We start from the raw sequence: 1,153,433 nt of genomic DNA, 5'->3' as shown, positions 1-1,153,433 counted from the left end.
CCCTCCTGAATTTTTAATGTTTCAAGTTCTAGTTTTCTAACTTGCCCATTATCTACTCCTTGTCAATCTTTTTGATTTTCAAAGTATGCCAGAACATTTTTTGGTCAGAACTTTCTTTAGAGCTGTTAAAAAATAAAGTCATAGATTTTATACCAATTTTATTTATATCTACATACAGCTACATAGAAAAATACTGTAAGACATTACTCATGGGTCTCATTGGGTTCTGGCATTAAGGGAAGCTTTTTTTGTTGTTTTGTGATTTTTCTATTTATAATACTAGTTTTGGATAAAATAAAAATGTGTGGTGTTGGTTTTCTAAGTGGACCTAGACAATAGTTCTCAGTCCTAAGCAATTCCATTTGAACATAATCCACTTATTTTAAAACAAAACAAAGTCAATTAGAAAAAAGTTATCTGGCAAAAGAAATATTATATTTTATTGGAAAATTCCCCAGTTCCAGAATGCTTTGCTGCTCAAGGGTTAGTATATGAGATCTACAACTTGCCTTTATGTGATCCTTAAGGGTCTTATCCTTGGATTGATTCATAATTGAGACCAAGTTAAATTTTCTGGAAAAAAGAATTCCACAGCTCAGCAGGCTAGCTGCCTTCAGACTGGCTACATTAACTCTGCCTATCCCCAATCTAGCCAGAGAATCAATAAAAGCTGGTGGAATAAGACAGGTCATAAATTTGATTTCTATATCCCAAATCACTTCCGTTCTGGGCTGACCTCATATTGGCAGTCTGGTTTGATTACAAGGTCATTTTCCCATAGGCTGTTGAGCAGTTTGAAAGGTACAACGTGTTGGTTCAAATCTGATCCTTGGGGAGTATTTACTCCTTTTACAAGCAGCTCCTCTATCTGACATAATTCAATCCAATGGTCAGTTGTCCCCCAGGGAACCTGATGTGCTAAACCTCGGGGTAGTCCCAGCTGGGTCTCTAGGTGCCCTGCAAAAGGCTACCCTGAGCTCTGCTCAGCCAGGCCAGAGTTGCTCAGGCCCTGCTCCCCCTCCCCCCAGTTTCAGCAATCAACAAGGACTTCTTTGTGTTCCAAAATGTTCTCTTATTTATGATAGCTCTAGTGGAGGGTCAGGGGGGCCAGACTCAACTTAAAGATTTGAATGAAAAGTTTCTTCTTGGCCCCAGAAGAGTCATTTTCATAATAATAACATTCTTGCCTTTACTCAGAACTTTGAAACTGACTACTTTAAAAGCAACAGATTTCATTGATTTTAATTTCAGAACTGAAAAAGACCAGGCACACTAGTGATTTTATCTAGCAAGTGAAGAAATTGAGGCCCTCAAGAAAACCAAGTGGACTGGTCTCATGTTATATGAGTCAGTCTTATTGGAGCTGGGATAAAAACCCGATTTCCAATCCAATGCTCTTTCCACTGCCTCATTCTGCCCTTCTAATCCTCTAATCAGTGCTGGCTAAGGGACTATTTTATAGGTAAAATCATTATTAATAATGATCACTACCATTTATAGAGACATTTATAGGTGGCTGGTGCTGTGTGTCAATCTTGAAAACAGCCCAGTGAGATATGTCTTCTTATCCCATTTTATAGTTGAGAGAATTGAGTCCCAGAGAGGCTAAGTAACTTACCCAGCCTTTTAAATGACAGTGAGTAAAAGTCAGGACTAAGATATAAATCTGGTCCTTTCTGACCTCAGAATCCAAGCTGTGAACTATTTAGCACTATGGCTGGATTTCTCAGAATCTTCTTTTCTTACCAAAAGATTTAAAACTATCTTTTAAAGGCTCTTGGCCTTGAAGGCTTAAATTATCCCACCCAATGTATCAGCATCATTCTCAGGCCCTAGGGTCTCATCCTAATGCTCTGTCCCTTCCCTGCCCACAAGTCAGAATATAATTCTTTTAAAATAGGCTCCTTTTGTTGGAAGATAACTAACCTCTCTTCAGTCTGTCGTACACTGCTAAAGTCTGTTCTTTGGGGGATGGGCTAGTAACAAAACCACATCAGAATCCCCTCAAAGATTTCAAGCACCCTCGAGTGGTAGTTACTAAAGACAAATTTTAAAAAGCCAGGGATGGCTGAGCAGAGGCTTCTTGCTTGGGAAAGACAAGAGTGTGGGGCCCATCTGGGCCGCCCACCGGATCCAGGCAGGCATAGCACGTCATAAATAACCTCTTACTCAAGCCTCCCTGCCAGGTCAAAATGGGTTTTGAAGGTATTTGGTTTGTTTTTAAAGAGAGTGTGAGCTAAAGGCTGTCATTTAAAACTGCCCTGATCTCACATCCCAAGAACAGGTGGGCCCAGATTGAAAACAAAATAAATGAAAGTCTGAATTTACCAAAGCAAACATTATGGACTGATTATTTTGCTTGCGAACAGTATTACCCCTGGGACTATTGAAAGCGGAGATCCCCCTGACTGCAATTAAAATGGAAATATCTCTATTCAAATTTGGTTAACACTCCTGACCTTTCAGGAAAATGTGCATTTTGTTAGGCAAAGGATCCCTTGTGCGTAAGAACAAATTAAAGGTTTAATCCTTTCTTAGAAATAGTAAAGAAAGTCTGCAAAGCTTTATTTCCTCTTCCTTTCTGAATGTTAATGGTATTATAGAAGTCCCATTATGGAAGCATTTTTGTTTTTAAATATTACCTGACACTCTTTCCTAAAACATACTTATTAAAGCCCAAGATGAGCAAGAGGTAACAAGTCTTTTTGAGATCACATTTTATCTGCTGCTTGAAAAGTCCTTTATCAGTAGGTGGCACTCTAAGAATGAGATTACTATATTATGGGGCCAATGAAGTCAGTCTAGAAAGCAAAATGTCACCCTTTCTGGGGCATCTTTCTGAAGAAAACAGTTTTGTCCTACCCTCTGAGAGAGCCCCTCTTCCTGAGCTGTCCATCTTTGCATCTGCTGTTTGCATAAAAGGATGCCCACACTATACCCGTCTTAGCATTGCAGAGTATGAAGGCTAGAAAGGACCTCTTATGTAATGGCTTAGCTTGAAGCTTTTTTGGTCCTGGGATAACAGGATCTGTAAAACTTGGAGGAAACTTAGAAATCTTCAACTCTCATTTTTTTGACAAGGAAGTTGAGACCTGATATGAAAGACTGATCACCCAGCTAGTTCTTGCTCATGTGCCCAGTCATTCCAGTCGTGTCCAACTCTTTGAGATCCCATGAACTATAGCCCGCCAGGTTACTCTGTCCATGGGATTCTCCAGGCAATAATACTGGAGTGGGTTGCCATTTCCTTCTCCAGGGGATCTTCCCGACCCAGGGATCAAACCTGCATCTTTTACATCTCCTGTATTGGCAGGCAGGTTCTTTATCACTAGAGCCACTTGGGAAGCCCCTGAGGTCATCTAGCTAGTTCTTAGCTGAGCCAGGACAAAAGCCCTAATGGGCTGGCTCTGTGTCCAGTGATTTTGGCTTATTGGTGAACCTTGTGGGGGCATGGTGGAGGATGAAGAGATACCAGCCTCTATGCTTTACTTCCATGACGGCCACTCTGTGTGTGTGTGCGTGCACTTGTGCGTGCTCAGTCCCTCAGTCATGCCCAACTCTTTCCGACCCTACGGACTGTAGCCCACTAGTAGTCCGTGGGATTCTCCAGGCAAGAATACTGGAGCCAGTTGCCGTGCCCTCCTCCGGGGGATCTTCCCGACCCAGGGATCGAACCTGCATCTCCTGCATCGAAGGTGAATTCTTTACTGCTGAGCCAGCAGAGGAGCCCCAGCCGCTCTACCAGGACTCATTACAAATGTCAGGTACTGAGTCTTTCTCTCCAAGCCAAATTTCTCAGATATCATATTTCTGCCAACCAAATCAGCATTTCCCCCATCACCCATATTTGAAACTCTAGGGTCCCTGTTGGCTAGTCCCTGGATTCAATGTGTGCTTGGAGATGTTCTGGGCTCCAGCATATAGATGTGAACAAAGCAGACAAAATCTCTACCCTCAGCAAGGAAACAGAAAATAAAGAGAATAGATTAGTCAGTTATATATAGCATGTTAGTAATGAATGGTAAAGACTGGGGGAAAAAGCAGAAAAAAGGAATATAAAGTTTTAGGGAGGGAATGGAAATTGGGTCAGGGGAAGCTTCACTGAGAAAATCACTTCTGAGCTAAGACTGAAGGAAGAGATGGAGCTAGTTGTAAAGCTAGGGAGAAGAAAAGTATTTTAGGGAAGGGGAATAGCAGGTACGAAGGCTCTGAGTCAGGAGCAGCCTTGGAATTTTTAGAAGCAGTAAGGAAACCAATAGAGTATTTATAAATTCTTACCAAGTATAGATTTTTTTCTTTATCAAGGTAACCCATCCCCTCCCTGTTGTCATCTCTTTAGCCTAGATTCCTGAACCTGGATTCTTACAATTCTTATCTAGTTGGTCTCTTCACCCTGAGTCTTTCCTAGGACGCAAGATCTGTAACTCAATGTAATGTGGCATCCTGGGCCTCCTTGGGTCTGATCGTGTATTTACCACTTCCATCTGATGACTGAGTGCTGCTGTGAACACTTGACTTTATGGCTCCTTGGGTCAGATTACACCGAGTTCATGATGGACAGTTTGGGTCACTGGCAACTTGGAGAACCACCGTTAAGCTGCTCAGTCTCCCCTAGGCCCAATAGTAGGCAAAGAGCTGTTTTTCACAAGGAGAGAAGCTATCCACTGATGATTGCAGAGCTTTACTTCAAAATCCTAAGTCTGTGCTGTGATTCATCTACAGGGGCTGCCAAAGGCTCCAAAAAGCGTTCCTGTTTGCCTCTGACGCTCCATGCACCATCGGATCTGCTGGATCCTCTAAACCAAGTGGCAGAGTCTTCTCTACAAGACCGTCTCTTGTTCTGTGCTCCACTCAAAACTGGCACCTTTTGCTCCACAGTGCCTTACTAAGGCATTTCTTTCCTCTTAAATTATTTTTCCTTCCTTCTCTATTTTTCCATATTAGCTTTAGAGGCTTAAGAGAAGTTAAGTTGAAATAAATAAATAATGAGTTTTGCAGAAGGAACTTGGAACTGGTTCATTCAACTCCAAAGTCTATATACTTAACCTCTATACTGTATGCAAGTTTGTAAACTGCTACTCCCCCATTTAATATACATCGAGCATTTTCCTTATAATATTATGTTTCTCATAAAACATATGTTTCTTATAACATAAAAACTCCTCATAAACATAATTTCTGTGACTATTTAACAGTCAGTTGTATGACCTTTTGACTATTGACAGCGGCACATTGTCAACATCTTTTTGCATGTATTCTTCTCTGGCTTTCCAATTGTTTACCTAGCATATTCTTGGAATGAAATTGCTAGGTTAAAGGTATGAACATTTCTTAAGCTCTTCATACTTAATGTCAGATTTCTTTCCACAGGGTTCTCAAATTCTTTTGTTTTGGGCACCTGTTGCCATAGAGATTATATGATCTGTAAGGTCAGCCATCATTTCTAAATCCCCAGGACTTTTGCAACACAGGGCATAGTTCTGCATGCATATTAGGAATGTGATAAATAGTTGACTTGATTGGAATGGTTGGAATTGAGTAACTTGGGTGCTTTATCTTTGTTTTTAATATTCATTCATTTATGTTTGTCTGCATCGGGTTTTAGTTGTGGCTTGTTGCGGTACGCAGGCTTAGTTACCCCACCATATGTGGGATCTTATTTCCCTGACCAGGGTTTGAACCCAGTCCCCTGTATTGGAAGGCAGATTCTTAACCACCGGACCACTAGGGAAGTCCCTGGGTGCATTGTCTTGTGTGGAGGAATCGAGATCCAGGTGGATACTGTCTGGATAAGAAGTCGAACTGTTCAGTTCAACTAGCTTATCGAGGGGAAAAGTGGACATAAAAACAAATAGGTGTCAAAATGAAAAGACAGTCTGCTGAATGGAAGAAAATATTTGCAAATGATAGGACTGATAAGGGCTTAATATCCAACATATATAAACAGCTCATAACATGAAAAAAACAAACAACCTAATTAGAAAGTGTGCAGAAGACCTGAATAGACATTTTTCCAAAGAGGACATGCAGATGGCCAACAAGCACATGAAAAGATTCCCAACATCGCTAACCATCAGGGAAATGTAAATCACAACCAGAATGAAATTTCACCACACACTGTCAGAATGGCTACTATTAAAAAGAACACAAATAACAAATGTTGGCGAGGACGTGGAGAAAAGGGAACTCTTCTACCCCGTTGGTGGGAGTGTAAACTGGTACGGCCACTCTGGCAAACAGTATAAAGTGTTCTCAAAAAATTAGTTTCTCAAAGAACCGCCATATGAAATAGCAATTCTACTCCTGGATATATATCCCCCCCAAAACCCCAAACACTATTTCAAAAAGTTGCATGCTCCCCAATGTTTATAGCAGCATCATTTACAATTGTCAACAAATGGAAACAACCTAAGTATTCAACAACTGAATGGATAAAGAAGATGTACACACACACACACACACACACACACACACGCACACACACAATGGAATACTACTCAGCCATAAAAAGAACGAAAATTTTGACATTAGCAACAATATAGATGGACTTGCAGGGTGTTATGCTAAGTGAAATGTCAGACAAAGAAAGTCAAATACTGTATGATATCACTTAATGTGGAATCTAAAAAAAATACATCAACTAGTGAATATAAGAAAAAAAAAAAAACAGATTCACAAACATAGAGAACAAAGTAGGGTTACCAGTGCAGAGATGGGAGAAGAGGGGATAATATAGGGGTAGAGAACTAAAAGGTACAAACTATTGTGTATAAAATAAGCTGCAAAGATATACTATATAATACAGGCAATGTAGCCAATATTTTATGATAACTATATATAACCTTTAAAAATTGTGAATCACTATACTGTACACTTGTAACATATAATACTATTCATCAAATATACTTCAATAAAAGTTATAAAAACAAAACAGGTATGTATCAAATATTAACAACAGACTTCCCTGGTGGCTCAGTGGCAAAGAATCTGCCTGCCAATGTAGGGGACAGGGGTTAAATCCCTGGTCTGGGAAGATTTCACATCTTGGAAGATCCACATGTCATGGAGCAACTAAGCCTGTGTTCCAACAACAAGCGCAATAAGAAGCCCACACACCACATCTAGAGAGTATCCCCTACTCTGAAACTAGAGAAAAGCCCATGCAACAATGAAGACCCAGCACAGCCAAAAACAATAAATAAAAATTTTAAAAAACATATATTAAGAGCCACAGCAGACACTGTTGGTTGCCTATAATCCAGTACCCAGTCTCCCTTCATGATATCCTTAACTCATCTACAATCTCATTCTCCACTACTTTCCAGCCAGGTATGGCCACAGGACACAGCTCTGTCCAGTACGATGGGAGCAAATTCTGCTGGGCAGGACTCTCAGAGAAGCTTTTGTGCTCTAGATTTTAAAAGGGTCAGATTTAGCTGGTATGCCATTTTCATTTAAAAAAAATTTTAATTTGGAGTATAATTGCTTTATGATATTGTGTGGGTATCTGTTAAAGGATAATGTCAATCAGTTATAATTATATATATATATTTATTTATTTATTTTTATTTATTTATATATATATATATATATATATATTCCCTCCTTTTTGAACCTCTGTTCCCCCTCCGATCTCACTTCTCTAGATCATCATAGAGTGCCAGGCTGCGCTCCCTGTGTTATATAGCAGCTTCCCACTAGTTATTTTACACATGATAGTGTATATATATCAATGCTACCTTCTCAGTTCCTTCCACTGTCTCCTTCTCCTGCTGTGTTCACAAATCTGTTCTCTACCTCTGTCTCCGTTTTTTTCCCCCTAAAAACAGGATCATCAGTACTTTTAAACATTTTTTTTCTGGATTCCACATATAAGTGTTAATATACAATTTTTTTTTTTTTACTTACTTCACTCTGTATAACAGGCTTTAGGTTCATTCACCTCACTAAAACTGACTCAAATTCACTCTTTTTTATGGCTGAGTAATATTTCATTGCATATATATACCACATCTTCTCTATCCATTCATCTGTCATTCTTTCCCCTTCTTCCTATCCAGAATACTGTATGCCTGAGGATGCAGCAGCCTTCTTGAGATCATGAGAGGCCAGAGCATAAGGACAAACTCCAATGTGAGTATTAACAACTGTAATAACATATACACATTGCCTATTTCACTATTTCAGCAGTTTGCACATAATAAACTATTAATCCTTTCAATAGGCCTAGGAGGTAAAGGCTATTATTCGATAGACAATTTTTTAAAGGCAAGTTTTAGGTTCACAGCAAAATCGAGGGGGGAGGTGCAAAGACTACCCCATGTATCCTCCTCACACAGCCTCCCCCATTATCAACATTACCCACCAGAGTGGTCCATTTGTTACAATTGATGAACCTACCTTGATTCATCATAATCACCCCCAAATTGATAGTTTACATTAAGGTTCACTCTTGTATGTTCTATGAGTTTGACATATGTGTAGTGAAACGTATCCAATATTATAATATCATGCATAGTAATTTCACTGCCCTAAATGCCTCTGTGCTCTGCCTAGTCATCCCTTTCCTTAGCCCCTGCAACCACTGCCTCCATAGTTTTGCATTTTCCAGAATGTCTTATGGAACCATACAGTATATAGCCTCTCAGATTGGCTTCTTCCATTTAGTGAGGCACATTCAAGATTCCTCCATGTGTTTCCATGGTTTGACAGTTCATTTCTTTTTTAAAAAAATTATTTATTTTTTGATTGATGTTTGATTGATAATTGCTTTACAGAATTTCGTTGTTTTCTGTCAAACATCAACATGACCCAGCCACAGGTGTGCATATGTCCCCTGATAACTCATTTCTTTTGCACTGAAAAATATTCCAGTATCTGTATATACCACAATTTATTCATCCATTCACCTATGGAAAGATATCTTGGTTGCTTCCAAGTTTTGACAATTATGAATAAAGCTGCCACAAACATCTGTGTGTAGGTTTTTGTGTGGATGTAAGCCTTCAGTTCCTTTGGGTATATACCAAGGAGCTTGATTATTGGATCGTATGGTAAGAGTATGTTTACTTTGATTAAAAAAATTGCCAAGACGTCTTCCCAAGTGTCTTTACTATTCTTGTTTAAAGTTTCCACATCTTCGCCAGTATTTGGTGCATCAGTGTTCCGGATTTTGGCCATTCTAAAAGGTGTGTAGTGGTATCTTATGGTTCTAGTTTGCATTTTCCTCACAAGCCATGATGTAAAGCAACTTTTAATGTGCTTATGCTTATTTGCAATCTGTATATCTTTTTTAGTGAGCTGTCAAGATCTTTGTCCTGTTTTATAATTGTTTGTGTTCTTTGTACATATATTTTGGATAATGGTTCTTTATCAGATGTGTCTATTGCAAATATCTTCTCCCAGTCTATGCCTTGTTTTCTCATTTCCTTGACATTGTTTTTTGCAGAGTTCAAGTTTTTAATTTTAATGATGTCCAGCTTATCAGTTATTTCTTCCATGGATTGTGTCTTTCATATTGTATCTAAAAAAGCATCATCATATCCAAGGTCATTTAGTTTTTCTCCTATGTTATTTTGTAGGAATTTTATAGTTTTGCATCTTATACTTATGTCTGTACTCCATTCAGTTAATTTTTGTGAAAGTATAAAGTATATATCTAATTCACTTTTTCACATGTGGATGTCCAGTTATTCCAGAACCATTTGTTGAAAAGACTCCTTTTGCTGCATTACATTGCTTTTGCTTTATTTATGTGTGTGGGGGGGTGCTATTGTTTTCATCACTGCTTTACAGACAAGAAAACTGAAAAACTAGAAGGAGGTTAAGTAACTTTGTCAAAGTCTATGGACAATAAGTAGCAGAACCAAGATTTAATAATGAGTTAACAAGTATCCTTGGCGGCTCAGTGGTAAAGAATCTGTCTGCCAATGCAGAAGACGTGGGTTCAATCCCTGGTCTGGAAAGATCCCCTGGAGAAGGAAAGGGCAATCTGATCCAATATTCTTGCCTAGGAAATGCCATGGACAGAGGAGCCTGGCAGGCTACAGTCACAAAGAGTTGGACACAACTTAGAGACTGAAGAACAACCACCACCACAATAGGTAACAGTCTGATGCCAACAGTCCTAGATTTAACCACTGTCACACTCCTTGTCTAGAAAACAGACCCGGTTTGGATCCTGGGGTCTTGCTTGAGCAGTTGCACCTTTGGACAGCCTATGTTTATATTTCTATGTGCAAAAAGGATATTTCTATCTACCTGTATTTCTTATAGTGTGTGAAAAATAAACCTCTAATTGTTTAATCCACTATTACTTAGAGTTTCTGCTATATGTAGTAGAATACAGTCCTGACATGCAAGCCATCAGAAGCTAATGCCCCAAATCACGTCTATATGTCTTGGTAGTACATCACTCCCCCCACCCTGCCTCCTTTAGAGTATTCTCTCAATGAAGACAGGGACCACAGCAATCTGGTGTATTTTTGTGCTTTTCTACAGTGCCTGTTGCATATTAGATGCTTATTATATATGTTTGAATAATTGAATAAATCAACAAATGGTTGAAAGCTAAAACTTCAATAAATTGATCTCCTGTTCATGCTTTACTTAACATCACACTGATTTTTAAACATTTTATTTATTTATTCATTTTTATTTTTTGGCTGTGCTGGGTCTTCATTGGTGTACGGGATCTTCTCTAGCTATGGCCAGCAGGGGCTGCTCTTCATGATGGTGCATAGGATTTTTCATTGCAGTGGCTCCTCTTGCTTCAGAGCAGGGGCTCTAGGGTATGTGGGTGTAGTTGGGGTGCGTGGGGTCAGTAGTTGTGGTTCCCAGGCTCTAGAGTACAGGCTCAATAGTTGTGGTGCATGAGCTTAGTTGCTCTGCAGCATGTGGGATCTTCCCAGATCAGGGATTGAACCCATGTCTCCTGCACTGGCAGGCGGATTCATTACTGCTGAGCCACCAGGAAAGCCCCCAGCATCACACTAATTTGCATTCTCTGTGTATTGGCTGGCTAGCCAAGAGAGAGGATGGTAGTTCTGTACCTCATGGGTACAGTCTAAACTGGCATTTTAAAAATGTACTATGAATAAATCATCAAGTCCATGAACTATTGAGAACTAAGTATATTTTTTGGCTTTTGTTTCCCTTGCAGTTTTTCTGTCCCCTTTCAGCTTCCTCTTTAGCCATTGGTTTCTGACTTATTTTTAATTCCAGGCTGCTTCTAACATCCATTTATCCTTTTGATTTGTGTATCTCATATATGCTCTTAATTTCTTCCTCGTCTCTCATTATTTCCCTGGACATGCTGCTTGGTTCCTCTCCACCTCTGATAGAGTGATTTCTCCAAGGCATAGAGAATTGTTTGCTACCCTATAATGTACCCTGCTTGTGCCATCCTCACCACTTGTTTCAATTTCCTGGTGTGATTTATCCTGCAATCAGACCATTGCCCAAAATTGGCTTTGCAGAAAGACTTTAATACATTTGTCATACCCCTTCGGGGATCACTCCCGATTATCATCCAGGGACACTCAAGTCTCCATTTTGCTGATTTTTCACTTGAGCCAGATCAGCCACATGAGCCATTTTGTTTAGCACCAAATTATGCTATTAATTCTCAGAGTAACGTGCAATATGTGGAAGGAGTCGAGTGCCTCTGTTGGCAAGAAGGGAATTCTGCTTCTCTCTGGTAACACAGCTCATTTTTTCTCCCTGTGATGCAGCGGAGGGAGCACTGGGAGAGCAGGTGAGCTGGAGCAGAGGCTCGTCATGTCATGGATATGATGGTCCTGAGCCATTGATCCTCTTGGGGCCTCACTTTTCCTCCCTACTCTCTAAGATATCATGCAGCCCTGCAACCTATGATTTTATAAATAAGAAATGGCAAAATAACTTGAAAAAAAATTCATATTACCAAGACAATCTGCAATAAATGTTAGGAAAAAAGCTCAGACTTCCTCTATAGCATTTGTTATAAAATTAATCATATTCAATCTCATAGGTGGAGTTCAGAAAAATAGACTGTAAGAGTCAAGTGACAGGTTATGTCAGAATTCAGGACTCAAGGTTAGATTCATGACAGGAATGGAGAACAAAGGAATCAAGTACAACCAGTGACTTGGGTGAGGCCCAGGGGAAACAGCTTCTAAAAGGTGAACTGTGCCTGCTGTCTTTTCTAGTCCTGCTGCTTGGGCACTCTTATTTCCGGACCCCTACACTCTGCTCTCCTGCCTTTCCTGTTAATAAGTATACAGTTCATATGTGCTGCTATTGTTACATTTGTTATATAAAAATGTATTTTGATCATTTTTGTGGGAAATTTATAAAATAAGAAAGTATGTATTTCTTCCTTGTTCCTGATGATCATAGTCAAGTGTGTTGGGCCTTTGTGCATTGTAGAATCTAATCGGTAGCTACAGTTGATGTGGTCCCCAGTCAACAGGTGAATGAGCTCCTGACATTCCCCAGACATTCAAGGTTCCTTCTAGGCAGTGATGACAATGGGAGGAGCAGGTGGAAGATTTAAAATATACAACCTCAAGATTTATTACCTACGTGGACTCCATATGAATTGGTAGGAAAAAAATGAATATATCATTCAGAACCCAGAAGCTCTAAAATGTATTGGCTCAATTTAAGCCATTTTTACACTTGCTTCTTGGAAGAAAAGCTATGACAAACATAAAGAGTGTATTCAAAAGCAGAGATATCACTTTGCCAACAAAGGCCTGTATAATCAAACCTATGATTTTTTCAGTAGTCATGTACGGATGTGATAGTTGGACCATAAAGAAGGCTGAGGGTCGAAGAATTGAGGCTTTCAAACTGTGGTGTTGGAGAAGACTCTTAAGAGTCCCTTGGACAGCGAGGAAGTCAAACCAGTCAATTCTAAAGGAAATCAGTCCTGAATATTCATTGGAAGGACTGATGCTAAAGCTGAAGCTCCAATACTTTGGCCACCTGATGCAAAGAACTAACTCATTGGAAAAGACTGTGATGCTGGGAAAGATTGAAAACAGCATAAGGGAACAGTAGAGGATGAGATGGTTGGATGGCATCACCAAGTCAATGAACATAAGTTTGAACAAACTCTGGGAGTTGGTGATGGACAGGGACGCCTGGCATGCTGCAGTCCATGGGGCTGCAAAGAGTCAGACACATTGGAGCGACTGAACAACTTATGTGTTCCCTCTCCTTCACAAACCTCTCCTAGATCCCTTCTCTGATGTTGTCCCAAGGTGGTGCCAGTTAGACCGTGATTTTTTTACTTCGCTTGCATGGAGTTGCCTCATATGAAGTCCCTTAGTTGTAGTGAGGCTGTTGTGATGGCTAATTTTATGTCTCAAAAATATTACTATGTTTTAAAATGTGCCCAGATTTTGGTCAAACATTATTCTGGATGTTTCTGTGAAGGTGCTTTTTTGGATACTAACATTTAAATTGGTGAACTTTGACTAAAGCAGACTACCTTCCACAATGCGGGTGGACTTCATTCAATCAAGTGAAGGCCTGTCTAGAACCCTTTGCCCCCCTGCCCCCACAAAGAGAAATTCCTGCCAGCATGAAACTCTTCTGTGAGTCTCCAGTCTCCAATCATGAGAACCAATTCCTTAACATCAGTTTCTTTATACATACACACAACCTGTTAGTTCTGTTTCTCTGCAGAACACTAACTAGTACAGATTTCCATGGCTAGTCATGTACATAGAAAGCTCCTAGGAAGAGAGAAACAAAAACCTCCTGTCCTTGAAGTGCAGGTGCAGATAATGGAAGATTACCCTCATGCAAAATTTCAAGTCTTGGAACCAGAACCTTCAGCTTAGATGACCCAACTGGCTGAGAAGCACTGTTGCTGCCTTATATGGTAATATTAGTTGTTTCTAGCCACTGCCTTGGGGTGTAGAATGCATTGAGTCTGTGATTCTATGCTCCTCTGACCTGGCAGAGACTCACTCAGCATGGGCTAAGTTTAGGTGCAGCTCTTTGAGATAATATGCCAGCAAATTTGGAAAACTCAGCAGTGGCCACAGGACTGGAAAAGATCAGCTTTCATTCCAATCCCAAAGAAAGGCAATGCCAAAGAATGCTCAAACTACCACACAGTTGCACTCATCTCACACATTAGCAAAGTAATGATCAAAATTCTCCAAGCCAGGCTTCAACAGTATGTGAACAGTATGTGAACTGTGAACTTTCATGTTCTAGTTGGATTTAGAAAAGGCAGAGGAACCAGAGATCAAATTGCCAACATCCGTTGGATCATCCAAAAAGCAAGAGAGTCAAGAAAATATCTAGTTCTGCTTTATTGACTATGCCAAAGCCTTTGACTGTGTGGATCACAACAAACTGTGGAAAATTCTTCAAGAGATGGGAATCCCAGACTACCTGACCTGCCTCCTGAGAAATCTGTATGCAGGTCAGGAAACAACAGTTAGAGCCGGACATGGAACAACAGACTGGTTCCAAATCAGGAAAGGAGTATGTCAAGGCTGTATATTGTCACCTTGATTATTTAACTTATATGCAGAGTACATCATGAGAAATGCTGGGCTGGATAAAGCACAAGCTGGAATCAAGATTGCTGCGAGAAATATAAATAACCTCAGATATGCAGATGACACCAACCTCATGGCAGAAAGTGAAGAGGAACTAAAGAGCCTCTTGATGAAAGTGGAAGAGGAGAGTGAAAAAGTTGGCTTAAAGCTCAACATTCAGAAAACTAAGATCATGGCATCTGGTCCCATCACTTCATGGCAAATAGATGGGGAAACAGTGGCTGACTTTATTTTTTGGGGCTCCAAAATCACTGCAGATGGTGACTGTGGCCATGAAATTAAAAGATGCCTGGACCTTGGAAGGGAAGCTATGACCAACCTAGACAGCAGATTAAAAAGCAGAGACATTGCTTTGCCAACAAAGGTCTGTCTAGTCAAAGCTATGGTTTTCCCAGTAGTCATGTATGAATGTGAGAGTTGGATTATAAAGAAAGCTGAGTGCCGAAGAATTGTTGCTTTTGAACTGGGGTGTTGGAGAAGATTCTTGAGAGTCCCTTGGACAGCAAGGAGATCCAACCAGTCCATCCTAAAGGAAATCAGTCCTGAATATTCATTGGAAGGAGTGATGCTGAAGCTGAAACTCCAATACTTTGGCCACCTGATGTGAAGAATGGACTCATTTGAAAAGAGCCTAATGCTGGGAAAGATTGAAGGCAGAAGGAGAAGGGGATGACAGAGGATGAGATGGTTGGATGGCGTCACCAACTCAATGGACATGAGTCTGAGTAGGCTCCAGGAGTTGGTGATGGACAGGGAGGCCTGGTGTGCTGCAGTCCATGGGGTTGCAAAGAGTCGGACATGACTGAGCGACTGAGCTGAACTGGACTGAACTTTGAGATAAGAGAGAATGGGGACCAAGTTTACAATCTCACATCCTTGTCCTATTTATGCTCTTTGTGATACTTCAGGAGTAATCCTAAGGAGAAGGAATTTTGAACTGAGTCTCAGGTGTCATTCTTTCCTAGTCTAGTGCCCATGCTCGGTTGCTTCAGTCGTGTCTGACTCTTTGTGATCCTATGGACTGCAGCCGACCCGTTCCTCTGTCCATGGGATTCTCCAGGCAAAATTACTGGAGTGGGTTGCCATGCCCTCCTGCAAGGATCTTCCCTACCTGGGGATTGAACTCATGTCTGCCTGCATCTTCTTCATTGCAGGTGAGTTCTTTATCTACTGTGTCACCTGGAAGCCCTTCCTAGTCTAGAACTCAGACCAAATAGTATGGTCCAAGCACATGCAGTAATGCCAAGTCCTATAACTGTCCATCTCACAGGGACCTACTGCTCCTTTTGGTCAAATTTCAGGTCCTCTTGGCTACCTTACCTTCTTGTTCAAAAGGATGCAAAAATTTTGTAGTTTCCAGGTTCCACCTCCTTACCTCACCTGTTTTTTTTCTACCAGGTCTTTGCATTTTGTACCCATTGCCTTAAATTCAGAGTCCACATCTACACTTTATTCTTGAGTCCTTTCTCTTCTCTAATACGATTTTCTTCCTCTGATGTGTGCTGCTTATTTAACAGAAGATCCCCTGGAGGAGGGCATGGGAACCCACTCCGGCATTCTTGCCTGGAGAATTCCATGGACAGAGGATCCTTGTGGGCCTAGGGCATAGGCACAGTCCGTAGGGTTGCAAAGAGTCAGACATGAACTGAGGCAATTTAACACACATGCACATAAAGAAAAACAGAAAAATCACCTGTTATCTACTACCCAGTGCCTATTAATATACAGTCTTGGACAATAAGGTGAATGGTAGTGTCCATTTACTGGAAGAGCAAATTTCAGATATGGATTTCAGGGTTTAGGAGAAATGAAGAATCCAGTTTTAGACAAGTTTGAGATACCTATTAGATATCCAAGTACAGAAATAGAGTAAGCGTTTTACTATAGGAATCTGGAGTTCAGGGGAGAAACCCAAGTTGGAGTTAGAACTTGGAAGTTATCAGCACATAGGTAAAAGTAAAGCAATGGGCAGAAGAGGTCATTAAGGGATTATAAAGGGAAAAGAGAAGAGATTTGAGGACTAAGTTCTGGGCTCTACAGTGTCTTGAAGTGGGGAGAAGGGGAAAGAACCAGTAAAAATGACTGAGAAAGAGTGAACAGGGAAGTGGGAGAATAAGAGTGTCAAATTTTAGAAACAGATGGAGGAAGAATTCCAAGATGTAAGCCATTGATCTGTCAAATGCTGCTGATAAGCTCTAGAAAATGAGGACTGAGAATTGGCCAATGGAACTGGCAACATGATCATTAGTGACTCTGAGAACAGTGTTGGTGGAGCAAAGCCTGATTAGAGGGAGATTCAGGAAAGGATGGTAGTAGAGACCAGTACAGTGAGTTTACATAAATCTTCCTAGGAGTTTTGCAAAAAAAGAAAAGATATGGGTTGTGGGATGGTGGATGACTTGGTGAATCCAGGGAGGATATGTTTTTAAATGGAAGATATTACATATGTTTGAATGCTGATGGTATGGTCATAATACTGTATTTCATTTATCTGATGTACCATAGTTTACTTGGTACATTTACTTGAGGATGAGATGATTGGATGACATCACCGACTCAATGGACATGAGTTTGAGCAAGCTCCGGGAGTTGGTGATGGACAGGGAAGCCTGGTGTGCTGCAGTCCATGGGGTCAGAAAGAGTCAGACATGACTGAGCGACTAAACTGAACTGATAGTCTACTGAACCAATCCTGTATTAGAACACATTTTATGTCTCCAAGTTTTGCTATTAATAATGCTGCACTAAACATTTGCAATATTTCAAATGCAAGTGAGACACAACTTGAAAAATTACTGGTCATCCCTGGATCAATAAATGATGACTGATCAAAGAGGTGGTGTAGCCAGAAATTTGGCCTCTGTACTCGTGTACCAAGGGCTTCCCTGGTGACTCGGTGGTAGAGAATCTGCCTGCAACGCATGAGACACAGGAGATGTGAGTTTGATCCCTGGGTCAGGAAGATCCCCTGGAGTAGGAAATGGCAACCTGCTCCACTAATCTTGCCGAGAAAATCCCATGGACAGAGGGATTTGTGAGCCAGGGTCACAGAGAGGTGGCCATGACTGAGCGGCTACACATACATCAGCACAAACCACTGTACCAAATTAAATCTTGGAGACAGGGTTTTGGCCAAAGTAGAAAAAAATAGTTTTTAATTGCTTTGCCAGGCAAAGGAAACCATAGAGGGCAAATGCCCTCAAAACTATGTGTCCCGACCCGAAGGGGATGGTGAGGAGGTTTATAGTAAAATGGTTCAAAGAGGAGGGCATGATCAGCTCACAGGCATTCTTTTGACTGGGTGGTGAGGCAACTGGGAGTCAGCACCATCAGCCTTTTGGTTCCAGCTGGTCTGGGGTCTACTGGTGCTTATGGGCGGCACACCATTAATTCTTCCCACCTGGTAGGGGTTTCAGTATCTGCAAAACAGCTCAAAGATACTGTTATGTATATCCCTGAGGGGGAACCATTAAGGCAGGACTCTTCCCCAAGGCAGTACTACTGTTTCTTGATTGCTTCTCCTTTGTCTCCACATCCCTTCCCTTCCCAGATTAGCTGTTGTTTGAGTCTACCCTGTGGAATTTAGGTAAAGTTAGGATGCTGAAAGAAGCCCGTTTCCCTGCAAACAAGAATGGGGGGGGGGGGGGGGCGGGGGCACAGAAAGTCTTTTGTGCCCAGGAGCCCCACAGGGTCCTGCTGGGTTTCAGTAAGAATGCTCACTGACCCCATTTATGTCAGATGCCCTGTCCCACTTCCTCCAGTCAGTAGGGGGCTGAGACGAGTGATAAAATGGCATTTCTGCAGTAGTAGTGGCCACCCCAGCCCCAACCCTCCTTCCTTTCCGCGAGGAGTACCCACCCCCGACCCCCAGCCCACCAGGCCAGTCGGGGCTCGGCTCCTGGAGTGCTAGCTCCTGGGCCAGCTCCTCGGTCAAGAGTTGCTCATGGGCTGAGGCCACAGCACCCGCTGCTTCACTGATCCTGGTTAATGCGCATATCAACTGCCTCTGCGTAGCCACTGTGATCTCCGACACCTGAATGCCTCGCTTCAGCAAGGCCTGGAAGATGACGTTACTGGAGCGGCTAGGAGTGGCCAGGTACTTCTTCATTCCCGTAGCTTCTTGGCATCACATCTTTCTGCTGGCTGGGGGGCGGGTGGTGGGGGTGGGGGGCTGGGGCAGCGGCAGGAGGCAGGCACGCATTATAGCAGCCCCGCTCAGCCATTGGTTGACGCCACAGTGGGCCCCTCCCCCAAGCAAGCGACCGTTAGTGAGCAACTGTCCACCAGAGACCGTTAGCGGAACCACCCAACCATTGGTCAGTGCCGCAGTGGTCTCCGCCCCCTCCCCCTCCTATATAAAAGGAGCCTGCAGTTGGCTTGAAAGGAGATGGTTTTTGGAGGGGTTGCTGTGCCATCATATCCGTCTGCTAGCTTTTCAATTAAAATCGTTATTCCTTGTTCCAACAGTTCGTGTCCCCCGATTCACTGGCCTGTGGCGCAGTGAGCAGGATAAGTTTGGGCTCTGTAATATTTCCACCACAGGAGAAGGGGAATTTCCACAAAGGTGAGTGTGTGGTAGTTGCTCTGCAGTTTTCCAAAAACAGTGTTTATTACAGCATCCTTGAAAGCCATTGTTTGCAGTTCCAATTCTTAAGGTAAATTCCAGAAAGAAATTAATGGGTCCAAGAATATAAACTTTTTAAAGGCTATTGGCAAGCCCTTTTCCAATCTTCCTGCCCTCCTGCTGAAGCGGAGTGAAATAAAGTGAAAGTTGCTCGGTCCTGTCCGACTCATTGTGACCCCATGGACTTATACAGTCCATAGAATTCTCCAGGCCAGGATACTGGAGTCGGTAGCCTTTTCTTTCTCCAGGAGATCTTCTCAACCCAGGGATTGAACCCAGGTCTCCCGCATTGCAGGTGGATTCTTTACCAACTAAGCCACAAGGGAAGTCCAAGAATACTGGAGTGGGTAGCTTATCCCTTCTCCAGTGGATCTTCCCAACCCAGGAATCAAACCAGGGTCTCCTGCATTGCAGGCAGATTCTTCATCAGTTGAGTTCTCAGGGAAGCGTGTTAGACAATCATTCCATTTCCCATCTCAGCAGTGACTACTGTAAAACAAACAAACAAACAAAAAAACACAAAAAAAACTCAAGTATTTGAAAAGTGGAAAGTGGTTTCTTGTTGCCTCGATTTTACTAAGATTCACTTATCAACAAACTTGAATCCAACTGAAAATTTGCTTTAACCAGCACGAGCTCTAAGAGTCCACTCACGGGGCTGTTGAACATGGTGGAACTGAAGGATGCCTCCGTGGTTCTGCAGCTCTTTCCTTGCTGGGCGGCACTGCTGCCGGATGCTTCTAAACACAGCTCCAGAGACCTGTCTCCTTTTACAGACCTCAAGCTTGAGTTGCTTGAGAGCACAGGCAGGGCAACTCTATCCATCCCCCTTAGGGTCCCAGCAAAGAGAAAAGACCAAGCAGATGCCTGGGGAGCCCACCTCAGTGCACCAGAAAGTAAATTTCAGCTTTGGCTTGGGATTTCTTTTGTGTCCTCTGTTCACCTCAGTGACTTTTCCTGTCAGCTGAAAGGATGCACTGGAGGCTACGGAAAGCAGCAGCCGACAGTGGCTACACTGCAGGTCATCCCACCTCAGCCCCTTCTCCTTCCAAGGTGCTTGTTTGGATGTTAGTATGATCCATGAGGCATATTTCCATTCCAGGCACCTCTAGCCCCAGCAGCCCCTGATTCCCTAATACACGAGCATTGTTCCCAGACTATTCACTGCAGTGAGTGAATTCCTTAGGGTGAAAAATGGACCTTTATTCCAAACAGGAGAGAGGAGGAAGGGGAATAGTTTCATATTTAAAAGTTCCTCTTTAAGTCTGTGACCTATAAGACAAGTATTCTTGCCTGGCTGGTTGGCTACAGTCCATGGGATTGCAAGAGTTGGACATGACTTACTGACTAAACCACCACCACTATAGGACATTTACAAACTCAGAATTATACAAAATTCCATCCTTCATCTCATGACTAAACTGCCAGAACTTGGATCCCGTGCTTTACCATCAGAGTGTATTTTGATTCCTTTATTGTATTTGGGTAAGTCTCATGACCTCTTGGGCTTCCCTGATAGCTGAGTTGGTAAAGAATCTGCCTGCAATACAGGAGACAATACAGTTCGATTTCTGGGTCAGGAAGATCTGCTGGAGAAGGGATAGTCTACCCACTCCGTATTCTTGGGCTTCCCTTGAGGCTCTGCTGGTAAAGAATCCACTTGCCATGTGGCAGACCTGGATTTGATCCCTGGGTTGGGAAAATCCCTGGAGAAGGGAAAGGCTACCCACTCCAGTATTCTGGCCTGGGGAATTCTGAGAGAATTACTCCAGAATACTGGAGAATTCCATAGACTAGTCCAAGGGGTCACAAAGAATCTGACATGGCTGAGTGACTTTCGCTTTCACTTTCTTTTCACGACCTCTGCTTCCAAATGTATAAAATAAGAATAATGGGTATCATTTTCCTGGCTGTTATGAATACCTCTATGAGTGGATTTATATAGTGTTTGCTTCTAATGGTGAATAGAGCTTTGGATAACTAAGGTGCACTGTATGCTGTCATTTATTTTCTGGCTTTTTAGTCAATTACAAATTCAGGGGCCTTGAAAAAGTTTAGAAAAAATAAACTCCCTCAATATTTATTAGTTCTGAGGTGAGACAAATTTGGGTTCAAATCCCAGCTCTCTCACTTTCTAACTACGTGTACATGCTAAATCCCTTTAGTCATGTCTGATTCTTTGTGACCCTGTGAACCATGTCAGGCTCCTCTGTCCATGGGATTCTCCAGGCAAGAATACTGGAGTGGGTTACCATTCCCTTCTCCTGACCCAGGGATCGAACCAGAGTCTCTCGCATCTCCTGCATTGGCAGGTGGGTTCTTTATCACTAGTGCCACCTGGGAAGCCCCTTCTAACTACATAGATCATGGGCAAATCTCCTAACCTCTCTTGGCCTCAGTTTCCTCATCTACAAAGTGGAGATACTGGTTGTGTTTACCTCATGAGGTTGTTGAAAGTTAATACATGTATTGGGTTGGCCAGAAAGATTTGTTCGGGTTTTTTCATTACAAGCAAAAACTTTGTTCGCTCATATGGAAAAACCTGAGTGGACCTTTTGGCCAACCTATTGAAATGTTTGGCACATGAAAAGTGCTTGATATTGGTTGGCTATTATTATTATTTTAAAAGTTATTGCTAGTTAGAGCTGAGGCTCTGGCATGAGATAGACCTTGGTTCAAATGTCAGGTCTCTTGTTTGTTTAATGTCTGTGTACCTCATTGTTCTCATCTGTAAAATGAGATGATAACAATACCACCTAACCTCACAGAGATGTTGTAAGGAATAAATGAAATAATGTAAGTAAAGCTCATGGTACAGACTGTGTGCTCTGTAAACAGTGATTTTACTACTGCTCCTTCACCTGGGTCCACCCTAAGGCAAGCTTATGAAGCTTGGGAAATACATCATCTGGGCCTAGTACCAACCCATCTGCTTCTGCCATGATCTCCTCTCCCTTTGAATATTCCCTCTTCATCAGGTGTTCATCTATATATTCTTCCCTCAGCCCCAGTCAAAACCCAGGACAAGTTTAGAGAATAAATTTTAGTCCTTGAGACATCTATCTCAAGGGTGTTTGCAACTTAAGCCCTATTTTGAGTGATAAAACAAGGCTATGGCCACTCCCAGGTAATTTTAACCATCAGTAACCAGCTGCTTCTTCTCAAGCAACTGGCTTTTTCAGGACTCTTAATATAGCAGTACTTTGGTGGCAGGTCTCAGAGAAGGCCAGACCTGAACAAAATAGGAATTCAAAGTTAGGGATACTATAAGATGATGCATCAGTTAGGAATTGTGTTCAGTTGCTAATACAAGAAGCCTGTAGGCAAAAATTTTAGAGAAGAGATGGGAGTCTTTACTTGTGGTCCAGTGGCTAAGACTCCCTACTCCCAATGCTGGGGGCCCAGGTTTGATTCCTGATCAGGGAACTAGATCCCACATGCCACAACTAAAGATTCTGCATGCTGCAACTAAAAAGATCCTGTATGCAACAACTAAAGATCCCACATGCTTCAACTAAGATTGAAGATCTCACAGCCAAAATAAATATTTTTTAAAAAAGAGAGAAGAGATGGTATCTCTGTGACAGCATTAGGGACCTGAGCATTAGGAACAGCATTACTTTCTGCTGTTCCATCCTCATCTGCTTCTTCTATCTTCAAAGGGCTCTGTGGGCCCAATGTTGCTACTGGAGGTCCAACCATCACATCTTCTCTCCATAAAAGAAGAGAAAGAGCAAGGGTCAAAAGAGAGGACTTATCTTGCTAGTTCAGTTCAGTTCCTCAGTCATGTCCAACTCTTTGCAACCTCATGGACTGTAGCATGCCAGGCTTCCCTGTCTATCACCAACTCCTGGAGCCTACTCAAACTCATGTCCATCCAGTTGGTGATGCCATCCAACCATCTCATCATTTGTTGTCCCCTTCTCCTCTTGCCTTCAATATTTCCCAGCATCAGGGTGTTTTCCAGTGAGTCTGTTCTTCACATCAGGTGGCCAAAGTATTGGAGTTTCAGCTTCAGCATCAGTCCTTCCAATGAATATTCTGGGCTGATTTCCTTTAGGATGGACTGGTTGGATCTCCTTGCAGTCCAAGGGACTCTCAAGAGTCTTCTCTAAACCACAGTTCAAAAGCATCAATTCTTCATTCTCAGCTTTCTGTATAGTCCAACTCTCACATTCATACATGACTACTGGGAAAACCATAGCTTTGACTAGATGGACCTTTGTTGGCAAAGTAATGTCTCTGCTTTTTAACATGCTATCTAGATTGGTCATAGCTTTTCTTCCAAGGAGCAAGCATCTTTTAATTTCATGGCTGCAGTCACCATCTGCAGTGATTTTGGAGCCCCCAAAAATAAAGTCTCTCACTGTTTCCTCATCTATTTCCCATGAAGTGATGGGACCAGATGCCATGATCTTAGTTTTCTGAATGTTGAGCTTTAAGCCAACTTTTTCACTCGCCTCTTTCACTTTCATCAAGAGGCTCTTTGGTTCTTCTTTGCTTTCTGCCATACGGTTGGTGTCATCTGCATATCTGAGGTTATTGATTATTCTCCCAGCAGTCTTGATTCCAGCTTGTGCTTCTTCCAGCCCAGTGTTTCTCATGATGTACTCTGCATATAAGTTAAATAAGCAGGGTGACAATATACAGCCTTGACATACTCCTTTCCTGATTTGGAACCAGTCTGTTGTTCCATGTCCAGCTCTAACTGTTGCTTCCTGACCTGCATACAGATTTCTCAGGAGGCAGGTCAGGTAGTCTGGGATTCCCATCTCTTGAAGAATTTTCCACAGTTTGTTGTGATCCACACAGTCAAAGGCTTTGGCATAGTCAATAAAGCAAAAGTAGATGTTTTTCTAGAACTCTTGCTTTTTCGATGATCCAACAGATGTTGGCAATTTGATCTCTGGTTCCTCTGCCTTTTCGAAATCCAGCTTGAACATCTGGAAGTTCATGGTTCATGTACTGTTGGAGCCTGGCTTGGAGAATTTTGAGCATTATTTGCTAGTGTGTGAGGTGAGTGCAGTTGTGTGATAGTTTGAGCATTCTTTGACATAGCCTTTCTTTGGGATTGGAATGAAAGCTGAACTTTTCCAGTCCTGTGGCCACTGCTGAGTTTTCCAGATTTGCTGGCTTATTGAGTACAGCAGTTTGACAGCATCATCTTTTGAAATAGTTCAACTGGAATTCCATCACCTCTACTAGCTTTGTTTGTGGTGATGCTTCCTAAGGCCCACTTGACTTCACGTTCTAGGATGTCTGGCTCTAGGTGAGGGATCACATCATTGTGGTTATCTGGGTCATGTAGATCTTTTTCATATTATTCTTCTTGCTAAGTTGTCTTCTTTAAGCAGCTCTCCTGAAAGCTCCACCCAAAGATTTATACTTATATATCCCTAGCTGCAAGGGAGGCTAGGAGAGGGAGACTTTTGGCTGAACATATTGGAGCTCTGAATAAAGTCACAATTCTCTTACTGATGAAGAAGATGATAAAGAATGATGGGTAGATGACTGCTGTCTCTAACACAGATAAAACCAGCTTCCCTCTGTATTTTGTTTTGTTTTTTTAGGGCTGAGTGGGTAGGCCTGCAAACGTACTTGGTAAAGTGAGATCATTACCAAAAATAAGTGGCTTATTCTTAGCTATGCCTTTTCTACTTCCTTCTTGGTAGTTTCATTGCAATTTGGTTTTTAAACCTGCAGTTGCTCCTTTTAAGATCTTTGATCTTCCCAATGTCTAGATTTAAAGGATCCACTTCAATACATATATTTCTTGAATTCCTATATCTTGATACCAGTGAACACCCTTTGGTCTTAAAACCATTGACTCCCTCCTGCTTCTAGCCTTCAACACTTTCTTCATTGTCTCCCCAACCCCCAGTTCCTATCCCAAACCTCTCTTGTCTTCTTTCTCCAACAAGCTTCCTAAGGAATGTTCAGTAATTCCAAAGACTATATGCTAACGCTACCAAATCTGTACTTCCAGCTCAAACTTCTCTCTTGAGATCCAGAATTATGTATTCAAAAGCTAATTGGGCATCTCCACCTGAAAGACTCAGAGATCACTCCAACTTAATTTCAAAACTGACATCATCATCTTCTTCTCCTCAAATCTATTCCTCCATCTTTTTCTGTTGAGGGCACCCTTCCCACTCCAGGTACTCAACTGGAAACATGGATATCATTCCTTTCCTTGTCCTCCCTCCCCACAAGCAATCTTAAAATCCCACTGTGCTAATTTCCTTTATATCTCTGGAATCTGCCCCCTCCTGTCTTCCACATCATTCCTTCTGCTCTGGTTTGCATGGGCTCTGGTTGGCGTGGTCTTTCTCAATGCCTTTTTTAGGGCAGAAGTGGGCAGTGCTTTGTGCTCCCAGCTTTCATGATCTCTGTTCCCCAGCAAGGAATTGGAACCTGGCTTCCAGCAGTGTAAGCACGGAGTCCTAGCCACTGGACTAGGGAATTCTCTTTCTTAATGCCTTTTGTAGTAGCTCCCTTATTGCCTTCTTTTCTTCATCTCAGATGCCTTCTCCCCACTACTGAGTTTGCTTTTAAAATGCAAATATGATTTTATTGTTTCCCTGATTAAAGATGTTCTTTGGCTTCTGATTAGGCAAAAATGAAATTTAAAACTGAAACAGAACACACAGGAATCTTCACGTTATGATCTCTTTTGTTTGTCTTGCCTCATCTCCTAACATTTTCTCCTGAGTATTCTACCACCCAGACTTTACCTGAAGTCCTACATTTATCAAATGGTTTAATTCATTCATTCATTGAACAAATGTTTATTGACCTCTTACTGTTCTGGGCATTTGGGATATAGCAGTGAACAAAACAAAATCCTTGCCTTTATGATGCTTCCATTTCTGGTGGGTGATAACAGTGGTGGTGAAAGGCCATAGACAAATCAGTAATATGTCAGGTGATGATAAGTGGCATAAAAAAAATAAAGAGACTCAGAGTGTTGGAGGGAGTTGCTACTTTAGATAAGGTGGTCATGGAAGACCTCTTTAATGAGGTGACTTTCAAACAGGGACCTGATATATGAGAGGGGGAGCCATGGGGATATGTGGGGAAAGGCAGATGTCAGGGAGGTTGCAGTGAATGGAAGGCTTTGGGACAGGAGGGTGTTTGGTAAGAGCATCAAGGAGCTCTGTATGGCAGGAGAAGAGCGAGCAAGGGAATAGTGGCTGAAGATGAGGCCTGAGAAGTAGAAGGGAAACAAGTCATATAGGGTCTTAAGAAGCCATAGGAAGGACTTGGATTGGTCTCAGTAAGATGGGAAGTCATTGGGGATATTTGAAACAAAGAGGGACAAGATATGACAATGTTTTGACATGATCTGTCCAATACTGTGTGTGGTATCCACACTGTAGTGGGCAAGTATAGAAGCAAAGATTGCAGATGAAGGATCATGTAAGTATTCCAGGCAACAGATATCTGGACAGCAGGGTTGCAATGGAGATGGTGAGATGTGGTCAGATTCTGGACATAATCTGAAGGTAAAGCTAACAGGATTTGTTGAGGAACGGGTTTACAGGAGAGGAAGGGAGGCATGACTGTAAATTTGTGGCTTCTCAGCCAAATGGAATAATGCAGCACCTCTAAAACCATAATTATGAAGACTGGAAAAATGAACAGGTAATTATGATAAAATGTTAAGTGAAAAAAGTAGAATTCAAAACAGTATGTTTTTTGATGATTTCAAGTTTGTACATTGCCAACAAATGATAATATGCCAAAATAACAATTATATGATAAATATGTTTTAAAAATTTATCATCCTTAAATCCAAGGATAACACTGGCAAAAGGTTAGCATGGCCTTTTCAGGATTTGGCCATCATGTAGCTTCACAAATTAGCTCTTTTGATCTTACTGCATGAGAAATAGAATCATAGAATTTAGACTTGACAGGACTTTGAAGATCACCTAGTACAACCCTCTTCTCTTACAGAGCTAAAGCCCCTGAATGTTAAAGGAGTTCCATAAGGTCACACTGCTAATTATGAGTAGAACCCAATCTAAAGCACAGCCTACTAATTCCTCACTCACTGGTGCATGTAAATTCTTGCACCCGATTTTATTTTCTGCTTTTAAAATAATCTTGGAACTATGTTTCTTATAGTTTACTCAAACCTTGTCTCTTGGTGATTTATTTAAAATCACTATACTCACATAGACTTGTTTGCATGCATAGTATACCTTATTTTCAAAGTCGGAAAGATGTGAAATGTCTTTTCCTTTGCAAAACCTTGCACAACATATGAATCCTAATATTAGACCTTCAAATGTGGAAACTTGGTAAATCCCAAATGTGCATAACAAATGCTTACTCCACATTTTTCAGGGTCTCTGATTTATTCAGCAGTGCAAGTTATTAATAACTCTGTAGTGTTGGGTGAGAGAGAGTTACCTGTCATAATAAATTTGAGTCTGGAAGTAAGTCAAGTCGAAAACTGGGAAAACCCCACAAACCCCACAAAGATCTTCAATTTATTAGATTTCCATCAATGTCACATTCCTGTTACTAAGGTTTTTGGGTGAATACTACAGAGGAATTGGAAAGAAACCCCCCAGTAATAGGATTGATTACATATCTTTTAGAGGAATTCAGATTCTGAGAGAGATAGAAGGATGATTCTTGAAAAGAATGCAGAACCAAGTACTCATATTACTGGATTTATAATATTGAGGTAGTACTGGGGTAGAAAGAGCTTTGGGTGGAAACTCAGAATACCTAAGACCCAATATCCGTTCTATCTCTAGGATGAACTAGTTTACTCATTCAACCTTGAATGTCCAGTGCTGTCATTCAGCCTACAAATAGTTATCAAGCTTCTACTATGTCACAGAGAGCAGCAGACACTGTGAGTGGCCAACTTAATATTCATCTCCCCTTCTTACTTTCTCACAGGTCCCTGAGTTTTTGAGGGGAGGTAATGTGCTCTGTTAAAAAAAACTCTCATTCTTAACCTCCTTGGCAAGCTAAGGGTGATCATGTGACACAGTTTGGGACAATGAAATAGAAGCAGTTGATGGCTGGAGATTTACATGGAGGTCCAAGATTCCTGAGATGCAGAGAAGAATTCGTTCCTTTCTCCAAGGAGTTCAGAATCTTGTTCTGTCTGTTACTAAGTTCTGTGGCAGAGGAAGGATACCCTGCTCAGCTTGTGAGGGAGAAGAGAACACTGAGAGAACTTATTGGAGGAGGTGATACTTAAACTGGGCCCTGAAATATCTCTGGGCTTCTCTTTCCTCATTTATAAAACAAGAGAAATGAACTAGATCCACTATTTATGTCTTGAGTTTAAAAAGAACACTGTGATTAAGAAAAATCCTACTTATAAATACAGAGGAAATTGAAAACTACAAAAAACTATATTCTATTGGGAACAATGGACAGGGCATTGGGGATTATATATATGCTTTTCTTTCGGAGGGGATTGCACGTGAGAAATTAAAAAACTTCAATGTGAAACTTCAGCCCAGGGCAAAGAGTGAGCTTTATTGTTAACCACGGCCCCAAGATGTACAGAAATTATTTCTATTAATTTGTTTTGGATTCATTTTTTAAAATCATTCTTCCTTGGGCCAAACTCAAATTGCAAAAACTCCAGTGAAAAGAACTGTTTTCCTGTTAATAGAGGTGAGAGAGAGTGGAAGGAAGTGAACCTGACCACCTGAGAGAAAGGGAGGGGGGAATTAACTCCATAGCACCATGACTGGAGAGAAGGAACTTAAAAAGGCAAATGCAACTTGACTCCTTGTTACTGGAGAGGAGAACTAATTTTGTCTAAAGCTTTGTTGTGAACAAAATGTTTCTACATCCCTTATCTTGTTTGATCTTCATAACAACTGGACAGAGAGGCATTATTAATATCCTTGTTTGACAGGGAAGAAAGCTGATGGGATCTGCCCAAGGTCAGGCAGCAGAAGTAAGTGGTAGAACTTGTACTCCAACCACTATATCTTCTATATGATTCCAGAACTCCAGAAAAAAAGAAATATTTTGGATGTTTTCTAACAGAAAAAAAATATAATCAAATATTTCCTATAAAGATAGTCAAACAGGAAAATCTTGGTGAGACAGCAAGTAGACAGTTTTCTACTCCAGTCTTTTTTTCTAGTTATTATAATTTGAAGCCAAGCTTGGGGAATTTGACAGTGGGATTACAGGAGGGTCACTACAGAGTAAAATGCCTTACTTTAGTCAGGACAGGCCAACTGCTATAATGAAGAATCAATCACTCTTACCAAAATAAAAGTTTACTTGTCACTTTCAAACTGTGGCTATCCCTGGTCACATGGCAGAATGTTTTTTAGGTAAGTAGTGGCTTAGATATTTGGGTCTCTCCTGTGTGACATCTCAGTTTTTGCATCTGATCTCCACTGTCACTGTGAGCATGAGGTCACACTGCATACTAACAGTCTTGGCTCTGCAGACACACATCACCTCTCATTTCACTGGCCAGAACTAGTCACCTGACACCCATCTAGAAGAACATGAGTCTGGGTGATGTAGTTCCTGGCTGGGTGGCTGCTTCCCAGTACCAAGGCTACATAATGGAGGGGAAACATGATGTTCGGTGTTAGCTGTCTCAGCTGTAGGCTGCGTAGTAATCAGGCATGTGGTTCTTCTCAGCGTGCTAAAACCTAGAGAGGCCTAGAAACATTGTTGCCTTGCTGCAATCTAGAAAGAAGGCATTTTGTACCAGAAATATTTGCGAATTGGAGGCGTGTGGCACCATCTGCATTGGCTCAGATAAAATGGCTAAGTGAAGCAAAAGTAGCTAGAGCCGGAGAAATGCTGAGAAGAGTCTGTGCTTTACAGATGCGCTGGTGGTTATTATTTGGTATTCACTTCATATGGTTGTTTTAGGAGCACAGTGTCATTGAGGCAGCATGCCAGCTGTCTTCTGGGGAAACAGTGCATTCCCTAGTTTCATGCTCACCCTTTTCGGCTTTGCCCTCTGCCCTCTACCCTAGGAACTTCCCTGAATGTTATACATTAAAAGCATCCATTGACCTCTGGATTCTAGATGGATTTGGCCAAGGGGACTCCTTACAAGAGACTGGAGGGAAGGGCAGGGACTTAGGCAGCCCCACCCCAACCCCATTCCTGCAAAGTCCCTCTCTTGGAGGTTACGGCTCTGTCTCAAGATCTCTTGGTCTATACAGTTCTCTTTTCTTCCAGATTCTGGCAGTCTCTCCTCATGTCCCTTCAATCCTAGGGGTAGTAACAACCCCTTTGTTGCTGGCCTAGGATTTCTGCACTGTCTTTGTTGTCTGCCTGCATCCTAATCACATTTTCATTCCTAGTTCCTTTGAAAACATATAATTCTAATTTTATTTTACCATTTGTTATTTCTTTTTTCCTATCTGTTAACATTGTGGTTCCATCCCTGAGCAGAAGGCCTATTCTCTGTATAAACTACAAGAATCCTTTTTCATTGTTCTTAGCATTTTTAAATAAGCCTTTGAGATTCAAGGCTTTAGCTTCCCAGATATAGCTCTTACTGGGCTTTGCTAAGTCTTTGTACATTCAGTTTGATTCTGTGTCCCTCATCTCTCTTCTTGCACATGCCCTTTGAAAATCTGAGCTCATCAGCACACTCTCCACCCGGTCACATGTCCCTCATCATTGCTCTCTGAATCTTCTAAAAGAAGAAATTGCTAACAAGGCAAGTGGAACATTCATCAAGTATTTTCCTTTTTGCAGAATGAAAGTTCCATCAGATATCAAAAAAGCTGAATTAGGACAAACCCAGTACAGGAGGTAAAAACTTGTTTTGAAATGTACTGTTACCAGAGAAATCCAGATATACTGGATACCAGAATTCAGCTGTTTTTTGTTCAATTCTTTTTCTTCCTGATTATTTTAGAAGTCTGCATTTGATTTGATTTTTCTGTTTTACCTGTTTCTATCCCAGTTCCGAGCTGAGTCATCTCCCTCTCCCCATTCTCTCAAATCTCCAAGGAAGATTTTGTTCGATTTCCAGTTCCTGCTCCTAGCCTACACTTCTTTGATCCTGCCTAACTGAGAAGCATCTTCTTCTAGCCTTGACTGTACTGAACCCACTCTTCCTTTTAATTTGCCTCTTCTTTTTATTTTCCTGAGTGCCAGTGTAGAATAATGGTAAACAAAAGGATTTTTCAGTCAGATAGATCTAAGCCTGAGTCCTGGTTCTGTTGCTTTCCAAGTGACCTTGGGGAAGTTACTTAACGCAATTCTCACTTTCCTCATTTATAAAACAGACAATTAAGACTCCTAGTTTAGAGAACTGTTATGAGGATTGAATGAGGAAATGAATATACAATATGTGGCACTTGGTGATCACTCAATAAACCTTGGTCCTTTTTTTTTTTTTTTTTAATAATCTTCTGTACGTCACTCAGAGAAGGATTGTGTATTTGATCTGTTGTTCAGAGTAGGACCTGAAGTCTTTATATCCTTTCCAGAAGACCCCAGAAGTGTCCTTGTTCATTCATTGCCCACTGATGCTCTTCAGTTACTTCTGGTTATTGTTCTGAATAGAGAATAGTCACTTAAAATATCTTCTACAGAGTCAGATCCAACCAATATTCAATGGAGAACTTTACAAATATCAGATATTTTGCTCATAGATTTTCTATCAAAAAGGTTAATGCCACTACAGAGTCAGACACAAGCAGTGAGTAGCTTTGTTTTGTGAAGAACTGTAGATAATCATCAGCTCTTTTATTTTTTATTCTAGTCTGACACTCAAAATAGTCTAATCTTCTGACCCATAGATGATCTTTTCTAGTAAGATGGCAGTTTAAAAAAATCAACTACAGACACATAAAATTTAGATGGGAAGGGATCATTTTGAAGTTACTTGTTTTTAGAACTCTTTTACTTATCAAAAGACAGAAATTACTTTGAATGGATATAATTTCAAAAGGCTTCTTTATGGTCATTTGTTTCTTGATCAAGCTGTACATTTGTTCAGGTTCTATTTACCCTCTAATGCCATTCCTGCAAACTTGTGCCAGCTCTTTTCTCTCCTCCATAGGGACCTGGCCCAATTTTCTGTTTCTATGGGCATTCCAATTTGCATTTCAGTGCTTTATGCTATCCTTGTCACCTGGTTGATATATCTAAGTTTAACCACCTACAATTGTTTCTTCGTATTTTTAAACTTTTCCTATCCTTTTGTATATTCCAGGACAGTTGCTTCCCCACTCCCCTCCCCCTTCTGGAATGCTGTTTAATATTCTGACAATTTTGGACCTGCAAAGACCTCTAAAAGTTATCTACTTTGTTATTTAGGAATGTTCTTGGCTGCAAGTAACAGGTTATGCAAATAAACTGGTTCAAACCATAGGGGTGCACATTTTCCAAGTAACACTTGAAAGGCACTTCCAAGACTGTAAATAGATTATCCCAGAGTGTTTCAAAGGCTCAAAAATGTCATTGAGGACCCTGTTCCTTCAGTCTTTCTGTGCTATATCTTTGGTGTGCATGCATTGTCTCCTTTCAAAGAACCCAGAAAACTGCAGCAGCTCTAAGTTACACAATCTCACATCTCAGCATTTCAAGAATAAATGCAGGGGGCCAAAAAGTCCTTCTCAGGCAGCTTTCTCTTTTATCTGGGAGGATTTCTCCTGAAAGCCTCCAGAAGTTTCCCCTTCATTCCATTGGCCATAACCTGATCACAGCCTTACCTTTAGATCAATTAGTGGCCATCTCTGGCTTAGATCAATCATTATCCCCTGAGGATGGGCACACTGTCACCAACAAACAATTTGTGTTCTGTTATCCAAGAAAGAGGTGAAAGGACTGCTGGAAATAGGCATATATTTCTCCCACTACCATTTATAGATGAAGAATCTGAGGTTCATTGAGTTGAAGGACTTTGTTAACAACCACATAGCTAGAAAATGTCAAAGCCAAGACCAAATCCTTGGTTTTATGTTCTAAAATGAATTTCTCCATCGTATGCTCTTAAAAGTAACCTCTTAATCATAAAAGTTCTGGGGAAGAAATGAAAAAGTCAGGGAGAAGCCAGGTCAAAGTGAATTTCTGTTTGTATTCAAAGTCTAATAGGGTGATGAGTTTGTCATCCAAATGTGTGAGGTTATTTCATTCATTCACTCAATAAATATTTATTGCCCTCCTATAGTGTGTTAGGAATTGTGTTAAGTGCTGGGGATACAATTCATTTCATTCCTTTTCATAATTACCTCCTCAAATATTAAGTGAAAATCTATGGGAAAATCGTAGAAATCATTATATTTGGGTACAGAGATGATCTATACATTTCTCAAGTCTATATTTCTTTTCCTAGTCACATAGGAAGACTACATTTCCCAGCCTCCTTTGCAATTACATTGAACCATATGACTGGCATGTGGCCAATGGGATGTGAGAAGAAGGTATATCCTTTTCCAGATCTGGCTGTAAAATCCATTATACTCTTGACAGAGGTCTCAAGGTTAAAACAAGACCATCTCCGCTAATCATTTTGCCAGTTGTTTGGATTGTCAATAAGATCAATACCTCAACCTTTCCCCCCTTTAGCTTTATATGGTTTAGAAAACTGATAGCTTTGGGAGCAGTCTTTTTTTTTTTTTAGGCACTCATTGCTTCATTTAATTTTGTGTGTGTGTGTGTGTTCTGTTTTTTTTGTTTGTTTTTTCCATTTATTTTTATTAGTTGGAGGCTAATTACTTTACAATATTGTAGTGGTTTTTGCCATGCACTGACATGAATCAGCCATGGATTTAAATGTGTTCCCCATCCCGATCCCCCCTCCCGCCTCCCTCTCCATCCCATCCCTCTAGGTCTTCCCAGTGCACCAGCCCTGAGCACTTGTCTCATGCATCCAACCTAGGCTGGTGATCTGTTTCACCCTTGATAGTATACTTGTTTCAATGCTATTCTTTCAGAATATCCCACCCTCACCTTCTCCCACAGAGTCCAAAAGTCTGTTCTGTACATCTGTGTCTCTTTTTCTGTTTTGCATATAGGGTTATCGTTACCATCTTTTTAAATTCCATATATATGCATTAGTATACTGTATTGGTCTTTATCTTTCTGGCTTACTTCACTCTGTATAATGGTCTCCAGTTTCATCCATCTCATTAGAACTGATTCAAATGAATTCTTTTTAATGGCTGAGTAATATTCCATGGTGTATATGTACCACAGCTTCTTTATCCATTCGTCTGCTGATGGGCAAGTAGGTTGCTTCCATGTCCTGGCTATTATAAACAGTGCTGCAATGAACATTGGGGTGCATGTGTCTCTTTCAGATCTGGTTTTCTCAGTGTGTATGCCCAGGAGTGGGATTGCTGGGTCATATGGTAGTACTATTTCCAGTTTTTTAAGGAATCTCCACACTGTTCTCCATAGTGGCTGTACTAGTTTGCATTCCCACCAACAGTGTAAGAGGGTTCCTTTTCACCACACCCTCTCCAGCATTTATTGCTTGTAGACTTTTGGATAGCAGCCATCCTGACTGGCGTGTAATGGTACCTCATTGAGGTTTTGATTTGCATTTCTCTGATAATGAGTGATGTTGAGCATCTTTTCATGTGTTTGTTAGCCATCTGTATGTCTTCCTTGGAGAAATGTCTGTTTAGATCTCTGGCCCATTTTTTGATTGGGTCCTTTATTTTTCTGGAATTGAGCTGTAGGAGTTGCTTGTATATTTTTGAGATTAATCCTTTGTCTGTTTCTTCATTTGCTATTATTTTCTCCCATTCTGAAGGCTGTCTTTTCACCTTGCTTATAGTTTCCTTTGTTGTGCAAAAGCTTTTAAGTTTAATTCGGTCCCATTTGTTTATTTTTGCTTTTATTTCCAATATTCTGGGAGGTGGGTCATAGAGGATCTTGCTGTGATTTATGTCGGAGAGTGTTTTGCCTATGTTCTCCTCTAGGAGTTTTATAGTTTCTGGTCTTACATTTAGATCTTTAATCCATTTTGAGTTTATTTTTGTGTATGGTGTTAGAAAGTGTTCTAGTTTCATTCTTTTACAAGTGGTTGACCAGTTTTCCCAGCACCACTTGTTAGAGGTTGTCTTTTTTCCATTGTATATTCTTGCCTCCTTTGTCGAAGATGAGGTGTCCATAGGTCCGTGGATTTATCTCTGGGCTTTCTATTTTGTTCCATTGATCTATATTTCTGTCTTTGTGCCAGTACCATACTGTCTTGATGACCGTGGCTTTGTAGTAGATGGGAGCAGTCTTGAACTCTCATAGCTTTTTAATTTTTCTCATGAATTCCTTTTAACTAATAGCTTCATCTTGTTTTGCTTCAGCTTCTTTAAGATGAGGAAAGGTTTTCCTTTTTAAAATCTGAAACAGAACTCAACTTCAGAGAGTTCAGAGAGGAAGGTCTAGAAGTAATGATCTTTTTCGTGGAGGTTGAAGCCAGTTGGAGGTATGGGGTTGAGGCTCATATTAGGGCTTAGGCTTTAGTTATTGCTCAAACTTCTTTGGCCTTGAGATTACATATTTTCAAGCATCCATCCTGTTTCTCTCTCCTGTCACCAGCAACCCAATGGGGAAAGGAAAAAAAGCAATGATAAGTAACAAGGTAAATCTAAGCCCTTTAAAGGTCTTTAAAATGGCAATAGAAAACCCAAGTTCATTGGGATGTCAGAAAGATTAATGAGATAAAAGATAAAATAGTCTCAAAGTAGGGCCTAGCATATAATAAGAGCTTAAAAATGATATTACTTAAATTATTATGTTGTTGAGAGATACCAGAGCACAGAGGTTAAAAGTCTGGTGTGCCTGTATTCCAATCCCTGGTCAGCCACTTACTTTTCATGTCACTGTGTATTGCATATTGGTCCAATCTCACATTGCATGTTGTCCCTATCTGCAAAGTGATACTTAGGACATTTTCTGTTTCACAAAGTTGTTGTGAGGATTGAGTTAAGCACCCCCAAAATATTAGCTATTAGTGTAGGAGTTTTAAGTTCTGTTGGCCTAATTCTCTCTCTTTCCCAAATGAAACAGCATGCCACCAAATAGCCATCATGAGTTGATATAAATCATGTGATATCAGCCCTTTCGAGTTCTCCATGTTAGGAAATGAGAAAATCTTTGTTATGGTTTTCTACCTGCAGCTTATTCTTGCTCTGTCTTATAACTCTTTGTTAAGTGCTTGGTATTAACAATAGGTTCATAATCAATTCTATGTTATAATTATTTGCTTACCCTTCTGGATTATATATACATAATTTTTTCATATGAAACATTTGGTTTTGTGACTATTTCACATGTTCTAGTATCAAAAAGTGTTAAATCATTTCTAAAATCCATCTAATACTTATGTGAATAAAAACAATATTCTCACAAAAGTTGAGGAAAATAGAAATTGTTATCCTTTGAAAACTTAGTGTACCATGAAATGCTTTGAATTTTTACTTCTCTTTAACTGAAGCTTTAACTTCTGAATCAGTGATTCAGTGTAAGCTATTGGCTACATATAAAACTCTCATAAGTAAGCACTGGAGATTGAATAACAGTCTTAATCAAGATGTCGTTAAAACACATGGGAACCTTGAAAAGGTAACCAATGATTACCAGTGACCTATGTAGTATAGGAAAAGGTTATCCAACTTCTAAGCCATTTATAGCTGATTTGAACAAAAAAGAAGATAAAGTAGCTTCTGAATCTTTTGAATAGACAATAGAATCAATTCCAAAATCTCTGTAATTTGTTCTAATAATATACACAGTATCACACGTTCAAGCTAGCCTGCTGTATGTTTCATTAAAGGCAATCTATTTGTGGAGATTAAAACCAGGGACAGAGAAATGCAATAGACTGACTCTCACTCTACTTCCTCAGTTTAATAGGAACAAAGTTCAAAGAACATAAGAACAATAAAATCAGTGCAGGAACCCACAGAAGCCAACTATTCAGGCTGCTCTTATCTACCTAACTCAGGAGGATGGGAGACCAGAACTGGTTGTTACAACACAGTGACTTATGTGACCTTGGAAAATTATATAGGGTTGTGGCTTTAACATAAAACTAGATCTGGCTTTGAGTCCTGGCTCCATTCTTTACTGATAGTGTGGCTTTAGGCTCACTGCTTCATCTTCATAGTGTCATATTTTCCTCATCTGTAACATGGGGATAGCACGAGAAGTATGAGAATTATAAAGCACCTTGCAATGGATCTGTAAAGTAGTAAGTGCAAAATAAATGTGTCTGTTGTCATCATTATGCTTAATTTTTAAGTTACTTTGGCTCTCTGGGGTTCAGTTTGCCTCATATATTAAAAGAAATATGACTACTCTTATCTGAGAGTACCAGGATGCATTAGATGACCTCCCAAGGTCATGTCCTGTGATTCTTGGATGTATATATATTCACCTACTTGTCTTGAAAATAGTATAGGATTAAGGCTGATTTCATAATGAATCAGGAAATACACAAAACCAGCCCCATGATGGAGTCATCTTGACATTTCTCTTTTCCTTACACCTCATATTCAATGCATTATTCATTAAACAAATACATAACAAATATATATTGAGTGCCAATTGTATGGCAGGCACTATTTTAGGAACTGGGGATAAAGTGATGAAAAGTCAGAACAAAAACTCAAAGCTCTTGCCTGTTTGGAGGTCATTTCCTGTCACCAGAGATGGATAATAAATGAACAAATAAATGAATAACATGGCATCAGATCCTGCAGACTGTATCTTCAAAATATATCTCAAATCTGACTGTGCTTACTGCGTTTCCTGATACCACTGTACAAACCACCATCATTTCTGGCCTTGGTTACTGAACCAGCCCCCTAACTGTCTGCCCTGTGTCCATTCCTGGTTCCCCAATGTCTATTCTCCACTCAACAATATGTCTGGATATCACATCATATCACTTCCTTCCTGAAAATCTGCAAATGGCTTCCTATCACACTTAAAACAAAAGCCCAACTCTTTTTACATATGATAACCATTGGCAATCTCTTCAGTGTCTTCTGACCGTGCATCCACTTATGTCTACTCTAACCACACTGCTCTTGTTTGAACCTGCCAAGCCTTTCTACTTCCTACCTGCTTTGCTGGGCTTCACTTTCTGTATCTTTCTTCTTGACCTCATTTAGGTCTCAGCTCTTCAGAGAGGTTTTCCAACTAGTCTTTTGAAAAAAAGCTCACCACTCCATCTCTCTTTAGCACCCTTATCCTGTTTTATTTCTCTGCATAGCACTTATAATCCCATGGCATTCTATACTCATTGATTTGCTTGTTGATTGCTATCTCCCTGCAGTGGAGTATATGCTCCAAGAATGTCAGGGCTTTTACTCACCATTGAGCCTGCAGCCTCTAGCACTATGCCTGGTTCTGTGAGCCACACACATGGTGAAGTGCACAGCTTCTGAAACTGGATTGCTGACGGGTTTGAAGCTCAGTTCCTCTCAGCTGTGAAATCTTAGGCAAGTCTCTTACCTTCTCATCTGCATAGTGGGGATAATAATAGGCATGTAGGTATGAAGTTGTTATTATGAGGATTGAATTGGTTAACATTTGTAAAGTGCTTTGGACAGTGCTTAGTGCATAATGGGTCTATGCCAATATTTGCTAAACTAAAAAAAAAAAAAAATCTGTGAGATGAATGTGAGGAGGCCTAGCTGTACAAAAACATCTTACATAGCCAGCCTCAGTATCTTGAATGCTACCATTATTGATGAATTAGTTTGTTTTACTGCTTAATAAGTGCTCAGTATATCCTGCCTTTTATTGACTAAGCTTCCCCCAGGAATATGTCTTATTTCTGTAGCTGGATTGTCAACTGCTAGAGGACAGGGACTTAATTATTATGCTTTTAAGCTTTCACTCTCCTTCTAGCCTCTCCCCTCACTCTCCCACTCATGCCCCTGTCCTCATCCCCTGGGTTCACACACACGGCACCTCTTCTTAAGAAATATGCCTAAAAATGTAGCATCTTACAGTCTGTCAAGTTCTGAAGCCCTAATCTGATTTATGAATCCCTCCTCACCTCCACCCAAGTGGCTGTCTGCTTTTATGCTTCCAGTTGCCAGGAACTCACTAATTTTTATTTTTTTAACCAATGTTTTATTTTACAGTTGTACAATCTACCGAGCACTTAGGATATGCCGAATACTGCGATGTGTGTTGGGTATGCATTATCTTCTCTAATCCTGACAACTCCCGGGTATAAATATGGACATTATCTCATTTGCAATTGAATCACAGGAACTCAGAAATGGAGTTGGGTAGTGAACCCAAGCTTTCTGTCAGTCTGACTGTTGTATATTACTATATTGCCTCTAGAAAGATCCTCCTTAATAGGATTCCTTTGGTACTGGAAAGCTTTTTAAAGTTTCCTTTTAATCTTCCCTATCTATGTGAGAGTATTTGTTCTGATATGTCTGTTCATCCCATTGCTATGAGCCTTTAAAGGATAGAGTCTCATTTAGTTTTGCATCTTTATCATCTAGCAGAACCAGGCAGGTAACAAGCATTCAGTAAATGTCCACTGAACTGACCTCTGTTAAAATGTGAACAAAACCGGGAGGGGCTTGCTAGGCGCAGTGCAGCCTCAGCTCTTCCTCTCCCTCCCCTTTCTCTCAGTCAGCCTCCCCCATGCCTCGTCAATGCCACACTGTTCAAAAGTTTTCCAGGATGTGGATTTTTAAAACTGAAGATTATAAATAATAGTTGCAGAAGCAGATTCTCTTTGTCTCTGCTCTAGTCTATGAAAGAGGTTCAGAATAGAGGTGGGTGGGTGGCCAGACCTGGAGCAGCACTGATTTATAAGTTAAGTGAACTGGAAACTAGGTACATACAGTGTAGACACACAGACACACATGTATCCTTTTTATATACAAGAGAGAAACAAAGTGAAAGATTTTTCACTTTTCTCCTATTTTAACCACAGAATGTTGTTTTAGTTTGCTGGAGTGAGTGATTAGCTACTCTGCAGAAAATTACTATTTTGGTTTTTGCTAAAGGGTGGTTTGTTCTACAGTAGAGAAGTAGGAAAAGACTAAGTTACCAATAGGACTATTTTTGCCATTGAGCAGAGCACCAGGGTGTGGAAGCAAGAGTGCTGGCCTGGGGGTCAGGTGTCCTACATGTACACTCTTCTTTGCCCTGGACAAATTACTGTGTCAGGGGCAAATCCCCTTTCCGTGTTTCAGTCTGACCTGGGATTATTGCTCATCTATAAAGGAAATGTTTGGCAACCCGCTCCAGTATTCTTGCCTGGAGAATCCCATGGACGGAGGAGCCTGGTGGGCTATTATTAGTCCATGGGGTCGCAAAGAGTCAGACATGACTGAGTGACTTCACTTTCACTTTCATAAAGGAAACGTTAGAGAAGTAACCCTTATCTCCCAACCTCCACTCTATAATCTGACCTATGGTAGCTCTTGGGAACCAGATGGAGCTAAGACAGCGTGGCTGCTTCATGCTGGAGATTCAGCCTTGGAGAGTCCTGTGTGCTCCTCTGTGAACCCACTAATAATTGTGCCCACTTTCTAATGATGCTGTGAGCATCACTAAGGGATGCGTGAAAACACTTGTTTCGGTGTTTGACACACGATGTGTGTCCTTGACAAGCATTAAGTATAAGAATAGTAGCAATGACATGAATTATTAAAAGAACAAAGTATCAAAAATTATCAAAATAACAATGATTATCAAAAGAGCAATAATGATCAAAACTATGTGGTAGAAAATAGATGGGAGGTACAAAGCAGAAGATATAGTCCCTGACCTTGAAGAGATAAGAGGTAGAACATGTGAAGACAATAGAAGCCAATGTGAATTGAGCATGAGGACGGGATAGAGAAAGGTGAGATCATGATATAGACGTGGTGAGAGCCCCTCAGACTGACTCAGTCCATAGCTGCTTCCCAGAGGTGGCAGGAGAGGAGCTGATAAAATCAGTATCTGGGTGCCAGGAAGGAGGATGGTGAGATTTCCAGGAGAGGATGTAATGGGCTGTCTGAGGTCAGGACACAAATGCTTTGCCAGACCAGAGGCTTTTTAATAAAATATAAGTAGGTCAAAGGCCTCTCTGGTTTCTTTCCCAGGGAATACAAATCAACAGTCATTGTTTCCTTTCTATACAAAATTTTAAATCTGAAATTTACTTCAGTGAAAGGCTGGCTTTGCGTCTGGGGTTGCATCAGTGTGGCTTGAACAATGACATGTCTGCCTCCTCCCGGGCCATGTGTGTAACTTATGGACACGGCCTGGACTGGCTGTAGGCAGCGGACAACGAATGTGCTTGTCAGAGCCAACGCCAGCTGGCCAGTGCCTCCAGGTACACAGAGAATTTGGCTGAAGGGTGCTGGAAGGTGAGTCCTTCTTTCTGTGTCGCCTTTATAGGTTTGCACTGTTATCAGTGGTTTGGATCCCCTGTCGTGGCCACCCGTGAGGCAACATGTCCAGAATTATTCAGTTGAAGAGGCCATGAGTTTGTGTGTTGAGCCTCATAGTTGGATGAAATTCTGGATAGTTTAAATTACTAAACACACACATGACTAACTTAGTCTCTGCCCACTCCCAGGGACTCTCCCCATGGTCTAAAGGTCAGTCGTTGAGCAGGCCCATCCCCTTGAGAGCAGAGACTGCCCAGGAACCCGGCCAGGTGACAAGCAAGCATGGTGTTTGTGCATACCAGGCCTGGAGGCTTCAGTGTCTCGGGTCACATTACAATTGAAAGGGTCATGTTACAGCTGAAGAATTTAGAAAACAAAGGACTTATACAGAGACATATACCTATACAGAGACATCTACAGAGAGAAACAGAGACAGAGAGAGAGATAGTTTCCAAGGACAATTCTGAATTGTGATCCCTGCATCCTTCAGCCAGATTAAGAATATAAAAAAGGGTCAGAGTGTGGGAGAGATTTGTTGAGAAGGTTCTTTGGGGAGGAAGTGTGCAAGTGTTCTCTATCTCCCCAGGAGGAGAAGAGAGTTCAACCTTCTTCACCCCGAATCTAGTGCAGTCACGGCCACAGTCAATTTTACAGCATTTTCATCACCCCAGTAGAAACCCCGCACTCATTGGCAGTCATTTCCCATTTCCCTCCAAGCACCTGAACCCTAGGCAACTAGGGTCGAAGGCAACTACTAATTATCTGTTTCCACAGATTTGCTTATTCTGGGAATTTCATATAAATGGAATCATGTTACATGGTATTTTGTGACTGACTTCTTTCACATAGCATAATGGTTTCAAGGTTCATCCATGATGTATCAAATCAATACTTCATTCTTTTTTATTGCTGAATAATATTCCAGTATATGAATGTACCACATTTTCTTTAACCATTTATCAGTTGATGGACATTTGAGTAGTTTCCAAATTTTGGCTGTTATGACTATGACTGCTATGAACATTGGTGTACAAATTTGTGTTTGGCCATATGTTTTCATTTCTCTTGGGTGTATATACCTAGGCATGAAATTGTTGGGTCGTATGATAACTCTATGTTTTAACCTTTTGAGGAACTACCAGACAGGAGATAAATATAAAGTTGTGTTTTGATTATGTCACAAGTTGTGCTTGTTCAACATACTGACTACAGATGAGTTCATCCCCCACCACAACTCAGTTACCCTCTGTGGTCAGGACAAGATCTCTAAGTGAGAGACAGACAGAGAAAAAGGGAGAAATAGAGACATATACAGAGAGAGACAGAGACAGAGGGAAAAGGCAAACAGGAAGTTAAAGACAAGGCATAGAGGCACCAGATGAGACCTTAGGAGTGATCAGACCCGGAAAAGAAGTGGTTTGGATCTAGAGGTCTGTGAAGCAATTAGCTAGCCGTGTTTATTTGAAATTTAACCTAACACCAATGCCTCTGTGCCTTCTGCTACAGTTCCAGTGTGCCAGGTACTAGCTTCAGGTGAAGCTATGATTATGCACATATTGTTTTACTTAATCATCACAAATATGTGTAGAGGATAACATTGTTCCATTTTACAAATGAGAAAACTCAGGCTCAGGTGCATAACTTGGTCAGAATCATACAACTGTTAAGTCACAATCTAATATTTATTTTTATTTATTTATTTGGCTGCCCTGGGTCTTAGTTGCAGCATGTGGGGTCTTTACTGCAGCATATGAACTCTTAGTTTTGGCTGTGGAATCTAGTTCCTTCACCAGGGATCAAACCTGGGCCCTCTGCATTGGGAGCATGGAGTTTTAGCCACTGGACCACCAAAGAAATCCCTATAAGTAGCAATCTGAGATGAGAACCTGTCTGCCTGCCCCTTAGGCCAACGTTCTTAACCACTACATGCCTCTCATCCTGGACATCTGGGCTTACCCTGCCAGCTCCTGAATGACTAGTCCTGTGTGCTTCCAAAAACCCTTCTAAGTTGTGAGGTACACTGGTAAAAAGGCCCTCAAAAAGGGGGCAGGGGCAAAATATGTAGTATGTGCCAATTTCCATAGTGTAAGTATTTTCACCACAGCAGGTTTCAGGCTATCATCACTTTACAAACTAGCTTACAAAATTCCTGAGTATTTAACAATTAGCTTTCATGAACCAGTATGAGCAACTTAGAGCACATCCCTGCTTCTGTGCCTTTGAGTTGTATGGACCTTTGCTCTTAGTCTTTTGAAGACTAAGCCAAAGTTCTCAACTGGGAACCAAAGTTCCCAGATGACATGCATCTCTGAGTTTTCTGGTTAACTGAAGGATTTAACCTGTAATGCTAACTCAGAAACCATTTTGGGGGCAAGACATGCCTGTAAAACCTGGTGTTTCATGACTCATAGAAATAGAAACATATTCATATTAAAGAAATGTACTAAATTTGTATGCATTTTCCTCTTTTACCTCTAAGTAATAGTTAACATACTTTTAGGCCTGTTCCAGAAATGTGAGTTATAAGCCAGTGACCATATGATAGAAGCTAAAATTGAGGGAAGCCAGACTTTCTTCACATCACATGGTACTTCTCAAACTCGGGTCTGTGTGTTCTACCAGAACTAAAAAAAATATAGTACATATTTTCTTAAAAAAACTTTTTCAGTTACATAGATAAAGGTAAACATTCTCTTTGTGTATGATTCACTGCCATTTAGCAAAAAGGCTTTAGTTTTTTATGGGAATAAATTCTTTGATGGGGGGATGGGAGTGACTTTTTTCCCTTACATAAATGGGTGTGTACACCTTTAGACTCTGATAATCTTTTTTTTAAATTATCCTTCCATATTGTTCCCAGATTTTTTTATTTTTACAGACTCTTTTCAGCTTTGTTCAGTTTCTTTTGTTTTTGCACAGACAGGCAACTGGTGACAAACCTCAACTGTGTCATGCGACAGATCAGTGAGAGCAGGATAAAGTGGCAATCTATAATCTTACGACCAATTTCATGCGGTTCCCCAGAGCAAGAGCTGCAGGAATGGTATTTCCTAACTGCTAATGACCAGCTTCATTATCACACAGCCCTGAACTAACATTTTTGCCTTTGGCTTATAATGGGAGTCATTAGATTCTAGAAAATTCCCTGTTTGTCCCATCTCTAAATTTGATTTCCTGAGAATCAGAGAGAAAAGTCATTCTGAGCTTTGTGTATGACAAGTGAACGTGTGGGTGAAACAAGAACCTGCATCACCTTGGTGCTGCTGGACCTTGTCCCCTGATCCTGTTGAAAGGAGCCAAGCTCCAGGTGGAACTGCAGCTCGGGCTTGCTGATATAGCACGAGTGGAGTTTTCCGTAGGAAATTAACTAAATAACACTCACATTCTTTTCCTTCTCTCCTTTCCACTCTTCACTTCCCTCTTTGATGAAACAGCTTAAGCCCAGCACTTAAACTCTCTCGCAGGGGTGAAGTGTTTGACAATTTCAATGTCTTGTGACACTCCGGCCAAAAAGAACTCTTCTTCACTTGCTTATTCCAAAAAGTGCTTTTGATCAAAGCTATTGTATTTCACTGAAGACGCAACTTTCTGAAAACAAGATGTCCTAAAATGATAGTTCAAAGATGCCTTCCTTTAAAAAATGGCTAAAGTGGCACTTTAAAAAGAACCCAATCACATAAGTGGATCTGGTCCTGTATGCAACAAAATAATTGTGGCACAGTCAAATAGTAGGTTGCTAATGCCGTAGACATTAGCAAATCATCCAATGAATCAAAATGAGGGTGAAATCTTCCCCAAGTAGTCATTCTTTTATTTAATGTGTGTGCTCCTTCTTCATAATGAAACCAGTAATGGAAGGTTTCAGGAAATGTTCAGTAGTAATTTAATAAAAATATTGATAGAGTCCCTTGTAGATACAAAGCAGTTCCTATCCACTTTAGAGACACAATTCAGCATGGTTGTGACCTACGAAATACAAAACTCTATGATACGTGATATGAGGTATAAATAGTTGGTCCCTATATAGACTAGAGTAGAAGAGAACTAATCAGAAAACAGATAATTACCCATGTAGTGTATATTCCCCGAGCTCCTCTGATGGGTCAGGCACTTTGCTACAATGATTGAGATAGTGGTGAGCCAAGGAGTACTGGTACCTACCTCCCTGAAGGGAAAATGTAAGTGTCAAAATTCTGTCCTTTCTTCAACAACTATTTATGAGTATGAACTATATGTCAACTGCCCTTTTTGGAGCTGTTGATGTAGCCATGAGCTAAAAAACCTCTCTATTCTCAGAGATTATGTTCTATTGTGGAGGTAGAAAAACAAACACACGTACAGTTTCAGATAGAAGTAAGTACTATGAAGAATATAGAAAGGGGAAACTTCCCTGGTGGTCTAGTGGCTAAAATTCCATGCTTCCAATGCAGGGGGCCTGGATTTGATCCCTGGCTGGAGAACAAGATCACATATGCTGCAACTAAGACCCAGTGCAGCAAAATAAATAAATATTTTTTAAAAAGAATATAGAAAGGGGTCAGTGGATTAAAAATGACAGAAGGTACTACATTAGATAGGGTAGTTGGGGAAGTCCTCTCGGGGAAGACCTTTGAGCAGGGACATGGTAGAAGAGAGGAGCCCTTGCAGATCTCTTAGGGGGAATCCCATATGTAAAGATGCTGAGGTGAGAAGGAACTTGGTTGTGTTTGTGGAAGAGCAAAGAGGCCAGTGTGGCTGGAGGAGGTCAAATTGTGGAGAGGGAATCTGGAGAGGAAGCTGAGGTCAGATTATGTAAGGCCTTGGTAAGGACTTTAGATGTTGTTCTGAGGGTGATGGGAAGCCAATAGAGAATCTTGAGAAGGGGCATGATCTTACTTGACTTTTTTAAAATAAATTTTTATTGGAGTATAATTGTTTTACAATATTGTATTAGTTTCTCGCTATATAGCAAAGTGCACTGTCATGTATGTATGTACATCTCCTCTTTTTAAGATTTCCTCCCCATTTAGGTCACCACAGAGCACTGAGTAGAATTTCCTGTGTTCTCATTTAGTTATCTGTTTTGTACATAGAAGTATGTATATTTCAGTCCCAGTCTCCTGATTCATCCTGCCCCAGTTCTACTTGATTATTAATTTTGAGTCATTCTGGCTATCATGTGGGGGGAATAGATGGTTTGTGGGGGCCTGCAAGGGTAGAAAGCAAAAGGAAGCTAACTCTCCCTTGAGTAAGAGGCAATTCCTCTCACCTAACTGCCTTAGATCTGAGACATCAGCTTTTCCTGCCATAGGACTTGAACTGAAACATTGGCCCTTCCTGGGTCTCAAGCCTACTGGCCTTTGGACTAAAACAATGCCATTTCCTGGGTTTCCAGCTTGCTGACCCATCCTGTAGATCTTGGGACTTGTCAGCCATCATCATCGCATGAGTTTTTTTGTTCTACTTAAGAACAACTGATCAAATTAGGCCCATCCACATTAGGGAGGATCATCTGCTTTAATCAGTCTACCCATTAAAATCTTAAACTCACCCTACAATACCCCTACAGAAATATCCAGAGAAATGTTTGACCAAATATCTCAAACCCTGTAGCCTGGTCAGGTTGACATATAAAGTTAACTGTGACACTCCTGTTGGGGTACCCCTGCCTCTTTTTCAGCCCCATCTCTCAGTCACTCTTCTATACCCTTTACACCCCAGTTGAACAAGACCCCAACTGCTTTCTAATCATGCCCAGCATTTCCAACTACCCTATAGAGGGGTCCCTTCCCTTATCTCTGCTTGTTCAACTCCTACCCACTCACTGAGGCATATGCCACCTCCTCCAAGCAGTGGGTCCTGCTCTCCTTATGGTGCTGTGTCTCACTCTTCTCTTGTCCCTTCTTTGTTTATGTCTCTCTTTGGCATTTAATGTACTTCCCTCATATAGCCATAATTTACATGTTTATAATTGACATGAGATGCTTAGCAAGAACTATCCAGGGAGTCACCTAGGAAACATGGAAAGATGGATTCCCTTGTGAAGTTCTTTACAGGAGTGAGTCATTTTGGTAAATGGTTTGCTATCTCTGGCTTCCTCCTCTGGAAAGTGAGGATATGGATACTACCTACCTCAAAAGATTGTTGTGAAGACTAAATGAGATGATGCATTGCAAACACCTAACATAGGATGTCCTGAATATTCATTGGATGGACTGATGCTGAAGCTGAAACTCCAATACTTGGGCTACCTGATGCAAAGAATGGACTCATTGGAGAAGACCCTGATGCTGGAAAAGTTGAAGGCAGGAGGAGAAGGGGACAGCAGAGGATGAGATGGTTGAATGGCATCACCGACTCGATGGACACAAGTTTGAGTAAGCTCTGGGAGTTGGTGATGGACAGGAAAGCCTGGCATGCTGCAGTCCATGTAGCCACAGAGTCGGACATGACTGAGCAACTGAACTGAACTGAACATAGGATGTGATGAAGAGTAAACCCTGTGTAAAGAGGAGTTATCTCTGAGGAGAACCTACTTCAGAGAAGTAGACACATGGCTCCCACAAGTCCTGAGGGGAGCTTCCCACAGGAAGGTGGAACAGATGGGGAGCAGATAGACTATAAAGCTCTTAAATTTAGAAGCTCTTAGTTCAAGTAAGGGCTTCCCGCATTCTGCCTGAATCTGCCTGCAATACAGGAGACCCAGGTTCAACCCCTGGGTTGGGAAGGTTCCCAGGAGAAGGGAATGGCAACCCACTCCAGTCCATGTGAACAGTGAAGACTAATGAGCTTCCCTGGACCCCAGTTCTAAAAGGGAGAGAACCAGAGTCACCCAGCTTAGGCCATTTGTCCACCTCTTATACCTGTTATGACTGGATGGCAAGATTGCTGTCCCATATCACCACCAGGTCCTGTTCCTGTGGATCATTAGGGGCAAGTCTCAGAGACATGAGCACCTGGGTTGAGTGTACTGTGGTTAACATAGCATAACACCCTTCACACTCTCTGGAAATCTTTTGCTATACTCTTTTGGCTCTTCTATTAAGCCATAAGCCCCCGGGGGCACATCCCTACAGCTCCCATGCCAAGCATACTGCCTGACACATTGTGGGCTCCCAACAAAGACTCCTTGAGTGAAGAAGCATTTACTCATTTGCTTCCATATATAAATGATCATGGAAGCCCCGTGTTTACAAACCTCTCAAAACACTGTCAGACAGAACCAGTAAGTAAAAAACAATGACAACAACAGTGAAGGTCTTGAGCCATATCCTTTGAAATGAGAGAAAAACAAACCTGAAAAGTACTTGCCTAGAAGTTACTGAGAGTGGGAAAATTTTCCTTCTAAGGCAATCACTGCCAGTCATGGACAGGGCAACTATTACATGTGAAAATACTGGTGTCAAACCTCCTTATGGAAGATTATTTAAAACTTTACTTGGCATTTCTTCCATATTCTAAAACCAGAATTTCTTTACATAATAAAAAAAAAAGACCACAGATACTGCAGCTTCAGAGACAGACTCTGTGTTCGGGTCATCCACCAACAATCCTCTCAGCTTAGGCTTCACTATCTAAAACCTGCTTATGCAAAAGTCCCCTATGATGAGGTCAGAGTGATCATGTACTATGCTGTGCTTAGTTGCTCAGTCATGTCCCACCCTTTGCATCCACATGGACTATATAGCCCATCCGGCCCCTCTGTCCAAGGGGATTCTCCAGGAAAGAATACTAGAGTGGGTTGCCATGCCCTCCTCCAGGGAATCTTCCCAACCCAGGGATCAAACCCAGGTCTCCCGCACTGCAGACAGATTCTTTACAGTCTGAGCCACCAGGGAAGCTCCAGAGTGATCATATGCATTAAAAAATGAAGTGTTAAATCACTGCTATGAGCTGAATTGTGTTCCCCCGATTCATATGTTGAAGCCCTAACCCTCAGTGCCTCAGAATGTGACTGTCTTTGAAGCTAGAACCCTTAAAGAGAGTGATTAAGTTAAAATCATTAGGATGAGCCTTAATCCCATCTGGCTAGTGTCCTTATAAGAAGAGGCGTTTAGACATATGGAGACATAAAGGATGACCATTTGTGGTCACAGGGAGAAAGTGGTCATTGCAAGCCAAGGAGAGGGACCTCAGAAGACACCAAACCTGTCAGCGCCTTGACCTTGGACCTCCAGTCTCCAGAACTCTGAGAAAATACAATTCTGTCCTTTAAGCCAGCCAGTTCTGTGGTGTTTTGTCATGGCAGCCCTAGTAAGCTAATACGATCACTTTCTCTAATGGCTCCTCATCCTTTTAAGAATAAGGACTTTTTATTTTATTATTTGCTTATTAAATAAATTTACTTCACTGATCCAGCAAAGGAAAAGCACAGAACATTTAACTCCATAACTAGTTTATAAGACATGCACAGAAAAACAACCTTAAAAAACAAGGATGAGGGCCCATCTTAATCCAGAATGATCTCATCTTGTTGACAGCTACAAAGACCCTATGTGCAAATAAGGCCCTACTCACAGGTACTGGGGGTGAAGATTCAAATATATTTTTCTGGGAAGGGGGGAGATGCAATTCTACCCTCTGCAAATGTCTAAGCTTGAAGGGAGTTGAAGAGTAATTGCAAGAAGTATGAAGAATCTTCTGGAATGTGGTTGATATTCTTGATCCAGGGACTGGTTATACTGTAGTTTTGGTTTATGAAAACTCATCCAGCTATTCCCTTATGATATGTGCACATTTCTCTATGGATGTTATGCATCAATAAAATAATTTTTTAGAGTCACTTTTGTTTAGAATTTGCAGTTGTTTATTCTTTTGATTTATGTTTCTCTAAAATATCAGAGAAAAGCAAATCTATCAGTGTCTTGAAATAAAGCAAAAGAAGACTCTAATTGGATATATCACTGTGGGCTTTGATTTCTCCTCTGTATCTCTGATCAAGAAACTCTATAATGAGTAAAAGCCACAATGTATTCAGTATTTTAAAATTGATGTTTTTATCTTCACAACAGCACCTATATACACTTGAAAAATATTTGTACATAAATGTCTCCGGTATTATATATCTGTTTGCAGATTATGCCTGCCTGCCATATGGCTTCACAGGCATTTAGTACTAGTTCTGTGGTCACCCTGTAGTCACAAACTGTGGATCACTTGTCTATAGCCCCTCAGGGGAAAATGTACAGTGGTGAAGAGCATGGAATTTGGAGTCGAATCGTCTTGGTTAGAATCCCAGATTGTCATTGTTTTGGTGTATGCAATTGTTGTGTGTTTCATTTTTCCCACCTGTAAGATGGAGTGATAATAATAGTATCTAACTCATAGGATTCTTACATTAAGATGAGTTTATACATTTTAATACACATTAATTGGGCCAGATTATATATAAGCATTAGCTATTATTATTATTATTATTACTGGGGGCTTCCCAGGTGGCTTAGTGGGTAAAGAACCTGCCTGCAATGCAGGTGATGCAGGAGTCACGGGTTCAATCCCTGGGTCGGGAAGATCCCCTAGAGGAAGGCATGGCAACCCACTCCATTATTTTTGCTTGGAGAATCCTGTGGACAGAGGAGCCCGGCGGTTTACAGTCCATAGCGTCGCAAAAAGTCAGACACAACCAAAATGACTGAGCACACATGCACAGCTATTATTATTATTATCAAGGTTTGCAAGCTACAGTGAGAGTCCAAGGCTGTTAACTGCCCTGCTCCTGACTGGAGTAGGTATAAGGGGTACAGATTACTTTGGAGGAGTCTTACCTTTTTTGGCTGTTGTGAATAACGCTGCTATGAACTTAAATGTACAAATATCTGTTTCTGTCCCTGTTTTCAATTATTTTGTTTTTATACCCAGAAGTGGAATTGTGAACTCAATGATAATTCTATGTTTAACTTTTTGATGATTTGTTTGGATTTGATTATTATTGATTTTTTGAGCTGTCACACTATTTTCTACAGTATTTGTATCATTGTATATTCCTACCAGCAATGCACAAGTGTTCTAATAGCTCCACATCCTCACCAACACTCCTCATTTTCTGTTTTGTTTTACATGTGTGGTGTGGTTGTTTGTGTGTTTATGTGTCTGTGTTTGTAAACAGCTGTAATAGTTAGTTTTATGTGTGAACTTACTGCACCAAGGGATTGTTTAGGCAATAATACTGGAGTGGGTTGCCATTTCCTCCTCCAGGGGATCTTCCTGACCCAGGGATCAAACTTGCATCTCTTAGGTCTCCTTCATTGACAGGTAGGTTCTTTACCACTAGGGCCACCTGGGAAGTCCCATACAGTGTCCACATATTTGTTCAAATATTATTCTGGGTGTTTCTGTGGGGATTTTTTTGGATGAGGCTAACATTTACGTTGGTGGACTTTGAATAAAGCAGATTTCTCTGCATAATGGGACAGGGCCTCATCTAGTCAGTTGAAGGCTGGCTTAGAACAGAAAGAGCTACAAGTGGGAATTCTCCAGCAGTCGGTTTTTTGGACTAGAACTGGAATACTGGCTCTTTCTGGTCCTCCAGCCTGACAGGCTTTGAACTGGAAGGGCGGCATCAGCTCTACTGGTGTTCCAGCCTGTTGTCCCACCCTAAAGATTTTGGGCTTGTCAGCCTTTATAATCACATGAGTCAGTTCCCAAACTTATATATATGTTTGGGAACTTATATGTGTATGTTTGGGCTTCCCTGATGGCTCAGAAGATAAAGAATCTGCCTGCTGTGTGGGAGACCTGGGTTCGATCCCTGGGTTGGGAAGATCCCCTGGAGAAGGAAACGGCAACCCACTCCAGTATTCTTGCCTGGAGAATCCCATGGACCAAGGAGCCTGGTAGGTTATGGTCCATGGGGTCACAAAGAGTCAGACATGACTAAGTGACTAACACACTTTCATATATATGTGTGTGTGTGTGTGTGTGTGTGTGTGTGTGTATGTATGTATACATGTGTGTGTGTATATATATAAAATATTGTATTGGTTCTATATTATAAAAATTGTATTGGTTCTATTTCTTTGGAGAACCCTGACTTATACAATGGCCCTCCTAATGGGCATGAAAGTCTCATTAGGATTCAAATATGTGTTCTAAATACATGGTATATACACACTGTATAGAAAACCTTTATTGTGACTTATCATGAGCCAGGTACAGCCCTAGGCACTTCACATGTCTTAATTCATGTGATATACACAACACCTCTGAAGCAAGCATCAGTATGACTTCTAATCTGTAGATGAGAAGGAAAGCACATAAAGGTTGAATAACGTGGGCTAAGGTCACACAGCTGTTATGTGGTGATTTGAAATCAGCAGTCTGGTTCCAGAATTCTTGCTTTTGCTGAATGATGCTCAGGCACCTTCAGTACTAGTAGCTGCACTTAATTCTAACCATCTTGGTTATTTCTTATGCCCTGGATCTCCCTTCACATGACCTGCCTTCTTCCCAAAAGTCCTTCTCTACTTCAGTTCCCACAAATCAATCAAGACCGGGTACTACCATATTCCCGGCTGTGGCATATGGTGTCAAGGGGAAGAACAGTGGTTTCTGGTCCCAACAAAACCCTGAAAATATGCCCTTGGGGAAAAAAAATTAGGAACTGCTAAATCCTCTACACTGGAAGCAGAAAAGTTAAAGTATTTAAAAATGAAAATTATTCCCATAGTGTATTTCAGCCAACTAATTAACGTGTACTCATGTATTAATTATACTTCAATACTATCCTTGCCCTGCTTAGTGGGGCTGGCCTTTTTCTGGGGTTAAGTGAGGATAAGCTTTTTGAGGTAGCACTGAATTCCATTTCAAGAAAATCCTCACAAGTCTGGTTAGGCGAAGATTCCCATCCAAAAGAATTGCCTAGCCAAGCAATTAAGTCACTTTCAGAAGTTACCAACTTCCAGCTGACCTTTGTGGAAGCCGGAGCTGCAGTTATAACTCATAGGGTTTTTTTTTTTAAGATCAAACTCCCCCTCCAGGAAAATATGTATCCAGTGCTTGAAACTTGGAAAGAGTACTAAGCCAGATCCCTCCCTTTAGAATAGCTGCAAACATTTTCACATTCAGTTGACCTTACTGTGTCCCATCTTTTAAAACCAAAGCCTGAATAATTTCATCAGAGCTGTTTGCTTTGACCTTGATGGGATTCTCAGGATAACTATTTCCTGCAATGTATCTTGGGAATGGGACTCTCCCAGACTGCAAAGTTTTTAGTTCAGTGCAGTTCAGTCACTCAGTCGTGTCTGAATCTTTGCGACCCCATGAATCCCAGCACGCCAGGCCTCCCTGTCCATCACCAACTCCCGGAGTTTACTCAAACTCATGCCCATCGAGTCGGTGATGCCATCCAACCATCTCATCTTCTGTCGTCCCCTTCTCCTCCTGCCTGCAACCCCTCCCAGCATCAGGGTCTGTTCCAGTGAGTCAACTCTTTGCATGAGGTGGCCAAAGTATTGGAGTTTCAGCTTCAGCATCAGTCCGTCCAATGAACACCCAGGACTGATCTCCTTAGGATGGACTGGTTGGATCTCCTTGCAGTCCAAGGGACTCTCAGGAGTCTTCTCCAACAGCACAGTTCAAAGGCATCAATTCTTCGGTGCTCAGCTTTCTTCACAGTCCAACTCTCACATCCATACATGACCACTGGAAAAACCATAGCCTTGACCAGATGGACCTTTGTTGGCAAAGTAATGTCTCTGCTTTTTAATTTGCTATCTAGGTTGGTCATAACTTTCCTTCCAAGGAGTAAGCGTCTTTTAATTTCATGGCTGCAGTTACCATCCGCAGTGATTTTGGAGCCCAAAAAAATAAAGTCTGACACTGTTTCCACTGTTTCCCCATCTATTTCCCATGAGGTGATGGGACCAGATGCCATGATCTTAGTTTTTTGAATGTTAAGCTTTAAGCCGACTTTTTCACTCTCCTCTTTCACTTTCATCAAGAGGCTTTTCAGTTCCTCTTCGCTCTCTGCCATAAGGGTGGTGTCATCTGCATATCTGAGGTTATTGACATTTCTCCCTGCAATCTTGATTCCAGCTTGTGCTTCTTCCAGCCCAGCATTTCTCATGATGTACTCTGCATACAAGTTAAAGAAGCAGGGTGACAAATTCCCTGGTGGCTCAGAGGTTAAAGCATCTGCCTGCAATGCGGGAGACCTGGGTTTGATCCCTAGGTCGGGAAGATCCCCTGAAGAAGGAAATGGCAATCCACTCCGGCGTTCTTGCCGGGAGAATCCCATAGACAGAGGAGCCTGGTGGGCTACAGTCCATGGGGTCGCAAAGAGTTGGGCAAAGCTTTAGCTACTGCTAGAAAGAGGCATAGCAGGGCATGTCACACCTCGAATGGTATCAGAGAATTTTAAATCAGAGAGGATCTCCAAGACCACCAAATCATACTCTTTAACTTCACAGATGAGGAGATGGAAGCCACCAGGGTTGGGGGAAGACATTGAAGTGTTTTAAACAGGGTGGAACAATAGGGCTCTTATATTGAATTCACTTATTAAATCTATGGGTGAGACAAAGCAAAGAGCTCGGTTACCACTATAGGCTCGAACAGACCAGCATGATAAAACTCAATAAGCAGTAATAATAAAGCACTGGTTCCAGATGCAGAACCAGCAAGGCTCTTTAATAACTTGAGGATATGGGACAGACAGGGTTTGGTGGACTGCAATCTCTGTATGAGTCTGCAGAGACAGTGGTCAGCCAGATGTTTAAAAACCTAACTAAATTCTAATAATAGCACAAATCATGTTGTGTTAGTGTGTAGATATATTCTATAAGGACACATAAAATTCATGGTAGTCATCTTTGGCAGTAGAACTAGGAGGACTAGCTATGACCAACCTAGACAGCATATTAAAAAGCAGAGACATCACTTTGCTGAAAAAGCTCTGTATAGTAAAAATGATAGCTTTTCCAGTAGTCATGTACGGTTATGAGAGTTGGACCATAAAGAAGGCTGAGCGCCAGAGAATTGATGCTTTTGAATTGTGGTGCTGAAGAAGACTCTTGAGAGTCCCTTGGATTGCAAGGAGATCAAAACTAGTCAATCCTAAAGGAAATCAACCCTGAATATTCGTTGGAAAGACTGATGCCGAAGCTGAAGCTCCAATGCTTTCACCACCTGATGCAGAGAGTCAACTCATTGGAAAAGACCTTGATGCTGGGAAAGATTAAAGACAAAAGGAGAAGAGGGTGGCAGAGGATGAGATGGTTAGATAGTATCACTGGCTCAATGGGTGTGAATCTGAGCCAACTCTGAGGAGGGACAGAGGAGCATGGCGTGCTGCAGCCCATGGGATCTCAAAGAGTCGAACATGACTTAGGGACTGAACAACAACAATAACAACAACTAGGAGAAAGAGAAGGTTGTACATTTTACTTTAGACTTACTGTATTACTTACAGATTTTATGATGAACGTTTTCTTGATCTTGCAGTAAACAAATCTTAGAAACTTAAAATAATGGTGATTAACAAAACTTGAAACTGAAGGAGAGTGTCCAGATGGACAGGAAAGTGCTAAATAGAGTGTATGAAATGTACACCATACAGCCTTGGCCATCAAGGGACATCAAGTTTAAGTATTATATTCAGGAGGAGTGAGATCACAGTGGTGGTGAGGGCTGTGAATAAGATCACAGAGAAGACTGTTGCGCAAATCTAGCTAACTTCAAATTTTTGAAAACTCAGCATGGAGGAGAGCATGGCAACCCACTCTAGTATTCTTGCCTGGAAAATCCCCACAGACAGAGGAGCCTGGTGGGCTATATAGTCCATGGGGTCGCAAAGAGTCGGACACGACTGAGTGACTAAGCACACAGCACAGTATGTAAAACAGAGACTTACTGTCTATCTCATTCTGAAGGGCTAGTACACAGAAATTCATTTGCTCTTTCATTGATGAAATATGTATCTTCCTTAAAAAAGCTTTTGAGAACGTATGTCCCTAGCAAAGAATTAGACTCCTTTAAGAAGAATGAACTGCCTTTTCTGAAATATATTCAAGGAATGGTTGATCAATTCAACCATGAGAGGTGGACACCTGCATTTTTAAGAAGGATGGACTAGAAAACGTCTAATGAATCTTGTCACTTTATGCTTATACCATTTTCCTGCTCAAAAGTACTGTATAAAGGCTCTACAACAATCTCTAGAAAGGTCAGATTACTCCCTGTGGTGTTCAAGGCCCTTCAGAACGTTGCTTTGTTCACCTTTTCCAATTTATCTTCTGCTGTCCCCATTAGGCACCCACTGCCCAGTCTCATTGGTCCATTTCTCAGATACCTTCTTGACTCCTTGTTTTTTCTTTCTTGCCCTGTCCTTTTCTAGAATGCCCTTTTGGCTTTTCTTGTTCTGCTAAGTGCTAGCCATGTGAAGTTGGTGAAATGCAATGCAATTTTCAATTTGAATCATCAAATACTACCTTACTTCAAGGCTTTCCCTCTTTCCTAGGTATTACTTTTCAAAGCTGACAGTTGCTGGTAGGAATTCACAGTCAAACCAATAATTTATAGCTAGGGTCTACTTGGTTGATCAGTGCCCACATGATATTAGAGGTCAAAAATGAAACACCACCCTCCTGTCACTATAATATATCTAATACTCAAATATATATTTCAATGGTTGTGGCATTTATATTCCAAAAGGAATATGCTTTTATATTTGCATATTTTAGTGTTACAGTTTTTGCCTTAAATTCAGCAACAAATCGACTTGACCCATTTGTATTAAGCCCTTTACATGAGCTTTTGTGGCTTGCGCTTACTCAAATCCAAATTAAGATCTAAATCTGAAGAAAGAAAGTAACCTTTTTAAAGAATCAAACTCCATGAGGAGAGAAAGTAGGCCAAACACCTACTGGACAAACTGTTAGAAGGATCCATCATCTCTTTTAACTTTTGTTACTTGTTACTGGCACTAAAATAAATCCATTTATGCCAACACCTATTATTTCCCCACTTTCGAAAAAGGTCAGCATTCAAACAATACAGAAGATTCTGGATATGACCACATAATGTCTCTTCTCATGGGAAGTTTAAGTTCTGGTTCTGCATATTTCTGGCTGTGTGACTTTTGCCATACCTCAGCCCTTTAGAAGGCTGAAAATGTAGTGATCATTGTTTTAGTCACTAAGTTGTGTCTGACTCTTCATGACCCCATGCACTGTAGCCCATCAGGCTCCTCTGTCCATGGGATTTCCCAGTCAAGAACACTGGAGTGAGTTGCCATTTCCTTTTCTAGATCTTCCAACCCAGGCATTGAACCCACATCTGCTGCATTGGCAGACAAATTCTTTACCACTGAGCCACCAGGAAAGCCCCAAAGAAAATGTATATATATGCAAATGTGTGAAAGTGTTAATTGCTCACTCATGTCCAACTCTTTGCGACCCCATGTAGCCCTCAGCCCACCAGGCTCCTCAGTCAATGGAATTCTCCATGCAAGAACACTGGAGTGGACAGTCATTCCCTTCGCCAAGGGATTGTCATGACCTAGAGATCAAACCTGGGTCTCCTGCATTGCAGGAAGATTCTTTACCATCTGAGCTACCAGGGAAACATATACATAAAAATATAAATATAAATAAGTATACTATATATTTTATATACTAGTAATTAGTATATACTTATGCTATATACTATATGTATATACATGATACATAAATATATACTAATTACTATTATATATAATATATATACACTAGTATATTGGGTTATAGTCATTCTAATAGATGCATAGTGGTATCCCACTATAGTTTTTTTTAACAATCTTATATCTTGTATTTATGGCCTAACATCTTAAGAAATATTTTTTGGTAATTTAAAAAATTAACATATAGTTGATGTACAAGATTATACAAGTTACAGATTTACAATACAATGAGTCACAATTTTTAAAGGTTATACTACGTTTATAGGTTTCCCTGGTAGCTCAGTAGTGAAAAACCTGCTTGCCAATGCAGGGGACATGGGTTCGATCCTTGGGTCAGAAAGATCCCTTAAAGAAGGAAATGGCAACCCACTCTAGTATTCTTGTCTGGGAAATCCCGTGGACAGAGGAGCCTGGCAGGCTACAGTCCATGGGGTTATGAAAGAGTTGGACACAACTTAATGACTAAACAACAACATACATTTATAGTTATTAGTAAATATTGGCTATATTCCCTGTATTGTGTAATATATCCCTGTAGCTTATTTATATGTAATAATTTTTAACTCTTACCTCCCTTACTCCTATATTGCCCAGCAAAGTGATTCAGTTACATGAATATAGGCATTCTTTTATGTTTAACTTCTTGCTTTCCACAACATTTGCACTATTTTACATCCTCACCAGCAATGTATGTGCGCTCCAAATTTCCACATCCTCACCAAACATTGATACTTTCTTTTCTTTTTTAATTATAACCATCCTAATGGATGCAAAGTAGTATCTCTTTGTGGTTTTGATTTGTATTTCCCTAATGAGATCATATTTTGTAACTCTATATTTTTAGTTGTTTTCTTTAAGAATTATGTATCTTAACTTATATTTTACTTGAGGTTATTCCTGACTTAATTTGACTAAAATCTAGCAAATTTGCTTCAATATATTCCTCCCTCTCTTGTGCTATTAATTTCATATACATTACACCTATATATATTAAAAACCAGGTAATACAGTGTTCTAATTACTGCTTTACACAGTTTGTATCTTGTAAAGACACTAAGAGAAGAGACAAAATTTGTTTATACAGTTTTTCATATTTACCATTTGTCTCTTTCTGTCCATTCAAATTATCATCTGGTGTCACTTTCTGTCAGCCTGATGGACTTCCTTTAGTATTTAGTTTAAGGCGAGTCTCCTAGCAACACACTCCTTCAGATTGTTTATTTGATAATATCACTACTTTGTCTTCATTTTTGAAGGATGTATTTTTGGGATATAGTATCCTCTTTTGACAGTTTATGTCTTCAGCACTTTGTGTTATTCCACTGCCAATTGCCCTCTGTTGTTTCTGATGAGAAATCAGCCATTAATCGTGCGGCTGTTTTTCTGTAGGTACTATCATTTTCCTCTTGCTGCTTTTAAGATTTTAACTTTGTTTTCGGCATTCAGTAGTTTTACTCAGGGGTTTTACAGATTCTTGGATCTACAGATTAATGCACATAGACTCTGAATTAGCCAAAGATATGTGGAGAACTTATCAGGCACTTCCCTTTTAAACCTCTGGGTCGTCCCCCATTCTGCCACTCACCCCAACCAGCAGTGCACCTTCAAACTATCGTAACTGTGGGCTTTCTGTTTGTTTCCTACACGTTTGTTGCTTTTACTGACAATGTGCTGGGCACGTTGTCTTCCTCCACTCCACATCAAGCCTCCTCCAGCCACAAAGCTACTGATATTTACAGACTACCCTGCCCTATAGCACTGCTGTGACATACCTGGAGGGAGGAGAGAAGCAGTTCCAGGCAAGAATGCCACAGACTCCCCTGTCTTACCCAGAGTTCACTGATTTTTCATGAAGTGCACCAGTTTTTCTGTTTTCTATTTGCCTTTAGTCAATTTCCAGAGCTCTGAGATGATCATTTTTGAAAAATTTTGTCCAGGTTTATTGTTTTATTTTGGGGGGTGGGGGTGGGGCGGAGAGTAAGATTTTACCTATCTCTTTTCTATCCTAGTCAGAAGTTCTGCCTACACAAGCATTTTTTAATACTTTTGACACCAAGCGATAAATTGCTCTCCAGAAAAAATTATACAGATTTCTGTTTCTATCAATAGTATGAGAGTGTCAACTTCCCATAATTTTCCAGGATTGGATAATAGCTTTAAATAATTCTATCATAATTTATAGGTGAAATCTTACCATACTACAATTTTAAATTTCTCTAATTTCTATTACTTCAAGGATCTTACTCAAGAATAGGATGAGATGATATTTTATGTGTTAAAATCCTTCAGATGGAAAAGTTTTCTATAGAAATGTAAACCACATATTATTATCTTGCAATACTTAAAGTCTGACCACAAACCAAACTGTTCTCACAAATCCAAGATGCTTAGGATAAACCCAGAAAGATCCCTGCTATATATATGGAGAACTCAGGGCTTAATGCATGAATCATACTTGTCCTTGGGGAACATTAGTGATGATGTTCCAGAAAACCAAGGCTAAGAATAATTTTGTAGTAAATGCAGGAACTGCATGATTTGGCAGGAAATTGGGGGAGGGAGTACAAACCACAATTCCACCTGACACCTTGGTGCTTGGAGACCAGCTCTGATATGGATTTAACATCTAAGAGTGTCAAGACAACAGTTCTATGACAGTGTCTTATGACTTTCCAGGAATGATGTATGAAATACTGAAGTTCATTCACCATTTCCTCTAAAGGGAAGAGGGAATGAGAATGAAAATCCTTGGAAAGTTCATAAAATGCAGGAGATGAGGGCATGGGCTTCTTTTTCTTTTTATAATATATATTCAACAGGGCTTCCCTGGCGGCTTCAGTTGGTAAAGAATCCACCTGCAATGTGGGAGACCTGAGTTTGATCCCTGAGTTGGGAAGATCTCCTGGAGAAGGGAGGCTATCCACTCCAGTATTTTGGTCCAGTGAATATATTTACTGGGGCTTCCTAGATGGTGTTAGTGGTAAAAAATCCACCTGCCAATGCAGGAGATGCGAGAGATGTGGCTTTGATCTCTGGATCAGAGAGGATCATCTGGAGGAGGAAATGGCAACCCACTCCAGTATTCTTGCCTGGGAAATGCCATGGACAGAGGAGCCTGGTGGGCTACAATCTATGGAGTCGCAGAGTCAGACACGACTGAGCACAAGCACAGCTAACACAACATATATTCATTGTGGAAAACATAGGAAATTCAGATACACAAAAGAACACATCTACTCACAGTCTCATCACCTAACAATAAGTTACAAGTTTTTATATATCCTTCTCAGTTTTATATATGGAAAAGGGAAATAGATGCAGAGATATTTCATAACCCATGTGAATTTTTAAAAACTCTGCACTTCTTTTTAGCTCTTCAGTTTGGAGAGGAGGCTGCTAAGGAGAAGTCAGAGCAGTGGAACCTAAGCAAAGACACAGAATCAATTTTTAAAGGTTTTGTGGTAAGAAGCTGATGAAGAATCTATGTACACTTAGATAATGAGACATTCCATACCTGGAAAGACAATGTCAATGCCTGTTGTATCAGGTGAGAAGTGTGCAATAAAGAAATATGAGAGTGAATAATACTTCTCAAAACACCTGTGATGATGGATCAGTTTTAAATTTCCAATACATCCTAGACTAACGCTTTCATGAAGTTTAAAAAAAATATGCCTTGAGATGTCATAAATTGCTATAAATTACTCTAAATTTCTGAATTTATTGCATAATGATAATAAACAGTTGGAAGGCTAGCACAGGTCTGTGGATCCCACTTTGGGTAGGACTATTGTAAGTACTTGTCTTTTTATACTGACAACTTAGATGTCAACAAGGGTAAAGGCAATGTGCTAGTAAATGTTTAACTGGTTCTCTGGGGCTGGGAAAAGACCTGATTTTAGCGTTTGAAAATATCCATGGTGGGGGGAAAAAAAAAAGAAAATATTCATGGTGTACATACTCTCACCGTGACATATTTCAAGTTACTAAGATGAAATTGATGAATGCAGAGTAGAGAGAGATGAGTACAAGTTATAATCTATACAGCATGCAACTCATCTTTTTTTCATGTAGACAAAAGTCAGTATACATTTCCACTGATTTCAAGGTCAGAGTTTTATACAAAAATTCTGATAAAAGCATGTCTTAAAATTTTTATATAAACAGATCATTAACTGTAATGTATAATCATGAAAGCATTTAGAGCACCTCAGTTTAAAATCAGTCTAATAGCAGGCAGTATATAGTGAAAGAAAATTTACATCTTTAATAATTATAACTTTCCATTAAATTTCTAAAAAAGATTATTTGTGTTTTCAAAATTCAAAGTATGTTTTTATTATGTGTTCTCTGAGTATATATAATATTTAGAAAATCTGCATATTGTATTATCACATATTTAAAGTGACTAATTCAGTGGTTTTTAGTATCAGTCAGTTGTGTCCGGCTCTTTGCAACCTCATGGACTGTAGCACGCCAGGCTTCCCTGTCCATCACCAACTCCCAGAGCCTACTCAAAGTCATGTCTATCAAGTCGGTGATGCCATCCAACTGTCTCATCCTCTGTTGTCCCCTTCTCCTCCTGCCTTCAATATTTCCCATCATCAGAGTCTTTTCAAATGAGTCCATTCTCCGAATCAGGTGGCCAAAGTATTGGAGTTTCAGCTTCAGCATCAGTCCTTCCAATGAATATTCAGGACTGATTTCCTTTACGATTGACTAGTTGGATCTCCTTGCAGTCCAAGGGACTCTCAAGAGCCTTCTCCAACACGACAGTTCAAAAGCATCAATTATTCAGTGCTCAGCTTTCTTTATAGTCCAACTCTCACATCCATACGTGACTACTGGAAAAACTATAGCTTTGACTAGACAGACCTTTGTTGGCAAAGTAATGTCTCTGCTTTTTAATATGCTGTCTAGGTTGGTCATAGTTTATAAAATAGTTTTTAGTATACTCACAAAGTGGTACAATCATCCACAATTTTATATTTTTATCACCTCCAAGAGAAGCTCTGCAGCCATTTAGCAGTCACTCCTGATTTTCCCCAACACCCTAGATCCCTGCGTTTACCCTCAAACCCTAGGCAACCAATATCTACTCTCTGTCTCTATGTATTTGCCTATTCTGGCCATTTCATAGAAATGGAATCATGCATTATGTTGTCTTTTGTGATTGACTTTTGTCACTTAGTTTCAACATTTTGAGATTCATTCATGTTGTAGTATGTTTCAGTACTTCATTCCCTTTTATTGTAGAATAATATTCCATTGTATGAACACAATTTATCTGGGTTCTTTTCACTATTGCGAGTAATGCTTCTGTGAACATTTGTGTACAAGTTTGTTGTTGTCTGTGGACACAAGTTTTTGTTTCTCTTGGATACATTTAGGAGTGGAACTGCTGGGTTATGTGATGGTGGTCGTGGTTTAGGCATTAAGTCGCACCCCCATGGACTGTAGCTAGTCAGGCTCCTCTGCCCATGGGATTCTCCAGGCAAGAATACTGGAGTGGGTTGCCATTTCCTTCTCTAAGGGGCTATATAATATTTTATACTTAATATTGAGAAGAACTACTAGAGTGTTTTTCAGAGCAGCTGTACCACTTTATAATTCCTCAGTAATATATGAAGGTTTGGGTTCCCATTTCTCCTTACCAACACTTATCTCTCTTTTTTTATTATAACTTTTCTGCGCTTAGTTGCACAGTTGTGTCTGACTCTTTGCGACCCCATGGACTGCAGCCCGCCAGGCTCCTCTGTCCATGGGGATTCTCCAGGCAAGATTACTGGAGTGGGTTGCCATGCCCTCCTCCAGGTAATCTTACCAAACCAGGTATCGAACCCAAGTCTCCTGCATTGCAGGTGGATTCTTTACCAGGGACCCCTTAGCCTTTCTGGTGGATGTGAAATCAATGTAGTTTTAATTTTCATTTGTTTGATGGTTAAATTAATGCTGTTGAGTATCTTGTCGTGTGCTTACTGGCCATTTGTGTATCTTTCGAGAAATATCTGTTCAGATCTTTTGTTTATTTTTAAATGAGTTATTAATATTTTTATTATTAAATTGTAAAGTTCTTTATATATTCTAGATATAAATCCCTTATCAGATACATTGTCTGCAAATGTTTTCTCCCATTCTGTGGGCTGTCTTATCACTTTTCTTGATGAACAACTCATTTTTTATTGACAAAACAGAACTAGTTAAGTCTTGAGTGTTGAAAGAATCACAATATAGATGGTTTGTGAATATTTAGAAAGTACTAAAGAGATCCCTTGGAAACAATATGGGTTTGCTGAGAACAATTACATTTTTCTCTTATACCCTTACCTTGCTTCTGTTGCCTTTTCTCTTGTTAAAAATATTAACTCCTCTTGCTATGAATATTGGGCTTTCCAGGTGGCTCAGTGGTAAAGAATTAACCTGCCAATGCAGGAGATGCAAGAGACATGGGTTCAATCCCTGGGTCAGGAAGATCCCCTGGAGGAGGAAATAGCAATACACTTCAGTATTCTTGACTGGAAAATTCCATGGACAGAGGAGCCTGGTGGGCTGCAGTCCATGGGGTTACAAATACATGACTGAGTAGCTGAGCGCACATAGACACTATGAATATTAGTATTACTTCCTCAAAGGAAGCAGATAGCAACTCTTTAAAATTCACTATATTTTAATAGTAAAGATGGTGGAATGGAAAGTGCTGAAGTTTTAATTACTGAAAAATCAAATTCAGGTAGTTGAACTGACCAGTTGTTGAGATGTTGAAAAGAAAATATGAATTATAATCTAGGATTTCCAAGATTCTCTTCTAAGATTCCCTTTGCTCATTTATCATCCATCCATCCTTTCTTTGTTTCAAGAAAAATGTTAAGAATCTTGCAGGAATTCACAAAATACCACCAGAGAACACAAATTAGAAGAAGTGAGAAATATAAACAAAATATGCCAGGTTAGAGATATTAAATGAAACCAGGAATTGGGCAAATAGAAAGAGGCCTGTCTTACCAGCCTTTATGTTTTTAGATGTAAACCCACACATCTGGCTTCCAGTTTTCCAACAGTCAAGTCCAAGAGGGAGACTTGATCAGCTACACAATTTACAGCCCATTAGGTACAATTCTTTTTGATTCTAGGACCAGAAAAAAATGTCTCCTGATCCCAGCCCCACAAAAGTCACTCCTTTATATGATGGTATTTCCTTTTCTAGTTCCCCTTTGGGCTTTTAATCACTTTACTAACTGCCTTCTCTCTCACATTGGGCAGCACTTGGGAATGCTGACAGCTCTGGAACTGAGAGCTATTGCCCCACAAATGAAAATAATAAAAACGTCTTTCCTCCTAAGAACCCCAACACTCTAGTTCTCCTTGAACTGGCTCTTCTAGTGACGCCTTTTGAGTGATAATCACAACTACCGTTTATTAAGCACCAGGCACTTCATTGTTTTGACCTCTAATCTTTACAATAATCCCAAACAAGATAGCATCTCCCTATTTTATAGATGGGGAAACAGATTCAGGGGAAATGATCTGTTCAAGGTCACACAGCTGGTAAGCAACAACCAGGGTTCAGATCCAGGACTGTCAGGCTCCATAGGCTGTCTTCTTTCAATACAATCCCACAGTTGTTTCTTTTTCCCTGATGATCAGTCAGTTCAGTCGCTCAGTCGTGTCCAACTCCTTGCAACCCCATGGACTGCACCATGCCAGGTTTCTGTCCATCACCAACTCTCAGAGCTTGCTCAAACTCATGGCCATCAAGTCAGTGATGCCATCCAACCATCTCATCCTCTGTCATCCTCTTCTCTTCCCAGCATCAGGGTCTTTTCCAGTTAGTCAGTTCTTTGCATCAGGTGGCCAAAGTATTGGAGCTTCAGCTTCAGCATCAGTCCTTCCAATGAATATTCAAGACTGATTTCCTTTAGGATTGACTGGTTGGATCTTCTTACAGTCCAAGGGACTCTCAAGAAGCTTTTGCACAACAAAGGAAACTAAAAGCAAGGTGAAAAGACTGCCCTCAGATTGGGAGAAAATAATAGCAAACGAAGCAACAGACAAAGGATTAATCTCAAAAATATGCAAGCAACTCCTGCAGCTCAATTCCAGAAAAATAAATGACCCAATCACAAAATGGGCCAGAGATCTAAACAGACATTTCTCCAAAGAAGACGTACACATGGCTAACAAACACACGAAAAGATGCTCAACATCACTCATTATCAAAGAAATGCAAATCAAAACCACAATGTGGTACCATTACACGCCAGTCAGGATGGCTGCTATCCAAAAGTCTACAAGCAATAAATGCTGGAGAGGGTGTGGAGAAAAGAGAACCCTCTTACACTGTTGGTGGGAATGCAAACTAGTACAGCCTCTATGGAGAACAGTGTGGAAATTCCTTAAAAAACTGGAATTAGAACTGCCATATGACCCAGCAATCCCACTTCTGGGCATACACACTGAGGAAACCAGATCTGAAAGAGACACGTGCACCCCAATGTTCATCGCAGCACTGTTTATAATAGCCAGGACATAGAAGCAACCTAGATGCCCATCAGCAGATGAATGGATAAGGAAGCTGTGGTACATATACACCATGGAATATTACTCAGCCATTAAAAAGAATTCATTTGAATCAGTTCTAATCAGATGGATGAAACTGGAGCCCATTATACAGAGTGAAGTAAGCCAGAAAGATAAAGACCAATACAGTATACTAATGCATATATATGGAATTTAGAAAGATGGTAATGATAACCCTATATGCAAAACAGAAAAAGAGACACAGATGTACAGAACAGACTTTTGGACTCTGTGGGAGAAGGCGAGGGTGGGATGTTTCGAGAGAACAGCATCGAAACATGTATATTATCTAGGGTGAAACAGATCACCAGCCCAGGCTGGATGCATGAGACAAGTGCTTGGGCCTGGTGCACTGGGAAGACCCAGAGGAATCGGGTGGAGAGGGAGGTGGCAGGGGGGATCGGGATGGGGAATACATGTAATTCCATGGCTGATTCATGTCAATGTATGACAAAAACCACTACAATATTGTAATTAGCCTCCAACTAATAAAAATAAATGAAGAAGAAAAAAAAAGAGTCTTCTCCAACACCACAGTTCAAAAGCATCAATTCTTCAGCACTCAGCTTTCTTTATGGGCCAACTCTCATGTCTATACATGACTACTGGAAAGCTATCATCCCCTGGTAGTTATTTCCAAACTTCTTTACCTAAAGAACTTCATGTTGGTTAGGCTAAAGTTAATCTGCTGTAACAGAGAGACCAGAAGTGCAGCTTCTTAAACAGGTTAGGAGCATTCTTTTTGTCCCTTATGTAAAAGTGTAGCCTTGAGTGGTCCAGGCTAGCACGAAGGCTCTGGCACTCATCACATGGCTTCCTAGGGGGCTCCACTCACCACCATTTATCAACTGGTGGGAAATGGGAGAAAAAGTCAATCAAGAACATGCAAATCTGAGGAAAGGTTGTAGAAACTGCACACAACACTACTGCTCATATACCACTATGCTGAATGGACCATTGTAGCCCAATCGTCAAGGTCTACAAGACTGAGAAATTTGGGTTCTAGCTGGATGGTCAAATGCTCAGATAAAATTTAACATGTCTGTTTGTGTCAGAGTAAGTTTCTCTAACCTAAAAAAGGTGGGGGGGAGGGAGAAAACAGGCTCTGGGGAATGGCTACAGGCTTCATCATAGTCCCCCTAGGCACAGTTTTCATCTTTCTGATTCTGAGTTCTCCTATGAATCAGCATCCATGCACCAGTGACCAGATGACCTTTTTGCTATTTGCTTTGTATCTGGCTGAGAAATAGATGTTGTGCCTTGTTTTTGCAAGTTTTCTTCCTTTTTATTTCTTCTCTCTGCCCCTAAAGCAAAGCCATTGTTACATAGGAATTTTGAGCCAGAAGGATTTTCTGATTTCACAGATGGAGAAATTGGGATTCAAAGTGAGTGACTTGTCTGGGGTTGAACAAATAGTAGCAGAGGGGACTTGAACCTGGGCATTTTGGTTCCTGCCCCCCATCAGGTAGATACAAGTCCTTCTCCACCTAAGCCCCTTCCTTTTCCATTTTGTTTGTTTGTTTGATTGTTTGTTTTGGTGGAGTACAATGGCAAGAAAGTTAACAACACATATGGACAGCTCTGAAGTTTTGTTTAGAAAATCCTTAAAGGTGAGACTAATCAGAACACAGACAAATCCTTCGACCTAGATAAAGTACAGTCATGCTCATTTGAAAGCTGGTAGAAGCACTCCAAACTAACTCCTAGTTATTTCCAAGCTTCTTCCAAACCCTCCTGACACACCTGAAGATTTCCTTCTGAACCAGCTTGTAGTTATGTCTCCATATATTGACCTGTAAATGCTTTCTCAAAGCATCAGCAATTTCTGATCCTGTTAGCACCATGAGGATCCAAAATAACATTGCTCTTTCTCCTTTTATTTCTACTTTTCTCAGTTCAAATTCAATGCAGCTTGAAGGGCTGGAGGAATTCCATGGGCTCTCGGGCTTAAATGAATTAGCCCCTCAACAATATTGCAACTAGATGGGCAGTCATCAGCAGGGCTGCTCAGCCTGTGTGTCTCTTGTCTTTTTTTTGGCCGCCCCCTGTGGCTTGTAGTATTTTAGTTCCCCGATCAGGTATTGAATCCAGGCCCTTAGCAGTGAGAGTGCTGAGTCTTAACCACTGGCCTGCCAAGGAATTCCCAGTCTGGTGTTTCAAAGGCTGGCTTTTCTTCACCAAGGAGGAGAGAGAAAGAACAGAGGGAGGGGTGCAGAGTGTGGTGGACACTCCATCTAGAGGTGTGTATGTGAGAGCATGTGCGATATGTGTGTGTGTGTGTGTGAGGATGTGGGTGTGACGGTGTGACTTGGGTCTGTATATTGTGTGGAGAGGAAAAAGAGAAGAGGAAAAGAAAGAGGAAGCATTTTAGAGCTTGCGTCAGCACAGTAAGCTTAAGGGGAGCACAAGAAGAGGGGAGTGAAAGTGAGACAGAGGGCAGGTTAGAACATATGTGAGGGGGAGGGGAATAAAACACAGGTTGGGGGAACTCTTGCTAGGAAGAGGACCAATTTAAGAGCAAATACTGCTTTAAGAGATTGGCTGGCTGGCTGGCTGTGTATCAGTCAGTCACTGGCAGTCTTGCACAGTCTGTAGGAATTTTAGATGTTTGGAGATCATGGTCCCACCCACAAGGAACTTACAAGGAGATGGGGAGCTTCAGGAGAAAGCCCCAGGAGCCCCAATACAAAGAGTGAGAACCAGTTAGAGCTTTGGGGCAAAAATTGTTATGTTAGTTTGTTGCTGGGTGGGTGTGGGGATTGGAAAGAGACAAAGACTCTAGTCCAGCACTGAGTTCAGCAAGAGGGAATTGTTAAATAAATTATAATTGTGTGCCATATAATGTACCACCAGGAATAATGATGTAGATGTATATTAACTGCCATAGTGAGAGATCTACAATTTATTATGAAGTAGAAAAAAAGCCAGCAGGTTGTGAAACAGTACATATGGCATGATGCAATGTTATTTCAAAAAATTATACATTTAGATATATGGAAAAAATCTGGAAGAATATACATAGAACTGTTGACAGTGGTGATTTTTGGATGAAGGGGTCTTGATTTCCTTATTTATTTTCTTTCAGGAAGCATGTATTTCTTTTACAATCAGGAAAATAGGAAAGAGAGAATGTACACAAGAGAGAGAATGAGAGGCTGAGGATAGGATAAGAGCAAGTGGACATTTATCAGTTCTGTGTTGGAGGGAGTAAAAGGCTCTGCTTGGAAGCCCAGAACCAACCAATCAATTACCACCCATGGCTGATCAGTGACAAGCCAGTGCTGACACCATGTGCCTCCCATCTCCCACCCCACTCCTTTATTCCTACCCTCCCTGGTCTCCTGTTTCCCCCTTCCACGTCAGCTGCCTGACACTGACTACCAGACCATGACTAGCTCTGTGTAGCTGATCCCTGGAAAGGTGTCTCCCAACCCTGTGCTGAGTTAGATCCAGCTGGAACATGCACTTGACCCAGGGAAGAGGAGGGCAAGGAAGGAGCAGTGGGGTTCCCTTTAGGTTTTCCCTTTCCCTTTCCGTAGGAAGCAAAGCTGAGTCAGACCTGGGAAACAAGAACATACGTTCTCCTGCTCAGATGGACTCGGAAGATGACTTTGTCCTGTGTGACACCTAGACTGGAAGTTCCTATGCAGGAAAAGGAAGAGGCACATTCTTGGCAGCTGACTAATTAATTCTTTTAAAGTTTGGGTCTGAGGTTGGCTCACTCTGTGGAGGCCTCTACCAGTGGGGCAAGGGATAGCTCAAAAAACAGCACCCTGAGTGGCTGGCGTAAAGGGAGATGGTGATAAATACCCTTTGGGGCTAGCTGATCTCAGACGGTGGGCTTAATTTGGATTGTTCTTGGTCAAGTTTGTCTTGTTCAAGCCCATCACCGGACTTGCTTCTCCATACGAGTGAGTTTTTTATTTTTAACTATGCATATCAAATAAAAATGGCCCCTACTTAAAACACAGTTGCTAACAGCTGCTTCTGCTCACAAACAATGATATAATTTCCCTCTGGGGGGGTGGCTTTTTGGTTAGCAAAATTCAATTTAATTAGGAGCTCAAGCAAGCACCTCTCCCTATGCCGTCCCCTGGTCCACCAGGGATGGTTGAGAAAGTGACAAGAAAGCAGAGAGAGCTAAACTCTCTATTAGGAAATGAATAGGAACTTTGGGGCATGGAGAAGGGAGAGCTTAAAAGTGAAATTGTGGGACTTCCCTGGTGGTATCGTGGATGAGAATCCACCTGCCAATGCAGGGACACAGATTTAATCCCTGGTCTGGGAAGATTCCACATGCCTTGGAGCAACTAAGCCCATGGGCCGCAACTACTGAGCCCATGTGCAGCAACTACTGTAGCCTGCGCACCCTAGAACCTGTGCTCTGAAGCAAGAGAAGCCGCCACAAAGAGAAGCCCATGCGTCGCAACCAAGAGTAGCCCCCACTCAGTGCAACTAGAGAAAGCCTGAGTGCAGCGTGAAGACAAGGTGCAGCCAAAAATAAATGAACCTTTAAAAGTGTGAAATGGTGGCGGGCGGCAGCCATGGAAAAACATGCCTAGAAAGGCCCCAGTGTCTAAGGTGGCTTAAGAACAACTAACACAAAGTGTTTTTCACATTCAGTGTTTTTTTTTAAAGTCAGTTCTGAGACCCTGGAGGCCCCTCAGTCACCCCATTATAGAGAACATTGTTCAAGTGACAGAGTGAAGCACCAGTGGTTTAGAGATTGGGCTCTGGGACGGGCTGCCCAGTTTGAGATCCAGCCATGCCACATGGGGGCTCTGTAACTTTGAGTAAGATCAGCGACTTCTCAAAGCCTCAGTTCTTTCACCTGGAAACTGAAAGTAATGGTATTTGTGGGGATTAAATGAGATCAGCTTTATAAAGCACTTGGTACAGCGCTTGCTCATAGTAAACACTGTAAGTGTCAGCAATAGTGGTGGAGGTGATGATGATGATGATGATGGAGAAGACAATGATAACATGGTAGCTGCAGCTGCATTAGATAGTCTTTCATCTGCCAGTATTAAATATCACCTAAAGAAATCATAGACCTAGCTGAACACTGGACTTTAGATGAATTAGTGCAGTGGTTCTTCAAGTGTGGTCTCTGGACCAGCAGCCTCAGCATCTTCTGGGAACTTGTTAGAAATGCTGGTTCTAGGCCCTCCTCAGATCTACTGAAATAGAAATTCTGGGTATGGGTCCTGCAATCGGTATTCTAACAAGACTTCCAGATGATTCTGATGCACACTTTAACATTGAGAACTACTGGCATCGTGAACACTGCCTTAGTGACTTAAAGGAGCCACATGGCTGGTGGGTTAATTTTTTTCACCCTTGTTCAAACATGACTACTTTACAATCATCATAATTTCACTGAACGTGATTATAAATAAGTATATGGTGGAGTCAAAATTTATCCAGGTGTGAAAACTAGTACTTCAGTTTTTAAAACTGATCTCATCTTGCTCTAGGGTTCCCATTCTTCCAGGCAAAGTGTTTTTCAGTTTAGATCCCTGATTTGCATCATCAATTCAAAGTTTAAACTCCTCTTCGGCTTGTGTTTCCTTCACCCCTCATCCCCTTTCTCAGACGGCATCTGGGTGCAGGAGGGAGCTGAGGCAGTCTTACAGCAGCGGGGAGAAGTCTGCGCAGCCTGGGCGCCTTCCCACCGTGGGCCTTGCTCACCCCTCTGGGCTCACAGGTGTGACTTTGCTCCGAGGCTCTGGGCTCTGGCTGTTCCCACCTGGTCTTTAGGTGCTTCAGGCTGGCACCTGCTGCTGGAAGCTGTGATCTCTGTCACAGCTTCCCCCACTACAGCCTTCTCATCCTAATCCTGCCACCTAGATCTCCTTGGATCCTAACAACCTGGACGGCAGACAAGAGCCCAGAGTGCTTCAAGCCAGGGAGGAGGCAAGGGGAGAATGCAGTTAAGTAAGAAAGGACAAAACATCAATGTATTCCATAACTATTCACCCTCCCTCCCTCCCTCCTCTCCTCTTTCTTTCCTTCTTTCTTTTTTAAAAAAAATTAATGTATAAGTATATGTTCATTGAAGTATATTTGATTTACAATGTTGGGTTAGTTTCAGGTCTACAGCAAAGCGATCCAGCTTTATAAATATATATGTGTATATTTGTATATGTATATGTATGTATATACATATATATAAAGCAAATTCCTTTCTTTAATGAAAAGCCAGAAGGGAAGACATCTGTCTTGGAAATTGAGATTCAATAAAAGCAGGTAATACTCAGGGAGGCCCTGGTTGATAAAACTGCTCAAATATTCGATTCAAGAGTCTTCCCAAGAACTCAAGGTCTAGGTTATATGACAAGACACATCAGAAATTAACTTTCCTTTTTACTTTAGATAGAACAAAAATTAAAGCCCTGGTAAATTTGGGTTTAATATAAAATCAGACCTTTTCTAATCATTGTAGGACAGTCATCTCTTTCTCTTCACTGCCTTCTAGAATATATACTATATTAAAATTTTAAATTTTTTCATTTATTTAGCACTTCTAATAAGCAGTGAAGACTTATTACTTAATATTTCATTTTTCTTAAGTCTTGCTTCTGTTCTACATAAGTTGTAAGCCATCCAAGGATAATGATTTTAATAATGATAGCTGATAGTCATTTGAGATGGTACTGTGTATCACATTTGTTAGGCAGGTGGATTAGGTTATTCTGTAACAACAAATGACCTCACATTCTCAGTGGCTTAACACAACTAAGGTTTTCTTCTTGCTCACTGTACATGTCCACTGGGGCCATCAGGCAGCCTCTGCTCTCTGTAGACTCTCTGGATCCAGGTTGACAAAAGGACCTGTGCTCCCACAGTCTCCCCAGGAGAGCAAAGGGGATGTGGAAGATTGTACAACAACTCTTAAAACTTCTGCCCAGAAGTGACATATCGGTTCTGCTCACATTTCATTGGCCAAAGTAGTCATACCGTCACACAGAACTTCATATTGGGAAGGTACAATCTTATTGTGTGCCTGGAAGGTGGAGAGATAAAAATATTGGGAGAGTTCAGCTCAGTTCAATCACTCAGTTGTGTCCGACTCTTTGCGACCCCATGGACTGCAGTATGCCAGGCTTCCCTGTCCATAACCAACTCCCAGAGCTTACTCAAACTCATGTCCACAGAGTCGGTGATGCCAGCCAACCATCTCACCACTAAGGATTATTGGTCTTCCCTGGTGACTCAGATGGTAAAGAATATGACTGCAATGTGGAAGACCTAGGTTCAATCCCTGGGTCAGGAAGATCCCCTGGAGAAGGGAATGGCTACCCATTCCAGTATTCTTGCCTGGAGAATTTCATGGACAGAGGAACCTGGCGGGCTACAGTCTGTGAGGTCACAAACAAATCAGACACAACCAAGAGACTAACACTTTCACTTCACTTTTCGCTTGCACTGAGAGTTATACCAGGCATTGTGTTAAATTCTTGACTCATGTTTCCATCTTTGCAACTCCACAATGAAAGACCTGTATTAGCCCCCCATTTTTATAGGATGAGGAACCAACTCCTCATGACTTGTAAATGGTAGAACAAGATTCAAGATTAAATTCATTAGATTCCAGTATTTGTGCTTTTAACCAAGAGGCTATTCTGCTTCTTCGAGAATAGTGAGTTAACTTTTATTGAACTCAGAGATTATCATGGCACAAAGTCAAAGTATTTTCTATGCTTTATCTCATTTTATCAGACTTCACCACTTCACCACTCAGACTTCACTACTTTGTGAAATAGATTCAGTTATTAGTTGATGCCAAGGAAAACCAAAGCTTAGGTTGCAAAGAGTCGGACATGACTGAGCGACAGAACTGACTGACTAAAATTAATTCCACAACTTAAGTCATAATTACAGAACTCATTACTGACCTAAAGCAAAATCAAAAGGCTAATTAAGATTCTATGAGGAGGAGCCAAGATGGCGGAGGAGTAGGACGGGGAGACCACTTTCTCTCCTACAAATTCATCAAAAGAATAACTGAATGCAGAGCAAACTTCACAAAACAACTTCTGATCGCTAGCTGAGGTCATCAGGCGCCCAGAAAAGCAGACCATTGTCTTCGAGAGGAGGTAGGACAAAATATAAAAGATTAAAAGTGAGACAAAAGAGCTAAGGACGGAGACCCGTCCCGGGAAGGGAGTCTTAGGCAGCCTTGCTTGGGCTAGGGTCCGGGCCTGAGTGCCCTGAGGACAATCGGAGGGAGCTTCTGTGAGGTGCCAACTTGAACTGTGGGAGACCAAAAGAGAGAGAGAAAATTAACCGGCGGGAACACACTGCCGGCCGTTCGCAGAACAAAGGGACGGAGAAAGTCCCGAGAAGAGCTCGCAGGCTGCGGACCGGCCCAGCCCCGCCGGAGGCAGGAGGCAGGGGGGAGGGGAAGGTCGCGGCGAGACACAGGGCGCAGGCACCCGACCGGCGCGGGCGGGGACTGGGGCTGGGGACGCAGAGGGCGGAAGGCGCGCGCACCCCACTGGCGCCAGCGGAAACTGAGACTGGGTCCGTGGAAGGGAGTGAGTGCGCCACACCTGGGGATAGTGCGCCCATCAAGCCCCTCGCTGCCTGGACCGCTCTGACGGGGAAGGCACAGAGAGCAGGCGCAGCTTCTCCTTCCGCGCTTTTGTGTAACACCCGAGGGCTGGAACCTAGCGCAGCGCGGGGCGCGCTCCATATAGAACAGCCGGGAGCCTGAGCAGCGCAGACGGAGAAAGCAGCGTCAGCCCCTCCCGGCAGCGCCAGCCCGCCCCCGCAGGGCCAGCCCCTCCCCGCAGCGTCAGCCCCGCCCCGCAGCGCCAGCCCCTCCCCGCAGCGTCAGCCCCTCCCAGCAGCGCAACGGAACTAGCTACCTGAATAAGAGTCCACCTCCGCCCGCCTGTGTCAGGGAGGAAATGAGGCTCTGAAGAGACCGGCAAACAGAAGCCAAATAAACAAAGGGAACCGCTTCAGAAGGGACTGGTGCAACAGATTAAAATCCCTGTAGAAAACACCGACTTCACCGGAAGGGCCCTGTAGATATCGAGAAGTGTAAGCTGGAACGAGGAGCTATCTGAAACTGAGCCGAACCCACACTGACCGCAACAGCTCCAGAGAAACTCCTAGATATATTTTTACTTTTTTTTTTTCTAAGTAAGGAAAAAAAAAAATTTTTTTTTCTTTTTATATTTTTTCTTTTTTATTTTTTCTCTTTTATTTTCCTTTAAAATTCCCTATTACTCCCCCATTACTCCTTAACTTTCGTTTTCATAGATTTTTACGATTTTTTTAATTAGGGGAAAAAAAAATTTTTTTTCTCTTTTTTTTTTTGTTTTTTTTTTCTTTTTCTTTTTTTTTCTTTTTTTTCCTTTCCGTTTTCTCTTTTATTTTCTATTTTTCTTTTTCTCTTATTTCTTTTAAAGTCCTCTAGTACTCCTCTACTACTCTTCATTTTCATTTTCACTACACTATAACCTTACAAAAAAAAAAAAAAAAGAGAAGCCCTATCTTTAAACCGAAGATTATTCTCTCCCAATCTTGACTCTCTGTTTTCTACCTCAGAACACCTCTATTTCCTCCTTTCCCCTTCTCTTCCCAATCCAATTCTGTGAATCCTTGTAGGTGTCTGAGATACGGAGAACACTCTGGGAACAGACAGCTGCCTAGATCTGTCTCTCTCCTCTTGAGTCCCCCTTTTTCTCCTCCTGCTCATCTCTATCTCCCTCCTCCCTTTTCTCCTGTTCATGTAACTCTGTGAACCTCTCTGGGTGTCCCTAACGGGGGAGAATCTTTTCGCCATTAACCTAGAAGTTTTATTATCAGTGCTGTATAGTTGGAGAAGTCCTGAGACTACAGGAAGAATAAAACTGAAATCCAGAGGCAGGAAACTTAAGCCCAAAACCTGAGAACACCAGAAAACTCCTGACTACATGGAACTTTAAGTAATAAGTGACCGTCCAAAAGCCTCCATACCTACACTGAAACCAACCACCACCCAAGAGCCAATAAGTTTTAGAGCAAGACATACCACGCAAATTCTCCAGCAACACAGGAACATAGCCCCGAATGTCAACATACAGGCTGCCCAAGGTCACACCTAACACATAGACCCATCTCAAAACTCATTACTGGGCACTCCATTGCTCTCCAAAAAGAAGAAATCAAGTTCCACGCACCAGTACACTGACGCAAGCTTCCCTAACCGGGAAACCTTGACAAGCCAATCGTCTAACCCCACCCACTGGGTAAATCCTCCACAATAAAAAGGAACCACAGACCTCCAGAATACAGAAAGTCCACTCCAGACACAGCAATCTAAACAAGATGAAAAGGCAAAGAAATACCCAACAGGTAAAGGAACATGAAAAATGCCCACCAAGTCAAACAAAAGAGGAGGAGATAGGGAATCTACCTGAAAAAGAATTTAGAATAATGATAATAAAAATGATCCAAAATCTTGAAAACAAAATGGAGTTACAGATAAATAGCCTGGAGACAAAGATTGAAAAGATACAAGAATTGTTTAATAAAGACCTAGAAGAAATAAAAAAGAGTCAATTAAAAATGAACAATGCAATGAATGAGATCAAAAACACTTTGGAGGGAACCAAGAGTAGAATAAAGGAGGCAGAAGGTAGGATAAGTGAGGTAGAAGATAAAATGGTGGAAATAAATGAAGCAGAGAGGAAAAAAGAAAAAAGGATCAAAAGAAATGAGGACAACCTCAGGGACCTCTGGGACAATGTGAAACGCCCCAACATTCGAATCATAGGAGTTCCAGAAGAAGAAGACAAAAAGAAAGGCCATGAGAAAATACTCGAGGAGATAATAGCTGAAAACTTCCCTAAAATGGGGAAGGAAATAGCCACTCAAGTCCAAGAAACCCAGAGAGTCCCAAACAGGATAAACCCAAGGCGAAACACCCCAAGACACATATTAATCAAACTAACAAAGATCAAACACAAAGAACAAATATTAAAAGCAGCAAGGGAAAAACAACAAATAACACACAAAGGGATTCCCATAAGGATAACAGCTGACCTATCAATAGAAACCCTCCAGGCCAGAAGGGAATGGCAGGACGTCCTGAAAGTAATGAAAGAGAATAACCTACAACCTAGATTACTGTATCCAGCAAGGATCTCATTCAGATATGAAGGAGAACTCAAAAGCTTTACAGATAAGCAAAAGCTGAGAGAATTCAGCACCACCAAACCAGCTCTTCAACAAATGCTAAAGGATCTTCTCTAGACAGGAAATGCAGAAAGGTTGTATAAACGTGAACCCAAAACAACAAAGTAAATGGCAACGGGACCACACCTATCAATAATTACCTTAAATGTAAATGGGTTGAATGCCCCAACCAAAAGACAAAGATTGGCTGAATGGATACAAAAACAAGACCCCCATATATGCTGTCTACAAGAGACCCACCTCAAAACAAGAGACACATACAGACTAAAAGTGAAGGGCTGGAAAAAAATATTTCATGCAAATGGAGATCAAAAGAAAGCAGGAGTCGCAATACTCATATCAGATAAAATAGACTTTCAAATAAAAGCTGTGAAAAGAGACAAAGAAGGACACTACATAATGATCAAAGGATCAATCCAAGAAGAAGATATAACAATTATAAATATATATGCACCCAACATAGGAGCACCGCAATATGTACGGCAAACACTAACGAGTATGAAAGAGGAAATTAATAGTAACACAATAATAGTGGGAGACTTTAATACCCCACTCACAACTATGGATAGATCAACTAAACAGAAAATTAACAAGGAAACACAAACTTTAAATGACACAATGGACCAGCTAGACCTAATTGATATCTATAGGACATTTCACCCCAAAACAATCAACTTCACCTTTTTCTCAAGTGCACACGGAACCTTCTCCAGAATAGATCACATCCTGGGCCATAAATCTAGTCTTGGAAAATTCAAAAAAATTGAAATCATTCCAGTCATCTTTTCTGACCACAGTGCAGTAAGATTAGATCTCAATTACAGGAAAAAAATTGTTAAAAATTCAAACACCTGGAGGCTAAATAACACGCTTCTGAATAACCAACAAATCATAGAAGAAATCAAAAAAGAAATCAAAATATGTATAGAAATGAATGAAAATGAAAACACAACAACCCAAAACCTATGGGACACTGTAAAAGCAGTGCTAAGGGGAAGGTTCATAGCATTACAGGCTTACATCAAGAAACAAGAAAAAAGCCAAATAAATAACCTAACTCTACACCTAAAGCAATTAGAGAAGGAAGAAATGAAGAACCCCAGGGTTAGCAGAAGGAAAGAAATCTTAAAAATTAAGGCAGAAATAAATGCAATAGAAACTAAAGAGACCATAGCAAAAATCAAAGCTAAAAGCTGGTTTTTTGAAAAAATAAACAAAATTGACAAACCATTAGCAAGACTCGTTAAGAAACAAAGAGAGAAGAACCAAATTAACAAAATTAGAAATGAAAATGGAGAGATCACAACAGACAACACTGAAATACAAAGGATCATAAGAGACTACTACCAGCAGCTCTATGCCAATAAAATGGACAACTTGGATGAAATGGACAAATTCTTAGAAAAGTATAACTTTCCAAAACTGAACCAGGAAGAAATAGAAGATCTTAACAGACCCATCACAGGCAAGGAAATCGAAACTGTAATCAAAAATCTACCAGCAAACAAAAGCCCAGGACCAGATGGCTTCGCAGCTGAATTCTACCAAAAATTTAGAGAAGAGCTAACACCTACCTTACTCAAACTCTTCCAGAAAATTGCAGAAGAAGGTAAACTTCCAAACTCATTCTATGAGGCCACCATCACCCTAATTCCAAAACCTGACAAAGATGCCACAAAAAAAGAAAACTACAGGCCAATATCATTGATGAACATAGATGCAAAAATCCTTAACAAAATTCTAGCAAACAGAATCCAACAACATATTAAAAAAATCATACACCACGACCAAGTGGGCTTTATCCCAGGAATGCAAGGATTCTTCAATATCCGCAAATCAATCAATGTAATACACCACATTAACAAATTGAAAGATAAAAACCATATGATTATCTCAATAGATGCAGAGAAAGCCTTTGACAAAATTCAACACTCATTTATGATTAAAACTCTCCAAAAAGCAGGAATAGAAGGAACATACCTCAACATAATAAAAGCTATATATGACAAACCCACAGCAAGCATCACCCTCAATGGTGAAAAATTGAAAGCATTTCCCCTGAAATCAGGAACAAGACAAGGGTGCCCACTCTCACCACTACTGTTCAACATAGTGTTGGAAGTTTTGGCCACAGCAATCAGAGCAGAAAAAGAAGTAAAAGGAATCCAAATAGGAAAAGAAGAAGTAAAACTCTCACTGTTTGCAGATGACATGATCCTCTACATAGAAAACCCTAAAGACTCTACCAGAAAATTACTAGAACTAATCAATGAATATAGTAAAGTTGCAGGATATAAAATTAACACACAGAAATCCCTTGCATTCCTATATACTAACAATGAAAAAACAGAGAAATTAAGGAAACAATACCATTCACCATTGCAACAAAAAGAATAAAATACTTAGGAGTATATCTACCTAAAGAAACAAAAGACCTATACATAGAAAACTATAAAACACTGATGAAAGAAATCAAAGAGGACACAAACAGATGGAGAAACATACCATGTTCATGGATTGGAAGAATCAATATTGTGAAAATGGCTATTCTACCCAAAGCAATCTATAGATTCAATGCAATCCCTATCAAGCTACCAACGGTATTTTTCACAGAACTAGACCAAAGAATTTCACAATTTGTATGGAAATACAAAAAACCTCGAATAGCCAAAGTAATCTTGAGAAAGAAGAATGGAACTGGAGGAATCAACCTGCCTGACTTCAGACTCTACTACAAAGCCACAGTCATCAAGACAGTGTGGTACTGGCACAAAGACAGAAATATAGACCAATGGAACAGAATAGAAAGCCCAGAGATAAATCCACGAACCTATGGACACCTTATCTTTGACAAAGGAGGCAAGGATATACAATGGAAAAAAGACAACCTCTTTAACAAGTGGTGCTGGGAAAACTGGTCAACCACTTGCAAAAGAATGAAACTAGAACACTTTCTAACACCATACACAAAAACAAACTCAAAATGGATTAAAGATCTAAATGTAAGACCAGAAACTATAAAACTCCTAGAGGAGAACATAGGCAAAACACTCTCCGACATAAATCACAGCAAGATCCTCTATGACCCACCTCCCAGAATATTGGAAATAAAAGCAAAAATAAACAAATGGGATCTAATGAAACTTAAAAGCTTTTGCACTACAAAAGAAACTATAAGTAAGGTGAAAAGACAGCTGTCAGATTGGGAGAAAATAATAGCAAATGAAGAAACAGACAAAGGATTAATCTCAAAAATATACAAGCAACTCCTGCAGCTCAATTCCAGAAAAATAAATGACCCAATCAAAAAATGGGCCAGAGAACTAAACAGACATTTCTCCAAAGAAGACATACAGATGGCTAACAAACACATGAAAAGGTGCTCAACATCACTCATTATTAGAGAAATGCAAATCAAAACCACAATGAGGTACCATTACACACCAGTCAGGATGGCTGCTATCCAAAAGTCTACAAGCAATAAATGCTGGAGAGGGTGTGGAGAAAAGGGAACCCTCTTACACTGTTGGTGGGAATGCAAACTAGTACAGCCACTATGGAGAACAGTGTGGAAATTCCTTAAAAAACTGGAAATAGAACTGCCATATGACCCAGCAATCCCACTTCTGGGCATACACACTGAGGAAACCAGATCTGAAAGAGACACGTGCACCCCAATGTTCATTGCAGCACTGTTTATAATAGCCAGGACATGGAAGCAACCTAGATGCCCATCAGCAGATGAATGGATAAGGAAGCTGTGGTACATATACACCATAGAATATTACTCAGCCGTCAAAAAGAATTCATTTGAACCAGTCCTAATGAGATGGATGAAACTGGAGCCCCTTATACAGAGTGAAGTAAGCCAGAAAGATAAAGAACATTACAGCATACTAACACATATATATGGAATTTAGAAAGATGGTAACGATAACCCTATATGCAAAACAGAAAAAGAGACACAGAAATACAGAACAGACTTTTGAACTCTGTGGGAGAAGGTGAGGGTGGGATGTTTCAAAAGAACAGCATGTATACTATCTATGGTGAAACAGATCACCAGCCCAGGTGGGATGCATGAGACAAGTGCTCTGGCCTGGTACACTGGGAAGACCCAGAGGAATCGGGTGGAGAGGGAGATGGGCGGGGGGATCGGGATGGGGAATAAGTGTAAATCTATGGCTGATTCATATCAATGTATGACAAAACCCACTGAAATGTTGTGAAGTAATTAGCCTCCAACTAATAAAAAAATTAAAAAAAAAAAAGATTCTATGAGTGTAGACAATGGGTCCCTTTCTCTATCTCACATGAAGGCAGCTAGATTCTGATGCTCTGAACACAGAAAGGGCAGGTCCATTGTACACAGCTGCGCAGGCTGAGCAGTGCATGATGAGGATGCTGTTCACGTAGCCTGTGATGTATTAACACCTGCTGTGAGGAGGGGAGTCTCAGATGTGGCCAGACCTGACTTGTGACCCAGTCACAGGTTTATACCTCTCTAGCTAGTATGACTTGGGCAGACTTAACTTTTCTAAACTTCCAAAATGTCATGATTTTGTGAGGTGCATTAAATGAAGATTTTACTGATTATCACATTTATTGAATACTTTATAGTCCCAAGTCCTATTCCAGTACTTTAAGTCATGTATCAATAAATTTCAAAATAACTCTATGAATTAGGTACTATCTCCTCTTCACAGATGAGGAAACAGGCACAGAGAGGTTAAATGATTTGTGCAAAGCCATCCAGCTACTCCATTGTAGAAAGAGGAATCAAATGCAGGCGGTTGACTCCCTAGATCAATTCTAGATAGCCTTTATATGCTCTCAACTCTTTGGGTACCTATACCCAAAGGTAGCAAGTATAAAACTTGGCATCTAGAATGAACTAGTCCAATTGACTTGGGCTTGCCAGACTGTAATCAGTGGTAGGCTCAGCTCTAGATAAGTTACTTTAAAAGAGGCCTAGACTGAAGCAACCTGTAATTTATTATTTATTTTATTTTATTTTCGTCCTTCGAGTCATTCTTTATTTGGTACTCCATCTTCTCAATTCAATTCAGATTTTTTCTCTAGGACTTTTTTTTTTAACTTTTAATGTTATATTGGAGTATAACTGATTAACAGTGTTGTCATAGTTTCAGGTGGATAGTAAAGGGACTCAGCCATACACATACATGTATCCATTCTTCCCCAAACTCCCCTCCCATCCAGGCTGCCACGTAACATTGAGCAGATTCCTTGTGCTGGACAATAGCTCCTTGTTGCCACCTGTAATTTAAATCAGCCCTGTGGTAGGTGGCGCTAGTGGTAAAGAACCTGCTTGCCAATGCAGGAGATATAAGAGATGCAGGTTCAGTCCCTGGGTTGAGAAGATCCCCTGGAGAAGGGCATGGCAACACACTCCAGTATTCTTACCTGAAGAAACCCATGGACAGAAGATCCTGGCGGGCTACAGTCCGTAGGGTCGCTAAGGGTTGGACATGACTGCAGTGACTTAGCACACGCATATCCACAGATCATGGCGTGGGAGGGGGCAGATCCTGTTGAAATGCAGGCTTTGATTCAGTAGATCTGGGGTGAGTCTGAGATTTTGAACATGAATAGTATGAAAAGGCAAAAAGGACACTGAAAGATGAATTCGCGAGGTTGGTAGGTGCCAAATATGTTAGTGGAGATCAGTGGAGAAATAACTCCAGAAAGAATGAAGGGATGGAGCCAAAGCAACAACAAGACCACATTGTGGATGTGACTGGTGATTGAAGCAAGGTCCGATGCTGTAAAGAGCAATATTGCATAGGAATCTGGAATGTTAGGTCCATGAATCAAGGCAAATCGGAAGTGGTCAAACAGGAGATGGCAAGAGTGAACATTGACATTCTAGGAATCAGTGAACTAAGATGGACTGGAATGGGTGAATTTAACTCAGATGACCATTATATCTACTACTGTGGGCAAGAATCCCTTAGAAGAAATGGAGTAGCCATCATAGTCAATAAAAGAGTCTGAAATGCAGTACTTGGATGCAATCTCAAAAACGACAGAATGATCTCTGTTCATTTCCAAGGCAAACCATTCAATATCACAGTAATCCAAGTCTATGCCCCAACCAATAATCCTGAAAAACCTGAAGTTGAACTGTTCTATGAAGACCTACAAGACCTTCTAGAACTAACACCCAAAAAAGATGTCCTTTCATTATAGGGGACTGGAATGCAAAAGTAGGAAGTCAAGAAGTACCTGGAGTAACAGGCAAATTTGGCCTTGGCGTACAGAATGAAGCAGGGCAAAGGCTAATAGAGTATTAGCCAAGAGAATGCACTGGTCATAGCAAACACCCTCTTCCAACAACACAAGAGAAGACTCTACACATGGACATCACCAGATAGTCAATACAACATCAGATTGATTATATTCTTTGCAGTCAAAGATGGAGAAGCTGTATACAGTCAGCAGAAACAGGAGCTGACTGTGGCTCAGATCATGAACTCCTTATTGCCAAATTCAAACTTAAATTGAAGAAAGTAGGGAAAACCACTAGACCATTCAGGTATGACCTAAATCAAATCCCTTATGATTATACAGTGGAAGTGAGAAATGGATTCAAGGGATTAGATCTGATAGAGTGCCTGAAGAACTATAGATGGAGGTTTGTGACATTGTACATGAGGTAGGGATCAAGACCATCCCCAAGAAAAAGAAATGCAAAAAGGCAAAATAGTTGTCTGAGGAGACCTTACAAATAGCTGTGAAAAGAAGAGAAGTGGAAGGCAAAGGAGAAAAGGAAAGATATACCCATTTAAATGCAGAGTTCCAAAGAATAGCAAGGAGAGATAAGAAAGCCTTCTTCAGAGATCAATGCAAAGAAATAGAGGAAAACAATAGAATCAGAAAGACTAGAGATCTCTTCGACAGAATTAGAGATACCAAGGGAACTTTTCATACAAAGATGGGTACAATAAAGAGCAGAAATGGTATGGACCTAACAGAAAAAGAAGATATTAAGATGACGTGACAATACACAGAAGAACTATACAAAAAAAGATCTTCATGACCCAGATAATCATGATGGTGTGATCACTCACCTAGAGCCAGACATCCTGGAATGCGAAGTCAAGTGGGCCTTAGGAAGCATCACCACAAACAAAGCTAGTGGAGGTGATGGAATTCCAGTTGAGCCATTTCAAATCCCAAAAGATGATGCTGTGAAAGTGCTGCACTCAATATGCCAGCAAATTTGGAAAACTCAGCAGTGGCCACAGGACTGGAAAAGGTTAGTTTTCATTCCAGTCCCAAAGAAAGGCAATGCCAAAGAATGCTCAAACTACCACACAGTTGCACTCATCTCACACGCTAACAAAGTAACACTCAAAATTCTCCAAGCCAGGCTTCAACAGTATGTGAACTGTGAACTTCCAGGTGTTCAAGTTGGATTTAGAAAAGGCAGAGGAACCAGAGATCATTGCCAGCATCTGTTGGATCATTGAAAAAGCAAGAGAGTTCCAGACAAGCATCTACTTCTGCTTTATTGACTACGCCAAAGCCTTTGACTGTGTGGATCACAACAAACTGTAGAAAATTCTTAAAGAGATGGGAATACCAGACCACCTGACCTGCCTCCTAAGAAATCTGTATGCAGGTCAAAAAGCAACAGTTAGAACTGGACATGGAACAACAGACTGGTTCCAAATAGGGAAAGGAGTACGTCAAGGCTGTATATTTTCACCCTGCTTATTTAACTTGTATGCAGAGTATATCATGAGAAACACCGGGCTGGATGAAGCACAAGCTGGAAGAAATATCAACAAGATATTGAAATCTTGTTGAAGATATTGAAACAAGAAATATCAGCAAGCAAGTAATATTGCTGGGAGAAATGTCAACAACCTCAGATATGCAGTTGACACCACCCTACGGTAGAAAGTGAAGAAGAACTAAAGAGCCTCTATGTTGAAAGTGGAAGAGGAAAGTGAAAAGTTGGCTTAAAACCCAACATTCAGAAAACAAAGATCATGGCATCTGGTCCTATCACTTCATGGCAATAGATGGGGAAAGTGAGAGACTTTATTTAGGGGGGCTCCAAAATCACTGCAGATGGTGACTGCAGCCATGAAATTAAAAGACGCTCCTTGGAAGAAAAGCTCTGACCAACTTAGACAGCATATTAAAAAACAGAGACATTACTTTGCCAACAAAGGTCTGTCTAGTCAAATTTATGGTTTTTCCAGTAGTCATGTATAGATGTGAGAGTTGGACTGTAAAGAAAGCTGAGCACTGAAGAATTGACGCTTTTGAACTGTGGTGGTGAAGAAGACTCTTGAGAGTCCCTTGGACTGCAAGGAAATCCAACCAGTCCATCCTAAAGGAAATCAGTCCTGAATATTCATCGGAAGGACTGATGCTGAAGCTGAAACTCCAACACTTTGGCCACCTGACTCAATACCTAGTCCACTTTCAAACGGACTCATTGGAAAAGACCCTGATTGATGCTGGGAAGGATTGAAGGCGGGAGAAGAAGGGGATGACAGAGGATGAGATGGTTGGATGGCATCACTGACTCGATGGACATGAGTTTGAGTAGGCTCCAGGAGTTGGTGATGGACAGGGAAGCCTGGCATGGTGCAGTCCATTGGCATGGTGCAGTCCATGGGGTAGCAAAGAGTCAGACACAACTGAGCGACTGAACTGAACTGAACTGACTGAGATTGTCAATGAGAGGTCCTGGACCTTGCCCTTGAGCTTCAGCCTTCTGTATCCAACTGCCAGCAGGACCAGCCCCCTGGGTATCCCTCAGGCAACTCATAATCAATGTGTCCATTTATGATCACAAACTTTCCCCTGATTTTCCACCTCAGTCACTCGCATCAGGAACTTGAACCATCCTGGACCACACTCAATCACCCCAACATTCCATCAGCCCTCAAGACCTGCCCATTTTACCTTTTGTTTCTTCTTTTTTAATTTTTAAAATTGAGATATAATTGACATTTATTAGTTTTAGGTGTATATCATAAGGAGTTGATATATGTAGACATTGCAAAATGATTACCACAAGTTTAGTTAACATTACTACGTATAGTTACGATTTTTTTTTCATGATGAGAACTTTTCAGATTTACTCTCTTAGCAACTTTTAAATGTCAAGTATCATTAACTACAGTCACCATGCTATACATGATATCATATCCCTAGGACTTACTTGCCTTAAAATTGGAAGTTTGTATATTTTGACCCCCTTTAGCCGTCTTTGCTCACCCGCATCCCTGCTTCTGGCAACAGCCAATCTGTTCTCTGTATCTATAAATTAGGATTTAAAAAGTTGTTTATATATGTGATATCCTACAATGTTTGCCTTTCTGTCTGACTTAGTGCAGTGCCCTCAAGGTCCATCCTACCTTCTTTCTCTTTAAAATGCATCCTCCCTTGCCTGCAATGCAGGAGACCCAGATTCAATTCCTGGGTCAGGAAGATATCCTGGAGATGGAAATGGCAACCCACTTCAGTATTTTTGCCTGGAGAATTCCATGTACAGAGGAACCTGGTGGACTACAGTCCATGGGGCTGCAAAGAGTTGGACACGACTGAGTGACTAACACACACACACAGTTTCTTTGCTTCTACCTACTGTGTTACTTGAGTCTCAGCATTTCTTACCTGAACTACTATTAAAACTTCCACGCTGACCTCCAATGTGATTGCAACTCCTTTCTTCACACTTTGTTTGCCAGGATGATCTTTCTTAGGTCCACACCTCATTATAGATCTTCTTGGTTCAATACTCACCTACAGCCCCTCATTGTCCTCAGGATAAAACCCCAGCTCCTTAGAATGGCAAGACTCTTCTCAGCTTGGACTCTGTGCATGCTTCCACCCTCATTTCCTTCTATGCCCTGCCTTTTACACTCACTTCAGGTAATATCCAGTGCTTGGTGTTGTCCTCAGGCCTCAGCCGGGCTAGTCCCACCCCTTGGAAAGATCTTCATCTGTCAAGCTTACAAATCCAACTTTCCTATAGCTATTTCTCCCTTAGAAAGTGGCTGATTCATATCAATGTATGACAAAACCCACTGAAATGTTGTGAAGTAATTAGCCTCCAACTAATAAAAAAAATTTAAAAAAGAAAGAAAGAAAGAAAGAAAGTCCTTCCTGCCTATTTTCTGGGATCCCAAGTATATTCAGTTTAATATTTAGCATAACATTTATTCTTTATTATTATTGGTTTTTAATTTTCAAAATAAAAATCCTAAACTTTTTTAACAGGGTCTTTAATATATTAGGTGATAATATATTAAAATGATCTGGGAATGTGTCTCTCTCTTTCTAGGGAGTACATAAGCCAGCCATGTTTTACTCATAGGGTATCCCCACCATCCTACATGAATATTTGTTGATGTAAAGTTGCTTGTGTGAAGGAAACTTGGAATCATCTCAGACTCTCCTCTTACTCTCATGTTTGTGTGCGTGCTCCGTCACTTCAATTGTGTCCAACTCTTTGGACCCTATGGACTAGAGCCCCCCGGGCTCCTCTACCTAAGGGATTCTTCAGGCAAGAATACTGGAGTGGTTTTCCATTTCCTCCTCCAGGGGATCTTCCCAAACCAGCAATCGAGCTCACATCTCCTGCACTGCGGGTGGATTCTTTACCACTGAGCCACCAGGGCATTCCCAGCTCCCACATGCCTCAACTAAGGAACTTGCATGCCGCAACAAAGATCCCATGTGCCATAACTAAGACCCGATGCAGCTAAAGAAATGAATGAGTAAATAAACATTTTAAAGAGTGAATAAATAAAATACATCTGGAGTCCAACCACTTATAGCCCATTTGCTGCCTGGACAATTAGAGCAACCTCCCCACTGGTCTCCCCTCCTCCCTCTTCTTCACCCTTCTGTCCTCACACAGCAGCTGGGGTGATGCTTTGAAAACATCAGTCAGCGCCTGTCAGTCCTCTGCTCAAAAATCCCTGGCAGTTTCCCATGACTCTTAGCTGGACTCTGAAGTCCTCAGCACGGCCCTCAAGGTCTCCTTGCTCTGCCCTTGTGCTCTCCCCTGCCCTCTCTCCCCTGCCTTTCTCTCTGGAATTCACCATTGGCCAGTCACCCTGGCCTTCCTGCTGTCAGTCAGATAAGCTGAGCAGGCTTCTGCCTCACAACTTGCCCTTGATCCTGCTCCATCAGGAATGTTCTTCCCTCGGATATTCATGAGGCTCCCTCTCTCCCTTCTGTCAGGCCTCCAGGGTCACCTCCCCAGGGTGGCCTGCCCTGACCACCTTCTTAAAAATTGTACCCTCCTCACTCTCAATCCCCTTACCTTGCCTTACTTTCTTCATAGTTCTTAGTACTGTTTTTACTTTTTTTCATATAAACTGTGTTTCTCTCCCACTAGAATCTAAGCTCCTTGGAAATGAGACTTTATCTCTCTTGTTCTCTGTTGTATCCCAGGACTTAGAACACTGCATGGCGCATGGTAGGCCTTCAACAAAGACTTCATGAATATTGATTTCTTGAACAGTATCAGTGAGTAGAAGCTCTGGGGAGAACTCTTCAGTTCATTAGAAGGGAAGATTTTGTGTCATCTGAGATTGAAGATGGAAAGCAGCGGCTCTGGATGGGTTAAGTTCCCTGTCATGGAGACCTTTCATTCACAGAAAAGCTGGGCAGCAACCGTCTCATGGGCATGCAAACAGGAGATTTAGAGCAGTTGGGAGGCTGGACTGGATGAGAAGGTCTCTAGTACCCCTCGGGGCTTCGTGTAGCAGCAAATGATCCTCAGGAAAGCCTAATGGGCACCCTTGAATGTGACTAAGGGAGCTTGGGTGCCAAAAAGTCACAGTTAAATCCTTTTCAACATACAATCTAGTTCTTCAGTTTTTCAAGGAAATATATGATCACTTGATAAGTTCAGAAGGAAGGGGAAGGAAGAAAACATAGACTTAACTCCACTGGAGATGATCATTGTTAATACTTTGGGGTATCTTGTTTATTTAAATATATTTTTTTGCTATTACTTTTACATAGTTACACATTTTGTATACTTACATAGTAATCTATTGCTGCATAAGAAATCACACCAAAACTCAGTGGCCTAAAACGGCAGTAATAATTTATTATCTGTCGGTCAGGAATTCAGGAGCACCTCCGCTGGGACTTCTGGCTGGGGTCATGCATGTGGTTGCAGTTGAGCTGGGGCTGGGGTAAGACTCCTCTTGGTGGCTTCTGTATTCTTGAGTCTGGTGCCTAGACTTGAAGACTCAAGTACCTGAGATTCCTCAGGCATTTTTCATCTCTCTTTGTGGTCTGGCCACACAGTCTTTCCAACATGGGCTTCAGGGACAAGGTGGACATCTCAATGGCAGCTCAGATTCCCAAAGCTATTTGTCTCAAGAGAGAGAACTAGACAGGATTCCTTAATGGGTTAGCTTTGGAAGGCAATAGCAGCATTTCTGTCACTTTTACTGGTAGAGGCAGTTACAAAACTCCACCAAGGGAGGAAGGTTAATGTCAAATTGTGAGAAAAATAACAATCTATCCATCCATCTATCTGTCTATCCATCCATTCTCTCTCTTCTCCTCTCTCCTTCCCCAGCTTTGGAAAATACAATGACTATAAGTTGTAATTATAAAATATTTCCTATATTTAACAAATTTATAACATAAGCTTTCCCTCAAACTATAGACCTTTTCAAACACTTTAACTGCCAATAATATTTACTGTAATTAATTTTACCCGGTTTTGGACCTATATTTGGTTTCTAGGTATTGTTTCATTACTATAAATAATCATGGGGCTTCCCTGGTGGCTCAGATGGTAAAGAATCCACCGGCAATGTGGGATACTGGGGTTTGATCCCTGGATTGGGAAGATCCCCTGGAGGGAGGCATGGCAATCCACTCCAGAATTCTTGCCTGGAAAATCCCCATGGACAGAGGAGCCTGGCAAGCTACAGTCCATGGGGTCACAAAGAGTCGGACATGAGTGAGCAACTAAGCACATAAAAATAATCATGTAATGAACTTATTTGTTAATTATAAAGCTTTTCCTTCTTTATTTCAACAACTGGGGATATAGAACTGTTCTATAAAATTACTGATTTAAAGAATATGAATATTAAGAATACATTTCCCTCTTCTAAGTAGGATAGAAAAGATAAAAATGTTTATTTTAATATTCTAACCACATGCTTCCAAATTGCTTTCCAAAGGTGTTTTATTGGGTTGGCTAAAACATCCGTTCAGCTTTTCCAAATGAACTTTTTGGCCACCTGGTGTATGGATGCATGCTAAGTCATTTCATTCATGTCTGACTCTTTGAGACACTATGGGCTGTAGACTGCCAGGATCCTCTGTCCATGGGATTCTTCAGGCAAGAATAATAGAGTGGGTTGCCAGGCTCTCCTCCAGGGAATCTTCCTGACCCAGGGATTGAAGCTGAGTCTCTTATGTCTCCTGAATTGACAGGTGGGTTCTTTATCACTAGAGACACCAACCCAATACCTACCAGTTTATATTCCTGCTACAATACATGCAAATGTTTCACCTAACCTTAGAAATTACTACTAAAATAAGATTGTTGCTAATTCAATAGGCCAAAAAGTATCTTTCTTTACATTTGTTGAATTACTTGTAAGAGTGAGCATGTTCGCTCTGATAGCCTACAACACTCAAACATTCTCTTTTTTAAAAACCTTTTATAACTGCAAATGTAAAGCATTCAGAAAAGTAGAGAGAATATTGTAGTAAACCTCAATGTACCCATCATCCAACTTTAAGACATACAACCCATGGATGGATGAATTTCATCTATTACCTGCTTCCTCTCCCTCCCACATTAAATTATTTTTAAGGAAATCCCAGACAGCATATCATTTTCCTTGTAAATATTTCAGAATGTATCTCTAAAAGATAAACATTTTTACAAAATGTCACCATAAAACCATTATGACACCTAAAATCTTATTTATTGTTAAGTATCGAAGTATTTCTTAATATTAAACTACCCAGTCAGTGTTCAAGTTTCCCTTCTTATCTCATAATGCTTTTTTAGAGCAGAATTTCCTTGATGTATATCTTAAACCTCTTTTAAATTTATAGATTTCTCCCCTCTTTTTTTTAGTTTTTGCATTTTTTTTTTTAAAAGAAAACAGTTCACTTACCCTATGGAACTTCCCATATCCTGAATTTTACTAATTGCATCCCTCTACTGTTCAACATGTTCCTCTGTCCCATGTATTTTCTGTGAATTAGTAGTTAGATGGAGGGGGTTTGTCTGATTCAGGTTTGAATTTTGGCAGACAGTAACTTACAGATGACATTGCACACTTTTATTAGGAGCCATGATGTCTAGCTCTGTCTTCTTGTGATGGCAGCTACTGTTGATGACCATTGCCTGGAACCACTGCTTCCTAAAGGGCTTTGCAAAATAGTTATTTAATTTATTTTCATCCCTTCTTGATTTATCAGGGCTTCCCTGGTAGCTCAGATGGTAAAGAATTGGCCTACAATGCAGGAAGACACAGGTTCAATCCCTGGATTGGGAAGTCCCCTGGAGAAGGAATGGCTACCCACTCTAGTATTCTTATCTGGAGAATTCCATGTACAGAGGAGCCTGGCAGGCTGCAGTCCATGAGGTCACAAAGAGTCAGACATGACTGGGTGACTAACACATTTTGATTTATTAGATGGAATATATTCATAAGGAGAAACTTTTCCTCAACTGTTTGAGGAAAAGGTATGTAGGAAAGGCAGGATAAATGTTTGATTCTTTCCCTTTACTTAGCAAATTTCAAAGTGATAAGTTGATGTATTAATTTACTAGGGCCACCACAACAACTGCCACAGACTGGGTGACTTAAAAAACAGAAGTTAATTTTCTCACAGTTCTGGAGACTGGAAGTCTGAGATCAAGGTGTTATCAGGGTTGGTTTCTTCTGAGCCTCTCTCCTTGGTTGTAGGTGGCTGTCTTCTTGCCGCTTCTTCACATGGTCATCCCTCTGTGTGTGTCTATGTCCCAGTCTCCTCTTCTTATAAGGACACAAGTCATGTTGGATTAGGATCCACCCCAAAGACCTTGCTTTACCTTAGTCACCTCCTTAAATGCCCTGTCTCCAAATACAGTCATATTCTGAGATCCTGGGTGTTAAGATTTCAACTGATGGGACACAGTTCAGCCCATAACAGTTGATTCCCTACTATTCTCTAAAGGTGATCAATGAGAGTCACCCCCGCCCCACCTAGTATCATTATGAACTCATGGATGTAAGCATACTTGACATATTTTAATTGATTGTAGTTATTCTAATTGCTGCTGAAATTGTCCCTCCTTGACTAGTGGGAGACTCTTAAAGTTGACTCCTGAGTCCTTTAGACATAGCACAGTTGTCTTTGATAGATTTCTTGTTTTCTGACACAACAAAATATTCCAGGCTCATCTATATATTTCTTGCCTTAGACAGAGATTCAGTCTTTTCTACAAGCAGCTGTGTTCCTTATTTCATGGATCAGGGCCCACACTGTAGGTATGAGGGATGCTCAGTACTACTGGATTGGTTATGAAATGTTTATATTTGTAAAAGTAAAATGCCAAAATATTGATGGAAGGTGTTGAGATTACACAGCAACCACAAAACTCAAACTCCTAGAGAGGTGGGATACACTCCTTTACTCACAACAGATCTGCTTCACTCATTCACCTTTCATTGCTTCCTGTGTCCTTTAGCTTAACAATGAGTGATCCCTAAGGCAGGGCACCTGCAGTGTGTTGGGGACACAAAGATGAGTAAGGCATGGTTCCTCCTCGCAATTTATTTTCAATCTAATAGATGTGCCCACACGCCATTATTCTCTTTGGGTTGCTTCAGTAATATTCAATTACTTCAATAATAGGTCTAACATTGATCGGGCACTTCAAACGCTGGTTCTGTGAGTTGCTAACAGGTTTAAATGAATTAATCCATAAAAAGCACTCAGTCCAGCGCTTGGCTTATGGTAAGAGCTCAATAATGTCAGCCATTGCCAGTTAATTGCCTGTTTGCACTCAGATTCCTCCCTGCCCTTCTTTTGCTCTGCTCTGTATTTCAGGGTACGACATTTTCTCAGCTCTTTGACCTTTATCTCCTAGTGGGATTCAGTCATGAAAGGCCTTAGTAGAAAACTGGAAGATAGGATTTGAGGAGAGGCCAGAGTATTTCTCCTCCTCTTTGCATGTGGTGGTATTTCCTCCATGGTTCCAGCCCAGATCCTGCTGTGGTTTCAGTCCCTGCAGGACAGCCTCCTACTGTCCCTTTGGCCCTAACTGTGACCCACTATTTCTAACCTCTGAGTTGCTTTATGTGCATCTATTTCGTGTCTGAGCTCTGTTGTCTCCTGAATCATTTAATTTCCTGTATTAAATTCCTGCTGATTGAAAGACCTAGAGTGATTCGTGTTTCCTGAAAGAGTTAACTGCTAATGTTAATATTAGTAACACACTTAGCTGTATAATCACTCTATCAGGTGAATACTATATTATGCTCATCATACAGGTGAGGAAACTGAGGCAGAGGGAGGTTAAGTCACTTGTCCCCAGCCACGTACTTAGTAAGTGATGGAGCCGGTATTATGAACCCAGAAGTATGTCTTCAGTCTCATTCTTGATGTGCACAATTAGGTAAGACAGCAACCTCCTCACTCACTGTGCTTTAAGAACCCCCTTCTCATGCTTTCTAGCCTGTCCCTAAGCTGAGGAGGCGTGCCTCTTGATATCATGGGGTTATTTCTCTTCAGGGAGTCTTTCTAGGCCATTTTCTCATGAAGCCCTTCTTCCTGAGAACTCATGAATGAATAAAATGTTGTGGTTCTTTCCTGCATCGTTCTATTTTAGTGATTTATTGATAATTTAGAAGACTTTGCTGTCTAATGTAAGGCATGTAATGGACGACTGAGTAAACACAGGGTTTGTGGTCATGTCTATAAAACGGAGTATCAGCCCTCAGGAGGCCTGTGACTCCACATGTAATTGTTTCCCCCATGGCACCTAGAATCAAACGGCAATATCTGTTTCTAAAAAGCCATCCTTAGTAGTCCCAGGAATGCCCCTGTTACACAAAAGACACCCAAAATTTAGAACAGCTGTCTTTGAGTGGGATGAAAAGTGAGAGAAAGCTTTACAAAGTGGAAAATTACTATTGTTCCCTAGAGCCCAGTATGAGAAATGGAACATCAGATTAATCTCACAGATGAAATAAAAAGTATTAAAAATCCCTATCATCCCAGAAAGGTATTAAACATGGACACTGATGAAAGATTACTTTGTATCAGAGAACTCGGGCTTTTTCCCTACAACTGATATCATTGTTATTACTGAGAAGGTATTTTACCAGTTTAATCATGAATGGACTGTCAGATTTTGTCAATTAGGTGGGGACTAAATTTGGAGAGAACTGATCACTTGGGGCTTCACGAGAGTCTATGTCACCTTGGTGAGTCTGGTTGAGCCGCTTATGTAACAGGGTTGCTGTATTTGTGAATTCCACCTTCCTAGGCTCCAGCCACGAAAATCATTTCTCTTCACTGATTTGAAGATTGGTTACATCCTCCCCAGTCTGGTGTTTTTACTGTAAACAATACTGGAATGAGAGTCTTTAATGAGGACTTTTGAAATGGGATCCAGTTTCAGCGGGATGCTAGAGAGGGTCAGGAGAAAGACATGCCATCCCCTTCATCACACACCCCTGCTCCCTGCCCCAGGAAACTAGTGAGTCCTTTCTTTATGGTCTTTTCCTGTTTCTCAAAGCATCCTCTGTTCCCAATGACACCAAAGCTCAAGGCCACACCTAAGTAGTAAATTTAGAGAAACCATTCTGCAGCTTTAATTCCTTAGCTTTTTTTTTTTTTTTTTGTTCCTGACCATTATTCATGATTGCAAGACACTGTAGTCAATTAATTTTCACTTAATCCAGAAGAGCTCACCTGATAAGTCTGTTGGAGCCTTTTCTATGGTAATTTCAAAGGTCCAAAGTCAGTTGAATCACAAGATGAGTCTCATTAAATCCCGAACTCACTAAATGAGAATCATGGGGACAGGCATGGTGTACCAGCCTCTGCTTGAAGGAGGCATTTGAGGCTGGCTCATGGCGCTGATGACCTTTCAGAGTCTCTGCCGTCATCAGTAATGCAAAGAGCAGCCCTCATAGCTTAGAGCAGGCCGGAACACATCACTCCTAAGGACCAGGTACATCCCTACTGCTGTTCCAGAGAATAAATATGGAGAAGAGGGTGGCCAGCATGCATCCAGAGAGCAGGCTGCAGCCAGCACCTTGGCTAAGGGCCTGGGCTGACCCTGACAATAGCTAATTAGTGAGGAACATAAAGAAGATATCAGCCTATTTGCACATGTCATCATATCAGTTTTTAGCATGAGGCAGAGAGCTTTCCCAGTTTATAACCATCCAACTCAGAAGAGTAGAGTCTCCAGGCACTACTTCTTCCAGTCCCATCATACCCATGAACAGTTCTTGAGGCCATTGTGGGGTGGGGATAAAATTTTGCTGTAATAGTCAGTGATTGCTAATAACTGTAAGTCTCCTCCTTTCAAAAGGCTGATTCAGAATGAACTAGAATCTTCTAGTCCCAGACCCAAACACTCAGGATATGGGTTGTGATTGGCTCAACATGAGTCACATATCATAGTTGGTCCAATCAACTTTGGGTAGGGTAGCAGAGGGCCTCATAAAACTCACACGGCTACCTGGGCCCACCCCTGTAGGTGAGGGGCAAAATAGGATCCTTGTGAACTTAGCAGAATGTGCAACATGTATGCAAGATATCTTGCAAAGAAAGAATGGGTAACGATTTTTGTTCTTCTGAAAATAGAATGCCACTGCTCTAACACTACCCTCATTCTTTATTAAATAAATTCTGCACTTTCTGATTTAATTGTACTTTCAGAATTCAGAGCATATACTGTTAAATGGACACAGTGCTAAGGACTCCAGGTCCTAGTTTTTGAATTTTGCAACATGTTTGCACATTCCTCTAGGCTCAATCTTAGCTAGGTCCACCCACATGTTAGCCACCTTAGATGAATTTGCCAACTATCATGCTTAGGTGCCAACATGTGCTGGACATTTTCAATCTCTCATCCTTTGTCATTGCTGTTTTCTCAGCCTGGAATAGTCTTAAATAATCCAGCTATTGAAATCCTATTCATTATCCCTCAAGGCACAATTCAAATGCCAATTTCTCTCTGAAGTCTCCCTTCATCCTCCTAAGCTTAAACTTGCCAGATTTAGCAAATAAAAATATAGGATACCAGTTAAACTTGTTAAAAATATTTCTCAAGTATTTCATAGAACATACATACACTAAAATTTTATTTGCTGTTTATCTGAAAATAAAATTGAACTGGGTATTTTTTATTTTTATCTGGTAACTCTGCTTCAGTTGGATTTAGGTACAATCTCTTCTCACTTCCAGTATTTAACCTACACTCTTTTTTCATATTTTTTTTATTCTGTTGTGGTTTAATTGGTTGTTCCTGTTTTCTTCTTTCTCACTAAATTATAAGATACTTGAAGGCAATATTCTTACTTGTTTCTAAAGACTTTTTTAAAAGAGAAGTTTTAGGTTTACAATAAAATCAAGTGGAAGGTAGAGAGATTTCCCATATAACTCCCTCCCCAACCCTATGCATAGCTTCCCCAATGTCAACATCACTCATCAGATTGGTGTATATATATATATATATATATATATATACACACACAAATATATATATATATATATATTTTTTTTTTTTTTTAAACAAAAGATGAACCTACATTGACACATCATAACACCCAAAGCCTACAGTTTACCTTAGGGTTTACTAGTGATGTTGTATACTCTATGACCTTGGACAAATGTATCATAATTATCTATCATCATAAAATCCTAGAGTATTTTTTACTTGCCCTAGAAATCCTCTGTTCTCTGCCTACTTCTCACGATCCTCCCAGAAGCACTCATCTTTTTTATCATTTCCACAGTTTTACCTTTTCTGGAATGGCATATAGTTGGAATCATACCATATATAGCCTTCTCCAGTTGGCTTTTGCTTAGTTAATATGCATTTAAATATCCTCCATATGTTTTTGTGGCTGGATAGCTCATTTGTTTTTAGTAGTGAAAAACATTCCATTGTTTGGATATACCACAGTTTATTTATCTGTTCACCTACTGAAGGACATTTTGGTTGCTCCCACGTTTTAGCCAAAACTTAGGCACAGAGCCACATCTTGCAGCAAGGGAAGCTGGTGGATGTAGTCTTTAGGTGGATGTCCACATGCCCAGCAAAAAGTTCAAGGGTTCTTTCCTGGACGGGAGAGATGGGGAATGGGTTTTGGGTACATCCAACAGTCTCTGTGATAATCATCAGAATTAAGGAGGCAGAGGAGATGTTAGTGTATAAGAATATGAATGCAGAGAACTGGAGAGACAGAGGGGTGAGAACATAGAGAAAGTAAGGGAAGTCACAGGTGAATGGCTAGATCAAAGGCTGTGCTGGATTTTCACATCTTCCTGAGCTCTATTGTGAAGGTGGGTGTAGTGGACATTTGGCCACCAATATCTTAAACAGCCTTCCAATGCTTGAGACATTCTCTATTTAATGAATCAACTTCCCCATCTCCATCTTCGGTAGAAGCCAGAAACTTGTTTTTGCAGCCTCCTTGATAGCCAAGATACAGTCCATGGGATGCGCCTGCTCTAAATAGTAAATCGGAAACTAGTGAAGCAGAAAAGCAGTTTCTGGTAGAATCCATCCTGTTGAGGATTCTGGTAAATGCCTCCATTTACAAGAGGCTGTAGGGACGGAGGTTCCAGGAGAGCATCTAGTACCCACTGCTGGTGGTATAAACTGAAGGGGCTGTGCCTATGGGTGGCACAGTGGGAGTATGGTAGATGAGAAAATTGTCTCTATTCTTCATTCCCTCTCTATAATAGAATCCATGCCTTTGGACATGTGCTTTGCAGTGCCTCCCATGAGTGTAGACAAAGTCTACATTCCAGACCCATTCACCTTGAGCTTGGCTATATGACTATTTTGAGCCATGGAAACTGGATGGAAGGGACGATGTCTTAATTCTTAGCCTGAGAGTTTTAGAAGCATAGTGAGTTTCCACTAAGCCACTGGAGTTTTCACCCTCACTGTGAAGAAATCATGCTTCATGTAGCCATTGTCCCTTCAGCCTGGATCCTAGAATGAAGATACTTAAAATAGACCTGATCTTGACCTAAAATCTGGGCCCAAACCCCAATTCAGCTCATCTGAACCCAGCCAAGATGAGCCAAACCACAACTGACCCAGGAAGATAAAATAAAACGCATGTTGTTGCAATTGGAGATTAATTTGCTATGTGGCATTATCATAGAAGAAACCTGACTAATACAAAGCTCTTACTGCAGTGCTTCCAAAGTTTGATTTGAACAGGGCTGGTATTCAGCGACTGTGTTCCAGAACAGCTGTAGAGGTTATTTACCATGCTCTGCTATTCTGATTAGTTGGAGTCTATGTCTAACTGTTCTCATATATTTGACAGTCATCCCTAGGTTTGTTTGTCCCAGCTATGTGGCTACTAAGCTTGGTTCTTTAGACTTTCTGGAGATTCTATGATGTAGCTAATGTCCTTGAATAAATTAATTTATCCATATAATGAAAGGAGTAAGTATGCATTGATTTGCAACTTAAAACCTTGACTAAAAGAGACAAGAGTGTCAAAGTCAAGGCCATTGATGGAGGTCTCTCACCTCCCTCGGTGACCACAGTACATTTTCAAATTTGCTTCATGAAAGGGTTTCAGCACTTTCTATCTTTGGATTTTGGGTAAAAATGTCAACAACCTAAGAACTCCTGATTTTGCAAACTTGGCACCAGTACTTAAGACTCTTCTCATTGGTGCCCCTGGGGCAGATTTCTTTTTCAGTCCGGTGGAAAGAAGACTTGGCCCTGACCCAAGAGACCAAGGCTCCCGTCTCAGCTGTGCCAGCAGTCTGTGTGACCTTGAGAAAGTGACTTTGCTTTTTTGGGTCTTAGTTTTACTGGATGCAGAATCCCAAGACAGTTAACATCTGCTTTCCTTTTTATGATGGTGGCCCGGGAATAAAGAAGTGATGGGAATGTGTTATGGAAAGTCACAGGATCTAAATATATATACAGTGTATGGCATGCACTTCTGTTTAACATGATAGTCTGACACTAACTATGCACGAATGTATATGTAAGCATACTTAAATAACAGTCTGGAAGGAGACATGCACGTATACTAGTTCTGGTTTCCTCAGGATGCCGAGATTATGGGTGATTTAAATATTCCATTTTAAATGCTTCTGAATTTTCCACATTTTCTATAATGAGCATTTATTACTTTTGTAATGAGGAGATTGTTTTTTAAAAGGAAAGGAAGGCACTCCCAATCTCCCAGTTCCTCCCGCCTCCCCTCCTTTCCCCCTCGGTATCCATACATTTGCTCTCTGCATCTGTGTGTCTGTTTCTGTATGGCTGATTCATTTTTCTGTACAGTAGAATCTAACCCAACTTTGTAAAGCAACTATACTCCAATAAAAATTAATTTTGAAAAAGAAAAGGATGGCACTAATATACTATATTAACGTAGAGCATTTATTATAATTTCTCTTGAAAGCACTTTGACTCAGAGCAGGACCTTTGTTCAAGTAAAAGTAAACACAAGGAAAGGCAGGGGAAATGGAAAGAGAGAACAAGGAATGGTAGCAGGGAGGGGCCCCCGTTACAGTCAGGCCCCTTTGCAGGAAGGGAGATGAGGAGAGGGAATAAGAATACCCCTTGTAAACCCAGGGACCACTCCCCCACCCCCCACCCCCGCCCCATAATATGGCACTTTGAGTCATGGAATCATTCATCAACAAAGCCATGACCGTTCATCAGTCAAGCCATGACCATCAAATGCACAGGAAGTCGAGTAGAAACCTGACCGCCGAGCATTAAGCTATAGGTGACTGTTATCCCTGTCTCTGAGCACAGGGCGATAAAGGATCAGGTTACACACATCCTCAGGAAATCCCCAGGAAGTAATCTGGGCACGTGACCCTGGTGAAGAGGGGCCAAAAACTTTCTCTGGGTCCCGGGTTTTTTGAGATGCCTGAAGCAACCATCTCCAAAAACGTTTCCTGTTGTAAATGTAATGGAGAGGAGGGGAACTGAAGCTACAGGCTGAGAGTGGGCAGAGGCTGCAGAGTTCAGTTGCCACCATATCCTAACTTTTTCTTCACAACTTTGGCCCTACCAAAACAATGAGAGAGGAAAATCGGTTATGATTGCATTGCTTCTAAAGCCTAAAGACAGCACTCTCCTCCCTTCCCTCAATGCGTTCTTCCTGAAAAGTGGCCAGATTCATTCACAAATGGAGCACATCATATGTTCCAGGCACAGGGCAAGGCTAGGGGTGCAAGGCATGTGCCAAGATTACAGTCTGGTGAGGGAGATAAACAGACATGCAGGTTTCAGTACCGACTGGTGGGTTCACCACGAAAGACAGTTAATAATAATAATTGCTGGGACTTCCCTGGTGGTCCTGTGGTTAAGAATCTACCTGCCAGTGCAGAGGACACAGGTTTGATCCTTGGTCCTGGAAGATTCCACATGCCGCAGGGCAACTATGTTCATGCCCCACAACTACTGAGCCTGTGCTTAGAGCCTGTGAGCCACAACTACTGAAGCCCATGCACCCTAGAGCTGGTGCTCTGCAACAAGAGAAGACACCGCAATGAGAAAGTCCACACACGGTAAGCAAGAGGAGCTCCAGCCCGCTACAACCAGAGAAAGCCTCAGTGCAGCAACCAAGATTCAGCACAGCCCAAAAAGTAAAGCCAAAAAGCAATAATTATAATAAGGATAATTGCTAATATTTATTGAGGGCTCAGTATACACAAGTTATGTGCTAGACACTTTACATGGTTTATCTCATTTAAGCTTCACATCAATACATGAAGTAGGTGTTATCATCAACCCCATTTACCAGAGGGGAAAACCACAGCTTAGGGCATTTAAGTAACTGGCTGAGGTCACAGAGTTTTCTAGCAGAGGAGCAAATCTCTGAATTTAATTTGCCTAACTCCAAATCCACTTGCTTAATCCCTCTGCTCTACAGCACAGAGAGGAAAGACAGAGGAAGAACAGTCTAATCAGCATGGGGAGGCTCAGAGAAAGCTTCATGGAAGGGGTGACTCTTGAATTGGGTCTTAAAAGAGGAGCAGGAGTTTGTTTGAGGACAAGGAGGCAAGAAGGACATGCCAGGCGGCGGGGGCGGCGGCGGGGGAGGGCAGAATATTGAGGCAAGGGGTAGAGAAGCAACTTGGCTTCTTCTGAAAATACCAAATATTCTGGTGCAACTGGAAGGTAGGGGGCCAGCGAAGGTAGGCTGTGAAGGATGAGGAGCCTGTTGAGGCCCTTGGCTCAGCTGCTCCCTGTAGCTGGTGGCTTCTCTGTGGAATCTTTACCAACACGTGGTGCCGCCAGCAAGCAGGGTGTGAGCCAGCAGTGGCCTCAAAGGGCCTGGGACTCCCAGCCCAGCAGAGCTCCTTCCCAAGGAGCTGAGTTGGGTATTTTCCGAGATGTTCCCTGGTGGACCTGAAGGCAGCCTGACTGCATGCCAGATACAGCAGTGGTGTTGGAATGTGACAGGCAGAGTTTTGGCAAGGAGAGATGGGACAAGTCTTTCACCTGGCTGCAGGCTTTGCCTACAGAATGGTAGACCTGAAGCCCAGCTCCTCCGCTTACCTACTCAGTGACCCTGAGCAAGTCACTTACCAGCTCTGCCCCTCCTGTGGGCATCATCACACTGATTTCTTAGGCTATTTGTGAAGATTAAATGAAGCGATTCACATCAAGTAATTTGCATGATGCCTTGTACAAATTAAACACTCAGTTTATCGTGGTCTTTTTGTAAGCAGTCATGGTTACTCATTCAACACTCACTCAGCAGAGATTTTTGAGTGTTTTTTCAGGCCTTGAACAAGGAACACAAAGTCCTTGTCTTCCTGGAGCTTATGTTCTAGGAAGGGAGTCAGACAATAAGCAATTAATACATATAAAAATTTCAGATACTGATGAGTGCTATGCAGATAGTAAAAGGGTGAAGAGTGAAATGTGTATATGTGTACGTGTGTGTGTACATGTGAGCTTTAGATAAGATAATTGGCTACAGTTTCCTTGAGGAGGTGACATTTGAGCAAAGTCCTGAATCAGAGAAGTTTTTCTCATAAAAATGTAGAGTAAAAATGATTTCAGTGGAGAACACAGCAAATGTAAAGGCCCAGCGGCAGGAAAGAACTTGACATATTCAAGGAATTATAAGAAAGTCAATGGCCTGGAAGGGAGAAGAGTCATAGAAGATGAAGGGGTAATAGTAATAATAACAATAACAACAACAATAATAATTTGTATGAAATATTTGCTTAGGGTTAGATGATTCACACTCATTTTCACAACTGCTCTATGAAAAAGGGACTATTAGAGCTCCCATTTTTAAACTGGGAAATTAAGGCTCAACAAAGCAAAGAAACTTGCCCAAGATCACACAGCCCTCATAGGACTAGAGAGGATTTGTAGTCTCATTTGTTGGGATTTGAGCCCAACAGATGACTCCAGAATCTATTCACTGCCTGATTCCACCTCCACGGGAAGGCCTCCACTGTGTACCCAGCTCTGTGTGTGGCAGATGGGTGTGCAAGCGTGTGTGTGCCTGTGACTGCATGCATGCCTACATGTGGGGTTAGAGGAGGACAACGCAAATTATAGATATGTCTGAGCTCTGAGTTGTGGAGGCAAAAATAACACACAAGCACGTGTTATTTCTTTAAGACAAAGTACTGTTAAGTGACAAATTGCCCCAAGCACCTTAGGAACTCTCTAGGGAAGGGGGAATGGATAAAGGGAGCAGAGGGAAGCAGTACAGTTTAGTGGTAAAAAAAAACAACTCCAGACTTGATGCCCAGGGCTCAAGTCTCACCTGCTCCACCTGTCAACTTACCTCTCTGTGCCAGTTTCCTCCTCTATAAATTGGGGATAATAACAATATCTATCTCATAGAATTGTTGTATTAAATGAATTAATCTCTATAAAGTACTTAAAATAGTGTCAAGCAGAGAGTGTTTGCCATTATTAAGTTTTGTGGTTTTCTTGCTATTTGGGTCTAGATTTTTTATTTTTATTGACTTCACCAGTAAAACATACATTTTCATTAATAACCTCTTTATAATTTATTAATTTATTTCCACTACCTCCCAGTTCAGCAATTTCAATACAGATGATCTATCTCCCCCTCCCACCACCTGACACCTTGGTGTTTCAGTCATTTGAACTTCTTTCCTCCAATGATCTTCTCCTCCACCCTCTCTCAGTCACTCTCTCTCGTAGCCACATCCTATAGCTCCACTCCACCTTTCATCCTGATTTCTGTGTCTCCTCTCTAACGGCTATGGTCTTTCTCTAAAGTTCCCCAACTCCAGCAATCTTTTGTCCCCACTGGGGCCTCCAGTTTATTGACCTACCATGTCACTATCCATGGTCAATCGTTGTAGTATTATATATTATAGTATGTCGTGTTGTGTGTGCGTGCGTGTGTGCTGCATGCACAGTCATGTCCCCCTCTTTGTGACCCTGCGGACTGTAAACCGCCAGGCTCCTCTGTCCATGGGATTTCCCAGGCAAGAATATTGGAGTGGGTTGCCATTTCCTCCTCCAGGGGATCTTCCCTACCCAGGGATAGAACCACATCTCCTAAAAGTCTCGTGCATTGCAGGTGGATTCTTTACTGCTGAGACACTGGGGAATCTCCAGATATCATGTATTTTGTACATACCTTATGTATAGTATATACACATACCTATGCTATTATATATACTACAACTATACTATGTGTACTAAAATATATACAATATAGTATATATATATATATATATATATATCCCTTGCCCCCGTTAGCTTAGTCATCCTTTCTTGGCAGAAGGAAACCCCAGTTAAATCCAGCACCACTGACTCTGTGTCCAAACCCATGCAGCTAAACGTGGATGGAGAAAAATACACAGACTTATTGCTGGTTTCACTTTAAATTCATGACCACAAACTTCACATGATATTTCTCTAGTGAATTCACTCTCTCACCATGTAGACGAAGTTTGGCTTCTGTTTAAAGTCAGTGCTTCCTCCTGTACACAAGATCTCATCCCCCTACCAAAGGGCATCACTTGAGCAGTTCTCTCCTCTCTCTCCCGGACTTTTCCCTCTACAAGATCATTTACAACAGCACACAATCTATTTTCTTTCTTTCATCTTAAGAAACCTTTATCTAGCTCCACTCCATTAGATCTCTGTTGCTGCTTAACAAATGACACCTCAAACGTAGCAGCTTAAGACAACAAACACTTATTATCTCAAAGTTCTTTTGGGCTGGGAATCCAAGCATGGCTTAGTTGGATGTCTCTGGCTCAAGGTCTCCTTCAAGGCTGAAATCAAGATGTCCTTGGGGGCTGTAGTCATTTCAAGGCTCAAGGGGGGAATGACCCCCTTCCAAGCTCACACACTTGGCTGTTGGCAGGCCTCGGGTACTTCCTGACTCTTGGCTGGACACATTAGTTCCTTATCACGTGGGCCTCTCCATATGGGCAGCTCACAGCATGGCAGTTTGCTTCCCTCAGAGTCCGCAGACCCAGAGACAAGCCTTTTATAACCTAACATTGGAAGTAACTTCCTATGACTTCATCCTCATTCTATTTGTTAGAAGGGAGTCAATAAGTCAGCCTGGAGGAAATAGTGCCCTGGGAATGTAAAACGATGCAGTCATTTTGGAAAACAGAATGGTAGTTCCTCAAAAAATGAAAAATAAAATTACCTTATGATCCAGTAATTTTATTTCTGGGTATGTACATGAAAGAATTGAAAGTAGGGACTCAAACACATGTTTATACACTCATGTTCAAAGAGCATTGTTCACAATAGCCAAAAGGGGGAACAACCCAAATATCCATTAACAAGTGAATGGGTGAACAAAATGTGGTATACACATGCAACAGAACATTATTCAGCTCTAAAAAGAATGAAATTCTGAGGTATGTTAGAACATGGATAAACCTTCAAGACATCATGCCAAGTAAAATAAGCCAGTCACAGAGGACAAATACTGTATGAATCTGTTTACATAAGGTATCAGGAATGGTCAAATTTATAGGGCCAGAAAGAAAATAGAGCAGTGACTACCAGGGGCTGGAGCAGAGGCGGGGAATGGGGAGCTGGTGTTTAGTGGGTGCAGTTTCAGTTTGGGATGACGAGAAAGTTCTGGAGATGGATGGTGCTGCTAGTTGCATGGCAATATGAATACACCTAAGGCCACTCAACAGTACACTTAGAAGTGGTTAAAATGGTGAATTTTAAAAGTGTATTTTACCACATTTTTTTAAACTGGTAGGCAAAAAAGGCCTACCTGCCCACACTCAAGAGAGGAAATGAATATGTGAACACTAGATCATGAACACCAGAAAACAGAAGCAGATGGACAGAATATCTGTATTATTCACATTTCATGGGAAATCTATTAGGCAAAAGGTGCTCCTTTAGGTAGGGCATTAATACAGGCATAAGGCATAAAACTGGCCTCTTCTGGCCACAGTTTTGTGAGGTGGGGTTGTGGGAACCCAAAATCAATTATGAGGATCGCTTATATTGATCATACTCCATAGAATTTACCAAGGGCTCTCGAGTATGGTGGATGTTCTTAGTTCTAGATCAATGGGCTTTTAAGTGACAGTGGATGGGTTTTGGGTGGGTAAATCTGTGACTTTCCTGACCTGTATGCACAATGTAGGTGCCCTTGTATGAGGAGCAATAAAGCATCATCATTAAACTACTGAATTTGAGTCAGATGACCTGGGTTCACATTCTGGTCTTGCTGCTTACTGTGTGGCTTGAACAAGTTATTTAACCTCTCTGAGTTAGTAACAAATCACAGTTTGCTAAGATGATTAAATAAATGAAGCTTCTATAACATGGCTAGAACATAGTGAGTGTTTAACAAATGTTAGCTATTATTTCCACACATGCTAATATTTCTGGGAAGAGAGTATACAGATTTCAGAAATTCTGGAGGGATCCATGACTTCCAAAAACCTAAGAATCTTGGAAATGCAAGAACTATTCTCATCAGAAACCCATGAGGTAATGTACAGTCCCCACCCTGCTTCTCCACATTGAAAGAACTTGTCCGTGTGCTGTCTGTTCAATTACTATTGCTACTTTGTTGTTGTTGTTGTTGGGTCACTAAGTCATGTCTGCCTCTTTGTGACCCCAAGGACTATAGCCCGCAAGGCTCCTCTGTCTACGGAATTCTCCAGGCAAGAATACTGGAGTGGGTTGCCATTTCCTTCTCCAGGGGATGTTCCTGACCCAGGGATCAAACCACATCTCCTGCTTCTCCTGCACTAGCAGGCAGCTTCTTTAGTACTGAGCCACCAGAGAAGCCCACTATATACCTACTATCTTATCCCAGTCACTCACCATCTCACTCTTGGTCAGTTTCAACAGCCATTTCCCCCAGTCCCTCACTCCTACCATCTCTACATCCCTTTGTCTCCCATTGTTTCCTTTTTCAGTCATCTAGAATTGTTAACTTGTCTATTGGTTGGTTTTTTTAAATCTTTCAAGTTCTAGCCAATCTCTCCCCTACTGAAAATTCTTCAGTGACTCATGACAACTTTTAGAATAAAGTCCCAACTCCTTTGCATGACATAGTCGTGACCCAGCCTCACCCACCTCTCCTGGCTGATGGGGGACCCTCCCAGCTTCCTACACTTTGCCAGAGCCATCCTAGCCCGACTCCTCTCCATCCTTCATGCCTTTGCAGATACTCTTCTCTATCTAGAATGCCCTTGTCTCTCTAGCAGCAGGGCTCAAGGTCAAAGCATTACTTATATCATCTGCTAGTCAGACTTTTGTGCTTTCTCTATACTCCTGGTGAATTTTAGAACAACTTTTCTATTGTTCTTTCTTTTTTTCTTTTTTTGGTTTCTCAATAATACTGTGAGCTCCTTAATGACAAGGATAGTTGCATATTTCAGCCTCAGTGCCAAGCTCAGTCTATAGAACTTAGTATATGCTCAATAAAGATATGTTAAATAAGAGAATGTAAATAAATGAAAGAATGAATAAAGTTTAATAACTTTCCCAGGTTCATATGTTAGTAAGTGGAATGGTTGAATCTAGAATTCAGTAAATTCAGACTCTTTTTGATAATAGGGGACAACAAAACCTCAAGTCAGCATAGCTCAGTTGCAAAGAACAACAGGCCCTATACTTGAAGTCCAAGGGGTGGGTTTCAGTCCAGGTATAGCTGGGCCCCAGGGGTCCAAAGACAGCATTTCTGTCCACCCCTCGGCTCTGTTTCAGCTCTTCAGTTTTCCCTGGGCTCTGTTCATTACAGATGGCCTCTTTCAGGAGCAGGATTAGTTCATCCTTAGAGCACCATGATTCTAGAAAAAATAAAACAAAACAAATCCCTCTCCTTACCATCACAGATTGAATTTCAGATTTTCCTCAGTTTACAGTGGGGTTACATCCTGATAAACCCATCATAAAAACTGCATGTGGAAAACATCGGTAGTTGAAAATATACTTAATACACCTCACCTACTGAATCATCACTCAGCCTAGACCATCTTACACATGCTCAAAACACTTATACTGGCCTACAATTGGGCATAATCATCTAACACAAAGCCTATTTTATAATCAAGTGTCGAATATCTTATGTAATTTATTGAATACTGTACTGAAAGTGAAAACCAGAATGGTTGTCTGTGTGCAGGATGGTTATAAGTGTATCTGGTTGTTTACCCTCATGGTCACGTGCTGGCTGGGAGCTGCAGCTCAATGCCAGTGCCCAGCATCACCGGAGAGTATTGGACTACGTATCACTAGCCTAGGAAAAGATCAAATCCAAAATGTGAAGTATGGTTTCTACTGAGTGTGTATCACTTTAGCACCATTATAACGTTGAAAAATTATTAAGTCCAATCACCATAAGTTGGGAATTGTCTGTAATTGGAGGGGCTCTACTTGGGTCTGTGTCCCCCCCACCCCCATCTCATGACACGAATCATTGTCAGGAGAAGATGGGGTGTCATGATTGGATAAGCCTGAATCACAAGTCCTCCCGTGGGGCCTCTGTTTGATGGGGTGCTCTGTGTAGATGGTATGAGTGGTTACCTAGGGGCAATCCTGAGCCTCATCCTGATCCCTGCTGTCCATGACCATCTCATTCCCTGCCAGTGGCCCCTCACCTTGTGGGATATCCTTTTTCTTGGCTCTGTTGGACAGCCCACATCTCCTCTTCCTTCCTCTAACCTCTGCTGTCTGACAGGGAGCCCTGGGTATCTCTGATTCCCTCTTTGCCACTCAGATGGCTGCAGGAAACTGGGCTGGGGTGGAGGATGCCCCATTTTTATCACGTGCTCACTATCCATGGCCCCCTCTCTGAGCCATCACAGGCAACTCCAGAAAGCCTCTTGCCTTCAAAAATGTCCAGGCAAGACACTCTTGGGTACATGCCAGCCCCCCATACAGAGCTGCCACTAAATACACACTCTACCTAATGCAGATTGTAAAAGGGCACCCCATCTGAGTGGAGAAGTTTACCAAAAAGTTTCCCTTTTCCATTGCTCCTCAGCCCCTATTCATTCCTTCAGTTAGGTGACATAACGCAGGGCAAATATGCACAATCCTATACGTGACCCTCCCAAATTCTAGGGGACACACACCAGGTCCTCAGAAGAATCCCCTTACCTTGATGGCAGCCCAGGGGTTACCTACTAACTGCAGTTCCTCAAGTATCCAGAGAGGGAGCCAGTCTCCACTTCTCACACGCACCTCCTGCTCAGTGATTTTCTTGGCACTTCACTTTCCCTCAATTTGCTAGCGCAGTGGTTCTTATAGTGTGGTCTGTGGACCCCTGGGGGTCTTCAAGAAATTTTCAAGGCATCTACAAGGTCAAAATTGTTTTAATAATAAAATATTATCGCCTTTTCACTCTGTTGATATTTGCATTTGTTGGTACAAAAATAATTGGTATGTAGAACTGCTGGTCCTTGAGCTCAAAGTAGGGCAGTGGCACCTGAATGTTCTAGTTGGTGCTGGATTCACTAGGCACTCAGCAGTAGAAAAAATTCCAGTGTCACTTAAGAATGTCTTGATGAAGCAGTAAAAATGATTACATTTCACCTCAGCCCTTGAGTATATGTCTTTATAATAATATTCTGTGTGGGAGAATGGGAAGTACATGAAAAGCATTTCAGCTACATGCTGAAGTATTATGGTTGTCTTAAGAAATAAACACTTGCAGCTGAGTTGTGGACTGAACTAGCCTCTTCATTCATGGAACACCAGTTTTTACTTGAAAGAAAGACTGATGTATAAATTATTGCTATCCTGACTTGGGTAGCTGGAGGCTATTTTCCTGAAAAGGAAACTGACCTTGTCAGTTCCAGAAAAAAAATAGTTGACAGTATTTGTCACCAGTGATGAAAGTTGAGTTTTCAAGCAGTAATTGGAATTTTCCAAAACTTGTACCTGAAACCATTAACTTGATAGCTTCCTGGACTTAGATTTTTCTGATGTCACTGTGGGTAAAGATAATTAATGTGATTTCTGACTAGTAAATATCATGTTCTTATTTGAGAGATCTACATAACTCAGTGAACTAAAATTTTCAAATGACCAATCAGTGAATGATGTTACAAAAATTGGTAAAAGATCCATTCCTAGTAGAAGATAGACCAATGGATTAAAACAATTTTTAATTGAGATATAATGACATGTAATATTATATTAGTTTCAGATGTACAACAAAACGATTTGATATATGTACTTATTGCAAAAGTGTCATTATAATATGTCTAGTTAACATCCATCACCACATGTAGTTTCAAAATTCTTTTGAATTTTGAAGGTTACTCTTAACAAATATATATTTGCTAAATGATTACCACAATGTTTAGCTAACATCCAGACCACACATGGTTGCAATTTTTTTCTTGTGATCAGAACTTTTAAGATCTATTCTCTTAGCAACTTTCAAATATTCAGTGTTTGCTAACTATAGTCACCATGCTGTACATTTACATCCCTAGGGCTTGTCTTAAAACTGGGAATGTATATCTTTTGACCAAATTTATCCATTTCACTCACTGGGCTTTAATATAACAAAGTACAAACAAAGATTGAAATGGTTTCAGATTCCACTTAAGAAATTATACTTGTTGAGTTTTGGTGTAATAGCAAAGCAGAATATCCACAGTTATACAAAATGAAATATTACTCTTTTCCAATTGCATATTTTCTTCATATTTTTCAATCAAAGAAACATAGTACAACAGATTGAATGGAAAACAATTATTTTTTAATAAAATGTTATTGATGTTAACAGGTAATAGGTGTATTATTTTTTAAATGAGTTGTAAGTATATAATTAAAAATTTTCTAGTTTTAACTTCTAATTCTCTGAGTATTCATAGATAGAACTCACATAAATAAAAGCTCCTTAGGGTCATCAATAATTTTTAAGAGTGTAAAGGAGTCTTGAATCTAAAAAATTTGATAAGTGCTATGTTAGGAAATGAGGAAGCATCCCTCCTACCCACTATAGAAGAAAAACTCTCTGACCTCAAATGCAGTAGGACCCACTAGGCCTGTGACTAAATACCCAGACCTCCACAACTCCTCTCATCCTGATATAGAACATGTCCTTCTGCTGCTCTTCTGAAGTCCTGGGTGGATAACTGGCACAGTTATTTATGGCTCTATTAGAAGGCTAGTTGCATGGAATCTCTGTTCAGTCTTAGTTATCAATTCCAGGAACTAAGATACTTTCCCCTTAATATCTTATTAAATAAGCTTTTTAAAGGGATATCGTGAGTACAAATTTTCCATTTTATTTATTTTTACTTTTTATTTTATTTTTAAATTGAAGTATATACAGTTCAGTTCAGCCGCTCAGTCATGTCTGACTCTTTGTGACCACATGAACCGCAGCATGCCAGGCCTCCCTGTCCATCACCAACTCCTGGAGTCCACCCAAACCCATGTCCATTGAGTCGGTGATACCATCCAACCATCTCATCCTCTGTCATCCCCTTCTCCTCCCGCCTTCAATCTTTCCCAGCATCAGGGTCTTTTCCAGTGAGTCAGCTCTTCGCATCAGGTGGTCAAAGTATTGGAGTTTCAGCTTCAACATCAGTCCTTGTGGTAAATCAACTTGTTAATTCCAGGTACAGAGCAAAGTGATTGAGTTATACATACATTTTTTTTTCAGATTCTTTTCTCTTATAGGTTATTACTTGAGTATAGTTTCTTGTGCTATACAGTAGGTCTTTGTTGGTTACCTATTTAAAAAAATAGTAGTGTCTATATGTTAATCCCAAAATAATCTTTAATAACTGGACAGTATTTATTTTTCTTTCTCTAAGGGATAACAGTTATTCTACTGTAGTGTAGGTTCACTCTCATTGAAAAATATCCATTACCATTTGGTATGACAATGAAGAGAAATCAGAAGATAGGGTAGTGTTTTGAAAAGAACATTGGCTTTAATTTAGCATCCTATCTTCACCATTTACAGAGAAACTGTCTCAAAGTACTCAATCTTTCTAACTTTATCTTCTTATCTGTAAACTAGTATAAAAATACCTAACTTTCAGGTTGCTTAGAGATAATGCATACAGATCATCTGGAAAAGGAAACGGCAGTCCACTCAAGTATTCTTCCCTGGGAAATCCCACGGACAGAGGAGCCTGGTGGACTACAGCTCATGGGGTTGAAAAAGTTGGACACAACTTAGTGACTAAACCATCACCACCACCATATAAGATCATTGGACACATAATAGCCTATCAAATGAACTATCATCATCATTATCCTGGTACATGAGTTGGGAAAGAGTTTCTGTTGGAATTCTCTGAGACAAGTGCCATAAATCCTTTTTGATGCCCTTGCTAAGTTCTTGGTTACTTTCTGATCAGAAACTCAAGAGTTTATCTCTGAATACTGGGGAACAGCAGATTGACTGGATAAGATGAATATAGCCACCTTCATCCACATTCTGTCTTGACAAACAGGAATTGTTTCACCTTAACTGAAGGGTTATTCTCCCCAGGAGGCTTCTTACCTCCAATGTCCCTCAAAGCAAACACCGTTCTCTGGGCTTCTCCCAAATTCTAGGCTTCAGTGCAGGCTGTGCTTAGTCATTCAGTCGTGTCCAACTCTTGGCAACCCCCATGGACTGTACCCTCTAGGCTCTTCTGTTGTCCGTGGGGATTCTCCAGGCAAGAATACTGGAGTGGGTTGCCATGCCCTCCTCCAGGGAATCTTCCCAACCCAGGGATGAAACCCAGGTCTCCCGCAGTGTGAGCAGATTCTTTACCATCTGAGCCACTAGGGAAGCCCCTCAGTGCAGGCTAGAATGAGCCAAAAAACAACCAATGAGTATCACTTTTGGCTGATAGTGGAAAAAATAAACAGCTGGGTGAATTTTTATGGGGTAAGATTAGCTAAATAATGAGTTATGTGATGCTGCAGAGAATCTTCCCTTGAGTACTTCTTTGTTTTCTTAGATAAGGACTCCAGGTGGGGATTTTTATGGAATGATGTGTGAAAATGGTATGCTTCCTCATGCTGGTAAAATGGAAGCCCTGGGTCTCTTTCAGATCCGAGAGAGGCAGATTAATGAGTTGGGGGGATGTGACTGCTGCCTCCCAGCAGCTGGCTCAATTACCTCTCCTGCTCACGCTGTGCTCTGAGCCTTGGAACACAAGTCTGATGGAGTTCTGACCTTGCTGGAGTACTTGTTCCCTCACTGAGGCTGCCTACTTTTAGCTTGAACATGTCCTTTACTTCTCATTAGACAGGTTTGGTGGAAACATGGGTGTGAGGGAATTATCCAGGGAGTTTTGTTTTAAAAAATAAGGAGGATGTTAATAAATGAGATGCTCTAGGAAGAAAAATTATATCTATTTGGGAAAAGGATCTTAGTACATTTCATTCTTATGAAGCTTTTTTGAGGGAGAAGTGACTTGTCCAAAGAGCTTGGTCAGTGATTATCTGTTTGCAAGTGACAGAAATCCACTCAGATTAACTCAAGTAAAACATGGCTTTAATGTAAGGTGTTAGGTACACCTCATGGATTCCAATTCCAGAAACAACTGAGAATTAAGAATTTTATAGTCCTATGGCTAAGTGTAAGTTTCTAAGTCAAGTTGCCTGACTTCAAATTCTAGATCTACTACTTACCTTGTATGGTTTTGGACAAACTATTTATCTTTCTATGCATCAGTTCTTTTCTCTGTAAAGTGAGGGAAAATAATTTAATAAATAAGAATTATATTTTAGAATTGGATGAGGTTAAAATGAGTAGATACCCATGAAGTGCATGGAACAGTGCCAGGCATGTACTAAGCCCTTAATAAGTGTTAGCTATGGAGGATTTCCATAATAGCTATCTTGTTTCAGACCAACTCTCCCACCAAAGACAGACAAGCTGGATGAAAATTTCAAAAGTCATTCCAAAGATATTGGAAAACTACTAAAGCAAGTCTTTTAAGAGACTAAGATCTCAGAAAAAAGGGAAACAAAGAACAATGAGCCCGACTTTCTGGGCTGCTTTTCCTGCAGGGCATTTGCTAGTTGACAAGCATTACCTAAGATACTGAGAACTGCAGAGAAAACCTGACAAGTGAAAAGCTGAGGGTCACTACCGGCAGTTTTAGCGGGGTAGAAGAGACAAAAACGGAATTTAGGGCCTACCAAAGGAAAGGCAACCTCATGTTTATCCTGTTCTTTCTAATTAGAACTCCCAAGGGTTGTAACCCAGAAATATGGATGAACTATAAATGCATCAACCTTCATAAAGACTGAAGCCTGGTTCTGAATCTGTTCACTCACTGATTTAATTAAGGTGGGCCAATCTTGCCAGAAGCAAAAATAATCCTCTCTGGAGGAAGATAACACCGTCCAGAACCTGGTATATCATGTCTTATAGCCAATCCAAAATCACCAGACTCACCTGGAAGCAAGAAAAAATGTCCAAAAACCATTAGAAAAGAAACTCAGACAACATCAAGAGACTAACAGGAAATAAAAATGTTGGCGTTAGTATAGGCACTAAAACAGCTGTCCTTAATACATTCAAGAAATTAGATGACGGAGAATTCCCTAGTAGTTACTGGGACTCCACACTTTCCAGAAGAGAGAAAAAAAAAAAATGGAAAAAGGAACATAAAATAGGTGAGACAGTGAAAACAACCTAATAGTCAGATTTAAAAATTTACCCAAGTGTGTGGCTGCTCCCATGAAATACAGAAAGACGTAGTATTCTGATTAAAAGCCAAAGGTTGAAAAACTAAAATGGAAAAATAAAGCCACATTCCTCTTACAACATATACTTTAAATACTAATATGCAGAGGGGAAAGGTGGACAGTAGTAAGGTGGGAAAAAGGTATAGCATGCAGTGCCCACCAAAAGAGACCTGACATAGTTATACTAACAGCAGACTAAGTAGACTTTAAAGCAAGAAGAATTACTAGTGATGAGAAATACTTCAAGATGGTGAAAGAGACCATCCACAGAAAAATAAATATTCTGTTTCTATGAACCTATTAACAATACCTCAAAAATTTGGAAGCAGTAATGACATAACTAAAAAGAGAAATAGACAGGGACTTCCCTGGAGGTCCAGTGGTGAAGACTTTGCCTTCCAATGCAGGTAGTGCGGGTTCAATCCATGGTCAAAGAACTAGGATCCCACATGCATTGAAGCTAAAAAAACCCCAAAGCATAAGATAGAAACAATATTCTAACAAATTCAATAAAGCCATTTAAAATGGTCTACATCCAAAAAAAATCTTAAAAAAAAAAAAAGAGAAATAGATATCTATAAGCATACTTGGAGATTTTAGCATTCATTTCTCAGTAACTGACAGAATAAACAGACCAAAGGTTGACATGATTATAAAACTTGGTTTAGTTGAAACACCTAGAACTCTACATCCAAAAACTGTAGAATAGTTTCTCTCCAAGTTCACATGGACATTTACCAAAATTGGCCAGATGCTGAGCCTTAAAGCAAATCTCAACAAGTTTTAAAGGATTGAAATTAAAAAAAAAAAAACAACAACTCTCTAGCCATAACAGAATTAAGCTCAAAATAAATAAAAATGGGCAACCAGAATATCTCTAATTATTTGGAAATTATGCAACATACTTCTAAACTATCCATGAATCAAAGATAAAAATCAGACTGGAAACCAGAAAATATTTAGAACTAGATGGTTATGAAAATATGGCACATCAAAACTTGTGGGCAACAGCTGAAGAATTGCTTAAAAGGAGATATATAGCATTAAATGCATATATTGGAAAAGAAGAAAGGCTGAAATTCAATTATATAAGAATCCATTTTGAGAAGTTTATAAATATTCAGCGATATACCCCTAGAAAGTAGAAGCAAAGAAATAATAAATATAAGAGCAACAGTTAATAAAACAAAAAATTAAAAAAAGGAAGTCAAGAAAACCAAAAGTTCTTTGAGAAGACTCATGAAATCAATAAATCATTGGAGAAAGAAGAAAAAAGAAAAAGAAGAAAGAAGGTAGAGATTTCAGGGGGAAAAAAGGAGATATTACTACAGATTCTATGGATATTAAAAATAGTCTAAACAACTCAAGACTATTTGAAAACTTGGAGTTTTAAAGGAAATGAATAAATCCATAGGAAAACAAAACTTAAAATTGGCATGTGAGGAAATGAAAGATATGAACAGTATTAAATCTATAAATGAAATATAATGAATAATTTCTAATTTTCCCACACTTTAGCCTTCAGGCCCAGACAGTTCAATGTTGAGAGAGGTGGAAGAAATTTTCACATATTGAGGTATAGAGAAGTCATTCTGGCTTATACCTGACTTGGCTTGAACTTTATACAGTCTTATGGCCTGTCAAACATGCAATGTACATGTATAGTGCATGTACATCTACTTTAACTGTTAAAGAAAAGAATGCATTTAAAAATCAAAATGGAGTAACTATGGTTCCGGCATTCAAAATGGAGCCAGGTGGCCATTGCAGCTATGGTTTCAGACACATTCCTGAATCTCTGAGAACTTGAATTTGCTGAATTGTTTCAAACTCAAGGACACAACCAGCTGTTTTCTAAACAATATCTACTAGTAGTTGCCAACTGCACCTTTATGGACTTAAGGCGTCTCCCCTTGTAATCAGGCAACTGTTTAGGAGTCCAATCAATCCCAGCTTAACAACCACCCTTGCTTCTTGCCAGTTCCAATCCTAATCTCTGACAAACAAGTTAGGTGATTTTGAGGTTTTTTCCTATATAAGCCTCCCTCATTTGTAGTCTGGCATAGCACAATTCAAGTGTTTCTTCAATCTGTATCTCCAAGACACTAGTCCTCAGTCTAACTTGAATAAAACTCTCTTCTTGTTTTTATTATAGATTGTTGACTATTTATATCAACAGGAGAATAGACAAAGCAAGAACTCCTCTCAGCTTCTTTGTTACAAAGAAAGAAAAATCACCAATGAATTTATCTCATAATTATAGATCTAAGAACTCCTAAGCTAAATATTAGCAAATCAAATTCAGCAACATATTAAAAGGATAATATTTAATGCATTACAACTAAGTTAGATTTACTTCAGGAATGCATGGTAGATTTAACAGTAGAAGTGATCAATGTAATTCATTATACTTGCAGAATAAAAGGGAAAAATCATGAACATGAAATAGTTACAGAGGAAATTTGCTAAAACATCCAGGAGCACATCAAGGGTTTGCAAGGCTTGATGCTGATACAATTTCTAATATTAATAAAAATGATACAAAATTATCAGCAAAATATAAAATGCATGGAAGTGAAGTTTTATATAGTATGTGAAAGAAATCCCAATAAGTTACAAATAGTAAAAAGCTGACAAATATCATAAGCATTATAGAGCCTAGAAAAAATTTTTAAATTATTTTAATTGTCTGACATAACCCTATAACATTTTCCTTTACACTTTTTGGCTGAATAAATCTTTGGTCACTCCTTTTTATGATGATTATTTTTGCAATACTTTCTACAGAGAAAATAAAAAGATAATTGGGTCTTTTTTCTAGCATGATGTTTTTTAAAATTTTTATTACTTATTTGGAAAAATATATTTTATCTTAAAAACTTGTTCTTGGTACATTCAATGACATAAAGCAAGATCCTTTATGACCCACCTCCTAGAATAATGGAAATAAAACCAAAGCAAACAAGTGGGCCCTGATTAAACTTAAAAGCTTAGGAAACTATAAATAATGTGAAAAGACAACCCTCAGAATGGGAGAAAACAATAGGAAATGAAACAACTGACAAAGGATTAATTTCCAAAATATATAAGCTGCTCACACAACTCAATACCAGAAAAACAAACAACCCAATCAAAAAGTGGGAAAAAGACCTAAACAGACATTTCTCCAAAGAAGACATACAAATGGCTAACAAACACATGAAATGAAGCTCAGCATTGCTCTTTATTAGAGAAATGCAAATCAAAACCACAATGAGATATCACCTCACACCAGTCAGAATGGCCATCATCAAAAAGTCTACAAAATGCTGCAGAGGGTGTGAAGAAAAGGGAATGCTCTTGCACTGTTGGTGGGAATGTAAACTGATATAGCCACTATGGAAGACGGTATGGAGATTCCTTAAAAAACTAGGAATAAAACCACCATATGACCCAGCAATCCCACTCCTAGGCATATACCCTGAGGGAACCAAAATTGAAAAAGACACATGTATCCCATTGTTCACTGCAGCACTATTTACAATAGCCAGAACATGGAAGCAACCTAGATGTCCATTGGCAAATGAATGGATAAAGAAGTTGTAGTATATATACACAGTGGAATATTACTCAGCCATAAAAGGGAATGCCTTTGAGTCAGTTCCAAGGTGGGTGAACCTAGAACCTATTATACAGAGTGAAGTAAGACAGAAAGAGAAAGATAAATATTGTATTCTAATGCATATACACGGAATCTAGAAAAATGGTACTCAAGAATTTATTTACAGGGCAGCAATAGAGAAACAGACATGGAGAATAAACTTATGGACATGGGGAGAGGGGAGGAGAGGGTGAGACGTATGGAAAGAGTAACATGGAAACTTACATTACCTTGTGTAAAATAGATGGCCAAGGGGAATTTGCTGTTTGGCTCAGGAAACTCAAACAGGGGCTCTGTGTCAACCTGGAGGCGTGGGATGGGGAGGGGGATGGGAGCGGGGTTCAGGAAGGAGGGGATATATGTGTCCCTATGGCTGATTCATGTTGAGGTTTGATAGAAAACAACAAAATTCTGTAAAGTAATTATCCTTCAATTAAAAAATCAATAAATTAAAAAATGTTACAGAAAAAAAAAACTTGTTCTTGGTAATGAAATATAAATATTAAGGGTTGTTGTCAATTTGGGGGAAATCCATCAAATTTTTTTCATATAAAATTTCTAACATTTCAGGGCATATGAATTTTTCTTCTGTAGTGGCTTTTCTTAAGAACTTTTTGAACTGATAACATTCATTAATCAATAGGCATATTCTCAGAAGTCATTTCTACATTAGGACAGCAGCAATGACTCCACTATTTACAGATATGACTGAAAACCACATAAATATATCCCACAAACTAAGTATATTCCAGACTGAATTTCTACCTTTCCTACATTCCCCACAAATGATCACAGCCACTTCAATACTACCTGACATAAAACAAAGTATAATGAGATCAAGCTGAAGTGGAAAAACACAGTGATCTAAACTGATCATAGTGTGTATATCTTTTTCACATTTAATACAATACATCTTCATGTAAACACTTTGCTAGGGCCTTTCTCAGAGCCCTAAAGAAAGTCCTTGGAAGTAAGCCATCTTGAAGCTGAAGCCTCATTAGTTCCCATAAATCTGCCTGTGTATACCTATTCATGTTAAAAACCCACAGCAAACCAGGGATAGAAGATGTATCAGACAACTATCGCTAGCTAATGAACAACCATAAAATAGTAGTGATGTAAAACAATAAGCACTTATTTCTTGCACATTTATCTAACGGTTGACTGGGGCAGCTATGATTCAGCTTAAGAGTCCAAGGATTGGCTGAGGTGTCTCTGCTCCTTTCCTCATATTCTATGGCTCAGGCTCCCCAGAGTATATTCCTGTGGCAGTTAAAGAGTACAGGAGTACTATATCCCATTTGTCAAGGCATCTCATGTGATCAACGTCAAATTCAAAGGGGAGAAATGCATTTTGACTGCTTTGAAGCAACAGAATTCTCAATTCCCTCCAAGTTCAGAACTCTCAGTAACAGTCCAGGAAGAGGCAGTCCCCAGTCCCCACCTCCTAACCTGCTCTGCCTCTCATCCCATCTCTGACTCTCTGCAAAGCGGCTTGTACATTCCTGTGGATGTGCCAGCCGCCCAGGCATGCTCCTTCCACACTCCCAGCAAACTAGCTGCCCCATGGCTAGCCCTCAGGTTCAGGGACACATAAGCCAGCAGTGTGGCCCAGTTTTAGGAAGACAGATCTAGAGAAGAAGTCTGTAAGGTCTTGGGGTCAGACTCCAGAACACTGTGGCAGAGGATACAGTCACAGGTACAAAGGGCATGGTGTAGGAGGGTGACATGCAGCTTTGGAGTGGATGTATATCCTTAGCCTCATAGGCTCTCTCTGTGTGCAGGCACGTGGGCAGAGAAAGGTCAGAGCAGGACCCTCCAATGTGTGGGCCAAGGATAGAGTCTCTTGCCCAGTTGTAAAGGAAATGTGCACTTTCTTATAAAAACCAACTATGCCTTTTTAACCATTAAAGAAACAGAGGTTTCCCTGGTGGTCCAGTGGTTAAGAATCCAGCTTGCAATGCAAGGAACACCAGTTTGATCCTTGGTCCAGGAAGATCCCACATGCTGCAGAACACCTAAGCCCACACTCCACAATACTGCCCATGAGCCAAGAGCCCGGGAGCTGCAGCTACTGAAGCCTGTGCACCTGGACCCTGTGCTCTGCAGTGGGAGAAGCCATGGCAATGAGAAGCCCACACATCCCCACGAAGAGTAGCCCCCGCTCTCTGCAACTAGAAGGAGCCCGTGTACAGCAAGAAAGATCCACCAGAGCCAAAAGGTTAAACGAACAAACAAATAAATCTTTTTAAAAAAAGAAGAAGAAGAAAAGAAATAAACCTTCCTCTCACCACCGCCCTGGAGGTCCAGGAGGGAAGGGATATATGTATATATACAGCTGATTCACTTTATTGTACAGTAGAAACTAACAGCATTGTAAAGCAATCATACTCCCATTAAAAAAGAGAGAGACAGACAGACAGACATACACACACATAGAGAGAGAGAGAGAGGGAGAGAGGCAGAAAAAGATTTTTAAGTAGAATGGGGCATTCCACTCAATGAGCATATGTCCTGATACAAATCTCCCTTCAGAATATAAATGCCATGAATGTGGGGACTTGTTTTGTTTTGCTCACTACTATATACACCCAGAGCCTGTGCCTAGGAAGACTCAATAAATATTTGACCAAAATATGGATCTGCATTTCCCTCCATTGTTATCAGATGCTGCGTGCCTATTCTAGTGTGAGCATCTTGCTGATGGTAGTGTTTAAAGATGTATCACAAGTATTTTGAACAACAGTGAAAAGGGGGTAAAGTATACTGGCCCCAGATTGAAGAGTTCGGGATTATGGACCAGAAAGCTGGAAAGGGCCTTACTGGTCTGTTAGATCAGCATCTCGGGGAGTCCAAGCACCCCAGAAGCAAATATGTGAGTGTGTTCGAATGTTTGTTTTCCTGGGGAAATGTCAAGAGCTTTCATGATAATTTCTAAAGTGTCCATGACTCCCAAAATGTCAAAGCAGAACTGTCAGTGAAAACTCTTGTTTTGCAGATGGTAGGTGTGTAGTGCAGGAAAGTGAAGAAATTCAAGATCACTCAGAGCTCTACCTAAATCTACTGACTCCTGAAGTTTCTTTTTACTGCCTCTTAGCAGAACTCATGTCCTCAGGTGGAAAGGGGTAGGAGGAATTATTAAGCCCTGCTTTGCAAAGGTTTTCGAGTTTAGCCACACATTAGAACCATAGTGATTTCAGGTGCAGAAGCTGATTCTAACCTGCAGCCAGGGTTGAGAGTCACCGGGTTAAGATATTTCATTAAAAAGTGTGTTGTGGGGATGGTGTGGTGGGATTTTAGTGCCAAACCCTGCTCTTTGAATGTCCCACTCCCAGAATTTTGACTATGAGAACCTAGAGTCCAGATAACAAGGAAAAAGACCTGAACGAGAACTAAAGTTCCATTCTATTAATCGATGAGGAGGTATCCCATTACTCCACCATCACTCAGGTAACTTAGTGCTTCTCTGGTAAACAGAGCCCGACAGCTGGACTTCAGCTGGGAAACCCAAGTAGGGCTTCCAATTTCTTTGCCCTAAAAAAGACAATATAGCCTACAGACCATACCCCACCCAGATGACCTATGTGAGTGCGTAAAGAGGCGGGCACAGAGAAGAGAGGGGGTCCTTGCAGGGCAGGGCTGCCTGGTCTTCATCATACAGAGGGCTGCATATTCTCTTACTTTACCAACTGCACAAAGAGAAGTGAAATAAAAAGAGAGTTGACCAAGTTACCTCCCAGACCCTCTGTTGGTGTTAGGGGAAGTCCAGAAAAGTCTTGACCCTCTCCAGGAAGGACAAAGTGGTCTTACCATGGCAACCTCACTCACTAATAAAATGTGGCTGAGTCAATATCTTAGGTGCTCCAAATTAGCAATTACTTTCCCATTAGGTGGGGGATGGGGAAAGATGGGAATTGGAAAAGAGAGTGACTTCACAGGGGAAAGAGAAGAACATTTCACCTCAACAGCAAAGACTGATGAGAGTTAATGTCAGGGTTTACTGGGCTGTGGAAGAAAGTGCTGTTGACTTGTGTGGACGGAAAGTGAAAGGCCAAGGGCAGCTTTATGGAGGAGGTGCCTCTTTAGCCAAAATCTGAAGGAAGAATGCAAATTTTCCAGATGGACAGGCAGAGGGAAATGAATTTTCACAGAAATCATGGCATAGAGGGTGAATAATATGGTATTTGAGAGGACTGTAAGAGTTGAGTCTGACTAGAATGTAAATTGCATGAAGAAGGTATATTTGTAATGGTTTATTAAAATACAAAAATTAGGGATGGCACCACTCAACAAATATTGCTTAGGATGAATGAGTTACTTAGCTGACTCCCAAATTAAAGAAATTCTTATAATCTTGGTTTGGAAAATTTCCACCTATTTTGACCAGCTTCTTTTTTTTTTTTCTTCATTAGACTCTGGATAATTCTCCAAGGACAAGACTGCTTTGAATTTGTTCAATCAGAGATACAAATAACAATGCCTGACTTTTCATCAGTTCTGAGTTAGTGAATTTTAAATACACTTTCTAAGACCAGACTTCCACAGGAGAATCTCAGAATTACTGAAAGCTATTGAATTGGCCCATGTATAAATAAAGCATAACCCTCAGAGTGGAGATGTCTTGTGCAGGTTAAAGAGAAAATGTTCTTGTAGTCAGCTGTTGATTCCAACACTGACAATGTCTCCTATGTGTGGCAGGGGGGGAGGGGGTGGTGTGCTGAAGTCTGGAGCTGGACAAGCCTGGGTTTGAATCTGAGTCAACCACTTACTAGCTAAGAGCTTCAGCAGATCATGTTGCCCCTCTAAGCCTTGGTATCCACATTAATACTGAGAAAGAATACGTATCCCATTGAATTGTAAGGATTAACCTAGAAAAATGTTTGTGAGCAGACCATCCTGACCAAGGCTCTTTTTACTGCAAGGAACAGGAAACCACTTAAACTATTAATAGTTCAACTGAAATCAAGGAACAGGAAATAAAATATTTCTCAGGGAGGAACCAAGAACTGGATCGCTGGAATCCAGGTACACGCTCCATCTCCCAGAAATCACAGACTTTGTCTTCTGGGGTCTCCAAATGTTCTTCACACATTCTCCCCTTTGCTCTCCGCACACTGGTGTCCTCAGCTTTCCTCAGTTTCATTCCACTTCTTACTACTTCCTCCTTCACTAGATCTTTCTACACCCTAGGCTTTCTAGAGAAAGTCCTGTTCAGTTTTCTGGTGCCCAGTGCTGTATTTCTGGGAGCAGAACTAGATTGATGGAGTTTAGGTCCGATGATCTGTAACCAGGACATGAGATTGTCGCTCAGATACAAACATGGCCCTCGCTAGCCCACTCCTTCAGCTCTGTATGGGGATGATTCCTAGAGAGAAGACCTGCAGGAGTGCAGACACTAAAACATTTCAGCTGCAAGCATCTCACACAACAGATGTGAGCCTCCATCTCTTTCCCCTCTCCTCACTCTAGCACAGCAGGTTTCCATAATAAGCCCCAGACAAATTCATGATTCACTTTAGGTTTTCACTTCTGCTTGGACTATACCTCTTACTAAGGATATCCTACCCCATCCATCCATCCCTCCCCCCCATTAACCCATCCCTCCCTCCTTCCATCTCTCCCTCCTTCCCTCCCTCCCTCCCTCCATCTCTATCTTCCTTTTACCTTCTATGTCCTGCATGAAATCTCTGATATCTTCAGCCCCTCTTGTTCTTCCTTATTTCTGACAGTTCCTTATAGTTTAGAGCATACAATTTAGCACAAAATTGTACAATGGCTTGAATTTATGTCTCAGTTACTCTCAGGAAAAGGAAGTGATTTGTCCAAGCTCATGCGTGTATTCAGTGGCAGAACTGGGGCCGGACTCCCCATCTCCTTTTACTCACTCCTACAATTTTCCCTTGCCCTCCACTGTCACCACATCTTGCCTATGGCCATAAGTATTCTCATCCTCCCCACCAAACCATGCAGCACCTGGCACCACGAGAGAGGTGAGCATCAGACTCACTCGCTCTTTACAGTATTTATTGCCTTACCTGCCGTGATCTGTTCCTTATACCGTATTCCTTTTGGCCTCCTCTCCCTCCGGTTTGCTTTCCCTCTACTCTCTTTGTCATTTTTTTGCCTTGCTTTGCCCTGTGGACTACATGGGACTAAATGCTTTGTCCTGTCTCCTTGGCTATAACTTTGCTTCTGCTCCTAACCTCTGGCTGGTATAAATACCCTTCCCATCTCAGCCTGGCCTCAGGAATGGGTGTTGCCCACTACTGGTTAATTTGTGCATTGATTTAATACAAATGTACTGTGCTTGTCCTCTGTGAAAGGTTCTGAATTCTGAGGGATTCAGAGATGAAGAACTCTTAGTCCTCACCTCAGTAAGCTCTCAATCTGGTGATGAGAGGTAGATATTTTTAAACAATGTGGCATGCATCTTCCTTTCAGAGACTTATTCATACGGGAGCCCAAAACAGAGCCTGGAGTGGTGGAAGGGTGACAGTCAGGGAACACTTCCTGGATGAGGTGTCCCTGAAATGAGGCATTAAGGAGAGATAATTGGATAAGTGTTAGGAGATCAAGCAGTAGTATGGGGGAGAGTGGATATACAGGCAGAAGAAATAATATAAGCAAAGACATAAAAGTATGAAATAGCAAGAACCATGAACGAAATTATAAACACCCTGATATCCTTGAAGGATAAACCAAGAGCAATGGGCAGTGTAAGATGAAGCTGATGAGGTGGGTAACCAAATTGGAGGGCCTGTCTGCAAGTAAAGATAATTCTACTGTTGGGATTTAGGGCACTCATAAATGACACCTCTGTTCCCTGCCCAGGTTCCTAATTAATTGAGAAAAACCCTAAGGAGTCATCCTGATGGAGCTTAAAATGTCAGTTTTATTGCTGATAAAACAATAAGTATGGCTTAGATCTGACCAAATTGCTTGCTACCACTTCCCAGTACTGAGCTTAATTCCCCAAGCACAGACCTCTCCTGCAGGGACAGATCTGCTTAGAGCTGATGAGCATACGGCCCATAGAGAAAGAGAGAGATGAAACTGAGCATGCTTACCTCCTTGTCTTAAATGCACCAATCCAGTAAGGCACACCTCCTCTGGGGGAAGAGAAAAGATGTGTTACTCTAATGGTGGTCCCTCCATTTGGAAACATGAAGTAAAGGGAAAGGAGGTTCCCACTTAACATGTATCCACCATTTACTGAGCACCTACTATGTGCTGCCATGCAAAATGCCCTGGTTCCACAAACTGGAACTGGACAGAATCAGAATTAGGTTGGGAAGATTCTCTAACAGAGTGGGCAAAAGGACATGGAAACCTCCACCCTAGGATGTCAGGATTGAAAGAAACTTGAAAACTTATTGAATTCCTGGTTCTCCATCAATGCTTAAAAATATCTATACCATCTTATCCATGCAAAATGGCCGTTCAACCTCTACCTGAATGTCATTGACAGGAAACTCCCTATCTCCCACTGCACAGACACAGCAGAGAAAATGGCTGCTGTTAGCTTAGATGGGGGAGGGCTCCCGAGAAGATGATGGCTAGAATCTTTGTTTTTAGTTTCCATTTGGCTGAAATTTTCTCAGTTTTATGTTACTATGGGGAAAAGAGAACACCGCTTTATATTTTCCATTTTTGCTTTTGTGTACTTTGGACAGGTTAGAACTGTACATGGAACGACAGCCTGGTTCCAAATCGGGAAAGGAGTATGTCAAGGCTGTATATTGTCACCCTGCTTATTTACCTTATATGCAGAGTACATCATGTGAAATGTCGGGCTGGAGGAAGCACAAGCTGGAATCAAGATTGCTGGGAGAAATATCAATAACTTCAGATATGCAGATGACACCACCCTTATGGCAGAAAGTGAAGATGAACTAAAGAGCCTCTTGATGAAAGTGAAAGAAGAGAATGCAAAAGTTGGCTTAAAACTCAACGTTCAGAAAACTAAGATCATGGCATCTGGTCCCTTCATGGCAAATAGATGGAGAAACAGTGGAAACGGTGAGAGACTTTGTTTTGGGGAGCTCCAAAATCACTGCAGATGGTGACTGCAGGAATGAAATTAAAAGATGCTTGCTCCTTGGAAGAAAAGCTATGACAAACCCTAGACAGCATATTAAAAAGCAGAGACATTACTTTGCCAACAAATGTCTGTCTTGTCAAAGCTATTGTTTTTCCAGTAGTCACGTACGGATGTGAGAGTTGGACCATAAAGAAAGCTGAGTGCTGAAGAATTGATGCTTTTGAACTGTGGTGCTGAGGAAGAATCTTGAGAATCCCTCGGACTGCAAGGAGATCCAACCAGTCCATCCTAAAGGAAATCAGTCCTGAATATTCATTGGAAGGACTGATGCTGAAGCTGAAACTCCAAAACTTTGGCCACCTGATGCAAATAACTGACTCATTTGAAAAGACCCTGATGCTGGGAAAGCTCGAAGGTGGAGGAGAAGGGGACGACAGAGGATAAGATGGTTGGGTGGCATCACCGATGCAATGGACATGAGTTTGAGTAAACTCCAGGAGCTGGTGATGGACAGGGAAGCCAGGTGTGCTGCAGTCATGGGGTCGCAAATAGTCGGACATGACCGAGCGACTGAACTGAATTGAATGAATATCTAGTTCTTACCATTTTTTTTCCTTCTAGGACATTCAGACATCAATTTGGGACGTTGGAGGAAAAGGCAACACCCTTGCAAACCTCCCAACACTGGGTTTATGTGGATCCACAGCAGTCCATTCCATCAACAACAACAAACTAGCTCTCACTTTGGTCTTAGTCGCAGAGCCTGAAGCATTGTGAGCTGGTTCTGGCATCCTCCTCTCCTCCAGCAAAACAAATTGGTCTTTCAACATTGATCAGATGCTGAGGAATACATCACGGGAGTCCATCTTCTGAGTCTAGCCCTGCCTGTCCAGATATAACTCCATGGAGATTCACATGGAGACTGGACTAGAGATGGATGGCACAGGCCTCTGTGCTTGGACAGTGCTGCAGCCAGAGTTCTATGACCCTGCATTAGAGACCTTCCTCAAAGGAGGGACTGCAGCGCATTAACCCGTATCCTCTGGGCACAGTCATTTAGCCAGTTATGCATCCAGCCAGTCCGACTACCATCCACACTATACATCTCTATCTAACATCTAATACTCCAGGACAAAGCAAGAGATGCTGACAAACCTGTCTTAACTGCTTAACCACAACTACAGGAGACTTGGAACCAAACAATCCAGGTTAGGATTCTAATACCAATACTTACCTTCTGTTGTGTTTCATGCAAATAACTTAATGTCTTTCAGTCTCAGACACCTTATCTGTAGACTGAATATTTCCTACTTCCTAGGATTATCATGAGCATTAAATGGAGTAGTGTACCTAACTCATGGGGTTAGCAGAGCAGAATGGTTACACTTGATGTTGGCTTCAGACTCATACTGCCTAGGTTCACAATCCAGTTTGCTGCTGACTTAATTCTGAGGAATGGAAGTGATGGTGCACTCTTTAATAAATGTATTTTTTTTTATGTTAGTATTAAGCAAAATCCTCCAAGGAGCAGGGCCCAGCGCGGAGGTCCCACCAGTCTAGGTCTATTGGAAGCACTGGAATCGGGAGTGAAGGGTGATGTACAAAGGGATATAGCAATCTTTTCTTTTGTTTTATCTTGGTGAGACAGCTCTGGTATGATAATGTCTAGTACAGTGCTTGTCTGATGGTAGGTGTTCAATAATAATGATAACAGAAATGATAATAGCCAATGTTTCTTGAGTGCATACCAAGAGCCTGACATTGTTCTAAGTTCTTCATATAAGATTATATCATTTAACCCTTGCAACAGCCTTATAAGATAGAGAATATTAATTGCCTAATTAGATGTTAAAACACAGAAAGGCTTTAATTTGCTCAGAGTCATAGAGCCAGTAACTAGAAAAGCTGGGAAACAAACCTAGACAGCTCCACATAGAGCCATACTCTTCCTATACTCTTCTGCCCCAGTCATTTTTGTATTGTCATTGGATTACTGAGCAAGGAGAGACCTGGGATGGGGTCACTGATTCTGAGGGTGGGAGACAGGGTGATGCCAGGCTGTATGGGTCCTTTCCAAATTGACAAGTGAAGAAAAGGAGTTCTTTGATGTTCCTGTAACTTTTCCTATAGACTCAATTTTCCTGTGGACTCAATTTTCCTATAGACTCAGTTTTCCTGTAGATTCAATGCAGGTTGCCACAGGAGGAGAGATGGGAGTACAGAAGAGAATTCTACTTGAGTGGTACAGACAGTTTTTTACTGGAGCCACCATCTCCCTTGCTGGACATGTCCAATCAACTTCACTTCTGCATTGTTTCCCAGGGCCTTTTCCTCTTTGGTCTCCAGCCACTGCCACAGGTCAGGCTTTTACAATTTTTCACTTGGACTTTTGCTTTCATCTTAAATGTGATCCTCACTTCCTGTCTCTGAATCTTCTAATCCATCGTTGGCTCAGCTACATATAAAACCCCTAATGTCTCCTCACTGCCTACAAAACAAGGTCAAATTCCTGGCATGAAATTCAAGCTCCCTTAAAGATCTCCCCTAGCCCGTCATATTTACTATTTCAGATTCCTCCTTAGACACTGCTCACATCACCCTTTTTTTTTTTTTTCCACATCACCCTTGTAACCTAAAACTCAACCACAGCAACTTACTCTCTGCACCTCTAATACACCACACTTCCAGGGTCTGCATAAGTCCCTGCTTCTTCTTTGCATGCCCTTTATCTCCCTTCTCTGCCTAGTAAAGTCCTGTAGTAGCAGAGATGATTAGCTGGTTAACAGAAATGACACCATCCTTCCATTTTGGAGAGTTGTGCATGGAGGTGGGACCACGCAACTAGCACCAGTGGTATGTGAGCAGAAATACGTGGCACTTCAGGCTGATGTGGTCTCTTTGGGTTCACAATCCTTTGCACACTTTCTCTTCACTGGATTCAGAGTATTTGGAAAGGACTCTGGGACCTCAGGGGACAGTGGGGCCTCCAGATGGAACAGCCTGAATCCTTTGAGTCACCAGGTGATGGAGAAGTACCCGGGAGTGCCTCCTGACCAGTTATGTCTGCACCCACTTTTGTGTAAGTGTAGAAGAAATTTTTATTGTGCTAATCCCCTGAGATTTGGGGATTTACTTGTTACCACAGCACAGCACAACCTACCCTGACTTACTTCCTTTTTGAGGCCCAGGCCAAAGGTCACTTCCTCTCTGAAGCTTACCCTGACTTACCTGTGCAGGTAGGGTTAGCGACCACTCCCTGGACCATGCTCCTATTGTTCTATGGACCTACAGCTAATACCCCATTCACCAGATTTACATTGCAACAATTTGTTTTTGTCTATCTTCTTCCTTAACCTGAGAACTCCTTCCGTGCAGATATCATCTCTTAGTATTTCTGTAATCTCACATTGCTTAGTACAATATCTGGCAACTTGTTGACTGGGTAAATGAATGAATAGCTAATTTATTAACTAATTAATTAACATTTGTCTATAACTAAGAGTTTGATAGGAAATATCAATGAGGTCCTTTGGGGTTCAGGTAAACCTAGTTACCTAATGGAAGTTAGAGTATAGTAAACCCTGTGAGTTTCCTGTCTAATATTCATTCTCTGTCTTCCTTACTAAAGAATCCTCATTTTCTTCGGGGTAGCAACACACCCAGATAAACACAATTCCTAGATTTCCTGCAGCTGTATTTGGACATAGAATGTATAAACTTCTATTGGGAAAGTTTTTATATTTCTGATACAGATAACCACTTCTTCCTGCTTTCCTCTGCTTCTCCCTGGATGGAATGTAGAAGTGATGCCTAGAGATAAAGCAGCCATCTTGTGTCCATGAGAATAAAAGCTAATCATCCATGGATAGCAGAGCAGACAGGAAGATTCAGGATCACTGATGGCATTGTAGGGTCTCCACACAGCCAGAATCAGCTTCTTACAACATTCAATTGTGCAAGAAAAATAAACCTCGTGTGCTTAAGTTACCACAACTTGGAGTTTCTGTTGCTTAAGCAACAGATGTAAACCAATTGATATTAAAAGGAGAGTTTTGAAACACGGTAACCCTATCCTCTACTTGGCCAAATTTAAATGTATGACAACCCTTCAAAATAATGGATTGTGAATTAGATCTAAACTTTTTGATTCTCTAAGGGAATCTGATAAATCTAAGTAAGGATAGATTGAGTCCTTAGATAACTAGGTAACCTGAAAAATCTTATGTTCCTGTGGTGTACAATATAAACATTTAGAACTGTCATTTTGTAAGCACCTAGACTGTATTAGGCTAAATGGTAAACATGTTACAATAGGTTAAGTTGTACAACCTGATAATGTAGAGATATTTTAAACTTCTGTTTGAAGACGTGAGGAAATTAGAGCTCAGCAAGGTTACTTATCCAATGCCACAAAGAGGTGAAGTCTGGATTTGAACCCACAGTTTTGACTCCTAAACTAAAACCTTAATCATTATTATACTTGCTTGGACTAGTAGGCACTTGATAGATATTCACTTAATGATTGTATGAAAAAATGAATACAACTATTCCTTTCTGTTCTAATATCTGATATTGCTGTAGATATGGGAGTCAAAGCTTAATAAATCTGTGTTGGCCAAGAATATTTCCCTGCAAGTAACAGAAACTCAATTTAAATGAGTTTAAGAGAAAATTTTAAAAACATGGGGTAGAGGAGGGATATGTAAATTTTTTTGGCCTTGAATAGTTAAGAAGATGGATGGACTGGTGTCCATGTTATTTGCCCCCAAGGGTCTCAAATGCTACTATGTCTCTTTGTTTCTTGTTCTGCTTTCTCTCCTGTGGGCTCTGTTCTCCCCTGGTAGGGCAGCAGGTCACCAGCAGCTCCAGGTTCTATGACCAGAATAAATGAAGCTGAATGGGGATTTGTTCAGCTGAGGTCACATGCTCATCATTGAACCAATCACTGTGACCAAAAGAAACTGACCTTGTTATTGGTCCATCTTGTGTGACCATAGCAACCCCAGAGGCCAGAGTATGGAACATGACTAGTATCCTCCATCAAGAGGTGGTCCCTTAAAAGACGGGAGGACCATTTATCCATTGAAAGAGGGGAGCTGGGGAGACCTCCAAATACTCGTTAGAGGCCAACTACAGAACCCAGTCTCCAGTGTCTAAGTGTTTCTCCTCTCAGGCATCCCTTCCAGTTCTGAGAGCTCCTTGCTGTCACAGAGGTAATGGTTCAGAAAACAAAAAGGCATTGGGAGGCTAGTTCTTTGTAGGAGGAGAAGTTGACATAATGAATACTAATAGAGACTCAGAGAATATGTGTTGGAGCCTGATTCAAGGATCTAAAGCTGGGTGGAGAATTCTGAAGGAAGGCAATAGCTGACTCAGCCTTGACCAAAAAAACACAAGTAAAATGCCAGAAAGGGAGACAATGAGCCTGTTTAGTAAGAAGGTGGGAAGACCTGGCAGATATGAGTTTGGTTTTATTCACAGAACTTATCAAGTTCCAGTAAATAATCAACTTGAGAGCAGGTTAAAAGGGCAGTGAGGGTGGCCTCTGGATTTGTATCTGTTCAGGTTTTCAAGGTATGCAGTTCTTTTCTTTGACTGCCTTCACCTCTGTCCAAATAAAAACGAAAGTCCACTTCCAATTCCCTTTTGTGGTGAAAGTACAATTCCTTTCTCTATCCTTTGCTTTTCCTTCATAGTGCTCAGACCAGCTAGGATGCGGTATCAGGATATTCTTAGAACAGTTAGGTTGCAGTGAACAGGACACCGGGCTAAGAGTGACTTAAATAATAGCAGTGTGTGAGTCTCAGGAAATACGAGGTTTCCAAGCTGTGTTGGTGCAGTGGCTCAACTGTGTGGTCAAATGAGGGAGGGGTGCCTAGTGCCCCTTCCTGAAGTTTCCTTCCCTGCAAACGACACTCAATCACTGTACGTTCTGTTCTCTTTCTTCCCTTTTACCTTCTCTGTCCTTAGTGGGGGGGAGTGGCGAAAATCAAGCTCCCCTTGGTCTCTGCTGCTCTGGGTGTGATCTCTAACTAGTGCTAAGTCTGCCCAACTTGGGGAGTTAGGCCCAGTGGTTCTTCCATGGAGTTACATCGACATACTTAGCGTTTATCAGCAACCGAGGAAATATTGTTCTCCTTCATCTCTGCCTCCGTTATCCAATTTCTCAATTGGTTCAGAGCTCAGAGTGGGAAAAAGGGAGTTATTCATCAGGCTGCTTTAGACTCCGACAGATGCCATCAAGAGCCCAGGTGTGTTCACTCTGCCTACTCTGCTATCATCAGCCTATCAACAGTGTGTCCCCTCAGTGACACAACACGGCTGCCACAGCGGCAAACATCACATCACATGACTGCATCCCAAGCAGGAAGGATGGGGAAAGGGGCAAAAGGGATGTTCCCTTGAGAATATTTCCTAGATGCCCCCAGGTGACTGTCACTTACAGTCTGTTCACCAGAACTGGGTCACATGTCCACTCCAGACCAGTGACTGGCAGAGAGAAATGGAAGCATCATGACAGTTTAGTCCAATTCAACTAAGTTATGTTGAGTCACTCAGAACTGGGCATACAGCCTCCCAAACAAAGCAGGCTTCTGTTAGCAAAAGACAGAAGAACAGCTCAATAGGCAGCTACCAGTGTTTGTTGCGTTACTGTTCACAATCTGTGGCTGAGTATTTATTGGTATGGTGATTCATTAATGATCTGACTATTCTTTCTAGCTTAAGTCCCAGGAGGCAGGATGGGTGGCTGTGTTGTTAGTGCTGTGGCCTCAAACCTGCTGTAGAACATTCCTCAAAGTTGGGGCTCAATAAATATTCATGGGAACATGTGAATAATTACATGCCCAGAATTGCTGGGCACTGTAGTGAATACCAAGAGAAATGTCAGACGCATTCCTTGTTTTTAAAGACTTTATGGTACGGATGAGGCAAGATTAACATTTAAATTCTTTTCTAGCTACTTGAGTCAAGTTGTCTCCCTCCCTTCTTCCAAATAATGTTTATCAGGTGTCTACTAGATGCAGACACAATGACAAGTGCTGGGGATGCAAGCAAGACCTGAACCCTGGTGATGGTAAAGGGTTAGTGAGGGAGATGAATGTGCAAGTCACCACGATAGTAGGATGGCTTGGGGAGCCCCAGAGGAGAAGTTCTGTGTTTCTTCTTTGCCCGCCAATCCACAGGACCCAGCCCAGGGGCCTGGTACCTCATAAACACTCAAATAATAGTGGTTATTTGATTGTTGCAGGAGGGAAAACACACACACATAGACACACACACACACACACACACACAAACTTATCAAACATTTAGGGCAGGCCTTGTTGATCCATTTTGCAGACCAGGAAACTGACACTCAGAGACACTAAATGACCTTCCACAAACAACAGTGGACAGACCAGGAGGACGCCCTGGCTGTGCTGATGGCTTGCTCCTTGTTTCTGCTCCTCCTCCCTGCCTTCCCAGTGAGGTGACCACCTGACATCAGATTCTTAGTCTTGGGAATTGTTCTGTGTCTGGTGTCCTCATTTGACCTATGAACATCTAGATCCATCTTCTCACATGAGGTGCGAAAACCAACCTTCATTTCCCTCCTGTCGCTCAGCTAGCAGCCCAGCACAAGTGGATGCAAGCAGCCAGTGCTGGGAGACCAAGGTCTACGCATGTATGATTTATTTTTCTCCTTTTCCTGTAACGACGGTATGTCTTTTGTATTTAGCACTAATTATAATTAGTCACTTCCTAGAAAGTGTGCAAACATCACAGCACAGCTGGGAGCCTGCATAATTTAGCCATGATTGCTCATTTAACTTCACAGTCTAGGATTGTGTGGGCTTTACAAAAGATACCTCCAGCCCTGGAAGGTGGGAAGGAAAGGGCTTTATTTTTTTATTGGCATCTTTCTCTTAGTGCTCTGCACAGGCCTTTGTATGGATTTATAAGATTTCATGTGAAAATGCTTACAATCAAAATATTTAAATACTATTACATTAATCTTTCAAAGAGCCTTAATTTGCCAATTCCCAGCTACAATTTTCATATTTTAATAGGTATGAATAACTGTTCTCTAACTCAGATGTACAGAAAATAGCATTTTCTTTATCTCCTTTAAATCACCTTAATTATGACACTAGACCCTTATTCCCCTGGATGTGGAAATTTTAATTTCAGACCTTACAGGAATGCCTTCATGTTTCTAGGAGTTAATAGAACCTGGGAGGCAGAAGTGGTCATGCGTCCTTACTGTCCAAGCTCAGGGGGAACACTTGATGTCCAGAAGTCCCTGCTTCTGGGTCAGTCATAGGGTTTGGGGCTCTTTTCTGAGGGGCCCATGGTCTCTCTACCTCAGGCACACCAAACAACCAGCCTCCCTGAAGCTCTTCCATCTTCTAAACTAGGCCACAGAGCCGTGTGTGGAACTCTGTGCATGAAGAATTCACATCAGTGCCCCCTTCCCTGGCTGGGCAGGTCAGTCTCTCTCCAGAGTCTTTCTGCCCTCCCTTCTCTTTAGGGGAGACTGGCATTTTCTCTTCAAATGGCTGAGGCTTCAACAAAAGATCGGAGAAGCTCTCAGCTCCAGATTGCTTCAGCTCTTCTACCCGGCAAGCAGGCATACAAGTCCACCTGGCTCCCTGCTGTGACTGCAGGGAGGTAAAGATTTAGGAAGAACAAACACAACTTAATCTCTTAATATATTAGCCTGCCACATTAGGTAATCCTTACCAACCAGTGGGGTTTTTTTCAACCTAGAGAGATTAATTTACAAAGAATACCCTATACATTTATTCAAGCAGTATTTAGTTAGCATCTCATGTGCAGGGCAGCGTGCTGTCTGCCGCAGGCACGGCCTTGTACTGTACTGCATGACTGCTCCCAACTCTTTACCTACCCCTGTACCTGTGCCCTGTTCTCTGCAACTTTGCAGAGAGGCAGAGTATATCTTCTCACGTTATTGAGGTCATGCTTGGCCACATGGCTCACTTTAGCCCACGGGGCATGGAGAGAAGTGACCGTGTGCCAGTCAGTTCCAAGACTAGGCATTAAGCCACTTGGTTTGCATTCACTACCTCTTGTGCTTCGATTGTTGCCATGAGAAAAACACGCCAGTGGTTCTAAAGAATAAGAAGTACTGTTAGCTTGGCGTTAAGTTTAGTAGAGGCCAGCCTAGACGTATCAAACCCCAGATATATCAACCTGTGGATATATGTGTGAGAATAAATAACTGTTGTAAGTTATGAGTCAGGGCACTGTTTATGATGCAGCATTGGCTGACTGATACAAGTGGGGACATGACACCGCAACCGAGCAGCAACAACAACCCGGGGATGAAAAAGACATGATCTCTGCCTTTATGGAGCTTACAGTCTAGAGGGAGAGGCAGACGTTAAACCAATCATTACAACAGCAGTTTAAAAATTATAAGTGTGATGAATGTCATGAAGGAAGTACACTAGAATACATAGTGCTGGAAGAGTATGTGACAGGGACACTTAGCCAAGTATTTTTCCCCCCCTAGGGGTAAATATAGTTCTGGAAAGAGCAACACTAAGGTTTCCTATCTGTAGCTAAGTAATCATATTCTCAAATTCCTTCAGATAGTTAACACTGTTGCATTTGTATGAACCCTGATAGCTCAGTTGATAAAGAATCCACCTGCAATGCAGGAGACCCTGATTCAATCCCTGGGTCGGGCAGATCCCCTGGAGAATGGAAAGGCTACCCACTCCAGTATTCTGGCCTGGAGAATTCCATGGACTACAGCCCATGGGGTTGCAAAGAGTTGGACACGACTGAGTGGCTTTCACTTTCACTTTGCAAGCTGCCTTAACCCTAAGAAATTGAACAACCAAAATACACAAATAGACACTGCTGATGCACACACGTCTATGGCAGAGCTCTGGAGCTTTCAGGTAATATGGTATTTATGTGTCCCCTAGCTACAGGGGGTAGGGGAAGCAATATGCAAGTTCAGCAATCATATGTAGTGGCCCAGCATCAGTCTTAGAATGTCCCGGGTAAACCTCAGCAGATGGGTGAGCTGCACCTCACTTGTATCCTGCATCTTTTCTTTCCTCTTTCTAACCTAGGAGAAAGCAGTATGCGTGTCTAAAGGTTTAAGAGTTGAGAGCCTCTTTAGGCAAAATTCCATGGGGATATGCCAACAAAATATTCACTAGATGCAGGTGGTATTATGCAAGTTGGTATATCAAATTCATTAATGCCTGCAATACAAGATGAAATAGTAGATGCCAAAAAGTCAACTAGGGCAGTGGAGAAAAGCAGATGTCAGTGTCAGACCAGCCTAAGTTGGAGGCCCATGAAGATCACTTAGTGATCTTAGAAAAGTGACGACCCTCATTTTTCCTCCCTCTGGAAATAGGAATGACCACTATGGCAGAGGCTGCTAGAATTTACCAATATCTGCTTCTGCTCCTTCCTGAGCATACAACCTGGCTGCACTTGAAGTTAGATCTGGCCACATGATTGCATTCTAGTCCTTAGAATAGAGACGTGGAGATGATGTGAGCCCTTCCAGGACTGGTTGATAAAACTATCCCATGTGCAATCCCCATTCTCCTTCCCCATCTTCCAACTGAATAGAGAGAATCCTGATACTCAAAGGAGGGTCCAGCCCCAAGGTGGAAGGATCCTGGGTCCCCAGATGACTGCATAGAGCAGAGCTCCCACTCTTAACCTGAATCACATAACCCTTTTCAGGTGAGCAAGACATAAACTTTCATCATGTTCAACCACTGGAATTTTAGGGGTTGTCTTGTTATAGCCATTAACTTCTCCTGGTTAATCCAATCATCTACTTTACAGGATTGCTGTGAGAAAGTTTGTGAAATGCCTAGCTTAGGTATTCAACACATAATTAAGTCCTGTAAGAATGGTGCCAAGATCTGGGGCTTTGGGAAAGCATGGTGATTTCCTGTGTGGCCCTCAATTCCTTGAATGTGAGCTCTGCCAAGCTACTGAGATTATAAAAGTTTTAGAAGCGAGGAGACCTGGCCTTGGACTTTTCTGTTCCTGCCCAGAAGCCAGCAGAGTGGTAGCTCAGTACAGGAGACAGAGGAAATGAGAACAACCTCAGAAATAGATGTCGTCAGAAAAAAAGTACTGCCATTGTTTCCAGAATACAACAAGCAGAGGGTTCCCATTCCCAGAAAGCTCTTCTTGGTTTTCCCTAATGATGATTGATGTCAAAAATGGGGAGCCTAGACATGCCTAAGCCACAAAGTGCCTTCTGAATCAACCCTGGAGCCAGCCTCAATTGTGTTGTAGGATGCTCTAATTCTCAGAGAGCCTGCCATCTTTGACTGACTCTAAGTCTGGGATTTGTAAGTTCATTAACTAGCATTTTTCCACTTAAACAGAATACAGTGTTCTCCATCCCCACGCTTACAAAGTTGGCAGTCCAACTTTTAAAAATTGACTAGTTGCCAACTCTTAAAAACTGGGTGATGTCACATAAATATTTATGTTTCTAGTGTCTCTCTAGTAATCAAATGAGCTGGTAATGCTGGATCCACGTTTCAAGCTGGCAACAGTTGGCTGCTACTAAATAGAAGCTACTCCCGTTCAACGTGGCAGACACCACAGCACTGGCAGCATACTTGCTGAGCTGTGTGTAGTCTCAGCGTGTCTGACTCTGTGGCCCCACGGACTGTAGCCCACCAGGCTCCTCTGTCCGTGGAATTCTCCAGGCAAGAATGCTAGCATGGTTTGCCATGCCCTCCTCCAGGGGATCGTCCCACCCTGGGATCAAACCCAGGTCTCCTGCATTGCAGGTGGATTCTTTACTGTCTGAGCCACCAGGAATGCCCAAGAATACTGGAGTAGGTAGCCTATCCCATCTCCAGGGGATTTTCCAGACCCAGGAAATGAACCAGAGTCTCTTGCTTTGAAGTCGGATTTTTTACCAGCTGAGCTACCAGGGAAGCCCACAAAACATAGCCAGTGTACTTACCCAACCTTATTTTACCTTTGTACTGCTTGCCTGGCCTTGACAGTTTCCTGAGTTTGCAACCCCTAGGTTAATTTTTATGATAAACGTGACTTAGTATATGGTGTAATTGTTGGTGATTATGACTTCTGGCTATCATCTTTGTGCCAATAGTGTTTTTAATATTTAATAGTGTTTTATTTGTTCAAGAAATACTAATCAGACAGTTGTTATGTGCAATGCACTGTGCTGACTACTGCGGTAATACAAAGATGCATTGTGTTCTCAAGAAGTCCTAGTCCAATATGGGAGATATAATATGAACAAAAACTACACTAAAAGCTACAAAAGTATCCATTTCTAGGGAAAGGAAAGATTGCTTTCCCCTGAGAAGATAAAATAAGGCTTCATGGAGAAGGAAGTATGCTGGGCTATGAAGATCTGATATGATTTCACTGTGTAGACATTGCAGGGATGGGCTGCTAGGAAGGGGGAACTGCACAAAGGCTCAGAGGTGTTCATGTACTTGGTATGCATAAGGAATGAAGAATGATTAAGTTTGATAGGAACAGAGGACTCATGAATGAATATGCTGGGAAATAAACTGGAAAGCTGGAGGAGACCAAAGCATGAAGGTCTTTGAGATAATCTAGAGAGTTTAAACTATTTCTGTGACACTGGGGAGCCACTGAGAGATTTTCTGCAGGAGAAAGCCAGGCTCAGAACTGTGATTCAGAGAGGAGTCTGGAAATGATATGAAATGTAGATTAGTAGACAGATCAAGAGATTACTGCAACTTTCTTTTTTTAAAAGTATCAAAATCAAGGTCATAGACATCAAAACAACAAGACAATGGAAGAGAGAGTTAATAAAGATGTAGTCTCTGGGTTTTTATAAACAGTTGGTTGTTGGGGTCCAAGAAATGACTAGCATTGAATGGTTCTGAGAGGTGGAGGCAAATGTGGAGAGTTAGGGAGAAGTGGGAAATGTGGGCAACTCTCTGAAGGAGTATGGCAGGAAAGGAAGGCAGGTGAGCACGGTCCGGTAGAGAGATGGGTTTGAACGAGGGGCTTGAGCACATTTGGATGCAGGGAGAGGCAGGGCTTCAGGACACAAAAGGAAGGATTCAATGAGGCAGGGCCTTTGAAGAAGCAGAAGTGGGATCAGAGAGGAGGAGGAGGAACTACCCTCAACAGCTGCCTGACTGGTGAGAGTGACCCTCACCCAAATCAACCACTGTTGGCCTCAGAACCATGTCTAACAGGCAGGATGCTTTGATCGTTTACATCTACTGTGTGGAGCGCCTCCTTGTGCTGTGTGGATGATGCCAGCCTGGGAGGCCACATCTGGGCCTCTGATAACATTATCCTAACAGTTTCTTAGCTTCTGGCTCTCCTTTTCAATCCATCACCTGAAAAGTGGTTTCCAACCAAAGCATGTTATGCCCCATGGAACATGTTATGTTCTTCTGTTCTTCCCTAAAACAGATGCAACTGACTAACCAGAGCAGACCATCCACACAAGGCTCCATTAAAGTTCTTGTATCTCTTCCCCAGGCCATGCTTTCCAAGCACCTTCTTCCTTTTTCACTTTCATGAATACGTTGGTGATTACAACTAAAAGTTGGAGAGAGAGTATTTAACATCTACAAAGTGTTTTCTCATTTGATTCTTGTAACAACCTATGGGGTGGGTATAATCATTAAATCCATCCTGCAAATAAGGAAACCGAGCCTCAGAGAAGTTAAATATCTTGTGCATTCATTCAGTTCAGTTCAGTTCTGTCACTCAGTTGTGTCTGACTAATTGCGACCTCATGGACTGCAGCACGCCAGGCCTCCCTATCCATCACCAACTCCTGGAGTTTACTCAAACTCATGCCTATTGATTCAGCGATGCCATCCAGCCATCTCATCCTCTGTCGTCCCCTTCTCCTCCTGCCCTCAATCCCTCCCAGCATCAGGGTCTTTTCAAATGAGTCCATTCTTCACATCAGGTGGCCAAAGTATTGGACTTTCAACTTCAGCATCAGTCCTTCCAATGAATATTCAGGACTGATTTCCTTTAGAATGGACTGGTTGGATCTCCTTGCAGTCCAAGGGACTCTCAAGAGTCTTCCCCAGCACCACAGTTTGAAAGCATCAATTATTCGGTGCTCAGTTTTCTTTATAGTCCAAATCTCACATCCATACATGACTACTGGAAAAACCATAGCCTTGACTAGATGGGCCTTTTTTTGGCAAAGTAGTGTCTCTGCTTTTTAATATGCTGTCTAGGTTGGTCATAACTTTTCTTCCAATGAGTAAGCATCTTTTAATTTCATGGCTGCAGTCACCATCTGCAGCAATTTTGGAGCCCCCAAAAAATAAAGTCCGCCACTGTTTCCACTGTTTCTCCATCTATTTGCCATGAAGTGATGGGACTGTATGCCATGATCTTAGGTTTCTGAATGTTGAGTTTTAAGCAAACTTTTTTACTCTCCTCTTTTACTTTCATCAAGAGGCTCTTTAGTTCTTCACTTTCTGCCATAAGGGTGGTGTCATCTGCATATCTGAAGTTATTGATATTTCTCCCGGCAATCTTGATTCCAGCTTGTGCTTCTTCCAGCCCAGTGTTTCTCATGATGTACTATGCATATAAGTTAAATAAGCAGGGTGACAATATACAGCCTTGATGTACTCCTTTTCCTGTTTTGAACCAGTCTGTTGTTTCGTGTCCAGTTCTAACTGTTGCTTCCTGACCTGCATGCAGGTTTCTCAGGAGGAGGGTCAGGTGGTTTGGTATTCCCATCTCTTTCAGAATTTTCCACAGTTTATTGTGATCCACACAGTCAAAGGCTTTGGCATAGTCAATAAAGCAGAAATAGATGTTTTTCTGGAACTCTCTTGCTTTTTCAATGATCCAACGGATGTTGGCAATTTGATCTCTGGTTCCTCTGCTTTTTCTAAAACCAGCTTGAACATCTGGAAGTTCACGGTTCACGTATTGCTGAAGCCTGTCTTGGAGAATTTTAAGCATTACTTTACTAGCATGTGAGATGAGTGCAATTGTGTGGTAATTTGAGCATTCTTTGGGATTGCCTTTCTTTGGGATTGGAATGAAAGCTGACCTTTTCCAGTCCTGTGGCCACTGCTGAGTTTTCCAAATGGCCTGGCATATTGAGTGCAGCACTTTCACAGCATCATCTTTTAGGATTCGAAATGGCTCAACTGGAATTCCATCCCCTCCACTAGCTTTGTTCGTAGTGATGCTTTCTAAGGCCCACTTGACTTCACATTCCAGGATGTCTGTCTCTAGGTGAGTGATCACACCATCATGATGATCTCTGTCATGAAGACCTTTTTCATATAGTTCTTCTGTGTATTCTTGCCACCTCTATTTAATATATTCTGCTTCTGTTAGGTCCCTACCATTTCTGTCCTTTATTGTGCCCATCTTTGCATGAAATGGTCCCTTGGTATCTCTAATTTTCTTGAAGAGATCTCTAGTCTTTCCTGTTCTCTTGTTTTACTCTATTTCTTTGCACTAATCACTGAGTAAGGCTTCTCTACGCTTCACTGGCCCAACTGTGTGGCGATACCCCACATCCAAGGTCAGAGAAACCCTAGTAAGATGGTAGGCGCTGGAGTGGCTTTGAGGAAATACCCCATGTCCAAGGGCAAAGGAGAAGCCCCAGCAAGATGGTAGGAGGGGTGAGTTCGTGTTTAGAATCAAACCGAATTCGCTTTTAGAATCAAATCAGTGCAATCATTGACAGGTAATAAATAGCAGAGCTGCAATATGAATCCAGGATACAAGGACTCCAGAGTTCATGTTGTAAAGAGTAAACCATCCAGACACTCCATCTGAACTATTGATTTCGAGGTTTCAGAAGTTGAGATTTACGCAATTTGAGTTTGAGGTATATGTCAGTTATCTATTACCACTGTAATGCTATGTAATATACAGCCACAAAACCTCAATGAAATTTGACAGTAAACACTTATTAGCTCAACATCTGCACAGTCAAACTGTTCTGGGCTGGGCTTATCTTGGCTGGGCTCACTCATGTGTCTATCATCAGTTGTGTTTTGCTTGGTCATCCCTCTTTCTGGTACGAGAATTGGCTGGCTGTTTAGCTGGTCTAGGATGGCCTTGAATGAGATTCCTGGATTCCAAGTCTGGTCCGTGTCTTTCTCCTTCCAGCTAGACCAGATATGTTTAATGGTGATAGCTGAGGAAGGAGAAACATGCAAGTGCTTTTTCAAGTCTCTGCTTGCATCACATTTGATAACAGTCCTTTCAAAATAAGTCATGTGTCCAGTCCAGATTCTAGGTGAATCTTTACCAAAATGAAGTGAAGGTCACATGATAAAGTGTATGGATATAGAGAGGGGTGAAGAATTAGGGATATTAATGCAATCAGCCTACCATGAGATGAATGTTCAAACTGAGACTTTTACATTTGTCTAGATTTACTGTGCCATCAAAATACAGCTAGAAAGCAATGCATTTCAAGTTCGGTGGCTTCTCATGGCACTCAGAAAAAGCAGCTCCTTCCAGTGACTACAAAGCACTCCATTAGCTGACTGACAACGTTTCCAAACAGCTCCGACCACCTTCTCCATCTCTCTCTATGCTCCAAATGCAAGGACCACTTAGTCCTTCCAACAGGCCCCACTTCCCTGTCTCAGGGCTCAGCCCACGCTGTTCCCTTAACCTTCCCCACCACCATTCCTCACTCCTTATCTGGCTGCTTCCTCATCATTCTTTAAGACTAGGCTTAAATATCACCTCCTCAAAACCAGAAGTGAAAGAGTCACGTGTACCCCAATGTTCATTGCAGCACTGTTTATAATAGCCAGGACATGGAAGCAACCTAGATGTCCATCAGCAGACGAATGGATAAGAAAGCTGTGGTACATATACACAATGGAATATTACTCAGCCATTAAAAAGAATTCATTTGAATCCGTTCTAATGAGGTGGATGAAACTGGAGCCTATTATACAGAGTGAAGTAAGCCAGAAAGAAAACACCAATACAGTATACTAATGCATATATATGGAATTTTGAAAGATGGTAACGATAACCCTGTATGCGAGACAGCAAGAGAGATACAGATGTATTGAACAGTGTTTTGGACTTTGTGGGAGAGGGCAAGGGTGGGATGATATGGGAGAATGACATTGAAACATGTAAGTTATTATATGTGAAACGAATCACCAGTCCAGGTTCGATGCATGATACAGGATGCTCAGGGCTGGTGCACTGGAATGACCCAGAGGGATGGGATGGGGAGGGAGGTGGGAGGGGGCTTCAGGATGGGGAACACATGTACACCCATGGCGGATTCAAGTCAAAGTATGGCAAAACCAATACAATGTTGTAAAGTAAAATAAATAAATTAATTAATTTTAAAAAAATCACCTCTTCAGAGGGGCCGCCCTGCACCTCCTGATTCAGTTTTAGTCCCTATCTCAGCTTCCTCTTTGAACTCCAACTTAACCCTCATCACCCTTTGCAGCAATACTTTTTTATCTGTATGCCCATCTTTTTGTCTGTCTTCCCCACTGGAGTGTAAGGTCTAGGAGAACAGGAACCAGATCTATCATGATCACCACTGTATCCTTGTGCCCAGCACAGCTCTTGACATGTAGCAGACACTCATTACACATTGGAATGAATGAATGAGTGGGTGAAGATGTTGAAAAGAATATTTTCTTGCTGATAAACTCCTGAAAATAGAGACCAAGCTCTCTGGACTTGGAATTCAAGGTCCTGCATCCTCAGAGACACCCCCATGACCTTAGAATTTCTAGATGCTTGGCTTATCATAGACAGCAACTTTACAGAATGTCCTTCCTCTTGTGTGGTAAGAGGTAGGTGGCAGGGACTGAGCAGGACCAGGGGAGCCATGAGTAGGAGGGAGAGCCACAGAGTCTGTGATGGAGGAGGGGTCAGTGCCACAGAGCACTAGAGATGGATTTAGAGAACAGGGACTCTAGCCCTGCTCGGCCATCGTCCTGCCATGTATCCTTGGGCAGGTCCTTTGGACGCATGTGCTTCAGTTTCCCCATCTGTGAAAGGGGAATAAGAATCTCCTGCTTGCAGGATAGACTTGAGGGTGAAATGCACATGGCATAGGCACCTCTCTCCAAGGATCAAGTTCAGGGCCAGTTCAGTAAGGATCAGGTCTCCACTATTTCTTTTTTGCCAAAAAAAGTTTTCAAGTGTTTCTCTCCCTTCTTACACCTTCTCTGGAGCCCTCATCACTCTGGACCTAGGGGCACATGGACAAACATTTTCGTGTTAGATCAGGGAGCTGTACCTGCTGCAGACAGTTGAAATCATTTCTGAGCAAGTGTAGGATGTTACTCAGCATCGTCCCTAAGCCCGTGGACAGACACAGGAAATGGTGTGAACATTGGCAGATACTGGCAAACGCGCCTTCAAAGGTGCCTGGCTGGTCCTTCCTTGTTCAACAACCAGGTTTGAGGAAGAGAATTAAATGTATTGAGCCCCTACCAAGGATGCAACCCTCTGTTACACATGTTCACACATACTTCCTAGAACAAGTCTCACAATAATCATATTAGTATCATCCCCATTTTACAGATCAAGAAACTGAGGCTCAGGGACATTAGGTATCTTTAGTCACTGCCCAACTTTTATAAAAATGACCAGCTGAAAATGCATTAAGCGTCGTAAGAGATGAAGGAGGGGCTTCTTCCTAGTTTCAAAAACAGTGGAATTTCTAGTCATGCATCATCTTTGATGACATGACTCCCATACTTTGTACATGTTCTTTCATCTTGTCCTTTTCCTTCACCACTGGATGTGATTGGCCAGTTTATATTAGTATCAAGAGGTGGCTGAGAATCCACTGATTTGGCTGCCCTGTGTTCTTCCTCTTGGTTCTTAATATTGTGTTACATTTCTGAGAGCTACATTTCTGAGTACTAATATCAACATTATCAATTTTCTATTTTCCAGGCATTTTTGTAGAACAAAGAAGGCAAAATGAAATAAAATAGCTAACATTCACTAAGCGCCTTACTATTTTGTGTACTACCCATAAAAATGGTGTAGTGCATTCACAGTCATGAATGCTGCATGATCAAGTGTTTTCCTGAAAAGAGAGAAATTCTGCTTTGATTAGGCATGGCTGAGAACCCAGTCCTCCACTTAGAAATTGACATGTCTGATGCCTAAAGGAATTTTCCACTGACAAGGTAATGCCTTCCTGCATTTCAAGCCTGGTTTTTCCCCACCACCCACTCGCTTCCAGCGCCAGGTGCTACAGGACACTTTCTTGGCACTGTGTCATCTTTAGCCCTACACCTTCAGGTTACGATGATGGATGAGCGCCACAGTGGGTCATAGGAGTGCTCCGGAAGCCGTTCCCACACTAGGCAGCAGGCAGTAGCCAACCATACACATATATGACTGTGAACTGCAAAATCATCCCCCTAGAACCAAACTAAAGGGTTCCTCCTAGGCCAGAACCCCAAAATGCCCGTGACCATTTCAAGGCCTCCTGTGTGAGGAGATATGATATGATATGATATGATATGATATGATATGATATGATAAGATATGATATGATATGATATGATATGATATGATATGATATGATATGATAAGAGGGAGAGTGTTTGTGCTCAAGTGCTCCGACGTGTCTAACTCTTGGTGACCCCATGGGCTGTAGCCCACCAGGCTTCTCTGTTCATGGGGTTCTCCAGGCAAGAACACTGGAGTGTTCTCCCTCCAGGAGGGGGGAGAGGAAGTATTATTAAAATATCTATCTTATGAAAATCAAATATATCTATACCTATACCTGTATATGCTTACTATGCAATCACACTGCTAGGGCCCCACCTAGGGCCTTAGAAGAAGCCTGCCTGAGTGCCCCAATGCTGCTGAAGCTTCAATAACTTCACAGTAATCCTCCGACACTGTCACAACTGAACTCTGCATGTCACCAGGAATGGGCATGGTTGTAGTGGGTGGTGGAAGCCACCGGCGAGCTAATAGGAGACACAAGTGAATGATTATGTAGTACAGAGGTCAGTAGACTAGATGGCCCACAAACCAGGTCAGACCTACTGCCTGTTTTTGCAAATAAAGTTTTATTGGAATACAGCCACATTAATTGTTGTGGCAGGCTGTGTGCTGCAGTGGTAGACTGGAGTTGTTACAACAGATACTTGTCCACCAAACTGAAAGTATTTACCACCTGACCTTTGATATAAACAGTTTAGGAAAAATTGAGAAGCTCTTGAAGAAGAAGAAGACAAGGCAAGAAAAAGCTAGCGCTAGATTCAAACTGTTGATATTTGATTCTGGCCCCATCATTTCATAACTATGTGACTTTGGGCAAGTTATTCAATTTTTATGAACCTCAATTTCCTAATCTGTAAAAAAGGATAATAATTCTATCACAAATTTTCTATGAGGAGTAGGTGAAACCTTGTGTATAAAGAGCTGGCATAGTGCCTGATGTAAAGCTGAAGTTCAGTGTATTATTAGCGGACAGTCACCAAGATACCTGTATTTATTGTCAGCCCAGGTAGAGGATTTTGTGTGTGCCATTAAGGCCTGTGGTTCAATGCCAGTGCTTTTTCCCTGACAAGGTTCTCATTGCTGCTTCCATAGTGATACAGTAGGGACAGCCTGAAGCAATTTTGTGATTTAAGTACCATCCTGTTGTCTCTCCACCAACTCACTGCTCCATGTCACAACCAAAGTCTAGATCGTTTTCCCAGAGGCAAGTAAATTCTCCAACTCAATCATTCATTCACCTCGTGTTAGAAGAATGTCTGGCTGTCCAAGGAAGCATCTACTGTAAAGACTCAATTGCCCTGCTCTGCAGTTGCCACCTTGCCTCTCCTTAATCTTCTTATCCCAGATAGATCTTTATCTAATGCATAAAAGAGAATGGGGTTGACAGATGAAACCTTTTCAGAAATATGTCTGTATCATTTAAAACACTTTGGGCTGCAAAGTAAAGAAAGCCCAACTAAATGTGGCTTAAGGAATAAGGACATTTATTAGTTTGTTAGCTCTCAAAACCCTAAATCCAGAGATAGGTAGTTTCAGAGTTGGGAACTCAAGTAGCTTAGAAACAACAACAATGGTGTGTTCCCTCCTTTATGTTCATTCTCTTGAGTTGGCCCCCTCTGTGGTCCCAGAATGGCTGCCCCAGCTCCAGCCGTCACATGTTGATGGCAACATCAAGAGCAGAGGCAGATTTCCATAAGCTAATGAAACTTAAGCTTCAGGGTGCCTCACTTTCAAAGACCGCTTCAAGGCTTAGAAATGTACTCAAACGGCCATATACTTTTGTGAAATTTTCAGAAATAAGTATATGTATTCTTTTACAAAAAGACGCTGCTTCAAATTAGGTAAGCTTTATGCCCTATAAAATCTAGACCCATCCCTGGTCCTAAGGCAGGAAAAAAAAAATCATCCCACCTGGGTTTCTTTTCTAAGAACAAACACAAGCTTCCTGGAAGCTCTCCCACCAACTTTCCTTTGCATTACATTGACCAAAATTGTATCACAAGCCCACTCTTTCATTGTGTTGGTCCAGGTTCTCCGAGAAGCAGATGCTGAGATAGGATTAAACATGCTAGAAATTTTTAGGGGAAATGTCTGTGAGAAAAAATGGGAAGGCAGCCGATAAGACTAAGGGAAGCTTCAGATAGTGATGCAGGTCTGGCCCAGAGAGAAGAGCAGAGGGAAGCAGGAAGGGAAAGGTGAAAGCACTTCACCCCACAGTGCAGCCCCAGGAAAGCTCAGCAAAGCCTTTGGGGAGCACTCAGGGTGGAGTGACCTGCTGAAGAGTCCTGGGTCTCCCAGAAACAAGCCTGTTTTAGAATCCCTGCCACATACTGTCATCGGCTGGGAGCAGCCCACGGGAATCACGACTGACCAAACCAGTGACGGCTGTGTGAGCACTGGACTGATGTCCAGTTACACTTCCTGCACTAGAGGGTCTAAGAGGTACACTCTCATGGCCACCGCCTTCACCAAGGAGAACAAGAACCCACAGCTGGCATAGACCAATAAAGAGCCATCCCCGGGGCAGGGAAGGGCCTGGTCTGCACAGGGACTTGGCCATTCAGAGCAGGGAGAGCAAGGGCGAGGGTTCCTCTAAGTGGGAGAAAGGGCGGAGTGGTGATGAGGAGGCAACCAGAGTGTTCACCCATAGAGACCAGACTTGTTGCCAAGGGGGAGAGGGGATGGGAGAGGGATGGACTAGGGGATTGGGGTTGGTAGATCCAAACTATTACATTCAGGACAGATAAACAACAGGGTCCTGCTGCATAGCACAGGGAACTATATCCAGTCTCCTGGGGTAAACCATAATGGAAAAGAAGGTTTAAAACAGAATGTGTGTGTGTGTGTGTGTGTGTGTGTGTGTGTGTGTGTGTGTGTGTGTGTGTGTATATAACTGAATCACTGTGCTGTACAGCAGAAATTAACACAAATATGTAAATCAAATATACTTCAATTAAAAAAAAAATAAAAGAGTGTCTGCCAATATCCACCCCTCAACAAACCTCCGGTCCCCTTAGATGGTCATTGAGCATGTTCCTCTCAGCCAGAGCCAATCAGATATGACTGCCCTTTATCAGGGGACTTTCCTGACCTCAGGGCCAGCTTATCATGTGCAGCAGAAGGGAGGGAAATAGCTTTCCATGTTAGCTATCCAAATCTCAATATCTGTGATGAACTCCTTCTATTGTGAAGTCAACAAAAAGCCTTGGTGCTGGGTCTTCTGCAAATCGCCTGAGTTTGCAGCCGGACTGTGCTGCTTTTGTTTTTGATTTTGTAGGGACTGTGAGCCTTGATGTCCTGTGTCTATTTTAATTTGGTTCCTTGTGTGTTGCCTATTTAAAATCTCCCCCACTGTTTCAATTAGATAAAGACTTCCTGTTCTGCTTGGCAAGTCAGGGCTCAAAGCACTTGGATTTCTCCCCTTTGTGGGGGAGGTGAGTATCATTAATTAGGCATGAGGTAGGGTGGGTTGAATAAATCATTTGAGTTACGTTGTCATACTCTTGATGATGATTTGGAAACCAAGGAAATATTTTATGTGGTTATTGCAGTTGTCGGCTAACTGGCCTGCTGGGTTTCATTCTTACCTCTACTCTCTAACTTCTATACTCTACTCAACACCCAGAAAGCGATCCTGGTAAGACGCAATTCAGATCATGTCACTCCTGTGCCCAAATCTTTCCAGTCACTAACCAATTACTTCCAGTAAAAGCCAAAGTCCTTATACTGATCTACACGATCCTGCCTTAGATCTGCAAACTCTGGCCCTCCAGCCAAATCCAGCTGCCTGCTTTTGTTTTAGAAATTAAGTTTGGAATCACAGCCACACCTATTTGTTTACATAGTGTCTCAGAGGCTGCTTGTAGAGTTGAGCTGTCGCAGCCAAGAACACGCGTCTACAACGGCTAAAATCAAGGACTCTACTGGAAAGGCTTGGCAACCCCTGCCCTATATGACTGCCTTACCTGTACTCTCCAGTCAGCTCAAAGACCCATGACCTCGCACCCTCCTTCACTTTCTTCATCCATGCACTTGGCTGTTTATTCCTGTCACTCAGGACACACCCTTCCACCTCAGCTGTGAAAGTCTGGTCCTTCTGCGGGGATAGTCTTCCCCTCAGTATCCTCATGACTTGCTCCCTAACTGCCAACAGGTCTTGATTCGATATGTCTTCTCACCAGAGACTTTGCTGGTCACCCCGTTTAAATTGTAACCTTCCCTCCCTTGAAGCCTCTATCCTTCCACGGTTTACTTTTCTCCTCAGAACTGTGCACTAACATAAAACATAGTTCACTGCTTGTCTTGTTTATACCCTTAACCCTAAAAATAAGCTCCTTAAAGATAAGTATTTTTGTCTTTTTTGCTCTGCCCTACCCCCAGGGCTTAGAATAGTGCCTAACACATAGTAGGTGCTTATTAAATATATGTCATAAATATACCATCAAAGACTCATCATTCTGCTGCCTCACAGAAGACCCAAGCAACAGTGGCTTATTCAGGTCATAGGGTCATCTCGCAATGCCACCAGGGTATTTGGCTCCTCTAGCTCCCCTCCCACCATCTTTGGTGGGTGACTTCCTTTTCCCCATGGTGTCCTCTTGAACACAGGTTGTTCACTCCACTCTGGCCTCCCCTTCACGTTTCCAAGCTGGTTAAAGTAGGAGATGACTGGGAGGAGGAGGCGACACCTATGTCAGGGAAGAAATCTCTCCCAGAAATGCCTAGCATACTTCTGCTGACGTCTCTTAGGCCAGAGCCTCATGGCCACTCTATGTTGTGGGAGAAGTTAGGAAATGTATCTTACAGCAGGATATGTGAATATCCTGAAGACCATATGGAAGTTTTAAGAGTATTAGAAAGGAGAAATAGGTATCGGAGAAGTAACTTACAGCATCTGCCTCATCTGCCTTTTGCTTTTTATTTTTTAAGCTGGTAGAAGTATTAGAGGGTGGGACTCCGGAGGATTTCCAGAACTTTGGAAAGTACAAAGGGCGAAATTGCTGATATTTGTAAGTGTTCAGCCCAAACGTTCCCTGTACTGAAGTCTCCTAGCTTGCTGAAAGTCCCTTGTCATCCCACTTCACGTAAGGTTTATCTTATGCTCACTATATTGCTCCTGTCCTCAGCAATATGTGTTGCACATGGTAGGTGCTCAGGAACTAACAAAAGAATTAACAAATGAACTGAAATAAATTCTGAGGTGTGTTTACACACATAGGTACACATACATGGGTGTCTAAATGCCTATATTCTATTTATTGCATGCTTCCTATATACTGTCATATATATTCAATTCTGCCAGCAATTCTGGGAAACCAAGAGTGGCATCTCCATTTTGTAATGAAGACCGTAGAAGTCTCTGTTTCAGACTCAGGAGCTGAAGAATTGGTGCTATGGAACTGTGGTGCTGCAGAAAACCCTTGAGAGTTCCTTGGACAGCAAGAGGATTAAACCAGTCAATCCTAAAGGAAGTCAGTTCTGAATATTTATTGGAAGGACTGATGCTGAAACTGAAACTCCAATATTTTGGCACCTGACATGAAGAATGAACTCATTTGAAAAGACCCTGATGCTGGGAAAGATTGAAATCAAAAGGAGAAGAGGGCAGAAGAAGGTGAGATAGTTAGATGCATCATCGACTCATTGGACATGAATGTGAGCAAACTTGGGGAGATAGCGAAGGACAGAAAAGCCTGGCCTGTTGCAGCAAAGAGTCAGACACAACTTAGCAACTGAACAACAAGAACAAGCCAAAAGGTACCTGCAGTGCAGCACACAGATAGTAAGTGGTAGAGGTAAGACTCAAACCCTACTCACTGATTGTAAAGCTTAGGTTCCTGTGATCACATTCATTCAGTGAATCATTCAACAGATAAATACTCACTGCTTCCTGTGCACCATGTATGGTTGTAATAATATTTCCTGCATCAAGAAAATATTACTCTAATTGAAAGATGAATTTTGCCAAGTAAAGCATAGTATAAAGAGATTAAAATACACACATCCTCTCTTCATCTGTGTGTTTCTTCTGAACATTTCTAGGTAAAGTACCCACCCATTTAACTTCAGGTTCACATGGCTTATTTCATATTTCTTAACTAGTTTCCTTTAGTTCTCAACTTGTTGCATATTATTTGTTTAATGAGATTGTAGATTACTTGAGATAAAGAAAGTGAAGTCCCTCAGTCGTGTCCAACTCTTTGCGACCCCATGGACTATAGCCCACCAGGCTTCTCCATCCATGGAATTTTCCAGGGAAGAATATTGTAGTGGGGTTGCCATGTCCTTCTCCAGGGGATCTTCCCGACTCAGGGATCAAACCCGGGTCTCCCACCATTGCAGGCAGACACTTTACCATCTGAGCCACCAGGGAAACCGTATTTGAGATAAGGTGTGTCTTATTCATTATTGAGTTCCAATCTTAAGCTTGCTTGGAGTTAGTAGTGATGGGCACTCTGGGTTTAATAGATTCCTATTGGATAAAACAGAATTTACTAGGCAGGGTTTGGGGCTGCAAGCAATGGAAAACTGCCCTGAGTGATTTATGCAGGAAAGGGATTTATTAGAAGGATATAACTTACAGAACCAGCTTCATAATAAAGACAGGAAGGAAGTGAGGTTAGGTAGAAAAGATACAACCAAAATCATGGCTGATTAAACTACCATCACTGGCAGCACCACTGCTAGACACTCAATCTACCCCTGCTGGACCCTGAACGCTGACATTTGCTGCTAGGACTACTATATCAGTGAGATTATGCTACAGAAATAAATTGCCCGAACTTCTCAGTGGCTTAGGTGACAGTGGTTCATTTTTCACTCCCATTATATGTCTACAATAGTGGGCCCAAGCCTGTAGAGGCCTCATGCTTCCATGATCCCAGAATCTGGAAAAGGGAAAGGCTAGCCAATCTAATAGCTCTTACAGCTTCTTTTTTTTAATGTAATATAGACTACTTTCTCTCACGTCTAACTGACCAAAGCCTAATCTTTTACAAGATGGGAAAGTGCAATTCTACTAAGCACCAAGAATGAGAATGTTTATATTTGTGATCAGCTTTGATGACTTTGCCAGTTCCAGTACAAGTTTTTCCATGAATGCTTGCCCACTAGTTCTACATTTGATGTGACTCATTTAAAATTCAAAATCCTGAGGGTAACATCCCACACTGGCCAAGGGTAGTTCATGTTTAGTGCTCCATTAAGAAGGTGCATGAGGGAGGACACAGGATAGTCAATCCTAACCCATCTCTGTCTGTTGGAATCTGTATTGCTGATCAACAAAGTCTGCTTCTTCTAGGATGATACATTCTCAAAGAATGCTTCAGATTTAGCTAAATTCAGAGCTCTTCAAGGAGGCAATATTGACAGTCAAAACACACACACACACACACATATATATATTTAAAGAATAATCTTATGCCTTAGGACCAAGCGCTCAATTAGTTTTGCATGTTTCCTGAAGTGTTCTCTTAAGTTAAAAACTATTACTTGAAAAAAGGTTAGGAGGTCGAGTAAGTATGGAAAACGCTGTCTTCTTTCAGTCATTCTTTGTGGTAGGCAGCCTCTAAGCTGGTCAATGACCACATCTCCCAACAGTCACACCCTTGTGTAAGCCTCTCCCCTTGGGTGTAGGTAGGATTTATGTACTCACATCTAACAAACAGAAGTGATGGATGAAGTGATGGATGTTAACTCTGATGTTAGGTTATAAAAAGACTGTGGCTTCCATCCTGGTATCTTCCCTTGATCTTTCGCTCAGAGAAAAGCCAGCTGTCATGTTGTGAGCAAAGAACTGAAGCCTCCAGTCAGTAGCCAGTGAGGACCTGCAGGCTTCCAACAGCTATAACTAATCTTGAAATTGGGTCCTCCCCAAACGAGACTTGAGGCGACTGCAGCCCACTCAACGCCTTGATCGCAGCCTGGAAGACCCTGAGCTGAGACCCATTTAAACTGTGCCTGGGTTCCTGACCCACAACTGTGAGATGATAACTCTTGTTTTAAACCACTAAATTTGGGGGGGGGGGGTAATTCTTTATCAGCAGCAGATCAAGAGTTCAATAAATATCTTACAGCAGTATGTGACACTCTTGGGACACATAAATGGGCACAACAGACCTGACTTCTGCCCTTATGGAGTTTAAATTAATTTAGATATGTTTCTATGCTGAGGAAATAGATAGAGCCTTTCATATGCAAATGTGCACCAGCAATCTCTAAGAGGTAGAGTATGGGTCTCTAACTTTTAAACTCTTTTTTTTTTTGCTCTGCATTTCATAGAGCTAATGTTTTGTGGAACACACATTAGAAAATTCTCTTAGTAGCTAAATGAATAAATGAATTAAAGTTGTAATTTTAAAGGCTTAAGCTCCCCTGCAAAATTTTTGGAGTATGCCACCCTTTGTTCATTATAGACTTAATAGCTATTCTTTTCCTGGACCCCATGTGCACTTTCACTAATTTACTTAGCAAACATTGACTGATTATCCACTGGGTTGTAAGGCACGGCAAGCAGCAAATTGTTACTCGGGCAATGGGGCTGCTATATTTCTCCTGAAGTGTATTTGGAAATTCACTAATTGTTTCATTTTGTGAGTAATGGTTTCAGCCACAATATTTGGACAAAGAGCAAAGGCGAGAAAGAATGGGATTGGCTAATGTTAAAATCAAAGCTTTGCTGAAAACCGTAATGCGTATTGAAGCAAAGCATTGTCCTCAAGAGGAGAGGAGACATAATCGGTATTGAAACAGTGCCTGAAACACTTCATCGGACTGTATTTAAAATGTTTAAAGGACTCGTGGAACAAATAAAGCCCTGAAAAGGTCTTTCAAATTGAAATGAATTCTTGGCATGCTACCCCTGGACTACCACCTCTCTGCACACAATAGCCTGCCTCAGAAAAGCCTGTGGAAGCAGGACTTCTGTCTTAATTGCCTAACGTGTCAAGTGTTTCATATTTTAGGTGAAACGCAGGACGGGCGGTGGGGGGGGGGGGGGGAGGAAGGTACCTCATTTATGAAACATTGAAATGGCAATCCCATTTTGTCTTTGGTGCATTGCTCCTTGGGATTGCATGAGACATTTCCAGATTTAATGAAGTAGGAGATGTCCAGGGACCAACCTCTCAGCAAACCAAGTCCCATTTCTATCCCTGGAAGGCATTTGGGGTATGGTTTATAAATAAGGTGGTGCCAGTGTTGGCAAAGACATGGAGAAATGGGATGGATTGAAGATGTCAGATTAAAATGTGAAGGTATAAGATAGGATAATACTTATCCTCTTGAGAGGACAGCAGAGTTACCAATATGAAAAGAATTGACAGTCTTAACTATGAGAAAATTAAAACCTTATGCTAAAGTAATAAATAAATAACTACAAAGGGGCAAAAGAGCAAGCCATGGAAAATTACCTGCAGTGTATATGACAGAGAAAGATTTAGTATTTTTACTCTATAAGTAGTTCCTAAAAGTCATTAGGAAAAAGACAAACATCTTAGGATGCCCCATTCCCCCCTCCAAAAAAAGGAAATGACATGAACAGGGAATTCTTGTGAGCAAAAGTATAAAAGAAAAATAAGTGAAAAAAAGTCAATTTCTAGGGTGATCAAGGAAATGTTAGACTCTATATTGAAAGGTAATAGCATAAAGTCAATAATGGCACAGTCTCTGGATTCAGGCTGGCTGGGTTGCTGCCTCATTTTTCTCATCTATAAAATGAAGGTAAAAGGGTTATTGTAAGTGGGAAGCAAGTGCATATCATACAGTTAGAATAGTGCCTAGCACATCAGGAGTGGTACATAAATGCTAGTTGCTATTACTTCTCTTATTAAATTGATAAATGTAAAAGTGATAATAACCAGTGGTATCAAAGGAGTGGAGACAGGCACTCTTGTACACTGCTAGGGGGTATAAATTTGGCACAGTCTTCTTAGAGGACAATTTAGTCTCATGCGTTAAGAAATTAGAATGCTACATGCCTTGGGCCAAAGTCCATGGTAGGAATTTTCCCCAAGGAAATAAGAAGTCAAGACTTTTTTTCAGAGCTCTGTATAATTGTGCAATACTGAAAAGAACCTAAACGTCCAACAATACATTCATTGAACACGTTATTGGACATCCATTTAGTAGAATTCTATGTAGTCATCGAATGACATAAAGAACCACTAAAAGGGCATTTGGGAACAATTGAAATATGACTTAGATAATGTTATTGTGTCAGTGCTATTTCTTGAGTGTGATAAAGTTCCTACAGTGCTTTGTAGGAAAATGTAGAATACATGCCAAAGTGAACTGATGTTTACAGCTTACTTTCAAATGGTTCCAGAAAAAAGAATATAACACCACACACACACACACACACACACACACATACATACACACACACACATACACACACATACACACACACACACACATCATATATATTTATAAATATCTCACAGAGAGAGAAAGCAATGGTGAATCTGGGTGAAGTGTAGATAGAATGGCTATTTTTATCTGTTAACCTTTGTGTCTGTATGAAATTTTTCAAAATGAAAAGCTGGAAAAATGTAAGAAAATATTTAAGGACAGGAAAATGATATATTTTAAGGAAAAAAGTAGTTTACAAATCAGTATATACAATATGATCTCAATTTTTTTTGTTAAAAGATTAGGATTAGTTGGTATTTCTGAGTTTGGGTAAACTCCAGGAGTTGGTGATGGACAGGGAGGCCTGGCGTGCTGCGGTTCATGGGGTCACAGAGTCAGACGTGACTGAGCGACTGAACTGAACTGACTGACTGGAGCCTCCTCCCATGTCAGACTGTGGTAAGTGTGCATTGCCTCATGTAGCTAAAACCCTATGAGATTCTGAGGGCTTATGATTTTGCTTACACAAAAAAATAATAGAAATTCAGAGATGGAAAAGAGCTTCCAATGTGGCTTAATGGGTAAAGAATCTTCCTGTAAAGCAGGAGACTCCGGTTCCACCCCTGAGTCAGGAAGATCCCCCGGAGGAGGGAATGGCCACCCACTCCAATATCCTTGCCTATAGAATGCAATGGACAGAGGGGCCTGGCAGGCTATAGTCCATAGGGTCACAAAGAGTCGGACATGACTCAAGCCACTGAGCGCGCGCGCGCACACACACACACACACACACACACACACACACACACACACACACACACACACACGTGAAAAACTTACTAAAAGCCAGCCACTTATACTCAAACATGGGTCTTTATGACCTCAAGTCCACACTTCTTTTTTACTGAATGAAAGATTCTTTAAATTCTTTAGTGCTTTACCATTTTCAAAAGATCCATGCACATGATTTCATATAACCCCATAACAACCCTTTTATTTTTCCTACCCCTATCTTGGCCCCCGTTCCCTCTGCCCATTGGTAATTGCTACCTTGTTCTCTATATCTGTGAGGCTACTTCTTTTTTGTTTTATTCACTACTTTTTAGATCCCACATACCCTGCAGCACATGGCTTTGTCTAGCTTATTTCACTCAAGTCTACACTCTCAACTACTGTTGCAGAGAGAAAAGAGCAAGAGGCTGCTATTGCTGCTGACAGTGATGCTGAGATTAGCTAATAATTATTGACAAGGGCTGTAATGGAGTTACATAGTCAATGCTTTAAAGAAGCAAAAGCAAAAAAGAGGCTTGTTTTATAGGGCAGGAAGGTAGGAAGAAGGTAGTTGTTCTTACCTAAGGTGGTACCACATGAGATGGGCTTTGAAGGATCCATAGGAGTACAACAGAGGCTGGCGGAGCATTCACTACAGAGGGAACAGCATGAGTAAAGACAGTGTATTTAAGAAATGATAATTCGTTTTCAGAGAGTGGGGGGGAGGTAATCAAGGAAGACGGCAGCTAATAAGACTGGACAGAGAACAGCACTCCTTCTTTCTGATGCTGATGGGAGCTGCTTCTGAAAAATGACCCAGGCAACAGAGTTTTCTTCATGAGAAAATGAGACTGTCACTGGGCAGACCAAGTGAGGGACTTCTGGGAACAGTTTCAATAGGAGGTGATGAACAACTTTACCAGAGTAAGAATAGTGGGAAGGAAGAAGGGACAGAATCAAAGCTTCCTCCTCTGAAAGTCTGCAGTATTACTTAGGGACATGCCATAATAAATATGGGCTTCCCTGGTGGCTCAGAGGTTAAAGCGTCTGCCTGCAATGTGGGAGACCTGGGTTTGATCCCTGGGTCGGGAAGATCTCCTGGAGAAGGAACTGGCAACCCACTCCAGTATTCTTGCCTGGAGAATCTCATGGACGGAGAAGCCTGGTGGGCTACAGTCCACGGGGTTCAAAGAGTCAGACACGACTGAACGACTTCACTTTCACTTTATAATAAATACATGTCTTGAAATATCACCTTATCTTCCTGAGCTGGTCCTTGGCTTGTTTGTGCTTATACCCATCTATTTTGTATCACAAGAACTACCTTCCCCAAATTCCCTTTCCTTCCAACTTCTCGATGGGGTTTGGCCAGTGGGAGGCACTGGCAGAAGATAGAAGCAGGAGGAGGGGCAAGTCCAGGGTTTTTCTGCCCTTCTCTGTCTGCTACAGACTGTGTTCCTGGCAGCAGCTGTGTCCCATTCATGAGCCCAGATCCTGCTGGGCTGCCCCTCCCAACATGGAGCTACCTCTCCTGCTCGGCCTCCACTGTGGCTCTAGATCTTGCCACATGGCTTGGCTTCAGGGCTCTGATATCATCATCATCTCTCTGTCCCTCCATCCTGGACATAGCACAGGCTTCTTGCTGATGCTACTTCCTCCCTTGTCTCCTTGCTGTTCCATTCAGCGCCTTAGCTCTTCCATTCCCTCTGGAACTTGCATTAGATTCCTTCGGATTGAAACCCCTACAGTATTTTTGTTTCCTGGCTAAACTCCCCACTTAGAGCAGAATTTCCTAATGGACAGGCACTATATCTCTCCATTTTTAGAATTCCACAAGGACGAAGATAGAATTACTCAAGAAATACTTGATTGATTCTGAGTCTTGGATCCCACTAGTAATCCTCATTGGCTCCCTGATGTGGAATCTGAAAAGAGAAGACACAGAAGAAAGGGGAATGAATTTTAATTCCTTCTTCCACATGCTTAGCTTGAATTATAGTGTAATTTCCACCTATTCATTCATTCAATCGACAAGCATCTATTGAGTGCCTAGCAAGTGCTGGGGATATAGCAGTGATCCTTTCCTTGGGGAGTTTACATTTTAGAGAGGACTTCAACGATGCTGGAAAAGACCCTGATGCTGTGAAAGATTGAGGGCAGGAAGAGAATGGGGTGATAGAGGGTGAGATGGCTGGATGGCATTACCAGCTCAATAGTCATGAGTTTGAGCAAACTCCAGGAGATGGTGAAGGACAGGGGAGCACCTGGCATGCTGTAGTCCATGGGGTTGTAAGTTCAGTTCAGTTCATTTCACTCGCTCAGTCATGTCTGACTCTTTGCGACCCTATGAACCGCAGCACACCAGGCCTCCCTGTCCGTCACCAACTCCCGGAGTCCACCCAAACCCATGTCCATTGAGTCTGTGATGCCATCCAACCATCTCATCTTCTGTTGTCCCCTTCTCCTCCTGCCCTCAATCTTTCCCAGCATCAGGGTCTTTTCAAATGAGTCAGCTCTTCGCATCAGGTGGCCGAAGTATTGGAGTTTCAGCCTCAGCATCAGTCCTTCCAATGAATATTCAGGACTGATTTCCTTAAGGATGGACTGATTGGATCTCCTTGCAGTCCAAGGGACTCTCAAGAGTCTTCTCCAACACCACAGTTCAAAAGCATCAATTCTTCAGCACTCAGCTTTCTTTGTGGTCCAACTCTCACATCCACACATGACCACTGGAAAAACCATAGCCTTGACTAGACGGACCTTTGTTGACAAAGTAATGTCCCTGCTTTTCAATATGCTGTCTAGGTTGGTCATAACTTTCCTTCCAAGCAGTAAGTGTCTTTTAACTTCATGGCTTGCAGTCACCATCTGCAGTGATTTTGGAGCCCAGAAAAATAAAGTCAGCCACTATTTCCACTGTTTCCCCATCTATTTGCCATGAATTGATGGGACCGGATGCCATGATCTTAGTTTTCTGAATGTTGAGCTTTAAGCCAACTTTTTCACTCTCCTCTTTCACTTTCATCAAGAGGCTCTTTAGTTCTTCTTCACTTTCTGCCATAAGGGTGGTGTCATCTGCATATCTGAGGTTATTGATATTTTTCCTGGCAATCTTGATTCCAGCTTGTGCTTCCTCCAGCCCAGCATTTCTCATGATGTACTCTGCATACAAGTTAAATAAGCAGGGTGACAATATACAGCCTTGACATACTCCTTTTCCTATTTGGAACCAGTCTGTTGTTCCATGTCCTATTCTAACTGTTGCTTCCTGACCTGCGTACAGGTTTCTCAAGAGGCAGGTCAGGTGGTCTGGTATTCCCATCTCTTACAAATCGCTGTGAAAAGAAGGGAAGTGAAAAGCAAAGGAGAAAAGAAAAGATATACCCATCTTATGCAGAGTTCCAAAGAATAGCAAGGAGAGATAAGAAAGCCTTCCTCAGCGATCAGTGCAAAGAAATAAAGGAAAACAATAGATCAGGAAAGACTAGAGACCTCTTCAATAAAATTAGAGATACCAAGGGAATATTTCATGCAAAGATGGGCTCAATAAAGGACAGAAATGGTATGGACCTAACAGAAGCAGAAGATATTAAGAAGAGGTGGCAAGAATACACAGAAGAACTGTACAAAAAAGATCTTCATGACCCAGATAATCACAATGGTGTGATCACTCACCTAGAGCCAGACATCCTGGAATGTGAAGTCAAGTGGGCCTTAGAAAGCATCACTATGAACAAAGCTAGTGGAGGTGATGGAATTACTGTTGATCTATTTCAAATCCTGAAAGATGATGCTGTGAAAGTGCTGCAATCAATACGCCAGCAAATTTGGAAAACTCAGCAGTGGCCACAGGACTGGAAAAGGTCAGTTTTCATTCCAATCCCAAAGGAAGGCAATCCCAGAGAATGCTCAAACTACTGCACAATTGCACTCATCTCACACGCTAGTAAAGTAATGCTCAAAATTCTCCAAGCCAGTCTTCAGCAATATGTGAACCGTGAACTTCCAGATGTTCAAGCTGGTTTTAGAAAAGGCAGAGGAACCAGAGATCAAATTGTCAACATCTGATGGATCATTGAAAAAGCAAGAGAGTTCCAGAAAAACATCTATTTCTGCTTTATTGACTATGCCAAAGCCTTTGACTGTGTGGATCACAATAAACTACGGGGTTGCAAAGAGTTGGACAAGACTTAAGAACTGAACAACAGCAATTAATGCACCAACAAGCCACTGAGAAGAAGGGGCTGGCTCTTTTTTTTCACTTCATTTTTTCCACAGAGTCACTGCCTGGTGCTACCCTATCAGATAATCTGGTGAGGAGATGGATACTTGCAGGTGGAAAATAACAATAATGGTAGTATCATTTGAGGGGCAGATTCTGTGCTAAGACACCTATGCAACCAATCTAACAAGCATTTCTTGGGTACATTGTGTTCTAGGTGGTAAGGTTTACAAAGTCAGCAAGACAAATAGGTCCACACACCCTTGGATCATATCGTCTAGTTGGGATGAAAGACATTAAGCTCATTAAAATTAGGGTACACGCTCTGACAGAGAAGTATATGTGGTATGAGAGCTGATAATAGGGGAACTTGACCTAGCCTAGGGGTACTGGTGGTCCCCTGAGTCTTCCCCAAGGAAGTCAAGTTTTGGCTAAGCCTTGAGAGTCCAGGGGGTTGGGTGGTAGAAAGTGTTCTGGAGAAGTTTTCATCTGTCATCTCATTTAACCCTCACATCAGAGGGTCAAGAAACTTGAGCAACTGTTTTCTGTTCTTACCACTCTCTCAGTGCTTGTCATCGACATCCTCAGATTTTAACTGACCAGACTGCTTGCAAATAATGAACTTGGAAAGAACAGCTCCTCCAGAGTCTATCAATTAAATAAACTGTCCTCCTATGGAATAATACTCCTAGTGGAGCAGAAGCTACATTCGTGGTAGCCATTATGATTGTTCACAAATATTCCAGTTCCCTGTCTGGGTACATGTGAGATTATGCTTTGAAGTTCTTTTAAGTTAGATACAGTTGTATGAATGGCATTAGCCAGTAATATGAGTGTATAACTTCCAGGAGAAAACTTTAAAAGTCAGAGTGTTGTTCTTATGTTCTCACTCCTTTTCCTGCCTCATAAATTTTGGAAGCATGTGCAGTGATGGTGCTTTCAGGAACCTGGGCCCCTAAGTGAACACTATAAGCAGTGTAGTTAACCCATCAACCCACGTTGCACATTGGACCTAAGCAAGGAGGAAAGCTTTGCTGTTTTAGGCTGTTGAAATTTGGGAATTGTTTGTTATTGAAGCATTGTCTAGCATAACCTGACTGATACAGGATTGTTTGTGTATTTTCTTTTCCTCTTCTCAGTGATGAGTGACTCTAAACCAGATAAGCCAGATAAGCCAAGCACATCACATACCTAAAAATTTGACATAAGCATTATTTCCCAGTTTTGCAGGTGGAAGTCAAGAACAATCACAGATAGGGCTGCAACTGGGCTGTGTTCACAGGACAGACTAACTCTAATATGCAAACTTTCCCCCACTCACCCTACAATGGCACCTGTCCCCTAAGGAAGAACAGAGAGAGGTTTATGGAGCTGGGAAAAGGGAAGACCTTTGGCTTGGGAATGCCATTTATAGCTCTTTATAAAATCTCTGGGCTCTGATGGGGATAGGACAAGTTGTTTCTGAATGATTGTGGCTCTTCTTTCCTTCTCATAGTTAATCTTGTAGGTCTACTAATTGTTTTATTTCAGGGAGACAAGGCATATTGGCCAACCATAGTCTTAAACTGTTTCAGAATTAAGTCCAAACTCCTCAAAAGGCTTTCTGGGCCTTTATGTTGGTGGGTGCCTCCCTCCTCCACCTCATCTTACAAACTCCTTCCTCTACTTCTCAGCTCAGCAGCGATGACTTTCTGCCAGTTCCTCCAAACAACTCAGTCCTCTTTTGACCCCAGGCCCTTGTATGTGCTGTTTCTGCTTTGGGGGGATATTTTCCCTACTTGGTAAGTTCCTACTCATCCTCAAAATCTGACCATCCAAGTCTCTTCTTCCAGAAAGCCTTCTCTGACCACCCACATTGGGTTAGGGTCCCCTTCCTCCAGTCTCCCCTGGCACACACAGTCCTGTGGTACTGATTCAGAAAGTGGGCTTTGGGGTTGAAATGTCTGGGTTAAAATTCTATGTCCACATTTTACAGCCCTTCAACTTTGGGTAAATTGCTCAGCTTCTTTGCACCTCAGTTTTCTCACCAATAAAGCTGGGATGCTGTTGGGGCAGGTACATGTAAAATGCTTAGAACAGTTGTCTGGCACAAAGTACATTCTCAGTAAGTGTTAGGGTTTGTAATGATTATCATATTAGTGTACAATTCAGACAACCACAGGTGGAATCTTGAGATCAGTGAACCCCAGATATTGTATATCAATTGAATATGAATAATGTTTATCCACATGCATGCATCTCTACCCATTTGTCAAAGGCTGCATGAACCTAAGACATGAAGAATCACTGCTTTGAGGGCCATGATTGCACTGGGATCTGCTCTCAGAGCTGCCTCATATTAGCAGGTGCATCTACACCTCTTGCTGAAAAGTTACTTCCTTAAAGTTCTTTGCATTGTGTGACCTATTCCCACTTGACAAATGAGCAAGCCATTATGTTGACTGTGATTCTTTCTTTCAGGAGAAAGTTCAGAAGAAGTAGGCATATATGTCCCTTTCTGATATGAAGCTTCCCTTGTGGCTCAGCTGCAAGGAATCCACCTGCAATGCGTGAGACCTGGGTTCAATCCCTAGGTTGAGAAGATCCTCTGGAGAAGGGAAAGGCTACCCAGTCCAGTATTCTGGCCTGGAGAATTCCATGGACTTTATAGTCCATGGGGTCACAGAGAGTCAGACACAACTGAGTGACTTTCACTTCACACTGATGTGGAGCAGATCGAAATTGGGGTGGACTCATCAATAGTCTTCTACCTAATGATAGAGTCTTCCACTCACAAAGACACACAGCAAAGGGATCATTGCTGAGCTTTATACACATTGACTATGTACCCAGGAAATAGCTGTTTGCCAGGGGCTCACTCAGGAATAGTGCAGTGAAACATACACAATCTGTTAATTCATGTGTGTAATTCTTGAACTTTCCCTATCTGGAGACTCACTGCATTTGCAGCTCTTATTAATGTCTCTGTTTCAACTAGAAGCTCAACAAGGGCAGTACCCAGATGGAAAGCTGAGTCCCTATTGCCCCCAGTGATGAGCACTGTGCCTGACCCATAACAGAAGTAACCAACACTAGTTGAACATTGACAGTGCGGGCCAGACAGTATTCTAATGACCTCATTTAGTCCTCTCAGTCAACCTATCGAGGTATTGTTAGTATCCCCAATTAAAGACAAAGAACAGAGGCCTGGTGAGGCACAGAGAGGCTAAGGAACTTGTTCAAGGTTACATGGGTAGAAAGCAATGAAGCCAGGCTTCCATAACAAGTGGCCTTGTTTGTTCCTACCCAGTAGATGCATAGAAAGCATGTGATAAAGCCCTCAACACATGTGACCCCAGCTGAACGAGGCTGGTTCACATTATGGTTGTTGGGTTGGTTGCTATGCTTGCTGCTTGGTTTTCAGAACGCTGAAGAATGAAAGATTATATTAATACTTTGATTGATGGGTAGGCTTCAGAGTAATGGGCAGAAAATTATTTAATTTTCTTTGGAAAATAGCTTTCTGGCTTTGGTAAAATGATACCTGTTTATTGTAAAAACTTCAGAAGTAAAAACAGAAACTTTTGTAAAAATCAGAAAACAAAAGAAGGAAACATCAGGAATGGAACTAGAATCAATAAAACTCCTTTAAAAAAATCTTAATAAATCCAATAAACTAGTTATAGCTATTATTTCCATCCTTTCAGGCAAGTTTACATATTTATATATATATTTAGCTCTATATAAAGCATTTTACATAAATGGGATCATATTAAATATCCAATTCTAAAACCTATTTTCAAAAATTTCTTCACTCCCCAATATGCTGTGGAAATAAAGATCACCATTATTCTTTGAGACTTCTAAATATTTCTTTATATGAATTAATATAATTATTTCATCAGGCCCTATTGGAAGACATTTAGGTTGTTTCCCAAAGTCCTGTGTTAAAACAGCATTACAAAGAACATCCTGTATATTTTTGAAAAATTCACAAGGATCACCTTAGATAATATCAGAAGATATGATTTCTGAGAAACCACAGGGAGTACACACTGGAATTTTGATACACATTGACAGACTGCCCTCCCAAAATATTGCCCCAATTTAGGTCCCATCACGACACACATTCATCACGACTAACTTTATAAATCTTTGCTAATCTGATAGGCAAAATAACCCCAGTAATTTAATTTCTGTTTTTTTAAAAGATATTTATTTATTTGGCTGTGCTGGGCGGGTCTTAGTTGCAGCATGTGGAATCTTTTTTAGTTGCAGCATGTCAATCCTTAAGAGCGGCATGAGGAATCTAGTTCCCTGAACCAGGGAATCAGCATGCACCCCCTATATTGGGAGCATGGAATCTTAGCCACTGAACCACCAGGGAAGTCCCTAAAAAATCTTTAATGTATATTTATTGTTGATCTGCATTTCTCCAAGAATAACATAGATATCAATAACATTTCTAGCTTTGAAGAAAAGTCATTTATGTACAAAGAGGTTCATCCCTACATTACTTATCCCAGTTAGAAAACAGAAAAACAACCAAATGGGGAATCAACCCACCAGTTAAGGTATAAACATATGTTGGAATATTTTGTAGTCACACAAAAAAGAATATTTTGGATGAATATTTACTAGCATGGGGAAATTATTATAACATCAAGCTGGTGGAAGTTTCTTAAGGAAAAATCAAAATACAAAATTACTTACAGAACAATTCCAACTCTCTCAAAATATATCTGTTTAAAGCAAAAGATGAGGAAAACATAGAAAGATTTGAAGGAAACACAAGTCATTAGTGTTGATTTCTGTGAGATGGAATTTGGGAAGATTTGAATTTTCTTTAGACTTTTTTTGCAGATGCTGAATTTTCTGATAGCATGGGACAAACACTGAACATTTGGTTGCTGTGTTTATTTTCCTCAGTGCTTGGGGTGGTACGCCCTCAGTACTTAACATTATCATTAATGATCTATTCCAGTAAACTAAATAGACATATGCTTTGGTTTATCCATCATAACAAGGGACATGCTCATTAGTACTGAACCATGTTGGGGGCAAGATCCCAGCTTTCAAGGAGTGTGTCTTCTGGACTGTGAGAGGAGGAATATGCGTATCTACAGTGTAACAGGCAGCAGTAGGTTCACTAAGATATGGCTAAGCCTCCTAGACAAGGTGACATTTCAGCCCAGCCTTGAAGCAGCATTTGGATTTTATATGTAACATTTGTCATTTTTTTTTACTCTATAAGCAATGTGTTTATTGCAGAAAAGTAGGGAAATGAAGACGATAATAACATTGTACATAGGGTAATTATCACATGTGGAACACTGTGCTAAATCCTGTGTATGGAGGAATCTCATTTAAGCCCCAGTAGCCCCAAAAGATGGGTGTGATTATCTGTGCATTCCAAGGCAAGGAAAGACAGAATAAAATAAATTGATAAGTGGATTCAGGGTACCCGATTGGAAAACTGACACAGGCATTAATGAAACCCAAGTTGACCTGGTGCCATAGGAAAAAAATAAATAAATGTGAAGCCTATTGTTTCCATCTCTTTTCTTCCCTGTGCATGAGCTCTTCTTGGGTTTTTACTGCCTACATTCTGAGTGGTCATCACTCAAGCAGTATCTGCATATAGGTGGAAACTAAAGGCATACAAGTGGATGAGATCACCAGGGAAACATGCAGAGGAGAAGAGAAAGGGCTCTGAAAACCAGTCCCAAACAACAGAGATGGAGGCATCTTCCTAAGTCAGGGCTGGGTAGACAGGAGGCAGCGTCAGGAAAAACTTCGCTGTGGTAGTACTCTTGGAGCTGAATCTTAGAGGATGAGGCTTGCCAGATTCAGAAGAGGAAGACAAGTGTCCTTGAGCAGAGTGAGCAAAGGAAAGAACCTCTGCAAAGACGTATCAGATGCAAGGGACAGCATGTTAACTTGGAAAATCAGCAAGTGATTTCAGTGTGGTTAGAATAAAGGTATGTGTGTATGTGTGTGTGTGTCTTTGTGTCTGTATGTTCATGTTTGTGCAGATATCTGTGTGGGTGCGTGAGTGCATCATGTGTCTATGTGACTGAACACGTTTTCAGGAGGCTAGGGTGATGACAGAGAGCCTAGAGGACAAAGTAGTGTTCAGACCATTGAAGACTGTGTGTCCTTGTATTCAATGGTATGTGAAAAAATACATATAGAGAAACTTTTATTATGAGGAACTGGTTCATGTAATTGTGCAGAATGAGAAGTCTCATGATCTGACTTTTGCAAGCTTGGAGGCCCAGGAAAGCTGCTGGTATAATTCAGTCCAAGTCCAAAGACCTGAGAACCAGGGGAGCAGGTGATATAAATCCCAGCCTAAGGGCTAGAGGAGATGAGATGTCCCAGCTCAGTGAGGTGGAGTTTGGGGAGTAATGAATTCTTCCTTTCTCTACCTTTTATTTTATTCAGTCCCTTTGCAGACTCAAATGCTCAGCCACAATGGTTGAAGGACAGGGAAGCCTAGCATGCTGCAGTCCATGGGATCGCAGAGAGTTGGACACGACTGAGTGACTGAACAACCACCACCCCTGTGGGGAGAGCAGTTTACTGAGTCCATCAATTCAAATGCTGATCCCACCTGGAAACATTCTCGAAGAAATACCCAGAACAATGTTTAATCTGAGCACCTGTGGCTCACTCAAGCCAACAGATAAAATTAATTATCACAATCTCTTTTAAAAGGTTTGGAATATTATGGAAATAGTCTGGAAACAGAGTGAGATACCTGAAGGCCAGCTAACCCATATAAACTTTATTTATCTGCAAGGCAAATGAGAGCCTTTGAATTTACTACAAGACAGGAATGATAAGATGAGAACTGGGATTTTGGAAGATTCTTGGACTTGATGGTTTGGTGAAGAAGAGGCAGAAGAGAAGGAGACCAGGTGGTAGAATATTGTAATAGTCAACAGAAAGAGGTGATGGGCATAGACGTTAGGATGGTAGCTACAGGGTAATGGTCATTTATTAGGGTGAAGGGTCATTTATTAGGGTGAAGGGATGAGTAATGGTGGATTTGGGCTGACAGAGATGAGAGACATCAGACAATCGACTGGGTTATCTGGGAAAATCCATAATTGAACCAGCAGTTCAAAAGCATGTCCTTCCTTCACCAATGTAAAACAAATATTTACTGATTGCCTCCTCTGTGTCAAGCCTGTGCATGGGGAATCTGTAGCTCAATGTGGAATCTTAACCAGTAACCAGACTGCAGCAACCTAGTGTTACAAGGGCCCAGGAATCAACAGCCTCAGAAGTGGCGGAGGTGGTTGAAACACCCAAGACAGTATTGAGTATTAAAAAGACACTAGGCCCCAAATGGAGTCCCAGATGGCACTAGTGGTTAAAAAAACAAAACAAAAACCCTGCCTTCCAATGCATGTAGACAGACACAGGTTCAATCCCTGGGTTGGGAAGATCCCCTGGAGGAGGGCATGGCAACCCACTCCAGTATTCTTGCCTAGAGTATCCCATGAACAGAGGGCCTGGTGGGCTACTGTTCATAGGGTGGCAAAGAGTCAGACACAACTGAAGCGACTTAGCACATGCTAAGTTCCACCTGGCTCTTCCAGAAATGGAATCTTAAACTAGTCAATCAGGAATCACTTGAGCAGCAGTAGTTAGGTAATCTGCCTTCTAGACCCCCTGCCATCCCCGAGAGGAAAACAACCTAGCAATAACCAACCTTCTTTTTTGCCTGGTGTAACTTCCTTGTTCCCGCTCCATTCTGTCTATGTAAGTCTTTCATTTCATACAGCTCCTCCAAGCTCCTTTCCATCTGCTACATGCGATTTGCCAGATTTGCAAATGGTTCAATAAAGCCAATAAGAGCTTTAAAATTTACTTAGTTGAATTTTGTTTTGTAACATGAAGGATCTGGGCTACCTTCCCTAGAAGGGCATTTTTAAGCTAGAAACTCAGAGGAAGCCAGAGCAGGAGAGTCCCCTACCCCCTGGCAGAGACAGTGGGACTGGTGATCCCCAGGTTAATAAGATTTGGTTTCTGCCATGGTGGATGGGGACAATTAACAGGACAATGCTATTGGACATAAATGCAGTTAAGACATGCATATAGATCATTCTTTAGTCAAAAAAGAAAAACTCTTGAGCCGTCTGGAACTATACCAACCAGAATGTCAAAGTGAGATTTCCCAGGTGGCTCAGTGGTATAGAATTTGCCTGCCAAGCAGGAGATGCAGGTTCTATCCTTGGGTTAGGAAGATCCTCTGGAGAAGGGAATGGCAACCCACTCCAGTATTCTTGCCTGGAAAATCCGGTGAACAAAGGAGCCTGGCGGGCTACAGTTCATGGGGTCGCAGAGAGTCCGACAGGGCTTAGCAACTAAACCACAGCAAGACTTCCCTCCAGTCCACCCCCAGGCACTTGAAGGATGGACTCAGGGTCCTCCTGGCTACTAAAGGAATGTAGTTCACGAGCCCTGGTGGCTGTTCGCTAATGTCCAGAGACAGCCTTCCAGCCTTGTCCATTCCTTATCCCTCTGCTTGTCTGGTTTCTCATCTCCACTCTGGCAAACTGGGTCTGAAAGAGGGCAGCATTAATTGTTTTGGGGACCCGAAGGTGGGGGAGGCAGGAAAGGAAGAAAAAACGTACTTTGTGTACTAGAGAAAGAAAAAGGAAAGTGAAATCCGAAACTCAAGGGCAGAAAGCGACCCCAAGCAGACACGTTGTGAACCGCTGGGGGGAGCACAACTCGGTGGGTGGGTGGGTCACCTGTCCAACTTACACTTCTCCAGGTCTGGTATCAAAGCCGAAGCCTGAAGGGTAGGGACAGCAGGGATAATCATCCTGCTTTTCTAATAATCATCCACGTTTCTAAGCTCCCACTGCCCCCCCGCCCCAACACACAACCACCCCCAGTTCTCAGGCCCCAGCTCCCCACTTCCTGCAGCCTCGGTCCCAGGCCGGGGGCGTGTTTGAGGGGCGGGGCTACGTGGAGCTGAGGAATATATATTTATTTATTTAAAGATAATTAGCATCCTCCAATCCCATTGGCTCTCCGCCGGCCCTGCTTTACATATGCCCGCCCCGCTGGCTGCCCAGGGCTTGCGGGGTTCGGCAGGGTTTGCAGCCGCCGCGGTCGCTGCTGCTCTTCATTGCCGGGCGGGCGAACACCGAGTGAACCCCGGCCCGGGAGCCGGGAACTGGGGAGCCGAGAGCCAAGAACTAGCTGCCGGCGGAGCTGCTGCCGCGGCGGCATCTGAATAAATTTCCGTCCTACGAACACCGAGGCCGGCGTTCAGCGGCTTCTGCGCCCAGCCCGGCCCAGTAGGGAGCGGATCAGACACTTTTATTTTATTTTGGAAGAAAGGGGCGAGTCCGGCGTGAGCTTCTCCCCCGGCCTGACTCGCTCCTTAGCGCGCCCCAGATCCGGCCTGGGCTCTGGAAGATGACTCCCTGGTGTGCCCTGTGGATTCCAGCGGCGACGGCTCGGGGAGGCATCCGAAAGTAGTCACACTTGGTAGCAGCGGCTGGTGGAAAAGTGAGCCGAAGCGGCGCCGACTCGGCTCTTCCCGCGCCCCGGCGCCCGCTGCTCCTCGCTGCTCCTTCCCCTCGGCTCCCCGGCGGCATGAAGTGGCGCAGCGATGGCCAGAAGAGGTAAGAAGCCGGTGGTGCGGACGCTCGAGGATCTAACGCTGGACTCGGGTTATGGTGGCGCGGCGGACTCAGTCCGCTCCTCCAACTTGTCCCTGTGCTGTTCCGACTCGCACCCGGCGTCCCCGTATGGCGGGAGCTGCTGGCCGCCTCTAACTGACTCCATGCACAGCCGGCACAACAGCTTTGACACTGTCAACACTGCCCTGGTGGAAGACTCCGAGGGGCTGGACTGTGCCGGCCAGCACTGCTCGCGGCTGCTGCCGGACCTCGACGAGGTCCCCTGGACCCTCCAGGAGCTGGAGGCGTTGCTCCTCCGCTCACGGGATCCCCGGGCAGGCCCGGTGGCCCCCGGCGGCCTGCCTAAAGACGCACTGGCCAAGCTGTCGACGCTGGTGAGCCGGGCGCTGGTACGCATCGCCAAGGAGGCACAGCGCCTGAGCCTGCGCTTCGCTAAGTGCACCAAGTATGAGATCCAGAGCGCCATGGAGATCGTGCTGTCCTGGGGCCTGGCGGCGCACTGCACGGCGGCCGCGCTGGCCGCGCTGTCCCTCTATAACATGAGCAGTGCCGGTGGCGACCGCCTGGGCCGCGGCAAATCGGCGCGCTGCGGCCTCACCTTCTCTGTGGGCCGCGTGTACCGCTGGATGGTGGACAGCCGCGTGGCGCTGCGCATCCACGAGCACGCAGCCATCTACCTGACGGCCTGCATGGAGAGCCTATTCCGGGACATCTACGCGCGGGTCGTGGCCTCCGGGCTGCCCAGGAGCTGCAGCGGCCCGGGCCCGGGCTCCAGCTCCGGCCCAGGCCAAGGCTCGGGCCCCGGAGCAGCCCCCGCAGCGGATAAGGAGCGGGAGGTCCCGGGAGGGGGAGCGGCGAGCGGCGGCGCCTGCAGCGCAGCCAGCAGCGCCAGCGGGGGCAGCAGCTGTTGCGCCCCGCCGACCGTCGCTGCTGCCGCCGCCGCCGCCGCCGCCGCAGCCCCACCGGCAGCCGCCTCCAACCACCACCACCACCACCACCACGCCCTCCACGAGGCGCCCAAGTTCACCGTGGAGACGCTGGAGTACACGGTCAACAACGATTCCGAGATCTGGGGGCTGCTGCAGCCCTACCAGCACCTCATCTGCGGGAAGAACGCCAGCGGTAAGTGGCCGCGCGGGTGCCGCCCCCTCCTATCCAATGCGGCCAACTCTCCTCGTAAGTTGGCCCTTCGGTCCCCTCCCGCGTCCTTTCGGCCGCCCGCTGCTATCTTAAACCTCTGAGGGGACAGCCGATCTGAAGACGGCCAGAAGCCCCACCTAGTGCCTCCTGCTTTCGGGATGCGCTGCGCGTACTTTGCGCGGCTGGTAGGGTCCCAAGCTAGAGAGCTTGCGGTTCCGCCCGCAATCCCCGGCGGAGCCGCGGCTGCCTCCTGCAGGCTGTAAGAACACAGCGCCACTTTGGGGGGCGATCATTTGCGCCTGGTATGTATCTCTGCCAGAGCCCTGTGGGATTTTTGGTTTTTGTTTTTGACCTTAAAGATGACAAATACCCGGGCGAAGGAGTTTGGCTCCCTGGAACTCGGGAGGAGACGCTTTCCTCCTTCCACCGCCCATTTCGCTTGCTTCCCGGCGCCCTCGGGACGCCGTCGGTGAGCTGGTGAAGGAGAGGCCCCGTGGCCGTAAAGGCAGACTGAGAGCTCTCTCGGCCTAGTTGGGGAAAGGTGTACGTGGTGAGAGGATGGAACGGGCAATTTTTCTGGGGCAGTTTTTGAGGCCAGAGCTCACAGCTGGTGGGCGCTGCGCAATGGACAACCCCCCTGATGGATACCTCCCAGCTCTTGCCGCCGTTGGCTGTCTGGGAGCTGCGGCTGTCACCACTTGGCTTAAGGGATCCCGTCAGGATGGGAGTGGGGCGGAGTTCCAGGGAGACTGCCAGTTTAAGAGGTGGTTTCCAGCAGGTTCTGTCATTCCTTTCCGCACCCCCTATTTTGAAGGCCGGAGCTGGGTGGGTTTGAACCTGCAGTTCTGGTGGCGGAGGGGGTGGGGCCGGGGCGTTTGTTTTCGAGAGCTCGAGCTGGCGGTCCTGCCTGTCTGCGAAAGCCGGAGCTAGACACTTCAAAGCCTCAATTTTCCACAGGAAATGGTAGAAGTGTAACTGGAGACTCCAAAAGCGAAATAAAACTTTGTTACATATTCGGCGGTTTGGCTGGAGGCTGCGTGGTTGGAGCTGAAATGCAGTCTTTCTGGGCAGATTTCATTCATGTTGCTGCCTGTCAGTTTCCCCCGGGCCGAAGCAGAGATGCAGCGGGCGCGGCCCGGCCTCTGGGGGTGCCAAGTGTGTGCATGGGAGTGTGTGCGTATTTGTGAGTCTGTGTGCGCGCGTCCGCGCGTGTTTCTGTGGGTGTGCGCAGAAGCAAGCAGCTCCAGCAGAAGCCCTTTGGAAAGAGAACCTCCAGTTGTCAGTCTCCTCACCTGGCTTTGGTCATCGTTGGGGGAGGGGAAGGAAGAGGCAAAAAGTGTGTGTGTGTGCGCGGGAGCGTGGGTGGTGGGGTCAGGTTGGCAACTCGCCGATGCTCATAAAGACTCCTCCCACATCTTCGCCAAAGCCCTTGCCCCTCTGCTGCCTGTCGGAGAGCGAAACCTCTAAAGGGAGGATACCTGTAAAGCTTCCCATGCAGGGCCACCCCTACCTGTGAAATCCTGATGAGATGGAAACACCTGGGAGAAGGCATTGGTCTTTGTGTGCGTTTCTTCTGGAGGAGAATAAGGATTCACCTGTAAAACCCAGGAGCTTTGGACTGGATAATTTCTGTTTGAAACCCTGCCCCCACAAAAAGTACAGAGAGACTTAATTTTCTTCCCGCCCGCGTGAGCCCACCGCCCCTGTTCTTACCTCCCCGCCCCCCAACCCTTACCTGCCGTTCAGACTGGAATCTCCTCCCACTCCTGTGTCCTTTGGGAAGAAAAGGATTACCCTTTGGACTCCAGTGTGGCTTTCCTGGTGGTTCAGATGTAAAGAATCTGCCTGCAGCGCAGGAGACCCGGGTTGGATCCCTGGGTGGGAAAGATCCCCTGGAGAAGGGAATGGATACCCATTCCAATATTCTTGCCTGGAGAATTCCATGGACAGAGGAGCCTGCCGGGCTTCAGTGGACTGCAGTCCATGGGATCACAAAGAGTGGGACAGGACTGAGCCATTGCACTTTCACTTCACTTGGGAATCTGGGTGTCCTGCTTCACCTCTGAGTTGGCCATTCTCTTGAAGTTGTGACTGTGGGTCATAACTGACTTTGCTTCTCTGGGCCTCAGTCTCCTCTTCTATATAATGAAGGCCTCAGTCTATAATACACTCCCAGGTCCTCTTGTAGCTCTGTCTGTCTGTGTTAGTAGCCTCTATATTTTTTCAAGTTGGTTTTACTTTTATGATCTTTAGCATCTTTTAAAGACAGTTTTTGTGTTTATCCTTTTTGGAGTAAGTATAATTTGAGGAAGGAGGAGACCACAGAGCTGGTTTGGGGCAGGGTGAGTGTGTGGTGGTTGGGGTTTGCTCTCATTGCAGCATTTCCACACCACAGAGCTTAACTCGTAGGTCTCAGGGCCCCTTCCACCATCTTGTCGTATGAGACATACTGTAATTTCATTGTGATCTCTTCACCTCTTTTCCTTGGGCTTGTTAAAAATGGAAGGAAGCAGTAAGAAATGAGCAATTAATTTTTTAGGTATCTGAAACATACATTAAACATCAAATCTATTTCTTCAACTATTTTGCATAACATTCTTTCTGATCTGCAAGTCTTATTAAGGAGCCCATGCCTTACATAATCTTTCTCCCCCTTTAACTCAGTAGTGTCACTTATTCATTCCTGAAATCATTTGTTCATCAATATTATTGAACAGTTACTAAATCTAGGCATTGAGCAAGTAGCAGTACAAGCTAATAACAGTTAACATGCATTCAATACCACTCTGTATATTGACCCATTTAACCCTCAACATTCACTTGGAAAGGTACTGCTATTATCCCCATTATACAGAGGAGGAAATTGAGGCACAGGAAACATAAATGTCTTGCTCTTTAGTGACAGATGAGTTCCCTGCCTTCAGGCTATCCTTGCTGCCCTTAATTAACTACACAGTTGAACTGAGGCCCTTCTTAACCTGACAATCTTTCTATCCTAATTTATATACCGTTTGTTCCTATCAAACTGTACAGGACAGAACTGGATTTAAGCTCCCGGTACACAGCTTCTTAGATGCCTGTTGAGTTGAGCAAGCTGTTGTATAATATTGTACAGTGATATCCAGAAACTAATTGTGGAATTCTGAATTCCTTGAATCATCTTTTCAAGTCTTTCTACCTTGGTTGCCCCTTCTTACTGCCATCTCTGTACCTGTCCCCCTTTCTAATTTTCTGCACCTGTGACCCAAAGAATCAGGAAATGGATCACATGGGACTTGACTCAGAAAATAAAAGATAATTGGTTCTCAGTGAGGGCTTGCTGGCTTTGAAGAACCACATGCGTGGGCTTAGGGTGTGAACTCTGTGGTGGACTGTTTTACTTTTTAAAGCTGGTTTTATTCTTTCATTGACTCTCAGCTGTTTAGAGTATCTGGGGTAACAAATAAGACAACTCAGTGAGGGTTACATTTCAGTAGGGGGTTTAAAATTTGGCTTGATTGATTTTGCTAAAGCTCAATAAAGAGCAGGCAGAAGTTCTTCACCACACCATTATCTGTGCAGTCATTTACCTTAAACCAGAGCTGGCCAGTTCCCACTCATCCCCGAAGACTTGGTTCAAAAACTCTTTCAGGAATCTCTGTGAGGCCTTCCTTGATGCAACCCTTTTTTCCTCCCCAAACCTAGGCCTTCCACAGCCCTTTCCCCATCCAGTGGGAATCTTGACCCTGACTTTGCTCTAAGTGATTCCCTGTCGCACTGTGGCACTAACAGTTGAGACTGTATCTTTATCCTCTTTGTGTCTTTCTCCACATCACTCAGCACAGCACCTAACCCTCAGTAAATCCTGGGTACTATTTGTTGAATGATTATAATGAGCCCATTACATCTTTGAGATATAAAATTTACCCATCAGCTTCTGTAAAAGCCTGTGAAATCAGGTATCCTGGATTTGAATTTCAGGGCTTACACTTTTCTAGCTGTGTGTTCTTATGTATTATACGTAATCACTCTGAGCCCCAGTTTCCTCAGCTGCAAAGTAGAGGTGATAATTATGAGGATTAAATGAAATTATTTATATAAATATTACAATCTGGTGCGTGACATATTTTAGTGGCCAAAATGGTGATGGTAGTCATATAATTCAGGCATAATGATATCTGTTATCTTTGTCTTATCCATTTGTTCAATGTGGATGGAACCAACAGGGTGCAGAATTTTAACCGAATCTTCCTTCCTGATATTCAAAGCATCAAATAAGTCAGTGCGCCCACCTCAGAGATTAACCTCATGCACATAGCCTCATTGCGAAGGTCACAAATAGATTGCTTGATCAAAGGAAAGTAGCTCATTTTATTGACTGTATTTCCTTAAAAAAAAAAAAAAAAAAAGGCATCATTAGAGAAGGGCACCAAGGAGCTTTCTGGGTGATAGAAATGTCCTTCTGTTGATAGGGGTGTGGGTTCAGAGGTATGTGCCTTTGTCAAAATGCATTGCATTGTAAACTTAAGATATGTGTGTTTCACTGTATTGCAAATTACACTTCAGTAAAAAAGAAGACATAAAAAGAGCCACAGGCATCCTTGGATGGAATTTTGCTTTAAATGCAGAAAGAATTTGAAGAGAAGATTGCAAGAGGCAGTGTGGTGTGATGAAAGGGAGAGGGGCTTTACACTTAGAAAGATCTAACCTCAGATTTCAGCTCTGCCACTCTTTAGCAGGTGACTTAATTTTGCTGAATTTGTTTTTCTCATCTGCAGAGTGAGGATTACAAAACCAAAAAAGACATAAAAAAGGAAGAAAACCCACACCTATCACATAAGGGTGATTAAAAAAATTAGATCAGATGTGTGAAAGCAACTGCCACATTGTAGGCACTCGATAATAGTGGCTTCCTTAAAAAACAGATTATTCAGACTGGAGATAATAATAATAAGGGGATTTTGAATGGTCTCATTCACTTCTGGGATCCCCAATCACTTCATAAACATTAATTAACATGAGCCCTCACCTCACCACCCCTGGTTTGGTGGGTAAGTTGGTGTTCAGGTCTTTTGCTTTTCTGTTGCTCCGTAGATTGAATGCTTACTCAGCTGTTTTCCTGGCTCACCCATCATCCCCCAAATCCACCCCCCCCCACCCATCTTCCCTCAGATCCCCCGAGCTGGTTGAGTTATTCCATAGTTCAGGGTTGCTGTGCTGGACAAAACCATAAGAGAAGAAACCCAGCTTTTTGCGAAGAACCGCAAAAGCCGTTTCAGCAGCCAGCCATGTCAGTGTCTATGCTCACAGAGCACGTTTTTAATTAACTAACTCAGTGTAAATTAAAACTTGAAATTTGGGTCAGTGGAGGGTTACTTGGTTTTCTATTCAGATTTACCAGTTCAGTGCTGGGGTATTTCTAAGTAGAGTGTTTCCTGAAACACACCATAAAAATAACAACAAAATAAAACAATGGGGAGCCAACCTGGAGATCTGGGTTAAGGGGTGGGGTGGCTAATGGCCTTTGAACAGAAGAAAGGCCCCTAATTCTGGATCTGTTGTTATTTCTGACCTTGAGCCAGACACCAAACTTACCTATAAAATGGATCTATCTTTTACTGAGAAGTAAATATAAAACAGTAATTGACTTGGGAGTCAGACACACCCATAAGTTTCCCTATTTGTAAAATGGGTTTTGTAATAGTAACAGCTACACTTGTGCAGTGCTTATTACATGCCAAGCACTGTTCGAAGAGTGCTATATATTATAATTGTTATAGTTACATTAGCTATTGTAAAAGACAACCTCCAAATCTTAGGAGCTTAACACAATAGAAGGTCATTTCTTTCTTTTCTAAAAAAAAATTATTTATTTTAATTGAAGGCTAATTGCTTTATAATATTGTAGTGGTTTTTGCCATACATTGACATGAATCAGCCATGGGTGTACATGTGTTCCCCATCCTGAACCCCCTCTCCCCATCCCATCCCTCTGGGTCTTCCCAGTGCACCAGCCCTGAGCACCGTCTCATGCATACAACCTGGACTGGCGATCTGTTTCACATATGATAATATACATGTTTCAATGCTATTCTCTCAGATCATTCCACCCTCGCCTTCTCCCACAGAGTCCAAAAGACTGTTCTATACATCTGTGTCTCTTTTTCTGTCTTGCATACAGGGTTATCGTTACCATCTTTCTAAATTCCATATATATGCATTAGTATACTGTATTGGTGTTTTTCTTTCTGACTTACTTCATTCTGTATAATAGGCTCCAGTTTCATCCACCTCATTAGAACTGATTCAAATGTATTCTTTTTAATGACTGACTAGTCATTTCTTACTCACTGAAGACTGGTTGGGAGAGGAGTGTGGTGGGAGTGAACTGGAGTGTCATTTGAATACCAAGACTGATGGAGAGAGTGCTTTCTTTATGTTCAACCTGTGGCCTTTAGGGCCTTCCTTGGACATTTATCCAGCCCGTAGGTAGAGGAAGGAGAGTGTGAGGCATCTTAAGAATGGTGTTATGGGCTAAGCTGAAAGGAGCCTTCGTCATCATGTTTGTATATCACTGGCCAGGTATGTCATGGGCCCTCTGGCCACCAAATATCTCCGTGTTTCCTTCTTCTCAGACACAAAACATGGTTCCCTTCCTCTAAGGGAGGATCCTCATGTTCTATCCTGTCACTACTTTCAACTTGAAGTTCTGGATCTTTGGGTGAATTCCTGTCCTATCCATGGGGTTGAATGTGGCTCCTCATGGTTCAGGGACGCAGGATCCAAAAGAAACTCATTATCTTCCCCTCTGTGCCTGTATGCCATGTCGGAGGATAACCCATTAGGAAAAGGCCGTGGTGGGAGATACACGGAAGTCACTGGCCCCTAATAGTTATTAAATCTGCCCAGCAGACCATGGGTGAGGCTTCCTTGCTTAAGCCCCACTTCTGCTCTCGGGGAGCAGTTTCCCGGTTCATTGTTCTTCACACTTGTGGCTCTGCCCTGTAGGAGGATTACCTGTCCTGATGCTTCTTGGCCACCCTTCAAGTGGGTCTTGGGGAATATGACCTCTTTGAGGCTCTAAATCTAGTAATCTAGTTTTTGCCTTGAACTTTAAGGGGCCCAAGGATTGTTTTGGGCTTCTCATGTGGCTTTAGTGGTAAAGAACCCCTCTGGCGATGCAGGAGACATAAGAGATGCAAATTTGATCTCTGGGTCGGGAAGATCCCCTGGAGGAGGGCATGGCCCGCTCCAGTATTCTTGCCTGGAGAATCCCATGGGCAGAGGGGCCTGGTGGGCTACATAGAGTCCATGGGATTGCAAAGAGTCAGACATGACTGAAGCAACTCTGCATGCACGCAAGGATTGTTCTAATGCTTCAACAGTAAAAGATTTTTAAAATCCAGGCTTGTAGATTTTGCCAGTGCAATTCCCTCAACAGCTCAGTAGGATTTTCATCTATGACATTGAGCTTACCAGCGGCCAGTTATTTCCTAGACCTAATTCTCAAGCCTGGATTACTTCTTCCTTCACCTCAAACCTCTATTTCTCTCTCAACTTAATGAGGCCATCAGGCTTAGGTGGGAACCTTATGCATTCTATCTGACATTTATTTCACTAGGTTCAGCTCAGTTCAGTCGCTCAGTCATGTCAGACTTTTTGTGACCCCATGGACTGCACCATGCCAGGCCTCCCAGTCCATCACCAACTACCAAAGTTTGCTCAAACTCACATCGAGTCGGTGATGCCATCCAACCTTCTCATCTTCTGTTGTCCCCTCCTCCTCCCTCCTCCCTCCTCCCTCCTCCCAGAGGGTCTTTTCAAATGAGTCTGTTCTTCACATCAGGTGGCCAAAGTATTGGAGTTTCAGCCTCAGCATCAGTCCTCCCAATGAATATTCAGGACTGATTTCCTTTAGGATTAACTGGTTGGATCGCCTTGTTGTCCAAGGGACTCTCAAGAGTCTTCTCCAACACCACAGTTCAAAAGCATCAATTCTTCAGCACTCAGCTTTCTTTACAGTCCAACTCTCACATCCATTCATGACTACTGGACAAACCATAGCTTTGACTAGATGGACCTTTGTTGGCAAAGTAGTGTCTCTGCTTTTTAATATGGTGTCTAGGTTGGTCATAACTTTCCTTCCAAGGAGCAAGAGTCTTTTAACTTCATGGCTGCAGTCACCATCTGCAGTGATTTTGGAGCCCCCCAAAATAAAATCTGCCACTGTTTCCACTGTTTCTCCATCTATTTGCCATGAAGTGATGGGACCAGATGCCATGATCTTAGTTTTCTGAATGTTGAGCTTTAAACCAACTTTTTCACTCCTCTTTCACTTTCATCAAGAGGCTCTTTAGTTCTTCACTTTCTGCCATAAGGGTGGTGTCATCTGCATATCTGAGGTATTGATATTTCTCCCGGCAATCTTGATTCCAGCTTGTGCTTCCTCCAGCCCAGCATTTCTCATGATGTACTCTGCATGTAAGTTAAATAAGCATGGTGACAATATACAGTCTTGACGTACTCCTTTCCCGCTTTGGAACCAGTCTATTGTTCCATGTACAGTTCTAACTGATGCTTCACTTAGACGTCTGCTCAATCTTTGTTCTTATTGTTCAGTATCTAGGAACAGCTGTCTTCTGCATGTCTCCACTACTCCTCCCCAATTTTATGTGCAAACTGACTAGTTCATGCCTGAGATCCTCTCTTCCCCTAATATCTTACTAAACTTAGCCCAGAACAAGCAGCAAACCCTCTTACCATTATTTTTCAATCTTTTTTCCCTAGAGCTTACAGGCTTGGTAGGCATAAGTTCTGCCTTCTAAATTATCATAGTGACAATTTGACTAAACATTTCACTGCTGCAAAACATGAGGCTCCAGTTTTCCAGCCTTGAACGTCTTAACCTACCATCTGACTTCTAAGCCAATGCCACATATATAAGTACCCTACTTCCAGTGTCAATTTCAGTTTCTTTACTAGTTAGGGTAATGCAAGCTGTCACAACAGTTAAATTCTAACATTTCAGCGACTGAACACAGTCAAAGTTGTTTTCTCATTCATGTTGAGTCCAGTTGAAGCTAGTGAAAGGAGATGCTCTGTTTCATGGAATCTGATAGAGGGTCTGCCATCTAGAATATGTGACTCTCAGGAACTTCCTTGATTGGGGGCAACAGTGAGGATGATGGGGAGATTTTTATAGGATAGTCTTGAGTGTGGGTATATTAATTCCTTCCACATTCCAAATATCAGAGTTTAGTCATATGGCCTCAACTAGATATCAGGGACTGGAAATTATGGTTTCCAGCAGGGCAGCCACTCCTAGCCACAATTCTACACTGTTAAAGGAGCATTAATTTTGGGTAGGGCACTAAACATCTCTGCCATCATGTATTAACTGTTTTAATCCTAGCCACAACTTTATGAAATATGTGCTATTATTATTATCCCCACTTTACAGATTAGGAAGTTGAGGAACAGGAAGCTTAAAGAATTTACCTAAGCTGACACAACTAGTAAGCGTTTGTGTCAGATTTGAGTGTGGGCAGTATGGCTCTGGACTGCCTTATGGAATGTTTATGATGATCAAAGTAATATTAAGATAATAATGTGATGAGTGCAAAGTGTGTTTCCCAGTGTTTCATCCATGGTACATATTTAACAACTGTTATTCTTTATCGAGTATTCTTGTTACCGACGTCATGTTCTGGAAGCAGGATGCTATGTGGATGCACAGTGAATTGGTATGAAGCTCTCAGGCGCAGGTACCATATGAACCCCAAAGAGTGGGCGCTCCAGGAAAATGGTACTATGCACCTGTCTTCTCCACTCCGCCACCCGCTTCCTTTCATCCCGGGGGGAACTAACAGCTGCTGAGCTGAGTACTGTGCGAGGCCTTTCACACACATTAGCTCATTTCATCTCCACACTGTTCTTGTGAAGTGGGTGTTTTAATCCCCAGTTTACACACATTAGCCTTTCACACACATTAGCTCATTTCATCTCCACACTGTTCTTGTGAAGTGGGTGTTTCTTATCCCCATTTTATTGGGGAGGAAACTGAGGCTCAGATGGGTTCAATGACTGGTCTGAGATGCCATTGCTACTGAGGGGTAAAGTTAGAATTTGGGCTTCAGAGCCTGTTCCCTGAGCAGCTGAGGCCCAGTGGTGAAGTCCGGTTCAAAGGAGCCTCTGAGAGGATCCCTGAGCAGGATTCCAGTGCAGCTGGAGGGGTGTGTGTGGAGTGGAGGTGGGGCTTGCCCTGGTGGTCATGGTTGATGATCGTCCTCTCTGTAATATGTGGTCACAGGTCTTTTTTTAGCCCCCACTGTTTTCCTTTTCCATGGCTGCCCTGTGAGTCACTGATCATGACGATGCTATGCAGCCTCCTCAGCTGAGGCCCTGGAGCAGCGGGTGGCTTTGTGGCCTCCAGGGGACAGCCGTGTCCATACCCTGTCTAGCTGGGTAGGCTCAGAACTAGAAGGAGCTCGGGTCTGCTTATTAGAACTGAGTGCAGAAACCGGAAACTTGGTGGGAAATCTGTCCTCCCTGAGAATCACAGGCTGGGTTTTCCCAGACTCTGGAATTAGGTGGACCCACTCTCTACTTCTGCCTGCAATGCGGAAGACCCAGGTTCAGTCCCAGGGTCGGCAAGACCCCTGGAGAAGGGAATGGCTACTCACTCCAGTATTCTTGCATAGAGAATTCCATGGACAGAGAAGCTTGGTGGGCTATAGTACATGCGGTTGCAAGGAGTCGGACACGACTGAGTGACTAACATACATGCACACACACACTCTCTTTACTACCTGTAAGCCAGGTAACTGTGGCAAGCCAGTGAATCTTTCTAAGCCTCAGTTTCCTCATCTGTTAAATGAGGATAATGGCAGCACTCCCCCCGTAGGGTCATTGGGAGGATGAGTTAACTTATATAAAATCCTCAGAATAATATTGAACACACCATAACTGAATACATCAGTTGTCTGTTAGCAATTATGATGATGATGATGAAGTGCTTAAGAAGTGCCAGCCTCCTTGCCTGAAGATCTGTTCCCGGTACCCTGCTTCTTCTGTTGAGTGAAAGGTTTTAAATAATTTTCCAGTAAGCAGACTTACATGATTAGACACCTTACTAGCTGTGTGATATTGGGCAAGTTACCTAACCCCTCTGCAACTCAATCTTCCTTTTGTTAAATGAGAAAAACAATAAAACCTAATTCTTAGGGCTTTTAGGGGGTGACTGGCATATAGAAATTGCTTCATAGATGTCAGCATTGTTGGATTTTATTGTGTTCATTAAAATTTTTTTCTACAGGCACTGTGTTAGACCATGTTAAGCAGCGTGGTCTCTGTCCTCACGGAGACTGCAGGACTTAGTTTTGTCATCAAAGAATCCTTTTCCTTCCTCTAGTGTGAGCTCAGTCGTGTCTGACTCTTTGTGACCGCATGGACTGTAGCCTGCTAGGCACCTTTATCCATGAAATTTTCCAGGGAAGAATCCTGGAGTGGATTGCCATTTCCTTCTCCAGGGGATCTTCCCGACCAGAGATTGAACCTGCATCTCCTGTGTTTCCTGCATTGGCATGCGGGTTCTTTAACCGCTGAGCCACCAGTGAAGCCCCAAAGCAATCATTCAGATGTAAATTTACAACTGTGTCAGTGAGTACAAAGGAGAAATACTGGGGACTGTAAGAGTCTTTACGGAGACTCTAGATGTAGTCAGGAGTGAGGAAGTGAGGCCTGAGTGAGGCTGAAGCATGGCATAGTTGGTTGAAAAAGTAGCAGAGTACTCCATGTATGCAAACAGTATGCAGAGTGCCTGTGGCAGAGGGAGGATGGTGAGAGGAGAGCAGCCAGCGTGCCTGGAATGGGAGAGGCAAGTGAGAGGGGCTGGATGGAGGTTGGAGTAAGCGTCTTCCAGAATAAGGGCTCTGTCTCTCTCCAAGGACACTGGAGAGCCTTTAGAAGCTTGTAAGGAGGTAGAGAGGGTTTCCCAGGTGGCTCAGACGGTAAAGAATCCACCTGCAATGTAGGAGATCTGGGTTCAATCCCTGGGTCCGGAAGATCCCCTGGAGATGGGAATGGCTATCCACTCCAGTATTATTGCCTGGAAAATTCCATGGACAGAGGAGCCTGGCGGGCTACAGTCACAAAGATTCAGACACAACTGAGTGGCTAACACTTTGACTCTTCAAGGAGGGAGACACCTGTGATCAGATTTGTGCTTTAAAAAGCAGCTTGGAGAGCAGACAGGAAGGGAAGGGTGAACATAGTAATGCCAGTGAGGTATTGTTATCACCTCCATCTTACATAGGGAGAATCTGAAGCTACCAAGCACTCAGTAACTTTCTCAGAGTTGCTAAGACAAGAAATGACAGAGCAGGGATTTGAACTTGAGCCTGAGGGACTTCACATTGCACCCGCCTCCTACCCATGCCATGCTTCATGCCAAGGGAGCTTCTGGTTCACCTCTCACATTTTACAGGTGGGAATACGAGGCCCAGAGTAAGACACTGATACTGCCTTCCCCATGGTCACAAGGTTCTGTGACAGAGCTGGACCGGTAACCCAGCTTTCTGGATTCTTAGCTCATCTCTCCTCCACTGTGATGCATTGTCTCCTCCAAACCAGATCACCTCTGGGAGGCAGAGTGGGGTGAGAGGCTGCCTTGTCAACAGACAGCAGTTTTGGAGATTAATTTACAGCCTGGGTGTAACACTGTGGGTTTTACTCTATGTGCATCTCACAGCAGAAGGTACGCTAGTCTAGAAGCTTGCAGAGGTCTCGATTAGCTTGTGGCTGAGCCAAGGGAAGCAATGACTGTGCAGTTCAGGTATGCAGAAGGCAAGATCAAGCGAGTGGTTCCCCAGTGCATGAACGTCTGAGAGCAAATCAGAGAGGCAGCTCTACAGGGTAAGGAGAACCTGAAGGAGGCTGAGGTTGCTTGGGTTCAGTGGGGGGTTGGGCTAATGTGTATCATTGTTTCTTCCTAATCCAGCTCACAATGCCAGCCATGGGGTCAGGATGCATGTGAGAAGCAGGCACACACAGATCACCTCCACTCTCTCCCTGAATACCTCTAAAGTGTCAAATACTGGGGAGCATACATGAATACATGGTTTTTCCCTCCCTTAGGCCCTTCAGCCTTTTCTTGGCTAACTTTGAGGATCAGGGCCTGGGTTCACGCTTGTGAACAAAACTTCACATGCTCTCATGCAGCTTGAAGGCCTGAGGCAAGTTTAGTTTATTCACAAAAAATCACCCAGAAGTAAAACTGCACCCATGGCAGGAACTATTGGATTGGCCAAAAAATTCATTTGGGTTTTGCCATCTCAGCTTAATAAAAGCCCAAACAAACTTTTTGGCCAATGGAATACTTAAGAGAGGTTCACGTGACCCAAGGACAAAGCCTCCTCAGATCTGAGATGAGTCCAGCTGCCTCTCTCTTATGCTTCCAGGAGTATTTGTGGCCAGCACAGGGACACCAGACATTTGGAGCCTGGTGTGGGGCTGGGGTTAAGATGTGAAATTCTCTTCCGGTGCTGGAGTTTGCCTTCAGGGAGGGTGGGGGTGAAGAGTCTGCATCCCCTCCCCATGTTGGCATCTCAGAATTCTGTATCTTGTTCCTCTGTCTTTCGAAGCCTTCTCACCAACCCCTGCCACCCTGGTCTCTCCATCCAGCAGCTGCCATTTGGGGGCCAGTTGATGAGTCTGTCGTTGCTTCACATTCAGATCACTGGGGCAGGCTGGTGCAGGTGAGGGGGGAAAGGCTCAGTTCCAGGGGCCAGTGTGAGGCCCCCCACCTCTCTCTGTGTCCTGACCTCCTCCACACCCTCCCCACTTGCTTCCACTCCTGTTGCTGATTTGGTTGCTGCCCCAAGTTTGCCTGCCTCCCAGCATGGACTGTGGATTAAGGAACAGACCACGAGCAAGCTGGTGATCTCACGGCCTCTGATGGCTGTATCATGTGGAACGGCTGGGGGCTGCGGGGAGCCTGGGGCGGGAGAGAGTGGGGTGCAGGAGGGGAGATGAGCCTTCCAGTGAGTGGGAAGACCTGGGTTCAGGCCTCGCAGGGTATGCCCATGCTGTGTGACCTTGGACAGTCTGTGACTCCTCTGAGCCTCAGTTTCCTTGTGTAGGAACAGGAAATCATGATGCTATCAGGTTCTGGTATTCATAGAAGGTTGCAAGTGTCACAAGAGGCAACACTTTGGAAACCCATTACCAGCAGTAAGTAATGGTAAAAGTGAACATTGATTGTTTACCCCAGTATTAGAGCTGTTCAGAGAAGCAGAACCAGAAGAATATATACATATGTATGGGCTTCCCAGGAGGTGCAGTGGGAAAGACTCCACCTGCTAATGCAGGAGACGTAAGGCCATAAGGTGAGGGTATGATCCCTGGGTAGGGAAGACCCCCTGGAGTAGGAAATTGCAACCCACTCCAATATCCTTGACTGGAAAATTACATGGACAGGGGAGCCTGGCGGGCTACAGTCCATGGGGTCACACAGAGTTGGAGACGAATGGGCACACGCAGGCACACACACACACATGCACACACACATATATGAGGAGATTTGTTACAGGATTTGGCTTACATGGTTATGGAAGCCAAGAAATGCTACGGTTTACCATGTGTGAGCAGGAGAACCAGGAAACCAGGGGGCCACTCGTGTAAGTACTAGAATCCAAAGACCTGAGAACCAGGATTTGCTGCCCCGAGCTTCCCAGTAGTCTGTGGAAAAAAAGGAGTCGTCATGAGCAGATATACAATTCGGAGCACGATGGATGGGGCAGAAATAAACCAGCTGCTGTAGCTGTTCCTGTGGCTCGGGCCGGAAAGAAATTTCTCAGCAGGAGAGCAGAAGCGGTTTTTAAGTGGCACATAGTGACCTCGCATTTCAGCCCCTGGTTGCTAAGAAAGGACTGGGAGGGCCTTTTCTTGATTTGCAGGGTTTCTCTCCCCTCCCTGCTGTCTGCACCGCCTCTCTCATCCCTTACAGAATGTCCAGGTGTGATGATACACGTAGCACAGAAGGTTGGGAGTGGCAAGTGTATCAGTGTCCCTCCTGTATTCGAGAGGAGGGACCTGGGGTTAGAAGCTGGCCTTGGAAGCTGATGTCTATATCAGATGGTCCCTAGAAATCAGATATGAGTTCATTTGAGGGAAAGTGTACAAAATACTCCTCTGGGGGAAAAAATAATCACGAAACCTGTAAACGTGATCCCCAGCATGGTGGGGTATAAGTCTGGGGAGACAGGAGAGAGCTGGGTGGGGCCTGGGCCTTGGAGGGACTGTTGCCAGTGTGGTTAAATCAGAGGCACCTGAGGGTTTACGGACAGAAGAGAGTATGAGGTCCACTGCGAAACAAGCTGTGTGATCTCAGGCAAATTATTTAACCTCTCTGAACTTGTTTCCTTATCTGAAAAAAATAAACAGCAGAGTTTTGAGGCTCAGAAGAATCATCAGATGTGAAAGTGATCTATAAGCTTCCAAGTAATCATTTGTTTTTCATTCATTCAACAAATGTTTATTGAGAGCCTATTATGGAGGAGGCATGGTTCTGGGCACTTAACATACATCAGTGTTCAAACAGACAAAAATTCTTGCCTTCATAGAATTTGCATTCTAGTGGAAGGAGACCCTAAACAATAAACATAAGGAGACCCTAAAGAATAAACATAATAAACATAAGACCCTAAACAATAAACATACTTCTAACGTAAACATGTTAGAAGTTGATACCTGCTATGGAAAAAATAAATCAGAGCAGGGGGCATCTGGAGGGCTGGGGATGGTGAGTCATAGTTATAAATAGCATGGTCAGGGTTGTCTCACTGACCATGTGCTGTTGGTGCAGAGAAAGGTGAAGGAGGTGAGGAGAGTGTTCCAGGCAGTGGGGACAGCCAGTGCAAAGGCCCTGAGGCAGGAATAGCAAAGAAGCCATTGTGGAGGGAAGTGAGCAAGCCAGGGGTAAGACAGAGAAGCAGAGAGTCCTGAGGGGCCAGGCTAAGAAGGCCCTTATGGGCTACTGTAGACTTTGGCTTTTGTTTTTAGTGAACTGGAAAGTTTTTGGTGAACTGGAAAGTTCACTGTAGGATTCTGAGTCAGGATTTGAAGATCTGACTGAAGATTTAAGAAGAATCTTTTTGAAGTTGGTTGTTGGTTGAAAATGGATGCTGGAGGAGCATGAGGGAAGGCAGGGGGACTAGTGTGCAGAGACCCTTACAGTAATGCAGGCAGGTGATGGTGGCCTGGGCCAGGGTGGTAGCAGTGGAGGTGCTTGGATATGGGCCATAATGGAAAGGAGGAGTCAGCAAGATGTCATGGCCGCATTGGGTGTGGGGTGTGAGAGGACAAAAGAACAACAAGGGTGCCTCCAGGAGAGTGTGGAGAAAAGAGAACCTTCCTACACCGTTGGTGGGAATGTAAATTGGTGCAGCCACTGTGCAAAACAGTGTGGAAGTTCCTTTAAAAACAGAGTATGATCCTGCAATCCCAGCCCTGGGTATATATTCAGAAGAGATGAAAACTCAAATTCAAAAAGATATAATCACCCCAATGTTCAGACTGGCAGTATTTATAGTAGCCAAGACATGGAAGTATCCCTAGTCTCCATCAACAGATAATGGATAAAGATGTGATGCACATATACAGTGGAATGTTGCTGATTCAAAAGAATGAAATAATGCCATTTTCAGCAACATGGATGGACCTAGAGATTATCATACTAAGTGAAGTAAGTCAAATAGAGAAAGACAAGTATCATATGACATCACTTATGTGTGAAATCTAAAAAACAGTACAAATGAACTACTTATTTACAAACATAAACAGAGTTACAGCCGTAGAAAACAAAGGATGTGGGGGTGGGGTGGATAAATTGGGGGAAAAAAGGGTGCCTCCAGGGTTTAGTCTGAATAACGGGAAGGATGGAGTTGCCATACACTAGGAGTGTAGGGTATAGTTCGGGCGAGGCAGAAAAGGAAAGACGACCTCAACAGAAGTAGGTTACCTTTATTAAGGCAAGGAGGGGCGACAGTCGGCCTAATGACCAGGCTGAGCGCCGAGAGGGATCAGGGAGGCTTCATACTTATAGGGAGGTTTGTGGAAGCGATAAGGGAAACGTTAATCAGGCGGGATATTTTGAGTATTCTTTTGTTGAGATGACATTTGTAGTTGGGCAAGGGGTGATAAGTCTTCTGGGCAGGTGTAGGGGGTGCAAAGTTTCCGGACAGGGGGCGATAAGTCTTCTGGGCAGGTATAGGGGGTGTAAGGTTTCTGGACAGGGGTTGATAAGTCCCAGATAGATGCAACCAGCCTGGAGCATCAGGGTGAAACTAAAGTTCTGTTTTGTTTTCTCCGAAGTTAGATGATTCAGCAAGGGGCCTTTGAGACTGTTGTTCTCTTTTCGAGGCCCAAAAGACTCCTTCATTGAGGGGAAGATTTAGAAAGAGCAGGTTTGAGACAGTGGAAAGATCAGGAGTCCAGATGGGGCTCTGCTAAGTTTGAGATGCCTTTCAGACATCCAGGTGGAGACATCAGGTGTTAGTTGGACAGTCATGGCTGGTGTTCAGGAGAGAGGAAAGTTTGGAGATACAAACTTGGGAGTTGGGAGCATGTGAGTGGTTTTCAAAGCCATGAGACAGGACCAGGTCACCTAAGGAGTGAGTGTAGAAGAGACCAGTGCACCAAGGACTGAGCCTTTCCTTGGTCTGAGCAGAAGAGGAAGGCCAGCAGAGGAGATGGAGAGGGGCAGCCAGTAAGGAGAGCTAGAAATATGCTGAAAGTCCACAGAAGGAAATATCTAGGAGGAGAACGTGATCAGCTGTGTCACGTGACATGAGAGGTCGTTCCCACCATCGTATCCTGGGCTGGGGGTGGGGGGGAGGTATTTCTGCCTGGTACCCCCAGGCACTGCTTCTGGCCCAGTGAACAAGCAGCATCAATGTGCTTAATGGGAACCACACTAACCATAGTGAACCAGAAAGATGTTTGGGATGTTTTCTCAAGAGGATGAAGGCAAAATGGCCCCAGTGTGTCATCTATAAACAGAGGTTGTGTGTGCCTGTGTGTGCGTGCATCCTCAGTCGTGTCCAACTCTTTGTGATCCCCTAGACTGTAGCACACCAGGCTCCTCTGTCCATGGAATTTTCCAGACAAAAATACTGAAGCAGGTTGCCATTTCCTACTCCAGAGGGTCTTCCTCACCCAGGGATCCAACCTGAGGGAATTAGGCCAAATCAGTGACTTTAGTCTGGGTTCTCATGAATCTTGACCTTTTTTTTTTTTTTTTACGTCTTAAGAGTTCTATAGAGGCCTTATTGACCCTGTAGGGGTCACGTGGGGAAGCTTCCCATCCCCCGCCCCTCCACTTCCTCAGAGTTGCTACCCATTCATCTGTTTTTACATTGGACTTTAGCATAAAATGCATTTGAAAAAGGGAGTCTGTTGCTAGAGCAAGTTTGAAAAGCACTGGCCTGAAGGATTAGCAAATCCCTCCTGCTCTGACATCCCAGGAAGCTCAAGCTACCCAGGAGGCAGGGGTCACACCTTGTCTTTGACTTTGGGCGTGGAGACTTGTCGGGAGAGTGAGTCCTGCTGAAGCTCGGGGAAGCACTGAGCCAGGTGCAATGGGGAGCAGGGAGAAAGCTAAGCTCTGTGCTTGGAGCCCTGGAGAGCTCCAGGACCCGAGAGAGGTGGGAGAGAGAGAAGGGGGACGAGGGGAACAAATGCTGCAAGGAAGCACGGCTGGGAGAATGCAGGGTCCAACAGCAGATACTTCAGGGTTAGACGCGACTTTCTGTATCCTCCTCGTTTGCAGTTCTGCTCGCTGCCTGATGCAAAGCTCTTTTTTTGTCCCTCCTTCACTGGCGCATCCTCACCTCCCAGATGGCATTTCTGATACAAGGGAGCAGAGGTAGAACTCTGCTATCAAAGCTGCCTCTGAACCTAAAATAACCCTGTCCAGCCAGACACTTGCCAGCATTCCAGGCCAAAGTGCTGGCTTTCATTTGTCGAAGTCGGCACATTCACCCGTGGTCTTCAAAGGTCTGAGGTTCAAACTGGCTTGCCTCTGTATTAAAGAAATATGCATTTTTCCCCGCTAAGGAGTTTTGTGGCTAAACCAATTTTACATGAACAAAAAGAATCAGTCCTGACTTCCTAAATCCCAATGTAGAAGACAGTGACTTTGGGATATTGTGACTCAGGAGTTGTTAAGTTATTTACTCACCCAAAATCTAATCTGGTTGATGCTGTGGAGGGCAGTCAACATGGCATGGGCTTCCCGAGCGGTTCAGTGGCAAAGAATCTGCCTGCCAATGCAGGAGACGCCAGAGACGTGGTTTCGATACCTAGGTCAGGAAGATCCCCTTGGAGTAGGAAATGGAAACCCACTCCAGTATTCTTGCCTGGGAAATTCCATGGACAGAGGAGCCTGGTAGTCTACAGTCCATGGGGTCGCAAAGAGCTGGACACGACTGAGCGACTGAACTGAACTGAATCAATATTTGTGGTCTGTGAAATGAACCACAAATCCATGGAACTGCACTAACAGTCAAGCCAGGAGCCTGGCGCTAACCATTGGCTAACTGGCTGGGCGTCTTCCTCTGTTTCTGAATTCTCTGCTCGGAGAATCTCTCCTTTTCAAAGCTTGCTTCTCTTTGAAGAACGGAAACAGAATGATTGTTCATTATTCCTTTATACCCGATGTCTTCCTGTGAGGTGGCACCTTGCTCTAATTCAGAGTTGAAAGCCGTGTCTGCAGAGACTCTTGGATCTTTGAGCTGGAAGGAGCCTGCCCAGCTCTCCTGGGGCAGCTCAGCCTGGGGATCAGGCGGGTGTTGCAAACCAGACACCTGAGAACCAGGGGGGTGAATAGATGTGTGTGGGCCACAGAGCCGCCGGCAGACGAGCAAGCTTAGCGGGTGAGACAAGGTCCTGAGCTTTAGAGGTAGAAAGTTCTGACTTCACGCAGTGGCAGGGGGTTGCCTCAGCTCCCTGAACCGCCCAGATTGGTGTCTCTCCATGATGCTATGCTGCCCTGGGAAAAAGAAGAAACTTGGCTTTGTTTTCTTTCCTTAGCTGTGACTAGCCCCTGGGTCCCCTTTATGGAGGTGCTCAGGTGCCAGGATCTGTGCAGAGCAATTTCCTGGTATTCTCTTATTAATCCCTCCAGCCCCACTGACGAGGTCGGTGTTGTTAGTTCCACTGTCAAGCCAGGGATGCCGACTCAGAAAAGCTCGGGGACTCGCTCCAGGCCACGCAGGGTGGGTGCAGGAGATGGCATTCCCACGTGGTGCATTATCCACAGGCTTGCCCCTTAACCGAGTTGGCTGCCTATAACAAGGAGGCCATGTGACCCACTGAAAATTCCTTAAATATTCTGATGACACTGAGACAGTGTCTAGACGGTGTCTGGTTAATTCTGAGGGTCAGAGATGTGGGGGAATTGGCCATTAGGTGAACAATCGATTGCTTTAATCAGATGGGCAATGTGACGTTGTAAAGATGTTGCAACCTTTGTCTAATGTTCTCCCTTATGACTTGTTTTTTGTGGGTTTTTTTTTGTGGGGGATCTCTCTCCTTTTTCCCTTTAGTCTTTCTTTGGGGAAATAATTCAGTATCTACTAGGTGTCAGGCTCTGCTGTAAGAGGAAAAGCACATACCACTGCCAATATCTGGTCCAGTTTTGTGATTAGAAAGCGGAGCGTGACACTTATCGATTCAAATACTTGCTCTGAGCACATTTCACCTGATGTTCCTATTGAGTGACCAAGGCCTGCCTCTTCTTCCCCTTTCCCAAGGGAACAAACTCACCTGAGTGGAACTGAAGAGGGCTCCCATGGAGCAATAGGAAGGAATGTTTTACTCTTTCTCAGGCTGCCCTGGCTGTACTTTTGAATCCTCCAGTGCCTTGTTAGTATCCCAGTTCTTTAGGCTTGCACAGTTTGCAAAGCCCCTTCAACTATTTTTGTTAATATTTGTGACAGCCCTGTGTAGTAGGGTGGGTAGGTGTTCATACCCTACTGTTGTATATGGGGCAGCTGAGGATGGGAGAAGTGAAGGATCTTGTCCAAGGTCACCAAGTAAGTGGCAGCGTTGAGCATCTGACTCCTAGTGCAGAAGTGTTTCTGTGCTTCCCAGTACCACTCCATGAGCATTCTTGGTGCTCATATATTTTGAGCACTTGGATTGAATATCCCACAGGAGTATGTGAAAAGTATACAGGGGCCCCATCTGAAGACTCATCTGGATGTAGAAGTTACCCCAGTCTTTGAATCCCCCAACCATTGGATGTATGGAATTTTTTTGTCCCCCCACTGCATCCTCTCACAACTCAGTGGAACCTTGAGTCCAACCCTGGTCCCCACCTTTCCATTCACAGCTGTAGGAGGGAACCCCAGACCATTTTGACTTGGACTTAAGATGCTGCTACTTGAAGGTCGGGAAGTCCATGGATCATCCACTCAGAAAGAAGAGAAGGGGCCGTGGGAGGAGGTGACGTGTGGATCATCAGAGCTTCCGTGGGCTCTGCAGACAGACCCTTCACCAGCTTCCCTCTGGCCCCAGAGGAAGAAGCTTCCATCATGGGCTACTTGAGCCTCCCCCATAGTGGGTCTTTCTAGAGGAAGCTGTGGCTCAGCCTCAGTTCACTCTTTCTGAAGGAAAACACAAGCATAGAAGCTCACAATCCCAGAGTGCCTCAGCTTAGGTGTAAAATCCATTCTGTCACCACAACAAAGGGGCTGCCCAGTATTGCACTGGGTACCTGAAAAAATGGGCGTGACCACTGGGAGACGTGAGTCCAGCCAGGTCTTCGGTTTGCCAAAAGCTTTCCATTGCAAGGACTGCCACAGCCAGAAATCCTTATATATTCCATTCACAGTGTCTCTGTTATGAATCTTAATCACTCATCATGTTTGCCTTAGAGTAAAATGAGTTTTCTATAAAAAGAGTAGTAGGAGTTTATTGATTGTACATCATATATCAAGGAAAGCTTCTGTTTGTTTGTGTTTGGATGAAGCAAGGGAAAGTATCAATAGTTGTTACTACAACAGAGACCAGGGAAATAGGCAGCCACTCTGTGTGTGTGTGTGTGTGTGTGTGCACGCGCATACACGCACACGGGTATGTGCATGCATGAGTGCCTACATCAGCTCAGCAGAATTGTCAGAAATCAAATTTCTGCTGTAACTTCTGAGTTTTAATAGCTAAAATTTTTTAGTGTCATGTGAGTAGTTTTAACGTCTTCCAAAATTGTATAGCCAGCCACCCTATCTATGGAGGGACCATCCCATATCATACCCAAACATACTCCATTAAATTTGTGTTATGGTTGGAAAAAAATTGTATAGCCAGCCACCCTATCTATGGAAGGACCATCCCATGTCATACCCAAACATACTCCATTAAATTTGTGTTATGGTTGGAAAAAAATTGTACTGGTTTTGCTTTGGGAATTATTCTGCTGTGTGTGTATCTCACCTGTTTTATGGTGGGCTTGATTTCTCTATTACTATCACGTGTCCTCAGGAATTCTTACACAAGGAGAAAAGTCTAAGCGGCCTCCCTATCCCCACCCCCAACTATAATGAAACTGCTATGAAAACTGAAGCCAACAGTTCATGATGTTGACTTCATGGTATGGATTTTATTATGGTTTTGCAGACTTCTTTTCATGTTTTATAGCCGATAATTTTAACTTATAAGGCTTCAGATATTTTTGAGGAGTCCTAGAACTGAGTTGCCTTGTGGAAAAAAGGCCTGTGTGGTGACATCAAGAAACTGAGTTGAGACTGGCCTCAGAAGGGTCATTCTGAGAGTTTCACTGCTCAACTGAGTCATTTCACACATACTCAACACACGCACACTCACACACACACACTTTTTATAGTTGTTGAAATCACTGGACTCTCATGCAAAAGCAACAGTGAGCCCTCTCCTGCATCTCCAGCTCGCACTGGATGGTGCTGTGTGATGTCTGCAAATCTGGACAGGAAGTCTGGTTCTACAGACCTTTGGGCTCAGAGATGCGGAATGAAACCACAATGTGGTACCTGTGATGTGATTCCTGTTTATACACGTCAGTAGTCCCTTTCCTACAACTACATGGAGCATTGATGCCATCCTCAGGGGTTGATTGAGGCCAACCCTCTCATTTTAGAGAGAAGAAAAGAAATGAGAACGAAGCAGGAATAAAAGAAAAAAAAATCACTCCTGGGAGATTCATCAGAGACTTCCCGGGATGGAGAATCTTTCTATCTCAGTTACTTGACCATCTGTGTGTTCCCAAATGTGTTTTCAAAGACTTGCCACATGGGCTTAAAAGATCAGGAGTTTCATGAAGAGAAGCAGAAAGGCAGTGCTGGGTGCCTGTTCTTGGCCAGGCCGGGTGCTGGAGACCCAAGGATGGCTGTGATGCAGTGGGTGCCTTTGATGAGTTTGAGCCATTACTCGAACATAGGATGCAGGCTGGAGACAGCAGCATGAGGAAAGCTGGGGCACAGACTCCAAGCCCTGCCACAGGTAGTTGGGAACTCTTAGCAGGGGAGCCAACGATGCCCTGTCACCACAGGCCCAAGCTCAGTGGCCTGCAATAACTGGGTGTGGTCCAGGCTTGAGTAACTATGACTCTGCTGCTGTCGTACTGAAAACCACCTCCATCCTCTTTCAGTCATAGCTCTATTCAGTAGATGCTAATGGAGCACCCACCTTGTGGTGGGTTTTGTACCAGGATCTGGGGATCCTGGTGCAGTGCAGTGAATGGGAACAGCATCGCCCTAATCTTGTGAGGCTGTCCAGAAGATATAAACATTCACTGAGTCATTATAAAATCGATGACGGTGGCCAAAACGGGAGTGCAGAGTTTGGTGGGCTTCAGCAGACGAGGAAGGGTGTTGGATTGTCGGTGGTCTCAGATGTGGTAGGGACCCTTTGATCTGGAATACATCCTTTCTGGAAACCTCAATATGTGAGGCATGAAAAAGCAGAGTTGTTTTGGTCCCATCCACATCCCCTTTATGTACAGTGGTCCCTACTGCTGTACAGAACCCAGTCTGAAAACTGGTAGGTGATATGGTCCCTGAGGAGCCTTCCAGAAGCCCTTGCTATTCTAAAATTCTATGACTTCTCACTGACAGGTGAGGTCCCTTCAGGACTTGTGTCTGGAATCCTGAACTGTCAGTTGGGTAGGGACTAGCATCTTTCTTTCTGTATGGATACAGACTCACAGTCTTTATTTTTCTTTGGGGGGCTGGAGGAGCTTGAATGTTGAGGCTTCCATCTGAGGAGCCTGCCTGCAGAGGAGAAGAAGAGGGATGATGTGGAGTCAGTTTCCCCTGTCTCTCTGGCTGTCCAGAGTGACTCTCAGCTGGAGGGACCATAGTGGTGGTGCTGTTGCTCCTGCCCTCCCATCTGCCACGCTAGCCAGAGTGTGAACCCCATCCTCATCAGAATGTCCCAGGAACCCACACCACAGTCAGCCTCCTTCCTGGAGCCTCACCTTAGCCGTGTTCTCCACCTCCTCCTCATCTCAGTCTATTCCTCCTGACATCTCAGATCAGAGTCGCTCTGATAGTATTATTTCCCCTCTTGGCTGCACGGTCAAGTCCAAACTCCTTATCCTTGCCCCCTACACCTGCCTTAGTGGAACCTCTGTACCCTTCCAGGCTACCCTCACCCTCCCCCTGAACACTTTCATTCCTTATTCTAAGCTTCTTCACAGGATATTTATCTACCCAGAATGGCTCCTATCTGCCCCTGCTTTCAGCTGCACTGCCCCAAGCCAAGCCCTACATCCATCCTGGAGTTTTCCCTTTCTTTGAAATCCTGCAGCATTTGCTTACTGTCTGAAACACTTTGGCTGTGGATTGTGTAAGTCCTTATGTTGCTGGAAATCTTTTGTTGTGACTGTGACCTGCCTCTCCCATTAGACCACATGCTCTTTGAGGGCAGAGTCTGGGTCTTCCAGGTCTTTTGTCTCTTTTTTTTTTGTCCTCAGTGAAGCCATTCCTTGATTAGCTCCTCCTGAGTTGGAGCACAAACCAATGTATTCAATTAGAGCATTCTGATTGCTAAAGGTGACCAGAGGTGAAGGTGCCATCTTTGATCAATAAGAATACTTGATTTTAATTGGCCCATCTGATGTCAGATTGTATTTGACCACTAGTATCATAGATCAAGGGCTTCCCAGGTGTTGCTAGTGGTAAAGAACCTGCCTGCCAATGCAGGAGTCGTAAGAAATGTGGGTTCAATCCTTGGGTCAGGAAGATCCCCTGGAGGAGGGCATGGCATCCCACTCCAGTATTCTTGCCTGGAGAATCCCATGGACAGAGGAACCTGGCAGGTTATGGTCCATAGGGTCACACAGAGTCAGACACAACTGAAGTCACTTAGCGTGCATGCACACATCATAGATCAAACCAACAGTGACTTAAACATGACAGGGAGTTGGTTTTCCATCTTATAACAGTTCAAGGCAGGTAGGCTGTCCAAGGTCGGGAAAGTGGTTCTATACCTCTTTTTGCTCTGCCATCCTTAGCATATGGTTTGCATTCTAAAGATACCCTAAGATGGCTGCTCCATCTCCAGTCGTCACTTCTACATCTTAAGCAGGGTGAAGAATGATGGAAGAATAAGGGGAGGGTGTCTGCCAGTGGAATCAGCCTTTCTATAATATTAAGGAGCTTCACTGATACTTCACCCAATAATCCTGTTTTTATCTCTTTAACCAACAATTAACCCCTCAGTCACCATTTTTCCAAGGGAGGCTAAGAAATTCAGTTATTTAGCTGGACATATTTTTCTCACCACTACTACCCAATCAGAGTTCTTTTAGTAAGGAAGAGGGCAGGAAGGGATATTGATTGGGTTGGCAGCCAGCTGTTGTAGCTGGTTAATAACACTCTTGTGTTTCAGGCTGAGTGCGTTAGTCACTCACTTGTGTTTGACTCTTTGCGATCCCATGAACTGTAGCTCTCCATGACTCCTCTGTGCATGGAATTCTCCAGACAAGAATACTGGAATGGGCAGCCATTCCCTTCTCCAGGGGGATCTACCCAACCCAGGGATCGAACCCAGGTCTCCTGCATTGTAGGCAGATTCTTTACCATCTGAGCCACCAGGGAAGCTGAGTAGGTGCTTGTCAAAGAAAGCCATGGATTTTTCCAGTCTGTACATTGCAATTTTCTGCCAGTGAATCCAAGGACTTTAAAGTTAGGTTTCTCCAAAACCTCATCCTCAGATGAGTGTTTCTTGAATGATTCACCTTGAGCCCCCAAAGTCATTGAACAGTATGTTGGCCACATAAAGAGTGATGGCTGACATCCTTGTCATGGTCAGCTCAGCCTTTAGCACTGAGGAATGGTGCTGGTGTTCCGGATCACTTTAAAGATCTGCTAAAGCCAGGCCACACCCTCTGCATTAAATTCGTTGTCTCTAGTATTTGATGATGAGCATAATCTTGATTCCACATGACTTTCAGCTTCAACACAGATTTAGTTTATTATTTATGTAGGTTTTTGTTTAACTACCTGAGTAATAAGAGTAATAAATTTTGATTTTTTGAAATGATCAATTTGCTTTTAAAATCACTCCGGTGGGTAAAGGGACACTAAAAGAAATTAGCTTTGGACCAGAAAGCACTCCACTACATGATTTTATGGTTGGACCTTGTTTACTTCCAAAGGAATATAGAGATCTTCCAGCATGGTCATTCATCCCAGCTCACTGTATATACTTTCTACTGGATACCACCCCAGTTTTTACCATTGCTTATGATGTTCTCTGCCTAGAAGGAGAGTTCCTTTTTACCCACCTTTGTTTGTAGGGCATTTATTGTTTAGAAATGAGAGTAGAGTGTCTTGTTTGTGGATTACCATGGATTGTCTCAAGGTTGAAAAGATGGGCAAAATCAAGTGTGATGGAGGCAAGAGATCCTTTATAAACAAGCAAATACTTCGATGGGCCTGAAAAACCTATCTCTGAGGCCACTTGTGAGAGAAGTAGATGCTTCATTTCCTGGTTTTAGCATTTTATAGGATTTGTCCAGCAAAGAAAATTGGAGGGAGATTTGGTCTTGTCCTTGTCTTTGGATTCTTCCCAATGCAAGTGATGAAACATCCAACCCAAACATTCGTAAAAGGGAGATATTGTTCTTGTAAATGAGAGGTCCAGGGACAGGGCTGCTGGATCACTCTGTCGTGTCCTTGTGCCTGAGCTGGCCTTGGTACCTTTCCGCTGCAGCTTTATCTTCAGTTCATCTTCTCATGTGCTAGCCAGATGCCTGCCACTACCCTAGACTGGACTTCCTCGTGGTGTATCAGGAGGAGAGGATGACCATCCCCTTCCCAACATCTCTGTAAACATCTGGTGCTCACTGGTTCTGACCAAGTGTTGGTTGGGCCCATGCCCAACCCAGTCAGTGTGGTACAGGAGTTACCCATGCTGGAATGAAATTTCCTGTAAAAGGAGAGTGGCCCAAGAGAGCTGGAGACCGCACAGTTCCAACATCCAGGAGTTCCAGAAGATGGAATTGGGGTCTGGAATGGCAAAGAGAGGAAGCTTTGTGGAGCCCCTGAGCCTTTAGCAAGAAAGTTGATCTTTCAGGATATCCCGTGCTCTGTTCTCACCAGCATGTTCATTCACTCACTCATTCATTCAATTGTTTGATAATTCATTCCCCACCTACCCCACACAAATCTACTGAACCCCTGCTCAAGCCAGACCCTGGGCTAGGCTCTGGGATGTGAAGATGAAACATTCATTTCCTGACTCTGAAAACTCACAGCCAAGCAAAGGAGACAGACAGGACGCCTAGGCAAGCATGAGAGACTTGAATGTGGGAGGTTGGTAGGGGTGGGGGGAGAAAGGAAGTTCTATATTAGACCAATCAGGCTTGAGGATGGACGCAAAAGGGCAGAGGTGTGTTCCCGCCCCAGATTTGAATCGACTTTGGGCAGGTGTTGGGGGTGGGTCTTGAAGGGATGGGGCAAAGCACAGCTGGAACTAAGACGGAACAGTGGGGAGAAGAAAATGATGGGTGAGCTAGAGAGGCTGCCTGTAAGTGGGGAGAAGGTCCCCCACACCTGTGTCTTTCATTGACTATTTACTACCTTCTAAGAGCTTCACAAGGCATTACCTCACTCAGGCTTCACAGTAATCCCCTGAGGCATGAGCGGTCCTTGGCTCCTGTGGACCCAGTGAGGCCACGTGACTTGTCTGAGGTCCCATTGTTTCTAAGTAGCAGAATTGGGACTCGTATCCAGGGCTGCTGCAATGGAGTTTCTACCTGCTCCCTCCAAAGCCTTGCCCACAGAAGGGTCTGGTTGAAAAAGACTGGGGCTCCTGAGCAGGTTTTTGGCCAGGCCCTGGCATAGGTGGCCCTGAGATCCCTTTTGGTGCTGAGTTTATGATTTGGGGGAAGATGCAAGTTCTCGAGGCTTCCCTCGTGGCTCAGATGGTCTGGATATGGTTGGGGCTGAACTGAGAGGACTTGAGAGGCATCCTGGTCCAGAGCATGGGCTTTGTGATGGTCCAGTGAAGGCATCCTAGAGCCAGATCTCTCAGCTACAGGAGATATCCATGATAGGAAGCCCTAAATTTTAGCTGGTAAAAAGGAAATGCAGTTTTCCTGGAGGCAGAGAGCCTGGCTTGCCAGACTCTGTCTCTGAATGTCCAGGAGTAAACAGCCGAGGCCATAACACCACATGGGCTTCCCTGGTGCCTCAGCAGTAAAGAGTCCACCTGCAGTGCAGGAGCCGCAGGAGATGTGGGTTCGATCCCTGGGTTGGGAAGATCCCCTGGAGGAGGGCGTGGCAAGCCACTCCAGTATTCTTGCCTGGAGAATCCCCAAGGACAGAGGAGCCTGGCAGACTACAGTCCACAGAGTCACAAAGAATCGGATATTACTAAAGGGACTTAGCACCCATGGCACCACATCTCCATTCTGGTTCTGCAGAGAATAAAGACATTTGTCAGGGTTTCCTAGCACCAGACATAGAAATAGGGTATTTTTATGCGATGTTTTTATAGTAACTGTCATAACCAGCAATATTCCTAAAACTTACTAGGGGTAATCATGGTTTTATTTCATTCCTATAAAAGTCCTTTGTTTAGAGCAGCGAATAATATCCTGTAAATCTCCATGTAAACTCTACTCATTCATTTTTTGCATGGACCAGGTCGTAGCTTCAGCTGATCACTGAGGACAGTTTGGCTTTATTTATTGAAGTAGTCCTCCTAACCTGGGGAAGATTTAATTCAGTCTGAGCCAGTTCGATTTAGGCAAATTTTATTGAGCTGACTACAAGCCTCACATTGTTCTCGGCTAGGAGATGTAATGTTACATGTGGTAGAATTTCTACCTTCAAGGATGTTTCAATTAACTGTTGCAGCATAATAAACCACTGCAGAATTTATGACTTAAAGCACCTATTTTATTTTGCTCTCAACTTTATGTGTCAGGGAGCTCTCTAGGGCTCAGCTGGGCAGTTCATCTCTGTTGCACATCTCTGGGGTGGGTGGGGTTGGAGGACCCATGCCCAAGATGGTTTCCTTACTCACATATTTGGTGCCTCTGCTTACCCATCTCTCTTTTCATAGCATCCCATCTTCCAGGGCCCCTCCATGTGACTTGGAGGTCTTAGGGTCATTGCCCTTCTTCTATGATGCTTGGCTTCCAAGAGGAGGAAAGTGGAAGCTTCCAGATCAATTCATGGCTGTGCCCAGAAGCGGCACAGCAGCACTTTGACATTGGCTGAAGCGGTCTCGAAGCACAAGCAGGACTCACTTTCAAAGGAGCAGGAAGAGCCCGCCTCTTGATGGGGGAGTTACGGGTAAGGTCCCACTGCAGAAGAGCATGTGCGATGGGAGAGACTGTCCCAGCCGTCTTTGGTCAAGTGCGGTCTGCCACAAAGGACAACTGGATGTGCCATTTAGTGGATATAATGTAGGTTAATAACCACTGCAAGGAGCACCAGCAAGTTGAAAGAGGAGCCCAGAGATAGAGTAGCAGGGTCTTTAAATGGGCTGGGGGTAGCGAGAGGGTCTGTGAAGTCTTCCAGAAGAAAGAGGCAACTGAATCGGATTTTGAAAGATGACTTGGATTGTGTATTTCAGCGGAAGGGAATAGCCTGTGTGAAGGTATGGTGGTGGGGTCCTCATGAAGAGTCTACCTGGAATCTCCCCCCAACACTTCATTACTTGTACTTAATTTAATGTTTTGTGTGTGTGTGTGTGTGTATAGATATGGCTATATATAAATATGTGTGTATATTTACATATGTGTATATATGTATACATATCCATGTGTGTATGTGTATATATGTATGTTATATATATATATATTTTTAAACCAAGACTCTATTCAGTCTTTCCCTCAGCAAACATATCCTGAGCACCTGATGTATGTCAAACAGTGTTCTAGGTGCTGTTCTAGAATGGTGGTGAGGAAAACAGAGGTAGTGGACAAGAGGCTGTTCTTGGAGCTTGTGTTTTATGCTGGAGACCATCAGGCAGCAAACGGACACCTTAACATGTGATGTGATTCCGGGTAGTGCTGAGCGGTTAAGGTAGAGACCTTACCTGTTTGAAATAGCACAGCTGGAAAGCCCCTCGGGAGGTGACACTTAAGCAGATGTGGGGTGATCTTGGGCAGAGAGAACAGCAGGGCCTGTGTGACCTCTGGCGTTCTGAGGTCACAGGCTGGAGCCAGGGCGATACCCCATCCAGGGTGCTGGATCCGAGCCTGAGGGGGGCAGCTGCAGGTGGAGGATGGTCAGCTTCCAGGGCGATGACTGCCCAGGGTGGTGAGCAGCCTGTTCTGTCCAGACATCTCCCCCTCTCCCCATCCCCGCCCCCCACTGTTCTGGCACCAGGAGATTTGTTTTCACTTAGGGAAAACCTGGCCTCATCACCCACTGCATCGGTGTTGTTCTCAGGAAGTTGGCCCTTTCCCAAGAGGAGGAAAGTGGGGCAGGATCCTCGCAGTGAGCAATCTCACTAATGAGGAAATGTGCCTGGGATTCCAGAGACGCAGTGATGACTCAGAGGTAGGCGCATAACAGGTTCCCTGGCTACTCATCTTCTGCAGGTGTGCATTCATTCATTCATTTTTTCATTCATTCATTCCCCAAACGTGTCCTGAGCACATAGATGGAAAGGTAGAGGTTCAAATTCAGCTCTCCCACCTGTGAGCCATGTAATCTCAGCCTCTCTAAGCCATTGTTCCTTTAACTATAAAATGGGTATAATACCTGTTTTTCAGAGTTGTGAGGATTAGATGAGATGAAACTCTGGAGATTAGATTGCCAGATTTGACAAATAGAAAGGATGGGATGCCAATGAAATTTGAATGTCAGATAAAGAAGAGGTTTTTTTTTGTATAAGTTATGTCCCGAATGTTGCATGCTTATCTGACATTTAGTTTTAACTGTGTATCCAGTATTTTAACCAGCTAGGCTATCTGGGAATAAAGATGAGGGGGAAAAATGCCTGACTTTGAGGAGCACGTGATAGTGGTCGGACAGGCATGAAGAATGTAATTGCCATTCTCTTGGTGATGTAAGTCAGGTCAGAGGGATAGAGTGCTGTGGAAACAGACGTCACCCTACAGGCTCTTAAGAAATCCACACTCACTCCTGCTTGTTGAGCATCCCCAGTACTGTGGGATTGATGCCATGAGATCAGAGAATGAACACAGTAAGTGAAACAGACGGTTGAAGTTTGCGTTTCTATTGAGCAATCAGGAAGATGACCTCTGTTTTCTTCCCTCTCAAAGCAAAGGCTGGTCTCTGTTGATCAGGAAACAGAAAATCCATTACTTATTTATTCTATAGGCTATTTAAAAATAAAATGAAATTAATTCAGGGGAAAAAATTGTTCCCTGACTATATGATATGTGCATCTCTCAGATAAAATGCTAATAATTCATTATTCTGCTTCCCTGGAGATCTAGAGGTAAATTTGCCATACGCCACCAGGGATGTAGTAAGAGACACACAATGGGAGTCTTCAGCTCCAAACTACAGTCTACCCAAAGCCTCTCTTTGGGTGAAGCTGCAAGCATCAAAATACTGGGAGGAGAGTCTGGGAATATTTTGTAGAAGGTGATATCTGCCAGACGCATTCTTGTCTTCCCTAGATGTACGGCCCAGTATGAAGCATGGTCTGATCAGCATTACTGAAGGCTCCCTCTTCTCTCCTAGATATGGTAGGGGATGTTAGATTGAGGGGTTTTTTTTTTTGGAAAACCCTGGGGGCCTCAATGCTCTCTTGGAGTCCCATTAGCTGCTTTCAGCCAGTTCTAGAAACCCAATCCCCTTTGAGGGTTGTTTTCCACTGCACCGTGGTGAAGGCTGTGTGTGTACTCATTCGTGTCCGACTCTTTATGGCCTCATGGACTGTAGCCTTCCAGGCTCCTCTGTCCATGGAATTTTCCAGGCAAGAATACTTGAACAGGTTGCGATTTCCTACTCCAGGGGATCTTCCTGACCCAGGGATCGAACCTGCGTCTCTTGAGTCTCCTGAATTGGCAGGTGGGCTCTTCACTACTAGCACCACCTGGGAAGCCCAGTGAAGGTTGGGAGGGAGTCATAGATAGGATCTGTGCTCATGGGATTGATGGGCAAAACAGGGTTGGGGTGGAGTCCAGTGTGTATAAAAAGCACGATTCAATTCCAGGATTCACAGGTAATTTTAACTGACTAGTACGTGCCCAGCATTGTGCTCGGTGCTTGTCATACAACATTTCATTGATCCCACCCATACCTCACGCAGTAGGTGCCTGAATTCCATTTTACAGATTGGAGACCCATTGTTCGAATTAGCTGCCCAAGGAAACACAGCTAATAAGTAGCCCTGGGCTCTAATTATGGCCTTGTGCTTAACCATTGTGTTCGACTGCGTTTTGCATCAGATTTTCTCTATAGGAGCGTCCCACGTGTTTAGGCACTTCTGCTCTCTCCATCTGCTATGGTGGGTGGAGGATTGGCCGGGCTTCTAATACCCTCTTCCAATGGACCACACGTGCGTGACCTGAGGAAAGCTGTGGGACCTTCCTGAGGCCTCAGCTTCCTTCTCCATAAAGTGATGGGTCAGGCTGAGTTCGTAGGCATCTTCTCAAAGATGCCTGATCCAAAACCCTGTGTGTCCTACCAATGACGAGCCATTTTGTTTCATTCACTTACCTCATCATTAGCTGATTAATTCATTTATTCAATAAATATCTCCCTTGTGCCAAGTACGTGCCCCAGATACAATGGCGAATTGATGAATAAGCAGCTGGTCCCTGCCCTTGCAGAGGGAAGGTTCTGGGAAGAGACAGCGGAGTAAACAGACGATCATGGCACGGGGTGAAAAGAGCTGTAGGAGGGAGGTACCGGGCAGCCTGGGGTCACCCGTCTAGCCTCTGGTGCAGGGAGGGACATCTAAGGTAAGGGCTGAGGGATGTGCAGGAGTTGGCCGGGCTTGGAGGGAACAGTTTGTCCAAAGTGGGGGCACATGCAGAATTCTTGGGGCCTTGAGAACTGTCTGTGCTGACTGTCTGGATGGAGGATGGAGTACAGACCGGAGCAGAAGAACTTGCAGAAATAGGGGTCACATTGTTAACTCAGTAGTAAAGAACCCGCCTGCCAATGCAGGAGACATGGGTTTGACCCCTGGGTTAAGAAGATCCCCTGCAGAAGGAAATGGCTACCCGTTCCGGTATTCTTGCCTGGCAGAGGAACCTGGTGGGTTACCATCCACAGAGTCACAGAAGAGTCAGACAGCAACAACACGCTGTGCGGGACCTCAGGGCCTCCTCAGAGGAGCTTGGTGTTTGTTCTCAGAGAAACAGGCAGTCGCTGAAGGTCAGAGCGGGCCTGGGCGGTTCCCCAGGTTGCGTCCTGCACAAGGGTGCCAGCTGAGGGGAGCCCCTCCGCTTCCCAGGCCGTGGGCCCCAGTGCAGGGCCAGTTTGTCTCGTTCTAAAATAATCACGGAGCTTTAAGGGCCGGTGCTTTCCTCGATATCAGGAGAATGATGTGATCAGATTTGTGTTTTTGAGCCTTTTCTCTGGTTGTAGGATTTGCTGGATGAAGGATCAGGAGGAAAGTGAAGAATGGGGTGGGGGAGAGGTTGGCATGAAAGAGAGAGTGGCAGCCTGGGGAGGCAGTTTGAATGGAGACCAGTGAACGGATATGAGTTTCAGAAGTCGTGGCCTGTACAAACCAGCTGGTTCTCATTGCTTCCTATGACTTAATCAGCTGAAGACTTTCTTTCCGGGACAGAAATACTAAATCATGGAGGAACACAGCCTACGGGATTAGCGTTTTGCCCCCAGGCTCCCGAGAGAGCCAGAGTTCAGGGTGGCGCCCTGCTCTCCAGCTCACGCTCAGATGTTTGATCCCGCTGGAGGAGGCCCATCAGATGGTGACTGTGTGGTCTAGTGGACAGGCTCAAGTCCGAGCGCCAAGAGACCCGGGCATGGAGTTCCTTGTAGGCTGCTCTTCTCCATTTCCCGGTGGCATTCTCCTGCCTCTTTTTCTCTGCCCCCTGATCATACCCAAACATTTGTAGACTGCCTGCTAAGTGCCTGGCTCTGTGCCGAGCGCAGTGAGGGATAAAGAGCCCAGAGGCACCACCTTGGCCCTCAAGGAACTCACCAGTGGGGCAGTCATGAGTGGACAGTCCCCCATCAAAGACTTCTGAAAGGTGCTCAAGGAATGTTCCAGATTATCAGAGTGCAGGGAGACAGAGTACTGTGGGTATTGGCATGGGATCCGGAGTCAGAACTGAAATCAACATCTGGCTTTCTAAAACACTTTCTAGTTGTGACCCTAGGCCCATCACATAGCCTCTCAGAGCCTCAGTTTGCCCATCTATAAAATGGGTATAGTAATACCAGAATGGTTTAAGGATTAAATAGTTCAAGGCATATAAAGTGTTTAGCAGAGTGCCTACTAGATTAAAATTTTTAATAATTTAAACCATTTTTACTATTATTAGGGCAGACATCTTTTTTTGAATCTTTGGTGTACAGTTCTGAGTTTTGACAGAACGAGTTTTGAGTTGTAACCAGTACCACAAACAAGATACACACTATTCTACTACCTACCCCCAAATTCCCTGGTCTTATTCCTCTGTAGTAAACCCTCCCCATACTCTTTTTTTCTTTGTGATAATTTATTATCTCTTAGTTTTTGCAAAAGTTTTCTTAAGATGTAATTCACACACTGTACAATTCACCTATTTAAAGTGTACAGGCTTTTAGTACCTTCACAGAGTTCTACAACCATCACCACAATTTTAGGAAACTTTCATCACCCCCAAAAGAAACTCTGAACCCTTTAGGGGTCACAGTCCATTCCTGTTAACTATCCCTTCTTCCCCTGCCCCAGCCCCTGAAAATCACTAATCTACTTTCTATGGATTTGCCTATTCTGGATACTTCATATAAGTGGAATTATACACTATCTGGTCTTTCATGACTGGCCTCTTTCACTGAGCAGAATATTTTCGAGGTTCATCCATGTTGTAGCATGTGTCAGTATTTCATTCCTTTTTAATGCAGAATGATACTCCATTTTATATGGATATACTGTGTTTTGTTTATCCATGTTTCAGTTGGTGGACATTTGGGTTGTTTCTGCTTTTTGGCTATCATAAATAATGCTGCTGTGAACATTGGTGTACAGTTTTTATGTGGATATATGTTTTCCCATGGAATTGCTGGGTCATAGGGTAAGTGTGTGTAATGTTTTAGAGGAGCTGCCAGACTGTTTTCCATAGTAGCTGCACCATTTTGCTATCACACCAGCAGTGTATGAGAGCTCCAGTCTCTCCACATCCCTGCCAATACTTATGATTATCTATATTTTTGATTCCAGCCATCCCAGTGGGAATGAAGTGGTGTCTCAGTGTACAGTCTCCTATACGTACCCTTCACTCCTGGCAACCACTGATTCACTCTCTGGCCCTCTCCCTCTGCCTTTGCCGGAAGGTGATAGCCGTAGTCATCATACATGGTGTAGCCTCTGACTCTCTCCTTCCCTCCAGCATAAGGCACTGGAATCCACCGTGTGGTTGCGCTCCTTTTCATGGCTGAGTTTCATTGCCTCCCTCGGATGGATGCGCCCAGGGAGCCCATGCTTGTCTGTACAGTAAAGTGGACATGTTGCCCAGGGAAGCAAATACTAAGCTTTATCCCTTGTCAGGACTTTTTATAGTTTTGGAGGCCTTTTCTGAGCCTCCCTGGGCTGCCAGTGTTGCAGGACACCCAGCCTGTTCCTCTTTTAGGTTCGTCTGAGCTGTAGAGCTGAGTCCTGTGAGCGGCAGCGCCTAGGAACCCAGCCGGCATTAGGATTTCTGTGTTGCCGCTCTGACATACCATTTGTGGAGAGAGGGCTGAAGCCCAGTGAGACAGATGGGGCCTGGGACCACTGGGGCAGCTGCTGCCAGGAAGCCTGCACCTCTGCTGCCTGGCTATCACCCTTCTCATCAGGGAGTCCCAGAAGCTCCTGGAGCTCATTCAGTTCAGTTCAGTTCAGTTGCTCAGTCGTGTCTGACTCTTTGCTACCCCATGGACTGCAGCATGCCAGGCTTCCCTGTCCATCACTAACTCCCAGAGCTTACTCAAACTCATGTCCATCAGGTCGGTGATGACATCCAACCATCTCATCCTCTGTCGTCCCCTTCTCCTCCTGCCTTCAATCTTTCTCAGCATCAGGGTCTTTTCCAATGAGTTGGTTCTTCGTGTCAGGTGGCCAAAGTATTGGAGTTTCAGCTTCAGCATCAGTCCTTCCAATGAATATTCAGGACTGATCTCCTTTAGGATGGACTGGTTGGATCTTCTTGCAGTCCAAGGGACCCTCGAGAGTCTTCTCTAACACCACAGTTCAAAAGCATCAATTCTTCTGCGCTCAGCTTTCTTTATAGTCCAACTCTCAAATCCATACATGACTACTGGAAAAACCATACCTTTGAGTAGACGGACCTTTGTTGGTAAAGTAATGGCTGTGCTTTTTAAGATGCTATCTTGGGCTCATAAATAAAGCCATTTCTCATTCCCGTATCTGCTTTCATGGCTGGCTAGAAACTTTGAGCATTTGCCACCTCACCACCCCTCTCCACCCTACCCCAAGTATAGCAGTTTTCCAACTCTCTATTATATGTGCACAGAGAATAGGATGTAATAATAATAAACTAATAATGAATTTGTACCTACCAGGTTTATTATGTACAGCAGAATCCACAAGGTAGACATAATCACTTTATGGAGGAAGAAATCAAGATCCCAGACGGGTAAACAACTCATTCAAATTTACCCTGCTTGGGATTTGCAGCAGGCTTGGTATTTGAACCTGGCATCTGTACTTTCATTCACTTCCAGTGGGTCTCAGACCTCCGCGATCTGCACACCACCTTCGTGAGGCCTTTCTGCCACCTGAACTTTAGTTGTTTAACTTTTTTAATTATCATCAACTTCACAAGAACAGTCTTTGTTCATCAAAAACAAGTCCAGAGCACAAATGCGCGTGACACAGAGGGTTTGATGTGCTAGTTGTAATTTTTGACTATATATGAAAATAAACACATAACTCAAATATGTTCATCTATATGTCACTTAAAACCAGCTCAGTATGTGGACCACGCTTTGGGGAAGGAAACGCATGATGCGCAGTGATTTGCCTGCTGGTCTCTTTTCCCCCTTGATGGGGAGTGATAGGTAGGCTGTGCCTGTGGTTTATTCATCTCAGCATCTTCAGCATCCAGCACCTTAATGGACCCACTATAGGCACTTGTTATGTGATTAATGGATAAATGACAGAATGAATGGAGTGAGAAAGGGGAAGAGTGAGTGGTGTTTCCCCTTTCTTAATGAGAAGACTAGAAGGAAACCTCTGGCCATTGATGAGATGGGGAGGCCGACAGGGAGCTGGGGCCTTAGCACCAGGGGGACAAGAGTGCTTAGAAGGTGTGATGGCTGTGGTCAGCATGGAGATGTTGAGAGGCTCACTTTCTCCCTGTGAAGTCCTTCTAGCCCTCGAAAGCTTTTGGTTTGTGGGACTGTAGACACTGTCATCTTTCTCTAGTTTATCCAGCCTCTTTGATTCCTGGATGTGGAAGGATCAGCCCATCTCTGGTGGTTTCTCTTGCCAAAAGAGTTCACACCCTGTGACCCAGTGGCCACTTTGATTTCTTCTCACGCCTCTTCAAATGGTCCAACAGCGTACCAGGCAGATTGTGCACTGTCTCCTCTAGCAGAAAATGCAGCAGTAACAAGCCTGGGAGCTGTCGAGACCACAGTCCTAATCAGTAGCTGGATGAGTCAGAAGATCTGTCAGTGAACTTAACAGCCAACATTTATTGAGGACCTACTATGTGCCAAATACTGGGCTCAGGGCCCCTGAATTCTCTTCTACTTTAGAATCAGACCATCTAGGCATAAACATTAAAGCCAGAACTTGATTTCTGAGTTTAAAAGGAAAAAACTCATCTCAACAATTATTTATTGTAGACCAACTCTATGGGGGGTTTCCCAAGTGGTGCTAGTGGTTAAGAACCCACCTGCAATGTAGGGGGCATAAGAGATGTGGGTTCGATCCCTGGGTTAGGAAGATCCCTTGGAGAAGGAAATGGCAATACACTCCGGTATTCTTGCCTGGGAAGTCCTATGGACAGAGGAGCCTGGTGGGTTGCAGTCCCTGGGTTCGCAAAGAGTCAGACACGACTGAACACGCAGTGTATAACTGTATGGGGACAGAGGGGAGGCTGAACTCCGCCTTGAGAAAACAAAGCTTCCTGCCCTCAAGAAGCTCAGCGGACCCTGAGGAATCTTGTGGAATTACAGCTTGGGAAGTTGCATGTGTGTGGCACAGGGTCTTGGAATGTCACCATACTTGTACCCTTAGACCACCAGAATATTATGAGCACATTGGACAGGCATATGTCACTCATGAATTCAGCCGACATCTATGGGGCGTCTTGGGCAAGGGTGGCAAGTGTATGGCTCACGTGTGCTCCCATCCTCATCCCCTGCCCCATGGTAGGGGCTCTGGAGATGGCCTCCTTCAGCATCCTTCAGTGCCCTAGGCATTCAGCGCGGATATTTGAAGTGAAACCCACAGCCCTTTCTCTGTTACTTGAAGGGCAGGGGTGCTAAAATGTTGTTTATTTCGTGAGACATTGATGCTTAGAGTGCTGCAGGCTACGACATGTGCTGTGTGTTGTCCAACTCCTGAGGCACCTTTCACTTAGGTTACCATGTGTTCAGTGGCCTCTGGTCCACCCTGTGGGGCCCTGAAGGGATTGGAGATGGTAACTGATGTTTCTGGGCTTTAAAAGCACTTACTCTGCAAAATAAAGTTGGCACCCACGTTGTTGACCTGAAACTATTCCAAGAATATCACTTACTTGTCAAATTCCTTTCTTCCTTCTTTGCATCCTTTCCCTCTCCTTCCTTCTCTCCCTTCTCTCCTTCCTGTCCCTCACTCCCTTTACCTTTCTCTCTTTGCCTTCCACAAATACTAGATAATCTACAATATACCAGCATATTCTGGGATTTAGCAGTAAACAGAACAGACAAACCCCTTTGCCTTCATGGAGCCCACAGTCTGGTGGGAAAGACAGAAATTAAAAAAAAATCAGTGGAAGGCATTTTAATTTTAAAAAATAAAATATTTAAACCAAAAATAAATTAATGATATAAAAGATATAGTATATTATGTGGGGATAAGTGCTACAAAGAAAAAGTAGGGAATGGGGATGGGAGATAGTGATTTTAGATAGGGGGCAGGGGAAAGCATCACTGAGACAGTGACATTTTAGTATAGACCTTCAAAGAGGTGAGGGCATGATCTCTACAGATAACTGTGTGTATGCATGCTGTCACTTCAGTTGTGTCCAACTCTTTGCAACGCCATGGACTGTAGCCCACCAGACTCCTCTGTCCATGGGATTCTCCAGGCAAGAATACTGGAGTGGGTTGCCATGCTCTTCTCCAGGGGATCTTCCCGGGGATCGAACCTGCATCTCCTACGTCTCCTGCCTTGGCAAGTGGGTTCTTTACCACTCTCGCCACCTGGGAAACCCTACAGTTAAATAACTGAGGAAGGGCCTTCTGGGCAGCGGGCCACATGCAAAGGCCCAGAGATATACATGTGCCCAAAATGTTTGAAGAAGAGTGAGGGAGCTGGCTAGAGTGGGTTGAATAAGGGGAAAGTGTAGGAGATGGCTTCAGGCAGGTAATAAGGGATGAGGGCCGGACCTTACAAGAGTTTGAGAATTCTATCCAAAATAAGTGGGCTTCCCTGATGGCTCAGATGGTCAAGAATCTGCCTGCAATGCGGGAGACCCAGGTTCAATCTCTGGGTTGGGATCCAAAATGATGATTCTTGAAGTGTAGTCTCTGAACCACCCCAGATCCACTGAATTGGAAACTCTGGGAGTAGGGTCCACAATATTTGTTTAAACAAACCTTCCAGAGGGATTATGATGCCATTAAAATGTGAGAGCCACTGATAGCAAACACCTAGGCCACTCCTAACCATTTCTGCAGGGTCTGCTACTCCCTCTGGTGTGTGATATAAAACAGAGGGGTGATCATCATTGACCTGACCTCCTCACCCTAAGAAGTGCCCTCATCTCAGTGTCTGGACATTGACATTCAGACTAGTTAAAAAGTTAGATGCTGCGCCCATGCTCAAACTGATGTCAGCTGACTTTGAGGGACAGAAGATAGGAAGCAGAGATGAGTGGGCCAGTGTCTCAGGGCTGGGGTCATTGACTGTCAGTGTGGAGAGACCTGGAGGGCATCGATCTTGTCCCCAAATTGATCAGAAAAGACTGAAGCCTAGAGGGGGGAAAGAGCTGCTCATTGGATACACATGAGGTTCCTGTGGGTCCTCTGGACTTGAAGTCACCTTCTCTGTTTCACATTGTTCTTGTAGGCTTTGTGCACAAAGACTGTAGGCTTGGTGGCACCCAGACAGCATTGCTGCTGGATGGATGTAGGAGATGTCAGCCGTGTGTGTAGGTGTGGGAGGCATTAGTGGTGTGGTAGGTGTGGGGGATGTCGGCCATGTGTGTAGATATAGGAGGCATTAGTGGTGTGGGCTTCCCTGGTGGTTCAGAGGTTAAAGTGTCTGCCTGCAATGCAGGAGGACCTGGGTTCGATCCCTGAGTCAGGAAGATCCCCTGGAGGAGGAAATGGCAACCCACTCCAGTATTCTTTTTTTTTTTTTTTTTTACAATGTGGAATATCTTTTATTCTTTAATAAACACAGAGTAAAATTTAAAGTTACCTATGAACCCACTACCAAGAGAAAATTACTGTTAGGATTTTTTTTTTTTTTAATTTTTTTATTAGTTGGAGGCTAATTACTTCACAACATTTCAGTGGGTTTTGTCATACATTGATATGAATCAGCCATAGATTTACACTTATTCCCCATCCCGATCCCCCCTCCCATCTCCCTCCACTCCAGTATTCTTGCCTGGAGAATCCCATGGATGGAGGAGCCTGGTGGGCTACAGTCCACGGGGTTGCAAAGAGTCAGACACGACTGAGCGATTTCACTTTCACTTTCATTTTAGTAGTGTAGGTAGGTGTGGGGGATGTCGGTCCTGTGTGTAGATGTAGGAGGCATTAGTGGTATAGATAGGTGTGGGGGATGTCGGCCGTGTGTAGGTGTGGGAGGCGTTAGTGGTGTAGTAGGTGTGGGGGATGTCCGCCATGCGTAGATGTAGGAGGCATTAGGGTGTAGTAGGTGTGGGGGATGTCAGCTATGTGTAGGCCTGGGAGGCATTAGTGGTGTAGTAGGTGTGGGGGATGCACGTGCTGCAGGATCAGAAAAAAGTGGAGGATGATGAGGAGAAGAAACTCCCTATCAGGTACTCTGAGGGACCGGGCGGGGTCTGGACCATTTGAGGAGTGGCAGGAGCTTTCTGTGTCTCTATCTGAGCCAGCAGGCTAAGCATGAGGACCTGACTCAAGGCCTTGAATGCTGTACTAAGTGGCTGGGACTTAAACCTTTGGCAGTGAAGGCCCCAAAGTCCCAGGTGCCTATTTCCTGATAGCTGTTTCCAGACTTTTCTAAACTCTTTGCTTGGGTCACCATCTGCCCTCCCTGGCCAGTACTGACTGTTCCACAGGGTTCCTACAGAACCCTGCCCTGGCTTTTATCAGAAGAGAGTCAGAGCAACCAGACCTCAACTGATAAGTCTGGGAAGACCCTGAAGGGTCTGAACACAGTCCCATTTACCCAGTGGCTCTGTTTCCAAAGGTTGGGGGCAGGACCATCTGAGGCTGAGAAGTACAGGTTGAGCGTTCTGCAGGAGTTCTCTCCGTCAGCCACTGCACACTTGGCTTTTGAAAAATGAAAAATATTCAATACCTCCTTTTCTTATTTTGCAGGAAATTCATGTACATTAGGGAAAAATGGAACATTTCCATAAGCAATAAAAAAAATTTAGATGACCCTCCATTTCACCCTCTAGAGATAGTGTTAACAGCTTATAATCCTATCCAAATGTTTTTCCGCATTTCATGTTTTCCTTACAAGATAGAATCATCTTGTAGATATTGTTCTGTATTGGCTTTGTTCACTTAGATTATGAATATCTTTACATGTCGTTACACACTCTTGGCAGCATCTCTTTAAACGGTTGTATGACGTGCTATCTTACAGTGAGTTCCCTAATATTGGACGTTTAGGTTGTTTACCATTTTTTGATTTTATAATCAGCTCTGTTGTGAATTGCCCTGTAATGTCACATGTGATTGATTATATCCTAAGGTTAAATTCCTAGGAACCGGCCAACTCACAAAAGGCTTTGAATGCCCACCAGAAATATCACAGTGACCATCACTGAGGTTAGAGGTAATACAATAAACAGTGCCTCTTTCTCTATACCAGTTCTGATATAGCTGAGGTAGACATAGAAGATAGGAAGATGGAGATGAAAATACTGCTTTTATTACTAATAATGACTAGTTAGGAGAACATGGCTTAGATATGCATCTACAATTGGCTTCTTAATACTGGACCCTGCCACTAACCAGGGGTAAGCACCTACTCTTGGACTGTGCTGGAAAATTGCATACCTCACCACTCACTTCCAGAGAGAAGGTGGGAAAAGGGGCTGGGCTATGCCTGCCCAGCTCCTCCTCCCCAATTCACTAACCAAATGAGTTGTTCCACCTCCCCAGAGAGGAGTAAGTAAGAGTGTGAAGAAAAGCCTGGAGTGTTACACGAATGCATGTCTCTCCACAAGGCAGGTAAACAGCAAGGGAGGGCAATAAGCTTTCTCTAGTGATAATTATGAAAATGATAGCTAATTTGTATTGAGTACTGTGCTGGGCTTTGTGCATGCAACTTCTTTCATCCTTTGCACAATGAAAAAGACATTCTGTCTGTGTCTGCCTTGCAAATGAGGAAACAATTTAGAGAATTAAGTAGTACGGCCCCAATCTCCTAGATGGTATGCAGAAGAACTGGGATTCGAACCCAGCAGCCTGACTCCAGAGACCATTAGGAATCTGCTTCCCACTGTCAGCATCATCTGACTTTTGAAAGGCTGACAACCCCTAAGCTTAGAGGAAGAGTCAGCTAAGAGCCATACCTGCCAGCTTGTGAGTGTCCCCAGGTTGAGATGGCATGCCCCTCACTGGCAGACCTTCTGACCAACCCTGTTCCCATGAGATTCATTAATTGCTTTTGAGAGAACCACTTGACCAAGTGTCCTGAATTACTACGAGCAGTGATTATGCCAGACCACACAGGATAGAGAGGACCTTGACAAGTGTCCTTACTTCACAGAGGACCCAGACACCCTCAAGTTCACAGCATGACGTTTCTGATGATTCCATTTCATCTCAAGGATTTCAGCCACTCATTAAGAATTTGCTTGGATTTAGGGAGAAAATAGTGAATCTGTTAAATATTTTGTTTCAATTAGAAAAGAAACATGTAATTGGGAGGATGGGGTGAGAACACTAATTATACTTTTAATTGTGTCTCTTGCCCTTTAGGGTAAACTCTAAGGAAGTGGGTAAAGAAAGAGACACTGAGTTTTTCTTTAAGAGGTTTTCTGCTGTTCCAGGCAATTTCCCAAAGAACAGTCACCTCTGTTGTAACCCATTTTCAGTTTTAATTGCTTTATAAGTAGAAGCTAGACTTTTTTTCCCTTCTTTTTTAAAGCAAGCAATTTTGGTGTTCCTTTAATTATATGTTCTTATAATTCTTTTATTCTTTAAACATTGGCTAAGATTTGCCAAGAAACTTATAGACCTTGATATTTATGCATTAGTATCTGACTGGTAAAAACGTTAGTGAGGAAATGAAGGGTACTGATTAAAAACATAGATTCTGGAGTTTCTATTCCCGAGGTTCACAGTTGCTCTATCTTTTACTAGCTGTGTAATCTTTGGCAAGTTGCCTAACTTCTCTGTGCTTTCGTTTCTTGTCTATAAAATGGGCTTAACGGCAGCACCCCCATCCTAGTTGTTACAAGGATTCAAGATAGTCAAGACAGGCTACGTTACACTGCAGTAACAAATCCCAAATCTCAGAAGTTTGGTGCAACCAAGGTTTATTTCTCACTCATGCAAAGTCCTCCAAAGATCTGCATGATTCCCAGTGCAGTTGCCCACCATGTGTTGGCTCAACATATTCCAGGCGTTTTACAGTCCCTTCATACCAACGTGCTTCCATGCTTGCTACAGCAGAGAAGATGGATGCCGGGGAATTACATACTGGCTCCCAAAGGCTTCGACAGGCAGTGACACAAATCACTTCTGCTTGTGTTTTGTTGGGGAAAGCAAATTGCATGGGGATGCATAAATTCAAGGTGGCAGAAAAGACCCAGAAGCAGAGGGAACCCGGGGACATGGGTGAGCGTGTCCACCACCATGTACACACTGCTTGTTAAAAATAAGCGTGAAGTAAAAGTCAGCTCTCACTGCTGATCGTTAGCTCTTCCAAAATACAATTTTAATTTTTATTAAGGCTATTTTTACTTTCTTTTTAGACTTGGTCTAAAGAATAGCTTCCACATACCCAAAGAGGCCCAAATAGATGCCCCTGGGAGGTGGCGAGTGTAGCTCCTGTCACAAAGGTTGCTTTAGCGCCCTGTCATTTATTAGGTAGCACATATTTGAAAGGTAGCAGCAGTTGTGTTTGAGAACACGGGCTTAGAGTCAGGTGGGCTTGCGTTTCAATCTCGGAATTAACACCTACTGAATGTGTTCTTAATGAGGTGATTTAACCTTTCCTGGACTCAGTGACTTCATGGTTATCACGGGATCATCTTTCTAATTTTGTTATTCATTTTTCATTATGTCCTTTTTAATATCCCTCTTTTATTTTTCATTATTTTATCTTCTTTGGCAAAATTGCCTTACAGCCAATTAGTTATTTAGTGAAAATGGTGGCCAAAATTGTTGGCAGCAAGATGTTTACAGCAAAGAAACTTACAGAGATAATACGGGACACAGGTGAACAATTTTCTGAACCCTCAGCTTGCTCATCTGCAAAGTGGGAATAATAATACTAACATTTTAGAGCTTTTTATCTTTTTATTTGATTGGAGTATAATTACTTTACAATGTTGTGTTAGTCTCTGCTGTAGAATGAAGTGAATCATCTGTGTGTGTACATGTATCCCTCCCTCTTGAGCATTCCTTCACCCCCTACCCCTTGTATCCCATGCCCTCACGCCCGTGTCCCACCTCTCTGTGTCCTCACAGCGCGCTGAGCTGAGCTCCCTGCCTTTATAGCAGGCTCCCACTAGCTGGCTATTTCACACATGGCAGTGTATATATGGCAGTCCCAGTGTCCAGTTCCTCCCAACCTCTCCTCCCCCGACCCCGTGTCCACATGTCTGTTCTCTGTATCTGTATCTCTGTTTCTGCCCTGAAAATAGGTTCATCTGTACCATTTTTCTAGATTCCACAAAGAGGTATAGATGGACCTAGAATCTGTCATATAGAGTGAAATAGGTCAAAAAGAAAAGAAAAGCAAATACCATATATTAACTCATATATGTGGAATCTAGAGCTTTGTAGGTCACATGCATGGATACTTACTATACAGAGTAAACACCAAAAACAATTTTTCCCTTTTGTCTCCACCTGCTTCATAATTATGTCAGACTGTGATCCTGATCTGGCTGTAGGGTAGCCATTTGGGACATCTTCAACTCTTCCCTGCCTCCCAAGGTTGTTGCCGGGTAAATGAGCTGATATAAACATTTACCAATGTGGGTGCATAGCAGCTGCTCAGTAAATGTTGGTTTCCATCACCCTCCACCATCCCACCATGTTCTCTTACTACAGTGCTCTTCCCACGATGGGATAGAATTGCAGACATTGGGCAGAGAGATGATTCACGACCTTGGGTGGGTCCAGCTTGGCACTGAATACATCTCAGCAGACAACTGCCCATTCCACCTGCTGCAGTGAACTGACCCACCACAACGTAAAAGGTTAGACTTCACTCACAAATGGGGAACATTCATGGAATTCGACAGCTTCTGAAGCAACCACTTCACACTTGTTGTTCAGTCGATCAGCCATGTCTGACTCTTTGCGACCCCATGGACTGCAACATGCCAGGCTTGCCTGTCCATCACCAACTCCTGCAGTTTGCTCGAGAATCGGTGATGCCATCCAACCCCCTCATCCTCTGTAATCCCCTTTTCCTCCTGCCTTCAATTTTTCCCAGCATCAAGGTCTTTTCCAATGAGTCAGATCTTTGCATCAGGTGGCCAAAATATTGGAGTTTCAGCTTCAGCATCAGTCCTTCCAGTGAATATTCAGGGTTGATTTCTGTTAGGATTGACTGGTTTGATCTCGTTGCAGTCCAAGGGACTCTCAAGAGTTCTCCTCCAACACCACAGTTCAAAGGCATCAATTGTTTGGCACTCAGCCTTCTTTATGGTCCAACTCTCACATCCATACATAACTACTGGAAAGACCATATCTTTGACTATATGGGCCTTTGTCGGCAAAGTAACGTGTCTGTTTTTTAATATGCTATCTAAGTTTGTCATAGCTTTTCTTCCAAGGAGCAAGCATCCTCTAATTTCATGGCTGCAGTCACCATTCACAGTGATTTTGGAGCCCAAAAAAATAAAGTCTGTCACCATTTCCATTGTTTCCCCATCTATTTGTCATGAAGTGATGGGACCAAATGCCATGATCTTTGTGTTTTGAATGTTGAGTTTTAAGTCAGCTTTTTCACTCTCCTCTTTCACCTTCATCAAGAAGGCTCTTTAGTTCTTCTTTGCTTTCTGTCGTAAAGGTGGTGTCATCTGCAGGTCTGAGGTTATTGATATTTCTCCTGGCAATCTTGATTCCAGCTTGTGCTTCATCCCGCCTGGCATTTTGCATGATGTATTTTGCATATAAGTTAAATAAGCAGGGTGACAATAAGCAGGGAGCCTTGGGGTACTCCATTCCCAATTTTGAACCACTTCATTGTTCCATGTATGATTCTAACTGTTGCTTCTTGACCTGCATACAGGTTTCGCAGGAGACAGGTAAGGTGGCCTGGTATTCCCATCTCTTTAAGAATTTTCCACAGTTTGTTGTGATCCACACAGTCAAAGGCTTTGAAGTGAAGAAGTGAAGTCACTCAGTCATGTCTGACTCTTTGCAACCCCATGGACTGTAGCCTACCAGGATCCTCCATCCATGGGGTTTTCCAGGCAAGAATACTAGAGTGGGTTGCCATTTCCTTCTCCAGAAGATCTTCCCGACCCAGGGATTGAACCCAGGTCTCCCGCAGTGTAGGCAGATGCTTTACTGTCTGAGCCACCAGGGAAGTCAATGAAGCAGAAGTAGATGTTTTTCTGGAATTCTCTTGCTTTCCCTATGATCCCGCTGATGTTGGCAATTGGATCTGTGGTTTCTCTGCCTTTTCTAAATCTAGCTTATACTCTGGAAGATTGACCTCACACTAAGATTGAGCAATAGTTGGCTCAGGTGCCTGTGGGTACCCATGGGAGCGGATGAAGCCAGAGTGAGAGTAAGGCATCAGGAGGACACGTCACACATTCCTGATGAGATTGCAGCCACCAGCACCTTTCCGCACTTCGTCTTCTGGAAGGCTTCTGAGAATGTGCTGCTTCTTCTCTGAAGCCCTTTCTTCCCCTTCCTTGCCGTGTGTCCTACTTGAACACATGATCAGTATCCATCAGTGAGCCTTCCAAAGGGGAACTAGCTCCCATTCATCTTGGCACCCCAGACACTAGCACACAGTAGGCGGTTAACAGATGATTATTGAATGAATAATTGCAGGAGGAAATCAGAGACCTTGAAAACACCTATTTTCCAGGGAAAACATGTTACATAAGCTCTTTGAATATAATGAGTCTCCTGGGAAGAGAAGAGTATTTTCCTTCTCGTCTCATGTCTTTTTTTTTTTTTTTTTTTTAAGAAAACTAAAAAACGATAAACCTTACCACCAGGAAACTCTGCAGGGTGCCATTTGAGGCTGTGGAAAAGGTTCAGTGATTGATTAGTCATGCCTGCTGGGGAGAGGGCAGAGAAGAGAGCAGCACTTACGTCTGACAACTGCCATCTCTCTTAAACCTCTAACTAGCGACCACATTAGTGAAAATGCAGCTTATTCGGTGAAGTATGGCCTTTTCTTCAATCTTTAATATAGATATTTAGTAAATATGTTTTACTGTTAAAATGAAAATGGGGTGGAAAATAGACTTCATCTTATCCATATTGACTAGATATTTGTACATTATTAACAGAAAAGATCCTTTTAGTGAATGAGAAGGAATGTAACTTCTGTATCTGAATGACTGGTTATTCTTTCTGATCCAATGATAGTCCCAAAGACAGAGAGGAGAGACTTTCCTTGTATATCAGGGTCCACGTCTAGGGGTGATGGGTCAGTATCCTGGGTTATCCTTGGCCTTAAAATCAGAACATCTATGTTTTTCTCACAACTTTTTTTAAACCTATTTTTTTATTGAAGGACAATTGCTTTACAGAATTTGTTGTTTTCTGTCAATCAGCATGAATCAGCCACAGGTGTGCATATATCCCCTCCCTTTTGACCCTCCTTCCCATCTCTCTCCCCATCCCACCCTCTAGGTTGATACAGAGCCCCTGTTTGAGTTTCCTGAGCCACACAGCAAATTCCTATGGGCTATCTGTTTTACATATGGTAATGTAAGTTTCCATGGTACTCTTTCCATACCTCTCACCCTCTTCTCCCCTCTCGCCTTGTCTATAAGTCTATTCTTTATGTCTGTTTCTCCATTGCTGCCCTGTAAATAAACTCTTCAGAACCATTTGTCTAGATTCTGTATATGTGTGTTAGAATATGGTATTTATCTTTCTCTTTCTGACTCACTTCACTCTGTATAATAGGTTCTAGGTTCATCCACCTCATCAGAACTGACTCAAATGTGTTCCTTTTTATGAAGTGAAATGAAGTGAAAGTCGCTCAGTCATATCTGACTCTTTGCAACCCCATGGACTATACAGTCCCTGGAATTCTCCAGGCCAGAACACTGGAGTGAGTAGCCTTTCCCTTCTCCAGGGGATCTTCCTAAACCCAGGGATTGAACCCAGGTCTCCCACATTGCAGGTGGATTCTTTACCAACTGAGCTATGAGGGAAGCCCATGCCTTTTTATTGCTGAGTAATATCCCATTGTGTATATGTACCACAACTTCTTTATCCATTCATCTGTTGATGGCATCTAGGTTGCTTCCATGTTCTAGCTATTATAAATAGTGCTGCAATGAACAATGGGATACATGTGTCTTTTTCAACCCTGGTTTCCTCAGGGTTTATGCCTAGGAGTGGGATTGCTAGGTCATATGGTGGTTTTATCCCTAGTTTTTTAAGGAATCTCCATACTGTCTTCCATAGTGGCTGTATTAATTCTCACCAACAGTGCCAGAGTATTCTCTTTTCTCCACACCCTCTCCAGCATTTATTGTTTGTAGACTTTTTGATGATGGCCATTCTGACCGGTGTGAGATGATATCTTATTGTAGTTTTAATTTGCATTTCTCTAAAAATGGGCAATGTTGAGCAGCTTTTCATGTGTTTGTTAGCCATCTGTCTGTCTTCTTTGGAGAAATGTCTGTTTAGGTCTTTTCCCCACTTTTTGATTGGGTTGTTTGTTTTCCTGGTATTGAGTTGTATGAGCTGCTTGTATATTTTGGAAATTAATCCTTTGTCAGTTGTTTCATTTGCTATTATTTTCTCCCATTCCAAGGGTTGTCTTTTCACCTTGCTTATAGTCTCCTTTGCTTTGCAAAAGCTTTTAAGTTTAATCAGGTCCCACTTGTTTACTTTTGTTTTTATTTCCATTACTTTAGGAGATGGGTCATAGAGGATCTTGCTTTGATTTATGTCATTGAGTAGTCTGCCTATGTTTTCCCTCTAAGAGTTTTATATTTTCTGGTCTTACATTTAGGTCTTTAATCCATTTTGAGTTTATCTTTGTATATGGTGTTAGGAAGTGTTCTAATTTCATTCTTTTACATGTAGATGTCAAGTTTTCTCAGCACCATTTATTGAAGAGACTGTCTTTGCCCCATTGTATATTGTTGCCTCCTTTGTCAAAAATAAGGTACCCATAGGTGCATGGGTTTATTTCTGGGCTTTATATCTTGTTCCATTGGTCTGTATTTCTGTTTTTGTGCCAGTACCATACTGTCTTGATGACTGTAGCTTTGTGGTATAATCTGAAGCCAGGAGGGTTGACCCTCCAGCTCCATTCTTCTTTCTCAAGACTGCTTTGGCTATTCAGGGTCTTTTGTGTTTCCGTATGAATTGTGAATTTTTTTCTTCTAGTTCTGTGAAAAAATGCCATCAGTTATTTGATAGGGATCACATTGAATCTGTAGATTGTGTTTGGTAGTATAGTCATTTTCACAATATTGATTCTTCCTACCCAGGAACACGGAATATCTCTCCATCTGTCAAAAATATGTCATCTTTGATTTCTTTCATTAGTGTCTTATAATTTTCTGTGTACAGTTCTTTCATCTCCTTAGGTAAGTTTATACCTAGATATTTAATTCTTTTTGTGGCAATGGTGAATGAGATTGATTTCTTAATTTCTCTTTCTGATTTTTCATTGTTAGTATATAGAAATGCGAGTGATTTCTGTGTATTGATTTTGTATCCTGCAACTTTGCTAAATTCACTGATTAGCTCTAGTAATTTTCTGATACTATCTTTAGGGTTTTCTATGTACAGTATCATGTCATCTGCAAACAGTGAGGACTTTACTTCTTCTTTTCCAATCTGGATTCCTTTTATTTCTTTTTATTCTCTGATTGCTGTAGCTAGGACTTCCAGAACCATGTTGAATAATAGTGGCAAAAGTGGACACCCTTGTCTTGTTCCTGATCTTAGGTGGAATGCTTTCAGTTTCTCACCATTGAGAATAATGTTTGCTGTAGGCGTATCATATATGGCCTTTACTATGTTGAGGTAGGTTTCCTCTATGCCCATTTATTGAAGAGTTTTAATCATAAATGGGTACTTAATTTTGTCAAAGGCTTTTTCTGTATCTATTATCATATTGTTTTTATCTTTCAGTTTGTTAATATGGTGTATCACATTGATTTATTTGCATATATTGAAGAATCCTTGCATTCCTGGAATAAACCCAACTTGATCATGGTGTATGAGCTTTTTGATGTGTTGTTGAATTCTGTTTGCTAAAATTTTGTTGAGGATTTTTGCATCTATGCCTATCACTGATATTGGCCTGTAGTTTTCTTTTTTTGTGTTGTCTTTGTCTGGTTTTGGTATTAGGGTGATGGTGGCCTCATAGTATGAGTTTGAAAATGTTCCTTCCTCTGCAATTTTTTGAAAGAGTTTCAGAAGGATAGGCATTAGTTCTTCTCTAAATACTTGATAGAATTCTCCTGTCAAGCCATCTCTTTGCGCGCACACACACACACACACTTCTCTCTTGCCAAACCATTTAAAAGTAAGGTTCAGGTATCATGACACTTCATCCCTCATCTTTACCCCAAATGCTTCAGCCACCATTCCTAATGACATGGACATTCTCCTACATAATTATAAGACCATTACTGCAATCAAAATCTGTAACATTAATACAATAATATTATCACACCTCAGAATATTAATATAAATTCAGTAATATCATCTGCTAGTCAATCCTTATTTAATTTTCCTGAAATGGCCCAAGAGTGGCTTTGATAGCTTTTAACAGACCTGCAACCAAAGCATTACCTCTGATTGCTAAATCTCTTTAGCCCCTTTTAAATATAGAACAGCTCCCCCACCTTTTTGTGTTTTCATGGTAATGTTTTTGAAGAAAAACAGGCCACGTGTCTTGCAGATGTCCCCACATTCTGGATTTGTCTGATGGTTTCCTCCTGGTTATAATAAAATGAAACATTTGGCAGGAATGCCCACAGGTATGATTTTGTATTTGTTACAGTGTTCTCCCTTTTGGAGCACGTAACATCAGGCTGTCCCACAGCTGGAGACACGAAGTTTGATTTCTTGGTTAAAGGAAGTGACAGCAAGAGCTCACCATTGTGAAGACACAGATTTCCTTTTTAACTGTTAATCTGTGAGTGATATTTTGACAGCACATGAATATCCTATTCTCCAACAGTCTTCCTCTCAAAAGTCTTAGCCTCTGTTGATGATCCTCACCTGAGTCACTTATTACACTAAAGATTGCAAAATGGTGATTTTTCTAGTTCTGTTGTTCCTTCCACAATGATTAGCTTGCATTCCAGAAAACTGTGGGTTGATTGCTTATCCTCTTTGAGCTTTATCCTACTTATCTATATGAAGAGCATAATAAAAGAGTATTGATATAAAGGTTAATCTTGACAGTGAATACAAAAGAACCTCGTATCACATGTTTGACAGTTGAGAGGAATTAGTATTATTTACATTCTAGGAGTCGGAAGTGGGGTGCCTCAAATAAAATGAGTGAATTTAAGTTAGTGGTTTCTAAAAGAAAATTAATAAGAAGCATATAAACAGTTCAGTTCAATTCAGCAAATATTTATAAGCTTCTGCTGTGTGCCAGAACAGTGCTCAGCATGGAGATAAATACCTCAATGCTCTAGATCCCTCGGGGGAAGAAGATGTGTAAAATAAAGATCATTGGAAGAAAAATTAATTTGTTAATTAGTTAATTAAGTCATTCATTCATTACTTTATTCATTCAATAGACATTTAAGGAGGTGCTGGGGATTTGTTGTTTCTCATTTGCTAAGTCATGTCTGATTCTTTGTGACCCCATGAACTGCAGCATGCCAGACTTCCCTGTCCTTCACTATCTGCCAGAGTTTGCTCAAACTTGTGTCCATTGAGTCAGTGATGCCATCCAACTATCTCATCCTCTGTCACCCGCATCTCCTGCTGCCCTCAATCTTTCCCAAAATCAGGGTCTTTTCCAATGAGTCCACTCTTTGCAGCAGGTGGTCAAAGTATTGGAGCGTCAACTTCAGCATCAGTCTTTTTTTTTTTTTCTTTTTTTTTTTTTTATTATTATTATTTCTTTTTCCAGTGGGTTTTGTCATACATTGATATGAATCAGCCATGGATTTACATGTATTCCCAATCCCGATCCCCCCTCCCACCTCCCTCTCCACCCGATTCCTCTGGGTCTTCCCAGTGCACCAGGCCCAAGCACTTGTCTCATGCATCCCACCTGGGCTGGTGATCTGTTTCACCATAGATAGTATACATGCTGTTCTTTTGAAATATCCCACCCTCACATTCTCCCACAAAGTTCAAAAGTCTGTTCTGTATTTCTGTGTCTCTTTTTCTGTTTTGCATATAGGGTTATAGTTATCACCTTTCTAAATTCCATATATATGTGTTAGTATGCTGTAATGTTCTTTATCTTTCTGGCTTACTTCACTCTGTATAATGGGCTCCAGCTTCATCCATCTCATTAGGACTGGTTCAAATGAATTCTTTTTAATGGCTGAGTAATATTCCATGGTGTATATGTACCACAGCTTCCTTATCCATTCATCTGCTGATGGGCATCTAGGTTGCTTCCATGTCCTGGCTATTATAAACAGCAGCATCAGTCTTTCCAGCGAATATTCAGGGTTGATTATTCAGGGTTCAATATTCAAGGTTGATCCTTTAGGATGGACTGGCTTAATCTCCTTGCAGTCCAAGGAACTCTCAAGAGACTTGTCCAGCACCACAATTTGAAAGCATTGCATCTTCAGCACTCAGCCTTCTTTATGGTCCAACTCTCACATCCATACATGACTACTGGAAAAACCATAGCTTTGACTATACAAGCCTTTGTAGGCAAAGTGATGTCTCTGCTTTTTAATATGCTGCCTAAGTTTGGCGTAGCTTTTCTTCCAAGAAACAAGTGTCTTTTAATCCCTGGTCCCTGCCCCCAGAGAGCCAACAGTCTGGTAGAGACTCACAATTTCTCCTTGGGGCACCCCCTGAATTCAAATTCAGGTCTGCCTGACTCCAGGTCCAACCCCTTTATGGAACCCCAAGGAAAGGAACAATGGCAGGGACCTTCTCTGGCGAACTGTTTGGGCTGAGCTGTGTTTGTTGCATAGTCATTGGTCTAATGTGTCTATGTAATGGATTTCCAGGCCAGCCCACTCCTGAGCCGCACGTCCTCCTGAAACGCCGCAGATTCAGGCTAAAAGCCTTGCATCATCTCCTGCAGGTGCAGGCCTGATCATGCCTTGCTGGCTCGCCCACTGGCTGGCCATTTGTTCTCAGCTGAGATTCTCTCAGGAGCTGGGATCACTCCCCACATGGAGGGATGCAGCCCATCAATGCCATCGGTTGGTGCTATTCGGGTCTTGCCTCTCCAGTCAGCTTGTTTGCTGCTCTGCTTCCTCATGGGGGCCCTTCTTCTTAGATCATAGCAAAGTGCAGTGTGGGCAGTAGCTGCTGTGGCTGTCATCTTTCTACTAAGGAAGTATGCTGACCCTAGAGGTTGCGAAGTGAACATCATTCTGGGCCAATTAAAACTTGGTGGGGAAAGGGAAACTCTGTGCTTACAAGTCTGGTTGGTGTGAAGTCTGATTGGCATAAAATGCACTCTGAAATCAACTAAGGAAAGTTATTTCAACCTCTTTCCCTCGCCTTTTCTTTTTGGGTCTCAGATATAATGAAGAGTTGAGTAATTCATACTCATAATTATGTTTATGGAAGTTTCATCATGAGCAATGCCAGGTTTTTCTCTCATCTTCTTAATTTTTTTCTCATCATCTGTGATCTCCACTCTCTTGTCAGTACCCTTGTAAGGTGTCTATTACATGCCCTGGAGCAGGCATATGTTTGTAAAAAATACAGTGTTGCTTTGAGTGTGTATGTGTATTAATGATTTATAGGAAAGATATTGTGCCAATGAGCTTCCTCTGTTCTTACCATTTTCACCCTTGTTCTCACTGTGGTTTTAAAATCTATCCATGTGGTTGGCTGTACATCTAGTTTATTGCTTCTAACATCTGCATAGTTCTATCAATTAGGGTAAGCTAAGTTATGGTACAGTAACAACACCAGATTCTTAATGACTTGAAATTATAAAGGTTTACTGCTTGGCCGTACTACCGGTCCATCAGGTCAGTGGAAACTTTGCTTCACTTCTCACTCAGGTCATAGGCTGATGGAGCCTCCACCATTCACCATGGCAGGGAGAGGAGAAAGTGGCAAATCATACGCTGTCTTATAAAGGCTCTTATAAAGGCCCAAAAGGAGGCAGAGTGCATACTAATCCACAGGTGGCCAAAACAAGTCACATAGCTATTCCCAGTTTCATAAGGGATAGAAAATGTAATCTTTCCATGAATTTTAGAAGAAGGAAAGCTGGAAATAATTGTGAAATGTCTTAAAACTACCACATAGTAGGTGCCCACCATTTTTGCATTTATCCATTCTTGAGCCATAGTCAACTAGTTGCTTCCGATTCCCCATCACCATGAGCAGTGCAGTCACAAATATCCTTTGCTTGTCCCGTTATAGACCTGTGCAGGTGTCTCTCTGAGCTCTATACCCCAGTATGTTTGTTGGGTCATAGGGTTTACAGGCACTTGGTTTCAATAATCACTACCAGATGAGTCTCTAGAATGGCCACACCAATCTAGACTCCCATTAGTGGTGTGTGGGTTCTCACTCACCCATATCCTCTCCAACACTCAATATTAAGCATTCTAATTTTGACAATTCATTGGGTATAATGAGGAATTTCTTCATTTCTTTCATTACCAATGACTTTGGGAATTTTCTATATATCTGCTGAGCATGCTAGCATTCTAGTTTCCACTTTTTTGAACTGCCTATTCATATTCACAGACCATTTTTTCTGTTATTTCCTATTGATTTATTGGTGTTCCTAGGGTGGGCTAAATATTAATCCTTCATTGTGCTTAGAAGTTGCACAATCTATATCTTTTTCCACTATGCCACTTCTCTGTTAACTTTGTCCATAGTGCCTTTTGTTGAATGGAAGCCTTTTATTTTTATTTAATCAAGTACTTTTTTTAATGTATTGTGTTTTGGGGAACTTATTTAAGAGATTCTTCCATACCCTGAGTTCATGAAGATAATCTCTCCCACTTTCTTCTGCTAGCTTATAGATTTCTTTTTCCACTTTTATGTTTTTTAATTCATTTGGAGTCTACCTTTATATATGTGAAGTATGGGAGGGATCCAAATTCATTTAGTGAGCCAGTTTTCTCAGCATTATTAGAGTCAGTCCTTTCTCCATTGATATAAGAGGCAGACTTTATCATAAATCAGGTTCTTGTATGCATAGGTTTCTTTCTGAGCTTTTTCTTCTCTTCTGAGTTCTCTGAACCTTACCATTCGAAAACTAAAGCAGAATGAGGTTTTTGTTTTGCACAATTGGTATGTTGCATTCTGAGCAAGTGAGCCTTGACAGTTTCCTGTAATGCTGAGAAGTGGTGAGGCATAATGAAATGAACGGTGTTCTGAGGTCAGAAGAAGCTGTGCTCAGCCCCGGCTCCACCACTTCCCAGTCACGTGGACTTGAGCAACTTCCTCAACCCCTCTGAGCCTCTGTTTCTTCACCTGTGAAACAGATGATAATATGCACCTCCTAGGATTGTTGTAAGAGTTAAATACTACAATATATGGAAATGCATAATCCTCAATGAATGTTATTTCCCCTCAGATGATCAGCAGTGGACAATGACTTTGAAATATTTTTTAAAAAACTGAAGTGTAATTGATTTACAGTGTTGTGTTAGTTCCAAATGTACAGCAAAATGATTCAGTTGGATATGTATATATGCATGTATACATATATATATTCTTTTTCAGATTCTTTTCTATTATAGGTTATTATAAGATATTGAATATAGTTCCTTATGCTATACAGTAGATTCTTGTTGTTTATTTTATATATAGTAGTGTGTATCTGTAAATCCCAATCTGCCCCTCATTATTCCCCTTGGTAACCATAAGTTTGTTTTCTATGTCTGTGAGCTTATTTCTGTTTATAAATAAGTTCATCTATATCATTTTTTTTTTAAGATTCCACATATAAGTGATCTCATAAGATATTCGTCTTTGATTTACTTCACTTAGTATGGTCATCTCTAGGTCCATCCATGTTGTTGCAAATGGCATTCTTTCATTCTATTGCATATATTTACCATGTATTCTTCATCCATTCATCTCAGACAATGCCTTTCAGGGTGCTCTGAGCCATTTCCCCAGGCCTCATCAAAGTGTGGGTTTAAGTGAGGGAACATGTTCCCCCAACCCCCTAAATGTCATTGTTTCTTGCCCCCACTCCTCCACAGCTTCCACTCAATTATTTCCGGTGTTCCCGTGGTGTCCCACATGGGCTCGTGAAAGCTTCCACTGGCCTTCTCACCAGCACATTTGTGATCACCACCAAAGTCCCCATGGTGCACATGCTCTGTCCAGCCCCTCAAGGCTCTGAGACAAGGGCCTGGCATGTGGCAGATGCTTAGCGGGGTATGCTGAAGGAGCCATCTGAATGCTCATCTTGCCCGACCATTTCTGCACGTGGGCTTCTGGAACATGTAGTATTTCCGCTTGGCTCCCCTTCCCCTCTCAGCCCTTTTTCCAGAATGAAAATAAAAACAGAAACAAAATAAAGCAAGGTCTTTGGGCTGCAGGTTTGAAGGCTTCACAACTGGGCTCTGGGCTGTTCAGCCTCTGTCTCTGAAAACAGTTTAGTTTAAAGGTGGCATAAAGCTGGCTATGTGAAGGCACTTTTTTAGGTTGCCTTTCATAAAAGGACTTAAAAAAATTTTTTTTGTGACTTAAGCTTTTGATCTCTTGGTTGCAGCTCTGTTCTGTCCCCTTCTTTCCTGAGCCTTGGAGGGCTGTCCCTCTAAGTGGGAGGACACACTGGCCAGCAAGGTTGACCACCTCCTCCCAACACAGCAGCCCGCCGGGGGTGAAGGGCGCATCTCTCAGGGATTCCCCTCCCCTCCCTCCTCCCCCCTCCCTTCCCATTGTTTGTGTATTGAACTACTGCCGGCACAGCAGAGCCAGAACACTCTCCCCACGTGCCTTCCCTTTGTGACACTGATGAAGCAATTCCATCTCTCTCTGGATCCTGAGACCTGTGCACTGCCTTTACCTCAATCCCAGGCTGACTAGCAAGTGGGAAGATCATTCTGGAGCTTTGTTATGTCAGAGCTAAACTAAGTCCCATCTATAGGCTGCTTCCGCCAGGCAGAGTTCTTCAACAGCTTGAACAACAGAAATCCCAAAGAAAGGAGACTTGGGAAGTTGGCCCCCACACTGTCGCTGCACAAGCTTGCAAAGGTCCGGGCAGTCACAGGATATCTTGTCCTGTCTGTCCATGGCCTGGCAAGGAAGGATTTGACTGGCAAATCCAGTTCCCAGAAGAAATTTCAATGCTGTCCTGCCAGACTCCTCAAGTCCACCTCCTGTGGAGCTCTGGGGAGAGGAAGTGGGGGTGGGCTGGGGAGGGGCCTGCAGTCCAGAGCTTACCTCCTGATTTTAATCAGTTTTTAAAAAAATTTTTTAATTGAAGTATAGATTTTTGTTTGTTTGTTTATTTGTTTGTTTGTTGGCTGCACCACGCAGCATGAGGGATCTTAGGTCCCCAGTTCAGTTCACTTCAGTCGCTCAGTCTTGTCCGCCTCTTTGTGACCCCATGGACCGCAGCACTCCAGGCCTCCCTGTCCATCACCAACTCCCGGAGTTTACTCAAACTCATGTCCATTGAGTCGGTGATGCCATCCAACCATCTCATCCTCTGTCGTCTCCTTCTCCTCCCGCCCTCAATCTTTCCCATCATCAGGGTCTTTTCAGATGAGTCAGCTCTTCGCATCAGGTGGCCAGAGTATTGGAGTTTCAGCTTCAACATCAGTCCTTCCAATGAACACCCAGGATTGATTTCCTTTAGGATGGACTGGTTGGATCTCCTTGCAATCCAAGGGACTTAGGTCCCCAACCAGGGCTCAAACCTGCACCTCTTGCAGTAGAAGCACAAATCTTAACCACTAGACTGCCGGGAAAGTCCCTTGTGCCCTGGTTTTAAATGGTAAACCTTGGCTGAGTCTTGCTTGTAATTAACCATTTAAAAGCAGAGAATTCCTTACTCTTTCTCTTATTTCTTAAATACTCCTAGAGTTGAAGAGGTCAATAAACATACACTCGATGTTATGAAATTGAGTTTCTTGCTGCTCCTCCATTTCCACTTCAATAGTGTTGCATATTCATTATATTTCTGTGTTAATCTTTAAAAAGGAAGGACATAATTCACTCTTAAAGCTACATTTCTACTTATTTGGTCTCCACTTGAGCAAAAATACTAGGAATGTCAGCCACCTGTCTTCCCTGTTGGTGGCAGACCCAGATAATTGATCACAGGGTTTTTTCTCAGAGGTCACATAGGGTGTCAGAATCCTTAACATCATTCTAGGCACCACTTTGGACCTTATATTATTAATTATATATACATTTTAACTTTTCTACCCCTCCCCTATGTAAGTGGCTGGAGAGAAGAATCTGTGCTTGATTCATTCTTGCATCACCCCAGTTCTGCCCTACGGTTATCTCCAGTAACTGTGTGTTGGATCCATGAGTGGATACCTCTTCTCATTTGGACTAAGAGACCAGTGTAGAAATTCTGTTCACAACCAGCTCTAGGACTCGTGATTCCCTCCTCAGTAATACTTATCGTTATATTCTCTCTCCTGAAATGAATGAAAGCCAACTAACAATTTCAAAATGAAAGATGAAAGCACATTTAAACCCATTTCCTGCCCCAAACCAGAACAAAGTAGGGACAATGTGTCTTATGCAAATTTTATAATACAGGAAACTGCCTGCCCTGAGCCAAAATATAAGTCAGCTTGGCGTCTTCCTCCGTTTGGTTCCATCAAGTGTGTGGCACTGAGAGGTTAGGTACACGGGCATGACCTGTGTCCTCAACGAGCGCACCGCTCCTGGGGGCCAGAAGGTGTCCACAACTAACTACACTGTCCCGGTCACTTTCTGACCCCATCTCCACCACAGGCTCCCAACTCACTGCAATCCAGCTGCATGGACCTCCTCCTTCACCCGAGGAGGCCTGTGTGCCCTGCCCCGGGGCTTTGGTCCATCACATCCAGCAGCTACCGGTTCCCCTCTCACTTCCTTCTGGTCTCTGCTCAGTGTCCTCTTCTGTCCCCTTCTGACTCCATCACTCTTCCTTCTTGTTCTACTGTATTTTTCTCCTCAGCAGACCCCTCCATGTTAACTTGTTTTTTGTCCATTTTCTGTCTATTCTTTTGGATGTACGCTCCAGGAACACTGGTCTGTTTGGTGCCCTCCTGGATCCCCAGAGCCTAGAGCAGGCTTTCTCAGCCTCAGCACTGTTGACAGTTTGGACAAGTAATCCCCCTTGGTGGGGCACTGCCTGTGCTTTGTGAGATTCAAGCAGCATCCCTGGCCTCTGCCTGCTAGATGCTGGCATCACTGCCCATTTCCAAGTTGTGACAATTAAGAATGTGTTCAGGTGTTGCTGATTGTTTCCCGGGGGAGAGGCAAAATCACCTCTGGTTGAGAAACACTGGCCTAGAAACATTTAGTGCTTAGCAGACACAACTGTGGGCTTCCCAGGGGGGCACTCATGGTAAAGAACCTGCCTGCCAATGTAGCAGACATAAGAGACCCAGGTTTGATCCCTGGTTTGGGAAGATCCCCTGGAGAAGGAGATGGTAACCCACTCCAGTATTCTTGCCTAGAGAATCCCATGGACAGAGGAGCCTGGAGGGCTATAGTCTATCGGTCGCACAGAACTGGACATGACTGAAGCGACTTAGCACACATGCACTCAGACACAATTCTGTGTCCAGAGAATGAATTAACTCAACATTTATTCCCACTCCTACCATATGCCAGGCACTGTGTAAGCTCACTCCCATTTACCATTGCATCTGTGTACAGGTAGAGCAATTCCCACTTTGTAGGGTGATGGTAAGATTTAGGAATGATATCCATAAAGCGTGGGAAGTAGTTCTGGACACTTACTAGTGGGAGATTGATAAATGGCAATTATGATGTTATGCAGAGGCCTTGATCTGACCCCTTTTTGCCCTTTCAAGCTTTATCACTCCATAGCCCCATCTCTGTTCTCCTTATCCCCATAACACTCCATATCCCCATCTCTTTTTCTGTACAGAAAAAGAATTGAAATTGAGACAGCTGGAGGAATTGGCCCAAGGTCACACAGCTAGGAAGTGATGGAGCTGGACTTGGATTCCAGGTGCCTGGGCTGTCCGCCCTTGAGAGAGGGATGATCTTGTAACTCAGTATCCTTCACAGCCTCCAGCCCAGCGCCTTATTCATGCTCAGTAAATATTTGTGGAAGAATTGAGCGCACAATTCAGCAAATAAAAGTCAGACAGGATAAATGCTGGAGCAGAGCTCATGAGGGGAGCTCAGGATGTGCGGGAGGGAGACATTTGTCCTGGCAGAGGGACTTTTGGTGGAATTATTAGTGAGTGTCCCGGGCAGCAGCCCAGCCTCAGGCCTCCGTATGTCTCCACGGCAGGTAGGTAGGTGTCCGGCTCCTGCACCACCTGCCACAGGTGTCCATGGGAGCAGGCGGGGAGGGCCTGCTGGCAGCTCTGCCTCTGCTTCAGCGGAGCGATTCTTTCCTCTCCTCGCTCTTCTCCTTTCCCACGTGGGAGGCTTTGAGGCCCGCTTGGTGCTTCGCCTGTTCTACTTCCTGTCTCGGACAGCCCCTGCCTGACTCCCCGACACACAAGCCCCAGCTTCAGAACTGCCCTACATGCCTAACCTACATTTCTTCCCCCTGCTGCTTGCACCTGTCAGGCCCCTCCTGGCGCTATGAGTGATTTCTGCCCTGCCCTACAGTGGGGGGTAGATTCCGAGGCCTCACTCAGGTCCTCTCCCCACTCCTTTCCCTCCAGGGCTGGGACCCTCCCCACACTGAGCCCAAGATCGGGCTTTCAAATCTTTGCACATTGGTGGGCCAGGTGGGGAGAAGCAGGTGGGGCTGGGGGGACTTTCCTCATGCCCACCTTCCTCCTGTCTGTATCTAAATGGGCTGCGTTCCTGGTGTTGGACATCGTAGCTCCTCCTATGATGCCGGGATGGGGATTCTTGACTGCCCAGCTTGCAAGTGATGTTTAATGTGCAGAACATGGTCCTCAGGAGCGTGTTTGCTTTCTGGACCCTGGCAGAGGAAGATGGGCTCAAGCTAGAGGCATCTTGGCTTGTGGTCCTGAATCTTCTCGTGCTTTTTCTGCAGGCACCATGCAGAGTCCCTCTGTGATTAATGATCTGATTTACACACTGGTGTCCATGCTAATCTGAGAGCTGGGCTGTTTTCTCTCTTGGGTCCTGGGCTAGACTCAAGGATGGAGGAAGTAGGTGGCTCCAGGGAAAGGTTAAGTCTTTCTGGCCTCCTCCAGTGTTTGGAACAGAGAGAGTCTGGTCAGAGGACATAGAGAAACCATTGAATTGGCACCTCAGCTGCTGCGACTGAGGAACCTCTCTGAAATGTTTCTTTTTACAACCCGCGTTAGTGCCAGGGATTGCCTTAGAACAGAACAGCAGCAGCAGAAACCAAAGCCTGTTTGCTCCTCGGCATGGGCTGGTGGAGCACTTCCAGAGAGAACAGAAAGTCCTGGTCCCCGTTCTGTCTCTCACTGACTGTGGACCCTCAGCAGGTCTTCTGACGTCTCTAGGCTCAGATTCCTCATCCACGATGTGGCGATGTTCCTCCTTGGTTTCCAGAAGGCAAGGAGCTGGGCCAGATACTCTCAGGAGACTCCTTACCACTCTGGGATCTTGGATCCTCTCCCTTCTTCCTCTGCTGACATAGACCCAGCTGGGAAGTTTTTGCTTATGGACATCTCCTCTTATGTGTCGGATGTCTCCTCTTGTGTGTTAGAATCTCACGAACCTCAGGAGAGCAGCGTTCCTCTCCTGCTCAAAAACTTGCCAAGGCCTTCCTTCCCATCACCCTTGGAGGAGAATCCAGAGTTCTCACCTGACCTGAGGCTCTATATGGTCCAGCCTGGCTGCCTCTTCAGCCCCAGGGCCTTTCTGCTTGTACATGGTTTTCTAATCTCAGGGCCCTTTTTGCCATTCTCCGAATATGACAGGCAGCTCCCAACCACCAGGATGGTGTCCCCCAGGCACCCGGTGCTCCTTCCTTACTTCCATCTGGAGTTTGCTTATTGTTTCCAGAGATGCTTCCTTGGGCATTCATTCTGTCCAAACAAACCCCCCGCCGCTTCCTCCACCACCCCAACCCTGCCAGTCCCCTCTGTCCTCTTGCTGGGCCTGTATGTTCCTTCTTAGAGCCAAGAACACATTGGTTCTCTTGTTCCACTCAAATCCACGAGGGCCAGGCTTTCTCCATGGATCACCACAGTCCTTCTGGGACCTGGGATTATTCCCTGTATATATTTGTAGGCCCTAAATACATTTCTGATGGATTTACATGTGTGCTGCAGACTCTGGGGGGCTAAGAATGAGAAAATATGACTGCTATGGCCAGGAGTAAGCAGTGTATGCCTCTATGGTGGGTTTGTGATAATGACCAGAACTGCCTCATATGGAGTGATTCCTGTGTCAAGGCATGTGTATTATCTTATCCAGCCCTTCAGTAGCTGACTGTGGAGATGCTGTTAGTGGCCCCAGTTTACAGGTGAAGGGCGTAGAGGTAGAAGGGACAGGTCCTTCATTGCAGCCCAGGCCTGTCTGACTCCAGAATCCAACATCTCAACCACTGCCCTGTTCTTCTGCTTTTCAATGGGAAAAAAAGTCAGTGGCTGTCACCAGAGCTCCCTGACACAAAGGTGTGCCCCTGAGTACCCTTTCAGGACTGAAGGCCACTCCTCACTGCTTGAAGCATTGCTGGTACAGCCCTGGGCTTGCAGCTCTCTTTGGAAATTGCCTCTGTTCAAAGAGCATCTGGGCCTGTATGCTATCGCTTATATGTGGAATCTAAAAAATACAGCAAACTAGTGAATAAAATTTTATAAAAGCAGACCCATAGATATAGAGAACAAGCTAGTGGTTACTAGTGGAGAGAGGGAAGCGGGGAGGGGAAATTCAGGGGTTGGAAGAAAAAGGGTTATTATGGGAATATATGAAATCATGTGTGTGAAACTTTTGAATAATGTGAAGCACTGAAGAATTTAAAGAATCTTTCATTCAACTGAAAAAGAAAAAAGAGTATCTGGGCTGAAGTCATATCCCTCTGTAGACAGCCCTCTCTCAGTGACTGTGAGCCTGCTTCTTTTTTGTTTTAGATTGGGGGTATAAAAGCTGGGCCCCCACTCAGAAGCTCAGGACAGCTCTGAAGGTCACCCCAGCTTCTGAGCACCTAGTGGGCTGGGCTGAGGCCTCTGCTGAGACTGCATTACAGCCCGCCTTCTCCTTCTGCCCAGTGTTGCCTCTCACCTTCCCTCACACAGGAGCCAAGCCCTGGAGCACTCCCTTGTCTCTGTGTATAAGTCCTGTAGGTAAACCTCCACCTGCTCTTCAGCTTCTCTGGGAACCCAGCTTGCTGCCTGGATCCCCTCTACATCCCCTTGGAGAGGTGTCTTGGGTCTTGGAGGGCCAGCTTGTGCTACGTGAAGGCTTGGGACTATTCATTGGTGGTGAAGACCAGCGGGAGGGGACGGTTGAGTGTGAGGCTCAGCATGCTTTCTCCCTGTGGTTCTGAGTTGTGATGGCCCACTGATGAGATGAACAACTTTTTGCTGAGCTGCTGTGAGCCCATGCTGTGATCTTCTTAGGAAATGCCTGGTGAGAACTGGAAATAAGAGAGGCAGAAATGAGATTGTTCTTTTCAAATTTCACACACAGCCCGAATAGGAAAGGGAAAGACCTGGTTTGGGGTGGGCGGTGGGATGTGGCCAGGTGTAATATATAACTCACCTTCTGGTTGTTGGAGCTTACATCTGGTTGCTTCAATTACAGCCCTGTCCCAGACTCCTTTTAATACTCTTCTAGTTTCCAGCAGGACTATGACATACAACAGATGCTCAAAAAGTGAAGGAAGAAGATCAATGAATCAGCAGCGAGGGAAGTAATGAGAGATCAAGCCAAGGGAGAAAGTAGGAAACATAATCTCATCATTATCTTCGGGAGACCCGCCGCTTGGATATTCCTCAAACCTCAGTGGAGTGCACACTCTGCAAAGCCGATGTCAGGGCTAGAAATATCAGATGATTCAGCCACAGTCCCTGCCCAGAGAATGCTGTGACTCAGCCTTGGACATGTCCCTTGATGACGGTCTTTGCCTTGGCTGTATTCAGATATAGTCTCTTAACCTCATGTCACTTAAAGCTTGGGGGTGATATGATTGCTCCCTCCTTACATCTTACCTACCCAAGCTTTTTCCTCCCCTTATTTTTCACATCAGTTATATGACTGGACCATTACCACCAACACTGTTACTTGTTGAGCACTTCCCATGTGCCAACCACTGTGCTTAAAGCAATTTACATACACTATTCAATCCTTATAAGAATTCTGTAATGTAGGTACCATTATTATCCCCGTTTTATATTAATGGATGAGAGCCCGAAGCTCTGGGAGGTCCAGGGTCTCAGAGCAAGTCAGTGCAGCCCATTCTCTTGGTGAGTCTTCATCCCTTGAACCTCCTGGTTCCAGCTCCACACTGGCCTATCTTCTCTGTTTTTCCTTTCTCATCCGTGTCCTGACTCATCATGTCCAAATCTACAACTGTGCTGACACCTTTTGCTTTGGGGAATGAGAGTGGGTCTTCTGTCACTTGTGCAAATGTCCCCGGACAGGGCTTTGGCTGCACGTCCCGCCCTGTGGACGGTCATCAGGGTCCCCCAGGAGGCTGTATCACAGGAGTCGCTGGATGCTGCCTCCTCCTGATATGAGAGCTGCCCCCGCTCTTACACTGTACACTAGCAGAGGTGCAGGAAATAATAACTCAGTTTCTGCTCCCAGTGACAGGCAGGTGGTCAAGCATCAGAGCCATCAGAACTGATGTTCCAGGTTGACCACTTACTTGCTGGGTGACCTTGGGCAAGTTACTGAACTTCTCTGTGCCTCTGTTTCCCCTTCCCCTTCTAAACAATGGGGATTGCAACAGTGACCTCCCCAGAGGTTGTTGGAAAGAGTAGCTGAGACTTTGCATTTAAAGCACTGGTTGCCGCAGCTGCTGTGAGGTAAGGCTCTGTGAGCGGTTGTTTTTAGCACTATTCTCAGTATCAGCAGACAAGCCGTAAAACTGAATCCCCCTCTTTCACCTCCCTCCATCCCTTCCTCCATGTTAGTCACCTACTCCTACCCGCAAAGCCTTGTGCTAGGGAGTGGGAAACAGATGACAAAGACTGACCCAGCCTTGAGGTTACAGAAACTTCCAGAAGAGTGAGTATTTATGGGTCAGGCTGTTGGGTAGCCTTGGCCTTGGGTCTCGCCTTGAATCTTGCCTCCACTCCTCTCTGCGTAACTCTGGGGCAAGTTGATTTCTCGGAGCCCCAGATTCCTGAACCTAACAAAGGACTTTACTCACACCTACGCTAACCCCTCACAGGGCTGTCTGGCCACCGTCCAGAGAGCCCGCGAGTCTCTACCATCTCCATACTCTGCAACAACAGAAGTCCCAGGCCCGTGGCATCCCTGGCTTTGACAATGCTGAGAACCACCCGTGACACTTAAAGGACTTGCCTTTAACCCCGGCAGGCGTGCAGAACCACAGAATGGGTTCTCAGCGCTGGCAAATGTGTTCTGAGCACCAGTAAATGGACCCAGGATTTATGAATGGGTGTCTCTGGCCTGCTGTGTTGCGTTTTATCACCAGAGATTATAGAAGATTGGGAGCTCTTATTTCAGCAGATGCTTTATGGCTTTCATTACTCTCTTGAATCTCTGCATAATTTGCTAGGGTTAGAGATGGAGTGCCTTTGTTTCTTTGTTTGCATTTTTTTCCTTTCTGTGTGAACCAGTAAAAATCAATAAAAGGCCAGCAAATGAAAGCCCTGCCCGCACCAGAGCTTGCTGTGTGTTGCCGCAGGACCAAGTGGGCTTTCTTCCAGGTTGGGGGACAGTGGTTGGTTCAGGCTGAGGAAACCTGAGCCTGGGTCTCTGGGCCAGTGTAGACTCACCAAGGCCCTTGGGGATTGAGACCACACCCTGTGTTTATAGACGGAGAAATTGAGACCAAGAATTAGGACGTGACTGTCTGAAGCTGACTTATCTGGTATCTAGTGAACCACATCCCCTGAGTCACCTGACATTATTTTGGGGTGTCTACTACATGTAATTTGCCAGGATCAGGGAGTGGCCTTGCTTCTCTGCGTTTTTCCTTTTTAACACTAAGCCAAGCTGCCATTCTGGCATGGGGGTCTTTAAGTCAGGGTACACGCACAAACATGCAGGATGCGGCAGCAAGAGGCAAGAGGAACGTTCCAGAACGTCTCTTCCTAAGTCATTTTTTTACTCATCTTTAAGGTATTTCTATATTTTATGTCTATTTTATAATGAACTATGTGATAGAGTAGTGCAGCAGTGATTAGGGGAGCCTATAATTAGATATATGTTCATATACTGGGGAGGTACCCTCAAGAATTATAGGGTATATGATCAAAACAATTTGGAGACCATTGGTTTAGTGAATGCAAGGCCATTCCTGAGCCCTCTAATATAACCCTACCCTGTTACTCTCTTTCCCCCTCCTCTGTTTTTGCCTGCATCATTTTCCCTGACTTTATATTTTTGTTTCTTTCTTGTGTATCCCCTTCACTGGGATGTTAGGTCTGCATGGTTGGAGATTGTGGTTTGCGCAGGGCTGTCTCCCTAGCACCTGCAAGGCTGGGCATGCAGTAAATATCTGCTAAGACAAATGAATGAGTGGGGAGCCACTGCAGATGGGTGAACACATGTGTGCACCAGGGTGGACTACACACAGGGTTTGGGGAAGTACAGGGTCCTGGGAGGACGCTGAGGGGGCACCTGACCCAAGCCTTCAGGGAAGCTTGCTGAGCTGAAACCCTGAACTGGAGCCTTCAGGGTAAGAAAGGAGTTAGTCAAGAAAGATGAGAATGCCAGGTGGGGAACAGCAAAAGTAAATGGTGGAGACAACAAAGGGCAGGGTCTTCCAGAAATTTCCACGGGACTAGAACTTAGTGTGTGCCTCAGGGAATGGCCAGAATGAGGCTGGAAAGGAGATCAGATCTGATCTCACTGTGTCAGGGAGTTGAGGCTGTAGCCTGAGGGCAAGCCAGAGCTACTGGACCTCCGTGTGGTGTGGAGCCAAGACTGGGCAGCCAGACTGCCTAGATTCTCATCCTGGCTGTCATTTAGGCAAAATAGTTAACCCCTTCTGCCTCTGTTAGCTCATCTGTAAAATGGGGATGATAATTAGGGCCAGCTGCAGCAGGGTGATGTGAGGATTAAATGAGCTAATTCATGTTAATCACAGAACTCATTCCTGGCATGGAATAACTGCTCTGCAAGTCTTACTTTTTATAATGCATTTAACAAATATTAACTGCATAGCCTACTGTTCTCCAGGCTGGGGTTACATTGTGACCAAACCACACTGGCATGGAGTTTGCATTCTAATTAGGAGAGAAAAACAATACATGAATAAATAAATTAACAAGAACAAATCAATCAGTGATAAGACTAAGGGGACAGTTAGAGCAGGGATATACGGAGGTGCCCAGGGCTCCCTTCAGTTGGGTGTCCAGGAAGGGCCTCCCTGAGGAGGTGACTTATCTGCAGTGAGATTGGCTGTGTGCGAGGGCCCGGGAGAATCAGAATGTCTGGGATGAAGTGGTGAAGAAGGAGGCCAGGGCCTGGTCTGTGAAGGTAAAGCGTTCTGGTGGAAAGGCACTGGGCGGCTTAGGAGGTGATGGGATATAGCTCCTCTCACATGGCTCAGTGGTAAAGAATCACCTGCCAACACGGGAGACGCAGATGCAATCCCTGGGGCAGAAAGATCCCCTGGAGAAGGAAAAAGCAACCCACTCCAGTATTCTTGCCTGGGAAATCCCGTGGACAGAGGAGCCTGGTGGGCTACAGTCCATGGGGTTGCAAAAGAGTCAGACACAACTGAACGACTAACCAACAATAACAACAAAAGATCCTCTGGCTGGTGCCTGAACTCATTGCAGAGGGAAAAGCAAACGTGAAATGGAGAAAAAAAATGTGTTCATCTATGTCCTTTTTTTAAATTGATTTTTATTGGAGACAGAGGATGAGATGGTTGGATGGCATCACCGACTTGATGGACATGAGTTTGAGCAAGCTCCGTGATTTGGTGATGGACAGGGAAGCCTGTCATGTTGCAGTCCATGGGGTCACAATTACTTGGACACGACTGAGCAACTGAACTGATAGTTGCTTTACACTGTTGTATTAGTTTCTACCGCACAGAAAAATGAATCAGCCTACATAAACACATCGTGTGTGCACATTAAGTCGCTTCGGTTGTATCTGACTCTTTGTCATCCCATGGACTGTAGCCCACCAGGCTACTCTGTCCAGGAGATTATCCAGGCAAGGATACTGGAGTGGGTTGCCATGTCCTCCTCCAGGGAATCTTCCCAACCCAGGGATCGAACCCATGTCTCATATCTCCTGTGTTGGCAGGCGGGCTCTTTACCCCTAGCGCCACCTGCGAAGCCCACATAAACGTATATGCCCTCCCTTTTGGACTTCTGTCTCCTTCAGGTCACCTCAGGGCAGGAAGTAGAGTGTGTCCCTCTTCTGATGACATTTTGCCCCTCACTCGAGTGACTACCGGTGCCAGGGTGTTGTCCCCCTCCCCACCTGTCATGCACTGACGCACGTCAGGCAAAGGTCCCAGTGACAGCAATAGCTTACTTAGTGGCTCTTGGTTTGGGGACAAGTTTGGCCAGCAAGTAAATGCCACATTTGAGGCTCAGATCCACTTCTGAAGCCAGGTCTGTAGGTCTTCCCCTCTCCTGCATGTATAGCTGGCCTGAGACCGTCACCTTCTCTGGGGTGTCTTCTATCCACAGCTCTGATTTGCATTTGTCCCTGATGCCATGTTGCCTCCTGGGTTTTGGAGGCCACTGGCTGTAGGAAGTGAGTGAGCAGGCCCCCCGGGTCAGGCCACCTGGGGCGGAACACTGCTTTCACTCCTGCTGACTGGGTGACCTTGGCAAATGCCTTAACCTCTCTGCATCCTAGTCGGCTCTGTAAAATGAGGACAACAAAAAAAAAAAAAAAAAAAAATGAGGACAACAGTGGTAACCACCTCACAGAGTTATAAGTGAGTTAAAATTCATAAAGAACTTGAAATAGGGCCCAGCCCAGAATAAGCAGTTGGTAAGTATTTACTATTACTATCAGCATTATTTTCCTGCCTATTCAAGGGGAGAAGTGCCTGATCTCTGCCTACCTTTCAGAGATGGCTGTAGAATTAATGAGATAATGATTGTCGACTGTTTGGAGCCTTATAGAACAAAGACGCTGCATAAATACACAGGATTATTATTGTCATCTTTATGCTTTGCAGGCGGGCCGATTGTGTGGTTTGGTTGATTTATGGAAATGGCATGTCCCTAGTTGATCTGAATTAGTGATAAGCAAATTTCAGACAGTTTGGATAATAGTATCTTCCATCTGCTCTGGGTCTTTCATTCTGAAAGCTTCTGGAAGGCTGATAAGGAGGAACAGCAAGAGAACACCCTTGCCAGCCTGACTAGCATCCAGGCATCACTCCCAGCATCCAGACATCACTTCCAGCATCCAGGCATGCATGCATCCATTTACCATTGGCCCTATGTTTAGTATCAGGCTAAACACAGAGCTGGCTGTGCTGGTCCCACCGGGCCGCTGACCTCACACCTGCAGTCCTTCCAGCAGAGAGGAGACAGGTGTCCACTTTGAATAATCACATCAACCATGCTGCTGTTCAGTCCCTTAGTCCTGTCCGACTCCTTGTGACCCCACAGACTGTAGCCCACCAGGCTCCTCTGTCCATGGGATTTCCCAGGCAAGAATAAGAGTGGGTTGCCATTTCCTTCTCCAAAATTGGCCATAGCTGAGAGCTATTGTGTCTGGGGCACTTGCAGAATAATGGGCACTATTCTGAAGATTTCCTATGTATTGATGTGTGTGATCTTCAGTGTCTCATGGCAGGGAATTCTGTTTTATAAAGGAGAAAACAGAAAAGACTTGCTTAGGTTCATGTAGCGAGAAAATGTGAAGCTGAGTTTCGAACTCAGGCAGCCTGAGCTCAGAGGCAACTACGTCCTTAGCTAGCTTGGGAGCATTTCTGCCCAGAAACAAAAAGCCCCCAAGTCTCACTGACTGGGAGTCAGTGGCACTGACCCCAAATTGAGGTCCTGATTGGGTTTCCTTGGTTTCCAGAGTGCATCTTGGGAGGTGTCTTAGGTTGGTTTTCCTGGAGGAGATTCAGATTCACCCGCAGGAGGATGGGTGGAGAGTGCTCCTGTGATCAACACAGGGGAACGGAAATGGACACATGGGGAGGTTGAACTGTAACAGAGGTCTCTGCTAGTGCCCCGGGGAGCTCTCTGAAGCTGGAATGTCCCCGGAATGTCCCTTCAGAGCTGCCTCCAGTTTGGGGAAGGGGGCCAAGCCATTGTACCTCCACTTGTATCTATCATTAGACACAGCTGTCCTAAGAAGCGACATGACCTTGGGCGAGGTCCTTCTTTATGCTCAGCAGTTCCTAGACCTAAGATGCGACATGACCTTGGGCGAGGTCCTTCTTTATGCTCAGCAGTCCCTAGAAAGAATTTCAGCAGATGGGGGCAGAGTGCCTTGAACTTGAAAAGGGTGTGTTGGGAGGAAGCCCTGCAGACTCCATGTACTACATGAGGTGTTACTGACTCTGACCAATTTTGTATCTTTTATTCACTCTGGAGTCACTGTGGAGTCACTCTGGAATCAGGGGTCATAACCAGAAACCAAGAGAGTAGCTTGGACTTTGTGTGTTTCTCAGCCCTGTGTTGCATCACCACGCCATGCTGCTTCTCCTGGGTCACATCCCTTCTCACCTCCGCCGCTCCCCAACAGCATCCTCGGGCTGGGCTCAGAGCTTCTCCCTGGACTGGATGTAGGCTGCTCACTCCCTGGGCAATGGGAACTAGCCCAGCCTTTCAGGAGGGTGATGAGAGTTAGTGGGGTAAAGTATCAAGTTTCCAACCCAATTTCTGGCAAGTGGACAAACTCCACATGAGTTGTCTTCCTTCCTTGAAAGCAACCTTCTTGCCTTCCATCCTTCCTTCCCTTCTGTCTCCCTCCCTCTCTTCCTCTTCCTTCTTTCCTTCCTTTCTTTCTTACTTTGCTTTCCTTCTTTCTTTCTTCTTTCCTTCCTCTCTCTCCATCCCTTTCTTTCCTTCCTTTCTTTCTTTAAGTTTTCCTTCTTTCTTCCTTCCTTCTTCTCCCTCTCTCTATCGCTTTCTTTCCTATCCTTTTTTCTTCTTTCTTTCTTCTTTTCTCTCTCTCTCTCTCCCCCTCCCTCCAGTTCTCTTCCTTCCTTCCTTTCTGCCTACTGTTCACTCATCCCACAGCTCTTTAGGGCATTCTTTAGAGTGCTAGGTTCTGGGATATAGTGGTGAGAAGGCAGGCAAGATGGGCTGTCTTCTTGGCATTCACCTTCTCCTGGAAAAACGGACAACAGACAAGTTAACACATGGGATAATTTCCAGCAGTGATAGTGCTGTGATGAAAATAAAGCAAGATGTTGGGATAGTGACTGGAGGGCCTCTCAGTGACAGATACAAGTTGGTGGCTTGCACATCTCTGCATTCCCTTCTGCCTACTGCAGTCTTCCCATACACGACAAATATTAGTCATTTGAGTGTAACTGAATGCCAGGTTGGCTTAACTGTCAATGTCAAGGTTGAGAAGCCTGTATGTCCTTCCTGCCAGCTAGGGTGGGGTTCCATGTAACTGCTCTGGGGGAGGGTGTGATGCCTGCTGACTCCGCTGTCCTCTGTCTGGCAGGGCTGAGATGTTCCTCGGAAAACCTCCCACCTTGATCCTTGCCTGTGTACCCCGGAAGTTCTGACCCTGGGGATCAGAGCAGCTCCGCCATGATGACAGTTCGTGGGGCTGCACACAACCTCCCGACTCCCCACACCCTCCTCCAAGCCCAGAAACAAGTTGGGCAGTCTTGTGAGAATGGGCGTTCTCTGCCATTTCCTGCTTCTGGCTGATCTGGAACGGGAATGCCTTGTGAGAACAGTCCTGCCCCCACCTTCCTGCCATCCCCACCAGCACAACCAGCCCAGCCTGAGCCAGGACCATGGAAGGCCCCAGGAAAGGCAATCTGGGGGCTCTGAAGATCCATGGAGTTTCACAAAACCAGGTTTTGAGTCAGAAGTCTGAGTTCTGATCCTGATTCTGCTGTGTAGTTCTTTGGGTTTTAATCCCTCATCTGTGAAATGGGGATAAGGTGAATAGAGCCTTGCCTGCCTTTCAAGGTTATTCTCTTCTGCCTCAGGACCTTTGCACAGGCTCATCCCTCTGCTAGAATGCTCTTCCTCATCTCTTTCCCTTTTATCTAGTGAAGCCCATTCCTCCTTCTGGTCTCAGTCAATCATCACACCTGCCTAACCAGGTCAGCTCCCCACTATCCCTCTCATGGGCCTGCACAGAGCTGCCTTCCTTCCCTCGGCCAGTGTTGTCAGCTGGCATTTGTTTGTAGGATTCTTGGGCCAGTGACATCTTTATTGATCCCAGTGAAGGCAGGCACCTTGCTGTCTTATCTGTGGCTATACCTTCAGCATATAGCAGAATGCTTGGCATACAGTAGATGGTAGATGCCCAATAAATGTCTGTGGCTGAGCACCTGTTCTGATGAGATTATGTAGGTGACAACTTTGTCAGTGAAAAACACTAAGCAAAAGGGAAATGTGTTATTATCAACAGGATTGTAACATCGACCTGGGAGAAGCATCTCAGTATCTTCAGGAATTCAGATAATTCTTCTAGAACCTCAGAGATCACTTGTCCCAGTCAGTCCTGTGTCAGCCTGTGCCCAGTGAGCTGACAATACTGATGCCTCACTCCTTGGCCTTTGTTGCAGACCAGGCGAGGGGAGGAGTTCCCGGGGTCCTGGCAGGTCGGCTTGCTCAGCCGCGCCCTGCTCCATCCTTTGACTGCAGCTGCCACACACAGCTTTCTAACTGTGCCATGTCACAGTGATATCCTCGGTGTGTCACAGCGGCCTGGCCCTCCCAGGGTGGGGAGAAGTAGAAGGAAACGGAAAGTGTGTGTGTGTGTGTGTACGCACGCATGTGGGTGCATGTGTGTGTATGACGTGAATAAGACAGGCAGCTGCATTCCAAACCCACATTAAACCTCACATCCTTGCAAGATTGCTCCTGCAGACAGGGCTCTCCCACCCCTCTGACATCAGGCAGTCTCTGTCCCTAAGTCTGTGAGTGTCCGTGAATACCATGTGTCGGGTGCCTGAGTGGGTGCAGAGGACCCTGAGGACAGAACAGGCAGGATCCCTGCCAACTTGCAGGGGGCTGTTTAGTGCGAAGCTTCCCTAGTGGCTCAGACAGTAAAGGATCTGCCTGCAATGTGGGAGACCCAGGTTCGGTTCCTGAGTTGGGAAGATCCCCTGGAGAAGGGAATGGCTATCCACTCCAGTATTCTTGCCTGGAGAATCCCATGGACAGAGGAGCCTGGTGGACTACAATCCAGGGGTCACAAAGAGCTGGACGTGACTAAGCTACTAACACTTTCACTTGCATTCAGTGGGAACACAGATGTTAAACAAATCACCAGATGTGATGGTGATTCAGTATCCATTGTTCCAGGTGCTGTAAAGAAAGACGACAGGGTAGGTGCCTTGTTTTTGAGTCCATCCATTCTTTTGTTCAACAGTACCTTGGAGCACCCATTAGGTGCCAATGGGAGCTGGATGTGCCCATCTCTGGCCTGTGTGGGTGTCTTTGCAGCAGCCATTGAGAAAGCTGGTGATTGACATGTAGGTGACTCAGAAAATACTTCCTTGAGGGGCCCTGGGGGCGATTGGGGAACCATGGGAGTTCCTGCTCTGCAAAATGCAGTCATCGCTCTTTGTCTTAAAAATAAATCTTTTATGGGTTTCTAATGAGGTCACAGGAAGAGTGTGCTTTCTAGTAGGAAGGGTGAGCAGGGCAGGGAAGGAGATCTCTGAGTCTCATTTCACATCTCAGGCAGAGGCGCACTGGGGATCAGACAGGCCAGGAAGGTGGAAATCCTGAAGCATCCAGAGCCTGCCCTTAACTTTTGTGCTACATAGCAATGGGAGCAGGAGACAAAGAGCTCCGAGTGATAACTCAGACCCTGGACTCTAGCATGTACAGTTGCTTCCCCAGTGATGTCGACTGTGGCCAGGCATGGTGTGATGCCTCCATGATGGTGATGTCACTTAATTTTTTTTTAATATTTATTTTTATTTATTTTTGGGTTTGCCAGGTCTTAGGTGTGGCACTGGGGATCTTTAGTTTGGGTAGGCATTCGCAGCATGTGGGATCTAGTTCCCTGACCAGGGATGGAACCCAGGCCCCCTGCATTGGGAGCATGGAGTCTTACCAGTGGACCCGCAGGGAAGTCCCTATGTCATTTAATCCTTTCCACACTCCACCCCGCTTTACAGAATCACATGTCATGTGTCTGGATCATAGTAGGTACTCAGTAAATGCAGAGGCATGAATGATAAAATGAAGGCAAAGAGAGGGTGAATTCACTTCCTCAAGGTTGCACCCCTAACAAGGTTCAGATTCCCACCCAGGACCACCTGACTTCAAAGCAGGGCTCATAACCGTTGGTCCATCGCTGCCTTCTACAAGGAACTTCCACACTGTTGCTTCTTGAAGCCCCACAAATAACCGTCCCCCCCCAAACTAGGATTTTTCCAGGCAGTTTGTATACATCATCTTACATAATTCTTCCAGTAGTTGTTGGACAGAGCCCACACTGGTTCATTTTTTTCAGAGCAGAACGCTGAAGCTTAGAGAGGGGTAATCCACTTACCCGAGTCACAGAGTAAGAGGTGATAGAGTTCCAGAGTCAAACTAAGTTTTAAAGACACTTCATGAGGGCAGTGTGCCTCCTGTTAATCTGGTTCTTCCTCCTTGACTAAAATTTCTGTCCATCCTGACCTTATCCAGCCAGCTCATGGTGGGTACAGCCTCCTGGCAGTAAGACTTGAGGTTCAAATGAGGACATGAATACATATGTGCTTTTGTTAGCGCTTAGATGCTGTTCAAATGCTAGCTGGTTTTTACAGCCCAACTCTTGGGAAATGGGCTTTCGAACCAAATGATGGGATCCCAGCTGTTCATAGATCCCAGCTCTGTTACCAGCAGTCTAACTTAACCTCTCTGTATCTAAGTTTCTTCCTCTCCAAGATGATACTTTCCTCGTGGGTTTGTTGTGCTGTTTGAAGTAAGTTAATGCACAGAATGCATTTAGAACAATGCCCAATACAGAGTACTCTCAGTACGTGGTGGCTCTTGTCATCTTCTCCATCACAATGATCATCAAGAACATGATCATTCCTTACAACAGAGGCAGGCCGGGGCGTCCCTTGGGGTAGCATGAAGGCCCCCAGCAGAGTCCGTATGCCCTGCAGTCAGCTTTGGAGGCTGTTCTATGCAAAGGGCTGGGGGCTTTTACCAGGGCTCTTGTCTTACCCTTATGTTTTACTCTCCTCCAGCCTGTCTGTGCGGCTCTGAGCTCTGCACACTTGGCCCAGCCCAGTCTCTGTCCCAGGTCTTTGCCTTTGCAGCCCGCCCCCATCAGCAGGTGGCATCTGGAAGTGCTCCTCTTGTCCTCATCTGTTGGGTGAATTCCAAACACCCACCTGCATCTGCATTGAGCTTTAGTCCCTGCCCCACTGGTTTACCTGTTTCGTATCCTGAGGCTTCCGGGTGTGGCCTTTAGGTCACCTGCTAATGCTGTCCATATGTGTGCATGCTAGTTCGCTTCAGTCATGTCTGACTTTGTGTGACCCCGTGGACTGTAGCCTGTCAGACTCCTCTGTCTGTTGGATTCTCAAGGCAAGAATACTGGAGTGGGTTGCCATTTCCTTCTCCAGGGGATCTTCCCAACCCAGGGATTGAACCCGGGTCTTTTGCATTGCAGGCAGATTCTTTACCATCTGAGTCACTCAGTTCAGTGCAATAGCTCAGTTCATGTCCGGCTCTTTGTGACCCCATGGACTGCAGCACTCCAGGTTTCCCTGTCCATCACCAACTGGTCTAGGTTATTTGCTTGTGGCCTTAACACCCACCCCCTCCCATACACACACCCCGCTGGGCATTCACCTGTGCTGTTTGTAACCCTAGCCAGTAGCTCCAAACTAGTTTCATTAAGCATGTTTATTGAACACCTACACTGTATGCTGTTAACCACCAACTGTCTGAGCCAACTGTCCAAGTCCAAATGTTCAAGCATTTCCCCAGTTGCAGGCACAACCCCCACTCAGGTAGGTGCTGCCACTCACCCATCAGAGGATCTTCTGTGTATGTTCACGGCCTCCCAAATCGGCCAGACTCCCAGGTTCTGCGGGAGAGCCGCCCACCCGCAGCAGGGCCTGCCCTGGTCACCCCCCTCACTCCAGGCCTGTCCGTTCCCAGGTGTCTTCCCTCTTGTACCCATTGTCCTTTCGGTTTCCTTTTTTTTTTTTTCCCAGAAGGGAGCTGAGGCACAGAGAGCGGAAGTCATTCACAAGAGGCAGCATGGAAATTATGTGTGGGGCAGAGGGATGGTGACCAGAGAAGCTCAGAGCACAGGCTGTTGTGCACCAGGAGGCTGGACTGGGAGGAATGCTGGGGCCAGGACCTGGGTGCTATCCTGCAGTGGACAGGGAGCCATGAACATGCAGAGGTGGCTCCAGCAGCATCTCTTCCTGCCTAAACCTGGGAGGTCCTGGGCCAGGCGTGCCTGGCCTTTGCATTTCAGATCCTTTACAACCCAACTCAGCCTCCTTCTTCTTCTCCTCATTGTCCTCTGCATGTTTATAATACTTTCCCCAGAGGGCAGTTGTTTTGTTTTAATAAGTTGTTGCATAAGAAGAATTTAGAAACAAGGCCTACAGCTCGTGTGCTCTGCCATACCTTCTCCCCGGCCACTGCTTCTCCTGTAACATGGATGCCCTGAACTTTGCCCACTCATAGAGCCCAGTTCAAAATCTGATAGCCTTGTGAGCTTGGGCAAATTATTGTATCTTCCCAAACTGCAGTTTTCTCATCTCTACAGTGGGTGTACTTTTAAGACTGTTGTGAGGACTAAATGAAGTGATGCATTAAAAAGGTCCAATCAGCCAGCACCCCAGACTGTGGCCGGCACTCTGCTGAGCTCTGCATTTATAGCAAAACACCAGGTCCCAAGCTCTGCCCTCTGGGGAGGTGGACCTGAAATAAATAGTGACGTGGATAATTTTTTTCACTCGATGAATTTTAATTTTACTTGCTTTGAGATTAATGTTCTTTTCAATAATTGAAAATGGAGAGTGTATAAAAACCACCCAGTAGAATTAATAATAGTTAATAATGTCTCATATTAGCATGATTTTCTCATATATATAAGGAGGAACACGTTTTAGTAAGAGTGGAAATCCCTCATGTTAGCCACACCCCCAGTCTTTCCCCCTTCCCTAGAGACAACTATGATCTTGAATTCGGGGCACGTCTTCCAGTCTGTCTTCATATTTTGCTGTTTCTCAATCTGCTCATAAATCATGGATGGTCTTTTTGTATTACATTACAAACATAACATCAACTGTGGGTGATATTCTGCAGTTCAGTGTTTTCACCCAGTATTGTTCTTTAGACACATTCATGTTAAAACATTGAGTCTGCACATTCATTTGATTGCTACATGCTATTCTGTCAGTTGCTCACCTTTGCTCTCTCCAGGGCTGCTGTCATCAGGCTGGGTGCCGCTCTTCTGGCTCCCATGGGAGGGATTCCTAGAGGTAGAATTGCTGACTCATAGGGTGTGCGCGTTTGCAGCTTAGCTGGCTAGTGCCAACTTGCTTTCCACAGTGTTTGTACTGATTTACCGTAGCAACATATAAGAGTTCCTGTTTCTCCACATTCTCACCAGTGCTTGGTATTATTAGACTTTTTAATTTGTGCCGATCTGATAGGATGTGGAATGGCATCTCCTCCTTGTCTTCATCTGTGTATCTCTGATCACTAGCGAGTCTAGCTTTCTGATTGGACATGATTCTAAGCTTTCTGAACTTTCGGGTATTCAGTGGAATAAAAAGTGAAAATGTTAGTTGCTCAGTCATGTCCAACTCTTTGCTACCCCATGGACTATAGCTCACCAGGTTCCTCTGTCCATGGAATTCTCCAGGCAAGAATACTGCAGTGGGTTGCCATTTCCTCTTCCACAGGATCTTCCCGACTCAGGAGTCAAACCTGGGTCTCCTGCCTTGCAGGTGGTTTCTTTACCAACTGAGCCACCAGGAAAGCCCATTCGATGGAATACCTGTTCATTTTCTTCTTCTTCTTTTTTTTTTTTCCTGTTCATTTTCTTTACCCACTTTTTTTCTGTGGGAGTTCTTGATTCATCTTGGGTACTGATTCTTTATCTGTTGTGTATATTGCAAATGCCTTTTCTCAATGTGTTGCTTATCATTGAGCCTTATTCAGTAGACTTTTTCTCATGCAGAAGATTTTAGATTGTTATGATCAGATTGATCAGTCTTTTAGGATTACAGCTTTCTTGTCTTGATTAAGATTGTAAAGTTACTCTCCTAAGTTTCCTTCTCATAATTTTGAAGTTTGTTGTTTTAGTTTCATGTATGGGTGGTTAATCCATTGGGAACTTATATTTGTATGTAGTGTGAGGTAGGGATCTAATTCAATTTTCTCCTTCTAAGGAAAGCCATTTGTCCCAACACTGGTCTGCACCACCATTGTTCTATGCTGAATTAATGTGTTTATGTGGTATTTTTCTAGGCTCACTATTTTGTCCCCTCTATCTGGATGTAAAGTATTCCTTAATCCTGATTGTGGCAAATGCCATCAGAGTAAGGCTCAGGATGCTGTGAGAACATACAGAAGGGGACTGGCAGGCCCTTCATTCCTTTGCTCTGTTCTTTTACTTTCTTAGCTTTTGTAAGAGTGATGGACCTTTCATTGCACAGCCTAGCCATCTTATGTAAAATTGTCCGTCCTAGCACTGGGATGGGGCTGGGGTGGGCACCAGCTTGGCGAACAAAGCCTGACCCATTGAGCAGCGCCAGATGCCACTCCACCCTGGGTGGCCATGTGCAGGCGAGGCCCACGTTTGTTTGCAGAAGCCCGGTGTTTATGCACGCCTGTCCTCACCGCTATAGAGTCATTTTTCAGTGCAATTTAACCATGGCCACGGGCCTGTCCCCACGGAGATTAGATAGTACCAATGAATGACTGCACAAGTTGGCTCCCAGAAAAGAAATTTAAAGTCTGTGAGCTTGTTGGCAGGACAAGTGGGGAACTTCCAACTGAGAAAGGAGGCAAATTCCCAGGATGGGTTCTCCCATCTGTTCCCAGGAGCGGAGCCCATCAATTGAGAAGCAAGCATGCTGGCTGCCTTGGCCACTTGGAGGCTGCATTTCATGTGCCACGTCCCTGCTGCAGCGTTGGCCTGGGCCCCGGGGCATTCAGAAATGTCTCTTCATTTCCCACTTCTGGTTCTTGCATCCAGAGTGCTGCATCAGCAAATGGTTCTCATGCAGCTCAATCTCACTTTACAGTCCTGTGTATGCAACTTAGGGGACTGCTACACTGGGGCCGAGGGAAACGGAGCTGTGGGGGAAGGGGGTTGTTTAAATTTTACACAGAGGGTCTAACTCACAAAGCACAGGATTTACTTTGCAGGGCGTTCCAGGAAGCTCTGCACAATTCACGGGGTGCATTCTGGCTTCTCTGTACCTTCTGAGAATCAGTACAATCAGTAAAACATTGTGTCTGGACTCTGGAGAGCAGACCAGGGTTGAGTTCTGTGTTATCCTAAACAAGCTACAGTGAAGTCCCATCTTGCGTGGAGTGGGAGCAGGGGACTAAGTCTAACATCAGGGCATTAAGTGAGTCTATGCCATGCTGGAAAAAAATCCCTCACATTGTCTATAAAGTGTGACCTATAGACATCCATTCCCAAAACAGGTCTACCGCAGCTAGTTTTTCCTCTACCACTGGAGCGGATCACCACTTCTTCGGTGGAGCCCCAGCTGAAGTAGGTGGCTAGTGAGTTTAGGGGATGCGTTTAAAAGCCAGTTATCTTTAAACAGAAGCATAGTTGGCTGGGGAGGAGGAATGCAAAGGGGCCCACCAAACATCTTCTCTAAGAGTGACTCCTTTTGACAATATTTATGTAACATAGCAGCATGATGGTTGTTAAGACCATGAAGAAAGGAGCAGTGTGGAAACAAGACCCCACGATGCCTCCCAGCAAGGGCACAGCTCTCCATTCCCCAACATGTTCCCTCTACTGTTAGAACTTGGCTTTACCTCTGTTTTTGGACCCTGGGCTGACACTCAGGGCCAAGAGGGGAGCCCATTCAGGAGGCTGGGAGCCCTGGAGGAAGCAGGAGACTCAAGACCTCCACCTCCCTGGGAAACACGGGACATGAGCTCATCAACTGGATGACTGGGTGGAATCATCTGCCCCCAAAATGATAATAAAATCGTACCATGGCGTTCATGCTACATGTCCAGCACTGTTTTAAATGCATCTCTGTATTACTTTACTTGATATTATGTATGTAATAAACATTGCAGTGTGCTCCATGATAAGATCACCTGAGGTGTTCCTTCACCAGACAGGTTGCCAGGCCTCTCTGCTGGGATATCTGATTGGGAAGACCTGGGTCAGGGCCCAGGAATCTGTGTTTTTAACAAGTACTCCAGGTAATGCTTGAATGCAGCCTGGTTTCAGAAGTGCAGACTTATTCCTCTCTGTCCTTTGTTTGCTGTGCTGGCACTGTGAAGTTTGTGTCAGTTTCCATGCATATGGCCATTCCCCTGAACTGAGCCTCTCCCTCTCTTTTTTAAAAATATTTATCTATTATTTATTTTATTTGGTTATACTGAGTCTTAGTTGCAGCACACAAGATATAATTCCCCAACCAGGGATCGAACCCAGGCCCCCTGCCCTGGGAGCATGGATTCTTAGCCACTGGCCCACCAGGGAAGACCCTGAACTGAGCCTTCCTGAACCAAGAGTTTCCTCTTCTGTGAAAAAGGAATGGTAATAGGATCTACTGCCCAGAGCATGTGAGAATTCAGGGAGATGAAGCATTCAAAGCATGAGGTCTGGTACTTGGTTAAGTGACAGACACTACAATTGTTACTGCTATTGTATAGAGACACCGGAGCCCAAAGAGAGACTCACACCCCTGCATCAGTGCTGCCGAACAGAGTGGTCTTTGCCCAGTTTACTGCCGGGATATACCCAAGCTAAGCTCTTTTCACTGGTTCTCACATGTAGATTTGGCGCCTGGAGGGAAATGGATTGGCAGAGAATTGATTACTTCCTGACTTCCTCAGCAGTCCTGCTTCAAAAGGCCCCAGTCAAAATCAAAATGCATTAACTGTGTTTGTCAAGGAGCCCGCAGCCATCTGGGAAGGCCCATGCCCTGCCTCCTGCCTGCCTGTGCCAGGCCGCCGACCATGCGCATTCACATGCAGGACCACGCAGCTCCAGCACTTTTCTTGTGGCTGCATCCCGGCTCCCATGGAAACCTGGGGTTTGGTTCTGAGCCTGGAGACAAATGAGGTGGCTGTCTGTACCATGTTCCCAAATGGGTTCTCTTTCATGTCCAATATTTTCCCTGCCTATTGTAGAGGCTCAGCCTCAGAAAGCAAAAGCACAAAAAGGCCAAACGGAGAAATGGACCAACGGAAAGGGAGCCAAGGGGAGGTGATTACATAAGCCAGCAGCCAGGCTGTCTGCAAGCTGTATGACTTATTTAGCTGTCTGTCTTTGCGGGATGTCAGACTCCATCCTTTCCAGCTGGCTCTCTGCTTCGGTGATTACATTAACACTCAGTAATTATAGGAAATAGACACCTCTTCAGTCACCAGCATTCCCAAGTGGCGGGATGGGGGAGATTGAATACCAGGGACAGCCGACCGCTGCTCTGTACTCTGGTCCCCTATCCTTGGGTAGGGGACAGTCTCCACCGTCTGTGGCAGAATGACACAGAAATAAGGGCAGAGTAGCAGATTTTCCCCAAAAAACTTCAAAGTATGTACAGTTTAAGGCTGATGCTTGATCTTGAAATGATGTCACAATGTCCTTTAAGAAATCCAAAATGACGGTAGTGATAATTAACGCTTGCCTCTGTTATTTTGATAGGACACAAAGTTGGTCCACTCGGAGAGAAATTCTAGATCTATGAAATCCTTAATTCTGAGACTCACTGCTTTATATATAAAGGAATAGCATAGAAAACAAGGCAAAATAATAAAGTAGAAAAGCAACCTCTCTCTCTTTTTTAAGTGCATAGTATTTTTAGCCTTGATCTCTGCGTTTTACACAATAGATAACAATTGTGTAGGGACTAATTCCTAGTTGGCTCCTCCTGTCTTGTATCTAGCAGCCCCCAACCCTGTTTTTCCCCACACTAGAGCTTGAAAATAGAATTTTTACCTAATGACATCCTTGCACTTCTGCTAACACCTAAATTCCTCTTCTTCCTGGGTTTGTGCCTCTGTGTCTGGCCTAGAGGATTGGAAATCCATGGGGCCAGGGTAGTCCAGGATAGTAACTATAGTTCCTGGGTTTGTCTGCTTCCCAAACTGTGCTGTTGGGGGCGGGGGAGGGGTGGTCCCCAGCCACGGCAGGCCTTAGGCACAATCCTACCTCCATCTTCTCCCCGCTTTGCTGTGTGTTGCCCGGAGGGCTCCTGCAAGGCCTTGGGTCCAAGTCATGCATCTATCTGTTTGTGTGGATGCCCTTTAACATGGCACCTGTGATGCCCTAGGCGTGGTCTGTAGATCACATATGTAAGTGAATCCTCCTGACGGCTTGTGAGATGGGTCTCCAGTTTGACAGATGAGCACACTGAAGCCTCATGAAGGCAGAGAGATTTGCAAATCACCCATAGACCATTAGCGACAGATCTACACTTGCTCAGTCTAAATATGCCTGTGTCTCATGTGACACAGGCCAGAAATGAAGCAGGTGGGCTCCCTCAACCTCCAGAATGCATAAGAAAGCTTGGGGCATGGGGGAACCCAGCTCCCTACCAACTCTATCTGCCCAGGCTGTGCCTTTACCTCTCCAATGAGCGTTGGTTTTTCTCATCTCTCAGGTGGGTCTACGAATGCTTAATAATACCTCCTAGGATTGTAGGGAAGATAAAGATCCTGTCTGCAAAATGTAGACACTTAGTAAATGTTTTTCTCTTTATTCTTGATTAAATCCCCCTCAATACAGCATAAAAAAAGCAGACAGCTCTCTGAAGGCAAGGCTGGACTGGGTGGTCAAGAAGTCCTTTGTGATCACAGATTTCCAAAAGTCTGAGGCAGTGCCAGGAACACACCTGTCCAAAAGCTGCTAATTTTTTCATATATGGAACTCTGAGGATCCCAGTGAGAGGACCTCCTTTCCCGGCCTCCTCCCCAAATCAGAAGTGCACAGATAGAGACCTACTAAAATGCATGGAAGTCTTTGGGGTTTATGGAGAAATCAAAGTCAATGGCAGCCAGATTTTATTCTAATGATCCATGTCCCCTCTGTTGGAAAGAACTTGTTTCCACAGCAAAATCTATGCTCTCTTGAGCAGAGCAAGAGGGGCCAATGAAACTGCAGTTTGGGAAATTGACTCCATAAAGACGTGATCTCTACTCAAGATAGGCAGAGTGGTGTCTGTGTCGTCTCTCCATTGCCTCTCTTGAGCGCTCACTGCCTCCTGTCTCTTTAAAATGTGTCATGGAGACAGATCTGCTCAAGATTGCCTTTGAAAACAGCTACAGCATCTCATGTAGCACCCCAAAAGACGGAGTATTTTGTGAACTACTTGCTGGATTTGGCTCTCCCGGGATGTCCTCTGGCTTCTAGGAATAATGCATACCTGGTTTTCCTCCCGGCTTGGGGAGCACTGATTAATGGTACTGTGATGCTCTTTGGGGGCAGGTGCTTTTTCACTGCCATGGCTGGCCCTGATGAATGGCACAGCCTCTTCTCTGGCTGGGGCGGCTTCGATCGGAGCTCCCTCTCCCTACTCCAAGCGTTATTCATCACAGTAGCTACTATGCCCCAAATGCAGCCTGTGTTGGAGGCACTGTTTAAGTGTCTTTGCTCCTGTAAACTTCATAATCACCCATAGGGAAAGCACTTATTGTTGTCCATTTTGTAGATGAGGATAGTAAGGTCTGGTGAGGTTCACGGCCTCGCCCAGGTCTTGTGTCAGTACAATGTGGCAGATCCAGGATACAAGCTCAGGTTGGTACAAGCCCACAGCCCTGATATTTTCTGCAACACTCTGCTTTGGTGAGCAGAAACTGGGAGTGATATAGACAAAGTGCTGGTTCAATTTGGCAGCCTTAGGAGGCACCGCTGTCTGGGCCATGGCATAGAACTGGCGAGGTTGTGCACTGCACAACCACAGAGGGTGTATTAACCACAGTGTTATTTTTTTGTGAATGGCACCCTCTAGAATTGTGCAGTGTGCAAGATGCACAACCAAAATGGCAGCCCTGGAATTCTGTTTTCAGCTGTTTGCTCATGGCAGGGCTCAGGAAAATGTGCACAATCCCATCAGCTCTAGGTTGGACAGCTGGTGCTCTGTTTCCACTTGGGTGACCTAGACAAAGTTCTTTAATCCTTTTGTTCCTCAGTTTTCTCATCTATAAAATGGGAATGAGTTTTTGTTGTTCAGCCACTCAGTTGTGTCTGACTCTTTGCGATCCCATGGACTGTAGCACGCCAGGCTTTCCTGTCCTTCACCATCTCCTGGAGCTTGCTCAAACTCATGGCCATTGAGTCAGTGATGTCCCTGTCACTGTCGTCCCCTTCCAACCATCTCATCCTCTGTCGTCCCCTTCTTCTCCTGCCTTCAGTCTTTCCCAGCATCAGGATCTTTTCCAGTGAGTCAGCTCTTTGCATCAGGTGGCCAAAATATTGGAGCTTCAACTTCAGCATCAGTCCTTCCGATGAATGTTCAGCATTGATTTTCTTCAGAATTGACTGGTTTGATCTCCTTGCAGTGCAAGGGACTCTCAAGAGCCTTTTCCAACTCCACAGTTCAGAAGCATCAATCCTTTGGCCCTCAGCTTTCTTTATGGTCCAACTCGCACATCCATACATGACTACTGGAAAAATCATAGCTTTGACTGTACGGACCTTTGTAGGCAAAATGATGTCTCTGCTTTTTTATATGCTGTCTAGGTTTGTTATAGCTTTTCTTCCAAGGAGAACCCCATGAACAGTATGAAAAGAGAATGAGAGCACTGTCTTTCTCCAAAGGTTGGTGTGAGGATTGCATGAGTTAATCCATGTACAGTGTTTGGGACAATCCTGGTCCATGCTAAATGCCCCATGAACATTGGCTGCTCCTGTTTACTGTTTTTAAAAAAAATATGCATTATATCTTAATATATTATATATATGCATATATATTTTGACTGTGCCAGGTCTTAGTTACAGCACTTGGGATCTTCAGTCTTCATTGAAGCATGCAAGATTTTTAATTGCAGCATGTGAGATCCAGTTTTCTGACCAGGGATTGAACCTGGGCTCCAGAGCACAGAGTCCTAGCCACTGGACCATCAGGGAAGTGCCTGCTGTTTTTATAATCTGCACAACTTCACTTCCCATCACCCCTTTCTCTACCCACCTTCCAGCACAAATGAATTTCTCCATACTTTCCTACCTCGGTGCCTCCTACCTCATTATCTGCCTTATGTAGAATGCCATCCCTCATTCTTACTGCGTCCAAATTCTACCGTCAAGGTTTAGCTAGGATGCAGCCTCTTCTGTGAAGGCTTCCCTGATCTCCTCTCCCTTCATCTAATCTTTCTTATCACACAGCTTGCGTGTCTCTGACAGCGCTGACATCACAGCTATGGCCCTGTGTGAGGTGTCTCCCCCACTAGGCTTTGAGCTGGTTGAGGAGATGACCAGTTGATCTGGCCATACATCTTAGTGGCCCCGCAGTGCTTTGTCCAGGGCTTGACATGTAGTGGATCTTTAATAAATGATCTGCAGTTTTAGTTGAATGAATAGATTAATATCCCCCTAATGGCAAGCTACTGGAGAAGGGCATGACAACCCACTCCAGTATTTTTGCCTGGAGACTCCCACGGACAGAGGAGCCAGGTGGACTACAGTCCATAGGGTTGCAAAAAATTGGACACAACTGAAGTGACTGAGCATGCATGCACAGCGCACGCTCACAACCATATATCTTTTCCTATTTGTATTAAAATGTAAAGAAGAAAGCTCAGCTTTGTTTATAGTCCAGCTCTCACATCCGTACGTGACTACTGGAAAAACCACAGCTTTGACTAGATGGACCTTTGTCAGCAAAGTAATGTCTCTGCTTTTTAACATGCTGTCTAGTTTGGTTATAGCTTTTCTTCCAAGGAGCAAGCGTCTTTTTATTTCATGGCTACAGTCACCATCTGCAGTGATTTTGGAGTCCTCCAAAATTAACTCTCTCAGTTTCCATTGTTTCCCCATCTGTTTGCCATGAAGTGATGGGACCAGATGCGAAGATCTTAGTTTTTTGAATGTTGAGTTTTAAGCCAATTTTTTCACTCTCCTTGCTCAGTCGTGTCCAACTCTTTGCAACCCCCTTGGAATTCTCTAGGCCAGAATACTGGAGAGGGGAGCTTTTCCCTTCTCCAGGGGATCTTCCCAACTCAGGGATCGAACTCCCATCTCCTGCATTGCAGACAGATTCTTTACCAGCTGAGCCACAAGAGAAGTCCAAAATATAAGCAGTTGTCATTTATATGACCTCATCTTATTTCTCTTTTTGAATTTCTTTTTAATTTTTTAAGTGTAAAATTAAGTTGTTTTTATAGAGTCACAAAGTTGAGCAGCACTCACTGTCTCATTCTAGACCAGTTCATAACCTCAGGAAGAAATCCCATTCTCATTAGCAGTCCATCTTCACCTCCCCCCACCCTCCAGCCTCTGGCAACTGCTCATCCACTTCTGTCTCTATGGGTTTCCTTTACTGGACTTTTCATATGAGTGGACTCACACAATATGCTGCCTCTTGTGTTTGATTTTTGTCCCTTGGCACTGTTCAAAGTTAATACGTGGATGCATGAGGTTGCAGCATGCGTGAGAACTTCATTCCTTCTTATGGTCAGACAATATCCCCTTGGATAGATAGGCTACATTTTGGTTATTCTTTCCTTATTTGATGGACATTTGGGTTGTTTCCACTTTTTGGCAATTGTGAATAACACCACTATGAATATTTACATGCAAATTTCTATGTGCCTTTTTCTGTTTGTCATATCGCGCCAACATCTCTACATGTTCAGGAGAAAAATTTGAAAGGGGTTGTTGCAGAGATTGGTGAGAAGGAGGAAGTTTTGACTGAGATGGCCTCCCAAGTGCCAGGTTCTGTTCTGGGTGCTAGTTATCAGCTATCAGCTCTCTCCTTTCATCTTCACAAAGCTCAGTGAGGATCTCAGAGAGGCTGAGTGCCATGCTTAGGGACGTGTCATGGGTAGGATTCAAACCCACACTTCTGTGACTTTGAAGTTATGTCCATGCCGCTGCCTGGCCATGGCTGCCTCTTTGAAATGAGTGAATCCACCTAATGAAAGATTCCCCTCTCCTCTTTCCAGAGAATTCATGCCTTTCCAGTCTTCCCCAGGCAATCTCAGATGGGATGCTCTTTCCCTGTTTGTCCTGGGCCACCCCAGCCAGCATCCTGGGCCTCTCAGGCTTGGGCCACCTAAAGCCCAACATTCAGGCTGCAGATGCTTCTGCGAGGCTGCTTTCTGCCAGCTTTCTAATGATTGACGTAGGGTGAAAGAAACCCAGTGTCTGTCCCAGCCAGGAGTGCCAGCTATGACCCAGCAAGCGATGAAGATGCACAGCTCTGCCCTCAGGAGCGCTGGGGAGGGAGGGCACCCGCCGTGTGCAGCAGGCACCGTGAGGACAAGTTTATACGGCTTTCACCTTCTGAAGACCAGCACGGCTGCAGAGCCTTCTGCTGGGTGTGGAGCACTGATGGTGGTTATTCTCTGTCTTGGCAAGTGGTTTCATTAATTGAGTGTCTGAAAGGGGCTCCCTTTTCTCTTCTGTTTAAAGCAGGAGATACTGGGGGCCAGAGGCTGAGGGTTGGTCGCGTAGTGCAGTAAGGGCCGTCAGGATCCAGAGGAGGGCAAGGTGGGGTCTTGAAAAGTGGACAACTGCCTACATCAGGGATGTCAGAGGCCTGTGTGAAAAGACACAGACACACTGAGGCCAAATCTTCCACCGGTGGAGGGAGGACAGCAGGCCCTTTCTAGAATACCTGTGATTCCTCTAGACCCAGTGCTAAGCTTCTTGGCCCAGGAAAAGCTTAGGATCACTGCTTCCAAAGGATCCACTCGAGGCTGTAAAGGGAAGGAGATCTGTTCCCCAGAGGGTGGGTAGACAGGCCCACAGGTTTGTGTGAGAAAGAGAGAGAGACAGAGAGCAACAGAGCCAGACAGACCCTAAAGCATTTAATGAATGCACACGGGCTCTAGAGAGGGCTCAGACTGCAGCTCAGAAGCCATCATAATGGCTGACGTTGGTTGGATACCCACTGCGTAACATGTCTTAGGAATGACACCACCTCATTTATTTCCTACAAACAACCCTGTGTGGTGTTTACATTCATTTTATTTTACAGCTAAGAAAAATGAGCCCCTGGGAACAGATCCTCTAAGGCAGCAGAAGCAATGGTGCTGTGATCCCAACCCAGGCTGTGGGGTGCCCGACCCCAGCGCCTTAGCTATTACCCGCTCCAGTCCCCCACCCACCCTGGCCATGCCCAATGCTTCACAAGCCTGCTCTTGGCCCAGCTGACTAGAAGTCGCCTGGGTCTGGTCCTAGTTTGTTACTAATTTGCTGTGTGACCTTGGGCTAGTCACTTCTCCTCTCTGAGTCTTAGTTTTCTCATCTGTAAAGTGAGGGGTTGGCCTGGAGCAATGGTTTTCAAAGTGGGTTCCCCAACCTTCAGGGATCTTATGGGGACTCAGAGGCTGCTGACACCAGAGTAGTGGCCTTGCTATTTGTTTTATCAGATATTTGAGGGAGACTTTGATTAAAGGTTGCCAGTAGTTATAAATAAACGAATAAGCAAACATTTAAAAACCTCCCAACTAGATACGAAGGAATTTGACTACCTAAGATTCAGAAAAGCAGTTCTAAACTCCCCACCAGCAAGCCCCAGGGGAGATTGGACCTGTCTGCTGGGCTGCCCCATTCAGAGGGGCTACATTGGGATAGGGGTGGGGCATCCCCAAGGAGGCCGGCAATGAATGGGACAGATCTTAGGGTGACCACAAGGAAGTGGAGTCACCTGAGTGGCCACAGTGGACCAGGACAGTGTTTCCCAAGTTCCAGTTCTTTGAACACTAAACTGTGACTTTTGCTGCATCTATGAAAAAGAGGTTGTATAGCCTGATGGTTAGGAAACAGGCTCCCTGGGTCATCTACTCACTCTCTGGTGCCTTGGGCGTGGTACTTAATCTCTCTGAGTCTCAGGTTCCTTCTCTGTACAATGGGAATGACAGTAGGACCTGTCAGTAGTGTTGTCGTGATTTATACCTGCAGACCATTTGGCACAGTACCCAGCCCACTGTAAGCGCTGATTCTTACTGAAGCAGGGTGACCTGGCTCTTTACTTCAGTCTCTACAGCTATTAAATGGAAGTAATGATGCAAGCAAACTATCAGATCATTGTCAGGATCAAATAGTAAGTCATCGTTAAATGGCTGAAATGGTCATTATTTTTATTGTATTTTTTTGAATCTATGCACATCTCCTTTGTTTAGCTTCATCTTTTCTTTTTCTTTCTTTTTTTAAAAAGATTTTTGCTTGCATGTGGACCATTTTTCTAAAAGTCTTTATTGAATTTGTTACAGTATTGCTTTAGTTTTTATGTTTTGGTTTTTTTGGTCCCCAGGCCTGTGGGTCTTAGCTCCCCAACCAGGGACTGAACCTACACCCCATGCACTGGAAGGTGACATCTTAACCAGTGGTCTATCAGGAAAATCCCTGCTTCATCATTTCTTGAAGGCAGCCACCTTCTGAGCAGTGGGGACAGGAGAGTGGTCAGTGCTGGGATGGGTGCCCAGGGTTGTCCTGCCAGGCAAAACAGCAGACACGGAGATCCAGGAGTCTGGGCTGGAGCCACAGCGGTTGTCTGACCCGCCAGCTCATGCTGGGCAGGGAGGCCAGTCCCTGGGGGGCTGTGCTGTAAATAGACACAGGCCTGCCATGGACGCTGGCCCAGGAAGTTCTCCCTGCCTGGAGTTGGTGGAGCCCATCATCCACAGGTCCGTGAAAGGGGATTGAGCTGGGCCATTAGAGACCCAGTGCCAGCCCCTGCCCTGCTCCTGACCAGCGCCCTGACTAGGGCAGGATGCTCCCACTCTTAGTCCTCAGCTTCTCCGGTGGTAAGTGAGGGCGTGGTCCAGATGACCCGGGAAACTCTCTTCTTTCCCCGCTCTGGTTTGTTTGAGGGGCAGCACAGGGTCGTGGTGAAGTGGAGTAGAGTCACACATACTCCTGGGTTGCAATTCTGGTTTTGCCACTTAGTTGGAGGACAAGTTACTTTGCCTCTCTGGGTATCAGTCTCCTCACCTGTAAAATGAGCTAGCAGTTGCGGTCGTGACAGTACCCGTCCCAGGGATTGTTGTGAGGATTAAGTGCTCATACACACAGGGTACCTAGAATAATGCCTGGCACCAACAGCACTACACCATTGGAGCTAGCTACCCTCAGGCTGCTCCTTAAAGATGCCCTGGTTTTTACCACTTGAAGAGTTAGTCCCACCATCCCAGGTCTCAGAGTCTAATTGCCATTAAGCCCAGACTTAAATCATGCCCAGGTGGTCTCATGCAACCACCGTCCCTATTCACCAAGCACTCACTCGTTCAGGGCTGCTTAGTGATCAGGTGTAGCAGGCCTTAGTGGGGTGTGGCAGACCCTGTTCTAGGCCCTGAGGATGTGTGTGTGACCAATACAGGCAGAAACCCTTGTGCTTATGGAACTTCCAGTCTCATGAGGGATAACAGACCCCAGAAAGTAAGTGAGTAAAATATAAGCAGAAATCTCCAAGTATTGCTTTGGGAAAACTGTAGGTGACTTTCTGATTTCCACCATCCCCGTTCCCAATTGAGACTCACTGCTCTATCAATAGAAGGCCCTACTGTATTCCTCTGGGAATTCTGAGCCACCCTCCTCCAAACTATGCCCTCCCTCTATTATTCCCCCTGAGCATGGGCTCTGGAGTTGGATGGACCTGGACTTTGAGTCCTAGTTCTGCCCCTCCCTGGCTGCATGACCATGGGCAAGTCACCTGACCTTTTCATTCCTGTTTCCTCATCTTTAAAACAACATTGCTCATATTCTAGGACTGTCTGGAGGGTTCAAGGAGTTAATACACATAAAACATTTAGAACATCTCTTGCCCCGTATGACCTTGGGCAAGTTACTCTTTGAACCTCAGTTTCATCTGTAAAATGGATGTAAAATAGCTCCCTGATCACAGTGGAGGGCTTCGGTGTGATCGTGTACATAGGACACTTGGCTTAGCACGGAGCGGTAGCTTTCCTCCTCTCCTGTATTGATTCATTATCACTGCATAACCAATCACTCTGAAACTGGGCAGCTTATAACAACTATTTATAATTACTTCCCTGTCTGTGGGTGAGATAAGGCAGCTGAAATATTCTAGGCTAGACTGGGTTGCTGTGCTTTGAGGCATAGATCTAGCGGGACATGTCTTCTCCTGAAGTTTAGGCTCAGGTCTGTTCCATGTGTGGTCGGTCTATCTTGGGGCTGGTCTCAGAGAATAGGAGCTACCCATGGAATACATTTGCTTTTCACTGCGATGCAGAGAAGCCAGAGGGCAAACATGCAAGGCCTCTGAAGGCTCGGGCTGGGGCAATACTGTCCCTCCCACATCATTCTGTAGGTAAAAGCAACCACATGGTCAAACCCAATGTCAAGAGTTAGAGAAATAGATTCCCATCCTTTGGTGAAAGGAACTGCAGTCACATGGCAAGGATATGAGATATCCTTTCCAGGTGGCGCTAGTGGTAAAGAACCCGCTTGCCAATGCAGGAGACCAAGAGATGCGGGGTCCATCCCTGGTCAGGAAGATCCCTGGAGAAGGGCATGGCAACCCACTCCAGTATTCTTGCCTGGAGAAATAGACTCCATCCTTTAGTGGAAAGAACTGCAGTCACATGGCAAGCAGCGGGTGTGAGCAGCGGCAGGAGTGAAGGATCTCAGGACATTAATGGACACTGCTGTGCCTCCCAAGAACCCACAGGAGAGGACCAGTGTAAGAACTGCCAGTCAGAGTCAGTGATCGGAGGCGTCCTTTATATTTTCAGTTCTACATGGGGACACTAGCCCTGAAACACTCACTGGATCATTGCTACAGAAGGTTGCTCCCATCTTATACCCAGATTGCCTGGGATTATAGCCTGGGATTTTTCTTCCCAGGAATGTTGTGCCAGAGGTGGAGGAGGGTGCAGAAGGCTGGACTGCAAAGCCCTGGAATGCCTCTCTCCTGACCCCCTTCTCCATCAAACCTGTCTTTAACATGAAATAAATAAAACCATCAACTGGAAAAATGAGGGGCCAGCAGACCAAATATGATAAACTGTCTCTTGCTGTGTATTGTACTCTCCACAATAAAACCCCAAGCGGATGCTAAAAATGTATGCAGCTTTGTGAGGAGACAGGCGTGCTCTGTGTGGCCGAGATTTTCTGAGAAAGGTAATTTAACTGCAATGTGCACAAAGGAGAGAAATGCAAAGAGTGGTAATTTGGAAATTGTACAGCAGGTGCTTTTGAAAAATTGATATTGTTGGTTATTTTTCTTTTATTAAAAACCCAGAGTCCTGCGGTCTGCTGTCCCACCCTTATCTAGCTCATTGGAGGCACGTGTTGACATTTCTAATTTGCACATTTAAAGATTGTCGGGAAATGGTTTAAACATGCAGCGGAGTTGGGGCACTCTGTTAGGAGAGCACCTCTAGGAAGATGGATGGAGGTGCTGGGCTGGATTTAGGGGACTTGGGAATAGCTAACACTTACTGAGCACTTAGTGTCAGACATTGCTCTAGTGCTCTACTCTTTGTATTATATTTTATTTTAGATTTAACCTGATTTCCATTTTGCAGATGAGGCTAATGGAAGGCTAAATAGCTTCCCCAAGGTCTCACAGTTCCTAAGCGGCAGGGCCAGCCGCATTGAAACCAGTCAATCCAGTCCTTTTCCTGCCTTAGTGCTAGTTTTTGCCTCTGTGTAGACATCAGTACCTACCTAGTGGGTAGATTAATTGCGTTGAATGCCATATATGTAAGGCACCTCCTACGTGTCTTGTTGTTTAGTTGCTAAGTCATGTCTGACTCTTGCAACCCTAGTATGTGCCCATGCTATGCCAAGTCACTTCAGTTGTATCCAGCTCTTTGTGACCCCATGGACTGTAGCCCGCCAGGCTTCTGTGCCCATGGGACTCTCCAGGCAAGAATACTGGAGTGGGTTGCCATGCCCTTCTCCAGGGGATCTTCCTGACCCAGGGATTGAACCCATGTCCCTTATGTCTCCTGCATTGGCAGGCAGGTTCTTTACCACTGCCGCCACATGGGAAGCCCTGGGAAGCAAGTGCCTGGCTGTTCTTAAATATCGCCCGAGTGGCTGTGGAATATTCACTCGGTGGGCACACCTTAGCATCCCCTTCTTTCACTTTCCCTCAGAGCCTGCAGAAGGCAAGCTCTGAGTCTCGGTGAGTCTTGTTACCCCTCTGGTCCTCAGTTTTCCCATCCGCAGGCAGATGGTCAGCTGCCAGGCCACCACCTTCGGTACCGTGGTCCTTCAGCTCCAGGCTGCTGACAGCTTTATGCCCTTGGCTTCCCTTCACCTAGGCCCTTGGCCCTGCAGGGATGACCAGGTGCCCTGTGGGGTGCATTTTAACTGTGCTGACGAGTGGATGCCGTAGTTTATGACGCGAGCTCCATCCAGCCCTGTTCAACTGGTGATTCTGGCAGCCGAGAATGAGAGTCCTAGTGTGGCCTGAAGCCCTGGGAGCCACAGAGCAGTGACTCGCTTGGTGTTGGGCGCGTCTGCTCCTGAGTCAAGGATGCCAGCGCCCCAGCAAACCCTGAGTCGTCGGGAGAGACAGCAGCTTCAGTGTTGTTTGGGAATTGTGGGCCTTATGAAAGCTATCAGCTGTGTTTAGAGGGCAACCTTCTATTCCTCTACTTCATTGCCATCATCACCAGCAGACATTTATTAAGCTCTTAATGTTTGCCAGGCTCCCTGCTAATAACACTGTGTATATAACCCCTCCTTATTCTATGGCAACAGCCCATGTGGTGTGCATAATACACTTGTCTCCACTTTGTAGATGTGGAAGCTGAGGTTTGGCAAGTTCAAGTTACCTGCTCCAGGTAACTCGTGATTACACGCAGCTCATGGTCAGAACCTGGTTCACATGCCTGAGCCCACACACTTCCTGTTGGATATTATTCATCCAAGCAGGACACATCAGTCTTCCAAGGTTGTAAGAGACAGTAAAGGCAGGCTGCTTCTGCTTGGTGAGTGGTGCCTTCATGAAAATGCATTAGCAGAGGAACTCGGAAATGTAGGAGGTCTGCACAGGGCCTCAGAGATCCTTTTGTTATTTTGCAAATGAAAAAACCGGGGCCTTAGTTGATGAAGGACTCTAAGGTGATACATAGATAATGAAGACACACCCTTCCCTGACTGTACGGTCAAACTTGCAGCCTGGTCCCCCGCTCAGTTAGGGTGCTCTTGCGAGGGCAGCAGCATGGGGTCGAGGTGGAAGGAAAGTCAGAAGCCCCCATTTTAGAGAAGCTCTGAATTGAGGGGCTTCACCTTCACTTGGTGGCCTCCATCTTCCACCCTCCCCTTCTGGTGCCTGAATTACCTAGATGGATGGCCCTCAAACTCACGAAATCATTAGACACACGTAGGCCCCAGGGCAACTAAGCCCATGCACCACAACTAGAGAGAAGGAATTGAACGTGGGTCTCCTGCTTTGGAAGGTGGATTCTTAACCACTGCACCACCAGGGAAATCACCTTGGTGATTCTAACATACAGTCAAACTTGGAAACTGCTGCCTTAGTCCAGCTTTCCCCCAAATGTTTCCCCAAAATGAGTTTCCATAGAACACCAGCTCAGTTCCATGGGGAGATGAATAGGTATATATAAAACAAACAAACACTTCCAAGCAAGTAAGTCTGGAAACGGTTGAGTTAGAAGAGTTATTCCCAACTGTGGCTGCACATTGGAACCACCCGGAAAACCTCTGACATCCGCTTCTGTTCAGGCTGAACCCTTGAGTCCCTCTTTAGAGGCAGGACTCAGGCATGAGGATTTTATAAGGTTCCCTAGCCACTAGGTTAGACAAAGTTAAGTGGAGGTTTTTTTAACTGCAGAACTTCTCAGGGCCTTTAATACCCAATGTGCATTGTGGATCTCTAAAAAGAGAAATAAACGGATGATTTTCTGATCTGGTGATCAGGAACGTAATAGAGAAAAAAAAAGGCATGACTGGGAAAAGAAGGACCAATTTCGGTATGGAGAGAGTTTGTGTTGATAAGAGGAGGTGATGGTAGGTCATGTGAAACTTTAGAGGTCAATGGAATTTTTAAGCTCAAATGAGCGTGAATGTTTTTTGTTAGACTGTTTTTGTGTAATGGGCATAATTTGGTAATTGGTAATAGTTCTAATACCTGTTAGGCTATCCAGATAGCTTTTCTGTCAGCAATAAGTCTAGTGTTACCTGGGGGCCCCAAACATACTGGGTTGGTCATATGGACCAGCAAATTTGCTCCATTCTATAAGGAGTGATGCTTTTAAAATATCCACCAGCTGCTCTCATTCTCCTTTAAAACTCTTGAAAGGCTCACCATCCCACTCTCTTTTATAGAACCCTCCATTAGTGATGTCTGAAACTGTTTTTACATATGCCCACCCAAAAAATTTGAGCATATACCTTCATTATATACCTGTTCTTTAGAAATTAAATACATGTGCTGCTGATACATAGTGAAACTCATTGAGTTTAATTTCCTTCTTAGAATTTTAGACTCACAAATCAATGTAGTTAGATGTTCTCATTTTTCCCTGCACCTTGGTTATCAGAGCATACACCCCAGTATGAAGCCCCCATGTAATTTGGTCCCTTCCTTTTTTCACCATCATCTTTAACCCTCTTACTCTTGCCCACTGTACCCCAAGCACACAGCTTCTATCTGAATTTCCAAGCGTGACACAGCCTTCAGGCCTCTGCACTGGCTATTTCCCTTTCTTGGAATTCTTACATCCTTGCTTTTTGTGTAACTGCCTGCTTCTTGTCCCTTGGATCTTATTTTCAATGTCACCTCCTCCTAGAAGCCCTTCATAGCCATCTAAAGCTGCAATCCAGCCACTCTCCCTGCCCCTGCCCGTTTTAATTCTCAGAGTAACGCTTATAACCATCTGGTAGTTTTCTCATGTTTGTTTCTGACCTGCCTCCTTCAGCAGAGAGGAGCTGGCCGCGGGGTGAGAGCTCAGTAACTGCTGAGTAAACACACAACTGAGACTCAGAGGTCGGAGCACTGGTCTAGGCTCTGCCATCAGTAAGTGGTGGAATTAGGGTTTGAACTCCAGCCTGTGTGACCTCAAGTCCAAGGTTCTTTGCATCTTGCCAAGCGGTCTCTTGTCCTTCAGAGGCTGGCTGAGAAATATCTGAGCCCAGATTCTGACAGTGTGAGTCTGATATCTGTTATGATGTCAGATGACTGTGGAATGTGAGAGAGACAGAGGGAAAAAAAAGAATGATTGGCATGTTACGCTCTGTTTCACAGCCAGCCAGTAATGGGAGTTTGGAAAAAATTCCAGAGTCTGAAAGAATTCAGGCAGGCTCAGCTGCAAATCGGAAAAGACTGTGGTCAGAAACAGTAGGTAAATGCAGCTTGAAGAAATGTCTGGCCTGTGTGTCCTGTGAAGCCCAGAATGCGAGTAGGGGTGCCGGGGTCCATGTGTTTGATGCGGTGAGAAGAAAGTCCCTCCATCTTCCCTTCTGTTTCTTGTGCAGCTTTGTGGTTTTGTTTTGGCCACACGGCATATGGAATTTTAATTCCCCAACCAGGGATCAAGTTCACACACCTTTCAATGGAGGCATGGATTCTTAACCATTGGACTTTCAGGGAAGTCCCTCTTGTGCAGTTTTGAACCATGATGCCAAGATCTGAGCCCTCAAGATGTCATTCCTTCCTTTTCTGGAACACCTGAAGCTTGAGAACATGTACCAGCTTCTGGAAATCCAATTGACTGGCCCTTTCTGTAACCCGGAGCCTCCCCATCCATCCCTTAGGCCTGAAGAAGGAGACAGTAAAAAAGAGGATGAGCTCCTGATGCCCGTAACCTTTGGAAGAATGAATGGTTCCTTGTGATGGGAAACCTGTCAATTCTCTGCATGGCCTCTTTCTCTCCTTCCAGGGGTGACCTGGTCACATTTGAGCTGAAAAGCCATTTATTGCCTGGCTCAGGCCAGTGTTCATCTTCTTTCTCTCCGTGGTGTCTTCATGCAAAGCCTGCTACTCTCTTCTTTCCTAATGATAAATGAACAGGCATCATTAAGAGTGTCAAATGTGATATCTGAAAGCAAGGAAATGATGCAATTGTATTTTTGATGGTTTTTTTGGCCTGAGTCTCCCTTCTCTCCATCCTGTCATGGAAATAATATTGGTCTTCTGCTGTAACGAGTTTTCCTTATTCCTTCCTTCCTTTCTTCCTTCATTCAAGCATGGATCCATTTATTCATAGTAAAGAGCACAGTAATTGAGGTTGAACAGGCCCACCCCTTCCACCCACTAGTTTTGTGATCTGCATAAGTATCCAAGGGCTGCTGTGACCATTTACCCCAATCTTGGTGCCTTAAAACAATAGAGATATATTCTCCCAGTTCTGGAGTCTAGACACTCAAGATTAAGGTGTTGTTGCAGGGCTGAACTCCCCCTGAAGGCTCTAGAGGAGAATCCTTCCTTGCCTCCTCCAGCTTCACGCAACTCCAAGTGTTCTTGGCTTGTAGCCGCATCTCTGCAGTCTCTTCCTCTTCTTATCTTCTGTCTATTAAAAGGATACTTGTCATTGCATTTTGCACCTCCCGGAAAGTCTAGGGGCTTCCCAAGCGGCCCTGGTGGTAAAGAACCTGCCTGCCAATGCAGAAGACATGAGACCCAGGTCCAATCCCTGGGTCAGGAAGATCCCCTGGAGGAGGGCACGGCAACCCACTCCAGTATTCTTGCCTGGAGAATCTCATGGACAGAGGAGCCTGGTGGGCTACAGTCCATGGGGTCACAAAGAGTCAGGCATGACTGAAGCAATTTAGCATGCATGCAGAAAGTCCAGGATCTCATCTCAGAGATCTCATCTCAAGATCCTTACCTTCATTACCTCTGCAATGACTCTTTTTCCAAAAAAGATCACATTCGTAGGTCCCACCATTCACTCCACATACAACCTTAGGCAGCTTATCCGACCTTCCTGAGCCTCAGTAACTATAGCTGTGAAATGGAGGTGCCCTTGCTGTATGCCTAGTAGTGATAAGCTATGGAAAGCTTTTTCAGTGCCCATGCATAGCTCATACTCCATTGATGGCAATTGCTCTTACTTATGGAGTGTCCGCTGTGTGCTGGGCTCACAGTGTCCCCTGACACCCTTTCTGGTACAACCCAAAAAACCTGTGTATAATTTCTGTGTGCATTCAAGGCCTTCCCAGCTATGTGGGTGCCCAGGAATTTTGCAAAACCCAGTTTTCCTATATGTGTGTGGAACGACCCAGCTGTAAGGGACAGTTCAAGTCCTCAACTTATCCTAGGAGACCTTCCGGAGGATTGCCAGGACAGAGAAAACCAGCGCCTGACTTTTAGAAGTTGTTCCAGCCCTGCATCCTGTCCCCCCACCCCTCCCACTCCCTATCCCCCAGGGACTTTTCTGTGTTTGGCGTTGGTAAGGACATTTGTCATCCATCACATGGTGGGCATGGCACAGATGACAGGACTGGGAACACTCCAAGAACAGGAGGGGCATGTTATCTCCTACAAACTGGACAGAGAAGAAGGAGAGTTAGCCGGAAGGAGAGCTGGCAGGAGTGTTCATCTCGGCTCGGCAATTTCCTTGTACGACATTGGGCAAGATTCTGAACTTCTAAAGCCCAGATACTCAGCTAGAGTTCAGTGGGGCTGATTTAGAGTGGTAGTTCTCCTGCTTTGCAAAACAAAAACATAAAGCTGCTTTAAAAGCTTTTCAGGGTGCCAATTTGTGTCACCAGATGTCACTCAAGGCTCCCAGTCCTACCACCTGTGAGAGTCCATTGCCTTCCCGGTGATTTTTTTTTTTTTCAAGTGTCCACACTGGCTTCCTTATTTGCAAGTACCTCCCTTGGTATCAGAATCCAGAACTCACCCCTCTTCCTCTCTCACAAGCACTCCCCTCACTCCAATTTCTATGGACTTTATTGAATGTCTAAGAGGGCCCTGAGGAGGAGTCACTTCCCAACCCGAGCTAGACTGGCACCCTGCAAATGCCTCACCCTTACCTTTTCCTCTCTCTGCTTTCTGTCTCAGTGCCCTCCCGTCACCCCCGTCTCAACACCCCCTCACCATCTCCACTCCCCATACCTGCTACCATTCCACTGCTAGGGGAACTACCACACTCCTTCTGTGGTCCCCCGCAGGGCAACTCCACCCATGCACTATCCCCACTAGCAGGCCCAGAGCAGTCGTGATTAATCTACCACAGAACTTCTTCCCACAGAGGCTGAACGTGAACACAGCCCTCCACGGGGTCCTGGAGCTGGCCCTTCAGATAAAACCTCTCTGCCCTCCCATTCATGACTGGGAGGATGGGAACTGGCGTGGGGACACACTGCAGGACTGCAAGTTGGCCTCCAGAGCATGCCAGGAAGATTTCTCCTTGTTATGGGCCATGATCCCCAAGTTATGGATCTTGGGGTTCCTTGTGCTTTACCTCTTCTCTCCTCATTTTTTCCTTCACACCCTTTTCACTACTCCTATTAGAGTTATCTTTCCCGAGTACTGACCTGATCAGCTCACTTCCCCCCCTATCAGGCTTAAACATCTCCTGGCATTCCCTAGTGCCCACAGAGATTTTCCCAAGTTGCAGACACGGCATCAAAGGTCCAGAATCCCTGGCTTCAAATACTTTTCAGTGTCACCTCCAGCCAATCTCTGCATATGCCCTAAGGCCAAGACCCCTCTTGGTTTTGTTTTTTCTTTTTTTAAATATCTATTTATTTATCTATGGCTGCATTGAGTCTCAGTTGTGGCATACAGACTCCACACATACAGCCTCAGTTGTGGCTTCATGGCGGCATGCAGGACGTTTTGTTGTGGCACACAGACTTCTCTCCAGCTGTGGCTCGTAGGCTCAGCGGTTGTGGTACTCAGGCTTAGTTGCCCTGGGGCATGTGGGACCTTAATTCCCAACCAGGGATCGGACCCGTGTCCCCTGCATTGGAAGGTGGATTGTTAACCACTGGACCACCAGGGAAGTCCCCGCCTCCTCTTGGTTTTCCAAACCCAACTGTGCCTTTTAGCTCTCTGTGCCTCTGTATGTGCTGTTCCTTTTGCCTGGGAATGCCCTTCCCCACTGCACTAGTTTCCTATTGCTTCTATAACATATCGCCATGAACTCAGAGGCTTAACATAACACACTTTATGTATTATCTTACAGTTCTGGGGCTCAGACATCCCATATGGATCTTACTGGGCTAACATAAAGGCACCATCAAGGCTGTGCGCCTTTTGGAGACTCTTGGGGACACTCTGTCTTTTGCCTTTTCCAGGTTTATGAGGCTCCTGCACTCCTTGGCTGATGGTCCCTTCCTCCATCTTCAAAGCCAGCAAGGGCCCATCTAGTCTTTCTCACGTGACATCTCTGTAACCTCTGCTTCTATCATCGTGTCTCTTTCTCTGACTCTGACTCTTCCGCCTTCCTCTTATGGATTGCATTGAATTTGCTCAGAGGATGATCCATACCTCAAGATCCTTAATTTAATCACATCTGCAAAGTCCCTTTTGCCCTATAAGGGAACACAGTCCCAAGTTTCAGAACTTAGGGCATGGGCATCCTTGGGGGGGCATTACTATACTACCCCATGCACCTATTCTGTCTGTTGAATTAGCCCTTCAGGGGCATTTCAGATGTTCCCTCCTGACTATACCATCTCCTGTTTCCTCGACAGAATTACTCTTCATCTTTTTTTCAATCCGTGGCATTTGGGTATCATTCTGTTAGAGGACATACTTGCCTTCTATTATGGTTCTTTGTGTATGGTCTTGCTCTCTTGGCAGAATGTGAGCCTATTGAAGGCAGAACTCTCAGACCATCATCTTGGGGCAGAAGCAACAGCGTGAGCAAAGACAAGATGCAGCATCGGGAGCTAAGCGAGTCCAGCTGAGTGGTATTAATAGCGTGCCGCGCTTGAGGAGGGAAGAGGGAGGTGAGGGTCGGGGAGTCACAGAAGCCTTTGTCAGCCAAGTCAAGTTGGCTGTAGGGTACCAGTGAAGGGTTTTCAGCAGGGGATGTTGAGGCCAGATTTGTGTCAGCAATGATGGTCCTGCACCATTTTCCCCACACGGAGATGAATTCCCAGATCGGGGCCCTCATGACTTCACTGCTCTCTCTGATACTAATTTTTTCTGCTAATCCAGTTTTGGGTTTTCAGTGATGTCCTTCTTGATTTTTCTAGTTGACCGCATGACCCCCCCAAGCCTTCCACATCCTTGATGTCCCTGACCTGTCCCTAGGTTTCCCTAGGGCGGGGAAGGGCGGGGCAGGCAGTGCAGGGTGATGGAGAGAAAACGCTGACCTTTGTTCTCAGCTAGAATCACAGCCCCATCCCTGTCTCTGCTGTGGGACTCAGGCAAATCCCTCTCCTCTCTCCTTCAGAAGCTGCTTCATCCTCAGAGATGAAAAGAATAGCCTGGGGATTGACAGGAAGTAAATAGAGGTCATCCCCTGGCATCCTCTTCTCTTCTATCGCCTCCTTTCCCTTCCTGCCCCCAAATGTAGGTATTCTCCAAGAGAGCTGCCTGAATCAATACTGTTCAAATTACATAAGCCTTGCTTCCCAATTGTGTTTGTCTCCTCTGCCAACTTTTTAAGCTATTATCAAAGAGGAGTGAGGTCTCAGAGCCCCTTTCCTGGGAGAAGGCCACTGAAGGGTTATTGCCTGAAGTTCACTCTGAGATTTTTTTTTTTCATGTGCATCTCTTAATATGCTGAGTATATGGAGGAGAATGTTGCCTCCGAGAGAAGGTGCAAGAATAGGCAAGAAGCACAGTCCTACTGAGAGGCTTTTTAATTAGCCTCATCCACAGATCGATTTTCCTTTCCTGTTTAAACTTAACATCTCTGTAGTTTTAGAGAAATTTGCCAATTTCTCTAAATTGCATGCGGTAAAAGAAAAAGGAGAGATTTGTCCCCAAGTGAGGGAAGGGATTTCCCTTAAACACCTGAAGCCCAAGAACTCCTCTACTGGGACCTTCCATGGCAGAGGGGGTTGGTTGGCAAGTACCCACCAGATAATATATCGGCACCTGAAGCCAGTAATCCCTCTGTGCTTCTTTAATAAAGAGAAAGAGAATCTGCTTAGACTTTCTCAGAATTTAAGGCAAAGAGAAAAAGCCTGCAAAGCTCTACTGCTAAGAGAAAATGTAAAAAGTGCTGAAATGACTTAGAGAAATGGGAACCTAGGCCTAGCAGGCCTAGCACTGAAGTCATCTGAAAGACCATCTCAGCCCCCTCGTAACAGCGGTTTCTTCCACGGAACAATATATGTAAAAGTAAAAATTGAGCTGCTCCATCCAAGCAGGGAAGCGGCCCGAGAGTGCCCCCCACCCTCCTCAGGCTAAAAGTGAACTACACCTTGAAAACCGTAGATCTCATCTGATCTCTTCCGTCACATACGGAAAATTGATGGACCAGAGAGGCTGTTAATCGCCCAAGGTTATTCAGCACACGTTCAGCACTTACTCAGGCTCCTGACAAAGATTTATTCAGTGCTTGCAATGTGCCAGGCGTTGTTTTGGGCCCCAGGCTACAGCGGTGCATTAGCATAGACCAAGTCCCTGCCCAAATGGTACCTCCATTCCAATGGAGAACACAAGCAGTATACAAATGGAAAAACATGACATTGGGTAGTAGAAAGTGCTACAGAATATGGTAAGGCAAGGGGATAAGAGTACGCAGGGCTTATTGGTTTCAATAAAATTGACAATTACTCACCATAAGTCATCTGTGCATCACTCTGTCCAAGGAAATGAAATATATCGATTGGTGCCCTGTGTCATGTTCTCAACCTAGAATCAGGGGTGGTGGCAGAGAGACTACTTCCCCTTCCCCCCCAGAAAATAATTGTGCATCACTGGAAGAAGGAAAAATGGATGCCGTGTAGGCAAAAATAACCGATTTACACTACCCAGGCTTCATAAGATTTTTTTTTTTAAATAAATGAGAATTCTGCCCTCTCGTTTTTCTTGTGTCACACAATATGCTTTCCTGGAGACACACAAAAAGGAATTGTAGCCATGAGAACTACAGCATGCTGGATGCCAGTTTCCAAAGAGCTTCCCCATACCTGACCCAGCTGCAGAGCAGGATAGCTCCATGCCAAGAAGAGGAGCTTGAGCCTGAAAAGCTGACAGTCACATGTTCTCTAGCCACCTGATGAGCCCAGTGAGAGCAGAAAGGAGCCCAGTATTTTGTGCATTTAGAAAGGATAGAGCCCTGTATTGTGTAGGCAGAGTGGAGAATCGTAATAGCAATGAGGTGGGATGTGATGGGGGGGTGGGGCAGGAGAGGAGCTGACTCAGCGGTGGGGACCGTGGCACAGAGGTCCGGATTTTGTAGCCCGTGATGCCTAATGACTCCTGGACCTCAGGGTTTCTGTTTCTTTTTTTCTTTTTTAAAGATGGCTGAGTAACTTTGAATTATTCAAATGCAAGTTCAGTGACAACCAGATACAGTTCCAAGCCTGGCCCTTGGTGGCCTGGGCTGTTTGGCCTTGAGAATACAGCCTGGGCTCATTTAAAGAAACATTCCAAGAAGATGCTGTTCTTGCTTCATTAAAATAATGGTTCCTCCATTACCTTTCTTGCTTTGAATGATACCTGATCACATTCCCCCAGCTGTCTTCTTTGGATAGTTTTGTTCTTGCCTAGGTTTTGTTTGCCTCTAGGGCTGCTTTATTCGTATCAGTTAAGAAGCTCCCCGAAGCCCCAGATTTGCCCGTGAAATTGTTAACTTGCATCTTCCTCCCCACCATGGCATCGTAAGCTGAGCCACGTGACAGGGGGAGGGAACAGCTAATACCGTTACTTTGAGAGGCCAGAGTGGGCACTTAAATGTTGTAAAAAAAAAAAAACAAAACAAAAACACACGGTTCTGCCTCTCAGCCTGGGGGCGTCTCCCTGGTTACCTTATCTGAGGCTGCTTTGTCTTCACGACACTGGGGTCTAATTCAGATTCAGCAGTATCTCCATTGCATCCTTGGGAATTTTAAGTGTTTACTGGGAAAGCGTTGTCTTTCTCCTTGTCTTTCCCTTTTCCAGTCCCTACCCACTGCACTTGATGAACATCAAGTAGTATCAAGATGGCAGAATTGCTGCTCTGTGGTGTGGTCGGGCCTATATTCCATCTCCCATGGATGTGCTGACTGGATTTAGGGCTTGGGGAAAGGAGCAGGGGCTGTAGGAAAAGGATTAAAAGGTAGCTGGGCTTAATGGAAAGTTCAGAGGTTTTGAAAAGAATGTAAAAGTGAAAGCGTTTTTCACTCAGTTGTGTCCAACTCTGTGACCACATGGACTGTAGCCCGCCAGGCTCTTCTGTCCATGGGATTCTCAGAGGTTTCATGATCAGCCAAATAGGGGTTCACACCCCACCTCTGCTATGTTAAAAAAAAAAAAGCCAAACCCCACTTATTAGGTCTGTGACTTTGGGTATGTGGCTTAATCTCTCTGAGTCTCCTTTTTCCCATCTATAGAATGGGAATCATGTCCATTCTGAAACGCAGACTTCAATAAGGAATCGATAGAGTGAGAGATTCATGAACCTTTCTCTTCAGCCTTCCTCCTCTACTGACTCAGACCTAGGTACCACCAATTGCTGCTAGAAGGGTCCACCTGGATGACCCACAGAGCCCTGAAACCCAACTCACTCACAGCAGATTGCCTCAGCTCCTCTCATTTACACCCTCAGGATGTCTCCTCCTAGAACTCATCTGAGACTCCTGCATCCCACATCCAAGGTGCGTGGGCCAGGTCTGCTAGGTTTAACACACCTGCAACTGGTCCCTCCTTTGTGCTCCCACAGCTCCTGCCTTCGCCCTGGCCCCATCACCTCTTGGGAGCCACCCAACTGGCCTATCCGCCTCTGTGGTCCATGCTGCAGCCGAGACTTCTTTTCTGAAATGCAAGCCTGGTCATGTCACAGCCTGGTTTGCCTTCCAAGGCCCGCATTGCCCCAGCAGAGAGCTCCTTAGCCTGCTAAGCCCTGCATACCTTCTAAAATGTTGTTTCATGCCTCTGTGATTTTGTGGATATCCCCTCCCCCACCGCGAATGCTGTTCCCCCTTGGTCTCCCTGACGTGCTCACAGCTACTCATCTTTCAAGATCAGCTCAAGAATCAGAATCACCTCCTCTATTGTTCAGCCACGAAAAGGAGTAAGGTATTGATACATTTTACAACATGGAAAAACCTTGAAAACATTATGCTGTGTTGGAAAAAGCCAGACACAAAAGGTCACCGATTGTTTAATTCCATTTACATAAACCAGAAAAGGTTATAAAAAAAAAAAAACACGTAGAGACAGAAAGCAGATGGGTGGCTGCCCAGGCTGGGGATGGGGATGAGGGGAATGGGATCTCCTTAATGGGTATAGGGTTTCCTTTGGGGGTGATGGAGATGTTTGAGAGCCTCATAAAGGTTGTGGTTGCACAATATTATGAATGTTACTAAATGCCATTGAATCATTCACTTTAAAGTGGTTCATCTTATGTTGTGTGCATTTCATCTCAATTAAACAAAAAGAATCTTCTATAAAAACTCTCTGAATCACCCAGGTGGAATAGACCCCTCTTTCCAGGCTGGCTCCTCTGACCACCATATGCTGTCTATTAGATTTTTATCAGACCGCCTTCCCCCAGGACTTTGCTGCACTCATTTGTTTCCATGTTTGTGCCCCAGCGGCCTGTGAGCATCTTGAGGGCATCTGTCCAGCTCCATCCACTCTGCATCCTCTGCTCTAGCATGGGGCCAGACCCCAGGTGATGCTCCCATGTTGACCTTCCCACCCACTTTGTCTTCCTAGAAGGTTGTAACCTTTTGAGTCCTCCTGTTCTGGCGAGAGGAGGCCCCCTTTGCCCTCTTGAGTCAGACCATTCATCACAGCCTTAAGAGATGTCCAGAATACAACCTTCTGAGGATCTCCTGCACGGAGAAGGCATTTGCATCTCCCACACTGTCTTCCTGGCCCCCTCCCACCCATCCTCTGGGAGGGGGATTCACGGAGCCCTGGCCTAGTTGCATAAATGCTGGCATCTCTGTTTTGCCTCCTCTCCTGGGTGTTTCCTTTTTATTTACTATTCTCTCCAATTGTGTGCCATCAGCACTTCACAGCAGAGCTCCCTCCTTCTTTCTGGAGCAGTTTAAACTGATTAGGACAGAACTAGGGCCAAGTAGTGGCCTGCTGGCCCCATTGTGTCTGGACAGGCTGAGGTAGATGGACGGGGACAGGCAAATGGGAGGGGAGACTCCGCGCCTGCAGTGGTGGCTGTGAGCCTGCTGTGACTCACTGCACATCCCTCCGGGCCGCCCTCCCCACCCCTGATGGGACCCAGTCTGCAAATCTATGTGTGGACTGATTCCAGCTAGAGGCCTGGCATGGGCTGCTGGCCTGCTGTGCAGGGTCAGCTCCAGAGCTTGGATCCAAGGGTGCTGCTGGCCTCTCTTCCTGCTCTCCCAGCCCAGATCCTCTCCGTCTCCTTCCCTGGTCACCCGGGAACCATCCAGAGGCATTCCTGCAGTCTCCCACTAGGGTATCTTGCATAACTTGACTAGATTGTTTTTCCAAATTAGCTCCCTGGCATGCGGTGACCTTGCTGAGGGTCAGGGCAAAGAGAGGCAGCCTTTATGGAAAGGGAGGGTCAGCACTGCCTTGACCCAAGGGAGCAAGAGGGCTGGAACTTGAGTGTCTCCCCCTGACAGACCTCAATCTTCTCTGCATCCCCTTCACCAGTTTCTGCTCATTCACCCAAACCAAAAACCTGGGCCTGACTTTGCCTCCACCATCCCTCTCCTCTCCCACTTCTGCCAAGCCCTGGCGGTCCTGTCCTCATTTCTCTCCAATCACCCACTCTCCCTGTGTCTGCTGTGGTTTTACCGTCTTCTTAGGTCACCATCTTCTGAGATCTGGCTGTGGCCCCCTTAATCTCTCACTCTCTTCTCATTTCATCTATTTCCCCCACTGCCCCCAGAGCCTTTGTATCAATTTTTTGTTGCTGTTGTAACCAATTACCACAAACTTTATGGCTTGAAAAAAGTTAACTAATTAATTAATTTGGGTGTACTGGGTCTTTGTTGCTGCCTGTGGATGGGGGCTCCTCTCTAGTTGCACAGGCTTCTCATTGCAGTAGTTCTCTTATTGTGGCACACAGGCTTAGTTGCCCTGCAGCATGTGGAATCTTCCAGAACAGAGATTGAACCTGTGTCCCCTGCATCAGCAGGCGGATTCTTAATCACTGGACCACCAGGGAAGCCCAACTTTGTGGCTTAAAGCAGCACAGACGTATTCTCTTATAGTTATGAGATCAGCAGTCCAAAACAGGTCTCTGGGCCCAAAGTCAAGGTGTCGGCAGCACTGGTTCCTCCTGGAGATTCTTCAGGGGGGACTGTCCTCTGCCTCTTCCAGTTTCTAGAGGCCGTTGACGTTCCTTGGCTTACAGCTACATCACTCCATCCTCTGCTTCCATCATTGCATGGCCTCTCCTCTGACCCTCCTGTATCCCTCTCATAAGAACCCTGGTGATTACATTAGGTCCACCTAGAAAACCCAGGACAATCTTCCCCATTTCAAGATTCTGAATTTAATCATATCTGTGAAGTCCCTTTTACCACGTAAGGTGTTAGTTGCTCAGTAGTGTCCTGCTCTTTGCAACCCCATGGATTGTAGCCCAGCTCCTCTGTCCACGGGATTTTCCAGGCAGGAATACTGGAGTGGATAGCCATTCCCCTCTCCAGGGTATCTTCCCAATACAGGGATTGAACCCAGGTCTCCTGCATTGCAGGCAGATTCTTTACCATTTTATTGACAGGTTCCAGTGACTAAGATGTGGGTGTCCTTTGAGACAGGGGATGGAAGGTGAACAATGATTCAGCCCACCACAGCCATCTTCCTAAAATACTCACCATTCTCTTCTTAGAAATCTGCGGTGGCTCTCTGTTGCTTACAGATCAAAGGCTCGTTCTGACAGCTGGAGGGATGGAGTCTTCACTGTGTGCCTGTTGTGTCTCCAGCACATTAGCTTCTTCTCACAAGAGTCAGAATCCTCCAGAACAAACTTAAGCCCCTTGCCCTCCTCGTCACCACCTCATTTTTTGATATGTCCCAGGTCCAGCCAGACTAAACCACTTGCCCCCTCCTCCGTACCACGGAGACTTCTCTTAGTCTGCTGGGCCGGTGCCTCTATGTTAAGTGACTTTCCCACTCTTCTCCGCCTTTCAAAACCTACCTCCTTCCTCTAACTCCTTCCCCTAACTCTCGTGGTGTGTCTGGCAGAGCAGTCAGTAGGTACTCACTAGGTGCTTTGTGAATGGGTGGATGAAGGCGAGAAGAAATGAACAAAATGTATAAATGGAGTAAGGAAGACCATTATAACTGGCTAAGCCCCAAAATGACTTGCAGATTTCAGCATAATTGACATTCAGGGACCGCGTTGGCCAACACACTTCCCCGCCTTAACAGGTTCTGTCAATGCCCCGCCTGTGTCCTCAGCCCCATCCTGAATACTGCGTGTCTGCACTGTGTATCCTCTGGCCTCTGGGGCATGTTCAACCCAGCAGGAAATATGGGGAGTTAATGCCCAGGAGTGACCCTTCATCAGTGAAGGATGGGAATTAGTGGACACCCCCTGCAGCGTCCTCACCCCCCCCCCTCCTTGGTGGGACAATTCTGGGTGCATTCACAGCATCTCAGAGGGTCCTCAGCAAGGCTGAGCCCCAGTTCCCTATGAGAGAACTGTTCTCCCTAATGAGAGAGTGTAAACCTCTCATTAAAGCAACCTTGGGTTTTCTTCCCTGCTCCCAGAATCACCCCCATTCACCTCCCAGAATCACCTCCCAAATCAAACAAAGCCTTGTCTCAGGGTCTGCTTTGGGGGGAGCTCCAGGTGAAAATACCATACTGTGAGGAGGCAGCATCAGGTTAAAATAATAAAGCCTAACGTTAGGTGCCAGGCTCTGTGATAAGCCACCAGCAATCATACCTTTGACCCTCACAGCAACCCTGCAAGGTGGACACTTGTCAGCCCTCTTTCTTCCTCTTTAAATTCTTATTGGAGTGTAGTTCATTTACACGGCTGTGTTCGTTTCTTCTGTACAGTAAAGTGAATCGGTTATACATATATCCACTCTTTTTTACATTCTTTTCCCACATAGGTCATTACAGAGTATTGAGCAGAGTTCCTTGTGCTATGTGGTCCTTATTAGTAGTCCTCTTTTATAGATGAGAAAATGGAGGCTGAGAGAGGTGATTAGACTTGTTCAAAGTCACGTAGCTGGCATGTTGCTTCACCTAACCTCCAGTCTCAGCATCCAGAGCAGGGAGGTCCCGAGAAAGGGGGTGGGGTGAGGAGGAAACCATCCTTCAAGGAGGACTTGTTGCCAGGGGGAAGGGGTGATGGGGTTGTTCTTCTGGCTTTAAAGTGCAGAAAGTGCTGGTCTTCTTTTAGCTTCAGTGGGCAGGTGTCCACTCCTTCAGTCTCTACTCTGCGTCTGAGTTGAGTCAGCCTTACCGAGCCTGGGTGGTGTCTGTCCAAGGGGATGGGACCAGCTGACTCCTGACTGCGCCTCTCCCAAGGCCTACACTCTCCTCCCCTCCTTTCAGATTTGGGTGCCCAGGTCAGCAGGCCTCTGGGTCTCTTCCTTCCTCTGTGTTTGAGATAAGACCCTCTACTGCTGTCTGCCTGGACAACAGGTCAACCACACTTCTTAGCCCACTCAGCCCTTTAAAGGTTTGCATTCTCTTGTCTGGTCTGCCCTCCTTACTAGGAGGCTGGGAAGTGAAGTATGCAGTGAATCACAGCTGTCTCATCCTCTCACCTGGGCCAAACGGTTCCCAACCCTGCAGGCTGGGCTCTAGGAAGTTCTGGTGTTTGTCCTCACCTGCCAGGTTCAAATTGCAAGGTCAGCTCAGTGGGAACTGCTGATTTCTTAGAACTCCATGAGCTTCCACTTGGTGAATGGCGGTTTATGAGAGATTTGGTCATTGGGTTAGGTTTTCTTCAGGGCTCAGCACACGAGACAGTCTGTTTTATGATTGTGTATATCTGTTTTTTCTTCACAGATATATGGGGTCTGAGTCAGCCACATTGCAGAAAAGGCTATTGGCTTGTCACTGACCATGGGTATGGGCCGCCATGTCTTTGGGTTCCCACTGTGTGTGTGACCTTCTGAAATAGAGCATGGAAGACAGTGCTTGTTTCTTAAATAGCACGTTTTGTTTTCTAATTACTTACTAACAAACACAAAGAAAGGGTAAACAAAACCAAGATAATCAGTTTTCACATTTGCCTGGGAGTCTTTCTAATCTGTTTTCTATTTTATAGCTGTAATTTACAGAATCAGATTATCCAAAGTATACTGTTTATATTATGCCTTTTTCATTTAGTGATGTAACATGACCTCTTTCTCGCAATAAGTATTGCTCTCCTAAAATATAATTTTAAAGTACTGTTTTATATTCCATTTATCTCCTGGGGAAACCATAATTTATTTATCCAGTCCCTTCTTGTTGGACATTTGGGGTGTTCCTGCTTTTGTGCTTTTATAAATAGTATAAATGTTGAACATCTTTGAACATAAATTCACCCATGCATCTCAGATTTTTTTTCCTGAAGAAAAATGTCTACTTTAAAAGGTAGAAAAAAGACTTTTGCTTTTTTTTTTTTTTTAAGACTTTTGCTTTTGATTATTGGTTTAATATTATACTTGAAAATTTTACAAATTTATACTCTAATATTCAGTGTTTAAGTACGCACTTCCCCATACTTTTGACTTTCTATATCATCAGTCACCACACTTGCATGTAGTCATGACTTGTGCCCTACTTTTTAATATTTGTCTTTCTTCCATCTGTCCTTCTGTCCATCCTTTCCTCAACTGTAGCTAGTAGGCTACAATATCTAAAATAAAAAGCTACACTGAAATGTCGCTTATTCTTGTTTCTGAATTTAGCGGGAATCTCTAGAGTCTTATGGTGAGGTATGATATTATTACAGAGACATTTCCCATAACAGTAAAAGAATGTCCTATGCTCTTAGTTTGTCAAATCTTAAAGCAGATAATGAAATATCTTTTATGGGTGGCTCAGAGTAAAGAATCTACCTGCAATGCAGTAGACCTGGGTTCAATCCCTGGGTCAGGAAGATCCGCTGGAGAAGGGAATGGCTACCCACTCCAGTATTCTTGCCTGGAGAATTCCATGGACAGAGAAGCCTAGTGGGCTACTGTCCAAGGGGCCGCAAAGAGTCGGACATGACTGAGTGACTAACACTTCATCATCACAAAGAAAATCGATTGTGTGTCTCTTTGAATCAATTGGTGTGACTGAGCAACATTATCTCCCTAACATTAAACTACATGTTATTACTGGGATAAGCTCTTCTTAGTCAAGACATATTATTATGATCTTTAGAACATACCACTGCTTAGATGGTTTTTAAGGTGATCTTCAGTTAACTTTATAAAATAGATGAAAAAGCTTCCTGGCTGTCCATTCTTATAAACACCAGAAGCATGTGAACATATGAGTGCTTGTGCTCCTCCCAGTAAATGAATCCGGGTCTACTTGACCTGGATGAGTGACAGGCAAAGCCTGGAAGACCCCGGGAGTATGGGGAAGGCGGGTGCTGTGCTTCTGTGCAGAAAAAAAAAAAAAATGACTCATTTGATTCAATTTCTGCTCCTGTTCCTGGCTGACCATTGGGTGCCAGTGCACAAAGGATTGCATAAACGTTCATTCCATCCCATAAGCAGGCCTGGCTTGGTCACCTCTGCACCCCTGGGAGTTGTGGCACATAGTAGGTGCTTTTAAAAAGTCAACACAAAGAACTGTAAATGACCTTTTTCTGAGCACCAAGTAGCTAAGTCAGGTCCCTGTGTCCAGATACATCCAAGTTGGATCGCCTCCCTCCAACTCGATTCTCCCTCCCTTATGTAGCCAAAGGTGGTCCCAAGGATGGAAAGCCCTAGAAGACAAAGTCATTCTGAGGCTGAAGGGAGCTGATGGGTTTTGAGAGAGAAGGAAGAGCCATTTTTGTTTGTAAGAGAACGGTAAAGGGTGTGAAGAAAGTGGGTTATGAGCTGATTTTGTGTAGAAGACCCTCTGATGCATTTTAACCTCGTTGTTGTGTCCCGTCACTCAGTCGTGTCCAACTCTTTGCAACCCTGTGGGCTGCAGCATGCCAGTCTTCCCTGTCCTTCACCATCTCCCAGAGTTTGCTCAAACTCATGTCCACTGATGCCATTGGTGATGCCATCCAATCATCTCACACTCTGTCGCCCCCTTCTCTTGCCCTCAATCTTTCCCAGCATCAGGGTCTTTTCCAATGAGTTGACTCTCTGCATCAGGTGGCCTCTTGGAGACACATAAAACTATTGAGTCCTCAGGGGGGCAGGCTCCCAAATGCCTTTCCTTACCCTGAGAAGTTCCCAGCAGTCCTTGAGTCTTCACTGAGTATGTTTAATGCTGGTTCCCTATGTGTTGAAAGCGGCAGATATGGACCCTGTTCTCCATTGGCAAATATTACGGTAGCCCCAGTGCACAGCTTCGTGGCTGAGACAGGGGAGGTGTCCAGTGAGAGATGTTGGATGGATGATGGATGAGTGGATGGATCAGAGTTTACTCTGATCCAGTCACTGGGCCGTTAACACTAGTGCCCAAAAAGAACAAAGGGAGCACGTTTCTCCAAGTGTGTCCTGGAAGGGGCGGAGGGCTCCTCCTGCTTCAGAATACCTTGGGAAAGTTGCTAAAATGCAGATTCCTGGGTTCCATCAGGATGCTCTGTATCAGAATCTCTACAGAGGGCCCCAGGATTATGCATTTGTAATAAGCTCGCCTTGAGAGGTTTTGACACACCCTTCAGTTTGTCTCCCATGCACCAGGTGATCTTCCTTAATGACACTATGTTGTGAAAAGCTTCCTGTTCACAGCCCACTCATTAACAATCACACCTCTTTGCCTGCCTCTTTTTCACAGTGGAGCGTGGTTAACACATTCAAGACAAGATGAGCAATGGAGGTTTGTCAGAGGTGGCTCTAATGAATTTATCCAAATCATGAAGATGAGTTATAATTAGAATCTGTAATTACCCATCAGCTGCTGGGGAAATAGTAGAGCGTGTCAGGGGCCACCCAGGAAGGCTTTTCAGGGCTCAATGGACAAGATGATGTGGGGGGGAGTTAGAGCTGGAGTCGGGGGAGCCACCTCCATGGAAGGGAGGTCTGATCTACTCAAGTGCCTCCTGTGTGTACTCTGGCTGTGTGATGGCTGTTCTCTCCTCTGAATGCTCATAGCAGCCTTACATAGGATAGGTTTCTAATCTAACCTTGTCTTAGGTTGAGTTTCCTCCAGAAGCAAATCCTAAGCGAGGATTTGAGTGCTGGAAAATTATATGGGAGATGAAAGTAGAAGAGTGGAGACTGAGTCAAGGATGGGAAGACCACCACCAAAGGGTGTGTTAGCAAGCCAGCTACCATGGTGGGTGCCTGGGGCTTATTCTCACCAGGGAGACTGGCAGTTGGTCAGAACATATATAGAACATATCTCAGAATTCTCCTTGCTGTGGGGCAAGACTGCTGGGGTATTTATACACCAGCTTCTGTCAGGCTCAGTTGCTACATCCAAGTAATTAAGGCAGACCCAGGAGACAGACGCTAACTCTAATTCAATGTCCAAGAACCAGATGAGTGTTAGGAAAGAAAGGCTGATGGGAATATGGAGGAGAAAAGAATTCATTGTGCTCAGGACAGGCAGCCTAGGAAGTAGCAACTGGGCTCTGGAATGTGACCAGCGCTACCCCTACATGACCATCATGTGCCCCGTGGACATTTTGGCATGCTCCTAATTTTGGAGCTCTTTATACTTGGCTGAAGTTTCTTCTTTGACACTGTGAACTTCAACAGCATTACAGAAACACAGACCACAAACCATGCTTTGTTGTTTAGTTAATAAGTCACATCTGACTCTTTGCAAAAATACTGGAGTGGGTTGCCATTTCTTCTCCAGGGGAACTTCCCGACCCAGGGATCGAACTCGTGTGTCCTGCATGGCAGGCAGATTCTTTACCACCGAGCCAGCTGGGAAGCCCAGAGCAATGCTTGCTGAATATTAATTAAACATTAAGTGCCTCTGAATTCTCTTCACGTGTTGTTGCTTCACGCACACGTGTTTCTCTGGGAGTTTAATCCATGCACACTGGCCATTCCTCCTGTGCTTACACACGACATTGTGGGCACAGGTTCCCAGGCCCTGACTGTAACCTACATTCTCTGAGAGAAGCCGCTGCATCTTCGCAGGGTGAGGGAAGTAATACACATGAGAACCATTTGTCATAGCACCTTTCTTTCAGTCCCCATCACTCTCTGTGGCTTTATGCTTTTTATTTCTTTGATGTACTTAATACATTTTTAAATAATCTTCTTTGTTCATTCATTGACTCATTTGTCATTTGGCTCTTCTGCTCTGGCTGGAATAAAAAGTCTGCAAGCACTTTGGCATCCATCTCCTGCCTGACACAGGGTCTGATGCACAGTAGGTCCTCAATAGATATTTGCTGACTGAGTGAACAAATACAAATATGAGGGTCATTATTGTTTCCTTCGTGCTAATACAGTTTGCTTCCCCAGGGTCCTACATGGAAGCCTTTGGGATGTTTCCAGTTTCCCTTTGTTTCAGGTGGCGCCCTCTGTGCAGGATACTTTGCTCTTCCTTTAATGTTTCCCCAGGACGTAATTCCTGAAGTGGAACTGTGGGGCCTGGAGGGCATAGCCCTGTGCTGGCCAATGGAGCTCTCTGCACCGACGGAAATGTTCTACAGTTGTGCTGCCAGTGCGACTGCCTTTTGCCATATGTGGCTATTAAGTACTTAAAGTGTGGCTATTGTGACTGAGAAACTGAATTTTTAACTTTTTAAAATTTTAATTCATTTAACTCAAACTAGCCCATGTAGCTAGTGGGTACCACACTGGACACTGCAAGTACAGTCTGTGTTTAACTCCTTCTGCATTTCCAGAGCATCCTTCTCAAAAATGCAGCCAGCCCCCTGTGCACCTGCATCCCTCCCCCTGCCCACCTGGAGAGTTGGTGGTTCTTCCCAAGCCAAGGGGGAAGGCATGGCCACCGGAGCAGTGCACTGGCTCATCTCTTCATTCAGAAGACATCTACTGAATGCTCTCCAAGGTGCCATGTATGGTGCTGGGAGACGAGAATTCAGAACTGACACCCATCCCCTCCCTCAAGCAGCTTATCCATGAGTCACCACCTTCCCTTTAGGAAATAGGTGACAGACACAAGAGAGGCTTAGTCAAGACTGATGGGAGTACTGAGGAGGGAGGGACGAACTGGGCTTGGGGATCTGAGTGTGGCCCACAGTTAGCTCTGGGACTGTGTTTTCTACCCCATAAATTGGGTCACATGGTCTAAACAAGGATCAGGGGGCCACTTCTGGGTAAGGCAGGCAGTCTTGAGTGTGGTGGCCACAGTGGAGCTTAGGAGCCTTGGGAGGGTGTGAAGGCTTTTGCATAGCAACACAGTCAAGTCTATGACTGACTCAGAACATCTGGGAGGCTCATCCTGCCTGCCACACTCTTCCAGGTGCAGTGGGCAGTCCAGGCCTAAAGGAATTTGGGCAGAAAATCCAGATGTTGAGCTCTGTGTGTGTGTGTATTTTCCCAGCATGCAGTAGGAAGCCTACCTGCTCTGCCTATTGAGTGCCCAGCTGTGCCCCAGGCACGCTGAGTGCTTTATAAGTCTCTGCAGGATGATTTCTAGAACACGTGAGTGAACAAATGATGAGCTCCGTGACCCCGCACAGCTCTGGGCCTGCAGGGAGATCTGCGTTGTTTGGTACTTTCTGGGTCCTGGTCCTATCTGACAATCTGTGGACACATTCCCACTTCCCATGTGACTGTTTACTTATACAGAATTTGTATATGACTTCATGGGTAGAAAGCCCTAGTGAGCTCCTAGAGGTCCGCGGGTCCTTCTTGGAGAAGCGTGGGCTTTAAGTGATGCTCAGCTCCTTTGGGTGGGCTTCCCTGATGGCTCAGGCAGTAAAGAACCCCCCTGCCAAAGCAGGAGACACAAGAAACACAGGTTTGATCTGTGGGCCGGGAAGATCCCCTGGAGAAAGGAATGGCTACCCACTCCAGAATTCTTGCCTGGGAAAGCCCGTGGACAGAGCAGCCTGGTGGGCTACACTCCATGGGTTTGCAAACAGACGGACACAACTGAGTGACTAAACACACACACACACACACACACACACACACACACACACACACACACACACACACACACACACACACACACACACACACACACACACACACACACACACACACACACACACACACGAGCTCCTTTGGGTTACATCATCTGATTGTGTGTATTAGTTTCCGGTAGCTGCTGTAACACCTTATTCCCACCTGGGTGGCTTAAAACAGTGGAAGTATGTTCTTTCCCATTTCTGGAGGCCAGAAGTTCAAAATCAAGGTGTCAGCCAGGCAGCACTCATTTGGGGCTCCAGGGGAGAACCCTCAGTTCTTTGCCTCTTCCTGCTTCTGGTGGCTGTTGGCATTCTGTCTCTTACGGCTGCATGGCTCCGCTTTCTGCCTCCCAGCTCAGTCACATTACCTCCTCCCCCCTTTGTCTGTCTTCAGCCTCCCTCTGCTTCTCTCTTATCAGGGTGCTTGTCATTGGATTTAGGGCCTGCCTGGATAATCCAAGAGGATTCCTCATCTCAAGATCCTTAACTTAATTACATCTGCAAAGAACCTTTTCCCAAAGAAGGTCACATTCACAGGTTCTGGGAATCAGGATGTGGATGTATGTTTGGAAGGTGGGGGGCTGTTAAACCTGTTATAGGGAGTATGGGGGTTTGTTTGCCTTTTCTTACTGTTGTCTGAGTGCTACTTCGAAACGGCCTTGACCTTGATTGGAGGTGTTTTAGTTAGAACCACAGGAACTGGTTTGCATTTTTCCTGTTTCCTCTGGCCCCAGGGAGTCTCGACTGAGTCCCTAATAGGGAGGCCATTCAGGGGTGACACAGAGACCCCACGCTGGGCCAGGCTCAGCTCTAATGTGGTACAGCCAGGCCCAAGGCAGTGGGTCGCTCTTGTATCCCTGATTCTGCTCTGGGTTACAGTTTCTGTAAACCCTCTGTGTGATGTTATTTTTTGGAAACATGAAGGGAGATTGAGCGGGGGGGCTCGCATAGGACCCCCTTTTCACACATTGGCAAGCATGGATGGGACTGTCTGCAGGCCATTCTCTTGAGGATGGGGAGTCATTGAGTCTTGTTTTTTTAGGCCACAGGAACAAGATTGCCTTTTTTAAATTGTGTTATATCAACTCTGGGGAACCTTGTGATGGATTCCTTTAGGTGGGGGTGTGGTATTGAACTCCAGTGGAGCTGTGTGAATGAATGAATTCTCAGATGAAGCCTGCCCTTTTCCAACTTCTCTGCTCTGTCAAAAACTTGAGTGCTACAGCTTTGAGAGATGTTAGAATATTCTTTACATGCTCAAAGCTTTGTCCTGAGGAAATGCAAATATCTGTGCTTTCTGGAAAAACATCTTCTAGCAGATAAAAGGCATCAGCCCTCTGAGAACTTCTCCCTCTCGGTCTCTCTCTCTCTCTTTTCGGTCTCTCTTTTTTAACCAGTAAACTGCTGTGATTGCCCCACTCATCCAGTGAGTTCTTAGACACATTCCATTTAGTAACCCCAAGTTCTCATCAAAGATGGGACAAAATGACACCTTAGCTTCAGATACTTTGTAGTGATTATCTCGATGGAAAAATAAATTCCATCCTCAGAAGGCCACAGCTGCTTGCCCCTCAGAAAGCAGTTGCTCCAGGAAAAATAACTTAGAATGCCAAACCATGGCTCCACCCTTCAAAAAAGTCTTCTTTAATATCTGTTTAGCTGAAGAATGCACCCTTGCTTGTGCCAATATTAGGCAATTAGCAAATGGGAATGTGTTTTGCAAACACAAGGCATCCTTCATTTTATTTTATTCTTTTGGTTATTAACAGCTGTGGAAGTGTAGCTAATATTTGTCCCTTGAAGAACAAACAGCTTGTTTGTGGCTTGAACATAAAGACTGTCACCCACACGTGAAGTGCTAATAATTGCAAGTCTTTAATGGTGCTGTAATTTGCAGATAACAGCTCTTCAAATGTCTGTGTTTTTTCTTCTTCCAGGATTTAACCTTAGCCAGACATGCCTGGCTTAATAATAAGGTTGACTCTCTCGTTCTGACAAGAGCCAGGTCTGAACTTTGGCTCAAAAAATGTTCGAATGAGGCATGAGGCATTCAGATCAATTAGCCTCTCACTTCTCACCCTAGGCCTCTTACTCCTGGGGAGACATCTGCAGGTCGGAAGTCACACCTCCACCCGTCTGTCTGCTTGCTGGCTGGGATGTCCAGGCCACACCTCCTCTGGTGAGCCCTTATGGCTGCCTGGGAGCCCATCTGCAGGGTGGAGCTCCAGTGCACCTTGGGTACCACACAGGCAGGGCTGAGACCACCCAACGGCCCCGCCTGTCCTCCTCCACTGCCTCCTCCCTGGCCCCCCCGTTTCCCCTGGACCAGCACAGAGGCCTCCTCCCTGCCTCCCCTCCCACTCTGACCCCTGCCTTTCTTGCACACACAGCAACCAGGGTGGGCTTTTCAAAACATCATCCTACTGGCATTATTCCCATTGCTCCGCCTGTCCGTCACTTCCTGTTGTGCCTGAAATAAAATCTAAATGCCTTCACGTGACTTATTTGATGGCCTGATATTCATCTGGTGTCCGTTGGTTGATACAGGCTCTTAGAAGTCTTGTCTGGCTTATTGCCTAGGGACCCCTTCCTCCTCCCACAGCTTCACATAATCCATCAGTGAAAGGTTAACATCTGGCACCTTTGGGCCCTCCAGGCTGGGCTTCAGCAGTGTGGTCAGCATCCCTTCCGATACTATGGATGTTGCTAAATATTCCACCATCATGCAGCTAGTAAGATTCTACATCTGATCTCAGCTTCCCGTCCCCGGGTTTACACCTTTGCCTTCTTCATCTGGCCACACTGACCCCTTTCAGCTCCCTGAACGCCCTAAGCTCATGCCTGCTTTCCAGAGCATTTGCCAGCTCTGTGCCCTCTGCCTAGAATGCTCTCATCTTCAAGCCCTTTTTATCCTTCCAGCCTCCATTGGGCTGTTGCTTCTTCAGAGAGGTCTTCCTCTACCCTGCATCCTCCTCAGGGTCCCTCCCTCATGCTCTGCCTCTGTGCTGCCTTTATTTCATTCGTAGAAGTCAGCCCAGCCTTGATTATCTGGTTTACTCACATGTTGTTATAAACTCTTCCCTGTGAGAATATATGTTCCACCCGGACTAGAACCTTGTCTGTGATGATCACTTTTGAGCTCCCTAGTGACCTAACACCATGCCAGGAACTTACAGGTCAGAGGAAGAGTCTCTTAAATAGAAGAAGGAAGACATGGAAAGGAAGGTGCAGGAGAAGACAGTGGGAGTGAGTGGAGAGGGTGAGGCCCCCCAGATGGGGAGGCAGGAAGACGACAGCTGCACAGAGGGAATGCTTGCACCATGCTGGACCCTGGGCTGAGGGCATGATGACCACACCCTTAAACTCTCACCATGACCTTGTGTGTGTGCTTAGTCACTCAGTCGTGTCCGACTCTTTGTGACCCCATGGACTATTGCCCGCCAGGCTCCTCTGGCCATGGGGATTCTCCAGGCAAGAATACTGAAGTAGGTTGCTATGCCCTCCTCCAGGAGATCTTCCCAACCCAGGGATTGAACCCAGGTCTCCCACATTGCAGGCGGATTCTTTACAGTCTGAGTCACCAGGTAAGCCCAAAAATACTGGAGTAGGTCAGTTCAGTTGCTCAGTCATGTCCAACTCTTTGCAACCCCATGGACTGCAGCACATGAGGCTTCCCTGTCTATCACCAACTCCCAGAGCTTACACAAACTCATGTCTGTCTAGTCGGTGATGCCATCGAACCATCTCATCCTCTGTCATCCCCTTCTCCTCCTGCCTTCAATCTTTACCAGCATCAGGGTCTTTTAAAATGAGTCAGTTCCTCGATTAAGGTGGCCAGAGTATTGAAGTTTCAGCTTCAGCATCAGTCCTTCCAATGAATATTCAGGACTGATTTCTTTTAGGATGGACTGGTTGGATATCCTTGTTGTCCAAGGGACTCTCAACAGTCTTCTCCAACATCACAGTTCAAAAGCATCAATTCTTTGGTGCTCAGCTTTCTTTATGGTCCAACTCTCACATCCATATATGACTCCTGGAAAAACCATAGCTTTGACTAGACAGACCTTTGTTGGCAAAGTAATGTCTCTGCTTTTTAATATGCTGTCTAGGTTGGTCATAGCTTTTCTTCCAAGGAGCAAGTGTCTTTTAATTCATGGCTGCAATCACCATCTGCAGTAATTTTGGAGCCCAGAAAAATAAAGTCTCTCACTGTTTCCATTGTTTCCCCACCTATTTGCCATGAAGTGATGGAACTGGGTGCCATGATATTAGTTTTCTGAATGTTGAGCTTTAAGCCAACTTTTTCACTCTCCTCTTTCACTTTCATCAAGAAGCTCTTTAGTTCTTCTTCACTTTCTGTCATAAGGGTGGTGTCATCTGCATATCTGAAGTTATTGATATTTCTCCTGGCAATCTTGATTCCAGCTTATGCTTCATCCAGCCCAGTGTTTCTCATGATGTACTCTGCATATAAGTTAAATAAGCAGGGTGACAATATACAGCCTTGACATACTCCTTTTCCTATTTGTAACCAGTCTGTTGTTCCATGTCCAGTTCTAACTGTTGCTTCTTGACCTGCATACAGATTTCTCAGGAAGCAGGTCAGGTGGTCCGGTATTCCCATCTCTTTCAGAAGTTTCCACAGTTTATTGTGATCCACACAGTCAAAGGCTTTGGCATAGTCAATAAAGCAGAACTAGATATTTTCTTGACTCTCTTGCTTTTTGGATGATCCAACGGATGTTGGCAATTTGATCTCTGGTTCCTCTGCCTTTTCTAAATCCAGCTTGAACATCTGGAAGTTCATGGTTCACATACTGTTGAAGCCTGACTTGGAGAATTTTGAGCATTACTTTACTAGTGTGTGAGATGAGTGCAATTGTGCAGTAGTTTGAGCATTCTTTGGCATTGCCTTTCTCTGCGATTGTAATGAAAACTGACCTTTTCCAGCCCTGTGGCCACTGCTGAGTTTTCCAAATTTGCTGGCATATTGAATGCAGCACTTTCACAGCATCATCTTTTAGGATTTGAAATAGCTCAACTGGAATTCCTCACCTCTGCTAGCTTTGTTCATAATGGTGCTTCCTAAGGCCCACTTGACTTCACATTCCAAGATGTCTGGCTCTAGGTGAGTGATCACACCACCGTGGTTATTTGGGTCGTGAAAATCTTTTTTGTATAGTTCTTCTGTGTATTGTTGCCACCTCTTTTTAACATCTTCTGCTTCTGTTAGGTCCATACCATTTCTGTCCTTTATTGTGCCCAACTTTACATGAAATATTCCCTTGGTATCTCTAATTTTCTTGAAGAGATCTCTAGTCTTCCCCATTCTGTTGTTTTCCTCTATTTCTTTGCATTGATCACTGAGGAAGTCTATCTTATCTCTCCTTGCTAGTCTTTGGAACTCTGCGTTCAAATGGGTATATCTTTCCTTTTCTCCTTTGCCTTTAGCTTCTCTTCTTTTCTCAGTTATTTGTAAGGCCTCCTCAGACAATCATTTTGCCTTTTTGCATTTCTTTTTCTTGGAGATGGTCTTGATCACTGCCTCCTGTACAATGTAACGAACCGCTGTCCATAGTTCTTTAGGCACTCTGTTTATCAGATCTAAACCCTTGAATCTATTTGTCACTTCCACTGTATAATCGTAAAGGATTTGATTTAGGTCATACCTGAATGATCTAGTGATTTTCCTTACTTTCTTCAATTTAAGTCTGAATTTGGCAATAAGGAGCTCATGATCTTAGCCACAGTGAGCTCCCAGTCTCGTTTTTGCTGACTGTATAGAACTTCTTCATCTTTGGCTGCAAAGAATATAATCAATCTGATATCAGTATTGACCATCTGGTGATGTCCATGTGTAGAGTCTTCTCTTGTGTTGTTGAAAGAGGCTGTTTGCTACGACCAGTGCGTTCTCTTGGCAAAATTCTGTTAGCCTTTGACCTGCTTCATTTTGTACTCCAAGGCCAAATTTGCCTGTTACTCAGGTGTCTCTTGACTTCCTACTTTTGCATTCCAGTCCCCTATAATGAAAAGGACATCTTTTTTGGGTGTTCGTTCTAGAAGGTCTTGTAGGTCTTCATAGAACCATTCAACTTCAGTTTCTTCAGCATTACTGGTCAGGGTATAAACTTGGATTACTGTGATATTGAATGGTTTGCCTTGGAAACGAACAGAAATCATACTGTCATTTTTAAGACTGCATCCAAGTACTGCATTTTGGACTCTTTTGTTGACTATGATGGCTACTCCATTTCTTCTAAGGGATTCTTGTCCACAGTAGTAGATATAATGGTCATCTGAGTTAAATTCACCCATTCCAGTCCATTTTAGTTCACTGATTCCTAAAATGTCAATGTTCACTCTTGCCATCTCCTGTTTGACCACTTCCAATTTGCCTTGATTCATGGACCTAACATTCCAGGTTCCTATGCAATATTGCTCTTTACAGCATTGGACTTTACCTCCATCACCAGTCACATCCACAACTGGGGGTTGTTTTTGGTTTTGCTCTGTCTCTTCATTCTTTCTGGAGTTATTTCTCCACTGATCTCCAGTAGCATATTGGGCACCTACCGACCTGGGGAGTTCATCTTTCAGTATCCTATCTTTTTGCCTGTTCATACTGTTCATGGGGTTCTCAAGGCAAGAATACTGAAGTGGTTTGCCATTCCCTTCTCCAGTGGACCACGTTTTGTCAGAACTCTCCACCATGACCCGTCCATCTTTGGGTGGCCCTACACAGCATGGCTCATAGTTTCATTGAGTTATACAAGGCTGTGGCCCATGTGATCAGATTGGTTAGTTTTCTGTGATTGTGGTTTTCAGTCTGCCTGCCCTCTGATGGAGAAGGACAAGAAGCTTATGGAAGCTTCCTGATGGGAGAGACTGACTGAAGGGGGAACTGGGTCTTGTTCTGATGGGTGAGGCCATGCTCAGTGAATCTTTAATCCGCTTTTCTGTTGATGGGTGGGGCTGTGTTCCCTCCCTGTTATTTACCTGGGGCCAAACTATGGTGGAGGTAATGAAGATAATGGCGACCTCCTTCAAAAGGCCCCATGCACACACTGCTACACTCAGTGCCCCCAATCCTGCAGCAAGCCACCGCTGACCCACACCTCTGCCAGAGGACACTCACAGGCAAGTCTGGGTCACTCTCTTGTGGGGTCACTGCTCCTTTCTCCTGGGTCCTGGTGCACACAAGGTTTTGTTTGTGCCCTCCAAGAGTCTGTTTTCCCAGTCCTGTGTAAGATCTGAAGGCTCTATGGTGGGGTTAATGGCAACCTCCTCCAAGAGGGCTTATGCCATACCTACGTCTGCTGCAACCAGAGCCCCTGCCCTTGCAGCAGGCCATTGCTGACCTGTACCTCCACAGGAGACACTCAAACACAGTTCTGGCTCAGTCTCTGTGGGGTCTCTGGGTGCACGCAAGGTTTGTTTGAGCCCCCTGAGCGTCTCTGGTTGGTATGGGGTTTGATTCTAAATGTGACTCCACCCCTCCTACCATCTTGCTGGGGCTTCTCCTTTGCCCTTCGACATGGGGTATCTTTTTTGGTGGGACCTAACGTTCTCCTGTCGATGATTGTTCAGCAGCGAGTTGTAATTTTGGAGTTCTCACAGGAGAAGATGAGTACATGTCCTTCCACTCTGCCGTCTTGAATGCAGTGGGTAGTCTGTCCCTTTTCCAGGGGAATTTCCTTACCCAGGAATTGAACCAGGGTCTCCTGCATTGCAGGTGGATTCTTTACCAGCTGAGCGACTTGGGAACCCCACCATGACCTTAGCAAGTTTTTACTACTTCTCCTATATTGTGAATGAGGAGAATGAGGCTCCAAATTGAAAGTGGTAGAATCCACTTACAATGCAGTAGACCCTGGTCCAATTCCTGGGTTGGGAAGATCCACTAGAGAAGGGATGAAAGGTTCTTGCTGAATCATGCAAAGACGCCAGGGTTCTTGGCCTCCGGAGGAGAAGAATTCAATCCGGGGCCAGAGACGAGGCTGGATCATTCAGAGCTTTTGTGTAATAAAGTTTTATTAAAGTATAAAGGAGATAGAGAAAGCTTCTGACATAGACATCAGAAGGGAGTAGAAAGAGTACCCTCTTGCTAGTCTTAGCACTGGAATTATATACTCTCAAATTAGTTATTACAGTGAATCAAAAGAATGTCTGGAGGTTGTAAAGACCTCACCAGACCTACTCCCATAATTTACAATTTGACATAACAGAATTAGCCAGAAGGTTTTTTTTTTTTTTTTAAAGACTGTCCTCAAGCAGGATCCATTATTGTTATATAATCCTTAGGCATGTAGAGGGAAAAAAAAGTTTGTCCTTTCTTCCTCCTTGAGAATTCCAGACCCCTCTCTCCATGGGGACCCCTAGACTTCTTTTCAACCTGACTAGGAATTAACTCTCTCAGGGATAGGCTACCTACTCCAGTATTCTTGGGCTTGCCTGGTGGCTCAGCTGGTAAAGAATCTGACTGCAGTGTGGGAGACCTGGATTTGATCCCTGGGTTGGGAAGATCCCCTGGAGAAGGGAAAGACTACCCACTCCAGTATTTTGGCCTGGAGAATTCCATGGATCGTATAGTCCATGGGGTCACGAAGAGTCGGACACAGCTGATCAACTCACTCACTTGCCCACATCCACAGCTAGGCAGTGCAGAAGATAGAGTTCAGTCCCAAGCTGGCCTGCCTGCTGCTTGCGCCCTTGGCTGGATGCTGGAGGGAGAGACAAGGCCAGCCTCAACCATGGTGGGTCAGTGGTTCTCAAACTGGTAAGATTCTTAAGTGCTTAAGAATCACCTGTAGTGTTTACTTAAAATGGAGAATTCCGATTTCATGCCAGAAATTTGCTTTAGTAGGCCTCGGATGGGGGCCCTAGAACCATCTTTTTAGTATCCTTTGTACAGGCTTTTTTTTTTTCTTCTTGCTCTTGAGGATGACCAGTCATCTTCCTACCTTTGCATTTCCGAGATCCAGTATAGGGTACAGAGCTGGTGTTCAGTAAGCATTATCTCAACAAATAGATGAATGAATGAATGAGTGAATGTTTTCATTTTGGATCCTTTTTTTCCTGCAAGTAAGACAAATTTTGAGAATAATTCAGGTCGTATTGGAATTTAATAGGGTGTTAACTCTAATCACTTTCCTCCTCTCTGGACTGTAACCTAATTGTGTTTGAAAAGTAGAGAAAACTGTAGATTTCATTTCCTTCTTTGCCCATTGGACCAAACATTTTTGTTGTTGTTGCTATTGAATTGTGTCATGCTAATAGTGAAGGATTGATTTTGATGGCTTATTTGACATTATTTATTTGGCCAAATATCCTAACATCTGCTAGCTTTTCTTCTCAAGGCTCCAAAATTTTAGGAAATGGAGTAACAGATAAATAGTTCCCACTTTTTTCCTTCCTTTCTTTTCCTCCCAGCCAGTCATGGTTCCAGGATAGGTGATAAGGGACTCGTGAAACGCTTAAAGCATGTAAACCCTGGGAGACAACCATGCTTCCTGGGGGCCCAGGAGGACTCTTAGGTAAAGAGCGTGGAGGAAGGGTGGAGTCACTGGGCCTGCTCACCATCCTGGATCTTCTCTCCTTGACTTGGTGTACATAATCCCCAGGGGGCCACATTGTTATTAAAAGTCTGCAAGGATGGGGGTGCATTTGATCAGGAGGAGTCGGAGAAAATGAAATGGCATGGCTTGTCTTCTTAGGTTTCTCAAAAGCAAAGGAGACACTTGGGAGGACCAAGCAGCAGGCAGGGTGGAGGGACTGGGATGCCCCACACTGCCCATCAGGGAAGTCACGTACCAGAGGGGTCAGCTCAGGAAGGGTGTGGCCAGGAGGACCAGCTCTCATTCATTCATTCATTCATTCCACAATTGTTTATTCCACTCCACTATGTTATGTTCATTGCTGTAGCCTCAGCGCCTAGAAAAGAATGCAGCCATGAACATAACAAAGTCCCTGCCCTCTTGGAGTTTATATTCTAGTCAAGGAGAAAGAATATATAAAAGTGCATTTTTAAAAAATTAAGTGAATAAATAAATTGCAGACTCTATTGGATGGTGATGAGTTCTATGTAGAAAAAGCAAGAAGTGGGGAAGCAGAGAGTTTCTGGGGCAGAGCAAGTAGACATTTTACTAGGGCAATCCAAAAAAGTTCTCCTTGAGAAGGTGTTATTTGAGCAAAGACCTTGTAGGAGATTAGGTTCCTGGGAAGCCAACTCTGAGACTCGTAGAGAATGATCACAAATTTAGTGATTTTTAAATAACATAAATACATTATTTTACAGTTCTGGACATCAGAAGTTCTAAATTCAAGGTATCAGTAGAGCTGTGTGACTTCTAGATGCCTTAGGGAGAATCTACTTCCTTTTCCAGTTTCTAGAAACCACCTGCATTCCTTGGCTTATGGCCTCTTCCTTCATCTTTAAGAGCAGTAGCATAGCATTTTCAAATCTCTCTCTCTGACTTCTGCTTCTGTCACTCCATCTCCTTCTCTGTCTCTGACTCTCCTGCCTCCCTCTTATAAGGAATCTGTAGTCACATTGGACCCACCCAGAGAATCCAGGATAATCTCCCCTTCTCAAGGTCCTTCCTGTAATCACATCTACAAAGTCCCTTTTGCCACATAGGGGAACATATTCACAGGTTCTGGCCCCATCTCCAGGGGTGATAATTCTGCCTACCACAGATGGAAGAGCACTTCAGGCAGGAGAAACTGCTTAAACAAAAACATAATAAACATAGTGCCATGTGTGAATGCACAGGAAGAAAAATTAGAGTTTTTGGTTCTGGGTTCTAACATAGGAGGGACTAGGGGTTAGTCTGAGTAGAATGGGAGGCCAGGGGATGTGTTCTGAAGCTCCCGTATTGTGTGATGAGCACACCGTCTTTACTTAAATGATGTGTTTGTTTGTGGTGGCTTGTGGAGGGAGGCGTGGTTTAGAGACTGGGAAAGGCCTAACACCATGCTGACTGGGAGAGGCAACGAGTACCCCTATGGTCGGTTTTATAAATTATAGAGTCTATAAATCCACAGTGTGCTACAGCATGGACACTGTAAATGAGACATCCCAGAATCCAGGGTCACTTCCTCCTCCGTCCCCCACCATCTGGGTGGGGAGGTGAACCCCAGGTGACCACAAGAAGGGCCGAGCAGCTCCTGGGTCCCTTCTCAGGTCGGCAGAGGTATGGCTCGGGCTCCTGCTGCCTCTGTGTCTGTCCCGAGTGACCACCAATGCCGACAAAGTTCCTAACCCCAGAGAAAAGAATTGCCTCTGTCACATGGAGTGTCCAGTAGACATGGGATCATAGGAAGAGGCTGGCTCCAAATTCTGAAGATGTATGCAGATCTCAGCTGTCTTGCTGGCAGACGATGCAGACCTAGGCTTTACTTAACCTCTCAGAGTCTCAATTTCCTCATCTGGAAAGTATGGATAATAACTTCTACTCCACGGGGCTGTTGAGAAGATTTGATGACATCATGCTTGGAAAGTGCCTTCCAAATAAAGAGCTTTATAATTTTTTAAGTGTTGAGTTTTGGGAAGCAGATTCTAGCTTGGAAGGTGGTCATCCTCTTAGGATTCCATAGCCCCTCTCAGTTAACCAGAAAACACTGTTTTCCAGAGCAGACTGTTGCAGAACATTATGGGGGAACAGAATGTATGGTCCCAGGCATCTGTGCCCTGGCTAAGAAGAGGAGGTGGAGGCCCTTAAGGCTGACTTTTTCTCCCTCTCTCTGCGCCCTGCCTGACTCTTCATGCTGGTGGTTACCTGAGAATCCAGGTCCCCCACACCTGCACCCCAAGTTGGTGGCTGGAGGGGGGTGGTCAGTGTAGCAAGACAGTGAAATGTACTCTCTCCTGCACACGGGAATGCTTCCAACAGCTTGGCCATATTTGAAATTCAAATAGCTGCAGCACTTCCTGCACTGTATTAACTTCCATGATTACTAGGGAGAAAGGCTCCTGACAGAACTCACAGGTCGACCACGTAACGGTTTTGTCTATGGAGCCCATCCTGGGTCTGCTGAGAGTGGGGGAGGGACTCAGGGGCGCCAGGCACAGCCTCTCCGTTGAGGCCTCCTGCAAACTAAAAGCACAATTTTGCACTTGCTTGTTCAAGCCCAGGGAGAACTTGAGTCTCAACCTCTGACCCACAGCCAGGTTGGCCAGGGCAGGTCCCAGGGGCCCCGTGCTCAGCACAGGTTCAGGGTATTGTCCCCGCCTCCCAAATATATACCAAGGAATTGATGTGCCAAGCATGGGCTAAGTGCTTCTCCATAACTATCTCCAGTGCACTTCAGAGCAACCCTGTGAAAGCAGGTTCTATAATTCCCATTTTAGAGGCTCAAAGAATAAGGCCCAGATGGAAATGGAATCAGACTGACCTGAGTTAGAAATCCATCTCCCAAACCAGATCCCATCTCTCAAGATAAGCGTGTAACTTGCACCATATACTGACCCTCTCAGTTTTGCTTTATTCACCTGCAAAAATGGGGATCGTTTACTGACTTGAGGGGCTTCTGTGAGAAATAAATGAATGAACATGTGTAAATTACAGGTAGGAACTCCATGAGCAGCAGCTATGCAATGGATTTGCCTGAGTCTGGTGGTTCTGTGGGGCCTTTGTCTTTGGCCTGGGTTCGATCCCTGGGTTGGGAAGATCCCCTGGAGAAGGAAAAGTCTACGTACTCCAATATTCTCACCTGGAGAATTCCATAGACTGCATAGTCCATGGGGTGGCAAAGAGTCAGACCTGACTGAGGGAATTTCACTTTCACTTTTCCATGCTCTGCTCCAAGGGGGCACCATTCAGAATCTGCACTCCAACACCCACTCCTATCTCTGTAAAAAGGCTCCCAGAAAGGGAGTTTCCAAAGAAATTAGAAGAGACCGGAGCAAAATAATTTAAACTTAAAGTGAAACTCCAAACTGAGCCCAAAGCAAGGCCTTCTTAGCATACTCCATCAGCTACATCTGAGCGGAGCACTAGGGCTGGGGCAGAGCCTACAGTTTGCTTGCTGTGGGGCCTTAGGATCTCATAGGGTAGTAGTGCAGTGGGATTCTTGAATGAATAAATAAGTGAACTCAAGCAGTGTCTGGAGAAGCGTGAAGCAGCCCAATACTGAGAAGTAAGAGGCATGGAGGAGGCGGCTTTGGCCAGGGGACCCTGGGCCAACCTTGTGTTGCCACCTGCCAGTTGTGCGACCTCAGGTGATGCAGTCCTGTGTCTGGGCCCTTAGGTTTCCTGCTTGTAAAATCGTAGGTGGGGGCAGTCTAGACTCCAGCACTTTGGCACCCAGTGTCTGGGTCCAGGAGGCCCCGACAGCACCATAGGGAGAACCTCTGCAGTGGGATTTCTCTGCATCCTGTAATGGGTCTGTTTCCAGAGCACAGACAGGCCACATCACTCTGATGAGGCAGACTCTTTTTCGTATACTTTTTATTTTGTTTTGGGGTAGGGGTATAGATGATTAAATCTTCCTTGGTGGCTCAGACAGTAAAGAATCTGCCTGTGATGTAGGAGACCCGAGTTCGATCCCTGGGTCAGGAAGATCCCCTGGAGAAGAGAATGGCTACCCACTCCAGTATTCTTGCCTGGAGAGTCCCATGGACAGAGGAACCTTGTGGGCTACAGCCCATGGGGTTGCAGAGAGTCAGAAACACTGATGAGCGGCTAACACTACACCCAATTAACAATGTTGTGATGGTTTCAGGTGAACAAAGAAAGGACTCATCCATACATATGAAAAGGAAGGAAGTGAAGTCACTCAGTCGTGTCTGATTCTTTGTGACCCCATGGACTGTAGCCTACCAGGCTCCTCCATCCATGGAATTTTCTAGGCATGAGTACTGGAGTGGGTTGCCATTTCCTTCTCCAGAGGATCTTCCCGACCCAGTGAACGAACCCAGATCTCCTGCATTGCAGGCAGATGCTTTAGTATCTGAGCTATCAGGGAAGCCATGTATCAGGGAAGCCCCTCCCATCCAGGCTGCCACATAACATTGAGCAGAGTTCCCTATGCTATATAGGAGGTCCTTGTTGGTTATTCATTTTAAATAGAGCAGTGTGTACGTGTCCACCCCAAGCTCCCTAACTGTTCCCTCCCCTCATCCTTCCCCCTGGCAACCATAAGTTCGTTCTCTAAGGCTGTTTCTGTTTTATAAGTTCATTTGTATCATTTCTTTTTAGATTCCACATATGATATTTGTCCTTCTCTGTCTAACTTATTTCACTCAGTATGACAATCTCTAGGTTCATTCATGTTCTGCAAATGGCATTATTTCATTCTTTTTAATGGCTGAGTAATATTCCATCATTTATATGTACCACATTCATTTCTCTGTTAATGGACATTTGGGTTGCTTGATGAAGCAGAACTCTTAAATCTAAACTGCCTACATCAGCGTTTTATCTCCAGAGGGCATGTGAGACCATTAGCATAAATGGACATCCCAAAACATAGACATGTAAGGCTGCAGAGAACTTTTCCCCTCCTTATTTCACTGCCATTTCATTTTCTTCCCAGCCCACAAGGTGCCAAGCTTCTGGAGGAAGGAGCCCTACCTTCCACTCTTTTGGGATCCCTCCAAGCAGGGCACTGTGTTGACCATGGGGCGTGATAACATCCACAGTCCTGTAGAGTCTGTGTATCTACGCCACATCACCTCATTTGTCAGGCCTCTGCTTTTGCATCTGAAAATAAGGGTAGTAAGACCTCTTCATTTCTAAAGGGAAGATGTGAGGGTTCACGGAATTGATGAGTTTAGCCCAGTGCCTGGTGTGCAGTAAGCGCTCAATAAATGTCAGTGCTCTGCTTCCCTTACTAGTAGATCTTCGCTGTACAAATGATTAATGTGTGCTTGCTAGAACTCTTAGTCCTGAGCTGTCCATGGGGACAGGGAGGAAACGATTTGAGTGATTGGGGCTGGCTCACTTGTCTCTGGTCTATATTATGCTTACTGAGTCTCTTTCTCTCTCTCTCCCTGCCTTGCCTTCCCTCCTTCCCCCACTCTTTCTTTCTTTCCATTTTCTTCTCTCCCCATAATAGAGTGGAAGAAAAATCTAATTCCCACTCTGGATTAAGAAATGTTTTTTTTAATGGAGTATTTTTTAAATGTGGAATTTTTTCATGGTGTTTCAGGTCAAGGAACTTAACGTTGGAAATGGTGCCCTTTTTCAGAGCAGATGGACCCCTATAGGAGCTCCTGAGATGTTATGCAACAGCACATTTGGCTTTGACAGGTTTGAAAGGAGTGACATTAAAGAGAGAAAAATATGGCACTATAGAGGATGGGTTTTCTTCCTCTTGCTCACAACATAACTTGAGATGAGATTGGTGTGCTCTGATAGCTCTTTTTGCTCTCTTCCTTGCAGTGTGCAAGGTGGAAACCTCCTTTCTTTTTTAGCTGGGTGCTGAGACTCTGAAGGTGAACTTGTTTAGAGCATGCTGAAGGCAGGGTTGTCTGTGACTCTTGCCACCTTCTGTGGTCCTGAACACTCCTAAGGGTTGTATGAAATGGATACATGTGCTCCCTGGAGCTTATAAATAACTGTCTTCACATGACCCTTCTAATTCATCCTCCACACACCCGCCACAACACACTATTAAACACAGAACATGTCTTGCTTTAAATTCTCTGTAGGTTTCCCACTGCTCTCAGAGTCCGGGCCCCTTGGGATGGGACCCCTGCCTGCTTCCCCAGCCCCCTCCCTGCCTCCCCGACCCCCTCCCTGCCTCCCCGGCCCCCTCCCTCCCTGCCTCCCCGACCCCCTCCCTGCCTCCCCGGCCCCCTCCCTCCCTGCCTCCCCGACCCCCTCCCTGCCTCCCCGGCCCCCTCCCTCCCTGCCTCCCCGACCCCCTCCCTGCCTCCCCAGCCCCCTCCCTCACTGCTTTCCCTCTACCCACCCAGGGCTGCTTCCAAACAGTCGGACACATGTGCTTCTTCCTGCATCTCTGCTTTTCCACCTATTCATTCATTCATTTAACAAACAAGTAGTGAGCACAAGCTATGTGCCAGGCACTGTATTTGCTTCCAAGGTTGAGAATGACACAGACAGGTCAAAAGGTCTCTGCCTTCATAGAGCCTGCAGTCCCAGGGGTAGACTGTGGAAGGGAGATTCTTAAAAATTTAGAAAGGTGCATCAGTCAAGTAATCACCAATTGTAATGAGTGATGGATTAAAAAAGATAAGATGTGATATGGGATACTGGGGCTGGGCTGAAACGCATTTATACATGGTGGTCAGGAAAGGCTGTTACGTTTCTGTTCAGAAAGTACTGCCACATATGGAGCAGCAAGGGGAATGTGATCTAGGTCTAGGGAACAGCATGTGCAAAGACCCATAGATGGGAATGAGTTTGCTGTACTCAGAGACCTAAAAGCAGAGCAAGTTGTCTGGATAGTTGTGAGCAAGAGGAGTTGGAAAACCAGATCCTGGGGCTTGAAGGTAAGGTTATGAGCTGAGCTTTCCTGCTGGGAGCAGGAGTAAGTGATTAGAGGGCTTTAAACAAAGGAGCAATGTCTTATTTATATTTTAATTCCTGCTAAAAGAGAATTAAAAGACGCTTGCTCCTTGGAAGAAAAGTTATGATCAACCTAGACAGCATATTAAAAAGCAGAGACATTACTTTGCCAACAAAGTGCGTCTAGTCAAAGCTATGGTTTTTCCAGTGGTCATGTGTGGATGTGAGAGTTGGACCATAAAGAAAGCTGAGCACCGAAGAATTGATGCTTTTGAACTGTGGTGTTGGAGAAGACTATTGAGAGTTCCTTGGACTGCAAGGAGATCCAACCAGTCCATCCTAAAGGAAATCAGTCCTGAATATTCATTGGAAGGACTGATGCTGAGGCTGAAACTCCAATACTCCGGCCACCTGATGTGAAGAATTGACTCCTTGGAAAAGATGGTGATGATGGGAAAGATTGAAAACGGGAGGAGAAGGGGACAACAGAGGATGAAATGGTTGGATGGCATCACCAAGTCAATGGATGTGAGTTTGAGTAAGCTCTGGGAGCTGGTGATGACAGGGAAGCCTGGCGTGCTGCAGTCCATGGGGTATCAAAGAGTCGAACATGACTGAGCAACTGAACTGAACTGAAGAGAGAATGAATGGGTTGGGGCAGGAGTAGAAGTGGTAACCCCCACACGGGAGGATGTGGCCTGGAGGAGGGGTACCAGTAGAAATAAAGAGAAATGGAGATGGAAGCTAAATTTGGAGGGTAAAACAGATAGGACTTTGCAACTGTTCTGAACATAGTAGGAGAGGGTGGAATCCAGGTGACACTTTGGTTTCTAATTGGAGGGACTGGGAACATGGTGGAACTACTTACTGAGTGGGAGAGGTTCAGGGCAAGAAGAAGGGAATAGGTTTGAGGGAAATTAAGTGTGCACCTGGAGTGTGCAAACTTCTTGTAACACAAACTCCTTTGCGTTATTCACTGTACATACCCCAGCTCTTAGCCCGTGTCCAGGATACAACATGTGTGCTCACTCAGTCGTGTCCACTCTATGTGACCCATGGACTGTAGCCCTTCAGGTACCTCTGTCTAGGGATTTCCCAGGCAAGGATACTGGAATGGGTTGCCATTCTCTCCTCCAAGGGATCTTCCCAACTGAGGGATTGAACGCATGTCTCTTGCTTCTCCTGCACTGGCAGGTAGATTCTTTACCACTAGTTCCACCTGAGAAGTCCAGCTCTTAGCCCTATGCCCAGTGCTCCTAAATGCTTGTTGAATGAATGCATACGCAAGTCTACCTAACTAGTGGGACTACAGCTTTGGTCCTTGCAGCTATAGATCTGCCCAGGGATACCCAGAGAGGCCACACTTGAATAGGCCCAACGAGGACAGGCTACAAGGCTCCGAGGGCCTACTGCCATGTGAGAATGTAGGCCCCTTGTCCAAAATTAAGAAATTCAATCTAGTGACGGGATAGCATTAAACCAAGCCCGAGGTGCTGTGCATAGGTCACACGCCTATGGAGCTGACCTTGCTCCTAAGTAGCCAGCCAAATTCTTGAGCACAAACCTGGGTTCATCCAGGGATTTTGAGATAAAGCCTGATGCAGAACTTTCCTAGAGGCAGCAGCAGGAGCCCAGATGTTCAAGGAGTCCAGTGGGGACAGACTGTGTGCAGCCTACAAATCCTGGGGGGCAGTTTAGGCGTGAGTGTCTCCTTGAAGACGTGTCCTCCTGCCGCGTGGGGCAGCCCTGGTGCAGCCGGCGGTAGCCACGTTGGAGGTGGGAAGGCAGAGCCTCGTGAGGGTGTGGCTGGTGTCTTTCCTGGGGCAGGTGGAGGAGTTGGCTCCTGCTCTCTGAACTCCAGGCCCCAGAGGCATGAAGACCCCAGAGCCCCCATGCTGGGTGGGGAGGGGAAATAGTTTCACTTTTTTCCTTTACTCTCTCTTTTTCCTGTAATATTTGTATCTTTTCAGTCAGGTTGCTTTGAATTATAATTATTTGTTGTTATAAATAGTAATAACAAATTATCAATAGTAATACGAAAAGTAATAACAAATGGCTGCTAGTTGCTATTATAAATAGTAATAACAAATGGCTTGGTATGTGTCACCTTATCTGCAGATCATGCAGCTAGTAAGGGACCAAAAAATAAAAAATAAAAAAAAATAGTGGGGAATCTAAACCCCTGTCTCTCTGTTTCCAAAGCTGAGGCACGATTCTACATTGCTGGGAGATGATCCATGTCACCTCTTAACTCTGTGATTTTAGGCAAGTCTCCTCATTTCTGAAAACTCTTACCACCTAAGTTGTTGAGATGATTACCTGACTCCATCTAAAGTGCTGAGCTCTCATGTTGACTCAGAGAAGGTTACTTGGTATTTGTTTTTCCTCCCTATTGCTTCACTGTTGAGGGATGGGATGCTCAGATTCCCTGCTGATTGAAGGATGGCCTTAGGTGGGAGAGAGATGCTTTTATGTCTCCGTGCCTTCTTTCATGCTGGTCTTCCTGCCTGGAATGACCCTTCTCCTTCTTGAGAGGGATCCTTTAAGAGCCAGTTGTGATGGGATTCTTTTTATTTGGTGTTGTTTCCCCAACTAGACAGCAAACCGCTGAAGGTGTGAGCAACATCTCATTCACCACCGTTTCCTCTTCCAGTCCTGTGGCCATTGCTGAGTTTTCCAAATTTGCTGGCATATTGAGAGCAGCACTTTAAGAGTTCTCTGTACTCCATACTGTACCCGTTAGATTCTGCTGCATAACAAATCACCCCCATACTCTAAATGACTTAAACAATAAGCATCTCTTAATGCTCACACGTCTAGAAAGAGAGCAGGACCGTTCTTCTGGTCTCATGCATCCTCAGAGTCAGCTATCATTTGGTGCATCAGCTCTGCTTTCTGGGCTGGGCTGTCTCACAGGTTTGGGAGTTGGCTGGCTGCAGGCAGGTCTAGGATGGCCTCAGATGGCACATCTGATGGCCCAGAGTCGCATCTGGGCCCTCCTTACAGACACTCCTGCAGTAGGCTAGCCTAGGTTCAGTCACGTGGCTATACTGGGGCTCCAGGAGAGGGAGTGGAATTGAACAGGATTTCTTTAGATCTAGGCTCAGAATTGGGACACTGTCACATCTACTGTATTCTATGATGACATCACAAGGTCCAGCTCAGAATCAGTAGGGAAGGGTACTCCCAGAGAGTATAGATCAGAAATGTGAAAAATTAGAGATACAATGCACAATAAATATTTATTGAGTAAACAGATATGCACATCCTTATGGGGACCATTGTAAGCCTTTTCCATTGTTAAAAGCTGAATGTTTGTGTCCCCCGTAAAATTTATGTGGTAAAGCCTAAACTCACAATGTGATGATGATGTTTGGAAGTGGGAGGTGCTTGGGTCATGGGGATGGAGCCCTTGTGAATGGGATTAGAAAGTCTTCCCTGGTGGTTCAGATGGTAATGAATGCAGGAGACCTAGGTTTAAACCCTGGGTGGGGAAGGTTCCCTGGAGAAGGGAATGACTACCCACTCTAGTATTCTTGCCTGGAGAATTCCATGGACAGAGGAGCCTGGCCAGCTGCAGTCCATGGGGTCGCAAAGAGTCAGACGTGACTAACACTTTCACTTTTCAGAAGAGACCCAGGAAAGCTCCCCTGCACCTTCTGCCATGTGAGGTTATGGCAGAAAGATGGCCATTCATGAACCAGGAAGCCAGTCCCTGCCAGACACTGAATCTGCCAGTACCTCGAGCTAACAGCCTCCAGAATTGTGAGATTTAATTTTCTGTTTATATGCCACCTAGTCTATGGTATTTTGTCTTAGCACTCCAAATGGATTAAGACATCCATATCAACACATCTGATCCTGACAACAACACCCTGAAGTAGTTATTAAGTTGTATCCCCTTTAGAGATGAAGAACAGAAACAGAGAGGTTGTGTAAGTGGCCCAATATCACACAGCCAGGAGGTGCTAGAACCTGGATTTGAACGTGGACAGTCATTTGGCTGCAGAGACCATGTAAGTGGCCAGAAAGGTAGTCTTATCACCTCTCTCTCTCCATAATCCTGGAAAGACCTTAATATTGTTCACAATCCCTTCTATTAGCCTGGAATAGCTGTTTGACAAGTTTGTTGTTGATGGCTATGGTTGCTTTTAATCTGAGGGTGTGGGACTTTGAGATATGGCACTCAAGGCTCATCTAAATACAAACTGCTTCAAAAGCTGTCCCAAATTTTACTGCCTGGCAGCAGAGCCGGCTTGCCGAAAGGTAGACTCCGAAGTTTTATTAACTGTCACCATGGCAATTTCAAAGACATTGGTTATGCCGAAAGATTTCCTGACACTTCTTATTCATAATGGCACTGGCAGGCCCCAGGCAGGCTGATCTATGGCTTTTAATCAACTAATGGATGGGGTCTCCAGGTACAGATTCCCAGCGTTCAATCTTGTTAGAGCAGAAAGAATTCTGCGACCGCAGAGCCGTCCCAGCTCCCAACCAATAACCAGAGTCCTTTGGGGCAGGTGGTGGTAACATGGCCCTCTTCAACCCAATGAAAAGCAGCAGTGTCACCCGAAACCCTGGAAACATGGCCTCAGATGCCTGTTGTGTGCCACGCCCCACACCCTGTCCCTCCTTCTGTCCCTCCTGCTTGGCCCAGGGGACCGAGAGAACCAGTGGCTCAAGTGTTCACCCCTGTGAGAGGCAGTCAGGATGTGACAGTTACAGTGAAGTCTTTGGCAACAGAAAGCAATGATGTTGGGTTCCTGCTATGTCCATTAGTGGCTATGTGACCTTGGGCAGCTTGCTTGACCTTGCCAAGCTTCAGTTTTTTCCTCTGTAAAATGAGACTAAAAGTGCTGTGAAGGGGACTTCCCTGGTGGTTCAGTGGCTAAGACTCTCTGCTTCCAATGCAGGGGGCCCGGGTTCAAACCCTGGTCAGGGAACAAGATCCCATGTGCTGTAACTAAGTCTCTGTAACTAAGACCTCATGCAGTCAAATAAATAAATAAATATATATTAAAAAAAAAAAAAAAAGTGCTGTGAAGATTGAAATGGGTGATATATTTAACTTTGCAAAGGTTGGGTGTAAGAACTTGATGATCTTTCTCTGCTGCAGTCTTCATTTTCTTCCACCTCCTCAGAGACGGAGGCCGTCTGCTACTCCCAGGCTGGAGGAGAAGGGAAGTAATAGGTACCGGGTCCCTGCTGTATGCCAGGCACTATTTCATGCAGGCTCTTTTATTTCACTGTCACAATTCCCTGTGGGATAAAGGGATTTTATTGTGATTTGACAGGTAAAGAGAATGGGGTCAGAGAAATTAACTGACTTGTCAGGTCATTGAGCAAGCAGGAGCAGAGCCTGCTCTGAAGCCCAGTTCGTGCTGAGACCAAGGTCCACACCCTTTGGGCAGTTGGCACTAGGACTCAACCCAGATCGGCAACCTCACTGATACTTGTTTAATGAGACAGGGCAGAATCTGGTGGGATGGGCCTCCTCCTGAAAGTCTCCAAAGATAGAAACTCAGCATGGTCAGGCTGATGGAGACCACCAAGGACCCAAGAGTGTCCTAGCTCAAAGCGGGCTCTACTTCCTCACATGGTCAAGGGACTTCTTCCAGAGACACGCAGCCAGCTGGGGGCAGGGCCAGGACTTAAACCCAGATGTCTCAGGGACTTCTGTGGCCAGAAGGGCCCGTTAGGGTGAGGGCGAGCTGACAGACAGCTCACTCCATCTGGACACACCCTCCCCAGCTCCTCTCACCACAGACTTATCAGCTGCCTTGCACGAATGAGGCCGCAGAACAGGGAACCGTCCTGTGTCAGGAGCTTGGGGATGAGGCCCTTCTCTTTGTTCCTCTGCCGCCTTCTTCATGCCCACTCTGCACCAGGCCCTGGGATAGATGCTGGCAGCTTGGTGGATGCCTTGAAGTGCTGAGTGCACTGAGGATGCGGTCAGTCTCTGCTCTCTCATCCTCTCCTGCAGAACTTTGCAGTGTTCCGCCCCAAACGATAAGAAAAATCCAGTAGTAATAAAAACAGCTGACGCATATATGTGGGGAGTAGCGCTGCCCCAGGTACCTTAGATTAATCTCATTGATTCTTCTCATAACCCTGTGATAACAGTGCTACTATCCACTTTTTACAGATAGGGAAACTGAGGCCCAGAGAAAGTAAGTGATTTGCCCAAGCTCCCATGCCAGGCCGTGAGGAGTTAGATTTGGTTCTATAGAATCTGAAGCCAGAACCCCACATTGCTGTACTGAATCCTGTTGTAAATATTTTCACCCCTGTATTGATTTATTTAACAAATGTTAACTGAGTGCCAGGTAATATGACAGACACTAGAGATTCAGCAGTGAATAAAATGGACAGAAATCCCTGCTCTCATGGACCTGACAATCTGGAGGGATAGACTATAAACAAAATTTAAAACTAAGATACATAAGATGTTAGAGAAAAATACAAGAAGGGAGCTAGGGACTGCTCAGGTGCAATTTGTAGAAGGCTGATCAGAGGTGGCCCCCATGATGAGGTGATTTTGAGCAGAGCCTTGAAGCAGGTGAAGAAGTACCCATATACCTGTCTAGGGGAAGAATATTCCAGGCAGGGGGAGCAGCACGTGCAGCCGCCATGAGGCAGGTGGGGGCAGAGAGGCCAGTTATCATGCTCTAGGTTATTAGGCATTCCTTAAACCACGGGGTAGTGCCTGCTCTTTCTTCAGAGGGAAACCCAGGCTTGCGGGCTGACGTTCATGGCCCTCTGTGGTCCCACCTGTGTGATGCGGTGTTGAAGGAACGAAGCTGACCCACCAGAGCACCCCCTGCAACCTGGCTAGGTGAGCACAGTGCCCCTACCCCCAGGCACACACCAGCCCCTGACTGTCCTCTCTTCGGAGATTAAAGCTGCACTGGTGGGGGGCAGGGCATAAAAAGGAATTAGCATTGTGAAACTGCAGCAGGATTGGAGGAGAGCTAGTCTGAGGGATGGATGGGAAAGGGGACCCAGCAACATATGGCTTCTCTTGAGTTTTTAGTGGAAGATGAGCTGGCTCCCTCTAGCCTGCCAGAGCCCCACTGCTGTGTCTGGAAAGTGGCAGTTTCTCCCCAGACCCTCAACAGGTTTCCAAGTCAACTGTTTTCTGATACGAACTCACCAGCCCTGTTCTTTCCTTGGTAAGAAAATGAGGAGAGAGAAAGAGCTTTGGACTGGGGAGAGAAGGCCTGGGTTCTAGGCTCAGCTCTTCACCTCGCAGGTTTGTGACCTCAGGCAAGTGACCTAACTTCTCTGAGTTGTTTCTTCATTGGCCAATGAGGAAGTCCACAGTCCTTCCATGGTCATTATGAGGTTATACTGACATACTGATGGGGGAAAAGAGTTTGAAAACTCCATGGGCTCCCTCAGAGGGGCCACAGCATTGCTTCTATTGCTCACTTGGCATCCCTTTGCCATCTTACTTTAGGGCTATGCAAGGCACTCGGAGAGAGGGTCCTAGTGTGGGCAAGGTACTAAACAGTTTGTTTAAACTCTTGCTCCCTCTCCTGGGTTGAGTAATATTCCTAAAAATTCATGTCTGCCTGGAGCCTCAGAAAGTGAAAGTGTTAGTTGCTCAGTCATGTCTGACTCCTTTTGACCCCATGGACCCCCTGCCAGGCTCCTCTGTCCATGGAATTCTCCAAGCAAGAATACTGGAGTGGGTTGCCATTCCCTCCTCCAGGGGATCTTCCTGACCCAGGGATCATACCCAGGTTTCCTGCATTGCAGGCAGATTCTTTACCATCTGAGCCGCCAGGGAACCTCAGAATGTGACCTTATTTGGAAACAGGATCATTACAGATGTTACGAGTTAAGATGAGGCCATACTGGACTAGGATGGGCTTTAATCTGATATGACTGGTGTCCTGATAAGGAGAATAGGCACACAGAGGACAGACACAGATGGCAGAAGGCCACGTGAAGGCAGAGGCAAAGATGGGAAGGATGCAGTTCTCAGCAGAGGGAGGAGTGCCAGGGCTGCTGGGACCCCCAGAAGCTGGGAGGGGGTCTGGGCAGATTATCCTTCCCAGTCTCAGGAAGGAGCCAACCCTGTTGCCACCTTGATCTCAGACTTCTGGCCTCCAGACCAGGAGGAAAGAGATTTCTGTTATTTAAGCCTCCCAGTTGGTGGCAATTTGTGAAGACAGTCCTGGGAAACAGATAGGCCAGCTCTCCTTGGTTTTCAGATCCTTGATTCTACGGCTTCTGAATGATCACCTTCCTACTTGGGTCTTCTCTGGCAGATCTGCACAGGAAAAGAAAGACATTTTGTGGGTGGGGACACGGGGGAGGAAAAGAGCATGGATTAGCCTAGAGTAAGAAACCTGAACATCAGAGGTTCACAGCAAAGCTTCCAGAGAAAGAAAATAAACCAGGCCTGGAGCCGGGAACCTAGAGTGCGGAGCTCCAGGCATGATCAAGTGTTCCCCCTGGCGATATTCCAAAGTCAGCTAGACTTAAAGTGTGCTAATGAATAAATAAGGAGAGCCAACCCGAGCCAAGGTTTCTCTGGAGAGTTCCATTGATTTTGCATCGCAGGTGGGGACAGAGAAGAGCGTGTCCTGGGAGAAGACTGTGGGGAAAAAAGTCTGAGTCCTTCCTGGTTGATTGTTTCTCTTTGGGGCTCCTGGGGATTTCCTGAGATTGAAATCAGCCTCAGTTTAGAACTCCCTTTAGTAGAGGACAGAGCAGGGCTTAAAAGCCCTGGGGATCTTTTTTGCCCTGACGTTTTATTTGCAGAAAATTTATTATTAAAAAAGGTCTTATTTTCATTGATGCCTTTAAAAAGAGGTGAGATTTTAATATTCGTCTAATATTCAATGAGTAAAATTATCTTGAGTGCATCTTTCAGCCCTCCTGTGATCTCTCTTGTGTCTGGAACAGGTTTTTGTTTTTTTTTCTTGAGAGTTGAGAAATCCTCTAAGCAAATGTTTGGGGAAAAGTCAAAGCTTTCCTGGGAATCAATGGGTGGGACTTGAAAGTCAGTCAACAAGTAGATTTGTGGACCCTTCTGAGGGCCTGGCACTCTGCTGGAACTTCATGGCAAGATAGAATTATGAGAATGGTGATAATGCTGGTGATGAGGTTGATGATGTGATAGTGATAATGGTGATAAGGGTGACGGGCATGATAATGATGGTGGTGATAACAGTGATGGTAACCATGGTGATTGGGGTGATGGGGATGGGATGGTGATGATTATGGTGTTAGTGATGCTCAAGATCATGGTCATGATGATAATGGTGATCATCACCTCTAATGACTGGCCATGGCCTGGCCACCTGCTAAGCACTTTTCACACATGAGCTCATTTCATCATTACAAGGTGATCTGGTTATCTGGGGAGGAGCACCCCAGGTAGAGGGAACCACAGATGCTGAAATCCTGGGGTCTGGGTGGTCTTATTTATTTGAGAAACAGCATGTCTAGAGCAGTGATTCTCAACTCACGTCCTTTTTACCTGCTCAAGAGATGTTTGACAATGTCTGGAAACATTTTTCGATGACACAACTTGTGGGGCAGGTATTGGCGATACTTCTGGTGTCTAGACACCAAGGATGCTATTAAACTTCCTACAGTGCACAGGCCAGCCCCACCCCGCTCCATCAAGCAATCAGCCACTGTCCCTGCCTCTCTTGGTGCACCCTGAGAGGACTCAGGAGGGATGTTTATGTCTTTCGTGCTCTTGTATGAAACAAATCTTCTCTGCATTTCTGCCCCTCAGGGCTGTTTATCATTCATTCATTCACTCATTCATTTCACAATCACTTACTGAAACTACTACATGTCTCCAGTATTTGCTAGAGACGGAGGATACTGAGCTGAACAAAGCAAATCAGTGTGGGGAAGATAGACAAGTAAACAACTATAATAAGCTGAACCATATTTATAATTTTAGCTTCTGCCTTTAGCATCCTCTGGGCAGATGCTGCTTGCTTTGAGGAAAAGCCTTGATGAGAGGCTTGTGATAGAAGTTGGAACTTAAGGCCCAGGGGATGGGGTGGGAGGGAATTAGGAGGGCCCAGCAAAGAAAAAGCTGGTCAGTTTCCTCTCTAAGGAGGAAACAGGAGTTGGACCTGCCCCTAAGAGGGTGCAGCAGAGGCAAGAAGAGAGCAGAGTAAAGGAGGAGGGGAGTAGGAGGCAAGGGCTGGTGAGATGAGGAGGCTTGAGACATGGAGAGCTGGGGGTGGGGTGGAGGGCCAGGAAACTTTGGGGGCATTTAAGAAGAGGACCCCACATTCAGTTGGGTTGTGAATGACCCCTTTTCTCCAACAGTTCACTTCAGTCACTCAGTCGTGTCCAGCTCTTTGCAACCCTATAGACTGTAGCACACCAGGCTTCCCTGTCCATCACCAACTCCCAGAGCTTACTCAAACTCATGTCCATCGGGTCAGTGATGCCATCCAACCATCTTATCTTCTGTCATCCCCTTCTCCTCCTGCCTTCAATCTTTCCCAGCATCAGGGTCTTTTCCAAGGAGTCAGTTCTTCGCATCAGGTGGCCAAAGTATTGGAGTTTCAGCTTAAGCATCAGTCTTTCCAATGGACATTCAGGACTGATTTCCTTTAGGAAGGACTGGTTGGATCTCCTTGCAGTCCAAGGGACTCTCAAGAGTCTTCTCCAACACCACAGTTCAGAAGTATCAATTCTTCAGTGCTCAGCTTTCTTTATAGTCCAGCTCTCACATCTATACATGACTATACCCCAACACAAATGTCCAGCAAAGACTTCTCACACATGCTTTGTGGAGTGGATTCAGGTGGGCATCACCGAAGGGTCTGGTTATTCTGTGAATGAGACTTAGTGGGAGAGGAGCTGGAGACTGCAGTGACCACACATAAGACCCACTCCTGGGAATCTTTGGACAACTTGAGGAAGTGTCTTTTGACTTCTGAGGGATGTGGAATTGGACCTTGGTTCCTGGCTAGTCCAGATTCCAAAGAGCAGATGGGGTCCCCTGGGATCTGGTTAATGCTCAGCAGAAAGTGCTCCTGGTGAGTTAACAGGGAACCATTAAGCCTCTGGGCAGGGCCAAGAAGGACACAGCAGTTCATTCTGGGCCAAGTGGGATCTGCATGTGTCTCACTGAGGAAGGGACAATTGAGTGGGTTTTGAAGGATGAATAAGAGTTGGCCAAACAGTGAGAACTCTTGATGAAAGTGAAAAGAGAGTGAAAAAGCTGGCTTAAAACTCAACATTCAGAAAACTAAGATCATGGCATCCAGTCCCATCACTTCATGGCAAATAGATGGGGAAACAATGGAAACAGTGAGAGACTTTATTTTGGGGGGCTCCGAAATCACTGCAGATGGTAGCTGCAGCCATGAGATTAAAAGATGGTTGCTGTATGGAAGAAAAGCTGTGACCAACCTAGATAGCATATAAAAAGCAGAGACATTACTTTGCCAACAAAGGTCCATATAGTCAAAGCTATGGTTTCTTCCAGTGGTCATGTGTGGATGTGAGAGTTGGACTGTGAAGAAAGTTGAGCACCGAAGAATTGATGCTTCTGAACTGTGGTGTTGGGGAAGACTCTTGAGAGTTCCTTGGACTGCAAGGAGATCCAACCAGTCCTTCCTAAAGGAAATCAGTCCTGAATATTCATTGGAAGGACTGATGCTGAAGTTGAAACTCCAATACTTTGGCCACCTGATGTGAAGAATTGACTCCTTGGAAAAGACCCTGATGCTGGGAAAGATTGAAGGCAGGAGGAGAAGGAGATGACAGAGGATGAGATGGTTGGATGGCATCACCGACTCGATGGACATGAGTTTGAGGAAGCTCTAGGAGTTGGTGACGGACAGGGAAGCCTGACATGCTGCAGTTCATGGTGTCTCAAAGAGTCAGACAAGACTGAGTGACTGAACTGAACTGAATTAAAACAGTGAGAGGAGCTTGGGGCATTCAAGGCAGTAGGAAGAATCCGCAAAAGCTAAAAGGAGTGAAAGATACTGGTGTGTTCCGAATCCTGTGTGACTTGCTCCTCAGGGGGGAATGGAAGCTGTTGGTCTGGGGAGGTATTGTGGGAGCGGGACCTGCAGGCCTTTGCATCCGTGAAGATGACTCTTTTGCGGTGCTCACATATATACACGGGAGGCTGTGCGGTGTGCAGGGCTGAGATCCTGGTTCTGGAGTCGGCTTGCCTGGGTGTGAAGCTTGCCTCTGCACTCATCAGCTTCTCTCCTCACGTTTCATCCTGCTCTGCAAACCGGGCTTCATACTCCATTATCTGTAATTGAAAAAGCCCCAGAGCTCTGGAAACCAGAGGATTTTTTTTTTTTCATGAACTTGGCACAAATTCATCTGGCAGCTGAACCTGGCCCAGCGGGCGGGAGTCTGTCTGCAGTCTTCTTATTCCAAGTGGGGACAGTCCTAGGAGTGTCTGCAGGAGCACTAAGGCGATGGATCCTTTGAGTGCTAGTAATCTATCCGCAGTATCATCTTTCTAAAATTTAAAAAATTCGTAATTCTCAAACACCTCAGGGTCCCAGGACTGTGGGAAATGGATTGTGTATCTGTAGCATCTATCCCATGGGATTGCCAAGGGGGATAAAAATCAGTTTATTCAAGTGGAGCACTGAGAACAGTGCCGGACAGCATGTGGGTGACACTGGACGGGAGCTCCCCATGTCATGGGTGGGATGAACTATCAAACTCTGACGTCCCCCTGTCTGCAGAGTTGGGGTGCAGCGGACAGCCAGGTGGGGAAGGGAGCCAACTGCGCCGACGTCTGGCCTGAGCTCCTCGGGGGCCACGTGAAAGCAGGCCTTTGTGCGGTGCTGTTTTGGAGACCAGCAGGCATGCCCACTCTGGCCAGTGCTCCCAGTGGGCGTCCTGTGGCCGCAGCAAGCTCGGCCTGGCCTGGCATGTGGCAGACAGCCTGCGAGCTCCTGGCAGCCCCAGGCTGTCTTGTCATCCTCTTGTCCTCAGCACCAGCTGGGACATTCGATAATTGTTCACTGAATTGAATCCATCTATTGACTCTAGAAGCAGCTAAGTTGAGTCTTGCTTGGGATGCTACGTTATTCTCCAGCCCAAGAGATACGCGCGCGCGCGCACACACACACACACACACACGTCAAGACCCAACACACACACACACACACACACACACACACGTCAAGACCCAACCTATATTTTGACCCACTCAGGGCTCCAGAGAAACCAGTTTCTTGAAGCGACGCTCTTTTTCCTCCTACTTTTCTTTATCGGAGACTTTGGAGAAAGGACCAGGAGAACACGCTTTGTTTTACATCAAAGGTCATTCCCTGCTTTGGTTTATGATTTCTGGAGCCGCCTTGCTGCCTGCTGCCCACCAGTACAAAGAGCAGAGGCATGGCTGGCTGCAGCAGCAGCTCCAGGTGTGGTCACCAACCTTCCCTCCAGATGGGATCCGCCCGACCAGGCCGAAAGTGCCCGCCCTCACCACTTGCCAAAGCACAAGGAGGCACTGCAGAGACCCTTAACCCCCTTGTCTTTGCCTTGACTTGAGAGATTCTTGGGCTCTGCTAAAACCTGTCCAGGCTTTTTACAGCCGGGACATGCCAAATCTCTCCTCTGCCCCTGCATTTTTACATAGGAGCCCTTCCCACAGGAGCTGAGGTCAGCTGAATTGAAAACAAAACCGTGCCCCTCAGAAAGGCTGAGCATCACAGAATTAACGGTGTATTAATCAAGCGAAAAAGGGGGAAATCTGAAGAGCAAGTGCTCCCTGGCAGCAGTGAAGGTGGAGCTGGAGCCAGCCAGCGTGGGCTGTTTATTTCTCACTTCTGTGGTCCTGGCAGGGGAAAGGCACTCCCAACCCGATTCGCTGAGAGAAAGGGAAGCTGGCCAGACAGTGACCTCGTGAGTGGTTCGAGTTTAAGCGGCCTCAGGCTTCTGGCAGGCCCCTGCCCAGGGCCGTAGGAATTACAGACAGCCAGGAAAGCTAATGTGAGCAATGTACTGTGAGGGCTTGTAGGGTGGGGCAGGGGTCCTTGAAGGGTGACCTTGAAAATAAACAGCGCTTCTTCAAAGACACACTGTGGATGGGGCCGGGTGGGAAGGGATGATGTATACAGATGAGCTATTCTGGGTGGTTTGTGAGCTGAGCGATCCTTCGTACCCAATGAAGGGAAGGACTTGGTTGTTTCCTAATATATGATGAGTATTTGTTGAGTACCTACTATGTACTAGGCATTCTTTTAGGTGGGTAGAGAGATGAACAAAGGTCCCTGCTTTCTGGGGCTTACATTTTGGTGGGAGGAAGATAAGTAACTAAGTAAATCCGTAAACACTATGTGGGCTGTCGAAAAAAGGTAGAACAGGATGGGGGGTCGGAGGAGGGGTGGGTGTTCTTCCTGTTTCTGTCCTCTCTGACATTTAGCATTAATTATTGCATCAAACGGGGCTTCCGAAGTGGTTCAGTGGTAAAGAATCTGCCTGCAGTGCAGAAGCTGCAGAAGATGCAAGTTCAGTCTCTGAGTGGAGAAGAGCCCCTGGAGGAGGGCATGGCAACCCACTCCAGTATTCTGGCCTGGAGAATCCCATGGACAGAGGAGCCTGGCAGGCTATGGTACATTGGATCTCAAAGAGTCGGACACAAATGAAGGGACTTAGCACGCACGCACACATTGCATCAGAGTTTTCAAGGAGTCTTGAAATTATGATATGTAACATCTAACTCTCGCAGTCACTCTGTGATCTGAGTGGTGGCATTCTATGTCACCTTCGGGACCTTGGCCCCGAGGACGGCCCCACACCCCCCACCGTCACCCACTGAACAGCAGGTGTGAGAAGCCCGGTCACAGGAACCGGTGTGGACACGGACCTTTGTAGACCTGGATGCGTCCAATTTATCACTCAGAGCTGAGCCGGCAGCCATCTGTGGGGTCACCCCTGGGCCTCATCACTTAGCGTGTCTGCTAATTAAAGGCGAGATTAACCAACCCTGGTCTTGTGGCACCTCTCTGAGTGCCTGGCTCTGACTGGCTGGGCCCCAGCTGGGAGGGGCCTCTTGTGCTACTTGGGATGGTGGCCAGAGAGGAGGAAACCCACCCAGAATGGAGACTCGGGGGAGAAAGCACCAAGCCATCTGGAAAGCTGAGTCTAGTCTGATGCCTCACTGGCCACCTGGGTGAAATGAGATCTTGGTCTAAACCGGGAGTGACAGGGGTGGGAGGCTGGCATGTGGGCATCTTATTCCCATTCGGATCTCCAGCACCTTAGAACAGTTGTTGGGAATTGTTGCTGTCAGAGAGAACAGATGTGAAGTACCGAATGTGCCAGCCATCGAGGAGGCGTTTAATAAATAATTAGTCATTGAATGGCTTGATGTGTGGATGGAGGGGCTATAAGTACACAACCGTTCTCTGTAAGTGTTTTCAGCGTAAATTATAACAGCAAACTATTACATGGTGCTTTCAATCAAGTCTTAATCTAAGCATTTATTTATTTGTTTACTTTCCTACATACTTATTTTCCCACTCTGAGTATTCTCATGAGAACTCTGTGGAAGAAGATATTATTACCCCATTTTATAGATGAGGAAACTAAAGCACAGAGAGAAGTTCAGTAACCATCGTAATATACAACTAAGTATTAGAGATAAGAGACAGATCACAAGATTTGGACATCTATAAGTATTCTCTGAGTGAATTTAATCTTCTTCTAGAATCTGCTCTTCATTTACCTGGAATCTTAGGGTTGGTAATAGAAATAGAGGCTCTCAATGCAATTTAAAGGGAGAAGGGGAAAAGAAAAAAGAATCGAGGAGAGGAAGTAGTTGTATTTTTATTTTCAAATGTGCCTGGGAGATATTGAGCCCTTTCTGTGTGCTGAGTTCTATACCAAGCCCTTGAGTTGGTTCATCTTATTTAATCCTTAGAGCAGCAGTACTTTGCGTTGGTGTGAGTTTTGTCCCCAGTGTGTGGCGTAGCTTTTACAAATAGGATGCATGGCAGATGGCCCTGGAGACCCTGGAAAGGAGATGCAGCAGCAGCTCCTCCTTCTTCAATCTAGCAGGTCAGGCTATAAGACGGACCACTGGGGCTCCCTGGGCTCATCCATCCTGACACCACAGTGGGTGAGTTCTCTGTGCCTCAGTATCTTCACCTCTTAAATGGAACCAAGAATGCCTCTCTCTCAAAGATGTGAGGTTCAATGACGCAGTAGCACTAACTCCCCCTAGTACCTTGAGTTGTCAAGAGTTGGTTCCTTTGCCTTAGAGCTTTCTGTCCAATTGCAACATTGACCCCAGCCATTGAGCTCCTGGACTTTTCCTCTTGGACCTGATAATCACCCTGTCCCCGTGCAATAGACATAGCAGACAGAATCTCCCCACTTTTCAGAGGCAGAAACTGAGACTCAGGGGGTGACTGGAACCCAAGGCTCCTCAATAGCTCTTGAACCAGGACTTCCCTTGTGGTCCTGCTCCCAATTCAGGGGACCTGGGTTTGATCCCTGGTCAGGGAACTAGATCCCACATGCCACAACTGAGAGTCTGAAAGCCACAACTAAAGATCTCACATGCAGCACCTAAGAACCAGTGCAGCCGAATAAATAAATAAATATTAAAGAAATACATCTCTTGAACCTAAAGACAGAATAGCTGGCCATTACCAGGTGGCACTAGTGGTAAAGAACCTGCCTGCCAGTGCAGGAGACCAGGCTGCAGGTTCGATCCCTGGGTCTGGAAGATCCCCCGGAGGAGGGCATGACAACCCACTCCAGTATTCTTGCCTAGAGAGTCCCATGGATAGAAGAGCCTGGCGGGCTACAGTCCTTGGGGTCACAAAAGAGTCAGACACAACTGAGCATGCATGCACAAGGAGGGATATTGGCACCAGAGAGAAAACGCCAAGGGGCCTTTGAACATATCTCATGTGACCAAGCCCCGGACACAGCCTCTCCATCCATCTCTATTATTTCATGGACACATCAAGGCAGTTACAATGATGAAGGGCTCTGAGTGGCTATGGACAGGTAAACTGTGGATATAGACAGGTGAACCTTAAAGGCCTCTTCAGTCTAGAAGGATAAAGGCCAAAAGGGGCAATGATGGAAGCCTATTCAAGGTGGAAGAAAAAGCATGGATGGAGCATACAGGATAGTAGTAAATCAATGGCTAGCCAGCTTTAAGGAGATTGTAAAACACGCAGACTCTGGAGCCAGACTCTTTCAGTTTGAAACCCCACCCTGCCATTTCCTAGCTGTGTGACCTCAGGCAGTGTAGTCAGCCTTCTGTTCTTCAGTTTATGAGTGTAAAATGGGCTGGTAGATAAAGCCTGCCTGGAAAGGGCTTAGAACAGTGCCTGGCACAGCACAGTAAAGATTGTATGTGCCTGGGCTGTTACTGCTACTGCCCCTCGTGGGAACATCAGCAGTTCAGCACAAGTATATCTGATCCTGTACTTAGAACTGGGCCCTTATGGTGCAAAGATGGATGAACTTTGGAGGAACTCATAGGCTGGTGGGACAAGACATAATGACAAAATCAAGCATCGAGAATCCCATAAGGATTAGCAGACTTCAGAGACGGTCTCTGGGAGTGTTAGAGAAAGTCGGAGGTCTCTGTGGTGTGACCGTGGCCTTTTGACCTCTCTTAGCACCATCAGCGGAGACAGTCCCCTCTGGACCACAGAGGTCTCCCATCCCAATGCCTCTGTCCTATAGATGAAGGATGACACTCAGGAAATGGGAGACCCAGGGACCAAGGTGAGGCCCCAGCAAGCTGGTAACCAAGGAGGGACAGAGAAATGTCACATGGAACTTTTTTGGACCCTTTGTACCTTTTTTTTCATTCATGAATATCTCCAGGGTGAGATTTTTTTCACTTGAAGTGTAATAGACATTCAGAAAATACACACATCAAAAGGGTCCAGCTCAGTGAATTTTCCCCACCTGAGCAGACCTGTGTGACTGCTGACTCCTCCAGCATAGGTTAGTCTCACGGCTCTGTGAGCATCCCGTAAATGGAATCACACAGTATGTACTCTTTTGTGTCTAGCTTCTTTTGTTCAATATTATGTTCATTTGATTCACCCATGTCATTAGGTGTAGCTGTATTTGATTGCATGGGATGAAGAAACCACACTCTGATTTATCCATTCTACTGTTGTGGACATAAGGTGGTTTCAGATTGGGGCTCCCATGGATAATGCTTCTGTGAACATTCTAAAATGTGTTTCTCGAGGCGGTTTGCCTGTGTCCTGCTGGGTCTACTTCTGGGAGTGGGATGGCTGATTCCTCTGTACTTGACCTCCAGCATAGGGCTCGAAAGGAGCCCGTCAGCCTACATTTATTGGACACAGATTCTAAGCTAAACCCTGTGCAGGCTCCCAGCCATCCATCCACCACAGCTGAAAGTTACCTTCCCTAATGAGGGTGTGACCCTGAGTCAAACCCTGGAATGGAGCAGCATAAAAGATTTATAACAAGCTATCGACACATTTAAGGGAGCACTGCTCCAAACAGCAGACCCCTTACAAATGATTAAAAGCCATGGGAAACAGGTATGGTTGACCAAAAGCATCAGAGCCTGTTTTCTGAATCGACTCAGCCTTGGAGCAAACAGGCTGGAACCTCAGACCTATAGCTGGACCAGTGAGGCTGAGAAGGGGTAATGGTCAGCCACACAGCAGGGGTGGGGCATTCAAGAGAAATTCAGAAAGATTAAAGGTTAGGATGCCCTTGGCCCTGGAGGGACGGGTAAGGAGGAGATGGCCAAACATACAATGAATTAGAGGCTAACACGATGAACCTCCACTTTTTACCACCATTTACCAACCTTCCACTCAGTGCATGGCTCCCAGTCTCCCAGGGCAGCAGAAGTCTCCCCTCCCCCAAATTGAGGTTAAAACAGACATCTGGTCCACCACCTCCCACTGAATCATATTCTCCCAGGCTGGGGCCAGAGGGGCAATATTTTTGTACAAGTCCCAGTAGTGATTCTGATAATAGATCTGAAAGCTACAGTTTTAAGGGACCAGTCTCTTTGGCCCACACTGGGCCCCATCGCAAAGGAACTCAGCTTTCCCGACTCACAATTCACAGCTTCAGCTCACTTCCTGACTTGCTCAGCTGCCCCCAACTACAAGTTTACCCTTTGCTCTCAGGATGACTTTTTACCATGCACCCTATCTGACTGGAGCTTTAGCTCAACTTGGCAGTGTAAGTCCATCCCAGATTAGCTTCTTGAGGCTGCTTTTCTCCCCTACACTTGTGACAAAAGTTTATTTTTGTTTTATTGTTGAGTAGTATCTCATAGTCTGATTATACCACAATTTTTTATTGAGGTATAGTTGATGTATAATATTATATGTTTCAGGTGTACAACACAGTGAGCCACAATTTTTAAAGGTTAGATTCCATTTACAGTTATAAAATATTGGCTATAGTCGCTGTGCTGTGCAATATATCTTTGCAACTTATTTATTTTATCCATAGCAGTTTGTACCTCTTAACCTCCTACTCCTATCTTGCCCCTCCCCCTTCCCACTCCCCACTAGTAAGTACTAGTTTGTTCTCTGTATCTATGAGTCTGTTTCTTTTTTGTTATATTCACTGGTTTGTTGTATTTTTTAGATTCTACATATAAGTGATGTCAAATGGTATTTGTCCTTCTCTATATGACTTATTTCACTTAGCATAAAGTAAAACAAGTCCATCCATCTTGTTGCAAACAGCAAGAGGTCATTCTTTTTTATGACTGAATAGTATTCCACAGTTTCTTTAACTTTTCATTTGTTGATGGACACAGCTCCCTTCCATATCTTGACAGTTGTAAATAACCCTACTATGAAGATTGGGATGCAGGTATGCTTTCAAATTAGTGTTTTGGGGGTTTTTTTGGATGAACACTCGGGGGTGGAATTTGTAGCTGTTATGATAGTTCTATTTTTAGTGTTTTGAGTAACCTAGTATTGTTTTGTGTAGTGGCTGCGCTTTTAAGTAACAACACCCCTTCCTGTTGACCTCTCTCTGGTACCTTTCAAAGGGCAGTATCTTCCTGGGTGCAAGGTCAGCAGTCATTCTCCACATATGGTGGGGTTCTGAATGGACGTCTGACTTGATCTTGATCTTCTTCAGCCTCAGTTTCATCATCTGTAGAGAAATAAGACCTAGATCAGCAAGTTATCATGATTTCCGATAGGTATAGTTGCTGAGCATGGTTTATACAACCAGTTAGGTCCTCAGAGCAGCCAGGAGAAGATAGAACACGAGAGTGATTTCCTGTCTCACCAGCCTCCTGCCTGGTAGCCCCGTGTTGAGTCTCGTCCCTCTAGTCCTTCTCCACACAGCTCCTGGCGGGACCCGAGTAGAACCCAGTTCTGACCTGGACTCTTCCTGCATGGCAGCCCCTCAGGAGCAAGGGAGCTAAGGAGAATCCTACAGTCTCCGTGCCAGACCCTGTGGTGGAAAGACTTTCACGTGGATTATTGCATTTCCTCTTCACAGCAAACCTCTCCAGACAGTATAATTGTTCTCTCCATTGTTAAAAACAAGGAAGCAGAGGGACAAAGAGGTCAGCAATAAACATAGGTCTTGCACCCAAGGCTCCTGACATGGAAGCCCACGTTCTCTCCTATGTGCCAGTTGGCTCTCTGGCCTTTCTGGGTGATCCAGTCACTGCGGGTGAGGTTGACAGCAGAACATGCCACCTCAGCTCAAGGTTGTCAAATACCTCAGGATAGGACCGCCTGGCCTGGCCAGAGAACATCTTACAGCCCTAGTCTCTGGAGTCCACCGTGTTGCCGTCTGAGATAGCATTTCTAGGAGACTCAGGATTAGAGTGATAGCTGGCATTTCTATAGGACAGGGCAAGATGAGAGCATTCCCCCAGCAGCTGCAGGCCTGATTTGCCTATTTTGCAGAGTCAAACCACCACTTCCTCCAGTAGGCTAGAGAGAGAGAGATTAGCAAAGGAGGGGCCCAGGCCAGGTAGAGGTAGGGCAGAGGGGGCTGGCTGGCCAGGCCCAACAGAAGGTGTTCAGAACTGACTCGGGCTGCTGGGCCCACTGCTTGCCCACCCCTGGTGAGGCTTCTGGGACACAGTGAGATGTCAAATGGAAGCAGGGAGCTTCCCAGCTTGGTATCCATCACCCCCACATCCTCCTAAATTGTGAGCTGAGATTTCACTTTCCTGAAGAATCATGGAACCTAAAGTTCTGGCAAGAGCCAAAGGTGAGAACCTTGGAAATCATCTAATCATTGAATCCCTCATTTTAACCTCTGGGTGTCGGGGGCCCTGGATTCAGTCCCAGTTCCTGCTTTGCTTGGAGGTGAGACCTGGACATGTCAGACAGTCTCCTAGGGTCTCAGTTTTGCCATCTGCACCTGGGCTTCCTGGGCTTCCCTTGTGGCTCAGCTGGTAAAGAATCCGCCTGCAATGTGGGAGACCTGGGTTCGATCCCTGGGTTGGGAAGATCTCCCAACCCAGGAGAAGGGAAAGGCCAGTATTCTGGCATGGAGAATTCCATGGACTAGATAGTCCATGGGGTTGCAAAGAGTGGGACATGACTGAGCAACTTTCACTTCACTAAATGGAGATGGTAATAGTTCCCAGCTTGTAAGGTACTTGTGGATAAAAATTAAATAAGATAAGAGCTGAAAAGAATTTCCCACCATGCCTGACTCACAGTTACTGCTCAGAAACGATAGTTCTAGTTCTGTGTTGCTATGGAAACAGCAGCATTTATTCATTCACTCACTCATTCACTCCCTCGTTCTGCAGATGTTTATTAGTCACAAGTTGCATGTCAGGTGTACCCTGTAATCCCAGTACTATCACCAGACCCAAGAGACACCTGACCTGCCTTGGGTGGGGGAGGCACGATAGAAGTATCAGAACAGGCTTCCTGGAGAAGATGAGGCTTAAGCTACCTCCTAGAGTCTCCGTAGAAATTAGTGAAATATAGAGAGCCAGGATTGTAGGCAGGTGTCTGTCCCCCTACCCCCAGCTGGATGGTGAGTTGCTTGAAGGCAAGAGAATGTACAGGGTTGAGGTATGCATGCTTGGATCTACTTGCTAACTCACTTATTTGTGCATGCACACACACACATATCTGTACTCCTTGTTCATTTCATGTCTGTGTGCTTGTACATAATAGGATGTTTACGTACGTAGTAGGTGCTCAAGAAATATTTGTTGCATTGACTGGAGAAAAGCAATTTGGGGACTTCCCTGGAGGTCTAGTAGCTAAGACTCTGTGCTCCCAAGTCAGCCTGCCCTTATCCTTGGTCAGGGAACTAGATCCCACATGCTGCAACCAAGACCCGGCCCAGCCAAACAAGTAAATATATGTTATTAAAAAGGTACTTTGTTTTCCAGTTGGGGATCCAAGTTTTGGAAGAAATCTACAACAGCAGTGTCCACAGGACTGCTGGTGCTCAGGGCTGGTAATGCAGGGGCATTTAAATAAAACTGTGTCTGGGCCTTTGTGCTTAAAAAAAAAAAAGCGAGGCACTGGTGCTCAGGCCTTGAAAGATCGCAAAAAGCCACTTGTGTCTCTGCCTCTGAAGTACGGTCAAGGGGCCTGTGGCCTCTCCCCTGCTGTTGCCTCTGTCACATGTCCATGAGGACCAGAAGGCCAACTCCCTCTTAGTGCTTGTTAGTGGGAAAATGGTGATAAAAGCTTTTTTTTCCTTGGGCTGGGACGGTCGTGTGGGTTAGCAGACACACCGACACTAAAAATTGCTCCTGCCAAATGCATCAGTTGAGATGGGAATATATACCTATCAGTACTGACAGGCCTTTGGAAAGAAGATACTAGAATATGCTCTGCATTTTAGTGTGAATTCTAGAGGTTAGAGTTAAGGTAGGCCTGTAATTTTTCAAAATTTCAAACTCAAAACTATTATTTTTTTTCTACTTTATTCTATTTTATTTCATTCCACTTCATCCACCAGCATGTTCCAAAAAGAGCTAAAATTTGCTTTCATGGTTATATAATGTATGGCAAGATAAAGTAAATGTGAACTTAATGACAGAGATAAAAGGAAAACAAGAGTAAAGACACAAAAAAAGGAACCAGGTGTGAGATGAATTTTAAAATGAACATTCTACCACTCTCTATATATGTTCGTTCTGTGGAGCTCTAAATAGGACTCTGAGCTTCCAGGAAGGCATTGTGAAAAGGGAAACCCAGTCAGTTCCACGGTCCCAGTGATTGTCATAGGAACCGGCTGATAGGGACAAGCAAAGCTCTGGCTGATACATGGACCTGAGGGGATTTCCTCTTAGCCCTTTGTGGAAAAGAGCCAGTGTGATGAAGAACAGCCCTCTAGAAAAATCCTTACAGAGAGCCTAATGTTGCATTAAGTAACTCTGTCTACTGTGGTAATGCTCAGCCTTGACCTTCCTCAAAGCACCATTCAGAGGGCCACGTTGTGATTCAGATGCCCAATTCTGCTGCTCCTGCTAAATGACTCGGGCTGGTTTAGCACAGGAATCCTTGTTGAAACTATTGGTGTTTGAAAGTGAAAGTCGCTCAGTCGTGTCCAACTCTTTGCCACCCCATGGACTGTATAGTCCATGGAATTCTCCAGGCCAGAGTACTGGAGTGGGTAGTCTTTCCCTTCTCCAGGGGATCTTCAACCCAGGAATCAAACTGGGATCTCCTGCATTGCAGGCAGATTCTTTACCAGCTGAGCCATAAGCGCTGCCCAAGAATACTGGAGTGGGTAGACTATCCCTTCTCCAGCAGATCTTCCTGACCCAGGAATTGAACCAGGGTCTCCTGCATTGCAGGCAGAATCTCTACCAACTGAGCTATGAGTTTAGTTATATGTTATACATTTTTTTAAGAAGACATGGAGATCCAACCAGTCCATTCTAAAGGAGATCAGTCCTGAGTGTTCATTGGAAAGACTGACGTTGAAGCTGAAACTCCAATACTTTGGCCACCTGATGTGAAGAACTGACTCTTTGGAAAAGACCCTGATGCTGGGAAAGATTGAAGGCAGGAGGAGAAAGAGATGACAGAGGATGAGATGGTTGGATGGCATCACTGACTCAATGGACATGAGTTTGGGTAAACTCCGGGAGTTGGTGATGGACAGGGAGGCCTGGCGTACTGCAGTCCATGGGGTCGCAAAGAGTCGGACACGACTGAGCGACTGAACTGACCTGATCTTATTTGAATTTCAAAAGTTGTGACTTCTGGATGGAAAGGAGTTAAAAAGGGATGTAAGGCTGGGAGCCCATCGAACCAGTCCACATGGTAAGGCCCATGGAGGTCAGGACCACGTGGGTCTAGTGTATTGCTGGGCCTCCCATGCCTGGTCTGACATGTGGCACTTTGTCGGTGCTCATAGTAGGTGTTTGTTGAATGAATAGATGGGGACATGACTTGAATAAGCAACTGAGTGACTGTTTAAAGAGAAGAGTTAATTAATCTAGTCACATTAAGACAGTCAGAGTGGACAACTAGTGAAACTTTTTTCTCTTCCATCATTTGAAGAGTCTGAAAAAAGGAACAATGACTTCAATATAGGAAGGATTATATCTCCGACAATAACCTAGTCTCACCCTTTCCCCCATTTTTATGTATTAAATAACTATTTGAAGTGGGCTCAAATCCCCTCTTATCTCACCTCTTAATGAAAGGACCCTAGTTGCATCATTATCTAGAATCCAAGAGTAGTTTCCTGTCTTAACTGCCTAGATTCCCACCATCTCAGCCTCTGACCCTTCAGAACAGCCTTGAGCTCAGCCAGCTTCTAGGTTTCCTGTCTTAACTGCCTAGATTCCCACCATCTCAGCCTCTGACCCTTCAGAACAGCCTTGAGCTCAGCCAGCTTCTAGGTTTCCTGTCTTAACTGCCTAGATTCCCACCATCTCAGCCTCTGACCCTTCAGAACAGCCTTGAGCTCAGCCAGCTTCTAGGTTTCCTGTCTTAACTGCCTGGATTCCCACTGTCTCAGCCTCTGACCCCTCAGAACAGCCTTGAGCTCAGCCAGCTTCTGGGTTTGCTCTCAGACACACTGAACCAGGAGCAACCTTTGAACTGCCTGGTCCTTCAGAATTTTGAAACTAATAAGAGAAATGGGATTTGTTTGAGAGTCTCCCCAGAATGTCTACTAAGTCTACTCCCCACCCGCCTTCTCCCTCCTTCCTACAAAGTATTTAAAATGCTGTGAGAAGCAGCAGGTTTTGAAAGTTGTGCACACATTTACTCAGCTCGGGGAATGATGGACACATCTGGGCCTCAGATGTTCTCCAGCCCTGCAGAGTGGTAGCTAGTCACAGGTGGTTATGCACTGAGCTCAGACTAAACAGCAGCTAGCTCTGCATAAAGGCGCCTTTCAGATTCCTGGGTGGCCTTTGGCCACTGTCTTCTCCAGATCTAGGAGAAGAACTTCCCAAAGTCTCTGTCCCAAGAGACATCACAAATGCACCCTGTTCGGATGTAGTCTGCTCGGACAGTCATGTGACCTGGTTTTGACTCCCAGCTCAGCTGTGTGATCTCGAGCGAGTTATTTGCCCTCTGTGTTTTCAATGTTCACGTCTCTTAAACAGAGCTCTCAGTCTCTACCTTATAGGGCTGACAATGCCTGGCCCATACTCAGCACAAAGTAGGTGTTATTATTTCCAATTTCCTCCTTCTCTGGGGGCCACTGAGGAATTAAAACTTGGTCCTGTCCTTTAATTGGTAGTTATCACTTTAGTCCTATAGAATGGTCTTTTTTCCTAATCTCTCCCCAGGGCATGATAATGATAGCTCTGATAGTACTGAAATTTATGAGCGCTTTCTCTGTGCCAGGAACTGTGATATAAGCATTTTGTATATACTTACTTGACATATATATCCTATCTGAGATCCGGTACTTTGGCTCCGTGCCTGACAGAGTTTAATGCACACAATAATTCTCTGAAGTAGTCACTGTTATTAGCTCCATTTTTTGGCTAAGTAAAAGAAGGCTGATTGAGGAAGTAAGTGGTATCCAGGACTTGATCCAAGAGAGTCAACCCCAGATCCTATCTTCTCCACTACTTCACAAAGGGAAGTCCGTAGGTAAGAAGCACTGGTGTGGTATGCAGACAGAACAAGTGATGCCAAGTGCTATAGGAACCTGGGGGTAGGAATAAGCTACCTACAGAGGAGCTGGCCTCAAAAGGATAGACAGAGAAAACACCAGGTGAGGAAGCATCATGAGCAAAGGTATAAGGGTAAAACCCCAGAAAATGTTGAAGCAGCAATAGCCAGCTCTAACTGGAGTTTAGGCGAGTGGAAAGCAAACACGGACCCGATTGTGGAGGGCTTGGGTGACAAGATTGGATGTTAGCCTCTAGGAAGTAGGGAGCCATGGAGCACTCTTGAGCAGAGGAGGACATCCCCACAGCTGTGCTCCAGGAAGATGAACTGTCAGAGGAATGTCAGGTAGAATAAAAGGTGGGGAGAATGGACACTGGGAGGTTCCTGGACATGATGATGTCTGTTATTTCCTTGCAATTTGAAAGCAAAGATGCATTCCCAATTTTCTAGAGCTGAGGTCAGAGCCCAAACTCCAGTCAGGCCTTCTGACTGTAATTTCTGGGTTTATTGCTCCTCAGGCTACGTCATGGCTGAACCTGTTAGAAGGTTTTAAAAGGTCAGTTCAGTTCAGTTCAGTCACTCAGTCATGTCTGACTCTTTGTGACCCCATGGACTGCAGCACGCCAGGCTTCCCTGTCCATCACCGGTTCCTAGAGCTTACTCATGTCCATCGAGTCAGTGATGCCATCCAACATGGCTCTTGGAATAAGGGGTCTGAAGGCTACCTGACACTGTAGGAAGAATGATTGTGTGGGTGTGTATGTGTGTCTTTCCTAGGAATGTGCACACAGTTGTCGCTTGACTCAGGAAATGGTCCCCTGCATCAGCTTCTTAGGGGAATTCACAGCCACAAAAACAGTAATGAACCGCTGAGATTCATCAGGGGTCACACTCGAAGGTGAAGCCCAGGATTCTGTAGGATCAATTCCTAGAGTCTAAAAGCAAGGATAAATGGAAAAGAGGTGATAGATAAGTAGATAGGCAGAGAGGTTTTGGAGGAAGGACAGTTAGAGGTGAAATGAGCACTCTGGGCCTAGGAACCGAGAGTTGTCCTCTGGCCCATCAACATTCTGTAGAGCAGTGATTCTCTACTGGGGTGATGTTTGATTTCCAAGGCAACATCTGAAGACACATCAGGCTGTCGCAAGTAAGGGAGATTGTGCTATCACTGTGTCACTGTTAGAGACCTGAGAGGATGCCGATCATCCTAAAAATGCACAGAGCAGCCCCCACAACAAAGAATTTTTCAACCCATGTCAGTAGCGCTGAGGATGAGAAACCCTACTTTAGAGAAAAAAAGAAGTCTTGCCTTATAAGTATGCATAGAGGCTCAGCAGGACCACTGGGTTCGTGTCTTCCACTGTAAGCTTCCAGGAGAGGCTGAGGACTGACCGACCTCCTGTGGAGTGACTTACATCAGATGCAGATACTTGGTCGGCTTTGTAATATCCATTAACCCTCCTTAAAAGGGGGCTGTGTAGGACCCAGGCCTGACTCAGGAGGCCCTGACCAGTGCCCGCTTGGCCTGGTTCCCTCTGGACACTAGGGTGCACCTCCCCCTCATTATTGGTAATTCAGGACTTGTTCCCTCACAACCCCGCCTACCCAGTATTGAGAGAGGAAGGGGCTGAATCTCTGGCAAGTGAGCTGATTTGCACTAGCCTGTGACTATGCAGCCACACAGACTCCTTTGTCAAGAGGAAGCCTGCTCAGATTGGATTGATTCAAGCATCTTCGTCCAGTAACCTAAGCATCCAGGGTTCCAGCTGCAGCCACAGCTGGATGCAGGAACCCCGACCATGTCACTGGGTCCCGCCTCGGGCCACTTCTTCAGTCCTCAGCTCTGCTCTCTCCTGGCCATTCTGAGTCTTGTTCTCCTGTGAGGTAAGAGAGTCGCTGGGTTTCCAGGCTATCTGTTCACAGCCTCCAGTGAGGAGTAAGTAAAGTGGCTCTCTCTCAACAGCCCCTGCATGCACCGTTTGGCTCTGAATGAGGAGATATATCCATCCCTGATCCAGGTCTTGTAGCTGGAGGGGAAGGGTGTTCTGAATGACCAGTCAGAGCAGACAGGAGGAGCCACAGTGCCTGCTCAGGGACTGGAGGTGGGGTGGCGGAGTACTCCAGAGGAAGTTTGGGGGTGCTGCTACCAAAGCAAGGAGAATGGGCACTCGTGAACGAAATGACACATGGTCATCAAACCCAGCTAGTCAAGCAGACACTCAGCCCAGGTGTCCTGTTATCGGCATGATCTTTCATCTCTGCCATGGCCTCCTAAGGCAGGCAGAGCGGTTGCCTCCCAAGGTCCCACTCATGGTGCTGAGGCTTGGCCCCAGGGAGTGGGGGTGCAGGAGGATGGGGGAGAGGGTGGGCCAGGGTGAGGGCTCAGCCTAGTGGAGTCCAAGATTGGACCCTGCTCTCTTCAAGGCTCGGACTTGTGCTAAGGGGATAGGGACCAATGACTGTGATGAGGCAATGACTCAGAAAGAAAGAGGACAAGAGGGGCCTGGGTCCAGCACTTAGGAAGTGACTTCACAGTCATTGACTGCCTTCATTCCAGTAAATAGGACTTGCAGGCCTACTGTCTGCCACCTTATCTTCCCCTCCAGGCCGAGGGTCTGTTGTAGGAGATCTCCTCCTCTTCCTGGCCCCGCCAGAGCTCACTTTGATGCTGACTTTAATCCCCTTTCATGTGTCAGGCATGTCGGAGAGGATGGCTCCCACCTGTGGTTTCCCTGCTCTTCCTGGGACCTGTGGGTGGTCAGACCCTCTGGCATTACAGGCACTCCCCACCCATTCCCGGGCACCCTGCCAGGTGCCAGGCTCCCAGCCTCCATCCTGCAGCCTCCTCCCCTTCCTCAGCAGCCTCTGGCAGTTGCCTGACCGGCATCAGCTAGAAGCAGGATGAACTTGGTTGCTCTGATTCCGAAATGCCTGCCTGAAGCTCTTTCCTGATATAGAGGAGGTGGCATTGGTGAGACAGTCCAGGTTGTTTGCTTATAATCCAGTACAAACCAGGCATATCAAGGGTGCCTCTGCCTCTTAAATAAACAACTCTAAGTCCTTTCGTGGGTGTCCACTGAGTCTTTACTCTGTGCCATACGTTATTTTAGGATCTGGGGATGGTGACGGAAACACAAGGTAGCCCTCCATGCCTTTGCAGAGCTGCCGGTGAACATATAAGTTGTCAGGTGGACAGTATGTCAGATTGAAAGGCTCAGTGGCGAAAAATAGAGTGGGCTGAGGGTGGAAGATAGAAGCTGCAACTTCAGACAGGGAGTTCCCGAGCCTCTGAGAAGGTGACATTTGCACACACACCTGATGGAGGGGAGGGAGAGAGCCCTGGGGTGTCTGGGGAGAGGCTGTGATGAGTCCACGTCACAGGGCGAGGGCCGGGCAGGAAAGTGGCAGCTGAGCCCCAGAGGTGAATGGACCCCATTCCCAAAGGGATTATAAGAATTCAGCCTTTCCCCCAGGGAGATGGCAGCCACTGAAGGATTTTGAGTGGAGGAGGGACCTGGTCTGACTTTTTCTGTCCAAATCACTCTGGCTGCTGTTTCGAGACAGGGAAACCACTCCCTGATGTCAGGCAATAACCCCTCAGAGACGAGATGGCGGGACTGGGGGTAGCAGTAGGGATATTGAGAAGAAGCAGTTGGATTCTGAGCTTATTCTGAAGGAGGTCACAGGATTTGCTAAGGGACTCAACGTGGCGTGTAAGAGAATGAAGGAGTCAAGGCTGACTCCCAAGCTTTTGTCCTGAGCATCAAAGGATGGAGTGGTTGTTTCCTGAGATGGGGAAGATGCTGGAGGAGCAGGCTGGGGGATAAGCAATGATCAATGGTCAGTGTGGGATGTATTATGTGTGAGATGCTCTTTGACATCGTGGGAAGATGTCCAGTAGGCATCCGCTAAGATGGAGAAGGCTGCTGGAGTCATGCTCTGGTGTTTACAAAAAGACCTTCACACATGTTCTTTCTTTTAATGTGGATAAGAGTTATGGACTGGTAGATCAGATTATATCCATTTTGGAGATGAATAAAGTGAGGATTGTAGGGGCAAATAACTAATCAGAGGTCACAGAATGCCTATGTGGCAAAATAGGTCAGACTCCTCTGATTTCAAATCCATTTCCTCTTTCCTCTCTGTCATACTGATTTCCAAGATATTTTTAAAATTAATTTATTTATTATACTTTACAATATTGTAGTGATTTTGCCATACATTGACTTGAATCCTCCATGGGTGTACATGTGTTCCCCATCCTGAACCCCCCTCCCACCTCCCTCCCCATCCCATCCCTCTGGGTTATCCCAGTGCACCAGCCCCGAGCACCCTGTCTCATGCATCCAACCTGGACTGGCGATTCGTTTCACATATAATAATTTACATGTTTCAATGCCATTCTCCCATATCATCCCACCCTCGCCCTCTCCCACAGAGTCCAAAAGACTGTTCAATACATCTGTGTCTCTTTTACTGTCTCGCATACAGAGTTATCATTACCATCTTTCTAAATTCCATATATATGCGTTAGTATACTGTATTGGTGTTTTTCTTTCTGGATTATTTCGCTCTGCATAATAGGCTCCAGTTTCATCCACCTCATTAGAACTGATTCAAATGTATTCTTCTTAATGGCTGATTAATATTCCATTGTGTATATGTACCACAGCTTGCTTATCCATTCATCTGCTGATGGACACCTAGGTTGCTTCCATGTCCTGGCTATTATAAACAGTGCTGCGACGAACACTGGGGTACACGTGTCTCTTTCAATTCTAGTTTCCTCAGTGTGTATGCCCAGCAGGGGGATTGCTGGGTCATATGGCAAGATATTTTAAAAATTGATGGGGAAAGACTGCCCTGGAGTCCAGTGGTTACGACTTCACCTTCCAATCAGGGGGCGTGGGTTCAATCCCTGGTTGGGGAGCTAAGTTATCACATGCCCGGGGAGCCAAAAAACAAAAACATAAGACAGAAGCAATATTGTAACAAATTCAATAAAGACCTTTTAAAAATGGCCCACATTAAAAAAAAAAATCTTTAAAAATATAACCAGTGGGGACAAGTATAACCAGTGAATATTGTCATCTCAGGCTGAGAACAGAAACCCAGCTGCACCTCAAGACCGCAGCCCTCCCCTGCTCCCGCCCTGTCCAGGGCTGTCTGGGTTGTGGGTAACAAGGGCACAGGTACCATGCCCGAGATGAAAGTAATGGGATGTCTGGTTCACGTGAATGCTCTTCCATTAACGCCTCTTCCTTCTGGCTCCCTGCCACTTGCTTCTTGACAAGAAAGCTCTTCTGGGGACCCTGAGTTTGTCTGTCTTGTGTTTCTGTATCTGTTTTTGTACACTAGAGGCTGGAACAGTGAAAATAGCAGAATGCTTAAACTTGAGAAATGAATAACCCAACCTTGCAAATAAATCAGCTAGTCTACCACCTCAAGAGGGATTACACCTGTTGGGCAAGAAATGAGATCATTGTTTTCTTGTCCTTCTTCCTTTTTTTCAATACTCTCTTGATGTACAACATCACTTCCTCTGGAAAGCAATGTTTCCAAGGCTGGAACATGAAAGAAAATATATTGTCTCTATGGTTAATCTGAAGAAATGACTTTATGAATCTATTTTATTCTGTTAAATATTTCTCTGAAGCTTGCTGAGGTGGCAGGGGTTTTTCTGATTCCACGTTCCTAATAACAGAATACTTGAGCAGTGCAGGGAAGATACCCAAGGCTGGGGCATGAAAATAACTGGTTGGAAGGTGTATACCTAGAGCATAAAAATAACTGAGGCTCTTGGATTTTCAGTAGTGTGTTTGACATTGTTACTTGGTGTCCATTACCTCATTAAATTCTCATAACAACTCATTTTACAGGTAAGAAACTGAGCTTTATAGGGGAGCCCTGGGTTACTGACCTAGTACATGGCAGGGCTAGAATTTGAATCTGATGCCAAAGCCTTTGATTTTTCTATGGTACAACACATTTGTAAATCCCATCCGGGCTCCCTGGATGTCATTTGAAAATTCTACCCAGTGTGGGTCAGGGGTCACAGTGAGTGGCCCTGACGTAGGCAGACATGTACATTAAGCCCCGAGCCCACCCTTCCCATGAAGCACCCCTCCTCGAGGGGTCATGTATTGAGGACTTCTGGAAGAAGTGCTGTCATGCCATCCAAAGCTACCATTTTGAAACTCCTTGGTTGCCAGAAATGATGTCAGGAGAGAAAGACATTGGGATGTATTCCCTGGCGTGGCCCGGGATGCAGCCCTTTCTCTCTCAAACATACACACACAGCACGGGGATGTTTATCTGAGCATGAATTTCCCCTCTAGTTGGTTTTAAGAATTTTAAAACAAATGTTTACAACTCAGTTGTGGGAAAGAGCCATGCCCGAGGATCAGTTCTGCAAAAAACACCATTAATCTCAATGGGCCTGGCCGGGTCTAGTTTTGCCATAAATCTGGGTTTGTGTCCCCTTAGCCCTCTAATTCAGGGATTGGCAAACTATGCCTAAGGGCCTATTTTTGTAAACCAAATTTTATTGGATCACAGCCACTCTTATTCAACAGCAGGATTGAGTAGTTACCACAGAGATTATATGACCCATAAAGCTGAAAACATTTACTGTCTGGCCTTTTATAGGAAAAATTGGATAACCTGTGCTCCAACACACACACACGCACACACACACACACGAATTTTATCTAGCAAACTCCTATGTATCCTGCAAGGTCCAACTTAGGTATATCCTCTACTGAGAACTTCTATAGCCAGCCTAGCCCAAAACTAAGCTAACCACATCCTCCTCAGGCTCCCAAAGGACTTTGAATAAGCAAATAATCACTGATGTTCATAGAACATCACGTGCCAGCCACTGTTCTGAGCATGTCACATGGACTGTCTTAACTTTCACAGCAACTCTAAGTAGTAGGTACTTTTTAAAAAGATGTATTTTTTTATTTTTGGCTGCTCTGGTCTTCGTTGCTGTGCACAGATTTTCTCTAGTTGCAGCGAGCAGGGGCTACCATCTAGTTGCAGTGTATGGGCTTCTCTTCTGGCCGAGCACAGGCTCAGTAGTTGTGGCACACAGGCTTAGTTGCTCTGTGGCATGTGGACTCTTCCCAGACCAGGGACTGAACCTGTGTCCTCCTGCATTGGCAGGTGGATTCTTAACCACTGGACCACCAGGGAAGACCAGTTCAGTTCAGTTCAGTCACTCAGTCGTATCCGACTCTTCGAAGCCCCGTGGACTGCAGCACACCAGACCCCACTGTCCATCACCAACTCCCGGAGTTTACTCGAACTCATGTCCATTGAGTCAGTGATGCCATCCGACCATCTCATCCTCTGTCATCCCCTTCTCCTGCCGCCTTCAATCTTTCCCAGCATCAGGATCTTTTCCAGTGAGTCAGTTCTTCACATCGGGTGGCCAAAGTATTGGAGCTTACTTAAGGAGTATGTCAGCATAAATTCTTCCGGCACCAGCAAATATTTCAGCAAAAATTAAAACAACAACAACAAAAAATTACCCCCTTTCATTCCAGTGAAGTTGATCTTTGAGGAAACCTGTTGATTGACAAAGACCCAAGCTACATTTTTGCAGTCACAAAACCACAGTCATTGCTAGAAGGACCCTCAGGGAGCACTTGGTTTATTAGAGGGAAAGGATAGGTTTAAAAAACAAACCAACAGTATTTGACTACCATCAATTGAGTATTTAGTTGAGCAATGAGCAAAGAGTGACACAGATAAAAAGGTGGTGGGCATCCAGGGAGGGGGAGCCTGCCCTTGGGTTGGCTGGGTCGGGGCAGAAATACCTCTGGAGGAGAGAGATTAAAGCCAGGCTCCCAGGGATGTGGAGGACCAGAGTCCCTGGACTGCCTTGTCCAGGGTGCCCCTCAGAGAGGCAGAGAAAGGATGCACACTTGGCTTTTCCCAGCTCCAAAGCTGGACGACTTCCCACCCTCACCCCAGCATGCTCATAACATCAGGGGCACTTTGGTGTCCTGAGCCCCAGGCCCTCAGACTGCCCCTGCCTCCCCTCTCCTCGCTTCATCCTCCCTCCATTGCAGGTACTCCTCCCACCCCACACCCCTGGGACTCCCCCAGACCTCCCAGAAGAGGCCAACCAACCACACTCAACACAACCAAAGAAAGCCGTGTCACTGTTCAAGCCAGCACACGCAGGGATCGCCGCGGGGAAGAGCCTGTGCTGACTTCTCTGCTTACTTATTAGCTTTCTGCCCTTGGGCAGCCACTTGCCTTCCCAGAGGTAACCCGATGGGCAGCTGCCATGCAGGAACAGAGGGCAGGGAAGGAGCTTTGTGCTAATGAGTGCCACCTGGCCTGTATTTAGACGGCATTGTTTTCCCAGGGCTGCTGTGAGGATCAGAATGACATTAGACAAACAAGAGGCACAGTAGCGCCTGGGGCTGGAGAGGTGAGCTAAGCTTCCCCAGGGCCAAGCCGCAGAGAAAAGAAATCTCTTCCGTAAGAGAAAATATAAGGGAAACGCCAAGTCCAGCCCAGAGGAGTCACCTGGGGACTGAGGTGGTTCGTGGGGCCTCCCAACTCAGGGTCCCTGCAGGGAGGGGTGGGCAGGAAAGATGGAGAATGGCAGCAGGAGCCACCACGCAGAAGACACCCTGGGTGTGGGGCAGGGAGGTCCTCTCTGGGGCAGGACGCCCCGATGGGAAAGTCTGGCTGGAACATGAAGGCGGCCCTCTGATGGGACTTGCCGGCAGCAGTAAGCAGAGCCTGCCTCCATCAGCAAAGCACCCTCAGAGTGCTAGAACCGTCTCTCAGCCTCTGAAGCCAGCTCCCCTTTCATGGGGAAGCCAAAGGGTCTGGCTTTTTTTTTTTTTTTTTGAGAATCTATCCTGTGCTTGGCGTCCTCCCCTATGTGTTATGGTTTGAATTGTGTCCTCACAAAAGTCTCATCCCCCAGCACTTGAGCATGTGACTTTTTCTGGAAATAAGTTCATTGCAGATGTGGGTAGTTAAGATGAGGTCATGCTGGAGTAGGATGGACCCTTAATCCAATATGACTGATGGCCTTATTAAAAAAAGGGAAACGTAGACAGAGACACAGATGCACAAAGAGAGAACAGGACGTGAAGGTGAAAGCCCAGGTGAGGGTGATGCTTCTTCACGTCCAGGAATGCCAGTGAAGCCCCAGGGTGGAGGGGAGAGGCATGGAACCGATTCTCTGTCAAAGCCCTTAGAAGAGACCGGTCCTACCAACACTTTGATCTCAGATGCCCAGCCTCTAGAACTGTGACATAATGAATGCCTTTGTTTAAGCCACTGAGTTTGTGGTATTTTGTTATGACAGCCCTAGCAAACCAGAACTGTGTGTTACCTTCTTAAACCTCACAACAAGCCTGCAAAGGGAGATATTATTATCCACACTTTATGAACATAAGAACAGAGGATCAGGGGGTCAAGTCACTTGTCCAAAGCCACAGAGCAAGTAAGAAAGAGGACAGGTATGAGCCTAGCTCTGTTTAGCTCCAAGCACGCAGACTGGTAGACACACTTGAACTCTGAATCCTGGGTCTTGGTTGGAAGCAAAGGATATCTGAGGAGCACTGCGAGATCCCAGGGGGTCACTCGGCAGCATGGGATTCCTGGCCCACAGAATGAGTCCCACCAAGACCTCCACCCTCCCACAATAAGCGGGCTGGGAAAGAAACGTCAGTTCAAGCCTAGAGGGTGTGGAACTGAGTCACTGGTGAGGAGTCTGGGGCAGTCAGGGGTGAGGAGCTGACGAAAAGCTGACAGAGCCCTCAGCCAGCTGTCTGAAGGCCAGGAGCTTCCCTGGCCAAGGCCAGGTATGGTCAGGAAGCCGAATGGCCCCAGCTATGAGACTCAGCTTCACTGGAGTCAGGACCCAAGAGGTCATCGAGGTATCCTAGGCATATCTGCATTTTGCGCTCTTCAATGCTCTTCTGCAAGCCTTCAAAGCCTGGGTCTCTCCCTGATGCTCCAGAACAAGTTACTCCCCAAAGGCCTCCCTCATCCCCCTGCCACCTCCCTCAGGCTGGAGCAACCAGCCCCAGGCAGCGCCTCCCTTCCCTGCTGAGGGCCTGGCTCTGCAGTGGCCCTCCTTTCCTGTATCCTGCAGTTAGGAGAGCTCAGCCTCTCCCTCAGAAGGGCCCCAGAATCATTCTTAATCAAGGCACAGAAAGATGGCATCGCAGTCTCCCTAGAGCCTGCAAAATAGGCCTTTCAAGCTTCATCTCCTGGCAGGGGACCATGGGGACCACAGGGGAGCTGTCACTAACAAAGTCAGAGAGATGCAGAGATAGGGTGCAGGCTGACGGTCACTTCTCAGGACCCAGGGGAAGGCACGGGGCAGCCGGGACCCCCAGCTGCCTGAGGGTCCCCTTCCAGGGCTGTTTGTGGGTGAGGCTGCCTCTACCTTCAGTCGTCCTTGGAACCCCACCCCCTCTCCTTGGTGACTAGGAAGGGGGAGTAGAAGGGGGTGTGGCATATTTTGCAGGCAGCAGAGCCAAACTGCACTTGGGGTGATTACATTTCACCTTCTCTGCTGCCTCCTGCGGGACCACTTGGCGGGCATCCAGCCTAGGCATGGGGTGGGGCAGAGCCAGGCCCACTCGCACGGGCTCAGCCACTCTGTGGTGCAAATGGTCCTCTGTCCACGTGCACTGCAGGTAGACCAGACCTGAGGCAGGTGGCAGAGGGGCTCAGAGTCACAGCCCAACCCGCATGCCCTGGGGGAGATGGCCAGGCGAGGCACCCCCAGGGGATGGGGGCCTGCAGAGGGGGCTCCTGGCTGCCCCTGTGTACTGATCCTAGGCCCTGGCCTGTGTATGGCTGGAGCGGGGCACAGCCATCCGGGATGCCATCTCTGACTGGGGCCAGAGGGGCATCAGAGTTCGGGACTGGCTGCCCCCCTCAAGTACCACCTCCAAGGCTCAGCCAGCATCCCACAATCCCCTCCAAGGGGTTCCCCTCCCCGAGTGTTGCCTGAACTTTAGGGAGGGCCTTCCTGTCCTCAGCTGGGACTGCCAAAGGTACCAGTGCCCCTTTAAGTATCAGTTCCGATGTCCATTTCCCATGGGGTCAGCCAGGCAGGGCAGCTCCTCACTGTGCCTTATGCAGTCTTTAACAAGCATCCGGGTCCTGGGTCTCTGGGTTCCAATTGCAGCTTTGCCCAGGTCAGATAACTCTATCCTGCCTCTGGTTTGTCATCTGTAAATGGGGATGATAATGGTCACTGCCGCATATGGTTACTGTGAGGATTAAGTATGATAAGACCCAAAAGGATTTAGAATGGCACATACTAAGTACTAAACACAAGTAACTATAAGCAGCTTCCCTGGTAGCTCAGTGGTGAGGAATCCACCTGATAATGCAGGAGACACGTGTTGGATCCCTGGTCCGGAAAGATCCCACCTGCCTCAGACCAACTAAGCCCACGTACCACAACTACTAAGTCTGTGTTCTAGAGCCCAATAGTCACAGCTACGGAAGCCTGTGCACCCTAGAGCCCATGCTCCACAACAAAAGAAGCCACCGCAATGGAAGCCCACGCGCCGCAACTAGAGAGCAGCCCCCGCTCACTGCAACTAGAGGAAAGTCCAGAGCAGCAACGATTACCCAGCTCAGCCAAAAAAGCACGGAACTGTGAGAAAGATGATGGTGATGGTGCTCTGAGTGTTCACACAATGCTGCTGTTACTCCTACTCCTATGATCACTGCTGTGACTGGTAACATCGGTATTACTACTACAACTGCCTTTTTAGCTGGTAATAATGCTACTACCCCCAGGGAAAACACCGCCCTCTATAACAGTTATGGGTTTATAAGGCTTTGGAATCTGTAAAATGTGAATTTTCTGGTCAAGGGTTTTCATCCTGTAGTTCTGCCTCCTGCCACCTCCTTGCCCCTCGGCTCTGCCTGCTGCCCCGCCGTTCCCCAGGAGTCCCCTCTCTCCCCTGCTTTCCCCTCCAGCTAGATCAGCTCCTCCTTCTTTTTTTTTTTTATTAACTTCCTCTCTTTTTAAAATTTAAAATTCCTAAAGACTCAGCTCAGATGTCATCTGTTTGTTGAAGTCTTCCTCGGCTGGAGAGAGAGAGAGATAAAGATGCAAAATAGGAGATCAGGTGTGGGGGTTTTATTGGCCGGAATGGCAGCGGCAAAGATTCCCAATTAGATGCTGAGAACTGGTCTAGGAGAGAAGCCAAATTGGGAACCTGAAGCATCCAAACCTGCCTTCAAGTGGCTTAGAGGAATTCTGCTGAGCACCTTGTAATTCCAAGAAACACAGTTGCTGCGCTGCGTGCCAGGTACTGTTCAGGTATGGGTGCTCACAGAACAACCCTGTGAGGTAAATGCTCTTCTGATCACTCCCCCTTTACAAATGAAGAAACCGAGGCACAGAGCGGTTCATCCATTTGGCTAGCGAGTTCGTGGGAAACAGAGCTGAGTCTACACCCGGGCTGCCTGACTCTGGAGCCCATGTGTCTTTTCCTATCACAATTGTGCTTTCTATTTCCCCTCCCCCATCTTCCCTTTGTTCAGTTCCGTCACTCCCTACCCCTTGGCTGTGAGCTTAGGGTAGAAGGGACCAAGTCATTCTCTATTCATTAATTCAGCAAATATTTCATATGCGCCACCTGAAGATACAAAACGTGTGAGCATATTTGAGAAGTACTTAGAACAGCGCCTGGTTCAGCAGCAGCAGCAGCATCACCATCACTCTCGGCATCACCATCTTTACCATCATCATCTTTTTCATCATCTATACCCCCTGCACAAAACCTGGCACTAAGAAGATTTTCAGCGAATATTTTATTGAAAGCTGGATGGCGAGGCATTTCTCACAATCACTTACGTTCCCAGAAAGGGACAGCTTTTCAGTGTCAGGAAAACTGATGCTCTTATTCGGAGTCCCCAGAGGAGCCATTTGCCGCCCATCTCCCTTTCTTGAGGTGGTGGATGCATCCTTCCTTCTCCTGGAAGTGGCTCAGTCCCACATCATCTCTCTGATTCCAGTGGGCAGAAGTGATTCCTCCTTCTCACACCAGAACAGAGCCAGGCCCCGCTCTGTGAGCCCCTTTCCCTTCCCTCTGCATTAGGAGGACCTTGAATCATAAGCACATCCCCAGTGCAGAAGACAGTCTCCAAACAGAAACTGAAAAATGAAAGGAAGGTGGGGGGCATGGGGCCGGAAACACCAGCCCTCAAGGTCACTTCTTCAGCGGTCTCCAAGGAATGAACACCAAGAGCATTTCTGAAAATAAAATGTCAGAGACAATGATCTAAAAGTAGAGAGAGAAGTGTCCGGAAGAACTGAGGAAAAAAGTTATGAAAAATGGCATTCTTTGGTATCTCTATTTCTGCATTAACCACTGGAATTTACCCGGAGGAGAAAAAGGCAAAGGCTGAGAAGGTGTACAGACTGAGAATAGATAGTACTGAGTTTTAAAGTGAAATTAGATGTCTGGACTTCTAGAAAGACAGGTGATGTTCATTTCAGAATGGATCCATCAGGTCCCCAGCACCCTGAGGACTTCTGTAACTCCTGATAGGAAGCATAGATCTCCTATGTCTGCTGTAACAAATTGCCACAGACTGGGTGGCCTGAAATAACATAAATGTATTCTCTTACAGTTTTGGAGGTCAGAGTCCAAAATGAGTTTCCCTGAGCCAAAACTAAGATGTCAGCAGTACTATGTTCCCTTCCGGAGGCTCTAGGGGGAAACCCCTTTTGTTGCCTTTTCCAGCTTCTAGGGCTGCCCACACTCCTCAGCTCATGGTCGCTTTCCTTCTCTAGCCAGTCCAGTCTTTCTCCCGCTGAATCACTCTGACATGGGCTCTTATGCTTCTCTCTTCCCTATTTGAAGGACCCTTGTGATTACACTGGGCCCACCCAGATAATCCAAGACAGTCTCCTAATCTTAAAATCACCTGATTAGCAACCTTAATTCTTTCTGCCACCTTAATTCCTTCCACCCTTGCCAGGTAACTTATTCACAGGTTCAAGGGTTTAGAAAGTGCACATCTTTGGGGACCAGGATGTGGCCTACCTCATGGTATTACAGATATAGGGTTATATGATGATTCTTTCAAAATTGGTAATTCATTTGGACTATTACTCAATCATAAAAAAAGGATGAAATAATGCCATTTGCAGCAATATGGGTGGACCTGGAGAATACTATGCTAAGTGAAGTAAATCAGACAGAGAAAGACAGCTATCATATGATATCAGTTATATGTGGAATCTAAAAAATGATACAAATGAACTTACTTATGAAATAACAAATAGATTTACAGACATAGAAGCAAATATATGATTACCAAAGAGGAACAGGGGAAGGGATAAATTGGAAGTTTAGGATTAACAGATATACACTACCATATATAAAACAGATAAATAACAAGGAACTATTGTATAACACAGGGAAACAGGGAACTATATTCAATATCTCATAATAACCTATAATAGAAAAGAATCTGAGAAAGAATATATATGTGTGTGTGTGTGTGTGTGTGTGTACATAATTGAATCACTTTGTTCTGTACCTGAATTAACACAACATTGTAAATCAGCTATACTGCAATTTAAAATTTTTTAATTGATAATTTATTTCTGGAACTGAAGTTGTTTTTCATGATTCAGAAATTGGAATAAACCAAGTTAATGTGACCTCAGGAGAGTTACTTAACCTCTCTGGTTAAACCTTTGTTTTCTCATCTCTGAAGAGTTGAGCAGTAAACTCTCCTAATGAGCAACTATGGCTTCACTTTCTCATGCCCAGGGCCCGGCACATAGTAGGCACTCAGAAAACATGTGTGCTGACTCGGGGCACTGGATTTAGTGGTGTCAAAGGCTTCACCACTTTAGAATGGTTTCATGACTCATGGTTCTAAGTAATAAAACAAAACACAAGTTTTCAAAATGGATATTCACATCTGTCAAGAGAACTCCTCCCGAGCATTTGTATCATTTTTCTCTATGACACATATCCTTGTACGAGAATGCACTCAATTACACACACACACATGCACGCACACAATAAATGGAAGGATGGACAACTGAATGTGTGTATGTACATGCATGTATATATACACACACGAGGGGGAGAGAGAGAGAGTGTGTGTGTGTGTGTGTGTGTGCGTGCACACCTCAGTCTTGTCACCTGTAAACTGTAACATAATAATACCAACTGTGGAGAACTGCTGTAAGGATTACAATAGTTAATACACGCAAAGCACTTAGAATAGTGGCTGGCTCATAGCAGGTGCCATATAGAATCTGAACTATTGTTTCTCATCAGCATCAGGAGTCTCTTGCCACAGCCCTGAAAGGATGTGGAAGTTCCATACGTCAGCCTGCTGTGGAAAGAGGAGGGGTCCCAGCCCCTCAAGGAGACCTGGGGCAGCTGCGAAGGAAGTGGCATTTACCTTGTGCCCTTCTTGAAGAAAGGGGGACTCGCTCCCTGTGAAAGCCGAGCGAGGGGCGTTCTGGGTGGGAGGAGCTGTGGAGTCAGAGGTGCGGGGGTGCGGGGGGCGGCGTCATTTCAGGGAGAGTGAGTCCCTCTGTCACTTGGGGAGTGGTATGAAATTTGATTGGACAGCTAGCTTAGGTAAAGATCGCAAAAGTGAAGAAGTTCCCATCTTATTCTCTAGGCAATGGGAGCCTCTGAAGGTTGCTGGAGTGGAGAAGGGTAGCTATGGGCTTAGGACTGCTCTAGGCAGTACAAAACATTTAAAATCACCAACTGAGCAGACAGTTCTAATAGACATGGTGAATATAGTGGAGGTGGGGGTGGGGAGGGAAGAAAATGTCCCAAAAGTCTTCTTATAGGGAGGGAGCCATACGTTTTTTTAAAGTTGAGAAACATTGAGTTGTATCTGGGCTACATCATATATTAATATTTCTTGATGGAACTCCCAGAACAGGTGCTAGGAGGAAGAGTCTCCCCAGAAGCACCCTTAACCAGATGCATAGCTGGATAGGGCCCTTTTTCGCCAGCAAGGACTGTGAGCTTTCTTCCCCAGGGGCCCATGGCCGTGTCGAAAGTGCAGTACCTTTTAACAGCAACAACAAATGAGAATTTAGAGTCCTCTTGAGGTTGATTTTACTCTGTAATCAGCTGCTGAGTTTCTGGCCTAATGGGATTCTAATGTTTTTAAAAGCCAATTTAGTAATCTTTGTATTTTCAATGGATTGTGAAAGCCCTATTAGTTATTTATATCACTGTACACATGCGTGGCTGCAAATGGCAGATTTATGCTTTTATGTGCCATTAACATCTACACTATGTTAACAGCACCATTTAGCCAGCTCTCCAAATGTTGGCCTAATCTCTTCCGTGCCTGTACACACACACACACACACACACACACACACCTCTGTCATTCTGTGTGGTCAGCCATAGGGTATTTCAACTTATTAAATATCCTAGTGAATAGTTCCTCACTATATCATATCAAATAAGTGATAAGTCTGTAGTCACCAGGCTATTTAATTAAAGATAATCAGTCTTTGAAGAGTTAGAATACAATTAAATATACTTAACACTAAAGCTCGGTTGAACATGATTTAATCTTTCTTGGGTGATTCAGGATCTCACAGGCCTTGGAGGCCTTTGTTATGAATATAAATGATCTTCATGCTCTTACTCTGCAGAAGTTCCACTGGAAAGAGATTTCCAGTTGGAATTCTGCCAAATGCACAGACTTCTACTATAGAAGGTACCCTCGCAATTACCTGGAAATGGTTCCTAGACATCCTGGGGAAGACAAACCTGTGAATATTTGTCCTTGGCATAAAAATGTTCTGACAGCTGCTGTGAAATCCGTTTTCCAGCCCCTGTTCTTTCTCTAATAGGGAGAAATTCTCAGTGGGGTGCTAATGTATCATTAACACCTTTCTTTAAAACATACTGATCTTTCTTTTCCATCAAGAGCTCTACCCAGGCCTCATTCATTAATTCAACTTGTGTTTTTTAAGGAAATCTCAGTGAGAAAGAGTAGAACAGAAGAGTTGCTAACAGAGAAAGGCACAGCTAAATTTGTTTCAGGGCACATGCTGTATATTCAAAATAAATCCAGGAGGTCTCTTAAATGGATATATACTGCCTTATCATTCCTGCTGTCTATCAGTTCCTTTCTTCTTTTTCTAACGTGATCACCTGCACTAACTAAACCATATTCAGGTACTTAATGATTCAGAATTTAAATTAATCTGGGAATGAAGCAGCTTGAAATAACTTCAACATACCTTGTAATAAGAAAAGGCAAAAACTGATAGGACTGAAAGGAGAAATAGATAAATCCACTTTGATTGTTGGAGACTAACATTCCTCTATCAAATATGACAGATCCAACAGGTAGAAAATGAGTAAGGACAGAGTTGAACTCAGCACCTTCAATCAATTGGACATAATGGACATCTATAGACTACTTCATTCAACGTCAAAAGCATCCTTCTCAAGCTCACATGGAACATTCACCAAGATAGACCACATTCTGAGGCATGAAACACACCTTAACAACTTCAAAAGAATAGAAATTTTACAATGTCTGTTCTCAGACCTCAACAGGATTAAACTAGATGTTAATAAGAGAAAGATAGCTGGAAAATTCCAAACACTTGGAGGTTAAGCAACACACTTCTGAATATCACTTGGGCCAAAGGAAAAAAATCTCAAGAGAAGTACCTGACTCTTTGCCACCTCATGGACTACAACCGACCAGGCTCCTCTGCCCATGGAACTTTCCAGGCAAGAGCACTAGAGTGGGTTGCCATTTCCTCCTCCAGGGGATCTTCCTGACCCAGGGATCGAACCCAAGTCTTCCACTCTGCAGGTGGATGGGGGCTCTTTACCACTGAGCCACCAGGGAAGCCCAAAGTGGTTATAGAGAACTGGTAAAATTTCTTCCTTAAATGTTGGGTAGAATTCACTACCTGGGCCTGATGCTTTCTGTTTTTAAAGGTTATCAGTTGTTGATTCAATTTCTTTAATAGATATAGGCCTATTCAGATTGTCTATTGCTTTTTTTTGGCTGTGCTGCATGGCTTGTGGGATCTTAGTTCCCCGACCAGAGATTGAACCAGAGCCCTTGGCAGTGAGAAAATGTTAACTACTAGACCACCAGCGAATTCCCCAGATTGTTGATTTCTTCTTGTTGTGAGTCTTGGGAGATTAAGTCTCTCAAGGAATTGGTACATTTCACCTAAGTTATCAAATTCATGAGCACCAAGTTTTTCACAGTATTTCTTTATATTTTTTTTTAATGTCCATGGGATTTATAGTGATGTTTCCTTCTTCATTTCAGTCATTTCTCTTTTTGTTCTTAGTTAGCCTGGCTAGTGGCTCATCAATTTTATCGATCTTTTCAAAGAACCAGCTTTGGTTTGAGTCAGGTACGACTGAGCGACTGACCACAACAAAACAACCCCTTTCAGAAAACGAAAGCAAAAGGAATCCTTCCTAACTCATTCTGTGCATTCGATGAGCCTAGCATTACTCTAAATACCAAAACCAGACAACAATACTACAGGAAAACTACAGATGCATATCTCTTGTGAACATAGATGCAACAATCTTGAACAAAATATTTGCACATCAGATCCAATAATGTATAAAAAGAGCATATGACAGCCCCTTCAGCACATCAGTTTTCTTGCCTCTGTGCTTCGGCTTTTGCTGCTCCCTGTGTTTTGCCCTTTCCTACACCTTTCTCTTCCCCACAGCCCATGCCATTCACCTAGGAAACCTCACTGCATCTTTTGGTACTGTCCTAGTGATCCTAGGACAATTCATCTGTGAATCCTTTCCTGTCAACGCCACTCAGGTAGAATATCCCATTGCTACTTGTGCCATTAGTGGAGCATGTACGAGCTTCTCTTACAGCCCCTGCACATAAGTACACTCATAAGTGTGTGTACTTATCCCACTAGATTATGAATTTCTTAAGGAGAGGATCTGTGTATTTTTATTTTGTCTCTTATTGGAGTATAATTGCTCTACAATGTTGTGTTAACTCCTGCTGTACAGTGATGTGAATCAGCTATATGTGTACATACATCCCCTCTCTCTTGTACTTGCCTCCTGCCCACCCCCATCCCACCCATCTAGGTCTTCACAGAGCATTGAGCAGAGCTCTCTGTGTTATATAGCAGATTCCCACTAGTTGTTACATATTTTATGCACAGTAAAATTCCAACCTCTCAGTTTACCCTAGCCTCCCCTTCCCCACGCTGTGTCCACATGTCCGTCTCTACGTCTGTGTCTCTGTTCCTGCCCTGCAGATAGGTTCATCTGTACCGTGTTTCTAGATTCCACATATATGCTTTAATATACGACATTTGTTTTTCTCTTTCCGACTTATTTCACTTTGTATGACAAACCCTAGGTCCATCCACATTTCTGCAGATGACTCAGTTTCATTCCTTTTAATGGCTGAGTTATATTCCAATATATATATGCACCACATCTTTTTTATCCATTCATCTGTTTTTGGTTATTGAGGTTGTTTCTATGACTATTGTAAATACTGCTACAATGAACACTGATGTACATGTGTCCTTTTGAATTATGGTTTTCAATGGCTTAGTGGGTAAAGAATCTGCCTGCAACACAGGAGACAATGGAGATGTGAGTTTGAGCCCTGGGTCGGGAAGATCCTCTGGAGGAGGAAATGGCAACCCACTCCAGTATTCATGCCTGGAAAATCCCATGGAGAGAGGAACCTTGTGGGCTACAGTCCATGAGGTTGCAAAGAGTGGGACACGACTGAGCGACTAACACTTTCAGGGTGTATGTCCAGTAGTGGGATTGCTGGGTCATATGGTAGTTCTACAGATATCTTCATGTTTTAAGGCCGGCATGCTTATTCTCCCTGGGCACTTCAGCTGCCAAGGACCAGCATGTTATTGAACTCATTTCTGAAAATTCTCCATCTTTGTGTTTTCTACCTCTTATTTCTTCTGATGGTTTAGCTTCAGACTTCCTAAGAGCTTTTCCCATTGACTATAATTCATGATGGGAGAATAATGAACTGTGGTCTGGATGTATCCTAACTGGAATATGGCATGCCTCTCACAGATGTATGTGCTCACCAAGCCAGCCCTGAATTTGTTTCCCACTGCCAAATTTCTTAAAAAGGAGTTTCCAAGCCGATTGTGCAAGCATTTTTAAAAATCTGATAACTTCCTACCTTATTTCTTAATAAATTAAACAGTAGAAGAAAGCCCTCTAGCAGCGTGTTATTGAATTCCTAAATCTTTCCCTTCAAAGAACTTCACTTGGATTATTAACAAACATTTATCGACCCCCTTCTCTGTGACAGGTTGTCCATGTAGATTATCCCATTACGGCCTCCCAAGCACACTAGGAGGTAGATGGCATCAAACAAGTTTCAGAGGGAGAAGCAGAGGCTCAGAGGAGCCCAGTCGCAAGCCCCAGGCCTCACAGCTGGGAGATGGTGAGGCAGGAATCTGAACCCAGCCAGGTCTGTCCAGGGCCAGTTTGAGGGCTGGAGTGCTGCACCCCAGCTGCTTTCTTCCCGTTTCTTAAAGCTGGGACTGGTGCCAGGGCCCTCCACTTTAAATTCTGGGGACAACCTAGCAGAAAACGAGGCTTAGCTTGGCAGGCAGGACACAGGACAGTCTGTCTCCTTCTCATAGCCAGAGACAGACAAGGCAGAACCCAAACCTGGGCCCAGGATGGGTTGTGGAGCCCCCTTGTCTCCCATCACCATCATCACATCAAGGGGAGAATGAATGAGTGCTGACGGTTGTCTTATTTGGTTTTCTCTTGGTGGGTAAATAGCATCCTGATCCATTGATAGAATGGAGACACAGAGAAGAGCTGAGTGGAGGGAAAGGATGGCAGGGTGTTGTATTTGCCAAGGAACCATCCTATAGGAAGGTAGGCATTCAGGGAGGCAGAACTGCCCGCATCACCCCCAGCAGAGACAGAATGCCAGATGTGGTTGGTTCAGGGGCCCACCCAGAGGAGTGGTTCTCATATTTTCTATCCTAAATGACCTAACCAAAAAGTTGTCTGTCTCCAGTCACACAGGATTGTGGAAGGATGATCTGCAAGACTATTTGAATCCAGACATTAGATAAACAAGGCAGCACATTGTGGAAGAGGCCATCCAGTAGACACTTGCTATCGGTTGGAGGCCTTAAATATTTCTTTTCTTTAATCAACACAATAAACTGATGATGTGGATAGTTTAAGCCCTCTTTGCAGACACGGAAGCCGACTGAAAGTCTGGGAAACGCTTCGTCTAGGTTGCCCAGTGGACCGGGGCAGGACGGAAGCCTGTCTCTGGCCTCTGGCCTCCCCTGGTTAGTCAGTCCCAGGTTGGTTATGGCTGGAAACGTGGACATTCAAAGGCACTGGTGCATCATCTTTTAGTACTTGCCAATCCCTTTGAAAATGTGAATGGATTTCTCCTTAGACAAATGTATAACCTACCCCACCGTGATAGATTTCAGTAAGACGGTGACACCTTCAGCATAGTAGACGCTCCCTAATGGTCACCTGCTCTCCAAGGTGACCATATTCCTTTAGGTCCAAAGTCATGTTTGAACCTTAGGTCTCCCCTGTTTTGAAACTTGGGTCAGTCACCACGCTGTGGCTGTCCTTGGCTCCAACAACAGAAATTAATGAGTACTCCAAAACACTCAAGCCTGTATCTGACACTAAAATATGCAGCTGGGACCTTCTTAATGACCTAGTTGATTTTTATACACAAAAAAATGACTCTAGTTTATGTGTGTACCCCATATAGAGTCATCAAAACAAAAGAAAAAAAAAAAGGAAAACCCTGGTATATAATCTTTGCATAATAGATCAATTATAGATTTCTCAAATCCTAGTACTCTAGCTTTCAAAGCTTCTTTGAATAATTATATTTTCACATTTAAATTTCATAACCCTCTAAAAGAAGGATGAATAATTCTGAGGGAAATTATTTATTCTCACGATGAAGCATAAAGCAGTTCAAAGCTGCGTTTATACACTTTGACCGATTTTCATCTCAATTAACATATGTCAGGCATGTACTATTGCTCAGCATGTGCAAAGTAGTTTAGTACACACAGTCTCATTTCATCCACCACCCTCAGCAGTGCCATGAGGGAGGTGAGGCTATTCTTATCACTCCCATTTCACAGAAGAGGAAACTGAGGTCCAGAGAGGTTCTCTGGCCTGCCCAAGGTTAAACATGGCTAGGAAGTGGTAGAGCCAAGACTGGTGCTCTGGGTTCCAGATTCCAAGTCTGGAGTCACATTTGAGGCACATTTGCTTGTGCCTCAACCCATGTGTGAAGCAATGTTTCAGATGCCAGCCTGGGATAAGAACTTGCTGTGTATAATGCAGTTACCAAGAAAGCAAACCTGTGAGTACATGTCAGGGCCTTTTGTATTGTTCACTAGAGAACGTCATCCTCCCTGACAGTTCCGGCTCACTCCCCGGTCCACTTTACTGTGAAGCCCCCTGACTGCTACCCCCTCCCCCAGCAGAGGGCCTCATCCCCTGAACCTTGGGTCACTTGTCCCCCTGGATCGTGGTCACCTGCTATCATTTGCCATGTGCACTTTTAAGAGTGGTAAATCTCTGAATTAGAGTCAGGAACTTCAGAGGCATCAGAGGAAGGGTTGGCCCAGCATTCATTGCCATGGCAACGGCTACTTGACTTGACCTCTGACCAAATGTCTGGGCAGGTGAGCAAAGAGGAGGAAGCAAGGATGACTCAGGGCGTCCCTGCCTGGGGTGATCGGGGGATGACTCAGGTATTAAGGGAAAAGGACAGGCAGGAGGCTGGCCTGACATGATGAGCATTTCTGTGAAGAAATTTCGCCTTTCCTGAAAAGCTGAGGGTCCGTGAAGTGCGGGGATCACCTCTCAGCCTTCTCTACAGCCAATGTGGAGCCCAGCCCAGTGCCAAGTAGTATCCAGTAAATCATCAATCTGTATTGTCCAGTTAATGCCAAGGTGTGAACCAGCCTGGCTCACAGAGTTTTTCAAACTGCCAGTCATGACCCACTAGTGGGCCATGAAATCACTTTTGGTGCCACACTCAGCATTTTTTATTGGTAAGATAGAAACGAAGTGAAGAGGGAAAAAATGGAGCATGCCTCGTACATAGTAAGGATCAATATTATTTTCCATGACTTTGTTTCATGGAAAACATGAAAAGCGTGTGTAGTAGTGGTGGTGGTGGTGGTGTAGTCGCTGAGTTGTATCTGACCCTTTTGTGACCCCGTGGACTGTAGCCCACCAAGCGCCTCTGTTCATGGGATTTTCAAGCAAGAATACTGGAGTGGGTTGCCATTTCCTTCTCCAGGGGGGTCTTCCTGACCCAGGGATTGAACCCACATCTCCTGCTTGGCAGGCAGATTCTTTACCATGGAGCTACCTGTGAAGGCTGTGTGTACTGGGTTGTGATGTAAAGTATATTCTTATTGAGTCCAGGGTTTTTGAAAAACAATAGTTAGAAAACAATCTCAGAAATTCATTTGACCAGTTTCCTGATTATATGAACATTAAACGCTAATGGTCATTTGCACTGTTTATCCATTTATTTATTACTCAAAAAAATCTGTTCTGGTTGCCTTCTCCACTGTGTCAGCCTATTAGGTATGAAGGTAAAATATTCAAGACCAGTGACTAGGGCAGTGTGGCTGGAGCCACTGATTATGCAGCAGGGGGCAGGAGAGGTGTGTCTTCAAAGGAGGAGCCTTTGTCTGCTGGGCTTCTGTGGTTCAAACAGGGCGAGCAGTGGACTTGAATTTTGACCTTTGCCTTCTGTCTGTCCCCTCGCCCTGACAGTTGGCTTAAATAATTCAGCACCTGTGTGCTGATACTGCTTCACTGGACTCCAGCTGTTTTGTCATTGGCAGTCTTGTTTCGCCAGTGAGTTTATTCTTGAATACATCTTCGGCTTCTTTTGCATCTCCAAAATGCCTAGCAGATTTAGGACTACTGTAGGTACTCAGTAAATGCTTCCTACTTATTGACAACTGCTTTTGTTCAGGTCCCTGCTAATCTTCTCATCTTCTCCTACCGTAGAGCATGTATTGCATGGCTTTGTGGTTACGTGTGTACTAGTCCATCTCCTTCACTTAGACTGTGAGCCCATTGAGAACGGGAGTAGGTGTATCCTGTCCATCAGCATATCCTCAGTCCCTAAGGCAGCACAGCACATGCCTGCCTCACTCATTGTCTCCTCCGTGATTGACGTACAGTAGGTGTATCTGCTAGTCATCCCCATAATAATACTGAGTAACGAACAACCCTGGGTATCTCAATGGCATATTAAATTAACACTTGCTTTTGTGGGGCAGCTCCAAGCTACAGATTGTACTGGATCGGCTCTATGGGTCTCTCACCTTCCTTACACCAGCAGGCTAAGCAGGGTGTGTTTTTCTCATGACAGTGCAAAAATGCAAAAGAGCAAGTTCAACTGCACAGGTGCTTTTCCGACGTTTGGTTCCATCATATCTCTTAACATACCTTTAGCCAAAGTTCGTGAAACCCAAAGTCAAGGAGCGAGAGAGCACACTCTGCCTATGGAGGTTGTGGCGATGACAGGAACAGTGACTAGTTCTGAACAGTCAATCGAAGTGAGTTCTCAGGTTCTCACTAAATGTTCATGGAGTGGAAAGGACGGGATGAAAATAATTGGATTCCAGGGATCTCCCAGGGGTATTCACCATACAAGTTACAAAAGCCCATGGGGGCTTTTTAGCTCCTGAAATACAGCTCTATGGAGAAAGTCAGAGCTTTGTCTGACAGATAACAGCCCAACCACCCAGAGTGGAATTTGCTGGGGAAGTAAAGCAAGCCGTCAGAGGACTGCCAGGAGAGATGTCCTGCAGGGCGCTTGGGGTGGCAGCTGCCTCAGGAAGGCTGGTGGGACCATGACCACTGAGTTCTCAAGAGGTGTCTCTGCGCAGGTGGGGTCCCTGTCAGCTCTGAGGAAATGATTTTCTTCTGTGTCCTTTGGGCATGTGCGCATACAGATGAATGTTTGTTAATCAGCAGGAGACCTTTGGAAAGACCTAGACATCATTTCCTAGAGGATGCAGAGCCTTGGTTCCCATATTTCCTTTGCGGTACCAACTCTGGTGTGGTTTGAGGCTGTGTGTGGGGTTTGAGGGGTTTTGCACCCCTCCTTTGGGTAGCAGAAAAATAACAATCTGTTTTCCTTTCACCCTCTGTTCCCACCACCTGCAGGAGTGCTCTGCCTGCCAGACAGCCTGAACCTTCACCGGGACCCGCAGCGGACCAGCAAGCCGGGAGAGCTGCCCATGTTTAGCCAGTCCGAGCTGAGGACCATCGAGCAATCCTTGCTGGCCACCCGCGTCGGCAGCATCGCAGAACTGAGTAAGTGGATGCTGGTTCCCTCCCTACTCTGTGCCCAAGGGGCTGACTGTGCTCAGGGCAGTGCTCTGTAACCAATCCGGTGACTCCTTTTATTAAGCACCTGCTGTGTACACAGATCAGTGTTGATGGCCGTGGTGAAGGCAAGTGCTCTGGAGTCAGGTAGACTGGTAAAGACTGCTTCTGATGGAGGTCAGCCTCCCACCCTTTTCTAAGCCTCCATTTCCTTTTCTATAAAACAGAGAATATGGTAATACTTCACTTAGAATGTAGTTGCGGTGACTCAGCAAGCTGACACCCACCTGGGAGGTCTCTGCAGTCCCTGGCACACGGTAAATGCTGTAAAGACTGTTGATTTCCACAACGGGACCACGTCTGTTCAGAATCCTCCACTGGCTCCCCATCTGATCCACAGGAAAAGCCAAAATCCTCAAAATTGCATCCAGGCTCCCCACCTGCATCCCTCAGACATCTTCCTCCACTTCCTCCCCAGGCCTGCTGAACTCAGTCACACTGGTGACTGTTGTTCCTTGAACGTAGCAGACATACGTCAGGGCCTTTGCACACACTGTTCCCTCTGCCTAAACCACTCTCATCCTCCAGATAGCCACATGGCTTATTTCCTCATTACCTTCAAGTCTCACCCAGATGTTACCCCTTAATGAAGTTTTCCCTGGCCACTCTATTTAAAATTATAACACCCTGAGAACCCTGATCCCTCTTCACTGCTCTACCTTTCTCCCCAGCTATTACCCTATGACATGCGCAGTATTTCTTTTTGTTTTTCAGTAACAAGTCCACTGAGATATAATTCCTATCCTGTTCACCTACTTAAAAGTGCATCATCATTCAATGGCTTTTAGTGTGTTCCAAGTTATGCAACCATAACCGCAATCAATTTTAGGACATTTTCATCACCCCAACAAGAAACCTGAGAGCCATTAGCAGTCATTCCCCTCCCTCCTTCCCCCAGACACCCTCAATAGTTGACTCATTAATTTTTTTAATTGTCTGTTTCCTGCTGTTAGAATATTTTCTCACAGAGAGAAGAGGTATTTATTTTGTTCACTGTTGTAACCTCAACACCACGAATACTGCTTGGCTCATAGTCAGTCCTTGGGAAATATGAAAACAGGGAGAGACAGACAGAGAGAGACAGGAAGAGGGAGAGAGAAGGGGCAGAAAGGTGGAGAGAAGAAGGCTGGGGTGTCCCAAGTTTAAGTAATGATTGCTATGCTTCTACACCCTCTAATTCAGGTCTGGGCTGAGTCTGGCCAACCAGAGAAATATAAAACTGTATTTGCTTATGATCCAATTGATCGTCAAATGACACAGTCGTGCGTTAGCTCCAGATGGAACTAGAGTAATGATCATAGAAACGCTAGAGTATGTTAAAGTATGAGGTAGTGTGAAATTCTAGAAAATTCTGAATGATAAAAGACTTCAGGACTCATAAAGCAACTTGTGCCTCTTCCCAAGAATTCCCTGTATACCCAGGACAGTCATCCTACCTTGAGTATATGGCTCGCACCTGTGCAAAGGGAAGCAGTCGCTGATTCGAGCTGAAGGGGCTCCTTATGGTCACTAGAGCTACTTTCTTGGCACCTGAATTTGGAAATGGTGCTTCCATTCCCATCAAACCCCCAAAGTCGTGAGATGCCTCTGATTACAGAGTCTTCCAGCCACTGGTCAGTTATATGATTGTTCTTAAACTTAAGGATTCTGTGGACCCTGCCTTAGAACAGTACTTTTAAATGCATGAAATAAAGTGTACCAGTTTATAAAGGAAGCTAACCATATTAAAAGACAGTTACCAATATATTTTAGCTAAACTGTGATATAGTCATCATATGTTTTTTATTAGAACATTATAAAACAAGATCTAGCAGCCACTCTGATGACCTATTATTTTGAGGTGGTAATGTGTGTGAATGATATTTTGAGATATCTGCAACAGTTGGAACGGGATAAGGAAAGGTCTACATTTTAACAGCCCCCCAGAGATTCAGATGTAGCTGGTCCAAGCAGATCCCCTGGGGAAACATCTCAAAGAAGAAATGCCATGTTGTTTGGGACTCCACCAATTTCCAGGACATGCCCATGACCTTGGAAAGGCCGATTCTGGCTACAGGGTTGGATCATGTCTACACGGGTGCCACCTGGGAGGAGGCCCCCACATGTTCTCCTCTGGGGCCTCAAAGGTTTGTCCTGAAGTATTTTAAGGGCCCCTCCTAGCACCTGGGCTGGAGCTCTGCTCAATTCCAGTGCTTCTCTTGAAGGAAAGGATTTGCTAAACAAATCTGCACTTCACCTAAGCAGGCAGTCCACAGGAGCAGCTCGTCACGTAAATTGTTTTTAAGAACAATGTGCTCTGTAAATTAAATGCTGTCGTTGCCGCTGAATATTGACTTTCGCATATGAATTGTTGGCACACAAATAGGTGCTGCTAATTATGAATAGGTTCCCTCCGTTCATTAAGTCAGCCCCATTGAATGTGTGTGCAGAAGCATGTTGATAAGCCATGTCGGCGACGGAAAGTAATAAAATTGCCTTCTTTTCTGATCTGACTGTAATTTAGACTGACTTGCTCTATGGTCTGAATCAATACAGCCTTGCCCTGTCTGTGTACATAGAGAGCTGTTCTTCATATTCAAAGGTTACTCTGCCCATACGGATTCCAGAAACCACTGTTGTTCCAGCAATGGCGGGATGGAGAGAGTTTGTTCCCAGCTGTCCCTGCTCTTCTTGAATCGGGCTGCTCGGGGTTGAGGGCAGAGCCCCTGACTATTGCCTTCTTAATAGCCAACAATAATAGATGTTGACCTAGGGATCTATGAAAAATCTACATGGGCTACTTCCAATGTAACCATTATTATCCACATAGATGTGGGAATGAAGGTAAGAAGGGGATAAATAACTTGTCTAAGATTAGCCACACCTGTGAGTTGTTGACTTGAAATTGAATCCAGTTCTCCAGGCAGAGCTTTCATCACTAGACATGACTCCCTGTCTCTGGGGGAAGCCTGGGCATTCCTAGGTGATATGGGTGAACTGTATCTGCCTCTATTATATCAGAACGTTAGTCAGACCTTTGTTCTTCCAGGTCTGAGGATCTAGTTTGCTCTGTACCAGGTATTATGAGTGCTGTCCTGAAAACTAAATTGGAGATGTGAAAATTCACAAAGGTTACCAAGTATTTCACCAGCAGGTAGATGACGGTAGACCCACCCCAACTTCCCCACCCCTCTCACCCTGCCCTTGCCTGCTGAGACTTCTCCCTGTATACGCCCTGCTTCTATCCTCAGGGCATGATATTAAAACCCCAAACTGCCTTCTTCAGTGGCAATGTATAGTGGTGATGTTATGGCTTGGGGCAAAAATACATCCACTATTTCCAGACCACCTACTGTGTGCCAACTGCTTTAAGCACATGAAAGGTATTATTATTCTCATTTTATAGATAAGAAAACTAAGACTTGGAAGGATAAATGTTTTGCCAAAAGCCACACAGCTCATAAGTGGCAGAGTCCCATTTCAAATCATCTTTTCTTTTTCTGCTTTATATGCTGGGTCCAGTTGAGTTCTGCATTCTAAGCACCTGACATATTGCCCTTAGCTTGGGAAATATCTGTTGAATGTCCAATGAATACACGAATGACCCACAGTGCACTAGTCTATGAAACAAAAGCTGAAGAAAATGCTACAGGGGAGGGGAACTCAATGAAATTCTTGTCAAATATTTTGTGTTCTATTGAATTGAATTTTGAACTCAGAGAGCTGGAACTGGAATCTCTGTATGTCAAATTATTTGAAAGTGAAAATGAAAGTAGCTCAGTCTTTGCGACCCCATGAACTGTAGTCCTTGGAATTCTCCAGGCCAGAACATTGGAGTGGGTAGCCTTTCCCTTCTCCAGGGGATCTTCCCAACCCAGGGATCGAACCCAGGTCTCCCACATTGCAGGCAGATTCTTTACCAGCTGAACTGAGCCACTCACATTATTTGAGTGAGAAGCTCAATCAGGAGATCACAAAGGTCCCCAAACTGACACAGGCTGGTGATTCTTAACCATGAGCCCTAGGAAATTAGCAAGACAGTACTTAGAGTCCAGTGGGCAGACCAGGCCTCCTTACCTGAACTGGATCAGTCCATCCCATCTCCAGGGAAAGCAGAGGCCCTGGCTGTGCTCATTTTTGAATTAACTTGACTCTACGTTTGGTCCCATCCATCCCATATTTGTGTCCTCCAAGACCTTGTTGCAGCTCTTCTGCCCAATGTTCCTTGCCTTGCCCCCAAGCTCCCAATTAACCTGCATTGGACAGCTATTAAGTAGAGTAATTGCTTTCTGTTCTTTAAAGGGGAAAAAAATGAGGGCTTCATTGAAAAATGCCTCTTTCTGTTTTCTTTTTACACTAAACTGTGAACTTGCTGTTCCCACTCAATGTGTTCCTTGAAACAGGACCATTAATTTACAACTGTGCATAAAAAGGGTTTCTGGGTTGTCTCTCCTCAGGGGGGAAAAAAAAGCCCTCATTGCTTGGACAAGGGGGCTCTCAAATGTAAATGGGGAAATGGGGTCTCTTCATAAGGCCCTGCTGCCTCTGGCCACTAGAATGCACCTGTGACCCTTTTCTATGGTAAAGTGTCACTGGCCTTAACCTTTCTGTGCCTCAATTTCCTCATCTATAAAATAGGGAATGAGTTGGCTTTGTTCAGTCGCTCAGTCATGTCCGACTCTGTAACCCCATGGACTGCAGCATGCAGGGCTTCCCAGTCCATCACCAACTCCCAGAACTTGCTCAAACTCATGCCCATCGAGTTGGTGGTGCCCAATCATCTCACCCTCTGTTGTCCCTTTCTCCTCCTGCCTTCAATCCTTCCAGCATCAGGGTCTTTTCCAATGAGTCAGTTCTTCGCATCAGGTGGCCAAAGTATTGGAATTTCAGCTTCGGCATCAGTCCTTCCAATGAATATCCAGGACTGATTTCCTTTAGGATTGACTAGTTTGATCTCCTTGCAGTCCAAGGGACTCTGAAGAGTCTTCTCCAACACCACAGTTCAAAACCATCAATTCTTCAGAAGCAAGGAATAAGCATCTTTTAATTTCATGACTGCAATCACCATTTGCAGTGATTTTGGAGCCCAAGAAAATTTTGGAGGCAAGTTAAACCACGGTTTATGATGCTGGAGAGTGCCTTGATTTCCTCATCTGTGCTGTGTGACCTAGGTCAAGTAACTTGATCACTCTGATCCCCAGTTTTACCATCTCTGAAAAGAGAGTGATGATACCTCCTAGCCCAGGGTTGTGGGAGGTTCTGAAAACATATCATAGAAAGTGGTAGCTGACTGTGGATGAACAGCAGGGAAGGAATTGAAGGTGCTGTCACAGTGCAGGTTTAGGCGAAAGGAACCCATGTTGGAATATGCAGTCCTTTGTCTCGGGGTGATCACAGTGGCCTGCAGGAAGACAGCTTAGAGGGAACTGCACTGATAACCTGAGTCTAGAAGGCAGAGCTGTTTCCCAAAGGGTAGCAAGGGAGATCGCAGGTAGTACAGAGAACACTTTCTATTTTTAATTGCCATGAATTTTTTATGGGTACTAGAAAAATATTGCTTTTCCTTTTATGACACTGATATAAACTTTCCTTTTTCAATGAATATATTGTGTGAAAGAAGGAGCCAATTTAAAGAAAAATGTTAAGTAAATAAATTTGACCTGCAGCACACAGATATGTGAGAATTCATGATGCTGATTCTCAAATGACTGACATTTGGGAAACCTGATTATAAGCGGATTCTCAAGTAGGTTCCTAGAACCAAACTCTAGCCACCCAAACTCAGTGTAGCTAGTGACAAGAGGGTTTGTTGCTTTGGGTTCATGAATGAAGCTGACGGGGAAGCAGCAGATAGCATATACATAGAGTGGGATTTGAAGTGGAGCTAGTGATTGTAGAATCCCCATGCCAATTTCATCTCCCATGACCAACCCTCATCAGAGACATCCTTTAGGCCTGTGATCCAGAGACTGGGCTGATGACAATGATGGCTGATGGTGATGTAGATAGTTATGATGATGAAGATGATAATGGTGGTCATGATGATGGAAAAAATGGTGCTAATGATGAAGATGACGACGGTGGTGACAATACAAAGTAAAAGATATATGCTGAATCCTTATTGTACATTTAGAACGTGCCCAACCCTATTTCAAGTGCTTTAAGTGATTTATATGATCGCCTCATTAGGTGCTGTTATTATCTCCATTTTCCAAATGAAGAAACCAATGCTGGGTACTCTCTACATGTTATCAGTTTAATCCACACAACAAGTTCACAAAGGACATAATTATCCCCAAATACAGAGACGTTAACTCACCCAAGATCATGCAGCTGGTCAGTGGCAGGTTGGAGACTCAGACTCAGAGTCTGACTCCAGAAAGCTTGTCCCTAACCACCAAACACACTGCTCCTCCAGGAACAGGGCAATGATTGAGTCATGTGTCTGCCCATTAAGCTCAATAGGGGAAGCAGATGAATGGGCATTTAAAGCATGTCTGAATTAAACACATAACATGTTAGACTTTATCATCAGACGTTGTAGGTACACAGAGTAAAGGGCAATTGATTCTGACTGGGGGCATCCTGGAGGGCTCCCTGGAAGAAGTGGCATTTGATCACAGCCTTGAAAGTCTTCAGTAGTTGAGAAGATGAAGGGGAGGTTCCTGTAAGGTGAGAAAACAGCAAGAGAAAAGGCAGGGAGCCTGGAAGTGCAAGGCAAACTGAATGATGCTCTGAGGACACAGTTAGTCCTTCCCAGGGTCTTCCCCAAGCCTTCCCAGGGTCTTGGGGACCTGGAGGGGTGACGTGTGACCCCAAAACATGGATCCTCTTGTCATCTCCACCCGATTTTGATATTTCTTATTTTGAGCTTTTTTATGAGCACTTTCAAGAAAGACAAAGGGAAAGATGAATGTACCCCAGACTGGCCCTAAATAGGAGGTACTAGAAAGTAAACACCACCTCGCTAAGCTTATTATTCTGATAACACCAAGAAGCACATTCCAAAATTCAAAATTCAGAAATAACAGAAAAGTTGGAAGGGAATACCCACAATCCCTCTAGGCAGAGAAATCCTTGGTCAACGTTTTGCTTTTTTCCCCCTGTTATTTACTCAGTGCATATTTTTAATAACATAATCCTGATCACTCTGTATGCAATTTTGAATTTCACCTTTTTTCCACTTACCATTTTAACACAAAGATATTTTTTTCATTTATTGCAGCTCTCTGTAAACATTTTTAGTAACTGCGTAAGTTTTATCACATACCAGAGTTTACTTAACCATGCTCTGATTTTCAAACATTTGTTTCTTTGTCAAATTTTGGACTCTGTAAATAAGGTTTTGGATAAAAATCCTTGTGCATGAAGATTTTGCTGCATTTTGGATTCCAACCTTGGGACAGAGTCCCAGAAATGGAATTACTGAATCAAAGGAAAGGAGCATTTGTTAACACCTTGGCTACACAATGCCAAATTGCCCCATCATGAACTTGAAGCTGGCCCAGGCTGCAGTGTTCTGTCTCTGTAAAAAGGACTTAGGTCAGTGTAGGGTGACAAGCACAGACATTAGAGTCAGACAGACCCAGGTTTAGAATCTTGTCTCTGCCTTGTGACCTTGAGCCTTGGTTTCCTTATCTGTTAAAACAGGATTTCTTAACCTGGGCATTATTGACTCTTGGGCAAAATTCTTTCTTATGGGGACTGATTTGAACATTGTAGGATGTTTAGCAACATCGCTAGCCTCTACCAACTAGGTACAGTAATAGTCCCCGGGATGTGACACAAGAAATGTCTCCCGATATTGCCAAATGTCCCCTGGGAGGCAAAATCACCCTGCTTGCGGAGCACTGCAGTAAAGCTAAAATAATGTAGTTCAGTTCAGTTGCTCAGTCGTGTCTGACTCTTTGCAACCCCATGGACTGCAGCACGCCAGGCCTCCCTGTCCATCACCAATTCCCAGAGTTTACTCAAACTCATGTCCATTGAGTCGGTGATGCCATCCAACCATCTCATCCTATATCATCTCCTTCTCATCCCGCCTTCAATCTTTCCCAGCATCAGGGTCTTTTCAAATGAGTCCATTCTTCGCATCAGGTGGCCAAAATATTGGAGTTTCAGCTTCAATATCAGTCCTTCCAGTGAATATTCGCCGATTTCCTTTAGGATGGACTGATTGGATCTCCTTGTTGTCCAAGGGACTCTCAAGAGTCTTCTCCAACACCACAATTCAAAAGCATCAATTCTTCAGCACTCAGCTTTCTTTATAGTCCAACTCTCACATCCATACATGACTACTGGAAAAACCATAGCTTTGACTAGGTGGACCTTTGTTGGCAAAGTAATGCCTCTGGCTTTTTAATATGTTGTCTATATTGGCCATAGCTTTTCTTCCAAGGAGCAAGCGTCTTTTAATTTCATGCCTGCAGTCACCATCTGCAGTGATTTTGGAGCCCCCCAAAATTAAGTCTGTCACTGTTTCCACTGTTTCCCCATCTATTTGCCATGAAGTGATGGGACCAGATGCCATGATCTTAGTTTTCTGAATGTTGAGTTTTAAGCCAACTTTTTCACTCTCCTCTTTCACTTTTATCAAGAAGCTCTTTAGTTCTTCTTCACTTTCTGCTATAAGGGTGGTGTCATCTGCATATCTGAGGTTATTTATATTTCTCCCAGCAATCTTGATTCTAGCTTGTGCTTCCTCCAGTCCAACATTTCTCATGATGTACTCTGAATATAAGTTAAATAAGCAGGGTGACAATATACAGCCTTGACATACTCCTTTCCCTGTTTGGAACCAGTCTGTTGTTCCATGTCCAGTTCTAACTATTGCTTCTTGACCTGCATACAGATTTCTCAGGAGGCAGGTCAGGTGGTCTGGTATTCCCATCTCTTGAAGAATTTTCCACAGTTTGTTGTGATCCACACAGTCAAAGGCTTTGGCATAGTCAATAAAACAGAAGTAGATGTTTTTCTTGAACACTGTTGCTTTTTTGATGATCCAACAGATGTTGGCAATTTGATCTCTGGTTCCTCTGCCTTTTCTAAATCCAGCTTAAACATCTGGAAGTTCACGGTTCACGTACTGTTGAAGCCTGGCTTGGAGAATTTTGAGCATTACTTTGCTAGTGTGTGAGATGAATGCAATTGTGCAGTAGTTTGAGCATTCTTTGGCATTGCCTTTCTTTGGGATTGGAATGAAAGCTGACCTTTTCCAGTCCTGTGGCCACTGCTGAGTTTTCCAAATTTGCTGGCATATTGAGTGCAGCACTTTCACAGCATCATCTTTTAGGATTTGAAATAGCTCAACTGGAATTCCATCACCTCCGCTAGCTTTGTTCTTAGTGATGCTTCCTAAGGCCCGCTTGACTTTACATTCCAGGATGTCTGGCTCTAGGTGAGTGATGACACCCAAATAACCATGGTTATTTGGGTCGTGAAAATCTTTTTTGTATAGTTCTTCTGTGTATTCTTGCCACCTCTTCTTAATATCTTCTGCTTCTGTTAGGTCCATACCATTTCTGTCCTTTATTGAGCCCATCTTTGCATGAAATGTTCCCTTGGTATCTCTAATTTTCTTGAAGAGATCTCTAGTCTTTCCCATTCTGTTGTTTTCCTCTATTTCTTTGCATTGATCACTGAGGAAGGCTTTCTTATTTCTCCTGGCTATTCTTTGGAACTCTGCATTCAAATGAGAATATCTTTCCTTTTCTCCTTTGCTTTTCACTTCTCTTCGTTTCACAGCTATTTGTAAGGCCTCCTCAGACAACCATTTTACCTTTTTGCATTTCTTTTTCTTGGGGATGGTCTTGATCACTGCCTTCTGTACAGTGTCACCAATCTCCGTCCACAGTTCTTCAGGCACTCTGTCTATCAGATCTATTCCCTTAAATCTGTTTGTCACTTCCATTGTATAATTGTAAGGGATTTGATTTAGCTCATACCTGAATGGTCTAGTACCCTATAGAACCTTGTGAGTACTAGAGACAATGCATGTGAGGTGCTTTTTCACAGTGCCTGGCAGAGAGTAGATGCTCAATGAACAACAACTGGGCTGTTGTTCACATAGAGTCATGGGACTCCACATTTTCCATTTACAGGTCCCCTTAAGATCTTCCCCGCCCACCTACCCCTAAAAGTGAATTTCCTTCTCTGATTCTTTTTTTAGTTTCTTGCATATATTCTCCTGCTGTGGGAAATGGAGAGAAGGAGGGTCAGACTCTAGGTTAAGGCTTAGCAGACGGCAGAGAAGAGTAGGGAAGTTTAACCCCTCACTACTGTCTGTTTAACCCCTGCATTACTGTCCAGATATTAAGCTTAGTGGATTGTACTCTGGTTAGGTCGTCTTGATGACACCTGAGGACTTTGGCAACATGGAAGTGTTCTTTGCTTTGACAATCAGAGTAAATAGTGACCACTTGGACTTTTGTCTCAAGAAGGACTTTAAAGCTGCATCTCCACTCAGTGGATAAGAGTTCTGTGATTGATTAAGCATGTCTGTCATGGACATGGAAGAGAAAGGGGAGTATTTGCCGTTTTCACCCTCAGCTGAGACCTTATCGCCATAGTCCGGCTCCCACAAAGGGGATGAAAAGTCCTCTTATCAATCTTCTTTTGAGGAAGTAGCCCCTCCCTCAGACAAGAAACGGGAACCTAGAAGGCAGGCCTTGGGCCTTTAGAGAAGAAACTCCTGCCTTTCACTGAGCCTCACTTCCCTAAGTTTGGATTTTAGGTACAAGTGTCTTGTGAAAAGGTACAGCTGGATGGCAGAGAACTGATGGGCTCTGCAGGCCTGGTTTCAGCTGGGTAATGAGGGGTGGGGAATGGGGGAGACAGTCCGTGACCCCCACAAGGAGCTAGGCTGGAGAGGGAGGGTTAAATTCTAGGAGTTAATGTTTCAGTCATGAGTCTGAAGACAGAAAGCCTTCTTATCCAAGGGCCTCTGTCTTGTCTCCTCTATTTTTTCCCTTCAACTGATTGGATGAGGCCCACCCACATTCTGGAGGGTAATCTGCTTTACTCATAATATACTGATATAAATATTAATTGCATGTAAAAAAATAGCTTCACAAATAAGTCAGAAAGAGAAAAACAAATGTAGTTATATTAATGCATATATATGGACTCTAGAAAAAGGATATTAATGAACCTATTTGCAGGGGAGAAATGGAGATGCACATGTAGAGAATGGACTTGTAGGCACAGTTTGGGAAGGAGAGAGTGGGATGAATGGAGAAAGTAGCATCAACATTCATACACTATCAAGTGAAGATGAATAGCTGGTGAGAATTTGCTATGTAGCCCAAGAGAGACCAGTCTGGCTCTCTATGATGACCTGGAGGGACAGGATGCAGGGAGAGGAGGGAGGGCTGGGAGGGAAGGAATATATGTATAATTACAGCTGGTTTGCATTGCCGTATGGCAGAAACCAACACAACATCTAAAAATTTTTTAACATATATTTAAATAAGTTTAAAAAACTAAAAAAAAAAAAAAAAATAGCATCACAGCAACATTTAGACTAGTGTTTGACCAGATAGCTGGGCACCATAGCCTAGCCCAGCTGACACACAAAATCCACCATCACAAATGTCTTCAAGGAACATCTCCCCAAGTGTGCAACACCTCCCACTGTGGAAGAGATGATTTCTAGAGGGACAGGGGCAGTGTCTTAGATAACACTGGTCATGGGAGTGACGTTTTTCAATTCTATTTTCATTCTAATTGCTTTCAGAGGAAAGGCTCCACTTGATATGAGCCCCTAACAACTCTCTCACTTGCTCTTTGTAACAAAAGAAAGTAGGACCAGAATTCAGGTATAAATTAATTACACTCTTTTTATTGAATTAACTTTCACAATGACCTGGGGGATTGTGACCCCCAGGGATACTGATTTCCCATTTATGGCAGTGACATAATGTTTCTTTTTCAGATATATGTATTCAAAAAACAAAACGAGTCCATCAAAGATTAAGTAAATAATGATACAGGTGGCGCTTGGATACAACTACATTCCTGAAGGTTGCTTACAAGCAACCCACGTTTGAGAAACACAATCTTAGTCAAGCAAAGTCAGAACTTCAGGCCCAGCCAGTCTCCCATAAGAAGATATTCTCTCCACAGCCAACCTGGGAGCATGCAGGTTTGGTTGACGAAGGAGAAAGCTAGTTTTCTTCTAAGAAAGCATGAGAAAGGCCAGAGTGTTCTCAGAGTTTGCCAGTGCTGAGAAAAGTAAAACGTGCCCCTCAAGGAACATGGTTAAGTGCATAGATTCTGGAGCCAGAGTGCTGGGGTTCAAATCCTCCTTCTGCTGTTCATAGCTCTGCCCTGCGGAGAAGTTATTTCACCTCTTTGGGCCTCTGTGTCCTCATCTGTAAAATGGGTTTATAAAGGTGCCTACTTTATAGGGCGTTATGAGAACTCAATGAACTAAAGTGCTCTAACTGTGCTGTCACATAATAGGTGTCATTTCGGACTGAGTTGCTATCATTGGGAATGACGGACAAAGAGAATACTGTATCACAGCGTCCTGAGTGACAAAGGAAGTAGAGTGTGGCATCTGACACAGGGGAGTGGGGGAAATTCCCAAACGGTGTCCTGGAATATAATATATAAGCTGACACCTGGATGATCAGCAGGAGTTAGCCTGGAAAAGAGGAGAGAGAGAATGTTCTAGATAGAGGGAATAACAGTTTATGCCCAGGCTCAGAGCAAAGAAACAGTATAGTCCATTCTGGTGCTTGCAAGAGAGGCAGTACTGGTTACGGCAGAGGATGTGACAGAGGGTGTGTCCCAGATGCAGAAGGCTGGAAGTAGACACGTACAAAGGGCTTTCTGTGCCTTGTTAGAAATTGTGGGTTCCAGAGGGCAGGACTGGGGTTATCGTAGCAGCCCACCATGCTTGAAGCAGCACCCCAAACCTGATAAGCCATTGACAGGTGTGTGGTGAATGAACAAACACTTCCCACGCTGCCTGATGAGACCACTTCCATTGAATGAGGGAATCTCGAGATGAGCATCTCTGCATCTCTTCTCTGTGAGTCTTGGCTGCCTGAAGGATCTGAAATCTTACTTCTGTCCACAGGTGACCTGGTGTCCCGAGCAATGCATCACCTGCAGCCCCTCAATGCCAAGCACCATGGCAATGGCACCCCCCTGCACCACAAGCAGGGGGCGCTCTACTGGGAGCCCGAGGCCCTGTATACCCTTTGCTATTTCATGCACTGCCCGCAGATGGAATGGGAAAATCCCAACGTGGAGCCCTCCAAAGTCAACCTCCAGGTGGAAAGGTAAGACATGTGTTGGCTTTGGATGGCCAGACAGAGAAGCTCCCTTCGGGCCGACACCACTTTGTGGTGGGTGGGTATTGCCTCTGAGGAGGTGCAAGGGTGGGGCTGTGGGTGCAAGGGGCCAGAGCTGCCCAGTTTCCAGAAACTCACTGGAGGTTGGATCTTGTGCCCTGAGGAGTATCTGAGACCTAGGTGCGTGCTAAGTCGCTTCAGTCGTGTCTAACTCCTTGCGACCCCATGGACTGTAGCCCACCAGGCTGCTCTGTCCATGGGGATTCTCCAGGCAAAAATACTAGAGTGGATTGCCATGCCCTCCTCCAGGGGATCTTCCTGACCCAGGGATTGAACCAACATCTCTTATGTCTCCTGCAATGTTAGGCGGGTTCTTTACCACTAGCGCCACCTGGGAAGCCCTGAGACCTGAGTGGGATCTTTGAAATGGGTTTGCATAGGGCTGGTCCAATTGGGGATAAAAGTGGCCTGGGTCAGAAGAGTGGGTCTTCAAATTCCGGAGAGATAAGGATTTCTGCAGGGCCAGGGGGCTTCCTTGTGAAGGCAGCTTTGGGGGATGCCAGCCCTATGGGTGGGAGATGTCTGTCTTCATTTCATCCTGGCTGTCCTGGGGACTTGAGAGGGAGACTGTAACACCTGCTCAGCCAGGAGTGGGCTTCTCGGGTGCGGAGGAGGCAGTATAGCAAGTCCCATGAGGCAGAATCCTCCTGGCAGAGAAGGAGGGGAGGGCTTCCTGGAAGAGGAAGCTCCCTCTGATCCAGCTTCTGCTGCTCCTCAGCACCATCCGTCCACTCCCCTGTGCCTCAACCTCCCCGTCCATAAACCAGCAGCAACACCAAGTGGTTTCCAGGTTCCCTTCTGCCTGGAAAACCCCAGGATTTTCTGAGGATGGTTTCACCCTGTCAGAGGCAAGGCATCCAAAATGCCATCAGTCCAGAAGGCTGCCTGGACGCATCCCCTCTTCCCACGCGGACAGGTCCAAAAAGCTCATCTCCCCTACGCGTGGGTGCTCAGTCGCTTCTTTCATGTCTGACTCTTTGCGACGCCATGGACTGTGGCCCACCAGGCTCCTCTGTCCATGGGATTCTTCAGGCAAGAATACTAAAGAGAGTTGCCCTCCTCCAATGATCTTCCCAACCAGGGGATGTCTGCGTCTCCTGCATTGTAGGCGGATTCTTTACCCACTGGGCCACCCAGGAAGCCCCGCATCTCCCCCAGCATCTCACAAATCAGGCCCATCCTCCAATGTACACAGGCTTCTTCACTGTAACCACTACAGTAGTGACCCTGTTTATTGAGTGGTTAAAAGAGCTGGCTCTGTGATCCAGACTTGTAGGTTCGAATCCAGGCTCTTCCAATTAAAAGCCAGAGTATCTTGGAAAAGTACCTTTAACCTCCCTGTGCCTCAGTTTCTTCATCTATACCATCTATAAAATAAGAATAAATCCTTCATAGGGCTATTTGAAGACTGAATGCATTGAACAGTGCCCAGCATGTAGTAAATGCTTCATAAACATTCCCTTTTATAAATGTTGGAGATCTTACCACACATAGCTGAACAGCTCCCAGTTTGGGCTCAATGCACTTTTTCTCTGTTAAATGATTCCAAGTGGTTTGAAATGTTCATTGGATGCTCTGATTCTGCCAGAATGGATTGGATTTAATTGGGCTCCTAAACCAAGTCACTTGGCTTTCAGTTAAAGAAGAGGAGAGAGCATGGGTGAGACAGAAATTGCCTCTTTTTTTTTTTTTTTTTTTAAGAATCCCAAGTTAAAAAAAAAAAAAGAATCCCAAGTTAGCATCAATATTTCAAGCCAGTCTGGAATTAACTTAATCAGGGGATTAGCCACGTCTGCCAGTATCCAGGCCAAATCAGTGGTTCCCTGTGTATATTTTCATGTGCCAAACATACCCAAAGTGGAGAGGTGGCAACATGGTCCCCAGGCAGAAAACAGCCTCAGTCAGACACACCGAGGCTTTGTGTTCTGAGTATGAATCATGATGGCTGGGAGGGTGGAAGCCGTTGGTCTCAGCTTTGGGGTATCTAGTCTTCAGCCCCACCCCAAAAGCCTATAGAATGGGGTAGTTCCTCTGATTCATCTCCTCCCCACACTCTTCAATTCCTGCCTCTATGTAGATGACCCCCTCGTATCTCCAGTTAGACATCACCACCTCTGAGCGCCAGAACCTTATGCAACTCAGCCTTCCAGTTTCACTGCCAAGCCTCACACTGGCAGGCTGGATCTTCTCGGGACACCTTATCCTTTTCTGCCCAACACAGCGTGTGTGTGTGTGTGTGTGTGTGTGTGTGTGTGTGTGTGTGTGTGTGTGTGTGTGTGTGTGTGTGTGTGTGTGTGTGTGTGTGTGTGTGTGTGTATGTGTGTGTGTGTGTGTGTGTGTGTGTTTATAGCCTGTGAGCTTTGTGAGGACACAGAACACATCTGTTTTGGTTGTCACTCCGTACCTAATGCCAAAGTCAACCTCTGGTATATATCACAAAGTCAATAATTAGGTGTAGGATGAAAGAATGGACAAATCCATTGATCCAGCTGCCTATGGAACATTTCTGTCAGGAGTGTTCACCACCACCTTAAAACTAAGGCCAACATCTTTCCCCTCAAACCGACTGTTCCTCCTTCCTCCCCAGTCTCCAAGAATGGCATCACCATCAACCTGGTCAAACCAATCAGAAAACTGGGGCTCACCCCACACTCCTTCCTTTCCTCCCCTCCTTCCTATAGCCAGCTAGTCAGCAGGTCTTCCTGAGGCTTTATCTGTGCCATCTCCAGTTCCTCTAATCCAGGGGTCCCCAACCCTGCCCCCACTCCCACATTCATGGCCTGTTAGGAACTGGGTTGTGCAGCAAGAGGTGAGCGGTGGAGAAGCGAACAAAGTTTCACCTGTGTTTACTCCAATGCCCATCCTCATTGCCCACGTTACTGCCTGAGCCCCACCTCTGGTCACGTGAGCAGCAGCAGTAGATTCTCACAGGACCGCAAATCCCACTGTGATCTGTGCATGCGAGGGACCTAGGGTGCACGTTCCTTAGAAGAATCATCCTGAAACCATCCCCCACCCCTGGTCTGCAGGAAAGTCGTCTTCCATGAAACCAGCCCCTGGTTCCAAAAAGGCTGGGACTTCTATTCTAACTCTCCCTCCCCAGATTGCTGCCACACCGCGCGGCCCAGGCCCTCGTTCCCTTTATTGCCATTGTTGGTTCAGTCGCTGAGTCACATCTGACACTGCATTGCATTTCTAAATGGTCTCCCTGGGTGTGACACTTCATATTCTCTGATCAGCTCCATCCTCATGGCCACCAAACTGAAACTCTAAAATATAAATCTCATCGTGTGACCTACTCCCTGTCCCCAGCTCCACACCATTGCATGGCTCCCATTGTATTTTCTGTTATGTAGTTTCCATCTTCCCTTCTGGAGTCTATTTTCAGAATTCAGAGTGTAGTTGAAGTGACTATTAGTCTAGGGAGACCATCGAAGGGTTGCAAACTTTCTGGAGCAAGTTTTAAAGAGGAATGAGCTGTGAGGGAGAGCCCAGTAGAGAGAACATGTCCTATAGTTTGTCGGAGTCATTTATGTCAATATTTCCATTCTTCCTTGGTTGAACTTTCAGGGGACGACACAAAACACAATGAACTCACCATTTTTTAAGTTCTGTTCGCTTTGGTCTCAGGAAAGTGTATGGATTTGGGAGTCAGATCAACTTTTGGAATCAGATCCAGGCTCTGCTTCTTCCAGTTCTGGGACCTTGAACAAGTCATCTCACCCCTATTGAAACTCTTCTCTTCCACTGAGAATGAGAATAAGACCAGCCTCTTGGGACTGGTGTAAGCCATAAATTAGATATTGTAGCTAAGACATCCAGTGCCACGCTTAGAAGGAGGAGAGCTCCCCTTATCCTGCGAGAGTAGCTGATATTATGCATCTTCTTTTTATTTTTTGGCTCTAAAATGCTATTGTTGTCCCTGAAGAAGCCTGTGTATGATTCCTTCTAGACAAAAAGCTGTTTCTTCCCATTCTGAGCTAGAATAGAGCTTGGTATTTACTAGCATCTGAAAACACAGGGAAGGGCTTCAGAGGAGAGAGGACTCTGTTTTCTGTCAAATGTTTACAGCCGCTTCATACCAAAACTTACTAACCAGACATTTTCAATGGGAGGTAGCATCCTAATTTGGAGCTGTTTTATCTCTTTCTCTCTGTCTCCTTTTCCGCAAAATCAAACAACATTGCTTTCACTATCTATGCTGGCAAAGTCAAGTAAGGTGACGGTGCTTATATGTTTATCATAGTCTCTTCTAAAACAGGAGCTGAATATTGTGTGCTTTTTATCCATGCCCAACAGAAAGTCTGAGACATATTTGATGACTGAAATAAAAATAGTTTTGTGCCTCAAACCATCTCTGCTTGTCAGAAGAGCCTTTCTTGGCTGGAGTATCTGGAACTAGGTCTCCATATACCATTTTCCTCTTTCATGTGGGCATAGCTTTCGAGTTGCTACATTTGTTTTGAATAGTTTCATTTTTCATTGTAGGGTTTTGAAGAAGCTCAGTGCCAGTATAAAATCTCTGTAGTTTAAGTTGTTCCAGAATGTTGGCTACTAATTTTTGAGCTCTGAAATCTCTCACTTTATGTTAAAAAAAAAGAAACTCAGATAAATTTTGTAAGATTATGATTAAGCTATATGTATTTCCCAAACAGTAATGATAAATGTAAACACCTCAATTCTGAGGGTAGGTGTCACATGTAGCTACTACTGTTTTTTAATAGAATCATCTTAAATCTATGACAAGATTTTCCTGCCCTACATCATTACTGGGGTTCAGATGCAGAAGACTTGGGTTCAATCCCTGGGTCGGGAAGAGACACTCGCTCCTCAGAAGGAAAGCTATGACAGACCTAGACAGCAGAGACATCACTTTGCCGACAAAAGTCTATATAGTCAAACCTATGGTTTTTCCAGTAGTCATGTACAGATGTGAAAACTAAACCATAAAGAAGGCTGAGCGCCAAAAGAATTGATGCTTTCAATAAAGAATTGATGCTTTCAAAGTGTTGTGCTGGAGAAGACTCTTAAGAGTCCCTTGGACTGCAAAGAGATCAAAGTAGTTAATCCTTAAGGAAATCAACCCTGAATGTTCACTGGAAGGACTTATGCTGAAGCTGAAGGTCCAATATTTTGGCTACCTGATGCAAAGAACTGACTCATTGGAAAAGACCCTGATGCTGGGAAAGATTGAGGGCAGGAGGAGAAGGGGACGACAGAGGATGAGATGGTTGGATGGCATCACCGACTCAACGGACATGAATTTGAGCAAACTCCGGGAAATAGTGAAGCACAGAGATGCCAAGTGTGCTGCAGTCCATGGGGTCACAATGAATTGAACACGACTTAGCAACTGAACAACAACAACATCATTACTGGAAATACTAGTGATTCCTAGATGTATTTGGACATGAATGATTTCAGTCATTTGTCACCATAAAATTAAAAAGAGGAGGATAAATAGGAGTGTTTTGTCGCCTGGGTTAGCTGGTAATGCCTGAGAGGAACAGTGATCAGCTTCACATGGAAGACTAGGCATTAGGTACTTTTATTCTACCCCAGTCTCTTGAGGAAACCAACCAAATTTTACACCTAGGCAGTGGCAGTTCTCGCCCCTCTGATAAGCAGAGCTGTGCAAACAGATGTGTCAGACTGTCTACCAGGGAAATCTCAACCACAAACATGAGCCTCCAATCACCAACTATTTGAGGAAAATGAATGGGAGAAACAGAACAGTCTTAACAAACGGAAGAATTTACACTTGAGGAAATAGACTTAACCAAGCAACAGACATTTGAAGCTAACGATATTCAAATACATCTTCCAAGAAACTTTACCAGAAAATCACCACAATACATCAATACATGACAAGTGATATCCAAATGTTAACATATTCCAATGGAAATACCCAAGGTTATGCAAAATTTCTGGCCTTCTGATTGTAACTCTTCCCCATTCTTTCCCATCAAGGAATGTATATCAGAACACAGGTGAGGAAAGTATCCTTGATACAAGCAACGCTATTAGTAGGAATGTTTAGTTGCAAAAGTTGAACCTGCTTAGCAGAAAGAAAACCTCTGGGAGGCCCAGTGTAAGCAGAGGGTTAACAAATCCTTCCCCTTCCTGCATGAGAATTTGACCTTGGGTTAATTCTCTAGCTCTGTTGCCCTGGAAACATGATAAAATTTGCAATATCAATTGTGTTACTAAGCAACATTGCTTATGGTCAAAATGACCCTAGGTTGGTACATTAGATCTGGCCTTATAGTACTATAAATACTTAGTAAATATCCAGAGATTTGGGCTTCCTTGAATTCACTGATCCCTATGATAGTGATGTCCCTTTCAAGGACCTTGGAAGCTATTTCTGTGGAGTTGTTATAGGAGATGCTAGGATTCGTAAATCAGGGCAATTCTCACAACTACCCAAGTGGATCTTATCTTCTTGCACCTGAGCGTCACCTGGGTAGAAGATAGCTCTGAGATGGCTGGGTGAATTGTTACAAGGCCTCCCAGTAAAAGGAACGTTTGATGTTGTCACGCAGGACAAGAGTGGCTATGATGGTCCCATGAGTCTAAATGTTCAGCAGAGCTTAAGAAGGCTTCTGGTGTGGGACTTCCCTTATGGTCCAGTGGCTAAGGCTCTGCACTCCCAATGCAGGAGACCCAGGTTCAATCCTTGGTCAGGGAACTAGATCCCATATGTTGCAACTAAGACCTGGCACAGCCAAATTAATAAATATTTTTTTAAAGAAGACGACTTCTGGTGGGCACTGAAGCTGGAGAACAGCCTTTGAGGCCACACAACATGGAACAATGCCCATGTCGCGCCCCAGGACTGCTCATAGCCACAGACGCTGGACCTTCCATCACTGACGCTGGACAGTGGTCACTCCCAGCAGGACCTCTGTCGCCGTCACCCTTGAAGCTAAATGTCTCTGCTACCTCCTTTGTCATGTTCCATTTATGTCACACCACGTGCTTCTGAATCAGTGGAGCCTGGGTCACATCCCCACACAAAGCAGGAGGGGCAACTGGGAACATGAATTTCTACCTTATTGAACCATGAACTTATGATATGGGAAATTCTCCAAACAGTAAGGTCATCAGTGGTTCCAGGCACCCAAAATCTTGACAGAGGGTCACTACACTCTTCTACTTTACTTTTCAAAAAATAAATAACACACAAGTGGATCATTTGCACAGTTCAGTACTTTTGACCATGATTAGCTGCACAGCTCACAACTGATTGGCTTACACACCTCAGGGAATACTCCCCAACATATGGACTCCCTAGGCTGACATCCTAGGAACTTCGATAGCAAGAAGGAAGAGACAGGACTATTTTTTTTTTCCTGGCATTCTAAGCAGCAATGCAGGATGCCTTTTCCCAAAGGAAGAATGCTACTTTCTCATCTTCCTAAGGGCCGTGATCACATCTGGCACAAAAGTCCCCTAAAATGTACCCCCGGTGCTTGTGGGTCCTGGAGAAATTCAGAAGCAATGGATGAATAGGGACAACCCACAGTGAGAGAACCATGTATTTAGACCTGTTTTCTGCAGGGCTATTTGTGGGCTTGCCTGCAATTCCAACCATTGTATAAATGGTTCTAATGAAAAAAATGCAAGTTGAATTCTAAATAATTACCTTAAGAAACAAAGTTTTAAAACATGATCTATGTGTGACATGAGTGTTGCTGCAATTTACTTCATCTGGCCAGGGTAAAGGCAACTCTAATCCCAATATTTTTCAAACTGCAGGTTACAGCCCATTAATGGGCCATTAAATCAATGCAGTACAGAGATTGGCAAACGATACCCCGCAGGCCAAGCTTGGCCCACTGCCTGTTTTTATAAAGTTTTATTGGAACACAGCCAAACTCACTTGTTTACATATTATTTATAGCTTCTTTGGCACTTGTGGTTAGTTGTGACAGAGACCAAATGACCTACCAGGCTGAAAATACTATTTATCCCTTTCTTGAAAAAGTTGCTAGTTCCTTGTGCTGTGGTTGTAACTTGCATTTTTAAAAAACTAAGTAAAATTGAATAAAAAAATAGAGTCGCTTGCCTGGAGGAAGATAACTATACTTCTTGAAACTTTTTTTGTTGTTACTTAACTGGAGTTGATAATCTTGCCAAAGTCATGCAGCTAACACTGCAGAACTAGTCCTTGAACTCTTGGCATCAGGCCCCACTCCGTTTTGTCTTTGCTAGTCTGTTTTGCTGTCCATGGATTATGGTTTGAAAGAAATATTTGAAAGCCTCATCCCTAATCTCGAGAATCTTTTTGTAATCTTTATGAATGTTTACAGGATATAAAACTAATACACTTATTAAATAAAATATAAATATACAAAAACTTTGAAGGAGAAACTTTGAGTCACCCATAGTCTCTGCATCCAGGAATAAGCACTGAGACCTTATAGGAAATTTCCTTCCAATCTTAGTTTTCTGTGTATATGCAAAAGTTTTTTGGTTGTTTCACAAAATAAGGACCCAAGGGTAAATGCAGTTTTGTTGATCCGTGTCATTGAATAGACGTCAAAAGCATGACTTTCCAATGGACTGTTCCATCATTGGATATGAAATTTAAAGTCAAGAGAGCTGAGCACAGGCATGTCGAACATGCTTCATGCTGAAGGTGATAAAATGAGGCCCAGAGGGACAAGTGTACGTGGAGTCACAAGCATATTTTCAGTGCATTTGCAAAGGCAGTGCCTCCGTGCCTCTGCACATGCTCCTCCCTCTTCTTGGACCACTGTCCCCTCTGCTCCATCATCTCACTTCATCCTTCAAGACTCATTTGAGGCATCACTTCCTCCAAAAATCCTTTCCTATTGTCTGAGGATGCACTGAGTGTCCAGGGCATAGCTCAGTGGATATCATTTAGTAAGTGCTCAATAAATGCTTGCAGAACTGAATAGAGCTGGGTCTGAAACCTATATGTTCTGGCTATTGGCCCAGAGAGCCGTGTGGCCATTGCCAGCTCACAGCCCTCGGATTGGCGCTGGCTCTACTGCTCACTTGCTCCAGGTTTGTTTCCCTAGCTAGCCACAAAAGTAATCACTGACACGTAACAGGTGATCCATAAATGACCAGGGTTATTATTTACTTCCTTAACCCAGATTGATGTCTTCTTAGATATTTTAAGAGATTTTGACCAGCACTTAGTATGTGGCAGGTCCTGCTCTACATACTTTATGTTATTAACTAATTCAGTCCTTAGAATACCCCTTGAGGCAGGAGCTAGCCTCACCTCTCCCCATTTCACAGATGAGGAAACTGAGGTGCAGTGAGGTTAAATAAGTTATACACTTGGCCAAGTCTATGTGCATGCGTGCTAACTCACCTCAGTCGTGTCTGACTCTTTACAACCCTATGGACTGTAGCCCTCCAGGCTCCTCTGTTCATGGGATTCTCTAGGCAAGAGAGAATTCTCTAGGCAAGCTGAATTCTTCAGCTCTCTTGAAGTGGGTTTCCATTCCCTTTTCTAGAGGATCTTGCTGACCCAAAGATTGAACCCGCATCTCTTATGTCTCCTGCATTGGCAGGCAGATTCTTTACCATCAGCATACCACCAGCGCCACCTGGGAAGCCCTGGGCAGGTCTGAGAGTATCAGAAACATCAAATGAATGCTGTGTGTCTAGAGGGAAGGAAGCCCTTTCTGTCTCTCTCTCTCTCTCTGGGTGGGGAAAGGAAGGTGAAAAAACAGAAAACAAGACCTTGTTCTGAAGAGTTGTTGGGTGGAACAACAAATTAGACAGTAAAGAAGGTTGAGAGAACCGCCAAGGTATCAGTACTTTCTCCTATAAAAAATGAGGAGCTAGAAGGAATTCTGAGAAGGAAGGTGAAGACCAGAACTACATCTGATACTTCATAAGCCCTCCCTTGGTGGAGGCATAAGGGCGCCTAAAGAAAGGTGATGAACATTTGATAAGCACCTACTATTGTGCCGTGTGCTACGTGAGCAACTTGACTTATAGATTTTAACTGAATCCCTACACTTCACCGTGTGAGGTAAAATGCCTTCATCTACAGGTGAGACTAGTCACTGCTAGTAGGAAAATGCCATTTGGAAGCTTTTTAGGTAATGCTAAGGACCTTCATAGCACATTAATTATACCTCTGGACATTTTTTATTCTGGAGCCATAATGCCTGAGTTTATATCTAGGTTCTAATACTTTCTAGCTCTGTGACTTTAACTTAACCACATTACCACTCTGAGCCTCAGTTTTCTTATCTGTAAAATGGGAGCTTCAGAGGGCTGGTGTGAAGCTATCATGTGTTAATATATAGAAAGCAAATAAAATCCAGCATGCATTAGGCTCTTTATAGACAATGGCCATTATTAGTCTCGTAGTCAAGGTGCTTATAACCTAGAGGTATACTGTAGGAGGGCTCCTCAAATTTCAAAGTGCATTTGAATCCCCTGGGATCTCATTAAAATGCAGATTCTATTCATTATGTCTGGGGTAGGGCCTGAAGTGCTTCTTTTTTAAAAAAACTTTGGCTGCGCTAGGTCTTCACTGCCACACCTAGGCTCTTCCTTGTGGAGCTCAGGCTTTCTTCGGGCTTGGCAGGGGCTTAGCTGCCGTGGGGCTTGTGGTGTCTTAGTTGTTCAGTCAGGGATCGAACCTGTGTCCCCTGCATTGGAAGACAGATTCTTAACCACTGGACCGCCAGGGAAGTTCCTGAAGTGCTTCATTTCTAACAAGCTGCCGGGTAGTGCCAATGTTCCGCAGAGCATCATCATGTGAATAACAATATTGTAGATTTGTGTGTTTGTCATTCATTCCCCCAACCTCCTCCAACCCCCATTTCAAGTTTCATAAACTCCAGTACTTTGGCCACCTAATGCAAAGAGCTGACTCATTGGAAAAGACCCTGATGTGGGGAAAGATTGAGGGCAAGAGGAGAAGAGGGCAACAGAGGATGAGATGATTAGATAGCCTCACTGACTCGACGAACATGAGTTTGGGCAAACTCCAAAAGATAGTGAAAGACAGGGAAGCCTGATGTGCTGCAGTCCATGGGGTCACAAAGAGTTAGACACAGCTTAGCAACTGAACAACAGCAAAGGGCAAGAGATGAACCTTTTTTGGTGATTTTCATCTCTCTGGCAGAGTTCAACACATAATAGGTGTCCAAGAAATATTTCCCAGGTTTGGGGGACCGGATTGAGCTTTGCAAGGCCTCCATTACCCTTCACAGGCTTCCTTGGTGGCTCAGTGGTAAAGAATCCACATGCCAATGTAGGAGATGCAAGTTCGATCCCTGGGTCAGAAAGAAGCCCTGAAGAAGGAAATGACAACCCACTCCAGTATTCTTGTCTGGAAAATTCCATGGACAGAGGGACCTCACAGGCTATGGTCCATGAGGTTACAAAAGAGTTGGACACAACTTGGCAACTAAACAACAATGACAAATTCCCCTTAATTCACGGAGGTGCTGGATCCTTCTGCAATTTGCCAAAATGAATGGATTCCAGAGGTCAGATGTGGCCAGCCTGCAGAACTCTCAGGCTTTGGAGCAGCGACCAAGAGAAAGCGCTGAGCATCCAAATATATAATGATCATCGTCCAATTAACAAGGTGGCCAGCAGAGGCTCAGAAATAGCAAATTAGTCACAAGCGTGCAGGAGAAAGGTGAGACAGGATTTGACAGGTGTCCTCCCCAGGGAGATCCTAAACACATCAGCTTCAGGGCTGTTAAACGCCTCCAGCCCTCAGGGCTAGTCCAACAGCTTACACTGTTATCCAGGAGTTTTTTCCCAGTCGATGGGGGCATGATTGCTCCTGACCACAGGTAACAAGCTGGGTGGTTCAAGTTTAAAAACAGTCCCCTCTCCCAACTTGGGGAGTTAGTCTGATCAAACACGTGCATGTCACTTGTTCATTTCAGTATCCAAGTCTTTTCTGAATCCCAGTTAACCATCTGGTCTGGTCTGACACCAGCTTCTCCTTATTTTATGGGACAAGGAGGGAAATCCTTACCTTCATGACAAAGATAAAGGAACTAGCATTGCTCTGTCCAGTATGGTAACCAGTAGCCATGTGAAACTGTTCACATGAACTTCAGTTGACTAAAAATACAACTTTGGTTCCTTAGGACCACTTACCTCTTTTCAAATGCTCAATAACTAGATGTGGCTAGTGGTTCCTGTATTGGATCCCCAGAGATGAGACATTTCCAACATCACAGAAAGCGTTGCTGAACTAGAGACGCAATGCACATAGTGTCCCTCTTATAGGAAAAACAGTCCATGAGCCTCACACACCTGAAGCAATAAGGTACAAAATGTAGGGACCAGCTCCACTGTGGAGGCATTTTTCTTGCTTCTGTGTTTTGATCATCTCAGGGCAAAGTTTTTCAAAGCAGCCATCATCATCATCACCGACAAATATCACCACATATTTATGACATACTAGACTCTCTACTTGGAGAAGGCAATGGCAACCCACTCCAGTACTCTTGCCTGGAAAATCCCACAGACGGAGGAGCCTGGTGGGCTGCAGTCCATGGGGTGGCGAAGAGTCGGACACTACTGAGCGACTTCACTTTCACTTTTCACTTTCATGCATTGGAGAAGGAAATGGCAACCCACTCCAGTGTTCTTGCCTGGAGAATCCCAGGGACGGGGGAGCCTGGTGGGCTGCCGTCTATGGGGTCGCACCGAGTCGGACACGACTGAAGTGACTTAGCAGCAGCAGCAGCAGCAGACTCTCTACCTGGAGAAGAAAATGGCAACCCACTCCAGTATTCTTGCCTGGAGAATCCCCATGGTCAGAGGAGCCTGGCAGGCTACAGTCCATCGAATCACAAAGATCTGGACACAACTGAGCGACTAACACACACAGACTCTCTACTAAGCACGTTGGTCGTTGGGTCTGCACTAGAATCCTGAGCGTAGTAGCATATCTTACACTATCACAGTCTCGGCCTTCTTCTGAGGAACTTCAGGCTCAGAGAGACTGTGCAGCTTGCCTGGGTCACACAGCAAGTCGGGGCAGAGCCGAGATGGAAAGGCAGGAAGCTTCAGTCCAGAGTTTGCTCTGTTAACCGGGTGTCCTGCCACTGGGATGGGCAGGATGTCAGGCATAAAGCAGGGAGCACAGGTTAAAGAAAGGTTAAAGGCCAACAGGAGCATTCTTGTTTTAATATGTTTCCCCCACCTCTTCCCTTTGCCTGCTAATAATTTCCCTGGCTTAGGCTTCAGTAAGTATCACTAATGTAAGTGGAATAATAATAATCAAATCACTTAATCTGGTTAGAGAATAGCTAAAAAAAAAAAAAAAAAAACACCTTTGAGAAGAATGTTAACCTCCTGAAACAAACAGCTGGCTATGTGAATACAGACCCTGCCTCTTAAATCTTTACCTCACTGCTGCTTGAGCTTTTCATTTCTTATTGTACTGTTTGATGGTTTTAATTACTTGTTTTATTTACTAATGGACTTCTTATTCAGTTGTTCATTCTTCGTTCATTCGCTGAACATGCATCCAGTGCCTCTTTTTAATTTAATTAAAGTTTTTATGTTTGGCTGCTCTGGGTCTTTGTTTCTATGGGAGGGCTTCCTCTAGTTGCGATGAGTGCGGGGCTATTCTTCATCGTAGTGTGTGAGCTTCTCATTGTGGTGGCGTCTCTTATTTCAGGGCACGGGCTCAGTAATTGTGGCGCATGGGCCTGGTTGCTCCATCTCGTGTGGGATCTTCCTGGACCAGGGATTGAACCCATGTCCCCTGCCTTGGCAGGTGGACTCCCAATCCCTGAGCCACCAGGGAAGTCCCTCAAGTGCTTGTTTTAAGCATAGTAATGAGAAGAGCTGCTTGCTGAGCACCATTATAAGCACTTGGCATGAATTAACTCACTTATCCCTCATGAGAACCCCAGGAGGGAGGTATTGTTATCGTCATTCCCTGCTTATAGATGTGGAAAGTGAGGCAGAGAGGATCAGCAACTTGTCCAAGTTCAAGGGCTCAGAAGTGTCCCCGTGCTGGGGGGAGGGGGGAGGCGAGGAAGCCCAGAGACCTCTAGGCTCTGCCCTGAGCAGCTCATTTATCATCAAAGATAGAAAGTGCCAAGGGTGACAAGGGAGATGTAGATAAACTGCTGGGGGGCTCAGGGAAGGCGGTTTTGAGTCAGACTTTGAAAGACAGATGAGATCAGGCATTCTAGGTGGGAGGAGCTGCTGGCAAAGGCTCCAAGAAGGGAAATCACAAGATACACGGGGGGAAGCACATGCCATAGACCAGAGGCCAGACTGACCTTCAGCTGGTTGGCAGAAGTGCAGATGTTCAGCCAGTTGTTAAAATGCTGAGATATTTCTGCAGGGGTGGGTAAAAAGCTGCTGCCCCACCTGTCCTCTTCCCACCCCACCGGTGTCCTGCCGTCCAGCTGCTGCAGCAGAGTGTCTGGCCCCATAGAAGGTCCTGTCTGCAACAAGACCACAGGAGTTAGGTGGTGCCTGGGCCTCCCCCATAGTCAAGGATTTAGAAAATCCACACTGAGTTGAAAGTCTATGGAAGAAAAATACATCCTGCAGGTGTTGATGGGCCTCTGTTCCTTCAATGCTGAGGTTAGGGTGAAGGTTCACACAAGGGAAATGCCTGAGCAAGATACAAATGCCTGCTCATCTTTCAAGACTCAATAGCATCCTCACCCCCTGCTTTGAAACCTTCGTGCCCCTCACTCCTGGTGCCCATGAAGGCCTCTGTGAATGATTATAACAATTATTGAGTGCCAATGTGAGCCAGGCCCTGTGATGAGCTTTTCCAGCTTATCCCTCTTAAATGTCCCAGTCTTCCTCTGAGATACTGTGCATGCAAGCTAAGTCGCTTCAGTCATGTCCGACTCTTTGCTACCCCGTGGACTGTAGCCCACCAGGCTCCTCTGTCCATGGGATTCTCCAGGCAAGAAAATTGAATTGGGTTGCCATGCCCTCCTCCAGGGTATCTTCCCGACCCAATGAGCAAACCAACGTCTCCTGCGGCTCCTGCATTGCAGGCAGCTTCTTTACCGCTGAGCCATCAGGGAAGCCTCTGAGATACTGTAACTCTGCCTGCATACAAATGTGGAGGCGTGGAGAAGTCTCAGGACTGGCCCAGGGTCACACAGCTAAGCCAGTAAGTGCCTGGGCTGGAGGCTGAGCCTTGCACTGTGATTCCAGAGACTGTGTCCCCTTGACCCGCTCCTGTGTGGCCCCCATCACCACTCTGGCCTCATTTGCTTCCAAATGTCTGTCTTTGCTGCCAGACTTTGAGCTCCTCTCCAGCAGGGACTGGGCTTTGATCATCTCTTGCTCTGTCTGGCAGCCAGCCAAGCCTGGCACAGGGTAGAGGGGAATATGAAGGTGATCTGAGTGCATGGCAGCAGGAGGATGGAGCAGGGGATGATGGAAGGACCAGTGAGAATGTTCCTGCAGAAGTCCCAAGAGGATGGCTTGGTGGAGTGGCAGAGTCCCCCAGTGAGAGGGGTCGCCTCTGGCCTCCTCCCTCTGCTGAATGGTCTAGAGGAAAGCTGTATTAGCTTCCTTGGATTTTTGGTTCTTTCTCATTTGCCCAGAACCCTCAGTCCTTTGCCTGCCCTGTTTCCAGGGCCTCGGGAACCATACGTGAACATTCTGAACAAGCAGGAAAACATTTTTTTAAAGAACAGCAGCACAAATGAGCCTTTGAAACTGCCTGGTGTAAACTGTGGGCTGCCCCAGGGTGGCAAAGGCAGTGGGAGCCAGAGTGCCTGGTACCAGAAAGGCCTGGAGAGAGAGAGAGAGGGAAGGAGGGCATTCTGTGAGCTCAGCCTGCTTTCACTCCATCTGCCCTTGTGCCAAGTTTTCACTCGTTTTTCATCCTTTCAGAAATAGTGATATTGACAGCTGCCCGCACAGAGCTGGGTTTCACGTGTTACAGGAAAGAGTCCAGGCAGTAAATCTGGTCATTTGCCCTGAGCAACAGAGCATCTGGGTTGCCTTTTCATTCCTCGAAGTCTGACTTCCCAAACAAAGCCTATACGTGTCTCCATGTACCCCAGTCTACAGTTTTGCTAGGTTTATTGATTTAATCACGTTCTCCCCTCCAACCATTCTGCTGTCCTCATGGACTGCATATGTTTACAACTGTAATACAGGTGCTATAAATACAGATTTTTATACAGATCCTGTCTTTTTATTGAAAACCTGTATATGCTTATCTTTTTTAAGTGGAAAATACAGAAAAATATAAGAAAGAAAATTAAAGTTATCTACAATTCTACTACCCAGAGGTAGCCAAAATGATTTTTTCACATATTTTTCCTTTTTTTAATACAAATTAAAATAACTGTACTGTGTATATATAATTTTATATCTTTTTTATTTCACTTACTAGTATGCCATAAGCATTATCCTAGCACTGCTACAGAGCATTCATAAACATCATTTTTAATGACTACAAATATTCCGTCTTGTGAAGGCACCATAATTTGCCTAACGGTTCCCAGGTTGCTGGGCATTTGAGTTGTTTCCAATCTGTGAATTGCTGTTCTTTTAAAACTGCCCACAGTGGTGTGATTAAAACACCAATGTAGAGGGAATGGATATAAAAATTGTAGTCTGTCTGGAGCAACTGAGGGGTTAGTTCACGTGCCCCTGATGGCCCATGTGAGGGAGAAATTGCTGGAGGAGGAGGGCCCTGAGAGGTGGGCTTCCCCAGCCCTGGCTCCTGCCGCTTTTTGCAGGAAGAAATGCCATGTGGGAGATATCAGGAGGGGCACCACCCTGTCCATACAGTTTCTAACCACAGTCATTACCAAAATCTCCTGGAGCGAGTGCTTTTTGGTTTCCGGGGATCGTACACACTTGCAACCTCCCTGGATTCCAGAAGTGGAAAGACCAGCCAGAGTTGCTTTTCACAACTTAAGAGACGGAAAGAAAAGTCTAGGAAAGGCATGAGATTTGCCCAAAGCCATACAGTGAGTGGTCAAATAAAACTAGAGGGCTGGGAATTCCCTGGTGGTCCAGTGGCTGTGACTCTGCACTGTAGCGCAGGGGGCCTGGGTTTGATGTCTGGTCAGGGAACTAAACCCCACACGCTGCCGAACTATAAAAAGAAGTATACCACATGCCTCGTCGTGTCCGACTCTGAAATCCCATGGACTGTAGCCCACCATGTTCCTCTGTCCATGGGGATTCTCCAGACAAGAATACTGGAGTGGGTTGCCATGTCCTCCTCCAGGGGATCTTCCCGACCCAGCGATCGAACCCAGGTCTCCCACATTGCAGGTGATTTCTTTTACCATATGAGCCACGGGGGAAGCCCAACTAAGACCCAGTGCAGCTAAATTAAAATTAATTAATTAAATTTTTTAAAAAAGAAATGAAAAGAAACCAGGGGGCTGCTCTAGGGATCCCTGGAATCCCCCACCCTCCTTCCCATGTTGTTTCTAGAACAGAGAAGAGAATTCCAGCATCATCATCAAGCAAGTTTTGAGCTTGTTCTATGTACAGAGTTCATTGCACATGTACTTGGCCATGTCTGTAGAGAATGAAGTTTCCACTGTTCCAGGAATTGTTTGTTTGTTGGCTGTGTTTGTTTATAACTCTGGATTTAAAGTCTTCGCTCTGTTTTCACCCTGTAGATAAGAAACATTCCCAGGGAAGACTTCCTCAGTTCTTGCAAATTGGTGTGAGGAATTCGGTCAAGATTCAACAGGTCAGGTTCAGGCCTGCCCAGGAATTTGGGCAGAACATGCTGGCAAAAGAAGGTTCATATTTTCCCAGGCTTTGTTCTCACTGAAGAGTTCAGACTCCAAGGCTGGAGCTGGTCCTTTGGCAGTCCTTTGTCACACTGCTCTCTATGGATTCATTATATAGAATTCCACCCCTCATATGGCCTTTCTCCAGCCCCTTATGGCAGCATGGTGTGGAAAGAATATTGTTATGAAGGAAAAAGGGAACCAGCAAATAGTCAAAATCAAGGACCAACCTATTGAAAACACTGACTGCAGATTCTACTGCCTCCAAAAATCCATCCCTGGACCCCAGACCCCAGACCCCAGACCCCAGAGCACTTTACAGGAACATCCCTCAAGGCGCTTCTCATTGTCAGCCTTGCATCATAGTTATCTGCCCTTTCTTCTTTGATGGCCACTTTCTGCTCCAATCCCCCAATTGAAAGTCATGATCTAACAAGTTTACAAGGATAATTAAGGGCAAACAGACATCACCATTAGGGATGCCCTGGGAAACTGGGGTTATGTGGCCACACTAACCTCCCTTGCTAGATTGAACACCAGGGTTCAGGTTTTAAATCCTTGTGTCTTCTGCAAAACTCAGCATGGACCCTCGCTCTAAGGAGAGAGTCAGTAAATAGGGAACAAACAAGTTTTAAGTGATTGGCCTGCTCCATGAATGGTCCTCCCTGTTCACGCCTTTATCATCTCTCAGGTTCATCCACGCCAGTACCTCCCATCCACTTATCCCTTCAGCTTCTCCAGTCCACACAGAGTCCCCCAAGCCAGCTCTCCAGTTCCTCATCTGACTTCCTCTGCCTGGATTCCTCTTCCGAGTCCTTCTCTCTCCCACTTGCAGGCTCAGGACGGCATTTCGCAACATACTCCTACCCTCTTCAGCTTCAGCTGATTCTGATTCATTCTGCCATAAGACTTTGTACCTTCATTTATCAAAAGGCTTTAAGATAAGCCTCTTTTCTCATGTTTTTCACATTAGATCATGAGTTCGTTGAAGACTAAGGTCTTTTCAATATCACCAAGTATAGAAGTTGATGCATAGTAGGAGCTCATTTTATTCATTCATCTATTTAACATATATTTATAGCACATCTATTCTATGCCAGGCAAAATATCTGTCTTCACGGAGCTTACATTCTACTAGGGGGTGCAGAGGAAGAACAAATGCATAAATAGTAAAGTATCAGGCACAGATAAGTGACATAAAGAGAAATGAAACTGGTGCCTGAACCAAGTACAGTGATGAGAGGTACGATTTTATCCAGGATGGTCAGGGAAGTTTCCTCCAAGGAAATAGAATTTGAGCAGAGAAATAAAGGAATCAAGACAGTAAACTAGGTGGCTATCTGAGCAAAGATCTTTCCAGGCAAAGAGAACAGCAAGTGCCAAGGCCCTGGTCCAGGAACATTCTTGGAACACGCAAGGAACAGCAAGGAGTTCAGCGAGGCTGGAACAGAATGAGTGAGCATGGTAGGAGATGAAGTCCAAGGTGGACAGTGTTAGATCTCACAGAACTTTTTGAGTATATAGAGGAGTTTGGTTTCTAGTCCATGTACAGTGAGAAACTCAATAAATGTTTGTTAATCTGAATTATTTGAGTTGAGTTGAATTGAACTGAACTGAATTGGTTCACTGAACTGAACAGAACTGTGTCTTTTCTTGGTATATAGACCACATACAATATTTGAAACATGCAAAATCCCTAACAAGATTGCCCTTATTATCTAAAAATGGAAAAGCACTATAAATAGTCCCAGTTAGCAATTTTAAAACCTGTTCTGGGACTGGCACAGCCTTGTAGATTATTCCAGAGAACTTGTTGCTGGTAACAATTTGCCAGCCTCCCCTACATTCCCTAGTTTTATTGTGGTGGTAAATCAGGTACAGGGAACATCTCAACAAAAGAAATGTGGTCCCAATGCCTGCCCATCATTTATGTTTCATGTCTGACTTTCCCAGAGTCTAAAGTCTTTGAGGGTCACTGGAATTTATTTGGGACACTTGGCCAAGTTCCTGAACCTAACTTTTTATAGAGTTTTTACCCAAGCCTGGTTCTCATTGAATTTTAATTATGTGCATTTCTACTCTTAACACAACTGAAAATAAACAACATATGACTTTTTTTATCATTTTACTTAGTCCTTATAAAAACCACTCCAGTGACCCATCACCCATAGTAAAGTGAGAAAGTCACCAGAATTAAGCTAAGCAAATTCACAGGATTTAATCATACATTCAGTGATTCACTTAACAAACATTTATTGATTCGTTCAACAGTCATTCTTTCATTCACTCAAAGAATGTTGGTTGAGGACCTATGAAGTTCCAGGCACCACAGAAGTGCTTGGGATAAAGCAGAGAACAGGATAAATCCCTGCTCTCATGAAGCTGACAGTCTAGTGGAGGAGACAGAATAAATCAGGACACTTAATAGAAAATCTCATCCTGAGTGGCAAGCGCTATGATGTGCAAGTTTGGGGGATACAAAGCGGAATAGTTCATGCCTCTACAGTTAGCTGGGATGGTAGTAAAGACGTAAATTGTAATAAAAATATGTTATATATGTTATTATGGAATTACATACACAATGCTTATCAAGGCAGAGGGAAACAAAGGACTAACTATATGAGTTTGGCGGTGGGGGGTGGGGCTTGGGGAATACTTCCCAAAGGAAGTGATTTGATCGGTGTCTCAAAGGATGCACAGAACTTAACTGAATGGAGAGGATAGAAAGAGAGAGGGAACAACAGCAAGAGTGATGCAGGGAGGTGTGAGCAGACATGTGTGTCCCAGACATGGCTGATTGTTTCGTGTGGCTGGAGCACAGTGGTGCTGGACCAGCATGAAGGGAACAGAGAGTGAAGACGTGGGTTGAAGCCAGTTAACAAATGGGCAGGCTGAGGAATTTGTACTTTTATCAGATGACCACACTTATGCCTTAGCACATTCATCATGACAGCAATGTGAAGAGATGGAAGAGAAAAACTAGAAAATAATGCAATGGTTCAGTCCTAGAAAGAGTCTTACATCTGTGGCCAACCAGTTAAATGTGGAGTGTTGGACCCTTAGGATGAAGAGGGATTCCAAATAGCCATCTAGACCAACTGCCCATTCAATGTTTCCACCTCCTTCCTAAGGTCCTACCCAAGGGACTGCCCTGCCAAGGCAGCAGCCCTCGAGGCTTCCTTCCCATCCTAGCTCCAGACAGCCAAGACTCCTCTGAGGTCTTACTTAAGTGGAGATGAGATCTGCTCCCTGGAGCTACCACCACTACTTCTACACTTGCTGCCTGAGATTTCCAGAACACACCAGTCCAATTTCTAATTCAGACACCATTTTACTGTTCAAAAACAATTGTCATTTACTGAAATTTACCTTCTGTGTGCTGGGCAAGCCTGGAGGGCATTATTACCCTATTTCTCCATTTCCCAATTAGATCCTGCGGCTCTTGGCCATGTAACTCGCTGAGGTTTGGTCACTGACTCAGTTAACTGGCAACACCAGGACCAAAACTCACGACAGTCTGACACCAGACGCTGAACTCATAGAAACAGTTATCAGTTTAGCTGGACAAACACTTTTTAGCACCTACTCCTTTGAACCCCCTGCCTTGGGTATCGCAGAAGGGGAAAACTGAAGATAAATAAGCGTGGATAATGAAATCCAGCGCGCCACATTCCAGTGATTTGAACAGTGGAGTCAATACCCTGGCATTGTGATAATGTGTACTTGCCTTTGGCCTGCCGTCTGACTTTTCCAGAGGAAGAGTGATTCATATTTGGCCCATGTCATGGGCCTGCTTCCTGCGGGTAGCACTGAGGCAAGCCCAGTGCAGGAGCCATGTCTGGAAGAGAAGATCTCTAGGAGGAGGCAGCAGAGAGGTGTACCTAGAAAGGTGGACTGCTCACGTAATAAGGAAAGAGGGATACAGCAAGACAGAGGCTGGAAAGCTGGAAGTGGAAGGAGAACAGGAGTGAGGAACTGATAGGAAAAGCCAGGAGAACCCAGCCTATGTGCTGAGCAAATGTATAGGAGCTCCCTCTTTCGGCAGTGTGTTGTATTGCTACAGTTGTAGCTGGAAGATGCTGACGAAATGGTTTTGGTTATCAGAGCTACCTTCCTTGTTGTTGTTCAGCCGCTCAGTCATGTCCACCTCTTTGCCACCCCATGGACTGCAGCACGCCAGACTTCCCTGTCCTCCAGTGTCTCCTGGAGTTTGTTCAAGTTCATGTCCATCGAGTCAATGATGCCATCCAACCATCTTATCCTTTGTTGCCCCCTTCTCCTCCTGTTCTCAATCTTTCCCAACATTAGGGTCTTTTCCAATGAGTCACCTCTTTGCATCAGGTGGCCAGAATATGGGAACTTCAGCTTCAGCATTAGTCCTTCCAATGAATATTCAGGGTTGATTTCCTTTAGGATTGATTGGTTTGATCTCCTTGCAGTCCAAGGGACTCTCAAGAGTCTTCTCCAGAACCACAGTTCAAAAGTATCAGTTCTTTGGCACTCTGCCTTTTTTGTGGTCCAACTCTCAGATCCGTACATGACTACTGGGAAAAAGTGTTTATCTTAATCTGATGTTTAAGTTGATAGCAACTTAGACCAAGTGTGAGGTGCCTGGTGTACATGAAGATGCCTAAATGTCAATCTTTAATTGTACTTCCACACCTGTTACCTCAGCTTCTCAGTGGGCTTGTGAAGAAGGGCCAGCGAACATTATCCTCATCTTTAGGTGAGAGAGGAATCTAAGGGTTTCATGACACCTTTGCTTTATCTACTCACCACACACTCAGTTTCCATTCAAAACCAACGCCTGCACCCCTCTGACCACACACACCCCCCAGCCCACCCTGCTTGCCAGCCCATTCTTCCATCTCAGAGAAGTGACTGCTTCTGACCTGGCCCAGTCCCCCTCCCTGACCTGGGCTCATCCCTGGATGGGATCTTGTTACACTGCCTCCCCTGAGACTGGCCCCGAAGCTTGACCCCTTCACTAGGAGAGGCAGCAGGAGTGCTCCTGAGAGGATTGGACAGGTTGTACCAGTGGGTAGGGGACACACCCAGATCTTTCCATTTCATCAGCTAATCAGCCCTGATTATTTCACTTATGTGGCTGGAGAGGGTCACCCTGGAGTACTGACCTAGACAAGGAATCCTTTCCTAGATAGCACCAAAGTCCAGCTTAACAAATAGCCCTTTTGGTTTTCCTTTAATTAAATCCTTCCTGGTTTCTGTCATCTCTCACTTCCAGATTCAACAAAATGTAGAATTGGTAACATTTAGTCAGAGAAGTAAATTGTACATATGTTTTCTTTTCATGCATATGGGGAGTCCATAAATCTGTTCCATGACCAAATGGTTGCTTTGTGTAGGCACCAGAATTGTCTGGCCTCCTGCTCTAGTCCCTTCCTTGATTATTAAGACGCTTAGGATTTTTCTTTTCTTTCCTTCCTTTCTCCGTATTCCTTCTTTATTTTCCTTTTACAGGGAAATTCTATCCCATTTCCATCCCCTATGTTTCCAAAGGACTCCCCGCCCACATGCTACATGGTGACATTCTCTATTTTGTTATCCCAGTTAATCTTGGGGCTTTGGCACAGTCTGAGACAGATGATGTTATCCACTCATCATTTATAACTAATCTAACTCTGAGAAAGACTTGAGCTAGACTCACAATATGAGTTAGATAGAACTGAAATCGCAGGACATGTCTCTGGACTTAATAAAACGTGGATTCTTCTGTCTTGGCTCAGAAAGAATTGAGTGAGAGACAGCGTACAGGTAAGGAAAAAGTTTATTAGTATAGGATGCTTGTGAGAGATAGAAGCGGGCAGACAAGGGAGTGCCGCAGTGCGAACTTACGGACTACAGTTTTATAATCAAAGGAAAAGTGGGGAGCGGCAGAAGACCACTTTCTTCCTCATTTTTAGTAAATGTCAAACTTCCAGCATCAGCTCCTCCTCCATGTAGAGCAGGACAGTTTTCTTGTCCCTACATGGTCAAACTGGGACTGTCATGGTACAATGGAAAATGAGCAAAAAGATGGCAACATATGCTAAAATATGGTAAATCATCTCGGTTTCAGTATAATGTCCTTATTTTTTTTAGTGTGGGCAAAGGAGCATGTCCTAGGAATCGTTAAACTACTGACATTACTGAGCAAGATGTGGGTCTCATTCCACCATTGTTTTATTGTTTGGGGGCATGTTTCATGCTTCTGCTACGTGGGTTTTGTTGCTAAGCACGCCTGCTTGGTTTTGCAGGTGGCAAACCTGCTTTCTTGAGTGATCATTAACTTGCAGAGGTCTCCCATATACTTTCCTTTACTTACTCACTAAATTAATCCCTTAGTGGGGTTAACTATTAATCAGTTACTTTGTCCCTATCAGAACCACAAAACAACGATAACAGTACCAAAAACACCCCGAAATCTCATGTCATTAATACTAAGAAAGACCACCGTACCAGAAAAATCTCTCCCAAGGTTTATTATTAAAATTGAGAACAAAATTTAGCTTTGAGTTTCCTGGCCTCCAAGGCAAAAAGAGAAACATGGACTATAAAGCTCTCATCATCTAATTTAAAAGAATCTTATCTGACTTTAGTAAGTTCAGTCCAGGGCTGATACTCAGGTCCTCCTGGTGATCTGAATCACCGGAAGTGTTTAGTGAAAGTCGCTCAGTCATGTCCGATGCTTTGTGACCCCATGGACTATACAATCCATGAGAATTTCATGTATTTCACTCCAGCCTAGAATACTGGAGTGGGTAACCTTTCCATTCTTCAGGGAATCGAACCCAGGGAATGAACCCAGGTCTCCTGCTTTGTGGGCAGATTCTTTACCAGCTGAGCCACAAGGGAAGCCCAACAATACGGAGAATCTCTTAAAAACAATCTGTAACCAAGTCCAGGGTTCCACTGAGGGAAATTATTGATCTGTGCTCAGAGCAGTTAGGTACTTTTGGAGACACACGGTCCCATCTGTAAACAATAGCGTTCATTATATAAACGTGGCCCCCTTGGTACAGGGTGGGGTAGAGTATAGAAATCACCCTTTCCTACGTGAGTAGATCTTAGACTGCACATGGCCCAGTCTCCTCCTCCATAGATGAATCGAAATGCCTCAATGTTCAGTGACTGAGTCAATGCCACACTGGTCTTTGGAGGAGCCATATAAGAATAGCCAAGTAGGAGGACTTTGGATTCTGGCAGATGTGGGATCAAATCCCAGCTCTGCGCCAATACTTGTGGTATCCTATAGGTTACTGAGTCTTGCAAAGCCTCAGTTTGCTCGTCTGTAAATAGGGATGATAATCATAATTACCTTCCAAGGTTGTTTCTGTAATCCAATGAAATAATATACATTTAAGCTTTTTGCACAGAGTCTGGCCCATTGTAAGCACTCCAGTCGATGCTATTAAAATCCTAATAATGATTATAATGATGTAGACCTTGATAATAGGAAGAAAAACTGAGTCCAAAATTAGGTTGCTTAATATCTGCTGTAGCCCTTTTCCCACTTCCCCATTCACCAGGATTCTTGTCTGGAATTATACTGAACTGAAGGATATTCCTTAGAACTGCACCATCCAGTAAGGTGGGCGCTAACCACTTGTGACTAGCAGGTGGTGGTTCAGTTGGTAAAGAATCCACCTGCAGTGCAGGAGACCTGAGTTTAATCCCTGGGTTGGGAAGATCCCCTGGAGAAGGAAATGGCAACCCACTCCAGTATTCTTGCCTGGAAAATTCCATGAACAGATAAGCCTGGCAGGCTAAAAGTCCATAGGGTCGCAAGAGTTGGACACGACTTACTGACTAAACCACCCAAAGTTAAATCAATTAAAATTGAATAAAATGAGAATTTAGCTACTCAGTCGCACTAGCCATATTTCAAGTGTCCAGTAGCCACAGAAGCTTGTGGCCATTGTGTTGGACAGCACAGATTCAGAGCACTTCCATCATAGCAAAAAGTTCTGTTGGAAGCTGCCTTCATGGCTCTTTCCCCCCCAGCTTCCTTGTGGCAGTATGTTATTGATTTATTTATTTCAAAATATTATGCTGTTACTCTAGTTCTCTGGTCCCTTTACTGTGAGTGCACGCGAGGCCCGCAAAACCCCAAGGACATACAAGTCACGTGGTCAGTTAGTGGCAGAGCCTGCTCTAAAGCATGTTCCTAACTCAAGGCATGAGTCATTCTGTGGAGGCCTGGGGAATCAGCTGTCTTCAGTCTGTGATTTGATGGGTAGGGTTTTGATTGATCAGGGCTGGAGTATGAATTTAATCCATCCTGTCAGACTGCCAAGTGCAGGGTAATGTGAGTTCAAGGGGTTTATTACAAGAGAGCTGGAATATCACTTTCTCAAAGCTGCAGCCCAGTGGCAAGGACACAGGGGAACCTCCAGACTATGCCCGGCCTCGCCTTTAGCTCCTCTTTTGTTGTATTAAAAGAAAGATTCTACGTGGTGTGTTAAAAAGTGATCTGTTAATGGAGTGTTATTCAGCCAAGAGAAAATAAAAAGAAAATCCTGACATAAGTGACAGCGTGGATGGGCCTTGAGGACATTATGCTAAGTGAAATAAGTCAGACAAAGACGAATACTGTATGATCTCACTTATAAGTGGAATCTGGAAAACCTGGACTCAGAGAAGCAGAGAGTAGAGAGGTGGCTGCCAGTGGCAAGAGGTAGGGGAGTTGGGGAGATGTTGGCCAAAGGACCCGAAGCTGCAGTCATAAGAGGAATAAATTCTGAGGATCTAATAATATACCGCATGGTGACTGTAGTTAATAATATTTTATTATGCACTTAAAAGTTGCTAAGTGAGTAGATTTTAAAAGTTCTCACCACAAAGACAGAATGATAATTATGTGAGGTGAGGGAGGTGTTAACTAACCCTACCATGGTGATCATAACATATGTGCATCAAAGTGTCATCCTGTACACCCCACACTTACACTCTGGTATGCGTCAACTCTAACTCAATAATGTTGAGGGAAAATAGCTAAAATTCCTTACAAGAGAACTTTTGCAAGGATGAAGTCTTTGAGATACGTTTCTGTCTCCAAGAGTATCTGTATTCTGATTTTTGTGGGTTAATTATGACGAGCTCAAAGCCACTGTCAGTAAAATTTCCTGAGGCTGATGAACAAAATCAACTTCCTATGACATAGTTTACACTTTTAAATGAATAAACAATTCACTGTAACAAATACTTTAGTAAATGTAGTTTCTAGGAACAAATGTTAATCCCATCTCAAGGTTACAAATTCATAGTCTTTAGAAGATAACTATTAAAAAAATGTTTATTTTTTTTTGCTAAGCAGAAAGAAACTCAAATCCATGGTGACAAAAATAAAGGAAAAGCAGAGATTTAATGTACATGTTATGGGAACTGATATGAGTGTCACTTAGAATTAGATTTGGCTGTCAGTGACAGAAAACTCAAATAGCAGGTGTTTAATCAAGATAGATGTTTATTTCTCATATAAACCAAGTCTGGAATTAAGAATCTAGGGCAGGTGTGGCCACTTAACCAATCATCCTTCTATCATTGCACTGTGCCATGTGGCTTTTACCTCATAGTTCAGTTTGGCTGCTTGAACACCAGCCATTCTGTCTACATTCTTGCCAGCAGAATGGAAAAAGACCAGAAAAAGTTGGGCCTCTTCTATTTAGGAACTTTCCTAAAAGTATCACAAGAAACCTCTGCTTATATCTTTGTAAGAACCAGTCTCCTAGCTGAAAGGGAGGCTGAAAAATGTAACCTAGGTGGTCATGAGCCCACGTGAAGACTGGGGGTCTTATTATAAAGCAAAAAGAAGATACATATAAAGTGAGAGCCAGCAATCTCAGCCAGAATATAAAAAACTCCCCGCTCTCTTTCTAAACAGTTATGGTGAACCTATTGTTTTGCGTTCTCAGAGTGAATATTTTTGCCAACCCATTTTTTATATTTCTTTTCAAATGTTTCTCTGATTTTGTGTTTTTCAACTGCAATTCAAGTATTAGGAGTTTACAGTTTTAGTCCAGAAGTTACAAGGCCCTGGGTGGTTCGTCCCTTGCCTCTCTCCAGGGCTGCCTCCTACCGTCCACCTCACTCCACCACTCCCGTCCTTGTCAGCTCCAGCCTGTGTGCACTGTAGCCTCTGCCTGCAAATGACAGAACGCAGAGTTACTAGCCTCAACTCCGGGTCTGTCTGCCTGTACTGCCGCTTGTAACTGTGTGCCCTTAGGCAAATTATATAACCTCTCTGCTCCCTTTCATGCTCAGAACCACACTTAGCGTAAAATGGGCCCTTAATTTCTGTTCTTTCAAGCCACCAAGTTTGTGATGGTTTGTTGCAGCAGCCACAGGAAACACAGGAATATGCATCTCATTCGGTTCCCAGATGATTTGGAGCTCCCTCTGCCAAAGACGGAAAACTAGACCGAGGACCTAGATTGAAATTCAGGAGAACTGTGAATTTTGCACTCGCCAGCATTTCTACTCCTCTCCGGTTCAAATTGTGAGAGACATGTTGAGCACTTAAATGCTGATGAGAAAGTCCAGAAAGGAGGTGGAGGCTGAGCTGTGGGACTGTGGGGAGAGAAGCGATGGAGTCACGTGCCCAGGGAAGTGGGGGGTGGGGAGGGGTGGAGGAGTCCTTCCTCTCCAGGGTGGGAGGGAAGATGAAGACTAGGGGAGGTGCAGCTGTTTGTCGGCAGCAGGGAGTTGAGGAGATTATTATAATTTGTGTACCATTTTTGCTCTGTCTGAACCTGCTTGAACCTCAGAACTGTATTCATGACCCCCCAGCCCTCTAAATCACCTTCTTCAGAATGTGTGACAGGAAAGACAAAGAAGGCTGGGTCACCACTCACATGTACCTGCTGGCATTATTAGCAGACATCACCTCCTCACCAGTGCCCCTTGGCACTTGCCCCATTTCAGGGCATTTGTATAATTACCCATTGGTGGCGTGGACTTTCACATAGCAAAGGACTTGTGCTTTAGTACTGAATGGCTTGCTCTTCCGTAAAAGCGTTGGCCTTACCCTACCCGTGATTCCTTTGTCTCATTTCCCAAGAGGTGTGGCCACACACTTGGGATGCTAGGACGTGGTCCTCTGTGATCCAGCCCTCAGCTTCCTTCCTGCCTCTGCCAGTTGTGCATGAGGCTGAAGGGGGCGGGATGCATGTAGACAGAGGAGGCTACCTCTCTGCAGACAATTAAGTCCCGTGGCACCCACTGCAGCTGTGTATGAGGCAGAGTTTTCCAGAGAAACAGAACCAGTAGGAAATGTGTATGATCCACTCAGGGAAGAGTCAAGGCTGCAGCTCAGATCTGAAGGCAGTGAGCTGGCAGAGTCCCTATTCTTCAGCAGAGATCAGTCTTTCTTTTTCTTCAGGCCTCCAACTGATTGATGAGGCCTACCCATCTTGTGGTTGTTATTGCTGTTCAGTCGCTAAGCTGTGTCCGGCCTTTTGCGACCCCATGGACTGCAGCGCACCAGGCTTCCCTGTCCTTCGCTGTCCCCCAGAGTTTGTTCAGACTCATGTTCATTGAGTTGATGATGCCATCCAAACATCTCATCTTCTGTGGACCCCTTCTTTTCTTGCCCTCAGTCTTTCCCAGCATCAGGGTCTTTTCCAATGAGTCGGCTCTTCACATCAAGTGGCCAAAGGATTGGAGCTTCAGCTCTAGCATCAGTATTTCCAATGAAGATTCGAGGGTTGATTTCCTTTAGGATTGACTGCTTTGATCTCCTTGCAGTCCAAGGGACTCTCAAGAGTCTTCTCTAGCACAACAGTTTGAAAGCAACAGTTCTTTGGTGCTCAGCCTTCTTTATGGTCCAACTCTCACATCTGTTCAGGACCACTAAAAACACCATAGCTTTGACAATAAGGACCTTTGAGGTCAAAGTGGTATCTCTGTTTTTTAATACACTGTCTAGGTTTGTCATAGCTTTTCTTCTAAATAACAAATGTCTTTTATCTTGTGGAAGATAAATTGCTTTACTCAAAGTCCACAGATTTAATTGTTAATCTCATCTAAAAAATACTTTCAATATCCAGCAACATCCAGACTACATATCTGGGTAATATGTGTTTGACCATATATCTGGGTAGCTGTGACCCAGCCAAGTTGACACATAAAATTAACCACCACAAAGTATATATATATTTTTAAGTTTTATTAGAATACAGTTGATTTACAATGTTGTGTTAATTTTAGTGAAGAGATTCAATTATACATATACATATTTTCATTCTTTGTCAGATTCTTTTCTCATATAGGTTATCCGAATATTGAGTAGAGTGCCCTGTGCGGTACAGTAGGTCCTTGTTAGTTACATGTTCTATATATAGCAGTACGTATGCTAATCCCTGCTCCTGATTTATTCCTACTCCCGACATTTCCCCTTTGGTAAACATAAGTTTGTTTTCTATGTCTGTGAGTCTATTCCTGTTTTGTAAATAAGTGCATTTATTTCATTGTTTTAGATTTCACAGGTAAACAGTATCATATGATATTTGTCTTTCTCTATCTGACTTCAGTATGATAATCTCTAGGTCCATCCATGTTGCTGTAAAAGGCATTATGTCATTCTTTTTATGGCTGAGTAATATTCCATTATGTATATATAATGAAATATATAACTTTCCATATAATATATATAGTAATATTCCATTGTGTGTGTGTGTGTGTATAATGAACACTAGGGTATCTTTTTGATTTATGGTTTTCTCCAAGTGTATGCCCAGGAGTGAGACTGCCAGATCATATAGTAGTTCCACTTTTAGATTTTTAGGAACCTCCATACTATTCTCCATAGTGACTATGCTAAGTTGCTGCTAAGTTGCTCAGTCGTGTCCGACTCTGTGTGACCCCATAGACCGCAGCCCACCAGGCTCCCCCATCCCTGGGATTCTCCAGGCAAGAACACTAGAGTGGGTTGCCATTTCCTTCTCCCCATAGTGGCTCTACCAGTTTACATTCTCAGGAACAGTGTAGGAAGGTCTGCTTTTCTCCACACACTCTGTAGCATTTACTGTTGGTAGATTTTTTTGATGATGGCCGTTCTGACCACTGAGTTGATTCTTCACTGTAGTTTTGATTTGAATTTCCCTGATAATCAGTGATGTTGAGCATATTTTCACGTGATTTTTTGGCCATCTGTGTTGTCTTCTTTGGAGAAATATCTATTTAGGTATCTTTGGAGATAGTGTCTATTTAGATATAACCATCGCCAAGTATATTTTGTGAGTATTTACATTCTCAAGATGATGCTAAATACAATCATGAATATAAAATACCTATCAGACAATAAGATGGGTGCTTGGTTCAGAGCAAACTCCCCAAGACTGAAGATGATATTTTGTAAGATTGTTGGGAAACTGGAGGAGAATCCTGGTGGGAGGCAGAACCCACCTCCCCTGATAAAAGTTGAAACTTGCTCTCCCAACCTCCCCCACAGCCTGGGGCAGATTTGTGACCCAGGTTTAGCCAATCCAATAGAGCACACACACCACCCTCCCCCAGCTTTAGTCGGGAGATCCAGGTACAAACAAGCTCCTTCTGTTTTGTTGTCTCCTGAGCCTCTCACCCCTCTTACGGCGCTCACCCTCCTGGCTTCACCTTCTCCCCCTTAAACATGATAACACAATTCACCATTTCTGATTTCTGGCTTGAGTCATAATACTCCCTAGGGCCTGGTTATTTAAGTGTGGTCCATGGATTGGTGGCTGAATCATTGCCAGAGAGTTTGGTAGATATGCAGAATCTTGGGCCCTACCCCAGACCTACTGAATCAGAATCTTCATTTTAAAAAGATCCTAGATATTCATATGCACATTAATATTCAAGAAGCTCTGCTGTAGCCCACACCCTTGGCTCCTCCCTCTCTAGGCTGTCTGCAGAAACCACTCCCTTGGGCAAGCCCACCGTACTTTGCATAGTAGGGCTGTCACTATAGTAACCAGCCATGGCCACCTCTGACCTTTGCCATCATCTTCCTAGCTTTGGTCTCACCACTTCAGTGAGATTACAGTGAATATTGCTATAGAAACCAGTCCTGGATATTGTCTAGTATCAGTTCTGCTGCTTGTCCTTCATTCCCTGTGTCCCTGAAATTATGAGCCTCCCAAACCACAGTCAAAACATCTAAATTCTTCTCCAGCCTAAGAAAGACTCAACAAATAACAAATATGAAAAGTCAGAGCCACACGATTTATAAAGAAAGGCATAGCAACTGCAGAGATTTGCTTCAATTTGAAAAAAGACGGGAACATCGCTCTATGTACCAAGGCCTTTTCCTCCATCCAGCAGGGAGAAGGCTGAGTGATGCTAAAAACAATGCTGATGATGATGACGATGATGACAGCTACTGCTTGTGAGCACTTTCTTGGTACCAGGCGCCGGGCCACATGCACATCATCCCATGCAGTCCTTACAATAACCCTCTGTGCCACTAGTTTCCCGTGGCTGTTTTAAAAAAAAAAAAAAAGACTAGTATAAACATGGAGGTTCAAAACAACACAGATTGATTATCTTACAGTCTAGGGGTCACAAATACAAAATCAGTTTCACTAAATTTAAAATGTCATCAGGGCTGCCTCCTTCTGGAGTCTCCAGGGGAAAATCTGTTTCCTTGCTTTTTCCAGCATCTGGAGGCCATCTGTGTTCCTTAACTCCTGGTCCCTTTCCTGTATTAGTCCAACTTTTTGCTTCTGTCGTCACATCTACTCCCTCCTTTGACCTTTTTTTTTTTTTTTCAGACTGTTCCAGGTATTAGTTGCAGCACGAGGGATCTTTTAGCTTCGGCATTCAAACTCTTGGTTGTGACATGTGAGATCTGGTTCTCTGACCAGGGACCATTCCCAAGCCCCCTGCATTGGGAGCGCAGAGTCTTAGCCACTGAACCACCAGGGAAGTCTCACCTTTGACTGTCTCACTTCCCTCTTCTAAGTTCCCTTGTGATTTCATTTTGGGCCCACCTGGGTAGTTGAGGCTTGTCTTCCCTGCTTAAAATCCTTAATTTAATCTCATGTGCAGGCTCTGTTTTATCAAATAACCTTGGCAGGTTCTGGGGATTAGGTTGTGGACATTCAGCGGGGCGACATTATTAAACCAACCACATCCTTTGAAGTAGGTATTGTTATTATCCCCACTTTCCCAGTGAGAGGACCAAGGCATGACCATTGGAATACAGTGAGTCCTCCATATTTGTAAGGCCCACATCCACAGTTGGTTGAACCTACGGATGCAGAGCCTGTGGTACCCACTGTTCTATGCCATTTTATATAAAGGATTTGAGAATTTTGGTACCAATGAGGTTCCTGAAACAAATTCCCCTTGGATACCAAGGGACAACTATACTTTGTTCAAGGTCACTCAGTTTGAGGGTGGAGCTGGAATCCAGCTCTCACTCAGCCTGTCTCCAAAGCTCAAACTTCTGACCTCTGCATGGTACAGCCTCCAAATGGCTTTGAACTCATCTTCTGTTGTCATTAGGAAATTAATGAAACCAGCAGCTCTTTAAAGAATCAGCTTCCAATGGAAGTTCCTCCACCGCAGACTAAAATCTCAAGGGCTGAACAAAATTTAAGTCAAACCACAGGCATTTTCATCTGCTGGGGCTTCTATAACAAATTAACCCAAACTGGGTGGCTTGAACAAAAGAAATTTATCTTTTTACAGTGCTGAAGACTGGTCAGCAGGTGTGGTTTTTTCCAAGACCTCCCTCCTTGGCTTATAGACAACTGCCCTCTCACTGCATCTTTCACATGGGTGCCCTTTTGTGTCTTCCCACGTGTCCCAGTCTCCTCATCTCATAAGGACACATAAGTCACACTGAATTATGGCCCACCCCAATGGCCTTATTTTAATACCATTACATTTTGAGGTTCTGGCATGTAGGGCTTTGATGCATGAATTTGGGGCTGATATAATTCAGCCCATATCAACAAGAACTGCTCTGACCTCAGGAACAAGGCGGTTCAGACCTCTGAGATGATTCCAGAGCCCTCTGGACGCCCTCACTCCCAGCTTTAATATTTGATTCACATTCTCCACCCTCTGGTCTCCAAACTCACCTGCAGTTACCCTGTCAATACCCTGTTTTAGTCTCCTGGGACTGCTGGGACAAATTACCACAAACCTGGTGAGTTAAAACAATACACACTCATTCTCACAGTTCTAGAGGTCAGTAGTCCAAAATCAATTTCACTGGCCAAAACCAAATTGTCAGCAGGTCTGCTATCTTCTGGAGTCTCTGAGGGAAGACTCCATTTCCTCACCTTTTCCGGCTTCTAAAGCTGCATTCCTTGCATTCCTTGGCTCGTGGTTCCTTTCATCTCAACCCAACCGCAGAGCATCTTGCTTCAGTATCACCTGTACTGAGTCTCCCTATTTCCCTCTTCTAAGGACCCGTGAGATTGTATTTAGGACCTACCCGGATATCCAGGCTAATCTTCTCAAGTTCCCTAACTGGACCACATCTTCAGACTTCCTTGTGCTGTCAGTATTCACAGGTTTGTGGGAATATGACCTGATATCTTTGAGGGCCATTATCCACAGTGATTCTGCCTCACATGTGTCCTGGCCACCGCATCTGTCCTGGAGGACCAAATAGGACATGATTCACGTGAAGGCCCCTTGGTTGAGCTGTAACAGTCTTTTCTGCCTCGGGGCCTTTGCACAGTCTGTTACTTCTCTCTAAAATACCCATCTCTCTACACATTCGCATAGGGTCAGTTCCTTCACATATTTGAGGTTTTGACTCCTCTTCAGAGAGGGCTTCCCACCACCCCACCTCAACCTGTTTATTCTCTATCCCAGCAACCTGGCACCAATCACGGTTTGCAATTGCTTTGTTACTTGGTTTGTTTACGGGGTTCTGAAATATGTCTGTCTTCCTGTTAGACTGTTAGCTCTATGAGAACATAGATATGTCTTGCTCTCCACTCTGTCTCCAGCCCCTGGAAGCATACCTGCAATATGGGTGTGCCCTAAAGGATTTTTAGGGTTTACTTTTTTATTTTTATTGAAATGTAGTTGATTTACAGTGTTGTGCCAGTTCCAGGCACACTACAGTCTACAACAACATATTGTGTGTAGTTCCCTGTGCCATACAGTAGGACCTTGTTGGCTATCTGTTTTGTATATAGTAGGGTGTAATTGTAGCCTGCCAGGCTCCTCTGTTCACAGGATTCTCCAGGCAAGAATCCTGGAGTGGGTGCCATGCCCTCTTCCAGGGACTCTTTGTGACCCAGGCATCAAACTCCCATCTCTTATGTCTCCTGCATTGGCAGGCAGGCTCTTTACCACTAGCGTCACCTGGGAAGACCATTTTAATCCTAAACCCCTAATTTATCCCTCTCTGCCTTTCCCCTTTGGTAGCCATTACTTTGTTTTCTACGACTGTGAATCTATTTCTGTTTTGTAAACAAGTTCATTTGTATAATTTTTTAAGTTCCACATATAAAGAAGGGCATTTTAATATTTGTCTTCCTCTATCTGACTTAGTATGATAATCTCTAGGTCTATCTATGTTGCAGCAAATGACAATATTTCATTATTTTTCATGGCTTAGTAATATTCCATCACCATCTTCTTTATCTATTTATCTATCAACAGATATTTAGGTTGCTTTCGTTTCTTAACTGTTGTTAAGTAGGGCTGCTATGAACACTGGGATGTATGTATCTTTTTGAATTGGCATTTTGTCATTATTTATGCCCAGGAGTGGGATCACTGGATCATATGGTAGGTAACTCAGTTTTCAATATTTTAAGGCCATAATGACAATTTTAATGGCACTGCCCTATTTGAATTGATTGTGTTCCCCCACCCCTCTGTTCACCTCAGGCCACGTAGTCAGAGGTTATTAGATCTGGGTTGCTCCTGAATTCCCAGGGGATTTTATTTAAAATGCAGATGCCCAGGCCCCACCCAAGACCTACTGAACCAAAACTCTGGGGGTGAAATCAGAGCCTTGGCAATTTTCACACACTCCTTGCTACCCTCCCACCCCCCACACCCTACCCATCCATCTACCAGCCCCCTCCCTACCCACCTCCCACACTGGGCCTTGATTCTTAGGCTGAATCTGCTTCACTAAACCATGAGTTCCTTGGGCCTCCTCTAGGTTTTAGTCACTACACACTTCACCAACAAAGTGTTCTCTTAAAAAATGTATCAGGAGAATGCAGTCTTTTTCCCTCTTAGCATTCTCCACCCTCTCCTTAACTGAAGACCCTAGCATTCTTTCCCATCTCCAACCTCCTCCAAAAGAAACTTCACAAATAATACTATTTTTCTTTCCCTCTGAGTAGACAAGATAAGAAGATTTTTAAATGAGTTGCTGGCAAAGAATTCATGAGCTTATAAACTATTGAGGTCAGAGTGACGAAAAGAAGGCAATGTTGAAAGGGGAGAACAAGTCCATAGAAAATTCCAGAGGCGGTGGAATCTGGGGTTCAAGGTTTCTTATTTGAATGCTCGCCACCTGTCTTGGTAAGAGTGTTATTTCGAAGGCAGTAGAGCGTCTTTTTCTCCTCTTCTGTATTCTTCGGGAGTTGACTGTGTGCCCCAGGCCTCAGCATCTAACATGAAAGACAGCTGCTGAAGGGCAGTGTTACAGAGGACCCCGAGGGGTTGGGAGTTGTGGGCTGTGCTTGAGGGACTGGGACCAAGCAAAGGAGAGGCAGGCCAGGAGTTGGGGTGCCGCCCCTGAGAAAACAGCACAGAAGGGCATCCTGGTTTGGTTTCAGCGGTGATGGAGTCATGGTGACAAAAATAAGTTCTGCTCACCTGAGACTGTAGAATCCAATTCAATTTCAAGTCAGTGTGTGTTTATTGAGTGCCTGATTCGGTTTAGGTGATGGAGAGAATGGGAGAATGAGGACGACAGCCTCAGCAGCAGGCTGATCCAGGCAGAAACTCCCTGGGAACCTGCCCCACAGGTCCACAGGTTCAGAGACTCGATTTCATCTGTTTCGCCCAGTGAGGAATTGATAAATCTTAGTCTGTTTCATGAGCACATTATTTATTAGGTGCTCACAGCCTGCCAGGCACCGTCCTGGGACTGGGGATGGGCTGGGTCGGTGAATCCAGCAGTCCCAGGCCCCTGTCTCATGGAGTTCACCTTCTCGGGCGGCATTTGCAAGGCTGCTAGGTCAGGCCGCTGGGGTGGCGGCCACCGCGGGAAGGGTCCGTGTCGGGAGGAGTCCCAGGAGAAATGTTTAGGGAGAGGTGGGGTTTGAATAGTGGTTGGAAGGTTAAGTAAGGTGTGGGTTTTCAAAGGATTGGAAACCTTAGAGAATGGGGCTGAGTGAGAAGGAATGAAACGACCTGCCATTGAAGGTCCATGACCAGATGGGCCCCCTTGGGGTAACAGGTGCATGCTGGGAAGTTGGACAAGTACCACATGGGGTTACTGCACATGGGCTGTGAAGTCAAATGTCTTGGGTCTGATTCCCAGCTCTCACATTTGCCAACCTTGTGAGCCAGGGCATGTTACTTAACCTCAGTACACTTTATTCTCCTGATCTAGAAAATAGGCATAATCATAACTAGCTTGTAGGTTGTCCTAAGCATTTAGCTGAGATCATGAATGGGATGAACTGAGATGAATGTAACTGTTAAGTCTTAACATTGGATAAACAGAAAGCATTCTAGAAAAACTGGAACCTGCCACCAGAATGGGGAGACACCTGCATACAGTGAGGGGGCTGCTGACTTGGGTAAATAAACCCTTTACTTACCACTTTCTTCTCCCACCTATGGCAGCCACACTGGATTGAACAGCAGCTCCAGGGCTAGGGTGAGGCAAGAAAGCTGCTGGAACATGTTGACATGATCTGGCCTTCCTAAATTTTACACCCACGTGCCCCACGTGCCTCAACCCAGTTGTAGCCATAATGAATGAATAGGAAACCTTTTTGATCTGCACCGTGCATTTCTCAAAGTGTGGCCCCTGGTCTACCTAAATCAATATCATAGGGGCTGCTTATGAAAATTATATTCATGAGCCCTGTGCAATCAGCATCATTGGAGATAAGGCCAGGAAATCTGCATTTACACGTACACACACAAAACCAGGTGACCCCCAGGCCCTATACCATACTTTAGAGCAGAAGCTCTTTGAGTGTGCCCCTCTAGGGCTTCCCAGATGGCAAGGTGGTAAAGAATCCGTCTACCAATGCAGGAGACATAGGAAATGGGAGTTCTGTCCCGGGTGAGGAAGATCCCCAGAAGTGAGCAATGGCAACCCACTCCAGTATTCTTGCCTGGGAAATTCCATGGACAGAGGAGCCTGGCGAGCTACAGCCCCTAGGGTCTCAGAGAGTCGGACAAGACTGAGCACGCAGGCACCTCTAGTAGCATCAGCCTCAGCATAGACCCAGAACTCATTAGAAATGCAAATTCTTGGCCACCTGCCCTGATCTTCTGAATTGGACACTCTGAGGGTGGAACCCAGCAATCTGCATTTTAAGAAACTCTCCAGAGACTTCTGAGGCGCGCTATGTTCACCTGGGGGAGGTTTGAAAAACTATGAATGTCCAGCCTCATCCTACACAAATTAAATTAGAATCCTGGGATAGGACTCGGGTATCAGGATTTTCCAAAAGCTCCCTGTCCTCAGTCCTAATACGAAGATTGAGTTTATAATAATCACTTTCAGGAACAGGAAGATGGCACAAATGTATTACACCTAGAAAGTTCAGCCAGAAGCAAGATCTCAGTTGCAGTTGGACCCCTACTGTGACCCCTTTAGCTACTGGGGAGCCGAGACTTCCCGCAGCTTGGGGGTGTGGCTAAGGCCCCAGAGCACCGCCCCCTCCTCCCCCCCGCACGTCGCTTGCAGCTCTGGGCTGCCCCTCCAGGTTCTCCCAGAAGACTGCTTCTTCCCAGATGCTGAAGTCTGCCGGCAGTCTGGTGCCTGAGCAGAGCTGAGGCCTGGGAGAACTTGGGAAGGATGACAAGAAGCAGCTAGCGGTGGGAAGGGAGTGTTGGAGGGCACTTTAAGATTGGGCTCACCGTGGGGAGCCCCAAGTCCTGATAACCCTAGGAGTGGATTGGATTCTCTACTGAGCACCTGACCCTCTGCTTGGTGCTTTAAGTGACTCATCTCCTTAATGTTCCTTTGATCGCCGAGGGAGATTACACTCACAGAAGAGTCACGTCGTATCCTTTCAGCCACATTATCCCCCATTTACAGATGAGGAAACTGAGGCCCAAAGACTCCAGAGAGCCTGCCCCGAGGTCACCGGTGCGGTCCGGATGTCTCCAAAGGTTCTCTCACTTTGAATTGAGAGACAGGGTCTCCAGGGAAAAGGGGGAGGCGGGTGATCGGGAGGCGGTGGGGAAGTCGGCGGTGAGCAGGGGTGGGGCTGAGCGGGCAGCCCCTGCTACTGCCGCGCTAACGCGTCTCGGTCCCTCCCCCGCCGCAGGCCCTTCCTCGTGCTGCCGCCGCTGATGGAGTGGATCCGGGTGGCCGTGGCGCACGCCGGCCACCGCCGCAGCTTCTCCATGGACAGCGACGACGTCCGCCAGGCCGCCCGGCTGCTGCTGCCCGGCGTGGACTGCGAGCCGCGCCAGCTCAGGTAGGGCGGCGGGCGGGAGATCCCGGGGCGGCGGGGCTCTGTGAGGGCACCCTTCCTCGCACACCCAGCCCGCGTCCCCGGTGCAGGGAGCGCGGCCGCAACGCGCGGGGGCTCCGGGCTGGTTTGCGCCCTGGGCGGTGTGCGCGGGCAGCCTTGCTGTCAGGAAGATCGAGGCTCCTCGGGTTTAAAGGAGAGACGCAGGCTTGACAATAAGCAGGTCCCTCGAGTTGCAGGGACTGAAGGCTATGTGGGAATGCTCCTGATTCTTCGATTACAGGATATCCGTGTGCCTTGATCTTGATTCTAGGCATATTCTTTCTATTCCGTTCCCTCTCCCTCTCATCCTGCCCCTCTTCTCTCCGCCTCTTCCTTCCCCCTCCTCTCCCTCCCTCTCCCCCTCCCGCCCTCTTCTTCCCTCTCTCCCTCTCTCTACTAGAAGTAAATTATTGTCTCCCTGTAGTTTTCTAACTGAACCGTGCAGAGTAGAATTTCTGGTTGGGTCTGAGCGCTCCTGTGCTTTTTCACTTGTATGGAATGAACTGGCTCTCCCTCCATCTCTCACCCCTGCATCCAGGTCTCTCCTGCATCAAGGTGGGAATTATTCATGGGACCCCATGCGGGGTGGGGGGTGGGGGACTCACTTTTATCCAAAGTGAAAGAAAGGAAACCACTCACTCAGTTGAGTCAAAACCTGGCTGTAAATGCAGACAATACAGAAACTCAGACATAGGTGTGTGTGCATGAGTGTGTGTGCTTTCCCGACTCCCAGGTCTGTTGTCTGGGTGTCATGGACACAATTTTCAAATCCCCATTGCCCACCAGGTGAGTGTAGCCTGCCACGTGGCCAGGCTTCAGAGATTTCCACCCTTCCAGGATCTGATTGGAAGTCCTCAAGGGGCGGGTTTGCAGAAAAAAGCATAGCCCACTGAAGGCTCTTAGATGCCCCACCACCCAGGGACATGGAGGGCCCTGATGGAAGTCAGCAAGCATTTATTGAAAGCTTACCACAAAGTGAGCACTGTCATAACTGCTTTACACAGACTAATTAATATTGAATGAAATGGGTATTATTATGATGCCCACTTTACAGACAAGGAGACTGAGGCACAGATAGATTAAGTAACATGCATAAGGTCAGAAGATTTGCAAGTGGTGGAGCCAGAATGTGAATTCAGGCAGCCCATACCTCCAGACCCCATAGTTCTAACCCCTGATTTGTACTCTCCTCAGGAGGTTTCTGTCTAGACAGAATCTGTCAATGCCACCATCCCTTACACTTTGTCACCTAGAATAACAATAGGTCTCGGAGAGAGACACACGGGAGCAGCCATTTACTGAGCACCCTCTGTGTGGTGCATATTAATTGCAATAGGAGATTTGCATTCATTACTGTGATCCCTGAAGCAGCCTCCTGAGGCTAGTGTAAACTTCCCATTTTACAGACTGGGAAGTTGTTGGTGGGACAGCTTATAGGTGTAGATGTCAGGTATGCGGTCCTTGTGACTCTTGCTCCGAAGCCCATCCTGTGCCCCTGAGACTCTCCTGCCTCCTGTTTCATGGGTGTGGCACCCTACCTGCAGGCTCACTCCAGCTGCGCCTGCTCACAGTCCCCAGCTCTGGGCTGGGATGACCTTGAGACTCCAGCTCTCCTCCTTGAAGCAAACCTGAGGCCGCTGGGTGGCGGGGAAAGTAGAATACTTCCTTAACTCTTGCTGACAAAGTACTTCTTGTCTGTCATGCTCTCAGGAAACCTCACAGCCTAAAGGGTAGGCACCTGGGCTCCTGAGTCCGGCTGCCTGAGTCCGCATTCCACCAACATGGCTAATTAGCTGCGCAACCTTGCGCAAGCTAGTTAACCTTCCTGGACCTTCATTTCCCCACCTATAACGTGGACATAATAATAGCACCCCCCTTCAGATATTGGTGCAAGCACAAAGCAGGATCGCAAACATAAAGGACCACACTGACAATGCCTAAAAGGAAGTAAGTACTCATGATATGGTCATTTTTAGTGAGCATTATAAGTTTCTACTATCGCTGTAGTAATAACGGAGGTTCATATCTAGGTATTGCTTTATCTTAAGATTTTCTCATGTGAACCTCAAAACAAACACTCTTGTTAACTGAACTGGGAAAATAGTGCTTCTGTGTTTTGCAGAGAAAGATATCAAGGCCCAACAAGATTAGGTACCTCTTCTAACATCACACAGATGTTAAGTGACAGAGTTAGAAGTCGAACATCGAACCCAGACGCCCAGAGATAGAACCAATTTTTCTGGCCCCTGCCCTGGATCTGGAGTCAGCTCGCTTGGGGGATGCTGATCACCTTCTTCCAGATGCTTCTTTTCCTTTCCTAAGTCCATAGGCTGAACATGAACTCCAAGGACCACTGTCATCTGTAGGCCCCTCCCCCAGCACAGAGCTTTTACTGCACGGTCTAATGACCAGGTGTTCTGACAGTTGCACCAAGGATTTCAATTTCAGGGTTTGTCCAGTTTGACGCATCAGCCCTGCCATTCGGGATGTGAGTGTGATCACCTGCCAGGCCATGATGCACACAGTGAGCAGGGAAACAAAGGAAGCCAGTTCACCTGCATCTGTAAGCTATTTTCAGGCATTTACCTTTCAGTTCTTGACTCATTTGTGCACAGGATGATGATTTGTGTCTAGGAAATATGCTAATTGGTTGTTCCAGCTATATTTTCCTCACGTTTGGAAATCATTTTCAAAAAGAAAACTAAAATATAGTATTTAGTTAAAATTTTTCCTAAATAATAAATGTAAGATAAGTTCCATCAACTAGACTAAATTCAATCCATGATATGATCAGCCAGTTGTTGTTGTTGTTTTTGAGTATTTTTCAGTCTGGGCAACATATAGATATATCTATACATATATTTTCCAATCACATTTAGTGTGATGTGAAGTAGGAATTATTGTCTCCAGTTTTCAAGGGATGGGATCAAAGAAGTTTTGTTCATTTAGATAGCCAACAATAGGTACTAGACACCTGCCTTGCACTAAGTCTTCACTGTGTGCCATCCCAAATTCCACAAGGCAGACTTTATTGTCCCATTTTACAGATAGGAACACTGAGGCTAATTGCAGTTATGGGACTTGTCCAAAATCACACAGCTACTGTAAGGCAGATGAGGTGTAAGATGAAGGACTTTGCAAGTTGACTTGTCTCTCTGCTGTCCCAGATGTTCATCTTCGAAGCTGCTAGGCAGGCTCCTAGTTCTGAATCATTTGGAGCTTAATATACTACTATAAGTAATCAGTCTTAGAAACAGTGTTGGTAGTTTGGTATTCTAACTGACTCGGGAACTTGGGACATGGTGTTGGCAGCTGAAGTGTCAGTGACTATTAGAACATATAATTACCTACCAGCCAGCCAAAGTTTCCTGGTGGGAGGCAGCCTGGACACCAGCCGGGACAGAGCAAGCAGAGTCAAGGATTCCCAGGTCTGACGCTAGTGCTACATTAGTTTTCACAGTGACCTTGGTCAGTCCTGTGGGAGCTCTCCTTTTGTCTTTATTCTGCTACAGTAAAGCCTCACCATGGCAATCGAGTTTATACCAAAGAAACACCATTTAATGCGGCTGCAGGTTGTAAACCAACAAGGGTGACCCATTTATTCTTCCTTAATTAAAGTATCAGATCATCTTTCTTTTCTTTTTCCTGTAGTTTGGGAAATGGAGAGGAGGGAAGTAAGAATAAAGGAAAGAACAAATAAATAATACCCCCTGGCAGCATTTGTACATTTTCTTATTAGGCTTTGCACATTTTCCTGTTAATAATTGGTCTTGAAACATTTCAGAAACACGAACAGTAAATGCTGCTGTTTTCCCCACATTTGTAAGAGGCACTTCTGCTCCAGAGTGAGGCTGTGTTAAAATAATGGTAGGAAAGGGTGTTCTCAAATCCTTTCTTAGCTGATAAATGACACTGACCAACAGCAGTTGGAGGTTGGAACCATGAGCTCCCTCCAGGAAATGGCTAATCTTTTTGCAAGTGTTTCTTACTTCCAAACCAGCCTGTGAGCTGTCCAGAAGGGGTAAGTTTGGGGACGGTAAGATGCTAAGAGTATCAGACTAGGACATTACAGATAGGAACGGTAAGGCTAGTCATGGTTATGCAGCTTGTCCAGGGTCATGCATTGTGTTCTTTCCTTTGCTCTTCTGTTACATTTTTCAAGCTCCTGAGGCCAAGCCCCACACTAGATGCGCTCATCTGGATCTGCTGCTTTCTAACGGGTCACCTTGGGCAGGTCACTCTGCCCATCTCACAGGACCAGGTTCATCCCCTGTAAAGATGGGGGTGACGACTGTTTCGTGGGATGGGGAACTTCACTAAGAGGTCACATATGAATTTAACAAATTTTACCACTTGGTAAAATTGGTCCGCCCCTCCTAACACTTCTTAGGTCTCATTTTGAGGTTAATTTGTTGTTCATTGTTCGGTCGCCAAGCCGTGGCTGACTCTTTGCTACCCCATGAACTGCAGCACACCAGGCCTCCCTGTTCCTCACCATCTCTTGGAGTTTGCCCAAGGTTAATATGTTAATAGGTTTTATTATTTGTCTAGTTTAGGTCAAACTAGCTTCTAAGACCAAGACTGTGCCTCTGAGGCATCTGAACTGAAATTCTGTTGCCTCTTACACAGCCTTATAATGACAGCTGGAAGTTCGGTTTCGTTTACCAAACACATATGGGCTGCTGATTGCCCGCCAGAACCTGGGTGGGATCCAGGGACATCAAGTCAGGGAAAACCCAGCTGCTGCCCATCACATAGGAAGCAGGCCTGGTGCTGCTGGAGCTGCTGGTCCTTGTTCCCATAAGCTTCTGTGGCCCTTTAAGAAGAGGATCACCTGGTTGAGGGGAATTCCAGCCCTTAGTGTCAGAAGGAAAGATGCTCTCCACCCACTCCTTCCCCAGCCTGAAGGAGCCAGGTCTTTTCAGAGCTCTGAGGAGACTTAAGTGCTGCTGGGGAGATGCCTACTATAAGCAATAGCAAACAGATCTGCGAGATAATCTCACAGAGTCTGAATACAAAGAAAGTGAAGTAGACTGTGGAGGAGAGAGGCCCTGAGGAGGGAGGGATGGAGCACCTCAGGACCTTGGAGAGGATAGGATGGCCTCAGGCTCCTGACCAGGGACTTCTGGAGAAAATGGGATGGGGGGAGGTTGTGGGAGGGGGTACATCTAGAGCCACATCTATGCCAGCCGTTTCCCTTGGTCAAGTTCACGTGGGCCCCTGAATTCAGACCTGGGTCTCCCCATTCTCTCCCTCAGATCACCTGCAGAGGCCGAGCACCTGGGCCCTGCACGTGCCTCTGTGGGGCCCTGGAAGGCTCCCCAGCCTCTCAGAGTGGGGACTGCTCTCATCTATCCTCTCCTCTCCTCTCCTCTTGAGTGCCATTGTCCTTGCCACTCCTCGGCCTCTTCAGCTGGGTTGGCTTAAAAGTGCAGGCACGGGATGCCAGTTCCTTCACCTCCAGCAGACATGAGGCCGCCCTCTGGGCCCAGAGATGACCCTGTGGGAGCTGCTGCCACCCCTGCCTGAAGTCACTGCATTAGCGCCTCCTGCAAGATGGGAAGCCGCCCTCTGCCTGCTCCCAGGAGGGGCGCTTTGGGGCCCGACTGTCCTCCCCTATCGGTGTCAGGGAGGAGCCACAGAGCAGGTCCAGGAGCAGAGCTGGCAAGGCGCCCTGCACTCAGCAGGCCCAAACCAGGCCCCACTGTGTGCCTGGCCTACTGTGAGTTAGACTGGGAGTGGGTGGGCAAAGAGGTCAAGGAATTGTGGGAAAATCTGGCAAATGCTCTACTATAAGGCAGTAAAGATCTAGGTCTGAGAGCCTGAAATGCAAGAAGTACCGTTTGTTGTGAATCCTGAGAATAAACAGATTTACTAAGTAGAGAAGATAAAGCTATGAGAGGAAGGGAGAGGGTAGTAGGAAAAATAAGTCCACACAGAGGGAACCACATATACAAAGGCCAAGGTGGGAGTGGGTGTTGGAAGAAACATAAGGAATTGAAACTAAGAACACAGGTTCAACCAGCAGTGCTCTGAGCACCTCCTGTGGGCCAGACCCTGGACCAGACGTTGGACACCACAGAGAAATCTTGGCTAAACTCAGCCCAGGGAGGGTCTTTTATGCCCCACCAAAGAATTTTGACACTATCTTGAGGGAGGTAGGAGCCGTACCAGATGGTTAAGGAGGGGAGTGACATCAGTGTTGTGTTTTAGAGAGAGGGGCTGAGGCAGGAAGGGGCCTGGAATGAGGACACTCTTACAGGGATCCAGGTGAGAGATGCTGGCAGCTGGACTGATGCAGAAGCAGTGGGCATGGAGAGATGGGGAAAGATGCTAGAGAAGATAAAACCTGGGGACAGATGTAGGGGGTGAGGGGCTGAGCATTGTTAGAAATGGCCCTGGTGTGCTGTGGAGAGAGGGGCCTGGGGTTAGTGTGGGTACCAAGTTCCAGTTTGGAAGATGAAAGAGTTCTGAAGGTGGTTGGTAGTGCATGACAATGTGAATTACGTAATGCCACAGAACTGTACACTTAAAATGTTAAAAATAGGGACTTCCATGACAGTCCAGTGGTTAAGACTCTGCATTTCTGGTGCAAGGGGTATAGGTTCGATCACTGGTTGGGGAACTAAGATCCCACATACTGTGTGGCATGAAAAAAATTTTTGTTTAATATTAAAATTGTCGGTTTTTCTGTTACATATACTTATTACAATTTTTGAAATTAGTCCTGATGTGTTATAAGGTGAAAAGGACCATAGAAAATAGTGTATGAGATATCATCACCCTTGTGTGAAATACATAACTGAGTATTTTCTATATCCATGTTTAGATTGTCTCTGGAAGAGTATACATGAAACCAATAACCAGCCAAGGAGGGGAGTTAGAAAACTGGGTATATCTATTTTCTATGGCTGCTGAAACAAAGCACCACAGACTTGGTGACTTAAAACAACAGACATTTACTGTCTCACAGTTCTGAAGGCTAGAGTCCAAAATCAAGGTGTCAGCAGGGCCATGCTCCCTCCGCAGTATCTGGAGGGGATCCTTCTGTTCCCTTCAGGCTTCTAGTAGCCCCGCGTTCCTTGGCTTGTGCCGGCATCACTCCAGTCTCGCCCTCCTTCTTCACATGGCTGTCTTCTCTCTGTTTCTGGTCTAAACCTCCACCTTCCTGTAAACACCAGTCAAGCTGGGTCAGGGCCCACCCCCAGTGACTTCATGTGGGGCTTTGCCAGTGGCTCAGCGGTAAAGAATCCGCCTGCAATGCAAGAGATGGGGGTTTGATCCGTCGGTCGGGAAGATCCCCTGGAGAAGGAAATGGCAACCCACTCCAGTGTTCTTGCCTGGAGAATCCCATGGACAGAGGAGCCTGGTGAGCTATAGTCCATGGGGTCACAAGGACATGACTTTAGTGACTAAACAACAACAATGACCTCATCTAACTTGACTATATCTGCAAAGACTCTATTTCTAAATAAAATTACCTTCACTTCATAGTTGTCCGGTAGGATGCTTAGGATTTCAGCATATCTCTGGGGGAGGCGGGGGGAGACCTAATTCAGCCCATCATATGGGGGAGCCAGAAATGGGAGGGAAATTTACTCCACTGTTGTGTGTGGTAGCCTGTGCATGTGATAACGCTTTCCCCTCCAAAAACTTTTATATTAGAGTTTGACTCAGGTTTCTGGGGAGTGTGTAGCTAAGGATGCTATTAAAAAATACAGGACACAGACAATGTCACAGAAGTAACGGGTTCAGTTTTGAAAATGCTGAGTGCCAGATGCTGCCCACTTGGTTGTCCATGGAAATGAGAGCCTCTGTGTCAAGCTCCTCCATCAGAGGAAGCTTGCCAGGGAATTAAGTGCTCATGTTGTCATCTAGTTAGAGAAGGAGCCGAGCAGAGTGGCTAGGAGTGCAGGCCTGTAGCCAGACTGCCTGGGTTCAAATCCTGGCTCGACTTCTTACTCTCTGTGTGACCTTAAGCAAGTTATGCACTTCTCTGGGCTTCAATTTCTGTATCTATAAAATAGGAACCATAATATTCCCACTCTTTGTCAGAAGAATTAAGTAAAATGATATAACTGAACCATTTAACACCACGTAGGAAGTAAACTGGGCTTCCCTGGTAGCTCAGCAGTAAAGAATCTGCCTGCAATGCAGGAGCCGTGGGAGACACGGTTCCATTCCTGGGTCTGGAAGATTCCCTGGAGAAGGAAATGGCAACCCACTTGAGTATTCTTGCCGGGAAAATCCCATGGACAGAGGAGCCCGGTGGGTTACAGTCCATAGAATCGCAGCGAGTCAGACATGGCTGAGTGACTGGACACACACACACAGCAGGTAAATCATGTAGCATGCTCGTGTCACAGAAGATGCACATTAAATATTAGTGAATATCCTTGCTCCCCCACTGGGGACCAAGGAGGTCAGCTTCTCCCGATTGCCAAACACAACAGCCTCAACTTCCTCTAAGAGAGACGAGGAATAAATATCTTGAAGCGATGTGCTAATGTGCCAACAAGGGGTGTGGTTTGTAGCCCAGGCTGAAGGCAGGTGTGTCTGGGCCCTTCTTCTCTAGTGGCTCAGTACCCCCTCCAGGTGCAGGAAGAAAATTGATTGGGGCTGACTGGCCTGGGGGCCATTGTCCCCACCTCACTGATTTCCGAGTTCCTCGGGATACTCAGGTTCTATATTTTCTCTGAAGTGTGGGATTTTTGAAGACCATCATTGGATGGTATCCTGGAACTTTGACCAAAGTGGTTGAATGTCCATTCCCAGCTGTATTTGCAACCTTAGATGAAGTCACTAGCAGGAAACGACAACAGAAAGGAAGACGGATAGAGAACAAATATGGCCCTTCATTGATGGGGTCTTGTCCCAAGTGGGCAGAGGTTAGGGAAGGGGGGCATAGAATACTCCAGAAGAAAGAGTCATAGCTCAGCCTTTATCTCAAAGAGTAGCTTCTTTCTCTCTTTAGGGCTAGGCCAGAAATCTGTTTCCTTGACTGCAGGGCCTGCCACAGAACATGGCACATAGTTGGAGCCCAGTAAATACTTGTTAAATGAGTGAATGATACAAAGGGCTGTTACCAAGTGTGTTGCTGATACTAGATGTGACAGACAGGACTTTTCCTATCTAATTCAGATGCAAAATGGCTTCAACATGGAGACGGCGGTAGACAGGTGAGATTCAGGCGGGGAACTCAGAAGAAAGGTCTTAACTGAGATGCTTTTGGGAGGCATGCTGGCAGACCGGTGGCCACTGAAGTCATGGGTGGGCCTGAAGCCCAGGAAAAGGGCCAATGAAGAGGCATCATCACGAGGCAAAAGACTAGGGCTCCCAGGTCTGAGAAAAGCCTGAAGAAAGTGAGGTAGCAGATGTAGGAAACTGAGATGGGGAGGGGTTGCCAGCATCCAAGGCTACCCACAGGCAGAGAAGATGCAGACCAAAAGGAGGCGACTTGACTGGCAGTGCGGGAGACACCAGTGCCCGCAGCAGCAGTTTCAACAGCCCGGTGTGGGCAGAAACCAGATTGCAACAGCAGACAGTTTGCCAACACTTGGAATTTCTTCTGAGCTTCCAAAGTGTTGAAAGTAAAACAAAGTGTTGGTGCTTACAGAAAGGCAGAAAACTAAATCTTAAATGGTATTTGGGGCTCACGTCCAACTGGGCCTTCAGATTCAGTCCGGAAGTTTGAGAGTATGTAGTCTGCCACATGGGATTTGACTTCCTAGGAACGGGGGTTTTTTGGCGGGGAGGGGGGGTCCCCTCTTGAGTCTGTTAAATTTCTGTCCAAGATGCTTATTTTCTCATCTGCAAGCAAACCTCCCAAACTCTAGGTGAAAATGTTAGTTACACAGGAGTGTTAACTTCCCTTAGCAATAAGCCAGCCAACCAGTACTTACCACACAGCCATATCCTTATACAAAGTCCTTCATATAAGGTCATGACAATGGTGCTCTGGGTAACGGTGAAGGAGCAGGTCCCATCCTTCAGAAAGTTTGTAGTCAACCCAGAGATTAGAGCCCATGTGCCGTTTTTCCAAAGTGAACTTGTCTTTGATCAGCTCATGAAATCACCCTATGACAGATGAAGAACCACCAGACTGAGTGATCTCCAAAGTCTTTTCTAGCTCTGTGGGTTATTCAGTTTTGTGGTCTGATGTTCTGTGTGTAAATGGTGTGGCACTTTTCCCCGAGGGGGAAACTGAGGTGCGCCGAGGGTGAAAGAATGAGCGGAGCTTCAGCCCACACTCCTGTATTGCACAGGATGACAGAGGGAACTCACGATCAGTTGTAGGCCAGACACTGTCCCGGCTGCTTCTCACATTGTTCAGTCTCCCCCGTCTGCGTGCAAGACTTTATTTTCCTCTTCACACCTGAGGGAACTGGGGCTCCAGGAGGCTGGGAAATCTGGCTACCGTCACATGTAAAAAGAGCCTCATCTCGCATTAGAACCAGGCCTGTCTGACTCCAAAGCCCAAGTTCTCTCCACTAAAGCAGTAACTTCAAAAGCAGATATCATATATTAATGCATGTATGTGGAATCTAAAAAAATGGCACAGATGATCTTATTTGCAAAACAGAAGTAGAGACACAGACATAGAGAACACATGTATGGACACCGAGGAAGAGAGGGTGGGTGGGATGAGCTGGGAGATTGAGGTTGACATATATACACTAGTGATATTAATGACAAAATAGATAACCAACAAGAACCTACTGTAGCGCTCAGGGAACTCTATTCAGTGCTCTGTGGTCACCTAAACGGGAAGGAAATCCAAAAAGGGGGGAGATATATATACACGTTTAGCTGATTCACTTTGCTGTATAGCAGAAATGAATACAACATTGCAAGGCAACTACACTCCCACAAAAATTAATTTTTAAGGTAACTTCAGTCAAAGAATCAGCATTGGGAAATGGGAAACAAACGTTTGAACGAGGCACACTGGTTCATCTTGGAAGGATCCGCCTCCAGCCTCAGTTCTCCTTAGAAATTTTTATGCCTGTCAATCTCTTGTGTCAATCTACACTGTCAGCATCATCCAAGGCCAAAGATCCCTGTGAAGAATTAACATAAAAATAGTCCAAGAAATGTATGAAAAGAGGCTCAGCCTTACTAGTAACCCTGGAAATGCAATCTGAAACCACACCCTACTATGTATTTCATTCCCATCAGACTGGCAGATTGGAGAAAAGCTACAGAAGAGCACGGACTCTTAAACAGCACCAGAGGGGACTCTGAATCCACTTTCAAGTAAACTTGAAAACACATAATGATACTCCTAGGTCTATACCCTGGAGAAACTCTCCCCTATGTACAAAGATGTTCATAGATGCAGTGTTTGTAATAACAAAATACAGAAAAGAGAAAGGAACAAGCTTTCTACTGGAGAACAGATGAATAAATGCTGCTATGTTCATTCACAGGAATACCAACTAGCAAAGAAAATAAATGAACTAGAGCTACATGTTATTATATAAATCTCAGAGACAATATTGTGCAAAAAAAGCAAGTTGAGGCAGGATTTGGGTTTAATGCTAACATTTACATAAAGCTTACCAACATGCAAAATAGTCTATATATTAGTAGGAATTCATAAAATAGTAAAAGCATATATATATAAAGCAAGATAGCTATGATAAATGTCAAATTCAGGGGAGGTGGTAATCTCAGGAGGGTAGAAGAGATGATGGAATCAAGATAGGTGTACAGAGGTCTTTGTGTTTACATTGCTTTATTTTTTCAGTTGAGTTGGGTAGTGGACATGTTGGGGTTATTGTACTGCTATATATTTTATGTATGCCTAAAATAACCCACTAACAGTAAAAGCTACTTAGCCAGTGTTTGCAATAGCACTTTCAAAGGCTGGTCCTGGGATACTAATAAGTATTATTTTAAAATTTGAAGTGGTTCAATAAATTTGGAAGACACTGGATTAAATAAAATTTAACAAGCTTTTTAAAAAAATTCTGTCTTTAACGTCCCATGTTTCTTGTCAATCCCCAAAAGAAGGTTGTCCTATTAAATTATTTTACCATAGATCAGGAGTCAGCAAGCTAGAGCTGCCTGCCACCTATATTTGTATAAGAAGTTGTATGGGGAAATAGGCATGCCCATTTGTTTAGCATTGTTTATAACTGCTTTCACTACCAAGGCAGAGCTGAGTATTTGTGGCAGAGACCAAATGGCCCATGAAGCCTAAAATATTTACTCTTTGGCCCTTTACAGAAAAAAATGTGCAGATATGGGGACTTACTTCCCTGGCAGTCTAGTGCTTAAGACTCCATGCTTCCATTGCAGAGGGCACAATTTTGATCCCTGGTCAGGGAACTAAGATCCTGTATGCCGCATGGCATGGCCAAAAAATAGAGGGAAAAAAAAATGTTTTCAGTGTGCAGATCTGTTTATGGGATTGGTGTTACTAGGAATTAATTTGGGGATTGTAACAATACAACTTTGCCCTTTACATCTCAGGAATTGGTTCATTTATTTGTGAAAATTTTTATAAAGAAGACTATCCATTCTTTCTAGAATTCCTTAGAAGGTGGTATTTCATCTTTGATCTTCAGCGCCCGGTGCAATAGCCACTATATATTAGTACTTCATTGAATTGATTTAAAGATCCATTTGTGGAATGGATTGATTAGGATAGAGATTCATTAGCTGTAACATACATAGGAAATGCTTGTGACTTGGATAAGATAGGAGCTTAACATTTTCCTCATCTAACAATCAAGGCTTGGGCAGTCTGGGGTGTTATGGCGGCTCCAGGTCAGAGACCCAGGCACCCTCCCTCTTGTTGCTCTGTGATCCCTTAGGTGATACCTTTCTCTGCACAGCCCAACATGGCTGACCCCACCCACCAGGGCTATGGCTGTCCAATGGGAAGAGGGAATGTAGGATAGGGCCTGTTCCAGAGATTGCACACATCACTTCCTCTCACTCCCTATTGGTCAGCACTTAGCTGCAAGGAAATCTGGGAAATGTAGTCTTTATTTGGGCAGCCATGTGCCCAGCTAAAAATTCAGGTTCTACAATTCATAAACAAGGTAAAGGATTCTGGAGGACAGCACTGAGTCTCTGCCCCCAAAAAAGATACATTAAAGGCTTGCCAAAATCAAGAGTGACTCCTTTCTGTAAGGAAAGGCCTTGTTTTCAACTCTTAAGCCATGAGTAGGAGGAAGGCTCAAGAGGGAGGGGGTATATAAAGAATCCGCCTGCAATGCAGAAAACCTGGGTCTGATCCCTGGGTCGAGAAGATCCCTTGGAGAAGGGAGTGGCAACCTGCTCCAGTATTCTTGCCTGGAGAATTCCATGGACAGAGGAGCCTGGCGGACTACAGTCCATAGGGTGGCAAAGAGTCAGGATATGACTGAGCGGCTAACACTTTCACTTTTTTTTTATGGGTGATTCACAGTTGTTGTACAGCAGAAGCCAACACAGTATTGTAAAGCAATTACCCTACAAATAATAGAATAAAATAAGCCATGATGCCAGAGCAAGAGACATGTAACTACAGTTCATTATTTTCTATTCAAAGTAACATGACAACATGTTCAGATATGAACACACCAGTTTGGTTTACCTACACCTGGTGTTTGAGATGTCTTTTTTCGCATATTGGAACAGACCTAGAATTTCTATTTTGGCAAAGTGGGTTTTGCCACTAACTGAGCATTTACTTCTAAGGAGGAGAAAGTTTTCAGGCCCCTTGCTACATCTCACAAGGCAGAAAAGATTGGCTGGGAGGAGGACATGGAATCACACTTTTGTTACATTATGTATGACAGGTTTAATGAGCTGGCTCTTTTCTGTACTTCAGTAGCAGCATTAAACAGCAAGTGGGCACATCTTTTGGACAAAGATTTCTCCGAACTTTGCAAGTATTACATGTTCCATTTGCTGCAATCATATAATTTTTTCTCAGAAAGGTGCACAGAAATCTCAGTGTGACTTACTTTAGCACAAAACAGTCTCGATTTGTTCATCTTTTTGCTACCCAAAAGAAAAGGAAAAACTCCTCCTTGAGGGGACTTGAAGGCTCTGAAAAGGAATTTGGCTTCCTTGGGAAAATGTGTTGAGGAGGGGACCTGGGGGCCTCTATCCAAGTGAGGCCTACAGTTCTCTGATTTGCCATTTCACGATTCATTTCTGAAGGAACCATTTTCTTGTCACGCTTACAGAATCCTGTAATGAGAACTGCCTGATACATGAGATGATGCAAAAAAAAAATTGTATTTCCCTCCACCAGGGTTTCTCAGCCTCAGCGCTGTTAACATCTTGGGCTGAATCACTGTTGTGGCGTCATCCTGTGTGTTGTAGGATGTTTAGGGGCATCTTTCACTTCTACTTGCTACACGCCAGTAGCACCTTCCTAGTTGTGACAGCCAAAAATGTCTCCAGACATTGCCAGATGTCCCCTGGGAGACAAAGTCACCCTGGTTTGAGGTACCTGCAACACCTAAAGGTATCCATAGGAAGACTTGCTAAATGACCTTGCTGCTACTGCTAAGTCTCTTCAGTCGTGTCCGACTCTGTGCGACCCCATAGACGGCAGCCCACCAGGCTCCTCCGTCCCTGGGATTCTCCAGGCAAGACCACTTCAGTGGGTTGCCATTTCCTTTTCCAATGCATGAAAGTGAAAAGTAAAAGTGAAGTCGCTCAGTCATATCTGACTGTTCATGACCCCATGGACTGCAGCCTACAAGGCTCCTCCATCCATGGGATTTGCCAGGCAAGAGTACAGTACTGGAGTGGGTCGCCAGTGCCTTCTCCGTAAATGACCTTAGAAGATGTGAATTCTGCTCCTAAATACATCTAGTGTGAAAGTGAAAGTGTTAGTCATTTAGTCATGTCTGACTCTCTGCGACCCCATGGACTGTAGCCCGCCGAGCTCCTCTGTCCCTGGGATTTCCCAGGCAAGAATACTGGAGTGGGCTGCCATTGCCTTCTCCAAGCAATCTCCCTTTGACTCTAGAAATTAGTGAGATCTTCTCAGGCTTACAGTTTCCTTAGGAAGGTAAGGTATTGAGCTGAGTGTTGTCCCTTAGCACTGACCTCCTGGGATTCTGCAGGCCAGAAGCTGTAACCTTGGGTCTAGAATATGACTTGAAGGAAAGAACAATTTGGGGGCAAGAATTTTCAGTGAGGGACACAGCAGGCATGCAGGCAAGAAAGAGGTAGAGAAATGTGTGTATGGAGTGGGAAGCAGGCCTTGTGGCTGGAACAGTGAGAAGGAAGAAATGATTGGGAAGTGGGGAACTTTCCAGAGGGGCGGCCGCAAGACAACCTTGAATTTGAAGCCTGTGATTAGGAATCTAGGTTTCTTTGGCACCCAGCCCAGGACTTGGCAACTAGTGGCAGGATCACAAAGAGTCAGACACGACCGAGCACATACACACATATGCGTGTAACAAAATATGTATATTGAAAGCATATATATATATAATAAAATATATATGTTAAAATTAGAACAATTCCTTGTACACAATACGCACTATATGAGTTATTATTATTATATCACTATTATTATTTGAAAACCAATAGAATATTTTTAGTAAGCCTGGAATACTGCTTGAAATATAATAGGTGATCAGAATGAATTAACCAAGATTTTGTAAAATATTGGCTTCTTCATACCCATCTATGATACTAGAATTTATTCCATACCAACCTTCCCTAGTCCATAGTCCAAACTCAGACATCCCAGAACCAGGCAAGGAACACCAATAAGTGGACCCGACTGGAAGTAAGACAAGAATGAGGCATGTATATGCCCCACATCAAAGTTTTCCAGCTGTTTTCAAACCTTGTGCTGGTCAGCAACGTGGGTGTTAGGGATACACTGACCTGTAGTTTGCCCCTCTGCTCCTAGGCCTGGCGTCGCTCCCTCCTTCCTGAAGTGCCCTTCCAGGCAGAGACAGAAGGTGGCTTTCCTTGTGGCTCTTTGAGAACCGCTGGGCTGCTTTTGAATAAAAGTGTTGACTGGCAAATTCTTGGGCTCATTTCCTCCCACTGGGCCTCATCCAGTGCCCAGTAAGCTGGGAAACTAGACACACTTCTCTCCCAAGAGACCCTCTTGGCTGCAGTAATAAGTATTTGCAAGAAATAAAAGCAAAAACTGAGAATTAAATTGTCAGGATGGAGTCATGGAGAAAAAGTTGTTGCCCAGTAAGTAGTGGTGTATGTGCACCAGAACACAGGTGAAAAACTCAGAGACTGTCCATGCTTGGAGGCACCCAAGAGCTTGACTAGCTCAACACCCCCATTTTATACACAAGGAAACTGAAGCTGTCAGTGGGGGCAAGGAAAGACCTGCCTTGGGACTGGAGGACTGTGCGGTTGGAGGATTGTTCGGTTGGAGGGTGGGGAAGGGGGACCGGGATTCCAGATGGCCTGATTAAATCCCTAGAAAGAGGACCTGCAATTATAACATAATAGTGTCGTATTAAGTATGCATCCCATGTCTTGGGCAATTACGGTCACACACTGTGCTGAGCGGTTCAAAAGTATCATCTTTAATCCTCCTCGCAGATAGAGACAGCGAGTACTGTTGCCGTCACGCCTGCTTTGCAGACAGCGTAACAGAGGCTGAGGGAGGTTAAGCTCCCCACTCCTGGTAGCAAGGAGGAAGCCGGACAGGGATGTGGAGCCTGCTGCTGGGCCCTGGGCTCCGCCTCCTGCGTTGTTGCAGAGGTTTGGTGTCAGATGCTCAGACTTGGGCCTCAGTTTCCTTGCCAGTATTATGGGCATAATAATAGCAACAGTTCCTTCAAGGAGAGAATCCTTTGAAGTGGTGGGAACTGAGTACTTCACATAGCACCTGGTACATAATGAGCATGCAGGAAGGTTATCACTGATGAGGAGGTCATGGTTGTGGGAACTGTGGAGGCCTTTTGGGGTACAGGTCCCAGGGTTATGGGGAGTCCCTTTGGAAACCCAGTGGTTGCCAGCACATCACTAAGAACTGGGCAGTGTAAGACTAGTCAGTAGGACCAACTCTGGATCCAGACTGCTTGAGTTCAAACCCTGACTCCTCCTTGTTAGCTGTGTGACGATGAACAAGTTAATTAACCTCTCTGTGCCTCATTTTCCTCATCTGTAAGATAGGTTCCTGATGACAATAATGCCTTTCTCATAGGGTTCATCAAGGCTTCCCAGGTGGCTCAGACGGTAAAGAGTCTGCCTGCAGTGCGGGAGACCCGGCTTCGATCCCTGGGTTGGGAAGATCCCCTGGAGAAGGAAATAAATAGCAAGCCTGGAAAATCCCATGGATGGAAGAACCTGGCAGGCTATAGTCCAAAGAGTCAGACATGACTAAGCGACTTCAATCATAGGGTTATCATGAGAGTTAAACAAGTGAATATTTTTGTAAAATTTATGATATGCCTGGTCCATGGTCGTTGCTTTCTAAGTCTTTGTTAGATGAGTAAAGCATGTAATGTTAGTGTCCCTATTTTACTCAGGAGAAACTCAAAGGAGATTAAGTCACTTGTGCAGCATTACCAGTGAGAGAGGGCAGAGCCAAGTGGTAAACCCAGGCAGTCTGGCTTCTGAGCCCACAGCCTAGGGAACTTAGCAGCATTCCACTGGAGCTCAGGGAACCTGGAAGCTGCCAGTTACCTTCTACACCCGCGGGGTCCGGATTGGTCCTAGAGATGGAGGAGGAGGTGAAGGGGTCTGGGAGCCTGGCTGGGTAGGCCCACTGCATCCTGAGAGGCTCTACCTTTTCTTGCTATTGAACTGTTCCAGAAATTGTGCTTTCATCAAATGTGACTCCCATCCCTCCCGCCTCCCCAGCCGCTGTCATCACCTCCAGTTTGCTTGCAGAAACCCAAGGACAGGAATGGCAGCCCTTCTTGGGGCAGGTTTCCCCACTAGGCAAAGGGCTGCCTTTATTCTGGTAGAGTTTGTTAGACACAGTGTCTAATGAGAGGCCTTAAGAAGTGCTGTTCCTAAAATGCTCTTTAATCTCCATGTCTGTGAATCTGCTTCTTTGAAATATAGTGTGTTTTCTACAGTTTGCACCTCACTTTGTGATTTGTAATAATGATTATGAGATCTCTCACATTTAATGAGAGCTGTGTGCTAAGCTCTGTTCTCTTCCATGCACTGTACATGGATTATCTCATTTACTCCCCACCCAAAATCCTACAAGGAAGGTATTATTACTAAAAGCTCATTTTACAGATGAGAAAACTGAACAACACAGAGGTTAAATAACTTGCCCCATGATCAAGTAGCTGCTAAATAGTAGAGCTGGGAAAAACCAGAGGTCATGCTTGGAACCTCTATGTTAGCGTTAAAACTAATAAATGAATAAAATGTGTCTGAGGCTTCACCAGCTTGAATCTGTCAGTTGGAGTGCATCAAGGGGAAAAAAAATAGGTATCAGCAGAATGTATCAGCTCTCGCCTCAATGCCACCTCCTTCCCAGAGGAGAAAAGGCAGTGCAATTAACTGCAGTCCTCAGGCCTGCAGGCCTCCTGGAAAACATCTTTCTGAAGTCATGTTCCTGAAGTGGTGGGAAATACTGACCCAGTCTCTTGGGGCCAGGGCCCTTGAGAAATCAGAGAAATTGACCACCTTGGTAGCTGACCTTTTACTTAAACTGATCAGATTTTGTATGGCATCACTGAAAGTCACTCAAAGGGAAAACCACAGAGTTGATTACCTTCTGGAAAAGCCCCAGGCGACTGGCTTGGTAGACTTCTGCATAAATAAATCCTGCATGTGGGCAGACACGCACATTTGTCCAGGCCACAGGGGGCCCTGCTGGTCCTTCTAGGACCAATCCCCCAGAGACTTTCCAGAAAGAGTAAATGGAGCTCTGAGTCGTGTATATAGGAATGCTGCAGGAATTAAGATTTTGCAGAGTTAAATTTTCTAACAAACCCAGTTGAACAGAAAGTCATGTTTTCATAGACCTTTATGGCAATTGTTTCTTACCTGCTTCAGTTTGCCTGCCTGCATGGGCTAGCAGAATTCAGTAACCGAAAGAATTATTTATTTTGCATGACCAACGGATTCTTGATGAACAGGCGGTTCCTGGTGGTTCATGCATGGGTCACCCATCAGTTAGTGACATGAGGCTTCAGGCACTGTTGGGGATACAACAGATAACAGGATAGATGTGGTCCTGCCCTCAGGAAGTTGACCTGCTCATGGGGGAATGGGTAGTTAGGGAGTTTGGGATGGACAGGTACACACTGCTGTATTTAAAATAGATAACCAACAAGGACCTACTGTATAGTACAGGGAAATCTGCTCAATGTTATGTGGCAGCCCAGATGAGAGGGGGATTTGAGGGAGAATGGGGGTGGTGGTGGCGATTTAGTCTCTCAGTTGTGTCCGACTCTGAAACCCCGTAGACTGTAGCCCACCAGGCATCTCTGTCCATGAGATTTCCCAGGCGAGAATACTGGAGTGGGCTGCCATTTCCTTCTTCAGGGAACCGTCCCCACCCTGAGTCTCCTGCATTGCAGGGGGATTCTGTACCAACTGAACCTCCAGGGAAGCCCTTGGGAGAGAACGGATATATGTACATGTATGACTGGGTCCCTTTGCTGCCCACCTGAAACCATCACAGCTTTGATAATCAGCTATTGTTGTTGTTGTTGTTTAGTCACTGAGTCATTTTCAACTCTTTTGTGACGCCATGGACTGTAGCCCACCAGGCGCCTCTGTCTGTGGAATTTCCCAGGCAAGAATACTGGAGTGGGTCGCCATTTCCTTCTCCAGGGCATCTTCCTGAGCCAAGGATGGAACCTGTGTTTCCTACATTGGCAGGCGGATTTTTTTTTTTTACCCCTAAGCCACCAGGAAAGTCCATAACATCTATTCTCCATTATAAAATAAAAAGTTTTTTTAAAAAGTGTGCCAGAGACCCTTCTGGTGGCCCAGTGGTTAAGACTCCACCTTCTAATGCAGGGGGCATGGGTTTGATCTCTGGTCAGAAGATCCCACGTGCTGCACGGGGTGGAAAAAAAATTAATTTAAAAACTGCCAAAAAGAAAAAAAAACAAGCTTTTTAAAAAGTGAAAAAGTAAATCAATAAAATAGTCAGAGGTTGTGAAAGGTGCTAACGAGGAGACAGATGAAACTGGCCTGGAGCTGAGATGTATAAAGATAGGAGAGAAATTTACCTTCCTTTAGATGGTCAGTGAAGACGTCCTTCGAACAGGACATCCAAGCTCACGCTTGAGGAGCAAGAAGGATCCAGGCCTGCAGAGAGCCAGGGGAAGGGCATTCCAGCGAGAGGGAACTATACAAGTAATATCCTCGAGGTGGGAAGGACCTTGGCCAGTTGAAGGGACAGAAGAGCGAGACGAGTTGCTAGTGAGAGTGAAGGCGGGAGGGAGGTGCTGGAGAGCAGGTCAGGGCCAGTGAGTGCCCCGTAGCCTGGCAGGCCGAGCCTGGGGAGCTGGAGTCTGTTCTCAGTACCTGGGAAGCCACTGAGAGATGTTAAGCAGAGGCAGAACATGGTCCTTTAGACATTTTTTAATTAAATTTTTTGGCCCCACCCTGCAGCCTGTGGGATCTTAGTTCCCTAATCAGGGATTGAACCCATGCCCTTGGCAATGAAAGTGCCAGAATCCTAACCACTGGCCCTCCAAGGAATTGCCCCATAGATGTTTTAAGCTCACTCTCAGCTTGTGTGAGAGACTGGTTCAGATAAAGAGAAGAATGAAAGTGATTTTGCGTGTGTGTGACAAATTAAATCACATGGAAAGCTTTTACTAAAATATTTCAAAAGGCAACTTTCCAATATATAAAAACCTAAATAACTGTCCCTTTCCAATCCTCCCATGCTAATGACCCAAGCCAAAGCTCTGTCATATTCTGAGCCTGAAAGATAAATTCTTACATCTATGCTTGGTGCTCGGCAGTCCTTGTTTGTCAGCAACTCTCTGGAATACCACAGACCTGAGATTTAAAAATATGCCCAGGCCTGAAAAGACTCTGTCTTACAAGCACTTTCATAGAACTGAAGTTACGACCTCTGAGCAAGAGATGCTGGTGTTTAGAACCAGGGTATGAGCGGTGGAGGTGGAGAGAAGTGAGTGGATTTGGGGGTTGAGATTTGAGTGGCAGCATTAACAGCTGAGGGAACGGATATGGGAATGAGAGGAGGGGCTAGCCAGAGCACCGGGGTGGGCAATGGGGCCTTTTATGGAGGTGGGATGACAGGAGGACGAGGATGGAGAGTGGGTGTGGACATGTTCATACTAAGTTCCATTTGGGACATGCTCAGTTTGAGGGTCTGAAAGCCATCGAAGCTGTTTGATCCATTAGGTAGTTGTATGTGTGGGCATGCCAGTGTGACAGAGAAGTGCCAGCGTCGGGCTGAGGGCTCAGATCAGCCTGGTCAAATCCCGACTTGTCGCTTACAAGCTCTGTGACTTGGGCAGTTTCCTCATCTCTGGAACAGGGCCCCCAAGAGCACCTACATTGTTGTGCTGGTTCTGTGAGTTAATACATGAAAAGAGCTTAGATTTCAATAGTAAGTATTCAATAAATGTTGGCTCCCTGTAATAACAATTATCATCATCATCATCTTAGCGACAGTAATTTTCTTGCCATTTCTCTCTTTCTAATTAAAATCAAGGACTTCTGTAGCTGGTAAACACTTCTCCTGATGTTCCTGGAATTATTGCTTTACCAGTCTGGAAGCTCCATGAACATGGGGTGGTGTCTGTATCTTTCCATAAGCTCCCCTCCCGATGCCCACTCACAAGACGCACCTCAGTAACCTTCATCCGGTCACATGGAATTTAGCTTGATTCCAAAAAAAAAAAAAGATGCTTATTTAAGAGAGGCAATCAGGCATTGAGGAGAGCAGAAGTGCCTCAGATACAGACAGGAGAGGAAATTGCAAATTCAGTGATGGTGACAATTCACAGCATCTTTGCTCCCCAAGATTTCACAAAGCAACCTCTTCCAGAGTTAGACAGTGGTCTGTTACAAGAAAGGTTTTCCTTACCATTAGTCAGAACAGATACCCTCTCCCTGAGATATGCACACACATCCCCCTCGGGGCTCCAGACACCTCAGTATAACACCTGCAGGCCCCACCTCTCCCTTTCTGGAAGCTTCTGTGATGTGTGCCCCAGGATCTAGCCCTCTTCTCTCTGTCCTGTTCATTTTGTCCAAAGCGTCTGCCTTAATCTATGTGTGGGGAACATGTGTCCCTTAGATAAAGCCCACTGCCGTACCAAGCATCACCCCTCCGTCTGTCTACACTTCGGTGGGGCTCATGATCTCATTTCCTGTTCTTTTCAAACCACGGCACGTGGCTCTACCCTTGCCCAGATTTTTTTTTAAAGTTCAATTTGCTCAGTGTTTGCAAGAGTATTTTTATTTGCTGAATCTGGCCACGTTAGCTGTAAGAATCCCAGGTCCAAATTCCCATGAACTGGACTAAGACACCCTAGCGCACAGCCCCATTCTGTGCCCTAGAATTTCTCATCGTGGGTGCTGATGCCCTGGCCTAAAGCCAGACCTGGCGTCTTCAGCCCTTGCCCACCCACACCTGGGGAGCTCTCGGGCTTCCCTGGAAAGTCTTCCAACCAGGGTGGTCTAGGCTCCCCCACCTGCCATGAAACAGTCTTAATCTTGGAGTCCAGAGTCTGGGTCCAAGTCCAATACCTTTCTTAGTTCTTCCCAGAGCTCTCGTACAAACAGGCCCTTGGAGGCCTGGCGTGACTCCCAGTCCCTGAGGCCTGTGTGCAGATTAGACCCCAGGTCAACACCTTGCTTCCTTTCTCTGGATTCCATCTTCACTGCATCAGCTCCCTCTGGTGGCCAGATGCAAACTCCTAGTGTCCTCTAAGAACCCTACCATCACCCATGGACTGGGTTCCTATTTCAGGACAGCCTTCCTCCAAGGTTCCTTTGCCAGCTAAAATGAGTGATAGATCAGGAACCCGGTGAAAGGTCAAGGGCACACCCATCTCACTCGATTCCTAAGACTCCCTCTGCTCTTCATCCCCCAGGTTCTTTCCCCCAGGTCCTAGCCCTACTGAGGAGCCTTAATGCCATAAACTCTCAGAGCAATACTTCCTCTCATCTCCCCCAAGAATAAAAACGCAAGTTCCCTGGCAAACTTAACCATTCCTCTTGCCACAAAGTGGGTTAGTGAGAGGCAGGACTGGAACCAGGAATTCTGAACCCCTGGCTCTTTTCCTGAGTATCCGCCCCCAGAACAAGCAAGGATCAGGAATATGAAGGGGTCCGTGCCAGTGCTGACTCCCGCTGATGCTGAGCATGGAATTCACCAGCCATCATCTGAGAAATGGGTGCCTGCTCATAGAGAAGTCAAAATCCTCGTCCTCTGCTCCTCCCAGCCTGCACTCAGCCTTTGTCACTTCCTGCTTGAGCAGTGACTTCTTTCCATCCAGCTGGTTCTTTTAGCACTAACACATCTCTCCACCTCTAGGGCCAGCTCCCCTCAAATTCATCCTCCACTCTCTCCCAGAGTTGGCCCTCCAACCATATCACTCCCGTGCCTGCTTAGAAACCTTGAGTGGCTCTTAAGGATAGTCTTAGGATTAAGTAAAGTGCCCCTCCCTCAGCTCCTGGCCCTCTGCCTGAAAGTTTATGCCTCAGAAACACTAAAACCTCCAGTTCGCTCCTGTAGCCCACCGCATCTCATGTGCACACCTTTACTCAGACAAGCCCAGCTCCAGCTTCTCCTACACTCTGTCCTTCTCTCTCCTTATTTAAGACACATCTCAGGGTGCACCTCCCCCAGGAAGCCTTGCTGGATCCCCTCGGTTCTATTGGGTGCGCGTCTCTGATCACCGGTCACTGCAGTTGCCACGAGGCAGACCCGTGACCAGGGCCTGTGCCTTCTGCCCTTCCGGGCCTTGTGCCCCTCTTGCAAACAGGCACTCAGTAAATGCTTGGTCATTTGATCTGATAATTCACCATGAGAAGGCGGTGACATCCTTTACGAGTAGAATTTGTACCCCTTTCTTGAATCCTTGATTCTCCTCCCTACACTTCCCTAACCTGGCTCCCTGTGCCTCACTGGCTCAATTACTTTCTGATGCATATTGCCACTAGGACTCTTATTTCATCTTGCCAGATCTCTGCCATGCTTCCACTTTGGAAGTAGCGACTCCAGGCCTTCTGTGTCCATTCAGCTATTTTTAACACCTCCACATACTGTGTGCTGTCTGAACTGGATGCAGAGACTTGTTAGACAGGGTCTCTGCTCTCAAAAGTCCCCAGCCTGGAGGAGAATTTAGACAAGGAAAGAGGCAAATTAGTATGAGCTGTGATGAGGGGACAGGGTGACACAGTTGGTACCCAGGCCAGCTCTCCACAGACTGCCCTGGGCTCGCATCACAGTTCCACTGCTTGTTGGCTATGTAGCCTTGGGTGAGTCCCGTATCTGTGTCTGTTTCCCATGGTTAAAGGCGTGGGTGATGATAGTACTTACCTTTTGGGGTTATGTGGGGAGTAAACGAACTAACTCATGTAAAGACTATAGCAAAGAGCCTAGCCCAGAGTATACAATCAGTACATATTAGCCACGATTATTCTTAGCTCAGTATGCTGTGGGAGTGGAGGAGAGACAAGGCTAAGCATCAGTTACAAAGGAGGAAGGATCAAGAGATACCCGTATTCTAACTGGAGCCTGGGTGTGTGTGCGACCCATGGACTGTAGCCCACCAGGCTCTTCTGTCCGTGGGTTTCTCCAAGCAAGAATACAGGAGTGAGTTGCCATGCCCTTATCCAGGAGCTGGAGCCTAGAAACGAGCAATTAACATGAAGAGCAAATGAGAAGTCTCCTCGGTGCTTCCTGATCTGTGCTCTCCAAGGACCAGCCCCTGGTTAAGCTGCTGCATCCAACTGACCATCTCTTCCTTCCTTAGGGCCGACGACTGCTTTTGCGCTTCTCGGAAGCTGGACGCAGTGGCCATCGAAGCCAAGTTTAAGCAGGACCTGGGTTTCCGGATGCTGAACTGTGGGCGGACGGACCTGGTGAAGCAGGCAGTGTCTCTTCTGGGGCCCGATGGGATCAACACCATGAGCGAACAGGTACCGGCCCTCGCAGTGTCTGAATCGCCTCCACCATGTGCCCCGCCCTAGGGCGAGGGAAGCAGCAGGCACTCAATAGAGGCTCCCTCTACTGGCGATGTAGGGTGATTTTGTTGTTGGTGGTGGTTTTTTTCCCTTAGTTTTTATTTTTTTAAGTTTTTTAAATATCTTGTAAAAGTAGCCTTGTTCATCGTTATAGAAGTTTCACGTGATCATTGCAGCTGAAATGGAAAATAGAGAAAAATAGACTTATTCCAGAAAGGAAATAATGCCATCATCCAAATAACTATCATTTATATTTAGCATGTGTCCTTCAAGTCCTTTTTCCGGCATGGTTAAAATTAGTTCTCTGCTGGCCCCTTAGTGCATCATGGAACTAATCCAAGCAGATTTTCACCAAACTTTCAGGATATGTTTAAGATACACAAAAGTCATTCTGAAGGACCCTAGGAGACGCCTCAGAATTAGTCAGCCATCTCCCAAACCCCTAAAAGTGAGGTCCAGAGAACTTGTGTGTCTACTGGGGAGATGCACCCATGTGGGTGAAGATGTCACGGGTGGAGAAAACAAACAGCAGCTTTCAATGTTAGCCCCAGATGGAAAATCACAAGACAGATGGAGCTGTTTCTCACATGAGCAGCTCATGCAGCAAGTTCTGGGGAAGGGATATGAGCTAGTAATTTTCTTGAGCAACACCACAGAGCCCTAATACACACACACACACATTATTTTTTTTAAAAAAAAAAACAGGGATTTATTGTACTTTTCTTTTTTTCAGTATTTTATATTAAAGATACTTTGTAATATCATTAAATGTTCTCTTTAAAATCACTTCAAATGGATACATTGGCTCAGATGGTAAAGAATCTGCCTGCAATGCGGGCCAACTGGGTTCGATCCCTGGGTCGTGAAGATCTCCTGGAGAAGAAAATGCCTATGCATTCCAGTGTTCTTGCCCGGAAAATTCCATGGACAGAGAAGCCTGGGAGGCTACAGTCCATGGGGTCGCAGAGTCAGACACGACTGAGCAACTAACAAAGTGGTCATATTTGTTCAGTTAAACATAGTTCAGTTGTTGGATTGTTTCTAATTACTTACATCAATAGTACTGAGAGAGATCTACTCAAGTCTTTGCTCAAATCTGATTATTTCATTAGAGAAAATTTTTAAAGGGAAACAGTTGCTCAAATGCATCAATTTATCTTAAGATCTTCAATCTCAAATTACTTCCTCAGAGACTGTTTCCTTATACACACTCTCCAACTATTTATGTGTACCCTATTAATCTTTTACTTTCTTTTGCTTGTTTTTCATTAGAGCTTAATTGCTTTTCTTCTTTATTTCAAAGAGCTCTTTACATATTAGGCATATAACCCTTTGTTATAATGTGACACTTATGTCTCAATTTATTGTTTACCTCTTAATTTTGCTTATGTTTTCAATCTTACGTTCACAATGTCATGACTTTCTTTTGTGATTTCTTCCATTACTTTTATACCTTTTAGAAACAGATTCAGTTAGATGTCTTTTATGGTTTTAATTTTTTTTTCTCTATATCTGTAATCAAACTGTAAATGATTTGGTGTATGGTATGAGATAAGGCTCTAACCTGAACATTTTCCCACATAGCTTTCTTCACAGCAGTGTTTATTGAAAAATCCACCCCTTACTTATGTTGCTTATGGTACTTTGTAATAAGCAGGCATCATGGGCAAATATGGAATTCTGAAAACCATTCCTCATTCGCTTGCCTTTTGCTTGTAAATGATAACGTCAAAGCAGATAGAGTGCTAGGGTCATACTCAGAGGCACCAATTTCGTTTGACACTGACCAGCAGGCCATAATGAGCAAAGATGACACTTGTTAAATCCTGAGAGAGAAAATGCCATGGAAACAGTATTTATTGATCAGATAGCTTAGGGCTGATATTACAGAATCCAGAAAGTTCCTAAGAGGTTTCAGCTAAACCAGCCACTTGTTTTAGCAAACACTCTTAGATCTGTTGCACCCTAAGACACACAAACAAAATCCTCCAACTTAAGCCCAGATAAATGAAAAAAAAAAAAAAGACAATTTATGTTTCCCTTCTTGCTTCCATGTTGGTTTTCAAAATATGGAGGATTGCAGGGCTGTACATTTACTTTAGAATGCTGGATTTGGAGAACAAGCATAGTCTCTTTCACATGAGTAAGATTTTCCATTTGTTATTGTCGAGTGACACAGCCACCTTGTAAACCTTCTCCGTTCTCTGGTTTTTAACTCACCACAGGGCATGACCCCCCTGATGTACGCCTGTGTCCGTGGGGACGAGGCGATGGTTCAGATGCTGCTGGATGCCGGAGCTGACCTGAATGTGGAGGTGAGGGTACAGAGGGCTGCAGGGCCCCAGGGCCTGGCAGTCCCCGGGGAAGGCGAGCAAAGAGAGGGGGGGCTTTATCTCTCAAGAGCCACCACTGAGGGTGCTCAGTCCAGCAAATAGATCAGACCAGCTGTTGGATTTCCTCCATCCTGAGGCCCCAGCCCAACCAGACTCCAAGGAGCTGCCTGCAAGCATTTTTCATTTTAAAACAACCCATGTGGCTGCACAGAGCTCTAACTTTACCCTTGGCTCAGCAATACCGAGTCTCTGATTCTTCCCACTGGTCCATTCCTCCTGGGATCCGGCAGAGAGAGCTCTCCTGAACCACCAGCCCTTCCCGCTGCCAAATACAAAGCTGGTCCATGTCTCCTGTGACCCCCAGATTTTCCACTGTCCCTCACCAAATCCTGATTGGCCCACTTGGTTGGCTCCCTGAAGCCATGGTTCTTAAAGCTAATGGCAGAGCTTCCTCAAGGCCGTGTGATATAGTGGAAAGCGTGCCCCCACAGGCTTCAGAATTTGATATGTGGGTTCAGATTCTGAAACTGCTGCATCTTAGTAACTTGCTTTTCTGCTTGGGCGAGTAGTTTCACCTTCCTGAGCCACAGTGTTCCCCTTTGTGAAATGGGAGAATAATCACACCCATCTCAGAGAGCTGTTGGAAGAAATAAATATAGAGGAGCATCGGTTTGGAATTCAGTTAATACTGGTTTCCCCCTCAAGGCTTATGATAGATGAAATTATACTTCTTGACCATATTCTATGCTGTCTTAAGACCCACTCTAACAGAAAAGAAACACAAAACAACCGACTCTCTTCTAGCCGTTCAGAAGTTGGGAAGATTGATGGACTTGCTGAAGTCCTAACTCAGCCACTCCAGAAAACTTTTTTTTTAGTTCAAAATTAGGTGCTCTTGTAGTCTTAGTACTGTGCTTTTTAAAAATTGTGCTTTATATTCATCTGAGGAAAACAGGCAGTAGACATGGTTTTGGATCCAAAACCATTTGGGATCTTATAGGTTTTCAAGTATTGGGGATTTTTGTTCCCTGCTATGAATCCCCAAGCACCGTGCACATCCCTGCAAGAGCTCCTCAGTTTTGGGTCTCTGGTCCTCTAGCCCATCCCATAGCTCCCAATTCAAGGTCCTCGCCTAGCCAGTGATTAGTGAACTCAACTCTTCTGAAAGCAGCAGACATCACAGTTGTATGACCTGGGAATGTTTAGAAGAAGAGCCATGGGTGGGTGGCAGACAAGCCTGCGGGACCCTAACTTGTCCTGTCCACTGTCCTGCAGCCTGTCTCTTGGTCTGGGGTGCTTTGAGGTCCCCATGTGGGAAGGCCAGTATCAGATTTCTCATTCATGCCCAAGGAAGGTTTGTGCCTAGGTTTCCAGTAGCATGAGGGTCCTTGTCAACCAGGAAGCCAGCAGAAGCACGAAATGAGGACAGTGTGGGAGGAGCTGTGACCAGGTGGTGATCTTCCTCCATCAGAAGGGAGGTGGTCTTGTTTGGCTTGGAAGCTCGGAGCAGACCTCCCCTTGTGTGGGGTTTGCCACTGCCGAGAATTCCCCCTAAAGATATGGATGTGATGGTGGCGGCCTCACCTGACATCCTGTATCTCTCAGAAGCCCCGCCCTCCCTTAGGCAGGAAGAGGAGACGGGCAGGGGAGCTGGTTGTCTGTAGCCACCATTACAGTTTCTTCAAGACTCCTTAGAGGCAGTCAGCAGTCACCCATTTAACTCTCTTCTGATGAGCAGCAAAGGAGTTTCTCTTGTGCACAGAGGATATAAAGTCAGTACCCTGTCCGTCTCCAACATTGCCCAAGGCGCCTTCCAGGACATCCTTCTGTACATCTCTAGCCCGCGTGCCCAGCCACAGATAGCTCAGATTTGCTAGTCTAAGTATTGTGAAGGTCACATTTTGAAAATAATTTCAATTTGTTTATAGGTTGTCAGTACTCCTCATAAATATCCATCCGTCCACCCCGAGACCCGCCATTGGACGGCTCTGACTTTTGCTGTGTTGCATGGACATATTCCTGTAGTTCAGGTATTAACGTATTTCCCTATCCACATCTGACCTTTAATTGTACCTCTTTCCTTACACAAATCTATACCTCTCCCAGCATGCCTATTCCCCCAGAGATTCATATTGGTTAATTGCAATGAAATACAGCACATTCATATCATATGAATGAAAATACCATGTGGAATGATCTATATGGCCTGGCTTTAACCAATATGAACTTATCACATACCTACATGCAGCCTTACACACAGAACGGCAAACCTACCAAGTTGTTCCCAGTTGCTCCAGGGTGGGGCCTGAGCTATGATTTTGTGGATTTGTTCATTTTTACTCATCGTAACGTGAACCTAAGACGTGGCTGGTGTGAGACCTTAGAAACTTCCCTTAGGTGTGACCCCAGTGTTTGCATAGAGTCTAGGGGTTTCCAACCAGTGGAAAGAAGCAGCCGAGCAGCCAAGGGAGTGGTTCCAAATGACACTTGGCTTGGATCCCACTTATGGAGAATTCCACATAAGAGGTCTAGGGTAGGGTCTTCATGTGTGTCTTCTGAAACAGATACCCAAATATGGAGATATGTCCTCATCCAAGATGCTTTGGGCACATAAGTTGTTTTGCCCTCACCATTTCTGGTTGTTGTAAAATTGGTATTCAATGGATAGCCATCCAGTATATTCTAGATCTTAAACTCAGTTCATTCTAGATCTTAAAACTTTACTTCATTGGAAGAAAGAGATCAGTACCCCCAGTTCCCTGACCACATCTGGCCCCATAGTGAACGCTGTGTTTCAGGTACATCAGGAACTCCCCTCCTTTTATGTGGTCCAAGCCTCTGAGAATTACACAGAGCAGAAAATAGTATGTCAGGGACCCCTCGGCAGTGTTGGAGTTCCATAGGAATCCTTTATTTTTTCCTAGGTTATGGGAATCCTTAACACATATCAAAGGCATGTTTCAGGAGGTTGAGCGTGTGACATGTCACACCAAGATCTGACTTCTGCCTGTAGAACATCATGCCCAGCCCACTCCTAGTAAAGGAATCTAAGAAAGAAGGGGTTGGAGGGTGGCCTAGTGGATACAAATAACATCCCTTAATGTGCAGTGGCATCCCCAGCCTTTAAATCAGGAATAGGAGCAGCGGGCAGCCACGCAAAGCCAAACGGAAGTCAGGTCACCTCTCTGCTTCAGATTCACATGTGATGGAATGCCAAGTAGGCAGCCCCTCCTGACTATGCCCTCAGCTAGTCCTGTGCAGGTAAAACAGGCATTTCCCCCTCATTTTACATCAGCGGTGCTGACAGCACATTCACTGTGAGATCCGGCATGGACAGAATCTCCATTTTTAGGAAGCCCAGATATCTTAAAGAATGTCAGAATGGAGTCATACGCGGCAGCACTCCTGGCAGCTCATTCTGCCACTTTATTCACAGATCTTGCTGGCCAGGAAGCTCAGTGTTTGCTGAGCTGAGTTTCTAGGATGTTCCAGAAGGGATTCTTGTCCTGGTTGGCCCAGTGATCCCCAAAGTCCTTCAGAACTCTTAAGATTCTACGATTCTAAGAGACCCCTCTAATACTCTAAGGCTGTGTCACTGATCCCCAGGGGAAGTTCTCCAGCAGTGTGGTGCCCCGAACTTCTAGCTCAGCGCTTCTAGAAACGTTAATGTGCATAGAAATCACCTGGAGAGCTTGTTGAAATGCAGATTCTAATCCTTTGTTCTGGGGTGGAGCCTGAGAACCAGCATTTCAAACAAACTCCCAGGGTAAGCTGATGCTACTGTCCGTGGACCACAATTTGAGCGATTTGAGTGGTCTGAGGCCCTAGGAGATGTGAGAGGCTCTCAGTTCACCCTCTGGGGTGCAGTTGCCATCCCCCTGTGCACGTGGCCATGGACCCAGAGGAGAGCAGGAACTTTGGCACCACACTGATTTCCACCAGCTTTTCCTGGCGTGTCCTTTGAACATCTCAATGGCCACTCTTCCTCCACAGCTCCTCCTGGACGCCGGGGCCAAGGTGGAGGGCTCAGTGGAGCACGGTGAGGAGAACTACTCAGAAACACCCCTCCAGCTCGCAGCCGCCGTAGGTAAGAGTCTCTGACGCTCGTCCCAGCCAAGCGGCTCCAGCACCCTGTCCCTTGATGTGTCTGTGACTGTGTGTTTGCTTGATTCTCTTATCAAACCCCCTTCTCTGGGCTTGCAGGAAATTTTGAACTGGTTAGTTTGCTGTTGGAGCGAGGCGCGGACCCCCTGATAGGAACCATGTACAGGAATGGAATTTCTACCACCCCCCAGGGTGATATGAACTCTTTCAGCCAGGCCGCAGCCCATGGACACAGGTAGGCTAGGATGGGCCATGAGGTCCCAAGTGGTGCTTGTTAAAAATGCAGATTCCCAGGCCTACCCCAGACTCACTGCATCTCTGGATGTGGGGCCCAGAGGCAGTCCGGGCCTGGCCAACTTCACATACTGCACGTCCACAGGTCCTTCCCCAACCGGCTCTCATCTCATCACTCTTTGCCAGTGCTGGTCAGAGTTCATCACATCACCTGTCACGAAGTGAGAAGAATCCATTTAAAGAAGAATAAAACCTCTCATGTTTGGTTACTTGCCACCTACATTTCCTTCAGGATTTACCCCATCAGATTTTACTACGCATAACCCCAAGCAAAGCAAATTCACCATGGGGGGTGTGCAGGCAGACTGTTAAAAGGGCAGAGTTCTAGAACCTTACAGATAATTTGGGGAAAACACTTAGCCCAAGTCATCCTCAAGGAAACGCAGCCAGTCCCACCCCACCATCTCCTCCCGCCACAACAGGTAGTGCCCTGGTCACACCTCCGACACCACCACCCCAGAGTTGTCCCGTCCTTCTTTTGCCCCCAGCTGAGAGGGTTCCCCACATCCCCCGCCCCGCCCCCACCCTGGCACAGCCCTTGCATCTCTGAGTGTCTTCCTCTCTGGGTTTATGATTGACAGGAATGTGTTCCGCAAACTGCTCGCTCAGCCAGAGAAGGAGAAGAGTGATATCCTGTCCCTGGAGGAGATTCTGGCTGAGGGGACTGACCTGGCGGAGACAGCCCCGCCCCCCCTGTGCGCCAGCCGCAACAGCAAGGCCAAACTCAGAGCCCTGAGGGAGGCCATGTATCACAGCGCTGAGCATGGCTACGTGGATGTCACAATTGATATCAGGAGCATAGGTCAGTCTGGGGGCCTTCCACGGCTGGGCACCGTGCCTCTGCCCAGCTCCAGCTCACGTACCCACATGTGCGTGCACACACACACATGCATGCACGCATGTGCACACACCCCTTGCAGCTCAGGGAACTTCTTGTTTGCTGGTTGGAGCACTTCTAGGCTAAGGCCCCACATGGTCCCCATAGACAGCAGCATTCTGCCGGCCCCAGAAACCCATCCTCAGGCCACCCTTCCACGATTCCCAAACCCTGGACCCTGAGTTAGGAATCCGAAGCACCTGGGGAGCTTGTCTGAATACAGATTGCCAGGCCCTACACCCAGAGGCTCTGCTGTCGAGGGTCTGGATGGATAAAGGCTGGAAATCTTTATATTTAACAATCATCCCAGGTGGTTCCCAGTGGTTGGGGAATCGCTGCCTGAGAGCACTCAGATCCGTGAAGCAGCTGCTAGCATCAGCTAGGATGACGGCATACCGTCCCTGGTGGGGCTCCCCCTACTACAGGGGCAAAGCCATGCCCAAGGAAAAGTTGGGTGTCTCTCCCTTGAGCAGCCTAGCCCAGGGCCATCTCTTCCATGCATCTGGGGAACGGGCTAGCAGCCTTCACCCAGCTAATGGCACCAACCCCGGCCCAGAAACAGCAGGGCAGAGCAAGGGCTGTAAACACTGGGTGTGGCAGGTCAGGGTGGGCGGAGACCTCCAGTGCTCTTCTGGAAACTTGTCTCTCTCGGAGAGTGGCTGTTGAGTATGGGGGATATTATGCCATTCCCCTGGCAGCCTGCGTAGCTGGATTCTGAGGCTCAAGACTCTGAATGGTGCATTTATAAGCAGTAGCAAGTGCCCCAGCCTCACGGTGGCATGGAGAAGCGAGTCACAGCCATCAGCTGCTGGAGAGGTTTCTATTAAGGAAGGAAGACCTGATGAAGTGCCTGCAGATGGAAATGTTTTGCATGCAGCAGCAGTATCCTCCTGTGTCTTCATATTCAGATGGAAATGCCCACCCTGACCAGAGCAGCTTACAGTGAGGTCCACTGTGGGTTTCACCAGCTCAAAGCTCTGGGCATAGAGGCAGAGGGGATGGGGAAGGAAGAGGTCAGAACTCAGAAGGCTGCAGTCCGCATTACAGTTTCAATACTCTACACAGTGATTATACTTTGTAAACTGTAGCCCCTAATATCTCGAGGAGCGTGCAGAACTGGATACCCATAGTTAATGAACTCAAATTATGACCTTTAATTTTAACTTCTGCAAGTCTTTGGGAACGAAGAAACAAAACAGCACTGACTCTAGGCATTGAAAGGCGGTCTCCTGGTCTCATGATCTGGTAATGCCCTCAGGAGAGGCCGGCTTCCACATAAAAACCCGCCTTCTCCTCTGGTTGTTGTCTGCCCTCCCCTCCCTCCCCCCACCCTCCCCCTTCCCAGGTGTCCCGTGGACCCTGCATACGTGGCTGGAGTCTTTGCGGATCGCCTTCCAGCAGCACCGCAGGCCCCTCATTCAGTGCCTGCTGAAGGAGTTCAAGACCATTCAGGAGGAGGAGTACACGGAGGAGCTGGTCACCCAGGGCCTGCCCCTGATGTTTGAGATCTTGAAGGCCAGCAAGGTACGAGGGGCTCCTGTGGGCAGAGAGCACAGCTGGAGGGTTCTGATCTCGGCACTCCTGCCCCTCGGGTGGGAACCCTGCAGTCACTGGTCTGGTGCACACGTACCCTGGCTGCTTACAGCTGCTTGTGCGGCCACTTGCAAGGCAACCACTCTGCTGAGCACCTGTCCTGTCCCAGGCACTTGGGCACACGGGACAAAGTAAAGGATAGCTTCCGGCCAGGGAACTTGCACAAAAGTGGGGATGCTACAGCCCAAGGGTACCTGAGGTGGCTTGTAAAACAGTGTTAAATTGGGTGGCAAAGGCTCTGAGGAGTGTGGGAAGGTTGGGGGAAGGTGTCACTGAGATGCTGAGACCAGGGCGGACCTGGACAGACAGTAGGACATGGGACATTGGGAATCCAAGAGGAAGAGGGAAATGGGTGTAGCTGCCTTGGATGCAGACCCCACAGGGGTCCCTGGAAAGCCAGACCCCGAGAAGGCTTTTCAGGTCTGAAGACAGGACGAGCCTAGCCCTTGAGGCTCACTCACCCATTCTTCAAGGGCCCCTGCGTTCCTGTTGACACTTTCGTTCCCAGCATCGGGAAAATGCTGCAATCCCTTCACAACAGGTCCTTCTAAGATAGTGGAGGCTGTGAAGTGTCAGGGAATTAGGCCTCTGAACCAAAAGGGCTGCATGGATTTCCCTGCCAGAACAGGGAAGAGTGTGGAGCAGCCTTCTCTGTAGGGTGTGAGGGACGGCCCCACAGCACAGCCCCCGCAACACGTCTGGCTGATTTCTGAGCCCTGGAGCACCTGGCCCAGAGTCCAGTGTGGGTCCCATCAGGTATTCTCATTAGCACCAGAGACTCAGGGGCCCCTGTGGGCTGGATATATGCCTGATTCCACTTAGACCCAGAATGGGAGCAGGTGTGCCAGGCCTCAGGTAATGAGCCTCAGCGATGCCACAGAGCAGAACCCACTGGAAGCATTTCAAAACCAAACTCTCCCTGCCCCTCAGCCCTCACCCGTCCCCCCAGCTTGAAAAGAAATAAATAGATAAGCCCTGAAATTACCTAAGAGACCACCTTAGTGAAAAACATTGCTGGGTCTGGTGTTGTAATTGGTTTTGGGTTTAGTTTTTTTTTTTCCTTCTATGGGCTGTAATGGGAATTTCAGAAATTACTAAGGCATGCTGTGTATTAAGGAAACCTAACCTATGGATTTTTTAAGTAAAATTATTTTGAAATATGACATACATCCAAAAAGTGCCCAGCTTGTGGCTGTGGAGTCTAATGCATTAATTTTCACGAGGCAAACTTACCTGTGTGATCAGCATCCAGACCAAGAAATAGAACATTGCTAGCACTCCTGCAGGCCCCTTGTGTCCCACTCAACTACTACCCACCCCCACAAAGAGCACCCAACAGCAGCTGATAGCAGTAGCTAGAGGCCTAAAAGAAAGGAGGGAGGGCCCTTTGGCAGGAGATGTGAACTAGAGCGGGCTTCCCAGGTGGCACCAGTGGTAAAGAACCTACCTGCCAATGCAAGAGACGTAAGAGGCGTGGGTTCAGTCCCTGGGTTGGGAAGATCCCCTGGAGGAGGGCATGGCGACCCACTCCAGTATTCTTGCCTGGAGACTGCCACGGACTGAGGGGCCCGGCAGGCTACAGTCCGTGGGGTCACACGGAGTTGGACACGACTGAAGTGACTTAGCCCACACACATGCACGTGTACTAGAGCCTGCTCCGTGTCCAGCTGTCCTGATCTTGGAGGGGAGGGGGAGCCAGGGTTGGGGCAGGAGCACTCATGGCCAGGAGACGGCAGTCTGGGAAAAGGCACGTTCAAGAGTCAGGTTTGCCCTATATGACCAATAGGAAAGCCCATCTATGTCTGTAACGTATATATATGAGTGTCCATATTAAATAGGTGGCTCAGTTGTAAAGAGTCCACCTGTCAATGCAGGAGCTGCAGGTTCGCTCCTTGGGTCGCAAAGATCCCCTAGAGAAGGAAATGGTAACCCACTCCAGTATTCTTGCTGGGCTAATCCCACAAACAGAAGAGCCTGGCAGGCTACAGTCCATGAGATCACAAAGAGTCAGACATGACTGAGCAGACATGCACGACAAGGGTGTCCATAGCAATGTTACCTGTGATGGGAAAAAATTGGGAACACCCCCAATACCCATTAACGTGGAATGGGAGAATACACTGTATATTCATAGCGTGCGTGTGTGCTAAGTCGCTTCAGTCGTGTCTGACTCTTTGCACCCCTGTGGACTCTAGTCCGCCAGGCTCCTCTGTTCATGGGATTCTCCAGGCAAGGATACTGGAGTGGGTTGCCATGCCCGCCTCCAGTATATTCACTGCATGAAATAATAAACAAAAATGGTTTTTTTTTTTTTCAAGTTTTCCCTAATGGGAGAGAGGTGGGAATGGGGGTGGTCAATGGCAACCCCTACTGGTGAACTGTGGTATTTTTTTTAACACAAAAAACATTTCGCATTGAGGTATAACCAATTAACAATATTGTGGTAGTCTCAGGTGAATAACGAGGGGTCTCAGCCATACGTGTGCATGTATCCATTATCCCCCAAACCTCCCTCCCATCCAGGCTGCCACATAACATTGAGCAGAGTTCCCTGTGCTATACAATAGGTCTTTGTTGGTTATCCATTTTAAATCTAGCAGTGTGTACATGACCTTCCCCAAATGGAAGCAACCTAAATGTCCATCAACAGAGGAATGAATAAAGAAGATGTGGTACATATATACAATGAAATATTACTCAGCCATTAAAGAGAGTGAAATAATGCCATTTGTGGCAACGTGGATGGACCTAGAGAGTCATAGTGAGTGAAGTAACTCAGAGAAGGAGAAATACCGTATTATACCCCTTGTATGTGGGATCTAAGAAGAAATTACCCAAATGAACTGACAAAGCAGAAGGAGACTTACAGACTTAGTTAGGGACTTTGGGAGATGTGGTATTAATACTGACTCAGTTCAGTCGCTCAGTCGTGTCCAACACTTTGCGACCCCGTGAATCGCAGCACGCCAGGCCTCCCTGTCCATCACCAACTCCTGGAGCTTACTCAAACTCATCTCCATTGAGTTGGTGATGCCATCCAACCATCTCATCCTCCATCATCCCCTTCTCCTGCCTTCAGTCATTCCCAGCATCAGGGTCTTTTCCAATGATTCAGTTCTTTGCATCAGGTGGTCAAAGTACTGGAGCTTCAGCATCAGTCCTGCCAATGAATATTCAGGACTGATTTCCTTTACAGTTGACTGGTTTGATCTCCTTGCAGTCCAAGGGGCTCTCAAGTGTCTTCCCCGGCGCCACAGTTCTACAGAGGGCAAGAAAGAGGTGATCAGTTCCTGGTGGTTACAGGGTGAAGTCAAGCATTCCCCAGGCACAGTGATGTTCCTCTGGTCAGAAGGTGTCTGGAGAGAGATGATGGCAGAGAAGTTCAGAGAGTTGAGAAAGTGCTGCAAAGCTCTGCCCTCAGAAAGTGTCCTCTTGGAAGGCATGAGTGGCAACGCATTGTTCCTGCTCTCTCCACTAACGAATTCCTGCTCAGATCATGTCTGCTGCTCTGTGTGAACAAACATCTGGTTCTATCAGAGTGGTGAACAAGAATATAGAATTCCTGTAAATATTAATGAATCCAGTTTGTAGTCAACTTGGAGAATCACAGCCATCCCGTCAAGGGAAGCGGATGCTTTCTCCCCATCTTTGATGCATGCTTGGTCAGATATTACTTGACATCTCGTTGCAGGTGTGCTCTTTTTGCTCCCACTTCTATTCATTTATTTATTTGGCTGCACCGGGTCTTAGTGGCTGCACACAGGACCTTCAATCTTCGTTGCGGCATATGGGATCTACTTCACTGACCCGGGATCGACCCAGGGACCCCTGCATTGAGAGCACGGAGTCTTAGCCACTGGACCACCAGGAAAGTCCCGTCCCCACTTATAAATTTTATCCTTAAATATCTAAAGAATTCAGTTTCTCTAGATTACCCTAGGAGTAGAACAATGCAGTCATTGTTTAAAAATAGGTCTGTTTAAAGAGAGCTTCTGGCCGTTTCTCGCAGACATAATTCTTCTGGACCTTTATCCACTCCACAGTCATGAGTGCCCACTGGGCTAAGGCAGTGGTGGGATGTTCTTCATCCTCCTGGAGCTTACTGTGTCCAGGGAAGGGGCAGACCCACAGTAAGCAAGGACATAAATCAGCAAAAGAGGGTGAGAGCAAGATGAACGCTATGAAAAAAAAAATGATCTTGGACAACGATGTAGTCTCTGGGGGGTGGGACAGGCGAGGTCTAATCTAGACAGGATGGTAAGAAAAGTCTCCCAGAGGAGGTCGTGTGTGAACAACCACCTAAGTGAGGAAAAGCTGCCAGCCACACACAGGCCTGGAGCAAAAGCCTTCCACTCGGGGATCGGGAACCTGAAGGAGCGGAGTTCCTGATGGGAATGTGCTTGATGTGCTGGCGCAGCTGGAAGTGGAGGGACACAGGAGGAAGTGTGAGCGGTGAAGTCAGACTGCATGGGGCCTCTCTCCCCCTGCAGAAAGTCAGACTGCATCGTGCACATTTGGGGTTTTCCTCCACATCCACTGAACAGAACACCACTGGGGACTAAGCCAAGGGTGAGATGTGAGCGTTGCAGCTTTTTTTTTTTTCCCTTGTGATTTGCACACTTTTTAAGTTTTATTTTCCCACTTTTTAAAAATTTACCTTTTTAAATTAAACTTTTTATTTTGAGACAGTTGTAGATTCTCATGCAGTTGTAAGAAAACGTACAGAGAGATTACTTTGCTTCCCCCAGTGACAGTATCTTGCAAAATGACAGTTAAATGTCACAACCAAGATACTGACATGGTACTGTCAACATGCAGAAAATTTCCATCACCCTAAGGCTCCCTTGCATTGCTCTTTTTTTTTTTTCCGGCTTGGGAATATTAGTTCCCTGACCAGGAATCAAGCCCAGGTCCCTTGCAGTGGAAGTGCAGAGTCTTAACCACTGGACTGCCAAGAAGTCCTTCTTTTTTTTTTCATGTTGCTCTTTTATAGCTACCCCCATATCCTTCTGCCCCCACTCCCTCTTTATGCTCTGGTAACTACTAATCTGGTCTCCATTTCTCTAATCTTGTCATTTCAAGAATGTGATTTAAATGGAATCATACAGTAGGTAACTTTTTAGGATTGGATTTTTCTCACTCAGTATAATTCTCTGAAGGTTCTTCCAGGTCATTGCATCTGTTGATAGTTTTTTCTTCCTGCTGCTGCATAGTACTCTATGGTATGGACCGATCACAGTTTATTAACCAGTCACCCATTGAAGGACATCTGAGTTGTTTCCAGTTTTGAGCTATTACAAATAAAGCTGCTATAACATTCCAGCACAGGTGTTTGATGTGAATATGTCTTCATTTCTCTGGGATGAATGCTCAGGAGTACAATTTCTGGGTTGTATGGTAGTTGCATAGTTAGTTTCTAAAGACGCCGCTAAACTGTTTTTGAGACAGGCTGCACCATTTTACATTCCCACCAGCAAAATATGAGTAATGAAGTTTCTCCACATCCTCACTGTTTGGTGCTATTGCTATTTTTTTTATTTTAGCCCTTCTGATAGATGTGTAAGTGGTATCTCATTGTGGTTTTAATTTGCATTTCCCTGAATGGCTAATGATGTTGAACATATTTTCATGTGTTTTTTGCCATCTGTATATGCTCTTCAGTGAAATGTCTGTGTCCTCTGCCTATGTTCTAATTAAACTGGTTTTTCACTGTTGAATGTTGAGAGTTCTTTGTAAATTCTAGAAAATAGTCTCTTGTCGGATATATGGTTTGCAAATACTTTCTTTCTCCCACTCAGTAGCTTATCTTTTTAGCCTCTTAACAGGGTCTTTCATAGAGCTTTTAATTTTAAGGAAGTCCAATTTTAGTTTTTCCCTTTGTGGAGATTCTGCTTTTGGTATCAAGTCTGAGAATGCTTTGTTGTCGTCCAGTTGTGGACTTGTGTCTGACTCTGCAGCCCCATGGACTGCAGTGTGCCAGGCTTCTCTGTCCTTCACTAACTCCCAGAGCTTGCTCAAATTCTTGTCCATTGGAGACAGTGAGTCCATCCAACCGTCTCATCCTCTGTCGCCCCCTTCTCCTCCTGCCCTCAATCTTTCCCAGCATCAGGATCTTTTCCAATGAGTCAGCTCTTCGCATCAGGTGGCCAAAGTACTGGAGCTTCAGCATCAGTCCTTCCAATGAATATTCAGGGTTGATTTCCTTTAGGATGGACTGATTTGATCTCCTTGCTGTCCAAGGGACTCTCAAGAGTCTTCTCTGGCACCACAATTCAAAAACATCAATTCTTTGACTCTCAGCCTTCTTTATGGTCCAACTCTCACATACATACATGACTACTGGAAAAACCATAGCTTTAACTATATGGACCTTTGTAAGCAAAGTGATGTCTCTGCTTTTTAATATACTGTCTAGATTTGTCATAGCTTTTCTTCCAAGGAGCAAGCATCTTTTTAATTTCGTGGCTGCAGTCACCATCTGCAGTGATTTTGGAGCCCAAGAAAATAAAACCTCTCACTGTTTCCATTGTTTCTTCTATTTGCCATGAGGTGATGGGACTGGATGCTATGATCTTCATTTTTTGAATGTTGAGTTCTAGGCCAGCTTTTTCACTCTCCGCTTTCACCCTCATCAAGAGGCTCTTTAGTTCTTCTTCACTTTCTGCCATTAGAGTGGTAACATCTGCAACTACAAGGTTCTTGCTATTTCTCCCAGCAGTCTAGATTCCAACTTGTGATTCATCCAGCTGCTTTGCCTGGCCCAAATCTTGAAGGTCTCCTTCTCATTTTTTTTCTAGAAGCTTTATAGTTTCATGTTTTACATTTAAGTCTGTGATTCATTTCATCTTGAGTTAATTTTTGTATGAGGTGTGGGACTTTGATCAGAGTTGCTGTTCTGTTTTTGCTTTGCCAGTGGATGTTCACTTGCTCCAGCATCCTTGTTGAAAAGACTCTTTCATCAGATTACTTCTACGCCTTTGTCAAGTCAGTTGGGCATATCTGTGTGGGTCTGTTCCTGGGATTTCCATTCTGTTCTGTTGATCTGTGTGTCTGTCACTGCACCATTACCACAGCTTTTTTTTTTTTTTTTGATCTGTGCCATGTGGCATGCTGTAGCTTAGTTCCCAGACCCGAGATCAAACCCGTGCCTCCTGCAGTAGAAGCTCAGAGTCTTTACCACTGGACTGTCAGGGAAGTCCCCACGCACGGTCTTAATTACTGTAGCTAAAAAATAAATCTTAAAATGGGGTAAATTGTTTTCTCCCATGTTATTCTTCTACAAAATGAATTCATGTTCTTTGCCTTCTATATGAATTTTAGAATAAATTTGTTAGTTTGTGTCCTCTCTCTCTACTACTCTTCTGTCTTAAGTTATCTTTATTATTTGCTTCTTTGAGGTTTTTTTTTTTCTTATTTTATTTTTCTTTTTCCAGATTTTTTAGGTAGAAGCTTGAGACTGACTTTTCTTTTTTTTCTTTTATGTACATTTGATACTATACATATCTTTCTCAGCGCTACTCTGGCTGTGTTCCGTGGAACTTGATATGTTTTATTCTCATTTTCATTCAGTTCAGTGTGTTTTTTATTTCCCTTGGAACTTCCTTTTTGACTTAAGAATTATTTAGAAGTGTGTTATTTAGTTTCCAATTGTTTGGAGATTTTTCTCTTATCTTTCTGTTATTGATTCCTAGGTTGATTCCATTGTGGTCAGAGAACATTCTGTATTATTTCAATCCTTTTAAAATTTTGAGGCTGGTTTTATGGACCCGGATATAGTCTATCTAGGTATATGTTTCATGGGCACTTAAAAAGACTGGTTTTGGGGATTCCCTGCTGGTCCAGTGCTTAGGATTTGGTGCTTTCACTGCCGGGACCTGGTTGTGGGCACTAGACCCCTGGTCAGGGAACTTAAATCCCCAAACCTGTGCAGCATGGACAAAGGAAAAAGGACTGTTTTCTGCCAGTGTTGAGTGGAGTGTTCTGTAACTGTTGATAAGACCCTGTTGGTTGATGATGATGTTGAGTTCTTCCATATCCTTACAGATTTTCTGTCTCGTTATTTATTCTATCAGTTGAGAGAGGAATAATAAAATCTCCAGCTGTGACTGTGGGTTGTCTGTTTCTTCTTTTGGTTCTATCAGTTTCTGACTCACATATTTTGCAGATCTGTGCATACACATTTAGGACTGCAATATCTTCTCAGTAAATTAACCCTTTTATCATTTTATAATGCCCTTCTCTCTTCTGCTAGTTTTTTTTGCTCTAAAATCTACATTATCTAATATTAACATAGCCTCTCCTGCTTTCCTTTAATTAATGTTCATGTGACATATGTTTTTGCCCATCCTTTACTATCAACTTGCCAATTTTATTAGGTTTGAAGTGACTTTCTTATAACAAACATGTAGTTGGGCTTTTCATCCACTCTGCCAATCTCTTTTAATTGGTATATTGAGACCTTTTATATTTTACTCAATTATTGCTACTTTAGGGCTTTTTTTTTTTTTTTTTTTTACTTTTTTTTTTTAACTTTAAGGCTTATGTCTGCCATCTTACCTTTTGTCTTCTGTTTGGTCTCTCCATCTTTTCTCTCTTTTCTTTTTCTGCCTTCCTGTGGACTACTTGAATATTTTAAAATTCCCTGCTGCCCTGGAGGCTTGAGCCTTGTGGCCCTTTGAGCTAAAAGCTCCAAGTTTAAATGTGTCACTCAGAGGAATGTCCCCATCTGTCCCAGCACAGCCACCCCACCCTCTCCTGCTCCAGAAAAGAGTGAGCCTCAAGCTTGGTTAATTCCATCTGCTGTCTTCAGGTTTGGGTCCAGAGCTAGTCAAATCCATAGGTTAACCCAGTTCACTGCCTGAAACTGACCATCTGACCCCACCAGAGCTGTTAACTGAAACTAATAACAGCATGCCAGGGAAGCAGAGGGAATTATCGCAACAACCTCACTGCTCGGAGGAGGCACAGAGAAGCATGCATAGCAGACACCTTGACAAACAGATGAGTTCAAAGACATAGTGGTGAGTCTTCTCTTAAGGCTCTTGTCTCTGAAAGAGAAGCAGTCAGAAAGTCTTGGAAATGATAACATCTTTGGTGCTTGCATCACCATCATCCCTCACACAGTGTCCATCCCTCAGGACCTAGCCAGTACCTGGCAGTTAGCAGATGCTCAAGGCATATTTGAAGAAAGAATTTATGAATGGATGAACGCATAGCTTAGTGCATGGGGGAAGGGGCACATTAGTGAAACCTTTGGGGGATGAATAAGTCAAGCCTACGGAACTGTTGATAGACCGTCTTCTTTCCCTTTCTTTCCTGAACGTATAGTGCTTTCATCATTTCCCTATTTCCTCACTGGAGCAGATTTTTTTAATAGTATTATCTCATCTTTGGAATGACTTCAGATTTACAGGAAAATTGAGAAGATAGCACAGAGTTCCCATAGAAGTCCTCACCTGCTTCCCATTATTAGCATCCTGTGTGAGTGTGGTATATTCATTATAACAGTGAACCAACATGGATTTGTTATTGTTAGCTAAGTGTTAGTCACTCAGTAGTGTCCGACTCTTTGCGACCCCATGGACTATAGACCTCCAGGCTCCTCTGTCCATGGAGTTTTCCAGGCAAGAATACTGGATTGGATTGTCATTCCCCTCTCCAATTGTTAGCTAAATCCCATGCTTTATTGCTATTTTCTCTGTATCCAGTGTCTTTTTCTGCTCTAGGATCCCATCCAGTATACCATGTTACATTTAGTTGTCATACCTGTTTAGGCTACTCTTGGCTGAGACAGTATTCCAGCCTTTCCTTTTTTTTTTCTTGTTTGTGTTGGTTTTTTAAGATTTTTTTTACTCTGGGTAATTTAAGTCTTTATTGGATTTGTTACAATATTGCTTCTGTTTTATGTTTTGGTTTTTTGGCCCTAAGACATGTGGGAAGCTTAGCTCCCTGACCAGGGATCAAACCTGCACCCCTTGCACTGGAAGGTGAAATCTTAGCCACTGGGCCTCCAGGGAAGTCTCAGGCTTCCCTTGCTTTTTATGACCTTTATTGAGAAGTGCTGGTCACTATTTTATAGGCTGCCCCTCTAGTGGAAGAGGCATTGATTGTCTCATGATTTAGATTGAGGCTTTAGATTGAGGCTTTAGGCTGAGGCTTCGGGAAGGATGACCTCAGAGGTAAAGTGCCTTTCTCATCACATCAAGGTACATATTATCAGTATGACTCATCACTGGAGATGATGACCTTGATCACCTGGCTGACGCCGTGTTTGCCAGATTTCTCCACCGCAAACTTACTGTCCCCTTCCTCTCACTTTCCAGACTGTGCTCTTTGGAATCAAATCACCATGTGCAGCCCTGACATCAGAGTGGGGAGCTATGTGCCTCCCAGATAATTTCCAAGTGTTTGAGGAGGGTCCCTTCAGAACAGGCCGCCCTTGTCTTTACTTTCTCGGATGATACAACACATACTGAAGTGAGGAAGCAAGGGCAAGCTGTGAGGTCCTGGAGAGACGGGAGCTTGCTTTGTTGCCCCTAGTATATATGGCTCCTTTCACAGTGCGGGTCACCTCTTAAGATGCTGAATAAGTACCTATTGAATTTAATTAAACAATCACCACCACTACCAAAGGAAAAAAAAAAGCCCTATGAAGGGCCTGGTTGCTCAGGCGTCTCTCTTTTATTGAATATTTTTACTTATTTATTCATTTATTTATTTTTGGCTGTGCTGGGTCTTCACCGCTGCTCGCGAGCTTTCTCTGGTTGTGGATAGAGTGGGGGCTGTTCTCTAGTTGCAGTGCGCGGGCTTCTCGTTGCGTGACTTCTTTGTTGTGGAGCGCAGGCTCTAGGCTGTGGGTCCAGTAGTTGTAGCACACAGACTTAGTCGCCCTGTGTCACGTGGGATCTCAGTTCCCAGACCAGGGATTGAACCTGTGTCCCCTGCATTGGCAGTGGATTCTTAACCACTGGGACACCGGGAAAGCCCCCAGGCTTCTCCTAAGGGTCATCAAGTCCAGGAAGGGCATCTTCATTCCCTCCCAGAGTTGGTGAGACGGGGGCTGACTTACCAGCAAGGCTCCTGAGACAACCCTGGGTACAAGTAGTGAGTCCAGCACCATTCATCAACACAGTTTGCACAGAGCATCTTGCAGGTCACCGTCTCATCTTTCACGTGACATGCAAGTACTCACTGGGCATCCCTAATGTGTCGGACTCCCTGGGGTCATAGGGATGATAAAATAGGGTCCACCTAAGGCAAACGCTAGTCGAACTGTATTAGTTTCCACTGCCACAATAACAAATGACTGCGATTTAGAGGCTGAAGACGACACCCGTTTACCATCTTGTGGTTTCCATGGGTCAGAAGTCCAGGCATAGGGTCTCAGCTGGGCTTTCTGTTTAGGGCCTGACAAGACCATTATCAAGGTGTCAGCAGCTGGGTTCCTTCCTAGACACTCGGGAAGAATCCACTTGCAACTTCATTCGGGTTTGGGTGGAATTCAGTTCCTCATGGTTGCATTTCTTTGTTGAGGGTCAGTAGGGGTCATATTTTTTCCCAGTGTCAGGGCCTGCATTCCCTCTCAAGCTTACCATGTGGCCCCCACTGTCTTCAAGAAACAGTTCATCAAGTCCTTCTCAGGCTTCCAGTCCCTCTGACTTCCTCTTCTCCTCATCCCTCCTGAATTTCTCATGCATTTTAAATGCTTATGTGATTACACGGGGCCCACCCAGATAACACAAAGTAATCTCCCTTTTTTAAGGGCAACTACTTAGTGACCTTAATTACTCCTGCCAAGTCCCTTTTGCCCTGAAAGAGAACAGATTGACGGGCATCATGGTATCTCATGATGTTCCTAGTCCCAGGGGTTAAGGCATGCAATCTTCTAGGGCAGCGGTTCCCAACCGTTTTTGGCACCAGGAACCGGTTTCATGGGAAACAGTTTTTCCATGGACTGGGGAGTGGGAGGGAATGTTTCAGGATGATTCGAGCACATTACATGTATTGTGCACTTTATTTCTATTACATGGGCTCCACCTCAGATCATCAGGCATTAGATCCCAGAGGTGGAGGACTAGGGACCTACCGCCTGATGCTTCTCCAACATCAGTGTGCATGGGAGTCACCTGCAGAGCATGTTAGTGAGGATCTGATTCGGTGGGCCTAGGGTGAGAGTCTGCGTTTCTCGGAAGTTCCCAGGCAGTACTGCTGCTGCGTGCTGGTCAGTGGAGCATATTTCTGTGGTCAGGATTTGTTGTTGTTTAGTCGCTAAGTTGTGCCCAACTCTTTGCAACCCCATGGACTATAACCTTCCAGGCTTCTCTGTCCATGGGACTGTCCAGGCAAGAACACTGGAGTGGGTTGCCATTTCCTTCTCCAGGGGATTTTCCCAACCCAGGGATTGCACCCAAGTCTCCTGCATCCCCTATATTGGCAGGCAGATTCTGTACCACTGAGCCACCAGGGAAGCCCATGGCTGGGCTTTAAACCAGAGGAAATTTACAGTTGCCAGCTGAGGTCGAACCTAAGACAGAATTTCAGAACATTAAACTTGTGGTTCTCAAACCTAAGGGGACATCAGAATCAGCAGAAAACTTATTAAAATACTGATTGCTGGGCCCCGCCCCCAGTGTTTCTGGGTCAGAGGTCTGAGATGGGATCTGAGGGCATGCATTTCTAACAAGCTCAGGTGGTCTGAGGACCACACGTTGAGAACCACCGCTGGAAACATGAGCCAGTTGCTTTGTGCGGGTTAAGTGAGAGGAGCAGGTAACACCTTCTGTTAGAAGGCCTTCATCTTTGAAAGTAGAATCCCTTTTTCTATCCAATATAATTGCCTCCGCTTGGGCACTTCTCTGCACCCCATCTGAGGTAACATGGTGTCTTGTAGGATCAAAGGGTTGGATTTCTTTTCATTTGTTGAACTGCAATCCCTCTCTTTCAGGAACACAGTGAAGTAGATTCAAGCATAGCTTGAACCGATAACATCATTAGTAGTCCCAAACCTATCTTTTTAAAATCAAAAATAGCATTCATTGCATTTATGTACAAAGCAACACTTGTTTATTTTAAAAAGATATAAATATATAAGAAGAAAACATCATCATCCCACCCAAAGGTAGCTACTCTATTTTCCAGACCTTTTTCTATACCTGTCAATCCAAATACATATGTAGCCTTTTATTTCCAAAACTACATGGTACAAACTGTGTTGTAACCTACTTTTCTTAATATATTGTAAATATCGAGTTATCTAACCACTGTTTTTTAGCCCCTGGTTTCAACCCCGTTCACCCAATAAAAAGCATCCCAAACATGCTGATTCCTGGCCTCCCTCCTGCATGCCTGCAGTTGGAGGGGGATTAATGGGCCAGCCCGGGCCCCCGTGGGACAGGAGGGAAGGACGTGAAGGACGGAGGCTGATCAGAAACAGGCTCCCGGAGTACTGGAACAGCCGAAGTTTTCCATCGCAGAACTATTCCTCCAAAACACACACACACTTTTTTTAGGAGAAAGTGATTCAGCTGAGCACTTCTGGATCCAGAAATGCCTCAGCACCAGAATCAAGAGCAAAGGAAAGCTAAACCAGGAGCCTTTGTGTCTTGGTGGTGGAGAGTGTGGGCACAGGACCAGAAGGGCTTCCTGCTGCCGTTTTTAGGCTAATTAGCTGCTCTCGGAATGTTTCAGTGTTGATAAAGCTGTGCTTATGGTAAAAACTTATTTTCCATCCTGTGAGTTGCAAAACTTGCTTTCCAATGAAAGTAAAGAAATGATTAGATATTTAAGTTGATTTCATGTCCTGGATATTGTAAATAGTGCTGCAATAAACACGGGCACAGTGTCCTTCTGCATTATGGTTTTTCACTGGATATATACCCAGTAGTGGGATTGCTGTCCAACGACAGATGAATGGTTAAAGAAGATGTGGTATCTATACACAATGGACTATTACCCAGCCACTAAAAGGAGTGAAATAAGGTCATTTTTAGAGACGTGGGTGGATCCAGAATCTGTCATACAGAGTGAAGTAAGTCAGAGAAAAACAAATATCATATATTAATGGATATAGGTGGAATCTAGAAAAATGGTACAGATGAACCTATTTCCAAGGGCAGAATAGAGATGCAGACATAGAGAATGGACATGTGGACACAGTGGGGGGATGAGGAGGGTGGGATGAATTGGGAGATTGAGGTTGGCATATATACATCTCCATGTGTAAAATAGATAGCTGTAAAGCACAGGAAGCCCAGCTCACTGCTCTGTGATGACCTAGAGGTTTGGGATTGGGAGGGGGGTGGGATGGAGGCCCAAGAGGGAGGGAATATATGTATACACATAGCTGATTCACTTCGTTGTACATCAGAAACTAACACAACATTGTAAAGCAATTATATTCCAATAAAAAAAGTGATTGGAGCAAGAAAAGATTTAATTACAAATTAAACTTCCACCATAAACCTGCTAGAAATGGTGGACAAACTGAACAAGCAAACCCAGGGCCTGTCGGGCAAAGTGAAGGTGTGATGTCCAGGGAATTTCTCTCGGAACCTGCAGGCAGTCTGTGGGCTCCTCTGGCCCACAGCGGGGGCAGGGGGCCCGTTCCTACATGGGGGCTTGGATGAGGTCTCGCACAGCCCCCATCAATGTGAGCTTTCTTCCCTTTCCACAGAACGAAGTGATCAGCCAGCAGCTGTGTGTCATCTTCACTCACTGCTACGGGCCCTACCCCATCCCCAAGCTCACAGAGATCAAACGGAAGCAGACCTCACGCCTGGGTGAGTGGGGGCTTCCTGGGTCCCGCCCTGCACTGTTGCTTTGTGATTTGAGGACAGGAAGGAAGTAAATGCAGCAAAAGAAGAAGGTGGGCATGTTGGAGGGCAAACAGGGTGGATACAGGAGTGAGGCAGGTGGAGATCGGGGTATCACCTTTGTTACATGATTAAACTGTCTGGAGAACATACGCTGGGGATATGGACAAAGGGACTCACCAGCACCTCATCCCTTCACTGAGCGCCTTTCTTCTGCACATCACCGACAGTGATGACTGCCCACGCCCTTCCAGTAGCCGGGTAGAGTCCAGAGAAGGCTGAGATCTGCATAGCCACTCTCCCCCATCCTCTCCTCTAAGAAGTTCCTCTTCCTTGAGATGGAACGGGCAGGGTACAGTGACAGGCCATAGTATGCCCCTAATGGAAGTCCTGCAAGGAACTGGAAGGAGAGATGAGCAAGTGTCACCCTCTAGAGAGACACACACACACACACACACACACACACACACACACACACACACACACACACACACACACACACACACACACACACACACACACACACACACACACACACACACACACACACACACACACACACACACGGAATGGTGCTGAACTGAGGAGATGGGATGCCCTGAACTTCCATCGGGTTGGCAGTAATTACTCTTCACCCTTCTTGGACACTTGCTTTGAGCTAGCCCTAACCAAGCTCCCCGCTACTCTCTCAAACAATCCCTGGGCTACCCGGGAGGCGTGTGGTGTTATCCGGGTCACAGCTGAAGACAGGGAGGCTCTGCAGAGGCTTCAGCATCAGTTCAGTTGGAGCTGGAGCCTGAACCCAGGTCCCCCACCAAAGCCACAATCCCATCTTTCTCCAGTTGGCCTCTGGGATTTTCCAGAAGAAACCTTTCCATTGGGCACCAATTTCATGCAGAAGATCCTGGGGCTGCTGGCAACCTGGTGAATCACCCAGGGAAAAAGGCAAACACCTGACTGCCTTGAAGCCTGAAGCATGAATCTTCTTTTGCAAAGGCTTGTCTCTCACTGCCTGGGGACCGATAAAATATTACAGATAAAGGACTCCCCTTCCCATTAAGGTTGGGGACTTTCCTGCTTCCTGTTTCCTTTTCCTATGAAGACCAGGAAACTTTAGAGAAATGGAAGCAGCTGAAAAATGCTACCGTTTAGCAAAGCCCCTACTTTTGAAATAGATGAGCTAGTTTAAATTAGTGAAAAGGCTGATTTCATAGAAATGCTTTAAAGTATTTTTGTTCCTGTCACAAATAACCTATTAATTTAAGTGGCACAAATTTTTGCTAAAGTGTAAAACTTAACAGCTAAGTCAAAGGTTGCCTTGTTTTCTTTATGCCCATTCATGTCAGTCAGTTCAGTAACTCAGTCGTGTCTGACTCTTTGTGACCCCATGGACTGCAGCACTCCAGGCTTCCCTGTCCATCACCAATTCCCAGAGCCTACTCAGATTCATGTCCATCAAGTCGGTGATGCCATCCAACCATCTCATCCTCTGTCCTCATCCCCTTCTCCTCCTGCCTTCAATCTTTCCAAGCATCAGGGTCTTTTCAAATGAGTCAGTTCTTTGCATCAGGTGGCCAAAGTATTGGAGCTTCAGCTTCAGCATCAGTCCTTCCAATGAATTTTCAGGACTGATTTCCTTTAGGATTGACTGGTTTGATCTCCTTGCAGTCCAAGGGACTCTCAAGAGTCTTCTCCAACACCACAGTTCAAAAGCATCTATTCTTCAGCGCTCAGCTTTCTTTGTAGTCCAACTCTCACATCCATACATGACTACTGGAAAAACCATAGCTTTGACTAGGTGGACCTTTGTCGGCAAAGTAATGTCTCTGCTTTTAATATGCTGTCTAGGTTGGTCATAGCTTTTCTTCCGAGGAGCAAGCATCTTTTAACTTCATGGCTGCAGTCAGTCACCATCTGCAATAATTTTGGAGCCCAAAAAATAAAATCTGGCACTGTTTCCATTGTTTCCCCATCTATTTGCCATGAAGTGATGGGACCGAGTGCCATGATCTTAGTTTTCTGAATATTTTAAGCATGTAGGCAACCCAAAATGTACTAAAACTGCAAGTAGTTCCACCTTGTAGAAAGCAGGTGTTAATTAAAATATTACCGGGGAAACAAATCATAAAGATCCATCAAATTTACAGACTTTAGAGAGTGAGGGTTACACTGCTAGGGCATAGCAATAATTTCTGACATCTGGTGCCTTACAAGACACCCCTGTTAGAGCAGACATTTGCAAGCGCTGCTTCAGTGACGCAGCATAAAATCTGCTCTCCTGTAGCTATAGGAAAGGAGAGAAAATTTTTTTTCCTCCTGAATTTGCTGAGATTTCTTTCAGCAACAATTAAAAGGGCCTGGTTTTCAGGCCAAGCATTGTAATTCCAAACACCAAGAGAAAGAAGGCAGGCCTGAGAAGTTCAAAGCTCACAGATGAAAGAAAAAGGACATAATATAATAATTAATAAGTGGAATATAAAGCATATAGTGTTCTGCATCTTCAGTACGACATTCCAAGCTCAGATAGCTAAAGGTGGTCAAATAGTTGTTCCTTAGGGACCTGCTTATAAGGAAAGAGAAGAGTGAGTAGTGACAAAAGTCCCGAAGTGGCATCTCCATAAAGGTCATGTAAATGAACGAAATGGGTTTGGTGTAAGACAATAGGGAGTGGTGGGGACTGTGGCAAACTGGAGAGCACACGCCTGATTTTTTTACATGACATTGTCCTCTGCCCTCCCAATGAATTCTAGGGGAGAATGGTAAAAAGAGCTAAAGGTAGGAGATGTTAGCAGTCTGGGAAGCGGAAGTGGGAGCTAGTTGAAGGTGGATAGTAGGAGTGAGAGTCTGAGCAGAGGGAGGGGGGTTGCTGGCCTTCCTCTATAGCCTTTCTTCTCTTCGTTGTTGTTGTTTAGTCGCTAAGTTGCATCCAGCTCTTTTCTGACCCCATGGACTGTAGCCTGTCAGGCTCCTCTGTTGATGGGGTTTCCTGGGCAAGTATACTGGAGTGGGTTGCCATTTCCTCCTCCAGTCTCTTCCCTTTACGTGAAAGGTTTTAGAAGTTTGGTTTTTGTTGCATTTTTTAATTAAAAAAATTTTTAAGAGTATAATTACAGATGATTTGACATTTTTATGCTTTTTTTATATGGTTTAGATTAAAGCTTTTTTATTGGGAAGAGGTCAAGAGGCTATAGGTACTGACAGAGAAATATGAGTAGCGGATACCCAGGGCCACCACCTAGGGTGAATCAACCAGGAGGAGAATCAGCCAGAAAGGCCAATTCTGGTTCTGAGTTACAGCAGGGTCTGTGTAGGGGGCCAGGCCAGGGGTCTGACTTGGAAAGTGAGCATGGTGGAGTCGGGTAGGGGTAGAGGTGCCTGGGCCAGTTGGTGGATTTGCCAGCGAGACCACAGTGCTGAGATCAGGACGGACTGGCACCTTTTGTAGCCCGAGTGGAAATGCCTAAGATGCCAGGCAAATCGGAGGATTCCGGCGCTTAGCAATGCAGGCCCTGGAGTCAGAATGTCCAAGGTCACATCCTGGCTTCTCCACCAGCCACTCGCTTGACCGAGTCACTGCGACTCCCGGCTTCATGCCCCTGTCGCACAGCTGACTGTGGCCCCTCTCTCCCAGGGCTGAGTGAGTTTACACCTGTCGGTGCCAGCTCGCACGGTGCCTGGCACGTCATGAATGCTCAGTAAGTACTAGAGCACTCACTGTACAACTAGTCACACGGCTGCTTTTTTCTTGGAGGTGAGGGCAGGAGCCTGGCTCCTTGGCCTCTGATCCTGAGAGAAGGCTTGGATTTTGAATCCCCTGAAACACAGCAGCAAGCGGGCGGGAACCACTTCCGTCCAGAAAGGACAGCACCAAGCTGGAGAAGGAGGAGTGAGGTGGGGTGGGTGGTCACCCACCGCACCTGACGGTCATCTGAACTCTGGCTGGGGGTGAATCTTCTAAGGGGAAATGCTACTTTTAATCACAAATAAGCTGTGAGGATCCCCTGTGAAATATCGAATTCCAGTTAATTGCACGTTCCTGTAACTGATCCTGTTTCCTGTTTGGTCACAGTCTCTCCAACAAGTATTTTATCACCATGGCCTCCCTGTCAGCTCTTATGGGCACTTTTCCAAAAGAGGAATCCAAACCTCATCCTTCTCTCCTCTAAAGCTACCCTCTCTCCTTTTGCTGTTCCAGATCCTCATTTCCTTAACAATAAAGAAATGTCAGATGTCACCTTTCTGGTAGAAGGAAGACCATTTTATGCTCACAAAGTGCTGTTATTTACAGCATCTCCAAGGTATGTATCATCAGTTTTGAAAGCACTGAATTATAAGGGTGGTTATTACTATTCTCTGAAATTCAGTTTGGATGGTATCATCACTGAACGGGCAGATTTTCTTCTCAAAATCTAGGTTCCAAGATTATAGGGCATTGGTATACCTTGTTCAGGCAGCATGATTCACAAAGACAAAAGGCAGAAGCCGCCTAGGAGTCCATCCGTGGAGGACTGGATTTTAAAATGTAGTGTATACATACCTTGGGCTTCCCAGGTGGCGCTAGTGGTAAAGAACCTGCCTGCCAATGCAGGAGACATAAGAGATGCAGGTTCAATCCCTGGGTCAGGAAGATCCCCTGGAGGAGGTCATGGCAACCAACTCCAATATCCTTGCCTGGAGAATCCCACAGACAGAGGAGCCTGGTGGGCTACAGTCCATGGGGTCGCAGAGAGTCAGACATGACTGAAGCAAGAGCACGCACACACACATATACATACATTATTCAGCCTTAAAAAGGAAGCCAGTTCTGACACATGCTACAATATGAATGGGGACATTATATGAAGTGAAGTATGCCTGTCATAAAAAGACAAATATTATCGTATATGATTCCTTTTATATGAACCATCAGTGATCAAGTTCACGCAAGTGAAAGCAGCTCAGTTGTGTCCGACCTTTTTCTCCAGGCCAGAATACTGGAGTGGGTAGCCATTCCTTTCTCCAAGGGATCTTCCCAATCCAGGGATTGAACACAGGTCTTCTGCATTGCAGGCAGATTCTTTACCAGCTGAGCTACCAGGGAAAATCAAGTTCATAGGGACAGTAAATAGGAGGCTGGGAACTGGGGCTAGGGGAGGGGGAGTAGGAGTTGTTTTTTGAGGACAGGGTAAGTCTTGGAGATCGATTGCACAATGATGTGAATATACTCCATGTAAATATTAGTAAACACTCAAAACTGGTTAAGACAGTAAATTTTATGTTATGTACTTTTTAACCACAGTTTGGAAGAAGAATACAGGGCAGTCTCTAGCATAATCAGCAGTCTTTGGGTGGCTTAGCCAAGACACTGTTCCTCTGGGCAGATGGAGCACATACTGAGCACAGAGCTTCGTGAGTAGAGAGTGGACTGGATTGACTTCCTTAGCCAGGTGTCCTCATGCAACCTGAAAACTCACACTGCAGCCTTGAAATGCCTGCTCTCCAAATATCAGGGAACTCAGGCATAAGGCGCTCAAAATACACAGGTCCTGAATCTTACTTTTCCTGAACCCTGGAGTTGACAACGATAAAACATCATCCCTGCAAACTCCAGGAGATAGTGAAAGACAGAGAAGAAAAATACACTATCCTTTGCATGGTTCTGTTGTGACATCATGGAAGAGCTATATCAATACTGTGTGTGTGTGTGTGTGTGTGTGTGTGTGTGTTCAGTCGCTCAGTTGTGTCCGACTCTGCGACCCCATGAACTGTAGCTTGTACCAATGTTAACTTCTTAGTTTTAACAAGGTACCATGACTATGTCGGATGATAACATTAGGGCAAACTGGGTGAAGGGCATACTGGAACTTTCTGTACTATGTTCCCAACTCTTCTATAAATCTGAAATTATTTCAGATGTAAAGTTTAATTTATAATAAGAGACATGTCTGAGCTTATTTCTAAATGTGTTGAGTATGGGGGACTTGCCTGGTGGTTCAGTTGCTAGAATCCCCTGCACTGCAGGGGACAAGGGTTCAATCCCTGGTCGGGACACTAAGATCCCACATGCTGTGGAGCAACAAGCCCACGCTGCAACCTTTGAACCCAAGCGCCACTACGAGAGAGTGTGTGTGCCATATTGAAAGATCCCGCATAGTGCAGCAAAAATCCCACGTGCTGCAACCAAGACCCGATGCAGCCAAATAAGTAAGTAAATAGAGTATCAGTGTGTTCCACTGACTGGGTCTCTACCCACGAGGAACCTCGTTTAGCCAGTGGCAGGAAAATGCATCTAAAACCCCCAACAGAAGGTCATTCCTTTAGGGAGACAGTTAGGTAATCAACAGATGTTGATGCCTATGACGTTAAATACCCACCGTGCATCAGGGCCAGCCTGGCTCAGGCTCTGAGCATGCAGCAGAGGCAAGAGTCAGCAGCAGTCCCTCCCCTCTTGGAACAAAGGTTGTGTGGGAGGAGGAAAGAGTGAGTTGGAGCGCTCCATGGGCACCTGAGCAGCTTGAAATTTGAGTCAGGAAGGACTCCAGGAAGGAGGCAGCCTTTGTGATGGGCCTGCAAGGTGGAAGGGGTTTTTTGTTTCTTACTTTATTTATTCTTTTGGCCTCACCGCGCAGCTTGTGGGATCCTGGTTACCCAACTGGGGATCAAACCTGGGTCTCCTGCAGTGGAAGCTCAGAGTCCTAAACACTGGACCACCAGCTGGAATTCCCTGGACAGCGTTTTAAAAAGGCATTTGTTCTTTTCAAATCACCTGCTTGAGAAGTAATTTAACAGTTCTAGGCACTGTTTTTAACTTTAGTGTTTTAACTTCAAATTGGATTATGATATCATATCAGGGGACATGATATTAGACAATCTATGGACATGTCATCGTATTTCCGAGTTGGAGAATATATTACATGTTTCTATCATCAGAGAGCTGAGCCTTGCAAGCTGTGGATGTCTTTGTGAGTCTTCTCTCCCCTTTTATGTTCTCGCTCAGGTTCAAAGCACTCCTCTCCAGCAAACCAACGAACGACGGCACCTGCATCGAGATCGGGTACGTGAAGTACCCCATCTTTCAGGTGAGCCCCCGCGGTGACCCGGAACTCTGCCTGTGGGTGCGGGGCACCAGTGGGTCCCTCCCAGCCTCCGCCTGTGGATCAGCCACCACACTGTCATCCGCTCCTGCACTTCCGGCCCTTGTCTTCTCACTGCCCCTCCCCCTTACCATCCATGCAAGCCCACAGCGTTAACTGAGCACCTGCTATGTGCCCAGCACTGTGCTGGGCCTGGAGACCCAAGGATAAAGGGCATTCTTCCCCTGGGGCCTCACAATCCAGAATGGATAACTCTGAGTAGTTAGTCAGTTACAATATAAAGTTGGAGTGAGTGTGAGAGAACCAATGCGCTATGCCAACTCAGACCAGGGAGGTTGGGGAGGGCCCCTTGATGGGGTGCCAGCTGGAATACTGCAGGCTGAATTCAGAGACCCTGGTGAGCTCTGGGGAGGCTTGGGGCTTAAGAAAGGGAGTTAGAGGGCTTTCACTGGTGGTCTAGTGGCTAAGATTCTGAGATTCCAATGCAGAGGGCCTGGGTTCAATCCCTGGTTAGGGAACCAGATCCCACATAATGCAACCAAGAGTTTACGTGCCATGACTAAAAAAATCTCACATGCCACAACTAAAGATCCCACATGCTGAAATGAAGATTGGAGATCCCACATGCTGCAACTAAGACCCAGTGCAGCCAAATAAATAAATTTAAAAGGGGGATGGGGCCAGTTAGAATGTTGCAGGCAGAGAACAGGAGGTATGAAGTCCCCCAGAGATGATTGAGCCCAGTGTGATCAGGAACCAGTGGACTTTAGGGAATCCAGTGTCATGTTAATATTAATAGGCTAATTAATAGTTAATAGGTTAATAGTTAATATTAATAGGTTCAGGTTAATAGGCCTGAACCTAATGTAAATAGGAAGGAAGGCTTGTCAGAGGCCAGATGACATGGCCATGTCTCTGTTCGATTGAAAGCAATACCGTTTGGTTTATCGGGCACATTTGAGGGGAGCACAGCGACATTCTTGCTTTTCCTCCATCCTTCATGTCTGATTCACTGGGGCTTTTTTTGTGTGTATGGTGGTGTCTTTGTCTGGTTTTGGTATCAGGGCGATGGTGGCTTCATAGAAGATCTCTGGGAGTGTTCCTTCCTCTTCAGTCTTTTGGAAGAGTTTGAGAAGGACCGGTATATGTTCTTCTTTCTGTGTGTGGTAGAATACACCTGTGGAGCCACATGCTCTTGGATTTCGTGCCTGATTCATAAATCCAGCCCGTCAGTGACATGTCAAGCTAATAGAAATTCACACCCCTAGCCAGCCTCACAGCCCAGTTTCTGGGCCTCTGCCTCTCATCAGCGGTGTGAAGGCGGGCGGGCTGCTTGCATCATCCAGGGGCCCGCAGGGGAGACTGTGGCCCCTCCCTGCCTCCTCCTACAGCCAGGGCTGGTAGGCCAATGTGGGTGACCTGGGGATGGAGCTTATAGAATTCTGAACAGGACCTGATTCCTCCAGTTCAGTTCCAGAAGGACAGCCCTGGGAAGACGTGGGGAAGACACAGCCTGTCCCTCAGGAGACTCGCATTCCAGGAGGGTTGAGGAGACCACGCAGAGATAAGCAGGTGTCAGGGCTGGCCATGGTCTCCGGCCAGAGGTCCTGGTCTGGACTGTGAAGGACAGGGCTGCATTTCAGGATCTAAATGCTACACCCCTGGGTTTAAACAGCAGCATCCCCCTGTTTGAAATCATGATCCTTCATGTGACCTTGAAAAAACTGCCCAGCCTCTCTGAGCCTCAGTTTCCTTATCGGGCGAATAGGAGGGAAAGGGTATTCCAGAGGGATAAAGAGCACAAACAAAGGCACAAAAGTGGGAAGCCCTGGTGTGTGTTAGAGGGAAAGTGATTATAGTCCATTCAGCTGTGCCTTAAGGTAGACTGGACACTGAAAAGATACACTGGAGCCAGGTAGTAGAAGCCAAGTGCCAGTGGCCAGATGATGGTTCTTCCCTCCATTTACTAACCTTGGCCCCCAGATCCTGTGATTCAGAGTGCTACCAGGAAACCACCATGCCCTCACAGTAAGCCCTGAAGCCCGTTCATGTGCCTATATTTCCACCGTTAGAGATGCACTCCTTTGGTTATGCTGAAACTTCAAAATAAAGAATTCTTATAGAATAAGCATGGGCAAGACACTCTTCTCTGAACCTCATTTTCCCCATTTTTAACTCCAGCTATGAATGAGGCACTGGCCTTTGCTTGCACGTAGCTATCTGGACAAATCGTGCCACTTTTAGAGGTCAGGGACTGAGGTCCAGAGAACCTGGTGTTAGTCAATGAGAGAGCCATTATTTGAAGCCAATCCGGTCTTTGTTGTTCAGTCGTTCAGTCGTGGCCGACTGTGAACCCATGGACTGCAGCATGCCAGGCTTCCCTGTCCTTCACTATCTTCTGGAGCTTGCTCAAACTCATGTCCGTTGAGTCAGTGATGCCATTCAACCGTCTCATCCTCTGTTGTCCCCTTCTCCTCCTGCCTTCAATCTCTCCTAGCGTCAGGGTCTGAGTGCTAATGAGTTGGCTCTTCGCATCAGGTGGCCAAAGTATTGGAGCTTCAGCATCAATCCTTGTGATAAAGATTAAGGATTAATTTCCTTTAGGATTGACTGGCTTGATTTCCTTGCAGTCCAAGGGACTCTTCTTCTCCAGCACCACAGTTTGAAAGCAGAGAGGAACAATAACACTAGAAGCTCTGTTTCTTGTGCAGCAGCTACGTGCAGGGCTCAAAACCAGCAGTGCTCAACCCCAGTGCAGTGGAATCATTTGAGGAGCTTTGACGATTCCCAGTGTCCCGGCTGTCGTTCAGGATCTGGGCTGCAGCTCAGGCATCAGCATTTTTAAGTCTCCACCCTCTGCCATCATCCAGAGTCATGTGCAGCCAAGGTGGAGAACCAGGGCTCTAAGTTACAGTGTTTCTCAAACTTTCAGAAGCCTCAAAATCTCCAGGGGAAGCAGTAGGGGTGAAGAGAGTTGCTGTTAAGCCACGAAAGTTGCTGAAATGCAGATTCCTGAGCCCCACCCCCAGAGTTCCTGAGTCTGTAGGCCTGGGATGGGGCCCGAGAATTCATGTTTCTTATGAGAACATAGGTGATGCTGATACTTCTGGTCCAGGGACCCACTCTGAGAACCATGCCCCGTGTCGTCTAATCAGTTCAGGCCTCCCAGTTCCCCCTCCAGGTGGCTCTTCTCCGCCCGGACAGACAGGTAGAGGAAGTGGCCAGGCTTAGCTTCAGACCCAGGCCTGGCTGACTCCCAGACCTGATCTCTTACCTGCCTCCCTGCTATGAGGCCTTGGGTCCTCCCTAAAAATCACCCAGCCCCAAGGAAAGGCCCTTAGTGTTTGGGGCATGAGCCCAGTGCTGAAAACCGTGAACCCCCCTCTCCAGCTCTCTGAGTGCCCATGAAGGGGGCACTTATGCCATCAAGCCTAGGACTAAGAAGGGGTTCTTGTCATCAGAACCTGACTTGTGGCAGGCACTCAATAGATGCTGGGGGCCAGCGGAATGAGAGACGTATGCAGGAAGGCATGGCCCCAGGGGAATCGAATGCCTCTGTTTACTTTTGACCAGGGAAGGCTTCCCAGCCACATTAGCCGTGAGTTACTGTAATGGGCAGAGAAGATTGAGCAGACCCCAGGGAATTCTCCACGTGCCTGCCCCTTCCCCATAAAAGAAGAAAAGCCTCATTCGTGGCTCAAAATAGGCCAAGTCAGGCTGAATCTGACCCAGAAGGAGGCTCCCAGGGGCCAGCTCACTTCCCTTCCATGCTGAACAGAAGAATTTTAGTAAATGAGACGGCTTTGAGTTTCCTCTATGTGACTGTTTAACATCACACGCGGGCAAGAGCCCCTTGCAGCTGAGGCTGCACCTGGGAGCAAGGCCTCCAGCAGGCTGTGGACGCCGTTTACATCCTGCTTCATGCAGGTTGACAGCTGCCAAGAAAAGCAACTCCATAAACAGACCCCTTGGCCTAATCAGGGTCCGTTTCACTCCCTTGCAGAAAAGGCTCATGCCGGCTGAGTCTGAAGGTGGCACAGCACAGCCCAATTTAATTCCATTAGCCCCATGGTTAATGGGGCTCCACGCCTGCTCCTGAAAGCAACATTTCAAGTCAACAACGCAACCTTGAGGAAATGAGATAGCATGCTGGAGAAGTGCTTTGTAACTGGAGAGACCCTGTTTTCAGGACAGTTATTATTATTATGGCTCTTACCATCACTATTATTGATTTGGCCTTTATAAAAGAGAGGTCCTTGGGGAATAAATGGATTTTAATAAAGCCAGTGTCTCAACATTTGCCAAAGATTAGATGCTTGTGACCTGTCTGGGTTCGGGGGAAGAGTAAACAGTGTTACGTTATCATTTCACAAAGCCTCAATCATCAACACTAAAGCCCCACTCTGCCACAGGCAGTTGGCCACTGGGAGACTCAGACACAAAAGAGGAAGGGGAGGAATGGTGTTTCTGGTTAAAGTGTACTTGCCGCTGGCAGGCACTGGGAATGCAGAGGTGGGTAAGACCCACTCTGCACCCTCAGACCCCAGCAGGAAATAACACTGCAGTCGTGGGTGGTATGCCGCCCAGCATGGGGTGGGAGGCAGCTAAGAGAGCTGAGCAGGTCTGCGGAGGCTTCACAGAGGTGACTGCTGAGCTGGATCCTGAGAGAGGGGCCAGAGATCAACAGGTGGAGAAGGAGGGAAGGGCATCCAAGCAGAGGGAACAGTGTGGGCAAAAGCAGAGTGAAAGAGACGGTAGTGGGTTCTAATAAAGGCAAGTGGTTGGGAGTGGGAGACCAAACCAGTCAATCCTAAAGGAAATCAACCCTGAATACTCACTGGAAGGACTGCTTGCTACTCAAGCTGAAGCTCCAATACTTTGGCCACCTGATGCAAAGAGCCGACTCATTGGAAAAGCCCCTGATGCTGGGAAAGATAGAGGGCAGGAGGAGAAGGGGGCAACAGAGGATGAGATGGTTGGATGGCATCACTGAATCAATGGACATGAGTTTGAGCAAACTGCGGAAAATAGTGAAGGTCAGGGAAGCCTGGTGTGCTTCAGTCCATGGGCTTGCAAAGAGTCGGACACAACTTAGTGACTAAACAACAACAATTGAGATGAGAAGGGAGGAGTAGTAGGTGAGATCTGAAAAAGTAAATTGATCCAAAGCCACAGCATCCATTTCAGCAACAGTGAAAAATGGAAACAACCCACATGTCCATCAACTGGTGGATGGATACACAAACTGTAGTACATCCATACAACGGGATGTTGTTGAGCAGTGAAAAAGAAGTGACGGAGTGTGATACATGTGACCTTGAAAATACCATGCTAAGTGAACAAAGCTAGATGCAAAAGAACACATGTTGTACAATTTCATGTATATGAAATGTCCAGAAAAGGCAAATCATAGTAGATGTCATGACTGACCCAAAGAGGAAATGGGAGAGACTGCTAACAGGCATGAGGTTTCTCCAGGGGGCGGGGGTTGAAAATGTTCTAAAATTAGATTGTGGTGGGACTTCCCTGGCGGTCCAGTGGTTAAGACCACACTGCCACTGCAGGGGGCACAGGTTGGATCCCTGGTATGGGAACTAAGATTCTGCATGCCAAGTGATGCGGCCAAAATAAAGTAAAATAAAATTAGATTGTGGTGGTGGTTGTACATTGTGGATACCTAAAAACCACTGAATGGGGTACTTTGTTTTTTGTGGCACCAGGTCTTCACCCTTGTGCACGGGCTTTCTCTAGTTGAGATGAGCAGGGGCTACTTTCTAGCTGTGGTGTGCCGGCTTCTCATTGCAGTGGCTCGTCTTGTTGCAGGGCATAGGCTCTAGGCATATGGACTTCAGTAGTTGCGTCACGTGGGCTCATAGTTGTGGCTCACAGGCTTAGTTGCTCCAGGACATGTGGAATCTCCCTGGCCCAAGGATCAAACCCATGTCCCCTGCATTGGCAGGCGGGTTTTTTAACCACTGTACCACCAGGAAAGTCCGAACTCTGTACTTTAAATCAAAGCATTTTTAGATTCCACATATAGGTGACATCATACGGTCTTTTTCTTTCTGATTTACTTCACTTAGAATGATGATCTCTAGGTCCATCCACATTGCTGCAAATGGCATCATTTCAGTCTTTTTTATGACTAATATTCCATTGTGTATATATCTATCTGTATTCATATATAGATATAGATACACACACATCTTTATCCATTCATCTGTCAATGGACATTTAGGTTGTTTTCATGTCTTAGCTATTGTAAATAGTGCTGCTGTGAACATTGGGGTGCATATATCATTTCAAATTACAGTTTTGTCTGGATACATGCCCAGGATTTAGGATTGCTGGATCACATAGCAAGACTATTTTTAGAATTTTTTAAGGAATCTACATACTGTTTTCCACAGTGGCTGTACCCATTTACATTTCTACCAACAGTGTAGGAGCATTCCCTTTTCTCCACGCCCTTTCCAGCATTTATTATTTGTAGATTTTTTAATAGTGGCCATTCTGGCCTGTGTGAGGTAGAACTTTGTTATAGTTTTGATTTGCATTTATCTAATAATTGCCCTTGCTGAGCATCTTTTCATATGCCTATTGACCATGTGTATGTTTTCTTTGAAGACATGTTTATTTAGGTCTTCTGCCTGGGTTTTGGTTGGGTTGTTTGGTTTTTGTTATTGAGTTACATTAAAAGCGATTACTTTAAACCCACTTGCATAAAGTAGATTGAAATCAGTCACAAATGATGTTGAATGACCTGAGTAAGAAAATGGAAGGTCATTCATACTAGAAAGATTTTTCACCCTCAGAGAAAATTAAAAAGCTAACATTTACTGAGTTCTTGCCATACATCTGCCAGATCTCTGTTGGGCCTCTTACATGCATTAACTCGTTTAAATTCTCATCACAACCCCATGAGGTAGGTAATATTATCCCCACTTTACAGATGATGAAACTGAGGCATAGAGAGCCTAATTTAATTCAGGTCTCACAGCTTTTAAGTGGCAGAGCCAAGTCAGAAACTGAAGCAGTTCAACTCCAGGACCTTGCTCTTAACCAGTGTCCTGAATTGGTCAGACTGTCAGAGCCACAAGGGACCACAGAGGGCAACCCGGTCCAGTCACCTCATTTTACAGACATCCAGAGATGGGATGTAAACAATCTACAGGTTTTTCTAACACAGCTGCTTAGGGTCAGGCAGCTAAAGTCAATGTGTTATCTAGGCAGGCAGAAAACATTAGAGAATGGTGGAGACTATGGCCAACTCGGGAGGATACACGCCACCTAATGTTTTAACATTCAGCTTCATGGGAGGTGGTGACAGCCAATATTCTCACAGCCTTGGGCTTAATTCTACCTAAGAGACACCAGTTTGCAAAGCTCTGGGACTTTACACACCATCCAGTCATGTGTACGAAGCCTGGCTTGGACAGTTCACACCATCAATAAAACATTGAGACCCTGGACCCTTAATGACTTCATCTTGGCCCTTATCAAGATATAATAAGGAGAAGGTGGTCTTGTGGTGGCCCAGAGTCACCTTCTGAAGCTGAGACCAGAGGTTTACGGCCAAACTGGGTTGTGTTCCCAGGAGAGCTGCGGCTGGTTCAGGGTCTTTAAGTCATGCCACATGTGCTGCAGTTCTGGGCAGCTTGATGGGGTTGGAGGTGAAAAGACAACCCATGATTGTCACCCATAGATGGGGGGAAACTGTCCTGGGGAGCAGAGCTTAGAATTGTTTAATTTGGCCCTGAGGGTGAACCACAGGGTGACAGATTACAGCATGGTGTAAGAAAACATATCCAGCCTATAAAACTTGTGAATGGAACTTCTTCCTGAAAGGCCGCAATCCAGGGGGAATGGCCACCCCTGAGAAGGGGTGTTACGCAGGGACTCAGAGCCACTCTGAGGCTTCGACTGGGTGGCGGTAAGGTGACTGTGTCTGTGTGCCGTGGGCTCTGTGCTCACCGTGTTCTGTCTTCCAGCTGGTTATGCAGTATCTCTACTACGGTGGCCCAGAGTCGCTTCTCATTAAAAACAACGAGATAATGGAGGTGAGGAGCCCGCCGTGGTCCTGAGTGGGTGGCTCACGTGGGTGGTGTCTGGGGAAAGCCTGTGTCTGGTTTGCATTTGGATGCAGGCTTGGGGGTCCTGCCTGCCTCCTTCAGATCTCTCAAGGACTTCTTCCCAGAGCCCCTCCCTGGAAGGCTGGGGTGCTGGGTGCGCTAGTCTGAGCTCTTTCAGTAGCAGCTGAGTGAAGCCTAATTTTATCTGGCTCTGGGGGTGGAGGGAAGGAAATTTACTGAAGAGTTTGAGGCTACCTCTAGTTCCAGGCACAGCTGGGGCTCAAATAGCATCATCAGAAACTGTCCTTGACAATTTCTCCCTTGTCATTTGTAGGAAAAACATTTCATCTGAAAGCTTTCCTCAAATCTCAGCGTGTCCATTGAGGCAAAAGCTAAGAGGCAATTACAAGCTCTCCGGCTTCACTCAGCAGCTCCCTGGCTCTCCCCATCTCCTGTCCACCTCTCGTAACTGTGTTCTCCCCCTCCTTGCTCCTCCGGCCTTGTTTCTGCCTCCCATCTGTCCAAAGCCAAGATTTCCCCTGCTCCTTCCTAGGAGTGGGACTCTTGTGTCAAAGGTGGTAGCTTTAAGTGAGTGAAAGTCATTCAGTCATGTCCAACTCTTTGTGACCCCATGAACTATACAGTCCATGGAATTTTCCAGGCCAGAATACTGGAGTGGGTAGCCATTCCCTTCTCCAAGGGATCTTCCCAACCCAGGGATTGAACCCAGGTCTCCTGCAATGAACCCAGGTCTCCTGCATTGCAGGTAGGTTCTTTACCAGCTGAGCCACCAGGGTAGCTTTAAATCAGAAGCCAAAATCGCTCTGCTAGTCCTGAGAGAAAGAGCCGGGACCCCATTCAGGTGCCGGAAGTCCGGGGGGCCTGATGAGAGATGTTAAAACATGAGGAGTCGTTCAAGAAGTGACCCCTCCTGGTGGTTCAGACATGGACTCTGGGCCTGACTGGCTTCAAATCCAGGCTCTGCCCCTTCTGTGATCTTGGACCAGTCATTTAACCTCTCTGATCCTCAGCTTTCATACTTACAGGATGGGGATGACAATATCTACCCCACTGGGTTTTGAAGATCTTAAGAGTTTCTGTTTGTAAGATGCTTACACAGTGCCTGGCGTGTGTCACAGTGCCTGGCGTGTGTCACAGTGCCTGGCGTGTGTTCACTGTGGAGCCCTTTATCCCTTTGTTCTTATTCTGTGAAACCTTCCGTGGTCACCCCCCGCCCCCCGAAGTTCCTCTCTTGTCTCCCTGGACCACTCCTCTGACAAATCACAGCCTCAGAACTTAGACTGCACTCTGAGGACTCAGACTCTTTCATAAACCTTTTAAAAAGCTATTTTCAAATTAAAATAATGAACATACATTTCAATCATGTAAATAATACAGAAGAGCTTTATAATACTTAAAAAGCCCCTCATCCAGCCATCTCCCTTCCATCCCTCCGTCCTTTCCCCAAAGGCAATCCCTTTGAACTCTTGCTTCAGTCCTTTTCTTCCCCTTCTTCTGTTCAGCATCTTCCGAGGCCAGGTGCCCTGCTCACGGCTGGGATGTAACTGTGATGCAGAGGGGCAGAGATCCCTGCCTTCCCAGCCTCTGGGGAAGGTGATGGGCATGACATCATGTCTGGTGTGAGAAGGGCTGTGAAGAAGACTAAGACAGGTTAAGGGGGCCAGACAGTGATGGAGCGAGGAGACCTGAGGTGATATCTGTGTTGAGACCTGAATGAACGGAGGAAGTGAGCCACCTCGACATCCATCCTGCTAACTAAGAGCGATCAGGCTTCCCAGGTGGCTCAGTGGTAAAGAATCTGCCTGCCGATGCAGGAGGTGCAAGAAACACAGATTGAATCCCTGGGTCAGGAGGATCCCCTAGAAGAGGAAATGGTAACTGGCTCCAGTATTCTTGCCTAGAAAATTCCATGGACAGAGGAGCCTGGTGGGCTACAGTCCAGGGGGTCACAAAGAGTCTGACACAACTGAGCACACACACACACACACACACACAAATAAAAACGTTGACCCTTATTTCTGAACGTAACAATTTTAAGCATCTCTGCTTGACTTCCTGCTGCAATAGATGGAAATCTGATTCACTTTGACCCCACGCCTCCCCTCTGCCATCTTCCCCCACAGTCGAGTTCTGTCATGGGGTCCTAGTCCACCTGTGTAACCTTTGTGCTTTAAAGTGATGTATCAACACTTTATGCTCGGTGTCTGCACCTTGGGTTCCGCTGTAGGAGATGAAGGGTTTTCTCACCACAGTAGTTGCTTTCCTTCCACCTCCCAGCCTCTAACAGGCTCTTTTTATGCTTTTTTAGCTCCTGTCTGCCGCTAAATTTTTCCAGCTGGAGGCTTTGCAGCGACACTGTGAGATTATCTGTGCAAAAAGCATCAATACCGACAACTGTGTGGATATTTACAACCATGCCAAGGTAATCAATCCCATTCTCACTGTCCAAGCATGCCCCATGCACTTTTGTGGGAGAGGCTTTCTCTGCAGATGCTGCGAGTCTGGGCAGAGGGTGGATGCTGGGTCTGTGCATCCAGGCCGAGCTGACCTCATTCTTCTAAGGTCTGCTTCCTGCTTTAGGAGAGATGTCTTTCTCGTCTTCCGCCCCTCCAGAATACAATGGAAGCAGAAAGCCAGAAGTTTTAAAAGCATAGTCATCCTCAGACTCCAGCGTGTGCATGAATCACATTGCAGGCTCTGCTTCAGCGGGCCCAGGCTGGGCCCTGGTTCTGCATTTCTAACAAGCTCTCAGGTGAAGCCTCTGCACCTGGTCTAGGCCACAGGCCACACACTTAAGGAGCAAGGTTCTGGAACAGTGGTTCTCCAAGGGGTCTCCAATCCGGCAGCACCAGCATCATTTGGGAGCTTGTCAGAAATGCACTGACATTTGTTAGAGGCCCCACTCAGACCTACTGAGTCAGAAACTGGGGGGTCAGGCCTGGTTGTATGCAGCTTTGTGAGCCCTCCCTGTGATTCTGGGGTTGTTCATGGGGGAGAACCATTATTCTAGAACTGAGGTTCCCAACACTGGCTGCATGGAAGAATCACCTGGGCACTCACTTAAAATCCCCATGTCTGGGACCTCTCACAGACCAATTCATCAGTCTCTGGGGGTGGAACCTGGGAAAGAGAGAGATTTTTTTCATAACTTCCTGGGTGACTCTCAGATGTGCCAAGGTTGAGAACAGATTGTCAGTGCTAAAGAAGTCCAAGGAGTCCTCCTAGTCAGGTGGACCCAACATCTGGGGAGACATTTGGAATCTCTGTTTGGCCTATCACCCCAGATCTCTGCTGGGGAGTCCAGCAATCTATATTTTTAACAGGCTCCTAGGGCGACTGTTGTGATTTCAGCCCTAAGACCAGTCTTCACTCCAGTTTTTGGAGTAAAATCAGTGAACCACCAATTTCATCCAATTCATTTTACAAGTGGAGATTAAAATCGTATGTCCAGGTAACATTTCATTTGGGCTCATGTGCTCAGGAGAGGGGGATTAGCATCTGCTAGAAAGAAACAATGAGATGAATTAAGATTAGGAGTTCATTTAAAACAAAACATTCCTCTTTGATAGAACTAGAGCTCAGCACATATGCCTCCCACATCCACAGTCTGTAGAGGAACCACTGATGTGAATAACAGTTATTCTGCTTGTTGTTAAAAAAAAAAAAAAAAAAAAACAAGTCGTGGTTGAGATATTATTTTCTGTCTTAAGTCAACATTCTCTAAGCCCTTTTCATGTGCAGGCCCCTGTGCTTAAAGCCCTGTGGCATTACCTTTTTTAATCCTCACCACAATCCTTTCGTTAGTCCATGTTATGATAAGGAAGCAGAAGCACAGAGAAGTGAAGTAACTTGCTTAAGGTCACACAACTATGACTGAGATTTTTTTTCCGCTGTGGTGAAATATATGCAATGTGAAACTTACCATTTACCATGACACTTACCATTTCTAAGTGTATACTGCAGTGGCATTAAGTACATTCCCATTGTTGTACAACCATCGTCACTATCCATCTCCAGAACTTTTCATCTTTCTAAACTGAAACTCTATACCCATTAAATACAAGCTCCCCATTCCCCCCTCCTCCATGGCCCCTGGCCACCATCATCCTACCCTCTGTCGCTATGAATTCTACTGCTCCAGGTACCTCATATAAGTGAAATCATACAGTATTTGTTTGGTTTATTTTTGTGGCTGCCTTCTTTCATTTAGCACAATGTCTTTAAGGTTCATCCATGTTGTAGCATGTGTCAGAATTTCATTTCAAGGCTGAATATATTCCATTGTATGTATGTCGCACATTTCTTGCATTCATCCGTGGTCACTTGGGTTGCTTCTACCTCTTGGCTACTGTAAATAATGTTGCGGTGAACAGGGGTGTGCAAATATCCATTGTCGTCTCTGCTTTCAGTTCTTCGGGTGTATATGCCCAGAAGGATAAACCTCACTTCACAGCACAGGTTCTTCCTTGTGTTTACAGTCTGGCCTAATACCTGTTTGAAATATTTGTGATCATTCTTAATACTCAGAAGATTTTCTGATGGGTCATCAGTAAATCAAAAGATACAGGGAGGCTACTTGCTCCCCACTCACAGTGGGTGTTTTGGTTAAATGAGACTTTTACCAAAACCTGGTTTCTTGGGACACAACAGAAAAATTTTTTTATCTTAAACTGGTTACTTTGCAGAAAGCGTATCCAGAGAAAACTCTCTACCCAGGAAGAGGGCCTGATTAGTTTCACCTTCCTCTGCCCCCTCCTCTGGCCATGGACGCCCAAATTGCCCTGTGAGCCCCACATCCACAGTAGCTTTACTGTGGTCTATCTCCTTGGGAATGCAGCAAGGCCTACACACCACAGTCCCATTTTAATCACTTCAGCCTCCTTGGCAGGCAGCTTCTGTAGCTCTCTTGCTATTTAATAACACAGCCAATGCAACGTGAGCCCGGACTGGGAATGCGTTTGTGCTACAGGCTTACAGCACCTGTGGCCAAGAACTGCCTTCATATATGTACCTCTACAGCCGGCCAGCCTCTGCCTACCCTCTCAGCCTCATCCTGGGGCATTTCCAAGGTCAACACCTGCCCTTCATGATACTTGCATGGAGGCCAGGGCAGTGCCAGCCCCGACCCCATGCGCCCTCTATGTGCCCTGCAGCATTAACTGTCACCTGCCATGTGGATTCTGTTCCTGGCAGATTGTGCTGCAGACTGAGGTTGGTTTAGCAAAAGAGCCAGAAAAGAAAGAAACCAACACTCGGTTTGGAACCCTCGGAAATGCAGGCAGTTAGGCACTAACAACCATGTTTCAAATATCAGCAAGTTCTTGGCAGCATTACTTCTGTTCTGCACCTAACCATTAGCGACATCTGTGAAGTTTTATCCAGAAGAGAAGTCCAGCCCATAAATACATGGCTTCATCATCTTTGTTTTCCTAGCAAAGCTGTCCCAAACTATTCAGTCATGAAGAAGAGGCTCTGGAGCCTCTGATGGCTTTTTTGGGGTGTCTTTCAGCTTGAGAAAAAGAACAAGCCTGTTCATCAGATTGAATCTAAACTAAGGCAGTGCTCAATGGGGCACTGTGATGAGAAGAACATGGGTTTGGAAACCAAGGGATTCGTTCCCTAGTATTTATTGTGTGCCCACTATTTACCAGGAATTGTATACACACTTTAATGTGTGTATTCAGATGTGTAATACACATCTGGTAAGACATGGTCTCTGCACTTGAAAAAATTTTTGTCTAGAACAGGGGTCAGCAAACTTCTTCTGTGACAATCCAGGTAAATATTTTCACAGAGGCCATGTGGTCACTTTGATCCTCCTCAGCTCTGCTTTGCAGTACAAAAGCAGCCAGAGACAATATGCAAATGAGTGGGTGTGGCTGTGTCCTAATAAAACTTTATTTATAAAACCAGGCTCAGTTCAGTTCAGTTGCTCAGTCGTGTCTGACTCTTTGCTACCCCATGAATCGCAGCACACCAGGCCTCCCTGTCCATCACCAGCTCCCGGAGTTTACTCAAACTCATGCCCATCGAGTCGGTGATGCCATCCAGCCATCTCATCCTCTGTCATCCCCTTCTCCTCCTGCCCCCAATCCCTCCCAGCATCAGGGTCTTTTCCAATGAGTCAACTCTTCGCATGAGGTGGCCAAAGTATTGGAGTTTCAGCTTCAACATCAATTCTTCCAACAAACACCCAGGACTGATCTGCTTTAGGATGGACTGGTTTGATCTCCTTGCCGTCCAAGGGACTCTCAAGAGTCTTCTCCAACACCACAGTTCAAAAGCATCAATTCTTCGGCGCTCAGCCTTCTTCACAGTCTAACTCTCACATCCAGGCCACATTTGGCACCCAGGCCTGTAGTTTGTCAACTGTTGGTCTAGACGGTGAGAGTTCCAGTCCCTGTTCTGTCTGTAATTAGATATGTAAAAGTAGGCAAGCATATGATGTATAGTCACCATTCAGTAAATATCACCATGTATAAGTAAGTACTTATTATTCTCTAATTACACTAGCTTACAATAAGAAACGCGCCTATACAAAGTGAGTGGCTAGGAGTGGTAAGAGAAGGGGGCTCTCTGTGTCCCCAGAATCAGAGATTGGCAACTCTGAGCCACAGTTTCCCCACATGTACAATGAAGCCTTTTCTCTGTAACTCAAAAAACTGGATTCATCTTGAAAGAATTAAAACATTGCTAAGAACTCTTCCAGCTCCAGCATACTATGCATCTGTGTAACATGTGGATAATAACAAACCTACTCACTTGATAAACCTCAACAAGCTCCCTAAGCCTCTCAGAATAAGCTGGTATGTCCACGTCTTAAATACTCAGAGCATGGTACTCACTAGTCTAAGCCCCCTCATTTTGTGGCTTGGGAAACTGAGGCCCAGAGAAGTGATTTGACCTGCCCAAAGTTGCATATGATTTTTATGAAGACAGGTCATTGGCTCACTGAATTATCACATGGGGTCAGTGAGTTCAAGGTTACAGGCTTGGTCCTACTGTGGTCCAGTTAGCTGAACTAGGTTCCGTAGATACAGCCAATTCCCCTTATCCTAACCTAGCCACCTACTTTGTCCACATGGGTCCCTGGATATAAATGAGTGAGATGAGAGTAATAATTACAAATAGTGTACAGTTAGCATGACAGCTAATACTGAGAAACTGCTGATGCTGACTGCAAACAGTCACTGTTCTGAACATGCCATGTATTACCTCACCTAAGGCCAGCAACAGCTTATTAGGTGGGTATTATTATTTGCCCCCACTTTAGAGATAGGAATACTGAGACACAGAGATTCAATAACTCACCCAGCAGCAGATGGCTGGAATGGCGCAGTCTGGAATAAATTCCAGAGTCCCCTACCTCCCCCCCGCTTCCTATCCTGCCTCCCCTAAGTGTGACAGATGACAGAGTCCCACCATCAGTTATGTTCCACTCAGTGCCCCCAACAGGTTAATGATGTGAGGACATAATTTCCAGTTTGAAAATGAGGAACCTAAAGCCAGAAGCCAATTAAAGCAGCACAAATTCAGAAGAATGGGGGCATCCCGATTTGAATCCAAGTCTCCCACTCATTCCTCCTTTGCCCAGTCGGCACTGCCTCATTATCATTCCACCATCCACAGCAAGCAGCTGCAAGTGCGTCTATGGCCTAAGGGACAGAATATTAGGGAGTTCAGAACAATGAATTCCACATTCAGATAATTTAGATAATTCAGCATCTAAATAAAGCAGCAGGCTATCATCTCAGGGAGCACTTAACTAACTTCTGAGCATGCAGCTCATTGCAAAAGAGAAACTTGCAAGCTTTGAAAACCAAAGAAAAGGCCTGAATACAGACAGCCAGCCCTCATACCCACATTGTTCATCTCAAACATGAATTCCTCCAGCAAGCATGTTTCCGAGATTTAATGGGATCAGGCTAGAGGCAGTGCGTGCTAATGGTTAAACACACAGCCTTCAGGACTTGGGTTACAGGGTTCACCTCCTGGTTCTGCCTTTGACATGTTGTATGAATTTTTGTCAGCTACTCTCTTGCCTCAGTTTCCTCATCTGTAAATCAGAGGTGGTAATAGCACCTGCCTCAAGGAAATTTGAAGATTAAATGAGATGATGCACATGAAGTGTTTAGCACAATGCTGTCAATGCATGTTTGCTGCTGATATTGTAACTCTGAGAGTGAACTGCTCATTCACACATTCAACAAATCTGTACTGCATCTACTGCCTGCCAAGTCTTCTGCTTGGGGTTGCAACGTGAGGCAGGTTGATGTCAGCCCTGCCGTATTGGTTTAGTCTGTCGGGAACTATGTCTCTCCATCAGTTTCTCAGCGTTAGCACTGACTGATAACGTGAGCTACATAATTGTCTGCCACGGGGTCTGTCCTCTGCGTGGTGAGATATTTAGCAGCTTCTATGGGGGCTTCCCAGGTGGCGCTAGTGGTAAAGAACCTGCCTGCCAGTACAGGAGATGTAAGAGATGTAAGTATGATCCCTGGGTCAGAAAGATCCCCTGGAGGAGGGCATGGCAACCCACTCCAGTATTCTTGCCTGGAGAATCCCATGGACAGGGAGCCTGGAGGGCTACGGCCCATGGGGTCGCAGAGAATCAGACACACCTGAAGCAACTTAGCATGCATGCATCGTGTAAAGAGATTAGAACTGTGTCTGCAGAAGGGAGAGGGCTTGGGGAAGCACACACAGCCACGTGAAGCCAGCTCCAAACTGGCACCTCTCACACAGCTACATCCTCTTAGCCAGAGCAACTCACAAGGCCAAGGCCTGGAGAAATGAACTCAGCCCTCCGATGGGAGGAGCTGCCAGGTCACGTCCACTGGGTGTGAATACAGCAAAGGACGCTGAATCAGGGCCACTGTCGCAGTCAAGCTACCTTAATAGGTACTCACCAGAATATAGATGAAAACAGGTGCTTTCAGAAACATAACCATCTCGTGCTTCCTCTCCACTCTCCACAGTTTCTTGGAGTCACAGAGCTCTCAGCATATTGCGAAGGCTACTTTCTCAAAAACATGATGGTCCTTATCGAAAATGAAGCCTTCAAGCAGCTCCTATATGACAAAAATGGTGAGGGCACGGGCCAGGATGTGCTGCAGGACTTACAGAGGACGTTGGCCATCAGGATTCAGTCAATCCACTTGTCATCTTCCAAAGGCTCTGTTGTATGAGACGTCCGGTCCAGGAGTGTTCCCGGGGACTTGCCAGTTCGGCTGCTATGTTGGCTTCCCGTGGACCTACACGTCTCACCTGGCGTCTGTGTTTGGCTGAGCCAAGGAGCTGCCTCAACTGCCTCAGCTGCTCTTGACAAAGCAAATGCAGCTCCCGTGAGCTCCTGTTGAGAAAGGAAGGACATGCCACTGGCTTACAGATCAGAGTGCACCTGGATCCAGAGGTAGAAGGCCGTGGGGCAGCCACGCTGACCTCATCTGAAAGCCCCCCGGGGCAGTTGAACACCCCTTGCCAAGGACCTCTGTCCAGTGGGCGGACTGAGAACTAAAGGTCATTCAGGTTCCAGATTGACAGTTGGAGAACTTCACCGTAGGACCCTGAATAGCATTATATTTATTACACATTAAGGACCTTAGTAGCTGCAGTTCCATAAGAGTCAACAGGATAGCAAATTGGTGAGACTGTTACCAATAACGAAGACAAATTTTTAGGGGTGGGAACTTTTTAAAATGTTCATATAAAAACCCCCAAAACAGGGCAGCCTTGTAGTTTAAAATATATTTCTAAAAGCTTAACAGTTCATTTTCAACTGAATTGTGTTTAGGGATCTGTGTTTTGAGATTTCTTTTCTTTTTTGAAGAAAAAAACAGTAAGTAGCAGGTCTGTACTGTATAAACATGCATCTGACAAGATATTGCTGATATTCTACACAAGGTGAAATAATAACCTTGCCTTAGTGATCATGGTTACACAAAAGAGGTGCACTGCCAATAATTATCTTTAACTCAGTAGTTGAAAAAAAAACCTGCATGCTGATTGTGGTTTCGGGGTGAGAATAAAATCCCCCCACATTAAAAAAATCACACATGCATTTGCATGGGCCCGAACCTGTAAACTGTTACGTTTGTGCTTCATTTTTGCCAAGGTAAAAATGTCCCATCACTTCTTGCTAAAAGTCCATTTGGTGAAACTAACATATCCATTTCCTTCCATAGTTACGAATGTCCCTGAGATGCTGTTGCAGAAGTGTGTTCATAGATGATGCTGCATAGGGGATGGGGGCGGGGCACGTTGGAGAATTTACTATTAATCCCAGAGTTCTCTCTGTATTCTCAGAAGATGTTAATAGTTTGTTACTAGCCAGAGAATATGACTATGTTAGATTATTTTTAAAGATGAAATATGTATGATAGGATGGATTCTCTCTGTATTCCAAGAGTGTACAGTATAGGGTTATCTATAATGAAAGTTTATATTGACAGGGTTCCGTTTGCTCTGCCATATATTATAAGCAGAAGAGATTAGTGAAGTGCCACAATATTCCAAACAATCTCTGAGTTGCTGCCTTTTCTTTCTTGTCCTTTCATTTGAAACCTAGATAACATGCAGTTAAAAACTAGGAGAATGACTCTTACCCTTTGGGATGGCAAAGTTTTGTTGATAAACATATTTCCTAGCATGCCTTTGGGAACTTGTGCACAGACCCTAGAGTCTAAAGGAGCTGCTGTTCAAACGTTGTACTAGCCCCCTGAGCCGTTGTTCGGAGGACCAAGGTCAAGTCCTGTTTCTTGGGTGTGACCCATGGCACACGCGGGCCACATCCCTCTACAGTATTGGCTCTTCTCTGACGCTGATACAAGGCTTCTCTTCCACCTGGTCATTTGCAAACCTCCCCAGCCCCTACCATCCAATGAGGAAGGGGGGAAAAAACAAACTGTCTACAGAGGAATCCAAGTTACAGATACACAGCATGTCCTGAGTCTTTGCTGTCTCTCACCTCCTCCTGTCCTCAGAGTTGCTGCGTGGATGTTTCCTACCGCGACTGACTTCCCTGTGAATGTCTGATGCTAGCTCAGGGCCTTTGGGCATGGATTATGTACAGTGGCAACTCCTGATGGGCTTCTGTTATAGTTTGGTGTGCTTTCTCTGTCATTAAAAGAAATGATTTTCCCAAGTCGCGCATTGTTTTCATGGTACCTGTGAACTCGTACCCAGCTGTAGCCTCAGAAAGTCACTCAGTTCAGAAATCGGAAAAGATGACCCCGCAGAAAAAAGAATCAAGGGGAGTGAAGACGCTAGATACAAGATAGGTGCTCGTGTCGCGGAGCACCTCCTGCTCTGCCAACTAGAACTTGGCTAACCCAGCTCTAGTCCCCTGGGACTGCGGACCCCTCTGGGTGCTACCCTTGGATTTCCTTCCCATCAGGCAGAGGACGTATAGGCGCCACTGGGAAGTACTTTTGCCTCCTGCAGTGAATACATCCACAGAGGAGTTCTGAGTGTCACTGGTGTGCCTTGATGACGATTTGGGGGGGAAGGGGTGGGAAGTGGAGAAAAACAGGTGATCTCAACCTGGCATAACCTACCCCCAAGGGCCAGTGTGAAATGATGTTTATGGATGGGGGTAGCATTCTGGGATTGGGGTGAGGGTCATGGAGGGTCAAAGTTCACCCTTGGGAGGTCAAACCAAGTCCCCAGCTGGTCCCCTCTGGCTCCTGACCCAGCCCAGGTCCGGTGGAGATGAGGACCCCTGCTGTACCCACTGAGACCTCCGGGGAGCCGGGGAGGCCCAGGCAGCCCCCTGGAGCCCTGGGCCAGTGAGACCCAGTACACAGCAGACGCCGCAAGCACCTCTGGCAAGGGCTGGTCACCCCTGCCTAGCACTCGAGGTCTGTTTCTTCTTTAGGAAGCAACCCAAGCAACTGAGTGCCAGGGGCCAGGACTCTGAGTCAGGCCAGGAGAACAGAAGGTCAGCTTATTTTTAACTGCATCACCCTCTGTGTAGCATCAGCGTGAAGAAGGCATTTAACATGTTCCTCTTGGAAGCTAAGGTGTGTCTGCAGCATTTGCCTTTCACTTGTCCGACAGGGGGCTTTGTCACTCCGTTCTTAGCCACTGTACAAGGGCCCCTTAGTATCTGGGGGAGGCAGGGGAGCCTCCCCGCCGGCCACACAGCTCCATGCACCCCTTCCGTTTGCAGTGAGAAGTCAGACGGAGTATCAACACAAACGGCTCTACTTGGCTTCTGCTGCCCCCTCCCTCTCAGCTTGCAATGGATCTTATACACAACAGGTTTGAGTGCCACCCATTCTCCCCTGAAGAAAGAGGATTCTTCACCCAAATCGCACCAAGATGAAGGTGTGAGCTCCCAACACAGGAAGGCAGAAGCTGGAAGATGTGCAGTCAGGCCACAGGTAAGGATGGAGGAGATCTGTGAGCCTCTCCACCCCAGAGATTTCCTGGGACGCCTCAGGCAAAAAGTATTAACTCCAGCTGGGTGATGTTTCACTCAGGGTTGTCTCCTGTAGGCTGTTAACACACAGCACTTACTAACCTCAGGCCGCGTGCTCTGGGTGTGGATATAGGGTAAGGATCCTAGGTGAGTCTTTGAGAAAAAAAAAATCTGTTTCAGTCATCCTGGGGTTCCAACTCACCTCCCCCTGCCACTCGCCTTACATACGCCAGCCTCAGTCCCAGCTGAGTGGTCAGAGGCGTATTCACATCCTCCCACTCCTGATTCCCTTTCCCACCGGCCCCAGGTGGACACCCTCCCCAACTGGGGGAGCCTTTCCTGGACTTATTGGCCTCAGGGCTCAAGTCGGGGGGCGGGGAATTTCCCAGCTTCTCCTCAGCGCCCACTACTGGGCGTCAGGCTCCAATGCAGGCCTGAAACCTTGGCTGTCTCAGCTGATTCAGCCCCTGATTCACTTTGAACTGGTGGAAAAGTTACTGCACCATCTAGTTCTCATTTTCCTCTTTTAAGAAACTGCATTTAAAAAATAGCTAGTTAGGATGTTTTGAGAGAACAGCATCGAAACATGTATATCATCAAGGGTGAAACAGATCACCAGCCCAGGTTGGATGCATGAGACAAGTGCTCAGGGCTGGTGCACTGGGAAGACCCAGAGGGATGGGGTGGAGAGGGAGGCGGGAGGGGGGATCGGGATGGGCAATACATGTAAATCCATGGCTGATTCATGTCAATGTATGGCAAAAACCACTACAATATTGTAAAGTAATTAGCCTCCAACTAATAAAAATAAATGGGAAAAAAATAGAATAAAAAAATAAAAAATAGCTAGTTAACAGGGTTGTTGGGAGGATATTAGAGAAGGTGTTTTGACAGGGCCTCCGCTTGCAGTAGCAAAGAAAAAGCGTTCTGAACTTCTGAGACTGAGCAGAGAGAAGAGGAAATGGATGACTCACCCAAGGAAAGGAAGATTGACCTGTTTGCCATTCATTTCTTGAACTTTCTGCTGCAGTATTCCCCCATGGTGGTTTATGATTCTCTAGGGTTTTGCTGCTCTTCCAGGGGGTGTGAGAAAATTGCACCGACACAATTGTGTTGCAAATCTTCTTCCTAGAACAGTACCCTTTGCAATGTCGGTGAGCAAGAAATGTTTAACTTAATGAAACCAAGTTCAACTAGATTTTCTTTCATGCCTGCACACTAGGTCACTTCAGTTGTGTCCAAAGCTTTGTGACCCTATGGACCTGGGTTTTGCTTTTCTTTTTTTGGGCAGTGATATCTAGCAGTTTGTTTCCTTTGGGAACTTCACGTTCGTGCGCAGTCTCGCCCAACTCTTTGCGACCCCATGGACTGTAGCCCACCAAGCGCCTCTGCCTATGGGATTTTCCAGGCAAGAGTACTGGAGTGGGTTGTCATTCCCAGGCAGCGCGGTGATAAAGAATCCAGCTGACAGTGCAGGAGTCGCAGGGGACGTGGGTTCGGTCCCCGTGTTGGGAAGATCCTCTGGAGCAGGAAATGGCAACCCACTCCAGTATTCTTGCCTAGGAAGTCCCAAGGACAGACGAGCCGGGCGGGCTACAGTCCATGCGGTCGCAAAGTATCTGACACAACTGAGCACAAGTGTGCAATTCCTAAAGGAAACAAACTGCGGGACATCACTGCCAAAAAACCCCAAGATCTCTGTCCGCATCAAGTCAGCAACTAAGCCCATGTCCTTTGCTGCCACTTGAGTGTAGGGACACTCATCCCCTGTCCGTCAACCAGGAAACCTCCCTGGTGAGACTTCAGGCCACTCCTGTTCCTCCCAGCTGGCCAGTGCCTTGAATAAAGCAGCACGTGCCCTTCAACAGGGCTGTTACAGAAGTTGGTAGGATGCCTATTTTTTCACCCTCTTTAAAAATAACCCAGCACATTTTAAACTTCCTGCTTCATAGGAAAAAAAAAAATAGAACTCAAACTCAGCAATCACATTACACATTAGTTCCCATTCCTGATGAGGCAGTCAGATAACAGAGCCCCGCAAAAGGACGTGTCTCTAAGTTTAGCTCTGAATATGAAAAGACTTTCTGCCTGCGTGAATAGGCAATTAAAAGAGATGCCCTGATGTCGCTGATACATTCTTTGGATGTTGCTTTTCAGAGTTAACCTTTGGATGCATTCTGAATTTTAATGCCATTGCAAACCTCTGGTACCCAGCTGCAGAGATAGGAGGCAGGTGGTACAACACAGGGGCTCCAGGCTGGCCACCAGTTCTCACCTCTGGGCCCATCGCTGCCTTCAGCTGCTTGGGTGAGCTTGGCAGGGCCTCTTCATTCTGGACCTGTTCCTTTCCTCAACTCAAAATGAGAGTCTTTCTGAGCTGATGTTCTGCTGGGACATGTCACACACACTGCTCTTACTACATTTACGGATTATATAGATAGATATCTCAAAATGGTGGTGATGCTGTTTAAGTGTGATAGAACATTCTGGACTGCATCGGAAAAGGGACCTCAGAGTATGATGATGATGTCTTCAGTAAAACAGGCAGGAAAGTAAAGAAAGGCCTTGCAACAGGGCTCCCAGGCTTCCCAGGTGACTCAGTGGTAAAGAATCCGCCTTCCAAGCAGGAGACACAAATTCGATCCCTGGGTTGGGAAGACCCCCTGGAGAAGGAAATGGCAACCCACTCCAGTATTCTTGCCTGGAGAATCCCACAGACAGAGAAGCCTGGCGGACTACAGTCCATGAGGTCTCAAAGAGTCAGACACGACTTGGTGGCTGAGCGCGAGGACAAACGAGGCCCCCAGGATATGTTACTGTAAGGATGCCTCTCACCAGAGCATGGCCTCAGGACTGCCATCTCCTTTTGTTTTCTTTACTTTTTGTTTTTCAGTAATTATGGATTGACAGGAAGTTGCAAGGAGATGCAGAGAGGTTCTGTGTACCCTTCCCCCAGTTTCCCCCAATGGTAACAATCTCACGTGCCTCCAATATAGTATCAGACCTGGAAACAGCCACGGGCACAATGTGAGTTTATGGCTCTATGCCATGTTATGACGTGTTACATGTGTTTAACCAACACCACAATCATCATTCCATCAGCACAAAGATTCCCCCTCGTGCTGCCCCTTTATTGTCACTCCTACCCCCTTCCTCCCCCACACCATCCTTAACCCCTGGCGCCCCCTGATCTGTTTTCCATCTCTGTAGTGTTGCCATCTTGAGAATGTTGTATAAGCGCAACCATATAGTAAGTGGCTTTCTCCACTCAGCACAATGCCCCTGAGATCCATCCAAGAATGAATCTTGCGTGTATCAAGGGTTTGTTCCTTTTGTGTTGCTCAGTAGTATTCCCCAGTGTCCCATCTCCTTTTTACCGAAAGCACAAGCATGTCAGAAAGTATGGCAGTGAGACAGCTTGACTCTGGCAGCTGCCTCTCCGGTCAGAGCTCCCAGAAAACAATGGTGTCTCCTGAGAGCTGGACAGGACTGCCCCGCCCCGCAGCACTGCGGGGGAGACCTCCCACGGCGTTAGTCCTACCGTTCAGCGTGGCGACGGATCACTGAGATCCACTGCTCTCACTTGGGTCTTTCAGCTCTGCAGGAAGGTCCTTCTAGGACTGACTCACTTTCCCCAAACATCCCACTGACAGTGTTGGAAAAGGTTTCTCACATTCACTTTGTATACACATCACGGGGGATCTCATTGAAATGCAGGTTCTGATTCAGTGGGGCTAGGTCGAGCTTGGGATTCAGCATCTTGAACAAGCATCCAGGTGATGCTGATGCTGCTGGTCCAGGGACCACACTTTGAGTAGCAAAGGTGTAGCGTGTGGAGATTCATCTCCAACATTTCCTGCTGCCAGACCAACCTGGGGCTTTTGTTCTATCACCTGGCCTTTCTGGAATTTCAACCTTGTGGACTGAGCCTGTCTTTCTGACCCAGACCGTGAAGACATTTAGTACATCCGAGGGAATCATTTCAAATTCTGTTTTTCCAGGTGGTTTCAGAGTTACCCCTAAGGAATTATTTGCACAGAACTTCATATTACCCTCCCTTTTTCCTGATCTGCGTTGGGTCTAAATCAAATCTATTTATCTCACAGGTGTTTACTGATGTTGTAAGATGCATAAGGGACTCTCCTCTCTGCCATCAAACACCCACCCTCTCCCCCACTTTTCTTTTCCCTTTTTCCTTCAGGGCAGGCAGTAGAAGAAAAGGAGAAAATTCTTGTTTATTTTAAGGCTGTTTTATGAGGCCTCTTTCTGCACTCACGGAGACCCCCTGGGAGTGGTTAGGGACCCAGGAGGATCAAGAAGGGAACAATCAAAGGCAGCTGTCCCTTCTGTGGTTCACTTGAAAACACTTTGATAGTGGAGAGAGAGGAGTGAAGCATCTGGCTGAGACGGCTGCCGGGTGACCTTGAGACTCCACAGCATGTGCTGCAGGGGAGGGAGGGGGCAGGATTTCATCCATAATTCCTCCTCTTCCCTTGTCAAGGGAATGACTGCACTTTTTCAGCACTTCAAAGGCATCACTCTCATGCATTAAATATTGTGGTTGGGGGTGGGGGGGAAGCTCAGACACCATTTTCCGTTGAACAATAAGAAAGTACCTAAAGTCTGTTTTCCTAGAAATCCCCTGGACCAGGGAATGAGTCCCTGCCCTGGAAGTGTGAGGGTTTCAGTTGACCGTTGCATTTAATGTGAGTCAGGCGTGTGGTGTGGTCACTCAGGAGAGTTAGTCTGGGTCCAGGCTACGTCAGTAGAAGCAGGATGGCTGGGATGCGGCCGTGATGGTTCTCTGTGCTCTGGAGGGATCCCCGCTGGAGCTGTGCATCCAGTGAGGGCCTGGATGAATCAGGGTTCCCAGCAGCAAGCAACTCCGACTAATTTAGACAAAATGGAATTTATTCAAAGATGTTATTTTTTCCCACACTTATTTATCTTTTAATTGAATGAAAATTGCTTCACAATACTGTATTGGCCTCGGCCATCCATCAACATGCATCAGCCACAGGTGCACATGTGACCTCTCTCTCCTTGATCTCCCTCCCGCCTCCCACCCCTTCCCACTCCTCTAGGTTGTTACAGAGCCCAGCCTTGAGTTCCTTGAGTCATGCAGTGAATCCCCATCGGTTATCTACTTTACACATGGTAGTGAATATGCTCCCATAGATGGTTCATACAATTGTGGAGAGGGTTAGAGAAACCATGTTAAAGACGAGGCTGTTAGGAATAACTTACAAACCGTGACACAGGAAAGTCCTGACGAGGTCATTGCTGTCAGTGCTGCCAGCAGATACCGGGAAGGCAGGAATTAACAATGGCAGGCCTGCAGTTACCAGGGGCTTGATTTCCGTGACTACTACACCCACAAGCTCCTATCTCATCCCTGCACCAGGAACTCAACCTCCTCGAGATGCTCAGTGCTTCTGCCTCCGTCTGCAAGAACAGTGTTTCCCCTCAGTGAATCCCACTGCCGGAGCCCGAGACACGTGACTCTGTCTTAGGTATAAGGGAGGCTGGAGATTTCAGTTCTTACTGCTGCATTAGGGAGAGGGGACCTAAATCGTGGATTTTACAAATAAAGATGATGGGCAGCCATGAAATGACAGGTGTGCCCTGCACTTAATGAAAGCCACAGAGAAACTGCAGCCCCATCAGAAGGAAATAATCAGAGAGTGACAGAACAGCTGAAGAAATGGGGCTGCTTCTCTCCATAGAAGAGAAGACGTGGGTGACCATCATGGTTATCTTCCGAGGGAGAGATTTCATACATAAGAGGAATTAGCCTCATTCAGTATGGCCACAGGGATTAGAGTTGTTCCAATGATGGACTCTTCAAGCATTTCACCTAAGTACAAAAAAGAACTTTTAAAAGTCAGAACAAAGCCTTCTCAAGATAAGGGACTTCTCTCATGAGGTAGTGAATCCCCCATCACCAGAAGCATTCAAGAAAATCCTGGTCAACCACTTTCTAGAGATTCAAGCAGTAAACAGAAGTGAGGTAGAATCTAAAGGTCTCTTACAAGTCAGGGATTTTGTCCTTATTAGTTCTTTCCTTCTGATAGTAATCATCAATTTGGCCTTAGAAAAGAAATCAATCTTCATAGATCTTACATAGAATTTGATCTCCCGGCCTTTACTTTTTGCCAAGGCTTCATTTTATTAAAATCTGCCACCTTATTTATCCTCATACAGTTAGTGAGGCAGCAGATCTATTCATTAGTCTTACTTACCGAATACAGAAGGAAGAGAAATGTTCTACCAAACCTCACCAGCTGGAAAGAGAAAAAGTAGCTAGAAGTAGTTCAGTCACTGAAAAATGGAACTTCTTTTTATAAAGGGGAAAAGAATAGATTTCAGTAAAGCAATCAAGTTAGGGAGGGCCATTTTTTAAAGTAGAAAGAAATCCAGGTATGTGAAATCATGTGCGTCAACGCCACAAAATGCATAACATTTTTTAAGGCAGAGAAAAACCATGAGTGGTGCATTAGTTTGGCCACGAGTCCTGGTAAGTGAGTTCTCCTACCAGCCTCAGTCTTCTCACCTGCTGAATGGGAAGGAACATCAGGGGAATTCCCTGGTAGTCCAGTGGTTAGGACTTAATGCTTTCACTGCTGTGCGCCTAGGTTCAGTCTCTGGTTGGGGAGCTAAAATCCTGCAAGCCGCATGGCATGGCCAAAAAAATAAAAATTAAAAAAAAGGAAGAATGGGACTGTCACTGCATTAATGAAGTCAGAGGTGGAGAGGCAATTTTGCAGCAGCGGGGGGAGTGGGGAGGAGGGTTCTGTCAAAATGCAGAATGCAGTGTTCACCAAGGGCTGGGCGAGCAGGGAGAACAGGAGGTAAACTGGGGTTTGTCCCTACCCTGGAGCTGGCTGCCTCAGGTCTTATCACTGTCTGATCAGTTAAATCCAGCTCCCGCACAGCCTCGGGTCCCCAGAGGCCAGCAGTGGCTCAGCAGTCATCCAGCCCTGGGCAGCCTGACAGACCCCCTTACTACACTGTTGAGGAGTCACCCACCAGATTCCACTTGGACACCCTCTTGACAGCCTCACTCCCTGGAGCCCCTGGGGACTCCTGCTCTGAGCTCTCCCAGAGTAAGGAATCTTACTCCGTGTCAGTCTCTGTCACCTTTCATCCCAGTGGTGGTGGAAGTGGTACCCAAGTTTGGCACCTCTTTTTGCTGCATCAGAGATGCTTCTATGTGACCGAAATATCATTTTCAGTGCACGGGAGACTGGCGTTTTCCCATTCCTTTATATTTCATGTTCTTCTCTTATATCTGCAGAAATTGGTATGACAGGATGGGGTTGGTTTTAGAGAATGGTTTCTTGATAGGTAAACGACCACCACAGAAAATCATTTACATTCCTACCGTGGAAAGACATTCTGCATGGATACAAACATGAAAACAGGTAAAATCCAGCGTTGCTCTGACTTGGACATTATAGTAAGATCAAACCCTTATTCAGCTTTCATCATGTGGCAGATACTATACCAAGTACTTTATATGCACTATCTCAATCCTCACCATGAACCCTACCTGATAAGGATCTGTGTTTCCATCTTACACATGGGAAAGCTGAGGTGCAGAGAGCAAAGCTGAAAGGCAAGAGCAGGGAATTCCTTGGTGGTCCAGTGTCTGGGACGTCGCGCTCCCAATGCAGGGGGCTCAGGTTTGATCCCTGGTCAGGGAACTAGATCCCACATGCCACAACTAAGACCCGGTGCAGCCAAATAAATAAATATTTTTAAAAATAAATAAATAAAAGTTAAGTGCACAGCTGGGCTGTGGACCAGAGCTGAGCTGACTTCTAAGCAGGCCCACACCTCTTCATGTATTGCCTCCTGTAAAGAGAGGTGGGGAAAACATGATGCCTCTCTCCTCCCCAGTGCTTTAAAAATGACCATTCAGATAACTATTCAGAAGAGGAAGAAAAAGCCTTATAGGCTAAGACAGAGGTTAATCGTGTATATCTATGGTGAGCTACTAGTCCGAGGTCAGCGGCTTCGGGATGTAGTTTTGTTGTGAGTTTTGTTTGGTGGAGAAAGGAGTGTTGAGTGCTATCAGGGTTTTGATCAGATCAGCCAATATTTCATGGGTGTTGATTTCAGTGGGGACGGAGAGTAGTATGACCGGTCCCTCAAGGTGCTCCCTGACACAGACACAGCCTGGGCACCAAGTTACTGCCTGGCTGACTCCATGCAAAGTGAGGTGGTGAGAGGTGGGCAGACAGCCTCCGGGGACCCGCTATCCCAGGATCAACCCCATGCCTCTTTGGCAGATGGGTCACCAGTTGTGATCATGCTTTGCCGGATGATGGGTCAAACAGGAGACGTGATTAGCCTATTTATGCCTCTGAGCCCGCCCCTTTCCCATTTCAGAAATATGACTTTTATTGGGCCAAGGTCCCACTGACCTGAGTCTTCAGCCTTGTGGATAAATAGAAAAAGCATCAGAGGGAAAATTTCCTGAAGGCTAACTTCACCCCCGAAGAGTGACTCAGTGATGGACATCACTTCCCCTGGGCACACAACTATGAAGCATCTCCTGGCTTCCAAGACTGTTACCACAGGGTGTGAAGAGCAGAATGTGTTTGTGTTAACACAGAATTGGATTTATTCCTCTTTCCCTGCACAGGGAACAATATGAATTTGGGAGTTTTGGATTTGAGTTTCTTGTTAAAGCTGAGAAAGACTTCAAAGACTCAACTGCTTCTTAATGGTTTTTTGTTTTTGTTTTTAATATTTATTTGGCTGTGCTGGATCTTAGTTGCGACACCTGGGATCTTCAACCCTCATGCAGTATATGGATCTAGTTCCCAGACCAGGGATTGAACCCAGGCCCCCTGCATTGGGAGCTTGGAGTTTTAGCCATTGGAGCACCAGGGAGGTCCCTAGGGCTTTCTAAACGAGGAAAGGCTCACAGAGCCTGCGGTCGAAGGCCCCCTTTATTCCTTCCACGGCCCAGTGCAGCGCAGCAACCAGACTCCTTATCTGACTTCCACCTGGAGGACAAGAGACTTATTTGCTTCCAGTTGCTAAGACCACCTTGAACATGAATTTTGCTTTTAGCTGCAACCTTTCAGAAGCACCTCAAGAGGCAGCGGGCGGCGGCGGCGCGGGGCTCTCTCGTGTTCGGCGTTGAGCCCCGGCTGCTGCCGCGGTCTCCAGAGCTGCTGCCTCAGCCACTGCCGCCGCTGCGGTCGTCCCTGACAGTCCCAGCTTCAGGGTGCTCCCCGCACGGCTCCTGCTGGTGTCCCTGGAGCGTGGGAGGCTGCTGAGCGTGACCGGTGGTGTCCGGTAGGAGCTGCGTGTCTCACCCTGTGGCGGGGAGGGCGTCCATGGCTGCAGCCAACAAGGGCAACAAGTCCAGAGTCCGGAGTATCCGCTTCGCAACAAGCCATGATGCAGAAAGCTCCCAGAGACATGTCCACTTTGATGAGAAGCTGCATGACTCTGTGGTCATGGTCACCCAGGAGAGCGACAGCAGCTTTCTGGTCAAGGTTGGACTCCTGAAGATCCTGCACAGGTATGAGATCACCTCCACCCTACCCCCAGGGCACAGGCTGAGCAAGGACGTCCGAGACGCAGCTGTCCCCAGCCTGCACCTCCAGCTCCTCAGCGTCATGCCCACCCCAGAGGTTACAGCGTCAAGTGTGAGTACTCCGCGCACAAGGAGGGCGTCCTCGGGAGGAGATGCTGCTGGCCTGTGAAGGTGGCGCCGACACCTGCGTGCGCGTGCCGGCGCGGGCGCGCCTCACGGACGGACACCGCGCACACCCCTGAGGCTAGACGGTGTCAAGTGCCTGGGTGCTGGGCTAGGATAGACTCAGCACAGTGACTGGAACGGCTTCGACTGAGGCTCTCAGCCCCACCTGCCTCGGGGCCCCTCAGCCTTAAAGCCAACCTCATCTCCGCAAAGGCTGCGTGACGGTGTGGCTTCCTCACCCTTCCCCAGGGTGGGTGTGGAGGTGGAGGGTCCAAGGGCCTCTAAGCTAGAGCCTTGCCCACGCCTCTCACCTCATTTGTACCACCTCCCTGCCTCTCCAACATCCTCTTCTCCCACTTTCTCCTGTGTGCCTCAGCCTCCTGCTGGAAGAAATGGATTGAGCCCCCCAAGGAGGCTATCTGAGGAGGGCCACGGGTGGGCCTGGGGTGGGTCATACCCATCCCTACCCCGAGCCATAAGGGCCTAGGAGAGGAGGGAGCTGGCTCTGTGGTGGAGCAGCCCCTGTTATTACTGCTGCTATCTCGCTTTAACCACCTCTCCTGTCTCCTTGTTCCACTGCTGTCCATAGTAAGGAGAAGGGAGATGCAGTTCCCAATCCCTGCTCCCTAGGTCTGTGTTGTTTTTAAATGACTGGTTGGGATAAAATCCTGAAGAAATAAAACTTCCAGTTGGGGGCGGGGCGGGGAGAAGCACCTCAAGCATAAACCACCAGAAGCTCCTCACACTTCCACAGGCACCCAAGGTTTTATGGCTGTTCTTTGTTTTGTAATAGACCAGCTGGAACCGAGGAGAAGGAAATGGCAACCCACTCCAGTGTTCTTGCCTGGAGAATCCCAGGGACAGAGGAGCCTGGTGGGCTGCCGTCTATGGGGTCGCACAGAGTCGGACAGGACTGAAATGACTCAGCAGCAGCAGCAACTGGAACTGAAACATCGTTCTGTTTGTCTAATTTCCTACTGTACATACAGAATCTTCATCTTCAAAACATCTGTGTTTGGGGGAACAGGACCCGACTGAGAAAGCCCAGCATGTGCTTTTTTTAAAGTGAAATAGGGAAATAAGTAAATAACTGTGATGTCCAGGCAGCAGAAAGTCAGGACATTGGACAACATCATGGTTCAGGGTTGAACTGCAGGGAAGGGGCCTCAGTGGCAGCCTGGGGTTAGACAGACTGGCCTTTGTTTGTGATTTAGTGTGTGGGGGTCACTTGGCTACTTGATCGATTTTGTTGAGGGAAGGTCATGGATGCAGGCAGGATGCAGCATGAGCTGAGGTTGTGTATCGTTGGGTGGGAACTCAGTCACTTCAGTCGTGTCTGCCTCTTTGCAACCCCATCGACTGCAGCCCTCCAGGCTCTTCTGTCCATGGGATTCTCCAGGCAAGAATACTAGAGTGGGTAGCCATTCCCTCCTCCAGGGGATCTTCCCCACCCAGGGACTGACCTTGCATCCCTTCTATCTCCTGCATTGGCAAGCAAGTTCTTTACCACTAGCACCACCTGGGAGGCCCATGGTTGGGTAAAATCCTTTAATTGTCCAGTGAGGAAGGCACAGTCTGGCTCCTTCTCCTCCCACTGCTGGTTCTACTTAGAAGGAGGAAAAGAGCACCAGAGGGAAGCGGACAGCACTGGCTCCCCCCAGCCCCACACTCCACTCACTCTGGCCGTTGTTGGCAACTGTGGGCAAGTCGGACGGCTCTCTGCCTGACCCCTGCTTCTCGGTCTGTGCAAGGGTGGGTAGCTTTCCCTAAAAGACGTGCCCGACTCGACTCCCTTGCTTCTCTGAGTGGGCTCCCCAGACAGTAGCATCAGCCTCACTGGGAGTTTGCAGGAAACACAGAATCTCACTACCACCCCAGACCTACGGCCCCGGACTCTGTGTTTTAACTGGAGGCCCAGGTGACTGCTGAGTACGCTGGGGTCTGAGATGCTTCTCTGTCCTCCCAAATCGCTGTGACTGCATCAGGCATCTCGCAAAGGATACCCCAAAACATGCCTGAAGAGACCATCTAGAGATGTCAGGGCTTGGGGGGCAGACCAGGGCGGGACGTGGGAGAAGACCTTTCATAATGTTTTCTTTGTTCAGCTGTTATAAGTCATTCTAAGACCTCCATGTTCTCAGAGACGTTTTCTGATAGTCATTTGTGCATCCTTTTGCTGCCAGTCACTTCTCCCTGACTAGAGGTGTGAGATGTTTTTCAAGCCCGCTGCGAATGTCTGGTAAATTGCCTTCCCTACAGGATGGCTTTTTTTCCCTGCTGGGTCTCACCAGGGGACACTGTGAAGAAAGCTTTGAAACACCACATATATTATTAAATATATGCAGTCACCCTTTCCAGTCAGCTGTTTCTGATGACAACTTAGGATTAGGTCCTTCAGCAAGCATTAGATATAAGTCACTCCATTCTGGGGAGGGATGACACAGAAAGCTGAGGGCGTTTTTTTAAAACCACGTATGCCTGTGTGAGTTTGGATAAAAGCAGCTTGTGTTCCAAGTGGGACAGAGAGGCCACTCAAGGGGCAGGCAGAGAAGGGGATCAGGGGAAAGAAGTGTGAGTGGCTTGAAAGAGGATGTTTCAAGGGTACATGGGCAGAGGGAGTGGGGCTGACTGTCTGAAACATCTTCCTTAGAAATGTCCTTTGAGAGCATAATAATTAGAACAAGAAACTATGGTGTTTACAGACTGCCCCAAACTCCTAGGATTTCAGCCTTTAGATTATGTCTCTATATACCTATTAAGGAAACATGATCTTTTCATCCAAAGGAGATCAAGGCCCTGCCTACAAGGCAGCATGGAGAAGGAGTGTTGGTCAATGATCCAGATAAGCCAAGGCCAACCTCCCACCCCAACTACCTCTGTACACAAACCGTCATCACGGACTTCTCCAAAACTATCTGACCGGGGCACCAGCCACGCATGTGCCTGGGGCTTGGTTTAGCAAACCGCCTGTCTGTGACACCCGCCACTTACTCTGTGATGGAGGTTCTCCGTGAGGGGAGGGGGCTGTGAGCACCCCTCAGGGTAATTGGCAAGGTCTGGAGATATTTTTGGTGTCATAGCCGAGGGAGGGGGAGCTGCAGGCATCTAGTGGTAGAGCTGGGATGCTACTAAACATCCTATGAGGCACAGGACAGACTCCACGGCAGAATTATCTGACCCTCAATGTCATCAGTGTTGAGGTTGAGAAGCTCTGTTCTGGGAAAATGGGTTTGCGTTTCCATTTGCTGCTTAGCACGGTGCTGTTGAAGGAATCTGGGTCAGAACTTCCTCCCATAGTTTCTTGGGTCACAGGCGAGTCTGCATGAACAGACTCTAGCGATGAGCCGAGATGGCTCCAGATCCTACCACCAGGTTTAGCCACCTCAGCTATGTCACCACAGGGCTTCCTGGGAGGGCAGAGCCCCCTCGTTTACATTTTAGTCTCCAAGGGGATTTCTGAGGTTTAGCTTCTTCCAATCCTGGTATCTTGGCATAGATGACCTCTGGGAGGTCAAGAGAAATCCAGGTCATATCCATTTTGGAAGCTCCAAGTATAAAAATGAAGAAAGGCAGAAACGAGATTACAAAAATACCAATTAATTTTAAATACTTGCATATAGGGAATTAATATTTCTACCCCTGAATAATAGAATGTAATATACTTGTGCTCTTCACAATATAACTACAATATTTATAAAATGCATATATTATTTCAGAGTGCCCTGCAAACAAGGTTGTCCCGTAGTACGACACAACGTTATAGGTGGACAGTGAAAGTCTTTTCTTCAGTCTTGTCGGTCTGTAGCTCTAAATATACGTTACCTGGAAAAATATTAAAGATCTAAATGTACAGCTCTTTGAGGCTATGTCATTAGCAGCAAAATTTCAAAGACAGAAAATAATAGTTAAAACATATAAAAACTTACCTATGTATGTATGTATCTGTGTAACTATATATTTATGGTCAAAACATGTAAATACTGGATAGCCTAGGTAGTATTTTGAGTTAAATAAATAATGCATGAATATCCTATGTTGTTTTCAATCCCATTTTACAGATGGGAAAACTGAAATGGAGTGAAATCAAGTGATTTGCCAAAGGTCACATACTTTACAAGTAGGTATGTTCGTAGAATCAGGTAAGTAAGTAAACTCAGGATTCAGGCCGAGGGAGGTGGACTCTGGAGGCCACACCCTTAAGTCTTGTGATACACAGCCTCTCAAAAGGAAAGACATGGGCTCAAGAAGATGTGCAGAACCATTGAATGGCTTGAGAAAGCATCAGTGTGATTGATGCTAGCAGTAGAGGCGCTGGAGTCAGACAGATCTGAATTCAAATCCTGATTCTGATCCTTGTTAGCCATGTGGCCGCGGGCTTCTTACTTCACTTAAAGCTGGTTTCCTCTGCTGGAACATGGGCAAGGTGGTCCCCAGGTGTCCAGTGAAGCTGTGTTGGGATCTGAGAATTAGCACAAGGGTACCACAGGGTACACAGCTGTGTGATGGTAAAACTGAAGCTCAGAGGGAGCAAGCCGGTGGCCCAAGGTCACACAGCAGACTAGTGACAGGCCTCTTCTTGACACATAAGCCGTTCTCAGTTATTTCACGTAGCCGGTCCCCTCCATCCCCAGGTAGTGTCGTTCTGAAACTTCCCATTTCAGGGCTGCAGATAGGCTCTGCTCACCTGCAAGTCTGGGCCATCATACAGGGTGGTTCATGCCAAACTGGGTGAAGTTGTTGTTGTTCAGTCGCTAAGTCGTGTCCAACTCCTTCACTATCTCCCAGAGTTTGCTCAAATTCATGTCCACTGAGTCAGTGATGCTATCTAACCATCTCATCCTCTATCACCACCTTCTCCTCTTGCCCTCAATCTTTCCCAGGATCAGGGTCTTTTCCAATGGGAAATTAGAGATCGCAATTAGAGATGCTTCAGTTCCAGAACAAGTTGGGGCAAAGAATGCTCAAGCTCCAGGCACAGTCCTTGAGTGGCCACTAGGTGGAGCCACACCTCCACATTCTGGGGCTCTCACACTGTCTCCAGAGGAGTGACTGAGGAGTCTCGAGCGTTCACTCACTCACTCATTCACTCAGTAAATATTAACTCAGTCCCTACTCTGCGCTAGGCAGGGTGATACAGCAGTGAACACTGCACTAACAAACCCCATAATAAGAATCTGATAACTCTGTTTTGATGTCTCATAACCAGGCAACAACTACATCATTCTACTCACTCCATCCTTAAGAGGGCTCCAGAGATGTCATGCTTCCACTTCCTATTCAAATATTCACTGGGCATGCCTTCTCCCCCAAGCTCTGGGAGTCCCAAGATGGATCACTCTCTGGTGGACAAGTCAAACACGGGCGTTCAACTTGACCTGTGTGATGACTGATGTTTGCCAGAGGCTGGCCAGAGGAGCCCAGAACTTGACTTTAAATGTCTCCAGGACCCTTTAGAGTCAAGTCGTTTCTCTGTTGGCATCCTGAAGCAGAGAGATCAAAACCTGTGCCCCACCCATCCTTTCTCTGCTTCTTGTGAGCAGCTGGATCTGTTTCCCAATCCTTGTTCTCATGACAATGGAAATAGGGTTCTGTCTGCTCAGAAACCTCTGTTAATGCCACCATGTGGGGCCTGAGATGGTGGGGATGTGACTGATTTCTTTCACCTGGGGCTTTGGTAAAGCGTCCGTCTTCCCAAGGTGCACATTCCTGCCTTCCCTTCCAAAAGGGGCTGTGTGGGTGTGAAGGGAGCCATGTAGGAATGAAGTTGGAAGACTCGGGCCCTGACCCCATATCTTAGATCAGTCACATCCTTTTTCTGGGTCTCAGGCTTCTCGTCTGTGGTAAATTAAACACAGCCACCAATTCTTTACAGACCCCCCCGTCAGGAGATGGCGGCTTTCCCCGCTTCCCTCCATCCCTCCTCAGCCTTGCTCTAATCCAAATGGCATCATCTCCCTCTAGGTCAGCCATACGGTACCCTCCTGATGGTTTCCCCACATTCACTTGGTCCCCTCGCACACATTCTACACACCGGAGATCAGATGACATGAAAACTTAAATTACATGTGTCCTCTGTCTGTCGTATGCCCCCTAGTCATGGCCCCCAGCCTCCCTTACCACCAACTGTCAAGATGGTCACCATATAGCTGCACCGCCCCCCCCCCAACCTGTCTCCTCCCGTCCGCTCTGCTCCAGCCTCACGTCTGGGATCAGAACCTCAGTACCACACAGCTGGTCACTGGGAGAGAAATCGGAGCAGAAAAACCAAGGTAGAACTGGAGTTAGCAAGCTTATGGGATTGAAGTTTCAACTTAAGACAAACAATGAGGTCTTACCCAGAACCTTCCTTGAACCTGAGGAAAGGGTTTTCTTTCCTAAGAAGTAGAGGTGGTGGTGGCATCCAGATGGGAGCATTTGGGAAAAAACAGAGTTTCAGTGCAGGCTAAGTGGTCAGAAACCTCAGCTGCCCCTCAGCATCTGGACGGGGAACTGCGTAAGTCAGTCAGCATCAGGCCGCCCCAACCACGTTCACTTACACGTCTCAGTTTTCCCCTGATTTTGCAGCTCTGGTCCTCCACTAGGGTGTCAGCTCCTCTTGGGGGGAGGACTATGGTATATTCATCTTTGTAGCTCCCTGTGTCTCAGACAGAGCTCTGTACAAAGATGTCAGAGAAAACGGGCCTTTTTTTTTTTTTTTTTAAATTCTAAGATATTTATTTATTTATCTGGCTGCATCAGGTGTTAGTTGCCACACGTGGGATCTTCGTTCTTTGTTGTGGTATGTGGGATCTTTAGTTACAACATGTGGACTCTTGGTTACAGCCTGTGGGATCTAGTTCCTTGCCCAGGGATCAACATGGGGACCCCTGTGTTGGGAGAATAGAGTCTTAGCCACTGGACCACCATGGAAATCTCAGAGAAAACATTTTATGAACGTCCTGAGCATCAGTTCTTCCTGCCAGCCCACTGCTGGGAGCAGCGTCTCAGTTTCTCTTCTAAAGAACTCTCCTCTTCCACACTCTCACCCACATGCCCCATGTAAGAGCTGACTTCCTCTCTGGCTCCAGAGTTGGACATGTGCTCTGCTCCAACCAAGCAAAACATCACCTTCTCCTGACTATAGTGACTGGTTTAGGAGTGGGCAAGTGACCATTTCAGAACCAAGGAGACAAATGAGACAGAAAAGCGGAGTTTATAAAGGCAAGTGCTTTTCTGTTAGGACAGCAAGCAATACAAGCTGCAAACTGCTGAAGGCCTGGAATTAGCTAAATGCATAGAAAAATAGAGACAGAAAATGGGAGAGAGTCAAATCCTGATGACATGGGTTAAGCCCCTGGATCCAGCTTGAGTCTGAAGCCATTTATGTCATTGCTTCCTTGAGTTGTCAGAGCATGTAAATTCCATTTCTTGCCCAAGTCAATTAGAGTTTGGTTATCTGTCACTTGCATCTGGAAGAGTTCTGACAGATAAATGAATGAATGAAAAAGTCTACCAGAAAACTTGAGGCATAGAGAAAAGGATTCTGTGCTAAAAGTCAGGGTGGTATGTTGCTATTTACTAACTATGTGACTCTATGCAAGTTGCCTGATGTCTGTGGACTTCAGTTTAGAACTCTGATAAGCATTTACTTGGGACTTCCCCAGTGGCTCAATGGTAAAGAATCTGCCTGCAATGCAGGATACCCGGGTTCGATCCCTGGGTTGGGAAGATCCCCTGGAGGAGAAAATGGCAACACACTCCAGTACTCTTGCCTGGAGAATCCCCATGGACAGAGGAGCCTGGCAGGCTATAGTCCACAGGGTTCAAAGAGTCGGACATGACTGAAGCAACTGAGCAAGCAAGCAAATCATTAATTGATTCAACAAATATTAACAGCATTTATTGTGCCTGGCGCCATGCTAGGTACTGCTGGGCTCTACTCTAGTAACAAAGCCCTGATGGTTCCTATTTTCATGAAAATGAAAAGTTCAGTTCTAGAAAAATAAAATTGATTATGTCATGGCAACATCTGTTTGCAGTAGAAGTCTCTACCACTTAGTAACTGGTGGCTATTAATATCCTTCTACTCCTTGTCAGCTAACTACTATTGTAAGGTTAGCTATAGGAGAGGCAAGAAATAGAGCCTAGTGTAATGGGGGTGGGGGTACCACGCACTTCACTTCCTTCTCTGGCTTGGGACCAATCAGAAATCATGTTTATGAGCCTAATTATACCCAGCACTAAGCTAAAGGGTGTAATGACAGCCTTGCGTGGGCTTGGGTCCAATCTTCCGAGACCTTTAGCTCTAAGAATGAATAGCCAACATGCTACCAAGTACAGTGTTTTTCTGGCCTCTGGCAAAGAGACTTTTCTGAGTTAAATATGCTCATCAGTGTTCCCAAGAATCAGGCTTAGAAATGGAACTACTTAAGCATGATCTCTTTCAATTCTTGTTATAAGGAACTAATAATGCCAACTGCAGTTGGATTTTCAATCCTAAAGGGAATTCACAGCTTGGGTTGAAGTGGCAGAATGTCAGATCTAAACCCAGTAAAAGAGTGTAAGTTCAGCAGGCCCAAGGTAGCTAGAGCCATACTCCACTTTCTATTCTTTATTTACTCATTTAACAAATACTTATCGAATACCCACTCTGAACCAGCACCGTCATGGAGCAGCAGCTGTCTCCTGAGAGGGCAGCCCCAGAGTGAATGAATCCAGAGGCAACTACTCAAATACAAGCCCACTCCTGCATGCCAGGTGTGTACACCTAAGCCCAGCCAGATATTAATAAGCCAGTCTTTACTAATAAATCAGCTCATGTGCTCTGGTCTAAATATAGCCCAGGTTCTTGCCTGTTCCCATAATTATTGCTGCATTTTAAAATGACCTCAAAGCCTAGTGGTTGGGTACTGAATGCCACTGAACTGTACACGTAAAAATGGTTAAAATGGTAAATTTTATAGTACATTTAACAACAATAAAGAATTATGGAAGGATTAAAAAAAAAACTTAAGGGTTTGAAACAACCATTTAACTATGCTCACAGATTCAGGGGACAGGGGTCAGAATTGGGGGCAAGGTGCAGTGGGGGGGCTCATCTCTGCTCCACAGGGCCTGGGTCTCAGGTGGGAAAACTCAAAGGCTGAGAGGAGGGGTTAGGGTCTGTGTGCTGGAACCATGTGAAGGCTCTTTCATCTATGTGTCTGGCTTGATTCAAAAACTAGGACTGTCTACTGGGGCACCCACGTGTGGCCTCTCCTTGTGGTTTGGATTCCTCAAAACATAGTGGCCAGACTTTGTATATGGCAGCTCAGAACTCCAAACATAAGTGTCTCATGGGGGGAGAAAAGGCAGAACTTGCATCCTATTTGTGACCTAGCCTTGGAACTTCTGTCATGCTGAACATTGGTCAAAGCAGTCATAAGCCTATCCAAATTCAAGGCTGATGTGGGTAGAGTTAGACCCCAGGTTTTGATGGGGGAGCATCAAGAACACATAGTGGAAAACACGTCTGAAGGACGATATTGTTGCAGTCATTTCTGAAAAATACAGCCTGTCATATCACCTTTTAAAATGGGCCAAAAGCAGGGCACTTCCCTGGAGATCCAGCGCCTAAGACTCTGTGCTCCCAAAGCAGGAAGCCTGGGTTCGATCCCTGGTCAGTGAACTTGATCCCACATTCTGCAACTAAGTGTGTGAATGCAACTAAAGATCCCACATGTCGCAACTAGGACCTGGCACAGACAAATAAGTAAATAGATATAAATAAAAGTTTTTTTTTTTTTAAATAAAATGGACGAAAAGCAAAGAAGCTACAGAGGAATTGCTTTAGAGAAACAGTCCTGGAAGAGATGAAAACATACTCTGCCTACCCTAGGGATTAGCAGTTCATGCCTGAGAGGATCCCTCCCCAAGCTGGGCAAGTTCCAAGGGGTCCTGCTGAGTGTAAGAGTTACTGGTGTCTAGTTGTAGTTCTGCCAGTCCCTAACTGAGTGTGATCTCATGGTAGTAAGGCTTTTCATTGCTGAATTTCCTCACCTTTAAAATAGAGGGGGAGTTCCCTGTTGGCCTAGGGGTTAGGATTCGGGGCTTTCACTCCTGCAGCCGGGGTTCAATCCCTGGTCAGGGAACTGAGATGCTGCAAGGCGCATGGTGCGGCCAAAATATTGGAAAAAATTAAATGGAGGTAATTTTTCATCATGTTTCATCAATATTGTTGCAAAACCAAGCAAACTATTGTATGTAAGGAAAATGGGTTGCAAACTGCCCACAAATTGGCCCCATATGTGGACAGTCCATTCTGACAATAAAACTGGGGCAGAGCACATGCCGCCGGTTTTCTTTGCCACCACTCTCTCCATAACCACCACCCTCCTGTTTTGCTTGCCAGTCTCAGATGTAGGGAAGAGAGATGGAGGTCAGAGAGGGCAAGTGACCAAGACAGAGTCACAGAGCCAAGAAAATCAGCTCTTGAAAATATCTAACCACCTGATGACCTGTCCTACCAGTTTTTCCCCAGCACAAAGAGCCTCATTTCTGCTCCCCACCCTGAACTAGTTTCACAGGGTATTGAAGGTCAGCAGCTACAGAAGTCCATCATGATTTAATTTTTGTAGAGATAGGTGGCAAGTGTCCATAGTGTGTGAAAGTGTTAGCTGGTCAGTCGTGTCTGACTCTCTGAAACCCCATGGCCTGTAGCCCACCAGGCTCCTCTGTCCATGGGATTCTACAGGCAAGAATACTGGAGTGGGTTGCCATTTCCTCCTCCAGGGGATCTTCCCAACCCAGGGATCAGATCCAGGTCTCTCGCATTGTAGGCAGATTCTTTACTATCTGAGCCACCAGGGAAGCAAATGCCCATGGTAAGTGCCAATTTGTAGTTGACAGTATCCTAGCTACTTGCTAACTGTGTGGCCTTGGGAAAGATTATATTCCCCCATGCGTAAAATGGGAGTAAGATTTCCCACAAAGGGTTAAGAAGTTACCAAGTTTACATAAGGCACTTAAAACGGTGCCTCCTGTATATATCAAGCACTTTGTGTTTGCTGCTGCTCCAACCACTACCTTGTACTTGGTATATAAGTAACATGCAAGAATGTAATGAAATGTAATGGCTAAACTATCTCCTTGAAATGATAATTCATTCGGGGGAATTCCCTGGTCATCCAGTGTAAGGCTGGGGCTTTCACTGCTCTGCCGAACTTGGGGAACTAAGATCCCACAAGCCCGCCTAGCCAGAGAAGAAGAAGAAGGAAAAAAAAAAAGTTCATTTTGGAGAAAGCTTTTAAAAACAAACCTAAAACCTCTACCATTGTCAGCTCTAAGAACATGGAGGCAAAATAAAGGTTGGTGTAAATTTGGCTCTGACCTTTACAGTTCCAATTTCATTTATTTATTCCTTACTCCCACGAAGCCGCAGACATCGTCATGGATGTCTTCTAAAACCCATTCACACCACCGTACACAGCAGCCTTGCTCTCGTGGACTCCAGACCCGGCTGCCTCGGAGACCAATTCTTTCCCCACCCTTTTCCCGTTCGGCGCTTTCGAATGACGTCAGAAGCGGGCGACAACCCCTAAGGAACCGGTGGCCAGCGCCTGCGCTCTGCCCCAAGCCGCGGCCGGGAGCCCTTCTCGGAGCGTGCTAGCCGAAGGGCTGCGGGGGATTCCAGACCCACCGGGGCAAGTCTGTAGCGTGAGGCGTCGCTGCGCCGAGGACCATGAACCGCAGCCGCCAGGTGACGTGCGTGGCCTGGGTCCGCTGCGGCGTGGCCAAAGAGACGCCAGACAAGGTGAGGCCTGGTCGCTCCGAGGTATAGGGGGAGCGGCCTCTCTGCAGCATCCTGGGTCAGCGCCGCCTGGGAACCTGGACCCGGAACGCGCGGCCCTGGCGCCGCTGGTGGGACTGCCGGGGTTGGGGCCGGCTGTGGCCTGTTTGCCGTGGCTAGGGCTGTGGCTCCGAGGGTCTGGGACTCCTGGCCCCTTGGGCCCCGCCCCTTCGCCGTCTCTTCCCCCGCGATTCGCACGCACGTGGACCTCGTGGGCTGGAAGGAGGCGGGATGCTGCTTGCTGAGACCTTCCCGCGAGCCCTCTTGACAACGCCACATAGTCTCCCATCACCCTAGTGCGTTTTCAGGCAAACCGGGAAGAGGGGGCACATATCTCCGCTCGGCGTTTAGAGGAATGAACTGGATGAAAACCATGGTGTAGAAAAACTGATGTGGAGACTATGGTGTCGTGAGCCCGAGAGTTGAATTAGGAGTTTCTCGCAGTAGTGCAAATGAAATGTTGATGTGGCCGTGGGGGTCGGGGGGGTAGAGGTAAATGGTGACACGTTATGAAGGGGAAAAGCCTACAGGAGAGACTGAGTCTGTAGCCGAGGAAATTATCTAAGTTATTCAACAGATATTTAACGAAGTGCTTTCTCTGTTCCCAGCATTGTTCGGGGTCCTGGGATAGGCATGAGCAAAACAGGAAAAGTCCCTGCCTTTATGGAGTTGACATGTGCATATATAATTCTTTGTCAGTGGGAATAAATGTTAATGAAAAAAACGGGCGGGGTAGTGTTTGTTTCAGGTTATTGAGCCAGTTCCACCGGGACACAGACCGTTTTATTCTACAGTTTCCCCAGCATTTGGCACACGGTAGACATTCAGTTGGCGCTAATGGTAAAGAACCTACCTGCCAATGCAGGAGACAGAAGAGAGGCGGGTTCTATCCCTGGGTAGGGAAGATCCCCCTGGAGGAGGGCATGGCAGCCCACTCCAGTATTCTTGCCTAGAGAATCCAATGGACATAGGAGCCTGGCAGAGGACAGTCCATCTGATTGCAAAGAGTCAGACATGACTGAGCATGCATATAGAATAGGGACAGGAAATAATATATTAAAAATTACTGAAGGAAGCAAGAGTTGTTAAAAGGGGACCAGAGACTTTCAAATACTTGAGGACACTGATTTCCAAACATGTCCACACATTGAAACCACCTGGGAAGCTTCAAAAACTACCAGCTCCCAGGTATTGTGATTTATTTAGTTTGGAGATTGAGTCCTTCAGGTGATTCTAATGTGCAGACAGATTTGGGAACCATTGCTTAAGAGTTTGTAGGAAGAAGAGATTGGATTTATTCTACAAAGTCCCAGAAAGAAAACTTCAAAGCAGTAAGAGAAATTAAAAACATAAGTATCTTCTAATTAAAATTTTAAGAACTTTTAGTTTCTGGAGTTATCCAATAGGATTTCTATATTATTAAAGGCATTTTGGTACAAACTGGGTGGTTGGTTGGTTCATTATCTATCAAGAATGGACGGAACACAGTAAGCGTACAGTTTGGCACTAAAGAGGATGACCAGTTTTGAATAGGATGTCCAAGTGGAGAGTCTTATAGATCATCAGAAAAATGGAACTACAGTGCACAGGGATAGAGAAGGGAAAGTTTGGAGTAATCCATTCAGAGAGAATGAGCTTTGCAAGGTGGTGACAGTACAGTGAGTGAATACTTGGCAATGATGCCAGGGATCAGGGCAGGGGACGAAGGCAGGAGTGCTTTGTTTGGGAATATCCGCAGGGAACATGGGAAGAGTGGCTGCCGAGCTGAGGTAATCAGAAGAAAATGAGATGAGCTATCACAGAAGGCAGTCTATACAAGTCCATCTTTTTTAAAAAAAAAGTCTGGAGAGAACATGATTTTTGAACAGTTCTGGGTGAGAAGGGATGTTCATTTATAAGGACATGTCAGAAGTCCATTTATGTTAAATTTAGAGACTTTGGATTGATATTTGACTCTGGATGTCTCTTAAAACCATGTTTTAGATTAGTTTGCAATCTTTTTAATTCAGAGACTTAAAAATGGTTTCCTTAAATATATCATAATGAAATGTTTGCTCTCTTATAGGTAGAACTTAGTAAAGAAGAAGTGAAACGTCTCATTGCTGAAGCAAAGGAAAAATTACAGTAAGTTTGGGGATGTTGATTCCTGTAGTCAAGTCTAGATAAAATGTAAATCTTAAACGATGATAACAAGGTGGTCTTATTATTGAACGGTGCCTTTTGGCTGATCTTTTTACTTTTTCTTTTTTCTTCTGGTAGTGAAGAAGGTGGCAGTGATGAAGAGGAAACAGGCGATCCTTCAGAGGATGGCATGCAGAGTGCCCGTACCCAGGCCCGACCACGGGAGCCCCTGGAGGATGGCGACCCAGAAGATGACAGGACGCTGGATGATGACGAGCTGGCCGAGTACGACTTAGATAAATATGATGAAGAAGGCGACCCAGGTTAGAATTTAGTCACTTATACTGGTTTTTAGTCACAAACTCAGTGCATTAGATCATGATACTAGCATTCCAAAGCTTTACTCTGAAATCCCATCGTCCTTTATGTCAGTCAGATAATCTGGGTCAAGGCTCAAGGCAGACAGCATGTTTCCTAAACTGGCTTAAAAAAACCAGTTCAACCCACTTATCTAAGATCTAAAATACAAAACAAAAAAAATTAATACTGTATATTTTATTGCAAGTAGTGGTTAATCTGTAATTCATTTTTCTTTATCTGCAATAATGAGAGAGAAATTATTACCTCCATTTTACAGAAAAAAATACAGGCTTATAGAGATGAAATAACTTTGCCAGTGTCACACAGCTGGTGAATAATGGAGCTGAGGTTTTAATATTCTCTGACTCTAAAACCTTCATGCTTTTCAGTGTACTTCCTCAGATGCAGAGGATACTTTTTTCCATTGGACTCTGGGCTGTAGGTCCCGCTCTGGGTGGCTTCCATGCTGTTAGGACCAAGTACCATGGAAATACAGAGAAGGGAGAGCTGACCAGTCCAGAGCAAAGCCATTCAGACACTTGCTTCCTGATACTCTCCATACCCCGCCGAGCACTGGCTCTGTCCACCTTGTCCCATAGAAATTCCCGTCTGTTACCTGTCAGGTGTTTAAGACCAAAGAGCCCTGCCTCCTTAAAGTAGCTTCCCCTGGAAATTGAGAGTATCTTCCTTCTGAGTTTTATGTTTCTCGGGGTCTATTCTGTCACCTTTGTAGACATGCCATGAGAGAATGTCGCTTTGAGGTAAATTTGGTGTAAAGGGTAGTATCTCCTCTTTCAGATTCACTGGGCAAGTTAGCCTGTCAGCAGTTATGAGACATCTTGCAATAAAGAAACCCACTTCACTTTATGAGGCTCATCAGTTTACAATTTTCTTTGACCAGGCAACACTTAATGTGTTGATACCAGTGTTTTAGGGACCTATTTATTTCCAGGTCTACAAGGCCACCTCTCTGTAGCACTTTAGAATAATGATTACAAGGAGCAAGCTAGAGATCTGAGTAGAGTTCTGATATTTTCTAAAAGGGGGTTTCTTGGTTTGAGTTGGTTCTTATTTTGGAAGAGTGTATATTTCAAGACTATTAGATGTGCATTCCAGGACCAAAAGTAAATGGCTTTAAAATTCCTATTTATTATTATCTATAATTTACTTCCCCAGTTATAAATGATTCAGAGTTAGTTATGAAATAGACGGTAGGATCTAAGTTCAAAGATGGGATGTGTGTGTGTATTTTACCTGCTCAGTCGTGTCCAGCTCTTTGCGACCCCATAGACTGTAGCCTGCTTGGCTCTTCTGTGCATGGAATTCTTCAGGGAAGAATACCGGAGTGGGTAGCCATTTCCATCTCCAGGGGACCTTCCTGACCCAGGGATCAAACCCAGGTCTCCTGCATTGCAGGCGGATTCTTTACTGTCTGAGCCACCAGAGAAGCCCATGTCTTAGGAAGAATGCTTTAGTCTAAAGGACTGGCTTATTCATTTCATTGTATGAATTCTTATAGATGCTGAAACTCTTGGTGAATCTCTCTTGGGTCTTACGGTCTATGGGAGTAATGATCAAGATCCTTATGTCACTCTGAAAGATACGGTAAATATCTATGTGGTTTTTCTAATTATCCTCCTTAAGTGTTTGAAAAACCTTCCCAAATAGCTGATTCTAATCAATGACTTTTTCTGTCTCCACTTAGGAGCAATATGAACGTGAAGACTTCTTGATTAAGCCCAGTGACAATCTCATAGTTTGTGGCAGAGCTGAACAGGACCAATGCAATTTAGAGGTGCATGGTAAGTGGAATACATCTCTTACTAAAAGGTTCTGTACTTAAGTGATATTAAAATAACCATTGTATCAGCCGTTAAAAAGAATTCATTTGAACCAGTTCTAATGAGATGGATGAAACTGGAGCCCATTATACAGAGTGAAGTAAGCCAGAAAGATAAAGAACATTACAGCATACTAACACATATATATGGAATTTAGAAAGATGGTAATGACAACCCTATATGCAAAACAGAAAAAGAGACACAGAAGTACAGAACAGACTTTTGAACTCTGTGGGAGAAGATGAGGGTGGGATGTTGCAAAAGAACAGCATGTATATTATCTATGGTGAAACAGGTCACCAGCCCAGGTGGGATGCATGAGACAAGTGCTCGGGCCTGGTACACTGGGAAGACCCAGAGGAATCTGGTGGAGAGGGAGGTGGGAGGGGGGATCGGGATGGGGAATACGTGTAACTCTATGGCTGATTCATATCAATGTATGACAAAACCCACTGAAAAAATAAATAAATAAATAAATTTAAAAAAAAAAAAAAGAAAAAAAAAATAACCATTGTACTAACTACTATGGATTTCTAGGCACCAAGTCCTGTTGTATCTCATTTTAGTTGATTCTATTCATCTGTCTTAAAATTTTGAAGCTTAAAGAGATTATTAGGTTAATACCTTTTTTTATAGGAAACACAGTTACATAGTATGAAAATTAAATCCTTTGGGCTTAATGTTTATTGGCACCTTCTAGGTTACTCCTACTCTATTAACTTGGATTTCTTTACAGCCTTTAAGTTTGTTGCAGTTAGGCCATTTTTATCCCATGGCCCATTGTGATCTATTTATACAATCCAAAAGACTTTAAATAGCAATTATTTCAATGTGAAGTTATTCTTCTAATTATCTTTGAACTTTTTACATATTTTAAATGTAAACCATGTTGGTGGAATTTTTTAAAGACCAATTCCAGTTTCAAAAAATTGGAACTATTACAGTTAGTCATCACTGATTTTTATTTTTATTTTATTTTTTTTATATTTATATATTTATTTAATACTTATTTATTTATATAGTTGCAGCTCATAGGATCTTTAGTTGTGGCATGTGGGATCTAGTTCCCTGACAGGGATTGAACCTGGGCCCCTCGGCATTGGGAGCATGGAGTCCCAGCCACTGGGCCATCAGGGAAGTCCCCATCACTGATTTTTATACATTCTCATTTGAAAGTTTACTCTAGTCATTCCTTTGAATCTTGTGATTCACAGGAGCTGAGAAGTTGAGGTAAAGTAATTGTATTCCTGTTTCATTCTAAGTTAGGTCATTCATGATATGTTTTATTTGGATTTGGTGTGAATCTCCCAAGTTAAGTGGTGTATCTCTGTTCAGGAATAATTTCAAAATTTCTCTCTAAATCTGAATAATAAAAAGACATGGTCAAAAGAAGATTGTTTTAAGGTTTCATCGTCATCTTTCTTTAAAATGTAAGCTGAGTACATTGACCATCGTTGAGGTTCTTACAGGACCACAAGTTAATAATTTTGAACACACATTCTCATCATAAAGTGATGTGATAGAACATTACATGGAATCTGCTAGTCCCAAGATCTACCCCAAATACCATGGTCTGAAGAATTTTTTAAAAATCCTTAGCTCATCTTAAATTGCTTCTTTCTAGTAAAAAGCATATTAGGGGAGAATTTCTGATTACTTAGGCTCTATGTTTATCAGTGTTTCATTATATAATTTTTAATATTTCTTACTTGTTTTAATAATAAATATTAAAGAAGCATTTTTTATAAGCATTTAAATTTCTAAAACTATGAGTTATTTCTCTCCAGTACTGACTTGTTTCGACTTATGACCAAATAGATCTTTAAAAGATAAAACAGTGATGAAGCACTTCTAATGGAGACCTTGTGAGCGTTTTCTGTAGTTGGTGAACCAGAATGTCGGAGCGTTTTAGCCAGGGAACATGCAGATGGAGCATTCAGCCTGATGACAATTTTCTGTCAGTGTTTATATTTCCCTCTGGGGCTCACCAGGTACTAGGAATATATTAGACATGAAAAATTTTTGCCTAACAGTACATACTTTGGAATTTCTTTAATGTCATCACTTTTAAGTGTATTAAATGTATGACTTTAAGCAAGTGATTGCCGTAGGTTTAAAAGAGAGTCTCTGTTCTTTTGAGTGGGATATGATTTCTTACTCTGATGTAATAAAGTCTCTTTTCCCAATCTTTTCAGTTTATAATCAAGAAGAAGATTCTTTTTATGTCCACCATGATATCCTGTTGTCTGCATACCCTTTGAGTGTGGAATGGCTAAATTTTGATCCTAGCCCAGATGATTCAACTGGTAATTAGAAAAAGATTGCTCAGTGGTTCTACTCCTGTGTGTTTTTCCTAGCTACACACGTCATCTATTTTGTATGAATGTTTCCAGAATGGTTGATGTTTTATGAAGTTACAGAGTTTTCAGACCACAGCCACTTAATTGTTTGGGGTCTGTATGTCTCCAGACTTTGAACACGCTAAAGAGGTAGCTGCTCACTAGGCGGAAGGACAGGGCCTGATGAGGGCTCAGAACTGTGAGGAGGTCTCCTGAAAACCCAGTGTAAACTGGCATGCTGTGTCCATTGTCATCAGGTAGAGTTCAGTGCATGACCCTTTTCAAAAAACATAAAGTAGAACCAGAATGAAGAGAGGATTAGGCTCTTAGCTTAGTCCCTTTGGCCTTAGCTGCACACTGTTCCTTGTCCCATCACACTTAATAATTAGGGTAAAAACTGTTAATACTCACACCTCACATCTTGTTTGCAAAGCTTGTTCACATTCATGATCTAGTCAAATCCTCATCCTCACCACAGCCATGAAGGTAGGAAGAGTTCTGTCATTATATCAGTGAAGACCCTGGGACCAGGAGACGGAGCCCTTGTCACTCACGCTGTGGTCTGAGGACCAGCAGCTCAGCATTGCCGCCATCTGCGAACCGGTTACAAATGCAGTTTTAAGGCCCCACCCAAGACCTCTGGAAACAATATGCATTTTAACCACATCCAGGCACATGAAAGTTTGAGAGAACTTTCTCTAAGCCATGAGTCAGTCAGTCTGTATGTAATGTATTTCATTAGAAGTTATTTTTCAAATCACAAATGTATCATTTCCTCCTGTAGGAAATTACATTGCTGTGGGAAACATGACCCCTGTTATTGAAGTGTGGGACCTGGATATAGTGGACTCTCTAGAGCCAGTCTTCACACTTGGAAGTAAGCTGTCAAAAAAGAAGAAAAAGAAAGGAAAGAAGGTAAACAAGCTAATAGATATTTAAACTCTAATGATAAATAGAAATAGGTTTGGGGGGAGGTGGGAGCAGGGGCTGAGAATGTGCGCTGTTTCAGTTAGACAGTTTTGGTGGAATAAGATAAAGTAGTTCCAGAGTTGCTGTAGTTTCTAGTTTCAGAAGGCCCATCCAAGGAAAGATCGATTTCTGATTACATAAAACCTACACTAGCACATTATTCATCCTTACACAAGACAAGTTACTCTTAGATTATGATCCTCCTTATGTATAGTGGCTATTCACACTAGTATGCTACTTTTGAACTTTTAAAATGTTTCTCTTTAGCCTTGAGTATGTTGAATTCTAAATATCCTTGTATTCCTATAACTTTTTAAATTGTTAACATTTTTGGTGAGGGAGAGATGGGTTGGGGGTTGATTTATAGAATTATAACAGATAAAGAACTACTATAGTTTCTTCCCTGTAGAGAACATTTATCATATCTCTGAAGTAAGAGGGAGACAAGGTGTTTCTTTCCCTAGATCTTGGAGCAAGTTTATGTAAGATCAGAATAATCTTAAGGTTTTAAAGAATCTTTCAAATTAATAAAACAGTTTTATTGGGGGGATGCTTTAATACCAAAAGTAATTAAACAATTATTACAGAATTCCTCAGCAGATGGGCATACAGATGCTGTCCTTGACCTTTCTTGGAATAAGCTGGTCAGGTAAGAAGAAATACTATTTGCAGGCTTGTTAAAGACTGTAACCACTGTGATTTTGCCTCACATCTTCATTCAGTCTCTCTGCATTGTGTTTTCACATCTTTATGTCCTTGTTTTCTTCTCTTTCCCTGCAGTAGACATTGCTGGGAGGCAGGAATGCTGCTATCTGTATCCTTGCAACCCCCCACCCCGCACCTGCCGTCTCTTCACTTGGCAGATGCTCATGACCTGTGTGGGGACCAGGTGCCCTTCTTCCAGCACCGCTGGGAAAACCAGCATGTACTGAGGTTGCAGTGCCAGTGGTGTGGGAGAATTGTTACTGCAGGGAAGACATTTTTCTCACGTCGTTTAGTTTTGACAACATCTTGTCCACATGTTCTTTTTTTGTAAAGTATTATCATTTTAACCATGTTTAGGTGTACAGTTTTTTGGACACAGTTTTTCTGGACATCTCACACGTTGTGCAGTCATTACCACCATTCAACTCCAGAAGTTTTTCTTCTTCCAAAACTGAAACTATATGCCCAGTAAACAGTAACTCCCCATTTCCTGCCCACCCACGCCTTAGTAACAACCATTCTGCTTTCTCTCTCTCTGAGTCGACTCCTCCAGGTACCTCTTATAAGTGGAATCATATAGTATTTGTCTTCTTGTGACTGGCTTATTTCACTTAGGAAAAGGTTCATCCATGTTGTAGCGTATAGCAGGAGTTCCTTCCTTTTTAAGATCAAATGATACTCCATTGTACATATATGCCATATTTTGTTTATCCATCTGTTATGGACACCTGGGCTGTTTCCACTTCTTGGCCCTTGTGAATAATGCTGGTGTCATTGACATACATATAATAACATGGGTTTACATGTATTTGTTAGAGTCCCTCCTTTGAGTTCTTTTGAATATACAGCTAAAATTAAAATTGCTGCAGCTAATGGTATTTCTACGTTTAACTTCTTGAAAAACCACCATACTGTTTGCTACAGCAGTTGCAATTTACCTTCCAGCCCCAGTGCACAAGGGTTCCAGTTTCTCCACATCCTTTTGAACACTTGATACTTGCTGTTTTTGTTATTGTTGTCTTTGTAATAGCCATCCTAACTGGTGTGAAGTGGTATCTCATTGTAGCTTTGAGTTGCATTTCCCTAGTGATTAGTGATGTCAAGCATCTTTTCCAGTACTTGTTGGTCATTTGTATATCTTCTTTGGGGAAATGTCTGTCCAAATCCTTCTGTCCATTTTTTTAGTTGTTTGGGTTTTTTTGCTGTTATAAATGAATGAAATGTGGTTTCCTTGGTGGCTCAGGTGGTAAGGAATCTGCCTGCAATGCAGGAGACCCAGGTTTGATCCCTAAGTTGGGAAGATCCTCTTTGCTGTTAAGTTGTAGGAGTTCTTTATATATTCTGAAAATTAATCTCTTAAGAGATTTGTGATTTGCCAATATTTTCCCCCACTCAGTGGATTGACTTTAACCCTGTTGAAGTGTCCTTCAAAGCACAGAAGTTTCTCATTTTGATGTGGTGCAGTTCATTTTCACTTTTATTGCCTGTGCTTTTAGTGTAATGGAGAAGGAAATGGCAGCCCACTCCAGTACTCTTTCCTGGAGGATCCCATGGATGGAAGAGCCTGGTGGGCTACAGTCCATGGGGTCACAAAGAGTTGGACGTGACTGAGCGACGTCACGTTCACATTAGTGTAATAGTGAAGAAATCATTGGCAAATCCACTGTCACGAAGATTTTCATCCCTTAAAGTTTTATAGTTTTAGCTCTTAGGTTTAAGTCTTTGATATATTTTGAGTTATTTTGTATACTCTGTAAGGTAAGAGTTCAACTTAATTCTTTTGTGTGTCATCCATGTATTTTTTATACTTATTACCTCAAAAGGGCCATTTTCCTAATAGTACAGTTGGTTTGAGGGGCTACTGAGGCAAGGAAGGTAAGCATTAGAATGAGTACAACTTACTTAGAGGGAAGAACAAACTTGATTACCCAAGACAGTTTTTTAAAGGCATTTCTATTACTCTGGACACTTCATAATTTGAGCATTCTAAGGAAGATCCCAGAGTGCTAGCTTACTGAAGGATACCCTGCCTTCTCATTTGTGTTCAGACCTCTACAGAGTTACAACTGTTTGGGGAAATGGACTTGAGAACGTTGTTTAGGTTAGTATTTCCCAAACTTGGCTGCAAATCAGAACCTCTGGGTAACCTCTCAGTATATTGAAAATCTTGCATTTCTTTTGTTAAATTTACTCCTAGGTATTTTATTTTATTTTTTGGTAGGGTTATAAGCGGAACTCTTACATGTAATGCTCTTGATTTTTAAAAGATTACCCGATTTGTTTCCTCCCTTTCTCAGAAATGTGCTGGCCAGTGCATCAGCTGATAACACTGTTATTCTGTGGGATATGTCCTTGGGGAAGCCAGCGGCTAGCCTTGCCGTACACACAGACAAGGTATAGTGATTTCGTGGATAAAAGGGATTCTAAAAAGCTGGGGCATATATTGACTACAACAAATAATCCCAACATTTATATATGACTTTTGTGAATTACAAAGTGCTTTGACATGCTAACCCACTGGATCTTCACAGAGCCCTTTGTGATAGTTATAATTATTATCCTCTTGAGCAGTGCAAAATTAGGTACTGAAAGGTAAAGTGACTAGGAACATTAGTGCTTTGGAACATTTTTTACAGAGGCTCCTAGAAAGGGATGAAGGGCGTCAGTCACGTAATGGGGTTAAAGAATTTAACAGTTGATACTGCAGAACCCAGGGATCTAATGTGCTAATGCATGTTGTGAAACTTCCAGAATGTGTAGCATTGCCCAGTAAGTTTGACCACTCCCCTTTTTCTTCTGACTGTACTTTAACATCTGAGGGACATAGGTATTCTGCCTAGCACAATTTGGGGAATGCTGCATTGGGTCTTTTAAGTATCAGCTTTTATTTAGAAGTATGTTTTGTCCTTCTGATTATGTAGTACGTTTATGCTTCTTCACATAATACATTTCAAAGGAAAAAATTTGTAGGAACACTACTAAGTTGATTCCCATCACGTATTAGGCAGTTTTACCAAAACCAAACAAACATTTATCTATTAATTTATGTTTCTTCCTCTTAGGTCCAGACTCTCCAGTTTCATCCATTTGAAGCACAGACTCTGATTTCTGGATCATATGATAAGTAAGAAAGCATTTTAGGAATTAATTGTTGTTGGTTTTTTCCCTCTTGAACTAACTCAGAAAGTATCACTGAATGTTCAGATAGAATTTATTACTGTGGCTTTTATGTGTTTAAATCTTTACTAGTACTTATTTGTCCTTTCAGCTTAATCTTCTCAGTCTGCAAGGGAATATGGTTCTGTTATAATTCCCAGCTAACATCTTCAATTTTTAGAGGGTGTATGAGTTGGACATTGCTCTGAAGCAAGCCATCCCCAAATTCAGTGTCTTAAGCGATGAATATTTGCTTCTTGTCCTGTGCAAGGTTGAGCTAATCGAGGCTAGATTCAACTGATAGCTCTACTAATCTTGACTTGTTTAGGCCCAGAGACTCTGCTGTTTCACATCCTTTTAAAACTAGCAGGCTAGTCCACATATGTTGCCACAGCAAGGTCAGGAGTACAGGCAGAGACACCAGGGCCTCTTAGACATGGGCTTAGACCTACTACATATCTCTCTTACTCTAGGCTGAAACAGACATCACATGGAGTGGAAAATGAACTCTGCCTTTAGGGGAGGAACTCCTAGATCACTGACAGAGGGCATGGATGTGGGGAGAGATGAAGAATTGGGACCACTGCAGTCCATCACAGGGGGTTTCCAAATCATGTGTGTGCTCTTTACAGATTGGAGATGGGAGAGGTAGCTAATAAAAACAGAAAATAAGTTGCAGTCTTTTATTTTATTTTATTTTTTTTTTAATTTTTTATTTTTTTTAATTTTTTATTAGTTGGAGGCTAATTACTTCACAACATTTCAGTGGGTTTTGTCATACATTGATATGAATCAGCCATAGATTTACACTTATTCCCCATCCCGATCCCCCCTCCCTCCTCCCTCTTCACCCGACTCCTCTGGGTCTTCCCAGTGCACCAGGCCCGAGCACTTGTCTCATGCATCCCACCTGGGCTGGTGCAGTCTTTTATTTTGTATCCTTATCCTTGTGTAGTTTTGTATCAATCCCAACTACAAAAGTCTATTCATCTGTTCCCCCAACACAGTAACCTGCTTGTAGAGAGTAAATGTGACTGAGACATGTTAACCTGGCTTCCCTCATAGTTCATTTGGTGAAGAATCCACCTGCAATGCAGGATACCCTGGTTCGATTCCTGGGTCTGGAAGATCCGCTGGAGAAGGGACAGGCTACCCTCTCTAGTATTCTTGGGCTTCCCCTATGGCTCAGCTGGTAAAGAATCCACCTGCAATGCGGGAGCCTGAGGTTGGATCCCTGATTTGGGAAGATCCCATGGAGAAGGGAAAGGCTACCCATTCCAGTATTCTGACCTAGAGAATCCAATGGACTGTATAGTCCATGGGGTCACAAAGAGTTGGACACAGTTGAGTGACTTTCACTTCACTTCATTCATCTGTTCCCCCAACGTGGTAACCTGCTTATAGAGAGTAAATGTGGCTAAGACTGGCTCTGAGCAGTATTGGAGAAAGACAAATTAGAAATTGTCCTTTTCTTTGGGTAATGGAGATGATTCATCTTTGAAATAGAGGATTCAATCTGGGGGAGGTCAAGGCCACTGTGACATCTGGAGCCACCAGTGTCTTCAAGTGACAGGACCAGAGTTCACCAATTAGTAAAAATCAACTCATCTGTTCTTTTAGAACCTTAAAATAGGCTGTAAATAATTGGGTCTTGATGTCATGGTGGGGGTTATTGAGCTCTTAAAACCCTAACTGTGCCTGGACACGCCCAGGTCCGTGGCTCTGTATGACTGCCGGAGTCCGGAGGAGACACACCGGATGTGGCGCTTCAGTGGGCAGATTGAGAGAGTGACCTGGAACCACTTTTCACCGTGTCATTTTTTGGTAAGAATATGCACATTACTGTTTATTAGATTATTAATGACTTATTTTCTTTACTTCCATTGTAGAAAAGCTTTTTCTATATCAACAGTGTGAAGTATTTGCATTTGGGGTTTATTAAAAAAAAAAAAAAAAATCTGTCAACAAGAGAACAATGAATTCACCACAAAAAAAATGGTAAACATGTAAATAATTTTGCTAATTTCCAACCATTCCAAAGCATGCCACATTTTTAGTTGTAATAATTAGTTGATCATTGTAAAATTATTTTGTAATACTGAGCATGACAAATACTAAGGCACACATATTTTCTAGGTTATTTGCTAACATGGTTATCAGTACTAAAATCACAGAAATTCATTTTGTTTCCAATGATTAAATCAGTTCAAGAAAATTTTCCTTTATTTAAATATTAGTACTTAAATGGAGCTCCAGTGATGCTAATGCTATCATGTTTAATAAATAGAGCACTTACACCTTCTCTGGTGGTCCAGACAGTAAAGAATTTGCCTGCAGTGCAGGAAACCCAGGTTCAATCCCTGAGTTGGGAAGACCCCCTGGAGAAGGAAATGGCAACCCACTCCAGTATTCTTGCCTGGAGAATTAATTCCATGGACAGAGAAGCCTGGTGGGCTATAGTCCATAGGGTCACAAAGAGTCAGAAACGACTGAGTGACTTAACACTTACTTACTAATGTACCACTGTCTCCCAGATGGGAAGAAAGTTTATGATCATTTTGTGAATACCCATAATATCTGCAGAGAACAGTTTTCCATGTTGCATCCAAAGATGCCACTGATATTTCAGTTCATGGAAAAATAAAATCCCAGCTTTTATCTAGAAGCCAAGGAATCATGTATTTCCTAATTTTCCTAAAGCAAATATCTAGTGCTTTATAAATGAGGGACAGAATTCTTTGGGGAAAAAAAAAGCTTTCTTTGAATATGTGAGGTTTCAGTAGGGTTCCTGCAGTTGTGATTCTAGGGGCATATCATCTCAACCCTCTGCAGGGGTGCGTGTGATTCCCAGCCTGAGCCACCTCAAGCCAGATCCCATCTTGCAACATCTCAGGTGAAGCCCCAGTTACATTGGAGAGCTGGCTCTCAGCAGGCAGGCGCACACATGTCCTAGGTTATTTGCTGCCAAATGGTTATCAGCCCTAAAATCACAAACATTTAAGGAAGTGGAAAGTAATCAAAGTAAAATGGTGTACCTCCATCTCTCAAGTCTCAAAAGATGAAACGCCCCTCCTTTTCCTTTTTTGTGCCCATTACAGCCCCACCTATAAAACTGCATCAGTTGTCCCTTTTTTGGCCACTCTTTCCTGACTCTTGCCCTAGGCGCAAGTCTCTGTCTCCCATCGGTGACCAGGTCTGTCTCTTAATCCCTTCAAAGTTTTCTCTTCCTTTCTTGAAAGTGGGACTGTAATCTGCCTCAGTCCTTTCCTGATTAAACCTCTTTGCCCAAACACTGACAGCATTGTCACTTTCTTTAGAAGCCTTGCCTCCTTGGGTTCTGTTATTTTCCTTCCCTCTTTGATTCTGACCTCTGTGAGCTCCTCCTCAGCCTTTACCGTGAGTGGCGTGTTCTCCAGGCCTCTGTCCTCACACGGCGCTCTAAATTCTGCACTCACAGAGCAAATCCCTTCTCTTCTCATGGATGTAACTTCTGCCTCTGTGCCACCGCATTTCTAACCCCAGTCTGTATCAACTACATTGCTTCATACTCATATCCAACTTCCTAATAGACCTGTCAGCTAAACTAGTCCTTGTAAGAGCCAACTCAGCATACCACAAGTGAATTCCTTATGTCCATGCTAGTTTTTAATAAGCGTCTCAGGTATGTCAGGTCCATAGCTGATTTTCACAAGGATTTATACTATTTACCCATTGCTAAATTTTATTATCATGTAACATTGCTGTGCTCATCTTTTACTCTTTCCAGGCCAGTACAGATGACGGCTTTGTATATAATTTGGATGCACGTTCAGATAAGCCAATTTTTACACTTAACGCACACAATGATGAAATTTCTGGTGAGCAAGAATATGGTTTCTTTCATTTCTGTTAACCTATGATGAAGTAAATTTATTTCAAAGTGAGAGTCCCTGAACTAGTCTTATCTTCCTCTAGGTCTTGATCTAAGCAGTCAAATCAAGGGCTGTCTTGTGACTGCATCAGCAGACAAGTACGTGAAGATCTGGGACATATTAGGAGACAGGCCAAGTCTGGTTCACTCTCGGGATATGAAAATGGTAAGAATACTCATGGGCATCTTGGTTCTTTCTGTTTCTGATCTATTGTTTTTCTCTAGGAATCACTGCACAAAAGAATATGGATTTGTTGAGAAGTTAATTTGGGTCTTAGTCAAACTCTGGAAGTTTTCTAATTTAGGGCAATTTGGGGAGAAATCAATGACTGTCTGGTTCCTTTTCCAACTTTCATGATTAACAGTTGCTTATGGAAAACCAGGATGAGGAGGAGGTGGTTTTCCAGGACAGAAGTAAAATGGCTACAAATTTTTTTTACAACTTTACTTTGGAGTATGGTTGATGAACAATGTTGTTTCAGGTGTCAGCAAAGTGATTCAGTTATACTTACGCATGTACCTACTCTTTTTCAAGTTATTTTCCCATTAAGATTGTTACATAATATTAAGCAGACTTCCCTGTGCATTGCAATAGGTCCTTGTTGGTTATCCATCTGAAATACAGCAGTGTGCGCATGTCACTTCCTAACTCCCACCCCTGCCCCCATTCCCTGCTGGTAACTGTATGCTCCACAGCTTTTTAACCTTAAAATCAAGCCCATCTCTGAAAATCTTGAACCTTTTAGGGCACCACAGCTGTTGAGGTCAGTTTATCACCTACCTCTTTGTATAACTATTTAATAGTTCTTACTACACTGAAATTACTACATAGTAGCAAAAGTTTTAGAAATGATTAGAATTCAACAATTCATCAAATATTTATTGAGCATAGTGTATACCAGGCATTATAAAAATTCAGCTGTAGATATAGAACACTATACAGCTGTTTAAAACTATACATGAATGTTTGTGTATTTTAAAATATGGGTAGGCAGTTTTGTATAGCATTTTTTCCAAGTATTTATCTTAATTGAAGGATAATTACTTTACAGTATTGTGATGGTTTTTGCCATATATTAATATGAATTGGCCATAGGTATACATGCCCCCCCCATCCTGAACACCCCTCCCCACCTACAGAGCAGTTTTCATAGTATTATCCCATGCATATATTTAAATACTTAAGTGTTGAATGCTTATATGTAATTCTAGAAAACCCTGTGCCAAAACATGAACAGCTGATTATCTCAGAGTTATTTTTATACTTCTTGTTTATATTTTCTATGATGCATGTAGGCTTCCCTGATAGCTCAGCTGGTAAAGAATCCTCCTGCGATGCAGGAGACCCCAGTTCGATTCCTGGGTTGGGAAGATCCCCTGGAGAAGGGATAAGCTAGCCACTCCAGTATTCTTGGGCTTCCCTTGTGGCTCTGCTGGTAAAAAATCCACCTGCAGTGCGGGAGACCTGGGTTCAATCCCTGAGTTGGGAAGATCCCCTGGAGAAGGGAAAGGCTATGATGCATGTTATCTAGTAATAGAGTTAAAAAACAAAACATTAAACTTTTAACATTAAATGATTGTACTATAGCATTATTCCTTAAAAAGGAGAATTCGTTTCTGGGAGTATTAAGCAGATTAAATTTACTAGGAAATCCCTATTAGATGATAATAGAGATGTGAGCCTGAGTGGTCAGAGCATGCACCCAGTCTCACAGAGATAATCCCACCAACTTGACTGTTTTGACTGTGAAGTACCTTTACAGGAGCCCTGAAGGAGATTCTGGTGGGTTGGTTTTCAGTGACATTCAGTCGTAGGGTCTTGTAGACAGGAGTAGGGAATCGAGATTAGCGCTTTCTGGGAAGATTGAAATCACTGACTGTATTCTCTTCTCAGGGAGTTCTCTTCTGTTCTTCCTGTTGCCCTGATTTGCCATTTATTTATGCTTTTGGAGGTCAGAAGGAAGGGCTTCGGGTCTGGGATATAAGCACAGTCTCTTCAGGTAAGAATCCTAATTTCCTGCTTTTTCTGGGTAAGTTCTCTAAGAGCTAACATAGAACGTGTGGCTTGACTACATCAGGGAGACGGCAAAGGCAGACCCAGTGTTCATCCTCCAGTACAGTCGCTGAGGAAACCGACAAGGTCAAGTTGTAATGTGGAAATGTTCATAGTCACAAATAAGTTTGTCTTCATACTTTAATTTTAAAATATCTATGACAAAATTTGAATTTTAAAAATGAAAGATTAAAAAAAAAAAAAAGAATTTATTGGCAAGCTGGAAGAGTATGTAGTGTGATCTCCTCTCCCACATTCCTGAAATCCAGCTTCCCTGAAGGGGCCAGGTTCCCTTCTATTACTTTGATGTAATTTGGAATGCTGTAGCCCTACTCTGATTCCTGCATCTTCAATTCCCTGAAGAAAACAAGTCCTAAATCCCCAAAACAATTCTATTGTGGTCATGATACAGAGAAAGATGAAGGCAGGAAATAATCAGAATTAAGTGTAATAAGGGAAGGACAGAGTCACTGTCATGAGGGATTGGACATTTGTTATCAAGGTGGATTCAATAAATCTAGGACAAGGCAAAGAAAGTAAAGTATAAAAAAAAAAGTAGACCAGTATAAAACAGTTAACCTCATTCAGAACATTATTTTAGACTTTGAGTTGGTTACTTTCCAATTTATAAAGTGCTAAACATGTTTTTCAAAAGAAAATCTCCCACAACAGAGTAGAGAACCTCGTTGCTCATTTTTTATATTCTTTTCTGATCTGGTAGTTTCTTAACCATTTATGTTATGTTTTAGTAAATGAAGCATTTGGAAGACGAGAGAGGCTTGTTCTCGGCAATGCAAGAACTTCGTCTATTAGCGGCCCCTTTGGGAACAGGAGCTCAGAAACACCAATGGAGTCTTAATGAAGATCATACAGTTTGCTGTTTTATTTATCCTAACTGAGTTTTAAAAAGCTGGCCTAAAGATGCCCCCTGTGTAGCTGCAGCCATCCAAGTGACTGAACCAGAGCTGCCTGACATCCCTCCTTGCAGCTATGGCGGCAGCACTCAGGGCTGGTCTCTGTGCTGACCTTTCAAGCGTGTGGCACACAGGGCTCCACTTGCAGTCACTTCTTGAAAGGAGGAATAAAAAGGTTTTTAGAAATTCATTCCTTAAATGTGCCATCTGTCACAGGTAGTCTAGGATGTAAAATAAGTAGTACTTCATGGAATTTGAAAAGGAGAAAATCCTGTAATCTTAAGAGATGGGTAAACCTAGGTCTTGGAAGGTGGTGATTAGGCCAAGGGTCCAGAGTAGACCATGAACAGAGGTAGGTCCCTGGGGGACTACACTTTCCTGACAATTGTTCTCCAGTTAATGCTCAGGATCTAAAAATCTTAGTGCTGCTCTTCTATAAGTGGCATGCCTTTTCTGTCCACAGCATGGTATTCAGTGTTACCAAACAAAAGAGATACAATGATAAAGGGTTCAGTCCACAAGAGGATATAACATTTGTAAATAAAGCAAATGGTAAGTGACTCATTAGACCAAATGGACTCAGATAATACATGGAATATTCCATCCAAAAGCAACAGAATACACAGATCATGTGATGTTACACCACAAAGACAAGTCTCAATAAATTAAATATCTTATAAAACATCTTTTCTGACTACAGTGTTATAACATTAGAAATCAGTTACAAGAAAAAAGGTAAATTTTACAAACATGGAGATTAAACAACATGCTACTAAACAACTAATGTGTCAGAAGAAATCGAGCAATGAAAATACAAAATATCATAATTTATGGACTACAGCAAGAGTAACTTAAGGAAAGTTCCTAGCAATAAATGCCTACAATCAAGAAAAAAGATTTCAAACAACCTCACTTTACATCTCAAGGAACTAGGGGAAAAAAGCCCAAACTTAGGAAGGGAAAAGGTCAGCATGGGAAATGGAATAGAGACCAAAAAGACAATAAAAAAGATAAATGAAACGAAGAGCTGTTTTCTTGGAAAGGTTAAACTGACAAACCTTTACTTGACTCAGTAAGGAAAAAAGAGAAAAGGACTTAGAACTGAAAGGGAAAATGTTATATACCTTGATACCCCAGAAATACACAGGATAATAAGAGACTTCTATGAGCAACTGTATACCAACAAATACCAAGACTGAATGATGAAATAGAACATCTGAACATACCAATTACTAGCAAGAATGTTGAATCACAAAAAAAACCTCCCACTGAAGTCCTGGACCAGATGGCTTCACTGGTAAATTATATATATTAAACAAGCTAACTTTTAAACCAGTCCTCAAACTTCCATAAAATAGAAGGGAATACTTCCAAACTCATTTTAGAAGGCCAGCATTACCTTGATACCAAAACCAGGTAAGGATGCCACAAGAAAAGAAAATTAAAGGCTAATATTAATATCCCTTATGAATATAGACATGAAAAATCTACAAAGTATTAGCAAACTGAATTCAGCAACACATTAAAACGATCATACTCCATGGTTAAGATTTACCTCAGGGATGCAAGAGTGGTTCAACATCCGCAAATCAATCAATGATACCACATCAGTTAATATGAGACCACATTAACAAAAAAGTCATACCTGACAATTCAACATCCACTTATGATAAAGTGGGTACAAAGGGAATGTACCTCAACATAAAGGCCGTATGTGACAAGCCCATAGCTAACATTCAATGGTGAAAAGTTGAAAGCTTTTCCTTGAAGATTAGGAAGAAGATAAGGATGCCCTCAACTTAAATTTGTATTCAGTGTAGTATTAGAACCCTTAGCCACAGCAGGAAAAATAAAAAGCATCCAAATCAGAAAGTAGTAAAATCATCACTGTTTATAGATGACAAGTATAGAAAACCCTAAAAATGCTACAAGAAAAACTTAGAACTAATAAATTCAGTAAAGTTGCAGGATCCAAAATCAATACACAGAAATCTGTTGCAGTTCTATACACCAATAACAAACTATCAGAAAAAGAAATTAAGGCAATCCCATTCACAATTGCATTAAAAAGAATAAACTACCTAAGAATAAATTCAACCAAGGAGGTAAAAAAGTCATACATTTAAAACTAAGACACTGAGGAAAGAAACCAAAGACACAAGTAAGTGGAAAGATATTCAGTGCTCATGGATTAGGTGAATACTATTGAAATGCATAAACTAACCAGAGCAGTCCACATCTTCAGTACATCCCATTTTAAAATTCAAATGGCATTTTTCATGAAAATTGAATAAATAATCCTAAAATTTGTGGGGAACCAGAAAAGATCCTAAATAGTCAAATCTTGAGAAAGAAAAAAGCTAAAGGCACATGCTTCTTTAGTTCAAACTATGTCACAAAGCTATAGTAATCAAAACACTGGCATAAAAACACACATAGCCCAATGGAAGAGAATAGACAGCCCAGAAATAAACCCACATGTGGTTAATTTACAAAAAGCAAGGACATACAGTGGGAAAGGGCAATCTCTTCAATAAAAGTTGTTGGGAAACTGGACCACACACAAAAAATTTACTCAAAGTAAAGACCTGACTAGTAGACCTGAGACCATAACACTCTCAGTTCAGTCACTCAGTCCTGTCTGACTCTTTGCAACCCCATGGACTGCAGCACACCAGGCCTCCCTGTCCATCACCAACTCCTGGAGCTTACTCAAACTCATGTCCATTGAGTTGGTGATGCCATCCAACCATCTCATCCTCTGTCATCCCCTTCTCCCACCTTCAATCTTTCCCAGCATCAGGGTCTTTTCAAATGAGTCAGTTCTTCGTATCAGATGGCCAAAGTATTGGAGCTTAAGCCTCAGCATCAGTCCTTCCAATGAATATTCAGGACTGATTTCCTTTAGGATGGACTGGTTGGATCTCCTTGCAGTCCAAGGGACTCTCAAGAGTTCTCCAACACCACAGTTCAAAAGCATCAATTCTTTGGCACTCAGCTTTCTTTATAGTCCAACTCTCATATCCATACATGACTACTGGAAACACACACTAATTTCCTTGACATTGGTTAGAAAAAGCAAAAGGAAAAAAAATAAATACGTTGAACTACATCAAACTAAAAAGCATCTATGCAACAAATGAAACCAAAAAATGAAAAGGCAATCTACAGGATGGGAGAAATTATTTGCAATTATATACCTGATAAGGAGTTGAGATCCAAAGTATATCAAAAACTCATACAACTCAAGAGCAAAAACAATCCAGTTTGAAAATGGACAGAGGATCTGAATAGACAGTTTTCCAAAGACATACAGAAGCCATAGGTACATGAAACGGAACTCAACATTACTAATCATCCAGTAAGTGCAAATCAAAACTACAATCAGATACCACCTCATACCTGCTGGAATGACTATTAATCAAAACAGAAATAATATGTTTCAGCAAAGATCTGGCAAAAAGGGAGTGTAAACTGGCACAAATACTACAGAAAATGGATGGAGGTGCAGCTACTCAGAAAATTAAAGACCATGCTAATGTATGTATGTTCCAGGAATTCTACATCTATGTATTCAATTGAAGAAAATGAAAACACTTAACTCGAACAGATACATGTAACACCAGTGTTCACTGCAGTGTTACTTACAATAGCCAAGACACAGAAACAAGCTCTGGATGGATGAATAAAGAAAATGCATACACACAAACACACACACAAAAACTAGTCATAAAAAGAAGGAAATCCTGCTGTTCGTGACATGGATGTACCTTGAGGGCATTATGTTAAGTGAAGTAAATCAGAGAAAGACAAATATTGAACTGTATGATTTCACTTCTATGTGGAATCTAAAAAAAAAAAAACACTACCACTCAAGATGATAGCTACAGAGAAGAAACTGGTCATTGCCAGAGATGGGCGGAGTGGGTGAAATGGGTAAAGTGGATCAAAAGGTATAAATTTCCAGTTACAAAATTAAGTTCTGGGGATGTAATATACAGCTTGGTGACAATAGTTACTAACACTGTGCTACATATTTGAAAGTTGCAAGGGTAAATTTTTAAAGTTCTCATAAAAATTGTGTTGAATGATGTTAACTAGGACTTACTGTGGTAATTCACAATATAGGCAAAATTAATCATTGTTATACATCTGAAACTAATGTTATATATTAACAAAAAAGGGAAAGAATGTAAACCAGTAAGGGTATGCACCTTTAAGCAAAAGACAAAATATATCTTAACTGCCTCTGTCAGTAGACAAAGTGTATTACTTCGCCCAAATTTTATTTCTCCTAAAAGAACTTCCTCTCCTCCAGTATGAGTTAAATACAACAAAAAAGCAATGATACAACTATATTAAAAGTGAAGACTCAGAGTGCCCTAGAACTCTGTGGCAGGTTAACTGGGAGTACTCTCTGAAACAAAATCTGTAATAAATAGGGAACAGAATTATGTGGTGGTAAGTCAGACTTTATTTTTTTGGGCTCCAAAATAACTGCAGATGGTGACTGCAGCCATGAAATTAAAAGACGCTTACTCCTTGGAAGGAAAGTTATGACCAACCTAGATAGCATATTAAAAAGCAGAGACATTACTTTGCCAACAAAGGTCCGTCTGGTCAAGGCTATGGTTTTTCCAGTGGTCATGTATGGATGTGAGAGTTGGACTGTGAAGAAAGCTGAGCACTGAAAAAATGATGCTTTTGATCTGTGGTGTTGGAGATTCTTGAGAGTCTCTTGGACTGCAAGGAGATCCAACCAGTCCATCCTGAAGGAGATAAGTCCTGGGTGTTCATTGGAAGGACTGATGCTGAAGCTGAAACTCCAGTATTTTGGCCACCTCATGTGAAGAGTTGACTCATTGGAAAAGACCCTGATGCTGGGAGGGATTGGGGGCGGGAGGAGGAGGGGACGACAGAGGATGAGATGGCTGGATGGCATCACTGACTCGATGGGCATGAGTTTGAGTCAACTCTGGGAGTTGGTGATGGACAGGGAGGCCTGACGTGCTGCAGTTCATGGGGTCGCAAAGAGTCGGACATGACTGAGCGACTAAACTGAACTGAAGGTGAACCTGATAGGAACTTTCCACAGATGTCCCATTCAAATCTCTAGCCCTAATGCTGAAATGACCTTCCACGGAAGTCCTAAACTGTCACTGAGCCCCTACCAGCCAGCCATTTGGTTTAGGTGCCCACAGGAATGAGCGGTCTCCCTGAGCAAGGCGACTGCCATAGGCTGACAGCCATCTCCAGAGAAAAATTCAGTTGGGAGCAGTCATAGGCCAGCATCTCTGGAAAGAGGTTCATGAAAAGGATTCTAGGCGGTCCAGGCCAACATCCACTACACAGTCCAACATCTAGTTGCACAAATGCTGGACTAAGAAATACAGATCATAGGAAATCCCAAGGAACTAAGTCACTGAGGAACTATAGCACCAACAGCCAGGAGAAAAGAAACTGAGAAAACTGTACCAGAATTTTGGGACTATTTTTTGCTCCTTAGGAACAGGTGGACTATAGAAACGTAGCAAAGGGCCTGAGAAGCTGACCTTTTTTTTTCACTGAAGTGCTAGTAGGAACCAATTGGTATTGAGAAGCATCAAGTAGGTGCTACTTGAATAACCTCCCAAGGCTTTGGGTTGGCCTAGAAGTAATGACTAACCAGAAACTGTACCTCCCACAAACAGACTGAAGGCAAGTTTTGAACCATCTGAGTTGTAATTCATGAATGTAATCCAGGATTGTTAGTACCCTTACCTGCCTACCAAAACCACAAGTTCTCTCTAGGGGAAGATAGCATCATATTGGGCCATACATTTTTATTATTTGATATGTGATGAAATCAGGGCATAAAAATAACCAGGTATAGAAGGAAACAAAACATAATTGAAAATAGAAAACAAAACAAAAAACAGATAATAGAAACACACAAGAGATCCAAACAAAGGGGTTATCAGAAACAGATCTTGGGGCATCCCTGGTAAAGAATCTGCCTGCTGATGCAGGAGACAGGGGTTCAATCCCTGGTCCAGGAAGATCCCACATGCCACAGAGCAGTTAGGCCTGGGCACCCAGGAACCACAACTGTTGAGCCCACGTGCCACAACTACTGAAGCGCCGTCCCCTAGAGCCCCTGCTCCTCAACAAGAGAGGCCACCACAAGGAGAAGCCCACACACTGAAATGAAGAGTAGCCCAAGGCTCTCTGCAACCAGAGATAAGCCCAGCACTGCCAAAAATAAATAAATAAAAGTACCTATCTAAAAAAAAAAGGAAACAGATTTTGCAATAACTATCTTTAACATGGTGAAAAAACTTAAAATGGACAATTTTGGCCAAGAACTAGTAATTCTATTTAAGATGTAAAGTTTATATAGACATGACAAAGTCCATAAATGGCCCTAACAACAGATTAGATATAACTGAAAAGAGGTTCTCTAGAAGAGAAAGAGTGAATAGGACAGAAGCAATACATGCAAAATTACTGGCTCGTAGGTTTCCATGACTACTTAGTCATCAAATTACTGACTAAACAAATGGCAGATTTGAAGGTACCAGCAGCCCCACTACAGAATATACCAAAGAAAACCCTATTTAAGCACATGATGGTAAACTGCTGAAAACTGTAGCAAAGGCTAAGACACAACCACAGTGAGGCAGAAAAGAGAATTTATCTTTTTTTTTTTTTTTTTTGAGGAGAATTTAAAGGAGCAACAATTCAACATACAGTGAATTCTTAACAAAAATAACGGAAGCTGGAAGATCACAGAAGTATATATTTAAGGTACTGAAGAAAAACAGCAGCCAAATTTGAGTTCTCTATCAAGCAAAACGATTCTTCAAGAACAAAAGTGAACGTTACACTCAAATGAAAAACAGAACTTCCTGTCAGGAGACCTACACTAGAATAAATGGAAGAGGCAAATATTAAAATGCACAAAAGGTAATTCTGTGACAAACAGAAATCTAAAGAATCAAAGTGCCAAGAAAGTACTGGTCAACAGTTTTATTAAAATTTTTGATATGCAATAATCAGGGCATAAAAATAATCAGGTAAAGAAAGAAACAATAAAACATAATTGAAAACTGAAAAAAACAGACACTAGAAAGTGCTGAAAGAAGTCAGTAGCCAAGCTTGAATTTTATTCTATTTCTTGAGGCACAAAATATCCTTCAAGAACCATAAAGAGTTTTCTGATCACTATAACCTAAAATGGGGGTTGGCAAATTTTCAAAAAGTGGCCAGATAGTAAACATTCTAGCTAGCTGCATCTGTCACAACACACTTAACTCAGTTGTAGCACAAAAGTAGCCACAGACAACACATAAATGGACATTAAAAAGTAAGAGAGAAAAGGCAGACTGTTCATTCATTTTCAAATACCAAATGCCTATTCTGTAGCTAGTGCCATACAGACGTGGAAATTCAATGTGAATAAGAAAACAAAACTGTCCTAATGGGACAATTCTATTTACTGATTAAGTCCTCCTATTAAAAGTGAATTTCAGCAAGCAGTAAAAATTAGCTTATGAGACCCAAACCTAACTTGATAAAAACTATCAGTTCATGAACCATTAATATTTCCTGTGTAATTCATGAACATGACCTCAGTCATTTTAGTGTGAATCCTGCTAAAAGACACTTGCTCCTTGGAAGGAAAACTATGACAAACCTAGACAGCATATTAAAAAGCAGAGACATCACTTTACTGACAAAGGTCCGTATAGTCAAAGCTATGGTCTTCCCAGTAGTCATGTGAGAGTTGGATCATAAAGAAGGTTGAGCACTGAAGAATTGATGCTTTCGAATTGTGCTGGAGAAGACTCTTGAGAGTCCCTTGGACAACAAAGAGATCAAACCAGTCAATCCCAAAGGAAATCAACCCTCAATCTTCATTAGAAGGACTTATGCTGAAGCTTCAATACTTTGGCCACCTGTTACGCAGAGCCGACTCATTGGAAAAGACCCTGATGATGGGAAAGATTGAGGGCAGGAGGAGAAGGGGCACCAGAGAATGAGATGGCTGGATGGCATCACCGACGCAATGGACATGAGTTTGAGCAAGCCCCAGGAGATGATGAAGGACAGAGGAGCCAATCGTGTTGCAGTCCATGGGGTTACAAAGAGTCGGACACGACTGAGCAACTGAACACCTGCAGAACGTCATTCCAAATTAGATGCTGGTATAACAGTACAGCAACTTGGGTTCACCAAAATCTCTCTAGAAAGGACTGCAGACTGAAGGATGGAGTAACTATTTTAGTTTTGTTTTGATTTGGCTTTATGACCATCCCCAGACTAGGGACAGCTAGAGGCCGACTTGGCATTTAGCCTCAATAGGTAATTCTCTCTCAAATTTTGTATTCTCCTATAAAGAATAGCTACCCAAAAAATGCATCTTTCCTGGATATCTCAGGAAAGTTCAGTTCAGTCGCCCAGTCATGTCCAACTCTTTGCGACCCCATGAATCGCAGCATGCCAGGCCTCGCTGTCCATCACCAACTCCCGGAGTTGACTCAAACTCATGCCCATCAAGTCGGTGATGCCATCCAGCCATCTCATCCTCTGTCGTCCCCTTCTCCTCCTGCCCCCAATCCCTCCCAGCATCAGGGTCTTTTCAAATGAGTCAACTCTTCACATGAGGTGGCCAAAGTACTAGAGTTTCAGCTCCAGCATCAGTCCTTCCAATGAACACCCAGGACTGATCTCCTTTAGGATGGACTGGTTGGATCTCCTTGCAGTCCAAGGGACTCTCAAGTCAAACTACCACACAGTTGCACCCATCTCACACGCTAGTAAAGTAATGCTCAAAATTCTCCAAGCCAGGCTTCAGCAATATGTGAACCAAGAACTTCCAGATGTTCAAGCTGGTTTTAGAAAAGGCAGAGGAACCAGAGATCAAATTGCTAATATCTGCTGGATCATCAAAAAAGCAAGAGAGTTCCAGAAAAACATCTATTTCTGCTTTATTGACTACGTCAAAGCCTTCAACTGTGTGGATCACAATAAACTGGAAAATCTCAGGAAAAGTTACGTATAAAAAGTAAAGACATTTCACTATTTTATATAAACATATGGCTCTGCCTAAACATATGTATAATAATATGCATAAGGATTCTTGTTTAACACATATAATAAACATTTTAAATGGTAAAACAGGACTGACATTCCTATTTCCAGCTTGAAAGTACTAGGCGTGATGAATGCTAAGCAGGGAAGTACATTCAGAGTCAAGATAATGGGCCTCTGAAGCTATTCCTTAGAGTAGATCTGGACAGCTGGGATCAAAGAATGGGTCTAGGGGACATGGGTGTACCTATGGTTGATTCTTATTTATGTATGACAGAAAACCACAAAATTCTGTAAAGCAATTATCCTTCAATTAAAAAAATAAATAAAAGTGGCAAAAAAAAAAGAACAGGTCTAGGCTTGCAGCTGCTGCCAAAAGCCAGCACAGGCTGTGGTGACTGAGCAGACAGGCGGCAACAGTTCAGTTCCATCGCTCAGTCGTGTCTGACCTTTGCAACCCCATGAAGCGCAGCACGCCAGGCCTCCCTGTCCATCACCAACTCCCGGAGTTTACTCAAACTCATGTCCATTGAGTCGGTGATGCCATCCAGCCATCTCATCCTCTGTTGTCCCCTTCTCCTCCTGCCCCCAATCCCTCCCAGCATCAGGGTCTTTTCAAATGAGTCAGCTCTTCGCATCAGGTGGCCAAAGTATTGGAGTTTCGGCTTCAGCCATCAGTCCTTCCAATGAATATTCAGGACTGATTTCATTTAGGACGGACTGGTTGGATCTCCTTGCAGTCCAAGGGACTCCTGAGACTGGTGATGGAAGTAAAGTCTGATGCTATAAAGAGCAATATTGCATAGAAACCTGGAATTTTAGGTCCATGAATCAAGGCAAATTGGAAGTGGTCAAATAGGAGATGACAAGAGTGAATGTCGACATTCTAGGAATCAATGAACTAAAATGGACTGGAATGGGTGAATTTAACTCAGATGACCATTATATCTACTACTGTGGGCAAGAATTCCTTAGAAGAAATGGAGTAGCCATCGTAGTCAATAAGAGTCCAAAATGCAGTACTTGGATGCAATCTCAAAAACGACAGAATGATCTCTGTTCATTTCCAAGGCAAACCATTCAATATCACAGTAATCCAAGTCTATGCCCCAACCAATAATGCTGAAGAAGCTGAAGTTGAACGGTTCTATGAAGACCTACAAGACCTTCTAGAACTAACACCCCAAAAAGATGTCCTTTTCATTACAGGGGACTGGAATGCAAACATAGGAAGTCAAGAAATACCTGGAGTAACAGGCAAATTTGGTCTTAGAGTACAGAATGAAGCAGGGCAAAGGCTAATAGAGTTTTGCCAAGAGAACGCACTGGTCATAGCAAACACCCTCTCTTCCAACAACACAAGAGAAGACTCTTTACACATGGACATCAACAGATGGTCAATACCAAAATCAGATTGATTATATTCTTTGCAGCCAAAGATGGAGAAACTGTATACAGTCAGCAAAAACAAGACGAGGAGCTGATTGTGACTCAGATCATGAACTCCTTATTGCCAAATTCAGACTTACATTGAAGAAGGTAGGGAAAACCATTAGGCCATTCAGGTATGTCCTAAATCAAATCCCTTATGATTTTACAGTAGAAGTGAAAATACATTCAAGGGATTAGACAGGCAACAGAGGTGGTCAAACCCAAGGGATTGTGGAACATAGAGATTCAGATACAAGTCAGGAATGTAAAGAGATGCAGCCACTTTGGAAAACAGTAAAACATACATCTACCATGCAACAATGTAAATCCACTCTACATACACAAGAGAAATGTAAACATGTCCACACAAAGACTTGTATACAAATGTTCAGCATTATGCATAACAGCCATAAAGTGGAAATAATCCAAATGTCTATCAACTGGTGAATGAACAGACAAGATACGCTATATCCATACAATGGAATTCTATTCTGTGATAAGCAAGAATGAACTCCTGACACATACTGCAACATACATGGGCCCTTAAAACACACTAAATGAAATAAGACAGACACAAGAGATCACAGACTGTATGATTCCATTTATATTATTTATCAGAAAAAGCAAACTTGTATAGACAGTAGATTAATGATTTCCTGGGATGAGGGGTGAGAATGGGAGTGACTGCAGTGGGTATAATGGCTTTTTTTGGGGTGATGAATACATTTTAAAATAAGATGGTGACAATAGTTGCACATCTCTGAATAGACTGTGCTGTGCCTGTGTGTGAAGTCACGTCCAACTCTTTGCAACTCTTTGGACTGTAATCTGCCAGGCTCCTCTGTCCCTGAGCATTCTCCAGGCAAGAATACTGGAGTGGATTGCCATTTCCTCCTCCAGGGGATCTTCCCAACCCAGGGGATTGAACCCATATCTCCTGCAGGTGGATTCTTTACCTATTGAGCCATTTTAAATTGATGAAGTTTATGGTAAGTAAATTACCCTAAGCAAAAGTTTGTTTGTTTTTGCTGCACCATGCACCTTGCAAGATCTTAGTTCCCCAACCAGGAACTGAAGTCAGGCCTAGGCAGTGAAAGCACCAAATCCTAACCTCGGAACCACCAGAGAATCCCTAAAGCTATTTTTTTAAAAGATGAAATAAAGACATTTTAAGACAAAATATCTTGAAACTGAGAAAATACATTATCTTTAAACCTACATTAAACTTAAGAGTGAAAAATAATCTCAGATGGGAACATGGAAATGCAAGAAAGAATAATGATCAATACAGATAAATTTCAGTACGTATTACTTTATAAAACAACAACAAAAAATCTGTATAGGACTTAAGATGTCTGTAAAATTAAAATGCCTGACAATAACATAAAAGGCTGGAAGTTGATAAAGCCATGAGTAATACTGATCATAAAACACACACACACAAGTTATCAACACCAGGAACAAAAAAGGGGAGGTTGTTACAGATCCTAGAGACATTAATAATATGGGAACTTTATATTATGAAATTTGAACATGTATAATAAGATGTAAAAGTTCCTAGAAATATATAACTTATCAGAAGTGATAAAAATAAAAAAATCAGAATACTGAAGCACACTTAACATTCATATCTAACTGCCTCATAGATACATAAGCTAAGTGAGGGACCCGTGGAGTTGTCCATGACTGCCCTGAAAGAATTTCTTCCTTCTTTAGCTGTAAGGCTGACACAATGACAAACCTGAAGCAGAGTTATCCTGTAGATTATTGTCTACAACACAGGTTGAATTCAGAGCTTCAGCAGATTTCTTGAGTGAAAATTATAACTGGTGGGGAGGGAGTACATCCTAAAAAACGGAACAATGAGATTTAAGAGTTAATAACTCCAGTCACTCCTAAATGCCCAAAGATTTCCGCTTGTCAACAGAAGCAGCTTCTCCCCTGAGAACAGTTTTGACTTTCTTGAATACCCTGTAATGACCACGCCAAAATAAAATTCCAATTCCTTTCATTTACCACTCCTACAGCCTCCTACTGCCTCAAACCTATGACTAAACCAAACCCTCAAATTCTCTGTAATTCCAAAATTTGGAGAAGAAAGCTTATGTAGTAACAGGAGCTTGAGGAATGTGTCCAAAGGATGCTAGACTGGGAAGGAGAAACAGTTTCAGTGAAGCTGAATGTGTTGTTTTGGGCACATTTCAATGTAAGTGGTCACTGGTGATGACCTAAGTCATGTTTCAGCCAGGGGACGAGGTACAGTTTTGTACCCCATACTCTAATAGTAGCTGGATCCTCTAATAGTAGCTGGCTGAAACCCAGCCAGGTCAGACAACTAATGCAAGATCTTATTTCCTTGAGGATCTACTTCCTGTACTATTTCTGAATACCAATTATGTGATCAGCTTTCTTATTTTCAGAAAATAGAATCCTCTCAAGCTAACCAAAAGGAATTTACTAAGCAGTATGTGCTGTGCTTAGTCACTCAGTCATGTCCGACTCTTTGTGACCCCATGGGCTGCAGCCCGCCAGGCTCCTCTGTCCATGGGGACTCTCCAGGCAAGAATACCAGAGTGGGTTGCCATGCCCTCCTCCAGGGGATCTTTCCAACCCAGGGATTGAACCCAGGTCTCCCGCATTGCAGGTGGATTCTTTACCATCTGAGCCACCAGGGAAGCAGTATAGATAGCTCTTAGAATCACTGCCAAGGTTTGAAATGGAGTATAAGCTGAATTCTAGGAATGACTCCTAATCCCTTACCGCAGAAGTGAGTTTGCAAGGTATGGTGCTGCTTCTACAATCAAGAAGCTACCTGTCACACCAGAAAGCCTCCATCCACAGAGCCACCAGCGCCAAAACCAGGTCACCCTTGTTAAGATCCAAGCCTACATAATAAATAGATGCCTCAGGCCCTCCCTGTTTCTGCTCCCCCATAACTCAGTTCTGAAACAAAAGTCTCACACAAGTGCATTTGTTCAGAGGAACTTTGGTTTTGTTCACAATCCTAGCTCTAATGGAGTCTGGGAAGCAGTCATCCTTTTTCACAGCAGCACTGTATTGCTCAGTATAAAAGCACCATCAATTAAACATCCCCTTTCTGGAGGACACTTAGGTTTTTTGTCTTTGCTGTTAAAAACACTGATGTATCCCTTCATCCTAACCACACCTGTAAGAAAGGACTAGGATCCTGAATATATTTTTTTTTTCACATGTGTGTACAAAAAACTGGAGACTGATTTCCTGGTCACGAGCCATTGTTTTTATCTCCCTCCCCTACCCCGTTAAAGTCGAAAATGTTCCTTTTGCAAAGAAAAAATATATATAGTGAATGAATGGATCATCCTCTTATTCTTTTGCCTCAAAATATTATTTGCATTTGTGAATTTCAGATGCAAAATAGCCTTATTGGCTTTTTTTGCTACAGCCTATCTAGGTCAGGCATCTTGAAAAAGTCCCTGACAGAATATTATGTTATCGCGCATGCTCTGGACTAATTCACTTTTCATAGAGTGCCAAATGTCTCTAACCAATTAAATGCAGTGGTCCATAATGGTGTCCTCTGCTTATAAAAGTGCATTTCACAACCCCAGCACAAATACACAACTAGTACAGGTAGCAGTGTGGTGCGCCCTGAAATGAGCTGTCAGAATGGCGACATGCAGACTCACGTGGAAGAGATCCCTGGAGGAGAGATACATACATTTTAAAATGTGCTTTTTAAAAAGTGCTCCCAGGAAGCAAAGCAATGAATATGAATGTGGAAAATCTTAATTTTCTCTGAACTTCATTTTCAATAACCATAAAATAAGGGTAAAATCTACTTTTATAATATGGGGTTGCAAAGAGTCAGACAGCAACTGAACTGAACTGATGAGGACTAAACAAATGCGAAACTAAAATATACTTCTGCTGTTACAGAGGATATCCACAAATAAATGTGTCACCAATGTCCTGTAACGTGTCAACCAAGAAGGGCTAGAAGTTGTTTACTGACCAGTGATAGCTCAGTCAAAAAGCACTTTCCCAAAGTTAATACTTCTCTCCCATAGAGATTTTCTCTCCTCATTCTGGCCATCAACAGATCTTGACGTTTGTCCCACCCTAAAGCCCAACTCCAGTCTATGCCTCAGGACAAAAGGTGGGGGGGGGGCGGAAAGTTGGGGGGTGCTACAGCAGAGAACACAAAGACCAAAGCATGCTTTCCACAAGCTCCCTAATTGATGTATATAAATATGCTCTGTCTAAAAGGCAATGGCAACCCACTCCAGTACTCTTGCCTGGAAAATCCCATGGATGGAGCAGCCTAGTAGGCTGCAGTCCATGGGGTCGCTAAGAGTTGGACACGACTGAGCAACTTCACCTTCCCTTTTCACTTTACTGCATTGGAGAAGGAAATGACAACCCACTCCAGTGTTCTTGCCTGGAGAATCTCCGGGATGGGGGAGCCTGGTGGGCTGCCGTCTATAGGGTTGCAGAGAGTCGGACACGACTGAAGCGACTTAGCAGCAGCAGCCTGCATGTAGGTCGTGGTGAGATCCCAATTTTAGGCAGGTCACTACTTAAGAATCAATAAAGGTCGGTGGGCTACGCACAGACCCCACTTACCAGCCATGTAACTGGCTGCTCTTTGGCTTGTGGGATCTTAGTTCCTTCACAGGGGATTGAACTGGGCTACGGCAGTGAAAGCCACAAGTGCTAGCTAACCTCTGGACCACCAGGGTTATGCCACCCCACCTATGCCTTCTTTTATAGGGATCATCACAAGCCTACTGTGCCGATTAAATGTGTTATTTAAGAACACATTTAGAACAATGTGAACTGCCACAAGTGAACACTATCATCGTAATTAAAAACAGTAAAAACAACAACAAAAAAAACAGCTACTGATCTGGTAAACTACTCATTCTAAAATGTTTGGCCTTGTATCTCAAATGTATAGTTTCAGCCTTATTTTTACTACACCACAGATCCAGGCTTGTCTCACCCACTTTTCCTTACTGTTCTTTTCTTAATCTGACACTTTTCACTCCTGCCCCTAGATCTTATGATCTCTTGTACCTGGAATACTTGCCACGTCTGGCTCACCTTAGGTGTAGGTGTCTGCACCCATCTCTTGCATGGTCTCCAACAGAAGACTCCCTCAGAGCACTTCAGGATCACCTGCTGAGTCCAGGAGGCTCATTAGTAGCCTGGAGCTACCCTTGACACCTGACTTTTCTCATTTCCTCAGGTGATCTAGCGAAGCATCCAGATCTCTGCAAATCTTTGAGTTTCCGGACAAGGGCGTAAGTTCTGGTCATTTTCCTGTTCTCCTCCAATGCCTTTAATCTGGGCCAGAACTTAATAAATGAATATTTTGGTTTGGTTTTGTTTGCCAATAGATGGTTTTGAAAAGAAAGTTGTCCTTGTCGGAGGACTACACAGGCCTGAGGGCTGCAAGATTGTCAAGTGTGTATATGCAAGAGAAACAAGGAATAACTGAGGAACAATTCTATCGCTTCAGCAACACACCACTGCAGATTGTCTGCCACGATGCAGCTGATGCCTTGTCAAACTGTGGTGAAACTGCAATCACTCCCCAGGCAGCTGCTCCTCCATAAGCCATCTTCCTAATAATGATGTGTTCGGTTGGATAGTATTTCCTTTGCCAGGGCTGCCACAACAAAGTATTACAGACTGGGGGGGCCCAAATGAGCAAAATTCTTTTCACAGATGTGGAGACCAGAAGTCAGAGGTCCAGATGTCAGCAGAGCTATTTCTTCCGAGACCTTTCTCCTCGGCTTGCAGACACCGATCTTCTCCCTGAGTCTTCCCTCCACGCTTGTCTGTTCAAATTTCCTCTTCTATAAGGAAACCAAGTCACACTGGATAAAGATGTGCCCTGAGGACCTCATTTTAATTTAATCACTCTTTTGAAGACCTCATCTCCAAATACACTCACATTCTGAGGTACTGGGGTTAGAACTTCAAAACACAAACTTTGAAGGAACACAATTCTGCCCATAACAGATATCATTTATGTTCCTGAAGACATGTTTTTGAGTCTTTGACTCTAACATGCAGCTTGGTGATCTTACTTGATAAGAAGCTGACAGCTCTAGCAATGTCTCTGTTCCTCAAGGAACAGTTAAAAGGGTGCTTACTGGGAAGTGTGTATATAGGTTAGTAATTTCTAGACTTTGGTCTTGAAAACTCAATTCATGCCAGTTTTACTTGTCTTACTAAAATCCAGCACTTCTTGGGTCATAAACAGCCATATTTTAAGCATAGAAACCTATGCTGGTAAATTTAAGGGATACCAGCCAGTGTTTACTTTATGGTAAACACTGTGCCAGCCCTTTGCATGAATTAACATCAAATGATAATATGAAATGCACACTATTGAGTAGTCTCCGCTTACAGTTAAGTAAACGGGAGGCATAGGAAGGTCACGTAACTTGACTATGCTTCCAGACCATCATGCAGCAAAGCGCAGATGAGAGAACACTCAGCCAGGCTCTGAAGCCCACCCTTATAACACCCTGCCTCTGCATGAGACCATTCACCCAACAGCAGCGGGATCCCAACAGCAGCGGGATCCCAACAGCAGCAACAGATGAGGCCACATGTGACGGGCAGAAAAGGCTCAGAGTAAAATCTTGTCAAAGGGGCAGCTCCTTATTTTCTCATCCTGTGAGAAAGACTTAGAATGTGCCATTTAAGTATGAGGTAAAAAAAAGAAATGGAAGACAGTCATTAGCAAGAAAAAACAGCTTCATTCTCACTTAAACTGTTTTTCAGAAATCCTCTCCTGTTTTTGTTTGCTTTGACATAATAACTATCTTGGGCTTCCCTGGTGGCTCAGACAGTAAAGAATCCACCTACAATTGAGACCCAGGATCGATTCCTGGCTCCAGAAAATCCCCTGGAGAAGCGAATGGATACCGACTCCGGTATTTTTGCCTGGAGAGGTCCATGGACAGAGGAACCTGGCAGGCTACCATCAATGGGGTCACAAAGAGTCAGACACGACTGAGCAACTGACACTTTTAACTATCTTGGGCAGCATTCCAACCAGCATCTGCAGATGATGAAGCTTACCTCAGCAGGAGTCAAAGAGAGAAAGGGCACTTGGAGCTCGGGCACCAGTGGCTTCCCGGGGACAGGAGTGGCTGCCACTAGGACGCCTCTCCCAGCTGGAGAGGCTGGGCGTGGCGTTGCCTCAGCCCCACCAGTGCTCCCTAACGGCGGCTCAGGACCTCATGTTGACAGCCACCTCTAACCACCACCACCTCACCCACTCCCTCGGCTGCAGACCTGGACTTCTCCATGGAGGCAGCAAAGAAGAGGCACTACCTCAGGAAGGAAGAGGGCAGGGGCGAGAGCTGGAGACGCAGGAAGCACGATTTGTCTGAGCACTGTTCTGCGCAAGCATGCTAAAATTTAATTTCAAAGCTAAGGTACTTAGGAAATACTTTCTCCAACTTCTGACCTTAGAAAAACTCAAGCTGGACCTCATTTCCCCGTAAAAGCCTCAATCCTTTCCTTCCACAAAATGAGATTACAAGAGGTATCGCATTTTTTAAAAAGTTTTTATTTTAATCCTTCCTAGAGGAATACAGATTTGAATGAAATACATTCATTCCATAAATACATTAGCAGCAAAACCTTCCCACCAGAGTCCTCTCCACCTCCAGCCCAGAGGTTGCACCTTAGAGCAGGAGAGCATGTTCCATCAACCGTTGACTTCAGGATGTGTTCGCTTCTTGGTGAAAGCAGGCTATACATGAGAAAGACCAGGTGACAGATAGATTGAATTAAGCTGGAACCCTGAAAATACATACACAAGGTGACCATTCGACCTTCTGCACTTTCCAAATCCTCTGGAATCCACCATGCTTAACTGATGAGGTCTTTCATCACAGACAGCTGGGAGCGCCTAACCTTGCAAATGCACCAACGGGTCTTCTGAGTTGGCAACATTTTGATGGTGTCTTGACCCTTTCCAGAGAGTGTCCAGATAGAAAGGATCACTCCCTCCTCCCTTCCACGGGCCGAGGTACCTCCCTGTCAGTTGGTCCACATGCCCTTGCTATCTGGAGACAACGTAGCAGGCATCACTTGGCTTGTTACACCTCCAGATACTCTCTGTCCGGGTGCTAGAGGCTTCACTGGAGACAGAGATGTGTCGAAACCTTCAAAGATCTCTCAGAACAATCAGATCTCTCAGCCCAGCTTCCATCAGAGCACAGGACAGAGCCCTCTGGACAGTGGCCCAGGCACCTCTCCTTTTCTTCTCTCCACCAGGGCATGCTTCCTGACTGCTCCTTTCTCACCTGCCCTCTAGGAGCCTGTGAGATTCTGAGAAGCAAGATCCACCCTCAACTCCCCAGCAGCCAGGAGAGATGAAGGCAGGTGGTGCTTCAAATATGTGAGCCGCGGTCAGAGTAACAAGCTTACCCTGTTACGTTCCAATCCACTCTGGGATGAGTTTAAGTCACAAGTCTGCATAAAACGTAACACCAGAACCACAATCAGGATGACTGGGACACAGGGACCAAGTCAACGGTTGCTACCAAATCAATGGGTTGGGAGAAAAATGAAATAATCAAAGAATTTAAAATAAATCTCATTTGATGGGCAGAGGGCAGCTCTGACTCAGGTATAAGTGTTATCACCCAGATTATCATGTAAATAAAGAATAGATCTCAAAAGCTGACACCTGCCTCCCCATACACCACTTAAAAAGAGGACACGTGCTCTTTTCTCAATCTTTTTAAAAGTGTTTTCATTAGGATACTCTTCTGTAAGTGCTTTATCCATTCCCATTTAGTCTGTTTTGACTGTTGGCTGGAAGGAATCAAACTATTTTATATAAAAACCATTGTAGTGAATAACTGGTTATGTGTTTTTCCCTTTTGCATTTTCCATCCAGAAGTCAGCTTCTTTCTCTTCTATTTATGTGCAGAGAGAGAGTCATCTGCTGAATACACAGCACTGCCTATGCGACAGTCCTCTGTCCCCACCGAGTCTGCCAGCTCTTCCTCCTCTGAGTCGTCTTCCTCCTCCTCCTCCTGTGCTGATGAACTGGAGGTGGGCCCTTTGCAGGTTTTTAGGTGTCGGGTGAGATGATATTTGGTAAGATAAGCCTTTGTACATTTTTCACAGACATAATCCCGTTTTCCTTCATGTGAATTGAGATGTTTCTTTAAGTGATTTGTCCTCAAGAACAGCTTGTCACACTTGGGACATTTGATCTGGCGTTCTCTAAGAGGAACACAAGGAAAGAACAAAACAAAACATTTGATTTGGGGTTACAAATACAACTGAGGCACACACTGACTCTGCACAACCTCAAGACCTTTGTCTGAGAAGCTCTACCCAACTAGAATCAAACCTCTATAGGAGATGCATCACATACAACAGTCATAAGACATGTGCAGTTTAAACAGCACAGACTGATTTTGCCTGTTTCAGAATTCTAGGTAAATGGGACTGTACTGTATGTATCTCTTTTGTGTTTTTGCTTCTTTTTGAAAATCAGTCAAGTCGCTTCCATGGCAGGAGGCTACTTACGAATACACCACAACCTGGCTGTGGCACTGGCTCTGTCTGTGGTTAATGGGTTCTCTGGTGGTTTTGTTTTTTATCACCACAGGCAAGACTGCTATGTGAACATTTCTACACTGGTATGTGGGTCTGTTCCTCTAGGGTATATACTCAGGAGAGGCACAGCTGGATCCAAGGATATGTATACCTTCAGTTTTACCACGATGATGCTAAGCTGTTTTCCAACACTGTTGTATATTTCAATATACATGTCCATCAACAGCCATTTCAGAGCTCCTGTTGCCCCACATTCTTACCAACTGGAAGACTCAAATTTGAAAATGTTTGCCAGCTGACCAACATAATGGTATCTAACTATAATGTTAACAGTAGCCCATAAAATTATCCAATTCAAGATGTGAACAGCATCAAGGCTGGAGTAATAACTCTGGCCCAGACATCTTAGAGCTGACAAAAAACTTGGGGATCATACAGAGTACGAATTTTTAAACTTTTTTTGAGCATCTGAACCCTGTGTCTTAATGAAAATCCAACATGTTAAACAGAAAAAATGGGGCACTCAACCCTGACTGAACCTTAGACCCACTTGGCGAGCTTTTTAAAAATACCAAGGCCAGGGCTCTGCCCCTGATCAGAATCCCTGGAGGTGGGGCCTCGGCACCAGTCATTGATTCTCACATTTCCCAAGTGACTATCATGAGCAGTGTTAGGGGCTGAATACCTAAATTGGTATGCTGATGCTTCAGCTCATAACGTGATGGAATCTGGAGGTGGGGACCTACGGTTAGAAGAGGTTATGAGAATGGGACCCCCATGACGGGGTTATGTCCTAAGAAGAGAGAGATCAGAGCTTGTTCACTCTCTCCTCCACCTGAGCACATAACAAGAAGGCAGCCAGGAAGAAGGCCCTCATCAGAACTCAGCCATGCTGGCACCCTGGTCTCAACTTTCAGACTCCAGAAGTTTAAGAATATAAATTTCTTTTGTTTAAGCCACCACTCAGTCTATAGTATTTTCATGTGGCAGCTCAAGCTAATATAAGCAGCTAGATTAAATGACCCCAGAGAGCTCTTTCAGTTCCAACTATGTAAAACTATATATAAAATGTGATAATTAATATATCTAATTTTTAGAATTTCATACTAATAATGAAACCACTTAATGAAAACTTTGTTTTAAAAGGTCATTCTGAGAGTCAGGAATGTAGATCCAGACTCCTTTGGTATTTTAGTGTTTCAGGTTGCACTGTGATTACAAATCAGATAAAATAGCTGATATGAAAGCAAAATATTTATCTAAAACCCATGATAAGAATAAAAGTTCCATTTTTGATGTATTTCTAAATAAAATACAAGCTAATGTTTTCTCCCACAGAATCTGCTCTCTTCTATTTGTCACTGTAACTAACACAGGTTGGACAATTAATTACAGTTGGATTCATGCAATAAATTCCTAATGGGCTGTCCAATATTCGGCCTTCTCCTCCTTCCACCCCCTTGTCCTGCTGCCAGAGTAGTCTCTGTAAAACAGACAACTCACCAGGACATTCTTTCCCTTAAAATCCTTCAATGCTTGTGCAAGAATGTGAATACATTTAACATCACTGAACTACATACTTAAAAAGGGTTAAGACAGAAAAATTTATGTGTTATATACCATAATGAAAATACACACAGGCACACACACGCACAAAGCCGAGTAGTTCCTGGTACATGGGGAGAAAAAATGCCCCATGACTCTCCATTATTCCCAGAATGAAATTTAATTTTGAACTGGATAAAAGGCTCTTCATCATTTGGTTGCTGCCTCCCTCTATCACTCTCACATACATGGGATGCTCTCACTATAGAGAATCAGTCTTATTTCACAGTCTTTTTCACATTCATGTTTCTTCATACCCCATTTCGTCTGTCTAGAAGACTGTTTCCTGAATAATTCTAATTTACCTTAATACTTATCTCCAACTACCAGGAAGCTTTCTCAGGACACTCACAGACTGGGTGAGGTAACCCTCTTCTATAGTCTTTCAGGATCCTACACTTACTCTAACATCTGCAACACAGCATGGCAATTATTTACTCTTCTGTTTCTCTTAATGGCCTCTGAGCTCTTTAAAGCCAAGGACTATTCTCATCTTTGTATTTTCACCACTTAGCAAGTCGCTGGACTTCAAGGAGGTACTTAAAAAGTCGTTAATTAAATTATGTTTCAAAACTACAAAGAAAAAAGGAAATAAAGAGAGTAGAAGTGAAAATGAGAAAACAAAGCAAGCACCGTTAACTCTTTCAGGATAAACCAGAACCTTAGCTTTGTGACCTATGTGGTCGGAACACAGTCTGTGTGGTCAGAGAACACAGGCTATGTGGAACACAGGAGATACAGGCACCACAGCGGGAGACAGTGAGCCGGCACACACAAGCCCCATTCATCACCCAAGCAGCCGTCAGCTACGGGTCACTCACTGTGTGTGGATGAGCACGTGCTGCTTGAGGTCCTGCCTCCGCATGAACAACTTGTCACAGTAGTCACACTTGAGGTTCTTCTCCCCCGTGTGGATGACCATGTGGGATTCCAGGTGAGCCTTCTGGGTGAAAGACTTGTCACACAAAGTACACCTGTAGTTCTTTTGACCTGCATATTAACCCGAATGATCACACTGTGAATCAAAGTGCCACGAGCACTCTCAGCATGAAGAGACACGTTGTACAGGTATGTGGCAGAGGCAGGAATAAAACAGAATTGACTGGTAACTGGAACCTCACATTCTAGGACTGTCTACCTAGAGCCACTCAGAGCCACTGAATTATATGCTGCAACTAAAGCTAGAGAAGCTAACAAACCTGACCTATGACTGCTTACCTACACACACACTCTTTACCGTTTACAGCTAACACATGATACAAGTTCTGGGGGGAAAAAATCACTTATAACCCTAGTGCCTAACTTAATTCAATCATTTTTTTTTTAAAAAAACCTCAAGAATTCTGGTACTTGTTCACAAGCAAACATATTTTTACAATCTAAATTTTAGTTTTCTTTTTTAAAATATGTCTTCATAAACCAAGGATGAAATAAAATCTTTTTAAGAATGCAGGAAAAAAGTTACTCAGGGGTTAGCAAACCTTTTCTTATAAGCCATTCCAAATATTAAGGTTTGTGGGCCACACACACTCTGCTGGAACTACTCAGTCCTAATGCAAAAGGATAAGGGACAATTTTACCTTCAAAGTTTTGGAGAAAATGACCCAACCAAGAAAACCAAACTAAACTAGTTATTGTTATAGTGCATATGATAGAAACTTATGCCTAAGAGAAAGGGTTTGGTGTGCATGGAGTTTAGAAAATAGAAACTCAATAAATTCTGGTGGTGTTCAACAAACAATATTCAAAGGATAGAAACTGGCTCTGGCTAGTGACAGGGGTGACCTCTAATAGTACGCTCTAGCTGTTTCTGAAGAATTACCTTCAGGTCCAAACACACAGATGAACTCCCTGATTATTAAATGCATTTTCCCAGTCACATTCAAACTATGACTAGGCCACCTGGAAGATGGAGCAAATTAGTAATATTCTCTGAGCAGGCAGTTATTCCACACAATTCATGACCCAATGAAGTCCTCCTGTCAGCCAGCCGATTCTCTAACATCTGATCTCAACCCTATTTGCCACACTTGTCTTGCTGCCACGCCCTTACCAATTTCTAATTTTTCAAAATTCCACTTTATGGTCCAGGACAGCTTACCTGTGTGTATCTTGAGGTGGGTCCGCAGGTTGCTGGGATCACTGAAAGCCTTGCTACAGAAATCGCACTTGTGGGGCTTCATACCCATGTGACCCATAAAGTGGACGTGAAGTTTGGAAGGAGAGATAAAAGCCTGGGGGCACATGGAGCACTTCCACTTCCTCTCTTTGCTGTGGCTCGGCCCGTGGCTGCTGCTGTGGCCGTGGCTGGGAAGGTGGTTGTGGATGTGGCTGCTCAGGTGGGCTTTGAACTCAGTATAGGAACTGCACTCCTTGCCACAGTTACAGAGGTGCACATCTGGGTGCTCAGGAACACCTTTAAAAATTACTCGATGTACTTACTTCAATTTTAAAGCTCAAATTTTAAACCTTAGTGATTGTTGCTTCTAATTTTCCCTTCTATCAAAATTTCCAGCTTGCCCACTAACTGTAAAATTAAACACATTTTGTTCAATGCTCTAATCCCAGCATCTCAAATAGTCTGTCAGGCACATAGGGAACACCTAGTAAACATTAAAGTATAAGGCATGTTCCTAGGCAAAAAACTGAAGATTTTGTTGCACGCAAACTCATGTGTATGTGTGTGTCAGAAGTTTTATTACAGTGAAAAAGGACAGAGAATGCTTCTGACGCAGACATCAGAAAGGGGACAGAGTGTCATCACTTGTCATTATGACACAGTGCAAAGAAAGACTATGAAGGTTAAACCAACTCACAGCGTTGTCCTTTATGAACTTAAAACTGTAATGGTTCGAAAAGTAACTCAGGAACTTCAAATTCCCCAAATCAAAGTCCTAACACAAAGTTCATGCCGCCTGGCTGGTATGGCTGCCTGGTTCTTCAGTACATGAAGAACTTCACAGATCTTAACACTTCTATCGTAAGGTTAATACTCTGCTTTTACATACACAAAGGCATGTGATTTGCTTCTGCTTACACGTAAATCATTACCAAAACTATACTACTGATCCTCGGTATTTTTACTGTGTCACATTCATGACAAACAAGTCTTATATATAAACTTACCAATCTGCTGAGCATAATCCCGGCTGTAATAAAAAAGCAGTTCATTTTCAGGAGGGATATCCTGGGAGGTGCAGAAGTAGATTTTTCCATCATGGGGATAAGCCACCAAATTCTGTTCTTCCCGATTCCTAGGTTATCACATTTAACAAATCAAGCATATTAATTTTATATTATTTATTTACTTAAAAAATTTTTTTGGCCACACTGCGTAGCTTGTGGAATCTCAAGTTTCCCATCCAAGGAATGCCCATCAAGCAGATTAATTTTGAAATATATACTAAACACATCATATCCCTATAGCAACATCTTATATGAAAACTTAGATGTACTATTTCTCCGGGTCATTTCTCCAATTACCTATATTACCTGTTAGGGTTAACTTGTTTAGAAACAGAATTCTTACTTCAATATATCAGCTCATTGCTCTTTATAGTCAAAAACACTCTACTCTATTGCTAGAAGAAAAGTAAGTAAAATGAAGTCTTAAAACAATATGACAAAGACACAGAAATAGAGAGCTTGATAAGAATTAACACACCAGCCTAAGGGGTTGATTGCATGCGTGTGTGCTAAGTTGCTTCAGTTATGTCCAATTCTGTGTGACCCTTCAGACAGTAGCCCTCCAGGTTCCTCTTCTCCATGGTAATTCTCTAGGCAAGAACATTGGAGTGGGTTTTCATGCCCTTCTCCAGGGGATCTTCCCGACCCAGGGATCAAACCTGCATCTCATGTCGCCTGCACTGGCAGGTGGAGTCTTTACTAGCGCCACCTGGGAAGCCCAAGGGGCTGACCAATAGCCAATATAAAGAAAAGGTACCTACTTGCAAATTCAATGGTAACTGTGTCATTTTTTATTGCACTGGTAAACTGAATAAACTGCTCATAAAAAAGGGATAATTTCTATTTTAATTTATAATCACCATTAGTCAACAACTACTGGGGTGAAGAAAATAAAAAGCCTTGGGCTTTAAACTATGTTCAGATATCACTGTCATTGGATTCTTTAATTCTTTCCTATTTTATTCGAAGTTTTCTACTGAAAAATATCTGAATCATAACTATTTCTTGCATCCAAGTCTACTCTCACCTGGCTTTGCGCACAAACATCATCCAATTACATTCATTTTCGTCAGTTGTAATGATGCAGAATTCTAGGACACCATTGTGGTATATCTGCCAACAGAAGGCAAACATACACATCAAATGAACTGACAAGTTCTAGCAATAATCTCATTTACTTTGCAGTAGGTACCAGCTTTCCTAGTCAGTGTGAAAATACATGGTTGTCTTCTCATGTGTCTGTCATTTCACCAGTCACCCTATTTCCAGCAATACAATTAAGACCACTAGAGACCTACAGTTAGTAGGTGCTCAGTATACAGAATCACGTTGCTCTTGATTAGTCACATTTTGGCTTGACTGGAAAAGACATAAAAAACTCTAGTTGTCTTCATCACCCACCACACAAACAGACATTAAGGTCAGAGAACCACCTCTTCTTATTTTTTGCTCCAGTGAACCTAGCATTCCTGTGTTCTCATCTGGACAACACAATTAAAGTCCCCAGTGCCAGTGGCACTTCACCTTTTCAACTATCACAAGACCCACTTCCGCCTTAATCCAATGTTAACAAGCATCATTCCCAATCTACTAAGATTCTATACAAACATGTAATAGGAATAGGTGTTTATATCAGAAACTTAAGTTTTCAGTCCCTTTCATTAGAAAAATAGAGAAATAATCTTAGCTTCCAAGTCTAGAATTGTTTCCCAAGCTAAATATTTGAGGAATGCTTTAGCTGATCACAAAATAAGACTTTCAACATATAAACAAAGTCCAAAGCCTGAGCTGCCACAAGTAATAAAAAGGAGTAGTCATTGGGTTACTAACAAAATGGAGACTAAAACAGTTTATCTTATATTCAATATCTGACATTTTGTTATGTATTATAATTTGGCTACCAAGAACAGAAAGTAGTATTCAGTGACTGATGGATGAATGGCACTGTATGAATCTTGGCTAAGTCTGACTTTTACATCACTTTTGACTACTTCATTACTATAAAAGCATCCAAAAGTCACAGAAAAATTTCAGCAACACTGACCTTCCAGATATGACTAACCGCCTTGTCTGTCCATTCTGCTACTTCCATGGAGTGACTCTGCTGGCCAATGAGAGGCCCAAAGCAAGTCCGAACAGGGATGGTTTCTCCAGTCCACACACCTAGCAGTGGAAGGACACCAACTACACAATCAGTGATTTAAACATCTAATAGGATAGAGAAGAGAGTAGCTTAACTCATGAAAAGAATCTTATTTTCAATGAATCTATGAACTGCTGATATTCTAGCACCCCTGAAAGTACGTAAGTCTTATGAATTCTATTCTATAAATAAGGAAAAAGTAATGAACAGAGTAGACTGGGTTCAGAAGAAATAGGCCGAGTAAGAAGCAGTATCAGAAATTCCTGAACCACTGTTTATACACAAGGAACCAACCATATCCCTCCAAGTTGATACATAAAAAGGACTAGACAACATTATTATAAAAAAGTAAAGCAATTACTATAAAATAAATCAAACTTTTAAGATCACTTGTGCTTAAAGCACCGCTCTTTATTATCTAAGAGGTTTAATGCTTTCAACTGACTGATGCCTAAGCTACACCTGAAAGAACAATGTCTAGTACCGTATTTTCAAAGAATGGCACAAAAATTCAGATACCATGTTACATTCCAGTATGGATAAGCATACTCTGGCACTCTGTATTTCTTATTCTCTTTTCCTAAGGAGTATTAAGCAATTTATAAACATTTGATAGAAGTATTTTTGGTGATAAAAAGTTATAAATGGTGAATTTTCCGTGTTTTATAAAAGAAACTAAGTTTCATGGAGTGATCTGTCATGATAAATGACAGTGGATGATACAGCTGAAAATAAAAGCCAAGTCTTCAAAGATTCAGCCTTTGAGGATTCTCTCCTCTAGTCAATCCTGATCCTAAAAAAGGGGAACTTTTCCAATAAAGTGTTCAACTTGATTTAGTGCTATCGCCACTGGAAAAGTATTCCATAAAAGGATAAATCTTCAGCCATAAATTGACTTTTGGATCAAGCAAGTAACCTCTAAAGCATACACATCCACTTTTACAACTCTACCCTACAAAGGAAGAAGAGACTTTGATCGAGTTTTACGGTTCCAGGGTCTTACCAACATCTGCTCCCACCATTGACTGGCGGAGAACAAGCTGCTTTGGGAGAGAAAGCCTGGCTCTGCTCTCGATTGGACTGTCAGGAACAAAAGTCACCGGTCCGTGATCAGGGCAGTCTGAGGGATAGGCTCGGTCACAGAGAGTGCACCCTGCAGATGACAAATGTGAGACATAAATGGGGTCAGTTCCAGCAGACAGATCAATGACCACCTGCTTTATTTAAATGTGAATTATTAAAATGTAACCAGTATGAACCAAGGTTCTAGGAGAAATGCTCTGACCAAAGGACCACTTTATTACACTTACATGTATATCCACTCGTATCCTTCTTCAGCAAGATTTGATTTGATTTTTTTTAAATGCAACTGGACAAGTGTCCTATTCAGTGCATAAGAAGAACACGGATCAAAAAGTAACACTGCATTACTTCAGGAATCAAGTGTGTTATTTCTTACAGTAAGTGGGTAAGAAATTCCTTCAGATACGATGTTCTGAAGTCAAGAAGATTCAGTCTACCAAACTCTAAGAGGAAAGGGAGCTGAAACACTGCTGGTGATGCAGCGACAACACAGCGCAAGGGAGTCAGAGATGCTTGCACCACCGCTCGCCCCTGCTTCACTGTTAACAAGCTGGCTGGCCACGTTTGGATGACAGGTTCTTAAGGCAAAGAAAATTCGCAATCTGCTCTTTAGGACAGCAGGTAGGATCATATTCTTGCAGACATATTTGTTTAACATTCTTAATTTATTGTTCATATGGTCTTTTTCTATTGTCAAAAAAAAAAATGTTGACTTCATACATTGTTCTATGCTTATTGTAACTTCACATGTACAAGCTCAGGAGTGTCCTCCTTCTCCACAAATCTTTTGCTCTTTTACTTTCCTTTCTCCTTGATAAGGAGTAGTATTCATGATCCTATTTAGTCACTGACTGTTTTCAAACTTTCCAAATTTATTCACAAAATAGTTGTAATACATAAACCTTAGAACCACAGTCTTCTAGGTGCCTTTATTCCCCTAAACAACCTATTAGAAATTACCACTTAAATGGCATAAAATATCATAACTTAAACATAAACATAAAACTTAACGTTTTCATATTTAGCCAAAGTAGTAATAATATATTACTTCTTCAAGTACTGCTTGATTTAAAATTCTTTAAAATCAGACTAGAGATCCCCTACACTCTATGAGGACTTATTCTCCAATGCTTTTAATTATAAACCATGTTAACTCTTCAAACAAAGGAGATTCAGATTTCATACGGCAAAAAAGGGTCACAGGCTTCCTTCAAAGAGATTACCAATGGCGACTAAGTACATGTAAGATGCTGAACATCATTAGTCATTAAGGAAATACAAATTAAAACAATGAGATGCCATTTCACACCTACTATGATGGCTATAAATAAGCATTTTTTTGTTTACAAATAACATTCAATTATTACCAGGAAAAAAAAAGGAAATCCTGGCAAAGATGTGGAGAAACTGGAACCTTCATACACTGATGCTGGGAATATAAAATGGTGCAGCCACTTTGGAAAACAGTCTGGTGATTCCTCAAAAACAGGAATTTCATTCCCATATATGTCCAAGAATTAAAAACATTCATTCATTCAAAAACCTGTATGTGAATGTTCATAACAGCATTGAATATAATAGTCAAAAAGGAGAAACAAAATGTTCATGAAAAATAAATGGATAAACATTAAAATGTGGTATATCCACACAATGGAATATTATTCTGATACATGCTATAACATGGATAAGCCATAACATTATGCTAAGGGAAAGAAGCCAGGCACAGCCATATACAGTAGGATTCCATTTATATGACATGTCTAGACTAGGCGAACCCATAGATAGCGAAGTTTAGTGTTACCTGAGAAAGGGGGGTGGGGGTGAGAGTGACTGCTAACAAGGTTTCTTTATGGAGTAACAAAAATTTTTGAATTAGATAGTAGTGATGGTTCACAACCTTGTCATTATACTAAAAACCACTGAAGAGTCCACTTTTAAAATGTGTATGTGAATTATATTTCTTCTGAAAAACACTCAGAAGTAAGAGGTTCCACTTGCCCACTTGAAAAATGATCAACAGGAGACTTCCCTGGCAGTCCAGTGGTTAAGACTCCAGGTTTTGACTGCAGGGGGCACAAGTTTGATCCCTGGTCAGGGAACGAGGATCCCACATGACACTGGGTGTAGCACCCTCCCCGCAAAAGGATAAATAGACTGATTTAAGCCATTTCTTACCTTCTCCTAAATTAATGACCATACATTAATTATAATCCTAAATTATTTTAAAATTATAAATTTGAGACTTTAAAGGGTTAACACAAAAGGTCACCCCACTGCTTGGCTTCAGTAGTACCAGAAGCCTCCTCCTACTTTTCTGACCATCCTGTTCAACTTACTTTAGAAGCTCTTCCTCTGCCACTGTACCTTAGCATACCTAGCCTTGTCATTCCACACACTTAACTAGGATAGGATTTCACCTCACTTCCATGGCTATGATGAACATCTTAATGCTAAGGATTCCTGAATATTTCCAGATAGGTCTCTGAGCTTCAGATTCAAGTTCTCATTCGACATCTCTAGGTATCACTGAACACTGAAATCAACATGTCTGACACTGGACTCACCTACACTCATCAAAAACAAAACAAGGGACTTCGCTGGTGGCCCGGTGGATAGGAATCTGCCTGCCAGTGCAGGGGACATGGGTTTGATCCTTGATCCGGGAAGATTCCACACGCCTCGGAGCAACTAAGTCCACGGGCCACAACTACTGAGGCCCATGCTCTAGGACCCGTGCTCCACAAGAGAAGCCACAATGAGTAGCCCACACGCCGCAACCAAGAGTAGCCTTCACTGGCCACAGCTAGAGAAAGACCTCACAAAGCAAGAAAGACCAAGCGCAGTCCAAAAGAAAAAAAAAAAAAAATCCACTCCACCTCCATCATTCATTATCCTAAAGAATGGTCACAATCCACCTAGTTTCCCAGCCAGAAACCAGTCATTTCTCCTTAAACCTTCTCTCCTCCAACGTCACCCAATCAACAAGATCTATTGAGTTTTCTGTTAATATTTTCCACTTTTTCCATCATTATCTGTATTCTAGATTGGAATACCATGACCTTACACTTAAACTATGGCATCGCCATCTTTACCTCTCTGCCACTAACAAGCCTGCTACCCTCACACAGCAGAACCCCTATCCCAGCCCTCCCTCCTCAAAATCCCTGTCTGCTCTTTGAAGACCTTCTGGGTTCTGGCTCCTACTTCTCTCATCACATACCCTCTCCCCACCTCTGTTTTTTTTTTTTTTTTTTTTTTTGTCGGGGGGGGGGGGGGGGTGTACTTTTTTTGGTTGTACTGTACCACATGTAGGATTCTAGCTCCCTGATCAGGGATCGAACTTGTGCCCCCTGAAGTGGAAGCTCAGAGTTCCAACCAATGGACCACCAGGGGAGTCCCTCCCCACCCGTTTTATGCTTCAGCAATTCTGAACCACTCACGACTCTTTCAAACTACAGGTGCCAGTTCCCATGGGGGATGCTGCTCCTCCTGATTCTCCACTTTGGACATGTCTGCTCTTCAGGTCTGTGTTAACTCGTATGTAGTCTTCCCTGCGCTTTCCACGGTCTGGTGAGATGCTCCCCCGGCTCAGGCTCCTTTAGCACCGTACACTTAATCCCATCTTTCCACTCAGTACACCACAATGCAATAGCCTGCTCACTGGCCTGTGCTTCCCTTCGGACTGTGGGCTCCTTAAAGCCTCTTGCAGATTACTTTTTATGCTGCATCTAGTACACAGGCTGGTGTTTACTAGCACTCAACATGTTGACTGCATGAATGAAGCAGTAGTGACACCAACAACTTGACTATTTTTATATTTTGTTACTATTGCCCCATAAAAAGAGCTTTTACATGCCAAACTATGGTAATTTATATGCATTCTGAGCAAAAAAAAAAACCACAAAATTTCACTTGTATCTACTTACATTTTTCCAGGGGGATGAAAAATTACACATGATCTAATAAATTTGTCTTATGTAGAAAAAGCACATGGCAGGTCACACAGAACACCTTACTGAAATTTACTTATATAACTAACTCTGTGAAATCTTGGGAAATACCTTAAGTATTAATAGGCTAAGCTTATCTGTAAAATACAGAAATGATTGTTTCCTTACTTCAGGAAGATGCTTTAAGAACCAACAGAATGTCTATATATCACTTGGCTTATTTGAGAAAAAGGCATCACATTAACACAAAGGACAGTACATAGGCAAATAAAAGTTTCAAAGTCCAGTTACTTTCTATACTTCCTTAATTAACACCTGACCTTGTGACTAAACCTGTTAAGGATGATGACCCTTTCTATCAATATCTCCAAAAGAAAAAGGCTAAGCACACTCACAAATTGTAAACAAGGTTGCCATATTTTCCTTGTTTGAATTGGAGTCTTCCATTTGCAGTGAAGGTGGTACAAAAGAAAGACTGTCTGAAGACACATCTACATGACCCGTCCCCATGGCAACCTCCTGGGTGATGGAGGAGACAGCCACAGGTTCTAGGCTGAGGCCAACTTCATGGAGGGAAACGGACTCTAGGGAGGCGAGGTTGTGTGAGGTAGAGAGTGCCACGCTTACAGAGTTGGTGCTCATGGCCACGGTGTGGATGGAGTCACTGAGGGCACTGTCAGACATCCCGCTGACCCGGCTTGCAATGTGGTCTGTCTCCATGACCACAGGGAGCTCCAGGCCGTTCCCATGCATGGGCATCACACCACCATGGCCCACAGTCTCCGCTGCAAGGTTGCTGCTCACAGAGTCCACAGACAGAGGTTCGTGACTTCTGGAGCCATTTGGGATCTGGGTGTGCTCGCCTGCGACACCATCCATCGCCAGCTCTTCTGCCATTCCATCCGTAGAGATTGGGCTGGTGACCCTAGAGACGTTCTCCATGGTGATTGTTGTGTCCAAGGCCACCTCATGACCATCCGTGGGATGAAGACTCTGGGCACCATGTGTGTTCACAGAGCGAGAGTCTATGGAAACAATGCCTGGTTCTAATCCAACATTTCCATTGGACTGATAGGGATCTAGCGCTGAAGGGTTATTGGCGATAGATAATGCTGTATTACCATCAACATTTATGGAGTTAGGGTGAATATACTGAGGAGGTGGCCTGTCAGCTAAATAAGACAAAATGCCTGGGAAAAGGAAAAGATGAGATATCAGGAATTTTTCAGTGTATTAAGAATTCCAAATGCTAAAAGCTATTTTTCTTACAAATGCAACTAAAGTAAAATAAGCTCCTATCTATTTCTTTGGTTTGATATATACTTTATAAACAGCAACATAATACACCATAATTCATTTTGTGAAACTCAGAAATCATAAAAATTAACTATGTTCCTTTGAAGTCACTAGAAATTAACCATTTCTGCCTTTAATAATATATACATGGTTGGAATTCCTGAGTCCTAAGATGCTGAAATTTGCTCTGTAAGAGTTAAAAGGTCAAATCATTTAAAAGCAGATAGTCCATGTGAAAAATAAAATTTAATTAAATATAACTAAATTTTTATTTATTAAACTATCAAGAAACATTAGGCTCTATTCAAAATAAGTCACAATTATACTTGCTTTATTAAAACAGAAAAAATATTTGAACATTCCTGTTAATGAGTATGTGGTGAAATGGTACATGTGGCATCTCCAGTAGAAGCCCAGATTTCTAAAACGTCTTTGCAAAGTATTGAGTATATATAATAAAGACCTCAAAAATATTCATGCCCTCTTGCATTAAGAAACTCCACTTATGGTAAACAGCCCTAAATGCATTTTGTAAATAATATACCCAAAGACATTTACATAACAGTAATAAACAAACTGGTAAAAAGTGCCCATCAATAAAGACTGATATAATAAACCAAGGAATAAAGTATCAGTAGAATATAATGTGTCATTAAAAAGGATAATTATGAAAACCATGTAGCAGCTGGGGAAAATAACTATGTAAAAATAGAGAAAAACATTAAGTGAAAAAAAGGGTACATAATTGTATTGCAAGTACTACAGTCTTCATTATGGAAAACAGTAAAAACCCCTACACAAAAATAAAAGGTAGGATGGAAGTACACCAAAAAAATGGATAATGGGACTATGAATAATTCCCCTCCCTCTTTATTTGCTAAATTTTCTGAAATGAGTATATAATATTTTAGAATAAAAACTCAGTAAACTTTATAATAAATAATGACACTATAGCAGGACATGTGGTTGGTAGGAATTACAATTGGAGAATTATAAAAACTGAACCAAGAAGGTGCTGGAAGAGACAAGGGAGAAACTGTGCCATTAAGAAATTAACCTTAGTCAAACTGCTATATTAATAATGTTATCTATATGATCTAAGAGGAGAAGTACATAAATACAATTTTCTTCCCCCCATAAATTAATATCTAACAGTGACAAAGAGAAAAAAGCATCATTCAAGTCTTCGAGAACTGAAGTTAACAGTCGGCTGCTATAAGGACTTCCCAGATGGTCCTGTGGCTAAGACCCCACTCCCAATGCAGGGGGGCCTGGGTTTGATTCCTGGTCAGAGAACTAATCCCACATGCTGCAGCTAAGATTTTGCACGCTACACCTGAAGATCCCACATGTCTTGACAAAGATCGAAGATCCCAAATGCCACAACTAAGACCCAGGGTATCTAAATAAATAATTAAAACAAAACAAAAAAGGGTCGGATGTATTATTTCTTGTAAATTCCCAAATAACCATAACACTTACCAGGTAGAATGGTCCTGAAGTAACTGCTCTCAAGGTGGGGGTAAGGTGGTGGAGGTAGGGTGTAGTTTCTTTCAGGTAACCCACACATCACCCCTCGATCCCCAATACCCATTGGGAGCATCAGAGACAAAGCAGAAGGTAGAGAGCTCAGGGAGGGACCCAGGTTTGGAATCGCCACTGGCAAGCCTACAAAAAAAAATTGTTTTCCTCAATTAAAAGTAAGTACTTTAAAATATTCTGTAATCACTGGCTAAACTCTTAGGAAGGTTTTTGCAACAGGCAAAAATCCCACCCAGTAGCCCTTTACATCCCCAGATAGACAGTACTGGCAGACATCCACAGACAAGCCCTAAATTTAGTCCGCAAGTCAGTTTTAAAATGCCAACTTGATCGTTCAGTTATCTGTATTGCTCTTGGGTACAAAAACATTTAACTACAATTTAAAACCTAGTTTAAATACAATTTAAGAAAACAAATTATTTAGACATAAAAAGAATGGGAAGAAATATACGCCAAATTTCAAAGAAATATATCAAACTTCAGAGTGGTCTCTGAGTAGTGATAGTACAGATTTTTAAAAAATATTTTTTATTATACTTTTCATTTTATATGGTGAGAATGTATCACTTTTAAAAATTTCACAGATATGCTTCTACTTGGGGAAAAAACCTAAAGTTAGATGTAAAACTGTACATAAATATCTTGATATAATCTTTTGCATATATGCTCTACTTCATGATTTTTAAAAATTTACACATTATATCCACCTTGGACTACATCTATCCACACAATGCTGAAGTGACCCTGTGGCTTCCCATCATAATGAACTCACCAACTTGGGCAGTGCAGATTTGCACTATTTTTGCCAGTGGCAGTATTTTTAAACAGGTTTTTCCTCCTTAATAAGAGTGTCTACTAAATGGAATGCCTAAGAAATAAAACAAATTGAGTTAAGAACTAATTTTTTAAAAATTTCTTTTGTGGACACTAAAAGGAATACAGAGACCCTAATTTAGATGAATCTTATTTAACTGCTACATTTTAGTCATTAAGCAGGTAATTCTCTAGAGAGAACTATTTAAACTTGTAGATTTAAAATATTCTTAAGCATTAACTCATATTTTGATAAAAAGAGTCCAATACATTACAATGTCAGAGACCCGCAAGAATCACTAGCTTACCGCTGTAAGACTCAAGAGCTTGCTTCTTTTCTATTTCAATAGAAAGAAAAAATTCAACTAGGCAGATAAAAAGGTTTTAAAAATACAGTGATGGGGGAAAATGAGCTTTCCCTACACTATTATTCTGTCCGAGTTCTGAGGTTCAGGGGGAGGTTCCATGTAGGAGCTTCATCTCTGAGACCTCCTCTTTGACCATAATGCTAGGTCTGGCGCATTTGTGGTTGGTGCCAGTTTCAGGCATGATAGGGAACAAAGCTGAATTTCTCATGTGTTCTAGGAAGAGTTAGTACAGTAACTCTGATTCTCTTCTAATAAACCCAGGGACAGAATGTCAAGGGCAAGAATAGATGAAAGGGCAATCCTAGATAAACCGCCAAGTCAACTACAGCTCTGGACGAAAGGGCACTGACTCAAGAAGAGCACAAGCAGGACGGCCTGCCGCCCCATCACCCACTGGAGCCTCAGCGCTCTACAGAGACACTGCCGCAGGTGAAGCCGCCACTGACCTGCGGGGCTGCTCCCGTCCTCTCGGAAAGGGGCTCTGACCCGCTCCACTGGGAAGGGCTAACGCAGTCAAGTGCTGAAATCCAGTCCCTCTCCCTTACCACTCACCTGGAGCAGGGATGGCATTGTGAGTGGGTGAGGCAGCCAAGCCCAGGTGACCCCCTGAGACTGGCAAGGCATTGCTCACGGAGGATGAAGTCAGCTGCTCCATCCCCACAGGACTCAGGTTCATTTCATTCATCCTAGGAAAGATTAGACACAACCAGTTATGCAAAAATTGCCTCAGTGACTGTTTAAGGTACCGAAGAACCTAAAACAATAGTGGTGCAGAGATTCGACTTGATCAACTACAACTTCATTTCTAAGTGCACAGCTCTCCAATATTCTATTGATAAGGAAATTGGGATTCAAAGATGTTAACTTGGCTGTCATACAGCAGAAACAGGATTTAACTCAGGTGTGCCTTGCTCCAAATACTAAGCATGCTATTTATAGCAAAGTTTGCAATCCTTAGAGTACACTGGCAAAGAGGCGTTTCTGTGTTTTTAATTCACCTGTTTTCTTTCACAATATCTCATTTCTCCAACTGGTTTATAACTTGAAACCAGGACTTGTTTTAACTCACTCAAAGAATTTTTACTAACTCTTTTCACCGGAAGGTAAAAGTGATACTGGGCCTGAATTAGACTGCAAACAGTGTGAAGAAGCACCGTATCTTCTCCATGGATCAGCATTTTATTAACACTCTATATAGATACCTTAATAATTAATCAATAATCTTAGTAAAATCTTCTGCATAACAAGGTTCACTAGGTAAACTGTGCTAGATACTTTATAAAAAAAATTACTTCATATTAGCTCACTAATTCTTCAAAATAAGGGAATCGAGGAAACTGAGGCTCAAAGAGGGCTTATCATACACCCCAAATCACATTGCAATTAAATGGAAGAACACAGATCATGCTGCCAAACACTGTCAAAAAGCTTTTCAATACATCAAACTTTTTAAAATCTACAGACCACTTTTAGCAAGCTGAAGAATCTGAGAACTGCCTTTTCTATGCAATCCATCTTGCACTGCCATTAGCAGTATCATTAGAGTAACAGGAACACTGAATAAGACCCTACTGGAGGTTATCAGTAAGTATTAGTTCCTATGTCGGAATTTAAAGACTGTCCCCAAAGAAAAAAAGAATTCAGAGACTGCCATATCATAAACAATTTCAAGAGGCCAGCCAACAGGTTATCCAAAGAAGGTCACCGGGAACCTCCAATCCTTATACTGAATATCACAGTGATGCAAGGTCTTATGTGTGTGCCTAAGTACACGGGAGGAGTGAAGAATAGGAAGGGGACCGAGGATCTACATACTCCCTAGCAGTGAAAACAAAACTTAATAGATTTTTAACCTGAAAAATGGCTACATCAGCTATGAATCAACATGAAAATAGTAATAACTAACACTGATTACTTCCTTACTATAGGTGTTAGACACTGGGCTAAGTGATAACATGTAATGATCTTACCTAATCCTTATAACTGGGCTTCCCTGGTGGCTCAGTGGTAAGTAATCCACCGAGCAATGTAGGAGACAGGGGTTCTATCCCTGGGTTGGGAAGATCCCCTGGAGAAGGAAATGGCAAACCATTCCAGTCAGTATTCTGTTTGGGAAATCCCATGGACAGAGGAGCCTGGCAGGCTACAGCCCATGGGGTCTCAAGAGTTGGACAAGACTGAGGGACTAAAACAGTAACAACAATCCTTATAACTACTGTGAGGTAGGTATTATTCTTAATCCATTTTAGAGATGAGGAAACTGAGACTAAGAAACTTAACCCAAAATTACATTAACTAGTAAGTGGCAGATTTAACTCCAGATCTGCCTAATTTACAGAAGTCACAGAATTGGCATTTAAATCCAGGTTTACCTAATTTGAGAGAGCCAAGCTCTTAACTAAGATAATTACAATAAAAGAACCATTTTGCCTTTGACAGTTCCAACACTTAGGATCTATGGGTTTACATAGTGGAGTACGCTTAATGTCTGACATAAACCTATTCCTCCTGCATTATTCCATATTCACAGACTTCAACCTTAACCCAGGCCAGGTATCTCATAAACTTAAACTTCCAGACATTAATAAAGTGTACAAAGCTAACTGAGGACACTACCCTGTACAGAGCAGGCACTCTGATTTGGATGAAGCAATGCAAACTCATTCTTACTAAAAAGACAACTAGAATCACATTAGCAAACGAGGTGCAACTTATGAGGGATGGCACAATAACTGTATTTAATCATGACATACAAGGAAGATCCCACATGCTGCCGGGCAACTGAACCTATGTGCCACAACTACTGAGCCCGCACGCTTTACAGCCCATGCTCCGCAACAAGAGCAGCTACAGCAATGAGAAGCCGGTGCACCACAACCAGAGTAGCTCCCGCTCACCGCAACTAGAGAAAGCCCGCATGCAGCAACCAAGACCCAGCACAGGAAGGAAGGGAAAGGAAAGGAATGTAGGAATTCCCTGGCGGGCCAGGGGTCGGGGCTCTGTGCTTCTACCGCAGGGGCCATGGGTTTGATTCCTGGTCAGAACTAAGGTTCTGTATGCCATGAGGAGAGGCAAAAAACAAAAATTAAAAATAAAAGAAGTGACTTGACAGAAAACAAAATTCTGTAAAGCAATTATCCTTCAATTAAAAACATAATTTTAAAAAATAAATAAAAGAAGTGCAAAACTCCATACAAAAGACACCATAGCTACCATAAATTTGAAAGTTTCTGGGTTTGGAGTGGTTTAAAACAGACTTCTGTAACTCTTTATAGCTACAAACATTAAAACTTTACAATCAGTAGAGCAGGAATGACCTACAAAAAAACGATTACAGTAATTCTTTGAAGTACAATTAAAAGCTTCCCTGGTGGCTCAGATGGCAAAAAGTCTGCCTGCAATGCAGGAGACCCGGGTTCGATCCCTGGGTTGGGAAGATCCCCTGGAGAAAGAAATGGCAACCTACTCCAGCATTCTTGCCTGGAAAATCCCATGAACAGAGCTGTCTGGCAGGCTACAGCCCATGTGGTCACAAAGAGTCAGACACAACTGAGCAACTTTCACATACATACAATTAAAAGTCTGTAGCTTCAAACTCTATACTGAAAATTCCTGAGTATTAATCTGTGCACATAATCTCAAGATAAAAATCAAAATGGTGTTTCTAGGCTGACTCTTAGGCCTTCTCAAACCAGTTCAAACCAGAGTTAATGTGAGGCTCAGCAGATTTCTGCTTTGTTGTGAGTCACCAAAATGTGATGATCTCAGCAGCCATAAACCAAAGGTAACTAGTATCCCACAGAGAGAAAGCAGATGAAGGGAATTTACAATACGATCCTCTTAAGACACTCTCATTCCAAAGTGCAATTCTATCCTAGCTACTTTTCTTATATGGGATTCTAGGAAGCAATGCTGGGAGAAGGGCCAGAATCAAGATACTGTGCTAAGCTCGAAATTCTTGCCTATGTATATTCGTTGTAGAATCATTCCCTTCATATTCTCTAGTTTACATGACCTATGTATGACCCATGGGGCTTCCCTGGTGGCTCAGACGGTAAAGAATCTATCTGCCTGCAATGCAGGAGACCTGGGTTCAATCACTGGGTTGGGAAAATCCCCTGGAGAAGGAAATGGCTACCTGCTCCAGTATAGGGCTACAGTCCATAGGGTTGCAAAGAGTCCAAAACAACTGAGCACACACACACATGTACGAACCATTTGCTGACCTTATTAACTTTTTGTTAGAATGACATATAAGAACCTAACTGAGGGACTTCCCTGCTGGCCCAGTGGTTAAGACTCTGAGCTCCCAATGCAGGGGGCCCAGGTTCAATCCCTGGTCAGGGAACTAGATCCCACATGCTGCAACTAAGACCTGGTGCAGCCAAATAAATGAATAAATATTTAAAAAAAAAAAAAAAGAACCTAACTGAAATGCAGCCACTTTGCAAATGCAATGGACAATTTCCAGTAATTTGAGTGAATATTTTTAATCTTCCTTATCCTCAACAGCCTATGAAAGGGCCCTTAAAAAACAGCCAAATGTAACTTTTTCTGGCACACTTTTATACTGTAGGGTATAATACTTTCAACATTAACATGAAGTCTGAAGAATTAAGAACTTAATTTCTCTCCATTACCAGCCAAGCCAGATGGTAACCAGCAAAATTCAAGGTGAAACACGGTGATGAGCTAAAAATACAGCTTGAAACTCAGATTCAAATATTAACTGAAGGCGCAAATAACTCAAGGGCAAGGATAAAGATGCACAACAAGTCAATAATCAACGTGTGGCTATTCGGAACAACTACTCACACGTGGCGCAAATCAAGCCTACTGAGAGCATATTCAACCCAATACTGGTTTCTGGATTTCCTGTTCCCCTTCGGACAAATCCATTTGCAAATCGCACCTGTAACCTGCCCAACAGCACCAAAAACAAAGGCATTCTGAAGTCTTATTTGCTACATGTTTTCCAAACATGTCACCAGCGCTCGGCCCACCAAGCTACTCACCTGTGATGCATCTGCTGGGGGCCAAGGGTCAGAGAAAAGCGCACACGGGTGGCGGGGAACCGGCATCAGGGTCTGCGTTCCAAGGTCACGTGCTACCGCATCTTGCTTACAACCGCTGCACAAACGCGGCCACTCGTCCCCGGGACCGCCCGGGACCGCCCAACTTCTCCCGAGGGTCGGCGGCCGCGCACCCTGCCGCGAGATGGGGCATGCCAGGGGACACCCGGGGCCTTTCCTCCAGAAGCTTCGGGAGGCGGGCTGCCCGACCTGAGGGAGAGGACAAGGGCGGTCACCCACACGAGGGGAGGATGCAGCCCCCGTCCTCCGCCGCCGGAGAGCCTGGGCCTGCGGACACCGCCTCCCAAGGGCGGCGAAGTCGCCCGCCCGCCGGCCTGGGGCTCGCAGGCCGCCCTCGCCCCGTCCCGGCCGGGCCCGCGCGCAGCCCACCTGCCGGCCGCGCGGGGGGGCGCGCGCGCCTGCCCCGCCGCTTTGTTCCTCATCCGGGCAGAGCTCGCCTCGGGCCCTCCCCGCCCGCACGACCCCCGCGCCCCGGGGGCCGCTCGCCTAACGTTTCCCGCCCGGCCCGGCCCGGCCCAGCCCGCGGTCTCCTCAGGGCCGCACCCTCCAAGGCGCGTTTCCGGCTCCTCAGCCACTCTCGGCGCCCGCCGCTCCGCCCCTCGTGCGTGCGCCCCTCCCGGCCACGGCCCGCAAGCGGCGCCCGCGCGCTCACTCCCGCTCCCCTGGCCCATCCCCCTACTCCCGCGCGTGCGCGCGGCGGGGACCCTGACCGGAGGGGGCGGGCCGTGAGAGGCTCGACCTGGAGCGTCGCGTCTCAGTCCGGCCCGGTCGAATCGATCGCCGAGCAATCGACCCCGTTGCTAAGTAACCGGGGCTGGCCTGAGCCCTGGGAGCCGGTTCTGAGTCGCAAAAATCCCCCAGACTTTGGGTTTCGGTCTTCATGGCATCCTTCAGTTAGGAAAGCGTGGGTTCACGCAAGCCTACAAGATTTGAAATAAGGGATTTAACCAGCTATGTTGGCGGTGTTGCCCAGGAGGAATTGGGATTGTATCCAAAATATTTGTCACTACAAGTTATATCTGAAGGTCTCTCAATTTCCCTGCTTGAAGTCATAAAGGGTGGTTTTCGGGATTTTTGTACAGATTACCTTTCCATTCTCTGCCATTCTTTCCCTCCTGCAAGCCAGGCGCTATGCTAAACCCTAGGGATACTGAGATGGCTTTAAAGGAAAATGGTCCCAAATTCGCAAGGATTGGATATTGTCTGTAACACACTACCTGGTAGCCTCCTTTCACCAGCGGAATAAAAGAGACCCAGGAATTCCTCCTTTCATTCAGAAGACACTGAATTACATCTCAAACGTAGGGATAGAAAAGAACACACAGGTCTTGACTTTCAACAGCTTGCAATGTAGTGGGGACTGATGAGTTTTGAAAATTCAGTCTCACGTGGAAACAGAGGCACATCCAGTGTTTTGGACGAGAGCTAAGAAAGGTGTCAACTAACATTAATATTTCCCTTCCTTCTCAGAAGGAGAAGTTGAGGGAACTAATCACTGAACGTTTGGCAGGTCACATTGGTTCTGCTCTCCTGTTGAGGACAAATAGAAACCTAAATCAAGAAAGTCTCCATATCACAAGAGAGAGACACTTTTCCCTAAAATGTCACATCAAACCTGGGGCCTAGGGAATGCTGATGTCCTATGAAAGCTAAATAATTTCATTCTGGCTTTCCATTCTGCCTATTTTTTTTGAATAATTATTTCAGAAGTGTATGTAGACATACACTGAAGCTGAAGCTCCAATACTTTGGCCATCTGATGCCAACAGCTGACTCATTGGAAAAGACCCTGATGTTGGGAAAGATTGAAGGCAGAAGGAGAAGGGGGCAACAGAGGAAAAGATGGTTGGATGGCATCACCGACTCGATGGACATGAGTTTGGGCAAACTCTGGGAGATGGTGAAGGACAGGGAAGACTGGTGTGCTGCAGTCCATGGGGTAGCGAAGAGTCAGACACAATTTGGCAACTGAACAACAACAACGTAAACATCAGACCAGATAAATATGAGAGCTAAAACTATGTTACTGACAGAAGAAAATACAGGAGAAAACCTTTACAATCTTGATAGGAACAAAAATCAGGAACCATTAAAAATTTGACAAATTGAACTTCATTAAAATTAAAACTTTTGATCTTGAAAAGACACTGCTGACAAAATGATACATCAAGCCAGAGATAGGGAGAAGATATTTGCAAAACAAATATCCAGCAGTCCTGTACGGATGTGAGAGCTGGACCATAAAGAAGAAAAGAACTGAAGCTATCAAATTGTGGTGCTGGAGAAGACTCTTGAGAGTTCCCTGGACTACGAGGAGATCAAACCAGTCCATCCTAAAGGAAATCAACCCTGAATATTCATCGGAAGGACTGATGCTGAAGCTTCAATACTTTGGCCACCTGATGCAAAGAGCCGGTTCACTGGAAAAGATTCTGATGTTGGGAGAGATTGAGGGCAGAAGGAGAAGCAGGTGACAGAGGACAAGATGGTTGGGTGGCATCACCGACTCAATGGACATAAGTCTGAACAAACTCCAGAAGATGGTGAAGGACAGGGAAGCCTGGCACACTGCAGTCCAGAATTGGACGCAACTGAGCAACTAAACAACAATCAACCACAACAATGGAGCTTACATAATAGTGAAGAAAGACAGACAATAAACAAGTACTTAAATATAAAATATACCAGATAACAATAAACACCATAAAAATATGGCAAGGAATATAGCTAGAAAGTGCCCAGGGATAGGAGCAGGAACTTTAAATACAGTAGACAGAAAAATTGTCATTGAAAAGGTGACATTTGAACCGAAAGAGATGAGGGAGTGACCCATGTGCATGTTTGGAAGAATGTTTCACTCAGAGAGAACGTCAAGTGCAAAGTCCCAGAGGCAAGAAAATCCCTGATAAGTGTGAGGAACTGCAAGGAGGCCAGTGACACTAGCGCTGGATGGTCCAATATGGGAGCCACTGGCCACATGTGGTTATTGAGCCCCTGAAATGTCCCTAGTTAAAACTGTATAATTTTAAATTGTGTCATTTTATCTTCTAAGGAATATGTTACTGGCCCCAGTTCTTCACTCCTCTTCTAACCATGCCCTTTGCAAAGAGACTTCATAGCTCAATCATCCTAGGAAAAAGAGAAAAAGCTTTTTTCTGCCCCTTGATTCTGAGTTTGCATGTTAGACGTATACTAGAATTCAGCTTAAATCTTTGCCCCTCAGGCTCAAGAATTAAATGATTGTTTATTGTCTTAAGCCTCTGATTCTTGGGATGGTTTATTTGATGGCCATTCTGAGAGGCTGCCTGCCTTTTCTTGGATACCACTGATTTCCTGCTTTGAACTTTGGAAACCGTTACATGGGTATAAAAGTAAGCACTGGTGTTTGGAACATGTATGCAATGAACGTGAACTTGAGCAAACTCTGGGAGATGCTGAGGGACAGGGAGGCCTGGCGTGCTGCAGGCCATGGGGTCACAAAGAGTGGGATGACTGGACAACTGAACAACAACAAGTTCCAAGTATTTGGTTTAACTTTTCTAAGGGTTGCAGAATGGCTTGTTTTCAAAATGGAGTGGGTACGGGACTAGAACTGGGATAATTTTGTGTGTTGTATGGACTTAAAAAGCAGAACATGCGTGTGGCTGAACTAATTCCATTCCTCAGATTTTAAGAAGCTACACGAATTTCAGTGGATGATCACCTAGGCTAAAAGTGCTGAAGGAGCCTGACTTTGCTCAGGCTTGGCAGTACAACACCTCTATTTGAGACTGAGTAGAATCAGAAATTGGGGGAGAATAATCTGTGGAGTTTAACCAAAAAAATGTTGATGTTGATATCTTTGAATTTAAATCTATAAGGTAAGGTTATTTAGGCTCTAGGTTTTAATTTATCCTTTACTGTTGTTTAGTCATTGTGTCCAACTCTTTTGTGACCCCATGGACCATAGTCCACCATGCACTTTTGTTCATGGGATTTCCCAGACAAGAATACTAGAGTGGGCTGCCATTTCCTACTCCAGGCAGTATTCCCCACCCAGGGATCGAACCCACATCTCCTGCATTGGCAGGCAGATTCTTTACCACTGAGCCACCAGGGAAATCTAAATCTTATTTCTATCACGAGGTAATGAAACGTGTTTCCCTGTTCCCCCCGTGGCAGCTGGTGCAAACTGCAGGTATGGTGCCAGGAAGGTGTGCAGCCACTGGTTTAGGAAACCAAAATCTGCAATATGATATCAAATACTTCACAAAAAGAGCCAGTCTCTTAACCCCACATGCTTAAAGCAGGTGATAAGGGGCCCATCTGAGTTTTAGGGGTGGAAAGTTAGTTTCCTTGGCCTTAGAGATATCTTTAAATCTACTGACCCTGCCCTTTGGGGGAATCTATTCCCCCTTTTACAAGCAGATCTAAATTGGACTACACAAACCTAGTCCTAAGCATTCTTGGCAGTTTTGCATATCTGTTACTTGATCTAGCCAGTCTTAAGAAAGACATTTTTAAAGTTGGAGAGAACATTTGTCTGGATCAAAACTGACTGGGGAGTGACTGGAAGTCGGAAGCTATTCTTTTGATCTCTTATGTAAAAAAGAAGGCAGTTCCTCCCCCGGACCAAGACACCCTACTCCCACCACACACACATATACATACTCACATCATGCGAGTAAAACAGTGCTGCTTTCATTGGAAAAGCCACTTATTTCCAAAGCAGTTGCACCTTCAAAAAGTGTAAGAAAGAGTGCAGCATTATTTGTCTACCATGTAGACCATGTAGTAATCATAATATTACTACACCCTATGAAAACACCACTATGGGATCAGGATGTGACTATTTTTGATTGTGATAGTAGTTGTGGAAAGAGCTTTCCCGGTGACTCAGTGTAAGGAACTGCCTGCAATGCAGGAGACAAGGGTTCAATCCCTGGGTTGGGCAGATCCCCTGGAGAAGGAAACTGCAACCCACTCTAGTATTCTTGCCTGGGAAACCCCATGAACAAATGTGCCTATCAGGCTACAGTCCATTGGGGTCACAAAAGTCCGACACTAAATAACAACAAATTAGTAGTGGGGAAAAAAATCCTGTAGATACTTATTTCTCAGAGAGAAAATTTTTAAGAAGCCGGAAAACCTGGCTCAAGCACTTTAAATTATGTGATAAATCTGTTGATTTGCGTCAAACCAGACTATCATTTGAGTTTTTTATATATTTTATTTTAGTATTTTAAACTTCACTAGATCAGAGAAAAGCAAAAGTAATATTTGTTTTCTGTAATAATTTAAATAGTAGAAAGATCCATAAAGTAAAATGAACCACCCCCCCCATCCCCAATACAATTTAGGCAGCCAATGATAAAAGTTTAGTATGTGTTTTTCTAACTTTTTCCTCTGTGCTCACACAGACGCATATAATGACAAATGCATCATCCAGTTTAAGTTCATGCTGTGTGTTAACTCTACCATTTGCTTTTTTTTTTCTCACTTAACACGTATGGTGGCCATTTCTGCAATTTCTTATGTGTAGATCTAATCCATTATTTTTAATAGCATAATGTTCTAACAGTATTAGCCCTTTCTCTACTGATGGACATTCAGCCTATTTCCATTTGTTTTCTTGTTTTAATCACTGTAAACAATGCTGCAATAAATATTATTATATGTAAATCCACACTGGTGCATTTATTTTTGCGGGATAAAACTGTAGGGATCTTGAGGCATAGAATATGTGGTGTGTACTATTAATGTTAGCAGTTACTTTCCCCAAAACTTGTAGAAATGTATGTTCTGCCACTTACCAAATCCTTGCCTGTCCTGGATGTTAGCAATCTTTTAATTTTTGCCAATCTGAGGATGAAAAATGGTATCTGTAAGTGTTCTCTCTTTTGTTCCCCTCCAATCTATTCTCTATTTGGCAGCGATCTTTAAAAAAAAAAAAAACTTTACCATGTCATCTCTCTGCTCGAAATGCCTCATTTATTTCCCATCACTCAGAATCATGGCTAAGAGTCACGCTTGGACATGGCCAAAAAGCAACTTGTGGTCTAATTTCTGCCTCTCTGGTGGGGTTTTCGCCCAGTAGGGCTTTCCTCTCCTGAGAAATCAAGATGACATATTAGTTTGTTTGCTGGTATGAGTCTCAGAGGAAGCTACTCCTTTTTAAATGTGACTAACTTATGCCTGAAAGGAATAATTATTTCTATTTTATTTGCCTTGATGGAAGCGCTTTTATTGCTTCAGGCTGATCACTTAGAGTAAACAGGGAAGCACAGGACTTGTCAAAAAAGCATGTTAGGGCGACACCTTGGCTCCTGAGGAACAGGCAGAAAGTTTGATTATAAATGTAGGGGGAGGTTGCGTCTCTTGTTTTTAAGTTGGACTTTTAAAATGGAAGCTGCCTTTAATGTGCTGGTTTGTAGAACAGGAAATCTGATTTTCAGTGTGATAACACATTCTTTGACATTAACCAGTACAGTTGGGTTTTTAATGACACTTTCATCTTCAAAGCTCTTCACCAACACGGTGGATTAATTATTCATTTTTTAGTTATGTTTTAAAAAGACAGTCTTCAAAGCCATCATCCTTTCTCCTTGGAAATGGGGCTCTCCCCCTTTCAAATGTTGCTTTCTCACCCTCAAGGGTGAAAATAAATTGCATCTCTCTTTTTTAAACAAAAAGAATACAATAGAAATATACTCCTTACACTATGGAGAGATGATGTCCTTATATCCTGGGTGGGATTAGAAGAGGTCTGGAAGCAGTGTTTAAGCTGTGTTTACAGTAAGCACTGAGAAATAACTTTGGCTAAAAGTGTTTGTTACTGCTCAGCCTTTTGATGTGCTCTTAAAAAGTAGCACAAATACATCACCGCCCAGTCTTCAACATAATAATATGCAGACCCTTATACTTGTTGCTAAAGTGTATTTCTTTTCTGTTCCCTTCAAAAAATGTCTACTTGGGTTTTTTAAAGGTTTAGTTTTGGAGAAGAAAACCCTCAAACTTTCCCCGAGGTCCTCCCTGACTTGACACATTTTTTAACCACAAGGGAGCAGTCTTCCCTTTGATGAGGTCTTCTCTCCAACTCTCCAGAAATGAAAGAGCAAGTGTAAGTTTGCAAACAGTCTAAAAGCTCCTTCCATTAGCCCTGGACGCCGGAAACCACAAAGGGCAGTCAAGTTTTGATTTTCAAGGAGAAAGCCTCTGGTAAACTTTCGCTCAGCCGCCAGTAGATCTGTTGGTTCCTGGGAGGAGCTCTTCTGAAACCTTGAAGATTTCTGTGTTCATGAAGACCCAGAGCGGTGGATTACAGTAATTGTAAAGCTTTTGATGGCTTTGGAAGATCACCCAGTGTTTGGTGTGCATTCTCATTTCCAGGCCACGAGACCGAAGAGAGGAACCCCTTTTGTTATCTTTTGAAATAAGAAGATCAGAAGGGAAGAGAGGGTTTGAAGTGTGGATTGGGGGGGGGGCGGGTCCTAAATCTTTGCCTATCACCTTCTCCTGGATCATTATAAAAAGATCGAGGAGTGCAATGAACTTAGGGAATCCTACAACGTTTTCTTAAAACTTGTTCTGAAACCTAGCTTCCGGACCCAGAAACTTCTCCAAAAGCTGACCAGCAGTGTCAGGCAGTCTGAATGGACCAGGATCTCCGCTTTGAAGATTTTCAGTCTCATCTTCTGCTGGGAGATTCATATCTGGGGTGATTGGTTTTCTCTTTGGCTAATGATGGAGAAACGTCCACAGGCCGGACTGCTGACCCTGCCGTATCACCTGCGCCGGGTGCCCCTGGGCGTGCCGAGGTCCCTGCCCCGCCTCCCCCTGCGGGACTCCTTCAGAGTCTCCGTGAGTCTGGACCCCGCGAGCTGGGAGCCGGCGCTCAGCGGCGGCGGCGCCCCGAGGCGGCACTACCTGCCCCTCCGGCTGGACGGCGCCTTCGAGCCCGCCTTTCTCCGCAAGCGCAACGAGCGCGAGCGGCAGCGGGTGCGCTGCGTGAACGAGGGGTACGCGCGCCTCCGAGACCACCTGCCCCGCGAGCTGGCGGACAAGCGCCTCAGCAAAGTGGAGACTCTCCGCGCCGCCATCGGCTACATCAAGCAGCTCCAGGAGGTGCTGGAGCGCCACGCGCGGGGACAGGAGGGTGCGGCCGGTGCCGGCTCCTCGCGCAGGGCCGAGTGCAACAGCGACGGCGAGTCCAAGGCCTCATCGGTGCCTTCGCCCAGCAGCGAGCCCGAGGACGGGGCCAGCTAGCGAGCGCCCGCCCGGCCCAGCCCGCTCCCGCGGCTCTGCGCGCATTTGGCGTCTGCTCTAAGGTTCCCTCCGGAGGTAGTTTGCATTTGCTATCCCCCCCACCCCACCCCCTCCAGAAATAAATCTTAGGAAATAGAAATGAGTGCTCTAGGGGGAAAAAAGATTTTGACATTCTATTTGTTTCCATCCACACTCCACCACCACCCCTTGTTATGTGCCTGCAACTTAAAGATGCTAATGAAACTCTTCCTGTATCAAATAAAAGCTGTACCAGGCTCAAGGGCTTCCTGATGGATCAACGGGTAAAGAATGCGCCTGCAGTGCCGGAGATGCCGGTTTGATCCCTGGGTCCGGAAGATCCCCTGGAGAAGGAAAATGGCAACCCACTCCAGTATTCTTGCCTGAAAAATCCCATGGACAGAGGAGCCTGGCAGAGGTAATTAACAGTCCATGGGGTCTCAAAGAGTCGGATACGACTGACTGAGCGACTATGCACGTACCAGACTCTGAACTGCTCAAAACGGTAATTTGCCACAGTCAGCAGGGGTGGGTAAATTAGGGATGTAAATACTGAAACAAAATTCAACCAAAAACCAAAGAAGAACTTTCAGAACTAACTAAATGACAGCCCTAAGATGAGAGGAAAGGTTTTCCTGCCTTTGGGAACTGATGAGAAATGCAGTGACGCCGTGCTTTGGATGAAGGTGATCCTAGGCTGACACTGGAGAGCACGTTTGAAAGAGCCAGCCAGACCAGCCTGGGCTGTTGACTGAGCGTGTTGAACCTCGGTACTAGAAAAAAACATTACATATTTGAAACATCCTGTTTTACCAAAAAGTGGCCATGTGAATAACAACATATGTTAGCATCAATGATCTTTTTGGAAGAGAACTCAGATTTGTATGAAAACTTATTTCTCCAGTTGTTTTGTCCATTTTCCTTTCATCTCCCCTTGTTCTCACTCCACCTAACCTTCAGTTAAAGTAACACTGTGACTGTAAAATAGAAAAGGGAAAAGGACCTGCTCCTTTCAACCAGGTTGAAGGGGAAGGAGGGATGGAGGCTGGTGCATTCTCAAACTTCTGTCACCTTGAGGGCTTTCAACCAAATTGCAATTGAAAGAATTTGACAGTCTTTTAAAAATACTTAATTCTGGTCTTTTGTTTGTTTGTTTGTTTCCTGAGAAACAATTATAAATTCAGTAGGTAAGTCAAATGCTTGTTGACATATGAAGATAAGCTTCCTCTCGTTTGAGTCCCTCTCAAGTTTTCTAATATGCCGCATTCCCCTTTCCACGGAGACAGCTTTGCTAATAAGGGGGTGGGGAGGTGGAGGAACCAGGAAAAGGATGAAAAGAGAAAACTAACAAGGGTGAGCCTTTTCCAGGTATTCACTGAAGTTCCACACTGAGGTAGGTTTTATTACCCTCTTTCTTCATTTATGTGAACCAAGGGATGCTAATAAGCAATGAACATCTTTTCAGAAATTGTGCTGCTTTTCAGATTTTGCCCAATTTATTCTCATAAATCTGTGAGGTGGGTATTATATGTATTTGGAGTTAAAAAAAAAAAAGACTGGGAGAGATTACATGCCTTGCCCAGGTTAGTGTTTCAAGAATTAGCTGAGCTGAGATCTAGTCCAAAGTCGGCCTAACCCCAAAGCCCAGGCTTGCTTCTCTCTGACTTCTCTCCCCTGCCCTGTCATTTGCCAGCTGGGTGACTGAGCAAATGCTCCTTAAACTCCCTGCAACTCAGCTTCCTTGTCCTTGTCCTACTATTTCACAGAAGCGTAAATTAAAGACCTTGGTAATCTGCAAGCTACAATCCAATGATTAAGTTAGTAGTGTTATTTATTAGCTCTATGGAAAGTAGGCCTGGTTAAAAAATGATGTCTAGATGGAGTGTGATTTCCTCAGTGTTTCAGAAGCAGGGTAGAGTAAACCACTCTTCATTAGCATTCTATCTTCTATTGTAAGGTCCTAGGAGACATGACTGGTTAAATGCTGAATCCATGTTAAAATGTATTATTGATATTTATCATGATGAATTATGGGATTCTATTGTTTCTGGCTGCTCAGATAAATGCTGTACCATGATTTACCACCAAGCTTTACTTTTTCTTAAGAAGCAAGTGGCAATTTGTGGTTTGAATGAGCAAGAAAGGGCTATTTTCCTACCCATTACTTAGTTACATTCTCACAAACTCCTGTAATGTATCCATTTTGTTCTCCAAGCCGTTCTTACTCCAGTGGGGGTTTCAGTGAAGCAAGTATGTATAGATGAGATCTATTTTCTAATTAAGAAAAAGAGAAAACTCATGTTATTATACCTTCCTGGCTGAGTTGGAGGAGGGGCGAACTAACCACGCTGTTCATTGGAGAACCTTGAGAGACTCTTCTCAGGAGTCTTCTATAGGTGATAACACTGTTCATTCCTTTTTTCTGCTCCAGCTAATGGGCAGGCATGTTGACATTCTCTTTTCTATAGTAGTAATAATAATAATAATAAAGTATATTTTCTTAATCTGTACAGGTTATGTGGTTGCTTTCAATACAAGAAAAAAGAAATATTTTTTTTTTCATTTACTTCTTCAAAATATGTGTTATGAAATGTGTGAATAAATATACTATACTTGGCGGACATGAGTGGTTTACAAAGATAACAGGGGCTTCTCTAGCGGTCCAATGGCTAAGACTTCAAGCTCCCAATGCAGGTTCAATGCCTGGTCAGGGAAGTAGGTCCCACATGCCACAACTAAAGATCCCGAGTGCTGCAGCTAAGACCTGGTGTGGCCAAACAAATATTTTTTTTTTTTTTTAAAAACAGGGGTGGGGGGAGAGGACAAAGCAGTTTTAAAACAGAACTTTCTTTCTGGATAAAATGCCTTGAGAGACATCTGGTGAGACTTTTGTTTTCAGTCCTATTGAGAATAAAGCAATGATTTTGAGAAACCTTTTGGAATAATAATAATAAAATCCCATGTCAATCATGTAACTTTTTTTAAAGGGGGAAAAAAAATCAGGCAGTTTTTCTGCAACTTTCCTAATGGCATAGGGAGGCATGCCAATCCAAGAATAAGACCTCTTAAAATGTTCAATCTTCGCCTTCTATAATTGAACATCTAACTAACCATGGAACAATTTGATTTTCAGGAATTCCCCAGTGGGCCAGTGGTTAGGACTCTGAGCTTTCACTGCTCAGAGGATCCAGGTCCTTTCCCTAATCAGGGAATTAGGATCCTGCAAGCTGTGTGGCAAAACTGAAAAAAAAAAAAAAGACTCAAAAAGGACAAAATTACCAAGTGACATAAACGCAATGGAGTGAATGGGAGTTTTAGGGAAATGATGCCTTCATGAAAGGAGAAACATTAGTGTCATTCAAGATCTTGTTTCTTTGGATACTCAGCCCAAATATAGTAATTAATTATACTGTATTGCTTCTGGAATATTCATAACACTGATTAACAACTGTGACAACTTACCCCCACCCTGAGGGTGCAAAGGCAGAGGGGCTGTCGTGGGGTGTGGGCAACTTTGCCCTCTGGCTTGGTCTCTCACCAATCTGGTAACCTTGGGCGAGTCCCTAACTTCAGTGATCTCACGTCCCCATGCTAGAGCACATGAAGATTGGACTGCATGATCTTTTAGGCCTTCAAGCTGGAAGATGCCTTTCTTCTGATCTGTGTGAAATCCTAGACTAGGGGAAACATGGTGGTAAGACAGACCCACTTCCTGCCACACAGCTCAGTGGCTCTGTGCTTGTGTCATCTCTTCCTACTGGAAAGATCCAGTCCCAGAGCAGCCGTTTACGCTTTACTGAATCCTAACTGCTATCACAATGCTTCATTTTAAAAAGGCAAGCTTCATAATCTTATGTGGAGTAGACTTTGAAGAATCTTACGATCTGGAAGAAAAATGAACCCATTTCAACCTCAGTATGAAGAAAAAAGGGTGTGTGTTGGAACTGGTGTTCAAAATGAAAAATGTTATGACACAGAGAAAAGAGGCATTTATTCTAGCTTCAGATGAGCAGAGGACGAGGAGGAAAGGCATTGGGGGATGTAGCCTTAGGCATATGGAATACACTGGATTTCTCCCTAAAAGCAAGGAACTGCATTTAGAGAACAGAACCTGAGTAACAGGAGATTAGAAATGATGGTTGAGAAAAGGTTCTGGGAGGCACTGAAAGCCAGGTGAAAATAACTTGAAGTTTATTTTGTAGACAGTGGCAAACTATTGAAAAAAAAAATTGGGGGGGGGGGTGCTTGGAGAGAGGGTAAACTGTTCAGTGCTGTGGCTGAGGATCACTCTGGTGGTGGTAAGCGGCAGACCAACGGGGTATTGCAATCATGAAGAAAGAGGAAGTGAGGGCTTAGACAAAGGCCTTAAACAAAGAGCCGGTGAGAATGGGAAGGGATGGATTGGGAGATAAAGTGGGAGTAGCATTGATGGGTCTTGGCTACTCATAGAGGATGGGGTGGTGGATGAGGACGAGGAAGAAGTTAAGAGATGCACCTAGTGAGTTCTCAACAACTGAAGTCAAAAACACAAAAGAGAAAGCAGGTTGAAAAGAGACATGTCTTGTTTTGGGAGACACTGGGTTTATAGTAATAGGTTACTCCCGCACACAGTTGACAATGCTGACAGTGCAGTCAGGAGGGAAATCAAGGACAGCTGTAGGCTGAGGCACAGGCATATAGACTTGGTGACTGAACAAGAAGTAGATGAGACTTCCCAGGGAAAGAAGGCCTGCTGTGAAGGAGTGGCACAAGAAAAATGCCTTTGAAGAGGACCAAGGAGCTGGAAGGAGAAACAGGCTGTGTGAGATCATGGCAATCAAATGCAGATGTCATTTTGCAAGGAGGAGGGAGTGGACAGCATCATATGAGTCAGAGCTGTCAGGGGATTTAAATGTGAGAGGGACCCATTAAAAGATCACCATTAAAAGATCACCTTTGTGAAACGAGTGGGGTGAGAAAGCAGAGGGAAGGCTGAAGACTGCCCTTTTAAGACGCATCACAGTGAACAGAGTAGGAGAGCTGGGCTGATATAAAGGGGACCAGCTGGAGGAGAGCATGGCACATCAGAGTTCTGAGCTTGAGGCCTTACAAACAGTTCAAGTCAACACAGAAGCCCACGGATGACAACGTTTTTCAAGGAGTCTGAAGTCAGGTGGAGGTGAAGGTCCTAGAAACTGGCAATATTAAAGATCTGGGAGGGCACCAGATTAGAAGGTAACCAGCTGAGACTAAGGTGGGTGTTTTAAATCATTGAAGAAGATGAAGCAGACGTCTGCAAATGCCTGCCACTTGTAGGAACAGCGATGACAATGAGAGAAGGGCTGTGTGGAAAGTATGGCTGTAGAGTTTAATACTGTCCTGTGAAATGTCTGGCTTCAAGAGCATGGAATTCGGTTTTTAATGACTTCGTTAAAAAGTTGCACAAACTCCTGTGATGATACAGAAACTTAAATGATATTTGTATTTTTTATAATTTTGTGATTATAATTAACTATGAAAGTTCACCAGTGTTTATTATATGAGATAATGGTAATATACGCAAATAACAGATGCTCAATAATTAATTTTTTCTCTGTAGCTTCTAGGGCTAAAAAAAAATTTTGAGAGACTAACTTTTACAGAACTGGTATAAAGGATGCCTGATGACCTCAGCTAGCGATCCGAAGTTGTTTTGCGAAGTTTGCTCTGCGTTCAGTTATTCTTTTGATGAATTTGTAGGAGAGAAAGTGGTCTCCCCGTCCTACTCCTCCGCCATCTTGGCTCCTCCTCCCAGAACTGGTATAAAGGAGATGCAATGTATCAAGGGTTGGTGAGAAAGAAAAAAACAGTCGTATTTTCTTACTTTTGTACCAACATCTGGAGACGGGAAGAAAAAATAACTTAGGAAAAAGGAACAAGGTGTGGAGGGGAGTAGAATTGAGATGCCCTTTGCCTGTTTAGATCTGGAGAGATGTCGTGTGCTTCTTTGGTCTAGCCATTTCTGATCTGTGGGTAACAAAACTTCAAAGGACTTCCCTGGTGTCTCAGTGGTTAAAAAAAAGAATCTACCTGCAATGCAGGAGAATGCAGGAGATGCAGGTTCTATCCTTGGGTCAGGAAGATCTTCTGGAGAAGGAAACGGCAACCCACTCCAGTATTCTTTTTTTTTTTTTCCACTCCAGTATTCTTGCCTGAGAAATACCATGGACAGAAGAGCCTGGTGAGCTACAGTCCACAGGGTCGCGAAAGAGTCAGGCATGACTTAGCAACCAAACAACATACCTTCAACTCAGGACACTTGAACTTAACACTCATCCTCCTGACTCCAGGTGCTATAAACCTTAATTGAATTTGAGACCAAAGTCCCATCAGGTCAGGGAAGGTATTTCATAGGATGAGTCAGCGTTACCTAGCTATAACCAAGTCAGCCACAGTTTCAGATGGTGCATTTCAAAAGCTTTCCAAGCTGTTTGTCTAGACAAAGGTTTTCTTCAAAGCTCCCAGAGTTATCATTGTCTTCTCCCAAAATGGGTAACACTCCCACTTGTCACCTTGGGAATGAGACTTTCAATGGAAATGTGGATCAGTGGAATCCTTCGCAGAATGATCACTTCGTGACCCTTCACTTTTGGCCATTGCCAGCCCTCTCATGTCCATCATGCAGACAGGCTTCTAGGAGAGGGCAGAGGGCCTGACGTTGCTTTATTGGTCCATGAAACCGTAGAACCATTCCCAGGTCTCTGATTATCATTGCTGAGTTGTGTTTATTTTTACGCACAGGCTCTCTGGGTGGTGAGAATGATTTTTAATCTGTTCGGAGCTATTTAGCTGCGTCCTTTGCCAAAAACCTGTCAGCAGCCTTTTCTTGTTGGGTTAGTCACTGTCATTAACCATGGTCAAAATGAAACTTAAAAAAGCAGCAGAAGTGTGTCTGGACAATCAAACTGCTTTTTGCCTGCAAAGCAAGCCTTTAAGGGGGCACTGAAGCCATTGCTTATATCCCTGACAGTAGAAACACCTCTGAAGAAGGAATCAGGTCTCAGAATCACAGGACTAGAAAGGGCCTTGGGAAATGACCTGATTCAACCCCAGGAGTTTTAGTGAGATGAAGGATTTACCCATGCAGGGCAAAAGCACATCTATTCTCTCTTGAAAGACCTCTAGTAACAGAAATTCTCCATCAGCTGACATTTCCTGGGGGCCTACCTGACAGCAGGTTGGCCCTTCTATGTGTTATTCTCATTTGATCTTTACAACTGTCCAACGAGGTATGTATTACATGTCACTTTCATTTTAAAGATGAAGAACTAAAATTTAGGGCATTAATGTATCATACAGATCAGTGGTAGTAAACCATCTATGGATGGCCTTCATCCATCCATTCATCAATCAGAAAATATTTACTAGTTGCCTATACGGAAGAGTCAATAAACAAGCATAAATATGTTTTCAGGTGGCAATAATGGCCAAGAAAAATAAAGCAAGGATTTTTCTAATTCAATGACTTTTCACTCTGATTTTCAATCAACATCTCTTCTTACTATTCTAAAGCAGCCCTGTGCGGATTCAAATGACTTAGACAAATCTCAAACAGAACAGCCGCTCCGAGGAGTCAAAGAAAGAAAATTAAACTTGGGAGTCAAAATACCTAGTTCTCCATGCCTGGCTCTGTCATTAGTTGGTGCCCTTCGGCAAGCTACTTGATCTTTCAGGCTACATTCCAATTTGTAATGAAGGGATAATACCTACCATGCAAACCTAATTAAATTTAAGTGAATGGCTCACATAATCCTTTCTCCCACCCTCCCTCATTTGTTTGTTGGCTTGCTTGTTTATTTATAGGTAACAAATGAATTTAGAGAGATGCACATTCCATAGACAGAATACAGTCCATTTGAAAAGCTGAGAGGCCCTGAAATATGGAATGGTTAGTTTTTGCGGGCTGGGTAATTTCACAGGCTAATGAGTGGGAGGATTATCCCAACTATTACGGGGAAGAGGCGGCGATGTCCAGGAATTGGGCCACTGCCCCCTTTTTGGCCTTTCAGTGGTTGGCCCTGGAACTGTCATGGCACTGGTGGGTGTCATTTTGCATATGCTAATATATTACAATAAGCATATATGGAGGCTCAAGGCCCACTGGAAGTTGAAGCTTTTGCCATCTTGGATCTAGTTGGTAGTTGGTTCTAACCAGTTTTTGTCACATCCTATGGCTGTCATTCTTTTAATGGCTGTTTAAAGGGGAATGCCCCCTTCCCTCCAGTTTCATTCCCTCCTCAGAGATTTTACTCCCATATTCTAATGGGAAGCAGAGGGGTCAGTCTTCTGAGATTGCTTCAAGGCTAAGTAAGGGCATCAATCCTGCCTAGCCCTCCCTCATTTATTAAGGAATAAAACCATATGTAAAAATGTTGGGTACACTGCAAAGCAGGAATGGTGACTTTTAACGTGTAAAGCACCTACTATATGCTTGGTACTTTTTTCATTTACTACACTTCTATCTGTAAGGTGCAACTGCAATCACCACTCACCTCTCTATGATATGTCCTCCTTACAACACTATCTTCAGATCACTGGTATTTCAGATATTAGTTTCAAAGCAAGGGCCTTTAAAGATCAGAAACTATTAATAACTTGGCACACTCCAAGGTGCTTGATTAATAATTAATAGCATCTTCATACTCAGCTGATCCAGATGGACTCAAATCATGCTCTCTGGACAACGTGAAAATCCTATGTAGTCAAGCAATGGAACAGAAGCAAAAATAAGGACATAAATAAGAAGTAAGGACAGAAGGGGTAATGTGAGTTTTGTATTGGAGTATCAGGCACAGCGAGTTGTAAACACTTCAGCAATACAGATGATGCTAAAAGCAATTTTCAGAAATTGGAGAAAGTAACTTTAAAAAAGCAGTCTTAAGAACAAAATAGGAAAACCTAAAAAAAAAAAGTTATCTTGTATGTAAGCTTTTAAAGGTTATATGAAGATCAAAATGGGAGCATCTTAAGATCTGCAAGATTTTACTTCAATATTTGAACCTTCAGTTCCTTGTTGCTCGACAAAACATTTCACAAAATTAGAAAATTAGTGAGGGTTCATATTTTATGTCTCATAAACTGGTTTTCGCAGCCACATGTTGATGGCAGGAATGACACAGTCCATCATCAATGTGTGAATGTCAGTGCTTTTCAAAAAGATATTACTGATAAACCTACTGACTTTAGAGGCCTGAAAAAGACGTGCACAGTAATAAGACTCATTTCATGCCTGGTGAAATCAGACAGTCCCTTATCAAAGTGCATTCCCAGCTGTGTCCATGTGCCCAGGCATGGGGAACATTTAGAGCAATAGAAACAGCTGGTTACTTCAACTTTGTTTGAACATTCATTTTTAAATGGCTTTTGCCTCAAATGAGAAAATGACATCTTTAGAACAAGGAAAACAATGTTTGTAGTTTTCTTTTTGAACTCAAAATATTAACCATTACCTCCCAAGGTCATTAATAGGGCCAAGTTTAGGAGAAAAGCTACATGTAAGAAAAGCTTATAATACAGAAATGCCATGGCACAAACCATTTCTATTTCTCTACCTCATTTGCTCCCCTCTCCGCCCCCCAGAGTGACTTTCAGTGTCCAATAGGATGTAACATATGTATCTTGGGTGACCGGCAGCATTTCCTGCACTGACATCACAGTTCTGCAAGTAGACTTTGCTAAATGACATCACTGGGAAAGCCCAGTTAGAGGGAGTCCACCCTGATACTCACTGTTGCCTCATCTCTAGAGATGAGAACTGAGCACCTGCCAGAAGCCTGTTTCTCATCCTCAAATGCCCTCCAGTGTCCACAGGTAACCTGCATCCGTAACTCATCTGTGCACAATGATCACTGGTCCAACCCAGAGGCACAAGTAATATACAATTACTGTATTAAGATTACTAACTTATTGGTAACTTTCAAACTCTAAACCCATTAAAGTTACTGAGTGCTCAAAGTAAAGACATGCTATTTCATGTCACATTTTTTCAGAGGAAGTCTGCTTTTCTCTAGCTGGCATTTAGAAGATACTCCAATGGGGGATTTTATTGTAAGTTGAGGGATAAGTGTTAGAAAAGAATATCTTTAAGGCACATCTCTGAAAGCAACTGGGGAGAAAATCAGAAAACAGAAACACTGACCAAAGTGAATCAAGTGGAAATACTGTCCTAAGCTATGAAACATTAAGCATGAAATATAAACAACATACTACAACTTTATTAGATTTTTCCATTTTAGTGTCTGGACTCAACTGTGGCCTTAGTAACCTATAACTTTAACATCTTCGGGTATCATAGTACATAGCACCTCATCTGATTAGGTGGCACAAGACTAGTCAACCTGTCAACACAGAGTAACCATTAGCATCACAGCTGTGGCCATTTGATGTTTTATAGTAATTCAATCGCAAATGTAAAGATACTCAGTATTTTGTGGGGCTTCTCTGATGCTGCTTTGTAAGTTATTATTCAAGAAAAGTCTACCTGACCAGGCCTAATTAATGACAGACACCAGCTGATGCCATTTTTACAGGTAAGTCAAAACTCTGCCTTATATTTAGAACGACAAAGGTAACAAGTCTATGAAGAGTTATTTTCTTTTGGGTACCCATCCCTACACCTCCACACACATCCCTCCTCTCTAACTTGTCCCATTATCCATCTGTTCAACATCCTGCTTTGACCCATTTGTATATGCCAAGTAAGAATAGTATTTAGAAAAAAAAAACAAAAGAATAGTATTTAGGGTTTTGCTCAGGGCAGGACAAGGCAGTTTAAGAGTGGATAAGTGGACAAAGTGACAGAGGGAAAAAGACATTCCAAAACCTTCCTATTTAATGGAACGTTCTTCACAATACCTCACAGGCTGGAAACAGAGGCTGGCGTAAAGAACTTCATTCTGATGACAAAAGACTCGTGTGACTGAGTAAGGCAGTTTCTTGACTTAGCCTCACCCCCTAACAGATTCTTCTAAAAGTCTGTGGGATAATCAGGGAGGAAGCATATACATTTCTTTCCAAGTGGGGGCAACATGACTCCTTCCAGAAGGAAAGTTTACAACACTGACTCCAGAACTGGAAGCCGCCCCACCAGCCACCTTGGAACAGGCAGCTAGAGCTGCATACGCTGGAACCTTTCAGGGCTCGAGTCTGATGTCTGAAGAGCGTTTTTGTCCACTTCCACTTCAGGGAGGGTCAGTGGTGTCCGGTGGCCGTGGTCAGGGTTCTATCCTTTGATAACAGCAATTGGCCTCAGTTTAATGGCCTTCTTGCTGATTCCGGCATCATGGCAGGTGTTCACCACATCCGTCACGTTCTTGTAGGACTCAGGGGCCTGTAGGGGTGGAGTTAAACAGTGCAAAAGTCTACTTAAAATGGACTCTTTCAAAGTAGTAAGCTCCATGTGTAATTATAGAAATGCATATTCAAACAGCACTGAGTTGGGTTTTTTTTTTTTGCCTATAAAATAAGCAAAGATTTAAAAGATGATTAAGTTCAGTGTTGGTAAGGGGGCAGTATGATAAACATTCTCATCTTGTTTTATATTTTTTCTGTATTTCTCTAAATTTCCCCAAAGAACATATATCATTTACATAGTAGGAAAAGTAGTAAATGTAATTGAATAAGGCACATACACCAATATCCAACTGAAAGGAAATGTACCAAATCATTCTCTAGTGGTAACTGTCTTTGGATGGTGGAGTTATTAACAATTTTGATTTTCTCTTATTATGTTTCTATAGTTTTCAAAATTCCTGGAATGAACACATAATACCTTCACAATAAGGAAAGGTTATTACACTCCCATATATAACTAACACTGTATTCATGCATATGTACATGTGTATATATACATACACCTACACACAGTTTGTCTCTGTGGTTTCCACTGAGACCTCCCCACCTCCTTCAGTCTCGCCACCATCAGAACAAACCTCTTCACACACACCTTTCATCTCCATGCCTGTCAGCACAGCAAGCTTAGAACTCTCACTGAATCCCATGGGGCTGTGTGCACATCCCTTTCTGAAAGCCCATCTCTCATTCCCTTCCAGTTTCTGAAATGTTTCCACTGTGACCCCCTGAACTCCTTTTCACTGAGTCAAAGGCAAAGAACTTCTTCCCTTCCTGTTTAAACATTCTCTTTGCCTTCTTATTCTTGCTGAAACATGGATCTACCCAGAGGATGTTACTTCTGCCTCCAACTTTCTGAAGTGGCAGCTGTTTTCTCTCCCAAGCTGGGTCATGCCGTTAGGTTGAGAGGTGGGACAGGTGTCCCTGCTCTTCCTGGTTCCTTTCAGACCATCTTCCCTCCTTTCTCCCAGTTCTGAATTGTGCACTCATCCTTTATACCACCTACTACTCTTCCTGCTGCAATCATCTGCTAGAATCTGTTTCCACTGTTACTTGAAGATTTCTAGCTCCTGGGTCACCCTCAGTCTCTCTGGCTATAATTCTGAACAATTTCAATATCCAGGAAGAGGATCCTTTCAGTACCTGGTTTCCAAGTTCCTTGATTGCTGCTCCTTCAATGCTTACCTCAGCCATTCAGTCCCAGAGTCATATCCCAGGTCTAATCATCAACGCTTACAACTCCCCCAGTCTCAGCTCCCAACATCCCAGGCTGGTGAACACAGCCTAGGTTTTCACCTCCAACAATCCTGGAAACCTCACGAGACCCACAATCTTTCTGCAACCCATCAACAACCTTGATTATCTTTCATTGTGCTGTACGTGCAACCCCGGCTAAAGGAAACTCAACATCTATTTCACGCCTCCACCTATAGAGTTGAACGTAGCTGAAAAACACCCAATCACTGAATTTAAGTTCAAGTGGATCCTTGATACTGTCCTGCCAATCACCTAAATTTCACTAAGCCAATCACTCTCTCTCAAATGATGATTTCATCATATCTGAGCTCCCAGCAAAGACAAACCCCATGAGATCTCACCTCCTTTCATCTCAAGGATACTTCTATTAGCAATAGTAACAACTGCTGGCTCTGTATACTGGCATACATTATGAACAGCTTTATGGCGCATACTTATCAAAATTTCACTTACCTCTTCCATTACCAGCTTGGGTGAGGCGACACGGATTGCAATTCCCATGTCTGCCAATTTGTCGAGGACGTCCTGGAAATCTAAATTACGTCTTGACTTTGCTCGGGACAGTGCACGGCCCTAGGTTGGGAAAGGAATGAACTTCATTTATAAATTATGTTCAATCTCAGCAATTATTTAAACCCTCAGGATTATATGCTTTTTCCTTGACTTCTTTTTAAACTACAAAAAGAATTAAAAAACAATCTTTTCCTATTTCATCAACCTTATAATGTGCCTTTTGTTGTAAGATTCATCATATCTTTGTGGAAAACAAATTTGCATTTACAAAGCATTTTAAGATTCAGTTTTGTGATTTTGATCACTATTAATGATCAAGTAAATACAAATATGTTAATTTAAAATTGTAAATGGTAAGTCTATCATCACATTGTCTGTTTGTGATTTAAAACAGTTTCTCAGCCTTAGCACTTACTGACATCCTGGATTAGGTAACTGTCATACACACTGTAAGACATTTAGCAGAATCTTTGGCCTCTACTCACTACATGCCAACAGCAAAATTCCCCTCCCTGACTGTGACAATAAAAAATGTCCTGAAACATTGTTGATGTGTGTGAGGGAAGATGATTTTGATCACTGGGTTAAAAATTAGGAGTTGAGAGGCAACTGGAAACAAGAAAGGGTCAGAGGCAAAAATAGTACGGTTTATATATATGTGTGTGAGGGCCTGTCCGACTGAAAAGATATCCTAGACAGTTTCTATTTTCCACTCCATCACCAGCTAAGAACGTTGATGGCTCAGAAAAGCAGTTAGAAAACTGGTCTGGGGGCCAAATCTGGCCTACTACCTGCTTTTGTAAATAAAGTTTTATTAGACACAGCAAACCCACTTGTTTATGTACAGCTGCTTTCTACTAAGATGGCACAATGAAATGGCTCCTACAGAGATCTTCTGGCTCAAAAAGCCTAAAGTGTTCACTGTCTGGTGCTTTATGGAAAGTTTACCAACGCCTGGCTTAGAAGAGGCAATATACTGAAATAGGTGAGCAGTCTGCACATGGGTCCTGATTTGCAAAATCGGGCATTTCCTCCAAATCTTGAGTGGATCTACCCAGTAAGGAACAAATTGTGCTGACAGCTAGATCTGTAAATCACTGAGAAACACTGTGAGGTAAACTTGCATCAGATTGTTTTATCAGTTATGCTAGTGTGACAATTTCTCAATCTGCATTTTGTGGATTCAGAGTTGAGGAACAGTCCCTAGCCATACGATGAGCTCACTAAGGTTGAGATACTTGGTGACCTCAGTATATATTACTAGACAGTATATATTCACTAGACAGTATATATTATGGGGATAAACTCATGTAGAAGACAAGACAAATCCAAACCTCAACTTTGTTAATGTTCAACCAAGGGCTTCCCTGGTGGCTCAGACGGTAAAGAGTCTGCCTGCAGTGTGGGAGACCTGGGTTCGATCCCTGGCTCTTGAAGATCCCCTGGAGAAGGAAATGGCAACCCACTCCAGTGTTCCTGCCTGGAAAATTCCATAGACAGAGGAGCCTTGCAGGCTATGGCCCATGGGATCACAAAGAGTTGGACATGACTGAGCGACCTCACTTTCACTTTCAAGTATGTTTTCCCATCAAAATGCACAGCAACGACTACACTGAAGAGAGCCTTTCTGAGTGAGCTTCTGTTTTCATAACTCACCGCTCCATGGCAAGTTGTTCCAAAGGTTTCAGTCATGCCCTGCTCAGTACCAGTAAGAACATAGCTACAGGTCCCCATGGTGCCACCAATGAGCACTGGTTGTCCAGTAAGCTGAGGAAGTACACAAATCAAACATGTTAACATTCAGAAATGCATGAACTTTCCATGCCTGAGATTTAGATTTCCTCTTGCACTAAAGGACTGTGGAGAAGCCTGGGCCTCTAAATGCATTGCTCTTAGAACTACATTAAGACAGTATTTTGATTCTTTGATAACTGAGAGGTAAGGGTAGAGGATGGGAGGGAAAATGTGAGGACCAGGAAGATAGAAGACAGACCAAAGGTAAGAGCAAAACAAAACTCAGATGTGTAGGGAAGTGTTTTTAGGAAGAACCATTCTGAGCAAGCGTGGCAGCTGCCCTCTCAGGCTTGTTTCCTGATCTGTGAAATGGCTGGTTAAGGGTCCTTCTAACTTGATCACAGCCAGATATCAAAAGGAGAAGAGGAATGAAACAGACTGAGTTTAGTCTTAACCCTGTCTTCTAATCATTCAAAGGCCTTAAAGAGATAATCTTAATGTTATCTTAATGGAGCAGAATATTCTCCATGCAGCATTGTTTAGACAGCACACTGCAAGCACAGAAGAAGGGTAAAGCTGTGCTTCAGAGAAGACTGGAAATCACTGTTCTCATGGATGACAGACTGTTTTCTTTTCACAATTGCTGCTTTCCTGTTTAAATTCGTCCATATTTAGAACTGTCCAAATCATGCCCCCACTGCTTAAAACCACAAATGGCTCAGTACGTACTTGGTAATCAACCGCAATGAGCGGATGGTGAGGAGGGAAGGCTCGGGTGGACCCCTTCCTGTGTACTAACAGAGTCCGCTCCTTCCCGTCCACCACATGCTGTTCTACTTTGGCAATATTGTGAGAAACATCATAGATCACGTGCAGGTCCAAGTCATCAGGGGTTGTGTTGAAGACCTTGGCAAAAGCCTGAGAGAGAAAGCTTAATGTTAATAGTGGCCAGAACTAGCTCTTCAGAACTTACTGATTCTGAAAGCTCTGTTCCTGAAGGGAGTGAGGGATCTAAGAGTTCAAAATTAACAAAATTATTAATCTTCACACAAAGGACAAGAACTGACTTTAGACCACAGAGCAAATTTCACCGAATAAACTGCAACCACTCTTGGGACTTCCCTGGTGGTCCAATGGCTGAGAATCTACTGGCCAGTGCAGGGGACACGGGTTCAATCCCTGGTCCGGGAAGATCCCACAAGCCACAGGGCAACTAAACCCACAGGCCATAACTATTGAGCCCACAGGACTAAAGCCCATGCTCTGCAACTAGAGAAGCCCCTCCAAGGAGAAGCCCGTAACTTCTCCGTAACTGGAGAGCAGCCACTGCTCTCTGCAACCAGAGAAAGCCTGAAAGCAGCAACAAAGACCCAGCAAAGCCAAATTTTTTTTAAAGAAACCCTTCAGGGAGGAAAAAAATATTACAACTACTCTTGATTTCACTCTTCAAAGCACTTCCTCCTCAGCCTTCTGAATTTTAGGGAACAGGACTTCCACCCTCTCCACTGCTCAAGGCAAATTCTAGGAATAATTTTAGTTTCTCTTCTCCCCACTCCTGATACCCTATGGAGTGAGCTTAAGGACATGACAAAAGCTTGGACTCTTCGCCAATATTTTGAATATCTATTACACCAAAACCAAATTATATAGGCTTTGAGTTGATTACACTGTTTTAAATCATTTAAGTTCCTCATGTGTAACCAGGAACAGACGAGCAGCTGCAACTGTACCTGACGGGTTAAGAAGGTCATGGAAGAGCGGTTGACCCAGGCATAGTTCCCAGCCGCTGCCATTCCCTTCAGGTAGTCCTGACCCTCTGGGGAAGCGATCCGAGCACAAGCCAGCTGACGGTCGTTGACTATGATCTTGTCTCTTTTCATGGCTTTTTCCATAGCTACAAGTGCGTCTGAAAGGAGAGAGCAGCAAGTCCAGGTCAGCCGGCTTTCCCTTTGTAACTCAGATTTACTGCAGAAAGGTAGGCTATATTCAAAACCATTCTAAAAACAAACAAGTAAAATACAATTTTCCCTTTAAATTGTTTCTGAGCTCATCTACTTGTTGGTTAAGATGTATTTATGGAGAATCTTCTGTCAGAGCTGTCTGACACAATGCATGTGGACTCCAAAGAGAACACTTGCTCTCTAGGACTTGTAAGGGGAACGGAGGTGTACAGAACTAGCAACATCATGGTCTGAGTTACTCTTTTCCTGGCATGTGAATGAGAAGTAGTAAAACATGTATTACTATCACGGCTTTTGGAAATAATTTTCAGTGACTTAACCTAAAAGAACTGGAGACAAATTGCTAGATCTTCTGCACGCAAATCGAATTTGTGATAAACTGTAGAGAAATACTCAGTAGACAGTTCAGAAATGTTAGTCAGTGCTCCATACACCTGCTAGACAAAATACCCTAACAGGCCATGTTGTGACAAATCATTAAATTCCCACAGAATGAAACATACATACAAGGATGAACCATAATTGTAACTCAGAGTTTATAATTTCCATGTGCCCATATAACTTATCCTATATCCATAAACCCTTTCACACATCCTATGAACCATCCAAAATGACCTTTATTTCCCTGCCTCCTGCTTTTGTTTATGCTGTCTTCTGGTCATGAATGTCATGCACATATGATTGTTCAAATGTTGTCTATGAAGTCACCTCTAAAATCTTTTACCCAAACATTTTGTCTCTTCCATAGTATTTTATCAATTACTATCTTTTGTCTTTAGTTTTTCTTTTTAATAAACATGACATCTCTCTCGTGAGATAATCTGACGGCAGAGTCCTTGCTATTTCATCACTGAATCCATCATAACACCCAATCTTGATAAATCTGCATCTATCATAAATTCTATAATTTAAGATTTTTATTGCTCTTTCTTGGTCAGACAGTAATAGTAATCTGTAAAGTAAACATAAAAAGTGGAGCTTTTACAACACCATACAAAATAATTATTATTCTTATTTTTTTCCAACAAGCAAGTTAAGGTCTAGTGAAGTTAATTTGTTAATTTGCCAGAGAGGAGAACAAGGGTAAAAAACTACAAGTACACTTTCAGCACTTTATCCCTTAAACTTCTATATCGTTCCCCATAAAATGTACTTTTTAGCACCAAGCCAAAACTTAGGTCCAGAATATACCTGTGGCGACTTGGTGGCCCAAGCCTCTGCTTCCACTGTGGATCATCACACACACCTGTCCCTTATGGTCAATGCCCATTTTCTTAGCAGCATACTCGTTGAAAATCTCATCCACAACCTGGATTTCTGCATAGTGGTTGCCTGCTCCCAGAGTCCCCAACTACAAAAGTGAGAATGTTTGATAAAACAGCAGCTACTCTGGTTTGAAAAAATCCATTTAAAAAGCAAATAGGTAGGAACAGTCAACAAAAAGATAACCACACAAGTAGTGTTTTATGTAATAAAGAAACTTCTAAGCTTAGAAAGGTTTCATTTATTTCAAGTAGTATTCCACACAATTAAAATAGTGTACAGCAGTTCCTGCAGTTTGCTATATCATTATTTGCTTGAGGTACAACACATTTAAAGCTTCATCAACCTAAACTCAGACCATCAGATGGCTCACAGGACAATTTAAACATCATGGAGAGAATGGTCAAATTTTGGGATGAACTCTGATCAATGCTGACTCTTACACAACACATCGCTGGAAGGATATATCCCATAATTGGAGCTACTAGATGATTTAGGGACCCAGAAAATGGCAACGCAACAAGAGTCTTCAGAGGTTGCCTAGTTTTAACTTTTATCTCAATTTTCAGCTAAGAAAACAAGACCCAGAAGGCAAGAGACTTGCCTAAGGTCATAGTGAATTAGTGGCAAAGCTATCACAATTTGCATAAATTTCAAACATCTGGTATATTTTTATCTCATGGACACCACGAACCGACAAGATATCTGTTTTCAACTTAGATGCTAGAAAACTTTCAGCCAAATCTGTAGATTGTCAAAGTTTCTACATTAACTAATTTTGGTATACATTTTAAGCCTTATAATCATATTCCATTTTCTTCCCATTCATTTCTAATTCATGACACCTTATTTTATTTTATGAATATCTACAAGCTCCTGACAGCTTTTTAAAAGAATAAGAATGAAGTATAAATAAATTTGTGTTCCTTTCAATGTACTCTGAAAAAAGCTGGGGATATACTCTCCACACATGGAAGACAGACTTTTTCTCCACCCCCACCCCCCCCAAAAACATGAAAAAAATGAACATTTCCCCTCCAAAGTGAGTGTTACCTGGGGAAGGCCTCTTTTTTTAGCCCTCGCTGAGACTTTATTGGGATCAGCTTGCAGCATCCTTCCATACTCCTCACAGTGCTCCTTGTCCTCTGCCCAGGCATAGCCTTCTCTCAGGGACCAGTCCACACCCATCTCCAAGGCCTCCTCCAAGTCTCTGAGTGAGTAACAAGGTGAAGGTCACTTCACAGCCAAGTCAGATCAAAACCTAAGAATGACCACATCTCAAACGGCAGAGGAAAGCACTACCTTTATTGCCTGTGCCTCAGGCATCGTGTGAGACATAGTTCGTGCTATTAGCAATTCTAGTTTTTTGAGGAAAGCAGTTTCATAAATAATTGAATATTAAAGTACTAAATGCCACATTGGAGATGATTATAGTTCTTCACACTTTTACAGCCCCTCATACTTTTCAAATTTTATTTACCTCTCTGATTCTGAATTCTATGATGCAGTGATTAAGCAGCCACAGAAAATTTATAACTATAACCAACAACCATTATCTACCACCAACTTTACCACAGTTAACACTAACTTTTCATAGTAACTTATGAAAAATTACAAGTAATAAATAAAGCTATCTCAATGTCCTCAGGCAACATAGGTTAAATTTTAAGGTTTATTCCTACCTTCACAGAAGTACTACCAAGCTATACTGTATCTGCATTTTGAAGTTGAGGTGTATACACATTAAACTCCTAGAAGGAAAAAGCTCTCATCTTCACCTAAGGTCCAGCCCTCTTTCAAAATACTATCAGGAGCAATTACAGTGATCAATGTGCCCTCCCCAAACAGCTCATTTCAAACATTACCTATTAGGACAAAATTCATATCAAAAATATTTGTAAAGATGCTTGGAATTTACTAGATGTTTCAAGCACGCTTTTCAAAGTGGAACTACATGTCAGGGACCACATAAAATCACAGAATAAGCATCTTCCAAATGTATCAGTTTTACTCTAAGTGTTTTTTTGGGGAGTTGTATTTTGCTTTTTGGTAAATAGGAGTTGTATATAACAGGAAATAGCTAAAATATTTTAATATTGATGTCTGTACATGTATCTGAATAGAACACAAAATTCACACAAACTTTAAAGATAAAACAGAAGATATGAAAGAGGAACACTTATTAAGCATACCCTGTAAAGTGTAAGGTGGACAGTTTTACACGAGACATGACACAGTGTATCAATGGCCACGGAAAGGCCACTGCAGTGTAGTCTTACATGGAACTCTCTACTTTGGAAATACATATTGTAGGTGAAGAACAAACTCAGGGCTATTACCCAAAAAGGAAGGTCGTCAATAAGTACATCTTCACTGACAAAGGACAGTGGTGTTCAGAATATAACCTCTGAAGCCAAAGGATCCTCGATGTGAACCCTGACTTTACTTATTAGCTTACTTACTATTGTCTCTTTAAACCTCAGTTTCCTTTCTTGTAAACCAGGGAAAATATTAGCATTATTACCTACAAAAAATGATATACACATCCACCACCACACAATGCTTTGCACACAGGAAATGCTCAGTAAACATCAGTGGATATTATTCTGTTTAGAACTGTATGTCAAAGGCTGTCACAATGAACATGAATTGACTAATGTTTCTAACAAACGTTATGGATCTCATGCTTAAAAAAACAACTCAAAAAAAAAAAAAACCAACTCATTACACTTACTGAAAAGTGACTGAACAATCCCTGTCTCCTAAACGTCCTACACTGAAAATGAACGTGAGGATCATGTGGTTATTCTCTCTCATTCCATATATTGGAAACTTTTGTTCTTACTTGGCATTCATTGGGATGACACCTTTTGATCCCACTCCCACAGGAATGTGGTCAAACATAGCTTGGGCAAGTTGCTCTTTCACAGGCTGAACATCACTTTCATCTAAATTGGTTCTCAGCAAGCGGACACCACAGTTAATGTCAAATCCGACACCACCTACAAAATAGAGAAAAATTAAGTTAAATAATAGCAAAACCAGGTGCTTAGGCATTGTTACCAGTGGTTACCCATTATGAATAAAGGGTTTAGAAGATAGCCACTCTTAAAGATAACTATGTTTTAAAGTAGCTGACAAAGTAGCTCACAACATAATTTAAACACATACTAAAGGTACTCTGTGGGCCAAGGAGGCAAAGATAACCATAAGTAACATTTAGACCAGAGATTAAAATGTGAATTACGTGCTGCTCTTTTTTTCTCTGTCACTCTTATCAAGGGTTCATGACTTCTATAGTCCTTTCAAAGAACCAACTTTTGACTTTGTTGATCCTTTCCATTGTATACTGTTTCATTAATCTTGCTCTTATTTCCATCTTTCTATCTTTTTGGATTTAATTGGTTATGCTTTCTGTTAACTTTTTGAGATGGATGCTTATATCATTGATACTGCAGCCTTTCTTCTTTTGTAATCTGTGCACTGAAGGCTGTGTATTTCTATCCAAGGATGGTATTAATACTAACAATTTTTAGACAGGTTATTTTAAAAATTATCATTAGTTAAAATTATTTTGTAGTTTCCATTATGATTTTCTTGACCCACAGGTTATTTAAATGCATGCTGCTCAATTTATGAACATATGGGGTTTCTTCCCCTTAGTTGTTAATGTTCCTGATTTCTAACTTAACTCCACTGTGGCAGGATACTACTCTTTGTATCAGTGGTTCTTAGGTATGGCCCAGAGATCATTTCAAGTCTTTAGGATTAACTATGTAACAATGCTAAGACATTTATTAGCCTTTTAAATGCATCCTCTCTACTGTACAGTGAAGTTTTCCAAAGGCTACATGACATGTGATAACATGTTTGCTGTGAGGCATAATGAAACATGAAAAGTGTCCTTACGTGTTACTGCTTTAAACTTTTTCAGTTTTAATTTCCAGTAAGGTAAACATCGATAAAAGCCTTTGAGACCAACCTTCAATAATTTTAAGAATGTAAAAAGGTCTCAAGTCTAAAGTTCGAGAACTCCTACTCTGATTTCAATGCTTTGAAATTTGAGACCATCTTTGTGGCTCAGTGCGTGGTTTAGTTCTGGTGAGCATTCTATGTGCACTTGAGAAGAATGTGTATTCTACAATTCTTGGATGCACTATAATGTGGGTGCATATACAACCACACACATATCTCTGAGGTTACGGTGTCAAGTCTGTAACAGGATTGTCCACACCATTCGTGTCCTTAAAGACAAATCTCCCATGACCTCAAAAGAAAAACTACAAGTGCTAAACACTGGGCGCATGTACCTGCACTTTTTCTCTGGATCTTAGCCTCACAAATCCTTACTGTCTCAACAGTTTTCTTATGGTTTCAACAGATGTGTTTTGGTTTTGTTTTGAAAATTTTACACAGCTTTTCTCATTATTCTTGGCAGAGGATTGCTCTAAAGTGATCCTGTCCACCAAAACTCTCAACATGTAATTTATACTTTCATCTTTTTTTCCAGACTCTTGAGAGCAAAGATACTACTTCTGGTGTGAAGTATTTTCAGTGAAAGCATACCACAGCAGAAAAGAAGTGTACTAGAAGTGGATAATAACGATGATAATGAGAGCAGATGCTCATCAAGTACTTCCTAAGTGTCTAGCATTGTACTAAGTATTTTAGCATAGCTTAATGCATTTAATCTTCACAAAAATATTATGTCCTAAGTAATATCATTAGCTCCAATTTGCCCAAGAGGTAACTGTGACACAAAGATGACACATTACCCAGGGAAGTGTTTTGGTTTGTTTTGTAGCCAATGTCTGAATAATGCCTGGCACAAAGTAGGAGCTCAAATAGTTTTAAATAAATAAATGTTTTATTTGATATTTTAATAGCCTCCAAGTGTCCACAATTAATCCTCTCAGTAAATGAAGAAAAGAAATGATAGAACATGATGAGGCTGACATGCACACACAAAGCAACCACAATCTATTCTAGAAAGGCTATGATTCTGAGAAGCTACATGCCTGACAGCAGACGTGCACAGTGGCCTTACCTGGGGATACCACTGCTTCAGGGTCATTCATATCAAAGGCTGCCATATTTCCAATAGCAAACCCATAACCTGAATGGACATCAGGAAGACCAATGGATCGCTGAAAGAAAATCAGAAAAAGAAATACAGCTTTCTCCACCTGGGACTCTGGCTGCCTGACAGATCTCACTCTAAAACATACTGGGAATTAAAACCTTCCCCAAATCAAGATTCTATTTTCATGAAATCTTCTCTATTGGTGGAAATTGGGTATAAAAATTCCTAATCATAAAGCTAGATATGGCAGGAAAGACTTTTTACAAAGTCTGACCACTGGGATTTTCCCAGTGGTCCAGTAGTTAACACTGCTTCCACTGCAGGGGGCATGGATTTGACCCCTGGTCAGGGAACTAAGATCCACTTGCAGTTCAGCCAAAAGGCAAAAAAATCCACAACCTTCCTCGCCCCTCAAATCCTGACCATTAACTAAGAAAGCTGAAAGGAGAAACGCCTCAGTACAACATGATATAGGAGAACCACACACTAATTTTAATACTATTACATTTTAAAGATGATGCTTAGACATTGACAAATTGTGGTCATGTCAGCCTGACAGGAGAGAAATGCCAGATTTACAAAGGTCCTCCGTGTTTAAGAAATCAGACAAATGTAACACATCTGATGGAATGAAAACTGTACACTGTCTACATCTGGGGCCTAGGGAAGTACCCTGACTCAGAGAATGGAGATCACAATGTGGTAGGGATATATGCAGACACCTGAACACTTCCTTAAATGTACAAGCCATGTCTCTTCATTTCTTCCCACAAGTGCTGAACATAGTAACCTGCATCAAGACCTTAAAACATGTCTGCTGGATTTAACATCTACCCCTAATGGTGGAATCTGAAATGTAGACTCGGGTTGGGGCCCCATTTCTATCCCCAGCATCCCCACCAGCCTCCTTTTCCAATCATATCCTCAATAGCTATATTGTGCACCTCTCTTCCTTCCCTCAGTCCTAACCCTTATACTTCTTTCCAATCTTCCTCTTGAATGGGGCCACACTGAAACTTTGTGAAAGTGTGGTACACTAATACAAGAATAATGTGTACAACAACAAGAAACAAGAGAATGAACTCTACTCCAAAGATTCTCAAACACTTAAGAGATTCTGGCCAAAGGCAACCAGAAACTGAGATATTACCCAAACTCAATTATTTCTTTAAATTCCACAGTTATTTCTAGATGTTTGAGGGTCACTGTCTAGATGATACCACTATCAGCTAGGCATGGCCATTCACCTATTCAATAAACTTTCAGACTAAAAGAAAATATAAGTGAATAAAGCTCTGAATACAGACTCACATGAACAATCCCAGGCAGGGCAGCCACGTTGCCAATTTGTTTCATGGCTGGCAGGAAGCCACCAACACCTGAAAACAAAATTTCAATGTGAGAAAAGTGAACACATTTGATTTTTGGCAGAAATATAGTCAAACTTTTCTAGACTGGATTAAATGAAGGGGTAGTGCTTAGGACTACAACAACAAAGTCTTCATGAGTGTGTTTGAGATGAAGTGGGCAAGGAAGGCAGCACACACACAGGACAGCAGTGAGGGCAACCAGACTAATTACAAGCATGTCGTCAGTCTTCTGTGCAGACCATGAAGGTTGCCTGCAAATACTGTACTTGGAGTTGTAAAACATAATCACTACATCTTATGTTGTCAATATAAAATAAGCATCCTTTTAACTGTTCATAATATTTATTAAAAAAAAAAATTAGTTTTACTCTAAATGACAAAGAAGGGCAATTAGGAAGTGTTGTGAAAACACCGCATGGAAAGTCAGGGGATCTGGGGTTGTAATAACAGCCCATCATTTTAGACAAGTCAGCATGCCCTGGTGAGACAGAGGTGAAATTTATTTTAGGTTGGTTGACCTAAAATAAAAGGGTTAAAACTAGACTTCTATTTCACCACCATCATCAGAATGTTATACATATATCTCTATATCTCCCGGTAGTCTTGCAAGATAGGTGTGATAAACTCTTTTTAACAGATGAAATAACTGAAGTTTAGTGAGACTAAAGGTATACTGACTTTGTAATTAGACACAACTGGATCTGAATTCTGGTTCTGTTACTGAGAAACTATAGCCTTGGATGAACTAAAATGACTTAACCTCACCGAGCCTTGACTTAAACATCTGTAAAATGGAGATATCTTCCTCTCAGAGTTACTCCAAGAATTACATGCCATAAGCTATGTAAATGCCTGTACATTTACATAGTAAGTGCACAGTAAATGGCTGCTCTTATGGTAACCGTCAGAGGTTAGGTGCAAAACCAACCAGGTCTATCCAGCTAAAGTGCTTTTTATAATGCCAGGTGGCCAAAAATGTGATCACAAATAAGTAACAGGCTTTTGTCTCACTTCAAGTCTTGATCATTCCTCGACAATACTTTTGTGTTTTTAATTATCTGAGTTACCATTTTCAGGCCACATGATACACACTAGTTGTACTGCCACATGTAAAATTCTATAATTTACGTACCACCACCTCGACAGGCATTCCTTAATTCTTCAAACATTAATTTTTCCAGAGAATCATTTACATAGAAAACTCCTTCAACCTGGTATTAAAGAAAAGGAAAAATTATGTCAGAGCACACGGACCTGATATATAAGTACTGGATAGAATATAAACACTGCAGACAATATTTATTTTGCTTTACTCTTCATAAAACACTTTCACACTACCTTTAGTAGCAGAAAACTTCCTACAAGATGTTCCCATCTTTAAATATATCTTTAAAATGTATTTTACAATGTTCCACAAATCATTTTGTTTATTCTCCTACTCTCATAAGCCACATTTAAAAGTTCAACAGGTAAAATATTTTGTGTGCATGTGTGATTAAGAAAAGTCTTCCAACAACGCTCTCACTAAAGCCAAAGGTCTCAGTATTCTTGTGCTTCTAAAACATCAGTAGGTTTTGAAAAAAAAAGAATCAAAAACTCAGATCTAAATATACAAATGCAATCATCTGACCTAAGCATACTTTTTCCATGTCTAAGACAACAGCACACTACACTTTACTGTCTTCTGTTCTGATTTACAAATCTGTACTTATATAAACAGTGAATAAAAAAAAGCTTAGTTTTACAATCTATGTAATTTTAAGAGAATAAAAAAGCTTGATGATAGATGCACACACAAGACAATGGAAGAAATAATTATGTAACACCAAAGGCGAGAACATGTTAATCAGAGATCAAATATTATGAAGGATCTGCCAAGGAGTGAAGAACCAAAGACTTAATAACCATCTGAACAAGGAAATTGATTTATCAGGACAACTTCTGCATCTTACCACTGGGAGACTAACAATACCAGTTGATGGAAAATGTCTCCAGCACAATTTTCTAAAGGGTCGCATTTATTATTCACCATTTACTGAGGACTCATTATGTGCAGGCACTGTACTGGACAGTAGGGGAGATATAGAAACCATGCAACGTTGTCCCTCTGTGCAGCTTCCAGTCTAGTTTGTGGCCCAGACTAGAACACGCAGAGTGTGCAAGGAGGCAAGTGCTGTAATAGAAGCACAGAGTTCTACAGAAAAATATGATGTAGGAGGGGCTCAACAGTCTAGGATGACGGCGTGGGGGGGCTTCATAGTTTGTTCCCTTTGTGAACACGGAGCTGGCTCTTTAAAAACAAAAGACATTACTGGTACGGCAACATACTCAGGAGCTGAATGGAAAGATGACATAAAGACGGGAGAGAACTGTTTTTAAGCAACAAAGAGGAATTTTTAGCGCAGCACATGGTTCTTGTGAGAGGAATGGAGATTAAGAGAGAGATGAGAATTCTAAGTGTGAAATTCGCTACTCTTAAAGAGAATGGGAATTCCACACAAGCCTAGCATAAAGGTCAGTAACTTTTTAAGAGCAATATTATCAACGTTTCAACTTTCCATTCCCGAGAGAGGTGGTAGCAAAGTGCCGTTTAAATAGTTAATGGAATGTGCTGAGCAAAATCAGACTTGCTCCCATGCAGAATTAGCAGGAGAGTGTGAATTAAAAGTTAAGCGAGAACTGCTGTCAAAACATGACAATGTGTGTCACAATCCTCTTAGGATGGTCATATGTTTTTTTTTATTTTCTACTCCATTCAGAGAACCGGATTTCATAAAAAGAAAGTACCAAGGGAAAAAAAACAGAGCAAAAAGGAGGTTTACCGCTATGGGCTTTTCCTCCCCTCAGCGTCTAGCTAAGTGCTTTGCTCATAGGCGACACTCAATAATATTGAGTTAAAGAGTGGAGTGGCTCTCAAGAACTTTAACCAAGACGCAGAATCACAAACCTTCAGTACACATGCAGGGTATCTAAACGGATTTCAAAAGCCATTTAAGAACATATGCACCAAAACCTCACAAATGCTTTCTTTCTTCACTTTAATTAAAGATAGTAATCACAAATGGCAAGGAAGCCCCAAAATAACAGAGACCAGGTTTTCAAACCCTCTAGTATCAGGGTCCCGAGTCTCCGTTGGGAATACATCATCCTGTTAGACGAAGAAGACACGAACTGTACACCATGTCTGAGCTGAGCTTCTACTAGGTGAGTGAAGGAAGCTGTGCAACCGACTGACCCTCCAGGCCCTACTGACAGCGCCTGTGAAAAAGAAAACACCCCGCCCTGTCACCTTTCTCGTCTGTTTCGAAAAGCAAGACTGTTCTATTAAAACTCCGCCTGTCAATTAAAAAAAAAAAAAAACCGCCCACCCCACAAAGAACAGTACGGTGAACTAAAAAACTTGGTAGAGTGAACACAGGTCCGTAAACGTTACATAAATGACCAGCATGACTCAGAGGAGTGGCGTTCGGCCCAAGCAACTCCACTCCGGACTGGCTGACCGCCTAGTGGAAGACCACTGCTGTCTCCAAGACTCAGAACGGTCCGTTTATGAGACTTCCGTGTGAAAACGCTCTGCAAAGGCCAGTTTCGTATTTATGTGGATGCCCTGGACACATTCCGCTTTCTTCACCCTCACCGAGCCGGGACGTCTCCACCGGAGACCTTGGGTCCGCAAGGATAAAGAACTCACAGGCCGGAGGGGAACTTGGGGTGGACGCCGGGGACCTGGCGGAAATCCGTTGGCGGAGGGGGCGAGGGCGGCCCCCGCGCGCTAGGGGTCTGGAGGGGTTGGAGGAGGCCCCGCCCGGTGGGCAGGGAGGCGCTGCGGACCCCAGCCACGGGCCCTGCACCCCCGCCTCACCTGCATGTTGGGCACGAAGCCCTTCTTGATTCTCCAGCAGTTCTTATTGATCTTGTCCAAGAACTGCAGCTCATCATTATAACTGCGACTCATGGTGGCTAAAACTCCCGGCTTGGCTTTGAGGAGCCACTGGCCGCGTTGTTCCGCTGGCTGAAACACCGCCTTCCGGCACTCAGCGCGCAGGCGCGGCCGGTTCCGCAGCAGGGTGGGCGACGGCAAGCGCCGAGGCTCAAAACTTGTATCAATCGCGCGCGAGCGCGCGCTCGCTCTCTCGCTCTCTTTTTTTTCCCCACTAGTTAAGATAGACCATCCTCTAGCATTTATCTTTGTGGATGTTAACTAGTCACTCTCTTCCAGCTAAAGCTAAGCTAAATCCAGTAGTTTTTAGTATGATCTAGTTATCTTTCTTTTTGGAAGTGCTTTTCAGCACTGAAAAACGCACTGAAAAACGCACTTAATCTGGATCAGGTCCAGTTGTTCTAAGGAATCCATCTGCTTGGAGTTTCACTTCTGTTCAGTCGCTCAGTCGTGTCCGACTCTTTGCGACCCCATGGACGGCAGTACGCCAGGCTTCCCTGTCCATCACGAACTCCCGCAGCTTACTCAAACTTATGTCCATCCTGTCGGTGATGCCATCCAACCATCTCGTCCTCTGTCGTCCCCTTCTCCTTCCGCCTTCTATCATTCCCAGCATAAAGGTCTTTTCAAATGAGTCAGTTCTTCGCATCAGGTGACCAAAGTATTGGAGTTTGAGCTTCAGCATCAGTCCTTCCAATGAATATTCAGGACTGATTTCCTTTAGGATGGACTGGTTGGATCATCTAGCAGCCCAAGGGACTCTCAAGAGTCTTCCCCAACACCACAGTTCAAAAGCATCAATTCTTTTGAGTTTGGAGTTTACACCCCACAAAAGCAGAGACATTACTTTGCCAGCAAAGATCTGTCTAGTCAAAGCTATGGTTTTTCCAGTAGCCATGTATGGATGTGAGAGTTGGACTACAAAGAAAGCTGAGCCCCAAAGAATTGATGCTTTTGAACTGTGGTGTTGGAGAAGACTCTTGAGAATCCCTTGGGCTGCAAGGAGATCCAACCAGTCCATCCTAAAGGATATCAGTCCTGAATATTCATTGGAAGGACTGATGCTGAAGCTGAAACTCCAATACTTTGGCCACCTGATGCCAACTGACTCATTTGAAAAGATCCTGATGCTGGAATGATTGAAGGTGGAAGGAGAAGGGGACGACAGAGGATGAGATGGTTGGGTGGCATCACTGACTGGATGGACATAAGTTTGAGTAAGCTGCAGGAGTTGGTGATGGACAGGGAAGTCTGGCGTGCTGCTGTCCATGGAGTTGCAAAGAGTCGGACATGACTGAGAGACTGAACTGAACTGAGTAAGGGAGAAATAGATATCTGCAGCTGAGAAAGAGAAACATTTAAACAGATACCACAATGGAAATTTTGTAATGTTTCAAAACGAATTTGTGAACACATTAAATACTTTTGTCAGAAAAGAGCGTTCCAAAGAACAAAACATGACAGTTTATCATTTATTCCAACAACACTGACGAGGACATCTATTGAGGTCAGATAAGCAGTACAAAGATGAATAAATGGCAGTCGTTACGGATGTCTAGGGCTTCCCAGCCTAGTCTTCTCTGATGACTAAGTACTCTATGAACGTGCTTTTATACACACTTCCTCTTCTTCACAGTAATAAGTGAGCCTTAAGTGTTTTCTATTTCCAATCCTACCTCATGTAAAGAACAGCGACGTTGGAATCAGAAAGGCTTGGATTGAATATTTACCGTTGCTGTTTACTAGCTTTGTATGAAAAAATCTCTTTTTAGTAATTTTTGTTTCCTTTTCTATAAAATGGGATCATAATTCTTCACAAGTGGCCGTGAAGATTAAACACTGGGTAAGCCCTCCAGTAAACAGCTGTCTTCCATTCCCCCACTGGATTGTCAGCATCACAAAAGCAAAGTGTTGATTCTATTTCCTACAAGTGTGGATTCTATTTAGTTCCCCTTTCCTCCTCTTCTGCCCCAATTTCACCCCATTGATTTGTTGCTCCAACAACATTGATCTATCTATGATTTATCCAGTACTCTGCATTGCCGTTTCATTTAATTTGGGAGAGAAAACAGCCTAAAACTTAAAGTGATACAATTTTTAGAGTTTCCTGCAATCACTGTTTCTCTCCAGACACATCTAAGAGACAACATATTCCCTTTTTAAATCAAGTTTTGAAATCTGTACAAGCTCAGTTTGTGGTAGTATTAAAAACACTAGGGAATTTCCTGATGGTCCAGTGGTTGGAATTCTGCATTTCAAGAGGTCCATCCCTCATCAGGGAACTAAGATCCCACAAGCCAGAAGGCCTTGCAGCGTGGGAGAGAAAAAACAAACAAACAAACAAACCCTTAAGGACACTACATTCTCTTCTTACCTGTCTTATTTTATTACAAAAAAAAAAAAAAAATCAGGGACAAGAAACTTTGCAAATGAAAAGGCAAAATTGACTTTGATAGAAAACAATTTTAATTAAATACAGGGGACAGTAGCAGTAAATATAAAACATAAAATCCAGTATGCAGGGAGGAGGGAACCCTAGAGAGCTGAAAAGGATGAAGGGATCTCCGCTGACAACTGATGCAAATCTGTATTTGAGACCTTCTCCCAGACCTTCTTAGAAGTAATACATGCCTTGTCCTTGGCCACAGAATCTCATAGACACAGGAGCACACAACATGCACTCAAACATGAATGCACATTTTAACATCTACCCCTCCACACATGTGGGGACACACATACATCCTGATATAACCCTTTCATCCAGTTTGCTTCCCTCTATATTCCTGAGGCCTTGAAAAAGAAAACCCGGGGTTCCACAAGGGCTTTACAATTCCAGTGTGTACTGTCTTCCAGCTCTGGGTTTATAGGAGCTGTGGGATTAAGGGCCATTTGCTTCCTGGAGTGGACTCTAAACAGGCAATCATGGGGTTGGCTTCCCACTCCACTGTCCACTTATCAGGTGCAGACCTTCCCAACCATGGAAACCTGGCCGCTGCTTTGATGTTTTATACTTCAGGTCGGTGGAGATCAAAAGGAAACCCTGAAAAGGATGCAACAACAAAGACGATGTCAAACTTGGGGGAGCCAAAGGATGTCTAAGTCTGCCTGAGGTGTGAGGGGGCGGGGCTTCTTTACCGGGTCCTACTGTATCATCCCCTCCTCTAACCCCGCCCCCTTGTGAATGCCTCAGACCGAGGAACAGGCTATTTTGGATTCTTGTCACCTTGTGCGACTTAAGCGATTATAGAAGGGGACATGGGGAGGGAGCAGGGGGTGCAGAGTGGTATATAGGATGGGAGAATTCTGGCATAATCTTACATCGACCTCCCCAAACCAAGAAGCCCCAGAAGGGAGGAAATAAGGTGTTCTGAAGTTTGTGAATAATGATTAACCAGAAAACCACTTTACAGCAGGTCCCTGAACCCAGAGGAGTGTCTTTGGTTCAGGCCAAAGTTTACTCACTAAGGGAATCAGGAGAGCCAATCTGGTCTCGAATATGCCCTTTCCAGCTGCATAAACCTCTTCACCTCTCTGAGTCTTCCTTTCCTCATCTATAAAATGGGATTCATAATCCCAGCCTTGCAGTGTATCTTGTGGAACAAATAAAATAAAGTGCCCTAGTGCATCTTCTTGTACTGTGGTGTGAATAAACTTGGTTTCAGAGGCAAATCAGATTTGGTCTGACAGTTTTTTTTTTTTCTGATGTGATTTTTAAACTCAAGTTTAAGGGCTTTTCATGATTAATTATGAGCTTTAAGAGCTAAATATCTTGCTTATAAAATTCCTTGGGCTGGGAAAAAACAAAGCAGAAGAAAATAAAACAAAAAGTAAGCAAAATAGGAAGAGGCACATTCTATGATGAAAAGAAATGGGGCAATTAATATTGATAATTCTTACCTCAAGAACTTCAATGTCTGAATTGACGAGTGAGATTTTGTGTGGGTTTGGTAGCGGAAATCCTTGCTGCAATTTTGCTAAAATACAGAATAAGATGTGAAATAACTGGGCACCGGCATGGAAGATTTGGTAAACTTTTTAGTAACAGACTAACAAAAAACTTTCTGATAATTTATCCTTCCACTCTTCCTGATTCTGTGTCTTTAATTCTCTCTGATATATCCCTAACATTTTGCTGAAAGAATGGTTAATTAATCTGTGCTTAATAAAAATGTACTCGCAACTATGTGTATCTGGATGGCAGAAAAAAAGATAGCAACTCATCCAATTTGTATTTTGAAAATACCTTAATCAGTGGGTCCTGAGAATATTTTGATCTCCAATACAAAATGTATTTTAACCAAGCCTCACTCAAAATGCCACTGTTTGTGAACAATTGCAGCGTAGGTCTGGGATTGTCATTCGTTAAAACTCTGTCTATTCCAATGGTGATCTTTGCATAAGAACCACAGAGACACCCTCAAAGGAGCTTCATCTCATTTCTGGCTGACCCAAAGGAGACTCTTGACTGCTTAAGGAGAATGGTTTTAATTTCCTTAGCTCAACCAGAGTTAGCGGTTCTTGCTTGCAAGTAAGGTTGCTAACAAGGCTTGAAGCTGGAATATCTAATTTCGAAGCCATATAGTTGATGGTATCAACTCTGTCAACTCTGGCCCTGGCCTGCATTCATAATAACACATTAGAAGTACAAGCTTCAGGATGGAAAGTCCGGGACAATCCCCAACACATAACCAGTGTCCAAGTTTACATTGTTTCCCCAGACTCTCTTACCATTGGCTAGTGGGAGGACTCCAAAGTGGAGAATGGAGGACAGAATATTCTCAAACCTCAAGACCTAAAATGAAAGGGGAAACTGAATCAGTTGTTAAATGAGGGTATCTTGAAAGTACGATGCCTGGTTTGGACATGTACTCTCCCAGACCCTATCGGAATGGGCAGCAATAATCAGCATCTCCCTATAGACATATTCTAGGTTTCCAGACACTGAAAGCTATTTTGTGGAAAACCATTTTCACAGGGTTTCTAACCTTTTTTCCTCATTGAGGATTGGCATTTCTGCCCTCTCTACACTGGATCACGGTGACAACAAATGCAGAGGGACCACAGAGTGGCAGCAAACGTGGCAGCTTAGGTATCAAGTAAGACAATCCAGAGCAGCCAATAGATGTCCTAGTTAGTGGTTTTTAATTAATTCATTGGGGACTCCAGTCACAGGGGTTTCCCCATGTTGTGCTCTATAGTTAATGGCACCACCAGAACATGCAATTTATCTTTAATAAGCTGAGTAGTTGCATAATCTTACCTAAATGCTTCCCCCATAGCTCAGTTGGTAAAGAATCCACCTGCAATGCAGGAGACCTGGGTTCCATTCCTGGGTTGGGAAGATCCACTGGAGAAGGGATAGGCTACCCACTCCAGTGTTCTTGGGCTTCCATTGTGGCTCAGCTCATAAAGAATCCACCCGCAATCCGGGAGACCTGGGTTCAATCCCTGGGTTGGGAAGATTCCGTGGAGAAGGGAAAGACTACCCACTCCAGTATTCTGGCCTGGAGAATTCCATGGACTGTATAGTTCATGGGGTCACAAACAGTTGGACACGACTGAACGACTTTCACTTTAGCAAACTGCTCGTTCCTGGGAAGACTCAGGTATTAAAAACAAATGGACTATGATGAACTTTAGTTCATTCAATGAATGTTTTTTTCATCCAATGAATATTTTAAGCATCCTATATGCTTAGCAATAATAAGAACCTCTTTGCAGCTTTGCAAGGATGGCTCTGAAGCAGACTTCCTAGGTGTATCTCTTGTTTTGACCACTTTACTGTGTGATGCTGGGAAAGTTCCTTAACCTGTCTGTGCCTCAATTTCCTCAACCATAAAGTGAAGATAATAATACTAATCCCTTGGGGTTTTATCAGGATTAAACAAGTTAATATTATGTAAAATTCCATATATACACCATTGTCATTTTTTCAGAGATGTCTACAAACATTGCTAAATGCTCCTGAAGGGGAAAATTGACCCTAACTGAGAACCATTTCGCTATAACATAAGTGACATGTAGAGACAGTGTAGAGACATAAATTGGTGATTCGGTTGATCTTCGTGAAGCTTGGGACAGAGGGTTTCCAAGTTGTATGTTGGGATGACCTCTTCCCATTAGGAGGTCACCAGGCTAGACCCCTCCAAAGAGGCAACTACACAACCAGCCTTAACTTAATTTTAGGAGATGGGTAGAAAACCTTTGAAGAGAAAACTGAACCATACCTAACAATTCATATACAGCATCATCCTTTGGTAGTCTGAATCATAAACTCTAGAGGATTATTTTATCCAAAAAATGACATGTTCCCTCCCCTAGCATTACAGTCTTAACAATCTTTCGAATTCTTTTTAAAGTCTTTTTGAATATATACAAGGGAATTCCTCTCTTGCTTAATGGTTAATGGGGTTGGTGGATGTGTTGCTACATAAAGGATTTTAAAGCCTACACTCACAGGCAAAGAAAACAATTTTCCAGCTACTATATAGATTTCTCATTTTTCCCTAGGTGGGAACTTGGACAGCACTGATTCTTACCTCAATATTGCTGCGATTGGACTCTGGCAAAGAAAGGCGGAATCTGAAAATGAAACAAAACAAAACAAAAAGGAACAAGTTCAAGAATGGAAGGCTTAAAAACAAGCACATCAGCAGAAAGAAACAAAAATAAAAAGAAACAATTTTTTCAGTTCAGTAAGTAATTATTTAAAAGCCACACAAACTTGTGAGAACATCGAGTTCTAGTACATCTTTTCCCCTGTATCTGCTGCTGAAGGAGCAGGGCAGGAAAAACGGAAACAGGATGGGTTGCCCAAGTGCATTTGCTGTAAGGGACTTACTGTTGGCAACTTGAAACACAGAACATTTTTGTTTTGGCTGAGATATGTGGCATTTGAGATCTTAGTCCTCCTACCAGGAATCAAACCCAGGCCTTGGCAGTGACAGCGCCCAGTCCTAACCACGGGACCACCAGGGAATTTCCCAGAACATTCTTAAGAAGCAGTTTTTATGTCTTCTTGCCCTAAACTCAACCTTGTAACTTCCCCAAGTTAGACTGGTCCCTTATTAATAAATATGACAATGACAGTGATGATGACGGTGGTGGTGGCACGGACTCTTCTAGAAGCTATATGAACATTTAAAATGTAATCTTCCCAATGACTCTGCGAGTGATGCTACTATTACTGCCCCTTTGGCAGACAAGAAAACTGATGATCAAGGAGTTCACATACAATATCTAAGTGTCTCCCCATCTATGCCCCGCTTCAATAAGGTGTGGCCACTTTACTCAGCTGTGCCTCTCCCAAGAATGTTTCTGCTATAACATTTAAGAAATAAATGTGCATGGAAGAGGTAAGTTTGCTTATTATCAGCTAATATCGTGTTAGTATGAATTAGGCTTTGAGGTTTCTTTTTTTTTTTTAAGGTAACAGCTAAGAGCAAAAACTAGAAAGACTGTTAATTCTGACAAAGATCAGAAATGGTACCAGAGGGAACTTCCCAAATATAGTGTTTCCATCTCAGGGGGATGCAGGTTCAGTCCCTGGTTGAAGAACTAAGATCCCACATACCCTGAAGTGCGGCCAAAAAAAATAAATTAAGAAAAAAGAAAAGAGGTGATATCAGAGGCCCTGTGGCACAGGTTGGTCTTACTAGAAAGTGAAGACCAGAATTGTTAGGGCAGTTGTTACTTGAAGGAAGTAAGCTGAGCAGTTGAACATCACTTGAAGATACTGCTGGGGAAATGTGAGGAGGATGCCTCCCCCTGGTCAACCTGCTTCTTACGAGGGACAATCTAGGGCAGCCTAGAAATTCGGCCTGCACGAAAGAGGAATATACTTGTGAATCTCCTGTTCTTTCATTACAACCCCAAGCCATGATTGGTTACCGTCTGAGGTTTCTACAAACCAACTATCCTTTTCTTGCGCATGTGTGCTCAGTCGCTAAGCCATGTCTGACTCTTTTGAGACCCTGTGGACTGTAGCCCACCAGGCTCTTCTGTCCGTGGGATTATCCCGTCAAGAATACTGGAGCCAGTTGCCATTTCCTACTCCAGGGGATCTTGCCGACCCAGGGATGGAACTGGTGTGTCTACTGTGTCTCCTGAGTTGCCAGGCGGATTCTTCACCACTGAGCCACCTGGGCTTACTTCTGTTTCCTAGTTCTCAATTTACCCCATTAGTTCCCCAACTAAACTCTTCTTGTCCTGGCTCTGAAAAACACAAAAGCTCAACTCAGACCACTAGGTGGCAACCAACTTCACTCCTTTGACCTTGTATTCTCCACTTGGCCCCTAACCTGTTACTTCAAGCCCTGCTGTGCTGGGCTGTGTTTAGTCGCTTAGTTGTGTCTGACTCTTTCCGACCCCATGGACTGTAACCTGCCAGGCTCCTCTGTCCATGAGGATTCTCCAGGCAAGAATACTGGAGTGAGTTGCCATGCCCTCCTCCAGGGGATCTTCCCAACCCAGGAATTGAGCCCAGGTCTCTGGCATTGCTAATGGATTCTTTACAGTCTGAGGCACCAGGGAAGCCCTAAGGTCCTGCTACTAGCAGCAATTTTTATTAGAGAAACAGAGAGTAGCTGGGGAGAAAGAGAGCTCAAATGGTTCTATGTTGCAGACATATAAAAGTACAACCTATTTTATTTAATTTTGGCTATGCCACATGGCATGTAGGATCTTAGTCCCCCCGACCAGGGATTGGACTTTCATCCCCTGTATTGGAAACGTGGAGTCTTAACCACTGGACTTGGTAGTCCAAGTAAAGCCTATTTTTAAGGGTTTGGGGGCTTCCATGGCTGTCTGGTAGTTAAGACTCCACTTTTCCACTGTAGGGGGTGTGGGTTTGAACCCTGGTCAGGGAACTAAGATCCTGCATGCCACATGGCAGAAAGAAAGAAAGAAGGAAGAGAAGAGAAAGAAAGTTTTGGAGAAAGTTTACTGCTCTAATCGAAAACCAGAGCTAAAGTGCAAAATTTAAAACACAGCAAAAGACAAAGGTTCTTCATATTCTGAGTTAATGTAGCAAGTGTGACATAATGGCCAAGTGGACCAAAACGCAGACACTCACAATGCCATTCCTGCAACCCCGTGGCCATTGATAATGAATTCCTGCATGCAGTCCCTATAATAATTGCTTATGTCTTTGCCCTCTGACTATAAGCTCCCTGTGGGTTGAGATCCAGTCTTAATTCCCTTTGTATTCCTAGGACTGAGTACAGAGCATGACATATATCGCAACTAGTGTTCACTCATTCACTCATTGATTCTTCTAGCAGATATCTATTGAATACCTAGTATATGTCAGCCCTGGAACTGGTACCAGAGATAGAAGTGTGAGTAAAAACCAAACACAGTCACTATCCCATGTAGTTTACAGTCCAGTGGGAAGGCAGACATTAACCAAATAATCGCACTGATGAAGGCTTAATTAAAGGTTAGATAAAAACTCTGAAGGAAAGAAATACGTTAATTGAGGTAAATGACAAAGGAACCTGATCTAACTTGATGGATGCAGTAAACTTTCCAAGAAAGGGCTGTGTCTTAGAGTTGACATAAGAAGGATGAGCAGGATTAAAAAGGCAAAATGCGGAAGGAAGGGGGAAGGGGTCTGGGCCGAGGTTGCAAAAGTCTGCGTAGAGAGAACAGAAAGCTAGGGAGAGAGCAGCAGTATGATGTGACAGACAGACAGTGGCTGTCTGTCGGACAAGGCTGGGCTTCTCAGGCCATGTTAGAAATGTCATGTTTATCTGGAAAGGAATCTATGGAATGTTTCTAAGGAGGGGCGGGGGATGTCAGGGCTCTGTAAAGATCACTCTAGTTTCAGTATGGAGATAAGATTGGCAGGGTGAGGTTCCCAGGTGCTTCTTCCATGCTCAGTAGTGTGCTAGGCAATATGAAGTTTTATTGATATCTGTATTTATGAGGGATGGGGAGAAACTGTATGTGCAGGAAGCAATTATAGAACATCACAAAGCAGCTTGTACTCAGGGGCTGTTTTATGGGTTTACACACTACTTGTTGCAGGAATTCTGGGAAGGTGTGAAAAGGTGATAAGACCAGAGTGGATTATGTGTGTGTGTGTGTGTATAATATGGGGAAAAATAAATTGTCTTTTGAGAGAAACACTCTGTATACTACCACGTACAAGCACCCCTACCCTATCACTTAGCACCCAGTACTGTAATTGCTTGTTAATCTGACTGTTACCCTCACTAAGCTGAGAATCTGGAAGGTAGAAACTATTGTTTTTCTCTCAACTCTCTGTATCAAGAACAGGGCAGAACATATACTTGGTGCTCTATAAATTCTCACTGAGTGGATGTATGGATAAATGAGCAGATAAAAGATGGATGGGAAAGTGTATATTGCAGGGTCCCCAACCCCTGGGCCACGGACTGGTACTTGTTAGGAACTGGGCCGCATAGCAGGAGGTGAGCCGTGGGTGGGTGATCAATGCTGTTTGTTCCCCATAGCTCCCCATTGCTGGCAATACTGCCTGAACCATCTCTCCCCATCCCCACACCCCCACCCCAGTCCATGGAAAAACTGTCTCACACAAAATCAGTCCGTGGTGCTAAAAAGGTTGGGGACTACTGGACTGCTGGACTGAGGTCACCTCGAGGGTGAGGCAGCTGGAGTGGTATGTTCACTTCAGGGAGGGAAGACTGGCTGGTTTGAAAGGCAGGACCAGATGCTGAAGATCTTGAAAACCCTAGGCCGTGGATTTCATCCAATGATGAACACTTTTGAGGGGAGGCAGATGTTGAGCCTCCTCCAGAAGTAAAGGATTCTCTCGCTGAGGAAGAGTTTCCCAGTATTTCAACCCCATTGCCTTCTGCAGTCTAGAAATCCGCCCTCCCACCAATGAGTCTGGGAGAAAGGGAAGAAGTCACTGGGGGCTCCTTCTCCAATAGGGGCCCCCTCTGTGGCCTTCCTTTCCCCTGGCCTCAACCGAAGCTCAGTGGGAGGGTAGAGATGGAAATCAGCCCGGGTGCCAAGCCTGAGCTCTGCTGGCCTGTCCGAGCACCGTTCCAACAGAAACTGGACCCATTCTTCCCAGACCTGTTTTCCTTTCTGTTTCTCACCAGATGGCTCACGCTGGGAAATGTTTATCTGCCCAACTGTGAGAAGTAGAGCTGGGTGTGATGCTATCTGCTTGTAGGCAGCTCTATTTGCATTCTCTGACAGTGTTGCGTGGGAGAGGTAGTAGAACAACTCTGTGTGTGTGTGTGTGTGTGTGTGTGTGTGTGTGTGCAAGCGCGCCTGTGTGTATGGTAGTTGGGTGGGGTGCAGTTTGGGAGCATCCAAATTCTCGATGATGGGAATGTCACAAAAATGTTCCAAACTCTAAATGGTTGAGCGGTCATGTGCACTGGATTGCCTTGAGCTTTATACGTGATTAAGAAAAAGGGTTAGAATTAAGTAATCTGTATGAAGGCCATAGAAGGGAAACTGTTGTTTAATTTAGTCTCTGAATTAGTCTCAAAAACGCCTACTACAGGACCAATCTGGATCGGAGTTACCTCCAAATAGAACTGTGTTTGAAAAAAAAAAAAAAGACTCAAATGTAAAAAGAACTGTAAGGACTCCGAAGGCCAACTCCACAGCTTTTAAGACCCTCCTGACTTGTCATGTCTTTTGGGACCAATTTCTCCTGTCTTATTTGGCCAAACTTTGATCCCAGAATGGGGAAAGAATAAAAAGCCCTACTACTAGTTGCAACAAAGTTTCTTGAGCACTGATTATGTGCTGGGAGCTGTGCTTTTCATACATTCTCATCTCTACGGATACAACACTCTAAACAGGGGCTCTGTTATGCTGAGGAAGAAACTGCTTCTTAGAGGGCTCAGTGGACATGCACAAGGCCACAGTCAGCAAATGACTGAGGTATTATTCAAAATGAGACATGCTTGACTCCAGAGCCTGTGCTTCTAATTGGACATACCAAAGAAGTCAAGTTTGTTACTAATACTCCCAACTTTCACTTTCTTTATCTTTTCTTCACCGAGTTTCATTTAATGTGATGAGAAAAGGGCTGTGTGCCTTTACCATTTTAGGACACACAATGCCAGTGTCTTCTCTTTTTTCTATCAGTACTTAAAATTGAGAAAGGACATGCTGCCTATTTCAGTTTAACCTGACTCCATGCTCTTGGTCTCCTCCTCCAGGCAAGGATATTTATTTTATATGTTGAAGGTCTAAGTGTCATTTTCTAAGTCTTAGCTATTCACCACATCAAATACAGTATAATGTAGCAAGTAAACAAACACCCATTGCTTTGAAGACTCACTCAGATTCAAGTTTTAGCTCTGCCATTCAATAGCCCTGTGACTCATGTAAAAAATTATTAATAAATAGAAAGCTTGATTAAATTGAGCCAGGAAACCAGAAGGGGGAGCTTTCACACCCTGGGACAACAGCAGAGCCCAATAGGAAGAAGGAAACCTTTTCTAGCAAGGACTCAGTTAAAGAAAAGTCATGAACTCTATTACAGCCCTCTTGACTTCCTTGTCCCCTCTGTAAAAGGGTTCTCCTTCCCTTGACATGTGGGGGCTTGTACAAGTCTCCCCATGGTTATAGACCCCAAAATGCAATTCTCTGCTTGTCCCACATTAAACCATCTTTGCTGGAGAAATATCTGGCAGTCCATTTATGTTGGTCAACACTTAGTTAATTGACCCATATAAACCATAAAATGGAGATAATAAGCTTCCTCTAGGATTAATCATTCAATCTACAGACATGGTGCTGGGTTCTGGAGATACAGGCTGTGAGATTTAAATAATATACGTGTGGTGCTTGGCACAGGACCAGCAGATAGTAAAGGCTCAATAATGAAGAGTAGTTATAAATAATAGAGCAAAAGGCTATTTCTCTAGTAGCCATCACTGGGCAGGAGGCAGAAGAATGAGGTATTTTCTGAATGAAACTCTTGAAATACTCTTGAATAATTGAATATTGCCTTCCCCTGACTGAAGCCAGCATCCAAGTTTTAAATTGCCATCTTTTTTTTTTTTAAAGACACTTAACATGCACTTTACATGTATTAAGTCACATATTCCTTAAAGTAGGTTTTACTATATCATTTTATAGAGGAGAAAATGTAGGCCCAGAGACATTAGGAAACTTGCCTGAGATCCCACAGCTAATGATATCTGGGCTGGGACCTGAACCAGCTATTCTGAGCCTGTGATTTCACCTCCTCTCTAAACTCTCCACCTTGGATTCACCTCTGATTTCTACATCTTATATCTAGGGAGCCAGACCTGAGCAGCTCCAGAGAGCCACCCTCAGGCAGAAGATGGTTAGGAAGGCTATGGTGTTCTGGGGGGATGTATTCGGAGACCCTGTGTTCCCTGGTTCTCCCCAGGGGTGTTTCACTGATCCCCGTGCTCTTCACACGTCTTCCTGCTGTGTCTCTATGACGTTGTGTGTGTGTGCCTGAATGCTAAGTGGCTTCAGTTGTGTCTGACTCTTTGCAAGCCTATGGATTGAGCCCGCCAGACTCCTCTGTCCATGGGATTCTCCAGGCAAGAATACTGGAGTGGGTTGCCATGTCCTCCTCCAGGCGGTCTTCCCCATCCAGGGCTCAAACCCGCATCTCATATCTCCTGCATTGGGGCAGGCAGGTTCTTTACTACTAGTGCCACCTGGGAAGCCCCTCTATGATGTCACCTATCAGCAAACCAGCTCCCCCTGAAAAGCCTCTCTCCCAGAGCCCAGGAGCAGAGTCATGGGCGTGTGGGAGACAGGGTTACCACTCTTGCTGCCGAAGATTAAAGCATTCTGTCAGCACAGCCTCTGCTCCTTTGCAGCCTTGCTTCTGGGTTTGGCTGGACCCGAGTGATGCCAGGCCCGCCAGCCTTGCCCCCAGTCTGCTCACTGCCTGAGGTTTGCTGTTGTACCTCGGAAGGAACCACCCTCAGACTCAGCGCATGTGACCTGTGCAGTGCTCAGGAGGACTCCGTGCTTAGTTTAATGCCCTGCTGTCTCCATCTTGCAGTTCTTCATGATTTTTTAACAGGGGGGTCTGCACTTTCATTTTGCACCAAGCCTCACAAATTATATAGGTAGTCCTATTCAGAGACCACCAAGGCCTCAGGGTACAGGAAGCCTGCCCAGTGACCTGAATCTAAAGGAGGTCACAGGGGACTTGGAGGAGACTTTGGGGAGGCAGGAGTTCTACTTTTAGATTTGCGTTTGCAAGGTCAAAGCAGACTTGTGGACCTCAGGAAGCTGGAGAATGAATTCAAACATTTCTTTGGATGATGTGAAATTAACAGGTTACCATCAGTTTTCCTAATTATTCCTGGTGGCTCAGATAGTAAAGAATCTGCATGCAATGCAGAAGACCAGGGCTCCATCCCTGGGTCAGGAAGATGCCCTGAAGGGAACGGCTGAACACTCCAGTATTCGTGCCTGGAGAATTTAGACAGAGGCGCCTGGTGGGCTACAGTCCATGGGGTGGCAAAGAGTTGGACATGACTGAGCGACAAACACTTTCACTTTTCTGTAAATAAACATAATGCCCACTGTACCTGCAGTTTCTTACTGGTAGGAATGTTGGAGTTGAGGGTCAGCAGAAAAGCACCTGGGTCTCTCTGCAACTCAAGATCTTTGTTACCTGCTTGCCGCAGCCTGAAGTCCTGTTCTTATTAAATCCTTCCTTCTCATCCTGACAGGAAACCAGACCCTGGCTCAAGGGCAAATATTATTTCTACCTTCTCAGAGCTTGCTGCCTCAGTCAGCAGCCTTGCCGCAGGGATCCCCCATCACTTCAGACTTCCAGCTCCCCTTTCCTCTCAGCCGTCGGATGGAGGTCTCACCTGTACTCACAGGACTGTGACTCAGGCAAACCAACTTCCAAATTCTGGCCTTTCTCATGGCCTAGCTCAGATACTGCCAGCTCCTCACCTTCCATCCTTTCCCCTCTCTCTTCCTGCTCTCTGGTTTCCACCCTTTCAACCATTAAAACTGCCATCTCAAAGATCACCCATCAAGGTTAAGAAATTCATCAGCCTTGATCTTCTAGAAACAGGGCTGTATCATGACATCTGGTGACCTGAAACCTTTGGGAGTTCTTCCTCCATAAAAAACCAAAAAAAAAAAAAACCCCAATATTAAAACTGATCTTCGAAGACTAAGGTGTTATAAAGTCATGGTATAGTCCAGTCTGGGTTGAATTCATTTTAAATTTCTTATTTTAAAATATATGAAAACATTTTCATGAGTCTCTGAAGTTTCATAGGCTCTGGGCACCATGCCTATTGAATTTAATGGAGAAATCAGTCCTTTGAAAACCTGGTAAAATTGAGGAGAAAGCCTTCATGAAATCTTTTATCTCTGGGAAACCACACTACTTTTTGCTTTTATCATTCCTTTTATTGGAAAAGCAACATAGTTATAAAAAAAGTTTTAAGATAACAGCCAACTCATAATCTCATATCCTAACACAATCCTTCATTTGTAATTCACCTTCTCGTCCAGATGGAAAGCTACTTTACATGGTTGATGGTTGTGTTTATGCAGTTCTATATTCTGCTTATTTCATTTCATCTTATTTTACTGAACATATTTTCCATGTTCCTACAATAGTCTTCCTAGCCATCAAGTTGACTTATGGTGATTGGCTTAACTTTTCTCCTCTGTTGGTTTCCCAGTCTTTTCAGACTCTGATTTGTCTGTTTTATCACTTCCTCTTCCTCCTTTCGTGGATTTAATCTGTGCCATCTGATTATTCTGTATATCCTCACTCCTAGGTTGTCTGATTCATGACTTCCACTATGGGCTTTATAAGGGCTGAAGAGAATGAGCTTTGAAGATGATCCTTCCCAGTGGCAATTAGTGTTCAGTGATCTATATACATGACCTGCTCAAACTCTTTCACACTGCATGGCTTGCATTTGAGAGCCAGCCAGGCCACGGGGCATGGTCTAGTTAAACGCTACACTCTAGTAATGGGATCTGAATGTTCAGAGACTGAAGGTAACTCAGAGATGATTCTTTATGACTTCGTTATTTTACAGATAAGGCAGCTGAGGTTCAAAGCAGTTAAAAGACTTGATCATGGTTCTGGAACCAGGGAGCAGGGGTTTGAAACTTCATTCCTTGACCTCAAAGTTTCATTCTCTTTCTTCAATAGCATCCATTTTAAATTTGTTGAAAAGGAAATTCATTTTTTATTGCTGTACCATTAGAATGAGAATTTACATTGTAGAATTAAACTTATGCTAATTTTGTTGCCAGATTTATCTGAATATTGTTTACTAGGAAGAAAAAATTCATAATACAATTTTCAGTTAGATCGATACTTTGAAATTATCTGGACTGTTACAGGAGAAATGCTTAATGATTCATGTCTATTGGATGATAACTTCACCTGTGTTGTGAATGTTCACCTGTCTCTTGGCCTGTTGATTCACTTGTTACTACCATCCAACAGTCATATCAACTGAACTTACCTGTTCAGAGATAAAGAGCAGATCAGTCTTTGTCCCAAAATAGCCAGGGCAACATTGGTACTAGCAACCTGCAGCGAACAAAGACATTCATTAGTAAGATGAGTGAATTTGTCCATTTTGGTCACAAATATCACTACCCATAGCAGAAACATAAACTTCACTTTCATCTCAAAAAACATTGAAAAGAAACAGCTCCTAAAAAAAATAAAAATAAAATAAAATAAAATAAAAAAAAGAAACAGCTCCTGAAAATACTGTCTTGCAGGTAGGGAGACTAACTATAAAGACTTTCTGTTTGAAAATCTCCTTTAAATTATTTTTCATTTTCTTCTAATCTCTCTTGTCCATGTATGTGTATGTGTGTGTGTGTGTGTTTATGTGTGGGTTTGTGTGTGTGTATGTATGTGTGTGTGTAGCATCTCACTTAGGTTCATTGTTCAGTCATTTTCTCTCAGATTGCATTTGGCCTTCATCTACTCAAATAAACTTGATCTCCACCTTGATGGACTTATTAAAAAAAAAAAAAAGAAATTTGGTTATTAATGTAACTGAAGAAAAGGAAAAGGCACACAGCATGTGGCGAAGGGTTGAGAGCTATTGAATGAGAACTGGCCTCCATACCTCCCTCTGCCTCAGTCTCAACCCTGCCCACTCCTGTAATTGATGGAGCTCATCCCATCCCTCCAAATCTCTAGTAGAACCTGCAGGTCAGTGGTCTACTGCACAGACAGGATTGGTATCCATAGGCTGCCCTCCTGTCCCCGCAGACTTACAAAGTCCATGGAAACGATGGTTTCTGCAGTCGAGTTCTTGGGCTGGGTGAGTATCATGATGGAGGCGGGGATGTCCAGGGTGAAGTTACCTGGAAGTAAACGGACCACAGGAGGCTCTGTTGCCATGACCTGTACCATGAAGGGCTGGGACAAGATGTAGAGTTCTGCAATCTGCAATCCACATTCAGGGAAAGAGACAGAGATCGGGAGTCATGAGATGAAGAGATATCACAAATCTGGGGTGGCCTGTGGTGATCAATCTTACATCATCACAGTTAGAAAAAAGCTCTTTAATAATAATACCAATAACAACATAGCAATAAGAACAGCTGGCATTTACTGAACACATGCTGTGTGTCAGGCACATGTTAGGACTTTCAGTATTATTTCATTCAATCTCCACAAAATCTTTGTGAGGCAGATTCTATCAGGATTCCCATTTCACAACTAAAGAGAGCGAGCCTTAGAGAGATTAAGCAATTTTCTCAAGGTTTCAGGCAGGTAAGCTGTAGAACTAGGGTTCAAGTCTAGGTCTATCCGACTTGAGATCTTTGCTCTAAAACCAGGATGCTACACAAGCACCTCTGGGTCCTCCAGGGCAAACCTGAGCCTTTCAGTACACTATGCCCAATACTTAGGTGCCACGCCACCATGATCTTAGTAGTTGCTTTACTAAGGTATCAAATGGGTTCCTGGTTGCTCAGATGGTAGAGAATCTGCCTGGAATGCGAGATCCAGATTCGATCCCTGGGTCGGGAAGATCCCCTGGAGAAGGGAAAGGCAGCCCACTCCAGTATTCTTGCCTGGAGAATTCCATGGACAGAGGAGCCTGGCAAGCTATAGCCCATGGGGTCACAAAGAGCTGGATACAACTGAGCAGCTAACGCCACTATTACTAAGGTCACAAATGTAAGCCCTGTTCCTTCCTTTCTCATTTAAACTAATTATTTCAAGTGTGGTGGAATTTATAGAAGGAACAGAGGATTTATTCTGTGAACTTACAATGTCTTCACTAGTAACTTGTATTGAATTGTTCAGTTAGTATTTGTAGATATCTGATTAAAAGACAAAACTCTTGGGGCTTCCCTGGTGGTCCAGTGATTAAGACTCCATGCTCCCGATATAGGGAGCCTGGGTTCAGTCCCTGGTCAGGGAATGATATAGATCTCACATGCCATAGCTAAACACCCCGCATGTGGCACTATAAATAACTAAGTACTTTTTAAAAGACAAAACCCTTAAGAAGGGAAATATGGATGCAAGCTTGAACCAAAAAGGAATACAAAGTCTTCCAGAAGTAACTGCAATGAAAGCAAATATACCATTAAGGAGTCAAACCCTGAGCACTCACCCGGGAGAGCATGTTGCCAAGGGCTTGAGAGTTGTGAAGCAAATGGTTGGAAATCTGGAAAATCAAGAATATCATGTCACTGGAAGGTTTATACCTGGGTTGTATTTTCAAGGAAAATGCAGCATTCTCTATAATTTTTATGAATCATGAAGTTGTTGCACCAGAAATGCCTAGTGTTTGAAGGTGATCTATCATTTCATAGCCCAACCACAGGAACTCAGAGGCCCATAGAAGTAAAGTGACTTGCCCTTAGGTCACACAGGTAGTTACATTGCTTTGAGAAGTAACTTTTAACCTTGGGAACACAGTGTACATCATATAGGTATGATCCATATGTAAATGTTTTACAGTGGTTAACAAGAAGTCTTGTTTTATCTTCCTCATTTTCAGAGATTACTGAGATAAACAATACATAAACAATTTATCTTCACAGATGAATGGTTTTCAAGTCTGAAACTAGAAATATCTCATTCTCAGCAGTGTCTGGGAGCTTGTATTGCCACCAGCATTTTGAACATAAGATTTATAACTACATGTATAATTAGGACCTAGAGAATGGAAAGAGTCATGAGGGATGCTCAATGAAAGTTGTTAGTTGACTGGCTGGAGAGAGTGTTCTCATTATAAAAGGGAGGGGCATGACAAAGAGGATCAGTGAATATCTGTGCTATTTACTGATCATTGTCGATGTCAATTGTAATTACCAATAGGAGAAATCTTTATGTTAGCATAGCACAAACAATAATAATAAAGATGTATGGAGCATGTACTTTACATATATTTAAACCTCTTTAATACCCAAAACAACCCTACGAGTATGGGTTTATTATTATTCCCATTTTCCAAATGATGAAAATCTGGCATAGAGATGTTAGGTACATTGAAACTGCCAAAATTTCACAGGTATTCATCACAGGTAATAAGTAGTGAAGGGGGTTCTTAGTATTATTTAAGATCAATCTAGAAGAACATAAAACCTGAAATTGGCAGAACTGGAAACCCAGCAACTCTCCAACTAATATCAACATTCATTCTGCAATCCCTTTATTCATCATCCTGCTAGAAGTGATAGTGTCTACAATGGCCCAGGAATAAGAACATTACAACCCCCATAATGGGATACTTAAAATAAGATTCAACGTTGGTGTTGCTTGTTATCATCCATTAACATTCCTCACCTCTTTCGTGGTGAGAGTGAAGCTGAAAGCCCCAGCTGTAAAATAAGCATAGGATGCAGATTTAAAGAAATACTTGGAGATTCCAATGTAGAGCATAGAGTCACTGCGTTCCGGGAGCACAAAAGGAACTGATGGGAAGGGGGGATATTGGAGACTTTTCAACGGGTAGAAAACGCCCTGTGGGGAAATAGAGAGAAAGACCAGCGGATTAGGGGAAGAGTCAGCCGTGCAGGAGGTGGATCCACTCAAGTCGGAATGTGGGAAACTGCGGAAACTCAGTGGGGATGAGAAGACCACGAGTCCTCTGACTCCTTGTCTATGGACTGTGTTTCAGTGTTTTGATCACTTCTTAAGCACATCTGAGCATGTCTTGTCCACTCTGGGGCGTAATCTGGTGAGAGTGTCCTTGTTGGTCCTCTTCTCAGAGAAAGGAAGGCAAGTGCCTGTATCTGGAGGGAACAGCTCTGGATAGGTCCCCAAGTGTCACATAGAGAATTAGAGCTGTCAAACCTCTGACTGTGACTTCTGAGCATCTGGGGCATCATAGACACAAAAGGACCCAGGGTGCTACGTGGCTTAAAGCGTTTTTGTGACATTTTAAATGCTGACCTCATTAGCTATAGGCTGTTATTACAAAATGGTGTCTCGTGTAACATTTAACTGATTTGAAGGACTCTGAGTCCTTGAAACATAAGTCTGTATGCATTAAAAAAAACAATGATATTAACTTTGGAGCAAATTAAATGTAACCATAGTTAATTACTTTTCTACAATCAACAAACACCATTATCATGAGCTAATGGCCCTGATCAAGATCAGCAGCCCTCAGTTAAATTTACTAACCTGAGAGTTAGGAATAAATAGAAGTATCAATATTTACAATATATGGATCTGTTGAGTTCTAATAAATGCAGACTATCTTACTTGCTGCCTCTTAGCCTCAAACCTTACTCCCAGAGGTAGACAATATGATACTCTTCTTGAAGAAGGCAGACATATGTTATGTAATCCAAACAATCATTTACCAATCAAGAAAGTGTTCAAGAAACTTTTAAAGGAACGTAAACATGAGAGAATTTCTTAAAAGAAAATTAAATTATTGGAAGAGAACATAGTTATATTTCCTTCTGCACATAATGTTTGTTCCTTGAATATTGGCTGCTAATGGCCAAAATCAGAACTCTGATGATGACAAAATTACCTTCAAATTCAGGTCAAAGTAATTCTCAGTAATTTCTGGGGAACTGACTAGGGAATAATCCAGCAGAGTATAGTTGTCAATCTTTCTTAAAACTAAAAAAAAAAAAAAAAAAGAAAATTTACATTCATAAAGGTATAGTATAATGCATGATTAATGTTTATCCAGGATAATATAATTCTGAATCCTCTATTATTTAAAACAAAAATTAACTATTACCCTACTTCTTAAGTAACACTTGCTCACTTTTCAAAACTCAGGAAAAGTAGATAAATCAAAAGAAGAAAGTAAAAACTTTCATTTGTCACATTGCCCTGAGAGAAACATCAATAAAATTTCGGTTGTTGTTGTTCAGTCACTAAGTTGTGTCTTGACTCTTTGCGAACCTGTGGATTGTAGCACCCCAGGCTTCCCTGTCCTTCACCATCTCCTGGAGTTTGCTCAAATTCACGTCCATTGGTACACCAAATTTTCATCCATAACCTTTTATACATGCTCCTAGAGGTGAAGAAATTTGCCCACAGCAAGCTAGGACATGGGACTCTTCCACAGGTTCTTTCCTCATCTTTTCTGCATCTCCTTACTCTTTCCCTACCTCGCCAATCTATTATTTTTTATTCATCTATCTGCATTCACTCATCAATCCATCTGTCCAGACACCATCTCCTTTCATCCCTTATGTATTAAACTACTATGAGTTAGGCACTGTGCTGGGTGTTAGAGACACAGAAAAGAGTCAAAGTTCCTCCCCTCAAAGAACTCAAGGCGGAACAGGAAATTAACACGATGTAATAAGAGCAGATCTATAGCTGAGCTCTGGATGGTCTGACTACAAACTGAGTCTTGCAGTCTTCCTCACCTTGGTATCAATAAATCCATTTCTTCCAGTTTTCCAGGTGCTCAACATAAACCCTGGGGTCATCCATCCCTGATTCTTTTCATGATCCACATTCAATGTGTCAGTAAGTACCACAGTCTCTACCCTCCAGGTACATCCTTAATCTGAATACCTCTCACCATCTTCCTCGCTCCATCCAGGTCCCTCCCTTCCTTGCTCATATGGGTCACTGCAGTAATCTCTTAAGTGGTCTCCCTGCTTCCACCTTTGACTCTGTCCTATAATTAATAGAAGCCAGAGTGATCTCCTTAAAATATAAGTCAGGACATGCAAGGTGCGACCAGGACTCTCCAACAACTTCTCATCTCAGACTAAGAGCCAGCCTTCGTGGTGACCAATGGAGCTCTGAAGCTCTAACCATCTGCTTTCCCCTCTTTGACCTTGTCTCCTGATACTTCCCCCTTGTTGCTCTGTTTCCAGTATGGTCTCCTCACAGTTCCTCCAAGGCACTCAGCATGCTCCCACAGGGGCCTTTGAGCTTGAGTTTTCCTCTGACTGGAAAGTCCTTCATCCAGATTTAGGAGCAGTTGCTCCCTACTTCATTCAGGTCCTTACTCTAACACCACTTGTTCAGGGGTGACTTTCCCGGCCAGGGTATTTTAAACAACCCTCCCTCCTTGCCCTGCCACCAGCCAGTTCCTTCCCTACTTTAGTTTTCTTCTTACCATTTATTGCAATGATACTGTAGATGTTACTAATTATCTTGCTGGCTGTCTGTCTCCTCTCACTAGCCCCATGAGGGCAGGTATTTCTCTCTCCTAGGCTTACTGCTGTATCTCCAGCACCAAGAATAGCACCCAGCCTATTCCAGGGGCTCAGCATATCATTGGGGGATGAGTGGATGGAGTGCAAAGAGATAGAAACACCCAAAGTATCATGTGAGCATTGAGGAGCTGGAACTATGCCTGAGCTGAGCCTTAAAAGATAAAGAGGAGGGAACAGGGCAAGGAGTGGCTGAGGGACAGGAAGCAGAGCTGTGCTTAGCACAGTGCTGGCAGAGAGACAGGTACTCAGCAAACATCTCTTAAGTGAATAAATGGATGAAGAGGAGAGAAGGCTTTTCTAGGCAGAGAGGACAGCAGGATGGGAGGCAAGGGTGTGAGGCAGGAGAAGCAGTTTGATGGCTGGAGCAGCTAGAGGTGGAAGATGAAGTCCAGAGAGGTGAGAAGGAGCTGGACCATGACAGGCGGGTCTTATAGTCCTTGTTAAGGGATTTGGACTTGATCCTGAAGGCAGCTATAGGAGCCACCAAAGGGATTAGACCAGGGGTAACTGGTCAGGATGAGCATCCATCATTCTGAAGAGGATGGATTTAGTACCAGAGCTGGGATTCAAGCTCACGAGCATTTAATCCTCTGCCTTGCATCTTGTCTCCTGAAGCCATCTCCTCCTGCAGTGAAGCTAGCTAACCAGCAGAAAAGAGCAGGCCCTACACACACAGGTCAGTCCCCGCATGCCCCTTCCTGCAGTGGCACTAGTTTGCAGAGGGGAAAGCAGACAGGAGAGCCGGAGCAAATCCCGCCTGGAGAGCACCTGAGTGTGGGGTGGGCGAAGAAGCCCCCGGAAGAGATGGCTCTAGGACTCACCCTCCAGCTTGCTGAGATTGGCATTCAGTGCCTCCACCTCACCTGTGATGATGGGACAGAGCTGGCCATAAGAGGAAAAAAAAAATGCAGGTTATCACATTGTACTGGACATCTCTGTTTCAGGGCCTAGACCCTGCCCACAAAGGCCTTTCAGTGAGAAGACCTTCTCCCTTTGGACTTTCCCTTAAATGAGTTGATGTCCATGGGCCTCAAGTTCCTAATGAGTGGGTGGTGTGCCATTGAATGCTGGCTCATCTTCAGAGCAACTGGGACTACACCCAGCTTGCTCCATCAAAGAATGAGCTCTTGGCCTTCCTTCCTGTGGCATGACAGGATGTGTGCCCAGTCCATGTGCTATGACACCTGGGGAACCTGCTGAGCCTCTCCTGATGGCAGGGACGCCTCTGCCTCTCCCCTCCACTGTCAGCATGCTAGGCCCTGCCCCGGGAGAGTTAGAGCAGGGACTTGACTTCCTCGCTGGGCTGCTTTGAGAGCTCATTTGATCAGACATCTTAGATCAGAGCCCCTTTTGGAATCAGAAAAGCAATCTTGAATCTCTCCCAAGCACATCTGTAGGAAGGAGGAAAAGGACCAAGGCGGGTGCCGTGTGCTAGGCATGTGTTGAACACTCAGTGTGGGGGCTACGTGCAGAGGCTCAGGAGCCTGGCTGCCTGGGGTTGGATGCCTTGGCAAGTTCCTTGGACTCTTTGGCCTCAGTCCCCTCATCTGCAACGTGTGGATGATAACTGCATCTGCTATGTCATAAGCATTCAATGAATGTTAGTGATTGTTAACCTCATTTTGTCTTCACTACAGTCCTGAGAGGCAGGCACTACTGTCCCTTATTTACAGATGGGAAAATTGAAGCTTAGAGAAGGTGAGCAAGTAGATCAGCAGGATTTGAAATCAGGTCTGACATGGCTAGACCACTGTGTCCTTTTCCAGTGACACAGAGGGAACCCTAGAAGCAAAGCATCTATGAGCTCTATGTCATATACAAATTCCAGGCAAGCTTAACTATTGACTTCTTGTTGGAGGCCAAAGGACCATGGCTTGTTTTGAAAGATGGATGAGCAAGGGTGGGGTCTCTGAAGGTGACAGCACTCTTTCCCAGCTACTCTAACATGCACGTTTGCTGGCAGTCAGCACCTTTCAGGTCAGGATGGAGAAAGATAGGAAAGCTTCAGCATCCTTGGACCAGCCGGGCAACCTTGTTGGACAAGCTGCTTAATGTTTCTGTGTGTTGACTTCCTCATCAACGTTCATTATGCACCTCCTGCCTTCTGAGCACTGAATTCAACACAAGGAGGATGGAGACAACCAGAGACCATCCTTGCCCCTCTTTTCCAGAGATGAATCTCCTTTCTTTTCCCTGTCCTCCTCACCCCTCTCCTTGTCTCTTCAGGAACATGTGAAGTGTTCAGGGAAGATACTGTCAGAATTGGAAAGAGGGCTCACCACCAACTCCATCTTTTCCTTCTTCAAACACTGACTTCTGGAATCAGGAAGTCACCTAACTTATACTGTTTCACTTGGCTGGAAATATCCATTCTTTTCTCCTATTCCTTACCTATTCAAATCCTACCTGTAATTCAAGGCCAAGTTCAAGTCCTGCACCCTCCAAATATATCTCCCAGGATACTTCCAGGATATATTTATTTAATTTTTCCATTTCTCTGAACCCCTTCAGTTCAATCTAAAGACCACATAGGTGTGTACAAGATTCAAGTACTTATTCAGTTAGTTTCATAAGTCTGAACTGGGTTTTCCTAAACAGATGAGCTTATTCCTTTTTCATATCCTCAACAGACTCTAGCCTAGTGCTGGGCATGCAGTAGGCACACAATAAACCAAATCTTTTTGATTGTTTGCCCACCCTGAGGTGAGGATTTGAGGGAGGGAGTGCTGTTTTATTTATCTCTATATCTCTAGCACCAATCATAGTATTTGGCACAAAGCAGGCATTTGAGAAACTATTAAGCTGCAAAGGGTAATGTTTGTGAAAGTGCCTTGGGGAGTGCTTAGCACACAGTTGGTGCTCAGGCAAGGTTTATTGACTTAGAGTTCATCAAAGCATGGTAGAACTGCTGCTGACAGCATGTCACTGTGGCTGGATAATCTTTAAGGACTTACCATTTCATTTAATTTCTTTAAAATGGGTTTCTCCATGGGCTCAACAAAGGAGTTATACAGGACACTAGGAAAAAAAAACTTCTTTTAAAGGCTTATACAGAGTCGTATCTAGTTAATAACCACCCCTTGGAGCTGCCTGAGAATCCAGCCACAGCTCAGCCACTGCCCACCAGAAGCCCTCGCTCACCTGAGCTCTCCAGAAAACGAGACGTCGGCATGGCTCACTTGAGCATAGCAGTCTTGGAGCTTCAGGATCGGGTGACCAAAGTCATTTCGGGACAAGACAACTATACCGGTGAAATAGACCCCAGAGAGAAACAGGTCAGCTGCTCCTGTGTCTTGGCTATTGAGAGAAAAAGTGCAAGGTTACCCATGCCTGGGCAGGGGTGGAGGTGGATCTTGTTCCTCTGAATCTATGCCAGAGGAGGGCTTACCCATAGGCTCTAAGTCCCACGAGGGCAAGAACATCATCACCTCTGGATTCCTGGCACTTACAACACATAGGAGTGGAGCTGAATGGCTACTTACTGAACAAATGAAGTAACAAATATGTGAATAGTGACAGTTCTAGGGACCTTGTAGGTATTTCATCCTGAGTGCTCTGGCCCCCATCGTGGTTGGGATGTTTTAATATTAAGCACAATTCATATATGAAGCTTGTTTAGAGGGAGAACACAAGGGTAAAGTGGCCACAGCTTATTTAGGAGGGGCATCTAGATGGGCAGGTGACACTTAGATGTCGTCTGTGAACTCCTTGATGGAGTTCATCTCCAGGCCCCAGGATTTACCTTGTGGCCTGACACAGAATAAGCACTCAATCTATGGTTGATAAGTCAGCAAAGAAAAGAATAATACATGAATCTCTGCTTCTTATCAGGAAAAATGTCATTTTTCTACTCTCTGCAAGACTGGAGTTCTTGAGAGGGAGATGAGTGGTATTCAGTACCATTTGTAAATGGATGCAGTAGGCACTCAATCAATGGATGTTGAACAACGAAATGGGTGAATGAATGTGTTATCCTGGGGCATCCACCTAGGCAGACCTAAACACTACACCCAGGATAGTGACTTGCACATAGTAGGCAGTTTGTAAGTGCACCTTGAATTTGATCCTTTCTTTGTATAGAAGAGTGCAAAGGCCTTTTGGTAGAGGCAGAATTGGGCTGAAGCTGACTACCCTCCTCCAACCTCCTTGTGAGGTAGGAAGACTTGTTTCTCAGCAGTTGCCCTTACAGTTAAGGAAGCATGTTCAAAGACTAGCTCAAGGTCAGATGGTGATTCACTGGGACTCTGAAATGTTAAGCTCATGTCCATGCCTCTAACAATCAGGGACTTCTAGCTCTTAGGAAATCTTAAATGGCACATTGATCAGTGACTCTGCCACTCATGCTTTTCAGGCCCCTCTCCCTTGTCCCCAGAAAAGATATTCTGTTTTAAATCTCTCCTTGAAGAATGTGCTTGAGAAAGATGGCTAATGTTAGGTAGTTAGAATAGGAAAAAGGAGTCCAAGATAGCGGTGGTTAAAAGACAAAGAAAGGGAAAAGCCAGCAAAAATAGAACAGAGTAAGGTCTGAGGACTGGAGTGAAAACATCAAGTGAAACAAACAGCCCTCCTGGTTAGCTCAGTTTACATAGGGCAGGCTCAGGGGGAGGAGAAAAAACATAAAAAGAGGAGCCAAAGTTGAGCCTCTCTCTTCTTTTCTCTTCGCTTCTTTTGGGTTGGCCCGCCCTACACTCAAGGATGCATTTTCCTTTGCTTGCCAAATAAAACTGAGCTGTAACCGACCTGTGACACTGGTCCATCCGTCGCTTCAAATTTTTGCTATGACGAGACAGAACCAAGGAAATTGCACACTCCCTCAACAGTTAGCAATTGAGGGAAAGAAGCCTAATGTCAAATACATTGGCAAACATGCACAGTTTTGATTTTTTGCTCCATTTCCCCCCAAAATAGCAGCAGACTTTTCAGTGGAATACTCACAAAAGCGGGGACTTGACTTCCCAGTCTGTGCTGATGTTAGTAGTTCCATGGTTGGTCAGGGCCCTGATTCCGACGCCAGGAACAAAGGCGAGTGAAGTATTTGGAAATGAAAAGGCATTGATTTTTATGCTGTAAAACAAGAAACAGAAGAATTAGTGCAACTCTTGTAGCACATATTTCAGTAAGGCAAACTCAAAATGTAGTTGTAGAACTCCTGAGAGGAACAGGTAATTATGAATTCCTATAGAGGAAGGGGGCTTTCTTGGTGGCTCAGATGGTAAAGAATCCACTTGCAATGCAGGAGACCCCTGTTCAATCCCTGGGTCTGGAAGAGCCCCTGGAGAAGTGACTGGCAACCCACTCCAGGGCTGCCGTCTATGGGGTCTCACAGAGTCAGACACAACTGAAGTGACTTAGCAGCAGCAGCAGCATAGAGGAAGGGGGCTTCCTTGGTGGCTCAGATGGAAAGAATCCACTTATAATGCAGGAGACCCCAGTTCAATCCCTGGGTCTGGAAGAGTCCCCTGGAGAAGTGACTGGCAACACACTCCAGTACTCTTGCCTGGACAATCCCATGGACTGAGGAGCCTGGTGGGCTACAGTCTATGGGATCACAAAGAGTTGGACATGACTGAGTGACTAACGCTTGCTTGTAGGTATAGGAAGGACCCTCAGGTTTGCACTGCAGCCTCAGGGTACTGCTTCCTAATTCCCTTCGGACCCTTGGCAGGAAGCCCCTTGTATCTAGTGGAGGGGAGAAATGAGCCTGTTTAGAAGCAAATTTGCAAGTAATCAGTCTCCTTCTTCAGTTTCTCTAAAGACAGAACACTGGCATCAGGATCTTTCCCCTCAGCTGTCCCAGTGTTTCTCAATGGAGGGAACATTCATATTTTGGATGGGACAACTATTTTTTGTAGAGGACTGTTGGCAGGATATTTGGCATATATTCCAACTAAATGCCAATAGTTCCCCCTCCCTCACAATCATCAGGACAGTAAACAGCCTGCCTTCCCTCCAAATGCCCTCTTATGTGGACGTGTCTTCCCTAGTTGAGAAACTTACTTTAGAGTATGAACTCCCTCTAAGGATTCTCCGAGTGGTCACTGGCCACACAGGTAATTAGAAGCAGTAGGTGGCAAGCAACAGACATAGTTCGATGGCCATGTGCCTTATGATAAGTTATGATTATGACCATTGATTGAGCAATTGCTACCTGCTTAGGTACTGGAGTAAGCACTTTACATGCATTAGCTCATCTTAACCCTCCCCATAATCCTAGGAGGCCACTGCTGATTTTGTAATCTGCCATTTAGTGATGAAAAGACGAGAAACTTGGCTGAAGTCATATATAAGTGGTAGAACCAGACATGGAAGCCTCCATCTGTCGTGAGGCCTCTTAACCACTAAGCTATCGCACTACAGATATCATGCAAAGGACACTTAGCTTGGAGCCAAGTTTTCTGCTAGCTGTAGGCTTTAGCAAAGACACTTAAACTCTTCCAGTCCATCACTTAAAAGAAGAGTGCCTCATGGGAAGGTTGGGAAGACAAATGAGATCATCTGTATATAACTGTTGCACAGGAGAAAGCATTGTTATGAACTAAGATTAGGGAAAATTTTAAAATGTGACAGTCGAAAAGACATGATTATTACTATTTCCTCTTTTTGGCATCTTTTCCTATCTATTCTCTGTCAAATGTCCTGAGTATCACTGTGGGAAGACAATGGTAGAGATTATTGTATCTTGGAAATATTTTCATTTTGATACATATAGGTCTAACTCATTCTTTGTAATTGCTACAGAGTAATCCAAGTTGTGGATTAAAAAAAAATCTTTGCTTTGTGTTTGGACATCTAGGATGTTTGTGTATCTCTGTATTATAGACAATGCCACAGTGAACATCCTCATTCATGCTGTTTGTGTATATGCTTCTTTAGGGAGGAGAGTTGGAATTGTTGGGTCAAAGAGAACACCTAAAAATATCCTTGCAAATCATCTCCTAAAATAGCACTGCCTGAAAGAAATACAATGTGAGCCATATATATAGTTTAACATTATCTAGCAACTTAGCAGCAGCAGCAGCAGCAGTAGTATTAAAAGGGAAATACTATCATTTCAACATGTAACCAATATATGAGATACCTTATTTTCCTTTTTTGAAAATAAGCCTTCAAAATATGACATGCTTTATACTCATGATATACTTCAATCTAGATATTGAATTTTCATCATAAGTTTTTTTTTGTTGTTGTTTAGTCGCTAAGTCATGTCAACTCTTTGCAACCCCATGGACTGTAGCCCATCAGGCTCCTCTGTCCATGGAATTCTCCAGGCGACAATACTGGAGTGGGTTGCCATTCCCTTCTCCAGGGGATCTTCCTGACCCAGGAATTGGACCTGGGTCTCATGCATTGCAAGTGGATTCTTTATTGTTTGAGCCACCAGGGAAGCCCTTCATCAAAACTACTTGACTGTATTTAGGGTTGATAAACTTTTCAGCTGAAAAAATTAAAAAATACAGTTCTCAGTTGTACCAGTCATATCTCAAGGGCTCAATAGTCAAATGAGGCCAGCAGCTCCTGCTTGATAGCCAGATCTTAAATTATTGTCCCAATTTATCTGCTCCCATTAGCAATGCATGAGAATACCTGTTTCTCCTCATCTTTAACTTCACTTTATATTATGGGATTCGCCCTGGATTTTTCTGCTGTGGCATTATCATCAGTGTAATTAAATCACTAATTTTGTAAATATATATTTACTGCTCATCTCTCTCACTGGACACAAAGAGCATGTCTGTGTCATTCTCTACAGTATAGCCTATGACTAGAACAAAGACTTAGTACACTGTAGGTGCCCAACAAACCCTGGTTGGATGGCTGGGATGCTGTGGTGGTGGTTTAGTCACTAAGTAGTGTCTGACTCTTGCGACCCCATGGACTGTAGCTGGCCAAGCTTCTTTGTCCATGGGATTCTCCAGGCAAGAATACTGGAGTGAGTTGCCATTGAATGTCCAACTGTAGAGCATCTGCCATATTAGACCGTGAGGCAACTGAGGCCAGAGGCAGAGTTAAGGATGGGGGAGGAGAAAAATATAAGACAGTTGTATTCTGATGAAACTGTGGGGCTTCAACAGGATTCTTCCACAGCTTCATTAGAGCTTATTATTTGTGAGACAAAACTGAACCCCTAGTTCATCTAAGTCATTCTCATTTTCTGTTATATACAGCCAAACCTTACTTCTGATTCGTGCTATCACACATAGATACCCCAGGGAACTGAAAGACCTCTGCTTTAAACTATTTCTCTTCTCGTTCCAAAACACCTGATGATTGTTGTAGATTATCAGTTATACCTCACAGGAAATGCGCCAGTTAATGCCTTGAACTGGTTGTGGCCTAAGTGCAAGAGCAGTGTCTGTGTCAAGGAAATCTAGACGTGTCCGGAAGTTGCCTCTACCTCATTGCCACGTTGAGATCTCTGCCCACAGCAGGTGGACTGGCACCTCGCTGGGCACAAATAGTGCTGGGTGTACTGGGTGCACAAATAGGCACTGTGCGTGCAGCACTATTCCTGAAAATCTCTGCCCTTTGCCCCAGTTTCTGATGTTGCACCTGCCTCCTACCTACCCCCTAAGAGTCCCCCACTTTCCTCCCATGGGGAGCATGTGTCTTAGAGCGTGGGCTCTCCTCCGCCATTCCTTGCTTGATGAATAAAATTTCTGCTCTGCTTTGCTGAACCTGGTCTCAGCTGACATAAGCAGCATTGGGCAAGAGAAGGACCCAGTTGGGGTCCCCTCAATGGAAGAGGGAGGGTAACAGTATAACCTCAAAACTATGCTGGGTGAAACAAGGATCTGGGTCAATGTGGCAATTCTGTTGTTCTTACATTGATGGTTTTACACTATCATTAAGTCTATTAAACTAATCCATGTTCAGCAGCTTCAGATTCTATGAAGTATCTTCACATTTGTTACAACATCTGACTTTTACTGTTTACTGATTTTGACATTTGATTTAATTGCTTTAATATGGTAGAAAAGATTGTAACTGCCTCCAGAATTCTTCTTAGGAAAAGCAGTTTATTGGAGAGAAAGTTACTTGGAAAAGCATTTAGGAAGATTCTTTGGTACTCAGGAGTGGGTGAAACTGCTACGCATGAAAGCAGGGGAAGAAACGTACATTGCTCCAGAGAAGCAGAGAAGGAGGGGAGGTATAGAGAGCAAGAGGGGCAGAAGGCCACGTGCCTTGTAACCCATTCCTATGACCTCTGATGTCTTGACTAAACTTTACTAAAGTAAGATAAGACTTGATGAGAGTAGATTAGGAAACTGAGATTGAAGCCTGCATCCAGGTTTATGGGGATAAGCAATGGAACGAACAAGAATTTCATTTAGAATCCTGGGGACAAGGTGGCCACAGCTGGCATCTACATTCAGTTACAATTCTCATTTTAGGGATGAGGAGGGGACATTGAGACTCTGAGCAGATGTGTCGGGCACACAATGAGCATGCCGCAGAGATGTGACTTGGCCCCACGTGTTCTGACCCAAATACCACATGCTCAGTCAACTCTATGACTCCTCTCGCTTGGGTGAGTCATCTGATAAGCCTGTCACCAAAGGTTGGTTAACTTCTCCTCTGTCTTGGTGTTACACCAGGACTCATGGTGGCATAACCACAACCTGAGATTTTAAAGATTACTTTCACTGCTAAAAATGCTCTTCTCTTTTACTTACTTGGTAAAATTGTAGTTCACATAATCGATTTTCAGAAATTCAAGAGACTCAGAACCTTTTAAATCTGGCAGCTTTCTTTCCTTGGCCATTTGTTCGATCATCTCCATTCCAGCTTGAACAGCTGTGAAGCAACCAAAGAAAATGATTATTTTTTAATTAAAAATTTTAATTGGACTTTTTAAACTGTTTATTTGGTTTTTTTGGTCATGCCATGTGGCATGTGGGATCTTAGTTCCCCAACTAGGGATCAAACCTAAGTCCTCTGCATTGGAAGTACAGAGCCTTAACCACTGGATTGCCAGGGAAGCCCCAGAAAATGTTTATTGATAAAAAAGATGCTGATGGCATAATATCATTAAACACATAAGTGAAATTTATTAAGTAAAATCATGCCTCTAGATACTTAGAAAACAAGATTCTTACAAGGTGGATATTATTGTTCCCACTTTGTAGAAGAAAACACTAGTCCTCAGAGAGGCTAATGAAATTGTCCGAGACCGCAGAGCTAACAGCATGAGAATATGTTAACACAGGACAGTGTTAGGAAAAATGTAAAGTATCATTATTATCTTGTTTTGCAGATGAAGAGACTGAGCCTCAGAAAGGTTAATTCTTGCCTGAGTCACACAGCTGAGAACCAGGGGAAACCATGGTCAAATCTGGGCAATTTGACTCCAGAGTTTGTGCCTGATGGCCAGTTCCAGAAAATGATATTACACTGTCCTCTTTCTCGCCCAGATTCTTTAAATTCAGGAATTTTGGATCTGAGATCCTTGGACGATTAGAAACTCTTCAACCCCCTAAAATTCTAATAAAATATTGTGAAGTGTGTGTGTGTGTGTCCATCTAATTTTTCAGGGGAGAGGGTTCACATTTTCATCTTATTCTCAAAGGATACCAGCACCCCCCAAAATTGAGTAATGACTGCTTTCATTTAATTCTGGAATAAGCCCATCTTTATATAATAGCACCACAGAACACGCTTCTCTGAGCTTGTGGAGAAATAGAGCCTTCCTGCCCATCAGAATGCTTGAGAAAAGTAAGCCACATAATGACAAAGAATGATCTTTTCATTTTAACCTTCTCAAGGAGGAAGCTTTGTTTTTACTCCTTTCATTTTAGCTTAAGCTCATTTCCACTTTTCCATTCTTGTTGGAAATTAAGAAGAGCAGATTTATCCTCTGTAACACTGTGAATAGCATTATAATATGGAGATATAAAGACAGAGGTAAAGGATAGAAAGATGGAAACAAAAGCACTCGCAGACAGCTTAGGTTTGAATCTCAGCACTTTGGCTCAATAGCTTGTGTGGCTCTGCACGTTACAAAATCTCCCTGTCCTTCACTTTCCTCATCTATTACATGGGGATGTTAGCAACTGTGGAGCCATCTGTTCACATATGTGAAAATAAAGTTGGTAATCTTCATTGGGAATTTGCTATTGTAAGATTCTGTTCCAAGTGCTTTATACGCCCTAAGATGTTCACTGTGTATGCATGTGCAAGGGAAAGAGAGGTGGGGGGTGGAATACGAGTCTGTGGCTGTATTTACACATGCCTATTGTCAAGATGATTATTTTTCAAGCAACACTTTCCCCTCAGCCTTCTTAACATCTCTGGATCAGCCCACTGTCGAGCTTGTCTCAGTCATGAGATACCCCAATATGAGCTTCTGGATTTGGGTCAAAGACTCCACTTGGGTGGTGAGTACAGCCTGGCTTATGAAAGCATTCAACTCACCGTAGTCCAGGGCCCGCTGAGTAGCCCTCGCCTTGATTCCAGGGTAAATGGCCTGAGCAGATGAGATGTAGAGATTCCATAGGATGAAACATCCCCAGAGGACTTGGACTTGGACTTGGGCCATCTTTGTGCACATCTGCAATTAGCCAACATTTAGAGTTCCTTTATTATGCTTTCTTACTGGCCAATCCAACTTAGCATTTCTAGGTTTTCTTATTTCATTGCTTACTTCCAGAACTCACTTGCTCACTCCATCCATCCATCCATCTAACCATCCATCCAGTGATCACTTATTGAACACACCAGAATATGTTCCAGGTGCTAAAGATGTAGAGATGACCCATGTGTGAGTCTGACCTCTGCTTCCCACAAAATAGTGGATGAATCAGATAAACATACAGATGATTGTAACACAGTAAGATATAATGCAATGCAATACAAGAGTCTTACAATAAATGTAACAACTTGGAGATGTCTTGGGAAGGATATGCTTTGGATATGGCAGTGGGATGGAGGAATTCTTGAGTTCTAGAAAAAATGAGTCAGGAGTTTGGAAAGGTGGCCTCAGTGGATGTGAGACCAACACTTATCTGCTTTAAGATCCTTGTTGACTCTCCTTTGCCCACAGGACAAACAGGTTTAAGCTCTTAGCATGGCAATCAAGGCTTTTCATAACTGGCTCTGGACTTCTTCCGTGCTCCCGACCCTCCTCTCCTGTCTAAGTGAGGGTAGTGCTCTGAGCTGTCCACACCGAGCTATTTGCTATTCTTCAGTTTGCCAGTTCTTTCACAATTGAGGGCTTTGTCTTTAACCCTCTCAATATAAAAATACATGCACATGCATCTCTTTCTGTCTCTCTACCTTTGGGTCACATACCCACATCTGTGTGGTGAATGCATCCTCCAGGGCCAGCTCCACGGTTCCCTCTGGGAAAACTTCCCTCACCAGGCCATTTTGGGCTCTTTGCTCTCTCCTCTGTGCTTCCACCCCACTTTGTACAACACACAAGCGTCCATCTAGGCATTTGACACAAGATGAACTTGCAGGCAGGCTCATGTCTTCCACCACTATACCTCCAACTACTGCACCAGCCATTATCACTTCACACTCACTTCACACAGACAATTACAACTGTCTCCTCACTGGTCTCTCTGCTTCCCTTGTCCCCTTCTGGCTATTCTTCACACCAGAGTGGGCCTTTTAAAATAAAGTCAGATCGGGATGGGGAACACATGTAAATCCATGGCTGATTCATGTCAATGTATGGCAAAAACCACTACAATATTGTAAAGTAATTAGCCTTCAACTAATAAAAATAAATGAAAAAATAAATAAATAAAATAAAGTCGGGTCTTGTCACCTCTGTCCCCATCCTGTTAAAGCCCTCCAGGGGTTCCTCATCTTACTCAGCATAAAATCCAAAGCCCTTCTACCGACTGCAAGGCCCTGCCCGGCCCACAGCTCTACCTCCTCCTTTACTTTCCTTTGCAGGCACACCTGGCTCATCTGGACCCAGCCCCACCGGCTGACTTCATCTATCTTGATCACTCTAAGTAGCCTGGATCTCAGGTCTTTACACTTGTTGTTCCCTCTGCCCAGCAGAGTCACCTTCCAGAGCCCACGTGGCTGGGCCTTTCACTTTCTTCAGGTATTTCGAGTGTTATCTCAGTGAAGCCTTTCCTAATCTGTCTAAATGAAACACACTCCCCCACGATCTCCATATTCCCCATGCCTCCCTTGTTGCATTTTTCTCCAAAGCACTAGTTATCACCTAGCATAGTTTCCAGTTACTTGTTTATTTTCTGTCTCTCCTACTAGAATTTTAAGGCTTCACCCAGAAGGGCTTCATCACTTCAGCACCTTGAACAGTGACTGGCATCTATAGGCAAATATTGATTGAATGAATGAATGGCTTGTCTCTTCCTTGAGACCATGCAGTGGGCCAGGCGTGCCTTTGGAGGCCCCACAGTACTCGGTACAGGCCTTGATTTTCACATGTATAGTCCTGCATTGTGATTGTCTTGTCTGTCTTACTTCTATAATTCCAGAGTCTAGTACAATACCTGGCACATGGAAGACACGAAAAAACTTACTAAACATCTTCTCCAGAGAGAAAGACCACATCTTATTCACTATTACCTTGCTAGTGGTTGACAGAGACCTAATGTTCAATGTAGACTTACTGAGTTAATGGATTCAATGAATAAGGTCACTCCATTTTCTTGATGAATGAAGCAGAGGTAGCAACAACATCAGGGATACAGGTTTCTCCTAATGACAGTAGAGTGAGTAATGCATTTACAGGCGTTTCTAGTTCTGGGAGTTTACAAGCTGGGGGACCTGTCATTCCTGTATTCACACAGATACCCACGGAGTTAACACACAAACATGAAACTAGTCAGGGAAGCACTTGAGGGGGTGGTCAGGGAAGAGGAAGTTATAGGAGCTGTGTATTTAGACAGAGGGAGGAATCAGGCCAGTTGGGGCAGGGAAGGACCCCAGAGGGGCTGGGATTCAGGAGCAGTCCAGATGAAAGGGAAGGTCACTGTAAGAGGGGTGTGTGTGTGTGTGTGTGTGTGTGTGTGTGTGCATTAGAGAGAGAGAGAGTATCTGTGCTTGGCCGAGATAAACAAAGGACTTCCCTATAGCTCAAGTGGTAAAGAATCTGCCTCTGATGCAGGAGACTGGGGTTCAAGACTTGGGTCGGGAAGATCCTCTGGAGAAGGGAATGGCAATCCAGTCCAGTATTCTTGCCTGGAGAATTCCACGGACAGAGAAGCCTGGCGGGCTACAGTTTATGGGGTTGCAAAGAGCCGGATATGACTTGGTGACTGAACAACAACAAAGAAAACAAACATTTGTGTGTGCCCTTGGGTTTGGCCATAGAAGTGGGAATGCGATGAAGCAGACAAAGGCGCTTTGCAGAGAATTTATCTGAAAGGAGCACAGCGGTCTGACCAGGGGAGGGAGTGTCCGAGTAGGGCTACTGCTGGCTTATGTTGGGCTTTTGTGTGAAACGAGAAAGGGTGCCCTCCGGAGATACACCCGCCTCTGTGGGATCAGCAGAGAATGATCCAGGTAATCCCCACACTAGTGTATCCAGCTTGGCGGCAGAGAAGCTGGATACACGTCTCACCCCAGTGCTCCTCTCACCCCTGGGGCTGGCATTCCGTCCAGTGCGCAAGCTGCCCCACTCATGCAATGGGCTTATGCTCAGATTGGTGAATACCAATAGGGGGCATTTTGCTAGAGGGCCATGAGATCGAGAATTAGAGCCTTGATTTGTCTGTTCTGTAGTGCATAGATCCACCTTCAGGGATGAGAAGAGGCTGGTTCAGTCAACCTGCTTACATTTGTCAGCTGATCTGTATATCCCTTGTCCAGAGAAGTCCCCAAACTCACCCCACTGTTGTTGTTGTTTAGTCACCAAGTCATGTCCGACTCTTTGTAACCCCGTGGATTGTAGCCTGCCAGGCTCCTCTGTGAATGGGATTCTCTGGGCAAGAACACTGGACTGGGTTGCCGTTTCCTTCTCCAGGGGATCTTCCCAACCCAGGGATCAAACCTGCGTCTCCCTCATTGCAGGTGGATTCTTTACCATTGAGCCACTTAGGAAGCCCCAAACTCACCCCATGTTTCCTGATTAATACCCACACTTAGGCTGTTGCCCTTTACTTAGCCTACAAAAAGTCTGTGCATCCTTAAGGTTCATTGTAAACACAACCTTCCTTCTGAAGCCATTTATGACTTCCCTAAGCTAATCTCTGGAGAATGAAATGGCAAACCACTCCAGTGTTCTTGCCTGGAGAATCCCAGGGACAGGGGAGCCTGGTGGGCTGCCGTCTATGGGGTCGCACAGAGTCGGACACGACTGAAACAACTTAGCAGCAGCAGCAGTAAGCAAATCTCATTTCCTTCTGAACCCTCAGTAAAAATACATGTTTATTCATGTGCCTATATTTCCTGTTTTTTACTTATTGTCTGTCTCCTCTACCAGAATATAAGTGCTGTGAGGGCAAAGGCCTTGTCTGGTTTGGAGGTTTCAGAGCCTGGCTCCCTCAGTGTCTTGGACATAGTGAGTGACTGATAAGTACTGATAGAGGGAATCAGTGAATCATAAGCAAAGAAATAGCCTTTATTTTTTCCTTGAATATGACATACCTTATTTTTCTAGGAACACACTCAAGAGAACCCCCTGCCCACCTGAGCCAGGTGCCAAAATGTCCAAAGGAGCAAAGTGATCCCAGCAGAGAGTTGAACACAACATAGATGTTCCCAGAAGAATGCACATACATTGAAGTTTATTCACACAGTGGAATATTATATAGCAGTGAAGATAGATACGTCTAGCCACAACCAAATAAAAGGAATAGGATTTATTTCACTCTACATTTTATTATAGCTCTTTGCAGAGGTGATTAAAGCATTTATACACTAGCAGAGCATATTCATTCATTAGAACAGATGCTGGCCACAGTTCTAGAGCGGGGCTGGGGAGGTTAGGTCCTGGATCATGGGTGGGACAGAGGAAGTCTTGGAGGAGTGGCCAGTGTGGGTATACTGGGGGGTGGGGTGGGGGACCCAGAGTAGTGACTATGTGCTATTAGATACTGAGGTATTGCAATATTTTAAAACTGCTATGACCTCATGCATTCAGTATGGTGTCTCAGCCGTATGGAATTGGCCTTAGTAGTAAAGGACAAGCTACAGAAAGAAACTGGACAGTGTGGGGGGCAGGGCCAGGGGTGCAGCGTGAGGAAGATGAGGGTGAAGACAACACTCAGGAAAGCACAGAGGAACGAGAGTGAGAGCCGAGGAGAAGGAATTCTGCTCGAAGAGGGTCTCTCTGCTCAAGCAATGAGTGATCCGAGGGTTGGGGGAAATGAGGGGTGGGATAAATGAGTGTGAGGCTCTCCATGTTCTGGGAGACAGGATGACATCAACAGCATCTTATACTCAGGGAGGATGCAGGAGTTAGGTCCAGCTGGACACTACTGAGCGACTGAACACGCATAGCACGCCATCTATCCTAGGCCTTCCTTGATCCTTTAGCTATCCTGGGAGCGGTCCAGGGGTCCTTGAGAGAGGGATAGGTAGAGATGGATGGGACAATGGGAGTAAGAGGAACACCCCTGGGGCTTAGATTAGTGGCTATTTACCAACTGGTATAGAAGTATTTCTACATTTTAACAAAGGATGAGGCCAAACTGATGTGTAGTTATGTTAATATCACTGTAGGCAAAGAATTGTAAATGGATGAGTCATGCCTAGGCAGGCATAAGAGAGTTTTTTTAATTGAAGTATAGTTGATTTACAATATGTGTGCAAAGCAATTCAGTTATATATATATATGTGCATATATATGTGTGTGTGTATATATATATATATATATATATGTCTGCTCAGTCGCTTCAGTTGTGTCCGACGCTTTGCAACCCCATGGGCTGTATATATGTGTGTATATATTTATGATATATATATATCACACACAGACACGCACACACACACAGATGCACACACATATATATGTGCTGTGCCAATGCAGGAGACGCAGGTTCGATCTCTGGGTCAGGAAGATCCTCTGGAGGAGGGCATGACTACCCCCTCCAGTATTCTTGCCAGGAAAATCCCATGGACAGAGGAGCCTGGCAGACTACAGTTCATGGGGTCACGAAAAGTCAGACACGACTTAGCGCCTGAGCATGAGCGTATATGTATATGGTTATTTTCCATTATAGGTTATCATAAGAGAGGGATTTTTAAAGTTAATTTATTTTTTAATTGAAGGATGATAATTGCTTCACAAAATTTTGTTGTTTTCTGCCAAACATCAACATGAAGCAGCCTTAGGTATACGTATGTCCCCTCCCAGAGAGGGATTTTTTAAAAGGAGGAAAAGATTTCATAATAGTGGAGAGAAATGAATGTTAGACCAAAAAGTCTATACTCATTAGATGTATGCAAAGTAAGGCAGAAATTATCTCTGCCTGGTATATAGTAGGACCTCAATAAATATTTGCTAACTTACTATTCAACTGGTTACAAGACTCTTGTTAGCTAAGGAAAGTTCTAGAAAAGGTTGAAAACAATGAGAAAACCAAACCATCAAATAAATAGTTCTCTATTTCTACAGTGAAAAACCACAATAAACCAAAGCAGAGATATTACTTGTGAATGGAAGAGCAATTAAAATGATAAATTTATATTTCTTCACTATTCACAAAACTCACAACACTAGTATACTTCTGCCATTTTAGACATGTGGACACAGAGGCTTAGAGAGTTCAAATGACCTGTCCAAGATCCCAGAGCAAGTCAGACTCTTGGGAATCAAACCTGTTCTTCTGGCTCCTAATCCTAGTGTTTATGATTTGTTTCTTCATTTAATGACTTGATAGTAATACACTTTTCATTTTCATCTGGGAATTTTAAATAGGGGTTGCTTGATGCCATCTTTTATGTGGAAAGATTCATTAAGTGTCTGGAAATTTTCAAGTATCAAACTGCAAATCCATTTGTAATTTCTTGGGCACAAATGGAGTTTTAAATTTCCTCCCAGCAGCCAAAAAACTTGTTTTCACTTCTCGGTTCAAGGAAGTTTCTGAAGTGGTCTACTTTGACGGAGATTCAGGAACTCAAAGCTGCATAGAGAAAACACATGTTTTTCCTCTCGAAATTTTATGAGTGAGTAAAATTACTGGGCTATAAAGGAATAGATTGTATGTAACTTTCAGTTGAATTGTTTGGTTAGGATGATGATTTATGGGCAGGGGAGGAACGGAACCTTGTCAAACAAGGAGATGACTCCTAAAAGGTTAGGTAATTTGGCTGACAAGTAAGGACAGGGTGAGTTGCCTGTTAAAAGAAGGGATCCAGGATGATTTAAAAACCTGCCAGCAAGTTCCCTGTTTTGTTGCTTCTGAGGAATTCTTCTTTCCAATACTCAAAACCTCAGAAGGCATTACATTTCCATACCAGTGTCCACACAGAATAACACTTCTAAATTAAATGGCTTTTGCCTGAGCCATTCTGATGACTAGAAATAAGAAAACTCACATACGATTTAGGAAAGTCCTGAGAAATATCAACTTACCATTACTGCTCTTGAAGGAGAGCTTTGGCAGACTCTGGAAAAATTAAAAGGTGTGTTGAGTGAATGAAATGTGTAGCCTTTAAAATAAAGGCAAAGTTTGAGAATTAAGTTCAATTGGTTTAAAGAAGCCTAGTCTATAAGAATATTCCAACTTAATGGTTAAGACAGATAATAAAATTGGTAAGAAGTTTAAATCAACAGGTATGGAATATAGGCAGACTTGAAGAATATTTCAAGGGATTCAGCCCACACATTTGATTTTATACCAAGATCTCTAATGACAAGGGCCTTGAAAATTTACCCCAAGTCTCCCCACCCCTGTCCCCCCAAACTCCATACTTTACACAAAGGAGTTACAAAATTCAGGTAGATGGGAAGGCTGTTTGCTCAGCAGGATCCAGGTCACTGTTGTGGTTTAAGACCTGATCCCAAAGCACAGAGATCACTGAAGTTCCCGTCTTAACCACACCAGTAGAGAGACAAGTTAGAATTTCCTGCCACTGTGCTGGGTTCCCCACTGGAATGGAGGCAAAAATAAAAGTCCAAACTATTGAGCCCCACTTTTGAAGGATGCAGAACTAAGCATGTAGTCTAAACCAACTCTCATTTCTATCTCAGAGCTGTTCACAGTTTTCTGGGTGGGCTGAGTGACGTAAAGAAATAAAGCATAAGAAAAGCTAGGCAGACCAAACTAATTCAGGATATGTGACGGCTGGCTATTCAAGGGGTCCTACCAGATCTGGGTCATCTCCAGCAAGAGAGTAGCTCCCGCTGGGACACTGTGTACTGGCAGAGACTTTAAGGTGGTTCAAGATTCAAGTTGGTTAAATCTTGGTTCAAGATTCTTACCTCAAGAAGAGGAAGTATCCAAAGCCAGGGAGCAGCTTCAGTTCCTTCTGCCTTTGAAGTCGATGTGTTCTCCACTGGAGCCTTGAACTCATCTGCTGCAAAGATGATAATTAAGTCTGAATCATCTAGTGGTGAACCTTTTTAAAAAGCCTCTTTCAAAATGTGATACATAATTGCTTCACTTCAGTTACCCAATGACACGAAGACATGAATGAACACTTCAGTCTCTACCTAGATGAGCAGACAATGCCACCTATGCAACAATTATCTCCCTAACACACACACACACACATACATGCACGTGCACACACACACACCCATCTTGAGAAATTATTATGGCTACTTTACCAGAAAGCTTCAGAATTCCAGTATATTACAAAAAGGTGCTAAGTTGTATTGAATTGGAAGAGGAAGGCTTCTTTCTGGGAGAGTAAGCCGGTTTCCCTTGCTCAGGCTGCCTGCCCTGAATGGTGCCACTACTGCCAGGGATACCTTCTGGACTTTCAGTGGATCAGATTCACTCTGAAAGCATGAGGCTTGATAACCAGGCCAACCTAGTTACCGTCTTTATCTTTCAGGGTAGGATCACAGAAAGTATCTCTAATTATCGGCTCCTTTTTCAGATTATTAATGACTTTCACTCCCAGCATTCCTTCAAAGTCAGTTTAGGTGGGCTCACCAACTATTTTGGGACTTGGTATCTATAGTCTCTAAACCCCATTACCCACTTCCACCCCCCACGTTTTAATTAGTCATTGCACTTTAGATGGCCAGATATCTGATTACATGAAGCATCCAAGGTCTTAAATTTACAATTTAAGATGGGGTGATCCACTGTTCTGGTTTACCCAGGACACAGGATTTTCAGTAATAAAACTAGGACAGTCCAGGAAAACTAGGAAGAACAACGCGTGTGTTTGCTTGACATTGTCTGTACTTCTGACAGCTTTTAAGTTTCTCATCTAGCACAGCTCCAGTTAAAGGTACCTGTTTAACTTCAGTTTTCCTAGGGGTAAAGTGGAAATAAAAATAGCATCTACCTTAATAGGTGCTTGTGAAAAAAAGACGTTGATAGCTGTTTTAGTCTGTTCAGGCTGCTATAACAAAGTTTCACAAGCCAGTCTAAGCTCAGCTAAATGTATAAGCTAAGACATAGCTTATAAACAAGAAATCTGTTGCTCACTGTTCTGGAAATGGGAAGTTCACAATCAAGGGGCCAGCATATGTTTTGGTTAGGACTCTGTTCCTCAGCAGGATTCAGGTCACTGTTGTGGTTTAAGATCTGGTTCACAGCTAGATTCTTTTGGCTGTGTTCTCACAGGGTGGAAGGACTTAAGAATAGTTTTGGAGCCTCTTTTAGAAGAAATGAATTCCCCAAGTGCTACCTACTAATAACATCACCTATGGGGTTAAGATTTCAACATATGAATTTTGGAGGGACACAAACATTCAGACCATAGCAGTAACCTAGGAGAACGTGCTTTTGAATTGTAAAGCGCTATAAAATCTTTATTCATAGGTATGTGGTCATATACTGTGATAGGAGCCTGAAGATACTCTCCTCATAGAATCAGTTGTTGCCAGTCATCATAGACTAGTTCACTCATTAAATCCACAAATATTGGGCACCTACTATGTACAAGTTCCTTTCAGTAAAACAGACAGAATTCATGTCCACATGGAGTTTATCTTCCAGCGGATGGAGATGTAAAATAAACAGGCAAACAACAAGACAAACCAAATGTGTAGACTGTGATGTGCTAGGGAGGAAATAAAGGAATGTAGTGGTGGAGGAGGTGGTCTTATAATTGGTAGGGTGATGCAGCTGAGCGGAGAAGTGCTTCCTCTGTTAGGACGGCTCAGGAAGGCTTCTCCGAGGAGGTGTATCTGAGTTCAGATCTGAGCGTTAGAAGCCAGACGGAAAAAGCCCTGAAGGGATTGGGTGGAGGGAGTAGCCAAGGTGGGCCGGTGTGTCTGGAATGCAGTAAGGGCAGAAACGATGATATTAGACATGTAAATGGCTGCATCAGGTGGGTAGTTGGAATTCCCAGGAGAGGTCGATAAGAAATAAGAATTTCCGAGTCATCATCCACGAGATGGAATTAAATCTGTAGAAGTGGTGAGGTCATCCGAGGCAGTTTCCCATGGTACATGTCCTACCGGAGGAGTATGGGGTCATTTCAGGTGCTACACAGATAAACACGTGGAATTGTAGTGTATTTTATTTATTTTAGTGTACTGTAAAAAAACCAAGAATCAGACATGGAAGAAGATGAATGACATAATACATTATATGGGAAAAAAACTTATCAAGTATCTGTGAACATTCCTTTCCTTCCCTCTGAATCTTCCCTCGGAGGCAGCATTGCTGTCTCTTCTCTCCTGTCCCTCTTTTCTTTCTGTCCCTCATTCCCCCACCTCCCCAGCAACTTCTTGCTTCTACCTTCATCTCCTGCTTCCCCCAGCCCCGTCTTTCCCATCCTCATTCCTTGTTTCTGTCAGGAAGACTTAGACCTTGATTAGCCTCCTATTTGCATGTCAGACCCATTAACCAGCTGCATAAGAACCAGCTCCACTTAAAAGCATGCTGAAGATTGTAAAATACTAATAATTGTATTTTTTCTGATGTAAATATTAATTTTTATTTTTGGCACAAAGTACTGAAAATCTAACTCAAGTCAGTGTTGTGAATCCTGGGATTTTTGGCATAGGATTTGGACAGAAGTCTTGGGAAGCATGGCCTGGATGAAGGAGAGGAGACAGGATGTGAAATGGGGCGAGGGGGAAGCCTATCCTGTAGTCCTTGTGGTTCTGGACTCACACAGACTGCCCTGCCCACCCCAATTGCCCACTCTGGGAACTTGAGCAATTTACCTATTTCCTTTGGGTCTCAGAGAATCTTCTATGAAAGTGGTTATCACATTTACTTTGAAAAGTCATTATGAGAATTAAACTAAGTGAGATAGCATATGTTAAGTTTTTCCTTCACTGTCGATAATTTAGATGCCCTATTACTTGTATTTTCTCTATTATTTTCAATTAATAATTTAAAAGATGTTTTAAACAACTTTTACTTTGAAGTAGTGTACAGAGGTTAATGTTCATATTTATATTTATTTTTTACATTTATCCTCTATTAGGAAATTAATAAAATTTCCCCTTTAGATAGTTTTCCCTTTTAAACAAATTTATATACACTTTAAGAATTGGGTTGATTTACAAAGTTAATAATAGTACAGCTCATGTGTGATGTGGAATAATTTTGGAAAAACAGTCTCAGATACTTGGAGTTTAAGATACGAAGATAAAAGAGAGTACAGCTGGTCTGTTTTTATTTTATTTGTAAGGGGCCTTAGACATTACCTCAAGCCTCCCTTTCTGTTGGAAGAATCATTTTCTGGTAATTAGCAAAATTCATCGTTAAAAACAACAAAGCCAGCAACATGATATCCAGATATCCAGTTTCATTATTTATTTTAGTCTTCCAGATTTAACTAAGGATTTGCTGGGAATTCCTACTTATCCAGCCTACCTATGATGACAATTGAGAATGCAAGATTAATTTGGTTTGTTTTCAGTCAATAAGTAATGTCCAACTCTTTGCGATCACATGGACTGCATCATGTCAGGTTCCTCCATCCTCCACTATCTCCCAGATAGTCCACTGAGTCAGTGATGCTATCTACCCATCTCATTCTGTTGTGCCTTTCTCCTCCTGCCTTCTAAATCTCCTAGCATCAGGGTCTTTTCCAACTGTTGTAGGAAGGGGGACCCCTTCCAGGGCCGGAAACTGGACTCCTGTCTACCACTCGGAAATGAATTGTCCGAGGAGACACATGTGCTGACAAAGCAAAAGATTTTATTGGGGAAGGGCACCCGGGTGGAAAGTAGGAGGGTGAGGGAACCCAGGAGAACTGCTCTCCCGCAGTCTTGGGTTTTATGGTGACGGGATTAGTTTCCGGGTGGTCTTTGGCCAATCATTCTAATTCAGAGTGTTTCCTGGTGGCGCAGCATCACTCAGCCAAGATGGATGCTAGTGAGAGGGATTCTGGGAAGTGGACGGACACGCAATGTCTCCTTTTGACCTTTCCTGAAATCTTCTGGTTGGTGGTGGCTTACTAGTTCTGTATTCCTTATCAGGATCTCCTGTCATAAAACAACTCATGAAAATGGTTACTGTGGTGCCTGGCCAGGGTGGGTGGTTTCAGTCAGTGTGCTTCCCCTAACAACTCCCCCCTGAGAGACTTCATACTCAAGATATTTCTTGGGAATTGGGGTGGAGGTCTCTTTCTTCTGTAACTTCTAATTTTAGTATATGTGCTGCCGAAGCAAGCACTGTTCTGTAACTTCTTCCTACTGTGCATGGGCATAGGCCTGCCTAGCAGAGCAGAAGTCTCTCTCTACCTGATCTAAGTCAATGTATTTTTTGTCTGAAACCAGCATTCACCCTTGTAATAACAGCAATTTAGTTGGAAACTGTTGGCTCCTCTCAGAGATGAAATAGACAGGGGCCAAACAGGAAACCTAACAGGATGGTCATCACCGGTCCCCAGAAACGGGAGGCAACATTTGGGGTGAGGGCTGCAGGGTTTGTGACTTTTTTTTTTTTTTTTGATTGGTTGGTGGTGAAGCAACAGAGCTGTGCTCCAGGAATCTTGTGTTTAGTCTGAGTTACCATCCTCCACCTGGGTGGGGGCTCCAGTTCTGTACAAGAACTCAAAGACATTGTTATGCATATTTCTTTGAGGTAGGAGCAAGGACCCTGTCTCAAGGCTGTACCACCATTTGATTGTTTCTCCTCTGTTTCTGTATCCTCTCCCTTCCCTGATTACCAATTGCTTGAATCCACCCTTTGGAACTCAGGGAAAGTCAAGGAGGCTGAATGAAGTCTATATCCTACAGATAAGAAATGGAGAACACACAGCAGATCTGTACTCCAGAGCCCCACAGCGTCTTGCTCAGTTTTAATTTAGGGATCTGGGCAACTATGACTGTGATAACTTCCTGTCAAAATGGGGTATAGGACTGCCTCAGCTTGGAGAATAGACACTGAATTGGAAGTATTCCTGAGTTCCAAGTCCTAGATCTGAACCTTGTATGACTAAAATCTCAATCCCTTGGTCTGCCATTTTGTTGTAACAGACCCAATTAGAAGTAGCTGGAGGAGGGATAACTGGAATGTTAATAGACAAAATAAATCTCATTTCTTTTTAGAAGAATAGGCCTGAAACCCAGTCTGGACCTGGCACTTTCAGGAGACTTTTAGCCAGCTGGCCAGTTGCCTAGTTTTATAAAAAGTAAGGTAGAAGTTACTAGCTTCCAGCAGACATTGTTTTGAGAATGGTGGCATCTAAGCCTGACACGACTCAGAAAACTCAAGTGTTTAGCAGTACAATGTCTAATCTGAAATCACACCCATAGTAACACCTGGTTATTTCCCAGGATGTCTGAACCATAGCTGAGTACTCTATTTTGACTTTTAACTGTAAAATTTTCCTTAATAGCCAGAGCAGATGTCACCATTAATGATGTCAGTGTTTCTCTAGGTATGAGAAGATGCAAGAATTGGGACTCATAAAATCTTCTCCTGAAAAGATCTAACTATCTGAAGGCCTGTTCTGCCAGTTTTTCTCAGAGCACGGAGCGCCTCATTCCTGATTTTCACCCTGAACTCCTTTCAGGGCCATTGAAAGTCAGCAGTTGCAGTGGCCATGATTTAATCTCTGTAGACATAGATGGCAAGTGTCAGTTTTCAGTTGGCAGAGCCCACTTTTGCTCATAAACTTGACCATGATTTTGAGGGGGGCATTTCATGACCACTTTATGCCATGGTGCTGAGAATGTCCATTCTCAGGTTTGGCAAAGATTTTGTTGACGGGCCACTCAATGTGCTGTTACTGGACTATGCCATAAAACAGTATCCAAAATTCTCTGGACCACCTGTCTTACTAGCCTCTTTGTCCAGGAAAATATTCCCTCTTGTTGCTCCTTCCCATATCTAGATTTACACTGTTACCATCATTGATCTCTTGTGGAACTATATATTATCCTATCAGAGGCCTCAGACACACATTTGGCAGTGTAAGAAACAGCAATTTTGTAAAACAGGTGAAATACAAATAACATAGCCAGCACTATTAGTAAAGTCACAAGTAAGACTTAAGAGCTTCCATTAGATGTAGCCCAGTATATCTCAGGTCATCTGACTTAGTCTACTCTGTAGAATCTTTATCTTTCAGGGAAATTATATATTGTCACCATCTATAAGGCACGTAGCTCAGTTTTCTAGTGTTACTAGACTGATTATCCTTAGTATGATTTAATTGTTTCCAACACAGAGGAGACTTTAAACCTAAATTACCATAGCCTGCTGTTATCTATATAAATCTATCCCATAATTGTGGGAGATTTTTCCTCCTTTGTTGAAACTTTTCTTGTTGCTCTGATTGAGCTGGAGCAATAGAAAAAGGCTCAAATTTATGGCCAGAGTCAGAGCAGGCATTATTAATTGGCCCAGTGAGGGGATCCCATCTAGTAATGTCACAGTGACCTGAATATGACTATAAATTTTTTTAAAGTAAATTTCCTCAGGGCCAACCAGTTAAGTCTTGTAGTAGAGAAATTTACCAAGGTAACCCAGAACTAGACACAGGTAATTGGCCACAAACCCAACAACTGGATTGATTTCTAAAACTAGCATAGGATCAGGCCTATGATAGAAAAGCATTCGATTTATATGCCAAGGTCTAAGAAGTCAAGAAAACATTATAAATGATCATACGAATCAGGTCCAGCATCTTGGGCAAGCTGTCTACCTCTGATGTCATCGTCTTCTCATCCTGGTGTAGTGTAGTTTCTTCTGATAAAAAAGTCCTTCCATCCAGATTGGAGACAGTCCCTTAAATTATGTCTTTTTCCAGTCCTGGTTGCAGGTCATGAGGCATCTGATCTTCATCTAAAGATAGATTACTGAGATAAGCTTCAGAAACAAACTTAGGGTGTTCTTTAAGAATTCAATTAAATTTTACATTAATATCACATAACAGCAAAGAACTATCCAAGAAATGAGTCTTATTACATGCAGACCTCCATTAACAAACTGGGATTTAACATTTTTTGAAATATCTTTTTCCCCCCCTAAAATTACCCTCATTTTTATCAAATATCACCAAATTAAGACTCATTTGTTTGCAAAATAGGTCTGTTCTCACTAATTTCGGTCTGATGATTTATATAACCATAATTGATCATAGAATTTTTATTTTTCTGAAACATTTATAGAATCTCAGACTGAACTTTCCAAGATAAAACAGGGCTGGGAAACTTAGACCAAAGGCTTATCACAGATTTTGCCTAACAAATCTAGGTGAACTCTTCCCTTTTTAAGGTCTCAAAAATTCCTTGAGATTTTTATACCTGTTAGTGAGATAACCTTCCTAGCTCATTTGATAAACTTACTGGAAACCTAAGAGTTTCAAATTTCTGGAGGAGTCAGATAGAGAGAAAGTATAATTGTTTTGCTTATAACATATAATTTTGCCAAATTATTTTCTTTCTTTTTTTTTTTTTTTTCAAATTATTTTCATAATTAGCTTGAGAGGAAGGTTTTCCCCACTCCCGGAAAACACAAGATTCAAATCTGTAATTTTTCAGATAGAAACCATAAAAGTTATAAGCATATTTGCTGGTTTATTCAGTCCTTTGTTAACTTTTGTGAAGTCATCAGGTTTTTCATTAGAATACCAGGACATATCAAAATGTTAAGAACTCAAGATAATTTATAGGATATCTGTATTAGTAATTTTACCATACATTATAACATGAGCAAATTTGTTACTCATTTGATAATCTTTTTCATGTAATTTAACCAACCGAATAAATACAGTTTAATATCTCTCTTTGGGATGTTTCAGGGGCCCTCTGAAGCACCCCAAAGTTAGCTAGAGGTCAAGGGAACTTCAAAAGAGTTCGATTTAGGAAGTTTTATTGAAAAGATCAATTAAAAGCGTTTAGAACATTTGGTCAGATTTAGTCAGTGTTGATGGGTGTATCATTTAGCTTGTGATATGTCACAATGGGCGTAAATACCAAGGCTCAAGGTCTAGTGAAAGTCAACTCCACCATCTCGGACCTAGTTGGCTCTAACCAGTTTTCCTATGGCTGTGTCATTCCTAACAAAATCCATTTATCTAACTAATTGTAATCCAATTTTAGAAAATCCTGATCATGCATAACTCTTTTTAGTATTTTTTTATACTTTTTTTTTTTAACTGAAAGCACACTTCCTGCTTTCTTTTAGCAACCAAGAGCTAACTTTTATATTAGCATTTTATAGATTGGTGAGCATAAATACCAGTGATAATTTCTAAAACCCTTGCTTTCTCAAAACATTTTAGGATGGCATCAAACATTATTCTTTATAGTCCCAAATCTCTTTAGTTTTTCTGTAAAAGGAAATCAGTGTTTGTAGTAAAAGTTTCAAAATCTTATTTTATTTGGAAATGATCTAACTATTCAATAGACTTCCAACACTTAGCACAACCTTTAGAAATTCAAGTTCCGCCAATCTGGAGAGAATATTTTAGACAGATATTCCTAAAGAATAATTATTCTTAATAGAGTTTATATAAAAGCTCATATCTCATTTACATTTTTTAGAAGTTTCTTCACTCGAGGTAATTTCCTTGTTGACAAACTTGTAACAGATATAATATTTAACTTATATTAAACCTAGGTACAATGAAAATATTCTACTTAATGTTAATTACTCTAAGACATGTCTATATTAGATAGGTCAACAAACATTAATATCAGGTATTTAATACCAAATATTTTCCAGTTCACCTGAACCTGGAATTTATTGTTTAATTTAGAAATATTTGATTTGTAAGTGCTTACCTGCCTCTTGATGAAAGTGAAAGATGAGAGTGTAAAAGTTGGCTTAAAGCTTAACATTCAGAAAACTAAGATCATGGCATCTGGTCCCATCACCTCATGGGAAATAGATGGGGAGACAGTGGAAACAGTGTCAGACTTTATTTTTTGGGGCTCCAAAATTACTGCAGATGGTGACTGCAGCCATGAAATTAAAAGATGCTTATTCCTTGGAAGGAAAGTTATGACCAATCTAGACAGCATATTAAAAAGCAGAGACATTACTCTGCCAACAAAGGTCTGTCTGGTCAAGGCTATGGTCTTTCCAGTGGTCATGTGTGGATGTGAGAGTTGGACTGTGAAGAAAGCTGAGCACCGAAGAACTGATGCTTTTGAAATGTGGTGTTGGAGAAGACTCTTGAGAGTCCCTTGGACTGCAAGGAGATCCAACCAGTCCATCCTAAAGGAGATCAGTCCTGGGTGTTTATTGGAAGGACTGATGCTGAAGGTGAAACTCCAATACTTTGGCCACCTCATGCGAAGAGTTGACTCACTGGAAAAGACCCCGATACTGGAAGGGATTGGGGGCAGGAAGAGAAGGGGACGACAGAGGATGAGATGGTTGGATGGCATCACCAACTCGATGGGCATGGGTTTGGGTAGACTCTGGGAGTTAGTGATAGACAGGGAGGCCTGGCATGCTGCCATTCATGGAGTCGCAAAGAGTCGGACGTGACTGAGTGACTGAACTGAACTGAACTGAACTGAACCTTTCTTTAAGCCAATTAAATAGAGCTCATTTACAAATTAACCTCAAAAATATTACCCAGAGACAAAGACATACCAAGACATATTTAGACAGACACAGTGCAAGATCTAGCTTTGTTTTCTAAGTTTAGTCATGAATTCAATTTTACAATATAAAATTTACCAGTTTATAAAAAAGTTGAAATAAATAATAATTTTAAAAGCTTTTCCCCCTTTTCCCTCAGTCTCAGGAGTTAGAGATGGTCTAGATAAGTGTTCCTGAGGGCCCAGGTCTCAAGGCACAGGGAAAGAATATCAAGTTCTAACAAAATGGCGGCAGGTCTAAACCAAATGGTGGCCAAAGCAAAATGGCCATCAAAAATCACAACACAGAACACAGAGTTAAAACACACACATATAAACCTGGCAGTCCTCATCAGACACTCCCTTAAGTACAAGAATACCGTCTCTCAGAAAACTTCCTATAGAGACACAGAACTTCAGATCCAAGTACTAACAGAGCTCAGGTCTTCAAAGATTCCAAAGGGAGGAAAGGAAGCCAGGTTGAAAGAAGAAGGAGGAGGAGGCGGGAAAGGGGGGGGCAAAAGGGGTGGCCTTATAGACGTCTCCTGCCACCTGCAGATACCCAGGCTCTTTGCATCAGGTGGCCAAAGTATTGGAGCTTCAGCTTCAATATCAGTCCTTCCAATGAATATGCAGGATTGATTTCCTTTAGGATTGACTGGTTTGATCTTCTTGCAGTTCAAGGGACTCTCAAGAGTTTTCTCCAACCCCACAGTTCAAAAGCATCAGTTCTTCGGTGCTCAGCTCTCTTTATGGTCCAGCTCTCACATTTGTACATGACTACTGGAAAAACCATAGCTTTTACTATATGGACTTTTGTTGGCAAAGTGATGTCTTTGCTTTTAAATATGCTGTCTAGATTTGTCATAGCTTTCCTTCCAAGGAGCAAGAGTCCTTTAATTTCATGGCTGCAGTTACCATCCACAGTGATTTTACAGCCCAAGAAAATAAAAACTGTCACTTCTTCCACTTTTTATCCTTCTATTTGTCATGAAGTGATGGGACCAGATGCCATATCTTAGTTTTTTGAATACTGAGTTTCGAGCCAGCTTTTTCACTCTCCTCTTTCACTTTCATCAACAGGCTCTTTAGTTCCTCTTCACCTTCTTCCATTAGAGTGGTATCATCTGCATATCTGAGGTTGTTGATATTTCTTCTGGCAATCTTCATTCCAGCTTGTGATTCATCTGGCTTGGCATTTGGCATGATGTACTCTGCATGGAAGTTAAATAAGAAAGGTGACAATATACAGCCTTGGCGTACTCTTTTCCCAATTTTGAACCAGTCCATTGTTCTATGTCCAGTTCTAATTGTTGCTTCTTGACCTGCATACAGGTTTCTCAGGAGACAGGTAAGGTGGTCTGGTATTCCCATCTCTATAAGAATGTTCCACAGTTGTTTTGATCCACACAGTTAAAAGCTTTAATGTAGTCAATGAAACAGAAGTAGATGCTTTTCTGGAATTCCCTTGCTCTTTCTATGATCCAGCAAATGTTGGGAATTTGATCTCTGGTTCCTGTGTCTTTTCTAAACCCTGTTTACACATCTGAAAGTCCTCAGGTCACATACTACTGAAGCCTAGCTTGAAGGATTTTGAGCATAACCTTGTTAGCGTGTGAAATGAGTGCAATTGTGTGGTAGTTTGACATTCTTTGGCATTGCCCTTCTTTAGGATTTGGAGAAGGAAATGGCAACCCACTCCAGTACTCTTGCCTGGAAAATTCCATGGATGGAGGAGCCTGGTGGGCTACAGTCCATGGGGTCGAAAAGAGACACGACTGAGCAACTTCACTTTCACTTTTCACTTTTCTTTGGGATTGGACTGAAAACTGAACTTTTCCAGTCCTGTGACTACTGATGAGTTTTTTAACTTGCTGGCATATTGAGTTCAGCACTTTAACAACATCTTTTAGGATTTTTAATAGTGCAAGAATTCTGGAATTCTGTCACCTCCACTAGCTTTGTTCATAGTAATGCTTCCTGAGGCCCACTTGACTTCACACTCTAGGATGTGTGGCTCTAGGTGAATGAGCACACCATTGTGGTTATCTGGGTCATGTAAGGTCTCATGTTATCTGGGACCTTTCTTGCATAGCTCTTCTGTGTATTCTTGCCACATCTTCTTAATCTCTTCTGTTTCTGTTAGGTCTTTACTGTTTCTGTTGTCTATTGTGCCCATCCTTGCATGAAATCTTCCCCTGACATGTCCAATTTTCTTGAAGAGATTTCTAGTCTTTTCCATTCTTCTATTTCTCTGCATTATTCATTTAAGGAGACCTTCTTATCTCTCCTTTGCTCTTTGCTGGAACTCTGCATTCAGTTGGGTGTATGTTTTCCTTTCTCCCTGGCCTTTTGTTTCTCTCTTTCCTCAGCTATTTGTAAAGCCTCCTCAGACAACCACTTTGCCTTCTTCTATTTCTTTTTCTTTGGGATGGTTTTGGTCACTGCCTATTGTTATTTCACTTATTAATGGCTGACAGTATATTAGTCTCTGCAGATCAAGAGACACCTTTAATTAACACTCCAAAAGAAAAGTAAAAATCAACTAGCTAGCATCTTTACTAAAGAAAGATGTCAAAAAAAGAGAAAGGTGTCAAGATACAAGAACGGACCATGCTAGTTCTTGGTTTCTAGAATGTCTGGGCTATTCCCATATAAAAAGAAGTTATTTGAATGTGAGACTGTTATAAAGCTTAGAAACAAATTTTTTTTTTAGGAGACAAAAGTGGGAGGAAACAGGGATTCTTTGTGTGTGTGTGTGTGTGTGTGTGTGTGTGCGCGTGTGTGTGTGTGTGTGTGTGATGAACCAGATAAAGCAGTTTTAGGGCAAAGGCCATGGCACCCCACTCCAGTCCTCGGGCCTGGAAACTCCCATGGACGGAGCAGCCTGGTGGGCTGCAGTCCATGGGGTCGCTGGGAGTTGGACATGACTGAGCGACTTCACTTTCACTTTTCACTTTTATGCATTGGAGAAGGAAATGGCAACCCACTCCAGTGTTCTTGCCTGGAGAATCCCAGGGACGGGGGAGCCTGGTGGGCTGCCGTCTATGGGGTCGCGCAGAGTCGGACACGACTGAAGTGACTTAGCAGCAGCAGCAGCGGCAGGACAAAGGACACTTTGACTTCCCCATTCCCCAGCATTTCGTGTTGGTAAAATCTGGTTTAAAGGAAACCCTGAAGAGTGACATAAGAGGTAGAGAAAAATGAGAGTTAACATTTATTGAATGCTTGGTACTCTATGGGGCTTCCCAGGTGGTGACAGTGGTAAAGAACCTGCCTGCTAATGCAAGAGACATAAGAGACATGAGTTCTATTCCTGGGTTGGGACAATCCCTTGGAGGAGGGAATGGCAACCCACTCCCGTGTTCTTGCCTGGAGAACCCCATGGACAGAGGAGCCTGGCGGGCTACAGCCCATAGGGTCACACAGAGTTGGATACGACTGAAGCAAATAAGCATGCACATACAGGCACCATTTATATATGAACTCACTAAATCCCCACCAAAGCTATTTGAGGGCATAATACTATCTCCATTTTATAGACGAGGAGACTGAGAGGTTAAGTAATTTTGCCTAGTCTTAGGCATCACAGCTAGTTTCTGGGGCCAGGACTCAGGACCCAGGTGTTCTGCTTTTGGGAGTCTCTGAACCACTATGGTTAAGTTTACTTCTGTGGTTAAGTTGCATCTGGGAGGCCCTTAACCCCTGTGCTAAGCTGCCTTTTTTAGGAAGGTCACAAGAGGACAAGCCATAGTCTAGTGGATGTGGAAGGTGAGGGGAGAAGGATGCTGTTGCTAGGCAGCACATCTGGTTCTTCGAGCTGCTAATTGAATCTGTGTGAGTAACATAGATATATGTGTTTGTTTGAAATTGCTACTTTACCTCTAACCAGAGGAAGCTGCCTGGAATTAGTGTGGCTCTGGAAGGGCGAGGGAGACATCTAGCAGAGTCACCCAATTGTCTGACAGCACTTCTCCCTCCCTTCGCAGCTCAGTCCCAGGCCACACTCCCCCATTGTCCATGTGATAACATTTCTGGGTGGACACCGATGATTGACTCAGAACACAGTCTCTCCCACCAATCACACTTTGGATTGGTTTATGGCAGTGACTTCCTTCTGGTTTTGAAAAATAAACAAACCCACTCACCCAATAACCCTTACTTACTGTTTATTTGAAAGGGAGTTACATTTTATTTTTGCAGTTCAAAATGAATTTAACTTCATGCTAAAATTTAAATGTACATTCATATAACTCTTTAAAATATTTATTCTTTTTCAGTCACACTGCACAGCATGTGAGATTTTAGCTCCCTGACCAGGGATTGGACCTGCGCACCCTGCATTATGCAAGGTCTTGACAACTGGTCTGCCAGGAAAGTCCTGTAATTCATGTACGTTTTATGAGATACTCTAAAGGGTGAGAATTATCAATATGTAGATTAAAGCTCAAGATTCAGGAAAATGGATTAGATTTGTAGGGAAATATCGAAACTAAAGCCAACCTGACTTTTTCTTGTAGAGACAGAATGCAGATCTTACTTTTCCAAATAAATATATCAAGACATCTGAGATAAGCAGGGATATCCTTATGTCATATTTTGAATCTTGCTTAACCAGCCCTCACATTGGAGGTGGGGTTTGAGTGTTGTCAAAGATGGATAAGACCTGCCTTTTCCCCCTGAGAAACTCACAGCCTCAGACTAGAGAAAGCCTGGTACACAAATAATTGCACTACAATGGGATGGAAAACATTAAAAAGGACGTTCCAAGTGTTTTTGGAGCAAAAGAAAGGGGCAACACACTCTGCTTAAAAGGAGGATAGGAAAGGTATTGTAGGTACCAGGATCAGCATGTGTAAAAGCTCAGAGGCAAACCGACTTCGTGGGAGACGGGGTCAAGGGAACAGGGGGAGACTTTCTGGAACAGGGCAGTGTGGGCATTCTTTAGGGGTCACTGGGCAGATTGAAGAAAGGGGTTTCTACCTAGATTATAAAGGGTTTTTGTCATGCACAGAAATTTGAGTTATGTCCAGAAAACTAAAGGAAACTCAAGAAAACAAACAGCCCAATTAGAAGTGGGCAGAAGATCTGAACAGATACCCTCACTAGAGAAGATATATAGAAGGCATATAAGCATATAAAAAGATGCTCAGCATTGTCATTGAAAACTGCATATTAAAACAGTGAGATACAACTATGCACCTTTTAGGGTGGCTAAGATGAAAAAAACAAACAACTGACAATACAAACTGATGGTGAGAATACAAAGCAAAAGGAAGTCTCATTCATTGCCGATGGGAATGAAAAATGTTTTCCACTTTGGAAAAGTTTGGCACTTACAAAACTTAACCTAGGAGAAAAAAGAAATGACTCTATGGTGGAGAAGTCCTGTGGTCAGAATTTAACACCAAATGTCATCTTGATATGATGTGATGATGATAGTGCTTTACCTCAATGGCCTTCTTCCTAGAAACACATTACCTCAGTCATGATATTTTCATAAGAAGATACCAGACAAATTGTCATTGATGGACCCTCTGCCAGATACCTGATTAGTAATCCTCAAAACTGTCAAGGTCATAAAAAACAAGGAGAGTCTATGAAACCATCACAAATGAAAGGAGCTTAGGAGGCATGACCACTAAATGTAAGGTGACACCCTGGACAGGATCTTGGAACAGAAAGAATGAGAAAAAAATAGAACAGGAAAAAAATGAGAAATCTGAATAAAGTATGAATTTTAGTTAATAGAAATATCTATATTGGTCCATTAATTGTGACAAATCTATTATGCTAATTGAAGATGTTAATAAAAGGAAAATTGGATAAGTCTTCACAATAATTCTATAAATCTAAAACTGTTCGGAAATAAAAAATTTATTTTAAAAAAGCCTAGAGTGTAAGAAAAAGAATGTTTATATGTGCATAACTAAATCACTTTTCTGTACAGCAGAGATGACACAGTATTATAAATCAACTATACTCCAAAAAAAAAAAAAAAAAAAGCTTACAGGGGGAGCCAATGAATGAATTTCCAAGGACTAGTGACATCGTCCTTTTGTAATATTCTATAAAATGGCCTATTTTAAAAAATGTAAATTTCAGAACTCTTTGAAAACTGCAGTGACTGTTGCTTCCAGACATTAAGGTGATGTCCTGCAAAAGAGAAAAACAAATTCTCAATGAGGAAGATAGTTGAGAGAAGGGGTATATAATATTCTCATGGACCTTTGAGGTTTTGGAGGATTGTCCTCTAGAGTACCTTACACCTTGGTTGTCCCTTGGAGATGCTCTGGTTCTGTTCCAGGCCCCTCCTACACTCCTGTGGTTGGATTACTTCCTCCACTCCAGTGGTTACACTCTATTGTGCAAAGGATTGAGGCAAAGATCTCACATGGATTAGTTTTCTGTTGTTGTCTTAAGAAATTACCATGAGCTTCATAGATGAGAACAAAAACCAAAAGGTATCATCTCACTGAATCTTTACAGCATACTCATTTGATATATTTTTGTTACTATTTTCATTTTTACAGACAGTAACTTACCTAGGTTTATGCAATAGTAAGAGGCAGACTGTGGTATGTAATCTCCAAAGATGGACACCATATTAGCCTCACACTTCTTTCTTCAAGAACATTATTTCAGAGAGAAATAAACTTATATCCTGCTTAGAAAGTGAAGTCACTCAGTTGTGTCCGACTCTGCGACCCCATGGACTGTAGCCTACCAGGATCCTCTGTCCATGGGATTTTCCAGGCAAATCATAAAGTACTGGAGTGGGTTGCCATTTCCTTCTCCAGGAGATCTTCCTAACCCAGGGATCAAACCCAGGTCTCCCACATCATAGGCAGACACTTTACTGTCTGAGCCACCACGGAAGTCCATATCCTGCTTAGGTCACTACAATTTCAGACCTCTGTTCGAGTAGCTGAAGCTATACCCTGATTTGTTGTTGTTCAGTCGCTAAGTTGTGTCTGACTCTTTGCAACCCCATGGACTGCAGCACTTCAGGCTTTCCTGTCCTTCACTACCTCCTGGAGTTTGCTCAAATCATATCCACAGTCTCTAAACATAGCCATTTCTCAGGTTCTATAATTTCTACCTCTGACACATCTTCCCAGACCATCCCAGTTTCCATTCCCACTGTCACTCCAGCCCATTGGAATGGGCTGGTCTAACTGGGCTGGTCTCTAATCCAGTGGTTTCCTCCTAGTGGATATTTGGCAGCATTTGGAGACATCTTTGGTTCTCACAGCTGAGGGAGGGGGGTTCTCTTGGTGTTTTGCGGATAGGGATCAGGGATACTGCTAAATAGCAGTATCTACAAGGTACAAGATATACAGTTCTGCACAACAAAGACTTGTGAGGCCCAAGTATCAGCAGTGCAGAATTTGAGAAACCCTGATCTCGCCCGTATTCTACCAGGGACAGATTCATATCTAGATCTGACCCACCTGTCAGACTCACAGCCTCCTGTCATCTTTGGAACTGCCTTCCTCCGTTTGGGAAATTAAAATATTGTAAGTCTGCTTCCCTAAGGAAAGAGATCAGACTCTAAATTCCAGTCTCCTCAGGCCAGGAGTTTCCCTGTTTCCATGCCTCAGTCTCCCTCAAGCAGATGCATCCCAGATGCATTGAAGTTTCAATTTCAAAGTGAGTGAGGTGAGGATATAGGTTCTTCTGGAAGCTTGGCATTTCGTTGGTGTAAAATCATGCGGCATTTGGAGGTGGCAGCCATTCCCCAGCGGTTTCTGGCAGCGGTGATGGCAGCTTCCATCCAGGATGGGGTGGGGCGACTGCCAGTCAAAATAGTTTCCTCATCAGGCCAGTTCTTCAGTGTGGTTCTGAGCATCCTCCTAGAAGCTTAACCTGGAGTCACTTCTTCAGGCCATCCCAGAATCCCAAAACTATCCATTATCCTTTTCATTTGCTGCTTTTCTGTTTGGTCAGAGTCAGTCTCTATTGCTCAGAGCTAAGAACTCTGATAGATGAAGCCTCCCTTGCTTAAAACTCTTCAATGGCTTCCTATGCATTCTAGGATGTGTCCCAAATCCTTTGCTTAGCTTTAGGCTCTTCTTTATCTGGGATATACCCACTCTGTCCACACTGAGCTACTGTGTCCATTCTGGCCACATCAAGCCTGGTTCTGTCATCCTTCCTTTCTCAGTTCCATCGCTTGCCACTCAAGAATCTTCTGGGCCAACCACCCTTCCCTATGTACCCCAGTCCCCAGGATTGTTCTTATCTCTATCATAAACAAGACACTTTTTACGCTCTACCACAAAAGTTGATTCACTTCTCTGTAAGCTCTGCATGGGTAGGAACTTGTCTTCTCAGCCCCTAGGATACTCTGGCACAACGGAGGTGATCAGTAGGTATTTATCGAGTGAATGAAGGTCAGAATGTGGACAAGTGCTGCCACCTATTGGAAGAAACGTTATTCAACTTTTTTATGATTTGGAAAATGGCTATCTATACAAGGATGAACGTGACAATACTCTTTTCCTCATCGTCATTATTGCCAGACCCTCTGTGGTACCCAGACTCCCAAATGGACCCCAGTTATCCGTGTCTATTGGTATTCACGCCTTCGGGTTGATTCTCCCACAATGAAGTCTTGGTTGAACGAGTGAAGTGATGGTATGTGACTTCTGAGATGAGATCATAAAAGACACTGTGGCTTCTGCCTTGGTCTCTCTGGGATCACTGGCTCTGAGGGAAGTCACCATGCCCTTGGGACACTCAAGCGGCCCAGTGGGGAGGACCATGGCGTGAAAAACTAAGGTCTCAACAGAAAAAAACCAAGGTCAACAGTCATGCGATCGAGATCCTCCAGCCCGAGTCAAAATTTCAGATAACTGCAGGTCAAGGCTGCTTGACCTATACATCCTGACTGTAATCTCACGAGAGACCAAGACAGAACCAAACAGTCAAATTTTCGATCTACAGAACCTGTGTGAAAAATGTTTGTTGTCCTAAGCGGTTAAGCTTTGGGGCGATTATTAGGCAGCGACAGGTTGCCAATATACTCTCCGACATAGATCACCGGCTACAATGGTTTTTTTTTGTTGTTGTTGTTTGTTTGTTTGTTTGTTTTTTAATAACTATTTATTTGGCCGCGCTGGGTCTGGGCCGCGTGTGGAATCTAGTTCCCTTACCATGGACTGAACCGGGCGCCCCGTTTTGGGAGCGCGGAATCTTAGCCACTGGCCACCAGGAAGTCCCTACAAACTGGTTTAAGTTTGCTGTAACGTGGGAAACAACCTAAGGTGCTGATGGGTGTGAATGGTGCTGGAGCCACGGAGGAAATGGAGTAAGAACCAGGACACCTGGCCTTGCGGAGCGGCGAGTAGCTTGATCTGCAGCAGCCCTTTCCGCATTAACGTTCTCTAGGAAAGGCGGAGACAAGTGACACCGCTGAATCAGTGCCGAGAGCGCGGCGCTCCGCGGCGGCCTCCACGCCTGCGCAGAATTCATCGCGCGCTCTCAGGTGGCGCCGTTGCGCGCCGAGTCATCGATCGTGAGTTCCCGAGCGGCCTGGACCCGTGTGGGCCGCCAGAGGTCTGCTCGCCGGTGGGCTCCAGGGGGCGCCCTCAAGAGAAGGGGCGGAGCGCTCCTGTTCCAGAGACCAGCTCGGCGGGGTCCGCGGTCGGTTGGTTACACCTCCATAGCTACGGTAGTGGCCGCAGTAGGCGGGAGCTCCCCGGCCGCTCCGTAGTTACCGTCGCCGCCCGGGGGGTCCGGGCCGCTGAGTCCTCTCGCGGCCGCCATGAAGCTGCGGGTCCGGCTTCAGAAGCGGACCTGGCCGCTGGAGATGCCAGAAGCCGAGCCGACTCTGGGGCAGCTGCGCGCGCACCTGAGCCAGGCCCTGCTGCCCACCTGGGGGTACAGGTAGGCGCCGCGGAGAGGCGGGGTGGGGGGTGGGGACGCGGCGGGGCGGGGAGGCGCGCCCAGTGGCGCGGGCCCGCCCCGGGCGGTCACGTGAGGCGGGGCGGCTAGCGGGCCTGGCGGGGCCCGCACCCCAGGACTGTGACGCGCGCGGGCCAGGCGGGGAGCGGGAACGAGGGCTGCAGCTCGCGGGGTCCCGGCTCCCGGAGGTCATGGCCCGGCGTCCCGAGGGTGAGCCTTCGCTTCCGTGTTTGCAGTAAACGAACCCAGGGAGAGGCTAAGGTGCAAAATTCCCGAGTCTTTTGAGATGTGAGCTGGGAAATTACTGGTTTGGCTTAGGTTAAACCTCTTCAGGCTCCCAGGGATTTAAGTTCACCATCTCCAGCTGTCGGAATATTTCAGTGAAAAAGTTTGTAAAGTGCTGGAAGTTAAAAACCTGCTTCGTATCTCGTCTGGAGATACGAGGCCACCTGTAACCTGTACCGCTGCTTTCAGACTACCAGCCTGCAGTCCGCTTAAAACTCTGTTTTAAGTGTTTACCTGCCAGACGCCGCTGTGGGCACTTTGACTTCCCCGCTGCAGAGTTTTGCAAAGTGCAGCGTATCGGTCTGTTTCAAATAATATTATTTTCCTGGGCAAGATGTTGCCTTTTTTTTTTTTTTAAAGGCAAACTATGGTAAACGTTGGCTTTATGATGACCCCGGAGAGCTTGCAGTTTGGGGACAGTGACTTTGAGAAATAACGGATCGAATTCTGTTATTTATGGGGTTGCAGATGAGGCTATCCTGGGTATCCTGGAGACCATAACATGGAAGTAGAGGGACAAAAGTGAGGGTGGTCCTCTTCAAATACTGAGCTAGTGAATTTGGAATTTCAGTGTGCTGAGAAAAAATACAAAGGTGTTCATTGGGGCTTTTTAGGTGAATTCTTCAAAAGAAAACCTGCTAACTGATTCCTTTCGTAAGACTTTCATAAACTTCCATTTTATTTTTAGGAAATTCAGTAAAATGAGGTTTTATTATGAACTCACCCTTTCATTTTTCAGTTTAGGACATTACATCCAAAGTAAGCCTTTTTTCCCTCCAAATTAAAAACATAAATACAGAAAACGGGATACTGACAAAATTCCTTTTAAGTGTTATAGTAATTGTCCGACACGTCTATTGTTTTTTCTTGATGTTAAGCCTAAGTGTTTTGCATGCTGGTATCATTACCGCACCACAAATTATCAAAATTAACTTCTCTTTTAAAAATAGCTTGTATACATGTATACATATTACTTTTTAATTAGGTGGGACAATCTGGAAAGGATGTGAAACCCAATATGACTAGCTTTGTTTACTTAAGAGCCCAAGTTAGTTTCTCTTTCAAGTTTGTTTTTACAGTTGAGGCTGGTTAACCGGAAGGAATGTAAGCTTCAGCTTGTGAAAGTGAATTCATTCTTCTGACAGTATGTTCATTTTATAATAAATGGGCAGTTTAAAAATGTGTCCATAAGACCTTATTACTTTTAAAGTGTCCTTGCTGAGCAAGTGGATCTGAGATTGCCATAAAATAATTCTCAAAGGCCTGGAGTTTCTAGGATGGCATTTCCTGATGAAGTTCATTTTACCCCCCCACAGTGTCAGAAAACAGGATTGTTTTTTAACCATTCTCCTCGAAAACCATATGTTACTTTAGAAGTAGGTCCTTTACTAAAGGGGAGGGGAGGCCGACATTTTATTAAGCAGACAATTCTTTACTTTTTTTAATGAATCGATATTTGAACGAACATTGTGCTAGATTATCATTTTAAAAAACCAACCTTATGCTGTGACAAATCATCCATAAACACAATTCATTTGAGGTGTTTCTTTTTTTCCTGCTAAAAATGGGATGTTGTTTTTCTGGGCACTTGGCTGATTTTCAACATTTATCAAAACATTTGAAAGCAGAGGCATAGCTACTTATTTTCTCATAAGCAGCAGTTGTTTCTAAAGCTTCAGTAATTTCTGTACCAAAGACACTTTAATTGGTAAGAAAATGTGTATTTACATGTGAAAGAAAAACATAAATGAATTACTGGGAGCACTTTTAAAAATAAACAGAACAGTTTTCAAAGGACTTCATCCTTTGTTAACCTCTCAAAAACTTAATGAAGTTAGCATTGCTGAGTATAAATGTCTCATAAAATGTTCTACAATGGTTTGTTAATTATTCCTCACCAGTGTGTAATGAAATGATTATTCTCTGAAGATCAGATAATCTGTGATGCAGAAAGGATGGGAGTTCATTACTTCAGCCTAATTTGAACTCTTAGCTTGCTTAGCACTGGGTTTTTGGATTTGTGTAGTCTTCCACATAATAGGGACTTCCCTGGTGGCTCAGCCGGTAAAGCGTCTGCCTACAATACGGGAGACCTGGGTTTGATCCCTGGGTTGGGAAGATCCCATGGAGAAGAAAATGGCAACCCACCCTAGTATTCTTACCTGGAAAATCCCATGGACGGAGGACCCTGGTAGGCTACAGTCCATGTGGTCACAAAGAGTCGGACATGACTGAGCGAGTTCACTTTTTCCACATAAAGGACTTTAAATAAGACCTCAGAGAGAAGGGTGGACCTCTTACTGAGTCAAGAGGGATGAATTTATACTCAGTCATCTGTGTGCACTCATCTAACTGTTTGTGATTATGCATATTCATTAGGACATGGGTCTAGTATTTTGGAACCTTCATAAGCTAACTATCATGGAAGGATATTGGATAGTTAGCTCTGATTTCAGCCTCATCTTGATCTTTTCACCTAATGTTTGTTGGTTACATCTGTTCCATAAATACTTTTTATTTGCCAAGTGCTGGAGATGAAATTTTGAACTAGATAGACAAGGTCCTCAATCTCATGAAACTTAAATTCTAGTGGTATGGGTGTAGAAGAGAGATGATAAGCAAATAAATGATAGTTTCAATTAGTGATGTCACAATAAAAGTAAAGCACAAGAATGGAATAGAGTGATGGAGGTTGGGTAGAAGGCATCTCTCAAGAGGTGACATTTGGGTTGAGACCTGGGTGGTGAGAAAGAATCAGTCATTTGAAGAACTGGAAGAGCAGATGCATAGGCCTAGAGGCTGCAGTAAGATTGATCTGTCTTAGAGGAAGGAGTGGAAAGCTCATGTAGATGGAGAATAGTGGGTGAGAGGATGAGTGGGGTAGGTCAGATGTTGGGCTTTAGAGGCCATGTTAAGGCCAATTCCAAGGTCAAATAGAAGCCATTGAAGGGTTCTCAGCAGAGGAATGATGTGATATAATTTGTATTTTGAGAAGAATATATTTCATTGACTCTCAGTTGCATCAGCCCTGAGATGCACATTCTTAAGTCACACTAAATGAAAAAATGCTGTCCATTAAGCTGTGATATGTCATCAATTTTAAGATGCATCCTTTTTTCAAAGATGACAAAGTATAAAAAAAGCATATATCTTAGAATTGATGAAAACATGGATTAATGATAGAGAATTACTGATCCTATCCCTCGGGCCGGAATCTGTAACATAGGCATTTAGTGAGAAGAACAAATAATTTTGATAGTTTTCCTAGACTTTGGCTTTCTCTTTATCTCTGTTTTGTTTTGTTTTTCTTAGTATTGCTGGGGTCATACCGTGTACTCTGTATATGTTTCAAATGTATTATACCGGGGCTGATGGCAATAGGTAGCTCTTACTGTCCTTATTCATCTTTCTTGGCAGTTCCGATACCCGGTTTGCAATTACACTGAACAACAAGGATGCCCTCACTGGAGATGAAGAGACCTTGGCTTCATATGGGATTGTTTCTGGGGACTTGATATGTTTGATTCTTGAAGATGACATTGCAGCAGCTAACTTACCTTCATCCACAGTTTCAGAGCATTCCTCACTCCAGAATAATGACCAACCCTCTTTGGCCGCCAGCTGCAGTCAGTCCAGCATGCAGGATGCACGACTGCGTGACTCACTCCAAGGACAGGCAGCCCAATCTGAAGTCTGGAATGAGGACAGTATGGTGGGTATTAATATCAAAACAAGAAATAGAGTGGTTGATAAACCATACGGAATAGCTCAGCTGAATTCTGTACCAGTCAGGGTGATTACCATCAGTAGGCTGAAGATTATATTCTTATAGAAATTTTTTAAAATTTTAATTACTTTATTTTATTTATTAAGTATAGTTGATTTATACATTCCTTATTTCATTGTATTTGGGAATTCATCTAGTACTGATTGAATTTTTTAAAGAGAAACAGGGAGAGTATGGTTTCAGATGCTAATATTAGCTCTAAATTGCATTACAGTCACTTGTCCACTCACTTGTCAATGACGTGACAAATGATCTGTTTAGAGAGGTGGTGCTAAACATTTTTTCCCGTTTCCACATGCATGAAGAATACGATAAGTATTTATATCAGGATGGCTCAGAGAGTGCCTGTGGTTCTCATGGAGTGGGTGTAAAGTTTGATAAGCTCACCAGAGGGTTTTGATATCTTCCTCCCATGTCATTATTAGCTGCAGTTCAGTTCAGTTCAGTTGCTCAGTTGTGTCCTACTCTTTGCGACCCCATGAATTGCAGCACGCCAGGCCACCTGTCCATCACCAACTCCCAGAGTTTATTCAAACTCATGCCCATCGAGTCGGTGATGCCATCCAGCCATCTCATCCTCTGTCATCCCCTTCTCTTCCTGCCCTCAATCCCTCCCAGCATCAGGGTCTTTTCAAATGAGTCAACTCTTCACATGAGGTGGCCAAAGTATTGGTGTTTCAGCTTCAGCATCAGTCCTTCCAATGAACACCCAGGACTGATCTCCTTTAGGATGGACTGGTTGGATCTCCTTGCAGTCCAAGGGACTCTCAAGAGTCTTCTCCAACACCACAGTTCAAAAGCATCAATTCTTCAGTGCTCAGCTTTCTTCACAGTCCAACTCTCACATCCATACATGACCACTGGAAAAACCATAGCCTTGACTAGACCTTTGTTGGCAAAGCAATGTCTCTGCCTTTTAATGTGCTATCTAGGTTTGTCATAACTTTCCTTCCGAGGAATAAGCATCTTTTAATTTCATGGCTGCAATCACCATCTGCAGCCAAAAATAAAATCTGACACTGCTTCCACTGTTTCCCCATCTATCCCAAGAAGTGATGGGACCAGATGCCATGATCTTAGTTTTCTGAATATTGAGCTTTAAGCCAGCTTTTTCACTCTTTTCTTTCACTTTCATCAAGAGGCTTTTTAGTTCCTCTTCACTTTCTGCTATAAGGGTGGTGTCATCTGCATATTAGCCTGGGGTAACCTTTAAAAACATTCTTCTCACATATATTCTCTCCCACACGTCTGTCAGTAAATAATAAATGGCCAGAAGTTAGGCATAAGAAGCAAAGAGCGTATATACAGACGTACCTGTGTTATTGTGCTTTGCAGACACTGTGATTTTTACAAACTGAAGGTCTGTGGAAACTATCAAGCAAGTCTGTTGGTGTCATTTTTCCAACAGCATTTGCTCGCTTCTGTCTCTGTGTCATGTTTGGTAATTCTCACAATAGTTTAAACATTTTTGTCATTATATTTTTATACCTTTTTAGTTATATTTTTGTCATTTTTAAAAATATTTTGACATTTATATTTTTTTATTATTTGTGATCTGTGATCTTTGATGTTACTATTGCAAAAAGGTTATGACTCAGTGAAGACTCACATGATGGTTAGCATTTTTTAGCAATAAAGTGTTTTTTAATTAAGGGTGTCTACATTGTTTAGACATAATGCTGTTGCACACATAATAAGTGCCATATAGTGTAAACATAGCTCTTATATGCACTGGGGAACCAAAAAAGTTTTGTGACCTACTTTATTGCAATATTTGCTTTCTTGCAATGGTCTGGAACCCAGCCTGCAACATTTCCAGGTATGCCTGTAATTCATAATTTCGTCAGGTAAGTGGTTTTAATGAGCATTTTCTCCTTCCTCAAAGGAAGGAGCCTTTGAGGAGCCTCATTTTTAAGTAGTGTGGATTGTCATTGGCCCCTGGGTTTTAACAGGTGAATGTAGAACTCTACAAGCCATCAGGGCTCAGATCCTCAAGGATTTTGAAAGAACAGCCTGTTGCTCTTCTTTCTGAGTCTTCTTTTTCCTAGGTACTCTGGTAATTGCGTTCTTGACCAGTTCGTTTGCCGGCAGGCTCCCTCCCTTACATTCTTCCACTATTTTACTCATAAAATGTAACTTTACTTTCTTCTGCTCCTTTTCTAATGGAAATAAACTTAAAAAGAAGAAACATGTGCTTTGCATTAAGAGTTGAGCACATACCTAGGAAGTAGTCTTTCTGAGTAAAATTAATGTAGGTAACTCAGTCTTACTGAAGCAGTGTATTATATCAAAAAGCCCCGAACTATGAGTCTGGAGATCTTGGATTGTTTCAAATTTTTGTTAGCTGGTAACCTTGGTTATATTATTTAATCTGAATCAAAATTACAGCATGTATAAAAAGGCGACCTCATCTGTCTTGCCTATTTTGTGTTTGGGGTAAATTAGAAAACACTGAAAAACATGAAATTGTAGGATATTGTCCTTCATCATTTATTCAGCAAGCATTTATTGGGTACCTACTGTGTGCCAGGTACTGTTCTTGTGTTACAAAAGTGGGTGACATGTCTTTTCCTTTCTAAGCTTGTTGTCATGGTAGGATATAGACATGAAATCAGAAAATAGCAGTACAGTGTGGTGAAGTGCAGTAATTAAGGCCTTTGCAAGGCAGAAAGATAGTCTACTGTAATACTTGAAGAGGTGGAGGAATACCAGACTGGAGAGGGAGGGACTGCAGAATGTGAACTTGATACAGAGTCAAGGGTTAGGTGATGAAGGGCCTTGTACGCTAAGGGGTTTAGGAGTTTGGACTCTATTTTGTAGACTTGCATTTCTCAGCATGTCTTCTGTGGAAAACTTGTCTCGTGAGTTTAAAAGTGTTACGGGGATGTTGAGTGTGGAGGAAGGAGGATAGTGTTTCTTGGTTAAATGTTAGGCATGCTTTCTATTATTCCCTGGACTTCTCAGAGCTTTATAATGCCAGAATGTATTTTGTGGATATGGAGGGTGAGGTTAGGTGGCTGTGACATGTAGCATTTTCCATACTCATTTGACTGTAGACCTCTTTTCCTAAGAGTATTTAGGGTCACGTTCCAAGGCACAATATACGCCTGGTGGTGCTGTCTGCATAGGGGAAGTACTGGCAAGAATTTAAGCTGGGACGTAGGACATAATTGGATTCTCGGTTGTCAGAAAACTCTGGCAGTAGTGGGTGGAGTGTCTTGGGAGACAAGAAAGTGGAGTCCAGGGATACCTGGGGAGGCTGTTCCTGGAGGTTAGGAGATAAATGAGTCTGAAGTACCACTAGGGTAGAAAGGGGCAGATTTTAGCGAGACTTAGGAGATAGATTCAGTGGAACTTGGACGACTACTCATGTTGAAGTGGGGCTTATAAGGTTGAGGGGGAAGTCTAGGATGATTTTCAGGTTTTTGGCATATCAGCCAAAATTCAGTTCAGTTCAGTTCAGTTGCTCAGTCGTGTCCAACTCTTTTTACCCCATGGACTGCAGCACGTCAGGCCTCCCTGTCCATCACCAACTCCCAGAACCTACCCAAACTCACGTCCATTGAGTTGGTGATGCCATCCAACCATCTCATCCTCTTATCATCACCTTCTCCTCCTGCCCTCAATCTTTCCCAGCATCAGGGTCTTTTCAAATGAGTCCGCTCTTTGCATCAGGTGGCCAAAGTATTGGAGTTTCAGCTTCAGCATCAGTCCTTCCAATGAACACCCAGGATTGACTTCGTTTAGGATGGACTGGTTGGATCTCCTTGCAGTCCAAGGGACTCTCAAGAGTCTTCTCCAACACCACACTTCAAAAGCATCAATTCTTTGTTGCTCAGCTTTCTTTATAGTCCAACTGTCACATCCATATATGACTACTGGAAAAACCATAGCCTTGACTAGACGGACCTTTGTTGGCAAAGTAATGTCTCTGCTTTTTAATATGCTGTCTAGGTTGGTCATAACTTGCCTTCCAAAATTAATGGAGATCAAAGAAAATCCCATGGACGGAGGAACCAGGTGGGCTACAGTCTCTGAGGTCACAAAGAGCTGGACACGACTGACTGAGCCTGCACACAAGATACTCAGGAGGGAGGAGCAGATTGCAGGCTTATTCATGGTTTAGGAGCCCTCACAGAAAATGTGCACCATTTCTGAGCTCAGTAATGTGCTTGAGCTCTGAGCTCTAATCTCAGTTCACTTAGGATACAAAATATACTGTGAATAAATGAAAGTCTGTTTAATGAATTCATTGTTTTTGTTATCCTTTTCAGTTGGGGCCTGGTCAGCATTTGGAAGCTGAGCCAGTTCCAGATGTTGTGGATGTGGAGGAGGGCGCAGGTTTCTATCCCACAGAGCCAATGCTCTGCAGCGAATCAGTGGAAGGGCAAGTGCCACATTCACTGGAGATCCTGTATCAGTCAGCTGACTGTTGGAACCCCTGCGATGCCCTGATAGTATCCATACATCTTCTCATGTTGGAGTCGGGTTACATACCTCAGGTGAGATTACGGCCGAGAACAGAAGTTTCCTGCTAGAAAAGGGGTCGTGTTCTAGGTTTCTTTCTTAAATGTGTCTGGGTATTAATGTAAACTGTTGAAGACAATGCTGAGCATACCAGTAGGCAGTCAGTAAATGTTCCCTTCCCTCCTTCCTTTTTTCCTCCTTTATTTCCTTGTCAGCTTTTAGTTAGTGTTACAGAATTGATGACATCTATGGTTTGAAAAAACCCAAAAGATTTTATATGATGATATGTATAAAATGTGGTCAGTGCGTGTGGATTGTGTATGACTAGATAGATGGCTCACCGCGTTATTTTTTATGTTAGTGGTTCTGTGAATTGCCACTAACCTTAACACGATTCAGTTAGGAAGAGGGACACTGACCTTAAGCTGTTGTTGCTTACATTCATTCACCCTCATCTGCTAGACAAGTACCTGCCAGTGTCGGGCGCAGTGCTTACCGTCCCATGGAGCAGAAAGACAGGTGGCAGACTGCCTCACTGTATTGGCCAAATGGTAGGAGAAACGTGTATGTACGGAGGATGCCATGCCAGAGATTCACGAAGGAGAGCGTTCAGAAGTTTTTCAAACTTTAATGTGCATAAGAATACCTAAGGGATCTTATTAAATGCTGATTCTGATTGAATAAGTCTAGGGTGGAGCCTGAGATAGTAGTGAGCATTCTGGGCCATGTTATGAGTAACCAGAATGTAGAGTAATTCAGTGATCGGCGAACATGGGGACCATGCCATGCACTGAGTCAGGGTTTAGAATGTACAGATACTGGGACAGTCTTTATCCTCAAGGAGTCTGTAAGTGGGGGAAAGAAACAAGTAAAAAGCAAATTACAATGTATTATGATAATAGAAGCATTGCAATAGAAATATGAACAGAATGTTAGGGGGTGAGAGGGTGGGAATGACAGCAAGGATTTGTTTTGAAAGAGGCTTCACAAAAGAAATGGCATTTGAGCTGGGCTCTTGAATAATGATATGGCTCTGCTAGGCATGGAAGTGAAATTTTCAAGTGAGAATTCAGTCTCTATCTCTGATATTTTATCTATTTGGACCAAACTTTTGATGGTGGATAATGTAACATTTTCTTTCTTTCACAGTTTTATTAATGATTTGACAAACTTTATTAAAGGGACTGTATGGAATGCTTATTTGCAGACAGGTTAGGGACCTCTTGGGTTTTTCATTTTTTTGAGAGTAGCGCACTGTCCTTCATTACCTGTTTCCCTCTATTTCATGTCATTGCCCAGGGGACTGAAGCCAAAGCTGTGTCCATGCCGGAGAACTGGAGGTTGGGGGGCGTGTATAAGCTGCAGTACATGCACCCTCTCTGCGAGGGCGGCTCTGCTGCGCTCACCTGTGTGCCTTTGGGAAACCTCGTCGTCATAAATGGTAACTAGCTGGAGGAGTCATGCTCGTTAGCTTATGGATCTTTACAGGTTTCGCTCCGAACACTTTACAGCCACTTCAGTGATTGGCTGTCACAGTATGGCTAGGAATCTTTCTCAAATTTGTTTGATCCCCAGGCCACTAATCACACGGGGGCCAAAAGGTTACAGAATACAGGGCTAATCATACTACTACGTCACAGCCTAACTTGCAAGGTCACAGCTATCAAAGAGTGAATGTGAGGTGGTCAGTTTTGCTTCAGTTTCTTATAAAAACAGCTCAGCAACACTTCAACAATATATTAACCTTTATTTACTGGTCTTAAGGTACTTAATATAGAGAGTAGCTGCTAAATGTGTTAGTTTCTGATGTTTGTTCCTTTACTGATTCTTGACAAATGAGCTGCTTGTGGACTTCACGGCTGACAGCCATTCCAGGAGCATTCCAGGCCTGGGTCTTTGAAAGAAGCAGTGTGTCCTTAAATCTTTCCTTTGCCCGAGACATCCTGCTTAGTGCACATGTGCCCAAGCACATCATTGGCTCCTTCACAGAATGAAATGAAGTGCACCTTTGTGTACAGGATTAAAAAGTGAACCTTCTGGTGACGTCAAGAGTATTGGTCCTCTGGGTCTAGAGAGAGATGACACTGTGAAAGCTAGCAGGATGCTTTTAATAAACAAGGGAAGACTCCTTGCCAAGGGTTAAATAAAAAATAAATGGAGTTTTTAGTGACCTCGTTACAAATAATGATTGTATTGTGTTTAACTATTAACCTTGTTGCATATCTTTCAATTATTAATAAGCTGCTGTTGGTAGTACTTAGTGGGTTTCATATAAAGGTGTCTACTGTAGTTTTTAAAATGGTGTTTTACTTAACGTGACTGCAGGTTTGCACTTTGGGCTTCGCTGTGAGGCAAGGAAACACGCAGAGAGCAGTTTGTTTGTACAATGTGTCTGTAATTGGGGGCAAGGGAATGAATGCAAGTCCATATGAAAAAGTGAAGCAGTTGGTGAAATGACAAAACTTTTTCATCATCTTTCTTTTGCTATTTCAGCTACCCTAAAAATCAACAGTGAGGTTAGAAGTGTGAAAAGACTGCAGCTGCTGCCAGAATCTTTTATTTGCAAAGAAGAATCAGGTATTGTAACCATGATTTAGCTTTTGGGATAAAGGTTTAAGAGGTTCATGCGAAAAGGAAAAAAACAAAACAAGGGAAAGATAATGTTCAAAGACTTAAAATTTCTGGATGAGCCTAAAGCAAATTGACGACAATGTTACAGAGTTTCAGTTTCTTTCCTGTTTCTCTTAGGGTCTTGGATGCTAAATTATAGTTATACTGCCATTACGCTGTATAAAATATAAGTATACTGCCAAACTATATTTAGCATCATTATGGAATGATGCTATTATATAATCATTACACAGGATTGATACTTCATAATTTCTGAATTAAATCTTTGGATTTTTCTAGCATTGTATTTAACCAGTATGGAGAGGAACTGTGTTTTGTGGAAACCATACAATACAACTTCATTATGGAAGATCATTAAAAGAAAAACTGTACTCAAAATGTTTGCTTAAACTTAACATAAATTTGGTTACTGTTTTATACAGAGTGTAACTTCAAAAGTTTTTATTCTAGGCGTGATTTTGCTTGTATTCTATAATACTAATAGATGCAAAGAAGATAGTTTTTCTTTTGTCAGTTAAACCCAAAGTGTAACAGACAGGTAGGCAGTTGAAGGAGAAGAGATGAGGTGGGAAGGGAATTAAAATCTTTTGGAGTACTTGTTTTTTGTTGGACATGTGCCTTTATGGATGTATTTTTCATTTTGTCTTCATAGTGAATTCAGGCGGGTTTTAAAATCGGGGGTGGGGGGTGGGGACTGGTGTGATACATTATAGCAGGGAGATGGCATTTACAGCACTGTCTTTTAGGGTTGGCTACCTAGATCTAGATTTTCGCTTTGAAGGCCTTGAGACTTATTTTTGTCAGTTCCCAGGGGAGATCAGACTCTGAGAGACTAACTTATATGAACTGAAGTTGATAGGAAAGGGAGACCTCAGAATATGTATTTTTAACGGTCTGTGAACAATTCATGTCATACCAAGTCAGTGTTTCTCAACCATTTTTTCATTATCAATCCCCTAAGGAGGCTTTGTACACAATCCCCCACCCCAACTCCCAAATCATTCTCCCTCATGAAATTTTAATTTCATAGATACACTATATATTTGTTTGTATACTGTGGCCCTTTGGAGGGTCACAAACCACTATAATAGCTAGGATTTTTGCTTGGTTGGAGGCAGTATTGTTTCTTTTGAGAATGCATGAACTAGACTGATGAATCTGTATAGATGGTCTTACCATTAAGACCAGAAAAACTTAAGAGTCCTTGGCTACAACAGTATATGTTCATCTCTGTACTATGGAGGTCCTTACTGTGGGGAGTATAAATACTCTACATTAGAGCAGTAGAGGTTTTTATGCCCATTTTCTAAATCAGGAAACAGGTCTAGAGGAGGTTAAATTACTTCAAGGACACAGAGTTAATAAATAGTAGAATTTAGGATTGGAGTAGATTTGGCTCCTGAGCCTATTTTTTAAGAATAGTGTTTATAGGAATGTCACTCAAATTATTTGATTTATGTTAAGTAAGGAATAAGGAAGTAAAAAAGGAGGAAGAAAGTTAATACCGTTAGATTACAAGTTTATGTGAACGTGTGTTAAGTCACTTCAGTTGCGTCCGACTCTTTGTGACCCTTTGGACTGTAGCCCACCAGGCTCCTCTGTCCATGGCATTTTTCAGGCAAGAATACTGGAGTGGGTTGCCATTTCCCTCCTCCAGGGGATCTTCCTGACCCAGGTATTGAACCCACGGCTCCTGCGTCTCCTGCATTGTAGGCGGGTTCTTTATTGCCTGAGGCATCAGGGAAGCCACCAGTTTGTGGATTATGTTAATTTAGTATTTTCAGTATGTACTTTGTATGTTGGGTAGGAGTATGCTGCTCATTTGATAAGTAATTTAAATCATTTTTACTATGGTTTATAGTATAGTACCTAGTATATGCTCTGCACTATTACTTATTCTTTTATTTATAAATTGCTAATCACATCTTTAGTAGGTCCATTAAAGATTTTGTTTAAAGAGGATTCAGCCTTCAGAGTTACAGTGTATACTTCCTCTTCTACTGAAGACTTTAGTTCATTTCTCTTTATGTAGGAATTATTTGTGAAAACTTACTTAGCACTTTGATTTGGTTTGGCAGAAGCAGAGGACACCATTTCAAGTTTTCCATTTGCTATTGTGTTTTGACTTTTCATTTAAAAAATATTCTAGGGGAAAATGTAGCCATGATATACAAAGATCTTCAGAAACTCTCTCGCCTCTTCAAAGACCAGCTGGTGTATCCTCTTCTGGCTTTTACCCGGCAAGGTGAGAAATGATAAATCATCACAGGCTGAAGGGCTGGAAAGAATCTGAAGTTCACATATGTTTAAGGATGACATGTGACTCTTCCCTCTTTTCTGCTCCTAGTGAAATTCTGCTCTTTTAAGCTTAAATGCTAATTCCTTAATTGCTATTCACGTCCTCTTTGTTTCTTCACTGCATTTTATACATATCTTTATTATAGCCCTTCTTCCACTGTATCATAATTTTTCACATGATTTCTTTTCACCTAAGGTTATGAATTACCCGGAAAGCAGGGAAATATGTCTTACTCACTTATGTATTCTCATGGCCTAGCGCAGGGTCTGGCCCATAATTGGTGTTCAATAAATACATATATAAATAATCTATAGCCTGTAAATTAGGTCTGCTTTTTAAAAAGCTGTTTATTGGGGCTCTGTGCCTAGGTACTTTGGATATTTGACGTGCATTCTTAATGCTAACAACTTTGAAGTGGATTTTATTCTCATTTTATAGGTGATGAAACTGTAATTCAGCAAGGTTTATAATACACTCAAAATACTTGTATTAATAAGCTTTCTTTTTGTGTTTTATCAGTAGTAAAAAATATTTTAAAATCTTAGTGACTTAAATTGAACATTTATTTCTCACTCAGGTACATGTGTGTGTGGGTTAGGTTTAGCTGAAAAAGTGGTGAGAGTTCCTTATGTAGGACTTGCTCTTCTGTAGCACAGGGGAAAGAGGACCAGTGACCTTGTGTTGGTTCTTAAAGCTTTAATTCAGAAATAGTATGCCACTTGTACTCTCATTTCAGTGGACAAAACAAGTGAAAATGGCCAAACCTCGTGATAGTGGGATGGGGAAATACAGGGTGGAAAATAATATGGTGGAGTCATAATCTACCACAGTCTTTGGCTGATAAATAATTTCAGGTTTTTAGAGATAGATATGTGACTTTTATCTGCTCTCTGTATGTAGAAAAATAGTATTTTAGGTCTCAAGTGGCATGGTGCCAAGGCTGTTACAACCATAGTTTTCTTCAGTTGATGGTGAGGGAAAAGAATAATGTGAATTTTAAAACCTTGTATTGGATTTTGGTTATCTTTGCTAATGGAGAATAATATCCCTATATTCAAAGTAACTAATAATAATAAAATAATTGTCACTTGACTTTGGAATATATTATTCTTTTCCTTTCTTGGTTTTGCTTCTGAATTTGTCTTCCTCCCTTCTTTTTCAGCCTGCTAGATATCAAATAATAGTAATCTAACACTCAAGTGCTTATTGCTTGCCAGATATTGTTCTGAGCACTCTGTATGTATTTACACATTTAATTCTCAACTCAGGGAGGTAGTATTAACCCATTTTACAGATGAGAAATTGAGTTGGAGCTTAAATAACTTGTCCAAAGGCATACAGTAAGTGGCAGCATTGGGAACCAATTGTAAAAGCCAATGAATTATCCATTTTCTGTAGTTGAGTAGAGAATTTTTTGTTGTATTGAATCTATCTTGAAACAAAGGAGGCCATTGACTAGTATTTAAAAATTGTCATAGTTATTCATTTGATCTGTATTACAAAGTACTTTGTCTCTCTAGTAAAACATAAAGAGAATAAGGGGCTTAGAGTTAGTAGTAGTAATATAGTCAACCAGGGGATAAAAGTTTGTTATAGATGACTTATGCCTGGATAACTGGAAAATACCATCTAATTTATCATCTCTACAAAGCTGACCACTTTGGTTGATGTGAGGAAAACTGGATCTTCTTTACTCAGTGAGATCTATTCTCTTTTTCCTTTTAGCACTGAACCTACCAGATGTATTTGGGTTGGTAGTCCTCCCATTGGAGCTGAAACTGCGGATCTTCCGACTTTTGGATGTTCGTTCTGTTCTGTCTCTGTCTGCAGTTTGTCGTGACCTCTATATTACTTCAAATGATCAACTTCTGTGGAGGTGTTTGTATCTGCGGGATTTTCGAGGTGATTTCCGTGATGGCATGTTAACAAGAAAAGTGTTCTTTGTTACCGAGGTCTTAATTACTCAGCTGGCCAGAAGTTTTAAGTTGTGGGCTTTTTTTTAAGAGTAGGAAATAGTCATAGCATAGCCTTATTATAAAGAGATTCTAAGCCTCATGTACCACTGCCTGTGCCGCCAAAGCTCTCCCCATTCATGTTTGTGTTCTCTGCAAGTACAGTCTTTTAGACCAAGTAGATTCTTTTAGTATAGAAAATTGAGGTAAGACAGGTTTAATGCTGGATGAATGAAACATTTTAAAATCCTTACGTTTTCTGTTTTCTTTGTAGATGGTAGCGTCAGAGGTCGAGACACAGATTGGAAAGAAGTAGGTATTTGTAAATACCAAGGCTGATGTCTGTTGCATGGAAATAACTAGTGAATTTAACATGTTAAGGGCATATTTTCCACTTTTATTATAATACAATCTGTTTTGAGTCTATTGCTAATTTTTAGTAAATGAAAATGTTTTCAACTTTTACCTTAGACTTTGTCCTTAGTGTCTTGTAATTACACAGGAAAAAAATCTTAGCATGATGACTGTTTTCACCTTTACGTAATATAGTCTCCCTGTTTGTAGTAAAAACAAAACAAAACAAAACTGAGTTGTTTTTGTGCTGGAGTAGTCTTCAGCTGTTTGGCTAGTTAGAATAGTAAGTTATGAAAAAAATAAGTTATATTGTTTTATTTGCAGATAGGACTATGTTCCACCCTCTGAAATAGTCATCTATTTTGTTATTTAAATTAAGGTCTACTAGGGACATAATTTAGGTGAGAAAGTGAACTTAAGTACTGACTGCTCCCCTCCTTCCCCGCCAATACCGTAACTTTTTATATTCTATGGCATGATATTTTCAACAAATATTTAAATTTTCCATTTTCAGGAAAGGCTGACGTGCAATTCATATCAGCTTGAGAGTGCTAGATTGCAGTCTTGAGAGTACATGTCACTCATTTATCCCTTCTCTGGATGTGTTGTTACTCCAGATTGGCACAATTGCTGAGCTGCAGTGTGGTTAAAGACTAGAGTTCCTTTGGCATTGTGTTCACAGCTACTACCTTATTCATGCAGATAGAAACTGGTAGAAGTTCTTTGTCTGCCTCCGTACTGTGGGAAAAGAAAAGTATATGCATCTGTTCAATGAAAGCCAACTGGAACTTTGGGGAAGTGTCCAACTCACTCATTATGTTTGTTCTTATCTGTCTGCAGCTGTACAAGAAGAGGTACAAACAGAGAAAAGAAGCCCAGAGAGGGCGGCATGTGATGTTCTTGCCATCATCACCCCACCCCATTCCATTCTACCCCAGCCCCTTGCACCCCAGGCCTTTCCCTCCCAGTTCTCTCCTCCCTCCAGGAATTATTGGTGGTGAATATGATCAAAGACTAACCCTTCCCTATGTTGGGGACCCAATCAATTCACTCATCCCTGGGCCTGGGGAGACACCCAGCCAGTTCCCTCCACTCAGACCACGTTTTGACCCAATGGGCCCACTTCCAGGTCCTAACCCCATCTTGCCAGGGCGAGGTGGCCCCAATGACAGATTTCCCCTAAGACCCAGCAGGGGTTGGCCAACTGACAGCCGGCTACCATTCATGTGACTGATTTGTTACCTCACTCTGGAGCTTGTTTTGGTTTTGTTTCTTTAAAACTACAGATGTCATCTTGCTGGGGTGCTACCTCTGCTGTTTTCTGATTGCGATGGTGGGACATGGACTTACAGAAACCTTTTATAGACATATTAGGTTGGTGCAAACATAATTGCGGTTTTGGACCATGAATTCTAAATCATAACTAGGCTCAAACACATCTTTATTAATCAAAATAGGACCATTACAATCAACAAATTTTTGCAGATGAGAAGTCTTGTAGCATAAAAACCCATGCTTCAGGATTCAGTGAACTCATGGAAACCATTTTCTGCCACTTGCTGGTTGTAGAAGCGTTTGCCCTGCTGAAAGTTGTTCAGATGCTTGAAGGAAGTGGTAGTTGGCAAGAAGTCAGGTGAACGTGGCAGATGAGGCAAAACTTCACTTCATAGCCCAATTCCTTCAACTTTTGAAGTGTTGGTTGTGCTACATGTGGTCAGATGTTGTCATAGAGACTTGGGCCCTTGCTGTTGACCAGTACCAGCTGCAGGTGTTGCAGTTTTCAGTACATCTCATCGACTTGCTGAGCATACATCTCAGATGTAATGGTTTCGTCAGGATTCAGAAATTTGGTAGTGGATCAAATGGGCAGCAGACCACCTAACAGCGACCATGATCATCTTTTTGGTTCAAGTTTGGCTTTGAGAAGTGCTTTGGAGCTTCTTCTCGGTCCAGCCACTGAGCTAGTTGTTGCCAGTTGCTGTGTAAAACACACTGCTCATCACATCACAGTCTGATCAAGAAATAGTTTGTTGTTGCTACAATGAGAGAAGATGACACTTCAAAATAGCGATGTTTTTGATTTTTGGTCAGCTCATGAGGCACCCACTTATCGAGCTTTTTCACCTTTCTAGTTTGTTTCAAATGCTGAATGACCATAGAATGGTTGACGTTGAGTTCTTCAGCAACTTCTCCTGTAGTTGTAGGAGGATGAGCTTTGATGATCGTCTCAGTTGGTGGTTGTCAGCGTCCCATGACTGGCCACTGTGCTGCTCACCTTCAGGGCTTTCGTCTCCTTTGCAGAACTTCTTGAGCCACCAGCGCACTGTGTTAGCAGTTACTAGGCCAAATGTGTTGTCGATGTTGCAAGTTGTTCTTGCTGCTTGATGACCCATTTTCGACCCATCTTGAATAAGAAAATCACTCAAATTAGCTTTTCATCTAACATCATTTCCCTAGTCTTAAAATATAAAATAAGCAAGTCATTAGCAAAAAAACATAAAGCGAGAAATGCACATTAAAATGGTATACTACATAACCACATTTATTTAAGAATATTGCAATATCAAACAGCAATGTTAAACAATGCAAAACTGTAATTACTTTTGCACCAACCTAATTGTTAAAGCTCCAGGGGTGGTATGGCTCACAGGTTACTTTCTCGACAGGGTTGGCCTTGGGAATATGGTTCCTGACATCCCCTCTCTCAGTTACCATCTAGAATGAAGGTTACACATTGATAATGTTCCACACCAGAATAAAATATTAAGTGTAAATTACATGGCAGTCTTGACTTTTATTACAGAAAGATATGTAATATTACAATATTACTTGGACATTTGAAAATGATCAGAGAAGCTATTCACTGTCATCAGATTGTTGCAGGGGATTATTTTTGTTTTGTAGTGGCACCCTTTCTTCACATGAAATCATTTGCAAAAGCCTGATTTATGGAATGAACACAAGCAGAGCCAGTTTGGTTGGACTGGATGTGAGGTGAATGGACCCCCGCCAGCTCAGTCCCCTCCCCCGTCTCTGCAGCTGCTCCTCAGGCTCTGGGCTCCAAAACTCTGCTTTTTGGCCACCATTGGGTTGTTAGGGACTCCTGTTTCTGGCTTCTTCTGGAGCGGAGTTTGGGTTCTTTTTCCTTGTGTTTTGAATACTTGGCGCCTAAGCTGTAAGTAGACAACGTTTCTAACAACAAAGTACAGTGCTTTGAGTGCTGCTCAGGTACTTGTTCTGCAAAGAAAGCCTCATCATTTGTAGAATATTTTGCTTTTAAGACTTAAAATACACAAAATTCAAGTTTTGTTTTGCCTACAACAAGAAAAAGGTCAAACACAAATAGCATACAAACAACTATAGAAACATGCTACAGTGACAGATTAAAGTCTGAATCACAAAACAGGAATAAAACACTGTTAGTATCTGCAGAAAATAGGAATATTGTCAACGTCTTCCTGCTTTTTTAAAAATCGGTTTTGCATATAAGGAAATGGCTTGGAATGCTGTGTGCTGCAAGAATGTCAGAGTCCTATGTACACGTGAATTTTTTCTTTTTTTTCGCTACACGTGTGTACTGTCTTTTTTTCCCATCACAGTGAAGAAAGTTCAGCCAATAATATGATTTTCCAGAGGCCATGTTACCTTTAGTAGCTTAATATACAGGTAAAGGATTAGGGCTGTTGACAGTTTCTTTTTCCTGTGGTATTTTGTAGTATCTGAGCTATAGCTTAACTTTTAACAAAGTGTCCACCAGAGGCCATATGGCTTTAATTGGGTCTAGGTTGGAAGAGTCACCCTGAAATTTTGATGGGTCCAAAACTGGTTCTCCAGCACACCTCTTCATGGTCTTATAATGTTAGGATGCGCTGTGTGTGGTATGTGTGTGCATTGTTTGGATGCGCTGTGTGTGTGTGTGTGTGTGTGTAGTGGGGATGGAAGGATGTAGTGATAACCAGAAGCACCGTGTACTATAAAACAGGAGTTCTCAAAATGCGGTCCTTTTGAAGTGGAGTGGTCCTGGAGAGGTTCGTGTGAGGTGCTGGTGTCCCGAGGAAACAGATGCTACTTCCCAACCTTATCTCAGACTTACTAGCCCATGGGACAGATCCCTCTCAGTTTAGGATACCAGCGGGGTGTCACACACCTAAATTTGCAGTCCTCTCGAAAATTTAGTCCTCTCCCATAATAGTTTGTTCTGAGTTCTTAAAACCACCATCAAAGCTTTTCCTCTTAACTAGCTCATAGTTAGAAGCTTATAAAATCCACTTTCTTCTCATTAAACTGAGACTGTTAAGCTGTATGTGTTGCTGGTGAATGATGAGAATGAAGTCATGGTGTGGTTGTAGCCTGTTTGCTGCATGACTTTCTGATGTCACTGTGATGTGTTGTGATGGATGAGCGCCGTGGTAGATGCAGCTCCATATTGCTGACTTGTAGCCTTAAGGACTTTCTCTGGCCCTCATTTTTCCCTTTATTTTTATTAACAGAAGTTTGCCACACCCCCAACCCCCCTCACCCCCCATTTATTAATGAAAGCTCTGGTTTGGCATGGTTGGAATCAATCATGGCAGGTAGCCTCTCAACAATGTAGATTTTGTGATTCCCTAGGTACAAAAAACTGATATCTGTCTTCTCTCACTGTAGCTTGCCTCTCCAATTCCTGAGATCACTGCCTAGCTTAATATCTCTGTGATTCTGACACTCCCCTTTGCTCTCTATACTTGGGAGCCTGAACCAAGGTTTGTCTTTCTCCTACCCTGCCAAATTACAGAGCCTCGGGAGGAGCCAGGCAGGGTTAACACTCCTTTGGACAGCCTCCAGTTAACTGCAGAAAATGTGGAGTGGATAAAACATGGAAGCATTAGTTAGGTCACATGACAAGGTTTCATCTTAATTAAATGGCCCTCTTCGGGATTCCCTAACAGGTTATAGCACTGGAAGTTTCTGCTATCCCAGAGCAAAGCAGGTGAAATGTTAATTAAGAGGGAAGGAGATGTTAATTTGCTTCTGCTCCAGACTCAACAAAAGACCAGAGAGAACAGATACTTAAATATGATAGGTTGGAAATTGAAATTACAAGTAGTAGGACCAATCAGTGGAGAAGGCATTGGCACCCCATCCAGTACTCGTCTGGAAAATCCCCTGGACAGAGGAGCCTGGTGGGCTACAGGCCATGGGGTCTCGAAGAGTCGGACACAACTGAGCGACTTCACTTTCACTTTTCACTTTCATGCCTTGGAGAAGGAAATGGCAACCCACTCCAGTATTCTTGCCTGGAGAATCCCAGGGACGGGGGAGCCTGGTGGGCTGCCGTCTATGGGGTCGCACAGAGTCGGACACCACTGAAGCGACTTAGCAGCAGCAGGACCAATCAGAATAGAAATAATGAAAGATACTTAGGATTTTAAAGAATTTTCTCTCTCTCTTTTCTCATACAACTGTAGAAGGAATGTTTAGATTGGTTTTTATGACACACTAAAATTTCAAAAAATTTTTTCTTCTTTTCCTCCTGGCCTGCCAGTTGAGAGGGTTCTGAACAGAATCTACGAGTCTCCTCTCTTGTGGCTGCATGTTTCATTTGCGGAAACACAAAGGAGCCTCTGTGCCCTTTCTGCATTGTGTTTGGTTAATGGGCTGGTTTGACTTGCTTATCGTGCAACCTTCCAGTTTGTCTGCAAGCAAACCCAAAGTGCCACCTTCTATCAAAGTCTGCATGGTGGACTCAAACAGGATTTAATCCGTGACTGCCCTGGAGTCCAGGACAACTTTTGACACTTGGTGGGGATAATTAGTAACCAGTCCCCATGCTTGCTTGGATAAAGAAAACCACGCATATGCAAGTGCTCTCAGAGCTATTTAATCCTCCAGCATAATTGAATTACAGCTTGTATCTGCAAGGCTGACTTCACATGCTTACACTGTACCCTAACCTGCATCCTTTCACCCATTCTGAACACACAAAAGCGAATGAGCCACCGACCTGTTCTACGCAGTTGAACATGAAGCACGGAGCCGGGGTGGGGGCGGGATGGCCAGAGTTGGGCTCTGCTGTGTATTGGGTGCTCTGGAGGGACCCCTGGGTCCTGGGTCTGAAGTTGGACAAGCTTTGGTACTGCCCTGGTCTGCTCACCACGCCTCCTGACTGACGCTGACAGTGGCACCGCGTCCCTTCTGCTCCCAGCTGTGGAGGCCCTGCAGTCAGTTCACCCGTGGCTTGTTCCCGTGGACCACAGGTGTTCTTCAGCTTCTTATCTCATTAATCTCTCTATTGGTTTAATTCTTTTCCTGGGCAAGTGACTTCCTCACATTGATACTCTCAGGAAAGACAAACTTTTTCTTTACTTTTAACACTTGGTTTGCATTTTGTTGATTGCACAGTTTTCTAGAAGGGCCAGTCTAACACACGTCCTGCACACCGACCGTGTGCTGACGGCCGGTGCTGTGTGCCGCGCCCACACAGCTTGTTCACGAGTTGCCGGCACCAGCTTGCTTTCCCCTCAAGCTCCTTTCATTGCAAATTCAGATGAGAACTTCCAGAAGGTCACTGATGTCCAGGCTCATGGGATTTACTACTGTGTTTGTTACCATGGGCGTGAAGGCCTATCACCCTGAAATTCTGGAAAGGTAGAACTAACTGCCCCATCAGCAGGGACTGAACCAGGGGACAGAGGGGGCGTGACAAAGAGGACAGAGGATGAATGGAAGAGAAAGGACATGTAGATTCCAGTATCCCTCGAAAGCTGATGTGACAGTTAAGTGACAGTGCCCTTTAGTCAGGCTGTTAGGAGGAAAATCTGGAAGAAGGTATTTCCTGCAGCTGGTGGAGGTGTCCAGTGGGGCTGCATTTTAAACTCTCTATTCACTGTGCTACAGGTCAGCACAAACCAAATGGATCTTTGTCCTAGTTCGGCCTCACCAAGTCAGTGTGGATAGGAAATGCTGGCTTTTCTTTGGATCAGAGTTGTGAAACCAAGCAAAAACGAACAAACACGACCTTTCAGAATCTCTCCAGAGTGACTCTTCTGCCCCTTTTGTTTTGTTCCTTCTCATTTAAAAATATCACAATTGTTAAAGGTTAAATGTTTGGAGGGAACATGTGCTAGTTTACATGAGAAACCAGTCCATTTTGGGGACTAATTGTCACAAAGGACCATACCTGGTTTTTGCATCCACACACAGACCAATGGGAGAATTTGTTTCAATGTGTTGGTTATAACCTTGTCTCATGTTCTGGAGCTGTCCCGGCATGGCTATAAAAACAAGGATGCCTAGCCTGAGAAGTGAGTGTGTGCAACTGTACTGGAATATCTGGTGTTTGACTGTTCCGATGTTCTCAGGGAGGGGGACAGAATACAAGAAAGTGGGACAACGTAAGCCATGTCACCATTGTTTATGGGGCCACCCTGGGTGTGGTGCTTCCACCCCAGCACCATTTGCTCAACAGAGTTCCCACACAGCTCAGGGCAAGTCTGACTTCAAGGGGCATTCCAAACACTTAGCGAGGTTGACAGAGACACAGGTTCAAGGCCTGATGAGCAGAAGTTCTGACTCCTCTAGCCTTAAATGAAGTGACTTATGCCCATGGCCATGTCCTATGCTTTGAGGAACCTTGTCTAGCCTGTCACCACTTTGTTGTGTATTTTGGGCTGTGTTTTATTGCTAAGTGAGAATTGGGTGAGATTGATTTCTTCTTCCTGTCTTATTTCCAGAGTGGGAGAGCAATGACTGCCTCGTGTATTTCCTGTGTTCTTAATCTCCTAAAACACATGGCTCCGTGGTGTTACACCTGCCCGGCAAGTTCTCTGCATTCTTTTATTCAGAGTGCAGCTCCAGGCCAAGGACGCTTTCATTTCCACCTCCCTCTCTCCCTTCCCTGTGAGCAGTAAGGGGAAGACGTGTCTCAAGTTGCAAGTGAAAGTGAAAGTCGCTCAGTCGTGTCCAGCTCTTTGCGACCCCATGGACTACAGTCCATGGAATTTTCCAGGCCAGAATACTGGAGTGGGTAGCCTTTCCCTTCTCCAGGGGATCTTCCCAACCCAGGGATTGAACCCAGGTCTCCCGCATTGCAGGTGGATTCTTTACCAATTGAGCTATCAGGGAAGCCCCTCAAGTTGCTAAGTGGGATGTAAGGGGACAGCGGCTATGTTCTAATACCCTCAGTGCTTTCTAGAGCCAGAGGCTGCTTCTGGCACCAACGATGTTTCTAGCACCAGGTGCTTGGTGATCAGGACACCCCACCACCACCCCTGCCCCGCCCCAGAAGAGTCTGATGCAGGAGAAAAAGCATTGGGAAGAGAGTCAGGGCTACATTTTCCAGCTCTGCAGTTAACTTTTTTAGTCAAATAAGTTTGGCTTAAACAAAGTTAAAGCTAATTTCTTTACTACAGGACTTCCAAGAGCCTGTGATATAGGTACTATCGAGCTCAGAAAGCAAACCCAAAACAGTATCTCCTAAGCACGTTTGACCAGGGAGCCCTTGTGTAACTGAGTAACCTACCAACGCCTTGCTGCTCAGTCTGAAGCACCGAGCTAGAAGTCACTGTCGTCGCACTTTCTGATCCTGTGTCATCTGCCTGCTCGCTGTCTCTGGTTCCTTGTGTGTCCTTGAGGGGGAAACAGCATTCCTGGTGGGAATTCAGAGAGACTGAACGGTGGTGTAACACAGAATGGGCGGGGGGGCCTTGACTAGTTGAGGACATCTTCTCCCTCTGGGAACTAGTCGTGATTCCTAAAAGAACCCGGGGTCTGCTCTTGGCTGTCCAACTTAGGATAGCTTGCTGGCTGTGAGTGGTCTTGCAAAGCCTCCCCTCTGTTTCTGTTGTGTTCTGAAAGGCTCAGCGTGTCCCATGGTCTGAATTCATTCTGCGGTCCTCAAGATCCACTGGTGGCGCGTGTGATGGGGCCTGGGTCTGCCTGGTCGGCAGGCCTGTCTCTTGAGCTTGGATGGAACGGACAAGGGTAGGTGCTAAGTTCCCTTGGCTGGGCTTTTCTCCTTTTGTTTGTAGAACACTGTCAAAAGGTTATTGCCTCCTACATTGCTGAGGTCTGACTTCAGCATCTGCATTTGATGGAGATGGGGGCAAGGCTCAGAGGGGGCCCTTCCCAAAGGCAAGCGAAACACTAACAAGCAATGTCAAAACCAGTCACACTGATGTCTCACTTGGATATCTGAGGCAGGGGAGCAAGCATCTGGGCAGGAAGGTGGATGTGACACCCATCTTTAAGGCCCATTTTGAGGAATCTGGAGGCTCTCAAATGCCCACCACTTGGCTGGATGATGCTGGAATGCCACGGCAAAGGGAAATGGGAACACATGGACTCAGTTCCTGGATCAAAGGCATTTGGAAAGGATATTCTCAGGCCCTCCATTCTGTTCCCAGCAGGAACCAAGGCTGAGATGGAGGGTGGGGCAGGAGAGGCCTGACCAGGGTTAGTCAGAGAACAGGCTGGCGAAAGACTTCCTCAGGTTGCGGATGGTCTCGGCCTTGGCCTCGTCTTCACTGGGGGTCCCACGCTGGGAGGTGTCAGATGTGCTGAGGCTGTTAGTCAGGGACTGGGATTTGCTGAAAGAGAAAGGCAAAGGAAGTTGGGGGTGACATGGCTGGACTCCCCAGGAAATGAGTCCTGGGGCTTGTCTGGGAGCCAGCTGGATGAACCCCATCACCCCAAGGATACTGAGCCCCACAGCCAGGCATCCCCACACTTACACCACACACACAGTTAACCCGCCAGGTGGCTCCTGGGAGCCTCCTCTTTTAGGTGCAGGAATTGGGGCTCATAGCAAGGAACAAGGGAACATCCAAGGCTCAAATTCTCCCCACAAAAACAGGCTGCTCAGACTGCAGGCACAAGTGGAGAGCAGCTCGTCCACTCTCCAGCCTCGGTGCACAGACCCGCTTGACAAACTCAAAGGTGTGGTATCGACAGGTTAGGCTTGCTCCTCCTAGACTTTCCAGCACCAGCTTGGGGATCAGAGGGTCTGTGTTCCAGGCCCTTCCTGCCATCTGTTCCTCCAGCCGTGGGCAGGAAAGGCACTGAGTGGGGCCTCCTTCCCCATCTGTGAGACGGAGGGTTGGTTCAGCCCACCCTCAGGCCTCGTGCAGCTCCGATACCATGGGCTTCCACTCCAAGTCTGCCCGAAGCTCTCATGGCCAATTCCAGTGCGCTTTGGAATTCTCACAGTGCCTACTGTCTGAAAGGCGGTGTTTGACTCTTTGTGCAAGCCTAATGCCAGGTGACAGGGCTCCAGACGTGAATGAGATTCAGGCCCTGCCCTCAAGGGGCTCACAGTCTAGTGGGGGTGAAAGATAGGAAGAGATGCACGCAGGCTCTTGTCATCACATTAAATAACTGAAATCTTCTTCAGAGCAGGGCTATCTTTTACCCCTTGCTTTTTCCACTCAGGGTGTTATTCAAGACTAGTTCAGAGTAGGCGTTTGCTGACCTGAATTGAACTAAATCATACTTTACAGCATCAACCAGGAGATTCAAGTGTTGTTAGCTAGATTACTGGGCTTCCCTGATTGCTCAGACAGTAAAGAATCTGCCTGCAATGCAGGAGACTCAAGTTTGCTCCCTGGTCAGGAAGATCCATTGGAGGAAGGCAAGGCAACCCACTCCAGTATTCTTGCCTGGAGAATTCCACGGACAGAGGGGCCTGGAGGGGGTGCGGCTACAGTTCATGGGATCCCAAAGAGTCAGACACGACTGAGTGACTAACACACACACACAGCTAGGTTACTACAAGATTAGTGCTCAAACCTGGCTTAAGATCCAGAGCTCTTGTCTGTCCCATGATTAGCTGGGCTGCATCTTTCCACATGTGAGAGGCAGCCACAGATACACACATATGGAGCCAGCAGCATTCTGAGCACCAACTGTGCAAACACTCATCTTAATTCTTATAATAGCCCTGTGGGGTAAACACTATTGTCCCCATTTTGCATGTGAAGAAGTTTAGGCACAGAGAGGTTAAGTAACTTCTTTCTGAGGTCAGGCAGCTTTTAAGTGGCAGACTTCAAACTGAACCCAAAGCGGGTCTGACTAGAGTCTGTGCTGTCAACCTCTAAGCCTACTGCTAGAGGACCACTCGGTAATATTACTAAGCTAAAAATGCATTTATCCTTTGATCCAACAATACCATTTCAGGTATTTTCTATACAGTTGGTCCTGCACATATAAGAAAAGGCGTGTTTTCAAGGCTATTCACTGCTGCCTTCTTTGTAAGAGAAAACCAAATTTCCACTTACAGTGGATTAGTTAGATAAATTGTAGTATAATTATACAGTGGAATAATTATACAGCTGTGAAAAGGAGAAAACGTCAATGAACTGTGTGGAAGAGCTCCAGAATGTATTGCTAAATGTAAAAGCAAGCAGCGAGTGGTGTGGATAGTGAACACTGCTGATTATGTAAATAAGTGGGAGGAGGGAACCAGAACATATATTTCCGTATATGCATAAGGAAATACTGGAGGAACACACTAGAACTAACAAAAGTGGTTACCTCTGGGGAGCAGGGGGCAGGAAAGCATTGGATGAGAATGAGGTAAGGGTTTTCAATAAAAACATCAACATCTTTTAGATCTTTGAACCAGGTGAATATATTAACTCTTCTGAAAAATTATGGCTAGCTTGTTTGGAGTTGAAGGAAAGGAAAAACTTTCCAAAGAAAATACATTTGGGGTCTCTCTCTCTGACCTCAAACCAAGAGACAGGCTTGAGAGGGAATGAGAGAGACAACAGATGTGTGCCCGGGGATGGAACCTTCACTTCCGCCCCGGTCATCTAGCCTTTCACAGGGTGACTCTGCAGGTCCTTGTATCAGGAGTCTATTTCCGGGACTTCTCTGGTGTCCAGTGGTTAAGAATCCGTCCTGCAATGCAGGGGACATGGGTTCGATCCCTGGTCAGGGAACTAAGATCCCACATGCCGAGGAGCAACTTAAGCCTGTGCGCCACAACTACTGAGCCTGCGGGACACAAGAAAGATCCCACACGCTGCAACTAAGACCCAACACGGCCCGACAAATAAATAAGGTTTTAAAAAGGAGTCTATTTTCCCACCTTTTTAATCTGGGCTTGACCATGCGACTTGTTTTTATCAAAAGCCTATGATGGGATGAAATGACATCATGCAACTTCTAAGCCTAGACCTTTAGAGGCCTCAAAGCTTCTACTTTTGCCCTTTGGAATGTAATTCTACCACATGAGGAAGCTGGGTCCAGCCTGCTGGAGGATGAGGCCCAGGAGAGAGAGAGAGAAGCTCGGCTGACAGGTGACACCAACAACCAGATGTGTGCAGGAAGCCCTCTTGGACTGTCCGGCCATAGATAAGTTGCTGGATAACTACAGCCGTATGAGCAATCCCAGGAGAGCAGGGTTGCTAGATTTTAGTAAGCAAGCATACACGACACCCAGTTAAGTTTGAAATTGAGATTAAAAATAAATACTTTTTGAGTATAAGTCTAACCTGTGCGATATTTGGCTTCCCCTGGTGGCTCAGACAGTACAGAATCCACCTGCAATGCGGGAGATCTGGGTTTGATCCCTGGGTTGGGAAGATCCCCTGGAGGAGGGCATGGCGACCCACTCCAGTATTCTTGCCTAGAGAATCCCATGAACAGAGGAGCCAGGCGGGCTATGGTCCATGGGGTCGCAAAGAGTTGGACATGACTGAACGACTAAGCACAGGCAATATTTGAGGGTATACACTCCAAATTATTCATTGCTGAAATTCAAATCTAATTGGGCATCCTGCATTTTATCTGGTAACTCTCCAGGAGAGACCATTGGGAGATCCTCCCAGCTGAACCAAACTCAGTACAAGTGACTAAATGAAAAAAAAAACTATGAACAAAGAAAATGGTTGCTTTCTTAAGCCACTAAGTTTCAGGGTGGTTTGTTATGCAGCAGGAAGTAACTGATGCAGGTATACATGGAGGATCACAGTGGGGCCTAACCTATGCTCTGGCCTTGCTAGGTCCTACCTGCCACCCAGGTTCCATCCTCTAGGCCTCCTTTTACCCATTTAAAGTTGGGGTGAGGCCTTGGTGGGTCTTGCTCTGAGTCCCTGACCCTGAGCCAGCCCAGCTCTGCCCACACCCCAAGTCCACTCTCAGCCCTCCCGGGTCCCACAGCACTTACTTGAGATGGGGATGGGGTGATGCTGGCTTCTTGGCCTCTTCGCCCTGTTGGGAGGCGCTGCGGCCCTGCACGGGGGGCCGGGGCTGCGAGCTAAGGGGTGTGCTCGGCTTGGGGGCCTGGTTTGGAGAGCTGCCTCCAGATGCACGGGAGAGCTGGGGAGACCCTGGCGATCTCTGCTGTGGCGATCCAGACTGAGGGCTCAGGGGCTGCTGGCCTTGTGGGGAGAGCCTCTGCTGGGAGGGGCTCCCAGATCTTGGGGGTTGAGGAGACTGAACTGGGCGAGGGCCCCCTGCAGGGAGAAAAAATGATTCCGTTCAAATTCTTTTAAGATAAATAAGGCTGTGCACAAGTGTCACTTCGAGGATGTTCATTACAGGGTTCTCCCTACCAGTGAAAAACTGAAAACAATACAAACACTCAACCATAGGGGAACTGACTGGAACATTAAGATACATTCATGTAATGGAATGTGCTATGGTCATCATGTATGATGTGGCAGAACAATATTAAATGACATGGGATGTTGTTGATAATATAAGCTAAATATGAATATATACTGCTAGACAGAAAGCAGCTTATAAAACAGTATTTGTGGGTTAATTTCATTTTGGCATGTATAAAAATACATGCCTGAGGCAAAGGAAGGAGTCCTTGCTCTGTCCAAGGGAGCAGGCTATGCATGCTAAGTCACTTCAGTTATGTCTTTTCATAGTTATTTTTCAAAGTTATTTTCTTTCAGCTTCTTGGCAAAGCAAAAAAAAAAATAATAATACTTTTTGTTTGAGCACATAGAAAAAAGTTAACTTATATATAGATAGTATTTGCTTAGTATTTGCTTTAGCACAGGATCAGTGCTAAAAGATGATGAGGTTCCTTAAAAGAGAATTTCACTTTCACTGAGTTGAAAATGAGTAGTGAGTTCAAAAAACAAGTTAATAATGTGATCTTGTTAATTTGGGAAATCAATGAAAGCATTGTGTTTTAATTAGCCTTGTTATTTTTACTCTAAATGTTAATTCAATGAGCATCTTCTTTAATTATCCTAATTGGTTTTTAATTGATTGTTTTTCAACTCACTAAAAGTATGTTTCGCCTCCTGTCCCTTAAAATAATATCTCTTTATTTATCCAGTGTGTCTCTACTCTGAGCCGGAAAGGAAACAAGAATACAGTAGCTCTCTGTTTTAGAAGTGCTCTGTGCAAATGTGGTTGAAAAAGTAAGTCTTGGGGCAGAGTGGGAAAGGAGAGGGTAGGGCAGAGACACAGCCAGAGCCTGGCAGGGTGATGAATAAGTTGTTTTTGAACATTCTATAATCAGAGTTATCACCTGGCAGGAGGGCAGTGGGGCTGCAGTAGTTGTAAGTATTCTTAATGGTGACACTCATTAAGAACAACATGTGTATTATCATTGCTGTGTTTTTTGTTGTTGTTTAGTCGTTGTGGTCAACTCTTTGTGACCCTCATGGACTGCAGCCCACCAGGCTCCTCTGTCCATGGGATTTTCCCAGGCAAGAGTCCTGGAGTGGGTTGCCATTTCCTTCTCCAGGGGATCTTCCTGATCCAGGGATTGAACTTGTGTTTCCTGTATTGACAGTTGGATTCTTTACCACTGAATCAGCAGGGAAGCTTAGTAAGACACAAATTATTAATAGTGAGTTTTAAAAGATATAGGAGTTTATTCTGGCAGTGTCTCTATCAGCATAACTGCTTTCCTTACAGAAAAATCCAGTAAGAATAAGTTCTTGGCATCCTTGCTGGCCTCAAAGGTTTTGATAATCCCTTTTGTCTCCTTTTGAGATCCCTATCCTGTTTCTCCATCTACTTGACATCTCTTTGGACCCAGATTTTCTTTTTTTTGGCATACTGTGCGGCATGTGGGATCTTGGTCCCACTGCACTCCCTGAGCTGGAAGCGCAGAGTCCTAACCTCTGGATTGCCAAGGAAGTCTCGAATAGTGAGCTTTTAACAGTCAAAGTCCCCGGTGGCTCAGCCAGTAAAGAATCTGCCTGCAATGCAAGAGACCTGGGTTTCACCCTTGAGCTAGGGAAGATCCCCTCGAGGAGGGAATGGTAACCCCTTCCGGTATTCTTGCCTGGAGAATTCCACGGACAGAGCAGCCCAGTGGGTTACAGTCCATGGGGTCCCAAAGAGTCGGACACGACTGAGTGATGGTTATCAGCAGTAAATTACTAGCACCTACTGAGCACTACCTCCACACTGGGACACCTTGCTATTTATAACTGCTTCTCTTGCATTATCTCACAGGCAGCTCCCCATTACTAAACAGGCGCATGTCATCTCCTCCTTCCTCACTGTGGAATCTGAGCCTCTGAGAAGTGAGGTAACTTGCCTAAGTCTGCCAGAGGACTGAGACATTGTAAGTAGATTCAAACGTGTGCATCTGCCTGAAGAAGGACTCAGTGTTCACTGGTACATGGTTGTGTCAGTCCTGCAACTTCCCTCTTCTTAAACGCTTTCTGCGTTTCCAGGAGGAGACACACAGAAGAGAAAGATGAATGGATGTTTTATATAAGACCTGTGGAAGAGGAAGCTGTTTGCTGCCCAAGGCTGATTTTCTCAAGAAGAAATGAATCTATGACTTTGATAAAACCGCCTGGGAAGGTCACAGTGTGATGGTAGTACTTTCTTTCTGATGGGTCTTAAAGCAGATTATTAAAAGACCACCATGAAAATGCCTGGCCTGGCATCTTGGGGTGAAGCTGTCCCGAGGCCCCAAGCTGGCACTAGAGCCATGAGGGTGCCTGGAAGGTTCTGACATCGAGAGAGGACACGGGTGACTCTTGCCCCAGGCCTGAGCGTGAGAACACACGAGCAGCTGGCAGCCCGAGAGAAGGGGTTAGTTACCGCCACAATCTCCTTTCATCTTGTCATCAACAGTTCATCCATTCTCTGATAAATGGTGGCATTTACTTAGTAACACTGGGATATTTTTGAGGAATGATTCGAATTGACAAGGTTCTATATAATGTTCCGTTTTTCTTTCTCACTCTTGCTGGCTAGCTCATAAATCTATAATCAGGCACTGCCAGTGGCTAGGAAACAGGCACTTTCTAGAAGATCTGAAAGACCAGACTTGTAAACATGCCATTTTCTTGTGCTTCCTTGCACAAAGCCTTAACACCTACCTCTGTAAAAAGGAAACACCCCTGTTTTCATTGTTGACACATTAGGAAGCTGAAAATGAGACCATAAATGGGAAAGCCCCTAGCACAGGGCCTGGCACATACTAGGTACTTAATACATTTACTTTCTGTCTTTCTTCCCTCCTTTCCTGACTTTAAGGGAGTGACAACCTCATGGTCTCATTCATTCTGCACACAGAGCAAGGGAGTAAGTCTGGTGATTAAGTATTAATGTGGAGCTTTCCAGAGTGCCTTTTGGGAAGTCACATGTGGATCCCTCACTGCATTCCGGCATCCTTGCTGGATGGCCTCTCTTGGCGGGTGGCTCGTCACGGGTCCTACCTTGTGTGGGTGGCCGTGGCTGGGGTTGTCCAAGTGGAGGACCCAGTTGGGCTTGCCCAGGGGATTTTGCTGGTTTAGTCTGAGGCGCCTAAAGCAGAAGAGAAAAGAAGACTGTTGTGGCCACTACAACCATTCACTTCCTTGGTGGGAGGGCAGGATTTGTAAACATCTGTTTGTTACTGAGGTGCTCAGTTGCTTAGTTGTATAATGGACTGTAGCCCGCCAGGCTCCTCTGTCTATTGGATTCTCCAGGCAAGAATATTGGAGTGGGTTGCCGTTTCCTTCTCCATTGTTACTGAGGTGAAACTTACATAATGTGCACAACACAAATAGTTTCTACATGTGGAGACACCTGTGTAATCACCAAGCAGGTCAAGACAGAACATTTCCAGTGGAGAAGGCTGCCCCATGCCTTCTCCAAGCCAGTGGCCTTCTTGAGAACGAGCATCTTTCTGACATCTGTTATCACAGATTTGTTTTGAGGGGGAAAAGGGGGATCAGGTTTGGAGACTTGCTTTTCCAGAAAGCTGGAGATCTAGCAAGTTCTTTGGAGAATCATCTGGTAACCCATGGTGAGGATCAGGAAAGACAGGAGCTCTGTGTTAGCGTGAAGAGGTTGGAAGATGAGGAAATGGAAGACACAAGAGTCCCTATTGACCGGTGCCCTGGAAGCCCACAAAGGGCATGTGTGTACATGTGGGCATGAGTGTGCACGTGTGTGCGCACACACACACACACACACCCTGCTCACCACTCAGGCCCGGGATGGAGGGCACAGAGGGGACACCTGGTTTCCTATGTTAATAATCTCTGCCTGCAGACACTCAAAGCCCAGTTGAAACCACGTTTTTCTCTCCAGGGTGGCAGAGAGAGGAAGGGCCCCTCAGAGCCTCCCAAATGTCCCTGTCAGGAGCAGGGGTACACACTCTCCCCCAAGCCCAGCCCCACCCACACCCCATTCCTTTCTTCCCAAGTTGGTTCCTCCCTGAATGCATCTCCTCTGGATCAGGGCACCCACTCCCAGACAGCCAAGTATCTCACATGACTATACACTCTCTTACCCAAGGCCTCAGGGGCGAGGGTACCGTGCCCCCTGGCATCAGGAGTTGGCTCATTTTGGAGACGACAAGGTCGGCCATCAGCTGTTTGTCCTCTTCTACGTGCTCCCCAATCAGGGGCATTGAGCTGTCCATCACCTGCGGGAGAGAAAGGAGTCCTGAAGGAGCCTCGTGCCAGGGGAGCCTGGCAGCTGAGCAGCGCGTCCCAGGAGGGTGGGCTCAGACCTCAGGACAGAAGTGAACACTAGATGGCAGTGTTCTCCATGCAAATCCCCAGCCCAGCGCCTCAGCTGGAAATGACCCCCGTGGAGACAGCCGATTTCCCGCAGTTCAGTCTAAATCAACTCCCTGGACTCTGTTCAATTCAGTCTGTATTTGCTGGGCCTCAGACATGCGACCAAGGGCGGGGAGCCTTTGCTGACCTTTTCTGCTCTTTTCTTTGGGGAGCCAGTCTCCGCCCCCTCCTTTCCCACCTCGGCCCCTACCCAGGATTGGAGCCAGCTTTCTGAACTTTGGCCCAAGGTCAAGGTTTTCCACAAAGCCGGAAGCAGTGAAGGAAGGGGCTCAATTATGATAAAAAACTGACACGGGTTGGAGTCAACTCAAGGTTCTGAGAGAAGAGGGAAAAGGTGAGGCCTGTTTTCCTGGACTCTAGCAGAATAAACTGCAGAGAAATTTCTTCCACAGGGAGAAGGCTGCTTCTCAAAGCAGGCACACTTCTAATGGGAGGGGCCCTGAGAGATCAGGGGCTTCCCAGGTGGTGCTGGTGGTAAAGAACCTGTCTGCCAATGCAGGGGATGTAAGAGATGCGAGTTCAGTCCCTGGGTGGGGAAGATCCCCTGGAGGAGGGCATGGCAACCCACTCCAGTATTCTTGCCTGGAGAATCCCATGGACAGAAGAGCTTGGTGGGTTACAGTCCACTGGGTCGCAAAGAGTCAGACACGACTGAAGTGACTTGGCATGCATGCATGCTGAGCGATCATATTTGTGCATCCACTCTTTTGGCAGATGCAGAAACCAAGGCCCAGAGATGGGAAGGGGCTTGCCCACAGTCATATAGGCCAATGATCCAGGTGGTTCCCTAGGCATGGACAGAGGTAGAAGGTCTTGGGTGGGTTGGTGGAGGGTGGGGCCTTGGTGGGCTCTGTCTCCTCCCTAGCTATAGGAAGCCAGCCTGTTCACCCAGTTCACGGCCATCTGATTCTCTGTCTGGTTTCCCCCTTTCCCAAGCTCTGGACTCACTGGGTTCTGTCTCCCATCCCTTGGGCAGGTCATTGACTCTGCCCACTCTCTATCTGGCTAGCCCTTCTCATCTGTCAGGAACATCTAGCTGGTCCTTCCTCTGTGAAGCCTTCTTGGCACTCCTGCCATTCTTGCTTTGGTTGTCTCACCATCTCCTGTTTCTGTGTGTCTCCCCAAACAGACTGTGAGCCCCTGGCTTGGGGATGGGCCCTGTACCCAGACAGGTGTGCCCTTGATCAGTACCTGCTGAATGGAAGGACAAGTCCTGCTCACATCGATAAGGATACTAGTAAGTGCTGCATTGCTTTGCTAGGTGCCAGGTGCTGTTCGAAGCACTGGGTGGAGATCTCACATAAATCTCAGAGTATCTCTTTGAGATAGGTACCATACTGTTCTTATCACGATGGGAAAGCTGAGGGTGAAAGAAGTAGCAAGTTCCAGGACAGATGACGAGCACTCCTTCTACATCTCAACAATCACTGACCAGCTCTCTGAGGTGAGAACTGGGAACAGGAGACCTGGCTTCCAGGCTCTGGTTCTCCTAGGGACTCGCGGTGTGATCTTGGCAGCTCACTTCTCGTCTGTGGGCCTGTTGTTTTCCTCAACTATAACCTGAGGGGGTTGGCCAGCTGCGAAGACCCCTGCATCTGGGACTTTTAGGAGCCCATTAATCTAAAGCACCTACTATAGTTGTTGCTGTTTAGTCGCTAAGTTGTGTCCAATTCTTTTCGACCCCATGGACTGTAGCCTGCTGGGCTTCTCTGTCGCTGGGATTTGCCAAGCAAGAATATTAGAGTGGGAAGCGATTTCCTTCTCCAGGGGATTTTCCCGATCCAGGGATCATACCTGTCTCCTGCATTACAGGTGGATCCTTTACCACTGAGCCACCAGGGAAACCCTATTATGATCGGGAAGCTGAAAAGCAAACTCAAGGATGTGAATGCAGATTCTGTGAGCAAATTGAGCTCCCTGTGGGTTGAGCCTGGGTCCTTGGCATCCTGGATCCCATTGCCCGGCACATGGACAGTCTCAGTCAATGTGGGCTGAGCTGAGTTGTAACTGTGGCGTCTGAGTGTACACAGCTCTGTCCTTTTTCTTCCTGACCCTGCCTGCCCACACTTTTTTGTTCTGGTTTCTTTTTCCTACATTCCCTACAGTGGAAAACAGCCGCCACAAAGAACCTGAGGTCAGAGCATTTTGGAGTCCCCACGGTGGACACAGCTAAAGGAAGTGGACGCTCTGGTCTCCCCAGGGAAGCATTTTTCCAGTGAGCAATGTCATTCCCTGGACAAGTCATGGAGGACAAGTTCAAGGGTCTTTCCCCTGAGTATTTCACTGTGAGGATCTTCACAAAACATGTCCCACAAATTTTATGTTCTCACCACAGAGGTGGCTAAAGAAATCAGTATTTTTGGATCCTGTCTTTGTTTTTTAAAATACCTTTTATCTGCCTGGTAAAAAGCTCCCTATCTCCCTTGACCCCACTGTAAACCAAAAAGCAAGGGAAACAACTCTGTAATGTTTCTGAGGGAAAAGAAAGGCTGAAAAGCCATTCTTTCCTGCCCCCCCTCCCCACCCTGAAACATTTTTGAGAAGTTGTTTTCTTGTTTCTTAAAAGTCCAAACCCACGATTTTTTTTTCTCAGATGTGGAAGGTCTTTCATCCCTGACCCTCTGAATGTCTGGAGGCAGGGAGCCTGGGCCCACGGGTACAAACTTTTGTTTCCTAAGAGTGAAAGTTGAGGAAACTCAGAGAGGCAGGAGCTCTCAGGGGCAGAGATAATGCTAAAGCGAGAGAGAAGGAACTAAACTCACAGAAGGGAGAGGGAGGCAGCTCAGGAGTCCTTCATCTGCTGGCTGCAGGCCCCTCTCTGAATGGAAGCTCCAGAGCAGAGTCCCTGCTACCCTGCTCACGGCGTATCCCCATCACCTGACTGGGGGGCTGGTGCCCAGAGGAGGAGCTCAACAGTGGATGAATGAATGGGTGAATGAATCAGTGACCACGTGTGTGTCAAAGCTGAGTTCATGTCTGATGGTCCCATGAGGAGATGCAGAGGCAGGAGGGCCAGGGAGGGCTTCAGGAGATGCAATGCCCTGGGCATGGATCTGAAGTGCCCAGGTGTCCTCAGGAAGGTGGGCACCTCCTTCCTCCAGGGAGCAGCCTGGGTCTGACTCGGAAGCAAGTGTGCAGGATGGTGGTTCCGCTCCTGGCTCCTGCAGTATGCCCCGAGAAGGGGCTGCTGCGGGGATTTCAGGTATGGTGGCCACTGGACTCAAGGGGAGAGTTTTTTCCTTGACTGTGCCGCACGGCATGTTCGATCTTAGTTCTCTGACTAGGGATCAAACCCACATCCCCTGCATTGGAAGTATGGAGTCTTAACCACTGGACTGCGGGAACTCCTGAGAGTTGTTTTCTAGAGCAGGACTGAACTTGCTAATATAGATGGTAACTCATCCTTGGAAGTTACCGGGCTTTCCTGGGGGTGAGAGTGGGCAGAGGGGCTGTGCCCGCCCTGGACTCCCTCCCCTCCACCTCCGAGTTGGCCAGTCTAGAGGCTCGGGGAGGGAGAAATGCCTTCCTGGCAGGGCAGCAGGAGACCAGCAGGGCTCCCACCCCTGCAGGCACTGGTCCTGGCTCGCTGCGGGTCCTGGGAGTGGCGCAGACACGGGGCTGGAGCACCAGCCGGCTCTCGCGGTCATCCCAGCCATGTGCTTCCCATTAACTGCCCACGCCCGGGGAGGGGGCAGCCGCAGGGCGCTCCCTCACGTGTCTTGGCCGTGTGTCAGCACCGCCCTCTCCGCTGTGGTGTGAGCAGGAGGCCACAGGAGCGCAGTCCTGGAGGGACGGGTGGGGGTGGTGTGTGAGCGTAGAGCCGTGACGGTGGGGAGGGACCTCGGAGCCAGCGCAGCCTTTTCAGGGGAAGCCATGGAGAGCCATGGGCTCTGGTGGGGGCCGGGAAAGGGTTAGGAGGGGAGAGCGGGGCTGTGAGGTCAGGAGAGACACGGCGGAGCCATGGCGCGGGAGGGGGACGGTGGGATCGGGGGAGGCCTGGGGAGGGAGTCATGGGGGTGGGCGGGGGGATGGGAGGCCCACAGGGACCCATAGGCGCCAGCTCTGCAGGGCAGCAGGGGGTCGTTGGCCTGTGAGAAGCAGGAAGGTTGAGGGAGCGGTTCTAGGACTCGAGCCCCTCTGAGCCCCTCTCATACAATTACATTTCCCTCCGTTCTCACCCTGCTCCTAACCATCAGCGCCCTGCAGTTACTAGTGTACCATCCTCCCGGCCGGCACACCCCGGATGTGTCTTGTTCAGGGCTCTGTCTCCAGAACTGCCCCCCACTAGGCCCATGGGAACCCCTAATATGTGTTTGTTGATTGAACAGATGATGAACTCTCTGCACGGTGACTGTGGAAGTGGGTCCTCTTTACCCGCTTGGACACTAAGAAAATTTGAGAGACTGGAGGGGACAGAATCTTGCCAACTCTTGGCCCAGGGCCCTTCCCCTACCGTTAGGGCCACAGGTGTTGGAAGGTTGTCAAACCTCATGCCCAACGTCATTGACGTCCAGGGCAGGACCAAGGGCAGAAGGCTTTAGATGCAGCCGAGGGGGTGGATGGGGGTACGTGCGGGCAGTGGGTGAGAAGCCCCTGGGAGCCGCTCACTGAGGCCTAGGCTGCTCATGCCCCAGCCATGACCTAAGACACAGCGGACCACACTGGAGGTCACACTTGGACTCCTTCCCTCTGGAATGCCTGCCCAGGGGCCTGGTTCAGGCCAGGAGGAACTCCTGCTCCACCGCTCACCTCTATGATGTAATCTCTGCCATCTTTGCTGTGGACAGCCTTGACAGCACAGATGTCCAGGCCACCAAACATCTCCGAGCAGCTGTCCACCCACAGCCTGTACCTGCAGGGATGGACAGACAGTGAGTATGAGGGACAGGAGGCAGGGGCGGGAAGCAGATGGCGAGAGATGCAGAGACGGGGGAAGGAGAGACACAGAGAGACACCCACAGAAAAAACAGGCTAGGAGACAGACAGTGACATACACACAAACACATCCACTAGGAGATGGAGAGAGACAGGAAGACATAAGAGACAGAGATGCAGCGAGAGAGACAGAAAGGCAGAGAAATGGAGACAGAGAGAAACAGAGGCAGTGGGAGAGACAGAATGGGTAAAAAGAAAGGCAGAGACATAGATGGACAGTGAGAGAGATACACAGAGGGAGAGAGATTGGAGAGGGAGCCAGGAAGGGAGGCGACAAGCAGGATGAGAGGGAGGAGTGAGGGGGGCGGGCGGGGGATCTCAGAGACCTGACCTCCTTCCCTTCCCCAGGACTTTGCTGGCCCCCCAGTACTGGGGAGCTTATCCTGCCCCCAGTTGGAGCTGTCCTGGACCCCAGCTGCCCCTGAAGTCCTTTTCCCTTGGGAAAACTGCTTGAAGGGCCCCAGAAATCCCTCCCAGGCCCAGCCTGCGGGGACAAAGGGTGTATTCTCTCCCTGGCCTGGGGCACGCAGGCAGAGGAGCCTGGCAGGCTTTTCCAGCCTGGCCCGGGGGCCTGGCCCTCTGGACCCGCTGCTTTTGTTCCCTTTCCAGCCACTTGATGGCTGCAGGGCCCGTTTGCTTTGCAGGAGAAGATCTCAGTGCTGGACTCTGACCCTGCAACAAGGGGATGGTTGTATCTTCCCGGCCTTGCGCTTGGCTTCCCTCGTGGTGGCTGGATTTGGAGTCACAGGGGACTTTGTGTCAATGTTCTTGCTTTTCTCCCCACTCTCCAGGGTCACACGGGGCACGCCTGCTCGGAGATCTATTTGTGTCTCTGAGCCATAAGGCCTGGAATGAGCTGAAGTGCTCTCAGAGCTGGCTCTCTCATCTCCTCTGCTAAGTCCCCTGGAGGCACTGAGGCTACTGACCATGAATGTGCAGAAGGGAAAGCGGATTCCAGGCCTGAGCCGCCCCACTCCCATGGCAGGCTCCTCCAGGAATGGCCCATGGGGCCTGGGACTGAGCAGAGCCAGGGAGACGGTGACCTGCTGGAGACACCTGGCAGCAGCCTGCGCAGCCGGGGGGAAAGGCGGGGCTTCCCTTCTGGAAAGGTGGTGGGGAAAAGGGCCACGGCTGTCCCCTGAATGCCCGCTGGGGGACGGCTGTCACTCCCCCAGACCAGGTGCTGCAGCTGTGCCAGGGAACGAGCCCAACCGCGGAGGCTGGAGAGTACAGGTGGGCGCCCACTTTGGGGGCGGCACCTGGGACTGGCAGGAAGGGAAGGAGACCAACATTTCCAGAGCACTCCCTGCCACTGAAGATCCCGTTCTCATCAGCCCTCTGGCTTGGGTGCATTGCCTCCAATCTACAGCTGCAGAAGTTCAGAAAGGGTAGTTAACCTGTGTAACACAGCTTGGAAGGGGGCAGGACCACCCGCTTTAGTTCATGCTGTCTCCTCAGCTTAGAGCCCTGAACGAGGAGTTCCACAAGGGCAGGAACCATGTTACATCCCTCCCCTAAGCCTCAGTCCGTGTGACTGTAGCACTGGTCCTGCTTCACTCCTCGGGGCAGAGACGGGACACAGGAGTATCTAATTACAGTGCTGCTGCTTTCTGGGTCATAGAGATGGGAGCCATGATAGTCATGTGACTTAAGTCAGGCCTATCAGTGAAGAAGGCTCAATGCCAGGCTTTGATTGAAATGGTTAGGAAAGACATCTTCTTTCTGCTGGACTTGACACAGTTAAGACGTAAGCCTGGAGCCACTTTGGACCACTATATGAGTGAGCTGACCGGAATGAAGCCAACATAGAAGAAAGCTGAACTGAAGTTGGCAGTGAAAGTCGCTCAGTCGTGTCTGACTCTTTGCGACCCCATGGACTGTAGCCCACCAGGCTCCTCTGTCCATGGAATTCTCTAGGCAAGAATACTGGAGTGGGTGGGTAGAATAAGTTCTAAAGTCCTACCTGGTGCTGCACCTCTGAAGTTTTCATTGCCACAAGCCAGTAAATCCCCTTTGGCTCCAACTAATCCATTTTCTGAAACTTGCAACTGATACAGAGTTCTTAAAGGGAAGGGTTGGGTCTTTTTGTCTGTGCTCAGCATACATGGCATGAAGTCGGTACTCAATACATGTCCACTGAACAGACCTTTCTGACCCAAAGCCCATGCCTTGCCCACTGTCACTGAAGGCTTACAAGCAGAGATCACTGGGCACTCAGCAAGGGATGTATGTGTGCTGCTGGCCTCAAGAGCAGGTGGCTGGTCCTTCTTCAGGTGAAGATGGCTCACAGGTGTTGTTTAAAGGGAGGGACTTTCAGCCAGTGTGCCTCTCTGCTGCATTCATGATTCACAGGAAACTGACTTCTCCCTCCTCATGCTGAGACAGGAGTACATCTGAGAGAGGAGTTGACACTCTGGGTGGGAGCCCTGGTACCCTAACGGGATGCTTCCATACAGCTGTCAAGAGCAGAAGAGATTGGTGAGGACTTCCTGCAGCAACTGGCAGGGCCACAAAGACCCCTGGACTTGGAGTCAAGATGTCAAGGTTTTAGTTTTATCTCTGCCATTGATCAGTTCTGTGACTTGGACAAGCCATGCTCCCCCTCTGAGCCATCTTCCCCATGTGTAAAATGGGGTTATTGTAAAACATGCCCTGAAGGCTATTATGGGCAGTAAAGCGGATCATGCCTGGGAAAGTGCTCTGTGGGTGGCGAGACACTGGCCAAAGTGCGAGACGGCATTCCTTACAGGATCCTTGCTGTATCCCTGTCTACCTCCCCCTGTGGCTGGTACGCCTCCCTAAGCACTTCCGTTACCTCTTACCTCTCTGTCATGGCCACCTGCTCCAGCATGGCAGAGCCTGTGTTGGCCTTCCAGTTTCCAGAGATGGAGGTTCTCCTGTACCAGAACAGATGACACGGTGAGGGCAGTAGGGATGCTTGTCACTGATCTGCTTCCCTTTTTTGCTTTGGCTGTTTGGTGGCTCTGATTCAAATATCTAGCTTACATTGTTCTTCAGTCATGTTGGACTCTTTGCTATTCTATGGACTGTAGCCTGCCAGGCTCCTCTGTCCATGGGATTCTTCAGGCAAGAATACTGGAGTGGGTTGCCATGCCCTCCTCCAGAGGATCTTCCTGACCCAGGGATCGAACCCAAGTCTCTTATGCCTCCTGCATTGGCAGGCGGGTTCCTTACCATGAGCGTCGTCACCTGGGAAGCCCACTGTGATGTGCATTCTTAGATACACATCCTGTCTTCAGATTTATTTTTTGTGTTTTCATTTCCCTTTATGTTGATTGTCTTATTTGTTGGGTCTTATGTATCGTTCCCTAAGCTACCTTTGAAATGTAAAATTGAATTTAATGAATGCCTACACTATCAGATTAAATCCTTCAAATGGCCTCCTGTTTTTTTTTTTTAGAAGAACTAGGGTAGTATAGCCCCTGGTGACTCTGGAATCTTTTTTGAGCACTAAAATGTAGGAAAAATAACAAATGGGGAGAAGTGACTGCCTTTTCATGGTGAACAGCAGGAAGGCCTTCTGCCTCTGTCTGCCTCATCACCCTCTCAGTTCCCTTGCCTTTCTGCTCCAGCAACAACTGACCTCCCTTCAGGTGCTCCAAAGCCCATGGGTTTTTTCCTGCATATAGGCCTCCATACACTTTTCCCCTTTGCCTGATACAGTCTTCATCTCCATCCTTGTCTCCCTAAGTCCTACTCATCTTTCAAGTTTCATCTGAAAATGTGACTTTCTGACCTGACACTTCCCCAGTAAGAACCGTGAGAGTTGGACTGTGAAGAAAGCTGAGTGCTGAAAAATTGATGCTTTTGAACTGTGGTGTTGGAGAAGACTCTTGAGAGTCCCTTGGACTGCAAGGAGATCCAACCAGTCCATCCTAAAGGAGATCAGTCCTGGTGTTCATTGGAAGGACTGATGCTGAAGCTGAAACTCCAATACTCTGGCCACCTCATGCAAAGAGCTGACTCATTGGAAAAGACCCTGATGCTGGGAGGGATTGGGGGCAGGAGGAGAAGGGGACGACAGAGGGTGAGATGGCTGGATGGCATCACTGACTCGATGGACATGGGTTTGAGTAAACTCCGGGAGTTGGTAATGGACAGGGAGGCCTGGTGTGCTGCGATTCATGGGGTCGCAAAGAGTCGGACACGACTGAGCGACTGAACTGAACTGAACTGAACTGGTACTACACTCTACCAATGTTTAGAAATGCTCGTTTCAGTTGCAATGACCGCTTTAGTGTGCTGACTTCCCTGAGGGCAGGGAGCATGTTTGGCTCATCCTTCTGTACCTCTAGTGTCCAAGGGTTCCTGGCAGGTAGTAGGTGCCAGGTAACAACTCACTAGGTAAGGGGCTGTGTATGCTGAAGAGAAAATCCAGTGGCATATTTGGATTCAGCAAAGACTGAATGGCTTTAAGCAAAATGGAAGTGATAAAGTGATCTGTTTCATGACCAAGGAAAGGCATGTGATTGAGCTTCAAGGGTGAACCAGTGCTATCAAATGTCTCTTTAAAAGAGAAAATACAATGTATCTGAGGATAGCAGATGCTGAGAACAGGTGGCCAACAAGAGCCATAATGGTTAAAGTGTTTTAGTGACATTGATAAGCTTCAGTTGGTTCAGTTCAGTTCAGTTCAACTCAATGCAATTAAATTCAATTTGGCAAACAATCATCAGGCCACCCTATGTCCTGACTACAGGACTAATCTGAGTGTGCAGAGATGACCTGCCTCCTCCAGCTGTTCACTACCTTAAAGGGTAGACTAGCTAAAACCAGAACATAGGCACGGTAGGGTTAGCAGTACACATAAGGTGTGAGGCATTCTGGGGAAACAACTTTTTAGATACTTTATGTGACCCCAGAAGGTGGTGACTGAGATGTACCTGGAAGGATGAGTAGGATATGGTAGAGTGGGATCTGTATAGTGACAAGGGAAGGTAAGAACTGACTTGAGTCTGACAGGTGCAAGTTTGAATCTTGATTGTAGTGTTTCCTAGTATAACCAAGGACAACACTTCTGAGTATTTTCTCATTAGTAAATAGGAACCATTTTAGTACCATGCTTATAGGGCATCATATGGATTAAAGGAAAGATTCTCATAAATCTCTTAGTTCAGTGGGTGCTACTATTATTTTTCAGTAAGTGTAGATGAGGAAAAAAAGCATTCTAATGCCAGAAACAGCAGGAGCACAAGCTAGATTGGTCTCGTTCCAAGAAGCTAATGATAGAGCTGATATTTAGTGAGCGCTTTCTATGTCTGAGACATGGGTCTAAAAGCTTTGTAAACACAGGCTTCAGTCTCACAAAACCTAATAATGGACATTATTATCAGTCCCACTGAGTGACAGAAGCCACTAAACCATATGTGAGAAACGCTGTGCTCTTACCATGAATCTCCATGGCAGAGCCAGTCACAGGTTTGGGGAAAAAGGTCGATTGGCCCAAACATGATGCAGCTGCTTGAAAGTAGGATGGAATGTAGGCTGTGACAATGGCATCTATGTTTATGACACAGGTTTGATGCTGACCCCCTTGTTGAAGAGGGCAGGAGTGAGTGGAAAGGTGCTGACCTCACTAACTTTGGAAATTAGTGGAGACTGGGTGCCTAAGTACAGAAGAAACCACATGTAAGTCCTGTACCATAGTTGGCAAAGTTGTTTCTCAAGGGGCTACAGCTTGACAGTTCTGCAACTATACGCATGTGCTGGGATTGAACAAAGAAGTATGTGGATGGAGGATAGGGGAAGCCAGGTTTTCTCCCTGCTGGGAGTGGAAAGTTACAGATAAGCAACTTGGGAAGGCTAAAGTGAATCATGTTGAAAACCGAGCACTAGTTGAAAGTCTGACACATCAATATGAACTGTTTAGCTTTAGCTATAGATGGATATATACAGAGAGAAATAATTACAGATGTGTGTATACACGGGTTGAGATACACACATTTATTTCCCAGCTGGGTCTGCTGAGAGGACTTAGACACAATGACCCTCAGTAGCAACAAGCACAAAGGCCTGAGAGCAGGGCAGGAAGTGGGCCAGAAAGGACGCTGACGGTCATGGGTGGAGAGGGCGTTCTACACTGAGGTCTGACACGAACCCCTTCCCTCGGACGTGGGCCAACGCAGGCTCCAGGAAACGCCGTAACTAATGACAAATTGGAGCTGTCGGGACAGAGAGGCTCAGCGTAAAGAATGCGGCAATGAGGTAATCCTCAAGGAGAGAAACTGGGGCAAGGTGTCGTCAATGTCAAGTGGAAACGCTAACAATGAGGAGAGGAGGGAAATGATATCATGAGGGATGGTGGAGGCCTCAGGAATGTGTTGGACCATACACTAGAATGTTCTCCGACTCAGAGGGGTTATGGGTGTGGGGAGGTGACTTTATCGCCCTGAAGGCATCTGAGAGCAGTGACAGGTTTGGCCTGGCTCCTGGGTGGGAGAATGGTTGGCAAGACAGGCCGAAGTATTCCTTGGCTCCATCCCTTTCCTGGGCATATTTCCTTGTAGGTCAATGGATTGCATGTTCTCCAGTTTTCCAGGCAGTGGCAGAGTGGAGTGGTTGCAACTCAAACTGTGAGGCCTGCAGAGCCTAAAATGACCATCTGGCCACTTCCAGAAAAAAAAATTGCCAACCTCCAGTCTAAGCAATCCAGGTAGAGCAAAAGTAACCCTAGATAATACAGAAATGGAGCTGCATGGCTGTGATCAACGCAACCTTACTTACTGAGACAGGTGGAAGCTAGATTTGGCCTGTGGGCTGTGGTTTGCTGACCCTGACCTAGAGCACAGCTCCACCACACAGAAGCACATAGAGAGATTTCCCAACTGTCCAGAACCATCTGTTGCAGTCCTCAAAGGTGGAACCATGCAATCAGCACTCCATCCAGACTTGGAGACCAGACACTTATTGCCTCTCTGGAGTCTCATCATTTCAAGTGGAACCAGCACTATTCCAAAGTAAGACAGCGAGGCCTTGGAGCAGAAAAGACCAAGCCCTCCATTCAGTCAGGAGCTCCCACTCATCCTCGTAACCACAGCTCCAGCATGAGTCATTATTTGCCTGAACCACCCCTGGCTTGAATGTGTGATGAATTTTCTGGCATTCGCCCCTTTTCTTTTAGTCACATAACCTCTATCTCCACAGGACAATGACCCTGCCTGTGTTGCATGCTGTCTTGGTGGGTCTCTCTATACAGATCGTCTGCCTTCTTCTGATAATCATGTGACCACTGTTGGACCAATCAGCACTGTTTCCGTGGAATCGGAATCTTGAGTTAAGCCCTGAAAATGATTATGGTAGATTCCCTTCCTAATGGGGTGCCACGAAGATTGTCTATTACTTCTGGCTACCCAGATTCCTGGGGCGGCCCTGAATCCCAATATTTCTGAAATTGGTAATTTGGGGTTAGTTATTTTTTTTAAGTTTCTGATCATCCATGGGTTTCTATAAATTCCCTTTAAAAACATTCCACCATATTAGTCAGATGTGGTTTTTACTGCTTGCAGGTGAAGAAATCTGGTATAATCTCCTACCTGATCTTATTAGTTCCAGAGAAACCCTTTTGCCGCCCATAGCCCCAGAGCCTTCCTTTCATGGTTACAGGTCAGGTCATGACACTTCTCTGCTCAGAAGGGAAGAGAAGAAAATCCAAAATCCTCAGCAAGGCACTCAAGGCCGTCCTTGATGTGTCCCCAGGTGTCCCTCCCATGTATGCCTCCTTTAGTCTCGGTTCCTCTCACACTCTGCTCCTACCCTTCATCCCAGCCTCCCAGCCCCTGCCCCTGCCCAGGGACTCACATGTAAGCTTTGTAGTTGGATCCAATTTTCTGGATGCGGATGTCATACTTGGAGTCAATGAAGGCCTCAGTGGTGGCATAGGTTTTGGCCATAGCCACCATGCTGGTGATGTCCTGGTAGTCATGCTGGTTTTCTACTTTGATCTGTTGGGAGGATGAGGGTATAAGTACCACGTACCTGGTGTTCATTGAGCACCTACCCCGCACTGGGACCCAGGGCTGCATATATAGTGACTGTGAGAAGGTCATCTGCCTGGCAGGGGAGGCAGACACAGGACGCCAAGTTGTTCCCCAAAGGCAGCATTCCACCTGGGGAAGTCAAGGGAGTCTTCATAGGAGGAGTGGGCTCTGAACAGGGGTCAGGGGAGGGAATGTGATTCTCACATGGACTATGAAGCAGGTATGTTCTCTGGAGAGGACAGAGGATGGACAAGCGCGCGGCAGGAGGAGCTGGGGGAGGGGGATGGGCCAGTGGTCCAGACTGGCCGAGGGGGCAGGAGAGTGGAGATACCTGAAGAGGGTCTTCAGGGAATAGACCACAGTGGGCCTCAACAGCTTTGACAGGGCCTGGAATGCAGGCATGAAGGTTCTGGACAGCCACTTGAAGGAGAGGAGTTTAAACAAGAAAGCAGCCATGTTTGTGATTCAGAAAAAGTGCTCCTGCAGCAGTGTGGGGAGCCGGGTAGGGGATGTGATATGGGATAGACAAAGACCAGTGTAAGTGTGTGTCCACGTGTGGTGTGCACGGGCAGGTGTGTGCACGTGGGCTATGTGTGTGAAGTTTGTGGGGGACGTGTAGAGTGTGTATGGAAGGTGTAGTTCGTGGCATATGTGTGTGGTGTTTGCATGTGTGTGGACGGAGTGTGTTGGGAGTGTGCACTCTCTGGACACAGCTAGCTCTGCTAGGCCAGAGGCCTGGGGGAGAAACTCAGTCATACTGTTTACTGGGGCTGAGGCCAGGGACATGGGGTGTGCCCTGGGGTTGGCGAGAGGTCTCAGGAGAGCTGCCGAGGCCAAGGGCAGGGGACGAGGCCAAGGCTCTGGGAGGACGATCTCAAGACACACCAGAGGCTGGCTCCAGCCCCTGTGCATGGCCGCGTGCCCCCTCCCCTGTCATCCTCACTCGGACAACAGAGGGGTTCCTTGGCCAGCAGTGGGCAGAGGCCAGATCCGCGGGGATGGGTGTGTGGCACTCGTGTGCGGGACGGTGCTGTCCTCACAGCCTCTCCTAGCCCCTCCCCACCTGTCCTTCGGACTCAGCAGTGCCTAGACCACTCCATCCCCCCGGAACACGGCCGCCCACATCTGCCCCGGCCTCACACTTACAGAACATCTCCTCAGTTCTCTTCTGGGACTTGAAACAGGCTTGCGGGGCAGGCAGGATGTGGGTGTTATTATGACCATTTAACAGAGGTGGAAACGGAGGTTTCTCTCCTTGTCCAAGGCCAGAGAGCAGCTAAGCAGAGAGCTGAGCATGAAACCCAGGACCGCAAAAGCACAGCTCTCCGAACCACCTCAGGGGCACCTACGGCTCACGCCTGCTCTCCACCCAGCAGGCTGTAGACAGCTCGGCAGGCCTCCCCTCCTCTCAGCCCTCCGTGGGTCCCCGCCTCTGAGACAGCGAGCCTCCTCCCACCGAAGGCCGAAACCACCCCTTGTCCTAGGTCCTCTAAGGCTCTGACTCCTTGCTGTTCCCTCCTTCCTCAGTAACAGGACCCTTAAGTTTTCTCTGGGGACTTGGCCTCTCAGCTAAAGATGACTTTGTCTTAGTCCCCCTTATCTCGGTAGATGTATCCAAGGGTCCAAGTCCAGCTAGTGAAAATGTGAGGAGATGTGATGTGAGCAGCCTCTGGGTGGTGCCTTTAAGATCAAAGAAAACTTCCCTTTCCCTCTTCCCTCTTCTACCTGGCTGGGATGTTTTCATGACGGTGGGAGCTGGTGCAGCCTTCATGGGCCACAAGATGGAAGCTGCATGTTGAGCAGGCCTGACTAATAAGGTGGAAGGAACCTGGATTTCCCACACCATGGTGTCCCGAGTCTGCCCTTGATTGTGTACGCTTAGACTCCTAGATGAGAGCGAAGTAAGCCTTAATCATCTTTAAGCCACTGTGATTTTGGTCTTTGTTAAAGCAGCCAAACTGTATTTGTGCCATGCATTTTTCAGCTCTTGCTCTTCATTGATTCTCTATCTTTTGAATCAACATGATCATGGATCCACTAGTCTCAAGTTGTTCCTGCTTTTCAGTACCTCAGGTACCACTACTCTCTCTATCTTAGCATCTTCATCTCCCCACTCACTCCCAAACCAACTCTCTTTGGATGCCATTCCCCACCGTTCCACCCAAACTGATTTCGCAAAGGTCACTTCTGACCTCCTCATTGGTGAATCCAATGGAGTTTCTTTTGGTCCTCTTGCTGCTTTGACACTCCATGGTATGTGAAATGGCTAAACTTTTTGAAATTTGGTTTCACTATTCTCTTCTGGTTCTCTTCCTTTTTTTCCCCTGGCAACTTCTTCACAATCTATATATTGCTTCCTCTTCCTTCAACTACCCCTTGGGTGGTCACAGTATTTCATTCTTGACCAACATTTGGGATCTGGTAAAGAGCGTCAGAGTTACTGAAATTAAAGAATGGGGCTGGGAGCTTGCAGGGACAGCTCGTTTAATTCCGATTTGTCAGTGGATGGGCCTGGAAAGGGCCAGAGCTACTTCTGCACCTGTTTCCTAGTAAGCACATCATACACCACAGGCTGTCTGAGAGATCTCTAGTTGTCCACAGCAAACATTCTCTTTTTCTATAGCTGTGAAACGCCTTAATCTGGGGGTGCATGACCATCCAGAATAAACATTACACTTCCTCATCTCCCTGGCACCTGTGTGTGCTCATGTACTCAAGGCTGGGTGATCACATTTTGGTCAATGGGACTTGAGCAGAAGTTGGGTTTGAACTTCCAGGTCTGCCTTGAAAGGTAAGTGTGTGTGTGTGAGGCGGGAAGGGGGAATGCTTTATAATTCTTTCTTTCCTCATCTGGCTGGCTGGAGGGGCACCATCATAGACTTTGTATCTGAAAGGCAACACCCCAGGAAGGAAGGATGGAAGGAGCTGGTTATGTGAGAGGGAAGGTCCTCGCTTGTTTAAGCCATCTTAGGTTTTTGTTACAGAAACTAAACTTCATCCTTAAGTAAATATCCGTAGAATGCATCATGTATGCATTCATTTATTCACAGGATAGACAAAAGAGAGCAAAGAGAGAAAGTATAGATGCAGTGGTTTAATTAATGGTCATCTCAACCTTCCTTTGTGAACCCTTCTCTCCTAGAGTCGGGTGTTTGGGTGGGGCACTCATCCTGTCCTCTCTAGGACTAAACACGTAACCCAGGTTTCTTATACATGGGCTGGTAATTTTATTCTCAAGTTGGGTGCTGTCTGAGCCCCATAAAACCTGACTCTACCCCTGGCTCTACCCATGTCTGTTTCCCCATTAGACATGAGCTTCCTGAGGGCAGACAAGGCATCTTGTTCCCAGTTGTAACCCTGCTGTCTGGAATGCTGTGGAAGGCCCAGACACGTCTGCTGGGCTGAGTTGAAGAAGGATGGATAAAGATGTGCTTGTAACTGGGAAGGGTGCAAGGGGATGGAAGGAAAAATATGGGGTCTTGGAAAAAGGCAAAGAAACTGTGCTTCAGGGAAACTCGTTTTATAAAGAAAAATTTTCTGTAAATGCTTGGGCTGGATTCCACACTTAAAAGGTTTACAGCTTCCTAGTGGAGCGCCTGTGGCGCAATCGGTGAGCCTGGGTGCAGTACTTGGAAGAGGCTTACGGCTTCCTTCATGAGTCTTGAGAACCTGGTGAAGTCGGGGGCCTTGCAGAGGGGAGCAGGTGGCCTTTTGGGGGGTGCTGGAGGAGCTGCTGGGCTGGTGCTCAGGGCATAAAGGGAGGTGGCGTGAGAAGGTGTTGGGGACGGGCAGCCATGGAACAGTCACAGCCAGGGGAGGGAGTCTTGGCACACCGATGTATTTACTAGCTGGAAACCCCTCCAACTGTCCACAGAGACAAGCTGAAAACAGGAAGCTCTAAATGAGCTGTGACTCAAGATTACCCATGTGCTGCGCTGGGGACCTGTGCCCAGCGAATTCCTTGACTCTGAAGACTCACATCCTCACCCACCTCCCTACCCACTCTACGGCCCCGCACTGTCTCTTGCATCCTCCTTCCTCCACCTTTCCCACCTCCCCTCCTCCTGGCCCCTGCCTTCTCCCATACTTTCCCTCCTACGTCTAGTATCACCTGTCTCCTCTCTGCCCCCTGCCCACCTCCCACTCCTCCCATCTTTCTCCATCCCTTCCTTTCCCTCCTCCTCCCCTTCCCCACTTTCCCCACCCATCTCAGTGCGGTCTCCGTCCCCCTGCCTTCCCATCTCTCCTCCTTGTTTTCCTCGCTGGATCCCTGTGTGGTTTCTCACACTCTCCTCCTCGCCAGCTTTTTGAACTGCTTCACCTCCCTCATGTGAGTGTGAGTGTGTGTGCTTGCACGTTCGCAGACATGTGCAGAGGGAGAGAGGAGTTGAGAGACAATTCCGAATCTCCTCGGTGGGCTTCATCCAGGCCTGGGATGGGAAAGTCATCCTTACAGCCTCAGCAGACTGTGTGCTATTTGCTTGAACACCTCAAGCAATAACAGGGAGCTTACTGCTGGGCAAGGAAGCTCATACCATCTCAGGGAACTTGTCCTAGTATATATTAGACCAAGAGTGTTCGAATGGTTCCAATGACTTATCATACAGGGTAAGTCTTGGCTCTTTGCCTTGAGTCTGGTTTTCATCCACTGGATGCAAGCCATCCACGTATGCCCAAGTCACTCTCTTCTTAACCCATCCCAACATGCGAGCAAAATCTCTGTTATGTCTAACTCTTTGGACCCCATGGGCTGTATCCCACCAGGCTCCTCTATCCAGGGGATTCTCCAGGCAAGAATTCCAGAGTGGGTTGCCATGCCATCCTCCAGGGAATCTTCCCAACCCAGGGACTGAACCTGCATCTCTTATGTCTCCTGCATTGGCAGGTGGATTCTTTACCACTAGCACCACCAAATTAATCACATAAGCCAATGTCTTAAAATAGATCTATGTATAGCCTTCTCATGGTTTCCATTTCTTTGGACAACCCCGATGAACACTCTGTCTCAGCTAGTGCCGTAGCAAGAAGACAAAGAAGCCACCTCCCAGAGTGAGCTGTGACAGACACCACTATGGCCAAGCGCTGATAGTTTCACCCACGTTGATATAATAAGGTTGGGCTGTCAGAGATTAGAGATTGTGAGATGGTGATTTCTTAGGAAAAGGTTATGTCAACCTACCACTCTCCCTTGTGCTACGTCCAGTAGGGGCTTCAGTGGGACACCCACCAAGACTGATATGTCTCTGGTGCTGAATCCTTCCCAGGCTATCTGCAGGGGAGCATCCTGCCTTTGGTTTATCCAGGCTAAGGATGTGTACGCCTCCCATGGACCACAGGTGGGCGGTGTGGAGGGAGCAGGGCTGAAGGACAGATGCTGCCTTTCCACCACCACTGCCCTGGTCTAAGCCACCACCGTCCTGCCCTGGACAGCTGCAGTCATCTCATTTAGAATTCCTCTTGCCTGAGCCAAAACCTCAGACTGATTTCCTCAGAATCTCTGGGCACAGGCCAAGGCATCAGTATTTTTGGAAGCTCCCCAGGAAAATGCGTGCAGCCCAGGTAAAAAAGCTTCTATAATCTGGTTCCTGGTCATCTCTTTCTTTTGCACTCAGCCTAACTTGTCCCTGCCTCACTGCTTTTGCACTTGCTATTCTCTCTCCTTGAAATCATTTTCCTGGGCACCTTCCCATGGCTGTTTTTCTCAGAGGCTTTTCCAGCTACTTGATATCAAGTAGCTACTCCTTCCTGCCCACTCTGAGAAGTCTCTACTGAATTATTACTATTTTTTTTCTTACCATCCTTGACTAGCTGAAATGACTTATTTGCTAATGTGATTATTGTCTCTCTCCTTCATTAAAATGTAAGCCAAATACTGAATAAAACCAGAGCCTTCTGTGTCTTTCTAGGGAGACAATACAACAAAATGTTGAAGAATGCAAGCTCAAAGCCCAGCTCCCTCACTTGTTAGCTGTGTGACCTTGGGGAAGGTACTTAGCTTCTCTGTGTCTTACTTTCCTTATTAGCAAAATGTGGGTAACTTGTTAATATCCAATGTGGATCACTTGATTGCTGCTGAGCATCAAATGAGCATCAAAAAAACCATACATGTAAATGGTTTAGAAGAACTCTTCATTCATTACAGGCCTTCAACAAATGTTAACTATTATTATCATTCCTTTTTATACCTTGAAACCCACCATAGTGTTTGGCACACAGCAGATGGCTCAATGTTTGCTGAAAGAATGAATGAAGGGGCCAGTCATGGGAATAGCTGGATGAAGAGAATCCAGGCAAAGGGAAAAGGTGGTACAGTGGCCCTGGAGCTGATGCTGCCTGTTGAAAAGAGACTCACAAGTATCAGCAGAAAACAGAGCCTTGAAGTTTTTTCGTGGAAGCTGAGGGCTAAGAGGGATTCATGCTTGGAGGAAGGGCAATCCCACTTGCCCTCAGTGGTGAATGCTGGGAATGGGGCCAAGATCCTTCCTAGAAGATGGTTCAGAATCAACATTGATAGAAAAACACATGAGCCATTGAAGCCCATCGCCCTATTTCAATAGCCTAGAAAATGTTTCAGGTGAGTATGACCAGCAGCTCACCCCAGCGAAATCCATCTCCATCAGGTTTCTGTCGAAGGCCCAGTTTGGAGCAGGCTCCATCTGCTGTGATGACCGGGGCAAGCTTGTTTTTTTCAAAGATAACTAACTATATGAGGCAATTTACTGAACTGGCTGATTTATTTATGAATAAGCTAAAAGCTAAGCAGGAGGATCTACCAAAAATAATAACTGTAGCTTCAGAACACTTGCTCTGTAGTCTCTCTTTCCGGCAATAATTAGCTGGTCGAGCCAGCTGGATATTCAGGCCACTCCTAGTTTGAGATAATAAAACCATAACCCTGGCACACAAATGCATGCTTGTTTTTCTGTTTTTATAACAGGAAGGCGTGCTTCCAGCTCATTCCAAAGTGGTCTACGCTCATTAAGAAGCTAGTTAGATGGAGTGAGAGAGATGAGCTAAATATCTGTTTTCCCTCCCAGTAAATATTTCCCAGCCTTGTAGCTCCTTGACTCTCAAGGGTAGGTTCCATGTGTACATCATTAAGCCACGCTCACAGAGTTTAGCTCAAAATCATTCCTGAGCTCAGCATCAAAAGCTTAAAAGAGTTAAATGGGAGTTACAAAGAACCTAATGCACAAGTCCCCACTTTCTGGATGTATGATGCCCATCTAAAGAATGACTTCACGGCATTCCAAGGCCCAAAGAAGTGCCAACTATTTATGTCCTACCAGCTTAGTCACTGAAATAAACAATGTACATAATATTTTTATTCCATTCATAAGTAACTACAAGCACTTACAAACGAGCCGCGTGTGCTTGCTGAGCACCGCACACATTCCCGGACCTTCGAGTCAGAGTCGACACTTCACCCCCATTTCCTGTTCCACACCGATTCTCATATAGCACAACCACCACCAAAATCCCAGTTTTGCAAAGATGTGACGTCACTGAAAGGAACACGCTGTGATCTAATGCTGAAACTGTGAACCACCTCGGCTAGTAATTGGCATGGCGATTGACTGATGCCGAGAACTGCTGCGTTTCCCCCTGAGAACTTAAAATACACTCTGCTGCCCTAGGCCTTGGGCACAGAGTTTGGGAACTGTGGGCCTAATGTTATTACTTCTGGCACCCTCCCCCAGCAGCGGATAACGCAAGCCTCTGGTGCAATGTCCCTGGAGAAGAGCCTGTCTGCTCCTTCTGTGAAACGTGGGTTTGAGAAGCCCGCTGGGGGTGGGATAGCCAATAAACCGGTCTGTACTTTAAACCAGTCCCCACCTTAGGAAAGTTACAAGGATACTGTGCTTTTTAAATGACATTAACTCTATTCTAGATTGATTCATCAAGACCAGTCTCTTAGCTTAAAGGTGGGCTAGTTAATGAGAGTAAGCAATTTGGACTAGTCCTTAAACCTATCTGAAATAAAATGTTGTTTAACTACTATATTAAATGGAGCATCAAGGAACAGTCCCTGTCATTGAGGAGTTCACAGTCCATGGGAAAGACCGGTAACCAGACAATTCAATAGCGGGTGACAGATGGTGGACACAGGGACCCTGATGTACCCTGCGGTGGGAGCCAGGGTGGGTTTCCCAGATGAGGTGATGGATTCTACTCCGACTTTCTTCGCTGTGATTATGGAGAAGAGGATGACTTGAAACCCTAGGCTTCTCTTCTCTTTTAAATCTCAGAGAAACAGTTCGAAGTCCGTGTTGGCATGGGGCTATAAATATTCTCATTATTTTTACACGTATTCTTTCAAGACACCTATTTTTCCTTGAGCACTAACTGTGCCAGGAACTGTACTACACCGTTTATCTACAGCATCTCACTTACTCTTCACAAACAGCCCTTGGGGAATCCAGCCATGGTGTACCCTCATGAGCCGTGTCTCTGTAAACAACTATAAAACTGGAAAAAAATAACAAGGCCACTGTGTTGGGGCAGTGGGAACAGGCCATGCAAGGCTGATCCCTGAGATGAGGGGCAGCAGGAGGTGGGCCCCCTGTGTACCCAGCCCCTTTCCTCGCCCCCTCTCAGGCTCTCTGCACGTGTCCGCAAGGCTCCCACACACTGGTCCCCTGGCACTTCTTCAACCGCCCCAGCTCTTTCCTGCCTTTGGGCTTTTGCATATGCGCTTCTCTCTGGAAGTGTCTTCACTCTTGCTCTTGCAAGGCTGGCTCATTCTCTTTCCTCAAGTCTGTGCTCACGGGCCACCACCTCAGAAGTTTCTCCAACAGATCTACCATGTTTTTCTCTCTTAACAAGCTGTTGTTCTTCTGCCTGTACTGAGTAAAGTTTATAAGTGTATTTATTTGCTCACTTATACCCTATCTGCCTCTCCACTAGCCCGAGATTCCTATACCCCACGCTAGCATGGCACCTGGCATGCTGTAGGTACTCAATAGAGAGCTGCTGAATGAATAAAGGAAGGGACGATGTATCAGATTGGCCCTACCTCTTCCCTGTGGGAGGTGGGGGAAATGTGAAGACGGAGAATTCCTCCTCCCCTTTTATAAGAGTTACTGAAGCGCAGAGACGACAGAGAGCAGATCTGAGAACTCTTCACGGATGATGTGGGACTTGCAGACAACATGACCACGCAGTCAAGCCTCCCTGTAACCTCCCAGTTCACCAGTGAGACTCAGAGAAGCAACGGACTTGTCCAAGGTGCCCCAGCCAGTAAGTGGAGGGATGGAGACTCGAAACTGGTCCGCTGAGATCATAACCCCGTGATCTGTTCACGACACTGCCCTGCTTTGAAAGCAAAGGATGGAGGCAACTCTTTTCCTTTGATCTTTTTCCTTCCCACCCCGACCCCGCATCCTCACTTGGCTCTTTTGCAAACTGTCCTGACAGATAGACTGGAGCTGGCAAAGGGTAGCCCCTGGGAGTACAATGGGGCAGGTGCCCAGTCTCTTCCTGGAAGGTCTCGGGGAGGACAAACTCTGCCAGCCAAACTCCACAGCCGAGGTGTCCCCCAGCTGGAGTTGTGGTCCAGATGACTCAAGCCCAGGGCCTCTTGGGCAGGGTAGCCTGTGCCAGGGACCCTGGCATGGCTGAGGCTCAGAGTTACTCACTGGGCAGGCTGCCACCACCTGAGTCACCCCTCTACCTCTGGGTGGAAAGAAGAGGCTGGGGGCTGAGGGGCCCACTGGGTGGGGACTGATTGACTCATCTGGTGAATAAACAATCATAATGACTGTAACAACAATAACGATGGGCCACGGCGGCTACTCTTAATGCGCTACTGTGACAGCTGTGTGTTAATTCACACGGCCTTTATGACAATCCTACATAGTAAGTACTGTGACTTCCCCATTTCACACATGAAAAGACTCTGGCCCGGCAAGGTTATCTAACTGGCTGCAGGACCTAGAGCTCGCATATGGAAGTGCTGAGATTCCAGCTAAAGTCTGTCTGGCTCCCAAATCCAGCCATTCATTTGATAAATACTGAGCCCCTACTGTAAGCCAGGTGCTGTTGTGGGCACCAGGGAATACACTGATGGGGTTGGGTGAGGAGTTAGTAAACAAATACATGTGTGACATATTAGGTAGGGGAGATTCCTTGCCCAAGCCTACACCACACTCCTAGGGCAGCCCACACCTGATGATGGACTGGGGCAGGAGTTCAATGGCACAGCCCCTTGCCATGATTTGGGACGATTCTGAAGGGCCACCTCAGCCCTGGAACTCCTTATGGAGTCAGCTGAGGTCCCTACTGTAACTGCACTGCAGTTCAACTTCTCCCCCGCCTAATCCTGCTTCCCTCACTTCCCAAGGCAGTGCTTCCAAGCTCAGACCCCAGTGTGCCTCCTGAAGCAAGTCCCCATCTCAGGGTCTACTCAAAACTTATTCCCCACTTCCTTCATCCTAACAGAACTCCAGTTTTGTTTAGGCATCTACCCACCTCCACCTGACCATGGGCTTCAGGGGGAAGTGAAGTTATTCCCCACACAAGAGGTGAATCCAGACTATATTCAGTTAACCAGAACACGGCACTCTTCTCTCAGTGGCCCAGGGCTGGACTCCTGAATAGATCAGCTCAATGAGACGGAAGAGAACATCCCAGAATGCCACTAGCAGCAGGGGTAAGACCGAGGAAGCTGCCCAAGAGTGAAGCTGGGACTGGGGCCAGCCGGCAGAGACAGAATGCGCCTAGGACCTCAGTGACACTGAAACACTAATCCTTGGGCTTTCAGAGTGTTTGAGCCAGTTTGAGGTGGAATTTTCCGTTTCTTGCAGGGTCGGCGCATTTACTGGCTACTGGCTGTCTAAGCCTGCTCTGCGGGCCATGAGGCTGTCTGCAGGTAGGTGTTCTCGCTGAGGCTCTTGTTGGAGACAGACGTTTTCCCTCCCTCCCTGGGGCTCTCAGTCCTTGTCTTCAGCAGCAGGGTACCTTTAGGTTGGAAGAAAGCTATTAGGGGAGTCTCTTATTTCCAAACTCCTGCAGTTTCTTTCTACGTGGAGGGAGCGACATTGCTGGCCCATCTGCACTCCACACTCCCCACCCCCCACTCCTCCTCCTCAGAAGTGACAGATTCAGAGCAGAGGGTCTGAAGGAGAAATGGGCAAATGGAGAAGACCCGTCCATTCTCCTCTCCTTTGTCTCTGGGAGCTGTCTGCCCACAAACAGCACTAGTCCGCTCTGCTTCTCAGATCGTAAGTTTTCTGAGTCAGGCCCAACACAGGGAAGCCTGAGGCAGCCCAGCAATGTGTGCATTTGATGGGCAAGCCTGTCTAATTCTGGAAACCCATTTGCCTGCACAACTAAGCCATGTTCTTTAACATCTTTATTCGTACAAATGCATTTGATTTTTCTTTTTTTTTTTCCCTCTGTTCATTTTTTTTTTTAAATTAGTTGGAGGCTAATTACTTCACAACATTTCAGTGGGTTTTGTCATACATTGATATGAATCAGCCATAGAGTTACACGTATTCTCCATCCCGATCCCCCCTCCCACCTCCCTCTCCACCAGAAATTTGATTTTTCAAACACCTTACTCTTACTATACCACAACCCCTCCCACGGTGCCTGCAACATGGCTGACTGGTTGGAAAAGGGTGTTCTAGCAGTAAAGTCAGGCATGAGGCTGGTTGAGGACCTTTCATGCTTCTTTCAATCCAGACCCAGGGCTGCTATTATCTGACAAAGTGTCCCAGTTGTGTTGAAGAGTCAACTTTTTTGTCCCTTAACACTTAATTTGAAAAGGCATTCATTCAGTGGTTCCTCATAGGAGACCTTCCACAATGAATAGCAAAATAGCACCTTACTAATGGTTTTATCAAAGTTGCCAGAATATTCCCTTGACCCAACTGGAACCTCTCTCCTGCCCTTTCCCCACTTCCTTGTGAGAACTTTGTGAGCTGAAGAGAGGGCAGCAGGCTCCTTGCAGGGCTCATTAACAGCTGCCTTTTCCTTGCCTGAAGCCATCCGTAGTAAGCCTCCTCTTCGGGGTCTGAGAATGTGACCTCCAGGCAAGGCACTGTGTTGGTTGGCTTGGAGAGGTCTGACTCACCGTGACATGATCGCCCCTCTGCGCGACAGGGCCTGACAGCGAGCCCGTCTCCCCCAGGTCCCTGTCTAGCACTCCCCTTTGTCTGGGCTTTCACGGGGAGTGTCTCGACCCTGGACTTGACCGGCTTTGCCTCCCTGTCAGCACTTCTGGGCTAAGCTGCTCCACCCCAGTCTCTTCTCTGCCCAACAGGAGAATAAAGGGAGCCTCAGAGCCTCCCGGGCAGGGTCGGATTCCAGATCTGTGTAATGCAAACACACCAAGCCAAGCGAACAAAGCAGATGCTCCCTCAGCCAGGCTTCTTATTGCAACCTCTCTGTGGACCTCTCACTGCTTCGGGCCATGTCTGCCTGCCAGTCGCCCAGGGTCCCGCCTCCCCTTCCAGGCCATCAGCCTGGGCTTTCATGGCAGAGGCACATGGCCAACCAAACCAAAGAAAAAGACCACCAAGAGCCAAGAGGCCTCGACTTCAGTTCCAGCAAGTTGTCTTCCTTCTCTGAACTCCTGGCTTCAAAATTAACCATGCTAGCTTAGGAGATGAAAGTCAATTGAGGGCAGCATTCTCCACAACAGCCAAGATATGGAAACAGCCTAAGTGGTGTCTGTCAGTTTATGAATGGATAAAGAAAATCTGGGGGTATACATGTGTGTATATTATACACATACATACATACATATATATATATATATAGAGCCCCCAAAAAGAAGGATACCCTGCCATTTGTGACCACATGGATGGACATTGAGAGCATTATGTTAATGAGACAAATCAGGCAGAGAAAGACAAATATTATATGATCTCATTTATACGTAGATCTAAGAAAACCAATCTCAGAGAAACAGACTATAGAATGGTGGTTACAGGGGCTGGGGGGAGGGGAAATTGGGGAGATATTATTGAAGGGTATAAGTAGACAACTAGAAGATGAATGAACTCTGGAGATCTGGTGCATGGTAAAGTGACTATAGTCAACAGTACTGTATTATATATTTCAAAGTCGCTAAGTGAGCAGGTGGTAAATTTTTTCTTACCACAAAAAAAGAAATGATAACTATGTGATGGGACAAAGGAAGGTTTTAGCTATGCTATGATGGTAAGCATATTGCAATACATGAATGTATCAAGTCAACATGTACACCTTAAACTTTCACAATGTTATGTGCCAATTATATGCGAATTTAAAAAATGTAAATTGAGGTTAAGAGTGAGATCTCTGAAGCCAGACCTCCTGGCTTTGAACTCTGGCTCACCAAATATCAAATATCAAAAACCTCTCTCTTCCAGCTCCCTCAGCTGTAACATGGTTATAGTACGTGACTCAGACGCCTTCTAGGTAAGAGGAAGAAGCTAATCTGTGTCCAGTCCTCTGGCAGTGCTGGCCCAGAGCATGCCCTCAACAATTCATCATCACTGTCCTCACTTCTAAGATGCTCACAGTCTGTAAGGGGAGTCAGGCACGCAGCTGAAGGTGCACTAGAGTTGCCTATGGAGCAGCAGAATTCTGCACAGGCACGGTATAGGCACATAGTCGGGTCACGCCCACTGAGGGCGCGGGGAGAAGTTCAGGGAACTCTTGAGCTGAATCTAGCGTTGATGAGGCTGACATGGTGTGGGTGATCATGGAAGATAAAAGAGGGAGGGAAAGGCAGAAGAGAGTAAAACTGGCTGCCTGTTTGGGGGCTGGAGAGGGAGGGGGTGTGAAGAGCCCTGGGTGTGAGGGGAGAGAGGACCCTAGAGGGTTTAGTAGGTTCTGGGGGATCTTGGAGGCTTTATCCATGGATAACAGGGAGCCACTGCTGGGTTTTAAGCAGAAGAGGGATGTAACACTTCTGGGTTTTAAGACCCAAGGTCAGCAGATGCTGGAAAATGGATAGGAGGGACCATCCAGGGGGCCTGGTGAACTTTAAGCAGTGATTGCTGCAGCTGCGGCCAGAAGTGGTACAGAACTGACTGAGACAGAAGGAAGAGAAAGGCAGGGAAAGTGTGTGGTGGATGTGGGGGTCCTGGGAGCCAGCAAGAGAACCACCGTGGCTCTGTTTGCCGAGTGCTGACCGCATGGTGGCCACTGCTGGGAGCTTCTACACCGGGACGCTGGCCGTGCTGCAGTGAGGCCCGGGGAGGGCGGAATAGCTTCCAGGTCACACAGCTGGTGAGCAGAGGAGGATGCCTATCCAGAGTCTGGATTCAGAGCTCCCAGCTGTGACTACTGCACATGGCTGCCTCTCTATGGGAATGACTTTTATCCAGCTCCTTCCATGCGCCTGCAATGCGGGAGATCTGGATTCCATCCCTAGGTTGGGAAGATCCCCTGGAGAAGGGCATGGAAGCTCACTCCAGTATTCTTGCCTCGAGAATCCCATGGACAGAGGAGCCTAGAGGGCTACAGACCATGGGGTCGCAAAGAGTCGGATGCGACTGAGCGGCTAACACTTTCACTTTCCTATGAGCCAGGCCTTGCTCTAAGTCACCTGCCAAGGTCACCCAGCTACTAAGTGGCAGAGCTGTGATTCGAACCTAGAAGTCTTATCACTATACTGAGTTATCTCGGGTGTCACTCTGAATCAGGTGAGACCACAGGAGTGGATGCGAGTGGATGCCATTGTCAAAGGCGTTGCTGTCCTGAGAGCCACATGTGTAAATTCTAAATTTTCTAGTAGCCACATTAAAAAAGGTAAAAGTAAAAAAGAAAAAATTAAGGACATATTTTGTTTAACTCAATGTCTAAAAATATTTACCATTTCCATGTGTAACCTCATTATAAAAATCATGAATGCTTGTGATGAACTAAAAGGGCCTTTATGGACAAGGTATCTAGACATTTTGTAAGGTCAACATACACAAATAGAATTCAAGCTATTTCGTTTACTTTTCTGGCCCTGGTGGCTTATACTTTCTGGGTGTAGAGACCTCTCTCCCAGTTGTCTGTAGAGTGGTTTTAACAGGGGCAATGCTGAAGAAGGGTTAGGTATATCAATGCCATACCTAATCTTGCTCATGGGCAATTCTGCAGCCCATTAAACATGGTATTAAACCCCTCTCTCCACACTTTAGGGAGGGTTTGCAAATCTGCTGACTTTCCTGAAGGACTTGGGTGTTGTCTGTCTCCGGCCAGACAGTGGAGGGGGACGCTGAGGGCAGAGATCCTGCCAGGGGATGGTTAGACTCCTTGTCTGTCTGACTCCCTTGGGACGCATTGAGATATTAACGGCCACTGTAAACATTTTAGAAAAAACAAAAGAGAAAAATTCTTTTGTGTGGGTTGGGAGGTGACTCCCTGGCAAGGTGTATTACTCACTTCACCAAAGTTAAAGCAGTAACAGCGCTGTGCTGAGGTTTGGAAAAGCTGAGGTGTTTTTCTTCTAACTCAAACACTTAGTTTTCCTGTTGGGGTTGGATCTGTGCAGGCTTCTCTCCCAGGAGGATGTGCCTTGAAATAGGGAAACGGGTGTAACAGGGTGGTGGGGGGAAGCCTTGGTGGAAGGAGAGAGGGCAGGGCACTGAGAAGTTCTGTCCTGGGTATATTGCCTTTAATAACTCTACATTTATTCAGCAAGCAGCTCAGGGCCTTAATGTGTGAAGGGGCCTGAGACGGCATCTGGTCAACCCTCTCCTTTTGCAGATGAGGCAGCTGACATACAGGGAGGGGCAGATGACTTGCCCACAGCTGCTCACAAATGGAGGACTGAGACTGACAACTCCTCTCTACCAGTGCACCACAGTGAGGTGTGCATGGCATTGGTTGTCAAAGGGATGGCCTATGTTGTTGTTCAGTCGCTAAGTTGTGTCTGACTCTGCGACTTCATAGACTGCAGCATGTCAGGAGGACATGCTGAGGACCATCCCTATCCTCCACTATCTCCCAGAGTTTGTTCATTGAGTCAGTGATGCTAATGTTTAACTTTTAATACTTAGCTATTTATTTCAATGTGTGTTAGGAAAAACTGTCTGGTCCATGAAACTCATAATCTATGATGGGATATAGAATGTCATTTAAAAATACATTTATTTAAGCAAACAGAAAGGTAGCATGTTTGTATGTATGTGTGTGTATTGTTTTTAAAATGTTGGAAAATAACAGAATAGGTGACCGGTAGGGTTGTTATAAATCATGACTATAGTCCACCCCACCTTTTGGGCTTATGGTGCTGCAGGGTGAAACCTGGGGAGGCCTTTCTAGGCTCTCCTAGACTTGGGCATTTTCAGCCTGAGAAGCAGCCGCCCCCTCAACCCCCAGTGTCCCCTTTCCTTCACCTCATCCTTTGATTCGACTTTCTTTGCAATTTCTCCTTTCCCTTTGTGTCCTTCTGCTCCCCACGCCCAGAATAGCCATCAGGCAGTGGGAATGGCTTTCCTACGCTGATCTGTGAGCTCTCCCCATCCCAGGAGCTGGCATCCATACAGGACCCTTGCTGCTGGGGGGCAGAGTCTGCGTTTTTTTCTCATCCTGTCTCCAGGAAATTTCAAGCTTACTGGATCTATTTGCCTTCTTCCCAGAGCTGCCTAACTTGTAAAAAAAAAAAAAAAACCTCAGCTTAAAATATTAATGGTTAACAGTGGATAAATACATCACCAGCAGCCCCCTCCGACAACCCCTGGTCTATGACAATGGTACATTAATAGGCCTTGGGATATCCCTAAATCATAACTAAAATACAAAACCAAAAGACTGTGAAGCTACAACGACACATCATTATCACCCAAAGTCTACAGTTTACATTAGCGTCACTCTACGGGTTTTAACAAACGTATAATGGCATCCCTGGGGGCTCAGACGGTAGAAGCGTCTGCCTGCACTGCGGGAGACCTGGGTTTGATCCCTGGGTTGGGACGATCCCCTGGAGAAGGAAGTGGCAACCCACTCCAGTACTATTGCCTGGAAAATCCCACGGATGGAGGAGCCTGATGGACCACAGTCCATGGGGTCGCAAAGAGTCGGACACGACTGAGCGACTGCACTTTCACTTTCACTAATGACACACATCCACCATCACAGAATCATACAGGACACTTTCACTTTCCTCTGTTCTCTGCCTGCTCTGCCCTCCCCTTTAGCCTTTGGTAATCACTGACCTTTGTATTTTCTCCACAGTTTTCCCTTTTACATATATTTGGAATCATACAATGTGTAGCCTTTTCAGATAGGATTCTTTCTCTTAGTAATATGCATTTATACTTCTTTTCATGGCTTCATAGTTCATTTCTTTTCAGCACTGAATAAAATTCACCAATTGTAAAAAAAAAGGTACCATTGCAGTGGGGGGTGTTGATAATGGGGGAGGCTGTGCAGGTAAGTGGGGAGTGGGAATATGGGAATCTCTTTACCTTCTGTTCAATTTGGCTGAGAATCTAAAAATGCTCTAAAAAATAAATTCTATTTAGAAAAAAAGGACTATGAAGGGTGGCTATGTTTGTGAACCCAAGAACCCAAGGGTGGGTTCTATGCTAGGGTTAAGATAAAATAAACGGAAGTTCTCATCTCCTAGTCTTCTTGAGAGGTTAGTGATCATAGAGGAGTGTTTATGAGACAATAATTTACCATGGATTGAGTGCCTTCTAGCATTAAAATTCTCATGAAAGTGGGGATTTTGATTTGATCTCCGCTGTATTCTCAATGACCAGAACACTGCCTGGCACTGAGTAGGGGCTCAATTAATGTCTGCTTTTCTCCCCTATTTTTTTGGCTGCATCCTGTGGTATACAGGACCTTAGTTCCCCACCCAGGGATCGAACCTGTGTCCTCTGCAGTGGAGGCACAGAGTCGTAATCGTGCTTAACTGGAATGTCAAGGAAATCCCATCATTAACATCTGTTGAGAAATTAACAAAAATATCAGGATCTATGCCAGGCACTGGGCTCCAATCATATTTCTGCTCTAGGGGTCTGGAACACTGACAAGCTGATGCAGAATGACAGAACAGTAAGACGGTACAGTAAGAGGGAGCTGGGCTGGGTCCAGAGGTGGCTCAAAGGAAGGCAGAAGGGATAGAAGGCTTTAAAGGGGAAAGGCTGCTTCAGCTGGGTCTAGAAGGAGGAGTTCCAAGGGGGTGACATCCAGAAGTATGATTTGAGGTGTGTGAAGTGCAGGTAGGTTTGGGAGGACTTAGCTTGAGGTGGGTCCCCTTGCCTGTTCCTGGGGTCACATTCCGGCCATTTCTGACAACAAGCCAAGTCCTGAACTTAAGGACGCCAGCTCTCCTTCTCCACACTCCATTCTAACTGCCCTCCCTGGATCCAGCCCAAGGTCTCAGGGCCTACTGTGCCACTGCAGGGGTCAGTTTTTGGATGGTGGCCTTCAAGGGGACTCTATTCAGAAACACCAACTATGCACGCGGGCTGGAAGCAACGGCATCCTAGAACTGGCTCATACTGACTTATAAGTTGTCATTCAGTCACTAACTCATGTCTGACTCTTTCTGACCCTATGGACTGCAGCAGGTCCATGGACAGCAGCCAGGCTTCCCTGTCTTTCACTATCTCCTGCAGTTTGCTCAAACTCATATTCATTGAGTCAGTGACGCCATCCAACAATCTCATCCTGCTCGCAATCTTTCCCAACAACAGGGTCTTTTCCAATGAGTTGGCTCTTTGCATCAGGCGGCCAAAGTATTAGAGCTTCAGCTTCAGCATCAGTTCTTCCAATGAATATTCAGGGTTGATTTCCTTTAGGATTGACTGGTTTGATCTTCCTGCTGATCAAGGAACTCCCAAGGATGCAACTGTTAAATATTTAGAATTTCGTGAGCCAGTAATTAACCATTGTTAGCTTCAAGCTGTCCCCACTGGAAGGACTTACACCCTAGAAATTGGCAAACACTACAAATTTGGGCACTTTTTTCCCCCCAGAGACTCAGTTTGCCCTAACACCATTGGCTGGAAGACCACTTGTGCTGACTCTCTTTCAGTAGTCCATAGAAGGATTTGAAGTGTTACAATATGTCAATATATGGCAAAAACCACTACAATATTGTAAAGTAATTAGCCTCCAACTAATAAAAATAAATGGGAAAAAAATTGGATTATTGTTTTGTTAAAACAAAATATTTAAGAGCTTGATTTTTCAAGCACCCAAAGAGCATGCTCAAATATATGCATTAACTTGGGATTCCTGGGCAACCCTTTTTTGTGCAGTCTGAAGAATAAGGCTTCTCCTTCCAACTTGGTTTATTTAGAGAATAACCTGATACCGCAGAGCAAGAAATCACTAGTGATTTTCTCAAAACCATGCTCTGCAAGGACACAAAATATAAAGGGAGGCTGGGTGCTGAGGCTGACCAAGACCAAGTTCATCAGAGTAGCCTCAATGCTCTTCTGGCAGAGTCGTAAAAGTTACAGAATGAAATGACAGCTAACATAATACTACTTTTATACTCGTATAATTTCAAGTTCTGTAGTATTTCACTGGAAAAGGGAATTTTTTTTTTTGCCCAGTCAACTTATTTTGCAGAAGAGGAATCTGAGAGGGACAAGGTTACTTTGCTTCTGATGGTGCAGCTTCCGGAAAGGGAAGGGAAGGGAGGAAACCTGGAAGGAAGGAAGAGGACTTCCTGAAAGTCAGAACTCCTGGCTCCCCCATCTAGTGCCCTTTCCCGTAAGAAGGAGGAACATGTCCAAATTTCATCACACACCTTCCTTGACTTTCAATGGAGTGATGTTCTGATAAACCCACACTAAGTTGAAAATATCGTTAGGCTGAAAATGCATTCAATGCACCTCTCATGGTGAACATCATCACTGAGCCCAGCCCACCTCACATGTGCTCAGCACCCACACTAACCTACAGTTGGGCAGGATGGTCTAACACAAAGCCTGTGATCAAGTGCTGAATATCTCATGTAATTTGTCGAGTACTGTACTGAAAATGAAAGACAGAATGGGTGTCTGGGTACAGGACAGTTGTGTGTCCGCTGTTTACCCTTGTGGTTCTGTGCTGACTTGGAGCTGCTCCCCAGCATCATAAAGGGGTATCAAACCGCAGTTCACTAGCCATGAAAAGATCAAAATTCCAAATCCCAAGTATGGTTCCTGCTGAAGGCATATCACTTTCACATGATTTCCTTTCCACCTACCCCTTCACTCTTTCAGTTCCTAGAATCTGCCAAGCTCAATGCTGCCTCAGGGCCTCTGTATTCATTCCTTCATCCAGAGAAGCTCCTGCCGCAGACAGTCTCACAGCTGACTCCTCATTGTCTTTGTCCCATTGCTCTGTCCTCCTTGGAGAGGCCTCTCCTAATCTAAGGGAAAGCGGCTCTTTCACTTCCCTATGGCATTCTGTGACATCACCTGTTGCGTGTTCTTTCTCACACTATCATGGTCTCACATTGTCTTATACTTGTCTACACCCCCCAGAAGAATATAAGTTCTGTGAGAGCCAGGACTTGTCTATCAGATTCACTACTGTATACTTTGCGCCTTGTACATAGCAGGTGTTTGGGATCTATTTTCAACTTTTATTTTTTATTGAAGTATATCCATTTAACAATGTTGTGATGGTTTCAGGCGGACAGCAAAGGGACTCAGCCATATATATACACATGCATATATACATATATGTGTCCATATAGTGGGATGGGTCGTGGGTTCTTAGTGGGATCTATTTTTTTGAACAAGTAAATGAACAACAGATGCTGAACATGACCTCTGGGCACTCTTTTGACCTAAGGGAGAGGTTTTCAACCTGGACACCATGGCGTCTTGAGGTACCCTGGAGAAGCTTGGGGGTTCCTTCTTTGTGGGCATGGACTCATACAAGGAGACCGCAGTTGAGTCCACGTGGATCTGCCTATATATATGGAGGGTTTGAGTTCTGTTGTTCACTGGACAGAGGACTCAGAGACCAAAGAGCCAGGCCAGGTAGTTGCTAAGGAAGTGCTGGATAGGAATTTGGGCTGCACACCTCCAGCTGGATACTGAGGGGTCCATGAACGGGACAGCAGGGGAGTAAGCACTGATCGAGGGGAGGCGGCAAGAAGGGCAGGGTCATGGCAGACATATCATGGTAGGGCGGGGTTCTCCAGGTATGAGGAGAGAGTCTCTGGGAGACTGGTGACTGGCTTCTAAGGTTTCCTTCCACCTGCTCAGCTCCTTGCCCCTGAGTCACTAACTAGTGATGGGCCAGCTGATGCTTTTCACTGAGAAGCTGGCATTTTCTGACCACGACTTTAAACAGAATGCTTGCTTCTGCACTCACCAAGAGAGCAACAGCCTTGCTCTCAGTGGCCTCATTAAACGGGATTCTATTTTCATAGCACTCACTTATAGAACATTCTTATTTGCTGTTCCAGGCTCTTGGAGACACAGCCCAAGAGGCACTGCTGATAAAATGACTCTGGGCATGATAGAGATGGGGAGATGCTGAAAGGAATAGCAGCTTGCTTTGTTTGGTATTGGAACAGGCAAGAGGAGCTATATTTTTTTTTTTTCCCTCACCACCCCTTTTTTTTTTTTTTTTGAGGAGCTATATTTTTAAAAAATGAAGTTTTCTTTCTTTCCACAAGTAAAAGACCTAATCCGGCTGCACAGCCAGTAACACAGGTTTCCTCACAGAACAGAACAAATGCTAGTAGACTAAGATTAACTTTGGGGAAAAAAATTAAAGAAATAATTATGGAGCGGGAATGGGTAGGACTGGAGAACAGGTAAGATCAAAAGGCATTTAAGATAATTAAAAAGCCAAAAAGAGGTGCTTCCCTGGTAGTCCAGTGGCTAACAATCTGCCTGCCAATGCAAGGGACATGAGTTCGATCCCTGGTTTAGGAAGATCCCGCATGCCGTGAGGCAACTAAGCCTGTGAGCCACAACTACTAAGCCTGAGCGTGTAACTACTGAAACCCTGTGCCTGAGAGCCTGTGCTCTGCAACAGGAAAAACTTCCTCAGTGAGAAGTCCATTTGCCACAACTACAGAAAGCCCGTGTGCAGCAGTGAAGACCCAGCAGAGCCCACAATAAAGTAAATAAAAAATTTGAAAAAAAAAAGCCAAAAAGAAAAAGCAGCAACAGACGGAGTATGAGTTTGATGGCATAAATACACACTAAGGCATTTAAATATACATCTCCATATGCTACATACAGACACATATACTAAGTATATATACATCTATATAGACATGGGGTTTCCAAATATGACTGGTTCCTCTCCCTGAAGACTTGACCTGTGTTTCCTTCCTACGGTGGAGAGAAAATAGTAATAATTAATATTACTGCCATTTTCTGAGCACTCGCCACAAGCCCCACTCTGCAAAGTGGCATGTGCATACAATAACAGTTATCACTCTTCACACTTACTGAGCTTCTCTGAGCTTTAGCTTTCCCATCTGTAAAATGGGGACAGTGGGTTTATCTACTTTATAGAGCTGTTGTGACAATCAAGTAAGACGATGAATGGAGTACAAGGCCCAGCACCTAGTAAGTGCTCAATAAACGGCTTGTGATTATTGTCATTGTTATTTTCCACTGGTGCCTCCAAATAAAAATGCTTAAAACTGGACTCATTCTCTTTCCCCTCAGGCCTATTCTCCTCTATCTCATATCCAGTGAATGGAATCATTACAGTCTCAGTTTTCTTCTCATTCAGGCAGTCACTAAGTTCTTACAGTTCTGCCTTTCCCGTATCTCGTGACTGCATCGTTATCTGGTTCCCACCTCCTGGGCTCCTGCCTGGGTGCAAGCCCTTGTCTCTTCTCTGGTCTGCTGCAGTGTTTCCCTGGTAACTCCCGGGGACTCCGATCTTCCCCCTCCTCGCCCCCACTGTCTCTCTGCTCTTACATTGCTGCCAGAGTGCTTGCTCTACCTTACAGACCCAACCACGTCCATCATGGCTCAAACCCTGGCAGTGGGTCTGTCTCTTACCTGGAAGATGAAGCCCACACCGTAGAGACAGAATAAAACACACCTACAGTCTGCCCCTGACCCCTGCCTCGTCTCACCTGCTCGTCCAGGTCTCCCTGCAGCTCACGGCTCTGAATACTGGCGTCACATTAGCATCGCCTGGAGAGAAAAACAATGCCAATGCCTGGGCCCTCCTCCAGCCAATCACGGCAAAGTCTGGGGGTGGGCCCCAGGGAGCAGTATAATTTCAAAGTGTCCTGGGTGCTTCCAACACATTGCTGGACTTGAGAAGCCCTGCTCCCAGTGTACCTGGCAGCGTGCGATGCTCTCTTGGGCCTTTGCTTGCTTGTATGCAGATCCCACCACTTGGAATGTTTTCCCCAGCTTTATCAACCTGCGGTATGTCTCCCCATCCTTTGAGATGTAGCTGAGTCTTCCTGTCACGTGGAAATCTCTGGTCCCCAGAGATGCTCCTGCTGGTCTGACATGTCCCTCTGGTACGATGCATTTGGCTGCACCGCCTCTGTCGCTATAAGGGAGGGAACTTCTTAAAGGAGGGCTTGTGTTTATTTGTTGTCTCATCACAGTCCCTGCACACACTTACAGGACAAGATTTCTGGACAAATGAATACACCCTCCATCGTGGTTCAGTTTTTTTTTCTTTAACTTTTAATTTTATATTGGAGTACAGTTGATTGACAATGTTGGGATAGTTTTAGGTGTACAGCAAAGTGATTCAATTATACACATACGTGTATCTATTCATGGTTCAGTTTTTAAAAAAATAAATTTATTGTTTTGGCTGGGCTGGGTCTTCGCTGCTGCAAGGGCGTCTCTCTACTTGCAGTGAGCAGGCTTGATCTTGCTGTGGTAGCTTCTCTTGTGGAGCACGGGCTCTAGGCACGTGGGCTTCAGTAGTTGTGGTGCACAAGCTTAGTTGCTCTGCAGCACGTGGAATCTTCACGAACCAGGGATCGAACCCGCATCCCTGCATTGGCAGATGGATTCTTAACCACTGGACCACCAGGTGAGCCCGTGTGGCTGGGTTTTACCTAGACTCTCTTCTCAGGCCTTGGCTTGCATTTCTGCGGCAGGGTTGACCTCATTATGCTCGGATTGTAGTCAGTTGTCTACACGATCTTCTTCCGCCACCTCTCCCTAACTCACCAGCCTTACTTCCATCGCTGTTCACCTCAAGCACTTGCTCCCACCCCAGGACCTTTGTGCATGCTCTTCCTCAGGTGTCCACACAGCTCACTCTCTCCTTCCTTCATAGGCCACGTCACAGAAAGGCTTCCCTGATCACTCCCCTGCCCCCCTCACGATCTGCTCCTCTTATCTTGTTTCTGCCTTCAGAATCCTTCTCAACTGACATACTGCAGTGTAATTTATTTATTCTTTTATCTCTGCCTCCTCCTATAAGATGTATTGCTTATCGTGATTTGCTATACAAATTTTTGGAAAACCACTGCTCTAGACTATGGATTGGCAAACTTTTTCTGTGAAGAGTACAGTGGTAAATATTTTAGGCTTTGCAGGTCATGAAAATGATTCAACTCTGATGCTGTAGTGCAGAAGCAGCCATAGACAATATGTACACAAACAGGCAGGGCTGTGTTACAAAAAAAACTTTATTAACAAAACCAGGTCCAGGACTAAGTTTGACCTATGAGGGGTAATCTGCCAAGTCCTGCATTAGACTGTAGTCTAGTGACAGCCTGTGTCTTTTGTGTGTAAATTTCCTGCATTCAGGAGCCGTGTCTTTTTCATGTCTCGATCTTAACCAAGAGTCCTTCACCTCGGGGTCTAGCCCATTCTTTGCATATAACAAATGCTCATAACTTTTTGCCAAAATATTCAATAAACATTTACTGAGTCCTTAACTCAGAACAGCTAGGCACCAACTCCATTAATGTTGATTGAATGAACATAAGAGTCCTGGCCTCAAGCCCTCAAAAGCTTTTGCCCCTCCTCCAATCCTTCTGAAGACTGAGACCCAGAGTCCAAAGGACGTCCGCGCCCTGGCGGCCTGGGTCACGAGCTACCAGCGGTCGGAAGGGGTGGTGGGAAGTGATGGGAACAACAGAGGGCTTGATGGACTGTTTAGGGAACTGCCTAATTGTCCTGCTTATCAGTTTTCTGGTTCTTTTCCTTTGCTCTTCCCTTTAATAAATCAGAACTCCTTCTGTTGTTATTGAGCTCTGGGCCACTGATTCTTTTGCCCGAGTGTTTACAGAGTTACAGTATGACCGTGAGATTGAATGGAAGGGAAGGGAGGCACCTGACAAGTGTCAGCTCTGAAAGGCAACACCTCAGCTTCCCAGGGCCCCTCCATTGTGCAGGGTGAAGGAAGGGCTTCCCGCTCTTCAGGGCCCTGGCCGGACTGGGAGGGGAGACAGAGCCAGTGGCTGCAGCTAGTGCACCCAGGGGTTCACAATCCTGTGTGGGAAGGGGGACTGAGGGTTTTTGTGAGGCCCACGTGTTAAGAATAGCTTTTAAATGGCTGGGGAAAAAAAAAAATCAAAAGAAGAACGACATCCCACAACAGGTAAAAATCATATGAAACTGAGATTTCAGTGTTCACAAAGTTACAGTGGAACATGGCCACGCACATTCATTTACCTCTTGTCTAGGGCTAGTTCTATACTGCAGTGTGGAGTCCAGTAGTTGCAACAGACCATCTAGCCGGAGAGGTTAAGATGTTTGCCATCTGGCTCTGCAATGAAAAAGTCTGCTCACCCCCGATGTGCATGACTAGCTGCCAGGGACTAGCACCACTGCCATCACCTGGCAGCTTGCAGAAATGCAGATTCCCAGGCAGGCCTCACTCAGGCCTAGTGAGTTAGGATCTGCATCTTAGGGAGATTCCCCAGTGATCTGTAAAGACTTAAAAATATAGGGAGCACTTAGGCCCAGAGGAAGTGAATCAATATCTCTTTGTTCAGTCACTAAGTCATGTCTGACATCTTCCAACACCATGGACTGCAGCATACCAGGCTTCCCTGTCCTTCACTGTCTCCTGGAGTTTGCTCAATCTCATGTCCATTGACTCGGTGATGCCATCCAACCATCTCATCCTCTGCCGCCCTCTTTTCCTTTTGTCCTCAATCTTTCCCAGCATCAGGGTCTTTTCCAATGAGTTGGCTCTTCACATCACGTGGCCAAACATTGGAGCTTCAACTTCAGCCTCGGTTCTTCCAATGAATATTCAGGACTGATTTCCCTTAGGATTGAAGCTTTGCTCTCCTTGTAGTCCAAGGGACTTTTTAGAGTCTTCTCCAGCACCACAGTTCAAAAGCATCAAGTCTTTGGTACTCAGCCTTCTTTATGGTCCAACTTTCACATCCACACATGACTATTGGAAAGACCATGGCTTTGACTATACAGATCTTTGTCAGCAAAGTGATGTCTTTGCTTTTCAATATGCTGTCTAGGTTTGTCATTGTTTTCCTTCCAAGAAGCAAGCGTCTTCCAATTTCATGGCTGCAGTCACCATCTGCAGTTATTTTGGAGCCCAAGAAGAGAAAATCTGTCACTACTTTCACTGCATCTCTTTCAGTTCAGTTCAGTTCAGTTCAGCCGCGTCCGACTCTTTGCGACCCCATGAATCACACCACGTCAGGCCTCCCTGTCCATCACCAACTCCTGGAGTTTACTCAGACTAATGCCCATCGAGTTGGTGATGCCATCCAGCCATCTCATCCTCTATAGTCCCCTTCTCCTCCTGCCTTCAATCCCTCCCAGCATCAGGGTCTTTTCAAATGAGTCAACTCTTCACATGAGGTGGCAAAAGTATTGGTGTTTCAGCTTCAGCATCAGTCCTTCCAATGAACATCCAAGACTGACCTCCTTTAGGATGGACTGGTTGGATCTCCTTGCAGTCCAAGGGACTCTCAAGAGTCTTCTCCAACACCACACTTCAAAAGCATCAATTCTTCATTGCTCAGCTTTCTTCACAGTCCAACTCTCACATCCATACATGACCACTGGAAAAACCATAGCCTTGACTAGACAGACCTTTGTTGGCAAATTAATGTCTCTGCTTTTTAATATGCTGTCTAGGTTGGTCAAAATTTTCCTTCCAAGGAGTAAGCATTTTTTAATTTCATGGCTTCAGTCACCATCAGCAGTGATTTTGGAGCCCAAAAAAATAAAGTCGGACACTGTTTCCACTGTCTCCCCATCTATTTCTCATGAAGTGATGGGACCAGAGGCCATGATCTTAGTTTTCTGAATGTTGAGCTTTAGGAAAACTTTTTCACTCTCCTCTTTCACTTTCATCAAGAGGCTTTTTAGTTCTTCTTCACTTTCTGCCATAAGGGTGGTGTCATCTGCATATCTGAGGTTATTGATATTTCTCCCGGCAATCTTGATTCCAGCTTGTGCTTCTTCCACCCCAGCATTTCTCATGATGTACTCTGCATATAAGTTAAATAAGCAGGGTGACAATATACAGCCTTGACGTACTCCTTTTCCTATTTGGAACCAGTCTGTTGGTCCATGTCCAGTTCTAACTGTTGCTTCCTGACCTGCATACAGGTTTCTCAAGAGGCAGATAAGGTGGTCTGGTATTCCCATCTCTTTCAGAATTTCCCACAGTTTATTGTGATCCACACAGTCAAAGGCTTTGGCATAGTCAATAAAGCACAACCAGATGTTTTTCTGGAACTCTCTTGCTTTTTTGATGATCCAGTGGATGTTGGCAATTTGATCTCTGCTTCCTCTGCCTTTTCTAAAATCAGCTCGAACATCTGGAAGTTCACAGCTCACATATTGCTGAAGACTGGCTTGGAGAATTTTGAGCATTACTTTAGTAGTGTATGAGATGAGTGCAATTGTGTGGTAGTTTGAGCATTCTTTGGGATTGCCTTTCTTTGGGATTGGAATGAAAACTGACCTTTTCCAGTCCTGTGGCCACTGCTGAGTTCTCCAAATTTGCTGGCATATTGAGTGCAGCACTTTCACAGCATCATCTTTTAGGATTTGAAATAGCTCAACTGGAATTCCATCACCTCCACTAGCTTTGTTCGTAGTGATGCTTTCTAAGACCCACTTGACTTCACATTCCAGGATGTCTGGCTCTAGGTGAGTGATAATACCATCGTGATTATCTGGGTCATGAAGATCTTTTTTGTACAGTTCTTCTGTGTATTCTTGCCACCTCTTCTTAATATCTTTTGCTTCTGTTAGGTCCATACCATTTGCCTATGCCCTGACCAGTAACACTGAAGAAGTTCAAGTTGAACAGTTCTATGAAGACCTACAAGACCTGTTAGAACTAATACCTAAAAAGGATGTCCTTTTCATTATAGGGGACTGGAATGCAAAAGTAGGAAGTCAAGAAACACCTGGAGTAACAGGCAAATGTGGCCTTGGAGTATGGAATGAAGCAGGGCAAAAGCTAATAGAGTTTTGCCAAGAGAACGCACTGGTCATAGCAAACACCCTCTTCCAACAACACAAGAGAAGACTATACACATGGACATCACCAGACAGTCAACACTGAAATCAGATTGATTATATTCTTTGCAGCCAAAGATGGAGAAGCTCTATACTGTCAGCAAAAACAAGACCGGGAGCTGACTGTGGCTCAGATCATGAACTCCTTACTGCCAAATTCAGACTTAAATTGAAGAAAGTAGGGAAAACCACTAGACCATTCAAGTATGACCTAAATCAAATCCCTTATGATTATACAGTGAAAGTGAGAAATACATTTAAGGGACTAGATCTGATAGACAGAGAGCCTGATGAACTATGGATGGAGGTTCGTGACATTGTAGAGGAGACAGGGATCAAGACCATCCCCATGGAAAAGAAATGCAAAAAGCAAAATGGCTGTCTGAGGAGGCCTTACAAATAGCTTTGAAAAGAAGAGAAGTGAAAAGCAAAGGAGAAAAGGAAAGATATTCCCATTTGAATGCAGAGTTCCAAAGAATAGCAAGGAGAGATAAGAAAGCCTTCCTCAGTGATCAATGCATCTCTTTAATGATCCACAAATTTTAAAGTACTTTGTCAGTCAGTCTGCAGAGTAACTCCTCACCCATTATTGTTGATGTTGCTGTTCAGTCACTCGGTCGTTTCCGAGTCTTTGCGACCCCATGGACCGCAGCACGCCAGGCTTCCCTGTCCATCACCAACTCCCGGAGCTTTCTCACACTGATGTCCATCGAGTCGGGGATGCCATCCAACCATCTCATCCTCTGTCGTCCCCTTCTCCTCCTGCTCTCAATCTTTCCCACCATCAGGGTCGTTTCCAATGAGTCAGCTCTTCACATCAGGTGGCCAAAGTATTGGAGTTTCAGCTTCAGCATCAGTTTCCAATGAATATTCAGGGTTCCAGTTCTAACTGTTGCTTCTTGTCCTGCATACAGGTTTCTCAGGAGGCAGGTAATGTGGTCTGGTGTTCCCACCTTATTAAGAATATTCCACAGTTTGTTGTGATCCACACAGTCAAAGGTTTTAGCATAGTCAATGAAGCAGAAGTAGATGACTTTTCGGGAATTCCCTTGCTTTTTCTATGATCCAGCATATGTTGGCAACCTGATCTCTGGTTCCTCTGCCTTTTCTAACTCTAACTAGATCCTTCTAACTCATCTTTCTACAAAGTCCCCATGTCGAAGAGCGAGGCTGTCAAGGATCTCAGGCCTGTCTGACTCAGGAGGTACACTCACTCGGGGGGTACACCAGAGCATCCCAATAAGGTGCTCTTGCTGCTGCTCTCTGATCCCTCAGAGTGGCTGGGAGCTCCAGGCTCTTCTCGTCCACTGCAGGCAGCCTTCTCCACTGATCCACTCAATCCTCATTTCAATCATTTTCCAAGAGTGTCATGACAGCATCCGCTGTCCCACGTGGCCCTTCCTTGGGTCTTCTGATCTCACTACTGGAGGATGGGGTGTTGGTGTGTGAAGGTTTCTTGGGGCTGGGGGTGAGGAGTCGAGGTAAGAGTACAGACTCTGCCAACGGTTCATTTGTCCAGAGGCTTTAGTAGAGGGCGCTGATAACTGTGCATAAGACGTCTGCTCACCCAGAACCACTCCCTCCCCACCATGCATACTCCAAAACACAGTAAGCCCACTGTTTACATCCTTCTCTGGCTTCCTCCCACAAACAACCTTGCTGCTGCCACCTGTCAGCCACAGTGCCAGCTGCCTCTAAGTGGACTTATTTCCAAGAAGCCACAGGAGTGGCTGGTCTCAGTCGCAGGAAGCATGGTAGGAGGCTGCCCTGGGCCACGACCGCAGTGAGCGTGAGGCACCTGCTTGTCTCAGGCCGTCACTTCTCTCGCCCACTGACAGCAACAATGGGCTGCACCTGCACATTTTGGCTGAGGAAGACCTCAGTGGACACACGGGCTGTGTTCTGGATGGGCTGGCGAGCTCTCTGGAGGCTCCCCTCCTCTGGCATGGGTGCTGGGACCAGAGGAAAGAATGAACAAGCCTTCACAGAATGCAGTGTGTGACCATATGCCCAATCATTTGGTCTCCTTGATCTCTGCTGGTCTCATCTGTTAAACGGGTATCACGATAACAATACCCTCATCAAAAGATGGCTTGAGCCTAAGCAGGCTCCCAGTGTGGAAGCACTTTGCAAATTGACTGTCGAGCTGGGGTAGAAGTACAGAGCTGGTCATCAGATTGTGGGAAATTACAGGGTCCCACTCCAACAGGCAGCGTGTGCCCCCTCCTCCTTCTGGGAGCCTCTTAAGGCATGACTTCTCTGACCTTTCTTGCACACAAAGCCAGGATGGGTCGACAGACACTGCCAGGAAAGCAGAAAATCCTACTGTTTTTCAGTGTTTGTCAGCTCAAAAATATTCTGTTTTCCATGGAGGAGTGTTGTGGTCAGTGCTCACTAAGCAGGTAACTTATTCTTTCCAGATGAGACTGCTTCTGTGTCTCTGCCCCTCTTGACAAAATGGGGCCTTTTAGGTGCCTGGGGTGTACCCTGATGGTAAAGCACAGTGCCAGGGCCTGCTAGACTTCTTTCTCTTCTTCTCGTTCTCTTGCATGAGTGTGCTTATTCTTGGCTTTAGGCCTGGGATGAGGTCAGTTCAGCAGACAAGAGTGGTTCATAGGCAAAGGTCAGTGCTGGTCTCCAAGGTACTCACATGTTTCTTGGGTGGAACCCTGTGAAATTCTTTGTAAATCAACTCTCCTATTAACTTGGCTGGTGGCCTTAAAACAAGCAGCGATGATTCCACGAGGGCGTTCCTGAGGGTCCCAGGCAGCAGGAAGATGCAGGCTGAAGGACCTGACAACCTCAGTTCAAATTTTGCTTCTGTCACTTACCTGTGACTTTAAGCAAAGCAACTCTTGGAACCTCTGCCCAGCTGTGATCAGGAAGAGCTCTCAGAGCGTCTCTGAGGCTGAGAGGAGATGCTGAAGGCACTGATGCCGCGGCAGCAGCTGCTGTGCCTCTGCTCATCCCGTCTCATCTGCTCTGAATTACCCCAGAGAAGGCAAGGGGTTTGTTCCAGGTCACAATGGTAGCAGATGGCAGAGTCCAGATCAGAATCCAATGAGGTCTAAGTCAAAAGTCCACATCCTCCTTTGCTTACCTCCCCATCTCACAGTCATGAGCCACTTCAGACTTTTTAACGCACTTCTATTCACTAGCTCTTCCAAGTGCTTGGAGAGGAACACCATGCATATTTAACATATTTGACACCCTGCACTTATGTGTTTAAATGACTTGCCCAAGTGGATGCTGTGGGCCCCAGGGAGTATTAGGCTGGCAGGAAGACCCAGGTTTCCTGAGCCCAGGCCAACCAAGGATGGTGCAAAGATGTGGGGATTAGAGCAGTGAGTTTCAGCAGTAGACATCTCAATGTTAAACTCTTGTAAGGAAAACAATTTGATGATCCAGGTGATGTCACCTTCAACTTGGCAAGTGTCAGACTGAAATGACTGTTTTAGTTTGCTTCTGTTTATCCTTAGAATGGTGGCATTTTGGCATCCAAAGGAGGAAAGAGACCCTTAGAACTCTTTACAGAATGTGTGTTTGTGTGTGTGCTATATACACATATGTATACACACACACACACACACACACGAGTCCATTCTCATTATTCACAGTAGTTACACTTTGTAACATTGCAACAAGCACTGAATTAGTGAATCCTGAACTACTGCTCCTAGAGGAATATAGGATTCGGTTCCTGCAAGCTTATGGCTACATTTTCATCAACTCAACAATATATAACCTTGTTATGTGTGCTTCCTTTTAAAGACAACTTATTTAATATACATGGTTGATTCATTAACAGTGAATTTATAGCCAACGGCAATGGCAAGCACCATGACTCATATCTGAACAAAGTGTATCTAACACATGCTTTTTTTTTTTTCTATAAGAAACATCACAGCCTGCTTGGGATTAGGAACACAGCACTCCAGCCCTATGCTGGGGAGCCACTTTAAACAATGAAATCACCAACAAAAAGTACAAAAATGCAAAAGTGTGACACAAAAGACAGCAAGAAGAGGGTGCTTGTTTACAGGCTGAAACAAGAAGGCAGAGCTGACCTCAGTTGGGAAGGAACATGCAAATTATTCACCGCTCTGCACGTGTCTGTGAATGACCACTGAACAGGCTGCGAGAATTGATTTTAGGGTGATGAATACATTTTTAGTGAGTGGGTAAACTCATAAATGCAGAACCTATGAATAATGAGGACCCGCAGTGTTTATCATGCTTATACAGAGAGTAACCTCATGCCAGAGGCTCTAAGAAGCAGAGTACCGCGTTTACAATTTTCACTTGGGGTAAAGAATGGATGGAACTGCCTTCAGGACCCGTTTTGTTGGAGAGAAGCAGAGAGTAAAGCAGGCAGTGGTCATCCGGGGGAGGGGGATTTGGTGGACGGTGGAGCTGAGAGGGAGGATGGGCGGGGGTACCGAGCATGGGTCCCTGTCCCTTCTTCCCCTCACAGCTTGGCAAGGCCTTGAACACTCCTTCCCTGAACACCCTGCAGGGTGGAGCCTCTCTCCTGCTCTCACCTGACTTGGTTTCTGCTGAGCATGAAACACAGAGCGACTTTCCTTCCTGGTCGTCGCCCAGGTGCCGGGGGAGCACTCTATGTCTTAAGTGTTCCCCTGGGTTCCGTTTCCCCATTTGCTCATTTTCTAGTCCTTTCTCTCCATTACTGTGTCAAATGACTACCTACTCACACTTAAAAAAGCAGACAGTGCTGGGAAATCTCACTGAGAGAGTCAGCCCAAGAGAAGACATGGAGTCCAGGTCACTAGGAGCTGAGGACAGCAGCAGCCCTGGTCGAGCTGGGATGTGCAAGACATGGGGGTGTGCAAGATGCAGTGGTGTGCAAGAAGCCGGGGTGTGCAAGATGCTGCTGGAGACAGTGCATTGGGAGCTGTCACTTTGACCCCCCAGAATACACAGGCCATCTGCTGGGTCACCTCAGCCCTGCACCTCATCACTCCAGGCTGCTCTTAGTAGAGCAACACACCCTGGGCACGGCGGAGTGTGAGGATACCCGGGTCTGGGCTTACTAAACTGTGACCATGGCAATGCCCTTTATCTCTCAGAACTTAGAAGCCAGAACCAGGCTGCCCGGGGTTGAACCCCAACTCTGCCTCCTACTTCCAGTGTCTCAGTTTCCTCATCTGTCAAGTGGGGATACCCACAGGATTAATCTCTTCCTCATAGGGTGATTATGAGGACAGTAGTCAATGAGTAATTGATAAAGCACTTAGAACCATGCCTCCACAGAGTGAACTCCATAGAGAATTAGCTTTTACTATCACTCTGGCTATTATTATTACTACTGTTCTTAATCTCTCAAGTATGGAATGGGGTGGAATCATCTCAGAAGACTTTCTTTCCCTTCCTGTTCTGATCCTGGGGGTGGGGTGCTGTCTCACTGGATGGCCTTGGGCAAGACCCTTCTCCTCTCTGGGGCCCCGGGTTCTTATCTTCTAAGTGAGGTGCTGGGACTCAAGCCCTGAAAGTTTGAATTTACAAAACAAGGAGAAGGCGACTCCAAGGCTGGGGTTTGTTTGTTATCTTGCCCTCTCCTGGGGATGCTAGAAGCCAATTTTGCTTAATTTAAGAATTTACCCAGAATTTGATTTTTCTCCCATTTTGGTCTATCATGAGCAACTGCCTATCTCATCTTAGTTGAGATAAGCAGTTAAGTCATCAGATTAACAGTTTATATTAGCAGTGGGTTTTGCCTTGAGAATCCCATGGACGGAGGAGTGGTGGGCTACAGTCCATGGGGTCACAAAGAGTCGGACACGACTGAGCGACTTCACTTTCACTTTTAAAGCTCCCATTCACTGAGTGTTGACCCAGTACCTTCCCAATCCTGGGCTGATTGATTCTATCTATCATTACAACTCTGGGAGGGAGATTATTGTCCCCATATTAGACACGAGGAAATCGAGGCACAGAGAGATTATGCAACTTGGTCAACGACACACAACTAGTAAATGATAAATCCAGATTAAAATCAGAATCCCTGCTTTCTACAAATGCTACCCCCATAGGCAGTTCGCCATGAACTCAACTTCTATGATGATAACAGATACACCATCCCTTTCAATAGGCTGCTCATAGTATTGATCAAAACCACAGATTCTTATCATTAGAAGATACTGTAGCAGTCATCTTCAAGGTGTGTTAAACTTTGGAAGGATCATGGGCCCTGTGAAAAGGTGAAAGAAGCCATGGACCCTTTCCATCGCAAAAAACAAAAAACATATATCCACATAAAAACATAAACAGAGGTGTCTGAATTTCACCACGTTCAAACATCTCAGGCTAAAAATCTCAAATAATGCTTAAATTCTCCTGAAACTCTCTAGTACATAATTATTTTTGCTCCAATTCTGCATTATGAGAACTTCCTACACAAAGCAGCTGTTCATTTCATTAACGTTCACCTCTGATTGTTAGAAAGTTGCTCTTTCAACACCACTGACATGCATTTCCCCCAGACTTCGGTCCCATTTTTGGCTCCTACATGTTACTAATACATAGAAACATCCAGCCTACCTTCCCAGGACAATTCTCCCTGTTTCTGAGGATGCCAGCCACACTGTCTCCAGCCCTCCCAGGCGGGGAGGCTCTGCCCTCCACTGCTCAGCTCATTTTCTCCTGAACACATTCATTTATCAGTGATTCTCTCAAACATCCAGAGCCTGTTTACAGTCCAGAACGTAATACAATGTTCTAGCCATTGGAGGGACCATGCAGTGCAGGATTCTCACTTTATTTTGGAAACTGGATCTTCATTAATATGCCCTAATAAATTAAAAAAACACCTTATTTTATTTTGAAATATAACACACACACAGAGACTTGCCTGGTATAAAATGACAGTTCAGTGAGCTAACAATCACAGAGCAAACATCCACATAAGCACCACCCAAGTCAAGAACTAGGCTTGAACCACTCCTGCTATACACCCATGACCATGCCTCCCTCCTCCACAAAGGTAACTTCTATTCTTTAATGGGCTTCTGTCATATCTCAGTTGATAAAGAATCTGCCTGCAACGCAGGAGACTCGGATTCTCTTCCTGGGTTGGGAAGATCCCCTGGAGAAGGAAATGGCAACCCACTCCAATATTTTTGCCTGGAGAATCCCATGGACAGAGGAGCCTGGTAGGCTACATGGGGTCGCAAGAGTTGGACATGACTGAGTGACTTTCACTTTACTTCACTTCATTCTCTTAAGGTAGTAATCTTGCTTTTCTTAAAAGTTTTATCATCTTATATGTATGCCACATAGCACTACAGATTAGTTTCCCTGGCTTCGAATTTTATATACATGGAATCATATACATAGGCATCCCTCTGAATCTGACAATTCATTCATTGGCGTGTTTGTGAGATTCAGGCATGTTGTTGTATATTAGTTGTAATTTATTCATTTTCATTTCTGTAAAATTCCCATTTGCCTGAATTTACTGCAATTTATTTACCTACCAATATTTTATTCCTAATGGACACATGGACTGTGTCCAGATTTTGGTAACTATGGACAAGCTACTATAAACACTGGAGCATTCACACACATGCACTTAGGTTGGCTATACCTAAAAAATCGGCTGCCCTGGTGGCTCAGAGGTTAAAGCATCTGTCTGCAAGGTGGGAGGCCTGGCTTCGATCCCTGGGTTGGGAAAACCCCCTGGAGAAGGAAATGGCAACCCACTCCAGTATTCTTGCCTGGAAAATCCCATGGACAGAGGAGCCTGGTGGGCTATAGTCCACGGGGTAGCAAAGAGTTGGACATGACTGAGCGAATTCACTTTACCTAAAAAAAGAGACTCTTTATAATTTCAGCTTAGTAGGTAATAGGAACACCTATTCCGAAGTAGTTGTATCAATTGACACTTTCAATAGACAGCTAGTGGTAATTTGCTGTAGGATGCAGGGAGTCCAGAGCCGGTGCTCTGTGACAACCGAGAGGGGTGGGATGAGGAGGGGTGTGGGAGGGAGGTCTGAGAGGGAGAGGACATGTCTATACCTGTGGCTGATTCATGCTGATGTATGGCAGAAACCATCACAATATTGTAAAGTAATTAACCTCTACTGAAAATCAAATCAAATCAAACAAACTGACAATTTCACTAGCTCTGTGGGTATGTTCCAAATGTTCCATGCTCTTGCCAACACTTAGAATTACTAATCTTTTTAACTTGAGCTAGTCTAGTGGTTTTATAGTGGCATCTCATTGTGGTTTTCATTTGCATTTCCCTAGTGACGAACAAAGTTGAGCCCATTTTCACCTGTTTATTGGTGTTTATGGATTAGAGCTTTTGGCAACTCCTTAACAATCTGATTCATATTGAACTTGTAGCCAAATGAAATGGTTTCTGACAGAGGATGCTGTTTAGTCATAACTCCCTTATTGACTTCAGTTGGATTTTGGGTTCTGAAAGCAGAACCAAATATTCTTAGTAATAATGACGGCTAATACTTATCGAGTATCTACTGCATTCCAAGCACTGAGCTATATGTTTGACATACATAGTGTCTCTTAATCCTCACAACCAGTTTATTAGGTTGATACTATTATTATCCTCTTTTTACATAAGATAATACTAGGGTTGTAACTTAACCTAAGGTCTCATAACTAAAAAGTAGATTCAAATCACCACCTTTAGTCACTATAAGAAACTGACTCCCAAAGATGGAAACACATGACTACAATTTAAAAAAAACCTTTAAAATGATTAAAAGCTGAATAATAAAATGGACATGTAGCTGTCAAATGGAGAAAAATCATTGCAAAGTATGACACAGGATGAATGTTCATAATATGTAAAGAGTTTTCACAAGTTAATGAAAGGACACGCATCTCAAAAACTGGTCAAACGTTTCTTGGGTCCTGTAAATCTGGAAAATTCTGCACAAGTTTTTATGTTCTTCTACCCCCAGGAGGTATATGAGCAAACTGAATGAATCTGAGAAGTTTTGCACTGGAAATCTACTTTACATGGAATTTTCGTATTTGACAAAAATAGCCTTTAGCATCCTGATGAATCACAATCCTTCGGAGCAGACTGGTGAACTCTACAGTAACCACTGTGCATGCTTAGTCTCTCAGTCCTGTCCGACTCTTGGAGACCCCGTGGACTGCAGCCCGCCAGGCTCCTCTGTCCATGGGGCTTCTTCAGGCAAGAATACTGGAGTGGGTTGCCATTCCCTCCTCCAGGGATCTTCCCAACCCAGGGGTTGAACCCAGGTCTCCCGCATTACAGGTAGATTCTTTACCGTCTGAGCCACCAGGGAAGTCCATAATAACCACTACTTCCTTTGATTTCTAATCTGGTAAAACTTTCAACAAAGGAAACGAAATTAGCTTTGTCCCGGGTTTCTCAACTTTGATGCTATTGACATCTTGGACTGGATAATTCTCTGTTGTGGTGGTGGGGGGTGCAGTCTTAGGCATTTCAGGGTGTTCAGCAGCATCCTTGGTTTCTGCAGGGTAGATGCCAGGTGTCACTAGCATCCCCCTCATCCCCAGTTGTGACAACCAAAACTGCCACCAGACATAACCAATGCTCCCCAGGGGAAGACTACCCTCCCTCACCCCCTTAAGAACCATTGGTCTGGCCTTTCTGGTTTCTTGAGAACTCCTGTTGCGCCACCTGATTACCTCCTAACTATCTAAGTGCTCCCCAAGCTGCACAGCACTTCACTCTATTTTGATCTCTCGGCCCTGTGGCATCCACTATTCTTTGTTTTAGTATAAGAGGGTCTATCTCTTGACTTGGAGTCTCTCTCGTTTGTTAGAATTCCTTAGATCTCCAGGCACACCACACCCTGTGGTTTCCTTGATGTGGAACCTCTTTTTATCCCTCCACCCTGCAGGTGGACTTAAGCTCCTTCCTTCAGTCATCTCTGCACTCCCTGCACAGCCTTCCAGCAGATCCTCGGCATGTGTTATACTTACTTATCTCCGCAATTGCCTCATTTTCTGAGAGCAAGGACTGAGTCCTATTCATCCTCTTATTGTCAGCAGAGAGTAGGCACCGATCAATACAAACGAAGGAGAAAAACAGACTTGAGGAGGGTCAGGAATTTCAATCATGGGATCCTGGGTGAATTTCCAGAAAGACTGAGTTAATTCACAGCCTCTTCACCAGTTTCTTCCTGGAAATGTTCTCCTTGCTTCTCTCCAGGCCGACAATCTTTCTTCTGGAGAGAAGGTGAAAGTCCTGTAGAAGGTACCGTCCTGTTTTTCTCCTCTTTAGCCATGAATATGACATCATCTGCTCAGCTGGCATGTCCAGACCGTTCCTGATACTTTTCTCATTCCAAACAGAAGGAGAAAAGCCCTTTTCCCTTGATCTCAGCATTTTTTGCAAACCTCAGTTTATTCCAGCCAGTGACACTTCTCATCCTTGGAGATGAGTCCTCCTTTCCATGTTCTGGGAGTTCCTCTTGGGCCTGCATCTCTGGGAGGCATCCCCTCCTCCGACATGCGTCAGTCTCTTTAAGTATTTCCTTCTTTTTATTTCCTGTCTGGGATTATTTTAAGCTTTAGAAACGGAATTTAATTCTTGGGAACCTTCTAGCTTTACCAAAGCTGTCCAAGATGGCGGCAACGGGCAAGAAGAAAAGGACATTTTTGAGAAACATTAATAAAGGGCAAGTGACAGGACATTTCGACCACGTGGGCACGGAGGAGGGGAGATGATTCCCGGATTTCTGTTTGAAGACAACGGAGGGACTGGTGACTCCTGTTGTAAAGAGGGTCCCGGGAAGAGGAGGCGGATGAAGATGAGAAGGGAGAGTGGGCTCTCGGAAAAGAAAATGGGTGTGGTCTGGGACTTTGAGACTCTGAGGTTTCCTGGGGGGACCCGTGGAGACGCAGAGGAGGTAGGTAGCTGGGTAGAAGAGCCCGACGCGCTGCGCAGCACGTGCGACCGGAGGGCTGCTGGCGTGGAGATGGGAGCTGCGGTGGAGAGAGAGGCCGAGGGCTCAGATAGTGTGTGCTGATGGAACAGACGAGGCTAAAGATGGGGCAGGAAGGAACGCTCTGGAAGGAGACGGTGAAGGAGCGGTCCGAGAGACAGCCAGAGATCCAGGAGCGGGGCATGAATCTCCAGGCAGAAAGGAGGACCAGCAGCTTCAAGTGATGTAGAGAGGTCAGTTCAGATGTAGACGGAGATACGACTGCTGAATTAGCAGCAGAGGGTCGTTGAGGACCACGGGGAGGGCAGCCTTAGGAGGGCAGGGAGCTGTAGTCAGATGACAGGCGATGGAGGAGAGGTAGGGAGAACAGGCAGTGGGAAACAGACTTAGGGTGAAAAGGGAGTCAGTCAACCAACCAGCAAACAGGGGCTAGGCTGCACCTGGGGCCATTCTGAGCAGTGGGTACAGCAGGGAGCAAACAGGTAAAGAGCTCTGTCCTTACAATGTATGCTTTTTAGGGAGAAGAAGGAGGGAGGGAGGACTTTAAAATTTTTTTTTACTTTTTTCTTCCAGTTTTACTGCGACATAACTGATAAGGATTCATTTTAAAGATGTTTATAAGAAGGATCATCATTTGCCAGATGAGGAGGCCAAAAGAAGTCAGATGGCAACTTGCTCCAGTTAACATAAAAGTCAGAGCCGAGGTCACGCCCTGACCTGTCTGACCCCTTCCATCCTTTGCTGCTTGAAGGGGATGGAGTTTAGGTGGGAAGAGGTTACACAGAAGGCATATGGCATGGGAGGAATGGGAAGAACACAAGTGCAGGGTGCAGGGTTATTCGTGGTTGGACTGTGCCTACACAAAGCAAGGTTTCTACCCGCCCCTGCCGGTGCACAGCTGTGCTGAGCCTCCTATGTGAGCTCAGGTTCCTCCAATGGGGACGGCAGACACTGAAATCTACCTGTTCTCACATGGTCCTGTTTGGGCCAGAAGCTTGAGAGGTAGCCTGTTGTGGCCCCGCCCCCAACTTCCCCATCCCCATTCCCCTTATTTAGGAGTAAATCTCTAGAAGTGCAGGCACTGATCAATATCCCTTCATGAGAGTTATAGAGAGGCACCAGAAAGAGACAGGGTCTTTCTTTCTCTGGGACGGTGAGCTTAGGGACCAGAGTGGGCCACCCACAGCTGTCTAACTCAACCATCTGAAGAAAACACCAGGTAGAGATAAACAGGGCCAAGAGCTCCAATATCACTGAGCTCCTGGATCCAGCTCTGCCTGAATCTATCAAGAATTATCTGAGACTTTCTGATGCTTGAACCAACGAATTGTCTTTTGCACTCTAACTTGAATTGTGTTTCTATACTTGCAACTGCAAAAATCTGACCAGTACAGCTTGTTACAATATGTTATAACAGAGCAGGAACCTCTTGGGCCTTCCTGGGACAGACGCCTCCCCCATATCTTCTGCTGTAGCTCCTCTCTGAAGTATTTAGATAATAGTATCTGACGCACACTTCCTGAGTTGTTTTTGCAGATGCTAAAACCATCACTGAATGGAAGAAATTAAAACTACTTGATGATCATGCGTTTCCAGACCTACTGGCGCCTAAGGATTGATCATATTAACCACTCTATGATCTCATCATCAACCAATCAGAGAATTGTACAAACTGATCACATACCCTGAGACCCCCTCCCTTACCTGGTCTTTAAGAATGCTCAGCTGAAACCCTTTGGGAAGTTTGAGGTTTTAAAGCAGGAGCCCCCAGTCCTCCTTGACAATAAATGCTGCACTCTCTTTCACCACAACCTGGGGTCAGTAGACTGGCTTTATAGCATGCGGGCGAGTGGACCCGTTTGGTTCTGTAACAGTGTCAGCTCTGACTGTGTAAGATATGTTTTTGACTTTTGTGGAAACTGACTGACTCCAGGGGCTTCCTCCATGGAGCCATATGCATTCACCACCTTCTAGGTGCTAATTCTGCAGGTGATAAAGAGATGAGAAAGACATGTATGTGCTTACACACAGCTGTGGAGATGATAAGAACCATCTACAAAGTGCTGTACATCTATTTCTCTGAATCTACAATCACGGGAACTGATTAGTCAGGGAGGGTTTGGCAAGTATGGACCGAGCTGGAGAGGTGATCCATGAGAGCTCAGAGGAAGGTGCGTTATGGGGGGGAGGGAGTGAATGTGGGGTTCCTCTAACACTGTGTTCTGGGAGGCTGGGCTGAGGTGGGGGTGTCGGGGGATACAGAGAGAGGGGAGCAGGTGGTTCGGGGGAGCCACGTTGAGTATTAACATAAGTGGAAGGAAGAGTTTCTTCTCATACCTTTCCCATTCCGGCGTGGGCATGTCCCAGCTTAACCACCACGGGGAAGTGAGGGGCTGTGAGCTGAAAGAGACAAGAGAAAACCACTCATTAGCATCCCAGAGCATCACCGCCAGCACTCTGGTCACTAGTGCCACCTGGGAAGCCCATATATATGCACATATACAGTTCTGACTGATTCATGATGTTGTACGACAGAAACCAATACAACATTGTAAAGCAATTATCTTCCAATGAAGAAAAATGATAGTGGTCACACCAAGGTGGGAACAAGCACTTATGGGCTGCACTGCATGGGCGCTGTGTTGAGCGACTGTCCTGGACTCCCGCCTTTAAAGAGTGAAGGGGGGGCAGCCTGGCCTGGTTAGTTCCCTGTCACACCCCGAGCAAACAGAACATGGCCTGACCCAGGGAAGGGGCTGACATGGAATCTGTGCCACAGTCTGTGTCTGGGTAAGACTTGGAAGGCATGCACACCTCCCTTTGTGATACAGAAGAAGAGAGGGGCTCAAATGGTCAGATACTCATCTTGGCCGTGCTTACTCAGCTAGGAAGTGAGGGGACCAGGACTGAACCTAGGCTACGCATTTCCTCCTTATGCTGTTTGTATGTTGTTTGAAATAGCTTTGTTTGGCGTCTAGAAGTATACTTGGAGTTGCTTAAGGGCAGAGGTTATCCCTCCTCATTATTTAGTAATTCCCTGACTTGGTCAGCTCCAGAAGAGGTAATCATGTCCCACCCTCTGCCGTACAGGTTTCTGTTCTGGTGCCTGTCCCTCCATCCTGGACTGTCCCCTGACACCCTGGATGCTCTGAAAGGAGGAACCAGGTCTTCCATCCTGGTGCCCAGCACCTGGTCTGACACATAGGAGCGACTGTAGCTGTCACAGAGGGTCTGTTGTGGGTCCCAAAGCCATGGGCTGGACCTCATCTCATTTTTCCCCACCAAGGTCTCATGAGGCAGGTAGGAAAGGTATTCTTGTAACACTTCACAAAAAGTCGAGACTCAGGCAGCTGCTGGGAAGGGGTGGAGCTGGGACATGAACTTGGGTCTGTTAGACTCCAAGCTTGATGTGACTTGTTTCCTCTAAGACCTAGGCAAAGGCTTCCTGCAATAGAGGCTGAATAAGAAATTTCTTCCCTGATATCAGGCTAAAATGCATAATATCCTAGTGTCTAGAGTTAACAAATGCAGATTTTAGAAAAGGCAATATTTGTTTTTTATTTCAAAAGCAATATGTACTCACTATAAAATTTTGGAAACTATAATAAAGTACTATGTCATCATGTATAAAGAACACAATAAAAATCACCCTTGAACGTTTAATGGTTTTGGTGTATTATCTGTTTCCTTTTTTCTTTTTTTAATCTAAGTTTTCTCTTTTGATTTGTTCTGTTCTTACAAAGTTGGGAGTATAATGCATACCCAATTCTGCCTCTTGCTCTTTCCACTTCATATTATAAGTGGTAAGCATGGTCCTGGTGGTAATATTTGTCAGATTAAGCGTTATTATGGAATATTTCACAAGAGAAAAGATGTAAAAAACAATATTGTGAACATCACTCAGCTTTAGCAATAAACCATTGTCCAAACAGTTGAAGCCCCTGATGTCCTTCTTTCTCATCACATTTCCTTCCCTCCAATCTCAGACGTAACCATCATATAAATTACGTGTTTATTATTTCCTTGTGTTTATTCATATTTAACTACTACATAGAATTCCCAATAATAGACATTACACATTTAAAAACCTTATGTAAGTGGCATCAAAAGAATCTACTCTTATACATTTTTGGGTTACATTGTATTTGTGAGATTCATGTATGTTGAAACATATAGCTCAGATTCCCGCTTAACTGCTGCCAAGTATTCCATTTGATAAGCACATTACCATTTGCCCATTTCCTGCTAATGAACACTTAGGTGACTTCTATTTTTCCAATCATAAACAATACTCATAAGGGAGCTCTGCCAGGATACAGGCACAGGCATGGAATTGCTGGGGGGGGAGGGGGGCAGTTCTTGTCTCAGCTTTGCTAGATGTAGCCAAATTGCTCTGCAAAGTGGATGTACCCACCTATGCTCTCATAGGCAGGAAAAGAGATCCCAACACTTGAGGCTGAAAGACTGAAATTTTACCAACCCAAGGGGCATACAGTGAAATGAATGGGTGCATTTTCACCAAGTGGCTCTTGTTCCCAGCAAAATCGTCACCCCCAGCCATACACTCACAGATCCTAGGCACCCTCTGCAGTCCACGAACTGCCCAGATCACTACTGGGACTGATCTCCATCTTATTTTAGGGTGGAGCTTGAGGGGAGGGGCAACGTTGCACTCTCTCTTCCTCTCCATCCCTCTCAAACTGATTGTTTCCCTGCATGCCGGCAGGTACTGGAAAGAACTGGATGTCGGAGTTAACCTTACTTTCTGTTTAATCTTAGACTAGATATTTAACTTCTCCGAACCCTAGTGCTCTAATCTTCAAAATGGGTACAATAATGTGCTCTAATCTGCAAAATTATGAATAAAGCACAAGCTGGAATCAAGATTGCCGGGAGAAATATCCATAACCTCAGATATGCAGATGACACCACCCTTATGGCAGAAAGCAAAGAAGAACTAAAGAGCCTCTTGATGAAAGTGAAAGAGGAGAGTGGAAAAGTTGGCTTAAAACTCAACATTCAGAAAACGAAGATCATGGCATCTGGTCCCATCACTTCATGGCAAATAGATGGGGAAACGGGAACGGTGGCTGACTTTATTTCTTTGGGCTCCAAAATCACTGTGGATGGTGACTGCAGCCATGAAATTAAAAGACACTTGCTCCTTGGAAGAAAAGTTATGACCAACCTAGACAGCATATTAAAAAGCAGAGACATCACTTTACCAACAAAGGTCCATTTAGTCAAAGCTATGGTTTTTCTAGTAGTCATGTATGGATGTGAGAGTTGGGCTACAAGAAAGCTGAGCACCAAAGAATTGATGCTTTTGGACTGTGGTGTTGGAGAAGATTCTTGAGAGTCCTTTGGACTGCAAGGAGATCCAACCAGTCCATCCTAAAGGAAATCAGTCCTGAATATTCATTGAAAGGACTGATGCTGAAGCTGAAGCTCCAATACTTTGGCCACCTGATGCAAAGAACTGACTCATTTGAAAAAACCCTGTTGCTGGGAAAGATTGAAGGCAGGAGGAGAAGGGGACAACAGAGGGTGAGATGGTTGGATGGCATCACTGACTCAATGGACATGAGTTTGAGTAAACTCTGGGAGATGGCAATGGACAGGGAGGCCTGGTGTGCTGCAGTCCATGGAGCCACAAAGAGTCGGACACAACTGTGAGACTGAACTGAGCTGACTGAACTGACTGTAAAATGGGGACAATGATGCCAACTCACAGGTTAGTTGGAGGAAGAAGAAAAGACATAAAGAATGTAATACTGGCACCACATAGAGGTTCAAAATCAAAGTGTAAAGTAGAGTTGAAGGGAGGAAGGAGATGACTCTGGTTTTGTGGGGCAAAGAGAGAGGTAAAGGGGGAGGCTGGATGATGGAAGAAAGAGAGTAGAGGCTCCAACCTGGCAGTATCTGGTTAAGAACAGGGGAGGGACTGAAATGAAGCCCAATGAAGGAAAATCAGGGGACTACACCACAGGGAGTCATCAGAGGTGATTAAAGTTTGGCAGTTTTAATCTGTAAGAACCTTAGCAATCATCTTGGCTATCCCCTGTATTAACATGTTAAGGCAGGTAGAATTTCTAGGAATGCTCCCCAAGATGTCCCACTCTAACCTCTGGAGTCTGTGAATGTGATGAGATTGTCATACAATGATTGGTCTGTTATATGCACAGCTGACCTTAAAACAGGGAGATTATGTTAATCAATTCTCACGAGCTTTTAAAAGCAGAGAACTTTCTCAGACTGGTGGCAGAAGAGGACGGCAGAGAGATTCAAAGCATGAGAAAGTCTTAATATATCATTCCTATGCCAGGAGCTGAAGGCAGCCCCTGGCTGAAAGCCACCAGGGAACTGGGGAACCTCAGACCCGTAGCTGCAAAGAACTGAATTATGTGAGTAACAAGAATGAGCTTGGGGGAGAACCTTGAGCTCTGGAGAATGTGGCAGGCCAGCATCTTGATTTCAGTTGGATGAGACCCTAAGCAGAGAACCTTGTCATGCCATCCCAACTGATGTACATAACTGTGACCTAATAAAGAGGTATTCTTTTAAGCTGCTAAATTTGTTAGAGGAGTAATAGGAAACTAATACATGTGTCCTCCTAGATACTGAAGTCCAAAGAGTGAAGTGATTGTTTTCACAACATATAATAACAGAACTAGTCAAGCTCATGTGTTTTGAGTCATAATCAAGCCCTCTCTCTACCAAGGCACACTTACCTGGGGACCATATGCATCTCTGAGGTGCAATAAATGCTTTTCCCTAATCATAAGGATAAAAAAAGTACTATAAGATCAAATCCTTAACAAAATTCTAGCAAACAGAATCCAACAACATATTAAAAAGATCATACATCATGACCAAGTGGGCTTTATCCCAGGAATGCAAGGATTCTTTAATATCCACAAATCAATCAACATAATACACCACATTAACAAATTGAAAGATAAAAACCATATGATTATCTCAATAGACGAAGAAAAAGCCTTTGACAAAATTCAACATCCATTTATGATAAAAACTCTCCAGAAAGCAGGCATAGAAGGAACATACCTCAACATAATAAAAGCTATATATGACAAACCCACAGCAAACATTATCCTCAATGGTGAAAAATTGAAAGCATTTCCCTTAAAGTCAGGAACAAGACTAGGGTGTCCACTCTCACCACTAATATTCAACATAGTTTTGGAAGTGTTGGCCACAGCAATCAGAGCAGAAAAAGAAATAAAAGAAATCCAGATATGAAAAGAAGAAGTGAAACTCTCTCACTGTTTGCAGATGACATGATCCTCTACATAGAAAACCCTAAAGACTCTACCAGAAAATTACTACAGCTAATCAATGAATACAGTAATGTTTCAGGATATAAAATTAACACACAGAAATCCCTTGCATTCCTATATGCTAACAATGAGAAAACAGAAAGAGAAATTAAGGAAACAATACCATTCACCATTGCAACAAAAAGAATAAAATACTTAGGAGTATATCTACCTAAAGAAACAAAAGACTTATACATAGAAAACTATAAAACACTGATGAAAGAAATCAAAGAGGACACAAATAGATGGAGAAATATACTGTGTTCATGGATTGGAAGAATCAATATTGTGAAAATGGCTATACTACCCAAAGCAATCTATAGATTCAATGCAATCCCTATCAAGCTACCAATGGTATTTTTCACAGGACTAGAACAAATAATTTCACAATTTGTATGGAAATACAAAAAACCTCGAATAGCGAAAGCAATCTTGAGAAAGAAGAATGGAACTGGAGGAATCAACCTGCCTGACTTCAGGCTCTACTACATAGCCACAGTCATCAAGATAGTATGGTACTGGCACAAAGACAGAAATATAGATCAATGCAACAGAATAGAAAGCCCAGAGATAAATCCACGGACCTATGGACACCTTATCTTTGACAAAGGAGGCAAGGATATACAATGGAAAAAAGACAACCTCTTTAACAAGTGGTGCTGGGAAAACTGGTCAACCACTTGTAAAAGAATGAAACTAGAACACCTTCTAACACCATACACAAATATAAACTCAAAATGGATTAAAGATCTAAATGTAAGACCAGAAACTATAAAACTCCTAGAGGAGAACATAGGCAAAACACTCTCCGACATAAATCACAGCAGGATCCTCTATGACCCACCTCCCAGAATATTGGAAATAAAAGCAAAAATAAACAAATGGGACCTAATGAAACTTAAAAGCTTTTGCACAACAAAGGAAACTATAAGCAAGGTGAAAAGACAGCCCTCAGAATGGGAGAAAATAATAGCAAATGAAGCAACAGACAAAGGATTAATCTCAAAAATATACAAGCAACTCCTGCAGCTCACTTCCAGAAAAATAAATGACCCAATCAAAAAATGGGCCAAAGAACTAAACAGACATTTCTCCAAAGAAGACATACAGATGGCTAACAAACACATGAAAAGATGCTCCACATCACTCATTATCAGAGAAATGCAAATCAAAACCACAATGAGGTACCATTACACACCAGTCAGGATGGCTGCTATCCAAAAGTCTACAAGCAATAAATGCTGGAGAGGGTGTGGAGAAAAGGGAACCCTCTTACACTGTTGGTGGGAATGCAAACTAGTACAGCCACTATGGAGAACAGTGTGGAGATTCCTTAAAAAACTGGAAATAGAACTGCCATATGATCCAGCAATCCCACTCCTGGGCATACACACTGAGGAAACTAGATCTGAAAGAGACATGTGCACCCCAATGTTCATCACAGCACTGTTTATAATTGCCAGGACATGGAAGCAACCTAGATGCCCATCAGCAGACGAATGGATAAGGAAGCTGTGGTACATATACACCATGGAATATTACTCAGCCATTAAAAAGAATTCATTTGAATCAGTTCTAATGAGATGGATGAAACTGGAGACCATTATACAGAGTGAAGTAAGCCAGAAAGATAAACACCAATACGGTATACTAACGCATATATATGGAATTTAAAAAGATGGTAACAAAAACCCTATATGCAAAACAGAAAAAGAGACACAGATGTACAGAACAGACTTTGGGACTCTGTGGGAGAAGGCGAGGGTGGGATGTTCTGAGAGAATAGCATTGAAACAAGTATACTATCAAGGGTGAAACAGATCACCAGCCCAGGTTGGATGCATGAGACAAGTACTCAGGGCTGGTGCACTGGGAAGACCCAGAGGGATGGGATGGGGAGGGAGGCAGGAGGGGGGATTGGGATGGGGAACACATGTAAATCCATGGCTAATTCATGTCAATGTATGGCAAAAACCACTACAATATTGTAAAGTAATTAGCCTCCAACTAATAAAAATAAATGAAAAAATTAAAAATTAAAAAAAAATCAATTCAGTGGACACAAATTGAAATAAGAACTATAATGTTGCTGGCTCTGTTTTATGTTGCGTAGGACACACAGAAGATTGAGACAGGGTTTCCTAGAGAGATGAACTATGCAATGAAAGAGCGGAACCAGCAGTACAGTGGGTGAGTCTGAGGGGGTAGTGTCATGAGCAAGTCTCCACAGAAAAGGAAGACTCAGAGAAGGATTCTGAAGGATGAGTAGCTTTGTGGGTGGGTGGAGGGAAGGCTTAGCATCCCTCAAGAGCTGAATGGTGCAGAGTGCTATGGTCTTCCCATGAAGTGTGTTTAGATTCTTCATGTGCTCTAATGAATGAAGACTCAAAGGAAGGGAGGATTTATCTTATGATACTTAATATGAGTTTATCATCAATAAAGTGATTTTGGACATAATTGCTAAGTGGAATTAAATATTTGAACTGAGTGCCCTTCTCCAACACTCTTAAATGAGACTAGAGGAACATATTAGTGGTCAAAAATAGGGGGAGTAGAAATTGACACAGAAAGTCAATCAAGGGAAATCTGAGAATTTACAGTAAGATATTTCAAAGAAAGTATTTTGAAAATGTGTTTAAAACAATGAATTTTCCTGATACTAGGAGAAAGTTTCCTTTGCCATTTTTAACTCTGGTTGAGAAAAGCATTCTTTTCAGAACCAGCTTGCAAGTCTCTGAGCTGGTGTTGTGAGAAGGAAGAGGCAATTTGGGGCCAGATTGAGGCCTTCAAATTGAGGCCTTCAAATCTGAAGGGAAGAAATTAGGTTGCTTGGATGGGCTGGAGAAATAGCTCAGTTCTGGGATAGCAGCATGACCTATCAGCTGAGGGCAGGTTAAGTTGTATTGGGAGAGGCTAAAGGGCCAGGTTTCAGCAGTATGTGAACTGTGAACTTCCAGATGTTCAAGCTGGATTTAGAAAAGGCAGAGGAACCAGAGATCAAATTGCCAATATCCACTGGATCATCAAAAAGCAAGAGAATAGCAGAAAAACATCTACTTCTTTTTTATTGATTATGCCAAAGCCTTTGACTGTGTAGATCACAACAAATTGTGGAAAATTCTTCAAGGAATGGGAATACCAGACCACCTTGCCTGCCTCCTGAGAAACCTGTATGCAAGGTCAAGAAGAAACAGTTAGAACCAAATATGGAACAACAGACTGGTTCCAAATCAGGAATGGAGTATGTCAAGGCTGTATATTGTCATCCTGCTTATTTAACTTATATACAGAGTACATCATGCAAAATGCCGGACTGGATGAAGCACAAGCTGGAATCAAGATTACCAGGAGAAATATCAATAACCTCAGATATGCAGATGACACCACCTTATGGCAGAAAATGAAGAACTAAAGAGCCTCTTGATGAAAGTGAAAGAGGAGAGTAAAAATACTGGCTTAAAACTCAACATTCAGAAAATGAAGATCATGGCATCCAGTCCCATCACTTCATGGCAAATAGATGGGAAACAATGGAAACAGTGAAAGACTTTATTTTGGGGGGCTCCAAAATCACTGCAAATGGGGAATGCAGTCACAAACTTAAAAGATACTTGCTCCTTGGAAGAAAAGCTATGATTAACCTAGACAGCTTATTAAAAAGCAGAGACATAGCTTTGCTGACAAAGGTCTGTCTAGTCAAACCTATAGTTTTTTCAATAGTCATGTATGGATGTGAGAGTTGGACTATAAAGAAAGCTGAGCACCAAAGAATTGATGCTTTTGAACTGTGGTGTTGGAGAAGACTCTTGAGAGTCCCTTGGACTTCAAGGAGATCATACCAGTCCATCCTAAAGGAAATCAGTCCTGAATATTCATTGGAAGGACTGATGCTGAAGCTGAAAATTCCAATACTTTGGCCACCTGATGTGAAGAACTGACTCATTTGAAAAGACTCTGATGCTGGGAAAGACTGAAGGCAGGAGGAGAAGGAGATGCAAGAGGATGAGATGGTTGAATGGCATCACCGACTTGATGGATATGAGTCTGAGTAAGCTCCAGGAGTTGGTGATGAACAGGGAAGCCTGGTGTGCTGTAATCCATAGGGTCACAAAAAGTCAGACAGGACTGAGTGACTGAACTGAACTGAAAGACCAGAGAGCAATTTGGAATTGGTTACGACCTACTTGAAGTGCTACTGGTTGTGCTGGAACTAGGATAGGGGTGATGGAGAGAGTGGGGACACTCCCAAAAAGTTTTTTAAGTGACATTAAAAAAAATGGAAATATCATCTTCAAATGACCATAGAAACTCAAGACTAGGATTGTCTACAACTTCATCCTCTAATCAAATTAGTGTTTGCTTTGGTCCAGCCTACTTTATAGTCCTCATTTATATGTCCAAGTAAAAAATGGGATATTCTGCAATATTAGAGAGAGAATTTTATATTTATTCACTTACCATTACACCGTTAGTTTTTTCGCTATTTTTGCCACAATATTTTTTTCTTTTCTTTATATCCCTCCCCCACTTCCCATCTCATCTTCTGCCAGGTGAGGATGAGATGGTTAGAGAGCATTACTGACTCAGTGGACATGAATCTGAACTCCAGGAGATAGTGAGGGACAGGGGAACCTGGTGTGCTGTGGTTCATGCAGTTGCAAAGAGTTGGACACGACTTACTGACTCAACAACAACCACCACCCACTTCCCAGCCCAGGTGACCTCATTGTCTTGGTGATTTCTGCCCAATATCTGTTATGCTCCATCTTTGCAAATATTTATACACATGTATGAATGAGATCAATTTTTTCCAAAATGGCTCTTTTCACTTCACAGCTCACCATGTGCACTCCCTTTCCCACGTCAGTAGCTACACTCCTAATCCAATAGTTTTAATAGCTTCACAATATCCCACAGGGCACGTGGATTGCAATTTCTTGGCCATTTTCCTATAATGGCCATTTGTGCCATTTTCTCTCTCTCTCTCTGCTGCTATGAGCAATACCACTAAATATCTTTGTACATATGAGCTTGTACGCTAGTGTCATAATATCTAGTCAAGAGCTTCTCAAGGGGAGAATCAGCAGTATTTGGAGACATCCTGCTAGGTTTCTAGAGTCATATTTAAGAGCTTGAGAAAGAACAAGGATGCTATCATACTGCACCCTGGATGGGTCCCCCCACCATATGCTCTCCCAGGCTGATGACAGCCACACTTATTGAGTGTCTCATAAGGGCCAGGGATGGTTCTAGGCACTCAGATTTGTTAGCATCCTCCCCTTTCCTGATGTGATAGATCAGAAATCAGGGGCAGGCCATCTGTCAAGGTCAGGCAGTTAGGAAATGGTAGAGCTCCTCCCCTGCCACCCAGGTCTTCTCCCCACGCTTCCCCTTTCCCTTCCCAAGCCATTCAGTTGGGTTTCAAAGGCCACTCTTATTTCCACTCATTTGCAACATGCCAGCCCCTCCCCAAACACAGACAGGTCATGGAGGACAAAAAACATCTTGTCGGCTATTTTCTCTCTTCCCTTCCCAACAATAGCTTTATTTAGTTCCCCTGGGGATGGCAGGCCTGCATCAGCCTCTCGCAGGCTCCCTGTTCCCGCTCACATGCCCCCGGGGGCTCCAGAGTTCAGGACTGCCCAATGGCGTGAGAGGCCTGACATCCTGTTAGAAGGGGCGAATCAATTTTTGAAACCAGAGATCCCGAGCCTGATAAGGGCCCTATTCAGAAGTCTCCCAAGAAAACCAAGTAAGTGGGGGTGGCCCAGGGCTCCTGCTAGGCATTCTCTTGGGGGGTTGGAGTCAGAGCAGTGTGAGCTCAGATCAGAGTTGTACCAACCTCACCTTCAAGCCAAGGAATTGGAGAGCTGGGACCTGAGTGGGCTGGGGCAGCTCCCCATGGAAGGAGGCAGTTCTCTGTATATTCATGACTCTCTGGTGATTTAAATACACAGTGTTTGGTCCTGACTAAGGAAGGTCCTGGCCAAGCAAGGCTTGGAAGAATCTGGGGGAGGAAAACAAGGACTAAAAATACCTTGGAAGGTTTCAAGGAGAAGCCGGGCCTCCATCCCTGAGTCTGAGGCTCTGCTGTGATCTAGTTCTCACTACCTCTTGTCTTGTGTTTCCCCTTCCTTCTCACCCCAGCTTCTGTCCACAAGATATGTTCCAACCCATGGGCCCTTCAGATCTTTACTAAATGAGCCTCATTCCCTCCCGCCACAGGGCCTCCGCATATGCTGCTCCTTTTCTCTGAAAGATGCTACCTAACACTGTTTTCTAGGCCACCCCTTTTCAGGCTAGACAGCTGTTGATATGTTCTGTCCTCAGAGTGTACTTCCCTGGATACTGGTCTAAAAAATAAGTGCTTCTTGAATCTTCTTTATCACACCATGAACTCTCCCTTCATAGAGTTAGCCACTATTTGTAATTGCACATTTATTTTCTTTGTTGTCCCTCTCTCAACGCCAAGGTAGGTGCTCTGAGAGAACAAGGTGCTCTGCATGTTTCATTTACAGGTGTATCCCCAGGCTCCATCCAAGGGGTGGCATACAGTAGATTATGCATGAAGTGTATATGTTGGTTGGATGTTAGACAAATGCTTCCATGACAGGGAATGATGTCACATGTATAAGGGCAGAGTTGGACAGAATTTGGGGAAAAATTGTTAGTAAAGGTTGGTGTGAGTAGAAGGGGAAGCAGTGGGAATTAGGGTGAAAATGTGGGCAGTGGCAAGCTTGGGGGGGGGGTCTTACACACGAGGAAGGGATTTAGGATGTTTTCTGTGAACACTGGGCAGCCGTTGAGGGTTTGGGTGCAAAGTGTAGACATAGACAAAGCAGGTTCAGGAAGACTTCTGGAGGCTGTGTTAAAAATAGCTCCCATTTTGGAGCACTTATAGTGTACCAGGAATGGTGCTAAACACTTTACCTATATCATCTCATTTAAATCTCTTGACACATCTATGAGATGACTCCTGTTTTTAGCTCCATCTCCTATGGCTCAGTGGTAAAGAATCTGCTTGCAGTTCAGAAGATGCTGGGGACACAGGTCCAATCCCTGGGTCAGAAAGATCCCCTGGAGTGGGAAATGGCAACCCACTCCAGTATTCTTACCTGGGAAATTTCATGGACAGAGGAGCCCGGTGAGCTACAGTCCACGCAGTCGCAAAGAGTCAGACATGACTGAGCATGCATGCTACACTGCTACATATGAAGGAAGTGAAGGTAGAGAGAGGTGAAGATGCTTGCCTAGTATTACTCATCAAGAAAGTGGAGGAACGAGGATTTGGCCTGAGCCCACTGCCCTGCTGCTGCTTCTGGGTAATCATGCTACTCATCATCAAGGGCTTCCATGTGTTCAGAACTGTGCCTACCTGTTGAAGAGGGTGGGTGGTGGCCGGCAGACTCATTAGGAAAGACTGGCTACTGTTCTGACCAAGCCGCTTGGGGTCCGGCGGGGGCAGCATGAACTGTGGAGCCAGAGGCCCCGGGGTTCACAGCCAGCTGACACCTATGGTCATGGGCCTGCAGGCAACTCACTGGCCACTCTTGTGACTCAGTTTCCTCCTACCCCTCGTGAGATCACTTGATGAACTGACATTATAATAGGCATCTGTCACTAAATGGTCACTGCTGGTGAAGAGGCTTAAATCGAGTTAGAGGCTGTCCGAGGCCTGGCATGTAGTCAGACAGCAGGCATGCTATGTGCTACGTTGCTCAGTCATGTCTCACTCTTTGAGACCCCCATGGGTTGTAGCCTACCAGGCTCCCCTGTCCATGGGATTCTCCAGGCAAGAATACTGGAGTGGGATGCCATGCCCTCCTCCAGGGAATCTTCCTGACTCGGGGATTGAACCCATGTCTTTTAGGTCTGCTGCATTGACAGGCCGGTTCTTTACCACTGGTGCCACCTGGGAAGGCAGTAGGACAGCAGTCCACACTAGGTCTCATTTCTTTCACATCTGTGATCTCAGGGGTGCGGAGTGGGGAGGGGGATGTCAAGGCCTGATGGACAGAATTCAGTCATTCCTGGGACACAGGAAAGAGAGAGAAGGGGGCAAGGAAGCCTGATGCCGCGTTGTCCGCAGGGAACTCAATGAAGGTTTTACAGATATGGGGAAGTGCAGAAACAGGGCTTGTTACAGGCATTTAAAAAGATTCATTCAAAAGAGAAAACAGAAACATCCTGACAGCTGCTTGATAAACCTTGGTGTGTAATATCTGGCAGAATCTTCTTGTAGCTTAAGTACTTCATGCTAAGAAAGTCCTGTCTAGAGGGAGGAGAATGGACAAGATGACCTGTGTTAATCCTTTCCAATCCTTTAATGCTGTGACAAATCTACAAATAACCAAGGTGACTGAAAGACAAGACAAAACATGTCATGACAAAACTGACTGCAGCCTACAGGCTCTGTGATCTGGCTCCAGCCTTTCCCCGACCCCCGCCCTGTCTTACCCATGCTCTCCCATCAACTCCTCTACCCCAGTCTTTCTGGCTTTCTTTCTGACCCGATACTGGCTTTGTTCCTTCTAGCCACAGGACCTTTACACACGCTGTTCTCATTGCCTGGAACACTCTCCCTGCTCCTCCTGGCCACACGTCAGATCACGGCCCCAGTGCTACTTCCTCAAGAAGCTGGCACTCACCTTCTTGCTTAGCTAACAGCCCGCTTACCTCTTTCTCTTCCTTAGCACCTGGCCGTTTTAAATTTACCTATGAGATTGCTGAACAATCGTCTGATTCCCTCACTAGTCTGTTACCTCCGAAAGAAGTTTCAGGTCTGTGTCTGCTACTGCTCATCACTGAACCCTCAGGCCTCTCCTGAGTTACCGACCTGCCTCAAAAACCCAGCCCCAGATGGTCTCACAGGCACCTCCAACCCAACCAAGAAAACCCATGAGGTTTCCAAGCAACCTCATAAATGTCCCATCCGAAATACTCTCTCCTTTTCCTGTATCCTGATCTCAGTCAAAGGCCCCACTACTCACCCAGGTGTCAGAGGTCCCACTTGCCTTCCCTCTTTTTGTATCCACCCTAGACCAGATCTGGCATATAGGAGGGGCCCAGGAAATGTTGGCTAAATGAGGTCTGTGGCCTCATGGCCCAGCTTAATGCTCTCTGCCCTGAGAACCCCACCTCTGAACTCTCTGCATCACCTCCTCCTACTTTTAGAGTGTCTTGGAAAAATACTGGCAGCATTTTTAGAAAAATTAAATTAAACCTGCCCTATGAAAACACAAACATTCCTTTTCCTTACATTTCCTGTTTCCCTGAGAAATGGAATAGTCAAAAATAAACACCCCGATAGGATGGCAATATTTGTCTGCGAATACACTTTTCTTGTTTTCACCCCGGTGATGTTAATGGCACTGAACAGGCTTGGGCTGCCAGCTCTCCTCCCATGAGGATTCTCGGGTTTGTTCACAATTCGGACAGCATCCCAGCAAAACTGTGGCTCTGGGCAGGGTCTGAATGACCAAGGTGATGAAGACCACCCTGAATGGATAGATGCAGCCATGTGATTTTAGATTCCCTAGGTTTTCCATTGTCAGTAATTTCTATTCACAATCTTGTTCCAGCTCCATCTCTCAGTGGGAAAAAGCCCTCTTTATAATCAGATGATCCCTAACATGGGAAAGTATTGTTTTTTTTAGTCACTTCAGAAAATAGCTAAATAATAACTGCACTCCTTCAGCATCTGCATTTCTTTGCTTTAGTTTATGTTCACAGTGTAATGTCTTAAGATTCAAGATAAATGCGATATTTTGGTTAAAGGCACTCATTGGTGTTGCGTAGAACTTGCTCACTCGGGGTTATGAGCAAAGGGACATGTCATTTCCTCTGTCTGGTTCAGGGAAGCCCTATTCACGGAATGCTGTAGAACGAGGAGGAAGAGTGAGCATAGGCTTCGAAGCCAGACACAGCACATTAAATACTCTTGTGTCACTTCCTATCGGAGCAGTCTTGGGCAACTTGGTTCCCAGGTTCGTTTTCTGTAAATGGGAATACACACACTAGCAATGAAGGTTACTGTGAAGATTTGAGTTTGTATGTAAATTACATGCTACATATAGCTGGATCTTGGCCAGAAGTTCTCTGGGGATGATCTGAACCATGGTTTTTCCAGTAGTCAGTATGGATAAGAGAGTTGGACCACAAAGAAGAGTGAGTGCCAAAGAATTGATGCTTTCAAAATGTGGTGTTGGAGGAGACTCATCAGAGTCCCTTGGACTGCAAGGCGGTCAAATCAGTCAATCCTAGAGGAAATTGACCCTGGATAAATCACTGGGAAGTGATCCTGAAGCTGCAACTCCAAAACCTGGCTACCTAATTCGAAGAGCCGACTCATTGGAAAAAATCCTGATGCTGGGAAAGATTGAAGGCAGGAGGAAGAAGGAGGGCAACAGAGGATGAGATGGTTGGATGGCATCACTGACTCAATGGATGTGAGTTTGAGTAAACTCCAGGAGATAGGGAAGGACAGGGAAGCCTGGTGTGGTGCAACCCATGGGGTCACAAAGAGCTGGACATGACTTAGTGACTGAACAACAATAATATTCCATTGTATGAAGTTTTTAAAATTTTAAGCAGATTTTAAGCACACCTTGGAAGGGGCTAGATGTGTATATCCAGTGACTGCAAACCATGAAGGCAAATGAAAGTCTTAGCAAGTTTCAATAAACAAGGATAATATTTTGGTGATGTCAAAGGTATTGATCTTAAAAAATTATAGTATATAGTTGGGCATCTTATGAATTTATAATACTTGAGAAGGAGGAAGGTTTTTTTACTGGCAAACTGACACTGGGTTGCAGGTACTTGCCTCCTGTGTGTGTCAGACCTTATCTGTCTCATTCCCCACTGTTTCTTCAGCCCTTGCAAGCAGAGGGTCCAAGCCAGATTGTTAGTCCAATTATTGGAGCAAGCAGGATCTCTGCTTCTGGCACATTCTTACTGAATTTGTCATCTTGGCAACAAGTTGATAAAGAGAAGGGCTAAGAGGGAAACATGTCTAGGACAAACAGGGAAGTATCAGGAAATACTGGTACTGGGGACCCATGAGCAGAGCCAGAGAGAAAGTGACCTCTGGGGCTCCCTCCCCCTTATAAGACCACTGCCTCTTTCCTTCTGAAATCCACCTTAACTTTCCAAGCCCTCATGGCTAAGTCTGAAGTCATTCAGAGAGGAAGCTTTGAGGTGTGGGTTTCACAATCCTACCAGCAAAGCTAAGGCTGTGATTGCTCATATACATTGATTTCCACATTTATTCATTTGAGCTCCATGAGGGCAAGGCCGGTATTTATTTTGTTCACGGTTTACCCAGCACATAGCAAGTGTTCAGGATCTGTTGACTGAACTTACTGAATGAATGGAGAAAAGCAGAGTGCTGAGAGCTGTATAAATGCTGGTGCTGTTACTGTTGGTCTTCCCACGTGGCACTAGTGGCAAAGAACCCACCTGCCGATACAGATAGATGTAAGAGATATGGGTTTGATCCCTGGATTGGGAAGATCTCCTGGAGGGGGGCACAGCAACCTACTCCAGTATTCTTGCCTGGAGAATCCCATGGACAGAGGAGCCTAGTGGGCTACAGTCCATAGGGTTGCAAAGAGTCAGACATGACTGAAGTGGCTGAGCAAGCAGAGGAAAGAACGTTCCATGCACAAGTATCCACAAGGGAAAATGCACAGAGGAGTGAAAGTTCCCAGAGGACTCAGAAAGTATCAGGGCCAGCCACAGGGGTAGGAGGTCAGTAGAGAATGATCCTGGGAGAGCAGGGTTTCACATTCGAGGACCTCAAATTTTGCCTCTTCAATGCTCTCTCCAAAATAAGGATATAGTACAGTCATTTTCCTGTGTGTGTGTGTACGTGTTAAAAGCTTTGGTTTGTTAAATGTACAAGTTAAAACTGTACTATAAATTTGGTTGTCCTATTTTGCGATTTAAAAAACAAACCTGGAATCTCAAAAAAAAAAAAAAAAAAGAATCCCTGTCCTCATCTTTCAGAAATACATGCTGAAGTATTTTCAGATTAAAAAAATATATAGTCTCAGATTTGCTTTAAAATAATCCCATGTGGGGTGTGTGTGTAGAGGACAAGACTGAGAATGTATTGAAGCTGGGTGATGGTACATGAAGGTTCATCACTTTACTCTCTCTGCCTCAGTATGTTTGAACATTTCCATAATAAAATAATTTTTTAGAAAGAGCCCCCTTCACTCTGAGTGGTCCTGGGGAGTCCTGGGATGTTCCTTCTGGTAAGAAAGAAGGATGAATGATGGGGAAGGAGAGGTCACTGGCTGAAAAGTGAATTGGGGCCAAACCGTAAAAACCCTTGTAAACTCTTCTGAGAGGTTTGGACTTAATCCCTCAAATGATGGGAAGACCAGGAAATAATTTTTGTAGGGGAATGACACCATTAGGTTTGCATTTGGGAAAGAACACTTGTAGCTGGCGTCTGGAAGACAGTAGGGGTGTGTGTGTAAGTGTGTGTGGAGTGAGGGTTGGGGTCAGGCGGAGGGCCCAGCCCAAGGACTGGGAGCACCTGACTTCCCGTCTACACTTCCCCTAGACAGTGCCTCCAGGGAGGACCCAACCTAAGAGAGGGACCAGGGAGCAGAATGGGAAGATGGATCTGAGCAGGACCTCTTTTATCTTTGTCTTCCCAGCATCACGCTCTCTTGTGATTCCTCGTCACAACAAGTAATTACTTAGTGCAATCTGTCAATAGGGATTACTTACTGACTGTGTCTCTGGCTAGACTAGGTGTAACCAAACCATGGCTATCTCCCTCCCTCCTTATTCCCTGAGCTGGCCTGATGCTCAGCAATAGTCAGCTGCTGAATGAATGGATGAATGTATAGCACAGCGATTTCCCTGACCACTAAATCTCTGTTGCATAGCACCCAACATATAGTAGACCCTCAGTAAATGTCTGTGGGTGGGACTGAACTGATGTCAAAGTGCAGGATCCTTGGGGTGATGAAGGTTCGGATCCTCCTTTAGGAAAAAGCAATTTCCTCTCAGCACAAGAGCTTCCAAAAAGGCAGTGGTTTCTAAGCTGAAAGGGGATGGGAAAAACAAACCAGGCCCAAGGTCTGTCCATTAAAATGTCAACCCTTGAAACTTATGTCTCCATTTCTCTCTTGGACCCTTGATGAGGTGCTTCCTCCATTTCAGATGATGGTGATTTCCCCCCGACTCCCGGCTTCTGAAAAAAGCTTCTAGATGCTTTTAAATTAGGCAAATGAGCACGGGCAATGTTCATTTTCTTCCCCTCCCCTTTCATTTTGAAAATGTGTGGCATGCCAAAAGGCGTTTGGACAGAATGTTCAGAGGCCACATAATAGAACAAGAGAGGCTGCCAAGCTCCTAAATCACTAACTAGACAGGACAATCTCAGCCCTGGGGACTTAGAGACCCTCGGGCCAGCACCATGAGTCCCATGTGGTCCCACAGGGAAGGGCCATGCCCAGCTCGAGGAACCAGAAATTCACAGCAGCGCATAGCTCCTGAGCTCACCTCTTGGTGAGCTGCCTCGAGGTGGAGGAAAGCAGGCCCCTTCTGTAAAATTTCAGGGAGTTGATCCAATACCAATGCCTCCTTTCTGAATTTCAGTTTACTCATTGGTAAGACGGGTGTGGAAAGATCAAAGGCAGGAGGAGAAGGGGATGACAGAGGAGGAGATGGTTGGGCAGCACCACTGACTCAATGGACAGGAGTTTGATCTAGCTCCGGGACATGGTGAAGGACAGGGGAGCCTGGTGTGCTGCAGTCCATGGGGTTGCAAAGAGCTGGACACGACTGAGCGACTGAACAACAACAAAACTGGTGTTGGTGAAGGACTGCGAGAAAAGGGAGAAGATCTAAACGCAGGTGTCTGCCTACCATCTCCTCTCTAGAATTTGCAAGGTCTAGAGCTGTGATGTTCAGAACTGTGGTTCTAGACTCAGCCACATTGGTGTCACCTGGGCTTTTGTTAGAAAGGCTAAATCTCGAGCCCCACTCCAGACCTGCTGCTCAGACTCTGCATTTTAACAAGGTGCTCAGGGGATTCATGTGTCTATTAGTTTGAGAAACACCAGTCTCCCTAACCATATCATCTTGGCCAAGTCATTTTATCTCTCGATTTTAATTTATTCCTTTATAAAGTGAAAGATATGACTTTAAATGGCTTCTAGGTCTGAAGTCCTATAAAATTCAAGGCCTGCTAACACATACCAGTCTTTGATCCCAAAATGTACATGGGAGTTCCATCCCTGTTCTGAAATACCAGGTTTTGAATTGGTCAGATAATCACTGAGTATGTGTTCAGGGGAGGTCACTGGGCTCGGATGCATTAGGGTGATGGGAGTGTGTGTGCTGGGTCAATTCAGTCATGTCCTACTCTTTGTGACCCTACGGTCTGTAGCCCACCAGGTTCCTGTGTCCAGGCAAGAATACTGGAGTGGATTGCCATGCCCTCTTCCAGAGGATCTTCCCGACCCAAGGATTGAACCCACGTCTGCTGCACTTGCAGGCGGGTTCTTTACCCTACTGCCATCCCTGCACTAGGGTGATGCAGAGGCATAATTATGACCATGCATCCCAGAGTTTCTAATACAGCCTCATTTGAAAACCTTGTGTCACATTATCAACTCTTTAGTCCTTTTTTAAAAATTTAATAGCATTTTATTTATTACATATCTGCTCCTCAATAGAATATAAATGCTCAGGTAGCACAAAACACATTTTACTAACATTTGGGGAAATCATGTAACCTAAGATGATGCCTGGATCAAAATGAACTTTTTACTACATTTAAAAATAGAATACATTTTTGTTTAAAAATGATCTTGCAGTTATATCTATAAACATTTTCACAATTCCCAAATTTAAAGCCTCCTTAAAAAAATAAATATTAAATTCATTTAAAATTGTTTTATAGAAATTAAGAATTTTTCCAAATAGTATTAAATATATTTCTCAGTTAATGTTCTGAAACAAAATGGCATGACTGAAACTCTTGTCTAGTTCCCAAGGTAATATTAACTTCACTGGAGCATTTTTTGCACTAGTATATGGAGGCTTTTCAAATATTAAATAATTGTGAGATTTGTTTGATCTTTATATAAAATGTGAGACAAACAACCCTTTAGTCCTAAATTTGGTTTTGGAAAATATAGGCTCCAGCAGCATTAGACACAGTCCCAATTCTTGGTAGCCTGATTGCATTGATGGTCCCAATTAATGGCTCCCCCACAGCCAGATCCCTTACAATGTGATTTTTCACAGGTCCCGCCAAGAAGGGATGAAGTTCATTTCCTACTCCTTGAATCTGGGATGGCCTTGGGCCTTTCTATGGTCAAAACAGTGCAGCAGAAGGGATGACCAAGTTCTCAACCTAGGGCCCAGGGGCACAGCAGGAAAGCACAGGGATGGCTCTGTCTGCCGGGCCCCCTGTGTTAAAGGATGGGAGCTGCTGCTTTAGGAGGAAGAGGCAGCACACGACTGTGCTGAGGGCCACGGAAGGTGGGGTTTGGGTTACCTTTGTCTTTTTGTGTCTCTTTCTTAGGGCAGGAATGAACCAGAAAGTCATTTATATTAAGGTGAAAATTACCTTCTCCAGTTTTAAGCCTTATGGTTTTTCCAGTGGTCATGTATGGATGTGAGAGTTGGACTATAAAGAAAGCTGAGTGCTGAAGAATTGATGCTTTTGAACTGTGGTGTTGAAGAAGACTCTTGAGAGTCCCTTGGACTGCAAGGAGAGCCAACCAGTCCATCCTGAAGGAGATCAGTCCTGGGTGTTCATTGGAAGGACGGATGCTGAAGCTGAAACTCCAATACTCTGGCCACCTGATGGGAAGAGCTGACTCATTTGAAAAGACCCTGATGCTGGGAAAGATTGAGGGCAGGAGGAGAAGGGGACAACAGAGGATGAGGTGGTTGGATAGTATCACTAACTCAATGGACATGGGTTTGGGTAAACTCTGGGAGTTGGTGATGGACAGGGAGGCCTGGCATGCTACGGTTCATGGGGTTGCAAAGAGTCGGACACAACTGAGCGACTGAACTGAACTGAACTGAAACATTTTCAAAGGAGATCAATGACTTTGATAAAGCATTGGAGTTTTAATAGAAAAAAAAAGCAACTCAGCCCAAGGATAAGCAGTACAACTTGGGTTTTGTGGTCATTGTTTGCATATATCTGTGTGGGTGGTGGTCTCTACAAGACTGTCCCACTGAGGGGGTGAGAAAGGGGACTCAGTTCAGTCCATGCTTCATTTGTTGAGCCATGTATCTAGGGTGGGGACTGCTTTTAGCTTAAAGGTAGTACTGTCTTTTCCAAGTCACACTCCTTGTTGTAGGTCCCTCTTTTCTAATTCATATACGTTAATCTCTACTGCAGGGAGAAGGACAAAGGGGCAAAGAGTGGCTAAAAGGGGCTTGCTTGCAGCATGTCTTAAGGATCAGCTGTGATGAGCACAGTCTGCAGAACTTTTACATTCATTTCCTCATTGATTCTGCCCAGTAAGTCTTCAAGTTAAGCACTATCGTGGCCATTTTGCAGATGGGGAAAACTGAGGCCCAGGGAGATGAGGAAGCATACATACTCAAGATTACCCAGTTCAGAAGTATGGGAGCAAACGTCCTGACTCAGCTCTGATTGACCATCTGATGCCCGGGTGAGACTTTTAGGGTCGAGAGTGACAACAGATAGGAATGAGTCCTGGACTCATATTCAGCTTCACCTGCCTGATTTTGACATCTCACCGCCACCTCTACAGAAAAGATGAAGTGAGCTCTGTAAGTACAGGCAGCAGGGAGCAGAGTGGTGCTTCTGACCTTCCACTAAAGGCTCTGTTTACTTACAGTCTCACAGCTGGGCTGGATTAGTCCAGCTTCGTAAATAGCTTTCTGAAAACCAGCAGGCTGGAAAAGCCCAATTTGTCCCAGAGAATGCACAGAGGCCCCGCCCACACCCTTCAGTGTCCCCTCCTTGGCCTCCTGTGCCTGACCTCTCTATTTTGTGGTCCATCTCCACCGCCCTCTCTGGGCCTCAATAAAAAAAAAAATCTCCTAGCATTTTTCCAACCCCCATCCCCACCTTTGTCAAACTCTTGAAAGACCAAATTGGAAGGAGAAGCAGAGAGGAGGAAATTCCTTTTAGGCTGAGTTGCCTGGATTTCCTTTTGCTTCCCACCTCATTTCCGTAAGGGCTACCTTTATTGACTTGAGGTTGGGTCTGGAGGAAACTGGGGGCTGTATTTGGGGCCATTAGTGAAGTCCAAGCTCCTTCGTTCCCGAGGGGCAGTTGAGAGAAGATGTGGGAGGGTGCAGACTCAGAGGAGGGCGGCTGGAACGTGTTTTCTCGCAGTAACACTTTGGTTAACATTCCAGAAAGTCAGAGCTGGAGGGAACTTACAGATCAGCAAGTCTAAAAGGCTCTGACCCTGGGTTCCCTTGCTGAGCTGCAAGGGGGCTGTGGACTTCCAGACACCGGATGCAAAAATGTTCCTCTGTGCGTGCGAGGAATTGTATTTTTTCAGGGGAGGTTCCGTGAGCTTGTTTTTGAAAGAGAGCTCAAACACTTCCCCCTAAAAGCTAAGCATGCTGGATACTTCTAGTTTGTCTTGCCTTTTATGCAGAAGGGGAAATGGAGGCCATAGAGCGGAAGTGTCACCCTCAAGGTCACTGATGTGATCCGGCTTAGGTTAGAGTCCAGCCTGCTCCTCCCAAACACATTTCCCCAAAGTAGGACTTTTTCAACAGCATTTAACCACCAAAGGTTGACCAGATAGCCATTATGAGTAAGTTTATTAAAAGTAAGATTAAAGACTTTGGCAGGAGCATGAAGGCAAGATTGTGAACCATAGGGAGAAGGTAGTTTAAGGTTTTAAATATATAACACACTCCTGCATGGACCAATGACAGTTGCCTACCATCCCAACTTGCCTGCCTAAGCCCAGCTGGCAGAACTAGATATGACAGGGGATGCCTGGAATCCAGGAGGGTACTTCTCAATCCTTGTTCTTTCTTCCTAGCCATTTAGTCAGCCAGTATTTATGGATTTCTCAAGTCCATACCAGGGCTTCCCTGGCAGCTCAGTTGGTAAAGAATCCAACTGCAATGCAGTAGACCTGCATTCAATCCCTGGGATGGGAAGATCCCCTGGAGGAGGAAATGGCAACCCACTCCAGTATTCTTGCCTGGGAAATTCCATGGACAGAGGAGTCTGGTGGGTTACAGTCCATGGGGTTGCAAGAATTGGACATGACTTAGTGACTAAACCACCAGAAGTCCATACCAGATGCTTGGACAAGGTAGTGAAAAAAGTCCCTGCCTTCATGGAACTTATTCAAATTGAGGAAACTGGTGACACTTCTATAATAATAAGAGGAGACTTGGGTCCAGGGTGGAGTGGCACAACTTTGTTGGAAGAGGCTCCTCCCACTCTCTGCCTAGAAGAGGGGGTTCTGATAGGAAGAGATGACACTAACACTCATTTGTTTTGGATTTGACATCCTCCATCTCAACAGGATCCCCGAGGTTTTCCTGAGTCCAAGGACACTGCAGATTCCCAGCTCATAACAAATGATGTTCACGGGCATGCCAGCCCTTTCTTTCTATGAGGCAATCCTCAGAGGCCTTTGCCAAGATAAACTGTTTGGCCTTCTGCCTTGAAAGCTGATCCTCTTCTGGGTCTGATTATTGCTTTTCTGAAACACAGGGACAATGACATCATTGCTCCCTCCCTGGCTTGGGGATTTGATGGTCAGCATGAAGTCAGGGTTTGGAATGGTGCCTGCTCTTTGCCAATGCCCCGGGAGGCCTGGGGTGGGGGCCCGGGAGTGAAGCAAACTTGTGAGGGAGGGGTGGGCGCCATGAGGTCCCCAGGGGCTGCGGGGGTGGGGGGATTCATTTTCTACTCTGTTGCTGGCATCTTGGTCTGCCTTACCGTACACAGGAAGGACAGCATTCTGAAGAGGGCTGAGCTGACATTCAGTGGGTACACACCTGCCTGGCTATTCCAGTTGTTAAAATATTGAAATACTTTCATCCTCACTGATAATCATTTGCTGGAGTGGGGTGCCTTCCGGACACCTGGGGTGCCCTGGCCTCTTCCTGGGCCAAAACCCCATAATTCCTACCATCCAGCACCTCCAGGACCTATCTGGTAGTCTTCTGATAGTTGATGCCTGTGCTGTACTGTGGCTAAAGCGTGGTTTAGCCTCTGCTCCTCACAGAGGGATGTGAGAAATCTGGCTTGGCTTGTTGACCAGATGCCTATAGGAAACCACTACCATGTAGGTTAGGGTCAAAGTCTGCTTCTTGGGCTCCCAGGCCTGGGACCTGCCAACAAGAATTCTCCCCAGTCACTGTGAGGCACAGTCCTTGCCTAAGCAAGGGTTAACACTTCCTATGCCAGGGGTTGGAAGGCACCTCAGAGGTGCTCTAGTCCAGCCCACTCTTTGCACAGAGCAGAACCTGCAGCTCAGAAGGGATGTCATTGGTTTAAGTCATAGCAAGTTGGTGACCCAGCCAAGCCTTCTGGTCATGATATACCAGGGGACATCTCCCATACCCAAGAGGGCTTGAGCCTGGGGGAGAAAGATCAAGAGTATTGAAGGAATCTGTCTAGTCCATCTAGAGCACAAATTTCCCCCTAGAGGAGAATAAAGCAGTGTCAGGTTGCAGTAAGGAAACTCTGGACCAGGGAGGCAACCTTGAGTGCTCAGAGTGACCAATGAATGACTGATGCCAAGGAGATAGGGGAGGAGGTGAGCAAAGACCATGAAGTCATTTGACATGTTTCTCTTACTCTTATTAGCTCCCATTCTGCACCAGGTCAATTTAGCAGAACAACTGTCATTTTCTCTAGTTTGAGTGGATTTCAAACGCAGTCCTCATCAGTCACAATCACATTACCCAGTCACCTGGCAGGTACTTAGGCAGAGATCTCAATCTGGCAGGGCAGGGGCTGAGTGTGGCCTGCAGATCTGTTTCATTGGGACTACCCAGTGCTGCTCATCTTTTTAAGACTGAGTAAGTCACCAATGGGAGATGACATATAAAAACTTGGACATGAGGTTTTTCTTGAATAATTCTTAGGGATCTGGTCACTTGTGTGCCCGTGTTTCTGCAGGCAGAACCAGCTCCTTTTAGATGCAGTGTGAATTCCTGTTTGCTGTCCACCCCACCCCCTTATCTCCCTGCTGCTTCAGTCATTTGCTAGTCTAGGGGCCCTTGAGTTTGTCATCCCTGGCCCAGAGACTTCTTGCTGCATTACACTGTCCTGCTTTCTGTTTCCAGGAAAAACTATGCTCTGGGTAGAATAAGGAGACAACTTCAGCATTTGTGATCTTTCTCCCCAGACTCAGGCCCTTTTGGGTGGGGGGGATATCAGGGTCTCAGGGGTGGTTGTCCTTGTTGACCAATGCTGTGACTTCTGAGGTTCCTCCCTTCCTCTCTGCCCATCTCCCTCCCCAGCAGGGTCATTCATTCCATCCAAGATACCCAACTCCTGTGTGTGTGTGTGTGTGTGTGTGTGTGTGCTCGCTCGAGTTCGACTCTTTGTGACCCCCCGCCAGGCTCCTCTCTCCATGAGATTTCCCAGGCAAGAATACTGGAGCGGATTGCCATTTCCTCCTCCAGGGGATCTTCATGACCCAGGGACTGAACCTGCATCTCCTTTGTCTCCTGCATCAGCAGGCAGATTCTTTGCTGCTGAGCCACAGCTGAGAGCTGCATCCAGATTTCGTTGTATAGACATTTGCAGAACACCCATGACAAGAGGTCAAGCATGGGGATTCAAGCACAAGAGACACATTTCTGACTTTGTTTTAAGGATCTTTGTCATGATGTAGGGAACAAAGAAAGGAATGACTAGAAAGCAAAGGCCAAATACACCGCCTCATATGAAAGGTTTCAAAAAAGACATTGGGGAAGGGATGGGAGCAATCAGGAAAGACCTGATGAAAGAGGAAGTGATTGAGATGGGCTCTGAAGGATGACTAGGAGGTCAAGGGATGGGCATTGGTTGGGGTGAGAGAAGCAAAGAAGGATCCAGGCAGGCAGAGGGAAGGGCCGAAGAAGAGGCTAGGTGGCTCTGGTAAAGAATCTGTCTGCCAACGCAGGAGATGCAGGAGACACAAGTTCAATTCCAGGGTCAGGAAGATCCCCTGGAGGAGGAAATGGCAACCGACTCCAGTATTCTTTCCTGGAAAATCCCGTGGACAGAGGAGCCTGGCAGGTTACAGTCCATGGGGCTGCAAAGAGTCAGACACGACTGAGCACGCGCACGAAGGTGGGGAGGGGGTGTGTGTGTAGCAGGTGTGACTGGCACGCGGAGGCAGGTGGGGGATGGTGGAGGCCCCCAGGTTGGAAAGATGGGTGGAGTCATGCCTAGGAGAGCTTTGATTGCCTGGGTAGTAGCTGAGAACCCTAGTGATGTGCAGACAAGGGAGCGGAGTTATCAGTAATTTCTATCTTCAAGTGAAGGAGGACGGACAGCTTGTTTTGCAGAGGGAAGGAAGAAAGGGAAGAAAGCAGATGAGCATTTGGGCAGAGGTGGGAGGGAAGGGAACACTGTTGATTTGATCCAACCAGGTCTGGTGGAGAAGCGAGAAGTATGGCAGCGGTCTGGAGTCAGGAAGTTGCCAGTGTAAGAAATGGAATTTCCAGTCTAGACGAGGTTTTGGAGATATCCAGCCCAACCTCCTTGTGTTTCTGTGGAGAACACTGACAGACCATGAGTGGGGCTGGGGGACATGGATCCTGGGGGTGGTAGTGCCTAGCTGTTTTATCTTTCACAGTGTCTAACATATGGTATTCAGAAAATTGTGTTGAAATGGTTAAAATGTTGACTTCTGCTTAGAAACGACCTGGTAAAATGGAAAGTGAGGTTGACTGGTTGGTAATAATTTCCATGGGAAGGAGGTTTCCTCTCTTGCCTCCCCTCCCACCACTCCCAGGGAGCCCTCCTCTGTGGGGGAAGCCTCCAGATGCTACACTTACACCCCAACATGGGCTCTCAGTTCCCACGTAGGGCCCCCTGCTAGCTCAGGAGTTGGGGTACAGTGAGTCGGGTGGCTCCCCTTCCTGCCCACCCTCCCCCTGTCAAGTTATGTAAGTGGGCGTCGGTAGCCCGGCTGGCTGGTGGCTTCCTGCAACAGCGGCAGGGCGGGACATCCGAGCTGGCACCATTCAAGTTCACCGCAGCATTCTGAACATTTGGGAACACAGGAAGGGCCGCGTTTTTCAAGCTCCCTTTGTTTGCAAGGAGGGTCCAGAGCCCACAGGGAGGAGAAAAACAAAACCAGGAAAACAGATGACTTGCTTTTGCAAAGACAGTGTGTACATTTGCTGCTGCTCTGAGTCCTAATGTACCCCTGACGCTGTCCACACATGCACACCTACACATCCAGATACACACACAGCCTTTACCTACACCTTCCTCAGGCACCCAGAGATGAGAAAGCTGAGGCTTCTGTGCATACAGACACACCCTGCTAACAACAGAGGGACAGCCACGTTTGCAGATGGCAAACGAAAACAGAAACAGATCCCTATGCAGACACACATGAGGACCCGGGGGCACATTGCCACACCAAAGACATCCAGACAGACACACACACACAGAGACACGGGGCAACTCCGAGACAGCCCTTTTCATAGAAGGATTCACATACTGAACATGCACATGCATGTACAGAACTCTCATCTCTTTTTCTTATCCCCGAATTCACCTGTACAAACACAAGGGAGTATTTCTCCAAGAGGCCAAGGAGCCAGCTGGCCCCTGGGGACTCTGCGTCTTTAAAGGAGACCTGCAGCTCTTGTCCGCACACACCCTTCAGCCTGCTGCCCACTAGGCTCAGGCCGTTAGCTCTCCGGAGGGTGGGCGGGCAAGACAAAGGTTCAGAAGGCTCCCTGGTGCCGAGGGTAGTCCTTCTGCCTTTCCCCTTTTCCCTGGGGCGTTGGTGTTTCTAAAATGTTCCACTTAGTGTCTTCATTTACTTCACAAGTTTGAATTCTCCTTTTGCAAAGTAAGCCTTTTACAACTAAGGAGAAGTGAGGAAAGATAGGCAGGGAAATAGGCCAAGGAGGAAGCGTCCGGGGCTGGTTGGAGCAGCCACGTCCATCATCTGCCCGCCCTGGAGATTTCTGAACGTTTCCAAGTTGGTGCCCCAAAAGGGGTTGAATAAAAGCAGTTGGAAGAGACTTTCTGAGAGAGGGGGGCTCCACAATTCCCCTGACAACAAAACAAGAAGGGAAGATAAAAAGTCCAGATTACCTGGAATCTTTAGGTAAAGATGAGAGAGACCTGCTTCTCCCTCCCGTAACCTGTGCTGTTACTGGGAATGTTTTCTTTGGTGGGCATTTAATTTCTCTAATTGAAATGGAAACGTGGAGGGGGGGCTTTCTTGGACGAAGAAGCTCCTTTCTCCCCCAGGAGAGGCCCAGGTGGGCTTTGGGGCCCTCTAGGGAGGGACTTAGACCCAGCTGGACCTGGTACTTGGGGACTGTGGCGTTGCTTTGCCTACTGGACAAGCTGTAGCTCTCCAAGAAATCTGGGGAGGTTGAGGAGCTCAGAGCCTGCAAGATGGGAGAGGAAGTCCCCAGGTACTACCCTTCCTGTGTGTTCCCCAAACAGTACAGTCAGGAATCGTTTAGGTTTGAGTGTGGGGCCCGGGTCAGTGATGGCAGAATAGCACCCCTGGAAGTACAAGGGGAGGTTTCCCGGCATTGCATAGATCTCCCAGGAGACCATGAAATGGGTAAGGAGCCAAGAAAACTACATCTAGATCTCTGAAAGGCAAGGAGAGAGGCCCAGCTAACATCTGGGCAACATATGTAAAAGCATTTACAAACTCTGAAGCACTGTGCAATGCAGAGTCATTTGCTGTCCTTGTTATCAATATATACAAACCATCATCAAAATGTTTGTGTTGAGTGGCTGAAAATTACAAACGTAGCTAAGAAAGAGGCTGACTCCTTGGGTCAGAGCCCCGGGACAGCCAACTCAGGCTTTGTCCAACAGGCAGCACCAGGTGGGGGGATGTTGGCTAGCGGGAGTTCCTTTTTCCAAGAGTAGCTAACCTCCCTCTAACGTCCAAGCCCCACCAGCTCCTGCTTCTCTTGCTATTTTTAGTGTCATGCACAGATTTATTTAAACACTTACTAAATGTTTTTCTTTATATTTTGCCAGAGCCGATCCCTGGGAGTCTCTGTTACAATCTTGTCTAGCTCCTTGTTTAAGTATCTCTCTGCATGTTCCTTCTTCTTCAAAGGTCCTGAAACCATAATGGGGCTGCTGAATGGGAGAGGGAAGCCACATGTGCAGTGGTTAAGAGCATGTGCCCTGGAGAGGACTAGGGCTGGGTGGCCTGGGCTGGGACTAGGGTGAGGAGAGGGAGGCACTTGCCTCAGATACAAAATTTAAGGGGGTGTCTCAAACTCAGTAATCAAAATACATATTGGAGTGCAATGTTTTTTAAAACAAAAATCAATGCAATTAAGTTCATGATAGACAACATACCAACATGTAAAATAAAGGCAGGATCTGACCGTGTGTGTGCATGTTCTTGCCTCACTTGCTTCACGCTAATCCTGGCCTTTTGTGGATCTGAGTCTCCACTCTGCCTCTTATTATTAGGCAGGACACATTTTTCTCTTTTAAAAAATTGAGCTATAGTTTCCATACAGTAAAATGAATACCTCTAAAGAGTATGGTTCCATGCATGCATGATTAAGTTGCTTTAGTCATATCTGACTCTCTGTGACCCTGTGGATTGTAGCCCACCAGGCTCCTCTGTCCACGGGATTCTCCAGGCGAGAATACTGGAGCAGACTGCCATGCCTTCCTCCAGAGAATATTCCTGACTATAACTGTGTGTAAACGTGCACAGCTGTAAGACCACCACTTGATCAAATAGAACACATTTCCATCACTCCAGAAAATTCCCTCCTAGGCACCTTTTCTTGCTTAAAATCTTTCAATGAGTTTTTCCTGCTGTCAGAAGAAAGATCAGACCCCTTTGTGTTGGCTCCTTCCTGGGCTGCAGTGAACCTCCTAATTTTCTATGGGAAGCCAGATACAGGTATGTTTCACCTGAAAACTTGAATGTCTAGCATATCACACTGACGAGCCTCCGGAGGCCACACTTGACCCTGAATTCAACAGCAATGCTGACACTAACACTAACGCTAACCCTGGACCAAGAGGCATTTTGAGATGCCTTCAAAGGTCAGATGATGCTTGAAGTGTTGTTTTTCACACTTGTTGAAATCTTCAGCTCTACAGGCCCTTCAGTCATCTGAGCATATCTGTACAGCTCTGTTTAAAGCTTATGACTGCGGAGTCTGAAGCTCCTTCAGGAACAAGGAAAAGGGAATCAAAATTCACCCAGAGTCAAGTAATTCACAGATCCTCAGAGCAGGAAGGACCTTTGGAAACTACCTGATACAACTCTGGGTTTTCAAAGATGGGCAGTGGAAGTGCTGGGCCTTTCCTGAGGTCTCAGCAGTAATTGCATTTTTTTATTGAACAGCGACCATGTGCTAGGCATCTTCACTGATTACTTCTTTAATCTTCCTACCACTCTATGAAGTGGGTACTGTTAAGACTTTTGCTTAATAGATGAAGATACAGAGGCCCAGAAAGGGTAAGTCACTTTCCCAAGATCACACAGCCAAAAGTGGCAATGTAATATCTGAACCTGGAGTAATCAGGTTTTAGATCCTCTACCTTAAAGTCTGCTTTGCCCAAGTCAGAGCCCTTTTTATGCCACTGAAGGCAGGAAATGAATAGCCTATGAGGTGAGGAACTTGCTTTTGGCTCTTAATTTTACCTCCTACAAAAACAAATCAGATAGTGAAGGGCCAGGATCTCATTGCCCCTTCTGTTGGTTTACCAGGCGCCAGACTGTCGCTTGTAGATTGGCAGATGGGGGCTGCCTTTGCAGATAAAGGTGTTACAGCAACTCTTGGACTAGTGGCTTTGTTGAACAGGAGTGTTGGAATATGTGAAAGGCTCTGCTCCCATGTCACCAGGCACATCACAGAGCCTTGGGTGTTCCAGCACTGGCAGCCAGGATGGGGACGGAGGAGTGGGTGGTGAATCTCCCAGGACGCAGGAGGTGGCAGCTGGGTGTTAAGAAAAGAGACTTGAGCTGGCAACTTGGACATGGGGATATTCTCCCCTATGGCTGTTGGACATTTAGAATGCCAGAGCTGACATCTGATCGCTCTGTGACCTCAGGAAAATTACTTTTTCATCCATAAATGAGACTGTGTTTGTAAGTATGAAGTATTTGGTAAGTCCTAAACTAATGGGAAATAGCAGTATGACCTTGGGCAAGACACCTTCCCTTTGGAGCCTTAGCTTTTCGTGTGTCAGCTATCAGGAATGGGCCAGATGATCTCCGCAGTTCCTTCCTAACCTCAGATTCTGTGACTGCACATCTGTAGCTTGTGCTCAAGGATTTGGGGCAGGACACTCATCAAACCAGTCCATCCTAAAGGAAATCAGTCCTGAATATTCATTGGAAGGACAGATGCTGAAGCTGAAACTCCAATACTTTGGCCACCTGATGTGAAAAACTGACTCATTGGAAAAGACCCTGATGTTGGGAAAGATTGAGGGCAGGAGGAGAAGGGGAGGACAGAAGATGAGATGGTTGGATGGCATCACTGACTCGATGGACAGGAGTTTGCGCAAGCTCTGGGAGTTGGTGATGGATAGGGAAACCTGGCATGCTGTAGTCCATGGGGTCGCAGAGTCGGACACGACTGAGTGACTGAACTGACTGACTTGGTGCTGGGGCAGCCAGCCCTTCAGGCATCGGTTTGGCAAGTCCTCCTTAACCTTCTGTTTATTTTCAGCTTGACTCAAGGAATGATATATTACTGGCAGAGAAATAAACCAAAACGCCAGGGCTATCATTGCTTTGCTGTGTTTTCTTAGCCTCATTTTCTATTCATGTAATGCACTCAGGTTTTATAAGACCCAGGATTGCTGTGGATGTCTTTGGCACTCACTTCCATTTGTTCACTGGACAGTTGTGGGTACTAATAAAATCCATGGCCTTTGGCCAGCACTTGAGAGTTTACCTGGTGTTCACAGTGTTGGCTGAGGAGCTCCAACTCTCAGGTTCTATCCCAGCTCATTCACAGAGACTTTAGGCAAATGACTTCTTCCACGCTGTACCTTGGTTTCCTCATATATCAAATGGAGAAATAATGGCACTTTGCCCTATAGGGCTGTTGCAAGGATTAATAGATTTGACATCATATGAAGCACTTAGTATTAGGCCCAGAGTAATAATTAATGCATTAGCTATTATTTTTATGGAGCACTTTGTATTAATTTTCTGATTTGACATATCTATCGATTCTGTCAGGCTGGAATGATTTTGTTGCCCCTAAGGTTTAGCTGAGGAAACAGGCTTAGAGGGCAGGGTACACAATTAGTACATGGCAGTGTTCCTGGTTTCTACCCCAGGATTTCTGAAACCAAGGTGAGGCCATCTTCCACTATCGCCCAAGCACTTGACTTCTCTGTGGAATCCCAAGGCAGTATGAAGGAAGGCCCTCAAAGCAAGGCAGGTCCCAAGTGCTTAGGCATTCGGGAAAAAGGGGGCATCATGGCGGCTGGGGACAGCCTTTAGCCTTGGGTGGGGCCGTGTGGACAATAGGTTTGGACATCTGTGGTGGAAGGAAATGGAAAGGCATCGCAGTCCCAGAAAAGGACTTTCTGCTACAAGCTGAAGTGCATGTCTGACTATTCTGCTGCCTCGTTAAGTCACCGGCCAGTCTCCACCAACACAAGTGTCTGTGGTTCCCTCTCTACCTCGAGGGATTTCACGGGTTCCCAGGCGTTTGCTCACCTGTTCTCCTTTTGCTCACTTGTACCCTCTTCCTCATCTAACTGACCCCATTCATCCTTTAGGACTGCCCCCAGGCATTGCCTCCTCTCCAGGAAGCACTCCCTGGTCTCCCCTGGCTAGCTTCCATGGCCGCCTCTGCACTGACACTGGATCCTCTTCCCACCTCTGCCTTTCCACCCGCGACAGAAATGACGTCTATCAGGAGCACTCACCCCGTGCTCCTTATTTATCAATCAGTTACCTATCTATCTATCTATCTATCTCTATTCACTATCTTCCATATTTTTCATTTTCATCATCAAAATCCAATACTGTATTTGGCATATATTTGGAGGGCTCAGTAGGTATTAGTTAAAATAAATGGCTCCTAATCTCAAGTGAATTTGACAGAGCAGGGCGTTTATTTGTAGCTGATACAGCATCAAACCACTGCCTTTATCCTTTCAACCCAAATCAGGGCATATCCATGGTCAGTGGGGCCAAAGATTTGAAGGAAAGATGTTTAGGGAAAGCAGAGCAAATGTTTGCCAGAAATCTTAAAGGCTCCTGGTATATTCCTGGGTTTGGTGAATTTCCTGGCACCTGGCTCGGTGCCTGGCTCATAGCAGGTGCTCAGCAGGTACGTGCTCAATGGAGGACTGCGTCACTTTATGCAGAAACCCACTGCTTCGGGGCTGTCCTCCAGGAATCTGCTCTCTAGAACCAGGGGGATGTGATAGACTTCAGCAGAGGCCCAAACAAGTCCAGGAATTTCCTGAATCACCTGAACTGAATCCAAAGTTTATTAATACTTTTGTTATAATTGAGTTACTTTTTTTTTTTTAATTTAAGAAATGAGGGGAAAAAAAAAGAAAAAGCCCTACTGTCTAGTCCCCTGCTTTAAAGTATTAGGAGCTCCTCAATGCCTCCAGAAATACAAGTGTTTTTGAACTTCAAACTCTACATACATAATTTTTCTTCCATAAAAGTACTGATATACGAGGAATCTGGAATTCTGAATATCTTCCTAATGAAAAATGAGCCATCTTTTCATTCTGAGGGAACCTGCTGAGAACCCAACAAGAACTGTTAGAAAGTCAACATTATTTTGCTGGGCCTGGTGTTACCACCTTCTCCAGTCACTGGTGACAGAGAAGATCCAGTTTAAAAGTGGGTGCCCCTATGGCAGGCCATTGATAAATGGGCTTGACACCTTGACCTCTCTTCTTCTGCAGTGAGGTTCAGTAATGGTGAATTTGACCTTGGGTGGGCAACCATGGCCAAATACTCAATATATTTGGAACTGGACAAAAAACTTTGCTTAGGATCTTTTATTTATTCCATCTTTTTTTCCCCTTGGATATCTGGAATCCCTAAAAAGAGCAACAGCCTCTTTCAATGGGTGTTAGGAAACCCAGACCATGGCCCAATTCTATCCCTGATTTGCTATGTGACTCTGGACTAGTTGCTCAATATTTCTGGGCCTCAACTTCTTTAGCTAAAAAATGAGATGATTGAATCAGACAAGCAGTTTTACTTTTTTAATTTTTTTTTAAAGCAGAGGTTCCCTTTTTGAGAAAGAATGAAACTGTACCCAGTATCCCATTTTATAAAACAGATAAAAATGGAGCTATTCTTCCCTGTCTAGCCCCCACCAAGAGCCTGAGTCACCCTGTGCAGAGGTTGAAGTGTGCGGTCTGAGAACACGGAACTAAAAGCAACAATTAATTAACATTTGTTGAACACTGCCTTGTCCTGCCTGGGGAGTCTGAGGTTCTAAATCATTTCAGAGGTAAAATGGAGTGCTGGGTTAAAGCAAGATCTCTAGAGCCAGACGGCTTGGTTTATGTCCTGACACTCCTGCTTGCCTGCTGTGGGACCTGGCACAAGTCTCCTAACCTCTCTGTGCCTCAGGGTCCTCATCTGAGAAATATGGATGGCAATCACTCTATTTTCACACAGATGCTGTGAGAATGTGACCAGTTCTTATATACTCATGGACTGATCTTTGATTTAGAAAACAGAGTCAGAAGAGATACTATGGGGAAGCGTTGGGGAAACTTCACCAAGGCAGGAGGCCCTGTTTTCCCCTGAAGCTGGGTATGCCTGGGTGTTGGCTCACCTCTGCCTCTTTGCAATTTTATGGGGGCAATCATACTGGCCTCTCAGACTGGTTGTGCAGGCTAAATGTGGTCCCATGGCATCATATCACATAGGAGAACAGCCTAACTAAATTATGCACAAATATCAACTGATGGTGATTAAATTATAGGCAGTCAGCCGGGGCTTGTTGTTGCTATTCAGTCATGAAGTCGTGCATGACTCTTTACAACCCCCATGGCCTGCAGCACGCCAGGCTCTCATGTCCTTTACCATCTTCCGGAGTTGGCTCAAATTCATGCCCACTGAGTTGCTGGTGCTATCTAGTCATCTGGCCTCCCTCTAACTGGTCATCTGGTATGTGATTAAAATGAACGTGGGCCTCCTTGAGCCCAGAGGTTCTAATGCCCAAGTCTACTTCAGAATCCCTTGGGAGTGTGCTAACATGCCTATTCCAGCCTCTTCCCAGAGGGTCAGATTTAGAAGGTCTGCAGGTCCAGAAATTTGCATTTTAAACGAGTGCCCTTGACCCAGCAATTCCACCCCTAGATATCTACCTCCATTCCAAAAGCTGTGAAAGGGTGTTCATAGCAGCCTTATTCATATTAGCCAAAAGGTAGAAATAACCTAAATGGTCATTAATAGATAAATGGATAAGCGAACTATAGTATATCCAGACAAAAGAATATTATTCAACCATGAAAAGGAATGAAGTACTGATACATGCTACAACATGAATGAACCTTGAAAAATTATGCTAAATGAAAAAAAAAATCCAGACACATATTGCATGATTCCATTCTTATGAACTTCCCAGAAAAGGCAAATCTACAGGGGCAGAAAGCAAACTAGTGACTGCTTAGGGCTGGGGGGAGGAGGAAGAGAAGGGAATGAGGAGCGACTTCTTAAAAGATATGGGGTTTCTCAATCAAAAAATGGGGGGAAGAGCTAAATAGACATTTTACAAAAGAAGACATACAGATAGCCAACAAACACATGAAAAGATGCTCAACATCATTAATTATTTGAGAAATGCAAATCAAAACTACAACAAGGTACCCCCTCACACCAGTCAATTATATTTTTTCAACGGGTGAATTTTATGGCAAGTGAATTAAATCTCAATAAAGCTGTTATTAAGATACCCTTAATAAGCTAGTGGTAAAGAACCTGCCTGCCATTGCAGGAGACATAGAACCTGTGGGTTCAATCCCTGGGTTGGGAAGATCCCATGGAGGAGGGTGTGGCAACCCACTCCAGTATTCTTGCCTGGAGAATCCCATGGACAGAGGAGCCTGGTGAGCTACAGTCCATGGGGTCGCAAAGAATCGGACATGACTGGAACAACTTAGCACGCATGCACAAACAAGTCCCTCTGATGGAGGTGGGGGATGCCACTTTTGAGGAATCCGTTTCTGGATTTTCCAAGTTAAACTCTGCAGGATTCACAGGGCTGCAGATGGCCCCTCCCAGGTCCCCAGAGGTGGGAATCCCCACTCCCGAAGCAGTTCCTGTGGACAACCTCACGTGATAAGGACTCACTCCAGATTACTCCAGAGGTGTAATCTGAGGCACAAAACTGTGATGGGTCCTGTCAAAACATTTGAAGATGCATCTCAATATATGATTAGTTATTTGTGGTTTTTCTATTTAAAAATTCTACTTGTGTGATTATGTGGATTCATTATGAACATGATAAAGTATGCACAAAATTTGCATTTTGAAAGATGAGTTTTAAAAAAGGGAACAGGAAGACCCTCTTTGAAGGGTTGAGATTCGAGCAGAGATCGGCGTGAAGTTAATTCTCACTCTTTCTTCTTGCTACCGAGTCTTATTCCTCAAGGGTCTTCTTAAGTCCTCTACTGGAGACCCAGAGAGTCCTTGAAATCATTGTGCAAAGTCTCTAGGAACTTGTAGGTGTGTGTGGGTCGGCAAAAGCAGGCTCAGAAAGGGAAGACAAATGAAGAACAGAGGAGGGGCTGGGGGGAGAGAGCTGCAGTGGGAAGAGATCGGAAGGGCCCATGTTCAAATCCTAATATTTCAAAGCTCCAGTGTTTCACTAGCTGGATGAACTGACCTTGAGCTGAGCCTTCTCGTTTGTAAAATGGGGATAACAGTGTTTATTTGTTCAGAGCGTTAACTGAGAGAATGTACTCAAAGAGATAAGACAGATGGTGGGAGGAAAGAAATCTTAAAGGAGAAAGATAGAAGGCAGAGTTCACTCCACAAACACAGCTGATACCTCCTGTGTGCCCAGACTGTGCCAGGTAGAGCAAACAAGAGTAACTAGATTGAGCTACTACCCTTCAGGAAGGCCCCCAGTTTACTGGGGAGATGAAAGGCAGAAAGGGAGGGTCCTGCAAGCCACACATCCAGAAGACGAGACAGTGGCAGTGGAGAAGGCTTGGCAGACAGAGCGCAGAGGAGCAGGGGGAGGAGGGCGGAGGTGCTCCCGTCACTCCCAGAAGCTGCAACTTGGGATAAAGGTCCTTCTTCTGGGTGCCAGGTGGCAGCTGTTCTGCCAGGAGAGTGTTGGGGGCCCTTGGGGTGCCTTTTCAGCAGCTCTGGCTCCATCTACCTCTTCCAAAGGTATCTTTAACGGCCCAAACAAGCAGGGAGCTTCACTAGTCTTGCAGACGGACACTCACACACACAGACACATGCACAGGAAACAGAGCGAACCGCTGGGCAGATTATTTTTGTTTTCCCCTCACCGCCACCACCAGGGCAATCAACGACATTCCTTTCCCTCCTAAACAAACAGGCTTGTGTACTGGAGCCTGCCAGGAAGTGAAGAAATCCCGGCTGGAATAGCACAAGCAGCCTCTCTCCACCTCCTGCCTGCTCCCTCCTTCCACTCCTGGGGAGGCTGCGTGGGGGCCTCCCGGTGTCGAAGCCTAGATGACTTTCTCCTCTTTCTCTGGCTGTTCCCGGAAAAGGGAGGGGATGGGAGGGAAACTTGGGACAGGTCTCTTTTTGGAATCACCGAGCCTCTGTACCTCCCAGGCCCCTCTCACCTCCGTCCCCAGCTCAGTTCTTGAGAATGATTTTAAACCTCACAGTGTGAAGCAGTTAGGGAGGAAGAGGACGGTGACAGGTACAGTGTGGAGGAGAGGAGCAGTTTCCGAGTTTGAGAAAATACAGGAGCATGATCAGGAGAGGGCTCAGGGTAAAAATGGGAGTTTTGACAGTGACATTCCTTCCTTCAGAGTACTTTTCTTAAAAGTTAAGAAGGCACCAGTATCCTTCCTAAAGTCAAAGAATAGTTAACAGAGAGCTAACCCTGGTGGTTCAGATGGTAAAGAATCTGCCTGCAATGCAGGAGACGTAAGAGACATGGGTTCGATCCTTGGGTTGGGAAGATCCCCTGGTGGAGGGCATGGAAACCCATTCCAGTATTCTTCTGGAGAAGGACATGGCAACTCACTCCAGTATTCTTGCCTGGAGAATCCCATGGACAGAGGAGCCTGGTGAGCTACAGTCCATAGGGTCACAAAGAGTCAGACATGACTGGGAGACTAACATTATTCATTCATTAAGGGTCTAGGAATGGTAGAAAAATACACCCTTGTATCTTAAACCTGTCTGTATTAACTTATTTCTCTAAAAGTAACATGTGCTTTCCTGTTTGTTTAATGTTTGTGAGGCTGGAAGATATTTCTGAAAAGTAGTAACTTTTTTTTACTCTGGTTTGCCCTTTTGTCTCTTGAGACCCTCTCCCATTGAGCAGCGAGTCTGTGCTGCGGTCACTGCCTCAGGAAAGGGATGTGACCATAGAATACAGAGAGGAGAGGAAGCACCTCCTGGCTTCTGAGTTAAAAAACCCAAGTCCTTAGGAAAACTGAAACGACCCTGGACCACAGATTCGGGAGAGATTTGGGAGAAATACGCTACGTGAGAGCAAGGCCTCTCACCTCAGATGAGAAGGATTCCCCAGTCCTTGGGAGAGGGGAGATGAGGAGGTGAAACTGTAAAGGTGGACATTTTCGGGGAGGAGGTGGGGGGGCGGTGTACCTGCTTCCGGAGCTTGAGCCCTGGGGCAGGTGGCAATCCCCAGGCAGGTTTTATGACGTTCAGCTGCACAGAGGACAAGTGCACTATTTTCTGGCAGAACTACATCACTGGGGAGGGAGCAAGACTCTAGAGAAGAGATTGCTACATGAAACGCCAATGTGGATAGAGCCTCCAACAGAATTTCCTGTGTCTAATGAGGTCTGAGAGGAGCAGAAAGATTCCTGTGCATTCAGGAGGGCACAGATGCAACAGAGAGACCTGAAAGGAACCCAGGGGTGAAATGGACTAGATTCGACTTGTGTGGACCATCAGCTGAGGACCACGGGCAATGCACATCTCTTGGCTCAATGACACTGACATTAACTCTTGCCTCCTAAAACCTTCAGAACTAACTTAAGCTCCAAATCTTTGCCGTAACTTTGGGAGAAGGAGAAAGATCCCTAGATTGCTGAGTTACAGCCATCCTGATGTTTGAAATAGGAAATAAGTTGAACCTTAGAAAAATCCAGTTCCATTTCTTGCATCTGAGTCTTCCTGAGATGGTGGTAGACTGAGATTCCTACTCACAAGCTGGTTTAGTGCTGGCAATTTTAATAGAGAGTTACATTTGAGGTTTCAACATTTCTTGAGGACCTCTCTGCACTAGATCTTTAAGGGATAATAGATGAATAAAGACAGAACAGAATGTACTATAAGAGGTGCTTCAGGAAGGTTGCAAAGGCACTGCTACAGAAGCAGGAAGGCCTTGAGAAGGCCTCCCAGTCCTGGCAGACTCTGGGCAAGGTTTTCTGAGGTATGAGTGAAGGATTGAGGCACTTCTGGTAGGACGGCCTTTGTGAGCAGAGTCTGAGAACAAAGAAATGGTGGGAAGGATGGAGGCAGATATTGTAGGAAAGCAGCGATGGCATGTAACAATGTCCCTTCTCGGGTTCTGTGTTGGAGGAGACATGACAATGGGGATATTTCAGGCAGAGCAGCCAGTGTGTGTGAACACCTGTTGTGCTTGTGGGAGAGATTTTTGGTGAGCAATTCTGCATGGACAGTAAGAAGTCATCAGGATGAAAGATGAGAGCTGACTCCCCTGAAGTCCCCTGTCCTGCATGGCTGGGGAATCAATGAACCTTCCTTGGACTGGAATCAGCCCTGATCTGTATACGCTGTCATTGACAAAGGCTTGGGACTGGTCTGGTCCGCTGTTTGGCAAGTCTGGTTTTTCTCTCTTGCACTTATTCTCTATGTTACTAGAAAACTGGCCTCTGCTCTTGGAAGATGCCATCAAGAAAACTCTCCTTCAGGTCTATGAAGACCAAATCCAAGTGGTCAGCAGGGGAGGGATGGAAGGACCTCTAGGAAGGTCCCCTGAAGGTATTTTCTCAGCACCTACTGAGGATTCTTCCTCTAAGGCTATAGACATATGAAGCTGGGCTGGAGTTCCCATAATGACTTTTGGTGATGCTGGGATTAGCAAGTGAAGTGAGTGAAAGTCGCTCAGTCATGTCCAACTCTTTGTGAACCCATGGACTTAGTTCATGGAATTCTCCAGGCCAGAATACTGGAATGGGTAGCCTTTCCCTTCTCCAGGGGATCTTCCCAACCCAGGGATTGAACCCAGGTCTCCCACATTGCAGGCGGATTCTTAACCAGCTGAGCCACAAGGGAAGCCCAAGAACACTGGAGTGGGTAGCCTATCCCTTCTCCAGGGGATCTTCCCAACCCAGGAATCGAACTGGGGTCTCCCACATCGCAGGCGGATTCTTTACCAACGGAACTATGTATCAAATAGACTGAAGCACATGGTAAGAAGGTCATTTCCTTTTCAAGCAATTTTCAAGTCTTTGGATTCCATCAAGGGAAGTCTTTAGTTTGGTGCTCTTTAAGTGTTCTCCATACCTGCAAACCTGTAACTTTCTTTTGGCGCTCACAGGAGGCAAGAGTTTCTGGCATGAATTTCATAACGTTGCTTGGTTTTTGTAAATCTTTTAGTGGTTACCGTTGTTTGTTTATGGCAGGAGACACTGATTTTTCACTTATAGTAGTCATACTGAGTTTATTTTAGAACAAATTTAAGTTAAAATGTATCATATATAAAGAATAATCAGCAATTATATGACTTATATATAGTATGTGTGCACGTGCTCAGTCGTGTCTGATTCTTTGCAACCCCATGGAGTGTAGCCCGCCAAGCTCCTCTGTCCATGGAATTTTCCAGGCAAGAATACTGGAGTGGGTTGCCATTTCCTACTCCATATATATATAGAGTATAGATAATACATAAATATGGTAAAAGTTGTAAAGTTGGTGACCAGTGATTGAAGTTTGAGAAACTCAGACTTAAAATTTTGGTCCCAGTGAGAACCCTGCCCTCAGGGTTTTAATAGAGTGGTGTGATACATCTGCAGTGGAAACCTGACTTTGTAAGGCCCTCTTTGGGACTTACTAGCTAAATTACCTTCAGCTGATTTCAAAGCCTTGGTTTCTTTGGCGATAAAATGAGAATGTCCCACCTTGTGGGGTTGCTGCGTGGATTAAATGATATAACGTACACAAAGCAGAGGCTGAGCGAAGACCCTGCTGCATAGGAAACACTAAAGTGAGCAATTACATTTTCTGTTGTTAGAAAAGCACACTTCAAATGCTGAGGTGCTATGCGGCAGTCAGTGGTCGTGTATACAATGTGTATGAATTTTACATTCCTTTTTCATGGTAAGTTTTAAGAGCATGAAGTGAAACCAAGAGGCCCTGGGTATGGAGAAAAGTTAGAAATAAGGAAACAAAGATTTCTGACCATCTCCTGTACTATTTTGCATCACTGTTCCTAATTTTCCATGCTTCTCTGAACCAATACCTTTTGGCAGGTAACTCTGTAATTTCCCCCGCTAAAGGAGAAGTATATGTCCCCTGTCCTTAATTTTGGGCTTGGTCATTTGACTTGCTTTGGCCAACAGGAAACCAGTAGATATGATGCAGAGGCTTAACATGAGCTTGTGTGCTGGGGCATGGCCTCTTGTACCTCTGCACTTGTCATGCTGACGATGTGCCCTGGTTAGCTTGCTCGTCCATGTGGAGCCAAGTCCAGCTAGGCCCAGTCTTGTTTAGTTGCTCAGGCGTGTCTGAATCTTTCACAACCCCATGGACTGTAGCCTGCCAGGCTCCTTGGTCCATGGGGTTTTCTGGACAAGTTTAGTGGAGTGGACTGCCATTTCCTTCTCCAAGGCCCCACCTAGATCAGCCAATTTCCACCCAGCAGCAAGAGCAAGATTAATGGTTATCTTTAAAGCCACCGAGTTTTGGGCTGTTTTGTTGGCGTCATAGTTGTGGCACTAAGATGCTGATGATCCCTGTTATGTACCAGCTCAAGTGCTTTTACTTAGGCTTTTTAATTTGATCCTCCAACATCCCGATTTACTAATGAGGAAACTGAGACTTCATAAGCCCCTCTGGTCCAAGATCACACAGAAAGGAAAGAGCAGAGCTTGGAAGCAACTCTGTTCTGTCTGACTCCCAGAACATCTCTTTCCATTACATCATGAAAGAAAGGGGTGGGAGGTGGTGGAATGCCATGTGACTGGCTTCACAGCTGTGCTTCAGTCTGGGCCCGTCTATAGTCATCCCTTAGACCACGCTGGCCAATGTCATAAATCTAGGATTGTGACATCACGGGATGACTCAGGCAGGAGGCGGCAGGACAGGGAAGCCCTGGTGAAGGGCTGGTCGGTATAAACCTCAGTCTAAATAGGAACAGGGCGGTAACATTAGTAGACAGGGTTGGGCCACAGAATTGGGCGGTTTGGGTCAAATAATGACTTGAAATTTATTTTGGAAAATATTTTCCCAAGTGTCTCACTGAGCCTTGTGGGAATGAAAAAAATCAATGGGGAAAGCCAACAGGGAAGGCTGACAGAATTGGAAGGCACAGTCAGCAGGATCTGATTTCATAAAATTCAGGGCATCAGATATTGTTGGGGGTGAACTTTGGCTATAGATCTCTTCCTCTAATTCCCCTGCCCTGTGAGTTGTTGCAGACTCAATCCCAAATCTCTCTATTCTTCAGTGATTACAATAACAACCAATGTTTACTGAGCTCATAGGAAGTGCCAGGCACTGGTTGGAGCACTTTCCACTGTAATTTGCCCTCTCAGTCCTCATGACAACCTGAAGTGGAAGATATTTCATTATCCCCCTTTTATAAATGAAGCAGAAAACAGAGGCTCAGAGGAATAAAGTGAAAAACCCAAACTAACACAGCTATTAAGAGACAATGTTGGGACTTCCCTGGTGATCCAGTGGCTAGGACTCTGCTCCCAACGCAGGGGACCTGGGTTCAACCCCTGGTCAGGGAACTAGATCCCAGATGCTGCAACTAAGGATCCAGTGTGTCACTCTAAGACCCGACACAGACAAAGAAATAAAATTAAACAAACAAACAAAAGAGATAGTTCGGGGACTGGAACTCTAGGGAGGGGTTCCCAGCCTCTCGGATCTAACACCTTATGATAGGAGGTGGAGCTGATGTAATAATAATAGAAATAAAGTTCACAATAAATATAATACTCTTGAATCATCCCCAAACTCTCCCCCCATTCCCGATCCTTGAAAAGACTGTCTTCCATGATACAGGTCCCTGATGCCAGAAAGGTTGGGAGCTGCTTTGAGAGTATAGTCAGAAGCACTTTGCTCTGTGTTTTTGCACAGCATTGTAATGATCTGATCCTATCACTAAAGTAGAAAAATGCATGTTAAGCACTTAGCTCAATGCTTAATATTAGACAGAACAAAAATATTATAATACCAAGAATTACTATACTGATACAAATTTATTTTATTACTTTATAATGACTGCTTTCATAGTTTTACTTAGGGAGGGAATTTTTTTGTGGCAAAAATACTTTGGTAACTGATTAGGATAGAAAGAGATCTTCCTAAGGTCCTGGGGTCAGCTGGAGCCAGGGCCTTATAGGTAGTAGGGAATGCCCTGCATAGAAGAGAAGAAACTGGAGATGCTGGTGAATTAGGAGAGGGCTGAGGACCGGAGATGAGAGAGCAGAGAAGACCAACAAGTTGAAGGCTATGCCTTGTGAGATGAGACTCCCCCTTGGGACCTCACTAAGGAGGTCAGCGAGCCCACTAAAGACACCATCCTTAGTGGGAGATTATTGCCTGTGATGGGAGAAGGAGAAGCAGTTGAGCTTACATTGCAGTTGATGTGCTGGAAGAAAACAGTCATGGGGGAGCCGTGGGTTCTGAAGAAGACGAGTCCGTCTGAGGGATTAGCAACATGTGAGGGAGGCCAAGGAGTCTGCCTTGGATCCTACAGTGTCAGGAGGTCTCCAGCTGACATCTGGGTAAAGTTGTTTTTACCTGTTCCATGGTCAACATGCCTGTCTCTCTCCTTAGAATGCCTGCCTATTCATCTTGGCTCCCAAGGGCCAGCTCTGTCCTTGGAACTCAGCAGGCCTTGAACACATGGTTCTTGAGTGAATGAATGAAAGTCTCAGAACTAAGGATCACTGGTGCCTGCTTGCATGGGCGCCAACTCGGTTATTCTTGGAATCTCATCCCAAGAAGGTGCTTTAGACACCTTAGGTTGTTTACATCTCGAGTCATGGAACTGCTTGCCACCTTCCCGACCTGCTCCATGCTTCCCTCACTGCCACTGATGCCAACTCAACTCCATCTCTGGGCTCATTTTTTAGACCTGAATTTGAGCATCATGTTGTACAGACCTTGTTGCTGTCATCTTCTCCTCCTTCCTTGAAATGACATTAGAGCAGTGACTCTCAGCCAGGAACAATTTCCCCTTCGGTAAGCATTTGGCAATATCCAGACATATGTGTCATAACTGGGGAAGAGTGCTACTGGAATCTAGTGGGTAGAGGCCATGGATGCTTCCACATATCCTACAGTGCATATCACAGCCCCCCTTCCTGGTCTTCTTGAGCTCAAGAAGAGTCTATGCTATAACTACCATAGACTGGGTGGCTTAAGCAGCAGACAATTATTTCTTGTAGTTCTGAAGGGTGGGAAGTCCAAGATCAAGGTGCTGGCAGATCTGGTCCCTTGTGAGAGTCTTTTTCCTGGTTTGTAGACAGTTGCTTTCTTACTGTGGACTCGTGGCCATTCCTAGGTGTGTGAGTGCTCAGAGAGAAATCTCTCTGTTGTTCTTCTCAAAAGGGCACTAATCCCATCATTAGGGTCCCACCCTCTTGATCTCATCTAACCTAATTAACTCCCAAAGTCCCCACTTTTGAACACCATCATATTGGAGATTAGGGCTTCAACATGTGAGTTTTGGGGAGACACACTCAGCACATAACACACCCAAAGAGCTAACCAGTCTGAAGGTTAATGTGCTGTGGTTGAGAGGTTCTGCATTATAGTATCTGGTTGAAAGCACACTTACTGGAATGTAAAAGAACTGGTTTGGGTCCTGACTCTGCCACTTACTTCTAGACAGAAATGAAAATTCTATCTACCTTTAAGGTCATCAGGAGGATCAAATTGGGTCTGACCAACAACTGGCTCCTGCCTCCTCCTCCCCTCACTCCCGACCCCAACACATAACCCTCAGTGTAGAACAGACGGCCAGAACCTCCACGGCCTAGGGACAGTATGTGGTCCCTCAAGGTCCATGTTACTAGCTCAGAGGCCAAGCCTGGAGAAGTTAGTTCTCTACCCCATGAGTCATCACAAGCTTCAGCCCTTCCGTGCATCCGAGTCTGTGATGTGAGCACCTTTGTTGGAAGTGACTTTAACTTAAAACTATTTTTTCTTTAATTGTTTTATACTCTGGGGAGTTAGTCTGGGGCCATAACAAAAACATGAATGCAAATGATTATATGCAACTAGGCAAATTGATATTTATATAAAAAATTTTGGTTTTACTAAAGGAAACACATTTTGGTGGGGGTTAAGGGGACAGGCCGGAGAAGGCAATGGCACCCTACTCCAGTACTCTTGCCTGGAAAATCTCACGGACGGAGGAGCCTGGTAGGCTGCAGTCCATGGGGTCACTAAGAGTCAGACACGACTGAGCAACTTCACTTTCACTTTTCACCTTCATGCACTGGAGAAGGAAATGGCAACCCACTCCAGTGTTCTTGCCTGGAGAATCCCAGGGACAGGGGAGCCTGGTAGGCTGCCGTCTATGGGGTCGCACAGAGTTGGACACCACTGAAGTGACTTAGCAAGGGAACAGGCAACTCTATTCTAAGAAGCAAGAAGTTCAGTCTCAGAATTCATGCTACAAAAATCTACTGTACATTGACAGAATGTCAGAGACCACCTTCTCAAATCTCTCATTTTACATTCAAGAAACTGAGCCTGAAAGGGAGGAGACACTTCCTCAGGGTCACACCCTGGTTACTGACAGAGAATTAGAGCCAGGGGTTCCTGACACCCTGTCCAGGATGGCTCCACCCCACTGTGCTGCCTCTTGCCAAGGGTAGTCCCTCTCAGATTGGATGCCAAGGAATGGATGATTTCCCCCTAAGTTTTAAGCTCAAGCTTCACTCTTAACCAAGAATTTAATTTTCAGACTCCTCTGCAATGGTTTTGGTTTTTTCTTTCTTTTTTTTTTTCTCCTCTTGGCCTGGAGGCAATATTGAAGTAATTCCCACTGTGGGCACCTCGTTCCATACATAAACACATGTCTACCATACACACACAGGCACACACATTTGTCATCCCTTCCCAGAATGACTTAATGATTTCCATGTAACCAATATGTTGCAGCTGTTGGCTTCCTTCAGGCTGAAGCACTCAGAAAATCATCAGTTATCAAGTTGCCTTCCCGCCACTGATTTTCCCATCCCACATACATTACCCCCTCTTTCCTTTAAAACAAAAACAAAAACAAACAAAAAAAACAAGGTAAGAAAAAAGTAAGAAAAAGATAAGAAAACCAGTTAGGAAAAAATCATTGGGACCTTCCTTCCAACCAGACTCAGTTAGTATTCCTGGAGTGTCTACTGGGACCAGGCTGGTTCTATATTAAATGGGGAGGCTTCCAATAGGAACAGTTTTAGTTTGCCCATAGATGAAAGACAGCTTCTAATAGATTAGGAGGCATAGGAGGTGAAAGCTTGGGGGTGGGGAGGTGGGAAGTGTGGTTGGAGAAGATAGTGAGTTGAGTGAATGTGGTGAGAAAACCTTGGGTACAAATTCTGTCTCTATCTTTTACTAGCTTTGTAACTTTGAGAAAATTGCTTAACATCCCTGAGCCTTGATTTTTAAATCTTCAAATCCTGTGCTCATTGGGTTACTGAGGAGTACAGTGAGTGCTCCCTGTTTCCCTTCCCACCCGCCTTGATTTCTGGTCCATGAAATGTAACAAGTGATATACCTCTTCCATGAACAAGGACACTGAACCATCAGTAAGTTTTTTGGTAGCTCAGCTGATAAATAATCTGCCTGCAATGCAGGAGACCCTGGTTTGATTCTTGGGTAGGAAAGATCCCCTGGAGAGGGGATAGGCTACCCACTCCAATATTCTTGGGCTTCCCTGGCGGCTCAGAGGGTAAAGAATCTTGCCTGCAATGCGGGATACCTGGGTTCAATCCCTGGGTTGGGAAGATCCCCTGGAAGAGGGCATGGTAACTCACTCCAGTTTTCTTGCCTGGAGAATCCCCATGGACAGAGGAGTCTGGCGGGCTACAGTCCATGGCATTGCAAAGAGTTGGACGTGACTGAGTGACTAAGCACAATGAAGAATGTCCTCTTGTTTGCATTTCCTCGGCTGGAACCTCCCTGTGACCTGCCTGGCTTGTGGTCCTCCTGCGGGGGGATGAGGAGTGTAACAGTAGGGAACACTTACTGGGCATCTACCAGGGGCCGAGCCTGAAATCTACATCATCTAATTTAATCCTCTCCAGAGCCTGTGAGATGGGTTCTATTATTTCCCCATTTTCCAGATGAGCAAATCAGACTTTCTTAGTCTAGAGTTAAAAAGCAATCCCCTGAGAGTGATAGGGGATCAACATTCAGCTTTTAACGTTCACAGGAATTTTTGAGTTTGATGTAGGGTCATAGTGTCAAGTAAAAACAGACTTTTCTAAATTATTTTTGATGTTACTGACAGATGTGGAGTGGGGTGTAGGGTTTCTTTGAAAGGACAGGCTGGATTATCCCTTTTGCTTTTAAGGCTGAACCATGAGGTGACTGTCCATGGGAGGAAGACATGATGTAGGGATATCCATGCCAGAGAGGATGGAGAATGAAGTCACCTTCTCCACCTCAGGGCACCCATGGGAGGAAGTCAGGGAAAGGGAGAAATGCAGGGGGCGGGGCCAGTGAGAAGTGGGGCTTGCGACATCATCTCTGAGCGGCAGTGTCAGGGCAGGGGCCCTTGCTGGGTTGAGGAGAAAGCTGATGAAGAGGGTGGGGGCTTTTGTCGCATCCTCGTTTGGAATCCTGGGCATAGACCTCCTTGCAGGAGCCCTCCCCCATACTCTGTCAGCCTCAGCCAGAGAGAGCCTGCGTTTTCTCTCCAGAAACATTCTCAATTCTAGAACGACAAGGAAAGGAACCAGAGGCAGGGCTCTTGCTGCCATCCAGCCAAGCAACACTTCAGCCAGGGGCCACTCACATTCAGGCGGCCCAGACTGGAAAGAACTCAAGAACCCAGGCATACCTCAGGGGTTTGGAAACACCAGCAAGAGTGAGGGGGCACGTGGTCAGCAAGGGTGGCCGGCCATGCTCCTGGGGGCCTTGACCATGCTGAGAGGACAGACGGCTGGAGTAATGCTCCAGTGTTCCTCAACAGCCGAATGCTCAGAACAAGATCAGGCTGACCACTCCTCAAAGCTCGGTAGCCAGACACAAAGTCAGACCCGCAGCCCCCTGGTGGAGACCAGCCAAAGACCACTATGAGGTCAGGAGGCCTGCACCCTCTCTCTCTTTGCTACCCTAGGTGCCCCAAAGACAGAGTTGTTCTCTATATACCCAGATACCACCTTGGGGAGGAGAGGCTGGGGAGAGTGAAAATTGGAAGAACTGAGTATTTCTCTAAAGGGATCAGGTCATTCCAAAGAGACAACTTCACCCAGCTCTGCTGGAGAATTAAAATTAGGATAGACTGAATTTCTAAATCAACAAGAGGCTGTTTAAACCACAAAAGGCCAAGATATCATTATTGATATGTCCAAGTTTCTCCACCATCTGTGGGTAAGGATGCTTATGGAATTCTAAAAAATAAAGCAATGACATTTTCTTTGCACATCTGAGTGTCAGCATAAGTCTGACTCTCTGATACGTAATTGTTATAATAGGTGTGTAATAAATCCCTGTGAACAAATGGCTAACAAGCACACAAACATGAGAGAAAGTACGACTGACTGTAAGATAGTTTCTTAATGCCTGCTAAATACCTGTATTATACTTTCCTCCGGGTCTCAGAAGCAAACAAACAAAACACACTCAACCAGAATGCAAATGACTTGTATTAGAAAACAGCATGCACTAGAGCATCAGCCAATATGTAGCAGGAGCCAGTAGACTAATAGTGATATTAAATATATATTCAGTAATAGAAAGGTATTATGTTTTGTGGCAGTTTCTGACAACTCCCTTATATGACATCTAATATTTAAATTACTAATTTCAGAGGCTACTCACAGTCCTCTGTGATCCTAAGCAACACAGTGCATGGGGAAATAGGAAAAAAGCGCCATGGTCTCCTTAGAACTTAGCCCCTATATCTGTGTCAGGGAAAAGGGTGGGTGTTAGAAACTAGAGCTATGTGCAAAGAGGAGGGCATAATTTCCCCTGCAGAAGACATAAGAGGCTGCATGGGGGACTCTGAGTTGGACCTTGAAGAATGAGCTGTCATCCACCTGAGGGAGAAGGTAGGGAAGGGCATTTCAGGTACAGAGAACAGTATGTGCAAAGGAAGCATGAGGGAGCACAGTGTATTCAGTGATGGTAACACTTGGTGATCTCCGGGAGGACGGACCCAACTAATATTGCCTGTTATTACACAACGAACGTTCATAAGTCAGGGGCTTTACACCCACTGCATGCGTGCAAGCTCAGTCACTTCAGTCGTGTCTGACTCTGCAACCCTATGGACTGTAGCCCACCAGGTTCCTCAATACATGGGATTCTCCAGGCAAGAATACTGGAGTGGGTTGCCATTTCCTCATCCAGGAGATCTTCCTGATCCGAAGATTGAACCTGCGTCTGCCTGTGTCTCCTACGTTGGCAGGCAGGTTCTTTACCCCCTGAGCCATGTGGGAAGCCCTTTACATGTACTAACCCATCTTTGATGATGACTCTGCAAGGTAGATACTATAATTTCCAGTCTATGAATGAGGAAACTGGGGCATGGAAAGTAATCTGTTCAAGGCCACAAAGCTAGGATGTGATGAAACTGGGAATCAAACCTAAGCAGTATATCGCACTATGGTAACCACCACTCCATATTCCCTTATCTAATGCTCTCAAGTGTAGGTACTGGTATCACAGAGGCACAGAAAGGTAAGTTAACATGCCGAAGATCACACAGCTTGGAAGTGGAGGAACAGAGATTCTAATCCAGGCAGATGCCACAGCCCACTTGTAACCCTGTACCCTGCAGCCTCTGGGGCACTGATGGTATGGTATTGAAATCACTCATTTACAGCTGATTTCCCCTTTATGTCTTGGGCAACTTCACGCATAATTGTTTAACCACTGAATCTCTGGCATCAGCATAGTGACCAGCACACAGTAAGCATCCCATCCGTAGAGTGCCTGCGGACTCAGTCTCTAAGTTGTGCCTGACTCTTTGCAACCCCATGGACTGTACTCTGTCCATGGGATTTTTCAGGCAAGGATACTAGAGTGGGCTGCCATTTCCTCCTCCAGGGGATCTTCCTGACCCAGGGACTGAACCTGCATCTCCTGCATTGGCAGGCAGATTCTCCACCTCTCGTACCACCTAAGAACCTAATCCATAAAGTAGCTGCATTAAAGACAATATAGTAGTCTGTTCTGTATTTCTGTGTCTCTTTTTCTGTTTTGCATATAGGGTTATCGTTACCATCTTTCTAAATTCCATATATATGCGTTAGTATGCTGTAATGTTCTTTATCTTTCTGGCTTACTTCACTCTGTATAATGGGCTCCAGTTTCATCCATCTCATTAGACTGGTTCAAATGAATTCTTTTTAATGGCTGAGTAATATTCCATGGTGTATATGTACCACAGCTTCCTTATCCATTCATCTGCTGATGGGCATCTAGGTTGCTTCCATGTCCTGGCTATTATAAACAGTGCTGCGATGAACATTGGGGTGCACGTGTCTCTTTCAGATCTGGTTTCCTCAGTGTGTATGCCCAGAAGTGGGATTGCTGGGTCATATGGCAGTTCTATTTCCAGTTTTTTAAGAAATCTCCACACTGTTTTCCATAGCGGCTGTACTAGCTTGCATTCCCACCAACAGTGTAAGAGGGTTCCCTTTTCTCCACACCCTCTCCAGCATTTATTGCTTGTAGACTTTTGGATAGCAGCCATCCTGACTGGCGTGTAATGGTACCTCATTGTGGTTTTGATTTGCATTTCTCTAATAATGAGTGATGTTGAGCATCTTTTCATGTGTTTGTTAGCCATCTGTATGTCTTCTTTGGAGAAATGTCTGTTTAGTTCTTTGGCCCATTATTGAACTCTGTGGGAGAATGTGAGGGTGGGATATTTCAAAAGAACAGCGTGTATACTATCTATGGTGAAACAGATCCCCAGCCCAGGTGGGATGCATGAGACAAGTGCTCGGGCCTGGTGCACTGGGAAGACACAGAGGAATCGGGTGGAGAGGGAGGTGGGAGGGGGGATCGGGATGGGGAATACGTGTAAATCTATGGCTGATTCATATCAATGTATGACAAAACCCACTGAAATGTTGTGAAGTAATTAGCCTCCAACTAATAAAAAATTAAAAATAAATAAATAAATAAATAAAGACAATATAGTAAAGTTACCAGGAGCCCAGACTCCAGAGCCACCTTCTCCAGGCTCGAACCTCAGCTCAGCCACTTCCAGCTCTGTGATCTTGGGCAAGTTCCTTCACCTTGGTGTGTCTCAGTTTATCACTAAAGTGGTGATAACAGAACCCAGTTCACTGTCTTGCTGTATTAATTGAGTACACATAAAGCATTTGGGTGAAACTCTCACATGTAAGTCATTTTTAACAAGTTTTTGTTGGCATTCTTGCCACTACCCAGTCCCCTGGGTCTAACTAAAATGATAGCTCTGTAGTTCACCCCAACAAGTTTCAGGATGAAGAATATATTAGGAGGAATTCAGCAATCACACAATTCAGCATGTGTGATGACAGTCAACACAGACGTCTGACTTGAAATTGCCTTTAGAATGCTCATTACTAGGTCCTGGATCCCACTTGTCTCTGTATTACACGCATCTCTTACTGTGCCATGTGCTGCGTGAGGGCATGGTTTAGGGAAATGGTGAAGTTTAAAATTTTACCTTTGCCACGGAGTAGTAGAGTAACTTCAGGCGAGTTTCCTGATCTCAGCTGTGTCTGCAGTGAAGTGGGGGTTATATAATAGAACCTACCCCAGAAGTACAAATTCAGAGGAATAACCTAAGTATTTGCCATTGTGCAGGCACAGAGCAGACTCTCAGAAATGTGTGTCCTCCCCTCCTCTCAGAGTATGCATTGTATTCATTGCTGAATCTCCCACAATGCCTTGCACAGAGTGTTTCAAACAATGCTTGATGAGTGCTCGAAGAAAAGCTTGTTAAACCCCCTAGGATGGATTGAGGACATTAAAGAGAGCTGCGGGGGACAAAGGAATAGGGAAAGTGGGTGGGGAGACAGGAGGGGACCATTCCATTTTACTGTAAACAGAATCCAAGCCAGGCAGAGGGGGTGGAAAGGAAGGCAGTCTGGGAGGCCCCCAGAGTCCAGGAGAAACTGGAGGAAGGAGGTGGGTGAGGAGAGGGTGGCGGCTTCTGGGCTGGCTGTGCTGGCAGTGAAGCCTAGGCTGCGTGTTAAGAGTCAGCTCACGACTTTCCTGGGGCCTGGTGGGTGGGCCAAGGGCCGAGCTACCAGCACCTGGGAAGCAAGTGTGGGCAAGCAGGGCTGCAGAGAAAGCTTGTGTGTATGCTAAGGGGTCTGCCCCGCTGGAGGCCAGGGCGCTGGGGACAGGCTGACCCTGCCCTGGCAGGTCAGAAGCCAGGCAGCTGACATCCCTTCTGTAACTAAAAAAATAACACGTCTCATGCTTGTCAAGGACTGTGTAACTTGCACAGCCTGGGGGATGACTGTGGAGTTGCCCATCTGATCCATGTAGCGTCATGATCAACAGATGCCATTACCCCCATGCAAGGAGGTTCAGGGACTTCTGAAGACATGCAGTTGGGGTGTGGATGAAGATGAGAGCACAATTAAGTTTCCCTGTGGCTACAGGGGACATTGAGTTGCAACTTGAAGAAAGATGTTGTCCATCTGCCGGAGAAGGTAAAGATGGATATTTCAGGCACAGGGAACAGAATATCCTAAGGGGAAGGAGCATGAGGAAGCATGGGGATTCAGTGATAGTCACAGTGACTGCGGCTGACATGCTGAGAGCGTACACGTGCCAGGCACGGTTCAGAGGGCCTCACACGCTGGGCTCAATAGGTTCTCACCATGACCCATTCTGGTAAATGCTATTGGGATCTCCACTTCACAAATGAAGAAACAGAGGCACCGAAAGTTTAAAGATTTTCCTAAGGTCACAATGATTATAAGTTGTGTGGCCAGAACTTGAAGCCACTTCAGACTGGCAGACAGTGAGATCAAGGTGTTAAGGTATGGACCATGTGGCTAGAGAGGTGGAGGGTGGCCAGCTGGTAAAGAGGATAAAGGTATTTGGATTCTATCCTGTAGGCACTGTGAGCCCCCAATGGTCTAAGCTGGGGAGTGTGGCACAGGGCAGAGGCTGAATCAGAGAGAAAGTGGTCTTTGGGGGGCATGCTGGGAAGATGGCCAGAGACTTTGCTCTCACACATACTCCTCTTCAGCAAACAATATTTGCTGTTTCTAGAACTTTACTTTTAAGTGTCTGATTTCATTCACTTGGTCAACATATATTTGTATGGCCAGGTACTGGGGGACATATTGGTGCAAGACATAATGGTTCTCCTAGGGAAACTAGGACTCCTAGCTAGTGTGTTAAATAAAATGGTAAAGAATGTCTAGCCCTGGCTATAATTTTGGCTGATTATTGACAGAAATTGATTCCATCTAACATCCATGTGTTGAGCGCCTCTTACCTGCCTGACCTGGTAGATCTACGAGAGACACAGAGAAGGTTAAGATATGGTGCCTGCTCTAAGAAAGCTTACTAGTCCAGATCTATCTCCTTAAGGGAGACTTCAGCCGACCAACGTGGTCAGGGGAGTTTCTAAAGTGTGCTCCTTTCAGCTTTCACCCATAACTGCAATTAGGTAAGTAACCAAGCCAGAGACCCTGTTTCTTTGGAGGACGGCTTCCAGGTCAATCCATCTCAGCGAAGTGGGCAAGGTTCAGTGTGCCCACAAGGTGGCGGCATTCTAGCACATTCCCAACTGCTGGGGTTACTGGGAAATAGCGCCTTCTGTTGGCACGGAGGGGAGAAACCACTTCCTCTCTTACAGGGGCTGAGAGTGGGTTTCATCTCCAGTGTTCAAAATACAAACCTGGAAAGTCCTGCAGCCAGAGGCTGAGGGGAGAGGGAGATGGTGCTGGACAAAGGAAAATGGTGCTAATGATGCCTTATCCAATCCAGCAAACCTTCCTGGATGCCCTCCCTAAGTTTCCCTGACCCCAAGTATGTGTAGGATCTCCTCTGGGTCCCTCCAACCGAACACTTGCCACACTGAATTTGCATCACTGCTTTGCCATTTTTCTTTCTTATGGCTAGGACCACATTCTTTTCCTCTTAGAATGCCTGGTGCTTACACAAAATGTGACCCAGAGTGAGGGTTAAAGCTCTTTGTTGAATGAATGAAGTTTTTCTAAGCAAGAACTTAAAACAGAGTCTCACTTGAGTACCATCATCCTGGCGAGGGCGTCTCAGGCCATTAATATCCTTGTCTTCAAAGACGGAAATTGCAAGATGGGAGACCGAGGGACAGTCCAAGATACCCTGATGTTAGTCACTGGAGGAATGACCAGGATCCATTTTACATTTACCTCTGCCCAAAAGGTGTCAGCCTTGTCCAAATCAGCCAGAGAATCAAGGTGGAGGAGATGGAAAATTCAGATCTGAGTCTGGGCCCACTAGAGAAGACTATCGACCTTAATCTGGGTTTTCACTTGACTTCCATCTCTGACCAGGGAGGGGGCATGAGTTTCAGTTCTGTGGCTGGGGGCAGCAGGGAGGTGGTCCACTCGTTGGAACAAGCAGGTTCAACCTGCTTCCCATCTCCTTCCAGCCAGGCCCTTCCACCTCTGTGGCTGGAGCTCCAGCAAAGAGGAAAGCAATCAGAGGCACTCTGAAGGGCTCAGCCTCCTCACATTCCAGCCCTGGCTGAAGCCAGCCCGGGAACAAGTGGAGAGCCTCTCCTGGAGGAAGTGATTCAGAAACCACGATGGCCTGGCGGCCCGCCGTGACTCACAGCACATCAATGGAGGAATTGTCTGTGGAGGCTGAGAATACCAAAGCTCTTTTCTTTCCTTCCTTTCTTTTCTTTTTTTTTTCTCTTTCTTCTTTCCCCTCCTCTTGGTGGCATTGCGCAACACCAGAGCTGCCCAGAAACATGTGTTTCTCATCACTGGCTCCAATAGCCGCCTTGGAGGACTGGGGAGAAAAGAAGACTGAGCGTGAAGAGACCACAAGGGGAACTGCAGCAGTTAAAGCGGGCTGGGGGGCTTCCCGTTCTCCACCCCTGAGTCCTGTCTCACCATCCCCATCAACGCCAGCATGCCCAAAGAACATCTGGGATGGCAGAAGATAGAATTTTGGGTCTGGGAGAAAACTAGTCTGTCTCTCCTTCTATCTTTTTCTAGATGGGGAAACTGAGCCCCCAAGAAGTGGCTTGCTAAATACCCTCCGTTCAGTTCAGTTCAGTCGCTCAGTCGTGTCTGACTCTTTGCGACCCCATGGACTGTGTAGCACGCCAGGCTTCCCTGTCCATCACCAACTCCTGCATAAATACCCTACAGCTTCATGACATCTTGTATTTTGCTGCAGCAGCTGCATTTTTCTGTATCCCAGGTCAGGAAATGCAGTTTGATAAAGGGTGGTTTTCATGAACTTGGGCAAACTCCAGGAGACAGTGAGGGACAGAGAGGCCTGGTATGTTACAGTCCATGGCTTTGCAGAGTTGGACACAACTTAGCAACTGAACAACAACAAGGGAAAAAAGAGAAGTCATACTAAGTTTTGTTATAAATCTATCAATGGTCCCTTTCCCCTTGTCTATCAGTCTTAGGAAACTGGTCAGCACAAGGTCACTTAGGTCATCTGCAAATTCTACAGGCCATTTTGCAGTCCTCATCCAACTCTGTAGCATGTGGCATCGGTGCCCGTTGGTACCACCCCTCTGTTTTTCTTTCCTAACTCTGCAGCTGCTTCTTCTCAGCATCCTTTGCCCCTCCACCCACCTACCCACCACTGGCTCTCAAACATCTAAATGGTATATGGCTCTCTCCTAGGCCTTCTTCTCTTTTTATTCACACCCATGTTCATGGTATTAGCAATGACCTATTAGCTGATGGCTCCCAGATCTTACCTATACCCCATTCATATTTTCTTAGCTACAGATGTGTATATGCACCTTCTTTGGATGCCCCAAACTGAATTCATCATTTTCCTCCACAGCTATTTGACTATTTTCTTAAAAAATACTTTTTGGATGTGCTGGGTCTTAGTTGTAGCATGTGGGATCTAGTTCGCTCACCAGGGATCCAACCTGGGCCCCTTGCACTGGGACCACCAGGGAAGTCCCTCTTTGACTATTTTGATTTTATTGTCAAGCAACTATGGGACCAGTACAGTTACTATTCTGAAGCATGAACTTTGGAAGCTCAAAGGCCTGGGCTTGACTTGCAGATATGCCATTTAACTAGCTATGGGGCCTTGGCCAAATTGCTTAACCTTCCAATTTCCTCATCTGTAAAATGGGCCTGATAAAAATACCTACTTCATGAGCCATCATTAAGAGGAAAATGAGTTAAAACAATAGCGTTAGCACAATGCCTGGCACGTAGTACACGCTGTAAGCACTGAGTTGTTATTTTTATAATGCATCTCAGTATCCTCCCCATTGAACCACGCTGAATTCTTATCATTTCTTAACAACAACAGGGCCTTTTACAATTAAGGGCCTTTGTGCTGGTTGAGGATGCTCTTCATACTCCTCTCTTAGGCTAACTCCAACTCACCCTTCAGACTGAGTCCAACAGCCACTGCCCTCACGAGAAGTTAACAGCTCCTTCCTTTGTTCTTATTCTTTGTTTATACCACTGCCATCGCACTTGTCACAGAGTCCTAATTATAATACCTACATCTTGCCCTATCTCTCGCTGCTTCTCCCAAAACACTCGGCTCCAGGGGCAAACAACTGCCCCACGTACTCCTGTTCTTACATATCTTGATGCCTTTCCATATGCTGCTAACTCTGCTTGGAAAGCCTTCCTTTTCAGGATACGTCATCCTCTAAGAAGATACTTTCTCTGAAAAACTTGCCTAGAAGCCCGAGGCTGGGTTAGCTGTGCTTTCTTTATGCCTCCATAGTATCATCAATGAATTTCCATGATACTAGTCACTGTAATCCATTTTCAATGCCAAATTGTCTGTCTTCTCCATTACACTTTACTGTGTCTTACCCATAACAAATATTCACAGATTACATGTGATGTACTAGCCACTGTGCTTGGTACTGAATTGCATGAGTGGATGAATGAATTTACTGTTTCAATGTCTATTTCATTCTCCCTCTAGACTGTGAGCTTCTTGAGGGTACACTGAAGATGAGGAATGAATGAATCAAATAGGAGGAGATGGGACCTGTCAAGGAAAATATCCACCAACGGTCATGGGCTAGCATTAGAAAATGACTTGCTTTTACAGTAAGTTCATCCCCTCAACATTTAGTAAGTCCGTACCATGCCATGCATGGGCTTCCCAGGTGGCTCAGGGGTAAAGAATCCACCTGCCGAGCAGGAGATACAGGTTTGACCCCTGGGTTGCGAAGATCCTCTGGAGAAGAAAATGGCAACCCACTCCAGTATTCTTGCCTGGGAAATCCCATGGACAGAGGAGCCTGGCAGGCTACAGTCCATGGATGGGGTCACATGGAGTTGGACATGACCGAGCTACTAAACCACAACAAACACATACCATGCAACATGCCAGCTACTGGTGCTGTAACTGGATGAGACTCCTCACAGTCTGATGCGGAAGACAGACAAAGAAAACCAAGTCTCACGGAGCAGTGTGCTCAGGGCCAGGATGGTGTTTGCAGGCGGAGACAGACATCAGAGCCAGCTTCCTGAGCACTGGACCTGGTCAGTGACACAGGGCCTCATACTCAGAAGGGCCTCACATGGTCTAATTCTCTGTGTGCTGCCATCTTGAAATTCCTAATAATTTGAACCTTTAAACTTGTGGTTTGTATGTGATCACTGATGGGACAGTGGAGTACGTGTGTGAGCAAAGGAGACGTCAAAATAGGCACGGCCGCTGCTGTTACTTGTTGTCTCAAAGGGAAACAGCCTTACTGATGTCCCGTGAGCATAGGATCTGCAAGGATCTATGATACAGGGGGATTTGGTGAAACTCAAAGTGAGCACAGGTAAATGTGTTACATCTAAGCCAAGTAAGCAGTGAGTGCTGACAGCCTTGAGACGTCATGCTTTCTGTTTGAACCAGAACTTGATTTGCTTCAAATGCAGAAAGAAGGCAATGATGTTCTAAGAGAAACAAACCACCAAGAAACCCTTTCATTTTCTTCCTCACTAGTCAATAACGTATGCTGAAAATGATGACATAGAAGTAAAGCGGAAGATAAGGCAATCTGTAGTTCCTTATTCCAGTCCTTTTTACTCATCAACAAGCCAAAAGGAGAGGATGCATGCATATCAAGAAGTGAAATAAAACAGCTGAGTTAGTTTTGAGCTGTACATCCACTACTCTTGTAAGAAGGAAATGCGTATGCATGTGTTAGCTATGAAATATGATAGTGCAATTTCATTGACTCTGCATATGATTTAAATGCTTATTAAATCTAAAGTTGGCATTATATGATATAAAAGTAAATGGTGAAGCAGCCACAAAAGGCAAATACTGTAGGATTCCAGTTACATGAGGTTTTTAGAGTAGTTAAATGTAGATAAAGAAGGTAGAATGGTGGTTGCCAGGTACTGGGGAGGGAAAATAGGTAGCTGTTTAATGGATATAGAGTTTCCTTTTGCAAAATGAGAAAGCTGTGAAGTCTGGTTGCACAATAACATGAATATAATTAACACAACTGAGTTGTATACTCAAAATGGTTAAGATGGTAAATTTAAGCTTGGTATTGCTTTTCCACTATTTAAAACGAGGCTCCTTTGGGATGGACGTGCACACTCCGCTGTGTTTAAAATGGGTAATTATGGTAGAGCACAGGCAAGTCTGCTCAATGGTACGCGGCAGCCCGGATGGGAGGGAGTTTGGGGTGAATGGACACACGTACGTGTATGTCTGAGTCACTTTGCTGTTCCCTTGAAACTATCGCAACATGGTTAATCAGTTATACTCCAATGTAACATTAAAAGTTTAAAAAAAATAAATAGTGGGAATTCCCTGGCAGTCCAGTAGTTAGAACTCCACACTTCCACAGATGGGGGCCTGGGTTCCATCTCTGGTTGGGGAACTAAGATCCCACAAGCTGTGTAGCAGGGCCAAAAAGAAAAAAAAAGCAAAAAAGTAAATGGTAAGATTCATTCTTACAAATTTAAAATTTTATTTCTTTAAGTTTTGTACTTACAGTGACACTAAGTAGCAAATAAAAAACACCATGACAAGTTGAGGAAGAGACGGTAGAAGAAATTTAAATGTTTTCTATCTTAGTACCTATAAAACCACTCACTTTTTCCTTGCATTTTGAACAAAGAGACCCTGCAAATTATGTAGCTGGTTCTCAGTGTAAGAGAGGGAAGTGTCTGAATTTTAGACTTGAGTAGCAATAGCTGTGAAAAGAAGAGAACTGAAAAGCAAAGGAGAAAAGGAAAGATATACCCATTTGAATGCAGAGTTTCAAAGAATAGCAAGGAGAGATAAGAAAGCCTTCCTCAGTGATCAATGCAAAGTAATACAGGAAAACAACAGAATGAGAAAGACTAGAGACCTCTTCAAGAAAATTAGAGATACCAAGGGAACATTTCATGCAAAGATGGGCACAATAAAGGACAGAAATGGTATGGGCCTAACAGAAGCAGAAGATATTAAGAAGATGTGGCAAGAATACACAGAAGAACTCTACAAAAAAGATTTTCATGACCCAGATAATCACGATGGTGTGATCATTCACCTAGAGCCAGACATCCTGGAATGTGAAGTCAGGTGGGCCTTAGAAAGCATCACTATGAACAAAGCTAGTGGAGGTGATGGAATTCCAGTTGAGCTATTTCAAATCCTAAAAGATGATGCTGTGAACGTGCTGCACTTAATATGCCAGCAAATTTGGAAAACTCAGCAGTGGCCACAGGACTGGAAAAGGTCAGTTTTCATTCCAATCCCAAAGAAAGGCAATCCCAGAGAATGCTCAAACTATCGCACAATTGCACTCATCTCACACGCTAGTACAGTAATGCTCAAAATTCTCCAAGCCAGGCTTCAGCAATACGTGAACCGGGAACTTCCAGATGTTCAAGCTGGTTTTAGGAAAGGCAGAGGAACCAGAGATCAAATTGCCAACATCCGCTGGATCATCGAAAAAGCAAGAGAGTTCCAGAAAAACTTCTATTTCTGCTTTATTTACTATGCCAAAGCCTTTGACTGTGTAGATCACAATAAACTGTGGAAAATTCTTCAAGAGATGGGCATTCCAGACCACCTGACCTGCCTCTTGAGAAAGCTATATGCAGGTCAGGAAGCAACAGTTAGAACTGGACATGGACCAACAGACTGGTTCCAAATAGGAAAAGGAGTATGTCAAGGCTGTATATTATCACCCTGCTTATTTAACTTATATGCAGAGAACATCGTGAGAAACGCTGGTCTGGAAGAAGCACAAGCTGGAATCAAGATTGCCAGGAGAAATATCAATAACCTCAGATATGCAGATGACACCACCCTTATGGCAGAAAGTGAAGAGGAACTAAAAAGCCTCTTGATGAAAGTGAAAGAGGAGAGTGAAAAAGTTGGCTTAAAGCTCAACATTCAGAAAACTAAGATCATGGCCTCTGGTCCCATCACTTCATGGCAAATAGATGAGGAAACAGTGGAAGCAGTGTCCGACTTTATTTTTTTGGGCTCCAAAATCACTGCAGATGGTGACTGCAGCCATGAAATTAAAAGACGCTTACTCCTTGGAAGGAAAGTTATGACCAACCTAGATAGCATATTAAAAAGCAGAGACATTACTTTGTCAACAAAGGCCTGTCTAGTCAAGGCTATGGTTTTTCCAGTGGTCATGTATGGATGTGAGAGTTGGACTGTGAAGAAAGCTGAGTGCCGAAGAATTGATGCTTTTGAAGTGTGGTGTTGGAGAAGACTCTTGAGAGTCCCTTGGACTGTGAGGAGATCCAACCAGTCCATCCTGAAGGAAATCAGTCCTGGGTGTTCACTGGAAGGACTGATGCTGAAGCTGAAACTCCAATACTTTGGCCACCTCATGAGAAGAGTTGACTCATTGGAAAAGACCCTGATGCTGGGAGGGATTGGGGGCAGGAGGAGAAGGGGACGACAGAGGATGAGATGGCTGGATGGCATCACTGACTCGATGGACATGAGTTTGAGTAAACTCCAGGAGTTGGTGATGGACAGGGAGGCCTGGCGTACTGCGATTTATGGGGTCGCAAAGAGTCAGACACGACTGAGCAACTGAACTGAACTGAACTGAGATGAGCAGAGATGAAAAGTATCTCAGTGGTTCTTTGGCCAAGCCCTCTCTGTTCATCACCCATCATGCTGCCTGTGAAGAAACTGAGAGCCAGAGGGGGTCTCAAGGTCACCCAAGACACAAGTGTAAAGCCACCACTGCAGCCCAGGTTGCCTGACCCCATTGCCTCTTTGTCCAGAGATTCACACATAATTCTGTTCTCTCTCCTGTTAAGAATCCCATTCTTGGACTTGGAAATAAAATATTCCTTTACGAGTTAAACCATCCAAACAATATATGGGGGAATGATATGAAAAGTGATACAGTTTCTACCCAAGGCCAGGGAGGCATGACCAGCACTAAATTAAAAGTAATACATTGTCTTTAGGGGAAAAACATGTAGCTGGGGTTTTAGTCCTTATCTTCTTTGATTTGGCACAGTACCTAACCTCTCCCTCTTCCTTTGAACGCTTGTTTTGCTTGACCTTCTTCTGTCCTACCCGGCTCTGTCTCCACTGAGGTTTCTCCCCTACCCCCATTGCCACCATCCTGACTTTGTAACATTCAAGGGCCCCAGGAGTCAGTTCTCTGATCTCTTTTTCTGTCTATGCTCATTCCTGTGTGATCTCATCTAGTTTAATGACTCTGACAACCATCTACATGCTGATGACTCACCTATTTATATTTCTAGCCCTGGCCTCTCCCTGAATTCCTTCTAACATATCCAATTGCATATTTGACATCTCCATTCTGATGTCTGATAGAAATCACATGTTTAAAATCCGGATCTGAGCCCTTGAATATCCCCTAACCTCAAACTGCTCGCTGCCTTGGTTAATGGCAACTCATACCTCTAGTTTCTCAGACAAAATCTTAGTGTGGTTCTGATTCTTTCTTCTCTTTCACAACTCGTATCAAAGCCACAGGCAAGTCTTAAAGGCTCTACCTTCACACTTGATCTTAGCCAAAAGGCCGAGAAGCAATAAGGCTCTACCTTCAAAATATATCATAATCTGACCATTTCCCACCACCATCACTGCCTTGCCTTGGTCCATGTCCCTGTCATCACTCACCTGGATCATTCTCATAACCTCTAAGCCAGTCTCCTCACTTAGCCCACATCTCTCTTGAAGCCAGAATGATCTCCTTACACTGTAAGGCAGCTGTGTCAGCCCTCTGCTCAAATCCTCGCAAAGGTTTCTCATCTTCCTCTGCAAAGCAGCCCAAACCTTACAAGGACCACAGAGCCTTATGGTGTCCGGTCCCCGGCCTCTGGGATCTCAGGTCTCATGTGTGCCCCTCGCTGTCTGCTCTGCTCCAGCCACGTGGCCTCCCTGCTCTTCCTTCAACACTCCAGACATTCTCCTTCCCACCTTAGGGCCTTGCTGTCCTTTTGCTGGAAGACTCTTCACAGAAATCTGCAAGGTTCATCCCCTACAGGCCATACTAAATGTCAGTGTCTCATGAAGCCATCCCCAATCACCTTATTGAAAACGGTCTGCTCCCATTCCCGTGCCCATTTTTTTGTCCCCTCTCTCTGATTTTTATTCCCTGAAACACTTAGCACGATCTAACATGCCACATAGCTGATTTTACATTCTGCTAATTGTTTTTTTCCCCATTAGAATGTAATTGTTCCTCTGTCTTTTTGTGCATTTTATTTAAGCGTCTGAAACTGTCATGCTGAAGGCTGGGGCCTAGACCACCCTTCCGCCAACAATTTGCCAAGGCAAGACCACCCTCCCCACTTAGCCATGCCCCAGGAGCTTCTTTGACTTCATATTTCAGCCTAAACTTGGCATGTCCTTTGGCTGTTAAACTGGGTTGAAAATTATGCCATCCTTTAAGGTCTAGTTTAACAGTGGCTTCTTCTTGGAAGCCTTCCCTGACTTTCACCTTCCATGACTTTGATTGACCTTCACTCTATCAGAAAACTAAGTTAAATGCAAGACAGGTAAGACCCTCTCTGTGACTGCTCATAGAAATGAAAACGAATACACACCAAAGTACACACTGGTATATATTTGGAAGGCAATTTAGCAAATTAAAATGTGCATATCCTTGACTCAGCAATCTACTTCAAGGAATTTATCTGACAAAAAAAAAAAAAAACAACCCATGAAAGTGTACAAAGGTATGTGTGCCAAGACTTTGCAGTATTTTTGTACTGTCAGCAGAGGCTGGCTTAATAAAATTTTAATTCTACAGACTATTCCATGCTGATGGAAAAATGTGTCAAGATGTTAAGTGAAAACTAACTGCCAAATAGTTTGTAAAGTATTACTCTATTTAACAAAAAACTGATGGAAGGTAAGAAGAAAGGAAGGATAGAAAGGAGAGAGGAAGGGAGGAGGGAAGGAAAGAAGGAAGGAAGGAAAGGATTGTATGTTATCCTGGTATTTTGGTTCTAAAGTATGAGAATAACACAAAGAAAAGAATGCACATGGCAAAAATTACACTTGAAAGCCTCTAATACCACCCAAAAAGAGGGTACAAGATTTCACCATCTCTTGGGTGAACCTTATGCATGCTCATGTGTGCTCAGTCATGTTTGACTCTTTTGCGGCCCCATGGACTGTAGCCCGCCAGGCTCCTCTGACCGTGGGATTTCCCCGGCAAAAATACTGGAGTGGGTAGCCATTATCTCCTCCAGGGGATCCTCCCCATCCAGGGATCAAACCTGCATCTCCTGCATTGGCAGCGGATTCTTTACCACTGAGCCTCCTGGGAAGCCCTCCTTTAGCTTACTCTCTTTCAATACTGATATCAGAAAAACTGCATTTTGTTTCGCATCTCTTGGCTTCTGTCATTGTTCCCTATTAGTGAATACATTAAAAACAACATCTACTAATTGAGAAGGGTTCATTTCAAATATATCATCCAATTTCTGCAACTCTTTAGTCTCTGGGGCGCTTTGCCTGGTAAAGGTCATATTTATCATCCGTACATTCTCAGGGACTTCAGGATCTGTATCCATGTAGGGTCTATAAACTTGATAAATCCTTTTTATAAACTTTGATGGATTCTCATTTGGTTTTTGTCATTTCCTGGATTTTGTTTAAGTTCTTTTGTCTAGGTACCCTGCTGGATTTTCTCTCAGACCTGACCCTGGAGCCTGTTATATAGAGTGAAGCAAGTCAGAAAGAGAAAAACAGACGTCGTATATTATTAATGCATGGCTCCGACAGTAAAGAAACCACCTGCAATGCAGGAGCCCCAGGTTCGATCCCTGGGTAGGGAATATCCCTTAAAGAAGGAAATGGCAACCCATCCCAGTATTCTTGCCCGGAGAACCTGCAGGGAAGGCATGGGGATGCAGACACAGAGAGCGGACTTGTGAACACAGCAGGGGAAGGAGAGGGTGGGATGGACTGAGGAAGCAGCATTGACATATATACACCACCACGTGTGAACTAGCTAGCTAGTGGGCAGCTGCTGGAGCACAGGGAGCCCAGCCTGGCACTGTCAGGGCCTAGAGGGCTGGGACGGGAACCACATGTAAGCTTATCGCTGACTCGTGTTGTTACGTGGCAGAAACCAACACAGCACTGTAAAGCAATGATCTTCCAATTAAAAAATAAATTTGAAAAATCCCACCATTCTCAATGTTTTCCTTCCAAACTGGAACAGATTTATAGTGTTTTCATTTAGCACTAGACAAAGTAATGACTATACTGTACTTTGGGGTCCTGCTGCATGAAAAATACCCTCTGCATCGTAAAATACTAGCCTGCCCCTCAGGGGGCTATCAGACAAAGCCTCCTCGAGAATATGTTCATTGAGGAGAAAGGAGGGAGGAACTTTTTGCACTCTTCAAATTGCTTATCTTTGTCTTTCCATTCTGTCTGTCTTTTCCTCTGAGCATATTAAATATGTGGCTCTACTGTATACATGCATGTGCCACTTGCTTCATAACTTAAACTCCTTTCCAGTGCTTGGATTTCATACAAGTATTACTTTTATAATGAGTAATGAGATAAATGTCTGAAAAAAGTCACTGCAAAGATGTAGAAATATAAAGTATACATCAAGATTCTTATGTTAATTTTTTAAAGTAACCAGTTGTTTAGAAGTGTTAAAAAGAGACTGTGGAGGGGATTAAGGGGTACAAACTATTAGGTACAAAATAAAGAAGCTCCAAAGATATATTGTACAGGAAATATAGCCAGTGTTTTACAATAACTATAAATGGAGCATAATCCATAAAATTTTTGAATTGCTACACCGCACACCTGAAACTAATATAATATTGTAAATCAACTAAAACTCAATAGTGCTTTCCTTGTAGCTCAGCTGGTAAAGAATCTGCCTGGGCTCAATTCCTGGGTCAGGAAGATCCCCTGGAGAAGGAAATGGCAACCCACTCCAGTATTCTTGCCTGGAGAATCCCATGGACAGAGGAGCCTGGAGGGCTACAGTCCACGGGGTCCCAAGAGTTGGACATGACTTAGCAACAAACCACCACCATACCTCAGTGACGAAAAATGAGACTGTGGAAGTTAAATTATCACTGTCTTTTCAACAAAAATGACAATTTTAAAAAAAAATTTTTTTTTTTTTTAGTTGGAGGCTAATTACTTCACAACATTTCAGTGGGTTTTGTCATACATTGATATGAATCAGCCATAGATTTACACGTATTCCCCATCCCGATCCCCCCTCCCACCTCCCTCTCCACCAGATTCCTCTGGGTCTTCCCAGTGCACCGGGCCGGAGCACTTGTCTCATGCATCCCACCTGGGCTGGTGATCTGTTTCACCATAGATAGTATACATGCTGTTCTTTTGAAACATCCCACCCTCACCTTTTCCCACAGAGTTCAAAAGTCTGTTCTGTATTTCTGCGTCTCTTTTTCTGTTTTGCATATAGGGTTATCGTTACCATCTTTCTAAATTCCATATATATGTGTTAGTATACTGTATTGGTGTTTATCTTTCTGGCTTACTTCACTCTGTATAATGGGCTCCAGTTTCATCCATCTCATTAGGACTGATTCAAATGAATTCTTTTTAACGGCTGAGTAATATTCCATGGTGTATATGTACCACAGCTTCCTTATCCATTCATCTGCTGATGGGCATCTAGGTTGCTTCCATGTCCTGGCTATTATAAACAGTGCTGCGATGAACATTGGGGTGCACGTGTCTCTTTCAGATCTGGTTTCCTCAGTTGTGTATGACCAGAAGTGGGATTGTTGGGTCAAAAAAAATGACAATTTTTGTTTGTTGTTTTCTCTTCTCCCTCCTTCCTTCCTTTCATTTCTGTGTGGTTTGTTGTTGTTGCTATTGTTTTTGGAAGCTGCTAGTTTCAAGGAGGCAACTGATAGAAAGGCCCTGACTGGGAGCATGGGATTGGGACCATCCAAACACAAAGCCCAGTACACAAAATGCTTTAGGTGAGTCTCTGTGGAGATGAGGGAAAGGAAGAGAGAGAAGCATGGTTTTCCACTTGCCATGCCCCTCTGCCCTCCAGGATCTCCCTGTCTGCTCCAAGAAAGGCCTCAGTGTTCATAGGATGCTGCTGATCAGCCCATGGGATCCAGCTTATGGCACCCTATTTTCTAAAAACCACATAACTGCAAGGATTCACCCTTGTACTTCCTGCATTCTTGAAACACAGCAGGTCTAGCTAGAGCTAGCATTTATAGATTTTTACTATTGTATATCAGACCTGGATTACCTGGCATAAACTTGCAATAATCCTATGAGGCAGATAGATAAATCTATATTTTACAGATAAGGAAACAGAGCCATAAACAGGTGAAATGATTTCCTAGACTTGTAGGTCTGGGGTTTGCAATGAGGTTCTTAGAATCTAGGGCTAGTCCTTTTAGCCTGCCTCTGAAAACTATGTGTCAAATAAATAAATGAATGATGAGTGCATCAGACTTGCCCTTATGAAGGTCCCAACAGAAGATATTTCTGTAATAAAATGGAGGTGGGAGTAATATGTGTAAGAACTGAGTCATTCACACTTTCTAGCTTGTCATCCCTTATAAATTGGTAGGCTGGCTAAGGTTACGGACAAAAATCTCTGGGGAACACACAACTGAATCATGGGTCTGTCCCAGAATTCTCGATCAGAGCCACTTGGCCTCAATCTCCACTCCAAATGAGTTTCATTCTACTCTCTCTGGTTCTGCAAACCATCAGTCTGCAGTCATCTTGGGCCATGAGGCATGTTTATCTATATCTATATTTTGCAGATAAGGAAACCAAGAAAGGAATAAGGAAAACAAGTTAGAAGGAGCTTGAGTCCTTGAGATCTTCATGGAACAAAGCCATCATATTCATCCTGAAATGCCTTCTTCTGGGCCTCAATGCACAAAAAATTAAACTTCCATCATATTCACGGCATATTAGTTTGAGTCTCTGTTGAGACTCATATTAGTTTGAGTCTCTGTTATACCAATTAGTATACATCATCATGGTTTCTTTGAAGGAGTCTAGAATTGGTAGTAAGAAGACTTGTTTCATTTCTGCTTTTGCCTCTAACTTATTATATGATTCTAAATTCTATTCTTCCTAATCTAGAAGTTAGAAGTAAATATAGTAAAGTATCTTTAATAATAAAGAAAAAGAACAGATATTTGGGAAGTAGATGGTGAAAAAGTTGAAAGGATATGGTTACACTGTTGTTCTTTGACTCTGAGTTACCAAGGGGAAGAGACTCCTCTTTAATTAACTAATTTAAGAGCAGAGGAGAGTGTACAAAATCCAGGGGAGAAGAAGTTGGAAACAGGGATTCTCTACATCTCTTAACTCTACTGTCTGTATTTCATACTCAGTTTTTATTGCTGTCGACTTTCTTCCAACACAAGGCAAGTTTCACATCTTAACAGCTTTAGCCACTGTAAAGCAATGACTCTCTTTCTCCGTTCTGTAGTCACCATTCTCAGGGAAGAACTCTGATTGGCTCATCTTTGTTCAGCTGCTCTCTCTGGAAATCAGTCAGTCATGCCAGGAAGCATGCTGTGCAAGAGAACATGTAGATGTGGATCTCATACCACATGGAGACTGAAGTTTATACAATGAGTATGTGTTACTATCATAATGAATAATTAGATAAATGGATAAATGAGGTAAGTATAGGGAGCAGGGAATAGGAAGGCATAAGTGTGTGGATGCACTTTCTGAAAAGGTGAGGCTGGACAGCATACTTCTTAGGTGACCACTGAATATGTCCAGGAATGGAGGGGACAATTCTATCAGCAACAGAGCAAAGTGTGATGGACGAAGTGGAAGTCAGGAGACTTGACTTCTAGCCCAGGCAGCATAAAACTATTTGATACATCTCTGTCTCCAGTGACTCATATTTTCCACATCTGTAAAGCAAAGAGGTTAAATTAACTTGAATTTGCTCAGTTGTTTTCCAAGTTCTTTTAGTTAGGGAAGATTTTTGGTTTCTTGGTGTATTGGTTAGGGTGTTAGGGATCCCCACTAAATCTTTCATTCCCTACAAAAACACATGGGTATGTCCTTCAGAGTTCTCTGGATTGGAAGACTTCAAGTGTCCCTTACAAATTCCTAATTACTATGGGTCTATACAAAATGGGAACTGTTGGGCGCTTTGAGCCTTAAATTCTAGAGAACAGCAGTGGATATAGAGAAAGGTAATAATTATGAAGGTCCAGACAAATGACTAGGAATTTCTACTCTCATTTGCTCTTACTCGTCGACCTGCTGTAGCCAGTGATGGGGTTTTTTCTTTCATTAGTGGTAGAAGACAAAATATTGGGTTGGCTAAAAAGTTGGTTCAGGTTTTTCCATAAGATGGTATAGAAACACCTGAAAGGACTTTCTGGTCAACACAATACACTGTAGCCCCTTGAGGAACTGTACTTATGAAAAAAGATGTGTACAAGCCCTGTTTATACACAGCATCTTGCCCATCTATGGGCATATATCTATCTTTAAACATATGTAGATTAAGATGTACGGTATCTTTTGGTTTGGGGCCATTTTCTGAATTAAGAATTACTAAAGTAGAGAAATTCTGATGTGTGAGTTGGAGAGGAATTCTGATTATTCCAGAGAAGGCTGGGAACGGCTGTTCCCGAGGTTAAGTTCTTGATCAGAAGCCCTCTCCCCGAGGGCAGGTGTGTCCTGCCTGTTGCTTGGGGCAGGGACGGCCCTGGCAGGCTTGCAGCTAGCTGTGATCCTCCGCAGCACAGACGTCCCTCTGCCTGGTGAGAAGACAGATTCTCCCAAGCACAAAGCCGTGCTGTCTGGAGCTGGCACCTTCCTTGTGGGAACTCAAAGCCACTCTCAACAGCCCTTTCTTTCTCTCTGCAGCCCGAGAACTGGGGAGGCAGCCAGTTGGGTGGTTCTCACATTGAGAAACTGGGTGGGGCCTGGGGAACCCTTCGGCCTTGGTCAGGCATCCAGTCCTTGGTCCCTCCCTGGGAATTCTATATAATGCAGAGATGGCCAGAGAAAGGGAGCTTTGTGGAGATAGTCCCCTCCCATCCGGCCATGGCTGGGTTGGCCACTGGCACGGATGTGGGCTGAGAAACGTGGCTGGCTATTTATCAGGGCTTGCCCTTGGCTAAACTGGGGCCCAGCCCCTTTCAAGGGCCCCAGGTGGTAAGTGGTGGAGACTGGACCTCCATGAGGATTCTGATGTAGGTCCCCTTCTGGATAATGTAATAAATCAAAACAAAACCCTTAGCTTTTGTTTGTAGAGTAGGTTTAGCAAAACAAACTCAGTGTCATGGGATTGAGGGTGGCTGGGATGTTCTCTGGCGAAGAGGGAGCCATGCTTTGGAAAGGGGGGTCCTCAGTGGGTAGTTGGTAGGGGAGACAGCCATACATAGGATGCTGTGTCAGAAATGGACAGGGAGGAGGGAGCCAGGTGGCTTCTCCTCCAAAACTGTCCCTTCCTCTTGAATGGGACTCAGCAGCAGAATCAAGAGTTGCCCACCCATCATGGCCACACAGGACCCTCACCACCATGGGCCTTGATGCAAAGCACTGGCTTCACATGGGTGAAATGACCGAACCTGTCTTCCATGTTCCAGATATAACACACAAGACATTTCCCCTGACCTCAAGGAATTCTCTTTGTATTAGGGAAGGCAGATGAGCCAACAAGTGAATAGGATCCAGCACCATGGCAGAGGAGTACTGGGTGCTATGGAGAGCCCAGCAGAGGAGCCTCAACAGGACCTGCAGAGCCAGGGAGGCTTCCTGGAGGAAGCAGTGTACAAGCTGAGAATTCAAGGATGAGTTAAGATTAGAAAGGGTGTGTGTGTGGAGCGGTATTCTAGACAGAAGGAGAAAGAAAAAAAGAAAGAAGATGAAGTCATTCAGTCGTTTCCAACTCTTTGAGACCCCATGGACTGTAGCCTACCAGGCTCCTCAGTCCATGGAATTTTCCAGGCAAGAGTACTGGAGTGGGTTGCTATTTCCTTCTCCAAGACAGAAGGAATCATACATGCAAAAGCCTGCCTAGGCATGAGAGAAAGATGGTGAGCTCCCGGAGTTGAATGTGACTCAAGATCTCACTGCACATGGGTTGAGGAGAGATGAGATGATACCAGAGAAGTGAGCCAGCCTGATCACTCAGGATGTGGCTGAGGAGCTGAACTTTGTCCTGGGCTCAGAGAGGCCCCCTGATGAGTACTGAGCTCAAGAGCAGCATGAGTATCAGTGAGTTTTGGGAGCCTCACTGTGGCTCCCCAGTGGACACTGGATTTGCAGTGGCTAAGACTGAAAGATGGAAGGCTGCTACACGATACCAGGTTTCCAGCTTAGCAGAGACTGAGGTTTCCCAAGTTGAGAACTCTTGGGGCTCAGATGAAGCCAATTCTGCAACCCTTATCTGCCACTGAGTCATGGTCAGGGGTGGAGGGACAGGGGAAGGGATGTTCCAATAAAGAGAATGGCCTGGACAGAAAGACTAGACCATGGTTTGCATGTTTATTGTCTTCCTCACTAGAATGTTCATGCTATGAGGGTAGAAAGTTTTGATGTTATTTTCTAATTATGCCCCAGTTATTACAGTAATGCCTGAACACCAGAGACTCACAAAAAATATTGTGAGTGAAAAAACAAAGGCTACAAACACAGGATCAGGGGATCTACCATTCCAATCAGTGGGATGGAATGACCAGACCTTTTTGAGATGCTACAGAAGTGTCTCTGGTTTCATCATTCCCCTTTATCACAGGGTGACCAGGATGGTGGAAACGACCAGGATGGGGAGAAGGCTGATAGTATATCTAGGCACACTAGACTGTATGAAGTACACATCTACATAACAGATAAGCGTGTGTGTGCACATGTGCACACGTGCGCGCGCACACACACACACACACACACACACACACACACACAGAGTGATAACCTCCTTACAGTGGTTTTCATTGTCATCATCAGTGTCATTATCATCACAAGTCCAAGACCTTCACACACACCAGGAACCAAACTCATAGGTGCTTTATATATTATCTCACTTAATTGCCACCACACCTTACAGAGTAGATCCTGTTGTCAACACAGGTCTCTCTGACTCTAAGGCCGCCTTCCCCCTATTCCAGAATCTTATCTCAGGTAAGGAACCAAAACGTGATTGAAACAGAGACTCCAGGGTTGAGAGAAAATGCTGTGATGTCTCAGGAGGCCTCTGGGTTTGCCAGAGTCTGAATGGGCTGGAAAACTCTTCTCGCCCTGCTCTGGCTGGGCACTCAGAGGGAAGTAGAGTCTTGTTGGTTTGTTTCTTTGTCACCCACCCCCAAGCCTAGTTGTACAGTTTCGAGACCGGACACAACACCTAACAGAACGCTGTCTCCTACAGAATCTCTTTCTGAAAGCATGCCCAACTCAGGGCTTTGCTGGGGAGAGCTGGGATCAGGAGGCTGTGATGTCAGGCAGTGATCACAAGGTGGACACTTGGGGCTGTTGTCCAGTTGTCTCAGATATGGCAGCTTAGGCTGGGGTGATTTGGGGACCAGGCGATGGCTGGTGTCTGGATACTGGGCTGACACTGGAGATGCTATAAACAGTGTGTTTCATGCAACTCTGCACCCCACCCCAGTCCCAGAGCACTGGATTTCTTCTCTTGCACCCAAGGGCAACCTCTACAGAGATGAGTCATTGCTCTGGGAGAAGGAGGTTACTATGGAACCCAAAATCGAAGGCACCACATTTATGAGCATTAAGCTAAAAGTCAGCTGAGCTAAGTGAAGGCTGACATATTAATTGCCTGCTGGTGTTCTGCTTGCTCTTACTGCAGACCTGATGAAAACCTCCCTGAGCTGGTGGTGAGGGGGGAGGTGAGACCACAGACAGGGATGAGCTGAGGCGATCAGATTGTCGCCTCTGCCCTGGGAGCCCCATCAGTGGTTAGAACCTGAATCATTGCTACCAGTGCTCAGGTGTCAGTATTCCAGGAGGACATAGGTGGCTTGTCCAGCAGGAACTAATATTTGTCCCCAAGACACTGTTCAGCTCTTATTCAGGTTGCTATTGTATCATCAGTTTCTATCCAGTGGTGCAAGACACTCCTAAGCTCCCAGAATAGACTCTGAGGAAGGGATGGTGGAGTAAAAAGGCAAAGGGACAACCCCACCAGGATCAATACCTAGCAGATATCTCAGGTGATTCCAGCCCATCATCCCCAAAGACCCTCCCTAATGCTGCCCCAGTTGCACCCATATCAAAAGCAATACTGAACGCCCTTCATCAAGTCTTGCACCTTCACGACACAGCGTATCAGCTTGGAGAGAAGTTTTGGGTGATGTCTACAAGGCTTACGCATCAAGGTATGTCACAGGGAATGGAAGCCAGTCATTTCTACCTGGGAAGGGCTTGGGTATTTAGGAGGATCCAGGTAGAGGCAATAGGTCCCAGACATCTTGGCACCAGCAAGATTTATCTGGGCATTTGTTAGGGAATTGCCGGCTGGTTCCAGGGTGTTTTCCTACCTGTGACGCCCAGAGGTGCATAGAAGGGGCCCAGTGCCAACCCAAAGTCTCAATCTAGTCTCCTCCAAGCACATGCCAACCACAATAGTGTCCATCCTCAAACACCACCCTCGTGCCAGGCCATCCTTCCAGCAACACACAGCTGGGGACTTTCCTCCCCCTTTACGCAGATGGGAAGACCAAGTTCAAAGTCTGAGTGACACAGTATGTGACAGAACCACGACGATTCGAACTCCAGCCTGTCTGGTTTCAAAGCCCAAATTTTCTGCAGTTCAGGTAAACAAATACCCACTGGACACGTACTTTGCGGCAAGCTTTATGTGTACTGGGAGGATTCAGAGATGAGTAGCACAGTCCCAGCCCTCAAAGAGCTTACCGTCTAATAGACTTTTACTAGAAATTTCAACACACCCCTGAAAATGCTTAGCAGAGATGCAAGCACATAGGACTAAGGGGCATTGGGTGGGATTCACTCCTTTCAGGTAATCAGAGATGCTTTTTTTTTGAAGCAGAGATCCTTGAACTGACTTTAAAGCTCTTACGTAGGAATGTACCAGGGGAAGAAGAAGCTTCCATGCACTGCTAAGTAAAACTGTGTTACAGGATGTTTCCTGCACGATCGTTCACAGAAGAATTGGGAGATCATTGGTAGGAGAATGGCTGAAAAAAACTGTGGTTCACCCACACCAAGAAATATCCTGAAGTAATTAAAAGGAATGGATCAGAGTCATATCAAAAGCATGTAAGCTTTGTTGAGTGAAAAGCAAGTTGCAGAAAAGTGTTTTTCATATGTATCTGTATGCACACACACACACATACACACATCTATAAATGCTGATGTGAACTCAGAGAAAGAGATTCCTTATGAAAGGCATGGTGTAGACAAAGTCAAGGCGATGTACACCACCATCTGGGGAGCTCAGTTCTGCTGCAGTGTCACAGGGAACGCAAACCCTCAGAGGGAAGCAGGAGATTCCCAGGGGTTGAAAAGCAGGTGTGGTTGGATTTTGGAGAGAGGCTTTGACTTGGCAATTGGATAAGCATCTCGGGTGCAGGCCTTGGATGGGGAGATGCAAGTCTGGTTTCCAACAGGGATTTGGTGTTGCAATGGTCACAACCACAAAGAGGGTGTCAGAACTGACTTTGAATTGAGACTGGGAGACAGAGGAGGTGAAGGAAGAGGAGTGCTGGATGAGTCCAGACATCTATGACCCAGGCCAGTCAACCATGAACTCACCTGGGGCTGTTAGAATCCCTTCCCTGCTCTGGACCTCTCTCAACTACTCCCAGCTTTTTTAAAGGGTCGGGTGTCAGATCCCACATGACATCCTAGCCACACACAGGCAAGATCCTTTAACAATCTGCCCAGGGACTTACCTGCAGTCCAGTGGTTAAGACCTTGCACTTCCAATGCAGGGGGCCTGGGTTCAATCCCTGGTCAGGGAACTAGATCCCATATGCTGCAACTGAGAGCCCACATGCTGCAACTAAAGCTCCTACACGCCACAAATAAGACCAGATGGAGACAAAAAAAACAAAATCAGCCCAGGCAAGACGAGCTCCAACCATCTCTTCTTCCCCACCACTCCACTGAAGATGCCCTACCAGTGTTAAGTGTCCTACTAGTGTATTAAAAAGCAGAGATATCACTTTGCTGACAAAGGTCCATATAGTCAAAGCTATGGTTTTTCTAGTAGTCATGTACAGATGTGAGAACTGGACCACAAGGAAGGCTGAGCGCCAAAGAACTGATGCTTTTGAACTGTGGTGCTGGAGAAGACTCTTGAGAGTCCCTTGGGCTGCAAGGAGCTCAAAGCAGTTAATCCTAAAGGAAATCAACCCTGAATATTCATTGGAAGGACTGATGCTGAAGCGCCAATACCTTGGCCATGTAATGCAAAGAGCTGACTCACCGGAAAAGACCCTGATGCTGGCAAAGATTGAAGGCAAAAGGAGAAGGGGCCAGCAGAGGATGAGATGCTTAGATAGCATCACCAACTCAATGGACATGAATTTGAGCAAACTCCAGGATACAGTGAAGGTGTGCTGCAGTCCATGGGCTTGTAAAGAGTCGGACACAACTTAGCGACTAAACAACAATGAAGCATCATTGTCACCAAGAGAGTTTTACTTACTTCTTCTCTCAAAAGTGTTTGATTCAGGGCGTGCCTTCCTTTATAGAAATGTTTTCACTCCTGACACAGGGTCCTGGTGCTTCGTCTCACTTTCAGGCCACTCTTCAATCTTCTTTGCTGACTTCCTTTTCTTTAGATGAAATTGTAAAGCTACTTGTCTAGATGTGATCCAGAGTCCTCTCCCTAGGGGATTCCACTTAGCCTTTTGGGAGGAGGACCTAATTGTATTCCTTCTTTATTCCACTGTTGCAATGAGGAGAAAAATTTCCAGAAAATCGAGTCTTTTGTCATACTCCTTACTCTCTCTGTCCTACCCAGATGGAGTATGATACTTGGGAGGAAAACCAAACCTCCACTGCAGTTTTCTTGGTGCTTACTATGCTCCAAAATTATCTTGTCTATTTGTCTACAGTTTTCATTTCTGTTTTCCCCACCATAATATAAGCTACATGAAGGCAGCTATATTTGTCACTATATCCTCAGCACCTCAATACCTACAATAATTTGTAACTGAATTAATGAACACATGATCCTTGATCCCTGTATGTAAAGGGTCCTTTGTTGCCTAAGAAGTTGTTGAGATTATTTACTTTTAAACTACATTTCCCTGTGGTTCCTCGAACAAATCTCTCATCTTAGTCAAGTTTCTATGTATTTTTCCTGATTTTCTGTTGTGTGAGCTCAAAAGAAATCTTTTGTATGCATTCTTCTTTAATTCTTTACGGCAAAATTACTCACTGCCCTCTGATCACTTTGACTCTGCCTGAATTCTTACAATTATTTAATTCTAAAAGATAGTAGAGTTTGCTGCTTCTTTGTCTCTCCCATCAGATTGCAATCTCCTTGAGGACAGAGGTCATGTTCTACTTTTCTCTGTTTGCCCCCAGCACCTAGCTCAGCATGTCATACACTTCAGTGTACCTTGTTGAATGTAATGGAATCTGGCTGACAACACTTTCATAGCATTGCTTGCATAGACTGGCCAACTGGTCTACCTGCTTTGCCCAACAAAGCCGTCCTAGGTCTAGGTTGACTGCCTGTTCCAGAAGGCAATCCTCTCTACTCCACTTGCCAAATGGGTTTCATTCTTTTGGATTCAGATTTTTCCTATCTGTTCAGAATCATAAATTTCAATGGCCAAGCTACAAGTCCAATTCTCTTCATTACTCTGTCTCTTATGCTCACAGCATATTTCAAATTTAACGCCTAAAGTCAAGGATCAAAGGATTCTCAAACTTATTTTTTCCCTATCTTTTGAGGTTGCTTTCATATGTCTAGGCTATTGCTAGTGTCAAGTATCCCAGCCCTGAAAATGTAGGCTGGACAAAATTATTCCTTCTATTTCCAGAAGAAAGTTGTCAAGTTCAGCAAACCATGGTTCCTCCTTATCTCCACACATCTTTACTTGTTAAACCCTACTCATTCCTTAATGAGGATCCTCTCCATGTTTCACTTTTCACATAATAATCTTAGGATTTATCAAGCAACTACTATGTGGCTGGATGTGTCCTAAATGATTTTACATACACAACATTTAATCTTCTCAACAACCATGGGTATACATATTATCCCATTTACCATATGAGAAAACCAAGACTCAGAGAAGTAGAGGGGCTTGACCACAGATACCCAGCTAGTGTGTGACCAGGGTAAGACTGGAATCCAACTCTGTCTGACTGGAAAGTCTGTGCTTTCTCTGTTGCATTGAGGTGTCACAGTCGCTGACTCAATCCACCATTCTCAGTGGCACATCACTTTATTCAATAAATATTTATTAAATACGATGTACCTGCCAGGAACTGTTCTAAGCACTAGGATACATATGGTGGATATAGCAAACAAAAGCTCCTACCTTTGTAGAGGTTACATTCCAGTGGAGGGAGATACATGAAAACAATAAAAAGAATTTTTAAAAAGTTATGAAGTGCTAGAAAGCAATAAGTGACATGGAAAAAGACAGCAGAGTGATGGGGATGGAGTGTCTTAAGGGCCTGGGTGATAAATGCAGTTTCTAATACAGTTGTTGAGAGTCACATTCAGACGGTGATGTTTGAGCAGAGACGTGAAAGAGATGAGAGAGAGAGTCACATAGCATTGGGGAAAGAGTTTCGGGAGTTCAGTTTAGGGAAAGAACTTCCCAAGCAGGCAACTGATAGAAAGGCTCTGATGCAGAAGCTATTTTGGCAGGATCAAGGAATACCCAAAAGGCTAATGTAGCATGGTGGAGTGAGGGGTGAGAGGGTGTAGGAGATGAGATCATAGAGGTAACGGGGGTTGGGATGGTGTATGGAAGTGGTGCTCAACAAGGGGTGCTTTTTACTCCAGGGGATAACTGTCAATATTGGGAGACATTGTTTTTTTGTCACAGCTTTAGGAGGGGATGCTATGGGCATCTGGTGAATAAAGGACAAAGTGAAAGTCGCTCAGTTGTGTCCAACTCTTTGCACCCCAAGGACTATACAGTCTATGGAATTCTCCAGGCCAGAATATTGGAGTGGGTAGTCTTTTCCTTTCTCCGGGGGATCTTCCCAACCAGGGATCGAACCCAGGTCTCCCGCATTGCAGGTGGATTCTTTACCAGCTGAACCACAAGGGAAGCCCATGAATACTGGAGTGGGTAGCCTATCCCTTCTCCAGTGGATCTTCCCAACCCAGGAATCAAACCAGGGTCTCCTACACTGCAGGTGGATTCTTTACCAACTGAGGTATAGACAAAAATGCTGCTAAATATCCAACAATGTACAGGACAGCCCTCTGGAAAAAAGAGAATTATCCAGCTTCAAATATCAATGATGTTGAGAGTGAGAAATTCTGCTCTAGAAATTTACAGGACTTTGACTTTTGCTGTGAGTAATATGGAACACCTTTGGGGATCCTGAATAGAGAAGTGACATGTTCTGATTTATATTTTGAAAGGAGCCCCTGGCTACTGTTTTGAGATTAAATAGAATGTGGGGAAGGGGTGAGGGAGGAAGCAGGGAGACCAGCCTGGAAGTAACTGCTGGAACCTAGGCATGAGATAAATTCATCTCTAGGATGGAAAGCCTGGGAAGACAGGTAGGAAGCAAAGTAGCTTTGCTGAGCATCCAGAGGGAGCCAGGCTTCCACATTCGCTTTCTTTTAGACTGTACCTAATCTTTATTAGCCTCAACACTTAGATTGGAGCTTGGTTACTTAAGTAGTAACCACATCCCTGAATGAAAACAAGGCTTTGAATAGAAAGAAGAGTGTTTTTCTTTCATACTTTCTGGTCATTCTGTGTTTTTCTGGATGGTGCTGTTTCTACACCAATAGGGCACATGTCCTTCTAGAGGCACGCGAAGAAACCTCTTAGAGGTGCCCAGGTGGAAGTCTCCTATAGTCCCCAATGCCATCATTCAGTAAATATGCCTTTGGGAAGTACCTTGATGAGGTTGTCTGTTACACATTCTGTTAAGAACAGACTCCTGCACTGGGCACCTGAAGCCAGGGACTTGTCGTTTTTTACTGATGGAGCCAAGCCCTTGAAAACATCTATATTAGGGCCTTTCCTCCAAAGACGGGAAGGCCATTTATTCAAGAGCCAACAACTAGACGTGGGGGAGAGGGGCTGCAGGAGAGTAAGAGCTCAACCAGTAAAATCCCAGAATGGTGACTCACAGCAAGTGGTGGTGAAAAGTGAACGTGTCTCGGTCATGCCCCTGAAGTAACTGATGGCCACATCGATCCTGTGGCCCCGCTCTGCCTCGGTCAGGGAGAGGACGAGTGAAGCAGATGCCACTGGCATACCTTTCCTCCACTTCTACCGCCACCCACATTCCCGGGTAGGGGACCAGGCTCACCAAGCCCTTCCCTTTTGGAAACCTCTCTTCTTGAGGCTCTCACTGCCATACTTTATATCTTCTTATTGTTGTCGTTGTTCAGTGGCCAAGTGCCCCATGGACTGCAGCACGCCAGGCTTCCCTGTCCTTGACTATCTCCTGAAGTTTGCTCAAATTCGTATTCTTTGAGTTGATGATGCCATCTAACCATCTCATCCTCTGCTGCCCTCTTCTCCTTTTATCCCCTGAACCCTTACTTTATGCCATTTATTTTGCCTATAATGCCTACATTAATTTCCTAGGGCCACTGGGACAGACTGGGTGACTTGAAAGAGCAGAAATTTATTGTCCCCCAGTTCTGGAAGCTAGAATCTTGAAATTAAAGATCGTCAGGGTCATACTTTCTCTGAAACTTGCAGGAGAATCTTTCTTGGCTTCTTCCTAGGCCTGGTGGTTTGTCAGCCGTCCTGGGAGTTCCTTGGCTTGCAGCTGTATCACTCCAATCTCTGCTTTCACCATCATAAGGCAATATTCCTGTGTCTCTGTGTTCACATGGCCATATTCTTATAATGATACCAGTCATACTGGATGTGGAGTCCACCCTACTGCAGTAGGACCTCATCCTAACTTAAGTAATTAATCTGCCAACAACAGTATTTCCAAGCATAAATTCACATTCTGAAGTCCTGGGAGTTAGGACTTCAACATGTCTTTAATAGCAAGAACAAAGTGCCCTTTTCCACTTTTCCCTCTCAGCTGGAAGTACAGGAGCAAGTCCAGATAGCACTGCAGGCTGGGGAAAGTCTTAGGCTCTCTGTACATCTTCACAGAAGAGGTGGATGCAGATCTCTTAAAATTATTATTTTGTTGCATTAGTGGTCTTGGAAGCTATTATTAATTCCTAAGGGGAACATGCTGGATCATCAAAAAAGCAAGAGAGTTCCAGAAAAACATCTATTTCTGCTTTATTGACTACGCCAAAGCCTTTGACTGTGTGGATCACAATAAACTGTGGGAAATTCTGAAAGACATGGGAATACCAGACCACCTGACCCACCTCTTGAGAAACCTATATGCAGATCAGGAAGCAACAGTTAGAACTGGACATGGACCAACAGACTGGTTCCAAATAGGAAAAGGAGTACGTCAAGGCTGTATATTGTCACCCTGCTTATTTAAGTTATATGCAGAGTACATCATGAGAAACGCTGGTCTGGAAGAAGCACAAGCTGGAATCAAGATTGCTGGGAGAAATATCAATAACCTCAGATATGCAGATGACACCACCCTTATGGCAGAAAGTGAAGAGGAACTAAAAACCCTCTTGATGAAAGTGAAAGAGGAGAGTGAAGAACTTGTCTTAAAGCTCAACATTCAGAAAACTAAGATCATGGCCTCTGGTCCCATCACTTCATGGGAAATAGATGGGGAAACAGTGGAAACAGTGTAGACTTTATTTTTTTGGGCTCCAACATCACTGCAGATGGTGATTGCAGCCATGAAATTAAAAGACGCTTACTCCTTGGAAGGAAAGTTATGACCAACCTAGATAGCATATTAAAAAGCAGAGACATTACTTTGCCAACAAAGGTCTGTCTAGTCAAGGCTATGGTTTTTCCAGTGGTCATGTATGGATGTGAGAGTTGGACTGTGAAGAAAGCTGAGTGCTGAAGAATTGATGCGTTTGAAGTATGGTGTTGGAGAAGACTCTTGAGAGTCCCTTGGACTGCAAGGAGATCCAACCAGTCCATCCTAAAGGAGATCAGTCCTGGGTGTTCATTGGAAGGACGGATGCTGAAGCTGAAACTCCAATACTTTGGCCACCTCATGGGAAGAGCTGACTCATTGGAAAAGACCCTGATGCTGGGAGGGATTGGGGGCAGGAGGAGAATGGGATTACAGAGGATGAGATGGCTGGATGGCATCACTGACTCGATGGACATGAGTTTGAATAAACTCTGGGAGGTGGTGATGGACAGGGAGGCCTGCCGTGTTGTGATTCATGGGGTCGCAAAGAGTCGGACACGACTGAGCGATTGAACTGAACTGAACTGAACTGAAGGGGAACAACCCCTCCCCTACCGGAGGTGATCCTAATGCAGCACCAAGCGTACGATGGTAGGTTTCCTGGTAACAGTGGTAAGAGTGCTACATGTCTCTGGGCATAATAATTGATCCAGTGATGGGCACATGGCTCAAGAAGAGACAATCAGATTCCTCCTGTGAAATATTGAAATATGGTGTCAAGGGGATGAGCAGCCCTTTCTTTTGAACACAGTTAGAGCTGGTGGAGGACTTATTATCGTCTACATAAAGACTGGTGCAAAGACATGCAGAGAAGAGAGAGGAGAGAGTGACAGTATCCTGATGACATCATTTCGGATCCTGGATCTAGCTGTGCCTGAAGCCATTGCCCTTAGGTCTCTGAGATGCTGTCAGTTATTTAGTCCCTCAGTTATGTCTGACTCTTTGCAACCCCATGGACTGTAGCCCACCAGGCTCCTCTCTCTATGGGATTTTCCAAGCAAGAATACTGGAGTGGGTTGTCGTTTCCTTCTCCAGGGGGTCTTCCCAACCCAGTGATTGAACCCATGCCTCCTGCATTGTAGGAGGATTCTTTACAGCTGAGCCACCAGGGAAGCTTCATCTGAGACACAGAACCCAAAGAATTGGGCTCTTAACCACTTCTGTTACTTTCAATGGAAAAAGTTTATTAATTCAGCTGCCTTGCACCGACGTCAAGCTCTTTTCAGAAAGAGCAACTACATCATCAAACATCACTGTTAAGAATAACTAATATCTTTGACATCTTTTTTTTTTTGGCATTATGGTTATTTATTTAACTCACACTGTTATGCATTCACGAAAAAGGGTTCATTATGTAGTAGAGAGAGCTCTAGATTAGGAGTCAGGAAATCTGGATTCAAATTTCCAGCTTTTCTAATTACTAGCTGCTTGGCTATGAACAAGTTACTTGGTTTCTCTGTGTAAAAGGCACACTCATTGTTGTCCTACCTACTTCTCAAGATGATAAAGAAAATGGAATAGATAAAGCAGAGGTTGGCAGACTATGGCTGAGGGCTAACCCCAGACTAAGGCAGGGCTGATGGTTTCTGTAAATACAATTGCATGGGGACACAGCCTCACCCTTCATTTACATATTGTCCACAACAGCTTTCTCACCGGAGTTGAGTACTTTCCACAAAGACGTAACGGCTCAAAAGCAGAAAACTAACATTTTCAGGGGCATTTTCCTATTCTACCTGGGGCTTTCTAGAAGAAATCTGCCAATCTCTGTTCTACACAAGGCATAGTTTGTATTGACAGAAGGGTTTTCTCATGGGTCTCCTATTTTCCACCTGGAAAACATGAGGGAATGTTTCTAAAGCGGTCACATCCAGTATTGAAAAGATGTGATGGATGATGAAAATGGAAGCAAAAGTTTCTGGAGGGCATCTTGACAACTCTTTTAAAGCTTTAAGGATACAGTACTCCCTTTTGATCCACAGGTTTGCAGTCCTTGTGTTCAAGTAACCCTTATTTTACCTAATAATGGTCCTAGAGCACAAAAGTAGCGATGCTGGCAATTCAGATATGCCAAAGAGCATCTGTAAAGTGCTTCCTTTTAGTGAGAAGGTGCAAGGTTTTGATATAATATGGAAAGAAAAAAAATTACATGCTGAGGTTGCTAAGATCTTTGGTAAGAAAGAATCTTCTATTTATAAAATTGTGAAGAGGGAAGAAGAAATTCATGCTAGTTTTTCTTTTGCATCCCAAACTGCAAAAGTTACAGCCATATTGTGTGATAAATGCTTAATTAAGATGGAAAAGGCATTGAATTTTTACAATAAAATATTTTGAAGGAGTGAGAGAGACCACATACATACAAGTTTTACTACACTATGTTGTTATAACTGTTCTATTTTATTATTAGTTATTGTTGTTAATCTCTCACTGTGCCTACTTTATAAATTAAACTTTATCATAGGTATACATGCATAGGAAAAAACATAGTGTGTATGTGTATATATATATATATATATATATATGGTTGAGTACTATCTGCAATTTCAGGCATCTACTAGGGGTCTTGGAATGTATCCTCCATGGATAGCATGGGACTGCAGCAGTGGCCACAGGACTGGAAAAGGTCAGTTTTCATTCCAATCCCTAAGAAAGCCAATCCCAAAGAATGCTCAAACTACCGCACAGTTGCACTCATCTCACACACTAGTAAAGTAATGCTCAAAATTCTCCAAGCCAGGCTTCAGCAATACGCGAACTGAGAACTTCCAGATGTTCAAGCTGGTTTTAGAAAAGGCAGAGGAACCAGAGATCAAATTGCCAACATCCACTGGATCATCGAAAAAGCAAGAGAGTTCCAGAAAGACATCTATTTCTGCTTTATTGACTACGCCAAAGCCTTTGACTGTGTGGATCACAATAAACTGTGGAAAATTCTTCAGGAGATGGGCATACCAGACCACCTGACCTGCCTCTTGAGAAACCTGTATGCAGGTCAGGAAGAAACAGTTAGAACTGGACATGGACCAACAGACTGGTTCCAAATAGGAAAAGGAGTATGTCAAGGCTGTATATTGTCACCCTGCTTATTTAACTTAAATGCCGAGTACATCATGAGAAATGCTGGGCTGGAAGAAGCACAAGCTAGAATCAAGATTGCTGGGAGAAATATCAATAACCTCAGATATGCAGATGACACCACCCTTAATGGCAGAGAGTGAAGAGGAACTGAAAAGTCTCTTGATGAAAGTGAAAGAGGAGAGTGAAAAAGTTGTCTTAAAGCTTAACATTCAGAAAACTAAGATCATGGCATCTGGTCCCATCACCTCATGGGAAATAGATGGACAGACAGTGGAAACAGTGTCCGACTTTATTTTTTTGGGCTCCAAAATCACTGTGGATGGTGACTGCAGCCATGAAATTAAAAGACGCTTACTCCTTGGAAGGAGAGTTATGACCAACCTAGATAGCATATTAAAAAGCAGAGACATTACTTTGCCAACAAAGGTCCGTCTGGTCAAGGCTATGGATTTTCCAGTGGTCATGTATGGATGTGAGAGTTGGACTGTGAAGAAAGCTGACTGCCAAAAATTGATGCTTTTGAAGTGTGGTGTTAGAGAGAAGACTCTTGGGAGTCCCTTGGACTGCAAGGAGATCCAACCAGTCCATCCTAAAGATTAGTCCTGGGTGTTCCTTGGAAGGACTGATGCTGAAGCTGAAACTCCAATACTTTGGCCACCTCATGCGAAGAGTTGACTCATTGGAAAAGACCCTGATGATGGGAGGGATTGGGGGCAGGAGGAGAAGGGGACTATAGAGGATGAGATGGCTGGATGGCATCACTGACTCGATGGACATGAGTTTACGTAAACTCTGGGAGTTGGTGATGGACAGGGAGGCCTGCCGTGCTGCGATTCATGGGGTCGCAAAGTGTTGGACAAGACTGAGCGACTGAACTGAACTGAACCATTACTCTTGACATTTTTAAGAAGTTGTCTTAAGAAATATTAGAGTTTAGATACATTTACAAAGTTAATAAATGCTGGTGGAATAATTTCCTAAATTATCTATCATATTATACATTCAAAATCTTGCTTCCAAAGAATCTTTAATACTGTAGTGAAATGGTCCTGTTTTGATATCATAAAAAATAGCATCATAAAGAAATGTTATCTACAGTATGACCCCAATTTTATCAAACAAGGCTAGCAGGAAAAACACCTAAAATTATTTTTTTTTCTAGGTAGTGAAGTCACAAGAGGCTTTTATATTGCTAGCTTCATTTTTCTATTTCAAGAATTATTTTCTTAATCAGAAAAGAATAATTTAGTGGATGGTTATTGGTTATTTCATGTACGGATGTGAGAGTTGGACCATAAAGAAGGCTGAGAGCCAAAGAATTGATGCTTTCAAACTGTGGTACTGGAGAAGATTTGAGAGTGAGTCCCTTGGACTGCAAGGAGATGAAATCAGTCAATCCTAAAGCAGTCAATCCTAAATCCTGAATATTCATTGGAAAGACTAATGCTAAAGCTCCAATACTTTGGCCAACTGATGCAAAGAGCTGACTCACTGGAAAAGACCCTGGTGCTTGGAAAGATTGAGGGCAGGAGGAGAAGGGGGCGACAGAGGATGAGATGGTTGGATGGCATCACTGACTCAATGGACATGAGTTTGAGCAAGCTCTGGGAGTTGGTGATGGACAGGGAGGCCTGGTGTGCTGCAGTCCATGGGGTTGCAAAGAGTCGGACACCACTGAGTGTCTGAACAACAACACAGTTAAGGTTGGACAAGCTTGAGAGATAGCTGATGACTAGATCTATTCCCTTACCATTCCCTAGAAATAAGGGTGATCCCCTGGACAGGGCATACACTTCGGTGGGGGCCGAGGGGAGTCAGGCACTAGGGTGAGAGGCAGAGCTCCTCTCCAAGCAGCAGTGGTTACTCAGCTCCCACTAGCCATCACCACATGGGGATGTGATTCAGACTCCGTGTTGTGGATCTTTTTTTTTTCCCCAAGAAAAGTCAGAAATTGGGATTGTGCTGGGAATTTACCAGTGATTAAACTTCAGCTCAGAGGGTAAAAAATCTCCCTGCAATGTAGGAGACCCAGGTTCAATCCCTGGGTTGGGGAAGACCCCTGGAGAAGGGAATGGCTACCCACTCCAGTATTCTTGCCTGGAGAATTACATGGACAGAGGAGCCTGGTGGGCTACCTACCGTCCATGGGGTCACACAGAGTTGGAGATGACTGAATGACTAACATTTTCACTTTCAAATTCTGTGTGGGTCAACTAGAACACTCATGTGTCTTGAACCCAGCCCCCATGTCACCTGTTTTGAAATGCCTGCTTTAGACCAATGTGACTTTAGAGCTGGAAGGGGAGTTGCAGGTAATCTAGTCAAATTGCTGCATTTGACTTTAATGTAGTGAAATGATTCATCTGGGGTCATGCAACTGAATATTAGCAGGTCCAGACTACAGCAAAGGGATTCCGACTCTCAAGTCGGAGCTGTTTTCTGCCATGCCACTGTTGAAATGGGACTTTCCCCACCATCCCTGCCCTCCTCCAGCATGCCCCTCCTCTAACATTCCCTGTCCTAGAGAACTGGCACTAGCTTCCCATGAGGTGCCCAGACCAGAAGGCTGGGTGTCATCCTCGGCACTGATCAAGCATGAAGACCCATTCAGCCTATCTCCTATATATAGTCTGCCCTCATCCTGTTTCTCTTTCTTTTCACTGCCACCACCTAAATTCCACTGCAATGGCTTCCTAATTACTCTCTAATCTCATTACTGCTCTGCTTAAAACATTGCCCAGTTTCCAAAATCTCTAAGACCCTGCGCAGCCCCACCTCCCTCTTTGACCCCATTTGGTACCTCTCTCCTCCTCAGTCTAGCTTGCAACTCCTCCAACCCATCATTTTCCTCCTGTCTAAAGGACCTTCTCTACACCATCCCACTTGTTTGGAATTCTCTCTCCAAGTCTCTTCTTAGTGTTAGTCTCAACCAGTCTTCGAGGTCTCAGCACAGTGCTGGTCCGTCCTAAGTGCTATATGAGTGTTAGCTATTGTGATTTTTTTTATTCCTATCATCTCAGCTCAAATGTCATCTTTTTGAGGAATCCTTCTTAGGTCAGGTCATTCTGTAATTCACCTTCATAATACCTAGAATAATCATAGCTCAGCAACAAACTGCTTTTATTTGTTTCATATCTACTGCCTCTGTGAGACTTCAGGACACTTTCAGAATAAAGACAGTGTCAGTTCTTTATATCCCCAATAACTGTCAGGGTGCGTATTACAGCCCTCTACGAGTATCTGACTGATGCTGAGTAAATGCTTGCTAATATCTGTACACCTCTATCAGAATATCCAGTGAAGCCTTCAAAAATACTTCCATGTTGGCATTTTACAGATGAGGAAGCAGGGTTAAGTGGGGCATTAAGTAACTCTATAGGTTTGTGGCATGTGAAAGCATAAGCCCCTATCCTTGAGCCCTTAGCTCGGGGTCCTGTCTTTGCTTCTGGCTCTGATGGCTGGGTGGACATCTGACTTCTGCTGTTTTCTGACTCAGAACTGGTATTCATATATTTTTTTCAGCGGTAGGGAGTCTTGCGCAGGGGAATGCTACTTGGTTAGCATCTGGGGAAAGAAAAATATTTCCCTCTTTGTTAGCTGGTGCTGGGCAGCCTGAAAACTATTTATCCCCACTGTCTGCTGCCTGGGACGTAATGACCTGCTTTCAATCCTTTTTAATTATGGGATTTCTGATAGGAATTTGGAAAACAGCTCCTAAATCCTGAGGCTTGGATGGTAGCCCATGTTTCATCTCCAAGTCTCTGAACCCAGATTTTCAGAAAGACTTTTTATACTTCACCCTCAGGCAAAGTCCTGTCTGCCACGGCTCCCATTCCTCCCAAACTGCCCACCTGGGGGTTGTCTAGCCATGTTTGTTTCCCAGTTTACTCCCTGGATGGAAGCATCTCTTTGCCTACAGTGCTGGGCTGTGTTTTCAGTACTGGGGCTGTCCTGAGGCAGCCCTTGGCAGGTAAAACACCTCACAGGCTGTTGTCCTGTGAGAGGCAGTCTTGGACAATAGCAAGAGTGAGCAAAGCCAGGTTTGAATCCTTGCTCTTCCAAGTGTTAGCACTGGGGCCTTGGGCAGTGGACTTCAGCCCCTATGCCTCCATCTCCTTAACTGTAAAACAGTAATAATAACACATCTTGTAGGGTTAATGGTGGGAACACCCAGCAAATAATGAGCACTAAAAATTCTTTCCTCTTCTGGCTTTTGGTAGGGTTAGCAGTGGTAGGGGTGGGGATGGATTAAAAGATCATAGGCATAGATGGGTTAGGGAAGGGAAGGTCTCTGCTTAGAATGATAGCTGAAAAGTCCGGTCTAAGGAAGTTGTCAAAACACCCTTGCTGGGTGAGAGTATGAGTGTCAGTGAGGGTGGAAAATGAATGGCCTCTGGGCCGCGGAGCCAGGCAGACCTGGTTCAAACCCCAGTTCTGCCCCCAACAGCGTGGCGCTGATGTGTCTGCCAAGGTTTAGGGAAGGTCATACTTAACAGAAAAGAAATAGGTGTTTGCATTCTGGGAAAGTGTGGGCATTTCTACGTCTACCCTGACACCATCTCAGTGAAACCAGTGATGATGGAGATGCGGGTAGAAAAAGCACTTTAGACCTGAGGGAAAAGAGGGAGGAAGGTAATTATGGGGAAGAACCCTTGGCTTAAGCTGCTCTCAGGATGCTGTGAGCCAGGCTCAGGTTTGAGAGGGAAAGGGAGTACTACATACAAGTGGAGCCTGGGTCAGAAAGCGGGACAAATGGAAGGGACACAGCCGCCTGCTACCATGCCCACCAATGGGGACAGAGGCTACAAGACATCTCTGTTAAGTCACTTCAGTCATGTCTGACTCTTTGCAATCCTATGGATGGTAGCCTGCCAGCTCCTCTGTCCATGGGCTTTTCCAAGCAAGAATACTGGAGTTGGTTACCATTTCCTTCTCTACAAGACATCTTTAGGCCCCCACTACTTTGGCCACCTGATGTGAAGAACTGACTCATTGGAAAAGACCCTGATGCTGGGAAAGATAGAGGGCAGGAGGAGAAGGGGACAACAGAGGATGAGATGGTTGTATGGCATCACCGATTCTATGGACATGAGTTTGATTAAGCTCTGGTAGTTGGTGATGGACAGGGAGGCCTGGCGTGCTACAGTCCATGGGGTTGCAAAGAGTCGGACACAACTGAGTGGCTGAACTGACTGAGATTCTCCAAAACTGCCCCTCGCCTACATGCATAAAGGGAGCTCCCGGGGCCATAATTCTATTCCTTGGACTGCAGACCCAACTGGACCACATTGGATCCTTGACTTATACTCATCCTTGAGCCAATCAGACAATCTCCTTTAAGAATTTGGAACAAAGATAGCAAAACTAGTGGGATGACTGGCAGCCGTGCAGCAGGGACGTGATGTTACCCTAGAGCTGGAGATGTCATTTTTTTTTTTTTTTTACCATTGGTACAGAAGAACAAATAAATAAATTAAAATAATAAAAAGGTGGCCTGCAGAGAGAGAAAAGAATGAAACAGACATACAACTAAAACAGCCTCTGCCACACACACAAGCTGGAAGCTCCTTGCATTCAGAAACTGCTGCCAAACAACCCTTGCCTGCTCCTGAGGGTGGGGGTGTGGGTGTGGTGGGGGTCAGTGCAGCCATGGGGGAGCATGGGAAACTGAGCTGAGCTTAGTGGGAGTGCAGGAAATCCTGAGAATCCACTTCTGCCTGCCTGTCGTCCTGCTGGGGCTCAGAGGATGGACAGCCTAGGTCCTCCCCCTCAAAACGTCCTCTTCTATCTGTTGCATCCTTCGGCACGGCTTGCCAATTAGCCTGCATTCAGTCCCAGGGAGGAGGAGGCCCAAGCTTCCAGCACGCACACATGCCGCGTGCTCCCATCACCCCAGGAATGCTCATCATTTGTGAAAAATGCAGGCTCTTTTCTGCCTCTGTTGCCTCTGCCTTGTCTGCTTGATCTGTACCTCAAAAAATGACAGTGATTCTTTAAGGCCCAGCTCACATGTCATCTACTTTCTGAAGCCTTTTCTAACTCCTTCAGCATAATTAGCTCTTCCTCCTGTCACCTTCCAAAATCCTTTGTACATTCTGCCACTGCGGCATTTCCCATTCTGTACGATACTGCCTTGATGTTTAAGTTACATTTTAAATTACAGATGTAACCACAGGTTTTCTGTATAAAGAAAAATCCTCTTTCTTTCTCTCTCCCCCAGAATCCTTCCAGCACCATCCCCCAAAGCTAATCATTACTAGCAATTTCTTTGGAGAGCTTCTAGAAATTTCTATGTGTAAGTAAGCATATGTGAGGATGTGGGTAGGTAGAGTTAGTTGTCTGATCCAAAATGGGTCACATAAAGCTATTGCTATGCAACCTGCGCTTTTCCCTTGTTGGACATCTTTATATATCTGTAGAAAACCATACTCTGTGTTAATTCTCTGTCAATAAATTTGGCCTCAGTTTAGTCGCTCAGTCGTGTCTGACTCTTTGCGACCCCATGAACCACAGCACTCCAGGCCTCCCTGTCCATCACCAACTCCCAGAGTTTACTCAAACTCATATCCATCGAGTCAGTGATGCCATCCAGCCATCTCATCCTCTGTCGTCCCCTTCTCCTCCTGCCCTCAATCTTTCCCAGCATCAGGGTCTTTTCAAACGAGTCAGCTCTTTGCATCAGGTGGCCAAAGTATTGGAGTTTCAGTTTCAGCATCAGTCCTTCCAATGAACACCCAGGACTGATCTCCTTTAGGATGGACTGGTTGGATCTCCTTGCAGTCCAAGGGACTCTCAAGAGTCTTCTCCAATACCACAATTCAAAAGCATCAATTCTTCAGGGCTCAGCTTTCTTTATAGTCCAACTCTCACATCCATACATGACCACTGGAAAAACCATAGCCTTGACTAGACTTGGCCTAGAATCTGTCATTTTATTAAAAAAATAAAATGTTTCCTTTGTCTTCTATATTTATACGGTTTCTCACTCCTTCTCTCCCTTCTTCCCTCCCTTCTTTCCTCCCCACCTCTCCCTTTTCTGCCCCATCTCCCTCTCTCTCTCTCATTGATGAGGTTTCTTTCCCCCCACTATCTTCTTCTAATGGTTTGAAAGATTTATAGTCTGTTTTAGCCCTTGAAATGGTCACTCTTAGAGCTTAGATCCCCAAGGTCTATTTCTTCCTTGTAAAAACTTTACAAATGTTGTGATAGTTTCAGATGGACAGCAAAGAGACTTAGCCATACACATACATGTATCTATTCTCCCCAAACTCCCCTCCCATCCAGGCTGCCGCGTAACATTAAGCAGAGTTCCCTGTGCCCTACAGTAGGACTTTGCTGGTTATCCATTTTAAATATAGCAAAGTGTACAGGTTGATGAGCTTCCCAACTCAGTAGGTAAAGAATCTGCCTGCAATGCAAGAGACCCAGGATCAATCCCTTGGTTGGGAAGATCCCCTGGAGGAGAGCATGGCAACCCACTCCAGTATTCTTGCCTGGAGATTCCCAAGGACAGAGGAGTCCAGAAGGCTACAGTCCATAGGATCGCAAAAAGTTGGACACGACTGAAGTGACTGAGCATGCACGCACATACAGGTTGATACCAAACATCATTTATTCCATATACAATTCACAAATTCTCCACCACATAAGATGTAAAAATCAAGGCATGTATAAGTCTCCCCACATCCTTTCCTTTGCCATTGTTGTTGGTTAAGCAATTTCTTTTTATACACAGCTGTGGTTTAGAATATTTACATTCTGTTCTGTAACCAGAATCCCCAGAGCTGCTTAGCCTTAGTTCTAAATTTAAATGAGTATAATGTTTACCAGCAACTCATGCATTTCCTAGCTTTTCCATTCCTAAATTAGTAATTTTGATATATACTTTGGGAGACTAAATTTCATTATTGAGTCCCCTATTCCTCCCACACCTACCATGCACTTATGAGGGTTGTGTGCTATTTTCTCTGAGTCTGTGTGCTGGTAAATGTTTTTCTGCTACTTTAATACATGAGAGATAATCAGACTGGCTATCACATTTAAGAACACACTTACTACCTTTAGAACTTTGTACCCATTGCTACCATGTCTTTTAGCATTAAAGGATAAAGTCACAGGCCAGCCTGATTTTTTCCTTAGATTATTTCCTGATTTTACTACCTGAATATTGCCCATCAAAGTGCCATGATATATTAAGGTTATTTTTTTTTATTCTGTAGATTTGGGCATTTCATTAGTTCAGAAAAAGTTTTCTTTTATAATATCATTGAATATATTTGTGTCCCATTGTTCTGTTCTTTTCTTCAGGAATGCCCAGTATGCATACCCTTTGTATTTCATAAGTATTGCCTTCTATCTTAGTTCATTGTCTTTATTATTTCCCCTCTTGTTCCATTAAAAAAAAAAATCTCTGTATTACCGACTCTGCTCTCAACTGAATAAATTTTATATCTTGCTGATGCTAAGTTTTCCCTCTATAAGAGTTTTATTACTATTTTCAATTTTTGTTATTCCATGTTAGATCCTGTCTGCATTATACATAGTTTTACTTTGGAAATGTTTTACTCTGGTCTGTTATTTTCTCGGGGATGTAATGGGGTGGGATGAGGCAGTGAGCTAGGGCTGCTAGCAGATTTTCCCTTGAGTTTCTAGTCTCAGAATGTTATCAAATATGCTCTGTCTGGGTTTCCAAGCATTTCCCCAGGGAAGACATCAGTGTGAGTCATAAGGAGGACCATAGATCAATGTCCCTCTGATTGGTCATTTGTGAGTATCTCTCTCTTCTGGTGATTAGCTACAAGTCTGATGGTTGTTTCCCTCTCTTCTACCTTACCTCAAATACATTTAAGGAATAGGAGTTGATGTTGAAAAAAAAAGCCCGTTACCCACATAGTGCCTCCTTTGGCCCTCTTTCTCTTGCCTACTCACCGTGTGGAACTGAGTTACTACAAAGAACCTCACTTTTCCATGGCCCACTCATACCTACACTCACCAGCAAGTAGCCATTTATTTGGCCTTTAAGAATCCTTTCTTAGTTTTAGGGAAATCTGGCAATTCGTTGTCTTTCTTTGATAAAGTCCAAGCTTCACTGAATGTGGCAGATATAGGTTTTAACTCATTTTATTTAGAGTAACATTAGCTCTGTAACATACAACCCCACTTCTAACTTTCAATGGTTTAGCATGATGCGAGTTCATTTCTCATTTGCCTAAGAGGGCAAGGCCAATGTTCCTGGTCAGGGATCAGGCACATGGTGATTCAGGGGCCTGGGCTCTTTCTAATCTGTAGAGTCTTGGAGACCTCTGTATTTTGCATGAGGAACAGGAGAGAGATAGGGAGACCTGGGTTTGATCCCTGGGTTGGGGAGATACCCTGGAGGAGGGCATGGCAACCCACTCCAGTATTCTTGCCTGGAGAATCCCCATGGACAGAGGAGCCTGGCAGGCAACAGTCCATGGGGTCGCAAAGAGCTGAACATGACTGAGTGACTAGTCAACAATAGGAAAGTACAACAGGAGTGAGATAGGGGGAAGAGAGAAGAAGAGGAGGGAGAAGTAGAAGGAGAAGAAGAAGGGAGTGGAGGAGGAGGAAGAAGAAGGGGAGGAAGAGGAGGAGGGGGGGAAAGGCACATCCATCTCTTAACCACCTTGGCTCAGAAGTGGCCCCGCTCACTACTGCTACATTCCTACTGTGAGAACTAGTCACACATCAAAATGCAATGGGGAGGCTAGAAAATGTGGCCCCTGCCTGGGCTGTTGTTCCCTACCTACTCCTCTCTGTTATAAAAAAGACAAGAATGAACTCTGGTTAAGGAGCTAATCATCTCAGCCTCATAGCAATTTCTTAGTTTTATTGAAGATGGAATTTTCTTTACTATTTTTATTCCTTGTGTTGTTTTCAGTGGGTTTCAGAGAAGGGAGTACAGTAAACATCTTTTAACTTGTTTATAAATCTGTCCCTCCTGCCAATTTGTGATCTTCTTTAAAAGGGATCCATGATTTAACTGTCTGATATTTTCCAGGCCCCAACATCATGGTTGACATGGTAGATACTGAATAAATGTTTCTTGGATGAAAAGATGGGTGAATTCCTGTTCTGAGTGGGTGAAACCTCCTCTTCCCATCGTCTTCATTCTCAACTGAATCTCTCTCTTCTCTCTTTAGGAGAAAGGTGAGGAGAGGGATTGTCAGGGCTGCTGCACTGTCTCCTCTCTATTTTCCTGCCCATCATGGTCCGGCTTAAGACTTGTGTCTCATTTCTCTGTACTGATTCAACCCTCCCCTGGATGAGATCTGGTTAGAGTCTGGCCCATGGCTCAGCAAGCTTCTTGCTGCCGCGCCAACATTTAACGATGTGTCTCCTTGTAGCTTGGCTGTGAGATTTGACACTGGGGAAAGAAAACCTCTGTCTGGGGAAACATAACTCAATGGGGGGGATGCCAGGTATGCTGCCACACAAGCTGGTGTTAAAAGTCATGGACATTAAGTGGGACTAGAATGTGAATCAAACATGTGTGAGGGAGCCTGACCAAGTAGAAAACTCTTTCCTGCTTTAAACACCCTGAACTAAGTGGTCCATTATATTCACATCCACTTCTAATGGCAAGTTACTTTTCCCACGACAGTCCCCAGGAAGGGGCATTGATAGAAAACAGTAGGATAAAGTAGCTAAATCCTTGGAATCTAACAGACCTGAGTTTAAATCCTGCTCTGCCCTTTACTGCCCTTTAATAATTAAGCAACTTGAGCTCCAGCTTCTTCACCTATAACACTGAGATAATAGTATGTACCCTGCTGGGTTGTTATGAGGATGAATTAAATTTAATCTAGGACATGAGAGAGACAGTCAACATGTAATCTTACATGAATAAATACAAATGTACATAAAGGTCTTACCACGGTACCTGCCATGTTATAAGCAGTCATTATAAGATGGTTATATCAGTAATGATAGGCTAGGTTTGCTAGGTTTACCACAGCAACAAAATCCCCAAATCTCATATCTTAAAACAAACAGAGCTTATTTCTTGCTCATGCTACATGTCTATGGAGGGTCAGGTGGGGACTCTGCTCTAAGTGATCCTCAGGCTGCAAGAACAGCCACCACCTGGAATGCTATCAATCACTGTCCATCAACAGGCAAAGTATATTTTCCATTCCTTGATTTTGAGTTTGGTTATCTCATCTGACTTAACTCTGGCCAGTGGGATGCTGAGAGAGTTGAAGCAAGTAGAGACTTGAAGAAGCACTTGCACTTGAATTCTTGTAACTCTGCCATCAACAAGAGAACATGCCTGAGCTAGTGGGCTGGAGCAGAAGAGATATATGGAGCAGAGCCAAGATGCCCCAGTCACTCAGTCAAGACTATCCTTAATCAGCCCACACCTAGCTGATCCCAGACATGTAAGCAAGAGTAGCTGAGATCAGAAGAGCCAATTAGCTAATCCCAGAGGACCCAGATTCATAAAAAATAAAGAATTACTATTGTATATTGAAGTTTGAGGGTTGTTACACACCATTATTGTGGCAATGGATATACTCTGTCCTGGCTTCATGCTCTCTGGAACATAAGACTTGGCATCTCTTTATATTACTCAGAAAAATAAAAAGATATGGATAACTTTACTGAAGACTTCTGGTGGGGGGGAGTCAAAAGGGAGTTTGACATCATGTAACTTTATAAATTTCTACTTACCATGACTTTTCTCCCCTATTTCTTTGGCTCAGATGCTATCAAGGAATTCTCATTTATTGTTACTACATGGGACACTATTTTGCCAGTGTATATCTACTCTAGTCCCTGTCTCTTCATCCCCTCTATAATATGTCTCAGTTTTTCTTCCATAGAGCAAATCAACCTTGTTCCAGATATTCCAGACCCAAGTACTCATAAAGTCCTTCTATCTGTAGGACCTACTTTCTGTAGAAGCCAGTGGTTTATAAATAATAGTAATCCTCATTTGTTTTCCTTCATCATTAAAAAGTCCCTTGAAGGCAAAGATGGTGCATTGTTAATTCTGTTATCTTTGAAAATGAAAGTGTTAGTCATTCAGTCCTGTTCAACTCTTTGCAACCCCATGGACTATAGCCCATCAGGCTCCTCGGTCATGGGATACTCTAGGTGAAAACACTGGAGTGGGTTGCCATTTCCTTCTCCAGGGGATCTTCCCAACCCAGGGATCGAGCCTGGGTCTTCTGCATTGCAGGCAGATTCTTTACTGTTTGAGTCGCCCAGGGAAGTCATTTAGGTTGGCTAGTGAATTTTAGGTTGTTAGTGAATGGGTTTGGAAATACCCATTGCTATTGGAAGAATTTTAGAACATCCATACTCTTAGTATCACTCTTCAATGGGTAACAGAGCCAACTACAGAGTAAATATTATGCATCCTCTCCGTACACAAGGAAGATATGGGATATCAGTTTCCCCTCAACACACCATTCTGGATCCCACAAATCTGTTTCTTCACCACCCCCTCATTACATAAGATGGAGAAAGTAGATCATGGGCTCCAAGATGGGGAGGTGACATTGTCTCCATTTTACCCACACAAGATCATGAGGCTCCAACAGGCCATCTAGATCCAAGCTCAGAAAGCCAATAAGAAGCTGACTGGAGACCAGTATCTGGACCTCTTCTTACTTTCTCCACTGAATCAGACATTGAGCCTTGGCGCTGGACACTGAAACTTGGACTGGCTTTACACAAAGCTTGGCCCAGGGTCTCCAAAGGCTCCACTGAGCTTGGCAAGGTACATTGACAGAATTGGCCAGAAAGACTCCAGGATAACACCCAAACTCAGCAGTGCCCTCACCTCAGAGCACTTGTTTTGGGGACTTTACCTGACAGAAAACAGTGTGAGGACAGTCCATGGCATGTGGATTGAAGTTGGTTCTGACAACCCAGGGCTGCTGGCTTCCTGAGCCAAGGACGGCTGGGCTTAGTTCAGGAGAGAGGCCATTGCCAATGGGCAGGGAGATTTAGCATTCCACCCCTGCTCTTTTAATCCCCTCTGTGTAGGAATGTTCCACTGCAGAGACAGTAGAGCTTGCAGAGACAGGCGGTGGTGCCAAAGAGGAGGGGGTGGCAAAGAAACTGATCTGTGGGATCCAGAGCCATGTGTTGAGGGGAAGCTGGGGTTAGGGTCAACCACGAACGTTCTGTGTCACCTTGGACAAGACGCCTTCCCTCTGGGACCCCATTTCTTCCATTTTCAAAAGATGAGGAAAGATTGATAATACAAGATTCATCTCAGGACAAAGTTCTAAGATCCTAAGAGCTATTTCCATTGTGAAGTCCAAGGTAGGATTTTTGTTTTTAATCTAAAAGGCCTCTTCAGATTTCTGTATAAGCATATTTGCAAGAAATAAGGCATCTTAGTGGGATATCAGAAGGACAGTCCACCCTTCATTTCGATTCTAGGATTTTAAGCACCTTGAGACAGGGCCCAGCATACAGAATTCTTTGGGATGTCATAAATGCCATAAGTGCAAGGGCACTTACAGGTTATATAGTCCAGTCTCAGGTTTAGATAGAGAAAGTGGAGACCACAGATGAGAAGATATTTTCTGACACTCTGCAATGAATCTCAGGCCCAGAACTTAGGTTCTCTGATCTTTAGTACAAAAGATCCTTCTCATAATGAAAAATTTATGCCTGAAATTTTATATAAGACCTCTGAATTCCAGGACTTTCAGATGCTTCTCCTTTTAAAACAGGCTTGGCTCTTCCTTCCTTTGGGCAACTTTTAGGGTTAGCTTAGGGATTTACCAAAGAGACTAGGAGAGTCTTAGGCTTATGTAAAATCTGAAATCCCAAGCGTGCATGTCCCTTGGGGATCCCGCAGATTTCCCCCAAGCAGTCTGAGCCTTGACAGCAGCCACCCTGGAAGGGACGTACCCCCCTGCTTAAGATAGGGCATGAGACCTAAGTGGACATGACACAAGCCCTTCTGTAAATCAACTCTACCTCAATAAAAACAAATTTTAAATGAATAAATAAAAGCAGCCAGAGAAATTAAACATACCTTAAGTACAGAGGAACAAAGATAAGAATGACAGCAGACTTCTCCGCAGAAACCAAACAGGCCAGAAGAAAAATGGAATAAAGAATTTAAAGTGTGGAGACAGAGAAGAGTCACAACGAGGATTCTGTACACTGCAAAATATCTTTAAAAAGTTAAGGCAAAAGGAAGACTTGTACACATCAACAAAAGTTGAGATAATTCATCACCAGCAGATCTGCATAAAAATAAATGTTAAGGGGAATTCTGGCAGAAGGAGGAGGCTGAGGGGCAGAAAGGAGAGATGAAGGGGACGGGAGGGGACAACTGAGGGGCAGGTGGAGGATCTGAGGCGGGAGGCAGAGAAGGAATTCCTTCATAGAAAATTGACGTTCACTTCATTGACCTACAGCCCGCTGGCGCTGAGGCTCCCTTTGACCTCTGACCCGTGTCATTCCCATCAGCACCCCGTGTTCTGCTCATGCCCTTTCTTCAGGAGAGTCTTGCACCTTTTCCTGGACCTGTTCCCTCTTCTCTTTGCTCCCAAATCACTTATCTCGACTCCAATGGCCCTTCCTCTTCCTCCCTGGTTCTTGTCAGTCTCCAGAGGGCTGGACACCTGGCCTCTCTGACTCACTTTTGTAAGAGACTAACTTCATCCTGTTGCCTTCTATGTCATCCCACCCACATGTGAATGTCACTCTCCTTTTAAGATGATCTTTTTCTGTGATCTCTGATTTTTTTTTTTCTGTTCTCCCTTCAGCATCTTTTGAATTTGTAACATGAGCGGATATAACTATAATAATAAAAATGATAATACTGATAAAAACTCATGGTGGGTAACAAATGAAAGAATGAATGAATAAGGATTCCCAGTCCCAGACCCTCTTCAGTGATGCAAGCTCAGGATCCGTGAGTGGATGCAGACACGTTCCTTCGCCATCCCAGGAGCTGTGGGCACTTGCCACAGGACTGATCAGGGACCCATGTTAGCGTAAGTCAGGAAAAACCCAGGCCATGTGGACAATACTTGAGTCATCTCGTTCACCCCTAGACCTCAACTTGGAACCACTAGTGATTCTGAGAAGCATGGGACTCAGCATTCCTTTTCCCAAACACCCCGTGCTCAGAAGCTCAGAGTCTTTACCTCCTTCCCAGTCAGACGTGCTGTCAAGCCATCCCACTGCTCAGGCCACTGGGACAAAAGGGAGGTGAGGGGCATTAGTATCAAAGCATTCACTTTTAGGCTCTGCCTCTTATTTGTCACTGTGCCTCCAGGTAAGGAAACTTTATCTTCCTGATCCATGGTGTCCTTTCCTGTGAACCGAGGCTAAGTTAGTACCTGCCTCTGGAGGTTTCTATTAAATAGGAAGCCCAAACACAATAAGGAGTGAGAGTGTCTGGTATGAATTAGCCCTCCTGATAATCTCTAGAGATAATGCTTTAAGCCCTGGACTGGTGGGAAAGCGGCTTGGAGGCACTGTATTTAATTTTCATAGATGCCCCCAGGGTACTTTAACTGTCAGAGCCTCTATCTCCTCATCTGTAAGATGGGCACAATTATATCGGCACTGTAGGTCCAGTATAAGAATTAGGAGGGCATATGCCTGTGAAAACATTCTGTAAACTGCCAGTGAGCTGCACACAGATGAGAAACCACAGCGCTTCTCATCTATGTGCAGAGCATCAGATTATGTGTCATCATCACATAACATCTAATAATACAAGAGCAGAATCTCTCATCGATGATGTGCAGTCACTGGCAGGCAATGGTGTGTCCAGGTCAGGGATGGCTGGAGGGGGTCAACATAAAAGATGAAGGGTATTTATTACTGACTCATTTAGAAATGCTGATGTGTGGGGGTCACAAACAGTGGATTTAGTGAGCTTTAGAACAGTCTTAAAATTATCTTCAGGTGATGCATCCCCCTTTTGCCTGCATCCCAGGCATATCATTCCTACTGCACCTAAGATGCCACTGGTGGCAGGCAGTGCAGTAGACAATTTCAGAGAGATCATTTCATTTAATATTCATGCCAACCCTGGGAGGGAGGTGTGCTTTTCCTCTGGTTCACAAATGAGGAAACTGAGGTACCCATCTAGTGATTTCAGAACACAAGCTGTAAAACCACCGTGGCTGAGGCTTAGGTTGTCTCTGGGAAGGTATCAGGGAGGAGTTCCCCAGCGCTCTTTGGGGACCACGTCTGGTGGCTCGGTGAGTGTCCCCCAAGCTCACTTCACAGTGCTTCAGTCGTGTCTGATTCTTTGCAACCCCATGGACTGTAACCTGCCAGGCTGCTCTGTCCATGGGATTCTCCAGGCAAGGATACTGGAGTGGGTTGCCATGTCCTCCTCCAGAGGATCTTTCTAACCCAGGGATCAAACCCGAGTCTCTTATGTCTCCTGCATTCTTTATCACTAGCGCCACCTGGGAAGCTCAGAAGCACTTGTCTAAGGCAGGAACTAAACTTCATCACACTTGCCTCCCTTTAATCTTTACATCTCCCTCTAAGAGCAGGATACCAAGTCCTCCATACAGCCAGAGGACACACCTTTAAAGACATTAAAAAGGAGCAAAATGCATGCTTTGTTGGTAATGAGCTCTGGTCACCACTCACACCATCCTCAAGCAAGCCATTCTCTGGCATGGCAGCTTTAGTTGAACCATTACAGGCTGCAGGAATTCTACCAAGGGGTGTACAGACCTGGTCAAGCTGCTTTGGGTGACCATGCCCAGGCCTGGCATGGATGAGGGAAGCCCCTAAGCCCTGCTGGCTGTAGTGGGGCTGGCCCCAGTCTCGTGAGAGCAAGCAGAGGTTAAAGAGCTGCAGTGCCGCCAAGGTCTCAGGGCAGCGCTGCTCCGGTCACACTGTGGTCAGGGTCAACAGGCCTTCTGGAAACGTCCCAGCTGTGGCTTTGCTCTGTGCCCTGGGGGAATGGCTGTTTGCAGGCCCTTCCAGGCTGAGAGACACAGCAATTTTCTGGATAATTCAGGCTCCAAACCTCTTGGCCTTCATTCCAACTGTTTAGGGTTATTGTGGGAATTCTGAGGAACGACTTAAACTGCATCAAACCATGAACCAAGAATAGGAACCAACCGCTTAACTGACCTAATCCTAAACCAAACCCCAATATTAATTTTCTATAAATGCAATTCAGATGGAGTCAGCGTTGTTTTTGTTTTCAAACAAGACCAAACCCGTGTGGATTAGTTGGGACCTAAGTCAAACTCCCATGTGTTCTAAAATTAATGGACCAGAACAAAATTGGAAAATAAAAACATCCTTTCAATGAAAACACTATTTCACTGGCTTTGTTGGACCAGGAATCTTTTATGTCTTTAAAAAAAATTGGGAAAAAATCCAAATATGGAAAGACTAATTACTCATTGCAAAACATTCAGGAAAATTGAAACAGTTTAAAAATGAATGGCATTTGCAATCTCATCCTGGGATATTTCCATAACTTTTTTCGATGTGCTCTCCCTCACCATTTTACATAAATGTGATTATTCATGTAATAATAAAGATTTAATAACCTCCTTGTCTTGTTAAGAATATCTCATGGCAAAGTTCCATATCAATATTTAGAAAGCTACATCATTATTTTTAATGGTTGCAAACTACTCACTGGATACATTCTGGTTCATTTCACTAATTCTCTACTGGCAGTTATTTAGGTTACTTTCATTATTTCAGTTTTACAAATAATGCTCCAGGGAACAGCTTTGCACATGAATCTTTGCACCCTGGGCTGATTATTTTGCATAAATTACCCAAGTGTTTCTAAGTCAAAGATACACACATATTTTTAAAGCTTTTCACACATATTTCCAGGTTTCTCCCCCAGAAAGGTCATAACAATTTTCACTCCCACCATCAGTGGATAAAAATGCTGATTTTCCCAAACCCCGGCTACCACTGAGATGCCAAATGTGTCCGTCACTCTGTCTGTTCTTCCAGGACTCCACAGGGAACTGCCCCACCCACAGCCACAGCGTGACTAACTGTCCCATTTGTCCAGAACTGAGGAGGGTCCTGGAACATGAGATTTTCAGTTTTGAAACCTGGGAAGTCCCAGGCACATAGGACGAGTAGGTCATCCTATACAACCCGTGACAGTCATGCAGCCAGGATCGTTACGAGAACTGCACACGCTCTGGTGCTGTGACAGCTGATTGACCCAGCAGGGAACACCTGGGTCAAGGACGGCTAATCACGTGGCATGAAGAGATGGTCTGAGCCAATCACATTTCTTCTTTGGGGAACAAGGAAAGAATTTATCAGTGAGCAGTGGGAAATAGGTCTAAAGTTCATTAGCTGAAGAGTGGACAAAGGGGTCAGTTAGCTAAGCACCAGCCGAAGTAGTATGGGAGAAACAAGAAGGAGTAAGGAAGAGGGCCTGGTTGTAAGAGACGGACAGAGGAGCAGAGTAACTGTCTTAACAGAGAAGCCAGATTCTTCAGCATCCCTGCATTTCCTAAGGGCTTTCTTGCTCTCAGGATTCTTGAGCAAGTGTCCTCAAAATAAATGCTTATGCCCTCTCCTTCTTATTAACTTGCTATCACACGACTGAATCTCAGTTCCTTTTAAGCCAAGAAGCCTATTCAACACTCCTGGATATTACCCATAATTTTCCTTTTGCCAATAAATCTGAATGGCCAAAATGGACTCCTCATGTAATTTTGTTAAAACCTGCATATCTTAAATAAATCTGAACATCTTTCTGGAAATTCATGCTTCCGGGACTTAGTTCATGGACAGGGGCAGATGAGTGAGGTACAGGACAAGATGTGCTGGGTCCTCTGATGGGGTGTCTGACACCTGCTCTTCAGCATGGTAACCTTTCCAGCACTGACTCTGGCCTGGTAACCTGGTAACCTGACTGAGGTCACTTGGCCTCCTGCTTTAATTCATGGCCCTTCTGGTTTTTAACCCTAGTCTGAGAACCTTGCCCACATTAAGCCCATCTCTGTAGCTGAGTAGGAAGAACTTCACCCTGACAGTAAAGGCTGTCTTTGTACTTGCTCTCTCCTTGGCAGGAGCGCTCTCTAGTTATCCCATGGCCAGGGGCTTCTTTTCATATAGGCTTCAGCTCAAGTATTAGCTCCTCAGAGAAGCCTACCTGGACTAGCTCATCTGTTGCAGTTTCCTCCTCTCCCCATCTCCCAGTGTACTCTTCATAGCCTTTATCTTCCATCTAGAACTTATCACAGTTTCATATTAAATGATTCATTTTATTGCTTGCTTCCTCAACTACATGTAAGTTCCTTGGGATTTATCTACTACATACTGTTCACTATTCGCAGAGTTTGAGAACAGAATGCCTTGCATATAAGCAGGTACTGATGGACTGAGTTAATTAATTAACGGCAGAGGAAGAAAATTTGTTGCAGCAAAGGTGCATTGGCTCCCTTATCATGCTCAGTCTGGGGGTGGGGGATGGCTGATGAGCTTATAAGGCTGTGTGATTTTGGGGTCCTGATATATTTCCCAGGACATCTGGTGTGTTTGTCAGCTTGAAAGCCTCCAGCAGCTTCACACTGTACTTGGAATAAGGAGGCCTTCAGGGCCAGACCTCTGCTTATCAAGCCAACATCATCTCCTTCCCTTTGCCCCATTCTCATTCTGCTTCAGCCCTACTAGCCTTCTTTATGTTCCTCAAGTCAAGCTGTGTCCTGCCTCTGGGCCGTTACATACACCATTTCCCCTGCCTTCCCCTTGTTTACATTTATTTATTTGGCTGTGTTGGGTGCCAGCTGCAGCATGCTGGATCTTTGTTGCCGTATGCGGGCTCTTCGTTGCAGCAAGCGGGCTTCTCTCTACTTGTGGCACACGGGCTCAGTAGTTGAGGCACACAGGCCTAGCTGCCCCACAGTATGTGGGATCTTAGTTCCCTGACCAGAGATTGAACTTATGTCCCCTGCATTGGAAGCCAGATTCTTTAACCCCTGGACCACTAGGGAAGTCCCTCCTTCCCCTTATTGTATCTTCTCTGTAGTCCAGAGAAGCTTCCTATGACCCTCTCATCAAAATATCCCCTACCCTAGCTTGGCCTCCATCACTTCCACCTGCTCACATCCTTTACACCACATGTCCACTAGTTGATTTCTTATTCATTTGCTCACTTGCTCTTGTATTATGTGAGTATACCCTGCCCCCATCCCCATGGGTTTTAAATTTCATGAGTTTAGAGACTATCTTCCTTTTTATCTATCACTATATCCACAAACCCAGACAGATGCTTGGTAAATATTTATTGAGTGGCTGAATGAATGGATGAATGAGTGATTTTAAAGTCAAAACCAGTCATTGTAATAGACCATTGCCAACATTTAACTGACGTAGGCTAAATACTTCTGCACACTGGGTTAACTCATGCAGTCACCAGATAATTTCTACTCTCAAATCATCTTCAAACATATGACTGGAAAGGTATATGCTCAAGACTAAATATGGCATACTTTACAAAAATGTTTTAGGTGCTTAAAATTTTCTCCAAATTCAAAGAACATCCCCCCGCCCCCCGTTTCCATGCTCTGCAGGGAGCACTTTCAGAGCCCTGTTTTGCTTTTCCTGTCTTCAGCAGGCTCCAGCTTATTTTTAGAGATCACCTAGGCCTTGTCGTTAAAATGCTTGACCCTTCTTGCCCAGGTGGGGAGGAGTCTGCTTCCATTCAGACTTAACAGCATGTCTCAGCAAACAAATGTTCTAGGGAAGCAACCAAGTGAGTGAAAGTGAAAGTCGCTCAGTCGTGTCCAACTCTTTGAGACCCCATGGACTATACAGTCCATGGAATTCTCCGGGCCAGAATACTGGAGTGGGTAGCCTTTTCCTTCTCCAGGGGATCTTTCGGACCCAGGGATCGAACTGGGGTCTCCTGCATTGCAGGTGGATTCTTTACCAACTGAGCTATCAGGGAATCCCAGAAGCAACCCAAATCTTCGTTAATATTAAGGCAGACCAGATCACAGAAGTCAGATGCTGCTGGACAATTCCTCTTGAGCCAACCTTCCTAGTAACCCAGTCATTTGAGGCTGGGAAGGAGGCTTCCTCCAAGATGAGCGCAGGGAGCCCTGGGAGACTGCGTGGCCTGATTCTGTACGCATTGTGTGACAGCACATGTGTGGAAGCGCATGTCTCCCTGAACACCCTTAGCTGATATGGTTAGCTTTTACTTGGTGGAAAAGTAACCAACCCTTCCTTATCCAAAATGAGCTCGTGTCTCAGGTGAAATACTCTCCTTCAGGCAATGAATTCTGAAAAATCTTTATGCTATGAGGAAAGATCATCAAAGTACCAAGAGGCCCAAGGTCTAGTCTGATGTTCTGCAGCTGACTCGTGTGTGACTCTGGACAGCCCGTTTCCCCTGTTTGGGCCTCAGTTTCCCCATCTGTAGAATAATAAGAGTCAGTCTGCCTGGTCTGTAAGGGTCCTTCTCTATCAATGTCAGTGGTTCTAAATCTTGGATGCAGGTTAGAATTGCCCTAGGGAAGAGGTCAAGTTCAGGTACCAGCACTTTTTTAAAGGTGCCCAGGAGATTCGGAAATCACAGATATTCTGCCCATGGGAGATAACAAGTAGGAAGCAGACGAGATGTGGGCCAGTTGAGACTTCAGGTCACTTTTTTCGTTACTTTCCAGAAGTTTCTCTGGCAACTCTAGAGCAGGCGTGCGTGCACGCGTGTTATCACTTCAGTCCTGTCTGACTCTTTGTGACCCCATGTACTGCAGTCCTTAGCGTGGGATTCTCCAGGCAAGAAAACTGGAGTGGGTTGCCATGCTCTCCTCCACAGGATCTTCCTGATCCAGGGATGGAACCCGAGTCCCCTGTGTCTCCTGCATTGCAGGTGGATTTTTTACCCACTGAGTCACCTGGGAAGCCCCAAGTCTAGATGACTAGATTCTAAATATAGCTCATGACACGTCTACTCATCATTTAACAAACTTGCCTAAAACTATTACCTAAACCCTGTTGCAAATATTGCCCCATTAGACATTGTAAGCCCTGACTGAAATAAACTTTGTGCTGCCACTTCCTAGATATATGAAGTTGGGGAAATACTTTGATCTTTTTTTCTTCATCTGTAAAATGTTCAGTTCAGTTCAGTTGCTCAGTCATGTCCGACTCTTTGTGACCCCATGTACCGCAGCACGCCAGGCCCCACTGTCCATCACCAACTCCCGGAGTCCACCCAAACCCACGTCCCTCGAGCTGATGATGCCATCCAACTGTCTCATCCTCTGTCATCCCCTTCTCCTCCTGTCCTCAATCTTTCCCAGTGTTAGGGTCTCTTCCAGTGAGTCAGCTCTTTGCAATCTTCACAAAGTTTTGGAGTTTCAGGGTCAACATCAGTCCTTTCAATGAACACCCAGGACTGATCTCCTTTAGGATGGACTGGTTGGATCTCCTTGCAGTTCAAGGGATTTTCAAGAGGCTTCTCCAATACCACAGTTCGAAAGCATCACTTCTTCGGTACTCAGCTTTCTTTATAGTCCAACTCTCACATCCATACGTGACCACTGGAAAAACCATAGCCTTGACTAGACGGACCTTTGTTGGCAAAGTAATGTCTCTGCTTTTTAATATGCTGTCTAGGTTGGTCATAACTTTCCTTCCAAGGAGCAAGCATCTTTTAATTTCATGGCTGCAATCACCATCTGCAGTGATTTTGGAGCCCAGAAAAATAAAGTCAGCCACTGTTTCCACTGTTTTCCCATCTATTTGCCATGAAGTGATGGGACCGGATGCCATGATCTTAGTTTTCTGAATGTTGAGCTTGAAGCCAACTTTTTCACTCTCCTCTTTCACTTTCATCAAGAGGCTCTTTAGTTCTTCTTCACTTTCTGCCACAAGGGTGGTGTCATCTGCATATCTGAGGTTACTGATATTTCTCCCGGCAATCTTGACTCCTGCTTGTGCTTCCTCCAGCCCAGCGTTTCTCATGATGTACTCTGCATATAAGTTAAATAAGCATGGTGACAATATACAGCCTTGACGTACTCCTTTTCCATGGAACCAGTCTGTTGTTCCATGTCCAGCTCTAACTGTTTCTTCCTGACCTGCATACAGGTTTCTCAAGAGGCAGGTCAGGTGGTCTGGTATGCCCAACTCTTTCAGAATTTTCCACAGTTTACTGTGATCCACACAGTCGAAGGCTTTGGCATAGTAAAATGTGGGTACTATTTATATCTCTTTCCTATGTCATTGTGAAAATTAAAATGAAATAATGTACATGCAGTACCAACATCTTGCAGGGCACTCAGCAGACACTCAATTATTCTTAAGTTCTTCTCACTCCTTCTCTTTCAGTTCAGTTCAGTTGCTGAGTCATGTCCAGCTCTTTGCAACCCCACAGACTGCAGCATGCCAGGCTTCCCTGTCCATCACTCCTTCTCTTTGGTATTTAGTTAAATTATGTTCACATAGAACAATTTCCCCCATAGAACATTTTGTAGAATTCTACTTCCTTCAAGACACTTCCCACAAGGTAAGAAAGAAGTGTTTTGGCCACTGCATGCCACAGTCTCTTCTTGAAGTGATATTTAGTATGTGTATGTAAATCAGTTCTTTAAAAAAAATATACCCCAGATTTATAGTATTTGCTGATTCCCGTGGTATAAATTCTCCCTCTGTAGTCAATTTCAAGTTACCAATGTTGTGTGAATGAGTGTGAGTTGGGAAGAGATGTGCAGAATAGGCATTCTTGAGCTGGTCAGAGCTGGCGCCAGCACACCACCAAAGTAATTGTTAGCACCTCATAATCTCTGATATGTCCTGTGATATTAATAAATGAGTCTGTTTAGTTTTACTTAGCTCGTGCATGCGTGCACACTCAGTCAATTCACTCGTGTCCAACTCTTTGTGACCACATGGCCTGTAGCCCGCCAGCCTCCTCTTTCCATGGGATTTTCCCAGAAAGAATACTGGAGTGGGTTCTCATGCCCTTCCCCCAGGGGTTCTTCCTGACCCAGGGACCGAAACTGAGTCTCCTGCATTGCAGACAGATTCTTTACTGTTGAGCCACCAGGGAAGGCCTTACTTAACTCAAATATCTTAGACTATGGAAGCCTCTATTCTCATAAAACCTCTTGATATTCTATGGAACTGGTGCTCCTGGAAACATACTTTAGGAACTACTGATGAGAAATAGCTCATATATATGTATTTTTTCTAAACATTCATCAACATGCCACCATTTAAAAAATGGAAGTGTGGCCTGCACAGTTAGAAGTAGTGAACAAGCTGAGGACTGCAGAGAAGAAAAGCCACAACTCCCATCTTTAAGGAGACACAAAGTGATTGGTGAACCACAGCTGAGGCTGAGATGCTCAGGGCAGAGTCTAGAGAGAGGGCTGGAGAAGCAGGGAGAGCCCTCTGCAGGAGGAGGTTGTGAGCCAAGCCTGAGCGCGTGGGAGGGCTCGGGAGATTTTGGAGAGAGAGACTACTGGAAGTGGGCAGGGCCTGAGCCAAGACCTGGAGGAGATAAGGAGTCTGTGTTAGGTCACTTCGCCCCCACCCCACCCAGGTTTCGTCCAGGTCATATCTGAGCAGCTGGAGCAGCCATTTCCAGAGACCAAGGTTCTCTCCTAGATCAGCCCTTCTGTGACTCCTCCTGTCTGCTCCCTCGGGCGTGTTTCTGTGTGTCCATCTCTTTGACGCGTCTGTCTGTCTGTCTATGATTTGGAGGGCTCCCCGGGTAACCAGGTTCCTTGGTATCACTCCTGGAGGAATTGAGAGCCAAACTCTCTTCAGAGGGAGAAGGTGCTGGAGCCCAGCATGGAACCTAAACTCCACACTGAAGAAGGAGGCCTGTCCTTCTTCCAGCTGGCCACAATGCCACATTGACCCTAGAGCTCCATGAGGAGCAAGAGGTGGTCCTGTGGAGTAATGCTAACATTACTGCTACTTTTAAAAAAATTATGGTGATATATACATAAAATTGATCATTTGTTACCATTTAAGTATATAGTTCAATAGCATTAAGTTGTGAAAGCCTCACTGCCATCAATCTTCAGAGCTTTCCATCTCCCCAGATTGCAGCTCTGGGTTCATTAGTTACTAACTAATTTCACTCATTTCATTCACCCCTCCTGCTATTACCCACTGACTACTCCTCAGGTCTTAGACCCTGTTTTAAGAAATCTGCAAGTATCAGTTCACTTAATCCTAATATAACCCTAGGATATAACCATCTCCACTTCACATAATGAATGGAAAGATGAAGAAATGTAGGTTAAACAACTTACCCAAGGACACAGAGCTAAGAGCAGCAGAGCTGGTCTGTGAACTCAGTCAGATCTGATCCCTGAACCCATGATTCCATATCTGCTCTCTTCCTCAGGGCCAAAGCTGGATCCATCCAGACTCAGCAAGGGGAAAGATTTCCCTGTGAGGCTGCTTGAGGCTCCCAGGTGCATGAGGGATGGAACCCCCTTGGCCTTTGGGGGACCAGGACCTGACATCATCTGTCCCTCCCATACCAGACGATCAGACCCCCAGCAGAGGAGATCTGGGGTCGCCAGACCACCAAGCAGCGAAAGCTGTGTATGTGGCTGGGAAGGGTATTCTGCTTCCCTGAGAGTTGTCAGCTAGAAACATGGAGACAGAGTGTGACCAGGGCTGGCAGACACAGCCTCTCAGGCGGCTCTTTATTCTGGAGGTGTCGATGGGGGGCTAAGGGTGATGTCAGACTTGGGCAAGCTGAGGGCTGGGGCCAAGGAAGTGATTGGTAAGACAAGGTCTTGGCAGAGATGGTTTACTTGGCATTTGAAACAGCCACTTCAGAGCCTCCCAAAGCACACAAGAATAGTCAAGATGGAGAGTAGGGAACAGATATGAAGGATTCTTGGCTGTAGAGACAGATTTTTGGAATATGAGTGACAAGGCCTGTCAAATACTCTACAGACCTGGGGATCTGACTTGAAATTGAACCCTTGCTCTCAGTTCTTGTGTGGGGACCTGTGTGGTCTCACCCTTCCGGTGGCCTCATCTTAAACTTTCCTGTTTGTACATGCAAATGTGTGTGTATGTTTTTGTGGGTTTAAAAGTCTAATAAATGAGGCTCTCTGTAGCTATTTCAGGCCCAATCATGTCAAGCCCAGACAAAGATCTAAGGCGACTAGCTTGTGTTGTTTCCTGTCAAATTCATTGGCCTTCTTGGAATTAGACTCATAAGGTTAGTTTACACAGCCAGGATGTCCTTCCCAGCTGGAGCAGGGTGGAGTGGAAAGTGATTGATTCTGTACTGCTCCCACTCTGGCTAGTAGGCAATTACTGCAGAGGGGGCCCAGACTGGAGAGCCCACACCCCTGTCATCCACTTCTTTCACATCCCCTTTCTGAAACCCTCCTTGCTATCCTGCACTCTCCATCAGAATCTCTCTAGATTTTGCCCCAGCCAATAAGCCAATGATGGTATCTGCTTGTCTCCCATGCTCTTTGGAGGAACACTGCCCTGCCCTCAATGCTCTGCCACAGAAAAGATTCTAGGCTATTTTTTGGGCAAGAGATGGTCACTGGTGGACACTTGGCCCAAAGGCATCCAAGCATACTAGGTGACAAGACCAAAGTACTGAAAACACAAAAGAAAAGGAAGACAATATAAACAGATTCACAGGGGAACCATAGGCTGAAAGAACTGATTAATATGTTCAATAAAATACTAATGGAAAAAAACTTGAAAAGTTTTATGGAAAAACATAACTGACAAAAATCAGCTGGAAATTCCAGAACCATAGGATGAAATAACTCATTTTAAGTACCCAAAAGATAGGTCTAATATAGTTTTAGACACCGGTGAAGAAAGGATCAGTGAAGAGGAAGATAGGTAAGTAAAATACACATGTGACTGTGTCACACTCTTACTTAGAGATCTTTAACGCTTCATTGCTTACCTGATAGCACCAGAGTTCATATTATACTCTCCAGTCTCATCTCTCCCCTACATTCACCCTTTTCTTCACTTACATAGGAATGAGTACTCTGTTCTCAAACATGCTATGCATAATTTTGCGTATTATTTCCAGGAAATCTTCTCTACACATCTGTTCTGACACTTTGAGACCACTAAAGACTGAACACAGGTTGGGCTCCAGCAGGCAGGCAGGCAATTGGAGAAGAGGGGAGAAGGCTACAAGGAGATGTTCTGAAGAAGGGATGAGTGACTTAGCACATCTTCTGCCATCCAACTTTCTCTGCCTAGCTCTTGGTTCTAACTATTTAAGGAAAACAGGGGTACTGCCCCACATGTTTTTGGTGAGGATAGACTGAGATTGTGAGCACAGAACATGGACCACCACGATCCCTTTACTATTGTTACCTTTCTTGTATTGTTTGGTCACGGATCCAGCCTGGATTTGTCTTTTGGTTTGGTTACAAACCTTTGGGCAAATCAGGCTCTGTTATTGTCTTCAAGTCCCTACTAAGTGCTGGTGGGTCAGGTATCCCTTCTCATTTAATCCTCTCCCTATGTCTACGAGGTTGATTGTGTTGGTGCTGGTTACAGATGAGGAAACAGGTTCTAAGATTCCAAGTGACTAACCTAAGCAGTACCGGCAAAGTGAGAAGAAGAGCTTGGACTTAAGTCTTTTTGTTATCCAAGGCTCATTGCCCCAGCCTGCACTGCCCAGGGTCACACACCCAGGAGAACCAAGGCTAGAGCCCAGGTCCTCTAGGCCTCAACATGGTGTTGGCTCCATTGAATGATGGACAGCAGTGTTGGGACTCTCAGTGATCACCATCAGTGTGCTCCCTGGACAATGAGAAGCCTGAGGCCCAGAGTCCACAAACTAGGCCTTGTGGCCTCAACGCCAGTGGCCTTCCCACTGTGCCACCCCACAGGTGGGACTTCCCAGACCCCAGAACAAGGAAGAGCTTGTTATTATTATTATGTGTTGCCTAGCTTAGTTTTCAGGCCTAAAAAGAAAAGATTCAGTGTGGTTAGAAGGCCCACAGCTTAGCAGTCCCCCTACCCAAGGCTCCTCTCAGCTCCTTATGTGGACTCTGCTCTTGCCCCCACCCCTACCTCTCAACAACCCCTTTTCTATGTGGCTGAGGCAGCTGTGACCCCAGAGAGGTGGGGGGTGGGGTGGAGAAGGCCCTACAGTGCAGACATTCATATCCAGGCTTTTGGGGGTTTTCCTTTGCCTCCTGGGCTCTTGGAGCTGTGGCTGGAGCCAGAGAATCTGTTCCTCATTAGCTGTACTTTTGCTGTGAAATGAAGTGCTCTTTGAACCTGTGGGAGCAGGAAAGCCACTTACACCCCAGAGAGGACAGGGATGCCAGTCTTGCCAGCACATTCCTTTCATTCCTTTTATCTCCTGGGTGGAGCTCTTGGCAGGCAGCTACTGCTGCCATCTCCCTGGTGGAGCCATGGGGAAAGGTGGTCTGTGGGGTGAGCAGAAGACATAGGAGGGAAACATGCCTATCTCTCAGTCGAAGTAGGAGAAGAAAACTAGAGTTACCTGCCCTCTTTCCCTGTCCCCATATTCCTCCTAATATTCCTTTATCCTGAATGACTTCAATGAAACCTTCAGAAATCATTCCTCTGTCTGCCCATTTGTTCATCCATCCATCATCCATTCATCCATCTACCATCCATTCATCCCAACGAGAACTTGAAAATCCAAAGTCAGAACCAAGAGAGTCCTATGATGCTTCTTCTTCTCCTTCATTTTACTGATAGAGAAACTGAAATGAGAGAGTTAACTTATTCCTGGATTCACTGGGAAAATATTGTTTGAATGTTTTTCATGAGCCAGATATCCACTCCCACTCTCCACATTGTGGATAGAGGTGCAAAAGTATGCACATGTTTCAGCCTTCAAGATCATTCTAGCAATGGGGGCAGATGGTAAACAAGTGAACAAATAAATAAACATGATAATGTCAAATGATGGTAAGTGCTCTAACAAAACCAAGAGAGGCATTTCTTTAAGAGGAGTGGTTGGGGAGCAGGGAATACATTTCAGCAAAGTGGTTGGGGAGGTCTCTCTGAGAAGGTAATAATCTGAACTAAAGCCTGAGTGATGACAAAGGGCCAGCCAAAGAAACATGTGAAGGTGGAACATGTACAGGCAAGGGGATGTTGGTGCAAAGATCCTCAGGTAAGAATGAGTCGGGGTTGTCTGAGGAGCAGAAAGAAGGCCAATGCAGCAGAAGCAAATGAACAAGAAGGGGAAGACTGCTACAAGATGACGCCAGATAATTAAGTATCTCTCAAAGGGCCTAGAAATCATGGTGGTGGTGGTTTAGTCACTAAGTTGTGTCTGACTCTTGTGACCCCATGGACTATAGCCCACCAGGCTCTTCTGCCAGGGGATTCTCCAGGCAAGAACACTGGAGTGGGTTGCCATTTCCTTCTTCAAGAAATCACAGGAGGAGTTTAATTTTTGTCCACATGGAAGCCATGGGGGGTTCCAAGCAAGGGGCTGACATGAAGGATTTTGTGTTCTCAGAAGGAGTCCTCGGCTGTGTCAAGAACAGACCTAAGGGAGGCAGGGAGTGAGGCTTACACGGAGAGGCTGCCGGAGGCTACCTGAGGTAGACCAAGTGCAACACCCATTTGGGGAGCAGAGTCAATGAGCCCACTGAATTTGCTCACGGATTGGGTATGGACTGTGAAGAAAACAAGAGAGATGAAAGGTGTTCGCCTGAACAGTCTGGTAGACGGTCATGGCACTTAATAGGATGGGGAAGCCTGGGAGGAGCAGATTTCTGGAGGCAAATCAAGAGTTCTGTTTGGGTAGATTAAATTGGAGATGCCTCTGAGAAACTCAGACAGTGCCAACAAAGCAGGTGGATACAAGTCTGGAGGCAGCGGCCAAGGCTGGTCATACAGGGACCCATGCACACGGGCCTGCACATGAGCTCAGAGTTGTGGGGCAGGCGACCAGCCCTCAGAGGGCCATCTGCTCCGACTCAGGGCTGCCGAGAAGACACGGCCTCCCTCCCCACTCCAGCCAGGGAGGGGGCTTTGAAACTGCCAGGATTCACTAGGCCTTTCTCTGGGAGTTCCTCTCTCATAGAAGCAGACCTAGGGAATAGTGGGAGTAGAGGTGAGGTGGGTAGAACGTATTGAGATCAGACTTCTGTGGGGATAATAATAATAATGACAATAAAAATACACCTCTGTTAGGAGACTGTTAATCTTGTTTCTGAGCTTCTTCACGGACCATCATCATCTCGAATTCCCCACAGGCTCTGAGAGATTAGCAGCCTGGTTTCCAACAGTCCCGGTTTACAGATAAGAAAACTGAGGTTCTAAGGAATTTAGTTAGTGACATCTCCAAGATCACAAAGAACCAGGACTCCAACTGGGGTTCTCTAAGACCAATTTGACTGCACTCTGCCCAATATTCAACTGTCTGCTCCCCAGAAGGTCTTATTTTGAGAGAGCTAGCAGGGTAAGTTCTGGAGGCAAATTTCCGGGGGTTCAGATGGTGACTGGGCCACTTCCAGGTCATATGATCACGGGCAAAGCAAATGAGTCAGTCTCACTTCTGTTTTCCATCTGTAAAATGGGGATATTTCCAGTGTTAAGAGAATTGATATTAATTTCTATGCAGATCTTAGAAGAGCACAGAAAGTGCTACACACGTGTTAGCTACTACTGTTGAGATTGTCTTCATATGCACTGAGAAGTCTCACCCAGGGACCCCGGGGTGCCTGGCACCTAGAGGGCGGGTCCAATGCCCTCTTGTAACATCCGGCAAAACTGAGGCCCCAAGAAGGGCAGTGGGGCAGCTTATTAAGCAAGTTGGGTCCCTGAATCTGGCTGATGGAACAACTCTGCTCCCTGAAAGTCACCACCCGCCAGACTATTATTTCTCCAGGAGACAGACTTCCAAGCTCTCTATACTCTTAATTCATGTGGAATTTCTGCACTGGGCTCGGCTCCCAGGAGAAGCCCCTCCACCCCTTTATGAAAATAGAGCGGAGTCATTCAGCAAAACCTCAACCTAATGCTTTTAAGGAACTGGCAGGTTGAAATAGGAAACTATTCTAAGTAGAAACCACAGAAACAGCATATGCCTGTGGCTGCCGGCTGCTGCTGTGTCCCACCGGAGGCCCCGGGGATCCGGGAGATGTTGGCCGCGCCACGTGAAGGGGCCTCAGGAGCCTGGCCTGGTGCTGCTGACCATCCATGGCCATGTGACAGCAAGCGCCATGTCTCATGGGCATGATGTTTTCAGGTCACAGCAAGGTGAGGTGGCCAGACAGGCTGCCAGCGTTAGAAGCACAGAAGCCTGGCGTCAGAGCAGACTGGCTCTTTTCTGTGAGGGGCCCTCATGCTGTGATTTGTCGAGACAGATTCCCAGAGAGGGGAAGCAACTTTCCTAAGTTGCCCAGCACAGATGGTGAAGGTGAAGCTGGGAAAAAACCTGCATCCTTTTTCACCTAATACAAAGCTCTTTAACATACTCACCCCTTCTGTTCCAGAGTATAAGCTCTGGGTCAGAAGATCAGGGTTCATCCTAGGCTCTGCCTTTCCTAGCTGGATGATCTTAAGCAAGTTACTTAACCTCTCTGTGTCTCAGTGGGTTTTTTGTTTTGTTTTTAATAAAATGGGGAATAATATGACTACTGCCTAATAGGATTGCTATTAGAAGTCAAAGTGATAATCTATATGTAGTTCTACATATGGTGCCTGACAAACAGTTAAGAGTTCAGTAAAGTTTTACTTTTTAATGTATTAAATGGCCAGTAAATGCCAGCTATTTTGCCCCCTAAAGAGCTCAGTCAAGTGGGGGAGACATAAAGTGAAAACTGATTTATTGCTAAAGATGCCAGGACAGTGGGAAGCAAGGATGTCCTAACCCAGGCTAAGGGTTTGACCTGGTGAGGAGACAGACACCAAGAGGACTGCGGGAGGCCAAACATTTGTCAAACACCTGTTACGTGTGGAGATTAGAACTCAGGTGCAAGGGGTATCTTCCACTGCATCAAGTTTTGTTGCTTTTGAGGACTGATGCCAGTAGACATGGCTTGAATCTCTAGGAGGGGGACACACTGCACAGAGCCATCTCTACACTCTTTTCCTGCCTCCTGGACTGTCTGGCTAGTGCTAGGGTGCCATCTGAGGCCATAAAAGAGAATCTAAGTATTTATTATAAAGCTCAACATAAAATTTAGCTTCTAATTCCTGTATCTGAAAATGTGCTTACTGAATGTGACAGACAGAAAAATGGCTCCCTCCAAAGATGTCCACCCTAACCCCTAGAATGTTCTTGCATGCCAACAGGGACTGTGCAGATGTGGTTAAGATAATCTGAGATTATCTCAGGTTATGTGGGTGGGACGAATATAATAAGGGTCCTCAAAAGAGGGATTCAGGGAGAGATAATGTGATGATGGAAGCAGAGGTTGGAGTAATTGGAAGAAGTCAAGGAATGAAGGTGGCCTCCAGAGGCTGGAAAAGACAACTAGACGGATTCTCCCCTGGAGCTTTCAGAAAGAACCACCCTGGTGACCCATTTGAGATGTCTCACCTCCAAAACCACAAGAGTAGCTTCAGCTGTCAAACCACCAAGTTTGCTGTTATTTGTTATAGAAACCATAGGAATCTCACACAGGCAGTCAATGTTTGGCCTGACACTGCTTTACTGTGACCTTGACCGCCTCAGCCCTGTCCTTGGATATGGGTAGTTTGGGTCTTATTATTATTAGCACAACCCCCAAATAGGAACAGGTGCCCCTAAGCGTGGCATAAAAGGCTCTGCTTGACCTGGTTCCTTCCTGGCATGAGCCTCCTTTCCACATCTCTCTCATCCTAGGACAGGATCTTGGTGAAATATGAGATAGAGTCTAGATTTCCCACAACAAGCCCAGTGTGGATTCTGTGGGGGTACCTGGAGGCGTTCTGCATTCTGTATGTCATGCCCATGAGATGTGGCCTTCGCTGTCGCGTGGCCATGCATAGGCAGCAGTGGAAGCAGAGAGTGTGACACGGGGCTTGGAGGAAAGGTGGGTGACCCCCTGGTTGACGACACGGCACTGTGGTCTGACTGCTGTTGGTACAGCTCCCATTTCTCTCCCCCATCATATATGCCTGTGTCAGCCTGCACTTTCACATATGGGAGCTGATGTTTTACAAGGTGGAGGGTGTTGAGGGGAGGGCATGGTTAGGAGAACAGGAGATGTAAAGACTATAGAATGGCATCTGGGCTTGTCTGGATTAGATCCTCAAAGGAGAGGGGGCGTTAGAAGCAAAACTTGAAAGAACTGTTTAAGGGCAACCATGAGACTCAGGGCACAGCAGAACCAGTGTCTTAATTGGTGCCCCAGCTTCTACTCTTACCATCCCACAGCCTCTTCTCAACAAAACACTCAGCTGCTGCTGCTAAGTCGCGTCAGTCATGTCCAACTCTGTGCGACCCCATAGATGGCAGCCCACCAGGCTCCTCCATCCCTGGGATTCTCCAGGCAAGAATACTGCAGTGGGTTGCCATTGCCTTCTCCGAAAGCACTCACAGTGATCTTCTAAAAATGTGGATCAGATGAGGTCCCTTCCCTGCTTACTGCCCTTCAAAGCTTCCATTAAACTTGAATGAAATCCAAACTCCCTCTCCTGGCCTGCATTTACCCGCCTCTCTGACTTCACCTCACCAGCTCCTCTCTGTCCCCTTGCTCTGTCTGTTCCCCGAGCTTACCAGTTCCTTTGGGCTTTAGGGCTTAGGCCCCTGCTCTTCCTTTTACCTAGAACGTCCTCCCATCCAGACATTTGCATCTTGGTTGCTTCACTAATTTGGGTCACAGCTCAAGTATAACTTTCTCAGCAAGGCTGTCTTTGACTATATATCTGTTTGGGTTCCCCCCAACCAGATACTAGAAGATACTTGGCGTAGGTAGCTTATTTGCAAGGTGATCCCAGGACGCACAAGTGAGGGAGTCAGGGAAGTGTTAAGAAAGATGGGTGTGTTAACAGGGTGTGCTATTGAGTCGGTTACACCTGCAGGAAACTGTTTTGGTGCTGCTGGGGACCTCCAAGGTAACGTGTAGAACATGCCTCAGAATCGTCCCACCAGAGGTGAAGAAGCTGGCATTTTTATTCACTGTCTCTCGTCCTTCTTGGTGGAAGGCTGACCTGATGGTGGTCAGTCTCTGATTTTAGCCAGAGCACACTCCTGTGGCACCAAAGGAAGCCCTCAGAAGGAAAGGTGGAGAGATGCAGGTGGGGTGAAGTCTATGTGCCTGGGAACTGACCATTGCAGGTACCAGAGAACTCAAAGGTAGGCAAAGGAGACACAGGACAGGGCCGCAACAGCGTCTACTGTACCATCTTAGTTAGTGCTTCTTTGCCCAGGCAAGGCTATTTCTTCTCTTTATATTTCTCATCTCTATCTGAGATTTTCCTATTTATTTATTCAGATACCCAGGGCTAACTTTCTATTCCTCACATCCCACTAGGACATCAGCCATAAGAGCAAGGACCTATCAGTCTTGTTCACCATTTTCTCCCCAGGCCTGAGAACAGTGTCAGGTACAAAGTAAGTCATCAGTAAATATTAGTTGAATGAATGAAGGAATGTTCTGCCTCGTGATCCAGGTACAAAAGCATGGCCCCAATTTTGTGGGCCATAGATTCCAGGCAGCATGTGGATGATACATATAATCAAGTGGAAGACAGACAGGGAGAGAGAAAAAGGTGATGGATACCCACAGATGATAACAGCTGACAGGCTGTCTTATGTACAGAGAGGAGGCACCTTGTGGGGGACACTCCAAAGTAGTGGGGAGCTACACAGATGGGGACTGAAGTCCTAAGACCACGTTTGGAAACTTTAAAGTCAGCAGTCATCCCTGTTAGTAAGAATAAAAATTAGTAAGTGTACAAATACTTCCTCTTTCAATAAATTAAAGTGTGTTCAAGGTTACCCCGATAATGACATCATTCTCACTGACTCACAATCCAATCCACTTTCCTGAGTGGGAGAGAAGGGGCTGAATTAATAGCATGCACCACCTCAGTAGGCATGCAAAGCATGATCCATCCTATCCATGCTGCAGAGAGCCAGCGTGTTGAATGTAACGGGGTCCCTTCTTTTCTCCTCACTTGGGGAGTGACCCTGGGCAAACTATACTACCTCTTTGAGCCTCAATTTCTTCTTTATTCATCTGCAAGTTGAGAGTGAGAACATCTATCCAATAGGTTATTGTTAAGGTTTAATAAGATAATGTCAGTAGTGTCTAATGCTGTGCTATATATGCTTACTCGCTCACCTGTGTCTGACTCTTTGTTACCCCATGGACTGTAGCCCGCCAGGCTCCTCTGTTCCTGGGGATTCTCCAGGCAAGAACACTGCAGTGGGTTGCCATGCTCTCCTCCAGGGGATCTTCCCAACCCAGGGATCAAACCCAGGTCTCCCACATTGCAGGTGGATTCTTTACCACTCAGTCATCAGGGAAGCCCCAGTGTCTAACAGTGTGTCCTGAACATAGGCAGTAGTCCATGGAAAATGACTGCTTTCCATAATACTGCTACTCATGATGATGTTGATGGTGTGGGCAGTGTGCTCAGGCTCCAGACAATACTCCAGGATGAGTAAGAGTTGCCCTTGGAATCCCTGCACATCAGCATTGTAAGAGAACTTGAACGTTACCCAGTCTAGTGCCCTTAGAGAGTGACAGTGTCTAAACAAGAACTCATTGTGAAAGTGGCTACCATTTACTGAGTGCATACATCAGTTGTTTTCCATCTCAATGGCCCAAATGAACCTATTGCAAGGTGGTTGCATTGGGATGTCTTAGTCTGATACTACTGTTAAACATTCCATTTGATGGATTTCCTTCATTCTAACACTTGTAAGACATACGTGTAAGGGTATGCTGGGCTTCCTGTGTGTTTCTGCTTTCAGAGAGAGAATGCGATGGACATGCAGATTCCAGGATTTTCTTATTTCAGCTTATTTTCTCATCGTGAATTAATAGTTGGGCATTCTGATCTCAGTTCAATTTCCTACAGATCTTCATGGAAGAAGATGAACTGGCAGAGTCTTCAGGGGTGTTCTGGTAGTTTTCATTTCACTTTTGGACAATAATCTCGTGAGTCTGGTTAAATGTATCTATCACCAAATGATGTATTTGCTCAGAATTTACTGATAAATTTGGGTTTTGGCGCCTTGTGATCCGCAGGAACTCTGATGCAATAAGTGGGGGTTGTCTAAAGCTGATAAAGCTGTGGTAACTTGTTACATAGCACAGAAGATGAACACAGACCTCCAAGCCTCCCTCACCTTGCCTCTGCCTACCCACCTGCAACATCTCTTCCACTCTCCTTTCGCCCTTGAACCAGCCCCTCCTTGGTTGCACAGGCAGTACTTCTGCCTGGAGCTCCCCTTTCTCCCTTTCACCTGAAAAACTCTCCCTCATCTTTGTGTGACTATAACCATTGCTTTCTAGGATGGCCTATTTCTGGTCTCCTGGACAAGGTATGTCATGGCACCTGTGTTTTTTCCCCTTTGTGACATTCATCGCAGTCGTGATGCCTTGTTAACCCGTCATCTTCCCTGCTGAGCTAGGAGCTCTGCCATGGCAGGAACCACATCCGCTTTGGTATCCCCAGTGCCTGCAGCACCACGCGGCAGGCGAGCAATCAATACCTGTTCGGTGGAAGAATGAACACAGTGCTGTGCAGAGAAGAGGGTTTTAGATTAAGAATCAAGAACACAGGGACTTCCCTGGTGGTCCAGCGGTTAAGAATCCGCCTTCCAGTGCAAGAGACCTGGGTTCAATTCCTGGTCAGGGAACTAAGATCCCACATGCCTTGGGGCAACTCAGCCTGTGTGCTGTAACTACTTAACCCACGCATCGGAACTAGAGACCCTGTGCACTGCAATGAAAGAGCCTGCATGACGCAGTGCAGAGATCATGTGCCACAACTGAGGCTCAACACAGCCAAATAACTAAATAAGTATTTTTTTAAAATCAAGGACACAGACTTTCTCTCTGACCTTGGCAACCTTCTGGCTGTGTGACTTGAAGTCTCTAGTCAGTGTACTTCAGATGACATCTTGGAACTGGGAACCCAAGGCTTGGAGGCATCTCTGTACCCAGCTCTTCTAGGTGACCTTGGGAAGGACACTTCTTCTTTCTGGAGCCTCCAGCTCCACAATCTATAAATCTGGGATGAGGCTGCCAGCCACAGTTTCTGGGGAAGTTGATAGAGGACAAGTGAGCTAATGCCCAGGAAGTTCTCAGAAAGATATAGCTTCATAAAAGCCTATGGTCAGGCTTTTAGATTCAGGACACAACACAGGCTCTTGGCTTGGGCAGCAGTGATGTGAAAGCCAGTGGTGAGGTAACTGCCAAGGCTGGGCCGCCTCGCCCGTCAGTGCCCTGGTGCTCTGCTCTCCAGGTCTGCAGTAAGCATCTGTCTTTATGTCTACAGAGGGGCAGGATTAAGACCAGGCTTGACCAGATGACGGCGGCTTATGGGCTACATTCCCCACACATAACAATAAAGCCTTTACAAGCCTTCCAGATGTTTCTAAATATGTTCCTGAGATACAAGTTCCTGGCACACGAGTAACTCGAGGCAGTAGTAAGATGCAGAAGAAACCATATGGTGTGATAAGTAGGAACAGAGAGAGGCTCTGAAGGCAGACCGCCTAGGTTTGAAAACCAGCTCCACCATTCAACTGGCTGTTAATTAACTGCCTCTCTGGGTTTCAGTTTTCTTATGTGTAAAATGGAAGAGAATTATGATGCCTATTTTTAATGTTCTGAGGGAATTACAAGAAAATCAGTGTGAAGAGCTTAGCATAGTGCCTGGCACAGTGAAAATGCTTAACACATGCTAACCATTATTGTTATTATTGTTGTTGTTGTTTTATTAAGTCCCTGTAGAACAGCGAGCACTTTCACTTGCTTAATACTAATGACAAGCCTCTGGGAAGTACTTCTAACTACATGATCATATTCTCTTGTTAGACAGTTAAGGCAGGGACCCACGCCAAGACCAGCTCATGTCTCTTGCTCATGGCTCCATCCCCAGTACCTAGGACAGTGCCTGGCACATTGCAGGCTTCCAGTAACCACTTGCTGAACCCATGTATCTAAAGGGCTCTAAAAAGAAGTCCTGAGGCAGAGGTTATTATTGGTATCGTTTTGCAAGTGAGGAAACAGAGTGATGTGCTCATAGTCACCATGACTGTGAAGTCAGATTCCAACCTACCTGACTCCAAATCTGACCCTCTTCCCATCACCTTCTGCTTCCTGGGGTCTCCTTACACTCACTTAGCCTGTCAAGATGCTGCAGGCAGCAGTGAAGTGGCAAGAGCACAGGCTCTGGAGCCAAATGGGGAGGCTAGAATGTCAGCTATACGACTTCCCAGCTCTGTGGCCATGCATGAATCACTGTCTTTCTGTGTTTCCTTTTTTTTAATCAGTGAAGTGGGGATTAACTGTGCCTACACATCCTATGGGGTAGATCTTATTGCTCCGTTTACAAATGAGGCTGTTTTGCACATGTGAGTCTAATCACTCAGCTTTACAATAAAGAAGCCCATATCTTTATGATAAAGTTAATAAATTTCTTGCAGGTGGGGACCATGTCCATGTACTTCACCAAATTTTCTTAGAACCTACAGATGGGACTGTACAGATGGGAACAACAGACTGGTTCCAAATAGGAAAAGGAGTATGTCAAGACTGTATATTGTCACCCTGCTTATTTAACTTATATGCGGAGTACATCATGAGAAACGCTGGGCTGGAGGAAGCACAAGCTGGAATCAAGATTGCCGGGAGAAATATCAATAACCTCAGATATGCAGATGACACCACCCTTATGGCAGAAAGTGAAGAAGAACTAAAGAGCCTCTTCATGAAAGTGAAAGAGGAGAGTCAAAAAGTTGACTTAAAGCTCAACATTGAGAAAACTAAGATCATGGCATCCGGTCCCATCACTTCATGGCAAATAGATGGGGAAACAGTGGAAACAGTGTCAGACTTTATTTTTGGGGGCTCCAAAATCACTGCAGATGGTGAATGCAGCCATGAAATTAAAAGACTCTTACTCCTTGGAAGGAAAGTTATGATCAACCTAGACAGCAAATTAAAAATCAGAGACATTACTTTGCCAACAAAGGCCTGTCTAGTCAGGGCTGTGGTTTCTCCAATAGTCATATATGGATGTGAAAGTTGGACTATAAAGAAAGCTGAGTGCTGGAGAATTGATGCTTTTGAACTGTGGTGTTGGAGAAGACTCTTGAGAGTCCCTTGGACTGCAAGGAGATCCAACCAGCCCATCCTAAAGGAAATCAGTCCTAAATATTCATGGAAGGACTGATGTTGAAGCTGAAACTCCAATACTTTGGCCACCTGATGTGAAGAATTGACTCATTCGAAAAGACCCTGATGCTGGGAAAGATTGAAGATGGGAGGAGAAGGGGACGACAGAGGAGGAGGTAGTTGGATGGCATCACCAACTTAATGGACGTGAGTTTGAGTAAACTCTGGGAGTTGGTGATGGACAGGGAGGCCTGGTGTGCTGCAGTCCATGGGGTCGCAACAGTCGGATATGACAGAGTGACTGAACTGAACTGAGCTGAACAGGTGGGAATCATATTTATTGAGCATCTGTCTATATAGATGTGTCAGGCAAAGTGCTAGGGACTTTATATATGCTGGCTTCATTTAATCCTGACATCAACTCTACAAATTTCCATAAGTCTCTATATAAGTGGACAAAAAAAAAAAAAAAAGGTTCAGAGCATTCAAGAAAACTGTCCAAGCCTTCAGAGCTGGTAAATGATTCAAACTCAGGGCAGTCAAAATTCAGAGGCTATGCCTTCTCTTCACACCATAATGCCTTTTGATAGAGTCTGTAACAATTCACTTGGTAAACTGATTGATCCCCTTACATGGCAGCAGAAAATAGGAGTTGAGATCAATGGAAAGAAGTGGCCTCCAGATCTCTAGCTCCTTCAAAGGCCAATCAAGGCCACGGAAGGATGCTTGATTGATGGTGGCCACAGCAGCTAAAGCATCAACAGAACTTTATCTTGCCTGACCAGGGTGTTTCGAGGGGTGGGGCGGCATGAGGGTAGTCATATTACACAATTATGATGACGCACAGACCTTTCTTGGGCCTAAAATGCTTCCCAAGTCCCAAGGGGAACAGCATGAATACCTCATTGTACCCATGGAGGATGGACTAACAAAGACTTCTTATCTTCCAGTTTCCTATGCCAGGATCAGAATTATCTCTGACATTCTGGGCTGTTGTGAATTCCCCTCCAGTTGTCTGTGCCCAGGAGTGCCTTTGCCTGGAGCTGGCTCTGGCTTGCTATCCAACATTTACTATGGCCAGTGTCTGCTTGAGTTCTACTATGGCCTTATCTATGGTCTGCTCAAAGGCAACAGCCTCATGTTCTTGATTTCTTTTCCCCATTGCCTGGCATACGGCTTGGTGTAGAGTCCAAACTCACAGAATGTTGAACCAAAGCCCAAGAGTTTGGCCAAGGACAAATGACTAAAGCCCATGTGATGTTCTTGAAGTCTTCAACATGAGCATCTCAGATTGGCCCAGCCAGGCTACTGGCCAACAAAAGGAGGAGGCTGAGCTTTAAGGCACTGTACAGGGGCCTTCCTGATGACACTAGGCACATGGAGGAACACTACAGGACCGTGGGGCCACTCTTAGCCAAATCCTGGTTGAGAGAACAGAGATTTACAATGTAGAAACCAAGAATTGACAATTAATTTAAAGGGCCAGCAGACAGGATTACACCAAACCGAGAGCCAAGACTTCAGAGGAGATGGCATTTGAGTGAGAAAATGTCCAGAAATAAAAGAAGGCTGTCTGGGGCTGATGCTGCCATCGTCCGTGGGTGTATAGAGAGAATTTGCTGCCTTAGAGGGCTGGGTTGGGTGAACAGATGCAATTCTGCATCTGAGGTCTAAGTGTTGACAGCTTGGTGGCACCTCTGTACATGGGAGAAATCTGAAAATCCCCAAACCCTGATTAGGCCATTGGTGACGGTATGTAGTAGACAGACATCTGTAGGACATATCTTGGGAAGTGTTCTTAGTCTATGGACTGACAGTTCCTCCCTCCACACCATCTTAACTCCCTGCCTTTACCTCCAGTGGTAGGGATGGGTGGCGAGAAGGGAGGGGCAGCTGCTGTTCTGTATAACACATCCCAGGTTGTCCAGGCCTTCACACGTGTGACCAGGGGTGGGCACCAGACCAACTTCATCCAGGTCTCTACCTGGGCACTCAGAAATAGTGGAGGAAAAGAGAGATTGACAGGCAGACAGACAGACCATGACTCTATGAGGCTGGCCCTGGAAGGGCAGTTATGCTTCCTGCTTTGAATCTGAGAAGCAGAGGAACCCTCACTTCCAGGGAGAACAGGGATAAAAGTGAATGTATAGAGTGAGGCTGAGACCAGTGATGAAGAGAAAGTATGACAGTATCTCCTGGCTCTAGACAGTTCCTAACTTATTGTTGCCTTTGGAGTCCATGACACATTTCTCATATGTCTAGGCTGAATCCCTGATTAAGCCTGTTACTTGCATTAACTGCTGCTACTTCTCATCCAAGAGTCTCACCTAATGCCCCATGCACCTGCTCCATGGCCTTGATTAAGCCAGCTCACAGCTGCTTCTCAGGATAGATGTGGCCCTCAGCATATATTCCACTTTCCTTCTAATGTGCCTACTTGGCTCTGAAAGAATCAGGAAAAGCTAAAAAGACTTCATTTCTAGATGTCTCTGGGTAGGGAATAAGTTTCCCTGATCAGGTAAAGGATCTGGGAGGAGATTAGGGGAAGGGCACGCCTGCTGCCTCTGCTCTGCCAGTGAGTGAGCTCTTCCACGGAAGGGCTTCCAGAGGCCCCTGCTTCTGGCCATTAGCTCTGTGTGGGCAAGGGGGCAGGATGTGAGGCTACCAATCTCCGCAGGCTCTGGCATCAGACTCACTGGGATCTAGTCCCAGCTCTGCCACTGCCAGCTGAGACCTTGAGCAAGTTACTTAACCTCAGTGTACTTTAATCTCCTCATCAACCAAAGGAGGATAATGATGGTATCTGTGTCACAGAGTACTTAAAAGTGTTAGCGGAGGTAATGAATGTAAAGTATTTGGGGAAGTGCCCACCCGTAGTAAGTTCTCAATTAATGCTAGCTGTTATTATCACTATTACTACTATTAGCAGTTCAAACCCATAATTTTGCAGTGGGAAGCAAATGAATCTGTGTCAATCACATAGCATAGACTAGAATATGATTCTGTCCCCTTTCTAGCTTCCCTCCATATCTAACCCTGGAATTCGGTGACCCTGGGAGTTCTGATTACCTAAAATGGTGCAGGGAGTATCTGAGTTATCCCTGACATGGTTGCTCATAACTAGAAAAGAGATGGCCAGACCTTGAAGCATCACCATCAGCTGCCTCCCTGCTGCCTCCCACGCTGGCTCATGAATCACGGTCAGCAGACTCTAAGGGCCCAGGGGTCACAGTATCCCCCAACCCAGAGCGGGTGGGGGTGGGGCTGCCGACCTTTCCATCCCATCGTGAGCTGTTAACTAGGGCTCCCACTCATGTCTAAGACCTCATACTGCTCCAGCCCGAATCCTTATCTTGGTTTACAGACAAAGAAGAGCACTGTGGTTGGCTGGCCTGAGGGCAGAGAATGGACCCAGGGTGAGCCCAGAGGGAGGCCTGCAGAATAAGGGCTTCTGGCTAGCAAGCCCTATGTGGTGGGCAGAGCAGGTGGCCGGACCTGGTAGGGTCTCCTAGAACCAGGGTTAGAACTCATCTAGACTAACCCTCCAATCTTTTCATTGTTTCATTAATTTTCAAATCTGTTTTACTGTAGTATACTTTACATGTGATAAAAAGTCTTGAATATAAGTGTTCAAGCCCTTGAGTATTGATAAATGGATACACTCATGTGACCATTCTCACAATCAAGATACAGAATATTTCCATCACTCCCCAAATCCACGGTGCCCTTTTGACAGTGAGACCCTGTATTAGTTCTCCAGAGAAACAGAGCCAATAGGATATATTGGGTTGGTCAAAAAGTTTGTTTGGGTTTTTCCATAAGATCGTATGGAAAATACTGAACAAACTTTTTGGTCATCCCAGATATAAGGAGATTCATTATAGATAGTGACCTGCCTGCCAATGCAGGAGGCATAAGGGACTGGGTTCAATCCCTGCCTGAGTCAGGAAGATCCCTTGGAGAAGGAAATGGCAACCCACTCCAGTATTCTTGCCTGGAGAATCCCATGGACAGAGGAGTCTGGTGGGCTACAGTCCATAGGGTCGCAAAGAGTCAGACACAACTTAGCACACACACAGTTAGGAATTATTATTATTATAAGAATTGACTCACATTCTTCCATCGGTAAGCCAGAGGCTTAGGACGGCCAGTGGTGTAATTCAGTCTGAGTCCAAAGGCCTGAGAACCAGGGGAGATGTTGGGGTGATTCCCCAGTCTGAGTTCAAAAGTCCAAGAAATAGGAGCACTGATGTTGCTTCCAAGGCAGGAGAACAGAGCAAATTTGTCCTTCCTCTGCCTTTCTCTGCTCTCCAGGCCCTGAATGATAACCACTGCATCAGTGAAGGCTACCTTCTCTCCTCCGTGTAAAGATTCAAATGCTAATCTTTTCTGGAAAACACCCTCACAGACACATGCAGAAAGAATGTTATACCAGCTATTCGGACATCTCCAGTCCAGCCAAGTTGACACATACAGTTAACCATCACATATACTTGAAACATTGCAAATCAGCTATATTTAAAAAAAAAAAATAATAACTATCACAGGCCCTTTCATACTAGGCTACAGGCAACCACTTATCTGTTGATCACTATAGATTATTTTAGCTTTCCCTAGTGTTTCACAAAAATAATATTATATAGAATCTACTTTTACATCTGGCATGTTTTGCTTGGCACAGTTTTTGAGATTCATTTCTACTGTTGCTTGTATCAATAGTTCATTCTTTTTGGTTACTGAATAGTATTCCATCATACAGAATACCCACTTTTATTTAAATAATATTACCCAAAATTACAGGATTCGTATCAGACAAGCATAGCATTAACATTTTGTACAGATTTTCTCCCTGAGGTTTTTACAACTTCATTAGGTAGGTACTATAAATATGCCCTTTTCATGAATAGGGAAAAGCTCAAAAGAGAGATAAAATAATTGTCCCAAAATACACAGCTGAACTGTGGTGTTGGAGAAGACTCTTGAGAGTCCCCTGGACTACAAGGAGATCCAACCAGTCCATTCCAAAGGAAATCAGTTCTGAATATTCATTGGAAGGACTGATGCTGAACCTGAAACTCCGATACTTTGGCCACTTGATGCGAAGAACTGACTCATTTGAAAAGACCCTGATGCTGGGAAAGATTGAAGGCAGGAGGAGAAGGGGATGACAGAGGAGGAGAAGATTGGATGGCATCACCGACTCAATGGACATGAGTTTGAGTAAACTCTGGGAGTTGGTGATGGACAGGGAGACCTGGTATGCTGCAGTCCACGCGGTCACAAAGAGTAAGACACGACTGAGTGACTGAACTGAACTGACACGATAGATGAAAGTTGAAACGAGTATTTGAACAAAGCCTGTCTGACTCCAGAATCTATATCCTTAAGAATAATGCTCTACTGTCTCCCACTTTACAGATAGAGAAACAGAGTCAGGGATTAAAGTAATCTGATCAACATTACATTGTAAGTCAGAGGTGGAACTTTTAGTATGCTGAGAATCCAAGAGCCCAGATTCCCAGAGTATCATGCAACCTCCTTCAGAGGGGGCTTAAAGCCCTTGCTGGCCCCTTCTTCACTTGTTTGAAGCCTGCATATCCTTCCATATCGAACTCAAATGCTACCCTATTGTTTATTCACCGAACATGTACTGACATGACAGGGCCAGGCAATGTGCTAGTCACACCAGTAAACAAGCAGACACAGCAACCTGGGGGGAAAAAAAAGTCCAAAAAAACCAGCTACAGAAGCATAAAAAGGGGGAGACCTGCAAACAACAGTCCAGGGTTTGAGTATGTGAAATTCAGTACATTCAGTGATGTCACAGACCCCATGAGCCAGTTTGATTTGAACTCCTGATCCAAATACTAATGGACTGGCCAAAAAGTTAGCTTGGATTTTTTTGGTAAGATATTTGTAGGTGGTGCTAGTGGTAAAGAACCTTCCTGCCAATGCAGGAGACATAAGAGATGTGAGTTTGATCTTTGGGTCGGGAAGATCCCCTGGAGGAGGGCATGGAACCCTCTCCAGTATTCTTGTCTGGAGAATCCCATGGACAGAGGAGCCTGGCAGGCTACAAGTCCATCGGGTGGCAGAGTTGGACACTACTGAAGCGACTTAGCACACAGCATTACTGAAAAAACCCAAATGAATTTTGGCCAACCCAGTATTTTTACAAAATGGTCAAAAGAGGTCAGCCTGGGCCTATGTACTGTTATATTCATCACCCAAACCTCAAAACAACCTTTTGAGGTAGGTTATTCTCAGTATCTCCTTTTTGCCAAAAAGGAAACAGGATTGGTGGGGCTAAGTAATGTCACTGAACCATTCTCATGAATCTTTTCTATACATGGCTTCATTGCTCCCAAATCTTTCCTGAAATGAGGTGAGGGAGCAAATCTACTCCTAAACACGTAGTAGTTGTGGTAGAGATGGTATTAATCACCACATACCCCAATCTCCCCTACCTTCCGATCTTCCCCATCCTTCCCTGGAGGCAGGCTTGGGCTTGTGGTCCAGTCCTGGCCAACAGACTGAGTGAAGGGGTTGGGGCATCACTTCCAGGAGGGGGCAGATAAGTGCTGATCTTCCTCCTTTATCTTTCCCTTCTTTCTGGCTGTCTGTGACCCAGGAGGCTACGTGATCTAGACGGTATAGTTACCAGAAGGGGGAGAACTGCCTGACCCACATCAGATGTCACATAAGCAAGAAATTAGTCTTTACTGTGGTAAGCCACCAGGATTTCAGGGGTTTGTGTGTTGCAGCAGCTGAGCTTTAATTATCCTGACTAACACACTAATAATAACCACAATTACTACCTCTCATCTAAGGTTAACCCTGTACCAGGGACTGTGTGCTAAATGCTCTACATCTGTCAATTCCCTGGATTTCTTCTTAACCTTCCAAGCTTACCTACAGATATAAGAGACAGGTGGTCTCCAGCGGGCTTTGAATTTGGCAGTGATCTATGATGGAAAGATTCCCTGGGAGGCAGAATTCTGAGGCCTTAGCAACTCTCTGACCAGCAATAGTACCGACAATTGCACAAGTCTGAAAAATGCCTGCTGCCACAAGTGTAGACACTGTGTAACTAAGTAGAACCCACATGTATTTCATCAAGGAGAAGAAACACAGGGCTCAAAAGGGAAACAGGAATTGAATGGCTTTTGAATACACGGGATGGGAAAGAAAAGCACTTCATAGGTGGACTCCCTCTCCCCCGTGCTCTGGGAGACGCAGAGTGCCAAAATGAAGCTCTGTGTGCGTGACGGTACATAAAATAAAGTCCTTCCTGAAGTCTGATTTCCTGTAAAAATGAATCCCATCAGGTTATTCTGGGTAGCTGACTCCCTCTTGCCCTCAAGATTAAGCGTGACCCCCAGATCCCCCAGTTAAGTTCAGAGATAGGGTTAGGCTCTGGAGGAGGGACATGTAAGCCAGCCTCAGTGAATGAGAAAGAGTTTGTCAGCCAGGGAAGGAAGGACAAAGCATTCCAAGGAAAGAGAACAGCAGGCGAGGGAGGGGGGCAGTTATCTGAGGGCTTGGCGTGTTTAAACACTGCCAGGAAGCTCAGTGTGGCGGGAACACAAGGTGTGACAGAGGTGAGGCTGGACACTTAGACGGTCACCACACTATGGGGGAGGCCAATCCTGGCCCAGTGCATCCTCGACTTCGAAGGTGAGTAGGTCTAATCCTGGGTTCAGTTAGGAGCCCACTCACCTGCAGATACAAGTCAAACCTGAATCCAGGTGATATTTTCATTCTAATCTGCCCTTTCTTTTCCCTTATTCCTTATTTCTGAATTTTGTCAGAGAAGAGGGGCATAATTACTTTTGGTGTCCCTTCAAAGACCCCAACAGTGGGTACTACTTTCAACTCCATATCCTAGATGAGGAAACTGAAGCTCGGAGCTCTGAAGACACTTACTGTGCTTATATCCAGGGCTCATATCTACCTGGTACACATAAGCATGGCTGTGCCAGTTGTTAAAATATCCAGATATTTCTGTACTGTTTGCTAACTAGTGACTGTCCTGACTGCTTCCTCACCAGCCTCATCCAGCGACCCTCAAAACTAAAGGAATACCAGTAGGCATAGCAGGGGCTTTCTGACCCTTCTGTAAAGCTACAGTTGACCAGCCAGCTCGTGGGCCAGGCCAGTTGCTAAACATGTTGAGTATCAGCCCTGGTTACACGGCTGCTGGATGCAGAGTTAAGGGTTTGAGCCCACGTCCAGCTGGTTGGATGACCAGTGTTCTTTCCACGCTATGAGCCACTTCCTGTTCTGAACAAGTGAACACGATCTTAGCCCTGTACACGCCAGGCCACTGTGGGAGCTCAGGCTGTAGCTTTGGGAGACCTACACTGAGATGGACAAAAGACCTGTAATTTGTCCAGAGGAGAGTGATGGGGCTGAAGGGGGACTTGAAACCACATCATATAGGAAAAGCTGGCAGAGCTGGAGACGTTAACTTGGAGAAGAGAGGTTTCCAGGAAACATAAAGATGGTCTTCACATATCTGAGGGGCAGCTGTGTGAAGAAGGATGGAACTTGTATCAATGGGTGGAATTACTAGCCAATTTAGTCCTCAAGTGTTCACTGGGTAAATAATTTCTGGAAACCCACACTTTGCAAGTTTTTCCTGGTTTTCCCAGTAGTCATGTACAGACATGTGAGCTGGACCATAAAGAAATCTGAGCACCAAAGAACTAAAGCTCTCGAACTACAGTGCTGCAGAAGATGTTTGAGAGTTCCTAGGACAGCAAGGAGATCAAACCAGTCAATCCTAAAGGAAATCAACTCTGAATATTCATTGGAAGGACTGATGCTGAAGCTCCAAGCCTTTGGCCATGTGATGGGAACAGCTGACTCACTGAAGAAGACCCTGATGCTGGGAACGATTGAGGGCAGGAGGAGAAGGGGGAGACAGAGGATGAGACAGTTGGATGGCATCACCAACTCAATGGACATGAGTTTGAGCAAACTCTGAGAAATGCTGAAGGACAGGGAAACCTGGCGTGCCACAGTCCATGAAGTCACAAGGAGTCGGACACACCTGAGCGACTGAACAACAACAGCAACTACAACAACTCTTTGCAGGGGTAAAACTAGGTCCAGGGGGCACAATGTGGACCTTAAGTGCCTGCCACTAGTGGGGAGACAGACACATAAACAGATGACTGCAGTGCAAAATGAGGAAGTGCTGGAGAAGTTTGGAGAATGGGACACTGAAATCTTGAAACCCTCTGGGCAGCTGGCAAGGCTCCTGGCAGAGGTGGGTTTTGCTCAGAGTCTTAGAGAATGGGTAGAAAACTGTGAGTCAGAGAAGGGAAGAGGGTAGGAACAGCATTTGCAAAATAATGGAGCAACACCACCTACAAACAGGTGAGACCTGGAGTGTGGCTGGAGAAGGCCTGTGGGGTGGAGGTGCAGCTGGAGATGACGTGAGGGTTCTTGCATGCGAGAGGGTCTTAAGAGTTTGGACATAACAGTGGAGCCAGCGGGGAAAGAACAGGATATGATGAGTGCTGACCACTGGAAGCACTAGAGGGCAGGTGGGAGGGCAGTTTGAAGGGAAATTACCAAACAGACCCCAATATCCAAAGTGTGGTCAGATGAGATGACCCTGATGGTCCATTGCAAACTTGGGCTCTTCTGAGAGCTAAAGCTAACAGCCCTGTGATGGAGATGCGGGGAGGGCGGCAGGCAAACGGACAGAAGGAAAAGATCTGGGACCCATTAAACCTTTCCCATTTGGGCTTCAGCTAGTTTGTTTTTCTTCTCATTTATTTATTTGGCTGCATCAGGTCTCAGGTGCAGCAATGTGGGATCTTCAAACTTTGTTGTGGCATGCAGGGTCTTTAGTTGCAGCAAGTGAACACTTAGCTGCAGCCTATGGGGTCTAGTTCTCTAATCTGGGGCTTCACTGGTGGCTCAGTGGTAAAGAATCTGCCTGCCAATGCAGGAGACCCAGGTTCGATCCCTGGGTCAGGAAGATCCCCTGGAGAAGGGAATAGAAACCCATTCCAATATTCTTGCCTAGAGAATTCCATGGACAGAGGAGCCTGGCAGGCTACTGTCTATGGAGTTGCAAAGAGTTGGACACGACTGAGCGACTAATACACTTTTCCTAACCAGGGATCGAACCCAGGCCCCCTGCAATGGGAGTGGGGAGTCTTAGCCACTGGACCACCAGGGAATTCCCAAAGCTTCAGCTACTTTTATTTTTAGGTGGCTGAGTTGCTGGGCATCAAGAATAGGTTCTAGATATTTTCTACTGAAGCACTGGGATGGAAGGGAGCGATGCAGAGGTGATGCTCATGGGCATCTAGGAACTGCTCTGAGCATTTTGCATTGGTTCCTCATTTGGTCCCCACAACAACCACACGCAGTTCTATTATTGTCCTTATTTTATAGGTGAGAAAACTGAGGCACAGAGAGGTTGTGCAATTTGCTGAAAGTGCCAGAGCTGGGATTCAAACCTGAGGATTCCGACTCTTAAGCCCAGTTACTCCCCTCCATCCCGACTCTGGCTGTGCGATACAGCATGCATGATCTTACGTTCCCTGACCAGGGTTTGAACGCGTATCTCCTGCAGGGCAAGTGTAGGGTCCTAATCACTGGCCACCAGGGAAGTACGCTGAGCCCAGTTCTTGAACATTACACTGTGTAAGTGTGTGCCTTTCTCTTGTGGAATGGGCTTTTAAAAAATTTATTCAACAGAACTCTGAACATTAGTACAAACTTTTATTTGCCAACAGATAAATTAGTGGAGACAGAATTCACTTTATGGGTGGATTTCTCACAAGGTCTCCCGGAGGTCTGTTATTGACCAGATTACAGCAAGTGTCCTAAGCCAAAGCGCTGCAGACTTGTACTGATAAATGAGATAAAGCATGTAAGAAACTAGTTTTTAAAACCCAGATATTTATCCTTCTAGTTCAAAACTTTCGATTTTGCCAGACAGGAAGTTAAAGTACCAGGCACTTGGCTACAAAGGCCAGATGGCTTCTGGCCTTGGCTGGGCTATCATGAGGTTTTGCAGAAACTTCTGGAAAAGTGGAGCACAGAAGGACAGAAGACCTGGTTCAAATCAAAGGTTTGATACTCGCTGGCTCGGCAGCTGAGGGAAGAAGCGAAAGGTCTAGGGGGACAGAAAGTGACATGATAATCACCACTGAGGAATCACCACTGCTGTCTGAATGCCTACTCTGGGCAAGAGAGACATGTATTAATAGAGGTGAGGAAACAGAGATTCAGAGAAGAAAAGCAAGTTACCCACAGTCACCCAGCGAGGAAGCAGGTGAGCTGTGATTTGAGTGCAGCTCTGTGTGAATGCAAAGCCTATTTCCCCTCCTTGAGCTGATTTTCTCATCTGCAAAATGAGAGTTGTATACTGCCGGCTCTCCCACAATGCACCACCATGTGGTTTCAGACAGGACATCTACTCATGAAATTAACAGAAACAGTAACAGCAGAAACAGCTACCAGTCATAAGTGACCAGGCCTCTGCAGTTGTTCTATACATGTTAGCTCATGTAGTCCTTACTAGGACCCTGTGAGTTATGAGAACCTCCATTTATAGAGGAGGCAACAGAGATGCTAAGAAACCATGCAAAGTACGATAACCTTTTGTCTGCTAAATAATAATGAATAATTATATTAAGTCAAGCCCTTTGGATTAACCGAAGACCTCTACAGGTGTCAATCAGTTGATCAATCTGAGATGACCAGAATTTCTCATGCTGGCTCTCTCAGTGACCCTTTGCATGAGTATGAAGGTACGATTCACAAGTGACTTTTGGAAACATAGGAAATTACGAATGGATTCGTGAGGGCCGGTAGAAGGGGAGGGCCCCTGTTGGAAGTCACAGTGGTCTAAGGCCAAACACTCCAGCTCTGACTCTGAACACACAGTGCCTCACCAGCTGAGCAGGACTTAAAGAAAAATCCGTGGTTGGCCTCTGCAAACAACTCTGAGCCATCCTGGTGCCCAGAGCCAGCTGGTAACCTGGATCTCCCCCAGGCTGCCTCCTCCTCCTCCTCCACTCCAGGGCTGGAGTGCACAGGGGAAGGCTGAAGGCAGAAGAGAGGGAGGGAGCATCAAGGGAAGAGAGGGACAGAAGAGGGAGGCTGATGGCTGAACCAGCTTTCATGGCTGGCTGTGCCAACCTGCTTGGGAAGATGTAAGTCTCATGGTTTCCATGAATTTCACCAAAGTGGCTACATGTTTGAAAATGAAAGCAGCAGAGATTAGCCACTTTCCCATCCCAGGCAGACAGAATCTGCTGTTGGCATCCATGGGGTAAGGGGATAGGAGTCTTCAGCTGTTACTCACCATGGGCTCCAATTAGCACAGGTGAGCTTGAAGGTCCACCTGGGCTATCAACCTCTCCCACCCCATGGCGCCTTCCCTTTCTTCTTGGGCAACCTGAGGCACCCTACGGAGGCAGTCAGCTGGTCTTCTTGGGTCCCAGCCTCTTCTTTGGGGTGTGTTCCTCTTGGTGTCATTCAGAGGCAGCCCAGCTCTGGGGTCAGAGAGACCTATGCTGGAACCCCAACTCTGAGCACCTCTAGTTGTGTAATCTTGAACATGTGAACTTCCTGGAGAGAACAGGATGAACTTTGCCAGTTTCGTGAAGAGATCGTGAATGGAGCGACCCACTCCATGCCTTCCCAGGCTCTCGCTCTCCACCGTGCAAACCTGCTGTCAGAGAGTGATTTGTATATCACTGCCCTATTCTCAGGAGTTAGGAATCAATAAAATCTAGATGCTATATCTTCCTTGGATTACTAGAGAATAAACAAATCAGAACATGTTTATCAGAAGTTTAGGCAAATTTCTTTCCTTCTTTGGGGACTCATCGTTTCCTTCTAAATGTGGAAATGGGTGGCAGACCTATGGTTCCTGAAGTCCTTCTGAGTCTGGGAGGCTTAACATCCCCAGGAGCCCCTGCCCAAGCTGAAACAGAAAGTCACCAAGGGAAACAACTGATCTATGACAACTGTTTCATTCTATCCCATCTCCACACTGAATGCCCAGCATGTTACCCCCAGCCCTGCACTAGGTGCTAAGGGTGTTAAGATTCCATCATAACAGCTAGAAGTTAGACCCCTGATTCAAGGAGAGCTTCACAATGTGCAAAGCTGTTCATCACATTTAATCTTCGGAATCCAGTCTTGCCCATATTATCCCCATCTTATAGGTTAAGTCATTGCCCAGGAACAAAACTAACAAGCAGAAAAGGTCAAATCCCTCAATCTGGGTCTGGCAGACCCTAAAGTCTGCACTTTCACCCAAAATTCAATGTGATCACCACCCCTTTAATTTGAGATACTGTCGGCAAGAAGCAGGCTTGCTGTGTCAGCAAGGAGACAGGTGTCAGCAGAAATCAGTCTGAGAAGTAACAACAACCACAACAATAGCAAGAGCAGCAACAGTAACGGTGCGGCTATTGCCCGAGCAGTAAGGCAGCCTGGAGGGAGGACCTGCAGGTGGATGAAGACCAATAAAGAGCTGTAGGAAGGATGGGATGGGGAGGGAGGGGGGAGGGGGGATCAGGATGGGGAACACATGTAAACCCATGGCTGATTCATGTCAATGTATGCAAAAACCACTACAATACTGTAAAGTAATTAGCCTCCAACTAATAAAAATAAATGAAAAAAATGCTTATCAAGAAAAAAAAAGACAGTTGTCCATGAGGTCAGATAAAAAGCAAGCTGCAAAACAAAATGTATACAATAATCTACTTTGTAAAAAAAAAGAAAGTCTATGTGTATATATGTTATAAATTCAAAAGAAAGGATCAATTGAAAGAAAATCAAGAATAATATGCATACAATGATTCTATTTATAGAGAAAAAAGTCTGTGTGGACTTTATAAATTTATAAGGATGATTTGGAAAGGCACACCAAACTGTTTATGGTTGTTACCTCTAATAGAATGAGGATTTGGGGAAGCAGACAAATATTTTCACTTTTTCCTCTACAGATTTCTGATGGTTAAAAAAATTTTTTTATAACAAGCATGTATTAACTTTATAATTTTTGAGATTTCTAACACTTAAAAAAAATTAAAAATTACCATAAAATAAAAAAATAAATAAAATCAAAGTTAAAAAAAAAAAAAAGAGCTGTAGGAAGCAGATGGCGGGAAAGCAGTGGGAGCTGGCTTGTCCGATAAGACTTTCTGGAAGAGGGAAGGAAGGGATTGACGTGCATTGCTAACCTCTGGGCCACGCACCTTCGAAAAGTGACTATTACAGTCACTCTAGGAGAGAAGAATCATGGTTCTCACATGACAGGTAAGGAATCAGGGGCCAGGAAAGGGAACCCAGTGGGCCAGAGGCATGCTGTGACAAGCAGGAGGAGCCAGGATTGGAACCCAGCCAATGGGGACAAGGGGCGTGTTGGATTTCTATTCCTCTCCCTCTAAACCCTGAGCTCATAGCAACCAGCTCCCCATCCACAGCAGAGAGCGTGGACTTTGTTTTTCTCTTAAACCGACTCCCGTTTCCCCATCCATGCCCTCTGCCCACTCCACCCCTGCTTAGGCTGGCTGTGAAGTCACCGCCCGTCTCTCCCACAAGTGCTGCGGCCTCAGGCCACACATCTGGAGGGTGAGACTCCACCCTTCTTCAGACCAGATGTTCGGGGGTGGAGGGCTGGGAGGGGACTGTCGCTGACCAATGCCTTCTGTTTGTCTTTTCAACTCCTCTTTCCTTTCTGGCCAAGAGAATGTGCAGCTTGGGCAGGGGCCTGGTCAGATGTCTTGGCAGATCCCCCCCTCCCACCGGCCGAGGAACTGGAGGCTGGGAACCCGGAGAGTCTGAGAAAGCAGGCTCAGTGCAACCCTGGGCTGGTCAGAGCAAAGCTGTGTAGCCCCTGGGCTGGTCAGAGCAAAGCTGTGTAGCCCCTGGGCTGGTCAGAGCAAAGCTGTGTAGCCCCTGGGCTGGTCAGAGCAAAGCTGTGTAGCCCCTCTGAGTACCTGCACAGCCTTCCTGGGGAGGGGAGGGAGAGACAGCAGAGAGAAGAGAAAGACAGAAAGATACACACCGGCAGGAGAAAACAGAGAGAGCGCGGGAGGAAGAGGGCGAGAGAGAGGAGACACACCCAGCACAGCGGGACTGGATGGAGGCGAGCAAAGGGGAAGGAGGTGGGGAGAGACAGAGAGGCCGACAGAGAAGTGACAAAGAGACCGACAGAGACAGAAACATGGGGGGAAGGAGGGACAGTGAGCTGTGGAGAGAGACGACAGGCAGAACCAAAAGGCACAGAAAGTAGAGCCAATCCAGACACCACACTCAGCCAGGTGCCAACCAGTACCGCCTGCTTCTTTGAAGCTAATTTTATAAAAGAATAAGAAAGAAGGAGAAGAGAGGCGAGGGCTAGGAAATAGTTACATACTCCTAAGTAATAAAAAGGGGCTTCCCTGGTGGCTCAGATGGTAAAGAACCTGCCTGCAGAGTGGCAGACCCGGGTTCGATCCCTGGGTCGGGAAGATCCCTTGGAGATGGGAATGGCTTTCCCACTCCAGTATTCTTGCCTGGAAAAGCCCACGGACAGAGGAGCCTGGCGGGCTACCATCCATGGGGTTGCAAAGAGCAGGACATGACTGAGCAATTAACACTTCAAGCAACTCTCAAAAAATTAATTTAAGTAATAAAATGGATGTTCCAGTTTGAAGTCGAATCACGATGTTGACTCAGGGCTCCCTGACTTCTGAAACCAATTTCTCAATTTCATAATCACATCTTAAAGATTCTGTCCAGGCTCAGTTTCCTTATCTGTAAAATATGTTAAAAGATGGTGACTTCACAGTTTGCTGGGAGGGATATAATAGCTTGTGTAAATTGTAAAGGGCTATGCAAGGACACTGGGTATAAGAAGAGGGAGCTTTAAGAATCTCCCTCTGGATTTATTTTCAGGACCAGTTGGGGTCCTTTCCACTTCTGATTGGAAATGGATACCCAGGAGGAAACACCGATCTTCACATAAAAGTTTCCTGGTGTTTCCAGGAGACCTAGCTAGATGATGCTAGAAAGTCACATCAGTTCTCTAGGCCTTATTGAAATGACAGCTGGAAGAAATAATAGTTAAAAGTCTCCTCTAGCTTGGAATGTGGACAAACCTATGATCACTGGGATAAGGAGGTGCTAGTGTGATGAAGGCTTCACCAAAGGGTGAAGGCTTTCATATTTGGACGTGACTGGGTAAGGGTTGGCTCCTCTCAGACAGCCCCTCCTCCAGGAAGTCTTCTCTGTTCCCCCCAGGCTGTGTACAGTGACTTCCTCTGGGCTCCTGTTCACAGTGCTACCCAACTGTATTGTATCATATTGTTTTTGCCTAGGATGTGACTGTTTCCTCACTAGACTTTGAGTTTCTGAGGGCAGAGACCATCGAGCTCATCCCCAGATCCTCACTGCCCGGGGCCTGGCACAGAGGAGACCTTCAATGGATGCCAGTGGCCTCCAACAGGACTGGACTGCCAGCCCACATTCCTTCCCATTAGGCCAGACATTTTCAAGGAGGAAGCGCTGGAGCCAGGCTTTGGAAGCAACCTTTGGACACTTTGTGCTGTCCTCTGAACCCTCTCTGGGAGCTGATGCCAGGGCAGCTGGGAGCCAGAAAGGGTGGGAGGTAGACCAGCTGGCTGGTAGAGCCTGGGGAGGGCAGGGGAGAAGAAAGGGGACCCATCTTAACACATCAGCTAATCTTTCTCCAGCATTTTATGCTTTATATAACATTTCTACATCTACTATTTTCTCAAGCCTCATGGGAATCCTGGGGGCTAAGTAGGACAGGTTCCAATATCACTGCTTCTCTTTTTTAGACCAGCTGGACACAGCCACGCCAAAGTTGGATCTTTGGACTCCACAGCCTGTGCTCTTCTTCCAAGAACAAGAAAAGAAGTGGGAGGTGGTGTCCATGAGGTCTGGATTATTTTCCCCATTTACTGGTGGCTTAATGAATTGCTCAATCTTTATAACCCATGTGTATGATAAATTGATTGAAATTAGGGCTGCCAATGATTGAACCCTGGTGAGTGTGTTGTTCCAAGCACATGATCAACATTATCTCATTTAATCTGATCTATGACCTTATAAGCATCACTTTGCCAACAAAGGTGTATATGGCCAAAGCTATAGTTTTTCCAGTACTTATGTAGAGATCTGAGAGTTGGACCATAAAGAAGGCTGAGCGCTGAAGAACTGATGCCTTTGAATTGTGGTGCTGGAGAAGACTCTTGAGAATCTCTCGAACAGCAAGATTATCAAACCAGTCCATCCTAAAGGAAATCAACCCTGAATATTCATTGTAAGGACTGATGCTGAAGCTGAAGCTCCAATACTTTGGTCACCTGATGTGAAGAGTCAACTCACTGGAAAAGACCCTTATACTAGGAAAGAGTGAGGGCAAGAGGAGAAGGGGATGACAGAGAGAATGAGATGGTTAGACAGCATCACTAACTCAGTGGATATGAATCTGAGCAAACTCTGGGAGATAGTGAAGGACATGGAAGCCTGGCATGCTGCAGTCCCTGGGGTGCAAAGAGTCGGACATGACTTAGCAACTGAACAACAACCAAGATGAGTGCCTGGGGCTCACTATCTTTAGGGACAAGACTGATTGCCACGCAGATAATCATGACTCAACTTGGAAAGTGCTTAGACTGAGTTATGTGATCTTGCCAAGCTGGGAACAGGAGTCATGGGCAAGCACATCTTTGTTTTCTCCTCCACCAGTAAGGAGGCAGCCCCCAGATGGCATGGGTCAACTCAGGTGTAACATGAGAATTTGGAAGAGAGTGTGAGAACTTTCCTCAGTGCAATGAGAATCAACTCTCACACATGAAGTTCAAGGCAATGAGCCAGGATTAGAAGGGATGGGAGTGGTGTCTTTCACAAATTATTTAAACACCTCTGTGTGCTGGCCCTGTTCCAGGTGGTGGAGATACAGTGATGAATAAGGTAGACGAGGAATAGGAACAGACAACAGACATACAAATATTGTCATAATAGAGTGACTTAGCTGGGATATGAACTACAGGGGGGAAAAGGGGAGAAGGGGATAAAGAATGCCATGGATTGGAATGGGTTCAAGTTTAAATAGTGTGGCCAGAAAGGCCTGGAGAAAGTGACATTTGAGTAACAATCTGTACTAGGTGAGGGGCAGAGCCATGCGGATACCTGGGAGGCATGGGGGAGTGGGGGCAGTGGCCCTGCGGTTTCAGCACCTCTGTCATGTTAAACCACAGCTGGGACCTGGACTTCTTTGCTCTAAAGTCCTTTCATGTGGTGGAAGGACCTAGAAGTGACTCTGATTCTTGAGATGGGAGCCACGGGACAGTCTGGAGCAGTGGAAGGGTGGACCCACATTTTCCCCACATTTTGCTCTGTGAGAATATACTGACAGTGGGCAGGGGCAGATGCTAGAAAATCAGTTAGAAGGTGACTGGCACAGCCAGGAAAGAGCTAGCTGGATTCTGGATAGATTTTGATAGTAAGGATTATAGAATTGCTGGTGGGTTAAATTGAGGGTGAGGAGGGACAGAGCAAGAAGGAACTGTCTAGGGAGATTCTAAGGTTTGGATGGAAGACAGAGTTGCCTAGGTTAACTTGGGTGGGAAGGCTGAGAGAGAAGCAAGTTTGGAGGGAAAGACTGGGAGCTCCATTTTGGACACGTGAACTTAAATATCTATTAGATGTACTCAGGAGACACAGCGTAGTTGTCTTGGATACATGCATCTGGAGTTCTGACTTTCAAAAAAACCATGACACTGGGTGAGATCAACACAGAAGCAAAAGTGTGGGTATAGGCAGAGAAGAGAAAAGGACATCACTGAGCCTGACCTCAGACCCCAACCAGTTCAAAGAGGTGGAGAGATGGTCAGGGGCAAGAAGAGAGAGGGAGAAAGAACAGTCAGGGAGGCAAGGGGAGAATGTGGAGAGTCAGGTATCCCAGAAACCCAGTGAAGGAAGTTTTTCAAGGAGGAGAATGGATCAACCGTAGGTCAAATGAGAAAAGACTGAGGTCACTGGAGGTCACTGTGATCTTGAGAGGAGCAGCTGCAGTGGAGTAGTGAATGACCAGAACTTGGTTAGGCCCACTTAGAATGCCCCCTTGTCCTGGCCCTGAGAATTCAACTCAGTGTTCTAGGGAGAAGGTGTAATACTGGAGTGGGTTGCCATTCCCTTCTCCAGGGGATCTTCCAGGCCCAGGGATCAAACCCAGGTCTTCTGCACTGCAGGCAGATTCTTTATGATCCAAGCCACCAGGGAACCTCCATTTTTAAAATAAGAGATGGGAAAAAGAAAAAAAAAACAAGCTGTGTGCATCCAATGTTCCCTGGGATTGGGGGAGTCCAGATGCTGGCAGATGGGGGGAGGGACAGCACTCTCTCAGGGTCTGCCCCCTTGACTTGCCCTTGTCAGGCAGCACATGGGCCTCAGCGGGTGCCAGGCAGAACTGGGCAGTTTATGGTGGTGACCTTGAAAGAGGGTATTGATAGCAGTGGGATATCATCATCTTGAATCATAGTTGAAGTTGTTTGCCAAGAGGCCAAATTAAGGGAGCCCACAGGACAAGTCCTCCTAGACAGGGGCTAAAATGCTTCAACAATGAAATCCTGCTCTGTGTTGTTCACAGTGATTACCGAGTCCTAGATTGGCATGGCTAGAACTAGCTGAAATAACAGGAAACATTTATTGAGCACTTGGCATGAAGACAGGCACTGCCTAAGTACTTCATGAATGCTCTGATCTTTTTTAAGTATAAATAGTCCTTCCCTAAGGAAAAACAATGTATTCTACGTATTTTTAGGTTGTTTCTTTATTAGCTCTCTCCTCCAAGAGATAGTAAGCTCCTTGAGGACCAGATGTGTTTATGGTTGTATGTCCTACTCCTAGAAAAGTGTTTGAAATTTAGTAGGTTGGGCTTCCCAGGTGGCACTAGTCGTAAAGAACCTGCCTGCCAATGCAGGAGACATAAGAGACCCTGGGTTGATCCCTGGGTTGGGAAGATCCACTGGAGGAGGGCATGCCAACACTCTTTAGTATTCCTGCCTGGAGAATCCCAAGGACAGAGGAGCCTGGTGGGCTACGGTCCATAGGGTTGCAAAGAGTCGGCTATGACTGAAGCGACCTAACACACACACATGCATGAAGACGTGTAAATATAGAGTTAGCCCATTCATGGATAGGAAGACTGAATATTGTCAAGATGCCAGTTCTTAACTTGACTTGTAGATTCAATACAATCCCAATTAAAATCCCAGCTATTTTTTTTTTATATTGACAAACTGATTCTAAAGTTTATATGGAGAGAAAAAAGACCCAAAAGAGCCAACACAGCACTGAAGGAGAAGAAAAATGCTGGAAGACTTACTACAAAGCTACAGTAATCAGCGCAGCATGACAATGGTGAAAGAACAAATAAAAGACCAGTGAAACAGAAGAGAGAGCTCAGAAATAGCTTCTCCTCAACAGAAAGAGCCAATCAACATTTGACAACGGCACAAAGGCAATACAGTGGAGCAAAGTTAGTTTCTGCAACAAATGGTGCTGCAACAACTGGGCACTCACATGCAAAAAAACGCATTTAGACACAGATCTTACACCCTGCTCAATAATGAACACACGATGATCACAGACCTAGATGTAAAATGCAAATCTATAAGGTCCTAGAAGATACCATAGAAGAAAACCTGGATGACCTTGAGTATAATGATGACCTTTAAGATATACCACCAAAGGCACAGTCCATAAAAGAAATAACTGATAAGCTGACCTTCATTAAAATTCAAAATTCCTCCTCTGTAAAAGACTAGTCAAAAGAATAAGACAAGTCACAGACTGGGAGAAAATATTTGCAAAAGGATCATCTGATAAAGGACTATTTGATATATATAAAGAACTCTAAAAACTCAACGAGAAAACAATCTGATTAAAAACTGGGCCAAAGACCTTTATAGACACCTCACCAAAAAAGATAAACAGATGGCAAGTAAACATATGAAAAGGTGTTCCACACCAGCTGTCATCAGTTCAGATCAGTCGCTCAGTCGTGTCCAACTCTCTGTGACCCCATGAACCGCAGCATGCCAGGCCTCCCTGTCCATCACCAACTCCCGGAGTCCACCCGAACCCATGTCCATTGAGTCGGTGATGCCATCCAACCATCTCATCCTCTGTCGTCCCCTTCTCCTCCCGCCCTCAATCTTTCCCAGCATCAGGGTCTTTTCAAATGAGTCAGCTCTTCGCATCAGGTGGCCAAAGTATTGGAATTTCAGCTTCAACGTCAGTCCTTCCAATGAACACCCAGGACTAATCTCCTTTAGGATGGACTGGTTGGATCTCCTTGCAGTCCAAGGGACTCTCAAGAGTCTTCTCCAACACCATACTTCAAACGCATCAATTCTTCGGCACTCAGCTTTCTTCACAGTCCAACTCTCACATCCATACATGACCACTGGAAAAACCATAGCCTTGACTAGACGGACCTTTGTTGACAAAGTAATGTCTCTGCTTTTTAATATGCTGTCTAGGCTGGCCACAACTTTCCTTCCAAACCAATAGGTTGGTCATAACTTTCCAACTGTCATCAGGAAAATGCAAATTAAAATGACAGTGAGATACCACTCTACACCTATTAGAATGGTCATAATCTGGAACACTGATGACACCAAACGCTGGCAAGGGTGTAGAGCAACAAGAGCTCTCATTCATTGCTGTTGGGAACGCAAACTGGTACAGCTACTCTGGAAGACAGTTTGGCAGTATTTTACAAAACTAAAAAGACTTACCGTACCAGGAACCGTGCTCCTTGGTTTCTACCCAAGGTTGAAAACTCATGCATACCTAAAAATCTGCACACCAATGTTTACAGCAGCTTTATTTATAATTGCCAAAAGTTGGAAGTAACTAAGATGTTTGTCAGTAGGTGAATGGATAAGCAAATAATTGTGGCACATCCAGACAATGGAATATTATTTAGTGCTAGAAAGAAATCAGCTAGCAGCTCATGAAAAGATAAGGTGGAACTCTAAGTGTATATCAGTCAGTGAAAGAAGTCAGTCTAAAAAGGCTACATACTGTACGATTTCAACTATGTGACATTCTGGAAAAAGCAAACGTATGGAGACAATACAAAGATCAGTGGTTGCAGGGGTGGAATGCGATGTGGGGGAGGGGGAGAGGAATAGACAAAATATAGAGGATTTGTAAGGCAATGAAAATACTCTGTATGATATTATAATGATGGATATATGGCACTATACATTTGTCCAAACCTACAGAATGTGTATCACCAAGAGTGAACCCTAATATAAAGCATGGGTATTGGGTGGGAGACTATGATGTGTCAATGTAGGTTCATCCTTGGTGCTGTTAGTACATGTACCACTCTGGTGGGGGATGTTGACAATGGGGGAGGCTGTACCTGTGTGGGGGACAAGAGGTATATGCAAAAATCTCTGTACCTTTCTCCCAACTCTGATGTGGACCTAAAGTGGCTCTAAAAAGATAATAGTCTTTAAAAAGATCTTCCTAACCCAGGGATAGAATGTGGGTCTCCCACATTGCAGGCAGATCCTTTACCATCTGAGCCCCCAGGGAAGCCTTAAAAAGATTAGTAGGTGCTCAGTAAATACTTGTTGAAAGAGTACATGAATGCAGGACCCTAGGTATTGGACTTGATGAATCCTGAGGGGAACTCCAGGAGCATCAGTAGCCTTTATTATGCACTGACTGTATACTAAGTACCAGAGCTATGCTCTCTAAATATGGGTTCATGTCCCCCAACTACCCGGTGGCTGCTCTTTCTGGGCCACTGACTCAGTTTGGAGCATCCTTTTTTCTCCTCTTCACACGCAGCTGTCCTCCTCACCACTAAAGCCTTGCTTGTAGAAGCCAAACCTGGCTCCAGCCTCCCTCTGGTCCCCTCAGAACAAGGGTACAGGTCTGAAGTGCCTAATTGCAGTTCCTTAGGTTTTCGGGCTCCAAAATCACTGCAGATGGTGATTGCAGCCATGAAATTAAGAGACACTTACTCCTTGGAAGGAAAATTATGACCAACCTAGACAGCATATTAAAAAGCAGAGACATTACTTTACCAACAAAGGTCCATCTAGTCAAGGCTATGGTTTTTCCAGTGGTCATGTATGGATGTGAGAGTTGGACTGTGAAGAAAGCTAAGTGCCAAAGAATTGATGCTTTTGAACTGTGGTGTTGGAGAAGACTCTTGAGAGTCCCTTGGACTACAAGGAGATCCAACCAGTCCATCCTAAAGGAGATTAGTCCTGGGTGTTCATTGGAAGGACTGATGCTGAAACTGAAACTCCAATACTTTGGCCACCTCACGCGAAGAGTTGACTCATTGGAAAAACCCTGATGCTGGGAGAGATTGGGGGCAGGAGGAGAAGGGGATGACAGAGGATGAGACGGCTGGATGGCATCACTGACTCGATGGACATGAGTTTGAGTAAACTCTGGGAGTTGGTGATGGACAGGGAGGCCTGGCATGTTGCGATTCATGGGGTCGCAAGGAGTTGGAGATGACCGAGCAACTGAACTGAACTGAGGTTTCTTATATCCCTACATTTTTCTTTCTTTAGTATCTCTCGGTTCAGTTCAGTTCAGTCGCTCAGTCATGTCTGACTCTTTGTGACCCCATGGACTGCAGCACGCCAGGCTTCCCTGTCCATCACCAACTCCTGGAGCTTGCTCAAACTCATGTCCATCGAGTTGGTATCGCCATCCAACCATCTGCCTCAGTAAATGACAGAAAACTCTGCTGCTAATATTGTCACTGTTACTGTTAGTACAATTACTACTAACGAGCATCACTGCAACAACAACTACTACCACCACCAAGAGGAGCCTCGGGGCCCCTGAGTAAGACCCATGTGAAAGAGCCCTGCCCTGCCCCATGTCAGCCTGAGCCCTCCTCTCCTCTGAGCGAGCCATGTACTAGAGCCTGGCTGGCTGAAGAGGCCCGGGTGCATGGAAGGGTCAAGGGTCATGAGTCCTGTGGTCCTGTGGATGCTGACCCCATGACTTCAAGTCAGGCAGGTGCTATTTCCCAGCCCCAGGAACAGCCCCAAGGGTTGACATCTGGTCATCTCTAGAAATTCCCATTTTCTGACTCACGCTGTCCCCAGAGGGCTCTTGGGAAGACTCTGACTGCCCTGTGACAACAACATGTTGGGAGCTTCCCAGGGAGGGGTCCCGGGAGGGCTGGCTCCAGCATTGGGGTTGGGGGGCAGAGGCACAAACTGACTTGCCAGCAGGGGTTTATATGTAGTGACCCATGGGCTCATCAGAGACCTTCATTGCTCCCCACTGCTTACAGAAAAAGCCTTAATTTCTGACATCCAAGGTCCTTGCCATCCCATTCTCGTCTATAGAACCCCCTGAACTATATGAACTCTGTGCTTCTAAAACATCTTGATTCAGGAGCATCTGCTTTGTGCCAGACACTTTGCACACACTGTTCTTCATCCAATCATCCATTCAGCAAATCCAGACCAGGGGTTGACCTGGGCTTGGCATTGTTCCAGACTTTGGCTTGTAGGAAAAAAACAAGAGACACGGGTACCTGCTCTCATGAAGCTGACGTTCTAGTGAGGAATTACCCCCAGTTTCCAGAGGAAAAACTGAGGCTCAGATGGGGCGATGGGCTGCAGGGGGCAGAGCAGTGATTTGAGCATAGGCCTGTCTGACTCCAAAGCAGTTATTTTCATCCTTCTACTTTCCCATACTCCCCTGAAGCCCCTGGGCTGTGGTCGCAGTCCACACCTCTGAGGCTTTGCATGAGTTGCTCGCTCAGCCTGGAAGGCCCTCTGCCCTCTTCTCCAGCTGATGCCCCTTCCATGTTGAAGACTCTTATCAAGCCTGCCCTCCTCTGGAAAGCCTTTCCTGCTCCCCACCCCCTTTCACCCCAGACACCTTGGTTCACGTCCGTGGATGGAGTGGCTTAGGCCACTCTCTGACTATTAGTCTTCACTGGGAGATGGGTGCCTGTGAGATGGACTGTGTGTCTGCAGGTCCAAGTCGCTGGTGTCCAGCACAGTGCTGCTCCGGGGGGTCCACAGCCTGTCTGCTCAACCTCCCCTTGCCCTGAGATGCTCAGGATGCCAACCTCAGTGGGCATCGTTGGCAAACCACTCCCCTGCAAGAAAGATCTGATGCCTGTTGGAAATGGCTTCTGGAAGAGCCTGAATCACTCGCATCTTGGTGCGAACAAGACTTCTAGAAATGCTTGGATATGGAGGAGCTTGGGTCAGCCTTGCTGCCAAAGGTCCCCTGTAGGGGGCGCTGTGGGAGCAGCTGTCCTGGGGTAGGTGCCTGTGCTTCCTCTCACGTCCCCATCCCGTGGCGTCCACCTGGTCCTCACTGCTGAACGTTCCCAAGGCCACTCAGGCCATCCTCTGCTGCTGTGGACCTCCTGCTACCTGAAGATCTGGGCCAAGCATGGCAAACAGGCTTTTCCACTGGCTCCCCCCAACCTTCACTGGGATCCTCATTATGAATTGCAGTGAGTTCTCAAATGCTCCTGAACATGCCATACAGTTCCACACCCTGATGCTGAAGGGCAAGACGAGAGTCTCCACTGACCACAAGCGAAACCCTTGTGCAGGATCTCCAGGCTGAGACACCACTGTTCTTTGCTTTTCCCAGTGGTGAGGCCTGAGGCCAGGGTCAGGGAGGACTCCAGAAATTCTCCCCATCTTAGTCACTTTGCTCCCCAGAGACCTCACAGCTGGCCAGAGAAGGAGGTAGAAACTCCCCAGTGTACGGTGACTTGTAACCTCTGCTCGCTGTTCCAGGACAAGTCGGAGCTCGACTCCGTGTCCTTCCTTCCCCAGCCTGCCTCTGGAATCAAGGGACAGAGGTCAGGAACTGGTCTGGGGAGTTGGGGGGAGGTGGAGTTTTGGAGGAAGAGAACTAACCTTTAACATTTATGGATACTTACTGAGTTCTGGTACTTTTTGCAGATGCTATCTTGTTAAATCCCAAATGCTACCATAACCTTATCAAGGTAGGACTGTTCTACTTACCACTTTGCTGAGGCTAAAACTATGGCTCAGAGAAGGAAAATGACCTTTCCTAGGTGGCACACCCAGGTTCAAACCAGGTGGATGTTCTTATCACTTCTGCCCTCCTGTCTCCAGACTCATTGCATTGGCTGGTCCAGCAGCACAATCTTGAGAACAATCTTGAGAGTCCTGGAGACTGACCCTAGCACCGTGAGACGTCACACCATGAGATCACCTCATTCTGAGTCAAGGTGCTCTGTTTACCATGAAGGAACAAAGGCCAGGGAGGTTTTGCCTGGCTTCAGTGCAAGGACCAAGATTCACATTCACATTTTTTTATGCCAACCTCAGTGCTCTTTCCAATCAACTATCTAGTCGAATGACAAGCTGCTCTTTGGGCCAGGAAATCATGCCCCACCTCTTCTCCAAGTCCTACAAGCATAGCTTCCACTCTGTTTCAGCACAGCGACGAGGAAGAGCTCACTGCCCTTCTGCCGCTGGTGACCCTCCACCTGTGGCAGGGACCCCACCCCACTCCCACCTTCTCATACCCAATGCCCCTTTCCATAACACATTTCCTATGGTACCCTTTGTACCATGTTGAATTAAAATTCACAGTTAACCTACATACACAATTCCAAAAAATTAACGGGGTGCCCTAAATGAAATGTAACGAAGAAATCAAATGATTTATAATAAAAGTAAGTAAAATAATTTATAATAAAATAATGTATTTTCATTTGTAAGTATTCACTCATGACTACACCAAGAGATGTAATGAAACAGTCTGATGCTTGCACAGAATCGCTGTGAACTCAAGTTACAAATGTGGATTGATTCAGATGCTTCATTAGCAACTCAAAGGTCAGGAGCAAGGTCGCCATGTCACACATGATTTCCTTTTTTTAATAACTTCAATTATTATTTATTTATTTTATTTTTGGCTGTTCTGGGTCTTCGTTGCTGTGTGGGCTTTTCTCTAGTTCCGGCGAGCGGGACCACCCTCTAGTTGCAGTCTGCAGGTTTCTGATTGCAGTGGCTTCTCTTGTTGCGGAACACAGGCCCCAGGATGTGAGGTCTTCAGCAGCTGCAGAGTATGGGCTCAATAGTGTGGTTCGCGGCTCTAGAGCACAGGCTCAGTAGGTGGGGCACACGGCCTTAGTTATCCCAGGGCATGTGGGATCTTCCCGGACAAGGGATTGAACCCATGTTTCCTGCATTGGCAGGCAGATTCTTTACCACTGAGCCACCAGGGAAGCCGACGTGATTTCCTGAAACTATTCTCGGTAAGGTTCAAACAAAAACAAAGTGCACTCTTCCCTTGATTTATATGGTGAGTGCCTTTGGGAGGGGAGTAAGCGAGGAAGTAAGTGAAAGTCGCTCAGTCGAGTCTGACTCTTTGCGACCCTATGGACTACACATACAGTCCATGGAATTCTTCAGGCCAGAATACTGGAGTGGGTAGCCTTTCCCTTCTCCAGGGGATCTTTCCAACCCAGGGATTGAAACCAGGTCTCCCGCATTGCAGGCGGATTCTTTACCATCTGAGCCACCAGGGAAGCCCTACAGAGATGGGAGGTGGTGAGTGAGTAAGAGGGGAGGGGAGGTATTTGTTAAAATGGCTCCTCATTTAAGTGCTTTGTGTGTGAACTGAATGTGCAGTTAGGCTCTTGCTTTGGCTAGCTGTAACTGGCCTTTCACTTCTCTGGTGCCTGGTGCTGGGGACAGCGCTCAGCCATGCAGAGTCTTCCTATGCACAACCATGAGCCTCCCACCAAGTGCTCACAGCACCCAGGGCTTGTGATGACAACCAGAAGTATTCCCATCCGGTTCCAAGCTGCACCCCGGGGTGCAGTACTGCTCCTATGAGGAACCACTGGTAGGAATTCTGAAAAAAGTGAAAGTCACTCAGTCGTGTCTGACTCTTTGTGACCCCAGGGACATAGCCCACCAGTCTCCTCTGTCCATGGAATTCTCCAGGCCAGAATACTGGAGTGGGTAGCTTTCTCCAGGGGATCTTCCCACCAGGGATCAAACCCAGGTCTCCTGCATTGCAGGTGGATTCTTTACCGTCTGAGTCACCAGGGAAGCCCAGAGAAATTTTAAGCTTTTCTCAAAAAGGATTATATCCTAACTTCTCAATATCTCTCTAAGTTATTTAAGCCCTATATTTAGTTGTGGCTTCTCGATGGAAGAGGCAGCACTAAGAGGAGGCAGGAGAGGTCCAGAGTCAGCTGGGAATCCAGGTTACCTTGCTTACTGCTGTATTTCCAAGCTTACCTGGCATAGAGTAGGTGCTCAACAAATAGCTGTGAGATGAAATTATCATAGGGTGGCTTTGGGGAAATGACTTAACCTTCTCCATCCTCTATTCCCTCACAGCAAAGTGGTGGTCACTTCGTAGGCTCTTGGGAATATTCAATGAGACTAAATATGGAAGAGGTGGGGACTCACAGAGTGAACTCACCAACAAAGTTGACAGTGGAAGTGGCCATCCTGGGTGATGTGGCTGGGATGAAACTCTGTTTCATGGAAAAGCTAACAGAAGAGTGTTTTCAAATCAGCCTCTGATGAGACTACTCAAACTTTCAGACAGGTGGTTCTTCCCAACCTGGAGACTTGGCAATTCTGAGGCCCTTGTCTAGACGGCCGGTGGTGGAGGGACGCTCACGCCCGTGCTGGCCTGCTTGTCTGCCCGCCACCTGCCAGCACCTCACACAGCCCTGAGTCTTGCATTAGAGTCTCAGCATCCCAGGAGAGAGCTCTCTCTACCTGCATCCTGCTCTTCTGCCTGCTCCAGGTGAGGGAGAAGAGTGAACATTTACTCAACACCTCCTGTGTGCCAGAGCTTTACTCTTCCCCGAACTGTGCCAGGTGAGGGGAGGGAAGGGGCTCAGAGACAGTGAGCACTTTGTCTGGGGTTTTGGAGAAGTGTGGGACACTGCCCCTCTGGCTGGGCCTTCCTTCTACCACAGATTGGGAGGCTGACAGAGGCGTGAGTTGGGCACCCATGGGGAAGTCCACCCCCACCCCCGACCCCTTAGGCTCCGGGCATTCACCAGGCACAGGGGGTGGCTTCTCTACTCCCCACCACGATTCAGAGGGCAGGGTTAACATAGACGAGGAGAGAAGATGGGAAAAATGTCAGAGGCCTCGAATGCCAGGGACACTGGGAGTGGACAAGCCCTGGGGTGACAGAAGGATTTGAGGCAGGACAGCAGAGATGCTCTATGAGATGCTTTGAGACTCTAACCCACAGTGATGGACCAGACTTCAAACTGGTCAGGCGGCTGCCAGGGGTCTCCCTGAATGTTGCTCCCAATTTCCTATTTCCCTGCCCTTTCACTCTAGATGAGGGAGCTCCCAGGGCACAAGGAGGCTCAGACAGCTCTCCCATCCACAGGAAGGTGGCTGCTGCCAGCCTCTGGAAGTTGGGGCCACAGAATGTTGGTACTCAGTGCTAGCCTTGACTTTTTACAAAGGTGCCACGTGACCCAGGATCAGTTGCTGATGCTCTCCTGGCCTCAGTCTCCGTGAGGGTAAGATGAGAGGATTAAACTAGCTGATGGTCTAGAGTGCTGTGTCTTTTTATTTTTATGGAGGGCAGAAGCCCGGGAGAGTCATGGGATGTGAACGAGAGACAAGGGTTGGCTGGTGGCAGCCATGTTCACAAGTAACCGAAGGGAGCAGGGACCCGAAAGGAAGTCAGCACATTCACAGGATGTCAAGCCCCAGGGAGAGGTCACTCCTGGGTTCTTCTACCTTGCGGGAAGAAGGGCAGAGAACAGCAGCGAGGTTGGGCCACCAAAGCCTGCGGTACACAGCTAATGTGCCTGGGAAGGTGGGCAGCCCAGTTTTGAGCACACTGCAGACAGCTGCATGGGCTCCTCTCTGGGCCAGGGTGGGGGGTCACCTCAGAATGAACTGAAGCAGAGTCCCAGAGAGGTCAAGTCCTGCGGATTCCTTTGGTGATGACAGCTGCTTTGTTTTTTGGGAGGCAACAGAATTCTTTTTAAGCAAGGCTTCCTTCCTCCATTTATTTATTTACTTTTTGCCAAGTGACTCAGCGCAACAACCTCAAAAGCCGTCTCCAGTGGGAGCCAGGAAGAACCAAACCCTCAAACATCGGAGTCCCTGTGAGGTTTTGCCTTGTGGAACTTTCCCTAAAATAACTGTATTAGGAGACTCTCAGGGCAGGAGTGAGGGGAGAGGAGGGCCAGGAGGCAGAATCTGGCTGGGCTTCTGAAGGATGCACACAACTGGAGTATGGACCCAGCAGCTGTCCCCACGCCTGTTCTCCACAGCGAGGGCCTGCGTGGGTCTCTCAGCATCAGTTTCCCCCATCTCATCGTGGCGGGCCATCTTCCTGAGGAAGAAATGAGGCAGGGGTCTGAACTCTATGGTGGAGGAGAGATGACTTGGTTCTCTGGTGGCAGCTGTGGAATATGGATTGAACCTTCATGCCCTGTGTCCTCAGGCTGTGATATATTACAATTCCTGATGCGATGGGTTGGGTTCTTTTAATTCAGTGGGGAAAACAAACACTAAATTCTTTCTGTTTGTAATAATGCATCTAAATTGGAAACTGGCCAATAAGATAAAAGGTTATGGAGGAAACAGACTGGAAATTCAGGAGATGTGGATTCTATTTCAGCTTTGGCGTGTTAAGCCGTGGGACCTTGCGTAGGTCACTTCCCTAAGGACAGAGACACCACCACGGTCAGGGACCTGCTGTCTAACTAGGAAGTCGGGTAGGATATGAGAACACAGTTGGTGACCGGGCAGATCAAGGTAGGGTAAAAAGCCCTTGCCTGAGAGTCACATGGGGCACGTCCCAGTCCTGCACGTACTGGCTGACCTAGGGTAGGTCAACTCTGTCTCTGGAGCCTCAGCTTCCCCATCCATAAAGTGGGAGAGAACAACAGCCATCTTAAAGCATTGCTGTGATAACTGAAATGGAGACAAAGTGTGGGAAAGTGCCCGGTAAACTGGAAAGCATGAGCTAAATAGGAGAGGTTATCACTACAGGTACACCTCGTTTACTGCACTTCCAGATAGAGTGTCTTTGACAAACTGAAGGTTCGTGGCAACTCTGGGTTGAGCAGGTCTATCAGCCCCATTTTCCCATTTGATCATTTTATGTTTCTGTGTCATATTTGATAATCCTTACAATATTCGTACGTTTCCACAATTATTATATTTGTTATGGTGATCTGTCATCAGTGATCTTTGATGTTATGATTATAATTGTTTTGGGACACTGCATATTGCAACCGTGGGCTTCCCAGGAGGCTAAGTGGGTAAAGAATTCTCCCGCAATGCAGGAGATGTGGGTTTAATCCCTGGGTCAGGAAGGTCGCCTGGAGGAAGGCACGGCAACCCACTCCAGTATTTTTGTCTGGAGAATCCCATGAACAGAGGAACTTGGCAGGCTACAGTCCACATACAGGCGATAGTCCATAGGGTTGCAAAGAGTCAGGTACAACAGAGGCACCTGAGCACACATGCATACTTAACCATATAAGACGGTGAACTTAATAAATGCTGTGGGTGTTCTGACTGGTCCACTGACCACTCATTCCCTCATCTCTGCCTTTCCCCGCCGAGTTTCCCTATTCCGAGACAGACTACTACTGAAATTAGGCCAATTAATAACCCTACAATGGCCTCCTAAGTGTTCAAGTAAATGAAGAGTCAATTGATGGGGCAAATTTCTTTGTAGTCTTATTTTAAGAAGTTGCATGTCAATGTATGGCAAAAACCACTACAATATTGTAAAGTAATTAGCCTCCAACTAATAAAAATAAATGGAAAAAAAAAAAAAAAGAAGTTGCCGTCACTTCAGCAACCACCACCCTGATAGTCTGCAGCCATCAACACTGAGGCAAGACCCTCCACTATGAAAAAAGATTATGACTTCCTGGAGGTTGAGATAACAGTTAGCATTTTTCAGCAATAAAATATTTTTTCAATTAAGGTAAGCACAGAGCTTTTTTTTTAGGTATAATGCCATTATTGCACATAGTAGACTACAGTATACTATAAATATAACTTTTATATGCACTAAACTGAACTAAAAAATTCGTGTGACTTGCTTTACTCCAATAGTCAGTCTATTGCCACAGTCTGGAACAGAGCCTGAGCAAGGTTGGTCCTTAGAGGGACCAGAGTTAAGTAATAATAGTTACAATAACAGTAAGTATCATGTGCTAGACACTAAGAGTTTTAAATTGTGTACTCATTTAAATGTATGAACTTATTTAATCTTTTTATACATAACATACATACAGTAAATTAATAAAGTGCCCTAACCTTGTGAGTACTGTTTGATGAATATTTACATGGCATAGATCACATGAACTCATTTAATTTTCACGAGAGCCCTATACTCTCTCCTCCCATTTTTCAGGTGTGGAGACTGATGAAGAGCAGGGACTCAAATCCAGGCAGTCTGTCTGCAGGCTGTTAGCCCTGTGGTACTGCCTGGAGATCCAGGACATCAGGAGAAGTGACTGGGGTCACCAGTGGCTGGGAGACTGGGAGGTCCTCATGAAGCCACTGGAAGGTTCTTCCCCAGCGGGAATCTTTTAGAAGACTCAGTTCTTAATCAGCCTTCCTGATAAACTGGCAGAGACAAGGAGTGAGCACAGAAACAATTTCCCTTTTCTCTGTGAGTCGCTCACGGCTCCCCGTCCCGGCCCATGGCAGGTGGCCGGCTCATTCCCCATGGAGCTCACTTCCTCCCTGAGTTTCCACTTCACCTCTGTAGAGAGCAGGCAGAGGCTGTGCTGAGGAAGCATGTTTGGGAGGGAGGCACCCGATGGTGCTGATGGTGATGAAGGAGGTGGCAACCTGCTCTCACATGACAAGAAACGAACCAGAACCCTAGCTGAAGGAACGCTGAGTTGGAGGCCAGATTCTAGTCTAGGCTCAGTCCAGCTCTGGCTGCACATAACCTCGAATTCAGATCCAACCTTGGGGAAGTCACTTCTGTCTCTGGGCCTTGGTTCTCCCTCCTGTGGAGTTAGACACACGGAGAAGATGACATCTGTCTCTTTCGACTTAAAGATCTACTTTGTGATTGGAGAACCCAGTGAGACTCTGAGCTTGGCCACTCTTGTAGGTAGGCTCAGGTTCACATGCTGTGCAAATATTGAGTCAGGTGGTAGGGAGAATGGAGAGACTGCAGGCATCCACCAATCTATCTTCATTCTCGTTCCTGCTCCTTCATCCTTCCTTCTAGTCCTTCTCGCAAAGGCTCTGAGAAGGTTGTGAGCTCACGACTGGTGCCATAAACGCCATCTCCTTATTTGGGAGGCAGGAAGTGGCTACCCCCCTCCCACCCTCTTTTGTCTTTGCAGGATTCCCATCTCGTGCCCCCTCTATTCAGTTTCCTGCTTCCTGAGGGTCTTTAAGCTGGTGGGGGGACCTGGGTCACAATTACTCCTCTCTGATTTGAGTGAAAGCCAGAGAGCCCCCGAGTGAGTGTGGATTGTGTGAGCCAGAGGCCGGAATGAATATGCTGGGCGGAGGGGAAAGGCGGGGGCCAGGGTCACTTCGAACAAGCCAGTCCCAAGAACCTAAAATTAGCTCTGGAATGTTAGGGCTCTAAGGAGCTGCAGCTGTGAAAGGAAAGCACAGGGCGAGGAAGGAAAATGCAGCCGCGAACTTCGCCCGCCCACGCCATCTGCCCCCAGGGTCTCCACAGCTTTCAACCCACCCCCAGAATATCTCCGGCCAAGTCCCCGAGGCCGGTCAGCGGGAATCCCCCCTCCCCCAGTGCTGTCCTTTTCCTCTCTGGGACCGCAGAACAGTGCGGCCTGGGATTCCTGATAGTACGGGGTTTAACTGGAAACAGGAAAGCATAGGACAAACGTGGGCCTGGGGCGATGATGATAATGAGAAAGTGACAGGCCTATCCAGGCAAAAGGGTGCCTGCGGAGGAGGGTCACGTGGTGAGGAGGGAGCCCCACAGGCCGGAAAGGCCCCCTGGGAGCACCGACATGTGAGAGGGAGCACCGACATGTGAGAGGGAGCACCGGCATGTGAGAGGGAGCACAGGTTTGCTGAAGAGGGGAAATACCCGGAAAAGGGCTTGGGGAAGGGGTGTAGGGGAGCCTGGAGGCTTCTGCACCCCTTTGCACAGACACAAAGATTGGGTGGCTCACACACTACTGAGTACGTGATCTTGTATTTCTAAGTTTGAGCTCACGCACCCAACAGAAGCCTGAGAAGAAAGTCCTGAGGGGCAGAGGACCTCTAGTGATGATCCATGATGCGCTGGGCTGGACTCCTGTCCCGGAACCCAGGGGTCCCAGCACTAGGCTTCTTCCTCCAGCTTTGTATGCAGATTGGAGAACTTGATTTTCAAGGATCTTTGCTGAAAATTGAGGCAGGTTGTACTTTTGTGGTGTGGAGACTGGGGTGAAGGGAGCTACTCAGAGCTACCCAGTGCCGTAGACCATGGGGAGGGAGGCTGGGAAAGTGGAGTGGGTGAGGAGCCTCTGTGGAAGCCACTTGAGGAAGGGACAGGGTGGAAGTGACATCTACTAAGCACCTGTGCTTCTCATGCCCCAGGCTCTGTGCTTACAATATCCTTGCTCGTGATCAACTAGAGGGCAAGCTCCAGGAGGGAGAAACACGAATGTTTTCTTTACCAAGGAACCCCCATCACTGGGAACAAAGCCGGGTACCCAGTGGACCCTCCGCAACAACCTGCAGAATGCATGTGATATTCACAGAAGCTCTGCAAGGGCTGTGTTATCATTCTCATTTACAGATGAGGAAGCTGATGCTTTGAGAAGTGGAATCATTTTCTCAGGTCTCACAGTGAATGAGAGCCAAGATCTCTGCAGCTCAGAAGGCCATGCCCAGTGTGAAGTGCAGCCAGTCCCACCCTTATGCAATATTGTTCTGTGAAGTTACCTGATTTTGTCCTGGGTTTCTGTCCCTGCTTCCATGGGGCTTGCCCACTTTTGTCATGGTGCTTTCCTCTAGCTGCCCAGACTAAGACTCCCAGACACGCTTTAATTTATTTGTCCTCAAAAAAACACATTAGTCTTATCAGACCCCCTCCTTCAGAGGTCTGCTCTAGTTGACAATGGGTAACAATAGACAGCTTCCAGCCAAACGATGTGCTGACTGGGCTACGTTCCCAGATCACAGAAGTAGATATACTTACACGAAAACACATGATTTAGGTACGTGATTCTGATAGATGGTTGGGTGTCTGTAGAAAACTAGTTTCTTCACCGCTAACACATGTTCAAAATTGATCTCGCCTTCCCACTACAAATGTCACCCTGTCTCACCTTATCTTGCTCTCAGCTGCAAAGGTGGTCAGAACATACCACATCTGAATGTGACTGGAGAGAAATATGACTGTTAACCTCAGGACGCATCTGAAGCTCTGTCATCATACTACACTTCCCTGATCCATCCACTCTCTCATTCTTCTAGGCAAATATTTAATATTTTATCCTTTATTCTAACACTTTTAATATTTCTTGCCCCTCTAGATTCTCAGTGATAATGACCTTGCTTCATATTTTATCAAAAATATCAGAAGCAACCAAAAGAGATATGCCCAAGCTCCCACCATCACAAGTGCCTTCCCTCTTGTTGCTTTGAATGAACTCTGCTTCTACCCATGGGAACCCTTCCATTTTGTGTAGCTATCTTATCACCTTTTCCCCACCAATTTTAGGGTACTGCCTTACCAAGTTTTCCTTTCTCTCCTGCATCAACTTTTATTTAACTATTGGATCATTCCCCTGATCATTCAAACATTATTGCAATACCTCCCTTAAGAAAACCTTTCTTGACTCCATATTATCCTCCACTTAACCACTCAATTGTTCTAATCATCTTTACAACAAAAAGTCTACACTTCTGAGCTCAACTTCTCTTCCAATCTTTCTTGAACTCACTTCCACCTCTCCACTTGTCAAGGTGTTGTATGAGCTCCATATTGCTAATTTCAGCTCTCATTTTACTTTATCAAACAGCTGTACCTGACACAGTTGTTCATGCCACCTCCTAGGAAAACTTTCCCCTCATCTGGTGTCTGGGTCACTATTCTTGATTTTTACCAACTGTTTGATCTCAGTCACCTTCACTGATTCCTCTTCATTGTCCTGACCTCTAAACTTTGAAACACTTTGAAAAGTGAAAGTCACTCAGTTGTGGCTGACTCTTTGCAACTCCATGGACTATACAGTCCATGGAATTCTCCAGGCCAGAATACTGGAGTGGGTAGCCTTTCCCTTTTCCAGGGGATCTTCCCAACCCAGGAATCGAACCCAGGTCTCCCACATTGCAGGTGGATTCTTTACCACCTGAGCCACAAGGGAAGCCCAAGAATACTGGAGTGGGTAGCCTATCCCTTCTCCAGAGGATCTTTCCAACCCAGGAATTGAACCAGGGTGTCCTGCATTGCAGGTGGATTATTTTGAAGCACTCTGGTCTCTGCTTTTCTCTATCCACACTCCCTCCCATGGTGATCTTAGTCTCACAACTTTAAACATCATCTATGTACTGATGATTCCCAAAATTTATACCCCCAGATCTTTCCCTCGCTCTCTACCCAGATCCAGTGGCCTCTTCAATATCTCCACTTGGATGCCTCATACTCACTGCGAGTTAAATATGCTGACAGCCAAACTCTCACTGACTCATCTGCAGACTTTCCCATCTTAGTTAACTGCAACTCCTTTTATTTGATCAGCCCCAAAATCTTGGTGTTACCCTTGACTTTCCCCTTTCTCTTATTCTCCACATCCAATCTATTGACAAATGCTGCCACCCACACCTTCATAACAAAATCAGAGCTGACCACATTTCACCTGGACTACCTTGGTCCAAGTTATCATCATTTCCCTTCCGGATTATTGCAGTCTCCATCTACTCATTGTTTCTGCTCTTGCCCCCATCAGCCTCCCTTCTTTTCTTCATGGCAGACAAAATAATTCTTTCAAATGTGAGTCAAGTGGCACTCTTCTGCTCAGAGCCCACCAGTGACTTCCAAGTCACTCGGAACAGAAGCCAACTTCCATGAGCTGTAAGGTCCTACACAGTCTGCCCCTCCCCCTCCCATCCCACCTCCGACCTCATCTCCTCCCACCCCCGCTGCTCAGACACATCCAGGATGCTCCCATCTCAGTCCTTCCCCCTCTATATTTCCTTGGTCTAAAAACTCTTCTCTCACATAGCCACATGGTTCTCTCTCTTGTCTTTATTCATGTGTCCACTCCACTAGAGAAACCTCTCCTTATCTACCTGCATACTATAGCAACATCCTTATTCCTGTCACTACATACTCCCCAACCCACAGGTGTGTGGCCCGAATCAAGGTTCTTAACTTCCGTCTCAGTTTTCTCCTCTATAAAGGGGCTACAGTAAGAGCACTCATGAGGATGCTATGAGGATTAAATGAATTAACCCACGTAAAGCACACGGAACAGTGCCTGGCTCATAGCAAGTGCCCAGTGAAACGGTAGCCGTTAGTATTATTTTTAAAGACTATTTTATGTAACCATCCTGGCCTCCTGAAGTTGTTCATGACACGGATGATAAAATTCTGAAAACTGAATAACTAGAGAGGAAAAAGTTCACTGACAGACTGTGCAGAGAAGACACCAGAATAATTTCCTAGTTCCCAGGACAGGCTCTTGGCACCCTCCACATTGCCTCTGTTACGCGCTGGCCCTCACCCAGGCCAGTGGAAACACTGGGTGGGGGATGGGCTCCAGGACCAAGTCCGCTACCTACTGTCTTTCTAATAATAGGCTAGTTACCTACCTGACAATTCTGAACCCCAGTTTTCCATCCTATTTTATTATTTGGCCACCTCACGTCTTGTGGAATCTTAGTTCCCTGACCAGAGATTGGGCCCAGGTCTTCGGCAGTGAGAGCACAGAGTGTTAACCACTGGACTTCCATGGAATTCTAGTTTCCCTTCCTTAAAATGGAGATAATAACACCTGTCTGCCTTCTGCACAGGGGAGGATCACATGACATAATGGTGCCCAGAACTCTGATGTCCATACTCAGTATACACAACTGGCCATTTCAAATACCCCACCAAAATATGAACACTGTCCTGTGTTTATTTTCAAGCTGTGGCTTGTGCAAGAAGATGCACACTCTACATGGAGTGGATTACCTGTGCGTTTGTGTGGTGTTCATTCATTCCCACAGCAAACATTCATTTATCACTATGTTTGTGCTAGTTTTTACCAGCCTGGAAACTAACATAGCTCTATTTGCATGATCTTTGTGCTAGATTTTACCAGCCTGGAAACTAGCATAGCTCTATTCGCATGATCAAACTTGGAAAGGGGAGGGAAGGTATATTTCTGTGAGCTGCTGCTTGGCGCCAGGTTTGTACAAGGCTCGGGGAGCAGAACAGTTCACCGTGGGAAGGATGGTTGCTTGCATAAGATTGGAATAGGTTATCAGGAGAGCAGTTTTAGCCAGAAGGGATGAGGTAAAACCCTTCTAGGACATCAGAAAAAGCCATCAAGCCTGTAAAATAAGGTGAAGAAAGCGTCCTGCTCTGGAAAACAGAACTTGTCTGCTAAAGATTTCTCATCCTTTTTGTACCTGAGGACAGTGCTAGGCCACAGGGGAGATAAAGGTGGGACCAGAAAGTCAGAAATGTTGCAGATGTTACTGTAATTTGACTTTTTTTTTCCAGGGCAGAGGTGAGGAAAACCATACATAGTCCTAGGAAGTGTTTGACACAGTGGAGACCCCTGGTGTGGGCCGGATGTAAAGTGAGTTGAGGGGCCTCAGGAAGGCAGCCTCAGAGGGTGAGAGCTGACCAGTCTGGGGGTGGCTTCCCTATCCTTCTAGAACAGGTGTCAGCAAACTTTGAAAAAGGCCATGCATGTGCTAAGCTGAAAAATGGCTCCCCAAAGATATCCACATCCTAATTCCTGAAACCTATAAATATCATCTGAAATGGAAAAAGAATATTTGTAGATGTGATTAAAGATTTTGAGATGGGGAAATTAACCTGGATTATTTGGGTGGGCGGTCAGTTCAGTTCAGTTCAGTCCTTCAGTCGTGTCCGACTCTGCGACCCCATGGACTGCAGCACAGCAGGCCTCCCTGTCCATCACCAACTCCCGGAGCCTACTTAAACTCATGGCCATTGTGTTGGTGATGCCATTCAACCATCTCATCTTCTGTCATCCCCTTCTCCTCCTGCCTTCAATCTTTCCCAGCATCAGGGTCTTTTCCAAGAGTTGATTCTTTGCATCAGATGGCCAAAGTATTGGAGTTTCAGCTTCAGCATCACTCCTTCCAGTGAATGGTCAGGACTGATTTCCTTTAGGATTGACTGGTTGGATCTCCTTGGAGTCCAAGGACTCTCAAGAGTCTTCTCCAATACCACAGTTCTTGACCTGCCTCCTGAGAAATCTGTATGCAGGTCAAGAAGCAACAGTTAGAATTGGACATGGAACAACAGACTGGTTCCAAATAGGGAAAGGAGTATGTCAAGACTGTATATTGTCACCATGCTTATTTAACTTCTATGCAGAGAACATCATGTGAAATGCCAGGCTGGATGAAGCACAAGCTGGAATCAAGATTGCCGGGAGAAATATCAATAACCACAGATACACAGATGACACGACCTTTATGGCAGAAAGTGAAGAAGAACTAAAGAGCCTCTTGATGAAAGTGAGAGAGGAGAGGGAAAAGTTGTCTTAAAGCTCAACATTCAGAAAACTAAGATCATGGCATCCCGTCCCATCACTTCATGGCAAATAGATGGGGATGCAATGGAAACAGTGACAGAATTTATTTTTGGGGGCTCCAAAATCACTACAGATGGTGACTCCAGCCATAAAATTAAAAGACGCTTGCTCCTTGGAAGAAAAGCTATGACCAACCTAGACAGCATATTAAAAAGCAGAGACATTACTTTACCAACAAAGGTCTGTCTAGTCAAAGCTATGGTTTTTCCAGTAGTCATGTATGGATGTTAGAGTTGGACTATAAAGAAAGCTGAGTGCTGAAGAATTGATGCTTTTGAACTGTGGTGTTGGGTGGGCCCTAAATGCCATCATTTAGTAGATAAGGGAATGGCTACCCACTCCAGTATTCTTGACTGGAGAACTCCACGGACAGAGGAGCCTGGTGGGTTACAGTTCATGGGTTCACAAAGAGTTGGACACAACTGAGTTACTAACAATACACACTAAATGCCATTACAAGTATCCTTGTAGGCAGAGAGAGATTTCTCTCTCTCTCTCTCTCTCACACACACACACACACACACACACACACTCACTCACAGAGGAGAAGGCCATGTGAAGATGGAGGAAGAAGAGGTCAGAAATATGCAGCCACAAGCCAGGGAATCCTGGCTGCCACCAGAAACTGGAAGAGGCAAGGAAGGGATTCTCTACCAGAGTCTGCAGAGAACGCACACAGCCTTTCTGACACCTTGATTGCAGCCCAATGAAACTGACTTTTGGCCTCCAGAAATGTGAGGGAATAAATTTCTGTTGTTTAAAGCCACCCAGATCGTGGTACTTTGTTAAGACAGCCCTGGGAAATAAATACACCCATTATCTCACTAAATCATCAAAGTAACCTGAGGTATTAATAATGAAATAGATCACTTACTATGTGCCAGATAACATTCATTCAATATTCACAACAACCCTATATGAAGTAGATAGATATTCTTACTGTCCCATTTTACAGATGAGGAAACTGTGGCCCAGGGAAGAAATCTGGCTTTCCTGAGGTTACACAGCTGGTCCACGGTGGAGCAGGACTTTGAACACAGGTGGCCCTGGGCCACCTTGAGGTGAGCCCTCTGACCCACTGTAGGTGTTCTTTCTACATAACACACGGCTCAGAGAACCTAGTTACCACCTCCCTCTGCACTGCTCTGAGTGGCCTCCTCTGGGATCCAATGGGGATCAGATGTAACAGAACACATCTGTCAAGTGTGGTCCTGGGGAGGCATAAGAATTCCAAGTGGAAGCAAACTTGCTTGCCTAGCAGGCATGGAGAGGCTGCCCTCACTGCTCTGAGGTAGTGGGGGGCCCCAGCAGCAGAAGCCACCCCCTCCCCCCAGACAGGCACATATAGGAAAACTCCTGAAGCTGGGAGTGACCACAGATGTCACCACCCAGGGCAACCCACGATGCTGACTGCACAGATGACAGTTCTTCAAGCCTGAATCTTGTACCAGCTTATCCGTACCTCCTCCCCTCTGCCTTCCCTGTAGGTTTCAAACTCAGAACCAACCCCTCCCAGAATCATAGAATTTCTTTCACTGTAATGACTTCACTCTGCAGGGAAGGAGACATGAAGTGACCTATCCAAGGCCACACGGCTAGTGTGTCCCATCCAAAGTGCCCTCACTGTGGATTTCGATATTCTCAGCTCCTCCTTTACTCCAGGCAGCTAGACATTCTGTCTGTGGGAAGAATCTGAGATGGGGGAAGCTAGTGTTTGGGCATGTTAGATCTCACAGCCTGCAGCCTCCCTGACCCTCAGTTTACCAACAATTATCTCAAAAGAAGCACGTTGAGGAAGGAAAGTCCTCCCAGGTACATTGTTCCCAAGGCACTTGTAGGAGGACTTCAGCCTCGGTGGGTTTGTCACAGCCCAGGATGCCAAGCCCATCTCTTCATTCACCACTTTTGTATCCGTACGTCCCACCTTCACTGAATACTGGGCTCCTTTGGGTCAGGTACTGGCTAGTGCTTGGGATATAAAGAATAAAAGATAGTCTCCATCCTAAAAGAACTCACAAATTAATAGGGAGAGAAGAAAATAAATAATTGCAGCATTCTTAAAGCTCATACATTACTTTTCCACATTCATTTTTGCCATTTTCTCCTAACAGTTTACTATTAATACTTAGTATTTTCCTTGGATTGACTCTTTTTTATCTTCTCTTATTGATGTGTCAGTTTTGGGTTTATCTAAGCAATAATATCCATGAATTTGTGGATCTGATTTGCTAGTTATATTTTTTTTTTACAATTTTTTTCAAATAAATTTTTTTATTGCCCTAGAAAGTTAACTATTAAGATAAAAAGTTGATGGGGATACCACCTAAAACCTGTGAACAACACTAAATTATTACTGGAAGGTGTGAAGGCTCTACACCAAGAAGAAAATGCTTTTCTCCCATCAGGTCCTGGCTGGTTAAGCAGGGTTAAAGAACGGATAAACAGCATCTCAAGGCAGGAAGCTGTATGGCAGGAAGCAGATAATTCTGTGCTTTTACCCTTGGATCTCAGAAGCATTGACTTTTCAATGTTCATGTCATCTGAAAGACAAGGACATTCTCATTTCCAGTTTTCTAGGCCAGAGGCTACAGGCAAAGGGAATCTGCCATATAAGACCACATTTCTCAACCTTCTGTTTCCAGCAAGACCCAAAGACTGGAGGATATTTGAATGGGAGACATTCTCATGGGATTACAATGGGTGGAGTGCAATCCCCAAGGTTTGCATTGAACTGTAGCTCCACCCAAGAAAGCATGTTAAAAAGCAAGCAAAAGAGGATGACATTATTTTAATTTCATTTTTATTTTTTCAGGTTTTTTTTTAATAATGTTAAAGTTTCCTACAGTTTTTAAGAATTATTATGCATACAATGTTTGACCTGAGAGCATTTTGTTTTCCCTTGTTCAGGACCTGTGCTTTCAGGAGGAGAGTCCACTCTTGCTAGAGTGCAGTTGGGCCCCTCTCTGCCCTCCCCCACCAAAATCAAATGCAGAAAGGGAACGAAATCCTTTTGTTTGTCCGGCTGTGCCTCGCCCTTGCAAACTACTTCTGTCTCCACGGTCTCAGGAAAGAGATCGCAGCCAAGAGGCAGAGTAAAGAAGAAAGGCTCAGTGTTGACCTTGGCACTTCTCAGGGCCCGGATGATTTGTGAAAGGTTTAGGGGATGTTGACGGTGAGTAATGCTCAGTTTTGGCTGGGGTGAACTCTGGCTTCGGGCAGGTGTACCTCACTATGGACCGTCTGGTCCTGCCTAGCCCACTCAGTTGGAACTCTAGGCCCTTCTGCTCACCCGGGAAGGTGAGGCTCCAACCCTTTTTCCAGGGGCAGCTCTTGAGGCTGGGCTTTGCAGCGACAGCACAGGGAGCAGGGAAGGGCAGACGGCGGGAGGGACCAGAGCAAAGAGCTGGGCTTCGGAGTGTGTGCTGACTGCGAGGAACACCAGGAGGACGCCTGGGCCGCCTGACGTGCCTGGCGCTTCCAGTCTGGGTGGCCTGGACCCCAGCTGATGCAACACCTCCCTCGCCTCATCTCTTCCCAAGGGTGGTGTCAGCTGTGGGGCTCAAAGCAGGTGTCTGCTGCCTGGTTCTGTTGGTCAAGTGAACCTGACAAATCCAACTAGGCCCTGATCACCTGCACCACTGCTCCTGGTAAACCTTCTGTTAACGAGAATGACACTATTTTAAAGATAATCTTGAAGATGCCTTAATTATTTCTTAAGAACAAAATGAACTCCGGAACTTTCACTACCAAAAACAAAAACCTATTTGTAATTCTATTTTCCAAATAATTGGAATACGCCAGCGTATTAAGTTCCTACTCACTTCCTTCATTAATTTACCCCACACGCATTTATTGAGCACCTATTGTGTGCCAGGTTTATCTTAGGCACTGGGGTGACAGTGATGGCCCAAGACAGACAGTGTTCCTGCCTCCATATATGGCTGGTGAGGAAGTCTGATACGAATCAAATAATCATCCAAATAAATGTAGAAGTGAGGTATGCCACAAAGAATTGCTACAAGTGCTGGCTCGCAACAGCCGACGCTTATCTGGTCCCAGAGGTCAGAGAAGGCTGCCCTGAGGGAATGACAATGGAACAGAACTGTGGATGTAAGACAGCACGCTACTCGTTCCTCTTCATCAAGTTCCTTCCGTGAATCAGGCGCGTCTCATTTCGTCTCCCGAGACCCTCTGAAGTGGACACTACTACCCTCCTTCACAGGAGAGGAAATCCTAGCACAGAGAAGTGTGGTGAGTGGCCCAGGTGCACACAGCTGGTCGGTGGCAGAGCCGGGAGGCAAACCCAGGTCTGCGTGGTTCTCACGATGTGCTTTCCCTCACGACACACGGCCTGCCCCAGAAATGCATTAATAGGAAGAACGTGGCTATCGGCGGCACACACTTTGCAGATTACAATGGTGATGCCATCCATATCGATTCCTTCAATCCTCAGGACCAGCTATGATGAGCTTCCCTGGTGGTTCAGATGGTAAAGAAGCTTCCTGCAATGTGGGAGACCTGGGTTCAGTCCCTGGGTTGGGAAGATTCCCTGGAGAAGGGAATGGCTACCCACACCAGTATACTTGCCTAGAGTATTCCATGGACAGAGAAGCCTGGAGGGCTACAGTCCGTGGGGTTGCAAAGAGTCAGACACGACTGAGCAACTAACACACACACACACACACACACACACACACACACACACCAGCTCCGGCAAAGGTTGAGCAGGCACTGGTGGCCCCATTGTGCGATGGGATAACGGGAGCAGAAAAGCAAAACCTGGCAGATGGAGCCAGAACAAAGAGCTTCCTCTCTCGTCAAGGCTGAGCAAACCTCTGTGTTCTGCCCCTGGCATCACCAAATCTACCTGGAACCCTATGTGCCCTGAATCAGCCCCTCGATGTGTGTTCCCTTGATTTCTCTCTTCTTTTGCCTACCTGCCCGGGCACCAATTAAACAGCTGTCAGCTCACGGGTGTGGGACAGTGCATCTGGTTTGTGTTTTGCTGAACTGGGTTGGGGTTTCATGGCTGCAGGTGGCGCTGGGGGGACGGGGCGGTAAATGAGAAGGGCATCTGAGGAGTGTGTCCTGGGGAATAAGATTACAGGTGACCAGAGTAGAGCTTCATGAGACCGAGCCACCCTAGTGGACCAGGCCACCAAGGGGCCTCTGAGCCGTGCACCGTCGTCGGCTGGCCTGGGTTTCTGTTTCACGTCTCTGTTCACCTTGGCATTTTCCACCTAAGTGTTAGCTGAGAATTGCTGGCTGAGAACCCCGGAAATTTCTGTCCCCATCTCCACCCTTGGAAACCTCACCACAAAGAGTTTTATAATCCGCCAAAAACCCTGCATATGGGTGGGATTACACCTTGACCTCAAATATTTACTGTTTTTGCTACCGACTAAGAGTCTGGGCACTAAAATGACACTGCCAGGTCGGAATCCTGGCTCCCCCAACTCACCAGCCGTGTGACCTTGAACAAGCTAATGAACTTCTCAGGCCTCCATTTCTTTATCCTTCAGAAGGAGATGGTAGTATTAACCATGTCATAGGGCTGTCACTGTGAGATCAAATAATAAAATGTGGGTAAAGCACTGAGCAGTACCTGACAAAATAAACACTTACTAAGAGCAGGCTACTATTATAAATATTGTTGCTTCTATTTCTTTCCTCCCTCCCGTCCTCACTGTCTCCCTCCAGCTGTCCCTCTGTCTCTCCTTTTCTCCCTTCTTCCATTGATTGTTTTTTAACCTGAAACACCCAGCTGCTTAGAGTCCTGCCTGAGGTCCCACAGCCAGAAAGTGGACTTAGCTTGGGAGACTCAGCGTTTAGGGTCCTGCTCTTTCCTCATGCCTCCTTCTTCCTTCCTCTCACTCCCTGGCACTCAGCATGGTGCCGTATCCATGCTCAGTCAATCCTGGAGGGTCTGAATAGACAGCAGTGAAGGGTTCAAGTCTTAGAGCAAGACTGTAAGGGCATGAGTCCTGGCTCTGATGAGCTGTGTGGCCTTGGCTGAGCTACCTAACCTTTCTGGGCTTCAGTTTCCACCTATCAGATGGAATTATGATAATATGTTTGCCCCACAGGGCTGAGCTGAGGCTTAAAGGAATCAATAATAAACTATTTATATCAGTGCCTGGCACATAATATATATGTGCTAAATTGTAAATATAAATAAATACACTACTTAAGCATCAACTATTTTTATTGTTGATGATAACTGTCTGAGGTAGGGCCAAAGCACAATTGCTGTTTAAGGGTTTCCATGATCATTTTTTGGATGCATTTTCCTTTCTCCAGGGGCTGCTTTGGGATTCTTGGGCAGAGCAGACCCACAGCAGAATATGCTTCTCTCCTTACTCTTTCTTTTCACCCTCTTGAAGACTAGCTTTCTTTTAAAAATAGAACAAAAAGGTATCCACAAAGAACTCCTGACCTCACAGTGGCGCTTTCCCTCCATGAGTCCTCCCCTTTCTATTTTCTCAAAGGGTTGGGCTCCTTCCCCCATCAAAGCTATCTCTGAACAAAAACTCCACAGTAAGAAGGAAAACACATGTGTTTTCAAGTCTTGTAGATCTAATACCAGGAATCTGGCTTCTTTTAGATTATGGATCTGGGCCTTGAAGGATGAGTAGGAGTTAGTTTGTTCTCCAGGATCTCACTGGATCCTCCCAAGGACCAGAGCTACCACTGCCATTAAACAGGTAAGGGAGTTAAGACCCAGGGAGGTGAGAGCCTTTGTCTCAGTTCATGGTGGAGGCTGACCTGCTTAACACTTGTATCCTTGTCTTAAGGCTCTCTTCCTACAATTGCTGAGCCTCGCACACGGTCACTGAGGATCAACTCATCCTTTGCCTCCTCCCATGACCACAGTTTTAGACTACCCGAATGCCTGGCCGAGGGGCCTTGAAACAGCAGTATGAGAAGTAGCCGACCTATGGCTTCAGTTGAAGAGACAAGAGGGCATGGCGGAGACTGTGGTAGGCAGACGCACCCTTCCTAGTCTAACCTGGACAGCTGCTCCTCAGGGCCGGCTAATTCTGCCCTGGCAATGTGGACTCGGAGCTTCTGGTAAGCCCCAAACCTACCACCTGGTAGCTTTTCTCCTTTGGTCCTAGTATCTTTTAGGGGAAACTCAACTTTGTCTTCTAATGACTGACCGTCTCTGCCAGGCATGAACCCTGGAGGCAGACTGCCTGGGTCTAATTCCCAGCAGCACTACTCAATAGCTGTGACACCCTGGCATACTATTTGAACTATCTTGACCTAGTTTCCTTATCTGTAAAATGGGGATGATAACAGTAACTACCACACAGGGGTCTATGACAGTTAAGTGAGCTAATATATGAAAAGTCCTCAGTTAAAGCAATATAAGGGTTGATTATTATTATTATTTTCCTCTTTCCCAGGTAAAATATTTCAAGTACTTTTGACTGTTTTCCACACACCATGCTTTCTGGAGTTTTCAACATTCTTATCACTCTTTTTGGAAGGAAAGCCAAAGTGGTCCCTGTTATCCCCTCCTCTTGGTATTTGCATCTTTGCATAGTTCCCTTCCTGAGTGTGGGCAGGACCATGACATGCTTTCCACCACAATAATACAGCAAAAGAGATGGGGTGGATATGATTACCCATGAACATGTGTACATGGTCACACTGCATAGGACTGCGGTGTCCATCTGGGGAGGAGGTACTCTTCTCTGCTGGCACTGGAGAAGCCAGCGCCATAAAGTGAGCTCCCATTGAGAGTCACAGGGCACGGAGCTGAGGGTGAGCTTCTGCCCACAGCCACTGAGAAACTGGGTCCACAGGAGATGCAACGCAGCCACAAACATGGAGCAAGGAAGATAAAGCCAAAGCCCTGGTCAACATTTTGATTGTGGCCTTGCAGCAGACTCAGGTAAGCCAGGCCTGGACTCCTGACCCATAGAAATCATGAGATAACGAATGAATGCTGTTTTAAGCCACTAAGGGTGTGGTAATATTGTCGTGCAGGAATAGACAACTAATACAGTCAATTAACCACAATGGTAACTTTGCCCCTATCTATCCTACTTTGGAAACTCCCTAATATGTCACCGGCCTGCTGAAAACAGGAATCCTGGAATAGAGCAGCAAATCATAGCTGGCAACGTCTTCACACTGCATGAGGGGCAGCCAGCAGCAGTGGCATTGCTTTTCTAACTGGCATAAGAGAACACTCGTCCACATGAGAGCAGGCTTGAGCTCCTACTGTGCACAGGGCCCTAGGCTGGATGCTGTGAGGCAGGGCAGTCATCTCTCCCCTTCGAGCCCCTCCCAGGCAGACCCACTCTCTGGTTTGCGGTGTGATCCCTTGGCGCAGGTGGTACCTGCAAGCTCATTTGTTTTCCTAATTCTCTTCCCTCTTTGCATTACGTTTCTCCATCAAAGAGGAGGCAGAGAAAGTAAGAGGAGGCAGAGAAGGTAACAAACCAGGTGAACTCACCTGATTCAGCTGGAGACACTGCAAGGAACCATCCAGGGTCAAGGAGGGTTATACTGAAACTCAAGGCTCACAGGCCACAGAGCTGGGGTTAGAAAAGTGCCTCTGTCATCTAGCACAACACTCTTTCCTCAGTGAAAACCTGCTGCTTTGTCCCCGTTAGCAGTAAGAAGCTGACCCTCATTTTTGGTGCAAGATGCAGTCAGAGAATATCTTTGTTCTTGGGCAAATGAACTTGCTCCTGCAAACCTCAGTCTCCTCATCTATAAAATGAGGCCAATGACACCTACTTGAGAGGGAGGGCGGGAAGGCTGACAGGACAACCGATGTGAAGTATACAGCTCCAAGCAAGTGGTAGAGAAGTGGTGTTCCCATGATTACATTCTTTTTTTTTTTTTTTTTTTTTATTATTTTTTTTCCATGATTACATTCTTTGCGGAGGATTTAAAACTCTCATGCATCCCACTGTGCACGCAATCATGAGAAAAACATTTATTGAGCAACCAAATTGTGCCTGACATGTTCCCAGAAGGCATTTTTCTCAGATTAAAAGGATCTAGTAGAACGTTGATTTCATCTGAGAAGTCTTCTCTGGTTACCCTAATCAAAGAAATCCCCTACATGCTTCCTGGCCCCCTTGGTCTTCCCTTCTTCACTGCACTATGACCTGCTGAAATGGTCCATCTATTTGCTTTCACGTCTACTCTCTGACCCCACCATGCGAACACAAACTCTAAGGACAGGAACTGCGTCTGCATTGTTAGCTGCTCTATCTCAGTACTCAAAACAGGGTCAGACCTGGCATCAGTGTTCAGTAAGCAAGGGCAGGGCAATGAAGGAAAGGACCTGTCTTGCTTTCTCCTATGAGAATTGGCCTGAAGAAGGATGAGGAGAAATTCAAGAAGTCAAACCATTTCAAAGAAGAAAAAACCATAGCATTCTGGCAAAACACTCCCATTTATTTATTGTGTAGTTTTCACATCCTAAGCACAGCGCCAAGCCCTTAACATGGGATATCTCATTTAATTCTCACATTGACCCTATGACGTAGGGACACATTAGTGTCCCCAATGTACAGATGAGGAAACTGAGGTCCAGAGGTGTGAAACCTGCATAACAGCACACTGTTAGTAAGAGGCAGAGCTGGGGTTTGGAATGCAAACCGTATTGCCTAGGCTGCTCCACAATGCAGGAGCTGATGGAGGCCTGTGTTTGGGAAATGAATACTGAAATACTTAGGGATAAAGAGGCATAATGTCTGTAGCTAACTCCTAAACAGTTGTGTGAGTGAGTGAGTGAGTGTGTGTGTGTATGTGTGTGTGTGTGTATGAGAGAGAGAGAGAGGAAAGAGAAAATGTAGTAATATATTAAGCTCTAAGGGCAAGAAGTATCTGGTATTTCTTTGAACTATTCTTTCAACTTTTCTAAACATAGGAATTACATCAAAATGAAACACTTTTTAAAAAGCCAATAGTGGGGAAAAGATACAGCTTTGTCATGGTGAGGAAGGACACAGATCCTCCTTGGCTAGGAGGAAGCCTGGAGATGGGGGTGAGGCTGGGACAGACTCTGAAGCAAGAAGTTTCTATCATGGAGGCAATGTAGTGACAATATTCCTTATTTAACCAAGTCTGCCCTTCCTCCAACAGCCCAAAGGGTTTTAAAGGCCAACTTCTAAATGCAGCTGCTCACTGCCGAGGTTACCCACATGGTCAGAAGAGCACTGCTCCCCCGGGGTGCGGCTCCCACCCTTGTGATCCATGCAATATACCAGTCTCTCCATCTCAGGACAGGAGAAGGGTATTAGAATTTGGGGCTTCACACACTGTTATATAATTGTCCTTGGGGAGGTGGAAGCAGACACCCACTGCACATTTTATAAAAAATGCTCAGAGAGGGCAATTAACTCATCCAAGGTAGCAAGGTGGCAGAACTTGGATAGACCACTAGTGGGGTGGGTTCCATCATGCGTTTACATTCTTATTTCTTGATCCTACCATCATTATATTATGAAAGCACTGATAGTTAGCCTTGAGTCCTGATTCCTTCTCTTGAAATGCACTCACCATCTTTCCATTATTTTGTAAGCTGTTCATGGGGGAAGGTAAATGCATACCCACCTAAAGCATGGGCTTAGGAATCAGACAGACCTTGGGGACATCCCTCCTATGGGAAGACCTTGGTTGTGTGTGGGTGTGTACGGGCAAGTGATTTAGCCTCCCTGAGCTTCAGCTTTCTCACCTGGAAGGTGAAGACAATGATGTCTAGCTTGCCTGGTTGCTGTAAAGATTCATTATCTTGACATATATTTATTGAATACTGATCTAGGTGCTTTGTTCGTAGTGATACTTCCTAAGGCCCACTTGACTTCACATTCCAGGATGTCTGGTTCTAGGTGAGTGATCACACCATTGTGATTATCTGGGTCATGAAGATCTTTTTTGTACAGTTCTTCTGTGTATTATTGCCACATCTTCTTAATATCTTCTGCTTCTGTTAGGTCCATACCATTTCTGTCCTTTATTTTTATTTTTTATTTTTTTCATTTCTGTCCTTTATTGAGCCTATCTTTGCATGAAATGTTCCCTTGGTATCTCTAATTTTCTTGAAGAAATCTTTAGTCTTTCCCATTCTATTGTTTTCCTCTATTTCTTTGCACTGATCGCTGAGGAAGGCTGTCTTATCTCTCTTTGCTATTCTTTGGAACTCTGCATTCAAATGGGAATATCTTTCCTTTTCTCCTTTGCTTTTCACTTCTCTTCTTTTCTCAGCTATTTGTAAGGCCTCCTCAGACAGCCATTTTGCTTTTTTGCATTTCTTTTTCTTGGGGATAGTCTTGATTCCTGTCTCCTGTACAATGTCACGAAACTCCATCCATAGTGCTTCAGGCACTCTGTCTATCAGATCTAGTCCCTTAAATCTATTTCTCACTTCCACTGTATAATCATAAGGAATTTGATTTAGGTCATGCCTGAATAGTCTAGTGGTTTTCCCCACTCTCTTCAAATAAAGTCTGAATTTGGCAATAAGGAGTTCATGATCTGAGCCACAGTCCACTCCTGGTCTTGTTTTTGCTGACTGTGTAGAGCTTCTACATCTTTGGCTGCATGGAATATAATCAATCTGATTTCGGTGTTGGCCATCTGGTGATGTCCATGTGTAGAGTCTTCTCTTGTGTTGTTGGAAGAGGGTGTTTGCTATGACCAATGCATTCTCTTGGCAAAACTGTATTAGTCTTTGCCCTAGGTCATTTTGTATTCCAAGGCCAAATTTGCCTGTTACTCCAAATGTTTCTTGACTTCCTACTTTTGCATTCCAGTCCCCTATAATGAAAAGGACATCTTTTTCGGGTGTTAGTTCTAAAAGGTCTTGTAGGTCTTCATAGAACCATTCAACTTCAGCATCTTCAGCATTACTGGTCGGGGCATAGATTTGTATTACTGTGATATTGAATGGTTTGCCTTGGAAATTAAGAGAGATCATTCTGTCGTTTTTGAGATTGCATCCAAGTACTGCATTTCAGACTCTTGTTGACTATGATGGCTACTCCATTTCTTCTAAGGGAGTCTTACCCACAGTAGTAGATCAAATTGCCAACATCTGCTGGATCATCGAAAAAAGCAAGACAGTTCCAGAAAAACATCTATTTCTGCTTTATTGACTATGCCAAAGCCTTCGACTGTGTGGATCACAATACACTGTGGAAAATTCTGAAAGAAATGGGAATACCAGACCACCTGACCTGCCTCTTAAGAAATCTGTATGCAGGTCGGGAAGCAAGTTAGAACTGGACATGGAACAACAGACTGGTTCCAAATAGGAAAAAGAGTACGTCAAGGTTGTATATTGTCACCCTGCTTATTTAACTTATATGCGGAGTACATCATGAGAAACGCTGGGCTGGAGGAAGCACAAGCTGGAATCAAGATTGCCGGGAAAAATATCAATAACCCGAGATATGCAGATGACACCACTCTTATGGCAGAAAGTGAAGAAGATCTAAAGAGCCTCTTGATGAAAGTGAAAGAGGAAAGTGAAAAAGTTGTCTTAAAGCTCAACATTCAGAAAACTAAGATAATGGCATCTGGTCCCATCACTTCATAGCAAATAGATGGGGAAACAGTGGAAACAGTGGCTGACTTTATTTTTCTGGGCTCCAAAATCAGTGCAAATGGTGATTGCAGCCATGAAATTAAAAGATGCTTACTCCTTGGAAGGAAAGTTATGACCAACCTAGACAGAATATTAAAAAGCAGAGACATTACTTTATCAACAAAGGTCCATCTAATCAAAGCTATGGTTTTTCTAGTAGTCACGTATGGATGTGAGAGTTGGACTATAAAGAAAGCTGAGTGCTGAAGAATTGATGCTTTTGAACTGTGGTGTTGGAGAAGACTCTTGAGAGTCCCTTGGACTGCAAGGAGATCCAACCAGTCCATCCTAAAGGAGATCAGTCCTGGGTGTTCATTGGAAGGACTGATGCTGAAGCTGAAACTCCAATACTTTGGCCACCTGATGTGAAGAGCAGACTCATTTGAAAAGACCCTGATGCTGGGAAAGATTGAAGGCGGAAGGAGAAGGGGACGACAGAGGATGAGATGGTTGGATGGCATCACCAACTCAATGGACATGAGTCTGAGTAAGCTCCAGGAGTTGGTGATGGACAGGGAGGCCTGGTGTGCTGTGGTTCATGGGGTCGCAAGGAATCGGACACGACTGAGCGACTGAACTGAACTAAACTGAACTGATCTAGGTGCTGCGGATACACCAGAGAAAGGACAGACAAGGGCCCTGACCTTAAGGAATTTCTATTTTATGTGGAAAAGACAACGAATAAAAAATAAGCAAATAAGATTTTTTTTCCAGATAGCAGTAAGTGCAAAAAGGAAATAAATCTGAAACACAGGGCAGAGGGAGGCATAAGTGACTGGGGGTGGGTGTCCTACTTCAACCAGGGCATATGTCTCTGAGAAGGTGACATCTGAGCTGGATGCTGAATAACAAGAAGGAACCAGCCCAGGCAGGACTGAGGAAGGCCAAGGGAGGAGATGAAGGCAGTCCTGGAGCCGGAACTGAGCGGAGCTTGGGGAGAGGATGCAAGGGAGGCCAGCATGGTGGGAACATGGTGAGCAGGAGGGAGAGCAGGGGAGGCGGGGGCAGTGATGGCAGGGACTACAGCATGCTGGGGATGGAGGCAGGAGGCATTCAGAATTCATTCTAAATGCATGAGGGATCCGGAGAGTTTTGAGCAGAAGGGTGATACCGTCCGAGTCTTTTTCCTTGAAATCAGATAATATACATAACGTTACTAGCAGAGGACCTGGTACAGGGTTCACCCTTTCTCGGCAGCACCCCTCGTCATTACAGGCTTCCAGAAGGTGGGTGGCCCACGCGCATCTTCCTGCTAGAGGTGGGTGCACCTGGGTGCACCTGACGGGGGAAGGGGGCTACTCCTGAGCCCTCTGACCTCCTCCCTCCTCCCTACCACCCCCACCCTAAGGCAGATGCCAACCACCTCTGCCAGGCCAAGGGGCAGCCAGGGTAGGATCACTGGGCCTCCAGCTGGCTCCAGCTCCAGGCCTCTGAGCCGCCTTCACGTTGCTGTAAAAATGCAAAGCATTCCAGCCATTTTAATTACTGGGTGTTGCATAAGCCAGCAACCAGTTCATACAAAGGAACAACAGACAAAAAATGATTTTTCAACATGCCTTTGGTCTCTCCCCTCCCTTCTGCCTGAAATCAGCCTGCAATCACTGGCTCCTAGGCCTTGAAAAGCACTCCAGGTATGTGCAATCTCTTTAAGAGTTTGTTGATGTGACATCAAGATCTTTTTTCTCTAAATACTTGAGGCAGAGGCAGTTCCAGCTACCTTCAAGTGGTTTGGAAAGTTACTGGTCATATTCTTCCTAGATACGCTAAAACCATCACAGGGGCTGCATATTATCCACACTGAGAACTTTGTCATAAGAGAGTTCAGTGTGTGGTAGGTCTGTCTGGGCACCAAAACAGGGGACTTTTGGTTCCTGAAATTCCAAAATGACCACATGACAAGGTACTCCCAAGGCATGAACCCCAAACATAATATTCCAGCAGTGCCTGAATGTGGAGAAGAATTTCTTAAAGTTTGTAATGTGATTAGAGAAACCTCAAGTTCCCTAATTCTGGTTTTTTAGAAGCTTCTAAACACTTTGCTCACTAATAATCTAAACAGTTTGTTGAGGTCCTACTGTGCATCAGGCATTGGGCTAAGTGTTCAGAAAAGAAAACTCAGACTTCGTTAGCTAGCTTACTTCTTAAAGAGGGGAAATGACACAGAAACTGATAATCCCAGTGTACTGTGATGAAAATCAAGTTACAGATAATCTTTGATGGTGGGACCCAGCTTGGATGGAAGGAAAGGCTACTTGCACAAGAAGATGACTTAATGATAATAATAAGCTTGCTTTAATAATAATATTGACCATGTCCACTCATTCATGGCTGTTCTGTACTAGGAGTTCTGCTAAATCTTTCCCATGTATCATGTTTATTCTTCACAACTCTGTGAAGTAGGCACTAATACTGTCTCCATCTTATTGATGAGAAAATTAACAGAAAGGTTACTTGTCCAAGAGCACAGTTAATTAACGGCAGTGATGTGCTGGTAAATACTTAGCAACTAGCTCTTCAAGACCAAAAGCCTGGTTTGTAGCATCTGGCAATTACTCTAATGGACCTTCTTCAATCATAGCCAATTTTAAATTACCAGTATGATGTCACTGAATGCAGAATTGGGAAGGCTGTTTTTGTCATACAGGCACAATAGCTGGAAATAACCTCAAGAGCATAGATGAGAGTATATAACAGAATAAAATAATGAGGAAGTGATGGGTTTTAAATATTCATGACTGTATTTTTAATATAATTTGTTTGATTGTAAGTTTATACAATTGCATTTTTAATAATGCCTATGTTCAACAACTGACTGGCAAAATTCCAGAAAATTTAACTATCAGCTCTCACTCACAAGCCAGAGTGAGGCAGCTCCAACACATCATGGGGGGTTCTGGAACCTCACTTTTCATCCCACAAGACAAGTAAGAGGTAGCCAGAAGGGGAGTAAAGACACTTCAGGTCAAGGGAATAGCGTGAACAAAGACTTAAGACATGGAAATGAGAGAATAGACAATAGTGACATTTAGTGTTTGCAAACTGTTTTCAACCCATCACTGGAGTGCAGGGCAGTGGTAAGCAGCACAATTCTGGTTCTACCACTTATTAACTGTGTGATCTTGACCACGTTTCTGAACCTCTTTATGCCTCAACTTTCTTTTCTGTAAAATGGGCATGATAATAACAGTTGCTACATCTTAGGGCTTTGAGAATTAAATACATGCATACTTGTAAAGTACATATAAAACAGGACTTGGCACATAATAAATCCTCAGCCAGTGTTAGTTACTTATTACTTTGATGCTTAAAACTTCCTCTGTGAGTTAAATGTTTGCCCCCATTTTATAGGGAATAAATGTAAGTTTAGAGATAAACTCAGTAGATAGAAGAGAGAGAATTTCAGTAACTGTTCTGATTCTAGCTTCTGTGCTCAACCCAAGGCAGAAATCACACCGACCCCGTGACTATCCTCTTCAGTAGGGCCTGCTGATGTACTCTCTGGCCTATGAAGTGTCCTACTGACAGGGCCCGTAGCTGATTCCTAAACACCTGGATTGATGGGTGCAAGGCCTTCTGGGAAGGAAGACCCACCCAGTGACAGACACTGGGCACTGGCTCCTTGTATCCTTGCTATTTTCTGCATGTTCACCTTCACCCTGGCAGGGTGGTTACGAGTACGGACTCTTGGGCCAGGCTGCTCTGGATTCAAATCCAAGCACTGCAGCATCCTGCCCGTGTGATCTTGAGGAAGTTACATAATCTCTCTGTAGCTTTGTTTCTACACCTGAAGAAAAAAGGGATGGTGAGGATAAGCTCGTCTACCTCACAGCTTTCACTATAAGATGAGTATGAATTAATATACGAAAACTGCCTAGAAGAATGCCCTGCATCTCATAGGCACACTATAGGAATTAGCTATTACTATCAAGGATTGCTTTCTTTGTTTCCTCCCTTCCCGCATCCCTTCTCTGGGTATTACGGACATGGTCAAAGGGGATATGACATGGGAACATGGTCTTCATTAATAAACAAAGATCATCAGACAGCAGGCGACTCAACCACAAGGATCTCATTCATCTCTGTATCTGGAGGGCCACACCCTGGTCCACACAGGTTCTCACTGTGCCAGAGCCTTATTCTCTGCACCTCGTTTGATCCTCATGAAGATCCTACGAGTTGCTCCTCTGTTTTACCATTATATATCTGAGGACATGAGTTTGAGTTAACTCTGGGAGTTGGTGATGGACAGGGAGGCTTGGCGTGCTGCAGGCCATGGGGTCGCAAAGAGTCGGACACGACTGAGCGACTGAACTGAACTGGTCTGAGGCTCAGAGAGGTTAAGGAACTTATCCAAGGTCACAGTATGAAAAAGTCAAGAAAGATCAAAACCCAGGTTTATGGACATTACAAACCTTGGTCCCTAACCCTCTGCCTTCTGTCAGTCTGCCTTCCAGAATATTCCCACTGGAAAGTTATGAGAGGTCATAAAATCTAAACCCTTGATTTTACATGTAAAGAAAGAGGGTTTATTGATTTACTCATGGTCACTCAGCTATTGTGTGTGACACAACTGAGATAAAAACCTGGTACACTGCCTCAATCTTATGCTTAAAATTTCAGAAGGAAATGAAGTCATATTCATTAGCTGTTTAAAAATACTGACCAATATTTTATCAGCTTGCCTCTGGATTCTGGGCCCTTCTTTGGTAATACAAATGTAATTTTCCAGTAGCAATCACTCAGTCATGAAGGCCATAATCTTATACCAGATACTCCCTGCTCTATGATTTCTCCTGTCTCATCTGCCCTGCAAACCAGGTCAAAGAAGAGATGATGCATAAACACTCCCTCAATGGCCCTCCTTCAAAAGGTACCATGTCCCCTGCTTGGCTCTATCACACAAAGATCAAGAGCTCTGAGTACCCAATGGGAACCCAAAAGCCGAAGGGGAAGTCACCCGCAGGCCATGAACCTATGGATACAGTGACTTTTCAGTCTCCAAAAAGAGTGGAAAGAGGCCTCTAGGTCTGAATCATAGTTCTGCCACTCCCTTCCTTATAAGAAATTGGACATGCAGTTTAATTTTTGAGCCTCAGTTTTCTTGGTTATAAAATGGACATAATAATACCTATTTTTTAGGGTTGTGAGTTTTGGAGGAAACACTGTATTGAAAATGCCTTATATGTAGCAGGTACTCCATTAATGCAAGTTCCCTTTCCTTTCTCTTGTCTTAGAAACCTTTCCAGTTTATCATCCCAAGGTTGATGAACATTACAGGACAGGAAAATAATTATTTATGGCATATTTATTATGTGCCCAGCCATGAATTAGAGAAATCTGGAGTGATGGGAAGATGATGAGATACTAAGGGGTCTGATTCCTTGCCTTGTCTTTGCCAGCAATCCTGTGTGACCATATAGAAGCCCACATCTCTGGGCCTTTTTCCATAGGGGTTGGATTTGATGACCCACAATTCTGTCTCACCTCCGGTTCTCTGTCTTACTCTAATATGGGTTTCCAAACATCTCCCCATTCCCTGGTTGGGTGGCCCAACTCCTGGCACACCTGACCCTCCTGTTGCAGATCATGCCACCCACTATTGTTTTCACGTCTTTCTCTCCTGCTAGACTGGGAACTCCTTGAGGGTGGTCTGTGCCTTGTTCACTTGGATCCCTCGTGTGCTTGTTGCATACCAGTGGTCACCCAGTAAGTGTCTAAGGAAACTGGAAGGAAGGAGGGCAGGAAGGTGAGAACCGTATACTTTCCTTCAAAGAGCTGATGATCACACTGTGACACACAAGCTGTGAGGCAAACAGAGACTGCCAGGGTCTGACCGCCAGCGACTGCTTCACAGTAGAGCAGTGGCAAGAAGGCTGTCTGTCTTCCGAGCACTGAAGCTATAAATCCACATGCTATGCAAGTGCTTCACAGTAAATCAAAACACAGCAAGAGGAGAATTCAAAATCCAAAACCCAAACTTGCTAATTTGAGGGTCATTATAGGATGGTGACTTACAATCGAAAATATAGAAACCAAATGGATCATAATATTCCTGGTACAGAAAAAGTCTAGGCAAAAGAAGCCAGGAGTGGCAAGTTGGGAGCAGAAAAATGGAAAGACCAAAGGAGCCAAAGTTGGCAATATGTGTATGACCTTGTCACTCTACAGGCAGAGGGACTCTAGCCAGCAGCTGTGGGCACATCACCCTCGTGGTCAAGGATTTCTCAGTGAGAAGGAGAATTCTACAGTATTTCAGCTGAAATACCCTTCTGACCTCATTCCTTGTGTTCCAACGCTTTCTGATGAGAAACCAGCTTCATGTGAAGCTCTCTATGGTTATCAGGAAAAAATATGAGGGTCATGTTGACACACATATCCTATCCTACATGACAATTATATCTCTCATAGGAAACAAAGATAATGTAGTTTGCTTGGGTTGCTGTTCTCCTATGAGTCCTAGTGTTCCCGGGACTGATCAGCTTGGAGCTGTATCTAGTTGACTTTCTGGACTCAAGAAGCTGAATTCCAGAACCCCTGTTATGATGAACTTGTGAAGCTGATACATTGACTGTCCTTCCCCCCATTTTCTCTGCTATTCATTGGTTAGTTTATTTTCTCAGTATTTGGAAAGTGCCTATGAGGATGAAGTCCAGATGCTGTGCTAGAGACTGAGGAAGGGCCTGGATGTGCTTGCTGTCTAAGGGAGAGAAAGACTTACCAACCACTAGGGACAAGAGAGTACGGGAGGAACCCGGCGGGAATCTGGGGTTCTGTGTGAGCGGGAGGGGACTGAAGAAGGAGAGGCCTCAGAGGAGCAGTCAGATCTGCTGAGGCAGAGACAGGGTCAGGAAAAACATCCATGAGGTAATTCAAGGTGAATCCAGAACGATAAAGATCCTGACAAATGAGACAGAGGAGGGTCAGGAACACAGGGGTGGAAGGTAGATTCCACGCAGAGTGCAGTGTGAACAAGCCTCAGAGGCAGGAGACTAAGAGCTGGAACACAAAAGTCTTGAAGATGAGAATGGGGACATAGATTGGAAGCATAGGTTGAATGGGGACATAGGACAGGACATGCTGTTGTGTAACTGAGAGCTGGAACACAAAAGGTTTGAAGATGAGAATGGGGACATAGGTTGGAAGCACAGGTTGAATGGAGACATAGGTTGGAAGCATAGGTTGAATGGGGACATAGGACAGGAAATGCTGTTGTGTAACTGCAGGGATAGCAGTCAAAATGTATTCTGCTCGAATGGTGCTCCTCTGGGGGCCCCAGGATGAGCCAGAGCACATGGAGCCTTTCTTGGGAGCTTAAGACTTTGTTCAGAAAGCCATGGAGAACAAGTGAATCATTTAAAGCCAAAGACAGCATGACTTCAGATTTATATTTGAAAAACTTAACATGAGAAGCAGTCCAAAAGTTGAATTTGATAGAGAAATACTCTGGACAGAGTGAATAATTATGTGACAATTGAAATTGTCAGGAAAGACTATGGGGGCCTGATCCAAGGCAGACATGGTGGAAAGACGGAGGAAGTGAAGGTTAGAAGAGATGTGTGGAATGAGAATCTACAGGATTTGGTGAGTGATGGTGTCACTGGCAGGGATGGGTCATGCCAGAGAGGACTGAAAGGAAGACAGTGAGTTTGGGCCCTTAGGGGTCTGAGGAGCCCACGGGACCTCCAAGTGCAACTGTCCAGGGGAAACTGGGTCTAGACCAGAGCTATAAGCAGCAGAGGAATACTGCTGCTTATAGCAGCTGACAGACCAGAGTGGGAGGTGGGTCCAGGGGAGACAGTGGGATTAGCCAGGGGGAGTGTGGAAACTAGGAGGGAAGGGAAGGGATGAAAGGGATCCTTGAACAAAATTGGGAAACACCTATATTTTAGTGGCAGGAAGAACCTGAAGAGTCTGCAAAGAAGACAGAGAAGGTACAGTTGGAGAAGCAGAAAGCAAAAACCCAGAGAGAGTGGAGTCTCAGCAGTCGAGTTTGAGGAAGAATGTGTTTAATGGCGTCCCCACTGCATAGGACAAGTCAATTTCAGTTCCAGCAGGTTCCACCAAAAAGGGCTCAAGCACCTTGGCAGAAATGGGATCTCTAGCCCAGTCTGACAGCAGAACAATCCTATATCTGTCTGACCACCCCATTCCCTCCCAAGCCACAGAGCAGCAGGCAGAGACACTCGTGTGCGTCTTCCGTGCAAAGCTGAGCGTGCAACCTTCAAAGAAACCACAAAGGAGCTGCTCATTTTTAAAGGAAAAACACACGGACTCCATGGGCATAAGGAAGACATTAAGACAGGGTCGAGGAGGAGAAGTTCTGCTTCCACTTCATATTACCCTTCACAGAAACAGTCAACCAACTGAGTACACAGTCACTTAAAAACAAAAAAGATCAAGTGCTGGAACCTTAGCTCTGTTGCCATCTCCCACTACCCCAGTGAAAAGGAGCACAAGATGTCTCCACTACGCATATGTGTTTTCTGGTTTAAAAATCTCTGGGAGTAGCTCCCTGCAAAAAGAGATGCCGACACCCCAGGATTCAGGGGAATTCAGCCAGAGACTCACACTAAGGGGTCTTCGCTCCCTGGCAGGGATGGGGGAGAGCCGGGGGAAGAGCCGCCCTGCAGTTTTACTGCTGTGAAATTGGCTCCAGATGGAAGCAAGGCAAGGTGTTCACTCCCTGCTGGTGCCAGACACAGACAGAACCTGAAGTGCCCGCCACCTTAGGTCCGTAATCCCACAGTGCCAGGTGGCAGCCCTGCTGAGGGTCCGGGCAGGGCTCACGGTGCAGGGTGGACCAGGGCTGTCTGTTGCTCGGAAGAGACTATTTTGAATGCAATGACTTTCAGATGGGTTGTGGGTTTGGGGGAAGGCGCGGCGGCTGGGGTCTGGAGGAGAAGGGGCAGGAAAGAGAGGTGTTTCCCGACTCGTCCACAGAGATGACACACATCTTAGGACCTTCTCCAGTTTCAGTTTTCAGAGGCCAGCTCTGCCCTGGAAGAGAAGGACCATGGAATCCTCTGTTTTATTCCCAGGTCTCCCCAGTACCCCCCAAAGCCATGATTCACAAGTATGTAGCTTCCTGAGAGCACGGCTCCCCTTGGGTTGACATGTGGCCAGCCTGGGGGTGGAGAAGCTGGGCAGCTGCAGACCCAGACGGGATGCTGACTGAGAGCTTTGTGACCACTGCAGACGGGAGGGGTTAGCTTCACCCACTCAAAGGCACCCACACCCCACTGACTAGTGTGGAACTGTGCCTTTCCCGCCTTCTCAGAGAGACCGGCTGAGGCTTCAGGCTGAGGGAACGGGTGTTCTCTGGCTTACAGCGCCCCCTAGCATTGGTCAAAGGGATAGAGCCCTGAGAGTTCAAGGGGCTACCCACCTGCCTATCTCAGAACTGGCTGGTGGGGCCAATTAATTCCATCCATTCAGCTAATCCTTATGGACGTCTTTGTTACCAACACCCTGTCTTTATTACGAACACTGTCCTCAAGGAACTTACAATCCAGGAAGGTAAACAATCACATTACAGTCAGACAAGTAGTGTGAAAGAAAGCAGCACAGGATAACATGGGAGGGGGCTGACAAAGACGGGATGGGAATCAGAGAAGGCTTTCTGGAGGAGGTGACATTTAAACTGTGATCTGAAGGCAGTACAGGAGTTCAGTGAATTTTAGAAATAAGGTATGGAGATAACAAAAGGCTTATTTCTTGATCTTTCAGGTCTTATGATGCAAGAGGCAAAAACACAGAGAAACAAGTTAAGTACAACGGGGCTCTATCAGGAATAAGACCCTCCTTCTCTTCTACGCCTTCACCATCAAAATCTTTGGTTTCAGCCTGAGTCTTGGAGGAGGGAGCAGAAAGCAGAACAGGAACTAGGTGTTGATTGAGAAATTGATGGACATGCTTTAGTCTTAGTCACATTTAATTTTTCTCAAACTTGTTTAATGGCAAGATCTATTTTCCCTTCAGAGACATTCACCTTGTCCTTGAGACTTTTCCATGGATCCTGAGACTTTTCAGCCAGGGGGGATCTTGGAGATCGCTGAGTTACAAACCTTCCTCCAATGAACAAGAAAACTGAGTCTAGACAGGTGAGGTGACTTGCCTCAACAACTGTTTCTGCAGCAACCTTTGGAACAAATCTCACATCTTTTGCTTTTGTTTTTCATGCCAGCCTCTTTTTGTCCCCCAGAAAGAAAATTTTCATGTGTCACTTTGCAGCAATATACTTGAAATGCTTTCAAAAGATATTAGATAATTTAGAAAGGGAAAAATAAACACACAAGAGATAAATCTCTGAGGAGTACAGAGCTGCATTTGTTATGATTGGCTCAGAGGTGATTATTAACATAACAGAGAACTATTTAGTCAGTGCAGTAGAGTTCTCTACCTGTTGGGTACTGTACAAAGGGACGCTGAAACTCATCTATAGACTTGAAATGCAGATTCAGGGCTGCGAGTGGCTGCATAAGAGTCTAAATGTTAGATCATGCACTGCAGTTGGGGGGACTGGGGCCACGAGTGTGTGGAAGAGAGCCCCAGTAAGGAATTGGGCAGCCACAGCACAATCTCGGCTCTACCACGAGCTAACCATGAGACTTTTGGGCAAATTTCTTTACCTGTCTGAGCCTTATTTTCCTGTAAAATGAGGATGGGCAGACTCTCAGGTCATGTTTCAGGTCCTCTAAATGTCTATGAGAGACTTCCTAGAGATTCTAGCATCATGGAACTTGATTATGAAGAGGGGGTAGACCACTCAGATTTAGAAACTTCTTCAGTTCCTCTGGGGTTTATAAATCTATCAGTGTCCTTAGCTGTCAAGATAAAGTGGGAAGCCGGTATTCTCATTCTTACTTACCACTAGCTCCAGGCCCCCGCCATCTAGCTTCTAAAGTGGACTTGAGAAAGCAATTCTTACATATTATTAGGTCCATGGACACAATGACATCCGGATTGATGGCTATGAGGTCTGCTTGCTGTCCTGACCCAGAGGCAGTAGTGCTCCTCTCTATAATGATTCATGAAGCTTGCTTTTTCTCTTGTTCAAGGTGAGGACTGAGGATGGAGGGACAGAAGATATTCCCCTTGGGTTAGATATTAGGGAGAACTTTCCAACTGAAACAGAAGCTGAACTCCAAACACACTGACCCCGTTTAGGATAGGGAGTGAGGAAATAAACCAAAGGGCAATTTTGCTACCTTTCAGCTAGAAAAACAATCAGATTACTCTTACACTTACATAACTAAGCAACTGCCATAAAGTCATATGCTTCAGATGTTTTCTATAAGGAACCTGCTGCTTGAAGTTCAGCAAAAGTTATTTCTCTGACATTCATTTTCTAGGAAAGCCTTCCCTTGGAGAAACTACTGGTAATTTGGACAAAACCTTAAAATGAGAAAGAAAAGAGAGAGAGAGCGAAGAGAACGCTTCAACATGTAATATGCTTATCCAAAGTGGATTTGGTCTGGAGAGGCCTATAAAACCTTCCACATGACTGGCACAATATAGGGATAAATGAAACTCTCAAATCCTACCAAGTATGCCCTCATTCAACCTGGATCCTTGGAGTGGCCTCCAAAGTGTCCACAGCTCAAGACTCAACGGGTTGCTGGCCACACCCATACCCGTGTCCCCTGGGATCCTAATTTGTACCCTGAGGAATAAAAAGTAGCCTGCTCAAATATCTTAGGCTTCAAAGTGTTTCTTCTAGTGTGGTTGGGGAAACAGTACAACTACAGTTCATGGAACAAGGAGCAAAATCCTAAGTAAACACTGAGAGAAGGAAAGCTCTCTCTGGATGGGGCTACAGTCAAAGTTAGGATGGGAAGGGTCTTAAAAGTTGGGAAGGAAACAAGACAGAAAAATGTGGAAACTAGATTCCTCTCCTTACTGCTAAATTTTTAAAGGGGAAAGGGGAGCTTTAAAAATGTTCTTGGAAATATTATTTCCAATGAAGCTTTCTGCTCCTGCCATTTTGGTGTCACTTCTCTGAGGTGTAAACAGAGGAATTTCTGAGAAAGAGGATGAACTTGCACTTCAGAGCAGTACTTCTCATCCTTCTTTTGTTCCAAACTTTTACCATTTTTATTGCCAAATCATTTTAGTCTCTTTCCAAACGGGATGAGTTGGGAGAGAAAGTGAGAAAGATGCAAGAATAGAAAGAAGATTCCAGCTGCAAAAAGGACACTTGCACAGTTACAGCTAACTGCCACTAAAAAGCCCAAGAAAATAAACACCTCTCTTAAGGCAGGAATCAGAGATTTCAGTTCCTGGCTGGTTGCCAAGTAATGGCACCTTTCTGCAACAGTTTCCTCATCTGGAAAGTGTGAATAACACTTTGTGTTTTTCCTATCTAAAAGGATCATTGTGAGATGTAATGAGGTGAGGTATGGAAAATATTAATATAAGGCAGACTCAAGAGGTTACTGAATAAGAAAAATAGTCATAGTATTAGTTTTTAGCAGTTATCCATTATTGCTCATATTCTTGAATCCTGGATAGCTCTCCAGGATCTAGTTTCATTCCAGGTTGGGGTCAGCTCACCCCTAACTCCTCGCTGAAGGATGGAGACCTGTCTGCCCTAGGTGGGGTTACCATTTCCTCTTGCCCTAACTTACTGTTTTCCAAGTAAGCCTAGGGACTTTGCACTTGCTGTTATCTCCTCCCAGCTGCCAGAGGGCTGAGGCTTCTTGTTCACAGCCAGGCTGTCACCTTCTCAGCCATTTTGCTTATTATCCCGTAGACAGCAGCGCCCTCCGCAGTATTTCTAACCCATAATTCATCATTGAGGGCACTATTACCTTAGCAAATCACCCTATGTACTCATGTATCTTCTGATGTATTGCCTACTAGTTCCATGGGAGCAAAGCGTTCGTTTTGCTCATCCCAGAATCCAGAACGATGTCTGTTGAATGGCCTCACGATTTACTCCGGCTGAGCCCGGGAAACAGCCTTTCATTACAGCCAGTTCCAAAAGGCAAACGACTTCCTACTGAGCAGGAAAGTCAGGAGCGGAGGGATTGGGGATATGTCAACAACCTGGTTCTTTCCCCTCTGCCCTTACTCTCTCCAGAGAAGGCACAGTTAACCTTACATATCCTTTCCACCAGGCGCAGTCAAGGTCCCCAAGGCAAGGCCACCTCTGACCTGCCAAGGGGTTGGTGCTGGAGTGGGCGGTAGTTGATTTGGGCTTGGGTCAGAGGCGCCCAGAGGGCGGGGTGAGCGTATGGCGGGGTTGCAGGCGAGAAGGGCAAGGGGCGCCGCTCCGAGGGCCCCTGCGCCAGTGCGTACCAGGGGCGCGTCCAGCCCACCCACTCGCGTGCCCACAGCTGCATTATTCCCTAAAAGGACCTGAACGGGACGGGCGGCCCCGCCCCGTCGCCCCGCGCCCCCGGCCCCGCCCCCTTTTTGGAGGGCCGATGAGGTAATGCGGCTCTGCTATTGGTCGGAGTCGGCGGGCCCCGCGCGCTCGAGAGGGGGTGCCCGGGGGGACCCGCGCTATATCACTCGGCCGCGGGGCTGCGGCGCAGAGCGGGCAGCGGGCGGGCGCTCGGACAGCTTCTCCTCCTTCTGCTCCCTCCAGCTCCTGCTCCTCCGCCCGGAGAGACTGCCCACCCGCACAGTCCTGCGCCAGCGCCGAGGCAGCTCCGTCGCACCCCATCCCGTCCCGCCGGGCACTCGGAGGGCGGCGCGCTCCAAGCCAAAGTTGCCCCCCACAGGCGGGCGGGCGAGCGCAGGCTGCAGCGACCCGGCCGGTGGCGCGCAAGGCAACTTTGGAGGCGCGAGCAGCAGCCCCAGCAACGGCGGCGGCGATGACTCCCTGGCTCGGGCTCGTCGTGCTCCTGGGCAGCTGGAGCCTGGGGGACTGGGGCGCGGAGGCGTGCACATGCTCGCCCAGCCACCCCCAGGACGCGTTCTGCAACTCTGACATCGGTAAGCGCTCCCGGCGTCCCTGCCGGAGCCCCCGCGGTGACCGTTCGCTAACGCGCTGCAGCCGGGACTCCGGCGCTGCTGCGGGTGGCCTCGCCAACCCCCTCTCCCTTCCACTGCCTGGGCCTGGGGGGAGGTCGTGGAGGTAGATACTGGGGTATGCTTCAGCAGGACTGAGGTGGGTAGATGCAGAGAAACCGACCGAGGCCGAGTGAACTCTCTGCAGCCATGCTCTTTTAGGGCGTGAGGTCCTTACTGGTCTTTCTGACATCTGGAAAATTCCCCTTTTCACTATCACGGGAGAACTGTCTGGGGAAGAAAGGTGGGGAGAGCATTTCTAAAACTTGGAATGCCAACTAAAGTGCTGGGATGATGAATAGTTTAAAAAAAAAAATGAAAAGGAAAGAAAGTTGCTAGCCATGTGCAGAGAAAGTTGCAGGAGAAACTTGAAGTTTTCTGAGTTTTCACCATCTCCCCATGGATGTTCATTCTTTTCACTGAGACCCAACTCAGCCTCACACTCCCTAGGCAAGTGCGAACTGAGCTTCTTGGATTGCCAAGTTTGGGTGGATTTAAGGGAGAAAATGAGAAGGAATCTGTGGGGTTGACCCTCCCCGAAGGAACTGTATTTGAGAGTGTTGATAGCAAGCAGAAGGTGGCGTGTGTGAGGGATCACTTATCACATAGCTGTGAGAATTCACAGGAAGTTTTTTTGTTTTTTTTTTTTCCCCTTGAATGTGTGTGGGGTGGGGGAGCCGGGGCAGTGGAAAACAGATTTGTAACCAAAAGAACAAAGATGCCAAGGGTCACATCATGGTGACTATTCCAAATCAGACTTAGTGTCTTGATTAGAGACAAGGGCCTTGAGAGTCCTGGGAGAACTTGTTTCAGAGTGTTCAGGACACTTGTGCTTGGATGGCCAGAGGGGGAGTAGCAGCTGGAAAACATCTCTCCTCTCCTTTCCAGCTCATAAAGCATGCAAGTCTAGTGGCCCTTGCTGTGTGTGTGTGTGTGTGTGTGTGTGTGTGTGTGTGTGTGTAAACGCGGGCTGGGGGTGGGGTACAACACAGTCTAGTCACCCTCCGCCTGTATCGATTCAGAGGTGAAGAATGGAGTGTGTGTGTTTTAAGCACAGTCATAAAGAGGAAAAGAAATTTTCCACTGGGTCCTGGGTGAGGGCCTCCACAAATGTGCTGCAGGCGAGGGGAAGGGGAGGGGAAGGCAGGAACTGGCAGGAGAGGCGGCTGAGGTCGGGAGGGGTGCTGCTGGTGGGCCTGGCAAGCCTGGGAGATGGGAGGGAGGTGGCTGTGGTGACTGGGTCAGTCTGGCTGGCAGGCGTGAGTGTTTGTGTGACCTAGGGTCACCCACATTAGTGGTTTCCTGGGGTCCTTGCTGTGCCCCTTTGCTGCTCCTGGGCGAAGCTGACTGGCCCCTGGGTTTGGGGATTGCTGGGAAGGATTCTTCAGGGCTGCCAGAGGTCTGCAAGGTTTTCTTTCTCCTCCTTTGACCGCCCCCACCCAAATTCCGCCTGGCCTGTTCCTCCTCACCCTGTGGGTGTCATCCCCAAGTGATGCTGGGAGCTGCTGCTGCTGGTGGCGGCGGCTCTGGTCCTCTCAGTGAAGAGCGCGTCCTTGGGTCCAGGCGTCAGGTGGAGTCAGGGCGTCGTCCTCTACCTGACAATGGTCTGGGCGTGTTCACTTGGATTTCTGATGTGTGTGGAGAGGGAGACCTCATGCCTTTCCCTTGCTCTTGGCTTTTAGGTTTCCACCCTGGAAGTTCGCCAGGGGACAGTGGAAACAGGAGCAAGGAGACTGCTTCCGATGGTGGCCCCACCGGACCACTGCTTAGGTTTCCTGCCATGTGTCTGGGACTGACACAGAAAGTTTCTTGTAATTTCTCTGGATTTTAGTAAGAAATCTTCCCACGGCCCCCTCCTCAATTGACTGCCCAGAGAAAAGCGAAGTTACCAGGAAATACCGAAAGGCGAGAACATTGTGGTAGCAAAAATGAAAAAGAAACAAAAAGACCTCGGCACTGCTGGCCCGGATCCAGAGCTGTGCTGCCTCGGTTGGTGCACTGCACTAGTGGCAGGGATGAGATAATGCTTTCAAAAATGGGAGGTGTGGATGCGGGCTGCTGGCTTGTTGACCTCCACTGCCTTACAGCACCCTGCCGGCGTCCAGTAGGTGGCTCCCAGCACTCCTAGCTCACAGCTCCTCTTCTGGTTCCCAGTCTGGACTGATGCCTGCCTATTCTCTCCCTGAAGGAAATGTGTAGACGCTCCCATTCCGCTCGACCCCTATGACCCTACCAGTCAATATTGTAGTCCTTAAAAGATGCTCACGCCAGCCCACTAGATTCCTCTTCCAGAACCTTCCTGGCTCTTTGCTGGCTGGGTGCCACATTGCTGGGTGAAGCGCCCCTCTAAGGAATCCCCCCATGGCCTTCCATCTCCTTCCTCCTCATCCACAAGTGTCTCTTCCTGCCTTTACCCCCCAAAGCCCTGGGGATTGGCGCGGCCTTCTGGATGATGAGGAGTTAAAAGGTGTTTCTATGGCAACTCCAGGCCCTACATCCCAGTGAAGTGTTTAGAAGAATAAACTACATCCCAGCTTATAAGACACACTGTGGTGGAGAGAAAAAGAATTGGCAGCACCCACGATGTCCGTGGCCCCCTCCCCACTGGTCACTGCCCCTGAAACTCTTGACAAAACCTTGACTCTGGAGGACGGGAGAGGGGAGGACTAGGAATGAAAGAGGCAGCCTTGGCCTGCTTTCTGCTCCACAGCTCTGTCCGTCTCAGGAAGGGGTGGGCAGTGGGGTGTGTGTGCTGGTGCCCGCGTGCGTGTGTGTGGTTTCTGCAGGGGTGGGAGCAGTAGGGAGAGAATTTGACTTCAGAATGCCAACCCCTCCTTTGCACAGAAGAAGGGGGCTATGCGATGGAGTGCTGGGGGCCTGCTCCTTGAGCCTGTGGGGAATTCGAGAGGGAGGCTCAGCTGGGGGGCCCGCTGCCAGCTCTGGAGGACGGTCTCTGGACGTCTCCAGATTGTTTTGACAGGGACCAGTGCCAGCAGATTCTTTCGGTATCAGATCTGAGGTTGTGGTTTTAGCGAAGAAGCCATTTTCAAGGAAGCCCGATCTATCCTCTCTCACTTACAAACACAAAATTACACTTTACACTGGGCTTGGTGGCTTAAGGAAAATAAAAAGGATCCAACTTCGGAAAAGAACCAGTCAGTTGGGGAGTGGACCCAGGCTGCGGACATCTTAGCAACTCAGGAAAAAGGAGAGCTGCTTATCTTAGGGAGGAGGGGACATCTCTCAGACTTCCACTGGGTACGGGCTCTTCGTGGATCCCGTGTCTTTTGTCCACTCAGTATCCTTAACAGTGGGTATTACACCTATTTTTCTTCAGATGGAAAACACTGGGTCTGAGATAAATTGTGCTTGCTCAAGCTCACCCAGCTACTATATGGTAAGGGTAAAACCATTCTGAATTATGCCATTCTTCCAAAACTTTTCAACTTCCATTTACCCTTGCTATTGTAAGGCAGACAACCCTTCCCATCCTGTGGAATGGACAGTTAACATTTGAAGTATGCCTTACTTATCGATTTGGGGAGTTTTCCTTAGAAATATGAAGACAGCTGAAATGGCCAGAGGTTATAATTAAACATCATCATAGGAGAGTAAGAACTAATTACTGTCATCCTCATTATATCAGGTTATCAATAGAGGAAAAATAAAGAAAAAATTCTAATATTCTTTGGCTGTTAGAACTAGAAGAGACCCTCAAAACTACCAAGTCAAAGTAAAAAAGAGACTCGGTTTGTCTCACTGAAGCTTGGCCTCAGATACTCTTACCCTTCTGAGGACGGGCTGATGAGTGAGGGCTTCCCAGGGTGATGTGCCCTGTCTATGCAGCCTGCCAGCATGATGGAAGAAACCAGAGCGAGTCGGGGGCTGGGTCCCAGGCTGACTGGAGAAGGTGGCCCTCACAGGTCTGTGTCCCTTTCACAATCCTGGATAGATAAGACTAGAAAAGTGGCCACAGAAGTGGCTTGGGTGGAGGGACTTTTGTTTGTTTTGCAGGAACAGCAGGAACCATTCAGCTCCACTGCTGAATGGCACATTCCAACAGGTTCATTAATTAAAAACAAAAACAACAACACAATTCTCCATTTCATTTAGCTTTTATCATTCTGGTCAGTATGGACAAGGAGGCCCCTTCTTCTAGCCTTTGTCATAGTCAACTCCTGGGTGGCCTGGAGGGGCAGTGTGGGGTGGTAGTAAGCCATGGCATGGGCAGGGCAGGGCTGGGCTTACATCCTTCCTGTGGGGCTTGTTGGCTGTATGCACTTAAGCATGCTATGAGTCATCTTTAAGACTTAGTTTCCTCATTTATAAAAGAGGAATAATAATCTGTACATCCTTGGCCTTTTAATTTTTATCCACATTTCTAAAATTACAAGGGTAGTTGGATACATTCTATCATGTCCTTATGTATATGTATCTGTGTGTTCAACTGTATCCATCCATCTATCCATCCATCTATCCATCCATATCTACCCATCCAGCCATATCTATCCATCTATCTAAAGTCAGGTAAGGGGGAAGTCCTTTTCAATCACTTCCTCTAATTCTAGTCCCTTCCCTATGCATTTACATACATAATACTCATAGAAAATTTACAGTAGCCTTTCCCCTTGGAAACATGAATGGCAAAATACTATAAATAGTGGAATACCAATACAGCATTCAACTTCTTTTCAATTAGCAACATGTTAGAGGTTGTTCTCAGTTAATATGCACACATATATACTTCATTTCCTTTAATGTGCAGAATTCCAGAGGGTTATAAATTATAAAAACTAATTATGGGAGTGATTACTGTGCACCAAACACCATTCTAAATAATTAACATGCATCAGCTCAGTTTAACTTAATTCTCTCAGAAGTTCTATGAGGCAGGTGTGCTACTGCTGTCTCCAATTTACAGATGAGGAAAGTGAGGCTTAGAAAAATTAGGTAACTTGTTCAAGATTGTTACAGAGGCCATATTTAAACCCTTACAGCCTAGCTCTAAAATATAGTCAACTACTATCTATATATTACAATACATGCAATATTATATGATACATATTATTATATACTATTTTATTACTCTAATAATATAATAGCCTTATGCCAGTACCAGTGCCAAGTTGCGTCAGTCATGTCTGACTCTCTGTGACCCCATGGACTGTAGCCCACCAGGCTCCTCTGTCCACGGGATTCTCCAGGCAAGAATACTGGAGAGGGTTGCCATGCCCTCTTCCAGGGGATCTTCCTCACCCAGGGATGGAACCTGCGTCTTATAGGTATAGGTATATATTTATTTATCCATTCCTCTATTAGGTATTTTAGGTTTCTAACAGCTTTCCATGGTTTCAAAGAGCACTATGACAAGTATTCACTGTACGATTCTCTTGTTCATATGCATGGATACTTCCCTATGGCAAATATACAATTTGGAATTCTCAGACATAAAGTATGTGCACTTTACATTTGAACAGTTCCTGACAATTTACCCTCCAGAGTGGCTGTGGGAAACCACTGTTTTCATACATGCAACATGCACAGATGGAGAGACCATTAGCCCCGTGCTAGAGACATTTCTACACTTCTCTCAAACAGGAAAACAATTTATGACTTTTATTGACTTCCTGAGTTTTTTTCCTTTTTTGCTTATTCTTTTATCCTTTTGAAAGGGGGTAAAATTAAGGGTACTTAGACCAAGTTGATAGAAGCATTTTTGTAGGGAGAATGGCCATACTTGCCAACGGTGCTACGTGCCAAATGGCCTTTGACTTGTTGCCGTCTTAGATTAATTCAACTGCGGATGGTTTTATTTTTTGCTTTAATAAGAAGCAATGGGCCTTTCAGTACACTAAGATGCTTGACTCCAGGGTTTGACATGAACCCAGGTTCATGTGTTAAAGACTTGTGTTTTAAAGACAGGGTCTTATTGCTGACCCAAAGATGTGCCCTTCTTGGCTGGGCGTGGCCAGGCTCATGGTGGCAGCAAGAGGACTCAGCCCTGTGTCTCCCTTCTCCTCACTGAATCTGGATGGTGCTTGGATGTGAGTGGTGGGGTGGCCATAGGCGGGAGAGGGACAGTGAAGAGGAGCAGAGTGGGTCCTGGCCAAGAAAGATCAGGCTAGAGTCTCACTTTGATGGCGACTAGAATGGCTGGTTTGAGAGAATTTCAACTGTTCTGATTAAAACCTTCCAGCACTCTTGGGACAAAGTGTCATAAAATGGCTTCAGCAATAGCCCACCTGGCCTCTGCCCACCCTGTCAACGTCACTGGCTTGTCCAGCTGCTGCCTTCCCCATCCTCTCTCTGGGAACACTCTCCCTCTGCCCACTGTCCTCCCTTGATTTTGAGCGCCCCTTCTTACTGTCTCATTCTCTGGATCTCGCTTGGTGCCTTTTCCCTGCCCACTTCTTGGCATTACTGCAGGATCATCAAACCTTGCCCAAATTTTAACCGTGTCAAAAAACATCATCTTTAGTAAAAAACAATTCTTTGGAGCTGCTTGGGAAATTCCTAGAGGGGCTTATTCTTGGGCAGACCTAAGGGCTGTATACTATCCAGAGAGACACATCTAACCCTCCAAAGAGGGGAGGCACCAGCTATTGCATTACTTATTAAGTCCAATCCCACCTTCTGGACATGGTACTCCATCACCATCCCAAAGAAAAAAACTACTTTTTTTGCATATCAGTCACCCTACTAGCTGGTGACTGCCCATCCCAGCTACCTGGTAAGTGATCTGAAGCCAGAGGAGTGAAATCATTCACCTGAGATCACACCATGAAGAAACAGATGAACTGGAAGCTACATTTGCTTCAGTTCAGTTCAGCTCAGTCACTCAGTCATGTCCGACTCTTTGCGACCCCATGGACTGCAGCACACCAGGCCTCCCTGTCCATCACCAACTCCCGGAGCTTGCTCAAACTCCACTGAGTTGGTGATGTCATCCAACCATCTCATCCCCTGTCATCCCCTTCTCCTCCTGCCTTCAATCTTTCCCACCATCAGGGTTTTTTCCAATGAGTCAGTTCTTCACATCAGGTGGCCAAAGTATTGGAGCTTCAGTATCAGTCCTGAATATTCATTGGAAGAACTGATTTCCTTTAGGATTGATTGGCTGGATCTCTGTGTAGTCCAAGGGACTCTCAAGAGTCTTCTCCAACACCACAGTTCAAAAGCATCAGTTCTTCAGTGCTCAGCTTTCTTTATAGTCCAACTCTCACATCCATACATGACTACTGGAAAAACCATAGCTTTGACTAGATGGACCTTTGTCGACAAAGTAATGTCTCTGCTTTTTAATATGCTGTCTAGGTTGGTCATAGCTTTTCTTCCAAGAGCAAGTGTCTTTTAACTTCATGGCTGCAGTCACCAAATGCAGTGATTTTGAAGCCCCAGAAAAGAAAGTCTGTCTTTTATTTTGTTTCTGTTGTCTCCTCATCTATTTGCCATGAAGTGATGGGACCGGACGTCATGATCTTAGTTTTTTGAATGTTGAGTTTTAAGCCAACTTTTTCACTCTCCTCTTTCACTTTCATCTCAAGAGGCTCTTTAGTTCCTCTTCAGTTTCTGCCATAAGGGTGGTGTCGTCTGCATATCTGAGGTTATTGATATTTCTCCCAGCAACCTTGATTCCAGCTTGTGTTTCTTCCAGCCCAGCATTTCTCATGATGTACTCTGCATATAAGTTAAATAAGCAGGGTGACAATATACAGCCTTGATGTACTCCTTTTCCTATTTGGAACCAGTCAGAGGTAGATGTTTTTCTGGAACTCTCTTGCTTTTTTGATGATCCAACAGATGTTGGCAATTTGATTCCTCTGCCTTTTCTAAATCCAGCTTGAACATCTGGAAGTTCTTGGTTCTTGTACTGTTGAAGCTTGGCTTGGAGAATTTCGAGCATCACTTTGCTAGTGTGTGAGATAAGTGCAGTTGTGCAGTAGTTGGAACATTCTTTGGCATTGTTTTTCTTTGGGATTGGAATGAAAACTGACCTTTTCCAGTCCTGTGGCCACTGCTGAGTTTTCCAAATTTGCTGGTATATTGAGTGCAGCGCTTTAACAGCATCATCTTTTAGGACTTGAAATAGCTCAGCTGGACTTCCATCACTTCCACTAGCTTTGTTCGTAGTGATGCTTCCTAAGGCCCGCTTGACTTGGGACTCCAGGATGTCTGGCTCTAGGTGAGTGATCACACCATCATGGTTATCTGGGTCATGAAGATCTTTTTTGTACAGTTCTTCTGTGTATTATTGCCACCTCTTCTTAATATCTTCTGCTTCTGTTAGGTCCATACCATTTATGTCCTTTATTGTGCCCATCTTTGCATGAAGTGTTCCCTTGGTATCTCTAATTTTCTTGAAGAGATCTCTAGTCTTTCCCATTCTATTGTTTTCTTCTATTTCTTTGCATTGATCACTCAGGAAGCCTTTCTTACCTCTCCTTGTTATTCTTTGGAACTCTGCATTCAGTTGGGTATATCTTTCCTTCCTTCCTTTGCCTTTAGTTTCTCTTCTTTTCTCAGCTATTTGTAAGGCCTCCTCAGAACCATTTTGCCTTTTACCATTTCTTTTTCTTGGGGATGGTCTTGATCACTGCCTCCTGTACAACATAACGAACCTCTGACATTTGCTGAGTCACTTTCAAAATCCGTGTTCCAAATTGGCATAGTCTAATGGCAAGGACTTTTTGGATTTGAGAAGATGCTACTCCTGTTGTAATTTCCCCCACGTTGTTTTTTATTTTTTTTATTTTTTGACTCCCTGCTTTGGGGGTCTCCTCTGTATGCTTCTCTTTGATTTTCTTCCACAGCCAGCCCCTGCAGCCCCTGCTTCCCCCAACCCAACCCCCAGTTTTATTACACCATAGTCCTAACAAAACCAAGTCTTGTACCCTATTTCTAATTCCTAACTCAGTAGTCTTTCCACTTAATCAGCAGTTCCCAGCCTTTTCAACACCATGGACTATTTTTATTAATTTTCCTTCAAAGGATTTCATGTTTGGAAAAAATTATCCATCACCACTTCACGTCTTAGGGGTTGATTATTTTTCCATCACAAAGTCTAGTTAAATGGTATCTGTTACTGCTGACACTAGCCAGTCATTATTCTGATATAATCAGATAATACAATTAATTGCTGCCCAAAGCAAAGAAACCTGGTATTTGCTTAAGCCTGGGGAGGACTCTCATGGGTTATTGGATGATGGCAAGGTATGATTTGGGCTGGTTCACAGAAGTGCAAAAGGAGCTGATGGACCCCTTCCAGAGCACTATAGTTCACCTTCTGGGAATGGTTCTTTTCTGTCACACCAGTTTTCCACCTCTCCTCCTGTGGACTGGTCCACATGTCTCCCACCCTTGCCATTTTCTAGGCCCCCCCCCCCGACCCCGTGCTGAGAACAGGGCTGGCCGAGGCAGTGGGTAACCGACATGTCCTAGTTGAGTTGCCTAGCCTTTCACAGGAGGTGACATGGGTTCCTCCTCTTTGTCTGTTTTCCTGTGTTAATCTCTTATGGGCTGGAGCAGATGAGTACTGACTCTGGCTAAAGGAACTCACTAAATAGCATTTGACAGGAGGTCACAAGGTGTCTATCCCAGCTGTAGTGGAACTAAGAGGCTTTTTTACTTGGTTGCTAAAAAACTGGTGTTCAGGGGAGGGGTATAGGGGCCGGGACAACTTTTCCTGATGCCTGTAGAAGCCATCTGCGGCTGGGATGGGTTGGATGCCATAGAAGTGCTGCCCAACACCCACTTCTGATTTATGTTCACATAAAGCCTATCACTTAACAGTGGCATTCACGATGCAGAGTAGAGACCTTCAGTATCCCCATGTCTGTGGCCACCTGCTTCTTGTGGGGGTAGAGAAGGGAAGGAAATCTGAAAGATTTGCCTTTAGAGAGCTCGAGGGAAAGCTTAGCAGGTGGAAAAATAGAGTCCTTGAATGACAGAGGAGGCGAAATCCAGAGCAGACTAGAGTCATTCCAGAATCAGACCTTAAATATTGCCTGACAATTATCACTCCCCCTCTGGCATCTTTGATCACTCTCAGAACGAGGGCGCTGAGCACCAGGTAGCCCAGTTGCCTGTAGAGAAGCACTGTTCATTCAGAAATCTCAGGGCTCCTGCTATCCCCAGGGCAGGTCATGGGGAAGGTAAGCCTTGCAACCTGGGGCACACTTCATGAGGGTTCACACATGACATGAGGGTCCACATTGTTTGGTTAAGGTGCTTGCAGGTCATGAATCAGGATGGACCTCCTTATAGACTCATAGCCTTTGAAATTTGGAAACACAGTACCTCTTGTGAGCTCTGCTGCTCACCCAGTGTGGGTAAGTTCTCAGTTTCCTCATCTGCAAAATAGGGGGAATAATAGTATGTACCACATTGGGTTGGTGATTAAGCGCAAAAATTCAGGGAAAATGTTTAGTACAGAATCTGCCACATGCCAAAAGCTCAACAGATGCCAGCTTTTAGTAGCAGTGTTGTTATATTGGCTTCCCAGGTGTCACGGTGGTAAAGACCCCCCTGCCGATGCAGGAGATATAAAAGGCTTCGGTTTTATCCCTGGGTTGGGAAGATCCCCTGGAGAAGAAAATGGCAAGCCACTCCAATATTCTTGAGGGGATAATCCCATGAACAGAGGAGCCTGGTGGGCTACAGCTGGACTGGGCAACTGAGCATGAATACACATGCATGTTGTTGTATGGCAGAGTGGGTATTCTCACTTTATTTTTGGTGAGGAAAATGGGGCTTGGAGAGGAGATGGGCTGTTTTCCAGGGCCACATATGGAGAGCTGCATTTCAAAATCATGATTTGGTGTCCCCTCCCACCCAAGTCTAATGATTTTCCACTTTGTTACACTGCCTTCTACAGCATAGAAAAATAAAGTTCCCACTCTATATTTTCATGACTCTCCACATTTTAGAGTCTTAAGTCTACCTGACCTTATTTGATGATCACAACATCCCCCTTCAGAAAGCAGGACAGTGAGGGGTCATTGTTCCCACTGGACTGTGAGCACTGGTGTGGTTCAGGAACTCAGCCACTCAGCTGATACGTGGAATCGGGATTGGAAACAGTGTCTTTCAAGGCCAAGTCCTACAGGCTTTTCAAGGGTCAGATGACTCACACCCCTCTGCAGGCTGCTCCCACACATTTATCTCTGGTAGTCACAGGTGGTAGATGCTGGGGGAGTCACTGGGGGGACCTGGGAAAATGGTAATACTGAACTTGGATGTCAAGTCCATTGCACTGTCCCCATCTATCCCATTCGCCCTGTCTACCCCCAGGACTGGGAGATGTGAAGTGTCCAGGAGTGAGCACTGGCTGCAATTTAGGACACCTGGGGTCTAGTTCTAGGTCTCCTCCAGATCCTAGGATCACCTGGGTGATGTCAGCCCTCCTGGACTTCAGGCTGTTATCTGTGAAGTAGCAGGACTGGCTCTATGTGGCAGGTGTACACTTTTTCCCTACATGTATTTATGGTGACTGATATTTTTCTGAATGTGCCTACTATGTGTCAAGTATTTCTGGCTGTAAGTTCCTTTGGAAGGGGCGCTCTATTCTAGCTGAATAATTGAACACCTAAATCCATCAACAGCACCTTTTAGGGGGTAATTTCTTTAGAAATATGGTCTATTAAGACAAGAGCCAGGATCTCTGTGGTTATGAAAGTAGATGAGAGCTTGGACTGAACAAAGCCGCTAATGAGTTGACGTATTTTATCAGATGACATATTTGACCACCAGATTTCCTGTTGAAGCGGAGCTGATGTGCCAAACAAGATACAAACTTGCAGAACTAGTTGATGGCTAGAATTAAAAATCAAGGTCACTTCAGTGTCTGTCATTGATCGCTGGAGGGCTTGGTAAAAATTCTTTTGAACGCCATTAATACCACTCCTGCAGCTGACAGGGAGAAGGTGAGACTGAGACAGTGCTCATGGGAACAAGGCCTTCCTGATCCATGGTCTCCCTAAGCAGCCCCTTGCTCTAGAAAATTTGATTCTTGGCTTGGCCTAAACATCTGTATCTGAGAAAACTAAGAAAACTCCCCTCATAGAAGACTGGCTTAGATTAAGAAGTGTGTCATCTGAGAATACTTTCGTTTAAATGGATGAGGAAGGGGTTTGGAAGACCCAGGTCAAACTTGTGCCCTATTGGGTAACTGTAGCTCCCTTCTCCAACAACAGGACAGGGACCCCCAAACAGCTCGCAACCATGGCTTCCTGGTACAAATGTCCAGCAGAAAGGCTGAGAGATGTGAGAGAACCCCAATATCCAGCGTGTTCTCTGGAATGCAGTTCTGAGCAAATGCGTGCAGGTGTGGCTTCCAGTTCCTTCTTGATGAATTGCCTCTTGGGCTGGGTTTCCTCAGCTCTCATCTGCAGCACATCACAAACCCACATGCCCACAGAGGCCAGTCACTGGAAGCTGGATGTCTGCATATTAAACATGTTGGATTATTATACACATTTACCAAAAAGTATACATGTGTCTCCCTAGTCTCTTGTTTTCCCACTTTGGAGGAATAAGTAGGTACTAAAATTATTTCGTTATTGTAAGACAAACAAAACAGTGGGCAAATGTGATAAAACTAGTGATTTATCTTTGGCTTAGGAGTGGGGGAGTGATAGAAAATGGTGGTGACCATGGACGACTGAATAGTTCACACTCCTTTGGAAGGGGACAGCCACTGTCAGCTCCAACCTATCACAGAATGATGAGTCCAGTGCTGTCAGATTTCCAGTTTATGAAGATAACCTAGAAACCCAAGATTTTAACGTGAAATCTTATTTTTAAATGCCGGCATAATTAAAAAGAAATACACACACACACACATACACATGTGTGAGCCAAACAAAACATCCCTGGGCTAGTTTCAGCCTTATGGATCACCAGCTTTGTGACCTTTGTGATCCAGATGATTTCCTGCATCTCCTTTGGGTTGGAGGATCTCAGAGTGAGTTAGACTAACTGCTTTCTCAGGCAAAATGATATACCTATCCTCTGTGTCCGCAAAGAATACTGTTCATATGCTTGTTATCATACTTCTTGCACTTTCTGATGTGGTTAAGAACACAGGTCTTACTGCCTGGCTCAAACCTTGGCTCCATTAACTGATAGCTCTATAGTCCTGGACAAGTCAGTTCTCTCAGACTCCTTTTTCTTACCTGCAAAATGAAAGATGCCATAAAGGACTCTTAACCTGCTAAGGTGGTGGGAGAATGCATTGAGGTGACGGGCATCACCGGCTTGGCCCACTGCCTGGTGTGTAGTGAGGACTGGATGCACGTCAGCCATTATCTTGTTCCCACTCGGTGTCTGCCCCGGGACAGTGAGCCAGCTGGAATGCAAGGAGTCACACCCTCCTCTCCACTGCCCAGTGCCCAGTGGGCATGCAGTAAGAGGGTCTTGAATGAATGAAGACATGGGAGGAAGACAGCCTTCTAGCCTTTCCAGGCAATGGTGCACTTAGCTTGTGTGTGTGTGTGTGTCAAAGAGAGACAGAAAAAGGAAAATCAGGTTTGACATGTTGGGTATGACCAGCTCAATGAAGAAAAAGCTGTTCTAAGCTGCGAAGATAAGAGATGGAATGCTAACTAGTAGTGGTTGTTTTGGGGAAATACAGCCAAGCTATTGCCCATTCTTTTCCAAACAGAAGAGACGAGATGGCATGGAACCCAGAATTCACATGTTGAACCTTGGGTGCTTACATCATGGGCGCTTTGGCAGCTTGAGGGATTTTATTTATTCAGGGCCCCTTTAAACCAGAGGAGATTCCTAGAGGCTCTTTAAATTTAATGCCTCACCTGGATAGTTAACATCTGTGTTTTATTTTGTTTAAAAAAGTTAACCCCAGATAGTTCAAATTCCTTTGGTATCCTTGCGAGAAGAGTTTCTTACTGGGCGACCCACAGGCAGGGAGGCAGAAAGAGTAAGGCTAGACCAGCACCTTCTGGGAGAAATAATACTGGAAGCCACAAACACAGGCCATGTATGAAATTTTAAGTTTTCTTGTAGCTGCACTTGAAAAAAAAAAACACTGACATTAATTTTAATACTGTTCTTAATCCAATATTCCAAAACATTATCTTTCTAATATGTCATCAATTTAAAACATTATCAATGGGGTTTGAATTTTTTAAGTTTTTGAAACCCAGTATGTATTTTACACTCATAGTACATCTCACTTTGAACTAGTCCCATTTCAAGTGCTTAGAAGCAACCATGGCCACTTCATTTATAGGACAGCACAAGACAGTATTTGTGAATGGAAACCATCTTTTTTCTCTCCTAGTTATTTTATGAGCTGTGCACAGAGATGTGGGGAAACTGGAGTGCATCGGGGTTACTGACTCAGTATTGCTACAAGTGACTTTTCCGGCCACTGGTCCCTGTGTTGTGATACTGTGGAAGCCATGTGACTCCTGCTCTCACCTGACAAATGGGGAACTGAGATCCAGAAATGTGGAGGAGTTTGGCCTAATATATAAAAGCTGGAAATAGGATAATAATAGTACTATTTGACAGCAACAAACATTTATTCCAAGAACTTTTCATGCATTATCTCCATAAACTCTCATCATCATCCAATGAGAAAGGAGTCTTATTTATATTTTGCAGATGAAGTGACCTCAGTTTAGAAGAAACAAATATTAAAGTGGCTAATATGTATTCACAGCTGTTCTAAGAATTTTATATACATATTATAGTAATTCTACTATTTAATTAATTCTACTATTTAATATAAACTTTCATATTAGGAATTATTATCACCATCATCCCACTTAACAGATGGGAAAACGAGGCTGAGAGAGGCTGAGTAACTGACCTAAAGGCAGCTAGTATACGGTGGAGTCAAGATTTGAGCCCAAGCTGCCTGATTCCAGAGTCTGAGCTTTTAATCACAACTTATGCCCAAGGTCACCCAGCCATACACAAAGGGCATTTGAGTTGGGATGTCTGTTTCCTGTCCATGGTCTTTCTTTACCATCTCACTCTACTGCCTGCATCACAGCCCTCTTGATTCCTAGCACTTTCTGCCTTGCTGTGTTGCCAGTAAGGATCAGAACAGGAAGGCTCTGGACTCCAGCAGAGGTTGAAGGGTCCAGGAAAAACAGGCACATCTCCTCTGGTTTGGCTGATCCCAGGCTGCTCCAGCCCATGAAGGCCAACTGCTTGGCCCAGTGGAGGAGGGTGGGAAGAACACTTGTCTTTTCTGCCTTCCCAGTTGGGCGAGGTCAGTGTACCAGGTTGGAAAGTGGTATGTGCCTAATTGCAGGGGGGCCGGGAGGCTGGGAGGATTAACACTCTCTAAATAGACATCAGGAAACTAAGAATAGCTTTGCTGCCTGGAAATTGATGGGTATTCCTGACCACAGGCTATCCCATTTAGTAGGTGCTCAATAAATGCGATGCGTGAACTACAGGAATAAACAAATACTGAAAATGGGTCATTGGGAGAGCCCTTAGCCAGTAAGACACTATTCTCTGTATAAAAAGAAATTCATACTGAGGTTATTTGAGTCTTCCCTCAGGCTGGAGACCTCTGTTACCTTTATTTGTCTACTTTTTTAGCCTCAAGGCCAGTGTCTTTATTTTTGGCCAGAAGAACAGCAGGCAGTTAGAATGCCGGGGAAAGACAAGTGCAGTTAGTTTCTGGCACGTTGACTGCTGTCCCAAAAGGCTAGAAAGAGGGTATTACTTCCTTTTGTCTTAGCATCAAGATTTCATGTTCGCTAGAGCACTTTGCAGATGCCAGTCCCCCTGGAGCCTGAAGCTGGGAACCTCCAAATTTGCCATCAGGCCTGGATACGTCTTCTAACACAGAACTCCTGGGTCCTTACTGAGGGTTACCTCGTTGTCTGGTTCCAAAGAATGGAGGCTGGCTGCCTTCCCGGCAGAAACTCCTAGCACCACCACCTCTTGTAGTTTATCAGGTGAGCTGTGAGGATGGGGGCAGGGAGGATTTCCTTGTACTGTGGGAAAGCCTAAAGCAGTGTTTCCCAGGGCATGATTTTCCGAACACCAGTTGTAAGAAATGCTCTTTCAGCCAACACATTTAGGGAAGCTATTTCCTGTGTACTCCTTTGGAGATGCCCAATGACCATCAGCAGAGTAAAGGCTCTGACAAGTCTTGCTGCATGGTAACCTGTTTAGCTCTGTTGAACCCAGTGTTTCCTAAACGTATCTAATCCAGGAATTAATTTTTCCCGAGAAGGACCTATATCATTGCTGAGGGAAGTTGCTCATCTGGACTTGCCGAACAGAAACGGCTGCATCAGTGTCAGTGGGCACCTTATAGGGGCTGCAAGACAAAGGAGGACAGGAGGAGTGACCCTCAAGGTCAAACACTGGCCAGATTCAAGTTTCCATCCTCTGCCACGACTTGTTTTATCACCTTAGTTGGCCTGGTTCTAGGCACACATCAGAGTTGTAAACCCTAGGATCTTGCTTACACCTTTAGGGGCTTGGTGGAAGGAAAATGTGGCCACGTGAAGCGTTTATGACTTGAAGGTCTGGGGCGTAAGCACTGTGGCGAGAAGGTCGTGAGCAGCCAGGCAGACATACCTGTGTCCCCACACCTGGTGCCCACGTGGTCTTAGCCTGAGCTGCCATCTCTCTGACCTGTAACTCTTTTAGACGGGGGTTTTACCGTTTTACAGACAGCAGCCTCTTTGAGATTCTGGTTAAAGCTACACATTTCTAAGGTCCAGAAGAGACCTTCTCGAAGGCCATCTATATAAACAACCCTCCGCCCACCCAATTCAGAGCACTTGTCTAGAGAATCCCTGAGTTGGTGATGCTGTGTTAAGACAAAACAACAAAAAGAACAGCCTAACAATGTGAAATTGTCTGAAAGTTAGTGGCTTTTCATATTCAGTGGTTGCTTGTAATGTTTTGGTGAATGACTGGATTGGATATTTTGCCGTAGTCCACACAGGATTGGAGATGATCAACTAGGGATTCCATTTCATAGTTTGTGGCTCTGGGCAAAACAAGGATAGACACTCCCAGCCTTTGCAGTGGATCCAGTACCTTTATGCTTCTGTGCTGTGCTGAGTTGCTCAGTCGTGTCCAACTCTTTGCGACCCCATGGACTGTAGCCAGCCAGGCTCCTCTGTCCATGGAATTCTCCAGGCAAGAATACTGGAGTGGGTTGCCGTGCCCTCCTCCAGGGGATCTTCCCAACCCAGAGATCAAACCCAGGTCTCCCACACTGCAGGCAGATTTTTTACCATCTGAGCCACTAGGAAAGCCCCTAGGATATTCATACTGGTACCAAATGAGTCTTGACTAGCCAAGGTCCTGGGGGCCAGTATGGGGTGTAGAAAAAGGGGGCCAGTGCCCCCAAAGGATAGGGCCCTAGACCTGGCTCTGCTCACTCTGGCTGTGTGATTCCAGGTAACTCATCTCCCCTTTGGGCACCCTTGATACAGTGAATGAGAAGTCTTGGACTCTAAGCATTGACCATTCTGACCCCGGCTTTCAAAGTATTTAAAAGGGAGAGGGGAAGAAAAGAGCAGTATGGGGCTGGCAGAGGCAAAAGGCTGGGTGTTTGCTCTCCCGGCCCCAGGCTTAGGGCCCCAGCCCCTGCATCGTTAACTCCCGTCAGAAAGCCCACAGTGACTGTGACCAGACTGAGGAAAAGCTTGAGGATGACTCGGCTTTTACCTTGGCCTGGGGAAGGGGACAGTGCTGGTGAAGAGCAGAAGGTAGGACTCTGGGGCAGGGAGGAATGTGGGCTGGGGAGGGATTCCCTGTCCTGGGGCTCTGAGGCCACTGGTCAGGCAGGCGGTGGATTCCCAGCCAGCGGGGTCACGTGGCCCCTGTTACTCCTCCTTACCCCCTCCTTCATGATTTCCTATTTCCTGCCTCCTTCTCCTCTGACACGGTTATAAATAACCTCCGAGGCTGCCCTGTGGGCTTAAACATAGGTGAGGAAAGTGGAGGGCACGAAGGTGGCGCTGCATCTACACTTGGCCAGGGGGTCACAGGGTTTCAGGTTGCTCAGGGGAATTTGGTTTCCTTATTTTTTCCACTAGGGAATGAGGTAGTGAAAGAGGAAATAATCTGTGTTAGCTTGAGGAGGCTCGGCCTCCCTTGGGCCAGTGCTGGGTTGTGCCTGCCAGGAGCTGCTGCTCTGATGGCCGCAGACCCCGGGGCCACGGGGCTGAGAGGCTTGGAGAGAAGGCATCTCAGGATACTCAGAGGGCCTGGCACCATGTCGGCAGGACCAGCAGTGGCCTTCTGAAGCCTTGTCTGGTCCCATGTGGGAAGGTGAACAGGCAAGAGGCTGTGTGTCCCTTTCCTTCTTCTTCAGTTGCCAGCCTTGTCATTCATTGAGGCCACCAGGCCTGGGCCTCAGCCACCATCATCTCCCAGTCTGGCTGCCTCTGCCCAGCTTTCAGGGACTGTGTAAAAGTCCACACATACATTCACTATGGACGCACTCAGTCCTCGAACAAAGATTTATTGAGCGTCTACTATGTTCCAGGCGTTGGACAAAGTACTGAGGCCACAGAGAAGAACTGGCCACAGCCCCTCCGTCAGGGCCACAGCTCAGGCTGTCCCTCTTTTGGCTGTGGCTCCCTTCCCCACAATTCCAATTTGGACGGATGAATACTTAAGGGAAGCACATGGAAGGGCCCCCTTTCCCACCTCATCTTTTGTTTCCCAAGGTTCAGAAAACAGAAAAAAGGGATTCTGAAGTGGCCAGTGTAATAACCCATTATAACCCATTCACTGCCTGACTTCCCTTCTCCCATGGGCCCACAGAAGCTCTTACAATCGTGATGTGATGGTGTCTTGTGGTACCCCTCCTACTACAAGGGCTTCCTTGGAAATTCATTTTTTTTCTGGAGCCCAAGAGCACTGGGGCCTTCTTCTGTGTGGTGTGTGGCTCGGGCTGCCAGCACCTAGAGAGGGTGCCTTTGATTCACATGAAGGTGCACGATGTGAGTCATTTCTGACTCAGCAAGCGAGGTGAGTCAAACCCCTTGCAGTGTCAGGCCCTCTCTGAGACTGGCTCTGTGCCTAAGACCATCCTCATTCCTTCTGGACATGACTATAGGGCATTCCCAGTATTCCCTTCTTTTTCCACTGTGGTGTGTGTGTGGTCCTTGCTCTGCCTTCTAACCATTCAACTGCAGCTCCTGGCACCACTTGGAGACCTGGAGAAGCTTTGCCTAGGGACAAGGCCTGGAATCAGGAGCCAACAGGCATCCAACTCATTGGGATATATTTTTCAAACCTCATTTAATTTTAGGATGAGGGGCAGTCTTCAGAGTCAGTCTGAGATTTTTCCTGATTCATGTTTCATTGGAATATCTTGATTCTGCAACATGCTTACAGTGATGGGTACAGACTCTGGAGAACCCAGTCCTGGCATCAACAGACCTGGTAACTTCCTGATGCCAGGAAGCACTGGTAAGAGGTGGGGAGGCGTTGGGAGTCTGGGATATATTCTGGGGTAGAGGATCACAGAGCTCACTCAAATCTATTTGTAATCCAAGCCTACAGATGTTGGTTATTGGAAGGAGGAAAGAAGATTTATTGGACAAGAAGTACCGTGTGAATGATAAAGAAGCTCGGCAGGTTTTGCCAGACATTGCTAATTAATTCTCTTGCTGCTTATTTTATAGATGATAAAAGTAAGAGAGAGACATGTTAGTTGGCTTCAAGGCCCCTAAGCCAAACATGACCACTCAGAAATCCAGGTGACTTCAAGCTTTTCCATCTCTCAGCTCTGCACTAGAGAAGATTTCTGGACTTGAAGAATCCTTCCATAGGTCTGACTGGAGACACAGTGGAGGGTGTTAGAAAGAGATGGAGCTTAAGTTAAACAGACTTGAAGTTGAATCTCAGCTCTGTCTTTTATTTATGACTTTGTGAATGGAGGAAGGATGGCTGGAGATCTCTGCTCTAGTTTTAAGGCTGGTTCTGGGATCAAAGAATTAAGAATGTCAGCTCAGATGGAAAAACAGAGGCCCAGAGAGGCGAGAGTTCCTTTCCCAGGGTCACACAGCTGGTGGGGAGTAGGAGAGGCAGCTCCGGGACTGCATTCCTGGGCCAGGTAGTTATCACTGCCCTATGTAGCCATCTTGTTGCTCTGCCCTCTCAGTGAGAGACACTTTAGAAAGACAGAGGGGCCTCTGTGAGGTGCCCTGACACTCACGGCCCCATGCCGCCACTTTTGATCACTCTGAGAGAAGTGGGAGCCATCCACTCTGTCCTTTCCCCACTGCTGACAACTAGTTTGTTTTCTGTGCTGATGCCTTTGGGAATTTCCAGATTGTGTCCCTGCTCTGCCCAGAGCTGTGCAGAGAATCCTGGCACTTGCATTCCCGTCCTCATGGAGTTTGGTCTGTCACCTTCACAGACTGCTGATGGGAAAAGAGACTGGTGTGGCCTCTTTGGAGGACAGGCTGGCACAAAGAGCCACGAGCCTCAAAGCTGTGCAGACACTTTAACCAGCAATCTCGCTTCTAGAAATCTAGTTCAAAAAAGTACTTAAGCAATGGGTCCATGGATGCTTTCTTTATAATTACACATACACAGAGGGTTAATCTAAATGTCTATCACAAATAGATTGCTTTCGTTGCAGTGTATCCATACAGTGGACTACTAGGCAGCCATACAGTGACTTGAGATAGTCTCTATTAATGATGTGGAGAGATTCCCATCATAATTCTCATGATGTGGAGAGATTCCCATCATAATTCCCATGATATGGAGAGATTCCCCTAAGAGATTTACTTTTGAGTAAAATAAACCAGTTTGTTTAAAAAAATGATATGAATATTTATATAGATGCTTAGAGGAAAGTTTTAATGTCTATATACCAAAACATCAGCAGTAGTTATCTCTGCTTTGTGAGACTTTAGGTGATTTTAATTTTGACTGCTATATTCTCGAAAATGAAATTTCACAATGGTGACACATTATTTTCATAATCAGATAACAGAACAATGGTGGGAAAGTAAGGACTCAGGAGGTCCCCTGGATTGGGTGTGCAGCGTGGCTGTGGGAAGGCAGCAGTGAGCCCCTGCTTCCCGGGCACTCACCTTTGGCTCCTGGTCAAGGTGGGGTGAACTCCTGTGTCTTGTGGTGGGTTCCCTGGGAAGCCCTGTTGCCCATCTGTCCTGCTCCTGAGGCCCTGAGCTGGGCTTCCGCTGTCTCTGAGGGGACTGCAGTGGGTAGGACCTGCTGGCACTTGCCACAGGGAATATAGGAGGGGGTGTTCTGGTTAGGGGCTGTGGCGGGGGTGGGTTTCCTCTGATCCTCTTCTAAATAGATAAGACAGATTTGTACCTGGGGCGTTGCCAAAAAGAGTAACCTCTGAGAAACCAGGATGCAGTGGGCCCTCCCTGTCCCAGCCCAGAAGTGGCCAGGGTGCTGTGGGTTGGCACAGGGCCCGCCAGGCATCCCTCCAAGCCTGGCGGGCCCTGGGACTGGGTGAGCCAACGCTGGTGGGAATCGCAACTGGAGGGAAGGAAAAGTGTTGCCAAGAGGAACTTGGGCCCTGAATGCTGGGCTGTGGACCCAGCCCTGTGATTGGCTGAGGTCGAAGGAGATGTGATGGCCTCTCACGGGGGTGGGGAGGAAACTGCTCTCAGGGTGAAAAGACCTGAGTGGAATCCTTGGTCAGCCGTGCTGTCTTAGGCAGGTCAGTTGACCTCAGAGCCCCCATCTTCAAACCTATGGAACGGGGTGTGCCTACAATTCCTTGTCAGGTGGTGAATGTAGAGTAGGATCCCTTGACATCTATGGCAGCAGCTCAGTTGTTTTTGGAGAGGAGGAAAGGGGGGCGCAGCTTAAGACAATCACACGTTCATACAGGGACTGAGACAGCAACACCCTGGCTGAAGCTCACTTGGGAACCAGAGGCAGGAGAAACTGGCCAGACCTTTTAAAATTGAGGGAAAATACATATTATAGTAAAATATACGTAGGTTGGGCTTCCTAGGTGACAACACTGGTGGTAAAGAACCCACCTGCCAATGCAGGAGACATAAGAGACGGAGGTTCTATCCCCAGGTCGGGAAGATCCCCTGGGAAGAGGGCACGGCAACCCACCCCAGGATTCTTGCCTGGAGAATCTCAAGGATGGAGGAGCTTGGTGGGCTACAGTCCATGGGGCCACCAAGAGTCAGACGCAACTGAAGCATCTTGGCACGTCATGCATGCATAGGTTTACGCCAAACAGAATCGCCAAGTTCAGATTGGTTAGAGGTGTGTGTGTGTATGGTACAAATTTCCTGTACATATATAGAAGGAGGTTACTTTTATTAGTTAAACAGATCTGGTCTGTTTCCTCTCCTTTCAACATTATTCTTTTGCTTCTGACACCGAGCAAGGAGACAGAGAAGGCAGTTTGCATTCACTCTGACCCAAAGCGATGCTGCCCACCCATGCAGCATACTAAAACTGCCCACTGCAAGCAGAGAGCTTTCAGAAGTAGAAAAGGGCAGGCAGGGGCAGGAAGGAACCTTGTTTGGGGTGGTGGCCTTAACCACTGGCTTTGTGACATAAACAGCTGGGCTTCTCCTGGCCCTGCCTGTCCTGGGATGTTTACTCAAACCTTGTAAAAGCTTTGAAATAGCAGGCCTGCCCCAATGAGGCAGAAGAGGGATGGGACTCAGGAAGTTTAGGATATCCTTCCAACTTGATTACTGGCTGGTTTAGGTAAGACGGAGGCTACGGGAGAGAGGATGGGAGGAGGTAGGACTGAGCTGAGGACCTGAGAAACGGTGCCTGACGCTCCTAGTTATGCTCACTGTGAGGCTTAGATGTCTGCAGAGTAGCTAGCTTATGAGGAGGAAAGATGTGCTGACTTGGATTGAATTAGCATCAAAATGACGTGTTTAAAAAGTGGTGAGAACTTCTAGATCCAGAGGAAATAATCAGGTAAGTACGCTGAGATGTGTATCTGTATGTGAATATGTGTTTACATGTGTGTATAAACCTTTATATGTATATATGTGTATGTATACACAAGCATAAACACATAAGGATGTTTATCACGGAATTGCTTATAAAAGTGCAGTATCTACACGACTGCAACAATACAGCTCTTCAAAGGAATGAGGCAGACCCAGATGGACTGATGTATTAGGACTGAAAAAAACTCAAAGCACCCGCAAGTTTGATTCTATGACTGGGGTGGGGAGGAAACCTATATCCATAGGCTTATATGAGGAAAAAGACTGAAGGTAACATATAAATATAAAGCATAGTTGCAACTCAGCAGTGGAGGTGTTAAAAATTACCTTATAGTTTTCTTTTTGTTTCCTTCTTTTTTCCCCCAAATTTAATTTAGTAAAGCTGCATTACTTCTGTAAGAAAGAAAGGATATAAGAAAATAAAAAGCATGGGAAAAGCCCCAGAAAACTTGCAGGCAATGTGTGGACCAGGAGCTATAGCAGAAAAAGATACCTTGATCTCATTTTGCCAAATTCCAGCTGTAAAGTCTTGGGAAATTCCAGTGTCCTCACTATACAGATGACAGGCAACTGAGGTCCTAAGATATTAACACATAATTTCTTTTAAACTGTATACTCAGTACAAGTCATCTTATTGATTATTCTCCTCTCTAAATTCCCTGGCATTTTAGCTGTAGTACAGTTATTACATTTTAGTTGTAATACAGTTTACTATGCATCTTCAGATTCCCCAAACATTTACTAAGCGCCAGAGTGTCCACCATTCAGCCCAGAAGGCCCGGCCTGTGAGTGCGTGAACGAAGGCAGGCATGGAGTCCGGCTCCTTCATGTCTGCTCTCCTACTGGGCCCCACGACGGCCCTGAGAAGGTCCTGCCACTCTCCCTCTCTTACTCCACCTGAGGAAGTCTAGAGGTGGAGGTGGGACTTGAATCCAGAGCTCCAGCTTCCAAGGCAGCGCTCCCAACCCCAGCAGAAGGAAGAGCGCTGGAAGCCAAGATGCCTCCAAGCTCTCCTCCTCTTCGCTTCCTCTGAGCACTGGGACATTCGGGGGAGGGGCTCTGCTGATCACGACCGTTGCAAGGATCCTTAGGAGAGATCCACTCTGAAATTAAAAATCCCTAAGTGAACAAACCTTGAGCTTTCCTGCTCTTTCCTTCCCAGTCCTGAAAGTGAGGCCAGGGGAGAGGAGCTTCTGCCAGGAGTTCAGTGAGTGAGTGTGCATGGAGTGTCAGCTTCTCCCATTGCTGGGTGTTAGCTTACCCCGGTCCGGCACCAGCGGGAAAAAGAGTCAGGCGGGGCTGAGCGCAAAGCTCCTGGCTTAAACATGTGAGCTCATCTGGACCGGACAGCTGCCTAGCTCAGGCAGGGCAGAGGCTGCCGCCCTACCCTGTTTCCTTGAAATCCATACAGGGACACGGTTCCAAGTCGTTGGTGCCAGGCCCTGCAAGCTCCTACTTGTAAAAATGGCTTTTAAAACATGTGAGGATAGATGCTGCTTCTCGTGCCCCTGGACTTCTCTAGGTGTCAGCATGAATCTCATGGGAGCCTGAAGTGACCCTGGGAAGCGGGTAGGGAAGGGGTGGTGATGACTATAATTAATTCCCGTGCTTTCACTCCAGTCCTCCCTCCACTCTATTCTCCAAAAAGCCGCCAGACTGACCTTTTAAATATGTCATCTGATCTTGGTAATGCATTGCTTAAAGCCTTCCAGTGGCCTCCCAACTCAATGAGTTCTAGAATGCTCTACGGGATCTGGCCTTTGTCTCCCCGTGCCTTGCTGTGGCTACATTGGCCTTCTGGCTGTTCTCTGAATGCTCTGGGCTCCACATTTGTCCCTGTCTCATGACCCTTGAAGTTGTTGTCCCCTGTCCCTGGAATACAGTATCCTTAGATTCTCACAAGCTGGCTTCTGCACATCAGGAAGGTGTCAGCTTGGGTGTCACTTCCCCAGAGAGGCTTTGCCTGACCTCCCTGTCTTATAATACCACCCGCCGCTCCCAATCTCTACCTCCTTCTGTCCTATACCTGACATCTTCTTGGATTGTTGTTCATTGTTTTGTCTCCTCTACCATTATTTAAGCACCCAGAGAGTAGAGACCTCATTTGTCTGGTTCAGTGCTTAGAACATACTTGCAACCCTGATATTTGTTAAATATAGGAATGAATGCTCTTTTGATAGATGAGGAAACTGAGGCTCAGACGAGTGAAGAGTCTTGCCCCAGTTTACCCAGCTAGCAAGGGCCAATGATGGACTCCAACTTAATGCCTGTGCTCCAGCCTCGAGTGGGCAAAACTCAAGAAAGAGGGTTCTCATAGGGCCACTTAGGAGCAGACAGCCTCTTGGACAACATTCTTTTATGTTGATGTGAAGCAACAGATCTTTCAGAGACACAGGCCTCTGGGAGATTCTGCCATCTGTCGGCTGCCGCATTAGAACCTCTGAAGGAGGTCAGCAATCCAGCCACTCGCCGACTGGTGAGTATCTGGGAAGGAAGGACCAGAATCTAAAGAAGCCTCTCCCGCCCATCTAGATGAGCTTCTCAGACCACAGGCAGGGCCATATGGACTCACAGATTTTTTAAGGGCCACTGTGCAAAATCTTTTGCTTCCCAGTTGGGGAAACAGGCCCAGGGATGGGGTTGACTTGCCCGTGGCTGCCCTGTGGTTAGTGGTCCAGGTGGCTGGCACCATGGTTTTGCAACCCAGCTGGGATTCATTGTCCACCCACCGCAGACCCTCCCACACGCACTGGGCTCCCTGAGCACACTGCACTGACCCTTTCCAGATTCGGTGCTGGGGCCAGCAGAGGTGGGGGTGTTAGGGCCAAGCTGTGGGGGATAGTCACAGGAGGAAATGCACTCTCCTTCTCTTATTAGGGGTCCTCAGGGAGGGAACGGGCAGGACAAAAACAAGGATCTTGGGGGACCAATCATTCCTTACTTCCCTACTACCCCAGAAGTTGCCTTGGGGGTAAGAAGAGACCACTGGTTTGCTCTCTGGAGTGGACTTGCACTTGGCACAAGGGACCAGCTGACGCTGGCACCAATTCCACACACCAGAGTGCACTGCTGAATAGGGGGCAGGGATAAAAAAGGAACCGCGCAGTGCAGCTGGGCAGCACTTCTTAGTGGGCCCCCGCCCCTGCCACTGCTGACTCCAGTCCCAAGCCAGAGATCCAGGAGTTGTGTTGAACATTAAAACTGGTGCCCTCTTTGATCTGATCCTTCCTTTCTTGATCATGCCTAGTGGTTCAAAGAATTGCCTCCAGCGTACTGTGTCCTGGTGGTGCTGAAAGAATACCAGTAATTGTTACCAAACAGCGGATGGAGTGTGGAGACATGTTCCCTTTGCCCAGCGGGCTCCCAATTGGCACTTCATTACAGCACAGACGGGGGGCGGGGGGGGGGTAGCGTCGGCATTTCCTGTATACCCACACTCAGGCGGCCCCTTGACCTGATGACTGATGAGTGCTAGGTGCTCCGACTAGCCAGCGTCCAGTGTCCCCACCATGGCAGGGCCACCCGCCTCCTGTTTCATGAAAAACGGCCCTGGTTTCCTTCAGACCCTAACTGGACTGCATCTGGCCTTTTGCTCCAGCGCGGCCTCCCCACAGAACGCTGGCTGCGGGCCGCTCCCCCTCCAGCCGGAACGATGCCGGGCTCTGGCCACTGACCCCGGCCCAGGCAGGCCTGCCAACTCCATGGCTCCCAGGCCTCACTCTGCACAGCAAGACAGGCTTCCCATGCACACAGCTTCTCTGCGAGGAAGGTCTGGGGGCTACCCCCACACTCTGACTGGCCACTTCAGGCCTGTCCAAACTCCTCCCACCTCTGGGTAGAGAGGGACCAAGATGTGACCCTGAAGGACTTAATTACTCATCAGCATTTCTAGCAATGCTTCCTCCCGCTGCCTCCTGCTGGGCCTCTCTGCACGGCTGTGGGGCGTTCATTCCACTTGGACTGATACCAGTCACTGCCCCTTGCTTCAACCTGACCTGAAATCACAATGCCCTGAACAAGAGTAAGTGGGGCAGCCGACGTCTCATGAAGGGAAGGCTGGCAGCTAGGCTGTGAGCTCGCCATGCCCCATGTGGGGCTCGGCTAGTATTCTACATTTTCTTTTCTCTCTTCTTGGAACTGCTTTGTTCTCTCTCCTGCTGTCCTCCAGCCTCTTCACTGCCTTGGGAAAGGAGGCCTCTCATGAAATAACCATTACCACCATTGTTTACCAAGGTTGTGGCTTGCCAGGCAGTATGCAGAGTTCCTTATGTTCAGGGTCTCACTTCATCCTGACAACCTGCAGAAGCAAATGATTTGTCTGAGAGTCTGCAGCTTGGAGAAGCTGGAACTGAGGGTCAGCCTTAGGTTCTTTGTTGCTGGAGTCCTCATGTTCTTGATCACTGCACGACGTGCCTCTCCTTCACAGAAAATGTAGCTTCTGCTAAACCCTGGAACAGACCCTTGTGAAATTGCCTTTGACCTTTTTTATTGGGTCCCCTCTGCACAGATCATGCACAGGCAGTTGGGACAAGATACGCAAATTAAAATCCCAGTTGAAAATATCAGAGGGATCTGCCAGCACCCCTGCCACAGTTACGTGTTTGCCCCCATGAGGAACTGGAGTCCCACAGCCATTTCCCGTACCCCAGCTTCAAGAGCCAGTCACACGGACTGGAGTGTATCTGCCTTGCACTTGGTGGCCTCTGCTTCTCCCAGTGGATTCTGCAAGGTGTTTCCTGTAGATCTTGCTGATGGTCTTTGCTGGCACGTAGCAAAATCCGCCCAGAACATCATGATCTGTTGGCCTTTGCCTGGACAGGGTTTTGTTTTTGTTTGGTCTTTAAAAAAACCTCTCCCTACCCCCCTCCACCCCTCCCCGCAACCAGGGGCATGGGAGCGGGAGGGAGGAGGACAGAGATGAAGGTGAAAATACTGACAGAGTGAAAAATATTGAATATTCCTTCTGTTTCAGAAATAGAAACCTCTGGGGCTAGGATGGAGCTTGGCTGGGTTCAGGTTGGATTGAGGTTGAAGTTGAGATCAAGGTGGCAGGCTTCTATGCCTCACAGTACACCCTTCAGGAAGGGGTTAGGGTTCAGTAGGGTTGGGTAGAAAAGAGACTCCCTCTTATTTTAAAAACAGCTTTTCTGGGCAGCTCAAGAAGCATCTTAAATAAGCCATTCAGGGAGAATAGGGGCAGATGGTGCCCCATCACACTCTATAGGAGAACTAGAGGGACCCAGAGGAGAGGTGAGTTGTTTAAGGTTACTCAGAACACAGGAGTGGGCTAGAGAATCCACACGTCTATTAGATCACTATCTTAGCTTCTGTGAAACTAAATCAGGATGGCAAGGGTGACTGAGTTTTATCTTCATGGATGTGGCATATCCCCAGTTAGTACATGTGAGGTCATTAGAGCATAGTCCCCATGGAGATGCTATCCTGGACTCATTTTTATTTACCTTGGATTAATATACAATTGCCAGGTTAAAGGCAGAAGCCTTCTTCTCAGCATTTTTAGAATCCTTCTGTAGGTAGATATGGGGCCACTCGAGCAGGAGGCCTGACCTGGCATTAATGTACAGTGCTCCCATAATTACTTTAACCACTGAAATTATCCCAGGTTTGTTGACATTCTTGGAAATAAACTCTTTACTGGACTGTCAGCCTGGAAAATAGTATGTTACTACAAAAAATAAGATAATGGCTCATAAAGAAAACAGATTGGTGAGGGTGACTCAGATTGTGCAGTTGATGGACTGGGTGGGTGACTTAGGAGCCACCTCTGTCCAAGCTGCAGTCGCCAGTTTTGGCAACTGCAAATCATCCAGGCAATAACGGGTTAAGAAGGACTTTTACGACAACTCCAGAAGAGTCACCTAAAGCATCCTAATTACTTACTCAGGTTTAATCAACTCTTCAGAAGTATGCTTATAGACCCAGTAAACAGGGAGAGCATGACGTCCTGGCCCATTACCAATGGACAGAGTAGAACCCAGGGGAAATGAATTAGAGATATAAAGTGATGGAAAAATAACCTTAGCCCTTTAAGTTGTGAGGGGCCCTATAATACATGCAGAGCCCTTTATTATAATAATCCAAGCCCTTTATTTTCAGAATAAAAAACTAGCACTGTCAGAGAAGAAAGTGATTCATCAAACTCACAGAGCACATGTGTGGAAGAACCAGAAAGAGAGTCCATCTCCCAACTCCTGGCCCAGGGCTTTTTCTACTACTTGATACTTTCTATGTAATGAGACTCCCCACCCTCCCAAATTTCTTTACTTCCATACCAAAAAAGCACAGTTAGTAGAATAAGTAGAGTTCTTTATTTGTGTGTGCTCAGTCACCAAGTCATATCTGACTTTTGGTGACCCTATGGACTGTAGCCCACCAGGCTCCTCTGTCCATGTTGGAGTGGGTTGCCATTTCCTTCTCCAGGGGATCTTCTTGACCCAGAGATTGAACCTGCATCTCCTGCATTCGCAGGCAGATTCTTTACCAAAGTAGATCTATCAGGAACAGCATGCAGAGTAGGGAGGGTGAGGTCTCTCTTGACTTTGAACACTAATCAGCAGCCCCTGGGAAATCTACATTCATCCTCCACTAACTCGATTGGGGAGCTCAAGGCCCCAAGTGAGGTGGAGAAGGAGACTTGGAATCATGTCATAGTTGGAGAAAAACCATCAAAATCCAGGAAAATCCTTATCTTGGAGACTATGTAGGGCACATGACCATGCTCTTCAGATGTCTTGGTTTGTGTAAACCCAAAATGTCAGCTAGTTGGAGGAAGCCACAGAGAGGCAGTGTAAAAGAGAATTTGAGAACAGTCAAGAAATGGCTCAACATGGAACCTAGGTCAGCGATGTTACACAGTTGCCAGACTAACCCTGGGATGATAGGATGAGTAACTGTGAAGGTCCCACCAATCTAGAGTCTGTGGCCTAAGAAATATGTCTGTCCCCCTAACACCTCAGCCACACACGTGCTTCTAGAAGGGAGTTATGAACCAGTGGTGGAAAACAGCAGCTCCAGACTCAGGCTGCCTGGACTGGCATGCTTTGTCCATAACTTCCTACTCATTCTCCACAAGCCTCAGTTTCTACAAGATGGGGCTAATGATAGCACTTGCTTTACTGAGTCCTAATGGAGCTCAAATGGAATAATCCAAATATTGAGTATGAAATGTGCATAGCAAGTGCTTGATGGATGATGGCATTTACTATAATTAATGGCAGTATTATAATTAGTGTTATAATTGATGACAACAGTATTCTTATCTATAGGGAAAGCTGGGCACTGCCTCCAATGACCATTCTGCTGTTTTTTATGGCAGTGTCTGGCAAACATGTTCATCTCTGAGACTCCTATTACTTATTCTGCAAAAGCACGGGCATATCAAGGAAAACGTGTCCCTATTTGCTCTGTGTCATTCCAGGTGGCAACATCTGCAGGCACTGGTTGGGGATGTGCTCCAGGGACTATCTCAGCCAACATTTTAGTATGAGTTGCCCATGGACAGATTGAGTAGGAAGTTCTGAGTGCCATGTCATGGCTGCAAAGCCCTGGCCACCCTCAGATGTACGGCAGAGGGAGTGGGGGAGGTCACTTTATGGGGGTACTCTGTGATCATCCAGCATCCAGCAGCAGGGCTGGCTGTGATCCAGCACATGCACTGTTTATTGGGCCAGCCCTCTTTTGGAAAACACAGATGCTCCATCAGGAGAGGTGCGTTCTGGGTGGTCCACAGAACCAGAAAACATGACTGGTCTGGTCTGGTGTAGGGAGCCATTCTGGCAGCTGGATAGGGACCTGCAGAAGATCTAGAAAGTGCCTATGGGCTTCTCTATGTTTCTATCACTCATCAGTCCCACTTGGTCCACAGGCAACTCTGCTGGGAGGGAATGAGCCTGCACTTCAGGAAGTGAGGGTGTGGGGGAAGAGGCGGACTTGGCTTTATTTGGAAAACTTATGCCAGGTGGCTTCTATCTTTATTATTTTTCACCCTCACAAATGTGCTATTCACCTTTCTTCAGAATGAGGAAACTGAGGCTCAGAGAGTTATGTATCTGGCCCAGCTTGGAAGAGTTGGGCTGGGTTCAGAAACCCTTTCTCCAGGACACACCCATATGCTTAAATACAGTAAGTGTAAGGTTACCGAGACAGGACTGGGGGCGGAGTGGTCAGGGGACCAAGGACCTGTGCGCAGAGAAGCAGCATCATTGTCTACAGGCCCAGTTTGTGGACAGTCCTGAGAAGTCCTGTGTTCAAGCTCCTGTCACCCAGAGACCCTGACATTTGCTGGGGCTGGAATGAGCTAATGGGGACCCCTCTGCTTCTTTCCAGCCAGGTCGTCATGGTCCCTTAGCCATGGGACCTCTGACACTTCAGGCTCAATGTGACCTCCATGCCCTTGCCCATGCAGTCCCCCTGCCTGGAACACCCTCCTTCTTCTCTTCCCATTATTAAAACCAAACATTCTTCTTGGTCAGCTCCTGGTAGAGGAACTGACTTTGGGAAGTTACAGCCAGTTATAGGGGTGGGATGGCTGTGGAGCAGAGGAAGGTTAGTGGGAACGAGGACTAGATGCAAGCACCTATTCACCCAGCAACTACCCACTGAGCACCTACTATGTTCCAGGCATGGTGTGAGATGTTGGGGATAGAATGGTGAGCCAAACAGGGCATGGTCCCAGCACAACTTAGTGAGGTGGGGGAGGAAGGAGCAGAAAGACACATTATTCAAATGAATGCACAAACATACACTCAGAAACCAGGGACTATGATAAGTGTAACAGGAGTCCTGTTTTGGTCTGATGTTGGGGGAGGGGTTAGGGAAAGCTTTCTCCAAGAGAGTGCTCTTTGAGTTGAAATATAGTTGAAATATAAACGATGGATAGGAGTTTTAGATAAAGGGAAGCAGAAGGTCTTATGCAGAGGGAATGACACTACCCGAGGCCTTGCAGCTGAGCAGGGTTAGTCCAGGGCTATCGATAAGGTATCCAGAAAAGTTTGCTTGTTCTTCCTTCCCACTCTTCCTAGTCCTCAAAACAGTGCTCCTGTCCCCCAAACCACAAGGCTTTAGGAAGTTAATTCTGTTTTGGGAAGTTAACCCCACCTCAAAGTTCTCAGCATCTTGTCTTATATATAAGTTCTCCTCTGATAATTCAGCCTTAAGGATTTTCACTTTCTCTGCGTTTCTGATGCGTTTGACTTCCTGGGTGAATGTCCAGATTTGTACAATGTCAGGTTGTAGGAAGATGACTGAACTTTTCTGTCAGGTATATGTGGAATTCCTAGCTATACGACCTCTGAAAAATTTCTTATCTCTCCTGAGTCACGTTTTCTTTATTGACCCAGTAGAAATCATACTGTGTATCTTGCAAGTTAGTTTTAAGGATTAGATATAACATTTGTAAGGTTTTATTTCCTATGTGTTTCCACCCGGGACACAATGCCTGGCAAGTTGTACTCACTCAAGAAATACTTATTGAATGAACAAGAGGCTCAGGCACTCTTCAAAGGGTAGGTGGTCTTATTCTTTACCGCCGACACCCCTCCCAATCACACCGTTAGGCCAGGGCAGGTTGTTCAAAACTACCAAGGGTGGCCTGTGTAATTCTGCTGTTACCCACTTTGACCAAAGAGGGCAGCAGTTAGCATTCTCTACTTTTCTTAAAACTGAGATTGGCCTCCTTAAAAGGCACTTAGATCTTATCTCTGGCCATTTTCCCGCGCCCTCAGCGTTAGCTGTCCCTGATCACTGTGTTTCAGCGTGAAGAGGTATAGCCCAGTCCTTCTCACACCTGTTTTGGTCTGAGGGTCCACCACCCGGGTTCTGTGGTGAGCTGAGGGTGAGGGGGAAAGGTTCTGAGAGAGTGGGGGCAAGGGAACACCTGCTTTCAGAGCCACCGTCCAAGCTGTGTCCATTTGGTGTCCGCAAGCTTCCTGGCTGAAGTTATGGAAGCTGAAGAGAGGAGGGAGGAGCCTTGACTGTGTTACAAGCTACTCAACCAGTAAGGTATAAAAGCACCAGGGCCAAAAAAAAAAAAAAAAAGCACCAGGGCCTTCTTGGCATCTGTGCTGAACAGTCCCCGGAGATGGAGCAGAGAGCAGATAGTGCAGTTTGTTGAAACCACAACAAAGTCGTCTACCCATCTCTGATGCATTTTGGGGGCAGATTCGCTGTCTGCAAAGAGTCTTCTGCAGGTCTGGGAGGCCCCTGGGCTTTCTTGCTCCAGGACCTAACGTGGAGTCGCCCAGCTCTCCGAGCAAACACATCCCAATTAGCAGAAAAGTGAGATAAATACTGTAGACGACTCCTGAGATGTTGCCAGCTGTTCTGGTCTCACAAAGTGACCTGACCTGAGAGTGCCAAGTTCTGAGAACCATTCGTCGGCACGGTATTTTTCTGGGCATTGCTTCAAAGGGGCCATAGCTGAAGACCAGGCTGCTATTCTGGTAGCCTCTTGTGTGGGATAAAGTTTCCCATGGGCCCCTGGGGAAGGCTGGAGTACTTGGTGGGTGGAGGGTGTTCTGAGCACCCCTCACCCATGTGCCTGCATGACAGTGAGCAGGTCAGCACCTCTGAACTGAGTGGGATAGAACCTTCCAGAGGTTGGTGTGCACTCTGGACTCTGGGACACACTGGAGCTGAGCCTGACAAAACACCCTGGAAAACTCCCGGAAGAGGTTAATGGGCTGGAGAGGAGGGTGTGGGGCAGACAGAGTCATTAAATCTTAACTTTGAAGATCACAGATAGGATGTGAACTGGAATGGGCTCACTGGTGAGTCTGATGCTTGGTGGGGGCAAGCAAGGCTTGGTCTTGTTTCTAGGTCTTTCTTGAGGCTCTGGTACCTACTCATTTAGGCCCATGTTATCATGAGGTCTGCTGGCAGGACAAAGTGATAAGTCTTCATCACTGCCCTCAAAGAGTGAAAATCCATCTGAGAAATGACATTGCCATGTTTTGGAGCAAGGCACCCTTCCCCCACAAGCCAAGCATCCCTGCCTACCTCTTGGATTTCACTGTCCCTTGCCCCTTGTCGCACACTCTGCTTTCTGTCACTCTAATGGGCTGGGCTCTCCTGCCTCCAGGCCTTTGCCTCTGGTTCCACCTCTACCTGAAGACCTTTTCCTTTCCTTTCTCTTGGCTGCCTTGTGGTGATTTTTTCTTAGATCCCAGCTCAGGCAGGATGCCTTCCATAGACATATTCATAGCACCACGAGGGCTGGATGCAGGGCTGACTCACTTGGGGAGGGAGGACCATCTTCAAAGGGAGGTGGTGCTAGCATGATCTGGGTTTCTAGGAGGCCAGTGAGTCAACTACCTCCAAGTGTTCACCAAGCATGATTAGAATCGCTCTGCAAAGCATGGTCAGGAGGGGACTGTCAGCACCCCAAGCATGGGAAGTATGCCTCGCTTGGCCGGGGGTGTCTGCTGCACGCCCCCGTGGCTCTCTGACTAGGACCACCTGGCTCATCTCACAAGACAGAAATAAGCTTCCCTGACATGGGGGCTTCCTCCACCTGCTGACTGCAGAACCCCAAGGCACAGCACAGGACCTGAGGCATGTAGTCCCTCAAATACACCTGAATGAATAGCATGAGTGAATGAATTCATTCCAGTCACTCATGCGAAAGGAAGAGGAGGAGGAGAGAGAAGGGGGACAGAGGAGGAGGGGTGGGTACCACTGACCTCCGTTAGGATGCCGCGTCTTGGGTTTGTCATCTGTGGGTGGAGTTTGGGTGCTGACCCTCTCCAGAGACGTGTTAACTGGTGTCTCTTGTATCAAGACCCTGTAACCCACCTCTTTGGATGCGAATCTTCAGTATTTTGGGATCAGGGTCTCATTCTGGCTTTTCAGATCACACTCTTCCCTGCACCCCTCTTATCTGGGTGACCCTTAGGCGTTGGGACTCTGGAACCTCCAGCCCCACAGCCTAAACAGGAAACCATCCCTGTCTCCCTTTATTGTATTACCTTTGATTCCCTCCTGCAGCGTCATCCATTCCTTCAGTCAACAAACATTCTTGGGGGACCCCTGCCACATTCTGGGCACTGTACTCAGTGCTGGAGCCCCAGATGCAGCCCCCACTGTTTAATAACTCAGGCCAGTGAGCACCAAGAAACTGATTACTAAGAAGTCTGTGTGGGAAGAAATGAAGCTGAGCAGAAGATAAGAGGGACCAGTGTGGCCTGGGATGGACAGAAGGCTTCCAGGAGGAGGTGGCATTTCAGCTCGGTGGGTTGTGCAGGAAGGAAGATTGTGCGGACAGATGCCCAGGGAGAAAGTCATCCTCACAGAGACAAGGGGCATTCCAGGACAGGCCAGTGTAGTGGGGCACATGCAATGGGGGGTGATGGAGGCTGTGGGGGGCAGGTCTTGAGGGAGGGTCCCAGCTCTGGAAGCAGTATATACATCGTTGAGCTCCTCAAAATAGTCCTGTCGGTGCTGGGAAACCAGGAAGCCTTAGGATGGGATTGTTGCTGCTATTTGTTCTTGGGAGAATGAGGGGGGGCTGTGGGCGAAGGACCAACCTTGCCCACTTTCTGTGCTTTGGGATATTGATACTCCTTTCCTGATTGCACTCTCAGAGCAAAAGCCTCTGTGAGTCTAATTGTGCTTGGTGAGGACTTTAGGGCAGCTGCCTTACTGGCCTCCTAGAAATCCCAGATCACACAAACACCATCTCCTGTCAGAGCTGGTCATCAAGCCCTGAATTCAAGGACCAGCCAGTCGTGGGACTTTGCTCTTCCTGGGCCAAATGACCCTTATCTTTCCCCCAAGTTGGCCATGGCCACTAGAAGAAATTGAGAGTAGCTGACTTTACAAGTAGCTGGATTAGAAATGACATATCTTAATACCACGTCGAGGCATGTGCCCAGGTAGTGACTCTTTAATTTTGCCTTTTAGAAGTTTAAAATTGAGGTCACCATTTGAAACACAAAAGCAGGAGTGAGATGCAGATTTTGTTTGTGTTCCCTTTGCAATAACTTCTAAATTCCAGGCAACTTGACCTTTCTGGGACTGTGTTCCTTTCCTCCCTCCTCTGGCCCCTTCATCTCACATACAACAGACGTCAGCAGGGGCCCCTTTGTGTTTCCTGGCCTGCTCATGCAGAAATCCAGTGCTTACAAGGTGAGGAGAGCTAGGACCCTGCCAGCCCCCTCCGCCCCTTGCCAAGAGTCCCAGGACAGGGCATCCCCAGGACAGCCTTGCCGGGGGGCGGGGCGGGGGGGCGGACCTCAGAACACAGGAACGCACTGAGAAACAAGAATCTGTGCAGAAAGAGGTTTTAATATCCTCTGGGTTTTAATAGCTTTCCCTGAGATGGAAACTTGGGTTGAAATGATTTGCAGCCCTCCAGATTTTTCTGAGTGTGTGTGTGTGTATTCGGGTTTATTTTTAGCTGCAGGGGTTTATTTCTTGCCAAAAAAAAACCTGCTTAAATAAAACCAAGATTAATATTTTTACTTAAAGGAAAGAGTTAGTCAGGACAGGCTTTGAACTGGAGACTCCCTATCTTGATTGGGAGTGCATCTTAACAGTCTGGCCTTGGCTTTGACATCAACAAAAAGGGCCTTTGAAACAGACAGAGAGAAGTGCCCTCGAGGGGCCAGGACAGGATGCAGGAAAAGCCTATTTGTGAGACGTCTCTGAGGAGCATTCTTTTCCACACAGCCTGCCCTGCCTGCCCGCACCCCTCAAGTTCTCCAGGGCCTTCTTCCCGGAAAGGTGGGACTCTGCTCACTCCCAGCTGTTTTCCTTAGGCTCTCCCCACCAAGTCTGGTCCGGGTTTCTATTATACTTCCTCTGAATTCAGATAAAGCAAACTGAGTCTCTTCACCAGGATGAGCTAAGACCCAAATCAGAAGCCACCTCTGGGGAGCTTCTGACACCCTTCCCTGGGACAGGCTTTGCCCCTCTTTGTGGCATCCTGGCTGTGTTTGCCAGGTTTGAATACCATTCACTTGTTTCCTTTCCTGCCTTTCCTATTTCACAGTAACTCTGTTCCAAGTTCCTCCAGGGCTTCATTTATCTCCAGATCCTTGTGAACTTAGTACAATAAACTATCACTGGACAGATGTTTATCTGACCCTGTGAACTGGGACCTGCCATTAGCCCCTTTTGATAGAATAAGTCTCAGAAAGACTTGGTCATTTGCCAGAACTTGCTCAGAGGAGCTTTTTTTTTTTTTTTCTTTTTCAAATTGTCCTCCACGTGGGTGGCACTTTTAGCTTCATGTGCTCAGCAAGTACATATTGGGGGCCTACTATCCGCCAGGCTCTCTTCTGGTTGCTTGGGCTACAGTAGTTATAGAACAAAGACCTGCTTGCTCGTGAGGCTTACATTCTAGTGGGGAGAGACAATCAATGAACACACAAGGTCTCTATAACACGGCAGATGGTGGCTGGTGTGTTGAGGCTGGCCGGCAGATGTAGGGAATGCCTGGGGAGGAATGGAGGGGGTCAGGGGAGGCCTCCTGACCAGGTGAAGGAGGGGGTCATGTGGTTACTGAAGGAAAAGTGCTCCAGCAGCGGGGCTGCAAAGGCAAAGGCCTGGAAAGGGTGGCTTGTTTGGCGCGAAGGAAAGTAGGAAGGAGGTGGTGTGCTGGTGTGGAGCCCGTTGCCATTTCCTGAGTCGGGGAAGCCGATGGGAGGCCAAGGTGTGGGTGGGGGCTGTTAACAGGAGCTCAGCTTTGGTTGGGTTGAATCTGAGATGTTGTCTTAGACTTCCAGGTATATAAATGTAGACTCTTGGATATGTAAGTCAAAGGTCACGGGAGTTCTGGGTTGGAGGACGCAAAAATGTGGGGGCTGTCATCTGTACAGCTGGTATGAATAGCACAGGCTGCATGTGAGTAAGAGGAGGGTGAAGAACCCTCTGCTGGACTGAGTACCATGCAGGTCATGGGAGAGAGCAGTTTTGGTAGAGTTGGGGAGGGGCATGAGGTCATCCTAAGAACCTTTTGAGCTTGGTAATCATCACACCAATTTATAAGCTTGGATAGGAAGTGTCCTGCCCAAGGTCACACGGAAATAGGGCAACGACTTCATCCAGGTCCCATGTGCTCCATGCATGTTCATTCCAGTGTATCATGGTCACTTCCATAGGGTTTTCCAGATCTGACCTTTCAGCTTCTGAGTTTTTCCAGAGGGGCTTTTGGGGTTTGGGGTGGTCATGACAAACAGACAGGGAACCAGAAGGATTCGGTTAGGGTGGACCCCGTAGGCCTCTGCCTCCCACCCTTAATTCCTAAGGCCCTTTCCTCAAACACGGACATCATCAAAATGTCATCAAAGTGTCCCCAAAGAGGCAGTAGATCATTGAAGAGGTGCTTGAAAAGGCCACAGGAGGTGGATGCTAAAGACCCTCAGTAGATGAGGAAAGGCTGAATTATAGGAATCTTTTGGGTCCCTGGTTGTCTCCCTCTGGTTAGTACATCTGAGAACCTACAAGCACTCACCACCAGCAACACGGCCATATATCATCTATTCAGCTTCAGGGTTACAAAGTGCCTCTTTACATGTGCATTGCCTCACCTAATTAATCACTCTGATTAACCTCAGGCTCATAGTGTTGTGCGAAACCTCATGGATCATTAGGTTCTGTGGTTTTTAAGTTTTTTTTCTTCTTCCCTGAAAGCCTTGCTGGGGAGCACAGGGTGCTAAACAGATGACACCCTGTTATATTGCTGATGGTGATTACTTGTGGATTCCTGTTACTAATCAGAGGACATGTGTGCCAGAGATTGGAAAGGGGAGTGGGTAGTCAAGAGGATGTAGGGGTCAGAGGGGATTATAAAGGGGTTCTTCCTCCTAGAGACAGTCTTCTCTGATTCTTAGCAGCACTGACAGTGGGGCGGGGGGAGGTGCAGAAAAAGTACAAACTCTTTTGCAGTCAGTACAAATCTCACAGAAAAATTTGGAGCCAGTCTGCTTTCTTGGGGGCCTACCAATTTTTTTCCCCCACTGGACACAAAACTGTTCTCAGGGTATCTGATTTTCTTTTCCATAGTTGGAAGATGGGGACCATAATAGTCACCTCATAGGGCTGCCATGAGGATAGAGTGAGATAACATGTACATACTGCTTGGCACATCAGAGGGGTTCCATGCGTGGTAGTTGTCACCAATGCATTCTAGTTCCTTCCCTCTTCTCTAGACTTACTGATGGGATGCAAAGCAAGGCACGGAACTGAGGGTTAATTAATGGAAAGGCAGCTGGACAAGTGAGAGAGCCTGATACTGCCCTACTTGCAGAGGCTGAAATGCAGGCTGTCCATGATGCATAGGAAGTGAGAACTGCTTGGTGGCTGAGCCAGGTGGGCTATAGAATCTCTTGCTTATTGGCTTTATTGTGAGTACTCTGACCTCAGAAACGACCTTTCCTTTGTCACCCTGTTGAGAATGACAACTGGCAAATAAACATCAGGTGACCATTAAACAAGCTGGATTGCAGACATCTCCCCTTCCTGATTTCTAGAGTGCTTCCATGGGAGTGGGCATCATTTTAGAACTCCCAGACCCCTCTCTTCCTTTAAGTCCAGACCCAAGAGATGGGTGATCCCAGGGTCCAGGCTTCTGTACCTACCTAGATCCTGCCTGCTGCTGTCAGGACAGCCTTTCTCTGGGGTTGACATTAATAGTTATTTCTGCTTTTGGAGGAGTTCATACTGTCTTCTGGCCAGGTGTGCCTTAGTTATTCTCGCTGTTGTCCTAACGACTGACCATTAAGCCAGCAAAAGGGCCTTTGAGAGACAGGTATGGGGCAGTGTGTGTGTGTGTGTGTGTGTGTGTGTGTGTGTGTGTGTGTGTGTGTGTGTGTGTGTGTGTGCAGTGTGTGTGTGCGTGCGTGTGCAGTGTGTGTGTGCGTGTGCAGTGTGTGTGTGTGTGTGTGTGCAGTGTGTGTGTGTGCGTGTGCAGTGTGTGTGTGCGTGTGCAGTGTGTGTGTGTGTGTGTGTGTGTGTGTGTGTGTCCGAGGTAGTATCTCACCCACTAGACCACGAGATGGCTGAATCAACTCCTACATCACGGAGAGGCTCTGTACTGCTCTTGACAGGATACTAAAAGATAGGCAGAATCTAAGGTCTTCCTTTGGTATACATTAATTCAGGTAAAGGATCCTTGCTCTCAAAATAAGCCAAATTCCAAACAGTTTGGAGCAGAAAGGTCTGGATTTGATTGAAGATGGTTGGCTAGGAGGTGGAAGGAGAGGATGAGAGGTAGGGCCAGCTCATGGCCCTTTTTTGAATCTCTGAATATGCTGATGAACAGCAGATGTGCACTTTCGGGACACACCAGTAAGCTGCATTGGAAGCAGAACCCTGTTGGCATCAAAATTGGTTTTCGCTTAAAATTTATGCTGCTTGTGGTCTATATTACCATGGATGGGTGGGGGCAGGCAGCATACAATTATTTCTGGAAGGAATGTGCCTTGTTTTGCTTGTTTTTGTAAGGGCTTATTATTCCTCCTCCAATAAATAAAAAAATTATTTAAAGGAAATAAAGATAATTCTATAGAGATCCATGTTTGTACCTGGATCCTAAGATGTATGATATTTCCTGAGGGCCCCACATACATTTGGGCTTCCCCAGTGGCTCAGTGGATAAAAGAATCCACCTACAATGCAGGAGACACAAGAAACATGAGTTCGATTCCTGGGTCAGGAAGATTCCCTGGAGCAGGAAATGGTGACAACCCACTCTAGTATTCTTGCCTGAAAATCCCATGGACAGAGGAGCTGGTGGGCTATAGTCCATGGGGTTGCAAAGAGACTAAGCACTCACAAGCACATACATTTAAATATCTATATGCCAATTGTATAAGTACATAGAGCCTGGTCAATTTCTTATCTGCTTTTGAGTTAAAATATTTCTTTTGAACTCCATACATTCAGAAACCCAGGAGTAAAAAAAAAAAGGCCCCCAAGACTGAGATTTCAGGCTCACCTCACTCCCACTTCTCTGACTGGTGCTAGCCATGAAATTCTAAACTTTGTCTTCCTGCTAGAAGGTACTTGCTGGAGGTGGGAAATGGGACTTCTATTTCCTGTTGCCACTTCCAACAGTACCCAACCCATTTTCGCGGACGCCTATCCAGTTCAGAGCCCATGTAGGTTCAGTTGGTGGAGGACACTGGGGAGACAATGTGGGGGCTGCTGTCCAGCATGGAAGAGAATAAAGAAAACCTGTGTGTCCAGCCAAGCCCATCTGTGCAGCTGGCTTCCAGCCGCCACATCAAGGTGGTGGGAATGGTCAGACGTTCTGCCAACTTCAAGTTTGGAAACTGTTTTCTGTTGTTGCTGAACCGTGACCTCCCTGTACCTCCCCTGTCCACTCTGGTCCCCGGGCCAGCAAATGCCTTGGGGGCATCCTGACTGCCAAACAGGAAAGTACAAAATAGCACACAATTTGAATTGCAGAGGAAAAACCGAAGCAAATAAAGACATATTAATTCACCGACCAAACAGGCGGATTTGGGGTTGGCCAGTGATTTTACTTTGGATGGACTCTGCAGATCTATTTGTGAGAGCAGAATGTTATTTCAGTTCAGTTTAATGCAATTTTGTTTTTGTACAGAAAACACTTGGTGTGGCCTCTGTGCTGGGTCATCCCTGCCTCAGTCTTTCTGGACCAGGACCATGGGATCTTGTTTGGTCCTGGCAGGTCCCTCTTGGGTTATATATGGATGATGAGATGAGATAGGCACCTGTGATAGAGTGGGTGCCCCAGGCTTAAAAACACCTTGTAAGTTTGTTCTGACCACCTCTGTTCCCCCACCTCTCAATGAAATTTTACAAGACTAAAGTATTTTGATGAGCTTGTCTTTCTCCTCGTCCTAAGGAGAAGCCCCAGGCCTCAGCTTACAGTGCATGTTAGAAGCCTAAAGATGCTCAGGATGGACACATAACAGAAGTCATGGTAGTGGCAGAAATACTAATAATGGTGACGGCAAACACATAGGGTTTGGGATGAGCCACACACTGTCCCTGGTGTTTGTACTACTTAACCTTCACAGCAACTTTATGAAATATTGTCACAGATTAGGAAACAAAGGCACAGAGAGGCTTAGTAACTTTCCTAAGGTCCCACGGCATCAGGGCTGGGATTCAGACCCAGGCAGTCAGGTTCCAGAGACCAGGCTCTTTAATACTATGTCATGCTGCTCTTCACTAGTAATAAGCACATCACTTATGAGCCACATGAGGGGCACTGGGCCAAGACAGAGAGATTTAGGAAGCAGGAGCTCTGGGGACACAAGAATTTGCCTGAGGCTGGACATAATGGAGCTCAATTATGGAGCACAAACTCAAAGTGGCTTCCTGATTACAGAAACTTACTTTCCCTTGAACTATTCTAAGCTCGGACCATGTCAGGGTAAGGAAGGAACTGGCTCCCTGTGCATGCAGAAACTTCCAGAAGTAGCCAGCTTTATAGAACAGGTCTGCTTATGACATGTCATGTCTAAACGAATGCAAGTCATTTTTGAGCCAGGAAAGCACAGACGTTACTACTTAAAGGAATCCCTTCTGCTTTTTTCCCTCCCAAGCCAAGGTCTCACTCCTTCGTTTACCTTCTGTATTAATGAAGCAGCAGACGATGGAGCCAAATCAATTCAGGAAGAATCAATAGGAAAGTCCTGGCAAAGATGCCTTCTGCCCAACAGTTAAGCTGTTACAACCTGCCTGTGGGAGTTAATGTAGAGGAAATAGTCCCTGGGGCCTCTGGGAGGATGGCTTCCTGCCAAGGATGCTGTTTCAAAGTTGGACACAAAGATGGAGGCAGAATCTTTAGGGAGCTTGGCCTGGGATCTTGCCAAGCTCTCTTTTTTTTACAGCATACTTGAAAACAATCACTTGCCTCTTTCACACTGAGCTGCCTTGCCTAAATTGCTAAACTTGCCAATAGGTTCCATGTTTTGCCATCCCTGGCAGCTAAGGTTTGGAGGGGCCCTTGATTCATCTGGGGCCTGACTTCATGTCTGACTACAAGAGTAGACTCTAAGCTCATGTGGGGAGAAACAGGATAGGAATCAGCTGGAGTAGGGAATAGACGATGAATTGAGAAACGCAGTGGGACATCCAAACTGGGGAAGGATGACAGATTTACCAGAATAGGCAGGTGTGTGTGTGTGTGTGTGTGTGTGTGTGTCTGTCTCTGTGTGTGTGTGTGTCTGTGTGTGTGTGTGTGTATAAAGGGTAACCTATTTGACAAACATTTATTGAGCACCTACTCTTTTTTGGGCTAAGTGCAACCTGAAGTAAAAAAGAGTGATAAGATCCTAGCACTGAAAGAGTTCAATCTGTAATTCAAACATGGCTACTATAATGCAAAATCCATTCCATTCTGGTTAAGGTCCTTCCCTGGTAGCTCAGACGGTAAAGAGTCTGCCTGCAACACAGGAGCCCCAGGTTCGATCCCTGGGTCAGGAAGATCCCCTGGAGCAGGAAATGGCAACCCACTCCAGTATTCTTGCCTAGAAAATCCCATGGACGGAGGAGCCTGAGAGGCTACAGTCTGTGGGGTTGCACAGAGTCAAACATGACTGAGCAGCTAATTCAATGAGAGCATCCAGCTCCCTTTGATGGAGACACTCTCTGCCCCTCTGATGGCATCACCTCGATCTCCCTGACTTTGTTGCTAGTTTTTGTTATTAGACAATTTTTTCTTCGGCTGAGTCAATGAATGCAACTTCTTTGCTGTTTCCGAGTTCCATCTGTAAAATCTATTTGAAGACAACTGTTGGGTGTTTCCTCTTCACATACTATAGAAAAAAGAAGCCTCTTACAATCTCCAAGACAATCCCTCTCTTCTCTGTGTTCTTACTGCATATACTAAATGCCTCTCTTAGTCTTTGTCATACTGGCTCTCTCTAATTCTTTTTATATTCATAATCAACTAATATTTACTGAGCAACTCCCTTCAACCAGATGTTGTAATAATAAATTTCGTAAGATGTTTTGTTTAATTCTCGTTCCAATTCCCAATCCTCATTCCCTGACAGGTGGTACATTCTCTTTACAGATAAGAAAATTGAGGCTCAGAAAGAGGAGGTTGTTACATTTCTCCCAGTTTCTGTATCTGTGGAATGTGGATGCTAATACTGACCTTGTAAGGCAGTTGTGAAGAGTAAATAAGTAAAATGTACTTTTGCAGATAGTAGGTGTGTGATAAATGGGAGCTATTTTTTTTCCAGTAACAATCCTTTCATGGTCAGCCTATTTCATTTTGCCAGTGATGATGATAATAATGATGACAGTAATAACATTTACCTAATATACACTCTGTCCAAGATATAGTGCCAAGAGTTTCACATGCATTACTTGCCTAATCAATTCAGGTAACTGGTAACATTATTATCCTGTTTTATAGAAGAAGTTGGAGGCCAGAAACAAAGTTACTTGTCCACAATCATAATAACCCTAAAGAACAGGGCTGGGATTGGGAAAGTTCAGTTGGCTCCTAAGCTCTTGCTCCCAACTGCTTCTTCCTCTACCACACCTTAAAACTGAGCTGCTGTCTATTGCATCCCATGCGATCTAACTGCTGGGTACCAAGAGCCCTATCACAGTGCCACGTGGGGCATGAAGGGAAACTGGGGTGCATCACAACCCTGTGGATGTACGAGGATCTGGCAAAACGTAGGCATGCAAAGGAAAAGTCCCAAATGAGGAAGAGCTCAGAAAGGGGTCTGGGAGACCATGGGATTATCAGAGGTGCAATGAAGAGAGGGCAGGAGGCACTGAGAGGAGAAGATTTTGGATTATGGTGAAACCACAGAGTCACTCCTCCAGAGATGACTGCAGCCTGAAATTTCTGAACAGCAATTATAAACATTTAGGGAAATTAGCTCCAAAGATGTCTGCTTTCCTTTTCTCTCTTCTGCTTTTCCCTGCCTCCTACTCCCCCCATCCCAGGGTTTCTTATCTGAATTCTTGCTCTTATAAACACAATCATCTATTCTAGTTGCCTCACTGTTACTAAGAAAGCAATTCCAGGCACACCGCAGCTGGATGCCAGCCCTGAGATGTGGTCCCTCATATGGTTCAGGCCTCCCTAACCTCCCTGTTTGTCTTGCCTTTTTCTCCAGTGATCCGGGCCAAGGTGGTAGGGAAGAAGCTGGTGAAGGAGGGGCCCTTTGGCACGCTGGTCTACACCATCAAGCAGATGAAGGTGAGTGATAGCCCGACCCCAGGCTCCAAGAGGGTTTGGGGGTGGGCGGGGGGCAAGGTTTCTGTCAGAGAGTCTTGGCCAGTGGAGGCAAGTGGAATTGGACTTCGAGTGTGTTAGCTTGGTGTCTGAGCCCCACCCACAGCCCCTCTTCCTGGCAGGAGAGGGCGTAGATGAGGCAGCAGAAAGGGAAGGGTGGTGTTGGTGGTGGCTGTTTCATCCCAGAGCCAGGGCAGGTGGAGTCCCTCAGAGGCAGCTGTTAAGAAGCTGGGCTCTGAAACCAGACAGCAGACAGTCCTGTTATCTAGTTACTATGAGCTATTGGCTAAGTCACTGGCCCTCCCTGGGCCTCAGTCTTTCTGTCTATAAAATGGGGGCAGGTAGGAATGTTGACTAGATGGTCTCTACGGGCTCTTCTGGGGTTTGACTTTTTAGGATTAAATAATGCCTACATTTATGCAGTCACTAAGGTTACAACTTAGGTTTGACCTCTCAAAACTTTACATTGAACTTACATCAAAGGAACCTCAAGCCAAAGTAGGAACTGCACCCTCTTTCCCTGTTTGCTTGGGTTTAATTGTCTTCTCCCATCCCAGTAGTTAGTATCATCTACGAAGCATATTCATATAACTGAGCATATTTGTGAGCACATTAACATTAGGAAACACATGCAGGAAGCATGCCTTCAGAAAAAGCACATCAGATTAGAAACCTAGGGAGGCCGCCGCCTAGTCTCAGCTCCATCCCTCCACTTGGCTCACTTGCGTTAGAACTGCCCCCTTTCCTGGGCTGAGTTTTGCCATCTGTTAACAGTGTGGGGTGGAGCCCTCCTGGCTCAGGCATTTCGGGATTCTAGGTGCCCTGGGACATGGGCTGTGTTGCTTCTAAGCAGGAGCCAGTTTGGGTGCCTTGGCACAGAGGACTGGGCCTCTACCCCGAACAGCTTGGCAGCTGGTCCATCACTCTGTAAGCACCTCCTTGCATGCAGCACTCTGCCAGGAACTGTGGAGGCCACAGGGGAGATGCGGTCCCTATGTTTAGGAACTATAGTCAGGCGAGAGAGCAGACATGTGCGTGGCAAATCAGGAGTTTGAGATGGGGTGTGCCCAGGTCCCAGTGGACTGCCAGCCTGAGTACAACTCAGTGCTCATATGTGCATTCTCAGCAATTAGAGTGGGACCAACAGGGACGCAGTAAACGCTTATCCATAATGAGGAAATGAGGAACCCTGCAGAGGAAACAGTCGTGGGGAGGACTGAAAAGTAGGGAGAGACACAGCCCTGGGTGGTACCCGGCCATCTCGGAGGCAGACCTCCAGGCCTCATAATTCCTGCGTCCTGAAGCCCGAGGTTAGATGTACTGAGTTTGCAGAACCTGTTGCTTTGGATTCAATTTTGGAAACATCCACAGCCTTCTGGTTATGTAATGTCCAGAGTCAGCCCTGGCCAGCTGCCCTTGGCTGCCCAAGCCTGGTCATGGGACCAGCTTATGTCTTCAGACGGCCATGGGGAAAGAAGAGTGGGTGGAGGGGGGACCAACAAGAGCAGTAACAACCCCAAACCCCACTGTGTAACCCCTGGAAGCTGGCAAGCAGATGCAAAAGCAGATTAGACAAAGGCAGAGGTTCAGGAGATGCATTCCCTGTCTTCTCGGAAACAGCCCTTCCCACTGTGAGAGACGCTCTGCAGCTAGCAGAGCGCTGGGAGGGGAAGAGCTGGGGGCAGCAGTTCCTAAGCTTGCCCAGCTCCTCTCCTTCCTTCAGGGCCTGGATGCCAGGGTCACCAGAGGCCTTGCTATGGGCACAATGTCCCGTTCCTGCCTCACTGGGGTAAGAACAGCCCCCTGGGCATTGTTTAGAGGCCAAATGACACTTGCTCACCTATCCGCTTCAGAGAAAACACACCCATTCCCAAGATGCTGGTCTTAGGCTGTTCATTCACCATCTTTCACCCAGGTCCATGGATCAGAGTGCTGGGCATTAGAAAATAAAATTCCCTGTCTCACTTGTGACAGAGGCTCAAAGAGAAATGAGTTGCCCAGAATCACACATTTCATTAAGGGCAAATCTAGTTCCCAAGCTGAGGTGTCAGGACTCCTTCCCAACCCTGGGTGTTCTTTACATGACTCCCCAAATCTCCCTGAAATCCTACTTTGATCATCAACCACCATCTAGTACCTTGGTTAACTCTGCCCCTGCTACCAGCCCACTATTAGCTAAACCATAGAACTGGTCACTGCCCTTCTATCCAGAGAGGCCACTGGATTCTGCTGGTCTCCAGGTGCTGACGGCTAGGCTGAGAAGGTGCGGGACAGAGGAGCAGGAGCAGGCCGTCCTCCCCTCCCTCACCCCCTTTCTCTCTTCCTCCCTGCCTTCTCTGTGCCTGCACTGCGCTTTTCTGAGCTGAGGATACAAAGATAAGTGTTATAATGAACAGAAGGCTCCACACAAGTAACAGTGAATGAACGTTTACGATGTACCATGCATCCTGATAAGCCTTTGCATGGGTCAGTCCTCACAACAGCTCAATGAAACAGATAAACATTATCCTCTGTTTTACAGGTGAGACTTGAAAGGTTATACAGCAGTCGAGACCACTTCATTAGAAACTGGTAACTAGAGTGAAATTAGAGTTTTTGCCTACAAGGAGATTACAGAGCAGCAGGCTGATTCACTCTTCCTGCCCACTTTGGGGGCTCCCCCCACAACACGCCATTTGTATCTAATTCCCCTAGGAAACAAAAGGAGGTTAGCCTGGGTTTGTGGATTTGTTATCCAGCAGTGTAGCTCTTGACTTGCAAAGGGTGTTTGGAAAAAATCTTTGTAGGAAGAAAGGGGAAGAGGCCTGAGAGGGGAGCCTGCAGGAGTTTTGGCACTGGTCCCTGGGCGCTTTGTTCTAGAGGATTAGAGTCTACCCAGAGAGTCAGCTGCGGAAAGCAAGGACTCCCTTAAAGCACGGCTAAAGGAACTCAGAAGACGTGAGAATTTGAGCTGCGCTATCTTACCTCACTCTTTTCTGAGTTCCCAATCTCTCACCCCCAAATTTCTCACCAGATGAAAGGCAGGCAGACCCTCCCCCATATGCTAATTCTGGAGCCTCCGGTCATCCTCTCAGGTATATCTTGAGTGTGCAGAGGAGAGACAGGGAGGGTGTTAGAATGTTGAGGCAGCTTATTGCAAACTCAGACTTGGAGATTAGCTGGGGCTAGGCTGCGGAGCAAAGGTGGAAGTTCCCAGAATTGGATGTTCTAATCTTTGGGGACCTTATGTCTCATCAGGACTATGAGAAAGCATCTGCTTTGCTGTGGCTATAGTTTATGCCAAGGAAACCCGCTCTCAGACTGGCTACAGAGGACAGCATGTAGGGGACATGATGTCCCAGCTGGTCTCGGGCAAAGTCCCATGGGAAGGCCCGCTGGTCATGTGCTGTGCATGTCCTGACCCTGGGGAGGACAGATCTGCTGGACAATCGGATTGCCTGGCCCCCAGGACTTCCTTCCTTCAGGGCTTTGTCTAATCAAAATGAGCAATGGCAGCCTCTCGCCTTTGAAGCTCCAGCTGGAAGCCTCTCTGGCCACGCCCTCCCTGCGCTCCCCCTCCCTCTGGCCGGCCCACAGGGAGGGGGAGCCCCCCAGCCCCCCACAGCCCAACGCCTGTGGCTCTGTTCTGTGCTCTGCCTCCCCAGCTAGACAGCCCGGCCTGTGAGAGAAAATCCATGCACTTGGTACTTCAGGCAGGTTTCTACTGCCTCTGAAACTCGACTGCCTGTGAGAACCAGCGTGAGCTAAATGAGTTCCGGCTAGAAAGCGGCGGCCAGCACAGTGCTGATCTTCCACAGGAAAGTCAGAAATATCTGACATAGTGGGGACGGTTCATGCTGCGAATATTGATAAAGACCAGGCGACATTCCATAAGAAACAGGCAAGACTCCCCAAACTCAGAAATTTCTTTCTCACATTACTTGCTCCTTCACTCCAAGGGAAGTTAAGTTCTTGGAACTTCATGTACTTACTATCATGAAGCGAGGCCGAGAGGCTTGTAAAGTCCAGTGTGGTGTGTGGGTATGTATATATGTGTGTGTGTGTATACATACATATACAGCAATGAAATATTATGATGGAATATTTTGCAGCCTGAAAAAAGGAAATGTTGTCATTTGTGACAACATAGGTGAGCCTGGAGGACATTATGCTAAGTATAATAAGCCAGACACGGAAAGAAAAATATTACATAGCCTCATTTATTTGTGAAATCTAAAAAAAGTAGAATTCTTAGAAACAGCGAGTGGAATGGTGGTTATCAGGATCTAGGAGATGCAGAAAATGGGAGATATTGGTGAAAGGTTGCAGACTTTCAGTACTGAAGTCTGTGTGAGTTCTGGAAATCTAATGGACAGCATGGGGACTATAGTCAACAACATTGTATGACATACCAGAAAGATGCTAAGAGAGTAGATGTCAAGTGTTCTCACACATAAAAAGGTAACTATGTGAGGTGATGGATGTGTTAACTAGCTTCCTTGTGGTAATCACATCGTATACATATATCAAAATAACCCTTGCATACCTTACATTGATACATCTTTTATCTGTCAATCATACCTCAATAAAGCCAGAGGGGAGTGCAGAAGAAGCAACCTGCCTACTTCTGAAACCACCTTTAACTACTTGTACCAAGAGACGAGGCTGGGCAAGACATGTAGGAAGAAGGGGACCAAGTTCTTCTGTCTGCTCATGATGAACTTCAGTATAATTTGTTTTAAAGTAACTTTAACTAAATGTGTGCCAGGTGGTATTCTAAGGCATTTAATTCTCAAAAACACCTTATAAAGTCAGTGGGTTGTTGTTGTTTAGTCACTAAGTCACGTTCAGCTCTCTGCAAACCCCTGGATTGCAGCACGCCAGGCTTCCCTGTCCTTCACCATCTCCCGGAGTTTGCTCAAACTCATGTCCACTGAGTCAGTGATGCCATCCAACCATCTCATCCTCTGTTGCCCCCTTCTCCTCTTGCCCTCAATCTTTCCTAGCATCAGAGTTTTTTCCAATGAGTCAGTTCTTTGCATCAGGTGCTTTGCCCCATTTTAGAGATGAAGCAACTGAGGCCCAAAGATAGTAAATGACTTTCCAAGAAGCTAATAAGTAGCAGAGACAAGATACAGACTCAAGCTGTCTGTCTATAGAAATTGACTTTACCATTAATCTTCCACTGAATTCACTGGACTAGATTAACCACCTTTCCAATTCCAAGATTCTCTGATTTTAGGACATTATAAACCCATTATAACCCTTCTAAATTTTTCAAACCAATTCTAGGTCTCTATGGCTATAGACATAATAATACTTTAGGATCAATATTTAGATTAAGTTAGATTAATATAAAGAAAAGACAACAAAATGAGTAAAAATCTGCCTAACTTGACCATACATTTACTACAAATGTATTTTCAGAATTGACCCTAAAAGGCAGCTCTGTATTTGTCAGACTCAGTCATTTATAATGTATTAAGATTCTGACTTTGTGTGTAAGTGCTAGAAACCATGTTAAAATAAGGTGTTCTTCAATGCAAAAGTAGCAATGATGCTAAGCTGATTTCAACAAGTTGAGTTCTTACTGGGCAGGGCCTTGATTCTCACTCATAAAGCAGAGAGGAGATAAAGGGAACAGACCAACATGGAATAAACTGAGGCTCCAATGGGCTGTCCTGAAAAACCTAGAGCGAGTACTGAGTTGGAACACTTGCCAAAACGTCAAGGGTAATCCACACCAAAACGAGAAGTTGCTGGGCCTGGAAGTACGTGCAAGGGACGTTCTCCCAAGGCCACACATGATGGCATGCACACAGAGCCCTCTTAGGTACGGTTTCTATTAGAGCCAGAGAGGCACCATCCGCCACTGAGGAACTGGGGGGTGGGTGTGACGGGCCCCTGCCCCCCGCAGCATAACTGAAAACGTGAAGACAGAAGCCGCCCCCACACCCTGCTCTTGGCTGCATTTCCTTGTTTCGTTGGAGAGCCTCGAGGGGGAAGAGGGTTGAGAAGGGAGGCCAGGTAAATTAAAAGCACCTGCACTGATGGTTGTACACAATTAGAACAGTACTCCCCTTAAAAAGGAAGTCGCTCCCAAACCCTGTCAGTCCAATAGACCCATTATGATGGTGGGGCAGGGGGAGGGGGAAGGGGGGCTCATGGACCACCTATTCCCGCCAGGCAATAACCACTTAAAAGAAAACAGGGAGAAAAAAACCACCCATTAGATTGAATGGGAGACACTTAGATGAGACACCAGTGAGGTGATGTCTGGCTTTTTATTAATTACCATAAGTAAATTAATAACGCATGCCAGAACTAAAGCAGAAACATTGTCTTATTGGAAACCCTTGGGATAACCCCAGAGACCACCAGCCATCCAGGGCTGAGAACTGGGGGATAATGGGATTCAGCAACACCTCGGTGCCCCCTCCCACCCCTACCAGCTCACACGGTTAACAGTTGTCTCAACAGATCAGGGCCCGCAGCACGCTCGTGGACTTGACCTGGAATCACCAAGTGGGTTCAGCCTCCATTATGTTCACACTGCCGGCTCTGAGCACATGCTGAAGAAGGAGGCACATAGCTATAAATGGCACCTGCCTGCATCAGGGGCCCTTAGCCATGAGCTTGTGAAGCTGCCAGGGAGACGGCATAGGATAACGGTTAAGAACAAGTTCTCCTGCTTACATTCCTGTCTCTGCCACTCACCAACCGTGTGGCCTTAGACAAGCCGCTTAACCTGCCTGGGCCTTGGGCTCCTCGCCTATAACATGGAACGGGAGGTGTGACTGGCTGGATGGGAAGGTTTCTTGGGGAAGGCACCAACCCTGGCTCAGAAGAGAGAGGAGCAGGTGGCTTTGCCTCTGGAGTGAAGACCCTTGGGCAGGTAGTTCAGTGACCGGCCACAGTGGCCTCTTAAGGAAATCCCATCCCACAGCCCAAGTGACAGCATGTGTTCTGAGGTCTGGTCTTCCTCTCATGACATTCCTTCTGCCCACAGATGTACCGAGGATTCACCAAGATGCCCCATGTGCAGTACATCCACACAGAAGCTTCTGAGAGTCTCTGTGGCCTTAAGCTTGAGGTCAACAAGTACCAGTACCTGCTGACAGGTAACGGCCCACTCCAGCATCTAGGTCAGGGTTTGGCCAAGGTCCACGGCTCTTCAGTTCAGAGGATGAAGGGGTTGTAGTCAGAGCAGTGTTCTCAGGGCCCTGGTGATGTGCCCGCTGAGTTGTAAAAGAGTTATCTAGAGCTGAGTCTATCTTACTCGGCCAGTGGTGGGAGCTTGAAGTTCCTACGTGAGGCTGGGTTTTACTTATTTTTTCAAATTAATTTTTATTGGAGTACAGTTGCTTTAGGAAGCTGGGTTTTAGTCTCCATTCTACCACTGATTGGGGAGGAAATCTAGTTTTGCAATTTCTCAGCTTTACTATAAGTAAAAAGAAATTGCTAGTACCTATTGCTTTCCACATCTGTCAACCTATTAGGTCTGTCTTTTAAAGTTATCCACTTTTAGGCAATCAGTGGAGAAAAGGAAGAAAACAAAAGCAAGAACAAAAAGTCACTGATGTGAGAAGAGAAAGTTGGTCTCTGACCCCAGCTCCAGTGCTCACTGGGTTTGTGGACCTTCCACAAATCGCTTAACCTCTCCAAGCTTAAATTTTCTGCATTTGGAAAATGGGAATACAATCCATCCTAAAAGGTGTTGGAGAGGATGAAATAAAATCATGGGACTGAAAAGTACATAGTACATACATTTCCTGGCCTAAGGAGATTACTCAGTAGGCATGAATTCCTTGTCTTCTGGCTGGGTTCTGGACAAAATAACTCTTCCCTTGTCTCTTTCCTCCTCTAGGCCGTGTCTATGATGGCAAGATGTACACAGGACTGTGTAACTTCGTGGAGAGGTGGGACCAGCTCACCCTCTCCCAGCGCAAGGGGTTGAACTATCGCTATCACCTGGGTTGTAACTGCAAGGTAAGCCCCAGGGAGCAGGCAGGGGAGGTGCTGGCTTGCAGCCCTAGAAACGTCAGCTCCTCCAGTACTGGGCGCTGGGCCCTTGGGCTGGGAAGGGCGTACATGTCAGGCCTGGGCAGAGGGGCAGGTCTGAGCAGGGGTGGAGAGGAATGTGGCACCTATGCTGAGCAGCGAAGGAGAGGAAAGAATGCCTTTCTGCTGTAATCTGTGCTGCCCACTTTGCAGCTGCTGGGGCAAGAGAACTCTTCAGCATTCTTGACCCCCTGCCCCCACTGTGGCTCAAGGTTGTAGAAGGTACAGGATCCTTAATGGCAGGTCCTGCCAAGCAGTCCCAAGTGGGCTTGCCTAGGCAGCTGACTCACTGGTGGCCCCCACCCAAGGCGGCTTAACTGGTACAGGACTGCTGATACCACTTGCTTCAGAAGGTCACTCTTCAACCTGGCCCAACTTCTTGACCCGAGCACAGAGTTAGGGCCCACAGCCTTGCTGCTGTGGGAGGCAGTTGGGCCAGTCTCTCAGTTAATTCTCCTAACAACTCTGCAAAATTGAGAGAACAGTGATTACTACTATTATAGTTTTAATTATCTCCATTTTGCGGATGAGGAAACAGGGGCCCAGAGAGTAGTTAGGCCTAAGTCACACAGCTCACTAAGTCTGATTTCCAACCTATGGCAGCTGGACTCTACATTTTTATGCTTTAATCTTTCTGATTTCTCAATTTTGTACAACTGCTGAGAACTCCCATGCTTGCCTGTTACCACCTGAGAGGAAAAGCTCTCCCAAATATCTAATTCTACCACTTTCTGACTGTGTGACTTGGGGCGAGTTACTTAACTTCTCTGAGGCTCTATTATTTGTAAAAGGGAGATAAATCAGTTGTGAGAATTAAAGAATAAGATAGAAGCACTCAGCAGAATGTCTGGTACACAGTAGGCGCTCAGTAAATACTGGTGAGTGTTATTTATATTGTCCTCACTAAGGGAGGGATGTGGCTGGCCTCCACCACAGAGAACTCAAGTTCTGAGTCCAAACTTGGGCGAGCATCAGGCCTAAGTCCACCAACCTTTGGTTGTTATCTCACTGCAGATCAAACCCTGCTACTACCTGCCTTGCTTTGTAACCTCCAAGAACGAGTGTCTCTGGACCGACATGCTCTCCAATTTCGGCTACCCTGGCTACCAGTCCAAACACTACGCTTGCATCCGGCAGAAGGGTGGCTACTGTAGCTGGTACCGAGGATGGGCTTCCCCGGACAAAAGCATCATCAATGCCACAGACCCCTGAGCGCCAGACCCGGCCCCACCTCACCTCCCTCCCTTCCCACTGAGCTTCCCTTGGACACTAACTCTTCTCAGATGATGACAATGAAATTAGTGCCTGTTTTCTTGCAAATTTAGCACTTGGAACACTTAGAGGAAAATCTATGCTGTCATATGGAGTTTATTTGGAACCATCCTCCTGGCCCCACCCCTCCCTTTTTTTTTGGTCTTTGACATCACCCATTTCCACCTGGAAATCTTTGGTGTCGTGCCAGAAAGAATGAGGAATGGGTACTCCTATTCTTCGTGATGATATAATCTATATTTTTCTAGGAAAACAAAAATTGAAAGACTACCCGATTAGGGCACTGTAACATCTACCCTTCTTTCTTCTTCCCCATCTCACCATCTCCCAGGCTCTCCTCCCTCTGCCCTTCTCTTCCCTCTTCACAGTACATAAAGGACACAGACAAGGAGGCTGCTGAAAAGCCAACTGTTTCAAATCAGTCAAGGGCAGCCAGCAGATAGACCCAAGGTACGCGGAAGATCTCACACACCGAGGAGATGCTACTGCATGTCCTCACCAGGCTGTGTCTGTCTGTGTCTGCACGTCAGAGTGAGGGAGGGAAGGAAGAAACTGCAGGAGGGTCTGGATGATGCAGCACACACACAGTTCCCCCATCCCACCGATGCTTGGGTTGACCAGATGTTTCTGCGTCTGGAGCAAGCAGCCAGGCCAGAATAACTTCTTGGTTGATGAAGACTTAAACATCTGCCTGAGGTCAGGAGGCAATGTGCCTTAGACAAAAGCTCAGGTGAGAGACTAAGATGAATGTCTTTCCTCTCCTTACTTCCCACGAGATTTCCTCCTGGAAACGTCTTCGGTAGATCTGGCCAGGAGCTTGCCTTTATGTAAATTGGAGAAATATGAACACCATACACTATCCACAGATATAGAACAAGTAGATTTGGGTAGAGGATATTATTTCCAAAGTAGCATTTTAGTTCACCTAGGGGGGTGTGTTTGCATACACATTTACATATACCCAAGTGGGGACATAAGCTAATTTTTTTTTTTTTTACAGGACACAGAATTCTGTTCAATGCTGTTAAATATGCCAATAGCTTAATCTCTTCTATTTTGTTGTTGTTGCTTGTTTGAAGAAAATCATGACATTCCAAGTTGATCTTTTATTTTTTTTTTTCATTTTAATTAAAATTTGAAATTCTGAGCACCCTCAGCATCCCTCTAATTGGGGTCATCTGACCTCTGTCCTCCTTTTCTCCTGCTTCATGTTTGGGGCCTTCATGTAACTGCCTTTACTGGCGTGGCTCAGATGGGAGATGCGAGTTAGTGTGGGTCAGGGCCTGGGCACAGGAAGGAAAGCTGCAGTGTCCTGCCTTGGCTAGATGGCCACCTTTCCTGGGTCTGGGGACAACTTGCTCCTTTTCCTGTAGCTTACTGGCAGGTGAATGCCACCTTCTAAGGCCCTCACCTCATAGAATTAAAAGTGGTGGTCACTGGGAAAACCTGACTCTGCAAACAGCTGTAGGGTTTTTGTTGTGTTTTTTTGAAATAAAACTATAATATAAATTCTCTGATTAAATAAAATTATTTTAAGTTTTAGTGTTGACAGTGAGATGCCAAGAGTAGGTGATAAAGTATATTTTACAGAACTGAGGATGCTAGGATGGTTACATTTAACATGATGGCTCTGTCTCTTTTTTCAGATTATGGGTATTTGTCCTCTATTAGTATTTGTATCTTCAGTTCATTCCACTTTAGGAAACAGAGCTGCCAATTTAAACGGGAGAAAAAAAAGAAGCAGACAACACAATGTAATGTCTCGCTCACAAACACAAATGCCCAGGCAAGGTGTTTGGCAGAACCTCAGAGCGAGAAGGCAGTCAAGGCATCTGGTTTCCTCCAGACTGGTCTCATTACCTAGTACCTTTCACCTTGTGGTTGTGACATTTGGCATGCAAGAAACAGCAAGCTTTGCTCTCTCAGTGGGGCAGCGTAAGCAGAAGGAGCTGAATTCAGCAGGCCAGTGGTTTTTAAGGGGTAAGCCCCAGACTTGGTGTTTAAAGATTTTCTTAATTTGAACCTCAAAGTTCTACAAGGTGGAACCCCTAACCCGATCTGCACAGGTGCCCTCCCACAACTGGACATCAGTGTGACCTCCAAGAGGCATCTGGCTATTCTTGGTCCCTGGTGGGGTCACCTCCACTCACACAAAGAGGGACTTGAGGTGAGGCCTGAGGACAAATCACCTGAAGTTTCCCTCTGAAAAGTTGGTGGAACCACAGTCCCATCTGCCAGGCCCTGGCGAGGAGAACAGCAGGTCCTGAGCAAAGAAGGGTCCTTTGCAGAGTGATGTCAGAGGGCGGTTTTTGAGCTTTCTATAAGCTATAGCTTTGTTTATTTCACCTGTTCACTTACTGTATAATTTAAAGTCATTTATGTAGCTGAGACACCTCCGTATTTCATTCATTTCATGAACGTTTTATTTTGCTAAATCTTATGTCATGTGTAGGCTGTAATATGTGTACACTGTGTTTAAGAGAAATGAAAAAAACAAAACCCACATGCCACCATTTTTCTGAATCAAATTCTACAGTGGAATGGAGGGTAAAGACTTCTACTGTGCAGGCAGCTAGACTGGTAAATGGGGGAACTAGAAGGAACGAGCACTGCAGAGTCCTCTAGACTCCTTCCTCCCTGTTGGCATCCTAGTGCTTTCTGGACTACGAAGGAGGAGAGAAAAAACAGCAAGTACATTCACATCCTTGCTCTGTATCAACTGGTCCTGGGCACTCTGCTGGTTATTCCCATTCCTTTTCCCCTCTAGTCCATCCGTCCACCCCATTGAGAGCCATGGTTTCACCTAAACATCCAGGGCCACGGGACCTGTGATTCTGAGATGTCTTGGCCTCCTCTGGCCCTCTCTTCTGCCTCCCTATGCAGGAGGCACCACATCTAGGCTCTTAACTCTCAGGCCAGTGCTCCATCTTGCCAGCACTGGGAGACTCCTGTGCTTTTTTACCCTTGCACAGCCCCAGAAACATGGCAATCAGGCTACAGCCCATGAGCACCATTTTTCATACTGTGGTTCTTGAGCAATTAAAAAAACTGACTTATTGGAACAGCTGTCTCAGAGAAACTGTGGTCCCCAGAAGACAACACCCTCCCCTGCCTCTGTCCTTCATCATGTGCTAGCTGACCAGCAACATGGATTAACCAAAAATGACACCCAATGTTTGGCTCCTGGCTGTGAAAGTAAAAATATCACTAAAAGAGTTTCACACAAGAAAAACACTTTAAAAATTCTGACGGCAAAAACAAAACACAGTGGGCGAGTGTTGGGGAGATGGATTATCAACAGCTTCCAAACCGGCTCCTGGGAGGCACGAGAAGGGCTCACGGTCCGAGGGGAGGGGCTTCATGAATTCTCCCAGGCACCACCCTCCTTCCTCCGTAGCTGGTCTGCTGTCCTGAGACCCAGAAGTGATGGAGAGAAACCAACTAGAGAAAACCCTGTCTGGAAGGAATGTATTTGTTGCTAAATTTTGTAGCACTGTTTACAGTTTTCCTCCATGTTATTTATGAATTTTATATTCCGTGAATGTATATTGTCTTGTAATGTTGCATAATGTTCACTTTTTATAGTGTGTCCTTTATTCTAAACAGTAAAGTGGTTTTATTTCTATCACATACCTGCAGTCTCTTGCTTTTTTGTGTCCTGACCGCCACTGGGGGTTATGGCGACCACAGAGGGTCTCAGAAGTCAGGTCCTGCCTGCTTTGGCCCCTGGCCTGAGTCGCTTCCCTCCATTCAATTCCACAGTATGGACCCACCCTGCCCCAGCCCTTTCCCCAGGCGGGAGCATTTTCAGGAGAGGCATCCTAGACTTCCTGTGGCAGCTAGTCCAGCTCTGACCTTCTTCCCTGATTCTATGACCAAGGTTCGCCCCAGTTCTATGGAATCTGGATCAACATCTAATTACCTGTTAGTGGTTCGGGTATTCCCAGACTGGAGCCCTGACTTAGCCTTCCCTATTTTCTTTCTTAGAATCTCAACCTAGTGGAAGTGGGAGGGGGAGGCTCAAACAGCAGTCCTTGATGCCAAATGCCTGCCTGGAATTTCAAGTATGACTTGGCCTAGTTGGGAATGCCAGGAACTCACTACAGCCGTGCAACACCCCTCCCCCACCCCGGCCCCACTCAGAACTTACAGCTGGGCCTGACACCCTCAATGGGCTGGGCTGGCGGCAAACCCCTCACCCAAATATTATCCCACTGTTGACAATGTTTCAAGGTATGGCTTTGCCCCAATTTTAAAACTACTCTATTTTGAGAACCTATTGTACGCCACTGAGAAGGCAATGGCACCCCACTCCAGGACTCTTGCCTGGAAAATCCCATGGACAGAGGAGCCTGGTGGGCTGCAGTCCATGGGGTTGCTGAGAGTCGGACACGACTGGGCAACTTCACTTTCACTTTTCACTTTCATGCACTGGAGAAGGAAATGGCACCCCACTCCAGTGTTCTTGCCTGGAGAATCCCAGGGACGGGGGAGCCTGGTGGGCTGCCGTCTGTGGGGTCGCACAGAGTCAGACACGACTGAAGTGACTTAGCAGCAGCAGCAGCAGCAGTGGACGCCAAGCACAGTACCCTGTACACATGACCGTGTTAAATCACAACAACCCAGTGAAGTGGTTCCACCGTCATCCATGGTTTTCAACCAAGGAAGCTGAGGCTCACAGAGATCCAAAGGCTAGTAAGCAGACAGAACTGGGGTTCAAACTCAGGCTGGTTTGAGGATAAATCCTAAATTTTCTTCACCGTTTCTCACTTTGTTGGAATATGCCGGGTTCCACATGCCCCCTTCTTGTTCCAACCAGCACACCCTGGCTGGTAGGACACCTCACTAGATCAGATACAAGGGAAAGATGGTCAATGAGAAACATTTTTGCCTGCTTAGACTGTCCCCCCACCTGGAGACACCTATCAGTGTCTCCAAATAGGACTTGGAAGCTCAGTTGCCTAAGCTTGGGACTAAAAGCAGACTGTTGGAACCCTGTTAACCATCTTGTGCCCCAAGACTCGTGTTCTTTGCAAGGTATGCATGGGGCCATGGCCCTGCATTCCTTTAACCAGTTTAACAAGACCACTGACCATGAGAGCAGGCATGTCACGGACTCTTTCCAGCAGCCCAGAACTCTTCCATCCAACTTCTGGCCACAGGATGGAGAGCTCCCCACCTCATACTCAAAAAGACGTTCACCTTTCCCACCCTCCAAACGGGAGGCTATCCCACATATTCAAAGCTAAACTCCAACCACTTCCCAGCAACAACCTTGGGTATATTCAAAAGTTTGAGGGCAAAGAGGATGCACAAGGAAACTGCCCTTTGACGATTAATGGAAACAAAATATCACTGCTTTTATTAAAATAAGAGTTGAAACCAAGTCCTGCACAGGGTTCACATGAAATAACATTCTACCTTAGAAACATCTTTCACCTTTACTATAAACCTTTGTTTCCAATTGCCAGCTCAAGTTGTCCCCTGATTTGCTGAAAATTCCATATGCCACAGAATGCTGTGTATCTTTGTCATTTACTCTACCACCTGAAATTTCACCTGGAGACCTGACTCTGCCCCTGGAAAGCCAGGTGTTCCCACAGGATGTCACAGCTCTTCCTTAGTGCTTCGGCGGTCAGGAAGCAGCCCCCATGCTGACCTCCTCCATTCAAATGGACTGAGTATATGGACATCTGTATTTATTCCATACCACAAAAATAATCAGAGCGAAAAAAGGTACTCACCATTGGCTTGTGATTGGGGAAAAATGTTTGCTCCACAAGCGGGAACTTCTCAGGACCCAGCGAATGGAAGATCTTGATGAGCTGAGAGAACTAGGACAGAATATGACAGAACATTGGTCAACCACTGCTTCCTGGTATGGCGAAACATCCCACTTGATCCCAGGCCTCAAGCACCTATCTGCTCCAGTAGCTGCTCCCTGTCCCCGGGATAAAGACCAGAGTCCTTGACTGGACATTCGTCCGCTCCAGTCTCCTCCATCATCCACCTTACTCCGCAGCCCTGGGAGCTCATTCTGTGCCCAGCACTGTGCTGGCCAACACACACAGCTATATATACATGGCATGTAAACATCCATGTGTTGTTCAGGGGCAACGCACTGAACATGTGAGACCAGGTCTGGAGGAAAGACAGCCTGTGGGCAGATGGCTGAGATAACAACATCTTGCTGGAGGGAAGTGAGGGGCTTGTGGGACCTGGAAGAGGAATAGACAGGGGGTGATGACGACTTCAGGAGCAGATGATATAAGAGAAGGAGGAAGGGCATTCCAGTGTGCAGTGAGACAGCTGTGTGCTAGAGATGCTCAGTGGACAATGAGCTGGGAATTCACCCATCAGGCAAAGGGAGCTGTCGGTGAACAAAAGCAGAGAAGAGCAAGGTAGACTCTGATCAGAAAGAAGAAATCAGGTGCAGTGTAAGGCCTAATGTGGATGCCTAGTGGCTGGAAGAGGAGCTAAGTCTTGTGCCAAACTGACTTTGGGGTAAACTCAATACTGAGAGCTCACAAGAACAGAACAGATAACTTAGGAACTCTCCGCATCATGCCAGGATTGGAAGACTCTTGGGCTGTAGCCCGCTGCTGTGGTGCAACATGCTGTCAGGTTAGTAGGCTTGAGGGACCTCAGAAATATGAGAAATGATGGGAGGGTCCCTCATTCTACAGATAAGGAAACTGAAGTCCAGAGAAGGAGAGTAATTCCATAATCAACTAAGAGTTTTGGAGAATGTCCATCTTCACTACTTACTATTAGCAACCTAAGTCTCAATTTCCTCTTCTGTCCAATGGAGACATTAGAAATACCTACTCATCAGGGTGAAGATTAAATATAATATGCATGTGAAAGGCTCAACACAGTGCAGTTAGTACTAATGAATTGTACTTGCTACCATCACCAAGACTATGTGGGAAAACAAGGATGGTGAACTAACACCGCTGAGGACCCTTCCTGGGTTGTTGCAGGCCTAAAAGCTTAGTCAGGGAAGAGTGAGGAGGAGACCAAGGCCATAGTAACAATGGTTAAAGACTATCCATATCTACTAAATGAACGCATATGTGCATTCAATAAATCCTGAGTGCCAGCTCTGCAGAAACCTTGTCACCATGCTCAAAGAGTGAGAGCAGCAGGGTACCCTCTCACCACTGACATTATTATAACGTAACACTGTACCATAACATGCTACAAAATATCTGTTAGGTAATAACTACAAGAAGGGGTTTGGGAGCCAAGTTGTTTCTTCAGTTGCTTTGAATAAAAGACTCCCTTCATGACTGAGCCTCCCCGCTGGGGAATGGGTCCATTTCAGGGCCAGGAGGCCAGCCCCTGCTTCCCCCTTCCTTCTGAGTCAGGCTGGCCCCGCACCTACCACCCAGGGCTTGCTGCAGAAGTTGTAGATAGAATAGAGGGAGTTGACGGCAGGCAGCCCTCCATACTGGAGGCCGATGACCAGGCTGCGGTAGTCTTCGCCCAAGGCCATGCTGTAGGCGTGCTGGCGGACAAGAATGAAGTCTGGCTTGAAGGATCTGCCAAGAGAGGGACCAACAGCAGTGTTACATACTTGATGGGCTGAGGGGACAACCAGGACCCCAAGCCAAAGCCTGCTGGGGGCAGCACCTCAGTTCGGAATGGGGACAGGGTGGGGGAGTGGGGATGAGGAAGACCAGATGCAAACACACAGCAGCTGCAAAGTAAAAGGACTGAAAACAATTCACATTTTCTTTTATTTCTTTTTAAGGCTGCTTTCTAAACTTTTTATACTGAACAAGTATTTAATTTGAAAATGGAAAAAAAAACATATCAATTCAGTGAACATCCTGTGGTTTTACTAGGCACTGCGGCAGACACACAAGTTACTGGGTCCTCACGATTGTCCTGGGATGTGGGTGCTGCTGCCGTCAATTCCGTCTCACAGACGAGCACCCGGAGGCTCGGGAAGACCAGGTCACTTGCTCACAAAGACACACTGCAGGTAAGTGGCACGGCCAGGGCTGTACAGCCTCAGGGCCCGGATCACAGTGATGGTGCCGCGCAGTTCCCTTCTAGTGCGTCTCCAACGCTTGTCCCTTTCAAGCGGCAACCTCTGGAAAGCAGCAAGAGTAGTGATGCCATGGCATGAGAACATGCCAGGCTCTGCCAGGTCCCTCTGGAGATAAGATCCTGACTGAAGCTCACAAGCAGACCGGGGTAAAGTCAGGACTATTTCTCCAATTTACAGATGGGAACACACTGCAAGTCAGAGATGTTGTGAACTTCCTCAAATCACAAAGCTGGGAAGCAGGAGAGCCACGTTTGAACACAGGTCATCTGACTCCAAGTCCACATGCTCCACCCTCCATCACACGGCTCCAGGGAGCTTCACACAGTGTTTCATTCACACCGCCAAGGATCCACCTGTTTCTGGATTCCTTACTTCTAAGTCCAGAGAAAATCAAGACTCACAGTAGGTAGGTGGTTTATACTTAAAATGGTGTGATCCATCTGACTCATCCAGACACAGACACGTAGCTTCAAATAAACTGTAGTTCTTCAAAATAATTCAAATATAAATTAAAATAACTCTCAAAAGGCAAAGACTTGCCCCCCAGGGAAGACACTTTTTGAATTGCTCTGAGCTTGGGCCTTATGGTGCCTGTCCCCAGGATCAGGGTCATTACAAGAACATGTTGAAAGAATGAATGATGTACATAAACATCACATCCCATTCCCAAAGAAAAGGGCAAAGGAGCCCCTGGCTAAGCTGTAACTGATCCTGAAGGTGGCCGTGTGGACGGTGACACCCGAGTGTGGGTGGCATGTGCTCACGGAAGCAGTCAGTGATGTCACTGTGGTTAGGGCCGGGGTTGGCTAGAACCTTGGAGCTGCTATGCCCACATCCCTGCTGCACTCTCAGAGACGAATTAGTCCACCAGTGCATATTACAGACGGGGAAACTGAGCCCTATAGCCAGGCAGCGACACGGCCCAGGCCACCCAGCAACACCACGGCCCAGGGGGAGGACGTTCCGCGTCCCTTCTCTCCTCCTGCCTCCCTGCCCTTTGCCCTGCACCCTGCAGTGTTTCACGGCAACAGACAAGGAAGGAGGGGTGAAGGGGTGTGTCTGTCTCTAATAGGGATCCGATGACCAAAGGGGGCACTGACTTATAAGCACTTTTTACTTTTATCTGATTTTAAAAATAATATATGCTCATTGTGCAAATAAAAAACCACCCTTGGAAAACAGGAAGAAACAAAATTATCTGCAATTCTCAACACAGAAAATTCTAATAACATTTAGAATAATAAGCACATATTATTTGTGTTTTCTTATGTGTACATTATGACTCAATAATCTATTTTATGTATATAATATGCATTCATATTCATAATTGATTTTGTTTTCTATTAATTATGATTTTGCTGTTTTCTACATATTATGGTGTATTTTCCCTATCAAAATAGCTTCAGAAATATAATTTCTAATGGCTTCCTAATAGTGCACTGAATGGATATACTATATTAAGCCAACCAATCATCTATTATTATCAACTAGCCTCTTTCCAATATTTCACACATGCCCATCTTTGCACACAAATGAACCTCATTTAAAATTATTTCTTCAAGATAGAGTCTAAGAAGTGGAATTGTTGGGTTAAAGGGTATGAACGTTTTAAAGGTACTCAGAAAACTCTCCCTTTTAAAATGTGCACATCACCAGGGCACATGACACTGTCCGTCTCACTGCAGCCTCATCAGGACAGCAGTTTTCACAAAATGCATTTTTCAATTTGATAAACTATTTCCCTCTAAAGATACCCTGCACCCCATTTCTGTTTCAGTTTGCATTTTTATGATTTTAGTAAGACGGAATACTTTTAATAACCATATGTACTTTCTTTACTATAGACGTCTGCTCACATCTTTCCTCATTAAAAAAAAAAAAAATGGGGTCTCCCTGTTTCCTCATTGACATGAGCTCTGAGCTAGGATGGTGCCTTCATCTGTCATGTGTGGCAATGTTTTTACTAGTTGATTGTCTTTTTATTTATGACTGTGAATCTTAACAAAACATGTGAACACATTTTCCATTCCCCCTGAGTCTTTCCCTTTTGATTCTGCTCTCTGCTTTGAAGCTCCGAGGGTCCGCTGGGGCCCCGGTTCTGACGGCGCGACGCGCCCTCCTCCCAGCAGTGTGGTCTCCCTCTCAGACAACAGTGCCAGCAGATGCGGTGCCTCACTCGGGGGACTCCACTCTGCTCTGGGAGGAAGTAAAAGTCTTGCGCTGGCCAGAATCCGATGGCTTGTCTCGGGATGCTCCAACTCTAGTCCCGGATATTACGGTGCTCTCTCTCTAGAGCACCTAGAACTCACCTCTAAACCAGATCTCTCTTACTCTTTGAAATAAAGTAGTGGCAACCTCCACTTTGTCTTCCAGGATTTGAGAACTTATCTCAAGCTTCCATATTCCAAGTGCTCTTTTAAAATTACATATCAGCTCCATGCTCAAAACCCTCAGAAGGCTTCTGTCTTTCTGATGACAAATCCTCACCTCCTTACCATGGCTACAAAGCCCCTGCCTGCCTCTCCATTATCATTTCTGCTTTCGCCCTCCTTCACCTCCACCAAGGGCTTCCCAAGTGGCACTAGTGGTAAAGAACCTGCCTGCCAATGCAGGAGACGTAAGAGTTGTGGGTTCGATCCCTGGGTCGGGAAGATCCCCTGGAGGAGGGCATGGCAACCCACTCCAGTATTCTTGCCTGGAGATTCCCATGGACAGAGTAGCCCGGAGGGCTACAGTCCATAGGGTCATAAAGAGTTGGACACGACTGAAGTGACTTAGCAGCAGCAGCACCTCCACCAAAAGCACACTGACAACTGCTCCTCCCTTTAATTTCTTTTCCTGGAGGCTCTTTTCCCAAATGGTGTGTGGCTGCCTCATTCTTGTCACTTATTGGCTTAAATTCATTTCCTGAAGGACACCTGTCCTGTTAGCTCTATTAAAATTTTCCTCAACCCTCATATTGCCCTATTTTCTTCACAGCTCTTATGACAACTGTATTTCTCCAGTTTATATACTTAGTTGTTTATTGTCTGTCTCTCCCCTCTAAAGATGTCAGCTCAATGAGAACAGGGGACCTGCTCAGGTCCTTATCAGTATTTTTAAACGAATGATGAAGCTAATGAATGCACATACACACAAAAGAAGGAGGGCTTCCCAGGTGGCGCAGTGGTAAAGAATCCTACAATGAGGAAGACCTGGCTTGGATCCCTGGGTTGGGAAGATCCCCTGGAGGGCAAGGCAACCCACTCCAGTGTTCTTGCCTGGAGAATTCAGTGGACAGAGGAGCCTGGCAAATAGATAGAGTCAACAGGGTTGCAAAGAGTCGGACACAACTGAGTGACTAACACTACTGTTATGAAAGAATGAGTGAATGCGAAGTAGAAAAAGGAATGACCTCTTTTCTTGTGGTCCTAGAGAAGAGAAACAGGATTGATGGCCAAAGTAGCCAGGAAATTAACACGTGGCCCCTAATAACCAGAGGGCTGCCTTACAATGAGTCCTGTGTTCCTGGAGATATGTTAGCATCACCAAGAAAGTTTTAACCCTAGGAAATGCAAGTTGGACCCTATGACTGCTTAAGATCCTCAGATACAATATGTGAGAAATAAACACTCTCCATGAGTACTATATCAGGGCAAACCAGGCGTGTGTCACAGGTCAAATTCTGCCATTGGCTGCTGCACAGAACGCCCAGTGTCTTCCATACAGCCTGGGATTTGCATGGAAGGTGAAGAATTAGAGACACCAGCATGCAGTTCCTCCCTCTACACCCAGCACCCAAGGTTCCCTGCGCAGTGAGGGAATAGCCACGTCCTGCATGTCACCCCACCATCCAAGGATGTAGTCAGTAGTTTCAAGCCCTGACAGTGGGCCAAGCACCCCTGTAGAGGCTGGAAATCCTAAGATGATTGGGACATCATTCCTCCTTTCACAAGACTCACAGTCCTAGAGGAGATGGGTGCAATGCTAAAGGATAAGGATTTGCTAAAAGAACAAATAAAAAAGTGAGTGAGTGAAACAACAGAGGCAAATACAAAACACTAAGGTGGCCCAACTCTCTCTGGGGAGGGTGTGGGTGAGTGTGTGCCGAAGGTCTCGGGTCAAGAAAGAAAGATAGGGGTTTGTCACGTGGACAGGGTTTTAAGGGTTTCCAGGTGGAGGGAACAGCACCTGCAACTGAATGCAGGGATCCCCGAAATGAGAAGACAGTGGTCTGTGAGGTTTTATCTGCTCAGTATACTTCTCTTTTGGAGGGGGAAATAGACTCCCTGATAAAATTCTCTCCAATCAGAGAACTGCATTCCTCTGGGCAGTAACTGATCTAAGGATTGCATTGCTGATGTCAAAAGGGTTGTCACAATCCTCCTTGAGTGGCCAGCTAAGCTCGAGTGACATCATCTGGGTTGACAGACAGCGTTTTCCTGCTCCATGAAAGGATCCCACCTGTAACAGGGAGACCCAAGGCTGTCTGCCTCACTGAGCCCCTGAATCCTCCTAAGCCTAACACTGGAGCCATCCTTCTCTTCTGAGTTACTTGAGCTATTGGTGGTGGTTTAGTCACTAAGTCGTGTCTGACTCTTGCGACCCCATGCAGCCTGCCAGGCTCCTCTGTCCATGGGATTCTCTAGGCAAGAATACTGGAGTGGGTTGCCATTTCCTTCTCCAGGGGATCTTCCCGACCCAGAGATCGAACCCGGGTCTCCTGCATTGCAAGCAGATTCTCTACCAACAGAGCTATGAGGGGATCTTCCCACTGGAGCTATTAAGTATTCTATTTTGCCTGCTGCTACTGCTAAGTCACTTCAGTCGTGTCTGACTCTGTGTCACCCCATAGATGGCAGCCCACCAGGCTCCCCTGTCCCTGGGATTCTCCAGGCAAGAATACTGGGGTGGGTTGCCATTTCCTTCTCCAATGCATGAAAGTGAAAAATGAAAGTGAAGTCGCTCAGTTGTGTCCGACTCTTAGCAATGCCAAGGACTGCAGCCTACCAGGCTCCTCCGTCCATGGGATTTTCCAGGCAAGAGTACTGGAGTGGGGTGCCATTGCCTTCTCCGCTATTTTGCCTACACTGGTTTAAAGTGGGTGTGGTGCTCGCCCTCACTATTGCTCTGACTAGTATTGGGCAGAAATGGCAAAGTCTGCAATTGGCAACATGGCAGGAGCATAAAGTCTGATGAGGTGGTGGCAAGAGATACGGTTGGGTAAACATTCCCAACAACTCTCGTGAACCCTTTCCTGTTCTTCTGCCTCCACAGGCCCTCTGGGCACATGACCTGTGTCTTTCATGCCTCAGCAAGAAGACCTCCTTCAGTCCCACACAAGCTGGCACATCCTGACTAGAGGCTGTACCTGGGTTTTCTTATTCCTTAGACTTAAAATGAACTATCTTATATGGTTTCTGATCCCAGGTCTTTCTCGGAAGCGGCAGTCGATGCTGGAGAGGAAATCAAGGACAACAGACAATTAAATGGTAGAGACGGGACAGGTGATGCATTGCTGGGAGATCAGCAGGTGCTCCAGGCAGTGTCAAGTGCGGGGCCAACGGCTTAGTGACTTTGCATCACTGGAGAAGCATAATAATTCCCTCAATATGCAGAAGCCTGCAGTGGCCAGAAAAGATTTTGACTGGGCTTTGCCTGGGGCCTAAGTTAATATGCAGAAGCCTCGTTATTCTCAGCCACCTGACTGCTATTTTGTCACAGTCCCTTTTCTGAAAGAGCCAGGCTGACTAAGGGACAGTGTTGCTAACTTTGGTCACATGTTGACCGACCCATCAAAGCCAGAGGAGACCCCAGTCATGCCTGGGAAGTCTCTGGACTTCTGATATCCATGCCCACCAGCAGAAACTTCAGGTGTCCTTGGAACTTCTCCCACTTCTCACACTCCTTCCCCATCCGCCTCCACCTCTGAAAATACCAACTCAGGTACCAAATCTGTGGGAAGGAGACCAAGAGGACTGAGATCCTCAGCCATAACAGGTGTCCTGAGGAAACGCAGAGCGGAGTCCATGCTCCTGAAGGCTGTGGACCACCACTGTGCAACAAGGACAGAACCGAGGAGACGTGCATGCCAGGCAGATGCGGGGCCTTGAATGGGCCATATGGAAGGACTTGAGGAATTAGCGATGCTTCCCGCCAGCCCGAGGGCTGCAAGAAATTAGTCCAGGCCGAAAAGAAACTAGGTGGTGGCCGACCAGGAATCTGGCGAGGAGAGGACAACAGGAGGCCGCAGAGGGGTCGGTGGGGGCCGCACAGCAGCCGCCAGCCACACGGCGAGTAGGCAGTGGGGAGGGGCCCGGCGGGGTTTACACACAGCCAGGCTCTCTGGTGAGTCGGGGGCTGTCTCTGTAAACTACTAGGAGGTTAATAAAACACAGACTTGAGTTGCTGGAGGAAGTAGGCTTCCTCGTCTCCCTTCTCAGCCTCAGAATCTCGGTCTCTTTATCTCAGTCTCTTCTCCCTTTCATTTCAGAGAAGTTCTTGCGACTCCACCCTTGCTCTATCCTTCTTCTCCATCACCCTGGGGATCCCACATGTTCTGGGTTGAATTGTGTGCCCCCAAAAGATACATCGAAGTCCTGAGTCCTGTTCCTGGCTGTGTGACCTGATTTGGAAACAGGTCTTAGTAGATTTAATCAAGTTAAGGTGAGGTCATACTGGAGTAGAGTGGGCCCTAACCCAATGCCTGGATCTTTATAAGAGAAGGTTAATCTGGATGCAGACACAGAGAGGAAGAGGAGAACTCCATGTGACGATGGAGCCAAACATTAGAGCGATGTGTCGACACGTCAAGGAATGTCAAGGATTGCTGGCAACCACGAGAAATGAGGAAGAGACAGGAATGGATCCTCAGCTAGATCCTTGAGAGGGAGCATGGCCCTGCTGACACCTTGATCGCAGACTTCCTGCCTCCAGAACCATGAGAGAATAAACTTCTGTTGTGAAAGCTGGCCAGCCTCTGGCACTTAGTTATAGCAGCCTCAGGAAACAAATACTCCACACACCAGCAGTATTTCCTCTTTCTAGCAGCTTCCTGGCTTTCTTTCTTCTTGTGCGAATCCATCCACCGCCCCCTCCTCACTTCCCAAAACAACAACCCTGACTCCAACAATAAGAAAACCTTTGCTTCAAGGTTGAAAATGAATGACAGTTAAGTAATGTTTACATAACTTTATGTAAAAGAGTTAACAAATCAACACACAGATAAGTGTATGGAGATTTATTTGGAAGGATGTTCACCAAAAACGCTAAGCTGGCTATCTCTGAAGGGTGGGGTGGGAAATGGGGGGTTTTACATTCTCTTAAGACCTTTTTGTACTATCTGCACTTTAAAAAAAAAAGAGTACAAAGCATTTTTACAACTATGAAAAAACAATGAGGTTTATCTTCATTTTGGAAAAAAATGATAAATGTAACAATGATGTAACATCATGGAAAATGCTTATGGGACCATTTTACGTGACATAAAACAATAGAAAAGAGAATCTGTGTTATGACTAAAGCACCATAAACATGATACGACTGGAAGGCTAGATGGAACACTGCTCATTCGTTAAGGTGGTGAGGCTATAGGTAATTTTGTTTTGAAAATTTCCATTTTTGTTATACCATGCTTTGGGCATTAACCAAAATTTTGGTTGGCATAAACAAGTAACTGAAGGTAAAACAATCCCCTTCACTTGGCCTGGCGGCCATAACTAGCCCCTCCTCCACTCCCTGCCATTGCTACAATATGTGCCTACAGCCCCAGTTCCCCTGTAGCCATCTCCACCCCCATCTGCATCCGGCTGCCAGTCCCCTTTCCACCTTAGTGAACTCATAGTTGAGGTCATTCCTAAAAGCCAAACTCCAAGATCAAATGCACTCTGCTATGCCCTCCATTTCCCCGATCTCTGATACCAGCTAATGTTCAGGGAGCCTCCATTCTAAGCCCTCCGCATATCTTCACTCATTCAACCTGACTCATTTAAGGAGCTGCTATTTTCATCTCCAATTTCCAGATGAGGAAACTGAGGCACAGAGTGGTGAAGGAACTTGCTGAGGCTCCACAGCTGCTGTTGGTGGAACCACGAGTCCAACCTGGAAGCTGTTGGCTCTGGAGGAGGGTTTCCCACCCTCTGTACTATCGACCTTTGGACCTGGATGATTCTTCATTGTGGGAGGCTGTCCTGTGCATTGTAGGGTGTTGGGACCATCCCTGGCCTCTCCCCAAAGACGCAATAGCACCTCCAGGCCCAGCTGTGACAACTAGAAATGTCTGTAGACACTGCCAAGAGTTCTCTGGGGGCAAATTCACCCTGGTCCTCTGCAGCATGATTACCATCCGCCTTGCACTCTCCCCTTGATTCCCAGCTGTTCCCTCCCGGCTCCTCCCTATGTCTTCTCCCCTGACTGGCTCTTCTCCAAGGCTCAAGGGTGGTTCCCTGCCCTGGAAAATCACCTCTATTCAGTGGGTTCACCCACCTTGTCCTCACGGGCAATAGTGGAAATGACTCAGATTTACAGAGCACCTCCTCTGCCCCAGGAGTCATTTGTAGGCTTTATGTTCTCTTCAATCCTCACAATGACCCCATAAGAAGGAGGCTATCAATAATCTTATTTTTCAAGAAATCATCACTAATTCATAAAGATATCAAATCACTACTAGTTGTACATCTAAAACGAATATAACATTGTAAACTACACTTCAATTAAAAATAAATAAATACAAACAAAAGTAAAGAAGGAAAAATTTTTAAAAAGAAACTAAGGCACTGAGAGATTAAGCACAATAAGAACAAGTTCCACATGGACCGGAGTGCTTCAAAGTAGATGTGCACAACCAATGTGTCACCAGCATCATCATTACCTCAAATTCACTCTGCCTGGACCCCAACTCCCCCATTGTGGATCTCCTGACTTCTGTCAAAGCACCCCCAGTCTCATAGGAACCCAGGAGCTATCACCCTGAAGTCATCTGTGATTCTTCTCTCGGACCCCCCAGGTAAGGAGCCACTCCTCACTCCAGAAGTGTCTAGGATGTTCTCCTATACCCAGCTCCCCTCTCTCACTCTGTTTTTCCCTCCCATTGCCTCAGGCTCAGAATATCTCAACACACCCTTATCTCCTAAGCCCAGTCACAAGTCCCTCCTCTCACTCCTCTTTGAAGCTCAGAATCCAGACTGTTGAATGCCAAGTGTGATGTGACCTCATGGTCTCTGTCCCAGGGATTCTCAAGCTAAATGCCAGCAGAGCCCAAGCAGGTAACATCAGGCTGGAAGCTCAGAATCCAGACTGTTGAATGCCAAGTGTGATGTGACCTCATGGTCTCTGTCTCAGGGATTCTCAAGCTAAATGCCAGCAGAGCCCAAGCAGGTAACATCAGGCTGGGAGAGTGAGCCGTCTTTCCTAGCAGTGTCCTTGGTGGTCTTCTAACAGATACTGTCTTTGAAATTAAACCCAGCAACAATCTTCATTTACACAACGCTCTCTCCAACCTTTTTTAGAAGCATCAATTCAGTCCAGTTCAGTTCAGTAGCTCAGTCGTGTCCAACTCTTTGTGACCCCATGGACTGCAACATGCCAGGCCTCCCTGTCCACCACCAACTCCCAGAGTTTACTCAAACTCATGTCCATTGAGTCGGTGATGCCATCCAACCATCTCATCCTCTGTCATCCCCTTCTCCTCCCGCCTTCAATCTTTCCCAGCATCAGGGTCTTTTCCAAAGAGGCAGCTCTTCTCATCAGGTGGCCAAAGTACTGAAGTTTCAGCTTCAGCATCAGTCCTTCCAATGAATATTTAAGGACTGATCTCCTTCAGAATATACTGGTTGGATCTCCTTGCAGACCAAGGGACTCTCAAGAGTCTCCTCCAACACCACAGTTCAAAAGCATCAATTCTTCTACACTCAGGTTTCTTTATAGTCCAACTCACATCCATACATGAGTACTGTAAAAACCATAGCTTTGACTAGACGGACCTTTGTTGGCAAAGTAATGTCTCTGCTTTTTAATATGCTGTCTAGGTTGGTCATAACTTTTCTTCCTTCTTTTTAGAAGCATGCATGCCCCTTACTCTCTCTTTCATTTTCCCACTTTCGATAACGACTTGAACACTAGAAACGTTTCATCTTCCTGTAGGAGAACACAACCTCTATGACAGACGGCAGCTAATGCAGGTCTCTGTGAAGAGCTGGGGGAAGTGGGCGCTGGTGAAAATAGAAAACAGCCTTTGCTCTAGCTGCTAGGAACAAGGTCCCAGGTGGCCCTAACGACTTTCTAAAGAAGTCCAATTCTGGATATTTATAAGATATTCTCAGTAACTTAAAGGCTGATGGCTCATCAAAAAAAAATTTTTTTTAAATCATGCACCAAAAATAAATAAAGCAGAACTGCTATGGGAAAAACTCCAATGAGACTCAAGTCTCCACCTACGAAGGACAACTGTGACCCAACTCCAGCATGTGGTAGCCACATGGAAATACTGGATCAGTCTTACCAAATCCCCTGGTTTTCAAATGAAGCCAGAAACCTGCCTTTTATGTGAAGTCTTTTTGTGTAAAATCTTTCCTTTTAAAAAAACAAGGGACCACACTGTATGTGTAGACCAAAGTCGTCTAGATAAGACATGTGACCTGAAAGCTGGTAGTGTATGGTCTCCAACTTGGGGAGGAGGGGTCCTCTCTCCCACCACCACCCTCATCTACATTCCACTCCTGCACGAATTTTGAAATAATGCTTCCCTGCTGCCACTCTGCTGTTCAAACCCCTGGCACCCACGGGCAGGAGTTCCTACTTCTTCCCCTGCGGCTCAGTGCCCTCCAGAAAGTGGTCTGGGCTTCCGTTTAGCTCCGTCTCCTCCTTGCTCCTAGAATGTCCTTACACCAACGTCCATGGCCCTGCCACCGCCATGCTCATCTTCCACCCATTCATACTGTGCTCTGTCCATGTGGCTCCTATGCCTAGGAAGTACGTCAGTTGCCCAGTCATGTCTGACTCTTTGCGACCCCATGGACTGGAGCCCGCCAGGCTCCTCTGTTTATAGAGTTTCCCAGGAAAAATACTGCAGGGGGTTGCCATTTCCTTCTTCAGGGGGATCCTCCCAATGCAGAGATCAAATATGTGTCTCCTGCATTGTAGGCAGATTCTTTACCATCTGAACCACCAGGGAAGCCCATGCTTAGGAAAGTGAAAGTTGCTCAGTCGTGTCCGACTCTTTGTGACCCCATGGCCTATACGGTCTATGGAATTCTCCAGGCCAGAATATTGGAGTGGGTAGCCTTTCCCTTCTCCAGGGGATTATCCCAACCCAGGGACCGAACCCAGGTCTCCTGCATTGCAGGCAGATTCTTTACCAGCTAAGTTACAAGGGAAGCCCATGCTTAGGAAACTGCCCTCAAAAATTCCAATTCAAATCCTACCTCCTCATGATTCCTCCCCATCCTCCATTCCCGTATCTTCAGGGTGTCTGGCTTACATGGAAACTCCTCACGCAGCATCTCCTGACAGCTCACAGGTTGTGGTCTCCTAATTAACTCTTCACCTGTCCAAGACTGCCTTTATCGGGGCAGTGTTCTTGCCCCGCCTTTCAAGTCTCTTCTCCACATTGCCCAGAGACATTTTTTATGGGACACTCATCTGAGTATGTTGCTCTCCTGATTTTAGAGGCTGTCTATTGTGTGCAGATTGAAGTCCAACTGCCGTCTCACCACACACAGAATCCCAAGTCTGGTTTGAACTTTTCCAGTTCCACTGTGGTCATCTCTGGTCACATGGATGTGCATGCTCAGTCTTTCAGTTGTGTACAACTCTTTACACCTGCGTGGACTGCAGCCCACCAGGCTCCTCTGTCCATGGAATTCTCCAAGCAAGAATACTAGAGTGGGTTGCTGTGCCCTCCTCCAGGGAATCTTCTCGATCCAAGGATAGAACCCAGGTCTCCTGCATTGCAGGCAGATTCTTTTTTTTTTTTTTTTAAGTATATCACAATTTTTATTTTTACAGATTTTGATATTCATATTTACAACATTTGCTTCTTACATTTAAGCACAAGTTGACAATTAAAAGTCCCTCAGCAATTTTTGCTAAACGAATTAATAGTGAATATTTGGCTCTATTGCAGCAGATTCTTTACTGCTGAGCGACCAGGGAAGCCTGGGTTGGTCACATGGATAATAATATGCGCTCTATACTTCCACCACACAGGCTCCATCTATATCCAGAAGCCACGATCTGCCTCACCTTTGTAATTCAACACATACCTGGGGAAAACAAGGACAGCCGGCTATTCAGAGAGACTATTATGAAAATTAAGAATATCCTTCTTATTTAAGATGATAAAAAGTGAGTCCAGGAATGTTCTTTCCCGTCTACCTGCTCTTACTGTTCTTTCAAAGCTCGGTCAATAGAATGTTCCTTGTAGAATAGGCTGGTATTATTTACTTCCTGGGATAAAAGTTAACCAACACACACACATTTTAAAAAACAGTGTGGTCTCTGAATGACGAGGAGGTGGTATGTCGGTCTGTAATATCAAGCTCTGAGCGCCCGGCAGGTGTTCGGTACTAGTAGGTGCTCATGGCCACGCGTGTGGAATTGGAGTGTGCTCCAACTCCCCTTCCCAGGTCCTGGCCCATCTAAAGTCAGCGGCACTTCAACAACTAGCAGGGACAAAGCATCTCAAGACACCAAAAGAGCATGAGGAGGTGAGTGGGAGGGTGATGGGGCGGGAAGCATGGCACAGGGTAGTACCAGCTCTGCTTCTGACTTGCTGTGGGTCTCTGACACCTCAGCTTCTCCTCTCTGGGCCTCAGTTTCCTCACTGTAAAGGACAGTTTGGCTAAATGACCTCCTATGGCCCTGCTTCCAACTCCAGACTTGGAACTGAAGCTTTCAACACCCACCTCTCTGTCGTATCTGCCCGCGTTCCCTTGTGACAACCTGTCACACAGCAGTCGTTTATAAGAATCAGAATCACTGACTATTTGGTACTTGCTGAGTGCCAGGCACCCACACGGGGATTTTTAAGCTTTATCTTATCGAATCCTCACACAGAGCTCCTGTGAAGTGGGTACTTGTCTGGGGTTGGGTCCCCTAAAAGTGGTGCCTGAAACAGTCTTCCAAAGCCTATGATCCATGGAGGAGGAAGGGTGTGCTCTTGAGCGGGTAAGCGGGTGAGAGAAGCAGGACAGGAAGGGGAAGGGGCTGAGGGTGGATGTAGTCATGGCTAAGGTCTAGCCTTGGCTTGATTTGTAGAGATTTCTGGAGCACAGTCCCATGGAGTTCTCCCATCTTGAGGAAAAAGGCTCAGCTTCTGTGTCCTCAGCATTAGTCAGTTACCAGCTCGGCTGATGGGAGAGGAAAAGAGAGGGTGGCAGAAGGAGGTAGCCTTTCGGATGTCTCAGGGATGCTAATACCTTAAGCCAAAGGCTCTGGAGAAGACCAGAGGTATAGCTGTTACCATGGCACTCACAGCGTCGGGATGGGTGCACTAGCCGGCAAAAGGGGTCTGAGTAGAGAACCACAGCGTCTACACAGCACTATTAGCCCATTTTGCAGATGGGAAAAACTGAGACCTGGAGAGGTTTGATGTGCTCTGTTGGTCACAGAACTATGAAATACAGAACTCTGTACCATTAAGTACAAATCACATCTCCCATAAGCAGTCCCCTCCCCTGTGGAGCAGGACCCATGGACTTCTGTCTCCTCGGCACCCAGAGTGGTCACTGCATCCAAAGGGGGTAAGGTGTGCTCAGGATGGCTGGGTTGGTGAGGCACAGCTCTCCATGGCCGTGGAGCCTTGGGTGGCATGTCTCTGTGAGGCAGGGATTCAGTCCTCACCCTCTGAGGGCCCAGGAGAGCACCCCACTCTCTGACAGCTGCCTGGGCTCCAGGCCCTGTCAGCAGCCTCCTTCTTCCCAGGGGCGGGCCTCCGGCCAGGCTGCCGCTACGGGAAGGGGAACGTTATTCATCAGAGAGATAAGGCAGCTGATGAGAGATGGGCCTCCAAGCAGCTGTTCCTCAGCAGGGTTGGAGCGGATGCCGGAGATGCACAGGGGAGGGGGGCAGGGAGGAAAGCCCATTGTGAGATAAAAAATGACGGCACTGCTGAGGGGTGACGAGAGAGCACACTTCCAACCCAGACTGGGTGCTAGTACGCACTTGTCCCCAAGCCCGTCCCACAAATGTCTGTGCCTGATGACCCCCATGTGTGCCTCTGATCAGGCTAACTCCTCAACAGGTCAGGGGGTCCTATCAGCTCAGGCAGCAAAAGTGTCCAAGTGGTGGGGGTGGGGTGCACAGTCCCCAGAGAGGTCTACCCCAAGTTTACCTTTCACTGAAACAGACTTGGGGCCAAGCGGGGCTGAGTGCTTCAGGCCAGGCCACAGCCCTCAATCACTCATTTCCTGCCTCCAGGGCACTGAGGGCACCTAAGCCCCCTTTCTGCAGCTCCCCTGGGACTCTCTTCTCTTAAAGCTAGCCTGTACAGGGTGGAATTTTCCAGGCTGAGGAGCAAACATGGGTGAGATTACTTTAGGAGCCATTAAAAGGGACCCCAGGGGTTTCCTGAGAGAAAAGAGTTGGGTGGGTCCTCTCTGGAGGGGAATGGGCTCATCAGGGCCCCTATTGACACACCCAGCACCGCTCCGCCCCCTTCCCTGTGCACCCATCACCTTCCTTTCTGACCATACTGGAGGGTTTTCCCAGAAGTCAGGCTCTCCCCTGCCCCGTATCCTGCGGTGGACGTTCGCACGTGGACCTCCTAGCTAACCTTTATTCTTCCTTAGCAGTCAGGACAGGGAAGTGTGCACAGAGGGGTCTTTAAAAGCACCTATGATATGATGTCCAACTCTGTGTGACCCCACGGACTGTAGCTCTCCAGGCTCCTCTGTCCATGGGATTCTCCAGGCAAGAATACTGGAGTAGGTTGCCGTGCCCTCCTCCAGGGGATCTTCCTGACCCAGGGATCAAACTTGCATCTCTTATATCTCCTGCATTGGCAGGCAGGTTCTTTACCACTAGCGCCACCTGGGAAGCCCACTTTATAAAATAAATGCAGCAGAATGTTGATTTGACAAGCAGGGTCATGAGCACATAAATAACAACAGTTAATGTTTATTAAGCACATAGTGTACGTGAGGAACTTTTGTCTTTTAAATAGCTTTATCTTAATTAATCCTGACAATTACCTGTAGATGTAGTTTTTTTTTTTTTCTTTTTAATAAGAGAAACAAAAGGGTTAAGTCACCTCTCCAATGTCCCACTGCAGAGCTCTGTAGCCTGGCTCCTCACCACACCACCTCAATACATGGGTGTTTGTTATATTATTCTCTGAACTTCTACTATGCTTGAAATAGTTTAGAATTGTTTTCTTAAAGGATTTGAAGTAAATATGGCAAAAATATTAATATTTGTTAAATTTGTGTGTTCAACTTTAAGCTTAAAATTATTGCAAACTTAAAAAATATATATGAATATTTCAAAAGCAAAAAAAAAACCTCAATGTTGCTACAACTTCTCAGAAGACTGCTGGAGCCCCCTCAAACCTCCTCCCCAAAGCGCTCACACAATCAATCACATTATTATTATCATTCTGTGCTTTTCTCCATCCTGACTCTTATCACGTCCCATTCTAGTTGTTGATTCACTGTGCATTTCTCCTTCTAGGCTGTGAACTCCACTGGGGTGATGTTGGATTTTTACCTGCATTTCCAGGGCCTGGCTTCCTGCAAGGAAAATCTAGATGCTCAATAAAATCATTTGATGAAGCTACATTGGGGGCTCCCATGGGTGATGACTGAGCTGCTGGTGGAAGGGAAGCTGCAGGGGGTGGAGGGAGAACCGTGGGCCCTGCCCTCCCTGCTGGAGACATATGGCAATAATTTCAGGACTATCACCCAGTCAGGTTTTCCAGCATAAGTGCTTCCAGCTGCACAGGAACTTCTTAAGACAGGATTCTGGCTGCTTCCACCTTGGCTGACAGGCCTAACCTAAGAAGTGGAGGGCAGCATTCGAGGAAGCCTATCTGGGTTTTACCCACTGGGTCTCCAACTGTGACCCTCTACTGGTCTGGTGGTCATCAGGGGAACACTCTGCAACGTGGCTTTTTCACTCTGGCTCAGGGGTTCTCCATGGTGGCCGCATCTTGAAATCACCTGGGGAGCTTTCAAAACTACTCACACCTAATCCTTCCCCTTCTTCTCCTACCCCTGGATATTCTGAAATGATTGGCCCCAGGCTGGTGTTTTTAGAAGCTTTTCAGGTGATCCTAACAGGTAGAGCTCCTGTTGGGTGCTTTTTGCTAAAAAGACAGCTGTCAGCAGGTGAACTGCGATGACTTCATCATCAAGAGACATTACTGAGCATCTACTATGTGAAAAGACATTACTGAGCATCTATTATCTAGGAAGGAAGGCGTTTGAGATCTCTTTCCCAAGAAACAGCTGTGTTGGGAGGAGAAATTACTTAGCCAGTGTTGGCATGCACAGATCACACAGACAGCCTGGGAATGGTAGGGTCTTGGTACCCATTAGGCCCATGTAGGACATCACTGATAGGTCACAGGATAATTTCCTGCTGAGTCCATAAATATCTGTTGGACAAGAAAGCAAGGAGGGAACTACATTTATAATACTTAGGTATCTTTCCTCAAGGTTCAGCTGGCATGGACTTATTCTCAGCTGATATAAGTGAAGTCCCACCAGTATAAATGCTTATATTCATGTCAGCTAAGGAACATATCAACATGTAAAACCAGGTCTATCTAAACGTGGGCAACATTTTTAAGAATTTAAGTACCACTTCTAACAAATGTCTAGCAATGCTGATGTATGGACTACTTTTTGGGGACCACTGGTTAAAGCCAGTACCAGTTAAGCATACATGAACTTATTTAATCCTTTCAATAGCCCCAGAAGTCAATTAGTAAATTGTTTAAGACATGGACTTAAACATGTTTCAAGTCCTGGTTCCAACATTTAACAGCTGTGAGAGCCTAGAATACTAATCAAAATTTCCATGCCTCTGTTTACCCATCTGTAAAAAAGGAGGATGACAATGATGATGATATGTACCTCATATCCAGGAGGACTGAATCTACCAACACAGGGATCCCAGTGTCTGGCGCACGGTGAGCCCTGACAAACGGTCGTCATATTAGCTAATCACTGGGTCTGACAGGTAGGTAGCATTTTATTTGTGAGATAGGCCAAAGTTTCCATGAATATTTTTTTTAATTGCTTTAGTATCTTGAAAATAGACCATCTCATGTAAATGAGACCACATACAGCAGCCCTGCTGCAAACCCATGCAATCCCTGATGCTTTTGCCCCAAGACACTGGTTTTGTAGCCATTTCCATGTTGTTAATCCACCACCACTCTGCACTCTTTTACCCATGATCGCTTCCTGTCCTCAGCAGGCCCATCTATGGTAGAAGCTCTCTTTAGCCCTTTCCTGTCCCGCAGTCCAGCAATGAACTTCAGATGTTTTTCCATGACTGCACACTTCAAAGTCTTCTGAATACTGTTACGACTCTTGTATTTCTACTCAGCGTATCTTGGAAATCACTTTGTATTAGGACAAATGGTATTAATCAGTATCTCATTATAAGGCTCTACCCTAATTTACTTAACCAATTCCCTACAGATCAACAGTTAGGTTTTTTCCTAATCTTCAGTGGTTAACAAACATTTCTAAGAATGAAACTAATCTTAGCATTCACATAATGTATAACATCAACTACTTGCCGTTAATTTTGAATGTATTGTAGCGCATACAAGGGCTTATAAGAATTTTATGCACCTGGAATTGAGTGCAAGAAAAGTACTTGACATTATCTACTTATGTATGCAAGAACATATAAGCAGATATTTGGCTGCAAATCACAGCAATGACTAAAGCAATAAAGAAAACGTATTACTCACATTACTGAGATGGGCAGTCCGGGGCAAGGGAATCAGAGGTTCACTATCACCCTTAAGGACTTACATGTTTCACGTCCTTCTACTTCATATTCTCAGGGACTTTTGTCCTCATACTGTCCCTTCATATCATCAGTGAGTCATCGTAGCTCCCAGGTTCCCACTCTCATACCTTTGAGGAAAAGTCCCTTCCCTCTGTTGCTTTTAAGAAGCTCGGTAGAGTTTCCAGCATCCCTTGGCAGGTGCCTCTCTGACCTCAGTGGTCACAGCTGCATCTCAGACTCTCTCCCAAACACATCTCTCTCAGTGGGAACAGAATGATCACAACTGCCTGAAACAAATCAAGATTCATCTGCTGGCACTAGAGGGGGCCTATGCTTCCCTGAAGTACAAGATCTGGATAAACTCAGTATTTACGAGGCAAGAAAGAAGGCAAACAACGAACAGTATACACACACCTTCTGAAGCCTTCATCTTCATGGATGACCATACATTGTTCTTTTAAAAAGCTGGTTCATAGGATTATGTGTTTTAAGAGAACAACATTGTTAAGTGCATTTACTCTGATGCATATGGATAAATTTTAAAATGCAATGATAACTCTTAAAATCTGTTATAAGGCTTTTAACAAAGTCTGGAAGATCTAGTGGTACAAAGAACTCTTGACTTGGAATGAGAAAACACAAGATCGACACTCTGCCACTTCTGACCCACAGAGACTGTGAGATAACCAATACCTATTACGTTACATGAATAAGTTTCTGGTGGTTTGTTACCAAGCATAGAAAACTAATACATGTCTCTCAGTAGTTCATTCCTTTTCATCACTGAAAAGCATTCCATTTTGTGGGTATACTACATTTTGTTTATCCACTCAACAGTTGATTTGGGTTGTCTCTAGTCTGGAGCTATTCTGAATATAATTGCTATGAAAATTCTTGTACAAGTCATTTAGCAGACACGTTTTATTTCTCTTGAGAAAAAATGTAGTAGGAGAATAGTTGGGTTATATGGTACATATATATTTAACTTTGTAAGAAAGAGCCAAACTATTTTCCAAAAAGGTATTACCATTTTACACTCCCATTGGTAGTTTTTGAGAGTTCCTGTTGCTCCATATCCTTGCCAACAGCTTGTATTGTCAGGCTTTTTAATTTGATATCTCATTATAGTTTTTATCTGCATTTTCCTGATGATTAATGATGTCTGGCACCATTTCATGCGCTTATTGGCTATTTTATATATAGCTTCTTTCGTCAAATGCCTGTTTAAATCTTAAGGAGTACTGCCATCCCATAAGGTTGTTTCAAGAAAATAATACACATATAATGTGATTGATATTTAATAGACACCAAATAAAAGAGAGTTATTACTATTTATATACTTTTTAAGAGGCAGAGTTCTAGAATTCTATAAAAGTCCCACAGAATATACTTTAAATAATATATCCCAGATCCCTGTCCTGAAGAAGGGGAGGAGGAGAAAGAGAGAGAGGTAACAGAACAGAGAAGATGGAGCAAGAATGCAAGAGCCCTCAGGATCTGAGCTGGAAGAGTTCAGGGGCAGGAGGCACTGCTTGGTTTAGGGATGATCAGGAGTTGTGCTTTAGAGATACTGAGGTTGAAGGGAAAGCTGGCATCCAAGTAGCTTCATTGCAGAGCTTTAAACTAGGGTGAGTGCTGAGGGCCTAGCCCTGCCAGACCTGCCATCTAAGAGGGTGCCAAACGCCTCTATTTAAAGCAGCAGAGATCTGAAGCATTTCATTAGCCCTGCAGTCACGGGGGGAGTAGGGAGCTGGAGAAGAGAGCTAAGCATGTGCGAGGGGACCTTACAGGAAACCTGGAACGACCCTCTATCAGCGATGCTAAAATTAGCACATCTCCCTCCTCACTGCTCCTCCGGCATCACCTCAACTTCCTCACCCGTACCCTGAGATCCATTCCTGGGCACTAAACACCCCTGCTATAGGGGGCCTTGGAAGCTTGACTTTCTAAAGCCTCTGAAGAAGGGTAAGGGCAGTGACTGTGTCCAGCAAGTTTCTAAGGGCTAAATCTCTACCCCCATCAAAGGAGAAAGAAATTTTATAGGGATTTTTCTGTTAATCAGTATGACATGTGCTTTTTTAAATAAAGAAGATATCAAACATCACAGCAACATATAAAGAACAGGGTAAAAGTATGCAGTAGTCCCAAGGTTCAGAGATAATATTTATATCCCAATAGTTTCCTTCCATATTTTCAGTATGTAAATATATATATTTCTAAATAAAATGGAAATTATACATCCATGCCATCCTATAATCTTTTTTCAATTACTATTCCACAGGGATCTTTTTTTGCTAAAATGTAAATATGTAGACCTTTTTATTGATTACATATTATCTTGTGCCTATTTAGATTTTTAAAAATTATTACATTCAGTCCTGGGAAGAATGTCTCTATATATTTTTGAATTTTTAAACCTTTTCCTTACCTAAAGCCTTCAGGAGGGAACTTAGAGGGTCAAAGATTATAAACACTTAAAATTATACTGTCCTCTAGAAAACTTGTTTCCCTGGTGACTCAGAGATTAAGAATTTGTCTGCAATGCAGGAGCCACAGGAGAATGCGGGTTCAACCCTTGGGTTGGGACGATCCTGTGGAGGAGGGCATGGCAACCCACTCCAGTATTCTTGCCTGGAGAATCCCATGGACAGAGGAGCCTGGTGGGCTACAGTCCATAGGGTCACAAAGAGTCGCACATGACTGAAGCGACTTAGCATGCACGCTAGAAAACTTATATTAATTGTCGCTTTTATCAATAGTGTATTGGAAGGCCAGTCTCCTCTACCCTTCACAACATGAAGTCAATCTTTTAAATCTTTCTGATTCTGAAAAAAAAAGTTTCCTGGTTTCCTCCATGTTTTCTTTGGTAATTACTGAAATTTAGCATCTTTTCACCTAGTGTCCACAGGTCATTCCTTCTTTTTAGTGAAGAAGATGTGTATGTTTACTTATATTGGGATATTCATCTTTGTTGATTTATAAGAACTAGTTACACATGAGGTAGTAATCCTTTGCCAGTGTTTTCTCCAAATTTTTTATGGCTCTGAGAAGGCTTTTTCCCCCAAGGGAACCGTGGTGGTAGCCAGGAGGTGTTCTAACTTTCCTGGCTCTTACTCCCACTGGAGTAAGATGTGTTACAGCTTCTTTGTACTTCCTGGGGTGAAAGGAAGCTAACACCACTTGAAATCCAGCCTCTTCTAAGTGTGTGTGTCTTCCTGTCCTGTGGAGGGTGGAATGCTGGGAACTTCTTTCCCTGACTTCCTTGTAGCTAAGACTTTGAATATAAAGCAGATTTGATTAAATGAAGCCCTTGCTCAACTTTGAAGAACAGAAGTGTGCTGCTCTTCCTCAGCCTGACTCTTTTTGAGCTGGGACATCAATCTTTTCCAGCTTTTGGACCTAAACTTAGGCTGGAATTTACACCAGAAGTTTTTCTACTTTTCCAGTCTTTGAATGAAGGTGGAACTATACTATCAGCTTTCCTGGGTCTCCAGCTTGATGACTGCAGATCTTGGACTTCCCAGATTTCATAACCATGTAAGCCAATTCCTTGTTTTATATGTAAGTGTATATATATATGTATTTATATACAATATATATTTATATATAAAATATTTATAATATATTGTATGTATTATAAAATGAAATATATTATATTTGAAAGTGTTAGCCACTCAGTTGTGTCTGACTCTTTGCAACCTCATGGACTGAAGCCTGCCTCTGTCCACAGAATTCTCCAGGCAAGAATACTGGAGTGGATAGTCAATCCCTTCTCCAAGGGATCTTAATATACAATATATTTATAGATTCCTTCTATTGGTTCTGTTTCTCTGGAGAACACAGACACTGGGGTATTGAACCTGAGAACAAAATGCCAACAGTTTAAGGACAAGTGACAGAAAGACAAGAAGAGCCTGAATCCTTGACAGCAACTTCTCTTACTGTCCCCATCTGGAACACCCACATCTAGACCCTTATTATGTGAGAAAAAGTGGTGTCTTCACTGCCTGCGCTGCTACAGGTCAAGTTTTCAGTTACCTGCAGTGAAAACATTCCTGACCCACCCAATTATCTCACATCTCTAAGCCTCATTTCCCCAGGTTACACAATGAGAAAAAGAACAGAGAAGGGAATGACCTTAAATGAAACTCACAGGCATGTCCCAGTGCCTCCCAGCTGCAGGGCTCTGAGCCTGGGGCTCCGGGACAGGCAGCAGGGTTAGTGCCTGAGAGCGAGGACTCTGGGGCCAGACCACCTGGCTCCGAAGCCCAGCTTCACCACTCACATACACACACAGAAACATTTCTTAGCCACTCCACGTGTCAGCTTCCTTGTTTTTAGAGTAAAGATCCTAACAGTATGTTTGATAAGAATTGCTAGAAGGCTTAAATGAATTAATCCATGTAAGGCACTTAGAACATTATCTGGTAGTTAGAAAAATGCTCAATGAACATTACTCATAGCTAAAAATTAGACATGGGTCAGCTCTTGGGAGTTTAGAGTCTAGCTTGAATATCAAGAAATATACACATTTGAATATGATTCAAACTTTAAAGATGCACATTCATGATTGAAAAAAGGAAAAATTCTTCTTTCACTCTTAAGTAAACTGAGTACCTTCTTGTCACAAGAGATAGGAGGTTAAGAGCTGCCTTCAAGGAAGATTAAGATAAATTACTGGATGACAAAACCATAATAATATGTCAAAGAAAGAAGCAAAGCATGTTGGGATCACTCCAGGATTTGAATTAATTGTACTAACATGAAAGTGAAAGCGTCAGTCACTCAGTCGTGTCTGACTCTTTGCAACCTCATGGCTATAGTCCACCAGGCTCCTCTGTCCATGGGATTCTCCAGGGGAGAATACTGGAGTGGGTAGCCATTCCCTTCTCAAGGGGATCTTCCTGACCCAGGGATTGAACCTGGGGTTCCCATATTGCAGGCAGATTCTTTACTGTCTGAGCCATCAAGGAAACCCACTAATATAGCAAAAAAAAACAAAAAAAACTGCATAGCTTTTTTTTTTTAGTTTCTAAATCATTTTTATGAATTCACACAACTTTGTGAGAAAGAGGCAAATACTATGTGAAATTCGCTCTGAACTTGACCCCGTTTTGCTCCTCACATCATTAAATAATGAGCATAATTCTCATTTTACAGATGAGAGGCCACAGGCTTATTGTGAGGCTCACATGGGATGATGCAAGGGAACATGCTCATTCACTAACTTTTCTAAAACAGTTTTGTTTTTTTTTAAGCACATGAAATTATCCCCGTGTGAAGACTCAGAGATCATATATTCGTCAGTGGTGTCCTACCTCCACCTCAGGTCCCTGGAAAGAGCCCCATATTCCTCCGATGGGCTCTATTTAACACACTTCTCTCCAGCTGCTTGGCCTGTGGGAACTGCCCCTCAGAAAACTCTTTCTGCCTCTCTGGGTTCTCTAAAGAGCATCTCTGAAGCTGGGGAGGTTGTGAAGGACCTACTCCTGACCCTATCCCGACAAGCCACCTGCCCACCCACAGAGCACCCAGGCCCTTCAGGAATGTGAGCGCCAGGACCTGGCTCCAGCCTCTGTGACACAGAAGTCAGAACCTTGCCTTCCTCTCCTCAGAGGCCCTAGATTCCTGAAGCATGAAACTCCCTCTAATCATCTGAGATTTGAGGCTTGGGAAGAACCACTGATTCAAGGATGCTCTTCTTCCCGAGCCAGGCTGCTTCCCAGCTCTGCAGGATGCTGCCTTAGGGTCATTTCTGCCCAGGATGGGGACCCTGGCCTTCCTAAAGCGGAGCTCTCAGTCACGGCAAATCCAGTTTACACACTGAGGGGGTTCGCAGGATGCCTTGAAGGGCAGGGATGGGGAACCTGCTTCCACCTTTCCCCTCCTGCAGAAACAGCACCAGGAAGCCAGTCACACGCAGATTCAAATGGGATGAGAACACAGGGTCTGGAGCCAGCCTCTCTGGGCTCGAATCCTGAACCAGCCACTTTCTAGCCCTGCAAACTCAGGCAAGTTACTTTCATGCTCTATGACTCTGGTTCCTTTTGGGAAATCAAGAGAATTACACTACTTACTTCAAAGAATTAAGAGAATTTGAGTTCATGAAAAATGCCTGGTATGTAGTAAGCGCACAATGAATTTCAGCTATTTTTATTATTTACCCTGTGATTTCTGAGTAAGTCTTGAGCCTGTGAGGGCCTATTTCCTCATTCATAGGATGGGGATAAAAACATGTCCAGAGTCACTCTCTCTTCTCCCTTTGGTAACACTCATCACTCTTGTAACTATGCACCCAATGTTTGCCCACCTGTCTACACAGCATATGCTTGCAGCAGGGTTTAGTAGAGTACCTAGCACATAGTAGGTGCTCAAAAGATTCACTGAATGAAGGAATCGTACTGTTGTCAGAACTGGATGAAATCAAAGAATACTGAATTTGCTTTCTGTACGTGTGTGTCTGAGAGGGAGAGATGTGGGCTGCCAAGCAACCTGGACTGGTGTCCCGGCTTGGTCCTTTCTATCTGTGTGACCACAAGCAAGTAGCCGACCTCTCTGAGTGTCCTCAATGATAAAATGGAGACAGTGATATCGACCTAGTTAGGAAGATCAATGAGGTAAATTACGGTTAAGCATTTCGTTCTGTGTGCAGCACACAATAGGTGGCCCACAAGCAGCAGCTCCACTCCCTACTTCTCTGTGTTCTATTGACTGAGCCAAATACACAATAAAATGATATAAATGAACATTTATTGAGCACTTACTGTGTGCCAGGCATCGTGCTAAGAGCATCATACACAGTGCAATGGTTTTGAAACCAGACTTAGGAGAAAAAATCTTTTTGTAAGCAAGTGTGGAATTAGGGAATCGAGGCATTTATGTGCACTTTCACAAGATTGAGAAAATGTTAACTGTCTCCATCAAAGAAAGAGTGTATGTATAAGAAGGGAGGAGCTAGTCCATGATGGAGATTATGGACCCCGCCACTGGCCCTTCATGTGGCTTTATCCAGGGCAGCTCTGAGTTTATCCACATAAGCTTTTATTTGGAAAAAACAGGATTCTGCTGCTTAAAATAAAAATAAATAAGTAAACTGAAATGGCTTGGAAAGTCCTCATATAATGGAAAGAACACAGGCCTGGAGTTGAAAAACCTGGCTTCCTGTCCTGGCCCTGACACTAACCAGTCTGAGACCTTGGACAAGTTAATTCCCCTATTAAGCCTTAGTCCCTTTATGGGTAAAATGAGGAAGGGAGAATAGGACAACTTCTGAGGTCTTTTCCAGCTAAAACATTCTGAGAGAGTGTGCCCTTCTGGCTCTTTCTCCAACAGAACTTTCCAATGAAAACCCAGAGACCAGCACATAAAGATGGACTTGAGTCAAGAGAGGGTGGAAATGGAATAAAAAGAATCTTAAGCTGCCATTCAGTCCAGAACCATCTCATGGATCCTTGTTCTGAGCAAATCTTCCTTCATCTTTCAGTCAGCCCTGATGGACTCTCTTTCATCCTGGTCACTGCCAAATCTCTAGGCACATTTCCTCATAACATCCCATTCATCCCTTAAAAACCAGTGCCAATGTCATGGTCATTTGTTCATTCAATGACTAGCTATTGAACATCTACTATGTGCCAGGCACTCTTCTAAGGCATATACAGTGAACAAAACAAAATCCATGCCCTACACATTTGAATGGGGATAGCATTTGCTAAGCAACCCACCCTTTGCATGCTGTTATTGTTGTTCAGTCGCTCGGTTGTGTCTGACTCTTTGTGACCCCATGGCATGCAGCACGCCAGGCTTCCCTGTCCTTCACCATCTCCCAGAGCTTGCTCAAACTCATGTCTATTGAGTCGGTGATGCCATCCAACCATCTTGTCCTCTGTCATCCCCTTCTCCTCCTGCTTTCTATCTTTCCTAGCATCAGGGTCTTCTCTAAAGAGTCAGCTCTTTGCATAATCATACCATTACATTTTAAATTACATGTTGACCTCCCTATTAGACAGTAAGCTCTACTAGGGCAATGGCCAGAGCCAGAGAATAGTGTAGCCTACCTCTGAAGAGGTGTCTAGAGATCCCTATAAGAACTGGGAGTCTGCACAGCTTAGTTGGGACAGATGATGAGGGAGCTGGGAGCTCTCCAGCTCTGCTCTAAACTCCCCGCCAATGGTAAGGGAATGATGGCACATTCCATTGGCCCACCCCACCCTACCCCGGTTGTTGCTGTTCCCAACACACATTTATTATTTTGCATGGGGCATAGGGCTTAGTGCTTGAGATAAACTCTTGAGCAAGACATATGCAACCCTTGAGTCCAGGGCAGTTCTGGGAGATAAGCAAGGACAGAAGGCATTTGAAAAACAATATGATGAGTGTATTCCTTGCAGTCCCCAAATCCCAGGCTGGGCCAAGTTGAGGGGGGAACATAGCCCGTGAAGGCTTCTAAACCCAAACGAGTGTTAATACAGAGTCAACAAAGTGGCTGGGAGTTGGCCATGCCAGTGACATTTTCTGGGGGTGAGGTGATAAAACAGGTTTTTTTGTGCAAGATTGGTCAATATCTGCAAATCACAACCTTATGGAAAGTAGTTATTAGCCCCTTTTTTGAATGAAAAGATTAAGGCTCAGGAAGAACTTTATGCAGGTCACTCTGCTAACAAGCATTAGAGCTGTTCATTCCAAAGCCTTCACACCAGGTTCTGGGAATAGAAGCTTTTACAAGACATGCAAAGACGAGGATGACACAGCTGGTGGGCAGATTTACTGGCCCACCTTTGAACGGAAGATCTGGTACCCTCATCCACTATGGAGAAGTTACTTGCTCTCTCTGAGCTCCAGTTTCCACATCTGTTGGCATCTGCTGCAGGATCATGTTCACTTCCACTGGCAAACAGAACACATCTGAATATGCTCCAATCAGAGGTTGCAAACCAGTAGCCTGGACTAAATATAGTCTTCGGAGGCAAAAAGAGCCAATGATTTTAGATGAATGTTACAGATGAGGTTTAGAGTGGTTAACAACTTGCCCAAGCTTGCACAGCTAAAACGTGATAGAGCTAGGACTTTGGCAATCTGGATCCAGCATCCAGTCTTAAGCAATACAAGACTCTACTGTTCTTCAAGTGCAGAGAAGTGGCAACTGACACTCAGCCTCTACATCTGGGAGGCATTAAGGAGTGGCAGGGACTATCGTGAACTACAGGGTCTGGGCTTTAACTAAGGAATGCTCCTGCGATGGATCGTGGGGAAGGCCAGTGGATGTTTTGTGTCTCAGTGTTCTTCTCTATAAAACGGGATAATAATTCTGCCTGTCTCATAGGGTTAATGTGAAGACTAGATGAGTTAATGTGCCTAGCACACAGCAAACATTACCTAAGTATAAGCTGTTAGTATTGTTACTGTCTGAGGAGTGACTCTTGTCTTAAACATTCATAATGTCCCTTTAAATATGGTATGTTAAGCTGGGCACACCACTAGGGATCAATTTCTGACAGTATCAGAGGCCATCTCCTCCTCCTTCTGAGCAACACAGGGAGTCCTGGAAGGGTTAGGAATAGACAAGATCTCCAGGACACAGGCCACGAGCTCCATGCATGAGCAGCAGCCTCCAGAGCTGGCCACAGCAACCCATCAGTGAGCATGGTTACCACTGGCCTCTAGGCGGAAAAGAATGTGAGGTGCAATGGGCAGCCTTCCAGGGACCCAAGAAGGGAGGCCTCATCCTTTCAGGATGTTCCTGGCTTCAGATAAAACCCTTCCTGTGTTCCAGTTCACAGCTGGCAGGGCCATCGGCAATGACTGATTGCAAAGGATGAGCTGTTGAAAAGATGTGTGTGTGAACCAAACGCCAGCTAGATCAGGCAAAGAGTGCACTCAGGAGGCTGGGAGGAAGACCAACACCTGTACAATGGTTTGTTTTGCACCTACTAAGGACTTGGCCTTGGACCAGGCATTCAGGAGGTGGCAAAGTTAGTAATAGTAGCAGCTCACCTGTATTCCCTCCTTCTGAGTCCTCTAACAGCTCTGATCTCTTGATCTTTAGCACAATCCTATGACACAAGCAGGCCTCATTTCCTGAATTTAAAGACGGGTAACAGAAGAGACCTGTTCAAAATTACAAAGTGTAGCAGAGGCCAGATACTTGGCCAAATTTGTTCCCAAGCTTGTTCACTTGGGTACCCAGCTGGGCTATACTTCCCTGTAGGCCTTGTGTCTGAGCACAGCCACGTGACTGAGTTCTGGCCAATGGAATAAATGAAACACTGGTAATAATGTGTATGGCTTTGCTAAGCCTGGCCCACAAAAATCCTCCCAGCAGTCCTCCACCTTTCTTTTTCCTTCTTGTCAGTTAGCAGATGCAAACTGCCTGCAAAGAATCCCGAGGACACAGGGATGATGGAGCCGCATGATGGAAGGGGCCTGGCTGGCCTCCTAAGTAACTCGCTAAATGTGAGAAATGGGCTTTTTTGGCATTAGGCCATCTAGTTTGTTTCCCCCCCACAGTTAGTCTACCTTATATACACAAAGAAAAACCAGAACTTGGGTTTTAAAGGCATTCTCCTCTACAGCTGGTAGTTTTTTCTACCCTGTTCCAAACAAGCAAAGAAACCTCCTTATGGCTGTAGGGTCTTTGGATTTTACCGAGCACTTGGATGAATAAGGGGCAGTTTCTTTCTTCCATGCCACTAACCACTAGACTGTGCCTCTCATGTTGTGTAGGAAGCTTTCAGATGAGTTGCTTTCCACAAAGGTGGTATTCAATAAACTTTAAGTGAGTGGCACCCATACACAGTATTATCCTAGCTTGAGACTTCACTGAGCCTACAATCTAGCTGAAAGGATGAGAATCACACCTGCAAAACCAAGAAACATCCTAGAGAGTGGGGGATATACAGTCCAAGTGGAAGAAGAGGGGTGAGCAGGCAGGGGAGATCTCCTGGTCTCCCCCAACCCACCTCACATCCTTGCTTGTCTGTAAACACAGTTAACACTCTGACAGCATGCTGATACCGGCTGGGTGCTCTGCCTCCTTACTACACTTAGTTCTCACAAGAGCTCTGCCAGGATCCAAGCGGTCCATGGATATTGAATCTCTATCTAAGGCCCCTTGGTCTGTATACTACAAAGTCTGCAAATCCTCCCCTTTCGCCTCTGCCCTCCTTTCAGGCACATCTCTCTCCCCAGCTTCCAGCTGCCCTTGAAGGAGTGGTGCTGGTTACCCCTCTAAGGGCATCCTGGCCTTTGACAATCAAGAACCACAAAACCAGATCTCCTAGGAACACCTCTGTTTTCAAGGCGTCCTCCGCAGAAGAGTCCCACATTCAGCTGAAGGGTATAGCAGAGTCCTTGATACACAAGCTAGGAAGTCCCTGAGACAAGAGGGCCGAAGGTTTGCACAGCTGGAGGCCCCGGGGAAAGGTCTGGCGGCAGCTGAAACTAACTGACCCCATCTGGAAGCAGAGCCTCCTCAAGGGACACGGGGCGGGGTGGGGGGGGCGGGGGGAGGAAAGGAGACAGGAAGTGGCTGATCTGCTTGTTCTCAGGAAGCTGCAAGGCCTGAGAGACGCTGTTCCCTGGAAACCAAAGATCTGCTGTTTCTCAACACGTGCTCCTGGGACCCCTGCATCACACTCACCTGGCAAGCTGGAAAAGAGGCTTTGGGAGCCACAAACGTAATGAATCCAAATCCTGGGAAACAGGAATCCGCATGTTAGACAAGCTCACCAGAGAGTTCTGATGTTCAGTAAGGTTTAAGAAGAGAAAACGCCACTTTACTGAAAAAGTTCTAGCTAGTTCTTCCTTAGATGCCCTACTCATTTCTACCATTTTGCCCATCAGTGACTCATAACCCCAGGAGAAAAATAATAAAGAGGTTACTATCTATTGAGTGTTCAAGAAGTGTACCATACTCTTCTAAACACTTTGTATGTGTGTGTTAGTCACTCAGTTGTATCCGACTCTGCAGCCCCATGGACTGCAGCCCACCAGACTCCTCTGTCCATGGGATTCTCCAGGCAAGAATACTGGAGTGGGTTGCCATTCCCTTCTCCAGGGGATCTTCTGGGCCCAGGGATTGAATCCAAGTCCCTGCACTGTAGGCATCTAAACACTTTAGATGGATTAATTCATTTAAAATTCTTATAGCATCCTTATACGAAGGTACTATCATTAGTTTCATATTACATATAAGAGAACTTAGGAACAGAGGCTAAGAAGCACTGAAAAGTCACACAGTGAGTGACTGGGCTCAGATTTGAACCCCAGTGGTCTGACTCCCAGACTTGAGCTCTGAACCCATGTGACACTCAAACACTATGGGAGTTTCTGTTTATTTGAAGGTCCACTTGTGCCAGACCCTGTGTTCAGGCACTTCATGCATTTAGCAAACATTAACTGAATATCTACTATGCGCCAGTATTGCTCTAAGCTCTGGCCAGCCAGGGATTAGGATGAGGTGAGTGAAGCTCTCACCTTGGGCAGAAGATTTGAAGGAGAGATGCCCTAAAATTCAGTAATCAAGATAAATAATATCTTAAGGCAGTATTAAAAAAAAAAAATCAAATTGGTAAGCTGAAGCCCAAAGCTGGACATTTGTTTTTGTAAATAAGTCCTATCAGGAGGGATGAAGAACGAATGAAACACTAAAAAACCTAAGCCCTAATGGAGCTCACATAAATGACATCATCTGACCCTTACCATCCAAGGCCCCATACGTTTGTTAGTCCCTCAGTTGTATCCGACTCTTTGAGACCCCATGGACTGGAACCTGCAGGCTCCTCGGTCCAAAGAATTCTCCAGGCAAGAATACTTGAGTGGGTTGCCATGCCCTCCTCCAGGGGATTGTCCCAATCCAGGGATCAAACCCAGGTTTCCCGCCTTGAAGGCGGATTCTTGACCAGCTGAGCCACCAGGGAAGCCCATGAATACTGGACTGGGTAGCCTATCCCTTCTCCAGGGGATCTTCTCAACTCAGGAATAAAACTGGTGTCTACTGCACTACAGGCTGATTCTTTACCAGCTGAGCTACCAGGGAAGCCCTTAAGGGCCCATAAGTAAGTAAATAAGTGTTAGTTCCTCAGTGTGTCCGACTCTTTGCGATCCCATGGACTGTAGCCCTCCAGGCTCCTCTGTCCATGGAATTTTCCAGGCAAGAATACCGGAGTGGGTTGCCATTCCCTTCTTCCGGGATCTTCCCAACTCAGGGATCGAATCCAGGTTTTCCTGCATTGCAGGCAGATTCTTCACCGTCTGAGCCACCAGGGAAGCTCCTAAGGTCCCACAGGGCAGGTATTAATATCATCGCTCTGCCACACCTACTACTCTCCCTGTGGGTAGCTAATGATGATGCATGCCGTCAACATGCCACACACTGTTCTCTAAGTGCCTTACAAATATTTTATTCCTCATAACCTCCTTATAGGGGAAGGATCATTACCATTCCAAATCTGTAATGGTGAACCTAAAGCACAGAGAAGTCTCGTAATTTGTCCGAGATCAACATAGCCAGCAAAGGGCAGAGCCAGGATGTGAACACAGGCAGCCACATCCCAGAGGCCACACCCTTAAAAAGAGGTTCAGTTCAGTCAGTTCAGTCGCTCAGTCGTGTCTGACTCTTCGAGACCCCATGGACTGCAGCACGCCAGGCTTCCCCATCCATCACAAACTCCTGGAGCTTGCTCAAACTCATGTCCATCAAGTTGGTGATGCCATCCAACCATCTCATCCTCTGTGGTTGGATGTGGTTTTTTTATTTTTTTTCTTTTTTGCTAAAAATAGGTTAGCAAACTACAACCCACAGGCCAAATCTGGCTAAATCCAGCCTACCGCCCATTTTTTTGTAAATCAGATTTTATCAGTACACACTTACACTCATTCATTTATGTATTGCAAATGTCCACTTTCACGCCACAACCAGAGCTGAGTAGTGGGGATTAAGACCAAATGGGCTGCAAAGCTGAAAAAATTTGATACCTGGTCCTTTACAGAAAAAGCGTGCCATTCCCTGCCTGTGACCACTGTGGAATACCCTGAAATCGGCATGAGTGTACAGAGTGTGAAGGTACGCCCGCAGTTAGAAGGGAACTGTCAACCACAAATTGGCACTTGCCAAGAGGATTTGCCGGCGACTGAACAACAACAGCAAGGGCATTTGCCATCTGCCTCTGCAGAGATTGGACCCCGTGCTGCTGCAGCTGCCGACCTTCAACCCCCCTGAGGGGAATTCAGGGTGGGGAGTGAGGCACTCTGTGCTCGAGGGATTCAGTGCTTTTCTAGATATGAAGAGATACAAGGACTGGGATCATGAAGTCAGTTCCTGAAAATATCTAGCTACCTGAAGTTCTGTTCCTATGTGTCTCTGATAAACCATAACTTTCCAGCTCGGCATGGCTGTATATACCTTGTACTGCCACAGGGGCCAATGCCTCCAGCCTGGCCCAGGGAAGGTGCTCCATTAATATTCCCTGAGTGAATAGTATGAGCATATCACACTGTGGTAAGGCCAGTCAAGTCTAGAGAAACAATTAGGTCGACCAATCTTTCTGTTGCACTTATTACAAGAGTTTAGGGGTCTCCTTGCCATGATAACCTGTCCTAACAGCCTAAATTAATTTGAAGGTTTAGAGTGCTTTGAGGATGTCTTAATTGTCTTTGATCCCAGTATGCTGCCCATCCCAACTTAGAGTATCTCAATGGTCTCCATCTAAACCCTCCATCTAAGGGTTAGTCTCAAATCCAGGCCAAACTGCTTTGCCCTTGACCCTAGAGGTCAGGGTCCTAAAGCCTTAAGACCTAGTCTTAATCAAAAGAATGATGATTTGTAAGTTGGAGAACGCTGGTTAAATTCTGGCTGCTTCTCCATCACCTGTGTGACCCTGAGCAAGTTTCTTCACCTCTCTGAACCAACCACAAGCTTCCTAATCAGTGTCATACAGTTTACTGCAGGGGGAAGACTGGCAGAGCTGCCCCACCACACAATAGGCCTCAGAGGATGGGGCTGGTTCTTTTATTATGATGATAGAGACAGTTTAGAAGAGCTGTCTGCCAAAAGACCCCAAATCCATTATGCATGTTTTATCTTTGTGCTCCCAGGGTCTTGAATAAACAATGTCTTCATCCAGCTTTTAAAAGACACTAATTCTGCCTCAGAATAACCATCCCCTCCCACCCCAGCTGAAACTTGGCCGGCTCTTTGCCTGGCTGCTGGCCTGAATTTCCAAACACTGTCGGTTTAGCATTTCTCAAATGTACCCCATTAACACTAGGAACCGGTCAGCTCTCCCTCCTCTCTGAGCTCAGGTCTGACCAGCACAGTGAGAGGTGCAGCCAGCAGTGCGAGGCCAGCCTGCCCGGCTCGCCTCTGTGAAGCAGGGCGGTGCTGGGGCTGGTCTGCCTGGGACTGGGGGCACCTGTCAGCATTTTGCAGGAGGGGTGCACGCAGGTCAGATGCAGACACAAGCGGTGTGCTCGGAGACCGGGAGAAAGCGCAGTGGAATGAGGGGGGTCTGGGATATGTGAACAAAATATATTCTCCCAGTTGGCACTTGAGGGGAAAAAACAAGACCTTGAACGAGGCTTAGCAAAAAGCCACTACTCTGGGAAGCAGGAAACAGCTCTGCCCTGGCGTGCTCTCCAGCTCACTCGCTGTGTGTCTTTGAGCAAGGTACTTGCCCTTTCTGTGGCACTTTCATTTAAAGATAAATGGATTAGACTCGGCCACATTTTAAAACTCTTGCTTGGCAGCAGAACTGTTTTTCAAACAAAATTATACTTGGAATTTTAATATAGAAATAGATGAAAGTGGGATTGATTCTCTGTATAAAGATGGCAGGAGTGGAAAAAGGGGGGGCTGGAAACCTGCCTTCTAATAAGCCTTGCTAATAATCTGAAAGAGACCAGGAGGTACCTCTGTGGAAAGGGTTTGAGAACCACATGCCATGATAGATGATCTATAAAGACTTCAAGAGCTGGCAGCTTGTGATTCTGGCAGCTTCAGCTGCTACTGCTAATAACGGTAATTGTTATTGTTGTTAAGTCGCTAAGTCGTGTCCAACTTTTTACGACCCAATGGACTGCAGCATGCCAGGCTTCCCTGTCTGTCACCATCCCTCGGAGCTTGCTCAAACTCATGTCCATCAAGTCGGTGATGCCATCCAATCACCTCATCCTCTGTCGTCCCCATCTCCTCCTGCTCTCAGTCTTCCCCGGGGTCAGGGTCTTAACAGTAATGGCTTTTATTTATTGAGCACATCCTTTGTGCCAGAGCTGGTCTTGACTTCTGTCTTATTTACTTTGAGAGTCAGTAGAGACTCCTGATTCAGAGCCCTGATTCAAATCCCAGCTTCACCAATTTAGCAGCTGTGTGACCTTGGGCAAGTCCATTAATCTTTCTGTACCTCAGATTCTTCATATGGGAAATAGATTGTTCTGAGTATTAAAGCAATTAATCTCCACAAAATGCTTAGAACAGTGCCAGGTACATAGTAAGCAACTGATGTTAGCCACTTTGCTCACAACTACATAAATTGTTATATCTAATTTTTATAAGCACCACTCTGTTTCACAGATGAAAGGAACTGAGGCTCAGAGAGGTGAAGAGAGTGCCCCTAAGTCACACAATTAATAGGTGATGGAAGGAAGACCTGAATCCAGGTCTGCTCGGCTGTGCAGCCTGTGGTCTTAATACTCGGCCAAAACTCTAGGGTTCTTGACCCTACAAGTCAGGATCCTGGTCCTAGTAACTTGCTTAAGGACTTCCAAGCCTAGAAGGAAGGATATTTAAAGATGGCTACAGTAATTTATGGGAGAAGGCAATGGCACCCCACTCCAGTACTCTTGCCTGCAAAATCCCATGGACTTAGGAGCCTGGTAGGCTGAAGAGTCAGATAGGACTGAGCAACTTCACTTTCACTTTTCACTTTTATGCATTGGAGAAGGAAATGGCAACCACTCCAGTGTTCTTGCCTAGAGAAACCCAGGGACGGGAGAGCCTGGTGCGCTGCCGTCTCTGGGGTTGCACAGAGTTGGACACGACTGAAGTGACTTTGCAGCAGCAGCAATTTATGCTTGCAGGAGTTCTGGTGTCAGTAGGGTTAGAGTCTGAACACCCTACTGAATGCAAATTCCAAGCAGAAAAAAGGTGTGTGGTTGCCAGAGCCCAGGGCTAACTGATGGTCTTTATTAGAGAAAGGACATAGGCAGCCCCAAACTAGAGCACAGAAGAGCGAGAACTGGCTGACCTTTAGCCCCCACTTGGAGGGCACCAGATCGGCCTTTGAGCCGTGCACAAGCTGTACCACCTTACTCTTCCCCTGCCTCGGCATTTGGTGGAGAGACACTCAGGGAGAGACTGAATTTGGCTGGATGAGAAAGACTAGTCTCAACCTTGCCCTGAACAGCTCTGGGTGAGGGGAAGGAGCAACGGGGCGGCGCAGTCAGGAAGCTCTGTCTGATGGCCCAAAGCAAATGCAAGCCACACAGTCACTTTATCTCTTTGTGCTTCCTTCTTTCTCAGCACAGAGGGAGGCAATAAAAGATGGCTGTATGGCTCTCTCCGGGTAGCTGAATGGGAGCCAAAGCATCATATGGTGAACAAATGCTCTGATCGCCCAACTGCAGAGCTGCCGCTGCACATTATTAAACGGCACCAACCTCTCCCCTGACCCCTGATCCCTGGAAATGAATAGCCACCCACCCACCCAGAAAGCTCCAGTACACTGCCACCAACAGAGGCCCAAACACCGGCTCCAGCATTAAGAGAAATCAGAGGGCATGGCATGGTTCTAAGAATCTGGCTTTAAATTCAGACAGAGCTGGTACAAATGGCAACTCCACCCCTCATGCACAGTGAGACTTTGGGTAAGATGGTGAACCTCTCTGAGCCCCAATTTCCCACCCATAAAGTATAACTTATGTACTGACCATGCAAGGAGGATGTAAGAATTATCCGTGAACTGAAGTGAAGTGAATTGAAGTGAAGTGAAGGTTACTCAGTTCTGTCCAACTCTTTGTGACCCCATGGACTGTATAGTCCATGGAATTCTCCAGGCCAGAATACTGGAGTGGCTAGCCTTTCCCTTCTCCAGGGGATCTTCCCAACCCAGGGATCGAACCCAGGTCTCCCACATTGCAGGCGGATTCTTTACCAGCTGAGCCACAAGGGAAGCCCTGCAAAGTGCCCAGTATGGTACCTGAGACACAGTAAGTGCTTTAAATAGCTATATGCACAGTGCCTTCACTTATTCAATGAAGACTGACTCCAAGCCTGCTGAGAAACAGCCACAGTAAATATGATGGGGGAGGGTTAAGTTGTTTCCCTGAGTGCTACTTAAACTGAGATCTGAAGGGCGAGCAGGAGTTTTCTAGATGAAATGAGGAGGAAAGAACTTTCCGGGCAGAGGGAACAGAATATGTGAAAACCTGTGATGGGAAAGAATAGGTGAGGGTTGAAGAATTGAGCAAGAATTGACAAGGCTGATACAGAGAGAGCAGAAGGAGGCTGGCAGGGTGGGCAGGGACAGACCACACAAGCTACAGTAACGATTTTGGTCTAAGAGTACAAGGAACACATTGAAGGGTTTTAACTGATGAAGTGACACAGTCAAATCAGAGTTTTAAGAAGCTCACTCTAAAAAGAGTATACGCTGTATGATTCCAACTTTATGACACTCTAGAAAAGGCAAAACCATAGAGACACAAAAAAAAGATTAGTAGTTGCCAGGGGTTAGGGAGGAGGGGGGATGAATAAGCAGAGCACTGGGGATTATTAGGGCAGCGAAACTGTCCGGTATGATGCTATAATGGTGGATATATGTTATATATTCATCAAAACCCACAGAATGTATGACACCAAGAATGAACACTAGCGTAAACTATGGACGTTGGGTGATAATGATATTTCAGTGTAGCTTTGTCAGTTGTAATAAACGTCCCACTCTGGGGGCGGACATGGATAACGGGGGAGACTTGTGGTGGGGAGGACAGGGGGCATATGGGAACTCTGTACTTTCCTCTCAATTCTGCTGTGAAGCTAAAATCCCTCTAAAAATATAAAGTCTATTAATTAAAAAAAAATAAAAGAGAAAAATTCAGTCTGGCTGTGGTATAGAGCATAGACTGGAAGCCAGCAGGGGAGACCGCAGAGTTAGGTTTTTCTGTTGTCTTGCTGGGCTCCCTGGGGACAAGTTATACAAGCTCTGAGAGCTCCAGTTTCTCTGTGGCACGGGGACAAGAATATAAAGTGACACGAGGTATAGGACATGCCTCCAAGAAAGCCTGGCACAAGGCATGTGTTGGGTTCTCTCTGGCAGAACGTGAAACAACGAGCTTGATGCTGGGAAGACAGGATCAGGATCCAAAGCTCTTCGTGGGGGGACAGTGGCTTTCCTCTGGTGGTGTTCCGTAGCAGGTAAGAAGTCTCAGTGTCTACTGCCAGGGGCAAAAGTATTTATAAGAATTTATGGCCCAGGGCTAGAGCTGTGTTTCATGCTTTGGGGGAAATAAATCATAGTAACAGCTAAGATTGATTGACTACTAACTACATCGGTTCAGTTCAGTTCAATTCAGTTGCTCAGTCGTGTCCGACTCTTCGTGACCCCATGGACCACAGCACACCAGGCCTTCCTGACCATCACCAACTCCCGGAGTTTACCCAAACTCAGGGTTTACCAAACTAACTACATAACAGGTCCTATTATAAGGCCTTTTACGAATTAGTGCCTTTCACCAGGACCTACTATTGTCTCTGTTGTATCTGGGCAAGCTGAGGCACAGAAAGGCCCATCAACTTGCCCAATGTAAGTGACAGAGCTGGTTTAAAATAAAATCAAGGGGGAGTTCCCTGGCGGTTCAGTGGTTAGGACTCTGCCCTTCCATTTCAGGGGGCACAAGTTCAATCCTTGTGGAACTAAGGAACTAAGATCCTGCATGCCGCATGTCACGAACAAAAATAAGTAATCAATTCAAAAAAAATTAAAATCAAAAGATACAAACCCAAGTTAATTGTGGAAGTAGGTTGTGTAAGCATAGAGCCGTCATGAAATGGCGTAAAACAGATCAGCTGTGACCAAGGACCCAATCACAGGGGAAGCAGTATGGTAGAGCCCTTACGGCCATGCGTTTTGAATTAGCTTTCCTGGATTTAAATCCTGGCTCCTCCACTTTCCATGCGACCTCAGGCAAGTTGTTTAGTCACTCTGTGACTCAATTTCTTTGTCTGTAATATAGGAATAGTAACAGGCCATACAGTTTTTAATCAATGTACGTTTCAGAACAAAGAAGGACAATAGAAACTTCTAAAAGAGCAAGGCTGGGGTTTCAAACGGGGGTGGGGCTCAAACCTGGCACCCAATCCACAGTTATCAAAGACCACGCGAGAGACCAGTTTGTGGCAACGACGAAAACATGACCTCTGCCCTCAAGGACCTCCCAGTCTGGGTGGGAGGATAGGTACAAATGCAGAAAATAAAACAAATGGCAAGATGTAAGAATCAGTTATTCAAACAAAACAGTGCTAGTCACCACGCTAGCCAGTAGGGATGCAGCGACTGGCCAGACAGACAAGATCCCTCCCCTCAAAGAGCTTGTAGGCAGGGACCACAAACAGACACAGCAGCAGGGCTGACTGCTGCTCATTAAAACATAAAGCTGGGAGTGACTTAGAGATCCACAGGGAGGTTACTTCAGAGAGATGGTCAGAGAAGGAAGTGGTGGCATATGAGCAACGCCAAAAGTCATGAGGAGTGAGCCGCGTTTATATCTGGGAGAAAAGTCGCTTCAGTTGTGTCCGACTCTTTGCAACCACATAGACTGTAGCCCATCAAGCTCCTCTGTCCATAGGATTCTTGAGGGCCACCAGGGTTCTCTGTCCATGGGATTCTCCAGGCCAAGAATACTGGAGTAGGTTGCCAGGTTCTCCTCCAGGTGATTTTCCTGACCCAGGGATTGAACCTGCATCTCTTATATCTCCTGCATTGGCAGGTGGATTCTTTACCACTAGCGCCACCTGGGAAGCCCTTCCGGGGCTGAGAACAGCAAGTGCAAAGGCCCTGAGGAAGGGAGAATACACGTGACCTGTTTAGAGAATGGCACAAAAGAGGAGGACTGGTATGGCGGATGGGAAGGAAGGGGGAGACAGAGGAAGTCTAGACTACAGGGGCCTACAGAGCATAATCACGATTGTGAACTCCACTCTATGAGAAATGCAAAGAACTCATGGGGTTGGCATCTGATTTAATTTCAGAAGAATCACTCTGGCTGCTGTGTGAAGAATGGATTGAATGGGGCCATGGTGAATTAAAGTGTCCTCAAATTCTTTGCTGCTTTCATCAACTGGTGGTATCTCATTAACTCTAATTTCTCCTGGCCCTGTCTCTGACCATTAGCATGTGGCAGAAGTGAGGCTATGGAACTTCTAACTCTGACCTCTTCAGATATTAATATTTACACCTTCTATACTAACTCAATGGACATGAGTTTGTGTAAACTCCAGAAGTTGGTGATGGACAGGGAGGCCTGGCATGTTGTGATTCGTGGGGTCGCAAAGAGTCGGACACAACTGAGCGACTGAACTGAATCCCTCTTGTAACCTGTCCTCTTGTAAAGCGGCTGCTATATGAGAAGTCTGACATCCTGAGACCACATTGCTTTGAGGAAGTGCAATAGCCACGGGGAGAAAGAGAGAACATGTGGAGGAGCATCGAGGCACCAGAGACATAAAGGTGACAGGCCTGTCCAGTCCAGCCAGGCCAGAGGGCAGACACAGAACTGCCTGTCCCTGCCCTACCCAGGTTCCTGACCCACAGGCCGCAAGCAAACGAAACGACTGAGGATTTAAGCCATCAGGTTTTGGGGCACTCAGCTACTGATAATTGAGACAGAGGCAAGGACGCTAGTGAGAAGGGTACTGCAGAAATCCAGGTGAGGGAACGAGGCAATTTGGTCTAAGGTATGAATGGTGGTGTGTGTGTGTGAGAGTATGTGTCAGTCGCTCAGTAGTATCCAACTCTTTGTGACCCCACGGACTGTAACCCGCCAGACTCGTCTGTCAATGGAATTCTCCAGGCAAGAATACTGGAGTGGGTAGCCTATCCCTTCTCCAGGGGATTTTCCTGACCTAGGGATGGAACCCGGGTCTCCTGCATTGCAGGCAGGTTCTTCACTGTCTGAGCCACCAGCAAAGCAGGAACGGTGGTGGGGAATAAAAAGTGCTGACATGAGAAAAAGTTACACACCCTTCATCACCATCAGGAGCAACTCAGGGGTCTGGAGACCCCATACCCACTGGGCATGGTGCTGCCCGCTTTCTCTCTGCCGCTCCCTTGTTCAATGAAGGGTTGATTGTCCAAGGACTGACTTCCTTATTAGAAACTTCACTGCCATCAAGACAAACACTACAGAAGGTAGAGAGATATAGTCCAGAATACCCCCAAATAGGCTTAACAGCATAGAAAAACTCTTTACTAGCAAAATGAAGACATGTTCCAGAAAAAACTGTTCATCTTAGCATAACATCTAATGTGTATGCTCTACTTCATAATTTAGCAAGCATGCTCATACCCATTTCCTCTTTTGATTCTATCTACTGTCCTATGAAGTCAGAAACACCACCCTCAAACACTAACGAGGAAACACACTCAGAAGCAACTACTATTCTAAAGCCCCATAGTCAGTAACCAGTAGAGTTAGACTTTGAACCTGTAACTTCTCTACACAAGTTCAATTTTTTTCTCTATGACTGTTGCTAAAACTTCCACATTTATTTTAAAACCATACAGATTAAAATCAAAGTATCATTCTGTGTTTGTTGTCTGCTTGCAGCTCTTCTTCACAGGCTAGCTGTACAATGGATTTTAAAGCAGAGTCCTTGGACTCCTGGTCTTGAAACCTTGTAGGTAGAGCTTGACAACATACAGATTCTCAGGCCACAACCAGGAAACAGACTTTCTGGTAACAGGGCACAAGCATCTGCATTTTAATAAGTAAGCCGGAGTGGGGAGAGGAGTCTTAAATTATTCGCCTTCATGGGAAAGGCTGAAAGTTACTGAATTGCTGGGTCAATCAGCCCTCAAGAAGCAGACAGACATGCTTAAATGAAGAGACCAGAGTCTGACATTTAGCAAATTGTAAATGGATTGCTCCTCCATGCTGTCTGGGTGAGGAAGGGATCCTAGACAGTCTCCTCCTTCCCCTCCCCCAGACTCACCCTGGGAGTCAGGAAAGGAAGAGTGTGCAGGACGAGTCATGGGGTGGGAGGTGAGAAAGCGGCAGGCTGAATATCAGCAGAGAACCCACTGTTTCAGGCATTAGCAGACTTTCCCATTTGGCCCTCAAAGTAGGCAATACTTCCATTTTACAGTTGCAGAATGTGGGAGTCAGGGAGTAGTGAGGTTACTTGGGCAGTCATACAAACTGTGAGTGGGGAGTCCAGATTCAAACCCAGGAACCCTGGCACCAATGCTAGTGTTGCTTCTGGTATCAAGTTCTGCCAAGCAGGTGGGAGGGTAGTGTGATGTGAAGACATGGGAGTCTGAACCCCACACTCTGCTCATTCGCTGTGTGACCTTAGACCTAGGCCCTACCCTTCTCAGAAAGCATCCCTTCATTTAATTCAAAAAGGGGATCAAATTACCTGCCACCGAGAAGTCCCCAGCTACCCAGCAGCTTGTTAGTAAAAGGTGATTGCTTCTGAATGAGAAACAGAATGCCAACATCAAAAGGGTGAAGTGAACATTGGGCAATTTCTCCCCCGTAGACAGTGTCAGGTTGTGAGCTGGTGCCCGGGAGGGCGGACTGAGACTCAGCACTGGAGCCACTCCCGGGAGTGGCAGCAGCACGCGGGGAGGAAGGTGCGTGTGGGAGGGCAGGGCTCCCCGAGGGCCTCCCAGGTCTCTCGTCCCCAGTTCTGTGACCCTGGGAAGCAGGAGCCGCGCTGTTTTCCCCATCAGTGCGCCGCTCCCTCTCCTGGGGGAGTTGGCAGATCCGCAGCTGGCCTGTTGGCTGGAGACGCATGGGCAGCGGAGCCTGGCATTTCTTTACAGGCTCTCACTGTCTCTCGCTTGTGCGGCTTTCTTCCCGTTCCCACGCCCCACCTCTGCAAGTCCCCAGGGATTCTGCTTTCTCCTGCAGTGCGAGGGCAAAGGCCCTGGACGATGAGATAGACCGGGCCTTCCCCCTCCAAGGCTGCTCTGCCGGGACCCTCAATGCCTCATTGTCTCTGGCCTCCCAGACCCCATCCCCTCCCGGGGAGAGAACGCCGTGGGCGGGGGCCGGTCAGCAAGTCCATGCCTGGTGCAAGCTGGCTGGGGTCCTCTCACTTGTGAGCTTTTTATTTTGCAAAGTTGTGGGATTCTTATTCATTCGAAGAGTCGGTCAGTCCTGAATGCCTTCAGCAAAGATTTCGGCACTGTGCCAGGCGCTGGGGGTACCACTTAAAAAAACAGTCCTTAACCTGATCCTCAAGGAAGGTCTAGTCAGTGGGAGGCATGAGAAGTAAACAGCAATTACTAATCTCCTGAAGCCATCACAGTAAGGGATGAGCAGCAAGGACAAGAACACAGAGCCGTCTGTTAAGGGCTGTTTCATTCACTGAACACATAGTTCCCGAGAAACTGATATGCCACAGGCACCATTCTAGGGGCTGGGAATACAGCGGAAGCAAAACAAAGTCCCCGCCTACAGGGTCTTCTCTTCTAGAAAACAACACAATAAGATAAATTACATAATAGCACACCTTATCTATATCTGTAATATAATCAATACATTATATAATCAATATATAATATTGATATATTATATTAATATAATACACATTATAATAATTATTAACATTATTAATGTGTTTCCCAGGTGGCACTAGTGGTAAAGTACCTGCCTGCCAATGCAGGAGACATAAGACATGTGGGTTTTATCCCTGGGTCAGGAAGATCCCCTGGAAGAAGGCATGGCAACCCACTCCAGTATTCTTGCCTGGGGAATCCCATGGACAGAGGAGCCTGGAGGTCTATGGTCCATGGGGTCACAAAAACTTGGACACAACTGAAGCAATTTAGCACACACACATGCATGCACAAACTAATTACATAAAGCATACAACTGGTATATAACAGCTTATATTATATAATAATATTATATTAATATGTTGTATTAATGTATCTAATCTATTAGCTATCAATCATCTATATATCATCTATCTATTTATTTACCTATCCACAGTTTCAGGCAGTGACAACTGCTTGAAGGAAAAAACTACACAGTTGAGCTTCGACTGTGGAAATGGTATGGTCTGGCAAGGTCTCTCTGAGGAGGTGGCATCTGATCAGATATTTCAAAGGAAGTAAGAACGTGGGACATGGTGACATCTGTGGAGTGCTTTAGGGGAAAGCAAGAGCAGGTACAAAGATTGTCCCTGAAAGGTACAGACACGATCCTACCCACTTCATGTACTTCTCACTTTACAGATGGGGAAACCAAGAGCTGGGGAGGTGGAAACACTAATTCAGGACCTCCCAGCTTGCAGCAGGGAGAGCTGAGACCCACGCCAGGCGGTGCGCTTCGCCCATGTAAGGGGACTTTCGGCTGTGAAGCCTCCTACCTGGGCCAGTCCTAGATGCTTTTTTGCAAAGAGGATGGGTGCCAAATTCAACTCTGCGGAAAGAGGCAGAGAAAGGAACATGAGTAATCCAGGCTGAGGGGGGGGTCTCTGCCTTCCTCCTTGGCCTCTTCTGGCCCCAAAGCTGCCCCTCACCTGTGTGCACATCCATTCAGAGTCAAGAGAGAGAGAGGGTAGCACCTCTCCCAAGTCCACATGGCTCACTCTGCTCACATTATTTAGGTTTCTATGCAGGTCTCCTCCTGCAAGAAGCCTCTCCTGATCACCCACCTCAAATACCAATCACCTTTGAGCTCTTCTTTGGCTTCAACCTTTTCTCACAACCTGCCATTAGACTGCATATTTGTTTTCTAATTTGTTGTAAGTTTATGTAGCTTAAATCTCAGCTCCACAAAAACTATTGTCTGTTTTGTCCACTATTGTATCCTCTGTGCCTGGCATATCTTTAATGAGTAAAAGAAAGGAAAGCAGGAAAGCTCAGTGAGTATGTAGCCACTTAAGAGAATTAAATGAAACACTTTTCCAAACAGACACAGGCACCAAGAAGGAAGAGCAGAAACTGAGCTCTTTGTAATTTGCTGGAGGGTACCTGGCACTCCAAATTTGCTCAATAAATATTTGTTGCATGAATGAATATCCGGAATTTGAAACTCCAAGTTCAGGAAGCTCAGAAGACTTTGAGCAATTATGTGTGAAATAAACACAATTTTATAATATTCTTTGATGAGATGTCTGAGAATTCTCAGGACAGAGGTTCAGGATGGAGAGCTGATCCTGACACAAAAGGATGGTTTGGACAAGACATCCTCCTCCCTGACCCCTGGGGCACAACTTGCCCGTCTGTAAAATGAGGACACACAGAAAACTCTAAGGGACTCTTCTAACTCGGGACCTCTACGATTCTGTAAAATAACTTCTCCTCTGGGCCAGGCCCGCATATCTCCATCTTGCCCCAAACATTCTCTCTGGAAACACTAAACCTAGAGCGGGTACTGGGGGTAGTTTCTGAAGAGTCTTCAGTGCCTCTCCTCAAGTTCTTGTGTTACTTATGCTTGCTGGCTCCCTCTCTTCAACCCTCCCTGAGGTCTGACCTTCTAATGAGCAGAGACACATTATCAGCCGCCGTGGTTTGAACGGGTGCCTGTAATTTAGTGTTGCCTAATGCTGGACACTGAGAGCCGGGCTTGCGTAATTAGGCTGGGGCCTCATTAACGTCTGCCTCCTTGGGTGTTTTTCATTCTTGGTTTCTCCTATCCTGTGTTTTGAATCCCATCTGGCTGTATGGACACGGCGGCCCTTTTTTTATTGCTCCATTGTGAAGCCAGGCTTGAATCTGGGCCCAGAATGGCCACAACCATCCACAAAGCATGAATCTTAACATGCCCTGGAATGGCCCCTGCTCTGCTCTCTAAATACAATTACGCAACTTGACTGAGAACCTGGGCTGTCTTGAGTTGCTCTTGAGCACCTCGAGCTGGCTGGCAACCCACTCTTAGTTTGGGTGTTTGACAGAAACCAGAGTAAGGGGTGCTATCCATTTAATTACTACAATTACCCATGATTTAGCCAAGTCATGTGTAATACTTTGCCATTTACAAAGCACTAGTAGAACCTGGCCTTGAGCAGAGACGTGGCCTGTTTTGTTTACCAGAGATTCCTAAGAGACTTATTCTCTTCTGGCGCCTGCCTGCCCCCACCCCATTCTTCACTGCCCTGCTCTGAGCCCCAGGAGACTGAACTCTGTCTGTGGACAGTTCTATTGGGCTCTTCTGCTCACTGGGCCAAAATGAGGCCCAAGCAGGAGACTGGAGGGCAGTGGTGCTTCTTTCTAGTGCCCACCCTGCTTCAGTGCCAAGATCTTGGAGGTAGTTAAGTTCCTCGACAACTGCTGCTTCAGTTACATAGCTCTCCTGCCCAAGTATAGATCAAACCTTCCAGACTGAGTCTATTAATTCTACTTCCTCTCCTTGTCCTTCATCCCCAATGATGATAACGGCTTCTTGCTGTTGTTATTGGATGGCCCATGTTCCCTGAGTCACAATATTCTTCTATAAGTGATTGCTTCATTAAAATCTCTTTATTTAAATTATTTGGGGGTGTATTCTGTTTTCTGCCTAGCGCCCGTCTGATACAATTCTTAATATCTGAAATGGAGCCTGGAACATAGAATAGGCCCTTAATAAACACCTGTGGGATGAATGAGTGAACAAACTTTTGCATATAACATCTCATTTAATTCTTTTGAAACTATGTAAAATAATACAATCAACTTTTATAGATGAAAAGGCAGAGAGAGGTAGAATCTCATATCTGAGCAACAGATTTCTAAAGGAGAGCAACACACATCCGGTACCCTAGATGAGCCTAAGCCATACTCAGCACACAGGAGAAATCTCTACTTCCTGCTGTTTCCTGCACAGACCCAGAGTCCACTCAAGTCAGCCTGGGGTGGGCTCAACAGGACTGGTGCTGTGGAGTAGACAAAATTTCTGGATTTAAAGACATTTGGGAACTCGCTTGGCATAAAATCAGAGACCTGGATTCAAATCCAAGTGCTACCCCTTTCTTCTAAAATGTGTATATATTTAAGGTTACAGCGTATTTTGTCATGTGTTTAAGATGTGCAACATGGTTTGATATATGCATACATTATGAAATGAAAACCATGATCAAGTTAATTAACATATCTATCACCTCACATACTTAACCCTTTTTTGGATGCTAAAAAAACAGTAGATTTGAAGTATACTATACATATACTATAGTCAGTATACTGTATATTAGGTCTCCAGAACTTATTCATCTTACAAGTGAAAGTGTAAACCCCTTGACAAACATTTCCCCATTCCTCCCGCTAACCAGACACTAGTCACCATCATTCTATTCTTTGTTATTATAATTGCAAATCTTTTAGATTTCACATATAAATGAGATCATGCAATATTTATCTGTCTCTGACTTAATTCACTTAGCATAATGTCCTCTAGGTCTATCCATGTTATTGCAAATGGCAGGACTTCATTCTTTTTTAAGGTGGGATAACACACCTTGGATACTATGAATAATGTTGCAATAAATATAGGAGTAGAGATATCTTTTCAGCATAGTGATTTTATTTCCTTTGGATATGACCCAGAAGTGAGATACAACAGCTTTATTTTTAATTTTTCAAGGAAGCTCCACACTGTTTTCCATAATGGCTGTACTAATTTACACTCCCACCAACAATCCACAAGGATTGTCTCTCTCCCACACCCTCACCCACACTTACCTTTTGACTTTTGATATCAGTCATCCTAACAGGTGTGAGGTGGTATCTCATTGTGGTTTTGATACACATTTCCCTGATGATTAGTGATGTGGAGCAGCTTTTCATAGACCAGTGGCCATTTATATATCTCATTTGGAAAAAAATGTTTGTTTAGATCCTTTACCCATTTTTGAAATTAGGTTATGTGGTTTTGCTATTAAGTTGTTATGAGTTCTTTATATATTTTGGATATTAACCCCTTAGAAAAATGACTTGCCTTTTATTTTGTTGATGTTTCCTTTGCTGCATGGAAAGTTATAGATTAGTTTTCTTCCTGTGATTTATTTCTGGTTTCATGTAACTGTGGTCTGAATGGATATCTGATATGACTTCAATCTTCTTAAATTTGTTAAGACTTGTTTTGTGCCTAACATATAATTTATTCTGGAGAACGTTCCATATGCACTTGAGAATGTATATTCTGCTGCTCTTGGATGGAATGTTCTGTGTATGTCTGTTGGGTCCATTTGGTCTAACATACAGTTCAAGCCTAATGTTCTTATTGATTTCTTGTCTGAATGATCCAGTGATGAAAGTGGAGTCTTGAAGTTCTCTATTATTATGGTATTGCTATCTACTTTTCCCTTCATATTTGTCAATATTTGCTTTACATTTTTATATGCTCTAATGTTGGGCACATGTATATTTACAATTGTTGGATCCTCTTGAATAGATTGCTTTTTCATCGTATAATGTCACTTTTGTCTCTTATTACAGTTTTTAACTTAAAGTCTATTTTGTCTGAAATCAGCATAGCTACCCCTGCTCTGTTTTGGTTCCTATTTGCATGGAATATCTTTTTCCATCCCTTCACTTTCAATCTAAGTATGTCTTTATAGCTAAAGTGAGTCTCTTTTAAGCAGCATCTTTTTTCTTCTAATTCATTCAGTCATCCTATGTCTTTTCATTGAAAATTTTAATCTATTTACATTTAAAGTAACTATTTAAAGTATTATTGCAATTTTGTTTATTTATTGTTTTATTTTCTTAGGCCATCCTCTATGGCATGTGGGATCTTAGTACCCTGAGCAGAGATTAAACCTTCACCCCTTGCATTGGGAGCAGGGAGTCTTAAGCACGGGACTGCCAGGGAAATACCTGCCATTTTCCTAATTGTTTCTTGGCTGGTATGCAGTTTCTTTGTTCCTTTATTCCTCCCTTGCTGGTTTCCTTCATGATTTGATACTTTTCTTTCATGCATGCTAAGTTGCTTCAGTGTGTTCAACTCTTTGTGACCCTGTGGACTGTAGCTCTCCAGGCTCCTCTGTCCATGGGATTCTCCAGGTCAGAGTACTGGAGTGGGTTTCCATGCCTTCCTCCAGGGGATCTCCCCAACCAAGGGATCGAACCCTGGGTCGCTTATATCTACCTGCACTGGCAAGCAGGTTCTTTACTACTAGCAACACCTGGGAAGCCCACTTTTCAGTAGTAGTTTGCTTTGAATTCTGTTTTTCAGTTTTGTGTATCTCCTACAGGATTTTGCTTTATGGGTACCATGAGGCTTACCTGAAACATTTTATAGTTACAACAGTCTATCTTAAGTTGATAACAACTGACTCTTTGCAACCCCCTGGACTATACAGTCCATGGAATTTTCTAGGCAAGAATACTGGAGTGGGCAGCTGTTCCCTTCTCTAGGGGATTTTGCCAACCCAGGGATTGAACCCAGGTCTCCCAAATTTCAGGCAGATTCCTTACCATCTGAGCCACCAGGGAAGCATTCTTAATCTGACCTAATACTTACCTTTATCAGTTTTATAGGGGCTTCTATGATGGCTCAGATGGTAAAAAAAAAAAAAAAAATATGCCTGCATGGCAGGAGACCCTGGTTCGACCCCTGGGTTGGGAAGATACCCTAGAGAAGGGAACAGTTACCCACTCCAGTATTCTTGCCTGGAGAATTCCAGGGACAGAAGAGCATGGAGGGCTACAGTACATGGGATCACAAAGAATCAGACATGACTGAGTGACTAATACTTTCACTTCTTTCATCAGTTTTGTTTTCATTTTACTAATGAGTATCTTCTTCTTTTTCCAAGTTCCCACTGTCAAAAACTCAGATTCTTGGATCTCAATATTTGTCTAATGGTATTCTTGTGTACTACTCATAATGTATACCACTTTAATGCCTCTCTGTGTGCATGCAAGCTATGCTGTTTCAGTTGTGTCCAACTTTTGCAACGCTATGGGCTACAGCCTGCTAGGCTCCTCTGTCCATGAGATTCCCCGGGCGAGAATACTGCAGTGGGCTGCCATGCCCTCCTCCATGGGATTTTCCCAACCCAGGGATCAAACCCGGGCTTCTTATGTCTCCTGCAGGCAGGTTCTTTACCACTAGCACTACCTGGGAAGCTCTTACTGCCTCTTTAAGCAGCTCTGACTGTGAAACAGTCTTCCCCTTGTTAAAGAGGCAGTCCAGTAGGTGTTGACACAAACACTATGGGACCAAGTACCTAGGCCTGAAGCCCAGTTTTGCCCCTTTCTGGCTGGGGACCTTGATTCCATTACCCAACTTCAGTCTTCTCACCTGGAAAATGTGGATGGTGATAGTACACACTTTACAGGGCTGCTGAAAGGATGAAATGAGTCAATACATGTTAGGTGCTTGGGACAGTGCCTAGCACATAGGAAATGCTATAAAGTGTCGGTTAAGTAGATAAAAATTCATGAATTCTGTATGTGCAATTCAAGCTGGCTTCATCAAAAAGGATTTATTTATTTATTTATTTTTTGGCTCTAGTTTGGAGATGAGCCTGGAGTCAGGGCCTTGGATAACATCATCAGGTCACTGACTCTTATTCTCTATCTGTGCTGTTTCCCTTTGCTTTTGCTTCATTCTTAGCAGATCCTTCCCTCCAGGACAAACAGCCATGGCCACCAGCAGCTCCTGGAGACCATTCCACTGGCTCAGCAGCCCCAGCAGGACAAATATGTCTCTCACCCAAAAATTCCAGCAAAGGTCTCACATGAATTCTCACTGACTTGGCTTGGGTCCCAGGCTCTCCCGCCTAATCAGTGTGATATTCTGATTCTAGGCAAGGGAGAAAGCAAGGGAATTCAGAGAAACATCTACTTCTGCTTCATTGACTACACTAAAGCCTCTGACTATGTGGATCACAACATGCTGTGGAAAATTCTTAAAGAGCTGGGAATACCCGACCACCTTACCTGTCTCCTGAGAAACCTGTATACAGGTCAAGAAGCAACAGTTAGAACTGGACATGGAACAACGGACTGCTTCAAAATTGGGAAAGGAGTAAAACAAGCCTGTATATTGTCATCCTGCTTATTTAACTTATATACAGAGTATATCATGTGAAACCCCAGGCTGGATGAATCACAAGCTGGAGTTAAGGTTTCCAGGAGAAATAGCAAGAATCTCAGACATGCAGATGATAGCACTCTAATAGCAGAAAGTGAAGAGGAACTAAAGAGGTTCTTGATGAGAGTGAAGTGAGTGAGTGAAGTCGCTCAGTCGTGTCTGACTCTGCGACCTCATGGACTGGAGCCTACCAGGCTCCTCCGTCCATAGGATTTTCCAGGCAAGAGTACTGGAGTGGGTTGCCATTTACTTCTCCAGGGGATCTTCCTGACCCAGGGATCGAACCCGGGTCTTCTGCGTTGCAGGCAGACGCTTTGCCATCTGAGCCACCAGGGAAGCCCTGGTAAGGCCCCTGATGAGGGTAAAAAAGGAGTGAAAAGTTGGCTTAAAACTCAACATTCAAAAATCTAAGATCATGGCATCCAGTCCCATCACTTCATGGCAAATAGATGGGGAAAAAGTGGAAACAGTGACACATTTTATTTTCTTGGGCTCCAAAATCACTGCAGATGGTGACTAAAGCCACAAAATTAAAAGTTATTTGCTCCTTGGAAGGAAAGCTATGACAAACTCAGACAGCATATTAAAAAGCAAAGACATCACTTTGCAGACAAAGATCCATATAGTCAAAGCTATGGTTTTTCCAGTAGTCATGTACAGATGTGAGAGTTGAACCATAAGTAAGGCTGAGCACCCAAGAATTGATGTTTTTAAATTGTGGAGCTGTAGAAGACCCTTGAGAGTCCCTTGGATAGCAAGTAGATCAAACCAGTCAATCCTAAAGGAAATCAACCCTGAACATTTACTAGAAGGACTGATGCTGAAGCTGAAGCTCTAATACTTTGGCTACCTGACACGAAGAACTGACTTATTGGAACAGACCTTGACACTGGGAAAGATTGAAAGCAAAAGGAGAAGGGGAGAGCAGAAGATAAGATGGTTAGATAGCATCACCAACTCAATGGGCATGAATCTGAGCAAACTCTGGGAGAAAGTCAAGTACAGGGAAGCCTGGTGAGCTGCAGTCCACGGGGTCACAAAGAGTCAGACATGACTTAAGTGACTGAACAACAACTTGAATCCACTACTGCTTCCAAGGGTGAATCTCCCCTACAAAGTTTGGGTGTCCTCTGACTATGGGAGAAACAAGGATATGAGATGGGGGACAGAAGTGTTGTGAGCTGAGGGACAAAGAGTAGTCCAGTGTCCCTGCCCATCTATGGGTAAGGGTGGCTGAAGACATTCAGTGGGCTCGGGTGAGGGACTATTAACCAATTTCTATAGAACCAGTACTGCTGTACACACCATTCAGATTATCAGCCTGTTGATAAATATTGATTTAAATTTATCACACTAGTTGTGTTATTTATAATACCTGTTTTGCATTGGCTTTTCTCCTTTTGTCTTCTCTTATTATTTCTATTTTTCTCTTATCACCTTTAAGTACTACATTCCACTTCTATTTTTAGTAATTACCACAGATATTACTTTTAATTATTCTTTAATTCTTTAATTTCCATTTTTAACTTTTTGAAGCCTATTAATAATCAATATATTGACTTTCCTCTCTGATAATGCAAGGGCCTCAAAATATCTTAATTCTATTTAACTACAGAATCTACTTACTGTGGTATATTTTAATCCTTCATATATTTTTCAAATCCACAAGATATTATTATTACTACTGTTTTTTGAAGATAACATTTATTAACAGTTCCACCTTCTTTGCTCTTCACGTCTTCTTGCTGCTTTATGTTATATGTCATTTTCTTTTTACTTGAAGTACATACTTTACAATTTCCCTCAGTGAGGTCTTCATGAATATTTTTATTTTGCCTTATTTCATAAAATATTTACACTTCATTAACACCTTTTCAATGCTGTTTAATATGTTATTAAACACAACACTTCTAATAATGTTGGTTATTGTAGTTTTCCTTTCTAGAAGTTCTTTTTGATTTTAATAAAACTTGTTCTGTCATTTTTTTATAGTTTCCTATTCCTTGCAGACATTTTCCAATATGATTTTTTCAACTTAACATGTAGGATTTTTTCTTTTAAGAATGTGGGTCTGATCATTCCAATATATAGTGTCTTTGAGGGTATCTTTCTGCTGTCTATATTTCCTGTTTCTTCTCATTTATGGTGTCTGTGCCTTACTATTTTTTACTATGTGCTAGCCATTATACACGGAGAAGGCAATGGCACCCCACTCCAGTACTCTTGCCTGGAAAATCCCATGGATGGAGGAGCCTGGTAGGCTGCGGTCCATGGGGTCGCTAAGAGTCGGACACGACTAAGCGACTTTACTTTCACTTTTTCACTTTCATGCATTGGAGAAGGAAATGGCAACCCACTCCAGTGTTCTTGCCTGGAGAATCCCAGGGACAGGGGAGCCTGGTGGGCTGCCGTCTATGGAGTCGGACACGACTGAAGTGACTTAGCAGCAGCACCGGCAGTAGCCATTATATAAAAAATTATCTGAATAATTATTTGAAGACTAGGATGAAAGTGTCTTCCACTACAAAGGATTTGCTTTTACTTCTTGCATGTCTGGGATTACCATAAATTAAGATTAATGCTCAAGGTTCCCTGGAAGGTCAATCAAAGTGCAATTCAAGCTGCAGTGAATTGTGAGGACTCATATACCTATGGTTCACATTTACCTTGAGATGTAGTTCTTTGAGGTCTCAGCTTATTTTGGGGAGGCCCTACCATTACTTCCTAAGTAACCCTGGGTATTGATTTTTTTCTCCCTTGCCTCTGCTAGACCATCAAAACCAATTTTCAAGTTTGTTGAACTTAGCAATACTCACAGGAAAAATGAAGTTTTTGTACTCATTTCTCTCTCCGGATTTCCACTTCCCCATCATTCTTTTCCTGGCAAATTCTTACTACCATGTCAACTCCTTGATGGCTTTGAAGGTATCATTATTAACAACCAGCTTTGAAACGGTTTTCAGATAATCTAGAATTGGTCTACCATTACTGGAAATAGGAAGCCATGTAAGGTCTTCCTCGGCACACAGCAGGTGCTCAGTAAATGATGGCTGAATTAGTTGAATTACCATAATTTCCTAAACATACTCCCCCCACCTTTTTTTTTTGTTTGTACAAAGACTGTTGGTTTGTACAAGAACTTTCCTATTCTTAAAACACATAGAAAAAAAAAACACATAGAATGCCCATATTCTACCATCTGACAAGTATTAGAACAAATACCACGTTTTCCTCAAATTTATTCCTGTTGTCTCTACTTTCCCAAATATGAATCCTATTTCTTCTCCATCTAAATCCTCACAAGACCTGGTCTGTATCATTCTCTGGGTACTTAATTAGATAGAAATGTTTTAATATGCTCTTCTGGTCAAGGCTATGGTTTTTCCAGTGGTCATGTATGGATGTGAGAGTTGGACTGTGAAGAAAGCTGAGCGCTGAAAAATTGATGCTTTTGAACTATGGTGTTGGAGAAGACTCTTGAGAGTCCCTTGGACTGCAAGGAGATCCAACCAGTCCATCCTAAAGGAGATCAGTCCTGGGTGTTCATTGGAAGGACGGATGCTGAAGCTGAAACTCTTAATACTTTGGCCACCTGATGCGAAGAGTTGACTCATTGGAAAAGATCCTGATGCTGGGAGGGATTGGGGGCAGGAGGAGAAGGGGACGACAGAGGATGAGATGGCTGGATGGCATCACCGACTCGATGGGCATGAGTTTGAGTAAACTCCGGGAGCTGGTGATGGACAGGGAGGCCTGGCGTGCTGCGGTTCATGGGATCGCAAAGAGTCGGACACGACTGAGTGACTGAACTGAACTGAACTGAACTTATCGCTCCTCAAGATTTACACTTTCTTGACATTCCTGGGCTTCTGAAGAATTCCCTCATGTTCCGTCTAGTTCAGCATATATTACAAACAGATTTGGGTGGGTAGGTGGGAATATTATATCCAGTACTTTTAGGTGTGATGTCCTGGGAAGGGAGTCTGTGAACATTTATTCTTCCCTACTGCTGGAAGCAAGATGCAGCCTCTTTAAAAAAAATGTCTTACATTTGTACAGCACTTTATAATTATTAACAATAGGGTGTTCTCACATACTTGCTTTCTACTTTCATATTCAGTATCATCATGCGGCAGATGAGAATCAGAGGGCAAGAGAGACTAAATAATATTATTGAACAGAGCCACAAAGTCAGAAATGAAACCCAAATCTTCCTTCTCCAAGCCCAGGGATCATTCCAGGGTACTCACTCAGCTGCTTCCCCATATTATTTTGTGCCATTAGTCATTAATGTGCACTAACACCTCGGCTCTTTGGAAGCATACATTCTATACATGAAAGTATGTGCAGCACAGGAGTTAGGTTGCAGGCAACAAACAGAGGGGCTGGCTCTGGAAGGTACTTTATATACTCCTCTGAAGTGAAGGTTTTCTGCACTTGGTCTTCCTTACCTCACAACCTTGGTTCCATTTCTCATGACTTGCATGTCCACCATACAGCCCCCAGTAACATAGGCGGCTAAATTCAACTCTGAGAATTCGGCCTAAAAGAGAAAGCAAAACAATAAGGATTCACAAAGTACTAGGGTTGCCAATGACTCATAACATTTATATGTGCCAAACATACATTTAAATCTCACGTGAAAGATGAAGAAGCTGAGATGCAGAGAGGCATGGTGACATGTCCAGGGTTACATCACTACTAATTTCTACCTCCTTGAAGGTGGAAGAAGGTACTCTAACTCGAGGGGAGCGGACAGGCACGGGGAGAGAGATAGGAGGTGGTGGTGTAGAGGAACTCCATAGTTACCAAGAGAGGGGCAGAGATGAGAGATATAAGCAGTATTCTTTATTTGGGTCCCCACTAAGGAGTATTCTTCATGTTTATGTGCCAACTACAGTGCCACATTTGTGTTTTATTAGACATTTCTGTATCCTTCCAAGTTCATCTTTTTGTTGGCTTATTTGGTTGCGCAAGCTTAAAAAATTTCTGTTGCTATTCCTATGGAATGTGTGTATGCTAAGTAGCTTCAGTCATGTCTGACTCTGTGCAACGCTATGGACTGTAGCCGGCCAGGCTCCTCTGTTCACAGGATTCTCCAGGCAAGAATACTGGAGTGGGTTGCCATGCTCTCCTCCAAGGGATCTTTCCAACCCAGGGATCGAACCTGCGTTTCTTATGTCTCCTGCATTGGCAGGTGGCTTCTTTACCACTAGCGCTACCTAGGAAGCCCTTTCCTATGGAATACATCCCTCCTACCAGATTATATGCTCCCTGGGGGTAGTGACTTGATGTTATAACCAATTCCTAGGTTTGCCATAACAAAGTACCCCACTAGGTGGCTTAAACACAGAAAACTGTGCTTTCTCACAGCTGTGGAGGCTAGAAGTCCAAAATCAAGGTGTGGGCAGCACTGGTTCTTCCTGAGGGCTGTGCAAGAAGGCTCTGTTGCGAGTTTTTCCACATTGGCTTGTAGATGGCCACCTTCTCTCTGTCTCTTATCAGTATGCTTTTCCTCTGTGCAAATCTCTGTATCCATTCTACCAGTCATACTGGGTTAGGACCCACCCTACTGCCTTCACTTTAACTTGATTATCTCTGTAAAGATCCTATCTCCACATACCTGTGTCCAAATAAGGTCACATTCTGAGGCACTGGGCTTTAGGACTTTAACACATGAATTTTAGGAGACATAATTCAACCTGTAACCCCACTCGAGAAAATGCATAATACTAGACTGACTTATACAGAAACCAAGAGCTATTTCTTTGGATTTAATGAATAAAAATAACTGCTCACATACATGCAACACTCACTATGTGCCAGGTACTGTCCTAAGCATTTTATACGTATGAATTCATTTAATCCTCACACTTGTCTACATGAAAAACCAAGGCAGAGAGAGATCAAATAACTTGCACACTGTCACACAGTAGGTAGCAGAGCCAGGATTTAACCCCAGGCAGCCTGGCTCCAGCCTGTCTTTTAACTGCAGCACCCCACTGTCCCCACTGTTTAGCTAAATAAGGCATTAGGTGGACTGCAACTGGGAATTTTAGGGACCTAAAAATAAACCACTCAAAGAGAAAAACAAGCTTACATTGAAGGGAAATATCATTTCATGGTGATTTAAATGTATTCCCTTAGAATCATTTACCAGAAATTATGACCAAAGACCTAGCTATCTTCCCAGATGGCATTAAAGCAAACCCAGAGTGCTTGTGTCTCTTGTTTTAATTAATAACCTCATTATGCTGTGGAAAGGTGAAAAGCAAAGAGCTCTGTTAATGAGGCCAGGTTGGTAAACAGTGGTAATGACCCAGTTATTAAATCTAATGCCTTAAAAATTCAGCCCATCATGTTCAAGACATTTCATTGGTAAGATTACAAAGAAGAATTAGCAAGAAAAGTTGTTGCTTGTGTGGAGAAAAAGAAGTTACAACACAGAATTGCTGGGCACAAGAAATATGAAGGAAACGGGTGAGTCAGAATCTTGGATGGTAAAATCTCCAACTAGATGGCAAAGACCCAGGGGCTATCTTGCTGCTCAAATGGAAAGAGAAATACCTGGATAGAAGACACCCTCGGGCTTGGATATACAAGTCAGAAGTTCATCTGGTTCAGATCTGAGTGTCTGCAGCTGTCTCCTAGTCATAGTTTATGAGTAATCATAGAAGGTAGATTCCTGGGTTATAGGGCAGCAAGCCTCTGCTTGATCAAGCACAGAGAGCTGGAGTAGCAAAGAAAGAGCACTTTCCTATATTTCTCTTTCTAAAAACTTCAACACCCATGGACATGAACATAGGTGTATCCAACTATCTCTCCTTCAAGACAGCAGGATGACCCTGCTGGTAGAATCCTAAATACCAGGGCTTGGAGAGCTCTCATAGACTGTAGTGGGTTAAATTGATTCCCCTAAAAGATATGTCCAAGTCCCAACCCTTGATACCTGTGAATGTGACTATGTATAGAAACAGAGTCTTTGCAGATATAACTAAGGCTCTCAGATCCTGGATGAGTGTGAACCCTAAGTATAATAAGATGTATTTATAAAAGAAGAGAAGGGGAGGCAGAGGGACCCAGGAAAGAAGGCTGTATGAAGACGGAGGCAGAAACTGGAGTTAACACTGACCCAAAACCAAGGAACAACAAGTTACTAGAAGGTGGAAGAAGCAAGGAAGGACAGTCTTCAGAGGGAGTACAGATCTGCCGACACCTTGATTCCAATTTCTGGCCTCTGAGAGGATAATTTCTTTTATTTTAAGCCACCAAGTTGTAGTAATTTGTTACAATAATCCTAGGAAAGTAATAAAATAATTCTGGAAATTGGATCCAATTTTAGTATTGCATGCAAAGGCGTCAGGGTTCAAAGAATGTCAATTGATTTAGGTAAGGCTCCTTTATCCACATCAGCAAACACATACTTACAAGCATATATGCACACATACACAAAATAAAGCACTACTATGAGAGTCATGTTTCTGCCTTTTCTGCATAAGTTAACCTTTTGACCTCAAAAACATTTTGGTCCCAATTATTTTTAGTGTGATGTCTCTTTACTATACACTAGGCATGGTGGTATAGATAAATAAATATTCAAAGAAACTACATTTAAAAGTAACTGCTCAATATCTGATGATTTTGGTCAAGTTACTGACTGCTTAGAATCTCAGTTTTGACATCTCTAAAATGGAGGCAATAATATCAGTGGTATCTAGCTTTAAAACTGTTAGTAAAGATTCAAGATAGTGTATATGAGACGCCTAGCACAGAGCTGAGACATGTTACACAGGAGGAAGATCTCTGTCAACAGCTATCATTATCATAGTCAAATATTTAACTGTCTTAGCAAGAGTAAATTGAAATGCATAAAAAAACAGAAAAAGAGCAACCTTTTCAAATATTTATAACATAGACAATTTTTAAAATATTAAGGCATACAATATAAAGAGTAAAGATTTCTGCTTAATTAAGTCCACAGTGGAGTAATAGGGACTGTATTTACACTCTCATCTTAAACTTGGAAAGCCAGACAAAATACATTAATAGTTCTCAGACACTGAACAAAAGGCATTGCAGGACTATGACCTTGCAGAAAGGAAACACAAGAAATTACCTCTGTGACTGCCCTAGCTGACTGCCTGGAGGCAGTTTTCAGGTATGGGAGAATGCAATCAGTGCCCAGTAGTCTCACTAAGCTGAAGAGTCAAACGTTAGAATGCAGGGAGGCTGGAGAAGGCAATGGCACCCCGCTCCAGTACTCTTGCCTGCAAAACCCCATGGATGGAGGAGCCTGGTGGGCTGTAGTCTGTGGGGTCACAAGGAGTTGGACATGACTGAGCAACTTCACTTTCACTTTTCACTTTCATGCATTGGAGAAGGAGATGGCAACCCACTCCAGTATTCTTGCCTGGAGAATCCCAGGGACGGGGGAGCCTGGTGGGCAGCCGTCTATGGGGTTGCACAGAGTTGGACACGACTGACGTGACTTAGCAGCAGCAGCAGTAGAAATGGCTAGAATTTGCAGGGCAGAGTAAAGGAAAGATACAACTGCAGAGGAAAAGGTCTCCAGGCAGATCTGCAAGGCTTTGGCTGTGTACAGATATGAGCATGCATGAAAGGAAACTTCTTAGGGCCAGTGACAGAACTATCAGAAAACAGTAGACTCAACACTCCAGAACACACACAGGGCTGGGGATAGTTCATGTTCTCACCAGGTAAAGTATAAAGACTTTGTAATAAGAGTAGAGTTCTCAAAAATTTAGTAGTGGGGCTAAATTAGCCTTGGATCACGGTGTGCTCTGGATCTAGGATGACCAATTTGTCCTAGTTTACCTAGAGCTTTCTCAACTTTGCAGAAGCTCCCCTCAGGCTCAGTTTTTCAAATTTGATGAAAACTATAAACCTATAGGCCTAAGAAATTCAATGACTCCCAAGCAGAAGAAACATAAAGAAAATCATACTAGGGTACATAATAATCAGCTTACTAACAAACCAGCGATGAAAAGAAAACCTTCAAAGCAATCAGAGGGGGAAAATATACTTTATATAAAGAGAGGCAAAGAATGACAGCTGGGCTTCCCTGGTGACTCAGGGGTGAAGAATCCACCTGTCAATGCAGGAGACACAGGCTCAACCCTGATCTGGAAAGATCCCACATGATATGAAGCAACTAAGCCCATGAGTCACGACTACTGAGCCTGTGCTCTGATGACTTTTTTCTTCAAAGACTTCTTAATTTGAATTAGGGTCAAGTTGTTATAGTCTGCCATGCCTGTAGGCACCTCACTTTCACTTTACATTTTTCCATAAAAAGTGCATCTGTAAATACTCTCAGACTTGGAAGGAAGTCTATTCCTTTTGTGTCAGTGTAGTTCTCTGCTTCTCAAGGTGAATAATTGCCTGCAAGACAATAGTATGAATTATAGGAGTTCATCACACACGCAGAAGTAGAATGTGTAACAATAACACATAGATGGAAATGGAAATATACTGTTAAAAGGTCCTTACACTGTATATAAAGAGGTATAACATTATTTAAAGATCAGTTCAGTTCAGTTCAGTCACTCAGTCGTGTCCAACTCTGCAACTCCATGGACTGCAACACGTCAGGCCTCCCTGTCCATCGCCAGCTCCCAGAGTTTCTCAAACTCATAGATCCTGATAAATTAAAGCTATTGTAAACCTTAGAAGAATGCCTCAAAAAAACAGGGATAGCTAAATTAAATTTCACAAATTTTAATTTTACAGATTGATGGATCTTAATTGATCTGTGCTTGCATAATCAATATCAACTTCCCAGATGGTGCTAGTGGTAAAGAACCCGCCTGCCAATGCAGGAGACATAAGAGACGTGGGTTTGATCCCTGAGTTGGGAAGATCCCCTGGAGAAGGAAAACTCAACCCACTCCATGATTCTTGCCTGGAGAAGCCCATGGACAGAGCAGCCTGGCGGGCTACAGTCCACGGAGTTGCAAAGAGTTGGACATGACTAAAGCAACTTAGCATGAGCAATCAACATCAAGACGAAAACTGGTAACAACTCCAGCCTCCCTGAATATTCTGTCCATTTCAATATAACTGATATCAACTTTCACACCATGACACTACCACTTTGATATCTTCTATTTCTGCAGCTTAGTTTTGTATGTTCTTGAACTTCATATGAATCTCAGAGTTATATACTCTTTGGTATTTGCCTTTTTTCACTCATCATTACATCTGTGTGATTCATTCATGCCGTTGAGCTTAGAATAAATCATTTTATTTCTGTGTAGTGCTTCAGCGCCTGCATGGGTGTGTGAGCTAAGTCTCTTCAGTCGTGTATGACTCTTTGGGACCCTATGGGCTGTACCCTGCCAGGCTCCTCTGTCCATGGGATTCTCTAGGCAAGAAAACTGGAGAGGGTTGCCGTGCCCTCCTGTACAATAATACATTCATCTGTTCTGCTGATGATGGACACCTGGACTATTTCTAGTCATTGGCTATTAAGAAAAAAGCTGTTATGCACATTCTTGTACATCTCTTTTGGTGGACATATACTCTCATTTCTTTTGGGTATATTCCTAGGAGTGAAATTGTTGGGTCATGGACACCATTGAAGACAGGTAGGTTTTCACAGCAGCATATGTAAGTTCTTTGTATTTTGTTAAACTTGTTAAAACTAGGTGTGGGAGGTTTTCAACACTGATCTCAATGATACCTGAAAATGCTAGACTATCTGAGTTTTTCTGTTTATGACTTTTATTAAGCATCTACATGGAGGAATTAAAGAATAGTGGAAAAGAAACTGGTTTGAAGTCTGGGGTCAAGGGATCTAAATTTCAGATTTAACACTGACCAAGTGTATGGCCTTAGGCAAACCCCTCTTTCTCTCTCCACTTTAATCCTCTTCATCTTCAAAATGAGTTATCATCAACTGAGTCAATTATGTCCATGGTCTGTTTCATTTTCACCTCTCTTTCTTTCTTAACCAGTGTCTCCCAGTGATGGTAGAAGGAAAATACTATTACCACAGCATACCTTATGGCAAAGAAATGCCAAGCAATCATACTTTTATTAGAAATTTGTTTACCACTTTATATCCAGCTCCTGGTACACAGGAGGTATTGAAAACATACTTGTGTAATGAAGCATTATTTTTATACTTTGTAGATGAATGGACGACTACAATACCTACACATGCTAAATAACTCACCTTCTGAAACTGCCCCACTGCCAGATCCACTAGACCATAGCTAGGAGGAGGGTGGTTCCAGGTAGAAAGGAGGAGAAAGGCCCAATCTAAGTTTTCATGAACAAAAGCACAGCTGAGAACACAGGGCTCTCAGGTTAATGAAGCAGTGAGATGTCTTCTGTTGTTTGAGCGTGGAGTATGTGGAGGAATACAATAGGACAGAGCTAGAAAAGTGGGTGGGAGGCCAATTCTGAGGATTTTGAACTCCCCATGAAGAAATGGTACTCTATTAGTATTCTATTGCTGCCACAACAAATTATCACACATGTAACAGTTGCAGACAACACAAATGTATTGTCTCACTGCTCTATATACATCAGAAGTCCATGTTAGCTCAGCTGGTTTCTGTTCTAGGTTTCACAAAGCCAAAATCAAGGTATCAGCCATCTGGGCTCTTTCTGGGAGGTTTTGGGAAGAATCTGCTTCCAAGTTTGCTGAATTGAACTCTCTGCAGCTATAGGACTGAGGTTCTACTTCCTTGCTGATCTCAGCTAGGAGACTGTCCCAGCTCCTTAAGGCGGTCTGCACTCCTTGTCACATTGTACGCCCCATCTTCAAACCTGTCATGGCATGTCAAGTCTCTCTTATTCTCCAAAGTTTTCTGACTTCCCTTTTGTCACATCTTCCTCCCTAGCCAGAGAAAGTTCTGTTTTTAAGGCCTTCTGTGGTCAGACTGGCCCGCTTGGATAATCAGAGATACTCTTTTTATCTTACAGTCCATAATTGTAATCACATCGTCATTTCCCTTCTAAGTATCATTTTCACAGATTCCAGGGATTAGGGTATAGTCATCTTTGGGAGACCACTGGGAAACACAAAAGGTTGTGTTATAAGAGTGATAAATATTTAACCACAAGTATTTACATAGCACTTTCTAAGTTCCAGGCTCTATTATCAGTGCTAGTTATGGTTGGAATCATATCCTTTAACAAGACCTCTTCTATGGCACCCTCAATCACAAGGGAATACAAGCACCTGTTTATAATTAAACACATGTCCAGCTCCAAGAAAACACATGCACACACACTCATGAGTGTGCACAACACACACAAGCAAGATGGAATACATTCAGTTTCCTGAAGAGTCTTTCATGGGTTCTCTCTGGAACCTAGAAAGTATGTGATGCTAAGCAGATAATATCACTGAAAGCATGGGGTATTCATGTTTAGTTACCGATAATTGCATTTGCAATGACGTTGATGACAGAGTACAAAATGGTGATTGCAATCATCATTATTATAATAAGTTGAAGGATGCTATTATGCCAACAGATCAATGGGAAAGAAACTGAAATTGGGACTTGGAATTGGATGAGTGACTGGAATGTACACAAGAAACCGAAAATGTGTGGGAATGTGGAGGTAGCAGCTATCAGCCTTGACCGTGAAGCCTGACTGAAGGAGGGAGGATTTTGACAAAGAGCTGTTGTCCAGAGCTCCTGAGAAAGACAAGATGCTGGCAGACAGATTGTTCTGGAATCCAAAGGAGGCTGATAAGATACTGGAAATTCCTGTTAGTTAGTGAAGACCTATCTGGTCCAGACTGTACACTTAAACCCTTACAGTCTGCCCCTTTCCAAGGCCTTAGACACTCTTTGTAATTTGCAGGAGGGTAAAAGAGAGAGACAAGAGAGACACATAGATACTGAGCTGATGGCAGAAGGTGGGCAGCCTCCAGGACCTTCCCTAATGTTAGGACAACTCATCCTCTGCCCTTTCTCTACCCTTTCTCACCTCCTAAGGACGAACTGTTAATCTAGTGCCCAGGACATCATAATGTGCCTTAAACACTGGGCAAGGTCACTGCTGGGTCAAAAAGCCAGGCGATCACATGTGATTCTGGAGTCCACATTCTGCTTCTCTCCAGCTGAGAGCCTGCTGAAGTGGGTGGCCTCACATTAACTTCCTCTCTCCTGCCTTGTAGCTCCTCAGAGAAGCCACCCTCAGCACCCATTTTGCTCTCAGCCACTCTCTCTCCCGTGAGTTTCCAGCACTGAACTCTGATTCCAAAGAAGCCCAGATGACCTGCTCTCTCTTCTCATAACTGTGTTTGTGGTACCTCAAAATTATTTAGTAATATGTATTTAGTAAGTAGGGCTTCCCAGGTGGCGCTAGTGGTCAAGAACCCACCTGCCAATGCAGAAGAACTAAGAGTGCAGGTTTGATCCTTGGGTTGGGAAGATCCCCTGGAGGAGGGCATGACAACCCACTCTAGTATTCTTGTCTGGAGAATCCTATGGACAGAGGAGCCCAGCAGGCTACAGTCCATGGGGTCACAAAGAGTCCAACATGACTGAAGTGACTTAGCACAGTTAGTAACACTCATAAATGGGACATTTGGCTTTAAAGACAGGTAAGATGCTGCACTGCTTTGGTCTGGAGCTGATTCAGGTAACCCTGCACAGGGGTGCTGGGCCTAGGTCCCCTAAAACTTCTTTGCTCTTCCTCCTTGTGTTTTTGTCTACTTTAGGAACCTGCAAAAGGGGTGGTGGTAGTGATGTCAAGGTAGGATTAGGGCATTCTTGAGTCCTCTAGCAAGTTTTCATCAAAATTCCACCGTAATCCCTAACATATTGTTATGTTTACTCTTGGGAAGGAAACTGTGTTATTAACAAATTCCTTTTAAAATAAATCAGCATTCTGCATGCACTGTGATCTTCTTCATTTCTTTTTTTTTTTTTTAATTTACTTGGCTGCACTGGGTCTCAGTTGCAGCACTTGGGATCTTCACTGTGGTATGGAGGATCTCTTAGTTGTGGCATGAGGGATCTAGTTCCCTGACTGGGGATTGAACTCGGGCCCCCTGCATAGGCAGCATGGAGTCTTAACCACTGGATCACCAGGGGAGTCTCTCCTTCACTTCTTAAGTTCTTTCACAGAGTCTTATAGAGACTCATTAAAAGCACAAACAGCAGCAACAATAATAAAACATTAAACACAGAACACCCAAGCTTTACGCAGGCTGTGAGCTCCTACAGGATTTAGGTTCTTTGACACCTCCTTCCACCATCCTCTGTCTGCCCCGGTTTCAACGCACTCTGTCATCGCCACGCGATGCTGGCCTCTTTTCCATTATCAAGCACAGGAAGCATGCTCCAACCTCCAATCCCTCAGCCTCTAAACCTTGCTTCCGAGAGCTGGCAGCACGTGTCTGCTCCCTGGCGCCCCTAGTGGCACCTTCCCACAGAGCACCTGCTGTGCTCCAAGCTACTTCCTAGCTTAGTCTTCCCCGACAGCGCTCACCGCCCTCTGAAATAAATATTTACATCCATCCCAATTGAATATTTAATCGTCCATTTCTTTCACTATAACAGAAGCTCCATGGGGCAGGGATTTTGTCTGTTTTGCTCAGAGCTCTAGCCCAGCACCTAAACCAGTGTCTGGGGAAACAAGACAGGTGCTCTGTGAATATCACTGACTGAACAGATGCCCATTTTGCAGATGTCAAAGGTGAGGCCCAGGGAAGCAGGGTGACTTTGTTCAAAGTTACATCCTGGGGTCCAAACCCAGGCTGACACCCTTCACACTGGACCAAGCGGCTTATCTGGGGTGGCTCGAGTCTTAACTGGCAGAGCTCTAATTCTTACACCTTCCTGTGTCTTTCCCACATGAGTGTGCAGCGTCTGCTGGGGAAGCCCACAGGTCCCCCTTTCACCGCTCTGCTCCTTCTAACTGCCCTGCTGATAGCAAGTACTTGGCAGGCGGCCCGAAGCCTGCTCTCAGCAAGAACTGCTTCCTGTCGGTTTCCCGCATAGGCCGTGTTTTCAGCTCCGAGGCCTGGAGGGCTCAGTGACTTCCTTGGCTGGCATCTCACGGCTGAGCTCTTTTCCACTAGTACAGACTCACCTTGCAGACAGAAGAGGCTTTGAATGTCTGAAGACTCATTCAGTGGACCTTTTCAGAGGAGGAAATATTGTGCAGAAGCAGTACTGGGCATCTCAGGAAAGGTCTGGGCCACTGGGTCAGTGAGAGCTGCCTGGCAGTACTGCCCACCTCCCGTGCCAAACACCCAGCTATGCAGGCAGATGCAAAGGCATCTCTGCTCATCAAAAAATCTTAATATCCCTCTTTGTGTGTGCGTGTGTGTATGTGTGTGTAGAAGGCAGGTAATGGAGAGAGAAAAACATGTCAAAATACACATAAAATAGAGAAAAATAAAATGACAAAACCTACATTCCTAAATGTTCAAATAATAAAATATCCAAAGTTAGTTGGAGTTCACCATATTATTTTTAAAAAAATCAGTAACAGTGACTTGCAGTTTACAAAGTGTTTGGCATGTGAAGGTTTTCAGAATTGCACCCCATGAGTTTGAATCAGAGTTTTACCCCTTACTTGTTGTGCAACGTTAGACAAGTTAGCCTTTCTAAGCCTTAGTCCCTCATCTGTAAATGAGGTTAAGAATGGTACCTTCCTAGGGCAGGTGTGAGCATTAGATGGATTAATTCCATTATTCCATTAAATGGAATTAATATCCACTTAAGAGTCCTTAGCAAGGTGCCTAAGTGAAAAATGAATAATCAATGTTAGATATCACATTTATGTGCTTTAATTTGATCATTACAATGACCTCTTGATACGAGAGTAGGTATTAGCATTCTCATTAGTGGATGAGAAACAGAGAGAGAAAATGACTTGGCCAAGATCACAAAGCTACCTGAACTCAAGTCATCCATTAATTCATTAACTTAACAACTATTTCTTTTTCTGAGCACTACTGTGCCAAGAATAGAGACTGAAACAACAGCATCTGAGAATCAAAGTAAAACATCCACTGTCATTTTCCCTCTGCCAGGGAAAACCTGAAGGGTAGGGAGAGCTTTTGATAATGTCCGAAGGATAGAAAGTGTTCGCTGAAGGAGAGAGGGAGGAGGGGGAGGAAGAGGAGGGTAGGAGATGGGAGAGGAAGGATGCGGAGAAGGATTGAGGAGGTGAGGGGAGAAAGGGGGAAGGAAGAGGGGGAGAAGGAGGGGAGGGAGAGGAAGAAGCTTTCAGGGGGAGAGAATGGTGGGACAGCCAGAACCTCATCTCTCCCCATTTCCAGAGCTTTTATAAGGTTGAGAGACCTAGAAATGAATTTTGCCACCTGCAACAAACTTTTGCTGCCTGTGACAGATCGGGCAAATGTTCAGAGATTTTAAGACCATAGCTTAGCTACGTAGAAAAGAACGATGAATCATGTCCCCTTGACATCTACTTCTCTTCATTGTTGTGCTGGGTTCCACAGGTGTAAGTACCATTCTGCTGAATGCTCAGAAATGCGTGTTTATAGGATTAAACAAAGCACGTGTGAACGTCTCCCCAAACTTTTCCAGATGGTTGATGGATGGGTTCAGGGGCCTGGAGATCAAGGTGCAGAAGCAGAGTCCATGTGTGGCAGCTGTATCACAGGTGGGTGTGACCCTGACGGTGAGGTGGTGAGGCTGGAGCTCTGGGAAGAGCTGCCTGGGGGCTGATGAGCCTAGCCTGCCGAGTATGGCGAGCAGAGATACTGAAGGAGCTTAAGTAGGGCTGATGTAATTTATTTCTGTAGATTTTTTCCCCAAACGGAAACTTGTAATGTGATGACAAGAACATCTCATCCATCAAAGCTCTGAGAAATTAAAATGTTCTTTCCTACCTTAACATGCTTTCCTTTATTTGGTTTTCATTTTACACGTCCAACACCATTTCAGTGCTGTAGAAATGAAAAAAGCCTTCAACCTTCCTTTTCTACCCGATGCTGCCCACAGCTTGGGCCTCACCTTCTCGCCCTAGAGCTGCTTCCCAGGAGTCTTTCCTCTCACCTTCCTTCCCTTGATCCAGTCCACACATCCAGGGACCAGGGTAAAGCCCTGCACCAGGATGAAGGCCTGCGGCTCCTTCCGCGTGGGCCGCAGAAGACATGGCCAGGTTTAAACCCCAGACATGGAGTCCCTGCTGCCCCCTACAGCCTGAGCGCTGGACACCTCAGAAAGACCACAGCGTCAGCCTCTGGGTGCTAAATGCTGTGAAGAGAAATGAAGCAAGTGACATGACTCAGAGTGACTGCGACGTGTGCATGGAGCGTCCACTTCAGAGAGGGCAGTCAGTACCTCTGAGAAGGCGACCCTGGTGCCAAGAGTCTGAACAGGCCGTGCAGATGCCTCGGGAAACAGGGTTCCAGGCAAAGAGAACAGAAAAGCACAAGCTCAAGGCAGGGTGTGCTTGCCTGAGTTTTTCCAAGTTTGTTTCTTTGTGGTAAAATAACTGCAATGTAAAATTTACCATTTTAACTGTTTTTTAAGTGTATAAATCAGTGGCATGAAATACACTCACATTGTCATGCAACCATCACCACCATCCAACCACAGAACTTCTTCATCATCCCCAACAAAACCCTTGAGTCCAAGAAACAGTAACTCATTCTCCGTAACTGCTGGTAACCACTACTGTACTTTCTGTCTCTATGAATTTGACTATTCTAGGTATCTGATATAAGTGGGATCATACAATGTTTGTTCTTTTATGTCTGACTTATTTGACTTAAAGTTTGTCCATGTTGTAGCATATGTCAGAATTTCCTCCCTTTTAAAGGTTGAATCATATTCCATTGTATGGATATACCACATTTGTTTACCCATTTGTCAATGAACACTTGGGTTTTACGTCTACCTTTTGTATACTGTGAATAATGTTGCTATGAACATGGGTTAACAAACATGTCTGAGTCCCTGCTTTCAATTCTTTTGGCTATATACCCAGGAGTGGAATTGCTGGGTCATGTGGTGATTCTGTCTGACTTCTTGAGGAACCACCATACTGTATTCTATAGCAGCTATACCATTTTGCATTCCTACCAGCAATGTACAAGTGTTCCAATCTCTCCACATCTTCATCAACACTTGTTTCCTGCTGCTTGATTTTAAGGAACAGTGTGAGAAGGCCAGTGTGACTGGATCAGAGTAAGCAAGAAAGACAAGAGCAGGAGGAAGGCCAGGGAAGTCTAACCATGAAGGGTGTATAGACATGCGAAGGCTGGCCATCACTTACAGTGAGACTGGGAGCCTCTGGAGAGGCATGGGTTGTGGAGAGTAATAATCCCATGTATAATAAGTTAAAACCCAATGCTTCCAGCTCCAGAAGCATGGGGTCTCAAGGCTAGCACAAGTCTCTCTTCTCCCAGGCTGCCAGAGGGTTAAGTAAATGCAAACACGGGTAAATGCAGTGAAAGGAGATATTTCCTTCCCCTGCTGACACACCTGATGCAGGAAGCAGACTCCTGCTCCCTGGGAATGAGAGGCCTGGCCAGGCTTGTGCTTCAAGAAGAAAATGAACGTCGCCTGGACACAAGATGGCTTAGCACTTCCCATGTCAGTTTCTGAGAGCTACCGAACAGCCTAAGGCCCCATCTGTTTTCAATCCTGTTAAAAGGGCCTCGTGTGCTGGCGCCTATTTAAAATAATGCACACATGGAGTTTCTAAAATGAAGAAGAAAAAGGGGCCATGCTTTCCCTGCCGGCACAGCTTATGTGTTTACTTTGGAGCCGGTTTTGGGAGTTCTGAGACAAGACACAGCTAATTTCTCTTCCTGGAGTTGATTTGCAAGTCCCCACAGGCTTTTGCTCCAAGCATTTAAGGCAGCTTGGTATGAACTGGTCACCCCTTCAAAAGGCCACTGTGAAATATCTCCAAATTAAGGCTGGGCTTGGGAAAGGGGAACCCAAGGCCATCTTCCTCCTTGCAAAAGGGCTGTTTTCCCAATTCCTTTTCCTCAACAGAGACTTACATTTTTAAAGGCCTAGTTCTCCTTTCTCAGATGTTCCTTTCCTTCCCAAGGGGCCATAGCAGTTCCAAGACAGTGTGACCCAGATAGAGCCCAGAGTCAGCGTGAATCTAATCCCCAAATGAGGACCGCCAGGGTCAGAGTCAGGGGACAGGAGCCCCCTGCAGTCTATGCACTCCCATGCAGGGAAGCAAAGGCGAGGAGGCTTCTCTCTCCACATTCCGGGGGCAGGCAGCCCTTATGAGCTGCTGAACCAATGACATTCCTGAGTCATGAGGGTATCTACACATCCAGGGCCACCAAGAGCTGTAATGGGTCATTTCTGACCCTGCAGGCTCAGGAAAAACACAACACAAATGTAGAACCACTGTACAACTTCATCCATAACGGCCCCACAGGCCTGGGACTTTATTACTAACCTCCCCTAAACCTGGAGCAAGAGAAATTCAAAGAGGGTACGAGAGCACCAAGGTGAACGTGTTCATGGTGGCCCATCAGTGGCTCCTGTCATTTTCTGCTCCTTCACACCTTCTTTGACTCTCAGGATCTAGCTGACATTGTTTTCACTTGATGGCAGCAATGCCCAGTAGCAGAGGGGGGAATGGTTATCCCAGTGGGAACAATGGTAGAAGTAGCAGCAATAGAAGAAAAGTAGGAGAGGCAGTGGTGTTAGTCTTTGGAGAGGAAGAGACAAAAGGAGTGATAGTACTAAGCATGGCTAGTAGCAATAGGACTGAAAATTGTATGTGTAACCTTATAGTTCTGGCAGCAACATAATAATTATAATATAGCATATTTATAATCTAATATCACTAATTATATTTATATTAAGATTACAATATATAATGGTTAAGCATTTACTATGTGCCAGGCGCTGTTCTAACGGCTTTGCGTGCATTAATTCTGACAGTAGCCCATTATGCAGGTCCTTTATCATTGTTGTTGTTCAGTCACTAAGTTGTGCCTTACTCTTTGCAACCCCATGGACTGCAGCATTCCTGGCTTCCCTGTCCTTCACCATCTCCTGGATATTATCATTATGCCTACTTTATAGTTGGCAGCACTAAGGCATGAGATTAAATATAATTCCCCAAGGTCACACAGCTGGGAGGTGATCTGGCTACAGGATCCCTGCTCTCAAATACTCCCCTAGGCTTCTTCCAACCCATGGCAGAACCCAAGGCAAGGAGAGCAGCAGGATGGAGGGAGTGAGAGAATCACTTCTAAAGAGGATGTCTATGGAGTGGGATACTCTCTGCAGGTTCAAAGGTTCAGAGTCATCCAAGCTCTGCATCAAACAGAAGAGTAATTTTTACTTTTTAATTTGCTTAAATACTGGGTTTTATATAAGACTTAGTTAGAAACAAAAGAGTTCTATTTCAAAAAATTGTTAAAAAGCAGCAGTGTGGTGAGGCTTTGGGGTTAGAGAGGTGTGCTAAGCACCTTAGAAAGATATGATGCTTTCATATCTTTCTGGCTCACTGAACCTGGAAGGACCACCTCTCACAGAGTTGGCCAGAACCTGGAGAAAGTAAAGACTTGCCATAGAAAGCACCTGTCAAATGTGAGACAACTATCCAGAGCCCATACTGAACGACCTTCCCTACCAGGCTTTGATGCGAACAGATGACTCATTGGAAAACACCATTGGAAAACACCCCATGCCCTCACAGGGAAAACTGAGGGCAAGAGGAGAAGCGGGCAGCAGAGGATGAGATGGTTAGATAACAGCACTGACTCAATGGACACGAGTTTGAGCAAACTCCAGGAGATGGTGAAGGACAAGGAAGCCTGGCGTGCTGCAGTTCACAGGGTGGGAAAGAGTCAGACAGGACTTAGTGACTGAACATCAACAACAAATAGGCTCTCACTCTGGACCACTATCTCTCCCTGACCCCCAACAACCCAGGGCCAGGTGCCAGACAACCAGGGATAGCCCCTACACCCCAGAGCCTGCTGAGATGATTCAGATTAGTCAATCCAGAATGTGCTCACCACGACTTGCCTATTCCTTTCAGTGGAACCACAATAATAAAGGCTCTTGCCCACATTTTCCCCTTGCTCCCTCTGCCTCTAGACTGGCCATGATGCTTCCCCATGGGACCCCCACATCGTGGTATTCTGCGCCTCCTGCTTTAGGGGACTATGAGTATGAGACACTTCTTCCTTCATGACAGTCATTTCCGTGTCTGCATGTCTTACCATACTCGACTATAACAAATCCCAGGCCCCTACACAACACCAGGCTTGGTCCAGCCCTTCGGGGTTTCACCTGGCTTCGGGCCTCTGCTGCAGGTTGCTGGGTGCAGAATCAGGGGTCACACTGACTGGGGTGGGCTGTGTTACAAAGATCCAAGAGCATGAGGTGTCTATCCCATTCTGGAACCTCCTCGCTGTGGAATCTTGGGGAAATCATAGAAACCTCTGCCGTGGCATTTTTGTAAGAATGAAGGAGAAGGTCCCTGCCCCATCTCTGCCCTGAGGCCTTTAGTGATGAGTAAAAGGAAGAGGGAAGGGGAAGTTTCTTCAGAGCCATCTGGGAAGCCCACATCATCATAAACTGAAGTACCACCTCCTGTCTCTAGGGGTCCACAGGGCTCCCTGCACAAAAGGGATCATCCTGGAGTTGCTTCAGTCTCGTACAGGGTTCCCCAAACTTGGCACATTGACTTTTTTGAGTTGGATAATTCATTCATTGTTATGGAAGGCTGTCTTGTATACTGTAAGATGTTTAGAAGCATCCCTGTCCTCTTCTCATAGAGGTCAGCAGCATCCCCCTGTTGTGACAACCAGAAACATTTCCAGGCATTGCTAAATGGCCCCCAGGGGCAAAATCACCCCTGGTTGAGAATTACTGATATGGAGAAGGAATGAGTTAAGCTCTCTTCCTTCTCTTTTCTCCTCTCCACCTCTCCCTCTTCCTCTTCTTTCTCCTCCTCCTTTCTCTCCCCGTCTCTCTTCTTCCAAAATGCTTGACAGTTGCAACCCCAGATACCCCTGCGGACAGCAGGGCTCCAGGGGCACAACTGCAAACAGCTGCTCTAGGGAACAACTCCAGAGATTGCCAGAATAGAACTCAGCACTCTCTCGGTGGTGGGTCTCGGTTTCATTCCCATCGTATATTTACCAACTCAGCTCATCTGGCGCGATCCAACCACCTCATCCATAATTTACCATCCTCTTTAAGTAGCCTTGTATCAAACCCACAGAATGTGAGAACTGAAAGTTCCTTTGGGGTTACCCAGTGAGTTTCATCTTGCTGCCAGCTCTGCTTGCTGCATGGAGAATGATGAAGCTGCCCTAAGCTCAGCAGGAAAGCCTGCCTTCATCGAGCGGTGGTGTCTGTTGTGGCTGGAGGAGAGTTGGCAGGTAGAAAACACCCCATGCATCTGTCAACCCAGATCCAAGGTCCTCCTGGATTTAACTAAAATGAACCAAATCTTACAATGTGATGAACATAGTAGTATTGCTGTTACTACCTCCATTTTGCAAATAAAGAAACTGTAGCCAAGGACACTGAGTCATATGCTCAAAGTTCCATAGGTAATAAGAGGTGGTGCCAGGATTTGATCCTTGCTCTTCTGATCCAAGACACAGTTCTTTCCATCATACCAAACCCTCTTGAGATGTCTCATCTTCTGAGGAAACAAAAAGTTTCCTCCACACAAACAAAATACTACAGAGCAGTAGTAAGAATTTGTGAAATGGGCCTGTTTACTTTCAGATTCTTAATGTCATTTCCCAATAAATATAAGTGAAGAACAATTAAAGTAAGGATTAGAAGAAACCAGAAGCCACACAGAAGGGTGATGGGGGTAGCAGATGTGTACCCCAGAAACGAGGGGTGAATTAGCCATGAAAGTCAGGAGAATCCGTTTTATAGAGTATGGACTGCTTGGGAGCCAGGAGTTCAAATCCTGTAACCTGCACTGCTGGGCCTCTCTGAACTTCAGTTTCTTCTGTAGTAGTAACGGATAACTCCAAAGGCCACTGTGAGGATAAAGTGAGGCTGTTGTTCAGCTGCTCAGTCATGTCTGACTCTTTGAGACCCCATGAACTGCAGCACACCAGGCTTCCCCATCCTTCACCATCTCCAAGAGCTTGCTCAAACTCATGTCCATTGAGTCAGTGATGCCATCCAATCATCTGTCCTGTCCTTCTCCTGCCCTCAATCCCTCCCAGCATCAGGGTCTTTTCCAAAGAGTCAGCTCTTCTTATCAGGTGGCCAAAGCACTGGAGCTTCAGCTTCAGCATCAGTCCTTCCAATGAATATTCAGGACTGATTTCCTTTAGGATGGACTGGTTTGATCTCCTTGCAGTCCAAGGGACTCTCAAGAGTCTTCTCCAACACCACAGTTCAAAATCATCAATTCTTTCATGCTCAGCTTTCTTTATGGTCCAACTCTCAGCATCAGGGGTGTGTGTGTGTGTAATGACTGCTTAATATTTAGGACTTTATTATTATTATCACTATTATTGGTATTATGAAATACTAAATTTCATGAAGGTATTTGGGGGGAAAGGAACCTAGTTCTAAACTGATTTTAAAACCCCTCCCCCAAAAAAGCAGTGAGGAAAGAGTTAGGTTTCAGACAGATGGGTAACTGGACAAACAGGTATATAGATAGATGGAAGAATGGACAGATAGATATTTATAGAAACAACATTTGGGGGAACCAAGATGCAGAACCTAAGGGAAAGTCACTGTAAATAAGAGACCATCTGAATTAAGTATTAGCTCTCCAAAGACCCTCCAAGGCACCAGTGAGCAGAATGAGGAAGAGAGGCAGTCAGAAAGCCATGGTGGGGCCTGGTTTAGGGGCCTTGGTGCTGCCGAGAGGCTTTGGCCTCCCTCCCACGGACATTAAGGAGTCTGGGCCCCAGAGAGCAAAGGGAGTAAGAGAGACCAAAGCGGTTGTACGAGAGTGAGCAAAGTGAGACGCATGAGCAAAACCTGGTTCTGTCCAATGAAATGCAAATTTGGGGCTCCTGGTACTTGGCTGGCCCAGCCACAGGAGGTTCAGCCCCTTCATTTCCCCTGCTTTTCCTGGCAGCCAGAGGGGAGGGCTGACTGTCTCCTCTCTGTCTGGACAGAATGTAGGCCCCGAGGTGGGGTGGGTGAAGAGGTCACCTGGTTCAGTTCCACCTCAAACAGTCTGAGAACCCACCCAGAAGTTCATGAAGGGAACCTCAGGGAGGAAAGAAAGTTCCAGAACACAGGTAAACATGTCTCTGAAAAAGTCAATCTGAAAAAGTGCTGTAGGCAGGAGGAAGCAAGTCTTTTTACCAGGTCCAGCGGGGCAACAGGTGAGCCAAAGAAAGCAGGCAGACACAAGTTCCAATCACATTTCTGTCGCTAATCCCACAAATACCTACTTTACCCCTCCCAGCCTTGGTTTTGTCATCTGAACAATAACAGATCTAAATATAGCATTGTGAGAGAAGCGTTAGAGCCATGAAGGGCACATAACTGACCTTCAATAATAATTTTTCTTCTTGGTTTTAACACGCACACAGAACCCCCTACATGCAACTCCATGCCCCTTCTTCGCATCTGGCACTGCCTTCTTATCATAGCCAGGTTTCTCCCTTGAGAACTCCCACAGCCTGACTTGGCAAGGAGGAGACAAGCTTGGCTCTACTGTAACCAGAACTATGACCTTGGGCAAGGAATACCTGGTGACTAGCCTTGGCTCTAGAGAAGAGATGAAAACAGGCAGTAAGATGCAGGGTCAGTGGTGTGGGCACCAGGGCTTCTGGAGTATGTATTCATATCTCAGCTCTCTCACTGACTGAACGCCGGGTGGCCTTGGGTAAGACACAGCCTCTTGAGCTTCAGTTCCATCGGCACCTCCTTGGTGAGGTCATGGTGAGGGTTAAACATGCACAGATAAACTCAGACAGCAGCTGGCCTAGTGTGTTCATCTAATGTTCACCTGCGTCACTGGTGTCAGGTTAGTGCTGTACCCATGTCACTGACCATGCAAAAGAATATTTGGGTGCATCTGTTTCCTGGGAAGTTCTCACAGTAGATCTGATATTTTCTCTGTAGCTTTTGCATTTTTCCCTACTTCAGATTCTTTGACAAATATTTATTGAGCACAGATTACGTTATCTGGTTACCAGAAACACCTACTAAATACCTGAACAAGTAGCCAGTGGTATCATGCTACTGTAAGACTGTGTATCTTTTTCTCATGGCTCCTAGTCAGTTTGCAATCGTGGTGTATGCATGTATGCATGCAAGTGTATGCAAGTGTCAGTGTGTGTGTGTGAGAGAGCGCTAGAGATCAATTATGTGATTAACATCTGTCTCTCCCATTAGACTTTAAGCTCTATCAGGTAGACACTACATCTATTTCTAATCACCTTTTCAGTCTTAGCACTCACCACATAGTAGGCACTCAGTAAATATTTGTAGGTTGAATAAAGATACTGTCCATGTTCTCTATAAGCCCAGAGACTAGAGGGAGTGACAGGCAGGTGAACAACTCATTTCAAAGTAATCTGGTAAATGGAATGGTAGAAATATGCATGAGGTATGTGACAGCATCGTCAAGAGGCACCTCACCCTCCGTGGACAGAAGCAGCTCAGGGGAAGCAGAAGAGAAATAATGCCTGAGCTATACCTTGAGGAAAGGTAGTCAGGACTCACTTGCAGAGGACCCGGTAGGCAAGTTTGCAGCCTACAGAACAAGTCTCATGCACAAGTCAGTCCTGACACAGAAGAAGAAATTCACCAAGTCTTTTTCAGATTTTTACTTCTCCAGGTACACCTTCCCAGGTAACATAGTGCCTGGAGTCAAACTGTGAATTCCAGCTCTGCCGAGTGCAAGCTGTGTGGCCTTCAGTAAGCCATCCAACCTCTCTTAGCCCTAGTCTCCTCGTCTGGAGAATGGGGGAACTTTAGCATCTGCTCTTCATGGAGTAGTGATGAAGGCAAATAGACTCATCTGTATGATGTACTCAGCGTGTGCCCAGCACTTACTGAGCATGTGATGAGACCCTGGTTATTTTCACTAATCCCTTCTGAGTCCAGACTACACCGCTGTCATGTACATGACAACAGCATCTGTGGAAATTATCTCACGTTACCCTCTAAACTCCCTGAGAGAAGTGATCCAAGACTTCTCCTAGGTTCAGCTTAGGTTGAATTCTACTCTAAAGGAAGCAGTGCCTTATGAAAGCACCCTATGTGATGTTAAATATACATGCTGTAGTACATATAAGTTCATTCTCAGATACCAGGCTCTCCTCTCTTTCCCAGGGTCTAGAAAAGGCAGCCACACTGGATATAATCCAAAAGAAGCCATTTCAAAGCAAGTGTCCTGTTTATGTGTCCGACACACTCCCCACCTCAGGAGATTCTGGTCAGGGTGGGCTGGGAGATTCCTTAGACAATCTAATAGATTAGTTTCCAGTTTAGCATAACAGCTAGACAGATTTTTGCAGTGAAGTCATCCAAGTCAATTAAAAGGCATTTTCCCCTGCTGTGAGTTCAGAAGTCCCTTTGGTTTGTTCCAGCTTTCCGGGATGTTTCATAATAGGTTCCACCCTGGGTTAATTAATAACCCTTGATTCCTACTGAAATGCAAAGACTGAAATCCTGTGTGCAAGTACATCCGGGCAGGGGCTTCTGGCAGGGCTGGGGTGAACCCAGCAGGGCTCCTCTCATCAGGGAGTGAGCCAGAACCCAAACAGTAGAGATGACAGCAGAGCTGGCAGCAAACGTAAAGAGTGGCTGAGCAAAAGCTGAAGGTCAAAGCTGGAGATGTGGTATGGGGAGGGAGAGCATAAGTGGTTGAAGAAATCACGAGGCCAGAGATTCAGCAGGTTGGGAGTAAGCTGGAATGTGGGTGTGAAAGGGGTCAGAGCAAGTGGCCAGGACTAAGTTGGTGAATAAGATGAGGTTGACGGTGGTCGCTTTCATGTGATGCCAGCTCAAACACATCCTGCGAGTTTGGTTCCATCCTCTCTGTTTTAAGGAAAACAGGTTATCCTTTCTACTCTCAAATACAAGTTACAGGTATGAGAATGAAGCTCAATGGGCTAAAGAAGACCAAGTCAGGGATACACATGCATTTTATGAAGTTCTTTCCACGAACCTCCTCCCCAAGCATAATACTCCAGGGTAAGATGTTTGTTTTTCACCCAATCCAGAGCGGAATTTCCCTGCCTCCAGTCTCATGCCACCCAGGCTATCTTCTAAAGCCACTATCAGCATGTGCATCCTAAAATGAAAACATGATCATATTACTCCATGGTTTTAAAAATCCAATAAATATGTCCCCACTCCGCCGGGACACAATTCAATTTCTAACCACATGCATTGCCATGCAAAGCCCACCCTGAATAGAGATTGTTTTCTTTTTCAGCTTCATCTCCTACCACCCTTTTGTGTGAAACCTCTACTCTGGTCATTTCCCTGACATGTAACAAATTGAAATTTCAAACATACTCTTTAGTGGGAAGGCTTGAATATCTGACTACCTCACTACCCTATGTGCACCACTGTACCCTTCCTGTCCTGACACTTGGCTAATTCTTGCCCCCAAGCCTCTGTGAAGCCTCTCCTAAGAGTGTTCCCAGGCAAGGTTGACGATCCCTCCCTCTTCTGTGCTCCACTGTGCTTTGTATGATCTCTGTGTCAGCACGCATCTCAGTGTACAATAGCCACCGCCCCCATTATTTTCCACCAAAAGGAGAACCCTATGAGAGTGGAGAGCTCTGTCATTAAGGCCACATACAAAGCATGTGCTCAGTAAGTGTTTCTTGAACGAAGCAGCAGGTTAAGATACGGTGTTTTATTTACTTTCTTATTACACACTCCTCAAGAAATTAAAGGGCTTATTGCTTTCTCCTTCTCAGATGGTAAAGCGTCTGCCTGCAATGCAGAAGACCTGGGTTCGATCCCTGGGTTGGGAAGATCCCCTGGAGAAGGAAATGGCAACCCACTCCAGTACTCTTGCCTGAAAAATTCCATGGACAGAGGAGCCTGGTAGGCTACTGTCCATGGGATCGCAGAGTCAGACTCAACTGAGTGACTTCACTTTGTACTTTTTCAGAACCTCTACATGATCTCCATTGGAGTCTCATCTATCTATTAATACAACATTGGGCTTCCCTGGTGGATCAGATGGTAAAGAATCTGCCTGAGGTGCAGGAGACATAGGTTCTATCCCTGGGTTGGAAAGATCCCCTGGAAGAGAGCATAGCAACCTACTCCAGTATTCTTGCCTGGAAAATTTCATGGACAGTGGAGCCTGGAGGGCTACAGTCCATAGGGTCACAAAGAGTCAGACACAACTGAGTGACTAACACTTTCACTTTCAATATGATATTAAGAGGGGACAGGACAGATGTTGACGGAGTGGGTGGCAGTTAAGAAGGGTAAATTAAAGAGCTTGGCAGGCACAGGCTAAGGAGATATGAGCAGCAAATCCAAGTGCAGAAGCTGGACCTGCTTTCAAGCCCATGACTCCTTTCTTCTCATCACTGGTTAAGGTACAGTCACACCAGGAAGAATCATTCAACTGGCAAAGCAGTCCTGGTTGCACTTAGAATCAGCAAGGTTCCCCAACCACGGTCTCAACACTCCCCCTACTGCAGCTCCTTCATTGACCATCAGCTGTTACCAGCTGTTGCTCACCCCCACCTCCCACTTTTGAAGAAGAAAGCCTCTTACAGGTAAATGTGGAAAATATGAACTTCAGAGTTAGAAAATTAGAATAATTTGTCTGCTACTAAAACCATCAGTTCAGTTCAGTTGCTCAGTTGCGTCCGACTCTTTGCAACCCCATGGACTGCAGCATGCCAGGCTTCCCTGTCCATCACCAGCTCCTGGAGCTTGCTCAAACTCATGTCCATTGAGTTGGTGATGCCATCCATCCATCTCATCTTCTGTTGTCCCCTTCTCCTCCTGCCTTCAATCTTTCCCAGCAACAGGGTCTTCTTTAATGAGTCAGTTCTTTATATCAGGTGGCCAAAGTATTGGCGTTTCAGCTTCAGTATCAGTCCTTCCAATGAATATTCAGGACTGATTTCCTTGAGGATTGACTGGTTTGATCTTCTTGCAGTCCAAGGGACTCTCAAGAGTCTTCTCCAACACCACAGTCCAAAAGCATCAATTCTTTGGCGCTCAGCTTTCTTTGTAGTCCAACTCTCACATCCATCAGAAGCGACAGAGTTTCTTCAAAGGGTAAGACAAAAGATAACACTGGAGAAAATGTAGTAGGAAAAACAATGACATGGGAGATGGAAGCCCAGGGTTTCCCTATTTTGAACTCCAACAATAATCCAATGTGCATGCTAGGAATAGTCACTTGCCCTCTGTGAACCTCTGGATTAGATGATCTCCAAAGTCCCTTTTTGACTCCACCCTTCTATGACTGTGTCATGTCATCCATTCACTCACCCATACACTCAACATTCACTGAACACCTTGACCAGGACCTGTGCTGCCTGCTATCAAGGAAAAGCTAGAAGTTTATACCAGGTGTCAATTGAATGCCATGTATCAGTGGGAAATAATACTGGAGATATATATATATACACACACACGTGCATGCATGCTAACTCACTTCATTTATGTCCAGCTCTGTGGAAACCCCATGGACTGTATCCCACGAGGCTGCTCTGTCCATGGGATTCTCCAGGTAAGAATTCTGGAGTGGGTTGCCATGCTCTCCTCCAGAGGATCTTCCTGACCCAGGGACTGAACCTGCACCTGCGTCCCTTACATCTTCTGCATTGGCAGGAGGGTTCTTTTACCCCTAGCATCACATGGGAAGCCCATATGTGTGTGTATGTGTGTACAGATAATAAAAACACAGATATAAACATGAACTGCATATTCGTCTCATTCCTCAACTACACAGCTAAATTCTCTACAGAATGGATTATACTCTTTCCATTTCTGAATAATCCCACATATTGATACCTAGAGACTACTCAGGCAACATGTGACCAAAGATGTGAAGGTACCTGTAAAAACAGCTACTAACACTTACGCAGCACTTTCTGCATGCCAGGATATGCTTTGTATTTTTCACATGTGATAATTTATTTCATTCTTATAACAACTCTATAGGTATATATTGCTGTTGTTATTGTTATTATTATTTTCATGTTACATATGAGGAAAATGAGGCACACAGAAGTCAAATTACTTGCTTAAGGTCACTTAGGCTGAGATTCCAACCCAGGTGGTCTGGTTCCAGAGTCTGAACTATTAACACTACTAATGTAATCTAAAATATACAGCTACACTTAAAGACAAACAGTAACCCTTGGGGGAAAACAAAGAACAAACAGAATTGTTAACAGGGGAACAATGCAGCAATGAGCCAGAAACATCAAATGATGAGTCAGAGCCATCAGGGTTAGTCGGGAATGGAGGAGTCTTTTGCTAGAAGAACATCTCATAAGAGCTTGTAATTTATCCAGTAGATTAAATGAGTAGGGTGAGATAGGAAGCGATGGTGGAGTGATGTGCTCAAAGAACCTGAGCAAAGAGAGGAAAGGAGAAGAACTTGAAGAAGGCAGATTCAAGATCCAACATATGTAAGCTGATAGATATACTTTGGTAAAGAATCTGCCTGCAATGCAGGAGATGTGGGTTTGATTCCTGGTTCGGGAAGGTCTCCTGGAGAAGGGAATGGCTACCCACTGCAGTATTCTTGCCTGGTGAATTCCATGGACAGAGGAGCCTGGTGGGCTACAGTCCATGGGGTCACAAAGAGTTGGACGTGACCGAGTGACAAACATGCTCTACTCTGGTTAAGAACGAGGACCCTGGACTTGGCTGACACTGGTTTCAAATCCCTGGATCCCCACATTCTCACTAGCCGTGTGACTCTGCTTGGGCACTTTATTTAAACTCTCTGAGTCTCAGTTTCTTCAGGGACAAGGCATACTGTGCAGGTTAAATGGATTAGCACAGAGGAAGGATGTAACATGGCCGCTAGCACACAGTCCCTGCTCAGCATGTTTGCTACCATCACCATGATTACTGTCTCTCCATTTCTCTGTTGTCTTCCTAAGTCAGCGAGCCTAAAGGTAGACCAAGGGTGGTAATAAACCCACATCAATCAATGTTATGGTTAAGTAGAGAAACACTTGCTCCTCTAACGAGTTATGTTTCAGTTAACAGCCCTAGTGTCCCACCTGCTTTTTTTCTTTATTCCTCCAGCTGTTTCTTAAATTTGAAAAGGAAAAAAAAACCTCCATGGAGACCTGCACGCTTTTAAAAATAATACAAAACAGAACGTCTGAGGTCAGGGTAAGCCAAGCCAAACAAATAAATCTTGCAGGATTGTGTTAACAAAACAAGGCTTAGTGGATCAGAGCGGGTAGAGTTCTGCCGGATTCAGCCATGCAGAGAAACACCAAGCTCTGGTGAATTTCAAACACAAGGAGGTCAACTATGACGATCAAATGATGAAGCACTTCAGAGTTCAGCATCAATGCTTGGGCTGGAACCAGGAGAGCATTCTGTGCATGGTGGTCTCCAGAACCCAAGAGGCATGTAAAGTCCTAGAAATTCAGACCCAAAGGGCCTTGTATATCATTTGTATAACCACTGTGGAGGGCAATCTGTCAATATCTATCAGAATTATAAACGTCCTGGGAGGCAGACCCTGAGATGAACATTAGCCCGCGAGAAGTTCATTAGGGAGAACTTCGGGGATCACCACTACTGGAAGGGAAGACAAGGGAAGGAGGCAGGACAGGGCAGGGAGAGAAGCTGGGCCGCACTGCCAGCCCAGCAGACGCTTCCACCAGCTCCACAGGGAGCTCTGAAGCTGGGGTGGCCCTTCAGAGTTGCCTCAAACTGGGATAAAGGAGCTAGGTCTTTTTTTTTTTTTTTTTTTTTTTATTTATTTTTTTTTTATTTTTTAATTTTTTTATTAGTTGGAGGCTAATTGCTTCACAACATTTCAGTGGGTTTTGTCATACATTGATATGAATCAGCCATAGATTTACACTTATTCCCCATCCCGATCCCCCCTCCCATCTCCCTCTCCACCCGATTCCTCTGGGTCTTCCCAGTGCACCAGGCTGGAGCACTTGTCTCGTGCATCCCACCTGGGCTGGTGATCTGTTTCACCATAGATAGTATACATGCTGTTCTTTTGAAACATCCCACCCTCACCTTCTCCCACAGAGTTCAAAAGTCTGTTCTGTATTTCTGTGTCTCTTTTTCTGTTTTGCATATAGGGTTATCGTTACCATCTTTCTAAATTCCATATATATGTGTTAGTATGCTGTAATGTTCTTTATCTTTCTGGCTTACTTTAACAAGTGGTGCTGGGAAAACTGGTCAACCACTTGCAAAAGAATGAAACTAGAACACTTTCTAACACCATACACACACACAAAAAAAAGGAGCTAGGTCTTTACTCGCTGCGCCAGCCCAGGTCACAGGAGATGTGCCCTTGGGCAAGGCAGCACCTTTCACCCGGGTGAGGCCCAGAATGAGGGCTGACAACTGAGGGCTGTCTTCTGGTATCAATTCCAGCAGCCGGCGGAACGTCCTTCATTCTTCAAGGCGCATTATAGCAAGCACTACATGCAATACATTCATAACCACTTTTTCTATTCTAGATAGGAATCCTATGGGTATACAAACAGATGCTTCAAATGACACAGGTTTAGCATTGTTTATAATAGTAAAGTTATGGAAAATAAATGATGGTATATTCAAATAACAGCCCCTCAGCAACCATTAATGAGAATGAGGCAGCTCTGTACATACTTTCATGGAATAAACTCTAAGATACACTGAACCACAGTGTACGTGTGGATGGACTGCGCTGCTCACTTGTCGATTGCCGCCCAGCCCCACTCCCATCCTATCCTCTCCTGCACGTGGGGGCTGAAAGCCTATCTCTACACTTCCCAGGTTCTTTTGCCACACTGTGCTGTGCGTAGTCACTCAGCCGTGTCCGACTCTTTGTGACCCCGTGGACTGTAGCCCGCCAGGCTCCTCTGTCCATTGGATTCTCCAGGCAAGAATACTGGAGTGGGTTGTCATGCCCTTCTCCAGGGGATCTTGCCAACCCAGGGATCGAACCCAGGTCTCCCGCATTGCAGGCAGATTCTGTACCATCTGAGCCACCAGGGAAGCCCTTCTGATACATAATTCCAGGTAATTTCTACCAACTTCTTACCATTCAGGTGAGAGTTGAGGTTAGGAAGATGGCGCAACCACTGAGGTTCTGGTGGTAGCAACAAAGCTTCTCCAAGAGCAGCAGAGGTCAAAGCAGGCTGGGGGCAATTCCTCCAGCGTCAGGGGGATGCGGGCTCGTGTTCCCACTGGCTATAGTGGCAGCTCTAGCAGTGGCAGTGACAACAGTGAATGGTAGGACTGCTGCAACCCTGGGCAATAAGAGGTCCCCCTTTGACCCACCTGGAATCAAACTTCCATGTTCAATACTCCTCTGAATACAGTTCTTTATGTTTTTTTTCTGATCAACTACCATCTATGACAAACTATGACAGCTATGACAACCTAGACAGCATATTAAAAGGCAGAGACTTTATTTTGCCAACAAAGGTCCATCTAGTCAATGCTATGGTGTTTCCAGGAGTCATGTATGGATGTGAGAGTTGGACTATAAAGAAAGCTGAGCACTGGAGAACTGACGCTTTTGAACTGTGGTGTTGGAGAAGAGTCCCTTGGACTGCAGGGAGATCAAACCAGTCCATCCTCAAGGAAATCAGTCCTGAATATTCACTGGAAGGACTGATGCTGAAGCTGAAACTCCAGTCCTTCGGCCACCTGATACAAAGAACTGATTCACTGGAAAAGACCCTGATGCTGGGAAAGATTGAAGGCAGGAAGGGAAGGGGACAACAGAAGATGAGATGGTTGGATGGCATCACTGACTTGATGGACACGAGTTTGAGCAAGCTCCGGGAGTTGGTGATGGACAGGGAAGCCTGGCGTGCTGCAGTCCATGGGGTCGCAAAGAGTTGGACATGACTGGGCAACTGAACTGAACTGAACCATCTATGAAAAGCAAAGGAAAACAAACACAAATGTGTATTTGATTACTGCATTTATAATTTCTCTGGAAAACTGCCTAAGGAACAAGTTATAATGGTTAAATGAACTGGCCAATAACCAGTTAAATGATTAGTCAAAAGAGAAATAGATTGGTAAGGGCAGTAGAGTTAGAGTAGACCTTTCACTAGATACCATCTCTTAGCTTTTTAATTTTTGACTATTTATACATACTACTCTTATGCAAAAAAATAAGAAAAAATAATGAAAGTTGTATCTGACTAGGTACATACATTTCCTGTGAAATATTTCCCAAATTAACCATCTAGATTCTGCTGGAGCATGTCCAACACAGGGACTCCCTACCCACCAAAGGGCTGTGGTCCATTCATCATTACTCGGCATTGCTGAACAATGTCTGTTTATACCAAGTTGAAGTCCATCTTTTTGTATGATTGTACCATTAGCCTGAATTCTAATCCCAGTGAAACAATATAGGCTGGTGGTTCAGCACACGTGCAGGTGAAACCTGGGTTCGAATTCCTCCATCCCTCATTTCAAGCAGGATGTTTAACCTTTCTGAGCCTTAGTTTCTTCATCTGCTAAATAAGGAGAGCCCTCATACTCATCTCAAAGTGTTGTCGTAAGGCTGGAATAAGATTATGCATACAAAATAATTTAACCAATACATCTGGTTATTGTTCTTGGTATCTGCAACAAATGGCAGAAAAATGCAGTGGATAAGAGGACTCTGAATTTAGACTGTCTAGGTTCAAGAACAGGTTCCTGCCAATTACAAATCAGGCAACCTGGAGAAAGCCCTCTTATTCCACCTGAGCCTGTTTCTGTAAGCTAGAGACAATGATAGTATCCATCTCAACAGTAAAAAGTATTTATCCTTCCCTTATAAGTATTAATACTCAACATATGGTAGCTCTAACTCTTTTCAACCACTCATTCAGGTGGTGAATATTTGCAGAGAGTACAATGAGTTCTACCGAAGTCTCTCTTCTCTGGACTAAGCATCTCCAGTTCCTTACACTGATCTCCTTTGCTTCTCTCACTGCAGCCGCTCTCTTCGTGAAGCATTCCAGGCTGCTGCTATCCCCTCCGTCTGTGATGGTACAACTGGATCTCTCACTGGAGTCTGGCTAAAACAATGAGAGTGTGTGTGCGCTGTGTGTGTGTCATCACTTTCCTGAATTCTAAATGCTGTACTTTGATAATGCAGCCTGATAATGCATCAGGTTTTGGGAGAGTAACAACCACAACCATGGTTGTTGTTTCAGTCACTAAGTTTCGTCCAACTCTTTGCCACCCCATGGACTATATATAGCCCACCAGGTTCCTCTGTCCATGGGATTTCCCAGGCAAGAATATTGGGGTGGGTTGTCATTTCCTTCTCCAGAGGATCTTCCCAACCCAGGGATAAAACCCACATCTTTTGCGTTGGCTGGCAGATGCTCTACCACTGAGCCACCAGGGAAGCCCATAACTACAGTTACTGAGCTCTTAATATACATGTCAGAAATGATGCCAAGCATATGAGTTATACTGACTAATTCACTCCACACATTAACTCTAGGCGGCAGAAATTATTATCCTCATTTTTCATAGGAAGTAGCTAATACTTGGTGATGCTATAAGTGGAAGGTCAATCCAGCTAAAATATAATGGAGCTGAGGCTCCATCCCCAGTATATCTTACACTAGAGTCACAGTCCTAACTTCCACACCATACTTCTTCTCACAAATATTAAGAATTTGTTTAACTCAAATTTTAGGTCTTGTTTTCTCCTCATGAGATGTTAATAAGTTAAGTCTCCCCAGTCCTGCTCCTCTTTGGCCGAGCTTTTGAATAGGATCTTATATTGTATCCTTACTCAGTTGGATCATATCAAATGTAATCCAGCATACTCTCTCTCCCATTAACTTCAAGTCATCAGCAAATGTAATTCAATAAATCACAGTTGAGAAGGAGATGTAGAACACAGCCAAGGGCAGAGCTCTTTGGCAAAGTGTTAGATGTATTTCCCTCAAGGTGAATTACTATCAAGTAGTCATTTCCTAACGGGGGTCACGTCCAACCTGTTACCAATCCACAAAACTGAATTAACTAACATCCAACCTCCACTTCTTTATCTCACTGACAATTATTTCTTGAAATATAACACAGCCTTTATGACAGTATCTACAGTTAGGGTCCACTCTAAGAAGGACTGCCTCAGAAAGAATTGTGGATGGTGGGCTGAAGTAGGTATGAAAAATATATACATGATGATCTTAAGTGCTTAAATTCTTTTAAGGGAGAAATTCCATCTTTGCTCCCAGAAGACAAAGTTGAGGCAATATATAAAGGGGAGAAGATGAACAGGACTTCAACCAACAGCTTTCCCTAGGATCCATATGCATCTACCGAAGCCCATCTCAACTCCAATATCATGCAAGGACAGGACTCCAAAGAAGCCTCAGGCATTCCTACATAAATCAGAGGAGAAGGATCTTCACCTTCTCCTGCCTCTCTTTCCATCTGCTGGAGCAATGCACTGCCACTTAGGCTTTGGTACCTCTGTTAACACCAAGGAAAGACTACTATAATTTTGGTCTTTTTATTAAAGAAGAATGAAGCCCAAGGCTCTGCCCCACCAAGTACTAGCCCGCTAGTCTCAGAACTTTGAGTCTACTTGATATTAATCCATTCATCAACCTCACTGCTGAGTCCCACAGAGGGGTGACTTGTACCTGTGGAGAAAGAGACCCTTTGCCTCAAATATAAACAGAAGAGAGCTTGGCATGCCAGCCACCCTGGCCGGAAGCTCTCAGGCCCTGCGAGGACACTGCTGAGAGGCCCTGCAGAGCCCACAGGGCATTCTGGGTAATGGGATGCAACATGAGGCAGTTTCCCCCACTGGCCTCCCCAGGGTTTCTTGATTCCTGGCTCTGCAAAAGCTGAGGCAAACAGTTTTTGAACTGGGGGGAAGAGGGTGGAGAGAAGGGGTGGAGGTTTCCTCTAGGCCAACCACAACTAACTCATTTGCTCTGTCCAGCAAAACCCAGACAGTGCAATTATCTGGTTAATTTGGCCCTTAGTTGGGAGACAGAATTCCAAAATGTGAGGCCAGCTCAGACTAAACAGTGGCTTCCATCCTAAGACTTCTCCTAAGTGCTAAAGGATGCATGTGAGATTCCTAGGGGGTTGCTTATGTGACCCACCCATCGATCCAGATGGGAAAAGACAAACAATTCAGACTCTAGGATGAGTTAAAGAAGGCATATCTTCCAGGGAAAAATGCCCAAATGACTGCTAATTGGCCTCTTGGCTAATTTGCCTTCTGATTGCCACAGAGGCAGATGACGAGAAATCAAGATGATTCTAAATTAGCCAACTTTTCCAGTGTGGCTGTAGCCTTTAGAGGTTGGCTGAGTGTCCCCAGGGTCCTGGGTGAGCTATTCTTAGGACAACTCTCTCTGATGCTCCTGCTAACAGATTTACACCCATAAGTTGGGCCAGAAGCAGCAATGAGATAAAGGGCAAAATTAAAACATGCTCCTGGGGTTTCACAAATGGAGTGAGACAGCTAGCAACTGAGCATTTACCAGATGGTTTATGGAAAACTCAGATTTTTGAGGGAAGATTAAAGAACAGCAATTTATCTCTATTGGAAACTGACAAGCAGACTGGAATCTGTGGAATCCATCAGTTAGTCATTCTGCAAATATTTGCTTCTGCTCTAGTATGTGCCAGGCCCTGTGTTATTTAACAGAGTGAGATCCAAATAGTCATGGTCCCTACCCTCATGCAAATAATACCACATCTAAATATGTGGTCAAAAACTCAGATAAGGGCTAGAAAGGAAAAAATGGGGTGCTAGGTAAAGGAATAACCAGGTTTCCTGATTTAGATTGGGGAGGGAGGGCTCAAATAAAGAATGTCCGAGAGAGGAATTTTAAAGGTAACACTTTTAAAACCTTGTTTTTTCAGAAAGATCAGCCTGATTTTAGTATGAAAAATAAATTGGAAGTGGATGAAAATATGAAGTTAGGAGGCTGTTGATTGTGAAGATAGGATGAGAGCTGATGATGGCTCAGCCAAGGAACTGGCAATGGGAACGGGAGTGGAGTCTGGAGCACGTGGTGAACAGGTGTAATGGTGGAGGGGGAAGGAGACAGCCAGGAGGCTGTGCAGGTTTCTAGCTAAGATGCCCGGTAGATGGCAGAGAGAGAATTTGGGAGGATGAACAGGTTAGGGCCGGGGGAAGACAGTGTCCTCAATCATTCCACACCCTGAGCTTCCACTCCCCTTACCTCTGCTCACGCTGATTCAGTCTCATCACTCTTCCTGTTGCCATCTCCACTTGTTGAAATCCTAGCCATTCTTTACAATCCATGTCAAATACCACCCCCTCCTTGAAGTCACTCGGACTCCTCCAAATAGCTGTGGCCTCTGGTGCCCACAGCACTAAGTCTGGATCTCTCTTTCCTGGATTCCACCTGTGCTGGGCTCTGTGAAGACTTATCCTGCCTCCCTTCCTAGACCACAAGTTATTTGGGACAGTGCCTCTGCTTCTCTATCCTTGTTCTGCACATGTGAGCTAGCTAGCATAGTAGATGTTTGACAAATATTTGTCAAGTGAACAAAAATAACCTGCTCTTTGCCATGGAAGGAAAACCAGTAGACATTGGACTGACTTGAAAGCCACAGGATAAAATTGAAATTCAAGCTGTAGGTGTTTCAATATTAAGCCAACTCAAATCTGATGCTCAAAAAGCTTTCTGTTCCTCCAACACATCAAACTCAAAGAGTGCTAGAAAAGTCACATCCTTCCATTTTTCTATGGTGCTTTTCTGAGTTCATCTTACAGCAAGAACCTTTTCTATCTTATTGTTTGCCTTTGACGATGAGGATGATGATAAATGGGTAACATCTACTAAGTGTTATTAAATGCCATGTGCTGTTCTAAGTACTTCTCTTGGACTAACTCATTTGATCCTTTTGCCTACCCTATCAAGTTGATGCTATACTCCAGTGGTACAGATGAAGCAAGTGAATTTCAGGGAGCTTAAGTATTGTTGAACTAATGTCACAAAGTTAGTTGGGACTGGAACCAAGAGGTGAGCTCCAGAGTCCATGCTCTGATGTGCTCTCCTGAGGCCAAGCACAGCGCTTGGCATTGAGCTGGTCCCCAGCAAGTGTTCAGTGAACGAAGGGGAGGAGTCCTAGATCTGGAGGCCACACGTTCTGGCCCTAATTCTACCACTGACTCCACTATAACCTTGGGCAAGTCTGGGCTTTGTTCCTATAAAATGAAGTCTGTGGATGTCGATACTAGTGGTAATAACAAGAGCCAGTAGTCGAGATTCTAATCTCTCTGGAGGCTTTAAATAATTTAATCCCGAGGAAAATGAGACACAGGAAGACTCACTTGCCCAATACCTAGAAAATGAGGGAGCCAGGATTCAAACGCACTGTGTGCCTACACTCTCCTTCCAAAGAGACCCCTCAGGGACCATGGTGGGGAACAGAGGGAGGTGGGACAGAATGGAGCAGACTTTTGGGCTCCCTATGCCCATTTCCACCAGAGAAGTTCTATGTGTCTCTATTTGTTAGAGTGTGCTCCTACTTGATATTCCTCTTGAATAAAGGTTCTGCTGCTAAAACAGAAAGGTTGAAAATGACTGGACTAAATAATTCTGGAATTTAAGACATCTTCCAGGTATAAGTCAGGATTTTTCTGGTAATCCTTACTCATTATAGTTTCAGAAGATGGGGGCCAAGTACGCTCCTGGGAACGGCTCTGCCTATAGAAAAGATCACGGTGATAGCACTAAAGACTAGCTCCAACCTACCTGCTCCACTCGGATCTCAATCTCTCCATTCACCTTCTTTCCATGGAAATACTTGGCCCTGTGAAGGAGAGGAAGAAATCTATTGAGTAAGGATGCCAATTGCTTCACTCTTTCCTCCCTTCTCCTGAAGGCCTTACCCCCAGAGGTGCATGTCCAGACACATTCCCCACCTTCCTGCTCTCTCCCACCTAGATGGATGATTTTCTCATTATTTATATGTATCACATGGGAAAGGGAAAGAGTACAGGCTGGGAGGATTGGAGACTCGGGTTTCGGTTCTGCCAAATCCCTTTTCATCTCTGTGTCTTCGCTTCATCCTCTGTAAAAGGGAGATATTAACATCTGCATAGTATATTTCTAAACATTATTTTAAGGATCAAAAGAAAGAATCATACACAAATAAATAATGCAGAATTATTTTATTGGGTAGACCCTATATGACCTGTAAATGACTTATTATGTTGCTCTATCCATCCACTCCTTTATTTGTCCATCTCTCCAATGAAGCAGAACTCACCTGCCCCTTCATCCATCCAACCACCCTTCCATCATCTTTCCTATACTTCCCTGTTTCCGTCTTCCCATCAGCAGTAAATGACATCCCATCTGCCCATCACTCAAAGCAAAAACACAGACTTCACTCTTATTACCTCCTTCTCTCTCCCTATCGCCATGGGTTCTACATACTAATTATTTCTCAAATCCATCCACTTGTCCATTTTCTCTATAAGCACCCTAATCTTGACCTTAGTCATCTCTTTCCTCATATAAATTATCTCTTCATGCTCTACTTTTGTATCACAGCACTTATTATAATTCCTTATAGTTAGTAACTGGGTTCATGCCTGTTTCCCACTGAACTATAACGCAATTCCTCCAGGCTAGGAACAATCTGTCTTACTCATCATTCTATTTCCAACATGTACCAGAGTACCTGATACACAGTACGAGCTCAATTAAAATATGCTGAATGAATAAATGATTGAAGAGATAGATGAAGAAAGTGAAGTCGCTCAGTTGTGTCCGACTCTTTGCGACCCCGCAGACTGTAGCCTACCAGGATCCTCAGTCCATGGGATTTTCCAGGCAAGAATACTGGAGTGGGTTGCCATTCCCTTCTCCAGGGGATCTTCCCCACCCAGGGATCGAACCCCGCTCTCTCACATTGTAGGCAGACGCTTTACCGTCTGAACTACCAGGGAAGCCCAGATGAAGAAAAAAAAAAGACACTTTTTGAGTACTCACTCTGTGCCCAAAAAACTATGCTATACTCTTTAACCTACAGCCCTTCTCATTTAACACTTAAAACCACCACCACGAGGTGGGTATTATTATCTCCATTCCATAAATAAGGAAACTGAAACCCAGAGAGAGAAAATACTTTGCCTAAGTGGCTTGAATCCTGGACTTTCACCGCAAGATCATGCTTTTTCTCAGCCCTGAAAAACAGCAGCAAATGTTGGGGTGCTCCTGGGTTTAGATGACCTCCCACAAAGCAAAAGTAATACAAGTTTCCATTGGCTCTTTTTGGTTGTTGGTCTGATGACACCAAGAGCTCTTAGTGACTTGCTGTAATCTGAGCACTGTGTTGAACATTTCCAGAGACCTTCTCTGGGGCACAGACAGCTATTTGCTTCCAATCCCAATTCTCCTCTTTGCCCACAGAGACAACTTTTATAGACTGGCACCAAGAAATATATCAATATATCTCAGCTTTCCATTCAGCTAGGTATGACCACAAGTTGTTCAGTTGCTCAGTCGTGTCTGACTCTCTGCGACCCCATGGACTGCAGCAGACAGGCTTCCCTGTCCTTCACCATCCCCCAGAACTTGCTCAAACTCATGTCCATTGAGTCGGTGATGCCATCCAACCATCTCATCCTCTGCCATCCCCTTCTCCTCTCACCTTCAATCTTTCCCAGCATCAGGGTCTTTTTAAATGAGTAAGCATGCGCATCAGGCAGCCAAAGTATTGGAGTTTCAGCTTCAGCATCAGTCCTTCCAATGAATATTCAGGGTTGATTTCCTTTAGGATTGACAGATTTGCTCTCCTTGCAGTCCAAGGGACTCTCAAGAGTCTTCTCCAACACCATAGCTTGAAAGCATCAATTCTTTGGTGCTCAGCCTTCTTTATGGTATGACCACATGCTTGAGCTCTAATCAGTAGGGTTATATCCAAGAATCTTCTTCTTAGTTTCTTTTCTATCCTTTTCCCTGGAATATCAATGTTCCCATCTCTTTTTTCAACCTTCCACTTATGAGAGAATTCTTCTACAAATTCTCTGACCAAGTTGCAGTCTGTCTGCTCCTGAAGTCTCTCTATCTACACTTAGCCAACTCCAGTGGAATTCATCTCTCTTCAAGACTGCCTGAATCACCGACTGACAACTCTAATATTAATGCCACTTTTTCTTACAGCATTGACAGGCTTAGATGTCAAGTGGATAGAACTTTATGGGAACAAGAGTTGTCAGTGTGACTTTAAAAAGCAAGATTTTGTTTTTTTCTCCCAGGATGATCTTCCAAAAAATGTGTGTTCGACCAGCCTCATGCAAAGGGAACCTTTTCACATAATTTGTGAATTTTATCACTAACAAAAGTAATGTTGACAAACTCTAGACACTGGGATAAGCCCACCCCTAATATTTGTAGAGCATGGGGCCAAAGAACAAATGGAAGTCTATGTATCATATGCCTAACATTTAAAATTGATAAAGCTGGCAAACCTTTAAATAAAACATGCCCGTCTCTTCCCTCCTTGAATACAATTTCATAATGATCTGGAAGGGTCAGAATTTGAACTTCTCAGGACTCTTAGGGATCCACCCAGAACACAGTGGCATGGAGGCCGACAGTTCTTGGTTCCCATCGTCCTTCCCAATTCTCCTCCCACCCTGCTCTCTGTCCTGCATCACTGGGGCTTCCTATGCAAGCTTGTGGATGACCCAGCCCATGTGGCCAAACTTTATCTCCTCATCCACACACCCATCAACAGTCCCCCCGCCATGTCTGGGGAGGATGAATCAGGGAACTGACCTACATAGGCCTTGGAATTGGGCCTGGGTCCCCATGGGCCAGGAATTCTATAGGTTGGGTAACCACTGCATGATCAAAGGGTATAATTTGCAGGGTCCTCCTTTGTTGTAAGGAGTATAGCTAGTAAAGGACTAAGTAGGACTGAGGGCAGGGGTCCTGCCGCTTGGGTTTACAAGAAGTACTGGATGATCCTGAGAGCTCAGGATGGTAACTAATGAATGAAATCACCGGTATACTAGAAAAAGCATGGATCTCAAATCACAGAAGCTTGGGCAAAATCTTAATTCTACGACTCACTCACTGCATGTTCTAAGACAAGGTACTTAATTCCTCCAGGTCATAGTTACCTCCAGGTCACTTGTTAAGGGGTGATAACATCTGCCAGCCAAGGTGTGGTGAGAAATTCACTTGATCCTGTACCCAAAGGACAGTAAGTAGAGAGGGTGAACTCAGGGCCAGACCACCTGGATGCAATCCCAGAGCCACCCCTCACTCTTTTTTTTCTGAGACCCCGCAAAACTCACTCAACCTCTGTGTGCCTCAGTTTCCACGTCTGGGAAGTGGGGATAATCACAGTAACTATCCCATAGGGTGTTGTGAGGATTAAATGTGGCACGACGTACAAAGCATTTAGAATGGTTCCTGGCACAGAGTAAGCTCCAAAGTATACAGCCCAGGGCCTAAAGTAGAATCAACAATGAAAACAAAGAACTACCGAGTGTTTACACGGTGGCTATGGGTGACGTGTGCAGGGACCCACAAACAAACATAATCCTATCCTCTCGGGGGTTACAGAACGGAATTACAGTCCGCTTCACTTTGATCTGCCCCCTCAGTGAGGTGAGAGATTGGTGATGATAACAAACAGGCGACATTGATACAGAAGGCCTGCAGGCCTTCACATCCCTCCTCCTGTTGTTCTGACCCCAGTGATCAAGCAGGAAGGCTGGGAGCAGCTCCCACAGGTTCAAAGTCACATAGAGCCTCTAAGCAAGCAGCAATGGTAAGTTAGATCTTGTGCTTTAAGAGTTTCAGGATTCAGTCTAGCTCCTTCGTGATCTAGACCCTGCTGACCTATGACCCATTTCTTCTCTGGTTTTCTGCCCACCTCTTGGACACATTCAACTTTCTGTGATTCCTGTGCTTTTGTGAGTCTGAGTCTGTGCTGTTCTTTCCTTCTCTGCTTGGTTACCCCTTTCTCATGTTCCAAGATCCCTGACCACTGTTTCCTTGAAAGCACCCCCCAACGAGGCTGGGTTAGGTGGTCCTCCTTGAGGTCCCCACGGGGTGCTGACACAACATTCTGGTTGGAATTACACATCCCCTGTCCCCACACACCTAGTCTAGGAGCTCCTGGAGACCCGAAACCGGGTCTCAAAGCTCACTGCGTCTCTCATGTCCAGCACAAAGTGCCAGGGCACAGGACATGTGTGAGGAATGCTTGCTGCCTGGGTAAATGAATGATGTTTCCTGGGATAGCCCAAGGGGCAGCTAGCGCTCCAGATGCCCTGCTGCCATCTACTGGTACAACGGGGTAACACAACGCTTACAAATCCCCACCCATTACCACGTGGAGTCCCCTTTCGGCGTCCCACATGCACAGGATTCTAACTCTTAACTCGGGACCCAGAGCACGCAGCACTACACCGCCACCCCCCAAACAGCTCTGGCTCCACCGGCCTCACCTTCTCGGGAGAAACACTTGTTTTGCCCATCTCTGGAATGTTCACCGCAGGGCCTGCCAGACGGACTCAGGCTGAAGCTGAGGGTCAGGCGGTCCATCCCCCTGCCTGGCCGGGAGTCAGAAGTCTGTCTCCTGACAGGCCACACAGACTGCTGCCTCCTTGCCTGGGGCTCATTCAGGCTTGAGCTGCCTCTGAACAGTCCCGTCTGGCAGAGGGACGGGCAGGGCTGGTCTGGAATTCTAGATGCCTTGGGGGCTGGGGTTGCTGCCTGTGTAAATTGCCTGGCTGTCTGACCTCAGGTAGAATGGATGACCCCGCTGTGCCTGAGGGCTCTGTCTCCCTAAACGCAGACCTCTTCCGAAGGCCCTAATATGTTTATTCTCATAATGAGTTTTCTGAGCCCGCAGGCCAATCAGTCAAGGCCTTGGCCTTGGGAAGGAGGTGGGGGAAGCTCTTGATTCTACAAAGCTTCCACCTCTGTGGGTGGTCTCATATTTTACTGCCACATCAGAGGCACCAGGAAGGAGAATATTATAAAACCAGGGCCGCCTGGGGTGGGAAATCCCTAGTTTAGGGAGGCGGGATGTGGTGTGTGTGAGAGAGATTTATGGGGAGCGATACCGAGTTCTTTCATGGCTGCAGCAGGAGCAGAAGGAAGAGGAGAATTAGCACAAACAGGACCCACCTGTGCACAAGCAGCACCCTTCTAATAAATCCGTCTGGGATGTAAAGGCAGTGTGGCCCGGCCCTGGTGGTGCCCTTCCCGGGAGGAGGGGTCAGGCACAGTGCAGCCTATCGGGGGAGCAGTGGGGGGAGAACGAAGGCAGGGATCTGGCCCTAGAAACGGATTTTCACATTTCTGATGAAACATGTCAGTTGCTGATTTGTGGCCTGGACGGAAACTAGGGGAGATGGATGACGGGTCACATAGGAGAACCCTGAAGGTGGACACACTCAGGGTTTTCCAGTTAGCAAGATAAAGAGGCTAACATGATAGGCTGGATGGATGGAGGTGTGACAAAAGCAGGGCCTTTGAACAGGGAGTTCTAACTCAGAGATCCGATTCCGTTGTTGTCGCTCAGTTGTTCAGTCATGTCTGACCCTTTGTGACCCTGTGGACAGCAGCACGCCAGGTTTCCCTGTTCTTCACTGTCTCCTGGAGTTTGCTCAAACTCATGTCCATTGAGTTGGCGATGCCATCCAACCATGATGCAAAAATCATCTGTCGTCCTCTTCTCCTCCTGCCTTCAATCTTTCCCAGCATCAGGGTCTTTTCCAATGAGTTGGCTCTTTGCATCAAGTTGCCAGTTCTAGTTCCATTATTTACTCCCAGGAATAGCTAACCCTCCTGCTCCCCTCCCACTGTCAGAGGGGACCCTTCAGTGATGGGGCAACCTCATTGTACCTCTTTGCAAGTGGAAGGGCTCCAGGGCATTGGAAAGGGGAGGGACTCTCTGAGAGTGACAAGGGTCCCCGCATCTGCACAACAACCTGTGAAGGTAAGGAAAGGAGGCCCACTAGGGCCTCACAGACGTGAGGAATGTTCCTGCAATGCCTTCTGACAGCAATAGGGAAGGCGGCCTCTGTGGGGCTCTGCCCACAACCCACATCATTTACTCACTATTCGCTGAGCCTTGTAAGGACTGGGCACCTTACTAGACATGTGGTGAAAGGCTGATAACAGTCCCTGCTCTTGTGGAGCTAACATTCTCTTGGAAAAATCAGGAAACTAACCAGGTGACAAGGAAGTGATGAATACGATGAACAAGCTGGTACAGGGTAGGATGTGGGGAGCAGGGAGAGCTGATCCAGGGAAGTCAGGGAAGCCTTCTTTGGAAGATACTCAACACAGTTGTACTAACCATCTACTGTGTGCCAGAGCGTGCAGGCTCTAAAGAAATAGCAATGAAGATAACTCGGTGCTTGGCCTCAGGGAGTTTACTATCTAATGGGAGGGAGAGACTCATAAAGTACAATCACCACACAGGACATTAGCTCTAAGGCCAGGTCAGCCCACTGAAAGAGACCCAGCCCAGTTTAAGAGCCTACGACTGCTTCCCTGGTAAAGTGACCCAGTTCATTAATGTATCCATCTATCCATCCATTCATCTATCCATCCACCCATTCATCCATCCATCCAATGTTTGGTACCTATCTTTTGCCAGTATCAAGGCAAAGATGGCTCTGAGAAGGTCTGATGAGTGTGTATATGTGTGAAAGGCACACAAGGACAAATGAGTTAGGCAGGTACTGGTGGCACTTCCTGGGGCATGTCCCTCAATGTGCAGGAAAAATGAGCGACAGGCACGGAGCAGAAGACCTAGATTTGAAACGGCAGCTCTGGTACCTGCTACACGATTTTGAATAAGCCTCTGCTCCCTTATCTGAAGGGCGAGGATGGGAAGATCTACCCACAGGGTCATGAGAATAAAATGAGGATGCAGACTTGAAGGCCTCTGGGAACCTGCCAAGCAAGTGGTTGCTCTCTGGTGAGCTGCTGGTGTGGATTTCACCCTCCAGGTAAAGAGGTGGGTGGACACTGCTAGCAGGAGAACTAGCTGGTCATCTCCAGCTCTGCTATTTACTTCCTAGCGCTGCCTCAGACAAACAGCAACCTTTCCCAGCACCGGTCTCATTTGCAAAAATAAGCACATCACTATGTCTGCCATAAGGCCCCATGAATGCTATCCCTGACACATGGCAGATGTTTATGTTCATCTCTTTCCCGCCTATCGTTCAACAGGTGGGCATGTACCTGGGGAAGTGACAAATCACTCCGGGGAAGGTGGCAGTATCTTTATTACTCTAAAAGGATATCTGGCTTCATGTCAAGCATGATGGGAACTTGCCTTGGCTAACCTCTGGGAGCTCCTCTTTCTCCCCAGCACCAGCCTTTGAGGCAAATAAAATCGTCAGCCACCCACTCACTCTGACAGCAGAGATTATGCTAGAATGTTATCCCCCAATTCCTAGCCCTCTTCTCTCCAGAGACACAAGACTGTGTCATCCTCACTCCCACAGAATTCTCAAAGTCCACAGCCTTCATTTCACAAGAACAGTTCACATTTAGAAGGCTAAGCTGTTCCCTCAGCAAACATTTAAAGAGCATCTATCAAGAACTCATTAACAGATGCTTATCTATTAAGATGCTTTCGAATTGTGGTGCTAGAGAAGACTCTTGAGAGTCCCTTGGACTGGAAGGAGATCAAACCAGTCAATTCTAAAGGAAATCAACTCTGAATATTCATTAGAAGGACTGATGCTAAAATTGAAACTCCAATATTCTGGCCTCCTGATGGGAAGAGCTGACTCATTGGAAAAGACCCTGATGCTGGGAAAGATTGAAGGCAGAAGGAGAAGGGGTTGGCAGAGGATGAGATGGTTAGATAGCATCACTGAATCAATGGACATGAATCTGAGCAAACTCTTGGAAAACAGTGGAGGACAGAGGAGCCTGGTGTTCTGTAGTCTATAGGGTCACCAAGAGTCAGAAACAACTTAGTGACTGAACAACAACATTAAGAGCTCAACCCGACAAAATGCCCATGAAAAAGATGATACACTGAAAGTAATTCACACCAAGGTGTCAGTGACTTATATCTGATCATCCGTAAAAGGGGTTTAGATGGTGTGAGGAGGATGAGAAGAAGGGAACCACGAGAATATTAAGTGTTTGATGTTTATGTGAGGCCTTCAAGGTGAGAAGGGCCATGCACAGAAGGAGAAGCCTAGGAGAAGTTACTTTCCCTCTGCCTCCCTCCTTCCACGTATTCAACTATCTATCCATCCAATTACCCACCCATCTGCTTACCCATCCATCCCTCCATCTCTCTAAGTGAAGTCGCCTAGTCATGTCTGACTCTTTGTGACCCCATGGACTGTAACCTACCAGACTCCTCTGTACATGAGATTTTTCAGGCAAGAGTATTGGAGTGGGTTGCCATTTCCCTCTCCAGGGGATCATCCCGACCGAGGGATCGAACTCGGGTCTCCTGCATTGCAGGCAGACGCTTTATTTCTGAGCCACCAGGGAAGTATTCCATCTCTCTATCCAGGCTCTACTACGTGCTAGCACTGTGCTAGTCCCTAGGAATTATACTGAACAAAACAACCCCCTGCCATCCTGGTGCTCCTGGTCTAGCCAGGAGACAGGCCCAGATGAAGAATATTTACTCTGACTCCTCTCTTCATCAGAAATTCTAACTGGCAAACCTCATGGAGTCTACAGCCTTATTTTGTTGGACTTACATTATATACTTTTGATTTTAAAACAGAGAATTCATTTATCAAGAATTCGGACTTCTGGCTTCCCCTGAAAATCAATAACGGAGCGTCACGAGACCTGTGTTTCCACATGGCCAAAGCTGGCTGAGTGGACGGCAGCTGTGGCCTGCAGTTGGGGCCTCAGTTCTCACGCCCACAGTCCCCCTGGCTCCCTGCTGTCTCTCTGCAGCCAGTGTCAAGTGGCAGACGCATCTGTCATAGAGCCTGGGCTGTTTTCTTCCTTACAGCAGGGAAATATTTCTCTGCGCCTTTGCGTTTTCCTTGCACCTGCCCCTTCACTCACCGACCACCTTGCCTCCTGTGAGCAGCTGCACAAGCAACCCCTAATTTAACTAATTCCATTATGAAGATGGCAGTGAGCTCAGGGAAAATCTTCAGGAAGCCCACACCACTGCCCTTCCTCCAAACTCAGGTTCGGAGATCAGAAAAATGGATACAAAGCACCGTGTCCTCTCTTGCCATCACAGACAGCCCCCCTCCTGCTAAGGAAACACATCCTATGCAGGCTTCCACAGGCCCCAGGAGGAAAGACATCCTGCAATGAGACTGATGTCCGCCCAGTGACCTGCCTCCTCAGGGCAAGGCTGCAGCCAGGCAGGTGAAGTCTGGAGGAACAGGAACAGCTATGCTGGGAGAGCCCATGGCATCTGAGGGCCTTCTCTGCAAGAGGAGGACCTGGGCAAGAAAATCACATTTTGAAGAATGAGGGACGACTCAGAAGTTGGACAGTGGAATTCTCCAGAAAAAGGCAGGGCAATGGCAGGAAAAATGACTGAGACATAAAAGCAGAGAGAGGAAAATGAAAAGTTTCCGGTCTGAGACTCTTCTAAGGGCTTGCAGGCTGGCCCCTTCAGAGTCTGAGCCTCTTCTGCATTATTCCTCCCAGGACGCCAGCCTAGCTGTACTGGAAGCTGCTGGTGATGGGGGCTCACTCCCTCACCAGGCAGCCTGCGTGGTCTTCGGATGATGCTCCCATCATGTACCCTGAACTGACACGTCTCCCTCTGTCTGCTTTACCAGCCTCCGTTCTACCAGTTGGGAGCCACATGAAACCGGTCCTCTAGCCACAACGGTTTCTAAACTCGGCTCTTCATCATTTAAAAAATGTTTCCTGTGCTCTCCTCTGGATATTCTGACTCAGAAGTTCCGAAGAACCTCTGTGGCCTGTCCCGCACCCATTCTGACTTCTGTTATCAGCACCTCCATCTGCACCTGTATTCAAGAACCAAGCCCCTCTCTCGCACACAGTCTTGATGGGACGGTCCCCAAGAGTCCCCAGGACATGTTATGGAACCAGCCAGGTTTGTTCTTGCCCAGGAATTTTATTTTTGAGCAGAGAGGCACAAAGCTGGGAAGACAATAGGAGCTGACTTCACCAGAGAGTGTTCACAAGTTCCTGCCTCTTAGGTCCAGACAGAGCCCTGGGTCCTGACCTTTCCAAAACTTGGGTCTTCTTGTTTTCTTTTCATTCTGTGAGCCTCCGGCATATTTTCCATAAACCCTCCATTTTGCCTAAGTCAGCCAAAGTCATTTCTTTTTCTTGCAAACAAAAACCTCTATCCATACAGAAGGTGAACAGTGGTACCTGATAATCTGAATGTCATTCTGACAGAAACAGTGCTTTGGGGACCGTGATCTGTCTATTGTCATTGTTTGATTTATGAAGGCACTGGAGCCCGGAGAGGACAGTGGCTCCCCCGAGATCTCAGCACCAGCAGGGAAGGGAGAACTGGGGAAGGCACAGCGTCCATCAGACTCCTCCCCAAGCTACCTTCTGCTCTAAGACACTTCCCCCAGATTTCCTAGCCACACTCTCACAGGGTGAAGACTCTACCAGGGCAGGAGACAACTCTTCACTGTTTTCCCCTCCCTCCCTCTCGCCGGGCAAGAGCAGGGGAGGAAGCGGCCGGGGCACAGAGCCTCTGGATTGGACGGCAGGGAGACCTCACGGAGAGAGGTCAGCACTTGAAAAATTCCTCAAGTCAAAGGGCTCGGGGCCTGGGTGCCACACAAGGCCCTCACTGTGTGCAGACATTGTCCCCCTGATAAAAGGGGCCGGGCCTGGGAAAGCGGCGCTGGTGTCCAGGCGACAGGCCAGGCTGCTGGGGAATGCCCAAGGCCCCTCCCGCCGCAGGCACCAGGGCGGAGGGAGGGGGAGTGGCAGGGGGTCCCCAGAGCGGGAGGGCGAGCCCAGAAGTCCAGCGCCACCCCTGGCTGCAGGGGGTGGATGGTGTGAATCCGTGAAAGAAGGGAGTAAGAGGATGGCAAGACCCCTCTCACCAGGCCTTTCCTAGCTCCCTGCCCCCCACCTCTGAGTTCCCCACAGGGAACAGGCAGGGCTTGCCCTTATTTCAAGGAGAGTCTTAGGGGAGGGGGAAGAGGTGGGTGGGGGGAGACATAAGAATTTTGTTTCCTAGAGCCTAGTGTCTTCAACAGACAGGTGTGTATCCTGCCTTGAGCCCCCCGACCAACTCTAGGAGGAGGGGAACCAGCCCGGTCCCCATCTTCCCATCTTCAGAGTAGAGTGTGCCAGCCCACCAGCACCCAGACACCCCTCTTTCAGGGCTTCTAGAATGCAGCCCTCAAGCCTGTCCAGCTGAACTGAGAAACATGCTCCTCCCCACTGACTGCCAGTGCCACTATATTCACTGCAGTTAGTATCATGGTTAGCTGTGTTTTTTTTAATATTTATTTTATTTTGTTTATCTGGCCGTGCAGGGTCTTAGTTGCAGCACACAGGGTCTTCCGTCTTCATTGTGGCACATGGGGCTCTCGTTGCGGCATATGCGATCTTTAGCTGTGGCATGTGGGAATCTAGTTCCCTGACCAGGGATTGAACCCGGGCCCCCTGCACTGGGAGTAGGGAGTCTTGGGCACTGGACCACAGGGAAGGCCCTGCAATCAACTGTTAATATCATCACCATTTCAGGGCCTGTCACGACAGCTAAGCCCAGTACCAGCCCCACTCGGGCCATCATCTCCACCTCTTTACTGATCCTTCGTGAGAGGTGCCATGATCCTGCCTTACAACTGAGGAATGTGAGGCCCGGAGGCCAGACTCACCCAAGGTCACATGAGAGAGGGAGGACGGGGGTCCAGGCAGTCTGCCTCGAGACTGTCCACTTGATTTTGGTCCTGCCCTGCTGGTGACTGAGACTGTTCAGTCCTCATCACAGGCTGGGAGAGCAGCTTCCTGAGAATGACGTCAATGGAAGGGGTGGGAGGGCTGGTTTGGCTCCCCAACCAGAAGGCAAGGACGCGCAAAGGCCAGCTTCTCACTGGGCCCATGTTAGCAGGGCTGGGCACTGCCTCTTGTTGCCACCCTCTGTAAGTAGGGTGGAAAGATAAACTAGCAGACATCTACTTAAATACGAATTCCAGATAAACAATAAATAATTTTGTGGTACAAATCAATACCAAATATTGCATGGGATATGCTTATACTGATTCATTGTTTGTCTAATTATTAATTGGACATCCTTTATTTTTACTAGCTAAAGCAACAAGCAACTCTACCCAAAAGCCTCTGCTGGTGATGCCAACTCTCAATTTAACACCCCCTTCCCACCCACTGCAACCATCCCCTGACAAGATGGCACAGTGGGAAGCAGAAAGTCCTGGTCACCCTGGGGCCAATTAGGCCACAGCAAGGCTTTAAGGGGCTGCCAAGACACCCTGAGCTCAGGAGTGTCTGGATGGCTACAGGGAACCCCACTTCCCCTGGCACCTCAACATTCCGGCTGCCCAAAGGCCCTGGTGAAGGGGGTGCTTGAGGTGGGCACTTTCCTCTGAGGAGGAGGTCACTGCGCTTGGCCACCATGCTGCAACAGGGAGTCCTGCCCTTGGACACGAGCGTGTGTGGGTGTGTGAGCCCACCTGAGTCAGACACGAGCGTGTGAGGGTGTGTGCGCTCACATGAGGCTCCAGAGCCCTCTGGCATAGCACGCGAGGCCTGTGCTCAGCTGGGGGAGGGAAGGATGACAGGAGAACGAGGATGCCAGACCTGTCAGCTGGACGGCCTGAGCTGACCGCACACGCCACGGTGTCTGCTCTCATCCTGGGCTCGGAAGCTTAGTTCCCTTCTTTCCACAGGGAGAACAGTAACAGTACTCCACACAGTTGCTGAGAGGATTAAATCCGAGAATCTAGGAAAACCACTCAGCACAACGTCTGGTCATACAAAGTGCACAGGTGCTTGCCATATGACCATGAGGAGGACCTGACACATTCCCAAAGAGCTCATGGTTTCTTCATTTGTGTGTTCACTCATTTTCAGCCAAGACTTCTTAGCAGCTACAGCACGCCAAACACTGAAGCCCCGGGAAACAGTCAGCAGGAGGTAGGTCACCATCAGATGAGCCTTCAGAGAAGTGAGTCCTGTTAAAGTCCCAGCCCACCACTCTCCTGTTTTGGCTTCTCAAGCAGCGCATGGTCTGTCTGTGCCTTGCTTTCTCACCGTAAAATGCTTCCTAGGAAAATCAGGAAGTGTGACTGGCAGTGGTATACTGGCTGGCTCTCTAGGGAGACCTAAAAATCCTGGTTTGCAGCATTTGCCCATTTCGGTGGTGTAAATGCTCTCACGGTGGCCAGTGTGACTTCTGGGTGGATTGAGCAGTGTGAGAGGGGAAAAGGGGATTAGAGCATGCCACCAAGGTCACTCTCAGCAGCACTGTCACACCTTCACCCTTGCCATTACCAGTGATGTCACCTCCAAATCACTCATTCCATCAACAGATGTTTCCTAGCAGCCATTATCTACCTGCCCTGTTCTAGGCTCTGGGACACAAAGACGGCAAGTAGGCATGGGTGGGTGGTGGTGGTGGGGACACAAATTATCACACAATACAGCAACTCTCAGTGAATCCAGACATGCACAAGGTGCTTTAATGAGCATCATTAACCATCATATAGTACGATCGGGCAGCCTCACAAACTCCAGGCTGAAAGGATAGTAGCTAAGGAGTGTTTAAAACTAAGAATCCCCTTTTCGTTTCCTCTTCACCAAGTAAAAGAAAAAGGAAATCCTAGGGAAGGGTGGAGAATAAGAGGGAGGGTAACAAGAGATCAACCCTGGACATTCACTGGAAGGACTGATGCTGAAGCTCCAATACTTGGCCACCTGATGCAAAGAACTGACTCACTGGAAAAGACCCTGATGCTGGAAAAGACTGAAGGCAGAAGAAGAAGGGGGTGGCAGCGGATGAGATGCTTGGATGGCATCACCGACTCAATGGACATGAGTTTGAGCAAGCTCCAGGAGATGGTAGAGGACAGGGAAGCCTGGTGTGCTGCAGTCCGTGGGTCACAAAGAGTCAACACCACTGGGCGGCTGAACAAGAACAACAGATCATTGTTGAAAGAGACGAGCAGACATTCTGGGAACAAGGACCATGGGAGGCAAGAGGAGGGAGGGTTTCAGAGACCCCTGGAGGGAGGGGTTGGGGGCCAAGCCTTAGCTGCTTTATCCCCCTTCACACCAACATCCCCTCCCCAAGCCCATCCAGGCTCCAGAGACCTTGAAGGTAAAACTGAGATCAAGGAAGTACACCCAACCTTGTTATGAAGAATCCCCTTTTGGGGTCATGATCAATGTTCTCATTTTGAAAAAATCAAACCTAGGGTTCTAGTACATTCTGTGGCAATAATTTACACTGTAAACTACTGCCTTACACTATAAGGCAGCTATATGAGATTGTTAAATAAGTAGATGAATTTTTTAAATTATTGCCACAGAATGTACCAGAACCCTAGGTTTGATTTCTTCAAAATAAGGACATTGATCATGACCCCCAAAAAGATTCTTCATAACAAGGTTGGGTGTACTTCCTTGATCTCAGTTTTACCTTCAAGGTCTCTGGAGCCTGGATGGGCTTGGGGAGGAGGATGTAGGGGTGAAGGGGGTATACCTACTGAAAAATAAACAGCCAAGACTTTAAACACAGGTGAGTAAAACTGGCAACCCCTCAACCGCATGCACTATACTGCTGACTCTTGAAGTAAGGTGAATTTCAGGCCCCATGATGCCCAACACAGGTTGTTCTGGTTGGACTGGGTTGGGACAATGACATATACTAGTTGAAAATATATTACGCGGTGAGCTCCAGGGATGCACAAAGAGTAAGACACAGGCCTTGTTCTTGCAGAAGAGACTGCCACCTCAGGCCAATTACAACCCAGCGTGGTGTGTGCTGCGGCGGCATGATGAAGTGTATTTTAAGTTATCAAAGGAGGAAGTTATTAGCACTGTTGACAGGCTAGGTGTGTCAGAGAAGGAGTGACACTTGAGCAGGCTTTTGAGGATGAATGGAGACTGGTCCAGTGAACAACACAGGGAAAGGCATTCCAGGTAGCAGGGAACAGAATGGGCTAAGGCAGAGGTGTGTTTGAAAACTACAAACCTTTGCTATTCCTGTGGAATAAGCAGCAAAGCAGGAAGTTGAGCTGGAGGCAGAGCTAGAGGGAGGGCAGACATGCTTACAACTCTGACCTTGGACTTGAGGGCAATGAGGTGCTACCTAATGGTTATAAAAGGTGATATACATGGTGGGGCATGGGAGTAAACTTACCAGATTAGATTTTGGAAAGAAGGTACTTTGGTGGTAACATGAAAGGTATCCAGGAGGCAAGGTCAAGACTAGAGAACTGACGCCAGTGAAAGTGCTGGAAAATAGGCAAGACAACGAGTGGGGAGGGCTGAAGAAAAATGAGCTGGAAGTCCATTTGTTATACTTCTCCTTTCCCTTGTGATTCTCAAACCTGACTGATCTCCCATCATCCCAGAGGACAGTACCAGCTTCAGTTCAGAGGGACTCCTCACCCAGATCTTATTGGGGGGTGAGTCTGGTCCAAAGCTCCCAACATACCTGATATAGTCAGGCTGACCTCTGGGGCAGCCCCAAAAGGTCGTGGGGTCTCAAAATGCTCGGCCATTAGTCCTGCTTTCCAGTAAGGGCGGCTTTGGGATCCTCTGTGTCTCCTCAGAAGAGGGACAGTCCTCCTCTCCCTCATTGCCCCCTGGCCACTGGCCAGGTATCATTCCTCCTTGGGGGGCCCCGGCTGGTTCCGAGAGTCTGCAAGCTGGCCTCTGTCAGGAAGCAAGAGGCGGAGGTTCCTGTAACTCCCTCACCCTCTAGGAAACCTGATTCTGCAGCAGGGTCCTGGACTAGGAAAGGGGTGACAGAGGGACGTAACAGGCTGACAGGGAGAAAAGGGAGCCACATTGTCCCTGGTGGGTTCAGGCTCAGTCCAGACGTGGATCATCTCCCCCTCTCATTACCATCTCAAAGGAGAAAGAAAGGGGCTGTGTGAGCTGCCTTCTCCCTCTTCAACAGCTTCTTCCTCTCAGGAGACAGTCTGCACAATGAAGGAGGCGCTGGGCAGGGGGCTGACCCCAGAGGCAGCCAGACTCTGCCAGAACTGCCCAGGGACAGTGGGGCTAGCCCGCCACCTGCTGGCCGCTGCTGGTATGGGAGGACGACAGGTATCCCTCGGGAACTCGGCAGGGAAGAAATCGGGGTTCTAAGGCAGCCAGCATCAATTTTGAAAGTTGGGCATGTATCTGGAAAGTTTCTCAAGTTCTCACAGCATCTAGGATGAGTTCTGTATGAGAAGCGGTTATGTGTGGGTGGGAAGTCTCTGTCACAAACATCCAATGAATGCACAGCTAACCTTCAGGTGACCTTATAAAGAGCCTGTTTCTCACTTTTCCACTTTTAACCCTCTGAGAGGCAGAACAGTGGCCTGCTGTCCTCAACCCCTAATGAACCTGTGGGCACATGAAGCATGATTGAAACAGACCGGGAGAAATTCTTCTAGCCAAAACCTGTGTCCCCCACCAGGGTACCTAGACTAAAATTCACACACTGGTCACTCCTGTGGATTAGAGAGATTGAAGACCAAAGTCAAAATTCAAATGTTACTTGGCTAAGGTAATTTATGGCATTTCAGTCTCATAAGCTGTGCGCCTACACTAAACTACACACCATATGGGCACTGGGTTGGGAGGCAGACAGAGATTAATTAGTAAGACTCAACTTTATCACCTGAGAGCCAGTAGCGAAGATTGACCATTAGAAAACCATAGCACAGTGGGGGTAAATCCTAATCTATTCTGCCTAATATTGGGCATAAAGAAATTAAATAAGTATGCCTACAGGGGTTGCAGTCAAGATGATTAATATTGCACAAAAGGTCACAATAGTCTGCAATAATAATATGCACTTAAACAGCACTTACTGTCTACTAGACATATGCTAAACACTTTTATAGTAATTCAAATTTCAACCGTACTTACATAAATTAACTCTACAGGTAGGTACTATTTTACCATTTAGGTGCAGTAACTTTCAAAGGTCATATAGCTATTATGGGGTAGAGACTTGAATCCAGATAGCTCTGAAGTCTGAATCCTTAACCACTTCACCTTGTTGCCATTTATTAGCTTAGGATCCATACAAAAAGTAACGTTTCTGACAAATACCCCTTCCTAAGACCATATTATGGCAAACCCTGCCTGAACCAGAGTGGTGCAGTCAACAGAGAACATTCAAAATCAAGGTCAAGTTGGGTTAAAGAGAAACAGAGGACTGCAGAGGCCATGCGGGCATTCTGAGTACCAGGCAGATGGGCAGCATGACTACAGGCAGGGGTGCGTGAAACCAGCACCTCTGCAGAAATCAACCCCTTGGCTCAGAACCTAAATATGATGCTCTGCATAACCTCACAGGCAGAGATGAACACCCTTCAAGCATCACTGAAAACAACTCAGAACGGATCAGAACAGAGGCCAGGAACCCGACCACCCTGGTTAAGACGAAGTGATTCCACAGCAGGAAAATAAAGGCTAAAGTCTGAACCTACTGAACATGCTTTAATGTTGACTGCATTGAATGTTATAAACTATAATCACCTCCCACTCCAAAGTACAGGCTCAACCACTCCCGACCTGAGTTCACATTTCAAGGAATGAATGTGAGCACACACATCCATGTTAGAATAAGAGAGCACTGGCATGCTCAGTGAACGGATTATATTAATTGGTTCATGTCATACATGCTTCCTGGATGCTGACTCTGGGCCTACTCTGTGGTAGCTTTTGGAGACACAAACAGGGAACCTTGTCCTCCAGCCCCCAGGGCCATCCATGGGTCCGTGGCCAGAACTGCCCTAAATGGGGTGCCTCCATGTCTCCATATTTAGGTTTACTGCCTGGACTGCTAAATCTGTGTCTCCAATTGGACTGATAATACGTATCTTCTCTACCAAAAATTTCAAATGGAGACCTCTTTTCCACCCGCATGCAGCTTCCTGTGTGCAGGGCCTGTTCATTACTTATCTGAGTACCTGAGGCTGTTGTGAGAGCTGACTCATTTGAAAAGACCCTGATGCTGGGAAAGATTGAGGGCGGGAGGAGAAGGGGACGACAGAGGATGAGATGGCTGGATGGCATCACCAACTCAATGGACATGAGTTTGGGTGGACTCCGGGAGTTGGTGATGACAGGGAGGCCTGGTGTGCTGCGGTTCACGGAGTCACAAAGAGCCAGACACGACTGAACTGGACTGAACTGCAGGCTGCTACTTGCACTCGCCAGCGCTCAGTGACCACCCGTGGAACCGATGCTACCATGACCTTGCCACGTGTCCAGTCTCTGCCCCTCCAGCCAGGATGCTGACCATCTATCAGGATGGGGCACACCTGGGAAGAGCCTGGAAGGGATATCATTTCTGCCCACCTTTGCTGACCTGTTAAGACAGGTTCTGGAACCAGACTGCCAGTCCATGGAAGAGTAGGAATGCAAACTCAGGCACTCTGGTCCCCTCAGATTAAGGATTGTGGACTTCTGTTGGTTTCTTTTACCCTCATAGCAACCTCACTCAATGAGGGAGCACGGCTGAAGCTCAAAGATGTTAAGCAACTTACCACAGTTATTTCAGATTTTTTAAAGCTTTATATTATTAGGAAAATAATATAGTACATATACCATATATTATATAATACTTCCTGTGGGCCCTGGGCAGTACCCCATGTCAAACATATTAAGAAGTTTGCAGCAAATCATATGAACAAGCACAGTGAGTGGTACCATGAAGACTATTACAGTCTAACTTTCCTTCAGATAAGGCTTTGCTAGCAAATGGGCTACAAAATATCTTCTAGTGAGCTTTTTGGGTTTTGGATTTGCAGGTGAGAGACTGCAGACCTTAAACATAAAGCCCTTTGGACAGAGTGTGGCAAAAGTGGCTGCCGTGGTGCCTGCCATTAACGCCCTTCCCTCCGGCCAGTCTCTGATACCACAGAGTCTCTCACAGCTCTTCCCCTCTCTCTTCCCCAAGAGTGAGAGAAGCCCCATCTCCTCTCCTGCCCCTAGGCGGGGGCACCTGCAGATTGCTGCTTACCAGTCTGTGTGGGCATCATCGATCACCAGCAGGATCCTGGGCCTCTGAACAACAGGCGTGGAGGGAGCTGGAGGCTCCATCAGCCCCGAGGGGGCCTGTGAGGTCTGCTTCATGGCACTGGAGAAGGAGCTAAAAAGGCTGGATCCTGGAGAGGAGAAGGAGGCTGCCAGGGGCTGAGGGTGCCTCCTCTCCATGGCGGGGGACGCAGGGGAGCTGGTGGAGCTGTCTGGGCGCTGCAGGTCCGCCATGTAGCCATTCGGCAGGTTGGCCACGAAGCTGCTGTCAGAGAGGCGCCGCCGCAGGAAATTCATGGCTGTGATGGACGAGATGGCCTGTTCCCACTCGGGTGGTCCAGGTGAGGCCGGGAACACAGGCTGCCAGGGGAGGGAGTGGTAGGGTCTTGGGCCAGAAGACCCAAGGGAGTCCCAGACAAGTCAGCTGTCTTTTTTTTTACCTGTGGAAACAGGCCAAGAAACACATTAGTGGAAACGACCTCAGCCCCTCAAGAGCAAACAGATAAAGCCCCTTCTTGCCCTGCTCCTGGGGGCAGTGCAAAGTAGGACATCTTTTTGGCAAGGAATTTGGCAACATCTAATTAGAGCACACCCTTTAAACCTACGATTTCCATTTTCTGGAATTCTACCCCATGAAAGCAATCCGAGTTACAGAAAAAGCCTCTTGGACAAATGTATTTATCACAGCATTATTTACACTAGCAGAATACTGGAAAGTCTTTCAACATTCGACCACAGGATAACGAATCCGTAAACTACAGCACATTCAGCAGAACCTTTCGTGGCTATTAAAAAGAAGTACTTAAAAAGGGATTTGAGTCACGCAGAAAAAATTTCATGTCATAATTTAAAAGATCGTGATATAAGACTATTAGGTACAGAATGACTACAACCACATAAAAGTTGAAATAACAAAACTTTGGAAAGAAAAAAGACATTGGGATGTTAACAGTGACTATATTTGCATAACCGGACTACATGGCTTTTTGTTTTTTCCAGTTACCTGTATTGTCCAGATTTTCTAGAATATATACAGCTGCAAACTGAATTGTGTCCTTCAAATTCATATGTTGAAGCCCTCACCAGTAACATGCTGGTATCTGGAGATGGGTTCTTTTGGAGGTAGTAGGGTTAGATGAGGCCATGAGGGTGGTGCTCTCGTGAGAGCATTAACGTTCTCATAAAAAAAAGACAAGAGGGAGTTTGCTATTCCTCGGCCATGTGAGGACACACGGGGAGACAGCCGTCTGCAAGCCAGGGAGACAGCTCTCACCAGACACCATCCATTCTGGCACCCTGACCTCAGACTGCCAGCCTCTGGAACTGTGAGAAAACAAATTTCTGTTGTTTAAGCCACTCTGTGAAATTTTGTCAGGACAGCCCAGCAGGTTAATAAACAAATGAAGTCCTTTGCCAAACAGAACAAAATAAGTTTTAAAAATCCAAATGATTCATTTAAGATCAAAATTTCTGAGAAAAATGATGGTTTCAGTCATGCAATTCGACCCCACCTATATTTTATTTTGTTAACATTATTTTATGTTTTTGCTGAGGTAAAATGTACTTAGAGGTGCACAGCCCCTAAGGGTACAGTTCTTGGAGTTTTGATATATGTGTATGCTGGAATAAGATTTATTATACTCCAGTCACCTCAGGAAGTTCTCCTGCGTCCCTTTCTAGAAATCCACGTGTCCTCAAGGGCAGAGGTTCTGCTGATGTCTATCATCATATGTTAATTTTACCTATTCCTAAACTTTATATAAATGTGATTGTGTATTATTCCTTCATGAGTGGCTTCTTTCCCTCAGCATAATGGTTTCAAGACTCAGCTATGTTGTATGTAACAAGTCACTCTTTTTTATTACTGAGTAGTATTCTGCTAGATGAATAACTACAAATTGTTACTACATTCTCCTTTTGAGGGATGTTTGAAATGTTGTCAGTTTGGGGTGGGTATTCTGAATAGAATTGCTCTAAGAATGTTTTATTTAAGTAATTTTGTGGAGAGAGAAACAAAGAAAGGGGAAAGGGTGGGGTGAAGAGACAGACAGAGAGACTGGTTGAGAGACTGACTTTTTCTTTGGGAAAATAACTAGAAGTTAATTTGTTAGGTCAGGGGGAGGCATATGTTTCACTTTTTAAGAAACTGTCCAAAACCTTCCCATAGTGGTTGGGACAGTTCCCTTGTAGTCTTAGTTGGCTTAGAATTTTTATCACGAATGGATGTTGAATTTGCGAACTGATTTTCCAAATCAATTAAGATGATTGACTGTGGCTCAGATCATGAGCTCCTTATGGCAAATTCAGGTTTAAATTGAAGAAAGTAGGGAGTGGGGGGATCGGGATGGGGAATACATGTAAATCCATGGCTGATTCATGTCAATGTATGGCAAAAACCATTACAATACTGTAAAGTAATTAGCCTCCAACTAATAAAAATAAATGGGAAAAAAATAATAAAATAAAAAATTTAAAAAAAAAAAAGAAAGTAGGGAAAACCACTAGGCCATTCAGGTATGACCTAAAATCAAATTCCTTATGATCGTACAGTGGAGGTGACAAATAGATTCAGGATCAGATCTGGTAGACGGGGTGCCTGAAGAACCATGGGATGGAGGTTTGTAACAATGTACAGAAGGCAATGACCAAAACCATCCCAAAGAAAAAGAAATGCAAAAAGGCAAAGTGGTTGTCTGAGGAGTCCTTGCAAATAGCTGAGGAAAGAAGAGAAGCCAAAAGCAAGGGAGAAAAGGAAAGATATACCCAACTGAATGCAGAGTTTCAGAGAAGAGCAAGAAGAGATAAGAAGGCATTCTTCAATGAACAACACAAAGAAGTAGAGGAAGACAATATAATGGGAAAGCCTAGAGATCTCTTCAAGAAAATTGGAGATACCAAGGGAACATTTTATGCAAGGACGGGCATGATAAAGGACAGAAGCAGTAAAGACCTAACAGGAGCAGAAGAGATTAAGAAGAGTTGGCAAGAATACACAGAAGAACCATACAAAAAAGTCTTAATGACCCAGATAACCATGATGGTGTGGTCATATCTAGAGCTAGATATCCTGGAGTGTCAGGTCAAGTGGGCCTTAGCATCACTACAAACAAAACTAGAGGAAGTGATGGAATTTCAGCTGAGTTATTTCAAACCCTAAAAGATGATGCTAAAATGCTGTACGCAATATGCCAGCAAATTTGGAAAACTCAGCAGTGGCCACAGAACTGGAAAAGGTCAGTTTTCATTCCAATACCAAAGAAGGGCAGTGCCAAAAAATGTTCAAACTGCTGTATAATTGTGCTCATTTCTCCTGCTAGTAAAGTTACGCTCAAAGTCCTTCAAGCTAGGCTTCAACAGTATGTAAACTCAGAACTTCCAGATATACAAGCTAGATTTAGAAAAGGCAGAGGAACCAGGGATCAAATTGCCAACATTTGTTGGATCACAGAGAAAGCAAGGAAATTCCAGAAAAAAAAAATCTACTTCTGCTTCACTGACTATGCTAAAGCCTTTGACTGTGTGAATCACAACAAACTGTAGAAAATTCTTAAACCAGACCACTTTACCTGTCTCCTGAGAAACCTGTATGCAGGTTAAGAAGCAACAGTTAGAACAGAACATGGAACAATGGATTGGTTCAAAATTGGGAAAGGAGTAATACAAGACTGTAAATTGTCACTCTGTTTGTTTAACTTATATGCAGAGTACATCATGCGAAATGTTGGGCTGAATGAATCACAAGCTGGAATCAAGACTGCCGGGGGAACATCAATAACCTCAAATATGCAGATGATACCACTTTTATGGCAGAAAGTGAAGAGGAACTAAAGAGCCTCTGGATGAAGGTGAAAGAGCAGAGTGAAAAAGTTGGCTTAAAACTCAACATTCAAAAAACAAAGATCATGGCATCCGATCCCATCACTTCACAGCAAATGGAAGGAGAAAAAAGTGGAAACAGTGACAGATTTTATTTTCTTGGCTCCAAAATCACTGCTGATGGTGACTGCGGCCATAAAATTAAAAGACACTTGCTCCTTGGAAGGAAAGTTATGAAAAACCTAGACAGAATATTAAAAAGCAGAGACCTCACTTTGCCGACAAAGGTCTGGATAGTCAAAGCTGTGGTTTTTCCAGTAGTCATGTATGGATGTGAGAGTTGGACCATAAAGAAGGCTGAGTGCCGAAGAATTGATACTTTCAAACTGTGGTGCTGAATAAGACTCTTGAGAGTCCCTTGGACAGCAAGGAAATCAAACCAGTCAACTCTAAAGAAAAATCAATCCTGAATATTCACAGAAAGGACTGATGCTAAAGCTGAAGCTCCAATACTTCGGCCACCTGATGGGAAGAGCTGACTCATTAGAAAAACCTTGATGCTGGGAAAGACTGGAGGCAAAAGGAGAAGAAGGCAGCAAAGAATGACGTAACAGTTAGATGGCATCACTGACTCAATGGACATGAACATGAGCAAACTCTGGGAGACAGTGAAGGACAGGGGAACCCGGCGTGCAGCAGTCCATGGGGTCACAAAAATCAGACATGACTTAGCAACTGAACAACAAGGTTTTTAAAAACCATGTATTTGCTTAATGTGATGAGTTACATTAATTGATTTTCAAATGCTAAACCAATCTCGCATTCCTAGGATAAATCCCACTTAGTCATAGTGAATTACCCTCTTTATATAATGCTGGATTCAAGCCAAGAATATTTTGTTGAAGATTTTTTACATCCATGTTCATGAGAAATCTGGTCTGAGATTTTCATTTTTGTCAATGTCTTTGCCAGGCTTTGGTACCAGCATAATGTTGACCTTACAAAATATATTCTGAAGTGTCTCTACCTTTTCAATTTTCTGAAAGTCTGTGTAATATTGGGGTTCTTTTTCCCCTTAATTCATTGACAGAATGAAGCCACCTGGGGCTGACTTTTTCTTTGTTGGAAAGTTTTTAACAATTACCTCAAATGCTTTTATAAATCTATTTATATTCTCTGTTTACTATTTCAATATTGACAATATATGATTTCAAACAATTTGTCCATTTCATTTAATTGATTTATTAAAAAAACTTTTTTTTCTATTTATTTTTATTAGTTGGAGGCTAATTACTTTACAATATTGTAGTGGTTTTTGCCATACATTGACATGTATGCATGAATTGACATGAATCAGCCATGGGTTTACATGTATTCCCCATCCCGATTCCCCCTCCCACCTCCCTCTCCACCCGATTCCTCTGGGTCTTCCCAGTGCACCAGGCCCGAGCACTTGTCTCATGCATCCAACCTGGGCTGGTGATCTGTTTCACCCTAGATAATATACATGTTTCGATGCTGTTCTCTCGAAACATCCCACCCTCGCCTTCTCCCACAGAGTCCAAAATTCTGTTCTGTACATCTGTGTCTCTTTTTCTGTTTTGCATATAGGGTTATCATTACCATGTTCCTAAATTCCATATATATGCGTTAGTATACTGTATTGGTCTTTATCTTTCTGGCTTACTTCACTCTGTATAATGGGCTCCAGTTTCTTTTTTTTTTCTTTTTTTTGGGGGGCTCCAGTTTCATCCATCTCATTAGAGCTGATTCAAATGAATTCTTTTTAATGGCTGAGTAATATTCCATGGTGTATATGTACCACAGCTTCCTTATCCATTCGTCTGCTGATGGACACCTAGGATGCTTCCATGTCCTGGCTATTATAAACAGTGCCGCGATGAACATTGGGGTGCAGGTATCTCTTTCAGGTCTGGTTTCCTCGGTGTGTATGCCCAGGAGTGGGATTGCTGGGTCATATGGCAGTTCTATTTCCAGTTTTTTAAGAAATCTCCACACTGTTTTCCATAGCGGCTGTACTAGTTTGCATTCCCACCAACAGTGGGAATTCCCACACCTTCTCCAGCATTTATTGCTTGTAGACCCTAATTCCAAAACCAGACAAAGATGCCACAAAAAAAGAAAACTATAGGCCAATATCACTGATGAACATAGATGCAAAAATCCTTAACAAAACTCTAGCAAACAGAATCCAACAACATATTAAAAAAATCATACACATGACCAAGTGGGCTTTATCCCAGGAATGCAAGGATTCTTTAATATCCGCAAATCAATCAATGTAATACACCACATTAACAAATTGAAAGATAAAAACCATATGATTATCTCAATACATGCAGAAAAAGCCTTTGACAAAATTCAACATCCACTTATGATTAAAAATCTCCAGAAAAGGAAAAAATCTTGCCACTTGTGACAACATGGATGGACCTAGAGGATACTTTGCTTAATGAAATAAGTCAGACAGAGAAACATAAATATTGTATATTTATACTTACATGTGGAATCTAAAAAACAAACATATAATAAAACAGAAACAGACTCAGATACAGAGAAAAAACTAGTGGTTGCCAGAGAGGAGGAGGATGGGAGGATGGGTGAAATAGGTGAAGGGGATTAAGGGGTACAAACTTTAAGTTATATAATAAATAACTATAATAATCAGTATATTACAGGGCTATAGTATACAGCACAGAGAATATAGTTGATCTAATAACTTTGTGTGGTATGTAATCTCTAAAAATATCAAATCACTATGTTGCACACCTGAAAGCAATATAGTATTGTAAGTCAACTATGCTTCAATAAAAAAAAGAAAGACGAAAACACTGAAGAAAAAAAAAATCTCCAGAAAGCAGGAATAGAAGGAACATACCTCAACACAATAAAGGCTATATATGACAAACCCACAGCAAGCATCACCCTCAATGGTGAAAAATTGAAAGCATTTCCCCTAAAATCAGGAACAAGACAAAGGTGCCCACTCTCACCACTACTATTCAACATAGTTTTGGAAGTTTTGGCCAAGCAATCAGAGCAGAAAAAGAAGTAAAAGGAATCCAGATAGGAAAAGAAGAAGTGAGACTCTCGCTGTTTGCAGATGACATGATCCTCTACATAGAAAACCCTAAAGACTCTACCAGAAAATTACTAGAGCTAATCAGCGAATACAGTAAAGTTGCAGGATATAAAATTAACACACAGAAATCCCTTGCATTCCTATATACTAACAATGAGAAAACAGAAAGAGAAATTAAGGAAACAATATCATTCACCATTTCATTTTAATTGTATAATTTATTGGCATAAAGTTGTTCATAGTATTTATTAACATTTTATTTTATGCAAGATCTGTAGTAATTTCCCCTGATATTCCTGATACTAGTCATTTTCTTTTTCTCTTTTTGATTAATCTATGTTAAGAATTTATAAATTTCATTAATTTTTTAAAGAAACAACTTGCAGCTTTTTATATTTTCTCTATTATTTGTTCTCTAGATCACCTATATCTGCTTTTTATTACTTCCTCTCTTCTTACTTTGGGTTTAAGGTTTTAATTTCCTCTTTTTTCTACATTCTTAAGATGGAAATATACCATAATTTTAAACCTTTCTTCTTTTTAATACAAGCAGTTAAAGCAATGTTTTTCCCTCCATGCACCACCTTAGCTGAGTCCAGAAAATTGACATGTTATATTCACATTATCATTCAATTAAAATTATTCTTTTTTCTTTCTAATTCTTTTTGACTTATGTGTTATTTAAACATATCTTTAATTTTCAAACTCCAGTGCTTTTTCAGATATTGTAATGTTATTGCTTTTAATATGATTCATTTATGATCAATGAGCGTAGTCTATAGGGTTTTAATCCTTCAACATCTTTGACATCCACTCAGATTAATTTTATGGCTCACCGTGGTCTATCTTGATGAATACTTCATTTTCACTTGAAAAGAACATGTATTCTATAGTCACTGGGTACAACATTCTATAAGCATCAATTAGACTGTTATTAAGTCAAGTTCCCCAGGAAACTGACCCTGCCAGGATGATTTGGAAGCAGAAAGTTTTTTGGAGAGTATTTCCATGATCAACAACCGCAAGCATGAAACGCACAAATGGGCAGAAGGAGGGGTTGAGTTGGAATACAGTTTTCACAGAGGCCTCAGCTGATCTTATTGGGAGCATGGATTGGGGGGCATCTCCTTAGATTTCCTCATTTTCTAGCCACTGATAGCCTGTATTCTGCATGTGTGCTTGCTAAGTTGCTTCAGGCCCGTCCAAATCTTTGAGACCCTGTGGACTACAGTCTGCCAGGCTCCTCCGTCCATGGGATTTCCCAGGCAAGAATACTGGAGGGGTTACCAGGGCCTCGTCCAGGGGATCTTTCTGACCCAGGGATCGACCCATGTCTCCTACGTCTCCTGCAGGAGATGGGCAGGTTCTTTACCACTAGCGCCACCTGGGAAGCCCCAGACTCTGCCTGTCTGTCTGTCTGTGAAAGTTGCTCAGTCGTGTCCGATTCTTTGCAACTCCACGGACTATACAGTCCATGGGATTCTCCAGGCCAGAATACTGGAGTGGGTAGCCTTTCCCTTCTCCAGGGGATCTTCCCAACCCAGGGATCGAACCCAGGTCTCCCACATTGCCGACAGATTCTTTACCAGCTGAGCCACAAGGGAAGCCCCTTTTAATTCATTTAATATTAATTATTCAGTTAAATAGTCACTTAAAGTCCCAACCACACAGTATCACTAGACAGTCCCCCCAAACCAGGGTTTCCTGATGGATGACAATACAATCGTAGGTTACACTTGCTCATTCTGGGTTTTAACTCAATTCTATTAATATTATTCTTCTACTTTGGAAGACCATGATGAGAAGCTATACCTCTCTCTAATGGCATGTGCCTGCTTCCTGTCAAATCACCAAAACTGCAGCTTCCTGCTCCAGTTCTAGCTTCTCCCTGCCATATAGACTGGGGAGTGCTTTACAGAGAAGAGCCACATCAACGTGAGTCTCACTTAGTGGGGGCAGGTGCCTTTTTTCAAGGGTTAAATCTCTTCCAGATACCACCTACTTTTTATTTCTCTCCAAAAATCTCAATTAGATTCTTTCAAATACTCTATCCAGAATTTATAATTATCATCTGTGACAGGGTTAGTCCAACACAAGCTACTGAGAAATTATTGGATTTGAACATCTTCCATCTTTCAAATACCGGATAGAAAAGTTTACAAACAGAGATGAAGGGACCTTAGAGATTATTTAACAACCTCTTCTTTAGGACCTCTGGTCAACCTTACACTGGCGGGAATTTACCACCTTCAGAAGCCTTATGTTTTTTGACCAACTCCAATGTTCATCAAAGACTTCTGAAATTTCTTCCACTGCAGGCCCTGGGGGAGCTTATAGTCTGGTAAAGGGAGGCACATAATGGACAAAAACTCATGGACTGGGGCAATACAGAGAGTGCTGTTATAGAGATTAACAGAGAAGGCCTCTCTGAGAGGTGACCTTTAAGCTGAGACGTAAGGATGAGGGGAAAAGGAAGTACATGTGCAAAGGCCCTGAGGTAGGAAAGAGCTAGGCACATCTGATGAACAGAAGGAAGCCCAGCTCAATCAGGAAATAAGGAGAAGATTTTTGTAAGAAAACGTTTAGAGAAGCAGAAAGGAGCCTGATCATGAAGGGCCATCTTGAAAATAATTCTGATTTTATTCCAAAGGTGAAAAGTAAATCACTGGATGATTATTAAGCAAGAGACAGACATAATCTAGTCTGCTTGGCCACTGGGTGGAAAATAGACTGCAGAGCACGTATATGGATGCAGCCAGCCAAGTTAGGAGGCTGTTAAAATCACTTAGGTCCTTAGGTGTAAAAGAAGGGAATTGGATTATGTGATTTGCAAGTTGTCTTCCTGTTTTGTGAGTCACTGATTTCCTGTGCCACTAGGCACTGGATATCTCTTCAGTGACAAACTTAATTTGACGGTGGAACCCGGTGGGAGTGAGGGAGATTCTGGAAGGAAAGAAATTGGAACAGAAGGTCAGAAGACCCTGGGATAAAATCTTTCTGGGGTAGAATTCAGGAGAGGCCAAATGAGGGCTCAGCCCCACGCTATGCCACCACTGGCCACTAGAGGGCAAGAGTGACCACATGTGCTTAGTTGTTCAGCCCTGACTCTGTGACCCCAAGGACTGTAGCCTGCCAGGCTTCTGTCCATGGGGATTCTCCAGGCAAGAATACTAGAGTGGGTTGCCATGCCCTCCACCAGGGGATCTTCCCAACCCAGGGATCGAACCCAGGTCTCCCACACTGCAGGCGGATTCTGTACTATCTGAACCACGAGGGAAGCACACCAGACAGAAAAATAAAACATGTCACAAAGCAACATATTCAAAACTGGGAAAGGAGTACATCAAGGCTTTATACTGTCACCCTGCTTATTTAACTTATCTGCAGAGTACATCATATGAAAACGCTGGGCTGGATGAAACTCAAGCTGGAATCAAGACTGACAGGAGAAATATCAATGACCTCAGATATGCAGATGACACCACCTTATGGAAGAAAGTGAAGATGAACTAAAAAGCCTCTTGATGAAGGTGAAAGAGGAGAGTGAAAAATCTGGCTTAAAACTCAACATTCAAAAAATGAAGATCATGGCATCTGGTCCCATCACTTCTTGGCAAATAGGTGGGGGTGAAAATGGAAACAGTGACAGACTTTATTTTCTTGAGCTCCAAAATCACTGTGGACAGTGACTGCAGCCATTAAATTAAAAGTGGCTTGCTCCCTGGAAGAAAAGCTATGATCAACCTAGACGGCATATTAAAAAGCAGAGACATCACTTTGCTGACAAAGCTCTGTAGAATCAAAGCTATGGCTTTTCCAGTAGTCATGTATGGATGTGAGAGTCAGATGATAAAGAAGACTGAGTGCCAAAGAAATGATGCTTTCAAACTGTGGTGCTGGAAAAGACTCTTCAGAGTCCCTTGGATTGCAAGGAGATCAAACCAATCAATCCTAAAGGAATCAACCCTGAATATTCACTGGAAGGACTGATGCTGAAGCTGAAACTCCAATACTGTGGCATCTGATGAGAAGAGCTGACTCATTAGAAAAGATCCTGATGCTGGGAAAGATTGAAGGTGGGAGGAGAAGGGGAGGACAGAGGACAAGATGGTTGGATGGCATCACCGATGCAACGGACATGAGTTTGAACAAGCTTCGGGAATTGGTGATGGACAGGGAAGCCTGGCGTGCTGTGGCTTACAGAGTCATGAAGAGTCAGACACGACTGAGTGAGTGAACAACAATATAAAGCAACTTTGCAGGCTTACTTCTTGGAGACTGTAGCAGGTGGGAAGACTTTTCTGTGCAGGTTTTAAAAGGTTGGAGACTTCTCACTTGTTAATGGAGCCACACGACAGAAGTAAGGTATAAATCATACAGATGCAGGTTTTGCATCAAAGCATAAACAACTCCATAGAGTGAGAACTGCCCATAGCAGCACCAGCTACTGATCATAAAGATAAGCAACTGATCATGAACTGGGCAGGAGAGTGGACATCTCTGCACAGGTGTCTCATTGACACAGACACCCAGACTCATTTCTGTGCTCATCCTCAGATGATCTTTTTGTACCTGGCCTCCTCTTCCTCCCAGAAGTACCACTATCCAGCCACTCACTCTGGCCAGAAACTTGAATCTCACCTTTTACTCCTCCTTACGCCTCAGCAGTTTCAGCCACTCAGTCACCGGGTCCTGTCAATTCCGTCCCCCAAAACATCTTTAATATCGTCTCCTCCCGTCCATCATTCCTATCACTGTCTTGTTTCAGACTACTAAGGCAAAAAATGGACCAATGACCTTAACATAGAGCTCACCAAAGATACACAGATGGCAAATCAGCTCACAAAAGGATGCCCCAAATCAACTGTCGGCAGGGGAATGCAAATTAAAATAACAATGAGATACCACTACACAGCTATGAGAATAGCCAAAATCTGGAACACCGGCAACACCTGAGGCTGATGAGGATGTGGAGCATCAAGAACCCTCACCTGTGGCCAGTGAGAAGGCGTGGCAACACTGACTTTGGAAGCAAGTCTGGTAATTTCTTACACAATTTAACAAACTCCTACCACACTATCCAGCAATCATGCTCCTTGGTATTTAGCCAAAGGAGCTAAAAAATGTATGTCCACACACAAAAAATAACCTGCACAAGGATGTTCACAGCAGGATGCTTATTCATAATTGCAAAAACTTCAGAAGAAATCAAGATGTTCTTCAGAAGTGATAAATAGCCTGTGGTACATCCAGGCAAGTGAATATTACTTAGTACTAAGAAGAAACTCACCGGCAAAGTCTATTAACAATTTCTGAGAAATCAAAACAGAATCTGCCTAATAAAGGAAAGTCTAACCTTTTTTTCTCCTTTGTGTTTAGTCCAGTTCCACTTGCTCACAGGAAACTGCCTGCAGAAGCCCGCTAACTGGCGCTTCAGACCAGGGTTCCCAGGGCAAAGTGGCTGCACCCTACACGTCAGAGCTTGGCAGGCTGTGTGCAGAGATAATGCACACGGCACCCACTTCAGGACGGCGGCAGAGGGCCGTGTGCAGAGCTAATGCACACGGCACCCACTTCAGGACGGCGGCAGAGGGCCGTGTGCAGAGCTAATGCACACGGCACCCACTTCAGGACGGCGGCAGAGGGCCGTGTGCAGAGCTAATGCACACGGCACCTCACTTCAGGACGGCGGCAGAGGGCCGTGTGCAGAGATAATGCACACGGCACCCACTTCAGGATGGCGGCAGAGGGCTGTGTGCAGAAGCACTGAGCCCCACATTTTGACCTGAATCGTGGGGAGTAGCACAGCGGCACCTGCTGGGCAAGAACTCCGCCTCCCTCCATGTGGACAAAAACCCTACAAAGCTGCCCTGCCCGTGGCGTGTTTGAGAGGCGTGTATTCTAATGGACAAGCTTGCACCTCTCCACCCTTTGATTTAAGGATTAACCTTTCCTTTGCCTCTAAACCAAACTCAGTCTCATTCTGGCTGCTCGAACAATACTGAGCAGAAGGACCCTTGTTGAGGACCAGCTCCATAAAGTCAGAACAAAATGAGCCATAAAAGCCATGAAAAGACATGGAGGAACCTTAAATGCATGTGACTAAGCAAAAGAAGGGGCTTCCCAGGTGGCGCAGTGCTAAAGAATCCACCTGCTGATGCTGGAGACACAAGAGACGCAGGTTGGATCCCTGGGTCGGGAAGATCCCCTGCCGCAGGAAATGGCAACCCACTCCAGTATTCTTGTCTGGAAAATTCCATGGACAGAGGAGCCTGGCGGGCTACAGTCCATGAGGTTGCAAAAATTCAGACACCACTGAGCACCATGCAGTAAGCAAAAGCAGTCAGTCTGCAAAGGCTATGTACTGTGTGTGATTCCAACTATATGACATTCTAGAAAAGACAAAACTATGGAGTCAGCAAAATGGTCAGTGGCTGCAGGGATTATGGCAGGGGGTGGGGAGGTGGGGGGATGAGGTCTGACACTGTTGGGAGGATGAAGAGACAGAGCACAGATGTGTGAAAATACTCACAGTATAATACTCACGGCAGTGAAAATACTCTCTATGATGCCATATGATGGATACATGTCCTTACACATTCGTCCAAGCCCACAGAATGCCCAAGACTGAACTCTAAACTATGGACCTTGGGTGATTAAGGTGTGCCAATTTTGACTCATCAATTGTAACAGATGTACCACTCTGGTGGGCATGTTGCTAATGGGGGAGGCTGTACATGTGATGGGGAAGGGAGTATAAGGAAATCTTTCTACCTTGCTGGCAAGTTGTTGTGAACCTTACACTTAAAAAAACAATGCCTTATTGAAAACAAACCAACAAAAAAAAAGGATTCTTCAAGTGTAAGACCCCCGCCAAACCCAAGATAGGGATGACCCTAGCCTTAGCACTCTGGTGCTGGACACAGCCGGACAGAGACAAGGAGCCTTAAGCTTAAACTCGTGGACTCTGGAACGCCATTGCCTGTCTAATCCCAGCTCTGCTACCTAATACCTACACAGCTTCACTGTACCTCAGTTTCCTCATCTCTAAAATGGAGATAGTACGTATCTCAAAAGGATCTTGTGAAAATCAAGTGGCTTAATATATGAAGAGAATCTAGAACAGTCCTGGCACAGGATGAGCAGCTGCATTAACTGCTGTTACCACACTGACTGCTTTTTGGGCTGTGTTTGATAGCTCAGCTGGTAAAGAATCCGCCTGCAATGCAGGAGACCCCAGTTTGATTCCTGGGTTGGGAAGATCCCCTGGAGAAGGGCTAGGCTACCCACTCCAGTATTCTTGGGCTTCCCTTGTGGCTCAGCTGGTAAAGAATCCGCCTGCAATGTGGGAGACCTGGGTTCTAAGCCCTGGGTTGGGAAGATCCCCTGGAGAAGGGAAAGGCTACCCAGTTCAGTATTCTGGCCTGGAGAATTCCATGGACTGTACAGTCCATGGGGTCACAAAGAGTCGGACACGACTCAGTGACTTTCACTTTCGCTTTTCCCATTACCAGGAGGTCTGGCAGTGTGGTCCACTTTTGTTTGGGAGGCAGTGTGGCAGGGTCTGCAGTATCCAACGAGAACAGGCTCTGGATGGACCGGATTCTGAGCCCTGGTCTGCCTCTTGAGCTCAGCCGCTTCAACTGTGTCTGACTCCTTGCGACCCTATGGATTATAGCCCGCCAGGCTCCTCTGTCCATGGGATTCTCCAGGCAAGAGTACTGGAATGGGCTGCCACGCCCTCCTCCAAGGGATCTTCCTGACCCAGGGATCGAACTTGCATCTCCAGCACCTCGTGCATTGCAGGAGGATTTTTTATCCATTCAGCCCCCCTGGGAAGCCCAGTCTGTCTCTGGCAGCTTAGTAATATTTTGGCCACAGGTTCTTGGTCTGCAAAATGGAGGTTCTTGTCTCTGCCCTCCCTACTCCACATGTCTTTTAAGCAGACGGAAATAAAATGCACTAAACTGGTTTTCAACATGTTCATGTTTTTAAGTTAATGTTGGGTAAAACTGACTTTGGGAGAGTACAGTTCTATGAATTTTAACACATTCATGAAGCCACCACCACAACCAGGGTAGAGAACAGTTCCATCAATCCACAGGAAATCGCTTTTTAACCTTTACAGTGTTCTGCAAATGTTGTCGGCATGATGTTTCATGGGCTAATACCTGGCTCTCCGACAATGGGGCATCAGATAAGGAATATTCAAGGCCTGGTACACTTCTTAGAACGTTAGGGGAAAAGGACAAATTCTAGTAATTGAACCTCCTGGTCATCAGTTGCCTTTGCACTGGCTGTCCCTTCACCGGCAGCACCCTTTCTACAGACACCTGCATGGCTCCTCCCTCATCTCCTTCAGATCTTCGGTCAAATGTCACCTTCTCAGTGAGGCCTCCCCCGACCACCTGAGGTTAAACCATCTGTTTCTTTGGATCTCTCTTACTCTACTCCACTCGTTCCCTTCTCCCAAGCATGCATCACCTTCTATAAACTACATACTCTACTCATTTGCTTTTTTATTGTTGGTTCTCTGCCCCCTGATAGAATGTAAGCCCCCAAAGAACAGAGACTCTTTTCTGATTTGTTCACTGATGTATCTCCAGCAATTAGAAAAGTGCCTAGCACATAATAGGGGCTTGATACATATTTGTTGAGTAAACCTGCTTAAAATAACAGGAACAAAATTAAACCCTCCTTATCTTCTGTGAAGAAAGCTGAGCACTGAAAAATTGATGCTTTTGAACTGTGGTGTTGGAGAAGACTCTTGAGAGTCTCTTGGACTGCAAGGAGATCCAACCAGTCCATCCTAAAGGAGATCAGTACTGGGTGTTCATTGGAAGGACTGATACTGAAGCCAAAACTCCAGTACTTTGGCCACCTCATGCGAAGAGTTGACTCATTGGAAAAGACCCTGATGCTGGGAGGGGTTGGGGGCAGGAGGAGAAGGGGACGACAGAGGATGAGATGGCTGGATGGCATCACTGACTCGATGGCCATGAATCTAAGTAAACTCCGGGAGTTGGTGATGGACAGGGAGGCCTGGCGTGCTGCGATTCATGGGGTCGCAAAGAGTCGGACACAACTGAGCAACTGAACTGAACTGAACTATCTTTTATTTGCGAAGACTAAATGTGTAATTGTGTGAGAGGAAGCATCCACCCCAGTGGACACATATAAGCCTAAGTTGGACCACAGCTGGAATAATGGGAGGGCATAATCAATTTCATTTTTTTTAGTTAACTCCTTCTCTATGAAGAAATACCAAGACTCATAAATTCTCTCTCACCATCTTTGGCTCAATGAGTGCTGAATAATTTTTCTTTTTCCTCCCCCAGCATTTGGGTAATTAACAACTGTTTAAAACTCCTTCTGCCTGAGCAGAAAGTTTAAAAATTCATGGAGACAACATGGGCTGAGCTTCATCCATATATTGATGAGCACAGGCAGTGTGGGTGAGCCTTCGAACTCAAAGAGTGTGCCACTCAAGTTGCAGAGCTAAGAGATGCTTAACTTCCTGAAAAAAAGGTCAAACACGCATCTGCCGAGGGAACAGCTCCATTTCCACATAACAGATGCACCGGGCCTTTCATCCTCCGAGCTCTGTTCCAGCCATAGCCACAGGAAAGTGTGCGCTGTCTTTGATGAGTTCACATCCACTCACACGGGCCCAGATCTCCTGTGAGTGGCAACACTCTGCTTCCCACAGGTGTGACACCGTGGGTCCCCAGCCAAGAACTGGGGCTTTGGACAGGATTTATAGGTTATTAGAAACCACCTGGGGGCTTCCCCCTGGGGCTCAGAGATAAAGAATCCGCCTGCAATGTGGGTTTGATCCCTGGGTCAGGAAGATCCCCTGGAGGAGGTCATGGCAACCCACTGCACTGTTCCTGCCTGGAGAATCCCATGGACAGAGGAGCCTGGCGGGCTATAGTCCGTAAGGTCGCAAAGAGTCAGACGCTGTGCTTCAGTCAGACACATGACCCAAGTGGCTGAGGACTGCAGTGACTGGGCAGAAATGGTCAGGGAATGGGAGGAATTGGGAGACCGCCGTTGACACATAAACACTTTTGATACTATGTATAAAACACATGACTATTGGGAACATAATGTACAGCACAGAGAACTCTACCTAACTCTACTTGCAGCACTGCTTTGACCTGAAGGAGAAGGAGCTAAAAGCAGGAGGGGATGTATGTATATGTACAGCTGATTCATTCTGCTGTATAGGAAAAACTAACACAACACTGTAAAGCAACTATACTCCAATAAAAATCAATTAATAAAAAAAAAGAAATCACCCTCCCCACCTTGACATGTATCCAAATAGAGAAATGCCAAAGGAGAGTCCCCCAAAATGTTCATGTACGTGAATATTGACATTTAGCAAACGAGACTGGGACACAGGCTTGGTGTCATCTGACAGTCACACGGGCTTGCCTCTGATTTATCAAGACCTTCCTCTGAAGGTCATTGTCAAAAATACAAACAAGCTGAAATCTGGAGCTAAGTGGTCATCTTTGCCCCCTCTCATTGCTGCCCATGGTGTGCCCTTCAAAGTACATTAAGGAAATTTCCAGTGATGTTAACTTTTATCGTAAAATAAAGTAAAAACTACAAATGGTTTGGAAGACACATTGCACAATGTCATTTCTAGGCTTTTTCATTCTAAACTTGGTCCAGTTTTAAATACCCGGTGCTGCCTTCCTGAGATGAAGACTAGATAACAGACAGACAGGGGCACACAGGGAACCCAACCGTGACACCCAGGAACCGGCCCTGTCCTCTCCTGTCTCAGCTCCAAGTGGATAGAGAAAACGGGGAGCGGAATGGTGCCGGGATCTCCTTGTGCTGATCATAGCTGCATCCCCGTCAGCGTCGGGCCCAGAGTCAGCTGTGTGACGCTAATTCGCACCAGCTTCAGGGAGGACCCTGCGTCGGCCTCTCGCATCACTTGGGGGAAAGCTGACAACACAGCTGCCAGCCAGCCAGAAGAGCATCTGAATCGCTGCTGCCCAGCAAAAGGCAGGCAGCCTGCCAGGACTGCTGTGGCCCTGATAGACGGCACTTCATTTCCCGTCTCCAGGCCGGGTGATCCGTGATGTCTGCAGGGCAGAGCGAGGGAGTAAGTGAGCCAGAACTCTGGGCCAAACCAGCCGACATGGAAGTATGAAGGTAAAGTCAAGTCAATCAGTCGTGTCCGACTCTTTGCGACCCCATGGACTGAAGCCTACCAGGCTCCTCTGTCCATGGGATTTTCCAGGCAAGAGTACTGGAGGGGGGTGCCATTTCCTTCTCCAGAGGATCTTTCCAACCCAGGGATCGAACCCGGGTCTCCAGCATTGCAGACAGATGCGTTACGTCTGAGCCACCAGGGAAGCGTAACGACCGCGATAATGGTAGTGCTGGTGGCTACCACTCACTGAGTCCCTGTGGTAAGCCAGGGACGGATGGCCTGCAGAGGGTGCTTAAGCCTCACAAGCTCCCTGCCCAGGAAGTACAATCATCCCCATCTCACAGAGGAAGAAACTGAGGTCCAGTGACGACAAGAAATGCATTCAGTTTATAAATGATCACTACAGACGGCCAGGTGCTGCTCCAAGCACCTGTCTCTGTGAACGTGCGCCATCCTGCCTCCAGCCTTATGAGGTAGGGGTGCTGTTCCCACCTGTCCTGTACAGATGTGGACTCTGAAGCTCAGAGTCACACCCCGACAAGGGGAAGGGCTGGGATTCAAACCCAGGCGATGCAGCTCCGGTGGGCGCCACGGTAACCCCTAGGCAGCACCGCCCCTTCACGGTATCACGATCCAAACCCAGGTCTGTCTGGGATCTACTGATTTTTCATCACATCATGGTCACTTGGGGCTCTGTGAGCCTGGAAGCTGTCTTCCTGGGCACCTTCAACTTAGCTCAGTTACACGGATGCACTTGGAGCTCCCCTCCTCTCTGCCCTGCCTCCCACACGGTGGTGTCACACCCCTGCTTCCTCTGCCTGGCACGACCTTCCCTTTGCTTTCCTATATCCTGCAGCTGGTTACTTCTGACTCAGCTTATCCCCTTCTCCTCTGGGGAGGCTTTCCTGACTGTTCTCACCAACTGATGAGGAATAAGGCTCTGTGACCCTGCAGAGGCCGGCACACGCCCGTCACTGTGGGTGAGGGGCAGGGACCAAGTCTGGTGTTAGGGATGGTGGCAGGCAGAGCCGGGTACCCAGAGGCAAGGAGAGATGCCATCATGGCCAAGGTCTGGGAACCAGCTGCTGCATTCCAGTCCACTGGGTCAGAAAACACATGGAGCTAAATAAGTAACCTTCCTAGAAACAAAGGAGACCTTTGGGAGCCTGCTCAGGTCTGCCACATGCCTGAGGATACAGAAGAAGGACTGACACGAAGGGAAACACCAGTCACTTGGAGCACGTGGATGAAGGTATTCACAGGTGAGGAGGGAGACAGAAACTCAGAGACAGAAAGACAGAGATATATGTATACCTGCAGCTGATTCACACTGTTATATAGCAGAAACCAGCACAACATTGCAAAGCAATTATCCTCCAATAACAGATTTTAAACACGGAGACAAACACACACACAGAAATAGAGAGACAAAGAGATACCGGGAGATAGAGACAGAGAGACAGGGAAAGACAGAGACAGAGATTAAGACAGAAAGAGTCAGGGAGACGCAGCGAGGGGCACAGACGGCAGCCACTGTAGCACTCATCACCTTCATTCAGTTCCTACAGCCTCTGCCCGAGCTTCCTCAGGGCAGATGGCCAGCCTGGCGGTGCTTCTGGTGGCCAGGTGCTGCTCTAATGAGGAATTTAGCAAGTTCACTCTGCACAGCAGAGGCGTGCTATGGGGCACCTTCAATTTATGAGGTCCAAACCCAAACTCCTGAGTTCCCATCTCCCCCACCCAGTAAGAACCTTCCTGCAATGCAGGTAGACACGGGTTCAATACCTGGGAAGATCCCCCAAAGAAGAAAATGGCAACGCACTCCAGTATTTTTGCCTGGAGAATCCCAGAGACAGAGGAGCCCAGCAGGCTACAGTCTATGGGATCACAAAGTCATTCATGACTGAGCGACTAACACTTTCACTTTTCACCCCCACCCAAACTGTCCCTTTTCCATCTTCCTCATCTCAGCAGATACCCCATCCAGTGGTTTAAGCTAGAAATGTGGCGAGATACTAGGATTCCTCCCTGCGGAGCCTCCCACACCCAGGCCACTACCACCTCTTATCCCCAAGGAAGCTTCTGAATCCATCTGCTTCTTTCAACTCTACCATCACCATCACCACCAGAGTGTGAGCTGCCCTCCTCCTCACCTGCACCAAACTGCCTTCCCGCACCAAATCAGAAGCTCTCCTCTGGCCTCCCTGTCTCCCCACCTGCCCCCCAGCTCTGACTCCCGCCCTCCTTGTGGATGGCATTCAAGCTTCTTTCAAAGCCTGCAGGCCAACATCGTCTGGGACCTTCCCTCGCTCAGTCTCTGCACCAAACCACCCACCTTCCTGTCTCCCAAACAAGCCAACCTCCTTCCCCAGCACCACGCCCCACCCTCAGGCCTTTGCACATGCTGTTCTCTTTGTCCGTTCCCTCTGCCCAGAATGTTCTTCCTGGCTCAGCCTTGTCATCCAGGTCTCAAGTCCAATGCCACTGTCCCAGAGCTCTTCTCTGATCATTTCATGTTCCCCCTGGACCCCCAATCTCCTTCCATCCTCCTGCGGCATCTTCTTTATCTTGGGAATGGTTTTACTTCCTGCCAGACCTGACTCTCTCAGCCCTCTCCTGGCACCTCACATAGGACCCAGATGCAAGACTAGCACCCTGAGGACTCGGTAATCCTCTGCTGAAGGACTCCAGGATCCCAGAACCCCAGGGAGGGTGTTGGCGATATCTTGGCAGCAACAAGTACCTGGAGGGGCTGGACCTGGGAAGGTGGGGAACGCCCGTGAAATCGCACAGAACCGAGCACCACGGTGCCCTTGCTCTCAGGACTCTGTTGCCTGATGTGGAAAGCAGGTACGGACAAGGAAGTGTTCATCATTACCTGTGTTCATTTAGCAAGGCAGCGGCCAGGCAAGTCCAGGTCACCAAGTCTTCAGCTGGTGGTGTTTTTTTTTTTTCCTTATTCCACCAATATCACCATTAAAATACAAGATTCTCAGGCTTTCAGTGCCTACCTGCCAACCACTCATTTCACCCTCTCCAGGCAGTACTTTGCTCCTAAATTAAAAATACTAATAACGACTACGTGGCTGACTGCTTACTCAAGCATTGAGCTAATTTAATTACAAGCATTACTTCATTAATCCTCACATCACCCTGTGAAGCAAATACAACTCCCAGCCCCATTTTACAGATGAGGAAACTGAGGCTCAGGGATTCCAGGACTTGGCAGGACATCATGTACTAGATCAGTCTAGTCTAACTCCAGATGCAGCCCTTCAACCACGTGACACCCTGGTTTGCTGGCCCCCCTCCTCCCAATAATCCTGACATCAGTATCAATGGAGTGCTCCTTGAGAGCCTGGCACCTAGCAGGCCGCACTCGGGCAGCCTCTGCAGTGTCCTTCACCTTGGGGAGCCTGAGTCCTGGCGCTGGCTCAGAAAGTTCCAGGAACAGCGGGCTCAGCTGCAATTATGGTGACACCGTCCCCACTCTTGCAGGCTAGAGAACCTGGCAGCCTCATGCTCGCATAAAGGAGCAGGTGAGGGCAATGCTAGCACACAGATTTTCACTAAAAGAGGTGGGCGCTACCGCCACGGACTCCCCCTGTGACTCGAACAATAATAATGACGATGATGGTGATGGTAATAATAACAAGAATAATAGCAATTCATAGCAATAACATTAACAGTAATCACAGTAACAGTAAAATATAACGGCAACAATATTATAAGTATATAGTATTTATACAATGCTTTCTGTGTGTCGGGTACTGTTTTAAGCCCTATTCATATATTAAACCAATTAGTCCTAACATGAATCTCTTGTTATTATCCATTTTTCACACAGAGGAAACTCAGGGCCAGAAGGGCACAAGGAATTGCCCAGTTGCCAGCGGGATTCAGTGTGGGGTCAGGATGCGGCCCCACACGTCATTCCACCCTGGAGTTTCTCTCATTTCTAAGAGGAGGGGCTCAGATCTGAAGAACTCAGATGCACGTTTTCTGATTCTCACTTTCACAAGAAAGAGCCAGACACAGGAAAGTGGTTTCTTTCTCTGCCTTCCCTTATCCCGATTTCTAACAATGCTTGTCAGCCTCCACTGATATTAGTAATATGGGCAGGATTCTTGCTACACGTCAGACACTCAGCTAAGCATTTGCCTGCACCTTCACTGTGTCCCATACTCCTAGTGATCCTACAAGGAAGCCTCTAGTAGCCTTATTTTAGAGCTGAAGCACCCAAGGCTCAGAAAGGTTCAGTCACTTGCCCGAGGTCACACAGCAGAGAAGCTGCAGAAGCCTAACAAGGCTGGTCTGACCCCAGAGTCCAGGCCTCTAACCATGAGTTGGGTCTGTTTGTCTCTCCTCCCAACTCCTCCCTCTTCAGGAGCAACTGAGCTGGGGAAGCGGCTGGCCTTATCCAAGCAGCAGTAATGCCCCCGCAGGCCAGGCGCTATGATACCCCACGACTGATGACATGTGACAGGCAGGGGGAAGCGCCCACGGAAGCACAGCCTTCCTAGCCCTAGCCCGGCATCAGATTTCCACCGAGACATCCCCGGGCAGCCACCGTGACGCCTTCCAGAGCTCAGCCCTCTGGTTCTCTCCTGCTGTCAGGCCAAGGGAGGTTTCTGCACAGTATGGATGGAGATGTTCACGGTGGCGGCCTCCAGCCCCCACAAAGAACAGTCATTTCCGCTGCACTCGCTGGTCCAACTGCTGATGGAAAGCCGGACTCACCTTCACGCCCACCAGTGCTCTCTTTCCCCTCTACTTACTTTTTTTTAAAAAAAAAAAATCACAGAAAGGTTTTCTCAAACCCTTTCCTGTTTGAAACTGTCTGGAGACAGAGTCCTTCTCCGGAAAGGAGACCTTCACGGGCCTCAGAACGTGGCACAACAGTAGCCCCCACGGCTCCCCTGCCCCCCAGTGCTTCAGCGTCTTCTTCCTTGCAGAAGGGGGTTAGGGGTGGAGGAAGGAATCCAGTGATCCCACAGCCCCCCAGGCCCTGCCCCAGGCAGGAGACATCCCATTTTACAGAAGAGTCAAGTGAGGAATCTTGGCAAGGAGTCTGGCTAGAACTCAGCCTTTCTCCCCTCTCTGGATCCTACCTCAAGTAGCTGAGATGGAGAAGGATCCCTGAGCTGCTGGAGGCCAAGGCAGGAGACCGTGAGGGAGGGAAGCAGATGGGAGTTAATGGAAATACTATGGAAGGGCACCACGGTGGCAGAGGAAGCCGGGGCTGCAGCCTCCTGGGCGTGAAGGGTCTCAGAACCGCATGGAAGAGCTTGGACAAACAGCAAGGAGCAGCTGCTGTGTTTAAGCAGGGCAGTGACGTGGTCACATTTGTGTTTAAATAAAAAACAAACTCTAACACTATATACTATGGAAATGGATTTGGAGAAAACCTAACTGGACACAAGGAGACCAGGAAGGAGGGTTTCGCAGTGGCCTATGACGGAGACCGTGCGTGTCTGTCTACAAGGAGACAGATGAAGAGGGTAGCAAGGCATCCCTTTCATTCACTCCCACACCCAGAACAAACCCCTTTGCTGTTATGGGATTGTGTGGAGGTGAATCTGATACAATCCCTGTCTTCAAACAGATTATAACATTAGGGACATGGAAGAAACAATACAGGATGGATTCACTCAGTTTCTTTGACTCAGAAATATCTTTTGAACGCCTACCATGGGCCAACCCTTTCCAGTTGGTGCTGGAGATGTAACAGTGGAAAAAACCCCAAATCTCTGACCTCATGGGGGCCACATTCAAGTGGGGGGGGTGATCAGTCAGATTCTATTGATTCTTCCTTAGGGAACAATGCATGTATATTGTCAGTGTCATTTGCCTTCCCTGATTTCAGTCAAAAACACACAGTAAACCAGAATTTTGCAGGAGGGAAATACAGCAGCTACTAGAAGCAGGAAAAGTTGACCAGAAAGACAGGTTTAGAAGTCTAAAAACATAATAATCGAGGATCATCTAGGATAAGGGTGAACATTCCCACACAAAAAAACTTTTAGGGGTAACATGTATTATGATGTTTCATGTGGTGCTCTTTCCAACCTCAAAAAACATATACCATACTGTTTCTTATTAACTAGACTAGAAAGAATAAAAATAGTTTTAATCCAAAGCCTAAAATCAGAAAAGAAAAGCCTTCATAACATGAAGCTTTATCACTGAAATAGTCCCTGCGTGGAATAACCCTAAGACGACACCATTAACACACCCATGACACAGTAGCTATTCTACTGATATGCACGGTATTTCTGCTACTATTGCTTCTCCTCGTACTCTGCAGATGCCCTGGAGGGTTTATGCAGCATAATAGTTAAAAGCATGGGTTCTGGAGTCAAAACCACCTGGGTTAATACCCCAGCCAGCTCTTCCATCTCCCAGCACTGTGACCTTGGGCCTGTCATTCATTTTTCTGTGTCTCACTCTGCTCGTCCAAAAACAGAGATAATAATTCTATCTCATCTAGAGGTCTGCTGTGAGAATGAAATGGGTTAATTTACGTAAAGTGCTTCGAATGCAGCTTGGCACACAGCGAATGTGCAATAAATTGGTAGTCAGGCTGCAGGAAGACGTGGCTCTGGCGTCCTTGGAAAGCAGGCAGGGTGATGTGCGGGAAGGAGATGCAGAGTCTGTGAGCTTTGAGGAAGGCCCATGGCAGGACTGGGTACCGGGCACCCTGTGGCAAACCTCTGCATGGTCCACCAGCTGGAGCCATGTGCGTGCATGCTAAGTCGCTTCGATCGTGTCCGACTCCTTGTGACCCTATGGACTGTAGCCCACCAGGTTCCTCCATCTATAGAATTCTCCAGGCAAGAATGCTGGAGTGAGTTGCCATTTCCTCCTCCAGAGGATCTTCCTGACCCAGGGACTGAACCCTCATCTCTTATGTCTCCTGCACTGGCAGGCGGGTTCTTTACCACTAGCACCACCTGGGAAGCCCCAGTGGAGCCATCGTTTTCCCCAAAGGCTGCGTCGCCGGAGCCTTGGAAAGCACAGCTGCCCCTCTGCGCACCTAAGTCTTGGACTGCTGAGTACCTCTCACCGTGGCAGGCCCCAAGTTAGTCAACGGGGAGCTGATGAGTTGCTGCATCCCCTCCGATGCACTGCGCTCAGGAGTCACGTGACTCCCACCCACCACCACACAGACGCGTACTCCTGGTCAACCAGCAGCATCACCACCCAATCTACGCTTCCTCTCGGCTCCAGTGAATCTCTACCACCTCCAAGCTTCTGCTTTTCCTTCTGCCTGTCTGCCCCTTCTCCCCCGTTTGGCAAGTGAGAATTCCTACTCAACACGGGCACTCCACCTCAAACACACTCATTTCTGTGAAGTCACCCCAGTGAGCTCCCCCAAGGGTTTCCCACAGTGTAGTTGGCCAATCACCAACACAGAACGATAGCTGGTGCGTGCTGATGACAGGCCTCCTACTTTGCGGGGTGGGAGTCCAGCCAGCTGCATCATTACCAACCTCCCCAGCTGACTCCCAGCACACACTAAGGATTACAGCCCAGAGAGCTGGCCTTGCACGACTGTTTCTTAGCAACTTCCCTGTCATCTGGGCTCCCCCAGTCCTTTTCATGTGACTCTGAGAGTGTACCTGGTCATATCCCAGTCGAACTGCTTACAGTTCATCTCCCGTCACCAGACTGTGAGCTTCTTGAGGGCAGGGAACATGCCTGAATTATATTTAAACTCTCAGTGCCTCCAACAATCTTACCATGCTGGACTCCTCTTTTTCCTCACATTCCATGCATCACTGGGTTCAGATAGTTCTACTTCAAAAAAAAAAATTTTTTTTTTTGCCACTTTTTACCTCTTCTACTCCAATAACCCTAGTCCAAACCACCATCATCTCTGCCCATGGACCACTGCAACAGTTCACTCTCTGATCCTTCCATTTTGACCCCTGTCCCCTACAACTTCCTTTCCACACAGCATTCAGAATAATTCCTTAAAAACTAATCAAGCATTTACAAGGCACATATTCAAGAAAGCACTGACGGACTTCCCTGGTGGTCCAGGGGTTAACAATCCACCTTGCAATGCAAGGGACATGGGTTCCACACACTGCAACTACTGAAACCCATCCACCACAACTAGAGAGTCTGTGCATCACAAGGAAAGATCCCACACGACATAACAAAGATCCCACTAAGACCTGATGCAGCCAAATAAAGCAAGCACTGACATCGAGAAGATATAAAGAATACTCAAAACTTTTGAGTAAAAAACACAAAAGCAACTTAAAAATGGGTAAGAGACTTGAATAGATACTTGACTGAAAAGGACATAAGGAGGGAAAAAACATACATGAAAAGGTATTTAACATCATTTGCCATTAGGGAAAGGCATATTAAAACCATGGTGATAAACAAATGGGACCTAATTAAACTTAAAAGCTTTCGCACAACAAAGGAAACTATAAGCAAGGTGAAAAGACAGCCCTCAGAATGGGAGAAAATAATAGCAAATGAAGCAACAGACAAAGGATTAATCTCAAAAATATACAAGCAACTCCTGCAGCTCAATTCCAGAAAAATAAATGACCCAATCAAAAAATGGGCCAAAGAACTAAACAGACATTTCTCCAAAGAAGACATACAGATGGCTAACAAACACATGAAAAGATGCTCTACATCACTCATTATCAGAGACATGCAAATCAAAACCACAATGAGGTACCATTACACGTCAGTCAGGATGGCTGCTATCCAAAAGTCTACAAGCAATAAATGCTGGAGAGGGTGTGGAGAAAAGGCAACCCTCTTACACTGTTGGTGGGAATGCAAACTAGTACAGCCACTATGGAGAACAGTGTGGAGATTCCTTAAAAAACTGGAAACAGAACTGCCATATGACCCAGCAATCCCACTTCTGGGCATACACACCGAGGAAACCAGATCTGGAAGAGACACGTGCACCCCAATGTTCATCGCAGCACTGTTTATAATAGCCAGGACATGGAAGCAACCTAGATGCCCATCAGCAGAAGAATGGATAAGGGAGCTGTGGTACATATACACCATGGAATATTACTCAGCCGTTAAAAAGAATTCACTTTAATCAGTCCTAATGAGATGGATGGAACTGGAGCCCATTATACAGAGTGAAGTAAGCCAGAAAGATAAAGACCAATACAGTATACTAATGCATATATATGGAATTTAGAAACATGGTAATGATAACCCTATATGCAAAACAGAAAAAGAGACACAGATGTACAGAACAGAATTTTGGACTCTGTGGGAGAAGGCGAGGGTGGGATGTTTTGAGAGAACAGCATTGAAACATGTATATTATCAAGGGTGAAACAGATCACCAGCCCAGGTTGGATGCATGAGACAAGTGCTCGGGACTGGTGCACTGGGAAGACCCAGAGGGATGGGGTGGGGAGGGAGGCAGGAGGGAGGATCGGGATGAGGAATACATGTAAATAAAAATAAAATAAAATAAAACCATGGTGAGATACCACTAAATGATCAGAATGGCTAAAATAAATATTGAAAATGCCAAATGCGGACAAGAAAACAGAGCAACTGGAACTTTTATATACTCCTTAAGGAAATGCCAAAATGCTACAACCATGCTGGAAAATAGTTTAGCAGTTCCTTATAAAACTGAATATAAATTTACCATCTGCCCCAGAAATCCAATTCCCAGGTATTTATTTATCCTAGAGAAGCAAAAATGTATGTTCACACAAAAACCTGAATACAAATGTTTATAGCCGCTCTATTCCTAATTGCCAAAAGTTGGAAAGGAAACAAGTGTCCTTCAAGGGGTGAATGGATGGACAAACTGTGTTATGTCTATTCAATGGAACACTAGGCAGCAGTGAGAATGAACAAGCTCTGGATACACCCAACAATATGAATGAATCATGAAGACCTGATGCTGAGGGAAAGGAGCCAGCCTCAGAAGGTTACATACTATATGACTCTACTTATCTGACATTCTCAAAAGGACAAAGTGGTAGTGATGGAAAGTACAGCTGTAGTTGCCAAATGTCAGAAGTAGGGTATTCATGGTTATAAAAGGAGAACAGGAAGAATGTTTTTTCATAAAGAAACAGTTCTGTATCTTCACTGAGGCGCTGGTAGTTCCATGATCTATACCTCTGTTAAAAGTCATAGAACTGCACACCAACACGAAGTCTACTTTACCATATGGCAATTAGAAAAAGTTGAGGCGATTGAAAGAAGTCAAATCATGTAACCTCCTGGTTCAAAACCTCCAACTCAGGGACTTCCCTGGTGATCCAGTGGTTAAGAATCTGCCTGCCAATGCAGGGGACACAAGTTCACTCCCTGCTTCAGAAAGATCCCACATGCTGTGGAGCAACCAAGCCCGTGAGCCAGAACTACTGAGCCTGTGCTCTAGAACCCACGCTCCACAACAAGAGAAGTCACAGCAATAAGAAGTCTGTGAACCGCACGCTAGAGAGTAACCCCTGCTTGCCACAACTAGAGAAAGCCCACATGTAGCAACAAAGACCCAGCACAGCTGAAAATATAAATAAATCATAAAAATTAAAAGAAAAAACCCTCCAACTTAGAACAGAACCCAAACTTCTCTCCACAGTCCGTGAGTTCCACCAGTGCTGGTTTCAGATACCTCTCAGGCCACACCTTCTCAGATTCTTCCTCTCTGTGTCTCTCTGTCCACCCTGAGGCTCCCCTGCTGTTCCCTCTGCCTGAAATTCTTTCCCACAAATATTTCCAAAACCCACTTCCAAACTTCCTCCATGCCTCTGCTCAGACTGTCAACTTCTCAGAGAGACCTTCTTAAACTGAATTTGCTATAATGGCATTTTCCCCTGCCCTTACACTGTTTTCATTTTAATTCATAGCATGAATCACTAACTCACATCTGTATACACTTTACATTTCCCATCAGAATATAAGATCCACGAGGCTAGGGATCTTGTCTGTACCATTCATCAATACAGCCTCAGCAGCTAAGGCCTTGCCTACCACAAGATGAGAGCGCCACAAATAATTGTTAAATGATCAGTGATTAAACCCAAGAGATGAACATTTAGTGATAAGATTCCTAATGCATTGAACTTGGACGCATACTTTGACTTCTTTGCAGTACCCTTCAAATCACCTGTCCACTTGGCCCCTAAGCAGCCTCAGTCCAGACTATTCAGTTAAGCTATCAGTGTTTTAAAAATGAATTAACTCAACAACTCCCTACTAAGTGCAGCCTTTCAGTACTTGGTTAGGTAACTGGCTTGAGATGAGCTAGGATGGGGCAAGGCTGCAAGCACCCTCATTGTTAGAGTAATGCCACATGGGGTTTCCTCAGGGCTTGTAAAAAGCTATCTAGAAGCGCTACTAATACGTGCAAAGAAGTTGGAGGTGAGATTGAAGAAAGAAAAAATATACCACCTCTCCAAAACACCATTCCAAGGAGAAGGAATAAATTAGCACTTAAAGGACGCCTACTCTATATGTCCCAGGCACTCTCTAAAGGTTCTATTTAATCCTCCATCCACCCTTCAAGGTGGACTCTATGGACCCCATTTTCATACGTGAAAAGAGCCAGGCACAGACAGGTTAAGTAACATGCCCAGAGTCACACATCTATAGGTAATGACTGGTGCTCTGAACTCAGGCCTGTGGAACATCCAACCTGGTTCTTTTCCCACTTTGAATTTTAGAAGCAATATTCAGAGTCATGAGGGTGGGCACTGTCCAGAGGAACCAAGCAGACATGCCAACCTCAAATAGGAAATGCCAGCCTGAACACAGATGACCAGGTTCTTCACTAAAGCTTCTCAAAGATCGGTATCAGCAAGTCTGCTAAAGCAAGATGCTGAGCACCTTCCAGTAAAAGTGTACTGAGCATCTGCTCTGTCACTGGTCTCACATTTAATATCTCACTTAATTTTCACCATCATTTAAAATGGGTTACATGTAAGAAGTATTAAGGGCCGTTTATCCAAAAACGATGGTACCAACCCCACAAGCAAACAAAACACCTGAGAATTCTCTACCCTCCACTTCATGCCAGTTAGAAATGTTGAACTTACCTTCAAAACAGAGCAGTATGAAATGCAAACAACTGCATATAAATTTTTTTATATGCTAGTTCTTTTAGTCTTGGTCAGGGTTTTATACACTAGTTAGCACAGGAATTATTGTTCTGGGTTGCATACACAGAAACCAGGCAAAATGCAATTTGGGGGGCAATGAAAATATCTTCAAGGGTATTTTGGCTATGAATGATTTCTACCCCCATACTATGGCTCTGGAATCTAAGTATCAGTAAGACGAAACTCTGCTCTACCTCCCAGCCTCCTCTCATTTACTCCTGCTTGGTAAATAATCAAGAAATCTTAGATCGAGAAGGGAAGTGAGAGACTACGAAGGGCTACTCTTTGCCGGGGCAGCAATGCCTGGTGGTTACCAGCCATTTCTGACACTGGCAAGGAGAGGAGTCTCCTACCACTGGACCACTGCCATCCTCAGCCCACTCTTCCTGCATTTACCTGCTACCCACTCCCTTCCACATCCACCCCTGGCTGCGAGCTTTGCTTTCTAGCCCTGCAGAATATTTATAACCCCTCTTTCCTATGATAATCATCAGCGTATTCGAAGCCTGGTATTAGGATGATTCTTTCTTAACATTATAGTGATCGAGAAAAGAGCCACGTATCTGCATTGCGCTTTTAAATAACTAAGTGATGGTTTTTACTTCTGGGTGTTCATCTCTGCACATCCAAGATACTGACACCCACCTCCCCACGAGGCGGCTCCACTGATCAGGTTCTACATTTCAGGAGCTGTGCCCTGGAAACATACAGCTTAGTTGGGAAGACAAAGAACAGAGATCACGTGTCATGTGGCCAGTGTTCTTACAGTGTATAAATTAGGTGCCGGCCACATGCAGAGAGGAAGGGTCAGGGTTGCACCAGGCTGCCTCCCCACCACGAAAGCTTGCTGATCTATGAACTAGACTCTCCCGAAACCCAGCTTGCATCCTGAGCCTCTGGGGAAACTGACCAGGTCTCAGGCTTTGTTTACTTACTACCCCATCCATGTCTCAGACACCTGCCTCAATGTCAAGCCCAGAGTAGGTGCTCATTGAGCCTTACTCCACTCTCTGGCACTTCAAAGGGGCCTGGAGGGAAGGATAATTCAATTGAAATGATCCCAAAGTTCTCAATGAAGGCTTAAAAAAACTCTTTAATAATAATATCACTTCGCACACCTAAGGTAAGGAGTCTTGGTCTCCATCTCTACCATCTATCAACTCACTGAGTGATATAAAACAGGTAACCTAACTTCTCTGGACCTTCATTTTCCCAGATATAAACTGAGGGGCCTGATCCAATGGACTGTAGAGTCCTTTCCAGATCCAGGGACCATCTGCTGTCCCAGACAGTAAAGTGGACAATCCACAATAATCTGACTGAACTAGTCGATCTGAAAATCACTGTGTAACTTCCAGGAGAATGGAGAGCATGCAAAGAGCCAAAGGCAGACAAGGATTCCAGCTCTAGTCCTTACGTTACTCTACCATGAACCACCACCCCAGTATAGGTTCAAATACCAGTGTCAACATTTACTGAGTGATGATCTTGGGTAAGTCACTGAACTCCTTCAGCCTTGATTTTCACATCTTTAGATTGCTTATTCTACCTCCTCCCAGGCCTGCTGGGAGGGTGATGTGTTAAAATGTGTGCAAAGCCCCCTGCACCCAGAGGACACATGCTACGTTCCCCTTTGTGCAAACATCCTTCACCCCCACCAGTCATCCACTTAATCAACAGACCCAGATCCTGAGGCTTTTCATGATCCAGAGCACAGACAGCCAGCGAGGAAGGGCTCTAAAAGTCAGTTAGTTCAACTCCCTCCCACCTCTGTGACTGACACATGATGAAACTGAGACTCAGAGAGGTGGAAGGACTTGCCCAGGAGCCTACATGTTCTTCAGCAGTAGAGCCTGGCCCAGAACACGGGGTGGCAGACGCCAAGGGTCACACAAGACACAGGCAGGAACCTCTGCAGGCTCTGCTCTCCTTAAAGAAAATGGGGGCACTCCACATGAAACCAAATTCTGAAGAATAAAAGCAACGGTATTTTTTATTTACAAATTTTGGCGAGGGCTGCAGGAGAGATGTAGAGTCACAGTTTGTCTATGAAATGCCAAGTTTCCCTGAATTCCTTGTGAGATGAAGGGCAGAGTTTCTTGCTAGCAGCCCTTCCCAGTTACTCCGGTCTCCTTTCCCCTCCCCGATCTGACTTTTTTCAGTTCGTACACCTTGAGGCAGACATGCTGCATTAGGCTCCCCTCTGAGCAAGGTGAGAAGTCTCAAGTCCAGGCAATAACGCACGCCCTCTGAAACACAAACAGCATAATCCCCCGACTGTGCTGTCATAATACAAAGAGAATCCCCCTACCCTCCAGAGAGCTCCAGCATGGGACATTAGGAACATGCCCCAATCCACAAAGGCACACCTGTAACTCAAGGGCCAGCGATCCAAAGGTTCCCCTGAAAGCCATGACCAAAACTCCCTGAGACCATTTAGGGACTCCTGGAAACCTCAGCCCAGAGTCCACCAAGAGCATGCAGCTGAGCACTGAAGGGGGACCCCCACAGGACAAGGAGGGGTGTGGGTGACAGCGGGCGCTGGGGAGACACCGCTAACCTGACGCGCCCCCCTCCTGCCTCGGATTAACAGAGAGAAGCATTTCTCTCCCAGAAGCACTGGGCAGAAAGCTACACCAAGAGCGGGCTTGTGAACACTGCCTTGTCAGCACACTCCCCACCAAGCGGCCCCCTGATCCAAGCCTCACATGGTGTTCTTGAGCAAATGGACATAGAGAGGGAGACCGTCCTGGCCCAGCTCACACTGCATGTGCGGGCAGCTCTGCATGGAGCCTGTGCTGACCTGCCCCCTAGAGCTGTTCCCTCCCGCGGCCCCCAAGGCTCTTCTCCTCCAGGCCCATTCTTCCTTCCAAAACCGGGGGCTCACCTCCTAGTTCTGAGGATCCTGCCAGGTTGAACAATGCTCAGAAGCAGGTGACCACTTAGCAGTTCATCCGGTGGGACCTCTGCAGCCCAGAGCAGCTGGCGCTGTGCCCGTCCCCAGTGGCAGTAACTTTGAAAGGGCTCTCGCTTCCCTAAACACTTCTGATCACCCTCCTCCCCCTCCGTAGTACTATGGAGACATGTGCTCTGCTTGGGAGGAGGTAGGCAGGAAGGTGCAGCTATTTACTGGAAGAAGGGCGACAGCCAGCTGAGCCATGCTCCACACTCACAACCAGCAGAAGCGGACTGGGAGGAAAATAGCTCTGTGTGCTGCCACAGAATTATTAACCCTTGGGCTCCGGCTTTGCTCCTCACAGCTGAAGCAGGAGAAACAATACACTTAACCAATGGAGTGCCAGCCAAAGACATTACATCACCGGTCAGCACCGCCATTGGCTAATAATTCCTAGAAGGCATTATCTGCTTCTAGGTGCTTAACCCTTTCGTGAACATCACAGCAAAGACTCAAGCATTTGGTCTAAGCCTATGGTCCTGGACCATGCTTTTACCAGGATCATCTGCAGTGCTTTCTAAACATACAGATTGCTATGTTCCATCCCAAACCATCCAAACCAGATTCTTGAGAGGAAGTATACGATGGTTTAGTCGCTAAGTCGGGTCTGACTCTTGAGACCTCATGGACTGAAGCCCGACCTTCTCCTCTATCTAGAGGGTTATAGTCCATGGGATTTCTCAGGCAAGAATACTGGAGTGGGTTGCCATTTCCTTCTCCAGGGGATCTTCCTGACCCAGGGACCAAACCCTGGTCTCCTGCATTGCAGACAGATTCTTTACCATCTGAGCTACCAGGGAAGCCTGCATGGATTTCTGTATTTTAAACAGTGTTCAGAGTGTGGAAACCACTGGCCTATTCAGAAAGGCTTCCTCTCTAAGAGATAAACGAAATGAGATTTTTCTGATCATTTATTATGTGCCCAATGCATTATTACATCATCTCACTTATTTCCTGCAGTGAGCAGTGATGTGACTGACTCCATTTCATAGGTACAAAAAGAGAGACTAAATCATTTGCTCAGAGACAGAGCCCAGCTTTGAAAGTCAGACTGTTTGTACCCTGCCTTGCTCCTCTTTTGAAGCTTCCACTTGAAATCAAATCAAGCTATTTGCCTACTTATTGCCTCCAGGGTTATAGAAACAATAGCCCTCCTGGATGAGCTGAAAAATGCCAGTAACACAGGAAGAACTAGGGAATGAAGAGAAAGGGAATTCCCACAGCAGGTGTTCAGGGATCCTGAACCTTCCAGAGAACGCTTCTTTTTCTTAGGCTCAGTTCTTCCGCTTCTGCTACACATCTCTGCTAGCTCACTTTCTCCGGGAAGCCTCCTCCTACCCCCAAACTTGGGAGAGATGCCCCTGGTCCAGACTCCTATGTCCTCTGTATCAGTGGCCTCATTGCTTGCTTACCAGGTAAATTCCACAAGATTAATTACAGCCATTTGCACCTTCACCAACAGAGGCCCAGCACAGTACCTGCCACATGTGAGTACTCAATCTTGACTGTGGAAAGAGGGGAGGGAGGGAGGGGTGGAGAGAGGGAGGAAGGGAGGGAGGGGCGGAGAGAAGGAAAGAGAGAGGGAGGAAGGGAGGGAGGGAAGGTCTTTACTCAAATTCTAAACAGCATCACCCTGACTCGGGAAAGGCAAAGGACTGGAAGCCAGGGGAACCACATGTACAAAACTGTCTGACCTTGGGGAAGCCCATTCTCAGGGGGCCTTGGTTTCTTCATCTGAAAATAAGAACAGAAGCACCTTCCTTGTAGGTAGTTATGAGGATCAAATTAAAGAATGATGCAAGCTTGGATGTGCTCCTCTGCACTTTCTCCCTAGATCTCATCCATATTACTGGCTGGCATCAAAGTGCTGACACCTCTCTGATTAGCCGGAGGTCCCCCCAGTCTCTGTGTGGGTGTCTTGGACATCTCCAAGAGAGCATTTACATTTTCTCCCCCTGTTCTTCACCATCGCTCTTTGACTGGTGCTCCTACCTATTGATCTTTTATTTTTTTGGT

At 45.0% G+C, this 1,153,433-nt stretch overlaps 9 protein-coding genes, 3 long non-coding RNA genes and 1 pseudogene across 21 annotated transcripts; 9 read left to right on the top strand and 4 right to left on the bottom strand.

Annotated features, from left to right (window-relative positions):
• The first annotated feature begins 170,854 nt into the window (after positions 1–170,854).
• BTBD11 (BTB domain containing 11) lies at positions 170,855–487,190 on the top strand. Of its 3 annotated transcripts, XM_043881243.1 has the most exons (17): positions 170,857–172,617; positions 358,865–359,014; positions 372,150–372,354; positions 411,587–411,739; positions 436,660–436,825; positions 439,096–439,185; positions 441,132–441,233; positions 443,197–443,290; positions 443,407–443,542; positions 444,183–444,403; positions 445,824–446,002; positions 460,743–460,848; positions 465,077–465,179; positions 467,858–467,939; positions 475,946–476,014; positions 478,356–478,469; positions 485,026–487,190. In XM_043881243.1, the coding sequence occupies exons 1-17, from the start codon at positions 171,465–171,467 to the stop codon at positions 485,233–485,235; spliced, it is 3,333 nt and encodes a 1,110-aa protein (XP_043737178.1). In that variant the 5' UTR covers positions 170,857–171,464; the 3' UTR covers positions 485,236–487,190. The 3 variants fall into 3 exon arrangements, with proteins under 3 accessions (XP_043737180.1, XP_043737179.1, XP_043737178.1); XM_043881244.1 differs by lacking the exon at positions 441,132–441,233 and having other exon boundaries at positions 170,856–172,617; XM_043881245.1 differs by lacking the exons at positions 475,946–476,014; positions 478,356–478,469; positions 485,026–487,190 and adding an exon at positions 471,958–472,759 and having other exon boundaries at positions 170,855–172,617.
• Positions 487,191–497,550: 10,360 nt separating this feature from the next.
• LOC122680489 lies at positions 497,551–498,340 on the top strand (annotated as a pseudogene). Its single transcript, XR_006336705.1, has one exon. The product of XR_006336705.1 is annotated as a UPF0687 protein C20orf27 homolog (transcript).
• An 11,408-nt stretch (positions 498,341–509,748) lies between these two features.
• On the top strand, positions 509,749–528,553 carry PWP1 (PWP1 homolog, endonuclein). Its single transcript, XM_043881943.1, has 15 exons — positions 509,749–509,959; positions 512,061–512,119; positions 512,255–512,439; positions 513,996–514,081; positions 514,182–514,278; positions 516,513–516,623; positions 517,441–517,571; positions 518,213–518,274; positions 520,628–520,724; positions 521,393–521,454; positions 523,199–523,310; positions 525,253–525,343; positions 525,441–525,562; positions 527,291–527,396; positions 528,199–528,553. The coding sequence occupies exons 1-15, from the start codon at positions 509,888–509,890 to the stop codon at positions 528,306–528,308; spliced, it is 1,503 nt and encodes a 500-aa protein (XP_043737878.1). The 5' UTR covers positions 509,749–509,887; the 3' UTR covers positions 528,309–528,553.
• Positions 528,554–546,418: 17,865 nt separating this feature from the next.
• Positions 546,419–570,207, bottom strand: PRDM4 (PR/SET domain 4). 3 transcript variants are annotated; one of them, XM_043881582.1, is made up of 12 exons: positions 570,074–570,207; positions 569,453–569,719; positions 564,990–565,123; positions 563,197–563,382; positions 560,814–561,608; positions 556,389–556,538; positions 555,287–555,426; positions 554,270–554,355; positions 553,183–553,310; positions 552,158–552,472; positions 550,878–551,046; positions 546,419–548,112 (listed from the first exon to the last, which is right to left on the bottom strand). In XM_043881582.1, the coding sequence occupies exons 2-12, from the start codon at positions 569,461–569,463 to the stop codon at positions 547,800–547,802; spliced, it is 2,427 nt and encodes an 808-aa protein (XP_043737517.1). In that variant the 5' UTR covers positions 569,464–569,719; positions 570,074–570,207; the 3' UTR covers positions 546,419–547,799. The 3 variants fall into 3 exon arrangements, with proteins under 3 accessions (XP_043737517.1, XP_043737518.1, XP_043737516.1); XM_043881583.1 differs by having other exon boundaries at positions 555,287–555,405; positions 569,900–570,077; XM_043881581.1 differs by lacking the exon at positions 570,074–570,207 and adding an exon at positions 569,900–570,066.
• Positions 570,208–576,651: 6,444 nt separating this feature from the next.
• ASCL4 (achaete-scute family bHLH transcription factor 4) lies at positions 576,652–578,917 on the top strand. Its single transcript, XM_043882510.1, has one exon. It carries the CDS (start codon positions 577,250–577,252, stop codon positions 577,772–577,774), a length of 525 nt encoding a protein of 174 aa, XP_043738445.1. The 5' UTR covers positions 576,652–577,249; the 3' UTR covers positions 577,775–578,917.
• A 9,085-nt stretch (positions 578,918–588,002) lies between these two features.
• On the bottom strand, positions 588,003–606,370 carry RTCB (RNA 2',3'-cyclic phosphate and 5'-OH ligase). Its single transcript, XM_043881525.1, has 12 exons — positions 606,203–606,370; positions 603,473–603,551; positions 602,282–602,349; positions 600,935–601,034; positions 598,733–598,889; positions 596,941–597,097; positions 595,816–595,975; positions 594,394–594,569; positions 593,393–593,581; positions 592,586–592,696; positions 590,870–590,989; positions 588,003–589,139 (listed from the first exon to the last, which is right to left on the bottom strand). The coding sequence occupies exons 1-12, from the start codon at positions 606,293–606,295 to the stop codon at positions 589,032–589,034; spliced, it is 1,518 nt and encodes a 505-aa protein (XP_043737460.1). The 5' UTR covers positions 606,296–606,370; the 3' UTR covers positions 588,003–589,031.
• A 2,356-nt stretch (positions 606,371–608,726) lies between these two features.
• BPIFC (BPI fold containing family C) lies at positions 608,727–648,637 on the bottom strand. Of its 2 annotated transcripts, none has more exons than XM_043881681.1 (17): positions 648,612–648,637; positions 648,264–648,355; positions 640,322–640,457; positions 638,584–638,704; positions 633,845–633,973; positions 632,051–632,206; positions 631,864–631,927; positions 629,731–629,791; positions 627,250–627,341; positions 626,049–626,225; positions 624,871–624,924; positions 623,520–623,690; positions 622,747–622,814; positions 612,820–612,862; positions 611,009–611,072; positions 610,178–610,254; positions 608,727–609,320 (listed from the first exon to the last, which is right to left on the bottom strand). In XM_043881681.1, the coding sequence occupies exons 3-17, from the start codon at positions 640,455–640,457 to the stop codon at positions 609,201–609,203; spliced, it is 1,533 nt and encodes a 510-aa protein (XP_043737616.1). In that variant the 5' UTR covers positions 648,264–648,355; positions 648,612–648,637; the 3' UTR covers positions 608,727–609,200. The 2 variants fall into 2 exon arrangements, with proteins under 2 accessions (XP_043737616.1, XP_043737615.1); XM_043881680.1 differs by lacking the exon at positions 648,612–648,637 and adding an exon at positions 647,415–647,448 and having other exon boundaries at positions 648,264–648,354.
• Positions 648,638–667,443: 18,806 nt separating this feature from the next.
• On the top strand, positions 667,444–686,429 carry FBXO7 (F-box protein 7). 4 transcript variants are annotated; one of them, XM_043882280.1, is made up of 9 exons: positions 667,444–667,859; positions 671,580–671,874; positions 676,224–676,451; positions 677,716–677,857; positions 678,910–678,993; positions 681,197–681,292; positions 683,072–683,248; positions 683,573–683,610; positions 684,493–686,429. In XM_043882280.1, exons 1-9 carry the CDS (start codon positions 667,738–667,740, stop codon positions 684,880–684,882), a joined length of 1,572 nt encoding a protein of 523 aa, XP_043738215.1. In that variant the 5' UTR covers positions 667,444–667,737; the 3' UTR covers positions 684,883–686,429. The 4 variants fall into 4 exon arrangements, with proteins under 4 accessions (XP_043738215.1, XP_043738218.1, XP_043738217.1 ...); XM_043882283.1 differs by having other exon boundaries at positions 667,721–667,859; positions 671,732–671,874; XM_043882282.1 differs by lacking the exon at positions 667,444–667,859 and adding an exon at positions 667,957–668,087.
• Positions 686,430–692,488: 6,059 nt separating this feature from the next.
• LOC122680671 lies at positions 692,489–699,420 on the top strand. The gene is made up of 3 exons (XR_006336745.1): positions 692,489–692,613; positions 697,931–698,015; positions 699,064–699,420. It is a non-coding gene; the product is annotated as an uncharacterized LOC122680671 (long non-coding RNA).
• Positions 692,612–1,151,611, bottom strand: SYN3 (synapsin III). The gene is made up of 14 exons (XM_043882279.1): positions 1,151,349–1,151,611; positions 1,118,228–1,118,681; positions 1,098,826–1,098,883; positions 1,063,445–1,063,536; positions 1,008,141–1,008,297; positions 1,006,498–1,006,587; positions 756,198–756,260; positions 714,390–714,532; positions 709,394–709,468; positions 706,386–706,488; positions 701,345–701,479; positions 700,284–700,371; positions 696,800–697,088; positions 692,612–693,218 (listed from the first exon to the last, which is right to left on the bottom strand). Exons 2-14 carry the CDS (start codon positions 1,118,536–1,118,538, stop codon positions 693,086–693,088), a joined length of 1,737 nt encoding a protein of 578 aa, XP_043738214.1. The 5' UTR covers positions 1,118,539–1,118,681; positions 1,151,349–1,151,611; the 3' UTR covers positions 692,612–693,085.
• LOC122680673 lies at positions 933,834–943,845 on the top strand. The gene is made up of 5 exons (XR_006336747.1): positions 933,834–933,894; positions 937,891–937,969; positions 939,748–939,844; positions 941,990–942,363; positions 943,615–943,845. It is a non-coding gene; the product is annotated as an uncharacterized LOC122680673 (long non-coding RNA).
• On the top strand, positions 945,751–1,004,383 carry TIMP3 (TIMP metallopeptidase inhibitor 3). The gene is made up of 5 exons (XM_043882284.1): positions 945,751–946,204; positions 991,323–991,405; positions 998,430–998,541; positions 999,288–999,409; positions 1,000,496–1,004,383. The coding sequence occupies exons 1-5, from the start codon at positions 946,084–946,086 to the stop codon at positions 1,000,691–1,000,693; spliced, it is 636 nt and encodes a 211-aa protein (XP_043738219.1). The 5' UTR covers positions 945,751–946,083; the 3' UTR covers positions 1,000,694–1,004,383.
• Positions 1,006,501–1,015,155, top strand: LOC122680672. The gene is made up of 4 exons (XR_006336746.1): positions 1,006,501–1,007,377; positions 1,008,604–1,008,743; positions 1,008,990–1,009,218; positions 1,014,222–1,015,155. It is a non-coding gene; the product is annotated as an uncharacterized LOC122680672 (long non-coding RNA).
• Positions 1,151,612–1,153,433: the final 1,822 nt, after the last annotated feature.

The sequence above is a fragment of the Cervus elaphus genome, chromosome 22 (assembly GCF_910594005.1).
Source record: "Cervus elaphus chromosome 22, mCerEla1.1, whole genome shotgun sequence".
Lineage (NCBI taxonomy): Eukaryota > Metazoa > Chordata > Mammalia > Artiodactyla > Cervidae > Cervus > Cervus elaphus.
This window is presented reverse-complemented; position numbering and strand designations above follow the sequence as displayed.

Bases quoted from the DNA above. Each gene is read 5' to 3' on its own strand.
- ASCL4 (XM_043882510.1), top strand. From the start codon at position 577,250: ATGATGGAGAAACGTCCACAGGCCGGACTGCTGACCCTGCCGTATCAC.
- BPIFC (XM_043881680.1), bottom strand. The intron at 626,226-627,249 runs GTAATTTTGTCA...ATTTCCCCACAG, and splicing joins ACTTTGACCTGAATTTGAAG to GGCGTTTTCTACCCGTTGAA. The intron at 624,925-626,048 runs GTGAGGAATGTT...TTGATTTTCCAG, and splicing joins TCACTCTCACCACGAAAGAG to ATTTCCAACCATTTGCTTCA.
- PRDM4 (XM_043881582.1), bottom strand. The intron at 563,383-564,989 runs GTGAGTGGTAAG...TTTTTTTTGTAG, and splicing joins CAATGCCATCCCTGCTCCAG to GCTTGCCAGTGGCGATTCCA. The intron at 553,311-554,269 runs GTGAGAGTAGAC...GTGATAACCTAG, and splicing joins ATGTTTGTGCGCAAAGCCAG to GAATCGGGAAGAACAGAATT.
- SYN3 (XM_043882279.1), bottom strand. From the start codon at position 1,118,538: ATGAATTTCCTGCGGCGGCGCCTCTCTGACAGCAGCTTCGTGGCCAAC. The intron at 1,006,588-1,008,140 runs GTAGGTGCGGGG...ATTCTGTCCTAG, and splicing joins TCTGCAGCAAGCCCTGGGTG to TTCTCTCAGCTCATCAAGAT. The intron at 701,480-706,385 runs GTGAGCGGTGGA...TCTCTCCCGCAG, and splicing joins GCAGAGATTACATCATAGAG to GTGATGGACAGCTCAATGCC.
- TIMP3 (XM_043882284.1), top strand. From the start codon at position 946,084: ATGACTCCCTGGCTCGGGCTCGTCGTGCTCCTGGGCAGCTGGAGCCTG. The intron at 946,205-991,322 runs GTAAGCGCTCCC...CTTTTTCTCCAG, and splicing joins GTTCTGCAACTCTGACATCG to TGATCCGGGCCAAGGTGGTA. The intron at 991,406-998,429 runs GTGAGTGATAGC...TTCTGCCCACAG, and splicing joins ACACCATCAAGCAGATGAAG to ATGTACCGAGGATTCACCAA.
- BTBD11 (XM_043881243.1), top strand. From the start codon at position 171,465: ATGGCCAGAAGAGGTAAGAAGCCGGTGGTGCGGACGCTCGAGGATCTA. The intron at 359,015-372,149 runs GTAAGTGGATGC...TTCTGTCCACAG, and splicing joins CGGCAGCATCGCAGAACTGA to GTGACCTGGTGTCCCGAGCA. The intron at 439,186-441,131 runs GTGAGGGTACAG...ATTTGTTTATAG, and splicing joins GAGCTGACCTGAATGTGGAG to GTTGTCAGTACTCCTCATAA.
- FBXO7 (XM_043882280.1), top strand. From the start codon at position 667,738: ATGAAGCTGCGGGTCCGGCTTCAGAAGCGGACCTGGCCGCTGGAGATG. The intron at 683,249-683,572 runs GTGATTTCCGTG...TTTTCTTTGTAG, and splicing joins GTATCTGCGGGATTTTCGAG to ATGGTAGCGTCAGAGGTCGA. The intron at 683,611-684,492 runs GTAGGTATTTGT...ATCTGTCTGCAG, and splicing joins GAGACACAGATTGGAAAGAA to CTGTACAAGAAGAGGTACAA.
- PWP1 (XM_043881943.1), top strand. From the start codon at position 509,888: ATGAACCGCAGCCGCCAGGTGACGTGCGTGGCCTGGGTCCGCTGCGGC. The intron at 509,960-512,060 runs GTGAGGCCTGGT...GCTCTCTTATAG, and splicing joins CCAAAGAGACGCCAGACAAG to GTAGAACTTAGTAAAGAAGA. The intron at 525,344-525,440 runs GTGAGCAAGAAT...ATCTTCCTCTAG, and splicing joins ACACAATGATGAAATTTCTG to GTCTTGATCTAAGCAGTCAA.
- RTCB (XM_043881525.1), bottom strand. From the start codon at position 606,295: ATGAGTCGCAGTTATAATGATGAGCTGCAGTTCTTGGACAAGATCAAT. The intron at 602,350-603,472 runs GTACGTAAATTA...TTTTGTTTTCAG, and splicing joins GAATGCCTGTCGAGGTGGTG to GTGTTGGTGGCTTCCTGCCA. The intron at 598,890-600,934 runs GTAAGGCCACTG...TCTATTTTGTAG, and splicing joins TGAAGCAGTGGTATCCCCAG to GTGGTGTCGGATTTGACATT.